The sequence below is a fragment of the Eurosta solidaginis genome, chromosome 5, assembly GCF_040869045.1.
Source record: "Eurosta solidaginis isolate ZX-2024a chromosome 5, ASM4086904v1, whole genome shotgun sequence".
Classification (NCBI taxonomy): domain Eukaryota; kingdom Metazoa; phylum Arthropoda; class Insecta; order Diptera; family Tephritidae; genus Eurosta; species Eurosta solidaginis.
The window spans coordinates 184,180,814-185,334,246 of NC_090323.1; the positions used below are offsets into that span (position 1 = coordinate 184,180,814).

Genomic DNA, 1,153,433 nt, shown 5'->3' on the forward strand with positions numbered 1-1,153,433 from the left:
TGCAATATGAACGCAACAGGCACCGTCACAGCAATTCGATGAGATCGCCAAACTACGAAAAAAAAAACACCGCTTACAAAAAGCGGTTCGATGCGGGTTTCTGCTTTCGTACTCGTACACTCGGTTAGCTCGTACTATAAGCACTTACAACTAAATAATTTAGGCATAGTACACGTAGTACAAGTACAAACATACTTATATTTAAATATGTATATGATTAGGTATAGAAATATATCTACATGCGAGTATATATGAAATCTACCTATGAGGAATTTGTGCGATCATCATATGCATTAAGTTTGCTAATATTTTTCAATATGTATGTATGTACATATTTATGGTTACAAACATATCTACATATTATTTACACCTTTTGCTGTATATTTGATACTCTTTTTGTGCTTTATAATTTTAGCCTCTGCTTCTTTGAATCTTTGTATGTTGGATGTGTGTATATGTTTCGTAAAAGTGGTTTTACAAGTGTGTTGGTATTTTCATTTTTGTATGAAGTTTTGCCTATTACGTTTTGATCTTGTTTTTGTTATTATTATTATTATTATTTTACCTTTTGTATATTTTTCACTTTATCACACTAAGCTTGCTTACACGCTTACTTACATACATACAAACATATTCAAAACACGCTTTAAAACAAGCTTTAAGCTACGCTTGTATTAGTGCAATGGAAAAAATTAACACACTGCGAATCCCGAAAAGAAAATAAATAGAATGAAAAAATAAAAATAAATGCGAATTGAAAAAAAAATTCATTTTAAATCTGGTAGAAAAATCTCAAAGCCAACGCTTACCGAACTTCAGACTTCGAGTGGCTGTCGATCTGTTAAGACCTACCTTTGGCTCAAATCGTATTTAAGCTTTTGAACAAAATAAATTTCTTCTGCAACTATAATTTCTTATTTCAAATTGTACTTGTTTTTATTTTTTTTGCGTGGAAAAGTGAAAAGTAAAAAGACTCCTTTTGTGTGAAAAGGCTGCGAAAACGTTTGTACGACGAAAAAATATAGCTGTAAGTGTATTTGAAAAACTCTTAAGCGAGTTTTATTTCAGAAAATTAAAAGAAAAAACAAGAATAATGAAAATAAAATGTTTGAGTATCATTTTGAAAATATTTTTAAAGGATAAAAGGAAGTATTCGTAAAAAAAAAAATATAATTAAGCTCCGAAATACAGTACATATTATTTGAGATTTGAATAAGTGTGAGCGAAACGGTGAAAAGTGAAACCAAACTATTTGTTAAATTGATTGCTGATAAAATATATTGGAAAATTTTGCAAACAATACTAAATTGAGGCAGTGCTTTTCTTTTAAAGCCAACAAAAGCAATTGAAATTTGAATTGAAAAATTGCAAAGCAAAATTATAAATTTTAATATTAGATTTTAATTAAAATTCTAATATTAAATAAAAAAAATTTAGGCTGAAAAAAGTGATAAATATTTAAAATCTATATACTATATGTACATATAAGGATTTCCAAGAAAATTTCAGTAAAACGAACAGAAAGTAGTTTACAAAAAAAAAACTAAGCAAATTAAAAGTAAAAAATTTATTTAAAGGTTATTGAGCGATATATTAAACAAAATGTATACAATTTAAGAGCTTTTTCTTTCACGAAAAGAATGCTTTTGCTAATTATTCTAAGAAAAAAATTTATTTTTTTAAAGTTAAACAGTATTTAAAATTAATTGAGCGAAAAAAATAAAAAAGGACAGTAAAAACCAAAAAATTATTATAAAATGCAAAAATGAAAAAAAATAATAAAATATAACAAAAAAATAAATATTAACAATAAAGGAACAAAATATCAAAACCAAAAAAATTTTAAAATTATAAAAAAAAAAAAAAATTAACAAAAAATATTAAAACCATATAATTATTGATATAACATAAAAAATGAAATAAATGTGAAAAAAAATATATATGTACTAATAAATAAATAATAAAGAGAAAGAGTTTATAAAACAAACAAAACAAAAATGTCAAAAAAATATTAAATGCAAAAAATTAAAACAATGCCATCAACATATAAAAAATATTTGTTATAACTAGGAAAAAAATATTAGATAAATAAAAAACCAACAGAAGAGAAATAAAAAAATTAATAGAAACAAACAACCACAAACAAAATAATAAAAATAGTAAACTAAAAATAATAAACATAAAAAAATATCAAAACTAAACAAAAATATATTAAATGCATAAAAACAAAACAAAGCAAAGAAAATAAAATAAAAAGAGGTTTATTATAACTTGTAAGAGATTAAGAAAAAAAGCTCCATAGATCGGAAATAAAAAACAAAAAGTTTGTTTAATGTATGTGTTATAATTGAAAGCAAAATAAAACCAAACATTAAAATATTAAAAATAAAAAAAATAAAAAATTTATTGCTATAAAGTGAAAAACGCAAATAAACACAAAACAGATATACCAACAAACAAGAATTAAAAAATTAAAATATTAAAGGGAAACTAAATCAGAAAACAATAATAAAAATGAAAAATCAAATTTATAAGGAATAAAATAAAAAAACAAGACAAGAAAATCAAAAAGTAAGTAAAAAAGAAATAAGCTAATACACAATAAAACGATAAATAACTCGGAATTAACTGATTGAAACAAATAAATAAAATTTTGAAAATAAAAATTATTTTTGCAACATAAGTTAATGGAAAAAACGACAATAACAACAGAAGATAAAACAAAAATTAAATAAATTAAAAATTAAAAAAATTATAAACTCAAATCCAATAAAATAAAACTGAAATTAAAAAATACAATAAATAGACAAAATAAAAAATAAAATAAAATGAAATAAAATAGTTTCTTGTAGGGATAAAATATTTTTTATTTCCTAAGCCGGTCAACAAAACTTTGCTCAAAAATTTGCTTTTTCCTAAAAATAAACTAAAAAAAAATACAAATAAAAAACGAAACAACTGAATAGGTCAGGCTTGGTTGCACCGGCTCGATTTACTAGAAAAAGTTTTTTCGACAACCTCGTTCTCTTTGATCATAGTGATCATTGATATGTATATCTTATCTTCCTTTGCTTCTCAATATATGAGGCACTCTTCTCTACGACGCCCAGTCAAGGTTTGGGTCAACGTCAGATGCCTAAGCACATCTATCCCAAAACGTGATGAACGAAACGTTATCTGTGTATGCCGTTAAAATGGTCGGCATCTATAGGAGATTCGATAGTACACCTTTTTTGGGGTGCCCCTGTTCACTGATTTCGTTGTATAATACAGCACACATTTCGATGGAATCTTCCTGTTCCGTTTGCAAATCACCAGTGATCAATACTAATAGAAACACTACAGTGTTGATTTGGATACAACGGTACATATTAAAATACCGTTAAGTCAGCCTTACCGGAAGTTTTTCTCTCCTTTTTATTGCTCGAGCTTCCTCTCTCTTCCATTTTAGTTCTCCCCCTCCGTCCTTAGATTCTCACCTCCTCAACTCACCCTTTCTATATCCTCTCTTCTTTTCTGTTATTCAGTTGTGTCCTTCCCAAATCTAGATTTCGTACCATCTCAACTGGTGATGCTTTGAATTTACATTTGGTTTTTGTGTTATGCTCTTTGCATTATTGATCAATGTTCGAAAAGAGTCCGAGATAGTTTGTACTTCCAGTGTAGAGAGACCCTTCGAAATGGTAACAGTGACTGCCTTGGATATAAGATATTATATCAGCAGCACTTATACGCGGCTCCCAATAAGAATCTGGTGCCAGGAAAGCGGTTGCCGACATGCCAAATAAGTTGTAGTTGTGGGTACCTGATATATCCATGTGCGGTCGTAGCTTAGATTTTTATATCAGTTATATGGATATCAAAAAGTTGTATGCAAGAATCCAGGTGTCTTCAAAGTATTCGAGTTTCTTTGGCATTTAACCACCTATGGGAATTAGGCCGTTGTGTAAAAGTCACGCACGTTATTCTTATTTCGCGAGATAAGGTCATATTTCGCGAGATACCTCTCCCTTTTCCGTTGCTTCCAAATACTGGTTTCGAAAGAAATACATTCCAAGTTGGAGCCTCTTCGTCTATTCGCACAACAGACATAGACAGCATAGCCCTCGAGCTTTTATTCGTTGTGCTATGTTCATATCGGCGTAAACGTTACACAGCTCATTGTTAAACCTCCTTCAATTCAGACTTTTGGCACCCAGAGGACTTTCCTCCCGAATACTCCGAATCACGGTCTTTAGATTTTGGGCATCTATAGAGAACTTAACTTTTTATTTGCCTTCTCAGTTCAAATTAGAAAATGCCGGTAATTGTGTTTTTCATCTTATTTCTTGGCTGAGATTATTTTCGCTGTTAATGCTGGTGCCCAGGAAGTCCTGATCTGTTTCAAAGTACTTTTTCTTGGCCTGGTTTAAAACACTACGACTTATTCAGTCTTTGTGAGGTCCTCACAGGTCGGCCAATACAACCTGCTCTCGCTCACCGCAAGACCCACTGTTTTAGCCTCTTTATGCAAATAGAGAAGGCGGAGGTTGCGGTGCTTCTGTTAAGGTCAATGATATCAATATCATCATTATACGCCAACAATTGTACGCTGTTATAATAGATTTCAATGTCGCTGTTTAGATCTGCTACTAGAATTTTTCTCAATTCTTTTGGAGTTAATAATGTTGCAGCTCGGCGGTTAATCCAACCTTTCTTTTCGTTTTGATATGTTCAGATATTGCCAGATATTGCATTTCCACATCGTCACAATCGGGTTGGGCGAAGTGCTACCTCCACAACTTAAGTGCACTCTGTACATCGGTTGTCTGGTTGGCATTCCTGCAGTAATATGACCGGTTTTGAAACCTTCTAACATCCGCCGGATTTGATGGTGTTATTTTCTTGTTTCTAAGTAGGCATATTCTAAAGAAGCAAATGAGATCGGTTTTGTATTAAGGCCGGGATTTCTTCTTAGCAAGAATCCAAGCAAGCTCAAATCTCTCATTAAAATTCATTTGTAAGTTTATAGGTCAAAAAAACTTCTTGAGTTTTATTTATAAGATCATTAAGACTATCTAGTGGTTTCTAGGAGCGAATACTCTGACTGCAGAACAGCAAAATAGCAGTAGCACTTTTTTTTATCAAATTTCGCCAATTAAATTTTCTTCTTCTTTCGCAATACTCTTTCTTCTATGAATCTTTCAATTGAAACTTTGCAAACCAATCTCAAAAACACATTCGAAAGAAATTCGAGATATTTTTACAAAAATTTGGAACAGAAAAATAGACGTGAAAATTTTTATCAAATTTCGTCAAATAAAATTCCTTCTCCTCCCGCAATACCCTTTTTTCTATGAATCTTTCAATTGAAACTTTGCAAACCAATCTCAAAAACACATTCGAAAAAAATTCGAAAATTCTAGAAAATTTTACGAAAATTTGGAACCAAAAAATAGACGTTGAAATTTTTATCAAATTTCGTCTTCCTTTTTTATTTTCAAAATTTAAAAAAAAAATTGCTCTCAATTTTGTAACTGGAACTATGCAAGTTAACCTAAAAACGGCTTTGGAAAAAATTCCGAAAAAACTTTACAATAATTTCGAACTTTTAATATGAGGTTCTCTGAATTTTGTTGAGTATTTTGTCTTATAGCCCAATACATTTTAGTCTAACAAAATACAATTTATAGGTTTCCCAAAATTCGCGTTGGCTTTTAAAATTTTTTACATTTCTTATACAATAAAAAAATTTATTTCATACTTTAATAATAAAAAATACGGCCATAGTAGTATAGCGTCATCAATTACAGGATGAACAGACTACCTGATTCCCTATCTGTGCTTCGAAGGAGATCTTAAGGTCACAAAATAGGTGGATGGTCGGCGCAAGGGTGCTCAAATGACGGACGAGGCGATACATGTGTACACAGATGGTACCAAAGTAGTGGAAGGAGTAGAGTGTGCGGTATGCTGTGCTGATCCGGAAATAAACACATCCTATAAGCTCCAAGACTATTGTAGCGTTTTCCAAGCGGAAATATTAGCCGTAACCAAAGCAGTAGAAACACTAGAAGAGAATAGCTTAAACTGCAACCGTGTTAAATTTTATATTGCCAGTCAAGTAGCAATTAAGGCAATAATCTCGCATAGCACAGCATCTAACTACGTGTTAGAGTGTAAACAGTCTGTGGAAAGAAGCATACATCTATATTGGCTTCCAGGGAATATGGGAATAGATGGGAATGAAAAAGCTGATAACTAGCTAAAAAGGGCGCATCCCTGAAGTTTGCTCCGTAGACGTCCCAATTAGATTCGGCGAGATTAAGAGAAGGCGAGAGGTGCACATGATTGACCAAGCGGGAAAGGCGTGGGTTCAAGCGCGCGGCTGTAAAGTGTGGAAGATTATGTGTAGGTCTTACAACTTTAGACCAACAAAGTTGCCTCCATCATTAAAAAAAAGAGGACTGTGCACTCATGACGGATATTCTGACTGGACACTGTCTTCTGGCGCCACATGCCTTTAAATTAGGCTTGGTCAGTGATAGCAGATCTATGAAGTGCGGTTTGGAGGTGGAAACGATCGAGCACGTTTTCTGCTCGTGCCCTGCGCTTGCCAGGCTAAGACTCCAGCTATTAGGAGTGATACAGCTGTCATATCTAGAAGCAGCAAGTGGCTTAAGTCCTAGAAAACTTCTAGTATTTGCCAAGATGACGGAGTTATTGTATAACATAGGTCCTGGTTTTTGATAGGGTATTTCAACTTGGTCGTTAAAATAAACTTCAGGTAACACTACGGACTCATTCAGTCTATGTGAGGTCCTCATGGAGCGGACAGTTCAACCTAACCTAACCTCACCGCTATTTACTTGTTGAAAGTCTACATTCAATCGTGCTATGGAATCATGTCCTTACAAATGTATTATACTTTTAAATAGAACTAAATAATTTTTATATTTTTCTTTACCTTTAGGCAATTGGCACATTGTATTTGAAAGCAGCGTAGATGACTGGCAAAGATACAGACTCAATGGCGACTGTACAAATAAAGCCCGACTATGCGGCTAGCGAAGTGTACAGCACAGCAAGCGAAGCGCCACCGGTGAGTCAAAAGTTGTATTTACACGTACTTACTTCAGTTTATGAAATGATATTTAAAACAAAACATATGCACCCAACATTATTTCCAAAAACAAAAAACACAAAAAAAAACAACTCTTTGTTTCACGAAATTCACGCTCACTTTTCTTCGAAGCCCATACTTACAACACTAACACTTTTTACCACTTTCTGCGCCACTCATTCAATCAAACGCATACACACAAAAATGCCGTTCCACCTGTTCGCAGTGTAATCTTTTTTTTTTTACATATTTACTAATAGAAAAAATAACAACTCGGCCAACTCGTTTATTTTAATTGTTTAGCAAGCTTGGCTTAAGCGTCTACTTACATTTTGTTAATAATAAAAAAACATATTTTGCAATCAACATAGCGTACATTTGTAGTTTGTTCGAGACAAAATGAGCATTTGTCCTCAACATAATTTTTATAATTTTTGCTGCTATAAAATCTCGAACTCATAAGCGTTGCTTTGTTGTTTGTCTTAAGTCAATTTATTGTTTTACTTAATGTTTGATTAATTAAATTTTAAAAGGTCGCCCCACTCACCTATGGACTTGTGTATTAGAGGTTTACGCCGGTCACTTAACCGGCGGCGACGTGTCCGGCGCGCCAACAAAATGATCGGCGTAAACCTCTGAATTGAATGGCTGGATTTAAGATTATCATATTGTCCACAACTAATGAATATGGAAACATACTGCTTACGTCAATGGTATTTTTGACGACCTGGAGCAATATCATTAACTTGCGAATGAGTATCTGGGAGTCTTGTAAAGCGAAAATTAAAAAAAAAATAATATTTAGAAAGGTTTTGTTTATATGTATTTAAGGAAGTCGACGTTTCGGCCATTTCGAAAAGATCCACGGGTTTTGCCTCAAAATCTCGTGGATCGTTCAACAAATTTCGGGAGTAGCTCCTTGCTGAGAGAGGGAGAACTACTTAAAATGGTCACACTTTTGTAACGTAGTTTCACCGAAGGAGATGTTCTGGGCTAACTCTAATACCCGACGTTGCCACGATTTCTTTAAATCATTCATGGCTACATGCTGGTCACGTACAATGGCGACTTACGATTGCTATCAGTTATCTACTAATAGTCATGACCCTCGTGGCACAGTTTTAACGATTAGCATTAATGCTGGTTTATTGTTGATCGTGCCAAAGGGCGCCTTCAGTTTTTTCGGCTTTTTTTTTATAGCTACAATTCCCGACGTGCGAACAGTAGCAATCCCGCCCACCAGTCGCTACCACGCATCCTGACCCTTATACCACATGCCAGCACAGAAGCCATAGGACTGCGACTTCAAACTCATACCTTCGTCGAAGTCACTTTCCTAGAATCTCTAAGTGTAACTTCGAAGACATTCTGGCGGATGTTTTTGTCGCGCTATGCTTCCGAGTTACAGAAAAAAAAACATCTTGAAACGTTAGGGAGTAACTATTCGGTCAAAGATGCCGCCCTCGAAATCATAAGCAGTCTAAGTGGATATCATTACGTAACTCATGGGTGAAAATCGTATAATCCTTGGCGCATCTATACAATTTAAACTTTACAAGGACCGTGGATAAAAGTTTAGAAATGTAGACTAAAAGTTGCAGACGTTTGGGTTCGATACATTGACCTCAATAGTCTTCGTTTCCGGCCTTATGATATAAGAGCTCATTATGGATGGCCGCCTTCAGTTTTCAGACAAGTTCGACTATCCCCTACGTTAGGGTTGTAGAACACCCTGTAATTTCGTCCACTGTCTTGAGAAAGCTTTTGCTTTACCACTTTGAGTGTTCTTGCGAAGGACAAAGCCTAACCTGGTTAAAAAATGTGCCGCGTATTCACATTTGTAACTGGAGCCGTCACGTCTAGGTCGTATTTAAACATGTTTGATAGGCTATATCCAATGTGATTCACTCCAAGGGACACGTTTTGGATAGGGCCGCCAACTTTAGGAAATGTCAAACCGGGATACTTGGGTGTTGAATGATGAAGTGTAAAAATTAAGATTTCAGACGGTATTTTATAGTTAAGCAAATAAAGTGATTTTTCAAACCATTCTCATACTTACATATATCTTCAACTTAAGTATGAGCTGAGAATCATTTCAAAGGGGAATTTAAACCACTGGAGCCTACTAAAGGATTTTGCATCACTGATTTCGCTTATTCTTTCAGCCATGAGGGATATAAAATTCGGCACCTTTTTCGCGTAACTTGCTTTTTTAACAACTTGAGGACAATTTGAAAATATGTTCGACTTGACATTTTATTTAAATTCATTGTACTTTATTAATTTTTTGAAAAAATTATGCGAAGTGAGCGTTTAAATTTATTATATAACTTGTCTTTAAGTGTTTTGTTTTAATAACTTGGTGAATTCGGTGATACGAAATCCGTGTTATGCTGGCATTGAAATCGCCTGTTTTCTAACTCACTAACTAAGTTTTGAACGGTTAGAAAGTGTTAAATTTCGCAATTGGATTTTTATAACTGGCAGTGATGCGCATCCCTTGATACCCCTTTCGACCATATCGGACCAATTTTCGAGATGAACAATAAATAACCTAGACAGTCTTAAAAGAGTAGAAAATATAGTAACGCCCGAACGCCCGAACGCCGCCGCCGCCGAATGCTAAAAATATGCGAAATGTGCGAAAAACGTCTCAAATCGGCGGCGGCGACGGCGTTTATCGGCGGCGTATATCTCTATTGTGTATGTATGGAAGTATGTACCGACTGTCGTCACAAAGTGTTGTCTAATTTTAAAACCGCGATCTGTTAGTAGCTGCGGTTATATGTACATATGTATACAGCTGCGAACAGAAAAATAGCAGTGGACATTGTTATTCAAATTTAATCAAGATATAAATTCGACACTGTTAAGAACTTTTTCTATTTGGAGACCAGCATGAGCAGCGGAAACAACGTCAGTGCAGAAATTAAAGGTGGAGTCACACCTACGAACTAGTGCCACTTTGGACTGAGAAACATTTGAATAGTAAAATCCTCTCCCATAAGTGCTCCATGCATCTCTTATCGTGCCTTTCCTGATGTATGGTTTGAAATCATGGATGTGTGAAGAGAAGATGAGATAACCCTTGGCGGTTCGAGGGAAACGTACTCCGAAAGATTTATGGTCCTATCCAAGATGCCTACGGTGTGTATCGAATGAGGTTAAATGATGAGCTGTATGAGACTTACGTACACTATAGCATTTTCAATGAATAAAAGCCCAAAGGGTTGACGCTAAACGGTTACGAATCGGCTCTGAAAATATTCCTATCGGCCCCCGTATATTAAAGTATATGAAATGGGAGACCGCAACTGAGTTGGGAGAGATACGTGAACTCTCATGGTAATCCAGCAATAAGCAGATATCAATTTCCTCCTCTCTAAGGTTGCCCGGGGCAATTTTTGCATGCCCTAAATTAATCTACGCCACCTTGATCATAATCAGACCAGCAATGTACTTACAGCTGAAGTCGACCATACCCGGCGTCCGAAGCCGATTGGGCCCTTAATTAATAGCACTGTAGCAACGCGAAAACGTATTTGTGTGCTGTAGCCGCCCCTGAAAATAGTTCGAAATAGACAGAATCAACCTTCCACTATCGCTTCCTAAATTCGACCTGGAAAACCAGGATGTTGTGGTTGTTTTAGCGTAAACGCAAGGGCAAGCTGTATATCACATCACCACGCTTCATGCTTCCCTGGATCTCTTTTGGCATTTTGGCGCTTTTCTGTAAAACATATTGTGCCTGCTGGGACCTTGTTTTAGCCGGGTATTCGAAGGCTTCCGGGATTTTTTGATGGCTACTCAATATTGTCTTCTGATTACGAAATAGTTAAAATAATCCCGAATTAATGTTAAAATGACCCGGAAATGGTTTCGAGAAGATCCTGAACTTATGCTGAAATGATCTTATCCTGAAATAGTACCGAATCGGTCCCTATACAGTACCCATATTGTCACCCAACGATCTAAAATCTGTCTCGAAAGCATTTGAAAATCATTCCAGAATGCTCCGAAAATAGTCCAAAAATGATCAAGAATCGGTCTTAAAGCGATTCAATGGGTTGATAAGCGCAATACAAAGCTTTATAGCTTCAAAGCTTCAGCAACCCAATTGTCAACCTCACCTACGTGAAGGGAATGCTGTTACAAATATGAATTTACCATACACATGTTTAGCAGGCGATGGTCTGGCGACCCCAAGTCCCTCATGGCACTAGCGCGTGGGGCGTGGGATGGCCTAGAAGGTTTAGTATGGTCATATCAATCGTTCCCGAGATGATCGGGCTAGTAGCTTTATGGTGCTTTGTTACCGGAATGTATCGGATCTGTATCCGTCAAAGGACCATCAAAATCGATGGTACTCCTCAAAACCATCGGAGAGTGTCTTTATCGTTAACAACAACAACAAACGGTCCTTAAATTATGCAAAAGCAATCCCCAATTGTTTTAAGCTTATGAAAGATGAAATGATTTTGAAACTTAACCGAAACGATCGTGACAACAACTCCCAAATTATCCTTAAACGATCCCGAAATTATTGCAAGCTGATTCTGAAAAATTTCAAAAATTATACCGAAAACAATTCTGAAATAGTTCCAAAACTATCCCGAACACAATACTGATTTTAAACTAACCCAAGTTAGTCCCGCAAGTGTCGAAAAGATCCTGAAAGCTTTTCAAAATCATCAAAGATTGCCCGAAACTATTTCGAAATGATCTGGATATGTTCGATATTATATCTCTCAGCAGCAAAAGTACTGAAATGGGCCTTAAATAATCCCAAAATAGTTCCGAAATAATCCTTAAATCATCCCGACATAGCTCTGAAGTGAGAGTAGGATGACTCACTTTTGCAGAGCTCCTTAGATCTCGATCCCGTACTCTTAATATCCTTAGAATTATAACGAGTACAAAAAATTTAAAGTAACTGTGGTGCACCTGCATCAGCTCGTAGATCTATCAAGGATATTTCGAATCTGTGTGCCGAATTTCTGGGCGACTAGGGTTTTGAGATCAAAACGATCTAGGGTGTGTTTATACAATATGAAAATCAAATTAAAGCCTGAGATGATGACTTTAATTCATAGTAATCTTGATTGCAATAATTGAATCCGTTTTCGCGCTATAGACGCAAGTATGGACCCGGGGTACCGCTGGCTAAGTTTTTGTGATATTGCTATCAAATTAAATGATTTTACAGGGGTATTTGAATAGAAGAGCTTTCGTTTTAAAATATATATTTCTTATGGATATACTGACCTAAATGTGGACCAGTGGTAGCTCTCCATTGCGTTTTTAAAATATGGGCATCTAGTGATAGATTTTTACCTATATTCGGTAGGCCTGTGACCAGGTAGTTAAATATATTTCATATTACTTAATGTTTTAGGGTCTGGGGATATAGACCAAAATGTGGTCCCAAGTAACTCTAGGGTGGGTGTGCTTATGCAATATGGGTATCAAATGAAAGCTGTTGATGAGGTAACTACAGAGTAATTTTTTTACGATGTGGACATCAAACGAAAGGTATTGATTGAGCATAACATCGGAGAGGTTTTTTTTCGCCTAGCACAATACGCCGAGCCCTAATGCTCATACAACGCTACAGCTTCGCAATAAATGTTTATACAACAAAAATTTTAAGTTTAACTAAATATGAAAAAACCCACTTTAGCATAAAAACTTCATATAAGAATTTAATCTGTACGAATTGGATGCTTGGCTAATGCTATTGCAGCTTCATTTGTTGGCTTCGTGTTTCATGCAATTACAGAAATCTATATATAAGTATATATGTATACTCATTTTATACATATGTATGTACATGTATAAATGTATAGAAGTATATAATAAACCTTTTTGCAATTAAATTTTTTTTTACATTGCCTTTTCTTAACATTTTCCATTGTTTTCGTAATGCGCTTGGCAAAGTTCCTCCGTACTACGCTTAGCTAAAGCTTAAAGCCGCTATTTCTTTTGTTGGGTTGCGCCGGCGCAGTTAAAAACAACTGTGACTTCAGCACATAAATCTGGGTTACTGTGCTTCTTGGCAACTTTTTGGCTGCACGCCTCACATAAATTAAAAAATAAATAAAATAAAAGAAACGCACACATGCATATATATACAAAAAAAAACAACATAAGAAGCTTAAACGAGTTAAAACTAAATGTATGTACAAGTCTTAAGTAAAGGCCGACAAATTGTTGCTTTAGCCCAATAATTGTTGATGCCGTTGGCAATTGCTGTTCGCTGTTTGTTACTTCTACTCAGCCACTGTATTGCTCATTGAAGGTCTTTTTTTCAGCAATCAGTCTTCGTACTGCATTAAGAATACTTAACAAGCTGTTTGCGTTTGGCAGTCGACTGAGAAAAATTTCAAATACTCTTTGCTTAGTGAATTTGTAAAGTTCGTGGTAGAAGAAGAAGAATAACAAGATGCATACTAAGTAAATTTGATTGTAGTTATGTATTCAGTTTTATGTATTAGTGTAAATATTTATTTATACTTATGTGGATTTATATTTGCATATACTTACAGCAGCGAACATAAAAATAGCACCGGCAGTTTTTATCAACAGCAGTTTTTGGCAACTAAATAATTTTTTTGGTATTTTCGATATTTTCACAAAAAATTTCCATGAATTCCGTTGCTGAAACAATGCCAATCAATATCAAAAATATTTTTGAAAAAAATGGAAAATTAGAAAAAATTATTCGAAATTTCGCACTTTTTGCGTAAATTTATTTGATCATGCAGTTTTAAAGCCCAATCCATTTAAGTCCAACAAAGTAAAAGTTATAGACCTCTGAAAATTTGCATTAATTTTTGATAATTTTTATCCGCATGATGTTTTAGATTTTCCTCCATACAAATTGTGAAAATTTTTTTCCAGATACATTCCAAAATCTACAGCACCCTACGGACAAAAAAAAAGTCGTCAAAATTCAATAGGAATTTTATGAGACCTATAACTTATATTTTTTTTGACTAAAATTGACTGCATACTCAAAGAAATTCAGAGAACTCCAAATATAAAATTCAAAATGTTTGCAAAATTTTTTAAAATTTTCGCATTTTTTGGAAAATGTTTCAGAGACTGGTTTGCATAGGCTAGTTTGAACTGGCCGGTCCATAAGGACCTCACAAAGACTGAATGAGTCCGTAGTGTTACCAGAAGTTTATTTTAACGACCAAACTGTAAGACCCTATCAAAAATCAGGACCTATGTTATAAAATAACTCCGTTCTCTTGGCAAATACTAGAAGCTTTCTAGTACTCAAGCCACTTGCTGCTTCTAGATCTGACAGCTGTATCACTCCTAATAGTTGGAGTCTTGGCCTGGTAAGCGCAGGGCACGACCACACAACGAACTCGATCGTTTTCTCCTCCAACCCGCACTTTCTACATCTGCTATCACTGACGCCTAATTTAAAGGAATATAACGCCAGAAGGCAGTGCCAGTCAGCATACCCGTCATGAGTTTACAGCCATCTCTTTTTAATGATAGAAGCAACTTTGCTGGTCTAAGGTTGTAAGACCTACACATAATCTTCGACACTTTACAGTCCCATGCTTCAACCCACGCATTTCCCGCTTGGTCGATCATCTGCACCTCTCACCTTCTCTTAATCTCGCCCAATCTAATTTGGACGTCTACGGAGCAATCTTCGAGGGATGCGCCATTTTTAGCTAGTTTATCCGCTTTTTCATTCCCATCTATTCCCATATGCCCTGGGACCCAATATAAATGTATGCTTCTCCCTGTCTCGATTCTTTCCAAGTTTTCTGGTTTGCATAGCTACATTAACAAAAATGCATAGAAATTTTTCCCTAAAATATCAAAAAAAAAGTAAGAAAAATTTTACTGAAATAATTTGATAAAAAAAAATTACTACTGCTATTTTTCTATACGCTGCTGTACATAAGTACACAATTCTTGCAAATTGAAGTATATTTATACATATGTGCAGTAATTAATGGCTTCTTGGCATTCTTATTTGAGTTTGTATGAACATAAATAAATTTTCTTCAACAATTTCAAAGTTTATTTCGAAAATGCCATGGCCAGGTCATTTTTTTACTTATCTCATATACCTACATGTGTGGCTACTATGTTTATTGCAACAGCATCGGAAATGTGTGAGATGTGCTGCAATCTTTTGTTATGCTCTATAGTTCAACTAAGTAGTACACTCACACAAAAAACTATCCGAAAATTGTATTTTTACAACTTGTTTTCGTTTCTTTTTTAGTAATTGAGTTACTTAGCTTTACCTCTGTAAATTCAGCTTCAAGTTATGCAATTATACAAATATATAATAGAGGCCAGATGGCAACCTCTCATACCTCTCTGATATCCATATTGCAATATTTCATTTAATTTAAGAAAATGTATTCAAATAGGTGGCAGCCTTGTAAAGTCTTCCTCGGTGACACAACCTTATTATGGGGACTTAAAATGTACTATTTCCCCTATATACAGATAGTAGCGGATATACAAAGTAATATATATAATTTCAGGCGGCAACCCGGCATTAATATATTTGGATCAAATGCAGCATAAAATACTTTCCACTTAATATCCATATGCATACTTCTTAAAAACCTAGGTCAAGCTTAGCTAAAAAGCCTTAGAATGTAATACATGACCTAGTTACCAAATTTTTCCAAAATCGTTTGAGCCCTTTCCGAGATAGTTTGGTTAGATGAGGTTGTGTGTGGCATCACCTATCTAGCAGTCTTAAAATGTAATATATCACCTCTTCACCAAATTTCTTGTAAATCTGTTGAGCATTTTCCGAGACACTTTGGTTAGATGAGGTAGATTGCTCGCTGCTGTTTACGGTTCATTGCGATGGAGATAAGCTACAGAAAATTTCAGCTTTGAAAGTTAGTGGTTTGCTTCAATTGTTTGATGTTGGATTTCATAAATGTTTCCTTAAATATCCTAATCCCATTAATTTGTTTTCCTAAGTTTAATATAGACAATCTTAACAGCAGTATCTAGGTTCCAAAAAATTTTTCTGAATTATTCTAGATATGAATCTTTCGTCGAAATTTCGGTCTTTGCAATACATATGGGGAGCTCTAGCAAACTAGACAAAAGCGTGAATAGATCCAGAAACTCATATCGATCACCTGATATCATCTGCCGTTTCAAAAACGCCCTATATCTGCAAACTTTTATAGAACACTTTATATCAAAATTTTATTAGATGAAAGCCCTTCCTACGTTTTGTTCTTTTTATCTTATGTTTTATGTAATCCTAGTCCTATTTGCATGTGGTGGGCACTTTCAGATAGAGTACGCGATTCAATAGACCCACTTCGGCATACTCGTATTAGCATTTCAGTTTGTTAGACCTCAAGCGGGCGTCTATCTTTCTCTATGTTAGTGGGCAAATATCTTTCCAATCTCGTGGCCTGAGGTCTCCCCTGGTTTTTGTACTCGTCAGGTCAGAACCATCTTCAACAGAAACCTGAAGCGAAAATCATAGATTGATCACCCTATTTTGACTCGGCCTTTTAGTGAATAAGGACTGCTGTTAGATGTCCCTAAAAATTACACATTTACGATGACACTAAAATTATGAATCATGGGCAAATATCTACCAGCTGCAGTCTGTAAAAAGTTAGTCATCTGAAGTAAAAGATTCCAGAATTAAAATTGAAGATCAAATCGATTCTGAGATTATATTGAATAAAACCTGAAAACAATCCTAAAATTATTCCGAAATAGCTCCGAAATGATACCAGAAGCAGTATCGAAATCGTCTGGAGTTTTAAAATAATCCCTAAATTATACAAAAATAGTCCTGAGTTAATACCGAAAACGATAGGGAATCTATACGGAGATAGCCCCGGCAACAGTCAAAAAATGATCATAAAAGATTCTAAAATCAAGTCAAATATCATTTATGATTTACAGCCTCATAAGGCCTCAGACTTACAGCAATTTATAAACACAATTGTAGGGGAAGGGAAAGGAGGGCTTCGAGGGAAGAGTGCTCGCTTTTTAAAATTTGAACACAATCGTCTAAAAAGCTAATCATTCTAAGCACTTTGCAGTAAGTGTCATATAATTGCAAGGAAATTTTGCAGGTATTACTTTTCTTTAATGCAAAATTTACATTAAAATATGTTGAATTCACTTGAAGATTGGAAAAAAACATTGGTTTTTGCATTTGCTCAAATGTTAATTGTACGTTGTTTTTTTTTTCAGTCCCTCATGGAGGCGATCTGTCGTCTAGGTTAGACGTCCCGTAGTTTGGCGGAGCAGTTTTACATAACTTATATGCATAATTTACATTAAGATATGTGAAATTCACTTGAAGATAATGCAAGAATATTTTAGATGTAAATTCCACACGTAAAGTACTTTTGATTTTAAATGAACAAAAATAACGTAAGGTTTTACATAAGCTGTCGTCTTGGCGATTTTGGGAGTCTCGTAAGCCTAAAAGATTAAGCTTTTCTTCACTTGCATCTCCAACTCAATGGCGGTCTCTCTCATCCTCTACTGCTGATTTCGCAGTACTTTTTTTTTAAATTATGAAAAGGCCTCTACATAATTCGTTTATACGTCAAATATCCGTTCGCCAGTTGCGAAAACTGTTTAATTATATGGAGTATTTGTTAATCGTATAGTTTTGCTTGTAGTTAATTAATTTAACACAAAATGGTTTTGCCTCAATTATGGTCGTATTAAAACGGCGGTCAAATACGTCTTTCCAAAACTTAATTTCCCACAAAGTTGATGCTAATTACTCTTTAATTACTTCATAACTTTATGGGCTACTTATAACTAAGCAGTTTCGAAGTTATTAACCTCAAAGTTGGTTCAAATTTCACAAAATTTCGAAAGTCATCGAAATTAACTAAGCCCACAAGGCCAATTCTTAGCCTTCAAAAGAAGCGCGTTAGCCATTCCAATACTTATTTATGAACACAAGATTTTATATGCTTAATAGAGTAAGCGCCTTAAAAGGTTAATTACCATTTAATGCAACTTCTAGATAAAATTTGAAAGTAAATATTGAAGAGAAATTGATAAAGATAAATTATTGAAAATGCAATGAAACATCTATTTACAAATTTTTCCGGTTTTTTTTTTTCTAACTTTTAGGTCCGAATTCCCCTACATTCAACATCGATATTACGACACCCCCTTATAATCTCGTATTTCTTAATAATCTCGCTTTAGCCTTGAACTTGAATTTTATGAAGCTTTGTCAAAAAGGTCAATCATTGTGAAATTCCATCCATATTAAGATCTTGATTACTCTAAAATCCTGTGAAGGATATTTCGGAGCAATGCCTATCACATAGAACACATACTTATCGATGAGATGCTATTCAAGTGCAACGCCTAAGATAGTAATAAGGCAATACCGAAGTATATTCATTTAGTTCTACCGGACAAAACTGCCAAGCATAAAGGAACTCAGTTATTCCATTTCAGGATTCCCCATACAACTGTAGCTTTAAGAATTTTCCATTATATTCGTTCGAACCAAATGGACAGTGATCCATCAGAACAAGAATCATCACGGATAAAATAATGATTGTGGTGCATTGCCTGTAATCCACTACCAATCAGCAGGATCTTGCTATCCAGCAAAAGGGAGTGCCTTTTTGTCGTTTACTTATCGGCATAAGGTGCACCTAGGGGCGGTTAACGTAGCTCCAAATTCTCTGCAGCCCCCAAGTGATCTTTATGACATGGGATATTGCGCAACTAGTATATACTTATCCTAAAATATTTCCAGGCAATCGAAAGCGAGGTTACGCACTCACACTGGTGCATTGCCTGTAATCCACTACCAATCAGCAGGATCTCGCTATCCAAAAAAAGGGAGTGCCTTTTTGTCGTTTACTTAGCTGCATAAGGTGCACCTAGGGGCGGTTAACGTAGCTCCAAATTCTCTGCAGCCCCCAAGTGATCTTTATGACATGGGATATTGCGCTGCTAGTTTATACTTATCCTAAAATATTTCCAGGCAATCGAAAGCGAGGTTACGCACTCACAGTTGAGCCATAGTTTCCGCTTCGCTGTCCAAGTAGTTAAATTCCCTTACCACCGCATCCTTAAATACTGCAACCTTCACTTTGGAGACGGTACAGTCATTGGGGAGCTTCAAATTGCGATTTGGTCAAGCTACTCATAGAAATTCTCCCCCTTCCTTACAACCTTCCTGTCAAACTGTAACCCACGCGTGAACCACCTCATTTAAATCTCTAATACCGGTTTGTAATATTTCATGAATAAAGTCTATGTTAGTAATTATGCTCACAGACCGGTCAGTTCAAATCAACCTAACCTCTCTGAATATATTCAACTAGAGCCACTGAACTAATAAGCCCACTGTGTCTCTTTCTATAGCACCAGGCAGGATTTTGTTACAGGCCCATTAGATATCGAGAAAAAGCGTCAAGAGCAAATTCGTTGTGCTCTAGGTGACTTTCTATTTGCTTTTTAATGGAATGGAGACATGTTTCTGTCGACATCAATAGGCATCCTGCTATACCGATGTACAGATCAATCAACTGCTCTTAGCTTTGAAAATGAAGCTACGGGGCGTATATGTCAGGATTTCTTAGGAGGTGGGAGATTTTTGGCGCCTTTGAAATGAATGTCACTTTGGACGTATTTAATGACTTTGGCATTTAGGCTATAAGATGGATGAGGACTTTAAATAATTAATAAACCAGAAAAGATGTGCTAATATTATCGCTCACGATAATGGGCAATGTAAGTGTGCTTTTAGAAACTATTTAGCATATGGAAATACAGAATGTGAGCGTAGTGTGTAGTTTGGGCGTATTGTGCAGTGTAGGTGTAGTGTATAATGTATATTCCCAATGAGTTATAGGTTTCTTTTAGTTGTTATCGACGAGGAAAAGACGAGTGATCGATTTGTTATAAATTTGCTGTCGATAACAAAATTTATCAATTAGTTACTGATTTTTTATCCCCGGCTATCGATTGATTATTGAAAAGCTATTGATTATTAACTGTAAAAATATCGATTTCTTATCGAAAAGCTATAGATTTACTATCGAAAAGGAATCATTGTATATCGAAAAGTTATCGATTAGATAAAATAAAAATATAATTTTATAATTTAATAAAAATATAATTTTGTCATCGGCCAGTTATCGACTATTCATCGGTTTGTTAGCAAACAGATGCCCATAAAGTTTTACTATAAAAGCAAGTACACAAGCCGATAAGAAACTAATAAGAAACCGATGACTCGGTGATAGAAAGCCGATAACAAACCGACAACTCGACGAAAATATTAATTCCTTGCCAACAATAACACAATAACTTATTGGTATTAATTGCTACAGATAAGAAGCAGACGAAGCTCTGCTTAAAAAACATATTGGTGCGAGCTCTACTGAACTTAGAACCATGAGTTTTCTAGATGAACACCTGCAAATTTACACATGGATTTTCACGAGTACTTAGTACTCACACCTCTATATTTTGTATACTTAAAACTTCTTGAAATGTTAAAATATTGTTGAGAAACTAACTGCCCCATGGTTCTCACGGACCGGCCAGTTACACCTAAGGGGCTAATTATGAATAAGGCAGCACGACGCAACGATCACTTTTTATCATGTGAAAAAAAATTCGAATCTTATTAGATCAATCACTCACTTCACAGAGTGAGAGTAAACCTTTGTAATTATTTGATATTATTTAGTTATGAATGTAATTGTGAGTAACTGCAAAGAAAAGTGGCACGGCATCTTGCAAAAACTTAACAAAGTTTTATACAAACATATTGACTTTCCACCTTTTGCTCTCGAGCTGCAATAATTACTGACTTCTCTGTTGCATTGCAATGCGGTTAAAAACTCAAAAATTATTTTAAAATATTTCAACACCACAGTGATCACAAATTTAGTAAACGATAAACCGTAAGCTGCCATTTAGGCCATCGTTTTATGAATGCAAAATGCCATTCAAATCCATTTATGATTTTTTTTATTTTTAAACTTTTTTATTTTTAAAATTAAAGTGCATTAAAACTATTTGCTTAGTGGTATTTGCAATGCAATTGCCAATTTTCTGAAAAAGTGTACATTATGCACAGGCATTGCATATAAAATTAAATTAAATTAAAATTCATAGATTGTTGTAATTGCAATAAGATATTGGCTATTAGAGTGAATGGTTAACAGACATTTTTTTTGTTTTTTTTTTTTTTATGGAACGTGCAATGCAATCGCAATTGTTTAGATGATGTTTCAAAAAGTTGTTGTTGTTGTTGCTTGCTAATTCTACGCATAAGCACGTCAAAGTGCGTCATCAAAAGCGGATACGCCTTCCTAACGAGTCACTGAGCTAAATGTAAAATGCAGAATATAAAATTAAGATATACAATTCATCGACCAATTAATCAATCAGTTGCGTATTTGTTTTAAAAATAAATTCTTGCTATTTAAAGGTCCGTCACATAAGCAGTTTTTCATATAGATGCGTTTATCACAATCATATGCATTATGAGTAGATTGCACGTATTTCTCTGGAGAACGGCAGATCAACCCACTAGAAAAAGTAGTCATCTTCCAACTTTTGTTGCAAGCAAAGCATGAGAAGAAGAATTTAACATTTGCTGTGGCTAAGGGTGATTTCACACTTTGAAAGTGACATTATTTTTCCCACTCGTTGGTACTTTTCTAAAATTTTTCACAGTTAAAAACTGCAATTTAACAAATGAATAGGACACAAAATAGCTTAGCAAGTATATTTCTTGTATAGTGAGAATGCTTATAACAGTGATTTGCAAAATTTTGTGCGTGAAAGGGCAAGGCGAAATAAATTTCAATTGCCAAGTCTGAAGTTGTTTCATATTTACAAACGTAACATCTTCCGTGATTGTGGTGATGTTATTGACATGCATAAGATTGTGTTGAACGCATGTACATATATGAACAACCGCATTGTGTCATGGCCATTAGTTATATGCATAAATATTTATTTAAATTGTAAATATAATTACGTTAAGTTTGTAGGTCCGCAAGTAATTTATTTTTAAATGGAAAACAGCTGCGTGAATGGAATACATTGCAATTCATTGGAAATCATGCCTATTTTGCTGAAAGCACAGGTGTTTTCGATCTTAGAATGGTTTTCATTGCATTGCAATTAATCAGCTCTCAATTGTGACAGCACGTATATTTAAACCAATCACAATCATTATCAATACATGAAACGGCTTGAATTTGAACTCAAGGAAAATCTAAAGGTTTTTTGGAATGCGGGTCTTCTTATATTACAGTCTGCATTAATTTTAATGGTACGCGCTTAGAGGATCTAAATGGCACAGTTAAACTTTACGCTGATTTTTTCAAATCTAAGTATGAAGTTGCCTCTCCAGCCCCGCATTCGCAACCGTGTGTGCACGAAGGAATATACTTTGGATCCCTCACAATTCCCAAGCTTGACTTTAGTAATGGTATGTTCACACTAAAGCCTTCATTTAAGTGTAACAGTGATGGGCTATGGGCTTTACGCTTTTGTTGTAAAGCATTGTAGTTTATCTTTATGTGCCTCTCTATGTCTTTAATTTATCTCTGTTTTCGGAAATTTTTATTAATAAATAAAAGTCAGCTTCAATTACTCCGATTTTCAAATCCGATAACAAAAATGATGTCGCTAACCACAGGTCTATTGCTAAACTTACAGTTTGCTCGAAGCTTTTCGAGAAAATCATAAAAGAAAAATTGTCGTTTGTGATAAAGAGCCTTGTTGAGCACCACCAACGCGGCTTTATTGCTGGACGTTCAACCGTAACTAATCTGGCCTTATTCTCTGATTTCTATATCTCGGCCTTCAAGTATGGATACCATATACAGCGATTTTTCAAAGGCGTTCGATCAAGGCTCTCGTCAGGCCTTAATACATAAACTTGAGTTTATTGGTTTCCACTTTGTGTTCTTATTTTGGTTAAAATCTTATTTGACCAAGAGACTCCTGTGTGTTGAAATCGAAAACTGTTAATGTCGCACGTTTGTCGCCACATCAAATGTTAAAAAATGTTTCTGTATGACATTCTGTAAGGTTGCTAGCTTTCATTCGTCTCAGTTAATTTAGGGGTTGTTTATGACATCAACTTCTCTTTTACTTAAGGATCCTTATACCAGAAAATTTCTATATATTTATTTCTCTAAATTAGAGTACGCTCTCACTCAGCCAGAATAGAAAGGGTTCAAAGAAAGTTTGTCCGTTTTGGTATAAGCTCTCTCAATTTTTTTGATCCTGGAAATAAGGAGGGTTGGCCAGTCGCTCATGTTTGTTCATGACCTCATTGCTTGCTCTCTTGACTGTCCTGAAAAGAATGAAAGCAGATGCCTTCGCTCCTTTTTACCTTTTTATTTGCGTGCTTATTAACAATTTAATCCTAGATGAATCCTAGATGATTCATGTTTCTTTTCCCGGAACTCTAACCCAGAACGCTATCTCCACACCACCGCGGCTACTATCTATATCTAGAGCTGGTAAATCGCCCTTTTTCAGGTCGAGCGTAGTTGTTAAGTCCAGCATATTTTAACCCTGTGTAATACCTGCAAAACGAATAGGGAATTTGATTATTGGGAGCCAATTTTGTATAAAGCCATGAGGCTGATTGCAGGACAGTCAATGGAACCAACGGGAAAGGTTCGTAGTCAAAATCGGAGCAGCAACTGAAACTGAACCAAGGCGACGTGTTATCAGTTGTTATCGAAGTGTTAAAGGTTTGCTATCGGTGAGTTATCTAAGTGGTAATGGACGTATTATCCACTTCTTATCGACGAGTTATCAGTGCGCTTTCGACGAGGTATAAACGTATCATGGATTTGTTATCGAGATGTCAGAAACTTGCTTTCAGTAACAAATTATCGAAAAGTTATAGATTTTTTTTTTCGAAAAGTTGTCGATTATTTACATATATAAGGTATAACTCTCAATAGGTACGCAAAAAGATATCTGTTATCGCAGTGTGTTATCGATTTGTCTTCGAAAATTTTTCGATTTAATATCGAACTATTATCAGTGTGTTATAAAGAATCTATCGATATATTATCAAAAAGTTCTTGATGATTTGTTATCCAAAAAATTATGTTTTATCAAAAAGTTATCGATTTTGTATCAAAGAGATATCGCTTTGGTATTGAAAAGTTATCAATTTGTTGTCGATGACTCGTAGGTTTGTTATGAACTAGAAACTGATGATTTGGCAATAAAAACCTGCCCTGTTCTACGTAAATCATACCAATTCTAGCTTTAAATGTAAAAGTGGCGCTGGAAAGTAGAAATAAAATTGGAAATAATTTCTAAATTAGAAAGCGTCAAATATAAATGCGAAAGCGTGATATGAAAATGAGAATAGCCAACTGTAAATGTGAAAGATGTGCCATTTTATATGAGATAGCTTCGAATAAGGACGCGAAAACGTAATTTGCAATTGAAACAAGTAAGGACGGGACTGTCTTCGGCTATGCCGAAGACTTCATACCTTTCATGAATGGGGCTGAACAATAATCGTATCCCGTTCGTAATCTCCAAATAATAGGATGTATAAGATAGGAACTATATATATATATATGTATATATATAGTAAACGATTTTTAAGATAAATATAAAATAAAAATGGCAAAAACTCCCTTATCTGAACGATCGGTTGTATGGGATATATATTATATATAGCTCCGATCCAAGTGATTTTTTCAGGAAATGTTCTATCATATATTAAAATATATATCACCAAGTTTAACGGTTTTATATTGGAAATTAAGGGAGAAATGGATAAAAATCTATCTGAACGATCGATTGTATGGGCTATATATTATATATAGCTCCGATCGAAATGATTTTTTCATGAAATCGTCTATGATATATTAGAATAAATATCACCAAGTTTAACATTTTTATATTGGAAATTAAGGGAGAAATTGCCAAAAATCTTTCTATCTGAACGATCGGTTGTATGGGATATATACTATATATAGCTCCTATCAAAGTGATTTTTTCAGGATATTTTCTATGATATATTAGAATATATATCACCAAGTTTCACGTTTACACTTTCTAAATTGCGGCAGAAATGACCAAAATCGTCTTATCTGAACGATCGGTTGTATGGGAGATATATTTTATAGTGGTCCGATCCTACCGGATCCGACAAATGTCTAATATAATACAAAAATGCATCCTTGTGCCAAATTTCATTGAGATATCTCAAAATTTGAGGGACTAGTTTGCGTTCAAACAGACAGACGGGCGGACAGACGGACATGGCTATATCAACTGAGTTCGTCACCCTGATCAATTCGGTATACTTAATGGTGAGTCTATCTTCTATATTTCTCAACGTTACAAACATCGGACCAAAGTTAATATACCATTTCATGTTCATGAAAGGTATTAAAAGACAGTTGGAAGAAAGGTCAGGCGAAAGCGTCATTTGAAATGGTTAGTTGGTAATAAGAAAATATTCTCATATCGTTGTGACGCTTTTGTATTTACAATTGAGTGTTCTTGATTCCAAGTGACGCTTTCCCATTTTCAACTGACTATTCTCATTTATAATTGACTATTCTTAATTGCAAATGACGCTTTCGAATTTTCATTTGACGCTTGCTCATTTACAAATAATGTTTTCATATCGATGTGACGCTTTCGAATTTTCAATTAGCTGTTCTCAATTACAACTGACGTTTTCCCATTTTCGACTGACTATTCTCATTCTCAACTGCAATTGACGCTTTCGAATTTCCATTTGATGCTTTCTCATTTATAACCGAAAATAGTGTAGATCTAAAAATGTTAACCAATTTAAAAAAAAATCAAAAATCTCAATAACACTTACCAGGTAAACCAATGAGTATGTTATGTTAAGTTTTAGCCGAACATGGATTTCTTATATTTATTTCTTAAATTTCAACACTTAACTCATTTGATATTTTGCCGTGTAGTCATAAATATAAACAAATTTCATAAATGAATATTAAATAATGAATGAACAATAAATGCATCTCGTCTTCAATTTGCGCCTCAAATACATATACCGAGTACATATCAGATAATGCAAATACCTCTTGCTTATATACTATATACACAATTACACACATATATGTATTTGTTGTATGTATAGCCATTAATAGTACACAATAAATGTCATAACGTAATTTGCATAATTTATGCTCATTTACGTTCGTTTGCTGATAGTCATTCCGTCTACATTTGGGCGTTGGATGATTTGCAAAGTAGGCAGCTACTTGTGGCGGCGGCACTTGTGAAACTTTGCTTTAATCTGTGGAATAATACAATATTTGCGAAAACGAATATAAACAAAACACTTTTGCTTACAAGAGTTCTTTCTACATACAATACGTACATGGAAGGTAGTATGTATGAGTATCTAACAAATATGTCCGTATGGATGCGCAAATATGATAAACGTTTCACAGATCAGACGTGTGTATGTATATATCGGAGCTGCCGAATAACTCTCACTCAATTGAAAACCTCAAACGTTAATTGTTATTTAAGGGGGAATGAATTTCGGCCAGTAAATAACTTTTTACTACAAGATTGTTGTTGTTGTTGTTGTTGTAGCGTTAAGGTTGCTCCCCGAAGGCTTTGGGAAGTGTTATCGATGTGATGGTCCTTTGCCTGATACAGATCCGGTACGCTCCGGTAACACAGCACCATCCCGACCATCTCGGGAACGATTTATATGGCCACATTAAGCTTTCAGGCCATCCCTCCCTCCCCACCCCCAAGTTCCATGAGGAGCTTGGGGTCGCCAGAGCCTCGTCTGTTAGTGAAACAAGATTAGCTGCGGATAGGTGAGGTTGACAATTGGGTTTGGAGAAGCTACATATTGCGCTGGCAAGCTGAAGGATTGTGCTACACGGCCCCTTGAATCGGGTATTTAAGTCGCCTCTTACGACAGGCATACCTACCGCGGGTATATTTGGCCCCCTAACCCGCTGGGGGACAAGTTTGTTGTCTTCCGCTTGAGTGAGACAGTTTTATCTTGTACAGGCACAGAGATAGACAATGGTGTGGAAGGATATACAGACTATATTTTTTCAAGGGATGGATGGATTCCTACGCCCTTAAGAAACAGTAACTTTTTAATTATTTTTATCGCTATGGAAAAAGTTTTCTCTCCTCTCTGGAACAATGTTTTTAGGTGGTACCAACTTCCACACACTCATTCTTTTACTGTTTGTACAAACCGTCACAATCCAACGCTAATTTCAAAAGGGGGACAGTGGCGCGCTACCACTCTTCGCCGTCCCAGCCCTATGGGACATTTTCTAGATTTCTTGGACTGTTTTGGCTCCGTTTCGGGATCGTTTAAGCGAAATTTTTTAGCTAATTCAACAGATTTTCGACTATTTCGGGACTTTTTGGAATTTTGACCCCGATCTTCTCGGGCCGTCTCGGGGCCATTTCGTAAATATTTCTGGATTTTCTGCAAATAGTTTCGGGATAATTTCAGGACTATTTCGTACCGTTTCCGAATGTTTCCAGAGCCATTTCGAACTTATTCCAGAGTCGTATCTGAATAACTACTATGGATTTTTTTTCACCTATCGCCGGATCATTTCGATACTGTTTTCGGAACTATTTCAAGACCATTTGTGGATCACTTCTTAAAAAAGTATTTCAGGGGAATATTTGGCTCTACCGTTTTAAAAAATTCAATTTCTCTTTCCTTCTATGGATCATTGCGGGTATGTCTCTGTTGTAGCATTTCGCGATTGTGTGCGCTCTAAATTTCGGAACATTTTTGGGATTATTTCAATATTATTTGCTGGCCTGTGTCGGAACTGTTTTCAGGATCGTATCGGAGTATATCGCAATAATTTTATGTTTTATTTTCTTCGTGCGAACTGAGCCACACGTAAAGGCGAGTAATAAATAAGTTCGAAACCTTTATTGGAAATACATTTTTGTCTCAGAAAGAAATCAAATTTGAATTTTGCAGTAAGACTTATTTTAGCGCCGTGATATTATACAAAAATGGGACTATGTACCTTTTGTACATTGCTTAGAATTATTTGATAAATTTTTTGGTACTTTTTATACCTTTCATGAAAATGAAATGGTATATTAATTTCGTTACGAAACCCAAAATTGTAAGTGCTTAAAGGAAAATAGATAGACCCACCATTAAGTATACCGAAATAATCAGGATGAAGAGCTGAGTTGATTTAGCCATGTCCGTCTGTCCGTCTGTCTGTTTGTATGCAAACTAGTCCCTCAATTTTTGAGATATCTTGATAAAATTTGGTGAGCGTGTGTACTTGGGTGTCCGATTAGACATTTGTCGGAACCGGCCGGATCGGACCACTATAGCATATATCCTCCATACAACCGATTTTTCAGAAAAAGAGGATTTTTGTCATATCTTCCTCAATTTAACAGATCGAAACTTCAGACTTCACCATATGCTTTCGTATATTGCACATATTGTTGCCTGAAAAATTTGATGAGATCGGTAGTATATATAGTATATATCCCCCACAACCGATTGTTCAGATAAGAAACTTTTCGTAATTACTGCCCTATTTTAAGAGCTAGAGGCTTCAAATTTCAACAAATGCTTACGTATATAGCATATATTGTTGTCTGAAAAAATCATAGAGATCGGTGGTATATATATTATATACCCCATATAGACTATAATTTTTGCCCCTTTTTTACGGCTAGAAGCTTCAAAATTCATCAAATTTCATCAAATAGTCACGTTTACGTCATATATTTTTGAAATAAGTGATTCGTAGTCATAGCTTTTACACGCAGACCACAAAAAACCTGAAACTTTGCATCCTCACACAAAGTACCTACCTATTTTTTATTTTATATTTATCTTAAAAATCGTTTAGGTATGTACATCTGTTCACTATATATTTCTTATCTTATACATCCGATTATTTGGAGATTACGAACGGGATAAGTTTATTGTTCAGCACCATTCATGAAAGGTATGAAGTCTTCGGCACAGCCGATGACAGTCCCGTCCTTACTTGTTTTTAATTTGCCTTTAAAAAAATGTACATCAATTTGCATGTCATGTCAGTCAAAAAAAATTGCGCTGAGTGACAGGTTTGCCTGTTTATCTATTAAATTGAATCAACTGACTGATTGAGCGGCTACCAATCCAGTGTTTTGTGCGCTGTTGTTTTAATAAGCAAATCACGCGCGCTTCAACAGCTGCGGAAAAAAACTTTTGAATCTTTGTTTCGGTTTTAGCGATATTTAAGTATTATAATTTTTTTTTTGTAATTTTTGTTTTGGTTAAAACATTGTAGACAAAAATAAATCACCATTAGTCGCACTGCTGTATGGCTAATGCGATTTTTTCCGGCTTCGAATATTAAATACTTACTGTTAGCAGACACTAAAGATACAATCTTCAAAATACTTAAGTTCAAGCTTAAGTGGAACGTAATTTTTCAAATTTCCAGCAAGTCGTGAATTTTTAATTTGATTAAAAATAAATTTAACAAAACAAACTGAGAAAGGCAGAAGGCTATCATCATAAAAAAACAATTGAGGTATTCATGCCAGCCTTTAGTGGAATTCAATAGCTTTTAACTTTGCAGTATATCGATATTTTAGCAAACGATTCTTTCCTCGCGGTACGAACTGCACTATTCACTAACTCCGATCTTAAATGCGAGTTTAATATTTTGTTGTAATATCAAATATTAAATCATCAATTCCCGGCTACTATTTCAAACACGCTCTATCATAGAAAACTTTTAAAAATCGCCTATTTTCGAACTGGTTTGAAGAGCGCTCTTTCCGAATTTTATTCAAAAACGCCCTATCTGGGCATAAATTCAATACATCTTGACGTGAGATAGGACGTTTTTTTCGTAATTCTGAGATAGGGCGTTCTTCGACCGAGCTGTGAGTTAGCCCGTTTTTAAAACAAATCGTGAGAAAAATATTTGAAAAATAAACTATGAACTACCAGTTAAGATAGGCTGATATTCCACTCGGTAGGCGATGGTTAGGTACAATGTCTATGTTCGTTAATGAACCCTTGCCCGAGATTCTGTAAGAGGGATTTTTGAAATGTTCTCTTCTTTTCGACTAAAAAAATATATTTACTAGCGGACCCGGCAGACGTTGTTTCTCCTAATCCTTTTATTCACTCCTCCCTCCGTCTTTTTCGCTTCATCTATCTCCATCTTCGTCTCTTTCTATCTCTTTCTCAGTCTCCTCCTTCTCTCTTTTCTCTTCCCTCATGTTCTTCCCATTCTTCTTCATCCCTTATTGCCTGTCCCAGAGGGTGGTATGTTTTTTGTTCTAGTCCCAGTCCCACTCCGAGTCTCAGTCCCAGTCCGTTTCCGGTCTACTTCCCGGAAAAAAGGGTCGTAAGTACTAATATACGCAAATTTATATACCAAAATTCAGGCAAATCGCATAGGGTGTATGTAAGTAGGTATGTGGGTATTATTAATTCATGTCCTTATTTTGGATTCGTATGCATATTTATCAGTTTTGGCAGGTTTATGCGACTAAATCGAATATCACAATAAAAATTACTTTAGAGCTCTCAGCAACGGCTTTCATTTGATATCCATATTACCCACACATTCTAGGGGTACCCGAGTCCATTTTTTGGCCTATATCTCTAGACCGTGTACGTCGATCGCAACCAAAGCTATGTAATAACCACCGCGTGAGGTATACGCAACTTGTGTGAAAGCTTGAACAAAATCGACCGACGCATCTCTTCAAGCACCGGCGACCAACTAACACAAATTTTAGCCTTTCTTTATATATATATAGATTTTTATTTTTCACACTTCACTATAATATTAAAACGAAATGCAGATATTAGTTGCTTTTGAAATTCGGCTTAAAAATTGCACATGAAACAACTAAAGACTCTCCTGAATTAAAAAAAAATGTTTTAGAACCTTTAAGCCGCGGGCCCCTCATAAACCCCGGGCCCGGAGGTAAACCACATTCCCTCCCCCCGCACGTTGTTTAATTAAACACCAACCAATTACACGGAAGTACCACCTGAAAATATGAGTGCCGGTGCGTATACGTAACATTTTATTAATACATATAAACATTTAAAAAAAATTGCAATAAAATAATATTGCGATTATAAACTGAGATATAACCTATCCTATATTTCAAGTTAGATCAAACTACATGCGGGTGCGAAACAAAATCGGTTCAGTAGTTTAGGAGTCCATCGCGGACAAACATAGTGATACGTGATTTTTATATATAAAGATATAAAAATCAATTATTGGTCGTTAGTCTCGCTGTAACTCTAAAACGGCTGGACCGATTTGGCTAATTACGGTTTTGAATTATTAGCGTAAGCGCACTGGGACAACATAAAAGTCCGTTGTGAAAGCCGCTTGGGACAAGTGACTATTTTTTTATTATTATTTTCCTCTTATCACAAAAACTCTGCCACACTTTTAACTGATCTCGTAAATTGCCAGGTGAGATACTCTAGAATTACCTCCTACTATGGAAACATTTGATTAGTTCTTATTTCCTGATGAAGTTGTTCTGATGTACTAAACTATTTGATAGGATTTGTTTTCTTTGATCAACAAAACATTAGAGAGCCCCACGTTTGGCGCCATTTCTATAGCGTATTTAAACTTTTAAAAGGTAAGAAAAGTTTGGTGTTGCGATAAAATATGGATGAAAGAGGAATAGGCTGAATATTTTGTAGAAAGGATTTTTGTATTTTCAAAATTCACCTTATCGCACATTTAACTTGTCTAGTAAATTACCAGGTAAATTACCCTGATCATACCCTTCCTCCTATTTGAAACATTTGGTAAGTTTTGTTGTTTTTCTACAAAGATATTTTTATGTGTATGCTATAATATTGGTTAAGATTTAAGTTTTGTGTTCAAATAGATATTAGACAGCCCCATGTTGGGCGCCGTTGTTATCTAGTATTTAAATTTTGATAGCGTATAGCAAATAGCAATACATATTTTATATCTGCTATCGATTTACTACGAAAAGTATATCGAAAACTTTAATATTCTTTTATCTCCGCTCTAAAACACGACGTAGCTCCTAGCAGAGACTGAGAAATGCTAACACTCTCTCTCTAACATACTCTGCTCATTACTCTGTTCGTCTTCCGAGCCGGAGCATATTTTCGTTGCTAGTGCTGCTCTTGAGTAGAAAAATACTGACTTAGGCATATCGTACGAAATTATCACCGCACACAATACATCACCTTGTTTATTTTGTTATAAAAAGCACCTACGTGTCAAGTTTATTAGTTATGCTAATTATTTAATTAGTGGTTCAACATTTTCCAACGGAAAAACGTGCTGATTGATAGATCTTTTCGTTTGGCTGGTAGACATTACAAAAAACCTATTTAATTAGGTAAAATCGATCATTTAATAAACGATATACCTAATTAAAAGATATTTAAAAAAATTCCATTTCAGTGTACTTGGTTAGACCTGGCGGAGTTTGTACCATGAAGGGCAATTCAAGGTTTGAATGAAACACAAAAAACTTTTCTTTGTCTGTACAATACATAAACATATTTCAGTTTTCTATTAGCAACAATCAGTTAATTTTAATTAACTTAGTTATTAACAGTTTTTGTTCATTCATTGTAATGTCAATATTTAAATCACGCCGTTTGCATTGCTATCGTCGATAATATGTCGGTACTATTTAAATATGCAGCACACGTTTGCTCTAATTTTATGTGGCATAACTTAATTTTTTTTACCTTCGTGCTGCGGTAAAAAGCTTCTTCCGTGTTTAATTTTTCACGTTTGTTTGCATTACGAAAAAAGAAGAAGAAAAAATGTAATCAGTGCACCATTGTGGAATTGTTGTTTTTTTTGTCTGCTCTACCTAATTCCGCATCTAATTGCAATTTACACTCTATAAAAAAAGTAAATATGTATGTGCGAGTTCGATGTTTGCCATCATGTTCCAACATGCGAACATGATTTTTTAGTTAAATACTAATATTTTGTTGTTGTATTTTTGTTCCGCATAAGTTATTTGTTACAGCATTTTCAACACTCCAATTTTACCGTCACCATTCGTGGTAGCTGAAATCACAAAACCGTTCCAAAACGCAAAACACACAAAGTTTACTGGTTCCATTGTTAAGCAAAGCATAACAACTAAAGATACACCTGCTATAAAAAAATTCAGCAAATTTCATTTGTAAATTTTATCACATATGGGTTTGCTTTGTTTTTTGTTGAATTTTAACAAAAACAAATAATGAATGGTATAAAAAACTTTGAAAATGAATTTGAAAAACGTTTTCAAAAAAATTTGAAAATTCGAAAACACTTCCGATAAAATTCGAAAATTTTAAAACTTTTTCGAAATAAATTTTAATTATTTGTACAATGAAAATTAAATAAATCAATTTAGAAAACATTTTTGAAAAGAAATATCTTAAAATCAAGAAGCTTTTATAATTCCATATGAAAGCTTCAAGGTTTTTATTTAAAATTTGAGAAAACTAAAAAACTAGAAATTTTTAGAAGTTCATAAAAGTCGTCATGAAAATGTAAATTCAAAACTTCAAGAAATATTTTTGGTATTCAGTTTTATAGTCTTATTCATATTAGTTTAACGATGTAAATGTTTGTAGCAACTTCAAGTCAGCAATGGCTTTGTCCAAAGTGCATGTTTAAAAAGTTAACAACAAATTTTGAAAATTTTACAAGATTTTAAATCTTTTTAAATTTTCGAATTTCTGAAATTTTAATAACAGTTCTTGAAACTTCTTAATATTAAAAAAAAAAGTTTGGAAATTTTCATGAATATTTTCGAAATTTACCAAAATTTTGAATTTTCATGAAAGTTTTTAAAAAATTTCAAGTTTTGGAATTCTTCAGTTTGTAAGGTGGGTTTCGTCGAAGGCTGGGGTAGCACTCAGCCAATCCAGAGTCGAAAAAGGACACCTATTTCCTTTTGAAATGAACACACACACCGTTGCAGAGAGGTAGACCTAGCCGAGGAATGGAAGGTGGACTGTAACCGGGGGTTGGTGAGTCGGTGGATCGATTTCCGGGGGTCGATGGACACGGCAGGTGGATCGTTGGATCGATTTCCAAGCAACCGAAGGTTGGTGAAACCGATACAAGTCCCTGGTTGGCAAGTTGGTGGATTACGGCGGGTCGGTGAATACGGCTGGTGGTTTCCGGTGAGTCGGTGGACACGGCAGGTGGATCGTTGGATCGATTTCCAAGCACCTGGAGGTTGGTGAAACCGATACAAGTCCCTGATTGACAAGTTGGTGGGTTACGGCGGATCGATGAATACGGCTGGTGTATTCCGGTGAGTCGGTGGACACGGCAGGTGGATCGTTGGATCGATTTCCAAGCAACAAACAGTTTGCTAATTTTCATTACTTAAAACTTTTTAAAATTTTCAACATAAAACTTATCTGAATTATGAATTTTTCAGTGTCCCCTAAATATATGAATACAATTTTGAGATTTTTGCGAAGATTTTTAAAATTAAATCTCAAACCATTGAACTCTATGTACATAAGAGTTTTAAGAAACTTTCCAGAAGATTTTTGAAAACATCTCATATTTTCGGATTTTTCAATTTCCAAATTTGGAAAAAAAAAAAATGGAAATTTTAGGAAAATTTTTTAAAAAGCTCGAATATTTGAATTTTTAACTGTTTCTTAAAAATCTAAAGAAAACTTTCGAAATTTTCGTGAAGATTTCAAAAGCTTCGTTTTCAATTTTTCAAAGTTTTAACTGCGTTCCTGAACTTCTAACTAAAAAAAACTTAAAAACAGTTTTTGAATTTTTCTCAATTTTCAAAAATGTTAACCAAATATTAAGAACTTTTCATGACGATTTTCAAAAACTTTTAGAATTTTCTAAGCTTTAAGTTTTTCAGAGATTCTTAAAAATATATGTAAATAAAATTTTCGATTTTTTAATAAAAAAATTGGAAATTTTAATAAAAAAGTTTAAAAACGTCTCGTATTCTCCATCTATTTACGGGGTATTCAAAGTCTAAAAGCGCTTTTGGAACTTTGTGGAGATTTTTAAAAGCTTCACAAATTAAAAAATTTCGAATTTTAAATTTTTAAAATTTTCTTAAAATTTTTAAAACTTTCTCAATAAAAGGTTTAGAAATTTTCACTTAAACTTTTAAAATTTTCAAAGTTTTTACAGTTTATTCAATTTCAAACATAAATTGTTTAAAAACTTCTCGCGTTTTAAAATCCTACTCCGTGTTTATAATTCTAACTTAATATTTAGAAGTTCCCATTAAGAGTTTTAAAAGCTTCTCAAATTTTCGACTGTTTTCGAAAGCATTTTTGAATTTGGTTTATATAGTTTTCGCTATACAATTTATTAAGATTTTCAAAAACTTGTAGAATTTTCTAGGCATGAAGTTTGTCAGAGCTTCTTAAAAATATATGTAAATAAAAGTTCCGAAATTTTTATAAAAAAAGTTTAAAAACTTCTCGTTGTTGTTGTTTTTGTTGTTGTTGTAGCGATAAGATTGCTCCCCGAAGGCTTTGGGGAGTGTTATCGATGTGATGGTCCTTTGCTGGATACAGATCCGGTGCGCCCCGGTACCACCGCACCATTGAGGTGCTAGCCCGATCATCTCGTGAACGATTTATGTGGCCACATTAAACCTTCAGGCCATTCCCTGCCTCCTTACCCCCAAGTTCCATGAGGAGCTTTGGCTCACCAGAGCCTCGTCTGTTAGTGAAACAGGATTCGCCACGGATAAGTGAGGTTGACAATTGGGTTTGTAGAAGCTATATATTGCGCTGGCAACCTGAACAGTTGCGCTACACTGCCCCTTAATCTGGTATTTTAGTCGTCTCTTACGATAGGCATACCTACCGCGGGTATATTCTGACCCCCTAACCCGCTGGGGCAAAAACTTCTCGTATTCTCTAACTATTTACTGGGTATTCAAAGTCTAAAAACACCTTTGGAATTTTTGTGAAACTTTTTAAAAGCTTCCCAAATTAAAAACCGAAGTTTCAATTTTTAAAATTTTCTTAAAATTAGAAAATTTTCTTAAGAAAATGTTTAGAAATTTTCACTTAAACACAGTTTTAACATTTTCTTCAATTTTGAACTTAAATTGTTTAAAAACTTCGCAAGTTTTAAAATTCCACTCCGTGTTTATAATTCTAACTTAATATTGAGAAGTTTTCATGCAGAGTTTTAAAGGCTTCTCGAATTTTCAAATGTTTTCGAATGCATTTTTGAAATTGATTTATATATGTAGCTTTCGCTATACAATTCATCAGAGCTTTCTTTAAATTAACGAAAAAATAGAAAGTTCCTGATAAAATTTGCAAATTTTTAAACTTTTCGAATTTTCATAGTTTTCTAAAGTTTCTAACAAAATTTTTTTATTAAAATTCGCTATACAATTCAACATTTTTTTTAGTAACCAAAACAAAAAAAAAAAAAAACGCTAAATTTTGCAAATTTTTAAAAACTTTACGAACTTTCGAAATTTACTTATATAGTTTTAGATATACAATTTATTCAAACCTTTCTTAAGGCTGCAGAAAATAAAAAAATTGCGCACTTTACGTGCAATTAATTTTTGCTGCTACTTTTTTGCTTACAGCTGTAGTTACATACCAAAAATTTAGGTATTTTTTCCATTTCTATGTAATATTGCAGTGAATGTGAACGATTTGGAGTTGGCGCTGTTTTTATTTCTGCTAAATGTGAATGCATTCACTTAACAAAGGCAAAGCAGTCACACGATTTTTACACAAACTTTTGTATATCTGTACTGTTATTCGTGCACCACAAGTATTGCATTCACTTGTTGATTTAAATTATGTTTGTAGTACTTCAAATTTTTTTTTTACATTTTTGTTACACACTAATAAGGTGCAGAAATATGTTTGTGTGTATGTACATATGTGGTTAGTATATATGTATATACATGCATACAAATTTAATTTAGATCGTAAAAACAAATAAAAAAAGTTATATGTATGTAAAAATGTTTGTAGTCTTCCATTTTGCATTTTGTGAGAAAATTATTTATTCATTAGTTATTATTTTAGACGGAAGTTATAAACACTTTTTATATCAGTTTGCAATGAAATCATCGTTTCAAATTTATTGCTCCCATGCAAGGGTGTTTCCATAGTTTATGCATTTACAGTGGTGTGTAGCAAAAAATATTGCATTCGAATTTATTTGAAAAAAAAAAATGAAATAATACCAAGGTCATGAGAGATTTAAACAAGATATGTGATCCGGTCTATGAAAATGTGGCTTATGACTAAAAAAAAACTACTACTACTAAGAAACTGAAGAAATGCATTCTTTATCTTTAACACCTGTTTCTCGCAATCTCTTTTTTGAGTCATAAGCCACCTTTTCATAGACCGGGTCACATATATCTAATACATATTTTTCGCGCAAAGATTATAAATATATGGAGTACACAAAATACACTAAAGAGAAATAATGATTTATCAGATAACTTGAGAGCCTAGTTGACGTGAAGGTTATATTGTTATTTTAAACAGAATTCTGAAAATGTTAAATTCGTATAACTATATCGATGGGTGAGCGCACAATTGTGCTAAGTGCCTATTTGACCAAAACTAAGTTAACGGCACTTTCTGAAACTTCAGCAGCATGCCTACCTAGTGTGCATTTTTTGTAAGCGAGTTATCAATAATGACGGCTCAGAAGCCAGTGGAAATATCTGTTAAGTGCGTAAAATTTTAAACTCAGTGCGACAAATGTGTTAAGTGATCTAACAAGTTTATATTTCACATTGAAAATAAATTTAATATGCGGATCTGGCAATGCGATACATGCCTTCGCATATATTTTCCCAATATCTCGATCCTAGTAACACCAAGAGTGAAATTTGGTTTGATATTTTTATTTTATTTATTTATACATGAATATGATCGGTTCCTAACAACGAGTTTTTCCAATATCTTGACCGCTGCGCTGCCAAAGCAATGTTGTTTTTTTATTTGCGCTGTAGTGTCTACTGGTTCCGTATTATACACCAAGTTCTACGTCTCTAGCTCAACGGAAACATAGTTAAAAAATTTTAAAGTTCCTGACGAACCAAAAAGCAATTTATTAACATGAGTGTAGTAATACCCTAGCGAAATCCATCAATATTTTTTAGCATATTTAGATTCAGAATGAATCAATTCATCATTGCGAATCATAATATCCCACAAAAAAATTTACGTTTACAGGCAATCGCCTGCTCTCCTGAAAACCTTGAAATTTGTCACTTATCACAAGTGTGCGCTCACCCATTGATATATTTCTATAACAACCAGGAGAATATCGAATCCTTTCCCATTCGCCCAACTTTTGCCTCTTCCCCGAGTTAATGCAAAGAATAAGATAAGTGATGCCCAACATTGGGCTCTCTTATTTTGATTTGTTCACTGAGATATGGCCTGAGTAATTCAGCTGCTAAGTCATCCGTAAAATTGAATGTGCCAGCATTTGCAGGTGAGATCACTCATTTTTTTTGCGTCGATTTCTTGTGGCGAATGTTTTTCCTGACTAGAAAGAAAGTTCTCAGCAGTATCTTTGGTAGATACGTCTTAAAACTTCTGGTCTGGTGGGCACTAAAGGGAATACCCACCTTTTCCGCATGCATGCCCAGAGGCCAATGACCAGTGCAGACCGCTATAAGTTGATTGGTTTCGGCCCTAGATCTACTCATGACATAACATGGCGCGTGATACGGGTACCAGCATCAACACTAGCAACAACATCAGCACTGAAATCCAGCGAAGAATCAATCTTGCCAATAAATGCTACTTTGGACTAAGTAGGCAATTGAAAAGTAAAATCGTCTCTCGGCGAACGAAAATCATACTCTACAGGTCACTTATCGTACCCGTTCTGCTATATGGGGCAGAAACATGGACCATGACAACAGCAGATGAAGCGACTTTGGTAGTGTTCGAGAGAAAAGTTCTTCGAACGATTTATGGACCTCTACGCGTTGGCTATGGCGAGTACCGAAGAAGATTTAATGATGAGCTGTACGAGCTATACGCAGACATCAACATAGTGCAGCGAATTAAAACGCAGCGGCTGCGCTGGCTACGCCATGTTATGCGAATGAAAGATGATGCTCCGGCCAAGAAAGTATTTCTATCGGAACCCGCCTATGGAAGCGGAGGTAGAGGGCGGCCCCTCCCCCGTTGGAAGCACCAGGTGGAAAACGATTTAAACTCCCTTGGTGTGACCAATTGGCGCCGGTTGGCGGAGCGAAGGAGCGACTGGCGTGCTTTGTTGGACGGCCATAGCCGTTTATACGGTTAAGCGCCAATTAAGTAAGTAAGTGATACGCCTTGCAGTATATCTACGTGCCAGTTCATCAGCCTCCTCAAAGCCTTCGATTTCGTTTTGATAAGGAATCCAGATAATTGACATTTTCAGAGTATCGGCCAACTCAGCCAAATGTTACTTGCATGCCCCTTCTAGCTTTGAGTTAGTGTATGGGGAATTACTTAGAAATCTCTAACGAATGCGAATATATTCCCCACATCTAAGTTTATCTTGAAGCTGTCGGTGTAGATTTTTATACTGTTATAAACTGCAACCTACTTAGACGGATAGAGCCAACGCTACACGCACGCTTCCCGCCGGATTTAAATAAAGGAATAAAGGATACTAATATGTCCTTTCTGAGTATCTTTTCAGCCCCCCCCCCCCCCCCCAGATTCGCTGAGTCTCACCCTGAGATCCCATTTCTTTCCATCGACTTACAGGAGTGGAAAGAGATACCCGCTATTCGATGTACGCTTTCTATCTGAGTTTATAATCAATTATTAATCCCAGCTACTCGGAATCATTTTAAAGGTTGGTGGTTTGTCTACATCTACATACGTGCGTTCCTAACTCTTACATGCAATTGCTTATAAGCAAGCTAAAAATTAAGTATAATAAAGTTAATATTAAGTATTTTCGACTATGATTCAACTAATTAATCAATTATTTGAAATTTTCATAATCATACACAACTCATCTACATACCTAAGCATAAAAACATAATTCACCTTCAGGCAAACTTTTACCATTTACCAAATACTTTCTTTACTACAATACTACAAAATCCATTACGCTAATGTTTTCACCTAACGCATACATACAAATATTTAAACATAGATTTTTTCCATAAAAAATACTTAACACCCCAACTCCATTAACTGCTTTATAATTGCCATACGAATTTCTTTAAAAAAATTAATTAATTTTTATTTTCCCATACAAAAAATGTATACACATTTTTTAATGCATTTTTATTTTATTTTTTCCCCCTCCCGTGTGTGTCTTAATGTGATATTTGTGCATAAATTTGTTGATGCATCCATACCAAAACCACTACCACCAATAACACCCATCAAAAATTACCATTAAAACCAACTTCCGAACGCCAACGCTAATCGTCATAAAACAACAATAATTAACATATCAATTTTAAATAAAAATCTGTTATTGTAAAAATATATTTTGTGTAAAAAAATATTATTACGGCGCTGTCTACATACATCTGATAATCGAAAAAAAAACTTCAAAACTTACCAATTGCAACATGGAAAATAACGAATTTAAATTTAAAATTAAATATTGTAAATAATTGCGTTGTGTGTTGGATCCATTTGAATTTGTGATGGCCATTCCACAGCTCGGATTGTTTAGTTTTAATCCACAGGTTTGTTTCTTAAGTCTTTCGTCCGCATTTACGTTTCTCGCACCAACGCACTTACCGCACCTTAAATGAAAACATCACATACGTGTAACACTTACATAAATGCTTGTCAGCTACCAAACTATTCACGCTGTCTCACTCTGACTCACTCTGCCTCATCTTTTTGTTATTGCTTTCGCAAATCTCTATAGAGTAACTAAATAATTATTTGCACTTCTGTATTTTTTTTTAACAACACCAAGCATAAGTTTAAAATGCTTCAAAAATGCTTTGTATCTTTGTATGTATGTTTGTGTATCTATGTGTTTATTTGCGTACTAAGCCGTGCTGGGTACGTGTAATTTCTTTTCACTGTCACATTTCGCTGCACTTTTTTTCTTCTTTAAAGCACTCATATAAATCTATGTTGATATTTTCTCTGAAAGTTTTATAGGTGCAGCTCGCTGGTGTTAAGTTTGTCTTTTGTATTATTTTTATCTTTTAGCTCAGCATTCACTATGAAACTACACATTTCAACACTTTTGTCTTAATTTTCTTCTTTTTTTTTTGTGTGCTCAATATTCAAGATTTTTCGCACATTCATTACTTTAACGAAAGGTTAAACGAGAAATGCTTTCAAAGATAAGAGTTGAGTGAAAATGGCACTTGGATAGTCTTGCGCCACTCCCGTTACCAGTAACACATTTTTTATTTGTAATGTTTTCTTTCAATTGAATGCTAAGAGATTTCGTGATGAAGAAATATTAAAAAAGCTTAAACTGTATTCATACTTGCTGGGTCCCTTTTCAAACATGAAATTATATATGTACATACATTTTTGAAATTTCAAGATGTAAGTATTTTTTGAGATAACGTAGAGTACAGTGTCCCGTATAGTACCCAGTGAGAGTTTGTAGGTCCTATCTGCTTAGATTAATGGGTTTGGCTAATACACTTGTTGTTGTTGTAGCAGTGTTGGCTAATAAACTTGTTGCTGGGAGTATAAACAATTTGGCTTGTCTGAACTGCCTTTTGAGATAACGTAGACTACAGTGTCCCGTATAGTACCCAGTAAGAGTTTGTAGTTCCTCTCTGTCAAGATTGATGGGTTACAATCGTTGCTGGGAGTATAAACAACTTCTATGTTTCCCAGTTACTTATGGTTTCCCTAGTGTGTGCATTTGTTTCATTCATAACTTCAAAGTATTCATCCAGTAGCTTAGAATTAGTTGTAGTAGTTGTATAAGACCGCAAGGCATGTAAGGCTGCCTAGCTGTCTGGCATAATGAGGATACTATTCGAGTATAATTAGCCTCTTCGAAGACATCATCTACCGCAAACTTCAATTGCATGAATGCCAGCCTGAAAAATAGTATTGGGTGGAACTTCATTGGTATCGACTTCTTAAAGTTCGGCTCATAGCTGCAAGCTCAAATTTTCTGTCATGAAATTTTGGTACATCCGTGAACCAGACCTCTCTCAGTCAGGGTCAGCATATGGATTTCCTAGAATGTGTACACAATGGACACCTAGAACTTCCGTGAGATTCTGAGCTTAGGGGCCATTGCATTACGTAGTATCAATACGGGATTTCATATGAAACGTTATCTGCAAGGCGAATGAGTTTTCCCTGAGAGCTTTTCATGGCAGAAATACGTTTGGAGTGCTTGCCAAACACTGCCGAGGGGCGAACCCGCTTAGGATCTTCGGTGTGGTAGGCGGAGCATGCTACAATCACACTTCGGCGGTTCGCTCTTTAGCTCAGAGATATTTTGAAGTCTTAGTGTAGCAAGTATTACCTCTTTCTCTATTCGAATATGGAAGGGCGGTATTTCCACTAAGGTACTAACTGCATTAACAGGGCACGCTATCATCGTACCCGTTATGCCAGTACAAAATAGTCGTTGCAGTTTGCTTTATTTTGTTACAACTATTCTTTGCGTAGTCTTCGGTCACCAAACTAAGGAAGCGTCATTTATTGGCTTCACAAAAGTGTTAAATGTCCAGCATATAATTTTAAGAAAAAGCCCTCATATTTTGCCATAGAGTCGAGTGCAGGCGAGGAAAACTCTTTTTTAAGACTTGATATGAAGAATTTGGTGCTATATGCGTTTTTTAAATAAGGCGTTCGAAATTTTCTCGGATTTTTTCGGAAACGCTTTTGAGATTGGTTTGCATAGTTTCAGTTACAAAATGCATGTAGGTTAGGTTAAGTTAGGTGGTAGCTGCCCAATAAGGGTAGCTCACTTGGACAACATGAAGATCCTTTGTGAAACCACAGGCACTAAAATAACGGTGACGTAGATATAACTACTTAGAGAATCGTTGGGTAGCAATGATAAAGCACAGAATGATACCGATCTCAACTTTGGATAAATCTCCGGGAGATCCAAGTGAGTCGCGACCGAAGTATTTTCGCCTAGTTCTAGCAAAATCTGGGCAATCAAGCATAAAGTGATTTAGTGATTCCACCTCATCATTCTCCATACAGCTGCAGCAGGATGGAGTTTCCAGTATATTGAGACGTACCGCATGGATAGCCCTGTCAAAAACCCAATGATCATTGATAGGTGAGCCTTAGTGAACCAAATTATTTCAGCAGACCTCCTGCCATCCACTTTCGGCCAGAAATATCTTGCTACCCTGCAAGACGTGGTGTCCGCCCAACGTTTGCTGAGCTGACTCGAGGCCCAGTTATGGAGGAGCAATCCACAGGTGGCCAGCGGAATCCCGAAATCCCTACAGCCATCTTCACCGGTTCCATTGTACCGATGCGGGCTAAGAGATCCGCTTGACAGTTACCCGAGATACCACTATACCCCGGAACCAGATAATCTTTATTGTAAAATAATTCAAGCGAGGTCAGGCACTCCCAGACCACCTTTGATTGCACTGTAGTTGAGCTCAAGGCTATCAGAGTAGATGTTAAATTCCCTAACCGTAGTAGCACTGAATAGCATTTCATCCACCGCATCCTTAATCGCAGCAACTTCCGCTTCGAATATACTGCAGTGATCAGCCAACTTAAACTTGCGACTTATATTTAGCTCTTCACAAAAGACCCCACCACCAACCTTTCCTTCCAACGTCGACCCATCCGTGCACAAGTTAACCGGGCCCATGCCCCAGATAATTCCTCTTCCCCACTCCTCTCTTGGTGGAATGACTGGTGTGAAGGTTGTACAGGGAGCAGTTATCGGCATACGACAGTCCGTCCTGTCCGGGATAAAGTCGAAACTGGTAAGAAGGCTAGAGTGTCCGAAGTCACAAAGCTCATAGCCCATATCACGAAGCCTAACTAACGAACGGCCGCGTGTTCAGTGCCAAGGTAATGCATGTAACTTTTTTCTTAAATTATCGAAAATTAAAAAAGATTTTAGTTGGCGAAATTTGATAATAATTTCCACTGCTATTTTTCTATTCGCTGCTGTATATCTGCAAAAGCTGATACCTTACACACCCGTAGCAAGCGGCAATAGATGATTTGTATTTTCAAACGCCATTCTAAGCCATGCAATATGCTATGATAATTTATGTCACATTAAGCTCGCGAAGTGGGGGGTGCCTTCTGTGAGAACATAAGTTTGTATGTGGCAATCTTAAATGGAATCTTGTTGATCGTTGACAGCAGCGCCATAGCACGGAGATGTCAGAGACATCAAAATGTGAGAGGATGCGCATGCGCGTAGGCATACAAAAAAAAGTCAAACGCTGACAACAGCTGCATGCCATTCACATTACGTAAGCTATAAAATTATTATTTGTAGACAACACTGCGCCTTCAACGAGGATATAAAAAATGTGTTGCGTAACAACATACATAACAATACATTTGCTTGTATGTGCATCTTACAATGAAACGCTCGTACTTAATAGACAAATAAATATAAAGACGCCGGGTTGACTCTTATGGCATAGCACAACCAAAACAAAAACTACATATTAAATAAGCATGCCAAAACCGCAGCAAAGGGGTGCCAAAAAAGGGTTTACAACCATAATGCGGTTGTTATGCATAAGTACAGATTTGTAATAACATACGGACTGGCTTGTAGATACATATAAGCTTTTTTGCTTTAAGCTTAAATAGTTATGCAAACATTCATATATTGGCGCTACCCAGAAGAAGTTATGAAATACGTAATCATTAGCTGATTATCGACGACTATAAATACATTTGAGCGGGTGCGGAATATAATTACGCAGCACACTGCCGAATTTAATTGTAGGTCTGATTGTGTTAAAGTGTTAATGTGTTTATGGTTTGCACAAGTGCGCAAAAAATATTTTTGAGTGCGAATTTGAGGATCATGATTTTTCACATAAAATAAAATGATTACACAACTATTGGGCAGAAGCACGTTCAAAATTGGTTTTAAAAATAGCAGTGGAAATTACTTTCAAATTTCTTCATTCAAATACCTTTTTTATTTTCGATATTTTAAGAAAAAAATAGAGTCTATGAATTTTGTTACTGAAACTACGCAAACCAATCACAAAAATGTTTTCAGAAAAATTCGAGAACTTTATTCTTTTTTTTTTTTTTGGAGTTTCCTAAATATTTTAGCCCAATCAACTTTAGTCTAGCAAAGTACAAGTACAGAGCTGCTCAACGCCTATACACTTTTGTTTTAGTTTTGCCCTGAAGAATAGGCACAGATACAAATTCACAATTTGAATATAAAAAAAATTGCATAGCACCCTTTTATGCCCTCACATATAAATTGGATTCATAATGAAAGTGCCTGAATTTCATACGAAAATGCAAGGAAAAAGCACTTCCATTTGAAGCCGAGGCACTTCGGTTTGATATTCAAATTTACACTAACAAATTGACAATAAACATTTACCTTTACATTTATTTATTGACAAGATATTAGTACAATAAAATCTAAGATCTTTTATAGTACAACCAAAATGAATAAACAATTTTTAAAAAATATTGTAGCACTGAGAAAAGTTTAATTCAAAATTTATTTTTAATAATTTTATTTTATTTTTTTTTTTCAATTTAAAACAGTTTTAGTGTACATATAATTCTGTATATGTATTGTGATTTGCACTTCAGTACACTTTTTGAACAGCTCTGTATATATGTAGGACTCTCGGAGTTTGCATTGATTTTAATTATTTTTTCTGAAGAATCTCAGATATTCTTTTATATTTAAAAAAAAGTGTTTCACACTGGGTCCCTTCAGATATTTTCCTTAAAATAAAACTGTCCCCATTCATCAAGAACCTTTCTTGTGACTTTTGCTTTTTACTATATCCCACTTTATATGGTTCGCCTAGTGGGTTGCCCGGTACTTGATTTTGAAAAAGTACCCGGTTCTAAAAAGACTTGGATCCGAAAAAGTTCGCGATTTTTAAAACTTACCCCGTACTAAAAAGTACCCGTACCCGGTTTTAAAAAGTACTCGATTCAAAAGGTACCCAGTTCCAAAAATGTACCTGGCTTTAAAAAGTAACGTGTTCAAAAAAGTACACGGTTAAACAAAGCATCCGGCTAAAGAAAAAAACTTGTTCCGAAAAAGTTCGCGATTTTTAAAAACTACCCGGTTCTAAAAAAATGCCCGTACCCGGTTTTAAAAAGTACCAAATTCAAAAAGTACCCAGTTCTAAGAAAAGTGCCAGCTCAAAAAAAACCTAGTTCAAAAAAGTGCCCGGTTTTACAAAGCCGCCGGTTCAAAGAACCACGTTCCGTAAAAGTTCACGGTTTCTAAAAGTATCCGAATTCGAAAATGTACCCAGTTCTAAAAAAAAGTACCCTCAAACCAAAACTAACGCTAGATACCTTAACCCAAATTGAACACAATTTTTTTATTTTTTTGAAATTTTCGAAGTCAGCTTACAACAGCCAAGTTGCCAACTGAACAGAAAAGAGAAATTATGTTTGGCAACTCGTATGACCTTTCGTTTCTTCACGAAACAACAACACATAAAGTTATGTGTATTAAAATTAATAGACAACAAAGTTAACATAAAATCAATATTGTTATTGATGACACTGTCCGTGGATAAGTTGCCAAGTATCTCTTCTATCCTCCTTCACTGTTCGGCGAAGTGCTCGCATTGTAAGGGTGTGTTTTCCACAGTACAGGCATTTCGGGGTTTCAACTTTTACCATTCTGTGCAGATATTTGCGGAAGTAGAAATGGTTAGGTTAGAAATTGAATAGTAAAAGATAGTAACAGTCGATCTCTCGGTGTGGTCGCCTCAACCATGGGTTCAGTTCAGGTATCAGTTTCCTGGTCCACTTACCTACGATGTCGTTGCTCCACTGTTCTTGCCAGCGTCGAATTGGTTCGGAGGTAAGCAAGATTTGGTTCGGTATTTCATTACGTCAGTCCAGATTTCTGCACAGTATAAGAGTGCATTATCTGAGGCTGATGCAAGCAGCTTCGTTCGGCATGACGTTCGACCACCTGTGTTTGCCATCAGTCTGTTCAAATTTGCTATTGTGTGTGCAGGCTTCTCGTATATTTCGCAGGCTCCTCGTATGTCCTCCAGAAGGTGAGCTTGCTGTCTAGCTTCACCACCCTATATTAAGCATACTTAAATACTTTCTAATAACTTTGAAAATATTGCAGGAATTGATAAATGATGCTACCAACCAAAATATTTTATTTGGAAAACAATTAACCTTATAACCCAGTACAGCACACAAATAAAACATAAAAAATAATTCGCATTCACTTTTACACCACACAAACCTACTAATGTTAATTATTATTAATTATTTCATGGCACAGCACAAATACAATAAACACCTCTTCAACTTCAATGACGCTCAATAAACAAAAAAAATTTAAAACGAAAGAAATGCGAAATAAGCTTTCTAAAAATTTCACTTTTGATCTTGAAACCTAAAACATAAAGCACCCATAGCACTGGGCATGCAAAGCATTCATTTTTTCTGTTGAATTATGTGGTTTATTTTATTTTTATTTTTTTGTTGTTTTTCGTTTTGTTTGCTTACTATGATAATTACTTTTATTTGTGTTTACATATTTCTTTTTTTTTTTTGTTATTTAATGCTTGTCAACTTTTTTGTCACGGTTTCGCTTACAATTTTATTTTGTATATAAATATTTTATTATTTTTACAATTTTTGTTATTGTTGGTAAATGTTTCAAGTTGCACTTAGCGCCGGCATGTCGTGTAGTATTTATTTTGTTATTATAGTTGAAGCAGAGAAAATGTAAAAAATTAAAAAAAAAAGTTGATCTTGAAAAGCATACATGAGTTGCCTTATTGAAAAAGGTCACAAGATATTAAATTTATTAAATAAAATTTTATCTTTGCATTGTTTTCTTAAAAAGCACATACTATTTTTGAAATATTTCTTAGATACATACTTCAAGTTTAAGTTTGAGCGCCAATTTTGCAGCTTTTAAATACTTAGTTTCTTCTGCTAAACTCATGATAAAAAATATAAAAAGGTAGTTGCACTTCTGCTTACTGCACACCATTGTGCGCATTTGACATAAGCTGTGTTTTGACATTTGCTTTTGGAACAGCACTATCATATCCCTCAAAAAATAAACGTCCCAAAACTACAGGTGTTGATTGTGTGAACCCTAAGAAAAGTTATTACGTTACACTTAGGGTCTCTTAAAAAAGCTGATTTTTTATCTATTTTTAACAAGCTGTACCAGGCAGCACCGAATACAATGGATCAAGGTACACCTTTTCCGGTGGATGCAGTAAGTGTATGCACTTGGAGCGGTCACCGGAGGAGGTGTACCTTGATCCATTGTATTCAGCTCAACATAAGACCTGCTTCGAACATGTCGCCACCGGAAACATATATCATAGTTTTATTTTCACTTTTTTTATAACACTGCTAGGGCAGGCGCTGGACACTTGTGTGAGGACTTAGCAGTGTTGCCAAGGAATGCAATCCATGCGTTAACACTTTCCGATTGCAGCTTTTATTCCTTTTTTTTGGGAATATTGATAAATATATAATAAATTTTATTCCTCTTATGGAATAATAAAATTTAAAAGCATTCCTCTTATGGAATAACAAAAAAAGCACTCCGCAAGTGAATAATAATATTGAAAAGCAAAAGGAATGCAAAAGATTGCCCAATCCATTCCTCCGAGTACTGCAGTCCAATGAATGCAATCCATAGAATAAAAAAGGAATAATTACTCCGGAATGCAAAAAGGAATAGTGACTACATTTTTTCATAATTATTTCGAACTGACAAAAGAGTATGGCAATCCTCTGGAAGGAATTTCTTAACCACTGTGGGGCTTAGCCGAACTACACAGCGTCCTACTACGTAGCTGAGCGGCTTGAACGCGTGCATTGTGCGATATTTGAACATAGCCTTCCCCTCACTGGGCTACTGTGCGAAGTAAAGGCGGTGACACAATGACATTTTTCATATAGATGCGTTTAACACAAGCTTATGCATTCCAATAACATCGCCACAATCAAACAAGATGTTGCGTTTGTAAATATGAAGGAACTTCAGACTTGGCAATTGAAGTTTATTACGCCTTGCCCATTCACATACAAAATTTCGCGTAGCACTGTTGTAAACATTCTCCCTATACAACAAAAATACTTGCTGACATATTTTGTGTCATATTCGATTGTTATATTGCAGTTTTTAATTGTGAAAAATTTTAGAAAATTTACCAACCAGTGGGAAAAATTATTTCACTTGCAAAGTGTGCCAACACCCTTAGCCAAAGCAAATGTCAAATTCTTCTTCTTATGATTTGCTTGGAACAAAATTGGGCAGTTGGCTACTTTTCAATATCAGATGGCGCTAGTGTCGCTCATTCTACCATTCTCCATAAAAATACATGCAGTCTACTCATAATGCATAAGCATGTGTTAAACTCATCTATATGAAAAACTGGTTATGTGTCGGAGCTGTTACGGTGAGCTTACTGCAGCAAAGAGCGCTGCTGCCACGAAGTGATTGATAAGCGAAAGGTAGATGGCAAAGAGACTTCGATGAACTCATATATTCTAAAAGAAAAAAGCGCTCCGACTCCAGTTGTTATAAAGAAAATGAACGGACCAACCAAGCAGTTCCTCTGTTCTTTACTGTGCCGCTCATCGGTAGCAGCCATTTCTGTGGGTATATATCTTCAGAAGGAGTTAAGTTGGTAGAGCTGAAATAAAAAAGGGTAGTTTTTCCAAACTCCCAAAGGCATGGACTGAATATCAGGTGTGGTGAAGTCGTAGGATCCGCCCAACCTGTTGCAGCATCAAAAAAGTGGTATACTGACACGGGATTTTAATGTGCTTCGCATACAATGGCCTAAAAATAAACAAGGAGGTGGGGTATATGTTGTACACAGAGCACAAAAAAAAGACGCAATCACCGTGATCTAAAGTTTGGCGGGGCAAACAAATCAATGTTACAGCGAGTCTTGCCGACCAACCTCCAACAAAGTAAAATGCCGTCGAGCGAACTCCACTCTACTACTGAGAAGGGTTTGACTCGGTTCTAATAAACTAGCTATGCCTCTGATCTAAAGGAAAGGTGTTTCGAACATTTTTAAAATGTATTGGTAGAGTTACTCAAACAAAAATTATCGACTCTATTTGTATTTTTAGATAAACTTTATAGCAGTGGATTTCAGGGTGATTTCACAAATAAAGTAGTCAGAATTTCAGAAGCACTAATCTTCAAGAAGGACGATAAAGATTTTGCTCTACTTTTTTCATGCCGTAGCTGAGGTAATTTCTTAATCAATTGGCACTTATAGCCAGCTCTGTAAATATTTGTTCTTCTTATATTGATAGTTGAATAAAAATACCCCCAAAAAATACAAAACATAATTTTATTGAGGTGGCAATGCTTTTTCAGCATTTTACAAATGGTAGGTCTAACAGCTAAAAAATAAAATGCAAAATCAAAGTGCAACTACCCTGTTTTATCATGCCTACACTTCTAAAATTTTTACTTCTTCTCTTTTTTATCTTCCTCGTCTTCTTTAGCAAACTTTAAATCCACGTAATTTACTTTATCATGCAATTGACATTTTTTTCATAGCTCACTAATTCTATGTAGTTTCAAAATCTACCGTTCTTTCATAATTCACCATAACCTATAATACTTCGTTTTTTATGTATTATTTATTCATAATTACTATTTTCTTTCATTACAGGCTTACAAACGTCAATCGAACTCAGTGAAAATTGCTAAAATCACTGCATTCACAATTATTGCTTCGTCATTCATTTTGGGCGCATTTATTTTAGCTTCGTCGTATTTGCAAGCCAAGGCTTCGTGCGATCAAGTGCAGGCTCTCGATTCAGTGTTGGAAAAGGAGTTGATGTTGGAAACACTGCAACAGGTGAACAAAGTGAGTATATATTAAGTTATTGCTCGCATTTAGTAAACACACGTCAGCTGAGAAGTTGACATTTTTCATTTTGTGAACGGTGTGTGAAGCCGACTGTCAAGCGGAGTAATTGTTCCTTAATTTTAAATCCAAAGTTTTTCTAATTATTTATCACAGCTATGTAAGTGAAAGTAATATATGAAAAAATTTGATAAGTAATTTAACTTAAAATTTAAAGTGTTGAATGGTTCAGAAATACTCAAAGATGCTTTTAGAAAATGATCTCTAAACAGTTGATCAACAGTTGCTTGATCTGAATACGCCAATTTCTGTCTTGCATTAAAAATGTATTAATTTTATTAATATTAAATGCACAATAGATCTGCACAAAGGTCGCAGTGCTTCCAGGCCTAATTGATTGAGAAATTTATTACAGTTTTACTCTAATAAATAGAAAAGTGAATGAAAGTTTTATAGGATTTCGCCAAGTCGATTTCAGTACTAGGTAATGACATCCCATCAACTAGTTTCTTATTCCTGCGATTTTCCTTGGAGAATCTGCAAGTTTAGCATGTAAACAAAACCAAATAAGCTTTAATTTGATTTGACATTCTGCTGTACGATGAATGAGTCAGAATTCGTTTTGGTATCGCCAACTCGAGTTCAGTAAAAAGTGGCGTACAGCGGAATGTCAATAAAACGAGATCGACGCAAATTTGCAAAACACAGTTCTTTTGTACGGCGAATCAGGTTGAATCCGCCGTAGAAGGGTGAATGTCCAGACAAAGAAGAATCTTCAATTTCTCGAAGTCATACAGAAAACTAAGGTGAAATATAAAGATGACGGCAGATACGAAGATGGCGGGCAAAGCACATAGATATACGAAAAGCGATATGAAAACGTAGATAAAATAAAGATAACAATGAAAGAAGAAGACAAATATAAAAATGATGAAGGCTAAAAGAAAGACGAAGATATACATTAAGATGAAGGCAAAGAAATAGGAACCAAAATATTAATATAAGACGATTGAAGAAAGAATGTCAAAAGAAATACGAAAACCAATATGAAGATAATGAGGAACCCAAAGGTCTAGAGAAATACGAAAACAAATACAAAGGTGGCGACAAAGATGAAAGCAAAACTAAAGGAACGATAAAAATTGACTCTAAGATAAAAATGAAGACAAAGAGAAGGACGAAGGCAAAGGCATACAAAAAAGGCAAAGCAAATACGAAAAGGAATGAAAGCCGAAGCGAGGACCAAGGCAAAGACAAACAAAACAAAGCGAGACATAAGTACGTATATAAAGAGGAAAACTATGAAGGCGAAAAGAGAGCAGAGAAAGACAAATACTAAAAGTAAAAAAAACATATGAAGATGAAGTCAAAGATTATGACGAATGCAAAGATGAAAGTAAAGACTTTCTCCGCATAAATCGCCAGCGCAAAGGTTTTCCTACACAGAGTGTCCACTACAAAGCAAGAAGAGAAAACCCTCTATGGAAATACGAATACTTTTTGAAACACCACGAAGACATGAAACACCAACCTGGTATCTAGAAAGAGATCTATCTGCTAGGCTAGATAACTTTAGGCGGCTAAAGATGGGGAGAAGCGAACAAGCAATTTCGGAGAATATGCTACATTCAACGATATAGAGGAATCGTTCTATACTTTTCACTTCCACTGTGGTCACGCGGGATACATCAAATTAACAAGGCTATTCGTATATTATCTCGAGTATTCGTATGACGGAAACGCAGATAAGCTACAGCACGCTAGCATACCCAATGTTTCTAAGGGTAAGGAGGACTGTGGTGCTCAGAGCAGAGGAAATCGTATGATAGTGTCAGACCGGTCGTTCGCTTTAAATCTACTAAAGGCGCAGAAGTCTGCTGGAAAGCAAAGAAGCATTCGAGATAATTTGGGCTTCCAGTCATAACGATAGAAAAGGTAATGGAAAGGTCAATAATCATGCGCCACGCGATTAGAGCGAAATATAACGACGGCAGGAATTGCATATGTTAAATCAAATAAGACAGCTAGGGACCAAGTGCGAGGCTCCAAATTTTCAGGCACATGCCCAAGTCTTATATTACACTGAGGCTCATAATGGGCTTACTTTCTGGGCACTGCTTTTTAAAAAAACATGCTTATAAATTAAAAGTTCCCAGTGCCATAAGAAGTAGGAAGAAGGAAATGGTAAAGTACAATCTGTGTTTGTGGCATGATATAACCTAAAGTGAGAAATTTAAATTATGCAAACTTACACTTCAATATAAATTCAAGTTTCTCACTTAACATGAGTGAAAATCAAAATGACCTCATACTTCGCATAGCGCCGCCTTTTATAGAACTGTGCTGCGACATATTCTACACATTGTTCTCTCTGTAGATTGTTCGTTATCACACTCTCGTGTCTTCGGTAGTCTAGTTATATCACATTACTCGCTATATTATATTTGTTCTGTCGCACACTGGTCGGTCTTGTATGGAGTTGGTGGCCAAAAATACTTGCAGTAGAGATATCAACGTGAAACTTTGGCCACGGCTTTAAAAATATGTGAGAATTATTTTTTTCATAAAATTAGTGCGGGTGATACCTTCATACCGACCCACAACCACCCACTTTCACCGCATGCATACAAAAAATAAGTAGATGTGGGGGGAAAGTGGTAAGATGTGTCTATCGCAAATACAATGTTTAATAGGATTAATTAAAGAAATTAAAGTTATTAAAAGATACTGCATACATAACAATAACAAAACAACAAACATACACAAAAGTTTACATTTGCATATCGTCGACTGGATAAAATAATGTCATATGTTACATGTGAGCACATATAACATACGACAATAATTTTTCAAGGTGAGGCTATCAGAAAACTGTCGCAAAACATAGTTAGTGGCAGAAAGTGGCAGCTGATATTAACACTTTAGTGAGGAACCCAACTTTAACTTTAGCTGAAATTGAAATATTTGTGCAAATAAACACTAGTAAAGGCACTGGTGAAATTTTAAATAACAAAAAAAAAAACAACAAGCTAAAAACACTAAAATTACTTCAAAATGAAGTAAATACCTTTGACTTCAATATTCATTTCCAGTTATTTCAATACAATAATATTTTATGTATTTTTAAAAAACTTAAATTTGCTCTTTATTATACTCAGCTGAGCAGAGCTCACATAGTATATTAACTTTCGCATAACGGTACCCCGTAATGGCATAAACTAATCGAGATAGATATATACTTTTATATATATATATGATCTGGGCGAAAAAAGAAATTCATTTAGCGATGTCCGTCCGGCCTCCCGTCTGCCCGTAAGCACGATAACTTGAGTAAATTTTGATGTATCTTGATGCAAATTGGTATGTAGGTTCCTGGGCACTCATCTCAGATCGCTATTTAAAATGAACGAAATCGGACTATAACCACGCCCACTTTTTCAATATCGAAAATTTCGAAAAACCGAAAAAGTGCGATAATTCATTACCAAAGACGGATAAAGCGATGAAACTTGGTAGGTGGGTTGACGTTAGGACGCAGAAGAGATAATTAGTAAAATATTGGACAATGAGGGTGGCACCGCCCACTTTTAAAAGAAGGTAATTTAAAAATTTTGCGAGCTGTAATTTGGCAGTCGTTGAATATATCATACTGAAATTTGGCAGGAACGTTACTCCTATTACTGTATTTGTGCTAAATAAAATTTAGCAAAATCGGATTACGAACACGCCCACTTTTTAAAAAAAAATTTTAAAGTCAAATTTTAACAAAAAATTGTATATCTTTACGGTATATAAGTAAATTATGTCAACATTCAACTCCAGTAATGACATGGTGCAACAAAATACAAAAAAGGAAAATTTCAAAATGGGCGTGGTTCCGTCCTTTTTCATTTAATTTGTCTAAAATTCTTTTAGTCCCATAGGTCGAACAAAAATTTACCAATCCTTTTGAAATTAGCTAGTGGCATAGATTCTATGAAGGTAACTGTTTTCTGTGAAAATAGGCGAAATCGGTTGAAGGCACGCCAAGTTTTTATACACAGTCGACCGTCTGTCCTTCCGCTCGCCCGTTAACACGATAACTTGACCAAAAATCGATATATCTTTACTAAACTTAGTTCACGTACTTATTTGAACTCACTTTATCTTGGTATAAAAAATTGTCGAAATCCGACTATGACCACGTCCACTTTTTCGATATCGAAAATTAAAAATGCCATAATTCTGTACCATATATGAAAAAAGGGATGAAACATGATCATTGGATTGTTTTATTGACGCAAAATATAACTTTAGAAAAAACTTTGTAAAATGGGTGTGACACCTACCATATTAAGTAGAAGAAAATAAAAAAGTTCTGCAGGGCGAAATCAAAAGACCTTGGATTCTTGGCAGGAATACTGTTCGTTGTATGACATATATAAATAAATTAGCGGTACCCGACAGATGATGTTCTGGGTGACCGTGGTCCACATTTTGGTCGATATCTCGAAAACGCCTTCACATATACAACTAAGTGCCACTCCCTTTTAAAACCCTCATTAATACCTTTAATACCCATATCGTACAAACACTGGTCCACCTTTATGGCGATATCCCGAAATGGCGTCCACCTATAGAACTATGGCCCACTCCCTTTTAAAATACTCTTTAATACCTTCCATTTGATACCCATGTCATACAAACACATTCCAAGGTTACCCTAGGTTCATTTCCCTACATGGTGATTTTCCCTTATTTTGTCTCCAAAGCTCTCAGCTGAGTATGTAATGTTCGGTTACGCCCGAACTTAGCCTTACTTACTTATTTTTAACTTGCTCACACTGCAAAAACCAACTAATACCATACCCTCACTTTTGAAGCTATTCTTAAAGAGTACAGTTCGAATACAACAAAAGCAAATATACCTATTAAAAGGCTGTTCTAATAAGAGATACTAACGATACATTTGGTGACAAACTTTACAATTTGACTTTTTTATTCTTGGCCTATGGAACCGATCACTGTGTGTCGCCTTCGCTAGTAGTGAATCATGGCGCAACGATACAAGGTGGCAGCATGGAACAGCTAATTATAAACTTTTTTTAATTGATTTGATACATTAACCTCCGGTGCCGTACGATTTTGACATTTGTCCATCGAATTTACAAAAACAAAATACATGGAATTTTTATTTATGTTTGTAGGTATGTCACCATGCTGCCACCTTGTATTATTCCGGTAGGTAGTGAATTTAGAGGTTTCGTTATTAAAAATTTTGAAACGCAGTAGTTTTTTTTTTTTTTTTTGAAAAAATTGTTTATCGAAATTTATTAAATTTCCCATTTTTTTCTTCAATAACGTATTTTTGTTAATTAAACCCAGAGTGTGCTATTTTAAGCGGTTAATTTACATAGAAATTAAAAATTTTCAATTGCATCAAACAAATATCTAACAAAATCATAAAATTAAAGCATACAATTTTCACAAGTTTGTAATTTCTCACACCAAATCCAACTGCGCAATAACACAAAATTAAAATAAATGCACAAATTCATCACACGCTAAAAAATAAAAAAATTAAATAAATTACTAGTACAAACCAACTGATGAAACCAGAAAATGGTAATTCACAATTCAATCGTAATAAGCAAATGCGGTTTTAAGAGGAAAATTGAAAAAAATAATATAAAAGATGGAAACGAAAGCGAAATAAATTGCAAACAGTAGTCAAATTCCCATAATTTTGTTTAAATAATTGTGAGAGTGTAGTTGCATGCGTGTGTGTATATGTATGCATTGCGAATAAATGCAACCGGCACCAGGTACCACCAGCACCAAGGAGGTGATTACGCGAAAGTCAGCTACACACAATTAAGTGGTTTGTTTGGGGTTATGGCAATGGTGAGCAAAGCAATTCAGATATGACGGTCCATTACGGTTAATGATAATAACGATAATGATAATAGTGATTGGTATGATGGTTATAATAATAATGAAGCTTATAACAACTAGTGTGATGTTGGCTATAATAAAGAGAATCCCATTGAATCATATAATGGACATGATAATGATGTGGCTGATTAAGAGTTACTGCGATGTTAGCAAATCACAATGCAGTAGTCTGCTACAAATATTTCAAATTTTTAACGCACAAACATACATATATTCACTTTCAACTTAAATTTATGTAGGTACTGTCGCTAAAAATTGTGGCATGTTAAAGTGAAAGCAATTTGAAGTGAAATGTTGCAATAATATAAACTCGACCAAAAATCGCATACAACTACCGACGGAATCACAACAACGGCAGCAACAAAATTTCGACACATATTCGTGGACAAAGGGGCGGCATTTATATATAAATGTTGCTATGAATGTATCTGCACTAACCCGCAGACTAAATGGTACATCTACATATCATATTGTAACGAATTTAGGGAAATCCCGCTTATTCCAAACCTTTTGCTAACGTTCGAATCGCTAAACTGTTGAAAAAATAACTCCAATATTCAATAATGCAAAATGGTCTTTATTAGACTACTTTGGGACTACTAAACACTTAACTTCACAATCAATAGCGTACTTCAATCAAAACTGATTAGTCACGCCTCAGCTGGCGATGCTTTTATACTCTCGGTCTCCTCGTTCACCCATTTCTCCTAAGGTCTAGTAATTTCGTAAACTTCATTCTTGGTTACCAGCCATATATGTACATGTATATTTGTAGTATGTAGCCATATGCGTGTGTATATGTGAGTACTACTTCGGCAGATGGTGAGTATCTCTCTGTTGCTTTGTATGTACATGTGTAAATGATGATTGATTTGTTAACGTGCATACGAGTGGCTGCTTAGTATCGGCTTAGCGATGGTAGTATCACTTATAAAAAAAAAAAAAAAAAAATAACAATGTTATTGTTATGTTAAATAGCGAGGTAGAAGGAAAGAAGACGCTGAGGGTGATGGCGGAGGGAGTGAGAATGAGTGAAGAAGAAACAGACCTAGGGAGATTAATGATTAATTCTGTGACAGCGAAACCCTGCTGCGAAACCCCGAATGCCCTCCATCTTTTCGAACTCTCGGTATTCTCAGCTGCAAGTCGAATCCATACCAGGTGGTGGCAAAGCGAATTCAACCAATTCGCCGTGCAGAAGAATGTCAAGTCAAAAGAAAATTTTACTTGATTTCGATTAACTGACATATTAAAGTACAAGGCGCTGTATGGAAAATAATCAAGAAGAAGCAATCAGCTGTTGGGATAACAACACCTGGTACTTAATTCGTCATGCTCAGCTGCCTTCACGCACAATTCTGTTTTGAACCTATTTTTTTACAGTTTTACCAATTTTATTTTTTTTTTGTTATATTCCTTGAAAACTTGCCTCTCAGTTTTTTGAAAATTCAGTATAATATCACAAACCCTTACCTTTTTACATTGAACAGCGTACACGTAGCAGTCTACTCTCTGACTATGCGTAGCGAAGTTAGCTGTGAAAGTACCTCAATCACAACCGTTGGCTCCCGTAAACCAAAAACATGCCAGCTGTGGTAATGAGTGCTAGCTTCACCATCGACATTGCTTTTTTTGATACACAGGCCACAGCCTCGTGCACCAGCTGAGGCTTCACTATCATGGTGCACGTCCATCTCTATGTCTCTATCTAGAAGTTATGATGTCCACATTTTCTCTTCATATTATTTGAATTCGAAAATGGCTCGAAATTACTTTACTTCTTTTGCAGTATCCACCATAACTCCAACGTTCTTCTTTCTACCAATAGAAGTGATGACAGACTTGTGTTACATATTGCAATTATGACGATGTCATTCGCATAACGCTATCAGTTGATTCCAACGTCCGATAGTGGTTTCAAAAAAATCATCCATTTCGGGGCTTTATAAAAGCGTAAATATAAATTTCTTAATGATAACACTACTCGTTTCGTAGCTCCCAACTGCACCTTTCCATCTTCTACTTTGGCTTCAGCAAATACTTCATTTTAGAAGAGCTCTGTTCATTTGTATTATTGAAAACCCCTTCTATGTTGCCAGATGTTGAATAATAACCCCTGTCTCAGAGAAGAGGTTATACTTCAGTTCGGAATGTCGTTGTGGTGAGACATTCGGCAAATTAGTTGCTAGAAAGGCACTCACTTCTTCCTCAGCGCGTTTATACACCATTCGGAAATATTAATAGTTAGTTTTATTTTCCTCCTGGTATAAGATCTCAAATCGGGCTGGGCCCAAGCTAGGAGGGGTGACCCTAGAGGAGAAACCTTATACAAAATATCTAGGTATCATTCTAGACAGTAAGTTGTTGTGGAAGATCAACGTAGAGAGTGAAGAAAGTCTCGACAGTACTTATGCATATAGAAGAATTCTTGGGTGTACGTGGAGTCTATCGGCTTCTCTCTTATTGGGTATATATTAACTTGGGTCGATTTGTATGGACGAAAGTTAACCGATATCGCGCCATCGATTTTTCGATAGGATTTGGGCTCAGGAAAAAAGGTTCCACTACGCATACCCAAAAAAAAGAATTTTCGAGCCTGCGAAAAAAATGGCGAAAGGGTCCATTTTTCAACCAAAACACTCCCCAAAACCCAAAAAATATTTTTTTTTTTCAAAAAACTGTTATCGCCAACGTTTTTACAGCAGTTTTTTGAAAACAAAAATATTTTTTGGGTTTTGGACAGTGTTTTTGGTCGAAAAATTTACCCTTTCGCCTTTTTTTCGCAGGCTCGAAAATTATTTTTTTGGGTATGCGTAGTGGAACTTTTTCCTGAGCCCAAATCCTATCGAAAAATCGATGGCGCGATATCGGTTAATAAATCGACCCAGTCTAGTATATACAGCAATTTGGATTACAGCGATCAAAGCAGCTTTAGCGTACACAGTAGGTCCATGGTAGTATAGCGTCATCAATTATAGGACGAACAGACTAGATAATTCTGTGCATGCGCTTCTATGGGGCTTTTGGAGCCGTAATAGAGGTTGGAGGTTGGAGATACAGTGGTACTCACCCTGATGGTTCCAAGGTAATTGAAGGAATTGGGTTTGTGTTCTGAATCGGAATTAGCATATCGTACAAGCTGCCGGAAATAGTAGCCGTGGCCGAAGCCGTAGAAATACTACTTGACAGACAAGGAGCAATTAAGGCAATAAACTTGCGTAGCACAACATATAAAAGTGTGTTAGAGTGTAAGAATCCTCTGGAAAGAATCAAGATGGGGGGAAGTGGACATCTATATTGGGTTCCTGAAAAATATGGATATGAAAAAGCTAGCTGATCTTTTCTCTGGGTTAAGCTTTATGAAGTCTTGCTGCTGCCAGAGTAGACATTAACTATTGTGTGCTGTGGCAGAATTATCTTGCTATATACCGAGTAACTTTACAACAAACTGTTTGAATTGCTTATGGAAGTATAACTACTGAACGCTGTGCTCCATAAAATAGTAGTGCACCTTATCACACAAAAATAATACTTCATAGCTCAAAAATACTTGACTGTACAATATACAGTGCACACAAATAGTCCCTGTCACCACTGCTCTACAGCTACAACTATATACAACTTATAAGTAAAATAATATGACAGCGACTGTTATGCGTCTCAATAATGTGGTTAAACAACGAATTTGGTAAATGCAAGTCAAATCGTACAAAACCATTTTTGCTTTATATATGTACATACTTACAACCATTTACGTATATGAACATATAATATAAACATATTGCATACTTAGTTAAATATGAAATGTGTTACCACAACAGCTGTTTTTGCTTGTTTATATATGATACGAGTTGCTCGCTTAAGTCTTTTGTTTGTATGTTTTCGTTTGTCAAGTTATAACTGGCAGCACAAGCATGGCGAAATATGCACTCGCTACTATTTTTTCGATTTAGTTATATAAATAAGTTTATACACACGTTAATGATTATATGTATATATGTATAAAGATTATGTATATGTATGTATATAAGCGTTAGCAAATACGTTTTTTTTTCTTTTCTTGTCTTTTTTTTTGCTGCGCACTGATTATGTAAGATTTTTTCAGTTGCTTTAAATAAATATATAAAATATTAAAGCTTTAGCTTATAAAACTAGCAACCCATATGTAGCAATATGTTATCATCAAATGTATAGTTGGATGTGGTATGTATGTACATATGTATGTTTTAGTGTATTTTTATACTCAGCGTGCTTTGCACACAGAGTATATTAACTTCGATTGGACAGGTATAAAGGAGCCATGAGCCATGTCCGTCCATCTGTCCGTTAACACGATAACTTGAGTAAATATTGAGACATCTTCACCAAATTTGGTACACGAGCTTATCTGGGCCCAGAATAGATTGGTATTGAAAATTAGCGAAACCGGATGATAACCACGCCCACTTTTTATATATATATACAATTTTGGAAAACATAAAAAACCTAATAAATTAGTAAATAATGCACCTAGAATGATGAAATTTGACGAGTGGACTGATATTGAGACTCTTGATAAAAATTTGGAAAAAACTTTTAAAATGGGTGTGGCACCGCCCACTTGTGATAGACTCAATTAACAAATATTATTAATCATAAATCAAAAATCGTTAAACTTATCGTGACAAAATTCGGCAGAGAGGTTGCCTTTACTATACGGAATGCTTCGAAGAAATATTATCGAAATCGGTTAAGGACCACGCCCACTTTTATATAAAAGATTTTTTAAAGGGTCGTGGACGAATAAAATAACATATATCTTTGCAAAAAAAGAGCTTTATATCAATGGTATTTCCTTTCCCAAGTGGATTTATAACAATAAATGGGAAAAACTTCAAATTTAAAAAAATGGGAGTGGCACCACCCCTTTTATGACTAAGCCTGTTTCGGGAGCCATAACTCGCAGAAAAATTAACGGATCGTAATAAAATTGGATACAAACATTTTCCCTATAATAGAAAATATTTCTAGTAAAAATGGACGGGATCGGTTAAAGACCACGGCAAGTTAGATATAAAACAAGTTTAAAAGTGTCGTAGACTAGAATCATAAGCTATAACTTGGCAAAAAATAGTTTTGAAACAACGATATTTCACTTATCAAGATTTATTGTAAGATTAAATGGGGAGACATTTTTTTTAAACGGGCGGTGCCACGTGTTATGTAGAAAAGTAATTTGTTTGAAATGAAATGTGTAATTGAAGCTCACGCTGAGTATATAATGTTCGGTTAGACCCGAACTTAGACACCTTTACTTGTTTTATATTGTATAGATTTTCAAAGAAGCTAGAATCCACATATTGTATAACAAGACATTCAAGGTTGTGGGAGGTTTTGCTACGGCGATAAATCTACTGCTTAGATGAAGATGAAGATACAAATCACACTAAGAGGAAGCCTATATTTTTAGTTGGACTTCTAGCAATACACTGGTGAAGTAGTTTTTGAATGGTGCAGGTACAAACACACATACAAACAAACACACGCAAGAACGCCCCATCTTTCCAGCAAACATTCGAAGTCAAAAAAAGAGTCACAAAGGAGTTCTAATTCGGATCGCTTACGCTCATTATGAGCTCGTTTATGAGTCCAGAATGAATGTATTTCCCTTCCTGCGATGGTCGATCGATATAAGTTTTGTTTCATACATTGTATGAGCCTAAATAAGAGTCTGATATGACTCCTAATAATCTTTTAAAAAGCTCATACATTGTTTCTTATGTGACATTTGTGCCGAGTCATTTACAAGCTTGATATAAGGGATTAGATTGGCTTGATCACGGCCGATTTTGGACCCATGGCATTAAAAATTGGGACTCATATCCTCAATATTGGATGGGAAACAGGAATTTCGGAGGAAACCCATAAATTTAGAGCATACCGACGTGAGCGGTAATTAAAAAAAAACTGGCTCAGCAGAGCAACCCGGGCATACCACGAAGGAAGTTTTGCTCAAATACTTACATTGTTAAAATGCGGATCATTGCGGAGATGATTAGATAGGAGCGTCCATGCTAATTTAAAATGGAAACAGCAAGCAAGACACATTATAAAGAAAATATTTCTAAATAAAATATGAATATTTGTACCAAAGTGTTTTTTTTTTTGCTGAACACTCTTGGCATATAGCTCATAATTTTCATCATATCGGAGTCACAAAAGACTTCTATATGATCATATTTTTCACATATTTTGGTCACATATCGGTTTCCCAAGTTATGAGCGCTCTCAGAGAATGTTTGAGGGTAAGAACAAGTTTCAATTCTGGTCTATTCCAGAATTGGTTTCAATGCAGGTTTATCATGATTCAATAGCAGGAGGTCTCGGATGTAGCTTTTATTTTAAATTTGACTCGGAACTCGTGGTTGTTTTTTAAAAGGACAGGCGAAACGAGAAGAACTGTTCAAAAAATTACTAAAATTCGGAAGAAGTATATGCATGGTAGTGAGTAATATAATATTTAAATAATAAATTAAATTTAAGTTTAAAACTGTCTTGGAGAGTATATCGCCTAGATATTCCTTCATTAAACACTAGCCAAGGAACAAAGAAAGAGAAAAAAATAACAAGAATAATGCCAAGAACATTGTCTGAACATGAGGGTGCTCGAGATGTCACTATAAGGCCCATAATTTTTTTTAGTGTAAATACTTTTATTTAAGTGCTATTCAGTATAAACTACTTGAGAAGTTTACGCTTTCACTCACAGACCATTGGTTCGCGAATAAAATATTGTGGCGAATATTAGCATCACTATGCTATGTACTATGTTAGTAAATAATCACAACAACAAAAACATTAAAGCAAGCCACTCTTGTGTACATAAACACATCAATCATCATTCACACACATGTATAGAAGGCAACGAAGAGATCTCGCACACAGAGATGTAGTCATCAGCCGGATTAGTTACTCACACATACACACGCCTATGGCTATAAGAAAAGCATAAACTACAAATATGCATGTATATAGCTGGTAACCAAGCATGAGATATAACTGTTCTCGAACAGATTTTTGCGAAATTACTACACCTTAGGAGAAATGGGTGTTCTCGTTCATCCACGAGAGTAAAAAAGCAGCGCAAGCTGAGAAATCAGTAATCAGTTTGATTTAAACACGCTTTTGTAAAGTACGTGCTATTTAAGTATAATTGTACTACTCCCAAAGGAGACTAATTTAAGACCATATTGCAATACTGAATATTGGAGTCATTTTTTCGACAGTACAGCGATATGAACGTTAGTAGAAGGTGCAAAATATCAGAAATTCTCAGAATTTGTTACAATATACTCAAATATTTATTTGCATTGTGTCTGCTTCTTTTATTCTCCTGTTGTTCACTTTTACAGTGAGGCGTATGAAGTTGTTACCAAAGGTGCCACTATTTGTGATGCTATTGAAGCAGTCTAGAGACTATAACGGTGTACTTATAATGACACTGAAAGAGGCTTCTTAAACAAATCTTTAATATAGTGTCCTTAAGCAAATTCTGTGTTATGGCATTTCGGTAGAATTAGCCGACGATATGTAAACATATTCTAATTTACAGCAGTTCAATGTGTTTAAATGCTGTTCTGTGCCATGGAATTCGGGACTTCCAAGAACTGATCAGCAAGACTTCTAAAAGAAATGTAAACCTGGTTCGGGTTAGGAAACGAAAACGAGTTTTATATAACGTATTCAATGTGAGCGAGAATCTAATCCAAAACAACCAAAAACTGGTCTAGAGAATCGAAGCTCTATTCACAAAGAAAAGGGCCTTCTTAGCTTTAGCATAGAGAAGCTATCAACAAAAAAAACAAAAAAAACATTCTACACGTTTAAGTACATTTTATATCTTCATCTGGGATATCTGGCAATTATTAAGCACTTACAAATAACAACTGCAGATCAATCGACGTTGTTCGTAATTGTTTGCTCTTTTTATAAGTAAATGACAACTATCCTTGAGGAAGATATAATAATACCGAAACGCGTAGAAAGATAATGTAAAACATTGCTTTACGCTTGAACTCCAATTAACAAAAAAGCTGTAAAACAAAACACAAAAATAATGACAATATTGGCATATTAAAAAGTATCAAACTTGCTAATTCTATGCACTGTTCTTGAATATTTAATCATATCTAATTGTATTCATTTAAGTTTGATTGTGATTTGATTTTAAATGCAGTATTTAGTGTGAATGTTTTTGGTTATATGGTTATACCCAATAATTACGAGTTTATTTCTAAAAGCAGTTATAGATAAATGTCGTGCGAAATGTCGTAATTTGTGTGGTGCATACCAGTTTCGGTGACTACATACGTATGTATGTATATAAAACCGAAGCAATCGGCGCTTTCAGTGAACACTACTTTTGTTGATACGTTGCAAACATGTTTCCGTCCGTTGAGTGATAGAAAATTTGTTCGCTGGACGGCGAGTTGCCAAATGAAACATTTATCCTTAAATTTTAAGGGAAAATACTTCTTAAATTATTTTTCACACTCCAGAATATAATTAAGAGGGATTCATGGTTCAGATATATGATTGGCTCATCTGTACAACAACAAAATATGTTAGTTCATATTGTCAAATTCTGCGTGTTGGTGTTATGCGAATGGAATGGAATGAAAACATAAAACTTAGCAGCTTTTGTGTGTAGTAAGAAAATGTTGTCAATGTGTTGGTTTCATTTTCAGTTTGCCATCTCCTTTTGACAATCCCATCGACCATGCAATAAAAAAAATAAAAATGATGAAATGAGCCAACCATATAATTGAGCCATGGAGGGATTCATAAGCAAAACTTTAAAATGTCAAAGAACTGTCAAACGAAAAAACACGTTGAGCGAATGTAGCGAAACAAAACTTATTCTCAGTAATTTTACGTAAAATTCCAAGCATTGAGTGAATCAAAAATACTTAATACTCATTGGTGCGTTCAGAAAATGGGCACTGATCAACACTTGTGTTCGCTGAAAGCGCCCAATGTGGTGTGAAATCCTGCTCTAATCTTAAAATCAAATTCTGTGTGTGCGTGTGTTCCTTATGAAAACTGATGGCTATAGGTTCCTTCGATCAAGAGGAAGGTTTTTCATATTTCAGAACTAAGAATTTTAAATAAAAATTTTTTTGTTCTTTCAATTTTACGTGCGCCACTGGGTGGTGCGCAAATTTTGTATGTCAGCAAAAGTTACTCATATGCCATGTACGTACTCAAGTGCAGAACTTTTGTTTGTCCATAGCATTAAATTCACAAAAAGTTAAAGCGAAGAATGATAAATTAGATAAATGAGGGATCTAAGAAAGAAGAAGGTAGAGGGTGTAAAAAAGAAGAGGGAGAGATAAGGATATTATAAAGGGTAAGAATGAGAAAAATTGGGAGATACATTTTGAAGAAGACCAATAAAGTCTTATATACTGATTGCTTGAATTTGAGTAACGGGAAGGAATGCGTTAAAATAGCCCTTCTTATTTACATTAGTATCTGCCCAACCCGAGCAACGCCGGGTACGCTGCTAGTAAATTATAAATACATGTGAGGAGCTGGGTGCAAATACCAATATACATGCGTACAACTGTCAGCAAAACTTTAATCAACTTTATTTAATGATTTGGGAAAAATTTAAACAACGTGACATCAGGATGGACAAGGCGACAGCTGTTTCGATTATACCTTGTAAATCTCTTCAAAACCTTTTCTCCTGGGAGTGGGATTTGAACCCGCACTCCTACGATGGTTGAAGTATTACAAATGCATTCAGCCACGTCAAGCTTTAGTTGTTATAAACCTTATCCCAATTGCCTTCTTTGCATATTTTTCTTTATTCACAATGCATACTTCGTATGTCATCATGTGTTAAAGTTATGCGTTGGTAAGACGGTTTCAAAGAAACTAGGTGTTGTTGCTTTTTGTTCTATTTATAGAACTACAACGAATTAACCAATGTTGTCTATTTGTATGAGTTTTAAGCGGGGATTACCCTTATTGCTTTAAATGTTTTCATACATACTGTTCTGGAGACCGAATGTGGAAGATGGGGCCAGGAAAGCCGCTGTTGTCTTGTACTGCTGCAGGGCGGTTATCACTAAAAGATGGGAATTCTCGCCAAAATTAGTACACTGGCTTTATGTGATGGTTATCAAGCTGATTCTGTTCTATGTGGTTCCGGTTTGATTAAATGCATTGAACACGGCGACCACCACCAAAATATTAGTGTCAGTACAACGAGCGGCGCTGATTGGTATCAGCGGCGCTCTTAGAACAACACCTAACTTGGCATTGAATGTCATACTGAACATACATACATCCAGTAGATATTGCGGGAAAGGCGGTCGCGGCCCGGTCGTTGGTCGGGCTTCATGCTATGGGTTATGGACATTTCTAATTTCGGGCACTCTGGCGTTCTTACCAGGACCGACTTGTGCCGATAACTGCTCCATGGCTCCATGTGCAACCCTCACCCCAGTCATTCCCCCGAGAGAGGCATGTGAAGGGGGCTCATCTGTGGAAGAGGACCAGTCGACTTGTTCACGGATGGATCGAAGCTGAACGGAAAGGTTGGTGGGTGGGTCTTATGTCAAGAGCTAAATGTAAACCACAATTTTAAGTTGGCTGATCACTGCAGTGTCTTTAAAGCGGGAGTTGCTGCGATTAAGGATACGCTGAATGAAATTGTACACAGTGCTACTACGGTTAGGGAATTTAACATCTACTCTGATAGTCAAGCGGCTATCAAGGCAAGAAGCTCATCCATAGTGTGATCGAGGCTGATCTGGGAGTGGCTGATCTCGCTTGCGTTTGCATCGAACTATTTTATGTTGAAGATTATATGGGTCTCGGGCCACAGTGATATCCCGGGAAACTGTCAAGCTGATCTCTTAGGCAGCATCGGTACAATTGAACAAAATGAAGATGGTGGTAGGGATTTCGAAATTCCGCTGGCCACCTGCGGTCTGCTCCTGCATAAATGGGCCTCGAGTCAGTTCAGCAAGCGTTAGGCGGACAACATCTCTTAAAGGGTAGCAAGATCCTTCTGGTAGGTGGTCTGCCGAAATGATTGTGTTCACTAAAGCTCATCTATCAATGCCCATCGGTATTTCTAAAACTAGTTGGGTTGCCTTGTTGTACTTCACACACTATTAAAAGCTCGTTTGTGACATTTTAGTAAAGTCAAGCAAGCGCAACTGCATTTGGTTAAGACCGCGCCGTAATTTCCCCTATCGGATGCCATCCATTTGTTATATTTTAATATTTTGCTTAGTGATTTAACAGGAAGAGATGAGTTGGTGAGTGCGAAGATAATGGAAATAAATTGTACTTTTACTATGTAAGAATAGAATATCGCAGTATCGTACAAACAGTGTGAGTAAATTGTTCAGCTAATACCACCTAAGTATGTTGTTACGGCGGCAAGACCACAGATAGGGCGCGCTCGTAATAATGGTGGGGAGAGAAGAAAAGAAAATACACAAACGAATTCGTTATAAAAAAGTGAACAATAATATTTATTAAAATAAATGGAAATGCAAATTCAACGTTAGTCCACTTAATCACAATAAATGAAATTGGTTAGAAAAAGATACACAGCAATGTTTATTGAAATAAAATTAAATGCAAATGCAAAGTTAATCTACTCAATCACAATAAGTGAAATTGGTTAGACAATAAAATTAAAGTAAAGGCAACTGCAAGATAATCCACTTACTCACATTCAATATTTCCGATGACGGAAGTGTAAAAATGAATTTTAGAATTTTAAATAGAATTGAAGGGCTTACCTTTGGTGGCTTGGCTGCTGGCGGTTTCTTAGACGTTCGCAAAGAAGTGAAAGAGGTAAAAAACCTTTTGTTCGCGGTCACCGCCGAATCCTAGGCTTAACTATTATCCGGCGGGGTAAACGGTTATCGGTATAAACCGATATGTATAAATGAAAGATGTGAGGTAAAAGGACAACGAAAAGAAAAAGTTAAGTAATACGAGGGTGCACCGCCATATTTAGGCTTGTGGCCTAAACATATGTATTTAGAATTTTTTCTTATGTGTTAACAAAAATTTTTACTTTCTGGCACAGACATAGTTTTCGTATTGAAGGTCTTAAAATCCACAGAACACGTACACAAAAACAATGACGCAGCCACATACATTAACAAATGTGTGCTAATTTATCAGACAGTAAAAACTAACTCATCTGTTTGTAAACGTTTCAGAATGCAAATTTTAAAACTCCCCAAAAATCATATTGACACAGAGATATGTAAATAAACCAGAGTATATGAATTATGCAAACAAGTCAACTCGAAAATTTAAGAGTACTCATAAATTTAGAATTTCAGATGAAATTTATTGAGTGCCATAACTAGTTTCGTTCAAGATATATTTTTTTTATACAGGTACATACGTAAGTATGTATGTACGTAAATTTGGCAACATTTTTCGCTGGTTAAACTTTTGTATTCTTGGAAATTATAAAATTAATCAGAGGGTTCAAAAAAATACTTCAATTTCAAATGCAAATATATGTATAATGCTTTGCGGATAAAATGTGTATTGAAAAAGCGCACAAGTATGTAAATAGTAAACAAAGGAAATTTTTTGGAACAAACGAGTCTTTTGTTGGCTTAAGCAGTGAGTAAGAAAGCTTTTAGTTTGATTATAGCTAAACCAAGTTTTTGTTTTTTAAACCACATCCGCCATTCACTCATAAACACAACTACATACATTAGCGAATTGAAAAATAGCAGTGGCGATTTTAATCAAATTTCGTTAATTATGTTCTTTTTTATTTTTTTTTCTCAAAATTGTTTTCGAAAAAATTCGAGAAATTTTTATGACAATTTATAACTTTTATTCGAAGTTCTATGCATTTTTCTTTTGGAAAGAAATTGTCCATAATCAATCAAAAATTAGTGGGACGAAAAAACTGCATATTCGAAAAATTTTAGAGACCTCCAAATAAAAGTTCGAAATTTTCGCCATATTTTCAGGAATTTTCAATTTTTTTCGAAAACGTTTTAGAGATTGGGTTGCATAGCTTTAGTCACAAAATATATGGATTTTTTTTAATTAAAACGTAAAAAAAAGGGTTTTGTTAACTAAATTTGGTGAAAATTGCCACTGCTGCTTTTCTGTTCGCAGCTGTATATACTTAACCATTTAGGGGCCCATATTCGATAAAAATAACTACACATATTGGACCAAGCTGGTGAAAATAAACTTTTTAATTTACTTGAACGATCAGTTAACAGTACACAAACAACAATTTAAAACTAAAACTAGAGACATTTTTCGTAGGGCCACCTGTTGAAACAAGATTATAAATTATAGTCCGCCGCCCTCTGTGATATTTTAATGCTGGCAGCTTTATGTACCTTCTCGGACGCCATTTATTTGAATAGTAATATGCGTTTAGGCCACTTGTAGTTGACATCTATTTGAAGTCGATGCCTCTACCAGCATCCCTGCAGACTACCTCGTTAGCCTATTCAATACCCCGGATTCATAACTGACCTCGAACCAATATAATTTCCTAACTTCATTTAAAGTATTGAGTACGCTTAGTTCGGACAACATTTTTAAGACTAACTTTCTACCGCTGTCAGCCCGCAGTACTGTCCATTCGATGTCTCTTGCGTTAAAGTCGCCCGCAACCATCAGATTACCAGTTAGATCCCTTAAATCATCTTCTATGAGTTATGTTTCGTTGTTGTTGTTGTTGTTATAGCAGTGAAATGGGGTTACACTGAAGTGAAAGCCCTTGGTCGGGAAAAATCCCTAGTTGCTCCGGTACATAACATAACATAACATTTTTTATTCATTTTCTTTCAAAACAGCATATATGTTACAATAGCGACTTAAATTAAATTAACCAAAATTACAGAAAGAAAAGTAAGGCATTCTGTAAAAATATTTGTATTTTAGTATCGAATGCCATCTGCGAATAAAATTGAATTTAAAGACATGTAAAATAGTGCGTGGGGTGAAGTTTGATTAAAAATAATAAGCAATAAATTATATTAATCCAGTATGTCATATATTTTTTTAAATGCTAGGGTTCAGCAAAATTTTGATGTCTTCGTGTGATTTCTCTAGTAGAAAAGATTTAACCTTTCCCAAAAACTCATTCAGATTTCTAGTGACACGTATACATGCAGGCGATCGTAAAGAAGTTTTTGAAGTTGGTTGTTCGAGAGGTCGGGACATACATAAGTCCATATGAGTTTTGCCTCAAGTTATAACTATCCGAGACCAGGCTATGTAAATACCCACAGCGAATGAAAAATATCTTTAACGTTTTATAGTAGTACATATGCTTAACAGGAAGAACTTTCAGATCCCTAAATAACTCCATAGAGTGGTGAAAACCATCAGCATTACATATTTTTCTTATGACCCATTTTTGAATAGTTAGAAGCTGCTGGATTTTATTACCTGAAGCGCCACCCCAACAGGTTATACCATATTGGAGCTTGGAGTGGACTAAAGCGTAGTAAATAGGTTTAAGTGTTTCGTTTGAACAAACTTTTCTTAAATTGTAAAAATAACGAGCGGAAATCGCAAGTAGGACTTCAAACGAAAAATATGCGTAGACCAACTCAAGTTTTGGTCAACAATAACACCAAGATATTGGAAGTCGCTTACTTTTTCAATAGTGAAGCATTTATCGCAACAGTTTAATTCAGCTTTAAACGATGCACAGAACAGAAAATTATTTAGTACAAAACGTTTGCAGTCAATAGCATGGAATACAATGGCTATATCAGATGAGGATTTTGGATGCAAATTGAAATACATCAACTTCGTTTTCTTGCTGACAGAGAGCTTATGTACTGCAAACCACACTCTTAGCAAATGCACATCGTTATTGATTCCTGCTACCAAATCCAGATAGTTCGATGAACCATAGGCGATAGCAAGGTCGTCAGCAAAGGCTGTTACTTTTCCATACAAGGGCAGCGAGAATATTGAATTTAGGTAAATCAAAAATAGAATAGGACCTAAGACAGATCCTTGAGGTACACCTAAGCTAATTGTAACTGGGTTACTTATACTACTTCCAAGTTTTACTTTTTGAATTCTTCCTGACAAATAAGATTTAAACCAATTATATATAAACCCACGGAAACCGGCACAATACAATTTGTCTAATAAAATTTGGTGATCAACCATGTCAAATGCTTTAGTGATATCAACAAACAGTCCAGCACGGTTCTTTTTATTGTCTAGTTCCCTATATATGTAAGAACAAAAGTCCAGCAAGGCATCTTCTGTTGACCGCCCACATCGGAACCCGAATTGCATTGAGCTGAAATAGTTATTATTGTCAAGAAATGATATGATTCGACCATTAACCAGTTTTCCAAAAAATTTTGAAATTGAAGACAGTAATGAAATAGGCCTGTATTTATTTATATCCGTTTTGTCACCCATTTTAAATAAAGGAATGACAACAGCGCATTTTAAAACTGAAGGAAATGATCCATCTAAAATACTCATATTAAACAAATGCGTTAGGATATCAACTAAATTTAGTGCCACATATTTAAGAGTCTGAATCGAAATTCCATCACATCCACATGATCTAGAGTTATTCAGAGAATTAATTGTTTTTAAAACTTCAATGCCAGTAAATGGCTCGAAAAAAACTATTTCCCCAATTCGAGAACTCAGGTACCAGAGCGGAGGATTCGAAAACAGCAGATTGCCCTATTGATAGAAAGTGATCATTGAAAAGGTTTGCCACTGCTGGAGCATCAGAAAAGCTCACGCTACCATCACATAAAACAATTGATGTGTTATTAGCTTTACAACTGCGATTCAGAAGACCGTTAATGATATTCCATTCCTTCTTTGGATTGCCATGGGAGGACCTAAACTCATTTCGATAGATATTATTATGCTCCAAGTGTACTTCTTTTTTCAGTTCTCTACATAATTTCATATACCTGCCTCGAAGGTTTGCGTTTGATGGGTGGTTTTTGCACTTTTTTCCAAGCCATAGAACCGGCTGCGTTGGGAAGCATAGTTATTTTTCGTCTCTAAGGTTTTAAATGGGATCATTCTGGTATAAGTAGAAGCTGTCTATCAGCGCCGCAGTTATACTGGCGTAGCCTTGTCCAGCTACACGATTCACGGTAATGCCGTTAGCGTCCGCGATCCTGATCGTGGCAGTGCCGGTATTGCCCATATGCCAATTACTTCAATACCTTATTTTGTATATGTACAGCAGCGAACAGAAAAATAGCAGTCGTAATTTTCTTTTTTCAAATTGTATCAATTAAGTTCTTCTTTTTTATTCGTTATTTTAAGAAAAGGCTTCTATGAATTTTGAAACTTTGCAACCCAATCTCACAAACGTGTTCTAAAAAAATTCGAAAAAACGTGAAAATTTCGAACTTTTTATCTGGAGTTCACTTAATCTTTGAGTATGCAGTTTTGTAACCCAATAATTTAATCTAAAAAAGTACTAGTTAGGGTCTCACAAAGTTCGCATTGATTTTTGGCAATTTTTTCGAAGAGTGTTTCAGATTTTTTTTTTTTTCATATAAAAAATTGTTTCACACTTTGTATAAAGGAAAATGCGAATTTCGAAAGACCTATAACTTGTACTTTGTTAGACTAAAATTATTTGGGCTACAAAACTTCATACTCAAAAAAATTCAGAGAATTATAATTTTTTCGAAAATGTTTTTGAGATTGGTTTGCATAGATCAGATACAAATTTCATAAAAGTTTTTTCTTAGAATAACGAGGATAAAAGAAAAACGAAATTAATTGGCTAAATTTGATGAAAATTGCCAGTGCTATTTTTATTACTCGCTGCTGTGCGTATATATTGAAGTTTTTCAATGAATTTGTAAAGATCTTGAACTTTTATAACAAGCAGGTCAGCGGGCATCTTCATTAAAGTAGAAACTACAATCGCACTGTGTTTACTCAAGCCATAAATTACTTCTTACATAGTTAAGTACATAATTACATAAATACATGCATACATGCATACATACGTACATAAATATATATATAACGAGTAATCTTCCTGCTAATCACAATGCTAGATAGCTTAGCAGAAAAAGTTGGTATCTTAATTGCAATCTTCTAACCGATTTTATTGCTTGGCTGACATTGGTAATTTCCATAAAATTTGTATTAAAAACAATCGCAGGTAATGAACCAATGAACCAATGATTAACTCAAATACCAGTGGCAAAAAAATTTAATTGCACATTGGCAAAACAATATTTTTTTACCAAAATTGTCACTTACGTTTAAAGCAATTATAATTTTTTTTCTAAAACATTTATTTTGCGACTTAGCAAAAACTCTATAAAAATACGCCGCCAATTTTTATGTGTGTGTGTGTGTTAGTGTTCGCATGTAGTTCCTTGCATGTAGCTTTTATCGTAATTGTCTGGCTTCTTTTAATAGTAAATTTATAGCGAATAGTAATTTTTGTAATTAGGAATAATTGTGGTCTTTAAAAACGTAAGCGCATACACATTAATATGTACATACATTTTTTGACAGGTGAGTACAAATTGTATCGTTCAACGTTCAAACAGCCTACAAACCAAAGCACTGTATATTAGTATAGCACAGTTCCGTACTAGCGCAGTACTATCTAATTATGAGACGGTACTAGTTCTAATTCGGCCGCGCCACAGTGCTTTTAACTACACTTTTAACATTGTGATTGCCTACGAAATGGCCATTGTCACCCTTTGCAAACCTTTTGGACGCGTTCTTAACTGGTTCGGTTGTAGGTAGTTCTGAAATAGTCACTGCCCTTAGTAATTAATTTAAATTTCTCATGCCTCAGGCTGTAATGGGAAATAGGCGCTTCACATGTCTGTCTCCTATATTCGCTGCAGGGAGCTTTAGGGATAATTTGGATGCAATTTTTTTTCGGACGTTGTCGACCGTTTTCTACTTCAGTTTAGTTACGGTTTTCGCAATCACTTGGGCACAATATTCGAATAACTGCGGGACCTTTTCGGGGTCATTTTGGAAACCTTTCGGAATTGCTATCGGGATTCGTTTAAAAAAAACTTTACCGTATCAGTTCGTGATCTAATCCAAAACACTTAGAGATGATTTCTGAACCAAAACAATACCATGTTACATTTTGTGGTTAGTTTCAAAATCGTCACCAGTGACAATAAGACAAAAGTCACAAATACGTTTCGGAAAAAACCGTCTGAGGAAGTAACTAGTTTCAAAAAAGTCGCTGGCTCGTAATAAGTCAATAGTGATAAATGTGCCATAAGTGACAAATACGACAAAACAAGTCACTAGTGACGAAAAAGTCACTTGTTCAACTTTCCGATTCAAACAAAAATTAATTGGTTAATGAATCACAAAAATGGACTTTAACATTTTTCGGAATGGTCCCGAACTAGTTTCAAAAAATTTACAGCGTAGTAATAAGCCATCAGTGATAAATGAGTCATACGTGACAAATAAGACAAAAACAAGTCACTAGTGACGAAAAAGTCACTTGTCCACGAAACTTTCCGGTTCAAACAAAAATTAATTTTTAATGAACCACAAAAACAGATTTTAACTTTTTTCGGAATGGTTTTGAAGTTATCCGGAAATGGACTCGAAAAGGTCAACAACTGGACCTGGGAATAGTAATAGGAATATGAATGTGAATAGGAATAAGAGTAGGAATAAGAATAGAAATTTGAATAGTAATTTTAAATAGAAATAGGAAAAGAAGTAGGAAAAAGAACCGGAATAATAATCTTATTGGAATAGAAATAGGAATGGCAACAGGAACAGCAAAAGCAATCGGAATTTATTCCTTTTCCAATAAGAACAGAGGAAGGAACAGGAATAGGAATAATAACAGGAATAAGAATCAAAATAGGCATATTAATAAGAATAGAACTGAAAATAGGAACAGGAAATAAATAGGAATCGGAATGGAATAGAAATAGGACTAGGAACAGAAAGTGGAAGACACATAGGCAGGTGGAGAGGAATGTGAATAGAAATAAGAAAAATAAGAGGAAAGAGATAACTTAGATGTAGAGATAATAATAGAGAGAGGTTGGGAAAGAGTGGAAAAAAACAGAAGAATAAGGTGAAAGAGAAGAAGAAGAGACAGAGTATTAGGAAGAGAAGAGGAATGGGTGACAGAGATGTAACGAAAGTGAGGCTATCGGAATAATAATCCGAACTTATGAATTCGCTTTAACGAAATCGGAACCGAAACCGAACTCTGTAATAGAAGCAGGGTGCAATTTACACAAATATAGTCAAAATTAAATAGTAAACATAAAATAATATTAAGATGTCTCATTTTGTTTTGTTAATTTTCCGGCAGCGTGGATAATTGGTTGGAACGATTTTCCGTTCTCGAAGAGCGAAAAATTACACTGAAGATAGCAACACACCGAAACCGGTTTGTATTCAAATCAAATTTTACCTCGGAATGACGAAAACTCGTTCCTATATAAATCTATTATAGATCTCTTTAGTCGGTGCTTAAAGCTGATATTATTATTTTGTTTTGAAACTTTCTACTGATCGACTTTCGTTATACATTCGATTGAAAACAGACGAAACCGAAAATGTTATTCAAACGAAGGTTCCGACATATCGGAATCGGAATCGAAGTTCTGTTATATCACTTCTCGGTGGGAAAAAATGAGGAAGCAAGCGTGAGATGAAGCGGCAGAGTAAGAAAGAAGGACAGATTCTATGATAAGGAAGCATCGCCTTAAAGCTACACACCCTGATGAACTACTTGATAATTTTTAACAAACTTCAAAAACAAAGTACCCAACCTAGAAAATAATAATCTTCAGCATTCTATAACAGTCAATAGGCCGCCAGTTAAATTTAAGCCGAGCACCGGTATTACTTTGCTTTTTTGTTTTCAACTTCTACAACAATTAGCTTGTTCATTAGCGTACTTAATTTCCTTTTTGTAATCATTACTCGCAATCAAGTTAATTCATTTATTTACGTTTTTTTTTGCTTTGTAAAAATTATTAGTTATGTGGGTTAGGGTTAATCTGTAAGCTGGTTTATTGGTAGTTGAACTTAGTTTAAACTTGCATAAATTCATGTATATATATGTGTGTGTATACACATACATGTTGTAGATATTTTAATTCAAGCAATTTCCTTTGAAATTTTTTGCATTTGTTTTTATTTAAAAATGTATAAATATCTTTCTTTTTTTCCATTTAAAATATGTTTTTTTTCACTTTTTCTTATTTTGACACTAATTGAGCTTTAGATATTTGCACTACATATTTTCATTAAACCTTAAAGTTCTGCCGAGTTCGTTTCTTAAGTCTTATGTTTTGTTGAGTTCAGTTGCTACCGAATTACAATCACGTCATAAGTAACACTGGTTTACAGCCAAAATGCACCAGAGACGCCATTATGAAATTCCTATGTAAAACCACCCCCTGATTTCGAAAATCAAGGTTATTTTCTATGGTAACGTTTTTGAGATATTTACGAATAACGGTTTTTTCCAAAAAAAAAATTGGGTCCACTTAATCATACATATCGCAAGAACGAATTGAGCAATTCCAAAACGGTTTGAAGCTTTTAAAAGGTTACAATTTTCTACATTTTTTGCTAGGCCCTGCAGATTCAAAGATAACGAACAATCATTATGGATTTCTTCCATTTTTTTGTGAAATTTTAAAAAAAATTTGTATTTTGCGAGGAAGGATCTCGAAAACTTTTTATTTTTTTGCAGATTTGTTTTTTTCCCTCTAAGCTCTGTTTTATTAAAAAAATAAGCTTTCACTCAACAAAATCGATGGACTAATACAAAAGTTATAAGCATTCATGTAAATATTCCCATTTAATACTTAAGTACCCTACTGGTACATATGTGTGAGTATTCGTATATCAGTAAGTTAGTTTTTGCAGATTTTTTTTGTTTTCTCTCTAAGCTCTGTTTTATTACAAAAAAAATAAGCTTTCATTCAACAAAATCGATGGACTAATATAAAAGTTATAAGCATTCAAGTCAATATATCCATTTAATACTTAAGTACCCTACTGGTACATATGTGTTAGTATGCGTATATCAGTTATTTAGCGAATATTAACACATATGTACCAGTAGGGTACTTAAGTATTAAATGGATATATTTACTAGAATGCTTATGACTTTTGTATAAGTCCATCGATTTTGTTGAATGAAAGCTTGTTTTTTTTGTAATAAAACAGAGCTTAGAGAGAAAAAAACAAATCTGCAAAAAAATAAAAAGTTTTTGAGATTCTTCCTCGCAAAATACACCTTTTTTTATATTTTCACAAAAAAAATGGAAGAAATCCGTAATGATTGTTCGTTATCTTTGAATCTGCAGGGCCTAGTAAAAAGTGTTCTTTGCACAGTTTATAGCAAATTTTATTGCCTTTTAAAAACTTTAAACCGTTTTGGAATTGCTCAATTCGTTCTTGAGATATATATGATAAAGTGGACCCAATTTTTTTTCTTTTTTTTTTTTTTTTTTTGAAAAAACCGTTTTTTACAAATATCTCAAAAACGTTACAATAGAATTAAAAATAACCTTGATTTTCGAAATCAGGGGGTGATTGTACATAGGAATTTCATAATGTCGTCTCTGGTGCAGAAAAAAAATTGGAATTTGTGATCCAGTGTAATTATTTACATAACTATATATACACGTATAGTGTGTGACCGTAGGTATATGTGTATGTTTTTATTTATTCTATGTAACATTACTTCCGTCTTAATCGATGGTGGTACGTTGCTATTAAGTTCAACTAGTTTAGCCACAAAGCATACTGGTAGACTATTTATGAGCAAGGAAATGGTGTAGAATAACTTTTCCGTCATGCAATTACTGACAGCTTTCCTTTTGTTAATACGGTTATCAAGCAGTTTTAATGAAAATATCGAAAAATTTATATAGTCTCGGAAATATGCAGTTAATTTTGCACAACTAGTCAGCTCCGTAAATCGATAACTCTTCGATAATTTTTTGTTAAAAATTCCGAATTTTCGACACCAAGTAGATATTTTTCGATAAGAAATCGATAAATTCTTGATAGCAAATCGATAACAATGCACCAATTATAACAATGCAAAGAAAAAATTGTAACACCTTGGTAACATTTTTAATATTTCGTACATTTTTTGAACTGATTTTTATACTCAGCGGGTACTTGTACACAACGGTATTATAACTTTGATTGGATAACGGTAGTACGTAATGGCTTAAAAGAATTGAGATAGATATAAAAATTGAGATAGATTATCAGCATCGAACAAATTTTGACTAGGCCACGTCCATCCGCTTGCAGGACAACTTAAGTAAAAATTGAAATTTCTTTACGAAATTTAGTATGCTGTCTTATCTGGACGCAAAAAAACTGCGATTATTCTTTACCAAAGACGGGTAAAGTAACAAAACTTAATATGTGAGTTAGTTTTGTGATGAAAAACAAAAGTTTGGTAAATGGGCGTGGCACTGCCCATTAAAAAAATTAAAATTTGAACGTTTCTCCGTTTTTCAAGACGAAAATCAAAAAGCCGTTGATGATACCATATTGAAATTTGACGCGGTTGACTTGCGATTATATATACAACTTGTGAAAATTATTGAAAAATCGGTATAGAAATTTCGAAAAATGTAAAAAATTAATCCGTTACTAGACGCCGGTTAAGTGATGAAACTGCTGAGTGGAATATCACCATATCTTGGATGCAGTTTCGAAAACACCATATCTCAGAAAACGATTGAATAACACCCTATTTCGAACTAGTTTCAAAAACGCAGAAGAAAGTTTTACTGTTTACAGAACTCAAAATATACATATTTTAATTGAGAATGGTCGAAATCAAGTAATAACCACACCCACTTTTTCTATATCGAAAATAAAAAAAAATGGTACAATGCATTAACAAAAACAAGCAAAATAATAGAACTTGGCGAGTGGATTAACTTTATAACGCAATATAAAAAAGTAAGCAAAATTTTGGAAAATGGGTGTGGCACCGTCCAAATTTAGAGGAAAAAAACTTAAAAATTTCGCTAAAAAAGTTTCTTAAAGTTTTAAAAATAAATACTTGGCGCGATTAACCTCTGAGGAGATTTAGGCCAAACTTTTCGTCTAATTTGCGCCGTGCACCTTTTTAATTTTACCAACAAATTGGGGATATGCGACCTACATGTTTAATGCCGAATCCGGACAGCAGCTGCAAGGGAGATGAGCAGATTTTCATGGCAGAAATACACCTGGAGTGTTGGCCAAATCACTGCCGAGCGGCGACTCCGCTAAGAAAAACTTTTTCTCAATTTCCCGATGTTGGTTTGCATAGGATCTTCGGTATGGTAAGCGGAGCACGCTACCTCCACAATACGGCGGCTACGTTTTTAAATGAGTATTTTTAGTTAAAGAACGTTAAACAATTATTTCATTGTTTTTTCCGATTTTGTTTTAATGATAACTTTTTATTTTGAGAATTTTTTTGCAAAAATATAATAATAATTTTTTGTAAATTATATATACATTTTTATTCCAAAAAGTTCCACAATTTAAAAAACTTTTTTTTATGTTTGAATTACTTGGAAAACCGTATGGAAATGTCATTTTAAAAGACCTTATAAATCTTTTGTCTATTTGATGAATAAGGGGATGATACGAGTTTCACACAGAGGCTTAATGAAGGCACAATTTTTTTAATGGAATAATAGCCGTGTTTTTTTATACACGCGTATACGTTTAAGTTTGCGCGTAAAAAAAACGCTTATCCTCGCTTAGATAATGCTTAGGAGACCCATCTAGCGGCAGTGGTTAAACAACTAGGTACAGCACAGGGTGTACCGAAAAGCGGAGACACAAACCTCTGTTGTATGTCTGTGTATAACATATAGCTGAATCAGTTGCGATGAATTGTGGACACACACCATTTTAAGAGGTGATACATAGAATTAGTGTAGAGGTGAAACATAGACCCATATTTCAGTTACATCTGAGTATAATGTGTATTGAAATTTAGTAGTACTAACTTTATGCGCAGCAATTTCAGAGGTGTATTTAAAGTTAGACGCTTAGCAGTCCATATAAAGTTTAAGCGTCAACGTCTATAGATGTAAAAAAAACACAGCTAATGATTTTTCACTTTTCACACAGGACCACTTGCTTCATTAACTAACTTAAATGAAATAAAATTACCGAACATCCGTCAGCAGCCCCAAAAAATATACGCTTTAATGTAGACAACTTGGCTAATTAATGCATTAACTCGCTGTGTGAAATTGGTATAAATGTAATTTTATTTATTATTTTTGTGAAAGCTTTGATTAGGTTTTTAACTTTTGTTTAGCTATTTAAATTATGATATATTTAAGTATTATGAAATATTTGCCAAAAAGGAAAGCAGTGATTAATTAAACATTTCAGGGCCCATTAAATGAATACAAAAATAATTTTTAACTATAACTTAACTGTGTATATAGCTACATATATACCATAAAAAGCGCAATAACCTGTGTATGCATGGTTACAAAACAAGAAAAATTTGTATTAAATGAACGTAAGATTGCATAATATCTGGTACCAAAAATTAAAAAAACAAAACTCCATAAATAGGGAAGAGTCTCGCATCAAAGCGCTGCAACTCGAATTAGTCGGCATTAAACAAACGAAGCAAATTTTGTAGTTAGTTGGTAGCTTTTTTTTTTTGTACATATGCACATACGTAAGTGTTGCATTTTACGGTAGTATATAGGGATGGCAGCAATCAGCCAAAACCATATGGCTTAAAACAAAAATGGTTAAATAGCCAGGCAGTTGAACATTCAAAATGAGAAGTCAATAAACTTTTTGCTTTCCTCGTTGGCACAATGCAAGGCGGAAGAATGCATAAATACAAATAAAGAAAACACGATAAAAAACAAGGCATGACTAAAATATCATGTTGAAATTTAGTGAAGCGATAAAAAATGTTGTTAAATAACAAGCGGCAGGGCCGCATTAGCCCTCAATGTGGCCCTTTTTTTCACGTCCGTTCCCTTCTTTTATCGATTAAAAAGTACAAACTTATATCTTTCATAAAAAATTTATTGTCACAATGTAATTATGTCAATAAAATTACTATCTACATTTTAAACATGTCGTTTTCTACATTTGTTTTCGGCAAATTCATCAATTATATCATCAATATCGATTTTGTTCAATAAATCTGACTCAATGCAAAGTATACCTCACATCTCGAGTCGGTCTTGTCGCGTTGTAGCTCTTTCAGCAGCTTTGATTCCTTTTTATTACGAGAATGATCGTTCGGCAGAATAATTTGTGATCATTAATGTTAAAAAAATCCGAAGAGCTATTTTTGTGCTAGGAAATACATTGGCTAATTGATCTTCCATTAGAATCTTATACAAATGACTATGAGTTTTTTGTGCATCAGTGTATCTGGAGTTCACGTAACTTTGGAATTGTTTCATTTCAATGAAAAATTCTTTCAAGTCTCTAGAATAAAAAATAACTAAGTTATTTATAGCTTCGTGGAGGTCTCCATCACTTAGAGAAAAGTTGGTGAGAAATGTAAATCTCTCTGAAACTTCCATATACACTTTCGCACGTCGTTTGATTTCACTGTGAAGATTGTCGATGATTTCGAGGAAACCTTTTGTCCTAAAATTATCGCGAGGCGAAAAATCTACTTCAGGCGCATTTCCGTCAATAGGTTGTTTTTTTCTACGACGAGTACGTTTTACGATTTCTGTATAACCTACACCAGGTAATAATTGCTTTGTTTTTTCCTCGAAATCAACGTGAACTTTTCACGGATTGAAACTAAACTCTCTTCCATCGATCCATACAAAAAAGCACACGTTTTCAAATCTGCTTTTTCACTTTGCAATGACTTACTCACTGAACGCATAGCATATAAAATTTTTCAAATGAGTCGGAAATGTCCTTTTTAGGAACCTTGTCTAGTTCGTCGGTCGTCGTCTTTTGAATTCGGTCAATTGAGTTTTATTTAATGGAGTAACAATTATTTTCAGTTCTGATTATATTTTTCTTTCACTCTCTACAATTTAATGTTTGTAAGAAAATTTTAAAAGTCTTTTTAATTTTTCGGGGGCCCCAGGCAACTACCTATTCTGCCTACTTGTTAATTCGGCCCTGACAAGCAGTAGAGCATATTGCATTTGTATTAACCCTACGATGGATGTGCATATGTTGTGATAACATCATATATTGTTTGACCGAATTGCATTGGTTGTATGTACAGTAAAACCTTCCTTGGGCGGACACTCAGCGTCAGCCGACAAGAAAGGTGTCCGCTCAACGAAGTGGGTAGCTATTTAAAATTTTTTTCCGATTAATTCTTAGATTTAGTATTCACAACCTTCTATTTTAAAGACAAATTTTTTATTTTATTTTTTTCTAAAAATTACGTAAGCCATGCATCGATTGAGATTGATGGGGCAAGGATGCCGAAATATCGAATGATATGATGCAAGATACGAAAATAGAACCAAACTAATGGAACAAGACCCTACAAACTATCAGAGATACTTGAAAAAACTGCGTAAACTGCAGTCGCGTAAACTTGTGTATTAGCAACTAGGCGGTCATTGGGTCGATAATCTCGCAAACCACAACAACTAGAAATGTGTTAGGGTGCAAACAAGAAATTGTAAGAATTCGAACAGGGACTTAAACTCATTACACGGTCTCTTGATTTTTCACAAAGGACAACATTTCGACAAAACCTTCTCGAACTGCCCAGTTTCATGGGCTTTAAGCAAGGGTACAATACCAGAGCTATTACCGTTATATTTTGTGATGTTATGTTATGCTCAGTTTTGTGTTACCATTGGTCAGCTAAAACACGACTTCGATATTTTGGGTACCCGATATTGTCAGAGTAATTCTTAGGAATAAATCGATACACAATCGATACAAAAATATTAATCTATTAAATTGTAACGTGAAACCTACGCCTCTACGACCAATCTGCCTATGGTCCGCCCTTGTTGAAACTGCCAGTTTCCTTGGACTCCCGTTAGAAGTCTTTGATGACAATTTCTGAGTGGTCGTGTCCATTGAATGGAGCGAAGCACTGTTATAACAAAAACAACATCACGAGATTTTCCCAAACTTCGTCTGGATATGAGAAATACATACATACGAACCGGACCCGTGCGCATCTTTCGCAAGCAATATAAAAGTCTCTTATCAAATATCAACAGAAATCAGCGGTTCTATCAATCAATTAAAACTTACAACTTGCGCTGCCATCTGGCGTATGGTAGCAACTGCAGGTAATGCAGTGCAAGTATTCAGTGCCATAGTACAAATAGATTTCCTTGTGTGCTCACAATTGTTTATTTTTAACAAATTATTTTAATAAAATATAGCTTAACAAAAGCACAACGACCAAAATTGCCCAAAGCTCGCTAACAGCTCCAATCTCCATCTTTACAACCAAAACTCTATTTATAGATTTGGATTCCAAATAAGAGCGAAAAGGGACCCGTACATAAAAATAGCAATTAGAAATAATATATATGGCATGCTTTATCTTCTCAACTAAAAAAAATGTAAGGCGCGATAACATGCGAAGAGCTTTTAGGCCGAGCTTCTCTTCAAATTTGCGTCGTGCTCCTTTTAACAAATTGGCGGGGCGGGACCTACTTGTTTAATGCCGCCTCGGGACGGCATCTGCAAGGCAATCGGAGTGCTTGCCAAACACTGCTGAGGGGCGACCCCGCATAGAAAACTCTTCTTCTATTTCAAAAAGCTTGTTTCTAAAATTTTGCTGTTGCTTTGTCTGAGGCCTGAAACCAGGATTTTCGGCGTGGTAGGCGGACACGCTACCATCACACCACGGCGGCCACTACTCTACCAAAAATCACCTTTGGGTACAAAACGCACGAACATTGTTTATCTGAAACCTTAGCTATAAGAAATTAATGTTTATATAATTATTGCTTAATTTAATTAGAATTTATTAAATTCGCTTAAAAGTCTAGAAAACTAAATTCCATTATTTTTCTATTTTCAGGAACTTCCACGTGCCGAAGCACTTTTGGGCAAGGAAACTAGCGATGAAGCTGACCTACAGAACCTGGATAAAGATGTAACTGTGAAAAAGGTTGAAATCAAGAAAAAGCAAGCTGCACCCACGCAAGCCAGCGCCACCGTTGACAGTGACTCCAGTGATAGTGACAATTCGTACTCGGACATTGATGATGCTGAGGAAGTCAAATTCCCAGGCAAAGTACCACTTGAATTGGACTTGAGCGATTTGGCTGCTGCTTTATTGCAAAATAACAAAAAGTGAGTATCCATGTGAGCTCACTTTCACCTCAAAGTATTAGAACTCTATTACATTCTTTCTTCTCTCTTCCTCAAATCATTCTAGATCACGTATGAACTGTGTTGTTGAGCGCAAACATGCCGAAGAAATAGTGGACTCACCTTCCAAGACTGTCGCCTTACCATTCGGCGTCAATTTAACCACTGATCCCAAGAAAGCACGCATCACCGGTGAACGTATATCAATCTATTGTGAGGGTGGCAATGAAAACAAAGAACAAGAAAAACAATCAGCGCGTAACAACAATCGCGAAGAAGATGATGACAATGATGAGGAGATCGAATCAAATCGTCCTATGTTCATACCATACCAACGTATTCCCATACCATTCGGACAAATCCCACAACGTTTCCCGCTCACACATATGCCACAACGCATGATGCCACCTATGTCACCAATGCCCGCCATGTCTGCTATGTCCGCCATGCCACAAGAATCTCACCAAGGACCACAGCCTCAACAACCTTTTATACGTCAAATGCCACCACCATTCCAACATTTGCCCATGCGTCCGCCAATGCCACCACAAGTCATGCAAGCGCCACGTCCGGATGCCGAACAACGTGCGCCTCAACATCAAAATATGTTCGTGCCACAAACTGTACGTATACATGTACAGCAAATACCGATTCGTGAAATTCATATGGCCGAAGATGTACCAGTACAAATACCATCACAACGTCAAGAGTTGCCACAATTCCAAATCCAGCGTTTGCCTTTGGGTGTCGCTCTGCAACGTGCCGGTATAACAGCTGATGATTTGCGTAATATACAACGTATGGCTGAAGATCGTATCACAGATGAGTTGCGTCGTTTGGCTGCCGAAGAAGCTGCCGAATCAGCAGAAAATAATAGCAACAATAGCCGTGATAGCGAAGAGGCCGATGATAATTCGGCTGATGTGCAAATGTCCAGTGAGCAGGAGCAGGCAGCGCGTCGTCAACAGCAACAACAACAACAAGAACAACAGCAACAACGCCCACAACAACTTCCTCAATTAGCGCAACCACAACAACCCGCAATTGCTCCTGAGGAAGCTATGCGTATGGAGCATGCGCCACCACAACGTTTAATTCTGCAACCATTGCCAGAGCAACCACGTGACACCATGACACCACCATTGCCAAATCATTCACCATTGATGGAATTTGGACGTGGCAATTTTGGACGTAGTCTAGCACAGCCCGTACGCATTCCAGTCCCAATTTTGCAGACACATAATGAGGGCAATGAGATGGGCGCTTCCCCCGAGTCGGAGAGACCGCATTGTAAGTTATTGACGTTATCATAACACGCTGCATCACACGGTTGGATATTGGACCAAACCAATTCCTTAGAGGGTTAATCCACAAGCTGAATAGAAATATCCACGTTTTTCGAAGTTAGCTACCCCAAGCCATAGACCTTGGCTTTCGATGTTCGAAATTTGACCCCTTTTAATATATTTTATTTATTTATTGTATTAAAGTAAATAAGAATGGTCTGCATTTTTTATTTATTCGAATGATATACAATTATTTCTTTTCAAGCTTTAAAACGCATATCTTCGAAACAATTTTAAGCTATATACAGCAGCGAACAGAAAAATAGCAGTTGTAATTTTTATAAAATTTCTTGAATTAAATTCTTTTTTATTTTTTGATATTTTAAGGTAAAACTTCTGTGAACTTTGTAAATGACACTATGCAAGCCAATCACGAATACGTGTTGGAAAAATTTGAAAATTCGAGAAAATTTCGAATTTTGTATTTGAAGCTCCGTGAATTTGTTTAAATATGCATATTTGTAGCCCAATCACTTTTAGTATAACAAAGATCAAGTTATGGTTATCTCGAAATTCGCAGTGAATTCCGAATTTTTTTTTCCGAATTCGGTCTAAGATTTTCCTCCAAAGCGATATATTTTTTTTAAGCAAATCTGAAAAAAATTGATTGGGCGGCAAAACTGCATATTAAAAAAAATTTAGAGAATTTCAAATAAAATGATCGGAGTTTTCGAAAAGCTTTCGAGTTTTTTCGAAAATATTTTATTGGTTTGCATAGTTTCCTATACAAAATTCATATGAGTTTTTTCTCCTTCGAAAAAATTAAAAGCGATTACATAGCTACTCAAACAAGTGCTGTCGGATCTGGGGATGCAATCTGAATAACCTATCAGAATTGGCCTAGTTGGTCCCACTATGGTTTGAGCTGAAACACGACTGTGAGTCCGATTCTGCTGACAGTTTCGGGCTCAGCATATCAAAATACGTATGCGTACATATGTAGCATTATAAAATCTGTCAGAATCTGCCTAACTGGCTCTGGTACGACCCTAACATCATTAAACGATTTGAGTGATTCAGCGTTTTTTTTTTTAGGTTAGAGTCGAAATGGGATGCTTTTAGGCCGATTCTGTTAGATTAAGATTAAGTGCTTCAAAATGCCTGGAATTTTTGTGTCACACTACCAGATTCGCCAACTTTTATTTTGTGTAGTCGTGTTTTTTTTTTATCGCTTTTAATATTTTCGAAGATCTGCCTCTTGAGCATTATATACATATATAAGCTTGAAAAAAAAATAATTTATATTTGTTATTCAAATAAGAAAAGTAGGCAGACCACGTCGATATATTAACTTTTTAAATTTTTTAAAAACAATAAATAAATAAAATTTGTTACGAAGGGTCCAATTTCGAATTTCGAAAGTCATTATGTACTTATCCATACTTTATTACTTATCTATATGTTCGAAAAACATAGAAATGTCTTATTTATTCATGGGTAAATCTCTAAAAAAAATTGATTGGTCCAATACCCAGAATATTACTTTTTTCTGGTGTAATAGCTTAAACTTTATTTTAATAACTTTACATTATCTTCTCTCTCTCCCCGCTTGCAGTTGTACAGCCACGTTCCGTTTAAATAGAGAGCCTGTGATTGCTGCTGCTTTCGGTGTGGATGATATTTGAGTGTTAAATAATAGAAGTGCCAATCCCACACACTTCCTTTGAAGTCTGCGCGTATCCGTCAATTTGTTAGTTCGCTTGTGCGTTCGAAAGCAGCTGCTAACGCTAAAAATATGTTATGCATTTTTCCTTTTTTTCCGCATAGTGAAAAACAAGTACATAATTTTTTTTAATATTTTACGACGATCAGTTTGGATCCAACTTAACACATTTTCCGACAAAAGTAAGAAAGAAATATGAAAACTTAGCGAGTCTGGTTTTATATTTTCCGATGCTATATCTTTTAACATATACATACGTATACAGATATGTATATTGGATCTGAATTTATGTTTGTAATTTGATGCGTACTAAGTATTCCATCATCTGCATGTACTACAAGTAAATATATACTACTTATGTACTATCTATATGTATTGTATCGTATTGTTTGTGTTTACAAAAAAAATTTTAATTGAAGCCGTACTTGGGCTCCTTCCAATCTGTAATCTGTAAATTGTCAGCGGCTTTTTATTATTATTTTGTTATTTTAATTATTATAAAATTAGATATTTGATAAACATTTTAAGAAATCAAATTCGAAAATTTGTAAATAAATTAACTATTTTTAATATAGTTGCGTTTTATTTATATATTTTATTTGGGCGTTATAAATTTGAGCTTACGTGAGGTTGATTTCAGGTGACATTGAGGTTATGTGAGGTTAGGTTTAGGTGGCATTGACACTGATACGTGTAAACCAGTGTCTGGCCGTCCATTGATAATCAGAGGAGATAATTTTTTGTTGGTTGTTTGCAAGAATTGTACCGGAAACCTTAATGCTTTTAAACAATTTCCTTTTTCGAAACAAAACACTTTAATTTTCAAACCCATAACTATCAAATAAGTAATCTAAATAAAGGTTCCAGTACATTGAGGTCTGATAACACTGTGCTACACTGATTTTGCACTTTAATAGCGACCTAGTGTCCGTTGTAGGTCTTGATGAGTAGATCAAGATGCCGTGTTTAACCCGACATTTTCAAGTTATTGTTAAAAAACTGTTTTTCTTGTACCTCGCGCATTCAAAAATTCGTTACTCCGTCATTATTCAATCAATTTTTGATTGCTTAACATTTTTGGAATTCTGAAAGATAGGGCTTCAAAAATATATATATTTGTCTATACTTTTAATAGCAAATTTTTGAGATTTTTTAAAAGTTATCTAAAATTTTCTCGTTTTTTTTTAATTTTTCAAAGTTTGACGGCTTTTTAATGTATCATTTCTTTAATGAAAAATTTTTTTCTTAAAGAGATTGAGAGAATATTCTATCTCGAGTAAAAAAAAAGTGCTGGTTGATCAAATTCGGTTGAGAATTCTTTAAATAACAAGACTTTTTGTGAACAAGAAAATTCTGCTCTCATTGTACAATCGATACCGCGTCGGGTCAGGATTAATTCTATGATTTCGGTATATCGCTACCAACGTATTGAGCATTCTTATCGTTTCTTTTATTCCACCAATTATTTTTTGTTATAACATAATTCCAATTCTTGACTTTAATTATTTAAACAATTTCGATATTTTTTATTCATCTATATCATCTCTCGAGTAATTTTATTTCGCTCCTACGTTGGAGAGAAAAAATAAAGAAATAAATAGTTGCAAATATATTTACATAAAATTTTGTTTTATTTTATGTACTTAATACAAAAAAAACTTCGTATTTCGATAGCTGTTAAAAATGTTTGCTAGATCTTCTACGTTTATAAGCCACATCGTCAGTATCGCGTTTTAGAGACCAGCAATAATTTGCCAGCATTCTGATCTGACTTTTTCCGACAAAGCGTTTTTCGATCTCTAATAGTTCCTGATGGAACCGTTCTACCTGTTCGTCACTGAATTGTCCAAGATTTTCAGGGAAGAAATCTAAATGTGAATGCATAAAATGGACCTTGATTGACATTCTGCACCCCATCTGCCCATAAGCCTGTAGAAACTCATTCACTATTTCTGCGTAGTTGGCGCTTCTGTTATTCCCCAAAAAATTGTTGCATAGAGAAATAAAACTCGCCCATGCTCTTTGCTCTACGTTATTCAATTTTTTGAAAAAATTCCGTATCAGAAAAAATTTTTCGTATTTGTGGCCCAACAAAAATACCTGTAAAGTTGACAATAATGAGAAAGTGAATGTCATGAAAATATTTTTTTTCGTGTGTATATATTTTCCATTTTTTGAGTGCGCCGGAGCACTTCACACAAGCATACTCTGGTTCATACCAAACATTTCACTATACACGCGATTAAAGAAAGATGTGAAAGCTTCTGTGAGAGCTGCATTGGTTTTTAATTGTACACGATGTTGCGTATCAACGAATAACCCGCAGACGTAACCAAACTTATTACGCTTATCACACATTGTTAAAAAGGTACCTTGTAGAAACACGTACAACCACTGACTTATTTGATTCTACCAAAATGACAGTATCCTAAGTTTCGTCTTGTCATTTATCTTACAGAGGCAAAGAGGCAAATGTCTCGGAGAGCAATTAAAGCACTGTGTATCTCATTTCCACAAACAAGAAAAACAGTTGTCAAAACCGTGGTCATATCAATTTTTCCTAACACATGATTTGATGATAAAAGTAAATAATTTTTTTCGTATTTATCCGATCAGTTAATTTATCTAATTTTATAAATAATAAGCTGGTCTGATCTATTTATCTTTGTTTCATAATTAAATCATACAAAAAAGGTTAAACGAGGCATAGAGAATGCTCAAAACAACGGCGACGATAAACTGAAATCATACATTCAATCCTGACATGGCGCGATATCGATTCTACGATGAGAGCAGAATTTTCTTGTTCACAAAAAGTGCAGTCATTTCAACAATTCTCATCCAAATTTGATCAACCAGTACTTTTTTACTCGAGATAGAACATTCTCTCAATCTCTTTAAGAAAAAAAATAATTCATTAAAGAAATGATACATTAAAAAGCCGTCAAACTTTAAAAAATTAAAAACAGCGAGAAAATTTTAGATAACTTTTAAAAAATCTCAAAAATTTGCTATAAAAAGTGTAGACAAATATATATATGAAGCCCTATCTTTCAGCTTTTCAAAACTATTAAGCAATCAAAAATCGATGGAAAAATGACGGAGTAACGAACTTTTGAATGCGCGAGGTACAAAAAAACAGCTTTTCAACAATATCTTGAAGATTTCGGGGTGTTGGAAAATGTTTAAACACGGTATCTTGATCTACTCATCGAGAACTACGACGAACACTAGGTCGCTACAAAAGTGCTTGAGATATTTTTTTTTGTAGCACTGTGTAATAATAATCAAATAAGTAAAATTTTTCAAACCGAACCCTTGATCTTTCAAAAGAGTTTCATTTTTCATAGCCGTTCATCACTGTTCCCGTTTGCAAAACAGAAATTCTTACCAGAAACGTAACCACTTCGTCGTTTAATTTTCCAATATCATAATATTTGAAATTGTTTAATTTTAAAAACCGAAACCGCCCGTTTAAAATCATTTTATTTTCAATCCTTGCAGTTGTGATCGTTGAAAATCCTTTAAATTTTTCAAAAACATAATTTATGCCGTGACAGTTTTAGAACCGAAACCACAACAGTAGCTGTAAACGTGTAATGCCGCTTTAATTTACAAATTTGGAATCGAAAATGTGACCTTAACCTTGAAAACGTTACCGTTTCAAATCCTTTTATTCTTCTAAAATAATCGAACTGTAACCGTTTGAAACGGTATCTTTTATCAAAACCCAAATTATAGCCATTCGAAAGCACTTCAAATATCTAGCTCAGGTACATTAAAATAATCCCAAAATACAGAATTACATGCAAGTTTCTACACTATCTTTATCCGATAGAGATTCCCAATTTCGTAGGGTTTTTTTAAAAGATTGTGTTACTTGCGCCATCTAGCGTACTTTTTTTCTTATATTGCATTGCCGCCGGGTTTCGAATTGTGAGTTAGATTTGAACTTTGTAGCTCACTTCGAAGTAACGAAAAAATCACCCGCACGATGCATCCCCGCCCAAAGTAGCCCTTGCTGCCAAGAGTAATTATCCGTTTAATTTCATTTTCTCTTTTAATACTGGTTAACAATGCCTTCGTCATATATGTAACACTCCTATATTACTACAAAAGGCTAGGTACATTCCCAAACATCAGAGTGACGATATATTGCTGTTTAAACGCTTTTGTTTTTCTATTCAATAATCGAATGTACCTAAATTTAAATTTTTTCTTGTCACACTTATGCTGCTACAATCACAAAAAATGTATAGGCTATCTTGTTTTGATTTCGAATTCAAACCACATTGCGAGCATTTTCTATTAGCAATATAGGAGTACGAGCCTGACCCGTACGCATCTTGCGCAACCAATATAAAAGTCTCTTATCAAATATCAACAGAAGTCAGCTGTTCTATTAACTTAACTCAATTAACAGCTTACGCTGCCATCTAGCGTACAATAGCAACTGCCGGTAATACAGTGCAAATATTCACAATAGTGCCATAGTACAAATAGATTTCTTTGTGTGCTCACAATCGTTTATTTTTAGCAAATTATTTTAATAAAATATAGCTTAACAAAAGCACTACGACCAAAATTGCCCAAATCTCGCTAATAGGCCGAATCTCCATCTTTACAAACAAAACTCTATTCATGGATTTGGATTCCAAATAAGAGCGAAAAAGGGACCCGTACATAAAAACAGCAATTAGAAATAATATATATGATTACATTTATAGTCTTCTTCATGGCCCCCTTCACTGCAATATCCGATTCTTCAATCCTAAGAATGTAGATCTTACGGTGATTTTATTAGGACGTGTAGATTCTCCCATCGTGAAGCTAATTCCAGGATTAGACAGACCTTTGCCGAAATTAGATCCGTAGGTTACGGAATGTAGCGCAAACAATTTACCTGCCCGTCTATCTCGGGAACTATTTGATATGACCATCACGAATTTTCTAGGTCATTTGCATCATTTGTATTTGCCTCGCATAAGTGAGTTTGATAACTATTTTGGCTAAGCTGAGTAGCTTTAAAACTATATATTATGCTCAAGCAAACCCTTGAATCTCAGGCGGGCAGCATACCGGCAATTCCAGCTACGACATTAAAACGTTCGCCGTGGCCATCATCAGAAAAGAGGGACTTTGTGAGAGGTTTGATATCTAGTGTTTATGCCCCTATTACGGTTTACAACTCAACTCGTTTCAGTTGAAATTTTGCAACTCAACAACTCAACCTGTCGAACAACTTTTTGTGGCATTGCCGTTTACGTCAAAATCTGACAACTGACTACTAGCAATAATATCAAAGGTGGTATCCATTTTTACAATCCGAAAGAGAAAATTAAAAATTAAATTTCTGTCAGGATTCGAAATGTAGTGCATAATTTTAAATAGGGGTACAACCGTCCCTCGAACGTGTTTGCGGAAATGGTCCTTCAATTTGTTGAGTAAGGAGCAAAATGCTTAATAACCGAAAATAACTTACAAATCTGCAAAATAACTCCATTATAGGCACATCATTTGTCGCGTTTTCTTACCTGGTATTTGGTAGTTCCAAGGTATTTGAGTGATCACTCGAATTTTTTCCGTATTCATGACATAGCAAGTTTGTCACCAACATTTTCGTCGCTATAAAAGTGTAGATCTAAGCTAATACCCATTTTGACATTAATAAAAAAATCACTTTTGAAAATGCTAAAATTTCCACCACAAATTGTTCATGCCTTTTAAGGTTGGCAACATCAATTCAACTTCACCTGATATAAGTTGTAATTCGTAATACCAAACAGAAGTTGATTTGTTTTAATTACAATCCAACTATGTTGAGTTGTAAACCGTAATAAGTCGACAGATAATGATATGTGTCACGATACTAGATTTGCTAGGTCTTAAGCCGCACTGATAATGACAATATCCAATTCCGCTTTCTATCACCAGAACGTCATCCAAGAGTAATATCGATTATATATATGTACATATAAAAAGTATTTATTATTATTTATAAATACAAAAATATGTAGATAATACATTCACTTAACGTCTTTTAGTTTTACAAAAACATTTTACCCCACTTACTGTCTAAAATTTGTTTAAAATCATGTTACAATACACCATTAATATTTATAAATGTATATAACTAGGCACCACGTAACGCACATTTGGGTGCTATAAAAATGGGATTAGGGAAAAAACTTGAAATTACAATACGCAGTTAACGGATAAAAGTTTTTAACTGCTGCTATCACGTGCTTGTCTCTCCTGTAAACGACGACGCTTACGTGCGATATAAACTACCCATATAAAGGATACAATACTCATGGTGATTGTGCGCAGCTAAATTATAAAAAGAAATTGTTTTTTTTTTTTTTGGTTTTTTGTGTAAATCTAGCAAATGTAAATTGTGTAAAAAATATTTACCATTGGAGGAACGTAGGACATATTAAGTAAAACTGGAATTGATAGGTACTGCCAATTGGCTTTTAGTAGCGGCCAGTAAAGTTTTTGTAAATTAGCAACAGCCACTTCATGTGAATTCATCTATAAAAAAAAATTTAGTATAACGCAATTATTGCAGAACTTATTTTTAAAGCATTTTACAAAAGTTACCTCGAATATAGAAAGAAAATATAATGAAAGTAGTTGGTAGAATGGAGCGAAGATTAGGCGTTCAGTTAAGAATTGGAAAAAGCGACGGAATTTCATATCACGCTTAAATAGACGTTCTACAGTTTGATAGAAGTAATGTGGTACACTACCGCCAAAAATGAAACTGGAAAGAGCAAATAATATTTTTTATTTAGAACTATTTAGCTATATCAGTAGAAGTGTATATTCGATATACACATAATCAGACAAATAAATAAAGGTGTGGGTCGCATAAAATTTCTATTGATAGTCAACCGCTCATATCTTTACAAACCAAATTTTCATATATGTATAAGTAAGAGCAACTTAACCTTAATCAGGTTATGCTACGCCTCACATTTTAAGAAATTTCACGCTCCCAACGCTTTTATTTATATGTCTGATCACCGCCCTAAATTAATGAGGAGTGTAATGAGTAGTACCTAGGACCTGCCTAATTATTTTCTAGCTTTTAGTATTATTATTACTTAATTTACGTGGTGCGATGGTAGCGTGTTCCGCCTACCACCCCGAATGCCCTGGGTTTACAGCCCGGGCAAAGCAACATCAAAATTTTAGAAATAAAGTTTTTCAATTAGAAGAAAATTTTTCTAAGCGGGGTCGCCCCTCGGCAGTGTTTGGCAAGCACCCCGAGTGTATTACTGCCATGAAAAGCTGTCAGTGAAAACTCATCTGCCTCACAGATGCCGTTCTGAGTCGGCATAAAAATAAGTAGGTCCTGTCCCGCCAATTTGTAGGAAAAGTTAAAAAGGAGCACGACGCAAATTAGAAGAGAAGCTCGGCCTTAGATCTCTTCGGAGGTTATCGCGCCTTACATTTATTTTTTTTTTAAGTATTATTTTCATTAAAACCGTTTAACTTAAACATTTTTTTTATTTTATTTTCAAGCTTTTAGTTTTTATTTGATTGCCTATTATTTCTCATTTTATTTAGTTCATTTAGTGCCTCATTATTGCAAAGAGTCGTTTTGACAATTTTTTACAATCTTAGTCCTCAATACATAATCCTTCCAAAGACTTTACTCGACTCTGCGCCACGTATGCTTGTCCCTCCTCGAATTTCAAAGTATTAAATAACAATAATATTTTTTCCAAATATGAGCCAAATCTGACCACAAATACGAATTTTTTAATATCTCGATCCTTGCGGCACCTAGCGGGAATTTCTTTTCGTAAAGCGATTTTTATTTCTGTATGTAATATGTGTTCCAAATATGAGCCAAATTAAATTGGACCAAACATTCTATTTTTGGAAATATATCGATCCATGCGCCACCTAGCGGAGTTTTTTCTGCTTTTTTTTCCATTGTCATCGGGTTCTAAACTATATTCCAAGTTTCATGCTTGTATCTTATCGGGAAATTACTTAGATTTCAATTACAAAATTCGTAAACAATGCTCGCTACACAGAGTCAAGCTAAATAAAACCGTTTAATATAGTCTTTATTATTATATTCTACGAGAGGATTTTTTTGAAATCTCGAAGAACAGTACGTTCTGGTAACAAGCATCATTAAGGTACCAGCCCGACCATCTTGTGAACATTTAATATAACAACATTAAACCTTCTAGGCCATCACACTTGAATTGCCCTTATAAACCCCTTAAATCCCACGCAGTTCACATTACGCAGAAAGTACTAACCTGTCAAAACACCAATATCACCACTGCCCTAAGATTACTTCTCTTGACACCCCATCAACATTTTAATAACGTGGCTCAGAAGCTCGGAATTAACGAAGCCAATAATAAGGCGCCGTGGTGTTGTGGTAGCGTGCTCCGCCTATGTTGTTGTTGTTGTGTTAACAGTGAAACTGGCTGTTTCAACAGTGGCGGATCATAGGATTGGTGTTAGAGGCGTAAGTTCCACATTACAATTGAAAAGATGGTTGGTGTCATGTGGGGACACATCGCATGCAGGACATACAGTATGTCGGGGATGATTCTAGACAAGTAAGAGTTTAACCTGTTACAGTATCCAGAACCAAGTTGGGCCAGGGTGACTCATGTCTCCCTTGGTAGTTTGCTCTCTTCTTCTGCAAGGGTAGGATATTGCATATTAATAACAGGGTTCACTGGGCGCATCCTTGCAAAAGCGTTTACTGATTCTGTGTGGATTTGGTTTAGGGCCTGCTTACTAGATCAAACCGCTGTGTTGGCAGGTGCCGGATCTCGTCATAGTGCTTATGGAGATGTTCCCTTAACTCCCGTTGGCGGGGTGCTAGAATAAGCAGTTGTTTGCTAGGATGTCCTGGTTTATGACAATTTAGCAAAAACTTTCTGTTCTGCATTTGTTGTGCTCTTTAATGTTGAGCTCTTCGGCCACACTATGTAGGTGGTGTTCGGGGGTCATAAGGAGAGACATCCGGTGGCAGTTATGGTTGCAGCATTTTGATAGCCTGTAGCCTTTTCCAGTGTGTATTTTTGAAACCATGCGACCAAACAAGTGACGCGTAGCTCATGAGCGGCCGGCAAATTGCTTTGTACGTGGTTTGCAACGTTTCTTTATCTTTTCCCCAGGTGCTGCCGGCAAGCGACTTGAGGCTTTGTACTTTAGATACAATTTCGGTGGCATACGCCTTGAAAGTACGGTCCAAACGTGAAACTTCACAGATAGGTTAAGACACCGGGGCAAAGGAAAAAAATTCCGTTAGTTAGGGAACACTTGAAACCGGCTTTTAAGTAACTTCTCGATGAGCTAGAAACTTGAAATTTCAAACTTAATTCAGAGGCCGATGACAGTATAAAACGCATTACAAAAAGTTTCGCTTAGGGGTGCACGGATTGTGATATTTGGAAAAATCTCAGGGAATCTCGCGGTTAATTTTTAAGAGATTTCCCATTGAGGTACAAATCTTCATACGTAATTGAGAAGTCGGTGATAATACATAAAAGGGGAGACAAACTCCGATAGGTGGTGCACGGATCGAGATATTTAGAAATCTCGTCCGAAAATGGAAAATTTTGAAAAATTAGAGCCCAATGAAGATGCAATACTTAGCATTTAAAATTCGACTTAATGTGCCAGGTATAGAAATACTGAGAGATATTTATAAAATACACATAGAAAAGGGGAAAACTTTCAATCGATTTTAAAATGAATATTAGTTTGTGCTAGACTAGGAATTATGGAACTAAACAAATTAAAAAAAAAATTTTATCACTTTTATATTTTTATCTCTCATAAATATTTTTTACAATTTCTATGTCAAAATTTTAAAATCAAAGTTCATCAAGAATATGTCTTTGTATAAGGACACATTTTTCGCTGAATTTTGTCCCATTTATATAAAGGAAGTGCTAAAAATTTTTTTATTTTCTTTTTATTTGGTTACTATATTATTTCGTTAGGACTACGAACTTAAATCTGCACCCGGACAGTACAGATCTTATGACACTATAGCAATATCCATTAAGGTCGATACAACCCCCCTCCCCCCCCCCCCCCCCCAGAGGGTTAGGGGGTCAGAATATACCCGCGGCAGGTATGCCTGTCGTAAGAGGCGACTAAAATACCTGATTCAAGGGGCTGTGTAGCGCAACCCTTTCAGGTCGCCAGCGCAAAATATAGCTTCTCGTTACCCAATTGTCAACCTCACCTATGCGCGGCGAATCCGGTTTCACTAACAGACGAGGCTCTGGCGACCCCAGCTCCTCATGGAACTTGGGGGTGGGGAGGGAGATATGGCCTGAAAGTTTAATGTGGCCATATAAATCGTTCCCGAGATGTACGGGATGACACCTTAATGGTGCTGTGTTACCGGATCTGTATCCGGCAAAGGATCATCACATCGATAACACTCCCCAAAGTCTTGGGGGAGTAACCTTATCGCTACAACAACAACAACAAGGTGGATACCGCAATTTAGTTTATCAAAAATGAAAAATGCCAATTTAAAACGTTTTATATAGCTTTTCTTATTGCTATGAATTTGGTAGTAAAGTGTTATAAATAAAGTGTACAAATAGAGAAAAACAATTTTTTTCAATTAAAAGGGTTTCATTGGAAATAAATTCTGCTAATAAACGTGTCGATTCGGCTGTTTGACAATTTACTGATATTGTTGTTTATGACTAAACTGTTTGTCCCTTTCAAGAGGTTTTAAAAATAATTTAGCAAGTATTCTATCTACAATTAAAAACAAGTAAAGACCTGTCTTCGGCTATACCTTTTATGAATGGGGTTGAACAATAACCTTATCCCATTCGTAATATCCAAATAATCGGATGTATAAGATATCAAATATATTGTGGCGAATGTTGGCATCACAATGCTGTTAGTAAATAATCACAACTAAAATAGCAAGCAACCACAATTATGTACAAAGCAACGAAGAATATTCCGCACACATAACCAGCAGCTCGAAGTGTAGAGATGTCTCACATACACACATGTACTCATCAGCTAAGAGCAGAAGTTGTTACTCACAGATACATGCGCATATAGCTAAATAACCAAGTATGCGATACAACTGTTCCATGTTCATGAAAAGTCTAGACCTTAGGATAAATATGCGAACAAGGCAATAGAGAGTATAAAAGCAGCGCAAGCTGAGGAATAACTAATCAGTTTGATTTAAACATTGTATTAGTTGTGAAGTGAAATATAATTGTGAAGTGCTACTCCCAAATTGTATAAATAAAGACCATTTTGCAATACTGAACATTGAAGTTATTTATTCGACAGTTCAGCGATTCGAACGTTAGCAGAAAGTGTATAATTATCAGGAATTGCCCAGAATTCGTAGCAATACAGTGAACAGATGTAGACACCTAAGCTATTTAACTTCCTTTATATTAGGTCGGTTGAATGTTTGTCCGCTTTTCATACAAATCTTGCAACCGATTTTTAAATAACTTCTCATTGAGCTACAAACGTGAAAGTTACACATAGGTTAGCACACCGTGGCAATGCAACATAAAATTAAAGAAAAAAAAACTTTTTTAAAAATAAGCTTTTATTATTTTGGTTAATAAAATTAACTAAAAAGTCAACAATAAATTAACTCTAAAGAAATATAACACTTTATAAGTTCATTGTAAGCTTAAACGATAATTAGGCTTTTTCGTCTGCGACAAAAAAATTCTATATTGTACATAATTATATATTTTTAACATTAAAACTTTACACCTAAATTATTAAATCTTACAGTTTATATCACAGTCCTAATTGTTCTAATAAAAAACGTGTTAAATTTTGATGGTATAATTAAGAACATTTAGGATCTCCTTTTCTTGCTATCGCAATGTAACACGCTTTTATTAGAACAATTAGGACTGTGATATAAACTGTAAGATTTAATAATTTAGGTGTAAAGTTTTAATGTTAAAAATATATAATTATGTACAATATAGAATTTTTTTTGTCGTAGACGAAAAAGCCTAATTATCGTTTAAGCTTACAATGAACTTATAAAGTGTTATATTTCTTTAGAGTCAATTTATTGTTGACTTTTTAGTTAATTTTATTAACCAAAATAATAAAAGCTTATTTTTAAAAAAGTTTTTTTTTCTTTAATTTTATTTTTTACTTTTTAGTTCGTTTTATTAACAAGTAATAGAAGCTTGTTCTTATAAAAGCTTTAAATATAAGTATAGGGGGTGAAACAAAAACACATATATCAGTTACATCTGCGTATAATGCGTATTGGAATTTATTAGTACACATTTTATGCGCAGCAACTTCAGAGGTGTATTTAAAGTATAAAGCATTGTAAATATAAGTATTGCAGTCATGAGCCTGGGCATTCGCGCAATTTTAGTGATGTAAATTGCATGGCGCCAGCGCCAATGCGGTGCCAGCTCAATGGTAGCTCATTGACGAAATTACTCCAAGCGAATTTTTGACGCTTCTTCGTAGTGAGTGCGTAGTACATTTTACTTGCGCTATTGAGTGAAACGACTTTTGTGTGTCAGGCACGAGTTTGGTGTTATTGGCGCTACTGGCAGTGATGACACTGAGCTGTTGACGGTAGCGCTGGTAGTTCAGATTTTGAATCAGAGAAAGAATTGATGACCCGTGTGAATTATTATGGCTTTGGCCGTGTAAATTATTATGGTGTATTTGTATATTTTAGATTTAATGCACAATTAATATTTGTGTGTTTGAGCGGCCAAATAATAACAGTAGTATTGCTAAAGTGCTGCTTAGTTGATGGAATGGCGCTAATTTCTTAGCGATGATCAGCAGATTGTCAATATTTCGTTCAACGGACGCGCGAAATTGCCACATCTGCTCAAATTTTCCAAAGATTTTCCATTCTTGATTTAACTTAAGCTGTTATGCCAATATTTTTCAGCCAGCTTTTTTCAAATAGGTAATTTTTCCAAAAGCAAAATAAATTACAGAAAAGATTACAGGGTTAAACAGCCTTAAAAATTCAGCTATGTTGGTTATACACAGAAATACAACAGAGGGTTGTGTCTCCGCTTTTCGCAAGCGATGAGATTCACCACGCGTGACACGTGATTCACCACGTCCAAATATCACAATCCACGGATAGGTACCGGCGTGTTTGTATGGGACTTAGGCTGTTATGCCAAAGTAAATACAAATCTTTACCGATAACTGTGTTATCGATTAATTTATCGAATTATAACAAAGTAATATTGCATTGTCATCGGAGTTATACATGTGTGCAAAATTTCAGCTCAATCGGACACCGGGAAGTGTATCAAATTTAACTTGCAAGATTCCATTACAGACAACAAAAGTGAAAGTAAATAAAAGCTTATATAATTATAAAAAGGGGAAAAATCCGTTAGGTGGCGCATGGATCGAAATAATTAGGTAAGAATTTGAAAATTTTCAAACCAATTTTTAAGTAACTTCTCGATGAGCTAGGGACTTGAAATTTCAAACTTAATTCAGAGGTCGACGACAACCGATTACACAATACAAAAGAAGGGGGCACACGGGATGAGATATTTAGAAAAATCGTACGAAACGGAAGGAATATTGGGATTGATTTTTATGAAAGTTCTCATTGAGCTACAACTGTAAAACTTCCGAGATAGGATAAGACGCCGAGAAAATTTAAGAAAAGGCGAACAAAATTCCGTTAGGTGGCGCACGGATGGATCGAAATATATAGATAAGAATTTGGAAATTTGGTGTTTTGGGATCGATTTTGAAGTAACTTCTCATTGAGCTGCAAACATGAAACCTCAGAGACAGGTTAAAACACCGTGACAAAGGAGAAAAAAATTCCGTTAGGTGGCGCACGGATCGAAAAAATTAGATAACATTTTGGAAATTTGAAACCGGGTCTTAAGTAACTTCTCGATGAGCTAGAGGCTAAAAATTTAGAGCTTAAATGAGAGGTCGATGATAGCCGATGACACAATAAAAAAAAGTTTCGCTAGGGGGACTGAGATATTTACAAAAATCAAACGGAACGGAGGGAATTTTGGGATTGATTTTTATGTAAGTTCTCATTGAACTACAAGCGTAACACTTTACAGATAGGTTAAGACACCGAGAAAATGTAAGAAAATGAGAAAATAAAAATAAAATAAAAAATTTTAAGCACTTCCTTTATATAAATGGACAAAAATCAGCGAAAAATGTCTCCTTATATAAAGACATATTCTTGCTAAACTTTGATTTTTAAATTTTGACATAGAAATTGCAAAAATATTTATGAGAAGTATAAAAAAGGAGATATTTTTCGCTGAATTTTGTCCATTCATATAAAGGAGGTGCTTAAAATTTTTTTAACAATTTTTTTTGTTATATCGGCCTACTTATTTGTAATTTTTTTAAGATAAATAAAAAATAGGTAGGTACTTTGTTAGTTCACTTTTTTGTGGTCTGCATGAAAAGCTATGACCATGAATCACTTATCTCACAATATATGACGTAAACGTAAGTATATGATGATATTTGAAGCTTCTAGCCTTTAAAAAGAGGGCAGAAATGACAGTTTATATGGGGTATATAATATATGTATATACCACCGATTTATACAATTTTTTCAGACAACAATGAATGCTCTATACGTAAGCGTTCGGTGAAATTTGAAGCCTCTAGCTGTTGTTATTATTGTTGTTGTAGCAGTGCTTCTAGCCGTTAAAATGGGGCAGTAATTACGAAAAGCTTCTTATCTGAACAATCGGTTGTGGGGGATATATGCTAAATATACGACCGATTTCATCCATTTTTTCAGACAACAATACGTGCAATATACGAAAGCATATAGTGAAGTTTGTAACTTCAATATGATAAATTGAGGAATATATCACAAAATTCCTCTTTTCTGAAATATCGGTTGAATTGGGGATATATGCAATAGTGGTCCGATCCCGCCGGTTCCGACAAATATCTAATGGGACACCTAAATATACACGCTCACTATATTTTATCAAGATATCTCAAAAATTGAGGAAGTAGTTTGCATACAAACAGGCAGACGGACAGGCGGATATGGCTAAATCAAATTAGTTCTTCATCCTGATCATTTCGGTATACTTATTGGTGGGTCTATCTATTTTCCTTTAAGGACTTACAATTTTGAGATTCATGACGAAGTTAATATAATGGAAGGTGTAAATATTCATTCAAATGACAGGTATGCCTGTCGTAAACGGCGACTAAATTACCAAATTGGTTCAAGCGGTTGTGTAGCGCAACCCTTTCAAGGGGTTGCCAGCGCCATTTATAGCTTCTCACCTACCTGTACCGAATCCTGTTTCTTTAGCAGCCGGGGCTCTGACGAGCCCAAATAGATATAAATTTTGAAAAGTGAACAGTTGCATCCCCTCACCCCATAAAACCGTTTTCCTAGGTTGTCATGACTGTGTTTGCTCATCCAGACATCCAACATCCTTCGCATTTATAATGCATATATGCATGTTTCATGGTTTATATAGATGTTAGTCTAAGAGATTGTGTGTAATTTCGGCATCATTCCGGCGCCATTTCCGAAATTATATCAACACTGTAAGGGATATTGTTCAGGAAAAAATCGGCACTCTTTGCCTAGTTTTACGAATATCTTAAATATGAACAGACGTTTCAATCCATCACAAATTAACGTCTTATTAACAATTAGCGCGGCCGCCGTGGTGTGATGGTAGCGTGCTCCGCCTACCACACCGAAGACCCTGGGTTGACTCCCCGGGCAAAGCAACATCAAAATTTTAGAAACAAGTTTTTTCAATTAGAAGAAAATTTTTCTAAGCGGGGTCGCCCCTCGGTAGTGTTTGGCAAGCACTCCGAGTGTATTTCTGCTATGAAAAGCTCTCAGTGAAAACTCATCTGCCTTGCAGATGACATTCGGAGTCGGCATAAAACAAGTAGGTCCCGTCCCGCCAATATGTAGGAAAAATTTAAAGGAGCACGACGCGAATTGGAAGAGAAGCTCGGCCTTAAATCTCTTCGGAGGTTATCGCGCCTTTCATTTATTTATTTATTTATTTTTAACACTTCACACAAGATTTCGATTATGTCAGCCCACTTAAGTTCGAGCAGTGTTCTGGCTCTGAATTTAGTGCACTGCTCCCAACCATTGTTCTGTGACAGTATACAATAGAAGCTATTAGCAGTTTGAAAACAAATAAAAACCAACTAAGTCTACACATATAAAATTAATAACACTAACAATTACAAGGAAATTATCTTTTGAAAAAGTTAAACAAAATGTTTTTTCAAAGCCGTGTGTATTTCATTTCGCTAGAATATGCATAAATACCTAGAATTTGTTATGTTAATAGATCAAATCTGTTTGTTTAACTAATTAAAAATGAGACTCAATTGGGTATAAATATGGCCCACAATCTTGGTGTACTTTATACTTAAAAAGTGGTGCAAAAGGTCTTAAACTAAAATGAATTCTCGCATTCATTACGCGACACTGTTGTTCGTGCTTAGCTTTCATTTGAGCTATACGAATGCGCAATTTCGCCTTCGAAATGGCGTAAATATAGGAATAGAGGAGAGACCACATTCGGTATCAATATTTTTTAATATGGAGTATATTTGCGTTGGTTCCTTAGTCAACATGAAATTGGTAGTTACAGCTGCGCATTGCGTAGTAGGGCGAGAAGAAAGCCTCGTCCTTCTAGCTGGTGTAGCCGATATACGTGAAATAAACAGGAGAAGAGGGCAAAAAAGTACGGTGGAACATATATATTATGATCGTAATTGGGATGGTAATAGAGCATTTATGGATATAGCCGTGGTTAAAGTGAAGAAACCCTTTAGACGGGGTACTGCCGTGCAACCAATACGCCTTTGCGGTGCTACATTATCACCGGGCACAATGATGCAAATTAGTGGATGGGGTTCAGCAACTGTACTTGGTAACGTTCCTAGTTTTCTTCTCCAAACTATTGAATTGCCTATAGTGGAAAGAGAACATTGCAGACGCCTTTATGCTAATAAACCGGTACCCGAAGATTTATCAGAAACAGTCGTTTGTGCTGGATGTAGTGAAAGAGATGTGTGTAAGGGAGATTCTGGAGCAGCGGCCCTTGTGAATGGACAACTTTGTGCGGTGGTACAAGGTGGTTGTGAGCATACCGATATTCCGAGTTTATTAACAGATGTAACAAATGAAAGAGTTCAAAACGTTATAATATACGCGATGAGTTGTAACTGAAGGGTGTTGTTATAAATTGACTGTTGAGTTGCCCTAAAGGGCCCACTACTGACACTTAGCGTAGACTTGACTTGACTTGGCGTAAACTTGGCAACTTAGTACTAAAATTGAGTAATAAAATTAATTTACGAGTGTAAAAATTGTTTAAAACAATCAGTAAATGTCAATTTGTATGGCAAAATGTCAAAATGAAATGGAATCAAACAAATGACATCTCAAAATGTAAAAACTTCACTTAAAACTTACATAGAAAATTTAATTCAAAAGACTTCTAAGTTGTTGTTGTTGTTGTAGCAGTGCTTCGACCCACCTAATAGGTGCGACCGATCACACATTGTCATCAATATCCTCTAACGGGAGTCTAAGGAAACTTACTGTTTCAACAAGGGTGGACCATAATGAAAGGGGTGTTAAGAGGCGTTGGTTCCACATTACAATTGAAGAGATGGTTGGTGTCATGTGGGGACACATTGCAAGCGGGGCATACATTTTCTATGTCGGGGTTGATTCTGGATAGGTAAGAGTTTAGCCTGTTACAGTATCCAGAACGAAGTTGAGCTAGAGTGACTCGCGTTTCCCTGAGCAGTATGAGTTTCTCTTCCGCAAGTTTTGGGTACTGTTCTTTGAGTACTGGAGTCACCGAGCAATTCCTGGCATAGAGGTCCGACGCCTGTTTCACTGAGGACCTGCTTGTGGCAGCAGCGGGTACTTATTGTGGCTTGCTGAGCAGCGGGGCTGCTGGAAGGTAGTGGGGGCGCTAAGGCGTAGACTACGGGACGCCCTAGGGCATGAACAGCAAGGAACCACAAAAGATTTATAGAAGTTACGTGGACGTCTGGTTTTGGGATCTAGCCCAGAACAACCTGTCCGAAGCAACCATCCCTTACACGAGACACACTGACAAGAGTATGACCGTCCTAAAAAGATTCTTTTCCGGCAGATGCAGCAAAACCATTTCTCAGGACCAGGGTCAGGAGACGGACCCGGATTGGGCTCGATACCTTCCCGGAGCAAGAGAATATGGAGCAGTCCCGCTGCAAGGAGCTGCTGGGAGGATGACAATTTGTGGGAGGGACGCAACAAATTAAATGGGGTTACACTGAAATGACAGTCCTTGGTCGGGAAAAATCCCGAGTCACTCCGGTACATAGAAACGACTGCCTTGGGAAGCTCAGACTTCTAAGTCAAGTTAAGTGTTGCTAAGTTTTGAGTAATCAGTAACATGCAATGTTCATTTAACATAACTGTAAGTGACAGTTCTCAAGTCAAGTCAAGTCTATGCTAAGTATTAGTAATGGGCCCTTAACTCTTCTAAACGCCGAATTTCGAAACTATTTGAGATAGGCCGTTTTCGAAACAGCAGTGGAGATATGATGATATTCCACTCAGCAGTTGGACTGGCTATTGTTTTTTTTTTTTTTGTATCATGTGCAAATAAATTGTTATGAATGAGAGTAAATAAATATTTTTGATTATATGCAATGAAAGTGTGACGCATGTAAATGTCTTAAGCTGTGAGACCAAAGTTTGATCACGACTATAAAGTTCCCTCGTGTATGAATAGATCGTGAGATAAAAAGCGAAATTCGGAATAACTACTTTGAGGTCCTGGCAAACTCCGTGTAAAATAGCTGATCCAATCAACCTTATGGAAATTAATGTTATTGGTTATTGAGACCATAGAATAACGCTTTAAAGGACAATTCATGGCGACTTATCTATAATCAGATAAAACAGCTGATCGAACCAACCTTATCTTCAAGAAAATAAAATAAAAAATGTATAATTTTTAATTTATATCGCTTTATTAATGGTACCAACCCCTTGTTTATTTCTGCATGTATACTTTTCTGGGGGGTAAAGCACACTTTTGTGGGGGGTCTAAGGTGCTACTAGCACTTCACTTCACACACCGTCACATAAAGAAAAATGCACCTTTTAAATATAAAATGTTTAATATATTTTTAATATATATTTTATTTAAACTATTTAATAACTCTAGTTAAACTTTCTTAGCGGCACTCAAATAACTCTTTTACTCGAGAACAATAATGAACGTTAGCGGGCGATAGTTACAGACGAACTGATTTGGCAAATTTCCTAAGTCTCCTGCGCAGCAGGAAAACGGTAAGTATATATGTATGTATGTATGTATGTTAATATGAAAATGTACAAAGAGTATAAAAAATGCAGAAAACAGTAAGTAAATTCTTATTTTTCAGGGTGCTTGAAAAAGGTGAGTTAAGTAAGTTAATTTAAGTAAATCTAGGTATTTTAACAAAGGGTATGTATCTTAGCACAGGTAAGTATTTTAGAAAAATGATTTAAGTAGATTTAAAGAAGTTAAGGTAAGTACATATGTGGTTTTAAGAAGTGAATGTTTTAGTTAAATTTTACAAGGTAAGTTATTCTAAGGTAAGGGTATACATATATAAGTGTAAATTCATTGTAAATTCGTTTTTTTCATATTAAATTCATTATTATATTATAATTGAATAATTAGGGAAAATTTTTAAAATTCAATCAAATTGGAGTTCATGTCTCCAACATGGCGGCCGGCCTGCTCCGATGAAGGAAGCAGCAACTCCTGCATCTCTGCCAAGGTGGATACTGCTGTGGAGAACAGGGTTTTCAACCGCCGCTGAGTGTCCTTGCGTCCTTCCCTCTTCTTTTTGGCTTTGCAATGACCACTCGTCTAGTAGTGGGTTTCTCCTTCGGTTTCGGTACATTGCGTCGGTTCTTCTGCTTCTTGGGAGGTTTATCTTGCTGCCGATGTAGCAGCGTGTGGTGTGCAAGGCCGCATTTGCGGCAACGGTCCAGGGAGTCGCATGCGCCCGTAACATGGGATGTTGCCAAACAATTTATACAATATTTATGAGCCCGCACCGACTCATAGCGTTCTGCAGGGGTCATAGCCATGAAGGCGTTGCAATAGCGCAAAGAGTGCTTTTGGCAACAGAGCCGACAAGTGCTGTAACTCTCGTAGCGTCTGTAATAAGAATAAAAAGAGAGAGAAATGTTTTGTGAGGTGAGTAGGGGGGCTAACGATAGGGTTTTATGGATATCCTAGAGTTTATATGCTACGGTGAGATCGCTAGAGTGAGGGTAGAGATATTATTCTGCTGGGGGAAGTGCGCAAAGTTTTGCAATGGGTCGTGTATATATTCCGCTTTGAGTGCGGACATCTACAACTCGAACATTTTCGTCCGATCCGGGATGAAGACGAATGACAAGTCCGAGTCGCCACTCATTCGGGGGGAAAATGTCATCTTTCACGACGACTAGATCACCTTCTTTGATGTTTGTCTGCTGAGTTTTCCATTTAGTACGCTTATGAAGTTCTTTGAGATATTCATTTTTCCAGCGAGTACTAAATTGATGGTGTAGAACTTGTAGTTTTGGCCATTTGTTGATGAGCGAGAGGTTCTCGGAGTTGCGTTCGGGTAACGCGAGTAGTGGAGCACCACGGAGGAAATGTACGGGAGTTACAGCGAGTATCGGAGCTAGCGGTCTAGAGTTGAGAACCGCTTCGATTCGAGTGAGTAGGGTAGTAAATTCTTCAAATGTGAATTTTTGACTGCCTGCAACTTTAAGGAAATGGGCTTTAAAGCTTTTAACTGCCGCTTCCCATAATCCGCCCATGTGAGGAGCATATCGTGGGATGAATTGCCAGGACAGTCCATGAGTAGCATATTTTTGAGCTATGTCAGTTGCGGCTTCCTTGAGAAAAGAAGAAAACTCTTTTTGAATGGCACGACTTGCTCCAATAAAGGTTTTGCCATTGTCTGACATTATTTTGTGTGGGAGTCCACGACGACTAACAAAACGAGCAAATGCTGCTTTAAAGGCAGCGGTCGTCAGATCTGAGCAGACTTTAAGATGGACTGCTTTTGTTGAGAAACATACGAATACACAAACGTATGCCTTTGAGTAAGAGGCTTTCCGTAAGATTGATGTTTTAACGAGAAAAGGTCCAGCAAAGTCGATACCGGTCGTGTGAAATGGGATAGGGTATGTGGACCTTTCCGGAGGGAGTGCGGCCATTATTTGGGATTTAGCCTGTTGTTTGTAGATCGTGCATATCTTACATTGGAATATGCACTTCTTCACCTTTTGTTTGAGTCGAGGGATGTAGTATTCCTGTTGTATCATGCGGATCATCAGTTGTTTTTCGGTATGCAACAAGGTAGAGTGAATAAATTCTAAGAGTAAATAGCAAAACCGAGAGTTATCGGGAATTATAATAGGATAACGCTCGTTGTAACTAAGATTGGCTTTTGCGAGCCGACCGTTCACTCGCATTATGCCTGATTCGTCGAGTATAGGGTTTAGAGTTAACAATGAACTCTTTTTGTGGAGTGGTTTGTTGGACTGTAGATCTGCAATTTCGGCAGAGAAGTATTTATGTTGCGTCAACAGGATCAAACGAAATTTTGCCTGATGAACTTCCTCTTGGGTTAGCGTGATCGTTTTCAAAGTATCAAGGCCTTGTGCTCTGTGTATAAATCGGTACATATAAGCAACGACTCGTAGAGCTCTTGAGTAGGAAGAAAAGCGTTCGAGTAGATCAGGCACATCTACAGCATGAAATGCTTGGGTGCGCTTTTGTTCCGGTGGAGTAGGGGTTTGTGTCACTGGTTTCGGCCAGGACGTTGGGGATTTGGCCAACCACTCTGGGCCCTTCCACCAAATGGAGCATTCGGCTAGATCCTTGGGTGTACATCCACGGGTACCAAGATCTGCTGGATTGTCTCCACTGGGTACGTGTTTCCAAGGGGCGTTACTCACGTTTTCCAGAATTTGTGAGGTTCTATTTGCCACGTAGGTCTTCCAGGTGTGTGGGGGGGGTTTTTCCAGCCATGCTAGTACGACAGCGGAGTCCGACCAGAGAAACAGGTCATGTGGAGTCAGAGTTAGGTGTGAGCGAATTTGTTGTATTAATTTTGTGAGTAGTACTGCTCCACAGAGTTCTAGACGAGGGAGGCTCACGGTTTTCACGGGAGCCACTTTGCTCTTCGCCACGAGTAGGTGAGTAGAAAACGTGTACTTGCTATTCTGCACTCGCAGGTACACACAAGCGCAGAATGCTTTTTTAGAAGCATCTGAGAATCCATGGATCTGAAAGGGTTTATTGGGTGAAAATTGAGCCCATCGAGGTATTTTAATTTCATTTATCGCGGAGAGATTTTCGCGAAATATGTTCCATTTGTGGAAAGCGCTGGGTTTGACTTGTTCATCCCAGTCAGTTCCTTCTAACCAGAGTTGCTGGAGGAGAGTCTTGGCTAGTATCATTATTGGCGATAGCCATCCTGCCGGGTCAAACAATTTTGCAACCGCCGATAAAATTTGCCTCTTTGTGTTCGAGTTTTCTGCGGGTATAGGGTCGTAAGAGTATGAGAAAGAGTCGTTTATAGCATTCCATTTTTATGCTGAGGGTCTTTGTTGAGCTGGCATCGTGAAATTTGAGGAAATCTGCATCTACGAGATCAGATTCTGGGATGGATTCCAATAATTTTGGCTGATTTGCCGTTATTTTCTTGAGTGGAAAACCGGCTGATTTCAACGCTTCGATAACCTGGTGTAGAGAGTCGTGAGCGGACTGTATACTGTGTTCGCCCGAAAGTATATCGTCTACGTAGGTTTCGTGTAGCAATATATCAAAGGCGAGTGGGTGGGTGGGTTTTGTGTCTTCTGAGAGTTGGTGCAGAGTCCGTATCGCGAGATATGGGGCACAGTTGACGCCAAACGTCACTGTCTTTAATTTGAAGTCCTCCATCGGTAGCTGTGGAGATCTTCGGAAGAGAATTCTTTGAAAATCCTGATCTTCTTTATGAACGAGTATTTGGCGGTACATCTTTTCGATGTCGCCGTTAAATACATACTTAAAAAATCTCCATTTGAGTAGGACGAGCATTAAGTCGTTTTGGAGTATGGGGCCTGTGTGCAACACATCGTTTAACGAGTTGCCAGAGTGGGTAGTTCTAGACGCGTTGAAAACAAAGCCTCCATGTGGCTCATGGTGAGGTATTCCTCCAAAACTTCTGAGTATTTTTCTCTTAATTCTGGTCTTTTCTCCAAGGATCGCTCGACGCTGATGCATTGCTGCTGTGCTCGGTGGAGTTTCTCGCAAAATTGGTCTTCTTCCGAAAGGGCTTGGGTGTCAGGTATTTCTTCCTGTTGCCAGAACTTCTGCAATAATGTGCTAAGGGTGTCGTCTGGGTTTTCAATAACTTGGGTGGAGAATGCGTTCACTTGTTCTTTAATAGGCCCGCTGAGTATCCACCCAAATAATGTATTTTGTGCTAACAAGGAACCACTTACGTTGGCTTGTAGCCCCTGGAGTATTATTTGGGGTGTGAGATCGCTACCTATAACCATGTCGATTCTCGAAGGGGTAAAACAGTTAGAGTCCGCGAGTGGCCATGTGCCAATCACAAATCTTGCAAATCTATTTTTGACACTTTAATGCTGGGTAAGAAATGGGTCAGTTTAGGCAATAATATCGCTTGGGTGTTTATTTTTGTTTTGAGATCCGATGAGCAGAATGTTATCTCGCAGATCTGGTTGGAGTTTCGAACTACCGATCCGCCCATTCCCGAGATCTTATAATGGCTTTTCTTGGTTGGTAGTTTCAAGAGCTTCTGGATTCGAGGCGCTACAAATGTCTTTTCCGAACCCTGATCTATTAGTGCACGGATCTTGTGGTGTTCGCCATTTGATTTCACCGTGACTAAAGCTGTGGGTAAAAGAGTAGTTTCGCTACTACTCGCGAAGTGAGTTGAGGTTGAGCTTTTCTTAAAAGGGTTTTGAGTGGCTTGGGTTTGGCTGGCCTCCTTTGAGGTTGACGCCCTGTTCGGGTCTTCAGCTGGAGGTGGCAGACCTTGAGGGGTTGTGTGTATCCTGTTCCTCTGCTGCCTGGGTCTGCTGTCTGGCTGGGATTTTCCTTGGAAGTGGAGTAGCGAGTGATGTCGTTTTTGGCAATACACGCATGTGAAATTGCTACCACAATCTCTTTCCAAGTGAGAGCAAGCTAAACAATTTGTGCAATAATTGTTTTCTTTTACGAATTTGCTTCGCTCTTGGGTTGAGAGATCTCTGAATTTTATACAGCTCATTAATGAGTGATTCAGATTGCAGAGTTTGCATGAGGGTTGCCTCTTTGAGTCCACATGGAATGTTTGGGTCTTATTCCTGAAATTCGACTGGTTTTGAGGCGTCGAAGATCTGTGGTTGAAACTAGAGTTAGAGTTTCGGGGTTTATTGGGTCTATATGTGCCGGGTCGTTCTACCACTTCGTACCTAATCGTGAGAAATTTGTCCATCTCCGACCAAAGTGGTAGCTCCTTTCTAGAGTCGAGTGATTGCTCCCAAAGTGCTAAGGTTTCATCAGGTAGTTTTGATGAGCATAAGAATACGAGGATGGGGTCCCAGTTATCAGTTGAGACATCGCTCGCATTTAGGGTCGAGATACAGTTATTTATGGTGGTTTGAATTTCTTGAATTCTTTCACCATTTTCAGAATAAACTGTGGGCATATTAAATAGGGTCTTTAATTGGTTATCCACGAGAATTCTCCGATTCTCGTATCGGGATTTGAGTGCTCCCCAGGCCAGCTCGAAGTTTTGATCATTTAGCTGATATTTTTTAATAATCAGAGCTGCTTTGCCTCGTGTTTTTGCTCTCAGGTGATAGAGTTTTTGGGCCTGAGATAATTTTGGGTGATTTATGTAGACCGCAGTGAACATGTCCCGGAATGACGGCCAGTCTTCATAACCGATATGGAAGGCCTCCGTGTCGCATGCGGGGACTTTGAGATAGGGTTCGTGTTGAGAGGGGGTATGGTTTACCTGTATGGGCATGTTGCTCGGTTGACTAGTCTGCAGGGTGCTAATCAGCTCGCTGATCCTGAGTTTTGTGCTCATCGCTGTGTCGAGAGATGTGTTGTATGCATCCTCGCATGTCGCCCTGAATTTTTCCTCCGTTCTGCCTAGCTGTGCTGCTTCGTATGCAGGTTCCACTACGTCTACTCGCTTGTTGAGTTCCTCCAAGTACAGCTTGAGACTGGTCTCAGAGTGGTCCGTTTCCGCTAAGTTCCACCATTTTTCACAGAATTTTTCTAATTTGTTTATTTCGAAGAAAAATTTCTTGTCCAAAACTCCGTATTCATCTTCCGACTGGGATTTAGATCGGGTAACAGGTCCTGACTGTGGCTTTAGGGTTTTGGGTTGCTCCTTTTTCTCGTCCGCCATATTACAATTTAAAACTTGAGTCTAAAATTCACTGAGAATTTGCGTGTTTCTTACCACTGTAATTTTACTCAGTTTTTGAGATGCCTAGTCCCACTGTGCAATTACGAGTAGCGGAATTTGCACAAACAAGTGGATATGAGCGGCTTTTGTGTTAAGGGTGGAAAATTACTTGTCTTAGCGCCTCTAAGTACAAGTATGTGGTTATGTATTTAAATATGTATGTATATATGGCGTGGAGAAATAAAAAGGAGAGTGGGTGGAGCTATAATTGCTTTGAGTTGCACTTATTTTACTAAGTTGAGTTCTAAGTTGCGTATTGAGTGAAGTCTTAGTTTAAAAGAAGTGCGTATTAGGGTGTTTAACTTTTTAGTTTTCTTTGGTCCAATAAAATCAATTTTATTATATAGGGGTGGGGGTTTTTTGTTGGAGTAATGGGCTGAGTTTATTTATGCAAATGGGTTAAGTGCAAAATTTAGTTTTTTGGAGATTTTTTTATGTTGCAAAAAATGTATGCAACGGGTTATTTATATTTGGGTAACAACTAATTTTGGGTGAGAGGATGCTAATGATGAGAACCAATTATATGTATACAAGAGTGTATGAGTACAGTATTTATATATGAGGGTGTTGAGTACGTATATATATATATATATATTTATATGTATATATGAGGGGAGAAGCTCGGCCTTAGATCTCTTCGGAGGTTATCGCGCCTTACATTTATTTATTTATTTTTATGAGGGGACAAGTACAGCTTTTTTCCAAAGATAAGTGCCGCTATGAGATGAGAAAATTGTGCTTCGATTGCAATTTATATTATGTACATATGTACGAACTATTGGGATAAGGTTCGACTGTACCTTTTATGGGTTTTATTTAACCAGAGTATGCGGTGTTGTTGGGTAAATGAACGGTTCAAACTACCGGTCGAAGGGTGGATAAATTTGCTGTACTTGTGAATGTGTATAATTTTGTATTGGGTGTACTTACTTTGGCATTCTTCTTTATTTATCACCTGTTTTGACCTGTTGGTTGGATGTATGCTTATTTGCTGTGATTGCTTGCTTTTGGTGTTGTTGGGGTCGTTTTATTGTTGCTGTTTGGTGGGGTACCACTTGTGCAGGTCTACTGCTCGTGGTACAGTAAAAAATAGCAAATATTGCTACAAAATTAGAACCGCTGTCACACAAAAAATTTTTTTGGATGGGTCTAATGAGTGCCTTTTTTTATTATTGTATGTGTACCGTTTGTTTTCACCGGCTCACTTCGCACTTTTGGCAAACTTTAAAATATTAATCTACCCGTGTGTATGTACACTAGACTAGTTCAATTTTTTTTGTTTTTTACAATTTATGAAAATAGTTTTTTTTTTCTTTGTTATAATTTATTACTTTCACTTTCTTGCCAGTATTTGATGTAAACCACTTTATTTTTGTATTTTAGTTAGTTTATAATTTTTTTGTTTGTTTTTAGCACTTTTTTGCGCGGCGCGTACCCGGTATAAGTTTTTTATTTAATTTTTTGCTTGAAAATTTATAAAATTCACTTTTTTCACAGGTAAGTATGAGTAAAATTGTATATTTTTTGTGTAATTTTCTTTAAATAATTTTTTCTTTAAATAATTTTTTCTTTTTATAATTTCTAGGTCGCTGAGCTCACTATGGCCGCAAAGGACCATGTATACTTTTCTGGGAGTAAAGCACACTTTTGTGGGGGGTCTAAGGTGCTACTAGCACTTCACTTCACACACCGTCACATAAAGAAAGATGCACCTTTTAAATATAAAATGTTTAATATATTTTTAATATATATTTTATTTAAACTATTTAATAACTCTAGTTAAAATTTCTTAGCGGCACTCAAATAACTCTTTTATTCGAGAACAATAATGAACGTTAGTGGGCGATAGTTACAGACGAACTGATTTGGCAAATTTCCTAAGTCTCCTGCGCAGCAGGAAAACGGTAAGTATGTATGTATGTTAATATGAAAATGTACAAAGAGTATAAAAAATGCAGAAAACAGTAAGTAAATTCTTATTTTTCAGGGTGCTTGAAAAAGGTGAGTTAAGTAAGTTAATTTAAGTAAATCTAGGTATTTTAACAAAGGGTATGTATCTTAGCACAGGTAAGTATTTTAGAAAAATGATTTAAGTAGATTTAAGGAATTTAAGGTAAGTACATATGTGGTTTTAAGAAGTGAATGTTTTAGTTAAATTTTACAAGGTAAGTTATTCTAAGGTAAGGATATATATAAGTGTAAATTCATTGTAAATTCGTTTTTTTTCATATTAAATTCATTATTATATTATAATTGAATAATTAGGGAAAATTTTTAAAATTCAATCAAATTGGAGTTCATGTCTCCAACACTGCATAATCAGCAGATGTTGGCTTTGGTGGTGTCACTGTTGGAAACACCGTCACTGGCTAATCTCCATGTCTAAACTCACACTTGGTCTTTCCAACCACACAACAAATTAATCAGGCAACGCTGTATGTATGAACGCAATTAGGTAACCTTTTTTAAATTGCTTAGTCGTTCTACTTCCTTTTCGTACATTCTTTGATCTCTTTGGTTACGGCGTGAAAACGTGCAGTTGGGAAAACCAAATGTGAGTATACTAATACAAAATATTAACTTGTTTAATTAATTCTAATTGTAATATCTTTCTGAAATAAAGTTTTTAAAGTCGTTTACGAACTCATAAATTGGTTGAACCAACAATTCTTTAAAAAATTTGCTGCACTATCTGCCATTACAACATTGAGGTTAGAAAATCTGTTTGCCGAAAAATTATTTAATATGAGACGAACAATAACGGAGACAAGTGCGCCAGTTAAATGTGCCGTATGTCATGAGCCGGAGAATGAAGAAATGGTGCAGTGCGATGTATGCGACGAGTGGACGCATTATATCTGCGCAGGAGTCTCGCACGATATTGCTGACAAAGAATGGAGCTGCAAAAAGTGTGCAACGTTACCAAAGGCAAATACATCAAAGCCATGTACAACAACCGAACATGTAGAAAAACAAACGGAAAAGGTGGGTGAAAAGGGTAACAGGGCAAACAAGCAGGGCTCCGTGAAATCGAAGCGCAATATGGAAATAGAATGGGCTCGTTTAGAAGAGAGAAAAAGGGCAGAACTGTCATATTTAGAGCAAAAATACGAAATTATGCGGAGATATGAAAATTCCGAGGAATCGGATGATGACAGCAGTCTGGATGCGCTGAAGGTGCATAGAACAACTCAATGGGCAAATGGCAAGGGTCAGGGTGATATATGTAGTAATAGAGAAAGGCAGCTTGGAACAGGTGCTGGGCACGATGGGGTAGTAATAGGCAGGGGGCATAACGAGGCTCACATGCATGCACGCAATACGTCGGAAGCAAATGCTGTAAGCTTGAATGCACAGCGAATTAGTTCGCGACACGTTGTGCACAAGGATCTACCAGTGTTCAGTGGTAAGGCTGAGTAGTGGCCTCTGTTCGTCAGCAGCTTTCAGAACTCCACGCGCCTGTGTGGATTTAGCCACGATGAAAACTCGCTTCGATTGCAACGTGCCTTGAAGGGTAAGGCACTTGAGTATGTCAGTAGCAAACTAATAATTCCGGCTCTTGTACCCGAAATAATGTCCACGCTACGGATGGTTTTTGGCAAGCCAGAAGAAATATTGAATAGTCTCTTGGGAAAGCTACGTTCGTCACCGCCTGTCAATGTTAACAAGCTTGACACTCTCATAACTTTCGCACTTGAAGTAAGAAATTTAGCCGCCACTTTGGAGGCGTCAGGGCTACAATCGCATATGACGAATTCTTTATTGATGCAAGAACTAGTTGAAAAGTTGCCAGCTCAAATACGTTTACAATGGGCAATGTTTTCTAGACCATCTTCAGACGCTACTCTGAAGGTGTTTAGCGATTGGCTTTTCGATTTGGCGGACGCAGCCAGCAACGTAACACCGGTAATTTCTGCCGGCAATACAGAGTCGGAGAAGCGCAAAGTTCAGCGCGTGAGTCTCCATGTTGAGGGAAAGGATACGGGAAAAGAATCTGTAGAGCGGGTTAAACCAAAACTAGCGTGCTATTTGTGCAACGAAGCGCATGTAATATTGAGAAGCGACAACTTTAAAAATTTACCATACGACGAAAAATGGAATGCAGTGCACAGGTTGCAGCTTTGTAGGGTATGTCTAAGAAAGCATGATTCTAGAAGCTGCCGTGAGAGAAAGGCGTGCGGCGTGAACGGTTGCACATACAAGCACTCTCCGGTTCTACACAAACCCGTCGATGTTTCACCCGCAGTTGTGGCTCATCATGAGGAGGTATCCAACACACTTTATCGTGTTGTGTCGATAACGATTTACGGCAAAGGCACTTCGTGCGACATTTATGCCCTTTTGGACGATGGATCCGGTCCAACTTTAATTGAGAAAGATATGTTGCAACGATTGCAACTACAAGGGGGTAAAGCAGATCTATGCCTAAAGTGGACAGACGGAACTGTACGTGTACAGCGTGACTCTGATAGGATTGATTTAGGTATTTCGCCTCGTGGGAAAAATAAAAGACTCACGCTATATAACGTACGCTCTGTGGACACCCTTGATCTCCCAATCCAGACAATGAATATAACGGAGCTCGCCAAAATGCATAAGCATCTGAGAGGAATTCCAGTAGACTCATACCGCAATATAGTGCCACAAGTGATAATTGGATTAAACAATAAAAATGTGATGATGCCACTTAAGTTTCGAGAAGGCAATGCACATGAACCAGCTGCAACCAAAACTCGTCTTGGGTGGACCGTTTATGGTGTCATTAATAACGGAGAGAAAAATAAAATTGATAACATGTAAATGCACATTTGCGATTGCGATGACGATGCAACCTTGCAAAATCTGGTCACAGAATACATGTCCCTGGAAAATTATGGGGAGGACAGCAAAAACAAACAGTTTCACGGAACATATCTAAAGGATATGCAGGACAAAGTGGTACGTAAGGGTGATCATTTCGTAACAAAATTGCTATGGAAAACGGAGAGCATTGGTATGCCAGACAACTATCCGATGGCCTTGCGCAGGCTGAAATGCTTCGAAAGAAAGCTGGCGTCATATCCCGACCTTAGGTCGCTTATAAACAATCACATTCGTTCAATGGAGGAAAAAGGGTACATTCGCAAATTATGCACTAGTGAGATTTCCGCCTATCATCCTCGAAAGTGGTATTTGCCGATATTTGCGGTACAAAACCCAAATAAACCACAGAAGGTCAGGGTAGTATGGGATGCAGCTGCAGAATATAAAGGCCTCTCTTTGAATTCCTGCTTGGACAAGGGTCCAGATCTACTGACTTCTCTTTTTGACGTTTTATTGAACTTCCGGAAAGGAAAAATAGGGTTGTCTGGGGATATCAGGGAAATGTTTCACAGAATATATGTGGATTGCGAAGATCAGTAATCCCAGCGTTTTCTGTGGAGAAACTGCGAGGAAGCCCGCTCACCAGATGTCTATATGTTATTAGTAATGAGCTTCGGCGCAAGCTGTTCGCCATCCTTAGCTCAAATTGTAAAAAATCGCAACGCTATCGAGTTCGCCGAAACGCATCCACGAGCAACTAAAAGTATCTTGGAACGGTATTACGTCGATGATATGCTTGATAGCGTGGACACAATTCAAGAAGCGATTCAATTGGCGAAGAATGTTCGCTCCATACATAAACAAGCGAATTTCCATATTCGTGGATGGCTATCCAACTCTAAAGAGGTTGTTGAAGCCTTAGGAGAAGCAGGAGAAACAGGCGAATTCTGTAGTGCTGCTAAACGAGTGGATCAAGTGTGTGAAACTAGTAAGGTGTTAGGTATGTGGTGGCAGACGTCCGATGACACACTAACATATAATTTAAAGTTCACTAAAGCAAACGAGGAGATCCTCCAGGGAGCTAAGCTACCAACAAAAAGAGAACTGCTACGACTGCTAATGTCTATATTCGACCCATTGGGACTATTAAGGTTTTTCTTAATCGACGCAAAGATCCTGCTACAGAAAGTATGGCGAAGTGGTATTGGATGGGACGACACCATTCCAGAGCAGTTGTCAGGGGATTGGATGAGATGGCTATCCTACCTCCCACAAGTCCAGAGTATGAAGGTGCCCAGGTGCTATTTCAGTAGAGTAAGAAGTCAGGTGGACAATATTGAACTACATGTATTCGTAGATGCAGGTGAAAACGCTTACGCCGCGGTAGCATACCTAAGGATAGAGACAGGTGATTACATCGAAGTATCGTTGGTGTGCTCCAAATCTAAGGTTGCACCGCTACGCTCTGTATCTATCCCTCAAATGGAGCTGCTCGCTGAGGTGATGGGAGCGAGACTTGGTAACACGGTGATGAAAGCCCTTGACTGCAAAGTCGATGGAGTACACTATTGGACAGATTCAAAAACTGTTCTTTCCTGGTTACGGTCCGATCCTAGGGGATACAAGCAGTTCGTTATGTTCCGTGTTGTAGAAGTGCAGGAGACTACCGATATCTCACAATGGGGCTATGTGCCATCGAAATTAAACGTCGCATACCTAGGAACAAAGCAGACTTCCGTACCAGATTTTTCAAGGGGTGGTCAATGGATCTCCGGACCTAATTTCTTGCGTCAGCCGGCTGAGAACTGGACAAACGTCGATCTCAAGCAAGAAGATGTCATTCCGCAGGAGCATGAGGAACTACGTTCACAACTAGTTGCCGTCAATATAGTAGAAGACTTACCCCTGATAGATTTTAGCCGTTTTTCAAAATGGGAACGGTTACTCCGAAGTACGGCATATGTCAAACGATTTGTAGATAAGTTCTCCTACAGTCTAAGTCTCCCCAGTGAAGGTGGCCTTAGTACCGACGAGCTGGTCTGGAGCGAAACCTATTTATATCGCCTTGCCCAAGCCCAAGCCTTTCACAAAGAAATAAAAATGTTGCATCAGAATCCAAGATGCTCCCTGCCAAAAACAAGCCCTATTCGTAAGCTATCGCCGTTTCTAGACCAGCAAATGATAGTTAGAATGCGTAGCCGGTTAGAAAGAGCCGAATTTATAAATAATGATACAAAAAACCCAATTTTACTACCAAAAGAACATGCTGTTACAAGATTAATAGTAGATTGGTACCACAGAAAATGGAAGCATTGGAACCATGAGACAGCATTCAATGAGTTATTCCAGAAGTTCTACATACCAGGATTAAGGACTTTATTACGGTCCGTGCGAAAGTGTTGTCAATTCTGCAAGATAAACGCCGCTCGTCCGCACGCACCTGAGATGGCCGACCTACCTGAAGCGCGGTTATCGCCCTATACACGACCATTTACTTATGTGGGTTTGGACTTTTTCGGACCATTCCTGACTACCATCGGAAGACGTACTGAAAAGCGATATGGAGTGGTGTTCACATGTATGACGTGCCGTGCGGTGCACATCGAAATGGCATACAGTCTGACTACTAGCTCATGCTGCATTGTTCTGCGTAATTTCATCACCCGTAGAGGAAATCCAAGGCAATTCTTTAGCGACAACGGAACGAATTTGAAAGCGACAGAAAAAGAGCTGCGTGAATCATTATCGCAAGTTGACTTTGGGGGCCTAGAAGTCGAGTTTACCAGCTCTTACACCAAATGGACATTCATTCCACCCGCATCGCCCCATATGGGAGGGGCATGGGAACGCATGGTGCGCTCAATAAAGACAGTTATGTACCAAATTGTTACGCCGACCACAAGATTAAATGACGAAAAGCTGTGCAACTTGTTCGTCGAAGTGGAGCATATAGTAAACAGTCGACCTCTAACGTATTTGCCCCTCGAAAATTCCGACCAAGAGGCGCTAACACCCAATCATTTTCTGCTGGGCTCGTCGTCAGGACTCAAACCAATAGGCGACTTCAAAAATGCAGATCAATTTGCTCATGCCTCTTGGCGGCACTCTCAATACCTTGCTGAAATGTTCTAGAAGAGATGGGTGGCGGAAGTTTTACCTATGCTCACACGGAGGACTAATTGGTTTGACAAAGCCAAGCCGATTGAAGTCGGAGACATGGTCGTCATTGTCGACCCAAACTCACCACGTTATTCCTGGCCGAAGGGTATCATCATATCCACAATACCAGGAAGAGACGGCCAGGTCAGAAGTGCGATTGTTCGAACTACGCAAGGACAGTATCATCGCCCAGCGACGAAGTTAGCCGTATTGGAGGTATCCCGAGCCAGTGTTTAATTTGCCAGGGTATTCCCCCATGAGGGAAATACCGGGGGGGAGAATGTTGGAAACACCGTCACTGGCTAATCTCCATGTCTAAACTCACACTTGGTCTTTCCAACCACACAACAAATTTATCAGGCAACGCTGTATGTATGAACGCAATTAGGTAACCCTTTTTTAAATTGCTTAGTCGTTCTACTTCCTTGTCGTACGTGCCGGAAGTTTTACCTATGCTCACACGGAGGACTAATTGGTTTGACAAAGCCAAGCCGATTGAAGTCAGAGACATGGTCGTCATTGTCGACCCAAACTCACCACGTTATTCCTGGCCGAAGGGTATCATCATATCCACAATACCAGGAAGAGACGGCCAGGTCAGAAGTGCGATTGTTCGAACTACGCAAGGACAGTATCATCGCCCAGCGACGAAGTTAGCCGTATTGGAGGTATCCCGAGCCAGTGTTTAATTTGCCAGGGTATTCCCTCATGAGGGAAATACCGGGGGGGGAGAATGTTGGAAACACCACCACTGGCTAATCTCCATGTCTAAACTCACACTTGGTCTTTCCAACCACACAACAAATTTATCAGGCAACGCTGTATGTATGAACGCAATTAGGTAACCCTTTTTTAAATTGCTTAGTCGTTCTACTTCCTTGTCGTACATTCTTTGATCTCTTTGGTTACGGCGTGAAAACGTGCAGTTGGGAAAACCAAATGTGAGTATACTAATACAAAATATTAACTTGTTTAATTAATTCTAATTGTAATATCTTTCTGAAATAAAGTTTTTAAAGTCGTTTACGAACTCATAAATTGGTTGAACCAACAGTCAGCTTGGAGAAAATTTTTATTTTCAACTTCACCTCAACTCTTTATGCAATGTGAGATATCAACTGAAAATAATGCGATGGATATAAATATGAGAATTATACATTTCTCAAAATTTCTCTAATGTTGAAGAATAGGGCTGTTAGCAGTACTTGGGGAAAAGATAAAGAAGCGCTCATTACCACTTACAAAGCAATTGCACAGCCGATTGCATGGTATGGGTCCCCGATATGGTCGCCAAGCCTAAAGACTTCTCACTGGAAGAAGCTACAGACCGGCCAAAATACTGCCCTCAGAACCGCCACGGGTTGTCTTTATATGTCCCCAGAACACCATCTACATAATGAGGCGAGAATACTCCTCATTAGGGAGAGAAATGAAATGCTAACCAAACAGTTACTGTTGAATACCAAGAAACCGGGGCATCCCAACAGACATCTGATTGATGAACCAACACCGCTCAGGGGCTTAAGGAGTCATCTCCGTAAAGCATTATGAGGAAATACGGCACTTGAGAACACAGCCGTATGAAGCCAAAAAACACAAGCAGGTCCTCAGTGAACTCCACAAACAGGCGTCGGACCTCTATGCCAGGAATTGCCCGGTGAATCCTGTACTCAAAAAACAGTACCCAAAACTTGCGGAAGAGGAACGCATACTCCCCAGGGAAACGCGAGTCACTCTGGCTCAACTTCGTTCTGGATACTGTAACAGGTTAAACTCTTACAAATCCAGAATCAACCCCGACATACAAAATGTATGCCCCGCTTGCAATGTGTCCCCACGTGACACCAACCATCTCTTTAATTTTAATGTGGAACCAACGCCTCTAACCCCCTTTCATTATGGTCCACCCCTGTTGAAACAGCAGTTTTCCTTGGACTCCCGTTAGAGGATATTGATGACAATTTTTAATCGGTCGCAACTATTGCCCGTAGTCATAGTCGAAATAAAATACAGTTTTATTGATTTAAATATGATTCTAAATTAAATATCATTTCAAGTCTGTTATAGTCCACTTAAACACTATTTTATCTCTAAAAAAGTATTTTAAATTTAAAAAAATATGAGCGCGATTTTAATTTTTTAAAATAGGTTTTAAGTTGGCGGTCTGCTGTAAAAAGCTGCGAGAAATTAAACAATTTGCTATTTAAACGCGATGAACGTAAATGGAAGTGAAAAAAGGTTTCCCCGACAAGCAAATATACGTCAGGAACTAATTTATTATACCTAGAATGTGCATTAATATGTTTGTGACAAAAATTACACAATTTTAAAACGTACGATGGATACTTGGCTCCACATATGCGAAATCCTTAATTAAGACTATTCCGGATTCGTAGATATTTTTGAGTTTTGATATTTTAGTATCTTTGGAGGAAAAAGTAGCATCCTATACTGATGTTGGCATTAAATTTAGAAATAAATATTCAATTGAAGGAATTATTTACCACAGGCGTCGATTTTTAATACATGTCAAAAAATTTCGGGAGAGGTGCAAATGACGCGTTTTAATTTCGGAAGCAACAATCCGAAGGCGGCAAAGTAATACTTTTAGTCTGTCAAGATATTTTTGCAAAAAAAAGTTTAAGACTTTCATGTGGTTGATGTAATTTTGGTGATATTGTTGTACACAGAAGAGAATTAACTAAAAAGGCGTTTTGCGCTGATACAATTTTCACCTGTTTCACAACCATTTGGGGGTAATTATTCAGTTTTTTGTGAATATCTCTTAACAAAGGAAGAATTTCTTATTTCCGAATTCTAATTATTGAATTACATTACATAATTCTTGAATTCAATTCTGCTGGCATTTCCTTTAGTGCCTTCTATTCCCCTTCACATTCGTCAATTCTTCTTAAAAGAAAGCTTGAAATGGAACACGGAATACAACAAGAATTAGCACCAAAAATTTTAAGAATTGCTTGGTACGACACAGGCGCTGTTGTACTACTTCCCTCTATCACCCTCTTAGTCTATGTCATGATCGACTTGAGTTCAATGATTTTCTAATGTAAAAGGGACTTACACTTGGCAGGTCCATGTACAATGGCTCAACATTCTAGGTCACTTCTTTCCTATAGAAAGCTATACTAAACTCCCTTTAGTTATGCTGACTTTGCGAAGACAAACATAAATTTGATTTAACCTGATTATCATTGAATGTCCTGCATACTTATTAGTATCGAGGTTAGACATATCCCTATTCGGTTTCGTGTCCATTAAATTAAACGGCTTTTACGGTTAGGGCCACCTAACATTTAAGGTTTGCATTATTTTGGCCGTCACATCTGTCTTATTGCAAACCTCTTTTCTTTACAACATTCTTAAAAACTATATAAACTATTCAACATGAATACAAGTGTATGAGTGAATCATCTTGTTGCTTTCTATGCTTTAAGAAACCCAAATCCGCGTTAACTACCTATTCGTTTATGTTGCGAGATTTAAATAATTTTTTTAAGAACGAAATTAAGTAAATTTTATTAAATAAGTATGTTCAGGTTTAATTAATAGATCGTGCAATCAATATTAAATTGACGGCTGATAAAAAACAGCGAATTTTTACAAAATGTTTGCTAATAACTTTTAAATAGAATTGAATGATAATTATCCGCCACCGGATTATGATCAAAACGCGTTTTCAGGTACTCCTTTGACAACTTTTGTAGTATTGCTTGTGTAAAAAAAATCCATTTTTTATACGTGGAGTCAAGTAACCACGGTTGTAAGGAACAGGGTGTACTTTTAAAACTTCTAAAAAATTTATTCATAGCGCCAATCAATGCCTTTTTTTATGCGGATACTCGGTCCATGCTTATTTTACCTGAAAACTCTGTTTAATATGTCTATGACAGATCAAAATTTTAAATCCCATTTTTAATTTAGGCAAGATTTTAACTAAAGAGTATTTTAGTCAGCGACTATGATTACGGGCCTATTTTGCAAGAGACTGGGATTCGGACTAACACCGTTATGAATTCAATGTTCTCACAGATGTCCCCTTGTGAATTACTCGGAACCTAAAGGTTATTCTGTTCCGCTTTCGGATTATTGTTCTCGAGATAAATACGCGTCTTTTGACACCTCTCTCGATATTTTTGGACGCGTATTAGCAGTGTCACGTTGTCGTAAAGAATTACCGGAATTTGTTTTGTATTTTGAAGCTCCAATAAAGTTTCGTCACTATTTCTAGCTTGACAAAATAACATGTGTCATATAAATATTATGTTGTTGTTGTTGTAGCAGTGCTTCGCCCCACCTAACAGCCGCGACCGATCACAAATTGTCATCAGTATCCTCTAACGGGAATCCAAGGAAACTTGCTGTTTCAACAGGGGTGGACCATAATGAAAGGGGTGTTAGAGGCGTTGGTTCCACATTACAATTAAAGAGATGGTTGGTGTCATGTGGGGACACATTGCAAGCGGGGCATACATTTTGTATGTCGGGGTTGATTCTGGATAGGTAAGAGTTCAACCTGTTACAGTATCCAGAACGAAGTTGAGTAAGAGTGACACGCGCTTCCCTGGGGAGTATGCGTTCCTCTTCCACAAGTTTTGAGTACTTTTCCTTGAGTACTGGATTCACCGGGCAATTCCCGACATAAAGGTCCGACGCCTGTTTGTGGAGTTCACCCAGGACCGGCTTGTGTTTTTTTGCTTCAAGCGGCTGGGTTCTCAGGTGCCGTATTTCCTCAAAATGCTTACGGAGATGACTCCTTAAGCCCCTAGGCGGTGTTGGCGCATCAATCAGATGTCTTTTTGGATGCCCAGTTTTTTGGGTATTCAACAGGAACTGTTTGATTAGCATCTAATTTCTCTCCCTGATGGGGAGTATTCTCGCCTCATTATGTAGATGGTGTTCTGGGAACATAAGAAGGCAGCCCGTGGCGATTCTGAGAGCAGTATTTTGGCAGGCCTGTAGCTTCTTCCAGTGGGTAGTCTTTAGGCTTGGCGTAGCACGTAAACGGCTGGCCAATTGCTTTGTATGTAGTAATGAGCGTTTCTTTATCTTTTGCTCAGGTACTGCCAGCAAGGAATTTGAGGATTTTATTACAGCTCTGGATTTTCGGAACAATTGCGGCTGCGTGCTCACAAAAATTTAGATCCTGATCAAACGTCACACCCAAGATTTTGGGGTGTAGGACAGTCGGTAGCGTAGTGCCATCGACGTGGATGTTCAAAATGGTCGACATTTGGGACGTCCATGTTGTAAATAAGGTCGCGGAAGATTTAGTCGGTGACAATGCCAGGTTTCGCGAGGGAAAAAACTGGAGAGATCAGGGAGATAGCCGTTTATTCTGTTGCAGAGCTCATCGATCTGTGGACCTGGGCCTGTGGCCATTAGTGTGCAGTCATCGGCGTATGAAACGATAGTGACTCCTTCTGGTGGTGAAGGTAGCTTAGGTATGTAGAAATTAAACAAAAATGGGGATAGGACACCACCTTGTGGCACCCCTTGTTTAATTCTTCTTGGTTTTGATGTTTCGTCTCTAAATTGCTCCGATGCCTGCCGACCACCCAGATAATTTGCGGTCCACCTTTTAAGATATGGGGGAAGGGTAGACCCTTCCAGGTCTTGCAGTAACGTTCCATGGTTGACCGTATCAAAAGCTTTTGATAGGTCTAGCGCTACGAGTATTGTTCTATGGTGGGGGTTTTGATTTAAGCCGCAATTTATCTGAGTGCTGATGGCATTTAGCGCGGTGGTGGTGCTATGGAGTTTTCTGAAGCCATGCTGATGAGAGGCTAGCTGCAAATTTGCTTGGAAGTAGGGGAGCAAAATGGCTTCAAGCGTCTTTGCTACTGGCGATAGCAGAGATATCGGACGATACGACTCTCCTATGTTAGCTGGTTTCCCAGGCTTTAGTAGCGGGACCACCTTGGCCATTTTCCATTTTTCGGGTATGACAAAGGTGGAAAGAGACAGGTTGAAGACATGTGCTAAGTATTTGAAACCCTCTTTCCCTAGGCTTCTAAGCATCGGCATGGCTATGCCGTCTGGTCCCACTGCTTTGAATGGTTTAGCGTGACCAATGGCATCTTCAAACTCTCTGGCGGTGATGGTAATTGGTGACGCGCTAAATTTATGTTTATGTGCGTGTCTGTTGGCCCTCCGTCTATCTTTGTCGACCGTAGAATGCATTACATATTGACGGCAGAAAGCGCTCGCGCATTTTTTCGAATCCGACAGCACTTTATCGCCGAAGGCGATGGAAGCTTTGTCATTGTGCTTAGACGGATTCGTTACGGACTTTACGGTGGACCAAAGTTTACCCACACCGGCAGAGAGGTTACAACCTCTTAGATGCTCCTCCCATTCCGCCCGCTTGTGTTCGTCCACAAGCAATCTGATGCGTTGGTTTATGTCCCTTATTTGAGGGTCACCTGGCTCGAGCTGTCTTATAAGGTCTCGTTCTCTCGCTAAATTTGCGGCCTCCGCTGGGAAGTGGGCCGAATTTCGGGAATTCTCCCGGCGGGAATGAAACGTGCCGAGGCGGATTCAATGACCTTGCGGAAAGCACGCTCCCCTTGGCGGGCATCAGTCGGGATAGGGAGGGCAGCAAAGAGGTTGTCTGTAAAAGATTTGTATTCCTCCCACTTTCCTTTTTTAAAGTTTATGAAAGTACGTTTTTCTGTAATGATGAAGTCGGCGGTACGCTCGAACGAAATAAGTATAGGCAGGTGGTCGGATTCCAATGTTACCATCGGCTGCCAGTTGACGCAGTTTACGAGTTCTGCGCTCACGATTGAGATATCCGGCGAACTGTGGCAGCTTCCTACAATACGTGTGCGGGCGTCTCCGTTTATTGTGCAGAACGTCGTTTCTTCTATTTGATCCGCCAACATCTCACCCCTACTGTCCGCCCGCAAGTTTGAATGCCATAGATCGTGATGGGCATTAAAGTCGCCTAAGATAATGCGATTGTTGCCAGTGAGTAAGGCGCTAATATTAGGGCGGTATCCACTGGGGCAACAGGTGGCAGGAGGGATGTAGATGTAGATGATTTCTAGGTTTGCATCGCCTGACTGGACAGATAGGCCTTGACGTTCTAAGACATTGTCCCTGCGGTCGATGCCAGGATCAAATATATGATATTGCACAGAGTGGTGTATGATAAAGACGAGGACGCCTCCATTTCCGCTCATGCGATCTTTTCTGTGGACATTATACCCAGAACAGGTTTGCAGTGCAGATCTTGCTGTGAGTTTAGTCTCTTGAATCGCAGCAATGCGGATGTTGTGCCGCTTCATGAAATCGACTATCTCCGTGATCTTCCCAGTTAATCCATTACAGTTTAACTGCAGAATTCTGAAGTGCATAGGGGGAGACGTCGCCACTGTGGGAGTAAGTGACGGGTGACTACGCCTGGGTTGAGGAAGGCCAGGACGCAACTGCTGTTGTGGCCCTGGGACTGGGCGTCCTTGGACAAGCATTGGGGTACCCGGTAGATTGGTGTTTGCGACCTGGCAACATGGCGCAATGAAACCCGTAGGGGGTTGCCGTCGCGGAGACCAGAACATTTATGAAAGTGGCACCGCCCAAGGCAGGAGCTGCATTGGGCGGATATCGCAAACATATATGTATATTCTGTGCTGGCAAACGGTGCAAACGGGGTTAGGGACTAAGAGTCTGTTTCCCTGACCTACACGATTGCTGCCGGAAAAGGGGGGGGGGGGGGGGGGGAGGAGAAGATGGGGGCAGGGGCTGATGCTCAGCATTGCTACCGACTCTACTACGAAGATAGTAGTTATGAGCGGTAGTGGTATAAATATTATCATTACGATAGTATATAAAAATGCATATGTATATCATCAATTTTTAAATTTTATTACAAATTTTTCCCGCATACCCCAGTGTTATGTTCTAGACAAATTTGGCTTTTCCGAATACACCCTAAAATTTGACATTTACCACTTTCGCAGGCGAATTTCGAAAACTGAACTTCCGCTTTTTTGACAACCACGTACCATTTTCCTTTCCATTCCTTTTTTTCATAGAAATGCCACCCAAAAAGCCAGCCGAGAAATCCGGTAAGGAATTTATTGCAAATTAAGCCAATAAACATAATAAAATGCTGCTCAAAATGTGTCTCAAAGCAATAAGAATTGAATACAAACCAATTTTTGGTACAAATGTGTAAAACAAGAAGGCAGTGAATGTGTGTTGGCCACGCGGTCTGTGCTGCAAAGACATTACTGAAAGTGCAGTGACATGTAATAAAAATAGCTGCTGGATACTATAGCCAATAGCTGAGCTTTTAAAACATACATTTTTGTAAATCTTGAAAAAAAAAATACCATAACGCATGAAAATCAAAGTTGTTTACCAATCATCTTTGCTAGCGAGACATAACCTCATTCTTTTGTATGATAGAACTTTTTTTATTTGCCATCACCCACTAATTATTGCTATTAATATGTTTACAGCCAAATCGGGCGACAAGAAGCCAGAAAAGAAACCATCGGACACTTCAACGAGCGCTGCTGCTTCGGTTAAACCTGCTGCTGCAGCTAAAAAACCAGCTCCAGCCAAGAAACCTGCTGCTGCTGCTGCGCCAGCTGGTGGTGTTAAGAAGCCTTTCGCAAAGAAGTCACACTTCGATCACGGAGCGGGTAGTGCCGGGCTTGGTGACCGATAACAAGATCGAATGGGCAGTGAAGACGTTTTCTAAGTTTAAATCGCCTGGCCCATATGGTATATTCCCGGCCATACTACAAGTTTCAAGTAAGGCGGTAGTGGAATGCTTTAAAATAATATTCGATGGGTACCTAAGACTGAATCATGTACCGCACTCTTGGAGAACTGCTCGTGTAGCTTTCCTGCCAAAGGTGGGGAAGATCGGTCACGTGTATCCCAAAGATTATAGACCCATTAGCTTAACATCATTTCTGCTCAAAGCCTGGGAGAGGCTGATAGATGTGTACATAAAGTCCAACGTGGATGAAAAGCTGCTCTCCACAACACAACAAGCGTACACTAAAGGCAAGTCGGTAGACACCGCATTGAATAGGGTGGTGATAAGCATAGAGAGAGCCCTGGAATATAAGGAATATGATCTAGGAGTCTTCTTAGACATTGCCGGGGCTTTCAATAATGTTTCTAAATAGGCGATTATGGATGGTCTTAATTACATTTAAGTACATCCAGCCTTAACGAGATGGATCGGCTGCATGTTAAATTGTAGGAAGATTACATCACAATGGGGATTGTACGAGGCCACGAAATCAGTGGACAGGGGAACGCAGCAGGGAGGGGTGCTATCACCTCTGCTGTGGACGCTGGTCATCAATCAACTGCTCAGGCGATTTGATGAGGGACCCGTAAAACTTACGGCATACGCGGATGACGTTGCAATTGATATAAGTGGAAAGTGCCTTCCAACGATTAGCTCTTTGATGGATCGGGCGCTTCGGGATATTCATACCTGGGCATCAAATGTCGGGTTGAAAGTCAACGCGGATAAGACGGATATGGTCTTGTTTACAAAGAGGTACAAGGTCCTAAATTGGATCAGGCCTAAGTTAGGAGGGGTGACCCTACAGGAGAAACCTTGCACAAGTATCTAGGAATCATCCTAGATATTAAGCTGTCATGGAAGCTCAACGTGGAGGAGAGGGTGAAGAAGTCTTCAACGGCACTTCATCCATGTGAAAGAATGCTGGGGTGTACGTGGGGCTTATCGCCCTCTCTTTCTCATTGGGTTTTTACAGCGATTGTAAGCCCTATCCTATACTATGGAGTTCTTGTTTGGTGGAAAACCACACAAAAAGCAACCTACCTCAAAAAATTAGAGGGGGTATACAGACTATCAATGTTTAGCGTTACGGGAGCACTGAAAACAACCCCGACGACTGCACTGTATACCATTCTGCACATTCCACCTGTAGACCTGGTAGCAAAAACATAGTGTTAACAACTGCAACCAGGCTCGGTGTCTCGGGGCAGCTTGAGCGCCGACCATACGGCCATAGTAGTATAACGTCAACAATCACAAGACGAACAGAGTACCTGATTCCCTATCTGCGCTTCGAGGGCGATCTTAAGGCCACAATAGAGGTGGACGGTTGGCGCAAGGGTGCTCAAAGGGCGGATGAGGTGATACATGTGTACACAGATGGTTCCAAAGTAGTGGAAGGAGTAGGGTCTGCGTTATACTGTGCTGATCCGGAAATAAACAGATCCTACAGGCTGCCGGATTACTGTAGCGTTTTCCAAGCGGAAATAGTAGCAGTAACCAAAGCATTAGAAACCCTGGAATAGAATAGCATAATCTGCAACCGTCTAAACTTTTATATTGACAGTCAAGCAGCAATTAAGGCAATAATCTCGCATATCACAGCATCTAAATGCATGTTAGAGTGTAAGCAGTCCCTGGAAAGAATCGGAACAGGGAGAAGCACACATCTATATTGGGTCTCAGGGCATATGGGAATAAATGGGAATGAAAAAGCAGATGAACTAGCTTAAAAAGACGCATACCTTGGAGCTTGCTCCGTAGATGTCCCAATTAGATGGGGCGAGATTAAGCGAAGGCGAGAGGTGCATATGATCGGCCAAGCAGGAAAGGCGTGGGTTCAAGCGCGGGACTGTAAAGTGTCGAAAATTATGTGCAGGTCTTACAACCTTAGACTAACAAGGTTGCTTCTATCATTAAAAAGAGAAGACTGTAGACTCATGACAGGTATTCTGACTGGACGCTGCCTTCTGGCATCACATGCCTTTAAATTAGGCTTGGTCAGTGGTAGCAGATGCGAGAAGTGCGGGCTGGAGGAAGAAACGATCGAGCACGTTCTGTGCTCTTGCCAGGCTAAGACTCCAGCTATTAGGAGTGATACAGCTGTGAGAACTAGAAGCATCAAGTGGCTTAAATCCTAGGAAGCTTCTAGTATTTGCCAAGAGGACGGAGTTATTTTATAACATAGGTCCTGGTTTTTGATAGGGTTTTTCATTTTGGTCATTAAAACAAACTTCTGGTAATACTACGGACTTATTCAGTCTATGTGAGGTCCTAATGGGCCGGACAGTTCAACCTAACCTAACACTTTGAACAAGATCTTGATTATGTTATACCGCTTAAATTCGAGCAGTGTTGTTACTCAAAATTTACTGCACTGCTCCGAACTTTGGTCATGTGACAGTACAATATTAGCAGTTTGGAAACAAATGAAACTAATTAAAGGTACGGTTTCTTGTTTTCATAAAACTATAAAACTAATACAATAAGAAATTTCTACAGAAATCTCATTTTAAAAAGCTGTGTAAATATTTTGTAGTTTTCATCATTAAGGGAATTGAAATTTTAGTTAGGCATTTCAGGCCAAAAATTTACTCTTTGAGTGAAAAATAAAATAAACAAGTAAGGACGGTACTGTCTTCGCCTGTGCCGAAGACTTCATACCTTTCATGAATGGGGTTGAACAATAATCTTATCCTGTTCGTAATCTCCAAATAATCGGATGTATAAGATAGGAAATATATGGTGAACAGTTGTACATACCTAAACGATTTTTAAGATAAATATAAAATAAAAAATGGCTAAAACCCCCTTATCTGAACGATCGGTTGTATGGGATATATATATGATATACAATAGCTCCGATCGAAATGATTTTTACAGGAAATCTTCTATGATATATTAGAATAAATATCACCAAGTTTAATGTTTTTATATTGGAAATTAAGGGAGAAATTGCCAAAAATCTTTCTATCTGAACGATCGGTTGTATGGGATATATACTATATATAGCTCCGATCAAAGTGATTTTTTCAGGATATCTTCTATGATATATTAGAATAGATATTGCCGAGTTTCACGATTATACTTTCTAAATTGCGGCAGGAATGACCAAAATCGTCTTATCTAAACGATCGGTTGTATGGGAGATATATGTTATAGTGGTCCGATCCTACCGGATCCGACAAATAACTAATATAATACAAAAATACATCCTTGTGCCAAATTTCATTGATATATCTCAAAATTTGAGGGAATAGTTTGCGTTCAAACAGACAGACGGACGGACAGACGGACATGGCTATATCAACTCAGTTCGTCGCCCTGATCAATTCGGTATTCTTAATGGTGAGTCTATCTTCTTATATCTTTTAGTGTTATGCGGCAGTTACTCACGAACGTACGTACCAAAAACGTGTCAGCTGACACGACCTATCTTATGAGTGTGCAATGTAAACGAAAACTCACCGACGTGCAACGCCCGTACGTACGTAGCCCGGAACGTAGAAATCGAAACAATTTTGATTTTTTCCGTAAGAACGTGTCAGCTGATCGCTCTCTCACTAGACAGAGTTGCCTAGTAAACTTTTGTGCGCTAATTTTTGACCGTTTGCAGTTTTATGCAAAAACACCTAATTAAAGTTTGAAAAATTGTGAAAATAATTCGAAATAATTATGTAAGGGTGCAGATTTTAAATATGTAATCTATTTATATTTATTTAATATTAATTCCAGCCTTTTACAACATCAAAAATTAAATTGGAAAAAGTTGATGTTTCCATAAGCATTCATGCAAAATGGGCAATGGTAACAGTGCTTCTCTGTAAACAATACACATACAAATATGTTATGTACACGTACACAAACGCACACATTGATTCGTACGGGCTTGAGGGTTCGGTTAAACGTGTTTCGTACGACAAACGTCCGTACGTACGGCAACGTCGGTGGGTAATTGCCGCTTTAGTGAATTGTAGTAGAGTGTGTAAAAAATGTATTAAAGGGGTCACAACGGGTCACTATCCCCTTTACCCAACTTCTGCATACTAATTGTTATAAAATCTCAGTTTAGTCGATTAAACAATGAAAAGGCAACAAATACAATACAAAGCTTAATGTATTTAATATTTAAACATGGGCTGCAGCCATACAAAGTTCATTATTTACATAAATAGTTAAAAAACAAGGCGAAGAATTCATATTTTTGAAATGAAAAAAAATCAAATATACATGTATAAAAATATACTTATACATACATCCCAACAAGCATTTCCATAAACGTTTTTACAAATAATTTAAAGTGAATTAGCTTGAACAAACGATATATAAACGTTTTCAAAATTTTACTTATTTTGTGTTTTTTAATGAAGTACATTTTTGATAAAGAAACCAAATATGAGTACTGGGCTGGCTGCTATTGGTGTTGAAATAACATCAATTTTTTTTTTAATTTTTTTCTAACATACTCTTCCGTCCGTGCTTTTTTTCGTTTCAAAAAACAAACGAATATCCAAATAAAAACTTATTACTTCCTTTCCCAGCTGTGTCCGGTGATTATTAAAGATGTCATTGCTAAATAAATGTACAATACTGATAGAAACATGACGGCTTGTTGAAATATACATATATTTATGCCCCTTTTTTACAAAAATTTAACGACAGCCTTGAGGTTTTGTCTCCTTCTCTCGTTGTATATCTGTACTGTAATGTTTGACAGACTGCACAGTTCAGTAGTAGTGATGTAGAAGTATTACATATATGGCTATAGCGAGACAAAAAAATCGTTGTGTTTGTAAAGTGAACGTAGAGCATTTGTATTTGCACTAAAGAGATACATGTTATCACAGCCAAAAAGGGTGCGTCATTTTTTGCTTTGATAGTTTTTTGCGTCAAACACTGAAATTCAAACAGTCAATAAACACGCTCGTTCTGTCTCTTCCTCCCTTTACCCTTTTTCAATTCTGATATTTATTAGCGAAGTCAGATGCTTTTTGGAACAAAGGGGTGAGTTGAACAAGTGTATTTGCACTAAGCTGCGTACTTTTTTGCTACACAACGAGCTGATGTACAAAAATCAAATCAATTTTCATTGGCCGCATGAGTCAAATTTGCATTTGTTGTAAGGCTAGGAAGTGGCTAAATGAAACACCAGGTATGTGCTGTAGTAAGGGTAATGTCAAATTAAGTGATATCGGTGAGCCTCCGCCAGCAATCAAAGCGCTGCTTTATTTGCAGAGAAGGTAATTTCATGCCAACTTTCAAAATACATGGACAAGTGTACCATCTTATTGGAAGTTTATTACCACCGCCGAACGTAGTTCCAAAATTTTTACAAATACATATATTTTTCTTCCCAAAAGGAGCAGATTTTGTTGCGCCAAAATGCTGCACCAACTCTTTAAAGAGATATTTTGAAATTAACTCAAGAAATTCTACTTTAAAATAATGTGTATGTTCGAAGTTTTATGACTTCTATGGAGTGTATGACATCTAATTCGAATAACTATAGGGTTGTAATCCATGCCAACAAACGCCCTATAAATGAACACCGTGGTCGCTATAATTCCCCGACTACAGGCGTGGTCGCAGTATTGATAGTTAACGAAAATGCTGGTCCCCGCTATATTGTCCTACAGTCCCGCGATAACACTCTCCATCGTGTGTCAGAAATTCATCGTTTATATGACCCTTACAATACCCTATCATATTTTTAAATGGTGAGGACGGTTACAGCATAAATATACCCCAAACTTCTCCAAACAGTGGGGCACCTAACCACCAAGAAATACAATTTCATGTATGCAATTTTATGCATATCTTATCTTATATCTTATAACTTTAAATGAGCAATTCTTGTATATTTGTATAGCCGAAAGATCTCGGGAACGGCTCAACCGATTTAAATGAAATTTGGCATGGAGATAACGTATTATCTTCTAAGACGTTCTACCTAGGCGTTGCCACTCAGAATATTTCACAAGGTTGCCACCTATTCGAAATTTAAAAAAAATTGCATGAGATATGCCGATATGGGTAACAAACGAAAGGTATTTCACTCCGTATTACCATAGGGACATTCTTGAATAGGTTTGCCATTTAGAGTTGCCACCTATTCGACATTAAAAAAATTGCATGAGATATGCCGATATGGGTATCAAACGAAATGTATTTCACTCCGCATTACAATAGGGACATTTTTAAGTAGGGTTACCATTTAGGGTTGGGGTAGTTAGACGAAATAGTACTCTACTTACTCATAATCTATTAAAGCTTTAAAGGAGAACATTAGAGTTAAAAATCTTCGTAAAAAAATCTTACACATGATTCGACTTAATTTTCTAAATTTCATACACGCTAATAAAATTGAAATGCAATATCAAGGCACCGTGGCAAATTCTAGCAAAATATATTTAAATGCATATTTTTGGCAAATATGAAATGAATAATTGCAATTTCTCACAGATTAATATTAGAAATATTTCTCACCGTAGCAAAAAGATATCTCACCAAGGTAATTTTATACCGTTGAACACTAGAGGCATATGTTCAATTTGAAAATGACATCTAACCATTTAACTACTTACCAACAGATGGCGCTTAGGGAAGTGAGTTGACATTTAATTAAACTAACTGATAGCTGTGATAACTGATAGTTGTCATTCGTGAAATTTACAAGTTTTTATACTCAGTTGAGCAGAGCTCACAGAGTATATTAAGTTTGATTGGATAACGGTTGGTTGTACATATATAAAGGAATCGAGATAGATATAGACTTCCATATATCAAAATAATCAGGATCGAAAAAAAATTTGATTGAGCCATGTCCGTCCGTCCGTCCGTCCGTCCGTCCGTTAAAACGATAACTTGAGTAAATTTTGAGGTATCTTGATGAAATTTGGTACGTAGGTTCCTGAGCACTCATCTCAGATCGCTATTTAAAATGAACGATATCGGACTATAACCACGCCCACTTTTTCGATATCGAAAATTTCGAAAAACCGAAAAAGTGTGATAATTCATTACAAAAGACAGCTAAAGCGACGAAACTTGGTAGGTGAGTTGAACTTATGACGCAGAATAGAAAATTAGTAAAATTTTGGACAATGGGCGTGGCACCGCCTACTTTTAAAAGAAGGTAATTTAAAACTTTTGCAAGCTGTAATTTGGCAATCGTTGAAGATATCATGATGAAATTTGGCAGAAACGTTACTCCTATTACTATATATACGCTTAATAAAAATTAGCAAAATCGGGGAAGGACCACGCCCACTTTAAAAAAAATTTTTTTTTTAAAGTAAAATTTTAACAAAAAATTGAATATCTTTACAGTATGTAAGTAAATTATGTCAACATTCAACTCCAGTAATGATATGGTGCAACAAAATACAAAAATTTCAAAATGGGCGTGGCTCCGCCCTTTTTCATTTAATTTGTCTAGGATACTTTTAACGCCATAAGTCGAACAAAAATTAACCAATCCTTTTGAAATTTGGTAGGGGCATAGATTTTATGACGCTAACTGTTTTCTGTGAAAATGGGCGAAATCGGATAATACCACGCCCAGTTTTTATACACAGTCGTCCGTCTGTCCTTCCGCATGGCCTTTAACACGATAACTTGAGCAAAAATCGACATATTTTTACTGAACTTAGTTCACGTGCTTACTTGAACTCACTTTATCTTGGTATGAAAAATGAACGAAATCCGACTATGACCACGCCCACTTTTTCGATATCGAAAATTACGAAAAATGAAAAAATGCCATAATTCTATACCAAATACGAAAAAAAGGATGAAACATGGTAAGGTAATTGGATTGTTTTATTGACGCGAAATATAACTTTAGAAAAAACTTATTAAAATGGTTGTGACACCTACCATATTAAGTAGAAGAAAATGAAAAAGTTCTGCAGGCCAAATAAAAAACCCTTAAAATCTTGGCAGGTATTACATATATAAATAAAGTAGCGGTATCCAACAGATGATGTTCTGGGTCACCCTGGCCCACATTTTGGTCGATATCTGGAAAACGCCTTCACACCACTCCCTTTTAAAACTCTCATTAATACCTTTAATTTGATACCCATATCGTACAAACACATTCTAGAGTCACCCCTGGTCCACCTTTATTGCGATACCTCGAAAAGGCGTTCACCTATAGAACTAAGGCCCCCTCCCCTTTAAAATACTCATTAACACCTTTCTTTTGATACCCATATTGCACAAACGAATTGTAGAGTCACCCCTGGTCCACCTTTATGGCGGTATCTCGAAACGGCGCCCACCTATGGAACTAAGGATTACTCCCTTTTAAAATACTCATTAACACGTTTCTTTTGATACCCATATTGTACAAACAAATTCTAGGGTCACCCCTGGTCCACCTTTATGGCGATATCTCGAAAATGCGACCACCTATAAAACAACCACCACTCCCTTTTAAAACCCTAATTAATACCTTTAATTTGATACCCATATCATACAAACACATTCTAGAGCCACCCCTGGTCCACCTTTATGGCGATATTTCGAAACGGCGTTCACCTATAGAAGTAAGGCCCACTCACTTTTAAAATACTCATTAACACCTTTGGTTTGATGCCCATATTGTACAAACAAATTCTAGGGTCACCCTTGGTCCACCTTTATGGCGATATCTCGAAACGGCGTCCACCTATGGAACTAAGGATTACTCCCTTTTAAAATACTCATTAACACCTTTCTTTTGATACCCATATCGTACAAACACATTCTAGAGTCAACCCTGTTCCACCTTTATGGCGATATTTCGAAACGGCATCCACCTATAGAACTAAGGCTCACTCCCTTTTAAAATACTCATTAACACCATTCGTTTGATGCCCATATTGCAAAGCAAATTCTAGAGTCACCCCTGGTCCACCTTTGTGGCGATATATCGAAACGGCGTCCACCTATGGAACTAAGGATTACTCCCTTTTAAAATACTCATTAACACCTTTCTTTTGATACCCATATTGTACAAACAAATTCTAGGGTCACCCCTGGTCCACCTTTATGGCGATATCTCGAAACGGCGTCCACCTATGGAACTAAGAATTACTCCCTTTTAAAATACTCATTAACACCTTTCATTTGATACTCATATCGTACAAACGCATTCTAGAGTCACCCGTGGTCCACCTTTATGGCGATATCTCAAAAAGGCGACCACCTATACAACTACCACAACTCCCTTTTAAAACCCTCATTAACACCTTTCATTTTTTCATTTGATACCCATATCGTACAAACGCATTCTAGAGTCAACCCTGATCCACCTTTATGGCTATATCCCTAAATGGCGTCCACCTATAGAACTATGACCCACTCCCTCATAAAATACTCTTTAATGCCTTTCATTTGATACACATGTCATACAAACACATTCCAGGGTTTCCCTCGGTTCATTTTCCCACATGGTTATTTTCCCGTATGTTGTCACCATAGCTCTCAACTGAGTATGTAATGTTCGGTTACACCCGAACTTAACCTTCCTTACTTGTTTGTAATAAAATTGTGAGACTTTCATAATTTATAACTAAAAAATGTTTGAAATTAATAATTGGGCGCATGAAGATACGCGACCTAAATAATTTAGTTATCGATTTCACTGTCATAACAATTCCTTATACTATAGGCTGGAATTACCCATTTCAAATTTTTCATTCCAGTTCATTTTGCGGTTAGTGTTTGATATGTTTTTGAAATATATTTTTAAGGAAATCAAATATTGATAAGTAAAAATATATAATATATGTGCAAATAATAAAAGTAGAGTTTAATTAATGATGACATGTAGAACAAAGTAAGTTATGCGGCATCATGATGAAATGAATATTCAGGTGTTCTCATCCCGTTGACGTTTTCCCCTATTCTGACAAGTCGGCATGCATAATTTAGAGGGTTGTCTATCATACAGAACTGCCTTTGAGTTCTACTACGATCGTAGTAGATTTTACTATACGTTTAGAAATATTATAACTATACTAGCAGACCCGGCATACGTTGTTCTGCCCTAAATTTGGCCTATCTGCATACATTTTAATAAGCTTTTTCCGTCTAGCTCTGCCCTACCCCTCTAAACTTTTTCCTAATCTCTTATTCCTCCTTTCGCTTCATCTCCATCTTCGTCTCATTCTATCTCTTTCTCAGTCTCCTTCTCTCTTTTCTCTTCTCTCAAGTTTTTCTCCTTCTTCTTCATCTCTTATTGCCAGTCCCAGAGGGTGGTATATATTTTGTTCCAGTCCCATTCCGAGCTCAGTCCCAGTCCCACGATTTTCAGTCTCAGTCCCAGTCCTAGTCTTAATCCCAGTCCGTCTCTATTACACTTCCCGGAAAAAAGCATTGTAAATACTAATATAGGCAAATTTATATACGAAATTTCAGGCAAATCGAATAGGACGTATGTAAATAAATATGTGGGTATTATTAATTCTTGTCTTTATTTCGGCTTCGCATGCATATTTATCAGTTTTTCCAGGTTGATGCGACTAAATCGAATATCACAATGAACTTCAGAGCTCTCAGCAACAGCTTTAATTTGATATCCATAATACACACACATTCGGGTCCATGTTTTGGCCTATTGTAACAGCAGCCTTATGATTTCATCCTGTTTCCCACTTGGTGCAACCCTGTTGTCTATTGTGAATGGACAACAGGTGTTGAAACAAGTTGGAAACGGGGAGGTCGGCAAAAAAAAGAAGAAAAGGCGGCCATCATTTTTGAGGATACACATTTTTGGGACTTGGCGAACACGGTTGGAGAAAAAATTAAATTGAAATAAGTGATTGCATTTAAAGATTAAAAAAAACCAAACTATTGTGGAAATTGTATTCCTATATACTTTTTATAAAACCGCAACATAAATAAATAAGAAGAACGATATTAAACCGAAATAAAATCTGTGGTTGCAAATAATGAGAGTGCCTGTGCGTGGTGGCGTGCGTGCACGCAAGGAGAACGATTTTTCTGGAGGTTCAACAGGAGTTCACATGGCAACCGTGACCAAGGTAGGTGGTGGTGTGGGAACATTTTTTCTGAGAGATATGTAAAGTGGCAGTGTGTGAAAAGGAAGAATTCTAACAAAATTAAACAAAAAAAATGTAATTATAGCAGAGATAATACGATAATCGCTTAAATAATAGAAATATCTAAAAACTACAACTAAATATATCGGAAATAACCCTAACCTAAATACTTGGAGAAAAGAAAATTGTTTAATAAAAGAAACTAACACTAAGACTAAACTAAACAGAGATACTGCAACAATAATATTTTAAATAATAAAGGTATACTAAAAACTACAAAATAAATACTACAGAAATAACCAAAATTTTACAAAACTATGATACAACGTCTAATTATAGCAGAAATAAAAGTACCAGCTAATAAATCTATAATATACAACACCTAAATACTACAGAAATAATCAAAAGTTTTACAAAACTATAATACAACAACTAATAAAAGCAGAAACAAATGCACCAGCTAACAATTATAACCGAAATTTTAATGGCAACAGATATAAAGAAAAAATATATAAATTTTAATTAAAAATTTTGGACGAAACCAGCGGGCCTGTACATAGAGGCATTTAAATAACGGCACTCACACCACGCCACGCATAACGGGATGCCGAACCCAAGCCACGCCATTTACATCGTCCGCTTAACCGTTTACCACCACCGCCAACGAACGCGATCATTAGCAGCAGAAGTAACACCAGCAGCGACAAAAGGTAGCAGCGCCAAAACCAGCAGCGACGCAGGTAGCAGATGAAGCGGCAAAAACACATAAGTATATATTTATAAATAAACACATAAGTATTTATGTATATGTACACTTAAAAAAATTTTTTTTTTCTTTTTTGATTAAACGCGGTGCGTCCGCAAAACTTTAAACATTATATAAACTTGAATTTGAATCTAACTTTGAATTTTTTTTTGCGTCAAACAACTAATAATAAAATTTACAAACAAAAAAAGAATTTTTTTGACACAAAATTGAAATTGGCGATACACAAGTAATAATCTATATTTGGTAGAAATATTTATAAGGTGTGTAGGTATCTGCATATAAATCGCGGCGAAAAGAGAATATACGTAGTGCATTTCAAAACGACGTATGCATATACATTGACACGCTTTGTGAAAATTTAATTACTTTCCAACACATTCAATACTTTTAAAACACATTAAAAATGTACTACATTAAAAATCTATTAAATTCGTAATATATCCTATACTTTGAAAAAAAAAAAACAGAAAAAAAAAGATAAAAACAAATAACATTTAATACAAAATTTTTTTTAATACAACAAAAAGAAACATTTTGCTGTGAAACGGTGCGGCCGACACTTTAAATAATGAAAATGCAATACATTTTTTCATTTAGTGAACATTTTGTTGTGAAACGGTGCGGCCGACACTTTAAATAATGAAAATGCAATACATTTTTTCATTTACTGAACATTTTGCTGTGAAACGGCACGTCTGTGACACGGTCACGTTAAACAATGAATATATTTTTTATGAAAACGGTTCGTCCGTAAAAATTCTAAAATAATTAATGCTTTTTAGTGCAACGGTGCGGCCGTCAGGTAAAATTTAATGATTTTTTTTGTGCAACGGTGCGGCCGTCACGTTAAACAATATTGTAATAGATACTAAATTGCAATAAACATATCACGTCTAAAATTAATACTGTCTTGGAAAATTTGAAAAATAGATCAGGATTCTCTCTTATATACCGTATATGGTAGCACACCCGGTATAAACAAAAAAAATTTTTTTAATTCATTGTTCACAGGGAATACAACCCAGCTGTCTCTCAAGTGACTCCAACTTCAAATAAATAACAAATTTATTCAATTCATTAATTTTACTTCAACATTCAATACAAAATTCAAATTAGATTATAAAATCATTTTAAATTTCTTTTCAATTAAAATTGACATTCATAACACAAACTTGCCACTTTTATTAATTCAACTTAGGTGATAAAACCATTTCATATTCCCTTTCAATTCAAATTTGTTCACATTCATGTCTCAAATCTGCAGCAACAATTTAATTTAGGTTAATACAATATAGGTTATAAAACCATTTGAAATCTCTCCTCCATTCAAATTTGTTCTTATTCACAACTCAAACAATTTAAAATTGTAAAACTATTCCAAATTTCTTTTTCATTCAAATTCGTTCATATTCATACCTCAAACTTGCAACTTTTTCACATCTCGATTTAGACTATAAAATCATTTCATCGTTCTTTTTCATTAAAATTTCTTAATATCCAAGCATACAAAGCTGCAAGTGTAAGAGTCTTCCTTCTGCTAATGTCAAATTTCGAAACAAAATTCAAAGAATTGAGAGAAAATTTCTTTAAAATTAAAAAAAGCGTTTTACATACAGGTCGTTCTTTACCGACAAGGCAAGAGAAGTTAGATGAATATAAAGATTCTTTAATTGAGGCATATAATAACATTTTAGTAGAGGTAAATGGCCATTTTGAAAACCGACCTAGACCAATTGCTGTGAATAAAAGTTTATCACGTTGTAGGGAAGAATTAATTAAATGTTTTACAAAACTTAACTGCACAGTTAAAGTACCAACCAACTACATCGACTTAGTCCAAGATAACACTTTTATATAAGATACTGATCGGGAAGAAAAAGAATCCTTCGACGCATACAAAATCGAATCTGAGGAAGAAGAAGAATTATCTGACCCATCAAAGCCGGAAACACTCGATAGTCGTATCGGTGAACAAAGTTGTTCTTTACCTCATACTGAAAATATTTCGTTACAAGAAAACTTCTGTGGTTTCGATAACCCAGTCGTTACATCAAACAATCCTTTAAGGCTTTTAACAACTTTCTCAAATTCCAACCAATCTCGTACTAATTTTCTAGAACCAACAATAATGGCTACACCAGAGCAAAAGAGACAGTTTATTGGGTCGTGGGCGCCCTTATTCAGGGAAAACTATAACGGTGACCCCTTAGCGCTAGACTCCTTCATAGATAAAATTGCACTAGTAGAAGGATGTATAGATCCAGATCTTGTGCCAACTTTCATTTTATTGGTTAAATCGAAGCTCGAAGGGAAAGCAAGAGAAGCAATTCCGACAAATATAACATCTATCCAAGAAATTAAAGATGCGCTAGACAATTCAAAAGTCGTTGCAGGGAAAATAGCTTCACTAAAGGTTACGAACAGAGTTTGCTAAACGAGTAGAGGAATTATCTGATGCTTTAGAGAGGTCTCTAATTATCGAGGGAATATCAAAAGACAAAGCGCACGAGATGGCAGTCGAACAGTCAGTAAACGTTTGTAGGCTAAATACGCGCTCAGACTTAGTCAAATCAATTCTCGCATCAACCTCCTTTAGTGACGCAAAAGACGTCGTAGCAAAAATGATAGTCGAACAAAACAATCAGGCTACAGAAAGACAGGTATTAGCTTTTCGATCAAGGTTTAACAATCAAACCAACTTTCGCAATAACAATAGAGGCAATAACTACTACAACAATAATAGATACAACAACAATAGTAATTTCAACAGGTTCAATAACAATAATAATTTCAATAGGTACAACAACAATAATAATGGTAGATACAATAATAACAATCAAAATAGGCAAAACAACAACTATAGGCAAAACAACGACAATCGAAACAATAGTAACTCGCGTAACACTAGCAACAGTCAAAATAGGCTAGAAAACAGAACCAATACTAACGCCGGAAGTTCAAATACGCGAAATAATGCAAACGTTCGATCTTTAAACTTGGACGCCCCTCAGCAGCGAACACTGAGGGACGAGGAGATAAACGAATAAATATTAAAAATATTTTTTGTCTAAACCTAAATTACTCAGATTTTATCGAAACTCATATAACCGGATCTAACAAATTATGTACATTTTTACTAGACACACAAGCTGACATTTCGCTGATTAAAATTTCAAGCTTAAATAAGCACATTCCCATTAACTATGACGATATATGTAGTTAATATCACAGGCGTTACATCAAATTCTGTTCCTACCATAGGTAAAATAAACATAGACCTAAATTTTTCTAAAAATCTAGTCGAACATAGCTTACACGTGGTAAACGATGACTTCAATATCCCATCAGATGGTATACTGGGTAAAGACGTTCCTCATCATAACAAATGTGTAATAAATTATTCAAATAGTAGTATCTCATTCTGGGCAAATAAAGAAAAAGTCATTATGCCAATCCTACACGGAACAGAAAGAGATATGTGTATTATACCACCAAGATGCGAAGTTTTTCGAATTTTCGACTTAGGTCACTCAACAACTCCACTTTTCGTTGAATCTCAAGAAATACAAAAAGGCGTATTTACCGCAAGATGTATTATAAATTCCAATAATCCAATCATAAAATTAATCAATACCACAAATGAGGTACAATACGTACACAAAAATTCTATTAAAGCAGAAAACTTATCTAATTATCACGTCTACGTAATCGACAAAACTAAGTCAGATGTGAAGCGAATTAACAAAATAACTTCGATTTTAAAAGATCAAATTCCAAAAGATGCACCATCTGAACTTTTAGATCTATGCATACAATATGCTGACATATTCGCGCTTGACAACGATAAAATGACGTTAAATAATTTTTATGAGCAGAAATTGCGGTTAACCGACAACGAACCAGTGTATATAAAGAACTATCGTCTACCCTATTCGCAGCGGGAAGAAATTAACAGACAAGTTACAAAATTATTAGAAAATGACTTAATAGAAGAAAGCTATTCTAACCACAACAGTCCTCTTATCTTAGTTCCTAAAAAGAAAATAAATGGCAAAAAAGCATACCGAATGTGTGCTGACTTTCGCGCAGTTAACAAGAAGCTAATAGCAGACAAATTTCCATTAGCACGAATTGATGATATTTTAGACAATCTTGGCAGAGCCAAATTTTTCTCAACCTTAGATCTTTTTTCTGGATTTCACCAAATATCATTACACGTAGATTCACGCGATATAACCTCATTTTCTACTGATCGCGGAGCGTATCGATGGAAGGTATTGCCATTTGGTTTGAACATTGCACCAAATTCGTTTTCTAGGATGATGACCATCGCATTTTCAGGAATACCCCCTAATGTAGCTTTTCTTTATGTAGATGACATTATAGTCATCAGCTGTAGCGAATCCCATCACATTAAAAATTTGTCTAAAGTATTCAATACTTGTAGATCATTCAACCTTAAACTCAATCCAAATAAATGTAATTTTCTAAGACCAGAAGTAACATTCCTAGGACACAAATGCTCAGCTGAAGGTCTGTCACCAGACGAATCTAAAATAGACGCAATTCGTAACTATACTAAGCCAACAGACAAGGACGCTGTAAGAAGGTTTGTAGCTTTTGCCAACTACTACAGACGCTTTATTCCAAACTTTGCATCTCTGGGAGCACCTCTGAATAGACTGAATAGAAAAAGAGTAGAATTTAAGTGGGACGAGGCATGCGATAAAGCTTTTGATGCACTAAGAGCATCCCTAATGTCACCAACGATATTACAATACCCAGATTTTTCCAAACAGTTTACCATTACAGTAGACGCTTCTAAGACGTAATGTGGAGCAATACTCAGCCAAGAACATCAAGGCAGCGATTTACCTATATGTTATGCGTCAAAATCTTTTAATGAGGCAGAGCAAAAGAAAGCCATCATTGAGTTAGAACTATTAGCCATTTATTTTGCCATTAAACGATTCAGACCCTACGTTTATGGAAATCACTTTATTGTAAAATCAGATCACAGGCCTTTGGTATATTTATTCACTATGAAAGACCCATCTTCAAAACTTTCTAGAATTAGACTTGAGTTGGCAGAATACAATTTCACAATAGAGTACATAAAAGGAAAATCAAATGTAGGAGCTGATACACTTTCTCGTATAACCATTGGCGAAATAAAAGAATCAACCAAAAATATATTTGCAGTTCAGACTAGGGCTATGAGTAAGAAAAAGGATAAATGTAGTTCTACCGGAAATATAGACTTATGTGAAAATATACAAACATTAAACGTGTATGATAAATTCACTCGTAACTTTTCAAAAAAAAATCTTCGTATTAGATCAGAAATATTTCATGATAAAAACAATAAACAATTTTTAAGAATATGCGCGCATATAAAGCATAAAAGAACAATTTTACTTGATTTTGAATTTTCTAACGAAATAAAGAATTTCGATACTTTACTTTCGAGGCTAGAAAAAGAAGCCGGAAAACTTAATATTAAGGAAATAGAATGGCCAAAAAACGATTTATTTTTCAAATACATTACAATTACAAATTTTAAAGAAAGAGGAAATAAGCTTTTACAATTTTTAAAAATTATTTTAATGGATCCAATTGAAACAATCATTGATCAGGAACAAAAATCAAAATTATTAGCAATTTATCACAATGATCCCATCACTGGAGGTCACTGTGGAACGAAAAAATTATACGCCAAATTACGAAACAAATTTTACTGGAAAAACATGACAAAAGACATAGCTAGTTATGTTAGGAAATGCGAAAAATGTCTTCTGAATAAAGTCAAAATAGGAAATAAAGAAGAACTCGTTCTAACTCCTACTCCTAATAAACCTTTTGACATTGTCGTAATTGATACCATAGGCCCATTGCCAGAATCGAGATATGGTAATAAGTTCGCGCTTACCATAATCTGCGATCTGACAAAATACTTAGTTACAATATCAATACCTGATAAAAGTGCAAAAACCATCGCGTCAGCACTATTCGAAGGCTTTATTTTAATAAACGGGGCTATGAAATTGATTAAATCAGACTTAGGCACTGAATTCAAAAATGAAATTTTTGCAAATTTAACCAGTTTATTAAATATTGATCCCAACTTTTCTACACCATATCACCACGAAACCTTAGGAACTGTCGAAAGAAACCATAGAGTTTTTAACGAGTACCTATGTGCGTACTTAGATGATTCCTTTGATGATTGGGATACATATTTGAGATATTTTACGTTTTGGCATAACACAACGCCAAATACGGTATTCGATAATAAACTTACTCCTTTTGAACTAATTTTTGGTAAAAAGGCCATTGAGCCATCTGAACTGAATAACGAAAGAATTGAACCAATTTATAATATCGAAAATTATTCAAAAGAAGTAAAATACCGAATGCAAAAGTGCCACGCCTTGGCTAAAGAGTTAGTAGAAAAACACAAAATAAGGAATAAAGATGCATATGACAAAAATGCACAACCAATAGTAGTAAACATAAACGATATGGTTTTAGTTCAAAAGGAACCACGGGAAAAACATAAAAACATATATCAGGGTCCATACCTAGTAACAAATATAGACGGTGTAAATGTAACCATTTTGGATAATGAAAACAAAAAATACAAAACGGTACATAAAAACCGCATAAGAGGAGTACCTAGATAAATATAATCGGATGTACCCAATTTCATTTTGAGATAGTCAAAATTTTTTTTTTACTATTTCATTCGGATAATAAAGCAAATTTAAACCAAAATGTATCATACTTTAAAACCATACTTAATTAAAGTAAATGCAAATTTAAATAAAAATATGTCAAACGATGAAAACAATACATAACGTAAGTAAAATAAACAAATAGAAAATGTATGTATAAGTTACTATAAAAAACCGATATAAATGAAATTTTGAATTACAAAGAAAACAAACAAAAAGGTATAAAAACTATTAATATTCATATATGTAAATATGTATGTAGTCTTAAAGAACAGATCAATGTAATTAATTAAATTAACTAAGCTAACTTACAGAAAAAGGAGAGTAATAAATAAACTATTATTATTCATATATGTAAATATGTAGGCTAACAATAAATGAAAAACTAAGCATAACACATATAAGTACAAATAAATGTAATTAATTAAATTAACTAGATTACCTAGCTATATCTGCCGCAAAGGTTCTAATTCTAAATGTAATTAGTTATATTAAATAAGTTGACTTAACTATATCTGCCACAAAAGTCCAATTTTTTTTCTCAAATTGTTCAATTTGCTATTCGGAAGGTATTTAAACCCATACCACCAAAAAAGGTTGAAGCCGAAAAACCTGATCAACTTGTCGACTTCAAACTTTTTTTTTCGAAAAGGGGGATGGTGTAACAGCAGCCTTATGATTTCACCCTGTTTCCCACTTGGTGCAACCCTGTTGTCTATTGTGAATGGACAACAGGTGTTGAAACAAGTTGGAAACGGGGAGTTCGGCAAAAAAAAGAAGAAAATCATTTTTGAGGATACACATTTTTGGAACTTGGCGAACACGGTTGGAGAAAAAATTAAATTGAAATAAGTGATTGCATTTAAAGATTAAAAAAAAACCAAACTATTGCGGAAATTGTATTCCTATATACTTTTTATAAAACCGCAACATAAATAAATAAGAAGAACGATATTAAACCGAAATACAATCTGGGGTTGCAAATAATGGGAGTGCCTGTGCGTGATGGCGTGCGTGCACGCAAGGAGAACGATTTTTCTGGAGGTTCAACAGGAGTTCAGAGCTCTCAGCAACAGCTTTCATTTGATATCCATAATACACACACATTCGGGTCCATGTTTTGGCCTATATATCGAGACCCTAGTCACTCAGCGGTGTAAAACTGACTCTATTATAGCACACATCAACAGCATCAATTTGATACCCATAATATAAAAACACATTCTAGGTGTATCCGGGTCCATGTTTTGGCCTATATCTTGAGATCGTAGTCACCCAGCGGTGTAAAACTTACTCTGTTCGAAAGCATACATCAACAGCTTCAATTTGATACCCATAATGTAAAAACACGTTCTAGGTGTATCGGGGTCCACATTTTGAGCTATATCCCGAGACTCAATCCTCCCAGTTGTATGAAAATTATCTAGTACTATAGCACTCATCAGCAGTTATTATTTGATATCCATATTGTACAAACACCCGGGCCTACGTTTTGCGCTATATCTTAAGACCCTAGCCTCCCAGTTGTATGAAAATTATCCTCTACTATAGCACTCATCAACAGCTTTCATTTGATATCCATATTGCATAAACACATTCCAGGGGTACCCGGGTCCACGTTTTTGGCTATATCTCGAGACCCTAGCCTCCCAGTTGTATGAAAATTATCCTGTACTATAGCACTCATCAACAGCTTTCATTTGATATCCATATTGAATAAACACATTCTAGGGGTACCCGGGTCCACGTTTTGGGCTATATCTCGAGACACTAGCCTCCCAGTTGTATGAAAATTATCCTGTACTATAGCACTCATCAACAGTTATTATTTGATATCCATATTGTATAAACACATTCTAGGGGTACCCGGGTCTACGTTTTGCGCTATATCTTCAGACCCTAGCCTCCCAGTTGTATGAAAATTATCCTGTACTATAGCACTCATCAACAGCTTTCATTTGATATCCATATTGCATAAACACATTCCAGGGGTACCCGGGTCCACGTTTTTGGCTATATCTCGAGACCCTAGCCTCCCAGTTGTATGGAAATTATCCTGTACTATAGCACTCATCAACAGCGTTCATTTGATATCCATGTTGTATAAACACATTCTAGGGGTACCCGGGTCCACGTTTTGATCTCAAGACCCTAGACACGTAGCGAAAAAAAAAGTAGACTTTGGCCGATTCTCAGACCTACCCAATATGCTCACAAAATTTCATGAGAATCGGTTAAGCCGTTTCGGAGGAGTTCAGCCTCTAAAACTGTGACAGAAGAATTTTATATATTAGACTAGCAGACCCGGCAGACGTTGTTCTGCCCTAAATTTGGCCTATCTGCATACATTTTAATAAGCTTTTTGCGTCTAAATCTGCCCTACCCCTCTACACTTTTTCCTAATCTTTTTATTCACTCCTCCCTCCGTCTTTTTCGCTTCATCTCCATCTTCGTCTTATTTTATCTCTTTCTCAGTCTCCTTCTCTCTTTTCTCTTCTCTCAAGTTTTTCTCCTTCTTCTTCATCTCTTATTGCCAGTCCCAGAGGGTGGTATGTATTTCGTTTCAGTCCCATTCCGAGTCTCACTCCCGGTCCCACTCCGAGTCTCAGCCCCAATCCGTCTCTGATATACTTCCCGGAAAAAAGCATCGTAAATACTAATATAGGCAAATTTATATACGAAATTTCAGGCAAATCGAATAGGACGTATGTAAATGGGTATGTGGGTATTATTAATTCTTCTCCTTATTTCGGCTTCGCATGCATATTTATCAGTTTTGCCAGGTTGGTGCGACTAAATCGAATATCACAATGAACTTTAGAGCTCTCAGCAACAGCTTTCATTTGATATACATAATACACACACATTCTAGGGGTATCCGGGTCCATGTTTTGTCCTATATCTCGAGACCCTAGTCACTCAGCGGTGTAAAATTTACTCTGTATTATAGCACACATCAACAGGTTAAATTTGATACCCATAATGTAAAAACACATTCTAGGTGCATCCGGGTCCGCGTTTTCGGCTATGTCTCGAGACCCTAGCCTCCCAGATGTATGAAAATTATCCTGTACTATAGCACTCATCAACAGCTTTCATCTGATATCCATATTGTATAAACACATTCTAGGGGTACCCGGGTCCACGTTTTGGGTTATATCTCGAGACCCTAGCCTCCCAGTTGTATGAAAACTATCCTGTACTACAGCACTCATCAACAGTTTTCATTTGATATCCGTATTGTATAAACACATTCTAGGGGTACCCGGGTCCACGTTTTGGGATATATCTCGAGACCCTAGCCTCCCAGTTGTATGAAAATTATCCTGTACTATAGCACTCATCAACAGCTTTCATTTGATATCCATATTGTATAAACACATTCTAGGGGTACCCGGGTCCACGTTTTGGGCATATATCTCGAGACCCTAGTCACCCAGGGGTATGAAAATTATCCTGTACTATAGCACTCATCAACAGCTTTTTTTTGATATCCATACTGTTTAAACACATTCTAGGGGTACTCGGGTCCACGTTTTGATCTCAAGACCCTAGACACGTAGCGAAAAAAAGGTAGACGTTGGCCGATTCTCAGACCTACCCAATATGCTCACAAAATTTCATGAGAATCGGTTCAGCCGTTTCGGAGGAGTTCAGCCTCTAAAACCGTGACAGAAGAATTTTATTTATTAGAAGATAAGCCGTTACTAGAATTGTTTAGCCAAAAATATTAACGTAACTTTGAATTCCCTAACAGAATATAGACAAAATTTTGCAGAAAACTAATTTATTTCAAGAATTTTTACGAAAAATTAAACAATCCAAATTTATTTCAAGAATTTTTACGAAAAATTAAACAATCCAAATTTATTACTTTTGAAATACACGTAAATACTGGCATTTAGAGCTGCCGAAAAAGTGAGGTTATGTTGTTGACATCACCTTTATTATCACATCATGATGCGGCATACTCGAAGATTGCCGAGCAAAGCTCGGTCGCCCAGGTACTAAAGTTTAAGCGTATATGTATATAGATCTAAAAAAACAGCTAATATCAACGTGAGGACTCGAAACCAGTTAAATATTTAGGGAATGTTGTTGGGTATTAACTTGAGCTTTAAATATGTATTTCTCGAAGGCTGGAGAGAAATTTTTTCGATGTTTGTTTGAATGAAGTCTTGAGGCTTCGCTTTACACACTGTGCAAAACTTATGCACTGAGAGCAAAAGACTGCATATATAAACTCATCTAACATTGGCTTGTTAGTTGCTTTGCTGCCCGGCTAGAGATATCCGCCTCCAGTAGGTCACAAGGCGCCATTTGGTTGCACTTTCTCCAGCAACTAATACTTTATTGATAATGTATATCCTGCACGTTTATTACGCAAACTATATGGAAAGGTCGAAAAACCTACCGATGGTCTTTATGAATCATTTTGAAAGAGCTCCTAGTCTGTACAGCATACCTAGGGCATCCCAACAGGCATTTAATTGAACAGGCCCCGCCCCCCAGGAACTTAAGAAGTCATTCCCGCAAGCATTATGATTAAATATGGCACCTCAGAACTCAGCCGTATGATGAAGGGGAGCACAAGAAGGTCCACAGAGAAATCCAACAAAAAGCAAAGAACCTCTTTGCCAGGACTTGCCCAACGAACCCCCTTCTTTAGTCCAATACCCTAAACTCGCATTGAAGGGAAAGCAACTTCCCCATGGAGACGCGCGTCTCTAGCTGTACTTGTTGTTGTTGTTGTTGTAGCAATGCTCGCCCCACCTAATAGCCGCGGCCGATCACAAATTGTCATCAATATCCTCTAACGGGAGTCCAAGGAAACTTGCCGTTTCAACAGGGGTGGACCATAAGGAAAGGGGTGTTAGAGGCGTTGGTTCCACATTACAATTAAAGAGATGGTTGGTGTCATGTGGGGACACATTGCAAGCGGGGCATACATTTTGTATGTCGGACCTGCTTGTGTTTTTTCGCTTCATACGGCTGGGTTCTCAGGTGCCGTATTTCCTCAGAATGCTTACGGAGATGACTCCTTAAGCCCCTAGGCGGTGCTGGTTCATCAATCAGATGTCTGTTGGGATGCCCAGGTTTCTGGGTATTCAACAGGAACTGTTTGGTCAGCATCTCATTTCTCTCCCTGATGGGGAGTATTCTCGCCTCATTATGTAGATGGTGTTCTGGGGACATAAGAAGGCAGCCCGTGGCGATTCTGAGAGCAGTATTTTGGCAGGCCTGTAGTTTCTTCCAGTGGGTAATTTTTAGGCTTGGCGACCATATGGGTGACGCGTAGCACGTAATCGGCTGGCTAATTGCTTTGTATGTAGTCATGAGCGTTTCTTTATCTTTTCCCCAGGTACTTCCAGCGAGGGTTTTGAGGATTTTGTTACGGCTCTGAATTTTCGGAACGATTGCGGCTGCGTACTCACCAAAATGTAGATCCTGATCAAACGTCACACCCAAGATTTTGGGGTGTAGGACAGTCGGTAGCGTAGTGCCATCGACGTGGATGTTCAAAATGGTCGACATTTGGGACGTCCATGTTGTAAATAAGGTCGCGGAAGATTTAGTCGGTTATAATGCCAGGTTTCGCGAGGCGAAAAAACTGGAGAGATCAGGGAGGTAGTCGTTTATTTTATTGCATAGCGCATCGATCTTTGGGCCTGGGCCTGTGGCCATTATTGTGCAGTCATCGGCGTAGGAAACGATTGTGACTCCTTCCGGTGGTGAAGGTAGCTTAGATATGTAGAAATTAAACAAAAGTGGGGATAGGACACCACCCTGTGGCACCCCTTGTTTAATTCTCCTTGGTTTTGATGTTTCGTTTCTGAATTGCACCGATGCCTGCCGACCACCCAGATAATTTGCGGTCCACCTTTTAAGACATGGGGGAAGGGTAGACCCTTCCAGGTCTTGCAGTAATGAGCCATGGTTGACCGTATCAAAGGCTTATGATAGGTCTAGCGCTACGAGTACTGTTCTATGGTGGGGGTATTGATTCAAACCGCAATTTATCTGGGTGCTAATGACATTTAGCGCGGAGGTAGTGCTATAGAGTTTTCTGAAGCCATGCTGATGAGGGGCTAGCTGCAAATGTGCTTGGAAATAAGGGAGCAAAATGGCTTCAAGCGTCTTTGCCACTGGCGATAGGAGAGATATCGGACGATATGACTCACCTACGTTAGCTGGTTTCCCAGGCTTTAGTAGCGGGACCACCTTGGCCATTTTCCATTTCTCGGGTATGGCAAAGGTGGAGAGAGACAGGTTGAATACATGCGCTAAATATTTGAAACCCTCTTTCCCTAGGTTTTTAAGCATCGGCATGGCTATGCCGTCTGGGCCCACTGCTTTGGATGGTTTAGCGCGACCAATGGCGTCCTCAACCTCTCTAGCGGTGATGGTGATTGGTGACGCGCTGAATTTGTGTTTATGTGCGTGTCTATTGGCTCTCCGTCTATCTTTGTCGACCGTAGGATGCGCTCGCGCATTTTTCCGCATCCGACAGCACCTTATCGCCAAAGGCGATGGAAACTTTGTCTTTGTGCTTAGTCGGATTCGATAGGGACTTTACGGTGGACCAAAGTTTACCTACACCGGTAGAGAGGTTACAACCTCTTAGGTGCTCTTCCCATTTCGCCCGCTTGTGTTCGTCCACAAGCAATCTGATGCGTTGGTTTATATCCCTTATTTGGGGGTCGCCTGGATCAAGCTGTCTTATAAGGTCGCGTTCCCTCGCTAAGCTCGCGGGAAGTGGGGCCGGATTTCAGGAATGCTCCCGGCGGGAATGAAATGTGCCGAGGCGGATTCAATGACCTTACGGAAGGCACGCTCCCCTTGGCGGGCATCAGTCGGGATAGGGAGGGCAGCAAAGCTGCTGTCTGTTGCAGATTTATATTCTTCCCACTTTCCTTTTTTGAAGTTGATGAAAATTCGTTTTTCGGTGACGATGAAGTCGGCGGTACGCTCGAACGAAATAAGTATGGGCAGGTGGTCGGATGCCAATGTTACCATCGGCTGCCAGTTGACGCAGTTTAAGAGTTCTGCGCTCACGATTGAGATATCTGGCGAGCTATGACAGTGGGGGCGTCTCCGTTTATTGTGCAGAACGTCATTTCTTCTATTTGATCCGCCAACATCTCACCCCTACTGTCCGCCCGCAAGTTTGAATGCCATAGGTCGTGATGGGCATTGAAATCGCCTAAGATAATGCGATTGTTGCCAGTGAGTAAGGCCTCGATTTTAGGGCGGTATCCACTGGGGCAACAGGTGACAGGAGGGATGTAGATGTTGATGATTTCTAGATTTGCATCGCCTGACCGGACAGATAGGCCTTCTAAGACATTGTCCCTGCGGTCGATGCCAGGATCAAATATATGTATTGCACAGAGTGGTGTATAATAAACGCAAGGCCGCCTCCATTTCCGCTCTCGCGGTCCTTCCTGTGGACATTATACCCAGAGCAGGTCTGCAATGCAGATCTTGCTGTGAGTTTAGTCTCTTGAATCGCAGCAATGCGGATGTTGTGCCGCTTCATGAAATCGACTATCTCCGTAATCTTCCCAGTTAGTCCATTACAGTTTAACTGCAGAATTCTGAAGTGCATGAGGGGTGACGCCGCCACTCTAGGGGTAAGTGACGAGTGACTACGCCTAGGTTGTGGAAGGCCAGGACGCAATTGCTGTTGTGGCCTTGGGACTGGGCGCCCTTGGGCAAGCATTGGGGTACCCGGATGATTTGGGTTTGCGACCTGGCAACATGGCGCGATGAAACCCGTCGAGGGGTTGCCCTCGCGGAGACCAGAACATCTAGGAAAGTGGCACCACCCAAGGCAGGAGCTGCATTGAGCGGATGTCGCAAACCTATATATTCTGTGCTGGCAGACGGTGCAAACGGAGGTAGGGACTAAGAGTCTGTTTCCCTGACCTGCACGATTGCTGCCAGAAAAGAGTGGGGAGAAGAAGACGGGGGCAGGGGCTGATGCTCAGCATTGCTACCAACTCTACTACGAAGGTAGTAGTTATGAGTGGTATCAGCTGTTTGAGTTATTGGCGCCGTGGGGCGCGAGCAACAGCGGGTACTTGTTGTGGCTTGCTGAGCAGCGGGGCTGCTGGAAGGTAGTGGGGGAGCTGTACTTCGATCTGGATAGTGTAAAAATCAACTTCGACATACCCAATGTATGTCCCGCTCGTAACGTGTCCCACATGACGCGAACCATCTTTTCAATTGCAATCTGGAGCCAGCGCCTCTAACACTCTTTATCACTCTGCTCCAACACTGTTGAAACTGCACGTTTTCTCGGACTCCCGTTAGCGGATATTGATGACAATTTGTAAAGCCCCCATTACTGATACTTAGCATAGACTTGACTTGACTTGGCGTAAACTTGGCAACTTAGCCACGATTATACTCCACTTGGCGCATACAATCTGGCATCATAATCAGCGTTGAAATTTATCTAATCTAATCTAATATCTAATCTAATATCTAATCTAATCTAATCTAATATATATTATAAATGGGAAAGTTTGGATGTTAAGATGTTTGGATGTTTGGATGTTTGGATGTTTAGATGTTTGGATGTTTGGATGTTTGGATGTTTGGATGTTTGGATGTTTGTCCAGACGTTTGTCTTTGTGACTCAATAACGCAAGAACGGCTGGACCGATTTGGATGAAATTTTGAACACATATAGCCAATAGTCTAGAAGGATCTACTAGCTATATATTTTTCAAAAGGGGCATGGTCCCCGCCCCCTAGGAACAGTTATAATTTAATTATTATATTTTTTCGTCTTTGCGTCTGAATCACGCCAGAATGGCTACACGGATTTTGATGAAATTTGGGACACAGACAGTAGTCTACTAGCGAAATTTTTTTCGAACATGGAATGAGGGGTGGGGGTCCCACGACACTTCGAGAAATTATTTTTCATAATTTTTACACATTATAACTTTACGTATACTGGCCTTCACCAATATCAGAGACTCAAGGGGTCAAATAAGTCGAGGGCTTACAAAGTAAGCAGTGACACCCTCCGCCCGCCCCCCTTTTTTTCCCCCTCTGGTGTAAAGCCATAAATTGTTATAACTCAATCTAAATTTTCTCCTAAATCAATAGTTTTTGGTATCTGGTACATACAGAACGAGATCTAGACAATTTTGGAGGAACGATCAGTGGTCCTCTCCTCTACTCCCGCCATCCGCCCTACATCAATTGTTTTTATTAGCACGCTTTTATTAGCTTTACCTGTATGTTTCTATCTAACTTTTTATTCGCTCCAATGCGCCTGCTGCCTTATTAACATGGTTTTATAATTAGCTTCACCTTATTTGTAATCCCGTAAGGGTCATATCGAGACCCTTCCGGGATCATTTCTGGATGGTTTTCGGGATCGGTCCGGGATTACGCCGGGGTAATTTCGGGACTTTTTCGGGACCATTTCGGGATAATTTTGGGACCCTTCCGGGATCATTTCTGTATAGTTTACGGGATCCGTCCGGGATCCCGTCGGGGTTATTTTGGAACATTTTCGGGACTATTCCGGAATCATTTCGGGACTATTTCGCGATCATTTGGGGACCCTTCCGGCATCATTTCTGGATGGTTTTCGGGATCCGTGCGGGATCTCGTCGGGGTCATATGGGGACTTTTTTGGGATCATTTGAGGGCTCTTCCGGCATCATTTCTGGATGGTTTTCGGGATCCGTCCGGGATATCGTCGGGGTCATTTGGGGACTTTTTCGGGATCATTTGGGGGCTCTTCCGACATCATTTCTGGATGGTTTTCGGGATCCGTCCGGGATCTCGTCGGGGTCATTTGGGGACTTTTTCGGGATCATTTTGGGGCTCATCCGGCATCATTTCTGGATGGTTTTCGGGATCCGTCCGGGATCCCGTCGGGGTCATTTCAGGACTTTTTCGCGACTAATACGGGATCATTTGGGAACCCTTTCGGCATCATTTCTGGATGGTTTTCGGGATCCGTCCGGGATCCCGTCGGGGTCATTTCGGGACTTTTTCGCGACTAATACGGGATCATTTGGGAACCCTTTCGGCATCATTTCTGGATGGTTTTCGGGATCCGTCCGGGATCCCATTAGGGTAATTTCGGGACTATTAGGGGATCATTTGGGAACCTTTCCGGCATCATTTCTGGATAATTTTCGGGATCCGTCCGTGATGCTGACGAGGTCATTTCGGGACTATTTCGGGATCATTTGGGATACCTACCGGCATCATTTCTGGATGGTTTTTGGGATTCGTCCGGGATCCCGTCGTGGTCCTTTCGGGACTTTTTTTCGACTAATACGGGATCATTTGCGGACCCTTTCGGCATCATTTCTGGATAGTTGTCGGGATCCCGTCACGGTCATTTCGGGACTATTAGGGGATCATTTGAGGACCTTTCCGGCATCATTTCTGTATTGTTTTCGGAATCCTTTCGGGATCCCGTCAGGGTCATTTTGGGACTTTTTTGGGGCTAATACGGGATCATTTGGGGATCCTCTAGGGGTCGTTTCGTGACTTTTTCTGTTTTATTTCGGGATCATTTAGGGACCCTTCCGGCATAATTTCTTGATGGTTTGCCGGATCCATCAGGGTCATTTCGGGACCATTTTGGGATCATTTGGAGACCCTTCCGAGATCATTTCTGGATCCGTCCGGGATGCCGTAGGAGCCATTTCGGGATTTTTTGTTACTTTTCCGGGATAGTTTTTGGACCCTTCCGGGTTCATTTCTGGATCTGTGCGGGATCCCATCTGGGTAATTTCCGGACTATTTCGGGATCATTTTGGGATCCTTCCGGAATCATTTCTGTATGGTTTTCGCGATCCGTCGTTGATTCCCTCAGAGCCATTTCGGAACCTTTTCTGGAGTATGTCGGGGACCTTTTCGGGATCATTTGGGGCTCTTCCGGCATCATTTCTGGATGGTTTTCGGGATCCGTGCGGGATCTCGTCGGGGTCATTTGGGGACTTTTTCGGGATCATTTGGGGGCTCTTCCGGCATCATTTCTGGATGGTTTTCGGGATCCGTCCGGGATATCGTCGGGGTCATTTGGGGACTTTTTCGGGATCATTTGGGGGCTCTTCCGGCATCATTTCTGGATGGTTTTTGGAATCCTTTCGGGATCCCGTCAGGGTCATTTCGGGGCTTTTTCGGAATCATTTCAGGATTCGTCCGGGAACCCGTCAGGGTAATTTCTGGACTTTTCCGAGACTATTTCGGGATCATTTTGGGACCTTCCCAAGATCATTTCTGGATGGATTTCGGGATTTGTCCGGGATGCCTTCAGGGTCATTTTGGGACTATTAGGTGAGCATTTGAGGACCGTTCCGGCATCACTTCTGGATGGTTTTCGGTATCCGTTCAGATTCCCGTCGGAATAATTGCGGGACTTTTTCGGGATCATTGGGGTCCCTTCCAAAATCATTTCTGGATGGTTTTTGGGATTCGTCCGGCATCCCGTCGGGGTCATTTCGGGACTTTTTCTCAACTAATACGGGATCATTTGCGGGCCCTTTCGGTATCATTTCTGGATAGTTGTCGGGATTCGTTCGGGATCCCGTCAGGGTCTTTTCGGAACTATTGGGAGATCATTTGAGGACCTTTCCGGCATCATTTCTGGTTAGTTTTCGGGATCCTTTCCGGGTCCCATCAGGGTCATTTCGGTACTTTTTCGGCATCATTTAAGATTGGTTTTCAGGATTCGTCCGGTATCAGTCAGGGTAATTTCTGGACTTTTCCCAGACTATTTCGGGATAATTTTGGGACCCTCCCAAGATCATTTCTGGATGGATTTCGGGATCTGTCCGGAATGCCGTCAGGGTCATTTTGGGACTATTAGGTGATCATTTGAGGACCTTTTCGGCATCACTTCTGGATGGTTTTCGGTATCCGCTCAGGATCCCGTCGGAATTATTGCGGGACTTTTTCGGGATCATTTGGTGTCCCTTCCGGCATCATTTCTGGCTGGTTTTTGGGATTCGTCCGGCATCCCGTCGGGTTCATTTCGGGACTTTTTCTCGACTAATACGGAATCATTTGCGGGCCCTTTCGGCATCATTTCTAGATAGTTGTCGGGATCCGTTCGGGATCCCGTCAGGGTCTTTTCGGAACTATTAGGTGATCATTTGAGGACATTTCCGGTATCATTTCTGGATAGTTTTCGGGATCCTTTCGGGGTCCAGTCAGGGTCATTTCGGGACTTTTTCGGGATCATTTAGAGATGGCTTTCAGGATTCGTCCGGGAACCCGTCAGGGTAATTTCTGAACTTTTCCGAGACTATTTCGGGATAATTTTGGGACCTTCCCAAGATCATTTCTGGATGGATTCTGGGATCAGTCCGGGATGCCGTCAGGGTCATTTTGGTATTAGGTGATCATTTGAGGGCCTTTCCGGCATCACTTCTGGATGGTTATCGGTATCCGATCAGGATTCCCTCGGAATCATTGCGGGACTTTTTCGGGATCATTTGTGGTCCCTCCTAAGATCATTTCTGGATGGATTTCGGGATCTGTCCGAGATCCCGTCAGGGTCATTTAGGGGTGCGTTCGAGATCCCGTCAGGGTCATTTCGGGACTTCTTCGGGAATATATCGGGATCATTTCTGGATGGTTTATGGGATCCGTCCATGACCCCTTAAGGGTCATTTCGGGACTATTAGGTGATCATTTGAGGACCTTTCCGGCGTCACTTCTGGATGATTTTCGGTATCCGTTCGGGATCCCGTCGGAATCAATGCGGGACTTTTACGGAATCATTTGGGATTCCTTCCGGCATCATTTCTGGATGGTTTTCGGGATTTGTCCGGGATCCCGTCGGGGTTATTTCGGGACCTTTTCGGGGCTAATACGGGATCATTTGGGGATCCTCTAGGGGTCGTTTCGTGACTTTTTCTGTATTATTTCGGGATCATTTTGGGACCCTTTCGGCATAATTTCTTGATGGTTTGCCGGATCCATCAGGGTCATTTCGGGACCATTTTGGGATCATTTGGGGACCCTTCCGAGATCATTTCTGGATCCGTCCGGGATGCCGTAGGAGCCATTTCGGGATTTTTTGTTACTTTTCCGGGATCATTTCTGGATCTGTGCGGGATCCCATCTGGGTCAATTCCGGACTATTTCGGGATCATTTTGGAATCCTTCCGGAATCATTTCTGTATGGTTTTCGCGATCCATCGTGGATCCCCTCGGAGCCATTTCGGAACTTTTTCTGGAGTTAGTCGGGATAATTTAGGGACCCTTCCTGGATATTTTCTGGATGGTTTCTGAGATCCGTCCGGGAGCCCGTCAGGGTAATTTCGGAACTTTTTCGGGACTATTTCGGGATCAATTTGGTACCCTTCAGGCATCATTTCTGTGTGGTTATCTGGATAAGTCTAGAATCGTATCGTTGTCATTTCGGGTTTTTTTGGGACTACTTCGGGAACTTTTGGAAACACTTCCGGGGCATTTCTGGATGGTTTTCGGGATCCGTCCGCGATAGCGTCGGGGTCATTTCGTGGCTTTTTCTGGATAATTTCGTTATCATTTTGGGATCCTATCAGGTTATCAGCTCATAAAGTTCTTTTTTTTACTCAATTACAAAAATAAAATGCATTAGACAGAAAAAAAATTTTAAACAGATAACTTTATAAGCAGGCTAACGTGAATAGCCCACATATTTCATTTTCTCCTTGCGGACGGGGCCGCGGGTAAAGGCTAGTATATATTATAAATGGCAAAGTTTGGATGTGAAGATGTTTGGATGTTTGGATGTTTGGATGTTTGGATGTTTGTCCAGACGTTTGTCTTTGTGACTCAATCACGCAAGAACGGCTGGACCGATTTGGATGAAATTTTGCACACATATAGCCAATAGTCTAGAAGGATCTACTAACTATATATTTTTGAAAAGGGGCGTGGTCCCCGCCCCCTAGGAACAGTTATAATTTAATTATTATATTTTTTCGTCTTTGCGACTGAATCACGCCAGAATGGCTACACGGATTTTGATGAAATTTGGGACACAGACAGTAGTCTACTAGCGAAATTTTTTTCGTACATGGAAAGAGGGGTGGGGGTCCCACGACCCCTTCGAGAAATTATTTTTCAATAATTTTTACACATTATAACTTTACGTATACTGACCTTAACCAATATCACAGACTCAAGGGGTCAAATAAGTCGAGGGCTTACAAAGTAAGCAGTGACACCCTCCGCCCGCCCACCCCCCTTTATCTTCCCCTCTGGTGTAAAATCTATAAATTGTTATAACTCAATATAAATTTTCTCCTAAATCAATAGTTTTTGGTATCTGGTACATACAGAACGAGATCTAGACAATTTTGGAGGAACGATCAGTGGTCCTCTCCTCTACTCCCGCCATCCGCCCTCCACCAATTGTTTTTATTAGCACGCTTTTATTAGCTTTACCTGTATGTTTCTATGTAACTTTTTATTCGCTCCAATGCGCCTGCTGCCTTATTAACATGGTTTTATAATTAGCTTCACCTTATTTGTAATCCCGTAAGGGTCATATCGAGACCCTCCGGGATCATTTCTGGATGGTTTTCGGGATCGGTCCGGGATTACGCCGGTGTAATTTCGGGACTTTTTCGGGATCATTTTGGGACCCTTCCGGGATCATTTCTGTATAGTTTTCGGGATCCGTCCGGGATCCCGTCGGGGTTATTTTGGGACATTTTCGGGACTATTCCGGAATCATTTCGGGACTATTTCGCGATCATTTGGGGACCCTTCCGGCATCATTTCTGGATGGTTTTCGGGATCCCGTCGGGGTACTTTCGGGATCATTTGCGTACCTTCGAGAGATAAATTCTTGATGGTTTCCGGGATCATTACGGGACTTTTTCGGGGTCAGTTTGGGTCCTTTCCGTAATCATTCCTGGATGGTTTTAGGGATCCGTCCGGGATCCCGTCGCGCCATTTTGGGACTTTTGCGGGATCATTTGGGGTCTCTTCCTGCATCATTTCTGGATGGTTTACGGGATCTGTCCGGGATCCCGTCGGCGTCATTTTGGGACTTTTGCGGGATCATTTGGGGTCTCTTCCGGCATCATTTCTGGATGGTTTACGGATCCGTCCGGGATCCTGTCGGCGTCATTTTGGGACTTTTGCGGGATCATTTGGGGTCTCTTCCGGCATCATTTCTGGATGGTTTACGGGATCCGTCCGGGATCCTGTCGGGGTCATTTTGGGACTTTTGCGGGATCATTTGGGGTCTCTTCCGGCATCATTTCTGGATGGTTTACGGGATCCGTCCGGGATCCCGTCGGCGTCATTTTGGGACTTTTGCGGGATCATTTGGGGTCTCTTCCGGCATCATTTCTGGATGGTTTACGGGATCCGTCCGGGATCCTGTCGGGGTCATTTTGGGACTTTTGCGGGATCATTTGGGGTCTCTTCCGGCATCATTTCTGGATGGTTTACGGGATCCGTCCGGGACCCTGTCGGGGTCATTTTGGGACTTTAGCGGGATCATTTGGGGTCTCCTCCGGCATCATTTCTGGATGGTTTACGGGATCCGTCCGGGATCCTGTCGGGGTAATTTTGGGACTTTTGCGAGATCATTTGGGGTTCTTCCAGCATCATTTCTGGATGGTTTTCGGGATCCGTCCGGGATCCTGTCGGGGTAATTTTGAGACTTTTGCGGGATCATTTGGGGTCTCCTCCGGCATCATTTCTGGATGGTTTACGGGATCCGTCCGGGATCCTGTCGGGGTCATTTTGGGACTTTTGCGGGATCATTTGGGGTCTCTTCCGTCATCATTTCTGGATGGTTTACGGGATCCGTCCGGGATCCTGTCGCGGTCATTTTGGGACTTTTGCGGGATCATTTGGGGTCTCTTCCGGCATCATTTCTGGATGGTTTACGGGATCCGTCCGGGATCCTGTCGGGGTCATTTTGGGACTTTTGCGGGATCATTTGGGGTCTCTTCCGGCATCATTTCTGGATGGTTTACGGGATCTGTCCGGGACCCTGTCGGGGTCATTTTGGGACTTTAGCGGGATCATTTGGGGTCTCCTCCGGCATCATTTCTGGATGGTTTACGGGATCCGTCCGGGATCCTGTCGGGGTCATTTTGGGACTTTTGCGGGATCATTTGGGGTCTGTTCCGGCATCATTTCTGGATGCTTTACGGGATCCGTCCGGGATCCTGTCGGGGTCATTTTCGGACTTTTGCGGTATCATTTGGGGTCTCTCCCGGCATCATTTCTGGATGGTTTTCGGGATCCGTCCGGGATCCTGTCGGGGTCATTTTGGGACTTTTGCGGGATCATTTGGGGTCTCTTCCGACATCATTACTGGATGGTTTACGGGATCCGTCCGGGATCCTGTCGGGGTCATTTTGGGACTTTTGCGGGATCATTTGGGGTCTCTTCCGGCATCATTTCTGGATGGTTTACGGGATCCGTCCGGGACCCTGTCGGGGTCATTTTGGGTCTTTAGCGGGATCATTTGGGGTCTCCTCCGACATCATTTCTGGATGGTTTTCGGGATCCGTCCGGGATCCTGTCGGGGTCATTTTGGGACTTTTGCGGGATCATTTGGGGTCTCTTCCGACATCATTTCTGGATGGTTTACGGGATCCGTCCGGGACCCTGTCGGGGTCACTTTGGGTCTTTAGCGGGATCATTTGGGGTCTCCTCCGACATCATTTCTGGATGGTTTTCGGGATCCGTCCGGGATCCCGTCGGAGTCATTTCGGAATTTTTTCTCGACTAATACAGGATCATTTGGGGACCTTATCGGCATTATTTCTGGATGGTTTTCGGAATCCGTCCGCGATCCCGTCAGGGTCATTTCGGGACTATTTCGGGATAATTTGGGGTACCTGCCGGTATCATTTCTGGATGGTTTTCGGTATCCGTCCGGGATCCCGTCGGTGTCATTTCGGGACCATTTGGGGTCCATTCCGGCATCATCTCTGGATGGTTTTCGGGATCCGTCCGGGATCCTGTCGGGGTCATTTTGGGACTTTTACGGGATCATTTGGGGTCTCTTCCGGCATCATTTCTGGATGGTTTTCGGGATCCGTCCGGGATCCTGTCGGGGTCATTTTGGGACTTTTGCGGGATCATTTGGGGTCTCTTCCGGCATCATTTCTGGATGGTTTACAGGATCCGTCCGGGATCCTGTCGGGGTAATTTTGAGACTTTTGCGGGATCATTTGGGGTCTCTTCCGGCATCATTTCTGTATGGTTTTCGGGATCCGTCCGGGATCCTGTCGGGGTCATTTTGGGACTTTTGCGGGATCATTTGGGGTCTCTTCCGGCATCATTTCTGGATGGTTTACGGGATCCGTCCGGGATCCTGTCGGGGTCATTTTGGGCCTTTTGCGGGATCATTTGGGTTCTCTTCCGGCATCATTTCTGGATGGTTTACGGGATCCGTCCGGGATCCCGTCGGGGTCATTTTGGGTCTTTTGCTGGATCATTTGGGGTCTCTCCCGGCATCATTTCTGGATGGTTTTCGGGATCCGTCCGGGATCCTGTCGGGGTCATTTTGGGACTTTTGCGGGATCATTTGGGGTATCTTCCGGCATCATTTCTGAATGGTTTACGAGATCCGTCCGGGATCCTGTCGGGTCATTTTGGGACTTTTGCGAGATCATTTGGGGTCTCTTCCGGCATCATTTCTGGATGGTTTACGGGATCCGTCCGGGACCCTGTCGGGGTCATTTTGGGACTTTAGCGGGATCATTTGGGGTCTCCTCCGGCATCATTTCTGGATGGTTTTCGGGATCCGTCCGGGATCCTGTAGGGGTCATTTTGGGACCTTTGCGGGATCATTTGGGGTCTCTTCCGGCATCATTTCTAGATGGTTTTCGGGATCCATCCGAGATCCCGTCGGAGTCATTTCGGAACTTTTTCTCGACTAATACAGGATCATTTGGGGACCCTTTCCGCATCATTTCTGGATAGTTTTAGGGATCCGTTCGGGATCCCGACGGGTTCATATCGGGACCATTTGGGGTACCTACCGGCATCATTTCTGGATGGTTTACGGGATCCGTCCGGGACCCTGTCGGGGTCATTTTGGGACTTTAGCGGGATCATTTGGGGTCTCCTCCGGCATCATTTCTGGATGGTTTCCGGATCCGTCCGGGATTCCGTCGGCGTAATTTCGGGACTATTAGGGGGTTATTTGGGGACCTTTCCGGCATCATTTCTAGATAGTTTTAGGGATCCGTGCGGGATCCCGACGGGGTCATATCGGGACCATTTGGGGTACCTACCGGCATCATTTCTGGTTGGTTTTCGGGATCCGTCCGGGATCCCGTCGGGATCATTTCGGGACTATTTCGGGATCATTTGGGTACCTACCTTCATCATTTCTGGATGATTTTCGGGATTCGTACGGGATCCCGTCGGGGTCATTTCAGGACTTTTTCGGGATCCGCCCGTGATCCCGGCGGGGTCATTTCGGGACTATTTCGGGATCATTTGGGGTACCTAGATGGATAGTTTTCGGGATTCGTCCGGGATCCCGTCTGGATCATTTCAGGACTTTTTCGGGATCATTTGGGGTATCTTCCGGCCACTTTTCTAGATGGTTTTCGGTATCCGTCCGGGATACCGTCAGGGTAATTTCGGGACTATTTGGGGATAACTTGGGAACCTTTCCGGCATCATTTCTGGATAGTTTCCGGGATCCTTCGGGGATCCCGTCAGGGTCATTTCGGAACCCGCGACTAATGCGGGATCATTTGGGGACCCTTTCGCCATCATTTCCGGATGGTTTTCGTGCTCCGTCCGGGATACCGTCAGGGTAATTTCGGGACTATTTGGGGATAACTTGGGAACCTTTCCGGCATCATTTCTGGATCGTTTCCGGGATCCGTCGGGAATCCCGTCAGGGTCATTTCGGAACTATAAGGGGATCATTTCATTTTTCATCTTTCTTTAAGGGGATCATTTCACCTTCCAGCATCATTTCTGTATACTTTTGGGGATCCGTCCGGGATCCCGTCAGGGTCATTTCGGGACTTTTCGTGACTACTTCGGGATTATTTTGGGACCCTTCCGGCATCATTTCTGGATAGTTTTCGAGATTTGTCCAGGATCCCGTCGGCATCATTTCGTGACTATTTGGTGTCATTTAGGGACACTTCCGGGATCATTTTAGGTCTCTTCGAAACCGGTAATTCAGCACACATGGCCGTGGATTTACGGCAAATTATTCGTAATTAAAATTCGGTATGTTTTATCTTTAATATATCACAGCAAAAAGCTGTTCTATTTTTAAATGAATCCTGTAACGAACTATTACAACTATAATTAAAATTTTTGTAATATTTTAACCAACTAAATACCCGAAAAAGCAACACTGCTTTCATTTAAAAACTTCTTTTTGGTTTTAGCTAATTGTAGTTTCACTCATTTGTTCTATGAGTAGTAATTCTTTCACCCCTGTCATATCAATTAATTTAACTTAGAAACAAAATGTATTTTTTTTTATTCGAAAAAAGTGTATTGTACTATTCATGTAAGCGTGCCCATCAGCTCAGTTAGTTCTTTTTTTTTACTGTATTAAAAAATAAAATACATTGACAGAAAAAATTTTTAAACAGACAACTTGATAAGCAGGCTAACGTGAATAGCACATATATTTTATTTTCTCCTTGCGGACGGGGCCGCGGGTAAAGGCTAGTATATATTATAAATGGGAAAGTTTGGATGTTAAGATGTTTGGATGTTTGGATGTTTGGATGTTTGGATGTTTGGATGTTTGGATGTTTGTCCAGACGTTTGTCTTTGTGACTCAATAACGCAAGAACGGCTGGACCGATTTGTATGAAATTTTGCACACATATAGCCAATAGTCTAGAAGGATCTACTAGCTATATATTTTTCAAAAGGGGCGTGGTCCCCGCCCCCTAGGAACAGTTATAATTTAATAATTATATTTTTTCGTCTTTGCGACTGAATCACGCCAGAATGGCTACACGGATTTTGATGAAATTTGGGACACAGACAGTAGTCTACTAGCGAAATTTTTTTCGAACATGGAAAGAGGGGTGGGGGTCCCACGACCCCTTCGAGAAATTATTTTTCATAATTTTTACACATTATAACTTTACGTATACTGGCCTTCACCAATATCACAGACTCAAGGGGTCAAATAAGTCGAGGGCTTACAAAGTAAGCAGTGACACCCTCCGCCCGCCCCTTTATCTCCCCCTCTGGTGTAAAATCCATAAATTGTTATAACTCAATCTAAATTTTCTCCTAAATCAATAGTTTTTGGTATCTGGTACATACAGAACGAGATCTAGACAATTTTGGAGGAACGATCAGTGGCCCTCTCCTCTACTCCCGCCATCCGCCCTCCATCTATTGTTTTTATTAGCACGCTTTTATTAGCTTTACCTGTATGTTTCTATCTAACTTTTTATTCGCTCCAATGCGCCTGCTGCCTTATTAACATGGTTTTATAATTAGCTTCACCTTATTTGTAATCCCGTAAGGGTCATATCGAGACCTTCCGGGATCATTTCTGGATGGTTTTCGGGATCGGTCCGGGATTACGCCGGGGTAATTTCGGGACTTTTTCGGGACTATTTCGGGATCATTTTGGGACCCTTCCGGGATCATTTCTGTATAGTTTACGGGATCCGTCCGGGATCCCGTCGGGGTTATTTTGGAACATTTTCGGGACTATTTCGCGATCATTTGGTGACCCTTCCGGCATCATTTCTGGATGGTTTTCGGGATCCGTGCGGGATCTCGTCGGGGTCATATGGGGACTTTTTCGGGATCATTTGGGGGCTCTTCCGGCATCATTTCTGGATGATTTTCGGGATCCGTAGGGGATATCGTCGGGGTCATTTGGGGACTTCTTCGGGATCATTTGGGGGCTCTTCCGGCATCATTTCTGGATGGTTTTCGGGATCCGTCCGGGATCTCGTCGGGGTCATTTGGGGACTTTTTCGGAATCATTTTGGGGCTCATCCGGCATCATTTCTGGATGGTTTTCGGGATCCGTCCGGGATCCCGTCGGGGTCATTTCGGGACTTTTTCGCGACTAATACGGGATCATTTGGGAACCCTTTCGGCATCATTTCTGGATGGTTTTCGGGATCCGTCCGGGATCCCGTCGGGGTCATTTCGGGACTTTTTCGCGACTAATACGGGATCATTTGGGAACCCTTTCGGCATCATTTCTGGATGGTTTTCGGGATCCGTCCGGGATCCCATTAGGGTAATTTCGGGACTATTAGGGGATCATTTGGGAACCTTTCCGGCATCATTTCTGGATAATTTTCGGGATCCGTCCGGGATGCCGACGAGGTCATTTCGGGACTATTTCGGGATCATTTGGGAACACCTTCAGGGATCATTTCTGTGTGGTTCTCTACATACGTCTAGAATCGTGTCGCTCTCATTTCGGGTTTTTTTGGGACTATTCGGGGAACTTTTGGAGACCCTTTCGGGGCATTTCTGGATGGTTTTCGGGATCCGTCCGCGATAGCGTTGGGGTCATTTCGTAGCTTTTTCTGGATAATTTCGGGATCATTTGGGATCCTATCAGGTTATCAGCTCATTTAGTTCTTTTTTTTTTACTCAATTACAAAAATAAAATGCATTAGACAGAAAACAAAATTGTAAACAGATAATAAGCAGGCTAACGCGAATAGCCCATATATTTAAAATTTTCCTTGCGGACGGGCCGCGGGTAAAGGCTAGTATATATTATAAATGGGAAAGTTTGGATGTTAAGATGTTTGGATGTTTGGATGTTTGGATGTTTGGATGTTTGTCCAGACGTTTGTCTTTGTGACTCAATAACGCAAGAACGGCTGGACCGATTTGTATGAAATTTTGCACACATATAGCCAATAGTCTAGAAGGATCTACTAGCTATATATTTTTCAAAAGGGGCGTGGTCCCCGCCCCCTAGGAACAGTTATAATTTAATAATTATATTTTTTCGTCTTTGCGACTGAATCACGCCAGAATGGCTACACGGATTTTGATGAAATTTGGGACACAGACAGTAGTCTACTAGCGAAATTTTTTTCGAACATGGAAAGAGGGGTGGGGGTCCCACGACCCCTTCGAGAAATTATTTTTCATAATTTTTACACATTATAACTTTACGTATACTGGCCTTCACCAATATCACAGACTCAAGGGGTCAAATAAGTCGAGGGCTTACAAAGTAAGCAGTGACACCCTCCGCCCGCCCCTTTATCTCCCCCTCTGGTGTAAAATCCATAAATTGTTATAACTCAATCTAAATTTTCTCCTAAATCAATAGTTTTTGGTATCTGGTACATACAGAACGAGATCTAGACAATTTTGGAGGAACGATCAGTGGTCCTCTCCTCTACTCCCGCCATCCGCCCTCCATCTATTGTTTTTATTAGCACGCTTTTATTAGCTTTACCTGTATGTTTCTATCTAACTTTTTATTCGCTCCAATGCGCCTGCTGCCTTATTAACATGGTTTTATAATTAGCTTCACCTTATTTGTAATCCCGTAAGGGTCATATCGAGACCTTCCGGGATCATTTCTGGATGGTTTTCGGGATCGGTCCGGGATTACGCCGGGGTAATTTCGGGACTTTTTCGGGACTATTTCGGGATCATTTTGGGACCCTTCCGGGATCATTTCTGTATAGTTTACGGGATCCGTCCGGGATCCCGTCGGGGTTATTTTGGAACATTTTCGGGACTATTTCGCGATCATTTGGTGACCCTTCCGGCATCATTTCTGGATGGTTTTCGGGATCCGTGCGGGATCTCGTCGGGGTCATATGGGGACTTTTTCGGGATCATTTTGGGGCTCTTCCGGGATCATTTCTGGATGATTTTCGGGATCCGTCCGGGATATCGTCGGGGTCATTTGGGGACTTCTTCGGGATCATTTATGGGCTCTTCCGGCATCATTTCTGGATGGTTTTCGGGATCCGTCCGGGATCTCGTCGGGGTCATTTGGGGACTTTTTCGGAATCATTTTGGGGCTCATCCGGCATCATTTCTGGATGGTTTTCGGGATCCGTCCGGGATCCCGTCGGGGTCATTTCGGGACTTTTTCGCGACTAATACGGGATCATTTGGGAACCCTTTCGGCATCATTTCTGGATGGTTTTCGGGATCCGTCCGGGATCCCGTCGGGGTCATTTCGGGCCTTTTTCGCGACTAATACGGGATCATTTGGGAACCCTTTCGGCATCATTTCTGGATGGTTTTCGGGATCCGTCCGGGATCCCATTAGGGTAATTTCGGGACTATTAGGGGATCATTTGGGAACCTTTCCGGCATCATTTCTGGATAATTTTCGGGATCCGTCCGGGATGCCGACGAGGTCATTTCGGGACTATTTCGGGATCATTTGGGAACACCTTCAGGGATCATTTCTGTGTGGTTCTCTACATACGTCTAGAATCGTGTCGCTCTCATTTCGGGTTTTTTTGGGACTATTCGGGGAACTTTTGGAGACCCTTTCGGGGCATTTCTGGATGGTTTTCGGGATCCGTCCGCGATAGCGTTGGGGTCATTTCGTAGCTTTTTCTGGATAATTTCGGGATCATTTGGGATCCTATCAGGTTATCAGCTCATTTAGTTCTTTTTTTTTACTCAATTACAAAAATAAAATGCATTAGACAGAAAACAAAATTGTAAACAGATAATAAGCAGGCTAACGCGAATAGCCCATATATTTAAAATTTTCCTTGCGGACGGGGCCGCGGGTAAAGGCTAGTATCTAATATATATCTAATTATCTAATCTAATCTAATATATATTATAAATGGGAAAGTTTGGATGTTAAGATGTTTGGATGTTTGGATGTTTAGATGTTTGGATGTTTGGATGTTTGGATGTTTGTCCAGACGTTTGTCTTTGTGACTCAATAACGCAAGAACGGCTGGACCGATTTGGATGAAATTTTGCACACATATAGCCAATACTCTAGAAGGATCTACTAGCTATATATTTTTCAAAAGGGGCGTGGTCCCCGCCCCCTAGGAACAGTTATAATTTAATTATTATATTTTTTCGTGTTTGCGACTGAATCACGCCAGAATGGCTACACGGATTTTGATGAAATTTGGGACACAGACAGTAGTCTACTAGCGAAATTTTTTTCGAACATGGAAAGAGGGGTGGGGGTCCCACGACCCTTCGAGAAATTATTTTTCATAATTTTTACACATTATAACTTTACGTATACTGGCCTTCACCAATATCACAGACTCAAGAGGTCAAATAAGTCGAGGGCTTACAAAGTAAGCAGTGACACCCTCCGCCCGCCCACCCCCCCTTTATCTCCTCCTCTGGTGTAAAATCTATAAATTGTTATAACTCAATATAAATTTTCTCCTAAATCAATAGTTTTTGGTATCTGGTACATACAGAACGAGATCTAGACAATTTTGGAGGAACGATCAGTGGTCCTCTCCTCTACACCCGCCATCCGCCCTCCATCAATTGTTTGTATTAGCACGCTTTTATTAGCTTTACCTGTATGTTTCTATGTAACGTTTTATTCGCTCCAATGCGCCTGCTGCCTTATTAACATGGTTTTATAATTAGCTTCACCTTATTTGTAATCCCGTAAGGGTCATATCGAGACCCTCCGGGATCATTTCTGGATGGTTTTCGGGATCGGTCCGGGATTACGCCGGGGTAATTTCGGGACTTTTTCGGGACTATTTCGGGATCATTTTGGGACCCTTCCGGGATCATTTCTGTATAGTTTTCGGGATCCGTCCGGGATCCCGTCGGGGTTATTTTGGGACATTTTCGGGACTATTCCGGAATCATTTCGGGACTATTTCGCGATCATTTGGGGACCCTTCCGGCATCATTTCTGGATGGTTTTCGGGATCCGTCCGGGATCCCGTCGGGGTACTTTCGGGATCATTTGCGTACCTTCGAGATATAAATTCTTGATGGTTTCCGGGATCATTACGGGACTTTTTCGGGGTCAGTTTGGGTCCTTTCCGTAATCATTCCTGGATGGTTTTAGGGATCCGTCCGGGATCCCGTCGGCGTCATTTTGGGACTTTTGCGGGATCATTTGGGGTCTCTTCCGGCATTATTTCTGGATGGTTTACGGAATCCGTCCGGGATCCCGTCGGCGTCATTTTGGGACTTTTGCGGGATCATTTGGGGTCTCTTCCGGCATCATTTCTGGATGGTTTACGGGATCCGTCCGGGATCCTGTCGGGGTCATTTTGGGACTTTTGCGGGATCATTTGGGGTCTCTTCCGGCATCATTTCTGGATGGTTTACGGGATCCGTCCGGGATCCTGTCGGGGTCATTTTGGGACTTTTGCGGGATCATTTGGGGTCTCTTCCGGCATCATTTCTGGATGGTTTACGGGATCCGTCCGGGATCCTGTCGGGGTCATTTTGGGACTTTTGCGGGATCATTTGGGGTCTCTTCCGGCATCATTTCTGGATGGTTTACGGGCTCCGTCCGGGACCCTGTCGGGGTCATTTTGGGACTTTAGCGGGATCATTTGGGGTCTCCTCCGGCATCATTTCTGGATGGTTTACGGGATCCGTCCGGGATCCTGTCGGGGTCATTTTGGGACTTTTGCGGGATCATTTGGGGTCTCTTCCAGCATCATTTCTGGATGGTTTTCGGGATCCGTCCGGGATCCTGTCGGGGTCATTTTGAGACTTTTGCGGGATCATTTGAGGTCTCCTCCGGCATCATTTCTGGATGGTTTACGGGATCCGTCCGGGATCCTGTCGGGGTCATTTTGGGACTTTTGCGGGATCATTTGGGGTCTCTTCCGGCATCATTTCTGGATGGTTTACGGGATCCGTCCGGGATCCTGTCGCGGTCATTTTGGGACTTTTGCGGGATCATTTGGGGTCTCTTCCGGCATCATTTCTGGATGGTTTACGGGATCCGTCCGGGATCCTGTCGGGGTCATTTTGGGACTTTTGCGGGATCATTTGGGGTCTCTTCTGGCATCATTTCTGGATGGTTTACGGGATCCGTCCGGGACCCTGTCGGGGTCATTTTGGGACTTTAGCGGGATCATTTGGGGTGTCCTCCGGCATCATTTCTGGATGGTTTACGGGATCCGTCCGGGATCCTGTCGGGGTCATTTTGGGACTTTTGCGGGATCATTTGGGGTCTCTTCCGGCATCATTTCTGGATGCTTTACGGGATCAGTCCGGGATCCTGTCGCGGTCATTTTGGGACTTTTGCGGGATCATTTGGGGTCTCTTCCGGCATCATTTCTGGATGGTTTACGGGATCCGTCCGGGATCCTGTCGGGGTCATTTTGGGACTTTTGCGGGATCATTTGGGGTCTCTTCCAGCATCATTTCTGGATGGTTTTCGGGATCCGTCCGGGATCCTGTCGGGGTCATTTTGAGACTTTTGCGGGATCATTTGGGGTCTCCTCCGGCATCATTTCTGGATGGTTTACGGGATCCCGTCGGCGTCATTTTGGGACTTTTGCGGAATCATTTGGGGTCTCTTCCGGCATCATTTCTGGATGGTTTACGGGATCCGTCCGGGATCCTGTCGGGGTAATTTTGGGGCTTTTGCGGGATCATTTGGGGTCTCTTCGGGCATCATTTCTGGATGGTTTACGGGATCCGTCCGGGACCCTGTCGGGGTCATTTTGGGACTTTAGCGGGATCATTTGAGGTCTCCTCCGGCATCATTTCTGGATGGTTTACGGGATCCGTCCGGGATCCTGTCGGGGTCATTTTGGGACTTTTGCGGGATCATTTGGGGTCTCTCCAGGCATCATTTCTGGATGGTTTTCGGGATCCGTCCGGGATCCTGTCGGGGTCATTGTGGGACTTTTGCGGGATCATTTGGGGTCTCTTCCGACATCATTTCTGGATGGTTTACGGGATCCGTCCGGGATCCTGTCGGGGTCATTTTGGGACTTTTGCGGGATCATTTGGGGTCTCTTCCGGCATCATTTCTGGATGGTTTACGGGATCCGTCCGGGATCCCGTCGGCGTCATTTTGGGACTTTTGTGGGATCATTTGGGGTCTCTTCCTGCATCATTTCTGGATGGTTTACGGGATCCGTCCGGGATCCTGTCGGGGTCATTTTGGGACTTTTGCGGGATCATTTGGGGTCTCTTCCGGCATCATTTCTGGATGGTTTACGGGCTCCGTCCGGGACCCTGTCGGGGTCATTTTGGGACTTTAGCGGGATCATTTGGGGTCTCCTCCGGCATCATTTCTGGATGGTTTACGGGATCCGTCCGGGATCCTGTCGGGTCATTTTGGGACTTTTTCACGACTATTTCGGGGTCAGTTGCCCTTAAAGATCATTTCTGGGTGGTTTTCGGGATCCATCCGGGATCCCGTCAGGGTTATTTTTTTACTTTTTCGGGAAAATGTCAGGGAGTTTCGAGACTGTTCTTGGATCATTTGGGGATCCTTCAGGGATAATTTCTGGATGGTTTTCGGGATCCCGTCGGGGTAATTTCGGGACTTTTTCACGACTATTTCGGGGTCAGTTGCCCTTAAAGATCATTTCTGGGTGGTTTCCGGGATCCGTCCGGGATTCCGTCTTGGTCATTTCGGGACTTTTTCTCGACTTATACGGGATCATTTGTGGACCCTTTCGGCATCATATCTGGATGCTTTTCGGGATCCGTCCGGGAACCCGTCGGGGTCATTTCGGGAATTTTTCTCGACTAATACGGGATCATTTGGGGACGCTTTCGGCATCATTTCTGGATGGTTTTCGGGATCCGTCCGGTATCCCGTCGAGGTCATTTCGGGACTATTTCGGGATCATTTGGGGTACCTTCCGGCATCATTTCTAGATGGTTTTCGGGATCCGTCCGGGATCCCGTCGGGGTCATTTCGGTCCTGTTTCAGGATCTTTTGAGGTACCTTCCGGCACCATTTCTAGATGGTTTTAAGGATCCGTCCGGGATCCCGTCAGGGTCATTTCGGGACTATTTCGGGATACTTTCCGGCATCATTTCTGGATGGTTTTCGGGATCCATCTGGGATCCCAACGGGGTCAATTCAGGACTTTATCTCGACTAATACGGGATGATTTGGGGACCCTTTCGGCATTATTTCTGGATGCTTTTCGGGATCCGTCAGGAATTCCGTCGGGGTCATTTCAGGACTTTTTCGGGACTAATACGGGATAATTAGGGGAGCCTTTCGGCATCATTTCTGGATGGTTTTCGGGATCCGTACGGGATCCTGCCAGGGTCATTTCGGGACTATTTCGGGATCATTTGGGGTATCTTCCGGCATCATTTCTATATGATTTTGAGGATCCGTCCGGGATCCCGTCGGGGTTATTTCGGGACTTTTTATCGACTGGTATCGGATCATTTTGGGGTACCAACCCGCATCATTTCTGGATGATCCGGGATCCCATCGGGGGAATTTCGGGAATTTTTCGGGATCATTTGGGGTCCCTTGCGGCATCATTTCTGGATCGTTTTCGGGATCCGTCCGAGATCCCGTCGGGTTTATTTTTTTACTTTTTCGGGAAAATGTCAGGGAATTTCGAGACTGTTCTTGGATCATTTGGGGATCCTTCAGGGATAATTTCTGGATGGTTTTCGGGATCCCTTGGGGGTAATTTCGGGACTTTTTCACGACTATTTCGGGGTCAGTTGCCCTTAAAGATCATTTCTGGGTGGTTTTCGGGATCCGTCCGGGATCCCGTCAGGGTTATTTCGCGCCTTTTCGGGACTATTTCGGGATCATTTTGGGACCCTTCCGGGATAATTTCTCTATGATTTTCGGGATCTGTTCGGGATCCCTTCGTAGTTTTTTGGCGACTTTATCTGGAATAAATTGCGGACCCTTTAGAGATCAATTCTGGATGGTTTTCGGTATCGGTCTGGGATCCCCTCAAGGTCATTTCGGGACTTTTTCGGGACTATTTCGGAATCATTTTGGGACCCCTCCGGCATAATTTCTGGATGATTTTCGGGATCTGTCCGGGATCCCGACGGAGTCTTTTCGGGACTTTTTCCGGACTATTTCTGGATTATTTGCGGACGTTTCAGAGCTCAGTTCTGGATGATTTTCGGGATCTGTCCGGGATCCCGTCGGAGTTATTTCGGGGTGATTTTGGGACCCTTCCAGGATAATTTCTTCATGATTTTCGGGATGGGTCTGAGTTTTTCGTGACTTTCGGGACTATTTCGGGATCATTTGCGGAACCTTCAGAGATCAATTCTGGATGGTTTTTGGACTTTTCCGGGATCATTTGGGGATCCCTCCAGAGTCATTTCTGGATGGTTTTCGGGATCCCGTCAGGGTCATTTCGGGCCTTTTTCGTGACTACTATTTCGGAATCATTTTGGGACTCCTCCGGGATAATTTCTGGGCGATTTTCGGGATTTGTCCGGGATCCCGTCAGAGTTTTTTCGGGACTTTTTCGGACTATATCGGGATCATTTGCGGACCGTTCAGGAATCAAATCTGGTTGGTTTTCGGGATCCGTCCGGGATCCCGTCAGGGTCATTTCGGGACTTTTCGTGACTACTTCGGGATTATTTTGGGACCCTTCCGGCATCATTTCTGGATAGTTTTCGAGATTTGTCCAGGATCCCGTCGGCATCATTTCGTGACTATTTGGTGTCATTTAGGGACACTTCCGGGATCATTTTTGGTCTCTTCGAAACCGGTAATTCAGCACACATGGCCGTGGATTTACGGCAAATTATTCGTAATTAAAATTCGGTATGTTTTATCTTTAATATATCACAGCTTTTTCGTTCTATTTTTAAATGAATCCTGTAACGAACTATTACAACTATAATTAAAATTTTTGTAATATTTTAACCAACTAAATACCCGAAAAAGCAACACTGCTTTCATTTAAAAACTTCTTTTTGGTTTTAGCTAATTGTAGTTTCACTCCTTTGTTCTATGAGTAGTAATTCTTTCACCCCTGTCATATCAATTAATTTAACTTAGAAACAAAATGTATTTTTTTTTAATTCGAAAAAAGTGTATTGTACTATTCATGTAAGCGTGCCCATCAGCTCAGTTAGTTCTTTTTTTTTACTGTATTAAAAAATAAAATACATTGACAGAAAAATTTTTAAACAGACAACTTGATAAGCAGGCTAACGTGAATAGCACATATATTTTATTTTCTCCTTGCGGACGGGGCCGCGGGTAAAGGCTAGTATATATTATAAATGGGAAAGTTTGGATGTTTAGATGTTTGGATGTTTGGATGTTTGGATGTTTGGATGTTTGGATGTTTGTCCAGACGTTTGTCTTTGTGACTCAATCACGCAAGAACGGCTGGACCGATTTGGATGAAATTTTGCACACGTATAGCCAATAGTCTAGAAGGATCTACTAGCTATATATTTTTGAAAAGGGGCGTGGTCCCCGCCCCCTAGGAACAGTTATAATTTAATTATTATATTTTTTCGTCTTTGCGACTGAATAACGCCAGAATGGCTACACGGATTTTGATGAAATTTGGGACACAGACAGTAGTCTACTAGCGAAATTTTTTTCGAACATGGAAAGAGGGGTGGGGGTCCCACGATCCCTTCGAGCAATTACTTTTTAATTATTTTTACACATTATAACTTTACGTATACGGGCCTTCAGCAATATTACAGACTCAATGGGTCAAATAAATCGAGGGCTTACAAAATGAGCAGTGACACCCTCCGCCCCCTCTCCCCCTTCTCTCCTCCTCTGGTGTAAAATCTATAAATTGTTATAACTCAATATACATTTTCTCCTAAATCAATAGTTTTTGGTATCTGGTACATACAGATCGAGAGCTAAACAATTTTGGAAAAACCATCAGTGGTCCTCTCCTTCTCCCGCCATCCGATCTCCTTCAATTGTTTTTATTAGCACGCTTTTATTGGCTTTACCTGTATGTTTCTATGTAACTTTTCATTCGCTCCAATGCGCCTGCTGCCTTATTAACATGGTTTTATAATTAGCTTCACCTTATTTGTAATCCCGTAAGGGTCATATGGAGACCCTTCGGGATCATTTCTGGATGGTTTTCGGGATCGGTCCGGGATCCCGCCGGGGTAATTTCGGGACTTTTTCGGGACTATTTCGGGATCATTTTGGGACCCTTCCGGGATCTTTTCTGTATAGTTTTCGGGATCTGTCCGAGATCCCGTTGGGGTTATTTTGGGACATTTTCGGGACTATTCCGGAATCATTTCTGGATTATTTCGCGATCATTTGGGGACCCTTCCGGCATCATTTCTGGATGGTTTTCGGGATCCGTCCGGGATCCCGTCGGGGTACTTTCGGGATCATTTGCGTACCTTCGAGAGATAAATTCTTGATTGTTGCCGCGATCATTACTGGACTTTTTCGGGATTATTTTGGGTCCCTTTAGGCATCATTTCTGGATGGTCTTCGGTATTCGTCCGGCATCCCGTCGGGGTCATTTCGGGACTTTTTCGCGACTAATACGGGATCATTTGGGGACCCTTTCGGCATCATTACTGGATGGTTTTCGGGATCCGTCCGGGATATCGTCGGGCTAATTTGGGGACTTTTTCGGGATCATTTGGGGGCTCCTCCGGCATTATTTTTGGATGGTTTTCGGGATCCGTCCGGGATCTCGTCGGGGTCATTTGGGGACTTTTTCGGGATCATTTGGGGGCTCTTCCGGCATCATTTCTGGATGGTTTTCGGGATCCGTCCGGGATCCCTTCGGGGTCATTTCGGGACTTTTTCGCGACTAATACAGGATCATTTGGGAACCCTTTCGGCAACATTTCCGGATGGTTTTCGGGATCCGTCCCGGATATCGTCGGGGTCATTTGGGTACTTTTTCGGGATAATTTGGGGGCTCTTCCGGCATCATTTCCGGATGGTTTTCGGGATCCGTCCGGGATCTCGTCGGGGTCATTTGGGGACTTTTTCGGGATCATTTGGGGGTTCTTCCGGAATCATTTCTGGATGGTTTTCGGGATCCGTCCGGGATCTCGTCGGGGTCATTTGGGGACTTTTTTGGGATCATTTGGGGGCTCTTCCGGCATCATTTCTGGATGGTTTTCGGGATCCGTCCGGGATCCCGTCGGGGTCATTTCGGACTTTTCGCGACTAATACGGGATCATTTGGGAACCCTTTCGGAAACATTTCCGGATGGTTTTCGTGATCCGTCCCGGATTTCGTCGGGGTCATTTGGGGACTTTTTCGGGATCAGTTGGGGGCTCTTCCGGCATCATTTCCGGATGGTTTTCGGGATCCGTCCGGGATCTCGTCGGGGTCATTTCGGGACTTTTTCGCGACAAATACGGGATCATTTGGGGACCCTTTCGGCATCATTTCTGGATGGTTTTCGGGATCCGTCCGGGATCCCGTCGTGGTCATTTCGGGACTTTTTCGCGACTAATATGGGATCATTTGGGAACCCTTTCGGCATCATTTATGGATGGTTTTCGGGATCCGTCCGGGATGCCGACGAGGTCATTTCGGGACTATTTCGGGATCATTTGGGATACCTACCGGCATCATCTCTGGATGGTTTTTGGGATTCGTCCGGGATCCCGTCGAGGTCATTTCGGAACTTTTTCTCGACTAATACGGGATCATTTGCGGACCCTTTCGGCATCATTTCTGGATAGTTGTCGGGATCCGTTCGGGATCCCGTCACGGTCATTTCGGGACTATTAGGGGATCATTTGAGGACCTTTCCGGCATCATTTCTGGATAGTTTTCGGAATCCTTTCGGGATCCCGTCAGGGTCATTTCGGGACTTTTTCGGGATCATTTAAGGATGGCTTTCAGGATTCGTCCGGGAACCCGTCAGGGTAATTTCTGGACCCTTCCGAGACTATTTCGGGATAATTTTGGGACCTTCCCAAGATCATTTCTGGATGGATTTCGGAATCTGTGCTGGATGCCGTCAGGGTCATTTTGGGACTATTAGGTGATCATTTGAGGACCTTTCTGGTATCACTTCTGGATGGATTTCGGGATCTGTCCGGGATGCCATCAGGGTAATTTCGGGACTATTAGGGGATCATTTGGGGACCTTTCCGGCATCATTTCTGGATAATTTCCGGGATCCGTCCGGGATGCCGACGAGGTCATTTCGGGACTATTTCGGGATCATTTGGGATACCTACCGGCATCATTTCTGGATGGTTTTTGGGATTCGTCCGGGATCCCGTCGAGGTCATTTCGGAACTTTTTCTCGACTAATACGGGATCATTTGCGGACCCTTTCGGCATCATTTCTGGATAGTTGTCGGGATCCATTCGGGATCCCGTCACGGTCATTTCGGGACTATTAGGGGATCATTTGAGGACCTTTCCGGCATCATTTCTGGATAGTTTTCGGAATCCTTTCGGGATCCCGTCAGGGTCATTTCGGGACTTTTTCGGGATCATTTAAGGATGGCTTTCAGGATTCGTCCGGGAACCCGTCAGGGTAATTTCTGGACCCTTCCGAGACTATTTCGGGATCATTTTGGGACCTTCCCAAGATCATTTCTGGATGGATTTCGGAATCTGTGCTGGATGCCGTCAGGGTCATTTTGGGACTATTAGGTGATCATTTGAGGACCTTTCTGGTATCACTTCTGGATGGTTTTCGGTATCCGCTCAGGATCCCGTCCGAATAATTGCGGGACTTTTTCGGGATCATTTGGGGTCCCTTCCGGCATCATTTCTGGATGGTTTTTGGGATTCGTCCGGCATCCCGTCGGGGTCATTACGGGACTTTTTCTCGACTAATACGGGATAATTTGCGGGCGCTTTCGGTATCATTTCTGGATAGTTGTCGGGATCCGTTCGGGATCACGTCAGGGTTTTTTCGGAACTATTAGGAGATCATTTGAGGACCTTTCCGGCATCATTTCTGGATAGTTTTCGGGATCCTTTCGGGGTCCCATCAGGGTCATTTTGGGACTATTAGGTGATCATTTGAGGACCTTTCCGGCATCACTTCTGCATGGTTTTCGGTATCCGTTCAAGATCCCGTCGGAATAATTGCGGGACTATTTCGGGATTATTTGGGATACCTACCGGCATCATTTCTGGATGGTTTTTGGGATTCGTCCGGCATCCCATCAGGGTAATTTCTGGACTTTTCCGAGACTATTTCGGGATCATTTTGGGACCTTCCAAAGATCATTTCTAGATGGATTTCCGGATCAGTCCAGAATGCCGTCAGGGTCATTTTGGGACTATTAAGTGATCATTTGAGGACCTTGCCGGCATCACTTCTGGATGATTTTCGTTATCCGTTCAAAATCCCGTCGGAATCATTGCGGGACTTTTTCGGGATCATTTGGGGCCCTCCCAAGATCATTTCTGGATGGATTTCGGGATCTGTCCGGGATCCCGTCATGGTCATTTAGGGATGAGTTCGAGATCCCGTCAGGGTCATTTCGGGACTTCTTCGGGACTATATCGGGATCATTTCTGGATGGTTTACGGGATCCGTCCAGGATCTTTTAAGGGTAATTTCGGGACTATTAGGTGATCATTTGAGGACCTTTCCGGCATCACTCCTGGATGATTTTCGGTATCCGTTCGGGATCCCGTCGGAATCATTGCCGGACTTTTTCGGAATCATTTGGGATCCCTTCCGACATCATTTCTGGTTGGTTTTCGGGATTTGTCCGGGAACCCGTCGGGGTTATTTCGGGACCTTTTGGGGGCTACTAAGGGATCATTTGGGGATCCTCTAGGGGTCGTTTCGTGACTTTTTCTGTTTTATATCGGGATCATTTGGGGACCCTTCCGGCATAAATTCTTGATGGTTTGCCGGATCCATCAGGGTCATTTCGGGACCATTTTGGGATCATTTGGGGACCCTTCCGAGATCATTTCTGGATCCGTTCGGGATACCGTAGGAGCTATTTCGGGATTTTTTGTTACTTTTCCGGGATAGTTTTTGGACCATTTCGGGATCTGTGCGGGATCCCATCTGGGTCATTTCCGGAATATTTCGGGATGATTTTTGGACCCTTCCGGAAACATTGCTGTATGGTTTTCGCGATCCGTCGTGGATCCCCTCGGAGCCATTTCGGAACTTTTTCTGGAGTATGTCGGGATAATTTAGGGACCCTTCCTGGATATTTTCTGGATGGTTTTTGAGATCCGCCCGGGAGCCCGTTAGGGTCATTTCGGAACCTTTTCGGGATCATTTTGGAACACCTTCAGGGATCATTTCTGGATCTGTGCAGGATCCCATCTGGGTCATTTCCGGAATATTTCGGGATGATTTTTGGACCCTTCCGGAAACATTGCTGTATGGTTTTCGCGATCCGTTGTGGATCCCCTCGGAGCCATTTCGGAACTTTTTCTGGAGTATGTCGGGATAATTTAGGGACCCTTCCTGGATATTTTCTGGATGGTTTTTGAGATCCGCCCGGGAGCCCGTCAGGGTCATTTCGGAACCTTTTCGGGATCATTTTGGAACACCTTCAGGGATCATTTCTGTGTGGTTCTCTGGATACGTCTAGAATCGTGTCGTTGGGTTTTTTTGGGATTCCGGGAACTTTTGGAGACCCTTTCGGGGCATTGCTGGATGGTTTTCGGGATCCGTCCGCGATAGCGTGGGGGTAATTTCGTAGCTTTTTCTGGATAATTTCGGGATCATTTGGGATCCTATCAGTTTATCAGATCATTTAGTTCTTTTTTTACTCAATTACAAAAATAAAATGCATTAGACAGAAAAGAAAATTTTAAACAGATAACTTGATAAGCAGGCTTACGCGAATAGCCCATATATTTAAATTTCTCCTTGCGGACGGGGCCGCGGGTAAAGGCTAGTATATTATAAATGGCAAAGTTTGGATGTGAAGATGTTTGGATGTTTGGATGTTTGGATGTTTGGATGTTTGTCCAGACGTTTGTCTTTGTGACTCAATAACGCAAGAACGGCTGGACCGATTTGGATGAAATTTTGCACACATATAGCCAATAGTCTAGAAGGATCTACTAGCTATATATTTTTCAAAAGGGGCATGGTCTCCGCCCCCTAGGAACAGTTATAATTTAATTATTATATTTTTTCGTCTTTGCGACTGAATCACGCCAGAATGGCTACACGGATTTAGATGAAATTTGGGACACAGACAGTAGTCTACTAGCGAAATTTTTTTCGAACATGGAAAGAGGGGTGGGGGTCCCATGACCCCTTCGAGAAATTATTTTTCATAATTTTTACACATTATAACTTTACGTATACTGGCCTTCACCAATATCACAGACTCAAGGGGTCAAATAAGGGGCTTACAAAGTAAGCAGTGACACCCTCCGCCCGCCCCCCTTTATCACCCCCCCCCCCCCTCTGGTGTAAAATCCATAAATTGTTATAACTCAATCTAAATTTTCTCCTAAATCAATAGTTTTTGGTATCTGGTACATACAGAACGAGATCTAGAAAATTTTGGAGGAACGATCAGTGGTCCTCTCCTCTACTCCCGCCATCCGCCCTCCATCAATTGTTTTTATTAGCACGCTTTTATTAGCTTTACCTGTATGTTTCTATCTAACTTTTTATTCGCTCCAATGCGCCTGCTGCCTTATTAACATGGTTTTATAATTAGCTTCACCTTATTTGCAATCCCGTAAGGGTCATATCGAGACCCTTCCGGGTTCATTTCTGGATGGTTTTCGGGATCGGTCCGGGATTACGCCGGGGTAATTTCGGGACTTTTTCGGGACTATTTCGGGATCATTTTGGGACCCTTCCGGGATCATTTCTGTATAGTTTACGGGATCCGTCCGGGATCCCGTCGGGGTTATTTTGGAACATTTTCGGGACTACTCCGGAATCATTTCGGGACTATATCGCGATCATTTGGGGACCCTTCCGGCATCATTTCTGGATGGTTTTCGGGATCCGTGCGGGATCTCGTCGGGGTCATATGGGGACTTTTTCGGGATCATTTGGGGGCTCTTCCGGCATCATTTCTTGATGGTTTTCGGGATCCGTCCGGGATATCGTCGGGGTCATTTGGGGACTTTTTCGGGATCATTTGGGGGCTCTTCCGGCATCATTTCTGGATGGTTTTCGGGATCCGTCCGGGATCTCGTCGGGGCCATTTGGGGACTTTTTCGGGATCATTTTGGGGCTCATCCGGCATCATTTCTGGATGGTTTTCGGGATCCGTCCGGGATCCCGTCTTGGTAATTTCGCGACTTTTTCTCGACTTATACGGGATCATTTGGGGACCCTTTCGGCATCATATCTGGATGCTTTTCGGGATCCGTCCGGGAACCCGTCGGGGTCATTTCGGGACTTTTTCTCGACTAATACGGGATCATTTGGGGACGCTTTCGGCATCATTTCTGGATGGTTTTCGGAATCCGTCCGGGATCCCGTCTTGGTCATTTCGGGACTTTTTCTCGACTTATACGGGATCATTTGGGGACGCTTCCGGCATCATTTCTGGATGGTTTTCGGGATCCGTCCGGGATCCCGTCGGGGTCATTTCGGGACTTTTTCTCGACTAATACGGGATCATTTGGGGACGCTTTCGGCATCATTTCTGGATGGTTTTCGGGATCCGTCCGGGATCCCGTCGGGGTCATTTCGGGAATATTTCGGGATCATTTGGGGTACCTTCCGGCATCATTTCTAGATGGTTTTCGGGATCCGTCCGGGATCCTGTCATGGTCATTTCGGTACTATTTCGGGATCATTTGAGATACCTTCCGGCACCATTTCTAGATGGTTTATGGGATCCGTTCGGGATCCCGTCAATTTCATTACGGAACTATTTCGGGATCCTTTGGGGTACCTTCCGGCATCATTTCTATATGGTTTTGAGGATCTGTCCGGGATCCCGTCGGGGTCATTTCGGGAATTTTTCTCGACTAATACGGGATCATTTGGGGACGCTTTCGGCATCATTTCTGGATGGTTTTCGGGATCCGTTCGGTATCCCGTCGAGGTCATTTCGGGACTATTTCGGGATCATTTGGGGTACCTTCAGGCATCATTTCTAGATGGTTTTCGGGATCCGTCCGGGATCCCGTCGGGGTCATTTCGGTACTGTTTCAGGATCATTTGAGGTACCTTCCGGCACCATTTCTAGATGGTTTTAGGGATCCGTCCGGGATCCCGTCAGGGTCATTTCGGGACTATTTCGGGATACCTTCCGGCATCATTTCTGGATAGTTTTCGGGATCCATCCGGGATCCCAACGGGGTCAATTCAAGACTTTTTCTCGACTAATACGGGATGATTTGGGGACCCTTTCGGCATTATTTCTGGATGCTTTTCGGGATCCGTCAGGAATTCCGTCGGGGTCATTTCAGAACTTTTTCGGGACTAATACGGGATAATTAGGGGAGCCTTTCGGCATCATTTCTGGATGGTTTTCGGGATCCGTACGGGATCCTGCCAGGGTCATTTCGGGACTATTTCGGGATCATTTGGGGTACCTTCCGGCATCATTTCTATATGATTTTGAGGATCCGTCCGGGATCCCGTCGGGGTTATTTCGGGACTTTTTATCGACTGGTATCGGATCATTTGGGGACCCTTTCGGCATAATTTCTGGATGGTTTTCGGGATCCGTCCGGGATCCCTTCCGGGTCATTTCGGAACTTTTTCGGGACTATTTCGGGATCATTTGGGGTATTTTCCGGCATCATTTCTGTATGGTATTCGGGATCATTTGGGGTCCCTTCCGGTATAATTTCTGGATGGTTTTCGGTCATTTCGGGATCATTTCTGGATAGTTTTTGGGATCCGTGCGGGATCCCGTCGGGGTAATTTCTGGACTTTTCAGAGATTGTTTCGGGATTATTTTGGGCCCTTCCAAGATCATTTCTGGATGGATTTCGAGATCTGTCCGGGATCCCGTCAGGGTCATTTAGGAGTCCGTTCGAGATCCCGTCAGGGTCATTTCGGGACTATTAGGGGATCATTTGAGGATCTTTCCGGCATCATTTCTGGATAGTTTTCGGAATCCGTCTGGGATCCCGTCGGGGTCATTTCAGGACTTTTTCGGGACTAATACGGGATCATTTTGGGACCCTTCCGGAATAATTTCTGTATGGTTTTCGCGATACGTCGTGGATCCCCTAAGGACCCTTCCTGGATATTTTCTGGATGGTTTTTGAGAACCGTCCGGGAGCCCGTCAGGGTCATTTCGGAACTTTTTCGGGACTATTTCGGGATCATTTTGGTACCCTTCAGGCATCATTTCTTTGTGGTTCTCTGGATAAGTTTAGAATCGTGTCGTTGTCATTTCGGGGTTTTTGGGAATATTCCGGGAACTTTTGGAGACCCTTCCGTGGCCCTAGATGGTTTTCGGGATCTGTCCGCGATAGCGTCGGGGTCATTTCGTGGATTTTTCTGGATAATTTCGGGATCATTTGGGGATCCTATCAGGTTATCAGCTCATTTAGTTCTTTTTTTACTCAATTACAAAAATAAAATGTATTAGACAGAAAGATCTTTTTAAACAGATAACTTGATAAGCAGGCTAACGTGAATATCCCATATATTTAATTTTCTCCTTGCGGACGGGGCCGCGGGTAAAGGCTAGTATATATTATAAATGGGAAAGTTTGGATGTGAAGATGTTTGGATGTTTGGATGTTTGTCCAGATGTTTGTCTTTGTGACTCAATAACGCAAGAACGGCTGGACCGATTTGGATGAAATTTTGCACACATATAGCCAATAGTCTAGAAGGATCTACTAGCTATATATTTTTCAAAAGGGGCGTGGTCCCCGCCCCCTAGGAACAGTTATAATTTAATTATTATATTTTTTCGTCTTTTCGGGTGAATCACGCCAGAATGGCTACACGGATTTTGATGAAATTTGGGACACAGACAGTAGTATACTAGCGAAATTTTTTTCGAACATGGAAAGAGGGGTGGGGGTCCCACGACCCTTTCGAGCAATTACTTTTTAATAATTTTTACACATTATAACTTTACGTATACTGTCCTTCACCAATATCACAGACTCAAGGGGTCAAATAAGTCGAGGGCTTACAAAGTAAGCAGTGAAACACTCCGCCGCCCCCTCCCCCCTTTATCACTCCTCTGGTGTAAAATCTATAAATTGTTATAACTCAATATAAATTTTCTCCTACTTCAATAGTTTTTGGTATCTGGCACATACAGATCGAGATCTAGACAATTTTGGAGGAACGATCAGTAGTCCTATCCTTCTACACCCGCCATCCGCCCTCCTTCAATTGTTTTTATTAGCACGCTTTTATTAGCTTTACCTGTATGTTTCTATGTAACTTTTCATTCGCTCCAATGCGCCTGCTGCCTTATTAACATGGTTTTATAATTAGCTTCACCTTATTTGTAATCCCGTAAGGGTCATATCGAGGCCCTACCGGGATCATTTCTGGATGGTTTTCGGGATCGGTCCGGGATCCCGCCGGGGTAATTCCGGGACTTTTTCGGGATCATTTTGGGACCCTTCCGGGATCATTTCTGTATAGTTTTCGGGATCCGTCCGGGATCCCGTCGGGGTTATTTTGAGACATTTTCGGGACTATTCCGGAATCATTTCGGGACTATTTCGCGATCATTTGGGGACCCTTCCGGCATCATTTCTGGATGGTTTTCGGGATCCGTCCGGGATCCCGTCGGGGTACTTTCGGGATTATTTGCGTACCTTCGAGAGATAAATTCTTGATTGTTTCCGGGATCATTACGGGACTTTTTCGGGGTTATTTGGAGTCCCTTTAGGCATCATTTCTGGATGGTCTTCGGGATTCGTCCGGCATCCCGTCGGGGTCATTTCGGGACTTTTTCGCGACTAATACGGGATCATTTGGGGACCCTTTCGGCATCATTTCTGGATGGTTTTCGGGATCCGTCCGGGATCTCGTCAGGGTAATTTGGGGACTTTTTCGGGATCATTTGGGGGTTCTTCCGGCATCATTTCTGGATGGTTTTCGGGATCCGTCCGGGATCCCTTCGGGGTCATTTGGAGACTTTTTCGGGATCATTTGGGGGCTCTTCCGGCATCATTTCTGGATGGTTTTCGGGATCCGTCCGGGATCCCGTCGGGGTCATTTCGGGACTTTTTCGCGACTAATACGGGATCATTTGGGAACCCTTTCGGCATCAATTCTCGATGGTTTTCGGGATTGGTCCGGGATCTCGTCGGGGTCATTTTGGGACTTTTTCGGGATAATTTGGGGGCTCTTCCGGCATCATTTCTGGATGGTTTTCGGGATCCGTCCCGGATCTCGTCGGGGTCATTTCGGGACTTTTTCGCGACTAATACGGGATCATTTGGGAACCCTTTCGGCATAATTTCTGGCTGGTTTTCGGAATCCGTCCGGGATCCCGTCGGGGTCATTTGGGACTTTTTCGGGATCATTTGGGGTCTCTTCCGGCATCATTTATGGATGGTTTTCGGGATCCGTCCGGGATCCCGTCGGGGTCATTTCGGGACTTTTTCGCACCTAATACGGGATCATTTGGGGACCCTTTCGCCATCATTTCTGGATGGTTTTCGGGATCGGTCCGGGATCCCGTCATGGTCATTTCGGCACTATTTGGGGATCATTTGGGAACCTTTCCGGCATCATTTCTGGATAGTTTCCGGGATCCGTAGGGGATCCCTTCAGGGTCATTTCGGGACTATTAAGGGATCATTTGAGGACCTTTCCGGCATCATTTCTGGATTTTTTTCGGTATACGTTCGGGATCCCGTCGGGGTCATTTCAGGACTCTTTCGGGATCATTTGGGTCCCTTCCGGCATCATTTCTGCATGGTTTTCGGGATCCGTAAGGGATCCCGTCGGGATCATTTCGGGATCATTTGGTGTACCTTTCGGCATCATTTCTGGATGGTTTTCGGGATCCGTCCGGGATCCCGTCGGGGTCATTTAGGGACTTTTTCGGGGACAATACGCGATCATTTTTGGACCCTTCCGGCATCACTTCTGGATGGATTTCGTGATCTGTACGGGAACCCATCAGGGTAATTTCGGGACTTTTTCGGGACTATTTCGGGATCATTTGGGGACCACTTAGGGGTCATTCCATGAGTTTATCTGTATTATTTCGTGATCATTTGAAGACCCTTCCGGCATCAATTCTTGATCGTTTGACGGATCCATCAGGGTCATTTCGGGACCATGTTGGGATCATTTCTGGATTCGTCCAGGATGCCGTAAGATTCATTTTGAGATTTTTTTTGTTACTTTTTGGAATAGTTTTGAAACCCTTCCGGGATCCCATTTGGATCCGTGCGGGATTCCATCGGGGTCATTTTCGGCCTATTTCGGAATCATTTTGGGACCCTTTCGGAATCATTTCTTTATGGTTTTCGCTATCCGTTGTGGATCCCTCGGGGTCATTTCGGAACTTTTTCGGAGCTTTTTCTGGACTATGTCGGGATAATTTAGGAACCCTTCCTGGATGGTTTTTGAGATCCGTCCGGGAGCCCGTCAGGATAATTTCGGAACTTTTTCGGGACTATTTCGGGATCAATTTGGTACCCTTCAGGCATCATTTCTGTGTGGTTCTCTGGATAAGTCTAGAATCGTGTCGTTGTCATTTCGGGTTTTTTTGGGACTACTTCGGGAACTTTTGGAAACATTTCCGGGGCGTTTCTGGATGGTTTTCGGGATCCGTCCGCGATAGCGTCGGGGTCATTTCGTGGCTTTTTCTGGATAATTTCGTTATCATTTTGGGATCCTATCAGGTTATCAGCTCATAAAGTTCTTTTTGTTACACAATTACAAAAATAAAATGCATTAGGCAGAAAAAAAATTTTAAACAGATAACTTTATAAGCAGGCTAACGTGAATAGCCCACATATTTCATTTTCTCCTTGCGGACGGGGCCGCGGGTAAAGGCTAGTTTTTAAATAAATGTCAATTTGTATGACAAAATGTCAAAATGAAATGGAAACAAACAAATGGCATCTCAAAATGTAAACGTCACTTAGAACTTACATAGAAAATCAAAATTCAACAGACTTCTAAAGGCTCCATTACTGATACTTAGCATAGACTTGACTTGGCTTGCGAACTGTCACTTACAGTTCTGTTAAATGAACATTGCATGTTACTGATTACTCAAAACTTAACTTGACTTAGAAGTCTGTTGAATTTTGATTTTCTATGTAAGTTCTAAGTGACGTTTACATTTTGAGATGCCATTTGTTTGTTTCCATTTCATTTTGACATTTTGTCATACGAATTGACATTTATTTAAAAATAAATTTCAACGCTGATTATGATGCCAGATTTTATGCGCCAAGTGGAGTATAATCGTGGCTAAGTTGCCAAGTTTACGCCAAGTCAAGTCAAGTCTATGCTAAGTATCAGTAATGGGGGCTTAAGTCAAGTTAAGTGTTGCCAAGTTTTGAGTAATCAGTAACATGCAATGTTCATTTAACAGAACTGTAAGTGACAGTTTTCAAGTCAAGTCAAGTCTATGCTAAGTATCAGTAATGGAACCTTAAGTGGTCGAATCTAAAGAATAGGGCAGAGCACTGCTACAACAGCAACATTTACAAAAAACAAATAGTTAAAATGAATAACAGGCGTTTCTGCTTAAACTGTCAAGATAATCAGAATAGATGTCGCGCCTGATAAAATACATATGTGCCAAGGCGAATTCAGTACAGATTCGGTTTTGTATTTGTATTTGTATTTTATTAAATTTTTTCCTAACACAACAATTTGACAAAATTATTTTATAGTGCTAGTCAGAACAGTGACAGAACAAAGGCGAAAATTCAAAAAATGTTTCAATAACTTAGATAAACAATAGATAATTTGTAAAATAAGACTTAATGGTTACAATAAATTTTAAAGAGCTTAGCCTAGGGACACAGAACAGAAATAAGAATAAAGGGGACATTGCAAGGGTAGGTAGTACAGTAATAATATTAGGTTCTATCCTTTGAGAAAATAGCAGGTGGCAAGAAAAACGGATAGAAGATCAGTAAAGAGAGTCAGTTGAAGAAGGAGAGGTGAGTCAATTAAAGAACAAGATTAATTCTTTTTTGAAATGCAGTGCATTACTTATTTGTCTTATTCTGGCTGGAAGGGAGTTCCAAAGACGGATCGAAGTAACGAAGAATTGGCGTTCAGAAACTAGCATACGGTGTTTAACATGTGCAAGAACCATTGTCCTCGTAGAATGAAGAAATTGAAGCCTTCGATATAGGTGATAAGGCTCCTTCGTGTAGATTATCTTATGCAAGGTAATAAGTGTTCTAAACTTTAAAAGATTGTCAAAAGAAATGTCTAGCAACTTTGCAGAATAACAGGAAACGTGATCAAGTCTATTCAGCCCGTAAACGTATCTAGCAATGTTATTGTAGGCAACATTAAGCTTCTTTTTACTCACAGCGTCACAGTTAGAAAAAATCTCACAGCCGTAGAGGAGCGTAGGCATTAAGTACGCTTTGGATAAAAGTAGTCGAATATGTAGCGGAGTGAAATACTGTGTCAATCACAGTGTACGGAGCATACCATACACTTTTCCTACGGTTCTAAAGATATGGTCTCTCCAGGACAATGTTTTGTTGAAAACTATGCCAAGATTTCTTGCCGTGTCAACATATTCTATAACAGAATTTTCAAACATAATATTGTTTAAACCATTTGTAGCTAGCGGCTTTCTACGGATAACAATGCACTTCGACTTTCTAGGATTTAGACATAAACCATTCATGGAAGCCCATACACCTATTGGACTAAGGTCTTGATTCAAGTTACTTATACATAAACTCATACAATCGACAGGACAGCACGTATACAATTTAACATCGTCAGCATAGATGTGGACGTCACAATACTTAAGAACACGAGGCAGGTCGTTAATGTACAATACAAACAAGAAAGGACCAAGGATTGACCCTTGGGGTGCACCACGCGAAACGTCTAACAAGTTTGACTTTCTATTATCTACACATACTGCCTGCGTTCTGCCGTCTAGATAAGATCTGATTAGGTTGGTTGCATGACTGGAAAAATTAAACATGTTTACCAGCTTTTTACATAGTAGGGTATGGTCAACAGAGTCAAAGGCTTTAGAGTGGTCAAGAAGGGTTAGGAAAGCCGTAAAGTTATCATCTATGCGCTCCCGTATATCTTCAACCAAAGAAATAAGTGCCGTAGTACAGCTCCTTTTTTGTCTGAAACCGGACTGATGGTCCGTTAAAAGTTTATTTGCATGCACATATGTGGCGATCTGCCCATGTAGGATGCGCTCAACGACCTTCGAAAGAAAAGGCAGTATGGCTATCGGCCTGTACTCTTTGCTTTGTTTGGGAATGGGGATAACTTTAACAGCTTTCCAACATTTTGGAAAGACCGAGGTGGTTAGGATAGAGTTTATTAAATAGGTTATATGGGGCAGGATTACGGGTAGAATAATTTTTACAAATTTTGCACATATTCCGTCTAAGCCTATAGCGGTGGACTTCACAGAAAGTATGGCTTTCACAACATCACAGTCATCGACACGAACAAACTCGAGGGGACTAGCATCAACATTTACACGATAACCGTAGTTGTCAATACATACATTAGCAGCCGAGGGAGGTAACTTTAAAACACTATCATTGATATCGATAACATCTACATCAGGGGGGACAGAGAGATCGGCCTTGGATTTGCCAATTCCAATTTTCTTGATCTTATTCCAAGTTTCTTTTGAATTTAAAGCGGTGCTGAACTTATTTTCGTAGAAATGTACTTTAGCCGATCTTATGGCTTTATTGGCAGTGACTCGTGCAGCTTTGAAGCGCATGTGCATTTCCACAGTTCTGTATCTTTTCCACCGGGAATAAGCTAGATTACGCAAGCGAATTAGAAGCATAATACTGGCGTCAAACCATGGATTGATATTGTGTTTCGTCACCTTAAGTTTCGTAGGAACGTGGTCGTCGAAGAGCTTATTTATACTGTCTTGAAGGAATTTAGTTTGCCCATCCACCGATGCCATCGTTCGAATCAATCTCCAGTCGACAGACTCCACTGCTTCAGCAAGTGCACTATAATTTATACTTTAAAAGTCACGATATGTAAACGAGCTCGGTGTAAACAACGTTTGAAAGTTGTAAGTAATGAATAGGAGGTCGTGTTTAGAAAAATTGGGAGCAGACAGCTGATCGTAAAGAAGTACTTTCTCTGAGTCGTTTACAAAGAAGAGGTCTAGCAGCGAGGAACTAGTGTTGGTAAAATGTGATGGTATGGTAATGTTAGCCGAGAAGAGTCCCAGAGATTCCATACTTGGCTTAAGACTTGAATCTGTGAGCAGGTTGCTATTGAAGTCACCAGCTAGAACTATATTTTCGAAACTTAAGAGTAGAGGTTGCAGAAAATCAGTAAAGTCAGCAAAATTTACTTGGTGATTAGGTCTGTATGCACAGCCGACAAGGAGCTTATCACCCTTTGATGAAAAAACATCAACGAACACAAATTCTACGGAATCACCGGTACAAGAACTACAACGTAATTTACAGGACAAACTACTTTTAACATATATAGCGACACCACCACCGTGACCACTTCTGTCAGCTCTGAAAAGTCGATAGCCATTTAGTTTCACCATCTCATCGTTATGGCGTGAAGAAAACCAGGTCTCGGAGATGCAGATAATATCTATATCGGAGGCCTCGCAAAGATATCTTAACTCATCAAGTTTTCTATGACCACTTCTGTCAGCTCTGAAAAGTCGATAGCCATTTAGTTTCACCATCTCATCGTTATGGCGTGAAGAAAACCAGGTCTCGGAGATGCAGATAATATCTATATCGGAGGCCTCGCAAAGATATCTTAACTCATCAAGTTTTCTATAGAGGCTTTGCACGTTGATGTGTATGATATTTATACCTTTGGCACGCCTGATAAGTATGCGCAACAACGTTCGAGAGCAGTCTTTGAAACTTGGGGACTTATAATAATTTAGCACCAGAGATATAAAAAGGTTTGGCAATAAGCTTTGCACTGCTTTTGGTTAAATGCAATTTGCTATGGCATATGAAGGTGAAAGAGGAAAAGAGACAGAAAGGAAAGAAATTACTTATACGTAATATACTTATTACACTAAATACGTGGAAGCCCGTTCTGTGCATTAGTAGATCGATTAATGGATTCGTCTCGAAAGGAGCTACCATCATCTGGGCTTGAATTCTCAAGGTCCTTGAGTGACTCCAAGCTAGGGATTTTTTCGGGGTTATCGTTGGCTTTACGCTTTATGTGAACTATGCCTCTGATTGTGAAGGCGGCTGCTACTTTTTTCCTTCTTTTAAGGCGGATCGCTGCCTTGAATATTTCATAATTCCGTTTCGTCAGCGATGCATTTACGTAAAACGGAGCTTCGGAGTTTATACCCACATCTACTAGACGGAGCCCTCATTTACTTTTATTTTCAGGGTCCGGACGCCTGAAGCTCGAAATTGTTTTTAGGAGGGTATTTCTATCGGATGGAGACTTGAACCTTATGACGATGGTTGGATCAGTGACACTGTCGCGTAATTTCCGAGACCGAAATATGCTGTTTATGGGGTGGCTGCAAGTTCAATGTGAAAGACAAATGGTGGAAAATGCTTTGGAGATTTTCCCCTTCCTCAGCTGGGATACCATGAACCCGGACGTCGCAAGCAGCTACTTGGTTTTCTCTTTCGCTCTCTTGTGTGATCAGCTTTACCTTTAGGGCGGATATTTCATCCTCCAGATGCCCAATGCGCACGAGTGCTGTCTGATATGTGCCTTTTTTAAAGCCACGTTATCTTTTGCCGGAAATGTTTTTGCGTTCTCTAATTATTTAAAATAATTTATTTTTAAATGAACGGTGGTTCCGATCACCGAGAAAAACTTAGTTTTTAACTCCATTGGTTATTCAAAAAAGCAATAATGAAGTAATTAAGAATTTCTATTTTGTATAGAATATTGAGCTCAATAAGGGCTTTAATGTACAAAACTAGACTATAAAAAATAAATGCAAGGCGCGTAGAGATGTTAGGCCGAGCTTCTCTTTTAATTTGCGTTGTGTTCCTTTTAATTTTTCCTGCATATTGGCGGACGGGACCTACACCATTTACACCGACCCCAAACGGCATCTGCAAGGCAGATAAGCTTTCGCTGATAAGCTTTTCATGGCAAAAATACAGTCGGAGTGCTTGCCAAATCACTGCCGAAGGGCGACCCCGCTTCGAACAACTTTTTTTCTAATTGAAAAAACTGGTTTCTAAATTTTTGATTCTGTTTTGGCCGGGGCGTAAACCCAGGATCTTCGATATGGCTGGCGAAGCACGCTAACACTACACCACAAAAACTTGACTAATTATTTTATAAACCCTCTCAAAAATTGTCATCAAAGTCCTCTAATGGGAGTCCAAGGAAACGGGCAGTTTCGACGGGGGCGGACCATAGGACGATCGGTGTTAGAGGCGTAGGTTCCACATTACAATTGAAAAGATGGTTAGTGTCATGTGGGGACACATCGCATGCGAGACATACATTACGTATGTAGAGGTTCATTCTGGACAAGTAAGAGTTTAACCTATTACAGTATCCAGAATGAAGTTGGGCCAGGGTGACTGGTGTTGTTGTTGTAGAGATAACCACACTCCCGAAGCCTTGACTCGTGTCTACATTGGTAGTGTTCAGGCTTCTTCTGTAAGAGTAGGATATTGTATATTCACCGGGCGCGTCATGGCAAAGGCGTTTACCCATTCTGTGTGGATTTTCCTTAGGGCCTCCTTATGCTTGTCTGGATCAAACGTTTGTGTTTACAGGTGCCGGTCATCTGCTGCTTGCGTATAATTATTTTATTGACATATAAGTAACTGTATCTGTATGTATTTGCATATACAAATATGTACTTAATATATAATATATACACACTTATCTTTGTCAAGCAGCTTGCAAAGATAAGATTTTGTAATGAAATATGTATGGACTTATTTGTTGTTGTTGTAGCGTTAAGGCTGCTCCGCGAAGGCTTTGGGGAGTGTTATCGATGTGATGATACCTCCGGTAACACAGCACCATTAAGGTGCTAGCCCGGCCATCTCGGGAACGGATGGTATTATGCATTAGCTTTAAATAATTAACTCTTACACTGATTTTTGTGAAAGTTATACTAAGGGCAAAGTATTCTTACCCAAATAGAGCATATGCGATGACACTTTCCTGATTGATCTTCTTATAGCCAGCAATGCGCTGAGATGTGTAATTAGCCGATGCTGCTAAAACAGAACTGAACATACATACATATGAATGTACAAATAAATATAGAATAGATAAATAAAAATGCTCGCATATTCCACCACCAACTTACCTCGTTATAGATTTTGTGCGCACCGGATGATTAAAAAGTTGCTCCAAGTAAACTCCGAGTAATGAATAGATCGGCTTAGATAGCGACATTTTGTATTCGTACGCTTGGGAGTCGTTTCAGGAACTCAACAAATTAAAAATTCAATTTTTTTCCAGTGCAAACTCAAGGAATATTTAGTTATGCACAAATTGATACAAAAAATATCACAAAAATATTTTGAACTTGTTCAAAGAGCAAAGGCCACATTCACAAATTTCGTTTTTCTTTGCTTCCCTTCATAGATTTTTGCAATTTGATCTATGCCTCATCTTTTATACCACTTTTCTTTTAACTTTACTAAATATTACTGTGCTCGGAACTTAATTGTGCATACAAAATTTTATTAATTTAATAGCAACCAAAAGATTTTGTAGTTTATTATTTTAGTCTTATCAGAAAGTGAATTGATGTCATATTAGAGTGGGTCGGTTCATACTTTTAATCGGAAAAGTTCGGAATTGTATTACTACCACGGTTTCCATTCCACATTTTTGTTCGAATATCAGGAGCGCATTCCGCAGGGGCATGACCAAGCAGCGACATCTATTTTTCAAAAAGTCTGTTTATTAATAATAGCGCGTCTAAACTGAAGACAATGGCGCATAGTCATAGTCAAAATAAAATAGATTTTAAATTTAGTTGCAGCTTTTTGACATAATTTTCAATGAGCTATGTGTCAAAAAAGCTGCAACTAAATTTAAAACCTATTTTATTTTGACTATGACTATGCGCTAATGAACTCAAATACTATCCTGATCTATTTGACTCGAATTGTTGTTGTTGCATTGACGTGCAAAACTGTTTATCTGGCTGCAGGTAATCACGACCCTTGACTCTTTGACAGCTCCATACACGACCAATTAAAAGGCCAATTAATGGTGACTTATATAACCATAAAACCAAAACCAGATAAAACAGCTGATCGAACCTACCTTATGGAAATCAATGTAATCGATTAATGGTGCCACACCATAACGCTAACGCCATAACCATACCATAGCCAGCCAATTGGTTTTTGGTTTCTCGCCATATCCATAACCTACAATAGTTGGTGAATTTTATAACTTTTTGTAGATTTTATATATTTTTTTGGATATGCTATCACTAATATACTTATTTTTTGTGGAATATGTTCGTAATTTTTTGCGTTTTCTTCATTTTTATAAAATTTTCACGATTTTTAGGTTAAGGCACCATTAATCGATCACATTGGAGATAGTTAGGTTAAGGAAGTTTAATTAGCCCTTTAGTCATAACGCCATAGTCGTAACCATACCCATATCCATAACCATCTCCAATGTGATCGGTTACTGGTGCCTTAAAGTAAAAATCGTGAGAATTTAAAAAAAAATTAAGAAAACGCAAAAAATTACAAACATATTCCACAACAAGTAAGGAAGGCTAAGTTCGGGTGTAACCGAGCATTACATACTCAGCTAAGAGCTTTGGAGACAAAATAAGGGAAAATCACCACGTAGGAAAATGAACCTAAGGTAATCCTGGAATGAGTTTGTATGACATGGGTATCAAATGGAAGGTATTAAAGAGTATTTTAAAAGGGAGTCGGCCATAGTTCTAAAGGTGGACCAGGAGTGACTCTAGAATGTGTTTGTACGATATGGGTATGAAATGAATGGTGTTAATGAGTATTTTAAAAGGGAGTGGGCCTTAGTTCTATATGTGGACGCTTTTTCCAGATATCGCCATATAGGTGGACGAGGGGTGACTCTATACTGTGTTTGTATGATATGGGTATCAAATTAAAGGTATTAATGAGGGTTTTAAAAGGAAGTGGCCCTTAGTTGTATGTGTGAAGGCGTTTTCGAGATATTGACCAAATGTGGACCAGAGTGACCCAGAACATCATCTGTCGGGTACCGCTAATTTATTTATATATGTAATACCACGAATAGTATTCCTGCCAAGATTCCAAGGGCTTTTGATTGCGCCCTGCCGAACTTTTTCATTTTTTTCTACTTAATATTGTAGGTGTCACATCCATTTTACAAAGTTTTTTCTAAAGTTATTTTTTGCGTCAATAAACCAATCAAATTACCATGTTTCATCCCTTCTTTCATATTTGGTATAGATTTATGGCATTTTTTTCATTTTTCGTAATTTTCGATTTCGAAAAAGTGGGCGCGGTTATAGTCGGATTTCGGCCATTTTTTGTACCAAAATAAAGTGAGTTCAGATAAGTACGCGAACTGATTTTAGTAAAGATATATCGGTTTTTCCTCAAGTTATCGTTTTAACGGCCGAGCGGAAGGACAGACGGTCGACTGTGTATAAAAACTGGGAGTGGCTTCAACCGATTTCGCCCATTTTCACAGAAAACAGTTACCGTCATAGAGTCTATGCCTCTACCAAATTTCAGAAGGATTGTTAAATTTTTGTTCTACTTATGACATTAAAAGTATTGTAGACAAACTAAATGAAAAAGGGCGGAACCACGCCCATTTGAAATTTTCTTTTATTTTTGTATTTTGTTGCATATTATTACTGGAGTTGAATGTTGACATAATTTACTTATATACAGTAAAGATATTCAAGTTTTTGTTAAAATTTGACCTTAAAAAATTTTTTTTTAAAGTGGGCGTGTTCTTGATCCAATTTTTCTAATTTTTATTTAGCACATATATAGTAACAGTAGTAACTTTCTTGCCAAATTTCATCATGATATCCTCAATGACTGCCAAATTACAGCTTGCAAAACTTTTAAATTACCTTCTTTTAAAAGTGGGCAGTGCCACGCCCATTGTCCAAAATTTTACAAATTTTCTATTCTGCGTCATAAGGTCAACCCACCTACCAAATTTCATCGCTTTATACGTCTTTGGCAATGAATTATCGCATTTTTCGGTTTTTCGAAATTTTCGATATCGAAAAAGTGGGCGTGATTATTGTCCGATATCGTTCATTTTAAATAGCGATCTGAGATGAGTGCCCAGAAACCTACATACCAAATTTCATCAAGATACCTCGAAATTTACTCAAGTTATCGTGTTAACGGACAGACGGACGGACGGACGGACATGGCTCAATGACATTTTTTTTCGATACTGATGATTTTGATATATGGAAGTCTATATCTATCTCGATTCCTTTATACCTGTACAACCAACCGTTATCCAATCAAAGTTAATATACTCTGTGAGCTCTGCTCAACTGAGTATAAAAAATATGTCTCTTTGTCATAACGTATTCAAAACAATGAATAAAAATTGCAAAAAGTTATTAAATTCAGCAACTCAAATATTTTTAAGTTATGGATATGGCGAGAAACAAAAACCAATTGGTTGGCTATGGTATGGTGATGGCGTTATGGTATTGCACCATTAATCGCTTATATTGATGTCCATAAGGTAGATTCGATCAGCTGTTTTATTTGGTTATGGTTTTAATGGTTATGACACCATTAATTGGCCCTAAATCTCTTTGGGCAGAAATCAAGTGTTATGATATATGTTACCAACTAATTGGGATCCATGGCGGGACGATACAAGGTGGCAGAATGGTGACATACCTACAAACATAAATAAAAATTCCATGTATTTTGTTTTTGTAAATTCAATGGACAAATGTCAAAATGTACTGCGCCGGAAGTTGTTGTATCAAATGAAATAAAAATAGTTTATAATAATAGTTTATGTACCATGCATGGTTCAACTATATACAGGTTGGCTCATCTCTAAAGCAACAAAATATGTCTGTTCAAATTGTCAAAATCTGTGTATTGCTGTTGGTGCGAATGGTATGGAATAGAAACATAAAACTTAGCAGTTTTTGTATGTGTAAGTAAAATGTTGCCAATGTGTTGGTACCATGGTACCATGGTTCAATTATGTACAGGTTGGCTCATCTCATCAGCTGATTTCATTTATGTCATTGCATGGTCGAAGGGATTGTCAAAAGGAGATGGCAAACTCAAAATGAAACCAACACATTGGCCACATTTTACTTACCCATACAAAAACTGCTAAGTTTTATGTTTCTATTCCATACCATTCGCACCAACAGCAATACACAGATTTTGACAATTTGAACAGACATATTTTGTTGCTTTACAGATGAGCCAACCTGTATATAGTTGAACCATGTTTATGTACCATGCTCACCTTGTATCGTTTCGCCATGTTTGGATCAGTTGCCGAACAGACCTATATTGCCTTTTGTTTTTTTTTTTCTTATAAAAATATCCACTGGCAAAATCAAGTGATTAACGCGAATAAGATGTAATAAAATATATATCCAAAATATAGAAGCGAAAAACATCACATTATTATTAAGCAAGAACGCAGTCGAACGACAGTATATTGATTAGCACAAAATACCAAGATCTGAAAAAATTATGTTGTGTTTGCTGTTGCGAGGCGTAGGCCAAAACCTCTTATCCCCAATTTAATGATCAAATTCAGTGTACGTAGAATAAGAAAATTACTTTGCCAAAGCCAAAACAAAAACATAAAAGCGATTGTTGCATTGCACGGAAAACCAATCTGCCAGTTAAATTTTTGAAGGAGCCAAGGGAAGCGCATTGGTGAGTAATGCAGCAGCTGTCACCGACGAATAGTAGATGTTCTTAGTTAATTAAATGCACACATTCATCTCTACAGTTTTTTTTTTTTTATTCCACAGACGTAGATTACCCCATTCCCGTTGTTATTAGCCAATTTAAACACGCTATGTATTGCTTACAATGTCTGCTGCCAGTATTGCTTATACCAAAACCAACAAATCCGGCGCTAATGGAAACACATGTCATGTTTATTGTACTATATTTAATTGGTTTCTTTCTCGAACGCAAACCATGTACAATATGTAGCTTAATATTTTTAACTGCTGTATTTCTTATCTGCTATAGCGGTGTGGGAAATTGCATTTTCTGGGGCAATTGTGAAGGGCATCAATGCGAGAATGGTTAAGAAAATGGTAGCAAAAAGGGCGCTGTCCACTGTTGGCTGGGCGTTATTTTGGTAACAAATATGCGTTTTTGATAAGTCAACGTTTTCAACTTGATGTGTACATACATGTGTGTTTGTTCAACTGCATCATTTAAGTATCCTAATAATTAACAAAAAATACTTCATATTAAATTATTTGCTCTGTTTTATATTTTAATTAATATTGTGTTTTCTTTTCTTTCTTGGAAATAAAGGGTTTGATTTAGGTTTTGTGGAGTATTACTCGCTATTATACTTCATAACAAACGGGCTGACTGATGTTTATGTTTGTTATTTGAAAAGGCAGCAAATTGAAGTACACACAACAAAATCGTATGCATCAACTTATTGAAATCGTCGTATCTGAAATTTTTTCTTTTAAATAGCCATATCCCAACAAATTTTGAAAACGCCTTTTCGACAGCTTTTGAAGAATAAATGGCTACCTCCCTGATATCTCCATTTTTTTCGCCTCGTGAAACCTGGCATTATCACCGACTAAATCCTCCGCGACCTTATTTACACCATGGACGTCCCAAATGTCGACCATTTTGAACATCCACGTCGATGGCACTACGCTACCGACTGTCCTACACCCCAAAATCTTGGGTGTAACGTTTGATCAGGATCTACATTTTGGTGAGCATGCAGCCGCAATTGTACCGAAAATCCAGAGCCGTAATAAAATCCTAAAATCTCTTGCTGGAAGTACTTGGGGAAAAGACAAAGAAACGCTCATTACCACATACAAAGCAATTGGCCAGCCGATTGCATGCTACGCGTCCCCGATATGGTCGCCAAGCCTAAAAACTACTCACTGGAAGATGCAGGCCTGCCAAAATACTGCTCCCAGAACCGCCACGGGCTGTCTTCTTATGTCCCCAGAACACCATCTACATAATGAGGCGCGAATACTTCCCATTAAGGAGAGAAATGAGATGCTAACCACACAGTTCCTGTTGAATATAATATAAAATATGATTAAATTATAGAAATTCAGTAAATTAGGCGCCAAATCCAATGCTCTTTTCTATGAAATTTCACACAGTTATGTACGTAGTTGTTCTTGCTTTGACAGCTGTCACAAACAGAGCTGGTATTGCCAGATTTAAAATGCTGACGAATTTTTAAGCTGCCATACTAGTTGTAAAATATTTTTTGTAGATTGAGAGTAGTCGTTTTTGGTAATTGTGCAGTTTCGGGGCCCCACCCTAAAATTGGCCCTTTTTTTTTGAGTGAGGTATCAAAATACGGGTATTCACGTATTGATCAAGAATCCGAAAGCGGAAGTTAACAGTTCCTGTTGAATACCCAGAAACCTGGGCATCCCAACAGACATCTGATTGATGAGCCAACACCGCCCAGGGGCTTAAGAAGTCTTATCCGTAAGCATTATGAGGAAATACGGCACCTGAGAACTCAGACGTATGAAGCCAAAAAACACAAGCAGGTCCTCAGCGAGCTCCACAAACAAGCGTCGGACCTTTATGCTAGGAATTGCCCTGTAAATCCAGTACTCAAAGAACAATACCACAAACTTACAGAGGAGGAACGCACTCCCTAGGGAAAGGCGAGGTTTCTATGTCACTACCATATACTCTTTACCATAATTTGATCCTTCAAGCACTTTTGCATTAAAATAAAACCAAATCGTCAAAATTAAAAATTTTCGAGTGAAAATTTTTTCTAAGCAAACAGCATAGTGTACGATACTTATCCACATGGTTAGAAGCTATAGAAAAAAAAGCCAGGGGTAGTTGGACTCATGGCGGAACGATCGTGTATGTGTATGACATGGTATTTCGTATGTTTTAAAATATTGGTAGTAATTTCATTTAATACAAAATATTTTTGTTTTCTGCCAACGCACATATATAAATAAATTGATATTCGTATACATCCGCACGTAAAATAATAGCAATTAAAATGAAGTCGTAGTAAGCTAATTTCTCGAAATCTATAAAATTCTGTAAGTTTTATGAAAATTTCTAAATTCTTTGTCGAAGAAAATATAAAACAACCTCAGGGTTCAAACTTGTGCTTTGTGAGAATAAAAAATTGCTCTACAAAGATGTATATATATATAATATATAAAGCTTCCTAAAACTCAAAATAAAAATTCTTAAATTTTCGAAAACGTTTTTGAAATTTTTTAACATAGCTTTTGGTTGACACTTCATTAGCTTTTTAAAATAAAGAAAAAAAAAAATTGATAAAAGTACTTAAAAGTGGACAGGAATGTTCGTTGTATTGAAAACCTATTAACAAGCGCATATAATTAGGCAAATCACAAGAATGTCGTATTCATTTAAAGTCTCTTCACTATATTTATTAAAAAATAAAAAAAAGTTGTATAAAAATTTTATGATTATAAATTTGTATGAAAATGTAACTTCTTTGTTTCTTTGGCTTCCAATATAAAATTGTATTAAATCATAGTTCATACGACGAATAGGAGACCTTGTGAATTGCCTAAATATATTTACGTAAATTGATATAATGTATGTATGTATTTATTTGAAAATTTGTTCCTAGCACAACAATTTTGACAAATTATTTAACAGTGCTAGTCATGAATAGCATGAGCTATAAAAATTGAACATTTATAATAATAAATTAGATTAATCAAATTAAATTAAATATAACGACAATAGTGAAATATTTATGTATGTAAATGTAAATCTTAAAACTAAAGAAAAGTAGTTAATAAATATTAAAAGACAGCAGTAGTGATGATAACCTTTGGCTGGTTATAGATTGAATAGTATTTAACAAATAAAGAAAGAAGACACAGAGAAAGGAAAAGGACTTAGAAATGAACATTTTAAAAACAATTTGAGAACCAGTTTAATAGTCGTTAAAAAATGATGTTAGCTCTTTGGCTGGTTATAGATTGAATAGTATTTAACAAATAAAGAAAGAAGACACAGAGAAAGGAAAAGGACTTAGAAATGAACATTTTAACAACAATTTGAGAACCAGTTGAATGGTCGTTAAAAAATGATGTTAGCTCTTTTCTGAAGTGCAGAGCATTACTTAAGAGTCGAAGACTTGTAGGTAGCGAGTTCCAAAGACTATTGCAGTAACAAAGAATTGGCGCTCAGAGGTTAGCGAGCGGTATCTGATGTGCTTAAGAAGAAGCACCGATCTTGATGATTGCAGAAAAATAAGCTTACGATATAGTCAGGTTCCTTCGTGTGTATCAATTTATGGAGGAAGGACAGTGTTTTGACTTTTAAAAGATTTTCGAAAGAAATGTTCAGCAACCTTTCAGCATGTTGAGATACGTGGTCAAATCTTTTCAACCCATAAACATATCTAGCAATGTTGTTGTAAACAACATTTAGTTTGTTCTTGCACAGATAGTCACAGTTCGAGTAAATCACACAACCATGGAGTAGCGTAGGTATTAAGTACGCTATAATAAAAGCAAAACATTTATGTACATGAATTCAGTATGTAATGTATGTATATTTAATTTATAATCGAATAAAGTTTAAAATAATTATATAGATATGTGCGTATGCATATGCTGTAGTTTACCTAAAATTTCTCTGGTTACATATGACTCATTCCGTGGGTACGAAAATACCATATTGATTTAATTTCCTTGTTACTCAAACTTTTTAGTGGCCAATATTTGCCAGAGCTTCAAGTAACATATGTGATGAGAATGCATATAATTTAGGAAATGGCTTAAAAACTAATTTAAATTTCCCAAGGATTTATTTTACACAATCTGATCGAAAAAAAAAAACATTTTTCTGAAACGTCCTAATGTTTCGTTCATAGCGCATATTATGCATTATCCGCACATTAGTACAAAGGCATATGAGTATATATTAAGATTTAATTAGCATTTAGCATGGGTAAATCGTTAAATATATCAAACTTTGGCATTTCAGCCGAGCATGATGAAAAGTCATCATTGTTATAATCCTCCAAATACAGATGGCGACTTATAGATTTCGATACCAAATTATCCAAATATTCATCTTCGGATTTGTAGTGCTCCTCCTCGTCCACCTCATTTGCTACCTGATGATTATTCACTCCCTTTTCATCATCATCTTCAATCAGACGGCTGCCATTCCTTATTTTCATCATTGCCTTCATTAAGGCAATATCATCAAGTTGATTAGATTCAGCCCATATTTCCTCAACGCTTTTGGTGCATGCACTTGTGCAACACACTTTGGGAAAGTCAAATAAATCGAATAATTCTATTGGATCGATTGTAGAAGTGGCTGACTTGTTATTATGATCGGCTTCCATTGGTTTGCATGATTTCTGATTTGATGCCGGACATCCTCTATCATTATATTTCTTTATACCTCTATTGGCGAAAGCCCCACCTTTAAGAGGTGTAACACCAATTTGATTGTGCATTACATTTTTGAGTTCACCAAAAACTTGCTTCTTCTTGACAGAGTGTACTCTTGGATGCGTTTGTTGTAATTTGGTTGATAAAAATTTATTTTCATCAACGTAGGTTCGTTTATCGTGCAATAAATTTGCCATTTTATTTGAAGAATTTCTAGTTCTTTAAAATATGATTAAATTATAGAAATTCAGTAAATTAGGCGCCAAATCCAATGCTCTTTTCTATAAAATTCCACACAGTTATGTACGTAGTTGTTCTTGCTTTGACAGCTGTCACAAACAGAGCTGGTATTGCCAGATTTAAAATGCTGACAAATTCTTAAGCTGCCATACTACCCTACAAGAATACTGACTATCATATGACTATCATCTGATTGTCAGCAATGTCAACCTAACGATCAGCGCCTCATACAAACTTTCTATCACGAACTTAAGGGAACTTGCGCAAATGTGATGTAAACAACTGTGTACGTGTGAGTTTTTGTCTCCTTCTTATACACCAACATGGCCTACTGATTAAGTATATAGCCGTACTGCTCACCCTCATTCCTTTTCCTGGATCAGTGCTGACACTCTAACTATCAAAAAGTGTCATAAATGATAGTTTACTGTAGATATCAGGTTTGACTGTTATACTATCATAACTGACCATTGTTATATTCCGCCAAAAATGAAACAATGCTTTTTGCTTTTTATTTACTTTATTTCATTACGTTTTTAATTTTGTACGTGATAAAAGCATACGTGTTTTTTATTTGTTGAAAATAAATAGTTTTATAAGAATTCGAGTTCAGAATGTTCAATTTAAATTCAGAAATTCATGCGGAAACACATTTAAAAATGAATCACCACTAACCACTATTATTTTTCGGGTATCAAATTTTTCAGTGCGCCCCATACATTCCGACAGCTTTTGGTGTTTTTTAATATTATTTTCGATTTTTTTCTTTTAGCATGGAGCTTTGAAATGCTCTCTTTTTCATTTTTTAAACTTATTTTTTATATGGTTTTCGTCGGTTGAAAATGGCAGAATTTAAAAAATAACAAAACAACCGTGATAATCATTTGATTGTCATATGACTGTCAGTAGTGACAACATGATTAAATCGGATAAACTGTTCTCGCATACATAAAATTCCGTTGAGAATTATGTATCTGTCTCACATGCATAATGGTATCTGCTGTATGTTCTTTTGTTCTGTACCAGGTGTTCGAAGCTTTCCCAGTTTGAGTCCTTTTTCATGATTATAGGCTGTCGCTGGGTACATGCGGACATGCGTGTGCGAACAAAGGAACATACGAAAATTTGAGTATCAATGTTTACGTCATCGCAGGATCAGCATTGTCAATTACAAGTGTGAGTGTATTAGTAAAACTATCAGCGTTTCTTGTAGGGTATTTTTTGTAGATTGAGAGTAGCCGTTTTTGGTAATTGTGCAGTTTCGGGGTCCAACCCTAAAATTGGCCCTTTTTTGAGTGAGGTATCAAAAGACGGGTATTCACGTATTGATCAAGAATCCGAAAGCGGAAGTTAACTTTTTTTACCCGTTCAAAAGATATTAACGAAAAACCGAAAAAAGACCCGCGGGTACTTCCCAAACCGGAGGTGGGATCAATAGTATTTTTGCGCAAAACACCTTTCTGCGTTGGCGGCCTTCGGCGGCGCTTATAAAAAATAACCCTGGGCTACGCCATGCCAAGTCCGGGTGTGTGGTATAACCGTGGCTACTGCTCTCCTAAATGGAGGCAGCAATTCACCGCGCAGAGATGAAGAACCCGATCCCGCAATCGATGATGATGGAATATATGTCCCCCCGCCCGATTATGACGAAGTTAGAATAGCAATAACCAGATTGAAAAACAACAAGGCCGTGGGCGCTGATGGATTGCCTGCGGAGCTATTCAAGTTCGGCGGCGAGGAGTTGGTAAGGCGCATGCAGCAGCTTCTTAGCAAAATATGGGCGGACGAAAGCATGCTCGATGGTTGGAATCTAAGTGTTCTTTGCCCAGTCCACAAGAAGGGGGATACTGCAAAATGCACCAACTATCGTGGAATCAGCCTTCTTAATATCGCATATAAGGTCCTTTCAAGTGTATTGTGCGAAAGATTGAAGCCCACCGTGATCCGGCTGATTGGACCTTATCAGTGCGGCTTCAGACCTGGTAAATCTACCATCGACCAGATTTTCACAATGCGCCAAATCTTGGAAAAAACCCGTGAAAAGAGAATCGACACACATCACCTCTTCGTCGACTTTAAAGCCGCCTTCGACAGCACGAAAAGGAGCTGCCTATATGCCGCTATGTCTGAATTTGGTTTCCCCGCAAAACTTATACGGCTGTGCAAAATGACGTTGAGCAACACCATCAGCTCAGTCAGAATTGGGAAGGACCTCTCCGAGCCGTTCGAAACTAAACGAGGTTTCAGACAGGGTGACCCCCTATCGTGCGATTTCTTTAATTTGATGCTGGAGAAAATTATACTAGCTGCAGAACTTAACCGCACTGGAACAATATACTATAAAAGCGTGCAATTACTGGCATATGCTGATGACATTGATATCATCGGCCTAAACACCCGCGCTGTTAGTTCTGCTTACTCCAAGCTGGAAAAAGAAGCGGTAAAGATGGGTTTGATGGTGAATGAGGACAAAACGAAGTACCTGCTGTCATCGAGCAAAGAGTCAGCGCATATGCGCCTTGGCAACCACGCTACTGTTGGCAGCCATAATTTCGAAATAGTAAAAGACTTCGTTTATTTGGGAACCAGCATCAACATTAGCAACAACATCAGCACTGAAATCCAGCGAAGAATCAATCTTGCCAATAAATGCTACTTTGGACTAGGTAGGCAATTGAAAAGTAAAGTCCTCTCTCGGCGAACGAAAATCATACTCTACAAGTCACTTATCGTACCCGTCCTGCTATATGGGGCAGAAGCATGGACCATGACAACAGCAGATGAAGCGGCTTTGGGAGTGTTCGAGAGAAAAGTTCTTCGAAAGATTTATGGACCTCTACGCGTTGGCGATGGCGAGTACCGAAGAAGATTTAATGATGAGCTGTACGAGCTATACGCAGACATCAACATAGTCCAGCGAATTAAAACGCAGCGGCTGCGCTGGCTAGGCCATGTTATGCGAATGAAAGATGATGCTCCGGCCAAGAAAGTGTTTCTATCGGAACCCGCCTATGGAAGCAGAGGTAGAGGGCGGCCCCCACTCCGTTGGAAGGACCAGGTGGAAAACGATTTAAACTCCCTTGGTGTGACCAATTGGCGCCGGTTGGCGGAGCGAAGGAGCGACTGGCGCGCCTTGTTGGACGGCCATAACCGTTTAGACGGTTAAGCGCCAATTAAGTAAGTAAGTAAGTAATGCGCAAACGGAAGGACGGTTGCGAGCTGTAGTAATGGTAAGGAAACAGCTGCATTTATATATGCTGCCTAATTACACTACTGAGGACCTCTTTGAGCAAAGAAATAAGCAGGCATTTGTCCTGGCATCCTGCTGCATGGCCCATGCTGCGGAGGTTCCGCCGACGGAGTGCAAGAGGCTAGTACAGGACGAAGGGCGCAAAGGGCGGTTGGTCATAGACGCGGATGCAAATGCGCACCACAATGCGTGGGGAGGAGCAGATACGAACGAGAGAGGCGAATCTCTATTTTGTTACATCCTGCAAACCAATTTGCAGATAGCCAACAGGGGAAATGTCCCTACATACATTGGTCCAACATCCAGCAATGTTTTGGATATTACACTGAGCTCCGAAGTGATATATCAAGGTATGATTGGATGGTTCTTGATAGACCATCCTTCTCCGACCATGCGAATATCAGCTCCAGCATCCCCCTAAAGAGGGTAGAGAAGGGAGGAACCTTTAGAAACCCTAGGGCAACAAACTGGACTAAATTGCAGAAACAGGTAGAAACGAAACTGGGACAACCCAAAGAGGTTGCCAATGTGGAAGAACTGGAGAAGTCTAATGAATTCCTAACAAGGACGCTTATGACTGCGTATAAAAAAGCTTGCCATCTAAGAAGATTCAGAGGAACAGCAAAGCCGCCATGGTGGAGAAATGAGCTGAGTCTTCTAAGAAGACAGGTAAAATAAATGTTTAAGCTAGCAAAGACCGCGGAAAGCGAAGCGTGTCGGGACGAGTACAGGGATCTACCGAGGATCTACAAGCGTGAAATTTCCAGGGCGAAGAAAATCTGATGGAAAAGTTTCTCGATACACATTTCCCATCGGGTGATGGTTTAGAAGAGCGGGTAGTGCCGAGCTTGGTGACCGATATCAAGATCGAATGGGCAGTGAAGACGTTTTCTAAGTACAAATCGCCGGGCCCAGATGGTATATTCCCGGCCATGCTACAAGTTTCAAGTAGGGCGGTCGTGGAATGGCTTAAAATAATATTCGATGGGCGCAAAAGACTGAATCATGTACCGCACTCTTGGAGAACTGCTCGTGTAGCTTTCCTACCAAAGGCGGGGAAGATCGGTCACGTGTATCCCAAATACTATAGACCCATTAGCTTAACATCATTTCTGCTCAAAACCTTTGAGAGGCTGAAAGATGTGTACATAAAGTCCAACGTGGATGAAAAGCTGCTCTCCACAACACAACATGCTTACACCAAAGGCAAGGCGGTAGACACCGCATTGCATAGGGTGGCAATAAGCATAGAGAAAGCCCTGGAATATAAGGAATATGCTCTAGGAGTCTTCTTAGACATTGCCGGGGCTTTCAATAATGTTTCTAAATGGGCGATTATGGATGGTCTTAATTACATTAAAGTACATCTAGCCTTAACGAGATGGATCGGCTGCATGTTAAATTGCAGGAATGGATATTGTACGAGGCCACGAAATCAGTGGACAGGGGAACGCCGTAGGGAGGGGTGCTTTCACCTCTGCTGTGGACGCTGGTCATCAACCGACTGCTCAGGCGATTCGATGTGGGACCCGTAATACTTACGGCTTACGCAGATGACGTTGCAGTTGTCATAAGTGGAAAGTGCCTTCCAACGATTAGCTCTTTGATGGATCGGGCGGGTTGAAAGTCAACGCGGTTAAGACGGATATGGTCTTGTTTACAAAGAGGTACTAGGTCCCAAATTGGATCAGGCCTAAGTTAGGAGAGGTGACCTTACAGGAGAAACCTTGCACAAAATATCCAGGAATCATCCTAGACAGTAAGCTGTTATGGAAGCTCAACGTGGAGGAGAGGGTGAAGAAGGCTTCAACGGCACTTTATGAATTTAAAAGAATGCTGGGGTGTACGTGGAGCTTATCGCCCTCTTTCTCATTGGGTTTTTTTTTATTTCCAAGGGGAAATAGTAGCCGTAACGAAAGCAGTAGAAACCCTGGAAGAAATAGCCCAAGCTGCAATCGTGCTAATTTTTATATTGACAGTCAAGCAGCAATTAAGGCAATAATCTCGTATAGCACAGTATTTAAATGCGTGTTAGAATGTAAGCAGTCCCTGGAGAGAATCGGGACAGGGAGAAACATACATCTATATTGGGTCCCAGGGCATATGGGAATGAAAAAGCGGATGAACTAGCTAAAAAGGGCGCATTCCTTGAAGCTTGCTCCGCAGACGTCCCAATTAGACTGGGCGAAATTAAGCGAAGGCGAGAGATGCACATGATCGACCAGGCAGGAAAGGCGTGGGTTCAAGCGTGGGGCTGTAAAGTGTCGAAGATTATGTGTAGGTCTTACAACCTTAGACTAACAAAATTGCTTCTATCATTAAAAAGAGAGGACTGTAGACTCATGACGGGTATTCTAACTGGACACTGCCTTCTGGCGTCACATGCCTTTAAATTAGGCTTGGTCAGTGATAGCAGATGTAGGAAGTGCGGCCTGGAGGAGGAAACGATCGACCACGTTCTGTGCTCGTGCCCTGCGCTTGCCAGACTACGACGCCAGCTATTAGGAGTGATACAGCTGTCAGATCTAGAAGCAGCAAGTGGCTTAAGTCCTAGGAAGTTTCTAGTATTTGCCAAGAGGACGGAGCTATTTTATAACATACGTCCTGGTTTTTGATAGGGTTTTTTACTTTGGTCGTTAAAACAAACTTCTGGTAACACTACGGACTTATTCAGTCTATGTGTGGTCTTCATGGACCCTCCAGTTCAACCTTACCTAACCTAACCTCACAGTTTACATCGAGTAAATGCCCAAAAAATAACAAGTGACGGCTCTTATAATATCTATCCTCTTTGATAATGCGTATTGAAATTTAGTAGTACTAATTTTATGCGCAGCAATTTCAAAGGTGTATTTAAAGTTTGACGCTTAGCAGTCCATATAAAGTTTAAGCGTAAACGTCTATGGATGTAAAAACAACACAGTTAATGATTCATTAAGCTGGTTGAATAAAAATTGAAAATAATATTTCTTGAATAGTTGGTTGAGATTACTAAAGTTGCGTGAGGTAAAATCCCCATTGAGTACCATACTAATACACAATGTAAAATCCCAACCATTGAGAGAATCCAAACTATTCAACACTGCGTCAACTCGCAGAAATTTATTTGAAAATCAATCAATTTAAAGGGCTTTTAATATACGATTAAATGCCAATTGGATTGCGGAATCTGTGAATTGTGCTTATTAACGCCTTCAATCCCACTGTTAACACATCAACAGGGTCACTTATTGCGAGTTCATAGAGAGAAAACCTTGAAGGCCGGGGTTTTCAGTGCGATTTTAAACTCAAGTTAAAGTTGACCAGAGTTTAACCCTGCCCCTTCGGCCACTTAAGCTGATATGAGCAGCAAAATTTTATGTTATCGAACAAAGTGGGAAGGTTAAACTCTAGACAACTTTAACCAGAGTTTAAACTCACACTGAAAAACCAGGCATAAGAAAATGTAGAAGCAGCAAGCCTTTAGTGTGGAGATTTCAAGGTCACAGTTAGGAAACAGTTAGGTTTTAGTTCCGGTTCGAATTTTTTTATGAACGAAAATGACAATCGGATACCTGATGTACTGAAAGTACATAACGATTGTGGAGAAAGTACTTCTCTGCCCTTTTAAATAAAAACAGCAATCATGCTTCCAAGGAAGGTGGTGACAGCACCCAAAAACTCATTCCTTTCGTTTAGGGGAGTATAACTATGGGATGTTCTTTCCAGATACAATTTTTGTACGTTCAGGCCGTAGACCTTATTTATTTAGCGATTGGAGTTAAGCCTAGTGGATTTTGTATTTCCACGTGTGCCTTACAAGATGAGTGAAGGTCTCCCACTTGCTCTGCTACCAAACACTGGGATCGATAGGAATACTTTATGCGCTGTAGCATAGTCCATACGCATGGTACGATCAAAGCAGCGAAGCCTGTGTGCTTTAATTGTTTTAGAAAACTCCAATCATCATCACACCCTCTAGCACCTTCCATGATTTAGAACCGAACAACAACGGGTATGAGATGGGGCTATTTTCAATTGCATACTTAGTTCAAAGCAGCACTTACTGGAAATACTGATTCCCAGGCTGACTCTGTTCTGGATGTTAGTGCTGGTTCCCAGATAATCCTAGTTATGAATTCATATCTATCACAGTCAGGTAACCAAGTCCCGATTTTTCTGTCAGCAAGTAATTAGTTCTATTCTCGTTCAACGCAAGACCCACTTTTTACTTCTTCATCCAGTCCATCGAAAGCAGAACTTAAGGCACGTTTGTTAAGGCCCATGATGTCAATATCATCAGCATACGCCAACAATTGTATGCCCCTATATTAAATAGTACCATTGCGGTTTGGATCTTCTATTGAAATTATCTACTTCAGCAGCGTGCGAGTCTATGGTGACCCCAAGTGCCTCACTAGAGGAGGGGGTTGTATGACCTAAATGGGTCAACGCGGTCATATAAAATCGTTTCCGAGATGGGTCGGGCTAAAACCTTAATGGTATCATTTTCCGAAACGTTCTGGAAACCTCCGATAAGTCTCCCGGAGGAGTCACATCCCCGCCACATATTTAGGTATCTCATCATAACTTAAACACGATCTGTACGTCAGTTATCTCATCGCTATTATATTTCCTGAAGGAACTTGCCTGTATCTTAAAAGTCTTCCGCCATCCGCAAAATTTTCTGGTGGCATTTTCGGTCATAATCCCTATCATCCAGCATTTGACGCTTCTCGCCATACCGGCGCAATATTTTTAATTCTACATGGGTGGCCTCTTCCCTTTTCTGATCACGATGATGCTTTTATACAACGCGAGTTGCAGCACAAGCATCTGTGTAGCCCTGTAAGCAGCGTTCTTCTTTTCCGAGGGGGCGCAACGATTCTCGTGCCTACTGCTGTTCTGCGCTCGTCGGAATCCCATGATTTCTGCAAAGGCAGTAATGAGTGCGACATGTGCTCCCATTTCGTGACTATGTCGCCAGGTCCAAGATTAGTCTCAGTGAGCGGGTGTGAGAAGCGAGTGGAGTAATCACCAGTTGCCTGTTTCGATTCACAGAGGCGTGTCAGTATTTTAGCTGCCAAAAGCTAGCGCTCTGTGTCGATATTTGAACCCCGTAGAGTGTGCACATATCGAACATTGGTGCTATGCTTACCGTTGACAATGGGGTGAGGAATTTAATTTGTATTCTCTCAACATAAGTGATCGGGGGCTGAGTCGTAACATACGATCACGGATCGAATACGATACGAAAGAAATTTACGTGATACGTCAGTCGTATAAGTTGAATGGGAAACAAATCTCAATTAATTTTGAATGGATTGCTTTTTAAGACTAAAAGCACGCTTTTAAAATCATTATAGATATGAAAATGTTGAATTTGTTGTAAAAAATACCAATTAATAACACTATGCGACAAAATCAACTTTTTTTGAGGAGATTGAGGCTTAAGTATAAAAAGTACTATTTCCGTTTTTGAAGTTAGCCTCCAAAAAATAGATATCGGCTTTCGAAGTTCGAAATTCTACATTTCGAAATTTAATTTTTTTTGGTTAACGCGTTCAGCAAATTAAAAAAGTAAAAATGTGGTCGTGGTCTACTCTTTTCCCTTATTTAAATGGTTGAATTCTTTTTTGAGAAATTTAGTATAACAGCTGTTACACGAAGTGAAAAGTCAGATAGTCCTATGATAGTGGCTACTACTTTCACGTCTGCACATACTCTGCACTGGAATTGCTGTAATTTTTCAAAAAAAGAATTCAGCAATTCAAATAAAAGAAAAAGGCGGTCTACGACAACATTTTTGCTTTTTTAATTTTCTGAACGCGTTAACAAAAAAAAAAAAATAATAAAATTTCGAAATGTGGAATTTCGAACTTCGAAAGCCGATACCTATTTTTTGGAGGCTAATACTATGTACAAACACACACCAGATTGGCAATTTATACCATTTGGACAATTTATCACGCAATTTATCATATAATAATTTGCCAATCTAAACAAAATTGCGTAATAAATTGTTTCAAACTGCAAATGTAACCTTGTAAAGTGTGTTTATGGAGTAGATTTAAACGTCAATTACGCATGGCTCAACTATATGGTTGGTTCATCTTCTCAGCTGATTTTATTTTTTTCATTTCATTGGAGTAGGGATTGTCAAAAGAAGATGGCAAACTCAAAATGAAACCAAAACATTGAACACATTTTCTTACAACACGCAAAAATTTCAAAGGTTTATGTTTTCATGACATTCCATTCGCCTAATACCAACACGCACATTTTGACACTCTGAAAAAGGTATGGTTTTGCTGTAGAGATGAGCCAACCAGCAATTAAATTACTATTGAGTTGTATGAACACCACTCAATTTAAATCGAAATTGCCTCAATTTATTTTTCTGTTTGAACATAGTATAACTTCGAAAAACGGAGATAGTACTTTGTCTACATAAGCCTCAATCTCTACAAAAACGTGGGTTTGGTCCAATAACTAGCCGGCTGTTGCAAAGTGTAATCAATTCAGCGAACATCAGCTACTCGTTCAAAAATATTATCATGCCGAATACGAATCAAGTAGTACCACCACGTATTTTATAATACGAAAACCATGTTCTTGCGTGACCAGTCATACAATGTTACAATTTGGCCCCAGGTTAGGTTAGGTTCGATTCCCAACAGGCGCAGCTCCGTGACATCAATAATCTGCCGGAAGCATTGTCTTAAAGAGGAAGCAGTGATTTTCGAATATATTGTGACGAATATTAGCATCACTAAGCTGATACTAAATAATCACGCAACAATAAAAAACATGAAGCAGCCACTCGTATATACATGAATACATCAATCAACATTTACACACATATGTATATAAAAGGCAACGAAGAGATATTTCACGCACACGCACACGGAGTAGTTGCTCACGCATAAACACGCATATGACTATGAGAAACGCATAAACTACAAATATACATGTATATCTCTGGTAACCAAGCGGGAGATTAGAGAAGGTGAAACGTCTAGACCTTTGGAGAAATATGCTGACGAGGCAACAGAGAGTATAAAAGCAGCGCAAGCTGAGGAATGAGGAATCAGTTTGATTTAAACACGCTATTAGTTGCGAAGTGAAGTATAATTGTACTACCCCCAAATTAGTCTAATAAAGATCATTTTGCAATACAGAATATTGGGGTGATTTATTCAACAGTTTAGCGATTCGAACGTTAGCAGAAGGTTTCAAATAAGAGGAATTTCCCGAAATTCGTTACAATATTACCATTATATGTGTGTATACATTTTTATTATTACCAGACAGATAGTTTTTCTCATATTATTTACAATTTTCCTAAACTTATTGCTTAACTTAAATTTTTTTTAACTGAATTAAGTATATGAGTATATTGTATAACACTACATATGTATATATGTAACTATCTAAATTATGGAATTTTAAAATTTTAATATTATAAACATGAGTATTGCAAATACTTATTACATTCAAACAAAATCATTTATTTATTACATTTTCTAAAATGACAAAGCTTTTCATTTAAAAATAATACTTGACTAGAATAATATTTTGTTTCTGGTATTTTTAGATGTGTTGCATGATCCAATTACTAGAGGTTTGTTCCCCAATGATGACAAATCTTTGACACTCCCAAATTGAAAACTCTGGACGGGTTGCCCTTCAGTGAAAATTGTAGTAGAAAAGTATCTTTGGTAGTATATTAATAGCGATAATAAATTTGTAAATGCGAAAAGTTTTTGGGGAAATAATTCATTTTCTCCTAAATATTTCATGAATAGATAAAGTTATGTTGGTTTGGTCATTCTTTCAGAAATTGTTTGAAGAATGCCGTACATTAGAATTTTATTCAAAAATGCACTATTTCAAAAACTCCCTATATGAGCATAAGTTCAATGCATTTTGTCATAAGAGGGAGTTAATGAAAAGCATTCTGAGATGAAGCGTTCTTCAATCTAACTCTAATATAGGGCGGTTTTGTGACAAATCCTGAGTTGGGAAATTTTTGAAAAATATTTTGAGATAGCACGATTTTGAACAGGCAGCCGACATGGGGTAATACGCTACTCAGCAGCCACAATGAACTGAAAAAAAAAATAAATAAATGTAAGGCGCGATAACCTCCGAAGAGATCTAAGGCCGAGCTTCTCTTCCAATTTGCGTCGTGCTCCTCTTGATTTTCCCTACATATTGGCCGGACGGGACCTACATGTTTTATGCCGACTCCGAACGGCATCTGCAAGGCAGATGAGTTTTCACTGAGAGCTTTTCATGGCAGAAATTCACCCGGAGCGCTTGCCAAACACTGCCGAGGGGCGACCCCGCTTAGACAAATTTTCTTCTAATTGAAAAACTTTATTTCTAAAATTTTGATGTTGCTTTGCCCGGGAGTTGAACCCAGGGCATACGGTGTGATAGGCGGAGCACGATACCATCACACCACGGTGGCCGCCGCCACAATGAACTGACAAAAACAAAAATAAAAGAAAATGGTTTATTGTCTTAGAACTTTATATTGCTACCTTGACTTTGACAGAAGAGTTGAGCTTTTGTGCGGTCCTGCTACACAGGGAGTATTAACCTTTTTATTCTGAAATTTCGGAAAGGTCTTTTCCGTTTAAATATTCATGGAATCGTTCCGGATAAACCGTTAATTTAGAATATTCGGAATAGGTTCATTTCATACTACCTCACGAGATCCGAATATATCAAATAAGTATACACAAAATATTCCAAATATAAACCGATTTCCCAAATTCTTAAATGGAGACGAATGTTCCGAACATACGGAATTAATAGAACAGAAGGTCGACTTTTAATACGCACCCAAAAATATCAAGAGAAGTGTCAAAAAACGCGTATTTACCTCGATAACAATAATTCGAAGGCGGAAATAAAAAGTTTAGCTCGTTCAAAAGATATTGACGTAAAACCGAAAAATGGCCTCGGGTTGAGTTGGCGGCCTTCAGCGGAGCTTATAAAAAATAAGTCTGGCCGGCCCACCAATGAAAAAATCACATTACAAAAATTGACAGCTTCAACTGCAAATATCTCCGGACAGAGATACAATTTTTCTTTTCCCCCTTCGGATTATTGTTGTCGAGGTCACCTCTCTCGATATTTTTGGACGCGTATTAGCAGTAGACTCCTGTTCTAGACTTTTACCTGAATAAGTTAACATGCCCAATGAGTACTTTTCTTTATGACATCTCCATTATTTACTAATGACATTTTTAAGTGAATCGATTTAGTAGTCAAGGCTTTGAAGTTGAACGCTGAATTTTGAATTGGTTTAGGATTCATATATTCATAGGTTTAATTAAGTGCACGATTTCTTGGTGTCCTCACTTTTCATAAAATTACCTATGTTCAATGTTCAGCCATACTAATGCATCGAGACATAGTTAAAAAATTCACTATAAAATTAAAGAAAATGTTCTAAGGAATTATGCAGTTCAGTACTTATCCGGTATTTGTAAACTGATTGCTTCCTATTTCTACTACTAATATTTTTCGAAAATTCGCAAAGAAACAACACAGTTAACGGATGTCAATTCGATTTGGGAGCAAAATGGCTGCAATTGTCAAAAAATGTGTCTGTCGAGCAAACCTCTTGTGAATTGAATCATGGACGTGTTGTACATATATTGTATGTATGTGTGTTACATAGTATACATATATAAGCGCGAATAAGCTAAACATCACAAACAGGACTAGAGAATGACTGTATATGACTAGATATGATAGATATAATATATTAATACTTCGGCATGAAGCTTGCACTTTTTTGATGAATCTTCTAATCTTATACGATTTTGCAAAGAATTCCACAGAACAATGGACTTGCTTTTGCATTTTTGCTGCATTTTTTATTTATGTTATATTTTGTAAAACTTTAAAAAGTTTTTTCTTTAAACCTCAAAATGCCATCGATGGACTACGACTACAGCGCATTGGAGAACGTGAAAGCGAACGTGGAGAACTGCCACCACTACGAAAACAACTAGAACAATAGCTTGAAGCATCCGATGGTGTTTTACGATGATACGGTATTGGGCGTTTGCGTGCACTAATTAAGAGAGAATTCAAATAAAATTTAGAAAAGTTTTGATTAGTTCGAAAACACTTGCGGTCGTATAATTTATGTAAGTGAATTCAAATAAAAACAAAATTAAATGTTTATAATAAAAATTTCAAAATTAAACTTACCAAAATTAGGCATAAGAAATAGAGGTATACACAATTACAAATCATTCAATCATCTAAAGGAAATAATGATATAAAAAATGAAGGAAAAAAAATGTGATGTGAAATAAATATTTAATAATGTTACCAAAATTATACATACACATGCGAGTAAAAAAATAGCGGCAAAGTGATTTGCAATTTTTATCAGCGACTTTTAAATTTTATTTATATTCGTGGGCTATATGCTTTCTGACTTCGGACATTCTAGCCTTCTTACCAGTTTCGACTTTATCCCGGACGGAACGGACTATTCTATGCCGATAACTGCTCCCTATACAACCTTCATCCCAGTAATTCCACCGAGAGAGGAGTGGGGAAGAAGAATTATCTGGGGTATGTGACCGGTTAACTTGTTCACGGAAAGGATGGTGGGGGGGGGGGGGGGGGGGGGAGGGGGGTCTTTGTCAAGAGCTAATGTAAGCCGCAAGTTTAAGTTGGCTGGTCACTGCAGTGTATTCCAAGCGGAAGTTGCTACGATTAAGGCTGCGATGAATGAAATGGTATACAGTGCTACTAAATTTAACATCTTCTCTGATAGCCAAGCGGCTATCAAGGCCTTGAGCTCAACTACAGTGCTATCGAGGATGGTCTGAGAGTGCCTGACCTCGCTTGCGATTGCATCGAATTATTTTACAATTAAGATCATCTGGGTCACGGGCCATAGAGATATCCCGGGTAACTGTCAAGCGGACCTCTTAGCCTGCATCGGTGCAACTGAACCGGATGAAGATGGCTGTAGGGATTTCGGGATCCCGCTGGCCACCTGTGGATTACTCCTCCATATCTGGGCCTCGAGTCAGCTCAGCAAACGTTGGGCGGACACCACGTCTTGCAGGGTAGCAAGATCTTTCTGGCCGAAAGTGGATGGCAGGAGGGGTCTGCTGGAATAATTGGGTTCCCTAAGGCTCACCTATCAATGATCATTGGGGTTTTTACAGGGCACTGTACCATGGGTATCCATGCGGTTCGTCTCAATATACTGGAAACTCCATCCTGCTGCAGCTGTATGGAGGATGATGAGGTGGAATCCACACCAAATCACTTTATGCTTGATTGCCCAGCTTTTGCCAGAACTAGGCGAAAGTACTTCTGTCGCGACTCACTTGGATCTCACGAGGATTTATCCAAAGTTGAGATCGGTATCATTCGAAGCTTTATCGTTGCTACCCACCGATTCTCTAAGTAGCTAGATCTAAGTCACCGTTATTTTTGGTGTATGTGGTACCACAACGGACCTTCGTGTTGTCCAAATGAGCTTTCATTATCAGGGCAGCTACCACCTAACCTAACCTAGTCAAAAAAAAGTTTACGATTTTGATAACGCAAACAATGTTAACGAACTTGGAAACAAGGTGCGAGATGTTTTTAAATATCTTCATGAAAATTTCGAAATTTGTTTTTAGAATTTTAGATAACAATTTAGTTTGACAAATTATAAGTTTGAAGTTTCTCAAAATCCGCATTGATTCTTGATAACTTTTTAGATTTTTTAGAAGCGTGAAAATTGTATTTTGCCTATAGAAAATGAATAGATATACAAAACTGCATCAAAGTGAAATTCAAAATAAAAAGTTCGATATTTTTTTTATAGGAATTTCGAATTGTTTCAATTTTTTAAAAAAACGTTTTCAAAGTGTATCCAGTTTTCCTTGCACAACTCATCAATTGTTTTCTTAAACGAACGAAAAATAAGAAACAAATAACTGATAAAGTTTGGAAATTATTTTTGCAGCAATTTTTTTTCTCACAAGTATATGAACTTACCACCAAACGCTAAGAGTTTTGCTTAAATTCTAAAAAACCATTTTTCCAAGGAATGAAACCGACAACATAACAACAAAAGTTTGAAGCCGCAGTGCTCAGAGTAAGTTGATATTGAAAAAATCGCTAAAATTTTGTTTCGTTTAAGCCCTGCTTTGAGTTTAAGACATGCTACAACTAGGAAATGGTTGCGGCCAGCAACTGGGAGGTGGCACACCCCGCCAGCAGCTTCTTCAGACCCAATTTTCAACCTCACCTGCTGTTTTTACAAGGGAGGCTCTGGCGACGACAATTTTCTCGTGGAACTAGATGGGGAGAGGGCGATTTGGCCTAGAAGGTTCAATGTGGTCATATTAAATCGTTCCCGTGATGGTCGGGCATGTACCTTACTCACGCTTGTTACCGGAGGGTAACTGTTTTATATCCGGCAATTTACCATGAACTTCGTTAACACTACCTAAACAAAACCTTCGAGGAGTGTCTTTATCGCTACAAAAACATAAACGCGCCTACACTTTCAATAACGAAACTTTTTGGTTAATTTTTCAAATAGACGCGTCACCGCCAATTTTTATACCCAGCTGTACTTGTACACAGGGTATTATAACTTTGATTGGATAACGGTTGATTGTCCAGGTATAAAGGAATCGAGATATAGACTTCCATATATCAAAATCATAAGTATCGAAAAAAAATTTGATTGAGCCATGACCGTCCGTCCGTCTGTCCGTTAACACGATAACTTGAGTAAATATTGAGATATCTTCACCAAATTTGGTACATGAGCTTATCTAGACCCAGAATAGATTGGTATTGAAAATGAGCGAAATCGGATGATAACCACGCCCACTTTTTATATATATAACATTTTGGAAACACAAAAAAACCTGATTATTTAGTAAATAATACACCTAGAATGTTGAAATTTGACATGTGGACTGATATTGAGACTTCATAAAAATTTGAAAAATTTGTTTAAAAGGGGCGTGGCACCGCCTACTTGGATAAAATTAATTTACGAATATTATTAATCATAAATCAAAAATCGTTACAACGTATCGTAACAAAATTCCGCAGAGGTTGCTTTTACTATAAGGAATGCTTTGAAGAAAATATAACGAAATCGGTTAAGGAACACGCCCACTTTTATATAAAAGATTTTTAAAAGGGTAGTGGACCAATAAAATAAGCTATATCTTTGTAAAAAAGAGCTTTATATAAATGGGATTTCATTTCCCAAGTGGATTTATAACAATAAATAGGAAAAACTTCAAATTTTAAAAAATGGGTGTGGCATCGCCCCTTTTATAACTAAGCAATTTTCTATGTTTCGGGAGACATAAAAAATTTGTTCGGGATAGAACCATATTTATATGTATTATTGCGCAGCCTTGTAACACTATTAAGCACACAAAACAAACAACAGCATTTCAAGTGTACAGCTGGGTATGTAATGTTCGGTTTTACCCGAACTTGGACTTCCTTATTTGTTTTTGTTTTTTTTTTTTGGATTTTTAACTTTGACTGGTAAAAACTGGTCGTGCAATAATTGCATTTACCATAGGCACTCAAATTTTACATCAAATAAATTGTTTTGTAAACATGCTGGGCTTTTAAAAAGTGACATTTCATTATTTAAACAAAATTTCAATAAATCGATCGATCAATTTATGGAAATCAATTTTTCTCATGCCCCTGTAATTGATTACAAATTTGATCAATGCTGAACATCTCATTAGTAAAAGCTTCAGTGCTGAAAATTTAAATATTTATTTCTAAAATATCTCTGTTTTTCTTTCTATCCAGTCTTTTACGTTTTGTTCAGATATTGAGAAAATTAATATTTCTATATTCTATTTTTATCTGTTTATAATAAAGCTTGCCACTGAATTCAGTTGTTGTCGAAATTGAATTTGGAACCAAGGAATATTTCGGAATTGTTTTCGTAATAACATCGGGACGATCTGTTCTTTATCGTCCAGATCATTTTGGGGTTGTTTCGGGACTTCTTCTGTATAATTTTGGAATTGTTTTCGTGGTAATCTCCGGACTATTTCGATATGATTTTTGGGCAATTTGGGGACTATTGCGTGATTGTATTCCAAGTCATTTCGAAATATTTGGAAACGTTTCGGGTTTATTTCGGAATTATTTCAAATCTAGTTTCGGAACTAATCCAAAAAGATAAATGTTATACACTGAAATTTTTAAATATTTCTATAGAGGTTAGTTTTCGCGAATTTATTAAAAGTTACCTTTTTTTTCTTATATTATATCCCTATCCAGATCCGGTTTCATTTCTTGTTTTCTGTCTTTCGGTTACAACATAAAGCAGTTTAAAATATAATATGAACTACAAATCTTTATTTTTTATGTGTATCATAAATTCAAATCAAAAATTAAAAAAAAGTCTAAATTGTATTTAAGTAGAATAAGATTATTGTAGTTTAGATATATGGGTCATTCCATGACGCTTTAAAGATGCAAAGTGGAGCACTAAAGTTGACAATAAGACAATTTTTTCCCCCAAATGTGTAAACTTTCACGAAAAATATTAAACCAAGGAAAAAAGTCTATTCAAAAGTAAGTCTTATATTATTTTTTCTTGAAGTAAGATTTAAATATGTAGGTATATTAAAAAACAGAACTTTTGAGATACTTGGATAGCTTTTATTTAGTTTCTATTTTTTCTTGTTTGTAAAATGTTCTTTGATTTCAGAAAAAATGTAGTTTTCCTAGAGCAGGTCCATTTATATTAGGGATGACGATTCCAGAACCCCAGGATTATTATATAGACTATAATCCCGGAATGGTTGAAAATACCATTTTAATTTACATTTAAATAATTTAAAACTCGTTCCACCTTTTCAAAGCAAAACAAACATTTCACGGGGGGAAGGTGGTGGTAAGATTTTTGTTATTGGTTTCTATGAATTTTTATTGCACAGAACCTTAATCTAAAGTCCGATTTTCCAAATTGCTTTAGGCTTTCGAGATATTGGTGTATAAAACTGCGACAAACTCCCTTTTCTGCTATAGCACAGGCCGACAAAAATTCAAATTAATTTTTTAATCAGAAACAGGAATATATTTGCTCGAAGGTTTCGACATGGTTAACCTGAATCCGAGTCAAAGCCGTCCTGGCACTTCAAGTTTTTGAGATATTCGAACATAAAAGTGCAAAAAAGAACACCTTTTAGTTAGATACTTTGGGGATTATGCCACTTCTAGAGTTTTCCTATAAGAACATTATTTACCCAGAAAGTACCACTCCTACTTCAAAATCGTGCGTTTAGAAAACTTTTTTTTTTGCTTCAGAGATTGAATTTACTGAGTTTGGCAAATTTGTGGATAAGTTGAAATAACCATAAAGAATGTTTGAGTTTTCAGGTCCCGAAAATATATTTCAGACAAGAACGTTGAAACTGAATTTTTAGTTAAAAAAAAACGACATAAGTAGCTGCGTTCTCTGAGTTTTGTATATTTGATATTTGTTCTAGACTGAGATAATTGCCCAACTGATTTTTGACAACAATTTTTTTCGTCTTCACAGTTGCATGGGCTTTTTTTTCAATTTTAAAAATATATTTTCAAACCCTGCATAAAATTAGTTTTTTATCAAAGGTAGAAACTTCCGTTCATATATTTTTCAAAAAATTACATACATAAATATAGTTCTTCATAAGTATCTCAAAAAATTGTTTTTATGGTTAGGAGCATGATTCAATCACAAGAGGTTTGCTCAGTAGGCAAAATTTTTGACAATCGCGGCCATCTTGCTCCCAAATCGAATTGCCATAAGCTGTGTGGTTTCTTTGCATATTTATGAAAAATAGTAGTAGAAGTAGAAGCTAAAAATTTAAATTGCCTGCTAAGTACTAAACTGCATAATTCCGTGGTGTTATTTTGCTTATCTTATGGTAAGTCTATAATATACACCAGGATCTACTAGTGCTGCTGCACAAAGGGAAATTTTATGAAGACGACATTTCATGAGTACGTAGAACAGCTACATTAGGGCGAGTCAAATTGTATGGGGAAAAAGGGGGAAAAAACTTCAGGTGCACATCCAGTTTCTGAATCTATGGGTCATACTGAGTAATATTGTCCATGGGATCATAGGTCTGAAATAAATTTCCAGCCTCCCTAATTTTGTTAGAAAATTTTATATCAATCCGAATCCGAATTTTACATTTATTTTCATGTATTTTATTTGTGAGAGTCGCTATTCGGATTGCGATATAAAATTTTCTAACACAATTAGCGGGGCTCGAAATTCATTTCAGACCTATGGTCCTATGGACAATATTACTCAGTGTGACCCATAGGTTCAGAAACTGGATGTGCCTTTTCAACAATAAATTTGACCCACCCTAAGCTACATTCTTTTAACGTCATAAAGGTTTCCGGAAACCCGCGAAACCCGTAAAGCACCCTCCGATTTACCTTTACAAAAAAAATCTTATGAATACGACCACAAACAGTTGAGGGCATGCGACTTTGCCGCTTAAGGCATCTTTTAGTAGATTTTTTAATAAGGTAATGAATGCCAAAAACTCGATCAGAAAACCGACTTATATAAAAGACCATGGGTAAATACTTACTCGAGATGTCAAAACAAAATTTTACACTAGTTTAGCGTTTCACCTTTTTCATTCTGTATGTTCGGAACATTCTTTTCCATGTAGGTATTTGTGGGTTCTATGTATAATTATGGAATATTCGGGTGTTTTAATAGCGCACCTTGAACTCTTCTGCCAAACTCATTTTCTGAACTTAAAAAAATGAAGTATTTCCAAAAAACCTACTGGCATTTACATAATTACTATCACTACAATATACTACTGAAAATACTTTTCTTCTACAATTCGATATGAAATCGATTTTTATTCCCCTTTTTCCTTGCTTCGTAAAAGCAACCCGTCCTGAGTGTCAAAGCTTTGCCCTCATAAGAGAACAAACCCCTAGTAATTGAATCTTGGGTTAGGAGTATCCTACCACAGAGTCCTTTTTAAATATTAAGAGTTTAAATTTAGCGCATTACCAAATTATAACTGTGAGCACCCTTATATACCCTGTTCAACTCACTCAGTTTGGCAAAGTTTCGAATATTTGTGCAATTTCGTTTAATTTCCATATGTTGTTTTTTTTTTTTACAAAATTTTAAATTCAAATCAATTTAAACCTACGCTTCAAACAAAATTCGAATTGCTTTCCAAAATACGGCTATAAACGTGGTTTTGAAATGGATTGCTTTTCACTTCTTAAGGGCAAATTAAACTTCCTTAACCCTAACTTCATAGTCGTAACCATACCCATATCCGTAACCATCTCCAATGTGATCAATTAATGGTGCCTTAACCTAAAAAATGTTGAAAATTTCATAAAAATGAAGAAAACGCAAAAAATTACAAACATATTCCACAAAAAATAAGTCTCTTAGTCAAAGCGTATCCAAAACAATGAATAAAATCTACAAAAAGTTATTAAATTCACCAACTCAAATATTTTTACGTTATGGATATGGCGAGAAACCAAAAACCAATTGGTTGGCTATGGTATGGTTATGGCGTTAGCGTTATGGTATGGCACAATTAATCGATTACATTGATTTCCATAAGGTTGGTTCGATCAGCTGGTTTATCTGGTTATGGTTTTATGGTTATAAGTCACCAGTAATTGGCCCTTTACCTAGCGTTTTTGCTCATTTTTGAAATGTATATAATAGCACTATAAGTTTGCTATTTGCGTTTATAATTTTGCAAAACACTTCAGAAAATTTTACTGAAGTAGAAAAGGTTTCGAAAAACTTTGTTTCCAAATTTGAATAAAAAAAGCCAAAAGCATAGCTTGGTAGACCATTAAATACTAGTCTAACAAAGTGAAGCTTTCACGTTTGGTAGACCGTTAAATTCTAGTCCAAAAAAGTGAAATTTTCATGTGGTTTAAGCATTTTCCTAAATGTTTAGAATTTTTTTCTTTGCCTTTGAACCCTGTAACGTACGAATACTTCATTTGATATGGAAGAAAATGGAATATGCCCTGAAAAATAAAGAAAAAAATAGACTTCTATCATTGTAAAGGTCTACAAGTAGGATATGTAGCAGCACGCACATACACAGCCACGCTCACCTGATAAAATGCTTGTTCTTGTTCGTTTTTTTTTTTGTGGATGCTATTATCACTGTTGTACTTCTTAGGTCCAAGAAAAGTGTAGTAGCTGCTAACGAAAACTGCGTAAAATTTTTATCGTAAAATTACAAAGAAATATCCTTATTTACTTTCAAACGAGCACTTAATTACATCTCTCTTTAAAATTTATATATTTTTGACAATTTTAATTAACAAATTGTGATAATTTGTTACCGGGGACGATTGCTAAAACACGACCAAAACCGTCGGGAGAAGTATTAATAGACACGTTTTTGCTTCGCTTCCAATAATTCGAATACTTTTTCGCCTTTGGACTATTGATAACAGGACAAAACGCGTCTTTTCACTTCTCTTTCCACATTTTTGGACGGGTTATTGCAGTCGATCTCGGTTTCAAACTGTTTTTCGCGGAGAACTTTTGAACGGGTAGAAAAACTTAGCACCCGTGTTTGTATTCTTAATGCTGGCATAACTACGCGTCCTCAGATACCCCAATCGAAGACTTTGTATAATTTTCTGTAGGACCCATATAGGCGCACTACATTTTCATACTAAATTTGTTCAAAAAAATTTACCATCACAGCAACCCATATCTGATATTCCGCCCCTTTTTTTGTTGCCCTGCGTCGCTTTCCACGACAGCAACCCCGTAATTTTGACACTTCGATCAGTGTCTAACGCATGTTCCACTGAGTTCCACAATAGCTTGACACTGACCGAAGTGTCCTTCTCATACATATCATACTTGTAAGCCTGTACTATGACCGCTATTTTCATGCGATCTAATACCTACATTTCAAGTGACTAAATTCAATCGGCTACAAATTCTAATACTTAATTTTTTTAACCGTAATATTTTACGCGAAATTCCATCAAATTGACATGGAATGACCCATTTACATATGTAGCTTGCTATGATAGATACAAAATTCTGGTAAATTATAAGTAATAGAAAATGCATAGCTTAGTAATAAATAATATACAATTATATGTATATAAGTAATAAATCAGCAGTGGAATAACTTAAACGGTGTGGGAATAGCCAATTAAAGGAATTTAATTTGTTCGCTTTCATAATACAAGCCAAATATTACACTTTTTACCGGCTGCGCGTGCACAAATTAACATCATATACTTGGGGGAGAAAATGAAAAACTTGAAAATCAATTTAAACTGAGCTAGATAAGAAAAATGAGAATAATGTTGTGAAAAAACGCAATTCCAATGATTTTATATTATATATAATATATGTATATATATTTATATATATATTAATTAAGAGTATGCAGCCAAGCCTAGCGCCTGCGAGTTGGTTCGGATCCTCTGCTACAAATGAAAATAAAAAACCATATATAAAAAATATTCAACAAAATAAAAAATAAAAAAAATTTAAATATTTGTAATAAATAATGTGCAATTTTGTATAAAAGATTATATAATAACAAACAAAAATTAAATGTCCAAAATATATATAACAATTTATATATAAATTTACCTTGTTATACGACGTCGATCTAGAAAGCTGGGTGAACCACGTCTACGCGGAATTGATGGCGAACGTGAACCAGTACGTGAGGAACCAGAACTACTGGAGCTGCAGAAATAATTTATTTAAATTTATTATTAATTTAGTGGAAACAACTTGCGACAGTGAGAAACACATTTGGAGGAATCACAGTTTGTGGGATCGTTTCACAAATATACAAATCTTGTAACACAAATTAATTATTCGAAGAAATCAACTTGTACTTATTACAAGACTTGTGTGGCCTTTGGGTCGCAAAGTTAGAATCTAGCATCTTGGCAATTCCAAATTACATCTATTTCTTATTTGTTGTTGTTGTTGTAGCGATAAGGACCATCCCCGAAGGCCTTGGGAAGTGTTATCGATGTTGAAGGTCCTTTGCCGCATGCAGATCCGGTACGTTCCGGTACCAAGCCCGACCAGCTCTGGAACGATTTGTTATGACCACATTCTAGGCCATCCTGCCCTCCCACACTCTAGAATCATGAGGAGCTCGGGGTCGCCAGAAACAGGATTCGCCACGGATAGGTGAGGTTGACAATTGGGTTGGAGAAGCTACATATTGCGCTGGCAACACCTCGAATCTATTTGGTATTTTAGTCGCCTCTTACGACAACATCCCCAGGGAGACGTGCGTCTTTCTAGCTCAACTTCGATTTGGATACTGTAAAAGGTTAAACTCTTACTTATTCAGAATCAACCCCGACATACCCAGTGTATGTCCGCTTTTAACGTATCCCCACATGACACCAACCAATTCAATTGCAATGTGGAACCAACGCCTCTAACACCCGTATCTCTTTGGAACTGAAAGTTTAAAGTTTCCTCGAACACGCGTTGGAGGATATTTATGAAAATTTGTCAGTGATCGCACCTATTTGATGGTACCAAGCGCTGCATCAACAAGAATATCAACATCACCCTGATGGGGATTCAAGGGGTTGATAAGCTCAATACAAAGCTTTATAGCTTTAGAGCTTCCGCAACTCAATTGACAACCTCACCTGAGCGAGGGGAATCCCATTAAAAATATGAATATATCCTGTACATATTTAGCTGGCGAGGCTATGGCAACCCCAAGTTCCTCATGGAACCAGGGGTGCGGGCAGGATGGCCTAGAAGGTTTAATGTGGTCATATTAATCGTTGCCGATATGGTCGGGCTGGTACCTAAATGGTGCTTTTTACCGGATCTATATCCGGCAAACGACCATCAACATCAATAATACTCCCCAAAACCTTCTGGGAGTGTCTTTATCGTTAATACAACAACAACAATAACATGTAAAAGTTAATAGACGGTAAAGTTAACACCCTAGATAACACAAAACTGTTATTACCCCAATTGTTCAAGCAATGGTTAAAAATATTTTCGCAATATGCTTTCTTCAATGTTATTAGTACATACCTTGAAGAGCTCCGTGAACTACTTCGCGTCGAACAGCTCGAGTGTGAAGAATGTGAATGTGAACGCGAACGTGAACTACGGTGACTATGGCTACGCGAACGACTGCGGCTGCGGCTAGTCGACGACGAATGGCTGTAAAAAGGAAGACACAAAAAATGATTTTTTTTTAATATATTATGCAAGTATTTTAATATTATTGTGGCGAATATTAGCATCACTATGCTGTTAGTACATAATCACAAGGACAATTCATTCAAGCAGCCACTCTTATGTACATGTACACATACAAGGCGACGAAGAATATCTCACATACACATATGTCGTCATCAGCTAAGTGCAGAAGTTGTCACTCACACATACACACGCATATTGCTTAATTACCAAGCAGGAGATACAACAGTTCTATAAGGTGCAACGTCTAGACCTTAGGAGAAATATGCGCACGAGGCAATAGAGAGTATAAAAGCAGCGCAAGCTGAGGAATGACTAATCAGTTTGATTTAAACACGCTTTTGTGAAGTACGTGATATTGAAGTATAATTGTACTACTCCCAAAGTAGTCTAAATAAAGGCCATTTTGCAATACTGAATATTGGAGTTATTTATTCGACAGTTCAGCGATTCGAACGTTAGAAGAAGCTGCATAGCTATCAGAAATCCCCAGAATTCGTAATATTATTAAAAAGGACATATGTATTTCTGACAAAATGCGCTTCTGAAACACATTTAAGTTTTTCTGAAATAAAACTGTTCATTTCTGAACATACATAACTATCCTAAAAAATTGTGTTTTCAGCAAAAACTTTATCTAAAATTCATTTCGCCTTTTCCAGTAGTCACTATATTACTCCTTTGCCTTCCTATCCTCCCTTTCCTCTTTCCTTGATCTCTAACTCTCCTTTCATATATGACATTATTGCCAACTTTAAAACTTAGCCCAAATAGTATTAACTCACATTTTGAAAATTTCTAAATCGGCAAAAATTTTTATTTCAAGTGCAAAATCCTATATCGGCATACATTTTCATACCCAGCTATACTTCAGTATAGAAAGTTAAAGCTTTAATCGCATAACTTTGTGGTGCAATGCTGTAATAAGGTGGAGAGAAACATAAACTACCGTATATCAATGTCATCAGTGTCGAAACCGCCCAGCGGGATAGGGGGCTTACGATATACCCGCGGCAGGTATGCCTGCCGCAAGAGCCGACTAAAACACCCAAATGATTCAAAGGACAGTTTATTGCTCTTCAACCCAATTGTCAACCTCACCTACTAGTGGCGAATCCTGTTTCTTTAGCAGCCAAGACTCTAACGAACCCAAGTTGCTCATGAAAGTAGGGGCAGGATGGATATTAGATCGTACCCGAGATAGTTGGGCTTGTACCGTAATGGTGCTTGTTACAAGCATGTACCGGATCTATATCAAGCAAAGGACCATCAACATCAATAACACTCCCCAAAACCTTCGGTAGTGTTTTTATCGGTACAACAGCAACATCGGCGTCCAAAAATATTTTGATTGCGAAAGGGCCTGTCTAGCGTCCGTCCGCAGTTAACGTTTCTGATAATACCTACCTTGAGAACCAACGTCATCGCCTTCGATATGGAACTGTTGTTGTTGTTGTAGCGATAAGGACACTTGTTGTTGTTGTTGTAGCGATCAGGTTACTCCCCGAAGGCTTTGGGGAGTGTTATCGATGTGATGGTCCTTTGCCGGATACAGATCCGGTACGCTCCGGGAACACAGCTCAATTAAGGTGCTAGACCGACCATCTCGGGAACGATTTATAAGGCCACATTAAACCTTCAGGCCATTTCTCCCTTGTTATGACCTCCATCCCGACTTGTTATGACCACATGCGACCTTCTAGGCCATACCGCCCTCCCACCCCCTAGATCCATGAGGAGTTCGGGGTCGCCAGAGCCTCGGCTGTTAATGAAACAGGATTAGCCACGGAAAGGTGAGGTTGACAATTGGGTTGGAGAAGCTACATATTGCGCTGGCAACACCTCGAATCTATTTGGTATTTTAGTCGCCTCTTACGACAGGCATATCTACCGCGGATATATTCTAACCCCCCAACCCGCTGGAAACTCTAACACTTTACCCCCTATTACAAGGGTTTTTGCTCTTCTGAAAAACATTTTTTTTTTTGCTGATAAGACGGTATTAAACATAAGCCGACGATATTTTATATATATTTTTTTCATATAAATCTACCAAAATAATGTACAAATTCACAAGCTTTGTTTTTGTTAACACTTTCCTCTGGCTCTATATTTCAATCAAATCAGCTGATTTCGAAACCAAAGTTCCAAAATGTCTCTTCATATATGTACATGAATAATTGTTTGAAACATGCCAATTTTGAGTGTGTTCTATGTATGAGGGTTGCTATTTATATCTTGAGCCTTGGCAACACTAATTGTTTGCTGGCGCCGTCTGACGTTTTCAATTGAAAGTTTGACGTTTTTAAGCATAACCTTCTACAGAAAATTTTGACATTTGAGCACAACTTGTGTTGTTTACAGTAACTTAAAAGTTATATCTCAGCGAAAAAATGGAATTAACTCGTGAAAATTTTCGTGCGATGATTTTTTACGACCTTCGACGTGGATTATCAAGACAGGAGTGCTTTGAACAACTTACTTCCACTTTTGGTGATGAACCCCTATCCTTTGCCACTCTGAAACGCTGGTATAACGAATTTCATCGTGGCCGCCGTTCGCTCAGGGACGAAAGTCGTGAAGGTCGTCCAAAATCAGTTGTTGTGCAACAAAACATTGACGCTGTGCGTAAACTTATATTGCAAGATCGTCATACGACTTATCGTGAGAATGAGGTATCCCTGGGCATTAGCATGAAGAGCATCAATAAGATATTGCATGAACATTTAGCTGTAAAAAAAATTTGTTCGCGTTGGATCCCGCATTATTTGACAAAAGCTGAAAAAGATGCTCGTGTCAATTGTTGCAAAGAAATGCTCAAGAATACAATCGCGGTGCACCAAAAGCTGTATATAACATCTACACAGGTGACGAATCTTGGATCTATGAGTATGAGCCCGAACAAAACAGCAATCCACTGTGTGGGTCTTCCAAGATGAGCCAAATCGACCGATGATCGCCTGTTTCTTCGGAATAACTGGACATGTGGCTACCGTGACATTAGAGCAACGAAAAACGGTGAATTCCGAATGGTACACAACCGTTTGTTTGCCAGTAGTGCTTGGTGAAATACGGAAGAAGAAGCGGCAAGGAAGGATCATTCTTCATCCTGACAATGATGACACCTCACATATCGGCTGAAATAACTATCTATTTGACTGGCCAAAACATCGAATTAATGAGTCACCCCCCGTACAGCCCTGATTTGACGTCAAATGACTTGTTTTTATTTCCGCAAATCAAGAATAAATTGCGTGGCCAACGTTTTTCGGCGCCTGAAGAAGCCGTTGATGCATTCAAAACCCATGTTTTGGAGATAACTCAATCGGAGTGGAAAAAGTGCTACGAAAATTGGTTTGAACGCTTGCAAAAGTGTATTGATTTCATGGATAATACTTCGAAAAACAATAAAGCCATTTTCGATAATAAATTACTGTCTTTTCATTATTAGGCTCAAAATATAAATAGCAACCCTCGTATATGTATGTATATGAGTACTCTCTTTTAGGGATATAAATAACATTAATTCTTATATATATTATACTTACGATGAGCGTGAGCGATGTTTAGAATGCCGACGTTTTGTTCCTCCTCCACCATTGCCGCTGCCACCACCATCGCGTCGTGTACGACTGCGGCTACGACTGCGACTACGACTACGCCGTGTCCGACTACCACTACGTCGTGCTGCACTCTCCGCTGCTGCTACTGTAGCTGTTGATACCTTGGAGACAATTGTATCGACGAGTGTACTATCAGCTAATGCCGATACCAGAGGCTGTGAATCATTAAGTTTAAATGGTTTTATTATAATTTTCTGTTTATTTGAATGTTGATGATGGTGATGGTGGTGATGATAACTTAAACTAGAAGAAGAAGCAGTGGCTGTTGCTGTTATATTATAGCCATGCTGATGATGGTGATGATGATGATGAGACGCACTCAAAACACCCAGTCCATGATGATGACTCCGTGCCTGATGACTGCCAACACCAACACCGCTACCAACACCACCAAAAGAGGCAGCCACCAATAGCTGATCAGATATTATAGTAACAGCATTTTTAGAATTATGCTGATGTTGAGGCTTATGTAAATGATGTAAAGCATTAACACCATGATGGCTACTATTATTATGATTAGGTGTTAGTAATAAGCTATTATTAGGAAAATTAGTTGAAGTTAGTTGAGCATTTAAATTCATCGCACAACGATGATGATGTTCGCGACGACTAATTAACAATGTATTATTATTAACTAAACTTGGTATACCACCGCTATTAAAATGTTTACTCATTAACGGATTAAACGCGGCATGTGGCGGCGCATGCGCTATTAATGGTGGATTATTATGACGATGTGGATGATGATTAATACGATTGGCGGTCGTTTGACGCCCACCAAATGTTGGACCACCACCACCACCCGTAGCAATACCGGAATTAATTGCACCACCACCATAATGAGTGGTGAGTGGAGGATGATTAATGAGCGCAACACCACCACTTGGCGTATTAATTTTTACTCTATGATGCGATTTGCGCGTATGTAGTATGAGTGGTAAGGTTGGTTGTGGTGGAGAACGGTGTCCACCAACACCTGCACCACCACCACGGCGTAACGATATTTGTTGACGTATGCTGTTTATATTCGAATTTTTCGTATATGTATTATTCGTGATTATGTCACGATTAGGTAATAATGGACTTTTTACTGCTGTTCCAATACCACCATTTTCGGCATCTGTTGTCTTGCCAACGCTCTCTGGCGGTGCATTATCTTTGTTCTGTTGTTCTTGTTGTTTTGCTTTTGATATATCATTTTCGCTTTCTTTTTCTTTATCTATTTCTTTTTTATCTTCCGCTTTCGTGTTTTTAGATGTGTCAGATTTTTTTACAGCATCATTTGCAATTTGCACTTCCAACGGTTGCGGATAAATTGCGGCCATTGGTGGTGTTGTATCTCCACCTCTACTCTCCTGCTTATCCCTCACTTTTGTTATTGAGTTGTTTTTGTTGTTAGTACTATTACTACAATTTTTACTATCATTAATATTACTGTTATTATTTCGATTAGTAGTAGACGAAGCCACTGCAACTACTGCGGCAGCCACATTGTTGGCCGCAAGAAATTCATTTAAGGAATTCCTCATACCACAACGGCTGTAGCGTTGTTGTTCATTATTATTATTTTCACTTACTTCATTGCTAATAATTCGCCCAACTGTGGCCATTTTTAATTTCTCCTTTGCTTTAGCAGCCAAATCCGATTTTAATTGTTCCAACATTTCCAAGTCTTTCAATCCTCGTCCGCGTTTTGTTTCTTGGAATTCATCGAGTGAAGAATTTACCTTTCCGATGCGCTCATCCCCTTCATTTTCATCTTCACTTTGACCTTGTAAACGCACAATTGGGCCTAATATGGGTTTAGACCGTTTGCCGCTAGAGGCATCTCGTGTGTCGCGTATATCGCGCTCACGCTTATGCTCTTTCGTACGCTTTTCTTTGCTATGTGGTCGATTATGGCGGCCGACGCGACGTTGAGTATTGCGTTCACGCGCTTGTTCAACAATCTTATTATGATCTTCATCACGTATCTTATCACGAGCTTGATTCCGAACTTCTTCACGAAGCTTATTTTCATCCTGAACCGTATCACGGTGACGGTCCTGATTTTGTTCACGAGCCTCGTCACGATCACGATCCCGATGTTGTTCAAGAACTGCATCACGATGACGGACCTGAAGTTCACGAACCTCATCACGATCACGAACCCGAAGTTGTTCAAGATCCTCATTATGATCACGGTCTCGATGTTCATCATCAATCTCATCACGATTATGCTTCCGATGTTGATCATGAATCTCACCACGATCACGATCCCGATGTTGATCATCAATCTCATCACGATTATGCTCCCGATGTTGGTCATGAATCTCACCATGATCACGATCCCGATGTTGTTCGCGAAGGTTATCACTATCACGCTTTCGATGTTCATCGCGATCACGCTCCTGAACTTCATCACGTGCCTCGTCACGATCAACGGCCACATCTTCATCAAGATCATGATCTTGTCCACTTGCTCTTTCAACATTTCTATTACGTTCTTTAGCTCGTGAACGATTACTCTCGTTTATTGCATGCTTCTTAATACATTCATTACGATCTTCGTGATCGCTGGCTACTGACTCTTCCCGCGGTTTGCGCATTTTACGTGCGTCATTAGAAGATGATTGCTTAATAGTATTTCGTGGATTAGTTTCGCGCTCTGATTTTTCTCTTTTCTTTTCTTTCACCGCTTTTTCGAGAATATCTTTATAACGTTCTGGATTACGACGTGCCGGCGAGTAGCTAAGTTCAGAAGAGTTGCGTGATGGCGATCTAGCACATATTGCTTCCCTTTCTTTCACCCGTTCTTCAGGTGGTAAAGAATCTGATCTTCGCGAAAGTTTTTCTTTTGGTGAACGTGCTCGCATGCCCGCTGGAGAAGTAGATCTCTTAAATTTTTTTTCAGACGCTCGTGAGATAGAACGACGATGTCGGGGCGTTGGTCGCTTTTCAGATGGAGTTTGTGAACGTCGTGCGGCGCTGCTTTCTCGCTCAACAGATCTTTTCTGTTCAATGTATTTATCGCATGATCTATGACGTTGACGTGAACGCTGCTCCTTTTTCTTTTTCAAGCGATTAGTAGGTTGATCGGGGGATCGTGAGTAAGACGATCTTTGAAATTCTGAAGATATAGGCTCACGAGACCTGCGACGTTCATGCGAACACTGATCTGTTACTTTTTTCACGCGATCAGAACGTTGCTCTGGAGATCGTAAGTTAGACGATCTACGTAAATCTGAAGATCGTGGTTCGCGAGACCTTCGACGTTCATGCGAGTGGTCCACCTTCTCTTTTTTGATGCGTTCAGAAGGCAACACAGCAAATGGTCGAACAGACGATCTACATACCTTTGAGGACTGTTGAGATGGTGATCTACGACGATCACGCGAACCCTTTCGTCTTTTTTTGTTATCATATTCAAAACGAGATGTGGATCTAGATTTTTCACGCGTATTCGAACGTTCACTTTGTTTGGGTTTTTGCTGAATATACGACTGTGAACGAGGACGACTATGCGACCTTCTATGCTCTCGTGAACGTTCTCTTTCCTTTTTAATTATGCGCTCGTCGCGTGAAATTGAGCGTCGCCTTACTGGCGAATGTTTCAGTTCACGCGAAATATCCCTTTTGAATGGATTTTCTTTTTTCATAACCCCAAAATTCCTGCTCGAATGAGTAGACCCAACAGAGGTTGATCGCTCTCTCCTATTGTCTTTTTTGATTACTCGTACGTCCCTGATAGAATGAGAAGATCGTACTGAGGTTGAACGCTCCTTGGCTGGTGATCGGCCACGACTTATTATTCGAGCTATTTCCTTCTTTGAATGTGATCTCCTATCGCCGGATCGACAGGGGTCGTTACATCCTACCGAGGGTGATCGCGTACGATTCGTTAATTTTCCCAAAAGTCTAGAAGGTTCCCCTGCAATTTTGAATGGATTAACACCAGGCCTATTTTCACCAACACCACTGCAAGAAGCGGCTAGTGCAGGTACATCAACTTTAAAGGGATTGAATGGATTTTTCCTAGCGCCAGAAGTATCAGAACGTACTGGTGATACTGATGCAGCAGCCATTTTTAGTGGTGGTACCGCTGTTGATTTATTTGTACGTTTCCGATTTTTTTTAACAAAAGAAGAAGAACGCGATCGTCGTCTATTGTTTTGTCCCAAAGATCGTGATCTCGAACGCGAGTGTGTGTGTGGAACATTCATACGACGCGAGTTTGAAATTTCATCACGTCTGCCACGTGATTTAGATCGTGAGCGTCGCCGTTTCTCATCTTTGACAAGACGTTCTACAGATTTCTCCCTACTACTTTGGCGAGCTTTAAAATCTCGATTTAGTCGGCTGAGATATTCAGCGTTGTCCCGCTGTCGCGCTCTACCTTGATCTCTACCACGACTTTCCGTGGATGAGTTACGTTGGCGTAAGGTAGGCGAATCTTGAGGCGGACCTGGTACATTACGCCCACGTGAGCGACTGCGGAACGGATTTCTTGTGGCGGATTTGGTATTAGTTGTATACCGCGGTGAGCGACGGTCATGATCCCGGTCACGTTCGTCTCTCCTTGAAGTTGTTCCATCGTAAGTTTTTTGGTCATGCTCTTTAATGTGGCGTTCACGAGATCTGAAATGAGGAATTATATTCTTAGTTTTACTGCTTATCGACGGCTCAGTGGAAGATCATCCTATCGCGGCTGCCCTATCACAATTTTTTTTTTTACGAAAGTGTCACCTCTCAGCTAAAAATATTTCGAACAGAAAGTTTATGAAGCCAATTAAGAGCTGGGTGTTCATAAAACAAATTCTAAGATAAGACGTTTTTAAATAGTTTGCCGAGATAGGACAGGACCGGAAACCAAGATAGTCCTACCGATACCGGGCTCCGAGCTCCATAGAAAAATTACAAGAAAATATATTAATTCATCGCAGTTTATTAATTATTAGTATATATTTGCTAAACGGAGTCCTCGTAGGTAACCGAGGTAACTCATTTATTTATAACAAATATTTTTATGAAACAGGCTAATAATTAATACGTTTACTGTGTTTAATGCGAATTCAATATTCTATGAATTCATTTTACTAACGTTATTTTAAAACACAACACCCCCATGCGAAATGAATATTTAGGTGTGTGAAATGTCAAACATTGACAATATTCAGAACCACAGTAGGTATGAATTTCTCTTCTTTACAGAGTTGCAAGCAATGTGCTAATGACCTGAATACAATCCAAGCCGTAAAGATGGCCATGTTTTGTAGCAGATTATAATTTATTAATTTTGATATTGTGAAAATTCCGGGACATAACCGGCGGGATACTTTAAAATTTGTGAAAAATACGGGATGTCCCGGCAAATACGGGACATTTGGCAACGCTAATATGTACATATGTAGGTGAAACATCTGAGTAGCACGACTACGCAGCTTTTCGAATTCAACATAGTCGCCGCCATCCCTTGGCAAAATCTTGAGCCAGATAAATAATTTTGCATGTAAATGCAACAACAACGATTTGAGCCAGATAAATCCAGATAGAAGTCTGGTTCAATTTGTGAGCCAGATAATTTGTTAATTACTTCTTTTTAGGTTGGCAACGCGGCCTGTAATAAACCTACTTTTTCAAAAATAGATGTCGCTGCTTAGCCTTTCGCCGTATGAGTTAAATGAAAAACAGCGGCGACATCTGCCTATCACATTTCACATGTGCGAAAATTTCACGACATCTGCTCTTCAAATCTCTCAATGATCCAGAGCATTCCCGTGAGAAGTGAGCGTGAGCCGGAGCTGTAAAACTCACTGGAAGACGGCAAATATGTAGGTTTGTGTCTTAGAGCACTCACATAATTGGTCCTACAGATGGGGCACTTTTGGGCACGAACTCGACTCATATAACTTTTATATGGTTTTACGTATGTATAGATAAAAACTTATTGTTTATCTATCGAAAGCCAAAATGTTCTATGAAATTTTTTTTCAAACTTTTTGACAAAAATTAAGTAACTCCTTATTTGCTTTTTTTCGAACTTTGGAAAATCTTCGTTTTAGATGCGGTCTCGGTGGGAATTGTTGCAAGTTCGGTTCGATTCGGCCTTGTTCGTTATTCTGTCGTCCACTAGAACAATTTACTTTTGTACGTCGATATACTTAAATTAATTCTTACCTTGAACGTGACTTCACAGAATTGCTACGATCCCTCTTCTTCTTCTTATCGCGCTTTTTCTACATTAATTTAAATGAAAAAATGAAAATTGTTTGTATTAAAGTTTTTAACTAACAATATTAGTTTAGGATCAATTAGTTTAAAGCTTCAAAATAGTTTATAAGTTCTTAAAATATAAACAAGTTTTATGAAACATTGTGAAATGCCATTTCTATATTACGAATTAGGTCGGGTAAATTTTTTTAACATTAGGTATATCGACGTGAATGTGGTTTAATAATTAATTTTTATTTAAAAATATTTTTTTCTGAATGCACAGAGATAGATTAAAGGAAAATCTAAGCTCATTCTGAAACTGTAAATTCCATAGAAGGAAATGTGTTGCATAATTAAGTAATTTCTTCTATTAGATTCGCGTAGAGCGTATCACGTAAAAAGTGGGGAATGTACGCTTCGTCTTCGAATACTTACCTTGTTCAGGGCTAGAATAATGTTTTCCGTGATCGAATCGGCAATCGTGAGGGAAAAGTTTACGGTATGGAATGTATGAAGCAATATTGGTATTGCGAAACACGGTCACTATCGCATCGTAATTTTGGCCAAGATTATAATAGACTCGTTGAGTTTATATTTGAACAAGTAAAGGTGTCTAAGTTCGGGTGTACCCGAACATTATATACTCAGCGTGAGCGTCAATTGTATATTTCATTTCAGATAAATTACTTTTCTATAACACGTGGCACCGCCCGTTTAAAAAAAAATTTCTCCCCATTTCCTCTTACAATAAAACTTGATAAGTGAAATATCATTGATTCAAAACTATTTTTTGCTAAGTTATAGCTTATTATTCTAGTCTACGACCCTTTTAAACTTGTTTTATATCTAAATTGCCGTGGTCTCTAACCCATCCCGTCCATTTTTACTAGAAATATTTTCTGCTATAAGGAAAATATGTGTACACAATTTCGTTACGATATGTTGATTTTTCTTCCAGTTATGGTTCCCGAAACATAGAAAATTACTTACTTAATTGGCGCTTAACCGTCTAAACGGTTATGGCCGTCCAACAAGGCGCGCCAGTCGCTCCTTCGCTCCGCCAACCGGCGCCAATTGGTCACACCAAGGGAGTTTAAATCGTTTTCTACCTGGTCCATCCAACGGAGTGGTGGCCGCCCCCTACCTCTGCTTCCATAGGCGGGTTCCGATAGAAACACTTTCTTGGCCGGAGCATCATCTTTCATTCGCATAACATGGCTTAGCCAGCGCAGCCGCTGCGTTTTAATTCGCTGGACTATGTTGATGTCTGCGTATAGCTCGTACAGCTCATCATTAAATCTTCTTCGGTACTCGCCAACGCGTAGAGGTCCATAAATCTTTCGAAGAACTTTTCTCTCGAACACTCCCAAAGCCGCTTCATCTGCTGTTGTCATGGTCCATGCTTCTGCCCCATATAGCAGGACGGGTACGATAAGTGACTTGTAGAGTATGATTTTCGTTCGTCGAGAGAGGACTTTACTTTTCAATTGCCTACCTACTCCAAAGTAGCATTTATTGGCAAGATTGATTCTTCGCTGGATTTTAGTGCTGTTGTTGTTGTTAGTGTTGATGCTGGTTCCCAAATAAACGAAGTATTTTACTATTTCGAAATTATGGCTGCCAACTGTAGCGTGGTTGCCAATGCGCGTATGCGCTGACTCTTCGCTCGATGACAGCAGGTACTTCGTTTTGTCTTCATTCACCATCAAACCCATCTTTACCGCTTCTTTTTCCAGTTTGGAGTAAGCAGAACTAACAGCGCGGGTGTTTAGGTCGATGATATGGCATCAGCATATGCCAGTAATTGCACGCTTTTATAGTGTACTGTTCCAGTGCGGTTAAGTTCTGCAGCTAGTATAATTTTCTCCAGCATCAAATTAAAGAAATCGCACGATAGCGGGTCGCCCTGCCTGAAACCTCGTTTAGTTTCGAACGGCTCGGAGAGGTCCTTCCCAATTCTGACTGAGCTGATGGTGTTGCTCAACGTCATTTTGCACAGCCGTATAAGTTTTGCGGGGAAACCAAATTGTGCCACATACATTTTCAAAAATTTTAGTGTTTTCCAATTTAATGTTATAATTCAATTTAGAATGTAAAATTCTATTGATACAAAGTTCTTTTTCGCTAAGATATAGCTTATTATTTTCGTCTACGACCCTTTTAAAAATCTTGTATATAAAAGTGGGCGGGGTCTTTAACCGATCTCGTTCATTTTTCCTAGAAATATTTCCTGGTATAGGGAAAATTTGTGTACCCAATTTTATTGCGATCCATTCATTTTTTTTCGAGTTATGGCTCCCGAAACATACAAAATTGCTTAGTCATAAAAGCGCGGTGCCACGCCCATTCTTTTTAACTTGAAGTTTTTCCTATTTATTGTTATAAATCCACTTGGGAAATGAAATACCATTGATATAAAGCTCTTTTTTGCAAAGATATAGCTTATTTTATTCGTCCACGACCATTTTAAAAATCTTTTATATAAAAGTGGGCGTGGTCCTTAACCGATTTCCTTAATTTTTCTTCGAAGCATTCCTTATAGTAAAGGCAACCTCTCTGCCTAATTTTGTTACGATAGGTTTAACGATTTTTGATTTATGATTAATAATATTTGTAAAATTGATTTTATCACAAATGGGCGGTGCCACGCCCATTTTAAAAAATGTTTCCAAATTTTTATCAAGAGTCCACATGTCAAATTTCAGCATTCTAGATGTATTATTTTTTTATTTTTTTTTTTTTATCGTGCTAACGGACGGACGGACGGACATGGCTCAATAAAATTTTTTTTCGATACTGATGAGTTTGATATATGGAAGTCTATATCTATCTCGATTCCTTTATACCTGTAAAGCCAACCGTTATCCAATCAAAGTTAATATACTCTGTGTGCAAAGCACGCTGAGTATAAAAAAAGCTGACATTTTTTTATTTACAAAAATAAAAAATATTGAAAATGTTTTGTATGTATTTGGATGCATTCAAATGGGAAACTTATGCTGAAGTCATTCGTTGCTCATCCAATGCAGTTCGTTCCATCATTGCTATCGAAAGGGTTGGAATGCGAATGGTCGTCCTATTTAGCAACAAACTTTTGGCCGGTGGGATTATCACAGGAGAGGGAAGGTCCAGTGGCCCAGAAAAGGGGTACGCTGCAGTTAATTGTTCTGTCTCTCCTCCTCAGGGTTGTGCCAATGAAAGAATTTCTCAAAGACCACGAATTTGGAGGCTGTGAAGTAGTGGCCTATGCTGATGAACTAGCAATCCTTTCCCGCATATCTTGCGGCACTTTTTACAGGTATACCTGGATACGTTGGCTGTCAGCCTTTTTAGTACGTTTACTGAACTCGCAATACCAAATTACGATACCAGTCATATGTTCACGCATAACACGGTAGCAAATAAGCAATATTACGAGACGGGTATCTCGAACACGCAAAACACGATTCGAGCCCAGATTTTAAAAACAATAAAAAGATTTATGTATATTCAAAACCTTCTTAAAGTAAAATAGAGAAATCAAATTTAGCAATTTTTTCCTACATAACATTTTTTTCCTACATATTGATACGCCCTAGTGCACTGCTATTGTATTTTTTGGGATTTCTGCCCTCAATTCTCATTTTTTGTGCAGGAGATATCTAATTCTACTTTTTAAGACAATTGCTTTAAATAAAAAATACTTACAAACTATAAGAGTGCCTTGCGAAAGCTATCCTATTTAATGAAGCGCCAGGGGGTTTCAATAAATAAAATGGTAAGTTTCTTTTTTTTAATGACAAAATATGTATGTTGGTGTGAAGAAATTAAAGATTAAAATTTTTTATTTACATAACAAAAGTTCAAAGTAAAAAATTTTAAATACAAAAAATTGTAATACTAGGAAATTTTCTTACATGAAATAAAAAAATTTACAAAATGTCTTTAACATGGCATAATAATTACGCTGACTATTGTTAAAATCGTAGTGCGCCGGAAGTTGATGTGTCAAATCAAATAAAAAAAGTACAAATCAGCTATCCCGTGCTGCCAACTTGTATAGTTCCGCCATGGTACAGTGTAATGCAATTTCAATAATTTGGTCTCAATAGGTCTGTATGTTGAAAATCGCATATGAATTTTTTTGCTGCTTTTCGGGCGATTTCAAGAAACTGTGTTAATCAATATTTAAAACATAGTAACATCCTCGATAACTGACGTCTTTTCTTGTCACATCTTCATTCATTTGCAGCAACATTGAATGAACAACATTGATTTCTAAATCATCTATAATTCAGACTTGTGTTGTGTTTCCCCACAAGGAAAGATTGGAAAGATGGGGGGATCACTCAGAGATTCGACATCTCGGTTTTCACGGACGGATCTAAAATGGCTTACGGAGTGGGAGCGGGAGTATTTGCGACTGTCCCGCCCACGTCCTTATGTATGCGGCTTTCCGACTCGGCAAGCGTGTTTCATGTTGAGATTTTCGCTGTTTAAGAGGCGTGTAAAGCGTTAATGGATATCAATGGTAACGGTAACAGGGTAGCCATTTTCCCCGATAGCCAGACGGCTCTTGGGGCCCTCGGGTCAGAGACGATATCATCAAACCTGGTTGGGCAGTGTAGGGAGAGCGCCATGATTCTGGCGAGCGGGCAGATCGTTACCCTGATATGGGTGCCGGGGCATCGAAGCATACAGGGTAACGAGATTGCGGATGAGCTGGCACGGCGTGGAGCGGCTCTTGATGTCTCAGGAGCGAAGGAGGTCCTTGCACCCCTGGGACTCATCAAGGGTCGCATCTCCCAGAACTGGTTGAGTGGGGCCAACAATAGGTGGAATCGGCTGCGGACCTGGAGAGTTTCCAAGAGCATGTGGCCATTATATAACGAAAATCGATCTGTAGCTGTCCTTAAGATGAACAGAAGGGATATATCCAGAGTAGTTGCGGTGCTCACGGAGCATTGGACAATTGGGGTACATGCGGCACGGATGGGACTGGAACACAATACCTCCAGTGGCAGCTGCAAGCGTCCGGAGGCGGAGGAAACGGTTGAGCATCTGTTGTGCGAATGCCCAGCACACTGTCGAAGCAGAATAAAGTTTCTTGGAAAGCCCTTTTTCGAAAGCCTCCCAGAACTCAAGGATGTTAGGCCGGGAGAGCTTCTCAAATTTATAAACTCCACGGGATGGATATAGGGGGACGGGTTTTCCCTGAGGCTCGTGAAAATGTTTTTTAGTCTTCTTACAACACCCTTTCATTGGTTAACTCACGAGTGTGTGGTATCAAAACGGCACATGAGAGCTAATTGGAGTCAATTGGAACTCGCCACTCCAACCAACCAACCAACCAACCGACATCATCCATAAAGAAAGAGGGCTTTAACTCCTGATATCACAGCCTTTGAGTCACACGACTACTCAGAGCCGGATATCGAGCGAAGTCTAAAGACATTTATTACAAACTATCTGAATCATAGACAGTTTTCAAGAAAATGAACTTAACCCAAAAGAGATTAAACAAGAAGTGACACAGGGTGGTGTTACATTCCCACTATAGCATTATTTCGCATCTACTCTTTTCAAAAATTCGCATCTACTCTTTTCAAAAATTTTTACTTGGTATCACATACAGACACATGCATTAGGGTGTCTGATATTTATCAACTTTTTTTCACTCGACACTTCATAAATTTTTACATTTTAAACTACGCGAGCAAAACGACACATTTTCCATTTAAATAACTACAACAAAATATGAAAAATACAAGAACCATAACAAAATATGCATTTAATTTTTGCACATACATAGCTCCTGACAGAAGTACAATTTTTAATGTCAGCCTTCGGAAGATGGTTATTAGGTTCAAGACGCGTCCCCTGACAGTTCTTCCGAATTTTTTGGACGTGTCTTAACTCCCGCCCTCGGTTGCTTTATATGGAAAATCTATTGCATTTGTGGCATGGTTTGAAGAACTAATAATACTAGTTATTATTTTGATAATTTGGTATGAATTTTCAACTGAAATTTTAGGCGGCCATTCGGGACAAAAAGTTTGGGAATAGCAGGCAGCCTGTTATGAATACACATGAGTTGAGTGCTGCTAACTCTCATATGACTGATCCGGATAGTTCCAGTGAGATTTGATCAAGATCGACAGCTGAAAAGCTAATTGGAACGCCTTATATTTTATAACACAGCGGCACAATGAGCGACATCTGTTAACTGATAGATTCAGTAATCGGAAGGTACTCCATAATCACAAATCACACACAGAAGATTGTGCATTCACGAGTTCAAAATTGCTTCGTTCTGCGCATCTACGTCACACTTGACTGCTTCAGCGAATGAAAGAGAGAAAAAAACAAGAGCTGAAGGAAAATGACGTAAAAGTTGCCCATAAAAAACATCTGAACTAATGTTTACATGCGCAATGCGCCATCTTCTATAACCCTGCAAAAATTGTTGGATTACGTGTTCCATTTTCTTCATGTTGGAGTATTCTAACAATACTCCTTTGCAATGCGTTTACGGACCACCATCAGCCGATCATTGCTCGTTTTTTAGCGACAGTGATCACGACACGATGACGATCGAACAGAGTTGCCAAAAGTAAAATATTGAATGCAAATAACTAATAATAAAATTTTACTTTGGCAACTCTGATAAAATGCAACAGCGCACTGGTTGGTGGGGCCGTGTGTAGAAGTCCACGAAAGCGGGGAAAGCTTCTGACCGCCATTCACCTGGGAATTGCCAGAGCGATTCTTTTGCATGCGGTTCAAGCAGCTCACTACTGCCGGTCGCCTGCGGCCAAGTATCCTCTGGGTAGCCGCTAAACATACCGGCGGCCACGAAAAAATAACTGGTACGATGAAGAATGCCGCGTTGCAACCGAAAGAAAAGACGTTGCCTACAGGGCTACGTTAAAAGCGAGCGCGACAAGAGGAGTGTGTGAACGCTATCGTGAGTTGAAAGGGGAAGCGAGACGCCTTTTCAGGAAGAAAAAAGCAGAAGCAGAAAGGCGTGAGTGCGAGGAGCTTGAGCTGCTAGCCACCAGGAATAACGCCCGAAAATTCTACCAAAAAATACGGCGACAGACGGAAGGTTTTAAGACCGGGGCAAACTCCTCTAGGAATGAAAACGGCGACCTTGTAACTGATGTCCAGAGAGTGCTTAGATTATAGAGGGAATACTTCTCTGCTCTCCTAAATGGAGGCAGCAATTCACCGAGCAGAGATGAAGAACCCGATCCCGCAATCGATGATGATGGAATATATGTCCCCCCGCCCGATTATGACGAAGTTAGAATAGCAATAACCAGATTGAAAAACAACAAGGCCGTGGGCGCTGATGGATTGCCTGCGGAGCTATTCAAGTTCGGCGGCGAGGAGTTGGTAAGACGCATGCAGCAGCTTCTTAGCAAAATATGGGCGGACGAAAGCATGCCCGACGGTTGGAATCTAAGTGTTCTTTGCCCAGTCCACAAGAAGGGGGATACTGCAAAATGCACCAACTATCGTGGAATCAGCCTTCAGGCGACAACCTGGCTAGGCCACTCTGACATAATCGGTTTAAGGGCTAGCCGGGGGAGATCTCATCGGCAGCGTCTGTACACCTCTAGGTGCGGCTGCAAGCGGGCGTCTGTCTTGGAGCAAGCGGCTCGCTATATAAACGTGCCAAGTAATATTTTCACCCCCGCTGAGCGGGTTGTGCGCTGGGCTTGGGACCCGCCACGTAAAACCATACTCCAATGAAATATAACAACAAGCCTCGGATAAATACACTCTCTATTGATGACGACCATGGCAAACGTTTGAAGGACAATGAATTGAGGGCATGCACCTGGAACGTCCGCTCCCTGAATGGGATTGGTGCAGATGCCCGGCTGGTTGATGTCCTCGTCAAAGCAAAATCTGACATCACCGCCATCCAAGAAATGCGTTGGACGAAGCAAGGAAGAAAGAAGATCAAAAATTGTGACATATATTGGAGTGGCCATACGAATAAGCGCAGTTTCGGCGTCGATTCGTGGTGGGAGAGAGACTTTGTCGCCAAGTGCTGGCGTTCACGCCTGTGGACGAGCGTCTCGCCGCTATCCGAATAAAAGCAAACATTTTTAATATATCATTCATCTGCGCCCATGCGCCGACTGAGGAGAAAGACGATGAGGTGAAAGACACTTTTTATGAACAATTAGAACGCACATACGAGCGCTGCCCCCGTCATGATATAAAAGTCGTGCTTGGCGACTTTAACGCCAGGGTGGGCAAAGAAGGTGTTTTTGGCCCTACAGTCGGAAAGTTCAGCCTACACAATGAAACTTCTCCTAACGGACTGAGGCTGATTGACTTTGCCGGTGCTCGAAACATGGTCATATCCAGCACGAGGTTCTTGCATAAAAAGATACATCAAGCTACATGGCTGTCTCCTGATCGAAATACTCGCAATCAGATCGATCACATTGTGATAGACGGACGGCATGCCTCCAGTGTTTTAGATGTGCGCACGATCCGAGGACCTAACATCGACTCGGACCATTATCTCGTTGCAGCCAATATACGCACCCGCCTCAACGCGGCAAAAACCAAGGAACAAAAAACACAAGGAAAGCTAGACGTCGAAAAGCTTCAATCACAACAGACTGCCAATGATTTCGCAACTCGACTCTCACACCTGCTCTCTGAGAGCACAACTCATCCTGAAGGAATACAGGAGCAGTGGGAGCATATCTCCAAAGCACTTCGTACTGCCGCCGAGGAAAAAATTGGTTACCGGCGGCCACGAAAAAATAACTGGTACGATGAAGAATGCCGCGTTGCAACCGAAAGAAAAGACGTTGCCTACAGGGCTACGTTAAAAGCGAGCGCGACAAGAGGAGTGTGTGAACGCTATCGTGAGTTGAAAGGGGAAGCGAGACGCCTTTTCAGGAAGAAAAAAGCAGAAGCAGAAAGGCGTGAGTGCGAGGAGCTTGAGCTGCTAGCCACCAGGAATAACGCCCGAAAATTCTACCAAAAAATACGGCGACAGACGGAAGGTTTTAAGACCGGGGCAAACTCCTGTAGGAATGAAAACGGCGACCTTGTAACTGATGTCCAGAGAGTGCTTAGATTATAGAGGGAATACTTCTCTGCTCTCCTAAATGGAGGCAGCAATTCACCGAGCAGAGGTGAAGAACCCGATCCCGCAATCGATGATGATGGAATATATGTCCCCCCGCCCGATTATGACGAAGTTAGAATAGCAATAACCAGATTGAAAAACAACAAGGCCGTGGGCGCTGATGGATTGCCTGCGGAGCTATTCAAGTTCGGCGGCGAGGAGTTGGTAAGACGCATGCAGCAGCTTCTTAGCAAAATATGGGCGGACGAAAGCATGCCCGACGGTTGGAATCTAAGTGTTCTTTGCCCAGTCCACAAGAAGGGGGATACTGCAAAATGCACCAACTATCGTGGAATCAGCCTTCTTAATATCGCATATAAGGTCCTTTCAAGTGTATTGTGCGAAAGATTGAAGCCCACCGTGAACCGGCTGATTGGACCTTATCAGTGCGGCTTCAGACCTGGTAAATCTACCATCGACCAGATTTTCACAATGCGCCAAATCTTGGATAAAACCCGTGAAAAGAGAATCGACACACATCACCTCTTCGTCGACTTTAAAGCCGCCTTCGACAGCACGAAAAGGAGCTGCCTATATGCCGCTATGTCTGAATTTGGTTTCCCCGCAAAACTTATACGGCTGTGCAAAATGACGTTGAGCAACACCATCAGCTCAGTCAGAATTGGGAAGGACCTCTCCGAGCCGTTCGAAACTAAACGAGGTTTCAGACAGGGTGACCCCCTATCGTGCGATTTCTTTAATTTGATGCTGGAGAAAATTATACTAGCTGCAGAACTTAACCGCACTGGAACAATATACTATAAAAGCGTGCAATTACTGGCATATGCTGATGACATTGATATCATCGGCCTAAACACCCGCGCTGTTAGTTCTGCTTACTCCAAACTGGAAAAAGAAGCGGTAAAGATGGGTTTGATGGTGAATGAGGACAAAACGAAGTACCTGCTGTCATCGAGCAAAGAGTCAGCGCATATGCGCCTTGGCAACCACGCTACTGATGGCAGCCATAATTTCGAAATAGTAAAAGACTTCGTTTATTTGGGAACCAGCATCAACACTAGCAACAACTTCAGCACTGAAATCCAGCGAAGAATCAATCTTGCCAATAAATGCTACTTTGGACTAGGTAGGCAATTGAAAAGTAAAGTCCTCTCTCGGCGAACGAAAATCATACTCTACAAGTCACTTATCGTACCCGTCCTGCTATATGGGGCAGAAGCATGGACCATGACAACAGCAGATGAAGCGGCTTTGGGAGTGTTCGAGAGAAAAGTTCTTCGAAAGATTTATGGACCTCTACGCGTTGGCGATGGCGAGTACCGAAGATTTAATGGTGAGCTGTACGAGCTATACGCAGACATCAACATAGTCCAGCGAATTAAAACGCAGCGGCTGCGCTGGCTAGGCCATGTTATGCATGTGAATGAAAGATGATGCTCCGGCCAAGAAAGTGTTTCTATCGGAACCCGCCTATGGAAGCAGAGGTAGAGGGCGGTGGAAGGACCAGGTGCAAAACGATTTAAACTCCCTTGGTGTGACCAATTGGCGCCGGTTGGCGGAGCGAAGGAGCGACTGGCGCGCCTTGTTGGACGGCCATAACCGTTTACGACGGTTAAGCGCCAATTAAGTAAGTAAGTAAGCACTGGTTTTATGTATACATATTATATTAGTTTCTTTATTCACGCAAATGCTAAATAACATAAGAATATTCGTAGTATAAAATATAAGTTGTATTGCCCCTCTTCATTTACTTTCATTTTAAATTAAATTCACTTCGATAATTCTTTCCGACACAATTCCTCTTTAGTACTTTGGCATATGATCCTCTGTGGGTGCTCCATGGAGTACTACAGTGAAAGTACCTTGGAAAGTACTCTCACGTATGTACTCTATGGAATACTCACAAAAAAAGCGAGAGTGGGATCACCTACTCCTCTCCTAGGACATCGCAATGTTAATTGGAGCACATTTTTTGTATGAATACAGATTACATTTGGAGCAGTCCTATACTCCCAAAGGAGTATTCCTTACATTATTTATAGAGTACTCGCGTTTTTTGAAGAGAATTCCATTGTGCTCCATAATAGGTATAGATAAAAGAAAATCGATTTATCTGATTAAAAAGCTGAAGTTACGGCATTGCCACTATCATCTTTTACTAAACATCTATTTATTACTTTCACTCAATGGCAACCATTGTTTACTTATAGCATTGTGAATACATACAAGTGAAGAATCTTTCCATTCTTCCATTGCCATACCTACCTGTCAAATAATAGCTGACAGAGAGAACGGCTGTCGCGAATGGCCAGAAAATGGAAGAAAGGTTTGTTTTTTGCTCGCGGTTGTTAAATTGAAGTGCCTTGAATTGCTCATTTGTGTTTCAAATCAGCTTTTCTTTTAAATGTGTATACAGAAAATCAGACTACATATCAATATTTATTTCTAAAATTTAGTTTATAGATAAATGTGAGCAGCCAGTTAAGCAAACATGTTAAAATATGTAAATAATGCAATATATCAGTTGTCTCCAAAATGTTTGAGAAACACTATTGAGCAAATGATTTAAGTAATCGCACAGCGATTTAACAGGTGATCGAGGCTGTTTACTATTGTGAACGTTTTTGCCAAACATTCGCCACTTGTATGAATTCACAATGCTATATAGTTTGGCAGCTTAAATTGAGGTTATGTTGCGAATAGAGTGGAAGGCACTCGAATTCTGTGAAAGAGTATAAGCAAACATTTTCTTTCAATTACTGCAATTAAGGTGTCCTAGATGCTATATATTCCAAAATTATTACATTTTATGTCTGTTTAAAAATTTAACTTGAATTTCCCTAAAGATTTCCGTAATATGTCCATTATTGATGTTTGTGTGTGTGCTAATGTTGAGCGATTTTCAACCTAGTAATGAGACGGCTTAAGTTTGTAATAAGAAAACGTAACGTAAAATACGCAAAACTACCCTGTAGAAAAAGAACTAACTACGAGTTAACTATATGGCTTGGTATAAGCTGACTGGTTACCCCTCATGACGTGACATCGAAAAAGCAGTGAGCAGTTGTGAAAATTAGTTATTTTCAATATTCCCCTAAAATAGTCAACGAAGAGGTAACTTGTTTTTAGCAATTGTCAGTTTTTTCTTGTAGGGTAGTATAAGGAGAATAAGTCAAGTTTTGGGAAAACATAACCCAATAAGGAGAAAGGGAAAATTTATATCGAGAGTACTTAAGCTGCATAATAATGAATGACATTGTTTCTTTCAACATCTAAACACTTAAGCTTTTTCATTATTGGGTGGAAACGATATATATTTGTTAACGTATCTTTGATTTCCTCAAATAAATATAATTTTATTAAATAAAAAATAAATTAACACAAGATCACATCAAGTAAAATATAATTGGATATGAAGCAATGATAGATTTTTTTACCTTTTTTGTTTCGCAAGTTTTTTTTTTGTTTGGTTTTTGGATATTTATTATATGGGAAAATGTTTAGATTAGAATATGTTCTATTAATTTTCGTTATTCACTTTGAATGTTATGTATATGTATATTAGTATGTAAATATTATAGGAAAAAATAAGCAAGAGAAAAATTTCGTATGTAATTTTTAATTGTTTTTCAGTTTTATAAGATTATAATTTAAGAAAGGTTAAGTCAATTAGAATTAATATACATACATGTAGGTGCATGCGTTTTACAAATTTATACCTATAAAGATTTTGCATCTACATAGAAAATAATTTTATGTTTATTAGGATTTATAAGAATTTACTGTTTTAATTCGGTATTTACGTACATATAAAAAATTTTTAAGAACCGACACTATTATTTTTTTAAAACTAATTTTAGTGAGAGTTACGCAATTACAATAATCATACATCACTGTTCCGGTTTTCTATTTCGAAATAATTTTTCGCGTTTGAGTTAAACAAAAAAAATTTGTCAGAGGCTCTTTCAATAAGCTTTAAGTTTAAACGAGCCGAACCCGTACGCATCTTGCGCAACCAATATAAAAGTCTCTTATCAAATATCAACAGAAATCAGCTGTTCTATCAATCAATTAAAACTTACAGCTTGCGCTGCCATCTGGCTTATGGTAGCAACTGCCGGTAATGCAGTGAAAACATTCACAATAGTGCCATAGTACAAATAGATTTCTTTGTGTGCTCACAATCGATTATTTTTAACAAATTATTTTAATAAAATATAGCTAAACAAAAGCACTACGACTAATAATGCCCAAAGTTCGCTAATCGAATCACGAATCCCCATCTTTACACCAAAACTTTATTTATAGATTTGGATTCCAAATAAGAGCGCAAAAAGGACCCGTACATAAAAACAGCAATTAGAAATAATATATATGATTCTTTTTCCAGTCTAGTGAGCCCAGTCGTTATTGGATTTGAATTTTCTCTTTAAATATTTTCCAATTTAAGCTACAAATTTGGCTTGTTTTTGGAGCAATTAGGCCGATTCTTACAGTAAAAAAAAAAAATGCCTTCATCAGGAATTACAGCAGCGAACAGAAAAATAGCAGTGATCAGTTTTAGCAAATTTCGTCATTTAAATTATTTTTTGTTTTTTTTTTTTGTTAGATTTGGAGCTTTTCAGCGGTTAAGTACAAGACAAAAATATTAGATTTTTCCTCTATACTCCTATGGGGTGATCTGTTATTTAGTTACAACAATATTAAATCAATAACAAAAACAACATTTGCACAATAATTTTCACTTAAACTTACATTCAAAGAGAAAATGCAATTAATTTAATATTAATCATAATGTATCACACATTTTTTGGTGGTAAATTGCAAAAAAAAAAAAATATATACATCACTAAAGTCTTGCTTCTTCTTCTTTTTTGATTTTTTTAAGTTTTCGATATTTTTAGAAAAACACATCCGATGAATTATGAAGCTTAAATCAATCTCAAAAATGTTTTCAAACAAATTTTACGAAACTTTCGAACTTTTTATTTGGAGTGTTCTGCATTTTTCTGAGTATGCAGTTTTGTAGCCCACTCAATTTACAAAATTTTTCCTCCATACAAAGTGTGAACATGTTTTTCTATATAGACCAAAAGGAAGGTTCCATGAGAAAGTGAACATGGGTGCGTGACTGATTTTTCTTATAAAACTGGAGATAGTGTGGATACAAATGTTGTAAAAACTTTCAATCAACCTTAAAATATTGACTTAATCTTAAAGCTAATTTCCTTTACCTTTTTTGTACTCTTAAAGTGAAGTGCTGACGTAACAATTGTTGAAATGGCCTGTTTTGAGAAAGCTGTCAAAAAATTTGTGATTTACCACTCGAGTGATTTATGACAAAAATAACTTACGCAATTCATCTCTATTTAATGAAGCTGATTTAAATATCAATTTATAATAGCCCTATTTTCTCGTTATTAGATCTCTCGAACAGTATTAGCTGTGTCCACCAAAGTCGAAAGTTGTTATCCTAAATTTTGCAAGTCGTTCTTTTATCTCATATTTGGTTTAATATGTTTAAAACTCGTTTTAAATATATCCAACAACTCAGTTTTGATTTCGTTGAAGTTGTTTAGGAATTATTAAACAATAGCTGTGTTTTTTAAACGGTTTTATTGTTTTATTTAGTTAGACTCTGTGTAGCGAACAGAATATTGTAATTGAAATTTAAGTAACTTCCAGATAAGCTACAAGCTTGAAACTTGGAATATAGTTCAGAACCCGATGACAATTCAATAATAAGAAAAAAAAAAACTCCGATAGGTGGCGAATGAATCGAAACATTTCAAAAAATCGTATTTGCGGTCCGATTAGGCTCATATTTGGAACACATATTGCATACATGAATAAAAAGCGACATATGAAAAAATCGCCGCCAGGTGTCGCAAGGATCGAGATAGTCAAAATACCGTATTTGGGGCCCGATTTGGCTCATATTTGGAACATATTATATTCATGAATAGAAAGGACATAAAATATCGCCGCCAGGTGGCGTAATGATCGTAATATTCAAAAATATCATCTTTGTGGTCCGATTTGGCAGCATACTCAAAAAATTCAGAGAACTCCAACAAAGAGTGCGAAATGTTTGTAAATATTTCTCGAGTTTTCGAATTTTTCCCGAAATGTTTTTAAAACTGATTTGCATAGTTTTAGTTACAAGTTTTATAGAAGGTTTTCCTTAGAATATCGAAAACAAAAAAGAGAAGATTGAAATTAACAAAATTTGTTAAAAATTGCCACTGCTATTTTTCTATACGCTACTATACATATGATATAACTATCAAGTTTCACAATTTTATCGAAATTTTTCGACATCGAAAAAGTGATTTCGTACATTTTCAATGTCACTATTATTCATCGTCCAAAAAAATTTGTAAGTCAAAATTCATCAACATATCTAAATTTTTACTCAAGTTATCGTCTTAACGGATGGTCTAAGAATCTTATTTATAAAAACCGAAACAGGACTCACAGCTATGAAGAGATCTACTTTTTATGAAAATTTACGTTTGGCCTTACCTTTTCCTTTTTGTTGCGTTTGCGTTGTTTTTTAGATTCAAATTCCGAATCATGGCTGTATCTTTCATCATCAGAATTATGATCGGATTCAGCACTATCGGATTCGGTTGCTTTGCGCTTCCTCGATTTCCTTTTCTTTGACTTACTGTAAGAAGAATTGAAAGAATGGTTTAAAATACAACATGAAGATATTGCATATTTTGATAAGTTATAAACAGTTATAATTGTAGCAAATTCTGCTCTATTGGTTTTTATTGGTAAATGTTAAATATTTTTGTTTTCAGAGATACATATACATAATTCATCGAGAAAAAAAACATGATATTCAAGCGCCTACGTTTTTTTTATGCATAAAGTATATTTGACTGACAAATGTTGTACAATTTTTTTCTGAAAAATATGCGAGTATGCGAATAAGTGTAAAATAGTGTAGTTTTCTTAAACAGTTTGAAAAAATTAAAAATGGGATTGTTTTCATGATGGAACGTTGACCTTGTTAGAAGCGGAAAGTTTCTTGTTTACTATGGGTTAAAACCATAAATTAAAAAAAAAAAAATTAATTAACCTACAGCAGCGAACAGAAAAATAGCAGTGGCAATTTTTATTCAATTTCGTCAATTAAATTCTTAATTAACTTTTTGATAGCAGATCAAATGAAAGAAATTACTAAGCCTGGGTTTTGACCAATGGGTTGCTTTAGTGCAAGAGAATTTCCACTATTATGCCCCAACGACGCTTCGCTAAGCTCTTTAGTTTCATTAAGACTGCATGCACTAAAGTAGCTTATTGGTTAGGTTGAACTGGCCGGTCCATGAGGACTTCACATAGACAATAAGTCCGTTGTGTTACCAGAAGTTTGTTTTAACGACCAAACTGAAAAACCCTATAAAAAACCAGTACTTATGTTATAAGATAACTCCGTCCTCTTGGCAAATACTAGAAGCTTCCTAGGACTTAAGCCACTTGCTGCTTCTAGATCTGACAGCTGTGTTACTCCTAATAGCTGGAGTCTTAGCCTGGCAAGCGCAGGGCACGAGCACAGAACGTCCTCGATCGTTTCCTCCTCCAGCCCGCACTTCCTACATCTGCTATCACTGACCAAGCCTAATTTAAAGGCATGTACGCCAGAAGGCAGTGTCCAGTCAGAATACCCGTCATGAGTATACAGTCCTCTCTTTTTAATGATAGAAGCAACTTTGTTAGTCTAAGGTTGACCTACACATAATCTTCGACAATTTGCAGCCCCGCGTTTGAACCTACGCCTTTCCTGCTTGGTCGATCATGTGCAGCTCTCGCCCACTCTAATTGGGACGTCTACGGAGTAAGCTTCAATGGATGCGTCCTTGTTAGCTAGTCCATCCGCTTTTTCATTCCCATCTATTCCCATATGCCCTGGGACCCAATATAGTTCTATGCTTCTCCCTGTCCCGATTCTCTCCACGCAGAATGGCATACAGTGCAGCTGTCGGGGTTGTTTTCAGGGCTCCCGGAATGCTAAGCATTGATAGTCTGCATATCCCCTCTAATTTTCGGAGGTAAGTTGTTTTTTGTGTGGCTTTCCACCATGCAAGAACTCAATAGTATAGCATAGGGCTTACAATCGCTGTAAAAATCCAATGAGAAAGAGAATGCAATAAGCCCCACGTACACCCCAGCATTCTTTTACATGCATAAAGTGCCGTTGAAGCCTTGTTGTTGTTGTTGTTGTAGCAGTGCTTCGCCCCACCTAACAGACGCGACCGATCACAAACTGTCATCAATATCCTCTAACGGGAGTCCAAGGAAACTTGCTGTTTCAACAGGGGTGGACCATAGGGAAAGGGGTGTTAGAGGCGTTGGTTCCACATTACAATTAAAGAGATGGTTGGTGTCATGTGGGGACACATTGCAAGCGGGGCATACATTTTGTATGTCGGGGTTGATTCTGGATAGGTAAGAGTTTAACCTGTTACAGTATCCAGAACGAAGTTGAGCCAGAGTGACACGCGTTTCCCTGGGGAGTATGCGTTCCTCTTCCGCAAGTTTTGGATACTTTACTTTGAGTACTGGGTTCACCGGGCAATTCCCGGCATAAAGGTCCGACGCCTGTTTGTGGAGTTCACCAAGGACCTGCTTGTGTTTTTTCGCTTCATACGGCTGTGTTCTCAGATGCCGTATTTCCTCAAAATGCTTACGGAGATGACTCCTTAAGCCCCTAGGCGGTGCTGGCTCGTCAATCAGATGTCTGTTGGGATGCCCAGGTTTCTGGGTATTCAACAGGAACTGTTTGGTCAGCATCTCGTTTCTTTCCCTGATGGGGAGTATTCTCGCCTCATTATGTAGATGGTGTTCTGGGGACATAAGAAGACAGCCCGTGGCAATTCTGAGAGCAGTATTTTGGCAGGCCTGTAGCTTCTTCCAGTGGGTAATTTTTAGGCTTGGCGACCATATGGGTGACGCGTAGCACGTAATCGGCTGGCTAATTGCTTTGTATGTAGTCATGAGCGTTTCTTTATCTTTTCCCCAGGTACTGCCAGCAAGGGATTTGAGGATTTTGTTACGGCTCTGAATTCTCGGAACAATTGCGGCTGCGTGCTCACCAAAATGTAGATCCTGATCAAACGTCACACCCAAGATTTTGGGGTGTAGGACAGTCGGTAGCGTAGAGCCATCGACGTGGATGTTCAAAATGGTCGACATTTGGGACGTCCATGTTGTAAATAAGGTCGCGGAAGATTTAGTCGGTGATAATGCCAGGTTTCGCGAGGCGAAAAAACTGGAGAGATCAGGGAGGTAGCCGTTTATTTTATTGCATAGCTCATCGATCTGTGGGCCTGGGCCTGTGGCCATTACTGTGCAGTCATCGGCGTAGGAAACGATTGTGACTCCTTCCGGTGGTGAAGGTAGTTTAGATATGTAGAAATTAAACAAAAGTGGGGATAGGACACCACCCTGTGGCACCCCTTGTTTAATTCTCCTTGGCTTTGATGTTTCGTTTCTAAATAGCACCGATGCCTGCCGACCACCCAGATAATTTGCGGTCCACCTTTTAAGACATGGGGGAAGGGTAGACCCTTCCAGGTCTTGCAGTAACGAGCCGTGGTTGACCGTATCAAAAGCTTTTGATAGGTCTAGCGCTACGAGTACTGTTCTATGGTGGGGGTTTTGATTTAAACCGCAATTTATCTGGGTACTAATGGCATTTAGCGCGGAGGTAGTGCTATGGAGTTTTCTGAAGCCATGCTGATGGGAGGCTAGTTGCAAATTTGCTTGGAAATAAGGGAGCAAAATGGCTTCGAGCGTCTTTGCTACTGGCGATAGGAGAGATATCGGACGATACGACTCTCCTATGTTAGCTGGTTTACCAGGCTTTAGTAGCGGGACCATTTCTCGGGTATGACAAAGGTGGAAAGAGACAGGTTGAAGACCTGCGCTAAATATTTGAAACCCTCTTTCCCTAGGCTTTTAAGCATCGGCATGGCTATGCCGTCTGGGCCCACTGCTTTGGATGGTTTAGCGCGACCAATGGCGTCCTCAACCTCTTTAGCGGTGATGGTGATTGGTGACGCGCTGAATTTGTGTTTATGTGCGTGTCTGTTGGCCCTCCGTCTAACTTTGTCGACCGTAGAATGCATTATATATTGTCGGCAGAAAAAGCTCGCGCATTTTTTCGCATCCGACAGCACTTTGTCGCCAAAGGCGATGGAAACTTTGTCTTTGTGCTTAGTCGGATTCGATAGGGACTTTACGGTGGACCAAAGTTTACCCACACCGGTAGAGAGGTTACAACCTCTTAGGTGCTCCTCCCATTTCGCCCGCTTGTGTTCATCCACAAGCAATCTGATGCGTTGGTTTATATCCCTTATTTGGGGGTCGCCGTTTACGAGTTCTGCGCTCACGATTGAGATATCTGGCGAACTGTGACAGCTTCCTACCATACGTGTGGGGGCGTCTCCGTTTATTGTGCAGAACGTCGTTTCTTCTATTTGATCCGCCAACATCTCGCCCCTACTGTCCGCCCGCAAATTTGAATGCCATAGATCATGATGGGCATTGAAGTCGCCTAAAATAATGCGATTGTTTCCAGTGAGTAAGGCTCTAATATTAGGGTGGTATCCACCGGGGCAACAGGTGGCAGGGGGGATGTAGATGTTGATGATTTCTAGGTTTGCATCGCCTGACCGGACAGATAGGCCTTGACGTTCTAAGACGTTGTCCCTGCGGTCGATGCCAGGATCAAATATGTGATATTGCACAGAGTGGTGTATTATAAACGCGAGGCCGCCTCCATTTCCGCTCTCGCGATCTTTCCTGTGGACATTATACCCAGAGCAGGACTGCAATGCAGATCGTGCTGTGAGTTTAGTCTCTTGAATTGCAGCAATGCGGATGTTGTGCCGCTTCATGAAATTGACTATCTCCGTAATCTTCCCAGTTAGTCCATTACAGTTTAACTGCAGAATTCTGAAGTGCATGAGGAGACGTCGCCACTCTGGGGGTAAGTGACGGGTGACTACGCCTGGGTTCAGGAAGGCCAGGACGCAATTGCTGTTGTGGCCCTGGGACTGGGCGTCCTTGGGCAAGCATTGGGGTACCCGGATGATTTGGGTTTGCGACCTGGCAACATGGCGCGATGAAACCCGCCGAGGGGTAGCCGTCGCGGAGGCCAGAACATCTAGGAAAGTGGCACCACCCGAGGAAGGAGCTGCATTGGGCGGATGTCGCAAACATATATATTCTGTGCTGGCAAACGGTGCAAACGGAGGTAGGGACTAAGAGTCTGTTTCCCTGACCTACACGATTGCTGCCGGAAAAGAGGGGGGGAGAAGACGGGGGCAGGGGCTGTTGCTCAGCATTGCTTCCGACTCTACTACGAAGATTGTAGTTATGAGTGGTAGCAGCTGTTTGAGTTGTTGGCGCCGTAAGGCGCGAGCAGCAGCGGGTACTTGTTGTGGCTTGCTGAGCAGCGGGGCTGCTGGAAGGTAATGGGGGGGCGCTTAGACGTAGACTACGGGACGCCCTTGGGCGTGAACAGCAAGGAGCCACAAAAGATTTATAAAAGTTACGTGGACGTCGGGTTTTGGGATCAAGCCCAGAACAACCTGTCCGATGCAACCATCCCTTACACGAGACACACTGAACAGAGTATGACCGTCCTAAAAAGATTCTTTTCCGGCAGATGCAGCAAAACCATTTCTCAGGACCGAGGTCAGGAGACGGACCCGGATTGGATTCGATACCTTCCCGGAGCAAGAGAATATGGAGCAGTCCTGCTGCAAGGAGCTGCTGGGAGGATGACAATTTGTGGGAGGGACGAAACAAATTAAATGGGGTTACACTGAAATGACAGTCCTTGGTCAGGAAAAATCCCGAGTCGCTCCGGTACATAGAACCGACTGCCTTGGGAAGCCTTGAAGCCTTCTTCACCCTCTCCTCCACGATGAGCTTCCATGACAGTTTACTGTCTAGGATGATTCCTAGATATTTTGTGCAAGGCTTCTCCTGTAGGATCACCCCTCCTAACTTAGGCCTCATCCAATTAGGGACCTTGTACCTCTTTGTAAACAAGACCATATCCGTCTTATCCGCGTTGACTTTCAACCAGACATTTGATGCCCAGGTATGAATATCCCGAAGCGCCCGATCCATCAAAGAGCTAATAGTTGGAAGGCACTTTCCTGCGTAAGTCGTAAGTTTTACGAGTCGCTCATCGAATCGCCTGAGCAGTTGGTTGATGACCAACGTCCACAGCAGAGGTTATAGCACCCCTCTTTGCGGCATTCCCCTGTCCACTGAATTCGTGGCCTCGTACAATCCCCATTGTGATGTAATCTTCCTGCAATTTAACATGCAGCGGATCCATCTCGTTAAGGCTGGATGTACTTCAATGTAATTAAGACCATTCATAATCGCCCATTTAGAAACATATTGAAAGCTTATTGGTTAACAACTAGTCTAATTTCAACTAAATTCCTTTTTTTCATATGTTAAGGTGAAGCTTCTATAACTTTTAGTCTAACAAAGTACAAGTTATAGGTCTCTCAAAATTCGCACTGGTTTTTAACAGTTTTTTTTCCAAAGGGTGTTTCAGATTTTATTTATTTATGTACAAATATAAAATAAGAAAATTTTCACACACAGCTATTTTTCTGTTCGCTGCGCCGTATAATAGTTTTTTTTTTTTGATATTTATTCTCAAATTAAATCTTTATATTGTAAATTTTCTTTCATTTTTTTCATTTTTTTATCAGGTTATTATCCTTTTGTTGAACTGTTTTCGATCATAACACAAACAAACACACATTTAAAAATAATATTCGCCCATATATCACTAGCACCACTGATGTTCCCATATATTGGATGCTAGTGCCAAATATTAAATATGTGAGCAAAACATCCTGAGAGGGTGTGGTACCGCCCACTTCTAAAAAGTTTTATATAACACATATACATATATTTAATCTAATTACAATCTGAACCATGTATAATGAGAATAGCAATATCCCTGTAAATTATGTCGAAACGCACCGTCAATGAGTTGATTAAGACATTTGATACTTTGGCTAACCTTTCGATCGATTTAAAAATAATTTTCGATAACCGCCGTGGTGTGATGCTAGCGTGCCTACCACACCGAAGATCCGTGATTCACTACCCGGGCAAGGCAAGCACTCCGAGTGTATTTCTGTCATGAAAAGCTCTCAGTGAAAACTCATCTCCCTCATCGGATGCAGTTCGGGTCGACATAAAACAAGTAGGTCCCGTCCCGGGAATTTGTAAAATTTCTTCGTAGGTTATCGCGCTTTACTTTGATTTTATTTTTTATCCATAAGAAATATTCGTAAGAAATAGCTTTACTGTCGATAAAATATTAATTTGCAAAAAATGTGAAACAACGTGATTCAAGACGGACAAGGCGACAGATGTTTCAATTATACCTTGTAAATCTCTTCAAAGCCTTTTCTCACGCGAGTGGGATTCGAGCCCGCACTCCTGCGATGATTAAACTGTTAACAACTATTAACTTCACTTGTATGTATGCTTGGTTGCAACTTTCTAGGCTAGGCGCGCAAAGGAGAGTTAGACCCATCTAGCGGCAATTATTGAAGACTAGCGGCAGTGGTTAAATAACTTTCTACAAAACAAGTGGTGCTTAATAGCGGAGACAGGAACATCTGTGCTACGGTGCTATCAACATCAAATATCTAAGTGGATTGTAGATACTAAAACGGCACCATATTTGCGTGTATTCCCAAAACATATTCAAATTTGTTGGCGCGATTTACCTCCGATGAGATTTAGGCCAAGCTTTTCTCCAATTTGCGTCGTTCCCGTTCAAATTGACATGTTTCATGCCTACATTAGTGACCCGTATTAGAAAACATGTTTCTAATTAAAATTTGTTTCTAAATTTTTGACGTTGCTTCGCCGGTGAATTTAACCTACCAATTCGGTTCTCCTAGAGAGAAACAATAACACGACACATCAAACTATCGAACAAGGTATTATTGGCAAGAATATAAGTCCAATGATCATTCGATGGGTGATATACATTCTAAAGAGAAGAAAAATTAGTCTTGATCTGGGAGGGACAACTGTGTCACTCTTTCCTCTCTTGTGGACCCTAGGCACATATGATCCCTTCAGTTACTGAAATCCAAAGGATTTGACTCGCAAGGGTATGCAGATGACTTAGTAATATGCCTCACAGGGATGGACGAGTAAACTATATCCAATCACATGCAACAATCCCAGCGTGCCATAGAATGGTGCTGTGATATCAAAGGACTATCAATCCTAACAAAACTGCCCTGGTGCCTTTTATCCGGAGAAGAAAACTATCCATGTCAGAAATGTTTATACTCCCAGCGAAGAGAGTATCAGCCAAACTCATTAATCTAAGCAGATAGAACGTACGACTTCTCACTATACGTGACACTGTAGTTTACGATATCGCCTTAATAAGTTAAATCTATTGGATACACAAAACTGTGACTTTTGTGAGCTGGTGATGAAACGCCGGTTCACATTCTTTGCGAATGCGTCGCTCTGGCAAGGCAGAGATCCTCCCATCTAGGTGGCGTGACACACAGGCCTGAGTAGGTACTTAAATACTGTGACCAATATTAGCATCACTAAGCTGCTACTAAATAAATGCACAACAACAATAAATCAGCCACTCTTATGTAGTAGACGACGAAGAGATATCTCACACACACAAATATGTAGTCATCAGCCGAAGTAGTTACTCACACATAACACGCATATGGGGATTCAAGGGGTTGTGTAGCGCAATATATAGCTTCTCCAACCCAATTGTCAACCTCACCGTCGAGCGGCGAATCCCGTTTCACTAACAGACGAGGCTCTGGCGACCCCAAGCTCCTCATGGAACTTGGGGGTGGGGAGGGGGAGGATGGCCTGAAGGTGTAATGTGGTCATATAAATCGTTCCCGAGATGGTCGGGCCAGCACCTAACAACAACGCATATGGCTATGTGAGAGGTGTGGTTTACAGATATACATGTATATAGCTGGTAACTAACCACGCATGAGCTACAACTGTTCGCGAAATTACTAGACCTTAGGAGAAATGGATGAACGAGGAAACGATAGTATAAAAGCAGCGCAAGCTGAGTAATAACGAATCGTTCCCACTCAGCATTTAGATGATTAAATTTTCAATTTCCCTACATATAAATACAATTTGATTACTCTTTCTGACTAAATAATGAGTTAACATACAATTGAACAAAAGAAATAATCAAATATGAATACTTTTGATGATTAAGAACGAAAAGCACTTTTCGATAACTTTTTGGAATCATTTTTGAAGTCATTTGATGATTAAATTTTAATATTTCATAAAAACCAACAAAAAAATAATCAAATATGCTTACTTTAGATGATCAAAAACTGAATATAGTTTTTAAATCACATTTTGGAATCATATTTGAATCAAATTTGTTTACTTTAGGTGATCAAAAATTTATAATAATTTTTAATTCAGTTTAGGGTATTACAATGGGCCCATTGGTGGCCTAAGTAGTGAGCTGTAACGATAGAGTCCAGCTCAGCCCTTGCAACCTAACCTAACCGAACCTAATTCAGTTTCTCAATCTTTTCTGACTATATTTGTTAACTGAATAATGGGTTTTATACTTGTTAAAATTTTACTTTTCATTGAAAATCTTACTTTTTTACATACACACATTTTTTCAATCATGAAGTTCAGAAAAAATATGTATGTATAAAAAATTGGTATTATTAAGACATTCTTCAAGACAATGTAATGAATGCAAATGCTGCTCGTGCCCGAAGATTTCCCCAACCATTTCTCCACCTTCGGCTTTGCAGAAAATACATAATAGTTGGACAATACAAAAGTGGTGAGCTATTTGAACCCCAGGTAAGTGAAACTACCTTGACATACCTGGATACGGCTTCAACATCCCATACCGTATCGTATTTTAAGATATTGACGATCATAGCTGATGTTGGATGTTGTAGTCGCAGGTGTATATCAGTCAAGTTTGTTTGCGAGTTAGTGGTTCCTATAGCTCACTTCCGCATGCTTTCTTCCCCTGATGAAATAAGATTATTATGTAGTATCTTATTTTGAATGAGATATGAAGAATAAATGCATCATAATCGCATTTAAAAATGATTCAAAAATCTCAAGCAAATCGATTGAAATATGTTCGCGAATATGATCAGAAAATGACTGTGAAAAGTAGTCAAAATTACTCTAAAACAATTAAAGCTCAATTTTACAATGATATGAAATATGAATAAAAAGCGTTTCGAAATATGAATCATAAATGATTATTTAAGAACAATCACATTTATGGTACATTTTTCTCCCGACCATAGTTATTTTCGAACAGAAAATGCTTTTAAATTTGAACGTTTTTAATCATCTTGGGGTATGATATTTAAATATTTTTTTATCAAAATTTTCAAAAAATGCTGGCTGGGAATTTGACTTAAACACGCTATTGGTTGCGAAGTATAATTGTGAAGTATTACTCACAAAGTAATTTAAATAAAGACCAGTTTGCAATACTAAATATTGGAGTGATTCGAACGTTAGCAGAAGGTGCAGAAATAACCAGAACTTCCCCTAAATTCGTTACAATCCATTAAAAGCCTCGCCTCGTCGTAGTGCATCGAGGCGTAATAATAATAATAAGTATTTGCATGTTTTAACTCATTAATTAAAATTTAAATTTATACATTGCACTAAACCACCCATCATAAATCTTATTCCAACAGTAAATTATTTACTATTTATGTATGTACAAATTGATTAAGAATTTATTTGGTCATTAGAATGTTCTCTTGAGTGATCTCGAAAATGGTTTACCTTATAGCAAAATCTTCATAATTGGTACGTCTTAAGGAAAGAAAAATGAGAAAATAAATTCTTTTAATTCTTGCGAAATTTGTCTGATATGCTTAAAGCAAAAAATAAAAAAAAAACATATTGAAATTTCAATGTTGACAAATTCTTAATATATATTTTTTATATTTGCTTTTCTTTTAGGAATTTACTTTTACTTGATTGTCTAATTTATCATTCCATTTTGTTATTTTCTGTGTGTAAATTTGTATTTGTTATATTGCAAATGCTACCATGAACTACGTTGTGTGTCTGTATGTATGTTGATATGATGTTAATGATTTTAATAAGTGGAACACTCCATCTCAAATCGACCAACGCACGGTGGGGTATTTGATCAATCTAGCTGGCCAAAACTAAAACAGCAGTTATTTCTGTTAAAAACGTAGTGGTCTACCATCGCGGAAACTGATGCAAATTTGGTACATCGATATAGTATTACATTTTAAGACTTTTCACCTAGGTGTTGCCACTGAGGATGTTTTCACAAGGATACCACATTTTGCCAATAGGGGTATCAGTCTCTTACAAAATTGATCACCACTTAAAAAATCGCGGGTATGCGCAGCCGTTTTTGTTATTAAACTTTGAAACAAACAGAAGCTTGTGTACATTGTGGATAAAACAAGTGTGATAACATCTGCATAGACGTAAAAATTACAAATAGAATGGATCACCTGAGTTTTATTTGACTATCCCTTTCTTATTCTGTATCTCTTTTTATCAACCGCTGAAGATAGCTGGCACTATGCGCCGCCATATTGAACACCCTGTCAAAACGCTGCCAAAATGCGAAAAAGTAGCCATATTGAACATCCTGTCAGCCAGTTGACGGATAAGATATCACACTTGTTTCATCCACAATGCTTATGTATTGCCAAAAAATTACTGATATGATATGACATGAAAAAAATATATATCTTTTTGTTTGAAAGGCTTTTAAAAAATTTAACATTGAAAAGTAGTAGTATTACAAGTAGAAAAAATATGAATAAAAAACACATTTGCCTGTCCTAAAAGAAAATGTAACTAGATTTGATTAAGGCTAAACAAGTGAACAAGTATTTAGGTTAGAGGGTATATTGCTTTCTAATCCAAAAATACATCGAACCGCATACAATTTGTATACAAGTTTAGATATGCGCGGTTAGCTCCGTTGACGTTGCAGATGGGTTTTGGGGTATGTATGTTAGCACGACGCACGCCAAATAGTAAAGCAAGAAGACACTTGTTGCACAAGCTGGTAAACAAAATTCCATAACGAAACATAACACCAAGAAAATTACTAAGAATGCAACAAGCGGTGGGAAATGCATCGTCAACAATTTCAACCAAGTCATAACATCACGAAAATAAGTAGGAATGCAGCAAGCGGTGGGAAGCGCATCGTCAGCGAATTCACAAAGCGGCAGCAGCAGCGCAGTCGGTAGAGCGGCGACAAAATAAGTTAGTTGTAAGAAAATAATATTTGTAAAAGTTGGTTCTAATTCTGACATTGAATAATAAAGGAGCCATAGCTCCCAATAAAAACATTTTTTTTCAACTAAATAACTTTTAGTAATTTAACTGGCGCCCGAGCACGCACCAGCGCGAGTGTCGGAAAGTAGTAGTGCCTGAAAATCAAAAAGTAAGGCCACGCGAGTGACGTATATAAAAAAAAAAAACGTCAAAAGTGCCTGAAAAATAACAAGTAAGGCCACGCGTCTACAGCGGCACCGGGAAGTGGAATAAGCAGTACGACCGAGGTACCCAAGTACCAGGAGGGAAAAGGACGAACACCGAAGCGGCGAAAACCCCACATCCAGCGTTGGACATGATACTAGCGTAAGATTAAATAGTAATAAGTAAATAATTGAAAACAAAAATAATAATAACAATTGAAAAAAAGAGAAAAAGAAATTATTATGAAAAGTATATCTAATTGCGCTTTGTGAAAAAAAAGAAAAATTAAAAGAGAAATTAGCATACAAATCCATAAAATCAAAGATAAAAATTTACACAGAAATCATTGCGAGAAAGTAAATTGAGTTGCGCTTGTGAAACAAAAAAGAAAAGGAAATTATTGTGAAAAGTAAATTTAATTGCTTTTTGTGAAAGAAAGATTAACTAGAAATTAGGAAACAAATCCATAAAGTCTAAAGAAAATATTATACAGAAATCATTGTGAAAAGTAGACAGAGTCGTGCCTTGTGAAATAAAAGAAGAACTAAAAGAAATTAGCAATCAAATATAAAAAAAAAAATCTTTAGGAAAATGCCAGGATCCGCGGAGGAACTCGTTGATCAATTGAACCAACTTAGGTTGGAATACGGAAATACCCGGCAGGGAAATCCTCCCGTCGCTAATACGACGGCAGTAGAATCAGCAGCTATAGAAGCGTTAGATAGAATGAATAGGATTTCCCTTAATGATTTGCCACCAGACCATAGTGTTACATTAAATGCGCAAAATATAAACGATCTAGATAGGGTAACAGATATGGTAAAATGCCTTAGAGAATTCTCAGGACGACCAGGGGAATTTAGCTTTTGGAGAAAAAGTGTCGACAGAATACTAAAAGCATATGAATCTTTGAAAGACACACCTAAATATTTCGCCATACTACATACAATCAGACACAAAATTGTCGGCGATGCCGACACGGCTCTCGAATCCTATAGTACTCCACTAGATTGGACGCATATTAGAAAGTGCCTTATGATGCACTATTCCGACAAGAGAGATATTGGTACTTTAGAATACCAAATGACCACGCTGGCCCAGCGCCACGATGATATTTCTACCTTTTATCAGAAGGTCCATCAACATCTTTCACTAATCCTTGACAAAATTTCCTGTCTCGACTTGGGCGAAGAGTCCATCAGAGCCATGACAAACTCCTACAGAGAGAAAGCTCTGGATACGTTTATTCGCGGGCTTAATGGAGACCTACCCCGTCTCCTCAGTATCCGTGAACCAACCACCCTGCCACAGGCATTGCACCTGTGTCAAAAACTTGATAATATGTCCTTCCGAAGGAACCACGCGAACACTGTGAATAGATCAATTATCAACGGACCGCCACGACTACCACGAAATACCTCAAATTATAACATTAACAGACCCTTCTATCCCGAGCTGACTTATTCCTTAGCACCAAAACCTAGTTTTGCACCGAGGTTGCAACAGTTTAATCGACAACCAAATAGGTACCCAAATAATCCATTCATTCCACAGACAAATCGTACTGGCAACTACAATTACCCCGGATATGACCAAGGATTCCGCACGGGATACTACGGCCAAACCAATCATCCCCAGTATAACCCAAATTTCCGTTCGAACCCAACAGGATACAACAATCAAAATAATTACTCCAATAATAACAGAAATAATATACCACCAAAACCACCAGTACCAATGGATGTAGACCAGTCCATACATTCCAGGCAGGTCAACTATCAAAACCGGCCGCAGAATAACCAAAACAACTTCGCGCAGAAGCGTCCCCTTTCTACCCAACATCCTCACGCACCAAATAAAATGCAAAGAACTTTTTACGCCAATACGGACTACACTAAACCGGATGAATACTACGATCAGGTAGATCCTCACCAAATCTACGAGGATAATCCCGTCCTAACTAATTATGGAAATGAAAATCAACCAGACCACATACCAAAAAGTAACCTTAATTTAATCACAAACAACAATCCGGCCCTGAACGGGCAGGATTGCACCGAACTAGATACTATTCATTTTTTAGACTAACTCCATCTTCCCTCCCCTATTACGAGTTCGTTGCTAGGAGCGGAGATGGACTAGACTTTCTAATAGATACCGGTTCGAATAAAAATTACATACAATCCTCGAGGATAAGAAATCCAAATCCTAATGAGCATACTTTTAAAGTAAACTCTGTCGCAGGAGACATAGAGATCACTCACCACACGTACGTGGATATTTTCGGACACGGCGTAGGCAAAATTAAATTTTTCATTTTACCAACATTAAACTCCTTTCACGGAATAATAGGTAACGACACGCTCAAACAACTGCAAGCAACAATCCACACTGATAAAAATATGATGACAATTTTCGAAAATATAGTTATCCCTCTAAAACAAAGGGTGTCACAAGAAGTGAATAATGTAGGAATAAAAATACCACATCTTTCTGCCGAAATTCAATCAAAAATTAATGGCATAATTGGGAAATGTCCCAATCTGTTCTCGGATCCCGACGAAAAACAACATATACTACTTTAGTGAAGGGCGAAATCCGCACTACCAGCGACACACCCGTATATTCCAAGCCTTATCCTTATCCAATGGCGCTTAAAGAGGAAATAGAAAGGCAAATAGAGGAACTCCTAGATAACGGGATAATTAGGAGATCAAACTCCCCCTATAACTCACCAGTCTGGATAGTCGACAAAAAGTTGGACGCCTCTGGTAAAAAGAAATACCGGATGGTGATCGACTATCAAAAGCTAAATTCAGTTACAATCCCCGATAAGTACCCTATACCAGAAATAAATGAGGTTCTTGCAAACCTCGGAAATAATTCACTATTTACCGTTGTTGATCTTAAAAGCGGATTTCATCAGATTCCACTTCGTGAGTCCGATATTGAGAAAACGGCATTTTCCGTAAACAACGGAAAGTACGAATTTCTCCGATTGCCATTTGGGCTTAAGAATGCCCCTTCCACATTTCAACGGGCACTGGATGATATCCTCCGGCAACATATCGGTGTAAGATGTTACGTCTACATCGATGATGTAATAATATTTGGGAAAAACGAAGAGGAACACTTAAAAAATATTGAATTAGTGTTCAGAACCCTAGAGAGAGCAAACATGAAAATACAGCTAGACAAGTGCGAGTTTGCCAAACAGGAAGTAGAATTCCTGGGGTACGTTGTTACCCCGGAAGGAATAAAAACAAACCCAAAAAAGGTAGAAGCCATAGTTAATATGCCTCCTCCTAAAAATCTTAAGGAACTTCGTTCGTTCCTTGGCATGGCAGGTTATTATAGAAGATTTATTCAGGACTTTGCCAAGATCGCCAAGCCACTTACGGCCATTTTGCGAGGCGAATTTGGAAATATTTCCAAAAACGCATCAAGGAAGCAATTCATTACCCTAGATCAGGAAGCATTAAATGCATTCGACAAAATAAAAAACACCCTTACTTCACCGGACATCGTTCTGTCCCATCCGAATTTTGAAAAGGACTTCGAACTGACCACGGACGCATCCGACTTCGCAATAGGCGCCGTACTATCACAAAATAAAAAACCCGTAACATACATATCCAGAACCCTCAACAAAACCGAAGAATCTTATGCAACCAATGAGAAGGAGATGCTGGCCATTATATGGTCCTTAAGCTCCTTAAGGAACTACTTGTACGGGTCAAGAAAAGTAAATATATTTACCGACCACCAACCGCTTACATACGCTTTAAGTACAAGGAATACGAATAGCAAAATGAAACGATGGAAAGCAATCCTGGAGGAATATAATTACGAACTGAAGTATAAACCAGGGTACTCCAACGTGGTCGCAGACGCCTTATCAAGGATACCTCCTCAAATAAATTCCCTCACTCCCACAATCCACAGTGACGAGAGCTCAAGCCATAACCTCATACCATGTACAGAGGCCCCAATAAACGTTTTTAAAAATCAAATATTTTTCAAGCAAGACGAAACATCTTCATATCAATTTAAAATAATATTTCCAACAATCCATCGTCACATAATTACAGAACCCTAATATGACGATCAAATTCTCGCTACGCACCTAAAACGATACCTTAACCCCTCCGTCATCAACGGAATCAACACAGATGAAAGGATAATGGGCATGATCCAAAACATCTATCCACTACATTTTAGTAACTATAAAATACGCTATACCCAAAAATTAGTTGACGACATCACCAACGAACAGGACCAGGAAAACACCATTTTAGACATCCATAAACGCGCACACAGAAATGCAGTTGAAAACAAAGTACAGATTCTGGAAAAAAGCTATTTCCCAGGAATGCTCAGCAAAATAAAAAGAATTGTAACTAATTGCACAACTTGCAAAGAAAACAAATACGAACGCCATCCCAACCCAAAATTGGCGAGACGCCATACATATCCCGGACACACGGTCCACATAGACATTTTTTTAACAGAAGGTAAAGTAATTATTACTGCCCTGGACAAATTTACGAAATACGCACAAACAAGGAAACTTTCAAGCAGGGCAATAGTAGACGTTAGAGGTCCTTTAAAAGACTTGATTTTCTATTTCGGAGTGCAAAACTGATTGTAATCGACAACGAACCTTCATTGAATTCTAGTTCAATTAAATTTATGATGACGGACGAGTTGGGAATAGAAGTTTTTACAACACCACCATACAAAATCCAGGCAAACGGGCAAGTAGAAAGGTTCCATTCTACTCTGGTGGAAATAATGCGTTGCCTCAAAGAGAATGGAGGACACAGGAACTTTGACGAGCTCCTAGAAAGAGCTGTGTCGGAATACAATCATACTATCCATTCTGTGACTAAAAAGAGGCCAGCAGATTTATATTTCGGTAGAAACGTTACGTTTACTCCAGAAGATATAGAAAGAAGTAGGCAAAGTAACTTAGAGAAACTCTGGCACTTAAACAGAGAAAGGACATAGAATACCACAACAGAAAGAAACAACGTAAAATCATATTTACCAGGTCAAATCATATACGTCAAGAAAAACAGGAGGTTAGGGACTAAATTAAGTAAGCCATATACTAAGGAAATAGTTAAGGAGGATCGAAATAGTACAGTAATTACCGAAAAAAGACAAATAGTACACAAAAGTAGGATACGCAACTAATTAAACGATGTGTAAAACTTCTTCTTTGCAGATTTTTCATACCGCTCTGCCTAGCAGAGGTATAAATACTCGACTACTCTAACTCCCAACTTGTAACAATAGAAAAAGGAACGGCCAACTACAGACCGGAACATTTAGAATAATACACGAGATCGACATTGACAAATACAACGAAATCCTGGAGCATATAGAACTGAAAACACAAGCAGAAGAACTCTATAAAAATCCCAATTATCCCTTCTTACCCCTTCTCATATCACAAATTAAGGCTCATCTAAATAATCTAAAAATAGAAGGAAGATCGAAAAGATCACTAAATTTCATAGGTAGTGCGTGGAAATGGATCGCAGGAAATCCAGACCACGAGGATCATGAAATAGTTTTGAATAAATTAAATAACGTCCTTGAAAATAATAACAATCAGGTTATTATTAACAAACTAACAATAAAAAAGATAAATGAAATTACAAATATTGCAAACAATATTACCAAGGAATTGCAGAATGACAAAAGCAGGGAAATAGAAGCATTTTTGAAATTGAAATACAAATTAGAAATTTTAAAGGAAGAAATCATAAATATAGCATATGCAATTCATTGGGCTAAAGCCAATATAGTAAACTCATATATTATGTCAAGTGAAGAAGTAGACATTGCCAAACAGATTTTCGAAAAAGATAATATTCCGTTTATAAATTTGGACGAAGCTTTAGAATTTTCACAAATTAAAATAGCAACAAATGGCAAAATTATCATTTATATCATAAGTCTACCCACGGTAGAAGAACAAACTTGTAAAACAATAGACATTAGAGCAATAAAGAAAAACAATAAGATTAATAAAATAAATTTCGAATCAATACTTACCTGTGAAAGAAACCTTTATGGTATACAAAAAGAATGTAAACAATACAACTCAATTCAAATATGTTCAAAAAATAATTTGTTAGATTTAAGTAGGGACTATTGTATAAGTAATCTCCTAAACAGCCGCATGCCGAACTGCACAGTGACCAACAGTCAAGACATACCGGAAGTTGAAGCACTCTCACCAGACATCCTATTTTTGAACGACTTTAAAGGAGAAATCGTAATAAACGAAGAAAGTACATCCCTTAACGGCACATTTATAATACACTACAACAACGCTATAATTATAATCAACGGGAAAAAATGTTCCAATACAGAAAAGCGCACAAGTAAGCCCCTACCCGCTATACTCCAGCCATTTTCAGAATCAAATACAACCGAAGAAATATTGTCCCTACAAATGCTAAAGCAGATAAACATAAATAACACGAAACTAATAGAATACACAAAATCTGCAAATCATTTCAACTATGCTACTAATATCAGTATCGCACTGATAGCTATAATCATTATTATATCCATTACAAGGTCAAGATTACCCCTCAAAAAGGCCAACCAACAGCAGCCCATCGAACTGGCAGAGGCTGCAATAGAGGGGCTAAATCAAATATTTCAAAAACCCAGCACCTCAAACGCGGGGGGAGCTGTTAGCACGACGCATGCCAAATAGTAAAGCAAGAAGACACTTGTTGCACAAGCTGGTAAACAAAATTCCATAACGAAACATAACACCAAGAAAATAACTAAGAATGCAGCAAGCGGTGGGAAATGCATCGTCAACAATTTCAACCAAGTCATAACATCACGAAAATAAGTAGGAATGCAGCAAGCGGTGGGAAGCGCATCGTCAGTGAATTCACAAAGCGGCAACAGCAGCGCAGTCGGTAGAGCGGCGACAAAATAAGTTAGTTGTAAGAAAATAATATTTGTAAAAGTTGGTTCTAATTCTGACATTGAATAATAAAGGAGCCATAGCTCCCAATAAAAACATTTTTTTCAACTAAATAACTTTTAGTAATTTAACTTGTATACTATTCAGTGGACATCTAGGAACGCCAGGCAGTATATTTAAACAAAAAAATTGGAATATTTTAAAAAATCGACTTTTGGCCAGCTAGATTGATGAAATACCCCACCGTGCAACAGTAGGAATGCGTTAAAGTAATTAAACAAAGTTTCTTCGTTATTGGATTAGAAAACGTGTCAAGTATACAAAGTACGGGACGGTGAATTCATGAAACGGCCACTTTTAAATAAAAGTGGACTTGGGAATGTTAGTATTTCATGAAATTGAAGTAATACAGAACAGATCTGCGCAAAAACGAACTACAGTCAAACGAGCTACGTAGCTCTTTTCATACCGAATCTTATCTATAGTTTTGTGCAGCGTGTGTGTGGCACACATATTCACGAAATTAATTGCTACATGTGTAAAATGCCGACCACTATTTTAAAAAGTAAAGAAGAGACAGAGACGGACATAGCAAGTGAAGAGATGAGGAGAGAGCAAGAACGAAAAATACAGAGAAAGATAGTGAGAGAGCAAGAGCGAGAGGGAGAGTTTGGAAGAGTCAGGAATAAAAGCAGCAGAAGGAAATAGAGATAGAAGGAAAGTGAGAGAAGATAAGAATAGACTCATAGAGAGAGAGAGAGGCATAGTAAAAAGCGAGAGAGAGAGACATAGAAAGAAATGGAAAAGATATAAAGGATCGGAAAAGACATAGACAGAGGTAAAAAGAGTCAGATTGGTTCACTTTGAATAAAAAGTAAGTATTAAAGCTCATTTTATATGGAACAAGCGATAGAAAGCAAGGAGGATAGGATGGGAAAAGAAAGGAGGGAGAGGAAAAGTGAGAAAACAAAGAGAGGAAATACTGAGAAATCCACAGAAAGAGAAGGGGAGACTGAGAGGTAGGGAGCAAAACGGAGATAAATGAAAAGGGATAGTTTTTGTAAAAGTTAAATCATTTCTGGTGGTAGAGTGTTCGCCTACCTAGGTCCTGGGCTCAAATCCCAGAGAAAGCGTCATCAAAAATTTAGAAAAAAATGTTCAATGGGAAAACAATATTTCTAGGCGGAGTAGCCAATCGGCAGTGTTTTGGCAAACACTCCGAGGATATTTTTGCTATGAAAAGCTTTTCCGGCTTAAAACATGTCAGTACCGTACCGCTAATTCGCAAGAAAAATTAATAAGGACGAAACCATTTGTATGAGTAGCTCCATTTATTGTTGTTGTTTTTATTTTCGACCTTTCAAAAGTTATATAAAAAGAATTTTCGAGCTCTATTATTATTTTTTTCATTTCACTGGAGTAGGGGTTGTCAAAAGAAGATGGCAAACTTAAAATGAAACCAAAACATTGAACATGTTTTCTTACAACACACAAAAATTTCAAAGTTTTATGTTTTCATTCCATTCCATTCGCTAATACCAACACGCACATTTTGACTCTCTGCACAAAGGTATGTTGTTGCTGTAGAGATGAGCCAACCAGCTATCAAATTACTATTGTGTAAGCTGAATTGAGTTGTATGCACACCACTAAATTTAAATCGAAATGCTTCAATTTATTCTTAGTATAAATTTAGAAAATTTGGGAAAATATACAAATATTTTTATTCGTCCAAAAAAGGACAAATCGGAATATTCAAATTTCCGGATGAACAACGATAGCCAAACAAATTCACGCAAATTTTAGGTCGATTTGAGACTGAATGATCCAAGTACTATTGATCTCTAAGTTTGTTTTTGTTGGAGAATAAAATTAAAAAATATTGATTTTTAAGAAAATTAAATAATTTTGTTAGTATGCCTATAATGCAAATATGTACATAGTATGTAATGTTGTTGTTGTTGTTGTATCGATTAGTTACTCCCCGAAGGCTTTGGGGAGTGTTATCGATGTGATGGTCCTTTGTCGGATACAGATCCGATACGCTCCGGTAACACAGCACCATTAAGGTGCTGGCCCGACCATCTCGGGAACGATTTATATGGCCATATTAAACTTTCAGGCCATCCCTCCCTCCCCACCCCCAAGTTCCATGAGGAGCTTGGGGTCGCCAGAGCCTCGTCTGTTAGTGAAACGGGATTCGCCGCTCGAAGGTGAGGTTGACAATTGGGTTGGAGAAGCTATATATTGCGCTACACAACCCCTTGAATCTCCATAGTATGTAATAATATGTATGATTTATCAAAATTTATGTATATGAACATCTAAAACTATTTTAAGTAAAAAAAGATATAAAAATGAAATAACAAACAACTTAATTTACTTACCAAAGATTATTTTGTGCCGTGATGTTTTTGATAATTAATTAATTATGTTAATTATGAACAAAATTTACAACTTTGTTCATGTAGTAGAATTATAAGAAAATGTTGTAAACAAAGAAATGCTTACATTTTACAAAAGTATTATTATTATTATAGATTTTTCGTTTATTCAAATTCATATTTTTCGGTTCAACATGGTTCGGCAAAACACGAACACGAATGCATAATGAAAATGTAATACACACAAAATTTATGTTTATGAGTATGTGGATGCATGAGTAAGCAATTATATTCTCAAAATTTTTTTTTTATATTTAGCGTTTGTTAAAATGATATGAATTGATGATGTTTGCTTGATAATTTATCTGTTTATCGATAATGAGCAATGTGTTTAAGTGTGTTGTTCTGCTTGCTTAATAAGTTAATTAAATTTGCAAAAAAAAATATTTTTTAAGGATTTCAAATGTATTTATGCAGCTACATATGTATATTTAGGTACAAACAGACAAAACTTGTATATATGTATTTGTGTTTAAGAGACAAACAAAATTTGTGTTAAACACGGTTATTTAAAAATCTATGCTATACTATTTAAGAAATTTTATTTTATGTTTTGTATAAAATTGTTATGTTTGTTATTTTTTTTTGTGTTTGTTTTTATAACTGTACACACACATACATCGATAATTGTTTGTTTTTACATTAGTGTGTTTGCAATTGTTTTGTGTCTTTGTCTTTTATTTTCTTTTTTCTTTCTTTTTTATTATAATTCCTGCAGAATTGTGAATTGTTACCATTAGAAAATTTTATATATTTCATTTTAAAAATGCATAAAGAAAGGAGAGATAAAAAATGGTGAGCAATTGAGAGGAAGAAGAAGAATTTGTTTAACATTTTTGTTGTCAAAGAAAAATAAGATAATTATAAGACAAATTATTTCGATAAGCAATCTATCAACAATTGCACAAAAACTTAATATTGTTGGAATTCAAATTAAATACACAAAATAAAAAGTAAACTACTCGGTAACTAGCTAAAAATAAAAAGGTTGAAATTAAATTTAAAAAAATTGTTGAAAATAAAATGCTGAGTGCAATCACATATACATACAGTAGATATATATTTGGTAGTGACACTCAGCGTATCACAAAAGTAATACATATACATTTTTATATATGGTATTGGCAAGGTGTCGCAAGCAATCTCACCTTTCTTTCTTATGTTTTTTGGATTTTTTCTTTTTATCCTTTTTGCGTTCAGGACTGCCAGAGCTGAAAGAGAAATTAAACTTTTATTTAGAGATTTATACAGAAAATATAAAGAACAAATAAATACAATCAAACATTTTAAATTGTATAAGTACTGAAAAACTGGACCCGTAACGTGTTTTATACTCAGAGTGCTTTGCACTCAGAGTATATTAACTTTGATTGGATAACGGTTGGTTGTATAGGTATAAAGGAATCGAGAACGATTTAGACTTCCATATATCAAAATCATCAGTATCGAAAAAAAATTTGACTGAGCCATGTCCGTCCGTCCGTCTGCCCGTTAACACGATAACTTGAGTAAATATTGAGATATCTTCACCAAATTAGGTACATGAGCTTATCTGGACCCAGAATAGATTGGCATTGAAAGTGAGCGAAATCGGATGATAACCACGCCCACTTTTTATATATAAAACATTTTGGAAAACACAAAAAACCTTATTATTTAGTAAATAATACACCTAGAATATTGAAATTTGATGTGTGGACTGATATTGAGACTCTTGATAAAATTTGAAAAAAAAAACTTTTTTTTAAATGGGCGTGGCACTGCCCACTTGTGATAAAATCAATTTTACTAATATTATTAATCATAAATCAAAAATCGTTAAACCTATCGTAAAAAAATTTGGCAGAGAGGTTGCCTTTACTATAAGGAATGCTTTGAAGAAAAATTAACGAAATCGGTTAAGGGCCATGCCCACTTTTATATAAAAGATTTTTAAAAGGGTCGTGGACGAATAAAATAAGCTATATCTTTGCAAAAAAGAGTTTTATATCAATGGTATTTCATTTCCCAAGTGGATTTATAACAATAAATAGGAAAAACTTCAAATTAAAAAAAATGGGCGTGGCACCGCTCCTTTTATGACTAAGAAGAAAAATTAACGGATCGTAATAAAATTGGGTGCACAAATTTTCCCTATAGCAGAAAACATTTCTAGTAAAATTGGACGGGATCGGTTAAAGACCACGGCAACTTAGATATAAAACAAGTTTAAAAGGGTCGTAGACAAGAATAATAAGCTATAACTTAGCAAAAAATAGTTTTCAATCAATGATATTTTACTTATCAAGTTTTATTGTAAGAGGAAATGGGGAGACATTTTTTTTAAATGGACGGTGCCATGTGTTATGTAGAAAAGTAATTTATCTATGAAATGTACACGCTGAGTATATAATGTTCGGTTACACCCGAACTTAGACACCTTTACTTGTTAAATCTAAATAGCTCTTAAATGGTTTATCGGATTAGTGACATATTTGAATATCATTTTAATAAATAATTTGACAATTCCGTATTTACCGTCTCAGCGAAAACGGGTTTCTATACTTAATCGTATAACACGATACGGGCCCTGTTCGACCTGCTTGGGTGACAATAGCACAACAAAGGACTGTTATTGTTGTATAAGTCGATTTGGCTATTAAAACCAAGCATATTTAATACTTATTGTACACTTCATCAAAACCAGTTAAAAAACAAAACTTACTTGTCACGCGTGCGCTTCTTCTTTTTCTTCTTCTCCGATTTGGAAACATGTTCATGTTCTCCATTATCGTTATCACCTTTGCTATCACCACCACTATCAGCAATTTCTTTTTCACGCGAAGGCGTACGCACTAAAGCATACCGCTGTCTATCATCGCGCTCTTTCTCCTTATCTTTGGCACTTTCGCGTTGTGCATCTAATTCCTTTTGAAGTGCCAGACTTTTAGTTATATCTTCTTTTGCCTTGCGATCTGAATCAAAACTGGAACCTTCCACAAAGTATTCAGAAATATTAAAGGCTTCACGTAGTTTAGCGTTTTTCTCCTGTTGCGCTTCAGCAATTTGATGCGTCTCGCGGACACTGTAAATAAATTAAAGAAATTGAAAATAATTATATTTATGAATAGAAAGTAAAAAGAAGGGAGAAAAGTTACATATAACAACAAAATTACTTATACTTTAGGCACTTTGGTTTAGAGCATTTCACTTGAGTTCGAAGAGGTCAATGCCTCGGATTGGAAGCATGAACAGTTCCATTGAACGCCCTCTTAACCTAGTCGAACCTAACTTCTTTTAAAAACCCTTTTAGGGAACCATTCCTTTAAAAAAACATTTCGGGATTATTTGGGTTTGTTTTCGGTATGATTTTTATACTCAGCGTGCTTTGCACACAGAGTATATTCACTTTGATTGGATAACGGTTGGTTGTACAGGTATAAAGGAAGCCATAGACTTCCATATATCAAAATCATCAGCATCGAAAAAAAAATTTGATTGAGCCATGTCCGTCTGCCCGTTAACACGATCAGACCAATTCTAAATATTCTCGGGCAATTTTGTTCTCGCGGATTTTTTTATTCCCGCGGAAAAATTGCTCCAATTCTTTTTTCCTAGGGAGAAGAATAATTGGGTAATAGGAATTTCGAATTTTCGAAGTCAGCTGTTTTGTCAATTGAAATTTCGTTGCGCATTTCTTATTTTGTTTAAAAAATTGAAAAGTTTAATCATTGTTGCCAATTGGTTTGAAATTAAGAAATAAGGTATAAACAATGCACATTATTGCATTTTATGTGGTATTCACTGAAATGAGTAATGAATTAGTGCCACAGCAACATCAACAGAGGAGTATAGGAAGAAGACCGGCGGGATAACACAAATCCGCCGGAGTTGCCTGCATTCATTCTGCAAAGCAATTTTCTGGCGGCCAAGTCGAGTTAAGTTCGCCTTTCGTCATATGCCAAAATCTATTTAAGCTTCCTTAAAAAATCCTTGCGCAATTTCTGTATGGCTGCATCAAATATGCGAAGAGCTCTTCCGTTGCTTATGATATACTTTTCGACTTAAAATAAAGAATATTGTGGTTGTTGTTGTTGGTGTATTAACAGTGAGAATATTGTGGTAGAATGTAAATACATATTTTATCACAAATTTGTACAAATAAGTGTTCTTTCTTAAAATAACCAATTTCCTTTAACTATTTTGATGCATTCCCTTTAATTTAACTAGTGAAAAAACTCCTATGAAATGGCAGAGAAATCTCCCTCTCCCTCACATTCATAATACCTACTTTTCTCCCATTACCGGTTTCCGCTTTTTTGAACATTGTTCAGAATAGGAGGCAAGGGAGAAGTGAAAAAACTTACAAGGAATTTTTATTAAGAATACGAGGAATGGGAGAAGGGAAAAAACTCGCACGGAATTTTCGTTTAGAATTGGTCTGAATAACTTTAGTAAATATTGAGATATCTTGGTACAAGAGCTTATCTAGCCCCAGAATAGATTGGTATTGAAAATGAGCGAAATCGGATGATAACCACGCCCACTTTTTATATATATAACATTTTGGAAAACACAAAAAACCTGATTATTTAGTAAATAATACACCTAGAATGTTGAAATTTGACGTGTGGACTGATATTGAGACTTTTGATAAAAATTTGACAAAATCTTTTAAAATGGGCGTGGCAACGCCCACTTGTGATAAAATCAATTTTACAAATATTATTAATCATAAATCAGAAATCGTTAACCTATCGTAACAAAATTCGGCAGAGAGGTTGCCCTTACTATAGGGAATGCTTTGAAGAAAAATTAACGAAATCAGTTAAGGACCACACCCACTTTTATATAAAAGATTTTTAAAAGGGTCGTGGACGAATAAATACGCTATATCTTTCCAAAAGATATTTATATCAATGGTATTTCATTTCCCAAGTGGATTTATAACAATAAATAGGAAAAACTTCAAATTTAAAATATGTGCGTGGCATCGCCCCTTTTATGACTAAGCAATTTTCTATGTTTCGGGAGCCATTACGCGAAGAAAAATTAACGGATCGTAATAAAATTCCTATAGTAGAAAATATTTCTGGTAAAAATGGACGGGATCGGTTAAAGACCACGGCAACTTAGATACATATAAAACAATTTTAAAAGGGTGTTATACTAGAATAATAAGCTTTAACTTAGCAAAAAATAGTTTTGAATAAATGATATTTCAATTATCATGTTTTATTGTAAGAGGAAGTGGGGATACATTTTTCTTCAAACGGGCGGTGCCACGTGTTATGTAGAAAAGTAATTTATCTGAAATGAAATGTGCAATTGAAGCTCACGCTGGGTATATTATGTTCGGTTACACCCGAACTTAGGCACCTTTACTTGTTTATTTTCGGGGTATTTTAGAATTATCTGCAAGATTATTTGCTTGATCATTTCGGATGGGATCTTTTAAGGACTATTTTGTGACGGTTTCGTTATGGCTTAGAAAATGATTCGAGAAAACCACCGTCTTCGTTTTCAGACTATTAGGATTATTTCGGGGTCATTCTCCAACCCCATTACTACTCTGTTTCCAAGTCATTTCAGAACCATCTCAAGAGCATTTCGGGTCTTTCAAGGTTTATTTGGGATTATCTTCGGATTGCTTCTTCGTTGTTTGAGATTTCACTTCGCGACAATTTCCTTCGGTTTCGGTACTGTCATATTGGTACTCTTTTAGAATCATTCCACTTCTCTCTTCGGCCCGAAAACTATTTTTTTTAGTCGTTACTGCTCTGAACGTATGCGACCCAGAATAATAATCACCCCTATTCTGCATTTCGATTACGTTCCCGTTCTACGCTCCGCTTTAATCGAAGTTGGGTATTCTGCATTACGACGGAATCGTAACGAGAAGAGGAAGGGCAAATGATTTTTCGAAATCAGCTGTTTGTACGGAATGTGTGAATATTGGAACAAAATAAATTAAAGACAATTTGTAAAAAACACTGAAAAACGTTTATATTTTATTATCCACGTCATTTTGTACAAAAAAAGGAATTTAATATATTGCCGCAGCGTTATATTTTTTTTGAGTGAAGTGCTTTCATAATTGTAAGTGTGTTTTTGTCGTTCTTTTCGTCAATTCCCTGCCGTGGCCACCAAGTTTTGTTAAAACGGATTCCTGCACGAATATAGTTGACATTTTCTGAATTTTATGGATGCTAATTTCATTGCACTGGCCTAAAATACTTTATAAAGGTTTGTTTATTCTTTCCGCAAAAATTGTTTACGTTTTCGCTTCACCTTCCTCTACTCCGGCAGCTTGCTTTGGCATATAATTGGACCCAACGAACAGACACAAATTATAGCTGTCAATTATAATGGAAGCAATAGCCGCGGCATTGTTTGTGGAGTTGGAAAGCAACGCATACGAAAATGGCCAGGCGAGAATGGAAAGGCAAATATTGCGAGATTTGTGTAATCCATTTGAGATGAGTGACGAATTGTAAGAAATTGAACTTAAAGGTGGTAAAGTTTAATGACTTATTTTCTTATTTAGGTTCAAAAAAACTTTCGACTTAACAAGGATGCTTTTAAGTATGTGTTGGATACTTTTGCGGGGCAAATACGTCCAAGGACTTCGACATCGACATGTTGTTTTTGACCAGGAAACATATAAAAAGCAATCATCATCAAGCTTTCTACGTTTCTTAACAAGTTTTACTTACATTTTTGTTAAAATTCTGTTATAAATTAATAGAAAAAAAAAAGAAAATATTTTTCAGCCAACTAATTTGCAACTTAGAAAAACGGAACTACGATCGAAATGCAGAATACACAAAATCGAACGATTCGAAGTTGGATCGAAAGAGATTGGAACACAGAATACCAAAATTTCCAAATCGAAAAAATTCCAATCCAAGTCGAAATGCAGAATAGGGCTGAATATTCGGTAAGTCAGATCAAGGTTGCCAATAAAAAATAATAAAAATAATGTAAGGCGCGATAACCTCCGAAGAGATCTAAGGCCGAGCTTCTCTTCCAATTTGCGGTGTAATCCTCTTGATTTTTCCCTACAAAAGTGGCCGGACGGGACCTACATGAGTTTTGACTGAGAGCTTTTCATGCCAGAAATACACCCAAAGTGCTTGCCAAACACTGCCAGGGGCAACCCCGCTTAGACAAATTTTCTTCTAATTGAAAACCTTATTTCTAAAATTTTGATGTTGCTTTGCCCGGGGTGTGAACCCAGGGCATACGGTGTAGTAGCCGGAGCACGCTACCATCACACCACGGTGGCTGCCAAGGTTGCCAATAACCTAAATATAATTAAGTTGCGATATTGATATATACCTAACGACATGCCTTAGTTGCTGTTGACGCAGGCTTGTCGTCTGCTGAAATTGACCGCCTATTAGCGAGTCTAACAGTGATAAGCGCGGCACAACAGAGCTTAGAGAAGAAGTGCCCAAATGTTGTTGCAGTGAATTCAACATTTGTGGTAGCGCTGAGGTGGCAATAGAATTATTGCGCTGATTATGTTTCACATCAAGTAATTTCTCCAATAACTCTTCAACAAGCAAAGCTGATTCAACTGACATGGAATGTTGGTTTTGTTTTTGTTTAAATTGATGAATTAAATTTCTTTTCTTATACAAATTTTTACTCGCGCAATAATTATTTCTTTGACATTTATGATTTGCATGAATTGCTGCGGCGGCGGCGGTGACGTTATTGGTAGCGCATGCGCAATTGCAATGAGTCTGTATTGAAGTATTGTTGCTGTTAGCTGAAGATATTGAAGAAGATGTGGAACAACATTGATGTGGAGCGTATTTTTTTATATATTTAGAGAGAATTTTCGGTTTATACCATTGTTTTGCACCGATTTTATTTTGCTTTAGCAATTTGTTATTTTTAGCTGATTTATGTGGTGTTGTTGTTAGTGGTTTGAACTTTTTTGCTACAGCAGCATAATTGAGTTCACTCTCTGTTATCATTGTTGTTGTTTTATTAACAATTTCACGTGTATCATGTTGAAAGTAACGGCGTTCATTGGTACTGGTGGTGGGAGCGCGCCGTTGTGTCGTCGTTTTTGTGCAGGTGCTTGCGTTACTGGAGGATGTGGCTATGGAGAGTACCCTACTCTCGTTTGGCGTCGCGGTGCAGGAGTTTGTGGAAAGCGGTGGGTGTGTAATGCGTTTACGGCGCTTTCGTCGCTTTTTAAGTTTTGGCGTTTGGAAAAGATTATTGGACGTGTCTTTCGCACCGGTGGCGGGTGTTGCATATATGGTTGATGAGAGCATTATAAGTTTATAATTCTTAATTTAATTCGTTTTAAATTGGGTTCTTTTCACTGTAGTATTTTTGTTTTCCTAATTTTTTATTATTTTAATTTTTGTTTTTCAAAATAATTTTTGTTTAAGTAACTTTTTGAATTGTTTGTCTTTATTTATCGTCGGATAATGTTCCGTTGATATTCGAAATGGATTTTCAATTTTATTTTCTTATAATTTTTATTTTATATTATTATTTTTTTGTGCAATAAATTGTGAAAATTTTTTTGTCTTTGTTTTTTGTATTTTATTTTTATTTATTTAATTTTTATATATTTTTAAAATTTAATTTTTTATAAAAAATTCGTTTATTTTATTTCATCAATTTATTCATTTCTTATTTTTCTTTTCATTTTAATACAATCTTAAATACGTTTTTTACAAGCTTTTCTATTCCTGAATTCCAATTACATGCATAAATAAATTCTGTTTACTTTGTTTTTTTTTTTTTAATTCGTTCATTTCTTTACCTTGTGTAATATTTTACTTGATATATTAAATGTATTCTTTTGCTTTTAACTTTTGGAGTTTCTCAGTTTGATTTTGTATTTGTTTTTACTAAGATTGATTTAAAATTATTTTATTTTTTATTTCATTATCTTCTTTTAACTCAGTTGTTTCTTTTAATTTCTTGGTGCTAGGTAGTACATACTACAATTTCTGGAGTTTTCTTATCTTTTTCCAAAAATAAAACTAAAAAAAATTTTTTTTATTTACCTTATAACTTTTTGTTGACTTTTAAGTTTACTATTACTTTGGTTTTTTTTTTTGTTATAGTTTTTTTAATTAGATTTTTTTAAGCTTATCACTTTTACAATTTTTTAAATTCATGTTATATTTAGTTTATTAAAATTTTTATTTTTACTTTGCTTTGTTATTACCTTTTTTAATTTTTTATTTATATTTATTATATCCTGTTTATCTTATATATTTTTTTCTTGTTTTTGAATGCCTTTTATATGTATTAACCGTCTTTTTATATTAAGATAACATTTCATAATTAAAAATAATATTGCGTTTAAATTTCTATGCTTATTTTTTCCTTTTTATTTTTCTTCAAATTTTTTTTTATTTAAAAATAAAATTAATCTTTTTTATTCAACTTAATTTTGGTTTTTATGTTATTTTTGGTTTTCTTTTCTAATTAAATAATTTTAATTCTTAAAATTTTTTAATGTTCAATTATGTTCCTTTTTTCATTTGTTTTTTTTTTTTTTGTAGGTTTTTTATTTTAACATTTCCATTTAAAATCAATTATATATGATCGAATTATATTTTTTTGTAGAATGTTTTTATTATTTTTTTGTTTGTTCATTTTCCTTATTCTTCGTTCTTATACCTAACCTACTATATAATTTTTTTTATATTACTTACATTAAAAATGTGTATAGCTTTTTTTCATTTTATTAGCTAAGTATTATTTAAGTTATAATTTATGAGGAAGACATTGGATTTTTGATTCTTAAAATTTATTTTTCTTTATATATATGGAAGACAAGTTTTTAACATATTTTTTATTACAATTATATTTTTATGTTGGTTTAAACATACTTTATTAAACTTTTTTTGTTTATACAAATATTTTTTTATTTTTCAATAAAAAATAATAATTTTTTTACTTTGTTCGTACAAATTTTTTATTCTGTTTCAAATGTTTTGCAACTCTGCTAAGTCATTCACTTTTTTAGATTTTTGGTAAATAATGATGTTAAGAATATTGCTTACTCTTGTTTATTTTCTAAATATGCAAGTCATTGGATAACTGTTACTTTTTTTTGCTTTATATGGTAGACATTGGATTATAAATTTTAATTTTTTTCTAATCGCTAGCAGTTGTTTCGAACTTATTTTGATATAGAAAAAAGAATTAAATTACGTTGACATTGTTGCATAGTCTGTATTCTGAAAACATTTTTTTTTTTTAATTTTACATTTTTTTTAAACTATGGAAGACATTATTATTATTTTATATATTTTTTAAACGCTGCATATTATGCGTTGCCACTATAACTTTTTAATATAATTAGTACTGTCGTTTTAATTAGAAAAACCATTGCTTTAAAAAATATGTTTTTTTTTTTTTTAGTTTTTAGAAGACTTTGGATGATAATCTTTGTTATTTAATGTTATTATACACTTTTTAATACATATATTGCCTGATAGTTGTGACACATTTGTAGATTTCAGACATGCCTCACATGTTTTTGGTTTTTTGTTAAATACATTTTTTTAATATAGAACTTTTTATGTATCCAAAACTAGTTTTTATAAATTTTTAACTTCTTTTTCTTTCGCTTATTTAAAACTTTTTTATATAAATTACATATACTTTCAGTTAATCTTATCACTATGGAAGACTTTTTTTAAATATATTCATGCAATAAATTTACATCACAAATCAAACTGTTTCAGCGAATTTAATATATTTTTTTCTCTCCTGCATAACATTCGTCATCACCAATAGCTTCACTATAACTAATTAACTTAAATTCTAAATATATATATGTAAATGGAAGACTCTTGACTGAGTGATTTGTTGCTACAATATTGAAATTGAGCGTTTTAAGTTACATTGTTTTTTGCTAAGTTTTTGTTTGTTTTGCTTTTCATTAAGACGGCTTTCTTTATATAAGTTTCATGCTCGTTTGCCTTTTTTTACTTTCCACCACTAACTTCCACTTCTTCTGCCTCCTCTTTTCAACTCATGCTAATCCTCTAATCCATTTAGTTAACACAAAACCGCATCTATTTTCCACTTCAAAGCACCTGCACATACTTCAGCATGAAGTAGCACCTTTATTGTTGTTGTTGACACTAACATTATAAGCCTCGACCCGGCTCAGTAGATGCACGCATAAGTACATACACAAAAGATTTTTTCATTGGGTGCGGATGTGACTGCCACCAACGACTTTGCTCAGATTTTTCACGTTTCGCATTTTATTTATTTTGTATTAAATTTATTTCTTATTAAATAATTTTTTAATTTCGTCACCGCCGCCAGATAAAAAATTTAGTTTAACGAATATCCAAAAACTTGCTCTCTGCAATAAATGCAACTTCATCTCAATACCGCTGATTATTGATTTTTCTCAAGATGTGAACAAATTTATTTCACATAGTTTCAGTAGCATTTACAATAAAATTCGCTTTATTTCCTTTGCCGATTGCTCAGTACTATAATTTTTCTTTTAGTTTTAAATATTGTTTTTTATTTTCTTCTTCTTTTTGGTTAATTTTAAGTTGAAGTACTTATTAATTTCAAAGCATCGTTTTATTCGGGTTGTTCCACCCATGGAAGACTTGATTTGACTGAATTTTTTCGGTGCAATCTGTGCACACAAACAACAAATGATGTACACTGAGAAGTTACAGAGACAAAAATGGGTGGTGGGTGGTTAGTAAATAGGGAAATGAATATGCTATAATTATTATGTGTTCATCTGTTGTTACGAAATTGCCAACAACAAACCAGCATGTTTAGGGGTTGTAAATTCCCTGCCATATACATTTTGTAAACATTGAATATGTATGTACATACGTGTCTGGATGTAATAATTATGTAAACAACATTTACAGTCCTGAAAATGGTATTTTTTTCCTTATTTGGCATTAGGGCGGAATGCTGTCATTTCACTTTTCCGGTAGGTTGTCCTTATTTTTCAAAAAAACTTTACTCGATTTATTTCTTATTTAATTTTTTTATTTAGTGATTTTTATTTTTGATTTTGTTTTCTTTTTACATACATACCTTTTTCTATTTTGACGTAATTGGTTGTTTGAAAAGATTTAGCTTTTTTTATAAAATTTGTTTTTCTTGGATTTTACCCTGTGATCATCTTTTACATTCGTAAAATTAAATAAGTAAAGACGCTGTCGCCCAAAAAAAAGTTTCTTCATCGAATTGTTGTAGTTTTTATTATGATAGATGAAAGTGAAAAGAATTAAACATAAAAAAAATTATATACTTGGCACTATTTATCCCCGAGGAAATTTAGGCCAAGATTCTTTTCAAATTTGCGTCCGCTTTTCATGGCAGAAATACACTCGGAATGTTTGCCAAACCACTGACTCCGCTTGGAAAAACTTTTTCAAAATATCTGAAAAGATGTTGGGCAAGATCGAAATAATTACAATATTAGCCACTATGTTTAATTATTTTCAGGTTTTTTATTTTTATCCTTCATTATTTTTACAATTAAATTTTAATTTTTAAATTTGTTTTAGATACCTCTTTAAGTATTTTTAAAAATAAATTTTTTGGTGACATTTGACATTTCTTTTTTTTTAATTTAACATTTCATTTTTAACATTTTTTCAATATTTACAAAAACTGGCTTGTTTATTTTTTAATAATAATAACTTAAATTAAACTTTTTTATATTTTCAAAAACTTTCTTTTTACACTTTTTTTAATTTCATTGACATTATTAACTTAACCTCCTCGAGGTATATTTTTAAAAATTTAAATTTTTATTTCAGTTATATACCCTCTGCATTTTTATACAAACTTGTAGTTCACATTTTGTATACGTTTTCCTTTATTTTATTTTTTCATATTTCTTCTTATGAATTTTTTTTTCGTTTGTATTTTATAATTTTTTAGCGGTGTTTAATTTAAGTTAGTTTTTAATTTTCTTTTATAAATTTTGTGTTAAATTTTTGAATGCTTAGTTTTCAATTTTTTTCTTTTATGGTTTTTTAATTTAATAAATATTTATTTTATTTATTTATTTATTATTAAGGCTTTTTAGGCCTAAACTTTAACTACCAAATATAATTCAATATTACAATTAAATGCTTAATTTTATTTAATATGCTATCGGAATGCCAGTTTATTCCAATCAGCATATTGACCAGTATAACAAACGGACGAGTCTGGGAGCTACTCTTCTAAGGAGGTTGGAAAAGACGCGTCTCCATTGCTCCCAGCTTAAGATAACAAAATTTTTAACATATATTTTTTAATAATACTGGTATTTAATGCTGCCATAATGTATGAGTATCCGATCAACACAGCTCAACATATAATTGGATTTTGTTCATTTTAACAAGGAAGGCTAAGTACGGGTGTAACCGAACATTACATACTCAGCTGCCAAATTACAGCTTGCAAAACTTTTAAATTACCTTCTTTTAAAAGTGGGCGGTGCCACACCTATTGTCCGAAATTTTACCAATTTTCTATTCTGCGTCACAAGGTCAACCCACCTACCAAGTTTCATCGCTTTATTCGTCTTTGGTAATGAATTATCGCACTTTTTCGGTTTCTCGGAATTTTCGATATCGAAAAAGTGGGCGTGGTTATAGTCCGATTTCGTTCATTTTAAATTGCGATCTGAGATGAGTGCCCAGGAACTTACATACCAAATTTCATTAATATACCTCAAAACTTACTTAAGTTATCGTGTTTAAGAACAGACAGACGGACGGACATGGCTAAATGATTTTTTTTTTTTTTCGCCCAGATCATTTTGATATATAGAAGTCTATATCTATCTCGATAAGTTTATACCGTTAGGGGGTACCGTTATGAGAACAAAATTAATATACTCTGTGAGCTCTGCTCAGCTGAGTATAAAAAGGGTTATGGGATTGATAAGCGCAGTTCACAGCGTCCGCAATCCAATTTTCGGGCTCACCTACACGAGGCGAATCTTATTACAAGTATTAATGTACAAAATCATACACATATTTAGAAGGCGAGGCTCATAGAACTAGGGGTGGGCGGCGGTATGGCCTAAAAGGTTAAATGTGGTCATAATAATTCGTTCCCGATATTGTCGTGCTAGTACCTTAATTACGATTGTTACCGGAACGTGCCGTCGTCGTCATGCAGGTATTAGTCGTCACGCAGAACGTTGTGCATTTCATACCTTCTCAGAGATTACTATTCCTAAAAATTACGAGTTAATATATGTATAACTAAACTTACGCTATTCTTCCAAATTCGTCCTTGGGTAAATCACTCTTTCCTAATCCCATCAATTTTTGACGATATGAATCGACTTTTATTTTTATTTCCTCTGGTGTGCGCCTGAAAAAGAATTTCAAAATAAGTAAATACATAAATAAAATGCAAGCTCAGTAAATTTAGAAAAACATACTATACACCAAGTGCATATACTTATACATCTGTACCTATTAAATGTAAGTTTGGAATTTGTGTGAAAGATCGATAAAAGTAAAGTCGACTATTTGCACAATTGCTGCTCCCTTTCAGAACTATTTAAAATCGAAAATTGTTGCACAATTGTTGTTATTGTTAATTTAAATGCATATCCTTACTTGTGAAGTTCAAATAAATAACTTGTTTTTTTTTTTTTAACTTTATAATTTTTTGTTTTGTTGGGCTTTCTTAAGCATTTCTTCTCTTGATGATATCACACAAAATTGTTGTTTTTCACCTAGTACGCTCGACATGCATAACAACTATTAGGATAGGTAAGTAGCAGTAGTGTGTTTTCCACCCCCAATTCAGTCTGAAACTATGTAAATATGTTTGTATGTCACAGGGTAAAGTATGAAAGTTAAACATAGTGTAAACACAGCTGCTAGGCTGACAGAGAGCATGTCAAGGAAACAGTACAACTAGTAGGATATTTTTGGGTGGACAAAATTTACTTTTTTAATTTTGAAATAAGAAATTTTAAGAAAATTCATTAAAGATAGAGTGCGTAAAAGAAATGCGTTTTGGAACTCCGGGTAATAAAAATTAATTACATTTTTTAATCTATCAGCCACAATTTCAAACATGTCCCCCTGGAATGAGAATCAATTTCCAGCCGTAAGGCTTTTTTTTCGGAATATACGGACACTCAACCCCTTAAGTCAAATGAAATTCTGAGCTTCCCGAAAAGTTGGTCTGGACGTGTTGTTTTGAATTATATGATGGTCCAATAATCGATATTCTCAATGCAATTATTATCACTTATCTTTCTAACAGGCTTAACTGCAAGGATTATTTCAATATCAGAAACCATGTTCGGAAATCAAATTTAGTTATTATAAATTTTGTGACTTACTAAACATAGTGCGATGACTAAATTAACACTATTATTGATTGATAAGTATTTGTTTCTTACCCTATAAATGTTATTGAGATTGTACTACTAGAATAAACAAAGACTTTGTAAAGATAACAAAGAAATACAGCATTTATGTATTGTGCATTTCAGTTTTTTTGACTAATGGCAAACTTTAAAACATTACTATAATTAACCAAACATGTCTTTGAAAAAAAGAAAGAAATGCAATCACAAACTTACCCTTGTTTCTCCAAAATCTCCTCAAATTCAATACATTTCACTTCAATTTTACGTTTGCGATCATGATCTAATATTTCTTTATTTGGTGGACGATTTAAAGTAGCATCTAATTTTTTGATATCCTCTTCCGAACGATAATTGGTATTGTCTTTTTTGCCGGGTCTTACGAAAGCCCAATTCCGTTGAACGTGCCCATTGGTACCAGAGCCGCGTGGCGTAGTTAAGCCAATGCCGTTGTACATTGTGATCGTCGACGTGCACTCCTGTTCTAGGTTAGATTTATGTGCCCCTTACCTTTTAAATCAAGTTGCTCCACGATTAATCTCCTAAATTTAACCTGCACCGTCCTATGTTGTACATACAAATACGAGTATATGTATGCAATTATGATGGACGGGCGGTGGTACTAGACGCTGTAACAAATCGATGAAATTCACAAATCATTGCATCACAAAATCTCCCACAATTTCTTATTATGCAACACAATGATGTACTTAAGTACTTGGAAATTATTTATTTCACCTTGTAAAATGTAAAATGCACTATTTAAAGTTGTAATTTAAGCAGAAAAACGATTTTGCAAATTTGGCAATTGCGTTCAATAGTTTTTCGTTTTGACAGCTGTGTAATGTACATCGGCGCCATGACAAGAGTATAGTGCTGCCAAGTTGTATAGAAATACTTGGAATGTTAGCTTCAAAGCGTATAATCGCCCGAGGTCACCCAAATTATTGTTTCAGCTCGAAGAAGTAGCACATACCCGAAAGTGTTGGGTGGTATTGCGTAGGATTTGAAATGAGGTTCCAAAGGTATGTTTCTAGGGCTTGGTTTCAAAGGTCCTATGAATTACAGTGAAATCTTGAAAAAACACCCACGTGGAAATATGCGAGTTGTTTTGCACGTATCTCTTAAGAGAAGTTTTGGTAATAGTCTAGATGAGGGGTCGACTGCTAATACGCATCAAAAGATATCGAGAGAGGTGTCAAAAGACGCGTATTAGTCTCGAGAACAATAATCCGAAAGCGGAAAAGAAAAACCGAAAAAAGACCCGCGGGTACCTCCGAAACCGGGAGTGGGATCCATAGTATTTTTGCGCAGAACACCTTTCTGCGTTGGCGGCCTTCGGCCGCGCTTATACAAAAGGTAATAGTGCAGTTTACGGTACCCACCGAAATTTGGGCCAAAATTTTCGAGTGAGGTATCAAAAGACGCGTATTCACGCCTAGATCAAGAATCCGAAAGCGGAAGTTAACTTTTTTTATCCGTTCAAAATATATTAACGAAAAACCGAAAAAAGACCCGCGGGTACCTCCGAAACCGGGGGTGGGATCCATAGTATTTTTGCGCAGAACACCTTTCTGCGTTGGGGGCCTTCGGCCGCGCTTATAAAAAAAGGTAATAGTGCAGTTTACGGTACCCACCGAAATTTGGGCCAACATTTTCGAGTGAGGTATCAAAAGACGCGTATTCACGTCTAGATCAAGAATCCGGAAGCGGAAGTTAACTTTTTTATCCGTTCAAAATATATTAACGAAAAACCGAAAACCGCGAGGCCCCCGAAACCGGGGGTGGCATCCATAGTATTTTTGCGCAGAACACCTTTCTGCGTTGGCCTTCGGCCGCGCTTATAAAAAATAACCCTGGGCTACGCCATGCCAAGTCCGGGTGTGTGGTATAACCGTGGCTACTGCCACGGTGATGCACAATTTTTTTGTGGGTACAAACACAACAACAACCACATGAAAATCGCCAATTTCAACAGCAAATATCTCCCGACAGAGATAACATTTTTCTTTTCCGCCTTCGGATTATTGTTCCCGAGATTAATACGCGTCTTTTGATACTTCACTCGAAAATCTTGGCCCAACTTTAGGGTGGGTGCCGTAAACTGCACTACTACCATAAAAAATAACCCTAGGCTACGCCATGCCAAGTCCGGGTGTGTGGTATAACCGTGGCTACCGCCACGGTGATGCACAATTTTTTTTGGGGGTACAACACAACAAGAACCACATGAAAATCGCTTACTTCAACTGCAAATATCTCCGGACAGAGATAAAATTTTTCTTTTCCGCCTTCGGATTATTGTCCTCGAGATTAATACGCGTCTTTTGACACGTCTCTCGATATTTTTTGACGCGTATTAGCAGTCGACCCCTCAACTAAACTATTACCGAAGTTTTGAATTGGTAATTCTTTACTTTAGCTCAAAACTGCTAAAACTCGTCCAAAAATATCGGGAGAGGTGTCAAAAGACGCGCTTCGGACCCAGGATCACGGAAATTGGAAATTTTATTTCTTTGCGAAGATATTTTTCATGTGGTTGTTGTAATTTTGATGATTTTGTGGTACCCACAAGAAAAACTGTGTTGCGCGGATATAGTTTTGGTTTCCAAACAGGTGTTTGACCAACCCAGGGTAATTTTTTATAAGCGCAGCCGAAGGCCGCCAATGTAGAAAGGTGTTCTGCGCAAAAATACTATGGATCCCACCCCGGGAAAATATCTTTTCACAGAAATAAAATTTTTAATTTCCGCTTTCAGATTCGTGGTCCTGGGATCAAAACGCGTCTTTTGACACATCTCCCGATATTTTTGGACGAGTTTTAGCAGTTGTGAGCTAAAGTAAAGAATTACCGAATTACCGCCTTTATAAATATCTCTTGACATCTTTTTGTAGCGATAAAGATAATAACCGAAGGTTATTCCGGCATGTTCCGGAACATAGTACTTTAAAGGTTCTTTGAAAACTATTTGATATGACGTAGAATCGTCCGTGAATAACTTGGAATAGCTAGAGCCTTGCCTTCTAAATGTATATGATAAACTCATATTTGAGGCAGAAATCGACATGTGTAGGTGAGGTTGACATTAACGTATAGACTCATCAGTGAATTCAGTTATTGGACTTAACATCGATCCTGGCTCCAAAAGCAGCAATTGTTTTTATTTAAGTATTTTCCTAAGTTTGGAGTCCCATTTTTTAAGTCCAATACTTCGCGATATGAAATAGGTGTTACGGAACTGTCATTTTCATGGCGGACCTAATGAACTCCTACTGCAATTCAAAGAGAGAATGTGTACGAGCCGCTTAATAATAGCAGTATTGTTTATATTGAAGCTGATAATGTGCTAAAATAGCGGCGTGAATCTTTTTTTAATTCAGCGAACACTCTACGTGTCCACCGCTGCTGAAACTTTGAAGAAGTAACACGTTCCAGCAACTTACGCTCTCTAAAATCAAAACGATTTCCTAAATTGTTTTGCTTTCAAAGCAGTGGGACACATACACTTACGCGAAGTTACCAATATGACCTATTAACACAGACACAAGCACGTCCTCAGTGAACTGCACAATCGGACCTCTATGCCGGGAATTGCCCGGTGAATCCAGAACAATAGCCAAAACTTGCGGAGGTCACTCTAGCTGAACTTCGATCTGGACACTGTAACAGGTTAAACTCTTACCTATCCAGAATCAACCCCGATATACAAAATGTATGCACTGCTTGCAATGTATCCCCACATGACACCAACCATCTCTTTAATTGTAATGTGGAACCAACGCCTCTAACACCCCTCTTATTATGGTCCGCCACTGTTGAAACAGCAAGTTTCCTTGAACTCCCGTTAGAGCATATTGATGACAGTTTGAAGCACTGCTACAACAACAACCTATTAATTCCGGAATGGCGAGAATTCGGAGAAATTCAAGATATTTCCCAAACGGTCTTAAAAATTGCTTAGCTTGCCAATTATTTTAGTCTTCGTTAAAGAGAATACGAATCCGTCTTATAAGACAAACTTAATAAAGAAATAAATATCGAGTTACAGTATAATCTTTAGTTTTAATTCTTTCTTTAATTGGTAAAAACGTACAACCATGAAAATGTAACCCATTCCGAAATTATAAGGATCATCGAAAAGTTTACCCATTAGTTCAAATATCAATATAGGTATTCACCTGGGTCGATTTGTATGGACGAAAGTTAACCGATATCGCCCCATCGATTTTTCGATAGGATTTGGGCTCAAGAAAAAAGTTCCACTACACATACCCAAAATAATTTTCAAGCCTGTGAAAAAAAAAAAATGGAGAAAGGGTCAATTTTTCGACCAAACACCCCAAAACCCAAAAAAAAATTTTTTTTCAAAAAACTGTTGTAAAAACGTTGGCGATGTTTTTTGACAAAAAAAAAAAAAATAAATATACATATTTTTTGGGTTTTGGGGAGTGTTTTGGTCGAAAAATTGACCCTTTCGCCATTTTTTTTCACAGGCTCGAAAATTTTTTTTTGGGTATACGCAGTGGAACTTTTTTTCCTGAGCCCAAATCCTATGGAAAAATCGATGGCGCGATATCGGTTAATAAACCGACCCAGTCTATAAACTAGAAAGTATAAAAAAATTCATAAAAAAACAAGAATTTGTTTATGAATAATGATCCTTATAATTATGGAATGTATTACATTGATTAAATAACTTGCATTTATTCCAAAGTGCTGACCATGTTTACCATGTTTAGTACTTTAGTTTCCGATTTATGACTATAAAGACACGACTGAAGGTCTTTGCAGTGAAATATCTTCGATATACGGCGCTTAAGCTAGTGCTGATATGTAAGGGCTGCTTTTGATAATTTATGTTCTCAGAAAGTCGGTTTAGGCTTCGAAGATAAGTCCATTTGTACACACCTGAAAATATAAGAGACAAACCGTTATTAAAAAATCTGTAAACTATGGGCAAACTTGTGGTGTTTTTTATAATCAGCAACGTACTAAAAGTTGTTTTCAATATAACGCAAAAACATTATTCAATGAGATTCCCACTCAAAAATCATCATAATGGAAAATTGTAAAACCATTTTTGAATTTTTAACTCACCTAAAAAAAATTTAGGATATCCATAGATTTAGGCACCAAATGCTGAAATAAGAAACAAAAAAATTATGCAGAATTAAAAATAAAATGAATTATAGTGATAAGATTTAAAATTTTCGTAACACTGTACAACAAAAACTTTTATTGGAATTTAATTTTTCATAAAATAGCATAAGATGGTAGATATAAGTTGTACGCTCTTAAGGCCCGGTTTTCAGTACAAGTTCAACTCAGTTTGTCAGTTAAACTACGCTTAAACTTATTCTGCAGTTTTTCAGTCTACTTTAACTGAAGTTTAAGCTAAGCTTAAGCGGCCGATCTGCCGGGGATAAACTCTAGTTAACGTATCAGTTATTTGCGTTCGTACAAAATGGCGTCGAATATACCCAAAAAGCATTTGGGATTGAGTACCATTAGAGCTCATGTTGATAACTAGGCATACTTCTAAAATCTCAAGAGTTGTTTCGAAACAGTGGCTAAACTCGAGAATCATAGCGTACTCAGCAAACGAGGGAATTTTTTATAAAGCAAAATATGCTATTACTTAAGTTGAAAAAATTTAATTAACAACTTGTGGTTCTCTAACTGGACTCAAATGTAAGATTGCATGGTGTTGGATGTTGGAGGTTCGGTGCCGTAGGCGGAGCTCGCTACCATCACACCACGGCGGCCGCTTATATAACTTATTCTTGATTAATTACACTTCATTACTGCTATCAATCGGGTGTTTATTTCTCACAACAAACAGCTGTTGGTTTTGGTGGTTTTGGAGTGTTTTTTCAACTCCACCTCAACTCGATATATAATGTAAGATATCAACTGGAGAAATGGGTTGAATATTCATTTGAGAACTGTACATTTCTCAAAATCTCTCGAAATTAGGATAATAGCTGTGTTTTTTCACATCTATATACGTTTACGCTTAAACTTTATATGGACTGCTAAGCGACAAACTTTAAATACACTTCTGAAATTGCTACGCATAAAATTAGTACTACTAAACTTCAATACGCATTATACTCAGATGTAACTGAAATATGTGTCTAAGTTTCACCCTCTGTACTAATTCTATGTATTCTATGCGCGTCCACTATTTATCACAACTGATTCAGCTATATGTTATGCACAGAAACACAACAGAGGGTTGTGTCTCCGCTTTTCGGTACACCCTGTGCTGTGGCTAGTTGTTTAACCACTGCCGCTAGATGGGTCTCCTAAGCATTATCTAAGCGAGGATAGGCGTTTTTTTCACGCGCAAATGAAACGTATACGCGTGTAAAAAAAAAAAACACGGCTAATAATTGGAAAATATTAATGAAGTTGGATATCAACTTGAGAACTATCTGGTTTAAGAATAATTAAATAATGATGTAGGATATCACTTCCGGAACTAGATATATACTTCGCCGGAGAATTTTTTTCCATGTTTGTTGGGTAAACAAAATCCAGCTGTTGCCGTATCTACAAATTATCTAGATAATAAAAAAAAAAAACAATGTTGCAGCACAAAACAGCATACCCCAAAGGCGGCCTTAAACTGTGACTGAAAAACTGCTCAGTAGTTTAATTGGAGTTTAAATTTGACTAGAGTTTAAGCAAACTTACTTTAAGCTTAGCTTAACCAACTACTGATACACCGGGACTGAGTACTCACTAGATATTTGTAATGTGAAATTAATGTTTACCCATTTTAGTTTATACGGATTGCTACACAATTTTAAGTGTTTCTCTATAGCATTCTAATTTATACTTTATTGTAATACCTATACACTATATTTTTGTATTTGTATTTATTAGGCAATTCATCCCAGCATAACAATTTGGCAAAAATTATTTTATAGTGCTAGTCGGTAAAAGGCATAAAATAGGAACAATTTAAACTTGAAACTTAAAGCTAATGACTATGGCTAAGAAAAGGTTACAATAAATAATATATTTAATAAATAGTAAATAAATAAATAAAAGAATGATAGAGTACATTTGCTTAGAAGAAATCAGTATTTTAATTGTCTAGGTTATTATAGAAACTTGTTAATTCTTTATTGACGAGCAGAGCATTGGTTATAAGCCTAAGTCTAGAAGGGAGCGAGTTCCAAAGACGTATGGAAGTAATGAAGAACTGGCGATCAGATATTAGCATACCATGTCTGAAGTGGGTAAGGAGAACATATCTAGACGACTGGAGAAAATTTAGCCTCCGATACAGTCAGGTTCCTTCATATAAATTAATTTATGTAGCGTAGTGAGCGTTTTAAGTTTAATAAGGTTATCGAAAGAAATGTTTAGCAACCTGTAAGCATGATGAGAGACGTGGTCAAGTCTTTTCAACCCAAGGTTTTGTTAAAAACTACACCTAGATTTTTTGCCGTGTCAACGTATTCTATAATAGTGTTGTTTAAAATTAAATTTTCCATTCCACTTTTATCTAGTGACCTTCTATGAATGACTATACATTTCGACTTCTTAGCGTTAAGACATTAGCCGTTCATAGAAGCCCACGTACCAATTTGACACAAATCGTAATTTAAGTTATTAATACGTGAACTGGTACGATCACTAGGACAGCACATATACAATTGTACGTCGTCAGCATAAATGTGAATATTACAATACTTGAGAACACCATGCAAATCGTTTATATACAAAACAAATAACAGGGGACCAAGGATTGAGCCTTGTGGGACTCCTCTTAAAACACTGACGAAGTCAGAATTTCTGCTCCCAACACTTACTGCCTGAGTTCGGTCGGCCAAATACGATCTGATTAGGGCTGTTGCACAGTTGGAGAAATTAAATAGGTTGTCCAGCTTCTTGCAGAGAACGGTGTGGTCGACCGAGTCAAACGCTTTTGAATGGTCGAGAAGAGTCAGGAAAGCAGTAAAATTTTTATCAACTTGTTCTCGAATATCCTCTATCACCGATGGGAGCGCCGTTTTACAGCTACGATTTGACCTGAATCCAGGCTGGGAATCTGTGAGAAGGTTATTATCCTGCACATAAGTATTTATGTGGCAGTGTCACGATGTTTGGCGCCAATGGACTCCTAAACTACTGAACCGATTTTGAATTTGTTTTGCACCCCGTGTATAGTTTGATCTAACTTGAAATATAGGATAGGTTATATCTCAGTTTATAGTCGCAATATTATTTTATTGGACATTTTTTTATTTGTTTATACGTAATAATAAAATGTTACGTATACGTACCGGCACTCAAATTTTCAGGGGTGCGGATATACTTCCGTGTAATTGGTTGGTGTTTAATTAAACAACGTGCTTATCAATAAAAAATATTATAGCGAATGATATCAAGTATAGCACACCACCAGGCGAATGATATCAAGTATAGCACACCACCAGGCCCGCCGAGAGGGTGGGGGGGAGGATTTAAGGGGTTGTGTAGCGCAATATATAGCTTCTCCAACCCAATTGGCAACCTCACCTTCGAGCGGCGAATCCAGTTTCACTAACAGACGAGGAGGGAGGGATGGCCTGAAGGTTTAATGTGGCCATATAAATCGTTCCCGAGATGGTCGGGCCAGCACCTTAATGGTGCTGTGTTACCGGAGCGTATCGGATCTGTATCCGACAAAGGACCATCACATCGATAACACTCCCCAAAGCCTTCGGGGAGTAACTAATCGCTACAACAACAACAAAAACAACAACAACACCAACAACAACAACAACAACAACAACAACAACAACAACAACAACAACAACAACAACATAGGGTGGGGGGAGGTGGGGTTTCTGAGGGGGGCCGCGATTTAGAGGTACTATGACATTTTTTTTTAATTCAGGAGTCTTTAGTTGTTCCATGTGCAATTTTTAAGCCGATTTTCAAAAGCAACCAAAATCAGCATTTCGTTTTAATATTATAGTGAAGTGTGAAAAATAAAAATATATATATATAAAAAGAAAGGCTAAACGTGTGTTAGTTGGTCGCCGGTGTTTGAAGAGATGCGTTGTTGTTGTTGTTGTTGTAGCGATAAGGTTGCTTCCCGAAGGTTTTGGGGAGTGTTATCGATGTGATGGTCCTTTGCCGGATACAGATCCGGTAAGACAGCACGATTAAGGTGCTAGCCCGACCATTTCGGGAACGATTTATTTGGCGACATTAAACCTTCAGGCCATCCCTCCCTCCCCACCCCCCAAGTGCCATGAGGAGCTTGGGGTCGCCAGAGCCTCGTCTGTTAGTAAAACGGGATTCGCCGCGGGACTCGATGCGTCGGTCGATTTTGTTCAAACTTTAGTTGCGATCGACGTACAGGGTCTCGACATATAGGCCGAAACGTGGACCCGAGTACCCCTAGAATGTGTTTATAGAAAATGGATAACAAAGAAAGTTGTTGATGAGTGCTTTAGTAGAGGGTAATTTTCATACCCCTGGGTGACTAGGGTCTCGATATAGGCCAAAACGTGGGCCAGTGAATGCGTAGACAGTGTTTATACAATATGGATATCAAATGAAAGCTGTTGATGAGTGCTTTAGTACAAAGTAATATATTATCCAGAGGCGGACTGGGACTGAGACTCGGAGTGGGACTGGAATAAAATACATACCACTCTCTGGGACAGGCAATAAGATATGCAGAAGAATGAGAAGAAATTGAGAAAAGAGAGGACATTGAGAAAGAGATAGAATGAGACGAAGATGGAGATAGATGAAGCGAAAGTAGAGGGTAATTTTCATACCCCTGGGTGACTAGGGTCTGGATATAGGCCAAAACGTGGGCCAGTGAATGCCTATACAGTGTTTATACAATATGGATATCAAAAGGAAGCTGTTTATGAGGAAGCTGGTTATGAGTGTAATATATTATCCAGAGACGGACTGGGACTGGGACTGAGACTCGGAGTGGGACTTGGACTGGAATAAAATACATACCACCCTCTGGGACAGGCAGTAAGGGATGCAGAAGAATGAGAAGAAATTGTGAAAAGAGAGGACATTGTGAAAGAGATAGAATGAGACGAAGATGGAGATAGATGAAACGAAAAAGACGGAGAGGGGAGTGAATAAAAGTAATAGGAAAAAGTGAATGGGAGGGGGGCGAGGGGGGGGGCAGAGTCAGACGGAAAAAGCTCATTAAAATGTATGCAGATAGGCGAAATTTAGGGCAGAACAACGTCTGCCGGGTATTCTAGTATACTATATAATAAACTTAAGTATGCTTGTATGGTACAATAAAAGACCAAGTCTTAAGGCGCTAATATATCTAAATAATTATTAAATTGAAATTGAAGTGAATGGTTATTCTATTTAGTGATTTCGTTTTAACATAAAAAGGTGCCCTTGCACAAGGTTACTTTCTTACTCTATTGCACACAACTCCGTATGCATCGTATGTACTTTTTTCCATGAAACGAACACAAAATAATTACCTTCTTTCATTTGCCATATTCTGGTCTGTAGAAAAAATAAATGAATTTTTCCAAAGCAATTTGTCAAATAAATTGGCATCAAATTATTTGCAGAGCAACATCCACTCTAGCAAATCTTAACCGCGCAGGAAAATGTGCCTCTTTTGCACTTTTGAAATGTATCTTCTTATGCGAGGGTCACAAATTTAGTTTGCAATAAATATGTATTTAATTTTGTTGAAGGAAATCACTTAAATTGAGAAGCTTAGACCCTTGATAGGTACATACGTGATACGGCTTGAGAAAGTAGGTCGAGATAGCGCTTGTTTGAACCGCCAATCGAAGTACGGTGTTTCAGCGCCTAGATATGAACAAATACAATTTGGAATACTTATTAAAATAATACAATAGGTATATGCCAATGAAGGTGTTGTACAGTGCTCAGTAAATACATTTTTTTCATAATGACGCATAATGTAATTCAATGAGATTCCCAAGTATCATCATTCATATACATATATATCATACACCCTGATCTAAACTGCGGGCAACTCAAAAAGTGGCTTAAGAAAATAAGAAAGTCTAACCCTCATATAAGCTTAGTGAATAAATATTTTCTACCATATCGGTGATATTATGGAATAGCTACAGATCAGTTGATATTTAAATCAAAATTCGAGATTTTAAAATTAATCCCCTTTAGATCAAAGTATGCGACAGTAGCATAAAACATTCTTATAAATTATTATTATACTCACCATTTAATTAAAAGTCAATTCATTTGACTGGATGGCAGTTCTCGAATATCTGAAAATAATTAGAAAATCCTAGTTAGTCGAGTTTATTGAAGAATATAATATCACAATTATGTACAAAATCACATTAGTACTTAGAAAATTATTTCATAATATCATATAAGATATTAATTGAGATTCCCACTAATATATATATCATCACTATTAATAATAAATTAATAAAAAGAAAACAAATGCTTACATTTAAAATGAAAGCTCATTTGATAGTCCTTAGTTCCTCATTCCGACTGGCAGGTGTAGCTGAAATAAAAGCTGAAAATAAACAAGAATCTCTGCTACCACTAACAATAAAGTGTCTCCTGCAGATACACTGTGAAAACATACGACAAGTTTTTTCTTTCCAGATAAAATTTTCTTTTATCCACTTTTTTAATGTTTTGTTTTTTAACTGAATCTATCTTTATATATATAAAAGTAACGTATATAACGCACAGCATTTATATGATACCAATCTTGTTTGCAATATCTAATGCATCATAATCGCGCGCCAAGCGTACGTAAGCCTTCTTCTGACCATCCGGCCGTACCAAGATATTAACCTTAGCCACTTTAATGTCATATAGCTTACGCACCGCCGCGCGTACATGATTTTTGTTTGCACGCAAATGTGTCAAGAACACCAAAGTATTATTATCCTCAATTTTCTTCATGGCTGCTTCAGTAGTCAAGGGATATTTGATGATATTGTAAGCGTCCATACTAGATAGATAAAAAACAAATTATATCAAATCGTACACATATTGCATGCAACAAACCGATTTCTGGTAGGCACTGATTTCCTAGGGTATTTAGGACGACGTGGTAGAACTAATGTCTTGGGACGACGGAAGTGTACGTTGGTACGTATCTTGCGCGTACGTGTACCAAAAGCGCCTTTGACAATCTAAAAAATTTTTTAATAAAAAAAACGTATTAATCCTTACTAAAGAACGTTTCATGAAATTTTTTACCTTAGTTTGCACTTTCTTTGCCTTTAACAAAGCTACAGCCTTCGCTTTAGCTGTACCTTTTTGCACTTTGACACCTGGTTTGGTTGCAGCTGGTTTTTTACCTTTAGCGGCAGCACGAGCTTTCGCTGACAATTTAGATAACAAAGATTGTGGTTTCTTGCCGGCAGCAGCAGCCTTCTTCTTGGCGGCGGCATCCTTAGCTTTTGGCTTCGCTTTGGTTGCAGGTTTTTTGGCCGGTGCTGGTTTCTTTGCGACAGGCTTCTTAACACCACCAGCTGGCGCAGCAGCAGCAGCAGGTTTCTTGGCTGGAGCTGGTTTTTTAGCTGCAGCAGCAGGTTTAGCCGAAGCAGCAGCGCTTGTTGAAGTTGCCGATGGTTTCTTCTCCGGCTTCTTATCGCCCGATTTGGCTGTAAACATATTAATAACAATAATTTGTGGCTGATGGTAAATAAAAAAAAGTTCTATCATACAAAAGAATGAGGTTATGTCTCACTAGCAAAGATGATTGATAAACAATTTTCATTTTCATGCGTTATAGTATTTTTTTTCAAGATTTACAAAAATTATGTTTTAACCCACAAACTCAGCTATTGGCTATAGTATCCAGCAGCTATTTTTGTAACTACGTCACTGCAACAAATGCACTTTCAGTAGACGTCTTTGCAGCACAGACCGCGTGGCCAACACACATTCACTGCCTTCTTGTTTTACACATTTGTACCAAAAATTGGTTTGTATTCAATTCTTATTGCTTTGAGACACATTTTGAGCAGCATTTTATTATGTTAACTGGCTTAATTTGCAATAAATTCCTTACCGGATTTCTCGGCTGGCTTTTTGGGTGGCATTTCTATGAAAAAAAGGAATGGAAAGGAAAATGGTACGTGGTTGTCAAAAAAGCGGAAGTTCAGTTTTCGAAATTCGTCTTCGAAAGTGGCAAATGTCAAATTTTAGGAAGTATTCGGAAAAACCAAATTTTTTTAAGAACAAAACACTGGGGTATGTGGGAAAAATTTGTAATAAAATTTAAAAATTGATGATATATGCATTTTTAAATATTATCGTAATGATAATACTTATATGACACTACGTTATTTTGTCAAGCTAGAAATAGTTACGAAAATTTATTGGATCTTCAAAATACAAAACAAATTCCGGTATTTCTTTACGACAGCATGACACTGCTAATACGCGTCCAATAATATCGAGATAGGTATCAAACGACGCGTCTTGACATCAGTATTAATAATCCGAAGGCGGAAAAAAAATTCTTACTCGTTCAACATATATTGACGAAAAAAGACATGTGGGTACCTCCAAAACCGGGGGTGGTATGCATAGTATTTTTGCGCAGAACACCTTTCTGCGTTGGTGGCCTTCGGCCACGCTTATAAAAAATTACCCTGGGTGGGTCCAACACCGGTTTGGAGACGAAAACTATATCCGCACAAAACACTTATGTTCACAATTTTTTTGTGAGTACGACAACAACCATATAAAAATCGCCAACTTCAACTGCAAATATCTCCGGACAGAGATAAAATTTTTCTTTTTCGCCTTCAGATTATTGTTCTCGAGATTAATACGCATCTTTTGACACGTCTCTCGATATTTTTAACGCATATTAGCAGTGTCTAAAAATAAATTATTCCTTTTAATTTGATTTTTCATCGCTTCTTTCATAATAAAAAAACAATGCAATAACACCAATAAATGATTTCTTATTTTCTATTTGTGCACAATATTTAATTTTTTTCAGAAAAAATAAAGTAAAACCCGCCAAATGTCAAAAAAACTTAATGTAATACAAATTGGCTTGTTTGTTTTTAATGAGCTACGTTGTATGTTTCTTAAATTTCGTAAATTTTTTGGAATACAGTATACACACTTGCACCAGTACTGAAACCGTATTAGGAGGGAAGGCAACAAAAAATTGAAGAAAAAATACAAAATAGTAAAGTAAGCGCTTATGTAAAGTCAACCTTTAGTTTCCGAGTAATTCACAAGGGGACATCTGTGAGAACTTTGAATTCATACGGGGTTAGTCCGAACCCCAGTCTCTTGCAAAATAAGCCCCTTAATCATAGTCGCTGACTAAAATACTCTTTACTTAAAATCTTGCCTAAATTAAAAATGGGATTTAAAAATTTGATCTGTCATAGACATATTAAACACAGTTTTCAGCTAAAATAAGCATGGACCGGGTATCCACATGAAAAAAGGCATTGATTGGCGCTATGAAGAAATTTTTTAGAAGTTTTAAAAGTTCACCCTGTTCCTTACAACCGTGGTTACTTGACTCCACCTATAAAAAATGGTATTTTTTTACTTGGCAAAAACTGTTCAAATACCACAAAAGTTGTCAAAGGAGTACCTGAAAACGCGTGTTGATTGTAATCCCGTGGGGTATAATTATCATTCAATTCTATTTAAAAGTTATTAGCAAACATTTTGTAAAAAAAAAAATGTGTTTTATCAACCGTCAATTTAAAATTGAGTGCACAATCTATTAATTGAATATGTACATACTTATTTAAAGAAAATTTACTTAATTCCATTCTTAAAAAATTATTTAAATCTCGCAACATAAAAAAATAGGTAGTTAACGCGGATTTAGGCTTCTTAAAGCAAAGGAAGCAACAAGGTGATTCACTCACACACTCGTATTCATGTTGAATAGTTTATATAGTTTGTAAAAATGTTGTAAAGATAAGTTGTTTGCATTAAGACAAATGTGACAGCCAAAATAATGCAAACCTTAAATGTTAGGTGGCCCTAACAGTAAAAACCGTTTAATTTAATAGATACGAAACCGAATAGGGATATGTCTAACCTCGATACTAATAAGTATGCAGGACATTCAATGATAATCAGGTTAAATCAAATTTAGGTTTGTCTTCGCAAAGTTAGCATAAATAAAGGGAGTTTAGTATAGCTTTCTATAGGAAAGAAGTGACCTAGAATGTTGAGCCATTATACATGGACCTGCCAAGTGTAAGTCCCTTTTACATTAGAAAATCATTGAACTCAAGTCGATCATGACATAGACTAAGAGGGTGATAGAGGAAAGTAGTACAACAGCGCCCGTTCCGTACCAAGCAATTCTTAAAATTTTTGTTGCTAATTCTAAAGGAAATGCCAGCAGAATTGAATTCAAGAATTATGTAATGTAATTCAATGATTAGAATTCGGAAATAAGAAATTGTTCCTTTATTAAGAGATATTCACAAAAAACTGAATAATTACCCCCAAATGGTTGTGAAACAGGTGAAAATTGTATCAGCGCAAAACGCCTTTTTAGTTAATTCTCTTCTGTGTACAACAATATCACCAAAATTACATCAACCACATGAAAGTCTCAATTTTTTTTGCAAAAATATCTTGACAGACTAAAAGTATTACTTTGCCCCCTTCGGATTGTTGCTTCCGAAATTAAAACGCGTTATTTGACACCTCTCCCGAAATTTTTTGTCATGTATTAAAAATCGACGCCTGTGGTAAATAATTCCTTCCATTGAATATTTATTTCTAAATTTAATGCCAACATCAGTATAGGATGCTACTTTTTCCTCCAAAGATACTAAAATATCAAAACTCTCAAATATCTACGAATGCGGAATAGTCTTAATTAAGGATTTCGCATATGTGGAGCCAAGTATCCATCATACATTTTAAAATTGTGTATTTTTTGTCACAAACATATTAATGCACATTCTAGGTATAATAAATTAGTTCCTGACGTATATTTGCTTGTCGGGGAAACCTCTTTTCACTTCCATTTACGTTCATCGCGTTTAAATAGCAAATTGTTTAATTGCTCGCAACTTTTTACAGCAGACCACCAACTTAAAACCTATTTTAAAAAATTAAAATCGCGCTCATGTTTTTTTAAATTTAAAATACTTTTTTAGAGATAAAATAGTGTTTAAGTGGACTATAACAGACTTGAAATGATATTTAATTTAGAATCATATTTAAACCAATAAAACTCTATTTCATTTCGACTATGACTACGGGCAATAGCTGCGACCGATCACAAATTGTCATCAATATCCTCTAACGGGAGTCCAACGAAACTTGCTGTTTCAACAGGGGTGGACCATAATGAAAGGGGGGTTAGAGGCGTTGGTTCCACATTACAATTATAGAGATGGTTGGTGTCACGTGGGGACACATTGCAATCGGGGCATACATTTTGTATGTCGGGGTTGATTCTGGATAGGTAAGAGTTTAACATGTTACAGTATCCAGAACGAAGTTGAGCAAGAGTGACACGCGTTTCCCTGGGGAGTATGCGTTCCTCTTCCGCAAGTTTTGGGTACTGTTTTTTGAGTACAGGATTCACCGGGCAATTCCTGGCATAGAGGTCCGACGCCTGTTTGTGGAGTTCACTGAGGATCTGCTGGTGTTTTTTGGCTTTATACGGCTGTGTTCTCAGGTGCCGTATTTCCTCATAATGCTTACGGAGATGACTCCTTAAGCCCCTGGGCGGTGTTGGCTCATCAATCAGATGTGTGTTGGGATGCCCAGGTTTCTGGGTATTCAACAGGAACTGTTTGGTTAGCATTTCATTTCTCTCCCTAATGGGAAGTATTCTCGCCTCATTATGTAGATGATGTTCTGGGGACATAAGAAGATGACCCGTGGCGGTACTGAGGGCAGTATTTTGGCAGGCCTGTAGCTTCTTCCAGTGAGTAGTCTTTAGGCTTGGCGACCATATCGGGGACGCGTAGCATGCAATCGGCTGGCTAATTGCTTTGTAGGTGGTAATGAGCGTTTCTTTATCTTTTCCCCAAGTACTGCCAGCAAGAGATTTGAGCATTTTATTACGGTTCTGGATTTTCGGTACAATTTCCGCTGCATGCTCACCGAAGTGTGGATCCTGATTAAACGTCACACCCAAGATTTTGGGGTGTAAGACAGCCGGTAGCGTAGTGCCATTGACGTGGATGTTCAAAATGGTCAACTTGGGGGAAGGGCAGACCCTTCCAGGTCTTGCAGTAACATGCCATGGTTGACCGTATCAAAAGCTTTTGATAGGTCTAGCCCTACGAGTACTGCTCTATGGTGGGGGTTTTGATTTAAACCGCAATTTATCTGGGTGCTGATGGCATTTAATGCGGTGGTGGTGCTATGGAGTTTTCTGAAGCCATGCTGATGGCAGGCTAGCTGCAAATTTGCTTTGAAGTAGGGGAGAAAAATGGCTTCAAGCGTCTTGGCTACTGGCGATAGGAGAGATATCGGGCGATATGGCTCTCCTATGTTAGCTGGTTTCGCAGGCTTTAGTAGCGGGACCACCTTGGTCATTTTCCATTTTTCGGGTATGACAAAGGTGGAAAGAGACAGGTTGAAGACATGTGCTAAATATTTGAAACCCTCTTTCCCTCGGCTTTTAAACATCGGCATGGCTATGCCGTCTAGGCCCACTGCTTTAGATGGTTTAGCATGACCGATGGCATCCTCAACCTCTTTGGCGGTGATGGTAATTGGTTACGCGCTGAATTTATGTTTACGTGCGTGTCTGTTGGCCCTCCGTCTATCTTTGTCGACCGTAGAATGCATTATATATTGTCGAAATAAAGCGCTCGCGCATTTTTTCGCATCCGACAGCACTTTATCGCCAAAGGCGATGGAAACTTTGCCATTGTGCCTAGACGGATTCGATAGGAACTTTACGGTGGACCAAAGTTTACCTACACCGGCAGAGAGGTTACAACCACTTAGGTGCTCCTCCCATTTCGCCCGATTGTGTTCATCCACAAGCAATCTGATGCGTTGGTTTACATCCCTTATTTGGGGGTCGCCGGGATCGAGCAGTCTTATAAGATCACGTTCTCTCGCTAAACTTGTGGCCTCCGCCGGGAAGTGGGGCCGAATTTCGGGAATTCTACCGGCGGGAATGAAACGAGCCGAGGCGGATTCAATGACCTTGCGGAAAGCACGCTCCCCTTGCCGGGCATCAGTTGGGATAGGGAGGGCAGCAAAGCGGTTGTCTGTAAAGGATTTTTATTCGTCCCACTTTCCTTTTTTAAAGTTAATGAAAGTGCGTTTTTCTGCGACGATGAAGTCGGCGGAACGCTCGAGCGAAATAAGTATAGGCAGGTGGTCGGATGCCAATGTTACCATCGGCTGCCAGTTGACGCAGTTTACGAGTTCTGCGCTCACGATTGAAATATCCGGCGAACTGTGACAGCTTCCTACCATACGTGTGGGGGCGTTTCCGTTTATTGTGCAGAACGTCGTTTCTTCTATTTGATCCGCCAACATCTCACCCCTACTGTCCACCCGCAAGTTTGAATGTCATAGATCGTGATGGGCATTTAAATCGCCTAAGATAATGCGATTGTTCCCAGTGAGTAGGGCGCTGATATTAGGGCGGTATCCACTGGGGCAACAGGTGGCAGGAGGTATGTAGATGTTGATAATTTCTAGGTTTGCATCGCCCGATCAGATCAAGGATGACGTTCTAAGACACTGTCTCTGCGGTCGATGTCGGGATCAAATATATGATATTGCACAGAGTGGTGTATGATAAACGCGAGGCCGCCTCCATTTCCGCTCTCGCGATCTTTTCTGTGGACATTATACCCAGAACAGATCTGCAATGCAGATCTTGCTGTGAGTTTAGTCTCTTGAATCGCAGCAATGTGGATGTTGTGCCGCTTCATGAAATCGACTATCTCCGTGATCTTCCCAGCTAATCCATTACAGTTCAACTGCAGAATTCTGAAGTGCATAGGGGGAGACGTCGTCACTCTGGGAGTAAGTGACGGGTCACTACGCCTGGGTTGTGGAAGGCCAGGACGCGACTGCTGTTGTGGCCCTGGGACTGGATGTCCTTGGGTAAGCATTGGGGTACCGGTGTATTTGAGTATGCGGCCTGGCAACATGGCGCAATGAAACCCCTCGGGGGGTTGCCGTCGCGGAGACCAGAATGGCAGGAGCTGCATTGGGCGGATGTCGCAAACGTATATATTCTGTGCTGGCAAACGGTGCAAAGGGAGGTAGCGACTAAGAGTCTGTTTCCCTGACCTACACAATTGCTGCCGGAAAAGAGGAGGGGGGAGAAGACGGGGGTAGGGGCTGATGCGCGGCATTGCTCCCGAATATACTACGGAGATTGTAGGTATGAGTGGGAGCAGCCGTGTGAGTCGGTGGCGCCGTGGGGCGCGAGCAACAGCGGCTACTTGTTGTGGCTTGCTGAGCAGCGGGGCTGCTGGAAGGTAGCGGGGGGCACTAAGATTTATAGAAGTTACGTGGACGTCTGGTTTTGGGATCTAGCCCAGAAAAACCTGTCCGATGCAACCATCCCTTACACGAGACACATTGACCAGAGTATGACCGTCCTAAAAAGATTCTTTTCCGGCAGATGCAGCAAAACCATTTCTCAAGGCCGGGGTCAGGAGATGGACCCGGATTGGGTTCGATACCTTCCCGGAGCAAGAGAATATGGAGCAATCCCGCTGCAAGGAACTGCTGGGAAGATGACAATTTGTGGGAGGGACACAACAAATTAAATGGGGTTACACTGAAATGGCAGTCCTTGGTCGGGAAAAATCCCGAGTCGCTCCGGTGCATAGAACCGACGGCCTTGGGAAGCGCTTATATGCATCTCCTAACCGCTGATGTATCTACTTATGTCCTACGGAAGAGACGTGAGAAACGTTATACAGGATAATTGATTCGACACCGGGTTGCTTTGAACTTACTATTCGATTTCCGTAATTTCCCCGAAGCTTCAACCTTAAAGAGACCTCTGCTAGTGTTGTTGACTTCTGATATCAACCGCTTTTCGAGGCAAAATATTGTAAAATGCGAAAAATGGCGCGTATATTTATACCTTCGGGTAAAAGTAAATTTTCTCTTTTCTCTTCCCCGCCACGGAAGTTCACGAAGCCATTCAAAAGACGAACTCATGACAACTCTCCTCCCACAATTATTTCGAAAACCTCAATTTGGCCAATTATAATTTGTATTGTAACGCACTAAATGTCATAAGAACTAATATAAACGACGGAGTCAATAATATGCCACACCAACAGACAATGAAGCTGGCCCTATCGAACCCCTCTGACACGGTCAACCATGGAGCCCTAGACACAGTGGCGTAACTATACCATCTGGGGCCCGTGGCAATTTTTTTGATGGGACCCTATCAATAAAAATCGTCATGTTTAAATTTTAATAAACCTCGAGATTTTCAGCGTACTCAATTCCACGTTGTATATGTCCCACTAAGGGCTATAGGCCTGAACTCTTAGGCAAGAAAGAATGGTCTGAAGTCAATGCTAGCCCAATCCGGAAACCTGAATGCATTTACAATGAAATAAAAATAACAATGTAACTCCAATAAGATATTTATTAAGAAAAATATTTTTTCGAGATTTCTGTTCCGCACAAATGTCTATAATATCACTAAAGATCGGGCCATAGAAAGTCATGTCTCATAGAGTTTCTTAAATAGGTTTTTATCAGTTTTAGTTTTGAAAATGATCGTTCCGCACCAGTGGTAGTCACAGGAATTGTAAGAAGTAACAGAAATGCAGTGCATACTTCAGGAAATCTGCAAGACATAAAATGATTTTTTCTTATTAATAAATAGAGACCTTCTCTAATACTCGACGAATTTTCTATTTCGTCTATGAAAGTGTACTGAAAACTAAGAATTCCTCTAGCAAATGATTCAGATACATCTTTTTTTTATATATAACAAGCAATCCAAGAGCTTTTTTTTAATAGATCAGTGTCATTTAGAACTTTTAAAGTGGAAGGCTGCAAAACTCTGAAATTTGAAACAATTTCTTTCATTCATTGGAATGAAACGCGATTTCAGTCTGTTTATTCGATAAAATATATTCACTTTGAACACACTTTCCAGATCTTGGGGACGCTTATATTCGCAAAGCTCATCAAAATTGCGTTTTACCATCCTCTGACGAGTTTTAGAAAATTCAAGGGTGATGGACCACTTTTCTACTACACTATTTGCTTCCATTTTTAAATTTTCAAACTTATGTCGATACCTTTCCAATTCTTCTAGACAAATTTTCAAAAGTTTTAAGGCATTTGATTAACGTGAAATTGTATCATGGTCACTAGTTGTGTCACTTTGGACTTTAATCAGAACTTAAGAAAATATATTTTTCAAATAAAATAACGCACTCAAATACAATCCAAAAAATATTAATAAGCTAGCGGCCTTTTGGCCCGGGGCCCTCTTGGGTAGGAGGCCCGTGGAATTTTGCCAGCCCTGTCACCCTATTGCTACGCCACTGCCTACACAGATCTTATCTCAATGGCAGAGAGTTAAGTGTTCTCTGGCCATAGCTTCTCAAGCAGACGACTGCACAATAATGCTGTTATTCAAATTAAACAGATATCTCCCTTATTGCTCCAGTTGTTTCATCCCGCGCGTTGACACTTTGGCAGCGCCATAAGCTAATAATAGTGGTTTTTTTTACATCATGGCCATACGAATGCATTCGCTTAAGTTCAAATGCATTGCAAATTAAATTCTTAAATATATGTACATACATATTTCTAGAATTCTGTTAAATTCCTCTGCCAAACACAATCTGTTATTCCTCTGGAAAATTGCAAATCTGTTAAATTCCTCTGCCACGCACCAGAATTCTGTTAAATTCCTCTGCCATGCACCAGAATTCTGTTAAATTCCTCTGCCAAACACATGAATTCTGTTATTCCTCTGGAAAATTTCAAATCTGTTAAATTCCTCTGCCACGCACCAGAATTCTGTTAAATTCCTCTGCCATGCACCAGAATTCTGTTAAATTCCTCTGCCAAACACAAGAATTCTGTTATTCCTCTGGAAAATTGCAAATCTGTTAAATTCCTCTGCCACGCACCAGAATTCTGTTAAATTCCTCTGCCATGCACCAGAATTCTGTTAAATTCTTCTGCCACGCACCAGAATTCTGTTAAATTCCTCTGCCAAACACAAGAATTCTGTTATTCCTCTGGAAAATTGCAAAACTGTTAAATTCCTCTGCCACGCACCAGAATTCTGTTAAATTCCTCTGCCAAGCATCGGCAAGCGCCTAAATTTAGTCTTCAAAAAATCGTGCATTCCGCTTGCGTCCCATATTGCAAATTTTGAAATGGCATGGGGTGACTGACATATCTGTGAAATAGTTAGATAAAAGTTAATTAGAATAACCATTTCTTTGATCTTTACTTTTAATTAAAATTATCACAAAATACCATGCAATTGCAAATCTTACACGGTTTATTTACTGCATAATGTGGAAAACGCAAATATGGAAATAACGATGATGATAATGCCAATCGGAGTAATAAACAAATATAGCAATCACGCAGCAGTGACGAGAAAAAATTTCGTAATGGAATACATATTAGTTAATAGTTTCATTATGAAATGAGTTTGGAAAGAAAATCATGGCCCATTCTAACTCAGCTCAGAAACTAGTAAAAAAATATTTCCACAATAATTCAGTAATAAAACGTAAAAAAATCCCGAATTTGAAGCAGTATCAAATTTATGCACCAATTAATCTAGAAACGGACCCAAAGTTGTTCCCATATTAGTCTCTTAATGATTCTGAAACAGTACCGAATTTAACCCAAAACTGGCCAGGAACTAGCTATCATCAAATATTTCCGCAATGATCTCGAAACAGTCTCCAAGTAATCACAATATAACCACGAAAACTATCCCGGCATAGTCTCGAAATGATCCCAAAGTAGTAAGGAAGTTGACCCGAAATGGTGCCGAAAGTATTCCCTTCTCTTTAAATGATTCCGAAAACAATCCCTAATGACAAACAATTCCGAAATGATAGTGAAATTATCTCGTAAAGCCTCTTTAGAAAATTCGGAAAAGGCTTCCCAGTCAATTCGAATCAGTCCTGAAATCATCTCGAAATAGTCACAAAATGTTTATAAAAACAATCCAGTTTTTCTAATTGAGGCCGAAAAGTTTCTAAAATCATCCGAATTTTCCCGATTTAGTCCCAAAGCAATTATAAGGAGATGGCTCCGAAAAGATACTGAGATCAATTCGGGGAATTCCGAATCATTCGCGAAATGTTCCCGATATAGTCCCGAAAACGATTTCAACATGTTCCCGCTTGGGTATGAACCCTATTATATTTTACCTTTAATTGATACTCATTTAGGCCCACGGCAAGTTATCTTTTAACTCAGGATTAACCTGACATGAGGCGTTATTCTTATATTTTTGACAAACTTTTAAATTAACTCTGAGCAAAAAAAAACTTGGCGTTCTGCAAGTGGGCCTTAGGCATGTATATTTAAATTTTTTTGGAAAGCGAATAGGTGGCAACCTTGCGTAAGTATTCTTGGTGAAAGCAGCTAGGTAAAAAAGCTGTATTCAAGCGAAATTGTGTAAATTCTTTCTGGTAAAGTAGCGGATGTCAAAGAAATTGTTATTCTCAGCTTTTGCTGATTTGGTTTATGTCAACTTTCTATGTCTTTGTAATGGTATCTACACGCGCTCATATCTAACTATGCCTAACTTAACTTTCCTTTTCCTTCATTTTTATTTCCTTTGTTTTGTTTTCCTTTCTATTCCTTACCGTAACTGTGACATAAGCCATAGCTGTTGCCTGTTGCCTTATATATTTATATCATTATTATCATTATAATTATCCATCTACTTCTTACGCCTCTTCTTGTCATTCATTTTTTAGACATTTACTTCCCTTCTTTTATATAAAGTCGCCTTATTCTTAGATTTTTTCCTTCTGCTTTCATTCATTTCCATTCACTGATTTAGTTTCTGATTGCCACCAATTTGTAGGAAAAATGAAAAAGAGTACGACGCAATTGGACGAGAAGCTTGGCCTTAAGGACCAATTAAACTTCCCTAACCCTACGCCATAGTCGTAACCACACCCATATCCATAACCATCTCCAATGTGATCGATTAATGGTGCCTTAACCTAAAAATCGTGAAAATTTCATAAAAATAAAGAAAACGCAAAAAATTACAAACATATTCCACAAAAAATAAGTCTCTTAGTCATAACGTATCCAAAATAATGAATAAAATCTACAAAAAGTTATTAAATTCACCAACTCAAATATTTTTCGGTTATGGATATGGCGAGAATCCAAAAACCAACTGGTTGCTATGGTATGGTTATGGCTTTAGCGTTATTTTATGGCACCATTAATTGATTACATTGATTTCCATAAGGTTGGTTCGATCAGCTGTTTTATCTGGTTATGGATAAGTCACCATTAATTGGCCCTTTAATCTGCCAAGTATTTATTTATTTATTTTTTAAACTCCATAATAGTGCTGTCACGGAAATTTGTACATTTACGAATACGATTACAGTGCGTACGGGTATTTCAAGTGCTATTTCGGTACGGCACCAATAGGATTATGGTTACGGAACGGGTTCGCTAACTGGTAACATAGTTATATTATGACCTGTTACATTTATGGATATATTCAACGCTTATCCTCGCTTAGATAATGCTTAGGATACCCATCTAGCGGCAGTGGTTAAATAACTAGCTACAGAACTGGGTGTACCTAAAATCGGAGACACAAACCTCTGGTGACCATAATGTATAACATATAGATGAATTGGCGGCCACCGTGGTGTGATGGTAGCGTGCTCCACCTACCACACCGTATGCCCTGGGTTCGCACCCCGGGCAAAGCAACATCAAAATTTTAGAAATAAGGTTTTTAAAAGAGAAGAAAATTTTTCTAAGCGGGGTCGCCGCTCGGCAGTGTTTGGCAAACACTCCGGGTGTATTTCTGCCATGAAAATCTCTCAGTGAAAACTCATCTGCCTTGCAGATGCCGTGCGGAGTCGATATAAAACATGTAGGTCCCATCCGGCCAATTTGTAGGGAAAATCAAGAGGAGCACGACGCAAATTGGAAGAGAAGCTCGGCCTTAGATCTCTTCGTTGGTTATCGCGCCTTACATTTTTTTTTTTATAGCTGAATCGGTTGCGATGAATAGTGGATACACACCATTTTTAGAGGTAAAACATAGACACATATTTCAGTTACATCTGAGTATAATGAGTATTAGTAGGACAAATTTTATGCACGACAATTTCAGAGGTGTATTTAAAGTTTGACACTTAGCAATCCATATAAAGTTTAAGCGTAAATATCTATAGATGTAAAAAAAAACACAGCTAATGCCCAACTTTCCATTCCACACATTTGTGCATATGTGCGGCTATATATTGATCTAATCAGTCCGGCGAAGCGACAGAAGCAACTTTAAATGTAAATGCGCCTCAACAATTCGAAGTTCTATGAATGCAACACTGGTAGGTAGCGGCATTTATACGCCGGAAGTGAATTTTTCGAACAAAGCATAATATAAATTTTCTTGAAAGTGGTAAATCAGTTATTATTCTACCAAAAAATATACAACGTTAGCTTGTTTTATAAATAACAATTTATTAAATAAATTAAATTAAATTCGAAAATCATGAACAGGTACAAAAATTTCTTTTCTTACTTGCAGATCCTTTGGCGCTCAAATAGTTTTTGCGAAAATCTGAAATAGATTGATATTCATTTTATTGTATATACATATATAATACAACGAGGAAACTATTAGCTCAATTTTAAATAACTTTCACGTGGAGATTCTCTCCGTTCTTACATAAAATAGGAAAGAACTATTTAGAATTGTGCTGTATATTTTATGTAACTAACCACATTGTTTTGACCTTCGTTGTAATCGCACTGCATGGGATTTTTCCAGAAAATGACGTTCTATAATTACATCTTTACAGGCGGTCTCAAAGGATAGTGCGGCTACACGTTGAAAGAAATCGATTACTTTGTAACCCGTTCGTGCTGAAATCGACCAATATTCAGCTTTAATGCCCTCAGCAACTTCCGCTGCCAAACGTTCGACACGCACAAACTCTTCCTTGCTCTTTAGAATAGAGGTAAAATATATTTTAAGTAAATTTGTTGACCTTTTAAAAAGAAAAGAAATTGCTTAATGAGCTTTTATTACTACGTTGGGGGTTATGCAGCCATGGGAACACGGACAGAGTTGAAATTATAAAAGGAGTATTTACTTTTATCCTTTATATACATAACTAGAGATGGGAAAGGGGTAAATACCCAAATGGTAAATTGGTTATATGTGTATTATGGCGGGTCGATTTAAAAATCGCTCATTGCTCTGTGAAAATCGTATTCTAGGGATCAAAATAAGAAACTTTGCCGAAGGAACCATACCTCTAAAACGAATTCTGATTTCTTTTCTATTACTAAGGTAAATTCATTTTTTCATTTACATATGATCTGACTAAATAAATTTCTAAAGAGAAAAATAAACTCCAAAAAGAAAAAACATAGGCATTTCAAAGTGGGATTTTTCAAAATTTACCCCTACGTCCCAAAGGGGGGGGGGGACATCATAATTCGTTTTAGAGGTATGGTTCCTTCGGCAAAGTTTCTTATTTTGATCCCTAGAATATGATTTTAACAGAGTGATTTTTTTGCCTCCCCACAAATCGACCCGGCCTAATGTGTATGGTAAAAATGGGTAAATACCCAAATATTTACCGAAAAGAAGGGTAAAAATAACCTTTTGGAAAATATGGGAAACAGACACACAAATTCAATCCAAAATGTACCCAATTTGCCCTATATTGGTGGGTAGTTATCCATTACGCTATCGGTTGAATTAGTTTAATGTGTAATCCAGCGTTTTTCAAAAATGCAAAAATTTAAGTTTACCTAGTAAACATTTTAAGTCAAAAAAGAGTCGGAAAAATATCTAAATTGGAGCGTTTACAGTCGGTATGTCGGGAGGTCGAAACCAATGTATTTTCTTCTTGCAATGGTCGTCCTATATGAGCCTATTAACGTGTATCATTTGAACCTAAATAAGAGTCCGACATAAGTCTTAAAAGGCGTTTAAACAGCTCATATTATATTCTACTGGAACTCTCCGGTGTCATTTTTAAATCAAATAAACTCTGATTATCTGACACACCTATATGGCCTATTTATTAGACATCGTCAGCGCTTATTGGGGTCATATATAGTTCGACACACCTGAACAGAGCGTGGCACCTTAGCGGTCACATTAAAAATGTCGAGAAGCGTCCATGAGCGGAAAAATGTCGATGCTGATACAAAAAAAGAATAGAAAGTGTAACAAAAATGTACAATGTAATTCATTTGGTATTAAAATGAAAAATTGTCGTAACAAAGTTTTAAAATTTGTTCCAAACTCGTTGTGATCAACATATATAGTTGGTAAACGATAATTTTTACATGCTAGGTTAGGAGCTTTTAGGCCGTTAAAAGGCAAAAATTAAATTTTCTTTTACCCTCTTACACGTTTCGACGCTTTTCTGATTCCTACATTGCCCACTTATTTTGAATTCGTTTCGGATTCTTAAATTATGAGCGCCGTGAGCATGTATGAGGGGTAGCTTTGTTTGCTAATTCAACTAATACTTATTTCATTTCTATCTTATCTTCATGGGAGTTTTATCACAACAATTTTCTCCCCTATGTTTTCCGCTCGGATATATGTCAAAAACTCTTCCTAAAAGCCTTGAAGTAGTGTCATTAAAATACTCAAAATTAGAAGTATATGACGCCGATAAGGCTCATATATGATATCGGAAGGAGGCCTGTATAAGACTTATGTTAGAGGCAAAATATGAGCATATAGCATTCGCTTTAGGCTCCTAAATGAGTTCATAACGATTGCAAACGATCCAAAGTTTGGACTCCTTTCAGACTAATTGTTGACTCCGAGTGTTTGCTGGGTTGTTTGTTTAAAATCAAAACGAAATTTTTTTTATTTCAAATGACGTATAAATTTAAATGTTGAATTGTAATTGCAAGCAGCCTCGATTCAAATGATTTTTAAATACCCAAAAAAAAGATACAAAAAAGGAATATTCCGAGTATTTTCCTGGTATTTAGCCATGAAAATGGTAAATACCCGGTAGAATCCCAACTCTATACATAACTTAATTTATTTACTGCTTTTGTTAGCGATTTCATTCAATCCTACTTTATGCCAAAATATTCAGCTAAGAAAGGTAATTAGAGTCTCCTTTGGAGAAGCATGTGGATCTGACAGCAAAATTGTTATTTACTCATTCAGGATTTTCCTTTTTTCGACAGCCATGTTTAATTAAATTATTCCGAACCCATTTAAGTAATGCTGACGTTAAAAATAAAGGTACTTTTCCTAGTAAATATCGTTTACAAACGTTTACACAATGGGCGCTTTCAGCGAACACAATTGTTGATCAATCGTTGCCAGAGTTGGGGGTAGTGCATTAACCCTTTCGCGGACAAAACGGCAAATGCCATCAAATTTGGTTAAAAATACAGGGGCATGGCAGGGTTTGCCGTTATGAACTATTTTAGGATGTGGGGCAAACCTGTAGGTCGCGCAGTCAATTCGATGTTAATTTACAGATTCGCAAAATAAGTGTGTCATATATAGGGTATAACCAGGCCCGACGAGAGGGGAGGGGGAATGGGGGTATTCCCCCCGGGCCCGGTGTTTCTGAGGGGGCCCGCGATTTAGATGTACTAAGATTTTTTTTTTAATTCAGGAGAGTTTTTAGTAGTTCCTTGTGCAATTTTTAAGCCGAATTTCAAAAGCAACGAATATCTGCATTTCGTCGTAATTTCACTCGAAAACTAAAGGTAATTTTTCAAGCGAAATAAGAAAACTCGAAAACAATTGTTATTTTCTGAGCGGAAAATAAAAATTACCGTTATTTGTAATTAATGGATTAAAGTAAATTAAAGTGACTGTGTAAATGCACACTATTCTGATATCACGCACAATTGTGTTCACCATTCAGGTTCCACATCCGATTCGACTATTGATAATAATTTTTTGCCTGGACCTTCGAACAGTGAGGAGATAATGAAAACATCAAACAAAAATGTATGTTTACATGAATCCGAAATCATAAAGATCGTGGTGACACTGATGAAGGTTCATCTTCAAAAATTCTTCCAACAATACCACCAACGCTGTATCAAAGTCCAGATTATTCAAACGACTTCGACATCGGTGAATGATGATTTTTTGCGATACGAAGAAGTCAACGAAATAATTCGTCGAGGTCATCAAAAGTGTCCTGTTATTTTTCGACGTGCTCGTCATGACGAGGCATTTCCTACCTGGTTGTTAAACAGAATCTTGCCAAATGGGGAGAAAGTGGAGCGTGAATGGTTGGTGTGGAGTGCCAGTAGCAATGCTTTTTATTGCCTACCATGTCGTCTGTTAAGCACCAATACTTTAAATCGACCTAAAATTTGTTGTCCTGGCCGATATTCGAAATTCCAGGTATGGAAGAAGCTATACGATAATTTTCCATCACACGAAAATACTCAAGATCACATTAAATGTTACATTCAATGGCGATATTTACAAAATCAAATTCAAAAGGAGGCTACAATTGATACACTTATCAATGACCAGCTAATCACTGAAACTCAAAAGTGGAAAGAAATTTTATATAGAATTTTGGACAGTATTTTATTTTTGGGTGAAAGAGGCCTAGTTTTCAAAGGCGAAAGTATATATCTCGGTGAACGAAACGATGGACATTTTTTAGGTATCTAAGATCTCATAAGCCATTAAGATCCGATACTTAGAGATCATTTGGAGAAAGTTAGGTTTTCACAACAGCAGCACAAACGTTTACAACTTCACTATCTCCGCAGACATTCAGAACGAGTTTATAGAAAAGTGTGCAAAGCACCTGAGGGAAACTATCTTAGATCAAGGCAAGAAAGGCAAGTATTTTGCTATTATCGTTGATACTACGCCTGATGGTAGTCACGTTGACTACGTTCAGTTTGCGCTACCTCCATTTCAATTCGAAAGCAACAAATTTTACAATTCAAGAACGGTTTTTGGCTTTCGTGGATTGTAACCAAAAAACTGGTCAGGAAATCGCTGATTTAATGTGCCATACTCTAGGTAAACATGAAATCCCATTAAAAGATTGTCGTGCACAAGGGTACGATAACGGCGCCAATATGAAAGGAGCTTACAACGGAGCATCACGTCACATTCTCGACAAAAACTCGAATGCTGATTACTAGCCTTATGCAACCCACAGTCTCAATTTATGTGGTGTTGATGCTGCAGAATGTTGTACGGCTGCAATTACTTTCTTCAGAGTTGTACAAAAATGTTTTACTATTTTCAGGCGCCGTCCACAGCGATGGGACATCCTCAGACGGGCGGGAAGGCGTAGAAGGTCGCATGTGGTCATAACAAATCATTCCCGAGATGATCGGACTTGGTACCGGAATGTAGCGGATCTGCATCCGGCAAAGGACCATCTACTTGATAACACTCTCCAAGGCCTTCGGGGAGTGTCCTTATCGCTACAACAACAACAACACGGGTATCCTAAAAAAATGTACCGAACTCTCTTCACAGTCTTTCAGACACTAGGTGGTCGGCTAGAATTGAGGTAATCATGACCATACGCAAACGATGTTCTAAAATTAACACAAGCACTAAACGCATTAATTAAACTAAATTTGACTGCACAAGCATACGGAAATATTACATCAACAAGTTCGAATGTATCTTGCTCTCCTCAATTTGGTCCAAAGTACTGACTACCATTAATGAAAAAAACGTGGTCCTCCAAGCTAAAGACGTCACCATAGCTGTTGAGCTGATTTGAAGTTGATCAGGAACCAATGGGAAACAATTTTGAACGAATGCAAACCAATTGCTATTCAATTGAACATTTCGCCAATTTTTCCGGACATTCGAAAGAGAAACCCCAAAAGACGTTTTGAAGATAATGGAAATGAGATTATTACGGATGATCCATAGTCTGATTTTAAAAACGATACATTCTTGGTGATCGTTGATTCGGTAATAACTGGCATTACTGAGCGATTTGCAGCTATGAGAAATTTGAACGAGACGTTTTCCTTTTTGTGGCAATTTGAAGACATGTATGAAATTACGGTTCGGGCGAGCGGTGCAAAATTTGTCGAAAAATACAATTCGGACGTTTCTCAAAGTTTAGAATGCGAAATAATTCATTCGAATTGCTAAATGCCATCTATGTTCAAAATCTGTATACAATTTTCCCCAACATTGGTGTTGCTTTACGTATCTTTTGCTCTATACCTGTCACTGTAGCTAGTGCAGAACGTTCTTTCAGCGTCCTTGCAAGAATCAAAAGCTTTCATAAATCGTGTTCATCTCAAGAGCGTGTTTCAGGACTTACCACGCTCCATTTTGGCAAGACAGTTAAATTTTGATATTATTATAACCTTCTATATTGAATAATTAAAATTTATAATCATCATTAAATTTATCAGAAATGTTCTAAAATGTTACCAAATATTTAACTAGAAAAGATTATTTAAAGCAATACGTGGCTGTTAAAAGAGAATTTTATTTCTACGTTACAATAGAACAGTATAAATAGTAAATATTTTGTGTTAATTTTATTTTCAGCTCTTAGTCCAAAAATCATTTAGCTGATGTTGGAAAAATGTTTTTTGATGTAATTGATGGATGATTCATGACTGAGACGTCATTAATTCAAATTAATCAAATGTTTTAGTGGATTTTTATAGGGGGCCCGTAAATTGTTTAGTCCCGGGCCCGGATTTTCTCTCTACGGCCCTGGGTATAACAATGTGCGTATAAGAATGTAACGAAATGCAACCTTTTAAGAATAGAAGTCAAGATGTAATTAGTAATAAGAATATTGTATGAAAAGAATGAATAAATGATCAGTCACTATCTAGAAAGCAAAGCCATGAGTTGGTTAAATTAAAGTGTCCCTATAAATTCTATTCATTTGAAATCTATGTTAAACAGAATCGAAGTAAAAGTTTCCTTATGCAAACTAGAACTTGCTCTTTTTATAGAATCAATGCGGCATATCACATAAGTTTTTCATGCATTCAGTGAGTTGCGTCTTACCAGAACAGTTTAGTTCTTCGGTGGGAAAGAGAAAATTTGTAACGTAAGTAAAGTGAAAATTATATGAAGAAGTGTGAATATCTACAAATAAAAATAAAATTATAACCAACTAGTTGAGTTATAAAATAAGTCTGAGAATTATGCGTTCTGTTTTAATAGAAAATAAAATAATTAAATAAATGTTTAAGTTAAACGGTTTTATTGAAAACAATACTGACATGAAGTAATAATAATAATAAAAGCTAGAAAATAATTAGGTAGGTCCTAGGTACTAGTCTTCAAACTCCTCATCAATCTAGGTTGATCAGACAATTGAATAAAAGCGTTGGGCATGTGAAATTTGCAAAAATGTGAGGCGTAGCCCAACCTTATTGAGGTTCAGTTGGTCCTACTTATGACTATCAATAGAAATTTGACGCGTCCAACGCTATTATTTAATTGTCTGATCAACGCCCTAGATTGATGAGGAGTGTGATGACTAGTACCTAGAAGCTACCTAATTATTTCTAGCTTTTAGTATTATTATTACTTAATGTAAGTATTTTTTTAATAAAACCGTTTAGCTTAAACATTTTTTTTAACTATTTTATTTTCAAGTTTTTAGTCTTTATTTAATTGCCTATTATTTCTCATTCTATTTAGTTCATTTAGTGACTCATTATTACAAGGACTCTTTCCTGACAATTTGTTACAATCTAAGTCCTCAATACATAATCCTTCCCAAGACTTTACTCGACTCGGCGCCACGTACGCATGTCTCTCCTCGAACTCCAAAATATTTTGATGTCACTTCTACCGGACTGTATGTAAGTAATATTTGTTCCAAATATGAGCCAAATCGGACATCATAGGTCGATTTCTATTCATGTATGTATTATTGTATTATATATAATGTGTTCCAAAAATGGACCAAAGCTGACCACAAATACGATTATTGGAATATCCCCATTCTTGCGGCACCTAGCAGCGATTTTTTTCATAGGTCGCTTTCTATTCTTGTATGTATTATGTGATCCAAATATGAGCCAAATCGGACCACAAATACGTTTTTTTGAATATCTCGATCCTTGCGCCACCCAGCGGCGATTTTTTCCCTAGGTCGCTCTCTATTCATGTATGTATTATGTGTTCCAAATTTTTTTGAAATATTTCGATCCATGCGCCACCTATGGGATTTTTTCCCTCTTATTATTGCATTATCATCGGGTTCTGAATTATATTCAAAGTTTCAAGCTTGTAGCTTATCGGGAAGTTTCTTAAATTTCAATTACAAAATTCGTGCCGGCCAGCCAGCCAGCCTGTCAAGTCAAGCTAAATAAAATCGTTTAAATATGAATGGATACAACAAACAACGATATCGAATTCTTAAGACTTTTGAAGGACTCGATTCTGATGCTGAATTTGAAGTCAGTCCCCTCAGCGAAGACGGAGACTACGGCTACGACCCAGACTATGGGCCAAATAAGGAACACGAAAGATATCGAGGTTCAGATAACGAGTCCGATGAGGAAAATGGACCACAATGTAACACACCGAGAGTTGCAAGTACTGAAAATTGTGAAAATGAAATTGGGCAGAACGATCTTGATTTGTTTGTCCTCGATGACGCAGATGTAAATTCTGATGAGAGTTCATATGATACCTCAGAAGAGGAACCGAATCTTTGTGAGGCAGAGCCTAGCGCAGAGTAAACCGTGAAGGCGGAATTTACAGGTTTGCCCTTTGTTATAAAGTTTGTTCTATAAATAGGACATGACGGAAATATCCGCAAAATTTAAATATATTTTTTATCAAAGAATTTCAACCGTTTAGTGATTTAAAATATATTACTGAAATCCCGAAGCGTTTATCTCTATTGTGACCCACGGAAACGTCCGCGAAAGGGTTAATGCGCCAGCCTTCACTCACATTTGATTGGTTATGCAAAAAATACCAGCCTCACTCAGCTATTGTGGTAGTGAAGCTGAAAAATGTTTCACTAAATTTAAAAGCTGGGCCCGTAACGTGTGTTACGATCGAAAACTATGTTTGAAATCACAATGGCTCTAGATGGTGTAACGGAGTAATAACATAAGTGAGATGGGGACAACTCGTACTCATAACATCCATAATTGATTGTTGTTGTAAAAAACCTTGACCGTTTCATTTCTATCGCTTGAGTTAAAATGGTTTAAGATCCGTGATCGTAAAACACGATACGGGCCCTCGTAGTGAACATTTTTTCAGCTTCAGCTTAGTGGACAAAATTTCTTTTTCACTCATTTAAGTGACGCATAGAAAATTTCCAATAATGACATTTTTTGTCTTTCACTCAGCTGAGTGGGAGTGAAAAAAATGTAGGTATGTCACCTTGCTGTCACCTTGTATGGCTCCGCCATGTGCTAATGAAAGAGTAGTGCAATCAGAATTCAGTTCACTACCCCCAACTATGATCGTTGAGTGAACGCACCGTTGAATATTTTTGATCCACTAAACGGTTGGGATTTTACGTTAAATTAATGATATAAATATATTGCGCTACATTCGCTCAACGTGTTTATTCGGCTATCTGACGGTTCTTTGATATTTCAAAGTGTTGGTTATGAATACAACTTTTATGACAGTGAAGTATGAAAAATAATTTAAGAAATCCTCAGAGAACAAGTTTCCGTACGTTCAAGAAGCTTTAAATTTTTATATGAAGTATCCTGCAAGAGATAAGAGAAGACAATTCGTTAGAGTGAAATCACCCTCTCTAAAATGGAAGATGTCGAATATGACGGTTTCGAAAAAATCGTCGTTAAGCTTCGAACATATAAAAATTAATGATATTGTTAAAAAACGATATTTGTTTGGAAGGACATTTACAAATTGTTTTCCACATACCCTTTCCTGCTTTCGATAGTATACATATGTAAATATGTATTAGTGTTATTCCCTCTGTGTAGAATCCATAGCAAATGAGAAAATATTCCACTTTACTGTCAAACATTTTCTTTATGCAACAGAAAATTTAAAAATGTGTGAAACTGAGTTTTTAGTTGAAAAAAAAAAAAAAACTACAAAACTCTGCGCAGCATTTCTTAACCTTTTTAATGCATAAAATGCACATTTTGTATTTAGCTTTTGGCGCTAAATGCAGGTTCAGATCGAAAAAATATTAATTGCGTAAGTGGCGCGTTCCCGGAGTGTTGTACATTTGGTTTAGAAAACGTGAAATATTTTCTACGTTTACTTAGGGATGAGATATATACGCTATTGTTTAAGAATAAATATTAGGCGGGGTCGATTTGTGGGGAGGCAAAAAAATCGCCCATTGCTCTGTGAAAATCATATTCTAGGGATCAAAATAAGAAACTTTGTCGAAGGGACCATACCTCTAAAACGAATTCTGATGTCCCCCCCTTTGGGTCGTAGGGGCAAATTTTGAAAAATCCCACTTTGAAATGCCTATGTTTTTTCTTTTTGGAGTTTATTTTTCTCTTTAGAAATTTGTTTAGTCAGAACATATGTAAATGAAAAAAGAATTTAACTTAGTAATAGAAAAGAAATTAAAAAAAACTATTAGCGTTTTTACAACCCCCTTTTAAAACCAAGGCATCACTGTGATGCATTTGCATGACGTAAACATAGTTGTGTGGGTTTTTTATTCAACCGTTTTAAAAAGTGAAGGTATCACTGTGACACAATTGCAGATCGTAAAATTGCTTGTGTTGTTTTTTTAAGTCACCACAAGACGCAGCAGGTAGAATTGAAATTGCCCCTACCCGAAAGTTCGACCCAAAGGGGGGACATCGGAATTCGTTTTAGAGGTATGGTTCCTTCGGCAAAGTTTCTTATTTTGATCCCTAGAATACGATTTTCACAGAGCAATGAGCGATTTTTAAATCAACCCGCCCTAATAAATATGGTTTTTTATAGGCGTCTATATTAGTGTGAGTTTAATGAGATCTTAAGTTTGTAATTGATGGAACTTTTTATATGCTTGTTTTTAATACCGTTTGTTTTTTTAAGATTTTAGAAGAATATGAATCAACGATCCACATGAAAAAATGAAAGCAGCATTCTCCCTATGACGGAATGTTATTGTATTTTAACAAAACCATGATGAAATGTTTCTGATTTACCTTTGGCTTCAAAGGTGATGTAATAGCTCTAACATAACGCCGTTTATATTCCTAATGAACAAACAGCAGTCAGTATCCTGGAATAAATTTCGTTGGTGCGCTTTGCAAAATTCAGAAGTGGGATAATTTTACATGCATATGGAAGAAAGTAATTAAATTTTTCGAAAAAAATACTAATTACGTTGTCTGTCAAATCCTGATAGAAAGTAAACGCTAAATATGCTAAAAATTTTAAATCCACATCTAACCTAACTCCCAAATTTAACCAAGATAGATAGATAGATAGATAGATAGAAAATTAGACCAAGATAGCAACTTCATTAAAACAAGTAAGGAAGGCTAAGTTCGGGTGTAACCGAACTTTACATACTCAGCTGAGAGCTTTGGACACAAAATAAGGGAAAATCACCATGTAGGAAAATGAGCCTAGGGTAACCCTGGAATGTGTTAGTATGACATGAGTATCCAATGGAAAGTATTAAAAAGTATTTTAAAATGGAGTGGGCCATAGTTCTATAGGCGGACGCCATTTCGGGATATCGCCATAAAGGTGGACCAGGGGTGAATCTAGAATGTGTTTGTACGATATGGGTATGAAATGAATGGTGTTAATGAGTATTTTAAAACGGAGTGATCCTGAAAGAGATAGTTTCATAATACCAACTGTGCGTTTGAGCTTACCAGTAAATCTGACTTGGTGCCAACTAAAAAAGTTAAAGGCATTTGTATTGTGTTCACAGTTAATGCACTTTTGAGCCATTTTGTTGCTGAAATTAAGGTTTTCGGTTTGGACATGTCGAAAACGACTATTATAACTGCGAATAATATATTTAATTAAATAACTATTTGCGCATATTTTGATGAACAAACAAACCATTTGCATTTCGATAATAAGCTTGTGCAATGCATTTGAAGCGTTCTTGGCCGGCTGTGTCCCACCTTAAAAAAATTAGTAAATGAACGATTAGTTAGATACAATTTTTTTGTCGAGTTAAATTTACTACTCACATTTCAAGTGTGAAATTTTGTCCCAATATATTAAAGTTTTCTATTTCAAAATCAACGCCAACAGTAGCTTTATATTTTTCGGCAAATTTATCGAAGCAGAATCTATTAATCAATAAAATAGAAAAGTCTGAATATTAGTATTCAGTAAGTATTTAGTCTCTAACCGCTTATAACTACTTTTCGTGGCTGACTAAGTTCATTTCATATTTGTGCGTGCCACGAAAATTTCTCTATTGAAATAAAAATAAACTAAAACAAGTAAGAAAGGCTAAGTTCGGGTGCAACCGAACATTACATACTCAGTTGAGACCTATGGAGACAAAATAAGGGGAAATCACCATGTAGGAAAATGAACCTAGGGTAACCCTGGAATGTGTTTGTATGGCATGTGTATCAAATGGAAGGTATTAAAGAGTATTTTAAGAGCGCCATAGTTCTATAGATGGACGTCTTTTAGGGATATCGCCATAAAGGTGGACCAGGGCTGACTCTAGAATTTGCTTGTACGATATGGGTATCAAATGAAAGGTTTTAATGAGTATTTTAAAAGGGAGTGGGCCTTAGTTCTATAGGTGGACGCCTTTTGGAGATATCGCCATAAATGTGGACCAGGGGTGACTCTAGAATGCGTTTGTACAATATGGGTATCAAACGAAAGGTGATATGAGTATTTTAAAAGGGAGTGGGCCTTAGTTTTATAGGTGGACGCCTTTTCGAGATATCGCCATAAATGTGGACCAGGGGTGACTTTAGAATGCGTTTGTACAATATGGGTATCAAACGAAAGGTGTTAATGAGTATTTTAAAAGGGATTGGGCCTTAGTTCTATAGGTGGACGCCTTTTCGAGATATCGTCATAAAGATGGACCAGGAGTGACTCTAGAATTTGTTTGTACGATATGGGTATCATATTAAAAGGGAGTCGGCCTTAGTTCTATAGGTGGACGCCTTTTCGGGATATCGTTATAAAGGTGGACCAGGGTTGACTTTAGAATGCGTTTGTACAATATGGGTATCAAACGAAAGGTGATAATGAGTATTTTAAAAGGGAGTGGGCCATAGTTTTATAGGTGGACGCCTTTTCGAGATATCGCTATAAAGGTGGACCAGGGGTGACTCTATAATGTGTTTGTACGATATGGGTATCAAATTAAAGGTATTAATGAGGGTTTTAAAAGGAAGTGGTGGTAGTGTATATGTGAAGGCGTTTTCGAGATATCGACCAAAATGTGGACCAGGGTGACCCAGACCATCATCTGTCGGGTAGCGCTAATTTATTTATATATGTAATACCACGAACAGTATTCCTGCCAAGATTACAAGGGCTTTTGATTTCGCCCTGCAGAACCTTTTCATTTTCTCCTACTTAATATGGAAGGTGTCACACCCATTTTACAAAGTTTTTTTCTAAAGTTATGTTTTGCGTCAATAAACCAATCCAATTACCATATTTCATCCCTTTTTTCATATCGAAAAAGTGGGCGTGGTCATAGTCGGATTTCGGCCACCGTGGTGTGATGGTAGCGTGCTCCGCCTATCACACCGTATGCACTGGGTTCAACTCTCGGGCTAAGCAACATCAAAATTTTAGAAATAAGGTTTTTCAATTAGAAGAAAATTTTTCTAAGCGGGGTCGCCTCTCGGCAGTGACTGGCAAACGCTCCGAGTGTATTTCTGCCATGAAAAGCTCTCAGTGAAAACTCATCTGCCTTGCAGATGCCGTTCGGAGTCGGCATAAAACATGTAGGTCCCGTCCGGCCAATTTGTAGGGAAAATCAAGAGGAGCACGACGCAAATTGGAAGAGAAGCTCGGCCTTAGATCTCTTCGGAGGTTATCGCGCCTTAATTAGATTAGATTAGATAAAGTGAGTTAAGATAAGTCCGTGAACTGAGTTTAGTGAAGATATATCGATTTTTGATCAAGTTATCGTGGTAACGGCCGAGCGGAAGGACAGACGGTCAACTGTGTGTAAAAACTGGGCGTGGCTTCAACCGATTTCGCCCTTTTTCACAGAAAACAGTTATCGTCCGAGAAAATAAGCCCCTACCAAATTTCACAAGGAATGGTAAATTTTTGTTCGACTTATGGCATTAAAAGTATCCTAGACAAATTAAATGAAAAAGGGCGGAGCTACGGCCATTTCGAAAACTTCTTTTATTTTTGTATTTTGTTGCATCATATCATTAGTGGAGTTGAATGCTGACATAATTTACTTATATACTAAAGATATTAACTTTTTTTAATTTGACTTAAAAAAAAATTTTTTTTAAAAGTGGGCGTGGTCGTTCTCCGATTTTGTTAATTTTTATTGAGCATACATATAGTAATAGGAGTAACGTTCCTGCCAAATTTCGTCATGATATCTTCAACGACTGCCAAATTACAGCTTGCAAAACTTGTAAATTACCTTCTTTTAAAAGTGGGCGGTGCCGCGCCCATTGTCCAAAATTTTACTAATTTTCTATTCTGCGTCATAAGTTCAACTCACCTACCAAGTTTCATCGCTATATCCATCTTTGTTAAAGAATCTTCGCCCTTTTTCGTTTTTTCGAAATTTTCGATATCGCAAAAGTGGGCGTGGTTATAGTCCGATATGGTTCATTTTAAATAGCGATCTGAGATGAGCGCCCAGGAAACCACATACCAAATTTCATCAAGATACTTCAGAATTTACTCAAGTTATCGTGTTAACGGACGGACGGTCGGACATGGCTCAATCAAATTTTTTTCGATACTGATGATTTTGATATATATAAGTCTATATCTATCTCGATTCCTTTATACCTGTACAACCAACCGTTATCCAATCAAAGTTAATATACTCTGTGAGCTCTGCTCAACTGAGTATAACAATTTTAAGCACTTCCTTTATATAAATGGACAAAAATCAGCGAAAAATGCTTCCTTATATAAAGACATATTCTTGCTAAACTTTTATTTTTAAACGGTTTTATTTAGCTTGACTTGACAGGCCTGGCCGCATGCACGGCCGTTGGGAACGAATTTTGTAGTACAAATTTAAGTAACTTCCCGATAAGCTAAAATCTTGAAACTTGGAATAAAGTTCAGAACCCGATGACAGTGTAAAAATAAGAAAAATATCGCCGCTAGGTGGCGCAAGGATCGAGATATTCACAAAAACCGTATTTGTGGTCCGATTTTGCTAATATTTGGAACACATAATACATACAAGAATAGAAAGCGACATGTGAAAAAAATCGCCGCTAGGTGGCGCAAGGATCGAGATATTCACAAAAACCGTATTTGTAGTCCGATTTGGCTCATATTTGGAACGACCTATGAAAAAAATTGCCGCTAGGTGGCGCAAGGATCGAGATATTCACAAAAATCGTATTTGTTGTTTGATTTGGCTCATATTTGGAACACATAATACATAGATGAATAGAAAGCGACCTATGATGTCCGATTTGGCACATATTTGGAACAAATATTACATACAGTCGGCGGTCGGTGGCGGCTACCGTGGTGTGATGGTAGCGTGCTCCGCCTAACACACACGAACCCAGGGCTCACACCCCGGGTAAAGCAACATCAAAATTTTAGAAATGAGGTTTTTCAATTAGAAGAAAATTTTTCTAAGCGGAGTTGGCCCTCGGCAGTGTTTGGCAAGCGCTCCGAGTGTATTTCTGCCATGAAGAGCTCTCAGTGAAAACACATCTGCCTTGCAGATGCCGTTCGGAGTCGGCATAAAACATGTAGGTCCCGTCCGGCCAATTTGTAGGGAAAATCAAGAGGAGCACGACGCAAATTGGAAGAGAAGTTCGGCCTAAAATCTCTTCGGAGGTTATCGCGGCCCACATTACATATAGCCCGGTAGAAGTGACATCAAAATATTTTGGAGTTGAAGGAGGGACAAACATACGTGGCGCAGAGTTGAGTAGTCTTTGGAAGGATTATGTATTGAGGACTTAGATCGTAACAAATGGTCAGGAAAGAGTTCTTGTAATAATGAGTCACTAAATGAACTAAATAGAATGAGAAATAATAGGCAATTAAATAAAGACTAAAAACTTGAAAATAAAATAATTAAAAAAAATCTTTTAAGTTAAACAGTTTTATTGTAAACAATACTTACATGAAGTAATAATAATACTAAAAGCTAGAAAATAATTAGGTAGGTCCTAGGTACTAGTCATCACACTCCTCATCACTCTAGGGCGTTGATCAGACAATTAAATAAAAGCGTTGGACGTGTCATATTTCTATTGATAGTCATAAGAAAGACTGAACCTTAATCAGATTATGCTACGTCTCACACTTTTAGAAATTTCACGCGCCCAATGCTTTTATTTAATTGTCTGATCAACGCCCTAGATTGATGAGAGTGTGATTACTAGTACCTATCATCTACCTCATTATTTTCTAGCTTTTAGTATTATTATTACTTCATGTAAGTATTGTTTTCAATAAAACCGTTTAACTTAAAATTTTTTTAAAAATTATTTTATTAAATTTTGACATAGAAATTGCAAAAATATTTACGAGAAGTAAAAATATAAAGGTGGAGCGCAATTGATTGACTAATAATAGCCGTGTTTTTTAACACGCGTATATCCGTTTACGCTTAAACTTTATATTGACTGCTAAGAGACAAACTATAAATACACCTCTGAAATTGCTGCGCATAAATTTTGTCCTACTAAATTTCAATACGCATTATACTCAGATGTAACTGAAATATGTGTCTTTGTTTCACCCTGTACACTAATTCTATGTATTATATGTGTGTCCACAATTCATCGCAACTGATTCAGCTATATGTTATACCCTATGGCCATCAGAGCGTTGCGTCTCCGCTTTTCGGTACACCCTGTTGCTGTAGCTAGTTGTTTTACCACAGCCGCTAGATGGGTCTCCTAAGCATTATCTAAGCGAAGATAGGCGTTTTTTAACACGCGCAAACGAAACGTATACGCGCGTGTTAAAAAACACGGCTAATATCTCCTTTCCTACCAACTTTCCAATCCAAGTAATATGTGCTCCACTTTTATATTTTTACTTCTCATAAATATTTTTTCAATTTCTATGTCAAAATTTAAAAATAAAAGTTTAGCAAGAATATGTCATTATATAAGGAGGCATTTTTCGGCGCTTTTCGTTCATTTATATAAAGGAAGTGCTTAAAATTTTTTATACTCAGAGTGCTTTGCACACAGAGTATACTAACTTTGATTGGGTAAAGGTTGGTTGTACACGTATAAAGGAATCGAGATAGATATAGACTTCAATATATCAAAATCATCAGTATCGAAAAAATTTGATTGAGCCATTTCCGTCCGTCCGTCCGTCTGTCCGTTAACACGATAACTTAAGTAAATGTTGAAATATCTTCACCAAATTTGATACACGAGCTTACCTGAACCCAGAATAGATTGGTATTGAAAACCTGATTATTTAGTAAATAATATGTAGAGTTATCTACTTATAACAAATATACTTGTTATATTTTAAATTTATTCTTATTATATTAATTATTTTTTATTATCAAAAAATTAAAATATTTCAGTCATCAAATATATCTTTTAAAGTAAATAAAGTTTAAATAAATTATTAAAAGTTATATAGAAAATTATTATTTTCTATATCTGGCGATCCTACCAACGATCCTTCTGACCTTCTGACCTATTCTCGATTTACGCGATAACAAAATTACGAAAATCCCGGATGAAATTTCGATGTTAAATAATCTAATAAAACTTGATTTTACAAATAATTCAATAACTAATCTACCATTGTCATAAACCTCCTTGGCATATTTAGTTAACTTACAAATGGACGGCAATCCGATTAAATCCATACTACGCGTATTCAATGAACATTACGTGAACGTGCATGTGCCTCTATCGAAAAACAACAACATCTTTATCAAAGTGATACAAATTCTCTTTAATCGACATCATCGGCAATTTCATTTATACCAAATAGTTCATATAACATGATGGCAGATAGTTTGAATAGCCCACGTCGTCCAACTGACGACTGTAATGAGAATGCAATATTTCCCGATAAATACAAAATGAGAAATACACAAACACTTAATGTGACAATGCAATATCTTTCACCAATGCTTTATGAAGTATTCCAAACGGCATCAGAGGAGCATATTAGCTTCATACGTTAATTCATCTAAAAATCTTCTCGAAACATTGCCTGAATCGCCTCATTTTTTCAAAAGCTATACTAAACTTGATATGCTGAATATATAAATATATATATATATATATACATATATATGTTTAACATTATGAATTTTGGTCTACGACCACATTTATTTTTTAATTGACACTAATAATCTACTTAACAAGTCATATAACGTATAATTTATTTTTGAAAATTATACTTTTTTTAAAATTTAAAAATATCAAAATAAATGTAACACATAAATTAGTAGTACCAGTATAATGATATTACCATTTAGTGAGCTGTATTGTTCAAAATTTTTGCATTTTTCGACAACTAATACTCATATTTTATTTAAAAAAGTTTGTTTCTTCAATCTTTTGTTACATTATGAAATGTAAATTTAATCTAAACAAAATAATTCTATTTAGAATACTAATGTTACATTGCTTAAAAATTTATATTAATTGATTTAAAACAATAGTCAATTTATTATTTATATTAATTATACGCACTTCTTCTCCAGTTTATATTCAAGAATATTTATCATCTACACATATACAATATTTTACAACAACAGACATACAAACTCCGCAATGCAAATTAATTCATATTCAATTCGAAAATAACACAATACACTACAAAAAAAAAAAAAAAAAATAGCTTTGATTTTTAAAAATCAAACAAATTTCTACAATTTTAAAAAATCTCTTAAAGATTTTTTAAAATAAATATTAACGAAATACATACAATACATTGAAATGTAAATCATATTAAAAACTCAATTTATACTCATTAACATAACATGAATCAATGACAATTTAACCCTCAAACAATTAAAGGAACCAACTTTTCATTCCTTATCAACAACTTGGACATACATTATGCAGAGTACAATTATATATTGAACATATATTCTGCATAATACAAGTTGTAATTTTTGAGTAATGGTGCACACAAAGTTGCCATCTACTATAATTCAACCTGATTCTAGGTTCTTCAAAAACATAATTATAATTGACATTATTTAACAAATAGCTATTAAGTGATTTTTAACCTCAACAACATAACAATAACACAACCAAATATTAATATACATAAAATATTAATGCAATAAGTAAACATAACAACAACTTAAAATAAGCTATTAAGTATATCGAATCATCAAAAGATTGAGTACTTACATCAATACCAACATAAACTTTTCACACAATTAACACAAAATTCAAATGTATGTTTTTCAAACTACAACACAAAATTCTTACAGTAATCAATATACACTATAAATTAACATTTAAAAAATAAATTTTTCGTTTCACTGGAGGGGGAGTATATGTAGAGTTATCTACTTATAACAAATATACTTGTTATATTTTAAATTTATTCTTATTATATTAATTATTTTTTATTATCAAAAAATGAAAATATTTCAGTCATCAAATATATCTTTTAAAGTAAATAAAGTTTAAATAAATTATTAAAAGTTATATAGAAAATTATTATTTTCTATAAATACATCTAGAATGTTGAAATTTTACGTGTGGACTAATATTGAGACTCTTGATAAACAATTCTTAAAATGGGCGTGGCACCGCCCACTTGTGATAAAATCAATTTTACAAATATTATTAATCATAAATCAAAAATTGTTTAACCTATCGAAACAAAATTCGGCAGAGAGCTTGCCTTTATTATAAGTAATGCTTTGAAGAAAAAATAACGAAATCGGTTAAGGATCACGCCCACTTTTATATAAAAGATTTTTAAAATGGTCGTAGACGAAAATAATAAGCTATATCTTAGCGAAAAAAAGCTTTGTATCAATAGAATTTTACTTTCTAAATTGAATTGTAACATTAAATTGGAAAATACTAAAATTTTTGAAAATGGGCGTGGCACCGCCCCTGTTATCACTAAGCAATTTTCTATGTTTCGGGAGCACAACTCGAAGAAAAATTAACGGATCGTAATAAAATTTGGTACACAAATTTTAACTATAGCAGGAAATATTTCTAGAAAAAATGGACGAGATCGGTTTAAGGTCACGCCCACTTTTATATAAAAGATTTTTAAAAGGGTAGTAGACGAAAATAATAAGCTATAACTTAGCAAAAAATAGTTTTCAATCAATGATATTTCACTTATCAAGTTTTATTGTAAGAAGAAATGGGGAGACATTTTTTTTAAACGGGCGGTGCCACGTGTTTTGTAGAAAAGTAATTTATCTTAAATGAAATGTACAATTGAAGCTCACGCTGAGTATATAATGTTCGGTTACACCCGAACTTAGACACCTTTACTTGTTTATTTTATTTTTCTTTTCTCTTAGATAAACTTTTTGTATCGTGTCATTGGCTGTCATCGACCTCTGAATTAAGTTTGAAATTTCAAGTCTTCAGCTCTTCGATAAGTTACTTAAAACCCGGTTTCCAATTTCCAAATTATTATCTAAGTTTTTCGATCCATGCGCCACCTAACGGAATTTTTTTCTCCTTTTGTTTCTTTGTCGCGGTGTCTTAACCTGTCTCTGAGGTTTCATGTTTGTAGCTCAATGATAAGTAACTTTAAAATCGATCTCAAAACACCAAATTTCCAAATTCTTATTTAAATATTTCGATCCGTGCGCCACCTAACGGATTTTTTTCTCCTTTTCTTAAATTTTCTCGGCGTTTTATCCTATCTGTCAAGTTTTACAGTTGTAGCTCAATGAGAACTTACATAAAAATCAATCCCAAAATTCCCTCCGTTTAGTACGATTTTGCTAACTATCTCATCACGTGCGCCCCTAGCGAATCTTTTTGTATCGTGTCATCGGCTGTCACTGACCTCTGAATTAAGTTTGAAATTTCAAGTCTCTAGCTCATCGAGAAGTCACTTAAAAGCTGGTTTTAAAATTTTCAAATTCTTATATAATTATTTCGATCCCTGCGCCACCTAACCGATTTTTATTCCTTTTGTTGCATTGTCACGGTGTTCTAACCTATGTGTAAAGTTTCACGGTTGTAGCTCAATGAGAAGTTACCCAAAAATCTATTGCAAGATTTGTATGAAAAGCGGGCAAACAAATTATTTCGATCAGTGCGCCACCTAACGGATTTTTTTCCTTTTGTTGTATTGTCGCGGTGTTCTAACCTATGTGTAAAGTTTCACATTTGTAGCACAATGAGAAGTTCCTTAAAAATCGATTGCAAGATTTGTATGAAAAGCGGACAAACATTCAACCGACCTAATATAAAGGAAGTAAAATAGAGATAAACCAGATTCACTGTGAATATCAGTAGCAATCTTAGCACTCGTAGCTCAACTCACCTATTCACCATTGTTGTCTTTCCTACTGCCACATCGCCAATTAATATGACCTTACGTGGGCGTAACTTTAGTTTTGGTTGCCATTGTGACTCAAAACGCACTGCTTTGGAAAAATCCTTCATGTCGGCATACGGTGAAATGGCCTCGTTATAGGGCGCTGGAAAAGTGCGTACCAATTGCCTCTCTGGCATTAATAACGGCAATACAGAATGAGTTTCCGTCATTTCGTTCGTATTTAATCTAATGTTCAATTACAACTGTGCTTTATTTATTATTTAAGATAAATCGATTGACATGAAATTTGTTTATTTTTGAGAGCCACATAACTGTAACATTGCTTGTTGGTACTCATAAACCACAAAAACGGAAATTTTTTTTGAACTTGAACGATACGCACTTCGGAAACCGCAAAAAAAAAAAATAACCAATTGCAAAAGTGAGATGATTTTATTGCATATATTTACATGGGAGGTATATGTTATGCTTTAATCCGAGAATTTGCTATACTTTTGATATGAGCTTGTGCGCAGGTGATTTAGTAATGCAAACGATTTTGTGATTGAGTTGGAAGTCGGGTAAACGAGTTAAAGTCGGACTTCAAAAACACCATTTAGTTAAACAAGGTTTTGGGGGAGGTGTTCATATTTGGGTATTTTGGGGCTGATAAAAACTGGTTAATTGATAAAAAAAAATGCTACATTCCTACATACATACATAAACACAATGCGTAAAGTAATTTACAAGTTTTTACTTGGCTAGCAAAAAGGTCGCAGTGAACTTGTGTTTTGTGAAAAAAAAATGCTTAAACTTATCACTAAAAAAATTTGGACGTAAACCGTTACTAGCAATGAAAAATGTACTTGCGATAAAGTGTGCAAAATAATGTGTACAACAACTTATTATAATATTTCCGTAACACCTTGACAGGAAAGAGACCGCAACGTGAAACCATTCCTCAAACAAAAGCTTAAAACAGTTGTGTATAGCATGAAACCTACAAACAAGAATCTTGCACACCCAAGCAAGATGAAATGATGGAGTCTTGCAAATTAACGCCTCACGGCAACATAAAGGGGGAACTTTCTCGCCGGCAGTATGCTTTCCGGAGAGAGCAATCCACAATAAATATCATAGCAGAAGTTATAGACGCTGTATAGAAGACTTCTAACTCAACCAGTCGCCCCCCGTGGGTTAAGGGTTAGAATATACCCGCGGTAGGTATGCCTGTCGTAAGAGGCGACTAAAATACCGCATAGATTCAAGGGGTTGTATAGGGCAACCCTTTCAGTTTGTCAGCGGAATATATAACTTCTCCAAACCCAATTGTCAACCTCACCTAGCCGTGGCGAATCCTGCTGCATTAACAACCGAGGCTCTAGAGACCCCTAAACTCCTCATAGATCTAGGGCGTGGGGGGCGGTATGGCCTAGAAAGTTGCATGTGGTCATAAAAAATCGTTCCCGAGATGGTCGGCCTTGGTATCGTAACGTATCGGATCTGCATCCAGAAAAGGACCGCCAACATCGATAACTCTCTCCCCAAGGCATTCGGGGAGTGTCCTTAGGGGAGGAGGGGACGATTAGGGTTGATTGCTATGCCATTAGTTAGGATGCTCTTAAGGATGCGGTATATGTAGGTTTTCCGCCGCTGAAACGGTTAGGGAATTGAAAATTTACTCACATAGTCAGGCGGATATAAAAGCGCCAAGCTATGCCACTGCGAGGTCAGGGCTGTGAGGAATTACTGCACTGCGGCGGCATCTAACTACTTTGTGATGGAATTATTTGAGTGCCAGAGCATAACGATACACCCCAGGCAACTAACAGACTGATCTCTTGCCTCGGGCTGATAGGGACGAATTTAATGTGTATATCAGTAGAACATTTGGGACCCCGATCCTCGAGTCAGCTTGGCAAACGCTGGGCAAATACACGTTTTTCAGTGTGTCGTGGTCTTTCTGGAGCTCTGCGGAGCTATACGAGTTTACAAAAGCTCATATATCATCCATGGTTATTGGAATGTCAAAAGGGCGCTGCCCAATGGAAATCCATGCGTGTTAGCTAAGGACGAAGTGGTGGTATCATCCAGTCTCTTTATGCTCAGCCGTTGATAGCCCCAGCTCTGTTAGCTGAACGGAGGACGACGAGGTGGCATCATCTTGTTACTTTATTTCCAAGATAGGTGTGTGCCTTATTCGTAGTATAATCGTTGCCTCGCAGCGATTCGCTGAATAACTTCAAGCCAGTTTTACTGTTAAAGTATGTGGTAGCACAACGGACCAACATATGAATGTTTAAGTTCGCTGTTTCTTAAAAGGACAGCTACCAGTCAACATAACCTTACCTGACACGGTCAAAAGTAATGTGAAATAACAAATGGATTACGCCAGGGTTTTGTACCACGCCTAGATATCGACAATGTTACTCATGGCAATCTTTCTTGGTTGGACTTGCCATCTTGTCGCTTTCGCACACAACGTGATTGCTGTCACTGCAGCACGAAACTGTTAGCTGTTATGGCTTAAATTTAACGAGGCAGGCAGCGTAAGAAATGTGGGCTGATCCCGGCCTTCAGCGTTTTGCTTTTGTTTCCTCAGTCGGCTACACTAAAAACGGCGGTTGCTATCCTCCTAAAGAGACGAGTCGCCACTATCATTTGTATGATGGCGCAACGAAATATTTAGGGATAAGGCCAGACAGCAAGCTCATTTTCTCGGAGTACATTAGGAGCCTGCAAAAGGGGTACACGATCTATAGTGAATATGAGTGGACAATGGCAGAGATGGTCGGTCAAAGCCTTGTATAAGGCATCAGCTCGCCTCAACAGTGGAACGTAGAAGCGAGCTGCGAATTGCACCAGATAAAAGTACGGTTGCCGCAGGTTTTCTGGTCATTACGGAGAGTGTCGTCTTGCTGATGAGAAAAGGGAATAAGCGAGATGAGAAGCTGTTGGTATAATAGCAAGAGATCTGACGATGGCTATAGCAGAAGCACAGCAGGAAAGTAGACTAGGAAAGCAGTTCTCAGACTGAACCCATGATTAAAACGACCAATTAGAGAGGCCGACTTCAACCTGACCCAGTTTTCAAAGGTTGCATACGCGAACTGCCTTTTATGAGCGAATATAGACGACGTACGCCATATCTTCGTTCGGTTAGGTTAGGTTAGATGGTAGCTACCCTGATAAGGAAAGCTCACTTGGACAACACGAAGGTCCGTTGTGGTACCACATACAACAAAAATAACGGTGACGAAGATCTAGCTCCTTAGAGAATCGTGTTAGCAACGATAAAGTTCCGAATGATACCGATCTTAACCTTGGATAAATCCATGGGAGATGCAAGTGAGTCGCGACCGAAATACTTTCGCTTAGTTCTGGCAAAAGCTGGACAATCAAGCATAAAGTGATTTGGCGATTTCACCTCATCATCCTCCATAAAGCTACAGCAGGAAGGAGTTTACAAGTATATTGAGACGTACCGCATTGATACTCATGGGACAGTTCCCTGGCAAAACCCCAATGACCACTGATAAGTGAGCCTTAGTGAACCCAATTATTTCGGCAGACCTCCCGCCATTCACTTTCGGCCAGAAAAATTTTGCTACACTGCAAGAGGTCGTGTCCGCCCAACGTTTGCTGAGCTGATTGGGGGCCAGCTATGGAGAGGCAAACCACAGGTGGCCAGAGGAATCCCGAAATCCCTACAGCCATCTTCATCCGGTTCAGTTGTACCGTTGCGGGCTAAGAGATCCGCTTGACAGTTACCCGGGATATCAATATGGCCCGGGACACAGATAATCTTAATTATAAAATAGCTCGATGCAATCGCACGCGAGGTCAGGCACTCCCAGACCATCCTCGATCGCACTGTAGTTGAACTCAAGGTCTGGCTAGCCGCTGGGCTATCAGAGTAGATGTTAAATTTACTAACCGTAGTAGCACTGGATAGCATTTCATCCACCGCATCTTTAATCGCAGCAACTTCCGTTTGGAATACATTGTAGTGATCAGCCAACTTAAACTTGCTGCTTACATTTAGCTACGAGATTTCACACTCTCGTTGTACAAAATATTAATCATATTCACCACTTGCCAAAACAAGAATCGCCCTACACCTTTGCTATAATATGGCTTCTGTGCTGAAATGATGATCTTTTTCGAATAATATTTATGTATATACATATTTTTGTTATATTATTTAGAATTCGCTTTCGCCTTTTTAGCCGTTTTATCACGTTTTTTGGGCTTATACCGTACTTGCTCCGAATAACCAAAGAAACCTAGACTTTTGACCTTATCTAACATTGCTTTATCGCTTGCTAATAAAGTAAAAATGGTTTTCTCCAATTGATCGTATTGGTAGTGTGCAGGAAATGGCATATCCTCAAAGGCAAGCATCAAGACATTTCCAATGTCGTTGCCAACGGCTAATGAGCGACCACAAAGTGATAATCTGAAAGCATTAAGATGAGGGCAGGCGCATGTAAAGTGTGTTACCATAACAACTCACCTGCAACACGTATAATATTCACCATTTATGCTTGTGGATGACTTTGGCCTCAGTGTACTCCTTTTAATATCCCAAACGTCAATCGAGTTCCTACACAACGAAACGATAATTGTGGAATGCGTAAGACTCCAATAGGCGCAATGGATGGGTTGTAGATGATGCTTCAGGGTGATTATCGGCTGGAAAATACCCTCAAGCCAAATGTTAATAGACCTAAAATATAAACATTTGAACATTTAAAAAGCTGCGGTTGAGCTGGATGGACTATCAACGTTGTGACATCCTAAAGAGTTTCAACCCTTTTCTTTTTGAACTCATTTTGAGTTAAACCCGTCTCCGAAAAGTTTATTCAGTTTAAAGAATTAATAGAATCTCAACCACGTGTGTCAAAGTTCATAAGACTTATCTCGACCTGGCACGTATCCAAAGGAGATCCAAGTTAGCCGAGATCGATATATTTGCGGGAGTATCAATAGTGCTGTCCGACAGGGCGAAGTAACTTGGGTTCATTCTTTAAAGCAGGTTCCTGGCTCCAATTGCCTGGTAGAAAAAAACCAAAACCTTCATATTGGGACGAATATTAGCATCACTAAGCTGATACTAAGTAAATAAAAGCACAAAAACAATAAAGCAAGCTGCCACTCTTGTGTACAAAATCAATCATCAGTTACACACATACATACAATGCAACGAAGATATAAGTCACACACAGTTGTAGTCATCAGCCGCAGTGTTACTCACACATACACACGCACATATGTAGCTCAATTACGAAGCAGGAGATGCAGCAGTTCTAGAAGGCGAAACGTCTAGACTTTAGTAGAAATATGCGAATGAAGCAACGTAGAGTATAAAAGCAGCGCTAGCTGAGTAATCAGTAATCAGTTTGATTTAAACACGCTATTAGTTGCGAATGAAAGTATAATTGTGAAGCATAATTGTACTACTCCCAAAGTAGACTAATAAAGAACATTTGCAATACAGAAAATTGGAGTTATTTATTCAACAGTTCGATCGAACGTTAGAAGAAGGTTTCAAATAAGCGGAATTTCCCTAAACTAGTTACCATATGTTATCTAAACTAACCCTAAACGCAATGTTGAATTTGTTCCTGTCAAATAGGTTACATCGATAAAACTTGGCGAAGCGGAAAATTAGCTTGTGAATCATGTACATACAAGCATTATCATCGTCACCGACTTCATCCCTAGCCGCGGACCATTGTGATGATTCTGCACTTGTTGCTGTTTCCTCAAGGGACAAATAGGTGTACAATTAATATTGGATGGAGTCTGCACAGCTTGCTCAAGGATTTATCCAAGCTCGGCGGGATGGTTGGCGGTGATGAAATATTCCATCAGATGATCGGTGTCAGCCAGAAGTTTAGAATGCCTGAGCAGTACAGCGTATTCCAGGTAGCAATTATTAAGAATCTGGAGAATGGGATGCTATCAACTGACTTAAATCTTGGGAAACTTGGTATTTTCTCAGATAGTTAAGCGGCCATCAAAGCACTAAGGTCTGCAGGTCGGGGATGGTGTGGATTACTTCACCGCGTTCCTAGGGGCCCGCAACTCTGGTTGTCAGGGCATGATGATGTCCACCCAATTCCTACACTCATCTTTTAGCCCAAATGGGCTCCTACGAACTGAAAAAGGCTGTCAGTATAAACTTTCGGATCGCAGTGAGCATTTACACTCTTTTTTTTGGAGGAGTGACCAATGGGTCAGGGAGCGAGTTTTGGAGTGACGGCATCTCTTTCCGCCTGTCGAGGTCCTTCAGGCAGGCTTACTTTAAACGCTTGGCGCATCTGTTACGACTTAGTAAACTTCATCTATTAATTGCAATTAGCGTGTAAAAGGCAATGGACTTACGGGAGTTCATGCTCAGCAGTTTAACAATTGCAAGAACTAGGCGCAAATATCTCGGCATATATCAGCCTCTTCGGAGCAAATATCGGACAGCTTAGAATAAAAGAACAGAACTTAAGTTGGGCTGTATTCGAAGCATCATCGATTTCCCGACTCTGGCAGTATCTTCCAGTCGGGGAAGAGAATGCATATGATGATAAGATGGTCAGAAAAGGTTCCAATATGGATATAACCGAGGCGGTATGCTACGTATGACCATGACTGGGTTATCTCAACGGGAAAAAACAAGAAATACACTATGAGGGCTACGAATTTTCTGTGGACCTAACGAGTTGATTGTGAGGTCTCAAGCTACCTTCTCAAACTAAACACATCTGCAGTGGGAGTTTTAACCGGGCATTATCATGGGACACTGTGCCATTGCGACGATGGCGTATATAAACAAGCTCGCTCTGCATAAGCTGCCAGCTTGATAACTTTTCCTCTGCCGATTCAACACTTTTTCTGCTGATCCCAAGAAACTGAAAAATAAACGAGGAGGGTTTTTCGACAGTCTGGCGGAGGTAGGGAAGCGATTCGCCAAAGAATTAGTTTTACCCTTAAATGTGGTAACACAACAGGTCGTTAAAATATCGAACTGAGATCTCGCTTAACTGAGCAACAGTCGCCCAACCTAACCAAGCATTGGACATTTTGTTTTTAAAGAGTCTATTAGACTGGACGGAGCTGATTACGATGCATGGGATTTTAAAAAGATTCCTTACTCTTGTCTACTCACCAATCATTACCGCATGTTAAATAGAGCTTCGGTGACCATGGAGAATAATCCATTACATTAGCGCCAGCTTCGTGCACTTGGAGCACCGACAAATGCTGTTGCGGATAATGTGTCGAACATTTGTGCCGGCAACCCTCGTCCGTGAGAACATAATATAAATCAGGTTGTGTAGGATGCAAACAAAGATTCAAAACCTGCGGATGACGATTAGATTGTTTCAACTCATAACCCTCTTCTAGCTGCAAACCCTCAGGTTGAGCTTCTAGGCGATCCAATAAAACCAACTGGCTAGCCAACAGATGTGGACTATTAATTAAGCTATATTTCGTTACGGATCCATTGCGTGACAGAGCCAAAAATGGTTTAATATTACGGTGATCATTAAAAGTTTCGCTTTGTGTAATCCATTTTATGGCGGCAATTGGTTCACAGTTTTGTAAGTTTCTCCTATCAGTCTTTGCAATTGCTGGCTTCTCCTGCTCAGTTATATTCAACACTTCAATTGTACCATTAGACAAACCCACAGCCAGCAACTCAGGATTGTAAGGTGAAAATTCAACGACCATAACCGGCAACTCATATGTGTAGTACCGTTCTGGATTAACGGGATTTTTTATAGTCCAAATACACACGCAACCATCAGCTTGCATATTATCATCCCTAAATGTATAGACCCCATATGCGACAGCGAGTATATCACCATTTGTGGGACACCAACTGAGATCAGCGACAGCTTTTACACATTTATCGCCCGCTAGTGCTTGTGGTAGTTGAAAACGCCAAAGCAACTCTGTGCGATAACGGTAATGCACTTGTGCTGCCAACGGATCGGGCATTTGCATATTACGAAAACGTCGTTGTTGTTTTTCGAACACGTTTCCCGCTAATGCGCGCATTGTAATCATGAGAGCCAAACGAAAATTGGGTTGTTGATTAACTTCAATGAAAGTGTCTTTACCTTTCACTTTATAAGTGGTGATCTTCATTTGTTTGTTCTGATTAAGTGCGACGCTCTTTGTGGTGCTTTGCAAATCTTTATAGGTGTCGAACATTTCGAAATTCGAAACGTATGATGCCACATTATCCGACCGTATGCGTTCGGTGTTTATCTCGCGACTTTTATGGAGCAAGGCTGGAGTTTGTGCTTCAGCTTCGATGGTGGGACGTCGTCGTCCCTGCGCTGAAATTAAATATTCATAACGTTCATTATCTTCAGCGACTGCTTGTCCCTCGTCAGTGTTTACCATGGCGGTTAGGCTGCGTTGTTCGTATAAAAGGATTTCGCTAGTTTTACGAAGTGTCACTTTAATGTGTTTAGGTTGATGTTTGGCCAAGTCGAAAGTGGAACGTCCACATGGTAATGATGTTGTAAAAGCTTTAAGCTCTTCAGCCTGCTTACTTAATGTAATCTAAAAAGAGAGATCGGAAGCGTTGAAGAGAAGAATGATTTCCAATAAAATGAAATGTAATTTCGGTTGGCTCCATGATATAAAGAATGTAACCCAATCATTCTCAACACTCAGATCTAAAATAGCGTGCTAGCCTGAGAAACTGATCAGAGTTGGACTCTTTCTAAGGGGGCTTCCTTGTTTAGAGCCAGGATGTCGGGTAAAGGAACTGTCTCTTCCCCGCTCTACTGGTACCGCCTCTATGCTTTCAGTATTGAAGTTAGATATCATACACGATTATAGGAGTTTTCTTACCATGCACTAACGCCTCATTCGCGTAAAATACGCTGAGTTCGCGCGCGCTAATCGCAGAGGCTTTGCCTTTAGATGAGCGCTCATGTATCAGTGCCACATTGCTCGTAACTTCCCAAGAGTAAAGGAGAATTCACTCAACTCCACTTTACTGTGTTGGAAAATTATCTGTAAGACTCGTATTACTATTAAGCTGTTTGTATGCTCCAACATCGTTCTTTACGGTACAATATATCCTCGGGTTCCTTGTTTATATTGTCACGGATATTAGCATCACTAAGCTATACCATCACTAAGGCGATGCTAAGGCCATGCCAAGCATGGCGTTAACTGTTTTCTGTGAAAATGGGCGAAATCGGTTGATGCCACACCCAGTTTTTATACACAGTCGTCCGTCTGTCCTTCCGCATGGCCGTTAACACGATAACTTGAGCAAAAATCGATATATCTTTACTAAACTCAGTTCACGTACTTATCTAACTCACTTTATCTTGGTATGAAAAATGAACGAAATCCGACTATGACCACGCCCACTTTTTCCATATCGAAAATTACGAAAAATGAAAAAAAATGCCATAATTCTATACCAAATACGAAAAAAGGGATGAAATATGGTGAGGTAATTGGATTGTTTTATTGACGAGAAATATAACTTTAGAAAAAACTTTATAAAATGGTTGTGACACCTACCATATTAAGTAGAAGAAAATGAAAAAGTTCTGCAGGGCGAAATAAAAAACCCTTAAAATCTTGGCAGGTATTACATATATAAATAAATTAGCGGTATCCAACAGATGATGTTCTGGGTCACCCTGGTCCACATTTTGGTCGATATCTGGAAAACGCCTTCACATATACAACTACCACCACTCCCTTTTAAAACTCTCATTAATACCTTTCATTTGATACCCATATCATACAAACAAATTCTAAAGTCACCCCTGGTCCACCTTTATGGCGATATCTCGAAAAGGCCAACACCTATAAAACGAAGGCCCACTCCCTTTTAAAAATACTCATTAACACCTTTCATTTGATACCCATATCGTACAAACAAAGTCTAGAGTCACCCCTGGTCCACCTTTATTGCGATACCTCGAAAATGCGTCCACCTATAGAACTAAGGCCCACTCCCTCTTAAAATACTCATTAACTCCTTTCGTTTGATACCCATATTGCACAAACGAATTCTAGAGTCACCTCTGTCCCACCTTTATGGCGATATCTCGAAACGGCGTCCACCTATAGAACTAAGGCCCACTCCCTTTTAAAATAATCATTAACACCTTTCGTTTGATGCCCATATTGTGCAAACAAATTCTAGGGTCACCCCTGGTCCACCTTTATGGCGATATTTCGAAACGGCGTCCACCTATGGAACTAAGGACTACTCCCTTTTAAAATGCTCATTAACACCTTTCATTTGATACCCATATCGTACAAACGCATTCTAGAGTCACCCCTGGTCCATCTTTACGGCGATATCTCGAAAAGGCGTCCATCTATAGTACTTATGTCCACGCCCTTTTAAAATGCTCATTAACACCTTTCATTTGATACCCATATCGTACAAACGCATTCTAGAGTCAACCCTGATCCACCTTTATGGCTATATCCCTAAATGGCGTCCACCTATAGAACTATGGCCCACTCCCTCATAAAATACTCTTTAATGCCTTTCATTTGATACACATGTCATACAAACACATTCCAGGGTTTCCCTCGGTTCATTTTCCTACATGGTTATTTTCCCTTATGTTGTCACCATAGCTCTCAACTGAGTATGTAATGTTCGGTTACACCCGAACTTAACCTTCCTTACTTGTTTATTTTATATTTATCTTAAAAATCGTTTAGGTATGTACATCTGTTCACTATATATTTCTTATCTTATACATCCGCTTATTTGGAGATTACGAACGGGATAGGATTATTGTTCAGCCCCATTTATGAAAGGTGTGAAGTCTTCGGTAAAGCCGAAGACAGTCCCGTCCTTACTTGTTTCAGTTTAACCTCGTTCTACAGAAAAGTGATCAAACGTAATTACAATTTTATGCAATTTACCTTTCGGTTACAATATTACCGGTAACAGGTGGAAGAAGGGTATATGTACATACAACTTACAGCTCTCTGAATATCCGCAAGCGTTACACGCATGGGATCCATCTTTATTTTTGTTGAATTAGCCATTTTGTTTTTATAAAAAAAGCACAAGTTTTAAAGTAATTTTGTCAACAGATTAACTGATGGATAAAGTCAACGAATTCTGCCAACCATTAACACTTCTTGTATAAACAAGTTGTTAAGGCGACACCAAATCGCGGTTGCTTGGAGATGGAAAGCCGTAACTAAGTAGAGAAGAGCTCTACAGCAAGGTCTGGTTAGTGTTGGTAAAAAAACAATACGGGTATAAATATTCTAACGAATTTAGGGAAATTCCGCTTATTCCAAATCTTCTGCTAACGTTCGAATCGCTAAACTGTTGAATAAATAACTCCAATATTCAATAATGGAAAATGGTCCTTATTAGGCTACTTTGAAATTACTTCACAATAACACTAATACTTCACAACCAATAGCGTGCTTAAATCAAAACTGATCAGTCATGCCTCAGCTGGCGTTTCTTTTATACTCTCTGCTTTCGCGTTCATCAATTTCTGTTATTGTCTAGTCATTTCGCGAAACTGTATTCCAGAACAATTGTATCTCTTGCTTGGTTATTAGCTGTATACATGTGTATTTGTAGTTTATGTATATCTTATAGCTATATGCGGGTGTATGTGTGAGTACTACTTCGGCTGATAACCACATCTGTGCGTGAGTTATCTCTTCGTTGCCTTGTATGTACGTAGGTAAATGATGATTATTGTGTTTATGTAGCTTACTTTAATGTTTTGTTGTTGTAAATTTATTTAGTGATGTGAAAATTCGCCACAATATTATAAAGTTAAATTAAATAAAGCATCGAAAATTTATCGATTTGTTATAGAAGTGTTACAAATTCGTTGAAGGGCGTGCCATCAAAAAGCTATAAACTTCTTATCGTAAAGTTTTCGATTTTTTCAAAACTTATTAATTTGTTATCGGAAAGTTATCGATTTACTATCGGCGTTTTATTAACGACTTGTCGGTTTGTTAAGATACAGATACCGATAACAATTTTTTCTACTATCATACCATCAGACGGTGAGTACCTAGGTTAAAGAAATCACATATAAATATTGGTTCTGTTTCGAAACCACTAAGGCGTTTTTTTATAGAAATACAAGCGCAGATTACCCTATGGATATTCAATATATTAAAATCTGAGCTTTAACAAATGTGCGACAACCCTTAACCGCATGTAGGTATTACCGTCCGAAGGAATGAGACTGGAACAAATCGTTCACTTATTTGATGTTTAATGAACACCCTAATATTTGAACATCGAACTTCATGAGTAATTGGTTAGGTTAGGTTGAACTGGCCGCTAAAAACAGACCTCACATAGACTAAATGTGTCTATAGTGTTACCAGAATTTGTTTGACTATCAAACGGAAAAACCCCACCAGAACTTATGTTATAAAATCACTTCGCCGCCTTGGCAAATACTAGAAGTTTTGTAAGACCAGCTTGATTTCTGCCTCGAGGTCTGGTAACTCTGTCACCCCTAGAAGCTAGAGCCTTAACTTAGCGAGCGCAAGACACGAACACAAAACGTGGTCGACCATTTATTCCTGCAGCCCGCAATTTCTACATCTGCTGTTACTAACGACCCCTTACTTATAAGCATGTGACGCCAGAACGCGGTGCCCAGTTAGTATGCTTATCATGAGCTTTAAATCTTGTCTCTTTACAGATATTAGCAACTTTAGTCTAAAAGCGTATAACTCACACATGATATTAGAAATTTCACAGCCCCGTGCTTCAAAGCCTTTCCTGCTTGATATATCATATGCAACCCCTATCTTGATTTCCCCCAAACGGATTAGGACATCTTTTACATCGATCCATTCAGATATAAAAAGGGACTCTATATGAAATTCAGTTTGAAAAAAAAAAAAAAAAAATTGGCTTACTGTAATCTGAAGAGTTAACTTCTCCGCTTTGATCAAAAAACATTTCTTTTAAGTAGCGCACGCGATTTATTTTAATTTTAATTCTGATTTTAATTTATGCCATTATTAGGCAAGCATATTTCACCTGTGGCTTGTACCTATGCAAGTAGGAGGGTTTGTACCGACATATGTATATATGAATGTATTTATGTATACACATTTATGTAAATAGGTATTAACAAAGTTTGGCTTCATAATTATCAAATGGGAACACATGTATGTATGTATCTATGTGTGTGTATATACATATATCAGTATTTGTATTAGGAAGCTTTACGCTTCGTTAAATTGCAAGTTTCGTTTATGCAACTCATTACATTGCAGGTACATTCATACATACATACACGCATATGTAAGAATATTAGAGTGTCTGTTATTACCCAATATTGATTCATTATTCTAAAAAAAGTGTTCGATAAAAAAACTAATCATCGTGCTTTTTATACGAATCGAACTGCCTGAAAACAGAGTTGAGTACAAAACTTAGCGTTACTTTTTCAGTCAGTAGTGACATTTCAGACCCCAAAATACCCTGATCCCGTCACTCCTTCACCCCTGCTTGTCGCTGGGGTGAGTGCTTATCCGCGAGGGAACCGTGAGGTCAGAGAGCTCCGTTAGGAAGCAGTCAACAAGCACGCATATACAAAAAAATCGATTTGAGAAGGGAACCAGGTCGAAGGCAGTTTATTGACAAGAGCTTCTCTGCGAGGAAACCTCAATTTTTAACCGGATTGAGGGAGAAGAAGCGCAAGTCGACAAGTGACAGCTGAAACGACAAACCTAAGAGGCGGAAGGGATGGGGTAGCGACTCAGTCCCACGACGTTGAGGCAAGCTTGCCTTTTCCTGATTCTATAGGCCTTATACATAAAGAAGCAAAAAAAGTGGAACTTGCGGTAAATGAGGACAAGACGTAGATTTTGCAGTCATCTAAGGAAGAATAGGCGCATCAACGCCTTGGCAGCTATGCCACTGTTGAAGGATATAATTTCTAGACTGTGAAGGAACCAGCAACAAAAGCAAAAACAATGTCAGCTTAGAAATAAAACGGAGAATAACTCCTGCTAACATGTGCTGCTTAGAACTGAGTAAGCAGTTGAAAAGGAAAGCCCTCTCTCCATGAATAAAAAACACGCTCTACAAGACGCTCGCATTTGGAATCATGGACGGTGTCGAGAGAAGATGAGATGGCTCTTGGAGTGTACGAGAGAAAAGTTCTACGGAAGATTTATGGTCCTGTCCGTGATGCCGACGGCAAGTATGGAATGATGTATAATGATGAATTGTATGAATTTTACGCAGATATGACGATAGTGCAGCGAATCAAAATCTAAGGGCTTCGCTGGCTAGGTCATATTATGCGAATAGACGAAGACGCTCCGTGCCAATGAAGTATTCCTGTCGACATCGCAACTTGGAAAGGAGAGGAAGGGGGAGACCTCCACTGAGTTGGGAGAGACATGTGTAGGAACACCTGACATCAATCGGTGCTCCCAAATAGCGTTAGTTATCGCTAAACAGGGATAGCTATCGTGACTTGTTATGAAACAGCGAAAATCGATTGGGCCGTTGGGCCGGAAAATGACCATAAATCCAAAACCTTCGGAGAGTCACTTTATCGACGCAATAAAAATAAGGGCAAGGCCAGTCGATTTTCCACCTAGACCCCACTGGTTTTATTCTTCCACTGCTTCTATAAGACGGGTTTTTTAAGCATTCTCTCAGGGCCGGAGCACCTTCTTTCATTTACATAACATAGCCGCTATGATTGTGGTAGAGAATGAAACCATGTGGAGAAATACACACAAGTGCAGAAAGCTTCTGATCGACCAGGGAATGACGAGGGTGATTCTTTTGCGTGCGGTTCAAGTAGCTCACTACTTCCAAATGTTTAGTAGTGGGTTAATGCGAAAAAGTGACAACCTGACAAGACCACTCTGTCATAGTTGGCTCAAGAACTAGCTGGGGGATGGGAATCGTGTGATGATCACGAGGTGCAGATGTAAGCGGACGTCTATCTTGGATAAATCGGCTTGTAAGGGATATGTTAAATCTTGTAAAAGACAAATATAGAGCCCTTTTGAGGATAAAAAAAGGGCAATTGGCAGAGCAAAGAGATTCTCAGGGAAGAATTTCTATGCAGATATCGAAACCTTTGGAAAAAGAGACAGACAGGATGGATGATGGAGCAAGAACGTGTGGTAGTGAGAATTCCCTTAAGACAGTTATGACGCACATTTTCCAGTAGGATAAGATGGGACGAATTGTCGAATTCTTATCGCCGAGTTATGGAGATGTTTTCCATTTATTTTTGACAAGCTATCGGGTTTTATCCATTTATTATCGGTGTGTTATTGTTGAAGCATAGACGAGTTATCGATTTGTTATCGAAGTGTTATAAATTTGTAATCAATAGCAAACGTTATCGCTTTCTATTGATACACTACCGAACAAAGCGATTTGTTATCGAAAAGCTATCGGTATATTATCGAAAATAAAAAAAAATGATTGGTAAACGAAAAATTACAGATTCGTTATAGGAGTGTTATCGACGTGCTATCGGTGGGTTGACGATTCTTTATCAAGAGATATTTGTTTGTTATCGACAGCTCACAGGCTTGTAATGAAAGATCTCTTACTTATCTTTTAAGGGACAAGACAATATTCTGAATTTAATTCAAAGCTTCTCCAACCCAATTGTTATCCTCATCTTCCGGAGACGAAAACTGTTTCGTTGGCAGCACTCTAGCGACCCCATGTTCTTCACGGAAATAGGGGTTCGGGGGGGGGGGGGAGGGGAGGGGGTGACCTAGTTAGAAGGTTCAATGTAGTCATAGTATACCGTTTCCGTTGATCGTGATTGTACGATAATGATGATTGTCACCGGAACGTACCGGATCTATATCAGGCAAAGTACCATAAAAATCGATAGCACTCCCCAAAACCTGAAAACTTTATTTCGAAGGTGATTTCAATTTAATTTTGTAATTTTATTAGAATTCTAGCAGCGTTCCCTATTCGAGGGAAGAAAAATTGCCTCTCGGACCAGTGCATGGAGCAGTAGAAAAAAAATCGGAAAAAGGGACCCTCTAATGGACCTAATGTATTAGATAGCCACTATTGCAATCGGTCTGACAGGGGAACACCGAGTATCAAGAAAAGCTTTAAATATTAAAGAGTATTATGAAAATGCTTTTACATAGTCACAGAGCACGCAATTTGTTCTTTATATAATATTTTGAATTTAAAATGTTCGTCCCCTCTCACTGGCTTAAAGTGTGAGCTATGAAGTTTTTTTTTTTTTTTTCAAGTACGCCAATATTATCTATTCACCTATTCTATGCAGCAAAGTTTGTAATTATTTGTAAGTTTGTATGAATATTTGTCTCTATGTATTTGAACTTTCTTTGTTGTCAGTGAAGCGTGGACAGCTCATAAAGTACACTCGCTTGTACATACAGATGCACGTACCATATCACACCGAGCAGGCGTGTTGATGAATTGCAGGCAGGAAACGAGTTGAAGAAGAATTGCGTTCAGGTTCAGATAACACAACGGCACAACGGTACACCACCGCCGCAGCGAATTTTTGCTGATCATGCAGGTTGGTTGTTGGCTCTTGGTGGGTCGCTGCTGTTGGCTTTAGGCTCTTTGCTCTTTTGACGGTGGGCAATGTTTCATGGTGGTGCTTTATTCGCGGCAGCTAGAACTTGGTCGTCACTCTCATTAGCTATTTGATATAAATGCGACATGCTACAACAACCTACATACATATGTACATAATAAGAAGAAGTGGTGGTGGTTATTTAGTTAAAAATTGTTTCAACTTGTACGATTAGCTAAGAAAAATATTAAAGTGCGCAATCGTTCATTTGTCTGCTGTTCAACTTAGCATGTCGTCTTCTACTTTAATGACAAAAAGGGGTTTTCAGTTTGGTTGGCTCCCGTGATATTGAAATCCAGAGACGAATGCCGTAGAAAAATGGGTGGAGTGCTTTACTCAATTCTTGAGATCGAGTTTTACATCGCCTAAGTCGGCTTGATTCTGGATTAGTAAGAGCTTTACCTATTACAGTATCCAGATCGACGTTGCGCCAGAGTGACTCGTAGCTGACTGGGAAGTCTGCTTTCTGGACTGTTAAAACGGGTTTCGCCGAGTATTTATCAGAATAAGATTTGTCCAACTCTCTGTGGGTGTGGCTGGAGCTAGTTTAAATGGCTGGATTTCAGTGTTTCAGGTATCTTCGTAGTGGTTGCGGGCATGTTCTCTTATATCCCTGGGAGGTGGGGATAGGTTTCTGAATATATAATTGTAACTATTTGTTAGCACTTCTTCGTCTCTCTCCTCTATGGAGAGTATCCTCATCAATGTGTAAATGATGTTCTGGCCTCATAAGAAGACATCCCATGGCACTACTGAGCACGGTGTTTTGACAGGCTTGCAGCTTCCTCCAATGTGTTTTAAGCTCGGCGACCATATCGCAGACGCCTAGCCCACAAGCAGCCAATCGCTTTATAAGTAGCTATGATAATTTCTTTGTCTTTCAAGTGCTGGCAGCAAGGGATTTGGGGATTTTTTTTACAGCTCTGAACTTAAGGTGCAATAGCGGTTATGCTCGCCGTTGCAATGAGTAAATAAATGCCTTTGACGTGGATGTCCAATATTACCGATATTTGTAACATCCACTTCGTAACCAAACCCACCGACGACTTGGTTGGTGATAGTAATAAGTTAAGCGATGCAAAAAAACTGGAAAGACTAGAGGAAGGACAGTTTCCACGCAGGCGATTCTATATACCGGAGCGACTGTGGATTTTTCCCGACCAAGGGCTGTAATTTCAATGTATCCCCATTTAGTTTGTCCTTTTGTAAAATAGAAGAAGCTTTCCAGGAACTACGCTTCTAACTGCTTCTAGATCTGATAGCCGCGTTACTCCTAAGAACAGAGGTATTAATTTGATAACCAAGACACGAACACAGAACCCGCCCTTCCTTCATATGCGATAACTGATGGGGCCATATTTAGAACCATGCTGCGCCAGTAGGCATTGTCTGATTAACGAACACGAGTCTACAGCTATCTCTTTTTAGTGGTAAGTGAAATAATCTAATATTATAAGCCCTGCATATCATCCTCGTAAGTAAGTAAGTATCAAGAGAGCAAGGCTACTCTAAAGCCCTTAAAGGCTATCAAATAGCAGCACTGCCATCTTAGCTAAGGTTTTCCAGGGCTGAGAATACCCACAGTCGTTTGAAGGGGTGTATCTCAAGCCAAGATTATTTCCTGTGGACTGCAGTGATGATAATGGTCCGATTTGGGAATTAATTTAAATATTTTTCCCTAGGAGTGCTGACTGGGTATCCGAATTTGTTTTCTGTTGTTTGTAATGAAATCTTAGTATGAGGGATTTAAGCTGAACATCCCGAATGAAAAGTGGATAACGTTCAGGTAAATTAATGGTCCAGTCACATAACGGTTAAGTCACGGATTAAAACGGCCCCAGGCATAGGGGAGACGGTTGCAGAAGCTAGAGCGGTAGGAGCGTAGAAAGTAAAGAAGTTCACAAATGCACCTGGTGCATCAAAATTCCAGATCGAATTCAAACCGAGCATGTTACAGGAAACGTACCAGCTGTGATCTCAACACTCCTCTGCTGGAAGTGCATTAATGCGGGTTATGTGGGCCTGGAAAACAATTGTTAGGATTATGTGAGGTAGTTTGGGTAAACGGGCCGATGGAACACCAAACATCATTTGTCCACGCAAGATAAAAGAGATACGTAGGTAGACTCAGAATGTTCAACGGCGGACTACTTTCTGGGGTCGCACCGAAAGTTGCGCCCGATCGCTCTTATTTAAACCCCCTTTATTAGTAAGTACTATAATTTGGTGTCGTTGCTATCGTGCATTAAAAGCTATTGTAGCATTAGATAAATTTGTTCATCGTCATACCCTCTTGTACGACTTAATGAGTACATAGAGCACCATGTACTCGTCTTATGTATCATTACCAAGAATATTTACTCAAATGTGAAATTACTCATGTACTCGCAAGTACTTTAGTTACTGCAATAAACAATTATTTGATATTATAGTTGGTAATTTTAAAAATGCTAAATATTTAGCATTCTTAGTTAGTCTCTATCTGTATATGTAGGCTCATTAAAAGAGTTACATGCTATTTATAAACAAATTACGTAAAATGCGTAAAAAAAAGATGGACTCCATATTATTGCGCTTTCGAGAAATAATATTAAGGCCTCCTCTATTCAGACGCTCTCAGTATGAAGAGAAAGCAAAAATCAGGGAAATCATCCCGCCTGTGAGCCTGGCGTCCATTAGCGAGTAAAAATATCTCGTTGCTTTGCAGGAAGTAGTACCTTCTCAACGTTCAGTCAGCTGATTTGCGTCCATCTACTTCAAGGCAGACCATAGGCAACTACCAGAACTCCGAAGCCCCAGCGGGTTAGGGGGCTTAGAATTTACCCGCGGTAGGTATGCCTGTCGTAAGAGGCGACTAAAATAGCGAATTGATTCAAAGGGTTGAGCAGCGCAGCCCTCTCAAGGGGTTACCAGAACAATATATAGCTTCACCAACCAAATTGTCAACCTCACCTACCCGTGGCGAACCCTGTTTCATTAACAGCCGAGGCACTGGCGACCCCGAACTCGTGATGGATCTAGGGGGGGGGGGGGGGGAGGGGAGGGTGGTATGACCTAAAAGATTGCATGCGGTCATACCAAATCGTTCCCAAGATGGTCGGGCTAGTACTTTTATGGTGCTTGTTACCGGAACGTACCGGATCTGCATCCAGCAAAGGACCATCAAAATCGATAGCACTGCCCAATGCCTTCGGTGAGTGTCTTTATCGCTACATCAACAACAACAACAGAACTCCGAATGCTTTACAGTACACAACAGCCATGTAATCGTTCGTTAGTGCCTCGCGAAGTTTACTGTGTCACATGCTATCTATCTCAAATCAGTTCGAAAAGATTTCGGGCAAAGTCAGCCATTAGCAGACCAACCTCTGCCGCACCAATGTTGAGCTCAGCACCATAATTGCAGTGAAGTCTATAACCGACCAGAAGGATCTCGTTACCGCGCAAGATTGTCTGCTCGGCGTTTGTTCATCTAAGGTCAATCTGCTTAAATAAAGATTAAGTTCGCGGGTACGAGTTGCAATACCCCATATAACATCTATCCCAGAATAGCTCGAAGGAGTCGCGAGTAAGGTCAGTCATGCCACGATAACCCTCCATCACACCACTGTTGGGCTGAAATCTTTCATTAAAAACTCTTTACAGTGAGAGCACTGGATAGCTACCATCAACGGTATCTTTAATAGAGGGGTCAGTTGAACACTCGGCATGGTTATAAAAAGATGTGGCGGAAAGCAATCGCCTTAAGGTACATGTTTGTCATGCCATGTAATGTAAGGAGCGGCCTGCTTTAGATCGTACTTCACTGTGAACATGATCAAACTATTTACCAAGCAACCATCATCCAAGAGTAGGAAACCTTAGTTAGAAGGAGTTAAAGCTCCCAAGAAAGCGTACATCTAGGAACGACCGTATGTTAACCACTCTTGCAAATAAAATGAACACTTTTTCTACCAACATGGATTGAGTAAATGGTTGACTCGTGTGGAGACTCGACATTTCGGTTTACATTGACTGATCACTATTCGTTCGTGGAGCTCACATCCAGACAGCTACTCTATTCAGCGAGTTTATCTCATCGTGAAGGGTGGCATATAAGACATAAATAACTAAGGCTAGTCTCACTTCTTTCTTCCTCTGCTTCCAAGGGATTCGCAGTTCCGACCCTATAACATACATCGTTTGGTAAGGATTGTGGAGAGTACATTAAGAGGTACCGTACTACGAGATACCTCCACGTGAACATTGTTTTGATAAGCAATAGCGGATGAATTTTTGCACCCTATAAACTAGCTAAGGGTCTTAACTAACTCTAAACGTCTCTAGATATATGTGGCCGTTATGTAACGGAATACGACATTCCTAACGTTAACAGAATGGAACTGAATGAATCGGATACCAATGAGATTGGAATAAAATATCTCATATAGCAGCTGAAATTTTGTAATGGCGGAAAAGTGGTGACGCACCTGCTGTGCAATCTCAAACATTTGTACTTCACGTGGCGAATATTGTGGGACAATGTTGGAGTTGGAGATATTTATAAAATGTGAACGTGGGTGGGCCCAATATAATTTCAAACAATATGATTATCTAACGGTCTACACTAAAAAATTGCTTACATTTTGATTTCTTAACCAGTGCCTAAGAACGGTAGAGCAGAACAAGAATTTAGTTAGGTAAATATTGCTATTAGAGGTCTTTCCATTATTAGATCAACTCCGAATTCCCAATAAAATTGGAGTTGAAAAATAGGTTTCTCTGCTGGTTAGAAAATCTGCAAGCACGCCAAGTGCAGCAGAAGATGTGCATTGTGTCTGCCCAGCACACCCTTTGCCTGCCCAATATCATGAGAGTCGTCTTCAATCTGTTATTAAAATCGGGTGTCGGTAGGAACTCCATTTTGCTGGGAGGAGCCTTCATTCGGCGTAGAATTATTTTACAGTTTAAGAGACTTATTGAGTGGATGGGCTATTATAGAATAAACCTGTAAAAAAAAATTGAACTTATATGCGAACTTGTACATTGTGCTATCGCCGGAGCGACTTAAGATGATGTATTCTAGGGTCGCGTACCCAAAGAAGCAAAAATCAATGTAAAGAAAAAAAAAAAAAACAAGTAAGGAAGGCTAAGTTCGGGTGTAACCGAACATTACATACTCAGTTGAGAGCTATGGAGACAAAATAAGGGAAATCACCATGTAGGAAAATGGACCTAGGGTAACCCTGGAATGTGGTTGTATGACATGTGTATCAAATGGAAGGTATTAAAGTGTATTTTAAGAGAGAGTAGGTCATAGTTCTATTGATGGACGCCATTTAGGGATATCGCCATAAAGGTGGACCAGGGCTGACTCTAGAATTTGTTTGTACGATATGGGTATCAAATGAAAGGTGTTACTGAGCATTTTAAGAGGGAGTGGGCCTTAGGTCTATCGGTGGACGCCTTTTCGAGATATCGCCATTAAGGTGGACTAGGGGTGACTCTAGAATGTGTTTGTACGATATGGGTATCGAATGAAAGCTGTTAATGAGTATTTTGAAAAGGAGTGATCCTTAGTTCCATAGGTCGACGCCGTTTCGAGATATCGCAATAAAGGTGGACCAGGGGTGTCTCTAGAATGTGTTTGTACGATATGGGAGTCAAATGAAAGGTGTTACTGAACATTTTAAGAGGGAGTGGGCATTAGGTCTATAGGTGGACGCCTTTTCGAGATATCGCCATTAGGGTGGGCCAGGGGTGACTCTAGAATGTTTGTACGATATGGGTATCAAACGAAAAGTGTTACTGAGCATTTTAAGAGGGAGTGGGCATTAGGTCTATAGGTGGACTCCTTTTCGAAATGTCGCCATTAGGGTGGGCCAGGGGTGACTCTAGAATGTTTGTACGATATGGGTATCAAACGAAAGGTGTTACTGAGCATTTTAAGAGGGAGTGGGCATTAGGTCTATAGGTGGACGCCTTTTCGAGATATCGCCATTAGGGTGAGCCAGAGGTGACTCTAGAATGTGTTTGTACGATATGGGTATCAAATGAAAGGTGGTAATGAGTATTTTAAAAGGGAATGGGCTTTAGTTCTATAGGTGAACGCCTTTTCGAGAAATCGCCATAAAGGTGGACCAGGGGTGACTCTAGAATATGTTTGTACGATATGGGTATCGAATGAAAGCTGTTAATGAGTATTTTGAAAAGGAGTGATCCTTAGTTCCATAGGTCGACGCCGTTTCGAGATATCGCAATAAAGGTGGACCAGGGGTGTCTCTAGAATGTGTTTGTACGATATGGGAGTCAAATGAAAGGTGTTACTGAACATTTTAAGAGGGAGTGGGCATTAGGTCTATAGGTGGACGCCTTTTCGAGATATCGCCATTAGGGTGGGCCAGGGGTGACTCTAGAATGTTTGTACGATATGGGTATCAAACGAAAAGTGTTACTGAGCATTTTAAGAGGGAGTGGGCATTAGGTCTATAGGTGGACTCCTTTTCGAAATGTCGCCATTAGGGTGGGCCAGGGGTGACTCTAGAATGTGTTTGTATGATATGGGTATCAAATGAAAGATGGTAATGAGTATTTTAAAAGGGAGTAATCCTTAGTTCTATAGGTGGACGCCTTTTCGAGATATCGCCATAAAGGTGGACCAAGGGTGACTCTAGAATGTGTGTACGATATGGGTATCAAACGAAAGGTGTTACTGAGCATTTTAAGAGGGAGTGGGCATGAGGTCTATAGGTGGACGCCTTTTCGAGATATCGTCATTAGGGTGGGCAGGGGTGACTCTAGAATGTGTTTGTACGATATGGGTATCAAACGAAAGGTGTTACTGAGCATTTTAAGAGGGAGTGGGCATTAGGTCTATAGGTGGACGCCTTTTCGAGAAATCGCCATTAGGGTGGGCCAGGGGTGACTCTAGAATGTTTGTACGATATGGGTATCAAACGAAAGGTGTTACTGAGCATTTTAAGAGGGAGTGGGCATTAGGTCTATAGGTGGACGCCTTTTCGAGATATCGCCATTAGGGTGGGCCAGAGGTGACTCTAGAATGTGTTTGTACGATATGGGTATCAAATGAAAGGTGGTAATGAGTATTTTAAAAGGGAGTAATCCTTAGTTCAATAGGTGGACGCCTTTTCGAGATATCGCCATAAAGGTGGACCAAGGGTGACTCTAGAATGTTTGTACGATATGGGTATCAAACGAAAGGTGTTACTGAGCATTTCAAGAGAGAGTGGGCATTAGGTCTATAGGTGGACGCCTTTTCGAGATATCGCCATTAGGGTGGGCCAGGGGTGACTCTAGAATGTTTGTACGATATGGGTATGAAACGAAAGGTGTTACTGAGCATTTTAAGAGGGAGTGGACATTAGGTCTATAGGTGGACGCCTTTTCGAGATATCGCCATTAGGGTGGGCCAGGGGTGACTCTAGAATGTTTGTACGATATGGGTATCAAACGAAAGGTGTTACTGAGCATTTTAAGAGGGAGTGGACATTAGGTCTATAGGTGGACGCCTTTTCGAGATACCGCCATTAGGGTGGGCCAGGGGTGACTCTAGAATGTTTGTACGATATGGGTATCAAACGAAAGGTGTTACTGAGCATTTTAATAGAGAGTGGGCATTAGGTCTATAGGTGGACGCCTTTTCGAGATATCGCTATTAGGGTGGGCCAGGGGTGACTCTAGAATGTTTGTACGATATGGGTATCAAACGAAAGGTGTTACTGAGCATTTTAATAGGGAGTGGGCATTAGGTCTATAGGTGGACGCCTTTTCGAGATATCGCCATTAGGGTGGGCCAGGGGTGACTCTAGAATGTGTTTGTACGATATGGATATCAAATTAAAGGTATTAATGAGGGTTTTAAAAGCGAGTGGCCCTTAGATGTATATGTGAAGGCGTTCTCGGGATATCGACCAAAATGTGGACCAGGTGATCCAGAAAATCATCTGTCGGGTACTGCTAATTTATTTATATATGGAATACCACTAACAGTATTCCTGCCAAGATTCCAAGAGCTGTTGATTTCGCCTTGTAGAACTTTTTCATTTTCTTCTACTTAATATGGTAGGTGTCATACCCATTTTACAAAGTTTTTTCCAAAGTTATATTTTGCGTCAATAAACCAATCCAGTTACAATGTTTCGTCCCTTTTTTCGTATTTGGTATAGAATTATGGCATTTTTTTATTTTTCGTAATTTTCGATATCGATAAAGTGGGCGTGGTTATGGTCGGATTGCGGCCATTTTTTATATCGAGATAAAGTGAGTTCAGATAAGTACGTGTGCTAAGTTTAGTAAAGATATATCGATTTTTGCTCAAGTTATTGTGTTAACGGCCGAGCGGAAGGACAGACGGTGGACTGTGTATAAAAACTGGGCGTGGCTTCAACCGATTTCGCCCTTTTTCACAGAAAACAGTTATCGTCCTAGGAGCCAAGCCTCTACCAAATTTCAAAAGGATTGGTTAATTTTTGTTCGACTTATGGAATTAAAAGCATCCTAGACAAATTAAATGAAAAAGGGCGGAGCCACGCCCATTTTGAAATTTACTTTTATTTTTGTAATTTGTTGCAGCACATCATTACTGGAGTTGAATGTTGGCATAATTTACTTATATGCTGTAAAGATATTAACTCGTCTTTTAAAATTTGAATTAAAAAAAAAATTTTTTTTAAAAGTGGGCGTGGTCGTTCTCCGATTTTGCAAATTTTTATTAAGCACACATAAAGTAATAAGGGTAATGTTCCTGCCAAATTTCATCATGATATCTTTAACGACTGCCAAATTACAGCTTGCAAAACTTCTAAATTACCTTCATTTAAAAGTGGGCGGTGCCACGCCCAATGGCCAAAATTTTACTAGTTTTCTATTCTGCGTCATAAGCTCAACTCACCCAGCAAGTTTCATCGCTTAATGCGTATTTGGTAATGAATTATCGCACTTTTTTGATTTTTCGAAATTTTCGATATCGAAAAATTGGGCGTGGTTATTGTCCGATATCGTTCATTTTAAATAGCGATCTGAGATGAGTGCCCAGGAACATATATACCAAATTTCATGAAGATACCTCAAAATTTACTCAAGTTATCGTGTTAACGGACAGACGGACGGACGGACGGACGACTGTGTATAAAAACTGGGCGTGGCATCAACCGATTTCGCCCATTTTCACAGAAAACAGTTAACGTCGTAAAATCTACTCCCCTACCAAATTTCAAAAGGATTGGTTAATATTTGTTCGACTTATGGCGTTAAAAGTATCCTAGACAAATTAAATGAAAAAGGGCGGAGCCACGCCCATTTTGAAATTTTCTTTTATTTTTGTATTTTGTTGCACCATATCATTACTGGAGTTGAATGTTGACATAATTTACTTATATACTGTAAAGATATTAAATTTTTTGTAAAAATTTTACTTAAAAAAAAATTTTTTTTTAAAAGTGGGCGTGATCCTTCCCCGATTTTGCTAATTTTTATTAAGCATACATATAGTAATAGTAGTAATGTTCGTGACAAATTTCATCATGATATCTTCAACGACTGCCAAATTACATCTTGCAAAAGTTTTAAATTACCTTCTTTTAAAAGTGGGCGGTGCCACGCCCATTGTCCAAAATTTTACTAATTTTCTATTCTGCGTCATAAGTTCAACTCATCTACCAAGTTTCGTCGCTTTATCGGTCTTTTGTAATGAATTATCGCACTTTTTCGGTTTTTCGAAATTTTCGATATCGAAAAAGTGGGCGTGGTTATAGTCCGATATCGTTCATTTTAAATAGCGATCTGAGATAAGTGCTCAGGAACCTACATACCAAATTTCATCAAGATACCTCAAAATTTACTCAAGTTATCGTGTTAACGGACGGACGGACGGACGGACGGACGGACGGACGGACGGACATGGCTCAATCAAATTTTTTTTCGATCCTGATTATTTTGATATATGGAAGTCTATATCTATCTCGATTCCTTTATATATGTACAACCAACCGTTATCCAATCAAACTTAATATACTCTGTGAGCTCTGCTCAACTGAGTATAAAAAACTGGGAGACGTCGCAGTTGTAGCTATCTCTGATTGGTTGACTATCTAAAAACTGATTATGAACGTATAGTAATAGTATAGAGCCTACGTTAGGATTAGTACTTAATGTACTCAATGGGCATTATACTAAATGATTTCAAGTTGACCTCGCTAGTCGAAGACGTAAAAACTCCATGATTTTATTAGACATGATTAAAAAAGCCAAAATTTCTAATAGCTGATGAACAGACAGTTCTGTTATCCGTTTTCAAACAGTCAGTACCGACATCGGAAGTATAATATAACAAATTGATTCAAGGGGTTGTCAGAGCAATTTATAGCTTCTCCAACCAAATTGTTAGCCTCATCCACCGGTGGCGAATCCTCTGTCGTTAACAGCCGAGGCTCTGGCGATCACAATTTCCTCATGGATCTAGGGGGTGGGAGAGCGGAAAGGCCTAGAAGGTTTCATGTGGTCATACTAAATCGTTTCCGAGATGATCGGGCTAGTAACCTAATGGTGCTTGTTACCGGAACGCACCCGAAATGCATCTGGCAAAAGACCATAAACATCGATAACACTCCCCAAAATCTTCGGGGAGTGTCGTTATTGCTACAACAACAACAAAAAATCGGATGAGTAATTCAGTTGGAAATTTCGACGTATCAGAATCAAATCTCTGTTATATTTTTATTTAGACTTTTGAAAGGAACAATTTAGTCTGAAGATATATTTAGCATTGTAAATCAATGCTTGTCAAATCAAATCAGGATCATCTTCTGATAACTATCTTTTAAACCCTACCATACGTAGACTTTTAAAATATTTTTGGCCTAGAAGGTGTAATGTGGTCATATTAATCGTTCCTGAGATGGTCGGGCAAGTACCTTAATAGTGCTTGTTACCGCAATGTATTGGATCTATATCAGGCAAAAGACCATCAACATCAATAACACTCCCCAAAACCTTCGGGGATTGTTTTTATCGTTAATACAACAACAACAACAACAACAACAGAGGACACCAGTAATGGTCGCTTCCCAAGGCAGTCGGTTCTATGTACCGGAGCGACGCGAAATTTTTCCCGACCAAGGACTGTCATTTCAGTGTGACCCCATCTAATTTGTTTCGTCCCTCCCACAAATTGTCATCCTCCCAGCAGCTCCTTGCAGCAGGACTGCTCCATATTCTCTTACTCCGGGAAGGCATCGAATCCAATCCGGGTCCGTCTCCTGACCCCGGTCCTGAGAAATGGTTTTGCTGCATCTGCCGGAAAAGAATCTTTTTAGGACGGTCATACTCTGTTCAGTGTGTCTCGTGCAAGGGATGGTTGCATCGGACAGGTTGTTCTGGGCTTGATCCCAAAACCCGACGTCTACGTAACTTTTATAAATCTTTTGTGGCTCCTTGCTGTTCACGCCCAAGGGCGTCCCATAGGCTGAGCAGCAGCCCCTGCCCCCGTCTTCTCCCCCCTCTTTTCCGGCAGCAATCGTGTAGGTCAGGGAAACAGACTCTTAGTCCCTACCTCCGTTTGCACCGTTTGCCAGCACAGAATATATATGTTTGCGACATCCGCCCAATGCAGCTCCTGCCTTGGGTGGTGCCACTTCCCTAGATGTTCTGGTCTCCGCGACGGCAACCCCCCGACGGGTTTCATCGCGCCATGTTGCCAGGCCGCAAACCCAAATCATCCGGGTACCCCAATGCTTGCCCAAGGACGCCAGTCCTAGGGCCACAACAGCAATTGCGTCCTGGCCTTCCCCAACCCAGGCGTAGTCACCCGTCACTTACCCCCAGAGTGGCGACGTCTCCCCTTATGCACTTCAGAATTCTGCAGTTAAACTGTAATGGACTAACAGGGAAGATTACGGAGATAGTCGATTTCATGAAGCGGCACAACATCCGCATTGCTGCGATTCAAGAGACTAAACTCACAGCAAGATCTGCATTGCAGACCTGCTCTGGGTATAACGTCGACAGGAAAGACCGCGAGAGCGGAAATGGAGGCGGTCTCGCGTTTATCATACACAACTCTGTGCAATATTGTATATTTGATCCTGGCATCGCCCGCAGGGACAATGTCTTAGAACGTCAAGGCCTTTCTGTCCGGTCAGGCGATGCAAACCTAGAAATCATCAACATCTACATCCCTCCTGCCACCTGTTGCCCCAGTGGATACCGCCCTATAATCAGGGTGTTACTCACTGGCAACAATCGCATTATCTTAGGCGATTTCAATGCCCATCATGATCTATGGCATTCAAACTTGCGGGCGGACAGTAGGGGTGAGATGTTGGCGGATCAAATAGAAGAAGCGACGTTCTGCACAATAAACGGAAACGCCCCCACACGTATGGTAGGAAGCTGTCACAGCTCGCCAGATATCTCAATCGTGAGCGCAGAACTCGTAAACTGCGTCAACTGGCAGCCGATGGTAACATTGGCATCCGACCACCTGCCCATACTTATTTCGCTTGAGCGTAACGCCGACTTCATCGTCACTGAAAAACGCACTTTCATAAACTTCAAAAAAGGAAAGTGGGAAGAATATAAATCCTTTACAGACAGCCGCCTAGCTGCCCTCCCTATCCCGACTGATGCCCGCCAAGGGGAGCGTGCCTTCCGTAAGGTCATTAAATCCGCCTCGGCACATTTCATTCCCGCCAGGAGAATTCCCGAAATCCGGCCCGCTTCCCGGCGGAGGCCGCAAACTTAGCGAGAGAACGTGACCTTATAAGACAGCTTGACCCAGGCGACCCCCAAATAAGGGATATAAACCAACGCATCAGATTGCTTGTAGATGAACACAAGCGGGCGAAATGGGAGGAGCACCTAAGAGGTTGTAACCTCTCTACCGGTGTGGGTAAACTTTGGTCCACCGTAAAGTCCCTATCGAATCCGACTAAGCACAAAGACAAAGTTTCCATCGCCTTTGACGACAAAATGCTGTCGGACGCGAAAAAATGCGCGAGCGCTTTCTGCCGACAATATATAATGCATCCTACGGTCGACAAAGATAGACGGAGAGCCAATAGACGCGCACATAAACACAAATTCAGCGCGTCACCAATCACCATCACCGCTAAAGAGGTTGAGGACGCCATTGGTCGTGCTAAACCATCCAAAGCAGTGGGCCCAGACGGCATAGCCATGCCGATGCTTAAAAACCTAGGGAAAGAGGGGTTCAAATATTTAGCACATGTCTTCAATCTGTCTCTTTCCACCTTTGTCATACCTGAGAAATGGAAAATGGCCAAGGTGGTCCCGCTACTAAAGCCTGGGAAACCAGCTAACATAGGTGAGTCGTATCGTCCGATATCTTCCCTATCGCCAGTGGCAAAGACGCTTAAAGCCATTCTGCTCCCTTATTTCCAAGCAAATTTGCAGCTAGCCCCTCATCAGCATGGCTTCAGAAAACTCCATAGTACTACCACCGCGCTTAATGCCATTAGCACCCAGATAAATTGCGGTTTAAATCAATACCCCCACCATAGAACAGTACTCGTAGCGCTAGAACTATCAAAAGCTTTTGATACGGTCAACCATGGCTCGTTACTGCAGGACCTGGAAGGGTCTACCCTTCCCCCATGTCTTAAAAGGTGGACCGCAAATTATCTGGGTGGTCGGCAGGCATCGGTGCAATTTAGAAACGAAACATCAAAACCAAGGAGAATTAAATAGGGGTGCCACAGGGTGGTGTCCTATCCCCACTTTTGTTTAATTTCTACATATCTAAGCTACCTTCACCACCGGAAGGAGTCACAATCGTGTCCTACGCCGATGACTGTACAATAATGACCACAGGCCCAGGCCCAAAGATCGATGCGCTATGCAATAAAATAAACGGCTACCTCCCTGATCTCTCCAGTTTTTTCGCCTCGCGAAACCTGGCATTATCACCGACTAAATTTTCCGCGACCTTATTTACAACATGGACGCCCCAAATGTCGACCATTTTGAACATCCACGTCGATGGCACTACGCTATCGACTGTCCGACACCCCATGGATGTGACGTTTGATCAGGATCTACATTTTGGTGAGCACGCAGCCGCAATTGTTCCGAGAATTCAGAGCCGTAACAAAATCCTCAAATCCCTCGCTGGCAGTACTTGGGGAAAAGATAAAGAAATGCTCATGACTCCATACAAAGCAATTAGCCAGCCGATTACGTGCTACGCGTCACCCATATGGTCGCCAAGCCTAAAAATCACCCACTGGAAGAAACTACAGGCCTGCCAAAATACTGCTCTCAGAATCGCCACGGGCTGTCTTCTTATGTCCCCAGAACACCATCTGCATAAATACTCCCCATCAGGGAGAGAAATGAGATGCTGACCAAACAGTTCCTGTTGAACACCTAGAAACCTGGGCATCCCAACAGAAATCTGATTGATGAACCAGCACCGCCTAGGGGCTTAAGGAGTCATCTCCGTAAGCATTTTGAGGAAATACGGCACCTGAGAACCCAGCTGTATGAAGTGAAAAAACACAAGCAGGTCCTTGGTGAACTCCATAAACAGGCGTCGGGCCTTTATGCCGGGAATTGCCCGGTGAATCCAGTACTTAACGAAAATTATCCAAAACTTGCGGAAGAGGAACGCATACTCCCCAGGGAAACGCGTGTCACTCTTGCTCAACTTCGTTCTGGATACTGTAACAGGTTAAACTCTTACCTATCCAGAATCAACCCCGACATACAAAATGTATGACCCGCTTGCAATATGTCCCCACATGACACCAACCATCTCCTCAATTGTAATGTGGAACCAACGCCTCTAACACCCCTTTCCTTATGGTACCCCCTGTGAAACGGCAAGTTTCCTTGGACTCCCGTTAGAGGATATTGATGACAATTTGTGATCGGTCGCGGCTATTAGGTGGGGCGAGCATTGCTACAACAACAACAACAACAACAACACCAGTAATGGTCGTCCTGCTGACTTAAACCTTCATTTGTGTTTCTTAAGATGGTAATGCTCGCAGTGTGTTCTTGAAAACTAGAGATCACGATTTCATTCCGAAAGCAAGCGAGAATTGAGATGCCAGAAATCAAAAACTTGCCTTCTCGTCAGATTATTGAATCTCGACATTTAATTTAGTCGTACTACATCTATGCTTTGCCACCAGTAAGGGAGTCCTGAGTGACGACTAGCAGCAACATTGCCATTATATTGAAGAAGAATTGAGTAAAGGGAAAAATAATAAAACGTCGAAATCACTGAAGCGTTTTCCCTGAACATAAACCATACATGAATATACACAGACATATGTATAGGTTTGTCATAACTTTATTTATGTATTAGTATTTTCATACTTTTAAATTTATGCATGCATGTAAATATGTTTATACAGTTACTCAAAGACGAATGGGATTTTTTTGGGATTTCCTAAATGTCTTTCTTCAAGTTATTTCTAAAACTTTTATCTCGAATATAACTGAAAACAAGTAAGGAAGGCTAAGTTCGGGTGTAACCGAACATTACATACTTAGCTGAGAGCTTTGGAGACAAAATAAGGGAAAATAACCATGTCGGAAAATGAACCTAGAGCAACCCTGGAATATGTTTGTATGATATGGGTATCAAATGGAATGTGGTAATGAGTATTTTAACCGTCCTGTTCATGAATAATTTTTCTTCTTAGTTTACATGGCTGTGTACATGGGTACAACAAGGCAGTTCATACGTGAGAACTATGAGTGGTACCTGTGTACCCCAGCATTGAGAACTAGTAATAAAAAACTAATTTATTGAAAAAATCATCTTTATGAAATTATATTTGAAAAAATTGTCTCTCCTTTTTGTAAAAAACTTATTCCCATACGATGCCACAAAATTTTAACTCGTTTCTAGTTTTAGATTATTTAAAAATGGCTTTTGAATATGCAAAAGGTACCCGGGTACCGTTAAAAGGGAGTAATCCTTAGTTCGATAGGTGGACGCCTTTTATGAGATATCGCCATAAATGTGGACCAGGGGTGACTCGGAATGTCTTTGTACGATATGAGTATCAAAGGAAAGGTATTAATGAGGGTTTTAAAAGGGAGTGGCCCTTAGTTGTTTATGTGAAAGCGTTTTCGAGATATCGACCAAAATGTGGACCAGGGTGACCCAGAACATTATCTGTCGGGTATTCCTGCCATGATTCCAAGGGCTTTTGATTTCGCCCTGCAGAACTTTTTCATTTTCTTCTACTTAATATTGTAGGTGTCACACCCATTTTACAAGGGTTTTTCTAAAGTTATGTTTTGCGTCAATAAACCAATCCAATTACCATGTTTCATTACTTTTTGCATATTTGGTATAGAATTATGGCATTTTTTCATTTTTCGTAATTTTCGATATCGAAAAAGTGGGCGTGCTCATAGTCAGATTTCGGCCGTTTTTTATACAAAGATATAGTGAGTTCAGATAAGTACGTGAAGTAAGTTTAGTAAAGATATATCGATTTTTGCTGAAGTTATCGTATTAACGGCCGAACTGGGCGTGGCTTCAACCGATTTCGCCCATTTTCACACAAAACAGTTATTGTCATAGGATCTATGCCCCTACCAAATTTCACAAGGATTGATAAATGTTTGTTCGACTTATGGCATTAAAAGTATTCTAGGCAAATTAAATGAAAAAGTGCGCAGCCGCGCCCGTTTTGAAAATTTCTTTTATTTTTATATTTTGTTGCACCATAGCATTACTGGAGTTGAATGTTGACATAATTTACTCATATACTGTTAAGATATTCAATTTTTTGTTAAAATTTGACTTAAAAAAATTTTTTTTTTAAAGTGGGCGTGTTCGTCATCCCATTTTGCTAATTTTTATTTAAAACATATATAGGAATAGGTGTAATGTTCTTGCCAAATAATATCATGATATCTTTAACGACTGCCAAATTACAGCTTGCAAAACTTTTAAATTACCTTCTTTTAAAAGTGGGCGGTCCCACGCCCGTTGTCCAAAATTGTACTAATTTACTATTCTGCGTCATAAGGTCAACCCACCTACCAAGTTTCATCGCTTTATCCAGCTTTGGTAATGAATTATCGCACTTTTTCGGTTTTTCTAAATTTTCGATATAGAAAAAGTGGGCGTGGTTATAGTCCGATTTCTTTCATTTTAAATAGCGATTTCAGATGAGTGCCCAGGAATCTGCATACAAAATTTCATCAAGACACCTCAAAATTTACTCAAGTTATCGTGTTTACGGACGGACGAATAGACGGACGTACATGGTTAAATAAATTTCTTTTTTCGCCCAGATCATTATGATATATAGAAGTCTATATCTATTTCGATTAGTTTATGCGGCTACGGATTACCGTTGTGCGAACAAAGTTAATATACTCTGTGAGCTCAAGTGAGCTGAGTATAATTATATAATAGGTAGTAATTAGGTTAGTTTTTGGAGCAGAGTTACGACGTTGTTCAACTTTTGCGAATCTCGTGGGCATATTTTGTATAACGCAACGAGTCATATTTTCTCGTGTGGACCGAACTCGTATGATATAAGAGCATTCATTCACTTCAGTGAAAGTTAACCTGAGTGCCTTTATGAAATTTTTGGTAATATATAGTGGTGAATGCGAATTGCAAAGTGTCACCGCTTCATACATAATCTGGCCCTTAAGTTTTGAACAAATGGTAATAGTCGAATAGTCAGTTCAAAATTGAAAGGCCAATTTTCTGAGATTAGTCACATTTTTTAACTATCGAAACCAGGCTTAAAGTCAAATCTCTCAATACCGGAGCAACTAGCTCTAAGACGACGGCGAAGTTGCAAAGTTGATGGCAAAATAAAACTGTTTCAGAAGAGCTGGGCATTGGTACAACCCCAGAACAATATTTTCATGGTCAAGCTGCTGAGTAACGAGAATTTCGTGGTCGCATTTCTTTATAGGCTCAGACGCCGCTCTCAAAATGTGAAAAACTTTGTCTAAAAGAATTGTCTTTCAGGTGGGACTACATTACATTAACAGATAGTATTTTTAGGCTCTCTTGGCTCCGCTATAGATCGAATTGGGGTGATAGCGAAGTTTGCATATTTAGCGATTTCATGAAATTTATTTTCTAAAAGATGAACATTAGCACAAGCTGAGCAAATATAAACCTAAATCAAAATTCCAGTGTCAGACTGTGGAGTAGGGAAAGAGTCGTGTTCAGCACCCTTTTTGCATTTCAAGAGTTGGCATACAAATTGCGAAATGTTTTCTAAAAGGCCTTTCTTCTACACGGTACCACGAGAGCTTAAGGCAAGCTTTTTTGTGCTGCACCAAAAACCTAACGAGCTTGCCTACGATCAGTCATAATTTCACCCTATATGCATGATTGACACCAACTTTGAGCTCCTTGTGCGCAGTATCCCGAATTGTATAACTGTATATTGGTACATCATGACTCAAGACGATGTCTTTTAGGGTAGCGTGCCCAAAGAAGCAAAAATCATTTGTAGCTATCTCTGATTGGTTGACTATCTAAAAAAGGATTATTAACGTATACTAATGGTATAGATACTACGTTAGGACTAGTACTTAAGGGATTCAATGGGCATTATACTAAATGATTTGACCCACATCAGCGATGTAAACGATCATTGGCTAGTGTTCTGAAGTTTGCTTTCCTCTTGAGAGCCGTAACTTCTTTACATTTTTTTCTTTATCCTATCAATATGTCTGCTATGGAGTCATCCTTGCGAACAGCGGCTTGCTGATAGTTTAAGTCATTCAAAATTTTAATTCGAATGGTGGATAAAAAGGACACATAGTGAGTGATATGGATTTTCCTCTAATACAGTTTTTCTGCACCCAGATCATAAACTCTTAGACTAGTGCTCAAAATAGAAAATACTCAACGATGATTTTTTGCTGTGGCGAGCACGTTTTGAATTAGTTAACGAAAAAATATAGTAAAATTTAAATCAGAGTCTTATCCTGCCGTAACTACCATATCAAGCTTAAATATTCGAGAAGAAACTCAGGTTTAATATAATTTAGTTTTAAGAGGCTCTACTACAGGAGTGTGCTAGGCAATCACACAGGAGTTGACCGACCATGTCATAGGAATGAGCTATTAGCCCATCGATGTAACATGCTAAGTACTCACCTGATCTGAATATATGCCTTCTATTCATCTTATTAAAAATTATTAAGGATAATACCTCATTAGCCTTTAGCTACAGACTCATAGAAGCTTTGCAGCACTGTAATCGCTTGCATATATTGTTGGTATCGTCAAACCATGCACCTCCATTTATCCTGCGACTTGTGGTTAAGTGATAGGGTTGCATCACCCTCGGCAGTGGCCTAGCTCTTGTCGATGATCTCTCACAGCACTAAATGGTAACCGAGATCTTCCTAGTATCATCCTCTACACTGAGTTTCTACGAGAGATTCTTTCAGATATTTAACCCTGCAGAAGGTACCACAGAGGATCTTATATCTTCCCTTATAAAGGAATAGTTCCGCTTTACTAGGGCTTAAAGCCAATCCATATGACTCATCTAACTTGGGCAACGTACACAGCTAGGCCTGCAAAAAATAACCCAGCGGGTTATGGGGCTTAGAATATACACGCGCCAGGTCTGCCTGTCGTAAGATTGATTCAAGGGGTTGTGTGGCGCAATGCTTTCAAGAGGTTGCCAGTGCAATTTATAGCTTCCTCAACCTAACTGGCAGCCTCACCTACCCGTGGCGAGTCCCGTTTCTTAAGCAGCCGAGGCTCTGTCGACCCCAATTTCCTTATGGATCTAAGGGGTGGAAGTACGTAATGGCCTAGAAGGTTTCACGTGGTCATACTAAATCGTTCCCGAGATGGTCGGAAACGTACCGGATCTGCATCCGGCAAAGGACCATCAGCATCGGTAACATTTCCCAACACATTCGGTGAGTGTCCTTATCGCTACAACAACAACAATAACAACCCTGCAAAATATCGAGAATACTGCTTAGAAATATACCTATGCTCATGATTGCCAGGTGATCTGAGTATGCTTCCAGTCATTAGTCTTGATGTGTACCAGAAGCTTATTTATTAGCACCTGGACCTTGAATAGAACACCTCCTTGTGGGGTATCTCCGCTGCAACAGTTCTGTTGCATAAGAGTTTGTTAATGAATTTAAAATATGCTCCTCATTTCGTAAAAAACAAACCCGCGATCCTTCAATAGCTCCAGATATTGTTAAAGGCCCTTCGATGATAGCTCCCGAGATACTCCGTGGGACAGTGCGTTTCCTCGTATGATAAAGTTATGGCATTAGCCAGGATAATAATGCTTTACGTTTTTGTTGTTGACCCTAGAATTGGTTTTTTTGTGGCTGACCCTACAATGAAACTTTCGCATACAGTCCGATCAGCCGTTTAACAATCAGATAACAAGACTTTACTACTACTATTTGCTATTGCTCTATGAATACAGAAATGCTTTGCATGCCTCCTTAATAGCGGAGATATGGAATTTGAAGGTCGCTTGGCGTGTCTGTGAAGCGCATCGATATGGGAGTGGCCGAATGTGTTGCGAAGTTCCCTCCAATACTCCGCAGGCAAGTTGCCACCTAACCATAAATTGCCTTAAGAAGGTAGTAGCGTGGGCGCGATTCAGCCCCACAGTGACTAAGTTTTCGATGCTTCGCCCCCGTAAATTCTTCCCAAACCAAATAAACCAATTTAGTAAATTTTCCACTTTCTGCAGAATCATTGAAAAATAACTACTTTAAACAGATTGTTCCATTTCCGTTCTTGTATTTTCATCTGAGTGGTCGTGCAGTGTCATCCTCGGATCAACTATAATTTTTTCGGGCTTTTTTGGTTGAGCTGAAAATTATTATAGGCCTCTGTTACTTCTGTGGCCTAGGTTGGCTTCTGTGCTCACTTCTGGCGTTTTGGCGGAGTTACGAGATGCAATGCTTCCCTGACCCTGGAGTTAGGGCGATTTCTTGCACTCCTAACAGGAATCAGTGAAATTTAAAAACTGGCGTGGTGCCATATAAAAGCCAAACTCGTTTTGTAACGCGAACTAAACAAATTAATACCTGGTGTGGTGCCATTTAAAAACCAAGGAGCTATTGTGAATACGGTAGGAACATAGTTTATAAAAAAACAAGTAAAGGTGTCTAAGTTCGAGTGTAACCGAACCTTATATACTCAACGAGGGCTTCAATTGCACATTTCATTTCAGATAAATTACTTTTCTACATAACACGTGGCACCGCCTGTTTAAAAAAATTGCTTCCCCATTTCCTCTTACAATAAAACTTGATAAGTAAATATCATTGATTCAAAACTATTTTTGGCTAAGTTATAGCTTATTATTCTAGTCTACGACCCTTTTAAACCTTTTAAACTTGTTTTATATCTAAGTTGCCGTGGTCTTTAACCGATCCCAACCATTTTTACTAGAAATATTTTCTGCTTTAAGGAAAATATGTGTAACCAATTTTGTTACGATATGTAAATTTTTCTTCGAGTTATGGCTCCCGAAACATAGAAAATTGCTTAGTCATAAAAGGGGCGATTCCACGCCCATTTTTTAAATTTTAAGTTTTTCCCATTTATTGTTATAAATCCACTTGGTAAATGAAATGCCATTGATATAAACCCTTTTGCAAAGATATAGCTTATTTCATTCGTCCACGACTCTTTTAAAAATCTTTTATATAAAAGTGGGCGTGGTCCTTGAGCAATTTTGTTAATTTTTCTTCAAAGCATTCCTTATAGTAAAGGCAATCTCTCTGCCGAATTTTGTTATGATAGCTTGAACGTGTTTTGATTTAGGATTAATAATATTTGTAAAATTGATTTTATCACAAGTGGGCGGTGCCACGTCCATTTAGAATTTTTTTTTCAAATTTTTATCAAGAGTCTCAATATCAGCTCACACGTCAAATTTCAATTTTCTAGGTGTATTATTTACTAAATAATTAGGTTTTTGTGTTTTCCAAAATGTTATATATATAAAAAATGGGCGTGGTTATCATCAGATTTCGCTAATTTTCAATGCCAATCTATTATGGGTCCAGATAAGCTCGTGTACCAAATTTGGTGAAGATATCTCAATATTTACTCAAGTTATCGTGTTTACGGGCAGACGGACGGACATGGCTCAATCCAATTTTTTTTCGACACTGATGTTTTTGATATATGGAAGTCTATATCTATCTCGATTCCTTTATACCTGTACAACCAACCGTTATCCAATCACTCTGTGTGCAAAGCACGCTGAGTATAAAAACAAAAAACATTACTGATATTGTGCCTGGCGTGGTGCCATTTAAAAACCAATTCCTACGTCAAATATAGTTGACATATAAATGAAAAAAACTTATGGACTTGTGCCCAAAGGTTCGGAACATATAACGGTTCCCAACACTAATAACGGGATAAAATTTACCCCTATGTCTGTCTCTACGCCAGTCAAGCCGCTGTGTCAGCATTTGAAGTAGATGACAGATGCACACATATCAATAAACTAGACAATTCGCGTTTTAAAGCTCTTTAAACTAGCCATATAGAATTCAAACTACAAAAAAAAAAAAAACTAGTAAAACGGGACTGTCTTCGGCTGTGCCGAAGAGTTCATACCTTTCATGAATAAGGCTGAACAATAATCTTATCCCATTCGTAATCTCAAAATAATGCGCTGTATAAGATAAGAAATATATAGTGAACAGATGTATATACCTAAACGATTTTAAGATAAATATAAAACAAGTAAGGAAGGTTAAGTTCGGGTGTAACAGAACATTACATACTCAGTTGAGAGCTATGGTGGCAACATAAGGGAAAATAACCATGTAGGAAAATGAACCGAGGGTAATCCTGGAATGTGTTTTTATGACATATGTATCAAATGAAAGGTATTAAAGAGTATTTTAAGAGGGAGTGGGCCATAGTTCTATAGGTGGACGCCATTTATGGATATCGCCATAAAGGTGGATCAGGGTTGACTATAGAATTTGTTTGTACGATATGGGTATCAAATGAAAGGTGTTAATGAGTATTTTAAAAGGGCGTGGGGCTTAGTTCTATAGGTGGACGCCTTTTCGAGATTTCGCCATAAAGGTGGACCAGGGGTGACTCTAGAATGTGTTTGTACGATATGGGTATCAAATTAAAGGTATTAATGAGGGTTTTAAAAGGGAGTGGTGGTAGTTGTATAGGTGGTCGCCTTTTCGAGATATCGGCATAAAGGTGGACCAGGGGTGACTCTAGAATGCGTTTGTACAATATGGGTATCAAACGAAAGGTATTAATGAGTATTTCAAAAGGGCGTGGGGTTTAGTTCTACAGGTGGACGCCTTTTCGAGATAGCGCCATAAAGGTGGACCAGGGGTGACTCTAGAATGTGTTTGTACGATATGGGTATCAAACGAAAGGTGTTAATGAGTATTTTAAAAGGGCGGTAGTTGTATATGTGAAGGCGTTTTCCAGATGTCGACCAAAGGTGGACCAGGGTGACCCAGAACATCATCTGTTGGATAAAAAAAAAATAATTTATTTATATATATAATACCACGAACAGTATTCCTGCCAAGATTTCAAGGGTTTTTTATTTCGCCCTGCTGGACTTTTTCATTCCATTCTACTTAATATGGTAGGTGTCATACCCATTTTACAAATTTTTTTTCTAAAGTTATATTTTGTGTCAATAAACTAATCCAAATACCATGTTTCATCCCTTTTTTCGTATTTGGTATAGAATTATGGCATTTTTTCGTTTTTCGTAATTTTCGATATCGAAAAAGTCGGCGTGGTCATAGTCCGATTTCGGCCATTTTTTATACCAAGATAAAGTGCGTTCAGATAAGTACGTGAACTAAGTTCAGTAAAGATATACCGATTTTTGCTCAAGTTATCGTGTTAACGGCCATGCGGAAGGACAGACGGAAGACTGTGTATAAAAACTGGGCGTGGCTTCAACCGATTTCGCCCATTTTCACAGGAAACAGTTAGCATCATAAAATCTATGCCCCTACCAAATTTCACAAGGATTGGTAAATTATTGTTCGACTTATGGCATTAAAAGTATCCTATACAAATTAAATGAAAAAGGGCGGAGCCACGCCCATTTTGAAATTTTCTTTTATTTTTGTCTTTTGTTGCACCATATCATTACTGGAGTTGAATGTTGACATAATTTACTTATATACTGTAAAGATATTAACTTTTCTTTTAAAATTTGAATTAAAAAAAAAATTTTTTTTAAAAAGTGGGCGTGGTCGTTCTCCGATTTTGCTAATTTTTATTAAACAGGCATATAGTAATAGGTGTAACGTTCCTGCCAAATTCCATCATGATATCTTCAACGACTGCCAAATTACAGCTTGCAAAACTTCTAAATTACCTTCTTTTAAAAGTAGGCGGTGCCACGCCCATTGTCCAAAATTTTACTAGTTTTCTATTCTGCGTCATAAGTTCAACTCACCTACCAAGTTTCATCGCTTTATTCGTCTTCGGTAATGAATTATCGTACTTTTTCGGTTTTTCGAAATTTTCGATATCGAAAAAGTGGGCGTGGTTATAGTCCGATATTGTTCATTTTAGATAGCGATCTGAGATGAGTGCTCAGGAATCTACATACACAATTTCATCAATATACCTCAAAATTTACTCAAGTTATCGTGTTAACGGACAGACGGACGGACGGACGGACATGGCTCAATCAATTTTTTTTTCGATCCTGATGATTTTGATATATGGAAGTCTATGTCTATCTCGATTCCTTTATACCTGTACAACCAACCGTTATCCAATCAAAGTTAATATACTCTGTGAGCTCTGCTCAACTGAGTATATAAATGGCAAAAAACCCCCTTATCTGAACGATCGGTTGTATTGGATATATATTATATATAGCTCCGATCGGAATGATTTTTACAGGAAATCTTTTATGATATATTAGAATATAAATCGCCAAGTTTCATATTTTTATATTGGAAACGGAGGGAGAAATGGCCAAAAATCTTTCTATCTGAACGATCGGTGGTATGGGATAGGTATATACTATATACATATAGCTCCGATCATAGTGATTTTTCAGGAAATCTTCTATGATATATTAGAATAAATATCACCAAGTTTAACGTTTTTATATTGGAAATTAAGGGAGAAATTGCCAAAAATCTTTCTCTCTGAACGATCGGTTGTATGGGATATAACTATATATAGCTCCGATCAAAGTGATTTTCTCAGAGTATCTTCTATGATATATTAGAATATATATCACCGAGTTTCATGTTTATACTTTCGAAATTGCGGCAGGAATGACCAAAATCGTCTTATCTGAACGATCGGTTGTATGGGAGATATATGTTATAGTGGTCCGATCCTACCGGATCCGTCAAATAACTAATATAATACAAAAATACATCCTTGTACTAAATTTCATTGATATATCTCAAAATTTGAGGGACTAGTTTGCGTTCAAACAGACAGACGGGCGGACAGACGGACGAACAGACGGACTTGGCTATATCAACTCAGTTCGTCGCCCTGATCAATTCGGTATACTTAATGGCGAGTCTATCTACTATATTTCTCAACGTTACAAACATCGGACCAAAGTTAATAGACCATTTCATGTTCATGAAAGATATAAAAAACAAGATTGTTCCATTTGACGTCTGTATCACTGTAGGTATATATATTTGTATGTCTTTATGTACTTTTTAGCCCAGTTACTTGCACATTATCCACTAACAAACACATTCTGTTCCATTGTCTGCGTACTTACATACATATGAACATTTCGATATCGTTGGGGGCATTTGCTGGTATTTACTTTTTATTCCTTAATTACTCGTGGTGTGGTTCAGAAGCAAAGTAAAGTTCCAACGGTTTTTTTGTTTTTGTAAAAAAGATTTTCACCTGCAGTTCAAGTAATGAAATTATAAAACTAAGAAATAAAAAAATTACGCTTTTAGTAGAAATTGAATTGAAAGTGAAAAATATGGAAAGTTAAGAAAAAAAAAAAAACACTAAAATGTTTAATAAAAATTTATTATTAAAAATAATTATGAAACAAAGCAGGTAAAGGTATTGACGTAAAGCAGGCTTCAGCACATAAGTTCACTAGGCTAAAAAGCGGTGATAGCTAATAAACAATTAAGAAGGTGTCAATGTCGACAATTTCGCTTGGTTTCGCCAGCTTTACGACTCAACTTTCTTAAACATAAAACTTGTGTTAATGTGTTTGATTTCTATTTACTTGATACGTAATGTATGTAAGGCTCTAAAGCTGCCCATCAGCTGTTTTCATTGCGCTTCCATCACAACCACCAACTTTACCACTTCGTCCACTACTTTTGCCGCCACTACAGTTGTAGTATACGTGCAGCACGTGCCACAGCTAAGTGAATGCTTCATATTCATGTCATTCAATTTTGGACAAGTGTCGACTAAATAAAGCAAAAAAGTGCGTCTGCGCATGCGCACGCTTCCATAAAACAAGCGACTAATTGTTTCACAGTGTCGGTTTTGACCAACTAACATCGATTTAATTTGACTTTTCAGTTGTATTGTTGTTGCTCGCTTTATTGACAAAACCTAAAAAACGCTGTTGTTTGTGTTGTTATCGTTGATTTCGCCTTGTTTTCTTTTGTTTAAGCGGAAGCGCATGCTGCACTAAATTAAAAAAAAAAAAACGCTGCAAAAATCTCATGGTGTAATTAAAATTTATGATTAAAAAGTTATGATGCATTTCACCTGCATACCCACATATACAAATGCAATTAGGAAGTGACCGAAGCGTGGATTGTGTGTTATATTTTTATATGCGAACATATTTTGAGTTAGGTACCTATTATGTGGATGGCTTATGAAAATTGAAAAGTGTGAAAAGTTTTTTCTATCGTGATATGACGCAAAAGTTTCTTCCTGGTTAACAAACGAAAAAAGTGCATAGCACTCAAACATGGCTTTGTTGAATAAATTTGCATATTACTTTGTGACATGTTCGAAATTTTTAAAATGGATGAAACATATACAGAAGTGGAGCTAAAAACCCCATATTAGACAATGGCTGTCCAAATCCCTACTAAAAAAAATTAGTTTCAAGTGATTTCCTTCTAAATTAAGTACTGTCAAATTAACCCGCAAAAATGCTGCTTTTCAAAAAATTATGTCGCATTAATTCTACTAGCAATAACGGTAAGTGCCAACTTTATTGTAAACAGAATTAATTGAAAAAAAAAAAATTTAACGAAGTAGATTGAAACGATGTTTATATCTAAATCTTCTCATTATTATCGGTTTGTTATCGCCACCTAATCGGCTTTTTATTGTTTTCTTATCGGCTTGTTATCAACGAGTGACAGTTGTATCATTGACTTTACATTGAGATTTCATCGGTATCTGTTTCATAACATACCAATGTGTCGTTAATAACAAATTTATAATATGCCGATAGCTGACTGATAGTACTAGGATAAAAAATCGATAACTTTTTGATAAAAAATCCATAAATTTTCGACAACACGTCCACAATAGGTCGATAGGTTTTTGACAAGACGAAGGATTTCCGACAACATATCGCTTGGTTTTCGATAAAAAACGATAACGAATCGATAACAACTCGATAACAAATTATTATTGCTCCGATTAAAAATTGATGCATTTTCCATAACAAATCAATAACAAGCCGATAAAAAATTATCACAACTTCTATAAAAAATCTATAACTTTTCTATAACATATCCATAAAATTTTTATACCATATTGATAACTTTTCGGTAAATACACGATATTTTTTCTATAACTCGTCGATAAAAAACATTAACTCATTGATAACCTTTGTTATCGATAATACATTTATAACACTTCGATAACTCGTCTATACTTTTCGATTACAGAGAGCTATAACAAAGCAATAACTTGTCAATAACAAACGTATAATAAATACTCCCATAACCCGTCAATAACAAACCGTTAACATTTCGATAAGCTGGAGGCCAGTTAAAACACTGCAATCAGAACTGCCGCGAAATGCCTTCTTATGGCGCCAGAACATCATCTCCATAGTGAGGCGTGAATACTCCCGATCAAGGAGAGAAAAGAAATGCTAAACACACAGTTTATGTTGGATAACCAGAAACCTAAATCTCCTAGAACACATTGAACTGATCCCAGGGAGATAAGAAGTCATCTCCGTAATCACAATTAAGAAATTGGAACTTGCAGAACTCTACCATTTGAGAATAATCAGACCCTCAGTGTAGGTCACGAAGAGTCGACAAAGTCTTATGCCCATAATTTCTCGGCGAATCTTATTTTCAGAGTACGAGACGCGAAACTCGCAATTAATAAGTAGACTTTCCAGGGTGACTCGCGCTACTCTGGTACAACATCGAACGGGGTAGAGTAATAAGTTACTCTTCCTTATCCACAATCAACCCCGATACACGCAATGTATGCAATGTGTCTCCAAAACATATTTTCAATTAAAATGAAGAACCAACGTCTCTATCACCCAAATCCCTCTGGTCCAACCTATTAAAACTGCAAGTTTTTTGGACTTCCGTTAGAGGATATTGATAACAATTAGTTAGTGGGCGCATCTATTGTATTGGGCGCAGTACTCCTGCAAGAATGAAAAGCACACTTAGATAAGAAATTTACAAAACGCCGTCCGGCTACGTTTTCCCCACATCAATAATTATTGGTAAATATGTGGGTACAAAACTCAGAAACGATTGAAATGAAATTCGAAAAGTTAAGCTAAAATTTAGTATTAGAGAATGCGTTGAGTTTACTAAAATATGATCCTAACAAATACATTCCAATGATCTTGAAAAAAAAAATACGAAAGCAATCACTCAGCAGTATTTCAATGCTCTTGGAGTAATTTTGAAAACATTTCCGAAATCGTGCCGAAGTGACCCCGAAATTGTACCGAAAATAACTCCCAAATAATTGCGGAATAGGACCAAGTTGATCCCAAAAAAGTTTTTAGATTATCCAAAAGAAGATCCCTCAATGATCCAGGAATAGTTCGCAATTGATCTTGAAATCATCCCAGTAAGATCCGGAAACAATCCAGTAACTATATGCGTATATTTTTATATGGAGCTGAAAATAGTACCGAAATAATTCATAGGATTTCTAAAATATTCACAAAACAGTCTTGAAATTGTCTAAAAAAGCTCTTGAGATCATCCCGAACTCATCTTTAAGCGATTGGTACTAGCTTCGAACTAGAGCGGCACTATCACACTAAGAGACTAGCACATTCAACTGGCACATATACACAATAGTGCGATCCCTTACCAAATGGCATTTGCCCACTTTGCTGACATTTTTAACGCATTCTTGCAACCCAAGCATAATATTGGTTCCCGGCCACTGTGACATCTCAGGAAACTGGGCCGCGGATGAGCTAGCTAGGGAAGGCACCAACCTGCAAACAATAACCTCCGCTGGTTGGGCCAGCTCTCCTCTAAACACTTGCAACCACTGCCTACGATCTCTTTTCACAGATCAAGCAAACGCCAGATGGGCCATGGAACCTACATATAGTATATTCAAGCAAATCTGGCTTATGATGGCCATGGCTGGATGAAAAGAGGTCGCAATCGGTGATATTGTTAAACCGTATCTCTATAAGCCCCCTAGTGGGCCTTCTCACAGGTCTCATGGGCACTCACGGTGCCTATATAGGCCTACAGACATATGACTTCTGCCGTAGCTGTAGGGACTAGGAGAGATAGAAAGCGTAGAGCACTATCTGTGCCACTGTCCCGCACTGTCAAAAACTAGGTACCAATTCCTCCACAGACACTCCTTTGGATGCCTTGCGGAGCTTGAATCTACAAACACAAACGACATCTTGCGTTTCATCAGGCAAACGCGTTGGTTTAGCCTCACTGGGGTCTAAACTTTCTTCTTCTTCGAAAGTAGGGTTACAGGAAATAGGGCCCCCGCCTGACATACAACGGGCCACAACGGCCTAAGTGAGTCTCCGCTCGGACAGCGGAGGCAGCCACTTTAACCTAACCTAACCTAACGCGTTCTTAGATTTGAGATCGTCGTTGGCATACAGCTCAGCCTGCGAACTGTCCCGTCCTGCATCCGATTACCACTAGTTGGGAGCTAGACTTTAATACTATAGTGTGAAATTGTCACTTTGCTTGAATGCCTCCCATTTTTTCTTTAGTGCAATTACAGGAAGCAAATTTTCTTCTCAGTGAAAAAAGTCTTGTTCAAAGGATGAACGAAAATAAACTTATGGGCTGCAGTTAAAATCAAGGAGAAGTTTAACACTCTTTAATTTAATATGAAAATTCCTTGACTGCAGTCAGAATATCTTTTATACTCGTTTGCCTTTTTCTGCTTCTTCCTCTGGTTTCATTTTATGTTATATTTTATTGCTCGTAATCGGCTTAGATTTTGTTGTAGAGTTTTTATGTACTTAAAAACTTTACCACTTTTTATTAATTGTTGTTTATTTAAATTCTTTTGGTAATTTTTTGTGACTTTTATCGTAAATATTTATCATCCATACTGGTATAATGGCTCAAAATTAGTTCTGCTCTATTAAATGTCTAATATCTAACATTTTGATTTGAATTATGATAAAAGCAAGTGAAAGTGAACTAAAACTCGAGTCAAAGTCCACTCGAAGTCGGGCCGAAATCGAGTCAAAGTCAATTCAAAGTCGAAGTCAAGTCAAAGTCAAGCCTATGTCAAGTCAAAGACCAAACAAAATCACGTCCTGATGTCACGTTGTTTAAATTTTTCCCAAATTATTAAAATAAATTATAAAATTAAAAATTGCTTCAAATAAATGTTTCCATACATTTAAAAAACCAATATGGGCAGTTTCCGATTATTAAAATCAAGTTTGCTTTGCTATTATGTGTGATTCGACGATTATAAATGGCTTGATTTGCAGAATTGAAAGCCGGGTCAAAGTTAATTAAAAGTTGAGCCAAAGTTGAGTCAAAGTCGAGTCAAAGAGAAATCAAAACAAGTAAGGAAGGTTAAGTTCGGATGTAACCGAACATTACATACTCAGTTGAGAGCTATGGTGACAACATAAGGGAAAATAACCATGTAGGAAAATGAACCGAGGGTAATCCTGGAATGTGTTTGTATGACATGTGTATCAAATGAAAGGTATTAAAGAGTATTTTATGAGGGAGTGGGCCATAGTTCTATAGGTGGACACCTTTTCGAGATATCGCCATGAAGGTGGACCAGGGGTGACTCTAGAATGTGTTTGTACGATATGAGTATCAAATTAAAGGTATTAATGAGGGTTTTAAAAGGGAGTGGTGGTAGTTATATAGGTGGTCGCCTTTTCGAGATACCGGCATAAAGGTGGACCAGGGGTGACTCTAGAATGCGTTTGTACAATATGAGTATCAAACGAAACGTGGTAATGAGTATTTTAAAAGGGAGTGATCCTTAGTTCCATAGGTGGACGCCGTTTCGAGATATCGCCATAGGGGTGGACCAGGGGTGACCCAAGAATTTGTTTGTACGATATGGGTATCAAATGAAAGGGGTTAATGAACATTTTAAAAGGGAGTGGGCCTTAGTTCTATAGGTGGACGCCCTTTCGAGATATCGCCATAAAGGTAGACCAGGGGTGACTGTAGAATGCGTTTATACAATATGGGTATCAAACGAAAGGTGTTAATGAGTATTTCAGAAGGGCGTGGGGCTTAGTTCTATAGGTGGACGCCTTTTCGAGATATCGCCATAAAGGTGGACCAGGGGTGACTCTAGAATGTGTTTGTACGACATGGGTATCAAATTAAAGGTATTAATGAGGATTTTAAAAGGGAGTGGTGGTAGTTGTATATGTGAAGGCGTTTTCCAGATATCGACTAAAATGTGGACCAGGGTGACCCAGAACATCATCTGTCGGATACCGCTAATTTATTTATATATATAATACCACGAACAGTATTCCTGCAAAGATTTCAAGGGTTTTTTATTTCGCCCTGCAGAACTTTTTTATTTCATTCTACTTAATATGGTAGGTGTCACACCCATTTTACAAAGTTTTTTTCTAAAGTTATATTTTGCGTCAATAAACCAATCCAAATACATGTTTCATCCCTTTTTTCGTATTTGGTATAGAATTATGGCATTTTTTTCGTTTTTGGTAATTTTCGATATCCAAAAAGTGGGCGTGGTCATAGTCGGATTTCGGCCATTTTTTATACCAATACAAAGTGAGTTCAGATAAGTACGTGAACTGAGTTTAGTAAAGATATATCGATTTTTGCTCAAGTTATCGTGTTAAAGGCCGAGCGGAAGGACAGACGGTCGACTGTGTATAAAAACTGGGCGTGGCTTCAACCGATTTCGCCCTTTTTCACAGAAATAAGTTATTGTCCCAGAATCTAAGCCCCTACCAAATTTCATTAGGATTGGTAAATTTTTGTTCGACTTATAGCATTAAGAGTATCCTAGACAAATTAAATGAAAAAGGGCGGAGCCACGCCCATTTTGAAATTTTCTTTTATTTTTGCATTTTGTTGCAACATATCATTACTGGAGTTGCATGTTGACATAATTTACCTATATACTGTAAAGATATTAAATTTTTTGTTAAAATTTGACTTTAAAAAAATTTTTTTTTAAAAGTGGCCGTGGTCGTTCTCCGATTTTGCTAATTTTTATTAAGCATACATATAGTAATAGGAGTAACGTTCCTGCCAAATTTCATCATGATATCTTCAACGACTGCCAAATTACAGCTTGTGAAACTTTTAAATTACCTTCTTTTAAAAGTGGGCGGTGCCACGCCCGTTGTCCAAAATTTTACTAATTTTCTATTTTGCGTCATCAGTTCAACTCACCTACCAAGTTTCATCGCTTTATCCGTCTTTGGTAATGAATTATCGCACTTTTTCGGTTTTTCGAAATTTTCGATATCGAAAAAGTGGGCGTGGTTATAGTCCGATATTGTTCATTTTAGATATCGATCTGAGATGAGTGCTCAGGAACCTACATACCAAATTTCAGACGGACGAACGGACGGACGGACGGACAGGGCTCAATCAAATTTTTTTTCGATCCTGATGATTTTGATATATGGAAGTCTAATCCTATCTCGATTCCTTTATACCTGTATAACCAACCGTTATCCAATCAAAGTTAATATACTCTGTGAGCTCTGCTCAACTGAGTATAATCAAGTAAAAGTAACGTCAAGTCACGTCAAGGAAAAGTCAAGTCAAAATCGAGTCAAAGTCAAGTCAAAATCAAGTCAAAGTGAAGTCAAAACCTAGTCAAAGTCAATTTAAAGTCGAGACAAATATAAACAAAGTTAAGTTGAAGTCAAGCCAATGTAAAGTCAAAGTTAAAACAGAGTCAAGTTTACCTTTCTCTTGTGTGATTTAAAGATTATTAACAGGGACAGGGAGACAGGGAAGAAAAGGAAAAAAGGAACCAGAGAGGGAACGAATAGGGGCTTGGGAGAAGGAGAGGAGGAAGAGAAAAGTAGAGCGGAGGAAAATATTGATTTGAGTGGGAGATGTCGCGCGGTAAATTTTAAAGGGTATTCAAATAAAGTGTTATTCTTGTAATCACTGCGCGTATGTAGTGGGATTGCCTTCCAAACTGAAAGCTCAAGTGACGATTCGAAGTACAAATAAAAGGGGTGCCAGAAAAGTAGACGGCATACTCTCGGGGTGCATTTGCAAATATAAATCTGTCTTCGCAGAAGATGTAATACCTGAAATACATAAACGGTTTTGTCGCTTTATTCATTTTAACTCAACAGTAGCACACTTAAAAAGAAGTTCGATCTAATATTATCCGGAGCTATAGTCTTTCTCTGGTCTAAAAACATTTAGCTCTATAAGTATGTGATAATGCCTGAAGTGTGGCTCTAAATAACGAAGGACGTGAAGGTATTCCTATCGACACCTTGAACTACCAAATTATAAATTAATGTGCCAGAAAGTTTTTCAAGGCTTGTGCTAGTTTCTTAGATTACTTTTCAAACAATAGATGATACTGAGTTGGTTTAACGAATATGCGAGATAGAGGAAGATAGTAAAATAGAGGCTGACTTAGAGGTATAGTAAGTTATATGGATAAAACGAGTAGGAACATGTGATGGAGAGAGCACTAGGAGAGGTAGAAGGAGAGGGAAAAAGAAGAGAACAGAGTAAGAGAGTAGAAGACGGGAAAGGCGGTGTGGCAGGAAATAGGACACCGTCCGGTTTTATTTCGGGTGTATATACAAAGTTTTAAAATCTTGCAGACACTATTTCCAGATTTGGTCACGACCATATCCGTAATAGATTCGGCACTTTTTCTGGATCATTGGGTAACATCGGGATTAATTTCAGATTTATATAATAATAATAGTTTTCCTATAATTTTTTCATCATATCAAGGCTATTCCGGAACTATCTCTGAATCATTTCAAGCTAACTTCGGGATTATCTTTCGGAATCAAGTTCCAACAATTTCGGGACAATTTTCGGGACCTTCCGGCTATCTCCATATATTTTTGGTACTGTTTTCGGAACCATTTTCGGACTATCTGTGCATATTTTCAGGATTGTTCTCTGAATTATTTCAGGATGATTTCCAGATTATTGGCTGGTGAGTTTTGGATTTATTTTATTCATAACGCGACTATTTTTCCGTTGTTTTCGGGATAGTTTTGGATTATGTTGGAGATGATTTCAGTAATATCTGTGGAATTTGGGAATGTTTTCGAGATCATTTCGGTACAACTAAGTTTCTCATCGTAAGTAACTGTTCCGAGCGGGCGAGCGACTTATTTTCTGGGTCGGTTCCGGATTGCTTTAGGCATAATTATGGATATTTGGGGATAAAATTTCAAACTAAGACCACCACTAGTCTAGCTAACCAATGTCTCCCGGCTCAAATGACGGGACAGCTTGAGACAAAAAGCTTTAGACTATTTTTCTAAAATGGGGCTGTCCTTTTTGAGTGCTGTATTGACTAATGTAATCAAGTGCTCTGCAATAATATTGGAAGGAATACAAGATTTCATCAACCCAAACGCAGTTTTTTTTTAATTTTCTGTAATAGCTGAAATATACTTGAAGTATAAAAAAGCCCACTGTGCACTAAAAACAATTCAAAAACATCTTCAACAGTCACTTTGCATAAACAGAGGCGCACAAACAAACAAACATACATACATACATGGGAATTAAAGTTGCCTTGTTTAGGCATCACACCGAGTAGCATTATTTAAATGTTCTTTGTTACTGTTGTTGTAGCCTTTGCTGCAACACAACTTCTTAAGCTGTCCTATTATTGCTGGCCCATATTAATCGTAAAACATTGAACATAGGTTCTGTCACATTTTTACAGCATATTTATGGGATTTTAAAAATTGATTCTGATTTTTATTGGACATTATGACCAAACATAAACGAGTATTGTTTTGATACAGAAAACAGGTAGGTCTGACCATTTTAAGGTTGTTATTGGCTAGACAATCATATTTGTTGTAGTAGCATGCTTGGTGACTTGGCTAATAGCCCTCTGCTGGATGCATAGCCATACAAAAACAAAGTTATGCTGTGTGCTATGTTTGCTTCGACATTTTAGTGATGCTATTTGTTTTATGGTGATTTCGGGATTTTTGAAATTTTTTTTTTGGGATTTGGGGTTGAGAGTTTGATTATTGCTTGATTAGTTTTACTATTACTAGACATCCATGCAATGTGATCTTTACTTGGTTCTATTGTGGTTGACTTTTCAGCCTATTACTGTTTCTAATTGACTCTAAGGCTCTAAGGAACGCCACTTAGATGGAAGAGTTTCTGCCTTGCCACATATTTGTGTTCGGATAAATTTAACTTACTTAGATAATATCTTAGTGTCCCGTATAGTACCCATTGAGAGTTCGTTGGTCCTCTCTACTTAGATTATTGAGTTTGGGTGATACTTATGTTGCTGGGGTACAAACAATTTGCTCTGCCATCGTCTTGGGTAGTCAGTTAAGTATTGTCTGAACTGCTTAGGCTCCCTGTTACTTAGGGTTTTCCTAGTGTGCGCCTTTGTGAGTCCGCAGAAGGGCTGTCGATCACAAAATGTTGCTATAGCACCCTGTTTGCCTAGGTAGTCTGTCTGTTTATTACCTTCATGTTCACGATGCCGGGGAACCTATCCTAACAAAGCCCTGTTTTGGCTGCCAGATAATTTAGGGCTCCAATGCAATCATCCACTATCTTAGAAGTAGTTATCTACGACTGCAAAACTGCAAGGTATGCAAGGCTTATCTTATGCCTGAAATATAGTTTGTTTGCATACCGTTGGTATCGACTTCTTGAAGTTCGGTTCATATATACAAACTCCTGTTTTTCCGACATCGAATTTCGATTCATTCGTAAACTAGACCTTTGAATCTGGGTGGGTGTATGGGTTCCCTGTTTCCCAGTGAGTTCTGTTCACAAGGAACACCTCAAAGTTCCGCAAGATTCCGAGCGTATAGGAAATTCCTCGAATTTCCTTACTACCCTCATATGCCCTGTCACGTTTCCGATCTTTAACTCAGAAATCTTTTGAAGTGCTAGTGTAGCAAGTCTTACTATTTCTCTGCAAAAATAAGGAAGGGAGCTATTCCCACTAAGCCACTAAATGCATCTGAAGGGAACGTTTTCAGCGCATCCGTTATGCGTGGTCTTTATCACATAGTATTAAATGAAAGTTCTAACATTTTGAGGGGTAGCTCCCATGTTTTGACATATTGTCGAATGTTGGCGAAGAAAGCTCTTACAGCTCCATGGAAAATCGCACTTTAGTGCCACCGACGGATGGTTCTAGTGTAGATAGTTTACTAATCTAGGTAAAAGGTACTGGGTTATCCCAGGCAGACAGTCCTTGGTATCACTAAACCTGTTTCTGATGCGGCATGTTACATGAGACTGGATATTGTTGCCTCGCGCATACCTGTGATGCAGATTACTTAGTCACCTGCGTACCCTTTTGTGTCAAATCCATTGTTTTTCAGTAACTGAAGAGGTTAATCTTTGACTAGGACCCACAAGAGAGGACAAAGTATATCTCCGGGGGCACAATTGACTCAGTTGTCCTTAACTTGTCCTAAGCTTGTTTGATAGCTTGATATGTCGTGTCATCGAAAGCCCCCAAAACGTCAACAGGAGCACAGAATTTTATATTCATAATTTCCAAAATCTTTTAAATATTTTTCATGAAGCTATTAATATCCGTGGATTTTCATGATAGATACGCAAATTGAGTTTAGGTTGAACTTCCTAATATGCTGTTACAAAATTTCCTCCATACCTTTTAAGAAAACCCGACTGAGGTTTATTGATCGATACGACGAGGGCAGTTTCTGGAGCTTCTTTGGAATGAATACTGCCTTAACCTCAGCACGCCTGTTTGGATAAGGCTGGGGATTTTTGGTTTATTCCCCGCTGTAACAGACAAGGATAGGCCCCACCCGCCCATGGTAACTTGAATGGGCTGAAAGTGGACAGTCGCAGTGCACTCGATTGACAGTGTTAAGCAGGGATGCACCTTAACGTTAAGCTAATCGTTTATCAAAAAATTTCCACCGTTTCCGTTGAAACACTTCGAAATATTATCGATAAAGAAATTATCAAGATAAATTGTATCTCGTTTTTAACCGAAACGAAAAGCTTTCGTTAACGTTAGAAACGTTAACAAAAACGTGATACTTTATGTTTGAATTGTGCTGGCAATGCTATAGCCATGGTGAAGCCGTAAGGTGGTAACAACGAGCGCACATACACACACAAACTCCATATAATTTGTTTGTGTAATTCGTTGGTGGTAATGTCAAAAACACTCTGAGAAATGTACGTACTGTCAAAATTCATGAGAAAAGTTGCAATCAGCTTGGCTATTGCTTTCACCTTTAATGACTCCGCCATCAATCAGCTTTGCCAGCATAGTTTGAAATTAATAATGAACATAAACGATTTGATTCCGTTTTGATATGGCAGAAAACGAAACGAAATCATTTCGTTAATTTGACGTTTTTAACGTTAATAAACGAAACGAAATGACTTTGTTTCGTTTATTAACGTTAATTATCGTAACGAAATGATATCGGTTCGTTGGTTAAGCATGCCTGGTGTTAAGCTTTGAGCTTTGTATTCCATTAAATTCATTCAATGAACTATTTTTATATAAATCCTTCGTAGTACAGGATTGTCATCTCTAGAACTCATATATACAAATATTTGCATGCGCTTACATTATATATTTTGTTTGTGCACATTGTCGGACATCTGAGCGCTTGCGAGGTGTCATATTAAATTATCACTTTAGTAGACTTTGCAGATATTAATTTGCTGATTTTATTTGCATTTTCATTACGTTAAATACCACTTTGAGCAAATTCTATTTAGTATAAAGGGGTTTGTTGTCATTTTAATAGAAAAGTGTCACAACTTTCACGAAAATGCGTACATCTGTATGTATTTATGTAAATAGCGGATAACTATAGAATGGGTTTTCATATTGAAATCTATTTCATATCACAGCTAAGTAGTTTTTGAATTAGTATCCACATTGTGTTTGAATCTTCAGTTACTGGATTTATTAATGGCTCGAAAGCTGTCAATAATATGATGCATTTGTAATTTTATCTAATTTTAAATTTAAAATTCATTCGTAGATGCATAAAGGTTTATATATAAATTTATAAACATGCGCTTGTGTTGATTGCGTGTGGGTTTAGAAATTTAACTTGTGTTTAACTAAAGACTTAAGGCACGAACCTGCATGCACTCGATTGCTATTCTGTGTGTTTGCATTAAATTTCGATGCATTTCTCTCTCACTCGCTCTAACAGCTTAGGAGTATTGATAGAATTATATGAGTAGCGAGTGAGTAGTATCGATACTTTTCCAAAAATACTTGAGTATTTTGTGCTCAATGCATTTTACCAAGTACTGAGTAAAGTATCGATACTTTACCTTGATACTTTTCCCCGATACTTTACCATATCGATGGTCTAAAGGTTGAAGTTCAACAAATTACAGCTCATTAACACGATAACTTGGAAAAAATTGAACTCAAAATGCAGACAAGACAAAGCTGCTAATCCACCTTTCACTCAAAACGACTTTTTGAAAAGTATGTGTTTATTGTACAGAATCACTAAAAAATTTTAAAAAGAAAACCTGCTGGGTTCAACTTACCCAGTTGTAAATGAAGGCATGGAACATCGATATTTGAGGCATGAATTGGAGCTAAGTATACATGCCAGTATAAAGGCACTCTTATTTCTTTTTGACACGTGTAGCTTCTCAGGGAGTATACGTACCCTATTACCCCCTTTGTACTACTTCTATATGCATATGGTTGTATTATTGCCGAATGCATACAAAAGCACTATAAAAACATGTATACTATCCATACGTTTGTTTCATAAGAACGAAAGCAATATCCCTGCATTGATTAATAGGAATACATTCTATCATCCTGAAAATCGTCTTCACGACAGATCATTGACGGTTAAGCATCCTGGGTTAAAAGGTCGGTGGTCATCATTAAACCTCCATATATACCAAAATTGCTAAATGCTGCTCATATGCTGGAGGCCTTTCGATAAAAAAAAATTGTTTCATGTACATACATTTCGTGAATACCCAGTCGTTGCATGCCAGTATAAAGGCATTCTTATTTCTTTTTAACACGTGTAGTTTCTCAGCAAACATGCCTACTCTATTACTCACTTTGTACTATTTCTGTATGCATATGGTGGTATTATTGCCGAATGCATACAAAAGAACTAGAGAAACATATATGTTTCATACGTACGAAAGCGCTATACCTGCATTGATCAATAGGAATTTATTTGACATATGTAATTACAATAACAATAACATTGATGTGATGAGAGATGGAGCTACTTGCAGCCATCAGCTTGAATTATATGGATACAAGCGCAACTCTTAATGGTTTGGTCGAAACCCACCAACCTGAAAAATGTCTTCACCACGGTTCAATGACGACAAAGAATTCTTAGCCAAAAGGTCGGTGGTCGTCATTAACCCTCCAAGCTGCCCAATCTCCCAACAGTTATTCATATCCTGGAGTTATTTCCGAAAAAAAGGATTCTCTCAAGTACAACATTTCATAAATACTGTGGCGAATATTAGGAGATTTATACATCACTATGCTGCTACTAAATAAGTGCACAACAACAATAAAGGAAGCAGATACACTTATGTACGAGTACATATTAAAGCAAGCAGTGACACTTCAGTACATGAACACATCAAATCAAGCAGCCACACATACACATAACCAGCAGCTTGAAGCAAAGAGATTATTTCACATTCACATCACGTAATCATCAGCTAAGAGCAGAAGTAGGTTCTCACACATACACACGCATATAGCTAAATAACCAAGTATGAGATACAACTGTTCCAGAAGGCATGTTCGTGAAAAGTCTAGACCTTAGGCGAAGCAGGTGAACGAGGCTAACTGAGAGTATAAAAGCAGCGCGGTACAAGCGATAATCAATCAGTTTGATTTAAACACGCTTTTGTGAAGTACGTGATAATTGTGATTGTAAGTAGAGTTTTAAATAAAGACCATTTTGCCATACTGAATATTGAAGTGATTTATTCGACAGTTCAGCGGTTCGAACGTTTACAGAAGGTGCATAGTAATCAGAAATTCCCAACATTCCTTACAATACATATAAATTTTCCAAGAAAATAAAGAAAAACAAGTAAGGAAGGCTAAGTTCGGGTGTAACCATACATTGCATACTCAGCTGAGGGCTTTGGAGACAAAATAAAGGAAAATCACCATGTAGGAAAATGAAGCTAGGGTAACCCTAGAATGTGTTTGTATAGTTCTATAGGTGGACGCTATTTCGAGATATCGCCATAAAAGTGACCAGGAGTGACTCTAGAATGTGTTTGTACGATATGGGTATCAAATTAAAGGTATTAATGAGGGTTTTAAAAGGGAGTGGCCCTTAGTTTTATATGTGAAGGCGTTTTCGAGATATCGACCAAAATGTGGACCAGGGTGACCCAGAACATCATCTGTCGGGTACCGCTAATTTATTTATATATGTAATACAACGAACAGTATTCCTGCCAAGATTCCAAGGGCTTTTGATTTCGGCCTGCAAAACTTTTCATTTTATTCTACTTAATATGGAAGGTGTCACACCCATTTTACAACGTTTTTTCTAAATTTATGTTTAGCGTCAATAAACCGGTCCAATTATTTATTCAGCACACATATAGGAATAGGAGTAACGCTCTTGCCAAATTTCATCATGATATATTCAACGACTGCCAAATTACGGCTTGCAAAACTTTCAAATTACCTTCTTTCAAAAGTGGGTGTTGCCACGCCCATTGTCCAAAATTTTACTAATTTTATATTCTTCTACGTCACAAGGTCAACCCACCTACCAAGTTTCTTCGCTTTATCCGTCTTTGGTAATGAATTATCGCACTTTTTGGGTGTTTCGAAATTTTCGATATCGAAAAAGTTGGCGTGGTTATAGTTCGATTTCGTTCATTTTAAATATCGATCTGAGATGAGTACCCAGGAACCTACATACCAAACTTCATCAAGATGCCTCAAAATTTACTCAAGTTATCGTGTTTACGGACGGACGGACAGGCGGACATGGCTAAATAAATTTCTTTTTTCGCCCAGATCATTTTGATATATAGAAGTCTATATCTATCTCGATTAGTTTATGCTGTTACGGATTAGCGTTATGCGAACAAAGTTAATATACTCTGTGAGCTCTGCTCAGCTGAGTATAATTAAAGAATCGTATTTTATATAAGGCAAAAGAAAAGTGTATTTTTACAAACATGCGACCATTAATACAACATGCAAATTTCATGCAAAAAAATTTTACAGTCGGGTACCAATGAATTGTTCATACTTTTTCATTAATACAGCATGAACCCCACCATCCTGAATGAATAAATATGTTTTAACTTAAAAAAAAAATGAATCTTACATACTTTTTCATGCATTCCGTTCATATTTCGGTCACATCTTTTGCACCCTGACAACCGTTTATACTAAGTATGATGGATTTTAGAGATATTAAGTTTTTCGAGTAGTAATACTTCACGTGAAAAGCCACATATCTGAGGGCACACAGCTAGGTATATAATGTTTGATTTCGCCCTAACTTAAGATGTCTTACTTGTTTTCTGCTCAATTTCTTCGCTTTTGGTAATAAATCCGAAGTAATCCCTTGGATCAAGTATACTCCATACCTTTTACTGAGTATGTGTACTAGCATCGATACTTTGATCCGAGTATTTTAAATGAGTACCGGTATCGATACTTTTTTTTTAAATTTCTCTCACTACTTAGGAGTACTGGCAGGCATTTGAAAATACGACATGAAGAGCATTTGAACTAAGCTTAGGTCAGTAAAGAAATAATAATTCATCTTTGGTATTATTTTATTTATTTAGTTGATAATGGCGGAAAGACGCAAGGTCTATGAATGAAGGTCAAGCTGCAGTAAATATTATTTATGTATAAGCGAAATGTTTATTGTTGAGTATGGTTGTTGGGGTAGACGTTATTCCGAGCAGCACGCAATATTCGATCACACCTCAGTGATGAATAGGCAGCAGAAGTTCACTGAGAAATTATTTTAAAATTTGCTGTGTTTGGTGTTATTTATGATGCTGTGAGAGTGAACGCGATTCAGAGTATAATAATGCATCAATAAAACAGTAATTAGAGCTGTAATAATGGAGGGTTGGAAAGAACGTGTTTTCAAGCCAACTTCCTGAATTATTGTTTAAGAGAAGCGAGTCAGAGGTATCAAAATTACTATAATGGTTATTGAAATCCTGACACAGACAACAAAAAGGTTGATGCAGCTCAAAATTAGGGCTGCAAGTAGTTAACGAAAGTAGTTGAAAATGTTACAACCGTTTGAAGGGACGTTGAATATAATCTCACTAAGCATCTTTTTATAAATTTTACCATAAATAAGATACATAACATCTCTCTACGACTCTATAATGGGAACAACTAAATAAGTTATTGACGGCTGCAGTAGGGAGGAAGATTTTGTTTTTTGAAACCAAAATTGTTTAAGTACAGACTCTTATTTATCGCGTGGGTTCCGTACTACTAAACATTGGTCCAACCAACGAGGTAAAGATATTTTTGGTAATGTACGGGTCATTGAATGTTTAAGACCAACAGCTTAGGATCCATTATAACGTTTAAGTCGATGAAGTTTGTTGTCTGCTCGATATCGTAGTCCGATATGATGTGCCTGTGAACTAGCACTGGCTTCCTAGTAAAACTTATGGGTTGCATCTTTGTAGGTTTAAGCTTCATGCTGTTGGGATCACACTAGCTAACTAAGTTATTTAAATCTCATTCAAGACACAATTTATCCTCTGCAGTTAATATAGGCATAAAGAAGTTGACGTTAAGCAAATGAGTAAAACCAGCACTAGAAGAATTCAATTGCTCCTCCCGTATCAACCGGCTCTCGCTGAAAAGTGTGGCTGGGACTTGTACAGCAGGAATGACAGGAGCCGACGCGGATTCAATGACCATGCGAAAAGCATGCTCCCTTCACGGGCATCAGTTAGGATTGGGAGGGCAGCAAAACGATTGTCAGTATATTTTTTATAGTCTCCCCATTTTCCTTTTTTTAAGTTTATGAAAGTGCATTTTTCGGTGGTAGTGAATTCGGATGTTCGCTCGCGCGAAAGGAGTATGTGCAATTTGTCGGATGCCAATGTTACTATCGGCTGCCAGTTGACGCAGTTTACGAGTCCGGCGCTCACAATGGAGATGTCTGACGAACTATTACAACTTCCTATAATAAGCGTGAGAGCGTCGACGTTTATGGTGCAGAACGGCATTTCTTCTATTTGGTTGTATTAAAGCTGCCAAGCATGGTTTTGGTGTCATGGCGGGACAGCCAGCCATTCGATACCTTTTGCTATTCTGAATGAAAGACTCAGCGTTTGCCGTCACAAGATGATTGATATATCTTGGCGTGCGTACCATCGCTACCTCGCTTTTGAATAGTTCGCACTATCCAGGTACATGCCTAGACCATCCGTTTTTGATCTGAATATATTTTACGATTCTCCGAGAAGAAGCTTTGAATCGAGTTCGTTCTGGGAGCAGCCACAGCAAGGGCACTCATTTTAATTCCCAACAAATATAAAAAGTAGGAGGGTGATTCCCGTACACCAATAATTTCTAATTAAGTTTCCACGTGTTCATACCTATGCAAACTTATGTACATACATTGGGAAAAAACGCAAGTTTTGGTTAGATAAAAAATTCTTGCAATAACTCTGTAGCGCAAAAATCTCACCGAATAGACGCAAATACCAATTTCGGCGAGAGCAATAACAACAACAGCAACATTAATAATAATTTCGTTTATTTATGAGTTTACAGATCGACAAATTGTTCAATAATCCTCGCAAAGAACCACGTAAAAGCTACATAGCAACACAAAAATATGCAAAATTTCATACATACAAACATACTTACTTAGTAAGGTAGAGAATAAAGTAGGCTGTAAGGGCATAGTCAATACTATAAATTTGAACAACACCAATAAAACCAAATAGATTCGAATATCTGCAACTAACACACGCTATTGTTTTTATTAGTGGGGGGTAATGCTGTGAATTTTCGGGCGTTAGCATCATAAAATACGAATTTGGTTGGTTACTGTGCTGCCCGAAAACTAAAGACCAAGTAGCATATGTGGCTACATTTTGATGCACTACCTCCAGTAATCAAATGTTGTTGATTAATGTAGGTCTAATCGATACATCGTTTAAGCCATATGGTTCGGTCAATGAACCTGATGATATCATTCATGGACCATTTTGTCTTAGAGCAGGGCATTCGCCCAGGTGGTGCGTAATTGACTCTTTTCAGTCCTCCTGGCCTCAAATGCTGTTAACACGTATCCCTATTCTTTTAGAGTGCAAGTCCAGCGGCTAATGTCCCGTGATTGTTGATATAATTCTAAAGATTTTGAGTTGATGACGACCTTAGACATTGTGAAGAGGGAATAGAGCGTGATGAGCATTGATTGAATATCTGAGAAAAGGCATACTTCGCGCTCTTTCACCGAGTCCTTTGATATAAGTGTACAGGCCCTCTGCATACCCAAAACTTTCGCTTGTAAGAGACTAGCTCAATCAGGAAGAGGGACAGATGGCGAGAAGACACCAGCTCCCACGCCACATTTCATATTGAACCGATCGATGAAAAGGGAACCTGCGTTCTTCCTTCCATTTCCTTCTTGAGGGGTAAAACACTTTGTGACTCCTGTCAAAACGAAGCGATGTCCTGCGATAGTCTTATGACGAGCCTTGCCGGGAAGCCTTCTGAGTATACTACCGTGCCCGTACTTCCCCGAGTTCCAGTAAGTAAGACTGGCGTTTAGTTCGTCCCTGGTGCTGCTGTAACCCTTCCGAATGCTGCTCGCTGTAATCACACTTGCCCTTTTAATATCTGCACTGTTTGCGTAGGCCTTTTCAACCCTACGTTCGATATTAGTTTTCCAGCTAAGCTCACAGCCCCTTGGCGCTTGTATACTTAACTCTCATGCAAAGGGTGACCAATACTATTTAGAGAGGACAGTCGAAACTATGGTATTTTTTTCTTGTTAGTAAACATCATCGGGAATGTTTGGCGAGCACACCGAGTGTATTTCTGCCCTGAAAAGCTCTCAGTGAAAACTCATTTGCCTTACAGATCGGAGCCAGTGCCGTCCCGCCAATATGTAAGAAATATTAAAAGGAGTACGACGCAAATTAGGAGAGAAGCTCTGCCTAAAATTTCTTCGGAGGTTATCGCGCTCTACATTTGCTTAATTTATAAACATCATCAGATCCATCCTACTTCAGTTTACATTGAGGTCGTTTTTATCTGTTAGACGTGAAGCCTCCCAACTGTCTCCTCTAGTCTTTCACATAATAACGAAGGAAATGGACTTGATACAGCGATTTTGATGACATCTGCGTATGTGACTATCTTCGCCCCATTTTTGTTGAGCTTGCGTAAAATCTCGTTTAAGATGATGTTTCAGCTGATTTCGTCCTCTCACGAAGTGCTCGCTGTGATGTTCTTTGGACAGAATCTTGCTCAATCTCGAAGACTGCTATTTCGCTGGTGTTGCCGCAATGATCTTGTTTTTGCAAATATTTTCGACCTTACGCTATTTAAATAAGCTTACACTGATAATTTGCGGACCATGCCCAAGTGGGCAACAGGGTGCCAATTTAAAGCACTAATCCCGGGAACCACTTGCAATATATACTGAAGTCTTTGGTGTAGCGGAATTAAATTATTGACTTCAATGCATCTACGGGTTGCGAATAGCTGCATCAGCATCAGTGACGTCACACTCGTTATTAACGCTATGAAGCAACGCCGCACTGCTTTACAAAGCACACTGATATGTGTAAACTTTGTAAAGTATTCACTCCTTTGCCAAACCAATCATCATTCCTTACGTACCAAACAAATAAAAAAGGCGGGAGGCAATCGAACCCATTCGAGCCGTCAATCGATGATAAAAATTGGTTATTATATAAATGCGGCGAGTTAAAAATTGTTGGTCCGGCAATTGTTATGCCGAGAAAATACGAGCTGTTTACATATGTATATGTATGTATGTACCTACTAGCCATATAATATGTATGTGTTGGTGATGCCGTTGATGTTGTTGATGATGATTATGGTGATGGTGATGTTGATGGTCAAGGATGGTTTATTTAACGTCCAGATAAACGTGACCCACACGGCAGTTTTTCAGATAATAATTCAACTTTTGGTGATTTTGTTGAAGACAACGGCTATGGGATGATAACAAGACGGTTGTGAGGATATACATATATGTGTGGGGCAATGAGTGCTTAAAATATGTTTATTGTTGCGTAAAGTCAACTTAGTAAGTGAAATATGCAAGCTCAGAGCTATGCGCATGCATAGAATTTGAGTGCAAAGGCAAAATATTTTACATTCCAAGACAATTGGCAAGTGGCAGCTCAGCAAGCTTGTTATGACTAAATAACTTCATAGTATAACAGCGTGTGGTTGCATTGCTGTGTCAGGAGCCGCTGTTGAAGATAAATATACGGGCACAGCTAGCGGTAAAGGTAAAGAGTTCCACGAATTACGGAGCAAGAGGTGGTGTATGAAGAGCAGCTGATAATAAATCCCCAGGTTCCTATGGATTACCAAATATGGCGACTAAAGCAGTGATAAGAGCTAGTAGATCAGTATTAAAAGATCTCTTGAACGCCTTATCGCGCATAGAAGCGCCCTTTTGCTGAAACCTGGTATGATTCGCAGATCAGCCATCCTCGTACAGGACCCTTTGTATGTTGGATTTGCTAGGAAAGATACTCAAGCGCATTATTAGTGAGCTCTTACAGCAGACATTGAAAAGCACTGGTGGCTTGTCAAATAATCAGTTGGGGATTTCGCAGATAATGATAGCGCTATGGAACATTGCCACAGCTGCTTGTTATGGATGAAGTACAAGAAAGCACAATACAACCGAAGGTATCCCTAAGGGATTTGTCCTACAGCAAATGATATGGAATGCGCTATATGATGTGCTAAATATCAATATTCCCGGAAGCAAACAAATGATAGGCTATGCAGATGATATTGTGGTTGTGGAAGTGGACAATAAATGTTATCTGATCCAAGCAGTAAGCAATAAGGCTGCAGGAAGAAAAAACAATGACTGGCGAATATGGGGCTATAGATGTCTAGCAACAGGCATTATTTGAAATATATAGGGGTAAGCATTGTCTCAAAACTGACTTTAAGGAGCACAAAGTTTCAAAACTTAGTGGAGTCCTTATGCGAATATAGCTTAACATTGGAGGCACAGGCGAAACTGCCCGCCAGCTATTGTTAGCCGTAACCAGCTCTTTGATATTATACACAGTACCAGTTTGACAATTATCAGCTTTCCAACTTAGTGCTATACGATTAGCAATTGTTTATCGGAGGGTGTCCGACGAGGCGGAGCTTGCTTTATGTCGGGTTATCCCATTAGATCTGTCAATTGAAATGGCCATTCTGTACGACATTGGAATCGGGCGAACATGTGAAGACGTCAAGAAAAGCTGTTAGGCAAGGGAGGAGGAATGGCGCGTGATCTTTCCGTTTGTTTGGAATATTTCGGAATGGTATGAGTGGATGCACGGCCAAAAAAACTCACACATCACGCAAATGTTGACTGCACACGCGGTTTCAAGGAGTATTTACAAGATTGTACTGTTGTACAGAGAGCTTTTGGGGAGAAGCCCCTCCCACGAGAAATTAAGTTTTACTAATGTATAGTCACATAGATTGTTGAACTGTTCTGAGCAAACTGGCGTCTATAGTTATGACGTGGTTGATGCATGCTGAAAGGGAGCGCAGTGAACGTGAATGCGAAGCAGTGGCGATTAAATCACCTTTCCCTCCGTGACATTATACCTAACAGCGGTTCCACGGTATGGACGTGGTTTAATTGGGCCGCAGTAGAAGTAGACAGTAGAGTTAGAGGTCGAGATATAGGTAGATGTAGACGTGGACCCATTAAAGGTAGAGGTAGATGATAGATAATTTATTGAAGATTACATTGCGACTATTGGTCTTTTGTGTACCTGGTACCTAGGTAGAGGTATGTAGATAACGATAAACAAATTGGTAAGATAAAGATAAAAATTAAAATTAAGAAAAACTATAGGTGAAGATGCAGATAAATATAAAAATAACAAGTAAGAACGGGACTGTCTTCGGCTGTGCCGAAGACTTCATACCTTTCATGAATGGGGCTGAACAATAATCTTATCCCGTTCGTAATCTCCGAATAATCGGATGTATAAGATAAGAAATATATAGTGAACAGATCTACATACCTTAACGATTTTTAAGATAAATATAAAATAAAAAACAGGTAGGTACTTCGTGTGAGGATGCAAAGTTTCAGGTTTTTTGTGGTCTGCGTGTAAAAACTATGACTACGAATCACGTATTTCAAAAATATATGACGAAAACGTAACTACTTGATGAAATTTGATGAATTTTGAAGATTCTAGCCGTAAAAAAGGGGTCAAAATGACAGTTTATATGAAGTATATAATATATATACGACCGATCTCTATGATTTTTTCAGACAACAATATAAGCATTTTGTGAAATTTGAAGCTTCTAACTGTTAAAACGGGGCAGAAATTGCGCAAAGTTTCTTATCTGAACAATCGGTTGTATGAGATATATACTATGTGTACCACCGATCTCAATGATTTTTTTCAGACATCAATATATGCTATACACGTAAGCAGTTGGTGAAATTTGAAGCTTCTAGCTGTTAAAATGGGGTAGAAATTGCGAAAAGTTTCTTATCTGAACAATCGGTTGTATGAGATATATACTATATATACAACCGATCTCTATGATTGTTTCAGACAACAATATATGCTATATAAGTAAATATTCGGTGAAATTTGAAGCTTCTAGCTGTTAAAATGGGGCTAAAATTTGCGAAAATATATATATATATATATACTATATATACCACCATATATATACTATATATACCACCGATCTTTATGATTTTTTCAGACAACAATATATGCTATATACGTAAGCATTCGCTGAAATTTGAAGCCTCTAGCTCTTAAAATAGGGCAGTAATTACGAAAAGTTCCTTATCTGAACAATCGGTTGTGGGGGATATATACTATATATACGACCGATCTCATAAATTTTTTCAGGCAACAATATGTGCAATATACGAAAGTATATGGTGAAGTTTGAAGCTTCAATCTGTTAAATTGGGTAAGATATTACAAAAATCCTCTTTTTCTGAAAAATCGGTTGTATGGAGGATATATGCTATAGTGGTCCGATCCTCGGTTCCGACTAATCGGACACCCAAATACACCTGCTCACCAAATTTTATCAAGATATCTCAAAAATTGAGGGACTAGTTTGCATACAAACAGACAGACGGACAGACGGACATGGCTAAATCAACTCAGCTCTTCAACCTGATTATTTCGGTATACTTAATGGTGGGTCTATCTATTTTCCTTTAAGGACTTACAATTTTCGGTTTCGTGACGAAATTAATATACCATTTCATTTTCATGAAAGGTATAAATATAAAGATATAGATAGAGGTGAAGATAAAGATAAAAGTAAAGATAAAGACAAAGATGAAGGTAAAGTTGATGAAGATAAAGAAAAGGATGAAAATGAAGATAAATTTAAGTATAACAAGTAAGGAAGGTTAAGTTCGGGTGTAACGGAACATTACATACTCAGCTGAGAGCTATGGTGACAACATAACGGAAAATAACCATGTAGGAAAATGAACCGAGGGTAACCCTGGAATGTGTTTGTATGACATGTGTATCAAATGAAAGGTATTAAAGAGTATTTTACGAGGGAGTGGGCCATAGTTCTGTAGGTGGACGCCATTTCGAGATATCGCCACAAGGTGGACCAGGGGTGACTCTAGAATGTGCTTGTACGATATGGGTATCAAATTAAAGGTATTAATGAGGGTTTTAAAAGGAAGTGGTGGTAGTTGTATATGTGAAGGCGTTTTCGAGATATCGACCAAAATGTGGACCAGGGTGACCCACAACATCATCTGTTGGATGCCGCTAATTTATTTATATATGTAATACCACGAACAGTATTCCTGCCAAGATTTCAAGGTTTTTTTTATTTCGCCCTGCAGAACTTTTTCATTTTCGTCTACTTAATAAGGTAGGTGTCACACCCATTTTACAAAGTTTTTTTCTAAAGTTATGTTTTAATAAACCAATCCAATTACCGTGTTTCATCCCTTTTTTCATATTTGATATAGAATTATGGCATTTTTTTCATTTTTAGTAATTTTCGATATCGAAAAAGTGGGCGTGGTCATATTCGGATTTCGGCCATTTTTTACACCAATATAAAGTGAGTTCAGATAAGTACGTGAACTTAGTTTAGTAAAGATATATCGATTTTTGCTCAAGTTATCGTGTTAACGGCCGAGCGGAAGGACAGACGGACGACTGTGTATAAAAACTGGGCGTGGCTTCAACCGATTTTGCTCTTTTTCACAGAAATAAGTTATCGTCCTAGAATCTAAGGCCCTACCAAATTTCACAAGTATTTGTAAATTTTTGTTCGACTTATGGCATTAAAAGTATCCTAGGTAAATTAAATGAAAAAGGGCGGAGCCACGCCCATTTTGCAATTTTCTTTTGTTTTTCTATTTTGTTGCACCATATCATTACTGGAGTTGAATGTTGACATAATTTACTTATATACTGTAAAGATATTAAATTTTTTGTTAAAATTTGACTTTAAAAAAAAATTTTTTTTTAAAGTGGGCGTGGTCGTTCTCCGATTTTGCTAATTTTTATTAAGCATACATATAGTAATATGAGTAACGTTTCTGCCAAATTTCATCATGATATCTTAAACGACTGCCAAATTACAGCTTGCAAAATTTTTAAATTACCTTTTCTTAAAAGTGGGCGGTGCCACGCCCATTGTCCAAAATCTTACTAATTTTCTATTCTGCGTCATAAGTTCAACTTCATTTTAAACAGCGATCTGAGATGAGTGCTCAGGAACCTACATACCAAATTTCATCAAGATACCTCAAAATTTACTCAAGTTATCGTGTTAACGGACGGACGGACGGACGGACATGGCTCAATCAAATTTTTTTTCGATACTGATGATTTTGATATATATAAGTCTATATCTATCTCGATTCCTTTATACCTGTACAACCAACCGTTATCCAATCAAAGTTAATATACTCTGTGAGCTCTGCTCAACTGAGTATAATAAAGATAAAGTTGAGGATTAATATATGCAATAAATATGCGAGGTAGACTGGAGCCATTGGAATTCCCTCACTCATCTCATCACTGATCCGCCAAAAGCTTCTTTTGTATCAGTTACGTTGGGAAGTTCGATACAAATTTTTTAACGCGGTTATTTGAATAGCTAAAAGTTTAATTTACGTAAACACAAAAAACTAAACAAATAAGCTTTTTATTTCCTTCACTTCGCTTGCGAAAGTAAATCCCTTCCCTCCACCAATATCTGTCAGCACCCACAGCTGTGGTATCACCTAAATTGGTACAGTTTTACACGGGTCAAATGTAGCCGCCACAACAATCACAACAAATCATATAGAGTACAGCAAACAAATTTCTCTTCCTCCTTTCATCATTGTTTTGATTTCGCATGCCGCATTTCAACTGCCCTCTTAAATATTTCGACATGCTCGCCTTTGATGAAGATTAAGTATGGAATAATTATAGTGTTGGGTTGAATTGGAATTATCTGCTTTACCACAGCAATTACTGTAATTGACTTTTAATATTATCATTGAGTGTATATCGACATTTACAATGACGTGCCGCATTATACTTTACAATAAATAAAAATGAGTGGGATTATGTTGTTATGACAGGTCATACAAATGGACCAGAGAAGTTGGGCGCGATGATCGATGATTGAGCAGTGCAGTTGAGTGAGTGCAGTGGAGTGATCAAATTGGTACACAGTGACGTGATATAAAGGTGAACAAAAAAGTGGATTTCTCTTGAATTGCACAATTGGCTACACTGATTTTAAAATTGGCAGAAAATATATTCCAGAAAAAAGGATTATACATTGAAGATACAACATATAACCATCCGTGGCTTACCTCAAAAGGTAAAAAAAATCCCCTATGCCTCGCTGTCAATTTTCCTATGTCTGCAATGTACGTGACGTAATGTATCTGTTGAGCTCATAATGCCTCTTTTTCCCTCTTAAGAACATTAGTCACATTTTACCTACATACATTGTTGCACTATCAAACAATTTTACTATATTATCAATATAAGCACGTCATTTTTTGACTTACTAGTTCCAAAAACAAAAAAAAAAAAACTTATCATCGGGTTAAACTGAACGTTATATACTCAACTGTGACGTGCCACCATTATCATTAAACGGCATAGGAAATTCAGAGAAACAGGAGAGTTAAAGTCGTACTCCACCTGCCCTCCAACATCAGAAGAGGTTTCCTCCTTCTGTTCCGATACTAAAATTGTTTAACCCGGAACGTCTAGTAATGTGGCCGAGCTAGCGATGCCCTTAGGCGTTTCTTAATTATATTTTGCCCACTGGCTGCGTGGAGCTCATACAGCTTTTCATGAGCTACGTATTCATCATCATTCAGGAATGTTCTAACTCCGAGCTATAGATAAGGAAATGTGTGATGATAGACTTAAAGACAAGATCATTCTCTGTAAGAAGCTGGACTGACATTGTTTTCCCTGTTAATGCTGAGAGCCAGCATGAATGGGTGAATGCTATGGAAATAATATCTGTGTTGTGGTTTTCGATGAGCGAATGCTCTGATTCTTTCTATGATGCTAGCAAGAACTTTTAAGGTTTGTACAAAGCTACAGGAGGTCCAACAAACTCTCACTGAATAAAACAATTATTTATGACCTAAAATTGAACACAAACATTTTCATTTCATTGCTAAGAGGAAGAGGAGCGAGCGAGCGAGTTGAACTGGCTGAACAGTTGAGAGTAGGCGAAGTGAGGGATCACCTCCTTGATGGAATGTTAGTTGAGAATCAATCGCTGCGTAGGAGTGACTGAAAGACTGAGGATGCCAAGGGTAGTTGTAAGTAGAGAGAAATGTAGACACAAAAACAGTTGCGAACCAGCTGAGCAGCGGTTGGTCACCGGACGACCAAGGGTTGGGATAGGAATGGGACGACAACAGCTAAGCGGTCGGCCAATGGGCATATCAGTCGCGAGGAGTATCGGGAAGGCAACAGCTGGCGGCCGTATGATGGCGGTAGGCCAATGTTCGTAGCAGCAGCTAGAAATTTTCTGATGACAACAGCGGGGTGACGGTAGGATTGATGATATGGCACTAGTTGAGTATCGACCAACAGTATTACTAGGGCTACGTAGCGCGAACCAGGAGCCTCAAAGATGGTAGTGTCAGTGATGATGAATAGGCTACGGACGTTAATGCAAAACCTTGTGGCATTGGCTAACCCTCAAGAACATTGTACAGTAAGTGCTCTTGTGACGAGCTCATTATCTACAACGAAATCTGTAAGGGCTGTGCTGAACAGTTCGCCGTTATATTTGCACGCTGTACGGGATATATTCATATTATTTATACCTGCTGAAGAAAGGCCTCACTGTTACACCGGCTTTGGTCGTGGACCGATACGAGACTACCAGAGATTCCGATCGGAATATGGAGTTCCTGTTGTTAAAGCCCCGCCTTCCATTGGCACGTTGTACCTAATCAATACAGTTATCTCGAAAATTTCTTAAACTAAGGACGTTGGTGCTAGGTCTGCTGGCTATCACGACGTTATCAATTTTGAAGTTTTTAATCATCTGGAAGCATTGGCCTGCTACTTTTTGGAAAGTTTATATACGTAGGATGCATTTTCCGACGGAAAGTCGTCAACTAAGGTGTTATTAGTATTGCGTAGGCAGCTTAGTCTAAGCTGTCCTAGAAGAACTCACTATTCACCACGTCTTTCTTCTCTTCCGATGCGGATCGTGGTAGCAGCGTTCTTTCTTTCTCACATTATCACTGTAGTAGACTTTTCAAAGCTTGATTTCCAAGCTGAACAGAGTTACCCAATATTCCAGGGACATTACTTCAATCATACATCGTGGTAGGTTTGCGGTGTTCGTCTTCAAATACGAGTGATACTATCTGAGCCGTTTTGAACTTTTCAAGTTTGTGAACTTATTTTGTGAAATAGAACTACCTGGTGGCTGTCTCTTTATTTCTTCTAAACTTTGCCCTTCGTCCGAGAGAACGAAGTTGTCACATAGGTGTAGCTAAATTTAAGTTTACTTATCTTTGAAAATTCTGAATCCGAGTTCGAGGTTATGCATACTGCCGCATTCCCTAATTCAATGTCTACACATCTGTATACTATATTAAATATTAGTTCCACTACTCACCCAGAGAAAGTTAGCAGATATTTTTGCTTTTCCTCACCATTATGATTTTTTGTGTTGATTGTTGTTTTGATTTAGATGTGCGATATATGCAACTCCATCGAAACCTCTGACATCTCCGAATCGAAGCAAGGTCGTGTAATCTTCTACAAAAGTAGCAGCTGAGTGTAAAACCAACCAACAACAAAAGCTTCCCCGAAACATCAATTCACAACAATTGTTATGCGCTCAATTTGTGGGTCAATTGAGAGCCGCAAAAATTTCACCCATAACGCACATAAATAAATTAATCTTTTCGCTTATAGCCAGCAATCCTGCTAAATGTGCGGAGGAGAAGTATAAAACGCATAAAAATTGCAGTAAAACAAAAAAAAAAAAAACTAAAAAAAAACAAGTAAGGAAGGCTAAGTTCGGGTGTAACCGAACATAACATACTCAGTTGAGAGCTATGGAGACAAAATAAGGAAAATCAATCTGGGGTAACCCTGGAATGTGGTTGTATAACATGTGTATCAAATGAAAGGTATTAAAGAGTATTTTAAGAGAGAGTAGGCCATAGTTCTATGGATGAACGCCATTTAGGGATATCGCCATAAAGGTAGACCAGGGCTGACTCTAAAATTTGTTTGTACGATATGGGTATCAAATGAAAGGTGTTACTGAGCATTTTAAGAGGGAGTGGGCCTTAGGCTATCGGTGGACGCCTTTTCGAGATGTCCCCATTAAGGTGGACCAGGGGTGATTCTATAATGTGTTTGTACGATATGGGTATCAAATGAAAGCTGTTAATGAGTATTTTGAAAAGGAGTGATCCTTAGTTCCATAGGTGGACGCCGTTTCGAGATATCGCCATAAAGGTGGACCAGGGGTGTCTCTAGAATGGGTTTGTACGATATGGGAATCAAATGAAAGGTGTTACTGAGCATTTTAAGAGGGAGTGGGCATTAGGTCTATAGGTGGACGCCTTTTCGAGATATCGCCATTAGGGTGGGCCAGGGGTGACTCTAGAATGTTTGTACGGTATGGGTATCAAACGAAAGGTGTTACTGAGCATTTTAAGAGGGAGTGGGCATTAGGTCTATAGGTGGGCGCCTTTTCGAGATATCGCCATTAGGGTGGGACAGGGGTGACTCTAGAATGTTTGTACGATATGGGTATCAAACGAAAGGTGTTACTGAGCATTTTAAGAGGGAGTGGACATTAGGTCTATAGGTGGACGCCTTTTCGAGATATCGCCATTAGGGTGGGCCAGGGGTGACTCCAGAATGTTTGTACGATATGGGTATCAAACGAAAGGTGTTACTGAGCATTTTAAGAGGGAGTGGGCATTAGGTCTATAGGTGGACGCCTTTTCGAGATATCGCCATTAGGGTGGGCCAGGTGTGACTCTAGAATGTTTGTACGATATGGGTATCAAACGAAAGCTGTTACTGAGCATTTTAAGAGGGAGTGGGGATTAGGTCTATAGGTGGACGCCTTTTCGAGATATCGCAATTAGGGTGGGCCAGGGGTGACTCTAGAATGTTTGTACGATATGGGTATCAAACGAAAGGTGTTACTGAGCATTTTAAGAGGGAGTGGACACTAGGTCTATAGGTGGACGCCTTTTCGAGATATCGCCATTAGGGTGGGCCAGGGGTGACTCTAGAATGTTTGTACGATATGGGTATCAAACGAAAGGTGTTACTGAGCATTTTAAGAGGGAGGGGGCATTAGGTCTATAAGTGGACGCCTTTTCGAGATATCGCCATTAGGGTGGGACAGGGGTGACTCTGGTATGTTTTTGTACGATATGGATATCAAATTAAAGGTATTAATGAGGGTTTTAAAAGCGAGTGACCCTTAGATGTATATGTGAAGGCGTTCTCGCGATATCGACCAAAATGTGGACCAGGTGATCCAGAGAATCATCTGTCGGGTACTGCTAATTTATTTATATATGCAATACCACTAACAGTATTCCTGCCAAGATTCCAAGGGCTGTTGATTTCGCCTTGTAGAACTTTTTCATTTTCTTCTACTTAATATGGTAGGTGTCACACCCATTTTACAAAGTTTTTTCCAAAGTTATATTTTGCGTCAATAAACCAATCCAGTTACCATGTTTCATCCCTTTTTTCGTATTTGGTATAGAATTATGGCATTTTTTTCATTTTTCGTAATTTTCGATATCGATAAAATGGGCGTGGTTATGGTCAGATTTCGCCCATTTTTTATACCAAGAAAAAGTGAGCTCAGGTAAGTACGTGGGCTAAGTGTAGTAAAGATATATCGGATTTTGCTCAAGTTATTGTGTTAATGGCCGAGCGGAAGGACAGACGGTGGACTCTGTAAAAAACTGGGCGTGGCTTCCACCGATTTCGCCCATTTTTACAGAGAACAGTTACCGTCATAGAATCTATGCTCATACCAAATTTGAGAAGGATTGGTAAATTTTTGTTCGACTTATGGCAATAAAAGTATTCTAGACAAACTAAATGAAAATGGGCGGAACCACGCCCATTTTGAAATTTTCTATTATTTTTGTATTTTGTTGCATCATATCATTACTGGAGTTGAATTTTGACTTAATTTACTTATATACAGTAAAGATATAAAATTTTTTGTTAAAATTTGAATTAAAAAATTTTTTTTTTTAAAAAGTGGGCGTGTTCTTCATCCAATTTTGCTAATTTTTATTTAGCACATATAGAGTAATAGTAGTAACGTTCCTGCCAAATTTCATCATGATATCTTCAACGACTGCCAAATTACAGCTTGCAAAACTTTTAAATTACCTTCTTGTAAAAGTGGGCGGTGACACGCCCATTGTCCAAAATCTTACTAGTTTTCTATTCTGCGTCATAACGTCAACCCATCTACCAAGTTTCGTCGCTTTATCTGTCTTTTGTAATGAGTTATCGCACTTTTTCGGTTTTTCGAAATTTTCGATATCGAAAAAGTGGGCGTGGTTATAGTCCGATATCGTTCATTTTAAATAGCGATCTGAGATGAGTGCTCAGGAACCTACATACCAAATTTCATCAAGATACCTCAAAATTTACTCAAGTTATCGTGTTAACGGACGGACGGACGGACGGACGGACGGACATGGCTCAATCAAATTTTTTTTCGATCCTGATTATTTTGATATATGGAAGTCTATATCTATCTCGATTCCTTTATATATGTACAACCAACCGTTATCCAATCAAACTTAATATACTCTGTGAGCTCTGCTCAACTGAGTATAAAAACAAAGGACAATATAAATTGGTCATAAATTTTAGTGCAATTTGCTTGTTTCCAAAAAATAATTTATGTAGCCAAAAATCATTTGAGACTTTGACGTTTATTGGTGTTGGTTTTTAAAGTTTTTACTGCACATTATTCCCCTCGCTTCCCATACCTTTTACACATATTTTTAAGCGCCATAATTTGACTTTGACTGCATTCAACCAACAATCATCATTTGTGACGTTCATTGCCGCGTCATTTATTTAGCCGTCGTCCTCTTAGCAAAAATGTTGACGTTTAAATTTGGTGCAATTCAAATGATTGTGGGTTAAGCGATTCATACTTCAAAAAGGGCGAAAAATTTAGAAACAAAGTATACGTAAGTATTTATTAATTTCCACATGAGAAACGAATTGATTTTTTTTCGGGATTAACATTCTACTTGTTAAAGAAAAACCTTTTAGAAATTACTTCTTTACAGAGTTCAAACAATTTCAAACAAAGTTTAATGCAACCCAAGACTTCTTGAGTGTTAAATCAAAGATTCTTCAAGAATAGTGACTGGAAAAATGCTGTGTATTTAGAGGGATTGTGATGTGGTCTATTTCTGTGGTATGAATATAAGCCCTTACTCCTTTGCCATTAGTCATTTGGGGTATGAGAAAGAAATAAGTTTATCCGACACAATTTTAAGCACATAGATGCCTGAGCCTCGAAATGATTTAACTTTGCACAAAAAGCCTTTACGAAAATTTATACAAATATATTATTATGCTTAGGTGGTAGCCCTACTCAAAAGTGTTTTTAATTGAAAAAACTATTTAAAACACCTTTCCTTTGATACCCATATAGGTACATTTAATAAACTTATTTTTGAAGTTTCAAACAGGTGGCAACATTGAAAATAAATCATAGTTATCAATACCCAAGTAAGGAACCTAATAATGTAGCTTTTATCAAAATACAAAATTGTATTCAAAAGCTGAAGCTGTCAAATATAATACGATTAAGTGGTAACCCTAGGTAGGAACCCTGCTTTGAATGGTATTTCTATAGAAATTCAACGTAAAATACATTTCGTTTGAAACTTATTTTTGTATTTTTTTCTCTTTTTCAATTATAAATAGGTGGCAATCTTGTAAAAACATCCCAAAGAGCAACATCCAAGTAGCAATATAAAAAATGTAATCCAAAATAGAAAGGATAAGCAAAGGAATATATACAAGGTGGGCAACCCTAGATGGCAACCTGTTTGATGCCCGAATAGGCATGCCTCACTTTTTTTTAGTTGCAAATAGGTGGCAATATTTGCGAAACATTCCCAGTAAAAACAATTCTTAGGATATCCTAGAATATAACGCATTACGAGTGGGATCGATTTCATACAAATATGTCAATCCATTTTCGAGACAGCAGCGGCTATATGCTGATAACATATAATATGATGAGGAGACAACTCTACATGGCAATTGCGGTCCCAAATGTCTTAGTTGAAAAACGATCCGAAATACCTTTTACTTGATACCCATATAGGCATATCTCGTTTAAATAAAAAAAAAAAAAAAATATGGTTATGTGGCAGCCTTACAAACTATGTAGCAAAATTTTAGTATAGAGCGAAAGTTCTTCCCATGTGGAAATAGTTGTTGTCGAGATAGTAGCGGATGTCTAAAAACATGAATATTAACTGATTAGGTGGCAACCCTAAGTGGCAAACCTACTAAAAACTATTTTTGTTGAAATTAGAGCTTGCGATTTCTCGAACACGTTCGAGAAGAAATTTCTCAAGAGTCTCGCCTTTTCGCGAGATTCTCGAATTACTCGTAGGGCGCGCGAGCTTCTCGACATTCAACTTAACCGATTCATTGCTGTTTTACATAGAGTTTATGATTGCTTCTGGAGCACAAGCCAAAATGTCCGCAAAACCACATATAAAAAACGCCGAAATGTATAGAATATTGACATTGCAGCGACTGAATTGGAAGTCGAGAAGATGGCGAGTATTACGAGTAATTCGAGATTCGAGAATCTCGCGAGAAGCCGTGTTCTTGATGTCTCGTTGAAAAATAAAATATTGCGAACAAAATTATATGTATAATAAATATGTTTTTAGATAAATGTCATTCAAGCAATATAATCAACAAAAAAGTCATAAGTAAAAAAACCCAAGTGTATAAATACTGTCCATATAGCGAGAAGTCGAGTTCTCGATTTCTAGGGTCTCGAAAATCTCGCTAGTGTTCGAGAAGAAATCGTAAGCTCTAGTTGAAATACAACGCAAAATATGTTTCATTTGATAGCAATATTGGCATATCTTATTTAATTTTTCGAAAATTTTGAAATACGTGTCAACGTTGTAAATACGATAAATAGCACCCACTAGGCTAAACGTCTTATTCTTTTACAGTTATAGGCACCTTCTTCTGCTTATACCACCACACTGAGAGAGGGAGAGGCAACAACGATGACCTCTTCTGAGAGCGCATAGATATTAAGTGCCGCTGACGGAAAATGTATTTCTTATTTTAGAAGTACTTCGTAGTAATTTCACTCATTCTCACAACAATGGTCACTCCATATAAACTTCGAAATATCTATGCGGTTTCCAGAGCGTGCAATCAGATGAATGTTGGTGTTCGTTGAATTGATTTAATAGTGTATAGAGAGGATATTTTATTATGTGGGGCCGTTCGCCATGTAGGGAATTTCTTTTCTACGACATGAGCTTGCAAACAAATTAAAAGGTACCTTGTGAATGTTGTTGCTTGTTGATACATTAGCCAGGTTATTTGTTAGCGAGATATTATCGGCTGGCTAATGGAGGAGCCTGGGAGAGCACAACTAAGCTTTGAACTTTGTCTTGCTTATATTTCTTCCGTAGCTGGCCAGTGTAGTTGATGCCGAAAGATCCTAATGTTTTCAACCTTGTTTACGGTATTTGCTTTGAAACACGAAGACAAAATTTCCCGTTTCTGAAATCCCAGGTCCATGCTTTTGCATCACAATCTTTTAAACATCTGTCAAAGTTGTGACCAGAGAAGACAGTTCTTATCCAGGGTCTTAAACCTTTAGCTTTCGCTGCAAGTGTATTTTTAACATGGCGCGTCCTTAACTCAGCCCATTTAGGTATGTACAACAACTCCATGGATCCCATATTAGTTTGCCACTTTTCGCCCTTTACTACATACCAACATACAAAGGTCCAACATACTTCAATCCTCACTTTCTCACTTCGCTTTGATTCCCCTTTTGATCCTGCACATTACCAGTATGGTATGTAAAACAAGTAAGGAAGGCTAAGTTCGGGTGTAACCGAACATTAAATACTCAGCTGAGAGCTTTGGAGAGAAAATAAGGGAAAATCACCATTTAGGAAAATGAACCTAGGGTAACCCTGGAATGTGTTTTTATGACATGTGTATCAAATGGAAGGTATTAAAGAGTATTTTAAAAGGGAGTGGGTAATAGTTCTATAGGTGAACACCATTTAGGGATATCGCCATAAAGGTGGGCCAGGGCTGACCCTAGAATTTGTTTGTACGATATGGGTATCAAATGAAATGTTTTAATGAGTATTTTAAAAGGGAGTGGGCCATAGTTCTATAGGTGGGCGCCATTTCGGGATATCGCCATAAAAGTGGACCAGGGGTGACTCTAGAATGTGTTTGTACGATATGGTTATCAAATGAAAGGTGGTAATGAGTATTTAAAACGCAGTGGGCCTTAGTTCTATAGGTGGACGCCTTTTCGAGATATCGCCATAAAAGTGAACCAGGGGTGACTCTAGAATCTCTTTGTACGATATTGGTATCAAATGAAAGGTGTTAATGATTATTTAAAACGCAGTGGGCCTTAGTTCTGTAGGTGGACGCCTTTTCGAGATATCGCCATAAAAGTGAACCAGGGGTGACTCTAGAATCTCTTTGTACGATATTGGTATCAAATGAAAGGTGTTATTGATTATTTAAAACGAAGTGGGCCTTAGTTCTATAGGTGGACGCCTTTTCGAGATATCGCCATAAAAGTGAACCAGGGGTGACTCTAGAATCTCTTTGTACGATATTGGTATCAAATGAAAGGTGTTAATGATTATTTAAAACGCAGTGGGCCTTAGTTCTATAGGTGGACGCCTTTTCGAGATATCGCCATAAAAGTGAACCAGGGGTGACTCTAGAATCTCTTTGTACGATATTGGTAGCAAATGAAAGGTGTTAATGATTATTTAAAACGCAGTGGGCCTTAATTCTATAGGTGGACGCCTTTTCGAGATATCGCCATAAAAGTGAACCAGGGGTGACTCTAGAATGTGTTTGTACGATATGGGTATCAAATGAAAGGTGTTAATGATTATTTAAAACGCAGTGGGCCTTAGTTCTATAGGTGGACGCCTTTTCGAGATATCGCCATAAAGGTGGACCAGGGGTGACTCTAGAATCTCTTTGTACGATATTGGTATCAAATGAAAGGTGTTAATGATTATTTAAAACGCAGTGGGCCTTAATTCTATAGGTGGACGCCTTTTCGAGATATCGCCATAAAAGTGAAGCAGGGGTGACTCTAGAATGTGTTTGTACGATATGGGTATCAAATGAAAGGTTTTAATGAGTATTTTAAAAGGGAGTGGGCCATAGTTCTATAGGTGGGCGCCATTTCGGGATATCGCCACAAAAGTGGACCAGGGGTGACTCTAGAATGTGTTTGTACGATATGGTTATCAAATGAAAGGTGGTAATGAGTATTTTAAAAGGGAGTGGGTCTTAGTTCTATAGGTGGACGCCTTTTCGAGATATCGCCATAAAGGTGGACCAGGGTGACTCTAGAATCTCTTTGTACGATATTGGTATCAAATGAAAGGTGTTAATGATTATTTAGAACGCAGTGGGCCTTAGTTCTATAGGTGGACGCCTTTTCGAGATATCGCCATAAAAGTGAACCAGGGGTGACTCTAGAATCTCTTTGTACGATATTGGTAGCAAATGAAAGGTGTTAATGATTATTTAAAACGCAGTGGGCCTTAGTTCTATAGGTGGACGCCTTTTCGAGATATCGCCATAAAAGTGAACCAGGGGTGACTCTAGAATGTGTTTGTACGATATTGGTATCAAATGAAAGGTGTTAATGATTATTTAAAGCGCAGTGGGCCTTAGTTCTATAGGTGGACGCCTTTTCGAGATATCGCCATAAAAGTGAACCAGGGGTGACTCTAGAATGTGTTTGTACGATATGGGTACCAAATGAAAGGTGTTAATGATTATTTAAAACGCAGTGGGCCTTAGTTCTATAGGTGGACGCCTTTTCGAGATATCGCCATAAAAGTGAACCAGGGGTGACTCTAGAATCTCTTTGTACGATATTGGTAGCAAATGAAAGGTGTTAATGATTATTTAAAACGCAGTGGGCCTTAGTTCTATAGGTGGACGCCTTTTCGAGATATCGCCATAAAAGTGAACCAGGGGTGACTCTAGAATGTGTTTGTACGATATTGGTATCAAATGAAAGGTGTTAATGATTATTTAAAATGCAGTGGGCCTTAGTTCTATAGGTGGACGCCTTTTCGAGATACCGCCATAAAAGTGAAACAGGGGTGACTCTAGAATGTGTTTGTACGATATTGGTATCAAATGAAAGGTGTTAATGATTATTTAAAACGCAGTGGGCCTTAGTTCTATAGGTGGACGCCTTTTCGAGATACCGCCATAAAAGTGAACCAGGGGTGACTCTAGAATGTGTTTGTACGATATGGGTACCAAATGAAAGGTGTTAATGATTATTTAAAACGCAGTGGGCCTTAGTTCTATAGGTGGACGCCTTTTCGAGATATCGCCATAAAAGTGAACCAGGGGTGACTCTAGAATCTCTTTGTACGATATTGGTATCAAATGAAAGGTGTTAATGATTATTTAAAACGCAGTGGGCCTTAGTTCTATAGGTGGACGCCTTTTCGAGATACCGCCATACAAGTGAAACAGGGGTGACTCTAGAATGTGTTTGTACGATATGGGTATCAAATGAAAGGTGGTAATGAGTATTTTAAAAGGGAGTGGGCCTTAGTTCTATAGGTGGACGCCTTTTCGAGATATCGCCATAAAGGTGGACCAGGGGTGACTCTAGAATCTCTTTGTACGATATTGGTATCAAATGAAAGGTTTTAATGAGTATTTTAAAAGGGAGTGGGCCATAGTTCTATAGGTGGGCGCCATTTCGGGATATCGCCATAAAAGTGGACCAGAGGTGACTCTAGAATGTGTTTGTACGATATGGTTATCAAATGAAAGGTGGTAATGAGTATTTTAAAAGGGAGTGGGTCTTAGTTCTATAGGTGGACGCCTTTTCGGGATATCGCCATAAAGGTGGGCCAAGGGTGACTCTAGAATGAGTTTGTACGATATGGGTATCAAATGAATGGTGTTAATGAGTATTTTAAAAGGGAGTGGGCCATAGTTCTATAGGTGGACGCCATTACGGGATATCGCCATAAAAGTGGACCAGGGGTGACTCTAGAATGTGTTTGTACGATATGGGTATCAAATGAAAGGTGATAATGAGTATTTTAAAAGGGAGTGGGCCATAGTTCTATAGGTGGACGCCATTTCGGGATATCGCCATAAAGGTGGTCCAGGGGTGACTCTAGAATGTGTTTGTACGATATGGGTATCAAATGAAAGGTGTTAATGAGTATTTTAAACGGGAGTGGGCCTTAGTTCTATAGGTGGACGCCTTTTCGAGATATCGCTATAGAGGTGGACCAGGGGTGACTCTAGAATCTCTTTGCACGATATTGGTATCAAATGAAAAGTGTTGAGTATTTTAAAAGGGAGTGGGCCTTAGTTCTATAGGTGGATGCCTTTTCGAGATATCGCTATAAAGGTGGACCGGGGGTGACTATAATGCGTTTGTACGAAACGGGTATCAAATGAAAGGTGTTAATGATTATTTAAAACGTAGTGGGTCTTAGTTCTGTAGTGGACGCCTTTTCGGGATATCGCCATAAAGGTGGGCCAAGGGTGACTCTAGAATGAGTTTGTACGATATGGGTATCAAACGAAAGGTGTTAATGAGTATTTTAAAAGGGAGTGGGCCTTAGTTCTATAGGTGGATGCCTTTTCGAGATATCGCTATAAAGGTGGACCAGGGGTGACTAGAATGCGTTTGTACGAAACGGGTATCAAATGAAAGGTGTTAATGATTATTTAAAACGTAGTGGGTCTTAGTTCTGTAGTGGACGCCTTTTCGGGATATCGCCATAAAGGTGGGCCAAGGGTGACTCTAGAATGAGTTTGTACGATATGGGTATCAAATGAAAGGTATTAATGAGTATTTTAAAAGGGAGTGGGCCATAGTTCTATAGGTGGACGCCATTACGGGATATCGCCATAAAAGTGGACCAGGGGTGACTCTAGAATGTGTTTGTACGATATGGGTATCAAATGAAAGGTGATAATGAGTATTTTAAAAGGGAGTGGGCCATAGTTCTATAGGTGGACGCCATTTCGGGATATCGCCATAAAGGTGGTCCAGGGGTGACTCTAGAATGTGTTTGTACGATATGGGTATCAAATGAAAGGTGTTAATGAGTATTTTAAACGGGAGTGGGCCTTAGTTCTATAGGTGGACGCCTTTTCGGGATATCGCCATAAAGGTGGGCCAAGGGTGACTCTAGAATGAGTTTGTACGATATGGGTATCAAATGAATGGTGTTAATGAGTATTTTAAAAGGGAGTGGGCCATAGTTCTATAGGTGGACGCCATTACGGGATATCGCCATAAAAGTGGACCAGGGGTGACTCTAGAATGTGTTTGTACGATATGGGTATCAAATGAAAGGTGATAATGAGTATTTTAAAAGGGAGTGGGCCATAGTTCTATAGGTGGACGCCATTTCGGGATATCGCCATAAAGGTGGTCCAGGGGTGACTCTAGAATGTGTTTGTACGATATGGGTATCAAATGAAAGGTGTTAATGAGTATTTTAAACGGGAGTGGGCCTTAGTTCTATAGGTGGACGCCTTTTCGAGATATCGCTATAGAGGTGGACCAGGGGTGACTCTAGAATCTCTTTGCACGATATTGGTATCAAATGAAAAGTGTTGAGTATTTTAAAAGGGAGTGGGCCTTAGTTCTATAGGTGGATGCCTTTTCGAGATATCGCTATAAAGGTGGACCGGGGGTGACTATAATGCGTTTGTACGAAACGGGTATCAAATGAAAGGTGTTAATGATTATTTAAAACGTAGTGGGTCTTAGTTCTGTAGTGGACGCCTTTTCGGGATATCGCCATAAAGGTGGGCCAAGGGTGACTCTAGAATGAGTTTGTACGATATGGGTATCAAATGAAAGGTGTTAATGATTATTTAAAACGTAGTGGGTCTTAGTTCTATAGTGGACGCCTTTTCGGGATATCGCCATAAAGGTGGCCCAAGGGTGACTCTAGAATGAGTTTGTACGATATGGGTATCAAATGAAAGGTATTAATGAGTATTTTAAAAGGGAGTGGGCCATAGTTCTATAGGTGGACGCCATTTCGGGATATCGCCATAAAAGTGGACCAGGGATGACTCTAGGATGTGTTTGTACGATATGGGTATCAAATGAAAGGTGTTAATGGGTATTTTAAAAGGGAGTGGGCCATAATTCTATAGGTGCACGCCATTTCGGGATATCGCCATAAAGGTGGTCCAGGGGTGACTCTAGAATGTGTTTGTACGATATGGGTATCAAATGAAAGGTGTTAATGAGTATTTTAAACGGGAGTGGGCCTTAGTTCTATAGGTGGACGCCTTTTCGAGATATCGCTATAAAGGTGGACCAGGGGTGACTCTAGAATCTCTTTGCACGATATTGGTATCAAATGAAAGGTGTTGAGTATTTCAAAAGGGAGTGGGCCTTAGTTCTATAGGTGGACGCCTTTTCGAGATATCGCTATAAAGGCGGACCAGGGGTGACTAGAATGCGTTTGTACGAAACGGGTATCAAATGAAGGGTGTTAATGATTATTTAAAACGTAGTGGGTCTTAGTCCTATAGGTGGACGCCTTTTCGGGATATCGCCATAAAAGTGGACCAGGGGTGACTCTAGAATGAGTTTGTACGATATGGGTATCAAATGAAAGGTGTTAATGAGTATTTTAAACGGGAGTGGGCCCTAGTTCTATTGGTGGACGCCTTTTCGAGATATCGCTATAAAGGTGGACCAGGGGTGACTCTAGAATCTCTTTGCACGATATTGGTATCAAATGAAAGGTGTTGAGTATTTTAAAAGGGAGTGGGCCTTAGTTCTATAGGTGGACGCCTTTTCGAGATATCGCTATAAAGGCGGACCAGGGGTGACTAGAATGCGTTTGTACGAAACGGGTATCAAATGAAAGGTGTTAATGATTATTTAAAACGTAGTGGGTCTTAGTTCTATAGGTGGACACCTTTTCGGGATATCGCCGTAAAAGTGGACCAAGGGTGACTCTAGAATGAGTTTGTACGATATGGGTATCAAATGAAAGGTGTTAATGAGTATTTTAAACGGGAGTGGGCCTTAGTTCTATAGGTGGACGCCTTTTCGAGATATCGCTATAAAGGTGGACCAGGGGTGACTCTAAAATCTCTTTGCACGATATTGGTATCAAATGAAAGGTGTTGAGTATTTTAAAACGTAGTTGGTCTTAGTTCTATAGGTGGACGCCTTTTCGGGATATCGCCATAAAGGTGGGCCAAGGGTGACTCTAGAATGAGTTTGTACGATATGGGTATCAAATGAAAGGTGTTAATGAGTATTTTAAAAGGGAGTGGGCCATAGTTCTATAGGTGGACGCCATTTCGGGATATCGCCATAAGAGTGGACCAGGGGTGACTCTAGAATGTGTTTGTACGATATGGGTATCGAATGAAAGGTGGTAATGAGTATTTTAAAAGGGAGTGGGTCTTAGTTCTATAGGTGGACGCCTTTTCGAGATATCGCCATAAAGGTGGACCAGAGGTGACTCTAGAATCTCTTTGTACGATATTGGTATCAAACGAAAGATGTTAATGAGTATTTTAAAAGGGAGTGGGCCTTAGTTCTATAGGTGGACGCCTTTTCGAGATATCGCCATATAGGTGGACCAGGGGTGACTAGAACGCGTTTGTACGAAACGGGTATCAAATGAAAGGTGTTAATGATTATTTAAAACATAGTGGGTCTCAGTTCTATAGGTGGACGCCTTTTCGGGATATCGCCATAAAGGTGGGCCAAGGGTGACTCTAGAATGTGTTTGTACGATATGGGTATCTAATGAAAGGTGGTAATGAGTATTTTAAAAGGGAGTGGGTCTTAGTTCTATAGGTGGACGCCTTTTCGAGATATCGCCATAAAGGTGGACCAGAGGTGACTCTAGAATCTCTTTGTACGATATTGGTATCAAATGAAAGGTGTTAATGAGTATTTTAAAAGGGAGTGGACCATAGTTCTATAAGTGGACGCCATTTCGGGATATCGCCATAAAAGTGGACCAGGGGTGACTCTAGAATCTCTTTGTACGATATTGGTATCAAATGAAAGGTGTTAATGATTATTTAAAACGTAGTGGGCCTTAGTTCTATAGGTGGACGCCTTTTCGAGATATCGCTATAAAGGTGGACCAGGGGTGCCTCTGATATGATTGTACGTTGTGGGTATCAAATTAAAGGTGTTAATGAGTAGTTTAAAAAGGAGTGGCCCTTAGTTTTATATGTGAAGGCGTTTTCGAGATATCGATCAAAATCTGGACCAGGGTGACCCAGAACTTAATCTGTTGGGTACCGCTAATTTATTTATATATGTAATACCACGAACAGTATTCCTGCCAAGATTCTAAGGGCTTTTGATTTCGTCCTGCATAACTTTTTCATTTTCTTCTACTTAATATGGTAGGTGTCACACCCATTTTACAAAGTTTTTTCTAAAGTTATATTTTGCGTCAATCAACCAATCCAATTACCGTGTTTCATCCCTTTTTTCGTATTTGGTATATAATTATGGCATTTTTTCATTTTTCGTAATTTTCGATATCGAAAAAGTGGGCGTGGTCATAGTCGGATTTCGGCCATTTTTTACACCAATATAAAGTGAGTTAAGATAAGTCCGTGAACTGAGGTTAGTAAAGATATATCGATTTTTGCTCAAGTTATCTTGTTAACGGCCGAGCGGAAGGACAGACGGACGACTGTGTATAAAAACTGGGCGTGGCTTCAACCGATTTCGCCCATTTTCACAGAAAACGGTTATAGTCATAGAATCTATGTCCCTACCAAATTTCACAAGGATTGGTAAGTTGTTGTTCGATTTATGGCATTAAAAGTATTCTAGACGAATTAAATGAAAAAGGGCGGAGCCACGCCCGTTTTGAAAATTTCTTTTATCTTTGTATTTTGTTGCACCATATAATTACTGGAGTTGAATGTTGGCATAATTTACTTATTACTGTAAAAATATCAAATTTTTTGTTAAAATTTTACTTAAAAAAATTTTTTTCTAAAAGTGGGCATGTTCTTTATCCGATTTTGCATTATTTTTATTTAACACACAAATAGTAATAGGAGTAGGAGCTTCTGCCAAATTTCATCATGATATCTTCAACGACTGCCAAATTACAGCTTGAAAAACTTTTAAATTACCTTATTTTAAAAGTGGGTGGTGCCACACCCATTGTCCAGAATTTGACTAATTTTCTATTCTGCTTCATAAGATCAACCCACCTACCAAGTTTCATCGCTTTATTCGTCTTTGGTAATGAATTATCGCGTTTTTTTTGTTTTTCAAACCCACATACCAAATTGCATCAAGATATCTCAAAATTTACTCAAGTTATCGTGTTTACGGACGGACGGACGGACGGACATGGCTAAATGAATTTATTTTTTCACCCAGATCATTTTGATATATAGAAGTCTATATCTATCTCGATTATTTTATGCCGTTACGGATTGCCGTTGTGCGAACAAAGTAAATATACTCTGTGAGCTCTGCTCAGCTGAGTATAATAAAGAGTTAAAATACCAAAAGCGCCCAGGTCTTAACTTAACTGAGCTCGGCTTGGTTTAGTGGATTTGACATGCCCGCATATTTGCACGCCAACCGATAATTATCGCTCGCGTCGTAAATGCGGTCAGAGGTTGCGCGCGAACTTAGTCAAGGAAACTTTAAATAAAAACACAAAAAGAAACAAATTCAGTATTATAAACAAAAAATAAATAAAAAAAAAGAATATGAAAGCAGTGCAAAAAATCTTTTTTATTTTTTGCATACCCTTTTTTATACTCAGCTGAGCAGAGCTCACAGAGTATATTTACTTTATTCGCATAACGGTAATCCGTAACGGCGTAAACTAATCGAGATAGATATATACTTATACATATCAAAATGATCTGGGTGAAAAAAGAAATTCATTTAGCCATATCCGTCCGTCCGTCTGTCCGTCCGCCTGTAAACACGATAACTTGAGTAAATTTTGAGGTATCTTGATGCAATTTGGTATGTGAGTTCCTGGGCGCTCATCTCAGATCACTATTTAAAATGAACAAAATCGGACTACAACCACGCCCACTTTTTCGATATCGAAAATTTCGAAAAACCGAAAAAGTGCGATAATTCATTACCAAAGACGAATAAAGCGATGAAGCTTGGTAGGTACGTTGACCTTATGACGCAAAATAGAAAATTAGAAAAATTTTGGACAATGGGCGTGGCACCGCCCACTTTCAAAAGAAGGTAATTTAAAAGTTTTGCAAGCTGTTATTTGGCGGTTGTTGAAGATATCATGATGAAATTTGGTAGGCACGTTACTCCTATTACTATATGTGTGCTAAATAAAAATTAGCGAAATCGGATCACGAACACGCCCATTTTAAAAAAATTTTTTTTAAGTAAAATTTTAACAAAAAATTTAAAATTTTTACAGTATAAAAGTAAATTGTGTCAACATTCGAATCCAGTAGTGATATGGTGCAACAAAATACAAAGATAAAAGAAAATTTCAAAATAGGCTTAAATCTACCCTTTTTCATTTAATTCGTCTAGAATACTTTTAATGCCATAAGTAGAACAAAAATTTACCAATCCTTGTGAAATTTGGTAGGGACATAGACTCTATGACGATAACTGTTTTCTGTGAAAATGGGCGAAATCGGTTGAAGCCACGCCCAGTTTTTACACACAGTCGGTCGTCTGTCCTTCCGCTCGGCTGTTAACACGATAACTTGCGCAAAAGACGATATATCTTAACTAAACTTAGTTCACGTACTTACCTGAACTCACTTTACCTTGGTATAAAATAAGGCCGAAATCCGAAACCACGCCCACTTTTCCGATATCGAAAATTACGAAAAATGAAAAAAATTCCATAATTCTATATCAAATATGAAAAAAGGGATGAAACACGGTAATTGGATTGGTTTATTGATTAAGATATAACTTAAAAAAAAACTTTGTAAAATGGGTGTGACACCTACCATATTAAGTAGAAGAAAATGAAAAAGTTCTGCAGGGCGAAATCAAAAGCCCTTGGAATCTTGGCAGGAATACTGTTCGTGGTATGACATATATAAATAAATTAGCGGTACCCGACAGAAGATGTTCTGGGTCACCCTGGTCCACATTTTGGTCGATATCTCGAAAACGCCTTCACATATACAACTAAGGGCTACTGCCTTTTAAAACCCTCATTAATACTTTTAATTTGATACCCATATCGTACAAACACATTCTAGTGTCACCCCCGGTCCACCCTTATTGCGATATCTCGAAAAGGCGTCCACATATAGAACTAAGGCCCACTACGTTTTAAATAATCATTAACACCTTTCATTTGATACACATGTCATACAAACACATTCCAGGGTTACCCTAGGTTCATTTTGCTAAATTGTGATTTTCCCTTATTTTGTCTCCAAAGCTCTCAGCTGAGTATGTAATGTTCGTTTACACCCGAACTTAGCCTTCCTTACTTGTTAGTTTATGATTTTATTTACGCATTCTATGCCACGATGTGTTGTTGTTGCTCTTTCAGTTAAAGTTATTTCGTTGATTTTTCATGGAGTTAAGTAGAGTTTCTTTTTTTCCTCTTTTTTTGTTGTTTGTGAGTAGTTGGGGATCTGTAGTTAATTTGGCGTAACCACCTTGTTTTTGCGCCAGTAACAACTTACCTACATACCTACAATTCCGGTGCACGTACATGTATGTGTATGTACGCGTGTCCATGCTTAAAACGCCTTGTATATCCCATATGGAATCCCTTTCTGTTCCCTTTTTGCAAGTTACTTTTGATTTTGTAGTATTTCGTTTGCCGCTTTATGCGTCTGTAACTGATACCATAAAAAAGGGAAGTATGTATTTCCAGGCGCTGCTGGCGGGCAGTACACGGCTGCATAAATGAAACACCTGATAGCGAGCAGGTGGACTTTTTTGGCATTACGAATGCGTTTACTGCGTTGAAATAAAGTTAGCCAGAATATAAATACACTACGATTTACGATGGTTAAAGATTGAAAAATAAAGCAAGCAGTTGGAAAAAGCAATGAATTTATGAACTTTGTTTGTTATTGTTTTTTTTACACATAGTTATTCAGAAATATTATATATTTAGGTTAAGTGGCAGCCCTACTGTAAATATTTTTTATTGAAAAACTATGCGAAATACCTACCCTTTGATCCCCAAGAAGAAAGTATATATGTATTTCATTTAATTTCTTTTTTCAGCTGAAATTAGCGGTAACATTATGGAAAAATGTTAAGTTATTTAATTGCCACATTCTTTAAACATTAAATAAGTGGCAGCTTTATAAATATATTTAGTTTTATTTTATTTTATTTTGCTTTATTTTATTTTATTTTGATACCCTACTTGCACATTTCCTTTAAAATTTTTAGATTTCAAATAAGTGGCAACCTTTCAAAAGTATCGTAAGTAGTATAGTGGCAAAGCCAATTCCAAAATATTTTATTACAAAATTATATGAAACACCAAACGTTTGATTCCCATTTTCGTATATTTGCTATAATTTTTTTTTAAATCTCCAACAAGTGGCAACCTTGTAAAAATGTAGAACGGTGGCAAGCCAATATTTAATTATGTGAGATAAGCGATTCGTTTGCATGCGGTTCAAGCAGCTCACTACTGCCGGTCGCTTGCGACCAAATATCCTCTGAGTAGCCGCTAAACGTCCGTTTAGCGGTGAGCTAATGTGAGAAGGCGACAACCTGTCTAGGCCACTCTGACATAATCGGTTTAAGGGCTAGCCGGGGAGATCTCATAGGCAGCGTCTGTACACCTCTAGGTGCGGCTGCAAGCGGACGTCCGCCTTGGAGCAAGCGGCTCGCTATATAAACGTGAACCCCCACTGAGCGGGTTGTGCGCTGGGTTTGGGACCTGCCACATAAAACCATACTCCAATAAAATATACCAACAAGCCTCGTATAAATACACTTTCTCTGTTGGAAGGACCATGCGGAAAACGATTTAAACTCCCTTGGTGTGACCAATTGGCGCCGGTTGGCGGAGCGAAGGAGCGACTGGTGCGCTTTGTTGGACGGCCATAACCGTTTAGACGGTTAAGCGCCAATTAAGTAAGTAAGTAAGAGATAACTTATCCTTTGACGTCCATAACGTATATTTCAATAAATCTCCTATTAAATATCAAATAAGTGGCAAGTATCTCAAGTAGCAAGGTGGCAAAGCCAATTCAAAAATGTTTTATTACATAATTATATGAAATACCAAACGCTTGATTCCCATATTCGTATATTTGCTATAATTTTTTTTAAATCTCCACCAAGTGGCAATCTTGTAAAAATATCCTAAGTAGAACGGTGGCAAGCCAATTCAAGAATATTTTTTACTAACAAACTATGTGAGATCACATATCCTTTGATACTCATACGCATGTTTCTTAAATTTTTTTGAATCTCAAATAAGTGGCAACCTTTTAAAAATATCTCAAGTAGCAAGTTGGCAAAGCCAATTCCAAAATATTTTATAACAAAATTATATGAAATACCAAACGTTTGATTCCCATATTCGTATATTTGCTATAATTTTTTTTAAATCTCCAACAAGTGGCAACCTTGTAAAAATATCCTAAGTAGAACGGTGGCAAGCGAATTCAAAAATATTTTTAATAAGAAACTATGTGAAATCACATATCCTTTGATACTCATATGCATACTTCATTAAATATTTTTTAAAATCACAAATAACTAACAACCTTGTATAAATATCTCAAGTAACAAATTGACAAAGCCAGTTCAAAAACTTGTTTAATAAGAAACGTGTAAGATCACATATTCTTTGATACTCATAAGAATTATTCTTCATTTTTATAAATCTCAAATAAGTGGCAACCTTGTAAAAATATCGCAAGTAGCAGGGTGGCAAAACCGCTGAATTATATTAAACACCTCTAGTTTTATCCCATATTCGCATATTTTCTTTATATTTTTAAATCTCAAATTAGTGGCAGTTTTGTAAAAATGTCTATAGTAGGAACAGCACAGTAGCGGAGTTTAGCGCACTACCTTTGCTGATTTTGAAATAGTAGCGGATATATACAGAAATAAATATAATGAGCCGGACCCGTGCGCATCCTGCGCAACCAATATAAAAGTCTCTTATCAAATATCAACAGAAGTCAGCTGTTCTATCAATCAATTAAAATTTACAGCTGGCGCTGCCATCTGGCGTATGGCAGCAACTGCCGGTAATGCAGTGCAAATATTCACAATAGTGCCATAGTACAAATAGATTTCTTTGTGTGCTCACAATCGTTTATTTTTAACAAATTATTTTAATAAAATATAGCTAAACAAAACACTACCACCAAAATGGCCCAAAGCTCGCTAATAGCCCGAATCTCCATCTCTACAACCAAAACTTTATTTATAGATTTGGATTCCAAATAAGAGCGAAAAAGGAACCCGTACATAAAAACAGCAATTAGGAATAATATATATGATAAAATCAGGTGTCAAGCCTAGGTGGCAACCTCACTTATGAACATTCTATAGAAATACGACATGACATACCTTTTGATTAATAACTATTTTGTATATTTCGCATGATTTGTTTTCAAATAGGTGGTAACCTTGTTAAATTATGCCATATATATGTATATGTATGTATCGATTGTATTGCATCTATGGGAACTTCGTCGAATGGGTGGCAATAACTAGGTGGCAACCTTTTATTCGATGTTTCCGGGATAGTAGTGGATAAAAAAAGGAATATTTTTAATAAGGTTAAGTGGCAACTCCGTGTGGTAAAAATTTGTAGGAATTTACTTTATAAATTTTTAAAGTTTTTAATAATATTAATTTGTTGCTTTTCGATCGATCAGGCACAGCCAAGAGTTCCTGAGGATAATCTCAGATTGAGGTCGAAATATCGATCAATCATTAAACAAATATATTTGTTGAAACATATAAAATATTTGGGTTTTTATTTATGCGTGGGCTTGAGCTCGAAAAATGAATAGTTTTTAATAATATTTATCGTAATTTACTATAAAAGCTTACTTGTGACAAGAACGATCTCGTTCAGTACCAACTACGTTTTTGTATTCTTGAGCTCATTTAATAACTATAGACGCATCATTAGCTAACTCGATAATATACATATTGTGACGAATATTAGTGACACTAAGTGATACTCCCATCACTAATCTGATACTAAGTAAATAAAGCAACAACGAATAAATCATTATGTCTACACATATGTCGTACACGCAGAAGAGAAGAGATGCACAAACACATGCAGATATCTTATATGAGATGCTCCCAAAAGTATGCAATTGTTATTGTGGAAGTGTCGCTCACAAACACACGCATATGAGAAGCTATATACGTGCATCTGTAGTTATAATTATATGGCGGTAACTAAGTAAATTCCGGAAGCGACTAGAAGATGCCACGAGGAAATCGCAGAGTAAAAAGCACCAGCGGTAGAGGCGCTAGAAGCAGTTTGAGTTAACCACGCTATCTGTCGGGCAATAAATCAGTTTCATTTAAGCTATCAGCCAGTTTGGTTATTAAGCAAGCTAGTTTCAAAGTATAAGTGTTATTGTGAAGTACTTTAATAAAGGCCATTTTTCCATTATTCAATATTGGAGTTATTTATTCAACAGTTTAGTGATTCGAACTTAACAAAAGGGCAAATAAGAGGATTTACAGTAAATTCGTTACAATATGTAATTGCGGTTTCTCGCTTGGTTCTGAAGCAGATTCGATTCTGGTTTAGATTTTGGTTCGGTGTCTTCACTTCCGGTTTTGGTTCCCTTTTTTCGATACCGGTTTTGTTTCTTTTTGGGCTCCGATGTGTGGTGGTTCAGTTTCGGTTTTTGGCTTCGGTTTTGGTTTACTTTTCACACTTGGTTTTGGTACGGTTTCGCATTGGGTTACGGCTTCTGATCTGACTACGAGTCTAGATTTTGTTCGTTTTTGGCTACAATTCTGGTTTCCATTTCGGTCAATGTTTTGTTCCCGTTTCAGCTCGGTTTTCGGCTTCTGGTTTGGGGCTTTTTTTACTACGATTTTGGTTTATTCAGATCCGTATTTAGGTTTGGTGTCGGTCCCGGTTTTGGTAATATTTCAGTTTCGGCTCCGGCTTCTGATTTTCTCTTCGGTTTTGGTTTTGACTCAAGTCCTGTTTTCGGTTAAGTTTGGGTTTTAGTCTCAGTTTCGCTTTCCGTTCTTTCTACTTCTTCGTTTACATTGACTGTTCCTTTTGGTTCGCTTTTTCCTTTTCTCTTTTAATTGTAATTATTCATCATTTCCTGCCTCTTTAATTGCCCGATTTTGTTAACTTTCATTATCTGATTCACAATGTTCACAAACTTCTCAATTACAATTAACTATTTGCTTTGTGTGCAAAGCTCATTGTTTTATAAAATTTTTATTGTTATGGATATTAGAGTAAAATTAAAAAATTTAACAATTTCGGCCCACAAATTCGAAGTTAATTCCTGTCTAAATGAATGCAGATTAGTCAACTAATTCAAAGGATGTTTACTGCAGATGGAAAATAACTGTAAATTTCCAAAAATTATTGCAAAAATTTCCAAAAATTATTGAAATAAAATTTCGAACGTTGATTGCTCGGCCAAAAGAACATGTAGAATTTTTTTGAGTACGCAGTCTTGTAGCCCCTTTAATTTTAGTGTAATAAAGTGCTAAGCTTAAGTTCGTAGGAAGTCTCGCTGATTTTTGGCAATTTTTTTTCTGGATTCAAGCGCACTTAGACCCTTTTGGCTCCAAAAATTGTTGCAATAAAATTTCGAACGTTGATTGCTCGGCCAAAATAACAAATTTTCGCGAATTTGGCATACATTAGTCATAGTGACATTATATTAAGTATTTACAGAAAATATACAACATAAAATACAACATACATGTAAGCCTGCTTTTACATTAGTCAAGTATTGAACCCAAGTCTGCGGCACAGACGAGAGAGGCTTCTTCACTTCTTGCAATTCAGCGAGACTTCCTACGAACTTAAGTTTAGCTTTTTATTATACTAAAACTAAACGGGCTACAAAACTGCATACTTGAAAAAATTCTGCATGTTCTTTTGGCCGAGCAATTAAATTTTATTGCTTGGAGGAGCGCACTTAGATCCTTTTAACTCTAATCATTAATGCAATAAAATTTAGTACGTTTTTGGCCTGGCAAATATATGGGCACTAAAATGTCCAAAATGCCTTGGATCGCATTGTCAAAAAATAGACACTATACTAAATATACAAATATGGGTATATTAAAAAAAATTTCACTTAGATCCTTTTGGTTCTGATTCCTTCAAATATAATGGAAAATTTTTTTTTGTTGTATCTTGGTTATGTGGCATATGAGTTTGATATGGATGTGTCATTACTTTTGGCTTAAGATGCTATTTTCCATATCTGAGAACGAAAAATGACACTGATGATGGCGCAACGGTCAAACTGTTTTCTCTCCAATCCAAATTTAACGAGGGATGAGGAAAAATCATTCCAATATACATCAATTAACTACCCTATCGGAAAATCAACAAAACAAAACAAGTCTCTATAGTTATCCCAGCGGGTTAGGGGGCTTAGAATATACCCGGGCAGGTATACTTGTCGTAAGAGGCGACTAAAATACCAAATTGATTCAAAGAGTTGTGTAGCGCAACCCTTTCAAGGGGTTTTAAGCGCAATATATAGCTTCCCCAACCCAATTGTTACGCTCACCTTGCCTAGCTGTTTTTTAACAGCCGATGCTCTGGCGACCACAAGTTTCTTACGGATCTAGGGGTGGGAGGGCGGTATGGTCTAGAAGGTTTCATGTGGTCAATACCAAATTTTTCACGAGATGGTCAGGCTAGTACCTTAATGGTGCTTGTTATCGGAACGTACCGGATCTGCATCCGGCAAAGGACCACCAGCATCGATAACACTCCGCATGGCCTTCGGGGAGTGCCTTTATCGCTACAGCAACAGTCTCTATAGTTTTTTTTTAATGACCTTTAGAGCTTTGTAGTTGTTTTAACATACTCATTTTTTACAAAATTTGGTGAAAAGAAAATAATACATTTAGTGCCTGCAAGTGATTTAGATTTAACTATAAGAATCTGACTTCAGAGCTCAAAGAACATTAAAAGGAATTAGAGACAAAAATTATGCCATCAAATTTCAAACAACCAAATTATACAAAAAAATTTTAACAAATTTTCCGCGATAGTGCGAGTGCATTCAAGCTTCAACTTTAGGGGCAGATTTTTGTAACTTTTTTTCGACCCCTTCTAATGTACTCGATGCATTATGCAAACAAACATAGACATGCACTTACCCCTAGAAATCCATAGCAATAGCATTGGTATTGCAAAATCAATATTTAAGATTGCCTCTTCAAAAACTCTTCACATTTCCAATGTATCGCCTTTCAATTAAAAGAATCATGCCTGTAAAGTCCTTTAAATGAACTTGAGACAAGAAACGAAGTAACTTTGGCACGCGCAACCCGTTCCTAAAGAAATGTAGTCAACCCCTATATTTATTATATGTATGCGTGTACAAAGCTAAGGTCTCACATACCTATCTATATTAATGTTCAAAACATTTAAGTTCGTATTAAAGCTGGCTAAAAAGTTGTCATACAAGCGGTTGTAGTTCATGTTGTTGTTGTTCTACCGTATTGTCTGTTGTTAATGCAATTAATTCTTGTAATATAATCTGACATCAGTGTCAAATAGAATGTTGGTGCTGTTGGTACACGATTTATGTTACTAAGTAGTAGACATGAAAGTATGTATGTAGATTTTAAGGATATAAAAGATGTAAGTCAGCTTTGTAAGTGTTGAGTGTTATATTTAATGCTCCTACAAGAATATTGCTTGTTTTTACTTCGAAGCAGGTGCATTTAAGTACTGCTTATATTAAATGTTTTCTCTATACTTATTTGAAAGAGGTAATGGTTATAAATATATAGCTACAGAAATGTCTAGGTCAGTAAGGAGTCAGAGATCAGCACACGCATTACGCATAGGACAAACCCTAAGCAATACTCAAAAAAAGTTTTAATTCCCTCTTATGAAGCACATTTACGTTACAAAGCTTTCAAGAAGTGAAGACTAATACCACCAAGAGCGGGGCGTTTGAAGAGGAGACCTATACAGCAGATCTAGTCCTTGCAGCTTCTACAACATAAATCTTCAAGATAGCACCACTTTATGCAATGTTTCATATCCTACTCAAAGATTCAGTGTCCAAGAATATAGTATTAACGAATGCAACAAGACTCAATGCCACGGCAGAGCAGGCTGTAGAGCCATACTACACCATTTCCAGTTTAAGTTCTGAAATTTACTCAAGTTCAAAAACTTGCAATTCAGGTTCAGAAAATTACATTTCAAGTTCGGAACTTCCAATTCAAGTTCAGAAAATTCTAATTCAAGTTCAGAAATTCCAATTTGAATTCAGAAAATTACTATTCAAATTCCGAATTTTATAAGTAGGGTGTTATTTTTCAATAGTTATTCCAATTCCTACTACTACGTAATGTAATACTTACATATATGTTATTTGCGGGAGTGCTGATGCTTCGTTGACAATGGTGGCTTGGATGGATATCCTGTACCCAAAGCTGTCACCAAGGCGTGTACATCCCGAGCTTAGAAGTACAACGGAGGACAACTATTTGCATGCGGGTGATCTGGCCATGAAAGTAATTCAGTGGACACCACAGTTTAGTCGCAGTTGAAGGGGAGAACTCCCCAGAGTTGCGAGAGGCAGGTGGAGGAAGACTTTATCTGTGCACACAGTACTTACATGTTTTTTGCGGGATTGTGGACGCTCCTTTAACTGTGGAAGTGGTCATATCTTCGTCATCACTGCTGTCATACTCAATGCTTGTAAAACTAAGAATACAGCTAGATGTCCTTGTAACTGACCTCTTAAGAGAGGAGGCGAGAGAAGAGAGGAAGGGTTTTTTCTTCTCTATCTCCTTCATGTTAGCAAAATTGTTTTAAGTGAGTTAAGAAGTCCAATGATTTCCTTACAGATAGCAGGCCTTCATATCCATGTATCAAATTATTAGCGCTAACATTTACCATCTTACATACTTTTAGTTCCATTGCATGGAAGAAACAATTCCTGGCAACCTTTCTGAACTTTAATTGTAATTTTCCGAACTTGAATTGTAATCTTATGAACTTGAATTATAATTTTCGGAACTTAAATTGGAATTTCGGAACTTGGATTATAACTTTCTGAATATGAATTGTAAGTTTCTGAATTTAAGTTGTAAATTTCTGAACTCGAATTGTAAATTTCTGAATTTCAATTGGAAATTCTGAACTTGAATTGTAATTTTCTGAACTTGAATTATAATTTTTTGAACTTAAACTGGAAAAAGGTGTAGTATAGCGTCATCGTGTCTGCGCTTCAATGAGCACCTTAGAGCCACTCTTACGTTAATGGGCTAAGCAAACAGTTCCCATTTGGTGAGACTCCCTAAATATCTGCTGACCGGAGTCCCACATGTAACTTTTGCAGGTTATGTCATTGATGACACTGTTGAGCGAAGTATTCGCATTCGAAGCAGGTGTTGCGTACGTCGTTTATATTTCCGTAAAAAGAGCCGTTCGCCATTTCTACCTTTGCCATTCTGTAGAGTTTTTTACGGAAGTATTCGAGCACGGTAAGAAACTGGGCTAGGTATAAGTTGACCTCTTAATGTAGTCTCTTCAACAATGGGGTCAGTTTGGGAGTTAATTTCCCTTTCGATATGGCATCAATTGCTTTCGTGCCTGTATGGCAGCAACGTTTCTTCTTGCTTCTTAACCTTTGACTTCCGAACAGGGAATAAACGGTTATGCTGAAATAAGGCGTTAAGCTAAGAATATAGAATGCGAAGCTGATGCATTGCAACTTTCTGTACACATGGCTTTGTATCGCCTATCCATTTTCATCAAGTAGTATACGCAGCTCTTTCGTAATCTCTTTAAAATTACTCCGTTAAGGTTGTACTGCTCTCTAGCCTAACCTCTTAATATTCCGTTAAACTGCGTGTATCATATTGCTTGTTCCCAACGGCCATAATATTGACAGTTGGAATTTGATCAAAACCCGCGGTTTTCTCATTCTTTATCATAATTTCTGCCGCCCCACGATATTGCTGTTCCACAAAAATACTAACGTGATAGAGCATAATTTCCTCAGTAGCGCTGACAGTACTTTCCCTCTTTAATTTCCTTAGCGATGTGGAAGACACGAACTTGGTATGCGTTTCAATAAGGCATGCCAGTAAGGCTTAATAAGACCTCAGCAACTACAGGGCTTAGCAGAAATATTTCTGACACTAGGGTTTTATTGAGAATCGAGTATTCAAATTGATATGTTGGGGCTGTGTTAAGGTTGAACACGATCCAACCGTGCTTGGATGTAATATCTATATGTTACTTTTCCCAGCTACTTTTTTTCTTGTTGCGATAAAGACACTCCCGAAACAAGTATCATTAGCTTAGCTGGATCAATCGGGTACAGCAATCATCTGACCATTTTCATATTATCTCTAGTGTGGCATTCCGTTTGACAACATTGACCTTAGCGTCTGTCATCTTAGTGCCTCTCTTATCTTTATGCCAATCACTTCTGGATCTCTATGGTCAAGGAACAATTGATGTCGTACCACACACCTGGTTGGCTTGAAGTAGAACAAAACCGGCATGTCACATTGACCTTTGCAGCCGTGAGCGCAGCTTAGAAAATGCTCCATGCTCGAGAATATAGTCGAGTCTTGTGAATTGAATTGGAAAAATGTTGAGCTTTTTGTGCAGGTTGAGGCGTTTGTTTGGTTTCCCCTCACGGGCGCCACTTTTGGTAGAATCCTTGCAGTTCGGCGTCCTTAGTCCGAGCACCAAAACAGCGTTGCACTCTCGCTTTCAAAAACCGGAAACTAAAGCTGCGATTCAAGATGAAGTAAATTATTCCTAGCCAACACCTTTCTAAGACTGATCTAAGACTTTTAAATTTTTTTCGTCAGCCACGTCTAACATCAAACAATTAATTTCAATTTGTTGTAACATAAAAATGAAAGTTTCCGCTTGTAGCGAAGTTTTAAAATCATCTACACCTCTCAAAATAGTGTAACGTTGTATCCTGCAAAAAAGTACTTTAAAAATACACAACAACAACAAAAATGGAAAACATTTTTAATTAACGAATGTAAAACTTTTGGAAAGTCTAATTGAGTTGAGCTGAGTTGAGATGCGGTGATGAAACGCGGTTAAACTGACAAAAAAAAAAAAATGGAGATGAAGAGTAAAATGCGTGGATGGCTGTCGAAATGCAATGCATGGATGGTCATTGTTTGTCTTTTGCAAATGTCTTATTTTGGTAGTTTGCGCTGTTCAGTTCGGATAGGGATTTTACCAAAGGGTGCGCTTTCATAAACACGACTTCAAGTGTGGCTGCCTGAAGACATTTTTCATCTAAGTCTTAAGATCTCGTCGAAAGCTCATCAGTTCAACAAATGAGCAGTTGCCCTAGTATTTCGTGGCAAGCGAACCGTTTGCCTTCTGGTATACCGTCCCTAGCCCTCCTACTAGGTATTTTTTACTGCCTCGCTTAATGGCTTCCGATTACCGGACACTAAATTTCTTGATATATACTTCCTTTCTTTAAGATAATCTGCTGGTAACACTACGGACTCATTCAGTCTATGTGAGGTCCTCATGGACCAGCCAGTTCAACCTAACCTATCTTTCTTTTCTGGCAATGCTTTTGCAAATCCGTTCCAATTCTTCACAAGCTTACGGTTTTAAAAATTTGGCAGCATACATCGATATCGAAGATATAAGCAATTTTTTTTATGTGAGATACCAGGCCGGTTGGGCTAAGAGCTCCAGCTGTCATGGAACATTCATTCAAATGTGCACATACAGTCCCTCTTGGTCCTTAAAACCCATACTCATCTTGAATTGCATTGCCTTTCAGCTGTGTTTTTAAGTATTTTGTTTACATTTTTTTCATTTCATCTTTTAATTTCACTCTTTCTGTTTCTTGTATGTAGCAAATACCATAACCATGTTATTTCACAAGCCATGCCACGCCCCCTACTACTGTCGAGAAGTTCTCATGCGTCTGGGAAATTTAAAACCACAAAAAATAAATTGAAGACTTTGCAGATAAAGAGTTTGCGGTAAACCACAGGAAACAAGTGCATTGCGAGAATGCTTTGTGTTCTCAAACGAAAAAAAAAACGCTTGTCCGCCCATACCTATGATTTTAAAACGATGTGAGCGGAGTTGCGCGTATGTAATCTGTCTGTAAATTTAAACAATTACCCAGCAGACAACGTAGAGCATAGAGCTCATCTCACCTCTCGACGGAATACTTGACCGGGGAATGGTACTTAGATGGTAGGAGGTCTAGAGTAGTCAAAGTCCCACACTGACTTTGAGGCCTTCTATACTTCTTCCTCGCTATATTAAGAATTCGGTAACGAAGATTGAGTAAATTTTAGTTAAATCTTTATGTAGCGTTCCTAGGCCCTATCACTTACAACACAAAGGAGTTAATTTGTTAGATGATAAAATCGTGCCATCTTGCGCTTGCACCGCAATCTTAAAGAAATTCTTTCGTAGTCTTAAAAAATGTTATCTTTATATATAAAAATCACGTGTCACATTGTTTGTCCGCGATGGACTCCTAAACTACTGAACCGATTTTGAATTTGTTTTACACCCCGTGTGTAGTTTGATCTAACTTGAAATATAAGATACGCTATATCTCAGTTTATAGTCGCAATATTATTTTATTGCAATTTTTTTTATATGTTTATACGTAATAATAAAATGTTACGTATACGCACCGGGATTCATATTTTCAGGTGGGATATACTTCCGTGTAATTGGTTGGTGTTTAATTAAACAAGGTGCTTATCACTAAAAAATATTATAGCGAATGATATCCAGTATAGCACATCACCCGGGCCGACGAGAGGGGGGGGGGGGGAGATGGGGGGATTACCCCCGGGCCCGTGCTTTCTGAGGGGCCCTGGATTTCTAGGTACTAAGACATTTTTTTAAATTCAGGAGAGTCTTTAGTTGTTCCATGTGCAATTTTTAAGCCGAATTTGAAAAGCAACGAATATCTGCATTTCGTTTTAATATTATAGTGAAGTGTGGAAAATAAAAATCTATATATATAAAAAGAAAGGCTAAAATGTGTTAGTTGGTCGCCGGTGTTTGAAGAAATGCGTTGTTGTTGTTGTTGTAGCGATAAGGTTGCTCCCCGAAGGCTTTGGGGAGTGTTATCGATGTGATGGTCCTTTGCCGGATACAGATCCGGTACGCTGCGGTAACACAGCACCATTAAGGTGCTAGCCCGACCATCTCGGGAACGATTTATGTGGCCACATTAAACCTTCAGGCCATTCCCTCCCTTCCCAACCCCAAGTTCCATGAGGAGCTTGGGGTCGCCAGAGCCTCGTCTGTTAGTGAAACAGGATTCGCCGCGGATAGGTGAGGTTGACAATTGGGTTTGGAGAAGCTATATATTGCGCTGGCAACCTGAAGGATTGCGGTACATAGTCCCTTGAATCTGGTATTTTAGTCGCCTCTTACGACAGGCATACCTACCGCGAGTATATTCTGATCGCCTGACCCGCTGGGATTGAAGTAATGCGTTGATCGATTTTGTTCAAACTTTCACACAAGTTGCGTATACCTCACGCGGTGGTTATTACTATTATATTATTGCGGTCGACGTACAGGTTCTCGAGATATAGGCCGAAACGTGGACCCGGCTACTACCCCTAGAATGTGTTTATAGAATATGGATAACAAATGAAAGCTGTTGCTGAGAGCTCTAAAGTAATTTTCATTGTGATATTCGATTTAGTCGCATCAACCTGTAAAACTGATAAATATGCATTCGAAGCAGAAATAAAGACATGAATTAATAATACCCACAATTGGTATATAAATTTACCTATATTAGTATTTACGATCCTTTTTTCCGGGAAGTAGACCAGGGACGGACTGGGACTGAGATTAGGACTAGGACTGGTACTGAGACTCGGAGTGGGACTGGGACTGGAACAAAATATATACCGCCTTCTGGGACAGGGATGAAGAAGAATGAGAAGAACTTGTGAGAAGAGAAAAGAGAGAAAGAGTAGAAGACTGAGAAAGTGGTAGAATGAGACGAAGATGGAGATAGATGAAGCGAAAAAGACTGAGGGTGGAGTGAATGAAAGGATTAGGAAAAAGTGAAGAGCGGAGAGGGCAGATTTAGATGGAAAAAGCTTATTAAAATGTATGCAGAGAGGGAAAATTTAGGACAGAACAACGTGTGCCGGGTCTGCTAGTATTATATAAGTCTTTATACCATGCAAAAAAAGGAAAGCTTAAGCTTCAGGATAGATTTGTGCCGGTAGATACTTACAGTCTAAGTGGGTTTAACGCAAAACCCTGTAGTATTGGTCCCCTTTACTATATTTTTTTTTTATGAGCAAGGAAGGGGCCATTGTCCACTGAAGCTTAGAGAGCTCTTAATCGCTACTTTTAACAAAATAGTTAAAGTAAAGTACTCTATACTCAAAAACCTTTTCAGAAGGAAGGGCAACAGCACATATGATACGAGATGACTCTTAGAGAATTAAGGGAACAATTTTTCTCTTGCCCAAAAAATATAAACAACGGCCTATGCCACATGAATGAAGAGGCATCCACACACACACAAGTGAAACAAGATTTGATATCTCTTTGGTGTTCTTAACTGACGTCTTTGCTTTGAACGTCGGAAGTCCAAGGAAAGCTAAAGTTCCAAAAGGATTGAACCAAGGAGTCAAGGAGTTGAAGACGTTGGTAGTATATTGCTGTTTGAAAGTTGGTTAGTGTCATGAGAGAAACGCATTACAACCAGGACATATATTGCGTTCGCCGTGGTTGTTACTGGATAAGCAAGAGTTCAACTTATTACTGTGTCTAGCTCGAAGTTGTGCCAGCGTGACACGCATCTCCCTGCGAAGTCTGATTTTCTCAACTGCGAGTTTCAGGTATAGGACATTGAGAACTTATGTCGACTTTGTCGACTCTTTGTGGTTGATCCTTTAGTTCAAAACGTCGGGGTTCTTACCACTTTGAGCTAAGGTAAAATTGCGGCTGCATGCTCGCCAAAAAGCAGGTCTCAATCAGTATTTTTGGGTGTTGGGCAGTCGTTAACGTACTGCTTTCCTATTTTTTCGGGATGAAAAAAGTAGATAGAGATATGTAGGTTGAAGACGAGCGCTAGGTGACTAAACTCTTTCCTGGCATTTTTTAACATCGCCATCTAGCTGTTATCTTTATGACTTGGAGTACTCAGTAAGCAGCGCGAAGTCGGAAAGATTGCTCGATCCATTTATAAATCGTTTGTGTTAATTGTAATGTTTACACCACTGTCTAAGCCCATTTTCCATTTTTGAACCGTTACTGAACTGTAATGTCCCAACCACTTTCTATGTCCTGCTGCCATTCCTCCTTGGATAGGTAACTCACTTTCAGTTGCTCGAAGCCAACAACTGCCACACTGTAGTCCGTGTCATATGTTAAGAAAATTTTCCACACGTTGGAAGAAGGTATTCACCATAACCCTATTCTCCTATCGTATTATGGAATTGCCTCACAGTTTTGATTGGCTGGTACTGCTCGCTAGAAGTCGCTTCACGAAGTCCACGAGTAATGATTGTCATTTGATTTGATGAAGGGACAAGCGAAAAACAACTGGCTAGTGTCGTTTATTTGCCCATATTCCAACAGGGTAGATAGTTGATGTATATTTAAACGACTTTGTTTGTTTGTTGATTCGCCATCTTAAGGGTAATGTTTCGTTTTTGATAAACACGTAAGGTCACACAGTGCCATAATCGGTTTGTTCTCAAATAAAATTTGACAAAAAATTTCCGAAAAATGTTCCAATATACATCAGCTATGTACTCTGAGTCACCTTGGGTATCCATCAATACTGAAAACTGAGTCTGAAGATGGTGCAACACCGAAATCAGTTTGTCCTCAAATGAACTTCGACAAGAGAAATAAAAAAGGTTCCAAACGGCGTAGGACAAAGTCTTTAAAAGCAAACCCCTTTTGTTACGTTTAAATTGCAAGCATTTAGGCTAGTCATAGACCATTTCCTCTTGAACCAGTTTGTTATTTAATTACTGGATGCTCACATACATATTTCGCTGTTTCAATAATACCAACTTTTGACTGTTGCTGCTTGTTTCGATCGCATTCGTTCCCACACAAAGCGATTTGATGTTTGAAGATGAAAAACAAAAAATAAATAAAAAATTCATCCAACAGAAAAAACGTTACACCGCCTTTAAAAAATATCCACCTTACCGCCAACATCTGTACGAATAACAGCAATAGAGCTCTGCGAATCTCCGCCGTTACGACTTTTGCTGCCGCAGTTGGCAAACATTTAATTTTCGAAAATGTAAATCGCATCATCGAAAGAACTGCAATATTTGTTTATGCATTGGATTCGGCTTATAAAGCGCACTCTCAGCCCGCCTCTATCCTCAATACCCCGCATCGTCCATTCGGTTTGAATTCTTTGCATCAACAACACATCAATGAGCTTTAAAATCATGACAGAGTGCGGCAGCGAGTCACGCATCTCACGATCGAACTATTATTTTAGCCATTGAACTATGTTACCAAAGATATTCCCACCTCAACTTTTACCAGATACTAGCTTGAATATAACATACATATGTATATTTGTTGTTATTGTTGTTGTTTTTTTTGCTGCAAATGTGTATGGAATTCAGTGAATGTTGCTGCGATGACGAGTAATTGCGCTTAATATTCGCACTCGCGCTCATTTGGCTTATTGATAAGCTGAAAAAAATTAGACAAAAAAAGTGTAAAAACTGTTACTTTTTATACTCAGTGTGCTTTCCACACAGAGTATACTAACTTTGGTAACATAACGGCTGATCTTAATGGCATAAACGATGAGAAAAATATAGACTTCCATAAATCAAAGTGCTCAGAATGAAAATGGTATTGATTTAGCCATGTCCGTTCGTCCGTACGTCTGTCTGTGCACACGATAACTTGAGTGAATATTGAGATATCTTATTGAAATTGGTATATGGGATCCATGGCAGTCATATCTCATTGCTATTTAAAATGAGCGAAATCGGATGAAAACCACTCCTACTTTTTACATATTTAACATTTTGGAAACGAAAAAAAACCTGAATAATTAGTAAATAATACATCAGGAATGTTGAAATTTGATGTTTTGACTGATATTGAGGCTCCAGATGAAATTTTGAAAACATTTTTGAAAATGGGCGTGACCCACTTGTGGTAAAATGAATTTTACAAATATTATTAATCATATATCAAAACAAGTTGAATCTATCATAACAAAATTCGACAGAAAAGTTGCCTTCACTATAAAGAATAAATAAAAAATAAATGTAAGGCGCGATAACCTCCGAAGAGATTTTAGGCCGAGCTTCTCTTCCAATTTACGTCGTGCTCCTTTTTTTTTAACTTTTCCTACAAATTGGCGGGAAGGGACCTACTTGTTTTATGCCGACTCCGAACGGCATCTGCGAGGCAGATGAGTTTCCACTGAGAGTTTTTCATGGCATAAATACACTCGGAGTGCTTGCCAACCACTGCCGAGGGGCGACCCCGCTTAGAAAAATTTTCTTCTAATTGAAAAATCTTATTTCTAAAATTTTGATGTTGCTTCGCCCGGGGTGTGAACCCCGGGCATTCGGTGTGGTATGCGGAGCACGCTACCATCACATCACGGTGGCCGCCAAAGAATGCTTCGAAGAAAAATTGGTTAAGGGCCACGCCCACTTTTTATAAAAAACGAATTTTTAAGGGATTGTGGATGTATAAAATAAGTTATATCTTTGCGAAAAAGAGCTTATTGTAAAGTATGTTTTACTTTCTACATGGAAATATAGCAAACAGTTAGATAATATTAAAATTTTTGAAAATGGGCGTGGCACTGCCCCTTTTTTAAAAGCAATTTTCTATGTTTCGGGATCCATAACTCGAAGAAAAATTAACATATCGTAATAAAATTGGGAATTCATACTTTCCTTATAGCAGGATATATTTTTAATAAAAATGGACGGGCTTGCTTAAAGACCACACCCACTTGTATATAAAAGATATTTTAAAGGGTCGTAGACTAGAATAATAAGCTATATCTTAGCGAAAAAAATTTTTGTATCATGAATACTTCACTTATTAAGTTTTGTTGTGAGAGGAAATTAGGAGAAATTTTTTTTGTATAATGACAGTGCCACGCCCCTATTCCGATCAAGCATTACACAACATTTTTAAAGCCTCAGAAAAAATAAATCCTTCATAGCAAAAAAGTCGAAAAAGTAATTTATCTGAAATTAACTGTACAAGTGAAACTCACGTTGAGTATATAATATTCGGTTACACCCGAACTTAGACACCCTTACTTGTTATGTTTATCTTTTAGTCTAAACATCTGCTTAGTGAAGTAATGAAGAGCAGCTCTGTTACTGCTACAGCGAACTACTAATGTATCATCTTCCTGCTTTTCTGGAATATTCAGTTGGAATTGAGGACTTTCGTAGAATGTTGTACACTGGCTTTTTTTGATGGTAGTCAAGCCCATTATCATCTATGGGGAGCTGGTCTATGGGAACGCACTGGACACGGCAGCGATTATCAAAATTTTAGTATCAGTATAACTGTCAAGGCTAGTTGATATCTGCAATGCCATAAGAACAACACCTACCTCGATATTGAATGACATGCTGGGCAAACATGCGTTTGACATTGCTGTCAAGGCTTTTTCCACCGGTAAATCCAGCCTTTTTACCAGCTTCGACTTTACCCCAGACATGCTGACAACTACCCACGGCGCAAGGTGGAACTTGAAAGCAGCTCATCCAAAATAGAGGACTGATGAAATGGCTCACGAATGGGTCGAAAGCACCCACTAGTAAGGGTGCGGCGGATAGGATGCTATGCAGCCAACAACGGTTGGAGAAATTAAAATCTACTTTAACTAAGCGGCTATTAAAGCCCTAATTTTAACTGTGTGGCGATCGGGGGTGATCTGGGAGCGCTTGGCTGCGCCTGCGATTGCGTCGAACTTCTTTTGGATTAAGATCATCTGAGATCCAGATCATAGCAGTATTATGAGCAACTTCTAAGCGGATCATTTGACACGCACGAGTAAAACTTAACCGGATGTAGATGGATGTGGCCTGCGCTTGTACAGATGGGCCTCAAAGCAGCTTAGCAAATCAGTGACGGCTTGAGGAATAACTTTGTTTGTAATTGGCGGCCACCGTGGTGTGATGGTAGCGTGCTCCGCCTATCACACCGTATGCCCTGGGTTCAACTCCCGGGCAAAGCAACATCAAAATTTTAGAAATAAGATTTTTCAATTAGAAGAAAATTTTTCTAAGCGGGGTCGCCCCTCGGCAGTGTTTGGCAAGCACTCCGGGTGTATTTCTGCCATGAAAAGCTCTCAGTGAAAACTCATCTGCTTTGCAGATGCCGTTCGGAGTCGGCATAAAACATGTAGGTCCCGTCCAGCCAATTTGTAGGGAAAAATCAAGAGGAGGACAACGCAAATTGGAAGAGAAGCTCGGCCTTAGATCTCTTCGGAGGTTATCGCGCCTTACATTTATTTGAGGAATAACTTTGTACTAGTATCGCCCGTGGTCGAAAGTCGACCAACTTGTATTTTTTTCAACTCACTCTATGCATCCAGTGTTGGGGTAATGCAATAATGCCTTAATAGTTGAGCAGTGAGTGGAAATATAGCAAACTGATCTATCTTACTTAAAGTTCTCATTAAAATTTTGAATTTGACCTAAGACGTTATAATCTTTGATTGTATTTTCTTAAATTTTCTACAAACTTTTCAAATGTAATTATAAGTTTTGGTATGGAGCTCCTTAAAAAAATATAACAAATATGTAAAATCAAATGAAATTTACATAGAATTGTGGTGAAATTACTTGAAATTGAATTGAAAATTTGCTTTTTCCACACCACCCGGGAGATACGCCGTTGGCGCGCTATCGAAGTTAGTTTTTGGTGCTCGGTTCCCCAGTAGGCCTATATCACCAATATAAACTACATATACATATATCGCCCATTTACTTCAATAGCGTCATAATTCAAAAAACACGAATTTTTAGTTAAGAACGAAGAAATGTGCTAAAGGAATTTAACCTATTTCACACCAACGGTTAGGTATTCAATTGGCGCTTTACTATTACATATGTATTTATAATTAATTAAATTAAATTATAATTAATTAAATTAATTATTAATACATATGTAATACGTAAACGAAAACGAAAATTTCGAATAGAATAGAAGATACCTTCATAAAAAATAAAATAAAATAAAAATATAAAAATAAATTAGCATAAAAGACAATATACAAATTTTAATGTAATATCTTTGTAGCAAATTTATTTATTTTTTGTTCACTATAAGACGTGCTATATCTAAAATCTGGAAATGCAAAAAACATTTGGGTCAAATTTGCAATTAATTGTTATAAATAAATTAATTTAGTGAGTTTGAACAAAAGTTGACTCATTATTTCTGATTTCATTTTTTTAAAGCACCTACAATGAAAAACAAAGAATCTGTTAAATAAAGACCTATGCTTTTACGTGTAAATAAAATTTGTCCAAAAAAATAGGCCGGTTAAGTTATTACTTCTCTTTAAAGTTTTTTTGTGCACTAACAATTATTTTAGAACAATTTTTTAAGGATTTTGGTACAGACCAATATAGGTAATTGGTAACAATGGGAAACAATATTTTATTTCAACAGAAAATGAGCGAAGCAGTAGTTCTCTCACCGTTTGGCGTGTACAAATATATACATATGTAGAGATGAAACATTTGAGCAGCACGACAATTGAGCATTTGGAGCAAGGCGAATTCATTACAGGTGATGTTATCCCATCAGCTGATTGCTTCTTCTTGATAATTTTCCATACAAAGCCTTGTACAACAAATTGTCAGTTAATCAAAATCTATGAAAATTTCTTTTGACTTGACATTCTTCTGCACGGCGAATGGGTTGAATTCGCTTTGCCACCACCTTGTATGGATTCGCCTTGATTTGGAGCTATGTACTCAGGGGGTTTGTGAACATAATGCGTCCTACAGATGGCAATTTCGATAGTTGCACAGATTTTCGAATTTACAAAAAACTTTTTCTATTAACTATAAACAAATAGAGTAATATTTGTTAACTAAAATAGGCCTTTGCACTGCGGCTGATCAATACGAATCGATTCATATAACTTTTATATGATATTACTCTCTCTGATTTTACGGTACTCTCTTGAGTATATGCTCTACATTTTTATTATTTCCTAACTGGTTTTCATTAAGGTGCTGCACGGCTTCCAATGTTCAATCTTTCGAGTCCACATTATTGAACTTGTTAATTGGCGCCTGAGTGAAGATGCACAAGAATAAGGAAAAAGTTAAAAATTGATCTACTTAAATTTAAGGCTCTTTAAAACTGATTTGTTAAAAGGATAACAAACGCTTTTAAGTAGTGCACACTATCCCGTTATGTTGAAACTCCGGTTCGGCACTTTCTGCGAACTTTCAACTATTGGAAAGTATTTTAAGGACTGCACAGACAATAGCAATCATTTCTAAAGCCGCAATTCATCGATTTCGTGCTGAAAATCCGGTCATTAGCAATAGCTTAACTCTGCGATCCCATCAAAATCCTGCAGGATATACCATTTTTTCTCCTTTTCTGGGCTCTAGCTTGTTGGGCTCTTTAGCTGGCCCCCGAGCATGGATGCACAGGAGTTTACAGGAAAGGAAAACCCCCCTTTGTAAAGGAGATAATCCCTTAAATTGATTTGCTTTATACTCGCATTATATTTTCGAGTTTATATAAAAAGCAAAACCTCAATCAAAACAAATTTAATTTGGGAAATGTCGTCCAACCACGAACCTAATTGGCGTCCGAGCAAGAAAATGAAGGTGTATGAAACAATTTGTAAACGGACTTATCTAAGTGTGAGTTTCCTTAGAGGCCGCTGCCAAATTTAGAAAATACTTTTTTTCAAGTAAATAGAAACATAATTTTCTAGACGGGGTCCGCGCTCGGCATTAGTTTGGCAAACACTCCGAGTGTATTTCTGCTATGAAAAGCTTATCAGTGAAAAATTAACTGCCTTGCCATAAAGCATGTAGGTCTGGTGCGGCCAATTTTTAGGAAAAATTAAAAAGGAGCACTAGGAAAATGGAAAGAGAAGCTTGGCCTAGATCTCCTCGGAGGTAAATCGCGCCAAGTAGTTTTTTAAAGTGAATTGTAAAAGTTCTGACGAGGAGTGATAAGGGTGTATTTTCCTCCAGAAGAAAAGACATTTTTGTGCTTCGTAGCTTAGCATTATCTTATTTAAAAATGGTAAAATAAAAATGTGAAAAGTTTATACAGAACACTAACTAAACTAAGTAACTAATATAAAATTGTTAAATAATTTTTGCGAATGCATTCATTGAAGTGGCGGGTCATGCCACTCGAAAGCCACATGACATACATACAAATATATCGACGTAATTACAACATTGCCAATCATTATAGGAAACCCGACAATGAAGAAACGTTTAAATGTAAAAGCATAACCATGCTGCTCTGCCACACCAGCTGTCACCACATTCGCTGAAGCGCCTATCAGAGTGCCATTACCACCAAAGCAGGCGCCCAACGCCAAAGCCCACACCATCGGATGCAGCGGCAAGTGAAGTTCCTTATTCTGCGATAAAGAAATTACAATCCGTATCATCATTGTCGTGACAGGGATGTTATCCAAAAACGCCGAAGCCAAAGCCGAAACGAAAAGTAAAAGTTCCAAAGCGACAAATAAACGTAGCTCCTGACTTACCGAATGCACAATACCACGCACCATATTACCCAGCACAGCAATCACACCAATCTCAGTAAGAGCTTCCATTAGCACAAATAGAGAGCCAAAGAAGATGAGCGTAGACCATTCAACGCGTCCCAAAACTGCTTCCATATCACGTACATCGGCTATGATAAGCAGCAGCACAGCACCGGTGAGCGCTGCTTCACCCAATGACAGCTGATGTAGACCGTGAATAGAGTGCAGAAAAAATAGCGACATCACCAAAGCAAATGCAATTGCTGATTTGATGAGTAAAGTTTTATTGCGTATGCCGTAATTGGAACGTAGTTCGGCTAGGGTCTCTTCATAATTGGCTGTAGGTGGACGACGTGCACCAATCTTACTTATGTGTTTACGCACACGTTCAGCCTTCTGCAGCAGCACTTTACGTAGCTCAGTTGTATCTTTGGACAAAGGTTGTATGCCCGCAGCAGCGCGATCCCATGCATGCACGCCCTGACGTAACTCACTTTGCGTATCCGGCTTATAGGGCACACGCACTAGCTTGCGAAATGTCAAACGTATTTGTATGTATGTCTGCAGCAGCACCAAAAGCACGCAAGGCAGCGTATGCAGCATGAAACTGCCAAAATGCACATCGTGTTTTGATATGAAACTATTTGTTGTTATAATAATATTGGGCGGATCACCCACCGGTGTAGAAGCGGCACCGACATTTGCATATATTACAAGAAACATTAGCACCAAAACCGGATCTGCCTGCATCACTTCACACAAACGCACCACAATGGGTGTTATGAGCAGCATCATGGTGACGCTATCTACAAATGCGGACACAGTAGCTGTAAAGAAGCACAACGTATTCACCATAGGCCAAATATGACCTTTCGACATTTTATAAGCGTAAACAGCAAAATAATCGAAAATACCCGATTCGGCGAGTATTCCCACGAGTATCATCATGCCGAAAAGTAGCAGTAACGTTTCGGTATCCATCCATCGCACGATCTTAGTTAATTCAGGCCATGAACGCATAAAACCCAATACCGCAATTGCGAGCGTAGCAGCGATCATTGATACGAAAGTGCGATTGACTAACTCCCAAACTATCGCTATGTAGAGAAACAAGAGTACGCACCCGCCGAGCGCCAGCCCGTAAATACGATCTAGCGAGCGTTCAAAATAATATTTGATTGTTACTTCACTCTTCACATTTGTGTGCATGTGCAGTCGCAACTGTACTTCGGCGCTAATATCTGATTTGCTGAAATTTTGTAATTGAAAATGTCCAAGATTTTGGACAGCTGGCGCATGATCTAAATTATCTTCATTGGAGAGTCGGAAAAATTGCTTATTGGAAACAATGTCGCCCTTTTCTTCAGCCGCTTTGGTATGCACCTTAACCAAATATGCAGCCAAGTGTCGATTTTCTCCAGGTGCAGTAGAAGCTGCTTGCGCGCCACTCACAAGCAGTGGTCCATATACCCGAAATCCCAGGGCATCCCATTTAACTAAATCGGCTTTGATTGTAATCATTCTTGTTTTGTCAGGGAAAATTGTTGTTAGCCGCCCATTGGCTTTTTCGATTGGCATCAGTGCTAACCAAAACACCGTTATAAACCATATAACGCATAAAAATCCGATTTTTGCATAATGTCCTATTTGATGCCATTTACTTGCGATCTCGGGCTCTGCTGGTTCTTCTGGTACTTTTTCAGGTAAATTTAGTCGCAAAGTTCTTTCTTTCTTTTTATCTTTGACTGGAACTTCATCTTCTGCATCAGCATCAGCATCATCCAAATTCATGTCATCCATATCGACCTTATCATCATCGTCAGCTTTATCAGCCATACCACCATGCAGACGGCTGCGACTGTGAACTCTGCGTTGCGCTTCATTTTTATTTGCTGCATCTGGTTTAAAAATTATATCGGAAATTGCTGTACTCTGAGACATTTTCTCGTTTATAGTTAAATAAAAAATAAAAAATTGAAAATTGTGGTTGACACAATTTTTGTTGATTTTGGAGATTTTTGGAAGTGTTTTCAGCAGGAAAAATTTAAAAAATTTGTTATGTACAACTAAGGCGTTATGTACACGAAACAAGCCGTCTTAGATGCGTACGACATATGTTAGGTAGCGACGATTTCTGTACGCTTCAAGATCTGAACACGGAGCGTCTTCCAAGTCTTCCTAATAAAAATACGGCATACGTTAAAGCCTGAAAAAGCTGTGCAGACGTTCTGCATGCAGTGGTGATAGTTTTTCTGTTACTTTTTTGTTTTGGAGACATATGTGCCGTTATATCAATCTGGCAGCACTATACAGTTATTTATAAACAATTTTATATGATACTTTTCAAGATCATGGCATGCAGTGCCACATGTATTTTGCGTTGCGCATTTACAATCTCTCTGCGCAGAGCTTCTGCACATCTATTTCAGGCATAACCTTGGAATACTTCTGGAGAGCTCTTCAATAAAAAGGCGCAGCGTATCCTCCAGCTTCATTATGCATGGTACATACTTTGACTTTTGTCATCGTGGCGATCTGCGCTCTATCCATAACCTTAATCCACGTGCCCGTGCGGTTTATACCTACTTCCTATAGCAACCTCAAGCTCGCGATATTGTCGCTAACTATTATCTTTACATAATTGTACTACCCCGCTGAATCAAAGGTTTGTAGCGGCTTACTTGATTCAATCTGCATCATATTGAATATTAAGCATATAAGCTCCCTTTCTATACATCTCCACCTTTCAGTAGATATTTGTCCGAAAGGATTGCAACGATTGCTCCACACTTAATGACTGATTCGCCACATCACTCATTCTAGCGAAAACAGCCAGAGTCTTAGTGTCGGATTTTTAGGCTTAGCTCTCTTTCACTTATCACCCACCTTCTTTTCCACGTCCGTTGTTGGCCTTTCGCCGATTTCGCTTTTGGGGTCCATATGTCTTACAAATTTAGACAGACTTACCTTGCTTATGCGGGTGGCCTACATCGCGCGATAGGAACTGTGTGCTTCTTGATGCAGGTTTTTCTTCTACAGCCGAACATTGCAGCTTCATATTGCCACCCGAAGTACCGAGGGTTCTCGCAGCAAAACTCTTGAACTGCCTTCGACTTACTTCTACAGCAATGGTCGGCAAACAATGATACAATTATACCCACTCAATTCACGCCGACCATTGAACACAAATGATTTTCGTTTGTTGCTTGCTAATGAGCGAATGAACAACACGAAACGATTCATCAAGTAATTTTCGGGACCATTGCACTCTCTCTAACAAAGCTGCTTTTTCATTTTGCCGACATCTGTTCTACAGCCTTACGGGCCCATTCCAAGCGCTCACTCTCTGGATATGTTGGGTCGACTATTGCTCCCAAGCGTTGGACAAATCTTACTAGCCAACCCAATTTAAACTGCGCAAGTCATTTTCTGTCAAAAATGTCTCATGCACATGCAACTTGTATGAGAGCAACCGAAATTGAATTTGCTGCGTGAAAACCTAACGCGATTTCAAATTTTCGTTCTGCGTGACATTTAGATTTGACGTTTGCATATGTGTTTTACATTATCGCAACGCATACTTATTTCGGTTAGGGCAAAAAAACGCCGGTTGTTTGCGTACGCTAAAAAAACGCAGTGCGGTTTTATTAGGTTGGCATGTTAGTGCTGCGCTGTACTGTGAGAGAGCTCTCTGCTCCCTACTTTTCTCAACTCCATTTCTTCGTTTTTATTCACCTTCCGTTCCATCACGTAGTTCGTTTACTTTTATCTACGCATCGCAAAAATGTTAAGATTCTCTGTGAGAAATATAGCGATGGGGAAACGCAACTTGGATGCTCATGCTCTCGCTCTCACTAATACACTTATATTTGAATTTTTGGCGATCACTGCTATACAAGCTTTTACTACATAGATAGCCTTGTTTGAAGCAAATTCCTCAAATTGTAAGTCTTAAAGGAGAATAGATAGACCCACCAATAAGTATACTGAAATGATCAGGATGATAAGCTGAGTTCATTTAGTCGTATCCGTCTGTCTAGTTGAACGCAAACTAGTCCCTCATTTTTGAGATATCTTGATAAAATTTGACGAGTGGGTATGTTTAAGTGTCCGATTAGACATTGTTGAAATTGTAGCAATCTATGTAATTCAAGTTTATGAAGAAAAAAATATTTTTTCAGTCGAAGATTTTTCTTACCATAATTTAAACTGTTTTCTGTATCGCTTAATATAATTTCAAATAAATTATTATTATAAAACCGTGAGATTATAATAGGTTATGGGCGAACTAAAAGATCACGGGATACTTCAGTTTAATGGTACTGGTTTCGACGACTGGCGAAACCGCGTCGAAATGCATTTTGATGCTCTTGGTTTGGGCGAAGTCTTAACGGGCTCTCCTCCAAATGAAAAAGCGGCGAATGCAGAATTTTTAAAGAAGGACAAGAAGGCCAAAGACTTGTGAGTTGGATTTATTCATAACAATTGTTTGGGCTATGTTCGCGAAAAGACAACGACTAAAGAAATGTGGGATAATCTCCAAATTAGTTTTGCACGAAAATCAATTGTGAGCCAGCTGTTGGTGCGGAAGCAGCTAGCAACGCTCCGCATGAGGGAAGACGATTCTGTGATCAGTCATTTGAATATTTTTGAAAATTTGGTAAGACAGCTGAAGATGGCGGGTACTACAATCAATGAAGAAGATCTGTTGGCGCAGATATTTTTAACGTTACCGGAAAAATCCGTTGTAACTGCTTTGCATAACTTATGTGATACTAAGTTGACGGTTAGTGTTGTAAAAGAAAGATTGTTGGCAGAAGAGATCAAGTTATCTGATCGCCATCAAAAGGATTATTCTGAGAAGACAGCATTCAGTAGTAAGAAATACGTGAAAAAGATTGTTGGCAAGTAGAAGCTGGAAGTGTAGTAAATAATAAAAAAGCGAATAGTATTTGTTTTGTTGCTGGTCGTGGAAACGATTCGAAGAAAGCATATGGTTCAAACCTTAAATTTAAACTTGACTCTGGAGCGAGTGACGATATGGCTAATGAGAAATGGTATTATAAAAATCTAATTAAATTGGATAACCATGTTCTCATTGATGTACATAGCTAAGGATAATCAGCCTCTAATTGCTAGATATTCAAGGCAAATCAGTCGGTTGAGTAATAAAGGAGTAGAGTTTATTATGCAGATGTCCAATTTGTTGTCAGTTCGAAAACTTACAAACGCCGTTGTTGATGTGGTATTTTGCAAAAGCAAAGCAAATATTATAAAGAATGGACAACTCTTAGCAACTGCACATTTACGGAATGGGTTGTATGAAATTGAAACAGAAGTTGAGCCGTCTTCTACTTCTTGTGACGATGAACGGTCGACAACATTAATGTTTAATCAGGATAAGGATAAACTTTGGCATAAGCGATTTGGTCACATTGGCCAACAAGCATTTGATGATTTAATTACCAAGCAAATGGTAAACGGGTTAGAAGTAAATAGAGAAAAATTAAATTTTTGCGATGTTTGTGTTGAAGCTAAACATTCTCGATAATCTTTCAATAGACATCGTGTTCGAGCTAAACGGCCACTTGAAAGGATCCACTCTGACGTATGTGGACCATTTGATCCTGTTGCATGGGATGGATCAAAGTACTATGTTTCGTTTATAGACGATTATACGCATTTTGCATTCGTCTATAATATTAAAGAGAAGTCCGATGTTTTTGAAATGTTGAAGCAATATGAAGCTGTGGTAACTGCTAAATTTGGAACTTCTATATCGAAATTAATTTTTGATCAAGGTAGGGAATACTTTTCCAATGAGCGACAAGGTTGGTACAAAAAGAAGGGGATTCAAATGGAATCAATGGTTGCCTATTCACCTCAGCTAAATGGAGTTGCCGAGCGATTTAATAGGACTTTGTTGGAAAAAGTTAGATCAATTTTGATTGAATCTAACGTGCCAAAGCGAATGTGGTGTGAAGCGGTATATACAGGTGTATATATCATAAATCGTAGTCCAACATCGTCATTGGATGGTTTCATTACACCAGCTGAGATGTGGTATGGTGTAAAGCCAGATGTAAGTAAATTGCGTATGTTTCGTTGTAAGGCATTCCCATGGATACCCAATCAGAAGAGGAAGAAGTTAGATTCGAAGAGCTGTAAGATCTTAATGATTGGTTATGTTGCTAATGGGTATAAACTGTGGGACATACAAAGTCAGAAGATATTAATTGCACGAGATGTCGTATTCGATGAATAAGTTTTCCTGTTTAAAGAGGAAGTATTTAACAAAGCTGGTAATAAAGAAGTACGTATTAAACGCTACCACGAGCAAGAAGGGGAAAAAGATGATGAGGTTCTCGTGGCAGATGGTGTTTCTGATTGTGTTCCACTACGCAGAGAATTTTCCAGAGAAGAGATGATACAGCAACAACAACAACAACGAAAGCCACAGCGGCAAGAACTAGAGCAGGAAAATGAAACAAATACATTTAATGACGTTGTAAATGAGAATGATGATGAAGAAATTCCTTAAGAGAATAACGATGTTCCAAATGAGCATACTATTAGGCATAGTGAACGAGAGCGCCGAACTTCACGAAAGCTGTTTGATTATTTTATTGGGTATAGAGCTACTTCGGCTGCCTATACTCCTACAGATTATCCTGAAACATATAGAGAAATTGAAAGTAGAAGTGATGTGAGTTGTTGGATGAAAGCTATTGATGAGGAATTGGAATCTATGTACAAAAATAATGTCTGGGACATAGTATCTCTTTCGAAGGATGTTAAGCCGCTTAAAAGTAAATGGATTTTCAGAGTAAAAGAAGATGGGAATGGCAATCCAACTCGTTATAAGGCTCGTCTCGTAGCGAAAGGTTTCTTGCAAAAGGAAGGAATTGATTACAATGAAACATATGCTCCAGTAGCCAAACTTACAACAATTAGAGTTGTGCTAGCAGTTGGTGTACATGAACATTTGTTGTTTCACCAACTAGATGTAAAACAAGTAAGGAAGGTTAAGTTCGGGTGTAACCGAACATTACATACTCAGTTGAGAGCTATGGTGACAACATAAGGGAAAATAACCATGTAGGAAAATGAACAGAGGGAAACCCTGGAATGTGTTTGTATGACATGTCTATCAAATGAAAGTCATTAAAGAGTATTTTGTGAGGGAGTGGACCATAGTTCTATAGGTGGGCGCCATTTTGGGATATAGCCATAAAGGTGGATCAGGGTTGACTCTAGAATGCCTTTGTACGATATGGGTATCAAATGAAAGGTGTTAATGAGTATTTTAAAAGGGAGTAATCCTTAGTTCCATAGGTGGACGCCGTTTCGAGATATCGCCATAAAGGTGGACCAGGGGTGACCCTAGAATTTGTTTGTACAATATGGGTATCAAAAGAAAGGTGTTAATGAGTATTTTAAAAGGGAGTAATCCTTAGTTCCATAGGTGGACGCCGTTTCGAGATATCGCCATAAAGGTGGACCAGGGGTGACCCTAGAATTTGTCTGTACAATATGGGCATCAAACGAATGGTGTTAATGAGTATTTTGAAATGGAGTGGGCCTTAGTTCTATAGGTGGACGCCGTTTCGAAATATCGCCATAAAGGTGGACCAGGGGTGACTCTTGAATGTGTTTGTATGATATGGGTATCAAATTAAAGGTATTAATTAGGGTTTTAAAAGGGAGTGGTGGTTGTTGTATAGGTGGTCGCATTTTCGAGATATCGGCATAAAGGTGGACCAGGGGTGACCCTAGAATTTGTTTGTACAATATGGGTATCAAAAGAAAGGTGTTAATGAGTATTTTAAAAGGGAGTAATCCTTAGTTCCATAGGTGGACGCCGTTTCGAGATACCGCCATAAAGGTGGACCAGGGGTGACTCTATAATTCGTTTGTGCAAGATCGGTATCAAACGAAAGGTGTTAATGAGTATTTTAAAAGGGAGGGGCCTTAGTTCTATAGGTGGACGCCTTTTCGAGGTATCGCAATAAAGGTGGACCAGGGGTGACTCTAGACTTTGTTTGTACGATATGGGTATCAAATGAAAGGTGTTAATGAGTATTTTTAAAAGGGAGTGGGCCTTCGTTCTATAGGTGTTCGCCTTTTCGAGATATCGCCATAAAGGTGAACCAGGGGTGACTTTAGAATATGTTTGTACGATATGGGTATCAAATGAAAGGTGTTAATGATTATTTTAAAAGCGAGTAATCCTTAGTTCCATAGGTGGACACCGTTTTGAGATATCGGCATAAAGGTGGACCAGGGGTGACCCTAGAATTTGTTTGTACAATATGGGTATCAAAAGAAAGGTGTTAATGAGTATTTTAAAAGGGAGTAATCCTTAGTTCCATAGGTGGACGCCGTTTCGAGACATCGCCATAAAGGTGGACCAGGGGTGACCCTAGAATTTGTTTCTACAATATGGGCATCAAACGAAAGGTGTTAATGAGTATTTTAAAAGGGAGTGGGCCTTAGTTCTATAGGTGGACGCCGTTTCGAAATATCGCCATAAAGGTGGACCAGGGGTGACTCTAGAATGTGTTTGTATGGTATGGGTATCAAATTAAAGGTATTAATTAGGGTTTTAAAAGGGAGTGGTGGTTGTTGTATAGGTGGTCGCATTTTCGAGATATCGCCATAAAGGTGGACCAGGGGTGACCCTAGAATTTGTTTATGCAATATGTGTATCAAAAGAAAGGTGTTAATGAGTATTTTAAAAGGGAGTAATCCTTAGTTCCATAGGTGGACACCGTTTCGAGATATCGGCATAAAGGTGGACCAGGGGTGACCCTAGAATTTGTTTGTACAATATGGGTATCAAAAGAAAGGTGTTAATGAGTATTTTAAAAGGGAGTAATCCTTAGTTCCATAGGTGGACGCCGTTTCGAGACATCGCCATAAAGGTGGACCAGGGGTGACCCTAGAATTTGTTTCTACAATATGGGCATCAAACGAAAGGTGTTAATGAGTATTTTAAAAGGGAGGGGGCCTTAGTTCTATAGGTGGACGCCTTTTCGAGGTATCGCAATAAAGGTGGACCAGGGGTGACTCTAGACTTTGTTTGTACGATATGGGTATCAAATGAAAGGTGTTAATGAGTATTTTTAAAAGGGAGTGGGCCTTCGTTCTATAGGTGTTCGCCTTTTCGAGATATCGCCATAAAGGTGGACCAGGGGTGACTTTAGAATATGTTTGTACGATATGGGTATCAAATGAAAGGTGTTAATGAGTACTTTAAAAGGGCATGGGGCTTAGTTCTATACGTGGTGACTCTAGAATGTGTTTGTACGATATGGGTATCAAATTAAAGGTATTAATGAGAGTTTTAAAAGGGAGTGGTGGTAGTTGTATATGTGAAGGCGTTTTCCAGATATCGACCAAAATGTGGACCAGGGTGACCCAGAACATCATCTGTTGGATACCGCTAATTTATTTATATATGTAATACCTGTCAAGATTTTAAGGGTTTTTTATTTCGCCCTGCAGAACTTTTTCATTTTCTTCTACTTAATATGGTAGGTGTCGCAACCATTTTATAAAGTTTTTTCTAAAGTTATATTTCGCGTCAATAAACCAATCCAATTACCTCACCATGTTTCATCCCTTTTTTCGTATTTGGTATAGAATTATGGCATTTTTTCATTTTTCGTAATTTTCGATATCGAAAAAGTGGGCGTGGTCATTTTCGGATTTCGTTCATTTTTCATACTAAGATAAAGTGAGTTCAATCAAGTACGTGAACTAAGTTCATTAAAGATATGTCGATTTTTGCTCAAGTTATCGTGTTAACGGCCATGCGGAAGGACAGACGAACGACTGTGTATATAAACTAGGCGTGGCATAAACCGATTTCGCCCGTTTTCACAGAAAATAGTTAACATCATAAAATCTATGCCCCTACCAAATTTCAAAAAGATTGGTTCATTTTTGTTCGAATTATGGCGTTAAAAGTATCCTAGACAAATTAAATGAAAAAGGGCGGAACCACGCCCATTTTGAAATTTTCTTTTATTTTTGTATTTTGTTGCATCATATCATTACTGGAGTTGAGTGTTGACATAATTTACTTATATACTGTAAAGATATTAAATTTTTTGTTAAAATTTTTCTTTAAAAAATTTTTTTTTAAAAAGTGGGCGTGGTCTTTCTCCGATTTTGCTAATTTTTATTAAGCGTACATATAGTAATAGGAGTAACGTTCCTGCCAAATTTCATCATGATATCTTCAACGACTGCCAAATTACAGCTTGCAAAACTTTTAAATTACCTTCTTTTAAAAGTGGGCGGTGCCACGCCCTTTGTCCAAAATTTTACTAATGTTCTATTCTGCGTCATAAATTAAACTCATTTGCCAAGTTTCGTCACTCTATCTGTATTTGGTAATGAATTATCGCACTTTTTCGGTTTTTCGAAATTTTCGATATCGAAAAAGTGGGCGTGGTTATAGTCCGATATCGTTCATTTTAAATAGCGATCTGAGATGAGTGCTCAGGAACCCACATACCAAATTTCATCAAGATACCTCAAAATTTACTCAAGTTATCGTGTTAACGGACGGACGGACGGACGGACGGACGGACATGTCTCAATCAAATTTTTTTTTGATCCTGATTATTTTGATATATGGAAGTCTATATCTATCTCGATTCCTTTATATATGTACAACCAACCGTTATCCAATCAAACTTAATATACTCTGTGAGCTCTGCTCAACTGAGTATAAAAAGCATTTTTACATGGTGAATTGCAAGAAGATATTTATATGACTATTCTAGAAGGCATTAAAGCAGAACCAGACAAAGTGTGCAAACTACTTAAATCTTTGTATGGATTAAAACAAGCAGCACGATGCTGGAACCAAAAATTCAATAAACATTTGTTAAGTATAGGATTCAAAAGATCAAATCATGATTATTGTTTATACACTAAATATTCTAATGGGGATTTCTTAATTGTAACAATGTATGTCGATGACCTTATTGCTGGTAAGCCGATTGCTTCTATTAACTGGTTGAAAAAGGCTTTGAATGAAAAATTTGAAATTTCAGATTGTGGTGAATTGAAATATTTTCTGGGAATTAAAATTGAGAATTTTGGTGATCATATTACTTTATTACAAGAAGCTAGTATTGATAAAGTATTGAGAAAATTTGGAATGGAAGACTGTAATAATGTGCGAAGTCCTATGGAAAAAGGATTACAACTATTGCAAAGTAAAGAAAAATCCAGTTGTGACAAGGCATATAGAGAATTGCTAGGGAGCCTAATGTACATTTTGCTTTGCGTAACACCTGATATTTGGTTTTCAATTCGCTACATGATGAGATATCAGCAGAATGCAAGTGAAGAGCATTGGCAATTCCTAAAGAGAGTTTTGAGGTATCTCAAAGGCACCAAAGGAAAGAAGTTGATATTCAAGGAAACTCTTAACAAGCCTCTTATTGGCTTCGCTGATGCAGATTGGGGAAGTGATGTAACTGATCGGAAATCAGTGAGCGGTTTCGTATTTCAAGTATATGGACGTACGGGTTCTTGGTCAAGTAAGAAACAACCGACCGTTGCGCTTTCTTCTAGCGAATCAGAATACATAGCATTGAGTGCGGCAGTAACTGAAGCAGTATGGTTACATGGTTTATTGATTGACCTAAAACAAATCACAGATCAAGCAATAGAAATATTTGAAGATAATAGTGGATGCATTGGAATGGCAAACACTTTTGAAATTAAACGCACAAAACATATTGACATAAAACATCATTTTCTACGAGACATGATTGCAAACGGTATGATAAAACTGACTGCAATCAATACCGAAGACCAGTTAGCAGATTTATTTACAAAAGCTTTAAATACAAGTAGATTTAATAATATATGTTGTAGGCTAGGATTACATGATTGAGAAGGAGTGCTGAAATTGTAGCAATCTATTTAATTCAAGTTTATGAAGAAAAAAATGTTTTGTCATATTTTTTCAGTCGAAGATTTTTCTTACCATAATTTAAACTGTTTTCTGTATCGCTTAATATAATTTCAAATAAATTATTATTATAAAACCGTGAGATTATAATAGACATATAACCAGTTTTTCAGAAAGAAAGGATTTTTGTCATATCTTCCTCAATTTATCAGATTTAAGCTTCAAATTTTACCATATGCTTTCGTATATAGCACAGCCGAAAACAGTCCCGTGCTTACTTGTTTAGGTTTTGTTTTAACGCAAAGCATAGTGCTTCTCTTAAACTTTCCGTTTCAAGATATACCATCCCACCTTGAGTTTGACAGAGCTAGCTGGATAACTTTCTATTATGTTTGGGTGGGGCTTATTTAGTTGCGAAATATTTTATCGAGTTTGTATTGCAGTTTTATCGGCAAAGGTTCAATAAAAAATCTATAGCATGCAGATAACAAAAAGGTAACGATAAGAAATTGATAAATTTTCGATATCAGATTGATAAGTTTTTAGTTATAAAGCGATAACTCTTCAATAAATGAAAAATGAATAACTTGATGATAACAATGGATACCATTTCGATAAATAGTTGATATATTATGTAATAAAAATCGATTTATGTTTGTTATCATATCGGTAATTTTTGATAAGAAATCGATAAAAAATTGAAGTTTTTCGATTACAAATCGAAAGCTTTTCATAACTTTTTAATAAAAAAAAAAAAAAAAAATAAATCCCTTGTAATCGGTAGCAATAACAATCGTAGTCTATGCATTGCGATAACACACTTATAGCAAACCTATAACTTGTCGATAAGAAATGTATAACACGCCCATAATTCGTCGATTACAAACTGATAACTCGTCTATAATAAACCTTTAATACTTCGATAGTAAATTGATAGCACGTCTTGTCTTGCCTTACTTTGCTGCCTGATTTCGCTCATATCAGTTCTATCACGTACATAGTCATACCAATTTCGTAGACTACGCCAACACTTACACTTACATTCTGCATTCCCCCTTACCATGAGCACATCCGTTCAAAGAGCAGGTACAAAAAATTTTATTTATTCAAATGTTATAAAATTTTATTTTATTTTATTTAATTTTTTTTTATATTTTATTTAATTTTATATTATTTAATTTAATTTATTCTTGTTATTCTGTTTTATTTATATTTTACAACCAACAAAACCCTAAAAAGAAACAAATTTCTACTTAAACCTAATTACCTAGCCAAGTGCTTTGTTTTTGTAAACACTTTGGGTATGAGTAACAAAAATCATGCATTTGCTCATGTTTGCTCTGGCTTTTTATTTCCAACAAAAGAGCAGTGTAAACAACTCTTGCACGTGCATGCTCAATTGTGTATATGCTCAGAGACTGAAATATACATACGTATATGTAGCTGACGTGTTTGCCTTGAGTTGCTGTGTGATTATTGGTACTATTATGTAGTCGCACCTCACGGCACCTTTAGTCCCGGTTTGCAAGAATAAAGTACAAAAGTGAAAATCATTGCGAGTGAAAGTGAAATATGGAAATATATTAGTTTATAAGAAAAAAAAAAAAGAAATGATTAAAAAAGGAAGTGATTCAAAAAAGAAAACAAAAACAAAAATAAAGAAAAGAAAAGGAAGGTGGACATGTATATTGTGGTTTTTACAAGTGTGTTAGAACAAATGCTCCTGTTTTCTTCCAAAAAAGAAAAAACACTAACAAAAAGAAAGAAACAAACGAAGAAAAGAAAATAGTTCAGGGAGAAAGTGGACGGTACACAAAAAAATAATTATTGTCCGAATAAAATTACATTATATATGTATATGAACTTGAGATAAAAATGGCGGGAGTGGGAATGAATATTGTGTAACGATTATTGAGTAAGTGAAAATTATTAAAAAAAATATATTGTAACGAATTTAGGGAAATCCCGCTTATTCCAAATCTTCTGCTAACGTTCGGACCACTAAACTGTTGAATAAATAACTCCAATATTGAATAATGCAAAAATGGTCTTTATTAGACTACTTGAAAGTACTTCACAATAACACTTATACTTCGCAACTGGTTGCTTGCTTAAATCAAACTGATTGGTCGTGGCTCAGCTGGTGCTGCTTTTATACTCCCGGTTTGTTCGCTGGCATATTTCTAGGCGTTTCAATTTCTAGAATTTACTACTTGTTTACCAGCTATAAACTCACCAGCTATAAACTACAGATACATGTTTATAGCTTCTCATATGCGCGTGTATATGTGACTGATACTTGCACAAATGATTACTTACTTTTGTGAGCATCGCACATATATGCATGTGTATGTGTGAGAAATACTTTGTTGATGATTGCATACTTTTGTGAGCATCTCTCCGCTGCTGGCATGTACATATGTGTAGACATAATGATTGATTTGTTTATATACAAACAAGTCACTGCTTAGTATCGGCTTAGAGATGATAGTATCCCTTAGTGTTGCTAATATTCGTCACAATATATTAAAAAAGGTGCGAGTACCAAGTACCCGTGAAGTTCGGTGCGTAAACATGCATGTGTGAAGCTATTTTTTTAAGTCAAATAAAATTCGCCCAGGAGTTGAAGTTAAACAACAACAGGTAAATTTTACGGAAACAAATAATTTCGGTCTTTTTGATAAGAGCTTCGTCGGCTTATCGGGAACAAACTATATGGCCAAGATTCGAGATTTCGATTTGTTATCAGCTTGTTATTTTATGTTGGTTATATTGGTTTTTTAACGGCTTGCTAGCGAAAGGTTATATGTGTGTGAAGGTATGTGCTTTATAACAAACCGATGAGTAGACATTAAGAAATCGATAACATGCCATAACAAATTGATAACACTCCGATAAGAAACCGATAATTTTTCGATAAGATATATTTTAATAATACTTTGGTAACAAATCTATAAGTTGCTGAAAACATGTTGATATCCTTTCGATTACAAACGGTAAGCTCGTCGATTAAAAATCGATTTTATAAAATTGTATTTAATTTAATTTAGTTTATTAAAATTTTATATAATTTTTTCATTTCCTTTCATTTTATTTGGCTTGATTTTGTCTTATTTGATTTTATTTATTTTTTGGTTTTGTTTTATTCTATTTTTGATATATTTTGTTTTATGTTATTGTACTTTATTAAGTTTATTTTAATTTAATTTTATTTAATTTAATTTTATCTTATTTTATTTTATTTAATTTTATTTTATTTTATTTTATTTTATTTTATTTCGTTTTATTTTATTTTATGTTCTTAAAATTAAAATAAAAGAAAAAAATCCAATAAAAAAAATAAAAAATAAAAATAAATAAAAGAACATAAAATAAAATAAAACCAAAAACAAATCTGATAAAAAAGAAGGACATGAATTAAATTACATTATATTATGTTTATTTTATGTTGTTTAATTTAATTAAATTTTTTTCTTTTAATTTAATTATATTATTATTTTCTCTCTTTCCTTGTGTAATTATTATTTCACATAAATCCAATCAAAAAGTGGACACATTTCAACTTAAACCCAATTACCTAACCACGTGCTTGTTTTTGTAAATACTCTGGGTGTGAGTAATAAAAATCACGCATTTTCTCGTATTTGCTCTGGTTCTACTTTTCCATCAAAACAGCAGTCCATAAATTTCTTGCACGTGCATGCTCAGAGACTTTAAAATATATGTAAATGACGTGTTTGCCAGAGCAAAAGTGTTTACATATTAAAAAGTCCCAGGCTTTTGTATCAGCCACAACCTCTTAATTACATAAAACGGATTGCATGGGCTGCGACGTTGTATGTTGAAAATATTTTAAAGAAAAAAAATGTCCACAGTTTTGAAAGCCTCTATTTTAATATTTATTTTCCAACATACACATGAATTACTCATATATATGTACATAAATATATACACTCATGGACAAAATAATAGGTGTACATAGCTTTGGTTCTCTATCATTACAATATTTTGCAAATGAAAACAAATTTTGTGTGGTAATATTATTAACTTTAGTAACTTATACTAAATATATGAAAATGATTACAATTCATCCATTTACAAGGAAACTGTATATTAATCAAAAATTTTGTTGGTCAAAATAATAGGTGTATGAAACTTTTCTTAGAAATCAAAGAACACCATTGAATTATAATTCTTTACTCCACTGCTTTCTTAATCATCGGTATCTCCTCCACGTTTAGTATAACTTTGCCTATTCTATTGGGCATCGCTTAAAATAATTTTTTGCATGTTTCCAATGGAGTGCTATCCTATTACAATCCTTCGTTTTCTGCCAAAATAACTCGCTTGTTGTAAATGAAAAGGACGCCAATCTTCTCCTAAAGTCACTTTACAAGTTCTCAATCGGGTTGAGGTCAGGGTATTGACCTGGCCATTTCATACATGTGACGATTCCATTCCTGAACCACTCAGATACCAACCGAAAATAATGTTTGGTATCGTTATCTTAGTGATAACTCAATGTGAGTGGGGTGTTTTCATCCGCATATGGCAGCTTAACATTGTAATGATAGAGAACCAAAGCTATGTACACCTATTATTTTGTCCATGAGTGTACATACTAATCTTATTTGGCCAAGAGTGTGTAAAGAAACAAAATAAAATATTTCTTTGCATGTAAGGTAAGTATAAGAAGAATTCCAAATTGCTGCCAAAACCATTTCCATTCATTTACTAATCCGAAAGTATTCTGAAGATATTCATGGGAAACCAAAACGAACAAGTATAATTCCGAAAAGGTACCGAACGGGTGCCGAACAAGTCTGAAAGTGGCTACGTCTTCAGAATAAGCCTGAATATTCAAAAACAAGATGGTTGGACTAGTTTATGTTTATTTAGTTAGTGTAAGCAGATGTAGGAAGTGCGGTTTGCAGGAGGGAACAATCGACCACGTACTGTGCTCGCCAGGCTAAGACTTCAGCTTTAGAGGAAACAAGTAGCATAGCATCTAGAAAGATTTTAGTCTTTGCCGAAAGTTTTTTCATAACATCGGTTTTGGTTTTGGATAGAGTTTCTCAGTTTGGCCGTTGAGCGAACTTTTAGTAATACTATGGACTGCTGTTGTTGTTGTTGTAGCAGTGAACACTATGGACTCGTTCAGGACAGTTCAACCTAACCTAGTTAGAGCGTGCGTTTTACTGTGTGTTGGGACCTTTGTACTGCTTCTGTTTTTGTGCGCTCTTATTTTGGCACAAGTAATTTGTTTGCCCATGTGCGAAAATAAATTTGTAATAAATTTGCGTTAAACGCAGTTTTATAGCCTCACCTTTAAATGAGGCAAAAGAAGACCATTTTGCATTACAAATGAAAACTCAAGCATAAGCACTTTTTAGAAATACATATATACACATATTACGGCTGCTTTAGCAAAACCTCTTACCAACAAATTGCAAAAGCACCTAACTGACGGCATCGACATTTTACAGAAGGGTGGCAAACTTTTTTTAGGACAAATTTTCTTTAAAGTTTTTGCATTGAATAAGTGTATTCATATTTATTTTTGAAATATAAAATCCTCGATTTCCGTTATTTAAGTTTTAATATTACATATTTATGTTACGGAATGACATTAGAATTTTTTTTTAACAAATACTCCTAAATAAAGTATTAAATTTGTTTCTTTTTTATAAATGTAAGGGTATAAGTTAAGACAACGAAGTAAAAATAGTTGATGTGTTTTAGAACGATTTTTCGTCATCCTTTGTAAAATTTGGTTTCGAGACAAACCGGTTTCGGCGTTGTGCCATCCTCAGTGTCAATTTTCGTTCTGTTCGTAGGTACATGATCAGTTATTGTCATAATGGATGTTTGTGTATGTGTATGTGCTGTGTGTTTATTCAGAACGGAGGGTGGTTTTTACTGATCGATTTGTGCGGCTGACTGAGGCAGGTAGAAATTAGTGATCCTACATCTTTTTCAGTATAAGTTCAGAATATTACAACTCAAGTTCAGAATTTCCAATATAAATTCAGAAATTTACAATTGCAGTGCAGCAATTTACAATTAAAGTTCAGAGTTTTCAATTAAAGTTCAGAAAATTACAATTCAAGTTCAGAAATTCCAATTTAAATTCAGAAATTTACAATTCAAATTCAGAAATTTTATTTAAATTCAGAAATTTACAATTCAAGTTAAGCAAACTACATTTCATGTTCAGAAAATTGCAATTCATGTTCAGAAAATTACAATTTAAGTTGAGAAAGTTTGTCAGGAATTGTTTCTTTCATGCAATGGAAATAAAAGTATGTAAAATTGTAAATGTTAGCGCTTATAATTTGATACAAGGATATGCAGGCCTACTACCTGTAAAGAAAGCATTGGACTTCTTAACTCAGTTAAATCAATTGATGAAGGAGATAGCGAAGAAAAAACCCTTTCTTCTCTTCTCTCTCCTCCTCTCATAAAACGTCAGTCACAAGCTTTGATCTGCATTGAGTATGACAGCAGTGATGACGAAGCCAACAGAGCGTCCACAATCCCGCAAGTAACGTATAAGTACTGTCTGCACAGATCAAGTCTTCCTCCAAATACATCTCTCAACTCTGTGGAGGTCCCCCCTTCCACTGCTTCCAATCTGCGGTGTCGACTGAAGTACTTTCATGGCCGGAGCCCCTCTTGCACGTATTGCAAAGAGTTATCCTCCGTTTGATTTCTTAGCTCGGGATGTACACGCCTTGGAGGAAATTTGGGGTGCAGTGTATCTAAGAACCATTTTCAACTAAGCATCAACACTTCCGCAAATAACATATAAGTATTACATTGTGTAGTATGAATGGAAATAACTTTTGAAAAATAAGACCCTACTTAAAATTTTCTGAATTTGAATTGTAATTTTCTTAACTTGAAATTCAATTTTCTGAACTTGAATTGTAATTTTCTGAACTCGAACTGCAGTTTTTTGAACTTGAGTTTAATTTCTAAACCTAAACTCGAAAAGGTGTAGTCGCTTAACTTTCTTTGCGTGTTTGTTGCTTTGGTGCGTTTATTGTTTTGTGCGTTTGTCTGTTGTACCGGTGTAATTAATTTGTTTTTTGCAAACAAGTTTTAAATGTTCAAATATTTTGCCAGAATATGTGTTTGTCTATTCGTTTATTATTCTACCATCAAATATTTTCTGTTTGTAGATTTCCATGTTTTGGAGTACGTTCAGTCGTCGGCCTTTTGCTTGTATGTGAAGAACTTTGGCTGTTTTTTTTTGTATGTTTGCAGGGGAACATTCATTTTCCACCATGTGATTCGCGAAGTTGGACTCTGGTATGATGTTCGGATTCCGTATTTTTATTGAAACATTCAGTATATGTGATGTCTTTATTGACCGCCCGGTGTAATCTATAGTTTTCTCAGAACCTTGTTCTTATTTGCCGTCCTGTTTATATAAATACAAGACAAACGACAACACAAAATCAGAACGAAACAAGGGCTGATGAAAAATCGTACCAATATACATCAATTATCCACCCTTACGGAAAATTAACAATACAAAAAGACGTAAAGATACGCTACGGTTGATCTCCGGATTTTGCTTTGCATCTTGCGGGGAGTGAATTGGGGATGGGTTGATTGAAAACGTAACCGACTCAAAAAGGAACTGGTTTCGAAAATTTGTCTGCGTTTTGAAACAATCTATTGGTCCTAAAAGTAACCATATCCTAAAGGTAAAAGTAATTCATATGTGAACCGAGCCAGCGTTATATATATTTACGTACACGCAAATAGCCAAGTAACCGCAATAAGGTGAGCAGCATAACATTAAGGCTATGTTGAAAACGAAAATTTATTAGCTATAATTGCCTCACGCATAAATTGGCAATGAATTGCCAAGAGCAAAATATACTACAAAATCATGCAAGACATTGTTAGCGAAGTTTATTAGGGCCTCATGGGATGTAGAGCTACTACATTATACTGATGTTAATGATTTCCTTCAACTACGTAAGAAGAATAGAAGCAAAAACGAATTGAAATGCTTTTATTGAGAGCATGGTTTCATGTTTTTTAAATATTTTTTTCACTATTACCACATACGTACGTACACATGTACATACATATCTACATACTTAAATACTTTCACAAACTTTAATTTTTCTAAAAAAATCGGTATGCCTTGAAATATCTCCCTGAATGTGCGCACAAGCATGCAAAATATGTACATATTTTGCATGTAACACTTGAATTCCCCTATGCACAAAATCATGTGTATTTAAATATAGAGGGCATGCCAGGAATACAAAAATATAAATACTCGGATATATCTTCTATATATCTGTAATATAGTGTAATACTTATACGTATGAGATGCGTGGCGAGCGCCCGTGGCGTATACGTAATATTAAGTTTAACATAGCAAAACAAAATTCGCCGCAGCCTCGGCATGCGCGCATCTAGTCAATTTAAATTACATATATAAATACCGTTATGGGTAACACATATCTATATATATGTAGGTTAATAAGGCGCACATTTGTATGCAATAACAAGTAAAGGTGTCTAAGTTCGGGTGTAACTTACTTTTCTATATAACACGTGGCACCTCCCGTTTAAAAGAAAAATGTCTCCCCATTTCCTCTTACAATTAAACTTGATAAGTGAAATATCATTGATTCAAAACTATTTTTTGCTAATTTATAGCTTATTATTCTAGTCTACGACCCTTTTAAACATGTTTTATATCTAAGTTGCCGTGGTCTTTAACCGATCCCGCCCATTTTTCCTACAAATATTTCCTGCTATACGGAAAATTTGTGTACCCAATTTTGTTAAGATATGTAAATTTTTCTACGAGTTATAACTTCCGAAACATAGAACATTTCTTAGTCAAAAACGGGGCGGTCCACGCCCATTTTTTTAAATTTGAAGTTTTTCCTATTTATTGTTATAAGTTCACTTGGCAAATGAAATACCATTGATATAAAGCTCTTTTTTGCAAAGATATAGCTTATTTTATTCGTCCACGACCCTTTTAAAAATCTTTTATATAAAAGTGGGCGTGGTGCTTAACCGATTTCGTTAATTTCTCTTCAAAGCATTCCTTATAGTAAAGGCAACCTCTCTGCCTAATTTTGTTACGATAGGTTTAACGATTTTTGATTTATGATTAACAATATTTCTAAAGTTGATATTATTACAAGTGGGCGGTACCACGCCCATTTTAAAATTTTATTTTTCAAATTTTTATCAAGAGTCTCAATATCAGTCCACACGTCAAATTTTAACATTCTAGGTGAATTATTTACTAAATAATCAGGTTTTTTGTGTTTTCCAAAATGTTATATATATACAAAGTGGGCGTGGTTATCATCCGATTTCGCTCATTTTCAATACCAATCTGTTCTGGGTCCAGATAAGCTCGTGTACCAAATTTGGCGAAGATATCTATCTTTACTCATGTTATCGTATTAACGGACGGACGGACATGGCTCAATCAAATTTTTTTTTTCGATACTGATGATTTTGATATATGGAAGCCTATATCTATATCGATTCGTTTATACCTGTACAACCCACCGTTATCCACTCAAAGTTAATATACTCTCTGTGCAAAGCACGCTGAATATAAAAATCATAAAATTGCTTCAACGTATTTAATTTGCAATCCCATTAAAAAAGTAGTACGTTACACTTATGCAGTATTAGATACAACATTTCTCTACTTTTAATCGTTCGTGTTATACTAGAAAATAGGGAACCATATTTACGTATATACAATATCGCTCATTTGCTGCAACGTCGTCATAACTCAAAAAACACAATTTTCCAGGAGAGCCATTCAAAGAGTTTAACTGCCATATGTTGCGCATATAAAGAAAACCTTAAAAATCAAAGTCGAAAAAAAGTTAAAAAAATTAAATTCCGCAGACTCGAAAATTATTTGTTTGGGTATGCGTAGTGGAACTTTTTTTCCTGAGCCCAAATCCTATCGAAAAATCGATGGCGCTATATCGGTTAATAAATCGACCCATTCTAATGAACATACATATATTTATGTATACTATGATGGCCCTAAACAAACATTAAATTAACTACTTTCAAAAATTGAACATATACATTTTGGCCTCGATTGGGTGATTGACAATACTATAATCAAGGGATCAAGTTCAAATTTTGGTTCCGATTGTATTCGGTTAAAGCGTGCCTTCATATGCTAGTCTGAATTTTGATCGCTATGCTACACACCTTAACCGCCTCTAATCGAGAACAAAAGGTATAAATTCTCTTCTCTTTAACCGTAGTGTTACATTGAAAAAAGTTATTAATTTTCTTTTAAGGACCACGGCAATGTATACTACGGGGGCTCTTATTTTGTATAGTTTGATATTTTTCTTTGTGCCAAGTGCTAATTGAGTTCGGTCATGTGAATGTTTGTTCTAAATGGGTTATAGTAAAAAGTAAACACAAGTCAATAATTTAGCAAATTTGACTGGTTTACAGAAAAAAGTTGTGTAAAGGTGTGTTAAAGTAATATGGAAGTGCCATTATATTATAATGAACTTGACTGTCAGTCAACAAATTATTGTAATTTTGTAAATAAACTTGTACATACAATTTTTAATTTAAACTTTTATATAAAAAGACAGAAATGGTTAGGCATGTAGTCAGGATGTGTTCCTCTTCAAATTCTTCACAAATTTAGTATAACCTTAAGACTTCTTCCTTGTCGTCCATCCCATGACTCAATCAAAGGTGCTAAGCACATGACAATCACACTTTAATAGTACCAATCGTTCTTCATGTTTCAACACACTAAGATCACGTTTACACATGCCTTAATCTACAATAAATCTTCAATAGATAATCTACCCTTTCCATATGTTCCATCCCTGGGAACTAGATTATTTTCTGTTAAATTTTTACGTTTCTCTTTTACTCTATGCTTCCAATTAGAGATTACACTCTAGAGGTGAAACTTTCTCTATGAAAAAAAAAAAAAATTCGATAATCTCGTTATATGTAAACTAGGTCTAAGATAACAATCCTTACTTCTATTGCATCTCTTATGATTTCGAATTTAAATATAAATACGAATATATAAAAATGTTTTTGAATTTAGAGGTGTTTTGGAAATATAGTTCTTCTTTCAGTAAAATTCAAGTTCTAATTCCCAAACTCGAGAGTCAACCTATTGCATGAAAAAATACATACTTTTAATGTTGATATATGTGAATATTATCCTTTTGGCTGTGAGTATTATTGGAGAGAAATCCTCTTTTTATCGTTTCAGAAATCACGAATATCTGTGCTAATATCAGTGAATGTAAGGCCGGTTGAATTTTTTGTATCCTTTTTATACATACAAGTTCATTAACGGTAGTGATTTTCACTTATTCATTCATTCATTAAACTGTAAATTTTATCTTTAATAATAATATGAATACAAATATATTAAATTCCAGTATGAGTGGAGCTGACTCGAGCCACTGCTTTTGAGTTTTTTTTTAAAAAGTTTAATTAAATTCAATCAGACAAATTAAAATACATTTACTGCAACGCAATTAAATTATGCGTTTAAAGCATCTACTATGAATTATGTATGTATGTATGTATGTTAAGTTTAAATGTAACTTTCAGTTTGCAACAATTTTCATTTAATTATGTTGATTGCCAACAAGGGTATAAGCACATATGTACACCAACGAGCAAAAAATAGTAGCGGAAATGATTTGCGATTTTTTCATCAATTATATTCACCTTAATTTGATTTTCTTTAATTTAGGGACAAAATTGCAATGAATTGCATACATGATATAAAATAAAAAAAATAAAAGTTTAACAAAACAAGTGAAATAAAATAAAATAAAGTAAAAAAAGTAACCAAAATAAAGCAAAGTAAAACAAAAAAAAAAAATTGATTAAATGAAACGAAATTAAATTAAACAAAATTAAGTTAAACTAAATTAAATAAAATTAATTTAAATTAGTTTAATTAATTAAATTAAATTAATGAAATTGAATAAAGTAAAATCAAATTAAATTGAACGAATTGTATTGAAATGAATTGATTTGAATTGAATTGATTCAAATATTTGTTATCGGGGTGTTACCAACTTGTTATCAGAATATGTTATATCTCTTAACGTCGAATCACCGGTTTGTTATGAAACACATACATTCAAAACTTCAATATAGAATCGATGATACACATCACCATTCGATAGCAAGCCGTTAAGAAAACAATAAGATGACAATGACAAGCCTATAACAAAGCCACATTTCGAGTCTTGTCGGTCTGTCCGTCTGTCAGTTTGTATGGAAACAAGTCCCTCAATTTTTGAGATTTCTCGATAAAATTTGTTGAGCGGGTGTATTTAGGTGTCCGATTAGACATTTGTCGAAACAGGCCGGATCGGATCACTATAGCATATCTCCTCCATACAACCGATTTTTCAGAAAAAGAGGATTTTTGTTCCTCAGTTTATCAGATTGAAGCTTCAAAATTCACCATAAGCTTTCATATATTGTACACATTGTTGTCTGAAAAAATGGATGATATCGGTCACGTATATAGCATATATCCCCCACAACCGCTTGTACAGCTAAGAAAGAAAGCTAGAACCTTCAAATTTCACCAAATGCTTACGTATATGGCATATATTGTTGTCTGAAAAAATTATAGAGATCGGTGGTATATAAATATACCCATATAAGCTGTCATTTCTGCCCCCTTTTTTATGGCTAGAAGCTTCAAATTTCATCAAATACTTACGCTTACGTCATATATTGTTGAAATAAGTGGTTCGTGGTCATAGTTCTTACATGCAGACCACAGAAAACGTAAAACTCTGCATCCCCACGCAAAGTACCTACCTATTTTTATACTCAGCCGATCAGAGGTCACAGAGTATATTAATTTTGTTCGCATAACAGTACCATGTAACGACATAAATTAATCGAGATAGATATAGACATCTATATATTAAAATGATCTGGGCGAACAAAGAAAATAATTTAGCCATGTCCGTCAGTAAACACGATAACTTGAGTAAATTTTGAGGTATCTTAAGTATGTAAGTTCCTGGCCACTTATCTCAGATCGCTATTTAAAATGAACGATATCGGACGATAACTCCACCCACTTTTTCGATATCGAAAATTTCGAAAAAACGAAATGTCGAAAGACTGGCCCATCTAGCGAATGCGGACGCACCCGTGGAATACACTGAAAGGATAAAGATTCAGAGCTTTATAAATGGCATACGGGACGCCGAAAGAAAGCGAGCTACATACGCAAACCCAAAGCCAACATTCGCAGAAACGGTATCACATGCTCTGATTCAGGAAACAGCGTCGCTTTTGTGTTAGCCAGTTTTCAAAGTACGCCGTGTGGAAGTAGAAAGGACAGAGTGGGTAGACGCAATTTTAGAAGCTTAAAAAGGAACGCAGCAGCAGAATAATGGTGCAATCAAATGTTTCAAGTGCGGTAACCCAGGTCACATTGCTCGTCATTGCAGCACCGGTCATGGTAGTTCCAACTTGGCTGGTCGTAAACGCAAAGCTGGAGGAGATAAGAAAGAGCGAGTCAAATGTAAAGATCGAGAACTTGCCCCAGCTATTGAATGTCGTGTGATACCTATCTCGCAAACTGGAAGGAAATCGAGCAGTCTTACCGTCAAAGGAAATGCGGATGGCAAGGAGCGTGTTCTGTAGATACGGGCGCGTATCATTCCTTAATTCGATCTGACTTGGTCAACAAGAGAGTAAAACCATTACCTTGAGCAAGGTTGCGTACGGTTACTAGCGAGTATAACCAAGTCCAAGGAGAAGAGGTATGTGAAGTCTTAATTTGAAAGGTCAGAGTTCGACACAAATTCGTTGTGGCGGAGATCGTTGATGAGGTCATATTTGGAGTGGACTTCTTGGTTGACCATGACATCATGCGTTATGAGAACCAGGATGTGCCACTTAACTTCAGTTTGGAAAAAGGGCTCAGCAGTAATCGAGTACTGGAGAAGGGTCGACAAAGACCACGAAAGTCAAAGGTAAAGATTGATGGAACGAATGGGCCAAACAAAGCAAAATCGAAGGTACTTGCGAGAAAAACACTGGCATTGACAAACCCTAATCGACGCACTAAAGAATTTTCCAGAAAGAATGCAAGGGTGGTTTCAAGCCAGCGCGCACTACTGTTGTGAAACGTCAAGACGATACTGATAATACAAAGTCAATTAGTCAAGATCAAGCTCTGCGAAGTAGTTCTTCATTGGCCAAAGAACAGAGTGTGAGGGAACGGCCCAGGGTAATGAGTAGTAAGATAAAACACTGGCACGACAAGAACTTTAATTCGGAAGGTATTTTGGAGGGAGATTTGGTACTGCTATACAACCCTCACCGGCGGAAAGGTGTTCCATCCAAATATCGGTGCAGTTGGGAAGGCCCGTACAGAGTTGTGAAGAGGATCAGTGATGTCATCTACCGCATACAAATAATTGGGAAACCACGGAATAGAAGGGTGGTTCATTTGGAGAGGCTAGCAGCAGTTAGATCGAGAGATTTGTCTGAGCGGGACGATCAGACTTAGGTGGAGGGCAGTGTGACGAATATTAGTGACACTAAGTGATACTCCCATCCTAATCTGATACTAAGTAAATAAAGCCATAACACAGTAAAGGAAGCTGCTACACTTGTATGTACGTAAACAAATTAATCATTATGTCTGCACACCAGGGATGGGCGTTATCAACAAATTTGAATAACCATTGACGAAAAAATAAAAAATAAATTTTTATTCATTATTCAAGAAAACTTGAGTGATGAATAACATGGTATTTTTTATTCAAGCATTTCTTGAATAATGAATAACATTTTCTCGTTATTCAAAATATTCTAATTGATGATAAACGCCCATTCTTATTTTTGCAAATTTTGAATAAAGAGTTGAGTTATTATTCATTATTTACAAATTTGGAATAACAATAAAATTTTAGTTTTTATTCAGGTATTCAAAAATAAAAAAATAAACCATCGAGATGCCCTGAAAATATACCAATATGCGTAACCAGTTCGCGTGTAGTTCTGAAGCTTCTTAGGGTAATATTGAGATGATTTTGGGGAGTATTCGAGGGGTTTTTTGGGGGCCGTTTGGGGGTAATTTCTGGGACACTTGGTATGGTTTAGGGGAGTACCTCGGGGTCCTCCCGGGGTCATTCCGTGACCTTTTTGGGACTCCCTCGGTGTCATTTGGGCGTCATTCCGGGATCTTTTTGCGGACTCCCTCGGGGTCATTTGGGGGTCATTTCGGGAAGGTTTTGGGGACTCCCTCGGGGTCATTTGGGGTCATTCCGGGATATTTTTGGGGACTCCCACGGGGTCATTTGGGGGTCATTCCGGGATCTTTTTGGGGACTCCATCGGGGTCATTTGGGGGTCATTCATGGGTCATTCCGGGATCTCTTTGGGGACTCTATAGGGGTCATTTCGGGATGGTTTTGGGGACTCCCTCGGGGTCATTTCGGGGTCATTAGGGGGTCATTTCGGGATGATTTTGGGAACTGCCTCGGGGTCATTTGGGGTCATTCCGGGATCTTTTTGGGGACTCCCTCGGGGTCATTTGGGGGTCATTCATGGGTCATTCCGGGATCTCTTTGGGGACTCTCTCGGGGTCATTTCGGGATGGTTTTGGGGAATCCCTCGGGGTCATTTGGGAGTCATTTTGGGATGGTTTTGGGGAATCCCTCGGGGTTATTTGAGGGTCATTTCGGGATGGTTTTGGGGACTCCCTCGGGGTCCTCCCGGGGTCGTTTGGGGGTCATTCCGGGATCTTTTTGGGGACTATCACGGGGTCATTTCGGGATGGTTTTGGGGAATCCCTCGGGGTCATTTGGAGGTCATTTCGGGATGATTTTGGGGACTCCCTCGGGGTCATTTGGGGTCATTCCGGGATCTTTTTGGGGACTCCCTCGGGTCATTTGGGGGTCATTCGTGCGTCATTCCGGGATGGTTTTGGGGAGTCCCTCGGGGTCATTTCGGGGTCATTTGGGGGTAATTTTGGAATGGTTTTGGGGATTCCTTGGGGTCCTTTGGGGACTCTCTCGGGGTCATTCCGGGATCTTTTTGGGGACTCCCTCGGGGTCATTTGGGGGTCATTCGTGGGTCATTCCGGGATCTTTTTGCGGACTCTCTCGGGGTAATTTCAGGACAAATAGACTCGATCACCTGATTTTAAAGGTACTATAACGGTCTCATCCTGCGTCTCTATCACCCGCTGAAGATAGCCGTATGATACGACCTACATAACATTAAAAAAGTCTCAAGTGACATAACTTGGATATCTGCGTAATAAGAAAAAAATTTGTTTTAATTTGCATGTTTTCTTCTAGAGAGTGCACGCAGAAGCTTATGAAAATCAATATAAGCCATATGTGCAGAAAAACCGGGAAAAGCTGGTGAACAGTACATCAGGTGCTAGAAAAAAATTTAACCGTTCGATCCGTCAGAAAAAATATGAAGACAACGTTGTTACCTATGTGCTCGAAAGTATGAGTCCCCTATCCACAGTTGAAATGCCGTCATTCAGAAAATTAATAGAAGGTGAATAACTTTAATTGGAAGCGTGTCATTATTCTGTATTACAACATTCTGGGTGACAAAATTCTGTAAATTGCAAAAAAATTCTGCTTGAACAAAATTCTGCTTTTTTAAAATTCTGCTTTCAAAATTCTGTATTACAAAATTCTGTATTGCAAAATTCTGTATTAAAATATAATATTAACAATGTTAAAGAGGTCATGCATTCATAATTCCGGAAGTCGAAACACCGGAAATCAATATTATGGGAGTCAATATTCTGGAAAAGGCCGATCCACAACGACTGCGCCATGCTCAGTAATTTTGCGTAGAACACCTTTCTGCATAGGCGGCCTTCGGCTGTGTGGTATAACCGTGGCTACCGCCACGGTGATGTCCTTCTGCGTAGTACACCCTTCTGCATATGACGAAAATCACAAAACTTGAATAAAGCAGAATTTTTCGCATTAGACATGCAGAATTTTGAAAAAGCAGAATTTTAGAAAGCAGAATTTTAGAAAGGAGAATTTTAAAAAGCAGAATTTTAAAAAAGCAGAATTTTGTTCAAGCAGAATTTTTTTGCAATTTACAGAATTTTGTCACCCAGAATTTTGTAATACAGAATAATGACACGCCCCCAATTAAAGTTATTCACCATCTATTAATTTTCTGAATAACAGCATTTCATCTGTGGAAAGGGGACTCATACTTTCGAGCACATAGTAGGTAACAACATTGTCGTATCATACGGCTATCTTCAGCGGGTGATAGAGACGCAGGATGAGACCGTTATAGTACCATAAAAATCAGGTGATCGAGTATATTTGTCCTGAAATGACCCCGAGTGAGTCCCCAAAAAGATCCCGGAATGACCCACGAATGACCCCCAAATGACCCCGAGGGAGTCCCCAAAAAGATCCCGGAATGACGCACGAATGACCCCCAAATGACCCGAGGGAGTCCTCGAAACCATTCCGAAATGACCCCCAAAAAACCCCGAAATGTCCCCGAGGGAGTCCCCAAAACCATCCCGAAATGACCCCCAAATTACCCCGAGGGAGTCCCCAAAAAGATCTCGGAATGACCCACGAATGACCCCGAAATGACCCCGAGAGAGTCCCCAAAAAGGTCACGGAATGACCCCGGGAGGACCCCGAGGTACTCCCCTAAACCATGCCAAAGTGTCCCAGAAATTACCCCCAAACGGCCCCCAAAAAACCCCGCGAATACTCCCCACAATCATCTCAATATTACCCTAAGAAGCTTCAGAACTACACGCGAACTGGTTACGCATATGAGTATATTTTCAGGGCATCTCGATGGTTTATTTTTTTATTTTTGAATACCTGAATAAAAACTAAAATTTTATTGTTATTCCAAATTTTGTAAATAATGAATAATAACTCAACTCTTTATTCAAAATTTGCAAAAATAAGAATGGGCGTTTATCATCAATTAGAATATTTTGAATAACGAGAAAACGTTATTCATTTTCAAGAAATGCTTGAATAAAAAATAACTTTTTATTCATCAATCAAAAAATTTAAAATGATGAATAATTTTTTATTTTTTATTTTGATTTGTTTCATTTCAAAATGACTCAACCCTGCTGCACACATACGTGCGGGGCAACAAAGAGAGATACTCACAAACGCATGTCATCATCAGCCGCTCACATATACACACGTATATGGATACAAATTGAAAATATACGTGTATATAGCGGGTAAACAAGCATCAGGTTCACGAAATTACTAGACCTTAGGAGAAATGGGTGAACGAGGAAACCGAAGAGTATAAAAGCGACACAGGCTGAGGCATCACAAATCAGTTTCATTTAAGCAAGCTATTGGTTATGAAGTATCAGTGTTATTGTGAAGTACTTTAATAAAGGCCATTTTGCATTATTAAATACTTGAGTTATTTATTCAACCGTTTAGTGATACGAACGTTAGCAGAAGATTGCAAATAAAAGGGAATTGCAGTAAATTTGTTACAATATGATATTAGCAGAAGTGGTTCTATAAAAGTATTTTCAAAGGAAGACATACATACCTTTATTTATAAGCTAAAAAATCTATAGAAATAACAATTGAAGTAAAATAGAACGCATGCTGCACAATTACATCACAATCCAAAAAATAAATATTTAATGGTTGGAAAGCAACAAGACTTCAGCTTACTTTGTTGGTAAATGCAGCCAGCCCTTAAGAGCTGAGAGATGAATCAAAAGATATACATATGTACCAACAAAATTGTTCCTAAGTACTCTGTTAAATAAAGTAACCTGTAAGAAAAAAAGGAGTTTGTAACTTAACTAACTTTGAACTAAAATTAAACTTTAAAAGTACACCTATAACTGCTGTACAGAATATCACCTTATCTCAGCTGCCGTTTCGAAAACGCCCTACCTTAGTAAACTTTTGAAAAATACCCCCTATATTAGAATGTGTTTGAATACATAATACCCTATTTCAGAATTCGATTGAAGAATGCCCTATATCAGAATTCGTTTCATAGACGCGATATATCAGCATAAATTGAATACATTTTGGGGTGAGATATGAGTAAAATTCGTATAAAGAGTTCAATTATGATTTAGAGCAAACACATTCTGAGATAGTACACTTTGAACTGACACTCTTGATACAGTGATATATATTTCAGGGGTTCAAATAGTATAGTTATCCTTTGTTAGTATTGTGGCGAATGTTGACATCACTAGGCTGTTAGTAAATAATCACGCAACAACAAAAATATGAAGCAGCCACTCTTAAATACATATCCACATTTAAGCTAGCAACACTTATGTAGAAGGCGATGAAGAGATACATATCCCACACACACGCACATGTAGTCATCAGCCGAAGTAGTTACTCATACATACACACTAACCAGGGTCGATTTGTATGGACGAAAGTTAACCGATATCGCACCACCGATTTTTTGACAGGATTTGGGCTCAGGAAAAAGTTCCACTACGCATACCCAAAAAAATAATTTTCGAGCCTGCGAAAAAAAAATTACGAAAGGGTAAATTTTTCGACCAAAATACTTCCCAAAACCCAAAAAATATTTTTTTTTAAAAACTGTTGTAACTGTTGTGGATTTTGGTCGAAAAATTGACCCTTTCGCCATTTTTTTTCGCAGGCTGGAAAATTATTTTTTTTGGGTATGCGTAGTGGAATTTTTTTCCTGCGCCCAAATCCTATCGAAAAATCGATGGCGCGATATCGGTTAATAAATCGACCCAGTCTAATACACGCATATGGCTATAAACTACAAATATACACGTATATAGCTGGTAACCAAGCATGAGCTGCAAGAGTTCTAGAAGGTGAAGCGTCTAAACCTTTGGAGAAATATGCGGATGAGGTAACAGAGAGTACAAAATCAGCGCAAGCTGAGATATAACGAATCAGTTTGCATTTAAGCACGCTATTGTTTGTGAAGTTTAATTGTGAATTACTACCCCCAAAGTAAAGACCAGTTTGCAATACTAAATATTGGAGTGATTTATTCAACAATTTAGCGATTCGAACGTTAGCAGAAGTTTTAAATACGCGGAATTTCCCAAAATTCGTTACATTATTATTTGATTCTGATTTCGTTATCAAATATTTTTCGATTTACATTTCGGTTACGCTTCCGGTTTCAGTTTGAGTTCGTGTCCGTTTTTGAATTCTGGTTTGAGTTCTGGATTTGGTTTGCTTACGGTAAGATTTTATTTTGGTCATCCGGTTCGATATGCTTTTGCGCAATTCTAGATAAGATTTAGAGTTTCGTTACTCTTTTCGACGCTTTGGCTTCATTCTGAAGACCGGTTGCAATTTGCTCTTAATAACTGTTACTGTTTATGTTCAAACTTGTTCGCGTCACAGATTTTCGTACTGGTTTTGTTTCTGATATTGGGTAAATTTGGAGTTCAGCTTCCGGTGCTGGCAAAATTTCTTTGTTCAGTTCTGGTTTCGGTAGTCTCTTTGATAATTTCATTTGATATTGAATACCAGATTATATTTGATTTGAATTTGGTTCATTATACTATTTGATCTCTATTCTAGTACCTTTAAATTTGTTGTTTGGTAACTGGAGGGGTGACATAAGATCAATGGCCTTAAGGTCATTTGACCTTAGGCACACTTAATTTTTAATGAAACAAGTAAGGAAGGTTAAGTTCGGGTGCAACCGAACATTACATACTCAGATGAGAGCTATGTTGACAACATAAGGGAAAATAACCATGTAGGAAAATGAACCGAAGGAAACCGTGGAATGTGTATCAAATGAAAGGCATTAAAAAAGTATTTTATGAGGGAGTGGGCCATAGTTCTATAGGTGGACGCCATTTAGGGATATAGCCATAAAGGTGGATCAGGGTTGACTCTAGAATGCGTTTGTACGATATGGGTATCAAATGAAAGGTGTTAATGAGTATTTTAAAAGGGAGTAATCCTTAGTTCCATAGGTGGACGCCGTTTCGAGATATCTCCATAAAGGTGGACCAGGGGTGACTCTAGAATGCGTTTGTACGATATGGGTATCAAATGAAAGGTGTTAATGAGTATTTTAAAAGGGAGTAATCCTTAGTTCCATATGTGGACGCCGTTTCGAGATGTCGCCATAAAGGTGGACCAGGGGTGACCCTAGAATTTGTTTGTACAATATGGGTATCAAAAGAAAGGTGTTAATGAGTATTTTAAAAGGGAGTAATCCTTAGTTCCATAGGTGGTCGCCGTTTCGAGATAACGCCATAAAGGTGGACCAGGGGTGACCCTAGAATTTGTTTGTACAATATGGGCATCAAACGAAAGGTGCTATTGAGCATTTTAAAAGGGAGTGGGCCTTAGTTCTATAGGTGGAGGCCGTTTCGAAATATCGCCATAAAGGTGGACCAGGGGTGACTCTAGAATGCGTTTGTACGATATGGGTATCAAATGAAAGGTGTTAATGAGTATTTTAAAAGGGAGTAATCCTTAGTTCCATAGGTGGACGCCGTTTCGAGATATGGCCATAAAGGTGGAGCAGGGGTGACCCTAGAATTTCTTTGTACAATATGGGTATCAAAAGAAAGGTGTTAATGAGAATTTTAAAAGGGAGTAATCCTTAGTTCAATAGGTGGACGCCATTTCGAGATATCGCCATAAAGGTGGAGCAGGGGTGCCCTAGAATTTGTTTGTACAATATGGGTATCAAAAGAAAGGTGTTAATGAGTATTTTAAAAGGTCGTGGGGCTTGTTCTATAGGTGGACGCCTTTTCGAGATATCGCCATAAAGGTGGACCAGGGGTGACTCTAGAATGGGTTTGTACGATATGGGTATCAAATTACAGGTATTAATGAGAGTTTTAAAAGGGAGTGGTGTGAAGGTGTTTTCCAGATATCGACCAAAATGTGGACCAGGGTGACCCAGAACATCAGCTGTTGGATACCGCTAATTTATTTATATATGTAATACCTGCCAAGATTTTAAGGGTTTTTTATTTCGCCCTGCAGAACTTTTTCATTTTCTTCTACTTAATATGGTAGGTGTTGCACCCATTTTACAAAGTTTTTTCTAAAGTTATATTTTGCGTCAATAAAACAATCCAATTACCTTACCATGTTTCATCCCTTTTTTCGTATTTGGTATAGAATTATGGCATTTTTTCATTTTTCATAATTTTCGATATCGGATTTCGTTCATTTTTCATACCAAGATAAAGTGAGTTCAAGTAAGCACGTGAACTAAGTTCATTAAAGATATGTCGATTTTTGCTCAAGTTATCGTGTTAACGGCCATGCGGAAGGACAGACGGACGACTGTCGCCCATTTTCACAGAAAACAGTTAACGTCATAAAATCTATGCCCCTACCAAATTTCAAAAGGATTGGTTAATTTTTGTTCGACTTATGGCGTTAAAAGTATCCTAGACAAATTAAATGAAAAGGGCGGAGCCACGCCCATTTTGAAATTTTCTTTTATTTTTGTATTTTGTTGCACCATATCATTACTGGAGTTGAATGTTGATATAATTTACTAATATACTGTAAAAATATTAAATTTTTTGTTAAAATTTTACTTTAAAAAAATTTTTTTTTAAAAGTGGGCGTGGTCCTTCTCCGATTTTGCTAATTTTTATTAAACGTACATATAGTAATAGGAGTAACGTTCTTGCCAAATTTCATCATGATATCTTCAACGACTGCCAAATTATAGCTTGCAAAATTGTTAAATTACCTTCTTTTAAAAGTGGGCGTTGCCACGCCCATTGTCCAAAATTTTACTAATTTTCTATTCTGCGTTATAAGCTCAACTCATCTACCAAGTTTCGTCGCTTTAGCTGTCTTTTGTAATGAATTATCGCACTTTTTCGGTTTTTCGAAATTTTCGATATCGAAAAAGTGGGCGTGGTTATAGTCCGATATCGTTCATTTTAAATAGCGATCTGAGATGAGTACTCAGGAATCTACATACCAAATTTCATCAAGATACCTCAAAATTTACTCAAGTTATCGTGTTAACGGACGGACGGACATGGCTCAATCAAATTTTTTTTCGATGCTGATTATTTTGATATATGGAAGTATATATCTATATCGATTCCTTTATATATGTACAACCAACCGTTATCCAATCAAACTTAATATACTCTGTGAGCTCTGATCAACTGAGTATAAAAAATTTTCCATAAAAATTTTAATGTGTGGAGTTGCGCAACATATTAATTGATCTTATGGCCACTCAACATGAGGGGGTTTTATGACAATTTCAGAAAGGCAGAATGCTCATAATGTCAATTCGTTAAAATCGTAATGCTTTAAGATTTAACTAAACCACTATTAATAAGGTCATACCTTGAATTAACCTTCTGGCTATTTGAAGTAGTAATAAGGTCAGTTGATGATATGACCGTTGACTTTATGTCATCCCTAGTAATAACTCTATCCACTTCTTTTTTTATTTAAAATTTTATACGTTCTATTGTAGCAATTTTACTCCACTTTTCTTTAAAATACGTTAATTTATATACTTCAGCTTTCAATAAATCCTTTTGTTGACGACAAAGAAATTTCTGGCCAGCCTTTACTCAACAATTGACATAATAATCACTGGCCAAATAGAAAAATCGTATTTCCAACTTTATATTCATGTATTTGCTATGAGTACGAAAAAAATGCATCTACATTAGGCCAGGTCGATTCGTGGGGAGGCAAAAAAATCGCCCATTGCTCTGTGAAAATCATATTCTAGGGATCAAAACAAGAAACTTTGCCGAAGGAACCATACCTCTAAAACGAATTCTGATGTCCCCCCCCTTTGGGTCGTAGGGGCAAATTTTGAAAAATCCCACTTTGAAATGCCTATGTTTTTTCTTTTTGGAGTTTATTTTTCTCTTTAGACATTTATTTAGTCAGAACATATGTAAATGAAAAAATGAATTTAACTTAGTAATAGAAAAGAAATTAAAAAAAATTATTAGAAATTAGCGTTTTTACAACCCCCTTTTAAAACCAAGGCATCACTGTGATGCATTTGCATATCGTAAACATAGTTGTGTGGGTTTTTTATTCAACCGTTTTAAAAAATGAAGGTATCACTGTGACACAATTGCAGATCGTAAAATTGCTTGTGTTGTTTTTTTAAGCCACCACAAGACACAGCAGGTAGATTTGAAATTGCCCCTACCCAAAAGTTCGACCCAAAGGGGGGGGGACATCAGAATTCGTTTTATAGGTATGGTTCCTTCGGCAAAGTTTCTTATTTTGATCCCTAGAATACGATTTCCACAGAGCAATGAGCGATTTTTAAATCGATCCGCCCTAATCTACATTCATGCATACATTGACTATTAAACCACCCAACAACGCCCACCACCTCAAATTCATCTTCCCTTGCTATTGCCACTTGTAGCCGTTCCCATTGCTTCAGTTTTTTATTTGAGTACCACTCAGTTTGCATTCGATGCGTTATTTACATTGACGCTGTTGCGAATCTTTATTTCCTACATTTTATTTTCATCTCCGTTTTATATATCCCCCGAAAATAAGATAAAAAGTCTTTAGCCGACTCTTCCTGCTCCATATTTTGTATGTATAGACTTTTGCGGAAGTTTTAATTTTCCCGCGCAATTTCTTTTTTTTTTTTTGGCGGTTTTTATAGTTAAAATCATGCTTAATGTGTGAGGTAAGTAAGTTGGATATTGTGGTTCGAAAAAAAAAAAAAAACAAAAAAAGATGGCTCGAATGAGGCTTGTATGGTTAGTGTTGTATGCAACGATTTTTTTACGCATGCGTACTTATGAATGTTGAGCAACATGTTTAGGAACATAATCAAAGAGAGGCTTGTTTGTCTGTTCACAGTGGTTGTGTTGAGGTCAATTCTGGATATGTAGAATTAACTAGTAACGAAGTCTAACTTCGGGTTAAACCGAACATTATATACCCAGCTGTACACCTGAAATGCTGTTGTTTTTTGTTTTGTGTGCTTAATAGTGTTACACGGCTGCCCAATAATACATATAAATATGGTTCTATTCTGAACTAATTTGTTTCCAGTTATGGCTCCCGAAAAATTGAAATTGCTTAGTCATAAAAGGGGTGCCACGCCCATTTTTTTTAATTTGAAGTGTTTCCTATTTATTGTTATAAATCAACTTGGGAAATTAAATAGCATTGATATAAAGCTCTTTTTGGCAAAGATATAATTTATTTTATTCGTCCATGACCCTTTTAAAAATCTTTTATATAAAAGTGGGCGTGGTCCTTAACCGATTTCGTTAGTTTTTCTTCAAATCATTCCTTACAGTAAACGCAACCTCTTTGCCGAATTTTGTTACGATGTTTTTAACGATTTTTGATTTATGATTAATAATATTTGTAAAATTGATTTTATCACAAGTGGGCGGTGCCAAGCCCATTTTAAAAATTGTTTTCAAATTTTTATCAAGAGTCTCAATATCAGCCCACATGTCAAATTTCAACATTCTAGGTGTATTATTTACTAAATAATCACGTTTTTTGTGTTTTCCAAAATGTTATATATATAAGAAGTGGGCGTGGTTATCATCAGATTTCGCTCATTTTCAATACAAATCTATTTTGGGTCCATATAAGCTCGTGTACCAAATTTTGTGAAGATATGTCAATATGTACTCAAGTTATCGTGTTAACGGACAGACGGACGGACGGACATGGCTCAATCAAATTTTTTTCGATACCGGTCCCATTTTTACTAGAAATATTTCCTGCTATAGGAAAAATATGTGTATCTAATCTTATTACAAAAAGGTAATTTATCTTCGAGTTATGGCTCCCGTAACATAGAAAACTACTTAGTCAAAAAAAGGCAGTGCCACGCCCATTATCAAAAATTTTAATATTTTCTAACTTTTTATTAAAATTCCATTTAGAAAGTAAAATGCCATTGCCTATAAAAGTATTTTAGATAAATTTGGGCGTGGTCCTTAACCGATGTCGTAATTTTTTCTAGAAATATTTCCTGCTATAAGAAAAATATGTGTACCCAATCTTATTATGATCCGTTAATTTTTCTTCGATTTCGTTAACTTTTCTTCGAAGTAGAAAAGCCAACTTCTCTTTTTTTTTTTTGTTGATAAGTTTAACGGGTTTTGATTTATGATTAATAATGTAGCGAATTTTGGGAAATTCTGATATTTTGCACCTTTTTCTATCGTTCGAATCGCTGAGCTCTCGCATAAATAACTCAAATACTCATTATAGCAATATCTCCTTCATTAACAACTTTACTGTAGTAGTACTTCACAATTACAATACTCGAGTAATTCACTAATAGCGTCTTAATATCAAACTGATTCCTTATTCCTCAGCGTGCGCTGCTTTTATACTCTCGGGTACCTCGTTCACCCATTTATCCTAAGGTCTAGACTTTTCGCGAACAGCTGCTTATTTATGTTTCCTTTATATATCTGATATTTACGTTTCTCTTTTAGTTATATGCATGTGTATGTGTGAGTAAGAACTTCTGCTCTTAGCTGCCGACTACATATATGTATATGAAATGTTATGTTTGCTGTTATCTTAGCGGTTTACATGCATGTGTGGCAGCTTACTTTGCTGTTGTTGTGCATTTATTTACTAGCAGAATAGTGACGCATTGAAATTGCAAACATTCGCCACAATAATTTTATCAAGAGTCTCAATATCAGTCCACGCATCGAATTTCGACATTCTAGGTGTAATATTTACTAAAAAAATTAGGTCTTTTTCGTTTTCAAAATATCATATGTATAAAAATGGGCGTGGTTATCATCCCATTTCGTTATTTTAAATAGAGATGGGAGATGATGAACAGACGGAAGGACTATGCTAAATCACCCTGGTCATTTTGATTTATGGACGTCTATATTTATCTCGATTCGTTTATGCCCTTACGATCAACCGTTATGTTAATATACTCTGTGTGCAAAAATGTTAAAAATAACTAAAATAGTAAAACTAACAATGATATTTTTAACCGGATTAAAACCAACAACATCATTACAACAACAAAAGGAAAACAACCACAAGGTAATTGAATGTTATCGTAATTGCATTAAAAATAAACAAACTCATGAAAAATTCAAAAATTAATTGGAATAAAAGGGACGTTAATCAAAAGCAATAAAGCTATTTTCCCACATAGATCATTGTCATCGGCATACGTCACTAAAAACTTCACACATCTCATACATACCACAACATATGTCATAATTAATTTTTGTTGCTCCAACATGTTGCATGATTTCATAATTGTTTCATTTGAAACTTTACCGTATCATGACCTACGACTGCTACACTGCAACATCAAAACCTGCACCCAGCATCCGACGATCCGGCTGCTCGGCTGTCAGCTGCAATAGCATTTGTTGGCAACAAATGTTGCTAACGCAAAATACGCTCGCTCAAAGACAAATCTCTTTTCACTACTCTCACGTCTATAAACAAATGGCATTGACCATACTTGGTTAGAAGGCAGCAGCATTTGTTGCTTGTGTGTGTGATTATGTATGTAGAAATGTAGAATGTTGTATGTGGCACGTACGGTATGTTGCAGCATAGCTTGGTAAGGGATTCAAACGCAAAACGTTTTGTTATTCCTTGATTTGGTTGTAAGCAATCAGCGATGCTCACAACCAAGTTGGCCACCCATTCCAACCGCCCCAGTCTTCCTGCCTTTAAGCAATGTGGACTTTGCAACATAAAAATCTACGACACTCTACTCTACGCTACAACAACAACAACAAATTTAAGCCGGCTTTGGCTGCTGGATGCTTTTGTATGGTTTGATATTGTCTTTGTTGTACTAGCTGCGTTTTTTTTCTGTTTTATTTCTTATCGCTTTTGTTTTCATTTCATATTCTCTATGTGAAATTTTCAATGTTTACGCTAAAGCATTTGCTAAACTTGCATTCAGTCTTCGTTTGCTGAGTGTTGCGGGTGGTTCGGTTTGGCAGCGCATCAAGCGAAATGAACTTTTTTCACTTCAATGAAGTTGAAAATTTTTACCGTTGAAGTTTTTTTAGGGATTAAAGTGTCATTTGCGAATTTTTCGTATTTTTTCTTCAGACCGTAGTTTACGATGCGCCATTGCATAAGTGAAATTTAAACTCATACATATACAATAATATAAGTTCACGTGCAAGTTTGTGCGAATGTATTTGTGAAGCGCCACTATACGCTCAAGTGTTTATCTCACACAGTGTGTTTGGGTTGGTGTACAAGTACAAATAGTAGATCTAGCGGAAATGAAAATTGTTGCAATTTCTTACCCAAAATTGTTTAATTGTATGCACACATACATACAACCGTAACGCTGTGTAGGTGTTGGCGATAATGTATGAAGGCCTTCCTTGAGCGGAAGGAAAGTGATAATTATAATTATTATATCGTTAATGTAACTAGCGTAATATTTGCACATGTATTTTTGAAGTGAGTTATGTGCGGTTAATGAAGTGAACTGAATAAAAAAAAAAATGTGAAGTAGCTGAGTTTAAAAATTTAACAATTGTGTCATTGGCGTCGGAGATACATTTTCGCAACATTTGCAAAAATTTGTTCGATTTCGTAAATTTGAAGATTAGCTAAGGTAATTTTTTAGAAATAAAAGAAAAATTTATTGTTAATATTACATATTTTTTATATGTGTACATATGTATAGATACTTCTTCGGTTCATGTGTGAGTGACTGTACGCCTTCTAAACGACTGGACAGCGTATTTGATGACAGTGTGTGTGTGTGTGTTCGAAAGAATTCGAGGACGCTTTAGATTCAAAATTTATTTTTCCGGGAAGTGAAACAGAGGCCGACCTATTCTAAAAAAACAAAATAATTTAAGGTGCGGTTTCCTTGGTACAGGGGTATCTCCTTGACTAGCTTATTATTTGAGAAACTTTTCTCTCCCGGAAGTGGAACAGGGACGGAAAATCTAATTTATGATCCGCTTTCCTTGAAATTTGGTACAGGGGTATCCAACAAAATCTCATTTAAGGTACTATTTTTTAGAGATTTAGTACAAGGTTGCCCCTTTATAAAGCTTAAAATTTGAAAGACTTCTTTCAATGAATGGAAGCTGTGGCCGACCTATTCGAGAAATTGAAATTTAGTAAAAGCGTTCGTTTTGACAGGGTTAATGTTTGGGATCCTTTTTTCCGGAAAGTGGACCAGGATGGTACGATTTCTTCGAAACCAATTATTAGGGCGATCTGTTGTAGCTTTATAACTTAAGATCGAATGAGCTGATTTTAAAAATCGCAGCTACCTTAATTTTGTAAAATGGGTTTTAGTTCCGTATGAAGACCCATTTCTGAGACATAGGCAAAATGTGGTCGTAAAATTTGCTGTCACAATATGTGTATCAAATAAGATGTGTTGATGAGGGCTTTAACAAGAGGTGATGGTTAATATGAAGAGCGAGAGGGAAAAAGCGATGGTCTGAAAAAGAGAAAAAGGAAAACAAGAGATAGGAGTGGGAATCGAAGGCGCGGAGATCGAAAGGATGAAAGAAAGAAAAGTGGGAGAGGGTGCGGAAGAGGAAAGAAAGGGAGGTAGGAAATGGAGATAAAATTGGCGGCCTTCGTCTCAATTATCTATTTATATCTTATATATAAAAATGAATGCGTTTTTAAAAATTATAACTGCGTCAGTTTCTTATATTTCGAACAAAAAAATATTGAAATCGGCCGGTCAAATGCAGCAGCTATTATATATTTGGTATAGAGGATAATCGGGTTGGTGAAGAAGGGGTCGACCGAGTGATGGAGAGTACTAGCTCTATCCTTTGTTGTTGATATTTCCGGCAAGGCAAGACGTAGAATTATATTAAACGATTTACCGTCATCCCTTATCAATTTTGGTTTGAAGACAAACCGGCCTCGGCTGTATGCCATCTGCAGTCTTGAATTTTGTTCAGTTTATCTTCAAGTTAAAATTGCTAAGTGATGATGGAAAATCGGTCCAATATATTTCTAGTACAAGCTATGTATATGAAGTGGTTACGCTTATAATTGAGGCCTTTGGGCACCCAAATTTCAACTCCTCCGGCGCGAGGCGCATTCTATTACAAATTTGAATTTCTGCCGACATTTATTTAGCAAACGAAGCCCTGGTGATCACAAGCTCCTTACATAAAGAAGGGGTGGTGAACCGAGAAGGTGCGACGTAGTCATATCAAATGGATGTACATAGGTGGTTATAATTCGCAGGAGAAAGTTAGATATAGATGTTGTTGTTGTCGGGAACAATTTGTTATGACCACATGCGACCTTCTTGGCCATCCCGCCCTCCTACCCCCTAGATCTATGAGGAGTTCGAGGACACCAGACCCTCGGCTGTTAATGAAACAGGATTCGACACGGATAGGTGACGTTGACTATTGGGTTTGGAGAAGCTATATATTGCGCTGGCAACCTAAAAGGGTTGCGCTACACAATCCCTTGAATCTTGTACTTTAATCGCCTCTTACAACAGGTATACCTACCGCGGGTATATTCTGACCCCCTAACCCGCTGGGGGACTTAGATATTGATCGCTACAGATTGTGAGAGAAGCTCGGCCTAAATCTTCCGGAAGAAGTGAATCGCAACAAGTGGTTTTAGTTACTACTAATAATGCAAACACGTATTGCTTCCTCATACGAATTCAAACTATTCCGTCTTCTAATAATGGATCTGAAGATACGGTCCAGTGTTATAGCTAGGAGGCTATTTTTTTATGTATAAAAATCAATCCGCATGCACACCCACTACTTCAAATTACTTTCATTCATTTGATTTCACTTTAATCGAATTCTGTGCAATTTCATCTTCTAAAGGAGTATTTACATATATCTGAATATATAGATGTACACATCCATCCGTATTCTAATACTGATTTAAATAGGTAAATATCCTCCGTTACCGCCGTCGTCCTGCTCATGAAGTAGGCGCAAAATCTCTTTTTATTCCTCATTACATCAAGCATCATTGACTTTGCCAAATTGCCCACTACATCAAAATTTATTATACATTTGAGTACTTTTTTGTTGTGTTTGTAATGAGTTCGTTTTATTTCTTTTTATTAACGATTCTTTTATGTTCAAAATGCCAACATCTATTGTAACGAGCGCCAATTTGGTATCATTAGAAGTTGTTAAGGGTGCAAAAAAATTATTTTTGTCATTTTACGCTGATTGTTGTTGGTAATGTGCGTTTGTATATGTGAATTTAATTGATTGGTCAAGTTGTTGAGTGAGATACTTAATGAATGCTGCAGCTGTTTTTTTCAAATGAAAGTTGATATTTGTTCGGAAGTTTTTTTCAAGAAATATGGGCCAGATTATGTATGACGCCGCGACACTTTGCGTCGCCTGGCATTCGCATTCACCATACAACTTATTTCAGAAAGGCAATCAGGTTTACTCTCACTCACTGTGGTGAATGAATGCTTTAATATCATACGAATTCTGGTTCACACAAGAAAATACGACTCGTGGCGTTATATATAATATGGCCCTAAGTAAATCGGTGCTTAAACTTTCTGAGGGTGTGCTTTAAAAGTGGAACGATTTTCGCGACCTGGTAATCAAAGGTCAGAGTGTGTTTAAATTACTTACTTTCTACGGGAATGACGAAGTTGATGTCCCAATCCCTTGTCTGCTATTAAAAATTCTGCCACTCGAAAATGAAACAGAAAAGAAGTGTCGTTAGAGAACATGCATCAACTTTTATACAAGATAGTTATGGTCGGATGTGAAACGCTTCTCGGCATACATTTGTCATGAAAAGAGCCAACAGGCTGCATTTCGATCACGTAACGGCTAGTACCGGGCTTGAAGTCTAATGACAGTATCGAATCGGCGTTGAAGGCTTTCTGCAAGTTTAAATCAGCAGGCCCAGATGGTATAGTTCCAGCTATATACAAATGTTTAGAAGAGCGATCGTGTAATGACTTAGAATAATATTGGACTGTTGCATAAGACTGAATCATGTATCCAACTATTGGAGAACTGCTCGTGTCGATTTTCTACCTATGGCGGGGAAGATCAGTCATATGTATCCCAATGACCACAGACCCGTTACCTTAACATCATATGACCTCAACACCTTTAAGAAGCTAATAGATGTGTATGTAAAGTAAAACATGCATGAAGAACTTTCTCCAAAATACAACATGCGTACACCAAAGGTAAGTCGTAGCGAAAGCCTTGGAACATAAAAAGTACGTCTTGGGAGTTGTATGGACATTGACGGGGTATTTAGTAGAGTCTCTAAGACGGGAGATCATGGATGGTCCTAGTTACATTGAGTTCATCCATCCTTAATTAGATAGCTGCATGGCTGTATGCTAAATTGCAGGACGACTACTTCGCAATGAGGGCTGTATGAAGCCACGAAATCAGTGGAAAGGGGCACATGGCTTGTCATATGTAGGTCCTGGTTTTTGAGAGAGATTTTTTAGTTTGATCAATCAGCCATTTAGCCAGTTCAACCTAATTTAACCTAAGCTAACCTGTCAAGGTAGGGACTTGATAGATAGGCTTGACAAGACTTAAACGTATTTCAAAGGCCGAACACATTTTACAATATACACAAACAAGAAGAAATTGTAAGCTTTACATAATACTGCCAATTCAGCGCTTAGATTAAATGTCGGGAAGCTAGCGAGCCTTACGAGTGTTTCGAGACACTTGAACCTTGCGAGAAGCTGATAATCGATCAAATGTGCGAAAACGAAAGCTCTGCGCTATGGAGACCCTGCGGATCTAAGGTGTATCCTTGTACCTGTTGTAAAAAAAAAAACAGGTACAAGGTGGTTACTCTACGACCGCACAGAAACGGTTAACTCGTTATGGCGTGTTTGAGTAACAAATGTTCAAACACAAGCACATATACATACATATCTGTGGTCATAAGTCTAGAAAGGCTCCGGCGTAGCAGGAAACATTAAAGAGTCCAGTTTTGCAAGTGGAGCACAAACTGTAAAGGTGGAGGGGATTGACCTGAGCATGTATTGGTTACCAGTCCTCCGTATAATTAGCGGTGTCAGAATGATAAAAATAGGAAAGAGTTGGAATATAGGAGAGATAGGAAAGATAACAGCGAACCAGTTTGTAAACGGCCACAGGTGAAGGTATAAAGGGCGGATTACAGACAAGGCCTCTCCAACCGTAGGATCAGAAGCAGTTTAGATACACTCTTGAAATAAAAGAAAAAACCGTAACAGCAAACCTACGGATTGGAGAAAAGGACTCTCCAACCGTAGAAATGACGACGTTGGGGTGTAGACGCTGTGTCTCCACAGACGTAGAGCTTAGTGCTCTACCTCCCGACGGAATACCTGACGGTAGTACCGGGAATTAAATGGTACTCAAACGGTAGAAGATTAGTGTGGTTAAACTCCCACATTGACTTTGAGGCCCTCGAGCAAAATGAAACACCCTATCAAAAACCAAGACCTATGTTATAAAATACCTCCGTCCCCTTGGCAAATACTAGAAGCTTTCTAGGACTTATGCCACTTCCTGCTTCTATATCTGACAGCTGTATCACTCCTAATAATTGGAGTCTAAGCCTGGCAAGCGCAGCGCACGAGCACAATATGTGCTCGATCGTTTCTTCCTCCAACCCGCACTTCCTACATCTGCTATCACTGACCATGCCTAATTTAAAGGCATATGACGCCAGAAGGCAGTGTCCAGTCAGAATACCCGCCATGAGTCTACAGTCCTCTCTTTTCAATGATAGAAGCAACTTTTTTAGTCTAAAGTTGTAAGACTTACACATAATATTCGACACTTTACAGCCCCGCGGTTGAGCCCACGCCTTGAGACCTCTACGGAGCAAGCTTCAAGGGATGCGCTCTTTTTAGCTGGTTCATCCGCTTTTTCATTCCCATCTGTTCCCATATGCCCTGGGCCCAATATAGATGTATTCTTCTCCCTGTCCCGATTCTTATCAGAGACTGCTTACACTCTAACGATGCTGTGCTATGCGAGATTATTGCTTTAATTGCTGCTTGGCTGTCAATATAAAAGTTAAACCGGCTGCAGTTTCTCTTCCAGTGTTTCTACTGCTTTGGTTATGTCTAATACATCCGTTTTTAAAACGCTACTACGCAGCTTGTAGTATCTGTTTATTTCCGGATCAGCACAGTATACCGCAGACCCTACTCCTTCCACTACTTTGGAACCATCCGTGTACACATGTATCGCCTCGTCCGCCCTTTGAGCACCCTTGCGCCAACCGTCCACTTCTGTTGTGGCTTTAAGATCTCCCTCGAAACGCAGATAGGGAACTATTATAACTACGTACTCACATATAACTAGAAATATTTAAAACACTTATATAACATTTAAAGTCATATTAAAGTTAAAATTTATTTCATCTCTAAAAACTTAGTCCTGCAGTCATTTAAATCCTTTCTCCCTCCCACTCACTCTGCAATTTAGCGATGTAAAATATTTACTTTTCGTCTTTGTTGTTTTCTGCATCGCTGCCAGTGCTGCGGGCTCCCTGAGCGTAAAGAAAATAATACATTTTTAATTTTTGTTTAATTGAAAATAAAAAAACTTCAAATGAAAACAAAATACAATTGAAATGAAAATAAGAAAACGGGTAACGACAAACAATCGAAGCAGTAGCGCGTGGCCAGTAGAGCGTGAAGTAGTCGTCGGGGAGGGATGGTGAACAATGCATACAAGCAAGATAAAATAAGCAAAATGAGAAAATTCAGATGAAGGATGGTTGGTGGTTAGTGGTTTTGTAGAGATGTAATAGTAACCTGCAAATGGAAATTGATAGAGAGTGGGTCGGTCGAGCAGGTGTTGTTGGTCACGTGCCATCTCTATCCACATTAAAATAATATTTGATTTGGGTAGACCAAATAAAGGTTTTAAAATATTAATTTATTATTCAAGGTTCGATTCGAGCTCAAGGCCGGAACAATAATTACTATTCCAAAAACAAAATACAATTTTTCAAATTTAGAAAAATTAAAAAATAACAATAATTATCATTAGAAAAAAATTATTGTTCTGGCCTTGAGCTCGAATCGAACCTTGAATAATTTATCAATAGGCCGATAAAAACAAAAACAATATTAATTTATTTCAAAAAGGAAACTTGTCCGTAACCATGAATGACTCAATTCGTAACTAAGCAATATTGAAGGCCCATTTCGTATGCGAAGGGTCAACCAAAGTTGGGTAAAAAGTAATCAGTATTCACTTGGACGATTAGTAAACTTTGAACTAAAGTTGGACGGATTAAACTTGTGGGCTTAAAGAGTGTTATGTAACTGATTTTATAGACGTTAGCTGATTCGATCGATTGAAAGAGATGCAATAGGCTGTGGATGCAAATTGTATAGTCAAACCAAAAATCCACGGCTAATCTATTACCGACGTGGAAGGAACAGATGACGCAATTATTGGACGTTCACGTCGATGGTGGTATGCTACCGACTTTTAGTCACCCAAACATCTTGGGGGCAACATTCGATACTCCTTTAAAACGCATGCCATTGAAATTGAATCTTAAAGTACAAAGCCGCAACAAAATCCTCAAGTCGTTTACCGGCAGCACCTGGGGAAAAGCTAAAGGAACGTTGCCCACAACGTACAAATGACTTGACCGGCCGCTCGTCACCAGTTTGGTCGCATGGTCTTAAAAATATATACTGGAAAAGGCTGCAGTCCTGTCAAAATACTGCACTCAGAACTGCCACGGGGTGTCTCTTTATGACCGAACACCAATTACATAAAGAGCCCAACATTAAAGAGCACAACGAAATGCTGAACAGGCAGTTTTTGCTAAACTGTCACAAACCATGACATCCTAGCAAACATCTACTTGATCTAGCCCCATCTTCAAGAGGGTTAAGGGAACATCTCCATAAGTGACGAGATCCGGCCACTGCGAACACAGCCGTTTGATCCAGACAAGCATAAGCAGGACCTAAGCCAAATCCACACAGAATCGGTAAACGTTTTTGCCACGATGCCCCGGTGAACCGTATTATTAATATACAATATCCTACCCTTGCAGAAGAAGAAAGCACATTTACAAGAGAGACACGAGTCACCCTAGCCCAACTTCGTTTTGGATACTGTAATAGGTTAAACTCTTACTTGTCCGGAATCAACCTCCACAAATGTTGTGTATGTCCTGCATGCGTGGTGTCCCCACATGGCACCAACAATTTTTTCAATGGTAATGTGGAGCCTACGCCTCTAAAACCAATCTCCCTATGGTCCGACCCTATTGAAGCTGCCGGTTTCCTTGGACTCCCATTTAAGGACTTTGATGACAATTTGTGAGTGGTCATGCCCATTGAAACACTTTTAACACAACGCAACAACAAAAATATCGGAATACCTCAATGATCCTGAAAACAGTCTCGAAATAATTCGGACATACTCCGCAGTTATACGACGACCGCCGTGGTGTGATAGTAGCTTGCTCCGCCTACCACACCGAACATCCTGGGTTCACGCCCCGGGCAAAGCAACATAAAAATTTTAGAAATAAGGTTTTCAATTAGAAGAAAATTTTTTTAAGCGGGGTCTCCCCTCGGCAGTGTTTGCCAAGCACTCCGAGTGTATTTTTGCCATGAAAAGCTATCAGTGAAAACTCATGTGCCTTGCAGATACCGTTCGGAGTCGGCATAAAGGGAGTAGGTGCAGTCCAGCCAATTTTTAGGAAAAATTAAAAAGGAGCACGACAAAAATTGGAGAGAAGCTTGGCCTAAAATCTCTCCGGAGGTTATCGTGCCTTACATGTTTTTTACCCAGAAAAGGATTACCGAAATTAACCTGAGACTGTTCGAAAAAAAATGCCGAAATGATTACACATAATCCCAAAATGGTACCGAAACAGTTTCGATATGATCCCGAAATCCCGAATTAGTCCTAAAACTGTTCCGAAAATAATATCGAAATGAGTTCGATCAATGCGACTTCTATGCCAAATATAATTTGTCTAGGTACTGTGGTTCTGTTCAGGTTAATCAAACAAAAAAAAATATCATTGGTCCACGTCAAATAGACTTAGAGCTGTGCCGATTTAAAAAACTGTTCCCTGTGTGATGTCAAAAGGAGCAGGAGGCGGTGTGACACTGACAACTTTTACAACGATGTTAGACCTTGATGTATAAGGGCCGTAGTAATATCCTTTATTTAAGTAGATCCCAAAAGAACGTTAGCTATTTATGTGCCAAATTTCATTCAAGTCTGTTTAGCTGTTCCGATGTGGTTGGGTCACAAAAGCAAAAACCCAATTTTAGGCCGAATTTCTCTTCCAATTTATGTCGTGCTCCTTTTAAAATTTTCCGACAACTTGGCAGGACTGGACCTACATGTTTAATGCCGACTCCGAACGGCATCTGCAAGACAGATGAGTTTTCACTGAGAAGCTTTTCATGGTAGAAATACACTCGGAATGTTTGCCAAATCACTGCCGATGGGCGACCCCGCTTAGAAAAACTGTCTTCTAATTGAAAAAAACTAGTTTCTAAACTTTTGATGTTGCTTTGCCCGGGCCGTGAACCCAGAATATTCGGTGTGGTACGCGGAGAACGCTACCACCACACCACAACGGCCGCCGTACTCTCAGGCTTTTGCTGTACCTGCCCTACTCTTGGAAAAAGCGTGAAAAATATACCAATAGAATTTTTCGCTGAGTATAAGATTGAAAAATCACTTATCTAAGGTTTTGACGAAAAGTCATGCTCGTTAGGGATCGGTAATGGCTGCTATCTTGTACATACTCTCTATGCCCTGGGTATAAATAATCCTACTGTAAACCGCGTACAGTCAGCTCTGCGTTTAGAATAATAATATTGGAATTAAAAAATGATACAACACCATCGTCAAGTGGAGCACCATCGGGCATTGTCTTGTCACTATTGCGTAGGCTTTGAGTGTCAGACACCAACTCAACAAAAATGGGGTTAAATTAGTGGGCTACGCGGATGACACAGCTATATATAGTGGTATTTGGCCTCCCCAGCGGGATAGGGGCTTAGAATATGCCTGCGGTAGGTATGCCTGTCGTAAGAGGCGACTAAAATACCAAATTGATTCAAGAGGTTGTGTAGCGCAACCCTCTCAAGGGGTTGCCAGCGCGACATATAGCTTTTCCAACCCAATTGTCAACCTCACCTACCCGTGGCGAATCATGTTTCATTAACAGCCGAGGCTCTGGCGACCCCAACTTCCTTTTAGAACTAGGGGTGGGGAGGGCGGTATGTCCTAGAAGGTTTAATGTGGTCATACAAATCGTTCCCGAGATGGTCGGGCTAGTACCTTAATGATGCTGTGTTCCCGGAACGTACCAGATCTATATCCGGCAAACGATCATCAACCACGATAACACTCCCCAAAGCCTTCGGCTTTGAATCTAGACTCTGCTTGTCTCTTTTTTCCCGAAAAGCAATGCTAGAAAACATATGGGGTGAGATCAGAACTGACGGCATGAATGTACGAAAGGGTTATTGTACTGATCCTTATATTTAGAATACTTTGTAATTAGTAGCACTCCATTTCAATGTGACTGTTTAAACATTGAAACAAGTACAGTCTATCGCATCCTCCCCATGAACTCAGTTTGGAAATGAAGCGTAGAAAAGCAACTTAAGGGACCCTATAGCACTACATACCCATACTCAAAACCTTTTTTTTTAACACAGAACTATTTCGCCCCTTGATAGCACTTTCCTTAATGTTGCTTTTTCGATAGAGCACTCGATGTCCGAAAAAAAATTTTTCCCATGAGGGTCTCTTTGCTTTCCATTTGTAAACTCTCAATGGATCTGTATATTTGCCTTAACTTTTCTCGTCGTCCACGGTTTTTCAATAAATAAATACTTCGCACGATTTACCTCCGAGGAGATTTAGGCCGAGCGGCGTGGTCCTCTCTGTTTTTGTCCTACAAATCAGAAGTACGGGACCTACATATTTTATGCCGTTTGGATGCTGCTGCATGTCAGATGAGTTTTTACTGATAAACTTTTAATTGTAGGAATACACAACCTTGCAGAGAGGCGACCGCGCTTAGAGAACTATATTTAATTGAAAAACCTTGTTTTCATCCAGTACTCTCTGTGTGGCAGGCGGAGCATGCTACCGCTATACCACGGCAGCCGTCCACGGTTTCGTTCCTGCAGTTATCAGTCCCTCTGTTGAAACCTTTCGTCATCCGCAGGACTTTTTGGTAAGATTTTCGGACATTATACCTATCAGCCACTTAGTAACTGCAACAAGGCTTAAGGCCTCGGGACAGCTTGATTGCAGGCAGGCCTTGTGGCCACAGCAGCATAGCGCCATCTAATATCGGGAAAACGGAATATATTATCCCGTGCCTGAGCTTCGAAGAGCCGGAGGGTTGGTGCCGGGGTGGCAGAAATGGCAGGGTATACTATACCCGTGAATACGGATGTTTCCAAATTAGTGGAATGGGTTCGGTCTTCTTTTTACTGTGTTGACCCAGATATAAATATATCCTACAAGCTGCCAGATTACAGCAGCAATTTTCAGGCGGAAATTATAGCAGTGAAGAAAGCAGCAGAAATTCTAGAGGAAACGTGTTAAAGCTGCAGTCGCGTTAATATATATATTGACAGTCAGGCTGCGATTAAGGCAATAATCTCACACAGTACTTCATCAAGAAGTGTTCAGGAATGCAAAGAAGCATTGGAAAAACTTCGCTCAACCCGGACCATATATTTTTACTGGGTTCCCGGTCATACTGACCGGACACTGCCTTCTAGCGTCACATGCTTATAAGCAAGTGTAGGAAGTGTGAGTTGCAGGAAGAAACGGTTGAGCACGTTCTGTGTTAATGCCCTGCGCTCACCATGTCAAGACTCCAGCTATTAGGGGCACCAGAATTGCCAGATTTTAAGGCAGCAATTAAGCTGGGTCCTACAAAACTGCTAGTATTTGCTAAGAGGACGGAGTTATTCTATAACAAATGTCGTGGCAACTTATTGGGGTTCTTCCGTTTGGTCACCAAACAAATTCTGGTAAAACTATGTACACATTCGGTCCATGTGAGGTTTTTATTGACCGGCCAGTTCAACCTAACATAACCTATCAGCCAGCATATGAAGCTTCTCGGAGTCACGCCGTTTTGCCTGCCGGATGTTTCTTCTAAATATGCATCTCTCTTCATTCTTCGGCCTATCACCCAGCTCAGCTTTTTAGCCAAGTTACCTAGCTCAAACGCCTTTAGCAGCCATAAGTGAATTATTTGGAAGTATTGCATTGAACTATTTGCTAACTTGTGTGACTGGCGCTACTGGCGCCCCTGTACTACAAAATGCATCAGCGCTACTGGTGCAGTACAAAAATGCATTCCTGTCATTGAAAGCATACCATCATTTGGAGTCGGCTTTAAGCTGAATGTTTCTTACTTTTGTATAAACAAATAGCAGATGGAATGCCCTAAAATCGTCTGATTGGAATTCTTTGAAAATTTATTACAACTATGGTATTATGTGAAAAAAAAACTGTCTTAAACTTGTCTCATAAGCTTTGGTATAATACCTTAGGTTATTACTTCTAACTGAGTCCACGCTTTGACCAATAAAAGTTAATCAGATTATTCTCGGCGTAATAAAACAAATTCTAACCGAATCTAATTTGATTGGCTAAGATCAAAACAACCGCTTAATCCTGTAATAAAATTCATCTTTTTCTTTATTTTGAACCGCAATTACATAGCCGCATATTCGTTGCAATCTCATCATCATCCTACAAAATCAACGAATTTATTTACCAACCTCAAATTTATGTTGAATATTAAATGCGAACAAATTTCTCTAACGACATGTTCGAATCTAACTGAACAAATATGAGCAGCATAAAACCAATTCATTCAAACGTCATTAAATTCGCCAGCAAATAGCCACATTTTATGTTCTTGTTTTAGTTTGCGCAGGTGTGCATTTTATATGGCATTTTTCTGTTACCCAAATAAGCCCAACACTTTATCGCACCTTTTACAGGTATTTTACCGCCTACAGCCAACTGGTAATGTTGAGCTCAGCACAGAGCTCAGGAAATAAATATCCAATTCATTCATTGGACTGTGAGGCAAATGCAATGTTGCGTTGAATGGAATTGAATTGAGCAGCACAAACGGCCTATCACACATGCAGATGTACATAAGACATGTCTTAAAAAAATAAAATAAAATAATCGACAGTGTGGTTTGAAGTGTCGAACGAAGACGTCGGTAAAGAGGATTAGAATATACCATTGGGAGGTATGCCTGTCGTAAATGTTGACTAGATCCAAATCTCGTTTCTAGATTGTGCTCCAGTCTTGTGATCTGCAACGTAAAATTCCAATGAAACATAAAAATGACCGTCACTGGATTTTTATCCACTTTTTGTCTGATAACGATCATGTTAAACGTTTAACGGACTGTGATTTTAAAGACTATGGTTTAGTGGCATATACCTGGATCATCCGAATTTTTTTGGGAGAAGGTTCCGATGCCGGGGTGTTTCGGTTGGTTGATGTCCTCGTAAAGACAAAGGCCTACGATATCGCCATACCGGAAATACTATAGATGGTTCGAGGTATAAATATCGAAATGAAAATGGCAATTCTTCTGCGCAGGGTAACTTAGTTCAAAATTAGAATTTAAGAGCACAACATTAGGGAAAACGCCATAAGAGAGCCTAGATATTAATACATCTGGCCTTAAAAGGCGGGTATTGATGTAAAGGAGGACAAGTTGAAGTACATGTACACGTCACTTTTGACGGATATGAGCTCGGGACTGGGAAGCTGTGTTAACTCAAAAGTCAAACGGAGCAGTGATTCTTAGGACTGGCTAGGCAACTGAACATGATGGCAGATGTAGGAAGTGGGGGTTGGGGGAGGAAATAATCGGGCACATTTTATGCTCGTGCACTGCGCTTGCCTGGCTAAGAATCCAGGTTTTAGGAATATACAGCTATGAGATCTAGAATCAGCATATGGCATAGGTCCGAAAGGGCTCTATTAGTTGCAAAGAGGGCGAAGTTGCTTTAGAGCATAGGTCCTCGAGGACCGGCCAGATCAACCTAACCCAACCTAGACTTTCATCACACCTATCCTGATATATGACTCGAAATAATGGACGGTGTTGAAAGTAGATAAGGTGCTCCTCTCTGTTCTGCTTGTGTATTTAAGGACGTTTAAAGATGAGCTGTATCAGCTTTACGCAAACGTGAGCAAAGTGCATGGCGTAATAACCCAAAATATTTATCAAAGGGGGTCATGTTAAGCAACGGACAATATCGCTGAGTTCCATTTAATTGCTTTGCCATGGCGCATACTTATAGCAAACGGTACAAAATTCGGTCGAAATTCATTCACTAATGGTTAGCCAATCGAGTATATCAAAATATGAGCTCTTAAGATTTACAATTACTTATCACGGTATATTTTAAAAATGTACTGAGAGTCTATGTACGTAAACTTTTTCTGCACCAAATTTTCAGAATATGGCTTTTTCGTTTTTTTCTGATGTGTCTAATACATAACTACCTAGAGAGCAATTCATTCACGCATACTTTGCGTAGTGAAGTTGGTGTTAATAATTGCTACAAACATTTGTATAAACTGTTGATACATACAAATGTATATTTACACCTATAAAAAACAATTCTTTTGTATATATGTGCTATATGTGTTTCAAATTGTGCATATGTATGCATGTGGGTGCATATTGGCACTTAGGCGCCATATTGCTGTCATACGTTTGCACATAAAATGTGTCATCCGTATCACATACCTGGTGCATCTCCTGTATAAACAACAACAACCTCACCAGAATCAAATGCAACATTTTATATATGTATGGGTGTGTGTGTGAGTGATTGCATGCAAATGCGGTAGTAATAATAAAAGTGACTATATACGGTGTGAAGTAAATATTACGATGAAATAAAAATACACCGACAGAAATGCTCACCAAAATAGTAGCAATTACATGAAATCGCGAATGCACGGGGACGTATCTTCTTGGATTTATATATCTAAGGCCCGGTTTTTCAGTAGAAGTTCAACTCAGTTTGTCAGTTAAACTACGCTTAAACTTATTCTGCTGTTTTTCAGTCTACTTTAACCGAAGTTTAAGCTGAGCTTAAGTGGCCGATCTGGCAGGGTTGAACTCTAGTTAACCTATCGGTGCTTTGCGTTCGTTCGAAATGGCATCGAATATACCCAACAAGCATTTGGGCTTGAGTACCATTAGAGCCCATGTTGATAAATAGACATACTTCTAAAATTTCAAGAGTTGCTTCAAAACAATGGCTCAACTCGAGAATCATAGCGTACTCAGCAAAAGAGGAAATTTTTTATAAAATAAAAAATGCCATTACTTAAGTTGAAAAAATGATAGTTCCAAACTTGTGGTTCTTTGACTGAACTCAAGGGTAAGATTCCAGTACTACAGTATTTTCACGAAAACAAAATCGCGATGTATATAATTTCTTAAAAATGAGAAATCTTTGCTTTTTGCATAAGCTATTCTATTCCCAAAATCCTCCTTACTTATTTAAAAACCTAAATTTGTGTCAGTCTACTCAAACTATGAATCTTTTGGTTCCGCACTTTAGGTACTCATCATCATCCAGAATGTTCTTTGTCAGTTCAATCCGTCTATGGAACTCACCTCCATCTAAGACAAAAACTATACGAAAAGCAGGATGTTTCAAACAAGCAGTAATAATTTTCCTCAGCTCTTAACTTAATTTAAACGATAGTTCGATCTTTGATTCTTAATCTGTGTACCGAAAATATTTCTATGTTTAAATGTATAATGCTATTTTTAAGATATTAATGTTATTAGTATTATTATGATTTTTTTTTTATTATTTCTTGGGAATTATATTTCTATGTGTCATATTTCCTTTGTAATCTTCAAGACTGATTGACGTACTACCTAAAAGACTTTAGTCTTACTTGTACAAATTGTTTATACAAATAAATAAATAAATAAATAAAACAAAATATATATAATTATTTATATATTACTTATTTCCACAATAAACAGCTGTTGGTTTTGGTGGCACCACCGTGGAGATTATTTACAACTCCACTTCAACTCGATATGCAATGTGGGATATCAACTGAAGAAATGTGTTGAATATTCATTTGAGAAATGTACATTTCTCAAAATCTGTCGAAATTGGGAAAATAATTAGAAAATATTAATGATGTTGGAGATCAACTCCAAAACTTTTAGTATTACTAAATTTCTCAAAGGTTGGATAGTGATTGGAGAATGAAGTTGGATATCAAGTCGAGAACTATCTGGTTTAAGAATAATTAAATAATGATGTTGGATATTGCTTCCGGAACTATATATATATTTGGCTGGAGAATTTTTTTCCGTGTTTGTTGGGTAAACAAAATCCAGCTGTTGTCGTATCTACAAATTATCTAGATAATAAAAAAACAAATGTTGCCGCACTAGAAAGCATACCGAAAAGGCGGCCTTTTCTGACTGAAAAAGTGCTCAGTAGTTTAACTGGAGTTAAAATTTTACTAGATTTTCATCAAACTTAGTTTAAGCGTAGCTTAACCAACTACTGAAAAACCGGGCCTAAGTGTAGTAAAGGTAGCAAAAGCAAAAAGTGGTAGAAAACGTCAGAAAAATCATGTAGTGGGAGCATAAAATTGTAATAATAAATGAAATGGATCATATGAATCATGAAAAGCAAAATTAGCAAAGCTCCAATTAACAAGTAAGAAAGTTTAAGTTCGGGTGAAACCGAACATTACATACCCAGCTGTGCGCTTGAAACGCTTAAGTAGAAGTGGCTTTCAGGCGATATCGCTCATTTTCAGAGCAAACAGTTGTCTCAAGCTTTGAAAAAATTTGTATGCCAAATTTGGTTTGGATTGGGAGATTTTTGTTCTAACCATACAGTTATTGCAAACTTTGTTAAGGCTAGACCTTTAGGAAAAGTGGGCGTTGTCTTTAACTGATTTTGATTATATTCACTCAGTATATATAATTTGGCAAAGATAGTGTCTCTGCCAAATTTCAATGTAATATCTTTAAGGGCTTGTTATACTTCCAAATTTTCTTCTCCTAAATGTGGGTGATGCCACGCCCATATACCAAATTTCAGTAGCTTAGCGGTATTCTTTTTTGAATGATCTGGTTTTTTCCATTTTTCTAAATTGTCGATATCGAAAAGGTGGGCGTGTTTATCGTCCGATTTCACTCATTTTGAATAACAATCTTTTCTGGATTCAGATTAGCCCGTATACCGAATTTGGTGAAGACATCTCAATATTTGCTCAAGTTATCGTGTTAACGGACGGACATACGGACGGGCGGACGGACGAACATGGCTTAATCAAATTTTTTTTCGATACTAATGATTTTGATATATGGAACCGTTATCCAATCACAGTTATAATACCCTATGTGCAAGTACAGCTGGGTATGAAAACACTGCAAAAGTTCTATTCAACCAATGCCGGAGTTCACTGCTGTCGGCCAAGCACAAGCAGTTCTAACCAGACGTGGCATCAATGGGTAACAGAACTCGTTGCACTTTATGAATGATGCATAATTGCTATGCCACTAAGCTGAATGCTACTATTATTCTCTAATTTTACACTCATCTCTATTAGTGGGTTTTACTATTGAATTTTCAGTTATACGACTGTATGCTAAATTAGCGTTTGAATTGCAATAAAAAAAGAAAATTAGTAAAAGTTAGTACAAACAACCATATTTTAGTTTATACATATGAATAATAGGGTGCGTCATTTTATATGAGACTTTGATTTCTTATTTTGAGATGAGGGATTCTCATTTCAAGGTGAATGTTGACCTCGACGAATGTAATCCGCTCGGGAAAATTTCGAGAGTACTTGAAGATCAATTTCGGAACTTATAGGAAAGATAAGAAACTAAAACCGAAACCGGAACTGAAACTGAAACTGGATGGCATGTTGTTGATTTGTTATCGAAGTATTTATAGTTTTTTTTACCGATAATAACCTTTATTCGTAAGTTACTGAAAATATTGAAAATTTGTTACCGAAAATTTATAAATTGGTTATCGAAAAGTCATCGATTTGTTCGGACAGTTACAAATTTGTTATCGAACAGTTTTCGACTTGAATCGACGTGAAGAAGAATTATCAATTTCTTATAAATGTTACGACTTTGTATTTGTTGGTTTTGAACGATTTATCGAGTTGTTATTAGTTTTATCAATTTGTCTTCGACGAGTCATTATTTTGCAATCGACGTGTTATCGGTTTGTTTTGGACGACTTCCCAACAAACATTTAGGTTAGGAAACGATTGGAAGGCGAATCGAATTCTAATGTATTTCTCAAAGGTAGAAGGTTAGAGGACGATTTGGGAAACTGTCGTGAATTATTGCATTCTTGACAAAAAGGGGACTTCGTTCTCGATATTGAGAAAGGATTTAGAATTCTAATCGAATTCTAACGTCAATTTCTAATGAGTTTCTAATGAGAATTTTGAAGTGATGCGCAATTAAGTTCAATTATTTAAAATAAGCGGAATTTTCATTGTTTCATTATATCAAATACTTTCACTTGGTTATAAGCTTATGTATTAAGAATGAACATATTTCAAAAACTTTTTCTATTATACTAAATTAAAACCGTACTTAAATATTGAACTTTGAGGTACGGATGAGGATAATCAATAATCTGCTCGCTTTCCTTTTTTAACTTTTTTTGATTGATTTTCACTTACTAGTATATATTATTATAAATAAGAAAACTTATTTCGCAACTTATAATATTTCCACAGAACTTTTCACTAATTTTATTTTGTTTGTATAACACTAAGGATGAGTCGTGCAAATAATCGATAACTGTGACAATGATCATAATATCGCATTTCTAGTGTTATTCGAATCGTTTCACAGTCGAATTCTATCCTAGTTCTCTAACCTAGTTTTCGAATCGAAATGCATTAGAGAACTACATTAGAATTCTAATGTAAAATTAGAATATTTCTCTAACGTTAGAAACTGTGTTTGCTGGGTTAAGGCTTTGCTAAGGACAGTAACGTTATCGACAACGCATGGGTTCTATCAAGCAGATACCGAAAGCATTTTAATTTAAAATCGAACGCCTGCTGATAACAAGCCGATAACAAACCGAAAGTTAGAAGATAATTTCGCTATCGATAATAAGCCGATAACAAGACAGACACGCGTCGATATTAAATGACTGGGCAAGGGGACAACTATACGGCAGCATAACTGAAGTTAAGTCCGATAACGACTATGTCATGATATTGTTGACTTTCAGGTGCAAAACAAAAGGAGGTAAGATTGACTGGGTGGCCAAGATAGTGGTAGGGACATTTAAATTGACACAGACGGCTCGAAAATAGAAAAGGGATATGGAGCTGATTGTATTCAAAGCACCTGCACGCGACTTCCTTACGCATGCAATATCTTTCAGACGGAGGTCTATGCCATAGAGAATGCGGCCAGACTGTTTCAGAACAGCAGAATTTCAGACATCAAGACAGCCAGGCCACCATATAGGCATTAGAAACCAACTTGATGAAACAGATATCGATAGAGAATTTAACTTTTATGTAGATATCTAAGCAGCAGCCCAGTTTCCGAGCTCTACTTTCGTGCGATCGAGGGTGCTTTAGAGGTGCCTGAACTCTTGAAAGTGAGTCGTTCGAATTCATGATCTTAAATGCATTGCCATTTCTGAATGAATGCACATATTGATGGTTCTACCAATTTGAAAAAATAATAAGTATTGTATCTTTTGGCTATTGGACTCTAACAAACAGAAGGCGAGACACAACAAATTACCACTGAAATGAAATGTATTAGCATAAGTTTTTAATGTCAGTTGATATACATCTAAAAGACTTTACGTTCTTAGTTGTACAAGTTTATTAAAGAAATGAAATGAAATGAAATGAAATGAAACGACATAAAATGACTAAGAACAATTTTATAATTACGGGCACATACATATACGTATTGTTATAAGCCATTGATCCGGTAATTATTGCACTCAATCTGGGTAAGCAAATATTTTACGTTTTTATTTTTAGTCTAATGTCACATTCCACCATACATCATAGACACCTTCAGCGTGCCACTCGCTGTTAGGAAATTGAAAAGTTTTTTATATGCAACGATATCCATCAACGAAATTGGTCACGTCCTGTCATTTGCTATTAAAATCAAATCAGCAAAGTTCAAAAGTACGATATCTACACTAAAAGTAAGGGAAATCGGCGCTACAGATGATGGTGAATAAAAACATAAAAATATTAGTAGACGAATGTCAAAATATTAGGGATGTAGCGAATACTTGGGCTGACACAGTTAACCGCGTACGATACCACATCACACCAAAAACAATTCCTGCCATTCGTTTGCATTTCATAACTGATATGTGATGAATGCTATCATGGGTGGGAAAAAACTGAACTATGTGTACTTGTATGTGTACTCTTTCGACTGGAACTTTACTATATAGGACGAATATACATATGGAAGTGGAACTGTCAAAAAAATAACTCTTGCTTGTTTTTTTGTTTTGTCATGTGGCTCACGTCAACAAGTCTGTCTTTGCTTCAGATGCTACTCAAGTGTATAGAAGTGCTTGAACTAAGACTATAGAAAAACGAATACAAATTTACAAATAACAAACAAAAAAAAAATGTTTGCTCAAGTGTGATACTGGCGGTTCATGGTATGCACCACTTTTTTTGTGTTTCATGCTGTCATTTAAAAATTCTTACTTTCGTAGTTGCCTATTTGCACTACTCCATTTCGTTAACCTCACACTTCCACTTCCGTTTCCGCTTCCTTTGCTGTCATGTTTGTTACTGTCTATTAGTTGAAAACAGTTAGCAGCAAATTTTTTCCACCATCGTGCTCTCAACTGAAATATTAACAGTTTCACTTGCTCAGCCTCCCTCCTTTTTGCTAGTACAAAACCCATTTTGGCGTTCCCTTTAGTTTAAGTGTTTGCTTCCTGGTGTATCCCTCTTTTTACAGATTTTTTGTTTTGTTTTAATTGCGCTTTCGTTTATTCTAATTTTTCTGAGTCTTTTCTGTGTGCAGTTTTGCTGCTGTTTTACTTAACTTTTGTTTTAATTTTTTTATTTTTATTTTTTTTTGTATCTTTATCGCATATTTCCCTATTTATCTCACTAACAGAGCTATTGAGAAAAGAATTCACATGAATGATTTAGAAGCAAACACTATTAACAACACCCACATGACTAGCGTTAAGCTCGAGGGCTACACAAAAAATTCATAGATACTTACAAATATACACAGTTGCTTATGTGTGTGTAAAGTGAGTAAAACTTTTTTTATCTACAAGCTATTCATGTACATATTTTTTATATGCTTCTTCGTATCCGTGTTTGTTCACCTGGGTTTGTCTATCAGATTGAATCCTGAATCCTTTTCATGTCACAAACACGCACATTCATCATATGATATGAAACTTGCATTAGCTACAGGCGATTGTGCATTCATTGAATGATATTCACTTACTTTCACATCTACCTTAGTTATTTACGAGGGCGGTTTGAGAAGTAAAAACATTTTTATATGAAACATAAAACGATTTTAGATCAGTGATTAAGCAACCAACGATGTAATTCTCCATGTAGAGTTGTCGTTGGAGCCTCAATGTATGGATGGTCGATACACCTGTGCGTCAAAATATATTGTATATATTATCGCTGTATTTCACATCGTTTCCAAAATCCCTTATACTGTTTTCACACAGACGGCTTATTGAATAATAAAGGCAGTTTTCTACATTAAGACGTTTATTGTGATCAATCTTCCCTACAAAATTTGAATCTATAATTATTTCATTAGTAGCTAATCGAATGCCTAATGAAGTCAAAAGCACAATGCAACTCTGTTGGGAGCGTTCAGTTCCTTAGTTTTTGGTGTGTTCAGTGCTTAAAAATGTCATTGTCTGTCATATAGCATTGTCATTTTATTCGCTTGACATTTCATCCTTCATACTAATCGAGCAGTTACTTCTGTGTGAAAGCAAAAAATTTACGATTTCATTAGAAGGTGAAATGAGATCATTAAGTTTCTGTGTGAAAACAGTATTACATCACATGAAATGATATCATGTCCAAAGAGCATTGATATCAAACACTCGCTACAAAAGATTGGGGTTACTGACAGTTGCTTTCCACTTTTCATTTTAATTTTCGTCGCATGTTAAAACTCTAGAGCAGTGTTGCCAGAACTTTTTTGCTATATGGACAATAATTAAAGGCTAAAAGAAGCGAAATAAAATTTTTCAAATCTAAGAATAAATATAAATAAATGTAAGGCGCGATAACCTCCGAAGAGATTTTAGGCCGAGCTTCTCTTCCAATTTGCGTCGTGCTCCTTTTTAATTTTTCCGGGACTGGACCTACTTGTTTTATGCCAACTCCGAACGGCATCTGCAAGGCAGATGAGTTTTCACTGGGACCTTTTTATGGCAGAAATACACTCGGAGTGCTTACCAAACACTGCCGAGGGGAGACCCCGCTTAAAAAAAGTTTCTTCTAATTGAAAAACCTTATTTCTAAAATTTTTATGTTGCTTTGTCCGGGGCGTGAACCCAGGATCTTCGGTGGGATAGGCGGAGCATGCTACCATCACACCACGGTGGCCGCCACTAAGAATAAAAGCTAAAAGTTAAAGGCCACTTGCCCATATACATAAATAAGACCCAAAATATTTCAATATCACAGTGCTATTCATCATCTGATGTATGAGAATTAATGAGATAATTTCTCATAACAAAGTCGTGGCAGCATAAAAATTGTGGCAAAACAAAATCGTGGCAATATTTCTTACAGAATAAGAAAAGGGGTACAAACTCAGCCATTTTGCAGAGTGACAGGTTACCTAGTTCAAGTCGATTCGCTTGAATGCACTAAATGTAAAATTTTGTTTTCAATTAATTTTTTCGCTGGCCATCTTATTGGCTCCATCAATGGCAATCTTTATAAAATTACCAAGAGGCACACGTGATTTTGAAATAAATTTTTAGTTTAATCGATCGAAATATCTAACCACCAAAACAAGACCTCTCGTTCTGACAAGTCCGTTGTTTCATCAACTATCTACAAAATTTGTTTTTTGTAAAATCCGACATTACTCCTTTATGTGCCGGAATTGCCTTTGTTCTGCTACAATTAAATGATTGAACGATTTTTGAATATGTGCAGTTGTGAAAAAGACAAAAATATCAAAATCGTAGCTACTTACTTAAAAAGCACCAAAATTGACAAAAAGGTACCAACGCACCAAACATAGTCCGAAGTGGCAACCGTGGTTTTCGCCTTAAATGAAATGTCAGTAACCACAATCTAAATCTGCGAGTAGTATGGGTTCGCAGCAAACATGTTAAGTGATGTCTCTTGTTGATTTATGCTCTTTGCACCAAATGCAATAAAAAGTCTTACACACATCACCACGTCAAATCACACATCATAAAATTCAATACATCGCATCATATTTTTCATATAATACACATAATGATGTACCAAATGAAAACACAAATAACAATTGTGGTGATGCCCAGATCAGAGCAGAGAGCCTTTATGACTCAATCACACCAGAACGGCTGAACGGATTTGGATGCAATTTGATTCACTGGTAGCCAATAACCTGCAAAGATCTAACGTCCATGTTTTTGATTGTTTTGGACGCGTTTCAGGATCAGTTGTCTATTTTTTCAAGGCAATTTCTGATAATTTTGGGATAAATAATTTCGAAGTTATTGCTTTAAATTAAGCCATTATTTCTTCGAAGAAATCGGGATAGTTTTGAACCATTTGGGGGCCAGCTCTTAATTAGAATCAATTCTGGAACATGTCAAAACGTTTTCAGTATTGTTTTTGGGATCATCTTGGACTATTTGATGACAATTGGATACATTTTGGATAAATTGAGGACCATTTCGGGATATATTTAGGAATTAATTTTCTTTAAATGTCAGGATAAAAAGTGGTAAAAGTGGAGAAACTTTTATGAAAGTGTCGACATGGTACCTCTGTCTGACTTTTCGTCCGCATCGCTTAATATGAGCATACCAATTTTACTAGAGAAATTGATTCAAAAAGAGTTTGCAAACTATGCGGATAGTTCTTTTCAGTCGTCACATGATCTTTACTCCGACTTGCTCCCTATGTACTCTACCTATTTTAACGATGAGTATTCTGCGTACGCCATAAGTCTGATATTCCGAGCAAGGGGTGGCTTGCTAAATCTAAATGTTCGATGTTTTAAAAATGTTTTTTCCAAAAACTTTTCTATGTGCAATTTATGTGTAGCTGAAGACACCAATCACTTCATTGGGATATGTCCTATATATAAAGACTAGCCTTTACCCGCGGCCCCGTCCGCAAGGAAAATTTTAAATATATGGGCTATTCGCGTTAGCCTGCTTATTATCTGTTTAAAATTTTGTTTTCTGTCTAATGCATTTTATTTTTGTAATTGAGTAAAAAAAAGAACTAAATGAGCTGATAACCTGATAGGATCCAAAATGATCCCGAAATTATCCAGAAAAAGCTACGAAATGACCCCAACGCTATCGCGGACGGATACCGAAAACCATCCAGAAATGCCCCGAAAGGGTCTCCAAAAGTTCCCCGAATAGTCCCAAAAAAACCCGAAATGAGAGCGACACGATTCTAGACGTATCCAGAGAACCACACAGAAATGATCCCTGAAGGTGTTCCAAAATGATCCCGAAAAGGTTCCGAAATGACCCTGATGGGCTCCCGGGGGATCTCAAAAACCATCCAGAAAATATCCAGGAAGGGTCCCTAAATTATCCCGACTAACTCCAGAAAAAGTTCCGAAATGGCTCCGAGGGGATCCACGATGGATCGCGAAAATCATACAGAAATGATTCCGGAAGGATTCCAAAATGATCCCGAAATAGTCCGGAATTGACCCAGATGGGATCCCGCACAGATCCAGAAATGATCCCGGAAGGGTGCAAAAACTATCCCGGAAAAGTAACAAAAAATCCCGAAATGGCTCCTACGGCATCCCGGACGGATCCAGAAATGATCTCGGAAGGGTCCCCAAATGATCCCAAAATGGTCCCGAAATGACCCTGATGGATCCGGCAAACCATCAAGAAATTATGCCGAAAGGGTCCCAAAATGATCCCGAAATAATACAGAAAAAGTCACGAAACGACCCCTAGAGGATCCCCAAATGATCCCGTATTAGCCCCGAAAAGGTCCCGAAATAACCCCGACGGGATCCGGGACAAATCCCGAAAACCATCCAGAAATGATGCCGGAAGGAATCCCAAATGATTCCGTAAAAGTCCCGCATTGATTCATCCGGAAGTGATGCCGGAAAGGTCCTCAAATGATCACCTAATAGTCCCGAAATGACCCTTAAGGGGTCATGGACGGATCCGATAAACCATCCAGAAATGATCCCAATATAGTCCCGAAGAAGTCCCGAAATGACCCTGACGGGATCTCAAACGCACCCCTAAATGACCCTGACGGGATCCCGGACAGATCCCGAAATCCATCCAGAAATGATCTTGGGAGGGACCCCAAATGATCCCGAAAAAGTCCCGTAATGATTCCGAGGGGATCCTGATCGGATACCGAAAACCATCCAGAAGTGATGCCAGAAAGGTCCTCAAATGATCACCTAATACCAAAATGACCCTGACGGCATCCCGGACTGATCCCAAAATCCATCCAGAAATGATCTTGGGAAGGTCCCAAAATTATCCCGAAATAGTCTCGGAAAAGTTCAGAAATTACCCTGACGGGTTCCCGGACGAATCCTGAAAGCCATCTCTAAATGATCCCGAAAAAGTCCCGAAATGACCCTGACTGGACCTCGAAAGGATCACGAAAACTATCCAGAAATGATGCCGAAAATGTCCTCAAATGATCACCTAATAGTTCCGAAAAGACCCTGACGGGATCCCGAACGGATCCTGACAACTATCTAGAAATGATGCCGAAAGGGCCCGCAAATGATCCCGTATTAGTCGAGAAAAAGTCCCGAAATGAACCCGACGGGATGCCGGACGAATCCCAAAAACCATCCAGAAATGATGTCGGAAGGGACCCCAATGATCCCGAAAAAGTCCCGCAATAATTCCGACGGGATCCTGAGCGGATACCGAAAACCATCCAGAAGTGATGCCGAAAAGGTCCTCAAATGATCACCTAATAGTCCCAAAATGACCCTGACGGCATCCCGGACAGATCCCGAAATCTATCCAGAAATGATCTTGGGAGGGTCCCAAAATTATCCCGAAATAGTCTGGGAAAAGTCCAGAAATTACCCTGACGGATCCCGGACGAATCCTGAAAACCAATCTTAAATGATGCCGAAAAAGTCCCGAAATGACCCTGATGGGACCCGGAAAGGATCCCGAAAACTAACCAGAAATGATGCCGGAAAGGTCCTCAAATGATCTCCCAATAGTTCCGAAAAGCCCTGACGGGATCCCGAACGGATCCCGACAACTATCCAGAAATGATACCGAAAGGGCCCGCAAATGATCCCGTATTAGTCGAGAAAAAGTCCCGAAATGACCCCGACGGGATGCCGGACGAATCCCAAAAACCATCCAGAAATGATGTCGGAAGGGACCCCAATGATCCCGAAAAAGTCCCGCAATTATTCCGACGGAAATCTGAACGGATACCGAAAACCATCCAGAAGTGATGCCGGAACGGTCCTCAAATGCTCACCTAATAGTCTCAAAATGACCATGAGGGCATCCCGGACAAATCCCGAAATCCATCCAGAAATGATCTTGGGAAGGTCCCGAAATGATCCCGAAATAGTCTCGGAAAAGTCCAGAAATTACCCTGACGGGTTCGCGGACGAATCCTGAAAGCCATCCTTAAATGATCCCGAAAAAGCCCGGAAATGACCCTGACGGGATCCCGAAAGGATTCCAAAAACTATCCAGAAATGATGCCGGAAAGGTCCTCAAATAATCCCCTAATAGTTCCGAAATGACCGTGACGGGATCCCGAACGGATCCCGACAACTATCCAGAAATTATGCCGAAAGGGTCCGCAAATGATCCCGTATTAGTCGAGAAAAAGTCCCGAAATGACCCCGACGGGATCCCGGACGAATCCCAAAAACCATCCAGAAATGATGTCGGTAGGTATCCCAACTGATCCCGAAATAATCCCGAAACGACCTCGTCGGCATCCCGGACGGATACCGAAAATTATCCAGAAATGATGCCGGAAAGGTCCACAAATGATCCCCTAATAGTCCCGAAATTACCCTGATGGGATCCCGGACGGATCCCGAAAACCATCCAGAAATGATGCCGGAAGAGCCCCCAAATGATCCCGAAAAAGTCCCCAAATGACCCCGACGATATCCCGGACGGATCCCGAAAACCATCCAGAAATGATGCCGGAAGAGCCCCCAAATGATCCCGAAAAAGTCCCCAAATGACCCCGACGAGATCCCGCACGGATCCCGAAAACCATCCAGAAATGATGCCGGAAGAGCCCCAAATGATCCCGAAAAAGTCCCCAAATGACCCCGACATACTCCAGAAAAGGTTCCGAAATTGCTCCGAGGGAATCAACGACGGATCGCGAAAACCATACAGAAATGATTCCGGAAGAATCCCAAAATGATCCCGAAATAGTCCGGAAATGACCCAGATGGGATCCCGCACAGATCCAGAAATGATCCCGGAAGGGTCCAAAAACTATCCCGGAAAAGTAACAAAAAATCCCGAAATGGCTCCTACGGCATCCCGGACGGATCCAGAAATGATCTCGGAAGGGTCCCCAAATGATCCCAAAATGGTCCCGAAATGACCCTGATGGATCCGGCAAACAATCAAGAAATTATGCCGGAAGGGTCCCCAAATGATCCCTAAATAAAACAGAAAAAGTCACGAAACGACCCCTAGAGGATCCCGAAATGATCCCGTATTAGCCCCGAAAAAGTCCCAAAATGACCCTGACGGGATCCCGAAAGGATTCCGAAAACAATACAGAAATGATGCCGGAAAGGTCCTCAAATGATCCCCTAATAGTCCCGAAATGACCGTGACGGGATCCCGACAACTATCCAGAAATGATGCCGAAAGGGTCCGCAAATGATCCCGTATTAGTCGAAAAAAAGTCCCGAAAGGACCACGACGGGATCCCGGACGAATCCCAAAAACCATCCAGAAATGATGCCGGTAGGTATCCCAAATGATCCCGAAATAGTCCCGAAATGACCTCGTCGGCATCCCGGACGGATCCCGAAAATTATCCAGAAATGATGCCGGAAAGGTTCCCAAATGATCCCCTAATAGTCCCGAAATTACCTTAATGAGTCGAAAAAGTCCCGAAATGACCCCGACGGGATCCCGGACGGATCCCGAAAACCGTCCAGAAATGATGCCGGATGAGCCCCAAAATGATCCCGAAAAAGTCCCCAAATTACCCCGACGAGATCCCGGACGGATCCCGAAAACCATCCAGAAATGATGCCGGAAGAGCCCCCAAATGATCCCGAAAAAGTCCCCAAATGACCCCGACGATATCCCGGACGGATCCCGAAAATCATCCAGAAATGAAGCCGGAAGAGCCCCCAAATGATCCCGAAAAAGTCCCCATATGACCCCGACGAGATCCCGCACGGATCCCGAAAACCATCCAGAAATGACGCCGGAAGGGTCCCCAAATGATAGCGAAATAGTCCCGAAATGATTCCGGAATAGTCCCGAAAATGTTCCAAAATAACCCCGACGGGATCCCGGACGGATCCCGTAAACTATACAGAAATGATCCCGGAAGGGTCCCAAAATGATCCCGAAATAGTCCCGAAATTACCCCGGCGTAATCCCGGACCGATCCCGAAAACCATCCAGAAATGATCCCGGAAGGGTCTCGATATGACCCTTACGGGATTACAAATAAGGTGAAGCTAATTATAAAACCATGTTAATAAGGCAGCAGGCGCATTGGAGCGAATAAAAAGTTAGATAGAAACATACAGGTAAAGCTAATAAAAGCGTGCTAATAAAAACAATTGATGGAGGGCGGATGGCGGGAGTAGAGGAGAGGACCACTGATCGTTCCTCCAAAATTGTCTAGATCTCGTTCTGTATGTGCCAGATACCAAAAACTATTGATTTAGGAGAAAATTTAGATTGAGTTATAACAATTTATGGATTTTACACCAGAGGGGGAGATAAGGGGGCGGGCGGAGGGTGGCACTGCTTACTTTGTAAGCCCTCGACTTATTTGACCCCTTGAGTCTGTGATATTGGTGAAGGCCAGTATACGTAAAGTTATAATGTGTAAAAATTATGAAAAATAATTTCTCGAAGGGGTCGTGGGACCCCCACCCCTCTTTCCATGTTCGAAAAAAATTTCGCTAGTAGACTACTGTCTGTGTCCCAAATTTCATCAAAATCCGTGTAGCCATTCTGGCGTGATTCAGTCGCAAAGACGAAAAAATATAATAATTAAATTATAACTGTTCCTAGGGGGCGGGGACCACGCCCCTTTTGAAAAATATATAGCTAGTAGATCCTTCTAGACTATTGGCTATATGTGTGCAAAATTTCATCCAAATCGGTCCAGCCGTTCTTGCGTTATTGAGTCACAAAGACAAACGTCTGGACAAACATCCAAACATCCAAACATCCAAACATCCAAACATCCAAACATCTAAACATCCAAACATCCAAACATCTAAACATCCAAACATCCAAACATCTTAACATCCAAACTTTCCCATTTATAATATATATTAGATATACGGTTTAACTATTTTGGTGAGAAAGTTTTAGATCTGCAGAAGGTGGTAAATATCCTTAAGGGTTATAACTATAATTCAGTCTCTGTTTATATAAGAAATTGCCTTAAGTATAGAGAACTTATTGTCAACGAATTTTCCCAAATAAGTTGTTTAGGTATAAGTGATACTAAGACACACAACATTTATTGTTATTGTCTGGAATCTTTATTTATTTATATTTTTGTAGTTTAATTCATTTTGCTTTACTTTTGTAATTACTAGTTGAAAGAAAATAAATAAATCACTACTACTACTACTACTACTACTACTACTACTACTACTACTACTACTACTACTACTACTACTACTACTACTACTACTAAATGTCAGGATATATCAGGCACTGTTTCCTGGAAAATTTTTGGGACTGTTTTCACAATTTAAGGCTATTTCAAGACAATTTGTGATAATTTTGGGACGAATTGGGGACCATTGCGAGATCAAATCCGGACTATCTCAGGTCATTTTGTGGTCACGTCGAAACTCTCGCAGGGTAAATTGGGCATCTTTTTTGCGAAAAATTTGGTATAGTTTCGGTGTAATTTGGAGGTCAACTCGTAATTGTTTATGGAATCAATTTGCGAATATTTCAAACCTTTTCTGAATTTTTTTCGAGATCATTTCAAATTCGCTACCAATTTGGAAAAATTTCGGGATCAGTTTGTTTTCGGGATCAATTTGCAACTATTTTAAGAAAATTTAGGATAATTTTGATATAAATTAGGGACCATTACGGAATCAATTCCGGACTATCGACATATCTTTTCGTGGTTATTTCGGAACTAAGAAAAAAACAAAAAGCTATCGCAGGACAGTTTTGACATTGATTCTGAGAAAAATTCAAGATTGCTTCGAAACCATATTTTGGAGTTATTTCAGGCGAAATCTGGGATCAATTTGAGATAAATATGGATAAATTTCGGGAAAAATTAGGGACAATTTCCGAATTATTTCCAGATTGTTGCGCTTTCATTTTGAAATTTTTGTGGGATTATTTTGAGATTATTTTCGGAACCATCCAAGCAGTAGCTGAAAGAATGCCGACCTATTAGGGTGGAAAGTTCAGCCCACATTCTCTGAGTAAATTAATGTGAGTCGTTCAGGACATCATTATTTTTATACTTCATATTTTGCTTAAAATATTTAGAACGCAAATTCTCTTTTCTTCAAATTAAGTAATTTATGTCTATCAACGAAAATGCTAGAAATAATAAGCAGTCTCTACAAAAATAACGTTGCAAGGATGTGGGATGGTGGCACTGCCTCAGAATGGTTTCCAACAGGAACGGGTGTTAAACAAGGCTGCCTACTTAGCCCATTACTGTTTGCTCTTTTCCTGGATGATTTGGTGAATCACTTGCCAAAGGGAATTACGTTTGGGGGCATCCATATAAAGATACTTATGTATGCCGATGACGTAGTTATCTTAGCAGAAACCCCAAAGGAATTACAGAAAATGATCAACAAACTAGAGGTGTACTGTAGTGACTGGGGGCTTACAATAAATACGAATAAGACAAAAGTACTTATATTCAGGGGCTCAGAAGGTAGATACTGTAGAGATGAAAATCGGCATTTGTGTGGACAAGATTTGGAGAAGGTTAAGGAATACAAGTATCTAGGAGTAGTTATAACGTACAATGCATCGTACCATAAACATTTGTCAAGTAAGCTTAAATCAGCCAATTACGCTATAAATAGCACCTGGAGATATTTTTTGTCCAAAAAAATGCATTCCTCATAGTCATAAGTACAAACTATTTGAAGCACCTGTACGAACAGTATTAGGCTATGCATCAGAAGTGTGGGGAATTGAATATTACGAAGAAGTAGAAGGTACTTTATTAAAAGGCTGTTCAGATTACCGCGTAATACCCCGAATTATATCATTCATTTCGAAACCGGACTTCCAGAATTGTATATTGACTTCTTGAAAACACATTTCAATTATATTTGCAGGGTTATGGAAATGGGTAATAACCGACTTCCAAACCTAATCGCAATGCACTTGCTAGAAACTAGGTCTCAATGTATCCATAAGTGAGATGCGCTTGCCAATGAGTACGGTGAACCCATTCTAATAAATGATAACACTTTGTGGAGACATTGGCACCGCAATATATTAGCTAAAATAGATGCAGTGAAAGGGAACATTTTCTGTGAAAAGCTCAAGCTAGCGAAGTGAGACGAACTTACCACGTCCTCGAACATAATCTTTGTGAGCTTAATTATTTTAGAGATGAATTTAGCATATATGCGATCAGCAATTTGTTTCGCGTAAGAGGAGAACTATTGAAACTAAATTATGAGCCTCATTTTGAGCATCCAGATAATCGCTGTCCAATTTGCAACACAGGAAACGAAGAAAACGTTTTACACTTTCTGGGTAGTTGTCCCGTACTTATGGAATATAGAATATTATTTTTTTAAAAAAGTGTATTAACACACCAAGAGATTAATGAATACCTAAATGGTAAAAACTGGATCACATTGAATCAGTATGTTAAATCAGACGTTAAAATATAGGAAGCAAATTTTAGAAGAGGAATTCTGAAATTTTTTTATTTAAGAAATATTTTATTATATAATGTATAGAAAAACTTACTACAAGCACTTATAAACTGACGGCACTACGCCAAAGTTTAGTTATAAAAAAAATTTTATATTGTAATCAACTTTGTAAAAAAAGATTCTGTTTAATAAAACAAATTACTACTACTACTAGATAAAACGCAGCTGTCAACGACGGCATGCGAATAATTTAGTTCAAGCATTTCAGTGAAAATAAAAATTTGGATACTCACCGCATAAGCCACCCAAAATCCGCAAAAAAGTGTCAAACTAATGTTAAGTGCCATTCATTTTTTTATAACCATAAAGCTTCATGAAGTTTACAAAGTACATACTTGTATGCATGAAAAAATCCTTTACTACAATTTAGTTCGGTTTCTGTTTTATTTGTATTTATTTACATATGTGGTATCTTAAGGCAACTAAGAAGTCACAGGGATTGCGTGTATATTGACCATCCTTTTATTTTCAAGTATTTTGTGAACCACATTTTGTGTAAAGTGGTCAGTAAAACACCTGCTAACAAGAGTGCCATTGTTAGTGCGTCTGCAGGTTGTGTTGTGTGACCGACCAGCTGCCATTGGTGCATGTTGCACATGCATTATGCCACCAAAAAAAGGCCAGAATAACATTCAACAATAACAACACTGACTGAACACTTGTGATTCTTATCATCACTGCTTTCTAAAGTATTTATTATGCTTATACTCAAATGTATGTATGTATGTATGTTTGAAGAGATATACTTTGGATTGCTGCTAATATTTTTTTGTTTCACAAAAAATAAAAATAAAGAAAGCAAACACAACTTTTAAGTTCTACTGCACAACTCATTCGCCGCTTAGTCTGCCGATTCTTGGTTTCTTGTCCTTGGGCTATGTGCAGAATATACCCATATCCATCTCTTTTGCCATTATATCAGCATTTTACAGCTGCCCACAGATGTTGCCAGCTTGTATAAGTGTGATTTAGCTTTTGTACACTGGTGATCGTAAAAATAGCATAATAAATAGTTTTATATATAAGTAGGAGAATTTATAAATATTTTGGAATTGATTTTTTAGTAGTCGTGGAATAATCCCGAAAATAGTGCCAAAATGATCAAGAGGTAGTGCTGCAATGATCCAAAATTGCAAGCAAAGTATGGTAGATCCCGAAAGCAATCCTGAAATAACATCAACCACAAAAAGTACTGATCATGGAAACAATTCGAAAAAATCCCGAAATGAATGATCCCGAACCGAGAACGATGTATTCCTGAAAACTAGCCCCGACAGCGTCTCCAAATTAAATTAAAAAACCCCGAGATTATCTCGAAGCTGAATCGATGTGACTCTGAACACAATCCGATTCCGATCCCGAAATTGTCCTGAAAAATCGGTTTATTAGTCTGAAAATACTGCCAAAATAATCTGAAGGTAGTCCCGAAATAAACGCAAAGCGTCGGGATAAACTCCATAAACAATCTTGAAATAACCACATAAATGTACCGAATTCATTCTGAAAACAGCCCCAAAATTGTCCAAAATTATATTAAATTGGTCCTGAAAGCAATTCCAAAATAGTTCCAAAATTATCCATCCGATAACGATAGAAAAAATCCTCAGATTATTCCCAAGCCGTCCAAAAAAAATAATTCCGAACGCAATCCGAAATCACTCCGAAATTATTTCGAAATAGTTCCGAATTAGTCCCGAAAACTATTTCCATATGATCCAAAATTAGTACCGAAATCCCTTGAGATAGTACTGAACTGACACTGAAAATCTCTCCGAATAAGTTCCCAAATCATACCGAAAATACTGAAACGATTCGAAAATATTCACGAGGTTATCCCGCAGAAAATCATGAACTAGTCTCAAAATTATACCAAAACTCTTTCAAAAAATCACCCAAGTGATCCCGCAAATGATAAAAAGAACGAAACAAAAATGAAACAGTTCCGCAGTTATTCCGAAAACACTCCGGAAATTATTATTAAAAGAATTCCGAAACGGCTCCAAAGTGGTCCTGCACGCGAACACAATCTTGAACAGCTACCAAGATAGTTCCGAAATAATCATGAAAACAATCACGAATTAGTTCGGAAACTATAACAAAAACAATTCCGAATTGATTCTGAAATTATTTTCGAAATACTCCCGCAACGATTCCGAAACAGCCCACTTTTCAAACCTGGATTAGATATCCATATGTATGAACCATATGCTTGGTTTAGGTCAAAAAACCGCACAGTTGTAATAATTTATCAAAAACGTTTGAGGAGGGTTAAGGGGAAGGGACGAATTTCTCTGAAGAGCTTCTCTTTAACAAAAAATGTGATGAGCCCGGGATGAGTTACAAAGAACGTGCGACTACATTCCGTTTTGATATCTATCTAGATCACAAGAAAAGATCAAGACATTTTTTTTAATTTTCCTCTTGTAAGCCAAACTTGGAAGTTTTTATTTGAAAATATGTATTTTCCTTTTTTCTAATTCATTTTCTTTATAAAATTGCTTTTGTTATGATTGCTGCAACCATAAATTTAAGACTGGAAGTATTTCTTGAGCATTTCTTGGACGCTTGAAGAAAGGCTCAAGAAATGCCCAAGAAATGCTTGTACGTTTCAATTGATGAATCCAGACTACATCTTGCACAAAATTTTGAATTGATTTTGAAGAATCTAAATATTAATAAGGTATAATACATATTTACAAATAAAAAAATTTCAAGCTTGGCTTGCAATGGGAAAATAAAAAAAAAGATTCTTGAACGTTATCTTACGACGTGTATACCGCGCTTTATGCTGTAATGTGTACTGTCGCATTATTTGCCTTTATACCCCTGCGGGTACTGTCGAACATGCCCTCTTCAAAGACTTTTTTGCACCCCTTTTGTTTGGGCTTACTCCTTTTGTTTGGGCATACTCTATTAAGATAATAATTGTACCCTTTTATGCCTGAACAGGTATTGTCAGACAAATGATAATACAGATCTTATTTTTTTGCATACGGGTACCGTCAAGCAGGTCATCTTTCTGCCCTTATGGGAATACTTAATTATATTCAAGATGGAGTAATGACAACTTAACCCAAAAGGTACAAGTAGGGTCTAGTTGCACGATTATATGCAGGTTAGATTGAAAATATGTACATAATTGATTTAATGACAAAAGGCGGCCGACGTGGTGTGATGGTAGCACTCTCCGCCTACCACACCGAAAATTCCGGGTTCACGCCCCGGGTAAAGCAACATCAAAATCTTAGAAACAAGTATTTTCAATTAGAAGAAAATTTGTCTAAGCGGGATCACCCCTCGGCGGTGTTTGGCAAGCACTCCGATTGTATTTCTGGCATGAAAAGCTCTCAGTAAAAACTCATCTGCCTTGCAGATGTAAAACAATTAGGTCCCGTCCCGCCAGTTTGTAGGAAAAATAAAAAGGATCACGACGCAAATTGGAAGAGAAGCTAAGCCTAAAAGCTCTTCGGAGGTTATCGCGCCTTAAATTTATTTATTTATTCAAGATAAAAACTATCAATGCTGCTCTCCTTACTAGCGCTACAGTAGCTTACCTAAACGTAGCATTAGTGCTGCGCTAACTCGCCTGCTTGATTGCGGGCGCGTTCTCGTCTGTTTGTCTGGCAAGGCAAATGCTTAGCGAAGTTTTTTTTTGCTGTACCCTTTTTGTGGTGTTGCCTGAAATTTAGGGCTTCTTGACACCCTTTTAAGCGTTTTAAGTATTTTCGAATTTCCTTAAAGCCGTTCGTTCATATGTTGGCGTTTTTTATTGCGCAGTTTTAAACATTTTTTGTTCGCTTACCGTCGTTATAGGGAAACTGTCGGACGGGTTTACGTGGGTGCATTGCATTTGTTTTGTGTCAAGAACTTTTTGTTGTACGAAATTTCGGTGTTGTTGCTGTAATCTTTTGTGCATGAAATAAAGCAATCTAATACAAAAAACCTATGATTTCAAGAAGAAAAGATCTTAGTTTGTATAAGAAAAATTAAAAAAAGCAAATAAACGAAAAAACATAGAAAGCAATGAATAAAGTTATAACTAAGCTAAAATAAAAGAAATTAAAAAAACCCTAAAATCTTTCGCAAAACAAAAGGCTTATCAGCGTAGTTCTTGCAATATTGCTGTTGCACGTTTCGTTTGTGGTGTTGCATCTCCATCTACCGTGACTTCAGTCAATTGTGATTTGGAGTAAATGACGTTGTGGCACGAAAGCCAACATAAAACAAAATAAGCTGCTGTAAGTTACATTACTGCCGCTTTGCCTCACTGTCTGATTCACTAACTGACTGTCTAACTGTATAGTCGAGCAATTTTCCACTTTGTCAGGCTTATCAAATCAGTTGGAAAATACAAAGCAAAGATTGTTGGAAGTCTCGAAGATTGGATTTACTGTACATTTTAGTTGGCAGCTAACAACATTTGCTACGTTTCGTTTCGTACTCGATTTCTAAAGAAATTGTATTGTTCATAAAGGGCTTTGCAATTGGGACGACTCGACATTAGGTGACAGTGGTGGGCAGACGCTTCCGCTGACAAATTTGTAACCTCTTGATGTGTGTTGGCGCAGAATATTTATGTGAAAAATGCAGAGATTGCATTTAACGCTTAACTAAAAAAGCCAATTCGTTTTATCACGGATTACGACCGATATCCAAGAACAAAAAATTGAGATTTTTGATTTTTTTTTTTCGGGTCTTTCACATGATAAGTTTTTGTTTTAAAATATTTCTCGCTCTCATTGAGATCGTTTAGAGCGATTTATTTATCAAGGTTTTCGGAAAACTCTTATTTTGCGTCCGAAATATGGGTTATAGGAATGGTGAATGTAATTCAAACTTACCATAATGTTCGTATTAAGGTCCACAAATAATTTTTATTCCGCAAAATTCAAAACAGAAAAATCATCCTACGTCCCGAATTTTCTTTTTAGTGCCATGCAACGACTATATCCAGGACGTTTTAAAATCATTGCGACAACTTTCATAGACTAGACTTTTTTAAGTAATGTAGTAATTTCGGGACTATTTCGGATTTTCCAGGATTGCTTTAAGTACATAGGTACTATTTCGAGATCATTTTAGGAAGGGGTTTGGGTACATATCGGGACCATTTGAATGAACATTCCTGCATAATTTCGGGATTATATTATCTTGAGATAGTTTTGGCCACATCTTGGGATCATTCTGGAGCCGTTTGGTGATATTGTCGGTATTATGTTAGCGACTACTTCGACATCATTTCGGAGTCATTAACGAAAACGAAAAGTCATCGGGCTGTCATGATTATCGGATTGCTATCGGCATGTTATTGGTTTGTTTTCCACGTGTTATCGTCTTGTAATCGATAACAATAGTTATCGTCTTCTAATAAATAATAATATTTATCATCTTGTAATAGATAACAATAGTTATGGAAGAGTTGTCGTGAGTTAGCGAGAGGTGTTGTCGGTTAATTATCGAGAAGGTATCGCTTTTTGCAGAAAAAGTCGATTTGCCATCTAAAAAATATTGATGTATTTTCGATTTTGTTATCAAAAAAATATCGATATTTTAACTGGCGGGACATGCTCAAATTGCTTTATACAATTCTTTTTGGTATTGACATTAGAAAAAAATTACAAAGTTTACAAACGGCGATGGTTACTAGGACATATTTCCGAATTTCACTTCTTCATCAGCTAGCTTCTCGGGAGCTGAGTATTGAACTCGAAATCTCCAACATTCATACTTTAAACTTTGCTTTTACACTAGAGAAGTTAGGTGATGAAGAAGTGAAATTCAGAAATATGTCCCATTAACAATCGCCTTTTGTAATCTTTGTAATTTTTCTCTAATATCAATAATGAAAAAATTTCGATTTTTTATAAAAATAACCTCGATTAGATATCAAAAAATTATCGAAAAAAAAAAATTGAAAATACTTTCCGCTAATACATTGTCGACATGTTCGAATCGTTTTAGTTTACATCTATGATGTTTCAGGTTTTCTTGCATATACATTAGGGTAGGTAGATTTGTATGGACGAAAGTTTACCGATATCGCGCTATCGATTTTTCGATAGGATTAGGGCTCAGGATAAAAAAGTTCCACTACGCATACCCAAAAATAATAATTTTCTAGCCTGCGAAATTTAATTTTTTTAACTTTTTTTTCGACTTTGATTTTTAAGGTTATTCATGACCTAATAAAAAAATTTTCATTTGATTGTAAAATTTTCATGTACACCTTGTCCGACCCAAAAATGTCCGCCAAAAACGTTGTTGATAACAGTTTTTAGAAGACAAAAAAAAAAACATTTCACCAACGTTTTTAGCGGACATTTTATATTTTTTCGAAAATAGTTTTAAGATTGGTTTGCATAGTTTCAGTTACAAAATTTATAGGAGTTTTTCTTTAAAAATATGGAGAAAAATGAAAATTTTATTTGGCGAAATTTGATAAAACTCGACACTGCTATTTTTATACTCAGCTGAGCAGAGCTCACAGAGTATATTAACTTTGTTCGCATAACGGTAATCCGTAATGGCATAAACTAATCGAGATAGATAAAGACTTCTATATATCAAAATGATCTGGGTGAAAAAAGAAATTCATTTAGCCATGTCCGTCCGTCTGTAAACACGATAACTTGAGTAAATTTTTAGGTATCTTGATGAAATTTGGTATGTAGGTTTCTGGGCGCTCATCTCAGATCGCTGTTTAAAATGAACGAAATCGGACTATCGAAAATTTCGAAAAACCGAAAAAGTGCGATAATTCATTGCCAAAGACGGATAAAGCGATGAAACTTGGTAGGTGCGTTGAACTTATGATGCAAAATAGAAAATTATAAAAATTTTGGACAATGGGCGTGGCACCGCTCGCTTTTAAAAGAAGGTAATTTAAAAGCTTTGCAAGCTGTAATTTGGCAGTCGTTGAAGATATCATGATGAAATTTGGTAGGCACGTTACTCCTATTACTATATGTGTGCTAAATAAAAATTAGCGAAATCGGATGACGAACACGCCCACTTTTAAAAAAAAAAATTTTTTAAGTCAAATTTTAACAAAAAATTTAATATCTTTACAGTATAAAAGTAAGTTATGTCGACATTCGACTCCAGTATTGATATGGTGCAACAAAATACAAAAATAAAAGAAAATTTCAAAACAGGCGCCCTTTTTTATTTAATTTGTCTAGGATTCTTTTAATGCCATAAGTCGAACAAAAATTTACCAATCCTTTTGTAGGGGCATAGATTTTATGACGATAACTGTTTTCTGTGAAAATGGGCGAAATCGGTTGAAGCCACGCCCAGTTTTTATACACAGTCGACCGTCTGTCCTTCCGCTCGGCCGTTAACACGATAACTTGCGCAAAAACGATATATCTTAACTAAGCTTAGTTCACGTACTTATCTGAAGTCCCTTTATCTTGGTATAAAATATGGCCGAAATCCGACTATGACCACGCCTACTTTTCCGATATCGAAAATTACAAAAAATGAAAAAAATGCCTTAATTATGTACCAAATATGAAAAAAGAGATAAAACATGGTAATTGGAATGGGTTTATTGACGCAAAATATAACTTTAGAAAAAACTTTGTAAAATGGGTGTGATACCTACCATATTAAGTCGAAGAAAATGAAAAAGTTCTGCAGGGCCAAATCAAAAGCCCTTTGAAATCTTGGCAGGAATACTGTTCGTGGTATGACATATATAAATAAATTAGCGGTACCCGACAGAAGATGTTCTGGGTCAACTTGGTCCACATTTTGGTCGATATCTCGAAAACGCCTTCACATATAAAACTTAGGGCCACTCCCTTTTAAAACCCTCATTAATACCTTTAATTTGATACCCAAATCATACAAACACATTCTAGAGTCACCCCTGGTCCACCTTTATGGCGATATCTCGAAAATGCGTCCACCTATAGAACTAAGGCCCAGTACGTTTTAAATAATCATTAACACCTTTCATTTTATACATATGTCATACAAACACATTCCAGGGTTACCCTAGGTTCATTTTGCTAAATGGTGATTTTCCCTTATTTGGCTCCAAAGCTCTCAGCTGAGTATGTAATGTTCGGTTACACCCGAACTTAGCCTTCCTTACTTGTTCTGTTTGCTGCTGTACATACACAAGTAATGAAGTTCGATTTTCTTAAGCCTCATTTGCTTGGTATGAATGCGAAAGGCAGTAAACTGTGTTCCATAACACAGAAGAAAGTCACATCGTCTAACTCATTTTGTTAACCCCTTTATTTGCCTTGTATTTGAAATTTAATAATGTTCTTATACCACATTTGTTTTTTGTAAGCCATTCTCTTATTTGCCCCCACATAAGCCAACTAACAACACATGCGACCGTTCATCAACGCATAACTTTCGTAATATCATGTTGAACCAAATTTGTTTTTCTTCTTTCTTAGCCGTTCAGTTAATAGAATTTACTGCACTCGAACCATATATTTAATGAGTTTTCTTTGCATTTTTTTGTATTCCTTGGGTGTATTGGTAAATGTCAATGACTCCTGGGGATAATCAGAATTTGGTTTCCTTTCCTTTCTTTTCAGTTTGCATATAAATGTCGGATTAAATTTAAATATATTTAAGGGCGGTTAGTGTAAATGGAAATGCTTAATCTTCTCCAGGTATTAATATGGTGCTGCTGCTCTGGGGAAAAGTCTTTAATTTGACCTCAATGATGCCGTACCTCAACGTATTTTCTTTTTGCTCGAGTACTCCAGAAAGGACTCACTACAAATAGGTATGGTTTTTCGGTTTCGTTGTTAGGCCTCCATATTGTGCATACTCAGGTAATGAATGACGTTCGATTCATAATAACTTTGCACTTGAAAGCGGGCTCTAGGTGTGCCTGAATCGGTATTGGAAGGACTTTCTTCAGCTTGAGTCTGACCTTTTTGACATTGAGTACATTCGCTTCTTGCGACCGATACCGCATTTTCTACAGCTATCGTTTTGGTTGCTATTCCTTCTGCTATCCTGGCTGTGTTACGGGCCCATCCGCAAGGGCAGTATTTTCATCACCATTCGCATCATATTCTAACCTCTGCATATCGGGCTTGGAACATAACACACTTCTGATAACTAATTGACGATTTTTCAGGGTTGTATTAAGCGTCCAGGTACCTAGCTTTCAGCAGGGTTTCTGGCAAATTTTTAGATTTTTGGAGAATTACTTGGTGTGATGCGCTTTCCTCAGTTTTGGATGACGAATTGTTTGGAAGGAATGGGGTACTATGGCTACTAAACATGCCATAATTGACACTCTCATGCCTGATTTTCAGGAGATCGTCCCTCGAATCTTTCCTTCTGATTGTGTTTGTTGTTGATACTTTGTTCCTTTATTTTATTCCGTAGCACTCATCGGAGTTAACTGGAACGGATTTGCAGAGCCAGCATACCGCAGTAAGGCACATATTACAACCGACCTCGTCTCAGGCGTCCGAAGGGCCTGCTCATGATAAGCTATTCAATTATTGGAGTTAACTGGAAGGCGTTGAGAGAGATAGATAATGATTATCATCCGCCGACTTTCAGGAGGGTTCTAGGATGGTGATGTCCAATTGTTTTTTTTTATCTGAAAAACTCTAAAAGTCCCTCCAATATCCGCGTGGGCTCTGCAACCGTTTTCTCGTGGTCGAATGTTTTTCATATTTTTGTGTAAATGTGGTACATATTTGACCCGACTCTTTAAATAGCAGAAATTAACGTATACACAGATATAAATTACCAACACTTAGGAACTTGGGGGAAATATAGAGCAGAAAATACAATATTCCCCCATTTAATATGAAATTGAGGAACTTTCATGTCCATTCTTATTTGTATGCTTTCTCTTCATTGACAAAATGGATTGATTCTATATTTGACAAAAGCTTTCCTCATGTTTTGGTTTCCGATGTTTACTTATGTAGTTTCTTATGTACGTATGGAATGCATAAGATGACCATACAAAAAATCGTTCAAAAAATACCGAAAAAGAGTGGTCCGAGATTGATCCGTTTTGTCTAGAATGAGGTAGCAAGAGGACTTGTCCGACCGTAGCTGTTTGCGAAAAAGAATACCTCCTCGTTAGTAGCCGTAAGGGTACAAAAGCGACGAGAAAGAGTATATGTTCGACAGCAACTGTCCAGGCACAAACCGGTACAAATAGTTATTCTATAGTACATTTTAAAACAAAATGGATAATTTCAACCCATATAAATAGATCAAAACTGGCTATGGTCACATGCTACCATGCGACTCAACTCCGATTCATCCTAAATTAAACGCATTTTCTGCATTGATGTTTACTCTCTGTCTCGCTTGTACATTACCGGTAATTTGTTCGATATTATGGCATAGACACACGACAACTTTTTGAAAATTACACGAAAAGTTACATATGGGCCAATCCAGCAAAAAAGACAACTCGGGTAAAGCGTTGGATTTAAATGACTTTCATTTAATTCGTGAAAAATAACACAGACATACTTAATCTCTGGGAATCCATATGTACCAGGTTTTTGTTTTATAAAATGAATAAATGCAAGGCGCGATAGACTCCGAAGAGATTTCTGGCTGAGATTTTCTTAAAGTTTACGTCGTGCTTTTTTAAATTTTTTTTTACAAATTGGCGGAACGGGGCCTACATGGTTTAAGCTGACTCCGACCGGCATCTGCAGGGCAGATGAGTTTTTACTAAGAAGCGTTTCATGGCATAAATACGCTCGGGCGTGTACCCAGGATCCTCGGTGTGGTAGAGATATGTTATGTGCTTCCGAACTGACTTGTCCCTTGTCCCACCTGTCACAAGCTAATATGGCTTAATATTTTTTCTTTGTAAATTGTACAAATTCGATCAAAGTAGAAATTGGATCTTAGTTTATCGTAAATTGTACAGCGATTCTGTAATAGATTTTTACAGTTTGTTTGGAATTGTGAAGTGAAGTCATCCACTTACAAAGCCACGTGATTTTGTAGCTCTACCCTGCACTCTTAGAAAATTAAAATTGTTTGTGTAAATTTTAGATCTAAATTTAACATTTCATTTGTTTTGTACTAAACAATAATTGCTCCTTATGCAATACAATTTCAAAAGTGCTTAAATCACTATTTAAACAGAAGTTTTTTTTTAAGTTTGAGTCAAAGTCGAGTCAAAATGTCCCGTCCGTGGAATTTCCCATATAAAAGTGTTTTTCATAAACATAGCATTACAGAATTTATTCTTGACTTAAGAGTCGATTTGAAGGGAGCTCGTTATTGCAAAAATTTCGAACGGCTTACTATCCCCTCGTTCTGTTATGTTCGAACATGAATTGAATTAAAGACAGATGAAATATTGCAGTGTGTCCAGACCTTTACAATTTTCATTTTGATGTGAGAGTTTGCTTCGTATTATAGTGTTAGTAAACAATTTGGTACGCTAGGCGTTTAATGAATATATGATTAGTTATGTGTTTAGGTGGGGCCACAATTGAGCGGGAGGGTTGGCCCCAGGCTGCAAAAATGGCATAACATACTATACATGTGTATACCGATGGTTGGAAATTAACGGAAAGGGTCGGGTCTGCTGTTTACTGTGTCGCTCCAGAAATAAGTAGATCGTACAGGCTTTCAGACTACTGCAACATTTTTCAGGCGGAAATTATAGCTGTGTAGCAGAAATTCGGTAGGAAGCGTGCTTAAGCTGCATTCGTGTCAATATATATGTATACATAGATATATTGATAGTCAGGCGGCATTCTGGCAATAATCTCACACAGTACTTCATCAAGAAGTGTTGTGGATTGGAAAAATCTGGACCACTCATCTTTATTTAGTTCCCGGTCATAAAGGGATAGAAGAAAACGAAAAAGCCGAATAGTTGGCAATGGAGGGTGCAGTACTCGTTGAATCGCCGGTAGCCGTCGTAATCCGTTTGGAAGAAATCAAGAGCAGGCAGGAGTTGCATATAATCCATGAAGCAAGAAGGGCGTGGACAGAAGAGCTTGACTACGAAATTTCTAAGATCATGTGCAAAGCCTACGATTTTAGACTCACAAAGTGGCTCATATCTCTAAGGAGAGAATACTTAAGGCTCACGATGGACATATTAAGTTAGGTGTCGTCAGCAACAGCAGGTGTAGGAAGTACGAGCTGCAGTAAGAAACAATTGAGCACGTTCTGTGTTCGCGTCCTGCGCTCACCAGGTCAAGGCTTCACCTACTACGGGCGGTAGCAGCAATTAAGCTGGGTCCTAGAAAACTTCTAGTATTTACTAAGAGGACGGTGTTATTCGATAACATATGTCCTGACACCTGATTGAGGTTCTTCCGTATGGTCGTCAAACAAATTCTGTTAACACTATGGGCACGTTCAGTATATGTGAGGTTTTTATTGACCGGCCACTTTAACCTAACCTACATATGTGTTTAGGTGTTGTTCTTGCATTGAGCAGCATTTAAATGCTAAAGTATTCGAACCTCAAGCATCACTTAAAACTTCTAAAAGTAACAAATCTTGATTAGATTTAACCTTTTCGTGCTCGTTTGCATATACATATGAGTAAGTAACTAGCCTTTACCCCCATCCTCGTCCGCACAAAGAAAATATAACACATTTTTATTTTGTTATAGCCCCAATATGATCTTGGACAAAGGCGTGAGACATTTCAGACAATAATCTTGAAAAAGACTAAAACGGATCCTCAAATCATAACGCAAGCAAACGTCAGAAAAAAAGTCCGAAATAATACACTAGATTTGCGAAAAAGGTGGGGATTCATCCGAATGGCTCCGAAAACATTCCCGTACGTTCCAAAATAGTCTCGAAATAAACTCAAAAACAGTCTCAAAACTATGAGGAGATAATCGCGGATTAGTCACGAAATGGTCTTGGAGATATTAGTGCGAAAATATCCAAGAACTGTCCCGAGAAGGTCTCGATCTCTGTACGATCCTGAAATAATCCTAAAAATTCTCCAGGTAGCCGCGAGAAGGTCCCTAAAACAACCCCGTCTCTCAGTAATCTAGAAACAGTTCGGAAACTATTCCTAACACAAAACTTAAACGGGAAATTAATTTGAACACAGTTCCGAACTGGCCTAAATAGTCCCGAAAATTATTCCGAAATTTTTCGAAAACAGAAAAACTGTTAAATAATCAGAAGATAGCCTCACAATAATATAAAAATGGTGACGGAATCGATTCGATATTATCTCTTAACTATCCCGACAACTTACTACTTTTCCAAACTTATTTAGATCAACATCTATTTGAACCATAAACCATATCACTTGTTAAATTGATGTTTCTATATCGGGATGACCAGATGCTGCCTTTGTGAATAAATCACACCAAAACAATTCACTAATTTAGATAAAATTTGGCTCACAGATAGCACATACTCACGAAGGATCTACTTGGCAAATTTTTTAAAGGCGGGAGTGTTCTGAAATTTTCCTGAAAACAATCCAGAAGTATATGACTTTCATAGTTGCATAGGAGGCACATCCCATTTGCACCATTAAATATTACACACGCAATACCTTATGTCAGAGTTCAAAATCATATTTGTCTGTTCCGCTCAAATTTATGGGCAGAGTACATTTAATATGAAACAAATCACCTGAAGCGGAAGTTCATGTATGTAAGTAATATTAATTGCCGTTAAATGTTTGTGCGATGACCTCAACTTGTTGCGATAAAATTGAGCCATCCATACATGATATGAAATTACATTAGTAATATTTAAAGGCATACTTCGTAATGATAGCTGGCAATTTATGAATGACCGTAAATACCTCAAAGCACTCACAGAAATAGTGAGCAATGCGATAAGTTTGCGAAGGCAAATCATTTTTTGGAGCCTTCAGTGGTCTGTTATTGACCTTGGAAAATGTATTTAGTAAAGTTCTAAATGCATTTTCGTAGAACATGATTCAGTGGCATAGAGATTTCGATTTGGAAATTCATCGAATGCGATTTCAAATAATCGATATATTTTGAAAATGCAGCAACAATGTCTGTCTGAGTAAGTGCATGCCGCGCTTCCTTCTCCTGGGTCTCCGACAAGATGTTACAGGTTCTTTTGTCTAGTACACCTAGCCAAGTAGTTATAGTTGGGTTCTGCCAGCCTGTTCACGAAGTTTGTCTGAGAAAAATCTAGATACAGCGCCATAGTCCATTTTGAATTCGTTGTCCTGCTGGCACAACATGTCTCTCGCCTCGCTCCTTCTTACTCTTAAGGTTCTTGTAAAAAAAGGAGGCACTGTGGTAATCTGAACCCCAGCAGCCAGTTTCACATATGTAAGGGTCTTTGATTAAGTACTACCTTTACTGTTTAGTAGAACGCAAACTTAATAATTCTGTTATCTGTTATTTAGGTTCTAGAAAGTATTTAATGTATCTAGTACATCACTCAAGTTGGAATAGACTTTATGTGGAAACATGTCGGGATTTAAAACACCAGCAAGAATCTAAGCGTTTTCCAGGACTTATATTATTCCGACGATAGCCATGGCTGTCGCAACAGACGAATTATGTTCACAAATGCCATATCTGTAACACTTTGCTTGAGAGTGATTTGATTTTTGGTCAGAGTCCTGCTGAATCTTACATATGTACATCTATTAGCTATTAAGTCGGAAAAAACTATATTTTTAAATTTTCATCTTCTCGTCCTCATATCATTAATCTGTCCATCATCCACATTCTCCTATCCTCTCCCTTTCCCCTACCATCTCGCTCTTACTCTCATTCCCACTCTCAACCCCCTTCCCTTTTCCTCTAACATAAACTCAATTCCTGTTCTTCACCCCCCACCCTGTCCCTTATCCTTTCCAGCTCCCTCTGCCTTTACTCTTGCTCGCCCCTCTGCCTCTAACTCTCTCTTGAGGCGTGGCATGGCCAATTTTCCCAAAGCTATATAAACGCCTAGTGACTACCTGCACTCACCCTGTAGGTAGTTGAAGACAACATATGTTTTATTTATAAGGAAAATCGATAACTTTATTTTTATCGATGACAAATATTTTGCACATTACTACTAAACTTTCCTTTTTCTTGACGGCTGTGTACTAAAAGTATAAAAAGGAAGTTACCTTTAGGCAAATCGTGTAGTTGTGCATTTTAAATCGAAATGGTAAGTAAGACATTGAGAGTAAAACATATTTTTTTATTTATAAGTACTTTTTCAATATCATTCTAGTCCTGCAGAGCTGTATTTTATCTCACTATAGTTGTTATAGCTACCTTTGTCGCCAAAAGTTACGAACGTGCTTTGGTTGGAGATGAAGATACGACTTTGCTAACAGAGAATGAGATACGTTCTCCAGTTACTGAGAGGGTAAATGATTCAGCAACAAGTCTAATGGATGGAGAAGCGGAAATTACTAACGAAAATGAAGAGTTCAGTAACTCAAGCGCAACTCAGCGGATGCATATAAGCAGTGAAAAAGAGAACTTTGAAAGTGTGACGGAAAATCAGTTAACAGATCAAAGTGGTGTGAAGGGAATAGAAGACATCATTGCAACGAATAGTGGAGAAGTAAACACCCAAGAAATAGAGATAGTTAGTAGAGATTCCCGCGAAAATGCAAAAATGTCTAAGGACATCCCAAAAAATCCATCAAATATATCTGAATATGGTGTGAACAATATAGTAGAACTCAAGACCGACAATCGTAATACACACGAAGAAAGCCAAACTCACGTTGACGAAAGTCTAACAAAGGAATCTAGTACGAAAAAATCAGCACGTGTTGGCATAGAAGAAGTGGCCGAAGTTAACACAATTCAGTTTCCTGTAGATAAAGCTAGTCAAGAAGATCTTGAAATTCAGCCCAGAATTTCAGGAACTACGGAAACTCCTTACATGCAAAAGAAGTATGTTGAAGAAAAAGAGTTTTCCAGTCTACCTACCAAATCAAACACTTTCACGAAAGAAGACATTGAAGTAGAAAATTTTAAGAAAGTTGCAGAGCTCTCAAATTCAATAAAATACTCTGAAACAGTGGGTTTGACAGTTGAACGAAAGAGCTTTGAAATGGGCGACCCTGAAGCACCTGTAACAATAGACCTACCAACATACAATAAAGGAACAGATGAAGAACTCAATGTGAGAGTTCCAGCTGAGAGCCCCAGTTTGATAAACAATTACGAACCCAAAGCTCATCGCAAAGATTTGTTGAGTTTAGAAGGAGAAAACGCGTTAGAGAATGCAACAAATTTGAGTGTATTACAAGAAACAGAAGAAGATAAAAATGAGGAGCTCAGAAAGGAAACAGCCGACATTTCAATAACACCGAAGGCAGAGAACGGCATAAACTATAAACAAAATACACTACCAGCACAAAAGTTTGAGAAAGACCCCAGCAGACCAACTATTCTATCAACTACTACTAAATCAAACCAACCAACACAGCAACCAATTACTCAAGTAAAGCAGGAGCAGGCTCCCGGTGCTTGGTATTCAAATATAGTCGCTCTCTTTCCCACATACGTACTAAATCCATTGAATTATTTCGGAAATACACCAACTCCTTGGAACTACACCAATCTGCTCAATTATTCAAGCTTAAATTTCGGGAATCTTTTACGTTCCCAATCACCCATTAATAGCACGCATACACCAACAACACCCCCAAATACTAATCGAAACACTGCACCAAATACGACACAACTTCATCTCATACCATATTTCAAAATTTTCAAGGTCGTACCGTATAATGCCAGCGCACTCATAGCAGCACCTCTTAACAGTCCGAATACAATAAACGCAACTTTGCAGCAGCAAGCAACGAATTTGAATGGAGATCAGGAAACTGTGTCGATACGTTTAAAAACACAAAATGTACAACAAATCTGGCCATATTATCGTTATCAAGGAAATCAGATGCATACCCCTGCTGTGACGTACACTGAAGTGCAGCCTACGCAAACTTACAATTATCCAAGTTACAGCACCCAATCATCCAATGAGCAGCAAGCTCCCACAAATTTTGTAGTACAGCAAGTTCCGACTTTCGGTCAGGGTGCTTTATCACATGGGAATCCCTTCATAAAAATTGAAGAGCTGCAATCTCTGAAAAACTCAAATAAAACGACTATCTCAGTTGGTAATACACCAAAGAAGACATCCTCGTCGTCTTTAATGGTGGAAATGGTGCTGCCAAGTCCTATTTTAAAATTCATGAAAAATATTTACAATTTATTTGCAACTTCTACTAATTAAGTGTTTGCTCAATAAATAATGCATTTTGTACTATTTTGAATTAATGCTTTTTAATTACTTTAATAACACTGGATCACAAATTCCAACTTTTTTCTGCACCAGAGACGCCATTACGAAATTCCTATGTAAAATCACTCCCTGATTCTGAAAATCAAGGTTATTTTTAATTCTATAGTAACGTTTTTGAGATATTTACGAATTACCGTTATTTAAACAAAAAAAATTGGGTCCACCTAATCATATATATCTCAAGAACGAATTGAGCAATTTCAAAACGGTTTCAAGTTTTTAAAAGGTAATGAAATTTCCTATAAACTGTACATACAACTTTTTGCGGGGTCTTGCAGATTCAAAGATAACGAGTGTATTTAAGTATTAAACGGGAATATTTACTTGAATGCTTATAACTTTTGTATTAGTCAATCGATTTTGTTAAATGAAAGCTTGTTTTTATTGTAATAAAACAAAGCTTAGAGAGAAAACAAAAAATCTACTAAAAAATAAAAAGTTTCGAGATCCTTCCTCGCAAAGTACACATTTTTTTATATTTTTACAAAAAAAATTTAAAAAATGCGTAATGATTGTTCGTTATCTTTGAGTCTGCAGGGCCTAACAAAAAGTGTTGTATGCACAGTTTATAGAAATTTTATTGCCTTTCAAAATCTTCAAACCGTTTTGGAATTGCTCAATTCGTTCTTGAGATAGATATGATTAAGTGGACCCAATTTTTTATTTTTTTGAAATAACGGTAATTCGTAAATATCTCAAAAACGTTACCATAGAATTAAAAATAACCTTGATTTTCAGAATCAGGGAGTGATTTTGCATGGGAATTTCGTAATGGCGTCTCTGTGCATTTTGGCTGTAAACCAGTGTAACAGGATAACAAACATAATTGATAATGAGCTGAGCACTCTTTTCCAGTACACTCAAAGAAAGCCCAAAGTGATTTCTTTTTTTATATAAAAGTGCCTGAAATGCTACTCCTGTTTAGCGATAACTGACGCCAACTGGAAGTAACACAAAGGAGGTCAAGGTTTCATCATCTTTTATGGAAATCTTACCTTCTTCTTTTTCTAAATTCGGATGTCTATAGAAACACTTTCTGCGTAAGATTGTCTTTTTAAACGGTTTTATTTATCTTGACTTGACAGGCAGGCCGCACGGCCGCATGCACGGCCGTTGTGAACGAATTTTTTAATTGAAATTTAAGTAACTTCCCGATAAGCTACAAGCTTTGAACTTGGAATATAGTTCAGAACCCGATGATAATAGGAAAAAAATCTCCGCTAGGTGGCGCAAGGATCGAGATATTCTCAAAAATCGTATTTGTTGTCCGATTTGGCTCATATTTGGAACACATAATACATACAAGAATAAAAAGCGACCTATGAAAAAATCGCCGCTAGGTGGCGCAAGCATCGAGATATGCACAAAAATCCTATTTGGTCCGATTTGGCTCATATTTAGAACACATAATAGATACAAGAATAGAAAGCGAGCTATGAAAAAAAATCGCCGCTAGCTGGCGCAAGGATCGAGATACTCTCAAAAATCGTATTTGTCGTCCGATTTGGCTCATATTTGGAACACATAATACATGCAAGAATAAAATGCGACCTATGAAAAAATCGCCGCTAGGTGGCGCAAGCATCGAGATATGCACAAAAATCCTATTTGTTGTCCGATTTGGCTCATATTTGGAACACATAATACATACAAGAATAGAAAGCGACCTATGAAAAAAATCGCCGCTAGGTGGCACAAAGATCAAGATATTCAAAAAAATCGTATTTGTGGTCCGATTTGGCCCATATTTGGAACACATAATACATACATGAATAGAAAGCGACCTATGAAAAAAATCGCCGCTAGGTGGCGCAAGAATCGAGATATGCACAAAAGTCATATTTTTGGTCCGATCTGGCTCATATTTGGAACACATAATACATACAAGAATAGACGCGTCAAATTTCTATTGATAGTCATATATAAGACCAACTGAACCGTAATCAGCTTATGCTACGCCTTAAATTTTTAGAAATTTCACGCGCCCAGCACTTTTATTTAATTGTCTGATTAACGCCCTAGATTGATGAGGAGTGTGATGACTAGTACCTAGGACCTACCTAATTATTTTCTAGCTTTTAGTATTATTATTATTTCATGTAAGTATTGTTTTCAATAAAACCGTTTAACTTAAAAATTTTTTTTAAATTATTTTATTTATATTGCAGTAGCACCATGTTCCGTGAAGCCACCCAGCGGCTAAGGGGGCTTAGAATATACCCCCGGCAGGTATGCCTGTCATAAGAGGCGACTAAAATAACATTTTTAATTCAATGGCTTGTGTAGCGCTACCCTTTGAAGGGGTTGCCAGCGCAATATATAGCTTCTCCAATTGGGTTGGTTGGTTAGCCTCACCTATCCGTGGGGAACCTTGTTTCTCAGGTATGTGGGGGATGGCTTTGAAGGTTTCATGTGGTCATACAAAATCGTTCCCGAGATGGTCGGGCTGGTGCCTTAGGTGCTTGGTACCGGAACGCACCGGATCTGAGTGTCCTTATCGCTACAATAACAACAAGCTCACACAGCTCATCATTAAACATACCCCGATACAACTCGTTGGCATCTCCGAAAGGGTCATATGGCTTCCAAAGAACTGCCTCTCTAATATCTCTACCACCAATCCATTCTCTATAAAATCCCTCACTGAATTCAAGTCATACATCAGGGCAGCTTTGTTGAGAGATTTATGGATCATGAGCTTCATTCGTCGAGAGAGGTCTTCACCACACAATTGCCTACTCAGAAAAAAGTACACTTGATTGATAAGGATTTATTGAGAATGATTCTTCGTTTGAAGTTAAAATTTTGTCTGGCTCCCAAATATATAAAGTTTTGCCAGTTTCGAATATCTATCAGTAACAAAGCTGCCAAGGTGTGAGTCCAACGATGTTTTCAATGATGATAGCAAGGTTTTTGTCCAACCTTCGTTCACTGAAATACCTATATTTTGCGCCTTTTTATCCACGATGCGTTTGTTAAGGCCATCATATCAAGGAATATCATCCTCATACGCCAGCAATTTTATGTTCCTTAATTGCACCAACGCGGTTCAGATTTGCTGCTGTAATCCAACTTCTCCAGGATCAGAGTTAAGAAAGCGAATATTCGGAAGACACTAGATACATGCTTGATTTGGTTTTCAATAGCTTGACTTCTCCTTTCGCAGCTGATGATGTTGCCAAATTATAAGGTCTGATCAGTTCGTTGACTTCGCGCTTCGGCCTTTGGCACAATACCCTGGATCATGGGCCTCCAAAAGTTTAAAGTGATTCTTTTTTCGCATAGCAATTGTGTTTTGGAAGGCGGACCCCTGCTCTAGATTGAACCTGATACGATATACTAAACATACTGAATTCGCGATAATTTCCTCCTATTTTAAGAATAGGCAGGGCAAATATAAAAGCCAATCTGGAAGCATACACTAAATCAATCGACCATGTGTGCACGGGAGATCTTGCAGGCACTTTACCAAGTCTTCAACTCCGAAGTTTAAAATTTCGGCGGGTAGACCAGCACTTTGTTATTCTTAAGTGGACATATTGCCATTGTTGTTGTTGTTGTTGCTGTTGTAGCGATAAGGTCACTCCCCGAAGGCTTTGGGGAGTGTTATTGACGTGATGGTCATTTGCCCGATACAGACCCGGTACGCTCCGGTAACACAGCACCATTAAGGTGCTAGCCCGACCATCTCGAAACGATTTATATGGCCACATTAAACCTTCAGGCCATTCCTCCCTCCACAGCTTAAGTAGGCTCGGTACATAGGTTAGCAGTTCGTTATTATAATTTCTTCAAGAATATGAATGTGAAGCTTATCGCACTACCGCCTTCCGGTTTCATATTTCTCTCTTTTAAGTAGGCATCACTCTTCCTTCCTCAAACTCACTGGAAACCAAGGCATCCGCTGCTGTGATACGCAGGGAGAGAGAGTAATGCTTGTATACATCGTCAGACCGAAGACTGCTCTCAGTTTAGCATGCATTCGAGTCGAGTAGAGTAGGATCAGTTGCCTGTTTCATGAACAGCTTTCCGACGGCAAAGTTTTCTTGAGTACCTCCGTGCACTTTCTATGTTCTACATAGGTCTGTGTGCATCCTCGCTGCCACATGTTAGTGGTCTGAGTGAATATTTGTATCTAGTAGTGTGCACATCCCTGACTTTGGTGCTACGTCTGTCGTCAATAACTCGATTTAGTTTAGTATTATTCGATCAGGAGACAGCTAATTAAATTGGCGTATTTTTTTATGTTACAACGCTGTGCTGCAGATGACAATATTTCGAGCCGCAATGAAGTCAATGAACTTCACACGCTGGGAGACGTTCTGCGGTTAGGGCTGATTCTCCCAATGGTAGGATCAGAGACCCTATATTCGTTCACCCTGGATGTTATGTCGCCAAACATGATTTTGATAATGTGGGGTCCTTACCCACGTCAGCGGTAATATCTATTGGTTCGTAGACCTGAAGAACCTCGCTTAGCGGATCGCAGCGAGACGCTCATTTTTAGCCAACAACGTCAGTAACAAAAACGTTTCAAAAGCTTTTCCAACCCCATTGCCACTTCGTCTAACGCAGGGCCCTATTGTGGTTTTGTCTTACCCCGTTCACTCTGCTTTATGATTATACGTGATGATAGCGTCTCCCCTTAATACCCCATTACCCAGCCGGGCATCAGTAATATACCTTGCAAAGCCATTCCAAAAATAAAAAAATTGCTCCTATAAGTGGCAAGCGGAAGAAGGAAAGGCAGAAGATAGGAAGAAGAGTGAAGCTCGATCAAAGCCGGATAACCTACTATGGTAAAAATATAAAAGCTGACTCCGAATAATAGTTGCTTAGGCTGTTCAATTAGCGCTGAGTAGCTTTTCCTGATATAAAACACAAGTACGTGAACTGACTTGCTTTGGATGGAAAATGGACTTTGGAAAAGGGAAGCTTGCTACACAAAGTATTATGATTTCAGAATATAAACTGATTATCAAATTTATTTGAAAAAAAAAAAATGCAGTACGAATTGTACTTGAAATAACTTATCTTTGTTTCATAGCTTAGGTTTTTTTGTATTGGACGTTGGGGTAGCGCACTACCCTCAAATGGCTCTATGAAACCAGGCTAATCATGTTCATGTGCCCACATCCCGTGGGACCGCCGTTAGGCATAACGTCACGGGGGGAAAAGACGATTTAGTCGCCACTACATCGCATGAGCATTTCTCTGCACTCCCTTTCAGCTTGCACCAATTGCGTCATAACTACAAAGGACATCTTGCAACATCTATTGTCCGCGCATTCGGCAAACTAAATTCCTAATGGAAGGCTCCTCTCCAAAATTTCTGTGTACAGAGAGTTTTTTCCCTTGAAAACGGAGGGACAGTGTGGACAGAAAGGATCCTACTTTATCCCACGCTTACGTAGATATTCCTTTAAGCCGCTGTGTCCGCTCAATATCTGCGTGAGGTGGTAATTTAGTTCGCCATGTCTTCGCTCGTACCATTCCGCTATTTTCCAAACTAGCATATAGGTCCAGCGCCCTTTTCTCGACTCCTCCCACTGTTCTTGCCACCTAACTATTCTTCGTGACCTTGCGCTTTTCTTAGCATCTTCAGATGGTCGGCTGATTTCAATGCCATACAGATCGGTCAGTTAACCTGAGAGTGGATCTACTGGGATTTTCCTGAACAAAATATGGATCGCGTCGTCGGACACCGTCCTATGAGCACATGCTATTTGTATAGCAGTAATACGGTAGACTGCTATTATATCTTTTTGGTGGACCATTTTAGATCCGTGCCATACTGGTGTTGCATATAATATTTTCGAGCTGGTTACGTGGGATAATAGCTGACGGGTAGCATTATTCACGTTAGGGCTCCTCAAACTCTAGAAACTTTCGCTCCCACGGCCCTGAACTGCTCCTTAAAAGTTAGTTTTGAGTCAATGTTTACTCCAAGATTTTTCAAGAAAGGCTTTGAAGTTATTTGATAATTTCCTATGGTTAGACTAACTCATCCACAGTCCGCTTTGAGCCCACCAGAACCTGTCTTATTGCTAGCCATCTACAGCCCCATATTCGTCAGTCATTCCTTTATTCTTCCCACGGCGTCATTACATAATGCTTGGAGCAGATCAAGTTTCTTGGTCGCTGCTACTCGACAATGTCATCTGCATAGTAAACAATTTCCGTGCCTCCGGGAAGGTCGATTTGTAGCATTCCATAGCGTTGGACCTAGAACAGATCCCTGAGGGACACCGCCCGTGATGTTGTGCTTTCTTGGTCTCTCATCCGTATCAAAAAGGAGTACTGAGTCGCTTAAATAGCTACCAAATATTCTTAGCAGGTAAGCAGGTGTGCCAAAGTTTCGTAGCGCTGTCATTATCTGCATCCAGTTCGCGGTGTTAAAAGCATTTCTAATATCCAAAGTTATCAGTGCACAGTGGCTGAGGCATCGGGCATTGATGGACCCAACATAATTTCTTTCAGTGTATCACTTTTTCTAAATGCCGACATCAGTAGAGTTTATTTTGTATTATCTTGTATACCAGCTGCTGACTTTTCGAGTTTTTACTACTTAGTCTTCTAACTTGTGTATATTTGTCTTTTGATGTCTTTTTAAATATTTTAGATACGTTTTTGGCACGCTAGAGTTTGCTGCGCCTTAGTGGAACCCAAATAAATTTCTCATGAAATCTAAAACTTAACACCACCTTACAAAAAAAGAAAATAAGTTAGAACGAGCAAACAACCAACTTGAGGGGGCGGAATCATCTCACAGCCGTTTTGTGCTGCTTTGAAGGATAAAGCTTCGGCGGCCAAATCTTACCTTCAGAGTCATCACCCTTTCAATTTAAAGCCTTAGCAAGGATTATACTACTATGCTGAACTAAACTTGCATAAAATATTGAACCAAAACTTTTCTCGCTACTTTAATATAGAATTTCTTCTGTGATATTTCTTTACATGGCCCTCCCAGCATTTACGACACGAACCTACTTATTGAGTACGTTGTTGAGCTACTTGGTTTGTTCCTTGGACGGAAGTTTACACAACCATTTTGTTGGCTTGTGACTTCCCACATAACTTAGCCCACATATGCCAACACATGTGCACACATGCATGAGGGAATAAACGTAAATATACATGATGCAATTTATTAATGCGTAGCAGGAATCAGACTACCCAGTTTGCCATTTGAGTTCAAATTAAAGTCGGTCGTGTTAGTTCTGGTGCAGGCATGAACATATGGAAAACATAGACCATAGAGGAAAGAACTTTAAAAGATCTAGATACAGTTTTCTTCCAGCTGTCTCTCACAACTCAGTGGAAATAACGTTCTCAACTACGCTTCCAAATACGAGAGCCGATAGGAACTTTTTCTTAGAAAGGTGTTCTTCGTAAACTTGTGTAACATGTCCTATGTCCATCGAAACTTGTGTGCATTTATTCGCTACACTATGCTCATGTCTGCGTAAACTTTATTCTAGCTTATTATCTAATTAGGTCTTGGCATCACGACAGGAATCATAAATCTTCCGGAGAACTTTTCAGTAGAAAACTCCAAGGGTTATCCCATCTCTCACGACACAATCCGCTATTCCCAACCATATATCAGAATAGGCATGATGACAGACCAATGTATAGAGCGTGCCATTCGTTCTTAGAGAGCGGGCTTTACTTCTCAATTATCGCATGACGGCTGTTGTTGTTGTCGTTGGTTTCAAAATATACGAAGTGTTTCCTGCTGAGCCTATAATCTGGAGGCTGAACCTATAATCTGGAGGCAAGCGGTCGACCAACCACATTTTGCATTTGTTTTTGAACAGCTGTAGGATAGCTGGTGGATAGTCCGTCGGTTTCTTATAATTGCCATTCTCACTTCGTCATATCGAGTGACGGCGTATACAAATCCGTTGTCATGGTTTGTGTTTTGGGGTTTGTCGTCTCCTTCGCTATCTATAAATAAGGAGAAGTGTGCTCTATCCACCCTGTGTACACTCTTAACATCAGTTACCAGATCGTCATTATCTTTGCTACAAGAATCTGTCTCAATCTGGATTCCTTTCGTCATCCGACGGATTTTAAGAACGAATTGTTTGGCATTATTTCTAACATCGAACATCTGGGATCCTTATTCTTTTTATTATTCATGAAGCGGTTTGTTATATACGTCACCTTGAATCCCACAAGCTAATATGGTGCTCCCCGAACTTCCCATTTGAACTCACGTTACCTTCTGCTTTGACTTGACAACAATACTCCTATACACTACGTGTTGCTGCGCCTGCCCCAATAACAACATCCCTGTATTTATCACAGCTCTTATAGCTCAGAAGTGCTTCCGTACCGTAGCTGCCACAAGATAATGGACCATGTATGATCATATTTACAGCCGCGGAACAGTCAATCAGTCCATTTGGAGATATTATATCGCGTAGACTATGGGATTAAAACGACTTCCTTGACTAACCTGGCGCAAGAGTCGTCAAACATGATTTCGGTGTCAGGTCAGAGGCACTCATAGCATACCATATGTAGTTTCTAATAGAATAAGTCTTTGTCCACGACGGGCCGCAAATTCTATTGGCGTATGGACATAAGTAAATATTATAAATGAACACTATAGCAGCCGTCGCAAAATTAATTTTTCTGCCTGCCTTGTCTCTTCCTTCACGAGGCTATCAACTAGCAGAGTGCCGGTACAATCCTTCGAAAAGGACTTGGCAGCGGCTATTGCGACATAGGAGGGAGAAGCCGCAACCAACTTGTTACAGACAAGAGAAGGTCTCGTTTTAGGCCTATCGCATCAAAACATTCGTAGCGTTACCTCTTCGGAAGAATTTTACCTTTCCGAGTTATGCCAGCGCCTTCCAGGCTGAACAAGGAGCCGCAAAGCAGTTCAATAGTTTGAATATACTATATAAAAGTTCTTCATCCACCTTAATGCACTCCGACAATCGAGCAGAGATCAAGATACTTTAGGGTAAAAATACTTAATAGAAGATAGCAATATAATGCCAAATGTCGACAATTGAACTGGTCCCGATGTGCTATACAGCAATGATGTTGGTAGCTGGTAAGAACCTTACACTTGGGAACTGTGCTGCTGATGGCCTTGAGAAAAAAATCACCGCTTGTAAGCAGCAAGTCATGCCTTTCGTAATAGACGACTCACGGTAGTCGGGCTAATGCCGAAGCGTACCGGATTCATATGCGGCAAAGAACTGCTCAAGTCTACAATAATCTCCTACTGCTTCTTAGCGTTAAACATTCGAATGGGTGGGTTACGATATCTTACCTTTTAATGCTTTCTTCTTTCACTTCGTTTCATGGGACTAATTTTTTTTATTTTCCAGGTACTCTTTTAAATATATCCACATATGAGCCCGATTCGAGCTCATCTTCGTAAGGAAACTTTGTTGCCAGATCTTTACATTTTGTAACTTCCTTTTTTGAAGTTTATTAGCTAAGAAATTTTCATTGCCCTTTTAAGACAGTTTGTTATAGGTAAGCAATTGCATTAAAACCGATGTCCATTTAATATTAAACTTGGTCACTTTGTTCAACAAGATTATTCGTCTCTTTCCGCCCAGGTCACCTCACATTTTCTCGTTGTAAAATTAATAGCAATCGAATTAATGTGCCGCTGCTAAAGGAATACAAAATGCAAAAGCAAAGCCCAAAGAGAAGAAAAACTAAAAACATTGCAAAGTTTAAGGCATCTTTTTAATGCCTAACACCGAAGGACAAACCTCTCACACGCCGTCAATCCTTTCGTTAAATATTTTTTATTGCCTTTTACTTTGCTATAATTTGTTATCCTTCCATATCCTAACAAAGTGCAGCCACAACACGGACGTAAATCTGCAAATTGCCAGCTAGTCTGCTAGCTCGTGTTAAGATATTTTATTGAGCCACTTCATGTGGGACGTGCAAAATCTATTTTCAGTTTTTCGTAAAATTTATTTGCAGCTTAGCTTGGGGATATCCCATAAATGGGTTGTGAGTATGTAGTAAATCTTCATTAGTTCTTTAATTCAATCATCCTCTTTAAATATCCTTCTCAATGGCTATGACGTAGGCGTATTGGCTTGCAAAAGAAAAGGTTAGACCTAGAATGCATTGGATGCCTTTGGTGTTTTAATTGGTGTCAAATTGACACCGTCAATTAATGGTATAAGAAAGCGCAAGTCTATAAGCGCCAGGTCAAGAAGAAACATTTAACCAACGAGGTATACCGAACCAAATTTATACAAAATGACGCCACTCAAAATAACTTAGTTTTACGAAATTGCAAAAACTTAGGTACATAGGACACACCTAACTTTACATTCTAGGTCTGACCTTTTCAACACATACTATCCGCTCAGTCCTTCACCTGAAACGTGCTTATTTATCAGCAATATAATATCATAGTAGTAGATATTATATGATCGTGTAAGCTGCAAAATCACTTCCCTTAAGGGAGTCTTGTTAACAAATGTATCCCTTTTTAAAATTAAAACACTAGAATCCCTGAAGAAGACCTAAAAGTATCGAAACGCGTATCGAGGTAAATATTGTCTTCCCACTTATTAGCCGTAAGGCTCGAACACGGTACCAAAGATTGTTTGCCCAAAGTGAATTCATTGCTGTCCAAAATTATGGGAGTGTACTACCGGGCCAACAGTCCTTCGTGTTATGGCTTTACAAGGCTATGCCTATGCTAACTGTAGGAGCATTTATATACTCTAAACCTTTATAAGATATCTGGAGATTTGTTTTGGGCCATAATCACACCTCTAAGAATATCGCAACGGTAGCGTCCAAAAAAGTCAGTCGTGTTGATAGGCCACTCAGAACTCAGCAGACCGCACACATTTTTGTTGAGAGCTTTTTCCCATACATGGAAAATTTACAACATCGTCCTTTGCTCTGTCCATATCTGGTGGTTCTACCAAACAAGGCGGCCTGGTAGACGGTTTTAAAATTACACTTTCGCCAATGGTAAATACCTTGTCGTTCGTGATTCGACTATTTGACTGAACGGCCTACAAGCTTGTTTTTACGCTATTTCGCCACATAAAAAGACGTCGTGATGTCGGTGTCAAGTTTGCGAAATCATTAATCCGAGCAATGCCTACTCCATAATTTGCAGCCAGTTGGCATATTCGGCTGTAACTAAAGATAGCCTTTCCAATCTGTAATAGTGGAACGCTGAGCACGCCTTAATGGGAAGGTCTTCGGAGGACCAAAATGGTGAATATAGAAGTATTTAGCGATCAAAAACAAGGCGAATGAGGGGAAGAAGAGCCGCAAGCCAGGGAAGATGATATCGCTTCAAGTGATGTGTGGAAGTGGAAAGCGAAGATTGCGGAAAATCAAAGAGCTTCATGAGGGAGCGCCAAGCTAGCTCGAACAAAGAAAGGTGGAAAAGGGTACGAGGCAAAGAGAATAAAATGTTCTCTACCGCGCAGCATTAAGAATAGTTCAGCGCTTGGAAGCAGCGATTTACCCAATCGAACTGGAGAGCGAGCGCTTTTCATAGGCCCGCGCGGCGGTTGATGTCATTTTTATGGTGAAAAGTTTGCCGCTACTGCAACTGGGATGAGAAGGTGAAAGCTCCGGGCAGAATAAAGTAGCAGCAATTGACAGAAAGTGGTTACACTGATTCTAAGAGGGTGAAAGTATCCCTTGTCGGTGCTCTAAAATAGATTTGCGACAACAAGAAAGTATGTAAGTACTAAGCTGAAAGACAAAGGGACTCAATTGAGAGCAGGCAGCAACTTGGATAGATGCAAGTCTCATAAAGGGGGAAACAGTGATAATATGCCAAAACTTTAGACGGCGGATGAGTGGGTGATAAACTAAAGAGAGGTACATTCAAGACTTCGACTTTTTCGGCGAGCCCAAAGGGTGATCACTTTAAATTCGGTTAGTAGTAGTAGATAAACCTTTATCACAGTAAAATACCGGCTGCCATGGTGTGGAGATAACGCGCTTGTCCACCAAAAGGAAGGCGGTTGTTACGAGAAAAGCAACAAAAATTCTTTAGAAACATATTTTCTACGCTGGGTTGACCTTGGCGGTGATTTGAAAAATACTCCGGGTCCATTTATGCTATGAAAAGCTTCTCAATTAAACTCATCTGCCTTGCAGATGCCGTACGATGTTGGTATAAAACACCGTCGACCCGCCAATTTTTAGGAAAAATTAGAAAGTTATACGACGGAAATTAGAAGATAAACTCGGTCTAAATTTCCTAGGAGGAATATGTCGACAAGTTATTTTTTTTTATTCATAACTCTTCCCGACCCTTGAGCGGGGTTCTTTCGATGCGCTTGATCCAAAAGCCATTTCTCTAATTCGTAGAAAGGCGCATGGGCTCAGCGAGCCGCATTTATTTCTCTGCAATGTAAGGCAGGTTAAGAGATGCCGTCAAGATAAAGACATCTACATGATATTCATTTTGGTGAAAGATAAAGTTGCATCAAAAGCTTGGAATAATGCCATAGTGCGTGGACAGTATTTATCAGTGTCCCGGGAGTGGAAAACCTAAGGAGACCACATATACCAAGCAAGAATCAGTGATTTGGAAGAGGTAGGGTGGCCTTCATAGCCTAAAACTAGCTCAGTAACATAGTGAATACTTTGTAGAGATGAACGAGCTTAAAGATGCTATAAGACTTTAGGATAAAGTCGCAATACAGTTAAGTGACGTCAATGAAACTCCTTCTCACTCTTGGAGAGGGTTTCTTTTACTCGATTTGGCGCCGATATTATGCCAAAAGTTATTTTCAAGGTAAAATACTCATATTTTCGGTCATGCCATCTAATTTCTATACTGAATGCCTAGCAGAAGAGCCGTGAAGCAGGAAAAAGAGCATGCCCTAATTTTGGAATCCTGTTATAAGGCTAACAGCGATGGAAGTTCCACTAGATGTGCCATGGATTTATAGTAACAAAGATATTCCCAGCTCTAAAGATAGCATTCTAGAGGCTCATGTTAGGTGTACTATCTTCCGGAACGACATGCTTATTAATTAAGTCTCTTTGGTGACAGAAGATGTAGAAAATGTAGGTGTAGAGGTTAAGGCTGTAACAATTGGGACGGTCATATCACTACGCAATAATAATGATGGGTCCTAGAACGGAGTTATTTGATAACACGAACCCTGGCAGTTAAGTGGGCTTTTCTGTTTGTGAGGTTTTTATTGAGCAATCAGTTTAACGTAATATACATGCATCTCCCTTCTTGAGTGAGTAAAAACACATTTATCACAGAATGTTTTCTTGAAAAGCTCATATTTTCAGCTTAGAAGATCTTAAGAAGACCGGTTCGTTCAACTTAACCTAACCTAACCTTTTTTTATACTCAGTTGAGCAGAGCTCACAGAGTATATTAAGTTTGATTGGATAACGGTTGGTTGTACATATATAAAGGAATCGAGATAGATATAGACTTCCATATATCAAAATAATCAGGATCGAAAAAAAATTTGATTGAGCCATGTCCGTCCGTCCGTCCGTCCGTTAACACGATAACTTGAGTAAATTTTAAGGTATCTTGATGAAATTTGGTATGTAGGTTCCTGAGCACTCATCTCAGATCGCTATTTAAAATGAACGATATCGGAATATAACCACGCCCACTTTTTCGATATCGAAAATTTCGAAAAACCGAAAAAGTGCGATAATTCATTACAAAAGACCGATAAAGCGACGAAACTTGGTAGATGAGTTGAACTTATGACGCAAAATAGAAAATTAGTAAAATTTTGGACAATGGGCGTGGCACCGCCCACTTTTAAAAGAAGGTAATTTAAAATTTTGCAAGCTGTAATTTGGCAGTCGTTGAAGATATCATGATGAAATTTGGCAGGAACGTTACTCTTATTACTATATGTACGCTTAATAAAAATTAGCAAAATCGGAGAAGGACCACGCCCACTTTTAAAAAAAATTTTTTTTAAAAGTAAAATTTTAACAAAAAATTTAATATCTTTACAGTATATAAGTAAATTATGTCAAGATTCAACTCCAGTAATGATATGGTGCAACAAAATACAAAAATAAAAGAAAATTTAAAAATGGGCGTGGCTCCGCCCTTTTTCATTTAATTTGTCTAGGATACTTTTAACGCCATAAGTCGAACAAACATTAACCAATCCTTTTGAAATTTGGTAGGGGCATAGATTTTATGCCGTTAACTGTTTTCTGTGAAAATGGGCGAAATCGGTTGATGCCACGCCCAGTTTTTATACACAGTCGTCCGTCTGTCCTTCCGCATGGCCATTAACACGATAACGTGAGCAAAAATCGATATATCTTTACTAAAGTCAGTTCACGTACTTATCTGAACTCACTTTATCTTGGTATGAAAAATGAACGAAATCCGACTATGACCACGCCCACTTTTTCCATATCGAAAATTACGAAAAATGAAAAAAATGCCATAATTCTATACCAAATACGAAAAAAGGGATTAAATATGGTAAGGTAATTGAATTGTTTTATTGACGCGAAATATAACTTTAGAAAAAACTTTATAAAATGGTTGTGACACCTACCATATTAAGTAGAAGAAAATGAAAAAGTTCTGCAGGGCGAAATAAAAAACCCTTAAAATCTTGGCAGGTATTACATATATAAATAAATTAGCGGTATCCAACAGATGATGTTCTGGGTCACCCTGGTCCACATTTTGGTCGATATCTGGAAAACGCCTTCACATATACAACTACCACCACTCCCTTTTAAAACTCTCATTAATACCTTTAATTTGATACCCATATCGTACAAATTCATTCTAGAGTCACCCCTGGTCCACCTTTATGGCGATATTTCGAAAAGGCGAACACCTATAGAACGAAGGCCCACTCCCTTTTAAAAATACTCATTAACACCTTTCATTTGATACCCATATCGTACAAACAAAGTCTAGAGTCACCCCTGATCCAGAAAGGCCCACTCCCTCTTAAAATACTCATTAACTCCTTTCGTTTGATACCCATATTGCACAAACGAATTCTAGGGTCACCCCTGGTCCACCTTTATGGCGATATCTCGAAACGGCGTCCACCTATGGAACTAAGGATTACTCCCTTTTAAAATACTCATTAACACCTTTCATTTGATACCCATATCGTACAAACGCATTCTAGAGTCACACCTGGTCCATCTTTATGGCGATATCTCGAAATGGCGTCCACCTATAGAACTAAGGCTCACTCCCTCTTAAAATACTCATTAACTCCTTTCGTTTGATGCCCATATTGCACAAACGAATTCTAGAGTCACCCCTGGTCCACCTTTATGGCGATATCTCGAAAAGGGGTCCACCTATAGAACTAGGCCCCACGCCCTTTTAAAATAATCATTAACACCTTTCATTTGATACCCATATCATACAAACAAATTCTAAAGTCACCCCTGGTCCACCTTTATGGCGATATGTCGAAAAGGCGAAGCCTATAAAACGAAGGCCCACTCCCTTTTAAAAATACTCATTAACACCTTTCATTTGATACCCATATCGTACAAACAAAGTCTAGAGTCACCCCTGGTCCACCTTTATTGCGATACCTTGAAAATGCGTTCACCTATAGAACTAAGGCCCACTCCCTCTTAAAATACTCATTAACTCTTTTCGTTTGATACCCATATTGCACAAACGAATTCTAGAGTCACCCCTGGCCCACCTTTATGGCGATATCTCGAAACGGCGTCCACCTATAGAACTAAGGCCCACTCCCTTTTAAAATACTCATTAACACCTTTCGTTTGATGCCCATATTGTGCAAACAAATTCTAGGGTCACCCCTTGTCCACCTTTATGGCGATATCTCGAAAATACGACCACCTATACAACAACCACCACTCCCTTTTAAAACTCTCATTAACACCTTTCGTTTGATGCCCATATTGTACAAACAAATTCTAGGGTCACCCCTGGCCCACCTTTATGGCGATATCTCGAAACGGCGTCCACCTATGGAACTAAGGATTACTGCCTTTTAAAATACTCATTAACACCTTTCATGTGATACCCATATCGTACAAACGCATTCTAGAGTCACCCCTGGTCCATCTTTACGGCGATATCTCGAAAAGGCGTCCATCTATAGTACTTAGGTCCACGCCCTTTTAAAATACTCATTAATACCTTTCATTTGATACCCATATCGTACAAACGCATTCTAGAGTCAACCCTGATCCACCTTTATGGCTATATCCCTAAATGGCGTCCACCTATAGAACTATGGCCCACTCCCTCATAAAATACTCTTTAATGCCTTTCATTTGATACACATGTCATACAAACACATTCCAGGGTTTCCCTCGGTTCATTTTTCTACATGGTTATTTTCCCTTATGTTGTCACCATAGCTCTCAACTGAGTATGTAATGTTCGGTTACACCCGAACTTAACCTTCCTTACTTGTTCAAATCTAATATATCTAATATCTAATCTAATCTAATATATATTATAAATGGCAAAGTTTGGATGTGAAGATGTTTGGATGTTTGGATGTTTGGATGTTTGGATGTTTGTCCAGACGTTTGTCTTTGTGACTCAATAACGCAAGAACGGCTGGACCGATTTGGATGAAATTTTGCACACATATAGCCAATATTCTAGAAGGATCTACTAGCTATATATTTTTCAAAAGGGGCATGGTCTCCGCCCCCTAGGAACAGTTATAATTTAATTATTATATTTTTTCGTCTTTGCGACTGAATCACGCCAGAATGGCTACACGGATTTTGATGAAATTTGGGACACAGACAGTGGTCTACTAGCGAAATTTTTTACGAACATGGAAAGAGGGCTGGGGGTCCCACGACCCCTTCGAGAAATAGTTTTTCAATAATTTTTACACATTATAACTTTACGTATACTGGCCTTCACCAATATCACAGACTCAAGGGGTCAAATAAGTCGAGGGCTTACAAAGTAAACAGTGACACCCTCCGCCCGCCCCCCCTTTATCACCCCCTCTGGTGTAAAATCTATAAATTGTTATAACTCAAAATAAATTTTCTCCTAAATCAATAGTTTTTGGTATCTGGTACATACAGAACGAGATCTAGACAATTTTGGAGGAACGATCAGTGGTCCTCTCCTCTACTCCCGCCATCCGCCCTCCATCAATTGTTTTTATTAGCACGCTTTTATTAGCTTTACCTGTATGTTTCTATGTAACTTTTTATTCGCTCCAATGCGCCTGCTGCCTTATTAACATGGTTTTATAATTAGCTTCACCTTATTTGTAATCCCGTAAGGGTCATATCGAGACCCTCCGGGATCATTTCTGGATGGTTTTCGGGATCGGTCCGGGATTACGCCGGGGTAATTTCGGGACTTTTTCGGGACTATTTCGGGATCATTTTGGGACCCTTCCGGGATCATTTCTGTATAGTTTTCGGGATCCGTCCGGGATCCCGTCGGGGTTATTTTGGGACATTTTCGGGACTATTCCGGAATCATTTGGGGACTATTTCGCGATCATTTGGGGACCCTTCCGGCATCATTTCTGGATGGTTTTCGGGATCCGTCCGGGATCCCGTCGGGGTACTTTCGGGATCATTTGCGTACCTTCGAGAGATAAATTCTTGATGGTTTCCGGGATCATTACGGGACTTTTTCGGGGTCAGTTTGGGTCCTTTCCGTAATCATTCCTGGATAGTTTTAGGGATCCGTCCGGGATCCCGTCGGCGTCATTTTGGGACTTTTGCGGGATCATTTGGGGTCTCTTCCGGCATCATTTCTGGATGGTTTACGGGATCCGTCCGGGATCCTGTCGGTGTCATTTTGGGACTTTTTCGGGATCATTTGGGGTCTCTTCCAGCATCATTTCTGGATGGTTTTCGGGATCCGTCCGGGATCCTGTCGGGGTCATTTTGAGACTTTTGCGGGATCATTTGGGGTCTCCTCCGGCATCATTTCTGGATGGTTTACGGGATCCGTCCGGGATCCTGTCGGTGTCATTTTGGGACTTTTTCGGGATCATTTGGGGTCTCTTCCAGCATCATTTCTGGATGGTTTTCGGGATCCGTCCGGGATCCTGTCGGGGTCATTTTGAGACTTTTGCGGGATCATTTGGGGTCTCCTCCGGCATCATTTCTGGATGGTTTACGGGATCCGTCCGGGATCCTGTCGCGGTCATTTTGGGACTTTTGCGGGATCATTTGGGGTTTCTTCCGGCATCATTTCCGGATGGTTTACGGGATCCGTCCGGGATCCTGTCGGGGTCATTTTGGGACTTTTGCGGGATCATTTGGGGTCTCTTCCGGCATCATTTCTGGATGGTTTACGGGATCCGTCCGGGATCCTGTCGCGGTCATTTTGGGACTTTTGCGGGATCATTTGGGGTCTCTTCCGGCATCATTTCTGGATGGTTTACGGGATCCGTCCGGGATCCTGTCGCGGTCATTTTGGGACTTTTGCGGGATCATTTGGGGTTTCTTCCGGCATCATTTCCGGATGGTTTACGGGATCCGTCCGGGATCCTGTCGGGGTCATTTTGGGACTTTTGCGGGATCATTTGGGGTCTCCTCCGGCATCATTTCTGGATGGTTTACGGGATCCGTCCGGGATCCTGTCGCGGTCATTTTGGGACTTTTGCGGGATCATTTGGGGTCTCTTCCGGCATCATTTCTGGATGGTTTACGGGATCCGTCCGGGATCCTGTCGCGGTCATTTTGGGACTTTTGCGGGATCATTTGGGGTTTCTTCCGGCATCATTTCCGGATGGTTTACGGGATCCGTCCGGGATCCTGTCGGGGTCATTTTGAGACTTTTGCGGGATCATTTGGGGTCTCCTCCGGCATCATTTCTGGATGGTTTACGGGATCCGTCCGGGATCCTGTCGCGGTCATTTTGGGACTTTTGCGGGATCATTTGGGGTCTCTTCCGGCATCATTTCTGGATGGTTTACGGGATCCGTCCGGGATCCTGTCGCGGTCATTTTGGGACTTTTGCGGGATCATTTGGGGTTTCTTCCGGCATCATTTCCGGATGGTTTACGGGATCCGTCCGGGATCCTGTCGGGGTCATTTTGGGACTTTTGCGGGATCATTTGGGGTCTCTTCCGGCATCATTTCTGGATGGTTTACGGGATCCGTCCGGGACCCTGTCGGGGTCATTTTGGGACTTTAGCGGGATCATTTGGGGTCTCCTCCGGCATCATTTCTGGATGGTTTACGGGATCCGTCCGGGATCCTGTCGGGGTCATTTTGGGACTTTTGCGGGATCATTTGGGGTCTCTTCCGGCATCATTTCTGGATGCTTTACGGGATCCGTCCGGGATCCTGTCGCGGTCATTTTGGGACTTTTTCGGGATCATTTGGGGTCTCTTCCGGCATCATTTCTGGATGGTTTACGGGATCCGTCCGGGATCCTGTCGGGGTCATTTTGGGACTTTTGCGGGATCATTTGGGGTCTCTTCCAGCATCATTTCTGGATGGTTTTCGGGATCCGTCTGAGATCCTGTCGGGGTCATTTTGAGACTTTTGCGGGATCATTTGGGGTCTCCTCCGGCATCATTTCTGGATGGTTTACGGGATCCGTCCGGGATCCCGTCGGCGTCATTTTGGGACTTTTGCAGGATCATTTGGGGTCTCTTCCGGCATCATTTCTGGATGGTTTACGGGATCCTGTCGGGGTCATTTTGGGACTTTTGCGGGATCATTTGGGGTCTCTTCCAGCATCATTTCTGGATGGTTTTCGGGATCCGTCCGGGATCCTGTCGGGGTCATTTTGAGACTTTTGCGGGATCATTTGGGGTCTCCTCCGGCATCATTTCTGGATGGTTTACGGGATCCGTCCGGGATCCTGTCGGGGTCATTTTGGGACTTTTGCGGGATCATTTGGGGTCTCTTCCGGCATCATTTCTGGATGGTTTACGGGATCCGTCCGGGATCCTGTCGCGGTCATTTTGGGACTTTTGCGGGATCATTTGGGGTCTCCTCCGGCATCATTTCTGGATGGTTTACGGGATCCGTCCGGGATCCTGTCGGGGTCATTTTGGGACTTTTGGGGATCATTTGGGGTCTCTTCCGGCATCATTTCTGGATGGTTTACGGGATCCTGTCGGGGTCATTTTGGGACTTTTGCGGGATCATTTGGGATCTCTTCCGGCATCATTTCTGGATGGTTTACGGGATCCGTCCGGGACCCTGTCGGGGTCATTTTGGGACTTTAGCGGGATCATTTTGGGACTTTTGCGGGATCATTTGGGGTTTCTTCCGGCATCATTTCTGGATGGTTTACGGGATCCGTCCGGGATCCTGTCGGGGTCATTTTGGGCCTTTTGCGGGATCATTTGGGTTCTCTTCCGGCATCATTTCTGGATGGTTTACGGGATCCGTCCGGGATCCTGTCGGGGTCATTTTGGGACTTTTGCGGGATCATTTGGGGTCTCTCCCGGCATCATTTCTGGATGGTTTTCGGGATCCGTCCGGGATCCTGTCGGGGTCATTTTGGGACTTTTGCGGGATCATTTGGGGTCTCTTCCGGCATCATTTCTGGATGGCTTACGAGATCCGTCCGAGATCCTGTCGTGGTCATTTTGGGACTTTTGCGAGATCATTTGGGGTCTCTTCCGGCATCATTTCTGGATGGTTTACGGGATCCGTCCGGGACCCTGTCGGGGTCATTTTGGGACTTTAGCGGGAGCATTTGGGGTCTCCTCCGGCATCATTTCTGGATGGTCTCCGGATCCATCCGGGATTCCGCCGGCGTAATTTCGGGACTATTAGGGGGTTATTTGGGGACCTTTCCGGCATCATTTCTGGATAGTTTTAGGGATCCGTGCGGGATCCCGACGGGGTCATATCGGGACCATTTGGGGTACCTACCGGCATAATTTCTGGTTGGTTTTCGGGATCCGTCCGGGATCCCGTCGGGATCATTTCGGGACTATTTCGGGATCATTGGGGTACCTACGTTCATCATTTCTGGATGATTTTCGGGATCCGTACGGGATCCCGTCGGGGTCATTTCAGGACTTTTTCGGGATCCGCCCGTGTTCCCGGCGGGATCATTTCGGGACTATTTCGGGATCATTTGGGGTACCTAGATGGATAGTTTTCGGGATTCGTCCGGGATCCCGTCTGGATAATTTCAGGACTTTTTCGGGATCATTTGGGGTATCTTCCGGCCACTTTTCTAGATGGTTTTCGGTATCCGTCCGGGATACCGTCAGGGTAATTTCGGGACTATTTGGGGATAACTTGGGAACCTTTCCGGCATCATTTCTGGATAGTTTCCGGGATCCTTCGGGGATCCCGTCAGGGTCACTTCGGAACCCGCGACTAATGCGGGATCATTTGGGGACCCTGTCGCCATCATTTCCGGATGGTTTTCGTGATCCGTCCGGGATACCGTCAGGGTAATTTCGGGACTATTTGGGGATAACTTGGGAACCTTTCCGGCATCATTTCTGGATAGTTTCCGGGATCCGTCGGGAATCCCGTCAGGATCATTTCGGAACTATAAGGGGATCATTTCATTTTTCATCTTTCTTTAAGGGGATCATTTCACCTTCCAGCATCATTTCTGTATACTTTTGGGGATCCCGACGGGGTCATTTCTGGCCTATTTGGGGATCATTTTGGGGTACCAACCGGCATCATTTCTGGATTGTCCGGGATCCGTCCGGGATCCCATCGGGGGAATATCGGGAATTTTTCGGGATCATTTGTGGTCCCTTCCGGCATCATTCCTGGATCGTTTTCGGGATCCGTCCGAGATCCCGTCGGGTTTATTTTTTTACTTTTTCGGGAAAATGTCAGGGAGTTTCGAGACTGTTCTTGGATCATTTGGGGATCCTTCAGGGATAATTTCTGGATGGTTTTCGGGATCCCGTCGGGGTAATTTCGGGACTTTTTCACGACTATTTCGGGGTCAGTTGCCCTTAAAGATCATTTCTGGGTGGTTTTCGGGATCCATCCGGGATCCCGTCAGGGTTATTTCGCGCCTTTTCGGGACTATTTCGGGATCATTTTGGTACCCTTCCGGGATAATTTCTCTATGATTTTCGGGATCTGTTCGGGATCCCTTCGTAGTTTTTTCGCGACTTTATCTGGGATAAATTGCGGACCCTTTAGAGATCAATTCTGGATGGTTTTCGGTATCGGTCTGGGATCCCCTCAAAGTCATTTCGGGACTTTTTCGGGACTATTTCGGAATCATTTTGGGACCCCTCCGGCATAATTTCTGGGTGATTTCCGGGATCTGTCCGGGATACCGACGGAGTTTTTTCGGGACTTTTTCCGGACTATTTCTGGATTATTTGAGGACGTTTCAGAGCTCAGTTCTGGATGATTTTCGGGATCTGTCCGGGATCCCGTCAGAGTTATTTCGGGGTAATTTTGGGACCCTTCCAGGATAATTTCTTCATGATTTTCGGGATGGGTCTGAGTTTTTCGTGACTTTCGGGACTATTTCGGGATCATTTGCGGAACCTTAGAGATCAATTCTGGATGGTTTGTGGACTTTTCCGGGATCATTTGGGGATCCCTCCAGAGTCATTTCTGGATGGTTTTCGGGATCCCGTCAGGGTCATTTCGGGCCTTTTTCGTGACTACTATTTCGGAATCATTTTGGGACTCCTCCGGGATAATTTCTGGGCGATTTTCGGGATTTGTCCGGGATCCCGTCAGAGTTTTTTCGGGACTTTTTTGGACTATATCGGGATCATTTGCGGACCGTTCAGGAATCAAATCTGGATGGTTTTCGGGATCCGTCCGGGATCCCGTCAGGGTCATTTCGGGACTTTTCGTGACTACTTCGGGATTATTTTGGGACCCTTCCGGCATCATTTCTGGATAGTTTTCGAGATTTGTCCAGGATCCCGTCGGCATCATTTCGTGACTATTTGGTGTCATTTAGGGACACTTCCGGGATCATTTTAGGTCTCTTAGAAACCGGTAATTCAGCACACATGGCCGTGGATTTACGGCAAATTATTCGTAATTAAAATTCGGTATGTTTTATCTTTAATATATCACAGCTTTTTCGTTCTATTTTTAAATGAATCCTGTAACGAACTATTACAACTATAATTAAAATTTTTATAATATTTTAACCAACTAAATACCCGAAAAAGCAACACTGCTTTCATTTAAAAACTTCTTTTTGGTTTTAGCTAATTTTAGTTTCACTCCTTTGTTCTATGAGTAGTAATTCTTTCACCCCTGTCATATCAATTAATTTAATTTGGAAACAAAATGTATTTTTTTTAATTCGAAAAAAGTGTATTGTACTATTCATGTAAGCGTGCCCATCAGCTCAGTTAGTTCTTTTTTTTTTTACTGTATTAAAAAATAAAATACATTGACAGAAAAAATTTTTAAACAGACAACTTGATAAGCAGGCTAACGTGAATAGCACATATATTTTATTTTCTCCTTGCGGACGGGGCCGCGGGTAAAGGCTAGTATATATTATAAATGGGAAAGTTTGGATGTTAAGATGTTTGGATGTTTGGATGTTTGGATGTTTGGATGTTTGTCCAGACGTTTGTCTTTGTGACTCAATAACGCAAGAACGGCTGGACCGATTTGGATGAAATTTTGCACACATATAGCCAATAGTCTAGAAGGATCTACTAGCTATATATTTTTCAAAAGGGGCGTGGTCCCCGCCCCCTAGGAACAGTTATAATTTAATTATTATATTTTTTCGTCTTTGCGACTGAATCACGCCAGAATGGCTACACGGATTTTGATGAAATTTGGGACACAGACAGTAGTCTACTAGCGAAATTTTTTTCGAACATGGAAAGAGGGGTGGGGGTCCCATGACCCCTTCGAGAAATTATTTTTCATAATTTTTACACATTATAACTTTACGTATACTGGCCTTCACCAATATCACAGACTCAAGGGGTCAAATAAGTCGAGGGCTTACAAAGTAAGCAGTGACACCCTCCGCCCGCCCCCCTTTATCACCCCCCCTCTGGTGTAAAATCCATAAATTGTTATAACTCAATCTAAATTTTCTCCTAAATCAATAGTTTTTGGTATCTGGTACATACAGAACGAGATCTAGAAAATTTTGGAGGAACGATCAGTGGTCCTCTCCTCTACTCCCGCCATCCGCCCTCCATCAATTGTTTTTATTAGCACGCTTTTATTAGCTTTACCTGTATGTTTCTATCTAACTTTTTATTCGCTCCAATGCGCCTGCTGCCTTATTAACATGGTTTTATAATTAGCTTCACCTTATTTGCAATCCCGTAAGGGTCATATCGAGACCCTTCCGGGTTCATTTCTGTATGGTTTTCAGGATCGGTCCGGGATTACGCCGGGGTAATTTCGGGACTTTTTCGGGACTATTTCGGGATCATTTTGGGACCCTTCCGGGATCATTTCTGTATAGTTTACGGGATCCGTCCGGGATCCCGTCGGGGTTATTTTGGAACATTTTCGGGACTACTCCGGAATCATTTCGGGACTATTTCGCAATCATTTGGGGACCCTTCCGGCATCATTTCTGGATGGTTTTCGGGATCCGTGCGGGATCTCGTCGGGGTCATATGGGGACTTTTTCGGGATCATTTGGGGGCTCTTCCGGCATCATTTCTGGATGGTTTTCGGGATCCGTCCGGGATCTCGTCGGGGTCATTTGGGGACTTTTTCGGGATCATTTTGGGGCTCATCCGGCATCATTTCTGGATGGTTTTCGGGATCCGTCCGGGATCCCGTCGGGGTCATTTCGGGACATTTTCGCGACTAATACGGGATCATTTGGGAACCCTTTCGGCATCATTTCTGGATGGTTTTCGGGATCCGTCCGGGATCCCATTAGGGTAATTTCGGGACTATTAGGGGATCATTTGGGAACCTTTCCGGCATCATTTCTGGATAATTTTCGGGATCCGTCCGGGATGCCGACGAGGTCATTTCGGGACTATTTCGGGATCATTTGGGATACCTACCGGCATCATTTCTGGATGGTTTATGGGATTCGTCCGGGATCCCGTCGTGGTCCTTTCGGGACTTTTTTTCGACTAATACGGGATCATTTGCGGACCCTTTCATTTCTGGATAGTTGTCGGGATGCCGTCACAGTCATTTCGGGACTATTAGGGGATCATTTGAGGACCTTTCCGGCATCATTTCTGTATTGTTTTCGGAATCCTTTAGGGATCCCGTCAGGGTCATTTTGGGACTTTCGGGGCTAATACGGGATCATTTGGGGATCCTCTACGGGTCGTTTCGTGACTTTTTCTGTTTTATTTCGGGATCATTTGGGGACCCTTCCGGCATAATTTCTTGATGGTTTGCCGGATCCATCAGGGTCATTTCGGGACCATTTTGGGATCATTTGGGGACCCTTCCGAGATCATTTCTGGATCCGTCCGGGATGCCGTAGGAGCCATTTCTGGATTTTTTGTTACTTTTCCGGGATAGTTTTTGGACCCTTCCGGGATCATTTCTGGATCTGTGCGGGATCCCATCTGGGTCATTTCCGGACTATTTCGGGATCATTTTGGGATCCTTCCGGAATCATTTCTGTATGGTTTTCGCGATCCGTCGTTGATTCCCTCGGAGCCATTTCGGAACCTTTTCTGGAGTATATCGGGGTCATTTGGGGACTTTTTCGGGATCATTTGGGGCTCTTCCGGTATCATTTCTGGATGGTTTTCGGGATCCGTGTGGGATCTCGTCGGGGTCATTTGGGGACTTTTTCGGGATCATTTGGGGGCTCTTCCGGCATCATTTCTGGATGGTTTTCGGGATCCGTCCGGCATCCCATCAGGGTAATTTCGGGACTATTAGGGGATCATTTGAGGACCTTTCCGGCATCATTTCTGGCTGGTTTTTGGGATTCGTCCGGCATCCCGCCGGGTTCATTTCGGGACTTTTTCTCGACTAATACGGGATCATTTGCGGGCCCTTTCGGCATCATTTCTAGATAGTTGTCGGGATCCGTTCGGGATCCTGTCAGGGTCTTTTCGGAACTATTAGGTGATCATTTGAGGACATTTCCGGCATCATTTCTGGATAGTTTTCGGGATCCTTTCGGGGTCCAGTCAGGGTCATTTCGGGACTTTTTCGGGATCATTTAGAGATGGCTTTCAGGATTCGTCCGGGAACCCGTCAGGGTAATTCTGAACTTTTCCGAGACTATTTCGGGATAATTTTGGGACCTTCCCAAGATCATTTCTGGATGGATTTTGGGATCAGTCCGGGATGCCGTCAGGGTCATTTTGGTATTAGGTGATCATTTGAGGACCTTTCCGGCATCACTTCTGGATGGTTATCGGTATCCGATCAGGATCCCCTCGGAATCATTGCGGGACTTTTTCGGGATCATTTGGGGTCCCTCCCAAGATCATTTCTGGATGGATTTCGGGATCTGTCCGGGATCCCGTCAGGGTCATTTAGGGGTGCGTTCGAGATCCCGTCAGGGTCATTTCGGGACTTTTTTGGGAATATATCGGGATCATTTCTGGATGGTTTATGGGATCCGTCCATGACCCCTTAAGGGTCATTTCGGGACTATTAGGTGATCATTTGAGGACCTTTCCGGCGTCACTTCTGGATGATTTTCGGTATCCGTTCGGGATCCCGTCGGAATCAATGCGGGACTTTTACGGAATCATTTGGGATTCCTTCCGGCATCATTTCTGGATGGTTTTCGGGATCGGTCCGGGATTACGCCGGGGTAATTTCGGGACTTTTTCGGGACTATTTCGGGATCATTTTGGGACCCTTCCGGGATCATTTCTGTATAGTTTACGGGATCCGTCCGGGATCCCGTCGGGGTTATTTTGGAACATTTTCGGGACTATTCCGGAATCATTTCGGGACTATTTCGCGATCATTTGGGAACCCTTTCGGCACCATTTCTGGATGGTTTTCGGGATCCGTCCGGGATCCCATTAGGGTAATTTCGGGACTATTAGGGGATCATTTGGGAACCTTTCCGGCATCATTTCTGGATAATTTTCGGGATCCGTCCGGGATGCCGACGAGGTCATTTCGGGACTATTTCGGGATCATTTGGGATACCTACCGGCATCATTTCTGGATGGTTTTTGGGATTCGTCCGGGATCCCGTCGTGGTCCTTTCGGGACTTTTTTTCGACTAATACGGGATCATTTGCGGACCCTTTCGGCATCATTTCTGGATAGTTGTCGGGATCCCGTCACGATCATTTCGGGACTATTAGGGGATCATTTTAGGACCTTTCCGGCATCATTTCTGTATTGTTTTCGGAATCCTTTCGGGATCCCGTCAGGGTCATTTTGGGACTTTTTTGGGGCTAATACGGGATCATTTGGGGATCCTCTAGGGGTCGTTTCGTGACTTTTTCTGTTTTATTTCGGGATCATTTGGGGACCCTTCCGGCATAATTTCTTGATGGTTTGCCGGATCCATCAGGGTCATTTCGGGACCATTTTGGGATCATTTGGGGACCCTTCCGAGATCATTTCTGGATCCGTCCGGGATGCCGTAGGAGCCATTTCGGGATTTTTTGTTACTTTTCCGGGATAGTTTTTGGACCCTTCCGGGATCATTTCTGGAACTGTGCGGGATCCCATCTGGGTCATTTCCGGACTATTTCGGGATCATTTTGGGATCCTTCCGGAATCATTTCTGTATGGTTTTCGCGATCCGTCGTTGATTCCCTCGGAGCCATTTCGGAACCTTTTCTGGAGTATGTCGGGGTCATTTGGGGACTTTTTCGGGATCATTTGGGGCTCTTCCGGCATCATTTCTGGATGGTTTTCGGGATCCGTGCGGGATCTCGTCGGGGTCATTTGGGGACTTTTTCGGGATCATTTGGGGGCTCTTCCGGCATCATTTCTGGATGGTTTTCGGGATCCGTCCGGCATCCCATCAGGGTAATTTCGGGACTATTAGGGGATCATTTGAGAACCTTTCCGGCATCATTTCTGGATAGTTTTTGGAATCCTTTCGGGATCCCGTCAGGGTCATTTCGGGGCTTTTTAGGGATCATTTAAGGATGGCTTTCAGGATTCGTCCGGGAACCCGTCAGTGTAATTTCTGGACTTTTCCGAGACTATTTCGGGATCATTTTGGGACCTTCCCAAGATCATTTCTGGATGGATTTCGGGATTTGTCCGGGATGCCCTCAGGGTCATTTTGGTATTAGGTGATCATTTGAGGACCTTTCCGGCATCACTTCTGGATGGTTATCGGTATCCGATCAGGAACCCTCGGAATCATTGCGGGACTTTTTCGGGATCATTTGGGGTCCCTCCCAAGATCATTTCTGGATGGATTTCGGGATCTGTCCGGGATCCCGTCAGGGTCATTTAGGGGTGCGTTCGAGATCCCGTCAGGGTCATTTCGGGACTTCTTTGGGAATATATCGGGATCATTTCTGGATGGTTTATGGGATCCGTCCGTGACCCCTTAAGGGTCATTTCGGGACTATTAGGTGATCATTTGAGGACCTTTCCGGCGTCACTTCTGGATGATTTTCGGTATCCGTTCGGGATCCCGTCGGAATCAATGCGGGACTTTTACGGAATCATTTGGGATTCCTTCCGGCATCATTTCTGGATGGTTTTCGGGATTTGTCCGGGATCCCGTCGGGGTTATTTCGGGACCTTTTCGGGGCTAATACGGGATCATTTGGGGATCCTCTAGGGTCGTTTCGTGACTTTTTCTGTATTATTTCGGGATCATTTTGGGACCCTTTCGGCATAATTTCTTGATGGTTTGCCGGATCCATCAGGGTCATTTCGGGACCATTTTGGGATCATTTGGGGACCCTTCCGAGATCATTTCTGGATCCGTCCGGGATGCCGTAGGAGCCATTTCGGGATTTTTTGTTACTTTTCCGGGATAGTTTTTGCACCCTTCCGGGATCATTTCTGGATCTGTGCGGGATCCCATCTGGGTCAATTCCGGACTATTTCGGGATCATTTTGGAATCCTTCCGGAATCATTTCTGTATGGTTTTCGCGATCCATCGTGGATCCCTCGGAGCCATTTCGGAACTTTTTCTGGAGTTAGTCGGGATAATTTAGGGACCCTTCCTGGATATTTTCTGGATGGTTTCTGAGATCCGTCCGGGAGCCCGTCAGGGTAATTTCGGAACTTTTTCGGGACTATTTCGGGATCAATTTGGTACCCTTCAGGCATCATTTCTGTGTGGTTATCTGGATAAGTCTAGAATCGTGTCGTTGTCATTTCGGGTTTTTTTGGGACTACTTCGGGAACTTTTGGAAACACTTCCGGGGCGTTTCTGGATGGTTTTCGGGATCCGTCCGCGATAGCGTCGGGGTCATTTCGTGGCTTTTTCTGGATAATTTCGTTATCATTTTGGGATCCTATCAGGTTATCAGCTCATAAAGTTCTTTTTTTTACTCAATTACAAAAATAAAATGCATTAGACAGAAAAAAAATTTTAAACAGATAACTTTATAAGCAGGCTAACGTGAATAGCCCACATATTTAATTTTCTCCTTGCGGACGGGGCCGCGGGTAAAGGCTAGTATATTATAAATGGCAAAGTTTGGATGTGAAGATGTTTGGATGTTTGGATGTTTGGATGTTTGGATGTCTGGATGTTTGTCTAGACGTTTGTCTTTGTGACTCAATAACGCAAGAACGGCTGGATCGATTTGGACGAAATTTTGCACACATATAGCCAATAGTCTAGAAGGATCTACTAGCTATATATTTTTCAAAAGGGGTCCCCGCCCCCTAGGAACAGTTATAATTTAATTATTATATTTTTTCGTCTTTGCGACTGAATCACGCCAGAATGGCTACACGGATTTTGATGAAATTTGGGACACAGACAGTAGTCTACTAGCGAAATTTTTTTCGAACATGGAAAGAGGGGTGGGGGTCCCACGACCCCTTCGAGAAATTATTTTTCTATAATTTTTACACATTATAACTTTACGTATACTGGCCTTCACCAATATCACAGACTCAAGGGGTCAAATAAGTCGAGGGCTTACAAAGTAAGCAGTGACACCCTCCGCCCGCCCCCCTTTATCTCCCCCTCTGGTGTAAAATCCATAAATTGTTATAACTCAATCTAAATTTTCTCCTAAATCAATAGTTTTTGGTATCTGGTACATACAGAACGTGATCTAGACAATTTTGGAGGAACGATCAGTGGTCCTCTCCTCTACTCCCGCCATCCGCCCTCCATCAATTGTTTTTATTAGCACGCTTTTATTAGCTTTACCTGTATGTTTCTATGTAACTTTTTATTCGCTCCAATGCGCCTGCTGCCTTATTAACATGGTTTTATAATTAGCTTCACCTTATTTGTAATCCCGTAAGGGTCATATCGAGACCCTTCCGGGATCATTTCTGGATGGTTTTCGGGATCGGTCCGGGATTACGCAGGGGTAATTTCGGGACTTTTTCGGGACTATTTCGAGATCATTTTGGGACCCTTCCGGGATCATTTCTGTATTGTTTACGGGATCCGTCCGGGATCCCGTCGGGGTTATTTTGGAACATTTTCGGGACTATTCCGGAATCATTTCGGGATTATTTCGCGATCATTTGCGGACCCTTCCGGCAACATTTCCGGATGGTTTTCGGGATCCGTGCGGGATCTCGTCGGGGTCATATGGGGACTTTTTCGGGATCATTTGAGGGCTCTTCCGGCATCATTTCTGGATGGTTTTCGGGATCCGTCCGGGATCCCGTCGGGGTCATTTCGGGACTTCTTCGTGACTAATACGGGATCATTTGGGAACCCTTTCGGCATCATTTCTGGATGGTTTTCGGGATCCGTCTGGGATCCCGTCGGGGTCATTTCGGGACTTTTGCGCGACTAATACGGGATCATTTGGGAACCCTTTCGGCATCATTTCTGGATAGTTGTCGGGATCCCGTCACGGTCATTTCGGGACTATTAGGGGATCATTTGAGGACCTTTCCGGCATCATTTCTGTATTGTTTTCGCAATCCTTTCGGGATCCCGTCAGGGTCATTTTGGGACTTTTTTGGGGCTAATACGGGATCATTTGACGATCCTCTAGGGGTCGTTTCGTGACTTTTTCTGTTTTATTTCGGGATCATTTGGGGACCCTTCCGGCATAATTTCTTGATGGTTTGCCGGATCCATCAGGGTCATTTCGGGACCATTTTGGGATCATTTGGGGACCCTTCCGAGATCATTTCTGGATCCGTCCGGGATGCCGTAGGAGCCATTTCGGGATTTTTTGTTACTTTTCCGGGATAGTTTTTGGACCCTTCCGGGATCATTTCTGGATCTGTGCGGGATCCCATCTGGGTCATTTCCGGACTATTTCGGGATCATTTTGGGATCCTTCCGGAATCATTTCGGGATTATTTCGCGATCATTTGGGGACCCTTCCGGCAACATTTCTGGATGGTTTTTGGGATTCGTCCGGGATCCCGTCGTGGTCCTTTCGGGACTTTTTTTCGACTAATACGGGATCATTTGCGGACCCTTTCGGCATCATTTCTGGATAGTTGTCGGGATCCCGTCACGGTCATTTCGGGACTATTAGGGGATCATTTGGGAACCTTTCCGGCATCATTTCTGGATAATTTTCGGGATCCGTCCGGGATGCCGACGAGGTCATTTCGGGACTATTTCGGGATCATTTGGGATACCTACCGGCATCATTTCTGGATGGCTTTTGGGATTCGTCCGGGATCCCGTCGTGGTCCTTTCGGGACTTTTTTTCGACTAATACGGGATCATTTGCGGACCCTTTCGGCATCATTTCTGGATAGTTGTCGGGATCCCGTCACGGTCATTTCGGGACTATTAGGGGATCATTTGAGGACCTTTCCGGCATCATTTCTGTATTGTTTTCGGAATCCTTTCGGGATCCCGTCAGGGTCATTTTGGGACTTTTTTGGGGCTAATACGGGATCATTTGGGGATCCTCTAGGGGTCGTTTCGTGACTTTTTCTGTTTTATTTCGGGATCATTTGGGGACCCTTCCGGCATAATTTCTTGATGGTTTGCCGGATCCATCAGGGTCATTTCGGGACCATTTTGGGATCATTTGGGGACCCTTCCGAGATTATTTCTGGATCCGTCCGGGATGCCGTAGGAGCCATTTCGGGATTTTTTGTTACTTTTCCGGGATAGTTTTTGGACCCTTCCGGGATCATTTCTGGATCTGTGCGGGATCCCATCTGGGTCATTTCCGGACTATTTCGGGATCATTTTGGGATCCTTCCGGAATCATTTCTGTATGGTTTTCGCGATCCGTCGTTGATTCCCTCGGAGCCATTTCGGAACCTTTTCTGGAGAATGTCGGGGTCATTTGGGGACTTTTTCGGGATCATTTGGGGCTCTTCCGGCATCATTTCTGGATGGTTTTCGGGATCCGTGCGGGATCTCGTCGGGGTCATTTGGGGACTTTTTCGGGATCATTTGGGGGCTCTTCCGGCATCATTTCTGGATGGTTTTCGGGATCCGTCCAGGATATCGTCGGGGTCATTTGGGGACTTTTTAGGGATCATTTGGGGGCTCTTCCGGCATCATTTCTGGATGGTTTTCGGGATCCGTCCGGGATCCCATCAGGGTAATTTCGGGACTATTAGGGGATCATTTGTGGACCTTTCCGGCATCATTTCTGGATAATTTTCGGTATCCGTCCGGGATGCCGACGAGGTCATTTCGGGATTATTTCGGGATCATTTGGGATACCTACCGGCATCATTTCTGGATGGTTTTTGGGATTCGTCCGGGATCCCGTCGGGGTCATTTCGGGACTTTTTCTCGACTAATACGGGATCATTTGCGGACCCTTTCGGCATAATTTCTGGATAGTTGTCGGGATCCGTTCGGGATCCCGTCACGGTCATTTCGGAACTATTAGGGGATCATTTGAGGACCTTTCCGGCATCATTTCTGGATAGTTATTGGAATCCTTTCGGGATCCCGTCAGGGTCATTTCGGGGCTTTTTCGGGATCATTTAAGGATGGCTTTCAGGATTCGTCCGGGAACCCGTCAGGGTAATTTCTGAACTTTTGCGAGACTATTTCGGGATCATTTTGGGACCTTCCCAAGATCATTTCTGGATGGATTTCGGGATTTGTTCGGGATGCCCTCAGGGTCATTTTGGGACTATTAGGTGAGCATTTGAGGACCGTTCCGGCATCACTTCTGGATGGTTTTCGGTATCCGTTCAGATTCCCGTCGGAATAATTGCGGGACTTTTTCGGGATCATTGGGGTCCCTTCCAAAATCATTTCTGGATGGTTTTTGGGATTCGTCCGGCATCCCGTGGGGGTCATTTCGGGACTTTTTCTCGACTAATACGGGATCATTTGCGGGCCCTTTCGGTATCATTTCTGGATAGATGGTCTTTTCGGAACTATTGGGAGATCATTTGAGGACCTTTCCGGCATCATTTCTGGTTAGTTTTCGGGATCCTTTCCGGGTCCCATCAGGGTTATTTCGGGACTTTTTCGGCATCATTTAAGATTGGTTTTCAGGATTCGTCCGGTATCCGTCAGGGTAATTTCTGGCCTTTTCCCAGACTATTTCGGGATAATTTTGGGACCCTCCCAAGATCATTTCTGGATGGATTTCGGGATCTGTCCGGGATGCCGTCAGGGTCATTTTTGGACTATTAGGTGATCATTCGAATACCTTCCCGGCATCACTTCTGGATGGTTTTCGGTATCCGCTCAGGATCCCGTCGGAATTATTGCGGGACTTTTTCGGGATCATTTGGTGTCCCTTCCGGCATCATTTCTGGCTGGTTTTTGGGATTCGTCCGGCATCCCGTCGGGTTCATTTCGGGACTTTTTCTCGACTAATACGGGATCATTTGCGGGCCCTTTCGGCATCATTTCTAGATAGTTGTCGGGATCCGTTCGGGATCCCGTCAGGGTCTTTTCGGAACTATTAGGTGATCATTTGAGGACATTTCCGGCATCATTTCTGGATAGTTTTCGGGATCCTTTCGGGGTCCAGTCAGGGTCATTTCGGGGCTTTTTCGGGATCATTTAGAGATGGCTTTCAGGATTCGTCCGGGAACCCGTCAGGGTAATTTCTGAACTTTTCCGAGACTATTTCGGGATAATTTTGGGACCTTCCCAAGATCATTTCTGGATGGATTTTGGGATCAGTCCGGGATGCCGTCAGGGTCATTTTGGTATTAGGTGATCATTTGAGGACCTTTCCGGCATCACTTCTGGATGGTTATCGGTATCCGATCAGGATCCCCTCGGAATCATTGCGGGACTTTTTCGGGATCATTTGGGGTCCCTCCCAAGATCATTTCTGGATGGATTTCGGGATCTGTCCGGGATCCCGTCAGGGTCATTTAGGGGTGCGTTCGAGATCCCGTCAGGGTCATTTCAGGACTTCTTCGGGAATATATCGGGATCATTTCTGGATGGTTTATGGGATTCGTCCATGACCCCTTAAGGGTCATTTCGGGACTATTAGGTGATCATTTGAGGACCTTTCCGGCGTCACTTCTGGATGATTTTCGGTATCCGTTCGGGATCCCGTCGGAATCAATGCGGGACTTTTACGGAATCATTTGGGATTCCTTCCGGCATCATTTCTGGATGGTTTACGGGATCCGTCCGGGATCCTGTCGGGGTCATTTTGGGACTTTTGCGGGATCATTTGGGGTCTCTTCCGGCATCATTTCTGGATGGTTTACGGGATCCGTCTGGGATCCTGTCGCGGTCATTTTGAGACTTTTGCGGGATCATTTGGGGTCTCCTCCGGCATCATTTCTGGATGGTTTACGGGATCCGTCCGGGATCCTGTCGGGGTCATTTTGGGACTTTTGCGGGATCATTTGGGGTCTCTTCCGGCATCATTTCTGGATGGTTTACGGGATCCGTCCGGGAAACTGTCGCGGTCATTTTGGGACTTTTGCGGGATCATTTGGGGTCTCTTCCGGCATCATTTCTGGATGGTTTACGGGATCCGTCCGGGATCCTGTCGGGGTCATTTTGGGACTTTTGCGGGATCATTTGGGGTCTCTTCCGGCATCATTTCTGGATGGTTTACGGGATCCGTCCGGGACCCTGTCGGGGTAATTTTGGGACTTTAGCGGGATCATTTGGGGTCTCCTCCGGCATCATTTCTGGATGGTTTACGGGATCCGTCCGAGATCCTGTCGGGGTCATTTTGGGACTTTTGCGGGATCATTTGGGGTCTCTTCCGGCATCATTTCTGGATGCTTTACGGGATCCGTCCGGGATCCTGTCGCGGTCATTTTGGGACTTTTGCGGGATCATTTGGGGTCTCTTCCGGCATCATTTCTGGATGGTTTACGGGATCCGTCCGAGATCCTGTCGGTGTCATTTTGGGACTTTTGCGGGATCATTTGGGGTCTCTTCCAGCATCATTTCTGGATGGTTTTCGGGATCCGTCCGGGATCCTGTCGGGGTCATTTTGAGACTGTTGCGGGATCATTTGGGGTCTCCTCCGGCATAATTTCTGGATGGTTTACGGGATCCGTCCGGGATCCCGTCGGCGTCATTTTGGGACTTTTGCGGGATCATTTGGGGTCTCTTCCGGCATCATTTCTGGATGGTTTACGGGATCCGTCCGGGACCCTGTCGGGGTCATTTTGGGACTTTAGCGGGATCATTTGGGGTCTCCTCCGGCATCATTTCTGGATGGTTTACGGGATCCGTCCGGGATCCTGTCGGGGTCATTTTGGGACTTTTGCGGGATCATTTGGGGTCTCTTCCAGCATCATTTCTGGATGGTTTTCGGGATCCGTCCGGGATCCTGTCGGGGTCATTTTGAGACTTTTGCGGGATCATTTGGGGTCTCCTCCGGCATCATTTCTGGATGGTTTGCGGGATCCGTCCGGGATCCCGTCGGCGTCATTTTGGGACTTTTGCGGGATCATTTGGGGTCTCTTCCGGCATCATTTCTGGATGGTTTACGGGATCCGTCCGGGATCCTGTCGGGGTCATTTTGGGACTTTTGCGGGATCATTTGGGGTCTCTTCCAGCATCATTTCTGGATGGTTTTCGGGATCCGTCCGGGATCCTGTCGGGGTCATTTTGAGACTTTTGCGGGATCATTTGGGGTCTCCTCCGGCATCATTTCTGGATGGTTTACGGGATCCGTCCAGGATCCTGTCGGGGTCATTTTGGGACTTTTGCGGGATCATTTGGGGTCTCTTCCGGCATCATTTCTGGATGGTTTACGGGATCCGTCCGGGATCCTGTCGCGGTCATTTTGGGACTTTTGCGGGATCATTTGGGGTCTCCTCCGGCATCATTTCTGGATGGTTTACGGGATCCGTCCGGGATCCTGTCGGGGTCATTTTGGGACTTTTGCGGGATCATTTGGGGTCTCTTCCGGCATCATTTCTGGATGGTTTACGGGATCCGTCCGGGATCCAGTCGGGGTCATTTTGGGACTTTTGCGGGATCATTTGGGGTCTCTTCCGGCATCATTTCTGGATGGTTCACGGGATCCGTCCGGGACCCTGTCGGGGTAATTTTGGGACTTTAGCGGGATCATTTGGGGTCTCCTCCGGCATCATTTCTGGATGGTTTACGGGATCCGTCCGGGATCCTGTCGGGGTCATTTTGGGACTTTTGCGGGATCATTTGGGGTCTCTTCCGGCATCATTTCTGGATGGTTTACGGGATCCGTCCGGGATCCTGTCGGGGTCATTTTGGGCCTTTTGCGGGATCATTTGGGTTCTCTTCCGGCATCATTTCTGGATGGTTTACGGGATCCGTCCGGGATCCTGTCGGGGTCATTTTGGGACTTTTGCGGGATCATTTGGGGTCTCTCCCGGCATCATTTCTGAATGGTTTTCGGGGTCCGTCCGGGATCCTGTCGGGGTCATTTTGGGACTTTTGCGGGATCATTTGGGGTCTCTTCCGGCATCATTTCTGGATGGTTTACGAGATCCGTCCGGGATCCTGTCGGGGTCATTTTGGGACTTTTGCGAGATCATTTGGGGTCTCTTCCGGCATCATTTCTGGACGGTTTACGGGATCCGTCCGGGACCCTGTCGGGGTCATTTTGGGACTTTAGCGGGATCATTTGGGGTCTCCTCCGGCATCATTTCTGGATGGTTTTCGGGATCCTGTCGGGGTCATTTTGGGACCTTTGTGGGATCATTTGGGGTCTCTTCCGGCATCATTTCTAGATGGTTTTCGGGATCCATCCGGGATCCCGTCGGAGTCATTTCGGAACTTTTTCTCGACTAATGCAGGATCATTTGGGGACCCTTTCGGCATCATTTCTGGATAGTTTTAGGGACCCGTTCGGGATCCCGACGGGGTCATATCGGGACCATTTGGGGTACCTACCGGCATCATTTCTGGATGGTTTACGGGATCCGTCCGGGACCCTGTCGGGGTCATTTTGGGACTTTAGCGGGATCATTTGGGGTCTCCTCCGGCATCATTTCTGGATGGTTTCCGGATCCGTCCGGGATGCCGTCGGCGTAATTTCGGGACTATTACGGGGTTATTTGGGGACCTTTCCGGCATCATTTCTGGATAGTTTTAGGGATCCCTGCGGGATCCCGACGGGGTCATATCGGGAACATTTGGGGTACCTACCGGCATCATTTCTGGTTGGTTTTCGGGATCCGTCCGGGATCCCGTCGGGATCATTTCGGGACTATTTCGGGATCATTTGGGTACCTACCTTCATCATTTCTGGTTGATTTTCGGGATCCGTACGGGATCCCGTCGGGGTCATTTCAGGACTTTTTCGGGATCCGCCCGTGATCCCGGCGGGGTCATTTCGGGACTATTTCGGGATCATTTGGGGTACCTAGATGGATAGTTTTCGTGATTCGTCCGGGATCCCGTCCGGATCATTTCAGGACTTTTTCGGGATCATTTGGGGTATCTTCCGGCCACTTTTCTAGATGGTTTTCGGTATCCGTCCGGGATACCGTCAGGGTAATTTCGGGACTATTTGGGGATAACTTGGGAACCTTTCCGGCATCATTTCTGGATAGTTTCCGGGATCCTTCGGGGATCCCGTCAGGGTCATTTCGGAATCCGCGACTAATGCGGGATCATTTGGGGACCCTTTCGCCATCATTTCCGGATGGTTTTCGTGATCCGTCCGGGATACCGTCAGGGTAATTTCGGGACTATTTGGGGATAACTTGGGAACCTTTCCGGCATCATTTCTGGATAGTTTCCGGGATCCGTCGGGAATCCCGTCAGGATCATTTCGGAACTATAAGGGGATCATTTCATTTTTCATCTTTCTTTAAGGGGATCATTTCACCTTCCAGCATCATTTCTGTATACTTTTGGGGATCCGTCCGGGATCCCGACGGGGTCATTTCTGGCCTATTTCGGGACCATTTTGGGGTACCAACCGGCATCATTTCTGGATAGTTTCCGGGATCCGTCGGGAATCCCGTCAGGATCATTTCGGAACTATAAGGGGATCATTTCATTTTTCATCTTTCTTTAAGGGGATCATTTCACCTTCCAGCATCATTTCTGTATACTTTTGGGGATCCGTCCGGGATCCCGACGGGGTCATTTCTGGCCTATTTCGGGATCATTTGGGGTCCCTTCCGGCATCATTTCTGGATCGTTTTCGGGATCCGTCCGAGATCCCGTCGGGTTTATTTTTTTACTTTTTCGGGAAAATGTCAGGGAGTTTCGAGACTGTTCTTGGATCATTTGGGGATCCTTCAGGGATAAATTCTGGATGGTTTTCGGGATCCCGTCGGGGTAATTTCGGGACTTTTTCACGACTATTTCGGGGTCAGTTGCCCTTAAAGATCATTTCTGGGTGGTTTTCGGGATCCGTCCGGGATCCCGTCAGGGTTATTTCGCGCCTTTTCGGGACTATTTCGGGATCATTTTGGGACCCTTCCGGGATAATTTCTCTATGATTTTCGGGATCTGTTCGGGATCCCTTCGTAGTTTTTTCGCGACTTTATCTGGGATAAATTGCGGACCCTTTAGAGATCAATTCTGGATGGTTTTCGGTATCGGTCTGGGATCCCCTCAAGGTCATTTCGGGACTTTTTCGGGACTATTTCGGAATTATTTTGGGACCCCTCCGGCATAATTTCTGGGTGATTTTCGGGATCTGTCCGGGATTCCGACGGAGTTTTTTCGGGACTTTTTCCGGACTATTTCTGGATTATTTGGGGACGTTTCAGAGCTCAGTTCTGGATAATTTTCGGGATCTGTCCGGGATCCCGTCAGAGTTATTTCGGGGTAATTTTGGGACCCTTCCAGGATAATTTCTTCATGATTTTCGGGATGGGTCTGAGTTTTTCGTGACTTTCGGGACTATTTCGGGATCATTTACGGAACCTTAGAGATCAATTCTGGATGGTTTGTGGACTTTTCCGGGATCATTTGGGGATCCCTCCAGAGTCATTTCTGGATGGTTTTCGGGATCCCGTCAGGGTCATTTCGGGCCTTTTTCGTGACTACTATTTCGGAATCATTTTGGGACTCCTCCGGGATAATTTCTGGGCGATTTTCGGGATTTGTCCGGGATCCCGTGAGAGTTTTTTCGGGACTTTTTCGGACTATATCGGCATCATTTGCGGACCGTTCAGGAATCAAATCTGGATGGTTTTCGGGATCCGTCCGGGATCCCCTCAGGGTAATTTCGGGACTTTTCGTGACTACTCCGGGATTATTTTGGAACCCTTTCGGCATCATTTCTGGATAGTTTTCGAGATTTGTCCAGGATCCCGTCGGCATCATTTCGTGACTGTTTGGTGTCATTTAGGGACACTTCCGGGATCATTTTAGGTCTCTTCGAAACCGGTAATTCAGCACACATGGCCGTGGATTTACGGCAAATTATTCGTAATTAAAATTCGGTATGTTTTATCTTTAATATATCACAGCTTTTTCGTTCTATTTTTAAATGAATCCTGTAACGAACTATTACAACTATAATTAAAATTTCTGTAATATTTTAACCAACTAAATACCCGAAAAAGCAACACTGCTTTCATTTAAAAACTTCTGTTTGGTTTTATCTAATTGTAGTTTCACTCCTTTGTTCTATGAGTAGTAATTCTTTCACCCCTGTCATATCAATTAATTTAACTTAGAAACAAAATGTATTTTTTTTAATTCGAAAAAAGTGTATTGTGCTATTCATGTAAGCGTGCCCATCAGCTCAGTTAGTTCTTTTTTTTTTACTGTATTAAAAAATAAAATACATTGACAGAAAAAATTTTTAAACAGACAACTTGATAAGCAGGCTAACGTGAATAGCACATATATTTTATTTTCTCCTTGCGGACGGGGCCGCGGGTAAAGGCTAGTGGTAAATATTTGTGCTGTTCCTAAATCCTCCTCATTCCTAAATCCTCCTCATTCTTATAAGCGCCCAAATAAGTACGTATAAATACTTTCGTTAGCTTTAAGCACACACTTGGCTAAACAATTCGGGAAAAATCATAATCACAAAGCTTTCCTTTACTGTGAAAGAATTTAACGAGCACCTAGTATTTACGTGCTCTTTACTACTTGCGCACATACACCCCCTCTCGACCTTCTTGTGCGGGCGTGCTACATTACTACATGGCAACTTATATAGTTGCCAAAACTCCAATGCCTACAATCATGAGCAGCAAGCAGCCCACTTTCACTGCTCAAATAATTCAATTGCGCACAAAAAATACACGCGGAAGAAATACGTAAAGAGTTCATAGAAAATAATCCCTTGCAAGGAGTTGTGAAAGAAAGAAAGGAATGTGTGAGTGAGTACTCGTTGCGTCTTATTGAAATATCTAAGCATTTCGAGTATCTGCAATATGCTGCTATGAGCAGCGTTAGTGATATTGCAACATGGACAAATGCCAAGTGAAGTTGGAAACAACTACAACAATAATAATAGCAATAATAAAATATAAATAAAACATAACGATAGGTCAAAATGATCCACAATGGGCTCTGTCGATGAATTTTATAGTAATTTCAATTTTTTTTATTTGATTGGAATATTTCTTAAAAGTTAAAAGAAAATTTCCTTACACCCATATTCCTCGCCATCTCAGTATCATTATCTCTCCTCTCCCCTTTCTTCTCCTCGCACCCTATTTCGTTGCCTTTTCCTCTCCCACATAATTTCTTCCTCATATAGATTATCACTATATCAAACACTGCATATCCTTGCTTCCATCCTCTGAAGGTGCCACTATTTCACTCCCTCCTCTCTAAATTTCTCTCAGCCATTCCATCCCCTGATAGATTTTCTTTATGTGGCAGTGGTTGGCAAAAATTAAAATGTATGTGTATTAGTGAGATCGAGTTATATACTTTTTTTTTGAAAATTAAACATTCTGAATTCGTTTATTCATCGAGTTGTACTCGCTTCGAAGGATAAACGAAAATTTTACACATAAATACACTGAAAAACGCTATCTCCAAAACTAAAACAGGTGCCGCAATCAGAGCAGTAAAAATGTTTAAAAAATATGTGGCTGACTTAAAAAAAACTTAAGAATATATTCAGATAAATTTTTTGAATATTTCACTAAGGTACTTTAATCATTTATAGTAACTTTTTACAGAGCCGAAGTTAAACTTTTTTGATCTTTTATAGCTCTAATATAAAGCAAGTCCAAAATGGAATTACTACAACTCACATTGATTTGTAAGGTTATACCTACAAACATATCCAAGATGCGTAAAACCGAAACATGTTTAGACGATGAGTTAGTTATGAGGCCGTCGTTGCGTTTCCCTATCATAATATTTCTCATAGGGAATCTTAACATTTGTGCGACAACCGTGCGCAGTGTTTATGCGTTGCTGTCTCGCCAACGACTGAACGATGCGAATTAGTGATGGAACGATATTTCGCTATTGGTGATTGCATCGCCGCTATTGACAAATCGCTAATAGCTATAGCTATTGCAATCCAAATATATCAGTGATTGGCGATTTTCCTTCATTCGATTCTTTTGAATGTCAATCACCTCTGGCAGAATATCGCCAATAGCGATTGGCGATTTTCCTTCAGCATGAAATTCTAATACTAATAGTGATAACGGGGATGCAATCATCGATAGTGAAATATCGTTCATCACTACTCATCTGTGTGCTTTACTTTCCGACTGATGAAAAAAGTTTTTTGGATACAAAAAGGAATAATTTTCTCGAAAATTGGAAAAAATATACTGTAACGAATTTACATGCAACTCCTCTTATTTGCAATCTTCTGCCAAGTTCGAATCACTAAACTGTTGAATAAACTCCAATCTTGAATAATGGAAAAATGACCTTTATTAAAGTACTTCACTAACACTTATACTTTGCAACTAGCTTGCTTAACAACCAAACTGATTGATAGTTCAAATGAAACTCTACTATTGCCCACCAGATTGCGTGCTTAATCAATAACTGCTTCATAGCTCAACTCAAACTGAATTCCAGCGCCTCTACATTTGCTGCCTTTTATACTCTCTGATTTCAACGGTCGCATCTTCTAGGCGCTTCCATTTCCAGAATCTACTATTTGCCATTAGCTCTCAAACTTCTCAGCTGTAACTACAATTGCACAATTTTATAGCTTCTCTCATTGCATACTTTCAGGAGTATCTCAGATATATGCATGTGTTTGTGCATTGATTCTCCGCTGCTCGTATACGTACATGGTACATATGTGTAGACGCAATTATTGTTTCGTTTATGTAGATACATAATGATTGAATTATTGATGTGAATTCACGTCACTGCTTAGCATCGGCTTAGAGATAGCAGCACCCCTTAGTTTTGCTAATATTCGTAACAATACTTTTACAAAAGCCAGCTATTATCGAAAAATGGGGATAGTTTTCTTAAAAACTGCACAACGAAAAAAATTTCTCGTCAACAGGTAGTGGTAAATAAGGGCGAAAGAGGTGTGCTTTTTGTGCAGAGAAATTGTGGAAACGGCGATCGGAACAAAGCAAACTTGTGCAACAACAATTTCGACGACGAAGTGATATGCAATAATTGCAAAAAATGGTTTTGCAATGGGCGTGGAAGCACATCTGGATCCCCAATTTTTAATCTTTCGGTGAGGGCTAAACATAGGGAATTGGGATCAAGAACAATGGAAGCCACTTATAACTGATCGTTCTTTTTTACCGTGGTTGGTTAAGGTGCCTACCGAGCAAGAGCAGTGGCGTGCACGACAAATATCAGCAGCACAAATAAACAAATTAGAGGAATTATGCAAGGAAAATATTGATGCAACATTTCCGTATTTAGAGAAGCCAGGTATAGATACTGAACCATCACAAGTGCTATTGCGTTATGAAGATGGTTATCAATACGAGAAAGTGTTTGGTCCACTTGTGCGCCTAGAAACAGAATACGATAAAAATTTAAAAGAATCGCAAACACAGGAGGGTATAGAAATAAGATGGGACGTTGGCATAAACAAAAAAACAATGGCATATTTTACGCTTGCTAAAACTGATTCGGACATGAAACTAATGCATGTGTTATTCATAAGTTAATACTTCTAGGCTGTAGCCGTTAATAGTTTTATAAAATTTGTGTTTTTGATGGAAAAATAAAATAATTATAGAAACATATATCACTCGTCTTATTGTAACCAGATTAACTCAAAATTTAAGTTTTTTGGGAGAATGCAATTCAAGCTTTGGCATATGCTTTGTATATGGTTGAATTCTCCGACTAATTTCTAGGGCACTGAAGTGGGTGGCTAATTTTCTGCTAAGGAATATTTTTATAATAGTTTGAAAAATTTGCTATATTTTTCCTCTGTATTTTTCATTTAAAATTGATTCACTTTACTATACAAATATTATGCAGCCAAATACAACTTTCAGAATAAATTCATACGGAGTATTTCTGCATACATCGGTGTAGTATAATATAGTAAGTGTATAGTAGTATAGTAAGTATAGTGTTGCATATACAGATTTATATCGGGTTGGCATAGACATCTATTTCAGCTACTTTCATCTCAATGAGTGTAATACGAGACTGAACATATTATCGTAAGCCAGTTAATAATATATATCATAACATCTCAGAACATTAGAATTTCACATTACATCAGTTTACAATAAAATGTACATATTTTTGTCTTTTTATTCCAATTTTGGTTCATATATTCTGTATACTAAATTAAATTAATGTATAACATTCAATCTACTCCGGTATATAAACTTAAACATTCATTTCTTATATCCAAGTATACAAATAATTGCAGATTCGCGTATTAAAGATAAATGAAAGCGATCGCCATAGCTGTAAAAAATAGCCATATCTATTTTCACTGATAGCTCAAAATAGCCATATCGTCCATCACTAATGCGAATAAGAATATGTGTGAAGCAAGTCTGGCTCAATTGAGCTATGGCGCACCGACCACTGTTATATAGAAAAAAGCTGGACCAAATATCTGCTTCAAACATATCAGGAGGTATTTATAGGGCCTGGGATCTTAAATATTTTACAGTTTCAATAGAGTCCATGTTTATTACAGTGAGAATTACGTTTTACAATTTTTTAAACTACGCACGGCGTTGCTATCAATGAATGCAAATTCAGTGCTGTAGCGAAAAGGCGCGTAATGGTGTGAGTGGTAAATCAGCTGCTCTTTGTGCTTGGGCTTGTCGCGTGTGTTGTTAGCGCTCAAATTAATTCCACCGTACATTTAGCACATTTCACCTACCTATGCAAGGTGGTATGAGCTATATTAAAAAAAAACTAGCGGGTCATCTTTTTAGTTGAAATTTAAAACATTTCAGAATCAAAGTATATTTTCTCAACCCAATTATATCTATCTACCGTCTCAATATGTCTGTCTCCGTATATTTTTATTTTATTTCTTATTAATTTTCGATGAAAATATCTGTCTATCGCCAACTTTTGTTGACAAATCCAGCGATCGGTGACTGAGTATTCTTAATTGCAGACATTGTATATGTATATGATAGAATTATTCTTTCTAATATTATCTCAGTCACAGACAAAGCTCCTCGTAGTAGAGCACTTAGATGCGAGCCAGTGAAGCCTTGAACTATGCTGCTATATTCTGTTAGATGGTGCAGACAACTCCTACAGAAGCGAAAATTCAGATGCACCAGCTCTCAGCTTACTTCGCTATCTTGCAGCCAGTGATGGCTAGAAAAGCAAAAAAAAAGCACATTTATTAGCAAGAAAAACTGGCTAAAATCGGTCAAACAAAAGTTTCAGTGTTGTTTTTAAATTTCCAAATTTTTTGCTCCAGCACTATCGGCCAAAGTATGGACCACAAAAGATTTTATTTTTTTCGTATCAGACGGTGGGTATTCAACTAGGCTTTGATAAAGGTTCATGATCTTCGCGCTACGTCAGCAGGTTCAGGAGCGGTCGGTATAAATTTCGACCAACAAATATTTTATTTTGGTATAATATTGATACGGGCAAGATTCTATGTCCGAGGCTTTGATAAAAAACCGGGATAAATACAGAATATTTAAATACCGAGCCGCTCGGTCTGAGATGCTGATGGTTATTTGCTGGATATAGATCCGGTAGGTTCCTGTAGTAAAGCACCATGAAGTTACTAACCCGACCATCTCAGGAACTTTATTCAAATCAAGTTAAACTTTTTTCGAGTCAAATGAAACTTTTTTCATATCAAATAAAACTTTTTTTAAGTCAAATAAACTCTAATCAAAAAGCTTTTGAGTTTTACTGCGACGTGCAATAATGTCAATGGATTTTATGTCAATTGATCATATTTCTCTTTTCGAAGCAATTTAAACTCAGTAACATTAATTGTCAACCCGAGAAATCTAATTCATCTCAGTTTCGAAATTTGTGCTTATACTGCCGTCCACTGTTTTCATTTTACTGCTCTAACTCCAAAAATTCCCGAGATATTTGATTTTGAGTCAAGCTGCAATAAAAACGCCCCACAATGTGCAACACAAACTTCAGGAAAGCGAACAGTCAAAACGAAAGGCACGCGCGTATATCAGCAAACGAAATGTACCGCAGCCTACTGATTAAACTCCCTCCCTTCTCTCTTCGCCTTTAACGCCCATAACCCCACCAATCGTGGCTGTGAGCTATGAGCAGCGCATCAAAGTCATTCAGCTGAAAATCGCATAACAACTCAGCGATTTTGAAGAGGTATCTAAACATGAATGCAACATAACTGCATTGGTAAAGGCAGCGACATGCAGTAAATACACGCGCGCACCGCTCACGCTCGCTATAGCTCAACAGCCGTGGCACCTCGCAACACCGTCAAATAGATATTCATGTAAAAGCGAAGGGAATGTAGTTGTTGGCAGCGTAAATATTTAAGCTTTCATATAACGTTGCCTCAAGTTTACTAGGTAGGCAGCACACACACAGAGACTCATCTTTGTGGGCTATTATAACCATCCACATTGCGCTCGTCCCTATGCGTCGTGGTTATTGCCTAGCGTTGGGGCCATATTATTATTAACTCAATGAAGTGTGTACGCGCGCGATTTCAATGCATTGAGGAATTGCTGTTGTTAATTTAACTGATTGAGAAGAAGCGTGCGTGTTTGTTGCACCAAAGCAATTTTACTTCAATTGGTTTTTGTGCATCAAATGTATTACACCGTCGCCAGCGGGCTCAGCAAAATGCCAAACGTCTCTCTCTCTCTCTCTGCCAGGGTAATACACTTGTAAGAATGTTCGCTTACCCGGTGGGTAGAGGTAGGTAATCATTTTTATATACCCAGTATGAAAAAAGAAGAAACAAGTAAGGAAGGCTAAGTTCGGGTGTAACCGAACATTAGGTACATACTCAGCTGCCAAATTACAGCTTGCAAAACTTTTAAATTAACTTCTTTTAAAAGTGGGCGGTGCCACTCCAATTGTCCAAAATTTTAACAATTTTTTATTCTGCGTCATAAGGTCAACCCACCTACCAAGTTTCATAGCTTTATCAGTCTTTGGTAATGAATTATCGCACCTTTTCCGTTTTTCGAAATTTTCGATATCGAAAAAGTGAGCGTGGTTATAGCCGATTTCTCTCATTTTAAACAGCGATCTGAGATAAGTGCCCAGGAATTTACATACCAAATTTCATTAAGACACCTCAAAATTGACTCACGTTATCATTTTTACGGACAGACGGACGGACGGACATGGTTAAATAAATTTCTTTTTTCGCCCAGATCATTTTGATCCCAGATAATTTTAATATATAGAAGTCTATATCTATCTCGATTAGTTTATGCCGTTACGGGGTACCGTTATGCGAACAAAATTAATATAATCTGTGAGCTCTGCTCATCTGAGTATAATTATAGCTGCGTTGGTTTCGTAGATGGTTTATAACTGGTTTTTAATTCCATATAATATACGTTTGGGAAATATCGGCCAAATTGTAGACCAAGGGTGACGTTTTTTGGAACGATTGTCCTTCATCCTTTGTCAAATAAGGGAAAATCACCATGTAGGAAAATGAACCTAGCGTAACGCTGGAATGTGTTTGTATGACATGGGTATCAAATTAAAGGCATTAATGAGGGTCTTAAAAGGGAGTGGCCCTTAGTTGTATATGTGAACGCGTTTTCGAGATATCCACCAAAATGTAGACCAGGGTGACCCATAACATCATCTGTCGGGTACCGCTAATTTGTTTATATATCTCATACCACGAACAGTATTCCTGCCATGATTCCAAGGGCTTTTGATTTCGCTATGCAGAACTTTTTCATTTTCTTCTACTTAATATGGCAGGTGTCACACCCATTTTACAAAGCTTTTTCTAAAGTTATATTTTGCGTCAAAAAACCAATCCCATCACCATGTGTCATCCCTTTATAAACGGGCTTATTTAGGTTGACTTGACAGGCTGCACGGCTGGACCGCCGTTGTGAACGAATTTTGTAGTTGATATACTATATAAGATGAACTGAAGTTTAATCAGGTTATGCTACGCGTCACATTTTTAGAAATTTCACGCGCCCAACGCTTTTATTTAATTGTCTGATCAACGCCCTAGATTGATGAGGAGTGGCTAGTACCTAGGACCTACCTAATTATTTTCTAGCTTTTAGTGTTATTATTATTTCATGTAAGAATTGTTTTCAATAAAACCGTTTAACTTAAAATTTAAAAAAAAATTTTTTTTCCATATTTGGTATAGAATTATGGCATTTTTTTCATTTTTCGAAATTTTGGATTTCGAAAAAGTGGGCGTCGTCATAGTCGGATTTCGCCCATTTTTAATACCAAGATAAGGTGAGTTCAGATAAGCACGCGAACTAAGTTTAGTAAAGATATATCGATTTTTGCTCAAGTTATCGTGTTAACGGCCGAGCGGAAGGACAGGCGGTCGACTGTGTATAAAAACTGGGCGTGGCTTCAACCGATTTCGCCCATTTCCACAGAAAACAGTTATCATTATAGAAGCTATGCCCTTACCGAATTTCCCAAGCATTGGTAAATTTTTGTTCCACTTATGGCGGTGCCACGCCCATTGTACAAAATTTTACTAATTTTCTATTCTGCGTCATAAGGTCAACCCACCTACCAACCTTCATCGCTTCAGCTGTCTTTGGTAATGAACTATCGTATCGGCCTTTTCACTAATACATATATGAAATCCTACTAAAGTTTTTTTTTGTGTGAGTTTCATGGAAGGAAGAAATGCTTATGCACTGATTGGGATATGTCTCACTGTGAGACTCTCCGACGCTAGGACTCCATTTTTACTTTAAGGGCTACCCACTAAAATCTCACCTCCCACGGCCGTGCAAATCTCGTACCTAGGACAGCATTAAGCATTAAGCAGGCAACCATGCTCTCATTTTGTGAGCAGTATATGCCTCACATATGAGCTGACGGTATCCAGTCTTTCGCCTTGGCAGGTCATATATTGCTGACACCGCCCGGTGATTGGTCACCAATAACATCTTTTACCCTCTTTTGCTGTTCAGTGAAGTGCTCGTATTTGAAAGTAGGTGTGGCATATATTGTCTTATTTTCAGCAGTACTGGCGTTCAGGCTATAAACTCTACATATTCTTTGTTTTATTTACTGAAGTAACCGCGTTTGGCTAGAAATTGGGTCAAGTAAGAGTCGACCTATCCGTGTGGCCGCTTTAACCATATGCTCAGTTCAGTAATTGGTTATTTGGTCCATTTTCAGGCGGTGCTGCTGCTCCACTGACTCGCCTTCGATCTGCTTCGTAGATTAGTTTTCTGTATGGCTACCGCAACGACTAGGGCAGCTTCTGCGTGCGGGGAGCCGAATTAGCGCCCTTGCGCCGGAAAGGAGGCAATTCGGAGAATTTGGCGTTCCATTTCGTGCGCTCTGATTTCTGCGCGGTATAACACTATAGTAAAAGCTGATGCAAGCAGATTCCTTTTAAATGGCTCCAGGCCGCCTTTAATTGCCATCAATCTATTCAGATGGACTACTTTTGTAAGCGCAGTTTTTCGCATGATTCACGAACGAGCTTACTGTTTATCTTCACCCCAGATATTTTGTTGAAGTGCGTTGTCTTATTTTCCGGTCCCCAAACATCATGCTAATAGTAGTGGGGATCCGTCTCTTCGTAATCGTGACTATGTTGTTGTTGTTGTTGTTGTAGCAATGTTTCGCCCCACCTAATAGCTGCGACCGATCACAAATTGTCATCAATATCTTCTAACGGGAGTCCAAGGAAACTTGCTGTTTCGACAGGGGTGGACCATAATGAAAGGGGTGTTAGAGGCGTTGGTTCCACATTACAATTAAAGAGATGGTTGGTGTCATGTGGGGACACATTGCAAGCGGGGCATACATTTTGTATGTCGGGTTTGATTCTGGATATGTACGGCACCTGAGAACTCAGCCGTATGAAGCAAAAAAACACAAGCATGTCCTTGGTGAACTCCAAAAACAGGCGTCGGACCTTTATGCCGGGAATTGCCCGGTGAATCCAGTACTCGGGGAACAGTACCCAAAACTTGCGGAAGAAGAACGCATACTCCCCAGGGAAACGCGAGTCACTCTGGCTCAACTTCGTTCTGGATACTCTAACAGGTTAAACTCTTACATATCCAGAATCAACCCCGACATACAAATAATGGTGACTATCTACGGTTTTTCTGTTGTCAACCGAAGACCTTGATCAGTCATCCCTACATTTGCACTGCGCATGCCCAGGTTTAGTTTAAGCTGTGCCAGCTTGCAGTTTCACTGTGACGCTGTCACGTCATTTGAAAATGCTTTATAGTACCTAAAGCCTGTCGTCCCATCTTTCTGAGTTAAAATTGTTCTTGACGTCTAACGTGACCAATAAGACTACCGGTCTTGCTCAGGAGGGGCGCTGTCTCGGATTTCTTTACCGCGTTTTTTACTTCTGCAATTGAGTTTGTTATAGACCTTTCCGGAAGATATTCTGTTCTTTTAAGGCGCTGCTTCAGGATGCCCTCCTTCAGCTTTCCTGAACAGCATCCATTGTGGTCTGAAAGATGATAAAGAGTTTGGGTCTCGGAACAGAACTAGCCGTGATGTCTTCCAACTGGTGAAGTGATTTCTTGAACGGCTTAGGACTAAACTGAGTTGCGTCGAGCTCGTTTTCATTAGAAAAATTAGTTATCAAAAACTCGTTCGTTATCCAATAAAAAGGAAGCAAACAAACATCGCTACGAATTTTTCCACCTGCAAGACTTTGATGGGTCGATGTAGCAACATTTTGGCTGGCGGAGAGAAGAACAGGGGGTGGAGCATATGCTTTCTTAGGTTAGTTGGAGTGACTGCGGACTGTAAAGAGGGAAGCTTACTTGGATACCATATATTTACCTTGAGATAACTAAGCGTAGAAACAGCATTATTTAGCTCCGGATGAGAATGAAAATAACTTGGACAAGTCCTCCGGTGCTTTAATTTTAAATTTAGAGGAAACCCGACGTCAGCGTTGTGATATCTTCCGTCATATTCTTTATTCTGGTTTGTGTAAACCGCTTGCCTACTACTCATTACAGGCACAGGTATTGTTAAAATACTTCTGGAGATTTCTTTTTTTCAAGTAGAAAGCATTGAAAGCCCTAAAGGGAGTAATTACAAACTAGACCTCTTACTGTTCTAGGTACTTTCAATCGGCTTTGCACGAATTGAGTCTATGTACATTGAAACTGTTGTCAATCCGCGAATTCATTTCTTTATAGTGCTTCTTTAATCTTTCATATGATTGACTGCCTAAAAGCCTAGAAATCCATCATATGTAGCAGACGGGGCTCTGGCGACCACAAGTTCCTCATATCATTGAATTAGACCAGTAATCACTTTAAAATCCCGCGGTTTAAGAGGCTGACAATATATCCACAGTAGGTATGTCTGTCGTAACAGGCGACTAATATGCACAGGGCCGAAGGTTCGAGCTGTCACAAAAAATCGTTTCCGGGTCGAGCGGACGGTGTTAGTACCTGAGCGTCATCGAAAGTTTTAATTCCCTGTGTACCTCCAGCGGGTTAGGGAGCTTAGAATATACTCGCGGCAGGTATACCTGTCGTAAGAGGCGACTAAGATACCAAATTGATTCAAGGGCTTGTGTGGCGCAACCCTTTCAAGAGGTAGCTAGCGAAATTTATATCTTTTCCAACCCTTTCGTAGAAGGTTTCATGTGGTCATACCAAATCGTTCCCCAGATGGTCGGGTTAGTACCTTAATGGTGTTTTTTACCAGAACGTACCGGATCTGTATCCGGCAAGGGACCATCAACATCGATAACCCAAGGCTTTCGGGGAGGGGGCCTTAGCGCTACAACAGCAACAACAACAACATACCCTGTGTACAAGTACAGCTGGTTATACTAAAATTCGTTGTTGTGTGGTCTCCCTGTAACCTAAACTCCTTTACATCCCTAGTATGTTTAATGATTTAGATATTGTTCATGGAATTACTTCACTCGCCTCGCCTCTAACCATGTTTTGTCGTTGTTGTTTATTGCCTTTTTGTTCTTGCTTATTATTGCAGATTATTTTTTGCTTGAGCATGTGGTCGCTTTCAAATTGGAATTATGATGTAACTATTGCATTGGCTTCGAAGCTTAATCAAAAGATTAACTTTATTTCTAGATCTAAAAAAAGAAGAAAAAAAGTCGAACTCATTTCATTGTAATTGCCTTTGTATAGACCAGCGCGGTAGATGGCGAGGGGTGAGATACACTTAAGTGATGGAATGTTGGTACTCGCACTGCAGTTACATAAAACGAGTTAACCAACCAACCGACCATTCTAACCGTCGACACAATAATTTTCTACAGAAAATTCAATTTGCTTTACTTTGTTAAGCTTGCGGAAGAGAAAAATAAATATTTTTACTTTAGAATTGTAGATCAATGAAAAAATCTGTTTGAAATGTTAATTGTGCTAATCCTGCTGTGAATATTGAATGTGATCTTTTGTAAACGAGGTACAAAAAAACACATAGAAGACGTCACCTTCCCGTTCAAAGTGTGATGGTTGTATGTATGTACATATGTATGCGATTGTGCTCTATTGGAAAATAAGAGTGAATTTTGTTATAAACAGCTTTATTTTGCAACACGATTACAAAAGATAAGTTCCTTTAAATTTTCTGTTTTTCAGAATAATAAAGTTTGTTTAAAAAAATCTCTCAATGATGAGATTACTCCAATTATTTTTCATATATACTGTAAAGAGGGCAATGTAGGCAACCAAATACCAAATTTATTCAAGGGGTTGTGTAGCGTAACCCTTTGAAGGGGTTGCCAGCGCAATATATAGCTTCTCCAATCCAAATTGTCAACCTCACCTAGCCGTGGCGGGTCGCGTTTCTTTAACAGCCGAGCCGACCCCAAGTTCCTCATGGATTTAGGGGGTAGGAGCGCGGTATGACCCAGAAGGTTTCATGTGGTCATACCAAGTCGTTCCCGAGATGGTCCGGCTAGTACCTTAATGATGCTTGTTACTGGAACGTACCGGATATGCATTCGGCAAAGAACCATCAAGATCAATAACACTCCCAAAGGCCATCGGTGAGTATCCTTATTGCTACAACAACAACAACAGGGCAATGTGAAATTACCGTATTAATTATTACTGTTACTTATAGAAGTCAATTACGTGTATTCAAAACATTTATAAAATCAATAAAAGTTAAGATTATAAATTATTATTAACAAAATAAACTTTTATACTCTCTTTCCAGGTAAGATTTCCAACGATAACAATAAAAATTACAGCCTATTGGTTAAAGAAGTGAGTTCGAAATCCTCATTGAAACAAATTAAAACTTGATTAAAACTCGCCCAAGGGTTGAAGTTAAACCACAGCAGAGGTAACTTTACCAGAATTAAATAGCTTTTATGGGTAACACCCCATACCGGAAAGTTGTTGATTTATTAAAAGCTAATCATCGTTAGCGAATAACTATAGTTATCGATTTGTTATCCTCGCATTGGTTTCTTATTAGTTTTTTATTAACGGGTTGCAGATGTATCGGTTTCCTAAGAAACCAATGAGCAGTCGATAACCAAAGTGCTATCCTTAATAACACTGCGATACCAAATCGATAACTTTTTGATAACAAATCGATAAATTTATGATAAATAGTCGTTAACTTATTGATAACATATAGATAATGGCGGATCCACGGGTGAGGTACTGGGAGAGAGTCCCGTGGACATCAACCAACCGGTCATATCCACCAATTTCATTTAGGGAACGGACGTTCCAGGTGCATGCCCTCAAATCATTGTCCTTGAAACGTTTCCCATGGTCGTAATCAATTAGTGATTATCTTGTCTCATTCTTCAAAGTTGGAAATTATAAATTCACGAACCGGCACATTCATTTTTTATGATTCAGAGTTTTAATAAAGATATATCATAACGGCGTCAGGGCATGACAGTGCTCTTGGCACATTTTAATGTCATTTTATATTATTTTCAACATATGTAATTGAACTAACGATGTTTATATGTAAATGCATATTAACATAGTTGTAATATAGAACTTTTAAGCAAATAAAGGAATTGTGAGCTTAGACCTTTGCGAGGAACAATGCCATCTTATTCGATTTATGTATACAGGCATGTAATTGTGCATTTAAATTTTTGTGATTTTTTTGTTTCATGGAGCATTCCACGATAATTCGTATTAGTGATGGATTTTCCAACTCCGAAATTTCCACTTCTTCTTCTTATTTGCAGCCACGTGACTGTTAACGGATATAAATTCGAGATTGTGAAGTATTTTGTTTATTTGGGAGCCAGCATTTATAGCAAAAACAGTGTCAGCTTAAAAATCAAACGGAAAATAACTCTTGGCAATGACTGCTACTTTGGACTGAGTAAACAATTGTTTGAAAAGTAATTCCTTTCTCGACAAACAAAAATCACGCTCTGCAAGTCGCTCATCATACTTGTAGAGAGAAGATGAGATGGCTTTTGGAGTGTTCGACAGAAAAGTTCTCCGGAAGATTTATAGTCCTATCCGTGATGCCTACAGCGAGTATCAAAGGAGGTGTAATGATGAACTGTATGAGCTTTACGCAGATATAATGGTAGTGCAGCCAACAAAAACCCAAAGGGAATAGACCAAGACGTTCCGACCAAGAAAGTATTTCAGTCGACACAGTAGTTTGGAAGCAGAGGAAGTTGAGGCATCCGCTGAGTTGAGAGAGACAGATGGAAGAAGAATTGACCTTTTTGGTACTCCCAATTGGCGTCAAATATCGCAAAACAGGGATACCGGGCGTGACTTGTTACAAAACGCACTTTGCTTAGGTGGTTAAGCGCCAACCCATGATGATGATGTCGAAAAATGTTTTTAACAGAGCTGCTCAACCTCTATACACTTATAGCACTTTTGTTTTTGTTTCGCCCTGAAGAATAGGCACAGATACAAATTCACACTTTGAATATAAAAATAAAATATGCATAACACTCCCATATTGCCCCCACAAATTTGAATTATCGAATTTAGTGAAACTCCGCTTATTTGCAACCTTCTGTTTACGTTCGTACCGCTAAACTGTTGAACAAAACACTCCGATATTCTGTATTACAAAATGGTCCTTATTAGACTACTTTGAAATTACTTCGCAATTAAACTTCACTTCGCAACTGATAGCGCGCTTAAATCAAACTGATTACGGACTACTCAGCTTCTGCTGCTTTTATACTCTCTGCCCAAATGTCTAGACGTTTCTTATTCTAGAATCCTCTACCTGGTCACCTGCCATACGCGCGTGTATTTGTAGTGATGGTATCACAGATCCTCTTAACAACTTTGTACGGGCCTTCACAACTGCACCAAAATTTGGATGAAACACTTTTCCGCCGGTAAGGTTGTATAACAGTACCAAATCTCCCTCCACGAACCCTTCCGAATTGTTCTTCTTGTCGTACCTGTGGTTCATCTTAACGCTATCCTAGTTCTTTGCCTCACACTCTGTTGTTTGACCACCGGACTACTTCACAGAGCCTGATCTTGACGGATTGACTTTGCATCATCAGTATTATCTTAATTGTTCACAACAGTAGTGCGGCCTGGCTTGAAACTATCCTTGCGTTCTTTCTGGGAATTCTTTCCTTCGTTTAAGTGCGTCCATTTGGTTTTGTCGATGCCAGTGTTTCTCTCGCAGGCATCTTTGATTTTGCTTTGTTTGGCCCATTCGTTCCATCAAACTTTGCCCGATCTACTGCCTTTGACTTTGGTGGTATTTGTCGAGTCGCCTCTACCAGCACTCGCTTACTGCTGAACCCTTTCTCCAAACTGAAGTTGAGTGGTACATCCTGATTCTTATAGCGCATAATCCTTCTCTGCATATCGATCCTGATATCATGGTCAACTAAGAAGTCCACTCCCATTTTGACTTCAGCAACAATCTCTGCCACAACGAATTTATGTAGAATCGTGACCTTTCCAATTAAGACCTCACATATCACTTCTCCTTAGACTTGGTTATACTCGCCAGTGACCGTACGTAATCTTGCTCCAGGTAACGGTTTTACTCTCCTGTTAACCAAGTCAGATCGGATTAAGGAATGAGATGCGCCCGTATCTACAGTCAATAACGTTTTTTGCCATCCACATTCCCTCTGACGGTAAGACTGTTTGATTTCCTTCCAATTTGCGGCACAGATATCACAGGACATTCAATAGCTGGAGCTAGCTCTAGATCTCTAAATCTGACTCGCTCTTGCTCATCCCCTCCAGCTTTGTTATTAGGACCACCCATGCTGTTGAAACCACTAGGATCAAGATCGCAGTGACGTGCATTTGAAGCATTTGATAACTCTTTCACTCCGCTTTTGCGATCCTTTCAGCGCCTCCAATATTATGTTCACCCAGTCTGGCATTTCTACCTCCACACGGCGTGATTTGAAAGCTGGCTTTCACAAAAGCGATACTGTTTCCTGAATAAGAGCATGTGATACCGTTTCTGTGAATGTAGGTTTTGGTTTTGCGTATGTCGCTCGCTTCGTTTCGATATCCCGTATTCCATTAATAAAGATATGAATTTTTACCATTTCGGTATATTCCAGGGGTGCGTCCGCATTCGCTCAATGTGCCAGCCTTTCAATATCCGACGCAAACTCTTGCAATGTTTCACCAGGCCTCTGAAAGCAGTTCAGTAACTCCATTTGGTATATCTGTTTCCTGTGCTCGATTCCGTATCCTCGTTCTACAGCAGCCATCAACGCTTAATAACTGTTACGTTCGTACTCTGAGATGGTCTGTAATATTTCAACTGCAGGCCCTTTCAATGCCACGAACAGTGCAGCATGTTGTTGTTGTTGTCGTTGTAGCGATAAGGTTGCTCCCCGAAGGCTTTGGGGAGTGTTATCGATGTGATGGTCCTTTGCCGGATAAAGATCCGGTACGCTCCGGTAACACAGCACCATTCAGGTGCTAGCCCGACCATCTCGGGAACGATTTATGTGGCCACATTAAACCTTCAGGCCATTCCCCCCTCCCCACCCCCAAGTTCCATGAGGAGCTTGTGGTCGCCAGAGCCTCGTCTGTTAGTGAAACAGGATTCGCCGCGGATAGGTGAGGTTGACAATCGGGTTTGGAGAAGCTATATATTGCGCTGGCAACCTGAAGGGTTGCGTTACACAACCCCTTGAATCTGGTATTGTAGTCGCCTCTTACGACAGGCATACCTACCGCGGGTATATTCTGATCCCCTAACCCGCTGGGGCAACAGTGCAGCATCTTTATCTTCCGCATTCCAGTTGTCCACAGCTGCGGTCTTCTCAAACTGTAGCTTAAAGACTTGGACAGGAACAGAGTCGAAAGATGGAGTTTTTACCTTCGTATTGTTTGCTGAAACAACTGGGCGATTTAGTTGCAGCTCCTGTATACGACCTTTAAAACATCCACCTCAGCCTCGATTTTGTTCTCAAACTGCATTATTTTTGTCCATACGGGCTTCCAGCTGTGCAGAGATCTGCGATGATACCTGTACCCAAATTTGTCAGGACATTTCGGATATACGTGCCTCCTGTGCTTCAATCCTGGATGCTATTTGTGACGACAGGATCTGCGATGATATCTGTACCGAAATTTGTCCGGACATTTCGGAAATACGTGCCTCCTGTGCTTCAATCCTGGATGCTATTTGTGACGACATTTCGGATATACGTGCCTCCTGTGTTTCAATCCTGAATGTTATTTGTAACGACATTTCGGATATACGTGTCTCCTGTGATTCCATCTTGGATGTTAAACGTGTCTCTTGCGGTTTCAGTTGCGTTTCCATCTTGGATGTAGTCTGTGTCGACATTTCTGAAATGCGTGCCTCCTGTGCTTCCATCTTGGATGTTATACTTTCTGTTATACGTGATTCCTCGGTTTCCATTTTTGTCGATATCTGTGATAACAAAGCCAATATCGCATTATTCTCGCCGCTTGCGACTGCACTCGGTCTTACGTTCTTCTCTTCCAATTTTTTTTAATGTCTCGTCCCCACCAGGATGAAAGACATACTCGTCCATATCAATTCCTTGCGACTCCGTTACCTCCCGGAGCCGTGCTTTATGTTCGATCTTATTGCTGGTTGTATTCAATCCACGGTTCTCTAACTCCTTTTTAAGTTGCTGGATCCTTAATTGACTTAACTTTGTCATGTCCAAGTTGTATTCGAAATCTTCAGAATTTGTTCAACAATTCCTCTTTTGACACCAATTGTAACGAATTTAGGGAAACTTCGCTTATTTGCAACCTTCTGTTTACGTTCGTACCACTAAATTGTTGAATAAAACACTCCAATATTCTGAATTACAAAATGGTCTTTATGAGACTACTGTGAAAGAACTTCGCAATTAAACTTCACTTCGCAACTGATAGCGCGCTTAAATCAAATTGATAACGGACTACTCAGCTTCTGCTGCTTTTATACTCTCTGCCCAAATGTCTGGCCGTTTCTTCTTCTAGAATCCTCTACCTGGTCACCAGCCATACGCGCGTGTATTTGTAGTGTGTAGCCATATGCGTGTGTATATGTGAGCGAGGTAGTGGCTGATAATGACATGCGTTTGTGAGTATCTCTCTGCTGCTTTTATGTATGTGTGTACACGATGATTAATGTATTTATGTAGCTTGCTTAATGTTTCTGTTATGCTTTTATTTAATAACCTTAGAGATGGTAATATGAATGAGTCTGTATTCACAGTGCAAAAGAAAAACACTTCCATATGAAACCAAGGCACTTCGGTATGATATTCAAATTTACACTAACAAATTGACAACAAACATTTTTTTCAAAAATAATGTAGCACTGAGAAAAATTTGTATTCTAAATTTATTATTAAGGTGACTATCAAAGTTCTTTGAACATTTAAAATAATTGAACAGCCCTGGTTTCTAGAATTTTCTAAAAACTTGTCTTTCGGGCAATCGGAAGATATGACATTGTTTTATAGTTTTTGCTTAAGTAATCGTTCAGCCTTCTCATAGGTAGCAATATTCGGTGATATTGAAAGAAGTACCTGTCTCTTCTGTTAATATTTTTTTTATATTTGAGCACCTTTTATTAAAATCCAAAATTATGTTATTATTTTTTGAATATTGAAGTGGATCTTCTCGATTTATACAACCAAAATATCTATCACATGATATGTAATTACGACCTCTATCTGGAAGGTACTCTTTTATAGCTGCGGTATACACAACACATAACCGAATAACGGAAGAAATCACCGTCATATACTATCTTTGTATGTCCCACATGGTGAGTAACTTAGCGGCGAACTGATAGTATCAGTTCAGACCCCCTGCAAAAATTGTTGGATTACGTGTTCCATTTTCTTCATGTTGGAGTACTCTAACAATACTCCTTTGTAATGCGTTTGCGGATCACCATCAGCCGATCATTGCTCGTTTTTTAACGACCGTGATCACGACACGATGACGATCGAACAGAGTTGCGAAAAGTAAAATATTGCATACAAATAACTGATAATAAAATTTTACTATGGCAACTCTGATAAAATGCAACCGCGCACTAGTTTTATGTACACATACTATAGTATAGAGAAATATTAGTTTCTTTATTCACGCAAATGCTAAATAACATAAGAATATTCGTAGTATAAAATATAAAAGTTGTATTGCCCCTCTTCATTTACTTTCGTTTTCAATTCACTCCGATAATTCTTTCCGACACAATTCCTCTTTAGTACTTTGGCATATGATCCTCTGTGGGTGTTCCATGGAGTACTACAGTGAAAGTACTTTGGAAAGTACTCTCACGTATGTACTCTATGGAATACTCACAAACAAAGCGAGAGTGGGATCACCTACTCCTATCCTAGGACATCGCAATGTTAATTGGAGCACATTTTTTGTATGAATACAGATTAGTTTTGGAACACTTCTATACTCCTAAAGGAGTATTCCTTACACTATTTATGGAGTACTCGCGTTTTTTGAAGGGCCAGCGTTGACAGATTGACGACGCCGTTGTCATTTTGACGATTTTCGACTAGAATGACGCTTGGACGATTTTGTAATGAAAAATTACGATCTTAGCCTTCTTTCTATGTTATCGCCAACGTTTTTAGAATAGTTTTTTGAAGAAAAAAAAATTATTTTCTTGGGTTTTGGGGAGTGTTTTGGTCGAAAAATTTACCCTTTCCTCATTTTTTTTGCAGGCTCGAAATTTTATTTTTTTGGGTATGCGTAGTGGAACTTTTTTTTCCTGAGCCCAAATCCTATCGAAAAATCGATGGCGCGATATCGGTTAACTTTCGTCTATACAAATCGACCCAGGTCAATACAAGCCGCGCAAGAAGAATTTGAGTGCGAAAGTGAAAGTGAAAGAATTAAAACAAAATGGAGAAATTTGTGAAATTGCACTATTGGAATTGCAGCCGTGAAAGATGCTACATCCATGTCAAACTCGCTGGCTATCTTTAGAGGCAGTAGTATACTGAGTATTAGAACTGTATGCGCAATTAAAAATGTTTTTTAACTTCGCTGTTAATGTTGACAAAATAGACATTGCAAAAACCATTCTTGATAACTTGGATGATATTAATGAAATTTATCTCTCCTTCCTGAAGTATATCCTTCTAAATATTAATAAAATTTTCCAAAGTGAGGGTCCCCAAGTACATAATATGTATTCAGAAATAAAAAGACTTTATTTAATGAGGTACATTGTATAATTTTGTAAAGTCGGAATGTATTACATTAGACACTATAGAAATTATAGATTATAACAACATTTCAAATATATTGAAAAAAGATCAGATTTATATAGGAGTTTAAGCGATGGATAAGCTTAGCAAGAAAAAGTCAAATTTAAACAAAATTATATTATTTTTTATATTGAACTGTATGATTAAAGTAAAAAGCGTTTTAATTTTAACAATGTTGTTCTACAAAATTTAAGTTTCATTGATCCCAAAGAAGTTGCTGGAAAAAAATTGATTCTTTGCATATAGTCTTGCAACATTTTTCGAACACAATCTATCAGAAAATGGTGCAGGATATAGATAGCGAGTATAGGGAATTAAAGTTTTTAGAATTTAAGACATATTTTGAAGACATTTCTAAGGTTCCTCCAGAAGTTTTTTGGAAAACTATTTCTACTATCAAAAGAGCTGACTCAACATATGCTTCTTCTAATGTATATATGTGCATTCATTGCCGATCTAATGTGCTTGCCACACCTATCAGCGAATGTAGAACGATTTTTTTCTAAAATAAATTCAAACAAAACAAAAATCAGACGCCGTCTGGAAAGTAATACATTATAAGGAATATTGCTAGCTCAAGATTATTTAAAATTGCATAACTTTTCCTATCATAATATTGAACCGCAAATAAATATGCACAAAAAAATGACCGCAAATGTTTCTCGATCGGCTAGAAGAAAGGACATAAATAAAATCTGAAGTCGGTACAAAAAGGCGTCCAAATTCGAGCAAAATTAGTGATGCGAAATGCATCGATGTGATGAATTGACATAGAATGCCTTATATACATTTACTTATTTTTATTTTTTCAAATTGTAATTGATTATAATGTACCACGACATAATGTCATTTTGAACAAGATAAAATGCATTAAAGGCAGAGCGAGGACAAACCTAACCACGAATACAATAAGCCTGCGTACATACAGGGTGCATAACTAATTTAATGTTACAGTATTTTGCAAAAAGTTGGCATGGTCGTCAATCGATCCTTTTCAGATTTTCAATCTAATTTTATCGAAGATCGATTATTTACCCTTCAGACAAAATTGTTTTTCAATACTTAGATGCCTTTTGATTTGTGGCTGCAGTGGTGTGGGGGAAGTATGCTCAGTCGCGGGAAAGCAAAATTAAAATACATTGGAAAAGGTTTTTCCAAGCGGGGTCCCCTCGGCAGCGAGTTGACAAACACTCCGAGTGTGTTCTGCCATGAAAAGCTTATCAGCGTAAATTAACCTGCTCGCAGATGCCTTTCGGAGTCGGCATAAAATGTATGTGCTTTCGGCTTAAATCCCTTCGGAGGTATATCGCGCCATGTGTTTTTTTTTAAGATTTTGTGGTATCTTGAAAGAGTTTTTTGGCGCGGTGAGTTGAAAGCATTTTTGACGTCCAGCACGACGCATAAAATTCTTGGCCTTGTTGATGGCATGTCTCCTCAGCTTTTCTTGCAATATATTGTGACGAATATTAGCATCACCAAGCTGCTACTAAATAAATGCACAACAACAATAAAGCAGTCACTCACACAAATATGTCGTCATCAGCCGAAGTAGTAACTCACACATACACGCGCGTATGGGGGAGAGGCGTGGACTACAGATATACACGTATATATCTGGTAACTAACCAACCATGAGATACAACTGTTCGCGAAATTACTAGACCTTAGGAGAAATGGGTGAACGAGGAAACCGAGAGTATAAAACAGCGCAAGCTGTGTAATAACTAATCAGTTTTGATTTAAGCACGCTATTGGTTGTGAAGTATAATATAATAGCTACTCGAACGTTAGCAGAAGAATTCAAATAAGCGTAATTCCCCAAAATTCGTTACAATATCTTATCACGGCCATGCCATCTATTCTGAAGTACTCTCTACAAAAGCTCCCTGCACCCTGTGCATCATAAAATGGGCAAGTATGACATTCATTGATAGCTCGTGGCATCAACAGGTGGTCAAAAGTGATATACTCATACTAGTAAGTTCCGAGCCCATTTCATTTCTAAGTAATAGCTATTGCTGTTGTTGTTGTTGCCTTATTGCGCATAATTCATAATTGAGGTGCATGCTAAAGTGTTGCAATATAAAAACATACAATGTAGTCTGCTTTAATACTAATTTTAAGCAACGAGTGTGTGCCAAGTGAAAGCATTTGCCTATCTTAAAAGGCGTCACAGCACTCTAAGTTTATTATTGTAAATGACAATAAAGAATTGATCAGCTTGGCCTAGTCATTTTCATTCACAAACATAAATATTCGCACACACACACGCACAAACTAACATTATAGCCCCATATATGCAAATTGTAGCTGCAAATATGAACGTTTTTCATTTTTTTCATTCGTTATGCCGCGAACAATTATCCTCGGTGATTATTCATATCAATCTGACTGCTCAGTAGGTCCATTCGAAGTCGAACAGGTATAGGTAGATATGTATGTGCATTAAGCTGGGTCGATTTAGTAACCTATATCGCTCCATCGATTTTTCGATAGGTTTTGGGCTCAGGAAAAAAAGTTCCACTAAGCATACCCAAAAAAATGATTTTCGAGCCTGCAAAATTTGATTTTTTTGACTTTTTTTCTTTGATTTTTAAGGTTTTTTTCATTACCTACTTAAAAAAATTTCATTTGATTTTAAAATTTTCATGTGTACCCTGTCCGACGCAAAATTGTCCGCTAAAAACTTTGGCGATAACAGTTTTTTGAAAAAAAAAAAAATATTTTTTGTGTTTTGAGGAGTGTTTTGGTGAAAAAATTTATTTTTTCGCCATTTTTTTAAGGGTTTCAGAAACGTGCAAAATGTTGCCGATGAAAACGAATTTGTCTCATAGTTCCTATCCTACTTAAAATTATGCGATAAAAACGTTGGCATTAACAGTTTTTAAAAAAAAAATTCTTTTTTTGGTGTTTGGGACTTGTTTTGGTCGAAATCGATTTTTTCTTTTCATTTTCAAGGCTCCAAATCATTTTTTATGTATATGTTTCCGTTAGACCCACCAATAAGTATACCAAAATTATCAGGGGACGAACTGAGTTGATTTAGCCATGTCCGTCTGTCCGTCCGTCCGTCCGTCTGTCCGTTTGTTTGAACGCAAACTAGTCCCTCAATTTTTGAGATATCTTCATGAAATTTGGTAAGCAGGCATATTTTGATGGGGGATTTGACATTTGTCGGAATCGTCCGGTTCGGACCACTATAGCATATACCTCCCATATAACCGATTGTTCTATAAGAGGGTTTTCGCCATTTCTGCCTCATTTTAACAGCTAGCAACATCAAATTTTACCACAAGCTTACTTACGAGACGTATAACTCAGCTCGTCCCCTGATCATTTTGGTATACTCAATGGTGGGTCTAACGGAAACATATACATAAAAAATGATTTGGAGCCTTGAAAATGAAAAACTAAACTGTTAATGCTATAATAATGTCGCATAATTTTAAGTGGTATAGGAACTATGAGACAAATTCGTTTTCATCGGCAACACTTTTGCACGTTTCTGAAGAAACCCTAAAAAGAAATAAATTTTTTCACCAAAACACTCCTCAAAACCCAAGAAATATATATTTTTTCAAAAAACTGTTATCGCCAAAGTTTTTAGCGGAAAATTTTAAGTCGGACAGGGTAAACATGAAAATTTTAAAATGAAATGAAAATTTTTAAGTAGGTCATGAAAAAACCTTAAAAATCAAAGAAAAAAAGTCAAAAGACTCAAATTTTGCAGGCTCGAAAATTATTTTTTTGGGTATGCTTAATGGAACTTTTTTTCCTGAGCCCAAATCCTATACAAAAATCATCTCAATTATTATTGGTTCCTTAGGAGGATTAAATCAAACGATGGCGCGATATGGATTAACTTTCTTCCATGCAAATCAACCCAGCTTAATGTGCATAGAGGCGAAAGACGCGTGGCATCTAGCAATTTGTTTACCTAACTTAGCTTTAACTTCTTGGCGGCGTCAAGTTAAATGTTTTATGGCAAGCAAAAAGGACTGTAACGAATTGAGTGATACAAACTTTGTTGTTAATCTTTTGGGTGCTACCTACTTTTGTGTTACAAAAGCGCAAGCGTATTATGCCTTGAATGGTTTGATTGCTCATGATTTATGCTGGTCATACATATATAAGTACATATTTGTTATGGAAGGTGTATCATAGAGGGCCATTGAGAAAATAAAACAAAAAAATGTTAAGCACTTCCTTTATATAAATGGACAAAAATCAGCGATAAATGTATCCTTCTATAATGACATATTCTTTCTAAATTTGATTTTTAAATTTTTACATAGAAATTGCAAAAATATTTATGAGAAATGAAAATGTAAAAGTGGAGCGCACATTACTTGGATTGGAAATTTGGCAGGAAAGGGGATATTATTAGTCAATCAAGTGCGCTCCACCTTTATATTTTTACTTCTCATAAATATTTTTGCAATTTCTATGTCAAAATTTAAAAATCAAAGTTTAGCAAGAATATGTCTTTATATAAGGAGACATTTTTTGCTGATTTTTGTCCATTTATATAAAGCAAGTGCTTAAAATTTTTTTATTTAATTTTTATTTTCTCCTTTTCTTAAATTTTCTCGGTGTCTTAACCTATCTGTTAAATCTTACGCTTGTAGCGCATTGCGAACTTACATACAAATCAATCCCAAATTCCTTCCGTTTCGTACGATTTTTTTAAATATCTCATCCCGGGGGCGGCTAGCGAATCCTTTTGTATCATGTAATCGGCTGTCATCGACGTCTGAATTAAGTTTGAAATTTCAAGTCTCTAGCTCATCGAGAAGTTACTTAAAACCCGGTTTCAAATTTCCAAAAATTATTAACTAGTTTTTTCGATCCGTGCGGCACTTAACGGATTTTTTTCCTTTTATTGCATTGCAACGGTGTTCTAACCTATGTGTACAGTTTCACGTTTGTTAGCTCAATGAGAAGTTACTTAAAAATGTATTGCAAGATTTGTATGAAAAGCGGACAAACATTCAACCGACCTAATATAAAGGAAGTAAAAAAGGCGTGAGTTACAAATACATTTAAAGTGTAAATTTACAGATGTACAAACATCTGGACAACTAATGTTTGTTAGTTAACTAGAGCTCACCAAGGAGTTAAATATACATGCAATTATAAGAACTAAAAAATAATTACAAATTTAAAAGGGCCCAGTGAATCGCTACTACTCCCTACCTGTATGACAAATATGATCTATATCCTTCCCATCTTTCTGAGTTAGACGCATATATTTTCTGGTACTTTCGGCTGTCGACCACAGTTATCATATAATTTCATATTCGTGAAAGGTATACACTCGCGTCGTATTAAAACATGGTAATTAATCATCTTCTGCTCACGTTCGTATCGCTGAACTGTCGAATAAATAACTCCAATATTTATTATTGCAAAATTTGTCTTTATTGCACTACTTTGGGAATAGCACTTCACAACTACACTTTACTTCACAACTTATAGCGTGTCTAAATAAAACTGATTACTGATTCCTCAGCTTACGCTGCTTTTATACTCTCTTCTTTATCGTTCACCCATTTCTTCTAAGGTCTAGTAATTTCGCGAAAATGTATTTGAGAACAGTTGTATCTCATGCTTGCACCACCTATATACATATATATTTGTAGTTTGTGCTTTTCTACTAGTCATATGCGTGTGTATGTGTGAGTAACTACGTCTTCTCATAACTGATGACTACATATGTGTATGTGAGATATTCTTCGTCGCATTCTGTGTACGTACTTGTTGCTTGCCTTAATGTGTACATCACATAAGAGTGCTGCTTGCTGTTTGTGTTGTTTTGATTATTTACTAACAGCATAGTGATGCTAATATTCGCCACAATATTTATTTTCTTACCTTAAGTGTAGCATAAATTCTCGAATTAATCGAATGTTATTATTTTTAAATTATGTCCACTACCGGTAATGACTGATTCGGAACTTCTCTTATTTGTGGCTTATGAAAAAAGGCTACCTACATATATCTCAGGCAAATCGAGCAGTGAATATAATTTGATCAAAAATATCGGTCCCTGGTCCACTTCCCGGAAAGAAACTTCATAGGTACACTCCCGGGTTATTTTGTTTATGTCAAAGAGGTACCCTGTACCGAATTTCAAGCGAAACGCACAATAAATACCAATATTTGGAATAGTTCGGTCGTGGTCCACTTCGCGAACAAAGTTGTGAATCTCAAACATTATAAAACATTCTTGAACGCACAAGAACATTTTTATCATTTTCACTCTCATCAATTTTTCATAATGCGCCTAAAGATGTATAACTTCATAAACTATTTCAATTTCAATTATGTAGCTGATTGATCATAAAATTTATCGTGCAACATGCAACATGCCGTTATAAGTTAATATACTTTTTCACACCGCATAATATATGAGGATTGTGGTAAAAATGTGATAACTTAATTAATGAAGTTTTCGAATGATATCCTCAGTTCGAAGAAATCCGAAACTCAAAGGGGTGAAAATCAACTTGTCTCCTCAAATCACAATTATTTATGTTTTAAATTGAATAAATAAAGTCTTAATTTTATATATTATAATCTTACGAAAACACTTATTAAATCAATACGCCAAAAGAAATGAAAAGTTGTAAGGGCCAAAGGCATTTAATTCAAAAGTTTTTTAATCAGCTATAAAGTTAGTCTTGAAAAAATATTAACTACATATTGCGTTATGTTGTGATAGAAACGAAAAGTATTTTGTGGCTAATGAGTCCTTCGTTTTTGGTAACATGTGGATGGCGTGCCTGAAATTGGGGAGCATAGGCATGTGTGAAAAAGAAATCATTAAAAGAACCAATGAACGATGAAGAGATGGTGTGGTAATATCTGTTTATGCAGATAGCAATTAGGGTGATCAATTATTGTAATTTTGAATTAGATCGTGTATTTGTTTTTGTAAAAAAGTTCACCTGAAAACAATTTCTGGGGCCGCCGTGGTTTGGTGGTAGCGTGGTCCACCTACCACACCAAAGGTCCTGGGTTTAAGTTGCGGCCGAAGCAATTTTTTTTTTTTTGTTTTTTCAATCTTGGCAGTGAAAAAGCTTCTCAGTGAAAATTCAGCTGCCTTGTAGCTGCCGTTCGGAGTCGCCATAAAACATCCAGGTCACGTCCCGCCGATTAGCAAGAAAAACAAGTGACGAAGGCTAAGTTCGAGTGTAAACGAACATTACATACTCAGCTACAAAATTACAGCTTGTAAAACTTTTAATTTACCTTCTTTTAAAAGGGGGCGGTGTCACGGTCATTGTCCAAAATTTGACTAATTTTCTATTCTGCGTCATAAGGTCAACCCACCTACCAAAGTTTCATCGCTTTATCCATCTTTGGTAATGAATTATCGCACTTTTTCGGTTTTTCGAAATTTTCGATATCGAAAAAGTGGGCGTTGTTATAGTCCGATTTCGTTCATCTGAAATAGCGATCTGAAATGGGTACCCAGGAACTTACATACTAAATTTCATTAAGATACCTCAAAATTTACACAAGTTATCGTGTTTACGGGTAGACGGACGGACGGACATGGTTAAATGAATATCCTTTTGCCCAGATATATCTATATCGATTAGTTTATGCCGTTACGGGGTACCCTTATGCGAACAAAATTAATATACTCTGTGAGCTTGCTCAGCTGAGTATAATTAAAAAGGAGCACGACGCAAATTGTTTCACTGACTTGCCTTTAGTGTATGCGTGTTATATTTGGGAGAATAGTTTTCTATCCACAATTTTTTGTAAACAAAAATAAAATTTTTGTGGGCTACCGCAGCATATTCATTAATTACGTAAATAGTCCTGTGTGAAAAGAAAAATTTATTGTGTCGTTAAAAAAATTGTGATTCCTTTTAACTCCTGTATGAAATTGGTATTACGTATTTGCGGACCAAGTCTGATAGTACTCACCACTGAGATACCTTGTAGTCTCACTCGGAAAACAAAAACGTGATCAGCACAGCTTGCTTATTGGCGAGAAGGCAGAGACTGGACTGATAGGCTCTTAGGGGAGGATGGTCAGACTGGAAAACGAATTCTGAAGACTTGAACCAAGCTCCTCGTCTAATAACTGTCATTCGGGGGCTCATAAGAGGCCTAAGAGCAGTGCAGGCGTGTTCAAGCCGACTAACCAGATTGGTTACGCGAGGCAATGGGTACTTCTGAAGGTAAACGACGGTTGCCTCCGTCTAGGTAAACTTTTGTCTAATTACTGAATGGCTATAATTATTCTTTAGCGTTATGATGGTCGCAATATCACTCAGGTCTGTGAAAGGATCTGGGGCGTTCTTGGTAATGTTGATGGCGAGTCTGTGCCCACTGAAGGTGGACTGTCTTATAAACAGATAGAAGAACTGTCTTTTTTATGTGCTTATCTAATAAGAGTTTTACTTCGTTTTATACGAACTTTATAGGCACCATCTTTTTCTAACCAGATATCCCAGGTATTGATTCTTCGACCTCCAAGATTGCCGAACAACAGCTTTGATTGAAGTTAATATTAATGTCCTAATTAGGGAGCAATTGGACTATAACGTGAAGTGCAAAATTAGACGTCCGCACACCTAAAATGTCAAGAGATAGAAAATATTGCTATTCTTTTAGTAAAAAATTTCTCTTAATGTGCAGAGGTGTGGGAGGTGCAGATGTGTGGGAGGTGTCACATCTATCGATCAGCCTGTGAGTTGCCGCTGTTGTGGAAAATAATTCTCTGAACCTCCGAATTTACAGGTCGACTTATCTTGTTTATCTCTTTCACATACATATGTGTTTGAATTGAACCGTGTCACTTGGCGTGAGGCAGAGATAAAGATTGATAGCATCACGTCATATCATGTATGTATAAGGTAGTCCTTTGCCTAATACGATCCGGTATGTTCCGGTACCACTTTAGATCTTCCCTTGTTAGCCCAACTGCAGCGGGAAGGATTTTTGGGTCTCTTGTCCCCCCTTATAGCGGGTTTGATTTAAGGCCCTTATTCCGCTGGGCATCGAGTTGCACATCATCACCCTTTGTGGCATCTCTTCGGTCAAGAACTATCAAAATTCATGGCTCATTCAAGTCACCATAGAAAATCTGATTTTGGCAAATATGATCTACCACCCTAGTGACGTATGTACGTTTTTCCTAATACAAATGTTTACGTGGCGCTTAAATATTATAATCATGTATGCTAAAACTTCCTAAATGTCTGCTCATCTGCAGTGCCCGTCCCCAGCCGAAGCACAATTAACAACTTACAACTTAATCATAAAATTTCTCAACAGCGGACGCTGAACTTGAGCTGCAAACGAAACTTTGGCGGAGCAACTTTTAAATATAAAATGCACTAGATATGCAAAATATTTCAATAGTTCAATGTCGGCTAAGCCGGTGAAAGAAACGCGAGTTGTGCTGTGTGGATGTGGATGTGAAACTGCAAATGGCAAGGAAGGTGTAAGCGTTCTACAAAAACAAAATACAATTTTAAAATTTACAAGTTTAATATTCGCGCTACTCCTGCACAGCTACTCCTGTGGTGCAAGTAGTTATATCAGCAACTCAACCGCACTCTACTACGAAACTCCTGGCTGCAAGCAGTCAAATCTATGGCTTTGACGTTTTTCCTTATCCTGCTGCTGTCACTCAGCAACGTGTCTGCACGTCGTGCCCATAAGCGTCTCATCATACATGTACCATTTCGGCTGAAAACTCACCATCACATACATACAGTGTATTCACAAATACGCAGCGGTAGCAGCAGTGCAGGAGGCTCTTCACATAGTAGTCCAGCCAGTGCCGGCGGCGGCGGCGGCAGCAAGGGCGGTACAAAGCAAACGATTTATAAAATAGTTAGCATAGCAATGCAAGGCGATAAAGGATATGCTGGCTATCCCGCCATTATTCCAAACACTGGACATGGCCGCGGCGGTGGACACACTATACACAAGAGTCGGCAAGGCGGCTCACGCGATGGTACTGGTAGTGGTGGTGATGCTATGTATGAGCATGAGCTTACTGCTGTTGGTCTTCGCGGTTCGACCGCACATGAGCATGGTCAAGGCGATATTATGTATGATGATTATCATGATGGTGTTGGTGATGGTCATCATGCGGGTAGATGTGCCGATGAGGGAGGCTCACTTGGTTATAAGGATATGGTGTACAATCATTTTTCGCGTAGCAGCGATGAAAGCCAGGAAAGCGAAGAATATCCGGAAGTGGAGGAGTATGTTGATGAAGATGAGCAAGGCTTTGTGTGGGAATGAATATTTTATATTTATTTTGTGTGCTTTGTTTTATAATTTTTTTTGGCTTTGTAAAAAGTTTGGCCTTTTCCCTAGTTGTGTAGTGCAATAAAATATTTTAACGATGCTTTGGTATTATTATGGGCAAATTTTGTAATTGGTTGGGGGAACATGTATTTGGATGCTTTTTAATTGGGATATCCTTTTTGTGTTTTTGAATCTTTTTGTGAAGTGTGTGGAAGCCTTTAGAGAAACAAACCAAAGCTTACTCTATTTAGTTACGTAGTGAAAAAAATCACATTTAACAAATTATTTTGAAGCCCTGGAATAAGAGTTCTCGAAATCTCAACTTAGGAACAGCAATTTCCATGACGAAACACAGCGAGACGCTACGGATCGTTTCATTTTGCCGTACAGTGCTCACAATAACCGAACATACTGTTGTTGTTGTTGCTGTTGTTGTAACGATTATTCGGGAGACTGAGCGCAGTACCGCACATTTAATAATTTTTACTGGAGGCTGCAATATTGGCTTTCGGGTTTCGATGATGAACTTCGCTATTCCTTTCGAGAGAATGTTTTGATCTTCCAGTCTGAAGTATTTGCAAATATCAAGACCATGAGACGGCTCTCCACTTGAGTCTCCTACGTTTGCCGAAGCCACGATCATAGACTTTGCGAATATTGGACGGCTTGAAAGGCCGTTGTGATACCATATAACGGTGACGTAAGCTATAGCTATTTAGAGAGTCGTTGCCTAGCAATGACATGGTTTTGAATGGGACTACCTTGGATAATCCTCCGAAGATCCAAATATGTCGAGACCAAATTACTTTCGCCTGGTTCTGGCAAAAGCTGGACAATCACGCATAAAGTTAATCGATGATTCCACCTCATCGTCCTCCATACAGCTGCAGCAGCATGGGGGTTCCAGTATATTGACGCGTATCGCATGGATTTCCATTGGACAGTGCCTTGCCAAAAACCCCAACGATCATTGAAATATGTGCCTTGGTGAACCCAATCACATCGGCAGATCTCCTGTTATCCATTTTCGGTCAGAAGGATATTGCTACGCCGCAAGAGGTGGTGTCCGCCCAACGCTTGTTGAGCTGACTCGAGGCACCTGCAGTCCACGGAGTTCCGTAATCCCTACCGACATATTCATCCCGTTTAGTTGTGCCGATGCGTTTTAAGAGATTCGCTTGATAGTTGCACGGGATATCACTATGACCCGGGACCCAAATAACCTTAATCATAAAATAGTTGGATGCAATCTCAAGCGAGGTCGGTTATTCCACATCAGCCTCGATCGAACTATATTTGAACTCAAGGCCTTAATAGACGTTTGGCTATTCAATGATATGTTAAATTTCTCAACCGTAGTAGCACTCAGTCAACTTAAACTTGCGCCTATTGGTCTCCTGTTATCCATTTTCGGTCAGAAGGACATTGCTACGCCGCAATAGGTGGTGTCCGCCCAACGCTTGTTGAGCTGACTCGAGGCACTTGCAGTCCACAGAGTTCCGTAATCCCTACCGACATCTTCATCCCGTTTAGTTGTGCCGATGCGTTTTAAGAGATTCGCTTGATAGTTGCACGGGATATCACTATGACCCGGGACCCAAATAACCTTAATCATAAAATAGTTCGATGCAATCGCAAGCGAGGTCGGTTATTCCACATCAGCCTCGATCGAACTATATTTGAACTCAAGGCCTTAATAGACGTTTGGCTATCCGTTAGATGTTAAATTTCCCAACCGTAGTAGCACTCAGCCAACTTAAACTTGCGCCTATTGGTAGTTATTACGTCTTATCTGATCCGCACTCTTCTTTCTGTTCTTTCTTGCTTCTTTTGTAACGTAACAGGTAAATGATGGTTAGCGCTGCACTGGTAGATTCGGACATCGTCATAACCATTTTTATCCTTGTTGTAACTTTAAAAATAATATCCCAAAATGTATTTGAGTATTACGGATGTTGAAATTTCCTTACCTTTTATGAGTCCGAAACATCGGACCTTCTGCAGTAGCCTACCTGCAGTGGATTCAAGAAGTTGTGTAGCGAAATCCTTTCAAGGGGCTGCCAGCGCAATTTATAGCTTTTCCAACCCAGTGGTCAACCCCACGTACTCGCGGCGAATCATCTGTATCTAGCAGGCGAGGCTCTGGCCATCCCAAGTTGCTCCAGAGGGAGTTTGTGTAATGATCTAGAAAGTTCAACGTGGTTATATCAAATCATTCGTGAGATGCTCGGGCTATTACCTGAATAATGCTATTTTCCAGAACCTACCGAAAAAATATCTGACTGAAGACCATCAACGTCGAAAAAACTCTCTCGAAACCTTCGGGGAATCTCCCTATCGCTACAAGATGTAGAAGAAGGATCTTGATTGTAGAAAGAGGAATATGATTGATCAATCGAACAAGTGGGTTATCTGAAATTGTTTGTCTGTTTTCGAAAAAAAGTTTTGGGTTAGCACTGTTACTTGAAAGGAAGTGACTATGTAGACAAGGATCACTAGCATCAATTATCCACAAAATTGTCGCTGAAGAATGCGAGCGGAGTAAGGAGTTGTCAATGAAACTAAAGCTAGTTATCAATATCTTTGTTTCAGACGAGAGTTAAGTATCTGTCATGGAGGCGATGAATATCCGGATATATAACTGGATTATTCCCTCTGAACATATTCTCACTAACCCCCGGTACTAGTCACACCTTAACCTATCTCTTGTGAACTTTGTGAAAGTTTTTGTCACCCATTCTGTTTTGGTATATGTAACCAATCCTCTTATTTCCCGTCCTGTATTTTGGACTATCAACTTTGTTTCCCAGCTCATCCATTCATCTTCCGATGGCAAATGTGTGTCGAGAAGCACCTTTGGGGATTCATTACTACTATGATCTTAAATCTCTACAGGTTAAACGACCATTTCCGAGCTAGAGCCAATTGGATGCAGAGCGGTACAGTTGGTTGCTACACTGTACCATTAGCGTTTGAGTCTGAGCTCTAAGTGTTTATATTAATTAATCAAAGGCTGCGAATATTTCGAAACCAATTAAGACTTAGCCAGTTTAGAACGCGTTCAAAAAGTCTGTAAAGGAGGCAACTGCTATTTCGTAAATTAGCAAAACACTTCAAATGTTACAAATTGTCAAGCTTCATTAAGATTTGGCTCATTTTAGAAAGGAACTCGTTTTTGCCGGAAAGCTTTTTATAATTTCTTTTTTATTTAGAAAGTGAAAAGTTATCACTGATGTTTGGCTCATATATTTACTACGTTTCTAGGTCTAGCCTTTTTCTAAATCTACTGCTCGGGTCAAATTTGACCCATTGTAAACGAATTTTTATTTTGTTTGTTTTTTTTGGGCAGAAGTCCTTGCACAACAATTTTATTGGCGTATTTTCGCTTTCTTGAATCTCTGTAATAAAAACATTCTGGTTGTTAAGTTATATAGTTGCATACCGGAGTTTACTACCAGGGTCAAATTTGACCCAAATTATTTTAAGGTCGTTTGAAGAACTTTTAAAGGTTAAATCAAGCTGGCACAAAAGGTTTCTAAGTCCCATTCGTAGCTCGTCAAAATTTCGTTAAAATTTGAATTTTATTTTGAAAACCTTTAATTTGAGGCTTTAAACCTTTAAGATACAACCAAACATTGTTGTACTACTCATTTACCTACTCACATAAATATCTTTAGAATATTGACATCCTGCAATATTTTATTCTCTCACGACAGAAAAATCAGCGACTGCTTTGATGCGAATAATAATAGTTTCATTTCGTATGCCTCCTCAGGGTGTAAAATATGAACATGTACAGCAGCTAACAGAAAAATAGCAGTGCCAACTTTTATCAAGTCTCATAAATTCAATTCTCAACTTTTTTGTTTATGACATTTTAGGAAAAAACACCGATGAACTTCGTAACTGAAACTAAGCAAACCAATCACAGACACGTTTTCGGAAAAACTCGAATATTATGAAAAACTACAGAAAAATTTCGAACTTTTTATTTGGATTTCTCTGAATGTTTTTGAGTATGCAGTTTTCTAGCTCAATCAATTTTAGTCTCATCAAATACAAGTTAAATGATACTCAAAATTACCTTTGATTTTTGACAATTTCTTTCCGAAGCTTGTTTTCGAATTTCCTCCATACAAGGTATGAACTTGTTTTTATGTGGAAGAAAATCTAAACACCCTTCGAAAAAAAATGTCAAAATCAATCTTTTTTGAATATGCAGTTTTGTAGGCCGATCAATTTTAGTCCCACAAAGTACAACTGCCCTGCAGAACTTTTCATTTTCTTCTATTTAATATGGTAGGTGTCACACCCATTTTACAAAGTTTTTTCTAAAGTTATATTTTGCGTCAATAAACCAATCCAATTACCATCATCCCTTTTTTCGTACTTGGTATAGAATTATGGCATTTTTTTTTAATTTTTCGTAATTTTCAATATCGAAAAAGTGGGCGTGGTCATAGTCGGATTTCGGCCATTTTTTATACCAAGTGAGTTCATATAAGTACGCGAACTAAGTTTAGTAAAGATATATCGATTTTTGATCGTGTTAACGGCCAAGAGGAAGAAGAGATGGTAATTTTAACAGAAAACAGTTATCGTCATAGAATCTATGCCCCTACCAAATTTCACAAGGATTGGTAGATTTTTGTTCGACTAATGGCATTAAAACTATTATAGACAAATTAAAAGGGCGGAGTCCCGCCAATTTTGAAATTTTCTTTTATTTTTGTATTTTGTTGCACCATCTCATTACTGGAATTGAATGTGTTGGCATTATTTACTTATATACTGTAAAGATATTAAATTTTTTGTTAAAATTTGAATTACAATTTTTTTTTTAAAGTGGGCGTGTTCTTCATTCGATTTTGCTAATTTTTATTTACCACATATATAGTAATAGTAGTAACGTTCCTGCCGAATTTCATCAGGATATCTGCAACGACTGCCAAATTACAGCTTGGAAAACTTTTATTACCTTCCTTTAAAAGTGGTCCACGCCCATTGTCGAAAATTTTACTAATTTTCTATTCTGCGTCATAAGGTCAACCCACCTACCAAGTTTCAACGCTTTGTTCGTCTTTGGTAATAAATTATCGCATTTTTTCGGTTTTTCGAAATTTTCGATATCAAAAAAGTGGGCGTGGTTAAAGTCCGATATCGTTCATTTTAAATAGCGATCTGAGATGAGTGACCAGGAATCTATATACCAAAAATTATCAAGATACCTCAAAATTTACTCAAGTTATCGTGTTAACGGACAGACGGATGGACGGACGGACATGGCTCAATCAAATTTTTTTCGATACTGATGATTTTGATATATGGAAGTCTATATCTATCTCGATTCCTTTATACCTGTACAACCAAGCGTTAACCATAACCAAAGTTAATATGCTCTGTGTGCAAAGCACACTAAGTACCGAAATATTAGGGAGCTAAATGGGAATGTTCGAAATTTTCATAAAATTTTTTCGATTCTTTTCGTAAACGCTTTTGAGATTGGTTTCATAGTTTTAGTGACAAGCTTATTTAAAGTTTTTTCTTAAGTATCGAAATCTGTTACAAATTGTCACTGCTGTTTTTCTGTTCGCTGCTGTAGATAGCATACATTGTAGCAATCAAAATATGCAGCAACGCCAGATATTTATGTACGAATTGGTACGCGAACGCGATATGCACTCGAGTGTATTAGAACTTTACTGTTTGTGGTTGAACAATTTGCTATGAATATTAAAATAACAGCAAATTTCACGACTGAGAGTAAGCTGCGTTGCAATGATGGGTGGCTGGGACGCCGGGAAGGTGTCTGGCTGGTATGCTGGGTGGCGGGGTGATTTGGCGGATGGATGGATAAAATCTATGAATATTTATTTTACTTACTATGTGGGAAGAAATGCGTACAAATATATGACTATGTAAATACGAGGCAACATAGATTGAAACGGGTTGACGGAATGCCGTTAAATTAAATTTAAACTTTTTAGTAAATTTTTCGACAAATTTTTCTAAATTTATACTTTAGTAATGTATGTATACGGATGATTCCAAATTAATGGTAGGGTTGGGTCTGCTGTTTACTGTGTCGACCCAGTAATAAGTAGATCCTACAGGTTGACAGATTAGTGCAACGTAATTCAGGCGGAAATCCATGAAGAAAGTAGCAGAAATTCTGGAGAAAGCTTGCTTAAGTTGCAGTCGCGATATTTTATATATTGATAGGCTGCGATTAAGGCAATAATCTCACACAGTACTTCTGGAGTGCAAAGAAGCATTGGAAAAACTTCGCTTAGGGCGGGCCATACATCCTTGCTGAGTTCCCGGTTATAAATGGATAGAAGGCAACGAAAAGGCCGATGGAGGGTGCAATAATCCCTGAGTCGACGATAGACGTCCCAATCCGTTTGGGAGAAATCAAAAGGAGACAGAAGGTGTATATGATCCATCAAGCAGGAAAGGCGTCAACAAAAGCGCGAGGCTGCAAAATTTCTAAAATCGTGCAAAACCTACGATATTAGACTGACGGGTGGCAAAGAGAGAAGACTTAAGGCTCACAATGGGCGTACTGAGTGTACACTTCCCTCTGGCGTCACACCCTTATAAGTTAGGTCTCGTCAGAAACAGCAAGTGTAGGAAGTGTGAGCTGCAGGAAGAAACGGTTGCGCACGTTCTGTGTTCATGTCCTGCGCTCGCCAGGTCAAGATCTCGAGGCAGCAATTAAGCTGGGTCCTAGAAAACTTCTAGTACTTGTCAAGAGGACGGAGTAATTCTATAACATATATCCTGGATCCTGATTGGGGTTCTGCCGTTTGTTCGCCAAACAAATTCTGGTAACGCTATGAACACATTTAGTCTATGTGAGGTCTTTATTGACCGGCCAGTCAACATAACCTATACGTTAGTAATATCCATTATTCATTATTGCGGAAAAATCTGTTTTTAATATGTTATCAAAGTCGGTTGAACTTTGACCTCACTCCAAGCTTACCTCAAACCAAATGTAATTAGTAACTCTTTGCCTAACTTTTACTGTATATTTAATATTTTCACCTGATCTTACAATGTTATTACTTGCTGTCATTAAATACAACTTTTCTAACAAACAAACATAACAACAAAAATGCCATAAAGTTACGGCAACTTTTAATGTTTCGCTTAAATTGTGTCAAAACTATATAATGAAATGATAACCGAAAAAGTTCGAAAACGTGTAATAAAATAAAATGAGAATAGTTGTTGTTAACAAGTTTTAGCTGTTATGAGAGCTAAAAACACAGTTAGTTGGACACAAAAATTGGTAAATTATTGGTATATTCAGTGTTTGGTTTTCTTATATTCCCTGTAAGAGAAAGGTCTTGTCAAGGGGAATTAGGAACCATCTCCGCAAGCACTACGATGAGATACGGCACTTCCAACTCATCCGGTTGATCCAGATTAACATAAGGAGGTACTAATTCTAGTCCACACTAATTGGGGAAATAGCATCGCGAGGTCGCGCCCGGAGAACGCTGTTATAAATAACTATTGCTTCAACTAAGTAGTATGCCATCTGGTATAATTCTGGCGAGGAGCTGACAAGTGCATTCATTGGTATGACCCTGATGCATATACTGACTAGAATGCCATCGATTCTCGTGCATGCAATGACTAGTTTTTGAACAGGTATGATGCTGATGCAGATACTGGCAATTGATATTTCGTAGGACATCGCCGTGTTAAAAATATCAGTTGCTAATATGGAAAAACCACAGAACTCTAACTAGTTGCGATTTTTGGCAAACTAGTATTCTTCTAGTATACAACTAGTTGGTTTGGCTGCAGGGATGGATACGGCAAATGTCGACCAAATTGGACATCCACGTCGATGGCATTACGCTACCGACTGTCTTACACCACAAAAAAACATTGGGTGTGACGTTCGGTTAGGATCTACGAGCATGCAACAATTGTAACTAAAATTCAGAGCCGTAATAAAATCCGCAAATCTCTTGCCGGCATCACTTGGTGTAAAGACAAAGAAACGCTCATCACTAACACGCGAGGCTCTGGCGACCCCAAGCTCCTCATAGAACTTGGGGATGGGGAGGGAGGGATGGCCTGAAGGTTTAATGTGGACACATAAATCGTTCCCGAGATGGTCGGGCTAGCACCTTAATGCTGCTGTGTTACCGGGGCATACCGGATGTGTATCCGGTTGTTTTATTAACGATAAAAGTACTCCCCCAAAGGCTTTGTGGAGTATTATCGATGTTGATGGTCGTTTGCCGGATATAGATCCGGTACGTTCCGTTAACAAAGCACCATTAAGGTACCAGCCCGACTAGCTCAACTTCGATCTGAGTACTGTTACAGGTTAAACTCTTATCCAGAATTAACACCGGCAAACATAATGTATGTCCTGCTTGCAATATGTCCCTACATGACAATAACCATCTCTTCAAATGCAATGTGTAACCAATGCCTCTAACACTCCTCTCACTATGGTGCAACCCTGTTGAAAGTGCATGTTTTCTTGCACCGACGTCGCGCCTATTGTATGGGCCAAAGCACTGCTACAACAACAATAACAACATCGGGTTCCCGATTATATCGAAATAAAAAATTGAATGGGTTGCCGGGCATCAGGGATGTGAAAGTAATGTACAGGCAGACTACCTAGCCAAGCAGGGTGTTATGGCCTAGATCCCTTCTATTGGAAGCACCATTAAGGTACGAGCCCGACAAACTCGGGAACGATTTGGTATGACCACATGGAAGCTTCTAGGACATCCCGACCTCCTACCCCCTAGATGCATTAGGAACTTGGGGTCGCCAGAGCCACGGATGCAAAATAAACAGGATAGAGGTTGACAGGTAGGTGATATTGACAATTGGGTTGGAGAATCTATATATTGTGCTGGCAACCCATTGAATATGTAATCGACTTGGAAGCATAATGATTGAGTTTTTCGAAGAGCATCAGCTTATTATGAATCAAGGGAAAGGTTATATGAGTATTTCCATTTAAAAAGTATTGAGACCAATACCTCTTACCCTTCCAGTTAAAAATTAAACAAGCAACTTTTTCAAACCCCAATAATTTTATATTCAGACTGGTGTGCTCGGAATTTGAAACGCTTGAGTGAGAGGGACTCTTAATATACTTTTGATTTGTTTTGATTTTCTAACATTTTTTTTTTCGTGCTAATTTTTTTTACATATACCGCTTCACTTCGCTTTGGTGTTTTGCCTCTTGTCCAGATTTTGATTTGTTTTTTTTTTTTTTTGTTGTCCGAATTTTGTAAAACGTTTTACGGTTTGTATGCATGAAAATGTTAAACCCGCCACATCAAAATCACGGATTGCGATTTGCGCACTGGAATTTATGATTTGTCGACATTCCAGCTGAATGCCACACACATACAAAGCATGTACATAGAGTACAAAAATTAAAAGAATGTGTTTCTAAGCAAGGAATGAAACCGAAATTGTAACTGTAACCATTTGTTTGATTTTGAAAAATAGGAAACTGAATTCGTTCCAGCTTAACACCGGCTTATAATAATTGAATTTAAATTATTATGTTTTCTAAGAGAAACTGAAAAGAAAGAAACATTTACTGGCATATTGCGATGGAACCATTTCGAAAACCGCCAACGTAATCATCATCAGGAAATTTTGTAATGTTATCAAAGGTGTCACCGGTATTCTAACCGTTTCAGTTTATCTTAGAAAACATAATAATTGAAATTCAATTATTATAAGCCGGTGTTAAGCTCATGAATTCTTAAATATAAGTATAAATTGAACACACCATTAAACTAAAATACATAAATCGTTCCAAATAACAATCCAACCGGCTTTGAGAAAACTAGTGCCGGTATGTATCAGAAACCTCTGACCAACAGCGCAACCGTAACAGAACTATCTTCCTCCTTTAGTTTTTAGTTCCCCTTTAGTTTTTCGAACTCCCCCAACGATGTTAATTAAATGGTAAAGGTTTTGGAATAAAAGTTCAATGCCGCTAGGACTGCAGCCACTGCAGTTAATTTAGACATTTACTCCAAGCATTCCGTTTTTTCGTAGCACCCGCAAAGTATGTTACGTTACAACATAACAATACCCCATAAAAGAGTCTTCGTTTAATACCCATTTTTTAACTTCGGCCATTGTACCTCCCGAAATTGTGAGAAAGCAACGATGCTTTCTTAGCTTTGTTATCTACTTAAGTTTGTCTCCTATCTGAAACTATCCCCAGATACACAGCCACGAACTCAAGAGTCTCTATGAATTGCAGAATCGACTAACAAATGGAGGAAGGGACGAAACAAACTTTGGGAGTGAAATAAAAAAAACCAAAGCTGGACACATTTTAAGCCCGTAACCGGAATGAAATCGAAGTCGGAGACAAACTGAAAAAGGAACCGGAACAAAGAGTAAAGAGCCCAAACGAAAATGCTTTTAAAATCTTAGACCGGATGAAACAGAGACCAGAACGAACCTGAAACCGAGTCCGGATACAAAATGAAGCCGAAGCAGGTATCAAAACAACTGAAACTTATCGAAATCGAAAGGAGACTAAAGCCGGAACCTCAAACCGCCCCTAATAAAAAGCGGAGACCGAAAATAATTTGAAATTGGAACGAAGTCCAAGCCTTAGCTGGAACCAGAACGAAATAATAAAACGAAAACGAGATACCATGAAAATCAGAAACTGGAATAAAATCGAAATGGAACCGGAATGGATTCAAAGCCGAAGCCTTAACCAGAATCAAAACTAAGCCGAAGCCATACAAATTTGAAATCAGAACGAGTCTCAGCGCCAAACCAAAACCAAATCGAAATTATTTTGGGGAGGAAAATGAAGACGGCTCGATACCAAAATCATAATCATACCGAAAGGCATCTGCAATGTCGATGCGTTTTCACTCAGTAGCTTTTAATGTTGTTTCTAAAGTTTTTGATGTTGCTTTTTCAGGGGCATGAACCCAGGATCTTCGGTGTGGTAGGCGGAGCATGCTACCATCACACCACGGCGGCCGTCCAACCAAATGAGGAGCTCAAATAATGCATAGTTCCAATACGGAACGAAATAAAAACCAAAACAAAAAAAAAAAAGATGTGAGGCGCGGTAACCTCCGAAGGGATTTCAGGCCGAATTTTTCTACCAATTTGCATCGTTCGCGCTTGTTTAAATTTATCCTTGCAATCGGCGGAATCAATTCGGTACGAAGAAAAATTTATAACCAGCAAGAATCCAAAAGAGAACGAAATAAAAGCGAAACCGAAACTGTTTTCAAGAACGAAGTTCAAAAGTCGCAATACTTTGAAACACCAAAATCGACATGAATTCGAAGCCGGAAAGAAACCTAAGCCAGAATGAAACCGAAACCAGAACCTAAATACTTCGTAAAGCCAAAACTAAAGCAAACCCGGAACCAAAACCAGAATGAACCAGAAATCTACAATAATTTTGAAAACCGAACGAAAACCAGAACATCGAATCATTGTCACCTCTTGCCTCCAAGTTTTGTTCAATGTGTGTACATCAGACGCGGGCGTTTACAGATTGTCTACTTTTGTAGCGGAAAAGAAGTAGGTAGGAATGTGTTTGTGAATGTTTGCGGCTGCCTGCCCATGGCCTATGGCTTTGATATTGATGTTGACGCTCGTGTTGGCATGACTGTGAAGTGTAACAAACGACCAGATGAGCACAACAACAACAAAAAATCGCAACCGGTGGTAACTAACCGTTTGTTCGATGTAGTAAACACCATCATTACCGCCCCCATAGGCCACCCAAGCAGGAAGCGTTTTCTACAATAAATGCTATTGAGGCGTGGTATGATAGTGATTTTCCACACAGCTACCGATGCTCAGATTCGCCAAAACATATTGAGAGCAGCGGCAGTCATACTTAGAAGAAGAAGCAGAATCATAAGCCGCTGCTTAAGCTTTGCTAGTTGTAAGAAAAGTCTTGTTGTTTTTTGGTTGCCTCATAGCTGTTTTACATACAAACATACATACATACTTAATAAAAGTTTATGAAGCAATAAGTACAATACTGAAGTGTTATTGGGCGCTGAGAAGACATACAACAACAACAACAGCGCCACATGCCAAGTTGAAGAAAGTCAAGGCCTAAATATATACTTATGAAATGGTGGATATGCTCAACTCAAGTCAATAGAGTTTGTTGCTTCTACTGTTACACAAATGGTTCACCAGCTTGTTTGTTGTTGTTCTTTATGTTATAGTCTTACCGTTAGTTGGATACGAATTTCACTTAGATTTTCATGGTTATTACAATGAGATGTAACAATGTGGCAATTATGCAATTGAAATTTATTATTGAGATAAATATTTTACGTTTATCCACATTAGGGTGTACTTTAGGTGTGTGCATTAGGGTGTATCCCCCAGCGGGTTAGGGGGCTTAGAATATACCTGCATACCTACCGCAGTCGTAAGAGGCGACTAAAATACCAAATTGAATCAAGGCCTAGAAGGTTTAATGTGGTCATATAAACCGTTCCCGAGATGGTAGGGCTAGTACCTTAATAGTGCTTTGTTACGGGAACGTGCCGGATCTATATCCGGCAAAGGACCATCAACGTCGATAACATTCCCCAAAGCCGTCGGGGAGTGTCTTTATCGTTAATACAACAACAACAACAACAACAACAGGGTGTACCTTCTTTGTATGAAAGCACATAGGACAACTAAAAGTCAAAGCTGAGGCATACGTAAAAGAGAAAAGATTGTTGAAATGTGTTATTATAGACAGCAGAAAATTAAAATGAGTAAACCTTCGAGAAGATTTCAACAGAGATCCAACCGTAGGTGTCCAGCGCGAAGTGAGCACCTTCCCAAACCTTCGTGGCTCTATATTTTAGGTGATCATCTCGACCAAAGACATACATTACATACTACTACTGTAGAAACAACTGCTGCAAAATGTAGGGCTTAAACTCCATCATCATCATCCGTACTCCTATCCCTCCGGCTCCACCGCTGGTATTATCTCAATTGCCATCCCAGACCTTAGTAGCGCACTAGCTCACCGTCGCTCAGCTGGTGCTAAACTTTTGTTGATCCGATATTTCTTGCTGCTTACTTGACCGCCAATCCCGCGAGCGTAGGGGTAATCCTACTAACACCGCAAGGCGAATATGTGTGTGTATTCGATTAGAGCGTCGCCTTTATTCAGCTACTACAGGCTGCATTACTCCTCGTGGAGCACTGGTCCAGTGAAATAGTCACCAGGTGTTTCAAAATACCATATTTCAAGCCATTGAAAGGTGAGGCTAAAATTCCCAGCGCAGGTTAAGTACCTCGGCTATGTTTGCGGCAGTGAGCTTGACTAAACAGATTGGTAAAATTTGTACTTGTTGTACAGCGCGTTCGTAAGACCAATCTTATTGTGCCATTTTTGGCTACGATGGGCATAGGATTCTAATATTATTGCGACAGGAGGGGGATATCATGTAGTATCTGCTGTGCTATTGTTCGCCACTAAGGAGAAGTTGGTTGTTGTTGTTAAAGGCTTTGGGCAGTGTTATCGATGACCACATGCCACCTTCTATGCCATCCCGCTCTCCCAACCCCTAGATCCATGAGGATCGCTAGAGCCTCGGCTGTTGATGAAACTACCGCGGGTATATTCCCTTACCTACTGGGGGAGAAATGAGTAAAGAATCGAGAAGTTGCTTGGCTTTTTTCGGTCAACCAATTTGACCCACAGTAACTAGTTCACTAAGGAAGAGGTTCAGGCGTTGGAAGGAGCGCATTGATGCCTTGTCATTTCAAGCTAATTTAAGCTTCAAAACGAGGAATAACTTTCTACGATTATGCTGCCATATTTTCCTTAAGGGCAGCATGCTCCGCGGCCAAACCAAATAGTTACTAGATGAACTTAATCTTAAATCCACTACACAAAGTAAATTCTTCTTCCAAGGAAGTTCTACAGATAAACCATTTGAACGAGTCTATGCCAATCAGTTTGCAGTGCAGTATTAGATGGCTTTCTTCAATGGCTATATATTCAGTAGCTTCTGTGATACAGTCAAAGCCGAACGTAAGTTTTCCAGCTGCCTTGAACACAATTTTAGATATATTCCTGTCAATAGCGCTCAGCAGTTCTCAAACTCACGAAAGTTTACAGCATAACCTCCCCATCAAATATTATCCAAATATACTCGGTCCGATTTAGAAGTTTCTAACATCTAACAGATACCACTTAAGATTGTCAGTGCTTCATCGTTCATTCAAACGAAGGATAACAAAAGAGCACGTAACCAACAAATCATGAGATGAACGACGTGGCTCTGCAGCTATTACCAATGTCATCTCAGCCATGTTGTTGATGATAGCAAAGAGATAGAAGATACGCGATAACGCAGTGCAGCGTTTGACTCATCGAATACTCGTATTCTTGACATTCATGACGTGGAAAAGAGCTAAAACCTAAGAAACAAAAAAATTTTGTGAATTTAATAAATAAAAGTAAATGTTTTGCGTGCCCGTGTCTGCGATATATTTTGCACAACCTTTGCATTGCTTTCGCTTCCTTAGGAAGGCTACAGGACACTTGGTATACAAAATATATTATGCGATATGTGTTTCATATACATACATCAATACGTATGCATTAGAGTGCGTCTTATTTAGTACCTTCCTACTCCGAAGCAGGAATACCCCATTAAATGCGCGCCAGGTCATAAAAAATTGCCTGCGAAGTTTCTTAAATCGGCATAAGAGTAGACGTGCCTCAAAAGCTCCAGTAATCAAAAAAAAAAAAAAAAATGGAAATGTTCATCACTTTCTATATCCTTCTCATCTCTACAAAAGAGTGTCTTGTTAATGTCTCTATCAATGGACCATGGGCTTCCGCCGGTGTGTGATGGTAGCGTGTTCCGCCTACTACACCGAAGATCACGGGGTCAAGCCCCGGGCAAAGCAAAGTGAAGCGATATGTGTGAAAAAATTAGCACGAAAAAAAATGTTAGGAAATCAAAATTAAATTAAAAGTCCTCTCTCCATCAAGCGTTTTAAATCCCGAGCACACCAATCGGTATATTAAATGATTGCGGTTTGAAAAGGTTGCTTGTTTAATTTTTAATTGGAAAGGTAAGAGGTATGGGCCGCCGTGGTGTGATGTTAGCGTGCTCCACCTACCACACCGAAGACCCTGGGTTCACGCCCCGGGAAAAGCAACATCAAAATTTTAGAAACAAGTTTATTCAATTAGGAGAACATTTTTCTAAGCGGGGTCGCCCCTCGGCTGTGTTTGGCAAGCACTCCGAGTGTATTTCTGCAATGAAAAGCTCTCCGTGAAAACTCATCCGACTCGCAGATGCCGTTCGGACTCGGCATAAAACAAGTAGGTCCCGTCCCGCCAATTTGTGAAAAAAATTAAAAAAGAAGCACCACGCAATTTGGAAGAGACGTTCGGCCTAAAATCTCTTCGGAGGTTATCGCACCTTATATTTATTTATTTAATGGACCTAAGAAGAGACGGTTGAAAATAATAAGCAACCTACTGCCGTTCCCATTAATGCTGAGCCAGATTTGTCGAGATAGGTTCGAGGAGGGTTCCAATGGGTAGTGAGATGACCCTTAACAGAATAACCTCGGTATATACAATGGAAATAACACATAATTAAAAATAAGTTCAGTATCAAACGCACCACGAAGCAAGCAGAATGGTTGTTTATTTCTGCGTTTTTTATACTCAGCGTGCTTTGCACACAGAGTATATTAACTTTGATTGGATAACGGTTGGTATAAATGAATCGAGATAGATATAGACTTCCATATATCAAAATCATCAGTATCGAAAAAAAATTTGATTGAGCCATGTTCGTCCGTCCGTCCGTTAGCACGATAACTTGGTAAATTGAGATATCTTCACCAAATTTGGTACACTAGCTTATCTGGACCCAGAATAGATTGGTATTGAAAATGAGCGAAATCGGATGATAACCACGCCCACTTTTTATATATATAACATTTTAGAAAACATAAAAAACCTGATTATTTAGCAAATAATATACCTAGAATGTTGAAATTTGTCATGTGGACTGATATTGAGAGTCTTGATAAAAATATGGACACATTTTTTTAAAATGGGCGTGGCACCACTTGTGATAAAATCAATTTTACAAATATTATTAATCATAAACCAACAATTTTTTAACCTATCGTAACAAAATTCGGCAGAGAAGTTGCCTTTACTATAAAGAATGCTTTGAAGAAAAATTAACGAAATCGGTTAAGGACCACGCCCAATTTTACATACAAATTTTTAAAAGGGTCGTGGACGAATAAAATAAGCTATATCTTTGCAAAAAAAGAGCTTTATATCAATGGTATTTCATTTCCCAAGTGGATTTATAGCAATAAATAGGAAAAACTGCAAATTTAAAAAAATGGGCGTGGCACCGCCCCTGTTATGAATAATCAATTTTTTATGTTTCGGGAGCCATAACTCGAAGAAAAATTAACGGATCGTAATAAAATTGGGTACACAAATTTTCCCTATAGCAGAAAATATTTCTAGGAAAAATGGACGGGATCGGTTAAAGACCACGCCTACTTTTACATAAAAGATTTTTAAAAGAGTCGTAGACGAAAATAATAAGCTATATCTTAGCGAAAAAGAGCTTTGTGTCAATAGAATTTTACTTTCTAAATTGAATTATAACATTGAATTGGAAAACACTAAAATTTTTGAAAATGGGTGTGGCACCGCCCCTTTTATGACTAAGCAATTTTCTATGTTTCGGGAAAAATTAACATATCGTAATGAAATTGTGTACACATATTTTCTTTATAGCAGAAAATATTTCTAGTAAAAATGGACGGGATGGGTTAAAGACCACGGCAACTTAGATATAAAAGAAGTTTAAAAGGGTCGTAGACTAGAATAATAAGCAATAACTTAGGCAAAAAATAGTTTTGAATCAATGATATTTCACTTATCAAGTTTTGTTGTAAGAGGAAATGGGGAGACATTTTTTTTAAACGGGCGGTGCCACGTGTTATGTAGAAAAGTAATTTATCTGAAATGAAATGTACAATTGAAGCTCACGCTGAGTATATAATGTTCGGTTACACCCGAACTTAGACACCTTTATTTGTTTTTATTATTGCCGGATCTCTTGGCGTGCTTGGTTGAATTTAATGCTGTCTGGGTTATAAAAGACCGGCGCCTTGGCTACACAAGTCCGCCATTTTAAGGCACTTGAACGATTTGGTGGTGCCTGCTGTTAGGTTAGTCGACATTAATTTGAAACACTTCGGTCGATGAACAATAGAATTGTGTAAATTGCTTAAGCTCAGACAGTATATTATTGTTAGAAACCTAACATGTGATGTTGTTCAGCACTACGTCCGTGGGTCGTCCATTACTATTTTTTGCAGTCCTCCTCGCTTCAACTCCGGCATATGTTCTTGAATGGGATCTCAAATTTCTCGGTTTGCAGGACCAGAGGCCAATGTCCTCAATGTTTTGTAGGCCCTCTGTTCTCAGCACAACTTAAGTCGGGCAATTTTTATTTTGGTAAGACAGCCAGGCTCCCGATGAATACTAGTTACATACCGCAATCTCTTGGAATCAGTTGTGTTTTTTAATTTGATTGATGTTAGTGGGTGATACATCTTTACCGTATGAGACCGCTTGATCATGTCACGAAATGCCCGTGTCTTTGCAAGTTTATATGCATTGTCTTTGTCCTCAGTGCAGTAGCACAAAGGCAGGCAAGATATCTTCACCTCAGTCCACCTGTGTCCCATCCAGTCCATTCTTCAGGGAAACCTCACAAAATGCCTCCTGCCATTCTTCATTCATAGCGAGTGGAATCTAATGTCGGAGCCACGCGGGAGGAGTGCTGAGAAGACCACTGTGAGGGTACTGGCTCGAGTACCGACTTTGTTGATGAGAGCCGTATAGAGCGGCATGTCGATTTTGGGTTTTAGGCTCAGGCTTCTACCAACGTTGGATGTTAATTTTCGGGATAAGCTTACCGTTATTCCGAATTCCGGATACTTAACTCTTGAGGAGAGTTCCCTTCAAAAAACGCGAGTACTCTATAAATAATGTAAGGAATACTCCTTTGGGAGTATAGGACTGCTCCAAATCTAATCTGAATTCATACAAAAAATGTGCTCCAATTAACATTGCGATGTCCTAGGAGAAGAGTAGGTCATCCCCCTCTCGCTTTGTTTGTGAGTATTCCATAGAGTACATACGTGAGAGTACTTTCCAAAGTACTTTCACTGTAGTACTCCATGGAGCACCCACAGAGGATCATATGCCAAAGTACTAAAGAGGAATTGTGTCGGAAAGAATTATCGGAGTGAATTTAATTGAAAACGAAAGTAAATGAAGAGGGGCAATACAACTTTTATATTTTATACTACGAATATTCTTATGTTATTTAGCATTTGCGTGAATAAAGAAACTAATATTTCTCTATACTATAGTATGTGTACATAAAACTAGTGCGCGGTTGCATTTTATCAGAGTTGCCAAAGTAAAATTTTATTATTAGTTATTTGCATGCAATATTTTACTTTTGGCAACTCTGTTCGATCGTCATCGTGTCGTGATCACTGTCGTTTAAAAACGAGCAATGATTGGCTGATGGTGGTCCGCAAACGCATTGCAAAGGAGTATTGTTAGAGTACTCCAACATGAAGAAAATGGAACACGTAATCCAACAATTTTTGCAGGGTTTCCACTTAGACATTTGGATAGTCTAGACTGTAGTGAGTGTTCCACCTAAGGTTATGATCTGCCTGTATGGCGAGTTGTTGTTAACAAACGATGTTGATGATCCTTTTCCAGATATATATTTGGAACGTTCATTGCAGCTGCCGTTCTGAATCGGCATAAAACATGTAGGTTCCGTCCTATTAATTTGTAGGAAAAATTTAAAAAGAGCACAAAGGGTTCAGAAAGTGATGAAAACAAGCTAAGTCCTCAGTGGGCTGTAATTGTCAAGCATAAGATGACGCCGATCTTGGCTAATGGTCACTTATTGCTTTTATAATTTAAAATAAGGATTCCCTAAAAATTCATTTTCGTCAACGCTTTATGGCGTTTTTGATCTTTCTTCCCGTTATATACCTAACAAATGGTTGACCCCGCCCACAATATGTGGCCCATAAAAAATTTGTGCAGGGAATCTTGCTTTGTAGCTAAACAAACAATTTTAAACAAAAATTTTATTTCTACCCAAATATAACGCACCCTAACGTACTCGCGTACATTTTCATTCGAATCCAGGCGATTCACGTATTCACTTTGAAGTGCTTTCTTTTATTTAATTTTTATATGCCATTTGCATGCTAAATATTTATATAAAACCACGTTAATGCAGGTAGAAGTACAATTACATATAGGAAGAGCAAAGCAGAAGCTTTGTTTTTTAAACGGTTTTATTTAGCTTGAGTTGACAGGCAGACCGCATGCACGGCCGCATGGCCGTTGTGAACGAATCTTGTAATTGAAATTTAAGTAACTTCCCGATAAGCTACAAGCTTGAAACTTGGAATATAGTTCAGAACCCGATGACAATGCAATAATAAGAAAAAAACCGCCGCTAGGTGGCGCAAGGATCGAGATATTCGCAAAATTCGCATTTGTAGTCCGATTTGGCTCATATTTGGAACACATAATACATGCAAGAATAGAAATCGACCTGTGAAAAAAAATCGCCGCTAGGTGGGCATGGATCGAGATATTCGCAAAATTCTTTGTAAGGAATATGTATTGAGTCCTTGTAATAATGAGTCACTAAATGAACTAAATAGAATGAGAAATGATAGGCAATTAAATAAAAAACAAAATCTTGAAAATTAAATAATTTAAACAAAATTTTTAAGTTAAACGGTTTTATTGAAAACAATACTTACATGAATTATTAATAATAATAAAAGCTAAAAATAATTAGGTAGTTCCTAGGTACTAGTCTTCACACTCCTCATCAATCTAGGGCGTTGATCAGACAATTAAATAAAAGCATTGGAAGTGTCAAATTTCTATTGATAGTCATATATAAGACCAACTGAACCTTAATCAGGTTATGCTAGGCCTCAGATTTTTTGAAATTTCACGAGAAGTGAAATATGCATTTAAGAAGATACCAAATGTAATATAAGGAGTAGTAAGAGCTTTTGTTCGAGCATTTTCATCCCTTATTTTATTCATGCACGGTTCCAGGGGGGGGGGGGGGGGGGGGGGGGGGACTTTTTTTGTATTGACTGTAATGAAGTATATAATACTAATAATATACATAGTAATTTCTTATCACACAACGGATTTTTACTATTTTTTAATTTTTCTTGCTTTTTTACGTTATTGTTACATATATTTTAAAAAGAGTCCTCCCCCCCCCCCCCCCCCCCCCCCCCTAGAACGTAAAAAAGCAAGAACAATTTAAAATTAGTAAAAAACCGTTTTGTGATAAGAAATTACTATGTAGATTAGTAGATTAGTAGTATATACTTCATTACAGTCAATACAAAAAAAGTTCCCCCCGCCCTGGAACCGCGCATGAATAAAATAAGGGATGAAAATGCTCGAACAAAAGCTCTTACTACTCCTTATATTACATTTTGTATCTTCTTAAATGCATATTTCACTTCTCTTAGCTTCACTTGCAAACTAAGTTCGAAGAAGCTGGAGGAAAAAGGCACAATTTTCTTAATCTAAACATCAAATCAAAAACTTAAGCTCCCGAGAAATCTTTGCTCACAGTGTGGAGGAATCCAGAATGTCATTGTAAGTATGGGTCACTGTAGGGTTATTTATACTTTATAATATTCTGAAATTTCATTACCGTATTATGTTGTTCATTGTTAATTTTCAAAGAAACTTCATTAGTCAGGAGGAACAATGTACGTCATAGAGTTGATTTGAGCTAAATCAGACAGCAATTCATTTGATGGTAATTAATGATATCAAAGAAACAAATTGATGATAGGTTAGGTTACGTTAAAAGGACTGGAGCGAGAACTTGCCCTTAATGCACCGGCTACAGCGGATCAACCACTTTGTAGGGTCAATAAATTTAATTATCGCCCTAATTTTGAGCGTAGAAATATCCGCGAGATCATTTAAAAACGGTTAACCGAGAGCCTCCAACCTCCTTCTACGTAGTGCCGAACAGTGGAACAGAAAATACTGCACGCTTTTCTCCTTCGCAATACATCTGCAGCTGCATCATAATAGTCGATGGCTGTACCAGATGCATGAGTACCTGTCCAAAAGTGACCATTAAGAATCCTTATCAAAGACGAAAGCCTTGACTTCTTCAGGTTCAAAAGAGTTTTAGTTTATCATTTACCAAAGGAAATCTAAACCAACCTTGAAGGCACGAAGTTTTCGTGCTTTCTCGGAACTTAAAAGAGGTCATAGGTTTACGTACCGAATCAATTATGGGAAGAATGTGGCCAGCTAGTCAGCTTTCCTTCAATATCACTGTATACAAGTGGTCATAGAAGGCTAAGGCTGAAGTACTGGTCCAGCTCGTTCAGAGATCTGCGGCCTTCAATGATCGACTTTGCTTTGTCGAAACATTAGTCAAAGGCCTTTAGCGCGGTCTAGCTTATTTTCATCTTCTGCAAGGTTTGTATAGTGTATATTGATAACGGGTTCACCGGGCGCGGTGCCTAGTAAACCTGTATGAAACGGCTGCTAAGGCAGGTGCCAGATCCCATCATAGTGCTCAGGCAAATATTTTCCTATCCCTATTGAAGGAAGGACCACATCAAGCAATTGTTTGCAAAGGTGTCCCGGTTTGTTACAATTTGGCGAAAACTATCTGTTCAGCATTTTTTATGCTCTTTAATATCTAGCTCCTTTGCCTCACTATGTAGATGATGTTCAGAGATTATAATACCCCGTGGCAGCTCTTAGTTGAGCATTTCGTGGGACCTTTTCCAGTTTGTGTTTTTTATATCAGGCGATCAGACTGGTCACGCTTAGCACATGAGCGTCCGGCTAATTGCTTTGAGAGTGGTAAGCAGCGTTTCTGTATATTTCTTCAAGTGCTGCCGGCAAGTGACTTGGGGATTTAGTTGCGGCTTTGTAATTTGGACATAAAGGCATGCCAAAGGCACAAAGGCATGCGCCTCGAAGGTGGGAGAGTTATCGGATATTACTCCTAAGATCTTTTGGTGACTGACAGTCGGAAACGTAACACTATCAACGAGAGCATCCAATATTTCCGTCATATGTTCCTTACTGAGTGGGGGCTAAGATACTTGGCTTGGATATCATAAGTGGTTTCAGGCTCTGGATCAGGGACTGATATCAGTCTTAGACCGGCCATAGTGACGAATGTCACGCGTGATTAGTTATCACGTCCTGCACGAGGTGCCCCTGCTTCTACTGATAATGGCGGATCTAGAGAGGACAACTCGATAAAACCCGCACCCCTTGAGTCATTGTGCCGAGCTCAGGGGAGGGAGAGTCAAGATCGGTACACAACGGTGACGAACTGGACTGTTTAAGGACTTTGATTTCACTTTACATTTTGACTTGATGACATTGGGCTGGTAGGTGCGGTATTCTGCCACTTTAGTAGGTCGGGGTGAAACCCTACCAAAATGGCTGGTAGGCTAATGCTGCACTTGCCCACGTCCCGTTAAAACCGTGGCGGGCCTCAAGGTACGTTCCGGCTCCGTCGCCGTTAAGTTGGTGGTGTAGGTGCGGTTGAAGATTTTCCCGCTTCGCGTCCGGTCTGGCTCTGAACGCATTACTCATAAGGTAATGCGTCAACCCTCGCGTGGCCTCCCTGCGTAGCATAGATAACCACGAGATCGTTAAAGGGCGACTACACAATCGGCTCCGGATAGCGGCCTTGAGGGGGGACTTTTTTAGAATGGACAATACTAATACGAATCCGCCAAGGATGGGGTGCGGAAGAAGAGCGCTTTTGATGGAAATCCGTCAAATCAATCTTCAGCACTCTAAGGCGGCCACCGCAAATTTGTTGCTCTGCCTTGAAAAAGGCGGAGTGGATATAGTCCTTGTCCAGGAGCCGTGGCTGAGTAGTAACGGCAGTAAGATTTCTGGATTAAGGACTGGAAAATTCAACACCTTGGTGCATGCGGAGGCAAGTAGGCCTAGATCCTGTGTGCTTGTTAAAAAAGAGATTAAAGCTTTTATTCTCTCTAATTTCAGCAATGCTGACGTAACCACGGTCTGCCTCGAGCGAGGAAGTAATGAAATGTGGGTGGTCTCAGCGTACATGCCCCACGGGGACGTAGTGGGACCACCACCTGCGATACTGGGTGAAATCACCGCTGAAGCAAGGCGGAGAGGTGTTGGCGTGATCATCGGTGCCGATGCAAATGCCCATCATAGCATTTGGGGAAGCTCGGATACCAACACTAGAGGTGAGTCTTTATTTACTTTTATTGTAGATGAGGGACTTTGTATATGTAATAGGGGGAATGACCCGACTTTTATTACTGCGTTAAGGGAGGAGGTCCTGGACCTCACCCTGGTTAGTAGAGAACTGGAAGGTCGGATATCTGGATGGAGGGTTCTCAACGAGCACTCCTTCTCTGATCACCGATATATTCAGTTCTCAGTGAACGAAGAACGTCCCGGTAAAATATCTTTTAGGAACCCTAAAAGTACTAACTGGGACTTGTATTGTAGGAAGCTGGGAGAGCTACTGCCTGCGGTGCCTATCATTAGTTCGGGCCTGTCCGAATCTGAGATAGACGTTCTGGTGGAAAACTTCACCTCGGCAAGCAATAGCGCCTTTCAGCTGTCCTGCCCATTGAAAACTTACAGGGGGAAGGGCAAGCCGCCCTGGTGGTCGGATTCTCTTGACGACCTAAGAGCGTCCAGTCGGCGGCTCTTCAACAGAGCCAGGAGGAGTAAATTACCCTCGGACTGGGAGCTCTATAAGGTGAGTCTGGGGATTTATAAATATGAAATAAGGATAGCCAAGCGAGATGCATGGCGAAGCTTCTGCGAAAACGTAGAAGGCTGCAATGAATCCGCGAGATTTAGAAAAATACTCTCTAGGAACCCCGCTCCTCTGGGGTATCTGAGAGATGATGGTGGGGACTGGTCGATGAGTAGCGAGGAGTCCCTAAGGCTTTTACTGGACAATCATTTTCCCGATGTCCCAGTTGCGCAGGGATCTTCGCCTGCATGGTCGGCGGTCGTTGGCCATGCAGAAGTGCCTGCCATTCCAATACGGGAAAGTCAGATAACCTGGGCTATAGGGTCGTTCAAGCCCTATAAGTCTCCGGGCCCGGATGGAATCATTCCTGCGCAGCTTCAAAGGTCTTTGGGGATTTCCTGCCGCTGGTTGGCCATCATATATACTAACTGCCTCAGGCTTAACTATATCCCGAAGTCTTGGCACACGGTTAGGGTTATTTTCATTCCGAAGGCCGGCAGAAGCTCTCATGTATCACCTAAGGATTTCAGGCCAATCAGTCTCTCGTCGTTTCTTCTTAAGACGTTTGAGCGGTTGATTGACCTGTACCTACGGGAAAGGATACCTCGGGGGTTACTGTCGGCTTCACAACATGCGTACTGCAAGGGCAGATCGACGGAAACGGCTCTCCATTCGATTGTAAAGCAAATAGAGGGGTCCCTAGAACACAAAGAGTATGCTCTGGGTGCCTTTCTAGACATCGAGGGAGCTTTTAACAATGTCTTACCGGGGTCAATCGAAAAAGCTCTGGTGGCTTTAGGAGTCGAGGCGGCTCTGGTTGAATTTATTAGCAAACTTCTATGCGGCAGAATTGTCGCAGCGGAGTGGGGAGGGGCCATAATTAAGAGGAAGGTGTGCAGGGGCACGCCACAGGGGGGTGTCCTATCTCCTCTCCTCTGGGTTGTGGTAGTCAACGAGCTTCTTGTGGAGCTGGAAGCCAATGGTTGTCGGGTGGTTGCCTATGCAGATGACCTCGCTATCCTAGTCAGAGGCAAATTTCTGGGCGCCCTGCGCGATGTTCTTCAGGGCTACCTGGATACTGTGGCTAGGTGGGCTGAATCATGTGGATTGGCGGTCAACCCGGGAAAAACGGAATTGGTCCTTTTCACAAGAAGATATAAGGTGCCCGATTTCAGAACTCCCTCGATTGCAGGGGTACCGTTGGTACTTTCTGATAGGGTTAAATATTTGGGGATTGTTTTGGACAAGAAACTGTCCTGGAGACCCAATGCGGAAGATCGGGCCAGGAAGGCCGCCATTGCCTTGTACTGCTGCAGAGGAGCTATCGGAAAGAGATGGGGACTCTCGCCAAGAATAGTACACTGGCTTTATGAGATGGTGGTCAAACCGATTCTGCTTTATGGGGTGCTGGTCTGGTGGAAAGCACTGGACACGGCGAGCACCTCCAAAATGTTAGTGTCAGTGCAACGGACGGCGCTGATCGGTATCAGTGGCGCTCTCAGAACAACGCCTACCTTGGCACTGAACGTCATGCTGAACATATACCCAGTAGATATTGCGGGAAAGGCGGCCGCGGCAAGGTCGTTGGTCAGGCTTCGTGATATGGGATATAGACTTTCTGACCGCGGACACTCTAGCCTTCTTACCAGTTTCGGCTTCATCCCGGACAGAACGGACTACTGTATGCCGATAACAGCTCCCTATACAACCTTCACCCCAGTTATTCCAGAGAGAGAGGATTGGGGAAGAGGAATTATCTGGGGCATGGGACCGGTTAACTTGTTCACGGATGGGTCAAAGCTGGATGGAAAGGTTGGTGGGGGGGTCTTTTGTCAAGAGCTAAATTTAAGCCGCAAGTTTAAGTTGGCTGATCACTGCAGTGTATTCCAAGCGGAAATTGCTGCGATTAAGGATGCGGTGGATGGACTGCTATCCAGTGCTACCACGGTTAGGGAATTTAACATCTACTCTGATAGCCAATCGGCTATCAAGGCCTTGAGCTCAACTACAGTGCGATCGAGGGTGGTCTGGGAGTGCCTGACCTCGCTTGCGATTGCATCGAATTATTTTACAATTAAGATTATCTGGGTCCCGGGCCATAGTGATATCCCGGGTAACTGTCAAGCGGATCTCTTAGCCCGCATCGGTACAACTGAACCGGATGAAGATGGCTGTAGGGACTTCGGGATCCCGCTGGCCACCTGTGGATTGCTCCTCCATAGCTGGGCCTCGAATCAGCTCAGCAAACGTTGGGCGGATACCACGTCTTGCAGGGTAGCAAGATCTTTCTGGCCGAAAGTGGATGGCAGGAGGTCTGCTGAAATAATTGGGTTCACTAAGGCTCACCTATCAATGGTCATTGGGGTTTTGACAGGGCACTGTCCCATGGGTATCCATGCGGTACGTCTCAATATACTGGAAACTCCATCCTGCTGCAGCTGTATGGAGGATGATGAGGTGGAATCACCAAATCACTTTATGCTTGATTGTCCAGCTTTTGCCAGAATTAGGCGAAAGTACTTCGGTCGCGACTCACTTGGATCTCCCGAGGATATATCCAAAGTTGAGATCGGTATCATTCGGAGCTTTATCGTTGCTACCCAACGATTCTCTAAGTAGCTGGATCTAGGTCACCGTTATTTTTGGTGTATGTGGTATCACAACGGACCTTCGTGTTGTCCAAGTGAGCTATCCTTATCAGGGCAGCTACCACCTAACCTATCCTATCCTATCCTTACTGAGTGGCTGTGGATTTGATCGGTAATAGTACCAGGTCGCCCAAGGTATTGAAACTGGGGCTTAGGTGCTTAGTATGACAACCACTTCCTCTATTTTTCCAGCTGTCAGTTTAATTCGCAAGGCCGCGATTGCGGCTATTTCCTTTTTGATGTTGCCAATCCCGAGACTTGAACGCAGGTCTGTCAGTGTGGTAGGTGGATTACATTACGGTGGCCGATAACAAGTCGATTATAAAACAAGAATTTGCCGGTAGCGGTCAAAGATACCGTACTTATTTGTTTCTGGTAATGTTACCTCTGTTGTGGTTTAAGTTTTGGTCGATCTTCACGAGTACTTTTTACTCACGGATTTTTTTCCATGAAAAGTTTGCTCTGAATCTTTAAAACCAAGTTTCCTTTGCAGGAGTGTAAGGAATATCTGCTTGAATTATTCTTGTCTTTCCAAAAGGTGAGCATCGATTAACTACTAATCTTTCATTAAGTCCAATAACTACTACAATTGCTGAAATTTAAGGGTTTGCACAATTTTCCAATACTCATTTAAAACCGTGCAGTGTTCTAACAGTTTCGCATTATATCCTTCTTATATGCAGTATATAATATCCGTTTTGGTATTTTCCCTCAAACCTAAAATATTAATTAACTTCACTTGTTTGATTTGCTTCTTGGAATTTACAAAGAATTTCAAAGTCAAATAGAAATTTTCCTTTGAACTTTCCGAAGTTTACTTCATTCTCAGGCTGCTTAAGGAAATGTCTAAGCATACAGTCATTGGCCGCGTTGTGTTTAGCTATTTAGAAAAGAGCATACTTACAAAAATTTACATACTTATTTACATACACTAAATACATATATAACATATGTACGTATATACTTATTCAGCAATTTACATACTTCCATTTATATATGTGTACATATGTATATTTATGTAGTTAGATGACTTCAAAGTATTTCATAGTCAAATTCTACCAGACTTTTCTAAGTACAACCATTAATAGACACATATCCAGATAAGTATAAAATAAGTACGTACATATGTGTGTGTGTGCAACTTCCGAACTTGTGTGTGGTCATTGGCAGTAATTCCTTTGTAAACTTGGTAATTTTTTCTTTTAGTTTTTTTTCTATCTAAGCAGGAAGAAGGCGGAGCAAAGAGGCATATTTAATTTTAGGAAAATAAAAACAATACAATTTTTTTGAAACAGCTCATGCAATATTTCTTATATGCACTTAAATGTTATGACACTCGCAGCTTTTTTGGAACGAGTGCGCAAAAATTTTTGAAGTTTCAGCTTTGAATTCCAAAGAGATGTGACTCATTCCGTTGTGCTTGTGCGATAATCCGGAATTAATCTATAAATTACCCAAAAATATATAGTTCAGAATCACCAAAAAAAAAAATCTTAAAACAAACCCGAATTGATAAAAAACAAGTAAAGGTGTATAACTTCGGGTGTAACCAAACATTATGTAATCAGCGTGAGCTTCAATTGCACATTTCATTTCAGATAAATTACTTTTCTGCATAACACGTGGCACCGCCCGTTTGAAAAAAAAAATGTCTCCCCACTTCCTCTTACAATAAAACTTGATAAGTGAATATCATTGATTCAAAACTATTTTTTGCTAAGTTATAGCTTATTATTCTAGTCTACGACCCTTTTAAATTTGTTTTATATCTCAGTCGCCGTGGTCTTTAACAGATGCCGTCCATTTTTACCAGAAATATTTTCTACTATGGGGAAAATTTGTGTACCCAATTTTATTACGATCCCTTAATTTTACTTCGAGTTATGGCTCCCGAAACATAGAAAATTGCTTAGCCATAAAAGGGGCGGTGCCACGCCCATTTTTTTAAATTTGAAGTTTTTCCTATTTATTGTTATAAATCCACTTGGGAAATGAAATACCATTGATATAAAGCTCTTTTTTGCAAACATATAGCTTATTTTATTCGTCCAAGACCCTTTGAAAAATCTTTTATATAAAAGTGGGTGTGTTCCTTAACCGATTTCGTTAATTTTTCTTCAAATCATTCCTTGCAGTAAAGGCAACCTCTCTGTCGAATTTTGTTACGATAAGTTTAACGATTTTTGATTTATGATTAAAAATATTTGTAAAATTGATTTTATCGCAAGTGGGCAGTGCCACGCCCATTTATAATTTTTTTTCAAATTTTTATCAAAAGTCTCAATTTCAGTCCACGCGTCAAATTTCAACATTCTAGGTGTAATAATTACTAAATTATGAGGTTTTTGTGATTTCCAAAATGTTATATATATATAAAAAGTGGGAGTGGCTATCATCCAATCTCGCTAATTTTCAATACCAATATATTATTGGTCCAGATAAGCTAGTGTACCAAATTTGGTAAAGATATCTCAATATTTACTCAAGTTATCGTGTTAACGGGCGGACATGGCTCAATCAATTTTTTTTCGACGCTGATGATTTTGATATATAGAAGTCTACATCTATCTCGATTCCTTTATACCTGTACAACCAACCGTTATCCAATCAAAGTTAATATGCCCTGTGTGCAAAGCACGCTGAGTATAATAAAACAATTCCGAAATAATATCTACCAAAAGAGTTCCAAAATATTTTTGAATATATCATGTAAACTATCCAGAAAGGGCGCTGACATGATCTTCAACGAGACATAAAAACCGATATGATCCCGCAATGAGCTGAAAAGTTATAGCAAAATGATCCCTAAAAGGTCCCCAAAATATATCGTGCGATACATTGTTACGGTCTGCTGCTGCGGTCTACGGCCATGATCCCCTTGGGAGCGCGTTCACGCGAACACACCTAGCGATGTGGTGAAAGGGGCGATAGAAAGAAAAATATCGAAAAGAAGGGAACAGACAGCGCGGCCATGACGAGAAAAAAGGAAAAAAAGAAAAGAAACCAGCACGTTTTTGTGAGTTGCGGAAAGAAAGAAAAGAAGCCAGCACGTTTTTATCTGTGGCGGAAAAAAGGAAAATTTGGTTGGAAGATCCAACCTTATTTTTGTGAAGTTGGAAAAATTTTGGTTGCCACTAGCGTTGGGATCGGTTGTGGGCAGGCGGCTATAACTGGTGAGATTAGCTTGCACAACCAAGGTAATACAAGCGAATGAGCAACGTGGAAATAACTATGGGCGTAGATGTTTGCATCGAGGTTGAAAAACAAAACCATATCTAAACGTGAAACTGCCATCAGCTCAACGCACCTAAATTCCTTACGCCAAAAGTGCTAATAGTTTCGTCGAAATATGAATTTAAATGCACTAAGGCTGGAGAGCAGCAACCAAAACAGGAAATTTTAAATACTGTACATGCGCTCAATTTGAGAATATTAAACAACGTGAATTTGGGTGGTGTAAGAAAATTTGCGAAAGTCGAGAGGCAACAACAACAATAGAAAGAAAAAAAAGGGGTTTTCCACCACACTTAAAAGCCGGGAACCTCAAGCGCCACCAACAGCACCACTACCGCGCGCTAAGGCCGCATGCTACCACAAAGCACCAACAACTGCCTCCCAAGCACTGGCGCGCTACCACCACAAGCGCAAAATTCACGCTCTATCACCGCAAAAGGGCGCTACCCCCTTCGACCGCGCCAACCACGCGCGCAACTACCACGGGACTCCGCCAAACACACGCGCAACCACCACCAGACTTACAGACACCACCAGTTACAACAACAACAGCAGGGCCGCAATTACAGTGCCGCAACAATAGCGCCGACAACTACCAGATTCGACAAAAACTACAGCCCTGCAGCAACAACGGCGCAAACACCTCACCAGCAACAACAAGAACAACGACATCATCAGGAAGCACGCCGGCAGAAGCCCACACTACAGCCTCTTACCGGCTAACTAAGTACCAGCATACCGGGTGAGTCGCTGCCAACGTAGTTAGAAACTAGTTATTAAGTTATGTAACCAAATTACAAATTAAGCATTAATCGCATATAATGACGCATATACATGAGTCGACATAAAGAGCGCCAAAGCGGCAATATTTGTATAAACAAAAAAAAAAAGAAAACGCATAAACGAAACATAGCAAAAAGTTTTTCAGATAACGAATCGAACAATGTTTTAGTATGCGCCTATGTACATATGGGTATATATTTTATGAAGTATTGATACTCAGCTAAAACAAGCACTATTACAAAGAATCATACATACAAATATGTACCTGTAAGGGACTTTTACAGGATTTATAAAACCAACAAAGGAGAACATAACTACCAATTACATAATGATGAAATTAATTGATGTACGTTGCATGTACTCAAAAAAAAAAACATATGCACACACATACATACTTGTACATAAATGTTGCATTGATATGTAAGAATGTTCATGCAAATTAAAACAAGAGAAGACATTAAATAACGCCTACAAATAACAGAATGTTGGCCCAATTATTGTCATTTTTTGTATATACATATTAAATATAGATTCATTTAACTTGCTGTTGCATTCCTAGCACTATACACGATTAAAAAGAAACGCAACAGAAGCCAAAATAAAGCTACCTGTATTTGAGTATAGATAGCTGAAAAAGGTGCATACAAAGTATGCAGTTTCAACCAGGAAACTCCAAATTTTATCAGCAACAACATTTTCTCTTTTAAATAATCAAAGACATAGCTAATGAACGGTGAAGTGTATGACCCACAAAACCAAATCAATAAAAAAAAAAAGGGGTCATAAGCATTAGTTTAAATTAGTTATGTGCTTGGTTGTTCATATCTAGGTATGCATACAAATGTACTATGTACCTATGTCTGAATTTCTTTTTATATACCATACCTTATATCTCACCAAGATAATTGACCGACATTTGAGCGTTCGCATTGTTTTTTTTTTGGAGCGGAATTTAATTAGGGATTGCGATAAACTTGAATGTGAGTAGGCCTGCTGCACAAATTTCATTTTTACATCCGAACCCCCTCCACGTATTTATATTTTTTTTTCTTTTCCAAGTTACGTATGTACGTATAGTATATGAAGAGGAATTCATAGTACAACTAAGCCTTGTTGCATCCTAATGCCACAGTTATTATAAGCCTGAAATTTGAATAAACAATACTGCTAAGAAACATTTAATAGTACGTACAACCAAATAAGAATTTGGAAATTTTTCCTTGTTAATTTAATTATCCATGATTATATATATATACAATTTTCATTTTGCCTAATTCCACCCGTACTATATACTATTTTTTTGGTGTTGTTAATGTAGTTAATAGCGAAACACAAAAAAAAGATGAATTGTAAATAAATTAATATTTAAAATGGGAATGCTGGCGTCGCCATTTATTTAGAAGGCACTAGGTGGGCGAACAGGTAAGGGGCCACCGAAATTTTAGGTGCGTCGGTGGTCATGGTTATTTGAGGGTGGGATAAAAGCACCGGGCGTCGCAACACCACCCGCGGCGCCCCCTATATATATTCGGCCCTTTTATTTGTATTTTTATTTTTCAGCCGTTTTTTTTTAGTTTGATTTTCAACGTTGGTAACCGGCCATGTCCGGTTCGGTAATTTTTTTTTTGCGCCAGTTTTTTTTGAATTTTAGATTTTTGAATTTTTTTGAATGTTAACGGTCTGTCCGTGACATCCGGTTCAGCCGGATGTTGTTTTAGTTTGAATTATAAGCGTTTTGAGTCGGTCTCTGCGCTTCTGTCAGTTTTTTTTGAATTTGACAGCTGCTCGTTTTGATAGGCATGATAGGAACTTTTTTCTGTTTATGGCGCAGGAACAGTAAGGTTGGCAAGGACCCGCCCCAGCCGACAATGACTAGCCACTGTGCACCACTACATCATGCCGACCGCCTTCCTTACTGCTTCCATCGTAAATGCGTAACCATAACAGATGGCGCCCAACGTGGCGCCTGAAGCGCTGACCGCGGGGGTCAGTCGGGTCAACCTGTGAGGTTGACCATCCCACCAGTCCGAGTGAGCAGCCACATAGCTGCCACCTACGTTGCGGTGGGATGGTTAGACGGATCAGGTTGTCCGGGCTGGTCATCGGGGGCAGTAGCGGAGGGAGCCACGGACTTTACGTCAAGTCTCCGGATTTTTTTTGTATTTCACCCAGTGAGGTAGTGCTACACGCACTTTATTTTTTTTGTAGTTGGGGTTTTTATTTTCCCGGAATGTTGTCCGTTAGTCGGCTATGGAATAATTTTGTGCGCTAATTAGGTTTAAATTTTTTTTAAAGTACTTTTTTTCTAGGTTCCTTTAGCCGAATTTGTGTTGTCCAGGGTGAATGTGTGTGTGCGTGTAGTGAGGACCCCAGCTCATCCCACGTCCCAGGTGGTAGTTTGGAATACCACCTGGAGGGTGATGGGTTGAGCTGGGATTCCGAGTGGCACTCCTTCCTGTCCCCACCAGACTGGGGAGCGGTTTCGAAACCGCTCCAGCCATTGCGGCGGAGGCAGGAGGGGTGTCCAGGGAGAATGGACGGGAGGCCTCAACACCCCCAACCAGTCCCAGGGGCAAGCCCCTGGAGACTGCCCCTGCGTTGCGGCTGGGCGTGTTGAGACCAACCCGTGGGTGCCTGGAACGGACCCTAGTGGGCCCAACCTATCTCGGAGGGGGCCTTAAGACCCCCCCTCGATTGCGGTTGGGAGCACTAGGGCCAAGTATGAATGTGTTTGTATCAAATTTTTTTTTGCCTAGCCTACTGCCTTCTAATGATGGGATGTCAGCGTTCCCATCACCACCTACATTGTTCACATAAAATTTGTATATAACTAACCGTTTTCTTTTCAGCTTTTGAAATTTTTTTCTATTTTGGTGCGATTATTGATAAATGATTGCATTAATTCTCGCACAATTTTTTTATATAGATATATAAATTTTTTTTTTTTCCCCCTTTCAACAAACCATCTTCTGGGAACAGAAGTTTTCTTCGAATACTAGGATTTGACAAAGTAATTTTTTTTCTAACGGATTATGTCGCGTGACCAGTCCTACGGGCAAACGGGCCGGAACACTCCGTTCGAGAGTGCGGGCAGTTTACGAAGGAACCAGCACCGGGGCGGTGCTAATAGGGGGGCTTTTTCGAAAGCTAGGCGTCCTTTGGTGGTGCATACCCCAGTAGGGGGGTCCTACGGAAATCCCGCGGGGACTCATATAGGCTCAAACCGGAACGACGACCGCGACAAATTGGACATACCTGTAAGCACCAGCAATTTGAATGCATCGCTGCTAAACACACACAACATCTCGGGGATAATGACCAATGTGTCGAACTATGCACCAGATGGAGCTGGTGCCTTACCACCAAATCAAGAGGTTGGAAATTTTGGGGACGCTACCAGTGATCAGGCGAACACCCTAGGAATGCAGGACGAAGCCACTCGTGGAGGCTCGTGGGTGGACGTGCTACACCAACTGTTCCAGGCTTCGCAGGAGGAAATGCGGAGAGAGATGGGCTCAATTAGAGCCAACATGGCCCGGCTCAACGCCGCTCTCGAATCCACGCAGCAAGCACACCAGCAACACAGGAACGCAAGCAGGATGGACCGTAACCCATTGCCATCGGTAGTACCGCCAATGTACCCGACTCCAAGCAGCATAGCAGTAAAACCGCAGGAGTGGAAAATCGCATTCGACGGCACTGGGAGTGTAGCCGATTTCCTCTTCAAATTAAACACCTTGTGTGAGCGCACACAATGCCCTGACGAACAAATAATGGCCAGTTTCCACTTATTCCTTTCGGGACGAGCCGAAGAATGGTACTGGCTGTTCACAAAACAAAACCCAAATGCGACATATGCCTTTTTGTGCTACTCCTTAAAAAGAGAGTTTGGCACCTTGAAAACGGACCACGAGATCATGATGGAGATCTCCATGCGCAAGCAAAAGGCCAGTGAGTATTATGACGTGTTTCACGCGGACATAATCTCCTTGAACGCGCGCTTAAGGGAGCCGATGTCAGAGCTTCTACTGATTGACATAATAAAAAGGAACGTCAACAGTAGCCTTAAGCTAATGCTTTTTAATGCGGACGTAAGGAACCTCCATGATCTGCGCGATGTAGCACGCCGAGGTGAACAAGTGCTGAAAGAGAGCAAGCTGCTGGGAGCCATTTACCCAGGACGGCATGTAAGCGAAGCACGCGTGACAACCTCGGACGCGAAGATGGACGGCGAGGACGGCGAGATAGATCCCCAGATAGAGGCGCTGGAATATAGACGCAGCAGAAGACCGGACTACTCGGGAATCCAGTGTTGGAATTGCCAGGGAATGGGGCACTCCTATATATATTGCGAGGAACCCATAAAAAGTCCTTTTTGTTTTAAATGTGGGTATAAGGGTGTATTCACTCCTAAATGCCCTAGGGACCATCGCAGGCAGGGAAACCAGTACCCGAGCGAGAAGGCGGGGGAACCTCGTTCGGCTTCATAGCTCCCACATCAGCCAGTGCTCGAGGCGTCGTCCCGTGCGCTGAACCAGAGGGCGAATCTCTGCATGGAGGTGGTGAGCTTCCGAGGTGCAGTAGTACCCTGGCAGAAGAACCCTCGACTGTAATAATAACCTTCCCCGATAGTACTGACGATTCGAATAGTTCTGAATCCGAGAGTCGAACGTCCTCTTTCACGATGGGCGAGCAAATCAAAATTCTGCGACGCCAGCATAGGGATGTCGCGTGCCAAACGCAACTTTCCCCAACCCTAGAAGAAAGGGAGGATAGGTATGAACAAATAAGACATACCATTTTTGACCAATATCCGGTATCGGACAATATTTTGAAGTGTAGGAAGAGATACCACCGGAGAGTACAGGAGCGTAGACTGCTGCAAGCCACCACGCTAACGCTTACAGAGGACGAAAGGCCTCTAGTAAAGGCTAAAATTAAAAATAGTTTTCTTGTAGGGTTGTTGGACTCGGGAGCCAACGTCTCCATCTTAGGGAAAAATGGATTAGAATTCCTAAAGGATAACAGCTTCGAATATCAGCCCTTACATGCGTTCGTATATACCGCAGGCGGCAACAAGCAAAAAATTTTAGGCTCAGTATCTCTACCGGTCACTTTTAAAAATATCACAAAGATTATTCGTTTTTACCTTGTTCCCTCATTGCTCCAAGAAGCATACTTCGGGGTAGATTTTTGGAGAGCATTTGCGTTAGCTCCCGAAATATTCCCGAGCGTAGAGTGTTTAGAGACTAGGCTTGAAAAGGAAGAGGAACTTAACCTCCATGAATTGTCACCAAACCAGAAATCAGAATTGCGAAAAGTCATCGAGACGTTTCCTTCGTACGAGAAGTTAGGCCTAGGGCAAACTAAATTAGTGGAGCATCACATCGACACCGGTGATGCTGTACCTATAAAAAGCAAGCATTTCCCCCTTTCGCCGCCGAGGCAAGCCGAAGCTTTTAGAGAACTAGACAGGTTACTACAGTTAGGAGTTATAGAAGAATCCAACTCCCCGTGGTGTAGTCCTGTAGTACTGGTCCGGAAACCAGGCAAAGTCAGGCTGTGCATAGATTCGAGAAAGGTCAACGCGGTGACTAAGAAGGATTCGTACCCCCTGCCTCATATCAACGGCTTATTGAGCAGACTCAAGGACACGCATTTTATTAATGGCATTGATCTGAAAGACGCGTTCTTCCAGATCAAATTGACAGAGTCCTCTAAGGAAAAAACAGCATTCGCAGTTCCGGGGAGGCCTCTGTACCACTTCAAGGTGATGCCATTTGGTCTGTGCAATGGACCGCAGACTATGAGTAGGCTGATGGACAAGGCGATCCCTTCGCGTCTGCGAGAGAACGTCTTTGTCTACCTGGACGATCTGATGGTATGTAGCACTAATTTTGAGGATCATCTAAAATTGCTAGCGGAAGTGGCGGACTGTTTGAAAGATGCAGGTCTGACAATAAATGTGGAAAAAAGTAAATTTTGTCAGAAGGAAATACGCTACTTAGGGTACTTGATAGGCAGCGGGTGTCTGAAAGTGGATCCGGGAAAAGTAGAAGCAATACAAAACTTCCCGATCCCTAAATCCCCTCGGCAAGTGCGTAGGTTTGTGGGCATGGCGAATTGGTACCGAGCATTTATTACCAATTTTGCTGACTTGGCAGGTCCCTTGACCGACTGTCTCCGCAAGTCAGCAGGCCCGTTTAAACTCACTCCTGAAGCTATAGAGGCGTTCGAAAAACTAAAAGTAGCCTTGAGTTCGGCGCCTGTCTTGGCCCAACCAGACTTTTCCAAAGAATTCGTAATACAATGCGACGCTTCCAAAATAGGTGTTGGCGGAGTGTTGTTCCAGGTCGATGATGACGGCGCTGAGCATCCAATCGCATTCGTGTCGAAAAAGCTGAATAATGCTCAACGCAATTATACAGTAACCGAGCTGGAATGCCTTGCAGCCATAATTAGCGTGAAGCGTTTCCGACCCTATGTCGAAGGATTACCTTTTCGGATTGTTACGGACCACTCCAGTCTCAAGTGGTTGATGACACAAAAAGACTTGAGCGGGAGGTTGGCGAGATGGTCACTCTTACTGCAAAGATACGATTTTAGAATGGAACATCGTAAGGGCACCCTGAATGTAGTACCAGACGCGCTGTCGCGTTTTGATGTTGACGAGTTAACTTCCACTACCACGCCCGGAGAAATAGATTTAGTCTCTCCCGAATTTTGCAGCAACGAATATTTAGACTTAATTCGGACCGTCACCGAAAACGAGGAATCACTTCCGGATTTACGAGTGGTGGACGGTGTAATTTTCAAAAGAGTTAAGTTTCGTAAGGGGATGGAAGGGGAAGAAGACTCGCTGTGGCGTTTATGGTTGCCAAAAGGGTTGACTGAGGAAGCAGTGAGATTAGCACATGACGCTAACCGGAGTTACCATGGCGGATGGCAGAAAACCTTAGAACGTGTTAGGCAGAAGTACTTCTGGCCGCAGCAGGCTAAGGACGTCAGGGACTACGTCCAGCGTTGTGACACCTGCAAAACGGTAAAACCCACCAATCAGCAGTCGAGACCCCCTATAGGGAGTACCTTTGAATCCGAAAGGCCATTTCAGCGGTTGTATTGCGACTTTCTAGGGCCGTATCCGAGATCTAAGCGGCGAAATCAATTTCTTTTCATAGTACTAGACCATTTTTCAAAATACGTTTGGCTAAAGCCCATGCAGAGAGCTACCTCTGTTAACGTTATAAATTACTTCGCGTCAGAAATTTTTCCGGCTGTAGGGGTCCCTGAGTTTATTCACAGTGACAATGGTAAACAGTTTGCCTCGAAGGAAATGAACCAATTTTTAGTAAATTACGGGGTGACGCACGTGAGGACGGGGTTATATTCTCCCCAAGCGAACGCATCCGAACGCGTCAACAGAGAAATTGTTTCTAAGATTAGGATTTTCCTGAAAGATAAACCTGACCATACCGATTGGGATAAGCATATACCCGAGATTTTATCAGTTTTGAGAAGTGATTTTCATACGGCGATTCAGTGTTCTCCATACTTTGCATTATATGGCCAAAACATGGTCCAGCATGCCTCAACGTACAACATTTTAGGGAAACTCGGCAGCCTTCGAGAAGACCAGGTTACGGTAGTAAGCCGAGCTGACAAGTTGACTAATATTCGTGAGCAGATCCGTAGAAATTTAGATCATGCCAAGGATAGGGGAGTAACCACCTATAACAAGCGCTCTAGACAAGTCAACTATAAGGAAGGTCAGGAAGTTTTTAGGAGAAACTTTGCCTTAAGCAACTTCAAACAGGGCATTAACGCCAAATTCCTACCCAAATACCTGAAATGTCGCATGCTTCGAAAGATAGGCAATGCATTGTATGATCTCGAGGACCTAAACGGGAAGTTGATAGGTCGCTTCCATGCCTCGGATATTCGTCCACAATGAACCAACAAGGGCGTTTCTGTTGCCAATTTACAATTTGATTTTTTTTATATATCCACCTATTGGACTTTTTTTTTGTCTGGGCGTTTTGGCGGTCGGGGACATCTCGCCCAGTATTCTCCCCGAGCACTGACCTCATAGGATGTTCACGCGCGTACTCACCGAGGACCGTGAACACCCTGGCAGTCCACGCTTAGGTCGGACTAGCCTTTCGGAGTTTGGACGAGTTCTCCAGATCAAAATGTCTACACATTTTTTTTGCTTTGCATTCCGGTGGGAGCTATAACCTCTAGGAATCATTTTTCGGAGTTTTGACGAGTTCTCCATAACAAATGTCTAATTGCCGCAAAGCCCGTATAACCAGGAAACAGAAATTATTCCCAACTTGACTTAAAATTTTTTTTTGATAGACCTATGTTGCCCGGCTAGCTTCGTAGTAGGACTTTGAGACTCTTATCTCAGGGGTGAGTCGTGCCCCACGTTGATTGGCATTGGAGGCCCCTGGCAGTGTCTTCCCACAGCGGATCCGGTTTCCTGTTCGCTCCATCGTCGGGCCTTCTAAGCGAAGCAGGTTTGTTACGGTCTGCTGCTGCGGTCTACGGCCATGATCCCCTTGGGAGCGCGTTCACGCGAACACACCTAGCGATGTGGTGAAAGGGGCGATAGAAAGAAAAATATCGAAAAGAAGGGAACAGACAGCGCGGCCATGACGAGAGAAAAGGAAAAAAAAGAAAAGAAACCAGCACGTTTTTGTGAGTTGCGGAAAGAAAGAAAAGAAGCCAGCACGTTTTTATCTGTGGCGGAAAAAAGGAAAATTTGGTTGGAAGATCCTAACCTTATTTTTGTGAAGTTGGAAAAATTTTGGTTGCCACTAGCGTTGGGATCGGTTGTGGGCAGGCGGCTATAACTGGTGAGATTAGCTTGCACAACCAAGGTAATACAAGCGAATGAGCAACGTGGAAATAACTATGGGCGTAGATGTTTGCATCGAGGTTGAAAAACAGAACCATATCTAAACGTGAAACTGCCATCAGCTCAACGCACCTAAATTCCTTACGCCAAAAGTGCTAATAGTTTCGTCGAAATATGAATTTAAATGCACTAAGGCTGGAGAGCAGCAACCAAAACAGGAAATTTTAAATACCGGACATGCGCTCAATTTGAGAATATTAAACAACGTGAATTTGGGTGGTGTAAGAAAATTTGCGAAAGTCGAGAGGCAACAACAACAATAGAAAGAAAAAAAAAGGGGTTTTCCACCACACTTAAAAGCCGGGAACCTCAAGCGCCACCAACAGCACCACTACCGCGCGCTAAGGCCGCATGCTACCACAAAGCACCAACAACTGCCACCCAAGCACTGGCGCGCTACCACCACAAGCGCAAAATTCACGCTCTATCACCGCAAAAGGGCGCTACCCCCTTCGACCGCGCCAACCACGCGCGCAACTACCACGGGACTCCGCCAAACACACGCGCAACCACCACCAGACTTACAGACACCACCAGTTACAACAACAACAGCAGGGCCGCAATTACAGTGCCGCAACAATAGCGCCGACAACTACCAGATTCGACAAAAACTACAGCCCTGCAGCAACAACGGCGCAAACACCTCACCAGCAACAACAAGAACAACGACATCATCAGGAAGCACGCCGGCAGAAGCCCACACTACAGCCTCTTACCGGCTAACTAAGTACCAGCATACCGGGTGAGTCGCTGCCAACGTAGTTAGAAACTAGTTATTAAGTTATGTAACCAAATTACAAATTAAGCATTAATCGCATATAATGACGCATATACATGAGTCGACATAAAGAGCGCCAAAGCGGCAATATTTGTATAAACAAAAAAAAAAAGAAAACGCATAAACGAAACATAGCAAAAAGTTTTTCAGATAACGAATCGAACAATGTTTTAGTATGCGCCTATGTACATATGGGTATATATTTTATGAAGTATTGATACTCAGCTAAAACAAGCACTATTACAAAGAATCATACATACAAATATGTACCTGTAAGGGACTTTTACAGGATTTATAAAACCAACAAAGGAGAACATAACTACCAATTACATAATGATGAAATTAATTGATGTACGTTGCATGTACTCAAAAAAAAAAACATATGCACACACATACATACTTGTACATAAATGTTGCATTGATATGTAAGAATGTTCATGCAAATTAAAACAAGAGAAGACATTAAATAACGCCTACAAATAACAGAATGTTGGCCCAATTATTGTCATTTTTTGTATATACATATTAAATATAGATTCATTTAACTTGCTGTTGCATTCCTAGCACTATACACGATTAAAAAGAAACGCAACAGAAGCCAAAATAAAGCTACCTGTATTTGAGTATAGATAGCTGAAAAAGGTGCATACAAAGTATGCAGTTTCAACCAGGAAACTCCAAATTTTATCAGCAACAACATTTTCTCTTTTAAATAATCAAAGACATAGCTAATGAACGGTGAAGTGTATGACCCACAAAACCAAATCAATAAAAAAAAAAAGGGGTCATAAGCATTAGTTTAAATTAGTTATGTGCTTGGTTGTTCATATCTAGGTATGCATACAAATGTACTATGTACCTATGTCTGAATTTCTTTTTATATACCATACCTTATATCTCACCAAGATAATTGACCGACATTTGAGCGTTCGCATTGTTTTTTTTTTTGGAGCGGAATTTAATTAGGGATTGCGATAAACTTGAATGTGAGTAGGCCTGCTGCACAAATTTCATTTTTACATCCGAACCCCCTCCACGTATTTATATTTTTTTTTCTTTTCCAAGTTACGTATGTACGTATAGTATATGAAGAGGAATTCATAGTACAACTAAGCCTTGTTGCATCCTAATGCCACAGTTATTATAAGCCTGAAATTTGAATAAACAATACTGCTAAGAAACATTTAATAGTACGTACAACCAAATAAGAATTTGGAAATTTTTCCTTGTTAATTTAATTATTCATGATTATATATATATACAATTTTCATTTTGCCTAATTCCACCCGTACTATATACTATTTTTTTGGTGTTGTTAATGTAGTTAATAGCGAAACACAAAAAAAAGATGAATTGTAAATAAATTAATATTTAAAATGGGAATGCTGGCGTCGCCATTTATTTAGAAGGCACTAGGTGGGCGAACAGGTAAGGGGCCACCGAAATTTTAGGTGCGTCGGTGGCCATGGTTATTTGAGGGTGGGATAAAAGCACCGGGCGTCGCAACACCACCCGCGGCGCCCCCTATATATATTCGGCCCTTTTATTTGTATTTTTATTTTTCAGCCGTTTTTTTTTTAGTTTGAATTTCAACGTTGGTAACCGGCCATGTCCGGTTCGGTAATTTTTTTTTTGCGCCAGTTTTTTTTGAATTTTAGATTTTTGAATTTTTTTGAATGTTAACGGTCTGTCCGTGACATCCGGTTCAGCCGGATGTTGTTTTAGTTTGAATTATAAGCGTTTTGAGTCGGTCTCTGCGCTTCTGTCAGTTTTTTTTGAATTTGACAGCTGCTCGTTTTGATAGGCATGATAGGAACTTTTTTCTGTTTATGGCGCAGGAACAGTAAGGTTGGCAAGGACCCGCCCCAGCCGACAATGACTAGCCACTGTGCACCACTACATCATGCCGACCGCCTTCCTTACTGCTTCCATCGTAAATGCGTAACCATAACAACATTATCCCGAAAACATAAAGAAATGTGCCCGGGAACAGTTCCAAAATATTCCAAAATTATCTGCAAAAAACCGAAAATGTAACGAAAAGATTCAGCAAACAATTTCGAAATGGCTTCCATATAATCCTGAACTAATCCAGATCTCCAATCAATTCTAAATGAAACGAAAAATCATCCAAGACATAATTTGGAAAATATTTCGTCAACAATCTCGAAACGGTTCGATGTGATCCCAAAGTAGCACAAAAATGGTCCCATAATATGTCCAAACAAAAAATCCCAAAAAGATTCTGAGCCAGTCAGTTGGATATGATATCAAGGAGGTGAATAAGAAACCATAGCGGTCACGAAAAATATCCAATATGGTCCCGAAGTAGTCTTAAAGCGATCACGAAAACAAATGAAATGATCCCAACATAGCCCCGAAATAACGACAAAATTATTCTGAAATAGTTCCGTATATACTACGTCATTTTCAGCTCATGATCTGGATAAGGTATTTAAATTAATCCCGTAATGGTTCGGCATTGGTCGCGAAAAGATTAGGAAATGGTTTTGAAACGGTCAGGAAATATTCGCAAAATGATCCTGAAATTGTTCTGAATTGATACCGCAAACCATCTTGAAAAAGTTAAAGACTATCTCTAAATGGTCCCAAAAAGGTCTGGAAACGATACTAAAATAGTCGCGAATTAATCTATTGATAGTTTCGTTACGTTTCAAAAAAGAAAAAAAAAGTGCCGAAATTATTACAAAGTAATCTCCGGTGATCGGAAACTAAATCCCAAACGCTCTCGAAAACGATTTTCAAACTTGTTCAAAAAAGTAACCAGTTCTGAAGTAACAAGCAACTGGGTCAAAAAAAAAAAAGGCTGTCCAAATATTTAACCGTTTCACAAAAAATAACTATTTTCAAAAAAGTTATTGTTTCTATAAAAGTAACGAGTAATCTATTCAAAAAACGGACTGCGCTCGAAAAAGGACATCGAATCTAAATAAGAAACCTTTTCTCCCAACAGTAAAACTGTTCTTAGCTGTTCTTAATAAGTTCTTAATAAATAAAAGACAGCGGTTCTGAATAAGGATAATAACCGCCTGGCTGCTTCGCCTGAGCCGCCCATGTTGGGCATCATTCGCGTAAGGGCTCCACTAACTCTGGAAACTTTCTCCCCACCACCCTGAAGTGCTCCGTAAAAGTTAGTTTTGAGTCAATTTTTACTCCTAGATATTTCAAGAAAGGCTTTGCATTTATTTGATAATCTCCTATGGTTAGGACTAATTTACCCACAATCCGCTTTGAGCTCGTTAGTGATTCCTTTATTCTTCCCACGGCATCATTACATAATGCTTGGAGCGGATCAAGTTTCTTGGTCACTACTACTACGACAATATCATCTGCATAGCCGACAATTGCCATGCCTGCGGGAAGGTCGATTTGTAGCCCATCGTCATACATCGCATTCCACAGCGTAGGTACTACAACAGATCCCTGAGGGACACCGCCCGTGATGTTGTGTTTTCTCATCTGGGTTCCTCATCTGTATCAAAAAGGAGTACTCTGTCGCTTAAACAGCTACCAATTATTCTGATCAGGTAAGCAGGTGTGTCAAATTTTCGTAGGGCTGTCATTATCTGCATCCAGTTCTCGGTGTTAAAGGCATTTCTAATATCCAAAGTTATAGCGCGCAGGGCTTCCTTTATTTTGGCCTCCGTTTATGGCTCCGCGGGCTATATTGACAACTGTTTGTATTACATCTATCGTGGATCTCGATTTTCGAAATCCAACCCGACTTTTTGACAAGCCATCTGGGCTTTCCAGGGTCTGCTGCAGACGCTCACTAATAATACGTTCGAGAATCTTTCATATTGAATCCAACATAAAAAGTGGCCTGTATGAAGATGCTGGGCATCTTACCAGGTTTCAGCAAAAGAACCAGTCTTTGACGTTTCCATGAGCGGGGGAAGACGCCTTCTTGGAAACAGGCGTTGAAGGGATCTGTAAATACCGATGTTCTAGACCTTACCACTGATTTAAGGGCTATATTTGGCACTCCATCCGGTCCTGGAGATTTACTATTCCCATCTCTTTGTGTTGCATCCAGTACCTCCTGTTCTGTTATTTCTACGATATCCATAACTTCGAGGTCCTCACTTTGATAGGTCCAGTAATCTTGTGTCGGAAAAAGATTTTCTACGATTCTTCACATTAGTATCAGGCATGTAGGCTGCTCTGATTTTCGCCCTTTAATTTTCGCCATCACCGTTCTGTAAGCCAAACCCAAAGAATCAAGATTTCCATATCAGTCAGTTCCTCGGAGCACGCTCTCTTGCTCTTTTTATAGCATTTTTATGCGCCGTTCTTTGGGCTGTGTAGATATTGTGTAGCTCATCATATCGTGATGTAGTGTCATATAGCTACAAGGAATAACCACCTAAGTGCTATGTAAAAGTATAAGAGTTAGTGTTTGCAGCATGGTGTTTTTAGCGTTTAGCGAAGGTCGGAATATGGGGGCTCGTTGGGTTGGTTACCTGATTTTTCCCACCATAAGTAGGTCCGCATCGTCTAGGCTATTTGAATACCCTTTTGGTAGGCTTTAAATTGTTTTTTAGATTCATCCCTTATATGCTTTGCGTAATTTAAACATTTACAATTTTCGGTATTAAAATTGCAAAATGCCCTCAAATTAATATTTTTTTATTTATTGTGGCTATGTATTGAAGTTGAATGAATGAACTTTTCTTTGTACACGTTGGCATAATAAATGAACATAATTAAAATTTAATTCACATAGCAGCGTGTAACAAAAACAATAATTTATTATTCATACAAAAATTTGAAATCATTTAGTTTCACAGTTTGGGAATAAAATATTCCCGCTTGAATGAAAAATTATTATTTAAAGGAGATGCCCAAAAGGGCTCTTTAGGTAGCGAATGTATGCCGTAATTATACCTTTCACGAAAATGAAATGGTATATTAACTTTGGCACGAATCTCAAAATTGTAAGTCCTTAAAGGAAAATAGATAGATCCATCATTAAGTATACCGAAAAATTCAGGATGAAGAGCTGAGTTGGTTTAGCCATGTCCGTCTGTCCGTCAGTATGTTTGTATGCAAACTAGTCCCTCAATTTTTGAGATATCTTGATAAAATTTGGTGAGCGGCTGTATTTGGGTGTCCGATTAGACATTTGTCGGATTTTTATCATATCTCCCCAATTTATCAGATTGAAGCTTCAAACTTCACCATATACTTTCGTATATTGCATATATTGTGGTCTGAAAAAATTGAAAATGAGATCGGTCGTATATATAGTATATATATATATTTTTTTTTTTGCAATTTCAGCCCCATTTTAACAGCTAGAAACTTCAAATTTCACCAAAGGCTTACGTATACAGCGTAAATTGTTGTCTCAAAAAATTATACATTTAAAAATTTTTTTTCAAATTTTTATCAAAAGTCTCAATTTCAGTCCACGCGTCAAATTTCAACATTCTAGGTGTAATAATTACTAAATTATGAGGTTTTTGTGATTTCCTAAATGTTATATATATATAAAAAGTGGGAGTGGCTATCATCCAATCTCGCTAATTTTCAATACCAATGTATTCTGGGTCCAGATAAGCTAGTGTACCAAATTTGGTAAAGATATCTCAATATTTACTCAAGTTATCGTGTTAACGGGCGGACGGACGGACATGGCTCAATCAATTTTTTTTCGACGCTGATGATTTTGATATATGGAAGTCTACATCTATCTCGATTCCTTTATACCTGTACAACCAACCGTTATCCAATGAAAGTTAATATGCTCTGTGTGCAAAGCACGCTGAGTATAATAAAACAATTCCGAAATAATATCTACCAAAAGAGTTCCAAAATATTTTTGAATATATCACGTAAACTATCCAGAAAGGGCGCTGACATGATCTTCAACGAGACATAAAAACCGATATGATCCCGCAATGAGCTGAAAAGTTATACCAAAATGATCCCTAAAAGGTCCCCAAAATATATCGTGCGATACATTATCCCGAAAACATAAAGAAATGTTCCCGGGAACAATTCCAAAATATTCCAAAAATTATCTGCAAAAAACCGAAAATGTAACGAAAAGATTCAGCAAACAATTTCGAAATGGCTTCCATATAATCACGAACTAATCCAGACACTATCTCGAATCAATTCTAAATGAAACGCAAAATCATCCAAAACTAATAAATCTCCAGTCAAATAATTCCGAAATATCTCGAATTAATTCAGATACGATCTCGTTTCAGTTCCAAATGAAAAGCAAAATTATACCACAATAAAACCGAAATTATCATGAAATTGTTCCCAAAATGTCCCGTCAAACAATTCCGAAACGATTCGATATGGTGCCAAAGCAACCCCAAAATAATCCTGTATAAATTGCGAAAATAATACCGAAATTTTCACTAAATAGTCTGTATAGGATACCAAGAAGGTGAATGCTCTTAATATGGGGTATGGTATGATGCCAAAGTTGTGTCATTTTAATACCGAAAGCAACATCGAAATGAAAACGATGAATATGATACCAAAAAGTTACATAAATGGTTTCTATATTATCCCGAAGTAGTCCCAAAATGATCGCAAACACGCCCGAAATGTGCCCAAAAAATCTGAAATAAACGCAAAGTTATCCGAAATGATCAAGACATAATTTGGAAAATATTTCGTCAAAAATCTCGAAACGGTTCGATGTGATCCCAAAGTAGCACAAAAATGGTCCCATAATATGTCCAAACAAAAAATCCCAAAAAGATTCTGAGCCAGTCAGTTGGATATGATACCAAGGAGGTGAATACGAAACCATAGCGGTCACGAAAAATATCCAATATGGTCCCGAAGTAGTCTTAAAGCGATCACGAAAACAAATGAAATGATCCCAACATAGCCCCGAAATAACGACAAAATTATTCTGAAATAGTTCCGTATATACTACGTCAAATTCAGCTCATGATCTGGAAAAGGTATTTAAATTAATCCCGTAATGGTTCGGCATTGGTCGCGAAAAGATTAGGAAATGGTTTTGAAACGGTCAGGAAATATTCGCAAAATGATCCTGAAATTGTTCTGAATTGATACCGCAAACCATCTTGAAAAAGTTAAAGACAATCTCTAAATGGTCCCAAAAAGGTCTGGAAACGATACTAAAATAGTCGCGAATTAATCTATTGATAGTTTCGTTACGTTTCAAAAAATAAAAAAAAGTGCCGAAATTATTACAAAGTAATCTCCGGTGATCGGAAACTAAATCCCAAACGCTCTCGAAAACGATTTTCAAACTTGTTCAAAAAAGTAACCAGTTCTGAAGTAATAAGCAAGTGGGTCCAAAAAAAAAAAAAATTGGCTGTCCAAATATTTAACCGTTTCACAAAAAATAACTATTTTCAAAAAAGCTATTGTTTCTATAAAAGTAACGAGTAATCTATTCAAAAAACGGACTGCGCTCGAAAAAGGACATCGAATCTAAATAAGAAAACTTTTCTCCCAACAGTAAAACTGTTCTTAGCTGTTCTTAATAAGTTCTTAATAAATAAAAGACAGCGGTTCTGAATAAGGATAATAACCGCCTGGCTGCTTCGCCTGAGCCGCCCATGTTGGGCATCATTCGCGTAAGGGCTCCACTGACTCTGGAAACTTTCTCCCACCACCCTGAAGTGCTCCTTAAAAGTTAGTTTTGAGTCAATTTTTACTCCTAGATATTTCAGGAAAGGCTTTGCATTTATTTGATAATCTCCTATGGTTAGGACTAATTTACCCACAGTCCGCTTTGAGCTCGTTAGCGATTCCTTTATTCTTCCCACGGCATCATTACATAATGCTTGGAGCGGATCAAGTTTCTTGGTAACTACTACTACGACAATATCATCTGCATAGCCGACAATTGCCATGCCTGCGGGAAGGTCGATTTGTAGCCCACCGTCATACATCGCATTCCACAGCGTAGGTACTACAACAGATCCCTGAGGGACACCGCCCGTGATGTTGTGTTTTCTCATCTGGGTTCCTCATCTGTATCAAAAAGGAGTACTCTGTCGCTTAAACAGCTACCAATTATTCTGAGCAGGTAAGCAGGTGTGCCAAATTTTCGTAGGGCTGTCATTATCTGCATCCAGTTCTCGGTGTTAAAGGCATTTCTAATATCCAAAGTTATAGCGCGCAGGGCTTCCTTTATTTTGGCCTCCGTTTATGGCTCCGCGGGCTATATTGACAACTGTTTGTATTACATCTATCGTGGATCTCGATTTTCGAAATCCAACCCGACTTTTTGACAAGCCACCTGGGCTTTCCAGGGTCTGCTGCAGACGCTCACTAATAATACGTTCGAGAATCTTTCATATTGAATCCAACATAAAAAGTGGCCTGTATGAAGATGCTGGGCATCTTACCAGGTTTCAGCAAAAGAACCAGTCTTTGACGTTTCCATGAGCGGGGGAAGACGCCTTCTTGGAAACAGGCGTTGAAGGGATCTGTAAATACCGATGTTCTAGACCTTACCACTGATTTAAGGGCTATATTTGGCACTCCATCCGGTCCTGGAGACTTACTATTCCCATCTCTTTGTGTTGCATCCAGTACCTCTTGCTCTGTTATTTCTACGATATCCATAACTTCGAGGTCCTCACTTTGATAGGTCCAGTAATCTTGTGTCGGAAAAATATTTTCTACGATTCTTCACATTAGTATCGGGCATGTAGGCTGCTCTGATTTTCGCCCTTTAATTTTCGCCATCACAGTTCTGTAAGCCAAACCCAAAGAATCAAGATTTCCATATCAGTCAGTTCCTCGGATCACGCTCTCTTGCTCTTTTTATAGCATTTTTATGCGCCGTTCTTTGGGCTGTGTAGATATTGTGTAGCTCATCATATCGTGATGTAGTGTCATATAGCTACAAGGAATAACCACCTAAGTGCTATGTAAAAGTATAAGAGTTAGCGTTTACAGCATGGTGTTTTATAGCGTTTACCGAAGGTCGGAATATGGGGGCTCGTTGGGTTGGTTACCTGATTTTTCCCGCCATAAGTAGGTCCGCATCGTCTAGGCTATTTGAATACCCTTTTGGTAAGCTTTAGATTGTTTTTTAGAAATGCCCTCAAATTAATATTTTTTTATTTATTGTGGCTATGTATTGAAGTTGAATGAATGAACTTTTCTTTGTACGCGTTGGCATAATAAATGAACATAATTAAAATTTAATTCACATAGCAGCGTGTAACAAAAACAATAAATTATTATTCATACAAAAATTTGAAATCATTTAGTTGCACAGTTTGGGAATAAAATATTCCCGCTTGAATGAAAAATTATTATTTAAAGGAGATGCCCAAAATGACTCTTTAGGTAGCGAATGTATGCCGTAATTATACCTTTCATGAAAATGAAATGGTATATTAACTTTGGCACGAATCTCAAAATTGTAAGTCCTTAAAGGAAAATAGATTCGATCCATCATTAAGTATACCGAAATAATCAGGATGAAGAGCTGAGTTGATTTAGCCATGTCCATCTGTCCGTCAGTATGTTTGTATGCAAACTAGTCCCTCAATTTTTGAGATATCTTGATAAAATTTGGTGAGCGGCTGTATTTGGGTGTCTGATTAGACATTTGTCGGAACCAGCCGGATCGGACCACTATAGCATATATCCTCCATACAACCGAATTTTCAGAAAAAGAGGATTTTTATCATATCTCCCCAATTTATCAGATTGAAGCTTCAAACTTCACCATATACTTTCGTATATTGCACATATTGTTTTCTGAAAAAATTGATGACATCGGTCGTATATATAGTATATATATATTTTTTTTGCAATTTCAGCCCCATTTTAACAGCTAGAAGCTTCAAATTTCACCAAATGCTTACATATATAGCATATATTGTTGTCTGAAAAAATTATAGAGATCGGTGGTATATATATTATATAACCCATATAAAATGTAATTTTTGCCCCTTTTTTGCGGCTAGAAGCTTCAAATTTCATCAAATTTCATCAAATAGTTACGTTTTTGTCATATATTGTTGAAATACGTGATTCATAGTCATAGTTTTTACATGCAGACCACAAAAAACGTGAAGCTTTGCATCCCCACACAAAGTACCTACCTATTTTTTATTTTATATTTATCTTAAACATCGTTTAGGTATGTACATCTGTTCACTATATATTTCTTATCTTATACATCCGATTATTTGGAGATTACGAACGGGATAAGGTTATTGTTCAGCCCCATTCATGAAATCTTCGGCACAGCCGAAGACAGTCCCGTCCTTACTTGTTTTATTTTGTTGTTTGCCCTTATTTATGTTAGTAGTATGTTTTTGCTCTACTCTATGGAGTGAAAATCGTAAGCCCTATAAAATATGAGAAAAAATATGGCATACAAGTTTTAGACCAGAGGAGCGTTGCAGGCTTTTTAATTTAGGTTATCTGCGTGACAACAGCAGGCGATTGCGAAAATATAAATTGTTTAGCGTAAGCAAATTAAAGCTGGCAAAGTAAAATGTTTTTACCGTTGTGTAACATATTTAATTGTTTATGAAAATTTCTTAAAAATAAAATAAATAAAAAGTTTCTTTCCCAACGCTTTTATCTAACGATTAAAACTTGTACGAGTACATACATACATACATAACAAAATATTACGTATACGCCTAGACGGGTGCATTTAAGTTGGGGCGCAATGGATGATAAAAGATCCCGTTGTGTATTCAAACCAGTTTTTTATACATTTTATGAAAATAAAACGGTATATTAACTTCGTCATGAATCTTAAAATTGTAAGCCCTTAAAGGAAAATAGATAGACCATGTATACCGAAATTATCAGGATGAATAGCTGAGTTGATTTAGCCATGTCCGTCTGTATGTTTGTATGCAAACTAGTCCCTCAATTTTTGAGATCTCTTGATACAGTTTGTTGAGCGGGTATATTTAGGTGTCCTATTAGACATTTGTTGGAACCGGCCGGATCGGACCACTATAGCATACAACCGATTTTTCAGAAAATATTATTTTTATCATATCTTCCTCAATTTATCAGGTTGAAGCTTCAAACTTCACCATATACCATATACTATACTAAATGGGCGAGATCGGTCTTATATATAGCATATATTCCCCACAACCGATTTTTCAGATAAGAAGCTTTTCGTAATTACTACCCCATTTTAACAGCTAGAAGCTTCAAATTTCACCGAATGCTTACGTATAAGGCATTCATTGTTGTCTGAAATAATTTTATAGATCGGTGGTATATATAGTATATATCCCATACAATCGATTGTTCAGATAAGAAGCTTTTCGTAATTACTACCCCATTTTAACAGATATAAGCTTCAAATTTCACCGAATGCTTACGTATGTATAGAGCATTCATTTTTGTCTGAAAAAATTTTATAGATCGGTGTTATTCGGTGTTCAGATAATAAACTTTTCGCTCCCGCGATGTTGAGGCTAGTACCTTTATGGTGCTTTGGGGAGTGTCCTTATCGCTACAACAAGAAACAACAACAGCAACATAAGTAACTTTTCGTAATTTATGCCCCATTTTAACAGCTAGAAGCTTCAAATTTCACCAAAGGCTTACGTATATAGCGTAAATTGTTGTGTCACAAAATTATAGAGATCGGATGTATATATATTATACACCCCATATAAACTGTCATTTCTGCCCCTTTTTTACGGCTAGAAGCTTCACATTCCATCAAATTTCATCAAATATTTGAAAAAAAATTTTAAATGGTCGTGGCACCGCCCACTTGTGATAAAATCAATTTTACAAATATTATTAATCATAAATCAAAAATCGATAAACCTAACGTAACAAAATTCTGCAGAGAGGTTTCTTTTACTATGAGGAATGCTTTGAAGAAAAATTAACGAAATCGGTTAAGGACCACACCCACTTTTATATAAACGATTTTTAAATGGGTCGTTGACGAATAAAATATGCTCTATCTTTGCAAAAAAGAGCTTTATATCAATGGTATTTCATTTCCCAAGTGGATTTAAAGCAATAAATAGGAAAAACTTCAGATTTTAAGAAATGGGCGTGGCACCGCCCCTTTTATGACTAAGCGATTTTCTATGTTTCGGGGGCCATAACTCGAAGAAAAATTAACGGATCGTAATAAAATTGGGTACACAAATTTTCCCTATAGCAGGAAATATTTCTATAAAAATGAACGAGATCGGTTAAAGACCACGCCCACTTTTATATAAAAGATTTTTAAAAGGTCGTAGACGAAAATAATAAGCTATATCTTATCGAAAAAGAGCTTTGTATCGATAGAATTTTACTTTCTAAATTGAGTTATAACATTAAATTGGAAAACACTAAAATTTTTGAAAATGGGTGTGGCACCGCCCCTTTTCTGTCTAAGCAATTTTTAATGTTTCGGGAGCCATTACTCGAAGAAAGATTTATATATGGTAACAAAATTGAGTACACATATTTTCCTTACAGCAACAAATATTTCTAATAAAAATGGATAAGAGTGGTTAAGGACCACGCCCATTTTTATATAAATGACTTTAAAAAGGGTGGTAGTCAAAAGTAATAAGTTAAATCTTAGCGAAAAATAGTTTTTTACCAATCGTATTTTGAGCCATTATAACAAGAAATGGGAAAAAATTCAAATCTTGAAAAATGGGCGTGCCACTGCCCCTTTCTTAAAATGCATTTCCCAACGTTTCTGGAGCGATAACCCGACGAAAAATTTGGTGCACATGTATGCCTTTTAACGGGAAATATTTTCAGTAAAAATGGACTAAATCGGTTAAATCGCATTCTTTTATATAAAAGATTTTGTAGAAGTGCATAGATGCAGGTAATAAGCTATTCCTAGTAAAAGTTCGAAAATTTCGCTAATAACCTTGACCTTTTTTTGTAATATCGCTTTTTAGTATAATGGCACTTGTATGTTTATGTTTGTTTAACGCATTGACGCAAATGCGTGTTTCGATATTAATTCATTTATTGAATTCAAACTCTTAAAGCTAACAGTTGGAACTTAAACGCTGATACTTCGCACAGCAAATATGAGGATGTAAAGATAACTAATTCCACAATGGAACGAAAATTTAATGAAAAGAAATTTGAATAGTTAATTTGAAGAATATAATTCAGGACTCAATCCGTCTTGCGACTGCGCAAGGGCTAGGTGGGATTCGAGAACCAATCTCACGCGAGTATGGTGGTGACCGCGCAAGGGTTAGATTGAGTTAGAGGATTGCCGCAAAGCAAGTGCTACCTCGGATGATTGCTATTTACAGATATAACTTACGGTTGTGGGTGAATACTTCCTTTTCTTTTCTCTGGAGTTGGCGTCGGTGATGATGTTCGTACTCGCTCCGTAATTAGTGATCCGATGAATATTTAATGTTGGTTGATGATATCTGCTTAGCGTTCCACGTAAACAAGAGAGCGAGTTAATGCATTGCACTTGTATTTATAGCATGGATTAGTGATGGAAAGCAATTCCAACACTGTTGACTGGAAGCACTGGGTGGCAACTCCAGTCTACGCTACCGCCAGGGTTGTATGAACGCAAGTCATAACTAGTGAAGTGAACGCAAGTCACTTGGAGAAGTGATCGCAAGTCACAGATGGGTGGTTAGGTGAACGCAAGTCACTTAAACAATGTTTATTGTTCTGTTATATATTTATTTTAAGATAAACAGTAGGGAAATCCCCATATCTGAAGGAAAATTGCATTACTACCCGCTCAAGGTCATTGGTGTTAGCCTCTGTATCCTTTTTCCTTCTTTTAAACGAAAATTAGTTCAGAATAGAACCATATGTATATGTATTATTGCGCAGCCTTGTAACACTATAAAGCGCACAAAACTAACAACAACAGCATTTCAAGTGTACAGCTGGGTATGTAATGTTCGGTTTTAGCCAAGCTTAGACTTCCTTTCTTGTTTTATTTTCTTTTTATTATAAACAAGTAAGGAAGGCTAAGTTCGGGTGTAACCGAACATTACATACTCAGTTGAGAGCTGTGGAGACAAAATAAGGGAAAATCACCATGTAGGAAAATGAACCTAGGGTAACCCTGGAATGTGTTTGTATGACATGTGTATCAAATGAAAGGCATTAAAGAGTATTTTATGAGGGAGTGGGCCATAGTTCTATAGATGGACGCCATTTAGGGATATCGCCATAAAGGTGGCCAGGCCTGACTCTAGAATTTGTTTGTACGATATGGGTATCAAATGAAAGGTGTTAATGAGTATTTTAAAAGCTCGTGGGTCTTAGTTCTATAGGTGGACGCCTTTTCGAGATATCGCCATAAAAGTGGACCAGGGGTGACTCTAGAATGCGTTTGTACGATATGGGTATCAAATGAAAGGTACTAATGAGTATTTTAAAAGGGCGTAGGCCTAAGTTCTATAGTTGGACGCCTTTTCGAGATATCGCCATAAAGATGGACCAGGGGTGACTCTAGAATTTGTTTGTACCATATGGGTATCAAATGAAAGGTGTTAATGAGTATTTTAAAAGAGCGTGTGCCTTAGTTCTATAGGTGGACGCCTTTTCGAGATATCGCCATAAAGATGGACCAGGGGTGACTCTAGAATGCGTTTGTACGATATGGGTATCAAATGAAAGGTGTTAATGAGTATTTTAAAAGCTCGTGGGTCTTAGTTCTATAGGTGGACGCCTTTTCGAGATATCGCCATAAAAGTGGACCAGGGGTGACTCTAGAATGCGTTTGTACGATATGGGTATCAAATGAAAGGTGTTAATGGGTATTTTAAAAGGGCGTGTGCCTTAGTACTATAGGTGGACGCCTTTTCGAGATATCGCCATAAAGATGGACCAGGGGTGACTTTAGAATTTGTTTGTACCATATGGGTATCAAATGAAAGGTGTTAATGAGTATTTTAACAGCTCGTGGGTCTTAGTTCTATAGGTGGACGCCTTTTCGAGATATCGCCATAAAAGTGGACCAGGGGTGACTCTAGAATGCGTTTGTACGATATGGGTATCAAATGAAAGGTGTTAATGGGTATTTTAAAAGGGCGTGTGCCTTAGTACTATAGGTGGACGCCTTTTCGAGATATCGCCATAAAGATGGACCAGGGGTGACTTTAGAATTTGTTTGTACCATATGGGTATCAAATAAAAGGTGTTAATGAGTATTTTAAAAGCTCGTGGGTCTTAGTTCTATAGGTGGACGCCTTTTCGAGATATCGCCATAAAAGTGGACCAGGGGTGACTCTAGAATGCGTTTGTACGATATGGGTATCAAATGAAAGGTGTTAATGAGTATTTTAAAAGGGCGTGGGCCTTAGCTCTATAGGTGGACGTCTTTTCGAGATATCGCCATAAAGGTGGACCAGGGGTGACTCTAGAATTTTTTTGTACGATATGGGTATCAAATGAAAGGTGTTAATGAGTATTTTAAAATGGCGTAGGCCTAAGTTCTATAGGTGGACGCCTTTTCGAGATATCGCCATAAAGGTGGACCAGGGGTGACTCTAGAATTTTTTTGTACGATATGGGTATCAAATGAAAGGTGTTAATGAGTATTTTAAAAAGGCGTAGGCCTAAGTTCTATAGGTGGACGCCTTTTCGAGATATCGCCATAAAGGTGGACCAGGGGTGACTCTAGAATGTGTTTGTACGATATGGGTATCAAATTAAAGGTATCAATGAGGGTTTTAAAAGGGAGTGGTGGTAGTTGTATATGTGAAGGCGTTTTCCAGATATCGACCAAAATGTGGACCAGGATTACCCAGAACATCATCTGTCGGGTACCGCTAATTTATTTATATATGTAATACAACGAACAGTATTCCTTCCAAGATTCCAAGGGCTTTTGATCTCGCCCTGCAGAACTTTTTCATTTTATTTTACTTAATATGGAAGGTGCCACACCCATTACCATGTTGCCATTTTTTACACCAATACAAAGTGAGTTCGGATAAGTACGTGAACTGAGTTTAGTAAAGATATATCGATTTTTGCTCAAGTTATCGTGTTAACGGCCGAGCGGAAAGACAGAATGTCGACTGTGTATAAAAACTGGTCGTGGCTTCAACCGATTTCGTCCTTTTTCACAGAAAACAGTTATCGTCCTAGAGTCTAATCCTCTACCAAATTTCACAAGGATTGGTAAATTTTTGTTCGACTTATGGCATTAAAAGTATCCTAAACAAATTAAATGAAAAAGGGCGGAGCCACGCCCATTTTGAAATATTCTTTTATTTTTGTATTTTGTTGCACGATATCATTACTGGAGTTGAATGTTGACATAATTTACTTATATACTGTAAAGATATTAACTTTTCTTTTAAAATTTGACTTTAAAAAAAAATTTTTTTTTTAAAGTGGGCGTGGTCGTTCTCCGATTTTACTAATTTTTATTAAGCATACATATTGTAATAAGAGTAACGTTCCTGCCAAATTTCATCATGATATCTTCAACGGCTGCTAAACTACAGCTTGCAAAACTTCTAAATTACCTTCTTTTAAAAGTGGGCGGTGCCACGCCCATTGTCCAAAATTTTACTAGCTTTCTATTCTGCGTCATAAATTCAACGCACCTATCAAGTTTCATCGCTTAATCCGTATTTGGTAATGAATTATCGCACTTTTTCGATTTTTCGAAATTTTCGATATCGAAAAAGTGGGCGTGGTTATAGTCCGATATCGTTCATTTTAAATAGCGATCTGAGATGAGTGCCCAGGAACCAACATACCAAGATACCTCAAAATTTACTCAAGTTATCGTGTTAACCGACAGACGGACGGACGGAGGGACGGACATGGCTCAATCGAATTTTTTTTCGATACTGATGATTTTGATATATGGAAGTGTATATCTATCTCGATTCCTTTATACCTGTACAACCAACCGTTATCCAATCAAAGTTAATATACTCTGTGAGCTCTGCTCAACTGAGTATAAAAATATTGTTAATGAAGGTTATTGCAGAGCAAAGAAAATATTAGTTTTTTGGATACATATACGAGTAGCGTTTATGTGTATTTTATTAGCGAGACATGCTCATATTGCTTTATACAATTGTTTTTGATTGATATTAGAGAAAAATTACAAAGTTTACAAACGGCGATGGTTACTAGGATATGTTCATGTCGACCCATGTTTTGAGAATGATGACTCGTTATAGTGAGTTACGTACTGGAGTTACATATCGACGGCCACGATGTTGGCTATTAAGGCATGTATTAAACGTTAATCGCGTACGGACGGAGAGGCAGACCCGGCGCAATCAAAATATTCTTCGACACTGAAAATATTGATATAAGGAAATTTATGTCTATCTCGACCCTATTACACCAATGCACCCCAAAATTAAGCGACTTAAGCTACAATTTTCTATGCTTAAGTACAGCTGGGTATAAGATTGAGCTGATAGAAGGTTTTGCCTTGAAAAAGAAATTTGTTTTTATAATTTATTTAATAATTTGGGAAAAATTTAAACAACGTGACATCAGGACGGACAAGGCGACAGCTGTTTCGATTATACCTTGTAAATCTCTTCAAAGCCTTTTCTCCCGGGAGTGGGAGTCGAACTCGCACTCCTACGATAGTTGAAATGGTTATAAACGCATTCAGCTACGTCATGCCTGTTGTGAAGTTTTTCCCAATTGCCTTCTTTTTTGCATATTTTAATCTTTTACACATTGCATACTTCGTATGCAATTATGTGTTAAAGCTATGCTTGGTACGGCGGTTTTCAAAGAAACTTTGGTTTTGTTGCTGTTTTCGTTCTATTTATAGAACTACAACGAATTAACCAATTTTGTCTGTTTGTATGATTTTTAATAATCGGGGATTGCCCATATTGCTTTTTTAAATGTATGAAAACATTTATTTGAAGCAATTTTTTTTAATTTTATAATTTATTTAATAATTTGGGAAAAATTTAAACAACGTGACAATTGTTTGTTTTTGCTGATAGAGAGATTTTCAATATGAGAATCCAGAAGTTACAAAAACAACATTCAACTATAACAACCGAAATTAGAAGCATTCAAACAAAAACCTGTCGGTTAAATTGATGTAGTCTGTGTTACCCTTAGTAGTGAGTCGGTTTTCATCAGTTCAACTTTCCATTTGAGACAATCATCACCACTTATCTGAAGGATTTTTGTAATGATCCGTGGACAATTTTGGGCTTATGCGATTTTCCATGGAGTCCTACACATCGACTGGATCTGTTTTCTATAGACATGCATATACACATCCGTGTATTACCCACAGACTTCAATGCAAATCATAGTTTTTCCATTCAATTTAACCCAAATGATTTATACTTATACATAAGTTTGTGCGCTCAGATATAATAGCACACCATATAATTGAACCTTATATAGGGCCCATTTAGTTTAGCACTAAGTCTTCTGCCTGTAGAAATACAAGCAGCTTTGTTAGTTATATGTCGAAGGATTTGCACATGATTCAGAAATGCAACCTTTCCTGTTTGGGCACGCCTACGGTATGTTAACCGTGCGTTGCAGCCTCTTTTGCCAGCTCATCAAATTTTTTCGTTACCTTCTATTTCTGTATGACTGGCAAGCCAGTATAGAGGTACTGTCCGGCCTGTGCGAATTTATTTTCATACTTGCATGCACTAGATTACTGAGGCGAAAACGCATCTTTTGATACAATTCCCGAAATTTGTGAACTTGTTTCCTGTTAAAAGAACAAAATAGTAATTAAAATACAAAAACTACTAACTTTTACCCGGCTCATTGCTCATCCGCTTACTTTTGTTCTTTTTGTATCTCTAACTTTGTTCTTATACGCCTCGCTTTTCCTCTACCACTCAAATTTCCTCTCTCCCCACGCTTTCTATTTCTCTCCTGCCTCTCCTCTTATTTTTCCTCTAAACTGCCCTTCCCCTATCCCCACATCAAGCAAATATCATCATAAATTGGATTTTTTTTAATAGGTCGGTCGCTGTTCCACTTCTCAAAAATTATCCAAAATATTTACATATTCCAAAGGCTAACTTTGTTTAAAACCACAATATAAGACAAATATATAATAAATAGCATAGGTCCGCGCCCTAGTTCACTTTCCGGAATGAAAAGAATTGTAGGTAAGCTAATTAATATAAATACTAGTTCTATCTGCATAACTTTTAGGAAGTTTTTACCTCCTACCCTCCCTTCTTCTCTCCCCCTTTTCCCTATCTTTTTATTCATTCTTCTTTCTGCCTTTCTCTTTTTCTGCGTCTCTTTCTCCCTCTCCGTCTTTCCCCTCTCTTCTTTTCCGCTCCATCTATCCATATCTCTCTTTGTTCGTCTAAATATATCTTTCTTCCTTCCATCTTTTCTTTTCTCTCTAGTCCTTCTTGTTCTTCTACATCCCTTTTTCCAAGTGTAAGTCCCAGTCCCAGTCCCAGTTCCAGTTCTAGTCCCAATCCCATTCCCAGTCTCAGTGCCAGTCCATGTCCCAGCCCCAGTCGCTGCTATATTTCCCGAAAAAAGTGTCATAAATATTAATCTAGACAAAGGGCGACCTATAAACCAAATTTCAGGCAAATCGAAGCCTGAATAGAAATTGTTCGAATAGATCGATCCTGGTCCACTTAACGGAAATAAACTTAAGAGGAGCGCTATCATATATTTAAAGTTGGATCGAACTGCACACGGTGTTCAAATTTGATTGAAATCGGTTAAGTAGCTTATGAGTCCATCTAGGACAAACAACGTGAAACGAAATTAATATATATTAAGATTAGCCTAGTTCAGGATTTACTCCTGTAATAAATTTTAAGGAAATATCACTAGATACTTTAGTGTAATTTGGCTCCAGGTGTACTCTCGGTAAAGACAAGACGAAGACCATAAATAATATTTTCCTTATTTATGTATATAAGCTATGCTATTGTTCTAAGTTTAGCGTAAGCATTACATATGGAGCTAGGGCTACTGCGACAGCTCCAAAAAAATTGCTTTAAAGTCCATGCTTAACTTGATCGATACAAGGAAAAACTATTGTCTCATCAGTTAACTCTTATCTATCAGCAGATCAAGCACCAATGCCGTCGAATTTATTCTTTTTCGATCACAATCGCTTTCTCAATTTTTTTGTTGGGAAGATAGTTTCCTGTAATGAAGTTTTTGATAAACTTTTATTTGTTAATGCATTTGTTGATTTTACACTGCGCCATTTGCACTAAGTAATTGAAATCAAATGTTTCAAACATATTGTTGCGCAACTGAAAACGTACAAACCAGATTTGAAAGCCATAAATTGCACATCTAATTGGGATAACTATTTAATATAAATTTTTCCATTCATGAACATGGAAAAAGAGAAGGAACAGAATTAAAATAATGAAAATGAAGAGGAAACAACATTGCTGCTTTTAACTGGCATCCATACAAATGTATGTATTTCTACTTAAATAAATAAAACTTAAAAAAAACAACAAATTTTATGTACCAACAACTTACTAAAAGTATGCGAAGGGAATGATGAAAACTTATTTATGAATGAATAAACAGAACATAACATTTTTTTAAATACTTCCTTTATATAAATGGACCAGAGGACACTTAAAATATCTCTTTTTAAACAAAGACATAATTTTGTTGAACTTTGATATTGAAATTTTAACAGAATTACTGTACAAATTTATATAGGAACAAAAATATAAAGGTAGAGCGCACACTATCGAACTTAGGTAATGATTATACAGAAAGTATATTCAAAGTTTCATTCAGAGTTTCAGATCACTGGGTTATCGGGAAGTTCCATGAAACTCGAAAGCAAGATTTCTAAGCTCGGACGATTTTTTTAATTTTCACAATTGCATTTTAATGGGGTTCTGAATTATGTGCATAGTTTCAAGCTCTACGAGAAGTTACTCAAATAGCGGTCGCAAGATTTCACATGTTGCAAGTAGACTTTCTAAATATCTCTAATTATCTTGAACCTGTCCGGTCTAGAAAGCTGTTTTACCCTAAATATTATGCCTAATAAAGCCGAAAGTTCCTTTCAAAGTTTCAGATCTTTGAGTTATCGGGGAGCTCCTTGAAGCTCGAAACAAAATTTCTTGGCCCGGGATATTTTTTGAATTTTCACGATCTGTGGAACACCTAGCGAAAATTTGTTTCCCTGTTACGGGGCTCCACACTATGTTATTAGTTTCATGGATCAAGCTCTACGAAAAGTTACTTAAATAGGGGTCGCGAAATTCCAAATTTTGTAAACAGATTTTCTAAATACATATCCCCAATAAATCAATCCCTGTCCTATCTGGAAAACTCTTATCAAATATAACAACCCAAAAGTTCTCAAATCTTCTTTTAAAATTTCATATCTCTGAGTTTTCTGGCAATTCATTAAAACTCTAAGGCAGCTTTTTCTAATTTTCACGATCCCTGAACACTTTAGCGAAAATATTTTTGTCCGCATATTGCATTGTTATGGAGTTCTGAAGCATGTTCTTAGTTTCAAGAATCTAGCTCTGCAAGAAGTTTCTCAAATAGCGGTCGCAAGATTTCACATGTTGTATATAGATTTTATAAATATCTCTAAATGTCTCAATGCCTGTCCCAAATAGAAAACACATTTTATTTTAAATATATCAACCTTAGAAAGCCCAGTTTCAGATCCCTAAGTTTTCGGGAAGTTTCTTAAAGCTAGAAGGAAAATTTCCAACGATTTTTAGAATTTTCACAATCCCTGAGTACCCAGCAAAGCTGTGTTCCGATTTTCAAGTCTCTAGCTTTCCGGGCAGTTACACAAACATGTATTGCAAGATTCCCCAATTTTGTAGGGATTTAGCAGAAAAACCTCAAACGAAACTAATATAAAGGAAGTAAAAATGCTCATGGGGCAGGTAAAAATGAATCTAAGAGCAACATGTGTAAACTTAATTGGAATGTAGTGAAAAGTTGTGGAAACTTATACCCATATAAATATCATTTGCTCCTTCTCTCCTGCCGCTTAATAATTATTTACAATAAATATGAAACTCTGTTAAGGTAACGCCGCAACGGCAAGGGCCCTGAACAAACATTTTACTGAAACGTAAATATACACGGACGTGCACACATACATGCATATATATGTATAATATACAATTGTAAAAACATTGCCAGGTTTTTCTACGAATCTTTTTTTTTTATACTCAGCTGAAGAGAGCTCACAGAGTATATTAACTTTGTTCGCATAACGGTAATCCGTAACGGCATAAACTAATCGAGATAGATATAGACTTCTATATATCAAAATTATCTGGGTGAAAAAAGAAATTCATTTAGCCATGTCCGTCCGTCGGTCCGTCTAACCGTCCGTCCGTCCGTAAACACGATAACTTGAGTAAATTTTGAGGTATTTTGATAAAATTTGGTATGTAGATTCCTGGGTGCTCATCTCAGATCGCTATTTAAAATGAACGAAATCGGACTATAACCACGCCCACTTTTTCGATATCGAAAATTTCGAAAAACCGAAAAGTGCGATGATTCATTACCTAAAGGCGGATATAGCGATGAAACTTGGTAGGTGGGTTGAACTTATGACGCAGAATAGAAAATTAGCAAAATTGTGGACAATGGGCGTGGCAGCGCCCACTTTTAAAAGAATGTAATTTAACAGTTTTGCAAGCTGTAATTTGGCAGTCGTTGAAGATATCATGATGAAATTCGGCAGAAAAGTTACTCCTATTACTATATGTGTGCTAAATAAAAATTAGTAAAATCAAATTACAAACACGCCCACTTTTAAAAAAAAAACTTTTAAAACTCAAATTTTAACAAAAAATTTAATATCTTTACAATATATTAGTAAATTATGTCAACATTCAACTCCAGTAATGATATGGTGCAACAAAATGCAAAAATAAAAGAAAATTTTAAAATGGGCGTGGCTCCGCCCTTCTTCATTTAATTTGTCTAAGATACTTTTAATGCCATAAGTTGAACAAAAATTTACCAATCCTTGTGAAATTTGGTAGGGGCATAGATTCTATGACGATAACAGTTTTCTGTGAAAATGGGCAAAATCGGTTGAAGCCACGCCCAGTTTTTATACACGGTCGTCTGTCTGTCCTTCCGCTCGGCTGTTAACACGATAACTTGAGCAAAATTCGATATATCTTTACTAAACTCAGTTCACGTACTTATCTGAACTCACTTTGTATTGGTATAAAAAATGGCCGAGATCCGATTATGACCACGCCCACTTTTTCGATATCGAAAATTACGAAAAATGAAAAAATTCCATAATTCTATACCAAATATGAAAAAAGAGATGAAACATGGTAATTGGATTGGTTTATTGACAAAAAATATAACTTTAGAAAAAACTTTGTAAAATGGGTGTGACACCTACCATATTAAGTAGAAGAAAATGAAAAAGTTCTGCAAGGCGAACTCAAAAGCTCTTGGAATTTTGGCAGGAATACTACTCGTGGTATTACATATATAAATAAATTAGCGGTACCCGACAGAAGATGTTCTGGGTCACCCTGGTCCACATTTTGGTCGATATCTCGAAAACGCCTTCACATATACGAGTAGGGGCCACTCCCCTTTAAAACCCTCATTAATACCTTTAATTTGATACCCATATCGTACAAACACATTCTAGAGTCACCCCTGGTCCACCTTTATGGCGATATCTCGAAAAGGCGCCCACCTATAGAACTCAGGCCCACTCCCTTTTAAAATACTCATTAACACCTTTCATTTGATACGCATATCGTACAAACACATTCTAGAGTCACCTCTGGCCCACCTGTATGGCGATATCCCGAAATGGCGTCTACCTATAGAACTATGGCCCACTCCCTTTTAAAATACTCTTTAATACCTTCCATTTGAAACCCATGTCATACAAACACATTCCAGGGTTTGTCTCCAAAGCTCTCAGCTGAGTATGTAATGTTCGGTTACACCCGAACTTAGCCTTCCTTACTTGTTTTTGTTTAGCAAGCTGTACTGTAATATATTGCACGAGTTTGTATGTACTTATGTTTGTGCTAACAGGTAGCTAGCAGTCCACCCAAAAAATCCCTGTGGTCCTTAAGTACCATAAAATTATATGGACTACAACTAACAAGTTCGCAAACGCACAACGAATATGATGGGCACTGTGACTAGTGATACACTAAACCAAATAGCTGGACTCGAAGATTTGGTTTTTCTTTAATGATCCGGAAAAGGAGTAGAAAGAAAATGTAAAGCGGTTTATGAAGTAATGCACACTCGATACCAAAGTAAATCACCGTTTTCAGTTTAAATTCGAAAGTTAGAACTTATTTTTGAAAGCTTATAATTCATGTTCACATTTTCGATGTGGTCAACGGCCAAAAAGTCAATTGACGTTATGAGCACTTCAAATAGAGTTAATAACGAAGTTAGAACATTAAAATAGTCAAAGACTTTATGACCATTTCGTCCGCGTTTGACTTTATGACCATTTCGGGAAAAAGACCATAACCATATACAGAAATTGAAGATAATCACAAAAGCGAAAATCTTTCACAGGCTGGGTTAGACGTTTAGTCTAATATGGTCTTCCTATTTCAAAGTAATCTTATCTTTATATCCGATTTTGAATTGCAATAAAACAAAGATTAGGGGAATTAGCACCGCAGCGAAAATTGACAGTAAAAATCGCGGGAAATTTAAGATTTCACTTACTTTCATTCAATTCATTAAGTTATTCTTCTTTGAAAGAAATCCAAACCTATTGATTTTATGACCACTTGAAAAAAGGGGTTGTCTTTATGACCATTTCTGAAAAGTAAAATGATCATAACGTAAATATCAACATAACTTGAATTGACATTGGGGTCATATGAAGTTGTCATAAAGCCAATTGACGCAGATAGTTGATTACCATATTTAGAAAGTCAAAATCTATTTTCAGATTTTTCAATTCAGTTTTCGAAAATTTAAATTCCAATTCAGAAAATCATAATTCAAATTCTTAATACTACAGCTCATGTTCAGAATTGTCAATTCAAATTCATATTCAGAAACTTAAAATTCATGTTCTAAACTTTCATTTCAAATTTATAAAATTATATTTTAATTTAGAATTTCCAATTTTAACTTATAAAAAATTCAAATTCAGAATATTATACCTCAAGCTGAAACATTTCGGTTCAAGTTCATATTCAGAAACTTGAATTTAATTTTCAGAATTTTCGTTTCCAATTAAAAAAAATTACAATAATTTTTTTTCAGTTTTAAATGACTTATTTTTGGCATAATTCCTTTCTGAAAAATTTAACGAAACTTTTTCTCAAAGTTTTTATGAATACTTTTTGGAAAAATTGTTTGAAATTCTTTTTTAAGTTTTTAATAAATATTTTTTTTGCATTGTTTTTCTGAAAACTTCTTTCCTTTAAATTTTTAATAAGTTGTTTTTCGCACTATTTGTTTTTCAGAAAATTTTGGGTTTATCAGTTTTAAAATGTTTTCTTTGCAAATTTTTAATTTTGTCCTTAAAGTGTTTTAAAGAACTTTCTGAAAATGTTTTCTTAAACATTTAATTATTTTTGGCAAAATTTTTTTCCAAAAGGTTTTCGAAATTGAGTTTTTTTGTCAACATTTTAATGAGTTATTGTTCACATTGTTATTTCTGAAAAATTCTTTTTTTTTTCAAAATTTAATAAAATATTTTTTGCATATTTTTTTTCTGAAAAAGTTGTCGAGCTTATTTCTCAATTTATTTTTGTCATAAAGTTTTCGTAAACTTTTTCTCAAATTTGTAAGGAATAGTTTTTTGCTTAATTTGTTGTTTCTTGAAAAGTTTTTGATATGATTGTTTTTGGCCAAATCGAAATGAACTATTTCTTTGCATTATTATTTCCGAAGTTTTTTTTAGTTTTTGATAAAACTTATAATTTATATAATTTTTTCCCGCAGAAAAATTTTTTTTTCAAAAATTTAATTAATACCTTTTTTATTTTCAAAATTTAATAAAATATTTTTTGCATAATTTTTTTTTCTGAAAAAGTTTTCGAGCCTATTTCTCAATTTGTATTTATTTTTGTCAGAACTTTTTCGTAAACTATTTTTCAAATTTTTAAGGAATAGTTTTTGCTTAATTTGATTTTCTCTGAAAAAGTTTTTGATATGGTTGTTTTTGGTCAAATTTAAATGAATATTTTTTTTATTATTATTTCCGAAGTTTTTTTTAGTTTTTGATAAAATTTATAATTTATATTATAAATTTGAATTATAATTTGTTCCCGAAAAGAGTTTTTTTTTCAAAAATTTAATTAAGACCTTTTTGAATAATTTGTTTCTGAAAAAAATTTCGAAAAAATCTTCTATTTTTCAATAATTTTTATACTCAGTTAAGCAGAGCTCACAGAGTAAATTAAGTTTGATTGGATAACGGTTGGTTGTACATATATAAAGGAATCGAGATAGATATAGACTTCCATATATCAAAATAATCAGGATCGAAAAAAAATTTGATTGAGCCATGTCCGTACGTCCGTCCGTCCGTCTGTCCATTAACACGATAACTTGAGTAAATTTTGAGGTATCTTGATGAAATTTGGTACGTAGATTCCTCGCCACTCATATCAGATCGCTATTTAAAATGAACGATATCCGACTATAACCACTCCCACTAAAGTGCGATAATGCATTACCAAAGACGGATAAAGCGATGAAACTTGGTAGGTGACTTGAACTTATGAGACAGAATAGAAAATTAGTAAAATTTTGGACAATGGGCGTGGCACCGCCCACTTTTAAAAGAAAGTAATTTAGAAGTTTTGCAAGCTGTAATTTGGCAGTCGTTGAAGATATCATGATGAAATTTGGCAGGAACGTTACTCCTATTACTATATATATGCCTAATAAAAATTAGCAAAATCGGAGAACGACCACGCCCACTTAAAAAAAAATTTTTTTTAAGTCAAATTTAAAAAAAAAGTTAATATCTTTACAGTATATATGTAAGCAGACTATGTCAACATTCAACTCCAGTAATTATATGGTGCAACAAAATACAAAAATAAAAGAAAATTTCAAAATGGGGGTGGCTCCGCCCTTTTTCATTTAATTTGTATAGGACACTTTTAATGCCATAAGTCGAACAAAAATTTACCAATCCTTGTGAAATTTGGTAGGGCCTTAGACTCTAGGACGATGACTGTTTTCTGTGAAAAAGGGCGAAATCGGTTGAAGCCACGCCCAGTTTTTATACACAGTCGACCGTCTGTCCTTCCGCTCGTCCGTTAACAGGATAACTTGAGCAAAAATCGATATATCTTTACTAAACTCAGTTCACGTACTTATCTGAACTCACTTTGTATTGGTATAAAAAATGGCCGAAATCCGACTATGACCACGCCCGCTTTTTTCGATATCGAAAACTACGAAAAATGAAAAAATGTCATAATTCTATACCAAATACAAAAAAAGGGATGAAACATGGTAATTGGATTGGTTTATTGACGCAAAATATAACTTTAGAAAAAAACTTTGTAAAATGGGTGTACACCTACCATATTAAGTAGAATGAAATGAAAAATTCTGCAGGGCGAAATTGAAAGCCCTTGGAATCTTGGCAGGAATACTGTTCGTGGTATTACATATATAAATAAATTAGCGGTACCCGACAGATGATTTTCTGGGTCACCCTGATCCTCATTTTGGTCGATATCACGAAAACGCTTTCACATATACAACTACCCCCACTCCCTTTTAAAACCCTCATTAACCTTTAATTTGATACCCATATCGTACAAACACATTATACAGTCATCCCTGGTCCTCCTTTATGGCGATATCTCCAAAAGGCGTCCACCTATAGAACTAAGGCACACTTCCTTTTAAAATACTAATTATCACCTTTCGTTTGATACCCATATCGTACAAACAAATTCTAGAGTCACCCCTGGTCCACCTTTATGGCGATATTTCGAAAAGGCGTTCACCCTTGGAACTAAGGCCCACTCCCTTTTAAAATATTCATTAACACCTTCATTTGATACCCATATCTTACAAACAAATTCTAGAGTCACCCCTGGTCCACCTTTATGGCGATATCTCGAAAAGGCGCCCACCTATAGAACTAAGGCCCACTCACTTTTAAAATACTCATTATCACCTTTCGTTTGATACCCATATTGTACAAACTAATTCTAGAGTCATCCCTGGTCCACTTTTATGGCGATATCCCGAAAAGGCGCCCACCTATAGAACTCAGGCCCACTCCCTTTTAAAATACTCATTAACACCTTTCATTTGATACGCATATCGTACAAACACATTCTAGAGTCACACCTCTGGCCCACCTGTATGGCGATATCCCTAAATGGCGTCCATCCATAGAACTATGGCCTACTCTCTCTTAAAATACTCTTTAATACCTTCCATTTGATACACATGTCATACAACCACATTCCAGGGTTCCCTAGGTTCATTTTCCTACATGGTGATTTTCCTTATTTTGTCTCCATAGCTCTCAACTGAGTATGTAATGTTCGGTTGCACCCGAACTTTTTTTTTTTTTTTTGTTTTGAAAAAGTTTCCCAACCCTTTATTTGTTGTTCCTGAAAATTTTTAATTATTTTTTGTATAATTGTCTGAAAAAGTTTTTTTTTAATTTGTAAATTTTTTTTCTGAAAAAGTGCTCGAAAACTTTTTGAAAATTTGCATGGAATAATTGTTTGCATAATTTCTTTATTGCAAAAATGTTTGAAATGTTTCTTTGGTGAAATTATAATGTATTATTATTTGCAGTTTTCGAGCTTATTTTTCAATTTTTTATTATTTTTGTCACATATCTTTCGAAAACTTTTTCTGAAATATTTAAGGAATAGTTTTTTGCTTAATTTGTTTTTTCTGGAAAAGTGTTTGATATGGTAGTTTTTGGCCAAATTTAAATGAATTATTTTTTTTTGCTTTATTCCCGAATTTTTTGTTTTAATTTTTAAAACATCAAAATTTTAGAAATAAAGTATTTCAATTAGAAGAAAATTTGCTAAGCGGGGTTTCCCCTCGGCAGTGTTTGGCAAGCGCTCCAGGTGTATTTCTGCCATGAAAAGCTCGCAGTGAAAACTTATCTGCCTTGCAGATGCCGTTCGGAGTCGGCATAAAACATGTAGGTCCCGTCCGGCCAATTTGCAGGGAAAATCAAGAGGAGCATGACGCAAATTGGAAGAGAAGCTCGGCCTTAGATCTCTTCGGAGGTTATCGCGCCTTACATTTATTTTATTTTTTAATACAATTTATAATTTATATAATTTTTTCTCGAAAAAAGTTTTTTTCCAAAAATTTAATTAATAACAATTTTTGTTGTTATATCGGCCTACTGATTTGTAAGATGCGGGTTCGAATCGAGCGAGCTCAAGGCCTAACAATAATTTTTTTTAATTAATAACATTTTGAATAATTTGTTACTGAAAAAAAATGTCGAAAGAAATTTTCCATTTTTCAGAATTTTTTTTTTTTTGAAAAAGTTTCCCAAACCTTTATATGTTTTTCCTGAAAATTTTTTATTATTTTTTGTATAATTGTCTGAAAAAGTTTTTTTTTTTAATTTGTAAATGTTTTTTCTCAAAAAGTGCCCGAAAACTTTTTTAAAATTCTCATGGAATAATTTTTTGCATAATTTCTTTACTGAAAAAATGATTGAAATTTTTTTTTTTTTTTTGAGAAATTTTAATTTATTATTGTTTGCATTATTATTTGCGATCCGCTTAGAACTTCCCTCGCCTCAACAGCACATCACTAGGCAGCATTTTAAGTGGCTGTATTTGTGGCATATTTGTTGTGTATGTCTGCATGTGTATACAAAAATTTATTGTACTTATAAAATATTTGAAGCGCATCAAATTAGGCTCGCTATGTACTCGAGTGGAAATGTTCGGCAAGTCCAAGGAAGCGGAAGTGGCAATGACTGTGTTCTGGATATATTCATACATACAATTATACATTTGTATAATTTTTTGTTTTTTCTTGTGCCTTGTTATGTACGTATATGAATTCCACTGTGCTTACTGTCAATTTCGGTACTAGTTAGAGCACTAGTTCTAAATGATTGGTATGTTGCAGGTTGAAAGAAAATGGTTGCAGAAAAAAATTTAAATAATTAAGTAGTTTATATATATCGCTCATTTACTTCAATAGTGTCATAACTCAAAAAACACAATTTTCCAGGAGAGCCATTCAAAGATTTTCATTTTTATAGCAGGTGGTAAATTTTTAACTGATCACAAAGATTTTTTTTACACAAGATAGATTATGATATTGGGTACGTTTCTATGTTATTAAGTCAAAAGTCATGTTTTTTGAGTTATGACACTATTGAAATAAATGAGCGATATGTATTTATACGGATTTGTTACACTTAGATACTTATGATGGGCAACGAACTCAAAAGAGGCTTCAAGCAAAGTGCGTCCCTATCCTGCTTTTCCTTTAATCTGATACTGAAACAGTTACTGAAAGCAGTTTTATTTTCGCGTTTAATGTTTGAGTTTTCGATCTCGTGTCCTACGATGGGCAACGAACTCAAAAGAGGCTTCAAGCAAAGTGCGTCCCTATCCTGCTTTTCCTTTAATCTGATACTGAAACAGTTACTGAAAGCAGTTTTATTTTCGCGTTTAATGTTTGAGTTTTCGATCTCGTGTCCTGCGGCCCCTATTTTGAAAATAAGGAAGTATTCGTTTTTTAGTGTTAGTACGTTTAGTCATAATTTGAGGTGCGAAGCAAGAGTACGTCAAGCCTCAGACTCGTTTCAAGTAAAGTCAAGATCGCTCATTTTCGAAAAATGTCTCGTTTTATCTCTCCTGATCTTCTGAGAAAAGATAAATTTTGCCAAAAATCTTTGTAAATTTTCGTCTTCTCATACTTTCCCTGTAAATTTTATGCAAATATTGCATATTTTCTTGGAGATTTTTATGTTGAACACGAATCTGTCAAAATTTTTTCATGATATTTCCTTTTTGAGAAAACATAGTCGGAAACCCCAAAAGTAGTAAAACTTTAGGAAATACTTTCTGACATTAAAAGCTATTGTAGGATGTGAAAATTAATTTATATAATTTTACAAAAGTTGATGGAAACTTTTATTTCTTATTTTCGGTTATTTTTGAAAAATTATATAAACCAACAAACGTACTCTGCAGACATTGTCCTGCTGCCCTGTATTTGAAAAAAAAAACTTCCCATCCCTCTATCACTCTCTATATCATCTAATAGACTACTTCCTCCATTTCTCCTTCTTATTCCTTTCATTTTCTTATTGCCTTTATCTTCACTCCCTTCTCATTTTAATTCTCCATCTCACTCCCCACTCTCATTCCCACTCCCTCTCTCAGTCCCTTTCCTACTCTTTCTGCCTCTTCCACTCTCTATTTGTCCCATCTAAATTACCTCATATATGGAATCTATATACCACAAAAACCAAACCAAAAAACCAAAGAGGCATTGAGAATACAATTTTTGTTTTATTCACGTCCTCATTCCCGCCCTCACTTCCACGGGCTCTCCCTATTCCATAATCTGCATCCATTTTTATACTCAGTTGAGCAGAGCTCACAGAGTATATTAAGTTTGATTGGATAACGGTTGGTTGTACATATATAAAGGAATCGAGATAGATATAGACTTCCATATATCAAAATAATCAGGATCGAAAAAAAATTTGATTGAGCCATGTCCGTCCGTCCGTCCGTCCGTCCGTCCGTCCGTTAACACGATAACTTGAGTAAATTTTGCGGTATCTTGATGGAATTTGGTATGTAGATTCCTGGGCACTCATCTCAGATCGCTATTTAAAATGAACGATATCGGACTATAACCACGCCCACTTTTTCGATATCGAAAATTTCGAAAAACCGAAAAAAAGCGATAATTCATTGCCAAAGGTGGTTAAAGCGATGAAACTTGGCAGATGGATTAACGCTATGACGCAGAATAGAAAATTAGTAAGATTTTGGACAGTGGGCGTGGCACCGCCCACTTTTACAAGAAGGTAATTTAAAAGTTTTGCAAGCTGTAATTTGGCAGTCGTTGAAGATATCATGATGAAATTTGGCAGGAACGCTACTACTATTACTATATATGTGCTAAATAAAAATTAGCAAAATTGGATGAAGAACACGCCCACTTTTGAAAAAAAAAATTTTTTAAATTCCAATTTTAACAAAAAATTTAATATCTTTACTGTATATAAGTACATTAAGTCAAAATTCAACTACAGTAATGATATGATGCAACAAAATACAAAAATAAAAGACAATTTCAAAATGGGCGTGGCTCCGCCCATTTTCATTTAGTTTGTCTAGAATACTTTTAATGCCATAAGTCGAACAAAAATGTACCAATCGTTCTCAAATTTGGTATGGGCATAGATTCTGTGACGGTAACTGTTCTCTGTGAAAATGGGCGAAATCGGTAGAAGCCACGCCCAGTTTTTATACACAGTCCACCGTCTGTCCTTCCGCTCGGCCGTTAACACAATAACTTGAGCAAAAACCGATATATCTTTACTAAACTTAGCCCACCTACTTATCTGAACTCACTTTATCTTGGTATAAAAAATAGCCGAAATCCGACCATAACCACGCCCACTTTATCGATATCGAAAATTACAAAAAATGAAAAAAATGCCATAATTCTATACCAAATACGAAAAAAGGGATGAAACATGGTAACTGGATTGGTTTATTGACGCAAAATATAACTTTGGAAAAAACTTTGTAAAATGGGTGTGACACCTACCATATTAAGTAGAAGAAAATGAAAAAGTTCTACAAGGCGAAATCAACAGCCCTTGGAATATTGGCAGGAATACTGTTAGTGGTATTGCATATATAAATAAATTAGCAGTACCCGACAGATGATTTTCTGGATCACCTGGTCCACATTTTGGTCGATATCGCCAGAACACCTTCACATATACATCTAAGGGCCACTCTCTTTTAAAACCCTCATTAATACCTTTAATTTGATATCCATATCGTACAAACACATTCTAGAGTCACCCCTGGCCCACCCTAATGGCGATATCTCGAAAAGGCGTCCACCTATAGACCTAATGCCCACTCCCTCTTAAAGTGCTCAGTAACACCTTTCGTTTGATACCCATATCGTACAAACATTCTAGAGTCACCCCTGGCCCACCCTAATGGCGATATCTCGAAAAGGCGTCCACCTATAGACCTAATGCCCACTCCCTCTTAAAATGCTCAGTAACACCTTTCGTTTGATACCCATATCGTACAAACATTCTAGAGTCAAACTTTGTCCACCTTTATGGCGATATCTCGAAAAGGCGTCCACCTATAGAACTAAGGATTACTCCCTTTTAAAATACTCATTACCACCTTTCATTTGATACCCATATCGTACAAACACATTCTAGAGTCACCCTGGCCCACCCTAATGGCGATATCTCGAAAAGGCGTCCACCTATAGACCTAATGCCCACTCCCTCTTAAAATGCTCAGTAACATCTTTAATTTGATATCCATATCGTACAAACACATTCTAGAGTCACCTCTGGCCCACCCTAATGGCGATATCTCGAAAAGGCGTCCACCTATAGACCAAATGTCCACTCCCTCTTAAAATGCTCAGTAACACCTTTCGTTTGATACCCATATCGTACAAACATTCTAGAGTCACCCCTGGCCCACCCTATTGGCGATGTCTCGAAAAGGCCTCCACCTATAGACCTAATGCCCACTCCCTCTTAAAATGCTCAGTAACACATTTCGTTTGATACCCATATCGTACAAACATTCTAGAGTCACCCCTGGCCCACCCTAATGGTTATATCTCGAAAAGGCGTCCACCTATAGACCTAATGCCCACTCCCTCTTAAAATGCTCAGTAACACCTTTCGTTTGATACCCATATCGTACAAACATTCTAGAGTCAAACTTTGTCCACCTTTATGGCGATATCTCGAAAAGGCGTCCACCTATAGAACTAAGGATTACTCCCTTTTAAAATACTCATTACCACCTTTCATTTGATACCCATATCGTACAAACACATTCTAGAGTCACCCTGGCCCACCCTAATGGCGATATCTCGAAAAGGCGTCCACCTATAGACCTAATGCCCACTCCCTCTTAAAATGCTCAGTAACACCTTTCGTTTGATACCCATATCGTACAAATATTCTAGAGTCACCCTTGGTCCACCTTTATGGCAATATCTCGAAAAGGCGTCCACATATAGAACTAAGGATTAATCCCTTTTAAAATACTCATTACCACCTTTCATTTGATACCCATATCGTACAAACACATTCTAGAGTCACCCCTGGCCCACCCTAATGGCGATATCTCGAAAAGGCGTCCACCTATAGACCTAATGCCCACTCCCTCTTAAAATGCTCAGTAACACCTTTCGTTTGATACCCATATCGTACAAACATTATAGAGTCACCCCTGGCCCACACTAATGGCGATATCTCGAAAAGGCGTCCACCTATAGACCTAATGCCCACTCCCTCTTAAAAGACTCATTACCACCTTTCATTTGATACCCATATCGTACAAACACATTCTAGAGTCACCCCGGCCCACCCTAATGGCGATATCTCGAAAAGGCGTCCACTTATAGACCTAATGCCCACTCCCTCTTAAAATGCTCAGTAACACCTTTCGTTTGATACCCATATCGTACAAACATTCTAGAGTCACCCTTGGTCCACCTTTATGGCGATATCGCGAAAAGGCGTCCACATATAGAACTAAGGATTACACCCTTTTAAAATACTCATTACCACCTTTCATTTGATACCCATATCGTACAAACACATTCTAGAGTCACCCCTGGCCCACCCTAATGGCGATATCTCGAAAAGGCGTCCACCTATAGACCTAATGCCCACTCCCTCTTAAAATGTTCAGTAACACCTTTCGTTTGATACCCATATCGTACAAACATTATAGAGTCACCCCTAGTCCACCTTTATGGCGATATCGCGAAAAGGCGTCCACATATAGAACTAAGGATTACACCCTTTTAAAATACTCAGTACCACCTTTCATTTGATACCCATATCGTACAAACACATTCTAGAGTCACCCCTGGCCCACCCTAATGGCGATATCTCGAAAAGGCGTCCACCTATAGACCTAATGCCCACTCCCTCTTAAAATGCTCAGTAACACCTTTCGTTTGATACCCATATCGTACAAAACACATTCTAGAGTCACCCCTGGTCCACCTTTATGGCGATATCTCGAAACGGCGTCCACCTATGGAACTAAGGATCACTCCTTTTCAAAATACTCATTAACAGCTTCCATTTGATACCCATATCGTACAAACATATTCTAGAGTCACCCCTGGTCCACCTTAATGGCGATTTCTCGAAAAGGCGTTCACCTATAGAACTAAAGCCCATTCCCTTTTAAAATACTCATTACCACCTTTCATTTGATACCCATATCGTACAAACACATTCTAGAGTCACCCCTGGTCCACCTTAATGGCGATATCTCGAAAAGGCGTCCACCGATAGACCTAAGGCCCACTCCCTCTTAAAATGCTCAGTAACACCTTTCATTTGATACCCATATCGTACAAACAAATTCTAGAGTCAGCCCTGGTCCACCTTTATGGCGATATCCCTAAATGGCGTCCATCCATAGAACTATGGCCTACTCTCTCTTAAAATAATCTTTAATACCTTCCATTTGATACACATGTCATACAACCACATTCCAGGGTTACCCTAGGTTCATTTTTGGGGTTTCCGACCACCGTTTTCTTAAAAACAAGATATAATGGAAAATTTTTCACCAGAGATACGCCTAAGTAATTGGTTTTAGTTCTGGTCTCGAAAGTTGTTAGTCCTTGAAGGAGAAGAACCTCCAATAAGTATATCATAATGATCAGGATAACAAGCTGAGTTGAATTAGCCAGAGACGTCTGTATGTACAAAGGAGCAAAATAAGCCCGAAATATTTGAGATATATTGATGAAATTTGGTAGACGGTTTTATTTTGATGTTCCATTAGACATTTTTTAGAACCTTACTTACTTACTTAATTGGCGCTTAACCGTTTAAACGGTTATGGTGTCCAACAAGGCGCGCCAGTCGCTTCTTCGCTCTGCCAACTGGCGTCAATTGATCAAACCAAGGGAGTTTAAATCGTTTTCCACTTGGTCCTTCCAGCGGAGTGGGGCCGCCCTCTTCCTCTGCTTCCATAGGCGGGTTCCTATAGAACACTTTCTTAGCCGGAGCGTCGGCTCTCATTCGCATAACATGGCCTACCCAGCGTAGCCGCTGCGCTTTAATTCACTGGGCTATATTGATGTCTGCGTAAAGCTCGCACAACTCATCATTAAAACTTCTTCGGTACTCGCCATCGCCAAAGAGAACTTTTCTCTCGCTATCATGGTCCATGCTTCTGCACCATGTAGCAGGACGGGTACAATAAGTGACTTGTAGAGTATGATTTTCGTTTGCCGAGAGAGGACTTTTCAATTGCCTACCAAGTCCAAAGTAGCATTTATTGGCAAGCGTGATTCTTCTCTAGATTTCAGAGCTGATGTTGTTGTTAGTGTTAATGCTGGCTCCCAAATAACCGAAGTCTTATACTATTGCAAAGTTATGACTGACAAGGCGCATATGCGCTTACTCTTTGCTCGACGACAGCAGGTACTTCCTTTTGTCCTCATTCACCATCAACCCGTTTGTTGGGGACCGCTCGGAGATATACACACTAGGCCGGGTCGATTTGTGGGGGGGCAAAAAAATCGCCAATTGCTTTGTGAAAATCATATTCTAGGGATCAAAAAAAAGAAACTTTTCCGAAAGAACCATACCTCTAAAATGAATTCTGGTGTCCCCCAATCTGGGTCGAACTTTTGGGTGGGGGCAAATTTTGAAAAATCCCACTTTGAAAAGCCTATGTTTTTTCTTTTTGGAGTTTATTTTTCTCTTTAGAAATTTATTTAGTCAGAACATATGTAAATGAAAAAATGAATTTAACTTAGTAATAGAAAAGAAATTAAAAAAACAAATTTTGTTTTTTGGCGACCTTTAAATTTAACAATTATTTCTTCTAACTGGCTCTAGGTCAATAAACTAAACAAGCTGTTGTTGTTTTTGTTCCAATATATTTCGATCTCCAACGGAGATCGTCATCGGGGACTACAATAATAAATAAATAAACACTTTATTTTACACAATTTATCACAGGCAAATGTATATATATGTATGTATAAACATATTAGCATTACTGCAAGCATACATACATGAGTTCAGATGTTAGGTGGGCAGCGTCTGTTCGAAATGCTGTTGTTGAACTGATTTTCGCGAGTCAAGTAAGTGGCGGTAGATGTGTGCACATATTTCAGAGTCTTTCTTGTAGTTCAATCTTTTGTTCTCGTCCGTGTCTATTATGTGGAGCATCTCCAAAGTAAAGCGTTTGTTGTAATGCTGTTCTTGTTGTAGTATGCTCACAGCGTCAAAGTCTGGTTTATGTCCGCTCTCCGCACAGTGGGCCGCAAGTGCTGTTTTATGTGTATTGCTTGATTGTAAACATTTGATGTCAGATCGGTGCCCTGCTATTCTTGTTTTTAACTTTTTTTTCGTTGTGCCAACATATTCTTTCGCACAAATGTTATCTCCGTCTCCTGCACATGGTATCTTGTATACAATATTGTTTTTCTCCATCGTTTCTAATTTACTTTTCATATTCTTGAAAAATATTTGGTTTGTGTACGCCGGTTTGTGTGCAATTCCGATTCTTTCTTTATCATAAATATTTGAACATTGTAATCTTTCGGAAAAGCCAGGTATATATATAATAGATTTATATGTGATCGGTTTTTCACCTTCGATTTTTGATTTGGTACCCTTATGATGCGTGTTTATCAACCTACGTATTACCCCGGACGGGAAATCGTTCATCTTGAGAATGTGCTCGATACGTTTTTTATTCTCAGGGTGAAAAATTTAATCACTAGTATGTGGTATGAATTTAGCAAATCTAAGGTTTCGTCCAGTTTATCGTCCTTTACTAATGCAAACACATCGTCTACGTATTTACTAAGTAGTCTCGTGTTCTTTACTACTTTTCCTAAAATTTCTTCCATTGCAATGTCGGCGACAATCGGTGATGCCGGAGATCCCATTGGAAGACCCTTTAATTGCGTATATATTCGTTCCTCGTACTTAAAATATCTATTTTCACAAATACAAAACGTCACTATTTCCATAAAAAGATTTTTAGGCATATCCGTATATTGTTTAATCTCCTCCCATTTCGCCCGAATCGTCTGTATAGCAAAGTCTGTTGGTATACTTGGAAATAGTGATATAACATCAAACGATACAAAACGCTCATCATCACATATATAGTTGTCATTGACTTTGTCCTTAAATTCTATTGCACTTTTAACATTGAACACCGATCTCATCGTCAAGTTTTTTTAAAATATTAGTCAAGTACTTACATATATTATACTAAGCACACTAATAAAATATAAACATGAGCTTCTAAAGGAAAAGGAAAAACGAATTATTATTACAAAGGAGAAACTAGGCCAATATATGGAAAAGGATGACGTCACAGCCTTATTTGAAAGCGAACAGCGGCTTACACGCAAAAAGCTATAAAATGTAAAAACACACAAAAATTGAAGTTTGAAAAACTGCGAGACGAGAGAAATGCACAAATATTAGGAACCAACAAAAACAAGCATTGGTTGGTAAACAAAACAAATACGGAATTCCCACCTGATGTGGAGGCGCTGCTAGCAAAAGGGCCAAAGTTTGGTTTACCAATAACAAAAGAAGAATTCCCGCTCTTTAAATGCATTGCGGATGGTGAGGAATTGGTACAGAGCGTAGAGAACAAAGAAGAACAGGAATCCGCGAGAACGAAAATATCATTGCTTATAAAAGAGTCGATGACAAAGCGAAGAGGTGAGAAAACAGATATGGCCATCAAAGATACAGTGGAGCGAACGCGAAGATTTCTGAGCAAAAATAAAGAAATTGTAATTTTAAATGCAGACAAGGGAAACGTGACCGTCGCTCTGGAGAAAACAGATTATAGGTTAAGAATGGACAACATATTGAATGATATGTCAGTACATCGAATTTTACGCCAAGATCCGACACTAAGATTACAGACCCAAAACAACCAATTAGCAGAAAAATTACATAAATTAGGTCTTATAACAAAAACAGAAAAATATAAAATGACCACGCACACAGCTATTCCACCCCGAATGTATCGTTTACCAAATGTTCACAAGGAAAATATGCCATTAAGACCCATTTGTTCCATGATAAATGCTCCGTCCTATAATTTATGTAAGTACTTGAATAATATTTTAAAAAACTTGACGATGAAATCGGTGTTCAATGTTAAAAGTGCAATAGAATTTAAGGAAAAAGTCAATGACAACTATATATGTGATGATGAGCGTTTTGTATCTCTTGATGTTATATCACTATTTCCAAGTATACCAACAGACTTTGCTATACAGACGATTCGGGCGAAATGGGAGGAGATTAAACAATATACGGATATGCCTAAAAATCTTTTTATGGAAATAGTGACGTTTTGTATTTGTGAAAATAGATATTTTAAGTACGAGGAACGAATATATACGCAATTAAAGGGTCTTCCAATGGGATCTCCGGCATCACCGATTGTCGCCGACATTGTAATGGAAGAAATTTTAGGAAAAGTAGTAAAGAACACGAGACTACTTAGTAAATACGTAGACGATGTGTTTGCATTAGTAAAGGAGGATAAACTGGACGAAACCTTAGATTTGCTAAATTCATACCACAAAGACATACAATTCAAGATGGAGTTGGAAAAAGATGGCAAATTACCATTTTTGGATTCCTTGGTATGTAAAATAAGCAATAAAATTAAAGTAGATTGGTACCAAAAGCCTACAAGTTCAGGACGTATTATAAATTATTTATCTAAACATCCGAAAAGTATGATTTTTAATACTGCGAAAAATTTTATCCGGCGAGTTTTAGATACTAGTGATTCAATTTTTCACCCTGAGAATAAAAAACGTATCGAGCACATTCTCAAGATGAACGATTTCCCGTCCGGGGTAATACGTAGGTTGATAAACACGCATCATAAGGGTACCAAATCAAAAATCGAAGGTGAAAAACCGATCACATATAAATCTATTATATATATACCTGGCTTTTCCGAAAGATTACAATGTTCAAATATTTATGATAAAGAAAGAATCGGAATTGCACACAAACCGGCGTACACAAACCAATTATTTTTCAAGAATATGAAATGTAAATTAGAAACGATGGAGAAAAACAATATTGTATACAAGATACCATGTGCAGGAGACGGAGATAACATTTGTGCGAAAGAATATGTTGGCACAACGAAAAATAAGTTAAAAACAAGAATAGCAGGGCACCGATCTGACATCAAATGTTTACAATCAAGCAATACACATAAAACAGCACTTGCGGCCCACTGTGCGGAGAGCGGACATAAACCAGACTTTGACGCTGTGAGCATACTACAACAAGAACAGCATTACAACAAACGCTTTACTTTGGAGATGCTCCACATAATAGACACGGACGAGAACAAAAGATTGAACTACAAGACATAGCGGAACGATACAGGTGGCAGCATGGTGACATACCTACAAACATAAATACAAATTCCATGTACTTTGTTTTTGTAAATTCGATGGACAAATGTCAAAATCGTACTGCGCAGGAAGTTGATGTATCACATCAAATAAAAAAGTTTGTAATCAGCTGTTCCATGCTGCCACCTTGTATCGTTGCGCCATGCTACAAGAAAGACTCTGAAATGTGTGCACACATCTACCGCCACTTACTTGACTCGCGAAAATCAGTTCAACAACAGCATCTCGAACAGACGCTGCCCACCTAACATCTGAACTCATGTATGTATGTTTGCAGTAATGCTAATATGTGTACTTGAATAATATTTTAAAAAACTTGACGATGAAATCGGTGTTCAATGTTAAAAGTGCAATAGAATTTAAGGACAAAGTCAATGACAACTATATATGTGATGATGAGCGTTTTGTATCTCTTGATGTTATATCACTATTTCCAAGTATACCAACAGACTTTGCTATACAGACGATTCGGGCGAAATGGGAGGAGATTAAACAATATACGGATATGCCTAAAAATCTTTTTATGGAAATAGTGACGTTTTGTATTTGTGAAAATAGATATTTTAAGTACGAGGAACGAATATATACGCAATTAAAGGGTCTTCCAATGGGATCTCCGGCATCACCGATTGTCGCCGACATTGTAATGGAAGAAATTTTAGGAAAAGTAGTAAAGAACACGAGACTACTTAGTAAATACGTAGACGATGTGTTTGCATTAGTAAAGGAGGATAAAGTGGACGAAACCTTAGATTTGCTAAATTCATACCACAAAGACATACAATTCAAGATGGAGTTGGAAAAAGATGGCAAATTACCATTTTTAGATTCCTTGGTATGTAAAATAAGCAATAAAATTAAAGTAGATTGGTACCAAAAGCCTACAAGTTCAGGACGTATTATAAATTATTTATCTAAACATCCGAAAAGTATGATTTTTAATACTGCGAAAAATTTTATCCGGCGAGTTTTAGATACTAGTGATTCAATTTTTCACCCTGAGAATAAAAAACGTATCGAGCACATTCTCAAGATAAACGATTTTCCGTCCGGGGTAATACGTAGGTTGATAAACACGCATCATAAGGGTACCAAATCAAAAATCGAAGGTGAAAAACCATTCAAATATAAATCTATTATATATATACCTGGCTTTTCCGAAAGATTACAATGTTCAAATATTTATGATAAATAAAGAATCGGAATTGCACACAAACCGGCGTACACAAACCAATTATTTTTCAAGAATATGAAAAGTAAATTAGAAACGATGGAGAAAAACAATATTGTATACAAGATACCATGTGCAGGAGACGGAGATAACATTTGTGCGAAAGAATATGTTGGCACAACGAAAAATAAGTCAAAAACAAGAATAGCAGGGCACCGATCTGACATCAAATGTTTACAATCAAGCAATACACATAAAACAGCACTTGCGGCCCACTGTGCGGAGAGCGGACATAAACCAGACTTTGACGCTGTGAGCATACTACAACAAGAACAGCATTACAACAAACGCTTTACTTTGGAGATGCTCCACATAATAGACACGGACGAGAACAAAAGATTGAACTACAAGACATAGCGGAACGATACAGGTGGCAGCATGGTGACATACCTACAAACATAAATACAAATTCCATGTACTTTGTTTTTGTAAATTCGATGGACAAATGTCAAAATCGTACTGCGCAGGAAGTTGATGTATCACATCAAATAAAAAAGTTTGTAATCAGCTGTTCCATGCTGCCACCTTGTATCGTTGCGCCATGCTACAAGAAAGACTCTGAAATGTGTGCACACATCTACCGCCACTTACTTGACTCGCGAAAATCAGTTCAACAACAGCATCTCGAACAGACGCCATAGTGTACCTATACCAAGTGTGTTCACTAAGCGATAAACGTCAAAACTACAAACAGCCTCGCTCACCTGATGGAAATCTCAGGTCTAGAGTCGCATTTTTGGTCTCAACGACAACATTTTTGTCTACCAATCGTCTCGACTTTTTCAATTTTTCAATCATTCGGAGCATTCGGTAATGGTATCCATTTTGAATTCGCTGTCATTCCGAATCCAGCGAGTGCCTGTCAGAATGCTTGACAGATAAGTCAACACACTTGTACTTGTACACTATGACAGACGCTGCCCACCTAACATCTGAACTCATGTATGTATGTTTGCAGTAATGCTAATATGTTTATACATACATATATATACATTTGCCTGTGATAAATTGTGTAAAATAAAGTGTTTATTTATTTATTATTGTAGTCCCCGATGACGATCTCCGTTGGAGATCGAAATATATTGGAACAAAAACAACAACAACTTTTTTAATTTATTGACCTAGAGCCAGTTAGAAGAAATAATTGTTAAATTAAAAAAATTGTTAGAAATTAGCGTTTTTACAACCCTTTTGAAACCAAGGCATCACTGGGATGCATTTGCATGTCGCAAACATAGTTGTGTGGGTTTTTTATTCAACCGTTTAAAAAAAATGGAGGTATCACTGTGACACAATTGCAGATCGTAAAATTGCTTGTGTTGGTTTTTTTTAAGCCACCACAAGACACAGCAGGTAGAATTGAAATTACCATTTCCCAAATTTCGACCCAAATTGGGGGACACCAGAATTCGTTTTAGAGGTATGGTTCCTTCGGCAAAGTTTCTTATTTTGATCCCTAGAATACGATTTTCACAGAGCAATGAGCGATTTTTAAATCGACCCGCCCTAATACATACATATCTCCCATACAACCGATTTTTCAGAAAAGAGGGTTTTCGTAATTTTTTCCTCATTTTTTTTTTTAGCTAGAAGCTTAAAATTTCACATGTAAAATGCATACATTTTTGTCTGAAAAAATTGTCAAGATTGGTCATCAATATAATATATAGCCGTCACAACCGATTATTTATATAAGAGATTTTTCTCCACTTCTCCCTCATTTTAACAGCTAGAAGCGTGGAATTTCACAGTATGCATGTTCCCTTACTTTGCTTCTAAACAAAACATTTTAAAAATGTAGATATAGTTCCAGTTAATTAAAAACCTCATTTATTGCTCACCACTCCGTTGTACCTTACCCAGTTGGCTTTACTTGCATTCCGATAAGGAAAGCCAGATATCAAATAATAATATCCAGTTATTGTCCAGTTATATTCAAGGAAACACAGCTTTTTGTTTTACACTCTGAAGTTTTTATGTTTTTTAGCTCTGCACACCTTAATAACAAAAAGGTTAGTTTTTTCTAACAAATCCGCGTTAAGGATTTTTTGTTCGTTAATCCATTCAACAAGCTGTTCATAATCAACTTACATGCATATGGGTGATTCTCCGCGAGCTCACAGTTTCTTGTCTTTTCGAAATTTGAAATATCGTTATCTTAATGTGAAAATGTGCTAAGTCACTTTTTTTTGAAAAATTGTTTTTAATGCAGTTTTAAAACTGAATTCACAATACATCGATCACAAAAAAAACTATTAAAATTTTTTATTTTTACGTGCAGTGGGCAATGATGTGTAAATGTGCTAAGTCGTCAGCTGTTAAAAAAAATGTGCTAAGTCAACCTGTCAATAATATCAATCTGAATAACTAGTCATTTCTTTGTGCGCGCATTTTATTTATTTATTTAATTCATTCAGTCTAAAAGTATATGCTTTGTTGTTGTTGTTGTATTAACGGTAAAGACACTCCCCGAAGGCTTTGTGGAGTGTTACTGATGTTGATGGCCCTTTGCCGGATATAGATCCGGTACGTTCCGGTAACAAAGCACTATTAAGGTACTACTAGCTCGACCATCTCGGGAAAGATTTATATGACCACATTAAACCTTCTAGGTCGTCCCCCCTCTCCACTCCCTCGTTCCATGAGGAACTTGGGGTCACCAGAGCCTCGGCTTTCAATGAAACAAGATTCGCCACGGTTAGGTGAGTTGACAATTGGGTTGGAGAAGCTATATATTGTGCTGGCAACCCCTTGAAATTGAATTTTCCCAATTGAGATATGCCTTTGGTGTATGATAAATGCTTTGCGCTTACTATAATCTACTTCAATTCTTACATGTCGATAACTACATGCTTTCTTACAGACTAGTTAAAAAAAATAAAACAATTCAAGCTTAAACTTATATAAGCTGTTATTAAAATTGATAACACTACTGAATCGATTTGCTAGATGTATAGTCCTAGTTATAGGTTCATTCATAGCATAATTCGTTTTATGAGTTATTTCGATAAATAATCTATTATGCCGAAGATCACGCAGTGGAATATATGGAATGAACAAATTAGATAAATCAGAGCAATTCGTGATAAAGTTTATTATATTATAGGCAAGCACGAGTGAGATAAAAGTTCTCCTGTCATGCAAAGCCTGAAGACTAAGCAATATGTGCCTGCTGGTATATGATGGGAGGCCGTCTGGGCAGTGAAGCATACGTAAAACAATTTTGTAAAAATTTTTAGAACTTTCTCAATTTTATAGGAGTTAGATTCATAGAAAGGATTCCATATTATTGAGCAATATTCAATACCACTTCTGACAAAGGATATATAAAGTGCCTTCAATGTCATAGGGTCCTTAAAGTCACTGGTGTTACGTCTACTGAACCCAACCATTGCAACAAATTTTGAAACAACGAAATCAAGGTGACTAGAAAAAGATAGTTTGGAGTCAAAAATTTCAACCAATTCTTTACTCTCTTGACAACGATTAAGATATTTAGCACCTACTTTGTATATAAAGTATGTGGTAGTTGTCTTTATGGAATAGGACACAACACAGCATTTGTTTGAATTTATAAATAAGTTATTGCCTGCGCACGATCCGGTAAAAGAGTCCAGATCAGAACCGCTAGAAATAAAATAAATAAATAAATGTAAGGCGCGATAACCCCCACTGCTTCTCTTCCAATTTACGTCGTGCTCCTTTTTATACTCAGTTGAGCAGAGCTCACAGAGTATATTAACTTTGATTGGATAACGGTTGGTTGTACAGGTATAAAGGAATCGAGATAGATATAGACTTCCATATATCAAAATCATCAGTATCGAAAAAAAATTTGATTGAGCCATGTCCGTACGTCCGTCCGTCCGTCTGTCCGTTAACACGATAACTTGAGTAAATTTTGAGGTATCTTGATGAAATTTGGTACGTAGATTCCTCGCCACTCATATCAGATTGCTATTTAAAATGAACGATATCGGACTATAACCACGCCCATTTTTTCGATATCGAAAATTTCGAAAAACCGAAGAAATGCGATAATTCATTGCCAAAGTAGGATAAAGCGATGAAACTTGGTAGATCGGTTGACGTTATGACGCAGAATAGAAAATTAGTAATATTTTGGACAATGGGCGTGGCACCACCCACTTTTACAAGAAGGTAATTTAAAAGTTTTGCAAGCTGTAATTTGGCATTCGTTGAAGATATCATGATGAAATTTGGCAGGAACGTTACCCTTATTACTATATGTCTGCTTAATAAAAATTAGCAAAATCGGAGAACGACCACGCCCACTTTTTAAAAAAAAATTTTTTTTAATTCAAATTTTAACAAAAAATTTAACATCTTTACTGTATATAAGTAAATTAAGTCAAAATTCAACTCCAGTAATGATATGATGCAACAAAATGCAAAAATAAAAGAAAATTTCAAAATGGGCGTGGCTCCGCCCATTTTCATTTAGTTTGTCTAGAATACTTTTAATGCCATAAGTCGAACAAAAATTTACCAATCCTTCTTAAATTTGGTAGGGGCATAGATTCTATGACGGTAACTGTTTTCTGTGAAAATGGGCGAAATCGGTGGAAGCCACGCCCAGTTTTTATACACAGTCCACCGTCTGGCCTTCCGCTCGGCCGTTAACACAATAACTTGAGCAAAAACCCAGATATCTTTACTAAACTTAGTCCACGTACTTATCTAAACTCACTTTATCTTGGTATAAAAAATGGGCGAAATCCGACCATAACCACGCCCACTTTATCGATATCGAAAATTACGAAAAATGAAAAAAATGCCATAATTCTATAAAAAATACGAAAAAAGGGATGAAACATGGTAATTGGATTGGTTTATTGACGCAAAATATAACTTTGGAAAAAACTTTGTAAAATGGGTGTGACACCTACCATATTAAGTAGAAGAAAATGAAAAAGTTCTACAAGGCGAAATCAACAGCGTTTGGAATCTTGGCAGGAATACTGTTAATGGTATTGTATATATAAATAAATTAGCGGTACCCGACAGATGATTTTCTGGATCACCTGGTCCACATTTTGGCCGATATCGCGAAAACGCCTTCACATATACATCTAAGAGCCACTCGCTTTAAAAACCCTCATTAATACCTTTAATTTGATATCCATATCGTACAAACACATTCTAGAGTCACCCCTGGCCCACCCTAATGGCGATATCTCGAAAAGGCGTCCACCTATAGACCTAATGCCCACTCCCTCTTAAAATGCTCAGTAACACCTTTCGTTATTTACCCATATCGTACAAACATTCTAGAGTCACCCCTGACCCACCCTAATGGCGCTATCTCAAAAAGGCGTAAACCAATAGACCTAATGCCCACTCCCTCTTAAAATGCTCAGTAACACCTTTCGTTTGATACCCATATCGTACAAACATTCTAGAGTCACCCCTGGCCCACCCTAATGGCGATATCTCGAAAAGGCGTCCACCTATAGACCTAATGCGCACTCCCTCCTAAAATGCTCTGTAACACCTTTCGTTTGATACCCATATCGTACAAACATTCTAGAGTCACCCCTGGCCCACCCTAATGGCGATATCTGGAAAAGGTGTCCACCTATAGACCTAATGCCCACTCCCTCTTAAAATGCTCAGTAACACCTTTCGTTTGATACCCATATCGTACAAACATTCTAGAGTCACCCTTGGTCCACCTTTATGGCGATATCTCGAAAAGGCGTCCACCTATAGAACTAAGGATTACTCCCTCTTAAAATACTCATTACTACCTTTCATTTGATACCCATATCGTACAAACACATTCTAGAGTCACCCTGGCCCACCCTAATGGCGATATCTCGAAAAGGCGTCCACCTATAGACCTAATGCCCACTCCCTCTTAAAATGCTCAGTAACACCTTTCGTTATCTACCCATATCGTACAAACATTCTAGAGTCCCTTTGGTCCAGTTTTATGGCGATATCTCGAAAAGGCGTCCACCTATAGAAGTGAGGATTACTCCCTTTTAAAATACTCATTACCACCTTTCATTTGATACCCATATCGTACAAACACATTCTAGAGTCACCCCTGCCCACCGTATTGGCGATATCTCGAAAAGGCGTCCACCTATAGACCTAATACCACTCCCTCTTAAAATGCTCAGTAACACCTTTCGTTTGATACCCATATCGTACAAACATTCTAGAGTCACCCCTGGCCCACCCTAATGGCGATATCTCGAAAAGGCGTCCACCTATAGACCTAATGCCCACTCCCTCTTAAAATGCTCAGTAACACCTTTCGTTTGATACCCATATCGTACAAACATTCTAGAGTCACCCGTGGTCCACCTTTATCGCGATATCTCGAAAAGGCTTCCACCTATAGAACTAAGGATTACTCCCTTTTAAAATATTCATTACCACCTTTCATTTGATACCCATACCGTACAAACACATTCTAGAGTCACCCCTGGCCCACCCTAATGGCGATATTTCGAAAAGGCGTCCACCTATAGACCTAATGCCCACTCCCTTTTAAAATGCTCAGTAACACCTTTTGTTTGATACCCATATCGTACAAACATTCTAGAGTCACCCCTGGCCCACCCTAATGGCGACATCTCGAAAAGGCGTCCACCTATAGACCTAATGCCCACTCCTTCTTAAAATGCTCAGTAACACCTTTCATTTGATTCCCATATCGTACAAACACATTCTAGAGTCACCCCTGGTCCACCTTTATGGGGATATCCCGAAACGGCGTCCACCTATCGAACTAAGGATCACTCCCTTTGAAAATACTCATTAACACCTTTCATTTGATACCCATATCGTACAAACATATTCTAGAGTCACCCCTGGTCCACCTTTATGGCGATTTCTCGAAAAGGCGTTCACCTATAGAACTAAAGCCCATTCCCTTTTAAAATACTCATTACCACCTTCCATTTGATACACATGTCATACAACCACATTCCAGGGTTACCCTAGGTTCATTTTCCTACTTGGTGATTTTCCTTATTTTGTCTCCATAGCTCTCAACTGAGTATGTAATGTTCGGTTACACCCGAACTTAGCCTTCCTTACTTGTTTTTTTAATTTTTCCTACAAATTGGCTGGACGGGACCTACTTGTTTTATGCCGACTCGGAACGGCATCTGAGAGCTTTTCATGGCAGAAATACACTCGGAGTGCTTGCCAAACACTGCCGAGGGGCGACCCCGCTTAGAAAAATTTTCTTCTAATTGAAAAACTTTATTACTAAAATTTTGATGTTGCTTTGCCTGGGGTGTGAACCCAGGGCATTCGGTGTGGTAGGCGGAGCACGCTACCATCACACCACGGTGGTCGCCAATATTTAGAAATAGTTTGACAAATAAATAGTATTTTTTGTAAAATATATAGTTTTAGTGTTACATTTCAATCATTAAAGGGGAGGAGTGATGGGGAAACATATTGAGTAGAAAGTGCTAAGGCAGGAGAAAAAATTTGTTTTGAGTGAGGAAATTGTGCTAAGTCATAAAATAGCTGCTGGGTTAGCATACATGATTTTTATTTATCTTTTTCAAAGCTTCTACACTCAAAAGTATTGCAACTAAGGTATCCTCATTCACAGGTTTGAAAAAAAGGTTATTTCAAAAATTATTCAGTTTTTTTCGTCTCCTGTCGTAAAAAGTGACTTAGCACATTTTCACATTAAGCTAACGATATATTAAAGCATTTTCTATGAATTAAATTATGTAATTGAGTTAAAATTATGTTTATTTTATAGTTTTGTTGAATTTTTTTGACTGATCATCAGCTTTATGAAGTTATTGTTCATAATACCCCACAAATGTCACAACCGTGGCATATCCACAACCACATTTTTCAAAACATTTTAGGTGGTAACATTTTTAATCTATAATTACACGAGTAATAAACTGTCGTTATATTAAATACTTGACTTAATCTGTATTATTAAATGTCGTTTTAATGATAATATTTCTGTTTTCGCTTTGTAATTTGATTTTGAAAATTGTCCATGAGTTTTTGAGTAAAAAATGTTATTCAAATCGTTAGGTTGGTACTGCTTTATTGCACACTGGCTTGTGACATGTGAGTGCGGGGATTCAAGGGGTTGTGTAGCGCAACATATAGCTTCTCCAACCCAATTGTCAACCTCACCTTCGAGCGGCGAATCCCGTTTCACTAACAGACGAGGCTCTGGCGACCCCAAGCTCCTCATGGAACTTGGGGGTGGGGAGGGAGGGATGGCCTGAAGGTTCAATGTGGCCATATAAATCGTTCCCGAGATGGTCGGGTCAGCACCTTAATGGTGCTGTGTTACCGGAGCGTATCGGATCTGTATCCGACAAAGGACCATCACATCGATAACACTCTCCAAAGCCTTCGGGGAGTAACCTAATCGCTACAACAACAACAACAACAACAACAACATGTGAGTGCGAATTTTGATCAGCAAGTGTCCCCGCATATTTCCATGTTAATGTTTGCTGTCTTAAAATAACTAATATCCATTTTAAACACTGAAGAACTGGAAAAACGGTACGTATCAAAAAATCGTGTCACAACCGTGGCACTTGTATTTTTGTAGTTTTAAGTTAAGTACCGTCTATTGTACCATTCTTCTTTAAAGTTTGCTGACATAACCTTAAAATTTTACGGAAAATCTTGCGAGTCATGCTAGCTTTTTTAATGAGCAATTTATTGTCAAAATGTCACAACCGCAGGTTTCAGTATCAAGAACGGAAATTAAAAGCTGTAGCTCGTCCACTTTGCGAATGTTTTTTAGCTATAAAAACTCATAGAAAAATGATTGAAAATATTTGAAAATCGTTTTTTTTTTCTCAAAAATTTTGGGTTAGTAAAACTGAGAGCTCGCGGAGAATCGCCCATATGTATGTTTGAGTATAAACAAAAACTTTAGCAAAAAAAGCACTCAACTGGTACCAAAAACCTTTCTCCTACTGCCATAAACTTTTGTAAAGCGTTTCACGCATCATTGATTAAAGCCAATAAATTTAATTTTAATGTAGGGTGCATGAGCGAGAGAAGAGTATAAATAAACATTTCAAAACACTATTAAGAAAATGGGCTGAATAAAGAGCCATCTCGACGAATTAAATGAACAACTAATCAAGCAAATATTTGGAAAAGCAAAAAAGTCCTGAAATAAATTTAATCATAAAATTTTGTTTACATTTAAGCTTTTAACTAAATTGAAAGTTAAATTTGATTTTGCAGTTCACACTTTAAATCTTAATATAGGGTATACGCACTAATAACCGGACTCTTAACGCCTTCCTTAACTTTGGGATCACCTAATTTTCTTCCTATAAGTGCTGCTGCGAATAGTAAAATTGATTGCAATGGAAATAAATTAGAAATAAAACTCTTAAATTAAAAACAAAAATTACAAAGCAGGTCAATTTTAATTGGTATCCGAACAGTAAAAATTAGCTTCCGGACGTTTTTTGTATACGGACGCAAATTTTCGGTAGGATGCTTTCATGGTTTTCCTCTTTAATGAATATATATTATAGGTTTTATAAAATATTTATTATAAATTTTATTTTACTCTATTTTTCATAAAGGCTCAAGACACCTGGTCCGCGCAGGACACGATTTTTGATTTTGATGAAATTTTAGTATGTTGTTCTTTGGTAAAAATAATGAAACACGTGTTTTTTTTTTCCTCTTAAACATTTTTTTTTCGGATTTATCGGCAATTGAATTCCACAAAATGCATCTATTTTTTCAACTGTCAATAATATTTAAATTTATAAACAATAGCATATAGTTTAAAAAAACAAATTTTTTTAGAATTTAGTGAAAATGTATGACATGAATTAATATTTCAAAAAAAGTTTATTTTTTTATGCCTAACCTTTTTCTATACTGAGTAAACAGCATATATTTCAACTTGGCTAAATGCCCATTGGCCAAAATTCGTTGTTTCTTAAATATGATTTTTTGAATGTTAAACTTTTTTTTTGCCATATATTGATGCAATACAACGAGATCAATGCCAAATGCTTAAAATTAATAAAAATATCACATTTATTATTGAAAACATTCATTTGTTGTTATTTTTCAGAATTACAGTGATTTTGTAGTAAATCGGTCGCATATTTGCAGATCACTTGCCTCTGTTTTAAAATAAGAGCTTATTGAAATAGATTATGCGATTGGGGCTATTAAATTTAATTCAGAGATAAGACTATTGGGAGTTTTGAGAACCAAATATGAGATAGGAAATTTGATATGCTTCTGCGTTCATGCTATTCCCCTTCTTTCATAAGGGAGAAAAGATATTGGTATGGTGACGACCATGACAACCAGGACAGCTTTTGCGGAAACCTTGTGGTATGCGGACTAGCCCGACAATTAGATATGACCTCATCAAATTTTCACAGCATCACGCCGACCCTCCTCCCGTTAGGAACTTAAGGCCGCAATTTTTTTAATAAGACTTATCCTGCATAAGTGAGATTAAAGATTGCGGAAGCTATAAATTTCGCTGCATACCCTAAACTTACTATATCGTATAAGAGCTTTCTTCTGCATGGCTTTAGAAACCCTATTTTTGCCATTAATCCTCTCAATTTCACTTACATATGTTTTCCAGCCCCGGCTGTTCGTATGTGATCCGATAAGGGGAGCTTGTTGTCTTTTTTCGTTTAGCAGCATTTTTATGTTTGTTGATCCCCAATCGTGAGGACAGCTATCCTCGTTTCTGATGTTGCCAGCTAAATACCGCAACTAACTATCTCCGTCATCTTATGCTGCTGCAGCTCTGGTTTAAACTAAAATGTGTCAGCTAGCAGTTTCGGATCGAAGTAACCACATTGTCTACGAAAGCGAGGAGAAAAAGGCTTTCTGGTATGTATGAACGAAGAAGACGTTTTTATTTACCCTTCCTTGATACCGATCTCGCAGGTAGTTCCTTTAAAATATGCCTATACTCTGAAAGGTGTTTCTAGTGGCTGAAGCATTTCATTTCAAAAATAAAAAATCGCGTTCCTTCAAGCTGTACAAGAAGACGGGTTCACACTCTGACTACTTGAAGTACTCTATATTGCGTCAAAAATATTTTGAATTAAACGATGAATAAAGAAAAAACTTGCAACCTGAAAGCTTTCTATGATTTCGTAAACTCTAAACGTAGAGTTAAAGGGTTTCCTTCTGGTATGAAATACCGTGATGATTTCTCTAGCGACGATCAAGATATTGCCAACTTCTTTGCACAATCTTTCAATTCCAACTATTCCGCTGCATTAATTTCTTTGTCTAATGAATAACCGTATCAACTTAAATCACTTAACGCAATTAGTATTCCAGCAATATATCCTTAGGAGGTTTTTTTTCACATTTAACGTCTTTGAAGGAATCTTACAAATACGGTCCTGATCTTATTCTCACATATTTTCTTAAAACATTCGCTGAACATATTTATCAGCCCCTAACTGAATTATTCAATATGTTCCTAAAAAATGGTGTTTTTCCTGCTGCTTGTAAGGAACTTTTCTTATACCCCTTCATAAAAACGGCAGTAGGTCATGTGTAGAAAATTATCGAGGAATTGCAATTGTCTGCCATCCCAAAGGTATTTGAAGCCCTTTTTACTAATCAGCTAACATTTTCCATTTCTGCGTTGATTACATATTCACAGCACGGGTTCTGTAAAGGCAAATCCACCATTACCAACCCACTTGAATTCACAATTCATGTTTCTAATGGATTTAGAGAAAGTCTTCACACCGATGTTATATACACCGATTTCAATAAAGCATTTGATAAAGTTTCACACTCCTTGCTAATCCACAAGCTTGATTAACTTGGCTTCCAACCTGGTCTCACCCAGTGGATCTCTTCGTATCTCTTCGGTAGAACGCAAAAAGTAATTCTTAAAAATACTCTTTAAGTGTTATTAATGTTCCCTCTGGCGTCCCACAGGGCAGTCATCTCGGTCCAATTCTGGTCTTGCTATTTATTAATGATATCTGTACCACAATAAAATATTCCAAAACTTTAATGTATGCTGATGATGTAAAACTTTTTAGGTCCTATGCGTCTATTGATGAACGTCCCTTGCTTCAAGCGGATTTAAACTGTTTAGTTGTTTGGCGCAATGCAAACTCAATGCCGCTGAACCTCAATAAATGTAAATTCATGTACCTCTCTCGAAGATCTTTGCCAGCAGCCTCTTACATATTTAATAATTTTTGTCTTGCTCAGTAAATTATTTTGTTGACTTGGGAGTTACGATGGATGCTAAACGTAGTTTCAACCTTCATATTATGGCTACTGTCAATAAGGCTAGAGGTGTTCTATCATTCGTGAAACGATGATCTAAAAAATTTAGTGACCCTTTTCACCACATTAGTTAGACCGATACTAGAATATGGGTCAATAGTCTGGAAGCCGAGATATCAAGTTCATGCAGATAGACTAGAGTCAATACAGAAGCAATTTTTACTTTTTCTTTAAAGAATTTTCATTGGGACTCTGGGTATAATCTTCCATCTTATATTAGTCGGTTAAAGCTTATCAATCTTCCAACTCTCGCAAGTCGTAGAGAAATTCTAGGCGTATTATTCATGGCTAAACTACTGAATGGACTGATTTCTAGCCCCTTTCTTTTGAACGAAGTAAGCTTTCATGTCCCGTCACGAGCGCCAAGACATTACAACCCTCTTCTTTTGAGGCAGTGTAGAATGAATTTCGAATTAAATGAACCTTTTCGGTGTTTGTGTCATGATTTTAACTCTCATTCGAACTCATTTCATATAACAGATTCACTTTTTACTATCTTAACTCGTAACAAAAAAAAAATCTTTATATAAAATGTTCACTTATTTAACAATATATATGTATTATTTCCAACTGTTATGTATAATACTCAGCTGATGATATTTATTTTGTAACTGAGCAGTTTTAGATCTCAACGCTTAACAAACCTCCGTCTATCAACAACTCGGTAAAAACAAAATCCGTGCGTCATGCGGATGCGCTCCTCGTGTCGGTTGGGCGGGCTTTGGAGGGTATTTATCCGTTGGGTTTATTATTATTCCACATGGCTGATTTAAAGGATTTTTAATGTCCAGTGTGGCCAGTAAAACCGTCGCACAGTGTTTCGTGTAGAACAAGCTAGCTGGACAAAATTATTTTATGAAATTTTCCGTTTCATATGCTGTCATTTATTACAACTACGTCATTTTTTTCAGCTATATGTTCTTTTTATACTCAGTTGAGCAGAGCTCACAGAGTATATTAAGTTTGATTGGATAACGGTTGGTTGTACATATATAAAGGAATCGAGATAGATATAGACTTCCATATGAAATATCAAAATAATCAGGATCGAAAAAAAATTTGATTGAGCCATGTCCGTCCGTCCGTCCGTCCGTTAACACGATAACTTGAGTAAATTTTGAGGTATCTTGATGAAATTTGGTACGTAGATTCCTGGGCACTCATCTCAGATCGCTATTTAAAATGAATGATATCGGACTATAACCACACCCACTTTTTCGATATCGAAAATTTCGAAAAATTGAAAAAATGCAATAATTCATTGCCAAAGGCGGTTAAAGCGATGAAACTTGGTAGGTGGGTTGACGATATGACGCAGAATAGCAAATTAGTAAGATTTTGGACAATGGGCGTGGCACCACCCACTTTTACAAGAAGGTAATTTAAAAGTTTTGCAAGCTGTAATTTGGCATTCGTTGAAGATATTATGATAAAATTTGGCAGGAACGTTACTACTATTACTATATATGTGCTAAATAAAAATTATCAAAATTGGATGAAGAACACGCCCACTTTTTAAAAAAAATTTTTTTTAAATTCAAATTTTAACAAAAAATTTAATATCTTTACTGTATATAAGTAAATTAAGTCAAAATTCAACTCCAGTAATGATATGATGCAACAAAATACAAAAATAAAAGAAATTTTCAAAATGGGCGTGGCTCCGCCCATTTTCATTTAGTTTGTCTAGAATACTTTTAATGCCATAAGTCGAACAAAAATTTACCAATCCTTCTCAAATTTGGCAGGGGCATAGATTCTATGACGGTAACTGTTCTCTGTAAAAATGGGCGAAATCGGTTGAAGCCACGCCCAGTTTTTATACACAGTCCACTGTCTGTCCTTCCGCTCGGCCGTTAACACAATAACTTGAGCAAAAACCGATATATCTTTACTAAACTTAGCCCACGTACTTATCTGAACTCACTTTATCTTGGTATAAAAAATGGCCGAAATCCGACCATAACCACGCCCACTTTATCGATATCGAAAATTACGAAAAATGAAAAAAATGCCATAATTCTATACCAAATACGAAAAAAGGGATGAAACATGGTAACTGGATTAGTTTATTGACGCAAAATATAACTTTGGAAAAAACTTTGTAAAATGGGTGTGACACCTACCATATTAAGTAAAAGAAAATGAAAAAGGTTTACAAGGCGAAATCAACAGCCCTTGGAATCTTGGCAGGAATACTGTTAGTGGTATTGCATATACAAATAAATTAGCAGTACCCGACAGATGATTTTCTGGATCACCTGGTCCACATTTTGGTCGATATCGCGAGAACGCCTTCACATATACATCTAAGGGCCACTCGCTTTTAAAGCCCTCATTAATACCTTTAATTTGATATCCATATCGTACAAACACATTCTAGAGTCACCCCTGGCCCACCCTAATGGCGATATCTCGAAAAGGCGTCCACCTATAGACCTAATGTCTACTCCCTCTTAAAGTGCTCAGTAACACCTTTCTTTTGATACCCATATCGTACAAACATTCTAGAGTCACCCCTGGCCCACCCTAATGGCGATATCTCGAAAAGGCGTCCACCTGTAGACCTAATGTCCACTCCCTCTTAAAATGCTCAGTAACACCTTTCGTTTGATACGCATATCGTACAAACATTCTAGAGTCACCCCTGGCCCACCCTAATGGCGATATCTCGAAAATGCGTCCACCTATAGACCTAACGCCCACTCCCTCTGAAAATGCTCAGTAACACCTTTCGTTTGATACCCATATCGTACAAACATTCTAGAGTCACCCCTGGCCCACCCTAATGGCGATATCTCGAAAAAGCGTCCACCTATAGACCTAATGCCCACTCCCTCTTAAAATGCTCAGTAACACCTTTCGTTTGATACCCATATCGTACAAACATTCTAGAGTCACCCTTGGTCCACCTTTATGGCGATAACTCGAAAAGGCGTCCACCTATAGAAGAACTAAGGATTACTCCCTTTTAAAATACTCATTACCACCTTTCATTTGATACCCATATCGTACAAACACATTCTAGAGTCACCCTGGCCCACCCTAATGGCGATATCTCGAAAAGGCGTACACCTATAGACCTAATGCCCACTCCCTCTTAAAATGCTCAGTAACACCTTTCGTTTGATACTCATATCGTACAAACATTCTAGAGTCACCCTTGGTCCACCTTTATGGCGATATCTCGAAAAGGCATCCACCTATAGAACTAAATATTACTCCCTTTTAAAATACTCATTACCACCTTTCATTTGATACCCATATCGTACAAACACATTCTAGAGTCACCCTGGCCCACCCTAATGGCGATATCTCGAAAAGGCGTCCACCTATAAACCTAATGCCCACTCCCTCTTAAAATGCTCAGTAACACCTTTCGTTTGATACCCATATCGTACAAACATTCTAGAGTCACCCCTGGCCCACCCTAATGGCCATATCTCGAAAAGGCGTCCACCTATAGACCTAATGCCCACTCCCTCTTAAAATGCTCAGTAACACCTTTCGTTTGATTCCCATATCGTACAAACACATTCTAGAGTCACCCCTGGCCCACCCTAATGACGATTTCTCGAAAAGACGTATAGACCTCATGCCCACTCCCTCTTAAAATGTTCAGTAACACCTTTCGTTTGATACCCATATCGTACAAACATTCTAGAGTCACCCTTGGTCCACCTTTATGGCGATATCTCGAAAAGGCGTCCACCTATAGAACTAAGGATTACTCCCTTTTAAAATACTCATTACCATCTTTCATTTGATACCCATATCATACAAACACATTCTAGAGTCACCCCTGGCCCACCCTAATGGCGACTTTTCGAAAAGGCGTCCACCTAAAGACCTAATGCCCGCTCCCTCTTAAAATGCTCAGTAACACTTTTCGTTTGATACCCATATCGTACAAACATTCTAGAGTCACCCCTGGCCCACCCTAATGGCGATATCTCGAAAAGGCGTCCACCTATAGACCCAATGCCCACTCCCTCTTAAAATGCTCAGTAACACCTTTCATTTGATTCCCATATCGTACAGACACATTCTAGAGACACCCCTGGTCCACCTTTATGGCGATATCTCGAAACGGCGTCCACCTATGGAACTAAGGATCACTCCTTTTCAAAATACTCATTAACAGCTTTCATTTGATACCCATATCGTACAAACATATTCTAGAGTCACCCCTGGTCCACCTTTATGGCGATTTCTCGAAAAGGCGTTCACCTATAGAACTAAAGCCCATTCCCTTTTAAAATACTCATTACCACCTTTCATTTGATACCCGTATCGTACAAACACATTCTAGAGTCACCCCTGGTCCACCTTAATGGCGATATCTCGAAAAGGCGTCCACCGATAGACCTAAGGCCCGCTCCCTCTTAAAATGCTCAGTAACACCTTTCATTTCATACCCATATCGTACAAACAAATTCTAGAGTCAGCCCTGGTCCACCTTTATGGTGATATACCTAAATGGCGTCCATCCATAGAACTATGGCCTACTCTCTCTTAAAATACTCTTTAATACCTTCCATTTGATACACATGTCATACAACCACATTCCAGGGTTACCCTAGGTTCATTTTCATACATGGTGATTTTCCTTATTTTGTCTCCATAGCTCTCAACTGAGTATGTAATGTTCGGTTACACCCGAACTTAGCCTTCCTTACTTGTTTATACTCAGTTGAGCAGAGCTCACAGAGTATATTAAGTTTGATTGGATAACGGTTGGTTGTACATATCTAAAGGAATCGAGATAGATATAGACTTCCATATATCAAAATAATCAGGATCGAAAAAAAATTTGATTGAGCCATGTCCGTCCGTCCGTCCGTCCGTCCGTTAACACGATAACTTGAGTAAATTTTGAGGTATCTTGATGAAATTTGGTATGTAGGTTCCTGAGCACTCATCTCAGATCGCTATTTAAAATGAACGATATCGGACTATAACCACGCCCACTTTTTCGATATCGAAAATTTCGAAAAATCGAAAAAGTGCTATAATTCACTACAAAAGACAGATAAAGCGAAGAAACTTGGTAGATGAGTTGAACTTATGACGCAGAATAGAAAATAAGTAAAATTTTGGACAATGGGCGTGGCACCGCCCACTTTTAAAAGGAGGTAATTTAAAAATTTTGCAAGCTGTAATTTGGCAGTCGTTGAAGATATCATGATGCAATTTGGCAGGAACGTTACTCCTATTGCTATATGTACGCTTAATAAAAATTAGCAAAATCGGAGAAGGAACACGCCCACTTTTAAAAAAAAAATTTTTAAAGTAAAATTTTAACAAAAAATTTAATATCTTTACAGTATATAAGAAAATTATGTCAACATTCAACTCCAGTAATGATATGGTGCAACAAAATACAAAAATAAAAGAAAATTTCAAAATGGGTGTGGCTCCGCCCTTTTTCATTCAATTTGTCTAGGGTACTTTTAATGCCATAAGTCGAACAAAAATTAACCAATACTTTTGAAATTTGGTAGGGGCATAGATTTTATGACGTTAACTGTTTTGTGTGAAAATGGGCGAAATCGGTTAATGCCACGCCCAGTTTTTATACACAGTCGTCCGTCTGTCCTTCCGCATGGCCGTTAACACGATAACTTGAGCATAAATCGACATTTCTTTAATGAACTTAGTTCACGTGCTTACTTGAACTCACTTTATCTTGGTATGAAAAATGAACGAAATCCGACTATGACCACGCCCACTTTTTCGATATCGATAATTACGAAAAATGAAAAAATGCAATAATTCTATATCAAATACGAAAAAAGGGATGAAACATGGTAAAGTAATTGGATTGTTTTATTGACGCGAAATATAACTTTAGAAAAAACTTTATAAAACGGTTGTGACACCTACCATATTAAGTAGAAGAAAATGAAAAAGTTCTGCAGGGCGAAATAAAAAACCCTTAAAATCTTGGCAGGTATTACATATATAAATAAATTAGCGGTATCCAACTGATGATGTTCTGGGTCACCCTGGTCCACATTTTGGTCGATATCTGGAAAACGCCTTCACATATACAACTACCACCACTCCCTTTTAAAACTCTCATTAATACCTTTAATTTGATACCCATATCGTACAAACTCATTCTAGAATCACCCCTGGTCCACCTTTATGGCGATATCTCGAAAAGGTGTCCGCCTATAGTACTAAGCCCCACGCCCTTTTAAAATACTCATTAACACCTTTCATTTGATACCCATATCGTACAAACATATTCTAAAGTCACCCCTGGTCCACCTTTATGGCGATATCTCGAAAAGGCGAACACCTATAGAACGAGGGCCCACTCCCTTTTAAAAATACTCATTAACACCTTTCATTTGATACCCATATCGTACAAACAAAGTCTTGAGTCACCCCTGGTCCACCTTTATTGCGATACCTCGAAAAGGCGCCCACTTATAGAACTAAGGCCCACTCCCTTTTAAAATACTCATTAACTCCTTTCGTTTGATACCCATATTGCACAAACGAATTCTAGAGTCACCCCTGGCCCACCTTTATGGCGATATCTCGAAACGGCGTCCACCTATGGAACTAAGGATTACTCCCTTTTAAAATACTCATTAACACCTTTCTTTTGATACCCATATTGTACAAACAAATTCTAGGGTCACCCCTGCTCCACCTTTATGGCGATATCTCGAAACGGAGTCCACCTATGGAACTAAGGATTACTCCCTTTTAAAATACTAATTAACACCTTTCTTGTGATACCCATATTGTACAAACAAATTCTAGGGTCACCCCTGGTCCACCTTTATGGCGATATCTCGAAAATGCGACCACCTATTCAACAACCACCACTTCCTTTTAAAACCCTCATTAATACCTTTAATTTGATACCCATATCGTACAAACACATTCTAGAGTCACCCCTGGTCCACCTTTATGGCCATATTTCGAAACGGGGTCCACCTATAGAACTAAGGCCCACTCCCTTTTAAAATACTCATTAACGCCTTTCGTTTGATGCCCATATTGTACAAACAAATTCTAGGGTCACCCCTGGTCCACCTATGTGGCGATATCTCGAAATGGCGTCCACCTATGGAACTAAGGATTACTCCCTTTTAAAATACTCATTAACACCTTTCTTTTGAACCCATATTGTACAAACAAATTCTAGGGTCACCCCCGGTCCACCTTTATGGCGATATCTCGAAACGGCGTCCACCTATGGAACTAAGTATTACTCCCTTTTAAAATACTCATTAACACCTTTCATTTGATACTCATATCGTACAAACGCATTCTAGAGTCACCCCTGGTCCACCTTTATGGCGATATCTCGAAAAGGCGACCACCTATACAACAACCACCACTCCCTTTTAAAACCCTCCTTAATACTTTTAATTTGATACCCATATCGTACAAACACATTCTAGAGTCACCCCTGGTCCACCTTTATGGCTATATCCCTAAATGGCGTCCACCTATAGAACTATGGCCCACTCCCTCATAAAATACTCTTTAATGCCTTTCATTTGATACAAATGTCATACAAACACATTCCAGGGTTTCCCTCGGTTCATTTTCCTACATGGTTATTTTCCCTTATGTTGTACCCATAGCTCTCAACTGAGTATGTAATGTTCGGTTATACCCGAACTTAACCTTCCTTACTTGTTTTTATTTTTTTTTCCAAAATTTTACTTCATATGCATACATTTGCTTATTTCATATACAGTAACTCATGTGAATGACATAGATCCAAAAAAATTTAAAGGACTTAAGAATATTACTTTATTGTACTTAAATTGAATGGAAAGGGGTGTCTACTTATTTATGTGAGTATTTATCCTGGAACTACAATTTTTACAGAATTATTTTATAGTACCAGTCAGGAATGTAAAAGTGAATTACAATAATAATAATAACAATGTAAATAATTAAATTAATTATGTCAAAATTACTTATTACAAAAACTTAAAAGTAAAGTATCATACAAAGTAGAAAAGACAATAGATTTAAATTGAATAAAACCTGATCCAACAAAAAGTTATAGGGTAGGTTATCTTTTATAATTATGTTATTATTCGCTATCATCACTTTCATTGGATGAGTCACTTGTGGAATAGTCATGAACATCAGCAACACTACTGTGAAAGCTTGAAACAACTGGGGTGTTTATTGACTCCTCAACATTATCGGGGACAGTAAATTTAAGACTTCTGAAGTCAGACTTTTAAATTTTTTCTTGGGTATCTCCCTAAAACTGTTAACTAACGGATCCGATGTTATAAGCAACATATTCATAAGATCTCTATTCGTGGCTTCACGCGTCTGCTTTTGTGTGTTATAATCCCTGAATCGTCTCAAATCTTTGTTACGGGCTTCCTGTGCTTCCTCGGAAAGTTGACCAATAGGTAAAATTGCTGATTTTATAATTTCAGTACTATGCACTAAGAATTTATGAACTGTAACAGGCATATTAAACCATGGATAGAGATCTATGTATAGTTTTTTAGTCTCGACAGCAAATTTTACAAATCTTTGGATATTTATATTGTACCCAGATGCTAATGCGCAAAGGATAGTGTCGAATCTTTTGATGAGCGTTACATCCAATCCCGTAATCTCAGCACTAGCCTCAGAATTTTCGAAAAACCTACGAGCAGTGTTGCCGTCATTGGTATTGCCGAAACCTGGTTTTGGTTTACCTTCATCAATCCATTGTATGTACCTGTTTTTATGCCTTGGTGACTGGTGCGGTAGGTTGTGGCAGGTTGAAGTCAATGATCTTCGCCTTTTTGCTTTTGGTGTGCTCTTGTTGACCTTGCGCGTTTATTTTTGTATGTTTTATGGCTACGTGTTTGTTCCCTGTACCAGGGAATTGGTTTGCCGTTTGTAGATCAGCTTTAAAGGTTCAAATATCTCGTCGGAGCTGGTACGTACATACATCCTATTTGATATGTAGAGATAACTAAACCTACAAAAAAAAAAAAAAATTTTAAATAGATGTGCAAAGAATTCGCAATGGTTTTTTCTTTCGACTATTAGAGAATACTTGCGACTATAACATATGTAAAATTAAGCCCGGATGTCTGCGGATGTATGTAACTTTTTTGTCCCTAAAGTTAAAAATATAGGGAAAAAATACCTTTTCTTCTTAATAACGGAATGTTAAATATATTGAAAATAATCTAATTATGAAAGAATCACTATTAAAAAATTTTACTTACCTTCGAGCTTAGAATCCATCAAAAAAATTATGTAAAAGTGTTCACTTAAAAGAAATATGAATCTTAATATTCAACAAGAATTTTGCAAATTAATCAATGCATTTTACGGCCACTCCTGCCTTCTTAATTCAATTACTCAATATATATGAGCAAAAATCTCAAAAAAAAGCAAAAATCCCGTTATTTTGTTTGTTTTCTTTCATTTCTCATTACACTTTTCTTGGAATAAGAACTTTGTTTTTGTCCAGCTAGCTTGTTCTACACGAAACACTGTGCGTCGGTCCGCTGTCTAGGCTTATTTACGGTGTTCATTACTTCTGCCATCGTATCCATTGTGGAGTTACCTCTCCGGAAACTATGCTGTTTGTGAAACAGTTCTCCCCGTCTTCTATGCTCTCTAGAAGGATCTTGTGTTTAGTAAGGTTTTACTGATAAATTCAAAATTTTCTCAAATCCATATAAACAATTCGCTTAAGTATACCGATGATCAAGGATACCAGGAAAGTGAGAACTATGAGGAAGCAGCCACCGATCAATCATTCAAAAAAATATACCATGCAAACCTGTCCTTAGTCCACTAAGCAAGCGTCTATATATCCATTTCTTGAAACTAATAACAAACGAGCACATAAATTCGGATAAAAACCACAAATCTATATATATAAAAAGAAGTGTACATTTTGATTGTCACTCCATAACTCGATAACGGATAGAAAGATTGCTATGAAATTTTTAGGAAAGATACAGGAAGGAGATATGATGGTTAGTTGATTTTGAAATCCCAAATCGGTTTAGCCATTCTTGAGTTATGATTTTTTAAAAAAAAATTCAAATATGTATATAAAAGAAAGTGGTGTTAGTTACACTACGCATAACTCAAGAACGGATGAACCGATTTGGCTTAAAATTGGTGGAGAGGTAGCTCAGAACCAGGGAACGGACATGGGATACTTTTTATCTCGTTCTGGCTAGGGTCTTGAGATCAAAACGTGGACCTGGGTAATTCTGGGATATGTTTGTAGAGTATGGGTGTCAAATGGAAGGTGTTTATAAGTACTTTGATACTGGGTATTTTTCGTACCCCTGGGTGACTAGGGTATCGAGATATAGCCCAAAACGTGGACCGGGCACCCCTAGAATGTGTTTATACAATATGGATATCAAATGAAATCTGTTGATGAGTGCTTTAGTACAGGGTAGTTTTCATACCTATTGGTGGCTAGGGTATCGAGATATAGGCAGAAACGTGGATAAGGGTAACACTAGGATGTGTTTTTAAATTATGGATATCAAATTGAAGCTGTTGTTGTGTGCTTTAGTACAGAGTAAGTTTTATGCCGCTAGGTGACTAGGGTCTCGAGATATAGGCCAAAACGTGGACCCGGATACACCTAGAATGTGTTTTTATATTATGGGTATCAAATTGAAGCTGTTGGTGTGTGCTTTAGTACAGAATAAGTTTTACACCGCTGAGTGACTAGGGTCTCGAGATATAGGCCAAAACATGGACCCGGATACCCCTAGAATGTGTGTGTTATGGATATCAAATGAAAGCTGTTGCTGAGAGCTTTAAAGAAATTTTCATTGTGATATTCGATTTAGTCGCATCAACCTGGCAAAACTGATAAATATGCATGCGAAGCCGAAATAAATACATGAATTAATAATACCCACATACCTATTTACATACGTCCTATTCAATTTACCTATATTAGTATTTACGGTGCTTTTTTCCGGGAAGTAGACCTAAGACGGACTGGGACTGTGATTAGGACTAGGACTGGGACTGAGGCTGACACTGAGACTCGGAGTGGGACTGGGACTGAGACTCGGAATGGGACTGGAACAAAATACATACCACCAAGAATGAGAAAAACTTGGGAGAAGAGGAAAGAAAGAAGGAAAAGACTGAGAAAGAAATAGAATGAGACGAAGATGGTGATAGATGACGCGAAAAATACGGAGGGAGAAGTGAATACTAAGATTAGGAAAAAGTGTAGAGGGGCGAGGGCAGAGTTAGACGGAAAAAGCTTATTAAAATGTATGCAGATAGACAAAAAATTTAGGGCAGAACAACGTATGCTGGCTCTGCTAGTTTTATACAAAAGAGGGGGGACACTAACACTGCCCGGATACTAGTGCGTTTACCCTATTCATAACATATGTATATATAAATTTAGGTATGGTTGACAATAAAATATAATAATTTATATGTATTGATAAAAGCGCCGTCAATGACTATGCTTTAGAAGGCAAACCGAAAGTGGTTAAGTTTAAATGAATGGCCATTGTATGGAAACTTGAATTGTCCACGTTAATGTCATTTTGCATATTTTATAACCACATATATTTACTTATATACACACTTATGTATAAATTATATTTGTATTTATGGATACTTGTAAGTGATAAACAGTCTACAATGCAACCGCAATAGCAATGTGGTATATTCATTCATACTGTGTATTTAAAAAAAAAAATTGCTATTTACAGTTTATGTTTGAAAGAGCCGAGCTTGTCTTAAACTGCTGATGTCCCTAGAACATCATTTACACAGTGAAGCGAAATGAAAATGAAATGAAATGCTAAACAAACAGTTTCTGCTGAATACCCTTTGAGGAGGCTCCGCTTTCCAGGGACTTAAGAAGTCATCTCCGCAAGCATTATGAGAAAATACGGCACTTGTCGTATGAAGAAAAAGACCACAGAACTTGCCCGCGAGCCCCGTTCTTAAAGACAAATACCCTAAACTCGCAGTAGAGAAAAGCATCCTCCCCAGAGAGGCGCGCGTCACTCTAGCTCAACTTCAATCTGGATACTGTAACAGTTTGGACTCTTACCTATCCAGCATCTACCCCGACACACATAATGTATGTTCTGCTCGCAACCTGTCCCCACATTACACCAACTATCTTTTCAATTGCAATGTGAAACCAATGCCTCTAACGCCCCTTTCTTTCTGGTCCACCCTCTTTGAAGCTGCAGGTTTCCTTGAACTCCTGTTTGAGGATGTTGGTGCAATTTGTGAATAGTCGCATCTTTGGATGTGGCAAATCACACTTACAACAACAACAATACCAACTATTACAATTACTATCACTACCACTATCATTATCACTACCACTACCACCATAACTATCAGTACTATAACACTATCCACTGCTATTTCCGGCCCCACAATTATTACAGCTACCATTATCACTACAATCGTTTCCGAGATAGTTGGGCCAGTACCTTAATGGTGCTTGTTATCGGAACGGAATCGCAAGATTCCCCCCCGGTTTTAAAGGATTTGCAGTTATCTTGACTAGCGCGTCACCTAGCGGAACTTCGTTTTCTATAAGTTGTATTCTCACCAGGCCGCTAACTAAGTGCCAAATTTCAAGTCTCTAGGTAACCGGGAAGTTAGTTAAAAATGGATTGAAGGATTCCCAAATCAAATTGATTCTCTTAATATCTCAATCCATGGGCCACCTTGCGAAATTTTTTTGTTCAAATATTGTATTGTCACCGGGTTCTGACTCACCGCCCAAGTTTCAGGTCTCTAGCTCACCAGGAAGTTACTTAAAAATCGATCGCAAGATTCCCACCGTTTTTAAAGCATTTGCAGTTAATTTGACTAGCGCGTTACCTAGCGGAACTTTGTTGTCTATGAGTTGTGTTGTCAGCAGGCCTCTAACTAAGTGCCAAGTTTCAAGTCTCTAGGTAACCTGGAAGTTATTTAATATGGATTAAAAGATTCCCAAATTAAAATTTGTTTCTTACCATCTCGATCCGCGTGCGCCACCCAGCGGTTTTTTTTTTTTTATAAAATGTTGCATTGTCACCGGGTTCTGACTCACGGCCCAAGTTTCTGATCTCTAGCTCACCGGGAAGTTACTTAAAAATCGATCGCAAGATTCCCTGCGTTTTTTCAGGGATTTGCAGGGATTTTCGTTTATCTCGATTCGTCTGCCACCTGGCGGCATTTTGTTTTCCACGAATTATAGTACCATCGGCTCGCAAACTATGTGCTAAGTTACAAGTTTCTAGGTAACCGGGAAGTTAGTTAAAACTGGATTGGAAGATTACCAAATTAAAAATAATTTTCTTAATATCTCGATCCATGCGCCCCCTAGCTAAATTTTTTCGATAAAATATTGCATTGTCACCGGGTTCTGATTCACGGCTCAAGTTTCATATCTCCAGCTCACCGGAAAGTTACTAAAAAATCGATTGCAAGATTCCCCTCATTTTTCAAGGATTTGTAGTTATCTCACTTAGCGCGCCACCTAGCGGAATTTTGTTTTCTGTAAATTGTATTGTCACCAACCCTCGAACTGTGTGCCAAATTTCAAGTCTCTAGGTCACCAGGAAGTTAATTAAAAATGGATTGAAAGATTCCCAAATCAAAATTAATTTTCTTAATATCTCGATCCATGCCCCACCTAGCGAAATTTTTTTGATCAAATATTGCATTGTCACCGGGTTCTGACTCACGGTCAATTGAAAGACAATTTCATGGGGCGATCACGCCAATTCTAATTTATAATATTTCCCGCTGAGGTTTTCTTCATCTCCATACATTTTTATATGAGAATGAGGAAAATCTCTCCAGGAAAAATTGTTTAAATAATTGTGACTGACTTAGGAACACTGTGCGCTGTAATTATAGACAACCTCTTTTAAAGACGAATTTAAAGAAATCGAAGTTGTTTAACAAAACTTTACGGTGACTCATACTAACCTATATTGGTTTAAATAAACAGCTGTAATATTAACATATAATATCCTATAAAAATATTTACGTGTCAGATGACAATCTTAATGCTAGCCATTAAAATTCGCATACATTTTTATACTCAGTTGAGCAGAGCTCACAGAGTATATTAACTTTGATTGTATAACGGTTGGTTGTACAGGTATAAAGGAATCGAGATAGGTATAGGCTTCCATATATCAAAATCATCTGTATCAAAAAAAATTGGATTGAGCCATGTCCGTCCGTCCGTTCGTCCGTTAACACGATAACTTGAGTAAATTTTGAGGTATCTTGATGAAATTTGGTCCGTAGGTTCCTGGGCACTCATCTCAGATCGCTATTTATTTATTTATTTATCGGACTATAACCACGCCTACTTTTTCGATATCGAAAATTTCGAAAAATTGCGATAATTCATTACCAAATACGGATTAAGCGATGAAACTTGGTAGGTGAGTTGAACTTATGACGCAGAATAGAAAACTAGTAAAAGTTTGGACAATGGGCGTGGCACCGCCCACTTTTAAAAGAAGGTAATTTAGAAGTTTTGCAAGCTGTAATTTGGCAGTCGTTGAAGATATCATGATGAAATTTGGCAGGAACGTTTCTCATATTACTATATATATGCCTAATAACAATTAGCAAAATCGGAGAACGACCACGCCCACCTTTTAAAACAAATTTTTTTAAGTCAAATTTTAAAAGAAAAGATAATATCTTTACAGTATATAAGTAAATTATGTCGACATTCAACTCCAGTAATGATATGGTGCAACAAAATACAAAAAAAAAATAAATTTTCAAAATGGGGGTGGCTCCACCCTTTTTCATTTAATTTGTCTAGGGTACTTTTAATGCCATATGTCGAACAAAACATTACCAATCCTTGTGAAATTTGGTAGAGGCTTAGATTCTAGGACGATAACTGTTTTCTGTGAAAAGGGGCGAAATAGGTTGAAGCCACGACCAGTTTTTATACACAGTCGACCGTCTGTCCTTCCGCTAGGCCGTTAACACGATAACTTGAGCAAAAGTCGATATATCTTTACTAAACTCAGTTCGTACTTATCTGAAATCACTCTATATTGGTTTAAAAAATGACCGAAATCCGACTATGACCATGCCCACTTTTACGATATCGAAAATTACGAAAAATGAAAAAAATGCCATAATAATATACCAAATACGAAAAAAGGAATGAAACATGGTAATTGGATTGGTCTATTGACGCAAAATATAACTTTAGAAAAAAACTTTGTAAAATTGGTGTGACACCTACCATATTAAGTAGAAAAGAATGAAAAAGTTCTGCAGGGCGAAATCAAAAGCCTTTGGAATCTTGGAAGGATAAACTTTCGTGGTATTACATATTTAATAAATTAGCGGTACCCGACAGATGATGTTCTGGGTCACCCTGGTCCACATTTTGGTCGATATCTCGAAAACGCCTTCACATATACAACTACCACCACTCCCTTTTAAAACCCTCATTAATACCTTTCATTTGATACCCATATCGTACAAAAAATTCTAGAGTCACCCCGGATCCACCTTTATGGCGATATCTCGAAAAGGCGTACACCTATAGAACTAAGGCCCGCTCCATTTTAAAATTCGCATTAACACCTTTCATTTGATATCCATAGTGTACAAACGCATTCTAGAGTCACCCCTGTTCCACGTTTATGTTGATATCCCGAAAAGGCGTCCACCCATAGAACTAAGGCCCATTCCCTTTTAAAATACTTATTAACACCTTTCGTTTGATACCCATATTGTACAAAAGAATTCTAAAGTCAACCCTGGTCTACCTTTATAACGATATTCCGAAAAGGCGTCCACCTATAGAACTAAGGCCCACTCCCTTTTAAAATACTCATTAACACTTTTCAGTTGATACCCATATCATACAAACAAATTCTAGAGTCACCCCTGGTCCACCTTTATGGCGATATCTCGAAAAGGCATCCACCTATAGAACTAAGGCCCACGCCGTTTTGAAATACTCATTAACACCTTTCATTTGATACCCATATCGTACAAACAAATTCTAGAGTCACCCCTGGTCCACCTTTATGGCGATATCTCGAAAAGGCGTCCACCCATAGAACTAAGGCCCAATCCCTTTTAAAATACTCATTAACACCTTTCGTTTGATACCCATATTGTACAAACGCATTCTAGAGTCACCCCTGGTCCACGTTTATGTTGATATCTCGAAAAGGCGTCCACACATAGAACTAAGGCCCATTCCCTTTTAAAATACTTATTAACACCTTTCGTTTGATACCCATATTGTACAAAAGCATTCTAGAGTCACCCCTGGTCCACCTTTATGGCAATATCTCGAAAAGGCGTCCACCCATAGAACTAAGGCCCAATCCCTTTTAAAATACTCATTAACACCTTTCGTTTGATACCCATATTGTACAAACGCATTCTAGAGTCACCCCTGGTCCACGTTTATGTTGATATCTGGAAAAGGAGTCCACCCATAGAACTAAGGCCCATTCCCTTTTAAAATACTTATTAACACCTTTCGTTTGATACCCATATTGTACAAAAGCATTCTAGAGTCACCCCTGGTCCACCTTTATGGCAATATCTCGAAAAGGCGTCCACCCATAGAACTAAGGCCCAATCCCTTTTAAAATACTCATTAACACCTTTCGTTTGATACCCATATTGTACAAACGCATTCTAGAGTCACCCCTGGTCCACCTTTATGGCGATATCCCGAAAAGGCGTCCACCCATAGAACTAAGGCCCATTCCCTTTTAAAATACTTATTAACACCTTTCGTTTGATACCCATATTGTACAAAAGCATTCTAGAGTCAACCCTGGTCTACCTTTATAACGATATTCCGAAAAGGCGTCCACCTATAGAACTAAGGCCCACTCCCTTTTAAAATACTTATTAACACCTTTCGTTTGATACCCATATTGTACAAACGCATTCTAGAGTCACCCCTGGTTCACGTTTATGGCGATATCTCGAAAAGGCGTCAACTTATAGATTTAAGGCCCACTCCCTTTTAAAATACTCATTAACACCTTTCGTTTGATACCCATATTGTACAAGCGCATTCTAGAGTCACCCCTGGTCCACCTTTATGGCGATATCCCGAAAAGGCGTCCACCCATAGAACTAAGGCCCATTCCCTTTTAAAATACTTATTAACACCTTTCGTTTGATACCCATATTGTACAAAAGCATTCTAGAGTCAACCCTGGTCTACCTTTATAACGATATTCCGAAAAGGCGTCCACCTATAGAACTAAGGCCCACTCCCTTTTAAAATACTCATTAACACTTTTCAGTTGATACCCATATCGTACGAACAAATTCTAGAGTCACCCCTGGTCCACCTTTATGGCAATATCTCGAAAAGGCATCCACCTATAGAACTAAGGCCCACGGCCTTTTAAAATACTCATTAACACTTTTCAGTTGATACCCATATCGTACAAACAAATTCTAGAGTCACCTCTGGTCCACCTTTATGGCGATATCTCGAAAAGGCGTCCACCCATAGAACTAAGGCCCACTCCCTTTTAAAATACTAATTAGCACCTTTCGTTTGATACCCATATTGTACAAACGTATTCACGAGTCACCCCTGGTCCACGTTTATGTTGGTATCCCGAAAAGGCGTCCACCCATAGAACTAAGGCCCATTCCCTTTTAAAATACTTATTAACACCTTTCGTTTGATACCCATATTGTACAAAATCATTCTAGAGTCAACCCTGGTCCACCTTTATAACGATATTCCGAAAAGGCGTCCACCTATAGAACTAAGGCCCACTCCCTTTTAAAATACTCATTAGCACTTTTCATTTGTTACCCATATCGTACAAACAAATTCTAGAGTCACCCCTGGTCCACCTTTATGGCGATATCTCGAAAAGGCATCCACCTATAGAACTAAGGCCCACGCCCTTTTAAAATACTCATTAACACTTTTCAGTTGATACCCATATCGTACAAACAAATTCTAGAGTCACCCCTGGTCCACCTTTATGGCGATATCTCGAAAAGGCGTCCACCTATAGAACTAAGGCCCACGCCCTTTTAAAATACTCATTAACACCTTTCATTTGATACCCATATTGTACAAAATCATTCTAGAGTCAACCCTGGTCCACCTTTATAACGATATTCCGAAAAGGCGTCCACCTATAGAACTAAGGCCCACTCCCTTTTAAAATACTCATTAGCACTTTTCATTTGATACCCATATCGTACAAACAAATTCTAGCGTCACCCCTGGTCCACCTTTATTCTGATATCTCGAAAAGGCGTCCACCCATAGAACTAAGGCCCACTCCCTTTTAAAATACTCATTAACACCTTTCATTTGATACCCATATCGTACAAACAAATTCTAGAGTCACCCCGGGTCCACCTTTATGGCGATATCTCGAAAAGGCGTCCACCTATAGAACTTAGGCCCACTCCCTTTTAAAATACTCATTAACACCTTTCATTTGATACCCATATCGTACAAACAAATTCTAGAGTCAGCCCTGGTCCACCGTTATGGCGATATCCCTAAATGGCGTCCATCTATAGAACTATGGCCCACTCCCTCTTAAAATACTCTTTAATACCTTCCATTTGATACACATGTCATACAAACACATTCAAGGTTTACCCTAGTTTCATTTTACTACCAGGTGATTTTCCCTTATTTTGTCTCCATAGCTCTCAACTGAGTATGTAATGTTCGGTTACACCCGAACTTAGCTTTCCTTACTTGTTTCTTTTCTTTTCGCATGCCAACGCACAAAAAGCGAAACTTTAATTTGCCATAAAGTTCGTACTTAAGTAGTAAGTAAAAGAAGCAATTTATATGATCCTATCCCAACAGCTCTCACATTAATTTCAGCATTCATGTGTGCTCGACTAAGTATCACCCATACAGACACAAAATGGCAATTTTTAGTTAAGCAAAAGTTCTGTGCAAAGCTCGCTAAACATAAATGTGTCCGAAAAAGCTAACGCAATATACCCATGTGCAACGTTTGGGGGACAAGATCTGTGTTCAAGTGTACGTAATAATTTTACGTATAAATTTTCACATTTAATTGTTATTTGCTGGTGCTTTACTAAGCTCCTACTGTCCCTATGACTACCTACATACTTACAAACCTAGGGTGATAAACGACATTTGAGAGATTAAGCGAAGTTGTAATTTTAGTGGTTGTCATATCTGCTAAATGCCAAACGCTATAGCGCCGTTAACGCCTCCACATGTACTAATGAAGCGCAAACTGTTGGCAGGTTAATCAGATATACGCAAACTATATGGGTTGGTAGCCATAAGGTCTGGACCAAGCAATGCATTTACAGTGATACAATATTCCTTTGCAAACTTCAATTGCACACGAATGAAAGGTCATCATCGCCATCCTAGCAAGTCGCACCTATCATCGCAGCTTTGCTATAACTGACGCGAATGGGAGTAGTCAAGACAGTTCAAGTCATACACCACCTGTATCTCCCAACTCAATATGAATAGGAACACTTTCTGGGTTGGAGAATCTTCGTCTATTCGCATACCATTGCCCTAGCCAGCGAAGCCATTGGGCTGTTATGCGATCCACTATCTGCAAGTCTACGTAAATCTCATACAGCTCACCCCTCGGCATCACAAACAAGGCCATAAATATTCCAGAGAGCTTTTCTATCCAGCTTTCGAAGAGCCATGTCATTTTTTCTCGATACCGTGCATGATTCCGAGCTATACATCAGTACAGGTATGATGATCGCCTTATAGAGCGTGATTTTCGAACTTAACTTTTCAATTGCCCACTTAGTGAAAAGTAGCCCTTCTTGGCAAGATTTATTTCCTGTTTGATTTCTAAGCTTACACCGCCTTTGTTAAAGATAAAAGATATTTAATGCGATTTACCTCGAAGGAGATTTGGGTCGAGCTTCTCTTTCAATTTGTGTCGTACTCCTTTTTAATTTTTCTAACAAATTAGTGGGATGGGACCTAAATATTTTATTTTGATGTTATTGTATTATCGACAAAGACATCCTCCGAAAGTTTTGGGGAGTGGTATCGATGTTGATGCGCCATTAAGGTACTAGTCTGACCATCTCGGGAACGATTTATATGACCACATTAAACCTACTAGGCCATACCATTTTCCCAGCATCAGATTAATGATTATAGGGAGTCGCCCTTCTGAAGCCATGCTTGGTTTTGAATTTTTCTGGGAGATCCCTACGGAGTTGTGGTATAGCTCAATGTCATTTGACCAAGTCTTATAAGCTTAACTTGCTGATGATCTGGCCGATATACGATTTACCAGGCCTGAAGTCGCACTGATAAAGTCCATTCAATCTATCCACTTTAGGTTTCAGTCTTTTGCACAATACGCTGGATAGACATTTATATTAAGCATGCTGATTTCGCGGTAATAAGCGAGGTTTGCAGAATCGCCATACTTGTAAATTGGGGAGAACAAACTTTAATTTCAATCTAAAAGCATGCGCTTGTCCGAACATATTTTGCATAAGTGTCTTTAGCAGCTTTTCACCAACGTGTTTGAGCAGCTCGGCTGGTAGGCCGTCGTTAACCAGCATCTTGTCTTTCTTGTGGGGTGGTAGGAAACGTATTCCATCGAAAGGGTATAGGGTTCGCCATGCACTCTCTACACGAAGGAGCAAATAGTGTTTTCCGGATCTTTACCTTGGTTACAAGGTCACGATTATCATACGCGACTCTAAAACATTTCTTCACACGTCTTACCTTCTCTGTTTGCTCGTCGCGTTACGATAACGCTCCCATACCCAGGCGTTCTTGAGGCGGCGCGACATTCTTCATCTTCCCAATTGTTTTCGCAGCTATTGCAGTATCGATACGCATTGAGTGAAAAATGTTCACCCACAACTTGGTTACATCGCTTTAGAAAGGTTGGTCTAAAAGAGCAGGTGTGAGAGCCGAGTGTTGTAATCATGTGTGAATTGATCATCAGCCGTCTGTTTTTTGAAGAGCTTCTCTATGCAAAACTTTTCTTGCACTCTTCGCTGCCCATAAACATGTATGTATGCATGTATCTTTTCAGGCAACGGTTCCACCATGAACGGTCCGTGAGCATCCTGGATGGCAGTTCTTTGCCTGCAGGCAATTACGATATGTTCAATTCGCTTTCTTGTTCTTTGATCAAAAGTCAGCCAAGTATATTGATGTATCACCTTAAATTGAGTCCTAGTCTCACATATTGCAATAGCCGGAGTGAAATCGTTGGTCAGTCATACTGATCAAAAAGTCAGCGGAGAATTATAACGATTTTTTTTTAGAGCTCGGGATTCCGCTGGCCACCTGTAGTTTGCTCCTCCATAGCTGGGCCTCGAGTTAGCTCAGCAAACGTTGGGCGGAAACCACCTCTTGCAGGGTAGCAAGATCTTTCTGGCCGAAAGTGGATGAGGTCTGTCGATATAATTGCGTTCACTAAGGCTCACCTATCAGGGTTTGACAGGGCACCGTCCTAAGGGTGTCCATGCGCTACGTCTCAATATACTGGAACTCCATCCTGCAGCAGCTGTATGGAGGATGTTGAGGTGGAATCATCAAATCACTTTACGCTTGATTGTCCAGCTTTTGCCAGAACGCGTTTCGCGACTCACTTGGACCTCCCGTGGATTTATCCAAGGTTGAAATCGGTATCATTCGGAACTTTATCGTTGCTACCCAACGATTCTCTAAGAACCTATATCTACGTCACAGTTATTTTACTGTATGTGATATAACAACGGACCTCAGGATCAGGGCAGCTACCACCTAACCTAACCCAACCTAGAGCTGCGAGACTTGTTCGAATACAACACTTGGCTGATTCTCTTTCCTTAAATTTATAAATCCATATCATTACTCTAGTTCCTTTCTAATCTCAATCTAGTCACTGTCATATCTTATATTTTGATCAAACCTATGTTTTAAGTAAAAATCTGGTATCCTTAGGACGATGTACCGTATAAGCTAAGGGCCTTATGCTAAAAGAGAGCCAATTCGAATATTTAAGAAAGAACACATTTTAAATTTACTTTCGTTAACACCCTAAGCTATTTACATAATTTCCGTGCCCATATGACTGTCAAATTAGAAGTATATAATCGCACAAGCAAACAAATTGGAGTCCTCCTATCTTTAGTGGTCATATCATTACAAATGCTTGTCATTAAATGTGTGTGTTTTGTGTGGTTTGTGGTTTTTCTTATTTTACGACCACAACTCGAATATGTTTCCAAGTTTTGTTTCTTTACTGATGTTTAGTTTACTTTAATTGCTGATGACTTTTCGTATTCATCCAGTTTGAGTTTATTACATATGTATGTATGTAGTTAAGTTATGGCAAAAGTGGCAATGGCAAATTCGCAATGTGCAGAGTGAAGATATTTAAAAAGCGAAGAGAGGATGGCACATGGTTGCACATTTGAGAGTGGGTTTTGTTAATAAAATTAACTCATTTTTGATTAGTGCCTTAAGAGTGGATTGTGTAAAAGCTATTTTACACCACTTAGCACACCATTAGATTTACTTTCATCTATGTAAATAATTGTGATATGCAATGAGACCGAGTATAAGACGGGTTAAGTTGAGAAGATGTTAATATCCATTGTGTATGTTGCCATATATTGTATATTATTTTTTTTTTTCGCAGTCGAAAAAGTCCTGGTCAAAAAGTTGTCCTAGGTAAAAATATTTGAGTTCCGAGGTATTCCTATAGCAATATCATGTAGAATCACGCATCCTTTTTATTTTTCGAACTTTTTCCATAAAAGTCTACATATAAAAGTAAAATCTGTATTTTTATTTCTTGAGTCCGATAGAACTAGTTAAACTCGGACTTTTAAAAATAAAAGTCCGGAAATAAAAGTCAAATCCGGACTTTTATTTTTTAAGGCCAAAATAAAAGTCCGACTTGAAAACAAAGAAACGGCTTATCCGAAATAAAAAATAAAAATTTGGATAAGCCGTTTCTTTGGTATCAATCCGGACTTTTATTTTGGCCCCAAAAAATAAAAGCCCGGATTTAACTTTTATTTCCGTACATTTATTTTTAAAAGTCCGAGTTTAACTAGTTCCATCGGATTCACGTAATAAAAATCCGAAAATAATTTTTATCTTGATCCAAATATATTAAAAGTCCAAAATTAATATTTTTCCAATGGATTATATTATAAAAGGAATAACAGTTTCCGCCCCTGGCCAAAATTTTCAGTAGAGCAATCGTTATCTAATATGGTGTAGTATTTTCAATGACTCGACTCCATCTGCGATTGAGCTATTTTGAGTTTTTTTTTATCAGAAGCATTATCGCCGTCTTTCCTGGCTGGAAGAGGATATAACAGTGAGATTACCTCATTTGAAGCAGTAACAGGTAAACGGCTATAGTTCAACAGTAGGAAATATCCTACCTACCCTCTATAGCAATGGTTCCCAACCGGTGGTCCGCGGACCACCGGTGGTCCGCGGAAGCCAAAATATGGTCCGCGAATGATTTGAAATTTAACGGTTGGTAAACAAAAACTATCCACATATGGCATGGCAAAATAACGGTTGCTCCACATATATATATTTATTTTCCATGTATTTTGTTTCTGTAATTTGAGCCTAATGCCAAATCGTATTACCAAAAAAGTTATTATGCCAAATTTCGCTGCTGTAGGACCCCCCTCCATAAAATAAGAATACATAAGTGAAATCGGAATAGCGATTGTGATTTTCTTAAAAAGTAACAGCTATTGAAGGTAGCAGTCACTCTCTTCACTGATACTGAAAAAACAGTGCGTCGCTCATAACTAACCCAGTCATTTGTTATATTTCAGTTTCTGTAATAGCATTTCGTATTACTTTACTGTGTGAGGAAGGGAATTGATCATTACTGATCGTTGTTCTTAACTTTATTTTTTGAATTTGTCCGTTAATGGTACAGGTAAGTAGACATTTTAATTAAATTGTTTTCGTTGGTCTAAAAAACTTCGATTTCTGGAATACCATGTACATTTTAAAAGCGTATATTTCTGTTTAAGTGAGCTCACGATTATGTGTAAATGGTGTTGAATCAGTGCATATCAAATTGCTGTTGTGATATCGTAATTTTAATGAAACATCAATATAGGTATATGCATATGCACATGTGAAGTAACATGGTTCAATTACAAGGTTACCTATTCCATGCAAGGAAGAACAGCTGATGTTCCTTGTAAGAACACTATCGGTTAGATAACTAGAGGTCACGACTTTAAATGTTTATGAACTTCTAAAAGTCGAATTGATAATTCTAGTGCAAAGATTTGTTATTCGTGGGTTCGTAGTACATTTTTTTTTGTTTTTGTGTTATATAAAAAATAAGTACCTCCCGTGACAAAACCAAAACAAGTATCGATTAGTTTTCCACCTGCTTACTTGGTTATGCATTTGTCACGAGAGAGCTACTTACTTGGATTTGTTGTGTCACGGGAGAAGCTAACTTAGGCTACGCGCACACTGCAACCGATTTTTGTAGTCCGGCACGGCCGGCAAATTCGAGCGCGTTCTATTTGCACGGACGAGCAAAAGTTTGTTTACATTCGGGTGAAATCGAATGAAACTTGCGAGCACATTTAAAACACATGTGTGCGGATGTGTGTTTGCTGATGGACGACAAAAGTCCGTTGCAGTGTGATCGTAGTGTAACACCAAGATAAATATTTTTTATAATGTCTGAACTTACGGTTTTTTTCCTAGTTTTTATTTAGCTCTATTTTTTTTTTAATTTTATTTTAAGGACATGGCGCCCAAGAGAAAATACGACAGTAACTACATAAAGTTTGGATTTACCTCGATAGAAAATAAGGGAGAAATAAAACCACAGTGTGTTATATGCTCAACTGTCCTCGCAAATGAAGCTTTAAAACCGGCGAAGTTAAAACGCCACTTAGACACGGTACATCCGAATTTGTCTGACCGTCCAGTAGAATTCTTTGAAGGAAAATTAGAAAACCTAAAAAAAATGAAACTCGGACCTAGTGGTACGAGATTTTCAGCATCACAAAAATCATTAGTAGCTTCGTTTGAGATTTCTAAATTGATAGCACAATCTAAAAAACCTCATACAATCGGGGAAACGCTTGTGAAACCCTGTATGATCAAAGCCGTCGAAGAAGTACTGGGATTAGAGGCCAAGAAAAAAATTTAGGATATACCTCTGTCCAATAACACCGTCAAAGCCCGAATTGAGCTAATGTTAAATGATATAGAGGAGCAACTTTTTTCAAAAATCCAAAAATCTCCATTTTTCGCTTTGCAGTGTGATGAATCGACCGATATTTCAAATTGTTGTCAACTACTGGTATTTGTTCGCTTTTTAGATGAAAACGTAATTAAAGAAGAATTATTGATTTCACGGGAGCTGGAAACAACATCGAAAGGTATGGACGTCATGAATTCAATAGCGGAATATTTTGGTAAGCATAATCTGATGTGGGATCACCTCGTTTCTCTCTGCACTGATGGTGCTCCAGCAATGTTAGGTTCACGTTCTGGTTTGTCGACTTTAGTTAAACAGAAAAATCCCAATGTAATAACGTCACATTGCTTAATTCATCGCCAGGCATTAGCTTCTAAGACTTTACCCGTATGCCTTAATGATACGTTGCAAATGGCCATAAAAGTTGTGAATGTAATTAAAAGCAGCGCATTAAATACACGCCTTTTCAAAAAGCTGTGCACTGATATGGAGTCTAACCATGAAGCACTTCTTTTTCACACAGAAGTTCGATGGCTTTCGAAAGGTAATATGTTGGCAAGATTGTACGAATTAAGGGCAGAGGTTGAGATATTTCTGGTTGATAAAAAAATGAATGATATTTCAAAACAGTTTACTATTCCGACGTGTCAGCTAAATTTGGCTTATCTTGTGGACATTTTCGAACATTTGAATAAACTGAATATGCAACTGCAAGGTTCCGGAAATAAACAATTACAAAACGTCGGAAATATATTCATTTTTGAAGACAAACTTCGAGCTTTTATTTGCAAACTTCAGTTGGGGATAAGTAAACTTGAAGAAAAAAATTATTCTGCGTTTGCGACATTTAAAACTCTTGTGGAAGACAAAAAGTATGGCTCGAGTGTAGCAAATATCCAAAAAAACATTAAAACTCATTTACAAATGTTGATTGATGAATTCAATCGTTACTTCCCAGAATATGCCGAAGAAGCTATAGTTGATCAAAAACTGATTCGTAGCCCTTTTACCATGAACGTAAGTGAAGTTGCTGAAGGAATCCAGGAAGAACTGATAGAACTCCAAAATGACAGAAACTGCAAGGATGCTTTTGAATCGAATTCAATAGAGTCGTTTTGGTGTAAAAAAGCTATTTTTTATAACAAACTTCGAGAAATTGCCTTGCGTTATTTGATATGTTTTTCAACGACTTATTTATGTGAGCAGGGATTTTCTGCTTTGTTGGTAATTAAAAACAAGGCAAGGAATCGTTTGGAAGTAAGTGATGATCTGCGTGTAGCTTTAAGCAACAGCATTAGTCCGAGGATCCACGAGCTCGTACAGAATATACAAGCTCAAAAATCACATTGATACCAAATTACCGAACATTTTTTAAATTTATTTTTGTGTACATAAATACCCATTGAGGTTTTAAATAAAGTTCGATTTGATTTTTAAATTTTTTTATTATACCTACTTAACTAGTGGTCCCTGGCACCAACAGAAAGGTAAAAGTGGTCCCTGGCCTAGAAAAGGTTGGGAACCACTGCTCTATAGGAAGTAATCTTCCTGCCCTCAGCAGAATGAGTCGAAACGGACTTCATTAGGAACCGAAATGAGACTTTTGGTCTGCAGTGTAGCCGATCATTTTAAGCGATTCTACTACGCCTGGGCTATTAACCTTTAGATTAACTCTATTACCTCAGGCCTAACTGTGCTTCCAGCTCTGAGAAAGATGAGATCAAGGTTAATCTGCGCGCCTTCGACAGAATCAGATATGAGATTTTGGGACACCTAGGCTGACTGGAAGACGAAGAATTAAGCGCAAACATAAAACAGTTATATGAAACACAAAACCCATGCTCTGGAAAGGTTGAGACGGCGGCACAATTTCTAAGTCTGAACGCACTTATTTAGGAACCGAAATGAGACGTTTGGTCTGTAGTGTAGGCGATGATTTTCAGCGAGTCTACCGCGCCTGTGCTATCACACTTTGGGTCAACACTATTACTTCAGGTCTTACTTCCTTTCCTGCGTTTTTTCTTGTAGTTTCTTCAATGAAGCGACAGAACCTACAATGCGAACTACTCCCAGAAGCTGAGATAGCTTCCTGAAAAATGTCAAGAAATTTGACAAATTCCTTTCAAAAACAGGCTCCCAGTGTAGTAAAACTCATCAACTAAGTCTACAAAGTCATTTAATCGATACTCACAGTTAGCTAATAGGTAGCGAGTGCCTGAAAATTCGAATACCGACGAATCAAGCTATCTGAGTGTCACACACGCCACAGCTTACCTAGCGCAAAAGAATCTTTAGTCATTATCTGGGATATTTTATGTACTTCTGAGGTACTGCGCTTAAAAGACAGAGATCTCAAAAGAGTAAAACTTTCCTGAAGTATCCACCACCATTTGTAAGCTTTCCGAAGAAGAGGTTTCGGCTTTTGGCCATCCTCAGTGTTATTTTCGTTCGATTATGTGTTCGTTTGTAACAGCACGAGCCTATGCTCCAAAACCACAAACGATCTCAAATGAGTGAAACCTCACTGAGGGATTTACCATCATTTGGAGGCTTCAAAAAGCAGAAGTTTAAGGCATAGCGCCATCTTCAGTGTTATTTTCGTTCGTTGAGATGTTCAATAATAACAGCAAGAGTAACAGCTTCCAGAAACAGAAGTTTCAGCGTTGTGAAATGAGACGGACAGCAACTCCTTTTGAAGAAAAGCAACATATATCAAAAGTTTACATTACATCTTTTTTAAGTTCCTCTTTTTTTTGGACGGAATGTCTACTTAAAAAATAATTCAATAAACTCGTGGTTAATAAAAAACCAAACATCCCATAAATGAAAAAAAAACGTGACGAAAACTCATTTTATACCTATTAAGAAAAGCTAAAGCCACTTACGTCGATACTAAATGCTGCATGAAAGCATAGATTTAAGTGGACAAAAGTCAGTCAGAGCTGGATGCAGAGTCAGGAGTTTACACAAAAATGCTATTATTTTTATAACAACAACAACAAACAACAGCAAGTAGTACAACATTAAGGCATGGTGTGCCAATTGACAATAATTTGTGAAAAATAGGCGGATTTGCAACAATGTTGCGATCCAAACAAACTTCAAAAGTTGAAACATTTGTATGTTGGTATGAGAGTAAATGTTGGTGGCAACATGACTTTTCTCTGCTTCTGCTGCCTACTACTATGAATACTTTGAGCAATTGAAGTTGACTTGCTGAGAATATTCATAAAATTGAAATCAAAATTTCACTGTGCTTTAGCTGAATCGATGAACGAAGGTGGGCTGAAATGTAATTTGAATTTGAGTAAGATCGGACAAGTAGCTCAAAAATAATTCGCGAACTCTTAAAAGCAGAAATTGCATTTAGAGGTTAACCAGAAGAGGCAATTCCGTTTATCAAGGATAGTAAACGATATCCAAAGACAAAAAATTGCTTTTTCAGTGAGATATATTTATTTTAGAGTTTTCTCGGTCCTTAACAGTGAATAATTTTTATTTTCAAATGTTTTCACACTATCATTGCGATCATTTAGTGTGATTTATTGCCTTGGTTTTTGTTTTTTTTTTTGTTTTGAGACTGTTATTTTGCAACCCAAATCGGTTTTAGGAATGGTACACTTCTCGTCTGCTCTGTTAGAATTAACATAATGTAAGATTAAATAAATAAATGCAAGGCGCGATTCACCTTCAAAAAGAACTTAGACCGTGCCAATTTGTCGTCATGCTCCATTTAATTTTTTTCAACAATTTGGCGGAACGGGACCTACATGTTTTACGAACAGCATCTGCAAGTCAGATGAGTTTTCACTGAGAAGCTTTTTATGGAAGAAATACACTCGGTGGTTGCCAAATAACTACTGAGGGGCGACCTCGCGTTTTGATGGTTTTTGCCCGGGACTTGAACCCAGGATCTTCAGTAAATAAGCGGAGCACGCTACCACCATACCACCGCAGCGACCGTGTTATATTACGTTATTATTAGAGTCTGCAAATTATTGTTATTCCCCTTAATTTAAACCAGAGAAATCATACTGTGTATTTTTGAGGTTATGCAGGGACTATTTCAAGAACCATATTGAAATTATTTATTGGACGTTTTGGGGATAGCTTTTTGGTCATTCTGAGACACTCTTGCAGTAATTTTACTATTATTCCGGGACTATTTTGTGATCATTTCAGGGTTATTTTGGTTATTTTGTTATTGTTTTGGGTTATATTTTGAAATAATTTTGGGAAGGTGCTAGCGAACATTTCGAGATTATTTAGAATTATGTCGGGAATATCTTGAACTCGTTAGGGGATCATTCCTGAGCCAAGTTGAGAAAATTTCGTGATTATATTTTTATTATCATTCGGAACTACTACTACTAAGCAGGGTCCGTAAAAACTCATTTACAAAAGCGACAAGTTATCGGGCTGTTATTATTTTTAATGAATTGTGATAGGAATGTTATTGCTTTGTATTCGAAGAGCTAACGGTATTTGATTGGTGAATTGCCAACGTGTTATCAGCTTACTACTTTTATTTCTTGTTTAACTTTATCGATCTGTTATCGAAAATAATGGATATGCTAACCGAAAAATATCGATTTCTTATTCAAAAGTTATAGATTTGCTAACGGCAAAATATCGATTTGGTGTCGAAAACATATCGATTTGTTATCTATTTCTTATAGCAAAGTTATCGAAAAAATATCGGTAATGTTCCATAACGGACAAAGTTTTATCGATAACAATAACAAGTTATATTTTTCTATAAAAAATTTATATCTTTTCCATACTTCTCGATAACAACCCAACTACTCGTCGATAACGTTCGCTATCGACAACAAATTTATAGCCCCTTGATAACAAATAGTTATCACGTCTATTCATACAACGTCCAATAATATACCGATAATGGTTGTTATCGTTGCCTTTCCTTATTTTCCTTTCCTTAGCTGTGCTTCGCTTTCTTGTTTTCCTTTCCTCTCCTTTCTGTTCCCTTCCTTTGCTTTCCTTTTCTTTCCCTTTTCCTTTCGTTACGTTTTCTTTAACTTCATTGAAAGATATCAGGAGCCGACGAAATAAAGCAAACGAAAAGCAGGGTCATTGTGATAATTTAAAAAATCGATGACGTCATCATCGATTATTTAAGAGCATACCCTCGTAAGATTTTTATATTATGCTCTAGGCATCTATATGATGACAGCTAATAGAGCAGTGTTGTGGTAGAGTCAATCATAAGAGAAATACCGGAGTTGTTATTTCCACGGCAATTGTTGTTGTAGTTGTATGTAGTTGTAATTTTACCTAAATTCGCATATATCATGTCAAAATTTAACAACTTTACATGATCAACACCAAAATCCAGTTGTATGACGGCGTGTAATACTTGGTGAGCAAGCAATATTAGGTCCAAGTAGGCAATTGTTAGGGTTGTGCAGTTTGATTCTTGCGAAAGGTGAGTGTCTGTAGGGTATATGATAACGGCGCTGCTGGTCAGCTGTAATGTATTAGATCCATACAAAATTTGCAATTCATAATTGTTTCATCGTAACTCATGGCTCCAACACAACATGCCGAAGTTGCCTAGGACTGCACAGTGGGCTATACATGAAATAATGAGAAATCATAAATTTCACAGATAAATACCTCTTGATATAGCACAAGTTATGCCTACGCTAATTATAACCTAATTTCCTTCTGCTAATCTCCTACGTACTAGCTCTCAACACTCCTCACTTTTAGCTGACAGAACACATTATCTATATCTTTAATTCACTCAACCTATTTTGACCAAAACGCAGCAAGTCACATCAGTCTTCTCTGTTTCGTGATAACTGACTCCAATTGGGAGCAACAAGAAAAAAAACTGTAAGGTGTGATAACCTCCGAAGAGACTTTAGGCCGAGCTTCTCTTCCAATTTTCGTCGTGTTTCTTTTAATTTTTCCTACAAATTGGCGGGACGAGACCTACTTGTTTTATGCCGACTCCGAAAGGCATCTGCAAGGCAGATGAGTTTTTACTTAGAGCCATTCATAGCAGAAATACACTCGAAGTGCTTGCCAAACACTGCCGAGGGGCGAACCCGCTTAGAAAAATTGTCTTCTAATTGAAAAGCCTTGTTTCTAAAACCTTGATGTTGCTTTGCCCAGGGCGAGAACCCAGGACCTTCAGTGTGGTAGGTGGAGCACGCTACCATCACACCACGGTGGCCGCCAGGTAGCAACAAGAAGATTAATATTTCTCCTCCACTTATCTTTGCCAACTATGTGGAGGTATCCCCCTTCTTGAGCTGTCTAATCATCCATTCCAATAACATGACCTGGCCAAGGAAGCGTTTGGGCTTTGATTCATTCACTAGGCTCTGCATATAACTCAAACAGCTCATGAATATACCTCCTTCCAGAGAATATTTCTCCCAAACACTCATTCCGAGCCATAAGTCAGGACAGGTATGACGAGTGACTTGTACAGCATGATTTTTGTTCGCCAAAAGAGGTAGCACTTTACAATTGCCTAGTCAATCCAAAGTAGCACTTGTTGGCAGAAGTTATTCTCCGTGTGATTTCTAAGTTGACATTGTTTTCGCTGCTAACGCTGGCTCTCAGATAGAGGAAGTCCTTCACAGTCTCCAACTTATATCCATCAACAAAGACATGTTGCGCAGGGGGCGAATGTGCCGATTCTTTCTTGGATGACAGTAAGTACTTCGTCTGGTCCCTAAAACGCATGCAGTTTATCTCTTAACCTCTTACAATACACACCTGTGTCAGTTCGAAGCAGCTCATAAACCTCTTAAAGATCCTGGAGGATTCTCCTCTCCAATACTTTATGAGCCATTTTACCTTTCCTCGACAACGTCCATGCCTTACACCTATACTTAAGACATATATTTTTACATGATGCGATGCGTAAAGCTCAAGTGCGCCAAGGAGAACAATGTGCAGCGGTGCAGCGAAGATTGTCTTCTAATGCCATGGAGTCAAAAGTTAGCACCGATCGCATTACTATATCGTGCATACATAGAGCAATGCTTGACTAAAACTACAAAATATCGATTTGAAAGAAAAAACCCATGAAAGACTTTCTTTGATACATAGCTCCTAGTCATGCAGTCGATTGATTAGGTTGTTTGCTCATTGTCTATTCCTTGCAATCTGAAGGTAATTGGTTCGCACTCACATTACTGGACGGACGTCGGAAATGTCGAGCAAAAACAAACAAATGATCATAGCTACCATAAAGGCAATTGGCCAGCCACTTGTTTGCGTCTCCGATATGGTCGCCGAGCTTAAAAGTGGCATACTGGAAGAAACTGTAGGTATGTCTAAACACCACGCTTAGGACGGTCACAAGATAGATTGTTATGATGTCACCAAAGCACTGTTTAAACGGTGTCTGTTAAATCCTGGGCATCCCAATAGACTTCTGACTGAAGAAGTTCCGCCTCCCAGGGACATAAGTAGTCATCTCCGCAAGTACTACGAAGAAATCCGGCACAATGACAATAAATCAGCCATTGAACGAAAAACGCGTGAAGAGGCCCGCAGAGACAAACTTTTGTGGCAATAAACGCCAAACTCGCAATTGAGAATGCGCGTCAATCCAGTAGAACTTCGAAGTGGATACTGTAATAGGTTCAACTCCCACTTGTTCAGAATCAACCCAGACACATCGCACTAACCATCTTTTCAATTACAATGTGGGACCAACTACTCCAACACCCATGTCTCTTTGGACCAACTCTATTGAAACGGCAAGTTTCCACATAAAGAAGTAATATTTGAAAAAAAAAAAAATTTTTTTAATTAAACTTAAAACGAAAATCTCAAAACTTAAAATTAAGAAAGCAAACTTTTACAAAAACAAAATTATGTGGTACGAGCCGGACCCGTGCGCATCTTGCGCAACCAATATAAAAGTCTCTAATCAAATATCAACAGAAATCAGCTGTTCTATCAATCAATTAAAACTTACCTTACAGCTTGCGCTGCCATCTGGCGTATGGTAGCAACTAACGGTAGTACAGTGCAAATATTCACAATAGTGCCATAGTACAAAATAGATTCCTTTGTGTGCTCACAATCGTTTATTTTTAACAAATTATTTTAATAAAATATAGCTAAACAAAAGCACTATGATCAAAATTTCCCAAAGCTCGGTAATAGCCCGAATCTCCATCTTTACAACCAAAACTTTATTTATAGATTTGGATTCCAAATAAGAGCGAAAAAGGCACCCGTACATAAAAGCAGCAATTAGAAATAATATATACGAGCCGGACCCGTGCGCATCTTGCGCAACCAATATCAAAGTCTCTTATCAAATATCAAGAGAAATCAGCTTTTCTATCAATCAATTGCGCTGCCATCTTGCAAATGTTAGCAACTGCGGGTAATGCAGTGTTAGTTCTAATCAAATATTCGCAATAGTGCCACAAATTATTTTAAAAAAATGTAGCTAAACAAAATCACTACGACCAAAATTGCCCAAAGCTGGCTAATAGTCCGAATGTCCGTCTTTATAACCAAAACATTATTTAAGGATTTGGATTCCAAATAAGAGCGAAAAGGGGACCTGTACATAAAAACAGCAATTAGAAATAATATATATGTGACCCGGCCTATGAAAAGGTGGCTTATTAACTCAAAAAAAAAAAAAGACAAGAAAACTACTAAGAAACTGAAGAAATGCATTGTTTATTTTTAACAGCTGTTTCTCGCAATTTCTTTTTTTGAGTCATGAGCCATCTTTTCATAGGGCGGGTCACATCAGAGATCTGCTTTGAGTACTAATAAAATTAGTGCACTTAGTCATGAGCCAAAAAATTGTGTCTAAATGTGTACTTAGTCATGTGCTGAAAAATACTTAGAGTAACATAAAATAGAAAATACATACGAGTGCCCCGCAACACATATGTCCCATACATATGTATATGACATTTTTGAGTATAAACTGAAATCATAGTCGCTTTAACTCAGTAGCATGTAGGTTTCGTGTGTAATACACTGTATACTTCGTTTAATATCGGTTTTCTTTAGTATTCATTTTAGTTTCGTGTACATCGTTGTGTTGCTAGCGTCAGAAGACTGATATGACTATATTCATTTTATTGCACTATTAGTCTTACTGATTCCAATTAGAGTTTTCGTATAACACAGTTGACTTTCTTGTTCAAGAAGACAATTGAGTACTGAACTGCTTCGTCGCTTATGAGCGGTTATTCATTTTACGAAGCATGACTATGTAAATGTGTTTTAGTGGATATAAGTGCTTGATATTCTTTGTTTGTGTACGCACTAATACTCATTTTTTGGTTAGTCCACTAATAACCTTAAAAGATGAATAATTGCAGCTCTCTGGGTCACATATGATGATTGGCTACACTGTCGCACTCTTGCTTAGTTTTTGTTGCAAAGCGTTAACGCTGATCGGGCATGAATCGCGTTAATGCCATTGATATTGACCTTATCACTGTTGTTTTTATTACTTATGCTCACTGTGGTTTTGCTGTGGTTGTCCCATTCATAACACAAGGGTGCTAGGAATATAACAAAAATTTTGAATTCAATTGAGCATCCGCATTCGCGAGCGCAACCTTGAAAGCGAAAGCGGAGCGATTTAATCGAAATCGAATTAGTTACTCGAATAAATAAATTATTTGATCCTTGTGCGTCACATACTAATTTCCTCCAATCTTTAGCAAAACAATTGATCATCTGATTTTATTGGAGCACCCTAATGAACATATGTGAGCGGCTGTGACTTGGAATTTTGTTGCTGTTTTATTGCACGTTGTTTTCTTAGCTTGTTTTCATTTTTGATTTGGCGGGTAATGAAAGTGTGCCCTTGAGGGCGTGTCAACAGTCGTGCAAAGCTATTGACGATGGCCGCAACAACAACAACAGTATCAAAACACAGAAAACTTGCACGTTTGCCAATCATGATAAGTAGGCACGGTCTTAGTTGTTGTTGTTGTTGCATCATGTAGTAAGTTTGGGCGGGCATGCGTCTCACATTAGTGCGATTGGAATGCAACAACAAAAAAAAACATATGGTTTTAAGTGCATAGGCATTGATTTTGTTGTAAGAAAATCGTTATTTTGTTTTAGACATATTCTTTTGCTCACGACTTGCAAAACACCCATTAATAGGATGTCCTAAGAGGACAACACAAACTTGAAAATATCATCAAAACCCGTATTTAATACTGGTGTGAAAAAAACCTGGTGTCTCGGGAACTACTGGTGAAGATCGAAGTTTCAAAATTCAATATGGTTACATTAAATAGTTCCCGAGATGATCGGGTTTATACCTTAATTGTGAATGTTGCCGGAACGTACCGTATTTATATCCGGCAAAGGACCATCAACATCGATAACACTCCCTAAAACCTTCGGGGAGTGTCTTTATCGCAATAACAACATCCAGCTAGTACCAGAAGGTGCTTCTATTGTAGAGTATTGGATTCATGTCTGTAAAATTAGTGCCCACATCCGAAACGCACCCAAAGCCTTCGGAGAGTATTTTGGCCCTTTTCCATACTTCAGGAATCAGAATAGCTTTCAAAATGAATTTGAGCTCCAGTTTGAGCTAAATGAGCTCATATATCCATGTTCAATATGTCATATTCAGCAAAGTTATATTTTTTACTTTTCTTCTGTTTTTTGGTTTTGAATAAAATTTTTGAAGTTTCAATCTCTTCTATAATGTCTTCTTCACGCGATGATCTCCTGTATTGTTTTGGTATATTCAGTTGACCTTACGGAGCTTTCATTTCAATTACCTAAACGCGCCGTTAGTTCTGCTTATTCCAAACTGGAAAAAGAAGCGGTAAAGATGGATTTGATGGTGAATGAGGACAAAATGAAGTACCTGCTGTAATCGAGCAAAGAGTCAGCGCATATGCGCCTTAGGAACCACGCTACTTTTGGCAGCCGTAATTTCGAAATAGTAACAGACTTCGTTTATTTGGGAACCAGCGTCAGCACTAGCAACAACATCAGCTCTGAAATCCAGCGAAGAATCACTTTTAACAATAAATGCTACTTTGGACTAGGTAGGCAATTCAAAAGTAATGCCCTCTCTCGGCAAAGCAAAATCATACTCTACAAGTAACTTATCAATCCCGTCCTGCTATATGGTGCAGAAGCATGGACCATGACAACATCAAATGAAACGGCTCTGGGAGTGTTAGAGAGAAAAGTTCTTCGAAAGATTTATGGACCTCTACGTGTTGGTGATGGCGAGTACCGAAGAAGATTTAACGATGAGCTCTACGAGCTATACGCAACCATCGACATAGTGCAGCGAATTAAAACGCAGCGGTTGCGCTCGCTAGGCCATGTTATGCGAATGAAAGACGACGCTCTGGTCAGGAAAGTGTCTATCGAAACCCCCCTATGGACGCAGAGGTAGAGGACGTCCCCAACTCCGCTGGAAGGACCAGGTGGAAAACGATTTAAACTCCCTGAGTGTGACCAATTAGCGCCTGTGGGCAGAGAGAAAAAGCGACTGGTGCGCCTTATTGGACGGCCATAACCGTTTAAACGGTTAAGCCCCAATTAAGTAAGTAAAGGCATTCCCCTAAAGTTTTGGGGAGTGTAATTGATGTTGACGGTCCTTTGCCGGATATACATATATATGTTGCATTCCGGTAACAAGCTCCATTGAAGTACAACGCACTACAAGGTGTGGCAGTCGCTTCTTTGTTAGGTTAACTGGCGCGAATTGGTCACACCTATGGAACTTAAATTGTTTACACCGGGTCCTTGCAACGGGAGCGGGTTTCGATAAGAATACATATTTGGTCGGAGCATTATTATTCACTCGCATAACATGGCCTAGCCAGCGTAGCCGCTGTGTTTTACTTCGTTGACTATGTGTTAATCTGCGTAAAGCTCGTACAGCTCATTAAATCTTCTTCGGTACTGTTGTTGTTGTTGTAGCAGTGTTTCGTCCCATCCAATCCCCCATCAATCTTCTTCGGTACTCGCCATCGCCAACGTGCAAAGGTCCGTAAATCTTTCGAAGAACCTTTTTCTCGAACACTCCCAGAACCGTTTCATCTGATGTTGTCATGGTCCATTCTTCTGCAGGACGGATACGATATGTGATTTTTACAGCATTATTTTCGTTTTCCGAGAGCAGACTTTATTGGCAAGTGCGATTCTTAGCTGGATTTCAAAGGTGATGTTGTTGCGTGCGTTAATGCTTCTTCTGAAATAAAAGTAGTCTTTTACTATTTCGAAATTATGGGGGCCGATAGTGGGGTGGTTAACAAAGAGCAAATGTACTTCGTGTTTTCCTCATTCATTTGGAGTAAGCAGAACTAACGGCGCAGATTTTCAGGCCGATGAGCACCCGGCCTGATCTGATGAAGTTACAGGAAGAAAAACTCAATGAATTCTTTTACCGATGACTACAGTATAAACTGGGCGTGGCCGCCCTTCAACTGTGGACCCAGACTATACCAATCTGCGTTCTTTGGCAACGCGGTTACAAAAAGCTACGCACCTTATTATTTTCAGTTTATATTTTTTCGTCGATAGAGTCATTGTCAATTGCCAATGCATTGCGATCAAAACGACATACATAGGGTATTCCTTTCTTTTTGTTGGTCTTACAATATTTGCTGTTGTTTCTGTTTGTGCTATTGTCAGCGCAGCAGCGACTATTAATGGTAATCATGATGATTCGTTCTGCCCCACCAAGAAGTTAAATGGACTTTACGTGATTTTGATGATGCCTTACGATGGGCTGTCGCGAAACTAGCATACCTATGGACCGCAAGCAGCAACAGCAACAACAACAAAATCTCGCTTCCAACAATAATATTACTAAATTTCTCCCTCAACTTCATTGTTGAGTATGTAATTTTGTTTTTGTTTTTGAACCAACAAAAATATCAGTTCAACTAGTGAAAATACCCTCCGTCTCCAATGCTTTAGTTTTTGGTTTTTATGATTTCGTTTATGCTTTATTGCTAAAAATGAAAGTGTTTCGCTGTTGCATGTAACCTAATTAAGATTTGCACATTTACTAATTTGAATGCATACATATATATGTACATATGCAAATTCATATAAACATATGTATGGGCTTTCATATTAAATACTGGCTTCATAATCTCTGTACCTAACCCAGCAGCCACTACACGTTTATTGTTTCAAATCTCTAACGCTGTGGTAACACGACATTTAGGGGAACGCCGAAAAGTTTTCTGAAGCTCTACGAAGCTCTCGAATGCACCACAACTGCGATAACTTTTATCTAGTGATGTGCAGAACCTCGAAATCGAGTATTTGAAAACCTGACGACTCCGACCATAAGAAAACAAGTACAACGAGTTTAACGAATTCCTCATATGAAATTTCGCAAGATTCCAAAAAAGGTTTCAAACATTTCAAAAACGGTTTAAGAAAACTCAACAAAAGAAAGGTCAAATGGAAAAATCAAGTTAAATGCTTCTTCTTTCTCAACCCCTCAGCTTCTGCAAAGGGAGCTTATTGGAGACGGCGAGTACCGAAGAAGATTTAATAATGAACTGTGTAGTGTATGCAGACATCAACATAGTCCAATGAATTAAAACACAGTGGTTTCGCTGGCTATGCCATGTTACACGAATGAACAGATGATGCTAAAAAAATATCTGTATCGTAACCCGCCTTTGGAAGCAGAGGGAGAGGGCGGTTCCTACTCCGCTGAAAGGACCCTGTGGAAAACCATTTAAATTCCGTTGGTATGATCAATTGGTGCCGGTTAACTCAGCGAAAAAGTTGAAGAATATTAAACAAAGATTTAATGATGAGCTGCACGAGGTTTATGCACAGCGATTACGCCGGCTAGGTCATGTTATACGCATGGAAGATGATTAAGTAAAATATAAATAGTATCTTTGGTGTAGTAGATAAAGCATGCTACTACGACACGAAGATGGCTGCCAAATTTTAAAATAAGGAGGTAAAATCGACTCAACACAACCGGTTCTATGAATACGCTAAGCAGCGCATCACTACTACCCACTTATGTATATGCATTTAACCAGTGGTGCACAACGCTGGCGGAGGTTCGAATACAAACGCAAAATTTTTGCGTAGTAGTGTTTAAATGGAAAACTAGCCAGGAGGCACAGTGTTGAATCAAAGAGGATAAATATAATAAGAGACGTCACTCGTTACTTTGCGTAATGTTATTCGTTAGGGTACTGTGCATAAATGTCTATATACCTTTTCGTGGGGTATTTGTGTTTATTTTTCCGACTGTATTTAATTAACTAATTAATTATCTTTCCAAAAATCACGTTTCCATAAGGTGCCTACGCCACATGGATATATGCGAGACGATTGAAAATGTCCCTCATGGAAAACATTAGGCATACATTTTTTTAATTTCCAGTGAGTTACTCGCCACTCGTAGCAGACTGGTGGCTCTTATTATATTTATCCTCTTTGGTTGAATTACCTATAAACATTTTGCCGCTCGAAGCCAGACATTCTGTTCAAAATTTAATGTTTATCTTCGACATTATCGCTGCCTCTTCTTGGATAAATTTGTTTCAATGGAACCCTCCGTTCTTATAACATATTTTACATTGAAGTTAGGAGATCTAATTATCTTAATTTTGCACCTCTCGTTAGAGGACTTTAAGAGTTTAATCGGATCTCTAGAAGTCTGGATCTTGACTTTATGATCTCAAGACCTTTGTTTAAGTTACTGATTGAGTCTTACTGCCGAGCAAATACAACTGTTCCTTGAACTCATTGTTAATTGGTTTTAAGTTAGTATATAATAACATTGTAAATCTAGTCAGTAAGATCTTTTGCCATTGACTTAATAAAGATATGAACATGAATATGAATAAACAGCAACATCTTTATGGACCAACGCAATAAAACCGAAGAAATTGCTCGATCGCAAGTGTTGGTCAACTCCTTTTATAACTCAAAGGTACAACTGTTTTGTATTTAAACACAAGAATTGAATTTATTTATTTATATTAAGTGTACAGTAAAGAGCACCCAACAGACTGCACTGGTAGTGATAATCTCATGTCTCCATAGAACTTACAGGTTTATGCCAATGACGTATATAGCACGGTTTGTTTGGCTTCTTCAAAGGTATATTTTACGGAAACGATAAAATAAACCAAAAAGTTCATAATAATCGGCTAAAGTGTTGCATAAATAGCCGAGTTGGTCGGTGTAGCAACTAAGCCCTCTGCGTATAGGCACCTAGATTCAACAATCAGGATTCTTCACAGAATTTGTTCAATAACTGATTTGATTTTCTGTGCTTGGACAATATATTTTCATTGTCCACCGCCGAAGCTTAGTATTGTGCTGCTTCATCTCAACGTCCCACATCTATTAAATACTATATACACTCTTCTGCATCCACTGGGCGTTATTTCAACTAGCGTCTATACATGCGCAAAGCATTGTACAAATTTCAAATAATAAATACGAGGCGTTTTGTCCATAAATACAATTTGGCAACTTCGGTCTCTTCTTCGTAGGGCACATCTTCATTCGGAATCGATATCCTCAGGGGCCAATGTACATGAGCGTCATTTTATAATTTTCGCTTTAATTTCAAACGTTAAGATCTTTTATTAACGAATTCATGCAAGTAATCGTGTTATTGACGGGGACGCAAAATTTAGATTTGCAAAAAAAATCTAATGTTAATACATAAAACAAAAATATAAACAAATTTTGACAATGCAAGAAAAAGATTTTATTTTTTAACGGATGAGAACAAAATAAATTATCCAAAGTATATAAGTGTACCCAACTTATACGTTTTTCCTAAAAGTAAAACTTTAAATACGTTTTTAAAATTTTTGTTCGATATTCTGAAAGGAGTTTAAAAAGAAGTAACAGTTTTTAGGAGCAATGCGGGAGTTTGGAAGGTGAAAAGTACAGGGTGACATTGTGTTACATGGGTAACCTTGTGTAATTAAACCATGATGCCCATGATGAAATTAATATTCAGGTGTTCTCATTCCGTTGACACTTTCCCTTATTCTGACAAGTTCGGCATGCATAATTTAGAGGGTTGTCTATCATACATAACAGCCTTTGAATTCTGCTACGATCGGAGTAGATTTCACCATACGTTTAGAAATATAATACATATGTATGCCGCTACCAGAATTGTTTACACATAAACATAAACATAACTTTGTATTCCCCAAAAGACCATAGACAAAATTTTGCGGAAAACTTAATTTTTTGAGGAAATTTGTAGGAAAAATTTAGCAATAAAAATTTAGTACTTTTCTAGTGCAAGTAAATACTGGCAAATAGAGCTGCCGAAAAAGTGAGGTAATGTTGTTGAAATCACATTTATTATTTCATCATGGCTTATGCCTATATAATACTTGCTTTTTTTAAAAATATTCATAAAAAACTGATGAAAATAACGCGGGAAAATATTTGCGAGTAGATGACTACTACATTTCTTTCATAAAAAAATTTGTTTCTTGTTTGAATTTGTGCACAAATTTTTCAAAATAAAAACCGAATTCTCAACAAAAAAAATTGTTAGAAAAAACAAAAGAAAAATTTAGTGCCATGTGGGTGTTATTAAATACAAGGAACCTACACCTACAAATTCAAATTTTTTATAAAATCTTATTAATTCAATTGGTGGCTGAAATAAAGTCCATCCGATACAATGCTATTTTATTAATATTTGATTGGAAATGCTTGCAATTTTGAATCCATTACGCTTGGCGGTTTTTATGTCGTTCATTATAGAGAACGACCTTTCAGCGGCTGCACTACTGTGAGGTAATATTGCTAAAGAGCACATTTATTCACTCAAATTTTCTTCTAGAAGACCCTTCAGTTCCCAATTTTATCCATTCTTTAAGAGTATCATCGGAAAATATCTTTCCTATTTTTTCCTTATCATATAATATTAATGATCGCCGTTCGTTGTTAAGAATTTCCATGAAAGTCTTGTGAAATGGAAAAGCTTTAAGTAAGGGAACAATCGTTGTCATTCGACTAGATTGAATATTTTTTGCATCAAAATATTCCAAAAGGTGTAATTTTTCGTCTTCGAAATTGAATCGTTTCTTAATTTCCTTACAAAGGCAAATGTTGGTAGATATTTGGGCTTTGGTCGTAGAAGTGGCAAAAAGTGAAAATGGGCTAAAGAGTTGGTAGATCTACCAACAAATAAGGTGGTAAAGTCCGCGCACTGATTAAGGTACAAGCTGAAACTGATTGACTGGCTTGCTTTACAGAATCTCCATCGCTGCGCTCGCACGACATTTAGGTAAACGCCGAATAGTTTTCCGAAGCGTTACGAAGCTCTCGTGTCCACCACTGATTTATCTCACTTAAAACTTGCACGAACACTGGCAAAAAACGTCGCAAATAAAGACATGAACAGCTGACAATAAACAAGGGTAAAGGGCTCCGGTGATTAACAACGAGATTGACTGAATTTTTGTATGTGTGCGTGTCGGGTATTTGACGCTTGCCCCGCGACTATCAAATAAAAAGCCTTCAATCAACATTTGCATTGAGACACCGTAGCGTTCGAAAGTGAATATGACGTCATCGGATTATGATTTTTCTCACTTGCAACTACAGCAGTTTTATTAAATAAAAAGAAAAGGAAAAAGAGTGATAAAAAGAAATTACGGATGAAAAGCTTGTACGCAAAACGTAATACATCGATGATTTTCAATAAATTTTAATATGAATTGCTGTTCTTCGGCGCATTTGTTCATTTTGAATGTCAACACAAACTAAATACAACACTGCTGTTTTGTCAATACCACCTCGCGACTATCAAAAAAGCAAGCGTCAAATGAAAAATCAAAAAATTTTTTATTTTCATCAACGTGTAGCCGACAACAAATACGTGCGACACGAAGCCACCCGACTGCACTAACACACTCAAAATTCAGTAAATTTCGTTGTTAATCGCCGGAGCCCTTAACATAATCGGCAGATACAAAAGCAGAGCAGCAACACCAACAATAACAAAAATTAGTAGCATGTTTTACCTTTTTGTAGTATTCATTAATGACAAATTTACATTATGATTTTTAGCGACCAGACAAGCAATTAGGAATTTTATGATTAATGCTGATTGGCATCACAATTTTACTGTGCACTGATAACAGTTTTGATAGGTGTGAAAATTAATTCCTGGTTTTTGATGTTGTTGTTCCTCTTGTAGCGATAAGGAGACTCCCCGGGGTGTTTTATCGATATTGATGGTCCTTTGCCAGATATTTATCCTGACGTTAAAAGAAATCTACAGCCTCCCCATCTGAGAAAAGTTTTGATATAACCACATTGAACCAAGTCATCCAACCAGAAGTTGATGAAAGGGCCGATGGGTTGGCAAAAGGAAGCAATATTCGATTCATATTCGGTAGACGACCCAATAAAATTGAAGCACGGGGTTTACTAAATCTCTAAGATCATGTATAAGACTTACAACATAAGACCTCAAAGAGTGGTTCATATCCCTAAAGAAAGAAGACTTGAAACTAAAGCTGGGCATACATGTTTATTAGACCTCATCAGTGAAAGTAGTTATAAGGAGGAACAGTTGAACAAGTTTTATGTTAGTATCCTACATTGGCGGCAGAGATATCAAATCACGCGACAACAATTAAGCTCAATCTAAGAAAATGTCTAGTATATGCGGAGAGAACGAAGTTAGTTGGTTACATAAAATCACATTCTTAGTTGGGTTTTTATTGATCCGAAAAAACTCGTTCAGCCACTAAGGCACAACAACAGATCTAGGGAAGATTGCTCTTATATTCCCGGTACTTTATGGGTTCAGTAATATCTTCCACACCTTCGGCAAGCAAAAAACTTCGAAATGAAACGCTCAGAAAGTAGAAGAAGCAGGAATATGAAGGCATCTCCGGTCCTAAATACTCCACAGGAAATTAAGTTTTCATCTAGCTTATGGTTATTTTATTCTTGCTTACTCACACAAGCCCATATAGCTAGACGTATTAGAATGCGAGGGCTTTGGAGTTTCCTTTTTCGCAATTGAAACGTGTTTAAATTAATTTAAGTGCGAATTTGCACAAATCTAAATGATTAAGAGCTATTAACGAGGAACACAAATATAGCACAATTAAAAAGATGTCTACTATTTCCAAGCCATCAAATGAACCTGAAGTTTCGTATTTGAAGCCATGAAATTTAGTACATACCGCTCATTTACTTCAATAGTGTCATAACTCAAAACACACGACTTTTGAGTTAATAACATATAAACGTACCCAATATCATGATCTATGTATGTTATATAAAAAAAATCTTTGTGATTAGTTAAAAACTTACCACGTGCTATAAAATTTTAGAATGGCTCTCCTGGAAAATTGTGTTTTTTGAGTTATGACACTATTGAAGTAAATGAGCGATATATAATCAAGAACATACAAGGTGTGCGCAGTAATTTAAATGTTGATGGTCCTTTGTCGGATATAGATCCGCTACGGTACGGTATCAATCCCCATAAAGGTAATGGATCGCCCTTAACGGGAACGATTTAATATGACCATGTTGAAACTTCTAGATCATGCCCTCCCCCATACCCTAGTTCCATAAGGAACTCGGGGTTGTTAGGACCTCGCCTGCTAAATAATTGTATGATACACTCATATTTGTAACAAGATTTGCCTTGGGTACGTGTGATTGGCAATCAGGTTGAGAAAGCTATAAAGCTGTGTATTGCGCTTAGCAATCCCTTGAATCCCATTTCCAAAGCCCCATACTCGATACTTGTAAATCTGGTTGGAAAAGCTAAAGATACAAAAGAAAGGTTTGGTTTATTGCCAGTATGTTTAGCATTGACCGGACCGAGCCGTCAGCTTTGGAGCCAACAATAAAAGTAAAGGGATCTGCAAAACCTTTGCAGAGTATGTTTATCGTGGAACAATAACAACAAATTCCCTTATTTTTTATGTACCGATTTCCAAGATTTTGTTAATTAACAGTATTCAAATTAGAGACGAAAGGATTTCTTGATGAATGCCCCTGTTATTAATGCAGCCTCTGTCATCACAAAGACAGTCGTACATCAGTCGCCTCCGTCTTGTTTATTTAACAGCAATGCACCATTCCTTTTTGTCATCGGCCAACCGGTTGCTCATCCACCGTTTATTAAACATTTACCTACCTTTCACCAATCCTCCGGTCGTCTAACATCGGTGCACCGTTCGCCGATTCACCGACCCAATCTGACATCGACAACCGTCCACTATTTCAATTGGGCCCGTGGTCTACCAGTCGCCTGTGGGCACAAGAAAACTAAAAACAGTAGCAGAATAAGTCATAATTTTATTTTGCCTCAATCCGCCTTTCTTTTTGGACATCGATACTTCTATTACCGATCAAACGCCTATTCAGCATCCTCTCGCTTTTCACCAATTTTCCAGATATCTGACTTCGGCACACCATTTGTCGATTTACCAGTTCATAGATTGTGTATGGCGTCCTATGTCCGCAATATTTTATGCATCCTGTATGTGCCAACATATACCCGAAGGGCTGGAGCACACAAAAAAATCTTTTAATCCACCGCAGCATATTTTTAGTACCAAAGGGTTAGCTCTTGCAGTTATTAAAATATTTCGCTGCACTAATTTGCGTATTTGCACACAAAGCACACCAATCCTCTTATATTCTATTACGAGTACATATAAGCCCATCCACTTGGCTATGTCGCTTTGCAACCCTAAATAAAATATTTGCAATTATTTCTCTTTTTTAATCTATTGGCACTCGATTTCATTGTTGTTTTTTGCCCTTTTTTCTTATTTTATTTGCAGAACGCCAAGGGCTACAACATAGATGGAACGACGGACATACTCGCAGTCAAAGACGAAGTCAACAGGAAAACGAAGGGCAAGGACAACAGCGACGTAACCAACGTGGCCCGTTGTCAACATCAACTTTAGCCCCATCATCCCCATCAGCGTCCATCTCCACCAGCACAAGTGACATTGTTACGCTTCGAGTGGTACATCCATTAGATAACTCAACGACGCGCCAACAACAACGACAACGTGCTGACGAAGAAGAAGACATAAACGAACAAATTCATTTCGCAAATCGAGTGCTTTATCGCCGAACACCACCACCTGTCTACGATTCTTTGCCAGCTACACCGCCACCCTCTTACACACCGCCCCGACGTAGTGATGTAATTGTGGGTGTTGCTGGTGATGGTGGTGGTCGTGGTCGTGTACTTTTAAATGCTATTGCCGATGGCCTCAGTCCGGAAGTCTGGCAGTCATGTACAACAAATTCAAAGCTATGTCAATCTTACAGAGAAGCTCAAAGGGATTGTAATGCTACTGCGGATCACGTGGAGGTTGTGCTGCCAGCAAATGGTACTGGATATCAACAGCAGCAACAGCAGAGGCAGCAATTAGTGCAGCAAATTAACGAGAATGTGGCGTCAAGAGTTGGTGAGCAAGAGCAGCGCCAGCAACAACTTCAAGAGCAACAACAACAAGTGTGTTTATTTCAAGTACAATCGGCAAATAGAGAGCAACAGTTGCGCCAACAGCAGCAGCAGCAGCTACAACAACAGTTGCGTCGACGCAGGCACTTACACTTATTACAACAACAACGTTTATCGAATATTAACGCCGCCAGCACAGACAGCACCAGCAGCAGCAATTGTTGCTTTGGTAATAATAACAACAACTATAATTTTACTAACAACAATAACTACAACAATCAGCTTTGTGGTAGCAGCAGCGATAGCGAGGCATATGCTCGTCTGCCGATTGGTAGCGAAAGCGGACGTCAACGTCGTCAACAGCGCATTGGTCGCGGCCTAAGGGGTATGTACACTGTCATATTTAAATTTTTGTGTTAAGGCCCCAGAAAAGCAACATATAAATTTTTATAAAAAGTCGTTTCAATAAGAAATAAACTATATAGGCGGGGTCGCCCCTCGTCTGTGGTTTGGCAAACACTGCGAGTGTATTTCTGCCATGAAAACCTTCACATCGGAAATTCATCTGCTTGCCAATGCCTTTCGCAATCGGCATTAACCATGTAGATCCCGTCCCGTCCTTTAAAATTAGGAAAGAATTAAAAAGTAGCAGGACGCAAATAGGAAGGAGAGTTCGGTTTAAATCTCCTCTGATGAATATCGCCCTTGTATTTCTTTATCTTATTTCGTGTAGGGCTTCCTCCCCTCCTTTCTTTTTAGAAAGCAACGCTATGCCGCCATTAATGTTCCTATTCCCTTTGATATTTAAAGCAGGCAGGCTTTCTTGGAGAGAGTTAAATGGCCTGGAACTTCCGAAACTGTCTATCCATTGGGTAGACTAAAGGAGATTGATTCTGCCTCCATCTGCCGCTCACAACATAGTCGAGGTCGGGTGCCGATAGGAATACTTTTTCAGCCGCAGCGTCTCATTCAGCGAAGCCTTTTGGCTGTTATATGTTGCACTATGCTTATGTCTGCGCAAAAAGCAATACACACCTTTAGGTTAAAACTTCAGCCGGAAAACTTTTCTCTCGAATACTCCGTTTTATAGTTTGTCCCATACAATGGATGAGTGCATGAAACGCGGTGTTCTTAACTGGCAAGGGAACTTCCCCCACCTTTCAGAGAGATGCTACCTGCCCATACTCTCCTCATTAGAATGATCTGCCGAATTCATTACTTTGGGACGCCGCATATTCATTAATTCTTTTACTCTGACTAATACCTGGAAAGGGAAACATTGGTTTCGCAGAGTCATCGATTCCTCATCGGCTCGCTTTGTTCCAGGTGGTAGAATTCCGGAATCCCGGACATATTGTCGAGCAGTAGCTGCACTTCGAGCGCGAGAACCTGACCTTGTGAAACAACAAGACCCATAATACGACTAAATCAGGGACCGCAATATGGACATTTGACGGCTTGTAGATGAACACATGCAGAAAAAATGGGTTGCGATCAAACTTTAGGTCCGGTTCGGTATTACTTGTGAAATATGCTTACACTTCTATGTTATAGCGTGGAATTGAAGATTTCCCTTCAGAAGCAGGAGATATTCCGTGTGAAAATTAGGACCTCGTATGAATGCATACATCAGTACACTGCTATGCCCAAGTAAATTAGGCTAGGTTGAACTGACCCAAGTACATATAATGGAGACAAAAAACCCCTATTACGTGTCAGGACTTATTATAACATCGGCCGGCCACTTGATTCGTTTCTGGCATACTATTATCACTATTCTCCGTCTTTTGTTTTTTTTTTCTTAATGAGTCGTCCCTCGGTCTGGGTTCTACCTTTAGAGGCACACAATTTGTTGTTGCGGCTAGCTTGCCTCGCAGTCCTGTAATTGAGACATTTCCTGTTCTCTTTCTGCAAAATAGAGGATTTTCCACAACAAAGTTATTATCAGTGAACTCCCTTCGACCTACTTCCACTACAGTCGCGCCCTTGCTATGTTATGGCCGTATTTACTTCCCTATGCGGTCCGGTATTGGTAGGACTGTCTGTAGAATAGCCTGGATGTGGGAGTCTGGATTTTTTTGTCACCGACATCCCGGTGCCCTCATTTGAAGTGCAAGGATGCAGACTTCTTGGCCGCTGAGTCACATAGTAGGGTGCTATGGAGTTCTGCTAAACCCTTAAAGGTGCTAACCTTGGGTAGAATCTGAAAATAAATTCAAGAACTTCACCATTCTTATTAACTCCGACTTCTCTTGGGCACATACGGTTACCAGGAAAAAGTAATAGTTCTTATAAACCTCCGAGATAGTTAATTTATATATGGGATTGATAAAAAAAGATGTGCCATAGCCTAACAGGAACTCGAAATCAAGCATGAGTCTAGGTCTTCTCTTCCAAAAGTGGACGGTATGTTGTATAGTGCAGTCACCGCCAGGGAGTTCAACATCTTAACTTCTTATGCTTATTTGTCATTTTAGTCAGGGCATTGCCCTATACGACTCCATGCAGAAGTCATCAATCAATTCTGTATTAGCCGTATGAAGGTTTACTAGCCAGAATCCATTCGTTAGTTTATCAAGCTCTGCACTTTGGCTATGGAATAACAAGGTCAAACCCCGCTGGAGCTATAGTGTTGAATACCATTACCTTCTCCTGTGTCCAAGGGCGCCCTCATACTGGAACCTTGATGCCGGCTATGAATGGAGCATAGACAATTCTAAAGGGCAAACTCTTCAACTTGCTCGCAGCTTGACTAACTTTTTACTCAGCATTTATGGTAGCATCGAACCTTCAACATAAACCGACCCTAAATTAGCTTCCCATCCCTGAGATAGATGATGCTATTAGCACGTGCGCACCCAAATCGACTATCTACTGCAAATTTGTTTGTCTATAGCTAAGCTCCATCTTTTATCTCTTTCAGATGCTTACTGTCCCGACTTACTAAACGCTTGCTCCCTCATTTTACACCAACAACAACAGCCACACGAACAAATCGCCGAGCCACAAGATAGCAGCGACAGCTCTGTAAGCAATTTTACAGCAACACCACCAACGCACACACGAAGTCATTCCAATACAAATTATGTGGAAATAGCAGAAATCCGTCCTGTGATACGGGATCGTGAAGTTGAACGTTTTAGAAATCTTCAACCTTGCAGTTGGCAAGTGCAGGCGGGGCGTTCATTAAGCACGCCAGAACTGCGTCCACGCATCTATAACAATATTGCTGTTGGTGCGCAATTGAACGAAGAGTGCCGAGGCACACAAGACGACTACCAAAGATCAACGCAAAACTTAACGCAGCAGCAGGACATGGGTCAGAATTTGAGTTTACGCCGACCGCGTATCTCATTGACTTGGGTATTAAGAGAACAACAACAGCAGGAGAAACAAGAGCAACAACAAACAAACGAAGTACAAACAAATGGTGATGAAGAGACAGATAGAGCAATCACAACAAGATCCACAAAGCTAGGCAACCGCACCGCAGAAACAACCAATAATAATAACGGTTGCGTGAATGGTTCGGTCGTCGGCGAAACCCTAAAACAGCGCGCCACCGACATGGTGCCAACACAATTAACCACCACATCCACAACAAATACAACTACTACCACAACAACAACAACAACGAAACGATATCGCCTCAAGCAGCTACCAGGCAGCACAGATCCGCCCAATGGTTATGCGACCACACCCACCGCTCATATGCCAGCTACAGCTTTGGCGCCGCAAAAATTCTTTAGTAATCAAAATTTGTTGGAATTTCGTGACAAGTCACGGGCGCCCTCACGCGAGCTGCTCTTCGTTTGTACACCACAGAAGCTGCCGAAGAGTTATACAGACACAAGCGAAGCGCTTTCATTGGCCAAAAAACGTAATGAGATACGAAAGAGGCTTGCTGCCAAAACGGCAGTGTTGCAGCCAAGCGGAAGACACAATGCGGATGGCGCAGAGGCTAGTCAACCGATTAAAAATGGCTGCCCATCGGTAGCATCTACCACTGTAGTACTGGAAAAGGATGAACTCAAATCATTAAAAGGCACTTACTCTGAGCCGAGTTTAATTGCAGCGTCGGAGGGCCACCATCGTCGACACCGTCATCGCAAACGACGCGAACGTAATCGTGTGCCAAAATTCGGCTATGAAATTGGCAATGTAGATGAATTCCTATCCAAATGCTCGCTTGCGGCACCTGGTAACATACCCGTCGTACTATCCACAGCTACCACACTCTATCAGACGCGTCCAGGACAGAAACAGATTGAGATTCCCTTACCGCTTGGTATGGTGGTTAATGCAGTATTTAAAAATCAAAATTGGTTATATGTACAAACACCGCATGCGGAGGAGGGATATGTGAGTTATGCGTGCTGTCTACCGTTGGGTATATTACCAACGAGTGTGCGCGGCGTCTACAACAACAGCAAACCTTCGCCCTGCTGGGAATCAAATGGTGATATATTTCCACGTCCTGGCGGCAATATGACCGATTCAGAAAAAGAGATACGCTTGCGCGGTGGTACGCGCTCAGATGGTGCGCGAACACCACGCGGCAAACGCGGCGATGCAGTCGGTACCGATGTAGATGCGACAAATGGCAATGCATCTGTGATTTCGGCAGGTGCGTCTACTTGTGGTGAACATCAGGTGGATCGTTTGTATTTACGCGCGGCATCACAACCGCGTCTAGTCGAGAAAGCATACGCGCAACTCAAATCGACCAAGCAAGCGTCTATGGCGCTACGCAATGGCAGCAGTAACGATGAGTATGTCACACTGCAACAGCAAGAACACAAATCCAAACTGCATCTTCAAAAACATATGCAACAACAACAACAGCTGCAACAGCAGCTACATCATACACCGCTCATCAATGGAACGTACATAACAAACGGTCACAATGGGCAACATCTACATCCAAAGAATGCGAATATTTGCGCGTCCGCGTCGGTTTCGGTGGTTAGCAATTCAACAGCGGCCGCAGACAGTGCTTCACAAAACGTGTGTTTACCGTCCAAAGAGCTTGTGAATGGAAGCGCGCAAAATGCCAACCAACAACACGGAAACGTGCTGCATGTGGTTAATCGCAAGCAGCATGGTTTGCGCCAGACATTGGTCGCTATCAACTGCGATTACACCACCGATAGCATTATACTGCATAAAGGTGAAATTGTGACGCTATGCGAGTGTCGCGAATCCAAAGATCATCGTCAATGGTTCTATGTGCGTACGCGCGATGGACGTGAGGGTTACATACCCGCTGAGGTCGCGGGCCATGGTTACTTGTAGACGTGCGCGCTCACTGTTTGCATACTAATCATTAAAGAAAATAAGAAAAATATTTTGTAGTTGTAAGTTGCACTCATTCCAGTCGCTTATTTCGTAGAAGCTAAATAAAAGTAATTTCATTTAAATTTAAATAACAAAAGAATAATTATAGTATGTAATAACTATTAGAGACAAACAGAGAGATAGGCGTAGTATTTGTGAAACAAATTTAAATAACCTTAAAACCAAGTGTTATGTGTACTGTAAGTATAAAACACTGTTGTTTGTATGTTTGTGTATGAACTTAATGATATTTGTAATTACCAATTGTTTATATAAAAAAAGGAAATTAATTATCGCTCTGGCACTATCATTAAAAAATCTGAAATAAACTTTATTTTCTTATTTCTTGGTAGGGAAAATATGGTAAGCTATTCAAGGCTAAGACGATACGTAGCTTAATCTGTTTATCGATAACTACAGTCAATCTGTGTATATCTCTTGAAGCAAGCCAACAGACAAAGCTTTTGTTTTTGCAACACATACGTGCCCACTTATAGATTTATCCACAATTTGATTTAATGCCGCAATATTAACCCTACCAGGCAAAAGTAGAAATTTATCGGTACACAAATTACCCAGCATTTAATTTACCTATATCCCTTGAACCAAGCGAGAATTTCTGAACTCTTGTTTTGAATATATAACCACCTACTTGTAGATTAATCCACTATTTGACTCAAGGTTCTATCATTAACGGTTCAATATCAACGTCAGATTTATCGGTTGATCGATCAGTGCTCACAGTCACAAGTCACTTATCGTACCCGTCCTGCTATATGGGGCAGAAGCATGGACCATGACGACAGCAGATGAAGCGGCTTTGGGAGTGTTCGAGAGAACAGTTCCTCGAAAGATTTATTGATTTCTACGCGTTGGCGAGGGCGAGTACCGAAGAAGATTTCATGATGAGCTGTACGAGCTATACGCAGACATCAACATAGTCCAGCGAATTAAAACGCAGCGGCTGCGCTGGCTAGACCACGTTATGCGAATGAAAGATGATGCTCCGGCCAAGAAAGTGTTTCTATCGGAACCCGCCTATGGAAGCAGAGGTAGAGAGCGGCCCCCACTACGTTGGAAGGACCAGGTGGAAGGTGATTTAAACTCCCTTGGTGTGACCAATTGGCGCCGGTTGGCGCAGCGAAGGAGCGACTGGCGCGCCTTGTTGGACGGCCATAACCGTTTAGACGGTTAAGCGCCAATTAAGTAAGTAAGTAAGATCAGTGCTCACTACCAACGGTTTTTTTAGTATATCTCTTGCACAAACCAATATATAAAAGTTTTTTTTACATTCATATAGCTGCCCCCCATTTAGATTATTTCACAATATTTTTAAGGATCTATCATTAACGGTTAAGGCGCTACGTGGGTTAATCGGTTTTTCTATAGTTATTATCGTTTTATGTATGTATATCTCTTGAACCGAAGCAAATGGTAACGTGTTTGTGTCTGTAATATATAGATATATCGTTGTAAACTAATCCACAATTTGACATAAACTTCTATAATTAACCCTTCAGCGCAAAATGGGAATTAATCGGTACACAAATGACCCTACTTTAATTGTCCTATATCTCTTGAACCAAGCAAGATGTTTAGAACTTTTCTTGTATTATACAGCTTCTTACTATTAGAATACTCCCCTATGTGACATAAAGTTGCATCATTAACCCTTCGAGGCAAAAATGGGAATTATCGGCACAGAAATGACCCAGCACTTAAATTGGCCTATGTCTCTTGAACCAAGCAAGATTTTCTAAATTCTTATTTTGCGTTATATAGCCACCTGTTTTAAGTTTAATTCACAATTTAATCCAATGTAAGATATCGGTTTAGCAACAATTGCTGACGACTAAACCGATTATTGTGGATATCTCTCGAACCAAGCAAAATATCGAAATTTCTTTTGTTGCATGATGTAGCTACCTATTTGTAGATTTAGACACGGTTACGGTTAAAGCGCCAAGGGGGTTTAGCGGTTTTTCGATAAATACTGTTCCTTTGTGTATATCTCTTAAACCAAGCCAAATTGAAGCCTGAGCCAGATTGTGTCTTAATCTACAAATAAGTACCTATACAATGGGAAATTGGGGTGGGTATCTATATATTGCAAACAAAAAAACTTTACCATTTGCTTTGGTTAAAGAGAGGGACAGTATTTATCGAAAACCCGATTAATGCACTAAGAGCCCTTAACGTTAGAACCTTGAATGAAGTTATGTCTCAATCTATAAATAGGTAGCTACATCATGCAACAAAAAAAATTCCAAATTTTGCTTGGTTCGGGAGATATTCTCAATAATCGGTATAGTCGTCAGCAATTGTTGCTAAAGCGATATCTTACATAGCACTTCTACGGTTAATGATAGAACCTTGCATTAAATTGTGAATTAAACTTAAAATAGGTGGCTATATAATGAAAAATAAGGGTTTACAAAATCTTGCTTGGTTCAAGAGATATATGCCAATTAAGTGCTGGGCCATTTCTGTGCCGATAATTCCCATTTTTGCCTCGAAGGGTTAATGATGCAACTCTGTGTCACATAGGAGACTATTTTAATAGTAGGTAGCTATACAATACAAAAAAAAATCGTTTTAAAAATCTTGCTTGGTTCAAGAGATAATGCACAATTTAAGTGCTTGGTCATTTCTTGCCGACATTACGTCACATAGAGGACTATTCTAATTGTAGGTAGCTATATAATACAAAAAAAAGCGTTTTTAAAAATATTGCTTGGTTTAAGAGATATAGGGCAATTTAAGTTTTGGGTCATTTGTGTACCGATAAACTCCCATTTTGCCTTGAAGGGTTAAAGATAGAAGTTTATCAGGGCTGTCATGGAATCCAATTGTTGTCGGAATCGGATTTAAAAACGACAAAATAATTACTTTGGTGTCAAGAAATCCAATGTTATCGGTTTAATGTTCGAATTGGAATTAGTGTCGGTTTTAGGTGTCACAGAATTCGATAATATCGTTTTTGCTATCGGAAACAATCTAATCAGTTAAATGCTGTTGGATTTAATTTTTTCATAGTTGTATTTCTTTTGAAGTTGAGTATTTTCAAAAAATGTAATTAAATAAAAGTTTATTTTATAAAAATAAATGTAAATTTACATATATTTTCATTCTGAATAGGGGAAAACATAAAAATTCAATGCAAAACAGTATTTTGACGGAATTTATGGAGAAACATCCAGATATTGCGAAGGGCTTCACGAAGCACATCATCTAAAATCGTTCACACCGTGCTTCTACCCACACTCATGCTTGAATCCTTGCTAACTGATCTTTGATAGGGTCCTTCAGCTAAAAATCGTAACGTAGCTGCTAGTTGCAGCACTGGCAGAACTTTCGAGCGCATTAAGCGTCCTTCAGTGTGTTATGGAATCGCATCGTCGGTGGAAGCAATAAGGAAGGCGGTCGGCATGATGTGGTGGTGCACAGTGGCTAGTCATTGTCGGCTGGGGCGGGTCCGTGCCAACCTTACTGTTCCTGCGCCATAAACAGAAAAAAATTCCTATCATGCCTATCAAACTAACAGCTGTCAAATTCAAAAAAAACCGACAGAAGCGCAGAGACCGACTCAAAACGCTTATAAATTCAAACTAAAACAACATCCGGCCGAACCGGATGTCGCGGACAGACCGTTAAACATTCAAAATTTAAATTCAAAAAAATAACCGCAAAAAAAAATTACCGAACCGGACACGGCCGGTTACTAACGCTGAAAATCAAACTCAAAAAAAAAAAAAACGGCTGAAAAATAAAAATACAAATAAAAGGGCCGAATATATAGAGGGGCGCCGCGGGTGGTGATATCGTAGTTGGTGTTGATGTAAATGACACCGCTCAGCCAACACCACTATTGCTACCGATCATTAGATGAACACTTTTTGTTGATGATTATACTTATGATGTAGTAATTGGTGCTGCTGTTGTGTTACTGAAACGCTACTCACAGTTGAGGAATCATGTATATTGCGTGGCAGTCGTTGGGAATATTCCAACATTCCCGTGCTCCTCGCATACGCGGAGGAGGCAACGCCGATGTCTTTCAATTACTATTTATTAATATTAGTATTCACGATGTTTGGAAATTTAGCACGTCCTGAGAGTAAGTTAAAACAATTTCAATGTTGCCACCGGTTAGTTTAATTCGTTTTTAATTGAATTCATTCATTTCGGAGACAATTTTCGGGTTAAAATGTTGAAATGTAAACTTCACGTCTTTCAAAATTTGGCCATGTATAGAAGCACGGCTTCGAGTAATTCAGAACGATGAAAATATGTAGAAGAGTGTTTTATGATTGCTATAAACCGCCCGATATTTGATGGTGAACTATCTGTATTTGATGGCGGTGCTCGTCAGTTCCACCAACTATATGTAGATACACTTATGTGCATTGTCTGCCGAATGGAAAAAAAATTTTCGTGCACACTTTTACCGGTAATCCTTAATTGGATAAAATATTTATTAACAATTTAACACAATATAACAGTCTTGATTATATTGGTTAATATTTGGTGACTGAGCAGTACCTTTGTAATTGTGCTGCAATTTTCACTTCGACCACTTTTATTTCACGAGGGTTATCTTCTCTACAGCTTCAGACCGGAAAAAACAATTTTTTTATCTCCGGAAACTCGTGGTGGTTTTTTTTTTTTCTTTCTTTGTTCGCTAGTGATTGCCGGTCTTTTCTTTCTTATTTCGATACTTTTGCATCGCACTTTTTGGTCCCATCACTAGTCACTAGGTGTGTTCGCACGAAAACGCTCCCAAGTAGACCGTAACCGTAGACCATAACAGCAGACCGTAACAAACCTGCTTCGCTTTGAAGACCTGGCGATGAAGCGAACAGGAAACCGGATCATCTGTGGGAAGCCACTGCTAGGGACCTCCGACGACAAGCAACGTGGGGCACGACTCACCCCTGAGATAAGAGTCTCAAAGTCCTACTACGGAGCTAGCCGGGCAACATAGATCCATCAAAAAGAGTTTATTCAAATCGGGAATTAATTCTGTTTCCTAGTTTAAGGCTTTGCGGCAAGTAAACATTTGTTACGGAGAACTCGTCAAAACTCCGAAAGATGATTTCTAGTGGTTATCGCCCCCACAGAAGGCCAAAAAAAAATATATGGGTAGACATTTTGATAAAGGAGAACTCGTCCAAACTCCGAAGGGCTAGTCCGACCTAAGCGTGGACTGCCAGGGTGTTCACGGTCATCGGTGAGTACGCGTGTGAACCCCCTATGGTGTCATTGCTCGGGGAGAATACTGGGCGAGATGTCCGCGACCGCCAAAACGCCCAGACAAAAAAAAGTCCGATTGGTAGGTAAAAAAAGAAAAATCATTTGGTAATTTGGCAAAAAAAATGTTCTTATTTGTTCATTGTGGACGAATATCCGAAGCATGGAAGCGCCCTATCAATTTCCCGTTTATGTCCTCGAGATCATACAGTGCATTGCCTATTTTTCGGAGCACGCGACACTTCAAGTATTTTGGCAGGAATTTGGCGTTAATGCCCTGTTGGAAGTTACTTAAGGCAATGTTTTTCCTGAAAACTTCTTGGCCTTCCTTGTAGTTGACTTGCCTAGAGCGCTTGTTATAGGTGTTTATCCCCCTATCCTTGGCCTGATCTAAATTTCTTCGGATCTGCTCGCGAATATTAGTCAACTTGTCCGTTCTGCTCACTATCGTAACCTGGTCTTCCCGAAGGCTGCCGAGTTTCTCTAATATACTGTATGCTGAGGCATGTTGGACCATATTTTGGCCGAATAATGCAAAGTATGGAGAGCACTGAATCGCCGTATGAAAATCACTTCTCAAAACAGATAAAATCTCGGGTATATGCTTATCCCAATCGGTATGGTCAGGTTTATCTTTCAGGAAAATCCTAATCTTCGAAACAATTTCTCTATTAACGCGCTCGGATGCGTTTGCTTGGGGAGAATATAACCCCGTCCTCACGTGCGTCACCCCGTAATTTACTAAAAATTGGTTCATTTCCTTCGAGATAAACTGCTTGCCATTGTCACTATGAATAAATTCAGGGACCCCTACAGCTGGAAAAATTTCTGAAGCGAAGTAATTTATAACGTTAACAGTGGTGGCTCTCTGCATGGGCTTTAGCCAAACGTATTTTGAAAGATGGTCTAGTACTATAAAAAGAAATTGATTTCGCTGCTTAGATCTCGGATACGGTCCTAGGAAATCGCAATATAATCGCTGAAATGGCCTCTCGGATTCGAAGGTACTCCCTATAGGTGGCCTCGACTGTTGGTTAGTAGGTTTTACCGATTTGCAGGTATCACAACGCTGGACGTAGTCCCTGACGTCCTTAGCCTGCTGCGGCCAGAAGTACTTCTGCCTAACACGTTGAAAGGTTTCCTGCCACCCGCCATGGTAACTCCGGTTAGCGTCATGTGCTAGTCTCACTGCTTCCTCAGTCAACCCTTTCGGAAACCATAATCGCCACAGCGAGTCTTCTTCCCCTTCCACTCCCTTACGAAATTTAACTCGTTTGAAAATTACCCCGTCCACCACTCGTAAATCCGGAAGCGATTCCTCGTTTTCGGTGACGGTCCAAATCAAGTCTAAATATTCGTTGCTGCTAAATTCGGGAGAGACTAAATCTATTTCCCCGGGTGTGGTAGTGAAAGTCTACTCATCGGCATCAACCCGCGACAACGTATGTGGTACTACATTCAGGGTGCCCTTACGATGCTCCATTTTAAAGTCGTATCTTTGTAGTAAGAGCGACCACCTCGCCAACCTCCCGCTCAAGTCCTTTTGTATCATTAACCACTTGAGACTGGAGTGGTACGTGATGATACGAAACGGTAATCCCTCAACATAGGGTCGGAAACGCTTCACGCTGATTATGGCGGCGAGACATTCCAGCTCGGTTACCGTGTAATTGCGTTGAGCATTATTCAGCTTTTTCGACGCAAACGCGATTGGATGCTCAGCGCCCTCGTCATCGACCTGGAACAACACTCCGCCAACACCTATTTTAGACGCGTCACATTGGATTACGAATTCTCTGGAAAAATCAGGTTGGGCCAAGACAGGAGCGGAACTCAAAGCTACTTTTAGTTTTTCGAAGGCCTCTATAGCTTCAGAGGTAAGCTTGAACGGGCCTGATGACTTACGGAGACAGTCGGTCAAGGGACCTGCCAAGTCAGCAAAATTGGTAATAAACGCCCTATACCAATTCGCCATGCCCACAAACCTACGCACTTGCCGAGGGGATTTAGTGATCGGGAAGTTTTGCATTGCTTCTATTTTTCCCGGATCCACTTTCAAACACCCGCTGCCTATCAAGTACCCTAAGTAGCGTATTTCCTTCTGACAAAATTTTCTTTTTTTCACGTTTATTGTCAGTCCTGCGTCTCTCAAACATTGGGCCACTTCCGCTAGCAATTTCAGGTGGTCTTCAAAATTAGTGCTGCATACCATTAGGTCGTCCAGGTAGACAAAGACGTTCTCTCGCAGACGCGAAGGGATTGCCTTGTCCATCAGCCTACTCATAGTCTGCGGTCCATTGCACAGACCAAACGGCATTGCTTTGAAGTGGTACAGAGGCCTCCCAGGAACTGCGAATGCTGTTTTTTCCTTGGAGGACTGTGTCAATTTGATCTGGAAGAACGCGTCCTTCAGATCAATGCCACTAATAAAATGCGTATCTTTCAGTCTGCTCAATAACCCGTTGATATGAGGCAGGGGTATGAGTCCTTCTTAGTCACCGCGTTGACCTTCCTGGAATCTATGCCCAGCCTAACTTTACCTGGTTTCCGGACCAGGACTACACCACGGGAAGTTTGATTCTTCTATAACTCCTAATTCGAGTAACCTGTCTAGTTCGCTAAAAGCTTCGGCTTGCCTCGGTGGCGAAAGAGGGAAATGTTTGCTTTTTATGGGAACTGCATCACCGGTGCAAATGTGATGCTCCACTAATTTAGTTTGCCCTAGGCCTAACTTCTCGTACGAAGGAAACGTCTCGATGACCTTTTGTAATTCTAATTTCCGGTCTGGTGACAATTCATGGCGGTTAAGTTCCTCTTCCTTTTCAAGTCTAGCCTCTATGCACTCTACGCTTGGGAATATTTCGGGAGCTAACGCAAATGCTCTCCAAAAATCTACCCCGAAGTAGGCTTCTTGGAGAAGTGATGGGACCAAAAAGTGCGATGCAAAAGTATCGAAATAAGAAAGAAAAGACCGGCAATCACTAGCGAACAAAGAAAGAAAAAAAAAACCACCACGAGTTTCCGGAGATAAAAAAATTCTTTTTTCCGGTCTGAAGCTGTAGAGAAGATAACCCTCGTGAAATAAAAGTGGTCGAAGTGAAAATTGCAGCACAATTACAAAGGTACTGCTCAGTCACCAAATATTAACCAATATAATCAAGACTGTTATATTGTGTTAAATTGTTAATAAATATTTTATCCAATTAAGGATTACCGGTAAAAGTGTGCACGAAAATTTTTTTTCCATTCGGCAGACAATGCACATAAGTGTATCTACATATAGTTGGTGGAACTGACGAGCACCGCCCTCAAATACAGATAGTTCACCATCAAATATCGGGCGGTTTATAGCAATCATAAAACACTCTTCTACATATTTTCATCGTTCTGAATTACTCGAAGCCGTGCTTATATACATGACCAAATTTTGAAAGGCGTGAAGTTTACATTTCAACATTTTAACCCGAAAATTGTCTCCGAAATGAATGAATTCAATTAAAAACGAATTAAACTAACCGGTGCCAACATTGAAATTGTTTTAACTTACTCTCAGGACGTGCTAAATTTCCAAACATCGTGAATACTAATATTAATAAATAGTAATTGAAAGACATCGGCGTTGCCTCCTCCGCGTATGCGAGGAGCACGGGAATGTTGGAATATTCCCAACGACTGCCACGCAATATACATGATTCCTCAACTGTGAGTAGCGTTTCAGTAACACAACAGCAGCACCAATTACTACATCATAAGTATAATCATCAACAAAAAGTGTTCATCTAATAATCGGTAGCAATAGTGGTGTTGGCTTAGCGGTGTCATTTACATCAACACCAACTACCACCCTCAACCATATCCAGTAACCCCATCGTCATATGCCAAGATGCCAGACGCATCACTCCTGGAGTGACATATTAAAATTAACAGCGTGTGCAATCTTTCGAACAGCAACATCAACAATTGATTGCACCTCAATATCCACATTCCTCACATCTGGACGTTAGCGGAGCCAACAGCATCGTCAGGCCTAAGGGCTGCCACCATTATTGCGTGCAACACCGCGCGCTACCAAATCGATGCGCCAACAACGAGCGCAACCACCACTGACAGTGCCAATCAGACGCGCAACAACTACCCGGATACAACAACAACCGCAGGGCCGGCTGACATAGGCCTGCGGCAAAAACCTGACTTCCACAACTAAAACCCTTCCAGACTTACAACACCACCTACAATAATACCAAGGTTGAGCCAATGGGAGAGTTCGTTCCGTAATACGGACCAGTATAAATTACTAAAATGAGAGATTCCAAATTTGAGCGTAGGAGAGTTTAGAATCCAAATGAAATTTAATTTTTAAGATTATAGAACTAGTATACTAATCAGATAAACACACACACACATTTACATTTGCATAGGCTCATAAGCATAAATATTTAAAACTCATTAGATTCATTTCGGTAGCATTATGAATGCGCTGCTTTAGACAAGCGCCTTGAGAATGCCCTACGCCCATTGATTTATGTATTGCTTAATTGAACGATATGAATACATAGTATAGAATGCTAAGATCGCGGGTTCGAATCGAGCTCAAGGCCTAACAATAATTTTTTATCATTATTATTGTTATGATAAATTTTTTCTTAATTGAAAAAATTTTTAAATTAGAATAGAAGAAAGAAAAAATTTTAGACAACTGCCAAAGCCCGTTGTATAGATCCATTTCGGGAACTGCTAAATTCCTTCATCGGCAACGTTTAGGCGCCGCTGCTATAACCATTCAGCCACCACAGCGGTTTTTTGTTTGTCTTCATTAACAATTAAATTGTTAATAGAATGCTAAGTTTATAAATGATTTGACATAGATTTACCTTATTTTGACTATTCTATTACGGTGATTCAAATGTGACTCAGGAACGTAGCAGAACCCATCTTGTGTACCACGTTCAATTAGTCCCAGGTGAACATATAAGACTATAAACAAATAATTTAAGTTGATCCATAAATGCCAAAAGCATGTATAAGTACGCTCCCTTGTTTAATTGGAATTAGAAGTATAACCAAGGAATTGAAGAAAATGAGAAAAAAGGAGGAAAATTTTTTCGAAAATTTCTTTCACTTCCTAAAGTCCGGTTCTTTTGGATACACGCTCCCTTAGAACTCACAAATATATATAACGACACGCTCGTACCCAGACAGCGTCATTAAAGTTGTATAAAGAAATGAGTCACATGTGATAGATAGAGAGAGATAATTTTAGTTCTGCATTTCATCAAAAAGAACCTACTGTAGTGAACGTGGAAGTACCAGCAAAAATTGTTAACAAATTTTAAAAGTTATTTAATTTCTTCACATAAGGAAAGCTATGTAAAAGAAAATGTCCACAACGATTTCGAAAAAAAATTGAAAACTTGAGAACTGCTTTAGAACCTTGAACATTTTGGAATTTTCAAAAGATTTCTGTCTATACCGTTTTACACGGATAAATAAAGCCCAATAACGTTACGGAGAATTAGAAGCAAAATTTTGGAATTTCTTTCGAGAACATTTTTTTTAAATTATTTTTAAAAGCTTTCAGTATACCGTTAATTAAACTAGTTATTAAAATTAGCGAAATAAGAAAAAAAAAGGAAAAGTTCGTTGGTCTTAACCTCAGAGGTTTATCTCGTATGTATTAAATATAAATATAGTCTAAGTTTCACAGGAATGAATTGTCAATAAAATTGTAATTAGAATGGGAATGCTGGCGTCCACATTTATTTAGAAGGCACTAGGTAGGGTTACCAGGTAAGAGGCCACCGAAATTTAGGTGCGTCGGTGGTCAGGGTTTTTGAGGGTAGGATAATGCACCGGGCGTCGCAACAACACCCACGGCGCCCCTCTATATATTCGGCCCTTTTATTTGTATTTTTATTTTTCAGCCGTTTTTTTTTTTAGTTTGATTTTCAATGTTAGTAACCGGCCGTGTCCGGTTCGGTAATTTTTTTTTGCGGTTATTTTTTTTGAATTTAAATTTTGAATGTTTAACGGTCTGTCCGTGACATCCGGTTCGGCCGGATGTTGTTTTAGTTTGAATTTATAAGCGTTTTGAGTCGGTCTCTGCGCTTCTGTTGGTTTTTTTGAATTTGACAGCTGCTAGTTTGATAGGCATGATAGGAATTTTTTTCTGTTTATGGTGCAGGAACAGTAAGGTTGGCAAGGACCCGCCCCAGCCGACAATGACTAGCCACTGTGCACCACCACATCATGCCGACCGCCTTCCTTACTGCTTCCATCGTAAATACGTATCCATAACAAGTGATATCCAATACCATTCGGAAAGCCTCTTTGCTTATGTGATAGTATGCAATGTAACTGCAAATACACTATACATATCTAGAAACCCACATTAAGAAATAGTTTTAATTACGCTGTCTCTGAAAACTCAAACGGATTGCTGCGATCTCTCCAAAATTTTCCTTTTTGACCTCCTAGCAACTTTCTTCTTCCAATAATATAAATGCTACAACTGCTGATGCCATTTTGATGTCAATAAATTTGTTTATTTCTGTTTAAATGCACAAAACAACTATTTTATAAAATTTTGCCAAAAAATTAGCATCAAAATTGCCGGTGCACCGCAAAACAGCTGATTCGAACATCGGTTTTATTTACAATCGAAAAGAGCAAAACCAATACGGGGTTTTGACACCAATTTAAATCAATATTGGTTTGTAATTCCGCAAAACGCAAAACCGACTTGGATTCCATGACAGCCCTGTATGTCGAATCGTGGATTAATCTAAAATTGGCTACCTATATATTGCAAACACAAAAACTTTACCATTTGCTTTGGTTAAAGAGAGGGACCGTAGTTATCGAAAACCCGATTAATGCACTTACAGCCTTAACCGTTAACGGTAGAACCTTGAATGAAGTTATGTCTCAATCTACAAATAGGTAGCTACGTCGAGCATTAAATTGTGAATTAAACTTAAAATAGGTGGCTATATAACGTAAAATAAGAGTTTACAAAATCTTGCTTGGTTCAAGAGATATAGGCCAATTTTAGTGCTGGGTCATTCCTGTGCCGATAATTCCCATTTTTGCTTCGAAGGGTTAATGATGCAACTTTATATCAAATTGTGGATGAATCCATAAGTAGTAGATAGCTGAATACTAAAAAAAGTTTTTAAAATCTTGCTTGGTTCAAGAGATATAGGCCAATTTAAGTGCTGGGTCATTTGTGTACCGATAAATTCCTATTTTGCCCTGACAACCAACCTTAGGGTCGATGGAGTAGCTTGTATATTATCTTAATTGCAAATTAGGTTAACACCAGCTTTCATCACACAATGCGTTAAGGGCAGCTCTACTTACAGCTCCTTGGGCCTTTTTTGCTCATTTCGCAGTTCCCATATTTGCGCACCCATCATGAAGCATTTCATTATTCTTGCTGCAATTTTGTACTTTACTTAAGTAAAACATATTTCAGCTCTTTGTTCAAAAATACACATTTATTGAATTGCCAGTTAGGTATTATGTATGTATTCCTATTTATATTAAAGAACATTTTCTGCATATTTTTTGCTTATCGCAATATTGTAAATTTGTATATGATTTTACTTATGTGAGTATCTTGAAAATGTTGCTTCTGTACTTTTAACTCTTACATTTTGAAAATTAACTGCACATATGATTTTCGTTTTTGATTTCCTTTTCCTTAAGAAATGCTATTCCACTTTTTATGCTATGCATTATTTTATATATAAAAATAATTATTTACTTTAATTACAATAAATATATTCATATAAACTTATAAAGGTCTCGTAAAGATTATAAACCATAGTTTTCATTTAAAAATTGCATTTTTATGAGGTTCATACAGTCATGAGGCGTTTATATGTTTATTCGAATATACTCAATTTATGTCTTATCTATTTACTAATACAAATCTTCATTCTTTTTTAAACACGCTGGTATAGTTTAAAAACGCTAAATATGATTATACAACTTTTATAACATTTATTTTAAAATTTGGCGATTTTTTAATTGTAAATATCAAGTTTTCTTTTTTAATTCAACAATGAATGACGATGTTGGTCCAAAATTTAATTTACCTCTTTGAAAAATGAAAATAAAAAATTTGATGCAATGTAGAATTATTATTTTTTAGAATTATATTTAAATTTTTATTACACTATATATTAATTTTTTTCAAATTTTTTGTTTTTCGCGAAACAAAATAAAATTTTTTGAGTCAAATATTTTATTTCATTATTATGTATTACTATTATTATTATTTTTTTTTTCAAAATCATACATACACTGTTTTAAATGTTGTGAATTTTATTTATACTTATTAATCGTTATTTAAATATTTAAATTATTGCTTTTTTCTCACTCACTAATTTTATTGTTGTATGTATGTATGTATGTATGTATGTATATATTTTTAAATATTTTTATATGACATATTTACGTAAAATTGTTATATAATGTCTATACCTTTTTAAATAAATACATTTTTTTAATAACTATTGTGCTTAATGTAAACATTTACGCTAAATAATTGCTTATTAATTGATTATATAACGGGAAGAGGTACCTGTTTTTCTTTTACTAACACGACATTTATATACATAGGTATTTCATAAATAAACTCTGTACGTATGTATATCAGTTCACAATCAAAATGAAACAGTTATTTTTTTTTATTTTAAGTGTAATTTGCCTGCTTTGAATATTTTTATAAAAAAAAAATTTTGTCAAATTTTACAGTTTATAACATTCTTAAAAAATTACAATACTTTTTATAAAATTTTTGGTTACGTAGTTATTACTAAATAAAGCTGTATTTAAAAATATATATCTACAAATTTTTTTTTCAGTTAAATTTATTTTTAAATTTATTAAATTTTTTAAAATTTATTAATATTTCAAATAAACTTTTCTAATAAGGCATACAATATTTCTAAAATGTGTGAAATGTTTTCTCAGCTTGTATTTTGAAAATTTTTCAAATTAGAAAAAAAAGAAAATGAATTAAAACGGCAACTTTTTTAAAACTTTTGGTTCCGCAGTTGAGGAGCTCATCAATAAATTAAGATTTATTAAAAAAAAAAAAAAACAATATGTAGTCAGTGACAATATTTTTTTTTTATTGTTTTTTTAATATTTTAAAAATATATATCAAACCTTGCATTTAACTTCTTCGCAGTTTCAAAGCCCTTCATTGACAAAATGCTTCCCAAGGCAGCAGATTATATTTACCGAAGCGATCCGGGATTTATCCAGACCAAGGGCTGTCATTTCAGTGTAACCCCATTTAATTTGTTGGGTCCCTCCTACCCCACAAAATTTAATAGCTTTTAGCCTATTAAATTATTATTTAATTTACAATTTTGAAATTGTCTATTTAAATTATATTGTTTAATTTTGCAAATTTTCCTAACATTAAATTTACGAGAACGTGATTTGTACCCTAATATAAAAGCAAGCTTAGTTTTTAATAATTTATAATGTTTAAAACAATTTAAATTAAAAAAAAAAATACAAAAATCTAACCAATTCACGAAAGCCCTAAAATATTTTACAAATTGAAAAACTTTTTAAAAACTTTAAAATTATTCTAATATTTAAGTGTCAAAAAAATTGCATCAGACTATCAGAAAAATTTATTTTGAGTTTAAAAAAAGTTAGAAAAATCTAAAAAAAATTTACGCAAATTTTAAAAATTTAACTATTTGAGCACAAGCGCTTTCGAAAGTTCAATATTTCATTAAAGTTTAGAGCTAGTTTATGTTGTGAAAAAACGCAATATTTTATAATTTCAAAAGTTTTATAATATTTTGTAAAGTTTAATAAAAAAGTGTTATTGAAAAATTTTACTAAAATACCAAAAAAAAATTATTAAGAACCGTTTTCTCATGTGAACTATTTCTTTATCTGACCTTGAAACACAAATTTTGTTCACAAAAATTGTTTTATCGGAAAAATAAATCTTAGAGCTCGCTTGAGAAAACAGCTCTAAGATATCAAAACAAAGGTAGGGTGGGCTTCTTGCGAGGGGTGTGCACGGATGTATGATGATGATTGTGACATCCGCCCCGCATCAAGGTGGACAAGGGTTAAGGGCCCCGACCTCTCGCCCTGAGCTAACTGGGGGACATTCTATTTTGATTGCGCGAAGGGACGGATTCACCTCTAACAGGTGTACGTGACAATTATTATTAATATTTAAATAAATTGAAAAAAAAGCAAATTATAAATATTTTGAAAAATATCACCTAATTCAGTAATTTATTTAATAATTTGGGAAAAATTTAAACAACGTGACATCAGGACGGACAAGGCGACAGCTGTTTCGATTATGCCATGTAAATCTCTTCAAAGCATTTTTCTTCCGGGAGTGGGAGTCGAACCCGGACTCCTACGATAGTTGAAAAATGGTTATAAACGCATTCAGCTACGTCATGCCTTAGTTGTTGTAAAGTTTTTTCCAATTGCCTTCTTTTTCGCATATATTATCTTCCACACATCACATAATTCGTATGTAGTTATGTGTTGAAGTTATGCCTGTTTGTAAGGCGGTTTTTCAGAGAAACTTGGTATTTGTTGTTGTTTTTGTTCTATTTATATAACTACAACGAATTAACCAAATGTTGTCTACTTATATGAGTTAACCGAGGATTGCCCGTATCGCTTTAAATGTACGAAAACATTTATTTCAAGCAATTTTTAATTTTATAATTTATTTAATAATTTGGGAAAAATTTAAACAACGTGACATCAGGACGGACAAGGCGACAGCTGTTTCGATTATACCTTGTAAATCTTTTCAAAGCCTTTTTCTCCTGGGAATGGGGGTCGCTGAACCCGCACTCCTACGATAGTTGAAAAATGGTTATAAACGCATTCAGCTACGTCATGCCTTAGTTGTTGTAAAGTTTTTCCCAATTGCCTTCTTTTTCGCATATATTATCTTCCACACATCACATAATTCGTATGTAGTTATGTGTTGAAGTTATGCCTGTTTGTAAGGCGGTTTTTCAGAGAAACTTGGTATTTGTTGTTGTTTTTGTTCTATTTATAGAACTACAACGAATTAACCAAATGTTGTCTACTTATATGAGTTAACCGGGGATTGCCCGTATCGCTTTAAATGTATGAAAACATTTATTTCAAGCAATTTCAAGGGTTTCAAGGGTTCGACTCCCACCCCCGCAGAAAAAGGCTTTGAAGAGATTTAAAAGGTATAATCGAAACAGCTGTCGCCTTGTCCGTCCTGATGTCACGTTGTTTAAATTTTTCCCAAATTATTAAATAAATTATAAAATTAAAAATTGCTTGAAATAAATGTTTTCATACACTTAAAGCGATACGGGCAATCCCCGGTTAACTCGCCTAATTCAAATTTAACTTTTTAAAAAATTTTGAGCGCGCTGTTAGAATTATTATTACAATTTTTTTTTTTTATATTTAAAACCAACAAAATGTCAACAAAATATCAAATCGTAAGGAAGACGTTTTTAGAATGACATATTTTAAAGCTACAGACAAAAGATTTTAACGAGAAAACAGTTTTGAAATTAAACAAATAAATTAAAATTTAAAAAATCTTTAAACAAGTTTCCAAAAATTTCTAAAATTAAAACAGGTTGAGAACGGTTAAATCATTCTTGAACGCACAGTTTTTTTAATTTATGTATTGAAGTTGTTGCGATTTTTATATGGTAAAACATCAAAAATATTAAGAAATGTATAACTTTTCAAAACAATCTTTAGATTTAATCTTTTTAATCTTTTAAATACATACAAAGCTTGTTCTTGAATCAGGCTTTGTACAAAAAGATAAATTTCAAGAACATTTTTTATGATTTTAAGCAGTTTTCTATAAAATTATAAATTCTGTTTTGCAATAACAAACCAAAATTTTTATTTTTATTTTTTTATTATCATTCTTTACTTTTTATTGCTTATTATTATTATTATTTACTTTTTTTTTTATTATTACTTTTATTTTTTTTATTCAAAAATAAAATGAAAATTAGCTGTTCCATTTTGACTTTGAATAACTATAATAAATGTGGGGTTTCGTGGCAGAAAATTGAGCAGATTTGACTAAAATTATTATGAGCAAAATCTTGTGTTATTTTTATTTACAAATGCTTAAACAGACAGTGTAAAGCTAAAAATTGCATGACAAAAAAAATATAAATTACGATTAAAATATATGTTCTGTTTAAAAGTTAGTATAAATCTATTAGTAATCTAAAAAGTGAGTGACGTACTTCTTTTTTTAATATTGAAATTTCGACTTCGAAAAAACGACTTTAAACATTATTCGTCCATTCTCAGATATCAAGCAAATATTGACGGCTGCCTATCTGAGAAATTATTTCAAAAGTATCCTGTTTCAGAATATGTTTCAAAAAGGCGCTGCCTCAGAAATTCGTTGAAGAACACCCTATCCCAGATAATATAAACGCCCCAGCTAATGTCAAAATACATTGAATTCAAGTTCAGATTGGGCGATTTTGAAACAAATCATGAGATAAGCGTTGTTCAAACGTTCTCTGACATAGGGCGTTCCATTCAGCAATCGGTATGTACTTATATAATTTTTAATACACACAAATGAATAAAATTAAAAAAAAAAATGAATATCACTAATTACAAAAATATCAATTACAAATGTCGAACGACATATTTATCAAGCTATAATCGTGCAACACACTTACAGAAAAGTTCTAGAAATGCATAAGCAGCTATTATATTTAATAATTTTATTAAATTACATATACAAAATAAAACAAATGTACATACATACAAATATTATTCGAACATATAAATGTACACATATGTATGTGTATAGCTTGACTTAATATATTACTATTTATATGCAGTTCCAAATACAAATATAAAATATACAATAGTTAAGAATAAATATTAAACAAATTTAAAAATATATATATATACGAAATATGTATGTATTTAGGCGCACAATCCTCGAGGTTCATTGAATACACTATATAACGCAATCACATCGTTTCTGGGCATTGGATCAAACCTACTTTTTTGTAGATTGAACCATAAGCAAATAAGTTATTTCCCTGCTTCCGAAGTTCGAAATCCAATATAATTTATGTTTAAAAAATTGGAAAAGAAGTGTCTTCTTTTATTGTTTGAACTGTATATATATATATATATATATATTATTTTTTCAAACTTATATAACACTTATTATAAGGGATCAACAGTCACATCTTCGAAAAATTTGTAAGCGATATGTTACACAGCTACTCAATAAACGCTGGCGAATGTGGTACAGCGACAAATCCCCATGTACTTTGATGCTCTGAATTCAAATCCACTACCAGCCTCGGCCTAGTGGGTCTCGGTTCTGTCCAAGCCTCAAAAAATGCCCAGTCGCTTTTCCAAAAGGTGACATATCTGGTAATACGGCAAATGAATTTCCATGCATACTGGTGCGTTGAATCCGAATCCACACTGGAATCGACCTAAAGGGTTGTGGTTCGAATTTAACCACAAAAAAAAAAGAAAACAAAAAAATAGCTGGTTAGGCGTTTTTTGAGGTTAGGGCAGAACCAAGACCCGGTAGGCTAATTCTTAGAGGGAATTCGGTTTAAGCGCATCAAAATTACTATGAACTCATGTAACGCAATGCGATATTGGTTCACTTTTTTCTGAAGCTGTGCAATTTATCATTTTTAATATTTCGGAGATCTGCTTTTTGACCACTTTTAAGCCAATATTGACGCTTGGAGGCTAACTTCGAAAAACGGGAAGGTTACTTTTTTGCCCAGCCGACAGTTGTACAGTGTTAAGCCTCAGTCTAATTCAACTCAACTATTGATTTCATCAATATTTGAGTTTGCAAAGGTGTATGTGTGTATATATGAGGTTGTGGTTAAATACAATACTAGCAGTTTTCAAATGTATTGTAAATGCAGGGCGAGCACTACAAATGCCGCTAATTTCACTGCAGCCGGATTCCAGTATTCGCTATCGTTAAAACTTCATATCTAAGATCTAGAGTTTCAGTGCGTCTTTTGACTACATATTACTAAGTTTATCGTTACCGCTTTAGCTTCTTCTATATTTATAACAAAATTCCACTCCTGTTAGGGGGTAAATAATATAAGCATGTACAAGGAATAATTTTGTGGAACATTTTAAAGGCTTTTAGGCTGGCATTTTAGGGGTAGCTAAAGGGTTAATATGTTCTCGTTAATTGATTGCCGAAAAAATTTTACTAAGGTCCTCTCATTTTTAAATATTTTTACAATAAATGCGAAAAACTACAGAAAATTAAAAAAGACGTTGGAGTATGCAACAATTTTTAATGCTTTACTTAATTCGATTTTTTTGTGCAAATTAATAGACTGATATTTTGTAATACATCAAAAGGTTAATACGATGATGATAAAAAATATGTTTCATATTTCAAGGCGCAAGTTTTCTATTCACGTTGCTTATACACTGATTACGCTCGAGAGTAACCACAATTGGGATACACGCGTTTGTTTAACGCAATACAAAGCTTTTTAGCTTCACAGCTACCTACATAAGTGTCAACCTCACATACTCGAGGCGAATCCTTTTCCTTAAAGGTTCTTACTATAGGAACGTAACGTAACAAGAACAACAACAGCAACCTTAGTTAAATTTTCCAGCGCTTACTTTTGTTGAAAATTGTACCCCTTTAGTGACCCCCAAAACATCATTTTATTCACAACTCTTCATAAAGTCGCGAAAAAGCACCTATCATGATTGAGCTAGACTTTTCATGTATATAAAAAATAATAATTAAGCCAACTCACTCAAACTTCTTTGATGAGCTGCCCAATAGTTTTAATTTATACAAAACTAAATAATTTCAAATATGTTTTAAATATATTCTTGGGTCGATATATGTAATACTTATACATATATTGCTACTAAGGCTGGGTACACTCCCAAACATCAGAGATCCGATAATAGCTGCATAAATGTTTTTGTTTTTGTATTCAGTAATCTCTCAAACACTCCTAGCCATCAGAGTGCCGATATATAGCTGTATAAATGTTTTTGGTTTTGTATTCAGTAATTGAATGTACTTAACTTTAAAGTTTTTTTTGTCAAAATTATGCTGGTCCAATCACAAAAACTTTGTAGGCTGATTTTTTTTTTTTTTGAATTCAAAACTCATTGTGAGCTTATTGGACTAGCAATACAGGAGTATTACATATATGCTTGAGTCAAACGAAACAGACTCACGTTAGCTGTATTTTAAACTCTCACTGAAAATTGTACATAAGTTGAACTGGTCAGTCAGTCAACAAAGACCTCACATAAACTGAATATGTCAGTAATGTTACGACATTACAACAGACCAACAAATACACTAAATGCGCCTAAAAGTATGCAACTTTTGGTAGCAAGTATTTCACAGACATTTTTTCTATTGCAAATAAAAGCCAAAAACTGAGTCTTAGCCCCCATACACAATTCAAGCTTTTATGATGCAATTTGGCGCTTATTCTGCACTAGCAAAATGAACGAGTTCATTTAAAACAACTGCCATTTCGGAGTTGAATTTTAAATTAAAATATCGATTACTGCTGCTGTTTCATTCCTTTGCAAATAATGGAATGACAATTCGAGGTAAGGGGTAGATGACTACACCAAATCAATTAGTTGAAGCTTGAAAAAACGAATTACACGAATTCGAGGAAATATGAGTAGCAACTAATGGATATATGTATGCTTTTCGTTTCCCCTAGATAATTAATCGAGGATCGTACTGCGACCATTGGTCTATTGTGCCCCTAGCATTTTAATATATTACACTTTAAATCGCACTTGCCTTTAACAAAAATATTACCATTACTATGCATACTTTTAGGAGCACTGGAGAAACTTTATATTCTTTGTGATAGTATTCTATCGTTAGCGAAAACTGTACTACCGCCTGCAGATTTGCAGCAAACGACTATCCAAAATCACTATACAAAGCTCACATTTCAAAAAACTCCTTCTAGCAAATATATCATAACTCAATTACACATATTTCATTTTCTTTTTTCTTCTCTTCATTGCAAACCTATTTATATATTATGACTTGGACTGGAGCTAGGCGATGCCGTAGATGCATTATCACATATACTATCGCTTGTTGTATCCTCAGTCGCATTATTGGCTAGACATTGCTTTGCAAGTGCTGTCATTGATGTTGATGCTGTTTCAGTTTCGTCAGCGGCTGCCACATTCTCCTCAGACAACGCCGCTGTTGTCGCGTTGCCATTTGCAATTGGTGGTTTGTCCAAAATATCGCTCATTGATTTTAAATTGCTGGGCTTTTCTTCATCATGATTTATATTAAGCAGTGTATCGTTCATACGATGATAGTGCGGCTTTTGGGATGTGCTTGGGCGTGAGTAGTCCAAGTGATCGTATTCGTCTGTGAAAAATTTAATTAAAAAGAGCGAATTAGTTTTGGCAACAAGCGAAGTGGTGTTTAACAAGAACAAACAAATAACAATAAAATTTGGAATAATCAAATACAAGTGAAACAGTGCGCTTAGTATTGACAACGTACTAAATTCTAAATTAGCTAAGCAACTAAAGTGTGGTAAAATGTATTTGCACAATCGTTGATTTGTGGACAAAAGAATGTATTTAAGTTCGCAAAATTTGCTATTATATTGCTCGTTTATGGACGGAATGTTTAAAATTAATCAATTTCTGGCAAAGAGGGTTGCGCTGATCAATGGACAGTCGTCGACAGCCGATGTGGTTGCGTTTTAAAACGGACGATTTTTTTCTAGTTTAGTTTACAAATCTTTATGCTTGTTATACAGAAATCATCACGAATGATGATGATATTCGCTTGCAATTCACACCTCAACATAATCATTTCCATATGCAGCAAAAGCCAGTCTGTCCAATGACTCGAGCTTTTAAGTTCAAAAGATTATTATAGAAGTTAAGCAGAGTTCCAAATTGTGTACATTGCACTACGTTCTATTCACAAGTACACTAACGATCCAAGTTATAGTTGTAACGAATATTGATATTACCTAGGACATCTTTTACAGCACTTTCGTACAGTTCATACCGCGTGGCTATCCGGGTAAATGTTGACTCACTGAACCGAAACAGCACTGGATATCATCACATGGTCAATCACGACGACCTAAGCTTGAAAGGCACTAAGCGATCGGCATCTTGAATTCGCGACTTCGAACTTTTAATAAAAAATAGATAAATGTAGGGCGCGATAACGTCCGAAAAGATTTTAGGCCGAGCTTCTCCTCCAAATTATGTCGTGCTCCTTTTAAATTTGTTCTACAAGTTGGAGGGACTGGACCTATGTACATGTTTTATGCCGACTCCGTACGGCATCTGCAAGGCATATGAGCTTTCACTGAGAAGCCTTTCATGTCAGAAATACACTCGGAGTGCTTGCCAAATCACTGGGGAGGGGTGACCACGCTTAGAAAAGCTTTCTTCTAATTTTAATAAGCCCCATCCTTTTCTTATGCAGCTTTGGTACTTTCGCGAAAAGTTCAAGAATCATCTCGCCAATGGGGTTAGTCTTCCTCTCTTGGGGATATGAAGGCGGTGAAGGTATACCATCTCTGAATCGTAGTAATTTAATTTGCTTGCGAGAATGCTAGACCGTTTGTAGTGCACAAGGTTATAGCTCATAACACGAAGCTTAATTAAAACTATTTTTGTGTCCGCTTGTCCTACAGTTTCGATGCCTATAGCTATGCTGGGGTTCCAATCAGAGCTGTACGTTCTATATTTTTTGACCTTTCCGTGATCAGCGCGCTCCCCCAAACCAATGCTTCTAAGAAAAGCATAAGCTTGGCTCCCATCTTTTTTTGCAAGTTTACATCCCTTGGCGAGAGGGTTTAGTTGCTGCCTATGGTTCTTCTGCAGCAGTATAAGGCGAACAAGGCTATCTGCACATTAAGTTTCTAGGTAAGCCGAGGGGTTCAAAGATACTATCTTATCCTATATACCATGGCTATTACGAGGAACGAAAGTTTGCAACAACATTTTGAACAAAGGTGTAGTATCTTTAACATAAATATGTATAGCAATTATTACTTTCAAGTGTAAACAATATATTTAAAGACTCATTCCACGGTGACCGGCAGGAAATTGCAGCTACAGTAAAAAATTCTATAAGAATTTTTATCAAATTTAAGCAGTATGGTTGAAAATCTATATAAAAGGTACTTATGAGGAATATTTCCGAAACGATCGAAAATGCATTGTACCAGTATCCGTGACAATAACTGTACCCACAACTGTGCCGATGTCGTAAATGCGGCATTAACCGTAACCATAAGCATAACAATACTCGCAACCGTAACAGTAACCATAATCATAACTGAAACCGTTTTCAAAACCATAATCGTAACTGATCACATAACCATAACACTCAGCGAAACTGTCACCCTAACCATAATCCCCAACAGTGACCGTAACAATAAACCTCACAATTACGTAGGCTGAGCCTTCATCGTGTACACCTTAACCGTAGTAACAGTAGCCGTAACTGTAACCTTAGCCTTAAACGCAAGCGTAAGCTTAAACGGTTTTCACCGCAGATTCAACTGTAACCGTGGGTTTGACCACGATCGTTAGACTAAACCAGAACCGATACTACAACATATTAACAGCAACAATAAACAACATTAAACGTAGGCTTAACCGTAGCTTTAAATATAGCCCCAAGCTTATCCCGTAGAAACACCAGCTGTAAATATAAACGTAGCCTTCATCACAGCCCTAACTGTAACCGTAGCTTTAACCGCAACTTTAAGACTACGCAGTAATAATCCCAGCCGTAACTATGGCCGTATCGATACCTTTAACTATAGCTGTTAAAGTCCGTCACATAAGAACTTTTTATATAGATGCGTTTAACGCAATCTTATGCATGATGAGTAGATTGCATGTATTTTTATGGAGAGCGACAGATCGAGCGACACTGACGCCATCTGACATTAAACGGTAGTCAACTTCCAACTCTTGTTGAAAGCAAAGCATAAGAAAAAGAATTCGACATTATTTTTCCCAATCTTGGCACTTTTTAACATGTTTCACAATTAAAAAACTGCATTTTAACAAAGGAATAGGAGACAAAATACGTAAGCAAGAATTTTTGTTGTGTAGTGAAAATGTATGTAACAGTACTATACAGTATAAGCCGAAATAAGTTTCAACTGCTAAGCTTGAAGTTCTTTTATATTTACAAACGCAATATCTTGTAAGATTGTAAGAATCTTATTGTCGTGCATACGATTGCGTTGAAAGCATATGCAATGAAAAACTTAATTGTGGCTCGGCCATTACTGTAACTTTAACTTTCCTCTGTTCTCCTGTTTTCGAGATAAGCTGTCAAACAAAACAAAGGGGCCTTTGAAGTTAGAAATATGCCATTTCTAATATATTTTAACCTCCTTAGGTTAGGTTGGGTTGAAATGGCCGGTCCATGAGGACCTCACATATATATGTAGTGTTACCAGAATTTTGTTTAACGACCAAACTGAAAAACCTTATCAAGAAACAGAACCTATCCCAGCAAACACAGTTTCTAACGTTAGAGAAATATTGTAGCTTTACATTAGAATTCTAATGTAGTTCTCTAATGCATTTCGAATTGAAAAATAGGTTAGAGAACTAGGTTAGAATTTGACTGTGAAACGATTCCAATAACACTAGATATGCGATGTTATGATTATTGTCACAGTTTCGATTATTTGCACGACATGATCAGTCATCCTTGTTGTGTGGAAGTTGTGTGGAAATATTATAAGCTGCGAAAGAAGTTTATTTTATTTATAATAATAAATACTAGTAAGTGAAAATGGATCAAAAAAAGTTAAAAAGGGAAAGCGGGCATATTATTGAAGTGCTGTTTAAATGGCATGAAGAAAACGCTTCCTCACCCGTACCTCAAACCAATGGCGAGCTCAATCCTGGGGAAATAAGTGGAAGCAAAAATTTTAACACAATAACTAGTACTGAAAACTGTGAAACACGATAGGATTTTGAATTATTTTTATTTTATTATAATTTATAAGCTTATAACCAAATAAAAGTATTTGATGTAATGAAACAATGAAAATTTCGCTGATCTTAAATAACTGAACTTAATTGCGCATTAATTCAAAATTCTCATTAGAAACCCATTAGCAATTGACGTTAGCATTCGATTAGAATTCTAACCATTTTCTCGATATCGAGAACGAAGTCCCCTTTTTGTCGAGAATGCTATAATTTGCGACAGTTTCGCAAATCGTCCTCTAACCTTTTACCTTAGAGAAATACATTAGAATTCTATTCGCTTTCTAATCGTTTTCTAACCTAAATGTTTGTTGGGATGCTATAAAATAACTCCGTTCTCTTGCCACATACAAGAAGCGTTTTGGAATCTATGCCACTTGCGACTTCTAGATCTGACAGCTGTATTACTCCTAATAGCCGGAAGTCTTAGCCTGGAAGGCGCATGGCACGAACCCAAAACGTACACGATCCTCAAACCCGCACTTTCTACATCTGCTATCACTGACCAAGCCTAACTTCAAGGCATGTGACACCAAAAGGTAATGCCCAGTCAAAATACCCGTCATGAGTCTACAGTCCTCCCTTTTTAATGAATATACAGCCCGCGCTTGGGTACACGCCTTTCCAGCTTGGCCGGTCAAGTACACCTCTGGTCTTCTCTTAATCTCGCCCAATCTAATTGGGACGTTTACGGAGCAAACTATTTTTAGCTTTTTCATCCCATCTATTCCCATATGCCTTGGGGCCCAAGAAGATGTGTGCTTCTCCCTGTCCGGATTCCACCAAGGGAGTGCTTACACTCTCACACACTTAAGATTAAGTGCTATTCGAGATTATAGCCTTAATTGCTGCTTCGCTGTAAATATAAAAGTTGCCGCGGCTACAGTTAATGCTATTTTCTTCCAGTGTTTCTACTGCTTTGGTTACGGCTACTAGCTTCTAGGATCATTTTATTTTGGCATCAGCACAGTATACACCGAGCCTGGTTGCAGTATTTAACGCTATGTTCTTTGCCAATGTGCAGATGACATACAGTGCAGCCGTAGGGGTTGTTTTCAGGTCTTTTAACCCCCTTATTCATAAATAGGTTTATAAAGTTCTTATAATTCGTAAATTGTATGAAAATGTCATTTTAGGTCGAGCTTCTAAACTAATTTGCGTCGTGCTTATTTTAGTTTTTCTTACAAATTGGAAGAACGGGACCTACATACATTTTTTATGCCGACTATGAACGGCACCTGCAAGGCAGATGAATTTTCCTTGATAAGCTTTTCGTGGCAAAGGTACACTTGGTGTGTTTTCCAAACCACTGTCGAGGAGTGACCCCGCTTAGAAAAACCTCTGCCTAATTGAAAAAACTTTTTTCTAAATATATGATGATGTTTTTGCCCGGGACTTGAACCCAGTACCTTCGGCGGCGCCATATTTAAAAAATTAAACAAGTAAAAATGTAGGCGTGGTTTGAATTATTCTTTTATGTAAAAGGCTTATATAAGAGGCACTGTAATCGACCAAATGGTAGATCTCGAAAAAGTTAAAAGCGTTAAATCTATTACAAAGCTACAACAAATCAATTTAGCGGATCTGGTATTGCAACACATGTACTTCCAAGCATTTCGATGCTGCGAATCCGAATCTGCTGTTAGTATTAGCCTAGTGGGTTCCGATTCAACCCTAAGAAGAAAAAACGGAGAAAATCACTGGCGATTGAGCATTTTTTGAGGTTAGGGTTGAACCGAGACCCACTAGGCCAATACTAACGCCCAATCGACAATGATTTTCGCTTTTTGTGTTGAAGTCAGGGTCGAACCAATCCCCAGCGGGTTAAATGGCATAGAATATACCCGCGGCAGGTATGCCTGAGGTAAATGGGGAATTAAATACCCAACTGATTCGACAACAACAACAGGGTCGAAACACGACCCTTGGGCCGAGGCTAATAGGAGATTCGAATTCTGTGCATCAAGATGCATGGGAGTAAATGTGTCGCATTACCAGATCAGTAAAATTTTTTTACCCGGCATTGTAATTTATGGTTTTTAATTTTTTCGAAGATTGGCCTATTGATTCCGTATAATACCTGTATGCAGTTAAAATAAAAAAGAAGAAATAATTTCTAAAAACACAATAAATAAATAATATATTTTGCGTTCGATCTAGCTTTGAAAGCATGTACGTATCTCTGTGTAGGTGGCTAACTTCGAAGAAGAAAAATTTACTTGTTTGCATATAAATCTTCATTGTTACCACCAGCTAGAGATAAACGCCGCCGCCGCCGCCGATTTGGGTCGTTTTTCGATATTTTTGACATTCGGCGGCGGCGGCGGCGGCGTCCGGCGCGTTACTATATTTTCTACTCGTTTAAGACTGTTTAGGCCATTTATTGTTCATGTCGAAAATTTGTCGGATATGGTCGAAAATGGTATCAAGGGATGCGCATTACTGCCAGTTATAAGAAACTAGTTGCGAAATTTAACTCTTTCTAACTGCTCAAAAGTTATTTAAAAAAACAGGCGCTTTCGATGTCAGCTTAACGCAGCCTTTGCATCACCCAATTCACCAAGTTATTAAAACAAAACACAAAAAGAAAAGTTATATAATAAATTTATATGCTCAGTTTGAAAATTTTTTCTTTTTTTTTTCAAAAAATTAATAATGAATAATGAATTGAAATAAAATGACGTAAGACGAACATGTGTTCAAATTGTTCTCAGGTTGTTAAAAAAAATCAAATTACCCAAAAAAGGTGCCGATTTTTTAAAGAATTTTATATTGCGATTGGCTGAAAGAATAATCTAAATCAGTGAGGCAAAATCCCTATCTGAAACTAGTCCCTTGGAGTGAATCACATTGATTATGTCCTATCAACCAAGCTTAAATATGACCTACACGTTACGGCTCCTTTCACAAATGTGAATACGTAGGCACATACATATATTTACCAGGTGAGGCTTTGTTCTTCGCAAGAACACTCAAAGGGGTGAAACAAAATATTTCCCAAGACAGTCTAACTAATGATCGTGTGTGCTACTACTCTAACGTAGTGGACAGTCGAACTAGTTATCCATAATGGGCTTTTATATCATAAGCCCGGAAAACAGCAGTTAACATCTATCAACTTAAAATCGGTCGACTTTCATTCTTAAATATCGTTTTGATTTAACTAAGACTATCGAAATTAATGTTGTGAACACAAACGTCTGCAAACTTTGGTCTACATTTTAGAAATTTTATCCAGGGTCCTTGTAAAATTTTAATTATATAGATGCGCCGAGGATTATACGATTTTCACCCATGAGTAAGACAATGACATCCACTTAGACTGCTTATGATTTCGAGGGCGGCATCCATGGCCGAATAGTCACTCCCTAACGTTTCAAGGTGTTTCTCTGTTGTAGCTAGGCAGCATAGCGGGACAAAAACATCCGTTATAGTCTTCGGAGCTACATCTAGAGCTTCTAGGAAAGTGACGTCGACGAAGATATGAGTTCGAAGTCACAGTCCTATAGCTTCTGTGCTGGCATATGGTGTGAGAGCAGGAGGCGTGGTAGCAACTGGTGGTCGCGATTGCTACTGTTCGCACATCGGGAATTGTAGCTCCTAAACCCAGCCGGAAAAACTGGAGGCGCCATGTGCCACGAGAGTCCGGAGTATTAGACCATTAATAGCAACCGTAAGTCGCCTTTGTGTGTGACCGCCAAGGAGCCACAAATGATTTGAAGAAATTGTGTTTGCGACGATTATTAGGAGTTAACCCCAAAGCTACGCTTTGCACCAGATATACAGACAAAAGTGTGGTCATTATATGTATCTCCATTTCTCTTCAGCAGACGCAGCAGTACCAATTCCAAAGACCGGGGTTAGGTTCGAAGCCTCTCTGGAGTAAGTGAACGAGGGACAATCCCTCCCCAAAGAGCTACTCCTGAAAATTTTTGAACGATCTGTGAGATTTTGGGGCAAAAACCTAGGATCTTTCCGAAATGGCCAAAACGTTAATTTCCTTAAATACATACAAACAAAACCTTTTCTAAGTATTTTAAGAACACCGGCGTACGTCGGCGCGCCGCTCACGCCGCCGCCGCCGGTATATAATAGAGCATACGCCGCCGCCGCCGATAAAGTGATCGGCGTAAACCTCTACCTCCAGCACCAATACCATCATCAACATTATTGTAATCCTCATAACTTCCCTTCCTTTTTATTTCCTTCATATTGTAACGGATTTTGGGAAATTCCGCTTATTTGAACCCTTCTGCTAACGTTTGAATCGCTAAACTGTTGAATAAATCACTCCAATATTCTGTATTGCAAAATGGTCTTCAAATGGTTTCTCCAAAGGTCTAGACGTTTCACCTTCTAGAATCTCCCCCTTGGTTACCGCGATATACATGTATACTTGTAGTTTATGCGTTTCTCATAGTCATATACGAGTGTATGTGTGAGTAACTTCTTCGGCTGATAGCTACATATTTGTGTACATAAGTGTTGCTAGCTTTAATATGTACAGCTTTAATCGTACGAAACCGAGAGAATGTTGCGGTCGATTTTTAAGTAACTTCTCATTGAGCTACAAACGTGAAACTTCACAGGTAGGTTAAGACACCTTGAAAAAATTCCGCTAGGTGGCACACGGGTTGAAATATTTAGAAATTTGAAACCGGCTTTTTAGTAACTTTTCGATGAGCTATAGACTTGAAACTTCAAACTGAATTCAGAGGCCGATGACAGTATAAAATGTAATACAATAAGAAAAATCGTATGAAACCGGTGGAATCTCGCGATTAACTTTTAAGAGACTTCCAATTGAGCTACAATCTTCATACGTAGTGGAGAGGTCGGTGACAATACATTAAAGGGGAGAAAAACTCCGATAGGTGGTGCACGGATAGAGATATTTAGAAATCCCTTCCGAATTTGGAAAATTTTTTGCGGTTGAGTTTCAAATAGCTGCCATATGAGCTAGAGACCTGAAACTTTGAACAAAGCTTAGAGCCCAAAGAAGATTCAATACTTAGCATTTAACTTACTTAATGTGCCAGGGATAGAGATACTTAGAGATATTTAGAAAATACATACAGAACAGGAGAAAACTTCCAATCGATTTTTAAATGAATTCTACACCTTTTCCAGATTAGGTTCAGAAATTTACAATTCAAGTTCAGAAAACTGCAATTCAAGTTCAAAAAATTACAATTCAAGTTCAGAATTTCCAATTTAAATTCAGAAATTTACAATTCAAGTTCAGAAAATTACAATTCAAGTTCAGAATTTTCATTTCAAGTTCAGATAATTTAAATTCAAGTTCAGAAAATTACAATTCAAGTTCAGAAAATTACATTTCAAGTTCAGAAAATTACAGTACAGGGGTTTAATTTTCAAAAGTTTTATTAATTAATTAATTTTATACTTATATGTTACTTGCGGAAGTGTTGATGCTTCGTTGACAATGTTGCCAAAATGGTGGCTTGGTATAATGTACCCCAAGTTTTCTTTAAGGTGTGTACATCACGAACCTTGAAATCAAATGAAGGATAATTCTTTCCAACAAGTGCATGATGACGCTACGGCCAAGAAAGTACTTCAGTCGAAACAGCAGTTTGGAAGCAGTGGGAGTTGCGAAGGTGAGGAAGACTTGAACTCTCATGGTGCTCCCAATCGCCGTCAGTAACCACGAAACAGGGAAAACTTGCATGATTTGTTACGAAACAGCCAAAATCGCGATTATGTGCCAATTCATGATGAATGATGATGATGGCGGATAAGTTGAGATATTTTGACATATGGCTCCAAGATCTATGCAGACAGTACCTATACGTTACTTTCGGGAGTTTGGACGCTCCGTTGACTGTTTAAGTGGTCATATCTTCGTCATCAGTGCTGTCATACTCAGCGCAGATCAATGGTTGTGAATATAACTGGATGGCATTGTAATTGCTTATGAGCGAGAGTTTTTTTCTTCGCTATCTCGCAAAATTGATTTAAACGAGTTAAGATGTCCAATGCTTCCTTAACACATAGATACCATCTTAAATACATTTATTTCCATTGGATGAAAAAAAATACTCGACAAATTTTCTGAACTTGAATTGAAAATTCTGAACATGAATTGTAATTTTCTGAACTTGAATTGCAATTTTCTGAATTTAAATTGAAATTTTCTGAACTTGAATTGGACATTTCTGAACTTGAATTGGAAATTTCTGAATTCAAATTGGAATTTCTGAACTTGAATTGTAATTTTCTGAATTTGAATTGTAAATTTCTGAATTAAAATTGGAAATTCTTAACTTGAATTGTAATTTTCTGAACTTGAATTGGAAATTCTGAACTTGAATTGTAAATTTCTGAACTTAAATTGTAAATTTCTGAATTTAAATTGGAAATTCTGAACTTGAATTGTAATTTTCTGAACTTAAACTGGAAAAGGTGTAGTTTGTCCTAGACTAGGAATTATGGAAATTAACTAATTTTCGATTCGTTGCGCTATGACTGAGGTATCTGCATTATTTTAATTGATGGTCTACTTTGCATTAATTATGCATTTTATTAAGGCAGCGTAACTCTGCGCAGTGTTGAGTTATTGAGTTGATTCCGAGCCGACATCTGTAATTCGGTAATCGAAAGTTCTCCCAGTCAACACTTGTACTCAATTCATAACAAGTATTGTATGCATTCAGCAATTAACAAAAGTGAGTTTTTCACCTTGTAATAAATAACGCACTACTATTTTCCACATAGAACTAAAAAGTAGAAAGTAAAAAAAATTTAAGCACTTCCTTTATATAAATGGACAAAAATCAGCGAAAAATGTATCCTTTATATTTTTATCTCTCGTAAATATGTTTACAATTTCTCTTCTTAATTTCTTCAATTTCCCTTTTCTATTCCATCATTTACCTTTCCCACTCACTATCCACTCATCTCTTGGTATTCTCCTATCAACTCAGCCATATATTTATTCGTAACTAGCTGGAATCCCTCATACCGTGAGTTATATCAATTTTCAGTGACTGGGCCTGATATGCGACAAATTACTGTGGAATGAGTCATATCTTTTCATGCTACAAAAGTGTGGGCTAGTAGAAGTGTTAATACAACTTTTTTGGGATACAAATAAACTCAAATTCAAAAACTGCAAAACAAAAAGGATATTGTTAATAGTTATACGCACACCACACAACATATTCTTGTTGACTTGAATTTGATTTCTTACCCTCGGGAAATAGTTTCTTGCAATACACTTTGGCTACGCATTGTTTTTGACATTTTGCGAATTTGCATGTTAAAATTGATGATAATGCATTTTGTAGTAAAAAACCACCGAAGAGCTTGTGGGGCAAAAGCATACTTACCAAGATTATTATAATTCTCTTTTTGTTTAATTTCATCATAGACATGCTCCTCTTTCAAAGGATCCTCATATGGATTGTAAACATTGGGATTTGTGAGATCAGCATTTAAATTTTTGGCAAGCATATCGTTAAAATTGACAGAATATGAAGCAGCTGGAGAGCAGGAACAACAAGAAAAATTATTAGTTTTATAAATTGGTTCAAGAGTGCATTTAACTTACAACCAGTACTCGCATTTGAGTTGTCTGAATACATCAAACCACGATCACAATTATTGATTTTTGGGCGCATATTATTGAGTAAACGTTGTTGTTGCGTTTCTTGAAGGCCATAAACGGGGTTATCGAAATTATGACGATCTGGCCAATTTTGACTTGGATCGCTTATATATTGAACATGTTGTATTTCGGTTTTTAAATTCGAAACACGTCGACGATAATGAAAAACGACCGCAATAATTACACCACAGAGTATAATAAATATGAATAAGCCCCAAACAATAGCTGAACGACTGGCTGTAGGGGAGAGAATTGAAAGAGTAGTATTAAATATTTTGTATGCGAAAAATGATAAATAAAAGCTAAAATTCGTACATCCAACTTGTGCCTCTTGTATGCGCTCTTCAGCCGCAAGTACATCACAATTTTCACCGGTATATCCTTTACGGCAAACACAACCGACTGCTACATGACAAACGAAGTTTTGCGAAGGACATTCACATTGGGTAATGCAGTGCTTGCCATAGAAGCCTTCAGGACAAACTGTGAAGTAGAGAAATAATATTTAATGAATAATTTGAAATATAATGTGAAAAGTGATTAAAATCAAAATAAAAATAATTTTGAATGAATAAAGCTTACAGCAGTTTAAAATTGAGTTGTTGTAACCGTAACCATAAGCGTTACCGCAAACGCACCGCTAACTGCTACCCTAAGCTTGACAGAAACAGCACGACAACCGATTTTTCAGCTTTACAATAACAGTAACCGTATCCGCGAAGTCAACAGTAACTGCAAACATAACTGTGGTCGGCACTGTTGCCAAAACTGTTACCGTAACCCTACGCGTAATTGTAAACATAGCCCCAACCACAGCCAAAATCGTAACTGGAAACAGACATAATCATAGTCATGCAAATAAATGTAACTGTAAACATGACCATCACTGTAACCATACCGCCACCGCAGCGGTTCCGGACTCGTAACCATAACATTTATAGTTGGAGTACAGTAATAGTATATAACCCAATCGCAACAGTAACCTTAGCCATTGCTTTTACTGCAGCAGAAAACTAATCCACCGTAACCGCAACCGTAGTCCTTAACTTTAGAATCCGTATTCTTGTTTATTTGTCACTTCATCTTTGCTATCAATAACCATCATCATTACCACTAAAACTGCCTCCCTCATCCCTCTCATTACTATTTTCTTTGTGCTTCTATTTTTCCAAGTTTGTTCTGAAATGGTCTATGTTCACTCTCGTGAGTTTTTAGGTCATAACCTGTGACAGACCAACTACCCACTTCACTAAAGCAGCCGTCATATGAATTATAAATTCAGTGCAATTTCTTGTTGGGATTTTGTCCGAGAGCTGGTTGCGGTATAACTCATTTGTTGTGAGCTTTCTCCTGATCCGCTGATGCCTAGTGCTAAACAGCAATGCTTATACTTTAACTCGAACAAGCCTCTACTCTTACATAGTTCAGCTCAACACCAGACTTAGGTTAGAGGTGTGCAAGAGCAGTGTGTACGACAATTACACTACCCATCTTAGGCTATTGACGCAGAGCCGGAGTAGTGCTATATACTCTGTGAAACCTAAGGGAGTTATAAATGCTCGAGATAGTCATAAAATGAGCGGAAGAGCTTCCAAATTATCTCAAAATATTTCAGACATGATCCCTATTACAATTCTCAATCAAATTTCAAAACATTTGTGAATCGTACCATAGTAGTCCCTTTATTGTCCTTAAAACAAAACTTTAAATAGTTCCTCCATTGTTCCTACAGCCTGTCCGAAATTAGCCTGAAATAGTCAGGAAATGATCTGTATGAAAATATCTCGCGTCGTTTCAAAACTCTCCCTAGAACCATATTGAAACTATTCCCAAATATTCCAAAATTAGTTTGAAATACTTTCGAAACAGTCTTAAAACCATCCGATTTAATCCTTAAGCAGTTTCAAAATGGTCCTGAAGTAGTTGCGAAATATTTTCCGAAAACAATCCTGATCCGAATTAGTTCCAAAAAATGCCGAAACGGTACCGAAATTATCAAAAAAAAAAAATATCAAAAATCTTCTCAAAATAATCCCGAAAACAATTGTGAATGATCCGACCAACTCCCAAACATCCCGGTTATTGCAATAGTTTCGAAAAGATCTGAAGATAGTCCCGAAATTGTCCAGCAATGCCACGAAATTTACGGTAATATCGCCGATATGACTCCGAAAAGTTCCCAGAATTTTCTAGAGATAGCCCCGTAATGATCCCGCAGACTTCTGAAACAATGCCCAATCGGGACTTAATAACATTTTCAAAACAAAATGAAGTGGCTATTCGTCCGAAAAAAAGAAATCACCAAAAACACAAAAAAATTATCGGAATCTTTTGTACTGTATTTGACGGACGGGTAGGGACAGCTAACAGAATACAGTTACAATCGATCCGTTCATAAGTTCAGCTGTTTTGGCCGAACGGAGTAACAAAAAAAACGATTGTGACATCTAAACTTTCTCGTTTATAATAATAATAAGATAAGATAAAATACTAATCACCTTCTTCACAACGCGTTCCCATCCAGCCAGCTGGACAAACACAAAAACCATCATTCTTACGGCAAGTACCACCATTCTGACAACGACAATGCTGAGCACAATTTGGACCATAAAATTCATCTGGACAAGAGGTATTACAATTGGCGCCAGTCCAACCAGGCAAACACAAGCATTGACCAGAAACATGATTACATTCGCCACCATGCTCACAATGGCATTTATTCTTGCAACCGGGACCAAAGTAACCGTTAGGGCATGGATGTTTACAAGTCAAACCAATATAGCCAGCACGACAAACCATTTCGCCAGTAATATGATCGCAGCTTGTATTGTCTGGGAAGAGAAAAAAAGATTCATTATATATAAATATAAATTTTCGAAATTAAAATCTTACTTTGCGACGAATCGGGGCAACGTTCTCTACAGCCAACGCCAAAGAAACCATGCGGACACGGCTCTGAGCAGTCCGCACCAGTCCAGCCAGCAGAACAAATACAACGTCCAGTATCCGGATCACATGAGGAATTGTTGAGGCATCTGCAAACTTGATCACAATTTTCACCATAATAACCAGTTGGACAATTTGTTTCGCAATGTACACCTTTTTTTGCGAATTTTCAAAGTTTTTTCGCAAGGTGTTTTTTTTTTTTTAAATTAATCATTTAAACAAGGCAACGCAATGCAAACAAACCAACAATAAATACAGCAACATATTTAAGGAATTCAGATTTGGGTGAAAAAGAAACAAAAACAAATTAATTAACTAACAACAATAAACACAGTAGGTATATATATTTTTGTGTAATTAAGAAATGTGAGTGAAGGTGAAGAGTGTTTCAGTGAAATGTTGGGGAAAATTATTACTTTTAAAAATTACATAACGCACAATTGAAAATAATAAGGAATTCTAAAAACGAAACCTATGTTAATGAAATTCGGAAACCTTTTCGAAAAAATGGAAATATTTAAGTTTTTTTAAAAATTCACATTAAAATTTCCAAATTGGAAACTTGAAAGAAAACTGAGGAATTTCATAATGCAAACGTACTAAACTAACTTTAAAAACGTGTTCAAAAAAATCGAGATTTTATAAGTTCATGTCAAAATTTTCGCATGAATTTTAAAAATTTTTAGTTAACATTTGTGTATGCACTTTTGTAAAACAAAACTTGAATGATTTCTATAACGAAAACAGTGTAATTCAAATTTGAAAACATATTCAAAAAAATTGGAAAACTCGAGAAGTTTAAAAACAAAAATTTATTAAATTTTTCTGTTATTGTACGTTGAATTTTTGGAGTCTTTTGAGCATGGAGGATATGTAAACCAATTTCAAATTTTTTCGGAACAAATTTTAAAACTCTACTTTAGTGTATGCATCAACCTAACCTAAAGTAATTAAATACGAAAGCGTTTTCGAAAAAAATAAAACTCTTCAAGTAATTCCAAAATTTATAATTAGAATTTAAGAAAAAATTTTTATATGTAGTTTTATAAAAAAAAAACATTAAATAAACTTTAAAACGAAATCAATTTAAACCAAAAAAAAATTCTAAAAAACTGGAAATTTGAATTTTTTTTAAATCAACATGCAAATTTTCCACATTTTTATTGAGAATTTTTAGAAACTATATTTTATCAAAAATTGACTTTAAAAAAACTTAAATAGTTATATATATAAACGAACTTCGAAAACGATTATTAAAAATTGCAATGTAAAAATTTCAAAAGTGAAAAATGCGAGAAAGTTTTTAAAGATCTACCTACATGCGAATTTCTATATTAATTTTTAGATTTTTGTGAATCGAAAACGTTTGCCAAAAAACTCGAAAATCAGGGAGTTTGTAAAATAAATTTTTTTTTTATATTTTTAATTAGAATTTTAGAAAACTTATTTCTTAATAACTTTTCCCAAACGGTTTTTTAGATTTTCTTTAGTATAAATTTTAAGATCCATTATACAATGAGATAAAGCTTTAAATATTTCAGTTTTGAATGGAAGAGAATAAAAAAAATGTCCAAATTCAATGCGAATTTCGAGACTCTTCTAGCACTTTGGAAGGCTAAAAATAAATCGACTTAAAAACTGCCTACTGAAAAAAGTTTTCGAAAATCAAAATCAAAGTTTCTGAAATTTTCGAGTTTTCTCGAAAGCGTTTTCGAAATTAATTTTTTAAATTTAAACAAACTGTTTTTTAAATTCAAATTTTAGCTACATTTCTATAGGTTTTTGTTTCTGATTCGATGCGCTTGAAGTAGTATGAAGGAGTGTGGGGTGAATGTGAGGTCAATGAATTAAGTATGAGTGAATGAATGTTAAAAAACTAACAGTAGACGTAGCGTTCACTCGCCACACAACAACCTACCTCCCCAACTCTGCTTGCAAACACATCGTCCCGATGATGGATCACAAGCAATCGTATTATTCGCATCACATTCGCATTGTAGCTCACAACCGAGTCCAAAAGTGAATGCCTCACATTTCTGATCACATTTCTCACCAGTCCAACCGGGTGCACATGTGCAAGTGCCATTTTGTGGACTACAACCAGCATTATTATAACATTCACATTTATTTTTACAATTTTCGCCATAATAATTCAAATCGCATGGACGATCACATTTGATATTACGCCAACCGGGCGTACAGCTACATTGTCCAGTTTCAGGTGAGCAAGCGGCACCATTTCGACATTCACATTTCTGTGCACAATCCTGTCCATAGCGTCCTTCCGGACAACGCTCCTGACAACGTTCACCCTGAAAACCTGCCGCGCATATACATGTACCATTAATGGGTGAACAGCGCGCAAAATTAGCACAATCACAACTCAATTCACAATTTGGTCCATATTTAAGGAAGGGGCATGGTCGATTACATTGCGCACCACTCCAACCATTTTCACAAAAACATTTACCCGTATCCGGATGGCACAAATGTGTATTAAGCGCATCACAATCGCACGTCTTATTACAATCATCACCATATTTATCGAAGGCGCAAATACGTTCACTACAATCATCACCCTGCCATCCTGGTGCACATTGGCATGCGCCTGTCGCTTTGTCGCAAATTGCATCATTCTTACATTTACATTTTTCGGTACAATTTAAACCATACGTATTAAAGGGGCATTCCTCGTAGCACAGCTCACCCAAATATCCAGGTGGACATTCACATTTGCCTGTGATATGATGACAGGGTCCACCTTTAAAGCATTCACATACCTCTTTGCAGTGTTCGCCAAAGAAGCCGAGCGGGCATTTATTGGCACAAACATCACCCGTCCAGCCGGCTGGGCACAAGCAGGCGCCACTTTTCGGATCACATTTACCACCATTTTGACAGCGACAATCTTGTTTACATTGCACACCATGCTTGCCATCGGGACACAAATCTTCACATCTGGTTTTTCAATTGGTTTTTATGATGCGTCGCAGGTTAAGAAGTAAGAAAAACGAAACATAAAAATTTGTTTAAAAAATCTTGAAATTGTGGGAGGTTCTCGCATGCGAGTAACCACGAGTTGTTATAAGACCGCATGGATAACAAAAATATATACAGTGCTGTGCAACATAGCAGCTAAGACCAGCTGAGCTTCAGTAACAAATTGACCATATAAAGCTACAAATGGTCGATTTGACTTTAAAAAAGCCTTTCTATGGCTGGAGTTGCAGCATTTAGATAGGAATACAATTCATGAATTTTTTCGAGTTTTACAAAATGTTTGGATGCCTGGCCGTTTTTTTTTTATTTGTTTTTTTTTTTTTTTTGGTCATTATTATTAAAAACTCCTAGTATTACTTTACTTAAAATCATATACATAGTAAATGAAAGTTACAACTATCGAATCGAAGCCAAATTTATTTAAATTCGAAAGACGTTGTTAGATCGCATATGGAAGTACTGCACAACACTGTAGTTAGTGTGTCTGTTAGTAAACCTGCACCGTTCGAAATTCATATACTAATACAACTTACAATGGCCCTGTAAAACCAGGCGAACAACTGCATTCGCCTGATATATGATGGCAGCTACCACCATTCTCACAGCGACACTCCTCCATACACTTGGCACCATAATGATCTGGTGGGCATGTATCACCACATTTTTCACCTATATATCCTTTGGCACATTCGCATGCACCCGACGCTGGATCGCATGTAGCATTATTTAAACAATCGCATTCTTTGTTGCAATCACGTCCCCAATAGCCAGCTGGACAATCTGTATTGGAATTAATTATAGTTTATATTTTTTGCTTGTTTTTCCACTTCACATCTATTTATTAGTTTCAACGTGAGTTAATAGCGTTGCAAGTTGCTTTCGTTTTTGCTCTTATAAATATTTGCTTAGATAAGCGACGAGTTGTTGGTGCAATTAAACAATTAGCGAGGGAGAGGCGGACAAGTTAGCACAGCATAACGTAGATTCGCTTACACTTAGTGACAACTTCACTGGGTAGTAAGGAATTAGGTGTGAATGATATAAATTGACAGGATTCGTAGTATTTGTTTAAGTGAAATGTGTTAAGCGAGTGTAATGTGTGCATAGATTATGGTAGAATTTGTACTAAAAGAACTCACAATTCAATATAAAAATAATAAATTAACCATAAATTGTATCTACAAGATAATTGCATAATAATACAGAGATGAAATAAAAGTGTTTCAGGGATGCAGTGCTCAATATTCCAAAAAGAAAGGCATAGTAAACCAAAACGACAAAAGCAAATAAAGCAACAACAAACATATTTAAAAAAATATATACATATATCATTGGGCGATATGGATTACGATTGTCTTAAAGCATAATAGGTATGGGCTTTCTAAGTTTATTTTGTTTTATCTTATTTAAAGTTTATTCCTTAATTGGTTTTTTTTTTTTTGTTTTAGTTTTTTTATATATTTTTTTTTTTTTAGTTCACTTTATGGGCTTTCGAAGTTTAGAACTGAAACTTTTGTAATTTTTTTTTTTGTACTTTGTTATATTTTTTATACTATATATTTTATATTATTAGTTTATTTTAATTTGTTTCCTTAACTTTATTTTATTTTTTTTCACATTATGTTATTTTGTTTTATTTTAGTTTATTTCAGTTTAATTTGTTTAATTAAATAAAAGACATAAAAAAATTAACAGTTAATTAAATAAAGTTGAAATAATTTTAGTTTAGTTTAGTTCAGTTTAGTTTAGTTCTCTTCTGTTTAGTTTAGCTAAGTTTATTTTATTTCATTTCATATTATTTTATTTTGTTTTTTATTATTTTTTAAATATCTAATTTTTCTTCTTTTATATAATTTTATTTTGTTTTATTTTTTTTTATATGATTTTATTTTTTTTTTTATTTTTTTTTTGTTTTATTTTTATTTTTTTATTCTAGTTCACTTTATGGGCTTTCGAAGTTTAGAACTGAAAATTTTGTAATTATTTTTTTGTACTTTATTATGTTTTTTATACTATATTTTTTATTTTATTTTAGTTTATTTTATTCTCTCTTATTTTAGTTTTTTTCCTTAATTTTAATTTGTTTTATTTTAGTTTATTTCAGTTGACTTTGATTACTTAAATAAAGTTAAAATAATTTTAGTTTAGTTAAGTTTACTTTAGTGTAGTTTAGTTCACTTTTGTTTAGTTTAGTTTGGCTAAGTTTATTTTATTTTTTATTATTTTATAAAGATCTTGGATTTGATCTTTATTTTATAATAGATTTTTTGCTTATAAACTTATAAACCAGGCCTTATGCGATTTTGAAGTTAGATCTTGAAATAGCTTTGAATTATACACTACTGAATTTTTGTCTGCACATTTCTTATAAACTTGAATTAAAATATCGAACTTCGAAAGCTCTAAGGCTAATTTCGAAAAAGAAACCGCTATTACAATTACAGCAATGTAATGTAAGGAAATCTTAATTACAGTAGCCCTAAACATAACTTTAATTTATATATAATCCTTATCGCCCAACTTTGAATACTACATATATAGTTATATAACAAGAAAAATGTAACGAACTTAGATCGCACGTCTCGCCACCCCAGCCTTGTTCGCATTTACATTTTTCCGGTGCAATACATTTGCCATGTTCGCATTTTTTCGTGCATTCGGGAATGCAACCATCACCATGAGGATTTTCTACATAGCCATCTGAAAAAATAGAAAACATTTAACAAGAACTCTTAACTTTTTTTTTTAATAAATGTTTGTTGATAGGGAAAAAATTGTTCATAAAAAATTGCCAGCCATCGTCTACCTGCCACTGCAATCATTGTCTCTCTCTCTTTATAACTCTGCATTCGACCATCTCAGTATCGCTTCCCAAGGCAGTCGGTTCTATGTACCGGAGCGACTCGGGATTTTTCCCGACCAAGGACTGTCATTTCAGTGTAACCCCATTTAATTTGTTTCGTCCCTCCCACAAATTGTCATCCTCCCAGCAGCTCCTTGCAGCAGGACTGCTCCATATTCTCTTGCTCCGGGAAGGTATCGAATCCAATCCGGGTCCGTCTCCTGACCTCGGTCCTGAGAAATGGTTTTGCTGCATCTGCCGGAAAAGAATCTTTTTAGGACGGTCATACTCTGTTCAGTGTGTCTCGTGTAAGGGATGGTTGCATCGGACAGGTTGTTCTGGGCTTGATCCCAAAACCCGACGTCCACGTAACTTTTATAAATCTTTTGTGGCTCCTTGCTGTTCACGCCCAAGGGCGTCCCGTAGTCTACGTCTAAGCGCCCCCCCATTACCTTCCAGCAGCCCCGCTGCTCAGCAAGCCACAACAAGTACCCGCTGCTGCTCGCGCCTTACGGCGCCAACAACTCAAACAGCTGCTACCACTCATAACTACAATCTTCGTAGTAGAGTCGGAAGCAATGCTGAGCAACAGCCCCTGCCCCCGTCTTCTCCCCCCCTCTTTTCCGGCAGCAATCGTGTAGGTCAGGGAAACAGACTCTTAGTCCCTACCTCCGTTTGCACCGTGTGCCAGCACAGAATATATATGTTTGCGACATCCGCCCAATGCAGCTCCTGCCTCGGGTGGTGCCACTTTCCTAGATGTTCTGGTCTCCGCGACGGTAACCCCTCGACGGGTTTCATCGCGCCATGTTGCCAGGTCGCAAACCCAAATCATCCGGGTACCCCAATGCTTGCCCAAGGACGCCCAGTCCCAGGGCCACAACAGCAATTGCGTCCTGGCCTTCCTCAACCCAGGCGTAGTCACCCGTCACTTACCCCCAGAGTGGCGACGTCTCCCCTCATGCACTTCAAAATTCTGCAGTTAAACTGTAATGGACTAACTGGGAAGATTACGGAGATAGTCAATTTCATGAAGCGGCACAACATCCGCATTGCTGCGATTCAAGAGACTAAACTCACAGCACGATCTGCATTGCAGACCTGCTCTGGGTATAATGTCCACAGAAAAGATCGCGAGAGCGGAAATGGAGGCGGCCTCGCGTTTATAATACACCACTCTGTGCAATATCACATATTTGATCCTGGCATCGACCGCAGGGACAATGTCTTAGAACGTCAAGGCCTATCTGTCCGGTCAGGCGATGCAAACCTAGAAATCATCAACATCTACATCCCCCCTGCCACCTGTTGCCCCGGTGGATACCACCCTAATATTAGAGCCTTACTCACTGGAAACAATCGCATTATTTTAGGCGACTTCAATGCCCATCATGATCTATGGCATTCAAATTTGCGGGCGGACAGTAGGGGCGAGATGTTGGCGGATCAAATAGAAGAAACGACGTTCTGCACAATAAACGGAGACGCCCCCACACGTATGGTGGGAAGCTGTCACAGTTCGCCAGATATCTCAATCGTGAGCGCAGAACTCGTAAACTGCGTCAACTGGCAGCCGATGGTATCATTGGCATCCGACCACCTGCCTATACTTGTTTCGCTCGAGCGTACCGCCGACTTCATCGTCACCGAAAAACGCACTTTCATAAACTTTAAAAAAGGAAAGTGGGGAGAATATAAATCCTTTACCCAACCTCTTTGCTGCCCTCCCTATCCCGACTGATGCCCGCCAAGGGGAGCGTGCCTTCCGCAAGGTCATTGAATCCGCCTCGGCACGTTTCATTCCCGCCGGGAGAATTCCCGAAATCCGGCCCCACTTCCCGGCGGAGGCCGCAAACTTAGCGAGAGAACGTGACCTTATAAGGCAGCTTGATCCAGGCGACCCCCAAATAAGGGATATAAACCAACGCATCAGATTGCTTGTGGATGAACACAAGCGGGCGAAATGGGAGGAGCACCTAAGAGGTTGTAACCTCTCTACCGGTGTGGGTAAACTTTGGTCCACCGTAAAGTCCCTATCGAATCCGACTAAGCACAAAGACAAAGTTTCCATCGCCTTTGGCGACAAAGTGCTGTCGGATGCGAAAAAATGCGCGAGCGCTTTCTGCCGACAATATATAATGCATTCTACGGTCGACAAAGTTGGACGGAGGGCCAACAGACACGCACATAAACACAAATTCAGCGCGTCACCAATCACCATCACCGCTAAAGAGGTTGAGGACGCCATTGGTCGCGCTAAACCATCCAAAGCAGTGGGCCCAGACGGCATAGCCATGCCGATGCTTAAAAGCCTAGGGAAAGAGGGTTTCAAATATTTAGCGCAGGTCTTCAACCTGTCTCTTTCCACCTTTGTCATACCCGAGAAATGGAGAATGGCCAAGGTGGTCCCGCTACTAAAGCCTGGTAAACCAGCTAACATAGGAGAGTCGTATCGTCCGATATCTCTCCTATCGCCAGTAGCAAAGACGCTCGAAGCCATTTTGCTCCCTTATTTCCAAGCAAATTTGCAACTAGCCTCCCATCAGCATGGCTTCAGAAAACTCCATAGCACTACCTCCGCGCTAAATGCCATTGGCACCCAGATAAATTGCGGTTTAAATCAAAACCCCCACCATAGAACAGTACTCGTAGCGCTAGACCTATCAAAAGCTTTTGACACGGTCAACCACGGCTCGTTACTGCAAGACCTGGAAGGGTCTACCCTTCCCCCATGTCTTAAAAGGTGGACCGCAAATTATCTGGGTGGTCGGCAGGCATCTGTGCTATTTAGAAACGAAACATCAAAGCCAAGGAGAATTAAACAAGGGGTGCCACAGGGTGGTGTCCTATCCCCACTTTTGTTTAATTTCTACATATCTAAACTACCTTCACCACCGGAAGGAGTCACAATCGTTTCCTACGCCGATGACTGCACAGTAATGGCCACAGGCCCAGGCCCACAGATCGATGAGCTATGCAATAAAATAAACGGCTACCTCCCTGATCTCTCCAGTTTTTTCGCCTCGCGAAACCTGGCATTATCACCGACTAAATCTTCCGCGACCTTATTTACAACATGGACGTCCCAAATGTCGACCATTTTGAACATCCACGTCGATGGCTCTACGCTACCGACTGTCCTACACCCCAAAATCTTAGGTGTGACGTTTGATCAGGATCTACATTTTGGTGAGCACGCAGCCGCAATTGTTCCGAGAATTCAGAGCCGTAACAAAATACTCAAATCCCTTGCTGGCAGTACCTGGGGAAAAGATAAAGAAACGCTCATGACTACATACAAAGCAATTAGCCAGCCGATTACGTGCTACGCGTCACCCATATGGTCGCCAAGCCTAAAAATTACCCACTGGAAGAAGCTACAGGCCTGCCAAAATACTGCTCTCAGAATTGCCACGGGCTGTCTTCTTATGTCCCCAGAACACCATCTACATAATGAGGCGAGAATACTCCCCATCAGGGAAAGAAACGAGATGCTGACCAAACAGTTCCTGTTGAATACCCAGAAACCTGGGCATCCCAACAGACATCTGATTGACGAGCCAGCACCGCCTAGGGGCTTAAGGAGTCATCTCCGTAAGCATTTTGAGGAAATACGGCATCTGAGAACACAGCCGTATGAAGCGAAAAAACACAAGCAGGTCCTTGGTGAACTCCACAAACAGGCGTCGGACCTTTATGCCGGGAATTGCCCGGTGAACCCAGTACTCAAAGTAAAGTATCCAAAACTTGCGGAAGAGGAACGCATACTCCCCAGGGAAACGCGTGTCACTCTGGCTCAACTTCGTTCTGGATACTGTAACAGGTTAAACTCTTACCTATCCAGAATAAACCCCGACATACAAAATGTATGCCCCGCTTGCAATGTGTCCCCACATGACACCAACCATCTCTTTAATTGTAATGTGGAACCAACGCCTCTAACACCCCTTTCCCTATGGTCCACCCCTGTTGAAACAGCAAGTTTCCTTGGACTCCCGTTAGAGGATATTGATGACAGTTTGTGATCGGTCGCGTCTGTTAGGTGGGGCGAAGCACTGCTACAACAACAACAACAACAACCATCTCAGTATACCAGGCATGCTTAACGAACGAAACGATATCATTTCGTTACGATAATCAACGTTAATAAACGAAACGAAGTCATTTCGTTTCGTTTATTAACGTTAAGAACGCCAAATTAACGTTAATTTGACGATCTTAACGTTAATAAACGAAACGAAGTGACTTCGTTTCGTTTATTAACGTTGATTATCGTAACGAAATGATATCGTTTCGTTCGTTAAGCATGCCTGCAGTATACATATCTTCAGATCTACAGATAGGTACTTGTCAACTGAGGAGTAACAGTGGCTGGCTCGTTATATTACTTCAACTTGAAAAGGTCTCAGCTCGACTCTACATGGATCCAGGAACGTGGAACGTTTCTTTAAAGGCTCTGGCGAACCCATATTCATCATAGAACTAGGGTGAAGGGCGGGTTGGCCTAGAAGGTTCAATGCGATCATATTAAATCATTCCCGAGATGGTCGGGCTTATACCTAAATAGTGCTTATTACCGGAACATACGGGATCTATATACGACAAAGGACCCTCAGCATCGATAACACTCCCCAAAGCCTTCGGGAGGTGTCGTTATCGCTACAACGACAACCACAACAAAGCACAGCAATGTCATTACCCAAGATGTTGAGCACGAAGTGAGGCTATCGGAAACGGTTCAGATCTTCAGCATAGTACGCTTGTTAAGGAGATAGTAAGCTGGTTTCTCAGGCGAACACCATAAGAAATGTGAGCCGATAAATAGCAAAAATGGGAGAGCCAAGGCTTATATGTTGCAAAATCTTGCAGGATGCCATATCATTCCAGAAGTACGAAGCAACTTTCACCACGGCCCAAAGGTCAGAGAAGCTATGAAACGCCTGATTTTACCGCATTATTTCCGCAAACACCTTTCTGGTCGTTGCCTCGATTATAATGGTACACCTTCTTCCTGAGGAATGGAAAGCGCACAGAGTTAGGTGAAGATGAGTGAGTGAAGTGAATGATCGCACCTAATGGATAGGGCGAAGCGCTGCGTGTCCATATAACACTCCCCAAACCTTCATGTAGTAGTTTTGCCTTTAAAAAATACTAAAAGGCGAGATCGACTTCTACCTGACCCAATTCCCAACTGAACACGGCTACTTCTTTGAATATCTCTACATAAGGAGCAAGTTGGAAAATTCTACGTTAGTAACCAAAAAGATCTTCCCCGCTTGAAGTAGTACACTCAAAACAAGTAAGGAAGTCTAAGTTCGGACGAAACCGAACATTACATACCCAGCTGTACACTTGAAATGCTGTTGTTGTTCATTTTGTGTGCTTAATAGTGTTACAAGGCTGCGAAATAATACACATACATATGGTTCTATTCTGAACTAATTTTCTTCGAGTAATGGATCCCGAAACATAGAAAATTGCTTAGTCATAAAAGGGGCAGTGCCACGCCAATTTTTTTTTAATTTGAAGTTTTTCCTATTTATTGTTATAAATCCACTTGGGAAATCAAATACTATTGATATAAAGCTCTTTTTTGCAAAGATATATCTTATTTTATTCGTCCACGACCCTTTTAAAAATGTTTTATATAAAAGTGGGCGTGTCCTTAACCGATTTCTTTGATTTTTCTTCAAAGCATTCCTTATAGTAAAGGCGACCCCTCTGCCGTATTTTGTTACGATAGGTGTAACGATTTTTGATGTACGATTAATAACATTTGTAAAATTGATTTTATCACAAGTGGGCGGTACTGCGACCATTTTAAATTTTTTTTCAAATTTTTATCAAGAGTCTCAATATCAGTCCACACCTAAAATTTCAACATCCTAGGTGTATTGTTTACTAAATAATCAGGTTTTTTGTGTTTTCCAAAATGTTATAAATACAAAGTGGGCGTGGTTATCATTCGATTTCGCTTATTTTCAATACCAATCTGCGTCCAGGTGTACCAAATTTGGACGGACGGACAGGGCTCAACCAAATTTTTTTTTCGATACTGATGATTTTGATATATGGAAATCTATATCTATCTCGATTCCTTTATACCTGTACAACGAACCGTTATCCAATCAAAGTTATAATACCCTGGGTACAAATACAGCTGGGTATAATAATAAAAGGAGTAGGAAGGCCAGCCCATTCTTGAGCAGGACAACGTCTTTGGGGCCTGCTAGTCCCATATATTATGATAAACATTTGACCTACTTAAATAATTTTTTTTTTACCCACCACAACAAGCGCGTACAATACGTGTTTTCATAAGCGTACGCGTCCGATTAACTACACGATTCTTAATTTGATATGTCGAACAACGTGGTGGCACATTGACACACCAAACAGTTTGGCGTTCCTGGTACGATTGTAATTCGGTGGTGGTAACTTCAACAGGATAACTGTAAAGGAAAATATGTAAATGTTAACTAAATCTTATGAGACATCAATCTAAATGCATCTGGCACTTACTTTTCTCGTTTCTTACAAACATTTGGTCCTTCCAATACATCAGACAGATTGACTAGTAAATCTTCAGAATAAACAGCTATTATACCACCAAATAAAATAACAAATAATAATAATAATTTGCAACAAGTTGGTGCTATTGATGGCATTTTGCCTTAAGCTTAGCGGATATACGCAGTTCAAAATTTGATGGGAAAAATGTGTTATGTAGTGTAGGGCACACTACAGTCTCTATGTTGGTATACAAATAATATATAGATATTTAAATTCTGACTTAGTATATAGTGATAAAAGAATACACAATGAACGCAATTGTTGTTGATGATTAAATTATTCCATGCATAGTTCCAGCATGCAACATTTATCCGGCTTCAGAAAAGTGCTGATGATGATTCAATGCAAACAAAGGCACCATAAACTGCTGTTGTAGAATTAAACATATCATTTAACTGCAAAAAAAACAAGAGAGAAAAATAATACAGTATGATTTAAATTTGTTTATATGTAACATATATATAGTATAATATTTAGGGTAAATGGACGATATTGAAGTTGTATATATAAAAGTAAATGTGATAAGCCATCATCAATGTGACAAGATGATTAGCTAGAAATTTAAATGCGGATGTTCGTAATTAGAGGTCGATTAATCAAGTATTCGCTTAGTCAATGAAATTATTAATCAGAACTTAAAACATATTAAACTGTAATTAACTCAAACTCTACTATCGTTTTCGTAACTAGCTCAACTATTAAGAATCCGAAGTTAACACAAAAGAAAATGTATGATTATTCAATTAATCGGGTCAACGAACTCATTGATTAGTTGTAAGTTTGAATGCGGATTGAAATGATGAATTAGAACAGAAAAACTTAGTTTATTATTGACAACTAACTCGATTAATCAGCACCTGCATTTAATATTTCATAACATTAATGATTAATCAATTATGCGTGCATCTAGTTTATTGAATAAATGACAGTTAAAATCCATAAAGCTGTGATTAATCCTGAATTGTACTTAATCCAAAAAACTATTATATTTTTCGTAATACTAGTGAATATTAATACTAAAGAAATTTAATGATTAATCAATTAATGGGGCAAAAGAATGCATTGATTAATTACAAACTTGAATGCGGATTGATTTGATCAATCAGACCATTAAAACTTATTTTATTTTAGCCAACTTAATCTGCACCTGAAGTTGAAACTTCATAAAATTAATGATTAATCAAGTTATTCGAGCATCTAATTTATTGATTAAAGAAAACTTAAAGTCCATAAAGCTGTGATTCATCCAACCACTTAATTTAAATTTCAATTAAACAGGACTACGTTTAAGTAGCCAATTACTTCTAAAATAAAATATTTACAAAAAGCTCAGTTAAGCCAGTCGAGCAAGACAATCAATTAACTAACTGATCACACTTTTAAATAAATGTTTGCTTAAGAACAAAATTTGCTTTATTTAAACAAATTATGAAATTCATTCACATTCCAAATACTTCTTGTTAATAAGTTGTGAAAATAATTGTAAAATGATATAGTTGAATCCACTATTGAGTCGACTAATTAATTCGTTTGTTAGTCGCCTAACTAACAACAAGTGCTACTTTGAACGGTGTCGAGAGAACCTGAGATTGCTCTTGGAATGTTCGAGAGGAAGGTTCTCCGGAAGATTTGTGCTCCTGTCCGTGGTGAGTATCGAAAAAAGGTATAATAATGAGCTGTAAGAGCTTTACGCAGATATAAAGATATTGCAGCGAAAAAAATGCAAAGGCTTCGCTTCCAATTGGCGTCAGTTATAGCGAAACAGGGATAACTGGCGTGAATTGTTACGAAACGACCAAAATCGCTCAGGCGGTTAAGCGTCAATTAATGATGATGATGATCTGTTAATAAGGAATTGCAAAGGTTTAACCCCATATTCATAAAATATAAAAAAAGGTTTACAAAGCTCTTATAACTAATTGGAAATTTGTATAGAAATTCTTTTGTATTTTTTATTAAGTTAATCATTTCTATAAGAAATTCAATTAGTCAGTAAGCATTTCTCTGCAACACTTATTAAGAAACGATAACGATGAATGACTGGTTGCACAAATTGGCTCAGGCAAAAGCTTTTCTACATAAGTATATATATAGAACAGGATTCAGTTTTTGAACGCGGGCTGGGACGCCGTAGCTCTAAGACGACACTATTATTATTATTAGGCCTCGACGGACTGCGACCCTTATTTAGATTTATTGTGTTTGACCTTTCACTGAAGATGAAGGTTTTAAATGTATTGAAGTAAAGGATTTTCCAGATCGACGCATTTGCAGAGGATGTGAACCAGCGTTTAATCCTCCACCTCACAAAAGCGGCAGGATCCGATAGGTTTCACTTACTTGGGTGATATCGTAGACTACAGTGTCCCATATAGTACACAGTGAGAGCTCGTTCGGGCTTTGCACCAAAGAAAACTGCTATACCACCCTGTTTGGATGGGTGGTGTGCCTCTTCATCACCTTCATGTCGGTGATGTACGGTAACGCATCCCAACAAACTTTGTGTTTGGCTCCCAAGGCATTCATAATTCCAATCCATTCATGCACTAGCTTAGAAGTAATTGTGTAGGATTGCAAGGCACGGAAGGCTGCCTGGTTGTCCGACATAATAAGGATACTATCGAGGATAAGCCTCTTCATAGACATTATCTACCGTAACCTTCGATTGTTCGGATTTCTGCCTGAAAAATGGGTGGGGTGGCGTCGCTTTCTTGAAGTTTCAGCATTCGAGTGGAGTGCCTATAATATATAAGCATCCAACGTGAGCGTTTTGGCTAGTGTAACCACTAAGTATTGTGCTTCCATTGATAATCGGATTTTGGTACCACCAGGTATGGTGCTAACATGGAAAGTCTCCTTTTCCGGGTAAATGTGCACTAGGATAGTTTTGCTACGATTGATAGATAATCCTTTGGTATCACGCCACCTTTCTATGATGCTCAGAGCTTATTGCATGCGATTGGATATTGTTTTTTCTTGCATCCCTGTAATGCAGATACCTAAGGGGTATCAAATCCATTAGATAACAGTAACTGAAAGAGGTGAAGAGAGGAGAGAGTACACCCCCTTCGGGAATCCCCTAGTGGCCACAATTGACTCGGTTGTCCCTCCAAGCTCCATACTGATTTTGCTTCTCTTTACCATGCATAACAACCACTGAATAATCATTGAGCTTATGTCTCGGCAATCATAGCTTTTTCGATAGCTTGATGTGTCGTCTTATGGAAAGCCCTGAAATGTCAAGGGCTATATAAGTGCAGAATGGAATGGAGCAAGGTTTTGAGCATAGAAACGGGCCCTCTGATCATTAATTACCAGCGCCTGCTTAAAAGAGGCAAAGCGACTTAATTTGAGAACAGTTATTTGAGAACTACAAATTTCTCAAAGGTTAGAGAATTCTTGGAGAATGATGTAGGATCCCAACCTGAGAATTATAAATTTCGCAAGGGCTGGAGAATGAAAACTATGTATAAATTTTTGAATGGTTAGAAAATAATTTGATTTGATGTTGGATATCAATTTGAGAACTGTAAACATTTCAAAGGTTGAAGAGTAGTTGGAGAACGATGTCGGATATCAACCTGAGAGCTATTAATTTCTGAAAGGTTGAACAATATGAGAATGTTGTGTAAAAACTTGAGAACTACAAATTTTTTAAGGGTTAAAGAATACTAATAGAATGGAATTGGATATCAATATGTGAACTATACATCTCTTAAATTTTTGAAAATAATTGGAGAATGATATTGGATATCAACTTAAGAGCTACAAATTTCTCAAAGGTTAGAGAATAATTGAAGAATCATATTAGATGTCAACTTGAAAGCCATAATTTACTCAGAAGTTTTAGAATTGTATTTCAATACCCAAACTTCGTTTAAAAAATTATTTGGAACATCCGAACCACCCCTCGCGTATGCATCATATCATCGTAACATAGCAACTGCAAGCTAATGTAAAACGGAAATACTCGCTCTAAAAATCATACGAAAATAACAGCACAAAAGTCCAAATTAAATTAAATAAATGTATTTATTGTTGTACTAAATTATAATACATACACAAAAAAATATAAATCTTATTTTGTTTTAATATATTGCGCTTTAAAAAAATTACAAACTGAAATTTGGCATAGAATGTACCTAATTATTTGTACCTTTTTAAATAAAGAAAGTGGCAAGTTACCTAAATATCTAAAAAAATTCAAATCACACGAAATCGTCGTAAGAGACTTGAATTACTCAAATAATCTCGTGCAGCGCTATAAATTGATAGAAACAGTCCCACAAAAGCAACAATAAAAAGTAACGGTATACCTAGCAATATCATCATAAATAATTTCGCATCACCACATTTCGCCAATGTCATCCACCAAAGTAAACGTCGAGCTGAATTTCTTAACCAATTACAACAACGCCAATAACCAAAACTACCATTGGTGATTCTTAATAGGCAAAGCAAAGCGATCCGCAATAACCATAGCAACCAAACCGCAGCTCTACAAAACAATTCGCTTATGCGTTTATAATGCGTCCTTTTGTAGAGACGGTTTGTAAATGCGGTGACTTGTTTGCGACGCTTTGGCGCTATAACACGATCACAATAATGCAATAGTAAGCGTGCTAATTGACTCTTCCACGTGTTGTATGTGGCGATACTGCGTTGTTGTGGTTGATATGTTTGCAATTCACGTTTATACTCGGTATCAGAATCGGTTTCGACAAGTTCCAGGCGTCGTAGTGGGGATGGATTTTTGTATGGTTGACTGCTACCAAACATGCTGAGATCACCCTCATAGTTGCCATTGTAGCAGATGATGCTGCCTCTACGTGATGATAGAGGTGTTGAAGAGCTAAAAAAGATGCGAGAGATTTGCGGGAGTGTTACGGAATTTTGGTCACGTAAATTAAACCAAATTGGTTTGGACTTTACCGACTCAAGCAGACTCCATTGCCATGGGCCAAGTTCCTGCTGCGTTGTGCTGCTAAAAGTGGTACATAATTTAAACCATCCTTATAAGTGTTCATTACGTTTATTTGTTGTAATTTTTGCTGATATATATATATTTTGAATATCTACTAAAAATCAGCTTTATGTTTAGAATTAAGAAGTTTTTTTTTACTTATTTTATTTACAAATTTCCAAATGATTTTTGTTTTGAAATATATTTTTTTTTTTGTTAATTGTTATCTCAAAGCCTTGCTGAATTTCAAAGTAAAATTATCGATAATACAGAGTTACCAAGTCAAGATATTCAGCAATTTATTTTGCTAAATATTTCAAGTTCTACAAGTTTCCAGATTCACATGGCAGACCTCTGTGCAACTTGAAAGTTTTATGAGGAATTTTTGCAAGATATCTCGGATATCTCATAAGCGATTCATGTCAATCAATTTTTCGTCGTTTCTTCGTCGATACAAGACTCCTCGTTAGTTATTATCGGCATCACCTGCAAAGCCAACGGAAAAGGTTCCATTCGATTAAAGGCTGCTTATTGCTATTTATGCTACCACGAAGAAGCCAGCGCTGTGACCGTTTTCAACGCAGTGTTGGCGCAGTTGCGCCCAGCGCTGCTTAATAGGTCGCGGTAAATTTGAGTCACAGATATGAGTTATTAAGTGTATGTCAATTGCTGTTTTGTAAAACAATACAACAGGAAATCGGATAATCCAGCTTTACAACCAGATAAATTTATTTTCTTGTTTATTCAGTTGTTACGCAGTGCATATCGATAACCGAATCTATGCGCTAACAGGTCTCGCTCACTTCACTTGCCCCTGAAGTCGTAAGCAAAGTGTTTGCAGAATTTTTGTTTTGTAAAAGAAGAGTTTATACTAGTCTAGTGTGCTTGGCGGCATTGCGTCACGGTATTGCGAAAGAGAGCTTAACATAGAGTAGATCCACCCGGCCATTATAAAACAAATAGAGGACTTCATAGAGCAAACAAAATTTTGTCTTGGTGCATTTTTAGACATCGAAGAGGCGTTTAACAATATCCTGCGAGGAAATACCAAATGAAGCCAGTAGTGGGATTCCGTAACTTTTTGAAAACATATTTCATGTCTCTAGCAGACCAAATTGACAATTTTTAGGTTAGAAATTGTGGTTACAAAGTTGGGTTGAAGCGCGTCGAGTTGATTTTCTTAACAAACTTCTGTGCAACAGAACTTTCACATCCTAGCGTGATGAGACCAAACTGCACAGAAGAGTGCAAAGGTACGCCCATAGAGCGGGTTTTGTCCCCTCTGCGTTCGATTGCGGTTGTAAACAAGCTTTTTGCCAGTGGTCGCCTACCTGGCAATTTCGGTCAGACGTGATGTTTTGTAGAGTTATCTCAACACAGTGGGCAGGGTCTTGTGAATTGGCCGTCAACTGAAGAACAACGGAATTTTTCTTGTTCGAGAAAATATTAGATCCCTGTTTGCAGGCCGTTGTGGGAGTTACTTCTGGTACCATCTGATAACTTTAAATATTTCGGCTATTTGTTGGACCGGAAGTTGTTTATGAAACTTAAAGTATAGGGTGGGACTAGAAGAGCCTCGGCCTTTTTGTACTGATGCAGGCGCGACAATAGCCAGGAGCTTTGGCTCGATACTGGATTTATGAGATGGTAGTTAAGCCGATAATCTTATATGTAGGGCTTGTCTAAGTCAAAGGACTGGACAAGACAAGCACTGCAAAAAAGCCACTATCTGTATGGGTTGCTAACTCTTATTGTAATTTTCTCAACTTGAGTTGCATTTTCTGAATTTAAAAAAATTTATTTTCAGAATTTTAATTGTAACTTCTTGAATTTGAATTAATATTTTGTGAACTTATATTCTAATTTTCTGAATTTGAAAAACTCTGATCTTGAATTTCTGAATATGGTTGGAAAGTTTGAACTTGAGGTGCAATTTCCTGAATTTCAATTATAATTTTCTTAACATGAATTGTAAGTCTCTGAATTGGAATTATAACTTTCTGAATTTGAATTGCAATATTCTAAACTTAAATTTAATTTTTCTAAATTTGAAATGTAATTGTAACTTTCTGAACTTAAATCGTAATTTTTTGTACTTTTCAAAATTTTATCTTTCTGAATTTGAATTGTAACTGAATTTGAGTAGAAATTTTTTCCGATTTTCAACCTTACCCATTCTATGGAGATATTCGCGGAAATAATCGTGACCGGTAAGGAATAAAGTCATGTTAAAGTCGACCTCGCTGCGTGGTCGCTTCAACCATGGGTTCAGTTCTGGAATTAGTTCCCTGGTTCACTTTTCTGCGGTGCTGCTGCTACACTGTTGTTGCCAGCGTTAGATCGATTATTCTCTTGCTTGTATGACAACAGCATCTCTACTCACCTCCGATCTGATGTCGTATATTACTTTTCTCTTCTCAGCTAGTCATACGGTTACTCACAAAAATAAGTACACACTTGGTTTATGCTGAAAAAACTCAAATGCAGTGGCTCACAGCTTAATTGATAATTTTCATCTAAAATATCGCTAATTCCTAACAGAAACCACATTTAAAAAAATGTCAAAGGTTATTCAAAGGTAAGGAGAGGAGAATTAATCAATATTTCAAAATCTACCATCAAAATTTTCAAATTTTGTTTCAGAATTTCTAGAAAATTTTTGAGTATGCAGTTTTGAAGCCCAATAAATTTTAGTATAATAATGTGCAAGTTAGTCGAAATAGCTCAAAATGTTTCCTGAATTTTCAGAATTTTTTTCGGCGAGGGTATTGAGCAATTTCTCGCATACAAAATGCATTTTTGTTCATGCGATGGATAAACTCTGTTGGTCATAGTGTATAACCTATAGCGGAATCGGTTGGGATTGAGCACACACACTTCTCGGTCATGGAAGTGGAGAATAGTGTAGACATAAAATGGAGAGACACATTTCAGTTGCAACTGAGTAAAATGCAAACTGAAAACAAGTAAGGAAGGCTAAGTTCGGGTGTAACCGAACATTACATACACAGCTGAGAGCTTTGGAAACAAAATAAGGGAAACTCACTATGTCGGAAAATGAACCTAGGGTAGCCCTGGAATGTGTTTGTATGACATGGATATCAAATGGAAGGTATTAAAGAGTACTTTAAAAGGGAGTGAGCCTTAGTTGTATAGGTGGACGCCTTTTCGAGATAGCGCCATAAAGGTGGACCAGGAGTGACTCTAGAATGTGTTTGTACGATATGGGTATAAAATAAGTATTTTAAAAGGGAGTGGGCCTTAGTTCTATAGGTGACTCTACAATGCGCGTGTATGATATGGGTATCAAATGAAAGGTGCTAATGATTATTTAAAACGTAGTGGGCCTTAGTTCTATAGGTGGATGCTGTAGTTATTGAAACTACGTTTTTATTTTATAGTAAAAATTTAAATTATATTTTTTAAACAGCCTAAAAGTATACGTAAATATTTTTTTTATTTTTTACAACAACGAAAATTTTTGAAAATTGGAAATCAATATTGAAACTTAAAATATTGATAATACATTTAAAAATTAAAAAGTTCAAAGTAACTAAAATACAAAGTTGAATAAAGATTATAAGAACCCTACATTACTCCCCTTCAAGAAAATTTATCATTAAACAAATTGAATGTAACTCTCTTTTTATGTAAATTCTTGGTGTTGTTTGTGTCTGTTGTCTCAATTATTGCAGGTTTTAATCTATCAATAGGAACAGTTTTAATATTATTATCTATTTCAAGTTTAAAACATTTTTGGTCTTTTTCCACAATTTTGTAAGGTCCTTCATATGGTTGTTGTAATGAATGTTTATTAATGACTCGAACGAATGCAAATTTACAAGTTTGAAGATCTTTTGGAACATAAATTCCAGTATCAGCATCTTTATGATGACTTAAATTTGATCTAACATTTCGAAAATGTTCACGTAAATTACTTAAAACTTCAGTTGATGAGAAATTTTTAGCTGATGGCACAACAAGTTCCCCTGGCAAACGTAAATTCTGACCGAAAACCATTTCCGCTGGTGTAGCCGAAATATCTTCTTTGTAAATAGATCGCAAACCAAGTAATATGACAGGTAACTCGTCATACCAATTATTTGTGTCCTCTCTAGCTATTATAGTAGTCTTTAATTGTCTATGAAACCTTTCAACCATACCATTTCCTTGAGGGTGATATGCGGATGTTGTAATTTGGTGACTACCAAGTAATTTAGTTAGCTCTGAAAACAATTTCGATGTAAATTGGCTACCTTGATCAGTTGTTATCTTTAACGGAACTCCAAACCAAGAAATATATTCTCTAAAAAACTTATTTGCAATTGTAATTGCTGAAATATCTTTTAATGCATATGCCTCAGGCCAACGGGTAAATCTTTCAATAATCGTTAAAATATATCGATGTCCTTTTGAAATAGGTAATGCTCCAACTATATCTAAATGGATGTGTTCAAATCTATTCTTGGGAATTTGAATTTTGACAACAGGGGAATTTGTATGACGATAAACTTTAGACTTTTGACAATTAAGACACTCTTTTGACCAAATATTAATATCCTTATTCATATTGGGCCAATAATATTTTTTAACTATGAGCCGTCGTGTAGCTCTTGTACCCGGATGTGCTATTCCATGTAAAATATCAAATACTGTCTTTCGCAAATTACTCGGTACAAATGGCCTAGGAGTTTCTCCTGAAATTTCACACCAAATATTAAAATTTAAAATGGGAATACTAATTAGTTTTAAATTTAGATATTGAGAATCAGATACAAGTTGATTTAAGTCATCATCTTTTTGTTGTTCAGTTTGTAAAATTTTAAAATTCAGTTCTGTATTATATATTGCATTAACCTCAAAAGCTCTAGATAGCGTATCTGCTACAACATTGGATTCTCCTTTAATGTATTGTATGTCATCAGTAAATTGTGCTATAAATTCCAAGTGTCTCGTTTGTCTAGGACTTCGTTCTGTTTTTGAATTTAAAGCAGTAGTCAAAGGTTTATGGTCCGTATAAACTGTAAATTGTCTTCCTTCCAAAAGATATCTAAAATGTTTTATATTTAAATAAATCGCCAATAATTCCCTATCAAAAGCACTATACTTAATTTCAGTTGGAGAAAGTTTTTTAGAAAAGAATGCAATGGGCTCAATTTTATTATTGTAATTTTGTTGTATAACGCCCCAAATCGCTGTGTTAGATGCATCTACTGTTAAAGATAATTTAGCATCTTTGTTAAAATGATTTAACAATATCGTAGATGCAAATTTATCTTTAATGCATTCAAAAGCTTCATTCGAATTCTCGTCCCATACCAAAGTTTTGTCACGTTTCTTATTTACTTTGTTAATGAGATCATAAATTTTGTTTGTAAATTCTGCTAGTTTTGGAATGTATCTATGATAATAATTTACCATACCAATAAATTTCTGTGCCTGCTTAACTGATTTTGGACGTTCGAAATTGCGAATAGCTGATACCTTTTCATCGGAAGGTCGAATACCTGTTCCAGAAATATTATGTCCTAAAAAATCTATATTTGTTACACCAAAAGAACATTTACTTGGTTTAATGTTTAAAACGTACTCTGTAAGGCGTTGAAAAAGGATACGTAAATCTTTTAAATGTTTTTCTTCGTCTTTACTTGCAATAAGTAAGTCGTCGATGTAAGCATATACAAAATCTAAGTCACCTACTACCTCGTTTATGAATCTTTGAAAGGTTTGTGCAGAATTTCTAAGCCCGAAAGGCATTCTCATGAATTCAAACATACCGAAAGGAGTTGTAATAGCAGTTTTGTAAATATCTTCTTCAGCCATAGGAATTTGGTGATATGCCCTAACTAAATCTAATTTTGAAAATATATTTTTATTATGAAGGTTCATATTAAAATCTTGAATGTGAGGTAAGGGATAACGATCAGGAACAGTTACAATATTCAATCTTCTAAAATCACCACATGGACGCCAATCATTCAACTCTTTTTTAGGTACAAGGTGAAGTGGTGATGCTACTGAAGAATTTGAAGGCCTACAAATGCCTGTTTTAACTAAGAAATCAAACTCCGTTTTCGCGACTTTGTATTTTACCGGATCTAAGCGCCTGGGCTTAGAAAATGGAAGACTACCTTCTGTTACAAGTCGATGTACTGTTGTATGTTTAACAGGTTTAGTATAATCTGGCTCTGAAATAAGTGACGGAAACTCTCTTAATAATTTTGTAAATTTATTGTCAACCACAAATAATTTAGGTAATGGAATATAACAAAAGTAGGATACTGCATTAACTGAGAGATTGGTTAATGGATCTACTAAACGTTTATGTTTAATGTCAATAAGAAGACCATATTTACAAAGAAAATCAGTGCCAATTATTGGCTTGGCTATATCCGCAATCAAAAATGTAAAGGGAAATTCACGTCTTAAGCCTAAATTTACGTTTAAAAGCCTTTTCCCGTAAGTGGCAATTGTTGAGCCATTAGCTGCAGTGAGAATTATGTCTGAACGTTTCGTATGAGGAAATTTAGACGCGGGTAATACCGAAATTTCTGCTCCACTATCAATTAAAAAATTTTGTTTGTTTTCTCTATCAAAAATAAATAAGCGAAGCGTCGAAAATTCTAAATTTCCGTTGTTCGTCGCTGCAACAACGGAAGAATTTAGTTTTGTTGAATCTTTGTTTTTGTTATAAGAACAAGGTTGTTCACAACTTCTGGCATTATTTCCAAATTTGTAGTGAAATCTACACAACCAATTTGGATTATTACGCGAGTTAGAACGATGCCTAAAAGAATTTCTAAAATTATTCCTAGAATTAGAACGCGACCTAGATTTTTTTTTATACACTTCTGTTTTAATTTCTGCTAACTCCAAAGAAAGTTTGTGAAAACTTTCACACATTAAAGAAGTGGTTTTAACTAGATTTTCAATAACTGAATTTTGAGCTTTTGTATCTGATATTGTATTTACTGAGAAAACTTCTTTTTTATTCATAACTTCAAAAATGTTATCCGCTAATTTTACTAATTCATTAATATTATTAGAACTTGAACTAGCTAAAATCATACTCAAATTTTTAGGAAGTTTACGCATCCAAATTTTCTTTAAAATATTTTCACTAAAATTTGATCCGGTAATATAATTAATGAACGATAAAATTCTGATGGTTTACGATCATCCATCTCAGAATCATTTAAAATTTTATCAAGTTTAGAATTTTCGCTAAGTGAGTGTCTTTCTATCAACACTTGTTTAAGTTCAGTAAATTTGTTATTAATGGGGGGATTTTGGATAAAATCCAAAATAGTTATTATCACTTCCTGCGGAAGTGCTTTAATGATGTGTTCGTATTTAGCGTTTTCTTGTGTAATGTTTTTAGTACTAAATTGTGTTTCGGCATGAATAAACCATGCTTCCGGACAATTAGTCCAAAATTGTGGTAGTTTTACTGAAACTGCCAAAATTTCATCTTGAGTAACATTTGTATATGGATTTGTAATTTGTTGTTGAGAATTATCATTTGATAAATCTATCAAAGAGTCATTTAAATTATTAGTAAGTGTAAATGTTTGTGTATTATGTTGTGGTGAACGAAACATTTTGAATTAAATAAAAAAAGAGTTCACTAACAAAACAGTAAAATAAAATAGTAATTCTATAAAAAAGGAGTTTACAATAATAATAATAATATTTATATTTTAATATACATACATAAAAAAATATTATTATTCAAATACTTGCGAATATTTATTTATTTATGCAATGGCTTTTGATGATGTCTTCAAATTAATGGCTTTATAACATTTGCAATGGCTTTGTAAGAGTTTTCGCTCAGTTGTTGCATAATCCACTTTTTAACTGTTGCAGACGTAGAATGTTTAGTACATGTGGGAAAGGGCAAAGTAATTTCGATCACAGTGAACGTGTTCGTATAAGCAAAAAGAAAAAAAAAAATTTGCCTTGATATTTGAACGTTGGCCCAATTAGAAATTGGCTAACGTAGCGCTTATTGATTTGAGTTGTCTTGCAATCCTGGGACCAGGAAAAAATATGTTTCAGCAGTATTTGACCAAAGCGAAAAACATGTCAGCAAGATGATTTTTAAGATAATACGTCGATACACAAAAGTTGGTTATAGTTATTGCAATCACTGTAACAGGAATCAGTTGATGCAAATCAGCATTATACTTCGGCTAAAATACAAATTTCACACTAATGCTGCATATGTTGTCGATTTATTCACAAATTCTTTTTCCTCATTCATCACTGATGTTTTTGGAACTATGTTTCTTAGGCAATGTTCAAATGTTGTGGGCCACACTGAATCGAAGCAATTATTAATAAATTGCTGCTTGTGTTGTTGGTAATATTGTGTTGGCGCTTGCGGGCTGTTTGTAACTCATTAACAGTTTTATCAATTCGGTATATAGATTTAAGGCAGAATCGCCAATTGTAGTTATTGAAACTACGTTTTTATTTTATAGTAAAAATTTAAATTATATTTTTTAAACAGCCTAAAAGTATACGTCAATATTTTTTTTATTTTTTACAACAACGAAAATTTTTGAAAATTGGAAATCAATATTGAAACTTAAAATATTGATAATACATTTAAAAATTAAAAAGTTCAAAGTAACTAAAATACAAAGTTGAATAAAGATTATAAGAACCCTACAGATGCCTTTTCGAGATGCCGCAATAAGGGTGGACCAGGGGTGACTATAGAATGTGTTTTTACGATGTGGGTATCAAATTAAAGGTATTAATGAGGGTTTTAAAAGGGATTGGCCCTTAGTTGTATATGTGAAGGCGTTTTAGAGATATTGACCAAAATGTGGACCAGACTGACCCAGAACATCATCTGTCGGGTACCGCTAATTTATTTATATATGTCATACCACGAGCAGTATTCCTGCCAAGATTCCAAGGGCTTTTGATTTCGACCTACAGAACTTTTTCATTTTCTTCTACTTAATATGGTAGGTGTCACACCCATTTTACAAAGTTGTTTCTAAAGTTATATTTTGCGTCAATAAAGCAATCCAATTACCATGTTTCATCTCTTTTTTCATATTTTGTACAGAATTATGGCATTTTTCATTTTTCGTAATTTTCGATATCGAAAAGTGGGCGTGGTCATTGTCGGATTTCGGCCATTTTTTATACCAAGATAAAGTGAGTTCTTATCTGAACTCACTATGCTTAAACTAAGTTTAGTAAAGATATATCGATTTTTGCTCAAGTTATCGTGTTAACGACCAGCGGAAGGACAGACAGTCGACTATGTATAAAAACTGGGCGTGGCTTCAACCAATTTTGCCCATTTTCACAGAAAACAGTTATCGTCCTATAATCTAAGCCCCTACCAAAGTTCACAAGGATTGGTCAATTTTTGTTCGACTTATGGCATTAAAAGTATCATAGACAAATTAAATGAAAAAGGGCGGAGCCACGCCCATTTTGAAATTTTCCTTTATATTTGTATTTTGTTGCACCATATAATTATAAATACTAATGTTGACATAATTTACTTATATACTGTAAAGATATTAAATTTTTTGTTAAAATTTGACTTAAAAAAAAATGTTTTTTAAAGCGTGTTCGTCACCCGATTTTGCTAATTTTTATTTAGATATAGTAATAGGAGGAACGTGCCTGCCAAATTTCATCATGATATCTTCAACGACTGCGAAATTGCAGCTTGCAAAACTTTTAAATTACCTTCTCTTAAAAGTGGGCGGTGCCACGCCCATTGTCCAAAATTTTACTCAATTTCTATTTTTCGTCATAAGGCCAACGCACCTACCAAGTTTCATCGCCATATCCGTTTTCGGTAATGAATTTTTGCACTTTTTCGGTTTTTCGAAATTTTGTTGGTTGTAGTCCGATTTCGTTCATTTTAAATTGCGATCTGAGACGAGCGCCCAGGAACCTACATACCAAATTCCATCAATATACCTCAAAATTTACTCAAGTTATCGTGTCTACGGACGAACGGATGGACGGACGGACATGGCTAAATGAATTTCTTTTTTCGCCCAGATCATTTTGATATATAGAAGTCTATATCTATCTCGATTAGTTTATGCCGTTACGGCTTACCGTTATGCGAACAAAGTTAATATACTCTGTGAGCTCTGCTCAGCTGAGTATAATTAGCAGTACCAATTTATGCGCAACAACTTGATAAGTGTAGATAAAGTTATGCACTTAGCAATCCATATAATGTTTAAGTGCATATGTTTATACATGTAAAAAAACGCAGCTTTTTAAAATGACATTTCCATACAAATTTCTAAGAGCTTCTTAAATCTATTAAATTTTTTATGAATAAGGGGGTAAGAACTTAACAAATTCAAACTTTATAACCCATTGGACTCGAATGATAAGAGCTATTTACTTAGCTAAAATTGTATGGCTTATTGACGTTCGAAACTGAAACCAATGGGTCTCTCGCACGAACGGATAAGCGCTTATCAATGGTGCCAAATAAATAAAAGAATAAATATTTCAAGCAAAATATAGAATAAGGAAATATTTACAACAAGCAAACAGAAAAAAGAGATTGCTAAACAGAACGGCTGAAGTTTTTGCGACCAAATGGCATTGAAATGAAAGACCGAAAAATATTTTGAAATCAAAAACTGCGTTTCGCATTACCGATAAATAACCAAAAGTACATATTGTCGCAGGTTTACGTTCTAAGCGAGACAGCATATATTTTTAAATATATACACATTAGGGTGTTCCCTATTATTCAAATATATGATTTTTTTCTCCAGTCTCACTCCCTCATATGGTAATACCATGGTTAAAAATATCATATACAAATTTTGGTCCCGATTGTAGGGGGTAAAGGATGTCAAATAGGGCTCAAAGTTAAGATTTCTCTACGGGGCCATAAAAAAATGTAACTTTAATTTAAAAGTTTCATTTTCTATACGCAAAATCGGTATTATAATAGACATGATCTCATATAAAGAGCAATCTTAACTTTGAACCCTGTGCGACACCTCTGCATGGTCTGACATCAGGACTAAAATTTAGGTGTGATATTTTTGGTATAACCGTTTGAAGGAGTGTGCCTCATAAACGAATGAGCCAAAATCTGGCATTCCGGAATTGTTGTATTTGTAATCGAATTTGAAAAAAAAGTTTGATGACGTAGCGCTTTTGAAGTTTTTCGATTTATTACATTTCCCTCATATTTCGCTACCAGTGTTCGGAGTATTTAAAACTATTACCTGAGTAAACGACTACGCTGGAGTAAAAATTAAATTTTCGAAGTATATTTTTCCTCCATTTTGAAAGCGGGCGAACAACTTATATCAAATTGATTTGGTGGCTTGGCAATCCCTTCGATTGTGTTTTTGCCAAGAAATGTTTCTCAGCACTAAAGTTATCTGCCTTATCAGATGCACATGGAGTCGGCCTAAAACGTGTAGGATGACTAATTAATGCTCCCATAAGTACACCACATTCTGGAAGAAAAGTGGGCTCTATCTGCCCGTTATTTATTACGAAAAAATATTATTATTATTATTTTCGGTTTACTATACATATTTCATGCTCTTTTAATGACACAAGATTTCAAGACCGGGCAGATTCCTGTAGGAACGATAGTGCGACCTGGTAACCAACGTACGGAGTGTGGGGGAAGACGATACCCAGATTGCCGAAGATGAAAAACACGCTCCGACATCCAACTATGGGGAAGTGAGAATGGCAATATCACGGCTAAAAAATCGCAAGGTGCCAAGTAATGACGGGATACCCGCCGGGCTGTTCAAACAAGGAGGCGAAGAGTTGGTATAAGATAAAGAAGCAAAAAAAGTGGGCCTTGCAGTAAATGTGGACAAGACGAAGTACTTGCTGTCATCGTGGCCATTGTGTAGCCACGTCACTGTTGACGGATATAAATTCGAGACTGTGAAGGATTTCGTTTTCTTGGGAAGCAGCATTAAAAGCAAAAACAATGTCGGCCTAGAAATCAAACGGAGAATAACTCTTGCCAACAAGTGCTTCTTTAAGCAATTGAAGAGTAAAGTTCTCTCTCGGCGACCAAAATTCTCGCTCTACAAGTCACTCATCATACCTGTCCTGATATATGGCTCGGAATCATGGAAGGTATCGAGAGAAGATGAGATGGCTCTTGGTGTATTCGAGAGAAAGGTTCTCCGCAAGATTTATAGTCCTATCCGTGATGTCGAGGCGAGTATCGAAGGAGGTAAATTGATGAGCTATATGAGCTTCTCGCAGATATGACGACAGAAAGCTTCGCTAGCTAGGTCATGTTATGCGGATGAACGAATACGCTCCGGCAGTTTTTAAACAGTGGAAAGAGAAGACCTTCACTGAGTTGGGAGAGACAGTTGGAGGAAGCTTTGACCTCACTTGGTGCTCCCAATTGGCGACTGTTATCGCGAAACAGGGTTAGCTGAACTCGCTGACTTAACGTACTTAATTTCTATATAAAATTTCAAGAAGTTCTGTATGTTGAATTTTGGCAGGATTTACAGATCGCGTCCGGACACATTTTTTGCTTACATTTTACTCCTTCTATTCTCATTCCGTACGAAAAAAGTGCAAAAACTGTGAGTAAAATGTGAATAAACATGTCTTAAGATACGAACAATGATTTCACATCAGCTTTTCATACGTATGCAAAGACAACCAAAGATATTAGGTAGAAATACTATTTAGTTTTCAATTCCACCCAAATAAACCTTTGAGATAAAAAATGTTGTAGGAGGTAAAAACGGAGCAAAATACTCCGATTGAAATAAAGTATGAACACTGCGTCAGCAATGAAACATGCTGTCGAGAAAATTTATTTCCCAGCCGACTATGATTTCTTTGCCCTCTCATTTTTTAATGCGGGATCTGTTTATTGGTTCATGGATGTGACTGATAAAACCGGCAGTTTGATTTATATGGACCACCATAATAAACATATGTATATCCAAAGTCCAAAAATGTATGTATACAGTATAATTACGTAGTATATCCGTATAAATTTAGATATCAGTAACAGTCATAAATGGAACACCGGTTGCTAAAGCAAATGTGCTTAGAATTTATCTGTTCATTTGATGCGATGACACTGTATTGCATAATATTTTTAACCACTTAAAAATTTATGAATTGTCATTGAGAACCTATTGCGATTTCACCCTTATCGAAGCGCAGTCGAATTCAAATTCAATGAAGGAAGCATAGAAAGTATTGCAACAGTATTGATATGATGATACACCTTCAACAACATATGAGCTATTCGATTTCTTACTTGGGACAACCGGAACTATTCGAAACTGTAAGAGCAAAGAAGAACGCTAACTATTTGAATGAGCGTGAGTAGATATACTCAGAAAGACAGGGATTTTTAAACTTCTAATCTAAAACTTGGCTTACTGTGCACTAAACTGGGTCATAAAAAAGGGTCTATGTGCAGCTTTCTGCTATTTTGATTTTTGTTGTCTTTATTTTCGAAACAATAACGGAGTGAATCGAGATACATATAGGCTTCCATGTATCAAAGTTATCACATTCAGCCATATTCGCCAATACAATCATTACATCATACAATCAATTTGGGTTATGTTCACGTTTTCAATATCGAAAATTTCGAAAAGTAAAACAAGTTTTTTTAGTTAGAAAAAAGTTTTTCTAATCGGGGTTTATGTCTCCGCACAGAAAGCTCTGATTTGAAACCGAGTTTTGCATTTTAAAGCATAGCTATATATGTGAGATGGTTAATTTCGATATAATGCGAAGGAATCCATAATAGGGGCATGGTAAATTTCTAAAATGCGGTAAAAACTCATAAAATTTTCGTTCAGTTAGCTATATATCAACAAAGAATCTTACTGTACTTCCTTAATTTGCGCTTAATCGTTTAAACGGTGATGGCAGTCCAACAAGACACGAGAGTCGATTCTTCGCTATACTAACTGGTGCCAATTGATAACACCAAGGAAATTCAAATATGTAGTTTTCCACCTGATTACAGCTGGATTCGATTAGATTTTTTTCGATTCAATTCTCAAAAAAAATCGATTAAATAGGTTAAATCCAGTCAAAAAAATTGATTGATGCTTAATTTTTTAAACGATTTTGACTGTTTAAAACAGCTCGCAGGTTTCTTCCTCGTATCGTTAACTGGCGCAAATTTGCAAATCAACCACATGTCTCTTCACTTGATCCTCCCATCTGAGTGGGATTATGAGTGTATTCGATACTGACCTATTATAATTTTTTGGTTATTGCAAATTTATTTATAGCAGTAGTAAAGAAACCGACCTCGGGTACCAAGGAGCATAAACAATTTTTGTTAAAGATATTCCAATTTCGTGCAAAGTTAGTTTAGAAATCAAACAGGGAGTAACTCTTGTCAATAACGCTCTTCAAATATCTGATCATAATTGTTCTGGTGTATGGGTCGAAATCATGGACCGTGTCGAGATAAAGGAATTTTCCAATGTACGAGAGAAAAGATAGTATTCTTATCGGCATCCGTATTTGGAAGCAGCCGAAGGAGGAAGTCTCACTAAAAGGACTAGATCTCCCTTGGTGTCAATTATGTTGAAACATTGATAGCTGGCGTGATTTTATATGCCACTGCCACAACAAAATCTCCTAGGCAGTTAATCGCCATTCGATGATTATGATAATTACTTCTTAATCTTTACCCCTTCATCACAATGGCTATGTTTTAAATTTAATTTTTTTTTTTTATTTTTTAATTTTGTTATTTATTAACAATAACAGTAAGTTACTTTTTAACAAAATTTTTTTACGAACATTTTTTTTTTGCTTTCTTAATCTTATATTTTAGTTGTTTACTTAATTTTTTTAATTTTACTTAACTTTTTTTATAAGTTATTGTTGTACTTTTTTTGCTTTTTTACAATTTATTTTTTATTTTTTTTAAGTTAAGTTTTTTTCTTCATAATTTATTTTTACTTAATTTTCTTACATAATTAAATTTTTTTTAGTTTCTATTCCTTTTTTGCAATTTTGTTTTTTTTTTCTTTATTTGTTTACCCTATTATTTTTCGTTTTTGTTCTTTTCTTAAATTTTTGTTACCTAATCCTACATCAGTTTTAATATATACGCTGAGCTAGATTTTCTACATAACAACTCCTCTTTTATGTTCCTAAGCACACATTATTATTATAATTTTTTTTACTAAAAAACATTAACGGTCACTCTTCCTACAATATTTTAAATAAAAAAGACGTTGAATTTTAGATGGTTAAATTCACAGAACTCCTGTTGTTGACAGAAAGGGCATGTCATTGGCATTTTTTGTTATCTTTTTTTTTTGTTTAAGCATAGACATTACGCCACTATTGCTCCTTTCACGGTAGAAGTATGTGCAGTAACCCCATATACTTTTCGAATGTATTATGTTTGTGTCTAACTTGAAACAACAGACGAGCTAAAGGATAATGTAGTGACTACTTGAGTATAACTATTTGCCCATTATTGTTCTTTGTTGTAGTAATTACTGCTGCTGTTGTCACATTTTTTTATTTTATTTTATTTTTTTTTTTTGTTTTCGAAACAGAAATGCTCATATTTTCATAACAATAGAAAGTTATTGCGAACTAAAAGCGCATTAAGCGTACTTGAATCAGCAACTTCTCATGAACTTGCTTATTTGTTCATTCACTGCATAAACTGTGTGCTGTTCACATGCGTATACATACTTATATTAATTTAAATAAATAATTATTTATGTTTTTTTAATGAATGATATACAGTTACAAGAATGCAAATGACAAACAATCACAGAGCTTCCATTACTAAATCCGACACCGAGGCCTCTTCGTAGTGACTTTGTCTTAGCTATCTGTTTATCCTACGGACGTACAGTAACTACATAGCTGAGACAGCGAAACGAATATGTTAATAATATAAAGACACACAGAGCTGGAAAATGAGTGTATGACTATTAACTTCTTATCAGACATTAATGGTGGTAATCCGATTCATACTTAGTTTACTACTATAATTGACTTAGTGCTGGGGAAATTTAGATATTCTGATGACAATTTATTGTGTTTACAAGAATTGATGGACTTTTATGCTATACACGAAGCACAGTGTTTTAGAGTTAAAAAAAATCTTGTATAGTCTTGAAAGAAAGGAGTGTAGACAAGGTTATAAAAAGGGTGCGTGTACGCATGTGCACGTGTGAGAAGTTATACTTCTTTGGCATAAAAAAGTGTTTAATTGGATGCAAATAATTAATAATAATAAAATAATAAAAGGACTGGAAAAAGAAAGTCAACAAAGTCAATAAAGTTTGCTTTAAAGAATTAAATAAATAAATATTTATTTTCTTACATACATTAAGTGTAGCATAAATTCGTAAATTAATCGAATGTTATTAATATACTCAGCTGAGCAGAGCTCAAAGAATATATTAATTTTGTTCGCATAACGGTACCCCGTAACAGTATAAACTAGTCAAGATAGATAGATATAGACTCAAAATGATCTGGGCGAAAAAAGAAATTCATTTAGCCATGTCCATCCGTCCGTGTGTCCGTAAACACGATAGCTTGAGTAAATTTTGAGGTATCTTAATGAAATTTGGTATGTAGGTTCCTGGGTACTCATCTCAAAACGCGATTTAAAATGAACGAAATCGGACTATTACCGAAAAAGTGCGATAATCCATTACCAAAGACGGATAAAGCGATGAAACTTGGTAAGTGGGTTGACCTTGTGACGCAGAATAGAAAACTAGTAAAATTTTGGACAATGGGCTAAAAAGGGCGCATCCTTTGAAGCTTGCTCCGTAGACGTCCCAATTAGACTGGGCGAGATTAAGCGAAGGCGAGAGGTGCGCATGATCGACCAAGCGGGAAAGGCGTGGGTTCAAGCGCGGGGCTGTAAAGTGTCGAAGATTATGTGTAGGTCTTACAACCTTAGACTAACAAAGTTGCTTCTATCATTAAAAAGAGAGGACTGTAGACTCATGACGGGTATTCTGACTGGACACTGCCTTCTGGCGTCACATGTCTTTAAATTAGGCTTGGTCAGTGATAGCAGATGTAGGAAGTGCGGGTTGGAGGAGGAAACGATCGAGCACGTTCTGTGCTCGTGCCCTGCGCTTACCAGGCTAAGACTCCAGCTATTAGGAGTGCTACAGCTGCCAGATCCAGAAGCAGCAAGTGGCTTAAGCCCTAGAAAGCTTCTAGTATTTGCCAAGAGGACGGAGTTATTTTAAAACATAGGACCTGGTTCTTGATAGGGTTTTCAGTTTGGTTGTTAGAACAAACATCTGGGAACACTACGGACTCATTCAGTCTATGTGAGGTCCAAATGGACCGGCCAGTTCAACCTAACATAATTTATATGAAGTTTCTAACAAATTCGCACTATAAACTGTTTTATGTAGAATAAGTCGGCCCGTGGCCCACTTCGCGGAATGAAAAGTTTATCAAATATTATCTTTGTCAAATAGGTAACCATGTACCGAATTTCAAGCAAATCGCACCATATAAACGAGTTTTTGGAATAGATCGGCCTTGACCCACTTCTTAAAATTTTGCAATGGATTGATGTAAAAATTTTCAAAATGGTTTCTCTTGTTGTATAAGACCTTGATCCTATTTCAAGAAATTTTCTATTCTGTTCTGATCTGCCTTGAACACATCGCCGGCTAAGTGAAATATCACCCTATATCGGCTGCCAGTTCAAAAGCAACCTATTTTAAATATTTTTCGAAACCGGTCGAAGAAGGACCCTTTTAATCATTTTTTTTAAACGCCCTATATAATCTCAAAACGTATTGAATTTATGCTCAGAAAGGGCGATTTTCAGAAACTTCGATATCTCAAACATTTTTGAAGATATTGATCAAAAGGGGACCGTGATGAGGCCAAAATCTGTTGGTACAATGTGTTTATTCAACGAAACATGTAAGTGAGTTTCATTTGGATATATTAACTGGCTTCGCATATATCGCTTCAAATATGGACCCAGAAAGGTTCCTAATTTTGTTATATGGTTTGGGAATGAAAGGTGCTAAAAAAGGCAGCAATATTGGAAAGTTTTTATTGCAATACATCGTACATAGTTGGGGAATGTCGAGCCCAATATCTGTGCTAAACATTATAAGTACAGAAAATTTCAGGTTTCAAGAAAATGGAATAGAGTGTGCACCACTATAGAAACATATCCTGTTACAAATGCAATATAAAAAACTTACTTAGGTTGTCCCTAAATATGTCACAATAATATAGGTGTTGAACTGAGGCGCTTTCAATTGTTGCCACTCTACAACATTTACAATTTACCATAAGAAATAATATTTATTCCACTATATTTATATTATTGCAAGGCAAATTGCTTTTACTCCGTCGTCAGCCTAATATTTCATTCTTTGTCAATCGAGGTAGCTATTGTCAACGCCATTATTCGGTTTTTTAACTAAATATTTATTCAATAGTAATAAAATCAAGTTAAAGTCTTCTTTGAAAGTTACTTACGACATCCATGACATTCGCTTTAACAGGGAACTAGAGCACACATTACACAGTAGATTGCTTTTAAACTGATCCTGAAATACTGTATTTGAGATGGGATTAAATGAGGCCGGGAATTCCTCTTGGATTCCGCGGTAACCGAAGGGCCGAATTCGAATACCGAATTCGGAAGTCCTTAGGGGGTTAAACAAATCGCGTGGAGAAAGTTTATCAAGCTTATGCACAACTTGGAATATTTATAGTTAGCGTTGAAACTAACGAGTGTATATGCTTAAGTAAATTGACTTTGTTATAAAATAGATAACTATATATATATTGTGGCGAATTTTAGCATCGCTAAGCTGTTAGTAAATAAAGGCACAACAACAAAAACATCAAAGCAAGCTACACTTGTGTCCATGAACACACCAATCATCATTTATAAACATACATAGAATGCGACGAAGAGATCACTCACTCTCACACATGTAGTCATCAGCCGAAGTTGTTACTCACACATACACACGCATACCTATAGCTCAATTACCAAGCAGGAGATACAACAGTTCTAGAAGGTGAAACGTCTAGGCCTTAGTAGAAATATACTAACGGGGTTCGATTTTATGATACATGTGCACATTAGATAATATTAAAAATATAAGTTCGTCATGCACATCGATATAATGAATGCTAAAAGAAAATGGTTTTTTCTTCCTGTAGGCCAAGGTGTCGCTAAATAAATTTGTATACCTTCAGGAATAAACCAATATTGTTGGCGTGTACGCCTTAGTAATCCCGAGGATTATTACTTTTTACTTCCTTTATATTAGGTCGGATGAATGTTTGTCTCCTTTTCATACAAGTCATGCAATAGATTTTTAAGTAACTTCTTATTGAGCTACAAACGTTAAACTTTACACATAGCTTAAAACAGGGTGACAATGTAACAATAGGGAAAAAACCATTCGGTGGCGCACGGATCGAAAAAATTAGATAATAATTCGGAAATTTGAAACCGTGTTTTAAGCAACTTCTCGATGAGCTAGGGGCTAAAAATTTAGAGCTTAATTCAGAAGTCGATGACAGCCGATGAAACAATACAAAAAGTTTCGCTAGGGGGCGCATGGACTGAGATATTTAGAAAAATCAAACGGAACGGAGGGAATTTCGGGATTGATTTTTATTTAAGTTCTCATTGAGCTACAAGCGTAAAACTTAACAGATAGCTTAAGACACCGAGAAAATGTAAGAAAAGGAGAAAATAAAAATAAAATAAAAAATGTTAAGCACTTCCTTTATATAAATGGACAAAAATCAGCGAAAAATGTGTCCTTATATAAAGACATATTCTTGCTAAACTTTGATTTTTAAATTTTGACATAGAAATTGCAAAAATATTTATGAGAAGTAAAAATATAAAGGTGGAGCGCAATTGATTGACTAATAATATCCCCTTTCCTACCAACTTTCCAATCCAAGTAATGTGCGCTCCACTTTTATATTTTTACCTCTAATAAATATTTTTGTAATTTCTATGTCAAAATTTAAAAATTAAAGTTCAGCAAGAATATGTATGTCTTTATCTTTAGTTATAACGGATGGTGTAGAATTCATATTACACTATCGTTAGAGGTCGGCATTCATTGCTCTGAGACATTGCTTTGTTTACAGTTATCTCATTTTGTTATAAAAAGCTACGACTTGGAATTGACAACATAAACTACTTACTCCTTTGAAATATTTCATAAACAAATAGCGAATTGAGGAGGCATGAATGATGATTGAAATTAACGAAAGAAAAATATGCATAGCTTGCACAGCTTAAATGGTTAATAAAGATACAAATATAAAAAGAGAGGATCCAGATGCGATAAACTTTTTTTGTTCTTCGTAAAAGTAAAATTTATGTTTGGGTGCGTTTATGGAGTTTTTTTGATACGCTCTAATGTAAACGTAGGCGCGCATAAGAATTTTGGTCGATTAAACGCACACTCAGCTGAACAATTATAGTACGTGCTGTTATTTATAATTATTTCATATGATTATATGTACGGTGGGCGCCGTGGTGTGGTGGTAGCGTGCTCCGCCTATCACACTGAAGGTTCTGAGTTCAATCCCCGGGCTAAGAAACATCATAAATTTAGAATCAATGTTTTTCAATTAGGAAGAATTGTTTCTAAGCGGGTTCGCCTCTCGTCAGTAATTTGGCAAACACTCCAAGTGAATTTCTGCCATGAAAAGCCTTGCAGAAGCCGTTCGGAGTCGGCCTCAATATTTTTTCAGCTATGAAAATCTTTAAATTTGTATCTTCAGGCGTTTTATTCCTGCAACGAATATAGAAGAAATGCACGCCAAGCGACAGTTTCGTACTACAGGTTAAATGACTGTTCTGGTTTTATTCGGATGCATAGCGGGACAGTTCGTAGCCATATTTGTACAAGCCCCACTGAAGTCTGAAATAAATATATTTAAACAATGTTGTCTATTTGTATGAGTTTAGCGGGGATTTCCCTCATTGCTTTAAATGTATGAAAACATTTATTTACAAGGTATAATCGAAACAGCTGTCGCCTTGTCCGTCCTGATGTCACGTTGTTTAAATTTTTCCCAAACTATTAAATAAATATATTTCAATTAATTAATCATAAGCTATTAAATAAATATATTTCAATTAATTAATCATAAGCTAGCACCTACGACAGAACCAGTTAAGCACGCAATCGAGGCAGTTGCCATTTCGTGTGCCAGCTGAAAGCACTGCGAGGGAACAAAATTAGAACTATGTAGTAGTTACTTTCCTTTAATGCGATAGTTATGCTCTAGTTCGGAACTAATGCGATTCGCTGCAGGAATCTTACAGCTTTAAGAACGCATTGTATATCTGTCGACATCTAATTGAAAAATAAATAATTTGATTCATCGCGTCGCATAACAATTTTCAGCGCATATTGGAACGATTTTCCGTCATTCCTTATCAAATTAGAATGGAGGCGTTCGACGTTTAGTGTATAACTTATTTTGTGTGTTCGTTGGTTTTGTTGGTTAATTTTTATGCGTTTGTTTGTCACTTCGTATTTGTTTGTTGTGCCTGCGTGTTTGTTTTGGTCTTTCCAAACCACACAAAACAGAATTTGGAAGATTTTGTCAGTGGCAGCGTTTGTTTGTTCGTTTATTATTTTAACGTTGAATTTTGTTTGTTTGTACATTTACATGTTTTCAAGCGCTTGACTGTTTTATTGATGTCTTCCGTGGAAAGGTAGTCTTTGGTACGATGGTGGAAGTACTTCTCTTTTTTTTTTGTAGTCTCTTTAAGTATTTTTGGAACCTCGTTCTAACTTGTTCTTCTGTTTGTCCTATATAACTGTTTCACAATCGCTGGTAACCTTGTAGACTACGTAGCTCCTAAGCTGATCCCTTGAATCAGTTTTGGTTCTTTGTTTTTGCCTCTTTGTTGGATGGTTTTAATATTGTTTTATTGATGTAATTAAAAAAAAATTAATGTTGAATTTCCCATTGCATGTCATGGTGGTCGAAACTTATATCACCCTTTCACGGCAGCCAGTTCGAAAGCATTCTATCTCAGATTTTTTTTTAAGAAACTCCTGCCTCAGATTTTTTTCATAAACGCCTTAAAATGTATTTGTCGGGGAACGCTCACCACTCACATTGTAATTTTCTTTATTAATAGAATTTCCTCACACGACATTTTTTAAATTTAAATAAAATTATTTCACAATTGTTGATATACGCAGTGAATTCCTGAACGCTCTGTTTGACTTCAGGTTATTTCAAGTAATGAAAATTTTATAATTTTCTCAATCATTATCTCAAGGACTACTAGATTGTTTCATATCATTTTGTTTCTTACACTTGAGTGAAAACTCTATTCAGCCATATCAAAGCGTTCAGGACCACACTCGGTAGAGCCCTTTAGCTCTTACCTCGCTCACAGCAGTAAATATTGTACAGTGAAAAGTAGGTACATCAAGAGTAATGAAATACTCTCTCTCATAGTACAATTGGAACAATGAAGCAGAAACTTCAATCAAAGACGTTATTACATTAAAGCAAAAACTACTACGATCATAGTTACATGCAAGCTTTATCGAATGGACAAAGTAGTTTTAGCAAAGTAGAAGTGAACATGCAGTATGTTCTACATATTATGAACTAAATCAGATACTGCACCGACATATTTAAATTCTGATGAAATTTTTTTGAAGCAAATTCTCATTAATGACGAACTTAATTACTGAGAAATGAAGTTTTTAAAGAAATTCTAATAGTTACAGTAGCAAATTCAATGCGCTATCAATATTATACTTAAAAGGTTTTCAATTGCAAATTTTTTAAGTCATAAATTAGAGTAAAGGCAGTCTTAAGTGTATGGGGCCCCTAATTGGTCGACATGCCTGAGCCAAAGCTCGGTTGGTCTTATGGTAAATCCGGTTCTGAATACACAAGAATATCTATGCATGTACGAATGAATGTATACAGAAACACATGTGTTCATATAAATAAAAATAAATGAAATTGTTTTTGCGAATAAAAATGAGTGCAAATATTAGTATGTTGTTGAATGACTAATGTGATTAAACAAAAAAAGTAATACGTAATGAAGAAAAATTTAAGGAATCTTACAGGTCTAGGTTTTTCTCGCAAAGTAACAGCACATATTAATGCATTCATGTATTTGGTTTTGAATAAGAATAAGAAGCTAACATTAATGTGGGTCGATATGATCAGATCTAGAAAAATACCGATGTGACATACGAAAACAAGCACCGGCCTTTTTGTGTCTGGCAAAAACTTGTTTTTCAAAAGATAATCTTAAACCCTTCCCAAAAAAATAATGAAGATTTTTAAAACTTCCAGTATATCTCATTCTTTCGAAAACGTTTTCCAAATTGATTTACATAGTATTCGATTTAATTCGTAAAAATATAAAAACAAAATAACTGCTACAATTTTAAAATCATTTTGGTTGCTTTTATTTTAGTCGCATGTGTAAGAATAAATTTATGACAAAGATTTATGAAAGCATCGAGAAAATTATCACAGCACGAAAAAGAGCTTTGATGCTAAAATCTGTTGAAGCGCCTCAACAAACAAAAAAGTTAATGCAATAAATAAATAAATGTAAGGCGCGATAACCTCCGAAGAGATCTAAGGCCAGGCTTCTCTTCCAATTTGCGTCGTGCTCCTCTTGATTTTCCCTACAAATTGGCCGGACGGGACCTACATGTTTTAAGCCGACTCCGAACGGCAATTGCAAGGCAGATGGGTTTTCACTGAGAGCTTTTCATGGCAGAAATACACCCGGAGTGCTTGCCAAACACTGCCGAGGGGCGACCCCGCTTACAAAAGGTTTCTTCTAATTTCAAAACCTTATTTCTAAAATTTTGATGTTGCTTTGCCCGGGGTGCGAACCCAGGGCATACGCTGTGATAGGCGGAGCACGCTACCATCACACCACGGTGGCCGCAATAGTGCGGATTCAAATACCACTCCAGGAGAAAATCTTACTATCACTCATTACTCATTTTGGAATTTGCCCCAGTAAAATTGCTTGGTCTATAAATTTCCATGTTATTATTGTATGCATTTACATTCAGAGGCCTTTTTAAATTGATTATTAAATTGCTTTGCAAATAATTGCTTTTGGTACCTTGCTGTGTAGCGCAAAAACGTTATAGGAAATGTAATTCATCTACATACTACATATTTGTTTTATATATCATATTTTCTTCTCCAATTATCTTGTGATTGAATCAATGAATAACAACAATCACTTCAAGGCGCCAACTTTTATGGTTTGTCCAGTGACTAATTGAATACAATCTGTGCCTTTAGTAAAATGAGAATACTTTCATTAATTGCAGTCCACTTGATGGTCATTAGGTTTGACGAAAATTCAATAATCTATAAATTGAAAAGTTCTACGTATGTTTGTTTAATGGTGTGTTCAGTTTATACTTATATTTAAGAATTCATGAGCTTAACACCGGCTTATAATAATTGAATTTCAATTATTATGTTTTTCTAAGAGAAACTGAAAAGAAAGAAACATTTACTGGCATATTGCGATGGACCCATTTCGAAAACCGCCAATGTAATCACCATCAGGCAATTTTGTAATGTTATCAAAGGTTTCACCGGGATTCGAACCGTGAATCACATGGTGAAACTACAATAGCCTTTAACCACTAGGCCATACTGCTGGTATTTGTTTTCATGCTTAATTCAGTTTTTCTCTTTTCTACACTAAGAACACAATTGAGACATTTTGTCTCTATATTAATTTGTGTGCCATGTAGATTTCTTTTTGTAAAGTTCTTCTTCGTTGCGAATGAGAAGCTTTGTAAACTCGGGCTCAGTTGTACATATTTATGTATGTTTGTTTAATGGTGTGTTCAGTTTATACTTATATTTAAGAATTCATGAGCTTATAATAATTGAATTCCAATTATTATGTTTTTCTAAGAGAAACTGAAAAGAAACAAACATTTACTTGTCATACTTGAGTATGACTATGATACCCATTGCAAGTGGTACCAAAAATTTTTAGAGTTAAGAAAAAATATCATACTTCGCCCCTGAAGAAGCTAGGACGGCTGGCGAAACGTAGGGCCGCAACAGTGGAATAATAACCATCTTTTTATTTCCTACTGGAACCCATAATAGGTCAAATAGCCTAAAAACAAAATATTAAAATTTATTAAAATTTACCGGAATAACCCGAAAACTATTTAAACCAATCTCAAAAATCTTTATGAAAATTTGTCAATGCAAATTTCTAAAGACCTCAAGTTTACAGACTTAAATAGATTATTCTACAAAACTGCAACAATTAAACATTTTTTGAAAGTTCTAATTGAAAATTTCGGAATTTTTGTTAAAGTTTTTAAACATCTGTCGAATTTCATTTTCAAAATTGTTTTTTGCTAAAAAATTTATTACAGCTATTTCTAAAATTCCATCCCATTTCGACCAAAAGTTATGAATTTTTAAAAAAACACCATTTTTGTTTTCAAAATGCTATAACTTTTTCAAAAATTTACCGTTTGGGATCTTTTTTTTTAAAGTTGTTTTTAAATGTACTATTCGGAAAAAAAACAAACAAATTTTTAAAGTTTTTTTTTTGTAATTTTTCAGTTTTTTTTTTTTCTCATAAAAAACTGCAATCAATTCTGCAATCAGCCCCACTAATCCCGGAGTGGGCCGATATTTTTTTTTTTTATTTAATTGAAAAAAAAAACTTTAAAATTTTTTTTGTATTTTTTCCGAAAAGTACATTTAAAAACAAATTTTTAAAAAACAAAAGATCCCAAACGGTCAATTTTTGAAAGTTATTGGTATTGGGATGGAATACCCCATATATATATATATATATGAGTTATAGGTTTCTTAATCAAAATTTATCGATATGTTATCGAAAAAATATTGATTAGTTATCGAAAAGTTATCGATTATTATTGCAGCGCTAACGATTTGATAAAAGACGGAAAATCGACAAGTATGCGCTTTGTTATTGGTGTGTTAACGACAAATTATCAGTTATAACAAGTTATCGACGGCTCATCGGTTTGTAATCCAGGAGATACCGATTACACTACAAAAAATATTCCCTCCTGATCGCTTAAGGATCCAGAAAACATTCTGAATTTATTCTTATTCGTATCCCGATATGCGAGAGGTGCACATGATCGACCAAGCGGGAAAGGCGTGGGTTCAAGCGCGGCGCTGTAAAGTGTCGAAGATTATGTGCAGGTCTTACAACCTTAGACTAACAAAGTTGCTTCTATCAGTAAAAAGAGAGGACTGTAGATTCATGACGGGTATTCTGACTGGACACTGCCTTCTGTGCTCGTGCCTTGCGCTTGCCAGGCTAAGCAGCTATTAGGAGTGATACAGCTGTCAGATCTAGATGTAGTAAGTGGCTTAAGTCCTAGGAAGCTTCTAGTATTTGCCAAGAGGGCGGATTTATTTTATAACATAGGTCCTGGTTTTTGATAGGGTTTTTCAGTTTGGTCGTTAAAACAAACTGGTAACACTACGGACCTCATGGACCGGCCAGGTCAACCTAACCTAACCTATCCCAATTATAAATAAGTAAGGCATTTAACGTCGTGCTTCTGCAGCAATATTTTTACGTAGGATTGTCGCTTAGAGTTGCCACCTCATGATATTTATTTCTTGGTATATTCACTGCTATCTCGAAAATGTCGATATGAATTTGCATAAAATGCGGTACCTACAGATTGTATTTAATCCTTAGATTTTTTACCTAGGTGTTGCCACTAGCGATGTCTTTACAAGGTTGCCACCTGTTTGAATGTCTTTTTTTAGTTAAGTGGCAAATGCTAATATGGCTACATAACGAAATATATTTTACGTCGTTTTTTGATAGAAATATTTCTATGAAGGGCTGTCAAATAGGGTTGTCATCTAACCTTATTTTATTTGTTTTTGCATAGGGTTGCCAACTATCCTTAATTATATATTTGTTTAATTGTATATCACTGAGTTCTTGAATTACTGAGGCAAAGTAACTTTTGTTTATTAATACGGACATTCTTTTTGTAAACAAATTTCGAATTTTTATTTCTTTTATTTATACACCCTGACATAATACACAATACTTACCGCTATAGTTGGTCAAGCATCAATTTTTTTCTTTTTTTTTATATCTGTAATTGATTATAAGTTTGATGTTTAAAAGAAAATATTTTTTACATATAGGAAGCATTTATATTCATAGCAACCGTATGTATGTATGTATGTGCTAAAAACGTCTAGAGTGACTAATCATAATAGGCATCAGATATGCCTAGGCTTATTTATAAGTAAAAAATGTTTATTTAAACATGCATATTTTAATAATAATAATCACAACTTGTAGTAAATTATTGGCGATAATTAAGTTGTAAAGAAGATTCCAATTGATCATCAGAAATACATAATTCATTCATAAAAGCACATAAATAATAAATTTTGTGTTCTAAATGAAATTGTATTTTGCATTTAAACTTCTCTGGTAGTTAATCATATCTTTTGATATGTATGTATATTAGGGTGTCCCTTATTTATTTTAGAAATATTGGAATAGCCTAAAACCTGTATGTGCAATATTTTAAACGAATCAAAAAAGATTTATAGTTTGCGCAAGAAGCTTGTAATCGAAAAAAAGGTTGAATTTTTACATTTTCTTGGCCTTCTCCCTATAAATTTATAGTGGACGGAATCGCTTTGTTATCAATAATCTCTAAAGATTTCCCTTTCAAAAACAAGTTTTATAACAAAAATTTATCAAATAATAATAGTTATAAATAGATGAGTGATAAAATGCGGTATCAGGATTTTAAACATGAACATATCGGCCAAACCGCCAAAAAAGATACAACCGCCAAAAAACCGAAATTAATGAGTATCTCTAGGAATCTTTTGTTTGGTTTACCACAGATAAAATAAATATTTTCAGCGAAGCAGTCAGTTGAAATTTATTCACACATTATGTGTTTCCAATGTAACTTGTGCCATCCGTCACAAGCTAAAATGAGCTTCTATTTTTTCATTATTACATATGCAGTCTATGTTAAGATACGAATTAAATATTAGGGTTTATCATAAAACACAAATGGCATAACCTGACATTGGAAAGTGAAATCATTCACTTCCAGAACGGAGTGATTTCGTAATCCTATCCCTAGAAAATGTGAATTTTTGGTGTAAACTACCCAGCTAGGAAAACAAAAACAAATTTAGCGAGTTACGAAAAACGCCAAAAGAATTTTTTTTCAGCGAGCAGAAATAATTTTGAAGCTTTAGAAAAAAAATCTATGTATTGAAAAGCTAAGGGAATATGAATATTTAAAATGGTTAGAATTCGTATTTTTTCAGGATTTCAAGCTCCTTCTTCAGCGCAACCTCTTAAATCTTTTTTTATAGGCATAATACTTTGTATATATTCGTTTTGCGGCTATTTGCATATTTCTAGAGGTGATGTTGAGGATTCAAACACTTTTTTCTCCATACAACTAGAAATCACTCTAATGTTCATATATACAACTAGGTACATAAGTAATTATAATCAATACCAATTGAAGCATGCAGCAATAAAATAACAAATTGCTTGCATTGAGTTTATTTAGCGTAGTCATCAAAATGATAAGCAAATCCCAGTTGGCCTATGGTTACACTTCAAAATAGTAATTTGCTTACTATAAACCATCGATGATAACTGTGGAGCAATCCATACCAATTTGCAATGTTAAAATAAATAAATGTAAGGTGCGACAACCTCCAAAGAGATTTGAGGCCGAGCTTCTCTTTCAATTTGCGTCGTACACCTATTAATTTTTCCTACGAATTGTCGACTCCGAACGGCATCTGCAAGGCAGATGAGTTTTCACTAAGATGCTTTTCATTGCAGAAATACACTCGGAGTGTTTGCCAAATCACTGCCGAGGTGCGACTCCGCTTGTTTCTAATTGAAAAACTTTTTTCTAAATTTTCGATGTTGCTTTGTTCGGGGCGTGAACATAGGTTCGGCGGTGTCATAGGCGTAGCACGCTACCACCACACCCCGGCGGCCGCAAGGTTACTAGGGTTTATTTTTTCTTAAGCTATTTGCGATTTTTAGTGCTTCTTCTTTTATTAAAGCAAATAAATTGACTAGGAAGTTGTCCTCGCTTGTGGAGCAGCGAGTTTATTAAACTTGCACTGAAGAAAAAAATTAAAAAGGCCTTGATGTATATTGGAACGATTTTCCGTCATCCCTTGTCAAATTTGCTTTCACGACAAACCGGTGTGCCCTAATCAGTATCTATTTTCGTCCTCTTTTTGAAACTTTTAAGTTTTTACTGGTGGTGGACCTTTTAAAACAAACAAAAAAATGTAAGGCGCGATAACCTCCGAAGAGATTTCAGGCCGAGCTTCTCGTTCAATTTGCGTGTGCTTCTTTTAATTTTTCCTACAAATTGGTGGGAGGGGACCTACTTCTTTTATGCTGACTCCGAACGGCAACTGCAAGGCATGTGAGTTTTTACTGAGAGCTTTTTATGGCAGAAATACACTCGAAGTGCTTGCCAAACACTGCCGAGGGGCGACCCCGCTTTTAGACAAATTTTCTTCTCATTGAAAAAGTTGTTTCTAAAATTTTGATGTTGTTTTGCCCAGGGCGTGTGCCCAGGATATTCGGTGTGGTAGGAGGAGCAAACTACCATTACACCACGGCAGTCGCTTTTTCTGGACTAGCCCATATTTATTCATGTCCATTAATGATACCCTAAAAATATCTACTCTACTTTGTAATAATATTCTAACCGACCTTGACATTGAAGCTTTTAGTGACGCTAGAATAAGTCCATATTCATTGTATATTATTATTACGCTTATATACTATAAATTGTAAATCATACAACAGCGAGCAGAACATAAGCAGTGGTAATTTTTATAACATTTTTTTCCTAGGAGTGTTTAAGATTTTCATCCATACAAAGTGTGAAAAATTTTATTTTAAGTATAGAAGAAAATCTGAAAAACGTTTTGGGAAAAAATGTATCAAAAATCAATGCGAGCTATATATAACTTGTACTTTGTTAGACTAAAATTGATTTGGTCACAAACCTGCATACTCAAAAATATTCAGAGAACTCCAAATAAAAATTTCGAAATTTTTGCTACAATTTTCTTGAATTTTAGTACTTTTTTTGATTTTCCGACGCCGAAAGCGATTTGTCTCGAAACTAAATTTTAGAAGGGGGACGGAAAATCATTCCAGTATACATCAATTTTTGAGATTGGTTTGTATAGTTTCAGTTAGAAAATCCATAGATTTTTTTCTTGAAATATAAAAAATAAAAAATTAAATAATTTAATGAACGAAATTTGAAAAAAAACAACACTGCTATTTTCTGTTCGCTGCTGTTAATATGTTTGTATATACAAATGAATGTTTATATGCGAAAGTACAAAATTCTTTCTCTTGTTTACCGGTAATTGTTATGGGTCAACCAATGTTAACGCTAATGACAGGTTACCTACATTTGCTTATTGTGAAAATTATTGTTACAAGTTTTTTAAATAAATTTTAGGGCATCCGTGCAGTTAATTAGTTTTTATAGCGCACATTTTTGTTTCAGGCACAGTTATTATACATACATATGTACATAAAGTACATACAGACATAAGCATGTACGTTAGACTGGGTCGATTTATTAACCGATATCGCGCCATCGATTTTTCGATAGGATTTGGGCTCAGGAGAAAAAACGCATACCCAAAAAAATAATTTTCGAGCCTGCGAAATTTAATTTATTTTTTTTTTTACTTTTTTCGACTTTGATTTTTAAGGTTTTTTTCATGACGTACTAAAAACATTTTCATTTGATTGTAAAATTTTCATGTATACCCTGTCCGACCCAAAAATGTTCGCTAAAAACGTTGTCGATAACAGTTTTTTGAAAAAAAAATATCTATTATAAAAATAGGGTATACATATGAAAATTTTTTTAGTAAGTCATGAAAAAAACCTTAAAAATCAAAGTCGAAAAAAGTCAAAAAAATTAAATTTCGCAGGCTCGAAAATTATTTTTTTTTAGGTATGCGTAGTGGAACTTTTTTTCCTGAGCCCCAAATCCTATCGAAAAATCGATGGCGCGATATCGGTTAACTTTCGTCCATACAAATCGACCCAGCCCAATATACGTGTAGTAAAATATAAAACAATTAGATATGTGCTAACGAATAAACAGTATTTTTTTGTTAGAACATTTTTGTATTACTTTAGCAAAGATTATTAATAAAGCAGTAGAAGATATAGATATGTTAATACAAACGTACACCTATTGTGGAAGGTGTTGAAAGTAAATTTTCACTAGATAACCTTCGCCTGGAGTAGGCTGTCAACATAGATGTATCCTAAGCCGGTATTTTCACTGCCGAAATAAATATAGAATCAACCATTTTCGAGAAAGACAGACATGGTAAACCAATTGCGCTGTCTTAAGGCCGAAAATCTTAGAAGCAAGATGAATCGAGAAGAAAAAGAAAGTAGTGAAAATGCACTTAGAGAAGCTGTTCTCGAGCGGTCATACCATAATGATCCTTTTGGTAATTTTGTTTTTTTATGCAATGAACCAAATTGCAATGCATTGTCATTTTGTTCGCTGAGGAATAGCGAGGAACAGATTATGGACGCATCACAAGTGCCTCGGTGTAAGAAATGGTTTTAGCGCTTACGAAGACACAGCTTTTTTGCTTTACACCTGGCCTATTCGCTTTTCATGAATGAAGGCAGGTTGCACTCTCAGTGGAACGCAGATGTCCATTTTTAAACGGTTTTATGTAGCTTGACTTGACAGGCAGGCCTCACGGCCGCAAGCACGGCCGTTGTGAACAAATTTTGTAATTGAAATTTAAGTAACTTCCCGATAAGCTACAAACTTGAAACTTGGAATATATTTCAGAACCCGATGACAATACAATAATAGGAAAAAAATCGCCGCTAGGTGGCGCAAAGATCGAGATATTTGGGTCCGATTTGGCTCATATTTGGAACACATAATAGATGCAAGAATAGAAAGCGACCTATGAAAAAAATCTCCGCTAGGTGGCGCAAGGATCGAGATATTCAGAAAAATCTTATTTGTGGTCCGATTTGGCTCATATTTGGAACACATAATAGATACAAGAATAAAAGGCGACATATGAAAAAAAATCGCCGCTAGGTGGCGCAAGCATCGAGATATGCACAAAAATCCTATTTGTGGTCCGATTTGGCCCATATTTGGGACACATATTACATACACGAATAGAAAGCGACCTATGATGTCCGATTTGGCTCATATTTTGAACAAATATTACATACAGTCCGGTAGAAGTTACATCAAAATATTTTGGAGTTGGAGGGGGACAAGCATACGTGGCGCAGAGTCGAGTAAAGTCTTTGGAAGGATTATGCATTGAGGACTTAGATTGTAACAAATTGTCAGGAAAGAGTCCTTGTTATAATGAGTCACTAAATGAACTAAATAGAATAAGAAATAATAGGCAATTAAATAAAGACTAAAAACTTGAAAATAAAATAATGTAAAAAAAATTTTCAAGTTAAACGGTTTTATTGAAAACAATACTTACATGAAATAATAATAATACTAAAAGCTAGAAAATAATTAGGTAGGTCCTAGGTACTAGTCATGACACTCCTCATCAATCTAGGGCGTTGATCAGACAATTAAATAAAAGTGTTGGACGCGTCAAATTTCTATTGATAGTCATATATAAGACCAACTGAACCGTAATCACGTTATGCTACGCCTTATATTTTTTGAAATTTCACGCGCCCAACGCTTTTATTTAATTGTCTGATCAACGTCCTAGATTGATGAGGAGTGTGTTGAGTAGTACCTAGGACCTACCTAATTATTTTCTAGCTTTTAATATTATTATTATTTCATGTAAGTATTGTTTTCAATAAAACCGTTCAACTTAAATTTTTTTTTAAATTATTTTATTTTGATTGAAAACTGTTCTGTGAGGCCTTAAATGTTAGACAACTTTTCTTGTTCAGCATCCAGGCAAATATTGTTGAACCAATTCGGTTGATAATTGAAATTGTATAACCTATAGCAAGAGAAATATATGTGACCTGGAATCATGAAATGACCCTATTGTGCGAAAATACCGTTCTTCACTTTTTGAGTGATTCTGAAAGGAAATTTAACGCTCTTCCCAATGGAATAACCCGCAGTTTTCTAACTTTCTTAGTTTTTTCGCAAATCCCATTTAAAGCCAAATCGGACCACAAATACGATTTTTTGAAATATTTCGATCCATGCGCCATCTATCGGAGCTTTTTTCTTATTATTGCATTGTCATCGAGTTCTGAACTACATTCCAAGTTTCAAGCTTGTAGCTTAATCTGGTCCTATTAAGGTGACACACTATAGCAAACAACAATATCATATATTAAATAATTTATACCTCATTTATTGGCAATTTAATACCGCAAAAAAAAATTTAAATCTGCGTCCGGTTCCGAGAAACGGGAGTGTCTGCTAGCTTAAGACTCAAGCCAGCAGACACTTCGTGAAAACACGACCTACGACTTCCGAACGACTTGGATAATTGATATTACATTTATTGGCAATTTAGTACCGCAAAAAAAAATTTAAAGCTGCGTCCGGTTCCGAGAAACGGGAGTGTCTGCTAGCTTAAGACTCAAGCCAGCAGACACTTCGTGAAAACACGACCTACGACTTCCGAACGACTTGGAGAATTGATATTACATTTGTTGGCAATTTAGTACCGCAAAAAAAAATTTAAAGCTGCGTCCGGTTCCGAGAAACGGGAGTGTCTGCTAGCTTAAAACTCAAGCCAGCAGACACTTCGTGAAAACACGACCTACACGACTTCCGAACGACTTGGATAATTGATATTACATTTATTGGCAATTTAATACCGCAAAAAAAATTTAAAGCTGCGTCCGGTTCCGAGAAACGGGAGTGTCTGCTAGCTTAAGACTCAAGCCAGCAGACACTTCGTGAAAACACGACCTACGACTTCCGAACGACTTGGATAATTGATATTAGATTTATTGGCAATTTAGTACCGCAAAAAAAAATTTAAAGCTGCGTCCGGTTCCGAGAAACGGGAGTGTCTGCTAGCTTAAGACTCAAGCCAGCAGACACTTCGTGAAAACACGACCTATGACTTCCGAACGACTTGGATAATTGATATTACATTTATTGGCAATTTGATACCGCAAAAAAAAATTTAAAGCTGCGTCCGGTTCCGAGAAACGGGAGTGTCTGCTAGCTTAAGACTCAAGCCAGCAGACACTTCGTGAAAACACGACCTACGACTTCCGAACGACTTGGATAATTGATATTACATTTATTGGCAATTTAGTACCGCAAAAAAAAATTTAAAGCTGCGTCCGGTTCCGAGAAACGGGAGTGTCTGCTAGCTTGAGACTCAAGCCAGCAGACACTTCGTGAAAACACGACCTACGACTTCCGCACGACTTGGATAATTGATATTACATTTATTGGCAATTTAATACCGCAAAAAAAAATTTTAAGCTGCGTCCGGTTCCGAGAAACGGGAGTGTCTGCTAGCTTAAGACTCAAGCCAGCAGACACTTCGTGAAAACACGACCTACGACTTCCGAACGACTTGGATAATTGATATTACATTTATTGGCAATTTAGTACCGCAAAAAAAAATTTAAAGCTGCGCCCGGTTCCGAGAAACGGGAGTGTCTGCTAGCTTAAGACTCAAGCCAGCAGACACTTCGTGAAAACACGACCTACGACTTCCGAACGACTTGGATAATTGATATTACATTTATTGGCAATTTAGTACCGCAAAAAAAAATTTAAAGCTGCGTCCGGTTCCGAGAAACGGGAGTGTCTGCTAGCTTAAGACTCAAGCCAGCAGACACTTCGTGAAAACACGACCTACGACTTCCGAACGACTTGGATAATTGATATTACATTTATTGGCAATTTAATACTGCAAAAAAAAATTTAAAGCTGCGTCCGGTTCCGAGAAACGGGAGTGTCTGCTAGCTTAAGACTCAAGCCAGCAGACACTTCGTGAAAACACGACCTACGACTTCCGAACGACTTGGATAATTGATATTACATTTATTGGCAATTTAATACCGCAAAAAAAATTTAAAGCTGCGTCCGGTTCCGAGAAACGAGAGTGTCTGCTAGCTTAAGACTCAAGCCAGCAGACACTTCGTGAAAACACGACCTACGACTTCCGAACGACTTGGATAATTGATATTACATTTATTGGCAATTTAATACCGCAAAAAAAATTTAAAGCTGCGTCCGGTTCCGAGAAACGGGAGTGTCTGCTAGCTTAAGACTCAAGCCAGCAGACACTTCGTGAAAACACGACCTACGACTTCCGAACGACTTGGATAATTGATATTACATTTATTGGCAATTTAGTACCGCAAAAAAAATTTAAAGCTGCGTCCGGTTCCGAGAAACGGGAGTGTCTGCTAGCTTAAGACTCAAGCCAGCATACACTTCGTGAAAACACGACCTACGACTTCCGAACGACTTGGATAATTGATATTACATTTATTGGCAATTTAATACCGCAAAAAAAATTTAAAGCTGCGTCCGGTTCCGAGAAACGGGAGTGTCTGCTAGCTTAAGACTCAAGCCAGCAGACACTTCGTGAAAACACGACCTACGACTTCCGAACGACTTGGATAATTGATATTACATTTATTGGCAATTTAGTACCGCAAAAAAAATTTAAAGCTGCGTCCGGTTCCGAGAAACGGGAGTGTCTGCTAGCTTAAGACTCAAGCCAGCAGACACTTCGTGAAAACACGACCTACGACTTCCGAACGACTTGGATAATTGATATTACATTTATTGGCAATTTAGTACCGCAAAAAAAATTTAAAGCTGCGTCCGGTTCCGAGAAACGGGAGTGTCTGCTAGCTTAAGACTCAAGCCAGCAGACACTTCTTGACAACACGACGTACAGCTCCCTAACGACTACAATAATGTATACCTTATTGATTGCCTAAATGTTTCGTTGTCCTGAAAAATATTTTCACTATACCAAAAGGAGAAATTAAATTTTATATTTTGCCGACCCTAATAAATATAAATTATAACTTTCGAAAATCAGTGAGTTGCATGTTACTGATTACTCAAAACTTAGCAACACTTAACTTGACTTAGAAGTCTGTTGAATTTTGATTTTCTATGTAAGTTCTAAGTGACGTTTACATTTTGAGATGCCATTTATTTGTTTCCATTTCATTTTGACATACAGATTGACACTTATTGATTATGATGCCAGAGTGTATGCGCTAAGTGGAGTATAATCGGTGCTAAATTGCCAAGTTTACGCCAAGTCAAGTCAAGTCTATGCTAAGTATCAGTAATGGGCCCTTAAGTCTGAAGCCAGCAGACGCTTCGCGAAAACACGTATGAACATACATGCATACATACATATGTACACATGTACAATGTACATGTTACCGCGCATACAATGATTTAAGTAATGCGTAAATTGAGTTTCATCAATATGTTGATTGTTTTTGTGTTGATGATGTTCGCCACTATAACGGTTTATGAAAAACATGTCGGTCTTATTTCTTTCGAAAATCAGAGAAAAGTTTGTGCATATTTCGTATTTGTATTTTCCCGCTTGCGCGCAGGATTTCTGATAACGGGTACATATGTATGTACATATGTGCTTTAGCGTGTGCCGAGAAAAACAACTTTTCAATTTCCATCCTCTCAAATGTTTCTATTTTATTAAAAACAAAAAACCCTCACCAAAGATGGGTGCTATAACTCCAATCTACAGGGTACGATATTTTTATTTTATTTTCCCATTTCGTTAACATGGGAACAACTATTTTTTGTCCAAACTTGAATTTACTCAACTTTTTACGAAAATCTTTTATGTGCCGTTTTGCCTAGTTTTGAGGTCTTGTACAGGTTACAAAAAGTTTTTATGATTTTTTTCTAATCATATCATTTGAAAACACTCTTAATGTATTGCGACCTTAATTACGAATTTATGTTATTATTATATTGTTTTAGTTATGGCTATGTGAATTTATGCTTTATCATTTCAATACACTTTTTAAGTGTGAAATAACTGTTTACACAATTTCGTCAAAGAACACAACTTCAAATGGCCACGACTTTTGGACAAAAATCGTAATTAAGATCTCAATATATTAAAGAGTGTTTATAAATGATATGATTAGAGAAAAAAATCATACAAATTGTTTGAAGCCTGTACAAGACCTTAAAACCCGGCGGGAAATCCGTTTTTCGGGTACCACTTAGGGTGGAGTAATGGACCAAACTTTGGTGAGGGTTTTATTTTTACATCTAATTGAAACATTTCAGAGGATAGAATTTGGACAAAATTTTTTTTCGAACCACCCTAATATGAACTTTTTCATATGTACCCATTAGCGCAGAAATCCTGCGCGCATGCCATTTGAAACATATCGAAATACAAACTTTTCTCTGATTTTCGAAAAATAGTAGAGCGAGATGTATTTTAGAAACCGTTATAGTAGCAAACATATCAGTTTGTGCTAACACATACACAATCAACATATTCATGCAACTAAATTTACTCATTACTCAAATCATTTGTAGTAAGTATGCTCGCTACCTTGAATGTATGTTCCAGCGTTGCCACTCGCGCAATTTTTTTGTTCCTAAAGTGTATCATTCCTGAAAAAATGTATCAATTCGTTTTAATAGATTGATACATAGTTTTTGAGTTATTTCGTCTGAATTTTATATAATGTGTGAAACAAAGTTCTGAAATTAATAATATTTAAAACAAAACATCACCGCACTATTTTGGCTAAACGGATCACACAACTGAATTTTATAAAATTTTACCAACGCTCAGTTTTAAATAAATGTCGCTGTTATAAAGGTTTTTCTATTTAACATATCGAAACGCGTTTATTTAAACGGAATTATTGTTTATACGTTTTTTAACAAACACTACTTATTTTAAACAAATCTAATACCAACAAAATGATTATGTAGAAGAAATAGGTTTATATATATATATAATATAGATATAAAGGAAAAAATAAATATCAGTCTAAAATTTGATTTACTATAAAACTGAATATTCAAACATTTTTTAGAAATCGCGGGTTCGAATCGAGCTCAAGGCCTTAATTTACGATTCGAACCCGCGATCTTAAAATCAGTAGGCCGATATAACAACAAAAATTGTTATTTTTTAGAAATCTTAATGAAAATTTGTAGTTCCCATGACAGGGGCAGAGTTTCAATCTTCCAAAATAAAATGTATACATTTTAGATTTTTTGTATATTTGTATCCACTCATTAAAAATGTATTCAAATGTATACAATTGTATCCAAATGCACCCTGGCATGCACATTGTACATATCTGTTTTCATATGTACGCACTAGGGTAGATCACCTGCGATCTCATGCTATTAGAAAATATTGTTTAGGACAACGAAAAATTTAGCCTGTTAAAATTGCATGGGGAAACTAGGTTATTTTATATTATTGCCACTTACCTAATTCATGGCCAAGCATACCGAGAGATATTGAGAGTTTGTAAAGGACAACGTGCCAAACAAAAGTAACACCTTAAAAATTTTTGACAAAAAAATTCTATGCAAAAATTTTGAAAGCAATAGTTCTTGTTTGGAACATCGATATTTAAATATTTCTAACCCAGCTCAATGTTCAAATATACAACCATACCAAAAGTCACCATATGAAGTCACAGAAGAACATAAAATAGTTGGCGCACACCTCATGTACTGAATTCGATTGAGAAAAAATATTCTAAAATATACTGATGCCCAGACCAAAAGTACTGATATCACCACCTGAAAATCCGGCAGCCCTAATTGCCGATAAAAGTAATACAGATCAAAACGCTATTTACCATTTATCGTTCCTTCGACAGCGTTCTCGGACAAATAGTAATTCTTAAAAAGTATGGGGCATTTGTAGCGGCTTTCCTCCCAAACTTTTTCGGTAATTACGTGTTGCCATGCTCCTTGCTTAAACTTCGTCCACGTTCGTGTATAAACATTTTTTGCACAAGCTCGCTTGTTCTTTTTTTTACGGTAGTCGAAATTTGCTTGAAAATTTCCCTTTCTAAAATTATTTCAAAAGTTATCGTGTCTGTTTCTTCATCCATATCTTCCTCTGAATCGTCATTAATCGTAGTATTCCGAGATGTTATAAAACTTAGCTCCTCGATACCACGTAACTTGTCCAATACTTTAAAAGCATTCACACATACTTTGGTATAAAGTGTAGTTGGTTTTTTCAGGACAACGAAACATTTAGGCAATCAATAAGGTATAAATTATTGTAGTCGTTAGGGAGCTGTACGTCGTGTTGTCAAGAAGTGTCTGCTGGCTTGAGTCTTAAGCTAGCAGACACTCCCGTTTCTCGGAACCGGGCGCAGCTTTAAATTTTTTTTTGCTGTATTAAATTGCCAATAAATGTAATATCAATTATCCAAGTCGTTCGGAAGTCGTAGGTCGTGTTTTCACGAAGTGTCTGCTGGCTTGAGTCTTAAGCTAGCAGACACTCCCGTTTCTCGGAACCGGACGCAGCTTTAAATTTTTTTTTGCAGTACTAAATTGCCAATAAATGTAATATCAATTATCCAAGTTGTTCGGAAGTCGTAGGTCGTGTTTTCACGAAGTGTCTGCTGGCTTGAGTCTTAAGCTAGCAGACACTCCCGTTTCTCGGAACCGGACGCAGCTTTAAATTTTTTTTTGCGGTATTAAATTGCCAATAAATGAGGTATAAATTATTTAATATATAATATTGTTGTTTGCTATAGTGTGTCTGCCACCTTAATAGGACCGCTTAATCTTTAATTACAAAATTCGTTCACAATGGCCAGCGGCTGCACAGAGTCAAGCTAAACAAAATGTTAAACGCGTGTTTTCTCGAAAACTTGTTTTCGCACAATAGGGTCGTTTCATGATTCCAGGTCACATATGTTTGACTATGTGGCGCTGAGGTCGCCCTTTTTACAAAGGCTGCATTTGGGGCCGTTTTCACCATCTCCATGTAAGTCTGCGTTGGCATCTTTGTCTTTTTCTTATTCGTCCTTCTCTTTCGCTTAATGTTCACCTTCGTATTTGCACTTCTTCTTTGTTCTTCACTCTGTATTCCATTTTCTTTTTGTATTGATTTTCGTATTTCTAGGGGTGTTTCCTTACTATTTTTTTTATATTTGAATTCATAGTCATTGGCGCAAGGTCATTGTCAAAATAAAATAGGTTTTAAATTAAGTTGCAGCTTTTTTACTTAATTTTCTATGAGCTAACTGCCAACGAAGCTGCAACCCAATTTAAAACCTACTTTACTGTATTATCTTAAGCTTTCGTTTAAATTTCTTATTTGTTTTCATATTTTTTTCATAGGCTCCACCGCTGTCTTCTTCTTTGCTATTGTGTTCGTATTTGTGTTTGTTTTCAGCTGTCTTTCTCAGTCTTTATCTTCACTTCTTGTCGTCATAGTTTTTCCCTGTCGTCGTTTTTCATTTCATTTCATCTCCGTATTTGTTTCTTTTTTTGTTTTTGCTTCGTTTTTTCTTTTTATGTAACTAAGTCTGAATATTTTTTTTCTTTCTTTGGCTTTGTCTACATCTTCATCCTAATCTTACCTACTATGTAGGTATTCGTAAATGAATAAAAGCTGAAAAGGTATTTTAGCATTTTTGGTTTAATACTGAAATAAGAACATAGACTACGAACTAGAAACCCAAAATAAGACCTTGATAATCACTTATTTTACCCACTACCCTAGCAGAGAGTGATTAGAACTAAACTTTTCTCAAAACGGGGTCGCCCCTAGGAAATGGTCGCCGAGCCCTCTGAATGTATTCTGCCGTGCAAAGCTTTCCAGCTAAATCGTCTGAATTAGAAAATGCTTTTAGAGGAGAAGATCGGCCAACAACTGAGGCGAAGTACCTTTAAAAATGCATTTCACAGTATTGGATATATGTATGAACACAACGATATCAGAAATCCTAAAAATATTGAGTCGCCAGGTGGACCTAGAGCAAAATTTTGAGAACTGAAAAAAAGTCCAGGCAAATTTCAAGTTTATTTGAATTAACGTCTCGATTCGCTTAGGAGAAATCCAAGAAGGCAGGAGTTGCATCTGATACATCAAGCAGGATGGTCGTGGTAAGATGCGAGGAAATGCAAAATGTCTAAGAACAAGTGCAAATCCTACGATATTAGATTCACAAAGTTGCTTATATCTCTAAAGAGAGAAGACTTAAGATAATTGATGGGCATACTTACGACTTCTGGCGTCACATGCCTATAAGTTAGGGTGCGTCAGTAACAGCAAATGTAGATGGTGCGGGCTGCAGGAAGAAAGGGTTGAGGAAGTATTGTTTTCGTGTCCTGCGCTCGCTAGGCAAATTCTCCATTTGCAATTATGACGTAGTTGTTTTATTATATAAGTCCTGGTACCTAATTGCCGGTTTTCCGTTTGGTCTGGTCACAGTATGGACACATTTAGTCTCAGTCTTTATTGACCGGTCAGTTCAACTAAACCTAAAATAGTTTAATTAAACTTGTATGTCTTTTATCACTTTGTTAATTTGGATAATGTATGCGACCGCTTTCATAACAAGAAGATAGTTACAAAAACCATTCAAACGTAAAAATCGTTCGTTTCTTGAGTTTAAGCGCTCTACTTTATTATTATTGAACATAACAACCATTTGCAATAAACTAATGTTAATGTAATGATAACTTCGAAACTTCTGTGAATACTAAAATTTAAACTCCATGAAGGTTTTTACGGTTCATTTGTCATGCATGAATAGTACAATACTTATTTTTTGATAATTAAAATTAGTTACTTAAATATTATTTCTTGTGCTAATTTCAAAACAGATGTTGCATTTCCCTGACGTGCGTAATTACTTAAATACAAATTGTTTATACATTCATGTATTGTCTTATCGTTTATTTGTACAATCCCCGGAAAATGATTCATTTTTAATTAAATAGAAAGTTTTTATGAACGGTACAGTATACATACATAAATTAACTGATCTTTCAGGGAATGTTTTTCAAGCTCTTGTTTACATACTTTTTGTGTCAAATAAGCACTGAGTTTTTGTGTGAAATAATCCAAAGTCGGTAGCAGGTAAAAACAATTCTCGGAAATATGACGCGTTAAAGAAGTAGAATCTAAAATAAGTCATCGAGAATATTGGCGGTGTCTGAACGTAGTTTAAATGAACGTTACTGTCACTGTAATCATATTCTTTGAATCTGGGCAATTTTCAAAAGATATTCCAAACAAATTTTTAATTTTTTATTTTTTGGAAAAAATCGGTTAATATTTGTGTTATACATTAAGACATTTTAACTCGACTACGACTCATACTTTAAGCAAATCCTCTTTAACTAAAAATTATAGAAGTTTTAAAATTTTAAAAGCGCATACTCATTTGATGCCAAGCTAATGATATATTAAACTTAGATATGTGATTTTCACGTAAAATTTCAATTTTCTAAGGGTGACGGGTGGGACTACCAAATAACCCCGCTTATGGAAATGTATGACTTAACTTTCAAATTCAAAACTATTAACATATTGTGACGAATATTAGCAACGCTAAGGGATACTATCATCTCTAAGCTAATACTAAGCAGTGGCTTGTATGCACATAACCAAATTAATCATTATGTCTAAACATATGTCCATACAAGCAGCGGAGAGCAACGCACAAACAACTGCATATATCTGAGATACTCCCAAAAGTAGGCAATTATTTGTGCAAGTACTCACACTCACATATACACCCGCATATGAGAAGCTATACACGTGCATCTGTAGTTATAATTTAATAGCTGATAACCAAGTAAATTCTGGAAACGCCTAGAAGTGTGGAACGAGGAAAACGAAGGGTGTAAAAGAGGGCAATCTGAGCAATCATAAAATTCAGTTCGATTTAAGCTATCTGTCGAGAAGTAGTAGTGTTATTGTGAAGTACTTGAATAAAGGCCATTTTGCATTATTGAATAGTGGAGTTATTTATTCAACATTTTGGTGATTCGAACGTTAGCAGAAGATTTGGAATAAGCGGAATTTCACTAAATTCGTTACAATTGGTGTCAGAAGAGGAATTGTTGAATAAAATCTGGAGATTTCGAATACAACAAGGACATGGCAAAGCAGAGTGAACTGAAGATCCAGCAACTGAAGAAGGAGTTGGAGAGCCGTGGGTTGAATACAACCGGTAATAAACTCGAACTTCAGGTACGACTCCGAGAGGCAATGGAATTGGAAGGAATTAATGTGGACGAGTATGTCTTTTATCCTGATGTGGAAGAATCAACAGCAAAAATTGAAGAGAAAAACGAAACACCGCAGACAGTTACCAGCACAGACTTGAACATGATATTGGCTGCAATAACTGCTCAAACATCGACAGTGGCATCTCAGCTGGAATCGCAGGAGACATGTTTAACATCCAATATGGAAGCACAGACGGCACGCATTTCAGAAATATCCAAAAATATGTCATCACAACTGGAAGAGCAAAAGACATATATGGCATCCCAACTGGAATCACAGGAGACACGTATCTCAGAAATGTCGTCAGAAATAACATCTAAAATTGAAGCACAAGAGGCACGTATATCACAAATGTCGGCACAAATTTCAGCACAGGTATCATAGCAGATCTCTGCACAACTGGAAGCGCGTATGGAAGAGAAACTAACGGAGTTTCAGGAAGGGTTCAGTGGTCGACAAGATAAAATGGAGGCCGAGATAGATGCTTTAAAAGATCGTATTCAGGAGTTACAATTGAACCGTCCAATAACTTCAACTTCTATTCTGAAGGTAAAATCCCGAGCGTTTGATGGTTCTGTTCCTTTCCAGGTCTTTAAGCTACAATTTGTGAAGACGTCAGCAGTGAACAACTGGAATGCGGATGATAAAGTAGCTGCACTGTTCATGGCATTGAAAGGGCCTGCAGCTGAGATCTTACAAACCATTCCAGAGGGCGAACGTAACTGTTATGAAGCATTGATCGGCGCTCTATAGAGACGATACGGAACCGAGCATAGGAGACAGATATACCAAATGGAGTTACTGAACCGCTTCCAGAGACCTGGTGAAACATTGCAAGAGTTTGCGTCGGATGTTGAAAGGCTGGCACATTTAGCGAATGCGGACGCACCCGTGGAATACACCGAAAGGGTAAAAATCCAGAGCTTTATAAATGGCATACGGGACGTGGAAACGAGGCGAGCGCTATACGCAAACCCAAAACCTACATTCACAGAAACGGTATCACATGCTCTGATTCAGGAAACAGCATCGCTTCTGTGTAGCCAGCGTTCAAAGCACGCCGTGTGGAGGTAGAAAGGCCAGACTGGGTGAACAAAATATTGGAGGCGCTGAAAGGATCGCAAAAGCGGAGTGAAAGAGTTATGAAATGCGGGAAGCCCGCCCGGTCACATTGCACGTCATTGCGATCTTGATCCTAGTGGTTTCAACAGCTTGGGTGGCCTTAATAACAAAGCTGGAGGGGATGAGCAAGAGCGAGTAAAATGTAGAGATCGATAGCTAGCTCCAGCTATTGAATGTCCTGTGATATCTGTGTCGCAAATTGGAAGGAAATCAAGCAGTCTTACCGTCAAAGGGAATGTGGATGGCAAAGAACGTGTACTGACTGTAGATACGGGCGCATCTCATTCCTTGATTCGATCTGATTTGGTTAACATGAGAGTAAAGCCATTACCTGGAGCAAGGTGGCGTACGGTCACTGGCGAGTATAACCAAGTCCGGGGAGAAGTGATCTGTGAAGTCTTAATTGGAAAGGTCATGGTTCTACACAAACTCATTGTGGCGGAGATTGTTGATGAAGTCATATTGGGCGTGGACTTCTTAGTTGACCATGACATCAGGATCGACATGCAAAGAAGGAATATGCGCTAAAAGAACCAGGATATACCACTTAACTTTAGTTTGGAGAAAGGCTTCAGCAGTAATCGAGTACTGATGGAGAAGACTCGACAAAGACCACGAAAGTCAAAGGTAAAGGTTGATGGATCGAATGGGCCAAATAAAGCGAAATCAAAAGTACCTGCGAGAGAAACACTGGCATTGACAAAACCAAATGGACGCACAAAAACGAAGGAACGAATTTCCCAGAAAGAATGTGAGGATAGTTTCAAGCCAGGACGCACTACTGTTGTGAAACGTGGGAACGATACTGATTATGCGAAGCCAATCCATCAAGCCCAAGCTCTACAAAATAGTTCATTGGCCAAACAACAGAGTGCGAGGGAACGATCCAGGATAATGAGTAGTAAGATGAAACGCAGGTACGATGAGAACAATAATTCGGAAGGTTTCTTGGAGGGAGATTTGGTACTGCTATACAACCCTCAGCGGCGGAAAGGTGTTCCATCCAAATTTTGGTGCAGTTGGGAAGGCCCATGCAGAGTTGTGAAGAGGATCAGTGATGTCATCTACCGCATACAATTGGGAAACCACGAAATAGAAGGGTGGTTCATTTGGAGAGGCTAGCAGCGGGTAGATCGAGAGATTTGTCTGATCAAGACGATCAGACTTAGGTGGAGGGCCGTGTGACGAATATTAGCAACGCTATGGGATACTATCATCTCTAAGCCAATACTAAGCAGTGACTTGTATGCACATAGCTAAATTAATCATTATGTCTACACATATGTCCATACAAGCAGCGAAGAGCAACGCACAAACACATGCATATATCTGAGATACTCCCAAAAGTAGGCAATTATTTGTGGAAGTATCACTCACATATACACGCGCATATGAGAAGCTATACACGTGCATCTGTAGTTATAATTTTATAGCTGATAACCAACTAAATTCTAGAATTATGGAAAGAGGAAATCGAAGAGTATAAAAGAGCGCAATCTGAGCAATCATAAAATTCAGTTTGATTTAAGCATGCTACCTGTCGAGAAGTAGTAGTGTTATTGTGAAGTACTTGAATAAAGGCCATTTTGCATTATTGAATAGTGGAGTTATTTATTCAACAGTTTAGTGATTCGAACGTTAGCAGAAGATTTGCAATAAGCGGAATTTCTGTCAATTCGTTACAATATTTTCAAAACTGGCTGTACCATCATATGTGACCCGGCCTATGAAAAGGTGGCTTATGACTCAAAAAATAAATTCCGAGAAACAGCTGTTAAAGATAAACAATGTATTTCTTCAGTTTCTTAGTAGTTTTCTTTTTTTTCGTTAGTCATAAGCCACCTTTTCCTAGGCCGGGTCACATATATATTATTTCTAATTGCTGTTTTTATGTACGGATCCCTTTTTCGCTCTTATTTGGAATCCAAATCTATAAATAAAGTTTTGGTTATAAAGATGGAGATTCGGGCTATTAGAGAGCTTAGGAGCTTTTGTATTATGGCACTATTGTGAATATTTGTACTGCATTACAGACAGTTGCTATTGTACGCTAGATGGCAGCGCAAGCTCTAAGTTAGTAGAACAGCTCATTTCTGTTGATATTTGATAATGCACTTTTATATTGGTTACGAAAGATACACACGGGTCAGGCTCGTATGTGTTAATGGGAAGCTAAGATATTGTTACGAATATTAGCAAAACTAAGGAGTGCTGCCGTCTCTAAACCGATGCTAAGCAGTGACGTGAATGCACATCAATAATTCAATCATTATGTATCTACGTAAACGAAACAATAAATACGTCTACATATATGTACCATGTACGTATACGAGCAGCGGAGAGTCAATGCACTAACACATGCATATATCTGAGATACTCCTATAAGTATGCAATGAGAAAAACTATAAAATTGTGCAATTGTAGTTACAGCTGAGAAGTTTGAGAGCTACTGGACTAGTAGATTCTGGAAGCGTCTAGAAGATGCGAACGAGGAAACCAAAGAGTATAAAATGCGACAGATGTAGAGGCGCTGTAATTCAGTTTGATTTGAGCTGTCAAGCAGTTACGACTAAGACGATATCTAGCGAGCAATAGCAGTATTATTTTGAAAGTCAGTTTGGTTATTAAGCTATTCGTTGCACAGTTTGAGTGTTATTGTGAAGTATTTCAATAAAGGCCATTTTTCTATTATTCCATATTGGAGTTATTTATTCAACAGTTTAGCGATACGAACCTAGCAAAAGGGCAAATAAGAGGATTTGCAGCAAATTCGTTACAATATTATTTGTATCTTAAAGCAACTTTTATATATTTAACAATGGAAAAAAGAAGCTCATTTTAGCTCAGTGAACACCAAAATTTAAGCTGTAACTGTGTTTGTAAGAGTATTACCATCGTAGGACTGTTAGTTAAGTCTTTGATTAACGATCAATGTATCAAGACATATACGCGCATATTTATTAACACTCAACAAAAAAAAAAACTTTCTCTAATGCTGCTACTATGCTCGCTCAGCGACACTTAAAGAAAGCGAATAATAATGTGTTTGAAATGAGCGCAAACAATCATTTCACTAGTTTACCTCTGTTTTAGCTTGTGACGATTGGCACTAGTTGCATTTGGAGCACAGAACGTGTGAATAAGTTTCAACTGTGTGCTTAATACTAATTTTATCTTAATAAAATAGACGGTTCAATATATCTGCCTGGGTGGAGGCCATACGATTAGCGGTCAAAAGGACCATTGACGTTATGACCACTTTAAATGGAGATAAGATCAATCGGCCTTATAACAATTTCAAATAGTAATTAGGTTAGGTTAGGTCATTAGATCAATCGCATGGTTTTTTATTCCAAATTGTCCCATAACTTTTAATTGAAGTAGTTCTTCTCGTCTAAGGTTTTTTCGCAGAAATGGGACCAAAATATAGAAAATATAGTGCCGCATTCGAAAATTTTAAATAAAAAAAAATTGTTCTTTATTAGATATAGCGGAAACATTAAAAAGTAACTGTAGTTCAACAGTTGTAAGCATTTTAATAATTGACCTTATGGACACTTGGGAAAAAGGCGTTGACTTTATGACAATTTTAGAAAGACAGGATGGTCGTAATATTAATATAGGTGAAATTGTAACCATTTGAAATTTGTCGTTACGCCCATTTGATATTGTCATAACTTCAGTAGTCACTTGAAATGGTCACAAGGTCAATTGAACTTATGGCCGTTGACCTTATGTCGCCTCTCCATCTGCTTCACGTTTTTCATGCAATCATTTAATCTCAGTTTTTTATCTGCGGTGTCTTTTTTGGCGGAAATATGTCGCTTCTATTATATGCAGTAGCGAACAGAAAAATAGCAATAGCATTTTTTTTTAATTTCGTCAACTAAATTCTCATTTTTATTCTTATGAATTTTGCATGCAGTTTTGTAGGCCATTAAATTTTAGTCCGACAAGGTACAAATTATAGGTCTCTCAAAATTCGCATTAATGTTTGACATTTTTTTTTTGCCGAAGGAGTAAATCTAAAATACTCTACGGAAAAAACATGTTAAAATTAATTGGGCCACAAAGCTGCATACCCAAAAGAGCTCGCATAGTTACAGTTACAAAATTTGAAGAAGTTTTTTCTTAAAATAACGAAAATAATAGAAGAATTTAATTAACCGAATTTGATAAAAATTGTTACTGCAGCTTTTCTTTTCGCTGCTGTATATGTATAGCCGTATTTGTTTTTCAAATGTTCTATGATATATTAAAAAATCGCCATATTTCGGAACAAGTTAAAGGGCTGGCCCACAAACCTGAAAAAAAATCTGGCAACCCTAATACTGATAGACAAAAAATAAAAAAATATTATCTTAGAGTCGACTTCATTTTCATTATTTCATTTCACCTAATGCTTTTTATAAATTTTGATGCCAAAAATATAAATCTCTGCGAGTCCAACTTATTGACTTAAGAAACATTTCTTCAAAAGTTAAATTCAAAGATGAAACAGATTTTTATACTCAGTTGAGCAGAGCTCACAGAGTATATTAACTTTGATTGGATAACGGTTGGTTGTACAGGTATAAAGGAATCGAGATAGATATAGACTTCCATATATCAAAATCATCAATATCGAAAAAAAATTTGATTGAGCCATGTCCGTCCGTCCGTTAACACGATAACTTGAGTAAATTTTGAGGTATCTTGATGAAATTTGGTATGTAGATTCTTGGGCACTCTTCTCAGATCGCTATTTAAAATGAACGATATCCGACTTTAACCACTCCCACTAAAGTGCGATAATGCATTACCAAAGACGGATAAAGCGATGAAACTTGGTAGGTGAGTTGAACTTATGAGACAGAATAGAAAATTAGTAAAATTTTGGACAATGGGCGTGGCACCGCCCACTTTTAAAAGAAAGTAATTTAGAAGTTTTGCAAGCTGTAATTTGGCAGTCGTTGAATATATCATGATGAAATTTGGCAGGAACGTTACTCCTATTACTATATATATGCCTAATAAAAATTAGCAAAATCGGAGAACGACCACGCCCACTTAAAAAAAATTTTTTTAAGTCAAATTTTAAAAAAAAAGTTAATATCTTTACAGTATATAAGTAGATTATGTCAACATCCAACTCCAGTAATTATATGGTGCAACAAAATACAAAAATAAAAGAAAATTTCAAAATGGGGGTGGCTCCGCCCTTTTTCATTTAATTTGACTAGGATACTTTTAATGCCATAAGTCGAACAAAAATTTACCAATCCTTGTGAAATTTGGTAGGGGCTTAGACTCTAGGACGATGCCTGTTTTCTGTGAAAAAGGGCGAAATCGGTTGAAGCCACGCCCAGTTTTTATACACAGTCGACCGTCTGTCCTTCCGCTCGTCCGTTAACAGGATAACTTGAGCAAAAATCGATATATCTTTACTAAACTTAGTTCACGTACTTATCTGAACTCACTTTGTATTGGTATAAAAAATGGCCGAAATCCGACTATGACCACGCCCGCTTTTTTCGATATCGAAAACTACGAAAAATGAAAAAATGCCATAATTCTATACCAAATACGAAAAAAGGGATGAAACATGGCAATTGGATTGGTTTATTGACGCAAAATATAACTTAAGAAAAAAACTTTGTAAAATGGGTGTGGCACCTACCATATTAAGTAGAATGAAATGAAAAAGTTCTGCAGGGCGAAATTGAAAGCCCTTGGAATCTTGGCAGGAATACTGTTCGTGGTATTACATATATAAATAAATTAGCGGTACCCGACAGATGATTTTCTGGGTCACCCTGATCCTCATTTTGGTCGATATCACGAAAACGCTTTCACATATACAACTACCCCCACTCCCTTTTAAGACCCTCATTAACCTTTAATTTGATACCCATATCGTACATACAAACACATTATACAGTCACCCCTGGTCCACCTTTATGGCGATATCTCCAAAAGGCGTCCACCTATAGAACTAAGGCCCACTTCCTTTTAAAATACTCATTATCACCTTTCGTTTGATACCCATATCGTACAAACAAATTCTAGAGTCACCCCTGGTCCACCTTTATGGCGATATTTCGAAAAGGCTTCCACCTTTAGAACTAAGGCCCACTCCCTTTTAAAATACACATTAACACCTTTCATTTGATACCCATATCTTACAAACAAATTCTAGAGTCACCCCTGGCCCACCTTTATGGCGGTATTTCGAAAAGGCGTCCACCTATAGAACTAAGGCCCACTCACTTTTAAAATACTCATTATCACCTTTCGTTTGATACCCATATTGTACAAACAAATTCTAGAGTCACCCCTGGTCCACCTTTATAACGATATCCCGAAAAGGCGTCCACCTATAGAACTGAGGCCCACTCCCTTTTAAAATACTCATTATCACCTTTCGTTTGATACCCATATTGTACAAACAAATTCTAGAGTCACCCCTGGTCCACCTTTATAACGATATCCCGAAAAGGCGTCCACCTATAGAACTGAGGCCCACTCCCTTTTAAAATACTCATTAACACCTTTCATTTGATACAAATATCGTACAAACAAATTCTAGAGTCACCCCTGGTCCACCTTTATGGCGATATTTCGAAAAGGCGTCCACCTATAGAACTAAGGTCCACTCCCTTTTAAAATACTCATTATCACCTTTCGTTTGATACCCATATTGTACAAACAAATTCTAGAGTCACCCCTGGTCCACCTTTATAACGATATCCCGAAAAGGCGTCCACCTATAGAACTGAGGCCCACTCCCTTTTAAAATACTTATTATCACCTTTCGTTTGATACCCATATTGTACAAACAAATTCTAGAGTCACCCCTGGTCCACCTTTATAACGATATCCCGAAAAGGCGTCCACCTATAGAACTGAGGCCCACTCCCTTTTAAAATACTTATTATCACCTTTCGTTTGATACCCATAATGTACAAACAAATTCTAGAGTCACCCCTGGTCCACCTTTATAACGATATCCCGAAAAGGCGTCCACCTATAGAACTGAGGCCCACTCCCTTTTAAAATACTCATTATCACCTTTCGTTTGATACCCATATTGTACAAACAAATTCTAGAGTCACCCCTGGTCCACCTTTATAACGATATCCCGAAAAGGCGTCCACCTATAGAACTGAGGCCCACTCCCTTTTAAAATACTCATTATCACCTTTCGTTTGATACCCATATTGTACAAACAAATTCTAGAGTCACCCCTGGTCCACCTTTATAACGATATCCCGAAAAGGCGTCCACCTATAGAACTGAGGCCCACTCCCTTTTAAAATACTCATTAACACCTTTCATTTGATACAAATATCGTACAAACAAATTCTAGAGTCACCCCTGGTCCACCTTTATGGCGATATTTCGAAAAGGCGTCCACCTATAGAACTAAGGTCCACTCCCTTTTAAAATACTCATTATCACCTTTCGTTTGATACCCATATTGTACAAACAAATTCTAGAGTCACCCCTGGTCCACCTTTATAACGATATCCCGAAAAGGCGTCCACCTATAGAACTGAGGCCCACTCCCTTTTAAAATACTCATTATCACCTTTCGTTTGATACCCATATCGTACAAACAAATTCTAGTGTCAGCCCTGGTCCACCTTTATGGCGATATTCCTAAATGATGTCCACCTATAGAACTATAGCCCACTCCCTCTTAAAATACTCTTTAATACCTTCCATTTGATACACATGTCATACAAACACGTTCCAGGGTTACCCTAGGTTCATTTTCCTTCATGGTGATTTCCCCTTATTTTGTCTCCATAGCTCTCAGCTGAGTATGTAATGTTCGGTTACACCCGAACTTAGCCTTCCTTACTTGTTTAATTTGCAGTTTACTTGACAAATCTTAAATTTCCCAAACAAAAAATTCTATTTTCTCTGATTTAATTTGTTACACTTTACTGCCTTTTTCCTATATATATGTATGACGACATAAACGCAGATAAAAATTCGTTATAATAATAAAAATAACATATGGATATATGTATTATATTTCATTGCTATTGAAATAACAACAATTTCATTAGAATTGCAACGCAATCCATTATTTGTATAACATTTAGCTGTAAATATTATTGTAAAAAGAAACCATAAGCAAGGCGCTAAACTATTATTCTAATCAAGAGCGCGAAGAAAATGTGAAAAAAGTAATCGTTTTTATATACATAGTTACATATGTTGTGTATCTTAAAGAGTGTCAATAGCATTTCTTGTTATATGCTTACAAAATTAAAATTTTGTTTTTTACTTTAAGCGCTCTTTTAAATAGCACTTTGCGATATATTTTTAATTTCAGTGTCAGCATTCTCAAAAGCTTGCTTTTGCCGAAGAATAAAAATATGTAAGATATGCCTATTTATATGCAGCTATGCACATTAGGGTGTACCTTATGACGAGTCATAGAACATATGTATGTATGTACATAAAAAGATTTTTGTAAAGGCAGAAAAGAGAAAATCTTAAATGACGAATCCTTTTCCTATAGAAAATTTCATGCGTTCAAGGATTGAATAAAAATTTATAACTATTTCTGGAAGCTTAGAAATTTATTTCTAAAAGTTTTCGGATCACCCTTTATAAGTAAATATATATATATATAAATTTTGCATCGTCAGTAGCGTTTTTGTCATTTAACCATCATGTATTTAAAAAGTGTAGGAGCGAAGGTATGAAGATGGCAGTTCAGCCAAGTTAGGGCATATGAAATCTAAGCACAATGCACTTTGAAAACAGAAGCACATGTTCTGAGCGTGTGAATGTCAGTATTGAGTAAACATGAATGTGACATGACTTGGTTGCATTTTTTTTATGCCAAGCTCAGTATGGATAAAACATAGGTAAGTATAAAAGATTGTGACGAAAACGTGATAGATGTTTACCGTAAAGTATAATAATAATGGTGTGGCTGTTGACTCATAGCGTGTTGCCTACAAATATTCACGTTTCGGTATATCGACTGCTGAGTGATATATCACCCTATGTCGGATGCCACTTCGAAAAGGCCTTATTAAAAGATTTTCCAAAACCACGCCATCTAAGCAAATTGTATTAGAAAAGGGATCTATTTCACGTTAAAATGTATTCAACCTCTGCTCAGATCTGTTGAACGTCACATTGTATTGAACTTATGCCCAGATAGAAGTTTTTGAAACAAATTCGGAGATGGGACGTTTTTGAAAGGGCAGCCAGTATAGGTTGCTATTCTACTCAGCAGCCGATATATGTATGTATTATATTCTTACAGGAAGTTTGTATGGATTGTGTCTTATTGAAATTACATGTTGTTTAGGATTTGGTTTTGTTGTGATTTTTAAAAAGTCCGGTGAACATAAAACTTGCTGGCTCAGAGGTAGGGCGGTGGAAGAGGTATCATATTCTGAAAAACTACGATACTGAACAATTGAGTTGCTTTACATTGAGATGTCGTGCATAAGAACTTCCCACACTTATACTGGGTGACCATATCGTTCTGTTAATGCCCTTGGTGACTGCCGGATTGTGCGACATTCGTTCAATCGCATACTTCCTAAATAGTCTCCCGTTAACCACTTGATTTCCCATACAAAACTAATGGTCTGTCTTTACTTACCTAATTGGCGCTTAACCGTTTAAACGGTTATGGCCGTCCAACAAAGCGCGCCAGTCGCTCCTTCTCTCTGCCAACCGGCGACAATTGGTTTTCCACCTGGTCCATCCAGCGGAGTGGGGGCCGCCCTCTACCTCATTTACCTAGGAATGGCCAGAGCGATTCTTTTGCATGCGGTTCAAGGGCTTCCAAGTATCCTCTGGGTTACCAATAAACATCCGTTTAGTGGTGAGCTAATGTGAGAAGGCGACAAGGCCATTCTGACATAATCGGTTTAAGGGGTAGGCGGGGGATCTTTCATCAGCAGCGTCTGTCCACCACGAGGTGAAGCTGCAAGCGGGCGTCTATCTTGGGTCAAGCGGATCGCTATATAAACATGCAAGTAATGGTCGGTCAGACTAACAAAAAGAACGTGTGTAATGGTGCGATAGTTCAGTGACCTGTGATTAGGTCCGCAAGCACTGTTAATGCGGATTTGTTGCTTAGTTTAAGAATGGAACTCGCTTTCGGTTGGTCCACAGTAAGTTCTGTGTTCTAAGAGTGTATTCCTCGATTTCCCTCAGGATATAACCCAATAATGGTCGCAACACGTTTATATAAGTTTTGGAAAATTTTCCTGTCAATCTCATTATTCATTCCCTTCGAAATTCCTGTTCGGGATCCCAACAAATGCAGACATGAGATGTCCTTTGTATTAAATTGCATTCGGATATCTTTCAGACAGCCTGGCTATCAACGAGGAATGTAACATTGATCTCGCAGATGCTGCTTCAAGTTAAGTCGTAGGTGTTGAACATAATGACCGTACACTCTAAGTTGAGAATTCATCCCTCGAAGATTGTTTTATGTATGTATAGTCCGAGTCAGCCGTTAGGTCTCTTTTTTTAATGTTTAATCCTGTCCTTTGCAAGAACAAAGAGCGGTTTAATGAGCTTGGTAACTGTAGGAACAAGTCGTCAGCGTATGCGGTTACTCTCATAAATTTTGCTTTGAAGATTTCAGTGATTTTTCAAACTACCAGTATTCATAGAAGAAGCGACGGCACGCCTGAAGTTGCGTTGACGACCCTACTTCTGAGCTATAGAGCCTTGTATTCCTTGTCGTACAAGTCTCCTTCTAATGGTCTCCATTTCGACGTTATAGACAGCACGCTTAATGTCGAAGAAGTCTCATGGCGAGTACTTTTTGCTGTTCAGAGCTTTCTTGCTGAGGCTAACCACCTCGCGATGAACGCTGGCTTTTCGCTATGCTCTATTCGTCAAACTGATTCCAGCTTGGGACGGAGTTTTCAGTCTTTCTGTGGTCCGACGGATAGCCTTTTTTCGGCCTACAATTGAGCTGTACTTTTAATCTACACATAAGATTGCGCTACCATGAAATTTGTGGAGTTGAGAATCTCTAGACGACTGGATTTCCGCTTGAATCATTTTTGGGAAATGTTTCACGAAAACACTTCTCTAAGCTAAAATTATGATAAATTCAAGTGCTTCTACTTCATTGCTTTCCACTCATGTTTTAATTTCAATAACTACCAGAGTACATAGAATTAATGCAAGGAAGTAAGTCGGTGCATACTGGTACATAGCTGGTTGCATACTCTACTGCAGTGATTGTTGAATGCACAAAACTTCTGTGAAGTCAGAGTTAACGTGATAGCAGACGAGATGCCGACAATGGCATTGCTGGCTCTTAAATGATAAACTAGTATTTCCAGTTTCAGTAAATTATTTTCATTTTCAATGAATAATATGCGATATGTACATACATACATACATATATGTAATATACACTACACTCCCTTCACAACCCCACTACTACCCAACGACTAGTTAATGGAAATGTGCATTAAACAAAGAATATGCGGGCAGATAGCCGATTGAAGCGAGCCGAATGTAGAATGGGTGGTTGGAGGGGTGAGAATTGATTTGTTTAAATGCTAGAATGCATCTACTATGTACTACATATGCATGTATCTACATTAGGGTAACAAATAAAAATATTTTTGACTTTGTAGGCTGCATCCTTCTTTTCCAATATTGCTCATCTCACCATTTGTTTTCCGGATGTAATAATATGGAGGCATATAGGATAGTGAACGCGTAGTGTGTGGCATAGGTATGCGATATGAGGGAATACAGAATATAAGAGTAAGTGTAGTCAGTGTATTGTAGCATAAAGTGGGATCGAGACAGCAAAGCAGGGCAAGGTAATTCAAGCCAAGGCAAGGAATTGAAAGGAGAAGAAAGAAAAAGAGAGGCAAGGAATTGAAAGGAAAGGTAATAAATGGAAAGGAAGGGGAAGGAAAGGAAAGCTGTTTTATCGAAGATGTACATATAGACGTGTTATTTATTTTTCTGTCGATAAGAAAGAATATTGACCTTTTATCGAGGAGGTTTTGTTATCGAAAAGTTGTTGCTTTTAGGAACTTAGGGCCTCATTCTCTATTACGAAACGAGAGTTCGCTTCGCCACAGAGACGAATAGATAGTGTATTTGCACTTCGTTATACGATGGCAAGATATCATTTGACAATTGCTTCCGCCTTCCTGTTTGACATAGAGCACGAAACGTAATGGCCGAACGAAAATGATAGAGAATGCCATTAATAGACGAAATCGTTTGAAGGCGATTGGTTCATCTGAGCTATCGTTCGCAATACAGAATGAAGCCCTTGTATACTTCAGTATTATCGAAAAGTTATCGATTTTCTATCTAAAACTTATCGATTTACGGCATGTTATCGATATGTTATCGAAAAATTCTAGATTTGTTTTAAAAAGACCGATTTATTATCGAAAAGTTAGTGATTTTGTTACAAATTTGTTATCGGGGTGTTTCCGATTGATTATCGAAAATTTGAAGATTTTTTAAATATTTATCAATTTACTATCGATAAAATATTAATTTCTCATCGAAAAGTTATCAATTTACGGGCGGATCTGTAGGATATCCAACCAATTAGAAATTGTTATTACGATACTATTTTATAACAAAGGCGATTCTTAATTTATTTTGTTTTGTTTCTTAAAAGTTTATACTTTTGGAGTTAAGTTTTATCGAAGAGTTATCAATTTTATATCTAAAATTTATCGACTTACTATCGAAAACTAATTGATTTACTATCGTAATGTTACCAATTTGTTATCGGCATGTTGTAGATATGTTATAGAAAAATGTTTGAATTCTTTTTTAAAGTTATCGACTTTTTATCGAAAAGTTATTGATTTTGTTGCAAATTTGTTACCCACGTGTTGTCGAGTTGTTGTCGAAAACGACGAGATATCGATTTTTTATCAAAAATTAATCGATAACTTATCGAAAAGTTGTCCATTTGTTTTTAAATAGTTATAAATTTCCTATCAATTTCTAATCGAAAAGTTATCGATTTGCAGATGCGGATCTATAGGATATACATACCCCGAATTAAAAATTGTTATTTTGATTTCTTACTGTAACAAAGGCGATTCATGATGCATTTTGTTTTGCTTCTAAAAAATTTATATTTTTGGAATTCCCTAATGTACAGTAGACTGGGTCGAAAAAAAGTTGCCAATGCCCGCCCCTAAATTTGAAGATTATGTTGAGATGGTTTCGGAAAATTTTTTTTTTTAATTTTTTTTTATCCTTCGAAATACAGCCGAAAATGTTTTTTCGTTATTACTTGGTTATTTGTCGTCCGATTTTTAAAATTGATATGTCATTATTTTGGCCTTGAGAAGATTCACATTTCCGTTTAATGTCCTTTTAATCTATGAAGTTCTTTTCACGTGATTAGGTCAGCTAACAAAATTTTACCTCCCCCGCCCCCTAATGTATGTTTTTTTCCTTACCAAACGAAAGTACTTAAAAATTCAAGAAAATGTTGCTTTGAAACCATATTACTGAAATAATAAACAAAGAAGTTATAGCACTTTCAATATTTATTGCAACTGTTATTTTACCTGATTCTTATTATACTTAGACCTGAAACTCATATTTTTGGAGGAAAAATTGCAGGGTTTGCATTGAAAATTTACCAAAGATATGCCAAATATCATGAATAGGGGAAGTAAATAAGTGAGTCAAACCTGTTGTTTCGTATTTTTAATAATAACGATATGCGACAAAATCAACTGTTTTTCTGGGTATTGAACAAAACCCACTCTTTTGTAGAGATTGAGGCTTAAGTAAACAAATTACTATCTCCGGTTTTCGAACTTAGCCTCCAAAAAATAGATATCGGCTTACGAAGTTCGAAATTCTACATTTCGAAATTTTATTTTTTGGTTAACGCGTTCAGCAAATTGAAAACGTAAAGGTGAAAATTCAGAAGTCAGAGTCTGACTTTTCACCTCGTATAACAGCTGCTATACTAAATTTCTCAAAAAACGAATTCAGCCCTCAAATAAGGGAAAAGAGCGAACCACGCCCACATGTTTACTCTTTCAATTTGCTGAACGCGTTAACAAAAAAATAAAATTTCGAAATGTAGAATTTCGAACTTTGAACTTCGTAAGCCGATATCTATTTTTTGGAGGCTAAGTTCGAAAAACGGAGATAGTACTTTGTTTACTTGAGCCACAATCTCTACAAAAAAGTGGGTTTTTCCAATACCCAGAAAAAAAGTTGATTTTGTCGCATAGCGTTATTATTATAAATACGAAACAACAGGTTTGACTCACTTATTTACTTTGACTTCCCCTATTCATGATATTTGGCATATCTTTATTAACTTTTCAATGCAAACCCTGCAATTTTTCCTCCAAAAATATCATGAGTTTCAGGTCTAAGTATAATAAGAATCAGGTAAAATAACAGTTGCAATAAATATTGAAAGTGCTATAACTTCTTTGTTTATTATTTCAGTAATATGGTTTCAAAGCAACATTTTCATGAATTTTTAAGTACTTTCGTTTGGTAAGGAAAAACCCCTACATTAGAGGGGGTTAAATTTTGTTAGCTGGCCTAATCATGTGAAAACGACTTCATAGCTTAAAAGGAAATTAAACGGAAATTTGAAGCTTCTCAAGGCCAAAATAATGACCTATCAGTTTTAAAAATCGGATGTCAAATAACCAAGTTACAACGAAAAAACGGTTTCGGCTGTATTTCGAAGGATCAAAAAAAAAATAAAAAAAAAATTTTTCGAAACCCTCTCAACATAATCTTCAAATTTAGGGGCGGACATTGGCAACTTTTTTTTTGTATGGGGACCAACCCAGTCTAATGTACAGTATATGATATCCGTGCTGTATATTTAAAGGTGTATTTGTGTACATTTATGTACGTACCAACTAGTACTGCTCACAGAATCTTTTCTTCTCAAGTCGTAATGATTCAAGCAATTTGATGCAAAACAAACGGAAAATACATATAAAACATTTCAGATTTATGAATATTAATCCAAATAATTAAAAGGACTATTGCTCAAAAATCTATGGTATTTTTTGGGTATTCAAATTTTTGATTTTTGGACGCTGAATTTCGTTTGTTTATGATAAGCATGGCTGATGATATCGGCATGATATATTAACCAGTTAAATGAGTGAAATATTTTATCTTCTTGAATGCATTTGAAAGGTTAAAACGAGGTACTACTTATCTCAAAGTTTATCGTTTGTATCTCTTTTTCGTATCTCTTTCACACGCCATTTGGCCACAAGATTTTTTTTTTGTCTGAATAGCGTATTTTACATGTACTAAATACTTATTACTATTATTTACTATTCTAACAACAAAAGATGAACTTAGTAATTATTTTTGTCTCGCCCATATATGTAATACTTCTATATCACTACTACTGAACTGTGCAGCCTGTCAAACATTACAGTACAGATATACAACGAGAAAAGGAGACAAAATCTCAAGGCTGTCGTTAAATTTTTGTAAAAAAGGGGCTTAAATTCATTTCATTCAATTTCAACAAGCCGCCTTGCTTCTATCAATATTAATGTACAATATTTCGTTATCCAAATGAAAAAGTAAGCTTTTGTTTTCCATTAGTATTATAAAATTTTTATTGTTTTAAGAACTCCGCAGAATATCATTACCGATTTGTGCTGATTGCACAGATATACGTATGTAAATGAGCCCTTAGTGACCAAAAAGCGACAAAAAAGCAAATAATTCCAACTGTCAACTACGAATGTATGTATAAGTATATTTTTATACATGTATATTTGAATTTTTTTCATTTCAAAAATATGAATTCTTCGCCTTGTTTTTTTTTTTACTATTTATGTAAATAATGTACTTTAATGGCTGCAGCCCATATTTAAATAATAAATATATTAAGCCTTGTATTGTATTTGTTGGTCTTTTCATTGTTTAACCGACTAAATTGAGATTTTATAACAATTAGTATGCAGAAGTTGGGTAAAGGGGATAGTGACCCGTTTACCCCTTTAATACTTTTTTTACATACGCTACTACAATTCACTAACACTAACGAAGCCCGCGTATGCGCAGAACATACATTTGCACAGTTTCAGCAAATAATGATTGACAGAAAATTTGCACATTTGGAAGATAGGAAGGTATTGATATAGAAGTATTATATCCCAGCAAACACAGTTTCTAACGTTAGAGAAATATTGTAATTTTACATTAGAATTCTAATTAAGTTCTCTAATGCATTTCGAATCGAAAACTAGGTTAGAATTCGACTGTAAAACGATTCGAATAACACTAGAAATGCTGAGCTCAATATTTAAGTACGGTTTTAATTTATTATAATAGAAAAAGCCTTTGAAAAATTTTCCTTCTTAATACATAAGTTTATAACCAAATAAAAGTATTTGATATAATGAAACAATGAAAATTTCGCTGATTTTAAATAATTGACTTAATTGCGCATCACTTCAAAATTCTCATTAGAAACCCATTAGAAATTGACGTTAGAATTCGATTAGAATTCTAACCATTTCCTCGATATCGATAACGAAGTCCCCTTTTTGTCGAGAATGCTATAATTCGCGACAGTTTCGCAAATCGTCCTCTAACCTTCTACCTTAGAGAAATACATTAGAATTCGATTCGTCTTCTAATCGTTTTCTAACCTAAATGTTTGTTGGGATATATGGTCTCGCCGCATGTGTTTTCATCATTAAGATAAAACTCCACGACAGCTAGACGATTTCCACATTCAAAAATATTTATTTAATATAATATCTTTTGGTGCATCAACAATAACATTAGTATTTCAGAATTTTACTATCATTGTTACGCTCGAAAAATGCCGATAAGATAAGGAATATGCATATATGCCTTAAACATACATGGGCAAGTGCTTAAATATTTACCTAATACAAAATAAACGCAAAAAGATAAGTAGCATGTAGATTTCAAAATTGAAGTTATCGAATGTAATTTTTTGAACACGTGTCTACGACGAAACAAGCACAAGAAAATCTATTTCCGCGAAAGCAATTTTTAATTTCCTTATTCTACCTCTTTTTGTGTTCTTTTTCTTAAAAAAAAAAAAACAAACTTAGTTGTAATATCCAATGAAACTATGAAAACTAATTACAAACAAATTTTCGAAAAATTTCGAACATTCGAGAAACTTTCAAAAATCTTCCATTTTCGCAGAATTTTTCATTATCTAATGAAAACAAAGTAAATTGATTTCAGGAACTCTTTCGAAAAATTTCGAACATTTGAAAAGTTTTCGAATATTTTAATATGTACACTCAAATTTTTCAGCTGACTTTGATCATACAGTTTCTAGAGTCTTTTGCAATTCACGTTGACCTTAGAAGTATCGAAGGTTCTTTTAGATTTTCTTCTACATATCGACTGCTGAGTAGAATATCACCCTATCTCGGCTGCCGTTTCAAAAAGCGTTTGAATGACGACCTTTTTCAGAATTTGTTTCAAAAACGCCATATCTCATAACACGGTTGAAGAGAATCTTATCCCAGAGTTTGTTTCAAAAACGCCTTATCTGAGGTAAAATTCAATAAATTTTTGACATTGGCTGGGTGTTTATGAACAAAATAGAGCGTTCTTCAACCAAATTCTGAAATACGGCGCTTTTGAAACAAATTCTGAAAAAGTGCGCTATTCAAGCGTTTTCTCAGTTAGAGCGTTTTTGAATCGGCAGCCGAGATATGATGATATTCTACTCAGCAGTCGATATGTAAACATTTCTTGGAACTCATTAGTTGGTTTAGAGTTAGGCATACATTACGATGGACCAATATATATATACATATATATTTTTTAAGGGGGTATGGTGACGCTCATGAACTTAAACATTTTTAATAATAATACATATCAGCGAACACAAGAAATCAATATCTCAGTCGATGGCACTACACTACCGACTGTCCTACACCCCAAAATCTTGGGTGTGACGTTTGATCAGGATCTACATTTTGGTGCGCACGCAACCGCAATTGTTCCAAGAATTCAGAGCCGTAATAAAATCCTAAAATCCCTTGCTGGCAGTACCTGGGGAAAAGATAAAGAAACGCTCTTGACCACATACAAAGCAATTAGCCAGCCGATTACGTGCTACGCGTCACCCATATGGTCGCCAAGCCTAAAAACCACCCACTGGAAGAAACTACAGGCCTGCCAAAATACTGCTCTCAGAATCGCCACGGGCTGTCTTCTTATGTCCCCAGAACACCATCTGCATAATGAGGCGAGAATACTCCCCATCAGGGAGAGAAATGAGATGCTGACCAAACAGTTTCTGTTGAATACCCAGAAACCTGGGCATCCCAACAGACATCTGATTGACGAACCAGCACCGCCTAGGGGCCTAAGGAGTCATCTCCGTAAGCATTTTGAGGAAATACGGCACCTGAGAACCCAGCCGTATGAAGCGGAAAAACACAAGCAGGTCCTTGGTGAACTCCATAGACAGGCGTCGGACCTTTATGTCGGGAATTGCCCGGTGAATCCAGTACTTGAAGAAAAATATCCAGAACTCGCAGAAGAGGAACGCATACTCCCCAGGGAAACGCGTGTCACTCTTGCTCAACTTCGTTCTGGATACTGTAACAGGTTAAACTCTTACCTATCCAGAATCAACCCCGACATACAAAATGTATGCCCTGCTTGCAATGTGTCCCCACATGACACCAACCATCTCTTTAATTGTAATGTGGAACCAACGCCTCTAACACCCCTTTCCTTATGGTCCACCCCTGTTGAAACGGCAAGTTTCCTTGGACTCCCGTTAGAGGATATTGATGACAATTTGTGATCGGTCGCGGCTATTAGGTGGGGCGAGCATTGCTACAACAACAACAACAATATCTCAGTCTAAGTATATGTATGTATTTGCATCTAAAGGAAACCGCGCCCTCGCTATCAATTTGCGTTCTCCCCATAACATCTCTATAATCATAAATGCTCTATAATAAGGTCATTATTATGAGGTCTATCCAAAATTTGCGAGTACAACAACGCATTTCTAAATACGTACGAGTTTCAATGTCTCTATATGCAAGTTCTTATTCTCATTTTTCGACCGATCATTCCTACAGCCACCGAACCATACAAACGTGTATGCAACCAACCACTTGTATCTGATAAATACAGAGATTTAAAACATATAAAGAAAAAAATAATTGGCTGAAGAAATCAAAACAGAATAAGAAGGAATAAGAAAAAAATGCTGAAAATGGTTGTCAAATGGAAAAAATTGAATGGAATGGCGAAAGCGCTGTGTTAATTGAATGGCACAGCGATTAAATACATTCTTAGTACATAAAAACATACGAGGGCTGCCTTATAGTTTAAGAAAAAGGTAAATATAAGTAAAAATTTCAATAGATAGTTCTTTTACCGTATAAAGTTTCAGAGGAATAATTGTTTTTTTTTTTTTTTTTTGAGGTTTTCCTGAATATGAGTTTCAAAGTTATTTGTTTTCTCCGTTTCCTTTGTTTTCATTAGGGTTTTAATTCATTTTAAGTTACACGTAACTATTAGCAATTTAATTTTTTTAAATTTATCATTTGAGTCTGGAGGCGAATTGCAAGGCATTGGGTTTTGACTTAAAAGTGATGTTAACTCTAGATGTGACTTCTATATTCTGTAAATTTTGCCCACCGTAAGTCAGAACTCAACAGCGGAAATAGCTCAATAGAACATATTTGGCGTAATGCATACATATTGCGAATCAATCTTCTTCTTGCTTGCTAAAAAAACAAAAAAATGCAGTCTCAACAGTAGCACCAAGAAGAAGAAATTATGGCATTCCCTGTTGTTGTTGTTGTTGTAGCGATATGGAATTCCCTCAAATTGCACAATGCAGAAATTCAAATGCAGTCTGAGCTTTTTTGAACTACGTGTTCTGGCAATTCAAACCCATTGCCAAAATTCCATAAGTTTTCCATTGAATCTTAAAACAAAAAGAGAAATAATAAGTCCCCAAAAAAAAAGGTACTAAATGTTGGCACAGTGAAAAAGTTACGTTTGTCATTAAAAATAAGTAAATAATTTTAAGACGCGATATACCTGCGAAAAGGACGTGATATACCTGCGAAAAGGACGCGATATACCTGCGCTGAGCTTCTCTTCCAATTTGCGTTTTTTTTACTTTTTAATTTTTTTGTTTACAAATTGGCGGGACCGGATCTACGAATCTAGTTCCGACTCTGAACAGTATTTGCAGGCAGATGCTTTTCCCTGAGAAGATTTCGATGGCAGAAATACACTCGGAGTGTTTGCAAAACCACTGCTTAGGTGCGACCCCGCCAATAAAAATATGTTTTTAATTGAAAAAACTGTTTTCAAAAGATTGTGACGTTGCTTTTATCGGGTTTTGAACCAGACCACGGCAGCCACCGTGTCAATAAGAATCCCAATAAACTCAATCTTACAGTCTTAAAGTCAAAATTTACAATTCGAGAAAAATTTCATAAGTAGGTATACCGGGACCACGTGCCAGAATCCATATATTCTCTATTCGGCTTCTTTGCGACCATATAAATGAGAAATTTTTAAATCGATTTCTTTTTCTTTGTTTCTTTGCAAAATAACTTTAATGATATTTCGAGTAACTGCTTAGGCGACTTGCAGAACGGAAAGTTATCTTTCTATGAGTCCCACGTATTAAAAGTATATTCTGAGGGTACTCCCTGCTACCCACTTCATACACGAAATCTTACAATCAACTTAATTGTTTCGAGTTGACGAACTCGGTAAATAGAAAATGTATACATAAATAAGAAAGTGACAACGTATTGCAAAATTTTGCAAGATCTCTAAAAAGCACAAAATGTATGTGCTACAAAAACCACACACTACAAAAATAAGTAAGTAATTTTACAAAAATAAAACAGCCGCACTCACCGTTAAGTTTCATAGACATGTATGGACCTGTGGCTGTACGATGCTTGTTGTATATTAGCGTTTTATAAGTTTATATTAATTAATTAGCATATTGTTCATTCAAATTCGATGACTTTCTTTAGCAAATGATATTCGTTTTGGCAATTCTTTACTTAAAATTTTTTTGGTAACGTTTTATTGTTTTATAGGAAACGTCGACTTTTTTCGATTCTTTCACTTTTTTACTTTCATATTTTTTTAATCAAATTTCGCATAATTTATATTACAGCATCTACGATTCCTCGATTAAGAAAACAAAATTTTAAGCAAATTCAGTTTCGATTTTATTCGCACTTATTTTTCACTTCCACATTGCATTTTTAATTTTTTGCCACAAATGTTAATTATGCACAATTAACCCATTAATCACTAGTCACTACGCAATTAAACTGTACAAAAATTCCAATTTCCACATCCTCTATTTTTTATCGGAACTTTTTCACTATTGTAGTACAAAGCTTTCCCAAAAGCAAAAAATCGAATTACTGTTGCTTTGCATTATGCTCACTAGTTGATATTAAATTAAATTTTTCTATCAAATTCTTGAGCAATGAAGCGCAGAGACCATTGAATAACATTTATTCAATCAACGAAAAAATAAAACTGAAAAAAAAATCAATTTTCCTCAATTCTGTTTTGTCCAATTTGTCAACGCTGTCATTGGACTGTCAAGTGATTGATTTTTGACATTTCTTTTTCGACAGGTGCTGCCATATTTCATTGGTTGCAATATCGAAAATTATGAGGGGTATTCAATGAGTTTATAAAAAAATAAAAACTTGAATCTGAGTTTTGAAATGTACATTTTTCTTTCATACAAATTATATGAAGAAAAAGTGTACATTTTAAAACTCACAGTTACTGAATAGGGCCCCAGATATACTATAGCCGTGTTTTTTTTTACACGCGTATACGTTTACGCTCAAACTTTAATGGACTGCTAATCGTCAAACTTTAAATACACCTCTGAAATTGCTGCGCATAAAATAGTACTGCTAATTTTTACTACGCATTATTCTCAGATGTAACTGAAATATGTGTCTATGTTTCACCTCAGCACTAATTCTATGTTTCACCCCTAAAAATGGTGTGTATCCACAATTCATCGCAACTGATTCAGTTATATGTTATACACAGACGTACAACAGAGTGTTGGGTCTCGGCTTTTCGGTACACCCTGTAATGTAGCTAGTTGTTTAACCACTGCCGCTAGATGGGTCACCTAAGCATTATCTAAGCGAGGATAAGCGTTTTTTACGCGCAAACGTAAACGTATACGCGTGTAAAAAAACACGGCTTATATATATCTATACATATACTATATATTGCGACCGCCGCGGTGTGGTGGTAGTGTGCTCCGCCTACCACACTGAAGATGCTGGGTTCACGCCCCAAGCAAAGTAGCATCAAAAATTTAAGACCAGTTTACACATGACCTAATCTACAGAAAAATCATAAAACCGAATTCCCACCTTCAAGGCCTATGCCTCCGAATTTAATCAAAAGTACAAAGCCGCAACAAAATCATCAAGTGCCTTGACGACATCAGCTACGGAAAGTTTAGAGGAACGCAAAAGAGACAACATAACACATACATATATCACCAGTCTTCTTTTCAATTGTAATGTGGAATCTACCCTCTGACAGCAGCATCCCTGTGCACCAACACTGTTGGGACTACCAGTTTCCTTGGATTCCCGTTAGAGGACTTTAACGACAGGTTGTGAATCGTCGCAGCTATTGAATGGGGCAGAACACAAAACAATATCCGATAAAGCATAAAAGTCTAGAACAGGGGTCAACTGCTAACTTCCAAAAATGTCGAAAGAGGTGTCAAAAGATGCATATTGATCTCGACAACAATAATCCGAAGGCAGAAAAGAATAATTGCAACTCCCTGACAGGAGTTATGGTGGTATTCTTGCATTCCTAACAGGAATCAAAAATTCGTTGAAGGAACATGGCGTCTAGCCACATATGGAAAACAATATACAGTTATACAAAGAAAATTCTCGAAATAAAACAAATTGGGATAGTGAAAAAACATGTCGTCTAGCCACATTTATACATAAAATGTATTTAAGCCGAATAAATGAAAATTTAAAGTCTGGCGTGGTGCCATTAAAAATACCATACGTTACATACAAAATGCGAAATGGGATGAAAGAAAATTCTCGAAACTATCAAACAACCCTACAAGAAACGCTGATAGTTTTACTAATACACTCACACTTGTAATTGACAATGCTGAACCTGCAATGACGTAATCATTGATACTCAAATTTATGTATGTTCCTTTGCTAGCTCACGCCTGTCCGCATGTTCCCAACGACATCCTATAATCATGGAAAAGGACTCAAACTGGGAAAGCTTCGGACACCTGGTACAGAACAAAAGAACATACAGCAGATACCATTATGCATGTGAGACAGATACATAATTCTCAACGGAATTTTATGTATGCGAGAACAGTTTATCCGATTTAATCATGTTGTCACTACTGACTGTCATATGACAATCAAATGATTATCACGGTTGCTTTGTTATTTTTTAAATTCCGCAATTTTCAACCGACGAAAACCATATAAAAAATAAGTTTAAACAAGTAAGGAAGGTAAGTTCGGGTGTAACCGAACATTACATACTCAGTTGAGAGCTATGGTGACAACATAAGGGAAAATAACCATGTAGGAAAATGAACCGAGGGAAACCCTGGAATGTGTTTGTATGACATGTGTATCAAATGAAAGGCATTAAAGAGTATTTTATGAGGGAGTGGGCCATATTTCTATAGGTGGACGCCATTTAGGGATATAGCCATAAAGGTGGATCAGGGTTGACTCTAGAATGCGTTTGTACGATATGGGTATCAAATGAAAGGTGTTAATGAGTATTTTAAAAGGGAGTAATCCCTAGTTCCATAGGTGGAGGCCGTTTCGAGATATTGCCATAAAGGTGGACCAGGGGTGACCCTAGAATTTGTTTGTACAATATGGGCATCAAACGAAAGGTGTTAATGAGTATTCTAAAAGGGAGTGGGCCTTCGTTCTATAGGTGTACGTCTTTTCGAGATATCGCCATAAAGGGGGACCAGGGGTGACTTTAGAATATGTTTGTACGATATGGGTATCAAATGAAAGGTGTTAATAAGTATTTTAAAAGGGAGTGGGCCTTAGTTCTATAGGTGGACGCCGTTTCGAAATATCGCCATAAAGGTGGACCAGGGGTGACTCTAGAATGTGTTTGTACGATATGGGTATCAAATTAAAGGTGTTAATGAGTATTTTAAAAGGGAGTGGTGGTTGTTGTATAGGTGGTCGCATTTTCGAGATAACGCCATAAAGGTGGACCAGAGGTGACCCTAGAATTTGTTTGTGCAATATGGGTATCAAAAGAAAGGTGTTAATGAGCATTTTAAAAGGGATTAATCCTTAGTTCCATAGGTGGACGCCGTTTCGAGATATCGCCATAAAGGCGGGCCAGGGGTGACTCTAGAATTCTTTTGTGAATTATGGGTATCAAACGAAAGGAGTTAATGAGTATTTTAAAAGGGAGTGGGCCTTAGTTCTATAGGTGGACCCCTTTTCGCAATAAAGGTGGACCAGGGGTGACTCTAGACTTTGTTTGTACGATATGGGTATCAAATGAAAGGTGTTAATGAGTATTTTTAAAAGGGAGTGGGCCTTCGTTCTACAGGTGTTCGTCTTTTCGAGATATCGCCATAAAGGGGGACCAGGGGTGACTTAAGAATATGTTTGTACGATATGGGTATCAAATGAAAGGTGTTAATGAGTATTTTAAAAGGGCGTGGGGCTAAGTTCTATGGGTGGACGCCTTTTCGAGATATCGCCATAAAGGTGGACCAGGGGTGACTCTAGAATGAGTTTGTACGATATGGGTATCAAATTAAAGGTATTAATGAGAGTTTTAAAAGGGAGTGGTGGTAGTTGTATATGTGAAGGCGTTTTCCAGATATCGACCAAAATGTGGACCAGGGTGACCCAGAACATTATCTGTTGGATACCGCTAATTGATTTATATATGTAGTACCTACCAAGATTTTAAGGGTTTTTTATTTCGCCCTGCAGAACTTTTTCATTTTCTTCTACTTAATATGGTAGGTGTCACAACCATTTTATAAAGTTTTTTCTAAAGTTATATTTCGCGTCAATAAAACAATCCAATTACCTTACCATGTTTCATCCCTTTTTCGTATTTGGTATAGAATTATGGCATTTTTTTAATTTTTCGTAATTTTCGATATCGAAAAAGTGGGCGTGGTCATAGTCGGATTTCGTTCATTTTTCATACCAAGATAAAGTGAGTTCAAGTAAGCACGTGAACTAAGTTCATTAAAGATATGTCGATTTTTGCTCAAGTTATCGTGTTAACGGTCATGCGGAAGGACAGAAGGATGACTGTCTATAAAAACTGGGCGTGCCATCAACCAATTTCGCCCATTTTCACAGAAAACAGTTAACATCATAAAATCTATGCCCCTACCAAATTTCAAAAGGATTGGTTAATTTATGTTCGACTTATGGCGTTAAAAGTATCCTAGACAAATTAAATGAAAAAGGGCGGAGCCACGCCCATTTTGAAATTTTCTTTTATTTTTGTATTTTGTTGCACCATATCATTACTGGAGTTGAATGTTGACATAATTTACTTATATACTATAAAGATATTGAATTTTTTGCTAAAATTTTACTTTAAAAAACATTTTTTTTTAAAGTGGGCGTGGTCCTTCTCCGATTTTGCTAATTTTTACTAAGCGTACATATAGTAATAGCAGTAACGCTCCTGCCAAATTTCATCATGATATCTTCAACGACTGCCAAATTACAGCTTGCAAAATTTTAAATTACCTTCTTTTAAAAGTGGGCGGTGCCACGCCCATTGTCCAAAATTTTACTAATTTTCTATTCTGCGTCATAAGTTCAACTCATCTACCAAGTTTCGTCGCTTTATCTGCCTTTTGTAATGAATTATCGCACTTTTTCGGTTTTTCGAAATTTTCGATATCGAAAAAGTGGGCGTGGTTATAGTCCGATATCGTTCATTTTAAATAGCGATCTGAGATGAGTGCTCAGGAACCTACATACCAAATTTCATTAAGATACATCAAAACTTACTCAAGTTATCGTGTTAACGGACGGACGGACGGACGGACATGGCTCAATCAAATTTTTTTTCGATCCTGATAATTTTGATATATGGAAGTCTATATCTATCTCGATTCCTTCATATATGTACAACCAACCGTTATCCAATCAAACTTAATATACTCTGTGAGCTCTGCTCAACTGAGTATAAAAATGAAAAAGAGAGCATTTCAAAGCTCCATGCTAAAAGACAAAAACTCGAAAATAATATTAAAAAATACCAAAAGCTGTCGGAATGTATGGGGCGCACTCAAAAAATTGATACGCGAAAAATAATAGTGGTTAGTGGTGATTCATTTTTAAATGTGTTTCCGCATGAGGAAAGCGCTCTTCTGTTGTTTTGATATTTTCTGAATTTAAATTGAAGATTCTAAACTCGAATTCTTATAAAACTATTTATTTTAAACAAATAAGAAACACGTATGCTTTTATCACGTACAAAATTAAAAACGTAATGAAATAAAGTAAATAAAAAGCAAAAAGCATTGTTTAATTTTTGGCGGAATATAACAATGGTCATTTATGATAGTATAAGAGTCAAACCTGATATCTACAGTAAACTATCATTTATGACACTTTTTGATAGTAAGAGTGTCAGCACTGATCCAGGAAAAGGAATGAGAGTGAGCAGTACGGCTATATACTTAATCAGTAGGCCATGTTGTTGTATAAGAAGGAGACAAAAACTCACACGTATACAGTTGTTTACATCACATTTGCGCAAGTCCCCTTTAGTTTGTGATAGAAAGTTTGTATGAGGCGCTGATCGTTAGGTTCACATTCCCTACAAGAATACTGATTATCATATGACTATCATCTGATTATCAGCAATGTCAACCTAACGATCAGCGCCTCATACAAACTTTCTATCACAAACTTAAGGGGACTTGCGCAAATGTGATGTAAACAACTGTGTACGTGTGAGTTTTTGTCTCCTTCTTATACACCAACATGGCCTACTGATTAAGTATATAGCCGTACTGCTCACTCTCATTCCTTTTCCTGGATCAGTGCTGACACTCTTACTATCAAAAAGTGTCATAAATGATAGTTTACTGTAGATATCAGGTTTGACTGTTATACTATCATAAATGACCATTGTTAAATTCCGCCAAAAATGAAACAATGCTTTTTGCTTTTTATTTACTTTATTTCATTACGTTTTTAATTTTGTACGTGATAAAAGCATACGTGTTTGTTATTTGTTTAAAATAAATAGTTTTATAAGAATTCGAGATCAGAATGTTTAAATTCAGAAAATAACAAAACAACAGAAGAGCGCTTTCCTCATGCGGAAACACATTTAAAAATGAATCACCACTAACCACTATTATTTTTCGCGTATCAATTTTTTGAGTGCGCCCCATACATTCCGACAGCTTTTGGTATTTTTTAATATTATTTTTGATTTTTTTTCTTTTAGCATGGAGCTTTTAAATGCTCTCTTTTTCATTTTTTAAACTTATTTTTTATATGGTTTTCGTCGGTTGAAAATGGCGGAATTTAAAAAATAACAAAACAACCGTGATAATCATTTGATTGTCATATGAAAGTCAGTAGTGACAACATGATTAAATCGGATAAACTGTTCTCGCATACATAAAATTCCGTTGAGAATTATGTATCTGTCTCACATGCATAATGGTATCTGCTGTATGTTCTTTTGTTCTGTACCAGGTGTCCGAAGTTTGAGTCCTTTTTCATGATTATAGCCTTTCGTCGGGAACATGCGGACATGCGTGAGCGAACAAAGGAACATACATAAATTTGAGTATCAATGTTTACGTCATCGCAGGATCAGCATTGTCAATTACAAGTGTGAGTGAATTAGTAAAACTGTAAGCGTTTCTTGTAGGGTTGCTGACAATCAGATGATAGTCATATGATAGTCAGTATTCTTGTAGGGAAATGAATAAATGGCGTGGTGCCACTTAAAATACCAAGAATGCATTTTGAACATATCTTAAGTGAAATTAATGATGATATGGAAAATAACGGAATTAAATGCAAATGAATAACGGAATTGAATAAGTAATTTTAGACAACCTGGCAGTATAAGGGCTTTTTAAACACCTTGCCATACGACACTTGCGAATGCAGTGTCATTTATATCAAAAAAAAAAGAGCCATCAACATCGATAACACTACCAAAAATATTCCGGGAGTGTTTTTGTGATCGTGGGTCCAAAGTGCGTCGTTTGGCACCTCGCTTGATATTTTTTGGAGAAGTTCTAGCAGTTGTGAGCTTAAGTAAACAACTCCCCCGATTTTCAAGTCACATTCAACTTCGTTCGTTGCACACTAATATGAACAGCCCATTAATTCGCAATAGAATATAAAGTTCGAATTTCGAATAAATATAGAATGCAAATGTGGCGTTTGGAAGAAATAAACAAAAATTATAGATAACACAGGTTCGTTAGACACTTTTTAGACTTTTGTAAGTTGAAGGGAAAAAAATGTATATGTAGTTTTAAATTGGTAAATATGATTTGAGTATCGCACAAAAAGCAAATACTAACGCAGCACACCGAAATAATACAAAGGCGTCAACCGAAATGAGCACCAAGTCCGCCACAGATGCTGAAAACCCAACGGAACTACGTATACTTTGCTTCGATCTCACCTACTATAATCGAACAACACAATTTCTGCTCAGTTGCGCTGGTGTGTTCGTACTTTACTTAATCTATGGATATCTACAGGAACTCATCTTCACTGTTGAAGGCTTTAAACCTTATGGATGGTTTCTGACGTTAATACAATTTGGTTATTATATACTTTTTGGTGTGGTAGAACGTGATTTGGAAGCTAGACGGGTTGCTAGGCAGTTGCTGCCTGGTGGCAGTACTGCTGTAACGCGCCAGCGTTGCATACCAATGCGTACTTATTTCTTACTCGCTGTCTTAACTCTGGGCACTATGGGTTTGTCCAATTCTAGCCTGGGTTATCTTAACTATCCGACACAAGTTATATTTAAATGCTGCAAATTGATCCCGGTCCTTGTGGGTAGTATTTTGATACAAGGCAAACGTTATGGACCACTCGATTTTGCCGCAGCTACTGCAATGTGTATTGGTTTAGCTTGGTTTACGCTGGCTGATTCGCAGATATCACCGAATTTCGATTTGACTGGCGTGGCAATGATATCGACAGCTTTGTTATGTGATGCTGCAATTGGAAATGTGCAAGAAAAGGCAATGCGAGAGCATCGTGCCCCAAGTAGTGAAATTGTTCTCTACTCCTATGGCTTGGGCTTTATTTATTTGTTGATAATTTTGATGATCACTGGTAACTTCTTTAGCGGATTCGCGTTTTGTTTGCAGGTAGGTAAATATAAACTAGTTTGAGATTTACATATCATAACATTTGTTTACTTTTTATATATTTCAGAATTATTTGGAAACATTTGGTTATGGCTTTTTATTTAGCTTATCTGGTTATTTGGGCATTCAATTTGTATTGGCTTTAGTACGCAGCAGTGGCGCCCCCGTCGCTGCAACCGTAACTACAGCGCGCAAAGCAGTTACAATCGCTTTGTCATTTCTTTTCTTTAGCAAACCCTTCACTTGGCAGTAAGTAAACTAACCCAAAAAAAGATCAACTTTTAAAATCTAACTTAATCTTCGTCCGTTTTTAGATATCTTTGGTCTGGCTCAGTTGTTGTATTGGGCATTTATTTGAATGTTTATAGCAAACAATATAAGCAGCTTACTATGAAAGACTTGCAATATAAGTTCAAGCATTTGTTGAATGTTTTTCGCATTTGGGAAAGATCAACAAGTCGGAAATTTTTGGTTGAAGTTTAAAATGTATAAAATATAGATTTATATACTTTAGGTATTGTGTTGTGACTCATGAAACCAAATGTAGCATATTGATAATATTAAGTAAATTTTTAGCCATAGTTGATGTTAGTACATTTTAACACCTCGAGTATTTACTTAATGCTAGTCTTAAGTAAACCAGTTCTTGCACTCTTGTAAATGGGGTCAAGTTGTAAAATTTATTAGGCAGTATATTATATATAATAAGATAGAATATCTGTGTATTAATTTGCCAATATACATTGATTGTATGACAAAATTTAAACAAAATAATGGCTTGTTAGCACATTTTAAGAAGCACTTTATTATTGACATTATTTTTGTACTTTTAAGTAGTTGTATTTTTTTAAGCTCAATTAGCAATATTTTATGGCGTTAGAAGTTGTAACATCCCAGTCGGGAATGTTGTACATATTTAAACAACATTTAGCTGTCATTGACTGATTGGTGTCGACTGTTACCAACTCTTAAGACATGTGTAGTTATTGAAACTACGTTTTTATTTTATAACAAAACTTTTTTTTTTAATACGCCTAAATGTATGCGTCAATATTTTTTTATTTTTCACCATAAAGAAAATTTTTGAAAATTGAAAATCAATATTGAAACTTAAAATATTGATAATACATTTAAAAATTACAAGGTTCAAAGTAACTAAAATACAAAGTTAAATAAAAATAATAAGAACCCTACATTACTCCCCCTTCAAGAAAATTTATCATTAAACAAATTGAATGTAACTCTCTTTTTATGTAAATTCTTCGTGTTGTTTGTGTCCGTTGTTTCAATTATTGCAGGTTTTAATCTATCAATAGGAATAGTTTTAATATTATTATCTATTTCAAGTTTAAAACATTTTTGGTCTTTTTCCACAATTTTGTAAGGTCCTTCATATGGTTGTTGTAATGAATGTTTATTAATGACTCGAACAAATGCAAATTTACAAGTTTGAAGATCTTTTGGAACATAAATTCCAGTATCAGCATCTTTATGATGACTTAAATTTGATCTAACATTTCGAAAATCTTCACGTAAATTACTTAAAATTTCAGTTGATGAGGAATTTTTAGCTGATGGCACAACAAGTTCCCCTGGCAAACGTAAATTCTGACCGAAAACCATTTCTGCTGGTGTAGCCGAAATATCTTCTTTGTAAATAGATCGCAAACCAAGTAATATGACAGGTAACTCGTCATACCAATTATTTGTGTCCTCTCTAGCTATTATAGTAGTCTTTAATTGTCTATGAAACCTTTCAACCATACCATTTCCTTGAGGGTGATATGCGGATGTTGTAATTTGGTGACTACCAAGTAATTTAGTTAACTCTGAAAACAATTTCGATGTAAATTGGCTACCTTGATCAGTTGTTATCTTTAACGGAACTCCAAACCGAGAAATATATTCTCTAAAAAACTTATTTGCAATTGTAGATGCTGAAATATCTTTTAAGCATATGCCTCAGGCCAACGGGTAAATCTTTCAATAATCGTTAAAATATAGCGACGTCCTTTTGAAATAGGTAATGGTCCAACTATATCTAAATGAATGTGTTCAAATCTATTCTTGGGAATTTGAATTTTGACAATAGGGGATTTTTTATGACGATAAACTTTAGACTTTTGACAATTTAGACACTCTTTTGACCAAATATTAATATCCTTATTCATATTAGGCCAATAATATTTTTTAATTATGAGCCGTCGTGTAGCTCTTGTACCCGGATGTGCTATTCCATGTAAAATATCAAATACTGTCTTTCGCAAATTACTCGGTACAAATGGCCTAAGAGTTTCTCCTGAAATTTCACACCAAATATTAAAATTTAAAAAGGGAATATTAATTAACTTTAAATTTAGATATTGAGAATCAGATACAAGTTGATTTAAGTCATCATCTTTTTGTTGTTCAGTTTGTAAAATTTTAAAATTCAGTTCTGTATTATATATTGCATTAACCTCAAAACCTCTAGATAGCGTATCTGCTACAACATTGGATTCTCCTTTAATGTATTGTATGTCATCAGTAAATTGTGCTATAAATTCCAAGTGTCTCGTTTGTCTAGGACTTCGTTCTGTTTTTGAATTTAAAGCAGTAGTCAAAGGTTTATGGTCCGTATAAACTGTAAATTGTCGTCCTTCCAAAAGATATCTAAAATGTTTTATATTTAAATAAATCGCCAATAATTCCCTATCAAAAGCACTATACTTAATTTCAGTTGGAGAAAGTTTTTAGAAAAGAATGCAATGGGCTCAATTTTATTATTGTAATTTTGTTGTATAACGCCCCCAATCGCTGTGTTAGATGCATCTACTGTTAAAGATAATTTAGCATCTTTGTTAAAATGATTTAACAATATCGTAGATGCAAATTTATCTTTAATGCATTCAAAAGCTTCATTCGAATTCTCATCCCATACCAAAGTTTTGTCACGTTTCTTATTTACTTTGTTAATTAGATCATAAATTTTGTTTGTAAATTCTGCTAGTTTTGGAATGTATCTATGATAATAATTTACCATACCAATAAATTTCTGTGCCTGCTTAATTGATTTTGGACGTTCGAAATTGCGAATAGCTGATACCTTTTCATCGGAAGGTCGAATACCTCTTCCAGAAATGTTATGTCCTAAAAAATCGATACTAGGTACACCAAAAGTACATTTACTTGGTTTAATGTTTAAACGGTACTCTGTAAGGCGTTGAAAAAGGATACGTAAATCTTTTAAATGTTGTTCTTCGTCTGTACTTGCAATAAGTAAGTCGTCGATGTAAGCATATACAAAATCTAAGTCACCTACTACCTCATTTATGAACCGTTGAAAGGTTTGTGCAGAATTTCTAAGTCCGAAAGGCATTCTCATGAATTCAAACATACCGAAAGGAGTTGTAATAGCAGTTTTGTAAATATCTTCTTCAGCCATTGGAATTTGGTGATATGCCCTAACTAAATCTAATTTTGAAAATATATTTTTATTATGAAGGTTCATATTAAAATCTTGAATGTGAGGTAAGGGATAACGATCGGGAACAGTTACAATATTCAATCTTCTAAAATCACCACATGGACGCCAATCATTCAACTCTTTTTTAGGTACAAGGTGAAGTGGTGATGCTACTGAAGAATTTGAAGGCCGACAAATGCCTGTTTTAACTAAGAAATCAAACTCCGTTTTCGCGACTTTGTATTTTACCGGATTTAAGCGCCTGGGCTCAGAAAATGGAAGACTACCTTCTGTTACAAGTCGATCTACTGTTGTATGTTTAACAGGTTTAGTATAATCTGGCTCTGAAATAAGTGACGGAAACTCTTTTAATAATTTTGTAAATTTATTTTCAATCACAAATAATTTGGGTAATGGAATATCACAAAAGTAAGATACTGTATTAACTGAGAGATTGGTTAATGGATCTACTAAACGTTTATGTTTAATGTCTATAAGACCATATTTACAAAGAAAATCAGCGCCAATTATTGGCTTGGCTATATCCGCAATCAAAAATGTAAGGGGAAATTCACGTCTTAAACCCAAATTTACGTTTAAAAGCCTTTTCCCGTAAGTGGCAATTGTTGATCCATTAGCTGCAGTGAGAATTATGTCTGAACGTTTCGTATGAGGAAATTTAGACGCGGGTAATACCGAAATTTCTGCTCCACTATCAATTAAAAAATTTTGTTTGTTTTCTCTGTCAAAAATTAATAAGCGACGCGTCGAAAATTCTAAATTTCCATTGTTCGTCGCTGCAACATCGGAAGAATTTTGTTTGCTGAATCTTTGTTTTTTGTTATAAGAACAAGGTTGTTCACAACTTCTAGCATAATTTCCAAATTTGTAGTGAAATCTACACGACCAATTTGGATTATTACGCGAGCTAGAACGACGCCTAAAAGAATTTCTAAAATAGTTCCTAGAATTGGAACGCGACCTAGATTGATTCCGATACATTTCTGTTTTAATTTCAGCTAACTCCAGAGAAAGTTTCTGAAAATTTTCACACATTAAAGAAGTGGTTTTAACCAAGTTTTCAACAACAGAATTTTGTGCTTTTGTATCCGAAAAATTATTAACCGAAAATACTTCATTTTTGTATATCACTTCCCAAATATTATCTGCTAATTTTGTTAATTCGGTAATATTATTAGAACTCGAACTAGCCAAGATCATACTCAAATTTTTAGGAAGTTTACGCATCCAAATTTTCTTTAAAATATTTTCACAAAAATTTGATCCGGCTAATATAATTAATGAACGATAAAATTCTGATGGCTTACGATCACCCATCTCAGAATCGTTTAAAATTTTATCAAGTTTCGAATTTTCGCTGAGTGTCTTTCTATCAACACTTTTTTAAGTTCAGTAAATTTGTTATTAATGGGGGGATTTTGAATAAAATCCAAAATAGTTATTACCACTTCCTGCGGAAGTGCTGTAATGATGTGTTCGTATTTAGTGTTTTCTTGTGTAATTTTTTTAGTACTAAATTGTGTTTCTGCATGAATAAACCATGCTTCCGGGCAATTAGTCCAAAATTGTGGAAGTTTTACGGAAACTGACAAGATTTCATTTTGAGTAATATTTGCAGACGGATTTTTAATTTGTTGTGGGGAAGTGTCATTTGATAAATCTATCAAAGTCATTTAAATTATTAGTAAGTGTAGATGTTTGTGTATTATGTTGTGCTGAACGAAACATTTTGAATTAAATAAAAAGAGAGTTCACTAACTAAAGAGTAAAATAAATTAGTAATTCTATAAAAAAGGAGTTTACAATAATAATAAGAATAATATTTTTATATTTTAATATGCATACATAAAAGATGATATTATTGTTCAAATACTTGCGAATATTTATTTATTTATGCAATGGCTTTTGATGATGTTGAGTTTGTAGTTGATACTGTTGCTGCTGCTTCCAGCTCTTTTTGGTTGATATTTGTTTAATGATTGCTCTTTTTATTGCAGTTTTTGTATACGCTCTGATAAGTGTTTTTGTTTATTTGTTCCAATTTCCTCACACTGCGTTTCTACCGCTAAGAGACTTCAGAATAATACGTCGTAGAGTTGCATCACAAATAGCACCGATAATAGACAGCGTTGGGTAGCACACCTCGTATTTGATTTGATGTTTGATTGTCTATTTTGTAACCAACTTTTGTTGCGAATTTTTGAACTTTTTTTTTTAAATTTGCACACAACACAATTTTTAAAATAGGCAGAGATCGCCAATGTAGTTATTGAAACTACGTTTTTATTTTATAACAAAACTTTTTTTTAATACGCCTAAATGTATGCGTCAATATTTTTTTATTTTTCACCATAAAGAAAATTTTTGAAATTGAAAATCAATATTGAAACTTAAAATATTGATAATACATTTAAAAATTACAAGGTTGAAAGTAACTAAAATACAAAGTTAAATAAAAATAATAAGAACCCTACAACATGTATGCCGGGAATTGCCCGGTGAATCCAGTACTTAACGAAAATTATCCAAAACTTGCGGAAGAGGAACGCATACTTCCCAGGGAAACGCGTGTCACTCTTGCTCAACTTCGTTCTGGATACTGTAACAGGTTAAACTCTTACCTATCCAGAATCAACCCCGACATACAAAATGTATGCCCCGCTTGCAATGTGTCCCCACATGACACCAACCATCTCTTCAATTGTAATGTGGAACCAACGCCTCTAACACCCCTTTCCTTATGGCCCACCCCTGTTGAAACGGCAAGTTTCCTTGGACTCTCATTAGAGGATATTGATGACAATTTGTGATCGGTCGCGGCTATTAGGTGGGGCGAGCATTGCTTGGAGCTTGCTTGTTGAAATGGTTGGGTGCCATCATTATTCAGTCATCTCCCAGAGTCAGAATTTGGTAAGTACTGACCCTGCAAGGGGTTAGTTGCTTCCCAGCAGAAAATCCTACTAGGCCGGGATTCGTTTGAAATGTGTGATCTTCTCGAAATGTGGTGTGTGCTCGCTGTTACTATGACAGTGCATTCCTGCTCTGGTGCCATTTATGAAATATTAGGTAAACCCCTTTGCCGACTTTATATAAAACGCTAATTTTATCAATCTTAATAGAAATTTTAATGTATATTTTTCGACATATTGACCTACTGCTCTAAATCAAATTCCATAACACGCTTAATGAAGTCATTACGCTCCTTCGCCGATACGATTTGTCCCACCATTTCATTCAAAAATTTCTGCTGATGATTTATAATGAATTTATTACATTGTATTATTGTAGCACCAGTGTAAAGCGTATGAAATTTGGCACGGACATCGCCGATCTTAATAGCGGAATATAAATATAAAGAAAATTTAGATTCGCCTAATCTGGTCACCTAACTTGTTGAATTCATCAAACTTACCATTGTAATTAACGGCAGTGTTGCAGTCAGAGTGCGATGTGATCTATGCAAGCATCTTATTATCGCCACTTTCGTCCTTTCATTGCAGTATTTCACCCGAAAGCCATGTTCCACTATACCCAATCCATAGTCACCAAAGTATTTCTTCACATTACGCAGCACACATTTTGCCAAAACGCCATCATGGAAATTTAATATTTTTGCATCTGCTTGCGGAACTATCCGAACAACAATATATCTGTAATAGTGATTGCTTTCATAATTGTTCATAAAATAACTATTTTATTTACCTATTTTTGATGCGCACCATACTTTTGTGTAAAAAAATGCATGATTGGTTTTTGTTGATTTTCGATCATAAAAATATACACAAAAGTCATCTGTTGGTGTAGGGGGCTGCCAGACATAAAGTGTATGACTGTTGTTACTAGGGTAGGAAGCGAAATTGTGAGCTCAATTTCATATCGGTTTCTTGCTAACTATTTTCAACTTTTCAATAAGAAGAAAATTGACAATATTCGGCTTTTGATTTCTTTGAATTCTCATCTTCCTCTCGCGACTGCATCCATCAGGATGTGTTCTACAGTCTCATCTTCGCGATCGTAGAATCGATAGAGGCTACTAAAAGATATACATATATACCGAGTTTATCCATGTGGCTCTTTAGCCTGCAGCCTGCAGTGACCTGTGAATATGCCTGTTAAAATCCTACGGCTGCTTTTTGGGAGGTTTATCATGGCTCCGCGTGCTCCGCCTACCACACCGTATGCCCTGGGTTCACACTCCGGGCAAAGCAACATCAAAATTTTAGAAAAAGGTTTTTCAATTAGAAGAACATTTTTCTAAGCGGGGTCGCCCCTCGGCAGTGTTTGGCAAGCGCTCCGGGTGTATTTCTGCCATGAAAAGCTCTCAGTAAAAACTCATCTGCCTTGCAGATGCCGTTCGGAGTCGGCATAAAACATGTAGGTCCCGTCCGGCCAATTTGAAAGAGAAGCTCGGCCTTAGATCTCTTCGGAGGTTATCGCGCCTTACATTTATTTTTTAAATTTTATTTTATCATGGCTTTATATCGCTTTGAGCTGTATCCTTCTGTGCGTCAGCGTTGTTTTCCGAGCCACGCTTCTTTTTGCCTGAACTCTTCCCTTATTGTGTGTGACACTATCGGAATGATCCCCTGTGTCCAGGTACCCAGGCTATCGTCATCGATTACTGGGCGCGTCACGATACTTTTTCTGGAACTTTCGCGCTTGTAGAGACTTGCCTTTTTTCATAGAAATTAACACAATTAACTTTGTAACGCTTTGCTTAATAAATCACATTAATTAAAGTATCAGAATACTATTTTCCCGAAAGTGGCGACCCTGACTTGGAAACTGGAGAATATATTGTCGGGTGACTGAATTCATCAAACTATTTGGCAGGAATTTATGCACACATCGAAATATAACTTACACAATTTATCAAGGAGGAAATTAGTTTTCGAAGAACCTGTAGACGCAGCTATGGCGCGGGATCTAAGTGAGCAGGAGAGTGAGCTACAATCCCAATTGGAAGCACTACGTATGGGAGCAACGGCATCGTCGAATACTTCTCGGCTTGCTACACAACGCATAGCAATCCACTTACGAAAATTTACTCGGGCAAATCCCCACTTATGGTTTGTACAAGTTGAGCGTTCTTTCCGTTTACATGGCATTAACGAAGATGTAGACAAATTTGAATTAGAAGAGGAAGTTGTTTTAGCTATTGAAGAACTGGTGGCTCGGCCACCGGCTTCTGAAAAATACGAGCTTCTCAAAAAGCGTTTGCTGGAAAGGTTCGCAGAGTATCTAGAGTCTAAACATCGTAGGTTGTTGCAGGGCGGGGGCACACAAGGCCTAAATCCATCCGAAATATTGTCGCATATGCGTCGCTTGCCCCTGACCCAGTCAAAGAAAGTATCATTCTCACCCTTTTTCTGTCCGAAATGCCACAGTCGATAAGACCACTTCTTACGGTATGGGAAGAGACCGATTTGGACAAACTAGCTAAATTAGTAGATAAGATGCAGAGAGCAATGTAAGTGCAGTAACAGCTACCGGGGTGTCAAAAGACGTGGGTGATTCAGTTCGCATTCTCACTCAGAAAATAGACAGCTTGCAAGACGAAGTCAATCGTTTGCAATCCGCTAGTCGTAGCCGATCACGCAGTCGTGGTAAAAACCAACGCTCTTCAAATTTGGAACAGTCGGCTCAACAAGCTACTAATTTACGTCACGGGTTTTGTTATTATCATTAAGAATTTGGTGATGAGGCCAGAAAGTGCCGTCCAAACTACTCTCGCTCATCGTTAAACTAACACAACTGTCGTCAGAAGCTCTGGCGGGCGACAGTGACACTTCTTCCAGCGAAACTCAGTTGAAGAATATCTGGGAAAGCAGATTACACATATTTGACAGTACATCGCATATACGTTTCCTCATCGATTCGGGATCAGTGGTCTCGGTAATTCCGCGTACGCTGGCCAAACAAAACTCTAAACAAGGAAATCTACTTTTATATGCAGCGAAACAAACAACAATACACACGTACGGTACCATTTTAATCGATCTTGATCTGGGCCTTCGTCGTAGATTTAAGTGACCGTTCATAGTCGCAGATGTTCAGGCCGCCATAATCGGGGCTGATTTTTTAACGCAGTTTCAATTATTTGTGGATCTCAAGAATCGGCAATTAATCGACGAAATTACAGAGTTGAAAACACCAGCATGTCTCTCAAAGACAGAACAAAATTCTGTTTCAACGCTACAAAGCACAAATAAACTCCCTGACCTTTTCCGGGTATTTATAGACGTAACAAAACCGGTCATTAAATCTACTCAGCCCAAACATCAGGTCCAGCAGAGCATCGAGACTCAAGGTATGCCGGTTGCTGAGCGGCCCAGGCGTTTGGCAGGCGAAAAATTAGCGACTGCCAAATCCGAAATAAACTTTTTAATTGAACAACGCATATGTCGGCCTTCGAAGGGTGCGTGGGCAAGTCCACTACATATGGTGGCGAAGAAAGACGGTGGTTGGCGCGCGTGTGGTAACTACCGTAAACTAAATGCTATCACCGTACCCGATCGATATCCAATTGCGCACCTATACGATTTTACTGAAAAATTACACGGTATGAAAGTTTTCTCTGCGCTTGATCTAGTTAAAGCGTACTATCAGATTCCCATGGCGGAAAACGATATTCAAAAGACAGCGGTCTGCACTCCATTTGGCCTGGTAGAATTTTTGTTTATGCCTTTCGGACTTAAAAATGCCACACAGACATTTTAAAGGTTCATGGACGACATATTTCGCGGCGTTGATTTTGTATACTGCTATATAGAAGATATACCTGTAATGTCAAAAACGATGGTCGAGCATGAGCAACATCTACGAACAGTCTTACAAATTCTTCAAAAACATGGATTGTGTATCAACATTAGTAAGTGTCAAATTGCACACACAGAAGTACGTTTTCTCAGCTATATTTTCAATGAGGATGGAACTAAGCCCCCATCGGATCGAATTACATCAATTGCAAACTATGAACGTCCGAGAACGATCAACAAGTTAGGACGTTTTCTAGGCGTTGTAAACTACTACCACAGGTGTTTACCTCGTTCCTACCATGTCCAAGCACCACTCACTGAATTGCTGGAGGATGTTAAAAAGAATGATAAACGCGAGGTGAGGTGGACACCGGAACTCGACCGGGCGTTCGACGATTGCAAGCAGAGTGTGGTCAAGGCTACACAACTAACATACCCGGTATCGGGAGCTAAATTGGCGCTTGTATGTGATGCGTCGGACGTGGCCATTGGGGCAGTCCTTGAACAGAATGTAAACGAGGTGTGGCGACCGCTGGGGTTTTCTCAAAGAAGTTGAGCACGTCGGAGAAGAACTACAGTACGTATTATCGAGAACTGCTAGCAATTTACGAGGCTATTAGATATTTCAAGAACCTGATTGAAGCACTTATTTTCGTCATAAAAACCGACCACAATCCTTTGGTCTACGCTTTCAAGCAACGGCTGGAGAAAACATCGCTTCGCCAACAGCGACATTTAAGCTACATATCACAATTTTCAACAGTAATCGTGCATGTCAAAGGGACAGACAATGTAGTCGCGGACGCATTGTCAAGATTATGTGCTATCACCTGCCTACAGCTATGAATTTAACACATATCGCCGACGCTCAAGCTAACGACCCCGAACTACCTCAGTTACTAAGTGGATCTACTTCCCTGAAACTCAAGTCAATAAGGTATGATGACAACGTCGATAATTCGACGGGATACGTTCGGCCATACATTCCTGAGAGTCTACCTTATCAAATTTTCGCATCTGTCCACGGTCTTGCACATCCTAGTGGCAGAGCAACGTTACCCCAATTGAAGCAAGCATACATCTGGCCTTCGATGAACAAAGATGTCATTTGTTGGTGTAGAAATTGCTACCATGTCAACGTGCAAAAATCAGCAGGCACAATCATCTCACGCCAGAGAAGATCTTAGTGTCAGACTCCAGGTTCGACCATGTTCATTTGGACATCGTGGTTATGCCACTACAACGAAATTTTCGATATTGCATCACTATGATAGTTCGGTTCTCTCGTTGGTCTGAAGTCGCACCTTTAACTAATATCACTGCAGAGAAGATGGCATACGCATTTTGGTCACATTGGGTGGATCGCTTCGGAACCCCGAAAACCATTACCACCGATCAGGGTACTCAGTTCGAGTCATTGGTGTTCAAGGAGTTAGCCAAGCTAATGGGATGTAAACATATCCAAACTACGGCATATCACCCACAGTCTAATAGAATGGTCGAGCGGTGGCACAGAACATTCAAAGCAGCCCTAATATGCAATGAGAAATTACCTTGGCCTGACCTCCTACCAACAGCATTTCTTGGGTTACGGACATGTTATATGGAGTCGTTGAAAGCATTAACCGCCGAGATGTTATATGGAGCTCCACTAAGAGTTCCTAACGAGCGCTAAGTGAAGGTTTCGTTGCATAAGACCAAAAACTTAAAAAAAACCTCCGATGCAACTTGGGTGTAACCACCTAAAAGGTCATATCACATCTATCGGTCCCGAGATGGTCGCCAAAAAAAACACCAACATCAATTACAACCCCGGTAAAACTTTCCGGGAGTCTCTTTATCACCACAAGCAAAAGATCACCATTGGCGGCCACCGTGGTGTGATGGTAGCGTACTCCGCCTACCATAACGTATGCCCTGGGTTCACACCCCGGGCAAAGCAACATCAAAATTTTAGAAATAAGGTTTTTCAATTAGAAGAAAATTTTTCTAAGCGGGGTCGCCCCTCGGCAGTGTTTGGCAAGCCCTCCGGGTGTATTTCTGCCATGAAAAGCTCTCAGTGAAAACTCATCTGCCTTGCAGATGCCGTTCGGAGTCGGCATAAAACATGTAGGTCCCGTCCGGCCAATTTGTAGGGAAAAGCAAGAGGAGCACGACGCAAATTGGAAGAGAAGCTCGGCCTTAGATCTCTTCGGAGGTTATCGCGCCTTACATTTATTTTTATTTTTTTAAAAGATCACCACTATCTATGAGGTATGATGGACGATACCAGTGTCGGATTCATGGTGTTAGATAGGCTTCATCACCAATTATAGTAGTTCGCGAATATGACGGATGTCTCGCAAAAAAGCAAAATTCTTTAATATATCATTCATCTGTGATAACGCACTGAAGGAGAAGAAGAACTTATTGAAACGCCAATAAGAGCTGTTACCTAGCCATAATATAAAAGTCGTGCTTGGCGACTTGACCGCCAGAGTGGGCAAAGTAAGTGTATTTTGGCAGAAAATGGTAAAGTTCACCCTTCGAGATGAAGCATAATTTTTGGATTACAGCAGGTTCAAAAATTAGAAAATCCATCAAGGCACATGGTAATCAATTTCCAGAGAGTGCTTCTCTGGGAACACTGGCCCCCTTAAATGGGGCAACATTTTAAGTTTGACACCCGGTTCTTGGTCCTTAACTGGGCCGCTTCACGACAACGCCTACTTACTTCGTATTATATAAAATATTCAAAAGGATAAAGATTTCTCTTAGAGAGTAAGTGCAACTCTTGCGTCAGTACTGTGCGCTCTTTACAGTTGTACTATTCAGTGATCTTGTTTAGTGCAACGAAGTTATTATGACGTCTAAAAACTATATATGAAAATTGTTAAAAAGTACAATGAAATACTAAGAAGGCAATTAATTTTAATTAACTCAACCACTGTATTCGTGTCAATTTAGCATGACTTTCGTGTTAAAGTAACAAGAATTCATGTAAGTTCAACGCGATTTGATCATGTTATTTTCACACTATTCCTTCATGTTGATTTAACATGTGGAAACAGTGAAAAATTTGATTCATGTTAAAATAACATGAGTGATCGTGTTGAAAAAATTTAACCTGAAAAAGTGTTAACTTAAGATGAAAATTTCTCTGGTTGTAGATCCGAGAGCACCTATTCCAGCCATTTCATCCTGAATTAAACGAGCGACTCCTCATGCTCATCCATACAGATTCGCTAAGCTCTTTTGTTAACTCTTTCCCGGAGGATGCCCGTCACACAGCAAAAGGTTCCCTTATACCGGCGCAAGTACGCAGGGTACCTGGATTACGGTAAACCTCGTTAAACTTTTCTGAGCACTTTAGCTAGTTAAATTCAAAACTCTTCGGACTAGGCTGGGACAAATCAATCTCCTAACAGCAACCTTTCAATGGCTTTACCCTGCTAAACCTATTAATCTTTTGGGGCTTCTGTTAAAGGATTTGGTTAAAAATTGTCCTTGTTGACGAGTTTCGGTAACAGCCGCGATTTTTGTATGGAAATGATTCAGAATCCTCAAAGCTCAAATGAAGTAGCAAAATAACACAACTTTAGGACGTCTACTGGATTGTACGCTCATACAACAACGGAATGCATTGACCAACCCTCGTATCTATGTATGGATGAGTGTTTGGTTCTCCAGGCGTTATTATTTGCACAAAGTGAGCTCAAAGCCATGGCGGAACGATACAAGGTGGCAGCATGGAACAGCTGATTATAAACTTTTTTATTTGATTTGATACATCAACTTCCGGCGCAGTACGATTTTGACATTTTTTCATCGAATTTACAAAAACAAAGTACATGGGATTTTTATTTATGTTTGTAGGTATGTCACCATGCTGCCACCTTGTATCGTTCCGCTATGCTCAAAGCTGAGACATTTTCTCGCACTCTTAAGCGCCAAATACACGACACGAACATTTCCGCGAACATTCCGCAATCTTGTTCTCTTTGAGACAGCGATGAATACGGACAACAATTGTGCTGCAGCAATATTGCTTGCTGTGGCAATTAAGCGTAAAAAAAATTTATACATTTCAATAAATTCACTCAGAAATTTTTTATTGTCCATTTTACTTTTCCGCGCACGTCTGTTCCGTTCAGAAATTACTACGATTATTACGATTATATGGCGAAATAGCGCCATACACGCACGAACAGTTCGCGCAAATGTTCGCCAAAAATTAAATTATTTTGACTTTTGACGAACATTTGCGCGAACTGGCAAACACCACCATACACGACAGAAAAGGTCGCAGAAACATGACATAACGGGAATGATCGCGGAAATGTTCGTGTCGTGTATTTGGCGCTTTATTTGCATTCTAGTCATAACCGTCGGCTGAAGCTCTTTTACATGCTACTTTTACGAAGATCAGTGCCAGTTGTGAGCTGAGCCGGTTTATGCTCACACTTCATTGCTATGCGAGTGAACTTCTATCCACTTCTGCGTTTTTTACTCAAGAAAATATGGTGTATGATTACAAAAAAAGAAGTTCTAAGCTCAGTGCTCATCATACCTACCAATGATGACTTACCAACTAAAAGATCGTAATACAAAAGCTTGTCTGTATGCATGATCTTTCTTATCAATGCCTATTAAAATCTAAAATTATTTACCAATTTCACACTGATAACATAAATAAAAGTAACTAATAATCAGCAATAAATGCATTAGCGTCAGTCAATTGTATGCAGGAAGCTTTTAGTCTTTTCAGAACGCGCTCACCAGCAGCCGTATTTGAGATCCACGCGTCGCATTTTTGCACACCGTGACACTTATTTACATACAACGAGTTCATAAATCTTCATATAAAAGTTATTAATAAAATTTTTTGTGAAGTTTGCATCTCAGCGGTGTTTATTGGAAGTTTTCCGCTAGAAGTGTGAAGCCTAATTAGCTATGACCAATTCATATTTTGTTGGTGTCGATGTTGGAACTGGTAGTGTGCGAGCGGCGCTTGTCGACCGGAAAGGCAAAGTGCTCAGGCAATGTGTGAAGTCAATACAAACTTGGAATCCTGAAAACGATTACTACGAGCAGTCATCCCAGGATATTTGGAGTTCGGTGTGTCACTGTGTTAAGGTGAGTCGAACAAAAATTACATAATTTTTGTCTGATAAGAGCCAGATAAACAAGATAATGATATAAATAACAAAGTAACCTTTACTTATAACCTTTTGAGATTAAACTTTTATACGGACTATAGCAGACTTATTATACCCAGCTGTACTTGTACACAAGGTATTATAACTTTGATTGGATAACGGTTGGTTGTACAGGTATAAAGGAATCGAGATAGATATAGACTTGCATATATCAAAATCATCAGTATCGAAAAAAAATTTGATTGAGCCGTGTCCGTCCGTCCGTCTGTCCGTCTGTCCGTTAACAAGATAACTTGAGTAAATATTGAGATATCTTCACCAAATTTGCTACACGAGCTTATCTGGACCCAGAATAGATTGGTATTGAAAATGAGCGAAATCGGATGATATTTGCTATGGCAGTGTGTTGGCCTAGCTAACCAAAGGTTCCCGACTTACGTGCCGAGACAACTAACATCAACTCTCGAAAAAATTTTATAAAACATTATAATTGGAGATTCACAGAGGAACTTGTTACAGACTTCTTTGCAAACATTGACGGCCAGAGGTCATACACCAATCATTAAAGGGGTTTTTCATTCTTTCCGCATGTACTGCAAATATGGCTATGATTCTAAATATTTCTTCAATATTGAGGCATGCATTCGTCCGACCATATTTCGCTTACGAGTTGATACATGCTTTTTACCAACTCTTTACCTCAGTGTTTGAACAGCTCGGCGGGTTGTCCGTCTATTCCCCGGCACTTGCTATTCTTTAGCCATATTACTGCCATTCTTCCTTCGGTATAGTCGGCTGCTGGAACGTTTTTTCGGGTATCGGGTTCGTATTCTTCTTCGCTATCAAATAATAAGGAGAAGTGCTGCCTCCACAACTTAACATTCTGTACGTCAATTACCAGATCGACGTTATCAGTCCTGCAGGAATCTCAATCTCTTGAAACCTTCGGTCAATCGCATGATTTTTTAGTAGAGTTTTCGGGTGTTATTCCTATCAGCCAGTATCTGAAGCTCCTCGAAAACATGCGGTCCTGCGTACACGTTTTTTACTTTTAAGCATACGTCCTTCTTCCCTCTCACGATAACGCTCCAAAACATCAACAATGCACGTCCGTGCGCACCGTAAGCTCAACGGTAGCATCCTTTTTTCCGAGGCACCTCGTCATTCCTCATCGTATAAGTAGTATTTTCGGCCTAGCTGGAGGCCATGGTATATGCATCGGCAGTATGCAGCTATCTTGTTGACGAACAGCTTCTGGATGGCAAAATTTTCTTTAAGAATCACTGCTTGGACTTTTTCCCTACGCGAAAAAGTGTACGTATCTTGGCTGCCAAAAGCATATGGTCGTAGTTCATATTAATATTTGGTCCTCGTAGTGTAGGAGGCAGCCAAGTAAGCTTCGTATATCTTTTTATGCTGACGAAGTCAATGAACCTCAGCCCGGTGAAAAATGTTAAATCGTGGAGGTTGAATTAAATGACTGTAAGAAGAAAGATCTCCTCCTTGCCTACCCCCGCTACCATCCAAGGCCGCATTATCTATTAGTGTGTAGGCGAAAATAAATGTTATGCCAAAACCATGTCCTAATGCGTATTACGATGAGACGCTCATTAACAACCGTGAACAACAGGTGAAGTACCTTTCCCACAACGAAGCCAACATTAAAAGTGATATCATGTATTTGCCTTCATGGGGAGATCAACCAGCCGGGCATCAGGTTTCGGATATTGCAGGTGCATGTAATCGCGTCGTAGTCCTTAAAACGTTTATCGTGGTCGTCATCAGAATAAGTATAGTTTAAAAAACTAAAAAACACGCAAATATGGTGCCGTTTTAGTATCTACAGTCCACTTAGATATTTGATGTTGATAGCACCGTAGTACAGAGGTTCGTGTCTCCGCTATTAAGCACAACTCGTTTTGTAGCGAGTTACTTAACCACTGCCGCGAGTATTCAAAATTGCCGCTAGATGGGTCTAACTCTTCTGTGAGCGCCTATCCTAGAGAGTTACAAACAAGAATACATGCAAGTGAAGCTAATATAAGGGTGTTAAAAAGGACATCCCGTCCGAAGCTTTTTGCATAATTTTTCAAGTCCAGCGCGCCACCCGGGAGCGGGGTTTGGATTTAAGTTTCCTCTTACGACAGGAATATCCCTAGGCTGTACTATGAGTCGCGTTTGTGATGTAGCTGCCACTGTTTCAGGCATCGGGTTTACTCGACAGTTCATGTATGTTAAATTTTTGTTGTTGTTGTTGCTGTAGCAGTGCTTCGCCCCATCCAATAGGTTCGACCGATCACAAATTATCATCAATATCCTCTAACGGGAGTCCAAGGAAACTTAACTTGTTGTTTCAACAGGGGTGGACCATAATGAGAGGGGTGTTAGAGGCGTTGGTTCCATGTGGGGTGTCATGTGGGGACACATTGCAAGCGGGGCATTACATTTTCTATGTCGGGGTTGATTCTGGATAGGTAAGAGTTTAACCTGTTACAGTATCCAGATCGAAGTTGAGTTAGAGTGACTCGCGTTTCCCTGGGGAGTGTGCGTTCCTCTTCCGCTAGTTTTAGGTACTGTTCTTTGAGTACTGGATTCACCGGGCAATTCCTGGTCCGACGCCTGTTTGTGGAGTTCGCTGAGGACCTGCTTGTATTTTTTGGCTTTATACGGCTGAGTTCTCAGGTTCCGTATTTCCTCATAATGCTTACGGAGATGACTCCTTAAGCCCCTGGACTGTGTTGGCTCATTAATCAGATGTCTGTTGGGATGCCCAGGTTTCTGGGTATTCAACAGGAACTGTTTGGTTAGCATCTCATTTCTCTCCCTGATGGGGAGTATTCTTGCCTCATTATGTGGATGGTGTTCTGGGGGCATAAGAAGACAACCCGTGGCGGTTCCTAGGGCAGTATTTTGGCAGGTCTGTAGCTTCTTCCAGTGAGTGGTCTTTTTTTTTTATTTTATTATTACGGCTCTCGATTTTCGGTTGCATGCGAGGCGAAAAAACTGGAGCGATCAGGGTGGTAGCCGTTCATTCTATTGCAAAGCTCATCGATCTGTGGGCCGGGATTGTGGCCATTATTGTGCAGTCATCGGCGTAGGAAACGATAGTAACTCCTTCTGGTGGCGAAGGTAATTTTGATATGTAGAAGTTAAACAAAAGTGGGGATAGGACACCACCCTGTGGCACCCCTTGCTTAATTCTTCTTGGTTTTCATGTTTCGTTTATAAATTGCACCGATGCCTGCCGACCACCCAGATAATTTGCGGTACCCCTTTTAAGACATGTGGGAAGGGTAGACCCTTCCAGGTCTTGCAGTAACGTGCCATGGTTGACCGTATCAAAAGCTTTTGATAGGTCTAGCGCAACGAGTACTGTTCTATGGGGGGGTTTAATTTAAACCGCAATTTATCTGGATGCTAATGGCATTTAGCGCGGTGGTGGTGCTATGAAGTTTTCTAAAGCCATGCTGATGACAGGCTAGCTGCAAATTTGCTTTGAAGTAGGGGAGCAAAATGGCTTCAAGCGTCTTGGCTACTGGCGATAGGAGAGATAACGGGCGATATGACTCTCCTATGTTAGCTGGTTGCCCAGGCTTTAGTAGCGGGATTACCTTGGCCATTTTCCGTTTTTCGGGAATGACAAAGGTGGAAAGAGACAGGTTGAAGACATGTGCTAAATATTTGACACCCTCTTTCCCTAGGCGTTTACCATGACCGATGGCATCCTCAACCTCTTTGGCGGTGAGGGTAATTGGAGATGCGCTGAATTTATGTTTATGTGAGTGTCTGTTGGCCCTCCGTCTAACTTTATCGACCGTAGAATGCATTATATACTGCCGGCAGAAGGCGCTCGCGCATTTTTTCGCATCCGACAGCACTTTATCGTCAAAGGCGATGGAAAATTTGTCATTGTGCTTAGACAGATTCGATAGGGACTTTACGGTGCACCAAATTTTACCTACACCGGCAGAGAGGTTACAACCGCTTAGGTGCTCCTCCCATTTCGCCCGCTTGTGTTCATCCACAAGCAATCTGATGCGTTGGTTTATATCCCTTTTTGGGGGTCGCCGGGATTGAGCTGTCTTATAAGGCCACGTTCTCTCGCTAAATTTGCGGCCTCCGCCAGAAAGTGAGGCCGAATTTCGGGAATTCTACCGACGGGAATGAAGCGAGCCGAGGCGGATTCAAAGACCTTGCGGAAAGCACGCTCCCATTGGCAAGCAACAGTTGGGATAGGGGGGGGCAGCAAAACGATTGTCTGTAAAGGATTTGTATTCGTCCCACTTTCCTTTTTTAAAGTTTATGAAAGTGCGTTTTTCTGTGACGATGAAGTCGGCGGTACGCTCGAGCGAAATAAGTATAGGCAGGTGGTCGGATGCCAATGTTACCATCGGTTGCCAGTTGACGCAGTGTACGAGACCTGTGCTCACGATTGATATATCCGGCGAACTGCGACAGCTTCCTACCATACGTGTGGGGGCGTCTCCCTTTATTGTGCAGAACGTTGTTTCTTCTATTTGATCCGCCAAAATCTCATTCCACTGTCTGCCTGCAAGTTTGAATGCCATAGATCGTGATGGCATTGAAATCACCTAAAATAATGCGATTATTTCCAGTGAGTAAGGCGCTAATGTTATGGCGGTATACACTGGGGCAACAGGTGACAGGAGGGATGTAAATGTTGATGATTTCTAGGTTTGCATCGCCTGACCGGACAGATATGCCTTGACGCTCTAAGGCACTGTTCCTGCGGCCGATGTCGGGGTCAAATATATGATATTGCACTGAGTGGTGTATGATAAACGAGAGGCCGTCCCCATTTCCGCTCTCGCGATCTTTTCTGTGGACATTATACCCAGAACAGGTTTGCAGAGCAGATCTTGCTGTGAGTTTAGTCTCTTGAATCGCAGCAATGTGGATGTTGTGCCGCTTCATGAAATCGACTATCTCCTTGATCTTCCCAGTTAGTCCATTACAGTTTAGCTGCAGAATTCTGAAGTGCATAGGGGGAGACGTCGCCACTCTGGGAGTAAGTGACGGGTGACTACGCCTGGGTTGAGGAAGGCCAGGTCGTAACTGCTGTTGTGGCCCTGAGACTGGGCGTCCTTGGGCAAGCATTGGGGTACCCGGTAGATTGGGGTTTGCGACCTGGCAACATGGCGCTATGAAACCCGTCGGGGGGTTGCCGTCGCGGAGACCAGAACATCTAGGAAAGTGGCACCGCCCAAGGCAGGAGCTGCATTGGGCAGATGTCGCAAACATATATATTCTGTGCTGGCAAACGGTTCAAACGGGGTTAGGGACTAAGAGTCTGTTTCCCTGACCTACACCATTGCTGCCGGAAAAGAGGGGGAAGAAGATGGGGGCAGGGGCTGATGCTCAGCATTGCTACCGACTCTACTACGGAGATAGTAGTTATGAGTGGGAGCGGCCGTATGAGTTGGTGGCGCCTTGAGTCGCGAGCAGCAGCGGGTACCGACTGCCTTGGGAAGTTAAATTTTTCCCCACAGCTTGTGATAGGATTACCTATTTATTGAATGGGAATTGTACTCGAGAAGAGTTTGAATAGGCTTTGTGTTTCAAGTTTTTTTTTTAATAAAAAGGTGTCTCATAGCGGTAATAGTCCAACAGTGTATCCCTCGACTATGTCTAAAAAAATTTAATCTTTTAAAGCAAGCCAGGTCAAAGTTTAATTCACTATTTCTTTTAAACATTTCAGGACGTCATCAAAGATACTAAAAAGGAAAATATCAAAGCAATCGCATACGATGCCACTTGTTCTTTGGTAATATTTGGCAGAAATGGTGAGCCCCTTACAGTGAGCAAGACTACGAAAAATGAACAAAACATCATTCTTTGGATGGATCATCGCGCACATGCCGAGGCAGCACGCATCAATGAGACCAAACACGAACTACTCAAGTATGTGGGTGGGCAAGTTTCGCTCGAAATGGAAATGCCAAAACTATTGTGGCTAAAGAACAATCTAGGAAATACGTGGAAGCAAATTTGGCGCGCTTTTGACTTAACCGATTTTCTGACATGGCGTAGCACTGGCACCGATACACGCTCACTCTGCTCGACAGTTTGTAAATGGAACTATGATGCTTCGAAAATGCACTGGAGCGCAGAATACCTGACACAAATCGGTTTGGCAGATTTGTGTCATAATAATTTTGAAATAATTGGACAGCGCGTTTGCGAGCCGGGTTCGGCGGTAGGAGACGGTATGTTAAATAACACTGGTTTACAGCCAAAATGCACCAGAGACGCCATTATGAAATTCCTATGTTAAATCACCCCCTGATTCCAAAATCAAGGTTATTTTTAATTATATGGTAACTATTTACGAATAACGGTTTTTTCAAAAAAAAAAAAAAAATTGGGTCCACTTAATCGTATATATCTCAAGAACAAATTGAGCAATTCCAAAACTGTTTGAAGCTTTTAAAAGGTAATAGAATTTGCTATAAACTGTGTATACAACACTTTTGCTAGGCCCTGCAGATTCAAAGATAACGAACAATCATTACGGATTTTTTCAATTGTAACAATATAAAAAAAATGTGTACTTTGCGAAGCAGGATCTCGAAACCTTTTTATTTTTTTGCAGATTTTTTTTTTCGCTCTAAGCTCTTTTTTATTACAAAAAAAAAGCTTTCATTCAACAAAATTGATGGACTAATACAAAAGTTATAAGCATTAAAGTAAATATATCTATTTAATACTAAGTACCCTACTGGTACATGTGTTAGTATTCGTTAGTATATTATGCTACGCCTCACATTTTTAGAAATTTCACGCGCCCAACGCTTTTATTTAATTGTCTGATCAATGGCCTATATTGATGAGGAGTGTGATGACTAGTACCTAGGACCTACCTAATTATTTTCTAGCTTTTAGTATTATTATTACTTCATGTAAGTTTTGTCTCCAATAAAAATGGTTAACTTAAAATTTTTTTTAAATTATTTTATTTTCAAGTTTTTAGTCTTTGTTTAATTGCCTATTATTTCTTATTCTATTTAGTTCATTTAGTGACTCATTATTACAAGGACTCTTTCCTGACAATTTGTTACAATATAAGTCCTCAATACATAATCCTTCCAAAGTCTTTACTCGACTCTGCGCCACGTATGTTTGTCCCTCCTCCAACTCCAAAATATTTTGATGTCACTTCTACCGGACTGTATGTAATATTTGTTCCAAATATGAGCCAAATCGGACATCATAGGTCGCTTTCTATTCATGTATGTATTATGTGTTCCACATATGGAGCAAATCGGACCACAAATACGATTTTTTTGAATATCTCGATATTTGCGCCACCTAGCGGCGATGTTTTCATAGGTTGCTTTCTATTCTTGTATGTATTATGTGTTCCAAATATGAGCCAGATCGGATCACAAATACGATTTTTGTGAATATCTCGATTTTTGCGCCACCTAGCGGCGATTTTTTTCATAGGTCGCTTTCTATTCTTGTATGTATTATGTGTTCCAAATATGGGCCAAATCGGACCACAAATACAATCTTTGTGAATATCTCGATCCTTGCGAAACCTAGCGGCGATTTTTTTCCATAGGTCGCTTTCTAATCTTGTATGTATTATGTGTTTCAAATATGAGCCAGATCGGACCACAAATACGATTTTTGTGAATATATCGATTTTTGCGCCACCTAGCGGCGATTTTTTTCATAGGTCGCTTTCTATTCTTGTATGTATTATGTGTTCCAAATATGAGCCAAATCGGACCACAAATACAATTTTTGTGAACATCTCGATCCTTGGCGATTTTTTTCCATAGGTCGCTTTCTAATCTTGTATGTATTATGTGTTCCAAATATGAGCCAAATCGGACCACAAATACGATTTTTGTGAATATCTCGATTCTTGCGCCACCTAGCGGCGATTTTTTTCATAGGTCGCTTTCTATTATTGTATGTATTATGTGTTCCAAATATTAGCCAGATCGGATCACAAATACGATTTTTGTGAATATCTCGATCCTTGCGACACCTAGCGGCGATTTTTTTCATAGGTCGCTTGCTATTCTTGTATGTATTATGTGTTCCAAATATGAACCAAATCGGATCACAAATACGATTTTTGTGAATATATCGATTTTTGCGCCACCTAGCGGCGATTTTTTTCTTATTATAGCATTGTCATCAGGTTCTGAACTATATTCCAAGTTTCAACCTTGTAGCTTATCGGGAAGTTACTTAAATTTCAATTACAAAATTCGTGGCAGCCATCCAACCAGCCATCCAACCAACCAGCCTGTCAAGTCAAGCTAAATAAATCCGTTTAAAAACTGTTAGTGCCGTTTTCTCAAACCCAGGTACATTTCAAGCAAGAGGATATTTTTAAGGCAGGTAGTGTTTTCTTTGTAGAACTAGGGAACCTTTTTGTCTAGGAAGGTTTGCATTTTTCCTTGATCTAAGTATAAATAATAGTACATTTATTTAATTTAATTTATTTATTATTACGGCTGTTTAGGCCTAAAACTTAAACTACTAAGTACAATTCATTATTATATCACTTATTTCTATTGAATATGCTGTTGGAATGCCATGTGATTCCGATCAGCATATTTACTACAAACGGACGAGTCTGGGAGCCAGTTATTTAAGGAAGATTGGAAAGGACGCGTTTCCAATCCTCCAGTGCTCCCAGCTTAAGGCAACAAAATTTGGAACTTATATTTTTCAATTATATTTGTATTTTAAGCTGTCGGAATGTATTGGTCTCCAATCAACACAGCTAAACATGTCTTTGGATGTTGGGAATTGAAAATAAAGTGTACCCAATCACCCCTCAACTTTGTTTAGTAAAGACGCTGTCGGAATGCATGAAGATTCCGATCAGCACAGCTCAAAGTATAATGGGAGGTTGAAAAGGACGTGTTTCCAATCCCCCTGCTCCAACTTTTGTTTGACCTTATTTTGGTTACACATCATATAATTTTAGTGTTATATTAATGCTGTCGGAATGCGAGTGATTCCGATCAGCAACAGTAAATATAGGCTGAAAATACCGAATTCCAGCGAAATTAGTTGTTGGAACTGTCTGGAGTTACAGGTGGCGACTGATTTTCTTTTCCTTAGGGCCGGGTGCATTGTATTTTGCTGCTACCAATATTACCATTCCCTTTTCGCGCTCCAGTGTCGGTATATCATGTAAAAAAAAATAAAAGAAAAAAAACTTTATCTTATTGGAAGGGTTTTACAATGCTCCAATAAACTTTTTTTTAAAGTATTGAAGTTATTACTACTTTTTATGTGATTAGGAAGTTCATTGAAATATTTCAGGCCCTTATAAAATATATTTTGCTTGTCCACTTCTGTTTTGAAAAGAGGTAATCTAAAATTATTTTTTTCTCTGATTACGTATGAATGTGCATCATTTACATATATAAGCTTTTCGCTGAGGTATGTTGGTAATTTACCGTGCTTAATATTAAATACAAGTTTCATACTGTGGTAGAATATGAGCTGTTTTATACTCAACCAGTTTGGTGCTTTTATCATGTTATTAATGGGAGTATCATACATCATGTTTAATATAAATCTCATAGCTTTATTTTGCATAACTTGTAGCTTATCTGCCTGAGTTACATTGGCCATAAAGAATATTGTGGGGCAATATATGAAATGCGGCTCTATGATGGATTTATACACTTTCAGTTTGTATTTTCTACTGATAAATTTACATGACCTCTTCCAAAAACCAATTTTCTTGCCTATTTTGGCAACTATATAATCAATATGATCATTAAATTTTAATTTATTATCAATCTGAACCCCTAAGTACTTGGAAGTTTTAACTTCGTTAATGTTTGAGTTCATTATTTTTAGCTCGATATTACAAGATTCCTTATTCATCGCTCTAGATATGACCATCATTAAGTTTAAGCTTATTGTTACAAAGCCACCTGTATAGGGTGTTGAAGTCTTCCTGCATTTTGCTCCTAGCTAACATGATATCAATTTCACTTACTTCGAGCAATGTGTCATCCGCAAACAGCCTTAGTTTACTATGTTTTAGCGCCGAAGATATATCATTTATATATATGTTAAATAGGACCGGTGCCAAAACCGATCCTTGTGGCAATCCAATTCCTGTCAATACCTCATCCGAGACAACCGACTCAATGGCTGTTTTTTGTCTTCGGTTACCTAAAAAGCTCTGAAACCACTGCAGCTCGTTGCCCCTAATTCCAATTTTTTCTAGTTTTTTAATCATTATATTTCTGTCTATAGTTTCAAATGCTCTCTTTAAGTCGATACCGCAAGTATACTTTTCTTTTGATTTAGTTCTTCTTTCCAACTCGATATTACATAATTTAAAGCCGTTTCACAAGAGTGGCCTTCTCTGAAACCGGATTGTTCTTTAATTAGTATTTTATTTATTTCCAAGTAACCTATGAGCTGATTTTTTACTACTGTTTCTAGAATTTTTTCGATATTCGGCAACGTGTTGATCGGTCTCAGATCTTCTGGCTTTATTGAATTTTTTACCTTCTTTATCGGCACTATTGTTGATATTTTCCATGCGTCGGGCACTATTCCCTCTACTAATGATTTATTTATGATATCCGCATAGAAATGTCCCATGTATGACACCGAATCCTTAATTACCCCTTCTGATAGTAAATTTGTTCCTCCGATTTTATTTTTTAACCTTTTAGCTACCAATATGACATCATCAACCGTAACTGCTTGGAATTTCAGACATGTGCTAACCGTGTATTGCACACTGTCGCCACTATCAAAAGTTTCGATTTCTCGATTTATGTCACCAATACTATTAACAAAGAAACAATTCAATGCATGAGCTATATCTTCGGGTGTTTCATATCTTATACCATTTACAATCACTGTCAGGATATTGTCACGCACCTCAGTTAAGTTTACTGCTTGCTTCAGGTGTTTCCACATTAATTTCCTATCAGAAGAATTTAAGGCGATATTTTTATCCATATACTTAATCTCTTTAATTTTGATTAGTTTCTTATAATAATTCGCAACTGTATTATATTCCGAAAACTCACCAGATCTTCTGGCTTGTGAGTGCAATTGGATTTTTAATTTGTTAATTTCGGTCAGTTCATGATCGTACCACTTATTTCTCAACCTCACTATCCTGTCTTGTTCTGATGTTAATAAACCCATGCTGTGTGATAAGCAGGTATTTATATATTCAACCGAGTCACTGAGATGCATATTTTTTAATACGCTGAAATCATAGTTTCTTAATAAGTAAATGAGGTTATCAGCAGAATAATTCTTCCAACACATTGTGGGTATCATTCTCCGCAGAGGATTTGAATTACACACTTTGAAAGCAAATGAAATGGTTTCGTGATCAGAAATTCTGTGATTTTCAAGATTAGTACAGGACAGTACATCAGCATTTGCATATAATAGATCTATTCTCGTTTGGGACCTCTCAGCAATCCTTGTATTGAAATTCACCATTTGCCTCATCGCGCTACATGCGCCTTGTTCCTTCATAATATCTGCAAGGCTCGCAGGATACTGTTCAGTTTATAATTGCAGTTTATAACCCGTCATTTACTTAAAAATATAATATGAATAATAGGGCGCAGAGAGTTTGAGTGTACAAATGATCCAGATATGTTCTGTTTCATCTGCGGTCAATTTATCGTTAAAAGGATGCGACGTGTGTTTTGAAATCTTTTGAAACTTACATACTATAAGTATTTTGGAATTGAGCCTAAAAACAATGAAAAACCATGGACACCGAATACTGTGTGCACTACATGTCGAGTCGAATTGATTATTTCGGAAACCGGAACAAAAAGGTGCGTGGTAAAAATTAGGAATTTGCTCCCTTTTTATGCATAGCTGACTAACTTCTGAAACTATCTATTTAGGCGACATACGAAATTTATTACACCAATGAAGTGGAGGGAACCAACTTGCCTTTCAACGGACTGCTATATTTGAACTACAAAAGAACTTGGGGTTGGAAAGTTAAGAAAAGTAACTTATGCGAGCGTATCTACAGTGTCATTACCAGAACTAAATTCAACGGAAGCTACATTGCCATAATCAAATTTAACTTTAGTTCCGGCTCCAGTTTCATTGTCAACAGCAGTATCTGATTACGCGGCATCATGTTGTACTGGATTTCAAATGGAAAACGAAAGAAACTCTTTGTCACAAGCACAACTCAATGATTGGATAAGGGATTTGGAATTGTCAAAGGAAAAGGCCGAACTACACGCCTCTCGTGTGCAACAATTTAAATTGGTTTCATCCGATGCTAAAGCAACATATTGTAGAACTCGTCACGAACAATTTTCCAAGTACTTTCGAAGGAGGACAGTTTTTGTTACTGCAAAGACATTGCTGGTCTATTCAAACAGTTTGATGAACCATATGATTCAAAAGATTGGCGATTGTTCGTAGACGCCAATAAATTAAGTTTAGAGACCGAATTTTTGTATATTGGCAACCAAAAGCCATCTATCCCGATAGCGCATGCAGTAAATACGTAGGAAACGTATGAGATAATGCAAAAATTGCTCAAATTAATCAAGTACGAAGAACATGATTGGAAAATATGTGCCGATCTTAAAGTCGTTGGAATGCTATGTGGTCTACAAAGTGGATACACAAAATACTGTTGCTTTCTATGCAAATGGGATAGCCGAGCTCGTCAAGACCACTACATCATAAAGGATTGGCCAGAACGAATCGAGTTTCAAGTTGGGGTGGATAACATAAAATACTCCCCACTTATAAAGTAGGAAAAAATAATTCTACCTCCGCTCCACATCAAGCTCGGCCTTATCAAAAACTTTGGACAAAGAAGGCGAAGCTTTCCATCATTTGAAGACAATCTTTCCAGAGATTTCAGAAGCAAAAATAAAGGAAGAGATTTTTGTGGGACCGCAAATAAGGAAAATGATGACCAATAACCATTTCAAGGAGGAGTGGAGGTAGCAGCATGGGATTCTCTTGAAAAGTTCTTCACTTCTTTTTTAGGCAAACACAAAAGTCATAACTACGAGATGATAGTGAACGACTTAATCAAAAACTATTCGGAAATGGGTAAATGAAAAAACCTATTTAAGACCGTTTTCTCAGTTAACTTTAAAACCTATCTGCCCGATAAACAAAAAACCTGTATGAAAATTTTTAAATTTACATGAGAATATATAGCCCTAAATTTGAAACCATCGTCCAGTTCCGAACAAACAAGAACGAGAAAAATGTTAACAAAAAATTTGTTCTGAATTGAAAGATAAATCCAGCCTATGAAAATTATATACTAATGTGTCACTTATGTATTTATCTAATATGTAACGTACACCTTGAAAGTGCAACCGCCCCTTTGCGCGATCAATGTGGATTAGCCCTCAGATAGCTCAGTTTAAAGACGGGATCCTCAACCCTTTTGCCACATTGATGCGAGGCGGATGTTACAATCATCATCCTCATACGCCTCCATACATCCCACCCTACCTCGGACCGCTCGTTTATTTCGGAGTTCAGCAGGTCCCCTTTACCTTTGCTCCTCGCGACTCCACACTACCTACCCTTTTGCCATCATCCCCATCCCCAACCGATTAAATCAGCAAACCATATTCCAATTTCTTTTCATGCTTTAAACAGGTATTTTAATACAACAAGAAACATGCTTAACAGATTTATCTTTTTACAATTATAAATTAAACAGACATTTATATTTAATCTCGAATGCCTACGCATAACACATATGTATAAGTGGATTTGACAATCCTACAGCATATATATATTATTTTAAAATTTCTTCAACGGATTCTCTTTAAGTGATTTATTCATCATGTGTTCAGTCAAAGCAACAAAAAATTACACCATACAAAAAAAATAGTATATAAAATATCTTAATTTTCTCTTTTCTTCTGTGTCAGCACAAAAAAAACCAAACCCTTCGCCTGGCTCAAGATGAGCATTACTTTTAATGAAACAACCAAGTGCTACAGCCTACCTAAAAGAGCTATCTTCGGTGGAAACGGATATTTCGGGCAGCTGGATATTTCAGCAATCAGGAAATTATTGTGGTCTTGGCACCCTGGTTTGGTGATTTCGTGTACTCGACTATCACCAATTTGACATCAAATACCAAAAATTACAAAATCAGTTGATACAATACGTATACATATGTATATATATATAATTTTTTTTTTTATCTTAAAAGAAACTGCTTTCATTTGCTTGTTGGGTTACATTAACCAAAAGCTTTTTACAAGAATTTTGCTGTCTTCACCTCACGTGGTTTTAGGGGCACTGTTGTACGCCTGTATGCTGGTGAAAAGTGATTGTGGTAGATTTCCGAAAAAATTTCCCTGGCGCCGACCAAAAGCTTTTGTTTATTGACCGGGTGTTCAACAAGGTTTAACTGCTGTTCCTGCGTACAACTGCTATTCCATATCCATCATGCGCATTAGCCAAAAACTATGTAGTTTTCGTGCCGCCTGGAGTGCTCGGCCTTTGGCCTTGAACATTGCTTTTTTCCGGACGAACGCGGGTTTCTTTATGGGCGTTTTGCCCCGCCGCACATAATTTTTGAACACCAAAAAAAAAACTGTACGATTTTGTCCTTACTGGACCTCGCGCCAGGGATATATGTATATATATATAAGTTAATACAAACGTTTACGCGATCCTGCGCACCGTCGACATACTCCACTTTAATGACACAGCTATTCTAACCCCTTTATATAGGCAATAGCTAAACAGCAACACCCCATCCTTTTCCTAAGCCCTAGCCCACCGTACCTACATTTCGTCATATGGCAACCTTCTGACATAGAACTTTTAACTTACCTGTGGTGAGAAAGTTGTTGCTGTCATTTGTTTTGACATTTCACGGCGCAGACCGGCATTAAAAGAAAACAAACCCCACATAAAATATATAAGATAATAATGCACAATGCGACCATTAATGCTGCATGGTCATGAGCGTTCCATAACTCAAATCAAACCCAATCGTGATGGCGATCTACCATTTTCATGCTCAAACGATCAAAAGCCAGATGTTTGGCACTTGCCAAATGAACGTCTTGGTGCTTACGATGGGCATCAGGGAGCGGCATGGTGCCCAGATGTTGATTGGACTACGACGAAACCTATATCGGGCGCAGGCGATATGACAACAAAACACGGGATGCAGAACATGGCGTTGCAATTGCACCCATACCTACAAAGTCGTCGGCGCGAACATGCAGCTTCAGCCACTCTGGCAAACAAGCGGCCCACTCCACGGATAAAGATATGGGACAAAATTCAGAACGGTTCGCGATTGATGCACGCACAGCAGATGAAAGCACTGCCGAGCAAAGCCCATTGCTACGTATACCAATGCTGGCATCTAAAATCACATCTATGCTGTGGGGACCCTTGGATGAAACAATAATCATAGAGCACGAAAATGGCCAAATTTCTGTTTGTGATATACGGGAGGGTAGTCGTGAGATTAATTCAGTAAATGATCATACGGCTGTTTATGCAGATAAATAAAGATGGTACTCTGTTTGTTACTGCATCCAAAGATGCAGCAGCGAAGCTATTTGACTTGGAATCACTGATGTGTCTGAAGACCTATAAAACAGAATGGCCTGTAAACTCGGCTGCAATCAGCTCAATTATGGACCATGTTGTCTTGGATGGTGGACAAGACGCCACGGAGGTGACAACAACATCAACCTGGTGTTTTTCCATGACGGCCACCCCACCCAATGCATCACGAGCGGTCCAAGGTAGCGTATATCTTGCAGACGCCCAAACGTGGGGAACACCCACCCTGACAAATATACTTTTTTATTTTCTTTCAGGAGTAAATATGTCTTTAAAAATTCATTTCCTACACTCCCATTTACATTTTTTCCGCAAAATCTTTGCGACGAAAGGGACGAGCATGGCGAAAGGTTTCACCAGCAAATGAAAATGATTGAAAGTCGGTATCGAGGATTCTGGGACGTCGCAATGATGGGTGAATACTGTTGGTTTCTCATAAGAGAAACCGATCCTAATCTAAATAAGCGTCAAAACAAGACACATAACTTTTCCAATTATAAAATAAGATCATAGAGATAAGACAGAATCATATGAACATATGCTATTATTTGTATGGTACTTAAGTTTTACTATATGGATATATTTATTTGAATGCTTATAACTTTAGTATTAGTTCATCGATTTTGTTGAATGAAAGCTTATTTTTTTGTAATAAAACAGAGCTTAGAGGGGAAAAAATCTGCAAAAAATAAAAATTTTTCCCCGATCCTTCCTCGTAAATTACAAATTTTTTTATATTTTTACAAAAAAAAAAAATGAAAAAATCCGTAATGATTGTTCGTTATCTTTGAATCTGCAGGGCCTAGCAAAAAGTGTTGTTTTGGAATTGCTCAATTCGTTCTTGAGATATATATGACTAAGTGGACCCATTTTTTTTTTTGGAAAAAACCGTTATTCGTAAATATCTCAAAAACGTTATCATAGAATTAAAAATAACTTTGATTTTCAGAATCAGGGGGTGATTTTATATAGGAATTTCATAATGGCGTCTCTGGTGCATAAAAAAATTGGAATTTGTGATCCAGTGTAATTATATTAAATGCAACTAACGTTTATTTTTTCTCCAATGTGTTACGACGCATTTTTGCATCCCCCCAGGGGGGGAACGATGTTTCTTATTCCCATGTCAATTTTGGTTTGGAGACAAACCGGTTTCGGCTTTGTACCATCTTCAGCGCTCAATTTTTTGTACGTACATATTTAATAATAAGATGCAAAAACGCGAAACATGAAAGAGAAAAAAATTAATTTGTTTTCTAATCGAAATTCGTTTTTAAATAGGTTTAAGTGAACACGCCGCCAAGGAGTTGTCCCTACTGCCTGGTACAATTGTTGGCACGTCGTTGATTGATGCACATGCTGGCGCTTTGGGTATGTTCGGTTGCCGTGCTCGGCTCGATGCGGACGACAAGAAACTGGAGTCCTCTCTCGATAATCTTGAAGGGAAAATGGCTCTAATTTGCGGCACTTCAACGTGTCACATGAGTTTGACTCACGAACCCTGCATGGCTCATGGTGTTTGGGGTCCATATTTTGGTGCTATTCTACCAGGCTACTTTCTCAATGAAGGTGGTCAAAGTGCTGCTGGTATATTATTGGATTTTATTGTCAAATCGCATCCACAATATACCAATATAAAAACCAAGTTGTTTAAAGATGAGTTAGTAAGAATTATATGAAGGAATATTGTAGTTGCGTTGAACTTAGCGAGTTTTCTTTTTTCTGTCGGTTTTAGGCACATTTATACATATTTAAACAATCTGCTAGAGAAGATGGCTTCAGAGCGTAGTTTTGACGACATATGCTATTTGACGAAAGATCTACATGTTTGGCCTGATTTTCATGGCAACCGGTCTCCAGTTGCCGATCCGAACTTGCGAGGAATGGTAAGATGAATACATCAACCTCTGAGTGGGACATTACTCCGGGTTGTTGTTGTCGTGATAACAGTGAAAAATATTTCCCGAAGAAACAGGCTTTTGTCAGATATGAAAACGCCACGATAGGGTTTAGGGGATTGGTTTGATTTCAACCGTCGAACCTGCTGGGACTATCTTATTATTATTGGTGTAAAAGTACTCCATACTGCACAGTAATCATATACAGTCATATAAGCGCAACGTTGATTTCCTTCAGTTTAGAGTCGTGACTATTGGGTCAGAGCCACACAAAACCAAAGAAAAACGAAGTCAGAAAGAGTTGGCTCGATGTTACTTTACTTTAGCCGTGTAATAAAACGCTTATCCTCGCTTGGATAATCTAGCGGCAACTAGCTACAGAACATGTTGTACCGAAAAGCGCAGACAAATCTCTGGTGGCCATAGTGTTTAACATATAGCTGAATCGGTTGCGATGAATAGTGACACATGGAATTAGTGTAAAGGTGAAACATAGACACATATTTCAGTTGCATCAAAGTATAATGCGTATTGAAATTTAGGAGTACTAATTTTATGCGCAGCAATTTCAGAAGAGTAGATAAAGTTTAGCGCTTAGCAGTCCATACAAAGTTTAAGTGTAAACGTCTATAGATGTAAAGTACCTGGGCGACCGAGCTTTGCTCGGCAATCTTCGAGTATGCCGCATAACATTCTTTGTTCTACATGTCATCATTAATCAAACTCTACTTTTTTATATGTACATATATTATATATTTTTACTTACCAATATTTATTTATTTATTTATTACGACTCGAAGAGCCTAGCTTATACAATTGAAAAAAATTATTGCATTAATAATAGGTACAGTAGTTTAACAATATGTACATCAGTTTAAATAGATATATGTATATATATATATATAAACGAAGAAATTTATAATTTTAGAATTAGATATATAAATTAGGAACACGTATCACAAACCAGCTCAGATCTTAGTATTTATTTTATCCTCATAGATTTGACGTAAGTGTATAACCTTTTTTTAAACAAGTTATTATCACTATTTTTTATGTATTCAGGTAGTTCATTGAAGCATTTTAACCCTTTGTAAAAAATACTATTTTGTTCAGATTCTGTTTTATAATTAGGTAATTTGAAATCATTTCTTTGTCTTGTATTTCTTCCATGGACATCATAATTAACTCTAATATTTGTTCTTAAGTACCTATTCAGGTAAATTTCCGGTTTTTATATTGCATACAAACTTCATCGTAAAGAAAAATATGTGTTGCATATCCCCTTGGGGGGCTAAGATACTTGGCTTGGATATCATAAGTGGTTTCAGGCTCTGGATCAGGGACTGATATCAGTCTTAGACCGGCCATAGTGACGAATGTCACGCGTGATTAGTTATCACGTCCTGCACGAGGTGCCCCTGCTTCTACTGATAATGGCGGATCTAGAGAGGACAACTCGATAAAACCCGCACCCCTTGAGTCACTGTGCCGAGCTCAGGGGAGGGAGAGTCAAGATCGGTACACAACGGTGACGAACTGGACTGTTTTAGGACTTTGATTTCACATTACATTTTGACTTGATGACATTGGGCTGGTAGGTGCGGTATTCTGCCACTTTAGTAGGTCGGGGTGAAACCCTACCAAAATGGCTGGTAGGCTAATGCTGCACCTGCCCACGTCCCGTTAAAACCGTGGCGGGCCTCAAGGTACGTTCCGGCTCCGTCGCCGTTAAGTTGGTGGTGTAGGTGCGGTTGAAGATTTTCCCGCTTCGCGTCCGGTCTGGCTCTGAACGCATTACTCATAAGGTAATGCGTCAACCCTCGCGTGGCCTCCCTGCGTAGCATAGATAACCACGAGATCGTTAAAGGGCGACTACACAATCGGCTCCGGATAGCGGCCTTGAGGGGGGACTTTTTTAGAATGGACAATACTAATACGAATCCGCCAAGGATGGGGTGCGGAAGAAGAGCGCTTTTGATGGAAATCCGTCAAATCAATCTTCAGCACTCTAAGGCGGCTTCCGCAAATTTGTTGCTCTGCCTTGAAAAAGGCGGAGTGGATATAGTCCTTGTCCAGGAGCCGTGGCTGAGTAGTAACGGCAGTAAGATTTCTGGATTAAGGACTGGAAAATTCAACACCTTGGTGCATGGGGAGGCAAGTAGGCCTAGATCCTGTGTGCTTGTTAAAAAAGAGATTAAAGCTTTTATTCTCTCTAATTTCAGCAATGCTGACGTAACCACGGTCTGCCTCGAGCGAGGAAGTAATGAAATGTGGGTGGTCTCAGCGTACATGCCCCATGGGGACGTAGTGGGACCACCACCTGCGATACTGGGTGAAATCATCGCTGAAGCAAGGCGGAGAGGTGTTGGCGTGATCATCGGTGCCGATGCAAATGCCCATCATAGCATTTGGGGAAGCTCGGATACCAACACTAGAGGTGAGTCTTTATTTACTTTTATTGTAGATGAGGGACTTTGTATATGTAATAGGGGGAATGACCCGACTTTTATTACTGCGTTAAGGGAGGAGGTCCTGGACCTCACCCTGGTTAGTAGAGAACTGGAAGGTCGGATATCTGGATGGAGGGTTCTCAACGAGCACTCCTTCTCTGATCACCGATATATTCAGTTCTCAGTGAACGAAGAACGTCCCGGTAAAATATCTTTTAGGAACCCTAAAAGTACTAACTGGGACTTGTATTGTAGGAAGCTGGGAGAGCTACTGCCTGCGGTGCCTATCATTAGTTCGGGCCTGTCCGAATCTGAGATAGACGTTCTGGTGGAAAACTTCACCTCGGCAAGCAATAGCGCCTTTCAGCTGTCCTGCCCATTGAAAACTTACAGGGGGAAGGGCAAGCCGCCCTGGTGGTCGGATTCTCTTGACGACCTAAGAGCGTCCAGTCGGCGGCTCTTCAACAGAGCCAGGAGGAGTAAATTACCCTCGGACTGGGAGCTCTATAAGGTGAGTCTGGGGATTTATAAATATGAAATAAGGATAGCCAAGCGAGATGCATGGCGAAGCTTCTGCGAAAACGTAGAAGGCTGCAATGAATCCGCGAGATTTAGAAAAATACTCTCTAGGAACCCCGCTCCTCTGGGGTATCTGAGAGATGATGGTGGGGACTGGTCGATGAGTAGCGAGGAGTCCCTAAGGCTTTTACTGGACAATCATTTTCCCGATGTCCCAGTTGCGCAGGGATCTTCGCCTGCATGGTCGGCGGTCGTTGGCCATGCAGAAGTGCCTACCATTCCAATACGGGAAAGTCAGATAACCTGGGCTATAGGGTCGTTCAAGTATAAGTCTCCGGGCCCGGATGGAATCATTCCTGCGCAGCTTCAAAGGTCTTTGGGGATTTCCTGCCGCTGGTTGGCCATCATATATACTAACTGCCTCAGGCTTAACTATATCCCGAAGTCTTGGCACACGGTTAGGGTTATTTTCATTCCGAAGGCCGGCAGAAGCTCTCATGTATCACCTAAGGATTTCAGGCCAATCAGTCTCTCGTCTTTTCTTCTTAACCTGTACCTACGGGAAAGGATACCTCGGGGGTTACTGTCGGCTTCACAACATGCGTACTGCAAGGGCAGATCGACGGAAACGGCTCTCCATTCGATTGTAAAGCAAATAGAGGGGTCCCTAGAACACAAAGAGTATGCTCTGGGTGCCTTTCTAGACATCGAGGGAGCTTTTAACAATGTCTTACCGGGGTCAATCGAAAGAGCTCTGGTGGGTTTAGGAGTCGAGGCGGCTCTGGTTGAATTTATTAGCAAACTTCTATGCGGCAGAATTGTCGCAGCGGAGTGGGGAGGGGCCATAATTAAGAGGAAGGTGTGCAGGGGCACGCCACAGGGGGGTGTCCTATCTCCTCTCCTCTGGGTTGTGGTAGTCAACGAGCTTCTTGTGGAGCTGGAAGCCAATGGTTGTCGGGTGGTTGCCTATGCAGATGACCTCGCTATCCTAGTCAGAGGCAAATTTCTGGGCGCCCTGCGCGATGTTCTTCAGGGCTACATGGATACTGTGGCTAGGTGGGCTGAATCATGTGGATTGGCGGTCAACCCGGGAAAAACGGAATTGGTCCTTTTCACAAGAAGATATAAGGTGCCCGATTTCAGAACTCCCGCGATTGGAGGGGTACCGTTGGTACTTTCTGATAGGGTTAAATATTTGGGGATTGTTTTGGACAAGAAACTGTCCTGGAGACCCAATGTGGAAGATCGGGCCAGGAAGGCCGCCATTGCCTTGTACTGCTGCAGAGGAGCTATCGGAAAGAGATGGGGACTCTCGCCAAGAATAGTACACTGGCTTTATGAGATGGTGGTCAAACCGATTCTGCTATATGGGGTGCTGGTCTGGTGGAAAGCACTGGACACGGCGAGCACCTCCAAAATGTTAGTGTCAGTGCAACGGACGGCGCTGATCGGTATCAGTGGCGCTCTCAGAACAACGTCTACCTTGGCACTGAACGTCATGCTGAACATATACCCAGTAGATATTGCGGGAAAGGCGGCCGCGGCAAGGTCGTTGGTCAGGCTTCGTGATATGGGATATAGACTTTCTGACCGCGGACACTAGCCTTCTTACCAGTTTCGACTTCATCCCGGACAGAACGGACTACTGTATGCCGATAACAGCTCCCTATACAACCTTCACCCCAGTTATTCCAGAGAGAGAGGATTGGGGAAGAGGAATTATCTGGGGCATGGGACCGGTTAACTTGTTCACGGATGGGTCAAAGCTGGATGGAAAGGTTGGTGGGGGGGTCTTTTGTCAAGAGCTAAATTTAAGCCGCAAGTTTAAGTTGGCTGATCACTGCAGTGTATTCCAAGCGGAAATTGCTGCGATTAAGGATGCGGTGGATGGAATGCTATCCAGTGCTACCACGGTTAGGGAATTTAACATCTACTCTGATAGCCAATCGGCTATCAAGGCCTTGAGCTCAACTACAGTGCGATCGAGGGTGGTCTGGGAGTGCCTGACCTCGCTTGCGATTGCATCGAATTATTTTACAATTAAGATTATCTGGGTCCCGGGCCATAGTGATATCCCGGGTAACTGTCAAGCGGATCTCTTAGCCCGCATCGGTACAACTGAACCGGATGAAGATGGCTGTAGGGACTTCGGGATCCCGCTGGCCACCTGTGGATTGCTCCTCCATAGCTGGGCCTCGAATCAGCTCAGCAAACGTTGGGCGGATACCACGTCTTGCAGGGTAGCAATATCTTTCTGGCCGAAAGTGGATGGCAGGAGGTCTGCTGAAATAATTGGGTTCACTAAGGCTCACCTATCAATGGTCATTGGGGTTTTGACAGGGCACTGTCCCATGGGTATCCATGCGGTACGTCTCAATATACTGGAAACTCCATCCTGCTGCAGCTGTATCGAGGATGATGAGGTGGAATCACCAAATCACTTTATGCTTGATTGTCCAGCTTTTGCCAGAATTAGGCGAAAGTACTTCGGTCGCGACTCACTTGGATCTCCCGAGGATATATCCAAAGTTGAGATCGGTATCATTCGGAGCTTTATCGTTGCTACCCAACGATTCTCTAAGTAGCTGGATCTAGGTCACCGTTATTTTTGGTGTATGTGGTATCACAACGGACCTTCGTGTTGTCCAAGTGAGCTATCCTTATCAGGGCAGCTACCACCTAACCTATCCTATCCTATATCTTTTACTGGGGTATCATAACGTTTGTTTAAGATGAATCGCATAGCTTTATTCTGAATTTTTTGCAATTTATCGATTTGCGAATCTTTCATAACAAATAAAATTGTAGAGCAATATAAAAAGTAAGGTTCAACAATAGATCGATATACTTTAGTTTTATAGTAATTACTTAGGTTTTTGCAGGTTCTCTGCATAAACCATATTTTAGTTACTATTTTATTTGTTATATAAGCGACATGGGCATTGAATTTTAATTTACAATCTATTACGATACCAAGGTAGTTAATAGTATCTACGTTTTCAATTTCTGAATTGTTTATTTTGAGAGTACCAACATCGGAAACATTCTTTCTAGTTATTAACATGTATTTAGTTTTTTCGATATTTAGTTTAAGTTTGTTAGCACACAACCAAATATAAAGGGCACTTAAGTCACTTTGTAATTTATTTCTTAAATCATTTTCGTTTCTACCGCTTATGGAAATTAGTGAAGCGTCAGCAAACAATTTTATTGAACTATATTTCAAAATTGAATTAATATCATTAATGTAAATGTTGAACAAAATTGGAGCGAGGACAGAGCCTTGTGGGAGCCCAACCTTAACATCCACTTCATCTGACAACGATGAGCCAATGATTGTTGTTTTCTAACGGTTGCTTAAAAAACTTTTAAACCAGTCTAGTTCTAAACATTGAATGCCTATGTCTGATAATTTTTCCACTAGTATTTTATATCTATTATCTCTATGGTTTCAACAGCTCTTTTAAGATCAACAAAAACTGCTAAAATCGTCATTTTATTACTAAGATCATCTTTCCATTCAGCTAAAACCATATTTAAGGCTGTTTCACAGGAATGATTTTTTCTAAAGTCTGATTGTTGAGGTATAAGTATCTTATTTTTTTCTGTACCAATTGGTTCTTTACCACAAGTTGTAAAATTTTTTCATCGCTGGGTAATGAATTTATGGGCGGTAACTCATCTGCTTTAATAGTATTTTTAACTTTCTCTATAGGAACAATTGTTGAAGTTTTCCACATACTAGGCACTATGCCACTACTTAAACTTTCATTTACTATTTGAGAATAGAAGAAGCCTAAATAGGGGGTTGCATCTTTCACCACACCATCTGACAATAATTTTTTTCCACCTCTCACACCTTACTGACAAGTTCAGCGATGTTATCTGATCTAACTTTGACTAATTTAAAAACACAGTTTCTTTGATTAGTTATATATACTTCTCTATCAAACACCTCTATATTATTACAAATATTAGTAATACTATCAACAAAATATTTATTTAAGTTGACAGCAATTTCCGATTCGCCATTGTATATTCGACCGTTTATTACAATCTTCTTTATTGATGTATCTTCTTTTCCCATACTTATGGCCTGTTTTAGATATTTCCACATCATTTTGCTATCATGACTATTTTTATACTCAGTTGAGCAGAGCTCACAGAGTATATTAAGTTTGATTGGATAACGGTTGGTTGTACATATATAAAGGAATCGAGATAGGTATAGACTTCCATATATCAAAATAATCAGGATCGAAAAAAAATTTGATTGAGCCATGTCCGTCCGTCCGTCCGTCCGTCCGTCCGTTAACACGATAACTTGAGTAAATTTTGAGGTATCTCGATGAAATTTGGCATGTAGGTTCCTGAGAACTCATCTCAGATCGCTATTTAAAATGAACGATATCGGACTATAACCACGCCCACTTTTTCGATATCGAAAATTTCGAAAAACGGAAAAATTGCGATAATTCATTAAAAAAGACAGATAAAGCGACGAAACTTGGTAGATGGGTTGAACTTATGACGAAGAATAGAAAATTAGTAAAATTTTGGACAATGGGCGTGGCACCGCCCACTTTTAAAAGAAGGTATTTTAGAAGTTTTGCAAGCTGTAATTTACCAGTCGTTGAAGATATCATGATGAAATTTGGCAGGAACGTTACTTCTATTACTATATGTATGCTTAATAAAAATTAGCAAAATCGGAGAAGGACCACGCCCACTTTTAAAAAAAAATTTTTTTTAAAGTAAAATTTTAACAAAAAATTTAATATCTTTACAGTATATAAGCAAATTATGTCAACATTCAACTCCAGTAATGATATAGTGCAACAAAATACAAAAATAAAAGAAAATTTCAAAATGGGCGTGGCTCCGCCCTTTTTCATTTAATTTGTCTAGGATACTTTTAACGCCATAAGTCGAACAAAAATTAACCAATCCTTTTGAAATTTGGTAGGGACATAGATTTTATGACGTTAACTTTTCTGGGAAAATGGGCGAAATCGGTTGATGCCACGCCCAGTTTTTATACACAGTCGTCCGTCTGTCTTTCCGCATGGCCGTTAACACGATAACTTGAGCAAAAATCGACATATCTTTAATGAACTTAGTTCACGTGCTTACTTGAACTCACTTTATCTTGGTATGAAAAATGAACGAAATCCGATTATGACCACGCCCACTTTTTCGATATCGAAAATTACGAAAAATGAAAAAAATGCCATAATTCTATACCAAATACGAAAAAAGGGTGAAACATGGTAAGGCAATTGGATTGTTTTATTGAAGCGAATTATAACTTTAGAAAAAACTTTATAAAATGATTGTGACACCTACCATATTAAGTAGAAGAAAATGAAAAAGTTCTGCAGGGCGAAATAAAAAACCCTTAAAATCTTGGCAGGTATTATATATCTAATTAATTAGCGGTATCCAACAGATGATGTTCTGGGTCACCCTGGTCCACATTTTGGTCGATATCTGGAAAACGCCTTCACATATACAACTACTACCACTCCCTTTTGAAACTCTCATTAATACCTTCAATTTGATACCCATATCGTACAAACTCATTCTAGAGTCACCCCTGGTCCACCTTTATGTCGATATCTCGAAAAGGCGTCCACCTATAGAACTGAGGCCCACTCCCTTTTAAAATACTCATTAACTCCTTTCCTTTGATACCCATATTGCACAAACGAATTCTAGAGTCACCCCTGGCCAACCTTTATGGCGATATCTCGAAACGGCGTCCACCTATGGAACTAAGGATTCTCCCTTTTAAAATACTCATTAACACCTTTCTTTTGATACCTATATTGTACAAACAAATTCTAGAGTCACACCTGGTCCACCTTTATGGCGATATTTCGAAAATGCGACCACCTATACAACAACCACCGCTCCCTTTTAAAACCCTCATTAATACCTTTAATTTGATACCCATATCGTACAAACACATTCTAGAGTCACCCCTGGTCCACCTTTATGGCGATATTTCGAAACGGCGTCCACCTATAGAACTAAGGCCCACTCCCTTTTAAAATACTCATTAGCACCTTTCGTTTGATGCCCATATTGTACAAACAAATTCTAGGGTCACCCCTGGTCCACCTTTATGGCGATTTCTCGAAACGGCGTCCACCTATGGAACTAAGGATTACTCCCTTTTAAAATACTCATTAACACCTTTAATTTGATACCCATATCGTACAAACGCATTCTAGAGTCAACCCTGATCCACCTTTATGGCTATATCCCTAAACGGCGTCCACCTATAAAACTATGACCCACTCCCTCATAAAATACTCTTTAATGCCTTTCATTTGATACTCCCTTTTAAAATACTTATTAACACCTTTCTTTTGAAACCCATATTGAACAAACAAATTCTAGGGTCACCCCTGGTCCACCTTTATGGCGATATCTCGAAACGGCGTCCACCTATGGAACTAAGGATTACTCCCTTTTAAAATACTCATTAGCACCTTTCATTTGATACCCATATCGTACAAACGCATTCTAGAGTCACCCCTGGTCCACCTTTATGGCGATATCTCGAAAAGGCGACCACCTATACAACAACCACCACTCCCTTTTAAAACCCTCATTAATACCTTTAATTTGATACCCATATCGTACAAACACATTCTAGAGTCAACCCTGGTCCACCTTTATGGCGATATTTCGAAACGGCATCCACCTATAGAACTAAGGCCCACTCCCTTTTAAAATACTCATTAACACCATTCGTTTGATGCCCATATTGTACAAACAAATTCTAGGGTCACCCCTGTTCCACCTTTGTGACGATATCTCGAAACGGCGTCCACCTATGGAACTAAGGATTACTCCCTTTTAAAATACTCATTAACACCTTTAATTTGATACCCATATCGTACAAACGCATTCTAGAGTCAACCCTGATCCACCTTTATGGCTATATCCCTAAATGGCGTCCACCTATAAAACTATGGTCCACTCCCTCATAAAATACTCTTTAATGCCTTTCATTTGATACTCCCTTTTAAAATACTTATTAACACCTTTCTTTTGATACCCATATTGAACAAACAAATTCTAGGGTCACCCCTGGTCCACCTTTATGGCGATATCTCGAAACGGCGTCCACCTATGGAACTAAGGATTACTCCCTTTTAAAATACTCATTAACACCTTTCATTTGATACCCATATCGTACAAACGCATTCTAGAGTCACCCCTGGTCCACCTTTATGACGATATCTCGAAAAGGCGACCACCTATACAACAACCACCACTCCCTTTTAAAACCCTCATTAATACCTTTAATTTGATACCCATATCGTACAAACACATTCTAGAGTCAACCCTGGTCCACCTTTATGGCGATATTTCGAAACGGCATCCACCTATAGAACTAAGGCCCACTCCCTTTTAAAATACTCATTAACACCATTCGTTTGATGCCCATATTGTACAAACAAATTCTAGGGTCACCCCTGTTCCACCTTTGTGACGATTTCTCGAAACGGCGTCCACCTATGGAACTAAGGATTACTCCCTTTTAAAATACTCATTAACACCTTTAATTTGATACCCATATCGTACAAACGCATTCTAGAGTCAACCCTGATCCACCTTTATGGCTATATCCCTAAATGGCGTCCACCTATAAAACTATGGCCCACTCCCTCATAAAATACTCTTTAATGCCTTTCATTTGATACACATGTCATACAAACACATTCCAGGGTTTCCCTCGGTTCATTTTCCTACATGGTTATTTTCCCTTATGTTGTCACCATAGCTCTCAACTGAGTATTTAATGTTCGGTTACATCCGAACTTAACCTTCCTTACTTGTTATTTATATTATATTCCATATACTTAACTTTTTTTTAATTATACTCAGTTGAGCAGAGCCCACAGAGTATATTAACTTTGATTGGATAACGGTTGGTTGTACAGGTATAAAGGAATCGAGATAGATATAGACTTCCATATATCAAAATCATCAGTATCGAAAAAAAATTTGATTGAGCCATGTCCGTCCGTCCGTCCGTCCGTCCGTCTGTCCGTTAACACGATAACTTGAGTAAATTTCGAGGTATCTTGATAAAATTTGGTATGTAGATTCCTGGGCACTCATCTCAGATCGCTATTTAAAATGAACGATATCGGACTATAACCACGCCCACTTTTTCGATATCGAAAATTTCGAAAAACCGAAAAAATGCGATAATTCATTGCCAAAGGCGGTTAAAGCGATGAAACTTGGTAGATGGGTTGACGTTATGACGCAGAATAGAAAATTAGTAAGATTTTGGACAATGGGCGTGGCACCGCCCACTTTTACAAGAAGGTAATTTAAAAGTTTTGCAAGCTGTAATTTGGCAGTCGTTGAAGATATCATGATGAAATTTGGCAGGAACGTTACTACTATTACTATATATGTGCTAAATAAAAATTAGCAAAATTGGGTGAAGAACACGCCCACTTTTAAAAAAAATTTTTTTTAAATTCAAATTTTAACAAAAAATTTAATATCTTTACTGTATATAAGTAAATTAAGTCAAAATTCAACTCCAGTAATAATATGATGCAACAAAATACAAAAATAAAAGAAAATTTCAAAATGGGCGTGGCTCCGCCCATTTTCATTTAGTTTGTCTAGAATACTTTTAATGCCATAAGTCGAACAAAAATTTACCAATCCTTCTCAAATTTGGTAAGGGCATAGATTCTATGACGGTAACTGTTCTCTGTGAAAATGGGCGAAATCGGTGGAAGCCACGCCCAGTTTTTATACACAGTCCACCGTCTGTCCTTCCGCTCGGCCGTTAACACAATAACTTGAGCAAAAACCGATATATCTTTACTAAACTTAGCCCACGTACTTACCTGAACTCACTTTATCTTGGTATAAAAAATGGCCGAAATCCGACCATAACCACGCCCACTTTATCGATATCGAAAATTACGAAAAATGAAAAAAATTCCATGATTCTATACCAAATAGGAAAAAAGGGATGAAACATTGTAACTGGATTGGTTTATTGACGCACAATATAACTTTGGAAAAAACTTTGTAAAATGGGTGTGACACCTACCATATTAAGTAGAAGAAAATGAAAAAGTTCTACAAGGCGAAATACTGTTAGTGGTATTGCATATATAAATAAATTAGCAGTACCCGGCAGATGATTTTCTGGATCACCTGGTCCACATTTTGGTCGATATCGCGAGAACGCCTTCACATATACATCTAAGGGCCACTCGCTTTTAAAACCCTCATTAATACCTTTAATTTGATACCCATATCGTACAAACACATTCTAGAGTCACCCCTGGCCCACCCTAATGGCGACATTTCGAAAAGGCGTCCACCTATAGACTTAATGCCCACTCCCTCTTAAAATGCTCAGTAACACTTTTCGTTTGATACCCATATTGTACAAGCATTCTAGAGTCACCCCTGGCCCACCCTAATGGCGATATCTCGAAAAGGCGTCCACCTATAGACCTAATGCCCACTCCCTCCTAAAATGCTCAGTAACACCTTTCGTTTGATACCCATATCGTACAAACACAGTCTAGAGTCACCCCTGGCCCACCCTAAAGACGATATCTCGAAAAGGCGTCAATCTATAGACCTCATGCCCACTCCCTCTTAAAATGCTCAGTAACACCTTTCGTTTGATACCCATATCGTACAAACATTCTAGAGTCACCCTTGGTCCACCTTTATGGCGATATCTCGAAAAGGCGTCCACCTATAGAACTAAGGATTACTCCCTTTTAAAATACTCATTACCATCTTTCATTTGATACCCATATCATACAAACACATTCTAGAGTCACCCCTGGCCCACCCTAATGGCGACATTTCGAAAAGGCGTCCACCTATAGACTTAATGCCCACTCCCTCTTAAAATGCTCAGTAACACTTTTCGTTTGATACCCATATTGTACAAACATTCTAGAGTCACCCCTGGCCCACCCTAATGGCGATATCTCGAAAAGGCGTCCACCTATAGACCTAATGCCCACTCCCTCCTAAAATGCTCAGTAACACCTTTCGTTTGATACCCATATCGTACAAACATTCTAGAGTCACCCTTGGTCCACCTTTATGGCGATATCTCGAAAAGGCGTCCACCTATAGAACTAAGGATTACTCCCTTTTAAAATACTCATTAGCACCTTTCATTTGATACCCATATCGTACAAACACATTCTAGAGTCACCCTGGCCCACCCTAATGGCGATATCTCGAAAAGGCGTACACCTATAGACCTAATGCCCACTCCCTCTTAAAATGCTCAGTAACACCTTTCGTTTGATACCCATATCGTACAAACATTCTAGAGTCACCCCTGGCCCACCCTAATGGCGATATCTCGAAAAGGCGTCCACCTATAGACCTAATGCCCACTCCCTCTTAAAATGCTCAGTAACACCTTTCATTTGATTCCCATATCGTACAAACACATTCTAGAGACACCCCTGGTCCACCTTTATGGCGATATCTCGAAACGGCGTCCACCTATGGAACTAAGGATCACTCCTTTTCAAAATACTCATTAACAGCTTTCATTTGATACCCATATCGTACAAACATATTCTAGAGTCACCCTGGTCCACCTTTATGGCGATTTCTCGAAAAGGCGTTCACCTATACAACTAAAGCCCATTCCCTTTTAAAATACTCATTACCACCTTTCATTTGATACCCATATCGTACAAACACATTCTAGAGTCACCCCTGGTCCACCTTAATGGCGATGTCCCTAAATGGCGTCCATCCATAGAACTATGGCCTACTCTCTCTTAAAATACTCTTTAATACCTTCCATTTGATACACATGTCATACAACCACATTCCAGGGTTACCCTAGGTTCATTTTCCTACATGGCGATTTTCCTTATTTTGTCTCCATAGCTCTCAACTGAGTATGTAATGTTCGGTTACACCCGAACTTAGCCTTCCTTACTTGTTTTTACCAACTATTTGTATTTATTTTTTATATACCGGTATTCGTCCCAGTTTCCTGAGATTTGAGCCAGTTTAAAAAGTTCAAATTTGAATTTGTTCATATTGGCTAGCTCGTTGTCATACCATTTATTATGTATTTTTAAATGCACTACTTTTTCTCTGGTAAGATTTTGCATGATATTTAAAATGCTATTATTAATCAACAAAACCTTTCTAAATCAATATGATCAAAATTACTGAAATCACACAGACGCAGTTGGTTAAGAAGTGATTCATTATTAGAATACTCCCATGAGGTTATTTTTCTAATACTTCTCATTTTTAATTGTGGACTACTTTTAATTTTAAATTGGATTGTTCCATGATCGGTTATTTGATGTTCATCTAACCTTTCGCAAACAATATCATTATTATCCGAAAATAGTAAATCAATTTTTGTTCTAGATATATCCGTTATACGAGTATCGAAATCAACTTTTTGATGCATAGAGTATGACTTAAACAGATCAATTAGTTGTGTACTATATGTTGATGTATTATTTAAATTAATATTAAAATCTACAAAAATATTCTTTCCAGAATTTTCACAAGTAATACCTAAGACATTACGTAAATAGTTTATAAAATATGAATCGCTTGTGCTAGGAGAGTGATAAACCACACCGCCTATTTGCACTAGTTTTACCATGCATTCTTTGCATTCAGACGGCGGCATTTTGCCTAATCCGCCACCACTTTTCATAAAAATTTGTTGACAAAGTCACTGTCTTCACAAATTCCAATTTGGAATTTATATTTTTTGCTCATCAACGAGTTTATTTAACAATTCAGATTAAAAATTAAAAGCCCAGTTGCGCATGAAAATAAAAACTGACACGGATCAAATAAAAACACGTCCGTCTTCCTTCACTTCTTCTTTCTTTGATTATTTGTTTTTATTGATTTCCTTAAAAATAGCTTTCAAAAACATATCAAACACTAACCGCAAAATGAACTACACTATGAAAGTCTCACAATTTTATTACATTCCAAAAACTTGTAAATTTAACGAATGACAACTATGAGTTAGTTTAATTAAATGTCAACTTACTTCTAAGCGCCATCTGTTGGTAAGTAGTTAAATGGTTAGATGTCGTTTTCAAATTAAACATATGCCTCTAGTGTTCAACGGTAGCAAATTACCATGGTGAGATATCTTTTTGCTATGGTGAGAGATCTTTGTAATAGTAATCTGTGAGAAATTGCAATTATTCATTTCATATTTGCCAAAAATAAGCATTTAAATATATGTTGCTAGAATTTGCCACGTTACCTTGATATTAGCGTGTGTGAAATGAAGAAAATTAAGTCGATTCATGTGTACGATTTTTTTACGAAGATTTTTAACTTTAATGTTCTCTTTTAAAGCTTTAATAGAATATGAGTAAGTCGAGTACTATTTCGTCTAACTACCCCAACCCTAAACGACAAACCTACTCAAAAATGTCCCTATTGTAATGCGGAGTGAAATACCTTTCGTTTGAGCAACATACACAGATACGGATATGCTATCAAATGGTATCGTGTTAGCTGGTCGGGACATTTACAGTTCTTTTGTCTGAACCTTTGCAGTTACAAACCATGTAGTTTGCGATACTCCCAGCCGAAGAGTGGCTTGTTGAGTATCTCAACTTTCGCCTTGGTTAGTGTTACTTAGACTCGATTCAACCTGTCGTCTTGTGTTTGGTGCTGTTATGTTGATTATCAGCTCTTTCCGATCAATAGTAAAGTAGGACTTTAAAGCATCGATACCGTGTCCCTTTGCGGGGAAAGAAATCATATCGCGAATCTCCAGCGTGGCTTTCGGCTTCAAGTCAGATACAACAACGAATTTATCTAATTTGGTCTTGAGCGCTTCACAAAAGTCAGGCTTTATAGGCTCTTCCTCTACTATTTCGGTCAGTTTTGCTGTGGTTCTTGTTTCGGTATCGGTTTCTTTTTCCTGATGGGTATATTCACCTTTTTGCATTATCCTCCTCACTCTGTTTTAAAATAGTTTTGTGGGTGCGTCGGTGATTTTTTGAGGAATTTTTTTTTTGTTAGCTACATTCTGTTACCCGTCGTTGATATTGGCGTTTGTGCGGGGTAATGGCTCGGCATTTGGTTCGAGTTCCTGCCGGTGTATTCACTTCTTTAGCTGGTGTTATCGCTGGGCCTCTCACTTCGAGCTTCAACAATAATATACCTAGAGGACTAAAGTCTTAAATATAAATATTTGACGACTATCCGTAAAACTTCCTTTTAAAATGATCAATAAGAATGAGTATAAGAAATTAGGCGAGGAGTGCCCTTGGGTTTCTGATTTCTTGGGGAGACCCATCACAAGTCTCATCGGACTCACAAGTTTCATAGGACAGAAATTTGGTATGATGGGACAAAGAAAATAGAAGTAGAGGCAGAAAGAAGAGAATAAGAAAAGAAAAACTTGAAAAAAAAAATACTGAAAGCAATACGTAAATAACGAGAGTATGAACCAAAAAAAGCGTGAGAGAGAAGCAGATAAAGCAAGAGAGGAAAAAGAGGGTTCCTTCCTTCCTTGAGATATTGGGTAGTGCTGTTAGATTTACAGATATAGAATGGATATAAAACCTTATTTTTCCGGGGCTTAGACCAGTTTGGAAACATCCTGAAACCGACTACCGCCGCCGACTATGCAATTTAATATACTAATCATTTTTGGAATTCTTTCAGATATCAGGCCTCACTATGAACTCGGACGAAGAATCGTTGGCTCTATTATATTTCGCATTTGTACAGGCCCTGGCGGTAAGTATAGACAGTATAGACCTATATTGCTCGTCTACTAGCATGCTTATATCGATCTTTCAACATTCTACGCAGTATGGCACACGTCACATAATCGACAATCTCGTTGAAAAGTACAAACGTGTACCGTATACAAGTATGTTGTTTTGTGGTGGCCTAGCTAAGAACAATATTTATGTGCAAGCTCATGCTGATATTTGCCATTTACCTGCTGTAATACCCGATGAGCAAGAAATGGTATTAGTTGGGGCCGCAATGTTGGGAGCATGTGCTGCTAGGGCATTTGAAAATTTAGAGGTTAGTGATGAGATTTGCATGTCGATTAGAGAAGCAACTTTGTTTTGTGAAAAACAGAGATAGCCAGTCATATTTTGAATTTGTATGTAACCACATATTTTCAATGATATGTTTGTTTTCATAGGCGACATCCAAACATATGGGCGGAACGGGTGTGCTTATAAAATCCAAAACTAGTACTCACGCATATCACAACCGTAAATATCACGTTTTTCTTCAAATGCTTGCGCATCAGAGGGAATATGAAGATATAATGAATGAGAAATAATAAAATTTAGTAATCCAATTGTTTTGTGTTATTTTTATGGTTATGGTATTGCATTTAATGGGATTATACTAAGGATCGTAACAAGTTATAAGTTTCATTAAAATAGTCTGTTTTTCTTAGAACTTTATATTCCTACCTTGACTTTGACCGAAGAGTTAAGCTTTTGTGCGGTCGTGCAACACAGGGAGTATTCACTTTTTTATTCTGAAATTTCGGAAAGCTCTTTTCCGTTAAGTATTCATAGAAGCGTTCCGGATAAACCGTTAATTTAGAATATTCGGAATACGTTCATTTGATACTACCTCACGAGGTCCGAATATGCATAATATTCCAATTATATACCGATTAACCAAATTCTTAAATGGAGACGAATGTTCCGAACATACGGAATTAATAGAACAGAAGGTTGACTTTTAATACGCGCCCACAAATATCGAGAGAAGTGTCAAAAGACGCGTATTAACCTCGATAACAATAACTCGAAGGCGGAAATAAAAATTTTAGCTCGTTCAAAAGATATTGACGAAAAACCGAAAAATGACCCAGGGTTGCGTTGGCGGCCTTCAGCCGAGCTTATAAAAAATTACCCTGGCAGGTCCACCATTGAGGTGGGATCAAAACTAAATGCATGCAAAATCCCTTTGTACACATAATCTTTTTCAGTGAACAAAAAAATTACAACAACCACATGAAAATTGCCAACTTCAACTGCAAAATCTCTGGACAGAGATACAATTTTTCTTTTCCGCCTTAGGATTATTGTTGTTGAGGTCACCTCTCTCGATATTTTTGGACGCGTATTAGCAGTAGACTCCTGTTCTAGACTTTTACCTGAATAAGTTAACATGCCCAATGAGTACATTTCGTTATGGCATCTCCATTATTTACTAATGACATTTTTACGTGAGTCGATTTAATAGTCGAGGTTTTGACCTTGAACGATGAATTTTGAATTGGTTTAGGTTTCCTAGGTTCATAGGTTTACGAAATTGCACGATTCCTTGGTGCCCGTACTTTTCATAAAACCTATGTTCAGCGACACTAATAGATCATGGCATAGTTAATATGTAAATTCATCATAAAATTAAAATAAATGTTCTAAGGAATTATACAGTTAAGTACTTATCGGGTATTTGTAAACTGATTGCTTCCTATTTCTGCTACTAATATATTTCGAAAATTCGCAAAGAAACAACACAGTTAAGGGATGTCAATTCGATTTGGGAGCAAAATGGCTACAATTGTCAAAAAATGTGTATGTCGAGCAAACCTCTTGTAATTGCATCATGGGGCATCTTTATTTGAAAGCTTAAAAATTTTTCCTAACGTTATTATCCGCAAACAGAATACGAAAAGTTGGTTGTAATTTCCCTAACAGATTAGAAATAAAATAAAAATTGTTTGTTAAGTTAAACGGTTTTATTGAAAATAATACTTACATGAAGTAATAATACTAAAAGCTAGAAAATAATTAGGTAGGTCCTAGGTACTAGTCATCACACTTCTCATCAATCTAGGGCGTTGATTAGACAAATAAAACCACTGGGCGCGTGAAATTTCTAAAAATATGAGGCGTATCATAACCTGATTAAGGTTCAGTTGGTCTTACTTATGACTATCAATAGAAATTTTACGCGTCCAACGCTTTTATTTAATTGTCTGACCAACGACCTAGATTGATGAGGAGTGTGATGACTAGTACCTAGGACCTACCTAATTATTTTCTAGCTTTTAGTATTATTACTACTTAATGTAAGTATTGTTTTCAATAAAACCGTTTAACTTAAAATTTTTTTTTAATTATTTTATTTTCAAATTTTTAGTCTTTATTTAATTGCCTATTATATTATCTCATTATATTTAGTTCATTTAGTGACTCATTATTACAAGGACTCTTTCCTGAAAATTTGTTACAATCTAAGTCCTCAATACATAATTCTTCCAAAGGCTTTACTTTACTCTGCGCCACGTATGCTTGTCCCTTCTCGAACTCCATAATATTTTGATGTCACTTCTACCGGACTAATATTTGTTCCAATTACGAGCCAAATCGGACCACAAATAATATTTTTTTGAATTTATCGATCCATGCGCCAAAATCGCCAAATCGGACCACAAATAATATTTTTTTGAATATCTCGATCCTTGCGCCACCTAGCTGCGACTTTTCTTCATAGGTCTCTTTCTATTCTTGTATGTATTAACTGTTCCATATATGAGCCAAATCGGACCACAAATACGATTTTTTTAATATGTCAATCCTTGCGCCACCTAGCGGCGGTTTTTCTTCATAGGTCTCTTTCTAATATTGTATGTATTATGTGTTCCAAATATGAGCCAAATGGGACCACAAATACGATTTTTTTTGAATATATCGATCCGTGCGCCACTAGCGGCTATTTTTCGTCATAGGTCTCTTTCTATTCTTGTATGTATTATGTGTTTCAAATATGAGCCAAATCGGACCACAAATACGATTTTTTTGAATATGTCGATCCTTGCGCCACCTAGCGGTGATTTTTCTTCATAGGTCTCTTTATATTCTTGTATGTATTATGTGTTCCAAATATGAACCAAATCGGATCACAAATACGATTTTTTAAATATTTCGATCCATGCGCCACCTATCGGAGTTTTTTTCTTATTATTGCATTGTCATCGGGTTCTGAACTATATTCAATGTTTCAAGCTTGTAGCTTATCGGGAAGTTACCGTGCGGCCGGCCGGCCTGTCAAGTCAAGCTAAATAAAACCGTTTAAATAGCCTCTTGGACAGCATGTAATAGGAGAACTATAGATGTTTATGGCCCGTGTTTTTACATGCATATATATCTGAGTTTTCGACTTAAAAAATAAATAATAGTTTAAAAAACTAAAAAAAACACGCTTTTATAGCTAACCGAACTAAAAAGTAGAAAATAATTTTCAATTAAAAAGAGTTTATATAACAGTAGTAGAAGGTCAAACAATCATTTATAGTTAATCACCTCAAAATAAAATTATAATAAAATTTAAGTTATTAACTGAATAATTTAATTCACAGTAAAAAGCGTGGGGTGCTTGATATTGAATGTTACAATCATTCTATTGGCAACTATCTGAGAGGAAAGATATGAAATGTAGTCAAATGCACCCCACGCTTTTTACTGTCATTTAAATTATTCTGTTAATAACTTAAGTTTTATTATAATTGTATTTTGAGGTGATTAACTATAAATGATTGTTTGGCCTTCTACTACTGTTATATAAACTCTTTTTAATTGAAAATTATTTTCTATTTTTAGTCCGGTTAGCTATAAAAGCGTATTTTTTAGTTTTTTAAACTATTATTTATTTTTAATTTTTTAGTTCAAGTAATTTTAAAAGTTTTAGTCGAGAGTGATGAAACCTCGAAACGCCAGCGGAATTTGCCAAGGGTCGGCAGATCATTGGCATTATAGACGAGAGCAGCGAAGATGGCAGGATCCCGAAACAACAGTGGAAGTGGATCGAGGCCGCGCTGGCCGTTAAGGTTAAGAAAGACACCCTGGTCCACCGCCATCTTACACCGATGCAGGGTGGTTCGACGGCAATGTCAAGCTAATTGCCTGTGACGACGCCAGGTCGGTAAACCTCTATAGGGCCGCCGTCACGCTGATAGGGGTGGTATATCCGGGCGCGCGCCTCAAGGTAGTGGAGGCGCGTGATATCTCCTCACGACCAAGGGCTAGAGCCTGGGTTCCAGTGACGCCCACGGACCCAGCTGACATCCTGGAGCTGATCCAGGAGTACAACCCGCCACAGGTTTGGAAGTCAACCCGAATTAAATCGAGCTTGTCCTCTACACGAGGAGGTACAAAGTACCAAATCTTACACCGCCAAGAATTGGGGGTACGTTCTTAGCGTTTGGCGATCAAGTCAAGTATTTGGGAGTCATTCTGGATAGGAAGCTATTATGTAGTGACCATATAGTGGAGCGATACAAGAAGGCAGCAGCAGAGCTGTTCACCTGCAAGAGGGCAATTGGCACCTTCTGGGGATTCTTCCCTAAGGTGACCTACTGGATTTATACAGCCATTGTGCGCCCGATTCTTCTTTATGGTGCCTTGGTCTGGTGGCCTGCACTAGCTAAAAGTACCTATCTTAAAATGCTTCAAAAGGTGCAACGGAGTTCGGAGCTCTGCATTACCGGAGCTCTCGGCTCCACTCCAGATTCCGTTACATACATATATGGATACATAGATATATACAGGCCAAGCTAATAAAAGCGTATTAAAAAGGGCGCCATGCATCCACTTCTATCATTAATAAAGGAATGCGTTTTTCGCATTATGTGCAAGGTCGTTTGGGTGGTCATAAGTTCAATTGACCTTATGTCCGTTAACCTTATGTCACCCCACCATCACATTATTGCATTGTCATCGAGCCTTGATACGTGTGCAAAGTTCCAATCAAAGTTATGGCCATTCAAAGTGGTAATAAGGCCAATTGACCTTACGGCCGTTAACCTTATGTCACCACACCATCACATTAATGCATTGTCATCGAGCCTTGATACATGTGCAAAGTTTCAATAAAACTTATGGCCATTCAAAGTGGTAATAAGGCCAATTGACCTTATGGCCGTTGACCTTATATCACCACACCATCACATTAATGCATTGTCATCGGTCCTTGATATGTATGTAAAGTTTCAAATTAATCAGACTTCTAGAAACCGGTGAAAATTAAGCTCAAAGATTCCGTTACATAGATACAGACCAAGCTAATAAAAGCATGCTAAAAAGGGCTCCAGTATGCTCTTTCGTAGATGTGCCATGCATCCACTTCTATCATTAATAAAGGAATGCGTTTTTCGCATTATGTGCAAGGTTTCAAATCTAAGGCCATTTGGGGTGGTCATAAGTTCAATTGACCTTATGTCCGTTAACCTTATGTTACCCCACCATCACATTATTGCATTGTCATCGAGCCTTGATACGTGTGCACAGTTTCAATCAAACTTATGGCCATTCAAAGTGGTAATAAGGCCAATTGACCTTATGGCCGTTGACCTTATGTCACGACACCATCACATTAATGCATTGTCATCGAACCTTGATATGCAAAGTTCCAAATTAATCAGACTTCTAGAAACCGGTGAAAATTCAGCTGAAAGATTCCGTCAAAGATAGTTACAGACCAGAAATAAATAATAAAATAATTATTGTTAAGCCTTCAGCTCGATTCGAACCCGCGATCTTAAAATTCGTTACAATATTGAGGATAGTTGATTAAAGTTTACCCCTGCTACTTCAGCTGCTTAAGCCGAAATGAGCAGCCGAATTTTATGATATCGAACAAAGTAACGAGGTTAAACTCTAGTCAACCTAACTCGCACTGAAAAATCGAGCCTTGCCGTTACCAATAGCTGGATTTTGAGGGTTTGCCCCTAAACTCCAACCTTCGATAACGCTAAAACTCCATCGTCAAAAATCTATAGACGTTTATGCTTAAACTTTAACTGCTAAGCGTCAAACTTTATCTACCCTTCAAAAAACGCGAGTACTCCATAAATAGTGTAAGGAATACTCCTTTAGGAGTATAGGAGTGTTCCAAAACTAATCTGTATTCATACAAAAAATGTGCTCCAATTAACATTGGGATGTCCTAGGAGAGGAGTAGGTGATCCCACTCTCGCTTTGTTTGTGAGTATTCCATAGAGTACATACGTGAGAGTACTTTCCAAAGTACTTTCACTGTAGTACTCCATGGAGCACCCACAGAGGATCATATGCCAAAGTACTAAAGAGGAATTGTTTCGGAAAGAATTATCGGAGTGAATTTAATTTAAAATGAAATTAAATGAAGAGGGGCAATACAACTTTCATATTATATACAACGAATATTCTTATGTTATTTAGCATTTGCTTGAATAAAGAAACTAATATTTCTCTATACTACAGTATGTATACATAAAACCAGTGCGCGGTTGCATTTTATCAGAGTTGCCATAGTAAAATTTTATTAACAGTTATTTGTATGCAATATTTTACTTTTGGCAACTCTGTTCGATCGTCATCGTGTCGTGATCACGGTCGTTAAAAACGAGCAAAGATCGGATGATGGTGGTCCGCAAACGCATTGCAAAGGAGTATAGTTAGAGTACCCAACATGAAGAAAATGGAACACGTAATCCAACAATTCTTGCAGGATACTCTTCTGAAATTGCAGGGCATAAAATTAGTACTAGGTACTAAATTTCAATACGCATTACACTCAGATTCAACTGAAATATGTGTCTATGTTTCACCTCTACAATAAATCTACATATGTATCACCTCTTAAAATGGTGCGTGCTAGTTATTCAACCACTGCCGCTATATTTGTCTCCTTAGCATTATCTAAGCGAGGATTAGCGTTTTTTTTTTACGCGCGAACGTAAACGTATACGCGTGTAAAAAAAAAACACGGCTAATATCAAGTGCGCAGAAAATAATGCAAAATTTTATTACCATGTGATCTTAAGGAATAACCGCCTTAAGGGCGAATTAATGGTGACTTATAATCATAAAGCCATAACCAGATAAAACAGCTGATCGAACCTGCCTTAAGAAAATCAATGTAATCGAGTTAGCGTTATGGTATGGCACCATTAATCGATTACATTGATTTCCATAAGGCAGGTTCGATCAGCTGTTTTATCTGGTTATGGCTTTATGGTTATAAGTCACCATTAATTCGCCCTTTAGTCCTATGTACAAGTAAAGGGTTAATTAAACTTCCTTAACCCTAACGCCATAGTCGTAACCATACCCATATCCATAACCATCTCCAATGTGATCGATTAATGGTGCCTTAACCTAAAAATAGTGAGAACTTCATAAAAATGAAGAAAACGCAAAAAATTACAAACATATTCCACAAAAAATAAGTATCTTAGTCATAACGTATCCAAAACAATGAATAAAATTTACAAAAAGTTATTAAATTCATCAACTCAAATATTTTTAGGTTATTGATATGGCGAGAAACCAAAAACAATTGGTTGGCTATGGTATGGTTATGGCGTTAGCGTTATGGTATGGCACCATTAATCGATTACATTGATTTCCATAAGGTAGGTTCGATCAGCTGTTTTATCTGGTTATGGTTAAATGGTTATAAGTCACCATTAATTAGCCCTTAAAGAAGTTAGGCTGTTCTTCCCTGTGACCATATGGTACTAAATGTTGCATACTTTTTTGCGCACTTAATACTGTTTTAGATATTTTTGGCGATGGAGTTAACGAATGTTGGAATTCGGGGCAGATCTATGTATAATAACAGGGGCCATATTTTTTAAATCTCAACAGCACTGAAATGGTAGTCATTATTGAGGTAATACGTGAAATATATTGTAACGATTTTACTGCAATTCCCCTTATTTGCAATTTTCTGCCAACGTTCGTATCGCTAAACTGTTGAATAAATAACTCCAATATTGAATAATGGAAAAATGGCCTTTATTAAAGTACTTCACAATAACACTTATACTTTGCAACGAATAGCTTGCTTAATAACCAAACTGATTGATAGCTCAAATGAAACTGATTTCCAGCGCCTCTACATTTGCTGCTTTTTAACTCTCTGGTTTCCTCGTTCGCATCTTCTAGGCGCTTCCATTTCCAGAATCTACTAGTTGGCTATCAGCTCTCAAATTTCTCAGCTGTAACTACAATTGCACGATTTTATAGCTTCTCTCATTGCATACTTTCAGGAGTATCTCAGATATGGATAACGGTTGGTTGTACAGGTATAAAGGAATCGAGATAGATATAGACTTCCATATATCAAAATCATCAGTATCGAAAAAAAATTCGATTGAGCCATGTCCGTCCGTCCGTCCGTCTGTCGGTTAACACGATAACTTGAGTAAATTTTGAGGTATCTTGATGAAATTTTGTATGTAGGTTCCTGGGCACTCATCTCAGATCGCTATTTAAAATGAACGATATCGGACAATAACCACGCCCACTTTTTCGATATGGAAAATTTCGAAAAATCGAAAAAGTGTGATAATTCATTACCAAATACGGATTAAGCGATGAAACTTGGTAGGTGAGTTGAACTTATGACGCAGAATAGAAAACTAGTAAAATTTTGGACAATGGGCGTGGCACCGCCCACTTTTAAAAGAAGGTAATTTAGAAGTTTTGCAAGCTGTAATTTGGCAGTCGTTGAAGATATCATGATGAAATTTGGCAGGAACGTTACTCTTATTACTATATGTCTGCTTAATAAAAATTAGCAATATCGGAGAGCGACCACGCCCACTTTTTAAAAATTATCGATATATCTTTACTAAACTCAGTTCACGTACTTATCTGAACTCACTTTGTATTGGTGTAAAAAATGCCCGAAATCCGACTATGACCACGCCCACTTTTTCGATATCGAAAATTACGAAAAATGAAAAAAATGCCATAATTATATACCAAATACGAAAAAAGGGATGAAACATGGTAATTGTATTGGTCTATTGACGCAAAATATAACTTTAGAAAAAAACTTGGTAAAATGGATGTGACGAAAATGAAAAAATTTTGCAGGGCGAAATCAAAAGCCCTTGGAATCTTGGAAGGAATACTGTTCGTGGTATTACATATATAAATAAATTAGCGGTATCCGACAGATGATGTTCTGGATCACCCTGGTCCACATTTTGGTCGATATTTCGAAAACGCCTTCACATATACAACTAAGGGCCACTCCCTTTTAAAACCCTCATTAATACCTTTAATTTGATACCCATATCGTACAAACACATTCTAGAGTCACACCTGGTCCACGTTTATGGCGATATCTCGAAAAGGCGTCCACATATAGAACTAAGGCCCCCTCCTTTTTAAAATACTCATTAACACCTTTCATTTGATACCCATATCGTACAAAAAAATTCTAGAGTCACCCCTGGCCCACCTTTATGGTGATATCTCGAAAAGGCATCCACCTATAGAACTAAGGCCCCCTCCCTTTTAAAGTACTAATTAACACCTTTCATTTGATACCCATATTGTACAAACAAATTCTAGAGTCACCCCTGGTCCACCTTTATGGCGATATCTTGAAAAGGCGTCCACCTTTAGAACTAAGGCCCACGCCCTTTTAAAATACTCATTAACACCTTTAATTTGATACCCATATCGTACAAACAAATTCTAGAGTCACCCCTGGTCCACCTTTATGGCGATATCTCGAAAAGGCGTCCACCTATAGAACTAAGGCCCACGCCCTTTTAAAATACTCATTAACACCTTTCGTTTGATACCCATGTTGTACAAACGCATTCTAGAGTCAACCCTGGTCCACGTTTATGGCGATATCCCGAAAAGGCATCCACCCATAGAACTAAGGCCCACTCCCCTTTAAAATACTCATTAACACCTTTCATTTGATACCCATATAGTACAAACAAATTCTAGAGTCACCCCTGGTCCATATTTATGGCGATATCTCGAAAAGGCGTCCATCTATAGAACTTAGGCCCACGCCCTTTTAAAATACTCATTAATACCTTTCATTTGATACCCATATCGTACAAAATAAATTCTAGAGTCACCCCTGGTCCACCTTTATGGCGATATCTCGAAAAGGCGTCCACCTATAGAACTAAGGCCCACGCCCTTTTAAAACACTTATTAACACCTTTCGTTTGATACCCATGTTGTACAAACGCATTCTAGAGTCAACCCTGGTCCACTTTTATAACGATATTCCGAAAAGGCGTCCACCTATAGAACTAAGGCCCACTCCCCTTTAAAATACTCATTAACACCTTTCATTTGATACCCATATAGTACAAACAAATTCTAGAGTCACCCCTGGCCCATCTTTATGGCGATATCTCGAAAAGGCGTCCATCGATAGAACTTAGGCCCACGCCCTTTTAAAATACTCATTAATACCTTTCATTTGATACCCATATCGTACAAAATAAATTCTAGAGTCACCTCTGGTCCACCTTTATGGCGATATCTCGAAAAGGCGTCCACCTATAGAACTTAGGCCCACTCCCTTTTAAAATTATCATTAACACATTTCATTTGATACCTATATCGTACAAACAAATTTTAGAGTCAGGCCTGGTCCACCTTTATGGCGATATCCCTAAATGGCGTCCATCTATAGAACTATGGCCCACTTCCTCTTAAAATGCTCTTTAATATCTTCCATTTGATACACATGTCATACACACATTCCAGGGTTACCATAGGTTCTTTTTACAACATGGGGATTTTCCCTTACTTTGTCTCCACAGCTCTCAACTGAGTATGTAATGTTCGGTTACACCCGAACATAGCCTTCCTTACTTGTTTCGTTGTAACTTGGTTATTTGACGTCCGATTTTTAAAATTGATTGAAAGCCGATATCTATTTTTTGGAGGCTAACTTCGAAAAACGGAGATAGTACTTTGTTTAATTAAGCTTCAATCTCTACAGAAAGGTGGGTTTTATCCAATACCCAGAAAAAAAGATGATTTTGACGCATCGTGTTATTATCAAAAAATACGAAACAACAGGTTTGACTCACCTATTTACTTTGACTTCCCCTATTTATGATATTTGGCATATCCTTATTAACTTTTCAATGCAAACCCTAATAATAATTTTTCCTCCAAAAAATAACACGAGTTTCAGGTCTAAGTATAATAAGAATCAGGTAAAATAACAGTTGCAATAAATATTGAAAATGCTATAACTTCTTTCTTTATTATTTTAGTAATATGGTTTAAGAGCAACATTTTCTTGAATTTTTGAGTACTTTTGTTTGGTAAGGAAAAAGGCTACTTTTGGGGGTCATGTGAAAACGACTTCATAGCTTAAAGGGATATTAAACGGAAATGTAAAGCTTCTCAAGGCCAAAATAATGGCATATCAATTTTAAAAATCGGACGTCAAATAACCAAGTTACAACGAAAAAACCTTTTCGGCTGTATTTCGAAGGAAAAAAAATAAAAAAAATTTTTCCGCAACCCTCTCAACATAATATTTAAATTTAGGGGCGGACATTAGCAAATTTTTTTTTTTTGTATGGGGACCAACCCAGTCTATAATATTGTTACGAATATTAGCAGAACTAAGGAGTGCTGCCGTCTCTAAGCCGATGCTAAGCAGTGACGTGAATGCACATCAATAATTCAATCATTATGTATCTACATAAACGAAACAATAACTGCGTCTACATATATGTACCATGTAAGTATACGAGCAGCGGAGAGTCAATGCACTAACACATGCATATATCTGAGAGGCTCCTATAAGTATGCAATGAGAAAAACTATAAAATTGTGCAATTGTAGTTACAGCTGAGAAGTTTGAGAGCTACTGGACTAGTTCTGGAAGCGCCTAGAAGATGTATAAAATTGTGCAATTGTAGTTACAGCTGAGAAGTTTGAGAGCTGCTGGACTAGTAGATTCTAGAAGACGCGAAGGTTGAAATCAAAGAGTATAAAAGGCGACAATTGTAGAGGCGCTGGAATTCAGTTTGATTTGAGTTGTCAAGCAGTTACGACTAAGACGATATCTAGCGAGCAATAGCAGTATTATTTTGAAAGTCAGTTTCCTTTAAGCTATCAGTTTGGTTATTAAACTATTCGTTGCACAGTTTGAGTGTTATTGTGAAGTATTTTAATAAAGGCCATTTTTCCATTATTCAATATTGGAGTTATTTATTCAACAGTTTAGCGATACGAACCTAGCAAAAGGGCAAATAAGAGGATTTGCAGGATATTCGTTACAATATATTATCATTTTTATGAAAAGCTTGGTAGATTCATATTTATCATTTGAGTGAAATTGGTTTTTCATCCCTTTTCGTATGACACGATACGGGCCCTGGTAAAGTATCGAAGAATAGTATCGAGGTAAAGTATCGACACTTTTCTCAGTACTTGGTATAAATCATCGATTACAAGATACAAGAGTATTTTTTTTTTTTTTTGAAAATTATCGATTTTACTCGCTCAGTACTCGTATCGTTCTATCACTACAAATAATCTCATTGAGCCGCCATAGAATCTAGGTTCAAGATATGAAATTTTCATCGATCTACTCGTTCCCGAGCTGCCCAAAAACAAAAAGGTTTTCAAAATATATATTTGTATTGATAAATGTAACTTTATGTTATTCATGACTGGCACGGTTTGTGAAACTGTTGTGCAAGTAAAAAATTCAAAAAAATACAAAATAAAAATGCATATATTGACCGCTGTCATAACGTTTCTTTTTTTGTGGGTCCGACAAAATCTTATAGGCCTCATCTACTTCTTTAAATTTCGTTTCTTCTTCTTTGCGCTTTTTCGAGCTGATGTTCATATGTTTATCAGGATGATGTGCTTTTGCTTTTTTATAATAAGCCTGTTTTATTTCCTTAGCAGTAGCATTTCGAGATATATCAAGAACTCTGTAGAAATCCTTACGCTTAGGATTTTCGCTTTTCGGCAAATCGCCATTGGTTCGATCACGATCCTGACTTTTACTCTCATTATTATATTTACTTTCGTTACTATTTTTACTTTCGTAACTACTTTCACTTTCATAGTTCTTTTTACTTTCTTCATTTTTCGGAGTAAACCATATTCGTATCATAAAACCAACTAATATTGCGCAAATTGTGCTCCAGAAAACAATCGTGCCACTAAGTAAAATAAGTGTAGAAACAAGTTACAAGGAAGCAGCGAACCGTAAACTACGAGTATCAAACTTACAGCATAGAAGATTTGACTTCCTTGAATTTATTAATAAGCGTCGTTTTCGTTTTGGTAATCAAAAATGGACCTACATTTGATGGTTGAGGGTTTACATATATTATAGGCCACATCACAATCTAGCACATCAGCGCTTCAGTCGTCGATGATCTCAACACTATTGCGATTATTGCGTAAATCAAATAATCCGAAAGTACGCTTTGAAAAATGATCACTTGAAACCCAAAAATTAATTAAGTTTATTATCTGCGCCTCTAGTAAAAAAAACTTACCACACTTTGACCACTTGCCACACAAGTCACAGAAGGTGTTGTAACGCTGCGCAATGGTTCAACAATTGGTGTTACAGTGCCACTCAACTGCTCATATGGTATTTTGCCATTAATACTTCAGCCAACGAAATGCTTTAGATTTTCATCGATTACTAGTTGTGGTGCAGCCTGAAATGAGATACAGATATAACAGTCGTTTTTGATATGTAAATATCTTTGTTCACGGCATAGGGTATCCAGAATGTAAGCGCAGGCATATTCTTTAGAAGAGGAAATATAGCGCGTAAGCGCAATGTGTAGTGTGCGTGATTGGTATGATGTATGGGGAAAACAGAATGCAAACGGAAGTGTAGACACTGCACTATAGCGCAACGTGGGCACAATGTACAATTGAGTTGATAGGAGCGAAATCAGACAGCAGATCAGTTAATGGAAATAAACGAATACAGAAAATCAAAGCGATAAAATATGTGTAAAGGGGAAAGCTAAAAGGGCAAATTAATGGTGACTTATAACCATAAAGCCATAACCAGATAAAACAGCTGGTCGAACCTACCTTAGGGAAATGAATGTAATCGATTAATGATGCCATACGATAACGCTAACGCCATAACCATACCATAGCCAAACAATTGGTTTTTGGTTTCTCGCCATATCCATAACCTACAAATATTTGAGTTGGTGAATTTAATAACTTTTTGTAGATTTTATTTATTGTTTTGGATACGTTATGACTAAGAGACCTATTTTTTTGTGGAATATGTTTTTAATTTTGTGCGTTTTCGTCATTTTTAAGAAATTTTCACGACTTTTAGGTTAAGGCACCATTAATCGATCACATTGGAGATGGTTATGGATATGGGTATGGTTACGACTATGGCGTTAGAGTTAAGGAAGTTTAATTCACACTAAAGCTTGAAACACAATGCCCTGACGCCGCGAAATAAATGCGACGAACATCGCATTGTCAAAAATAGAATGCCAATAATTACATTAAGGTGAACACAATGAACGCCAAGAGCGAAATTTACGCGACGTCATTTTGCGACGATAGATTTATTTCTATCGTCGCCGCCGGGCGATGACGACAAACATCCCAAGGCTGTTCAATTTTTTAAGTGTTTTTTATACTTTTTTATCCAAAAACAATTTTTTTTCTTTACATATGATTTTAAATTTTTTATTTCATTTCTTAACATTTTTGTTTTGTTTTGTTAATTTCTTAACATTTTGGGCGTGTTTTAGCAGTCAAGTGCTAAAGCAGAGAGTTAAAAAAGTTTTAATTGTTTTCATCTTTATTTCTAAATAATGGCCATTCTGAATAAACAGCGTCAATTTCGCCCGTCATTGTGTTTTAAGTAGACGAAATGTCTGGGCGTAATTTGAAAAATGTCATCGACCGACGCGGCGTATATCGTCGTCGCTCGGCATTGTGTTTCAAGCATAAAGGCGGCGACACAAAGACATTTTTCATATAAGCCGTGTTTTTTAACACGCGCGTATACGTTTCGTTTGCGCCTGTTAAAAAACGCCTATCTTCGCTTAGATAATGCTTAGGAGACCCATCTAGCGGCTGTGGTTAAACAACTAGCTACAGCAACAGGGTGTACCGAAAAGCGGAGACGCAACGCTGTGATGGCCATAGGGTATAACATATAGCTGAATCAGTTGCGATGAATTGTGGACACAGATAGAATACATAGAATTAGGGTACAGGGTGAAACAAAGACACATATTTCAGTTACATCTGAGTATAATGCGTATTGAAATTTAGTAGGACAAAATTTATGCGCAGCAATTTCAGAGGTGTATTTAAAGTTTGTCGATTAGCAGTCCATATCAAGTTTAAGCGTAAACGACTATACGCGTGTTAAAAAACACGGCTATAGATGCGTTTAACACAAGCTTATGCATTCCAATAACATCGCCACAATCAACCAAGATGTTGCGTTTGTAAATATGATGGAACTTCAGACTTGCCAATTATAGTTTATTACGCCTTGCCCATTCACATACAAAATTTCGCGAAGTACTGTTGTAAATATTCTCCCTATACAACAAAAATACTTGCTAACATATTTTGTGTCGTATTCGATTGTTATATTGCAGTTTTCAATTGCGAAAAATGTTAGAAATTTTACCAACCAGTGGCAAAAATAATTTCACTTGGAAAGTGTGCCAACACCCTTAGCCAAAGCAAATGTCAAATTCTTCTTATTATGATTTGCTTGGAACAAAATTGGGTAGTTGGCTACTTTTCAATATCAGATGGCGCCAGTGTCGCTCATTCTACCGTTCTCCATAAAAATACGTGCAATCTACTCATAATGCATAAGCATGTGTTAAACTCATCTATATGAAAAACGGCTTATGTGTCGGACCTATAAACGACAAAGGGAGAGAAGTAAACACGGTTGCCACTTTTGGTCCACTTGAACCAAAAATGGTCCTTTCCAACCCCATTTGGTCCGCTGGTCCCTTTTTTCCAATTTTGGTCCTTTTTAGATTGTAATCAAGATTGTTTGTTTTCACTGAGGCAAAAATGTTCAACACTGCCACAAAATTTTCTACACCTTCATTAATCCTTATATAATTTATAATTTACCTCAATGGATTTCTTACAAAAAAATTGATGTCAACAAAATGTAGCAGAACAATGGCACTTCACCTAGCAGATAGTTCAGAAAAGTTTTGGATCTTGAAGCAAACCAATTTTCGTTAATTGTTGGTGAAACAAGCGGTCAATCAGAAAATCTTGTTATGGTGGCTAGATATTTCGATCGTTTATCAAAAACTTTTCGTGATAGACTTTTGTCACTGTCTGAGCTTAAAAAAAGTTGTTGCAAATGAACGTATGTACATCTCAAAGTAAATTGACGGAGTTGTCCACTGATGAAGACATTCTTGTATTGAAAACTAAATAAATTAATGAGACTAATTTGTTTTATATTGAGTGCACTTACCACTATTTTATGTTCAAGTTATGCGATATGCTTCGATAGGTAATGAGAGTTTTTAAATTTTTCTCACACAACACAAAATAAATTGATGAGTTTTAGGAATTCCATGGCTATTATCTTCTTCACACTGCGATGCGGCTATATTTTCTATTTTTGTGTCTGGAAGTTAATAGCATTTCTGATATACAACCGTCAAATTCAATAACAGTTACAGAATTGAAAGTTTCTATATATTTCCGAACTGCGCTAAAGAGTTCAATCAGAACAAGTAAAGAAGGCTAAGTTCGGGTGTAACCGAACATTACATACTCAGCTGAGAGCTTTAGAGACAAAATAAGGGAAAATCACCATGTAGGAAAATGAACCTAGGGTAACCCTGGAATGTGTTTGTATGACATATGACATGGGTATCAAATGGAAGGTATTAAAGAGTATTTTAAAAGGGAGTGGGCATAGTTCTAAAAGTGGACCAGGGGTGACTCTAGAATGAAATGAATGGTGTTAATGAGTATTTTAAAAAGGAGTGGGCCTTAGTTCTATATGTGGACGCTTTTTCCAGATATCGCCATATAGGTGGCCAGGGGTGACTCTATAATGTGTTTGTACGATATGGGTATCAAATTAAACGTATTAATGAGGGGTTTAAAAGGAAGTGGCCCTTAGTTGTATATGTGAAGGCGTTTTCGAGATATCGACCAAAATGTGGACCAGGGTGACCCAGAACATCATCTGTCGGGTACCGCTAATCTAATCTAATGTAATCTAATATATCTAATATCTAATATATATTATAAATGGCAAAGTTTGGATGTGAAGATGTTTGGATGTTTGGATGTTTAGATGTTTGGATGTTTGGATGTTTGGATGTTTGGATGTTTGTCCAGACGTTTGTCTTTGTGACTCAATCACGCAAGAACGGCTGGACCGATTTGGATGAAATTTTGCACACATATAGCCAATAGTCTAGAAGGATCTACTAGCTATATATTTTTCAAAAGGGGCGTGGTCCCCGCCCCTAGGAACATTTATAATTTAATTATCATATTTTTTCGTCTTTGCGACTGAATCACGCCAGAATGGCTACACGGATTTTGATGAAATTTGGGACACAGACAATAGTCTACCAACGAAATTTTTCCCGAACATGGAAAGAGGGGTGGGGTCCCACGACCCTTTCGAGAAATTATTTTTCATAATTTTTACACATTATAACTTTACGTATACTGGCCTTCACCAATATCACAGACTCAAGGGGTCAAATAAGTCGAGGGCTTACAAAGTAAGCAGTGACACCCTCCGCCCGCCCCCCTTTATCTCCCCCTCTGGTGTAAAATCCATAAATTGTTATAACTCAATATAAATTTTCTCCTAAATCAATAGTTTTTGGTATCTGGCACATACAGATCGAGATCTAGACAATTTTGGAGGAACGAACAGTGGTCCTATCCTTCTACTCCCGCCATCCGCCCTCCTTCAATTGTTTTTATTAGCACGCTTTTATTAGCTTTACCTGTATGTTTCTATGTAACTTTTCATTCGCTCCAATGCGCCTGCTGCCTTATTAACATGGTTTTATAATTAGCTTCACCTTAATTGTAATCCCGTAAGGGTCATATCGAGACCCTTCCGGGATCATTTCTGGATGGTTTTCGGGATCGCTACGGGATCCCGCCGGGGAAGTTTCGGGACTTTTTCGGACTGTTTCGGGATCATTTTGGGATCCTTCCGGGATCATTTCTGTATAGTTTTGGGATCCGTCCGGGATCCCATCGGGGTTATTTTGGGACATTTTCGGGACTATTCCGGAATAATTTCGGGACTATTTCGCCATCATTTGGGGACCCTTCCGGCATCATTTCTGGATGGTTTTCGGGATCCGTCCGGGATCCCGTCGGGGTACTTTCGGAATCATTTGCGTACCTTCGAGAGATAAATTCTTGATGGTTTCCGGGATCATTACGGGACTTTTTCGTGGTTATTTTGGGTCCCTTTAGGCATCATTTCTGGATGGTCTTCGGGATTCGTCCGGCATCCCGTCGGGGTCATTTCGGTACTTTTTCGCGACTAATACGGGATCATTTGTGGATCCTTTCGGCATCATTTCTGCATGGTTTTCGGGATCCGTCCGGGATCTCGTCGGTGTCATTTGGGTACTTTTTCGGGATCATTTGGGGGCTCTTCCGGCATCATTTCTGGATGGTTTTCGGGATCCGTCCGGTATCCCGTCGGGGTCATTTCGGGACTTTTTTGCGACTAATACTTGACCATTTGGGAACCCTTTCGGCATCATTTCTGGATGGGTTTAGGGATCCGTCCGGGATCTCGTCGGGGTCATTTGGGGACTTTTTCGGGATCATTTGGGGGCTCTTCCGGCATCATTTCTGGATGGTTTTCGGGATCCGTCCGGGATCTCGTCGGGGTCATTAGAGAACTTTTTCGGGATCATTTGGGGGCTCTTCCGGCATCATTTCTGGTTGGTTTTCGGGATCCGTCCGGGATCCCGTCGGGGTCATTTCGGGACTTTTTCACTAATACGGGATCATTTGGGAAACCTTTCGGCATCATTTCTGAATGGTTTTCGGGATCCGTCCGGGATCCCATCAGGGTAATTTCGGGACTATTAGGGGATCATTTGGGGACCTTTCCGGCATCATTTCTGGATAATTTTCGGGATCCGTCCGGGATGCCGACGAGGTCATTTCGGGACTATTTCGGTATCATTTGGGATACCTACCGGCATCATCTCTGGATAGTTTTTGGGATTCGTCCGGGATCCCGTCGGGGTCTTTTCGGGACTTTTTCTCGACTAATACGGGATCATTTGCGGACCCTTTCGGCATCATTTCTGGATAGTTGTCGGGATCCCGTCACGGTCATTTCGGGACAATTAGGGGATCATTTGAGGACCTTTTCGGCATCATTTCTGGATAGTTTTCGGAATCTTTTCGGGATCCCGTCAGGGTCATTTCGGGACTTTTTCAGGACCATTTAAGGGTGGCTTTCGGGATTCGTCCGGGAACCCGTCAGGGTAATTTCTGGACTTTTCCGACACTATTTCGGGATCATTTTCGGACCTTCCCAAGATCATTTCTGGATGGATTTCGGGATCAGTCCGGGATGCCGTCAGGGTCATTTTGGGACTATTAGGTGATCATTTGAGGACCTTTCCGGCATCACTTCTGGATGGTTTTCGGTATCCGTTCAGGATCCCGTCGGAATCATTGCGGGACTTTTTCGGGATCATTTGGGGTCCCTCCCAAGATCATTTCTGGATGGATTTCGGGATCTGTCCGGGATCCCGTCAGGGTCATTTAGGGATGCTTTCGAGATCCCGTCAGGGTCATTTCGGGACTTCTTCGGGACTATATCTGCATCATTTCTGGATGGTTTACGGGATCCGTCCAGGATCCTTTAAGGGTCATTTCGGGACTATTAGGTGATCATTTGAGGACCTTTCCGGCATCACTCCTGGATGATTTTCGGTATCCGTTCGGGATCCCGTCGGAATCATTGAGGGACTTTTTCGGAATCATTTGGGATCCCTTCCGGCATCATTTCTGGATGGTTTTCGTGATCCGTCCGGGATCCCGTCGGGGTTATTTCGGGACCTTTTCGGGGCTAAAACTGGATCATTTGGGGATCCTCTAGGGGTCGTTTCGTGACTTTTTCTGTATTATTTCGGGATCATTTGGGGACCCTTCCGGCATAATTTCTTGATGGTTTGCCGGATCCATCAGGGTCATTTCGGAACCATTTTGGGATCATTTGGGGACCCTTCCGAGATCATTTCTGCATCCGTCCGGGATGCCGTAAGAGCCATTTCGGGATTTTTTGTTACTTTTCCGGGATAGTTTTAGGACCCTTCCGGGATTATTTCTAGATCTGTGCTGGATCCCATCTGGGTCATTTCCGGACTATTTCGGTATCTTTTTGGGATCCTTCCGGAATCATTGCTGTATGGTTTTCGCGATCCGTCGTGGATCCCCTCGGAGCAATTTCGGAACTTTCTCCGGAGTATGTCGGGGTCATCTGAGGACTTTTTCGGGATCATTTGGGGGCTCTTACGGCATAATTTCTGGATGGTTTTCGGGATCCGTCCGGGATCCTGTCGCGGTCATTATGGGACTTTTTCTCGACTAATACGGGATCATTTGGGGACCCTTTCGGCATCATTTCTGGATAGTTTTCCGGATCGGGAAGGGGTTATTTCGGGACTATTTCGGAATCATTTGGGGTACCTATCGGCATCATTTCTGGATGGTTTTCGGTATCCGTCCGGGATCTCGTCGGGGTCATTTGGGGATCTTTTCGCCACTAATACGGGATCGTTTGGGGGCCGTTTTGATATCATTTTCGGGATCGGTCCGGGATCCCGTCATGGTCATTTCGGCACTATTTGGGGGTCATTTGGGAATCTTTCCGGCATCATTTCTGAATAGTTTCCGGGATCCGTCGGGGATCCCTTCAGGGTCATTTCGGGACTATTAAGGGATCATTTGAGGACCTTTCCGGCATAATTTCTGGATTGTTTTCGGTATACGTTCGGGATCCCGTCGGGGTCATTTCGGGAGTTTTTCGGGATCATTTGGGTTCCCTTTCGGCATCATTTCTGGATGGTTTTCGAAATTCGTCCGGGATCCCGTCGGGGTCATTTCAGGACTTTTTCGCCACTAATACGGGATCATTTGGGGGCCCTTTCGCCATCATTTCTGGATGGTTTTCGGGATCCGTCCGGGATCTCGTCATGGTCATTTCGGCACTTTTTGGGGATCATTTGAGGAACTTTCCGGCATCATTTCTGGATAGCTTTCGGGATCAGTCCGGGATCACGTCGGGGTCATTCCGGGATTTTTTCTCGACCAATACGGGATCATTTGAGGACCTTTCCGGCTTCATTTCTAGATGGTTTTTGGGATCCGTCCGGGATCCCGTCGGGGTCATTTCGGGACTTTTTCTCGACTAATACGGGATGATTTGGGGACTTTTCGGCATCACTTCTGGATGGTTTTCGGGATCCGTCTGGGATCCCGTCAGAGTAATTTCGGGACTATTAGGTGATCATTTAGGACTTTTGCGGCATCATTTCTGGATGGTTTTCGGTATCCGTTAGGAATCCCGTCGGGGTCATTTCGAGACTTTTTCGGTATCATTTGGGTTCCCTTCCCGCAGCATTTCTGGATGGTTTTCGGGATTCGTCCGGCATCCCGTCGGATTCATTTCAAGACTTTTTCGGGATCATTTGGGTACCTTCCGGCATTATTTCTAGATGGTTTTCTATATCAGTCCGGGATCCCGTCGAGGTTATTTCGAGACTTTTTCGCCACTAATACGGGATCATTTGGGGACCCTTTCGCCTTCATTTCTGGATGGTTTTCGGGATCCGTCCGTGACCCCGTCAGGGTCATTTCGGCACTATTTGGGGATCATTTGGGAACCTTTCCGGCGTCATTTCTGGATAGTTTCCCGGATCCGTCGGGGATCCCTTCAGGGTGATTTCGGGACTATTAAGGGATAATTTGAGGACCTTTCCGGCATCATTTCTGGAAAATTTTTGGGATCAGTCCGGGATCCCGTCGGGGTAATTTCGGGACTATTTCGGGATCATTTGGTGTTCCTTTCGGCATCATTTCTGGGTGGTTTTCGGGATCCGTAAGGGACCCCGTCGGGGTCATTTCGAGACTTTTTCTCGACTACAACGGGATCATTTGAGGACCTCTCCGGCATCAGTTCTGAATAGTTTCCAGGATCGCGACGGGGTCATTTCGGTCAGGGTAATTTGTGGACTTTTCCGAAACTATTTCGGAATCATTTTGGGCCAAAATGATTCCTGGATGGATTTCGGGATCTGTCCGGGATCCCGGCGGGGTCAGTTAGGGGGCCGTTTGAGATCCCGTCAGGGACATTTCGGGACTTCTTCGGGACTATTTCGGGATTATTTCTGGATGGTTTTCGGGATCCATCCGAAATTTCGTCGGGGTCATTTAGGGACTTTTTCGGGGACAATACGGGATCATTTTTGGACCCTTCCGGCATCACTTCTGGATGGATTTCGGGACTATTTCGGGATCATTTGGGGACCACTTAGGGGTCATTCCATGACTTTATCTGTATTATTTCGGCATCAATTCTTGATCGTTTGCCGGATCCATCAGGGTCATTTCGGGACCATGTTGGGATCATTTCTGGATCCGTCCAGGATGCCGTAAGATTCATTTTGAGATTTTTTTGTTACTTTTTCGGGATAGTTTTGAAACCCTTCCGGGATCACATTTGGATCCGTGCGGGATTCCATCGGGGTCATTTTCGGCCTATTTCGGAATTATTTTGGGACCCTTCCGGAAACATTTCTTTATGATTTTCGCTATCCGTTGTGGATCCCTAGGGGTAATTTCCGAACTTTTTCGGAGCTTTTTCTGGACTATGTCGGGATAATTTAGGAACCCTTCCTGGATGGTTTTTGAGATCCGTCCGGGAGCCCGTCAGGGTAATTTCGAAACTTTTTCGGGACTATTTCGGGATCAATTTGGTACCCTTCAGGCATCATTTCTGTGTGGTTCTCTGGATAAGTCTAGAATCGTGTCGTTGTCATTTCGAGTTTTTTCGGGAACTTTTGGAAACACTTCCGGGGCGTTTCTGGATGATTTTCGGGATCCGTCCGCGATAGCGTCGGGGTCATTTCGTGGCTTTTTCTGGATAATTTCGTTATCATTTTGGGATCCTATCAGGTTTTCAGCTCATAAAGTTCTTTTTTTTACTCAATTACAAAAATAAAATGCATTAGACAGAAAAAAAATTTTAAACAGATAACGTTATAAGCAGGCTAACGTGAATAGCCCACATATTTCATTTTCTACTTGCGGACGGGGCCGCGGGTAAAGGCTAGTATATTATAAATGGGAAAGTTTGGATGTTAAGATGTTTGGATGTTTGGATGTTTGGATGTTTGTCCAGACGTTTGTCTTTGTGACTCAATAACGCAAGAACGGCTGGACCGATTTAGATGAAATTTTGCACACATATAGCCAATAGTCTAGAAGGATCTACTAGCTATATATTTTTCAAAAGGGGCGTGGTCCCCGCCCCCTAGGAACAGTTATAATTTAATTATTATATTTTTTCGTCTTTGCGACTGAATCACGCCAGAATGGCTACACGGATTTTGATGAAATTTGGGACACAGACAGTAGTCTACTAGCGAAATTTTTTTCGAACATGGAAAGTGGGGTGGAGGTCCCACGACCCTTCGAGAAATTATTTTTCATAATTTTTACACATTATAACTTTACGTATACTGGCCTTCACCAATATCACAGACTCAAGGGGTCAAATAAGTCGAGGGCTTACAAAGTAAGCAGTGACACCCTCCGCCCGCCCCCCTTTATCTCCCCCTCTGGTGTAAAATCCATAAATTGTTATAACTCAATCTAAATTTTCTCCTAAATCAATAGTTTTTGGTATCTGGTACATACAGAACGAGATCTAGACAATTTTGGAGGAACGATCAGTGGTCCTCTCCTCTACTCCCGCCATCCGCCCTCCATCAATTGTTTTTATTAGCACGCTTTTATTAGGTTTACCTGTATGTTTCTATCTAACTTTTTATTCGCTCCAATGCGCCTGCTGCCTTATTAACATGGTTTTATAATTAGCTTCACCTTATTTGTAATCCCGTAAGGGTCATATCGAGACCCTTCCGGGATCATTTCTGGATGGTTTTCGGGATCGGTCCGGGATTACGCCGGGGTAATTTCGGGACTTTTTCGGGACTATTTCGGGATCATTTTGGGACCCTTCCGGGATCATTTCTGTATAGTTTACGGGATCCGTCCGGGATCCCGTCGGGGTTATTTTGGAACATTTTCGGGACTATTCCGGAATCATTTCGGGACTATTTCGCGATCATTTGGGGACCCTTCCGGCATCATTTCTGGATGGTTTTCGGGATCCGTGCGGGATCTCGTCGGGGTCATATGGGGACTTTTTCGGGATCATTTGAGGGCTCTTCCGGCATCATTTCTGGATGGTTTTCGGGATCCGTCCGGGATATCGTCGGGGTAATTTGCGGACTTTTTCGGGATCATTTGGGGGCTCTTCCGGAATCATTTCTGGATGGTTTTCGGGATCCGTCCGGGATCACGTCGGGGTCATTTGGGGACTTTTTCGGGATCATTTGGGGGCTCTTCCGGCATCATTTCTGGATGGTTTTCGGGATCCGTCCGGGATCCCATCAAGGTAATTTCGGGACTATTAGGGGATCATTTGTGAACCTTTCCGGCATCATTTCTGGATAATTTTCGGTATCCGTCCGGGATGCCGACGAGGTCATTTCGGGATTATTTCGGGATCATTTGGGATACCTACCGGCATCATTTCTGGATGGTTTTTGGGATTCGTCCGGGATCCCGTCGGGGTCATTTCGGGACTTTTTCTCGACTAATACGGGATCATTTGCGGACCCTTTCGGCATAATTTCTGGATAGTTGTCGGGATCCGTTCGGGATCCCGTCACGGTCATTTCGGAACTATTAGGGGATCATTTGAGGACCTTTCCGGCATCATTTCTGGATAGTTTTTGGAATCCTTTCGGGATCCCGTCAGGGTCATTTCGGGGCTTTTTCGGGATCATTTAAGGATGGCTTTCAGGATTCGGCCGGGAACCCGTCAGGGTAATTTCTGGACTTTTCCGAGACTATTTCGGGATCATTTTGGGACCTTCCCAAGATCATTTCTGGATGGATTTCGGGATTTGTCCGGATGCCCTCAGGGTCATTTTGGGACTATTAGGTAGCATTTGAGGACCGTTCCGGCATCACTTCTGGATGGTTTTCGGTACCCGTTCAGATTCCCGTCGGAATAATTGCGGGACTTTTTCGGGATCATTGGGGTCCCTTCCAAATCATTTCTGGATGGTTTTTGGGATTCGTCCGGCATCCCGTCGGGGTCATTTCGGGACTTTTTCTCGACTAATACGGGATCATTTGCGGGCCCTTTCGGTATCATTTCTGGATAGTTGTCGGGATCCGTTCGGGATCCCGTCAGGGTCTTTTCGGAACTATTGGGAGATCATTTGAGGACCTTTCCGGCATCATTTCTGGTTAGTTTTCGGGATCCTTTCCGGGTCCCATCAGGGTCATTTCGGGACTTTTTCGGCATCATTTAAGATTGGTTTTCAGGATTCGTCCGGTATCCGTCAGGGTAATTTCTGGACTTTTCCCAGACTATTTCGGGATAATTTTGGGACCCTCCCAAGATCATTTCTGGATGGATTTCGGGATCTGTCCGGGATGCCGTCAGGGTCATTTTGGGACTATTAGGTGATCATTTGAGGACCGTTTCGGCATCACTTCTGGATGGTTTTCGGTATCCGCTCAGGATCCCGTCGGAATTATTGCGGGACTTTTTCGGGATCATTTGGTGTCCCTTCCGGCATCATTTCTGGCTGGTTTTTGGGATTCGTCCGGCATCCCGTCGGGTTCATTTCGGGACTTGTTCTCGACTAATACGGGATCATTTGCGGGCCCTTTCGGCATCATTTCTAGATAGTTGTCGGGATCCGTTCGGAATCCCGTCAGGGTCTTTTCGGAACTATTAGGTCTTCATTTGAGGACATTTCCGGCATCATTTCTGGATAGTTTTCGGGATCCTTTCGGGGTCCAGTCGGGGTCATTTCGGGACTTTTTCGGGATCATTTAGAGATGGCTTTCAGGATTCGTCCGGGAACCCGTCAGGGTAATTTCTGAACTTTTCCGAGACTATTTCGGGATAATTTTGGGACCTTCCCAAGATCATTTCTGGATGGATGTTGGGATCAGTCCGGGATGCCGTCAGGGTCATTTTGGTATTAGGTGATCATTTGAGGACCTTTCTGGCATCACTTCTGGATGGTTATCGGTATCCGATCAGGATCCCCTCGGAATCATTGCGGGACTTTTTCGGGATCATTTGGGGTCCCTCCCAAGATCATTTCTGGATGGATTTCGGGATCTGTCCGGGATCCCGTCAGGGTCATTTAGGGGTGCGTTCGAGATCCCGTCAGGGTCATTTCGGGACTTCTTCGGGAATATATCGGGATCATTTCTGGATGGTTTATGGGATCCGTCCATGACCCCTTAAGGGCCATTTCGGGACTATTAGGTGATCATTTGAGGACCTTTCCGGCATCACTTCTGGATGATTTTCGGTATCCGTTCGGGATCCCGTCGGAATCAATGCGGGACTTTTACGGAATCATTTGGGATTCCTTCCGGCATCATTTCTGGATGGTTTTCGGGATTTGTCCGGGATCCCGTCGGGGTTATTTCGGGACCTTTTCGGGGCTAATACGGGATCATTTGGGGATCCTCTAGGGGTCGTTTCGTGACCTTTTCTGTTTTATTTCGGGATCATTTGGGGACCCTTCCGGCATAATTTCTTGATGGTTTGCCGGATCCATCAGGGTCATTTCGGGACCATTTTGGGATCATTTGGGGACCCTTCCGAGATCATTTCTGGATCCGTCCGGGATGCCGTAGGAGCCATTTCGGGATTTTTTGTTACTTTTCCGGGATAGTTTTTGGACCCTTCCGGGATCATTTCTGGATCTGTACGGGATCCCATCTGGGTCATTTCCGGACTATTTCGGGATCATTTTGGGATCCTTCCGGAATCATTTCTGTATGGTTTTCGCGATCCGTCGTTGATTCCCTCGGAGCCATTTCGGAACCTTTTCTGGAGTATGTCGGGGTCATTTGGGGACTTCTCCGGGATCATTTGGGGCTCTTCCGGCATCATTTCTGGATGGTTTTCGGGATCCGTGCGGGATCTCGTCGGGGTCATTTGGGGACTTTTTCGGGATCATTTGGGGGCTCTTCCGGCATCATTTCTGGATGGTTTTCGGGATCCGTCCGGGATCGCATCAGGGTAATTTCGGGACTATTAGGGGATCATTTGTGGACCTTTCCGGCATCTTTTCTGGATAATTTTCGGTATCCGTGCGGGATGCCGACGAGGTCATTTCGGGATCATTTTGGGACCTTCCCAAGATCATTTCTGGATGGATTTCGGGATTTGTCCGGGATGCCCTCAGGGTCATTTTGGGACTATTAGGTGAGCATTTGAAGACCGTTCCGGCATCACTTCTGGATGGTTTTCGGTATCCGTTCAGATTCCCGTCGGAATAATTGCGGGACTTTTTCGGGATCATTGGGGTCCCTTCCGACATCATTTCTGGATGGTTTTTGGGATTCGTCCGGCATCCCGTCGGGGTCATTTCGGGACTTTTTCTCGACTAATACGGGATCATTTGCGGGCCCTTTCGGTATCATTTCTGGATAGTTGTCGGGATCCGTTCGGGATCCCGTCAGGGTCTTTTCGGAACTATTGGGAGATCATTTGAGGACCTCTCCGGCATCATTTCTGGTTAGTTTTCGGGATCCTTTCCGGGTCCCATCAGGGTCATTTCGGGACTTTTTCGGCATCATTTAAGATTGGTTTTCAGGATTCGTCCGGGATCCGTCAGGGTAATTTCTGGACTTTTCCCAGACTATTTCGGGATAATTTTGGGACCCTCCCAAGATCATTTCTGGATGGATTTCGGGATCTGTCCGGTATGCCGTCAGGGTCATTTTGGCATTAGGTGATCATTTGAGGACATTTCCGGCATCATTTCTGGATAGTTTTCGGGATCCTTTCGGGGTTCAGTCAAGGTCATTTCGGGACTTTTTCGGGATCAGTTAGAGATGGCTTTCAGGATTCGTCCGGGAACCCGTCAGGGTAATTTCTGAACTTTGCCGAGACTATTTCGGGATTATTTTGGGACCTCCCCAAGATCATTTCTGGATGGATTTTGGGATCAGTCCGGGATGCCGTCAGGGTCATTTTGGCATTAGGTGATCATTTGAGGACCTTTCCGGCATCACTTCTGGATGGTTTTCGGTATCCGATCAGGATCCCCTCGGAATCATTGCGGGACTTTTTCGGGATCATTTGGGGTCCCTCCCAAGATCATTTCTGGATGGTATTCGGGATTTGTCCGGGATCCCGTCGGGGTTATTTCGGGACCTTTTCGGGGCTAATACGGGATCATTTGGGGATCCTCTAGGGGTCGTTTCGTGACTTTTTCTGTATTATTTCGGGATCATTTTGGGACCCTTTCGGCATAATTTCTTGATGGTTTGCCGGATCCATCAGGGTCATTTCGGGACCATTTTGGGATCATTTTGGGACCCTTCCGAGATCATTTCTGGATCCGTCCGGGATGCCGTAGGAGCCATTTCGGGATTTTTTGTTACTTTTCCGGAATAGTTTTTGCACCCTTCCGGGATCATTTCTGGATCTGTGCGGGATCCCATCTGGGTCAATTCCGGACTATTTCGGGATCATTTTGGAATCCTTCCGGAATCATTTCTGTATGGTTTTCGCGATCTATCGTGGATCCCCTCGGAGCCATTTCGGAACTTTTTCTGGAGTTAGTCGGGATAATTTAGGGACCCTTCCTGGATATTTTCTGGGTGGTTTTTGAGATCCGCCCGGGAGCCTGTCAGGGTCATTTCGGAACCTTTTCGGGATCATTTTGGAACACCTTCAGGGATCATTTCTGTGTGGTTCTCTGGATACGTCTAGAATCGTGTCGCTCTCATTTCGGGTTTTTTGGGACTATTCGGGGAACTTTTGGAGACCCTTTCGGGGCATTTCTGGATGGTTTTCGGGAACCGTCCGCGATAGCGTTGGGGTCATTTCGTAGCTTTTTCTGGATACTTTCGGGATCATTTGGGATCCTATCAGGTTATCAGCTCATTTAGTTCTTTTTTTTACTCAATTACAAAAATAAAATGCATTAGACAGAAAACAAAATTTTAAACAGATAATAAGCAGGCTAACGTGAATAGCCCATATATTTAAAATTTTCCTTGCGGACGGGGCCGCGGGTAAAGGCTAGTATATTATAAATGGGAAAGTTTGGATGTTAAGATGTTTGGATGTTTGGATGTTTGTCCAGACGTTTGTCTTTGTGACTCAATAACGCAAGAACGGCTAGACCGATTTGGATGAAATTTTGCACACATATAGCCAATAGTCTAGAAGGATCTACTAGCTATATATTTTTCAAAACGGGCGTGGTCCCCGCCCCCCAGGAACAGTTATAATTTAATTATTATATTTTTTCGTCTTTGCGACTAAATCACGCCAGAATGGCTACACGGATTTTGATGAAATTTGGGACACAGACAATAGTCTACTAGCGAAATTTTTTTCGAACATGGAAAGAGGGGTGGGGGTTCCACGACCCCTTCTAGAAATTATTTTTCATAATTTTTACACATTATAACTTTACGTATACTGGCCTTCACCAATATCACAGACTCAAGGTGTCAAATAAGTCGAGGGCTTACAAAGTAAGCAGTGACACCCTCCGCCCGCCCCCATTTATCTCCCCCTCTGGTGTAAAACCCATAAATTGTTATAAATCAATCTAAATTTTCTCCTAAATCAATAGTTTTTGGTATCTGGTACATACAGAACGAGATCTAGACAATTTTGGAGGAACGATCAGTGGTCCTCTCCTCTAATTCCGCCATCCGCCCTCCATCAATTGTTTTTATTAGCACGCTTTTATTAGCTTTACCTGTAAGTTTCTATCTAACTTTTTATTCGCTCCAATGCGCCTGCTGCCTTATTAACATGGTTTTATAATTAGCTTCACCTTATTTGTAATCCCGTAAGGGTCATATCGAGACCCTTCCGGGATCATTTCTGGATGGTTTTCGGGATCGGTCCGGGATTACGACGGGGTAATTTCGGGACTTTTTCGGGACTATATCCGTCCGGGATCCCGTCGGGGTTATTTTGGAACATTTTCGGGACTATTCCGGAATCAATTCGGGACTATTTCGCGATCATTTGGGGACCCTTCCGGCATCATTTCTGGATGGTTTTCGGGATCCGTGCGGGATCTCGTCGGGGTCATATGGGGACTTTTTCGGGATCATTTGGTGGCTCTTCCGGCATCATTTCTGGATGGTTTTCGGGATCCGTCCGGGATATCGTCGGGGTCATTTGAGGACTTTTTCGGGATCATTTGGGGGCTCTTCCGGCATCATTTCTGGATGGTTTTCGGGATCCGTCCGGGATCTCGTCGGGGTCATTTGGGGACTTTTTCGGGATCATTTTGGGGCTCATCCGGCATCATTTCTGGATAGTTTTCGGGATCCGTCCGGGATCCCGTCGGGGTCATTTCGGGACTTTTTCGCGACTAATACGGGATCATTTGGGAACCCTTTCGGCATCATTTCTGGATGGTTTTCGGGATCCGTCCGGGATCCCGACGAGGTCATTTCGGGACTTTTTCGGGACTATTTCGGGATCATTTTGGGACCCTTCCGGGATCATTTCTGTATAGTTTACGGGATCCGTCCGGGATCCCGTCGGGGTTATTTTGGAACATTTTCGGGACTATTCCGGAATCAATTCGGGACTATTTCGCGATCATTTGGGGACCCTTCCGGCATCATTTCTGGATGGTTTTCGGGATCCGTGCGGGATCTCGTCGGGGTCATATGGGGACTTTTTCGGGATCATTTGGGGGCTCTTCCGGCATCATTTCTGGATGGTTTTCGGGATCCGTCCGGGATATCGTCACGGTCATTTCGGAACTATTAGGTGATCATTTGAGGACCTTTCCGGCATCATTTCTGGATTGTTTTTGGAATCCTTTCGGGATCCCGTCAGGGTCATTTCGGGGCTTTTTCGGTATCATTTAAGGATGGCTTTCAGGATTCGTCCGGGAACCCGTCAGGGTAATTTCTGGACTTTTCCGAGACTATTTCGGGATCATTTTGGGACCTTCCCAAGATCATTTCTGGATGGATTTCAGATTCCCGTCGGAATAATTGCGGGACTTTTTCGGGATCATTGGGGTCCCTTCCGACATCATTTCTGGATGGTTTTTGGGATTCGTCCGGCATCCCTTCGGGGTCATTTCGGGACTTTTTCTCGACTAATACGGGATCATTTGCGGGCCCTTTCGGTATCATTTCTGGATAGTTGTCGGGATCCGTTCGGGATCCCGTCAGGGTCTTTTCGGAACTATTGGGAGATCATTTGAGGACCTTTCCGGCATCATTTCTGGTTAGTTTTCGGGATCCTTTCCGGGTCCCATCAGGGTCATTTCGGGACTTTCGGCATTATTTAAGATTGGTTTTCAGGATTCGTCCGGGATCCGTCAGGGTAATTTCTGGACTTTTCCCAGACTATTTCGGGATAATTTTGGGACCCTCCCAAGATCATTTCTGGATGGATTTCGGGATCTGTCCGGGATGCCGTCAGGGTCATTTTGGGACTATTAGGTGATCATTTGAGGACCTTTTCGGCATCACTTCTGGATGGTTTTCGGTATCCGCCCAGGATCCCGTCGGAATTATTGCGGGACTTTTTCGGGATCATTTGGTGTCCCTTCCGGCATCATTTCTGGATGGTTTTTGGGATTCGTCCGGCATCCCGTCGGGTTCATTTCGGGACTTTTTCTCGACTAATACGGGATCATTTGCGGGCCCTTTCGGCATCATTTCTAGATAGTTGTCGGGATCCGTCCGGGATGCCGTCAGGGTCATTTTGCTATTAGGTGATCATTTGAGGACCTTTCCGGCATCACTTCTGGATGGTTTCCGGTATCCGATCAGGATCCCCTCGGAATCATTGCGGGACTTTTTCGGGATCATTTGGGGTCCCTCCCAAAATCATTTCTGGATGGATTTCGGGATCTGTCCGGGATCCAGTCAGGGTCATTTAGGGGTGCGTTCGAGATCCCGTCAGGGTCATTTCGGGACTATATCGGGATCATTTCTGGATGGTTTATGGGATCCGTCCATGACCCCTTAAGGGTCATTTCGGGACTATTAGGTGATCATTTGAGGACCTTTCCGGCATCACTTCTGGATGATTTTCGGTATCCGTTCGGGATCCCGTCGGAATCAATGCGGGACTTTTACGGAATCATTTGGGATTCCTTCCGGCATCATTTCTGGATGGTTTTCGGGATTTGTCCGGGATCCCGTCGGGGTTATTTCGGGACCTTTTCGGGGCTAATACGGGATCATTTGGGGATCCTCTAGGGGTCGTTTCGTGACTTTTTCTGTATTATTTCGGGATCATTTTGGGACCCTTTTGGCATAATTTCTTGATGGTTTGCCGGATCTATCAGGGTCATTACGGGACCATTTTGGGATCATTTGGGGACCCTTCCGAGATCATTTCTGGATCCGTCCGGGATGCCGTAGGAGCCATTTCGGTATTTTTTGTTACTTTTCCGGGATAGTTTTCGCACCCTTCCGGGATCATTTCTGGATCTGTGCGGGATCCCATCTGGGTCAATTCCGGACTATCTCGGGATCATTTTGGAATCCTTCCGGAATCATTTCTGTATGGTTTTCGCGATCCATCGTGGATCCCCTCGGAGCCATTTCGGAACTTTTTCTGCAGTTAGTCGGGATAATTTAGGGACCCTTCCTGGATATTTTCTGGATGGTTTTTGAGATCCGCCCGGGAGCCCGTCAGGGTCATTTCGGAACCTTTTCGGGATCATTTTGGAACACCTTCAGGGATCATTTCTGTGCGGTTCTCTGGATACGTCTAGAATCGTGTCGCTCTCATTTCGGGTTTTTTTGGGACTATTCGGGGAACTTTTGGAGACCCTTTCGGGGCATTTCTGGATGGTTTTCGGGATCCGTCCGCGATAGCGTTGGCGTCATTTCGTAGCTTTTTCTGGATAATTTCGGGATCATTTGGGATCCTATCAGGTTATCAGCTCATTTAGTTCTTTTTTTACTCAATTACAAAAATAAAATGCATTAGACAGAAAACAAAATTTTAAACAGATAATAAGCAGGCTAACGCGAATAGCCCATATATTTAAAATTTTCCTTGCGGACGGGGCCGCGGGTAAAGGCTAGTATATATTATAAATGGCAAAGTTAGGATGTTTAGATGTTTGGATGTTTGTCCAGACGTTTGTCTTTGTGACTCAATTACGCAAGAACGGCTGAACGGATTTGGATGAAATTTGGCACACATATAGCCAATAGTCTAGAAGGATCTACTAGCTGTATATTTTTCAAAAGGGGGGAGGTCCCCGCCCCCTACGAACAGTTATAATTTAATTATTATATTTTTAGTCTTTGCGACTGAATCACGCCAGAACGGCTACACAGATTTTGATGAAATTTGGGACACAGACAGTGGTCTACTACGAAATTTTTTTCGAATATGGAAAGGGGGGTGTGGGTCCCACGACCCCTTCGAGCAATTACTTTTTAATAATTTTTACACATTATAACTTTACGTATACTGGCCTTCACCAATATCACAGACTCAATGGGTCAAATAAGTTGAGGGCTTACAAAGTGAGCAGTGACACCCTCCGATCCCCCCCCCCCCCCCCCCCCCCCCCCCTTTCTTCCCTCTGGTGTAAAATCTATAAATTGTTATAACTCAATATAAATTTTCTCCTAAATCAATAGTTTTTGGTATCTGGCACATACAGATCGAGATCTAAACAATTTTGGAAAAACGAGCAGCGGTACTTCTCCTCCCGCCATCCGCCCTCGATCAATTGTTTTTATTAACTTTACCTGTATGTTTCTTTGTAACTATTCATTCGCTCCAACGCGCCTGCTGCCTTATTAAAATGGTTCTACAATTAGCTTCGCCTTATTTGTAATCCCGTTGGGGTCATATCGAGACCCTTCCGGGATCATTTTTGGATGGTTTTCGGGATCCGTCCGGGATCCCGCCGGGGTCATTTCGGGACTTTTTCGGTACTATTTCGGGATAATTTTGGGACCCTTCCGGGATCATTTCTGTATAGTTTTCTGGATGTTTTCGGGATCCGTTCGGGATCATTTCGGGAGTATTAGGGGATCATTTGAAGACCTTTCCGGCATCATTTCTGCATAGCTTCCGGGATTCGTCGGGGATCATTTCGGGACTATTAGGAGATCATTTGAAGACCTTTCCGGCATCATTTCTGCACAGTTTCCGGGATCCGTCGGGGATCTCGACGGGGTATTTCGGGATCATTTCTGCATAGTTTCCGGGGTTCGTCCGAGATACCGTCGGGGTCATTTCGGGACTTTTTCTCGACTAATACGGGACCATTTGGGGTCCCTTCCAGCATCATTTCTGGATGGATTTCGGTATCCGTCGGGGATCCCGTCTTGGTCATTTCGGGACTTTTTCTCTCCTAATACGGGATTATTTGGGGACCCTTTCGGCATCGTTACTGGATGGTTTTCGGGATCCGTCCGGGATCCGCGCGGGATCATTTCGGGACTCTTAGGGGATCATTTGAGGATGTCTCCGCCATCATTTCTGCATAGTTTCCTGGATCCGTCGGGGCTCTCGACGGGGTAATTTCGGGACTATTTCCGGATAATTTGGGGTACCTACCGGGATCACATCTGGATGGTTTTTGGTATCAGTCCGGGATCCCGTCGCGATCATTTCGGGACTTTTTCGGGATAATTTGGGGTCCTTTCCGGCATCATTTCTGAATGGTTTTCGGGAACCGTCCGGGATCCCGTCGGGGTCATTTTGGGACTTTTTCGGGATCATTTGGGTTCCCTTCCGGCATCATTTCTGGATGGTTTTCGGGATTCGTCCGGGATCCCGTCGGGGTCATTTTCGGGATCATTTGGGGTCCCTTGCGGCATCATTTCTGGATGGTTTTCGGGATTCGTCCGGGATCCCGTCGCGATCATTTCGGGACTTTTTCGGGATCATTTGGGGTCCTTTCCGGCATCATTTCTGAATGGTTTTCGGGAACCGTTCGGGATCCCGACGGGGTCATTTTGGGACTATTTCGGGATCACTTTGGGGTACTTACCGGCATCATTTCTGAATGGTTTTCGGTATCCGTCCGGGATCCCGTCGGGGTCATTTCGGGACTTTTTCGGGATTTTTTGGGGTTCCTTCCGGCGTCATTTCTGGGTGGTTTTGGGGATACCGTCGGGGTAATTTCGGGACTTTTTCGAGATCATTTGGGGTCCCTTCCGCCATCATTTCTGGATGGTTTTAGGGATCCCTCCGGGATCCCGTTGGGGTAATTTCGGGACTATTTCGGGATCATTTGGTGCACCTTCCGGCATCATTTATAAATGGTTTTCAGGATCCGTCCGTTATTCCGTCGAGGTAATTTCGGGGACTATTTCTCGAATAATACGGGATTATTTAGGAACCATTTCGGCATTATTTCTGGATGATATGCGGAATCCGTCAGGGATCCCGTCAGGGTAATTTCGTGACTATTAGCGGATCATTTGAGGACCTTTTTGCGATTCTATCTGGATGGTTTTCGGTATCCGTCCGGGATCCCGTCGGGGTCATTTCGCGAATTTTTCGGGATCATTTGGGGTCCCTTGCGGCATCATTTCTGGATGGTTTTCGGGATTCGTCCGGGACCCGTCGGGGTCATTTTAGGACTTTTTCCGGATCATTTGGGGTACATTCCGGCATCATTTCTAGATGGTTTTCGGGATCCCGTCGGGGTCATTTCGGGACTTTTTCGGTATCATTTGGGGTATTTTTCGGCATCATTTCTACATGGTTTTCGGGATGCGTCCGGGATCCCGTCAGGGTCATTTCGGGACTTTTTCTCGACTAATTCGGGATCATTTGGAGACCCTTTCGGCATCATTTCTGCAAGGTTTTCGGGATCCGTTCGGGATCCCAGCAGGGTAATTTCGGGACTATTAGGGGATCATTTGGGGACCTTTCCGGCATCATTTCTGGATAGTTTTCGCGATTTGTTCCGGATCCCGTAGGGGTCATTTCGGGACTATTTCGGGATCATTTTGGGGTACCTTCCGGCATCATCTCTAGATAGTTGTCGGCATCCCGTCGGGGTCACTTCGGGACTTTTTCTCTACTGATACGGGCTCAAATGGGGACCCTTTCGGCATCATTTCTGGATAGTCTGCGGGATCCGTCCGGGATCCCGTCAGGGTCATTTCGGGACTATTAGGGGATCATTTGAGGACCTTTCCGGCATCATTTCTGGATAGTTTTCGGGATCCCGTCATTTCGGAACTTTTTCGGGGCTATTTCGGGATCATTTGGGGTATTTTCCGACATCATTTCAGTATGGTTTTCGGGATCCATCCGGGATCCCGTCGGGGCCATTTCGTGACTTTTTCCGGATCATTTGGTGTCCGTTCCGGCATAATTTCTGGATGGTTTTCGGGATCCGTCAGGAATCCCGTCGGGGCCATTCCTGTACTTTTTCGGGACTAATACGGGATGATTTGGGGAGCCTTTCGGTATCATTTCTGGATGGTTTTCGGGATATGTGCGGGAACCCATTAGGGTAATTTCGGGACTTTTTCCGGACTATTTCTGAATCATTTTGGGACCCCTCCTGGTTAATTTCTGGATGATTTTCAGGATCTGTCCTGGAATTTTAGTATCAACTTGGGACCCTTCCGGGATCATTTTAGGTCTCTTCGCAACCGGTAGTTCAGCACACATGCCTTTTTAAATTATGAGCTTTTATGGCCGTGGATTTGCTGCTAATATTCGTAATTAAAATTCGGTATGTTTTATCTTCAATCGAACACAGCTTTTTCGTTCTATAATCGTGTAAGGAACTGTTATAACTATAATTACACTTTTTGTAATATTTTAACCAACTAAATACCCGAAAAAGCATAACTATTTTCATCTAAAAAATTCTCTTTGGTTTTAGCTAATTGTAGTTTCACTCCTTTGTTCTATGAGTAGAAATTCTTTCACCTCTTTCATATCAGTTAATTTAATTTAAAAACAAAATGTATTTTTTTAATTCGAAAAAACTGTATTGTACTATTCATGAAAGCGTGCCTTTCAGCTTATCTTCTCATTTAGTTCTTTTTTTTTTACTAAATTACAAAAATAAAATACATTAGACAAAAATAATTTTTAAACAGATTGTGCCTCAATCACGCAAGAACGGCTGGACGGATTTGGATGAAATTTGGCACACATATAGCCAATAGGCTAGAAGGATCTACCAGCTATACTTTATTGAAAAGGGGGGAGGTCCTCGCCCCCTAGGAACAATTATAATTTAACTATTATTTTTTTCGTCTTTGTGACTGAATCACGCCAGAATGTCTTCACGGATCTTGATGAAATGTGGGACACATATCGACAATAGTCTACTGGTGAAATTTTTTCGAAAATAGAAGGGGTGGGGGTCTCACGACCATTCGAACCATTACTTTTTAATAATTTTTACACATTATAACCTTACGTTTACTGCCTTCACCAATATTACTCAGTAGGTCAAATAAGTCGAGGGTTTACAAAGTAAGCAGTGACACCCTCCGTCTCCTCACCCCCCCCCCCCCCCCCCCCCCCTCCCCCTTCTCCACTCCACCTCTGGTGCAAAATCTATAAATTGTTATAACTCAATATAAATGTTCTCCTAAATCAACAATTTTTGGTAGCTGGCTCATACAGATCGAGATCTAAAGAGTTTTGGAAAAACGATCGGTGGTGCTCTCCGTCTCCTCCCACCCTCCTCCCTCCTTCAATTGTTTTTTTTAGCACGCTTTTATTAGCTTTACCGGTATGTTTGTTTGTAACTCTTCATTATTTTATTATTAATTAGTTTCACCTTATTTGTAATCCCGTCAGGGTCATATCGAGACCCTTCCGGGATCATTTCTGGATGTTTTCGGTATCCGTCCGGTATCCCGTCGAGATTATTTCGGGACTTTTTCGGGAGTATTCCGGGGGCATTTGGGGATCCTTCCGGGATCATTTCTGGATAGTTTTCGGGATCCCGTCAGGGTTATTTCGGGACTATTTCCAGATCATTTTGGGATTCTTCCGGTATAATTTCTGGATGATTTTTGGGATCCGTCCGGGTACCCGTCGTGGTAATTTCGGGACTATTTCGGGATCATTTTGGAACACTTATGGGATAATTTCTGGATAGTTTTCGGGATCCGTCCTCGATCGCGTCGCGGTTTCGGTACTTTTATGGGAGTATTCCGGGGTTATTTGGGGATTCTTCCGGGATCATTTCTGGATGGTTTTCGAGATCCCGTCAGGGTTATTTCGAGACTATTTCGGGATCATTTGCGGATTCTTCCGGTATAATTTTTGGATGATTTTCGGGATCCGTCCAGTTACCCGTCAGGGTCATTTCGGGATCATTTTGGGACCCTTACGTAATCATTTCTGGATAGTTTTCGGGATCCGTCCTGGTCGTTTCGGGACTTTTTCGGGATAATTTGGGGACATTTCAGGGATCCTTTCTGGACGGTTTACGGAATACCGTCGGGGTCATTTCGTGACTTCTTCTGGATTATTTCGGGATGAACTGGAGAGTTTGCCGGCATCAGTTCTGCAAGGCTTTCGGGATCAATCTGTGTTCCCGTCAGGGTAATTTCGGGATCATTTGGGGACTCTTTACGGTTCATATCTGGATGGTCCGGGATTATTTCGGGATAATTTGGGGATCCTTTCGGGATCATTTCTGAATGGTTTTCGGGATCCCGTGGGGGTTATTTCGGGACTATTTCGGGATAAATGGGGAACACTTCCGGTATATTTTCTGGATGATTTTCGGTATGCGTCCGGGTACCCGTCAGGATCATTTCGGGACTATTTCGGGATTATTTTGGGACCATTCCGGCATCATTTCTGTGATCAATCTGTGATCCCGTTAGGGTAATTTCGGGATCATTTGGGGACTCTTTAAGGATCGGATCATATCTGGATGGTTCCTGGGATCCGTCCGGGATTATTTCGGGATAATTTGGGGATCCTTTCGGGATCATTTCTGAATGGTTTTCGGGATCCCGTGGGGGTTATTGCGGGATAATTGGGGGACACTACCGGTATAATTTCTGGATGATTTTCGGTATCCGTCCGGGAACCCGTCAGGGTCATTTCGGGACTTTTTCGGGACTATTGCGGGATTATTTTGGGACCATTCCGGCATCATTTCTGTGATCAATCTGTGATCCCGTCAGGGTAATTTCGGGCTCATTTGTGGACTCTTTAAGGATCATATCTGGATGGTTTCTGGGATCCATCCGGGATTATTTCGGGATAATTTGGAGATCCTTTAGGGATAATTTCTGGATGGTTTTCGGGATCCCGTGAGTGTTATTTCGGGATCATTTGGGACTCTCCTAGTATTTTTATTATTTTATTATTATTATTTTATTTTATTTCGGGATCATTTTGGAACCCTTACGGAATCATTTCTGGATAGTCTTCGGGATCCGTCCGGGATCCCGTCGCTGTTATTTCGGGACTTTTACGGGAGTATTCCGGGGTCATTTGGGGATCCTTCCGGGTTAATTTCTGGATGATTTTCGGGCTCCCGTCAGGGTTATTTCGGGATCATTTGGGGACTCTTCCGGTATAATTTCTGGATGATTCTCGGTATCCGTCCAGGTACCCGTCAGGGTCATTTCGGGACTATTTCGACATCATTTTGGGACCCTTTCGGAATCATTTCTGGATAGTTTTCGGGATCCGTCCGGGTCATTTAGGGACTTTTTCGGGACTATTTCGGGATCATTTAGGGACCCTTCACGGATCCTGTCTGGACGGTTTACGGAATCCCGTCGGGGTCCTTTCGTGACTTTTTCTGGATTATTTCGGGACCATTTGGAGAGTTTGCCGGCACCAGTTCTACAGGGCTTCCGGGATCCATCTGGGATCCCGTAAGGGTCATTTCGGGATCATTTGGGCACTCTTTAAGGATCACATCTGGAATCCGTCCGGGATTATTTCGGGGTAATTTGAAGATCCTTTCCGGATCATTTCTGGATGGTTTTCGGAAACCGTCCGTGATCCCGACGGGGTCATTTCGTGACTTTTTCTGGACTATTTCAAGATCATTTGGGACCCTTCTGAGATCATATCAGGATCCGTCCGGGTTCCCGTACGGGTCATTTCGGAAAATCTTTGGCACTATTTCGGGATCATTTGGGGATCCTGTATTATTTCGGGATGGCTTTCGGGATCCCGTCAGGGTTATTTCGGCAGATATTTCCGGCATAATTCCTGGATGGTGTTCGGGATCCGCCCTGGATTCCGTCAGGCTCATTTCGGGATCATTTGGAGACCCTTCAGGGATCATTTCTGGATGGTTTTCGGGATTTTTCGGGATCATTTCGGGACTATTTTGGTATCATTTTGGGACTCTTCCGGGATCATTTAAGGACTCTTCGAAACCGGTAGTTCAGCACATATGCCTTTTTAATTATGAGCTTTTATGGCCATGGATTCGCTGCAAATTATTCGTAATTAATATTCGGTATGTTTTATCTTTAATATCTAACACAGCTTTTTCGTTCTGTGTATTTTTGATTTTTTTAAAATAATCCTGTAACGAACTGTAATAACTATAATTACACTTTTTGTAATATTTTAACCAACTAAATACCCGAAAAAGCAACATTATTTTCATCTGAAAAATTCTCTTTGGTTTTAGCTAATTGTAGTTTCACTCCTTTGTTTTATGAAGAGTAAGTAATTCCTTCACCCCTGACATATCAATAAATTTAACTTAAAAACAAAACGTATTTTTTTAATTCGAAAAAACTGTATCGTACTATTCACGTCAGCGTGCCTTTCAGGTTATCAGCTCATTTAGTTCTTTTTTTTACTCTATTACAAAAATAAAATACATTGACAAAAATAATTTAAACAGATAAATAGCCCATATATTTTATTATCTCTTGCGGACGGGGCCGCGGGTAAAGGCTAGTTTATTTATATATGTAATACCACGAACATTATTCCTGCCAAGATTCCAAGGGCTTTTGATTGCGCCCTGCAGAACTTTTTCATTTTTTTCTACTTAATATGGTAGGTGTCACACCCATTTTACAAAGTTTTTTCTAAATTTATTTTTTGCGTCAATAAACCAATCAAATTACCATGTTTCATCCCTTTTTTCATATTTGGTATAGAATTATGGCATTTTTTTCATTTTTCGTAATTTTCGATTTCGAAAAAGTGGGCGCGGTTATAGTCGGATTTCGGCCATTTTTTGTACCAAGATAAAGTGAGTTCAGATAAGTACGCGAACTGAGTTTAGTAAAGATATATCGGTTTTTGCTCAAGTTATCGTTTTAACGGCCGAGCGGAAGGTCAGACGGTCGACTGTGTATAAAAACTGGGCGTGGCTTCAACCGATTTCGCCCATTTTCACAGACAGTTACCGTCAAAGAGTCTATGCCTCTACCAAATTTCAGAAGGATTAGTAAATTTTTGTTCGACTTATGGCATTAAAAGTATTCTAGACAAACTAAATGTAAAAGGGCGGAACCACGCCCATTTTGAAATTTTCTTTTATTTTTGTATTTTGTTGCACCATATCATTACTGGAGTTGAATGTTGACATAATTTACTTATATACAGTAAATATATTCAATTCTTTGTTAAAATTTGACTTTTAAAAAAATTGTTTTTTTAAAGTGGGCGTGTTCTTCATCCGATTTTTCTAATTTTTATTTAGCACATATATAGTAATAGTAGTAACGTTTCTGCCAAATTTCATCATCATATCCTCAATGACTGCCAAATTACAGCTTGCAAAACTTTTAAATTACCTTCTTTTAAAAGTGGGCGGTGCCACGCCCATTGTCCAAAATTTTACTAATTTTCTATTCTGCGTCATAAGGTCAACCCACCTACCAAGTTTCATCGCTTTATCCGTCTTTGGCAATGAATTATCGCATTTTTCGGTTTTTCGAAATTTTCGATATCAAAAAAGTGGGCGCGGTTATAGTCCGACATCGTTCATTTTAAAAGCGATCTGAGATGAGTGTCCGGGAACCTACATACCAAATTTCATCAAGATACCTCAAAATTTACTCAAGTTATCGTGTTAACGGACAGACGGACGGATACTGATGATTTTGATATATGGAAGTCTATATCTATCTCGATTCCTTTATACCTTACAACCAACCGTTATCCAATCAAAGTTAATATACTCTGTGAGCTCTGCTCAACTGAGTATAAAAATTTAGTCTGCTGATATTATTCCATCAATATGAGTAATTTTAGGTGCAATGGTTATATCAAAATATTGCATATTTAAAAAATGTCAGTGTACATAATTTTGAATACTAAGTATCTTAACCAAAGGAATATTTTTATTGGAAGTAAGGCAGGAATATTTTTGGAAAGCGATAACTTAACAAATGCTCAACGTAGATCTGATATAAACTAGTCCAGGATTAATCCGGGGTGAGCGTACGCTGAGTTATACAACACATATCAGTACCTAATTTTTAGAAAATTGTTGCAATGGCAATCACTCCGAGTGTATTTCTGCCATGGAAATGTTTTCAGCAGAAATATATCTGTCTTGGAGATGCCGTTCGGCTAGTTCTATACGACCGCATAACTTTCTTAGTACTCGTCCAAAAACATTCGAAGTGGTGTCAAAAGACGCATTTTGGACGCAGGGATGAGAATTCGAAATATAAAAGGAAATGTTTATGTGGTTGTTGTAATTTCGATGACTTTGTTGTACACAGAAATAAAAGTCTATAACACCGGACGACTGCTTATACGAGTTCAAAAATACCGGGAGAGGTGTCGAAAGACGCGTTTTGACGTCAGTTTAAATAAGCAGAAAACTGGAAAAATTTGCCGTCGTCCAAAAGATATTCACGAAAAACCGAAAAATGATGTTGGAACTCTGCGAAACCGGGGTGAGATCCATGGTATTTTTGGGTAGAACACCTTTCGACATTGGTGGCCTTCGGCTGCGCTTAAAAAATTACCCTGACCCCAAATGGGGTGGGACCAACATTTTTTTCCGCCTTCGGATTATTAATACTGAAGTCAAGACGCGTCTTTTCACACACCTCCCGACATTATGTGGACACGTATTAGCAGTGTTGTTGTTGTTTCTGTTGTAAGAACACTTCCCGATGGTGCCAGGTGCAGATCCAGTACGTTCCTGTAACAAGCACCATTAAGGTAATAGCCCGGCCATCTCGGGAACGATTTGGTATGACCACAATAAATCTTTTGGGCCATCCCGCCCTCCCACTCCTGTGGGCACTCGACCTGCCAAAAGCTTTTGACACAGTCATCCACGGCCCCCAGCGGGTTAGGGAACTTAGAATATACCCGCGGTAGGTACGCCTGTCGTAAAAGGCGGCTAAAATACCATTGATCCAAGGGGTTGTGTAGCGTAACCCTCCCAAAGGGGTTGCCAGCGCAATTTATAGCTTCTCCAACCGAATTCTCAACCTCACCTACCCGTGGCGAATCCTGTTTCATTAACAGCCGAGGCTCTGCCGACCCCAAGTTCTTCATGGAACTAGGGGTTGGGGAGGGCGTTATGGCCTAGAAAGTTTAATGTGGTCATATAAATCGTTCCCGAGATGGTCGGGCTAGCACCTTAATGGTGCTTTGTTAGCGGCACGTACCGGATCTATATCCGGCAAAGGACCATCAACATCGATAACACTCCTCAAAGCCTTCGCGGATACCACAGGGTGGTGTCATATCCCCGCTTCTGTTTAATTTCTACATATCAAAGCTCCCTTCCGCACCAGAGGGAATTACTATAATTTACTAAGCCGATGATTGCACGATAATGACAACGGGACCTGACCCTCCAACAGACGAACTAGTTTCTAGAATAGACAGTTATCTCTCCATGTCTTTTTAGTTTCTTCACCTCACACAACCTGGCATTATCACCGACCAAATCCACGGCCACTCTGCTCACGACTTGTAAGATGACCCAATTGTGGGACGTTCACGTCGATAGTGTTAGGCTACCGACTGACAGCCACCCAAAAATCTTAGGAGTAACGTTCGATAATACTTTCACCTTTAGACGCATGCCGCCGAAATCGTATCTACAGAACAAAGTCGCAACAAAATTCTCAAGTCGCTTGCCGGCAGCTTTTCATGGCACTATGGGGTGGGGAGGGAGGGATGGCCTGAAGGTTTAATGTGGTCTTGTAAATCGTTCCAGAGATGGTCGGGCTAGTACCTTAATGGTGCTTTGTTACGGGAGCGTACCGGATCTATATCCGGCAAAGGACTATCAACATTGATAATATTCCCTAGGGCCTTAAGGAAGTGTTGTTTTCGTTGTTGTAGCAATGTTTCGCCCCACCCAATAGCGTCGACCGATCACAAATTGTCATCAATATTCTCTAAATCGAGTCCAAGGAAACTTGCTGTTTCAACAGGGGGGGACCATAATGAAAGGGGTGTTAGAGGCGTTGGTTCCACATTACAATTAAAAATATGGTTGGTGTCATGTGGGGGCACATTGAAAGCGGGGCATACATTTTGTATGTTGGGGTTGATTCTGGATATGTAATAGTTTAACCTGTTACAGTATCCAGAACGAAGTTGAGTCAGAGTGACTCGCGTTTCCTTGGGGAGTATGCGTTCCTCTTCCGCAAGTTTTGGATACTATTCCCCGAGTACTGCTTTCACCGGGAAATTCCCGGCATGAAGGTCCGACGCCTGTTTGTGGAGTTTACCAAGGACCTGCTTGAGTTTTTTTGCTTCATACGGCTGAGTTCTCAGGTGCCGTATTTCCTGAAAATGCTTACGGAGATGACTCCTTAAGTCCCTAGGCAGTTTTGGCTCATCAATCAGATGTCTGTTGGGATGCCCAGGTTTCTGGTTATTCAACAGGAACTGTTTGGTTACCATCTCATTTCTCTCCCAGATGGGGAGTATTCTCGCCTCATTATGTAGATGGTGTTCTGGGGACATAAGAAGGCAGCCCGTGGCGGTTCTGAGCGCAGTATTTTGGCAGGCCTGTAGCTTCTTCCAGTGGGTAGTTTTTATGCTTGGCGACCATATAGGGGACGCGTAGCACGCAAACGGCTGCCCAGTTGCTTTGTATGTGGTAATGAGCGTTTCTTTGTCTTTTCCCCAAGTACTGCCAGCAAGGGATTTGAGGATTTTATTACGGCCATGGATTTTCGGAACAATTGCGGCTGCGTGCTCACCAAAATGTAGATCCTTATCAAACGTCACATCCAAGATTTTGGGGTGTAGTACAGTCCGTAGCGTAGTGCGATCGTCGTGGATGTTCAAAATGGTCGACATTTGGGACGTCCAAGTTGTAAATAGGGTCGCGGATGATTTAGTCGGTGATAATGCTAGGTTTCGTGAGGCGAAAAAACTGGAGAGATCAGGGAGGTAGCCGTTTATTCTGTTGCAAAGCTCATCGATTTTTGGGCCCGGGTCTGTGGTCATTATTGTGCAGTCATCGGCGTAAGAAACGATAGTAACTCCTTCTGGTGGCGAAGGTAGTTTTGATATGTAAAAATTAAACAAAAGTGGGGATAGGACACCACCCTGAGGCACCCCTTGTTTAATTCTTCTTGGCTTTGATATTTCGTTTCTGAATTGCACCGATGCCTGCCGACCACACAGATAATTTGCGGTCCACCTTTTAAGACATGGGGGAAGGGTAGACCCTTCTAAGTCTTGTAGTAACGTGCTATGGTTGACCGTATAAAAAGCTTTTGATGGGTCTAGCGCTACAAGTACTGTTCTATGGTGGGGCTTCTGTACTTGTACTTTAGTACCATTAAGGTGCTAGCGCGACCACCTCGGGAACGATTTATGTGGCCACATTAAACCTTCAGGCCAATCCCTCCCTCCCCACCAACAAGTTCCATGAGGAGCTTGGGTCGCCAGAGCCTCGTCTGTTAGTGAAACAGAATTGGCCGCGGATAGGTGAGGTTGACAATTGGGTTTGGAGAAGCTATATATTGCGCTGGCAACCTGAAGGGTTGCGCTACACAGCCCCTTGAATCTGGCATACCTACCGCGAGTATATTCTGATCCCCTGACCCGCTGGGATTGAAGAAATGCGTTGGCCGATTTTGTTCAAACTTCCACACAAGTTGCGTATACCTCACGCGGTGGTTATTACATAGGTTTTGTTGCGGTCGACGTACAGGGTCTCGAGATATAGGCCGAAACGTGGACCCGGCTACCCCTACAATGTGTTTATAGAATATGGACAACAAATGAAAGCTGTTGATGAGTGCTTTAGTAGAGAGTCATTTTCATACCCCTGGGTGACTAGACTCTCGAGGAAAGCTGTTGATGGGTGCTTTAGTACAGAGTAATATATTTATTTATTTACGAGATATAGGCCAAAACGTGAAAGCTGTTGCTGAGAGCTCTAAATAAATTTTCATTGTGATATTCGATTTAGTCGCACCAACCTGGAAAACTGATAAATATGCATTCGGAGCCGAAATAAAGACATGAATTAATAATACCACCAATTGGTATATAAATTTGCCTATATTAGTATTTACGATCCATTTTCCGGGAAGTAGACCAGGGACGGACTGGGACTGAGATTAGGACTAGGACTGGGACTGAGACTCGGAGTGGGACTAGGACTGGAACAAAATACATACCGCCCTCTGGGACAGGGATGAAGAAGAATGAGAAGAACTTGAGATAAGAGAGAAAGAGAAGGAGACTGAGAAAGTGATAGAATGAGACGAAGATGGTGATAGATGAAGCGAAAAAGACTGAGGGAGGAGTGAATGAAAGGATTAGGCACAGTGAAGAGCGGGGAGGGCAGAGTTAGAAGGAAAAAGCTTATTAAAATGTATGCAGAGAAGTCAAATTTAGGACAGAACAACGTCTGCCGGGTCTGCTAGTATTATATAAGTATTTACACCATGCAAAAAAAGGGAAGCTTAAGCTTCATGATAGATTTGTGCCGGAAGATACTTACAGTCTAAGCGGGTTTAACGGAAAACCCTGTAGTATTGGTCCCCTGTAGTACTTCTTTGTTATGAGCAAGGAAGGGGCCATTGTCCAATGACGCTTAGAGAGCTCTTAATCGCTACTTTTAACTAAATAGTTAAAGTAAAGTACTCTATACTCAAAAGCTTTTCAGAAGGGAAGGGCAACAGCACAGAATTCAAGTGAACAATTTTTCTCTTGCCCAGAAAATATCGACAACGGCCTATGCCACATGAGGAAGGACATCCACACACACACAAGTGAAACAAGATTTATTATCTCTTTGGTGTTTCTAACTGACGTCTTTGCTTTAACCGTCGGAAGTCCAAGGAAAATCAAAGATCCAAAAGGATTGAACAAAGGAGTCCAGGGGTTGAAGGCGTTGGTAGTATATTGCAGTTTGAAAGTTGGTTAGTGTCATGAGAGAAACGCATTACAACCAGAACATACATTGCGTTCGTCTTGGTTGTTCCTGGATAAGCAAAAGTTCAAATTATTACTGTATCTAGCTCGAAGTTGTGCCAGCGTGACACGCGTCTCCCTGCGAATTCTGCTTTTTTCAACTGCGAGTTTCAGGTATAGGACATTGAGAACTGATGCCGACTTTGTGGACTCTTTATGGTTGATCCTTTAGTTCAAAACGGCGGAATTCTTGCGTGGTCTCTTCAATTAGATATATGTTAGGATGCCAAGGTCTCTGAGTATTTAATAGAAAATCTCTGTTCAGAATCTCGTTTCTTTCTTTTATGTGAAGTACTCCCCCCTCACTGTGTAGATGATATTCTGGCGACATAAGAAAACATCCCGTGACAGCCCAGAGCACGGTGTTATTTTGCTCCTAACGTTGCCATCGAGGGACTAGAGGATTTCGTTACGATTATGAGCTAAGATAAAATTGCGGCTGCATGCTCGCAAAAAAGCAGGTCTCAATCAGTATTTTTGGGTGTTGGACAGTCGTTAGCGTAATGCTTTCCTATTTTTCCGGGATGAAAAAAGTAGACACAGATAGGTTGAAGATGAGCGCCAGGTGACTAAACTCTTTCCTGGTATTTTTTAACATCGGCATTTAGCTGTTCTCTTTATGACTTGGAATGCTGAGTAAGCAGCAGGAAGTCGGAAAGATTGATCGAGCCAGTTCCATTTTCTATTTCTGAATCGTCTGTGTGAATTGTAATATTTCTACCAACGTATAAGCCCATCATCCATTTTTGAACCGTTACTGCACTATAATGTCTCAACCACTGTCTATGTCCTGCTGCCATTCCTCCTTGGATAGGTAACTCACTTTCAGTTGCTCGAAGGCAACAACTGCCATACTGTAGTCCGTGTCAACTGTTAAGTCAATTTTCCACACGTTGGATGCTCTCAGCCTAAGGTCCCCTTAAAACATTCAGAGGTATCAAAAGAAGGTATTCACCATAACCCTATTCTCCTATCGTATTATGGAATTGCCTCACAGATTCGATTGGCTGGTACTGCTCGTTAGAAGTCGCTTCACGAAGTCCACGAGTAGTTATTGCCATTGGATTTGCAGAAGGCACTAGCGAAAAACAATTAGGCTAATGTCGTTTATTTGCTTCTATCCAAACAGTGCAGATAGTTGATGTATATTGAACGACTTTGTTTGTTTGTTGATTCGCCATCTTAAGGGTAATGTTTAGTTTTTGATAAACACGTAAGGTCACACAGTGCCAAAATCGGCTTGTTCCCAAATAAAATTTGACAAAAAATTCCGAAAAATGTTCCAATATACATCAACTATGCACTCTGAGTTACCTTGGGTATCCATCAATACTGAAAAATGAGACTGAAGATGGTGCAACACCGAAATCAGTTTGTCCTCAAATCAACCTCGACAAGAGAAATAAAATAGGTTCCAAACGGCGTAGGACAAAGTCTTTAAAAGCAAACCCCTTTTGCTACATTTAAAGTGCAAGCATTTAGGCTAGTCATAGACCACTTCCTCTTGAACCAGTTTGTTATTTAATTACTGGATGCTCACATACATATTTCGCTGTTTCAATAATACCAACTTTTGGCTGTTGCTGCTTGTTTCGATCGCATTCGTTCCCACACAAAGCGATTTGATGTTTGAAGATGAGGACCTATCAAAAGATGAAGATTTCATCAAAATTGTTTCTAATGAAATCTTCAGGGAGTGTCTTTGTCATTAATACAACAACAACAACACTTGGGGAAAAGATAAAGAAACGTTGCTAACCAAGTAGAAAGCAATTGGCCAGTCGCTCATGCGCTACGCGCCATCAGTTTGGTCGCCTGGTCTTAAAAAAAATTCTGGAAAAGGCTACAGGCCTATCAAAATGCTGCACTCAGAACTGCCACGGGGTGTTTCCTTATGACCCCTGAACATATCCTATATTGCGAGACCAAAGAGATCAACATTAAAAAGTACAACGAAATGCTGAAAAGACAGTTTTTGCTAAATTGTCACAAACCAGGACACCCTAGCAAGCAAATGGTTTATGTAGCCCCGCCTCCAAGAGGAATAAAGGAACATCTCAATAAGCACTTTGATGAGGTTCGTCACCTGCCAACACAGCCGTTTGATCCAGACAAGCATGATAAACCCTAGGCCAAATTCATACAGAATCTGTAAACGCTTTTGCTAGGACACGCCCGGTGAGCCCCGTTATCAATATACAATACCCTACTCTTGCAGAAAAAGAAAGCATACTACCAAGAGAGACACGAGTCACCCTGATCCAACTTCGTTCTGGATACTGTAACAGGTTAAACTCTTACTTGTTAAGAATCAACCCCACATACGCAATGTAAGTCCTGCATGCGATGTGTCCCCACATGACACCAACCATCTTTTAAATTAAAATGTGGCCCACACCTGTTGGAGCAGCTAGATCCTTTGGACTCCCGTTAGAGGAATTTGACGACAATTGAATGGTGCGAAGCAGTGTTAACACAACAACACCTGTTCTAGACTTTTAGCAAAATCTCAATTTCCCTTGCAAATATCATCTCCCACATCCTTCCCGATATTTAAAGACGCGTATTAGCAGTCGTTCAAATGGGGTTACACTGAAATGACAGTCCTTGGTCGGGAAAATCCCGAGTCGCTCCGGTACATAGAACCGACTGCCCTGAGGGAGACGTCGTCACTCTAGGATAAGTGACGGGTGACTACGCCTGGGTTGTGAATGGCTAGGACGTAATTGCTGTTGTGGCCCTGGGACAGGACATCATGGACATGGCGCAATAAAGGCATTCGGGGGGATTCGGTCGCGGAGACCAGAACATCCAGGAAGGTGGCACCGTCCAAGGCAGGATCTGCATTGGGCGGATGTCGCAAACATATATATTCTGCGCTGTCAAAAGTTGGTGGGGACTAAGAGTCTGTTTCCCTGACCTACAGCAATCGTTAGGCGATTTCAATTCCCATCACGATCTATGGCATTCAAACTTGCTGGCGGACAGCAGGGGTGAGATGTTGGCGGATCAAATAAAGGAAACGACGTTCTGCACAATAAACGGAGACGCCCCCACTCGTATGGTAGGAAGCTGTCCAGTTCGCCAGATATATCAATCGTGAGCGCAGGACTTGTAAACTGCGTCAACTGGCAGCCGATGGTAACATTGGCATCCGACCCCCTGCCAATACTTATTTCGCTCGAGCGTACCGCCGACTTCATCGTCAACGAAAAACGCTCTTTCATAAACTTTAAAAAAGGAAAGTGGGATGAATACAAGTCCTTTACAGATAGCCGCTTTGCAGCCCTCCCTATCCCGACTGATGCTCACCAAGGGGAGCGTGCTTTCCGCAAGGTCATTGAATCCGCCTCGGCTCGCTTTACTCCTGCCGGAAGAATTCCCGAAATTCGGCATAATTTTCCGGCGGAGGCCACAAATTTAGCGAGAGAACGTGACCTTATAAGACAGCGCGATCCCGGCGACCCCCAAACAAGGGATAAAAAACCAACGCATCAGATTGCTTGTGGATGAACACAAGCGGGCGAAATGGGAGGAGCATCTAAGTAGTTGTAACCTCTCTGCTGGTGTAGGTAAGCTTTGGTCCACCGTAAAGTCCCAATCGAATCCGTCCAAGCACAACGACAAAATTTCCATCGCATTTGGCAATAAAGTGCTGTCGGATGCGAAAAAATGCGCGAGCGCTTTTTGCCGACAATATATAATGCATTCTACGGTTGACAAAGTTAGACGGAGGGCCAACAGATACGCACATAAACATAAATTCAGCGCGTCCCCAATTACCATCACCGCCAAAGAGGTTGAGGGTGCCATCGGTCAAGCTAAACCATCTAAAACAGTGGGTCCAGACGGCATAGCCATGCCGATGTTGAAAAGCCTAGGAAAAGAGGGTTTCAAATATTTAGCACAAGTCTTCAACCTGTCTCTTTCCACCTTTGTCATTCCCAAAAAATGGAAAATGGCGAAGGTGGTCCCGCTAGTAAAGCCTGGGATACCAGCTAACATAGGAGAGTCATATCGCCCGATATCTCTCCTATCGCCAGTAGCCAAGACGCTTGAAGCCATTTTGCTCCCATATTTCAAAGCAAATTTGCAACTAGCCTGTCGTCATCATGACTTTAGATAACTTCAAAACACAATCACCGCGCTAAATGCCATTAGCACCCATATAAATAGCGGTTTAAATCATCACCCCCACCATAGAACAGTACTAGTTGCGCTAGACCTATCAAAAGCTTTTGATACGGTCAACCATGGCAGGTTACTGCAAGACCTGGAAGGGTCTACCATTACCCCAAGTCTAAAAAGGTGGACCGCAAATTATCTGGGTGGCCGGCAGACATCGGTGCAATTTAGAAACGAAACACCAAAACCAAGAAGAACTAAACAATGGGTGCTACAGGGTGGTGTCCTATCCCCACTTTTATTTAACTTCTACATATCAAAGCTACCTTCGCCACCAGGAGTTACTATGTTGTTGTTGTTGTTGTTGTAGCGATAACGTTGCTCCCCGAATGCTTTGGGGAGTGTTATCGATGTTATGGTCCTTTGCCGGATACAGATCCGGCACGCTCCGGTACCGCAGCACTATTAAGGTGCTAGCCCGACCACCTCGGGAACGATTTATGTAGCCACATTAAACCTGCAGGCCCCTCCCTCCCCACCCCAAAGTTCCATGATGAGCTTAGGGTCGCCAGATCCTCGTCTTAGTGAAACAGGATTCGCCGCGGATAGGTGAGGTTGACAATTGGGTTTGGAGAAGCTATATATTGCGCTGGCAACCTGAAGGGTTGCGCTACACAGCCCCTTGAATCTGGTATTTTAGTCGCCTCTTACGACAGGCATACCTACCGTGCTTATATTCTGACCCCCTAACCCGCTGGGGTCAGGAGTTACTATCGTTTCCTACTCCGATGACCGTACAATAATGGCCACAGGCCCAGGCCCACAGATCGATGAGATTTGCAACAAAATAAACGGCCACCTCCCTGATCTCTCCAGTTCCTTCACCTCGCGAAGCCTGACATTATCACCGACTATATCATCAGCGACCTTATTTACAACATGGACGTCCCAAATGTAGACCATTTTGAACATCCATGTCAATGCCACTACGCTACCGACTGTCTTACACCCCAAAATCTTGGGTGTGACGTTCGATGAGGATCTAAATTTTTGTGAGCATGCAGCCGCAATTGTACCGAAAATCCAGAGCCGTAATAAAATCATCAAATCTCTTGCTGCCAGCCGATTGCATGCTACGCGTCCCCAATATGGTCGCCAAGCCTAAAGACTACTCACTGGAAGAAGCTACAGGCCTGCCCTCAGAACCGCCACGGGTTGTCTTCTTATGTCCACAGAACACCGTCTACATAATGAGGCGGGAATACTCCCCCATCAGGGAGAGAAATGAAATGCTAACCAAACAGTTCCTGTTGAATACCCAGAAACCTGGGTATCCCAACAGACATCTGATTGATGAGCCAACACCGCCCAGGGGCTTAAGAAGTCATCTCAGAAAGCATTATCAGGAAATACTGCATGTGAGAACACAGCCGTATGAAGCCAAAAAAACACAAGCAGGTCCTCAGTGAACTCCACAAACAGACCTCTATGTCAGGAATTGCCCGGTGAATCCTGTACTCAAAGAACAATACCCTAAACTTGCAGAAGAGGAACGCACACTCCCCAGCGAAACGCGAGTCACTCTAGCTCAACTTCGATCTGGATACTGTAACAGGTTAAACTCTTACCTATCCAGAATCAACCCCGACATACAAAATATATGCCCTGATTGCAATGTCCCCACATGACACCAACCATCTCTTCAATTGTAATGTGGGGTAATTCTATACGACAGAATGACACTGCTAATACGCGATAGAGGTGTCAAAACACACGTATTAATCTCGACAACAATAATCCGAAACCGGAAAATAAAAATTTTATATCTGTCCGGAGATATTTGCAGTTGAAGTTGGCGCTTTTCATGTGGTTGTTGTAATTGTACCCACAAAAAAAATTGTGAACTCAGGACATCACCGTGGCGGTAGCCACGGTTATACCACACACCCGGACTTGGCATGGCTTAGCCCAGGGTTATTTTTTATGGTAATAGTCTAGTTGAGGGGTCGACTGCTAATACGCTACCAAAAATATCGAGAGAGGTGTCAACCGACGCGTCTTGACATCATTATTAATAATCCGAAGGCGGAAAATAAAAATTTTAACTCGTTCAAAAGATATTAACGAAAAACCGAAAAAAGGCCCGCAGGTACCTCCGAAACCGGGGGTGGGATCCATAGTATTTTTGCGCAGAACACCTTTCTGCGATGGAGGCCTTCGGCCGCGCTTATAAAAAATAACCCTGGGCTACGCCATGCCAATTCCGGGTGTGTGGTATAACCGTGGCTACCGCCACGGTGATGCACATTTTTTTTGGGGGTACATACACAACAACAACCACATGAAAATCGCCAACTTCAACTGCAAATATCTCCGGACAGAGATAAATCTTTTGGCACTTCTCTCGATATTTCTTGACGCGTATTAGCAGTCGACCCCTCAACTACACTTTTACCAAATATATCGAGAGGTATCAAAAGACTTTATCTCAATCACACTGTTGTCGAAACAGAATAGGCGCAAACTAGTCTCCTTTGGAGCTAGTCGCACCATTTATAAGGCAGTTTTGCAGGGTTCGGACCAATTTTAAGAATATTGATTCTACTTACATTGAGGCAATTGATGATTCCTCTGTAACTCAAATAGTTGGTAATAGGGTAATAGTCTAGTTGAGGGGTCTACTGCTAATACGCTACCAAGTATATCGAGAGAGATATTAACGAAAAACCGAAAAAAATACCCGCGGGTACCTCCGAAACCGGGGGTGGGATCCATAGTATTTTTGCGCAGAACACCTTTCTGCGTTGGCGGCCTTCGGCCGCGCTTATAAAAAATAACCCTGGGCTACGCCATGTCAATTCCGGGTGTGTGGTATAACCGTGGCTACCGCCACGGTGATGTACATTTTTTTTGGGGGTACAAACACAACAACAACCACATGAAAATCGCCAACTTCAACTGCAAATATCTCCGGACAGAGATAAAATTTTTTTTTCCGCCTTCGGATTATTGTTCTCGAGATTAATACGCGTCTTTTGACACCTCTCTCGATATTTTTGACGCGTATTAGCAGTCGACCCCTCAACTAGACTATTACCTAGTTTTGTACACACACACCTAAGATTAGAATATCGCCACCAAGTAAAACTGATAAAACAACGTCTGCTATAAAAATCCTGATTTGTAAGGTCTCAAATAATAATTTTCGTTGTTGTATTACATTTTTTTTTTTTTTTTTTTTTGTTGATATGTTTGTATTCATTGAATACAGCTGGTTGGTCAACTTAAAATTTGTTGGTCTACTTAAAATGTACATTTATCTTGTGTATATATTTACATTTGTATGTGTTTTTATTTATTTGGAGAATAAAGAGAAAAAGAAACTTTTATCAAAATATTTACCAAAAGTGGTGAAAACACCTTATAGCTTTTTATCCAGCTGTGCCTCATGAATAAATTGTATGAGTTCTTCATACATATATCTTATTATTTTTAGATTTCAATAATTCAATTAAAGATGTGGAATTCTTAAATATGTTAAAATTGTTTCGCAATGTTTCGAAATTAGTGCATTCAAATATAAGATGGTCTGGCGTTTCAATGGAGTTGCAGAAAGAACATAGATTAGACATATTTCGCCTGAAACTGCATAAATATTGTTTGGAATATGTATGCCCTGTGATCAGCCTATTTATAAGCTTAATGTCATAAGGGGCCATTAAAATTTGTTTATTATTATACCATGGTTTTTGGTGAATGACAGAAACTATTGCTGCGAAATGAGTACCTTTACTATTGCCTATTATTTGAAATTCATTGTTCCATTCATTTGCTATAACATTATTTATTTTTATTAGAGCTTCCTGTGGTGTGAGGGCAGTTTCTATAACTGCTCTTCTTGTAGCAGCTTCCTTGGCAGCAAAATCCGCCTTCTCGTTGAATGGAATTCCTACATGACTTGGTGTCCAAATTATGTAAATTTCATCAAAGCTTGAGTTCTGTAATGTATTGTGAATGCTTGCTAAAATGAAGTTATTTGTATTTTTCTTTTTCAGGGCATTAATAGAGGATAAACTATCTGTGAAAATGGCAATCTTTTTACATTTTTCTCTAGATGCTATTTTTATTGCTTGTTTAATCGCTGTCAGTTCACCAAACATGGACGAGTATTTGTCATTGAGCTTATACATGTAAGATATATTTTTCTGAATGTCATGTATACTGCAACCTGTGCTGCTGTCTGACACAGATGCATCTGTTGCAAGTAGGAAAAACCCTTTTTTGTTTAGGTCACCTATCCTTTCATTATATATAGCTTTTAGTTGTTCCTTAGAGTATTGATTTTTTGACTTTTCGAGGTTGGTACCAAGTAGGTCTACATTTTTATGTCTTAGGAAGGTGATATTCGTATTTATTTTGTCAAAAATCTCTTTGAATTTGTTATATATGAAGCTATAACTGGAGTTTATCTCAGGGGAACTTTGTAGTTGTCGTTTGAGTGAATCATTTATAAACCATTGTTTGGTAAGTTCTTTGGCTGTCAACCATTTAGCCCATACCAACGGGGGTAATTCTCCCGCCAGAGCATATCTTCAATGAATCGGCGTATTGGGAGGTACTCCTAAGCACCTTCTAATGGTTTATTGGCAATTGTTTGTAATTTTGAATTGTAGCCTTTAGGGGCGTTTGCAAATGTAGTGCAGCCATATTCAATCTTCGTTCTTACAAATGCTTTGTAAAATTTTAAACTATGTCTTTGGCTCAGGCCTGCCTTAATGGTGGTTAGCTATGATATTAGATTCGTAGCGTTCTGTACTTCTTTTTTCGTTTTAGCGACATGATCCTTGATCGTGGATCTAAAGTTCGTGATTCTACCCAAAATTTTAATTTCCTCAGCCTTTTCAATCCGGGTATTATTTATACTAAGGTTAAAATGTTGTTTTTCGCCTGATGTCATGTACATGAATTTTTTTTTGAAAAGTTGAAAGATAAGTTTAGAGAGCTGCATACATTTTGAAATTGACTTATTTTGTTTTCCAGTCTGTTAATTGCCCTTTCTTTAACATTGTCATGGCTGATAATAACAAAATCATCTGCATATTGATATAGTTGGGTGCATTCATCATTGATTGAGTGTAAGTGTCTAGTATAGAGATTAAACAAGATTGGCGATAAACAGCTACCTTGAGGTAGTCCGTTGTTAATTTCTACTGATTGTTTACCTAACATGTAGTATCTTCTTGAAAAGAAATTATGAATCCAATTAATTATGATGGGGTTAGTTTGTATTTCTATGAGCATGGTCTTTAGTATTGATAGATCTACACAATTATACGCATTACTCAGATCTAGAACACATATGAAAACATGGTGCTTCTTACTTTTTAGGTCAGCAATGTCATGTATTATTTCATTTAAACACATAACTGATGATCGATTTTTTCTGTAAGCATAACTTTTGGCAGGTATTACCTGATTTGATTCCATATGCTCCACTAGATTTTCTTTCACTAACATGTTCACTGAGTATTTTATCCAATTTTGATTGAGTAAAGTTTATATGGTCGTCGCTGTTTGGTTGTCTGGTCACTGAAATGTTATTTGTCATTTCATTAACCTGTTCTTTTAAACAGTTAAGATATGGAATGTTGTTTTCCTCTGGCCAGTTACAATGTGTAAAACTGGCATTCCCTTTAACATTTCTAACAAATTGCCATGCATTTTTACTGTGGGGATCTTTATGGAGTTCTTCAATTCTGTCCTTGTAATTTTGGCTCTTTGCTTGTTTAACTAATTTTTTCCATTTTATTTTCTCTTCTAGTGCATCATCTATGTCCTCAATTCTACCGGTAAGTCTGGCCTTTTTGGTCTTGGCAATGAGTATTCTATAGTATCTTTCCATTTCATCATTCCACCACGCTTTCGGGGTATGCTTAAAGTTATTCGGATTTATGGTCGCAGTTTTGATCGCATTTTTGATAGATCTCTCTATGTTGCTCAAGTTATTTTCAGCAGATATTTTTGCTAGTTCAGTACATAGTTTATTTTTTGCGATGAAATGGAGCGGCTGTTTATGAATGTCTGCTATGTCTATTACTATGGGGTGATGATGGCTTCCTCCAATGAAGGATTGGCTACAAGACCAAAAAACATTTCGATTGGGATTTGAAAAACTTAAGTCCAAGACGGAGCCCGTGCTTGACGCTGTGTTGTGTGTTATTGTACCATCATTAAGGCATGTAAAATTGTATGTCCTAGCTATGTCTTCTAAAAATCGTCCTTTTGTCGTATTTGTTGCGTCTCCCCATGTTGAACATCTTGCATTAAAATCACCCAGGATTACTACATTATCACACCTGTACAATGAGTCAAAGAGCTTTGTCAATTCTTGCTGAAATGTGTTACTATTAAAATTAGGAAGAAAATATATTGTGCATACTGTTATATTAGTTTGTAGGCTAGTGGTTTTCATCATAAGTATGTCATATGTTGTGGTATATTTGATTTTTTTAAAACGTATATTTTTTCTACAGCCAATTGCCACACCTCCATAGCCATCAGGCCGAGTTTTTTTAATTAGATTAAAATCAATTAATTTGTGATTTTTAGTTTTATTGTCATGTGAAAATATTTCTTGGAGTGCTACTATATCAATACTATATTTTTGGACGAAAAAATCAATGTAGTTTTTGTTAGCTTTCAAGCTTTGGCAGTTATGTTGTAGGATCCGCACCATCAATTATTTCAATATTTTTTGTGCCATATGACGCTAGCCTGTCATTGGCATTTTTCTTATAGAGGTTGTTCAACAATTTAACAATTGGATCTTCTGAGTATATTTGGAATTTTTGACATAAGAGTGTCACTAATTTTTCAATTTCTGATACCTTAAACCATTCATTTGAGGCATATGAAGGAATACTTTTTGGAGTGTCATTTGTCGTTTGTCCTGTGTATTTTCCCCCTGTCCTTTTGTTCCTCTCTGGCATTGCAGCCACCTTGCTATATTTAATAGTGGTGAATTTTCTATTGACCACATTGTCCCTGTTGACAGTTTTGGGTTCTGAGGTCGGAAGAGTTGGAAACAATTCTTCATCAAGCATGTCAAATCTATTGCTGTAGTTGTTAATTTGAGTATAGGTATCATACGCCTCCTTTCTGCACATTTTTGATGGCCATGATCTCTGCAATATTTTTTTCTTGCGTCCACCTTTGGCAATTGTTTTGGTTAAGAGAGACATGCCCATTTTGACCACACAAGATACATTTATTATTTTTTGTTACGCACGCAGATTCGCATCCAGTTTCGTTTCCGCATAGTATACATCTATTCTTTGATTTACAAGTTTTCTTTGTGTGTCCAAGTCTACCGCAGTTGTAACACTGTCTTACCTTAGGTATGAAGTGATGAACTTTCATATCCACAAAGAATATATTTACCGATTCGGGTATGTCTACTCCTGCAAAACCTATTTTAACTGTAAATGTGGGTAAGAGATTTTCCTTGTTGTCTATGTCTCTTCGAAGTAGTCTTGTCACAGAGGTCACTTTTATGTCCGAGATTATATTTTCCATGATCTCTTCATCTGTAAAGTCTTGGGGAACTTGCTTTATAACACCATAAGTCTCTACCATGCTTCTTGGTATAAAGACTCTGATGTTCTTTTCTTTCAGCTGAATATTGTCTACTGTATTGTTTGCCTCTAAATGAGAATTGAAAAATACTTTATATAAAGATCGTCCGATTGCTTTTACTGTTTTGATACCCTTAATATTGAATCTTCTTATTTATCCATTAGGAATAGTCCATTGTTAATGGACGTGTTGTTGAATAGATCACTTTTAGACGTATCAAAGAAAACACAAAACTCACCTCTGTGGGATGTGTCATACTTGAAAACGTTCTGGGAAGCGTCAGATTGGTTATTAATGTTTATGTCACTTTTTTGTGGTGTATTTACTGCTTCCACAGTAGGAACATCTTTCGAGATATTAGTTGTTCCAGATTGTACTGTACACCTGTCTTTGCTAACTTCATTGGAAGCTTGCATTGAAATCATTTGGTCAATATTCTTGTTATAGTCAAGGGACTGCTTCTCTAGCGTTCTGTCAACATCTTGAGCTTCTATTTCATTCTTATTTTTGGTGGATAAGTCAGTAAACTCAATAGCTTCCATTAGTTTTTTGTAAGTTCCTCTCGGCACTAGCATACCCTGCATGGGAATCTTCGGTACGTCCTTTAAAATATTTTCCTTTTTTGATTTCTTCTGGTTTACATTAATTCCTGTATTATCCATATATGGATGTGTTTGACGCGCAGCATTATTGTTTCTTTTGGAATTTTTCTTTGATCCTCCTTGAGCATCAAATTTTTTGCTTTCGGCGTCATACAACGCCGAAGCGTCCCCCATTTTGTCCCCTATTAACTAGAAACTTTCCAATTTTAAGGTTATCAAAGATGTTTAAGGCACAGCTTCTTTTTTTATCTTATTCTTTTCCTCTTTATGTTGCTTCAATTAATTTTTTTGAAACCATAATATCCTCAATGAATAAAGAAATGTTTTAATCAAAAACTTATATAACATACAACATTTTTTATCAATTTTTTTTTCTTTTTTATTTATCCACTCCTTGAATTTACGTCCTTCAGTTTCAGCGGTTGATCACGAAAATGATTACATTTTTCATCTATGACGGTATGGCGGAACTATAAAAGGTGGCAGCGTGGACAGCTGATTATCATGATGAAATAATTACCATTTGCCGTCTTTCAGTGAGTTTTACAGCTCCGGCTCACGCTCAATTCTCACGGGAATTCTCTGGATCATTGAGAGACTTGAGAAGCAGATGTGAAATTTTCGCAAACGTGAAATGTGATAGGCAGATGGATTTATCCATTGTAAATTTTACCAAGTAGCGCAACTAACAGCTGATAGGTGAAAATTCGCACATTCACACGCACAGTTCTCGACTCAGTTTCAAAAAAAAACTTTAGATTATTTAATTCAAATTTTAAAGTGAGATAGACCTTACAAATTTATGTATACAGAATATATATGGCGTTTTTGTTGTTATTAAAACAATAGTTTTATTTATATTAAAGCTTTTATAATTTTTTTTTTTAAATTTGAAAATTCTCCGAACACCATTCCTTCAGTATATGACATTCGACTGCCTAGGCCACTGCCTTCCACTCTATTCGCAACATAACCTCTACTTAAGCTGCCAAACTATATAGTAAACAATGGATTTATCTGGCTCAAATCGTTGTTGTTGCATTTACATGCAAAATTATTTATCTGGCTCAGGATTTTACCACAGGATGATAGTGTGGAGACACACATAGCACACAGCATCTGGCAACACCATTCTATGTGGCAGTTCTTCTTCGTTTTCTGCTTCCTCTTGTCATTCGGTGGCGGTTGCAAGTTCGAATTGCAACCGTAGACAGATCCATTGAATCGCTTTCAACGGAACTAAACTGACGCCTCTACAACATTAATAAGATTTCAATATTTAATAATTTCACTTTGTAACTTAATATACAATTTATCCGCATAATAAATATACGTTCATTTGATACAAAAGTAAATAGGCTAAGTGGTTAACAACCACAATTGGTGACCCCGATATATTTGTACAAGCGGCACTACATCGCAAAAAGGCAAAGCCATGGCAGAAGCAGGAGATTCTGCAACTAACGTCGGTGATAGCACTGAACCGGTGAATGCAAACCAACAAGATGAATTTTTCGAAGCAACGGGTGTTCAAACTTTGCACCAACTGGGTGCACACATCGATAAATACGAACGACTGGAACTTCCACCTTTTTGGAACCAAAAAGTCGAGCTATGGTTTATTACGGTGGAGGCTCACTTCCAGCTGAGGAGGATTACATCTGACGAACGAAGTATTACGCTGTTATCGCCCGTCTCGATCAAGACGCACTTATTGTCATCGAGGGTATTATTACAGACCCTCCAACAACTGATAAGTATTTAACACTCAAAGAAATTCTGATAAGCCATTACGGTATTTCACAGGAACGACGGTTCAAAATGTTATTGTCTGGGTTGGCACTAGGTGATCGACGTCCTTCCGAACTCCTGACCGAAATACATAGATTAGGCGGAAACAAACTCAACTCCATTTTCGTACGCACTATTTGGCTTGAACGACTTCCCACACAAGTACAGCTTGCGCTTGCTGGAATACACGAGACAGACAACGCCAAATTAGCTCAACTAGCAAACCAAATGATGGAAGTACAACGCGACGCTACTAGTCGATGTGTTATGCCTATTTCCCAAGCTGCTGCTTCAAACAATGGCAATTTAACGGAACAAATCGACAAGCTGACGAAGCAAGTTAAAGACCTGACAACAAAGGTTACACAATTAGTACCAGAGGATGGTTTTCGACGTCGGCAAAACCTAAACAATACCACAAGTACATGGCTCAGCTCAGAACCAAACAGGCAACCAGCATTGTGCTTCTATCATCGTAGGTTTGGAGTGCGCGCAAACAGGTGCACGCAACCATGTACATATGAAACGGAACAGGGAAACGCAAGCAGCCACCAGTAGATTCGGCGACGTCTGGTGGTAAAAATCTACCCCGCCGTTTATTTATATACGACCGCAACTCGGGAACGAAGTACCTCGTCGATATTGGCGCAGATATTTCTGTAACTCCACCCACTAACAAAGACAACCTTTCACCAAAAGCACTTCGACTTAAAGCTGCGAACGGCACCCAAATCGAAACGTTTGGCGAAAAACCAATTTTGCTCGACTTTGGCTTTCAACATCCGATCCGGTGAGTATTTTGCATTGCCAATGTCCCATACCCAATCATCGGCGCCGATTTGATCCATGAATATGGGCTAATGGTGGATCTGAAGCGCGCGTGTATTATCGATAAGCTCCGGTTCACGTAGCACAGGATCGTTCGCTACAGCACCTATCACAAACATTACGGCGCTCAGCGGTACAAGCATCCTCAAAAGCTTTCCTGAACTGTAAGGTAACCCGTACAACCTCACGGCAACCAAACATTCAGTCAAACACTACATTACAAGCACCGGCCCTCCATGCGTACAACGCGTACGGCAATTATGCCCTGAAAGACTTAAAGTTGATAAAGACGAATTCCGGTTACTGGTCGAACTCGGTCATACCAGACCGTCTAACAGCCCATGGGCCAGCCCTTTACACATGGCTAGGAAGAAATCAGGGGATTGGAGACCCTGCGGGGACTACCGCAGACTGAATGAGCGAACGGTTCCCGATCGGTATCCGATTTCATTACTTCATGACTACTCATCAATTTTAGCAAAGAAAAATATTTTTTCCACAATCGACCTCAAGCGCGCATTGCACCATATTCCGGTAGCAGAGGAGGATATCCCAATAACAGCCATAATCACCCCGTTTGGACTTTACGAGTTCGTAAGCATGCCGTTCGGACTCCGCAACGCAGCCCAAACATTCCAACGCTTCATTAATGAGGCACTAGCAGGTCTCGACTTCGTATACGCATATATAGACGATCTGCTAGTGGCATCAACAGGAGAGCAGCAACACGAAAGACATCTTCGAGCAGTATTCCACCGGTTGAGCAAATACGGCCTATGTGTTAACGCCGACAAATGCGTATTGGGTGCAGCCACGGTGAATGTTTTGGGGTATCGTTTATCAGCGGCCGGGTCAACACCACTACCGGATAGAGTTAAGGACCTGCTTAATTTCCCGAAGCCAAATACCATTTTGGAGTTACGAAGATTTATTGGAGCTGTGAATTTTTATAGACGCCACATGAAAAATGCCGCCACGGTTCAAGCTCCACTCAACGAATTTTTAAAAGATTCAAAGAAGAACGATCGAAGGCCAGTGCCATGGACAGCAGAAGCAGAGTCTGCTTTCGTTTCCATAAAGAACCATCTCGCGAAGGCCACTTTACTTGTACACCCATGTCCATCAGCCGAAATTCGGATCACATGTGATGCCTCCAGCACAGCGCTCGGAGCAGTACTCTAGCAAAACAGCAACAGAACTTGGCAACCTTTAGGATTCTTTTCAAAGAAACTGTCACCGACACAAAAGAATTACAGTAAGTACGACAGGGAATTGACTGCGGTATACGAGGCAGTAAAGAATTTTCGCCATTGGGTAGAAGGTCGCGAATTTGTTGTCAGGACCGACCACAAGCCCCTTATTTACGCTTTTAAACAAGAATCTGACAAATCATCGCCTCGACAAATCAGGCAGCTCAGTTTTATCAGTCAATTCACCACCAATTTTCAATACATTTCCGGTATTAGCAATAATGTAGCGGATACGTTCTCACGGATTGACACTATGCACCTCCCATTGGCAATTGACCGTGACGAACTGTCTTGAGCCCAAACAACAGATGGGGTAAAGATAAAGAAACGCTCATTACCACTTACAAAGCAATTGGTCGGCCGATTGCATTCTACGCATCCCCGTTATGGTGGCCAAGCCTAAAGGCTACTCACTGGAAGAATTTACAGGCCTGCCAAAATACCGCCCTCAGAACCGCTACGGGCTGTCGTCTTACGTCCCCAGAACACCATCTACATAATGAGGCGAGAATACTCCCCATTAGGGAGAGAAATGAAATGATAACGGAACAGTTTCTGTTGAATACCCAGAAACCTGGACATCCCAACAGACATCTGATTGATGAGGCTACAACGCCCAGGGCTTAAGAGGTCATCTCCGTAAGCATTATGAGGAAATAAGGTACCTGAGGACACAGCCATATAAAGCTAAAAAGCACAAACAGGTCCTCAGTGAAATCCACAAAGAGTCGGACCTCTATGCCAGGAATTGCCCGGTGAATCCAGTACTTAAAGAACAATACCCAAAACTAGCAGAAGAAGAACGACCACTGTTAACACAACAACAGGAAAAACGCACTCTGCCTAGGGAAACGCGCGTCACTCTAGCTCAACTTCGATCTGGATACTGTAACAGGTTAAACTCTAACATATCCAGAATCAACCCCGCTTGCAATGTGTCCCCACATGACACCAACCATCTCTTTAATTGTAATGTGGAACTAACGCCTCTAAAACCCCTTTAATTATGGTCTACCCCTGTCGAAACAGCAAGTTTCCTTGGACTCCCGTTAGGGGATGTTGATGGCGATTTGTGATCGGTCGCAGCTATTAGGTGGGGCGAAACATTACTACAACAACAACAACAACGTTACTGAACCTTTTCCGAAAATGAGGCCCTACACAATTGAATCCCGTACATTGAATGAAACAATGTTATACACATACCTTAATGTTACCATAAGCCGTTCTTCAGGAGGGACACTTTCACGCATATTGGTGTTTTCTTTCTGTATGGAAGCACCAACGAGCATAACCAAATCCTTGAATGTAGCTTTTGACATGCGATAAAATTTCCGGAACTTTGTATCATCCTGAGACAACTCCTTTGCACATACAAACAGTCTACAATTAACATTTTTCTGAATATATGGATGTGCCCAATATTTTCTCTTTGCTTTCTTTTCCTTTCTGCGACGAAGGAAATTTAGCAATACCAATTCTTCGTCGCTGGACATGTTTATGTTGACCGATACAAACAAAAATTGTTATTGAAAACCGTTTGGAATTGAAAATTCTTTTTTTCTCTTATGCGCGGTGGTGAAAACTTTTGTTTTTAATTTTATACAAAATCAACTTTTGTATAATGGCAATTATACAGCATAAATAAATTTTTGTAGCGACGCTTGTAAGTAGCTACGTATGCAGATCTTGAAGTGTAGAGGAATTGTAGCTACATAAAATATCTTGTACGCGTCTATGACGCGTAGCCTCGTGTGCACCTTGCCTAAGTATTTTTGCATAAAAGCTTTATGACCACCACAATACCACAGATTAAGTATAAAATTTCACAAAAATAATAAATTTTGGGGAATATTTTGAATAAGGTGCCACGATTTTCAAACTTTTGTTGATTTGTAGGGGTAGAGGGGGTCCTAAAAATCACAAAATTATCATCCGCAGCTCTAGGAAACTCTTAGTTTATGAAATATAAGCTTTTTAATTTCCAAATTTAGTAAAATTTCAACTTAAGTCCTGCACTTAAAATTCGGGTCGGACATGTCGATAGCAGTATCAAAAGACGCGCATTTGCGTCAAGATTCAGAATCCGAAAGCAGAAACTATATTTTGTATCTCGTTTAAAAGTTATTCGCGGAAAACACGTCGGTACTATTGTCGCTTTTTTCGTTGTTGCAATTAAGCAAACGAAAACAAATGAAGGTGGTGAATAGTGTTGCCAGCTCCGCAACAATATCTTTTTATCTTGGTAGAACATTATAAGGTGGTGGCACGTCGACATAAATGCAAACAAACATATACTATCAATGTATTTTGTTTTGTAATTCTCTGAATAATTTGAAATTAATGTATTTAATTGGAACAAGTGCAGAATACATACATTTTTCAAAAAAAAAAAAAAAAAAAAAAAAAATCGGACTTTATAGAGATTTTTATGCTGATTTCAACGGTAATTCTGCGTAGAACACCTTTCTGCATAGGCGGCCTTCGGCCGCGCTTATAAAAAATAACCCTGGGCTACGCCATGCCAAGTCCGGATGTGTGGTATAACCGTGGCTACCGCCACGGTGTTGTCCTTCTGCGTAGTACACCCTTCTGCGCAGCACCCCAAATAATATTAGACTACAAATTATTAAAAGTATTTTACAAAAACAAAATACATTGATAGTGTATGTTCGTTTGCATTTATGTCGACGTGCCACCACCTTATAATGTTCTACCAAGACAAAAAGATATTGTTGCGGAGCTGGCAACACTATTCACCACCTTCATTTGTTTAATTGAGACAACGAAAAAAGCGACAATAGTACCGACGTATAACTTTTAAACGAGATACAAAATATAGTTTCTGCTTTCGGATTCTAAATCTTGACGCAAATACGCGTCTTTTGATACCGCTATTCACATGTGCGACCCGAATTTTAAGTGCACGACTTAAGTTGAAATTTTACTAAATTTGGAAATTAAAAAGCTTATATTTCATAAACTAAGAGTTTCCTAGAGCTGCGGATGATAATTTTGTGATTTTTTAGGACCCCCTTTACCCCTATAAATCAACAAAAGTTTGAAAATCGTGGCACCTTATATAAAATCCAACCCTGAAATTGTTAAAATAAAGTTCAAAAATAAATGATAAAAACTTTAATATAAATAAAAAGATTCTTTTAATAACAACAAAAACGCCTTATATATTCTTTATATATATCAATTGGTAAGGAATATCTCACTTTAAAATAAAGCTAAATAATCTAAAGTTTTTTTTGAAACTGAGCCGAGAAATGGGCGTGTGAATGTGCGAATTTAACCGATCAGCTGTTAGTTGCGCTACTTGGTAAAATTTACTATGGTTTAAAGCGGGAGTCATTGGTGCCGTATGTCGTATCGCTGTAGTCGTATCCCTAACGTAATCAGCTGTTTATCGTTATGATGGTAAACCAAAAACCAATTGGTTGGCTACGATACGGTTACGACCTTAGTGGCATCAATAATCGATTGCATTGATTCCCATAAGGTTGGTCAAATCAGCTGTTATAAGGTTACCGATACGGTTAACGATAAAGCACCAATGTCTGCAGCTTAATGTATTGCTGTTTGTGTAAAATTTGTTTACAATTACTGTATATTTGTTTGATGTTTACTTTTTCGGTTCAATTGGCTTCTTGTACTTATGTTTAATATTGCTAAATTAGCTGACAAGCTACACCCAGGAGTGTAAGTTTATGAATAAGTTTTTATATGTTTTATGATTTTAATGCTTCAGTTTGTTTTTTTTACAGTCTTGAGAATGACCTCAGATTGAGGTCCAAATATCGACGAAACATAGTTCAATATATATACATATATTTAAAATCTATCCTGGTTTGAATCTGAATGTATATGTATATGGCCTCGAGCTCGTTAAATATTTAAAACTAGTGAAAAAATATATTTCCTATTGACTTACGTGGAATCTTTGTTGTTAATCAAAAGTGTTAACTAAAATTCGCTACGTTTTATTTGATTAGTCAAAAAGACTTGAAACGCCATAAGTCATAGATATGATTATAGCCTTTACCCGCGGCCTCGTCCGCAAAGAGAAAATATATGGGCTATTCAGGTTAGCGTACTTATCAATTTATCTGTTTAAAAATTAATTTTCTAACTTTTATTTTTGTAATAGAGTAAAAAAATAACAAAATAAGCTGATAACCTGAAAGGCACGCTTAAGTGAATAGTCCAATACTGTTGTAGCTACATTTAACGCTCCAAGGAAACTCAACGAATATTTTAACAGTGCATTTATTTCCTGGTCTAAGCGCAAAGTTTTAATATCTAAAATAGTTAGATATTCAATATTAAATGAGTTAATTGTGATCGTTTAATTCCCTCGAAAGTTCCTTTTAAAATGAAGTTTAAAGAAGCGACTTGGATTTGCTAGTAACGCTTCGTTCAACTTCTTGTTTTAACGAATAACATGTGATATTCTTTCAAAGGGATGCCATACTTAAAGTTTCAAACTACATAAAGCTTAAAATCTTTAAATATTATGAAAAACGTTTACAATGTTTTCTAAAAATAAAATTGTAGTTTTTTCAGCGACATCCCGGCCCCCTTGAATCGACAGGATATCTGAAGATTCAGGAACTACGTCCAACACCGCTAACTTAGAAGCAGGTCTCCGCAAATTGCCTGTAGCTGTCTTCACAATTGCAGACCGAACTTGCCTATCTGGCGCTGTGAAAGTTTCGTATAAAGTGCCTCGATTCCATTCACCAGACCTCTCGTTGTCGTCGCAGATAATAACAACATCACCAACCTTCAATGGCTCTATTCGTTGACACCATTTCCTTCGTCGCGTTAACGTAGGAAGGTATTCCAATAACCATCTTTTCGAAAAGGTCTGCTTAATTTGTTGTAGAATTTGCTATTGCTTACGAAAACAACCGTTCTCATTTTCAACCGGCGTTTGCACCTTATTTGCACCACCTAGTATGAAGTGATTGGGTCTCAAAGGTTCAGCATTCCATTCGTCTCTGATTTGATACATCAACTTCCGGCGCAGTACGATTTTGACATTAGTCCATCGATTTACAAAAACAAGGTATATGGAACTTTTATTTATGTTTGTAGGTATGTCATCATGCTGCTACCTTGTATGGTTTTGCCATGAAATATGTGGATCAATTTCGGTTTAATGGATGGCTCTGTTGATTTCGTTTTTTGTGGAAAATTTTTGACAGAATACCCTCTGTACTCGGTAGCAGTAGTAAATTAAAGTTATTTGTCTCAATTTCTTGCTGCTCCTTGTCTTGGATGGTCTGAATAAAGTCCTCTCCGTCTGCTATTAATTTAAAAAGTGGGAACTCTTCGTTTACCATTGGTAAAGAGAACTTGGGACCATGCCTTGGAAATTATATCATCCAAGTGGAATCTGATAGAACCCCATACAACTCTGACCAAAGAACTGTTCCTGGGAGTCGTACGTTTTTTTATTAAAGAAAATAGGTATTTCAAAGTCAATAATAAAAGTATGAGCAGCGTGTAGGAATGCCGAGGGGGTCACCGGCATCGCCGGTCATAGCAGACATAGTGATGGAGGAATTGTTAACAAAATTTGAAGAGGATGCGTCTCAAAAACCGCGTTTGCTAACAAAATACGTTGACGATCTGTTTGCCATTGTGAAAACTAATGCAGTGGAAAACATGATAAATCTATTAAACAGCTACAATAGAACTATCAAGTTTACATTCAAAATTGAAGAAGATGGATTACTACCATATCTAGATACGATGGTAGTAAGAAAGCATAATAAGTTATCCTTTGATTGGTACAAAAAACCCACTGCATCGGGCAGATTGATAAATTTTTATTCAAAGCACGACAAATGAACCATAGTCAATACAGCGAAAAACTTTATCGAGAGAGCTTTATCAATCAGCGATACGATATAACATGGCAAAAATATAGAAATCATTACGAAAATTCTAAAAGATAACGATTTTCCTTTAGCTCTAATAAGAGGCTATATTCACGACCATTTTACAAAAGCTAACACGAATCAAACCTTTAATGATAAAACTAATAAAATATATAAGACATCCACATTTGTTCCGGGGCTAACAAATTGAATGAAATATTCCAAAATGTATGACCGTGAGAGATTTAAAATAGCATTTACTTATAATAATACCGTCCAAAAAATATTCAGTAATACAAAAGACAAAATAAACAAGAAAGGAAGGTTAAGTTCGGGTGTAACCGAACATTACATACTCAGTTGAGAGCTATGGTGACAAAATAAGGGAAAATCACCATGTACGAAAATGAACCTAGGGTAACCCTGGAATGTGTTTGTATGACATGTGTATCAAATGGAAAGTATTAAAGTGTATTTTAAGAGGGAGTAGGCCATAGTTCTATGGGGTGGACGCCATTTAGGGATATCGCCATAAAGGTGGACCAGGGCTGACTCTAGAATTTATTTGTACGATATGGGTATCAAATAAATAATAGTTTAAAAAAAACTAAAAAAACACGCTTTTATAGCAAACCGAACTACAAAATAGAAAATAAATTTCAATTAAAAAGAGTTTTTATAATAGTAGTAGAAGGTTAAACAATCGTTTATAGTTAATCACCTCAAAATAAAATTATAATAAAATTTAAGTTATTAACAGAATAATTTAATTCGCAGTAAAAAGCGTGGGGTGATTGATATTGAATGTTACAATCATTCTATTGGCAATTGCAGCAATGCAGAAGCTTGCGTGCAAAAAATTATCGTTGAATTTCTGGGAGTCTCAATTTCACCAACTGATATTGATCACTGTGTAGTGAAAAGCATAACAAACAAAAATGACTCATCGCGAAATCGTGATATTATATGCGTGCAGTTCTCTTCTAATGAAATCAAGAAAAGAGTAATGGCAGCTAGAAAAACCAAAGCACGTAAGCTGACTTCGGGCCACTTCGACCATTCTACAAACAACAGAATATATATAAATCATGCTCTCACACGTTATACTCGAGCTCTGTTTACTGCTGCGTATAAGATAAAAAAAGAGAAACGCTACAAATTCTTATGGATAGGGAAATCTAGTTTTCTGTTAAAAAAAAAGCTGAAAATGAGAGGGTTTTCAACATCAGAACATTCGATGACTTAAAGTTAGTTGCTGATTAGCTACTTTGTAGCTCTTTTATTTTATTTTTAAATCCTTACTCTTAAGAGTCGTATCTAATGTTCGATGACGTTCTGATAAATGATAACCCAATCATCGCTAATAAAAATATTCAGCATAGCTCGACCTCAGCAGGTAATAACGATTTATTATTTATCCATCAGAATATACGCAGCCTTAGGCAAAACTTTGACGTATTTGTTAGTTATCTAGATGCTTTGAGTGTCCAACCAGATGTAATTTTTCTAAGTGAAATCTGGATTTATTCGTACGGTTTAACATCATATATTAATGAACCAACACGAATAAACTCAGGTACTTGTATTGATCACGTTTTTTGTCGCTTTAAAGCTTCTCAGTGCAGAGACTGTTCTAGTTTTAATATGGACTTACAAGTGACCGATCACACGATGACCGGTTTACAGATAAAAAGAATTGCGTTAAGCAAACCAAATCTTAAGGGTACTCGTAAATCCCTAACTAAAGTTAACTTTACCAAGTTGAACTTAAAGCTACGTTTTGAAAGTTGGGCTACCGTATACGCTGAAAATGATATATCGCTAGCTTATGACATTTTTTTTTTTTTTTTTTTTTTTTTATGAGGTTTTCATAAAAACGTTAAAGGCTCATATTAACAGTTGCACTTATAATTTAAGCCTTTCAAAGAAAAATATTAGACTTAAACCTTGGATCACTCGGGATCTGTTAAATAAAATAAAGCTTAAAAATAAATTAAGGAAACGGTGTGCTAAGCGTCCCGGTAATGCAAGGCTTCGGTGCCGATACAATAAAATTAGTAAACAGACCAACAAGGAAATTAATTCGATACGCGATAACTTCGTAAAAAACTTGAATCAGTACTTGGCAACTCAAGAAAAGAATGAGGAGTGGTCAACACTATTCTAAATAAAAACTGCATTAAGGGTGATGAGCCAGTTGTATTGCGTACTGAAAATCAGCTAATTTCAGACACTGTAGAAGTAGCTGACAAATTTAACCAACACTTTACCACGATTGGTAATCTAAGTTCACGCAGCTGTGATTGTCAGTCTCCTCCCTCGTATAGTTGTGCTCAAAATAGCTTCTTTTTTAAAACCATTTCAAGCTTTGAAATTACTAAAATTATTAGCACACTGCAAAACTCGAGTTCGTGTGGTGAGGATGGTATTTCAAATATACTTCTCAAGAGAATATCTCTTAATATAGTTGATATATTGAAATACTTATTCAATGCCAGTATTACTCAAGGGATTTTTCCTGATATCCTTAAAAGCGCTGTTGTTATTCCGATTTTCAAAAACGGGGACAAGAGGGATGCAAACAACTATAGACCCATATCGCTACTCTCAGCTTTATAGAAAGTATTTGAAAAAGCAGTCAAAAAAAGAATTTTAAACTTTCTAGACAATTCAAACTTTTTCAGTCCTATGCAGTTTGGATTTCGTTTCGGCTTATCAACAGAAGACGCTCTGCTGAGTTTCTGCACAAATATTTACAGAGCTCTAGACGGTAAAAGAAACTGCGCTGGCCTATTTGTTGATGTAAAAAAAGCCTTTGACATGGTCGATAGAGATATTCTCTTGGATAAAATACACCATGCAGGCCTCTTTCTGACAGAATACAAAGAGTAAAAGTAGATAACAGTTACAGTAGCCCACTGTTTGTAAATCTGGGAGTACCCCAAGGTTCTGTTCTTGGTCCAATATTGTTCCTAATATACATCAATTCAATATTTTCCCTGCCATTTAAGGGCAAAACAACTGCGGTTGCAGATGGTCTGGCCATTGCGTACAGTACAACTAGTGAACTTGAATTAATATGTGACATTAACTTTGATTTGCATTTGCTGAGAGCTTGGTTTGCTTCACAGAAACTACTTGTTAGTAATAAAACGAAACTTATGTATTTTAGCCATGTTGCCAAAGAACTACCTAGCTGTGATATTATATTTCATGCCGAAGAATGCCTCCGATTTAACTTACACCATATGGAGTGCACTCAGAATGTTGCGATAAGTTATTTCGATTGCAATATTCAATGCAGCGACAACTGTTTCAGAGTTGATGTTGTTGAGAATTTTAAATATATTGGTATAATAATTGACAATCGTGTGAATTGGTCTGCGCACATCCATACATTGAAACAGTATTTTCTCTATACTACTAGGCAGTTCTATCGTCTCAAAAAGTGTTGCACTGTATCTACTTTAAAAACTGTTTACTACGGCATATTCCAATCTAAACTTCAATATGGTATCAGCTGCTGGGGTGGCGCCTCGGCAAATAAACTGTCACCACTTGTAACGATTCAAAAGGGAATTATTAGACGTATCTGTAGTGCAAAATATAGATCACACTCTATGCTGCTTTTTAGGAGACTGGATATATTACCGTGCCGTCATTTGTATTTATATAAAGTCATGAGTATTTTCTTTATTCGTTCAGGTTACTTGGAAAGCTTTCCCTCAGAAGTCTATAACTTACGTAGGAATATACTTCCAACTGTACAAATTCCGTATTCTAGAACATCACACTTTAGAAGCTTTTATATTTACACGTCGCGCAAGTTCTTCAACTCCCTTCCTAACACTGTACAGGTTATTAGAAATTTTAACTTCTTTCAAAAAACAGTTAAACTGTATCTGCTTGGACATAATCATTATGAACTGGAATCGCTGCTGAGGGCGATTTTATAAAAAATTAAAAATATAAAAATAATTTTACCTGAAGTTCTTTTTTAATAAATTTTTTTAGTATTAGTAAATATTTAATGTACACCCCACACAAAAACAAAAACAGTATATAATTATTGAAAATGGCATTAGTACTATTTTAATTCTTAAAATAATAATTGCCATCTACCTTTCGTAAGCTATGTTATAGTTAATGTGTTGAATACAATATGGAAATTTAAAATATGTACATAGCATTAAGAAAATGATTAATAAATGAAGTGAAGTGAAGTGAACTATCTGAGAGGGAAAATATGAAATGTAGTCAAATGCACCCCACGCTTTTTACTCTGAATTAAATTATTCTGTTAATAACTTAAATTTTATTATAATTTTATTTTGAGGTGATTAACTATAAACGATTGTTTAACCTTCTACTACTGTTATATAAACACTTTTTAATTGAAATTTATCTTCTATTTTTTAGTTCGGTTTGCTATAAAAGCGTGTTTTTTTAGTTTTTTTAAACTATTATTTATTTTTATTTTTTTAGTTCAAATAATTTTAAAAATTTTAGTCGAGAGTGGTGAAACCTCGAAACGCCACGGTCCATGGATGAATCCAACCCCACGGCACCGAAAAGGGCCAAGACGCAGGGAATCTGGACGCGGTCTTTCGCCGAAATTGCCAAGGGTCGGCAAATCAAACCTATAGCCATTCTAAGTGGTAATATGGCCAATTGACCTTATGGCCGTTCACCTTATATCAACACACCATCATATTAATGTATTGTCATCGAGCCTTGATATGTATGCAAAGTTTCAACCAAAGTTATGGCCGTTCAAAGTGGTAATAAGGCCAATTGACCTTATGGCCATTGACCTTATGTCAACACACCATCATATTAATGCATTGTGATCGAGCCTTGATATGTGTGCAAAGTTTCAATCAAACTTATGGCCATTCAAATTGGTAATAAGGCCAATTGACCTTATGGCCGTTGACCTTATGTCAACACACCATCATATTAATGCATTGTCATCGAGCCTTGATATGTGTGCAAAGTTTCAATCAAACTTATGGCCGTTCAAAGTGGTAATAAGGCCAATTGACCTTATGGCCGTTGACCTTATGTCACCACACCATCACAATAATGCATTGTCGTCGGTCCTTGATACGTATGCAAAGTTTCAAATTAATCAGGTTTCTAGAAACCGGTGAAAATTAAGCTCAAAAATTCCGCTACATACAGGCCAAGCTAATAAAAGCGTGTTAAGAAAGGGCTCCAGTATGCTCTTTCGTAGATGTGCCATGCATCCACTTCTATCATTAATAAAGGAATGCGTTTTTCGCATTATGTGGAAGATTTCAAATCTATGGCCATTTGTGGTGGTGATAAGTTCAATTGACCTTATGTCCGTTAAACTTATGTCAACCCACCATCACATTATTGCATTGTCATCGAGCCTTGATACGTGTGCAAAGTTTCAATCAAACTTATGGCCATTCAAAGTGGTAATAAGGCCAATTGACCTTATGGCCGTTGATCTTATGTTACCACACCATCACATTAATGCATTGTCATCGACCCTTGATACGTGTGCAAAGTTTCAATCAAACTTATGGCCATTCAAAGTGGTAATAAGGCCAATTGACTTTATGGCTGTTGACCTTATGTCAACACACCATCATATTAATGCATTGTCATCGAGCCTTGATATGTGTGCAAAGTTTCAATCAAACTTATGGCCATTCAAATTGGTAATAAGGCCAATTGACCTTATGGCTGTTGACCTTATGTCAACACACCATCATATTAATGCATTGTCATCGAGCCTTGATATGTGTGCAAAGTTTCAATCAAACTTATGGCCGTTCAAAGTGGTAATAAGGCCAATTGACCTTATGGCCGTTGACCTTATGTCAACCCACCATCACATTAATGCATTGTCATCGGTCCTTGATACGTATGCAAAGCTTCAAATTAATCAGAATTCTAGAAACCGGTGAAAATTAAGCTCAAAGATTCCGCTACATACAGGCCAAGCTAATAAAAGCGTGTTAATGAAAAGTGTTAATGAGTATTTTAAAAGGAAGTGGGCCTTAGTTCTATAGGTGGACGCCTTTTCGATATATCGCCATTAAGGTGGACCAGGGGTGACTCTAGAATTTGTTTGTACGATATGGGTATCAAATGAAAGGTGTTAATGAGTATTTTAAAAGGGAGTGGGCCTTAGTTCTATAGGTGGACGTCTTTTCGAGATATCGCCATAAAGGTGGACCAGGGGTGACTCTAGAATTTGTTTGTACGAGATGGGTATCAAATGAAAAGTCTTAATGAGTATTTTAAAAGGGAGTGGGCCTTAGTTCTATAGGTGGACGCCTTTTCGAGATATCACCATAAAGGTGGACCAGGGGTGACTCTAGAATTCGTTTGTACAATATGGGTATCAACCGAAAGGTGTTAATGAGTATTTTAAAAGGGAGTGGTGGTAGTTGTATATGTGAAGGCGTTTTCGAGATTTTGACCAAAATGTGGACCAGGGTGACCCAGAACACCATCTGTCGGGTACCGCTAATTTATTTATATATGTAATACCACGAATAGTATTCCTGCCAAGATTCCAAAGGCTTTTGATTTCGCCCTGCAGAACTTTTTCATTTTCTTCTACTTAATATGGTAGGTGTCACACCCATTTTGCAAAGTTTTTTTCTAAAGTTATATTTTGCGTCAATAAACCAATCCAATTACCATGTTTCATCCTTTTTTCGTATTTGGTATAGAATAATGGCATTTTTTTCATTTTTCGTAACTTTCGATATCAAAAAAGTGGGCGTGGTCAAGTCGGATTTCGGCCATTTTTTACACCAATACAAAGTCAGTTCAGTAAAGATATATCGATTTTTGCTCAAGTTATCGTGTTAACGGCCGAGCGGAAGGACAGACGGCCGACTGTGTATAAAACTGGGCGTGGCTTCAACCGATTTCGCCCTTTTTCACAGAAAACAGTTATCCTCCTAGAATCTAAGACCCTACCAAATTTCACAAGGATTGCTAAATTTTTGTTCGACTTATGGCATAAAAAGTATCCTAGAAAAATTAAATGAAAAGGGGCTAAGCCACGCCCATTTTGAAATTTTCTTTTATTTTTGTACTTTATTGCACCATATCATTACTGGAGTCGAATGTTGACATAAGTATATCAGATACTGTAAAGATATTAAATTTTTTGTTAAAATTTGACTTTAAAAAAAAAATTTGACTTTTCTTTAAAGTGGGCGGGGTCGTTCTCCGATTTTGCTAATTTTTATTAAGCATTCATATAGTAATAGGAGTAACGTTCCTGCCAATTTCATTATGATATCTTTAACGACTGCCAAATTACAGCTTGCAAAACTTTTAAATTACCTTCTTTTAAAAGTGGGCGATGCCACGCCCATTGTCAAAAATTTTACCAATTTTCTATTCTCCATCATAAGTTCAACTCACCTACCAAGTTTCATCGCTTTATCCGCTTTATCCGTCTTTTTCGGTTTTTCGAAATTTTCGATAATGAAAAAGTGGGCGTGGTTATAGTCCGATATCGTTCATTTTAAACAGCGATCTGAGACGAGTGCCCAGGAACCTACATACCAAATTTCATCAAGATACCTGAAAATTTACTCAAGTTATCGTGTTAACGGACAGAAGGACGGACGGACGGACAGACGGACATGGCTCAATAAAATTTTTTTTCGATACTGATGATTTTGATATATGGAAGTCTATATCTATCTCGATTCCTTTATACCTGTACAACCAACCGTTATCCAATCAAAGTTAATATACTCTGTGAGCTCTGCTCAACTGAGTATAAAAATATGACAAATCCGACGTTATATACCGGATTCCTTGCAAAAATGAGGGGTCCTATGCCCTAAGGTATACGTTGATATTACTAAGCTCAGACTAAAAACAAGGATTTCCGCGCATAATCAAATTTAAAAAATCGCGACCACCCTAATGAAAACAAAACAGCTTTAAGTCAGCATTCATGGCTCAATTATATGGTTGGCTCATCTCATCATCTGATTTTATTTATTTCATTGCATGGTCGATGGGATTGTCAACTGAGATGGCAAACTCAAAATGAAACCAACACATTGGCAAAGAGGATAAATATAATAAGAGCCGTCACTCGTTATTTTTTAGGCATTTACTCGATGTAAATTGTGAGGTAGTCGCTACTTTTGTTTTATGAGGGACATTTTTGAATTGCCTTCCATTTATCCATGCGGTGTTGTCACTTTATGCAAACGTGTTTTTTGGAAAGAGAATTAAATAATTAATTAAATACAGTCGGGAAAATAAACACAAATACCCTATGAAAATGTATAGAAGACATTTATAAACATCTCGCCCAAAAAAAAGTAGCGACTACCTCACAGTTTACATCGAGTAAATGCCTAAAAAATAACCAGTGACGGCTCTTATTATATTTATCCTCTTTGACATTGGCAACATTTTCTTACACATACAAAAACTGCTAAGTTTTATGTTTCCATTCCATACCATTCGCACAAACACCAATACACAGATTTTGACAGTTTGAACATATTTTGAACATGTTTTGTTATTGTACAGATGAGCCAACCATATATGTAGTTGAACCATGGCCAGCATTGCAGAGAAACCGGGCACACTCCAGATTTTGAGAACGTAGCAATAATGGCGGAACGATACAAGGTGGCAGCATGGGACAGCTGATTATAAACTTTTTTATTTGATTTGATACATACAGCGCAGTACGATTTTGATATTTGTCCATCGAATTTACAAAAACAAAGTACATAGAATTTTTATATATGTTTGTAGGTATGTAACCATGCTGCTACCTTGTATCGTTCCGCCATGGTACCAATAATGCTACAGGAGAAGCATTACAACAAAAGATACTGTTAACAATAACTGATATGGCAACCCTGCTAATATTTGCTTATGTCATATGTATAATAATACTTTACATTCTTTTTATACGCCAATTACACGGCACAAGTATCCTTGTGCCAATTACCAATTTGCACAAGGATTTGCCCGGTGTGTGCAGTGTTTGCGCTATTTGCGCAGAGAACTGCGCTAAAATCAAAACGATTTTGATATTTACGCATGCTGCAAAAATTGCACATGCTTTTTTCTTCGTGTGTGGTGAATGTTATACAGTTTACCTGTGGTTTCTGATAACATAACATCGCTTAAAAATTTTATTATCGAAGGCGTAAAGACCATATCTAGCTTGTACCAGGAATTCAATAAAAGTGAAAAAGCGTAATTATAAATAAAATGGAAAATAAACGCTCCTGGTGCCAGTTTTTTGACTTGTATCGTGAATTACCAGCACTGTGGAAAATAAGGAGTGCTGATTACAGCAATAGAACGCTAAAAAGCTAAAATTCATCTTATTGCCACAATCTTTCGGTTCCATATATTTAGGTAAAATTTTCAGATGTCCTGCAGCATTTGTAGGTGATAATGCGATCTTTTTTCTATTGCAGGTGAAACATTTGCTAGCTACATTTGTGTGCATAACTACACCACCTATTCTGTGGATGGTGTTACTGTTAAAGCCGATTTACAATCTAATACATTAAAACCCTGCGACTAGAGAACACTGTTGGAAAATCAGATATTGTATGGCGCTCGAATCTTGGCAAAAAAGGACGTTTGCAAACGAGTCAATTGCAACGATTGATATGTGCATATCAAGAACACTGAAATAGTTGATTCAATAACAATATTAATTTTACCATTGGTTTTATATTTCAGCCCTTTGAATACAAAGATGTACGCCTCGAAGTTATTGATGCACAAAATATTGTCAAAATAGGTGAAGCTTTTACGTTTGTTTGTCGTTTGTCCAATACTGCAGAACGTCCAATGGATTTAGTCGTCAAATTAGAAACACAACTTGAACTCAATTGTGATTATAGTGGTGCTGCAGAGTTTTCAATTGGTAAATTAGCATCCGGTGAACAACGTGAATTTCCGCTTACGGTGTGTCCAGCGCGTTTGGGACTTATCAAAATTAGTCCGTTGCTACTAACAAATATACTACAAAAGGAACAGTATATTATAGAAAAAGTGGTTGATGTATTTGTTGTAGATACAGATTATCATGAAGATGAAGCATTCCAAGTTAATAAATTTGTACGTTACGATAATGCAAGGCCAAAGCAAATGGAGGAGCATACGCTGCAGCTGCAAGTGGTTTGAGACAAGTTTTAAAGGACATGTACATATAAGCTATTTATAAGGTGTTGATGTATTTGGAGAAACATTTGAAATTGCTGGAAGTATTTCGTATTAGAAATGTGTAAGCATTTAGCAAACATTAGAAAAGCTATTGTTTGTATTTAATAGGTTTAAATAAAAATGTTACACTGTAAATTTAATCATAATTATCATACCGATGGGTTTGTATCACTGCGTTCACTGAACTTTGGACATCTTTCTTTACTTGTTGGAAAGGGTTTCTTAAGTTCATCTAAAATTTTTTCTTCCATTCAATCGGGTGGTATAAATTTGCCCCGTAAACTAGTTTTTGTTGTTGTAGCAATGTTTCGCCCCACCTAATAGCTGCGACCGATCACAAATTGTCATCAATATCCTCTAACGGGAGTCCAAGGAAACTTGCTGTTTCGACAGGGGTGGACCATAGTGAAAGGGGTGTTAGAGGCGTTGGTTCCACATTACAATTAAAGAGATGGTTGGTGTCATGTGGGGACACATTGCAAGCGGGGCATACATTTTGTATGTCGGGGTTGATTCTGGATATGTAAGAGTTTAACCTGTTATAGTATCCAGAACGAAGTTGAGCCAGAGTGACTCGTGTTTCCCTGGGGAGTATGCGTTCCTCTTCCACAAGTTTTGGGTACTGTTCCCTGAGTACTGGATCTAAACTGTTTTCAATTAGAAAAAAAACTCAGATAACTTCGACTGCCTGCGCTAAAGCAATTTTATTTTTCCTTTTTATTTCTGTTACCATTGTGTACGCCCCCCGGCGTACGATGCTATGGTAACTACTTCTGGTAGGGAAGGGAACTTGAGGTACTCATAATTAACCACTGGTTGGTTCATACATTTTTTTATTTTGACTCATAAATACAAATGTTAATACATATTATATTAGTTGCTTATTACTATTGGCATTTTTGTTTACGAGTTTATTATACACTTTATCTTGCCATGGAACCGTGCCAACAGAACTAAAATATATTCTAAATTTGTTTCTCATATGTTTTGCATTTGCGGATGCATTTCTAATTGCTGTGGAACTTAAAGAATCTAAGACATCTCCCTTTTCTTGCGATCCAGGTGTTTCGAAAGCTTCTGTGGTTTCCACATTTGAACAGGGCTCAGCAGTAAAATATGTTTCACATTTTGATTTACGCAAGAAGTTGTGCAAATAACAACACGCCAAAACAAATTTTGTGGATTTATCTGGCGAGAAATTTAAAGTATTCAAAAGGATTCTAAAACGCGAAACCAAGATTCCGAAAACATTTTCGACCAATCCACGTGCGCGCGATAGCCTATAATTAAATATTATATCACTCTTTTCGAGGGAGTTGTGGCTGAAAGGTTTCATTATATTTTCCATTAGTGGAAATGCGTCGTCAGCAACAAACACAAATGGCATTTTTTCATTATATCCTGGAAGCAATTCAGGTTTTGGTAGTCGTAATTTATTTTCTTTACGCTGCTTGAAAAACTTGGTTTGACTAAATAAACCAGCATCTGAAGCTCTTCCATTTGCACCAACATCGACCATCAAAAATTCATAATTTGCGTTTACTACAGCCATCATAATAATAGAGAAATGCTTTTTATAATTAAAGTAAAACGACCCCGACCCAGGTGGTTTTTTTATGTTAACGTGCTTGCCGTCAATCGCACCGATGCAGTGGGGAAAATTCCATCGCTGGTTAAAGGCGTTTGCTTCCATCTTCCACTCGTTTTCATTTGTTGGCAACTGTAAGATGATTGAAATGTACTAATTGTTTAAAATATGTAACAAATACCTTTATGTAGTCTTTTAGCTCTTCTATTATAGCATCACAAGTCTCGCTTACAATCTTGCCGATAGCTTGTGGAGAAATTGCTGTAAGGAATTTTAGGTCCTCAAAACTATTGCCGCTTGCCAAAAAACGCAATGTTAAAGTTAAACGATGACGCGCAGGAATAGCTTTCCTCATCACAGTGTCTCGTTTATTAATTCGATGCGCTACTTTAGACAAAAGTACTTCAAATGTTTCTTTATCCATTCTTACATAATTTTTAAAGTCACGTTGAGACGTAAACTCAAGTTCCCGAAGTAATTTTTTCTGTCCCAATACATTTCGTTTTTTATACCACAATTGTGACCAAATCCGTTTACCCTTTTGCTTTCTTTTCTTTCTTTTTAATGCAATCGAAAGAAGTAAAGCCGCACTTGCCTTCTTTATGCAATTAGAACACATGATTCGTTTGTTGCGCTAGTTTAAAAATGAATATTGCGCAGTGTTTTTGAGCCGTGTATGTCAAAATTCTCCTTTGCACAAATTTCGTCGTTTTATATTTGCGCATGGCTTTTGTGTCGTGTATGGGCCGTATTACTTCCTTTTACTTTGAACTCATCATTAAAGCCACTTGTGAATTTTCATCCGCTCGTTTGATTTGTACAGGTTATGGGCCCAGCCCACGTGCGTGTTCAAAGTACGATAAATGAACTAATACGAAAGCATACGTTGCTATAAGTTTTATTAAATTCTCGAGCTTAAAATAACATTCGTTGTGAAATGGCGGAGCAAACATTACAGGTGGTTGAGAAACTGCGCGGAAGCGAAAATTTTCATAAGTGGCGATTCGCAATTGAAAGCATATTGGAGCTGTGGGACCTCCATGGGTGCATTACCGATCCTGTTACTGAAAAAGATCAAAGAAAACTAAGAAAGGCGAGGGCGAAAATTATATTATCGGTAAACGAATCGATTTATGTACATATACAAAATCAGACAACGGCGTATGATGTTTGGAAAACGCTCCAAAACCTATACGACGATACCGGATTAACACGAAAAATCGGTTTACAACGGAAATTGATCACCACACGTCTAGAAAATTACGAATCTATGACTGTATATGTTAACCAACTCGTAAATACTTCGAATAAATTGTCCGGCATAGGATTCGATATAACCGACGATTGGCTGGATGCTGGCCGGACTTACTGATGACTTTAAGCCATTTATCATGGGAATCGAGAGCAGTGGTATAAAGATTACCAGCGAAAGCATAAAAAACAAGCTTCTTGATGGAGATTACGAAAAGCCATCAAGTGATGGCAAGGCATTGTTAAGTGTCAAGAAAAGGTTTGCAAAAACTAACAAGCGTAACCTCAAATGCTATAATTGCGGTCGAAAAGGCCATATTAGCAAAGAATGCAATCAAAGTACAAAAATTCGACAGCAAGCTAGTAACAAAAGCAAGGTGGCTTTCAGTGCCCATGAGAGTAGGGAGGGTGGTAGCAATCAGCAAGATTGGTGCATCGATAGCGGTACTTCCATTGCACATGACTCCTTGTAGAAGTCTTTTGTACAATTTTAAAGGCACACCTATTAGGGAAATAACAACAGCAAACAATGAAAAAATGGCTGCAAAAGGAATTGGTAGTGTCTCAATTCGTATAGGGTCATTTGAGATTGAAATGAAACGTGTTCTATATGTTCCTCAATTGACATCAAATTTGTTATCGCAACTCACTGAGAGGGGGAACCAAGTCATTTTTAACAAGGGCAATTGTAAGATAATTAGTCATAATAGCGAGTTGATTGCTAACGTTAATGGTTGCTCGGGTGTTTATAGACTTCGTACTCAATCGATTTCTTGTATGCTGGCGAAATCAGATGCAAGTGTAATGACGTGGCATCGCAGCTTGGGGCATTTAAACTATGCAGATTTATGTAAGTTAAAAAATGAGAAAGACTCGAATTTGTACTTCAGTGGCGATTCAAGTCAGTTGGCGAATTGTTCGGCTTGTTACGAGGGAAAGCAATCACGGCTGCTATTTAAACATGGAGGCAGCCGCAGTTCGGGTTTATTAGAGCTTATTCACTCTGACATATGCGGACCGATGGAGACAATGTCGTTTAGTGGTGCGAAATATTTTCTTTCATTCATAGACGACTACTCTCGCAAAGTTTTTGTATATTTCCTTAAAAATAAGTCTGATGTTGATTATTTTAAAGAGTTTAAAACATTAGTAGAGAAGAAATGCGGAAAGAGTATTAAAGCGATACGTATTGATAATGGCACAGAGTATATGGGTGAACAGTTTCAATCCCTCTGCCGCAAATCTGGCATTGTGCACCAGACGTCAGCAGTGTATACACCGGAGCAAAATGGGGTTGTTGAGCGATACAACCGAATGATTGTAGAACGTGCTAAGTGCATGTTGTTTGATGCTGGCCTTAAAAAAATGTATTGGGCAGAAGCTGTGATGGTCCATATACCAAAGCAACGTCGGTGTAAGTGGGATCGAAAATCGAAAAAGATGATTTTCGTAGGTTATAGTAACTTCACAAAAGGGTATCGCTGTATTGATCCTTTGACTTTTGTGGAGAGCGAACCGAGAACTGTTTCGTTTGTACCAATGGCTGAGCAAAATGAACTAATTTCAGTGAGGGCATTGGAAAAGGCTGATAGTGCTGATGCTATTGCGAATGACTCAATTAATAAGGCTGACAGTGCTGATGCCATTGCGAATGACTCAATTAATGAAACGTACAACGATGCTGCTGATGAAACTTATGTTCCTGATGAAAACATATCGTTACCTCAGTCAATACGGAAATCTTCACGAAATGCAGCAAAACGTGAATTTTCAAGTCAAGGGTATGTCAGTTATCTTGCGGCTTTACATAATATCTCAAGCGATCCACAAACAGTAGAAGAAGCTTTGTGTAGTTCAGATTGTGAACGTTGGAAATTAGTCATGCAGTGTGAGATAAAATCGCATGAAGAGAATGTAACGTGGATAATTTGCGAACTCCCTACCGGTCGTAAACCAATAAAATCAAGGTGGGTTTTCCAAACAAAGCGTGATGAAGACAACGCTATAACCCGGTACAAAGCACGTTTAGTGGCTAAAGGTTGTTCACAGCAGTTCGGCATTGATTATCAAGAGACTTATTCACCAGTGATGCGGTATACTTCGATACGGTACTTGATAGCACTAGCCGTGAAATTGGGTCTAAAAATCGACCAGCTAGATGCTGTTACTGCATACCTGCAGAGCGTATTATCAGAGGACGTTTACATGGAGCTCCCTGACGGTTGCGTCGAATACAGTGGACAAATATGCAAACTTCAAAAGGCTGTTTACGGATTAAAACAGAGTGGTACAGAGTGGAATATGTTGCTCGATAAAACTTTACAATCTTTGGGCTTGCAGAAATCCAAAAACGATTCGTGTGTCTACTTTAAACGAGACGTGAAACTGATACTCGCTATATATGTTGACGATATATTGGTGTTTTGGGATGATCCTTCAGTCCGCGACGAATTTGTAAAGGAGCTGACTACTAAATTTAAAATGAAACATTTAGGTGTGGCTAAAAATTGCATTGGTTTTAATATCACATATGATGACAACGGAATTTATTTAGACCAACAAAAATACGCAAAAGAGATTTTAAACAGATTTGGTATGGCGGATTCGAAATCGGTATCAACACCGAGCGATGTTAATCAAAAACTATCGGCCGAGATGGGCATAGAGGAGCTGGTAAACGTGCCTTATCAAGAGGCGGTAGGGTGCTTGTTGTATTTGGCTCAAGGTACTCGACCGGATATCGCGTTCGCAGTCAACGATGTTAGTCGATTCAACACTAAGCATTCAAAGTCATTGGATTGCTGTTAAACGCATTTTCAGGTATATAAGAGGTACTATTAAATACAAATTATCTTTCTGCAGATCCGAAGATCTCGTGGGTTATTCGGATGCTGACTGGGCTTCCGACATCGATAAACGCCGTTCATGCAGTGGATATGTATTTACATTATCTGGTGGGGCTATATCGTGGGGTAGCAAAAGGCAACCCACAGTGACATTATCCACAACTGAGGCAGAATACATGGCTATGTTAGCGACAGTTCAGGAGGCGATATGGCTAAGACAATTCGGAAAAGAATTTGACCAATCCATCGGCCAGAAAGCGTTAAAAGTATTTTGCGACAACCAATCTGCCTTGGCTTTAGCGGAATCGGACTCATATCGGCCAAGATCCAAACACATAGATGTGCGATTCCATTTTATATGCGACCACGTTAAGTCAGGGACAATTGATGTACATTTTATTCTGTCGGAGGAAATGATAGCTGACTAACTAAGGCAGTATCCAACAAGTAAGGAAGGCTAAGTTCGGGTGTAACCGAACATTACATACTCAGTTGAGAGCTATGGAAACAAAATAAGGGAAAATCATCATGTAGGAAAATGAACCTAGGGTAACCCTGGAATGTGTTTGTATGACATGCGTATCAAATGGCAGGTATTAAAGAGTATTTTAAGAGGGAGTGGGCCTTAGTTCTATGGGTGGATGCCTTTTCGAGATATTGCCATTAAGGTGGGCCAGGGGTGACTCTAGAATTAATTTGTACGATATGGGTATCAAATGAAAGGTGTTAATGAGTATTTTAAAAGTGGGTGGGCCTTAGTCCTATGGGTGGACGCCTTTTCGAGATATCGCCATAAAGGTGGACCAGGGATGACTCTAGAATGCGTTTGTACAATATGGGTATCAAACGAAAGGTTTTAATGAGTATTGTAAAAGGGAGTGGGCCTTAGTTCTATGGGTGGACGCCTTTTCGAGATATCGATATAAAGGTGGACCAGGGGTGACTAGAATTTGTTTGTACGATATGGGTATCAAATGAAAGGTGTTAATGATTTTTTTAAAAGGAAGTGGGCCTTAGTTCTATAGGTGGACGCCTTTTCGAGATATCGGCATAAAGGTGGACCAGGGATGACTTTAGAATTTTTTTACGATATGGGTATCAAATGAAGGGTGTTAACGAGTATTTTAAAGGGAGTGGGCCTTAATTCTATAGGTGGACGCCTTTTCGGGATATCGTTATAAAGGTGGACCAGGGTTGACTCTAGAATGCGTTTGTACATTATGGGTATCAAACGAAAGGTGATAATGAGTATTTTAAAAGGGAGTGGGCCTTAGTTCTCTAGGTGGACGCCTTTTCGATATATCGCCATAAAGGTGGACCAGGGGTGACTCTATAGTGTGTTTGTACAATATGGGTGTCAAATTAAATGTATTAATAAGAATTTTAAAAGGAAGTGGTGGTAGTTGTATATGTGAAGGCGTTTTCGAGATATCGACCAAAATGTGGACCAGGGTGACCCAGAACATCATCTGTCGGGTACCGCTAATTTATTTATATATATAATACCACGAACAGTATTCCTGCCATGATTCCAAGGGCTTTTGATTTCGCCCTGCAGAACTTTTTCATTTTCTTCTACTTAATATGGAAGGTGTCACACCTATTTTACAAAGTTTTTTTCTAAAGTTATATTTTGCGTCAATAAACCAATCCAATTACCATGTTCCAACCCTTTTTTCGAATTTGGTATAGAATTATGGCACTTTTTTCATTTTTGGTAATTTTCGATATCGAAAAAGTGGACGTGGTCATAGTCAGATTTCGGCCATTTTTTATACCAATAGAAAGTGAGTTCAGATAATTATGTGAACTGAGTTTAGTAAAGATATATCGATTTTTGCTCAAGTTATCGTGTTAATGGCCGAGCGGAAGGACAGACGGTGGACTGTGTATAAAAACTGGGCGTGGCTTCAACCGATTTCGCCCTTTTTCACAGAAAACAGTTATCGTCCTAGAATCTAAGCCGCTACCAAATTTCACAAGGATTGGTAAATTTTTGTTCGACTTATGGCATTAAATGTATCCTAGACAAATCAAATGAAAAAGGGCGGAGCCACGCCCATTTTGAAATTTTCTTTTATTTTTGTATTTTGTTGCACCATATCATTACTGGAGTTGAATGTTGACATAATTTACTTATATACTGCAAAGATATTAAATTTTTTGTAAAAATTTCACTTTAAAAAAAAATTTTTTTTAAACGCGGGCGTGGTCGTTTTTATTAAGCATACATATAGTAATAGGAGTAACGTTCCTGCCAAATTTCATCATGATATCTTCAACGACTGCCAAATTACAGCTTACAAAACTTCTAAATTACCTTCTTTTAAAATTGGGCGGTGCCACGCTCATTGTCCAAAATTTTACTTATTTTATATTCTGTGTCATAAGTTCAACCCACCTACCAAGTTTCATCGCTTTATCCCTCTTTGGTAATGAATTATCGCAATTTTCGATTTTTCGAAATTTTCGATATCGAAAAAGTGGGCGTGGTTATAGTCCGATATCGTTCATTTTAAATAGCGATCTGAGATGAGCGCCCAGGAACCTACATACCAAATTTCGTCAAGATATCTCAAAATTTACTGAAGTTATCGTGTTAACGGACAGACGGACGGACGGACGGGCGTACATGGCTTAATCAAATTTGTTTTCGATACTGATGATTTTGATATATGGAAGTTTATATCTATCTCGATTCCTTTATACCTGTACAACCAACCGTTATCCAATCAAAGTTAATATAATCTGTGAGCTCTGCTGAAATGAGTATAAAAACAAGTAAGGGAGGTTAAGTTCGGCGTAACCGAACATTACATACTCAGTTGAGAGCTATGGTGACTACATAAGGGAAAATAACCATGTAGGAAAATGAACCGAGGGCAATCCTGGAATGTGTTTGCATGACATGTGTATCAAATGAAAGGTGTTAAAGAGTATTTTATGAGGGAGTGGGCCATAGTTCTATAGGTGGACGCCATTTAGGGATATCGCCATAAAGGTGGATCAGGGTTGACTCTAGAATTTGTTTGTACGATATGGGTATCAAATGAAAGGTATTACTGAGTATTTTAAAAGGGACTGATCCTTAGTTCCATAGGTGGACGCCGTTTCGAGATATCGCCATAAAGGTGGACAAGGGGTGACCCTAGAATTTGTTTGTACTATATGGGTATCAAATGAAAGGGGTTAATGAACATTTTAAAAGGGAGTGGGCCTTAGTTCTATAGGTGGACGCCTTTTCGAGATACCGCCATAGAGGTGGATCAGGGTTGACTCTAGAATTTGTTTGTACGATATGGGTATCAAATGAAAGGTGTTAATGAGTATTTTAAAAGGGACTGATCCTTAGTTCCACAGGTGGACGCCGTTTCGAGATATCGCCATAAAGGTGGACCAGGGGTGACCCTAGAATTTGTTTGTACGATATGGGTATCAAAAGAAAGGCGTTAATGAACATTTTAAAAGAGAGTGGGCCTTAGTTCTATAGGTGGACGCCTTTTCGAGATCCCGCCATAAAGGTGGACCAGGGGTGACTCTAGAATGCGTTTGTACAATATGGGTATCAAACGAAAGGTGTTAATGATTATTTCAAATGGCCGTGGGGTTTAGTTCTATAGGTGGACGCCTTTTCGAGATATCGCCATTATGGTGGACCAGGGGTGACTCTAGAATGTGTTTGTACGATATGGGTATCAAATTAAAGGTATTAATGAGGGTTTTAAAAGCGAGTGGTGGTAGTTGTATAGGTGGTCGCCTTTTCGCGATATCGGCATAAAGGTGGACCAGTAGCGGAATTCACTAACTTATAACGATGCGATTTGTTGAGATTTTAATTAACGATTTTGTCGCTTGCCTTATCGATTGTCTTATTCACTAACTTAGTTTTAACGAATCGAAATAAATTACTTTTAAATTTCGTTTTAATAGTATAAAGGTGGCAGCACAGCTTAACGAAACCTAAAAAATGCGAAAAGCATAAAAGGAGTGCCAAAAATAAATAAATTCCGCATACTAACTACTTTTAAAAGTTTTTACATATTTTAACAAAACGTAAGTAAATTCGGTTTTAATTTTTGTTCTCTGTTGATATCGCAGTTATTCTTGTACCCTTTAATTGACCATAAAGTTGAGAAATAATATCATGAGCCAAGTCTAGGGTTAGTCGGTACAGCTTTAGAAATGCCGTTGCATTCAAGTGGAATGGGTCATCTACTTCTCTATTTACCACTGGCGATGGACTTAGTAATTCTTCATTTTGTGATAAAACGTACGCCAAGTACTCAAATGCCATTTGATTTATAAATAAAGCAGCTTTTCGTGTTTGAAAGTATTTAATTAAAGTTTCAATTTTCTTTTTTAACTAAAATTGTCAGAAATATTAATATCGTGATTTTTAACGCAGCCTATTTACTTGCCGTTTATTTAACGACACAGCTGATCGTCGATAAACGAATATCGATACAAAATAGTTACTGAATAACGAAATTGTTATAGTTATCGATTCGCAAATAGAGCGATGGCAAATGTCGTTAAAAAAGTTAGTGAATTCCACCACAGGGTGACTCTAGAATGCGTTTGTACAATATGGGTATCAAACGAAAGGTGTTAATGAGTATTTTAAAAGAGCGTGGGGCTTAGTTCTATAGGTGGACGCCTTTTCGAGATATCGCCATAAAGGTGGACCAGGGGTGACTCTAGAATGTGTTTGTACGATATGGGTATCAAATTAAAGGTATTAATGGGTTTTAAAAGGGAGTGGTGGTAGTTGTATAGGTGGTCGCCTTTTCGGGATATCGGCATAAAGGTGGACCAGGAGTGACTCTAGAATGCGTTTGTACAATATGGCTATCAAACGAAAGGTGTTAATGAGTATTTTAAAGGGAGTGGGCCTTAGTTCTATAGGTGGACGCCTTTTCGAGATATCGCCATAAAGGTGGACCAGGGGTGACTCTAGAATGTTTTTGTACAATATGGGTATCAAACGAAAGGTGTTAATGAGTATTTTAAAAGGGCGTAGGGTTTAGTTCTATAGGTTAACGCCTTTTCGAGATATCGCCATAAAGGTGGACCAGGGGTGACTCTAGAATGTGTTTGTACGATATGGGTATCAAATTAAAGGTATTAATGAGGGTTTTAAAAGGGAGTGGTGGTAGTTGTATAGGTGGTCGCCTTTTCGAGATATCGGCATAAAGGTGGACCAGGGGTGACTCTAGAATGCGTTTGTACAATATGGGTATCAAACAAAAGGTGTTAATGAGTATTTTAAAAGGCAGAGGGCCTTAGTTCTATAAGTGGACGCCTTTTCGAGATATCGCCATAAAGGTGGACCATGGGTGAATCTAGAATGTGTTTGTACGATATGAGTATAAAATTAAAGGTATTAATGAGGGTTTTAAAAGGGAGTGTTGGTAGTTGTATAGGTGGTCGCTTTTTCGAGATATCGGCATAAAGGTGGACCAGGGGTGACTAGAATTTGCTTGTACGATATGGGTATCAAATAAAAGGTGTTAATGAGTATTTTAAAAGGGAGTGATCCTTAGTTCCATAGGTGGACGCCGTTTCGAGATATCGCCATAAAGGTGGATCAGGGGTGACCCTAGAATGTGTTTGTACGATATGGGTATCAAATTAAAGGTATTAATGAGGGTTTTAAAAGGGAGTGGTGGTAGTTGTATAGGTGGTCGCCTTTTCGGGATATCGGCATAAAGGTGGACCAGGAGTGACTCTAGAATGCGTTTGTACAATATGGATATCAAACGAAAGGTGTTAATGAGTATTTTAAATGGAGTGGGCCTTAGTTCTATAGGTGGACGCCTTTTCGAGATATCGCCATAAAGGTGGACCAGGGGTGACTCTAGAATGTGTTTGTACAATATGGGTATCAAACGAAAGGTGTTAATGAGTATTTTAAAAGGGTGTAGGGCTTAGTTCTATAGGTTAACGCCTTTTCGAGATATCGCCATAAAGGTGGACCAGGGGTGACTCTAGAATGTGTTTGTACAATATGGGTATCAAACGAAAGGTGTTAATGAGTATTTTAAAAGGGCGTAGGGCTTAGTTCTATAGGTTAACGCCTTTTCGAGATATCGCCATAAAGGTGGACCAGGGTTGACTCTAGAATGTGTTTGTACGATATGGGTATCAAATTAAAGGTATTAATGAGGGTTTTAAAAGGGAGTGGTGGTAGTTGTATAGGTGGTCGCCTTTTCGAGATATCGGCATAAAGGTGGACCAGGGGTGACTCTAGAATGTGTTTGTACAATATGGGTATCAAACGAAAGGTGTTAATTAGTATTTTAAAAGGGCGTAGGGCTTAGTTCTATAGGTTAACGCCTTTTCGAGATATCGCCATAAAGGTGGACCAGGGGTGACTCTAGAATGTGTTTGTACGATATGGGTATCAAATTAAAGGTACTAATAAGAATTTTAAAAGGGAGTGGTGGTAGTTGTATATGTGAAGGCGTTTTCGAGATATCAACCAAAATGTGGACCAGGGTGACCCAGAACATCATCTGTCGGGTACCGCTAATTTATTTATATATATAATACCACGAACAGTATTCCTGCCAAGATTTCAAGGGTTTTTTATATCGCCCTGCAGAACTTTTTCATTTTCTTCTACTTAATATGGTAGGTGTCACACCCATTTTACAAAATTTTTTTCTAAAGTTATATTTTGCGTCAATAAACCAATCCAATTACCATGTTTCATCCCTTTTTTCGTATTTGGTATAGAATTATGGCATTTTTTTCATTTTTCGTAATTTTCGATATCGAAAAAGTGGGCGTGGTCATAGTCGGATTTCGGCCATTTTTCATGATTAAGCATACATATAGTAATACGAGTAACGTTCCTACCAAATTTCATCATGATATCTTCAACTACTGCCAAATTACCGCTTGCAGAACTTTTAAATTATCTTCTTTTAAAAGTTGGCGGTGCCACGCCCATTGTCCAAAATTTTACTAACTTTCTATTCTGCGCCATAAGTTCAACTTTTTCGGTCTTCCGAAATTTTCGATATCGAAAAAGTGGGCGTGGTTATAGTCTGATATCGTTCATTTTAAATAGCGATCTGAGATGAGTGCCCAGGAACCTACATACCAAATTTCATCAAGATACCTCAAAATTAACTCAAGTTATCGTGTTAACGGACAGACGGACGGACGGACGGACATGGCTCAATCAAATTTTTTTTCGATCCTGATGATTTTGATATATGAAAGTCTATATCTATCTCGATTCCTTTATACCTGTACAACCAACCGTTATCCAAAGTTAATATACTCTGTGAGCCCTGCTCAACTGAGTATAAAAAATATGAGAAATCCGATGTTATATACCGGATTCCTTGCAAAAATGACGGGTCCTACGTATGCCCTAAGGTATAAGTTGGTACTACTAAGTCCAGACTAAAAACAAGGATTTCCGCGCATAAATCAAATTTAAAAAATCGCGACCACCCTAATGAAAACAAAACAGGTTTAAGCTGGAGTCATTGGTGCCGTATGTCGTATCGCTGTATCCGTATCCCTAACGTAATCAGCTGTTTATCGTTACGACGGAAACCAAAACCCAATTGGCTGGCTACGATACGGTTACGACCTTATACGGCCCATACACGACACAAAAGCCATGCGCAAATATAAAACGACGAAATTTGTGCAAAGGAGAATTTTGACATACACGGCTCAAAAACTCTGCGCAATATTCATTTTTAAACTAGCGCAACAAACGAATCATGTGTTCTAATTGCATAAAGAAGGCAAGTGCGGCTTTACTTCTTTCGATTGCATTAAAAAGAAAGAAAAGAAAGCAAAAGGGTAAACGGATTTGGTCACAATTGTGGTATAAAAAACGAAATGTATTGGGACAGAAAAAATTACTTCGGGAACTTGAGTTTACGTCTCAACGTGACTTTAAAAATTATGTAAGAATGGATAAAGAAACATTTGAAGTACTTTTGTCTAAAGTAGCGCATCGAATTAATAAACGAGACACTGTGATGAGGAAAGCTATTCCTGCGCGTCATCGTTTAACTTTAACATTGCGTTTTTTGGCAAGCGGCAATAGTTTTGAGGACCTAAAATTCCTTACAGCAATTTCTCCACAAGCTATCGGCAAGATTGTAAGCGAGACTTGTGATGCTATAATAGAAGAGCTAAAAGACTACATAAAGGTATTTGTTACATATTTTAAACAATTAGTACATTTCAATCATCTTACAGTTGCCAACAAATGAAAACGAGTGGAAGATGGAAGCAAACGCCTTTAACCAGCGATGGAATTTTCTCCACTGCAGCGGTGCGATTGACGGCAAGCACGTTAACATAAAAAAACCACCTGGGTCGGGGTCGTTTTACTTTAATTATAAAAAGCATTTCTCTATTATTATGATGGCTGTAGTAAACGCAAATTATGAATTTTTGATGGTCGATGTTGGTGCAAATGGAAGAGCTTCAGATGCTGGTTTATTTAGTCAAACCAAGTTTTTCAAGCAGCGTAAAGAAAATAAATTACGACTACCAAAACCTGAATTGCTTCCAGGATATAATGAAAAAATGCCATTTGTGTTTGTTGCTGACGACGCATTTCCACTAATGGAAAATATAATGAAACCTTTCAGCCACAACTCCCTCGAAAAGAGTGATATAATATTTAATTATAGGCTATCGCGCGCACGTGGATTGGTCGAAAAGGTTTTCGGAATCTTGGTTTCGCGTTTTAGAATCCTTTTGAATACTTTAAATTTCTCGCCAGATAAATCCACAAAATTTGTTTTGGCGTGTTGTTATTTGCACAACTTCTTGCGTAAATCAAAATGTGAAACATATTTTACTGCTGAGCCCTGTTCAAATGTGGAAACCACAGAAGCTTTCGAAACACCTGGATCGCAAGAAAAGGGAGATGTCTTAGATTCTTTAAGTTCCACAGCAATTAGAAATACATCCGCAAATGCAAAACATATGAGAAACAAATTTAGAATATATTTTAGTTCTGTTGGCACGGTTCCATGGCAAGATAAAGTGTATAATAAACTCGTAAACAAAAATGCCAATAGTAATAGGCAACTAATATAATATGTATTAACATTTGTATTTATGAGTCAAAATAAAAAAATGTATGAACCAACCAGTGGTTAATTATGGGTACCTCAAGTTCCCTTCCCTACCAGAAGTAGTTACCATAGCATCGTACGCCGGGGGGTGTACACAATGGTAACAGAAATAAAAAGGAAAAATAAAATTGCTTTAGCGCAGGCAGTCGAAGTTATCTGAGTTTTTTTTCTAATTGAAAACAGTTTAGATCCAGTACTCAGGGAACAGTACCCAAAACTTGTGGAAGAGGAACGCATACTCCCCAGGGAAACACGAGTCACTCTGGCTCAACTTCGTTCTGGATACTGTAACAGGTTAAACTCTTACATATCCAGAATCAACCCCGACATACAAAATGTATGCCCCGCTTGCAATGTGTCCACACATGACACCAACCATCTCTTTAATTGTAATGTGGAACCAACGCCTCTAACACCCCTTTCACTATGGTCCACCCCTGTCGAAACAGCAAGTTTCCTTGGACTCCCGTTAGAGGATATTGATGACAATTTGTGATCGGTCGCAGCTATTAGGTGGGGCGAAACATTGCTACAACAACAAAAACTAGTTTACGGGGCAAATTTATACCACCCGATTGAATGGAAGAAAAAATTTTAGATGAACTTAAGAAACCCTTTCCAACAAGTAAAAAAAGATGTCCAAAGTTCAGTGAACGCAGTGATACAAACCCATCGGTATGATAATTATGATTAAATTTACAGTGTAACATTTTTATTTAAACCTATTAAATACAAACAATAGCTTTTCTAATGTTTGCTAAATGCTTACACATTTCTAATACGAAATACTTCCAGCAATTTCAAATGTTTCTCCAAACACATCAACACCTTATAAATAGCTTATATGTACATGTCCTTTAAAACTTGTCTCAAACCACTTGCAGCTGCAGCGTACGCTCCTCCATTTGCTTTGGCCTTGCATTATCGTAACGTACAAATTTATTAACTTGGAATGCTTCATCTTCATGATAATCTGTATCTACAACAAATACATCAACCACTTTTTCTATAATATACTGTTCCTTTTGTAGTATATTTGTTAGTAGCAACGGACTAATTTTGATAAGACCCAAACGCGCTGGACACACCGTAAGCGGAAATTCACGTTGTTCACCTGATGCTAATTTACCAATTGAAAACTCTGCAGCACCACTATAATCACAATTGAGTTCAAGTTGAGTTTCTAATTTGACGACTAAATCCATTGGACGTTCTGCAGTATTGGACAAACGACAAACAAACGTAAAAGCTTCACCTATTTTGACAATATTTTGTGCATCAATAACTTCGAGGCGTACATCTTTGTATTCAAAGGGCTGAAATATAAAACCAATGGTAAAATTAATATTGTTATTGAATCAACTATTTCAGTGTTCTTGATATGCACATACCAATCGTTGCAATTGATTCGTTTGCAAACGTCCTTTTTCGCCAAGATTCGAGCGCCATACAATATCTAATTTTCCAACAGTGTTCTCTAGTCGCAGGGTTTTAATGTATTAGATTGTAAATCGGCTTTAACAGTAACACCATCCACAGAATAGGTGGTTATGCACACAAATGTAGCTAGCAAATGTTTCACCTGCAATAAAAAAAAGATCGCATTATCACCTACAAATGCTGCAGGACATCTGAAAATTTTACCTAAATATATGGAACCGAAAGATTGTGGCAATAAGATGAATTTTAGCTTTTTAGCGTTCTATTGCTGTAATCAGCACTCCTTATTTTCCACAGTGCTGGTAATTCACGACACAAGTCAAAAAACTGGCACCAGAAGCGTTTATTTTCCATTTTATTTATAATTACGCTTTTTCACTTTTATTGAATTCCTGGTACAAGCTAGATATGGTCTTTACGCCTTCGATAATAAAATTTTTAAGCGATGTTATGTTATCAGAAACCACAGGTAAACTGTATAACATTCACCTCACACGAAGAAAAAAGCATGTGCAATTTTTGCAGCATGCGTAAATATCAAAATCGTTTTGATTTTAGCGCAGTTCTCTGCACAAATAGCGCAAACACTGCACACACCGGGCAAATCCTTGTGCAAATTGGTAATTGGCACAAGGATACTTGTGCCGTGTAATTAGCGTATAAAAAGAATGTAAAGTAATATTATACATATGACATAAGCAAATATTAGCAGGGTTGCCATATCAGTTATTGTTAACAGTATCTTTTGTTGTAATGCTTCTCCTGTAGCATTATTGGTACCATGGCGGAACGATACAAGGTAGCAGCATGGTTACATACCTACAAACATATATAAAAATTCTATGTACTTTGTTTTTGTAAATTCGATGGCCAAATATCAAAATCGTACTGCGCTGTATGTATCAAATCAAATAAAAAAGTTTATAATCAGCTATCCCATGCTGCCACCTTGTATCGTTCCGCCATTATTGCTACGTTCTCAAAATCTGGAGTGTGCCCGGTTTCTCTGCAATGCTGACCATGGTTCAACTACATACATATATGGTTGGCTCATCTGTACAATAACAAAATATGTCTGTTCAAACTGTCAAAATCTGTGTATTGGTGTTTGTGCGAATGGTATGGAATGGAAACATAAAACTTAGCAGTTTTTGTATGTGTAAGAAAATGTTGCCAATGTCAAAGAGGATAAATATAATAAGAGCCGTCACTGGTTATTTTTTAGGCATTTACTCGATGTAAACTGTGAGGTAGTCGCTACTTTTTTTTTGGCGAGATGTTTATAAATGTCTTCTATACATTTTCATAGGGTATTTGTGTTGCATAAAGTGACAACACCGCATGGATAAATGGAAGGAAATTCAAAAATGTCCCTCATAAAACAAAAGTAGCGACTACCTCACAGTTTACATCGAGTAAATGCTTAAAAAATAACGAGTGACGGCTCTTATTATATTTATCCTCTTTGCCAATGTGTTGGTTTCATTTTGAGTTTGCCATCTCAGTTGACAATCCCATCGACCATGCAATGAAATAAATAAAATCAGATGATGAGATGAGCCAACCAATAATTGAGCCATGAATGCTGACTTAAAGCTGCTTTGTTTTCATTAGGGTGGTCGCGATTTTTTAAATTTGATTATGCGCGGAAATCCTTGTTTTTAGTCTGAGCTTAGTAATATCAACGTATACCTTAGGGCATAGGACCCCTCATTTTTGCAAGGAATCCGGTATATAACGTCGGATTTGTCATATTTTTATACTCAGTTGAGCAGAGCTCACAGAGTATATTAACTTTGATTGGATAACGGTTGGTTGTACAGGTATAAAGGAATCGAGATAGATATAGACTTCCATATATCAAAATCATCAGTATCGAAAAAAAATTTTATTGAGCCATGTCCGTCTGTCCGTCCGTCCGTCCTTCTGTCCGTTAACACGATAACTTGGGTAAATTTTCAGGTATCTTGATGAAATTTGGTATGTAGGTTCCTGGGCACTCGTCTCTGATCGCTGTTTAAAATGAACGATATCGGACTATAACCACGCCCACTTTTTCATTATCGAAAATTTCGAAAAACCGAAAAAGACGGATAAAGCGGATAAAGCGATGAAACTTGGTAGGTGAGTTGAACTTATGATGGAGAATAGAAAATTGGTAAAATTTTTGACAATGGGCGTGGCATCGCCCACTTTTAAAAGAAGGTAATTTAAAAGTTTTGCAAGCTGTAATTTGGCAGTCGTTAAAGATATCATAATGAAATTTGGCAGGAACGTTACTCCTATTACTATATGAATGCTTAATAAAAATTAGCAAAATCGGAGAACGACCCCGCCCACTTTAAAGAAAAGTCAAATTTTTTTTTTAAAGTCAAATTTTAACAAAAAATTTAATATCTTTACAGTATCTGATATACTTATGTCAACATTCGACTCCAATAATGATATGGTGCAATAAAGTACAAAAATAAAAGAAAATTTCAAAATGGGCGTGGCTTAGCCCCTTTTCATTTAATTTTTCTAGGATACTTTTTATGCCATAAGTCGAACAAAAATTTAGCAATCCTTGTGAAATTTGGTAGGGTCTTAGATTCTAGGAGGATAACTGTTTTCTGTGAAAAAGGGCGAAATCGGTTGAAGCCACGCCCAGTTTTATACACAGCCGGCCGTCTGTCCTCCGCTCGGCCGTTAACACGATAACTTGAGCAAAAATCGATATATCTTTACTGAACTGACTTTGTATTGGTGTAAAAAATGGCCGAAATCCGACTTGACCACGCCCACTTTTTTGATATCGAAAGTTACGAAAAATGAAAAAAATGCCATTATTCTATACCAAATACGAAAAAAGGATGAAACATGGTAATTGGATTGGTTTATTGACGCAAAATATAACTTTAGAAAAAAACTTTGCAAAATGGGTGTGACACCTACCATATTAAGTAGAAGAAAATGAAAAAGTTCTGCAGGGCGAAATCAAAAGCCTTTGGAATCTTGGCAGGAATACTATTCGTGGTATTACATATATAAATAAATTAGCGGTACCCGACAGATGGTGTTCTGGGTCACCCTGGTCCACATTTTGGTCAATATCTCGAAAACGCCTTCACATATACAACTACCACCACTCCCTTTTAAAATACTCATTAACACCTTTCGGTTGATACCCATATTGTACAAACGAATTCTAGAGTCACCCCTGGTCCACCTTTATGGTGATATCTCGAAAAGGCGTCCACCTATAGAACTAAGGCCCACTCCCTTTTAAAATACTCATTAAGACTTTTCATTTGATACCCATATCGTACAAACAAATTCTAGTCACCCCTGGTCCACCTTTATGGCGATATCTCGAAAAGAAGTCCACCTATAGAACTAAGGCCCACTCCCTTTTAAAATACTCATTAACACCTTTCATTTGATACCCATATCGTACAAACAAATTCTAGAGTCACCCCTGGTCCACCTTAATGGCGATATATCGAAAAGGCGTCCAGCTATAGAACTAAGGCCCACTTCCTTTTAAAATACTCATTAACACTTTTCATTAACACGCTTTTATTAGCTTGGCCTGTATGTAGCGGAATCTTAGAGCTTAATTTTCACCGGTTTCTAGAATTCTGATTAATTTGAAACTTTGCATACGTATCAAGGACCGATGACAATGCATTAATGTGATGGTGGGTTGACATAAGGTCAACGGCCATAAGGTCAATTGGCCTTATTACCACTTTGAACGGCCATAAGTTTGATTGAAACTTTGCACACATATCAAGGCTCGATGACAATGCATTAATATGATGGTGTGTTGACATAAGGTCAACGGCCATAAGGTCAATTGGCCTTATTACCAATTTGAATGGCCATAAGTTTGATTGAAACTTTGCACACATATCAAGGCTCGATGACAATGCATTAATATGATGTTGTGTTGACATAAGGTCAACAGCCATAAAGTCAATTGGCCTTATTACCACTTTGAATGGCCATGAGTTTGATTGAAACTTTGCACACGTATCAAGGGTCGATGACAATGCATTAATGTGATGGTGTGGTAACATAAGATCAACGGCCATAAGGTCAATTGGCCTTATTACCACTTTGAATGGCCATAAGTTTGATTGAAACTTTGCACACGTATCAAGGCTCGATGACAATGCAATAATGTGATGGTGGGTTGACATAAGTTTAACGGACATAAGGTCAATTGAACTTATCACCACCACAAATGGCCATAGATTTGAAATCTTCCACATAATGCGAAAAACGCATTCCTTTATTAATGATAGAAGTGGATGCATGGCACATCTACGAAAGAGCATACTGGAGCCCTTTCTTAACACGCTTTTATTAGCTTGGCCTGTATGTAGCGGAATTTTTGAGCTTAATTTTCACCGGTTTCTAGAAGTCTGATTAATTTGAAACTTTGCATACGTATCAAGGACCGACGACAATGCATTAATGTGATGGTGTGGTGACATAAGGTCAACGGCCATAAGGTCAATTGGCCTTATTACCACTTTGAACGGCCATAAGTTTGATTGAAACTTTGCACACATATCAAGGCTCGATGACAATGCATTAATATGATGGTGTGTTGACATAAGGTCAACGGCCATAAGGTCAATTGGCCTTATTACCAATTTGAATGGCCATAAGTTTGATTGAAACTTTGCACACATATCAAGGCTCGATCACAATGCATTAATATGATGGTGTGTTGACATAAGGTCAATGGCCATAAGGTCAATTGGCCTTATTACCACTTTGAACGGCCATAACTTTGATTGAAACTTTGCATACATATCAAGGCTCGATGACAATACATTAATATGATGGTGTGTTGACATAAGGTGAACGGCCACAAGGTCAATTGGCCTTATTACCACTTTGAATGGCTATAGGTTTGATCTGCCGACCCTTGGCAATTTCGGCGAAAGACCGCGTCCAGATTCCCTGCGTCTTGGCCCTTTTCGGTGCCGTGGGGTTGGATTCATCCATGGACCGTGGCGTTTCGAGGTTTCACCACTCTCGACTAAAATTTTTAAAATTATTTGAACTAAAAAAATAAAAATAAATAATAGTTTAAAAAAACTAAAAAAACACGCTTTTATAGCAAACCGAACTAAAAAATAGAAGATAAATTTCAATTAAAAAGTGTTTATATAACAGTAGTAGAAGGTTAAACAATCGTTTATAGTTAATCACCTCAAAATAAAATTATAATAAAATTTAAGTTATTAACAGAATAATTTAATTCAGAGTAAAAAGCGTGGGGTGCATTTGACTACATTTCATATGTTCCCTCTCAGATAGTTCACTTCACTTCACTTCATTTATTAATCATTTTCTTAATGCTATGTACATATTTTAAATTTCCATATTGTATTCAACACATTAACTATAACATAGCTTACGAAAGGTAGATGGCAATTATTATTTTAAGAATTAAAATAGTACTAATGCCATTTTCAATAATTATATACTGTTTTTGTTTTTGTGTGGGGTGTACATTAAATATTTACTAATACTAAAAAATTTTATTAAAAAAGAACTTCAGGTAAAATTATTTTTATATTTTTAATTTTTTATAAAATCGCCCTCAGCAGCGATTCCAGTTCATAATGATTATGTCCAAGCAGATACAGTTTAACTGTTTTTTGAAAGAAGTTAAAATTTCTAATAACCTGTACAGTGTTAGGAAGGGAGTTGAAGAACTTGCGCGACGTGTAAATATAAAAGCTTCTAAAGTGTGATGTTCTAGAATACGGAATTTGTACAGTTGGAAGTATATTCCTACGTAAGTTATAGACTTCTGAGGGAAAGCTTTCCAAGTAACCTGAACGAATAAAGAAAATACTCATGACTTTATATAAATACAAATGACGGCACGGTAGTATATCCAGTCTCCTAAAAAGCGGCATAGAGTGTGATCTATATTTTGCACTACAGATACGTCTAATAATTCCCTTTTGAATCGTTACAAGTGGTGACAGTTTATTTGCCGAGGCGCCACCCCAGCAGCTGATACCATATTGAAGTTTAGATTGGAATATGCTGTAGTAAACAGTTTTTAAAGTAGATACAGTGCAACACTTTTTGAGACGATAGAACTGCCTAGTAGTATAGAGAAAATACTGTTTCAATGTATGGATGTGCGCAGACCAATTCACACGATTGCCAATTATTATACCAAGATATTTAAAATTCTCAACAACATCAACTCTGAAACAGTTGTCGCTGCATTGAATATTGCAATCGAAAGAACTTATCGCAACATTCTGAGTGCACTCCATATGGTGTAAGTTAAATCGGAGGCATTCTTCGGCATGAAATATAATATCACAGCTAGGTAGTTCTTTGGCAACATGGCTAAAATACATAAGTTTCGTTTTATTACTAACAAGTAGTTTCTGTGAAGCAAACCAAGCTCTCAGCAAATGCAAATCAAAGTTAATGTCACATATTAATTCAAGTTCACTAGTTGTACTGTACGCAATGGCCAGATCATCTGCAACCGCAGTTGTTTTGCCCTTAAATGGCAGGGAAAATATTGAATTGATGTATATTAGGAACAATATTGGACCAAGAACAGAACCTTGGGGTACTCCCAGATTTACAAACAGTGGGCTACTGTAACTGCTATCTACTTTTACTCTTTGTATTCTGTTAGAAAGATAGGATTTAAACCAGTTATGAATAAAGCCTCGGAGGCCTGCATGGTGTATTTTATCCAAGAGAATATCTCTATCGACCATGTCAAAGGCTTTTTTACATCAACAAATAGGCCAGCGCAGTCTCTTTTACCGTCCAGAGCTCTGTAAATATTTGTGCAGAAACTCAGCAGAGCGTCTTCTGTTGATAAGCCGGAACGAAATCCAAACTGCATAGGACTGAAAAAGTTTGAATTGTCTAGAAAGTTTAAAATTCTTTTTTTGACTGCTTTTTCAAATACTTTCTATAAAGCTGAGAGTAGCGATATGGGTCTATAGTTGTTTGCATCCCTCTTGTCCCCCTTTTTGAAAATCGGAATAACAACAGCGCTTTTAAGGATATCAGGAAAAATCCCTTGAGTAATACTGGCATTGAATAAGTATTTCAATATATCAACTATATTAAGAGATATTCTCTTGAGAAGTATATTTGAAATACCATCCTCACCACACGAACTCTGATCGAACCTACCTTATGGAAATCAATGTAATCGATTAATGGTGCCATACCATAACGCTAACGCCATAGCCAATCAATTGGTTTTTGGTTTCTCGCCATATCCATAACCTAAAAATATTTGAGTTGGTGAATTTAATAACTTTTTGTAGATTTTCTTCATTGTTTTGAATACGTTATGACTAAGAGACTTATTTTTTGTGGAATATGTCTGTATTTTTTTTCGTTTTCTTAATTTTTATGAATTTTTCACGACTTTTAGGTTAAGGCACCATTAATCGATCACATTGAGATGGTTATGGATATGGGTATGGTTACGACTATGGCGTTAGGGTTAAAGCCGGAGTCATTGGTGCCGTATGTCGTATCGCTGTATCCGTATCCCTAACGTAATCAGCTGTTTATCGTTACGACGGTAAACCAAAACACAGTTGGTTGGCTACGATACGGTTACGACTTAGCGGCACCAATAATCGATTGCATTGATTCTCATAAGGTTGGTCGAATCAGCTGTTAAAAGGTTACCGATACGGTTACCGATAAAGCACCAATGTCTCCAGCTTAAGGAAGTTTAATTTGGCTTTAAGCCAGCATTAATGGCTCAATTATATGGTTGGCTCATCTCATCAGCTGATTTTATTTATTTCATTGCGTGGTCGATGGGATTGTCAAAAGGAGATGGCAAACCCAAAATGAAACCAATACATTGGCAACATTTTTTTACACATACAAAAACTGCTAAGTTTTATGTTTCCATTCCATACCATTCGCACCAACACCAATACACATATTTTGACAATTTGAACAGACATATTTTGTTATTGTACAGATAAGCCAACCATATAGTTGAACCATGGTCAGCATTGCAGAGAAACCGGGCACACTCCAGATTTTGAGAACGTAGCAATCATGGCGGAACGATACAAGGTCGCAGAATGGGACAGCTGATTATAAACTTTTTTTATTTGATTTGATACATCAACGACGCAGTAAGATTCTGCCACCTTGTATCGTTCCGCCATGGTAGCAATACTGCAACAGGAGAAGCTTTACAACAAAAGATACGCACTTGAGATCATTTTAAATTTTAACAAGTAACGCAACTAACAGCTGATCGGTGAAAATTCGCACATTCACACGCACAGTTCTCGACTCAGTTTCAAAAAAAAATTTAGATTATTTAACTCAAATTTTAAAGTGAGATAATCTTTACGAATTTATGTATCTAATCTAATCTAATCTAATATATATTATAAATGGGAAAGTTTGGATGTTAAGATGTTTGGATGTTTAGATGTTTGGATGTTTGGATGTTTGGATGTTTGGATGTTTGTCCAGACGTTTGTCTTTGTGACTCAATAACGCAAGAACGGCTGAACCGATTTGGATGAAATTTTGCACACATATAGCCAATGGTCTAGAAGGATCTACTAGCTATATATTTTTTTCAAAAGGGGCGTGGTCCCCGCCCCCTAGGAACAGTTATAATTTAATTATTATATTTTTTCGTCTTTGCGACTGAATCACGCCAGAATGGCTACACGGATTTTGATGAAATTTGGGACACAGACAGTAGTCTACTAGCGAAATTTTTTTCGAACATGGAAAGAGGGGTGGGGGTCCCACGACCCTTCGAGAAATTATTTTTCATAATTTTTACACATTATAACTTTACGTATACTGGCCTTCACCAATATCACAGACTCAAAGGGGTCAAATAAGTCGAGGGCTTACAAAGTAAGCAGTGACACCCTTCGCCCGCCCCCCTTTATCTCCCCCTCTGGTGTAAAATCCATAAATTGTTATAACTCAATCTAAATTTTCTCCTAAATCAATAGTTTTTGGTATCTGGTACATACAGAACGAGATCTAGACAATTTTCGAGGAACGATCAGTGGTCCTCTCCTCTACTCCCGCCATCCGCCCTCCATCAATTGTTTTTATTAGCACGCTTTTATTAGCTTTACCTGTATGTTTCTATCTAACTTTTTATTCGCTCCAATGCGCCTGCTGCCTTATTAACATGGTTTTATAATTAGCTTCACCTTATTTGTAATCCCGTAAGGGTCATATCGAGACCCTTCCGGGATCATTTCTGGATGGTTTTCGGGATCGGTCCGGGATTACGCCGGGGTAATTTCGGGACTTTTTCGGGACTATTTCGGGATCATTTTGGGACCCTTCCGGGATCATTTCTGTATAGTTTACGGGATCCGTCCGGGATCCCGTCGGGGTTATTTTGGAACATTTTCGGGACTATTCCGGAATCATTTCGGGACTATTTCGCGATCATTTGGGGACCCTTCCGGCATCATTTCTGGATGGTTTTCGGGATCCGTGCGGGATCTCGTCGGGGTCACATGGGGACTTTTTCGGGATCATTTGAGGGCTCTTCCGGCATAATTTCTGGATGGTTTTCGGGATCCGTCCGGGATATCGTCGGGGTCATTTGGGGACTTTTTCGGGATCATTTGGGGGCTCTTCCGGCATCATTTCTGGATAGTTCTCGGGATCCGTCCGGGATCTCGCCGGGGTCATTTGGGGACTTTTTCGGGATCATTTTGGGGCTCATCCGGCATCATTTCTGAATGGTTTTCGGGATCCGTGCGGGATCTCGTCGGGGTCATTTGGGGACTTTTTCGGGATCATTTGGGGGCTCTTCCGGCATCATTTCTGGATGGTTTTCGGGATCCGTCCGGGATATCGTCGGGGTCATTTGGGGACTTTTTCGGGATCATTTGGGGGCTCTTCCGCCATCATTTCTGGATGGTTTTCGGGATCCGTCCGGGATCCCATCAGGGTAATTTCGGGACTATTAGGGGATCATTTGTGGACCTTTCCGGCATCATTTCTGGATAATTTTTGGTATCCGTCCGGGATGCCGACGAGGTCATTTCGGGATTATTTCGGGATCATTTGGGATACCTACCGGCATCATTTCTGGATGGTTTTTGGGATTCGTCCGGGATCCCGTCGGGGTCATTTCGGGACTTTTTCTCGAGTAATACGGGATCATTTGCGGGCCCTTTCGGTATCATTTCTGGATAGTTGTCGGGATCCGTTCGGGATCCCGTCAGGGTCTTTTCGGAACTATTAGGGGATCATTTGAGGACCTTTCCGGCATCATTTCTGGATAGTTTTTGGAATCCTTTCGGGATCCCGTCAGGGTCATTTCGGGGCTTTTTCGGGATCATTTAAGGATGGCTTTCAGGATTCGTCCGGGAACCCGTCAGGGTAATTTCTGGACTTTTCCGAGACTATTTCGGGATCATTTTGGGACCTTCCCAAGATCATTTCTGGATGGATTTCGGGATTTGTCCGCGATGCCCTCAGGGTCATTTTGGGACTATTAGGTGAGCATTTGAGGACCGTTCCGGCATCACTTCTGGATGGTTTTCGGTATCCGTTCAGATTCCTGTCGGAATAATTGCGGGACTTTTTCGGGATCATTGGGGTCCCTTCCGACATCATTTCTGGATGGTTTTTGGGATTCGTCCGGTATACGTCAGGGTAATTTCTGGACTTTTCCCAGACTATTTCGGGATAATTTTGGGACCCTCCCAAGATCATTTCTGGATGGATTTCGGGATCTGTCCGGGATGCCGTCAGGGTCATTTTGGGACTATTAGGTGATCATTTGAGGACCTTTTCGGCATCACTTCTGGATGGTTTTCGGTATCCGCTCAGGATCCCGTCGGAATTATTGCGGGACTTTTGGTGTCCCTTCCGGCATCATTTCTGGCTGGTTTTTGGGATTCGTCCGGCATCCCGTCGGGTTCATTTCGGGACTTTTTCTCGACTAATACGGGATCATTCGCGGGTCCTTTCGGCATCATTTCTGGATAGTTTTCGGGATCCTTTCGGGGTCCAGTCAGGGTCATTTCGGGACTTTTTCGGATTCATTTAAGATTGGTTTTCAGGATTCGTCCGGGATCCGTCATGGTAATTTCTGGACTTTTCTCAGACTATTTCGGGATAATTTTGGGACCCTCCCAAGATCATTTCTGGATGGTTTTTGGGATTCGTCCGGCATCCCGTCGGGTTCTTTTCCGGACTTTTTCTCGACTAATACGGGATCATTCGCGGGTCCTTTCGGCATCATTTATAGATAGTTGTCGGGATCCGTTCGGGATCCCGTCAGGGTCTTTTCGGAACTATTAGGTGATCATTTGAGGACATTTCCGGCATCATTTCTGGATAGTTTTCGGGGTCCAGTCAGGGTCATTTCGGGACTTTTTCGGATTCATTTAGAGATGGCTTTCAGGATTCGTCCGGGAACCCGTCAGGGTAATTTCTGGACTTTTCCGAGACTATTTCGGGATCATTTTGGGACCTTCCCAAGATCATTTCTGGATGGATTTCGGGATTTGTCCGCGATGCCCTCAGGGTCATTTTGGGACTATTAGGTGAGCATTTGAGGACCGTTCCGGCATCACTTTTGGATGGTTTTCGGTATCCGTTCAGATTCCCGTCAGAATAATTGCGGGACTTTTTCGGGATCATTGGGGTCCCTTCCGACATCATTTCTGGATGGTTTTTGGGATTCGTCCGGCATACCGTCGGGGTCATTTCGGGACTTTTTCTCGACTAATACGGGATCATTTGCGGGCCCTTTCGGTATCATTTCTGGATAGTTGTCGGGATCCGTTCGGGATCCCGTCAGGGTCTTTTCGGAACTATTGGGAGATCATTTGAGGACCTTTCCGTCATCATTTCTGGTTAGTTTTCGGGATCCTTTCCGGGTCCCATCAGGGTCATTTCGGGACTTTTTCGGCATCATTTAAGATTGGTTTTCAGGATTCGTCCGGGATCCGTCATGGTAATTTCTGGACTTTTCTCAGACTATTTCGGGATAATTTTGGGACCCTCCCAAGATCATTTCTGGATGGTTTTTGGGATTCGTCCGGCATCCCGTCGGGTTCTTTTCCGGACTTTTTCTCGACTAATACGGGATCATTCGCGGGTCCTTTCGGCATCATTTATAGATAGTTGTCGGGATCCGTTCGGGATCCCGTCAGGGTCTTTTCGGAACTATTAGGTGATCATTTGAGGACATTTCCGGCATCATTTCTGGATAGTTTTCGGGATCCTTTCGGGGTCCAGTCAGGGTCATTTCGGGACTTTTTCGGATTCATTTAGAGATGGCTTTCAGGATTCGTCCGGGAACCCGTCAGGGTAATTTCTGAACTTTTCCGAGACTATTTCGGGATAATTTTGGGACCTTCCCAAGATGATTTCTGGATGGATTTTGGGATCAGTCGGGGATGCCGTCAGGGACATTTTGGTATTAGGTGATCATTTGAGGACCTTTCCGGCATCACTTCTGGATGGTTTTCGGTATCCGATCAGGATCCCCTCGGAATCATTGCGGGACTTTTTCGGGATCATTTGGGGTCCCTCCCAAGATCATTTCTGGATGGATTTCGGGATCTGTCCGGAATCCCGTCAGGGTCATTTACGGGTGCGTTCGAGATCCCGTCAGGGTCATTTCGGGACTTCTTCGGGACTATATCGGGATAATTTCTGGATGGTTTATGGGATCCGTCCATGACCCCTTAAGGGTCATTTCGGGACTATTAGGTGATCATTTGAGGACCTTTCCGGCATCACTTCTGGATGATTTTCGGTATCCGTTCGGGATCCCGTCGGAATCAATGCGGGACTTTTACGGAATCATTTGGGATTCCTTCCGGCATCATTTATGGATGGTTTTCGGGATTTGTCCGGGATCCCGTCGGGGTTATTTCGGGACCTTTTCGGGGCTAATACGGGATCATTTGGGGATCCTCTAGGGGTCGTTTCGTGACTTCTGTATTATTTCGGGATCATTTTGGGACCCTTTCGGCATAATTTCTTGATGGTTTGCCGGGTCCATCAGGGTCATTTCGGGACCATTTTGGGATCATTTGGGGACCCTTCCGAGATTATTTCTGGATCCGTCCGGGATGCCGTAGGAGCCATTTCGGGATTTTTTGTTACTTTTCCGGGATAGTTTTTGCACCCTTCCGGGATCATTTCTGGATCTGTGCGGGATCCCATCTGGGTCAATTCCGGACTATTTCGGGATCATTTTGGAATCCTTCCGGAATCATTTCTGTATGGTTTTCGCGATCCATCGTGGATCCCCTCGGAGCCATTTCGGAACTTTTTCTGGAGTTAGTCGGGATAATTTAGGGACCCTTCCTGGATATTTTCTGGATGGTTTTTGAGATCCGCCCGGGAGCCCGTCAGGGTCATTTCGGAACCTTTTCGGGATCATTTTGGAACACCTTCAGGGATCATTTCTATGTGGTTCTCTGGATACTTCTAGAATCGTGTCGCTCTCATTTCGGGTTTTTTTGGGACTATTCGGGGAACTTTTGGAGACCCTTTCGGGGCATTTCTGGATGGTTTTCGGGATCCGTCCGTGATAGCGTTGGGGTCATTTCGTAGCTTTTTCAGGATAATTTCGGGATCATTTGGGATCCTATCAGGTTATCAGCTCATTTAGTTCTTTTTTTTACTCAATTACAAAAATAAAATGCATTAGACAGAAAACAAAATTCTAAACAGATAATAAGCAGGCTAACGCGAATAGCCCATATATTTAAAATTTTCCTTGCGGACGGGGCCGCGGGTAAAGGCTATATATATTATAAATGGGAAAGTTTGGATGTTTGGATGTTTAGATGTTTGGATGTTTGGATGTTTGTCCAGACGTTTGTCTTTGTGACTAAATCACGCAAGAACGGCTGGACCGATTTGGATGAAATTTTGCACACATATAGCCAATAGTCTAGAAGGATCTACTAGCTATATATTTTTCAAAAGGGGCGTGGTCGCCGCCCCCTAGGAACAGTTATAATTTAATTATTATATTTTTTCGTCTTTGCGACTGAATCACGCCAGAATGGCTACACGGATTTTGATGAAATTTGGGACACAGACAGTAGTCTACTAGCGAAATTTTTTTCGAACATGGAAAGAGGGGTGGGGGTCCCACGAACCCTTCGAGAAATTATTTTTCATAATTTTTACACATTATAACTTTACGTATACTGGCCTTCACCAATATCACAGACTCAAGGGGTCAAATAAGTCGAGGGCTTACAAAGTAAGCAGTGACACCCTCCGCCCGCCCCCCTTTATCAACCCTTCTGGTGTAGAATCCATAAATTGTTATAACTCAATCTAAATTTTCTCCTAAATCAATAGTTTTTGGTATCTGGTACATACAGAACGAGATCTAGACAATTTTGGAGGAACGATCAGTGGTCCTCTCCTCTACTCCCGCCATCCGACCTCCATCAATTGTTTTTATTAGCACGCTTTTATTAGCTTTACCTGTATGTTTCTATCTAACTTTTTATTCGCTCCAATGCGCCTGCTGCCTTATTAACATGGTTTTATAATTAGCTTCACCTTATTTGTAATCCCGTAAGGGTCATATCGAGACCCTTCCGGGATCATTTCTGGATGGTTTTCGGGATCGGTCCGGGATTACGCCGGAGTAATTTCGGGACTTTTTCGGGACTATTTCGGAATCATTTTGGGACCCTTCCGGGATCATTTCTGTATAGTTTACTGGATCCGTCCGGGATCCCGTTGGGGTTATTTTGGAACATTTTCGGGACTATTCCGGAATCATTTCGGGACTATTTCCCGATCATTTGGGGACCCTTCCGGCATCATTTCTGGATGGTTTTCGGGATCCGTGCGGGATGTCGTCGGGGTCATATGGGGACTTTTTCGGGATCACTTGGGGGCTCTTCCGGCATCATTTCTGGATGGTTTTCGGGATCCGTCCAGGATATCGTCGGGGTCATTTGGGGACTTTTTCGCGACTAATACGGGATAATTTGGGAACCCTTTCGGCATCATTTCTGGATAGTTCTCGGGATCCTTTCGGGGTCCCGTCAGGGTCATTTCGGGACTTTTTCGGGATCATTTAAGGATGGCTTTCAGGATTCGTCCGGGAACCCGCCAGGGTAATTTCTGGACTTTTCCGAGACTATTTCGGGATCATTTTGGGACCTTCCCAAAATCATTTCTGGATGGATTTCGGGATCAGTCCGGGATGTCGTCAGGGTCATTTTGGGACCATTAGGTGATCATTTGAGGACCTTTCCGGCATCATTTCTGGATGGTTTTCGGTATCCGTTCCGGATCCCGTCGGATTCATTGCGGGACTTTTTCGGCATCATTTGGGGACCCTCCCAAGATCATTTCTGGATAGATTTCGGGATCTGTCCGGGATCCCGTTAGGGTCATTTAGGGATGCGTTCGAGATCCCGTCAGGGTCCTTTCGGGACTTCTTCGGGACTATATCGGGATCATTTCCGGATGGTTTACGGGATCCGTCCAGGATCCCTTAAGGGTCATTTCGGGACTATTAGGTGATCATTTGAGGACCTTTCCGGCATCACTTCTGGATGATTTTCGGTATCCGTTCGGGATCCCGTCGGAATCACTACGGGACTTTTTCGGGATCATTTGGGGTCCATTCCGGAATCATTTCTGGATGGTATTTGGGATTCGTCCGGGATCACGTCGGGGTTATTTCGGGACCTTTTCGGGGCTAATACGGGATCATTTGGGGATCCTCTATGGGTCGTTTCTTGACTTTTTCTGTTTTATTTCGGGATCATTTGGGAACCCTTCCGGGATAATTTCTTGATGGTTTGCCGGATCCATCAGGGTCATTTCGGGACCATTTTGGGATCATTTGGGGACCCTTCCGAGATCATTTCTGGATGGTATTTGGGATTCGTCCGGCATCCCGTCGGGGTCACTTCGGGACTTTTTCTCGACTAATACGGGATTATTTGCGGGCCCTTTCGGCATCATTTCTGGATAGTTGTCGGGATCCGTTCGGGATCCCATCAGGGTCTTTTCGGAACTATTAGGAGATCATTTGAGGACTTTTCCGGCATCATTTCTGGATAGTTTTCGGGGTCCCATCAGGGCCATTTCGGGACTTTTTCGGCATCATTTACGATTGGTTTTCAGGATTCGTCCGGGATCCCATCAGGGTAATTTCTGGACTTTTCCGAAACTATCTCGGGATCGTTTTGGGACCCTTCCAAGATCAATTCTGGATTCATTTCGGGATCTGCCCGAGATGCCGTCAGGGTCATTTTGGGACTATTAGGTGATCATTTGAGGACCTTTCCGGCATCACTTCTGGATGGTTTTCATTGCGGGACTTTTTCGGGATCATTTGGGGTCCCTCCCAAGATCATTTCTGGATGGATTTCGGGATCTGTCCGGGATCCCGTCAGGGTCATTTAGGGATGCGTTCGAGATCCCGTCAGGGTCATTTCGGGACTTCTTCTGGACTATATCGGGATCGTTTCTGGAAGGTTTACGGGATGCGTCCAGGGCCCCTTAAGGGTAATTTCGGGACTATTAGGTAATCATTTGAGGACCTTTCCGGCATCACTTCTGAATGATTTTCGGTATCCGGTCGGGATACCGTCGGAATCAATGCGGGACTTTGTCGGAATTATTTGGGATCCCTTCCGGCATTATTTCTGGATGGTTTTCGGGATTTGTCCGGGATCCCGTCAGGGTTATTTCGGGACCTTTTCGGGGCTAATACGGGATCATTTGGGGTCGTTTCGTGACTTTTTCTGTATTATTTCGGGACCCTTCCGGCATAATTTCTTGATGGTTTGCCGGATCCATCAGGGTCATTTCGGGATCATTTGGGGACCCTTCCGAGATCATTTATGGATCCGTCCGGGATGCCGTAGGAGCCATTTCGGGATTTTTTGTTACTTTTCCGGGGTAGCTTTTGGACCCTTCCGGGATCATTTCTGGATCTGTGCGGGATCCCATTTGGGTCATTTCCGGACTATTTCGGGATCATTTTGGGACCCTTTCGGGTTCATTTCTGTATGGTTTTCGCGATCCGTCGTGGATCCCTTCGGAGCCATTTCGGAACTTTTTCTGGAGTATGTCGGGATAATTTAGGGACCCTTCCTGGATATTTTCTGGATGGTTTTTTAGATCCGCCCGGGAGCCCGTCATGGTCATTTCGGAACCTTTTTGGGATCAGTTTGGAACACCTTCAGGGATCATTTCTGTGTGGTTCTCTGGATACGTCTAGAATCGTGTCGTTGTCATTTCTGGTTTTTTTGGGACTATTCCGGGAACTTTTGGAGACCCTTTCGGGGCATTTCTGGATGGTTTTCGGGATCCGTCCGCGATAGCGTGGGGGTCATTTCGTAGCTTTTTCTGGATAATTTCGGGATCATTTGGGATCCTATCAGGTTATCAGCTCATTTAGTTCTTTTTTTTTACTCAATTACAAAAATAAAATGCATTAGACAGAAAACAAAATTTTAAACAGATAACTTGATAAGCAGGCTAACGCGAATAGCCCATATATTTAAATTTCTCCTTGCGGACGGGGCCGCGGGTAAAGGCTAGTATAGAATATATAAGGCGTTTTTTTTTTTTTGTTATTAAAACAATAGTTTTATTTATATTAAAGCTTTTATCATTTTTTTTTTTAGCTTTGAAAAAACTCCGAACACCATTCCTTCATTATATGACATTCGGCTGCCTAGACCACTGCCTTCCACTCTATTCGCAGCGTTACCTCTATTTAAGCTGCCAAACTATATAGTAAACAATGGTCGAGATGTTGTTTATCATTAATGAACCACGAAAGAAATGAATGAACTACAAAGCAGATATGGAAAAATGCGCGTCGACATACCGCCAACTGATAAAAAGAACAACAGAGGGGCATTATGAGAGTTTCGCATATTATTTAGTTAGTTTAATGTATTGCTGTTTGTGTAAAATTTGCTTACAATTACTGTATATTTTTTTGATGTTTACTTTTTCGGTTCAACTGCCTTCTTGTACTTGTGTTTAATATTGCTAAATTAGTCGACAAGCTACACCCAAGAGTGTAAGTTTATGAATAGGTTTTTATATGTTTTATGATTTTATTGTTTCATGTTTTTTTAAAGCTTTGAGAATGGCCTCAGATTGAGCTCGAAATATCGACGAAATAAAATTCAATATATATACAAATATATAAAACTTATCCTGGTTTTAATCTGAATATATATGTATATGGCCTCGAGCTTGTTAAATATTTAAAATTAGTGAACAAAATACATTTCCTATTGACTTACGTGGAATCTTTTTTCAGATCTGACGCCATTTAGTGATTTTACGCAGCAAACAATTCTTATTTTTAACTAATTAAACTATTGTTATAAACCCATATGTCAGTGTGTAAACACTTTTTTCTTCATAAACAAAAAAAAAATCATAACAGTAAACAAAATATATTTCCTATTGACTTACGTGAAATATTTGTTGTTATTCAAAATGGTTAATTAAAATTCGCTAAGTTTTATTTGATTAGTCAAAAGCTCTTAATTAGTCAAAATCACTTGAAACGCCATAAGTCATAAATATGATTATAGCCTTTACCTGCGGCCCCGTCCGCAAAGAGAAATAAAATATATGGGCTATTCAGGTTAGTCTGTTTATCAAGTTATCTGTTTAAAAATTATTTTTGTCAATGTATTTTATTTTTGTAATAACGTAAAAAAAAAAAAATAACTAAGTGAGCTGATAACCTGAAAGGCACGCTTACGTGAATAGTACAATACTGTCGTAGCTACATTTAACGCTCCACGGAAACTCAGCGAATATTTTAAACAGTGCATTTATTTTCTGGTCTAAGCGTAAAGTTTTAATATCTAAAATATTTACAAATTCAATATTAAATTAGTTAATTGTGAAATAGGACTAAAACAAAACTCTTACTTGTTCTTTTAATTCCCTCGATAGTTCCTTTTAAAATGAAGTTTAAAGAAGCGACTTGGATTTGCTAGTAACGCTTCGTTCAACTTCTTGTTTTAGTGAATAACATGTGATATTCCTTCAAAGGGATGCCATACTTAAAGTTTCAAACTACATAAAGCTTATATTCTTAAATATTATGAAACGTTTACAATATTTTACAGAAATAAAATTGTAGTTTTATTCAGCGACATCCCGGCCCCAGTGAATCGACAGGACATCTGAAGATTCACGAACTTCGTGCAATACCGCTAACTTAGAAGGAGGTCTCCGAAAATTGCCTGTAGCTGTCTTCACAATTGCAGATCGAACTGGCCCATCTGGCGCTGTAAAAGTTTCGTATACGATGCCTCACTTCCATTCACCACACCTCTCGTTCTCGTCGCAGATAAGAACAACATCACCAACTTTCAATGGCTCTACTCGGTGATACCATTTGCTTCGTCGCGTTAACGTAGGAAGATATTCTAATACCCATCTCTTCTAAAAGATCTGCTTCATTTGTTGTAGAATTTGCCATTGCTTACGCAAACAAGCGTTCTCATTTACAACTGACGTTGGACATCATTTGCACAACCCAGTATGAAGTGGTTGGGTGTCAAAGGTTCAGGATTCTCTTCGTCTAACGATAAATGAGTTAAGGGACGAGAATTAACCAAATTCTCGGCTTCGATGAAAAGGCTTTATAATGTCTCTCATGCACCTCCAGCTGAAGGTTTACCAGGTGAATTAAAAAGCCATTCCACCCCAAGCTTTGCAACTTCATCGACCAACCTTCTCTCTACCAATACCCAATCTTCTTTACTCACTGCCACAAAATTTGTACCTCTGTCACTGCACATTCTCAATGGAACCCCTCTTCGGCTAATGAAGTTTCTTATGCACAGTATTAGTGCATCATCTGACAAGTTATTCGCCAACTCTAAATGAATTGCTCGTACCGTCAAACATGTAAATATGCATCCCCATCTTTTTTTTGTCTGCGACCAAATGCTATTTTAATGGCCCAAAGTAATCTACCCCAGTATAATTGAAAACCCGTGTGTATGGGGTGAGTCGATTTCTTGGAAGTTGTCCCCTAAGTGGTGGTTTTGGCTCCGCGTTTCTGTTCTTACATATCTGACAATCTGTTTTAGCTGAGCGCACCAAACTACGTAGATTAGTTATTCAAAACTTTCTTCTGATAGCGCAGACAATTGCCTCGTGGTTTTGGTGCTTATAATTTTCGTGATAATGTCTTGCAATGATTTTGGATAATGGATGCTTATGCGGTAAAATTATTGGCCTTCTTGTTTCTAAGGGTACACTATCAGCATTATCGATACGTCCTGATAATCTTAAAACTCCGTCGTCGGTGTCAACTTAAACAACGGACGGTTTATCGGAATTGACTCTTTCTTTAATAGAATGTGCATCTCATCTGGATACACGGCCTCCTGAACAGAACGACAAACTATCTTTTCAGCTTGAGCAATATCACTCGTTGTCAGCTGCAAAGCGGATTTTAAGGAGGTTTTCACAATGGACCTAAACTTTGTTATGGGATTTTTTACTCAGCAAACGACTCTCAGCAACTTGTAATATTTTGAAAACTTGCCAAATCTATAAAAGATGAATCAAAACTTAATGCAAGAATATGCTTCGATCGCTTTTCTACAAGGCTTTGCTTTTTAGTAATTCCATCAGATAGATCTGAATAAGCTTCCTCCGGTTCTTTCAAAAAATCCGGACCACATATCCATCGGGAGTGTGGGTCATGACGTGCATTTAGTCGTGTCGCAGGATTCCACTTCCCAAGAACCCACCGACAACAAACAATTCGACAAATCCAAAATTTCTTCAATCCTGTACGCTACGAACTGCTTATAACAACGACTATCTGATCTGATCCAGCTAAGAACCGTCTTCGAGTCAGACCATAATGTTATTAGGCGAGATTTTGTGTCATGTCCATTTAAAATAGCCTCCTTCAGACGAACACCCAATACTGCTGATAATAGCTCCAGTCACAACGCGATTTCCCTGCTACAAATACCACGCTGACTACTCCTTCAAAGGTAATTCGCCAGTAAGCAACTGCCGAATATGCGTACTCACTGGTAGAGCTGCAAAAGTATCGATATTCGGCATACTCGATATTTTCGATATTTAAGAAGGAGGGTATCGATATATCGCGATATATATCGAATTTTTTGTTAGAGTGAAAAGCGCTTACTCAATTTAAAATCAATATCAGGTATATATCCGACATTTATGTAAATATAATATATACATGTGTATATATATTTAATATTGTCTTCATAACTTTGAAACGATCATAAAACACATTCTGCAAAGTCGATGTCATCAGGAAGAATTATCAATTATCACTCCAATCATCCATGGAAGCAGAAAATTAACACAGCAACAAGTCCAATAAGGAAAATACACCTTCTAAGTGACGGCGATTTCATAGAAGAAAGCAAGAAGAAAATAAAAAATATTCTTTTCAAAAATAGCTACCCGAATACACTAATAGAGGAGGATGACACTGGAAAGTCTCCGCATCCAACAACATATGACGAATGTCATGAACATTGTTTACTATATAGTTTGGCAGCTTAAGTAGAGGTTATGTTGCGAATAGAGTGGAAGGCAGTGGACTAGGCAGTCGAATGTCATATAATGAAGGAATGGTTTTCGGAGATTTTTCAAAAAAAAAATAATAAAAGCTTTAATATAAATAAAACTATTGTTTTAATAACAACATAAACGCCATATATATTCTGTATACATAAATTTGTAAGGATTATCTCACTTTAAAATTTTAATTAAATAATCTAAAGTTTTTTTTTGAAACTGAGTCGAGAACTGTGCGTGTGAATGTGCGAATTTTCACCGATCAGCTGTTAGTTAAGCTACTTGGTAAAATTTACAATGGTCATGAATTGCTTATATAGCAATAATAAAAAATGATAAAAACAAAAATAGAAAATAAAAAAAATTAATGTATCGATTGTCCTGAACCTGTGATATTATTGTGTTTGTACAACTAATTAAATTATTGTGAGTTATTGTTTTAATGTTGAATTTGTAATGTTTATTGAAAATAATGATTCGTTTTGTATTTTTCATGTTGTTTGTTTGAATATAAAATATACTTCCTGATGATGACGCGGATGCGTCGAAATGCATAGAAGAGAAAAGTAAAAACTCTTGGTTTTTTCTTTATACATATCGACCAAAACAGCTCCAACCCAGCAAACACATTCTGCAAAGTTGTCCGGTATGGTATGCTTGTACAGCGAAGCGAGGGTTACGACACCCTTTGCATCCACCATGGTATAAATATTACAAGGTAAACCCGGTGAGAGCCGAAATGACGTTTAAAAAAATTTTAAAATTCTCACTGCTCTCACTATTTTATTTTTTTATTTTGGTGTTGTTTTCATAACAAAAATATAACAAACTGTAATATATATATTTGGTAATTCTATACAACAGCATGAGACCCTTAATACACGTCCAAAAATATCAAGAGGGGTATCAAAAGACGCGTTTTGGATCCAGGATCGTGAATCCGAAAGCATAGGTAAAAAAATTCGGGTATGTCAAGAGATATTTGCAAAAGAAATTTTGAAAATTTTCATGTGGTTGTTGTAATTTTGATGATTTTTTGGTGCCCACAAAAAAAAAAAAAGTGTTTTCCGCGGATATAGTTTCGGATTATTGTTGTCGAGGTCAATACGAGTCTTTTGACACCTCTCTCGGTGTTTTTGGACGCGTATTACTGATATCATGCTGTTGTATAGAATTACCATATATTTTTGCGTTCTAACAATTATATTATGATATTTTATCCAAAACCGAATTTTTTATTGGTGGAAATAACCAGAAAATAAGAAATCTCAACGGTCAACCGGATTCCAGAATTTTCAATTCATGAATGGTATTGTGGTTCCCGCAAAAGGAAGAATATGGCCACGATCCTCTTCTGAGGAATTTTCTTCAACAAATTATTTAGAAATGTATCAGCGTCTGAGCGACGAGAAAAAAAACCCGACTTACCGCCAAGGTGTACGGAAGAGATTCACATCTACTAATAATAACAATTTGGTGTATATATCTGAGGATATTAAGGTCTAGCTTTCCATCCAATTCGAAGGCTACTTATCGTGTATTCGTCTTTCTACGAACTGTCTCACCTAAATACATGTTTGGTGCCGACCCAAAAATTTATCTGCTAATTCGGACGAACTTTTGGTGCCAAGGTAATGCCGAGGGACAATCAATACCATTTATACAAATTTACTTAAATATTATTGATAAATAGGGCAACACACTAGCTCTACACCACGACGGAAGTCTTTGACCGTTCAGCCGGTAAATGCAGCCTCCACGAACTATCATACTCCAATTGGACGATGATGTTTAGCTAAGCTGCGAAGGGCTACAGCGTTTTTGCTGACGTTGCCAAGTTATGGGAAGATCTCCACTGGGTTCGGAGAAGGAGGAGGGGGAAGACTTTGATCTCTCTTGGTGCCCCCTATTGGCGTTAGTTATCGCGAAACAGGGTTAGCTGGAGTGACTTGTTACGGGTCGTTGCGTAACAACGCAAGCATCTCCTAAACGGTTAAGCGCCAATTAAAAAAGAATATCTCCAAGATCATTTTTTTCCGCAGTAGCGAGGACACTTGTGAATGGTGATCTCTTATTAAATGAAGTTTCAGCATATTTAAGGGTTAAAGACGTATCAACCAAGTGAAGAAGGATGAATGAAAAATCAATAGGGGTGGTCTCCAACATTAGTTCTTCTTTCCCTTTGCAAAAATAGCACGTGTTGAGGCAGCCATTATATTGGTAACTAATTTTTTTGCCATATACATAAAAACCGATTTCAAAACTTTTCGAAATATTTTTTCACTTAATTCATAAGCATTTTATTTTTTTGGTATTAAAAAAAATGAAAATGTTAAACCAACAATTTTTTTTGTGTTCACTTTGGTTTGGCATTTCCACAAAGTTTAAGAGAGTGATTTTAAAATGTTTTTAAAAATCAAAAAACCATTATGGCTGCCAAGAAGAGTAAATAGTTTTACCTGGTAATATTTATACCATGGTCATCCACTATGGGAAAAGGTCGAACGTCTGCGGTGGCTAAACCCCAGTAGGGTGCTGGCAAAAGCCTTTTACGTGATGATGGATCTTCATATGTTTTTTCATATAAAAATTAATCATATTTGGCGAGCTACATATGTGAATCTAAATTTGCAGTTGTATGCGATCGTTCTAGATGGTGAAACAAATTGGACGTATTACCACTAGTTGTATAACATTTTTTGCAACAGTATTACTGATTTTGTCAAAATGGGTCCAAATGCTTGACTTTGTACTTCGTAGCTTTTTGCCAACACAATTTTCGTCTTCAAACTCAATGATGTCTTCTGTTGCGTGTATATCTACATATACGCGTGTGTATATAATATGAAAAAATAACGTAACTTTCAGATCTTTTGTAAGAATTTTTCAATATTCAGAGCCACCAACTTGTTAGGTATTCATCTAAAATAAACACAAATCTGACATAATGTATGTAATTTTATTTATTCGTGTTTTATTTGTCTTACCAAAGTTTTATACTGTTTTCACACAGAAACTTAATGACCTCATTTCAGCTTCTAATGAAATCGTAAATTTTTTGCTTTCACACAGAAGTCGATTAGTATGAAGGATGAAATGTCAAGCGAATAAAATGACAATGCTATATGACAGACAATCATGGCGGAACGATACAAGGTGGCAGCATGGTGACATACCTGCATACATACATAATAATTCCATGTACTTTGTTTTTGTAAATTCGATGGACAAATGTCAAAATCGTACTGCGCCGGAAGTTGATGTATCAAATCAAATAAAAAAAGGTTATAATCAGCTGTTCGATGCGGCCACCTTGTATCGTTCCGCCATGCAGCAATGACATTTACTTTGAAAATGACATTTACTTTGACAATTACATTTTTAAGCACTGAACACACCAAAAACTAAGAAACTGAACGCTCCCAACAGAGTTGCATTGTGCTTTTGACTTCATTAGGCATTCGATTAGCTACTAATGAAATAATTATAGATTCGAATTTTGTAGGGAAGATTGAGCTCAATAAGCGTCTTAATGTAGAAAACTGCCTTTATTATTCAATAAGCCGTCTGTGTGAAAACAGTATTAGACGCTGGTAATTCTGCCGCTAGAAAAAGGAAAAAGAAATGGGAATAAAGTACTCGATATTTAGAAAAAAACATCGATGTTACCACATATTTTAGTGGTTAAACAATTATCCGGCTACTTTCGTGGCCAGAATACCAAAAGGGTACAAAAGTTACCACATGAAGAAAGTTGCCGTGGTGAAGAAAGTTGTTACCACATTAGAATCAGGCTGTTAATGGTGATATTAGCCAAATACCCGAATGGATCAAATATTGACATAGTGAGGCTTAATACTTTCACTTTCGTTGGTCGCCTTACTCCTGTCAAGACTTTGTTTGGAACTTTTTAATATAAAATTAAACGAATGAACCCTTGGGCACCAAAACATTCCCAGTACCTTTTCTACCAGGGATTCATTAGAACAGAAACTCATTATTTCGTCACACATAGGAAGGAACGGCTTTCCCCCTAGTGCAACACAAATTTCTTCGAGTTTGATTGAAGTCCTCTCAGTTCAAACTCAGCATGACTATGATTTTCTTTTACCGTTGTTGAAACATGTATAGCCTCTTCCACTGTATCGACGCTGTCCACATAGTCATCCACATAGTGGCGATCTATAATAGCACTAGTGGCCCTGGGACTCTGAACTCGAAACTTAATTGCGTTTGTATTCTTCACATATTGTGCAGAGCACAGTGAACAGGCTGATCCAAATATCATTGCCTTCTGTGAAAAATTTCTCGTATGTCGGCACATACACCAACGCGACCCTGTCGAAATTTAAACAACATACTTAATAAAGGCTTTGATTGATAGCTATCTGGACCTTTCATTAGCCTTGAATTAAAAGAAATACCATTTATGGATGCGGTGGAATCAAATATCAAACGCAATTTATTCTCTTTGTTCGGATTACAAACACCAAAGTTGTGTAAGTACCATGTGTGAGGTTTAACTTCCATTTTTCCCCATGATTCCCATGTGCCCTCCACTTGGCCCATTAGGTAATTCATGAAGAGCTTCTGGTAATCGCACTTTTGGGGCAACAATTAATGATTTGGAGCTTTGGCCGTCTTCACTCTCCCATATTCGATAAAAGCAGCCAGCTACCATCCCAAAACTGCTCCCCTGAGGCCAATATGCTTTTGCCAAAGAATTTTCCGATAGCATCCCCTCTTCTGTTGGCCGTTTGTTCATGTGCATGCCCTTCATTAACAAAGCCAAATTAACGTCTTCCTGTTGTGATCTACGCCAATTTGTTGCATTCCACTAATCCGTTGCTTCGATGCTCATTAACCGCACATCAATAACATCTTCTTTAACTTCGGCTCTCGAACAATGTTTAGATTCCAGATTGCATTCGAAGGGACATTGCATCCACATTCCCATGTGAGCTACCCGCACGGTGTTCTATGGAAAAGTCATAAGTTTGTAGCCTCTCAAACCATCTCGCTAATGGTCCCTCGAGGTTTTTGGACTCAAGTAGCCACTTTAATGCTGCTTGATCGGTCTGTACATGGAAACGTTTTCCATAAAGATACTTGTGAAAATATTTAATAGATTCGACTAAAGCAGGTAATTCTCTGCGCGTTACACAGTAATTTCTCTCGGGTTTTCCTCTAGTTCTGCTATAATAAGCAACAACTTTTTCCTGAACCTCGCTCCGGGAATGGGGTATGCCAACATTGGTGCAGTACATAATCGGCAAACCTCCTCAGCCCCTCAAAAATGGCAGGGACATTGCACAAGCCAAAAGGCATAACGGAAAATTGCCACAAACCTTCGTATACACTAAATGATGTCTTTTCCCTATCTGCCTTGTCATCCTCTACTTGCTAATAGCCACTCTTTAAATAGGTAAAACCATTCCGTTCCAGTTACTGAATCCAGTGTATCATCTATTCTCTGCAAAGGGTAACTATCTTTCTTGGTTACATCAACGGTGAAACTGCGCTACAAAAGTGTGACCATTTTAAGTATTTCTCTCTCTCTCTCCGTAAGGAGCTACACCCGACATTTTTTTAACAATCCACGAGATTTTGAGGCAAAAACCCCGGATCTTTCCGAAATGGCCGAAACGTCGATTTCCTTAAATACATATAAACAAAACCTTTTCAAATATTATTCTTTTTATACTCAGTTGAGCAGAGCTCACAGAGTATATTAACTTTGATTGGATAACGGTTGGTTGTACAGGTATAAAGGAATCGAGATAGATATAGACTTCCATATATCAAAATCATCAGGATCGAAAAAAAATTTGATTGAGCCATGTCCGTCCGTCCGTCCGTCCGTTAACACGATAACTTGAGTAAATTTTGAGGTATCTTGATGAAATTTGGTATGTGGTTGCCGAGCACTCATCTCAGATCGCTATTTAAAATGAACAATATCGGACTATAACCACGCCCACTTTTTCGATATCGAAAATTTCGAAAAACCGAAAAAGTGCGATAATTCATTACCGAAGACGGATAAAGCGATGAAACTTGGTAGGTGAGTTGAACTTATGACGCAAAATAGATAATTAGTAAAATTTTGGACAATGGGCGTGGCACCGCCCACTTTTAAAAGAAGGTAATTTAAAATTTTGCAAGCTGTAATTTGGCAGTCGTTGAAGATATCATGATAAAATTTAGCAGAAACGTTACTCCTATTACTACATGTATGCTTAATAAAAATTAAAAAAATCGAAGAACGACCACGCCCACTTTTAAAAAAAAATTTTTTTAAAGTCAAATTTTAACAAAAAATTTAATATCTTAATATAAGTAAATTATGTCAACATTCAACTCCAGTAATGATACGGTGAAACAAAATGCAAAAATAAAATAAAATTTCAAAATTGGCGTGGCTCCCCCCTTTTCATTTAATTTGTCTAGAATACTTTTAATGCCATAAGTCGAACAAACATTTACCAATCCTTGTGAAATTTGGTAGGAGCTTAGATTCTGGGACGATAACTTATTTCTGTGAAAAAGCGCGAAATCGGTTGAAGCCACGCCTAGTTTTTATACACAGTCGACCGTCTGTCCTTCCGCTCGGCCGTTAACACGATAACTTGAGCAAAAATCGATATATATTTACTAAGCTCAGTTCACGTACTTACCTGAACTCACTTTGTATTGGTATACAAAATGGCAGAAATTCGACTATGACCACGCCCACTTTTTCGATATCGAAAATTACGAAAATTACGAAAAATGAAAAAAATGCCATAATTTTATAACAATACGAAAAAAGGGATGAAACATGGTAATTGGATTGGTTTATTGACGCAAAATATAACTTTAGAAAAAACTTTGTAAAATGGGTGTGACACCTACCATATTAAGTAGAATAAAATGAAAAAGTTCTGCAGGGCGAAATAAAAAACCCTTGAAATCTTGGCAGGAACTGTTATTATATTTACAAATAAATTAGCGGTATCCAACAGATGATGGTCTGGTTCATCCTGGTCCACATTTTGGTCGATATCTAGAAAACGCCTTCACATATACAACTACCACCACTCCCTTTTAAAAGCCTCATTAGTACCTTTAATTTGATACCCATATCGTACAAAACACATTCTAGAGTCACCCCTGGTCCACCTTTCTGGCGATATCTCGAAAAGGCGTCCACCTATAGAACTAAGCCCCACGCCCTTTTAAAATACTCATTAACACCTTTCATTTGATGCCCATATCGTACACACATATTCTAGAGTCACCCCTGGTCCACCTTTGTGGTGATATATCGAAAAGGAGTCCACCTATAGAACTAAGGCCCACTCTCTTTCAAAATACTCATTAACACCTTTCGTTTGATACCCATATTGTACAAACGCATTCTAGAGTCACCCTTGGTCCACCTTTATGCCGATATCTCGAAAAGGCGACCACCTATACAATTACCACCACTCCCTTTTAAAACCCTCATTAATACCTTTAATTTGATACAAATATCGTACACACATATTCTAGAGTCACCCCTGGTCCACCTTTGTGGCGATATATCGAAAAGGTGTCCACCTATAGAACTAAGCCCCACGCCCTTTTAAAATACTCATTAACACCTTTCATTTGATGCCCATATCGTACACACATATTCTAGAGTCACCACTGGTCCAACTTTATGGCGATATCTCGAGAAGGCGTCCACCTATAGAACTAAGCCCCACGCATTTTTAAAATATTCATTAATACCTTTCATTTGATACCAATATCGTGCAAACACATTCTAGAGTCACCCCTGGTCCACATTTATGGCGATATCTTGAAAAGGCGTCCACCTATAGAACTAAGCCCCACGCATTTTTAAAATACTCATTAAGTAACACCTTTCATTTGATACCAATATCGTACAAACACATTCTAGAGTCACCCCTGGTCCATCTTTATGGCGATATCTCGAAAAGCCGTCCACCTATAGAACTAAGCCCCACGCCCTTTTCAAATACTCATTAACACCTTTCGTTTGATACCCATATTGTACAAACGCATTCTAGAGTCATCCCTGATCCACCTTTATGGCGATATCCCTAAATGGCGTCCACCTATAGAACTATGGCCCACTCCCTCATAAAATACTCTTTAATACATTTCATTTGATACACATGGCACATTCCAGGGTTACCTTCGGTTCATTTTCCTACATGGTTATTTTCTCTTATGTTGTCACCATAGCTCTCAACTGAGTATGTAATGTTCGGTTACACCCGAACTTAACCTTCCTTACTTATTAAATTTTCGCTTTACGAGCCTCCCAGATCTTCATCCGCAAGTTAATTATATTGTTCCAGATCATCAAACATACCATTGACGTCAGCAGTATGTTTCCATATTCATTAGTTGTAGACAATGTGATACTCTGAAGTCCAGCCATTCAATTCAGAGGTATATGCTGATTACTTTGTCGGCGCGCCGGCCACGCCGCCGACGCCGCCGATTGAGTGACCGGCGTAAACCTCTACCCCGAATTCCATACCTAGAATTTCTCTTCCTTCGAGGTCCAGTTAAATTTTTCCGATGCAACTGTTTCTAGGAATATTGCTTTACCCCGTAGCTCAATGGTCCTAATCGCAAGCAAAGTCGGGCACTCCCAGACTACCTTCGATCGTACTGAAAGCGCGGTCAACGCCCCAACAACTTCCGCTTGTAAGACTCTACAGTGATCGGACGGCTTGTAATTGTGGCTTACACTAAACTCTCAGCAGTAAACTCTGCAGCTCCGCTAAGGTTACAATTTAGAACCACCCATGAACAAGTTAAGCAACCCACTGTTTTCGTTGAGTCCCTTACCACGTTCCTTTCTCGTGGATATGAAGGGAGTCGGCACACAAAATCTGTCCAAGCTGGAATAAAGCTTATAGTCTATATCAGGAAGTTTGATCTAAGCCAATGTCAAATCCGCCTTGTCAGCATCCTCAATAATCTAGGAGTAACGTGTTGATTACCATCTCGTAAAGTCAGAGTACGACATTTAGTGGAAGGCTCCAGAATTTGCAAATGACTCTTCCTACAATAGTGCACGGCAAATAAGGAAGTATCAGCAAGCGCAAAGCCGGATCCAATTTGTCCATCCATATAATCCTGCTCAGACACGATTTGTTAACACTCGAAAGCTGTGCAAAAGTATTCCCCACCCGTAAGGATGTTGGTATTTTTTCTTAGCTTCGTGAAATCAAACAGCTTTTATATTTCGAATCTTCTCTCATATCTGAAGTTCCACTGAGCGAAGCTAACCAACTTGACGATCGCCGGACTGAGGCTCTCGCACATTTTCTTTTTAATTGACAGCAAGAACTCAAAAGTTATCTGTCTTCATGTAAAATATTAATGAAGCATATAATTTGATAAGCGAATGTGCCAAAGCTCATAAAGCGTAAAGGGACACTGGACACACCGATGTATCCCAGGTATTAATATATGAATACCAAGAAAGCACGGCCAGGTAGATTTCTACCTCACACAGTTTCTGAGTGGTTACGGCTGTTTTAAGGAATATCTGCACCGATTCAATCACGAGCCAAACAACATATGCGATTACTGTGGTGGCGATTCAGTAGAAGACGTTTACCGAGTGTCCTAGGTTCTATAGCTCGAGATGCAAACTACGCAGCATTTTTGGAGAGGATTAAACTCCTGAAACAATTGTTGGATGCATGCTACGTAAAATGGTCCGCGGCATGCAATGTAATTGCTTAAATAATGAAGTGTCTATGAAGTCTGGAAATTCTTCGGCGCAGCAGTGAACATTGAACAGTCGAGTTTTGTGGATGGAGAAGGAACTGCAAAGGTGGAGGGAATCGAGCTGAGCACGTATTGGATGCAAGGCCTCCGTACAATTAGCGGCGTCAGAATGATAAAATGGGAAAAGACCGGAATATCTTCAACCATCTTGTTATATGTAAATCCACTTGGAAAATGAAATACCATTGATATAAAGCTCTTTTTGCAAAGATATAGCTTATTTTATTCATCCACGACCCTTTTAAAAATCTTTTATATAAAAGTGGGCGTGGTCCTTAACCGATTTCGTTAATTTTTCTTCAAAGCATTCCTTAGATAAAGGCAACCTCTCTGCCGAATTTTGTTACGATAGGTTTAACGATTTTTGATTTATGATTAATAATATTTGAAAAATTGATTTTATAACAAGTGGGCGGTGCCACGCCCATTTAAAAAAATTTTCAAATTTTTATTAAGTCTACATATCAGTCCACACGTCAAATTTCAACATTCTAGGGCTATTATTTACTAAATAATCGGGTTTTTGTGTTTTCCAAAATTTTATATATAACAAGTGGGCGTGGTTATCATCAGATTTCGCTCATTTTCAATACTAATCTATTCTGGGTCCAGATACGCTCTTGTACCAAATCTGGTGAAGATATCTCAATATTTACTCAAGTTATCGTGTTAACGAACAGAAGGACGGACGGACACGGCTCAATCAAATTTTTTTCGATACTGATGATTTTGGTGTATGGAAATCTATATCGATTCCTTTACAACCAACCGTTATCCAATCAAAGTTATAATACCCTGTGTGCAAGTACAGCTGGGTATAAAAACAACAAACAGTAGAAAACGAGTTATAAATAGAAACTTGCAAAATCCATTGATGGCCTGATACACTAAACGTCAAGCCTTCAATGTGTGGATCGCTGATGATAAACCGTTATAGGTTTTAAAATAGTCTGCTATACGGTCTATGAACTTTGTTTTTTCTGATTTACTTGTTTTCTATGTATAATAATTTAATATAATATAACTTGTAAAATATATACTTTACAAAAATGACAAACTTGGTTTTGAAGACACAACACATACCTGTTTAATAATATTCATACAGAATCTAAAATTGCGTTCCAATATTTCACGCTTTGCGAGAACACAAACAACTACACTATGAATAAGATTCTAAGAATTTCAAAGAACAGGTCAATAATTAACTCCGTTTATTTGATAACAGTTTAGTAATATTTATATATACCTGGTCTAAAAATGCGCTTCAATATTTCACGCTTTGCGGGAACAACAACAACTACACTCTGAATAAGCTTCTAATAATTTCAAATAACACGTCAATAATTAACTCCGTGTATTTCATAAAGTTTAATAATATTTATACAAACCGGATCTAAAATTGCGCTTCAATATTTCAAGCTATGCGAGAACAAAAACAACTACACTATGAATAAGCTTCTAAAAATTTCAAATAACACATCAATAATTAACTCCGTGTATTTCATAACGTTTAATAATATTTATACAAACCGGATCTAAAATTGTACTTCAATATTTTACGCTTTGCGAGAACAAACACAACTACACTATGAATAAGCTTCTAAGAATTTCAAAGAACACGTCAATAATTAACGCCGTTTATTTGATAACTGTTTAATAATATTTATACAGACCTGGTCTAAAATTGCACTTCAATATTTCACGCTTTGCGGGAACAAAAACAACTACACTATGAATAAGCTTCTAAGAATTTCAAATAACACGTCAATAATTAACTCCGTGTATTTCATAAAGTTTAATAATATTTATACAAACCGGATCTAAAATTGCACTTCAATATTTTACGCTTTGCGAGAACAAACACAACTACACTATGAATAAGCTTCTAAGAATTTCAAAGAACACGTCAATAATTAACGCCGTTTATTTGATAACTGTTTAATAATATTTATACAGACCTGGTCTAAAATTGCACTTCAATATTTCACGCTTTGCGGGAACAAAAACAACTACACTATGAATAAGCTTCTAAGAATTTCAAATAACACGTCAATAATTAACTCCGTGTATTTCATAAAGTTTAATAATATTTATACAAACCGGATCTAAAATTGCACTTCAATATTTTACGCTTTGCGAGAACAAAACAACTACACTATGAATAAGCTTCTAAGAATTTCAAATAACACGTCAATAATTAACTCCGTGTATTTCATAACGTTTAATAATATTTATACAAACCGGATCTAAAATTGTACTTCAATATTTTACGCTTTGCGAGAACAAACACAACTACACTATGAATAAGCTTCTAAGAATTTCAAAGAACACGTCAATAATTAACGCCGTTTATTTGATAACTGTTTAATAATATTTATACAGACCTGGTCTAAAATTGCACTTCAATATTTCACGCTTTGCGGGAACAAAAACAACTACACTATGAATAAGCTTCTAAGAATTTCAAATAACACGTCAATAATTAACTCCGTGTATTTCATAACGTTTAATAATATTTATACAAACCGGATCTAAAATTGCACTTCAATATTTTACGCTTTGCGAGAACAAAACAACTACACTATGAATAAGCTTCTAAAAATTTCAAATAACACATGAATAATTAACTCCGTGTATTTCATAACGTTTAATAATATTTATACAAACCACTTCAATATTTTACGCTTTGCGAGAACAAAAACAACTACACTATGAATAAGCTTCTAAGAATTTAAAATAACACGTCAATAATTAACTCCGTGTATTTCATAAAGTTTAATAATATTTATACAAACCGGATCTAAAATTGCGCTTCAATATTTCAAGCTATGCGAGAACAAAAACAACTACACTATGAATAAGCTTCTAAAAATTTCAAATAACACATCAATAATTAACTCCGTGTATTTCATAACGTTTAATAATATTTATACAAACCGGATCTAAAATTGTACTTCAATATTTTACGCTTTGCGAGAACAAACACAACTACACTATGAATAAGCTTCTAAGAATTTCAAAGAACACGTCAATAATTAACGCCGTTTATTTGATAACAGTTTAGTAATATTTATATATACCTGGTCTAAAAATGCGCTTCAATATTTCACGCTTTGCGGGAACAACAACAACTACACTCTGAATAAGCTTCTAATAATTTCAAATAACACGTCAATAATTAACTCCGTGTATTTCATAACGTTTAATAATATTTATACAAACCGGATCTAAAATTGCGCTTCAATATTTCACGCTTTGCGGGAACAACAACAACTACACTATGAATAAGCTTCTAAAAATTTAAAATAACACGTCAATAATTAACTCCGTGTATTTCATAAAGTTTAATAATATTTATACAAACCGGATCTAAAATTGCGCTTCAATATTTCAAGCTATGCGAGAACAAAAACAACTACACTATGAATAAGCTTCTAAAAATTTCAAATAACACATCAATAATTAACTCCGTGTATTTCATAACGTTTAATAATATTTATACAAACCGGATCTAAAATTGTACTTCAATATTTTACGCTTTGCGAGAACAAACACAACTACACTATGAATAAGCTTCTAAGAATTTCAAAGAACACGTCAATAATTAACGCCGTTTATTTGATAACTGTTTAATAATATTTATACAGACCTGGTCTAAAATTGCACTTCAATATTTCACGCTTTGCGGGAACAAAAACAACTACACTATGAATAAGCTTCTAAGAATTTCAAATAACACGTCAATAATTAACTCCGTGTATTTCATAAAGTTTAATAATATTTATACAAACCGGATCTAAAATTGCGCTTCAATATTTCAAGCTTTGCGAGAACAAAAACAACTACACTATGAATAAGCTTCTAAGAATTTCAAATAACACGCCAATAATTAACTCCGCTTATTTGATAACTGTTTAATAATATTTATACAAACCTGGTCTAAAATTGCACTTCAATATTTCACGCTTTGCGAGAACAAAAACAACTACACTATGATAAGCTTCTAAGAATTTCAAAGAACACGTCAATAATTAACTCCGCTTATTTGATAACAGTTTAGTAATATTTATACAGACCTGGTCTTAAATTGCGCTTCAATATTTCACGCTTTGCGGGAACAACTACAAATAAGCTTCTAAGAATTTAAAATAACACGTCAATAATTAACTCCGCTTATTTGATAACTGTTTAATAATATTTATACAAACCTGGTCTAAAATTGCAGTTCAATATTTCACGCTTTGCGGGAACAACAACAACTACACTATGATAAGTTTCTAAGAATTTCAAAGAACACGTCAATAATTAACTCCGCTTATTTGATAACAGTTTAGTAATATTTATACAGACCTGGTCTAAAATTGCACTTCAATATTTCACGCTTTGCGAGAACAAAAAAAACTACACTATGATAAGCTTCTAAGAATTTCAAAGAACACGTCAATAATTAACTCCGCTTATTTGATAACAGTTTAGTAATATTTATACAGACCTGGTCTTAAATTGCGCTTCAATATTTCACGCTTTGCGGGAACAACAACAACTACACTATGAATAAGCTTCTAAGAATTTAAAATAACACGTCAACAATTAACTCCGCTTATTTGATAACTGTTTAATAATATTTATACAAACCTGGTCTAAAATTGCACTTCAATATTTCACGCTTTGCGGGAACAACAACAACTACACTATGATAAGTTTCTAAGAATTTCAAAGAACACGTCAATAATTAACTCCGCTTATTTGATAACAGTTTAGTAATATTTATACAGACCTGGTCTTAAATTGCGCTTCAATATTTCACGCTTTGCGGGAACAACAACAACTACACTATGAATAAGTTTCTAAGAATTTCAAAGAACACGTCAATAATTAACTCCGCTTATTTCATAACAGCTTAGTAATATTTATACAGACCTGGTCTTAAATTGCGCTTCAATATTTCACGCTTTGCGGGAACAACAACAACTACACTATGAATAAGCTTCTAAGAATTTCAAATAACACGTCAATAATTAACTCCGCTTATTTGATAACAGTTTAGTAATATTTATACAGACCTGGTCTTAAATTGCGCTTCAATATTTCACGCTTTGCGGTAACAACAACAACTACACTATGAATAAGCTTCTAAGAATTACAAATAACACGTCAATAATTAACTCCGCTTATTTGATAACTGTTTAATAATATTTATACAAACCTGGTCTAAAACTGCCCTTCAATAATTCACGCTTTGCGGGAACAACAATAACTACACTATGAATTAGTTTCTAAGAATTTCAAAGAACACGTCAATAATTAACTCTACACTATGAATAAGCTTCTAAGAATTACAAATAACACGTCAATAATTAACTCCGCTTATTTGATAACTGTTTAATAATATTTATACAAACCTGGTCTAAAACTGCCCTTCCATATTTCACGCTTTGCGGGAACAACAACAACTACACTATGAATAAGTTTCTAAGAATTTCAAAGAACACGTCAATAATTAACTCCGCTTATTTGATAACAGTTTAGTAATATTTATACAGACCTGGTCTTAAATTGCGCTTCAATATTTCACGCTTTGCGAGAACAACAACAACTACACTATGAATAAGCTTCTAAGAATTTCAAGTAACACGTCAATAATTAACTCCGCTTATTTGATAACAGTTTAGTAATGTTTATACAGACCTGGTCTTAAATTGCGCTTCAATATTTCAGGCTTTGCGAGAACAACAACAACTACACTATGAATAAGTTTCTAAGAATTTCAAATAACACGTCAATAATTAGCTCTGCTTATTTGATAACAGTTTAGTAATATTTATACAGACCTGGCCTTAAATTTCGCTTCAATATTTCACGCTTTACGAGAACAACAACAACTACACTATGAATAAGCTTCTAAGAATTTCAAATAATACGTCAATAATTAACTCCGTGTATTTCATAACTGTTTAATAATACTTATACAAACCTGGTCTAAAATTGCACTTCAATATTTCACGCTTTGCGAGAACAAAAACAACTACACTATGAATAAGCTTCTGAGGATTGCAAGTTTACGGTAATCGACACATAACCTAATTTTTCCATATTTTTTTTTTGCGAGTACTACGGATGAGCACCAAGGACTGACTGACCTTTCAATAACAGCATTCACATTCATATCACTAATTATTTGGTTAACAACTTCACGTTTCGCAGAGGCTGTCGAATGGGTCTTGAGTCACCGGTATCAATCCGATGTTTTACGATATTACTTCTACCTGGATTAGTAGCCTTATCAAATATACCACATTATTTGTGTAAAAGTTGTTTAACTTTACCAACGTCTAATAACTCTAACCCTTCTGTACAATTGCTTATCTCTTTACACACTTACTTTCAGCAACATTTACATTTTCGTGGATTCCATCACAATTGACTATAACCTCGAATTCGTAACATTCCGCCAGCAGAGCTCCTTTCAAATATTTTTAGGTGACTAAAATTCATTAATAACTCTTACCGAAATAAGTCCGTCATTATTTGAATTTACTAAAGTTTTAGCAACCAATACGTTTGGTGTAGAGTTTTGTACCGCTTCAATCATCCATAACTTCTTTCCGCCCAAATACCGATTAATTTTCGCCCAAATAACTGCCTCAGATACGGCTGGAATTTCTTGACTATCCACCGCATGTACTTGCCGAACTCTGTGAGATCTCTCGTAACCGTATCAAAGCTTAACTTCACTATTGTTATACTTCATCATCATACTTTCCAAATCGATCCTGATCCCATGAGCCATCAATAAATCGACATCAATTATAATTTCGTCCGCAATGTCCACCACAATGAAATCATGTAAAGCTCCCATATCCTCAATCGCCACATCAAAAGTAAGTTCACCTATTAAAAATATTTCCTCACAAGATTCAGTATACATCTTTGCTCCAATAAGTGGTTTCACCTTCTTTTTAACTAACCGTGCCTTTATTATGGAATGTGGTGCTCCTCTGTCTAATGTCAGCATACGTTCTTCCCCTCCTATATATCTTCTCACCGTTAAGTTACGGGATTCTCTACCTGTTTGAGAAATTGTGATAATGGGGTACCGAACTGCAGGAACCAGCTTGTTCCCCTCCAACTGGGTCGATTTAGTTTAACGAAATGTCTGCTGTGCTGTCAGTGCTTGCTCTATTTTGCTGAGGATTCGATGGCTGTTCTCCAACAACAAAACAAATTCGAGCCATATTTCATTTCCTGTCACACTTAAAACAATTACCTTCAAATTTCCTCTGAGCCCACGACGTTGGTAGAATAGATTAAAAAGCATTACAAACTGTCTGCAATTCATTTTCCTCAACATCTACACCTCGTCCGCGATACGAAGGTCTGCTCAAAAGTATGGCTGTTTCTTGAATCAATGCATGTGCAACTGTCTCCGCAAACTTTGTCTTCAGCATGGCGTAAGGGAATGAACGCTTGAATTTTAATACGTTCAATAATCTCACTGGAAGCATCCTCATTTGTTAAATGAGTAAACTGTTCAATTTCTGTGGCAAAATCCTGTAACGTCTCCCCTTGCTTCTGCCACCGATTCAACAATTCCATTGGAGAAATCTGTTTCCGGTGTCCACTGCCGAATTCCCTCTCGAATGCATTCATTATGGCCGTAAAACTGCGTTGTTCCCCCGTAGGTACTATGCTTAAAACCTCTGTTGCAGAACCTTTCAACGAAAGGATCAAAGCCGTTGCCTTATCAGTCACACCAGTTATTGCTTGTTGCTGCCGACTCAAACTGCCTCTAAAAAGTCTTATTAGGAATAGTCCTATCATAAGGAGGAACTTTAAATTCCATTCCACCAGAAACCGTTGTTGTCGCTGCCCAAGCATGGTTTTCGAAACACCCAACTCTTTCCTCGATAGATTAAACCTTCTCGACGACTTTTTCCTCAACAGATTTGAGCTGCTCATCAATTGCTGTAACTTTCTCACCCATTTCCGCTGTATATTTGTTGAAAGAAGCTAACATTTCGATAAATTCTCAGATAATCTTTCAGCCAGTCGAGTTTCCAGGCGTTCAACCATTTCTTTAGAGTTTTCAGCCCAGTGGCCTTTAATAGCCATGAGCAAATTGTCGAAGTTTGTACTTACTGAAAGCGACATTCCTTCTACTTTCTCAAGTTTATTGGCAAACCGCGAATTTCTAGTTCTGCTTTAAGCTGTTGAATTCGCAACTCTTCGAATTTTACCATCTTGCAAATCTTATTCGTTCAGCAATCCCACTTCTGACACCAATTGTTACGGGTGTAAAAAAATGCATCCCTAGATTGGCAATCGAATAAATCGTGAATAAAATTTATATAAGAAAAATTGATCCTTTATCCACGAACGAATTCAAGAAAACTCTCCAATTGAAGAATTGTTTTGATGTTTGGCAGGCACTTGAACTCGAGACCTTCGGTGTGGTATGCACATTACGCTCGCACCACCCCACGACGGCCGCTTTTTTATCAATAAGTGGTTTGAGATTTTGTCAGGCACATGGTTAAAAGTTTGAACCTAAATCTAAAACAATGAGGACAAATGACCAAACCAAATTTTGTTTAAAATATATATTATGCCGGTCTTCCTGAAAATGAGTGCGTAGATCTGGGTTTCAATTTGAAACTGGCGATGTCTACACTTAGAAACATAAAAAAAAAAAAAACAAGTAAAGGTGTCTAACTTCGGGTGTAACCGAACATTATATACTCAGCGTGAGCTTCAATTGCACATTTCATTTCAGATAAATTACTTTTCTGCATAACACGTGGCACCGCCCGTTTAAAAAAAAAATTCTCCCCATTTTCTCTTATAATAAAACTGATAAGTGAAATATCATTGATTCAAAACTATTTTTTGCTAAGTTATAGCTTATTATTCTAGTCTAAGACCCTTTTAAACTTGTTTTATATCTAATTTGCCGTGTTCTTTAACCGATCCCGTCCATTTTTACTAGAAATATTTTCTAAATTTTTATAAAAATTTTTTGGAGCCTAGAATGTATATGTAAATTGAAACACCAAAAATGCTTATTTTACATATAAAATTTATATTTGTCAAAATTTATTTTTATCAATTTATTTTTATCGATATTTCGATTTCAAACGGAAATCATCTTCAGGACTGAAAGGCATGTAAAAATAAAAACATATTAACACATAAAACATAACAACATTCCATAATTTTTAACTTACACTCTTGAGTGCACCTGATTGACTAATTTAACAAATCTTAAAATAAACAAGTACAGGGGAAAACGATAAACAAAAAGTAAACATCTAAAGAACCGTAATAATAAACAAATTTTTACATAAACAACAATACGTTAAATAACACTGGACCACGAATTTCAACTTTTTTCTTTACCAGAAACGCCGTTAAGAAATTCGTATGTAAAATCACCCCCTGATTTCGAAAATTGAGTTCATTTTTGATTCTATGGTACCGTTTTTGAGATATTTGCAATTTACCGTTATTCGAAAAAACCAAAAAGATGGCTCCATTTAATTACGTATATCTCACGAACTGGTCAAGCAATTGCAAATAAGTTTACAGAATCGTAAAGACGATAATTTGCTATAAGTGCATCATACATTGCTTTTTGCTCAACCATATAGTTTTCGAGATATTAGCTCATCATTTCAGATTTTTGTTTTTTTTATGAAAAAATATGAAAAAAATTACTTTTTGCGAGGGCAGCATTCCAAAACCACAACTTTTTTTCCAAATATTTTTTATTTACGTAAAGCTCTGTTTAATTAGAAAAAAGATAAGCTATCATCGAAGAAAATCGATGCAAAACTACGTAAGCTATAAGCGATCAAATAAAAATACCCAGGTTGCGCAACTTTAATGTATGTATACATACATATATTAAAGATATAAAGTGCAAATGGGATATTATCCGGATAAACGAATAACATCATAACAATGATAATACTTTTTCTTTAAATAAATCAAATAGTACTTTTAATACTCGAATTGTTTTATAGTAGGTAGAGTGGTTGCATCGAAAGGAAGAGTGGTTGGGTTCGAAAGCTGCTGTAGGCATGTAGTTATAAACATGTATTTCCGTTACTTATGGGTAAGTATGCAGGTAGATTTTCAAAATTATAAGACACAGAAAATTTGTAAAGCCTACATCAAAGCAGGTAGTATTTTCTTTTCCAGGCTTCGTATAAAAAGGAACCTTTCTGTCTAGGTAAGATTTGATTTTTTCAATTTTATTCTTGCTCCGAGTATAAATGTGAGTTAATGCGCCTTGAAACTTCATAACATCTGCAAGGCTCTCCGGAGATAGTTCAGTTCATAAATCAAATTTCAAATCCGTGATTTATTAAAAAAAAAATAAAATGAGTAAAAGGACGCGAGAATTTGAGTGTAATAACGATATGATATGTTCTGTTTTATGCGTGGCCAATATACTATCATAAGGCGACGACGAGTGTTCTCAGATCATATCAAAACTTTATACTCCAAGTATTTTGGCATTGAGCCTAAAAATGCTGAAAAACCATGGACACCGAACACTTTGTGTACATCGTGTCGAGTAGAACTGATTCAGTCGGAATCAGGACAACAAATAAAAAGTGATACACCAATGATATGGAGAGAACCTACTTGCCATTCAATAGAGTGTTATATTTGTCAAACAAAAGTAATTGGCGTTGGAAGATCAAGAAGAGTAACCTATGCCATGATTGGAAAATATGTTCTGATCTCAAAGTCGTTGCAATGCTATGCGGTCTACAAAGTGGCTACACCAAGCACTGCTGCTTCCTCTGCAAGTGGGATAGCCGAGCTCGTAAGGACCACTACGTCAGAAAGGATTGGCCGGAAAGAGTCGAGTTTACCGTTGGTGTGGATAACATCAAATACACCCCTCTTGTCAAGAAAGAGAAAATCATACTTCCACCCTTACACATCAAGCTCGGTCTCATTAAAAATTTTGTTAAGGCTTTGGACAAAGAAGGCGAAGCATTCGACTATTTGAAAACAATTTTTCCAGATATTTCTCAAGCCAAGATAAAGGAAGGTATTTTTGTCGGACCACAAATAAAAAAGTTGATCAACAATAATCAATTCAAAGGACTACTCTCATCAGTTGAGGCAGCAGCGTGGGAATCCTTTGAAAACGTCGTTGCTTCTTTTCTCGGTAGACACAAAAGCCCTAACTACGAGCAGATAGTGAACGACTTAATCAATAATTATGCGAAAATGGGTAAATATTAAAGGCTTATTAAATTAATTTCCCAAAATTCTATAACTTGTTTACCTAACTAATATTTTCTTTCCAGGCGTAAATATGTCGTTAAAAATTCACTTTCTGCACTCACATTTGAGCTTTTTTCCGGCAAATCTTGGCGACGAAAGTGACGAACATAGCGAAAGGTTTCATCAGCAAATGAAATTAATTGAAAATCGATATCAAGGATTCTGGGACGTCGCAATGATGGGTGATTACTGCTGGTTTCTCATAAGAGAAACCGATCCTAAACTGAATAAGCGTCAAAGTCGAACACATAATTATTTCGACTACATAGTAAAATAAAATTAAGATAAAGATTTTTAGAATATAGTACAAACATAAATAAATTTAAAACAAGTAAGGAAGGTTAAGTTCGGGTGTAACCGAACATTACATACTCAGTTGAGAGCTATGGTGACAACATAAGGGAAAATAACCATGTAGGAAAATGAACCGAGGGAAACCCTGGAATGTGTTTGTATGACATGTGTATCAAATGAAAGGCATTAAAGAGTATTTTATGAGGGAGTGGGTCATAGTTCTATAGGTGGACGCCATTTAGGGATATAGCCATAAAGGTGGATCAGGGTTGACTCTAGAATGCGTTTGTACGATATGGGTATCAAATGAAAGGTATTAATGAGTATTTTAAAAGGGCGTGGACCTAAGTACTATAGATGGAAGCCTTTTCGAGATATCGCCGTAAAGATGGACCAGGGGTGACTCTAGAATGCGTTTGTACGATATGGGTATCAAATGAAAGGTGTTAATGAGCATTTTAAAAGGGAGTAATCCTTAGTTCCATAGGTGGACGCCGTTTCGAGATATCGCCATAAAGGTGGACCAGGGGTGACCCTAGAATTTGTTTGCACAATACGGGCATCAAACGAAAGGTGTTAATGAGTATTTTAAAAGGGAGTGGGCCTTAGTTCTATAGGTGGACGCCGTTTCGAGATATCGCCATAAAGGTGGGCTAGGGATGACTCTAGAATTCGTTTGTGCAATATGGGTATCAAACGAAAGGAGTTAATGAGTATTTTAAGAGGGAGTGGGCCTTAGTTCTATAGGTGGACGCATTTTCGAGGTATCGCAATAAAGGTGGACCAGGGGTGTCTCTAGACTTTGTTTGTACGATATGTGTATCAATCGAAAGGTGTTAATGAGTATTTTTAAAAGGGAGTGGGCCTTCGTTTTATAGGTGTTCGCCTTTTCGAGATATCGCCATAAAGGTGGACCAGGGGTGACTTTAGAATTTGTTTGTATGATATGGGTATCAAATGAAAGGTGCTAATGATTATTTAAAAGGGCGTGGGGCTTAGTTCTATAGCTGGACCCCTTTTCGAGATATCGCCATAAAGGTGGACCAGGGGTGACTCTAGAATTCGTTTGTGCAATATGGGTATCAAACGAAAGGAGTTAATGAGTATTTTAAGAGGGAGTGGGCCTTAGTTCTATAGGTGGACGACTTTTCGAGATATCGCCATAAAGATGGACCAGGTGTGACTCTAGAATGCGTTTGTACGATATGGGTATCAAATGAAAGGTGTTAATGAGTATTTTAAAAGGGAGTAATCCTTAGTTCCATAGGTGGACGCCGTTTCGAGATATCGCCATAAAGGTGGACCAGGGGTGACCCTAGAATTCGTTTGTGCAATATGGGTATCAAACGAAAGGAGTTAATGAGTATTTTAAGAGGGAGTGGGCCTTTCTGGACCAGGGGTGACTCTAGACTTTGTTTGTACGATATGAGTATCAAATGAAAGGTGTTAATGAGTATTTTTAAAAGGGAGTGGGCCTTCGTTCTATAGGTGTTCGCCTTTTCGAAATATCGCCATAAAGGTGGACCAGGGGTGACTCTAGAATGAGTTTGTACGATATGGGTATCAAATTAAAGGTATTAATGAGAGTTTTAAAAGGGAGTGGTGGTAGTTGTATATGTGAAGGCGTTTTCCAGATATCGACCAAAATGTGGACCAGGGTGACCCAGAACATCATCTGTTGGATACCGCTAATTTATTTATATATGTAATACCTGCCAAGATTTTAAGGGTTTTTTATTTCGCCCTGCAGAACTTTTTCATTTTCTTCTACTTAATATGGTAGGTGTCAGAATCATTTTATAAAGTTTTTTCTAAAGTTATATTTCGCGTCAATAAAACAATCCAATTACCTCACCATATTTCATCCCTTTTTTCGTATTTGGTATAGAATTATGGCATTTTTTTCATTTTTCGTAATTTTCGATATGGAAAAAGTGGGCGTGGTCATAGTCGGATTTCGTTCATTTTTCATACCAAGATAAAGTGAGTTCAGATAAGTACGTGAACTGAGTTTAGTAAAGATATATCGATTTTTGCTCAAGTTATCGTGTTAACGGCCATGCGGAAGGACAGACGGACGACTGTGTATAAAAACTGGGCGTGGCATCAACCGATTTCGCCCATTTTCACAGAAAACAGTTAACGCCATAAAATCTATGCCCCTACCAAATTTCAAAAGGATTGGTTAATTTTTGTTCGACTTATGGCGTTAAAAGTATCCCAGACAAATTAAATGAAAAAGGGCGGAGCCACACCTATTTTTAAATTTTCTTTTATTTTTGTATTTTGTTGCACCATATCATTACTGGAGTTGAATCTTGACATAATTTACTTATATAATGTAAAGATATTAAATTTTTTGTTAAAATTTTACTTTTAAAAAAAATTTTTTTTAAAAGTGGGCGTGGTCCTTCTCCGATTTTGCTAATTTTTATTAAGCGTACATATAGTAATAAGAGTAACGTTCCTGCCAAATTTCATCATGATATCTTCAACGACTGCCAAATTACAGCTTGCAAAAGTTTTAAATTACCTTCTTTTAAAAGTGTGCGGTGCCACGCCCATTGTCCAAAATTTTACTAATTTTCTATTTTGCGTCATAAGTTCAACTCATCTACCTAGTTTCGTCGCTTTATCGGTCTTTTGTAATGAATTATCGCACTTTTTCGGTTTTTCGAAATTTTCGATATCGAAAAAGTGGGCGTGGTTATAGTCCGATATCGTTCATTTTAAATAGCGATCTGAGATGAGTGCTCAGGAACCTACATACCAAATTTCATCAAGATACCTTAAAATTTACTCAAATTATCGTGTTAACGGACGGGCGGACGGACGGACGGACGGACATGGCTCAATCAAATTTTTTTTCGATCCTGATTATTTTGATATATGGAAGTCTATATCTATCTCGATTCCTTTATATATGTACAACCAACCGTTATCCAATCAAACTTAATATACTCTGTGAGCTCTGCTCAACTGAGTATAAAAAAAAGTTAAAAATATGGGTAATTTCATTCATAAATTGAACTTTTAACTAAATAGAAATAGAGCATAGCTAGATAGTTCACTCTTCTTTATACCATACATACGTTTTGAGGTATACGTTGAAATTGCGCAACCTGGGTATTTTTATTTGATCGCTTATAACTTACGTAGTTTTGCATCGATTTTCTTCGATGATAGCTTATCTTTTTTCTAATTAAACAGAGCTTTACGTAAATAAAAAATATTTGGAAAAAAGTTGTGGTTTTGGAATGCTGCCCTCGCAAAAAGTAATTTTTTTCATATTTTGTTAATGAGTATTTTAAGAGGGAGTGGGCCTTAGTTCTATAGGTGGACGCCTTTTCGAGATATCGCCATAAAGATGGACCAGGTGTGACTCTAGAATGCGTTTGTACGATATGGGTATCAAATGAAAGGTGTTAATGAGTATTTTAAAAGGGAGTAATCCTTAGTTCCATAGGTGGACGCCGTTTCGAGATATCGCCATAAAGGTGGACCAGGGGTGACCCTAGAATTCGTTTGTGCAATATGGGTATCAAACGAAAGGAGTTAATGAGTATTTTAAGAGGGAGTGGGCCTTTCTGGACCAGGGGTGACTCTAGACTTTGTTTGTACGATATGAGTATCAAATGAAAGGTGTTAATGAGTATTTTTAAAAGGGAGTGGGCCTTCTTTCTATAGGTGTTCGCCTTTTCGAAATATCGCCATAAAGGTGGACCAGGGGTGACTCTAGAATGAGTTTGTACGATATGGGTATCAAATTAAAGGTATTAATGAGAGTTTTAAAAGGGAGTGGTGGTAGTTGTATATGTGAAGGCGTTTTCCAGATATCGACCAAAATGTGGACCAGGGTGACCCAGAACATCATCTGTTGGATACCGCTAATTTATTTATATATGTAATACCTGCCAAGATTTTAAGGGTTTTTTATTTCGCCCTGCAGAACTTTTTCATTTTCTTCTACTTAATATGGTAGGTGTCAGAATCATTTTATAAAGTTTTTTCTAAAGTTATATTTCGCGTCAATAAAACAATCCAATTACCTCACCATATTTCATCCCTTTTTTCGTATTTGGTATAGAATTATGGCATTTTTTTCATTTTTCGTAATTTTGGATATGGAAAAAGTGGGCGTGGTCATAGTCGGATTTCGTTCATTTTTCATACCTAGATAAAGTGAGTTCAGATAAGTACGTGAACTGAGTTTAGTAAAGATATATCGATTTTTGCTCAAGTTATCGTGTTAACGGCCATGCGGAAGGACAGACGGACGACTGTGTATAAAAACTGGGCGTGGCATCAACCGATTTCGCCCATTTTCACAGAAAACAGTTAACGCCATAAAATCTATGCCCCTACCAAATTTCAAAAGGATTGGTTAATTTTTGTTCGACTTATGGCGTTAAAAGTATCCCAGACAAATTAAATGAAAAAGGGCGGAGCCACGCCTATTTTTAAATTTTCTTTTATTTTTGTATTTTGTTGCACCATATCATTACTGGAGTTGAATCTTGACATAATTTACTTATATAATGTAAAGATATTACATTTTTTGTTAAAATTTTACTTTTAAAAAAATTTTTTTTTAAAAGTGGGCGTGGTCCTTCTCCGATTTTGCTAATTTTTATTAAGCGTACATATAGTAATAAGAGTAACGTTCCTGCCAAATTTCATCATGATATCTTCAACGACTGCCAAATTACAGCTTGCAAAAGTTTTAAATTACCTTCTTTTAAAAGTGGGCGGTGCCACGCCCATTGACCAAAATTTTACTAATTTTCTATTTTGCGTCATAAGTTCAACTCATCTACCAAGTTTCGTCGCTTTATCGGTCTTTTGTAATGAATTATCGCACTTTTTCGGTTTTTCGAAATTTTCGATATCGAAAAAGTGGGCGTGGTTATAGTCCGATATCGTTTATTTTAAATAGCGATCTGAGATGAGTGCTCAGGAACCTACATACCAAATTTCATCAAGATACCTCAAAACTTACTCAAATTATCGTGTTAACGGACGGGCGGACGGACGGACGGACGGACGGACGGACATGGCTCAATCAAATTTTTTTTCGATCCTGATTATTTTGATATATGGAAGTCTATATCTATCTCGATTCCTTTATATATGTACAACCAACCGTTATCCAATCAAACTTAATATACTCTGTGAGCTCTGCTCAACTGAGTATAAAAAAAAGTTAAAAATATGGGTAATTTCATTCATAAATTGAACTTTTAACTAAATAGAAATAGAGCATAGCTAGATATTTCACTCTTCTTTATACCATACATACGTTTTGAGGTATACGTTGAAATTGCGCAACCTGGGTATTTTTATTTGATCGCTTATAACTTACGTAGTTTTGCATCGATTTTCTTCGATGATAGCTTATCTTTTTTCTAATTAAACAGAGCTTTACGTAAATAAAAAATATTTGGAAAAAAAGTTGTGGTTTTGGAATGCTGCCCTCGCAAAAAGTAATTTTTTTCATATTTTTTCATAAAAAAAAAACCAAAAATCTGAAATGATGAGCTAATATCTCGAAAACTATATGGTTGAGCAAAAAACAATGTATGATGCATTTATAGCAAATTTTATCGTCTTTCCGATTCTGTAAAATTTTTGCAATTGCTTGACCGGTTCGTGAGATATACGTAATTACATGGAGCCATCTTTTTGGTTTTTTCGAATAACGGTAAATTGCAAATATCTCAAAAACGGTACCATAGAATCAAAAATGAACTCGATTTTCGAAATCAGGGGGTGGTTTTACATACGAATTTCATAACGGCATCTCTGGTAAATTTTGGCCGTCGACCAGTGTAATAAGCAGTAAGTGGCGCTCAGCACATTAGCGTTGGGACAACATATTTGGAACGACACTCTTCTCACGAGGAATTGTAGTTGTCGTAATCAATCGACGATAATCTGCCGCGCAGCCTTCTACATCTGCCTTAAAATTTATTCTTTGATCTCTTGGTGTATTGATAATATGAAGCATTTCTAATGTGTATCTTTTGTTGTAATGCCTCTCTTGTTGAATTACTGCTTCGTTGTTTAAATCTGGAGAGTGCACGGTTACTCTGCAATGTTGTGTCAAAGCTGTTTTATTAGCTTAGATAAAAAGCGGCTTTTATAAAAAAATTCTAAATACGTCGACGATCTATTCGCCATCGTAAAAATTGATGCTGTAGAGGATATGCTGACGAACTTAAACAGTTATAATAAATCAATAAAGTTTACCCATGAAATTGAAAAGGATGGCCAGTTACCATTTTTAGACACTTTGGTGATAAGAAAATACAAAAAACTATACTTTGACTGGTATAAAAAGCCTACATCGTCAGGCAGATTGATTAATTTCCACTCGAAACACAGCAAACCAACTATAGTAAACACAGCAAAAAATTTTATTCGAAGAGTGCTGACCATCAGTGATGAAATATACCATAATAAAAATATAGAGATTATTGTAAAAATGCTTAAAAACAACGACTTTCCGATATATCTTATAAAAGGTTATATCCGCGATTATTTTGAAAACTCAAGTACCAATCGAATAAATAATAATAGAAATAAAATATATAAAACATCCGTATATGTCCCTGGACTGTCCAACAGGCTAAAATATTCCAATATGTATGACCACGAAAAATTCCAAATGGCCTTCACTTACAACAATACCGTACAACAAATTTTTAGCAACACAAAGGACAAAATCGAAAAATACGAGAAATCTGACGTAATATACCAAATTTTATGTAACGGCGACGGGTCCCACGTATGCAATAAAGTATATGTCGGGACTACAAAATCAAAATTAAAGACAAGGATTTCCGCGCATAAATCTAATATCAAAAATCGGGACCACGCTAATGATAATAAAACAGCTTTGACACAACATTGCAGAGTAACCGGGCACTCTTCAGATTTAAACAACGTAGCAGTAATTCAACAAGAGAGGCATTACAACAAAAGATACACATTAGAAATGCTTCATATTATCAATACACCAAGAGATCAAAGAATAAATTTTAAGGCAGATGTAGAAGGCTGCGCGGCAGATTATCGTCGATTGATTACGACAACTACAATTCCTCGTGAGAAGAGTGTCGTTCCAAATATGCTGTATCAACACTAATGTGCTGAGCGCCACTTACTGCTTATTATTTAACGTATTGGTGTTTATGTAAAAATTTGTTTATTATTACGGTTCTTTAGATGTTTACTTTTTGTTTATCGTTTTCCCTTGTACTTGGTTATTTTAAGATTTGTTAAATTAGTCGATCAGGTGCACTCAAGAGTGTAAGTTAAAAATTATGGAATGTTGTTATGTTTTATGTGTTAATATGTTTTTATTTTTACATGCCTTTCAGTCCTGAAGATGATTTCAGTTTGAAATCGAAATATCGATAAAAATAAATTGATAAAAATAAATTTTGACAAATATAAAATTTATATGTAAAATAAGCATTTTTGGTGTTTCAATTTATGTACATATACATGGCCTAGAGCTCGAAAAAGTTTTTATAAAAATTTACAAAATAAAGGCCGAAATAGAATAAAAGTAGAAATATTTTCTGCTATAATTTTTCTTCGATTTATGGCTCCCAAAATATTGAAACTTGCTTAGTCATAAAAGCGGCGGTGCCACACCCATTTTCAAAAATTTTAGTGTTTTCCAATTTAATGTTATACTTCAATTTAGAAAGTAAAATTCTATTGATACAAAACTCTTTTTCGCTAAGATATAGCTTATTATTTTCGTGTACGACCCCTTTAAAAATATTTTATATAAAAGTGGGCGTGGTCTTTAACCGAGCTCGTCCATTTTTTCTCAGAATATTTCATGCTATAGGGAAAATCTCTGTACCCAATTTTATTACGATCCGTTAATTTTTCTTTGAGTTATGGCTCCCGAAACATAGAAAATTGCTTAGTCCTAAAAGGAGCGGTGCCACGCCGGTTTGTTAAAATTTGAAGTTTTTCCTATTTATTGTTATAAATCTACTTGGGAAATGAAATACCATTGATATAAAGCTCTTTTTTGCAAAGATATAAAAATCTTTTATATAAAAGTGGGCTTGGTCCTTAACCGATTTCGCTAAATTTTCTTCAAAGCATTCCTTATAGTAAAGGAAACCTCTTTGCCGAATTTTGTTACGATCGGTTTAACGGTTTTTGATTTATGATTAATAATATTTGTAAAATTGATTTTATTACAAGTGGGCGGTGCCATGCTCATTTGAAGTTTTTTTCAAATTTTTATCAAGAGTCTAAATATCAGTCCACACGTGAAATTTCAAAATTCTAGGTGTATTATTTACTAAATAATCAGGTTTTTTGCGTTTTCTGAAATGTTATATATATAAAAAGTGGCGTGGTTATCATCCGATTTCGTTCATTTTCAATGCCGATCTATTCTGGGTCCAGATAAGGTGTACCAAATTTAGTGAAGATATCCCAATATTTACTCAAGTTATCGTGCTAACGGACAGACGAGCGGACGGACGGACATGGCCCAATCAAATTTTTCTTTTGACACTTATGATTTTGATATATCTAATCAAAGTTAATATACTCTGTGTTCAAAGAACGCTGAGTATAAAAAAATGTACTAACTAGTGTTTACAAAATATAAAAGGTTGACTTTCATAATAAGATTTAATAAACATCGCAGAGATAAAATTAGCACGTGTGCTGACTTACATACATAAATCGGACCAAATGTTTTTTTTTGCAGGTCATCTAATATACCAAGGTTAATCATTATATATACACGTGAAATTCGACTGCTTTCCGAAATAAAATATTTATATATATACTTCCGTGTAATTGCTTGGTGTTTAATAAAACAACCTGCTTATCACTAAAAAATATTATAGTGAATGATATCAAGTATAGCACATCTCTAGGCCCGTGGAGAGGGGGGGGGGGGGGGGGGGGGTGGGGGGATTACCACGGACCCGGGATTTCTGAGGGGGCCCGCGATTTAGAAGTACTAAGACATTTTTTTTAATTCAGGAGAGTCATTAGTTGTTCCATGTGCAATTTTTATGCCGAATTTAAAAGCAATGAATATCTGCATTTCGTTTTAATATTATAGAGAAGTGTGAAAAATAAAAATTTATATATACATAAAAGGAAAGGCTAAAATGTGTATTAGTTGGTCCCCGGTGTTTGAAGAGATGCGTCAGTCGATTTTGTTCAAACGTGGACCAGGGTACCCCTAGAATGTGTTTATACAATTTGGATATCAAATGAAAGCTGTTGACGAGTGCTTTAGTACAGAGTAATATATTATACCGCTGGGTGACTAGGGTCTCGAGATATAGGCCAAAACGTGGACCTCGTTACCTTTAGAATGTGTGGGTAATATGGATATCAAATGAAAGCTGTTGCTGAGAGCTCTAAAGTAATTTTCATTGTGATATTCGATTTAGTCGCATCAACCTGGCAAAACTGATAAATATGCATGCGAAGCCGAAATAGAGACATGAATTAATAATACCTACATACCTAGTTACATACGTCCTATTCGATTTCCGTGAAATTTGGTATATCAATTTGCCTATATTAGTGTTTACGATCCTTTTTTCCGACCAGAGATGGACTGGGCCTGGGATTAGGACTAGGACTGGGACTGGAACAAAAGAGATAGACTGAGAGAGAGATAGAAGGAGACGAAGATGAAGATAGATGGGATTCAAGGGGTTGTGTAGCGCAATATATAGCTTCTCCAACCCAATTGTCAACCTCACCTTCGAGCGGCGAATCCCGTTTCACTAACAGACGAGGCTCTGGCGACCCCAAGCTCCTCATGGAACTTGGGGGTGGGGAGGGAGGGATGGCCTGAAGGTTCAATGTGGCCATATAAATCGTTCCCGAGATGGTCGGGCCAGCACCTTAATGGTGTTGTGTTACCGGAGCGTATCGGATCTGTATCCGACAAAGGACCATCACATCGATAATACTCCCCAAAGCCTTCGGGGAGTAACCTAATCGCTACAACAACAACAACATGAAGATAGATGACGGAGGGAGGAGTGAATAAGAGGATTGGGAAAAAGTGAAGAGGGGGAGGAGACGGAAAAATCTTTTTAAAATGTATGCAGGTAGAATTTAGGGCAGAACAACGTCTGCCGGGTCTGCTAGTTGTATAATATAATTTCATTGTTTAATGTCAATAAAATTTTGGATTTTTAAATGAGTATAGTTTTTAACCGACTCATTTCTAACTCTAAATATTCCTTAGTCGGCAATTAAAGGTTTTTTATGAAGCTTTTATCTATATTTTGTCTTTAAATAGCACCCATATCAAATCTGTGAAAAACGCAGTTTCGAAAAATGTGTTGTGAGTTAAGGTGACAATGTGGATATCAATCAAAAGGTATTGAAGAAGGTATTAATATGGGAGGGTTATTATTTAAAAACCCACTTAGGTTTGGGGATATTGGCCTAAATTTTTACCATAGAATGTGTTTATACAATATAGGCGTTTGACACTTATAGTATTGGCGGGGACATAAATATAGGATGCTATTACTTTCAATAAATCATTTTGCTCGAGCAGGGGATTTAGGATGGAACAAATAATTACAAAAAAAGGGCAGGTTTATGAACGAAATTTTCCAACTTTTACTAGAAATAGTTTATTACCTGCATTTACTCACTTTTACAAAATCTTTTATATAAAAGAAGGCGATTTAACCGATGTAATCCATTTTTACTGAAAATATTTCCTGTTAAAGGCATATATGTGCACCAAATTTTTCGTCGAGTTATGGCTCCAGAAACGTTGGGAAATGCATTGTAAAAACGGGGCTGTGCCACGTCCATTTTTCAAGGTTTGAATTTTTTCCCATTTCCTGTTATAATGGCACAAAATACGATTGGTACAAAACTATTTTTCGCTAAGATTTAACTTTTTTTTTTATTTTTGCCTACGACCCTTTTTAAAGTCCTTCCCAATCTCATTCTTTTTTACTATAAATATTTCTTGCTATAAGGAAAATATGTGTACCCAATTTTGTTGCGATATGTAAATTTGCCTTCGAGTTATGACTCCCGAAACATAGAAAATTGCTTATAGCGTTTTCTTTTCTGGCTAAAGTGTTACGCTTTTTGTACGCCGCGCAAGGGTTGCTGTTCTATTCTAAAAAACAGGTAACGCCTTTACGGGGTATTTCGTTCTTTTGTGAGAATTGTTGCCTGCTCGCAACGCAAAAGCGTTACACTTTTACCTTTGTAAAATAGCGGTGTGGCAGTGCAACTCTGTGAAACTCTTAATTCGCTCTTAAGTTCCACATATACTCTGTTAATATGAGTGAACATGGTGAGTTGAAATGTTCTTTGTATGCACTATAAATGTTGAACATTTTCTGGGGTAGGAGTAACTCTATTTACTTAGGCAATAATTTATTTCAGAAAAGAAAACGCCATTAGTCATAAAAGGGGCGGTGCCAAGCCCATTTTATAAAGTTTGAAGTTTTTCCTATTTATTGTTATAAATCCACTTGGGAAATGAAACAACATTGATATAAAGCTCTTTCTTGCAAATTTATAGCTTATTTTATTCGTCCACGACCCTTTTAAAAATCTTTTATATAAAAGTGGACGTAGTCCTTAACCGATTTCGTAAATTTTTCTTGACAGCATTCCTTATAGTTAGTAAAGGCAACCTCTCTACCGAATTTTGTTACGATAGGTTTAACGATTTTTCAATTATGATTAATAATATTTGTAAAATTGATTTTATCATAAGTGGGCGGTGCCACGCCCATTTAAAATTTTTTTTTTTTAATTTTGTCAAGAGTCTTATATTAGTCCACACGTCAGATTTCATCATTCTAGGTGTATTATTTACTAAATAATCAGGTTTTTTGTGTTTTCCAAAATGTTATATATATAAAAAGTGGGCGTGGTTATCATCCGATTTCGCTCATTTTCAATACCAATCTATTCTGGGTCCAGATAAGCTCGTTGTGAATATATCTCAATATTTACTCAAGCTATCGTGTTAACGGACAGGCGACGGATGGGCGGACGGACATGGCTCAATCAAATTTATTTTTCGATACTGATGATTGTGATATATGGAAGTCTGTATCTATCTCGATTCCTTTATACCGGTACAACAACCGTTATCTAATCAAAGTTAATATACTCGGTGTGCAAAGCACGGTGAGTATAAAAATAGTGCGCGGTTCCCTGAAATCCTTTCAGTGAGTAACTTGTGATACACATTTATGTTTCGGAACTAGACCTAAATTGCCAAATAAGTACAAGTTTGATGCTAACAAGATTTTACTTAGTTATAGCTTGGGTCCTTTTTTCATATTTGAGACATATTTTATATACAAATTAACTGCTGCCAGTTATAAGAAACTTCGACTATGAGTATGATTTCATTTCCCAATCTTTCCCTTTGGTTCAGAGCTATCGATAAATACTCTTTTCGATTCGGAACCAACGAAATAGTCACAAGAAAACAACTAAACTGTAATTATACTCAGCTGAGCAGTGCTCACAGAGTATATTAACTTTGTTCGCATAACGGTAATCCGTAACGGCATAAACTAATCGAGATAGATACAGATATATCAAAATGATCTGGGCGAAAAAAGAAATTCATTTAGCCATGTCCGTCCGTCCGTCCGTCCGTAAACACGATAACTTGAGTAAATTTTGAGGTATCTTGATAAAATTTGGTATGTAGGTTCCTGGGCACTCATCTCAGACTCCTATTTAAAATAAACGAAATCGGACCTTAACCACGCCCACTTTTTCGATATCGAAAATTTCGAAAAACCGAAAAAGTGCGATAATTCATTACCAAAGACGGATAAAGCGATGAAACTTGGTAGGTGAGTTGAACTTATGAAGCAAAATAGAAAATTAGTAAAATTTTGGACAATGGGCGTGGCACCGCTCACTTTTAAAAGAAGGTAATTTTACAGTTTTGCAAGCTGTAATTTGGCAGTCGTTGAAGATATCATGATGAAATTTGGCAGACAGGTTACTCCTATTACTATATGTGTGCTAAATAAAAATTAGCAAAATCGGATGACGAACACGCTAACTTTAAAAAAAAATTTTTTTTAAAGTCAAATTTTAACAACAAATTTAATATCGTTACAGTATATAACTAAATTATGTCAACATTCAACTACAATAATGATATGGTGAAACAGAATACAAAAATAAAAGAATATTTCAAAATGGGCGTGGGTCCGCCCTTTTTCATTTAGTTTGTCTAGAATACTTTTAATGCCATAAGTCGAACAAACATTTACTTGTGAAATTTGGTAGGAGCTTAGATTCTGGGACGATAACTTATTTCTGTGAAAAAGAGCGAAATCGGTTGAAGCCACGCCCAGTTTTTATACACAGTCGACCGTCTGTCCTTCCGCTTGGCCGTTAACACGATAACTTGAGCAAAAATCGATATATCTTTACTAAACTCAGTTCACGTACTTACCTGAACTCACTTTGTATTGGTATAAAAAATGGCCGAAATCCGACTATGACCACGCCCACTTTTTCGATATCGAAAATTACCAAAAACCAAAAAAATGCCATAATTCTATACCAAATACGAAAAAAGGGATGAAGCATGGTATTTGGATTGGTTTATTGACGCAAAATATAACTTTAGGAAAATACTTTGTAAAAAGGGTGTGACACCTACCATATTAAGTAGAAGAAAATGAAAAAGTTTTGCAGGGCGAAATCAAAAGCCCTTGGAATCTTGGAAGGATAACCGTTCGTGGTATTACATATATAAATAAATTAGCGGTACCCGACAGATGATGTTCTGGGTCACCCTGGTCCATATTTTGGTCGATATCTCGAAAAAGCCTTCACATATAGAACTAAGGGCCACTCCCTTTTAAAACCCTCATTAATACCTTTAGTTTGATACCCATATCGTACAAACACATTATAGAGTCACCCCTGGTCCACGTTTATGGCGATATCGAAAAGGCGTCCACCTATAGAACTAACGCCCACTGCCTTTTAAAATACCCATTATCACCTTTCGTTTGATACCCATATCGTACAAACAAATTCTAGAGTCACCCTTGGTCCACCTTTATGGCGATATCTCGGAGAGGCTCCCCCTATAGAACTAAGGCCCACTCCCTTTTAAAATACTCATTAACACCTTTCATTTGATACCCATATCGTACAAACAAATTCTAGAGTCACCTCTGGTCCACCTTTATGGCGATATCTCGAAAAGGCGTCCACCTATAGAACTGAGGCCCATTCCCTTTTAAAATACCCATTATCACCTTTCGTTTGATACCCATATCGTACAAACAAATTCTAGAGTCACCCTTGGTCCACCTTTATGGCGATATCTTGAAAAGGCTCCCCCTATAGAACTAAGGCCCACTCCCTTTTAAATACTCATTAACACCTTTCACTTGATACCCATATCGTACAAACACATTTTAGAGTCACCCCTGGTCCAAATTTATGGCGATATCTCGAATAGGCGTCCACCTATAGCATTAAGGCCCACTCCCTTTTAAAATAATCATTAAAACCTGGGTATCAACCATATCGTACAACACACATTCTAGAGTCACCCCTGGTCCATCTTTATGGCGATATCCTGAAATGGCGTCCACCTATAAAATTATGGCCCACACCCTTTTAAAATACTCTTTAATACCTTCCATTTGAAACCCATGTTATACAAACACATTCCAGGTTTACCCTAGGTTAATTTTGCTAAATGGTGATTTTCCCTTATTTTGTCTTCAAAGCTCTCAGCTGAGTATGTAGTGTTCGATTACACCCGAACTTAGCCTTCCTTACTTGTTTTTACACTAGCTTGGAATTACCGAAAAAGTTCCAATAAACCAATTAGTTCTAAAGTGGAAATATGTATCTAGTCCGGAACTATAGAAAAGTTAATGCAACTCGAACCAACTAGGAAATCGTCATGTTAAATTCGTCAATGGGAAGCATGTAAAAGATGTAGATGGTGAACTAGTTAAGGTTCCCAACACCTTATATGTATAACAACATTTTTTTAAACATTTTTTGGACACCGGTGTGGCATATGCGTGAAAGGGTGTAAAATACGGTCATATTGTACACAGCACTTAACCTATCTGAACTTAATACCACAATTCAGCTGCACAAATATAGAAACCAGCAATTAAGTACAATTTAATTTTCCTTAGAAAAAGAATAGAAAAATATTTTAACAAATACGCGCTAATTTCATTTGGCTAGAATAAACATAACAACCTTGCATTTGTAATCTTGGTAGAACAAAAGCTGTTGGTTTAACTGTTTTAGAATTTGCTTTACGCTTGACGCATTAACCATGAAAAACTAAAACGAAAAACAAATTAATTAATGCTGGGTGGGATTTATCTTCGAGAAGATTTAGGCCGAATTTCTCTTCGAATTTGCGTCTTTCTCCCCTTTGTTTTTACCTACAAAATTGGCCGGACGGGACCTACATGATTTATGCCGATTCCAACGGAAGCTTTTGCAAGGAAGATGCATTTTCAATGAAAAGCTTTTCATATTAGAAAACGATTGGGGTGTATGCCAAATCACTGCCGAGGGGCGACTGCGCTTAGATAAACATGCTTCCATTTGAAGAACTTGTTTTAATTTTTTGATGTTGCTTTGGCCGGCACTAGATCTCAAGACCTTCGGTGTGGTATGCGCAGTGCGCTCGCACCACCCCACGGCGGCCGCTTTTTTATCAATAAGTGGTTTGAGATTTTGTCAGGCACACGGTTAAAAGTTTGAGCCTAAATCTGAAACTTTTAAGACAAATGACCAAACCAAATTTTGTTTAAAATATAGATTATACCGGTCTTCCTGAAAATGAGTGCATAGAACTGGGTTTCAATTTGAAACTGGCGATGTCTACACTTAGAAATAAAAAAAATTAGTGGGCGGTTCCCTGAAATCCTTTCAGTGAGTAACTTGTGATACACATTTCTTGTTCGGTACTATACCTAAGTTGCCAAACAATTACAAGTTCGGTGCTGACAAGATTTTACCCAGTTCGACAGCTTGGCTCCTTATTTTTCATATTTTATTTGAGAAATGTGCTATCAACAAAAAAACTGCTACTAGATTTAAGTAACTTCGACTATAAGTGTGATTTCTTTTCGCAAACTTTCCCACTGGCTCGGAGGTGTCGATAAATGCTCTAATATCGTACTAGAAGCAGCATCTAGAATTTCTTTCGGTTCGGAACCAACGAAATAGTCACAAGAAAACATATTAACTCTAATTTTTACACTAGCTTGGAACTACCGAAAAAGTTCCAATAAACCAATTAGTTCTAAAATGGAAATATGTATCTAGTCCGGAACTATAGAAAAGTTAATGCAACTCGAACCAATTAGGAAATGGCCATGTTAAATTCGACAATTGGAAGCATGTAAAAGATATAGAGGGCGAATTAGTAGAGGTTCCTAATGTACCAGAAACGCATCAGTTTTGAAGTAGAGATTTTGCCTACAGCGTTAATCTACCTTCTGTGTAAGAAATCATTTCATAACACCTAATATGTATAACAAAAGTTTTTGAAGTAGCAGCACACTTGCAGCATTTTTTACAAATAAAATTTGTTATTTCTAAATTTTGAGTACCAATTTTAAACCTTTAGCATAAGTTTTAAAACCAGACGCTTTTATTCAAGTTTCTATTTTTAGATTTTTGAAACCTTTTGCTTTCAAACCCAGAAGTGACTAAAAGTTTGTATTTTTGAATTTTTTGAAACTTTTTTGGTTTTGTTCTAAAATAATTTTAATATTTTAAACTTATTGTTTAAACAAGTTTTAAATTGAAATCGAAAAAATTAAAAAATGCTGTAGTAAATTGAGAGGTTTCCAATTTAGTAGCAAAATGTTTAAAAAAGTGTTTAAACCGGTGAATGGTTAAAAATTTGGGCTCAGATTTCTAACCGTGCACTTGTACACGAAAATTTAATCCAGCTTTAAAAAAATGTGCATAAATAGCGCCCACAAAACTTGTTTTGCTGTAGTTACTTTTTACTTCTTGCAAGCAGCTTAAAGTGAGAAAGAAAAATGAACTTACACAGTTATATCGCTATCCTGGCTGTCGTTCTTGGTTGTCTTATAACCAATGTAAATTCGAAATTCCGACTTTATAATGGCGAATCTTCAAGTACTGGCCAAACTTCAAGTACTGACAATCGGCTTTATTTGGTTGCAGTACTTCATAAAGGAGAATTTGTTTGCCCTGGCTCATTAGTCAGTATGGATATAATAATCACAGCTGAGGCATGCGTGGACTTTTTAAATAAAAATTTAAACACCGTTGCTAATTTAGTTGATGTAGCTAATTCAGAAACTACCTGCGGAAAAAGTCGCACAGTGAATGAAATATATTTTCCATGTAAATCAAAAGGCAAATTAAGCAATAAGAGAATCGCTGCAATTGAACTGAAAGAACCCTTTAACGAAAATGATGGAATGAAGCCACTATTACTTTGCAATGAACTTAAGGTGTACACAACTATACAAACTAGTGAATTGAAAATACTAGGCCCACATCGTTTTGAATTCGTAAAAAGAGAAGCAATTACAGTAGCATCAAAGCAATGTAAGGATCCCGCAACCGAAAAGGAAGAAAATATGTGTTGTGTTAATGGTGCCAATGAAATATTACGTAATGGAGCACCGGGCACCGTGGGAAGACAACTTTGTGCGGTGAGATTGAGTAGAGTTAATGGCCCCAAAGGATCACGGCAACTTTATGCAAATCTAGCTGATAAAGAAATTCGGAAGTTCATACAAGGATTAATTAAATAAAATTTGGAAATTATTATATTTAAAATTTTGGTGCGAGAAAATTTATGTTATAAAAATGGGTATAGTATGTATACAAAAAAAAAAAAATATATTTAACCTTTAAACAATTTTCAATTTCTTTTATTATTTTTAAAATAAAGTGCTGATTTAACTTTTTCAATAAGGTTGAAATCGTATGTTCTGTCATACGATTTGTGATTTAATAAGAGAAATGACCAGCTTTACTCATCTGTATTTAATGAAGCTAATTTAAATACACGGTTAAAAGTTTGAGCCTAAATCTTAAACTTTTTTGTACAGCAAAGAAAGTTTGGTTTAAAATTTAGATTGCACACATATTCGTGAAAAAGAATGGAAAAGAGCAGATGCGTTCAAGGCAGTCGTATGCATTCCAGTAACATTGCCACAATCAACCAAGATGTTGCCCCGCCACATAAGCAGATTTTCATATATGTAGATAAGTTTTAGTCAATCTCTTGTTGTTGTGTTAAAAGTGCTTCGCCCCATTCAATGGGCATGACCACTCACAAAGTGACATCAAAGTCATCTAACGGGAGTCCAAGGAAACTGGCAGTTTCAACACTGGCGAACCATAGGGAGATTGGTGTTAGAGGCGTAGATTCCATATTACAATTGAAAAGATGGTTTGTGTCATGTGGGGACATATCGCATGCAGGACATACATTACGTATGTCGGCGTTGATTCTGGACAAGTAAGAATTTAATCTGTTACAGTATCCAGAACGAAGTTGGGCCAGAGTATCTCCCTTGGTAGTGTGCTTTCTTACTCTGCAAGTGTAGGATTTTGTTTATTAATAACAGGGTTCACCGGCGCGTGTTTACCGATCCTGTGTGAATTTGGCTTAGGGTCTGATTATGCTTGTCTAGATCAAACAGCTGTGTTTGCACGTGCCAGATCTCTCTACAATGCTTATGGAGATGTTCCCCTAATCCCCGTGGAGCCTGATCTAGATCAAACAGATGTTTGCTAGGATGTTCTGGTTTGTGACAATTTAGAAAAACTGCCTGTTCAGCCTGTTCGTTGTGCTCCTTATACTATGTTCAAACAGAAAAATAAATTGAGGCAATTTCAATTTAAATTGAGTGGTGTTCATACAACTCAATTTAGCTTACACAATAGTAATTTGATAGCTGGTTGGCTTATCTCTACAGCAACAATATACCTTTCTTCAGATTGTGAAAATGTGCGTGTTGGTATTAGGCGAATGGAATGGAATGAAAACATAAAACTTTGAAATTTTTGTGTGTTGTAAGAAAATGTTTTCAATGGTTTGGTTTCATTTTGAGTTTGCCATCTTCTTTTGGCAATGCCTACTCCAGTGAAATGAAAAAAATAAAATCAGCTGATGAGATGAGCCAACCATATAGTTGAGCCATGCGTAACTGACTAATCAATAAACACACCTTACAGCGTTGCATTTGCAATTTGAAGCAATTTATTACGCAATTTTGTTTAACTCGGTAATTTATTATTACAATTTTTTATGTGACAAATTGCGTAATAAATTGCCCAAATAGTATAAATTACCAACTTGGTGTGTGTTTGTACATAGTATTAATGTTACGCTATTGCGGATTTTGATGAAATTTGGGACACAGACAATAGTCTACTTGCGAATTTTTTTCGAGCATGGAAAAGGGGGGTGGGGATCCCACGATCCCTTCGAACAATTACATTTTAATAATTTTTACACATTATAATTTTACCTTTACTGACCAATATTACAAACTCAATTGGTCAAATAAGTCGAGGGCTTACAAAATGAGCAGTGACACCCTCCGTCCCCCCTCCCCTTTCTCCCCACCATTGGTGTAAAATCTATAAATTGTTATAACTCAATATAAATTTTCTCCAAAATCAATAGTTTTTGGTATCTGGCACATACAGATCGAGATCTAAAAAATTTTCGGCCGTCGGGTTATTTTGGGACTATTCCGGGATAATTACGGGACCAATTGGCGATCGTTTGGGGACGCTTCCGGCATCATTTCTGGATGGGTTTCAGGAGCCGTCCGCCATCCCGTCGGGGTATTTTCGGCATCATTTGCGTACCTTTGAGAGATAAATTCTTGATGGTTTCCGGGATCACTACGGGACCTTTCGAGGTCATTTTGGGTCCCTTCCGTAATCATTTCTGGATGGTTTTCGGGATCCATCCGGGATCCCGTCGGGGTCATTTCGGGACTTTTTTCCAACTAATACGGGATCATTTGGGGACCCTTTCGGCATCATTTCTGGATGGTTTTCGGGGCCCGTCCGGGATCCCGTCAGAGTCATTTCGGGACTATTAGGGGATCATTTGAGGACCTTTCCCGCATCAGTTCTGAATTGTTTTCGGGATCCGTCCGAGATCGCTACGGGGTCATTTCGGGATCATTTGGGGTACCTAGCGGCATCATTTCTGGATGGTTTTCGGTATCCGTCCGGGATCCCGTGGGGGTCATTTCGGGACTTTTTCGGGATCATGTGAGGTCCCTTTTGACATCATTTCTGGATGGTTTTCGGGATCCGTCCGGGATCCCGTCCGGAATCCCGTCGGGATTATTTCTGGACTTTTTGTCGACAAATACGGGATCATTTTAGGACCTTTCGGAATCATTTCTGGATGGTTATCGGTATCCGTTCGGGATCCCGTCGGGGCCATTTCGGGACTTTTTCGGGATCATTTGGGATCCCTTCCGGCATCGTTGATGGCTGGTTTTCGGGATTCGTCCGGGATCCCGTCGGGATCATTTCAGGACTTTTTCGGGATCATTTGGGGAACCTTCCGGCATCATTTCTAGATGGTTTTATCGATACGTCCGGGATCCCGTCGAGGTTATTTCGAGACTTTTTCGCCACTAATACGGGATCTTTTGGGGACCCTTTCGCCATCATTTCTGGATAGTTTCCGGGATCCGTCGGGGATCCCTTCAGGGCCATTTCGGGACTATTAAGGGATCATTTTAGGACCTTTCCGGCATCATTTCTGGATCATTTTCGGGATCATTCCGGGATCCCGTCGGGGTCATTTCGGAACTTTTTCGGGATTATTTGGGGTCCCTTCCGCCATCATTTCTGGATGATTTTCGAGATTCCGTCGGGGTCATTTCGGGACTTTTTCGGGATCCCTTCTGGCATCATTTCTGGATGATTTTCGGATTTTAGGACTCTTTCGGGATTATTTGGGTCCCTTCCGGCACAATTACTAATTAAAAATGTATAGACATAACTTTACGTATACTGGCCTTCACCAATATTACAGTCTCAAAGGGGCAAATAGGTCGAGGGCTTACAAAGTGAGCAGTGACACCCTCCGTCCCCCCTCCCCCGTTCTCACCCCCTCTGGTGTAAAATCTATAAATTGTTATAACTCAATATTAATTTTCTCCTAATCAATAGTTTTTGGTATCTGGCACACACAGATCGAGATCTAAACAATTTTGGAAAAACGATCAGTGGTCCTATGCTTCTCCTCCCGCCATCTGCCCTCCTTCAATTGTTTTTATTAGCACGCTTTTATTAGCTTTACCTGTATGTTTCTATGTAACTCTTCATTCGCTCCAACGCGCCTGCTGCCTTTTTAACATGTTTTTATAATTAAAAAAAAATAAAATAAATAAATGTAAGTAACCTCCGAAGAGATCTAAGGCCGAGCTTCTCTTCCAATTTGTGTCGTGCTTCTCTTGATTTTCCCTACAAATTGGCCGGACGGGACCTACATGTTTTATGCCGACTCCGAACCGCATCTGCGAGGCAGATGAGTTTTCACTGAGAGCTTTTCATGGCAGAAATACACCCGGAGCGCTTTGCCAAACACTGCCGAGGGGCGACCCCGCTTAGACAATTTTTTCTTCTAATGAAAAAACCTTATTTCTAAAATTTTGATGTTGCTTTGCCCGGGTTGGGAACCCAGGGCAAACGGTGTGGTAGGCGGAGCAAGCTACCATCACACCACAATGGCCGCCGTTTTATAATTAGCTTCACCTTAATTGTAGACCCGTTAGGGACATATCGAGACCCTTCGGGCTAATTTCTGGATGGTTTTCGGGATCCGTCCGTGACCCCGTCGAGGTAATTTCGGGACTCTTTCGGGATTAGTTCTGGGTGGTTTTCGGGATTCGTCCGGGATTCTGTACAGGGTGTATAGACCGGAGAATTGTTTTTACCTTGGAGAACTTTAAATGGCCATAAATAATTTTCCATGGCTGGCCAGTTAGTGGAACCCGCTGACAAATTATGACTAATTAGTGACCAATTAGTTGGCATACTTTTCGACTCGAATATCCACCGATGGGGTGCTAACATCCTAGCCGATAGCACTTTCGAAAACAAGAAAACCTTAACAAATTAATTGAAAAGTTTCTATGGCTGACCAATTAACGAAACGTGCTGACCAATTAGTGACCAATTAATTGGCATACTTTTTTTTTTGGAGAATTTATGTATACAGGGTGTCTAACACACCCCAACCCATTCATTCTAGCCCTGTCAGCAAGACCAACTAATTTCATGCGCCTGAAAAGAAAGTCAATCACAGATCTTCAACACTGATGAATTCTTAAAAAAAAATGGTTGCAGTACAAGAGTAATCCATCCATGCCCACCAAGTTTATTAAGTTAATTAATTATGAATTACTTTTAAAAAACTAAAAATTTGTTAGATGTATTTATGTATACAGTTGGCAAAATATATTGGAGTGTTTAGACAGGAAAATTGTTTTTACCCTGGCAAATTTTAAATGGCCACAAATATTTTTTTATGGCTGGTAAATTAGTGGAACCCGCTGACCAATTATGGCCAATTAGTAACCAAACATCTGGCATACTTTCGATGCAAAAATCCACCGATGGGGTGCTAACATTCTAGCCGATATAACTTTCGATAACAAGAAAAACTTAAAAAATGAATTAAAAGGTTCCTATGGCTGAGCAATTATGACCAACAAGCCGTTACCCGCAGCCTCGTCCGCAAAGAGAAAATAAAATATATGGGCTATTAACGTCAGCCTTCTTATCAAGTTATCTGCTTAAAAATTATTTTTGTGTAAATTATTTTATTTTTGTAATAGCGTAAAAAAAAAGAACTAAATGAGATGACAACCTGAAAGGCGCGCTTAGTGAATAGTACAATACAGTTTTTTCGAATTAAAAAAAAACATTTTATTTTTAAGTTAAATTAATTGATATGACAGGGGTGAAGGAATTACCATTCATAGTACAAAGGAGTGAAACTACAATTAGCTAAAACCAAAGAGAATTTTGTAAATGAAAATAGTGTTGCTTTTTCGGGTATTTAGTTGGTTAAAATATTACAAAAAGTTAAAATATTGTTATAACAGTTCGTTACAGCAATTCATTTAAAAAAACTCAAAAATTGAACGAAAAAGCTGTGTCAGATATTATACATAGATAAAACATAAAGCATAATTTCCAGCAAAGCCATGGCCATAAAAGCTCATAATTAAAAAAGGTATGTGTGCTGAACTACCGGTTTCGAAGGGTTTTTAAATGATCCTGGAAGTGTCCCAAAATGATACCAAAATAGCCGCGAAAATGTCCCGAAATGCCGTCTAACGTTTTCTTAACTTTTTTATGTTTTCCAGATAACGAAAAAACTATAGTATTATCCCCACAATCCAAAGGCAACTTATAGTTCAACTCCTAAGAAATATAAGTAATTGGACGGTATTTAACGATTTTACGCAGCAAGCAACTCTTATTTTTAACTAATTAAACTATTGTTATAAAGCGATATGGCAATGTGTAAACACTATCTTCATAAACGAAAAAAAAGCAAACAGTAAACAAAATATATATAGGCGGCGACCGTGGTGTGATGGTAGCGTGCTCCGCCTACCACACCGTATGCCCTGGGTTCGAACCCCGGGCAAAGCAACATCAAAATTTTAGAAATAAGGGTTTTCAATTAAAAGAAAATTTTTCTAAGCGGGGTCGCCCCTCGGCAGTGTTTGACAAGCGCTCCGAGTGTATCTGTGTCATGAAAAGCTCTCAGTGAAAACTCATCTGCCTTGCAGATGCCGTTCGGAGTCGGCATAAAACATGTAGGTCCCGTCCGGCCAATTTGTAGGGAAAATCAAGGGGAGCACGACGCAAATTGGAAGAGAAGCTCGGCCTTAGATCTCTTCGGAGGTTATCGCGCCTTACATTTATTTTATAAACAAAATATATTTCCTATTGACTTACGTGGAATCTTTGTTGTTATTCAAAAGTGTTAATTAAAATTGGCTACTCTTTATTTGATAAGTCAAAAGCCCTTAATTGGTCAAAAACACTTGAAACGCCATAAGTATTAAATATAATCAAACTAGCCTAAACAAGTAAGAACGGGACTGTTTTCGGCACAGCCGAAGACTTCATACCTTTCATGAATGGGCTGAACAATAATTTTATCCCATTCGCAATCTCCAAATAATCGGGTGTATAAGATAAGAAATATATAGCGAACAGATGTACATACTTAAGCGATTTTTAAGATAAATATAAAATAAAAGAAGTAAGGAAGGCTAATTTCGGGTGTAACCGAACATTACCTACTCAGCTGAGAGCTTTGCAGACAAAATAAGGGAAAATCACCATGTAGGAAAATGAACCTAGGGTAACCCTGGAATGTGTTTGTATGACATGGGTATCAAATGAAAGATGTTAATGAGTATTTTAAAAGGGAGTGGGCCTTAGTTCTATAGGCGGACGCCTTTTCGAGATATCGCCATAAAGGTGGACCAGGGGTGACTCTGTAATGTGTTTGTACGATATGGGTATCAAATTAAAGGTATTATTGAGGCTTTTTAAAGGGAGTGGCTCTTAGCTGTATATGTGAAGGCGTTTTCGAGATATCGACCAAAATGTGGAGCAGGTTGACCCAGAACATCATCTGTCGGGTACCGCTAATCTATCTAATATCTAATATATATTATAAATGGGAAAGTTTGGATGTTTAGATGTTTGGATGTTTGGATGTTTGGATGTTTGTCCAGACGTTTGTCTTTGCGACTCAATCACGCAAGAACGGCTGGACCGATTTGGATGAAAATTTGCACACATATAGCCAATAGTCTAGAAGGATCTACTAGCTATATATTTTTGAAAAGGGGCGTGGTCCCCGCCCCCTAGGAACAGTTATAATTTAATTATTATATTTTTTCGTCTTTGCGACTGAATCACGGATTTTGATGAAATATGGGACACAGGCAGTAGTCTACTAGCGAAATTTTTTTCGCACATGGAAAGAGGGGTGGGGGTCCCACGACCTCTTCGAGCAATTACTTTTTAATAATTTTTACACATAATAACTTTACGTATACTGGCCTTCACCAATATCACAGACTCAAGGGGTCAAATAAGTCGAGGGCTTACAAAGTAAGCAGTGACACCCACCGCCCCCTTTTCCCCTTTATCTCCCACTCTGGTGTAAAATCTATAAATTGTTATAACTCAATATAAATTTTCTCCTAAATCAATAGTTTTTGGTATCTGGCACATACAGATCGAGATCTAGACAATTTTGGAGGAACGATCAGTGGTCCTCTCCTTTTACCCCCGCCATCCGCCTTCCTTCAATTGTTTTTATTAGCACGCTTTTATTAACTTTACCTGTACGTTTCTATGTAACTTTTCATTCGCTCCAGCGCCTGCTGCTTTATTAACATGGTTTTATAATTAGCTTCACCTCATATGGAGACCCTTCCGGGATCATTTCTGGATGGTTTTCGGGATCGGTCCGGGATCCCGCCGGGGTAATTTCGGGACTTTTTCGGGACTATTTCGGTATCATTTTGGGACCCTTCCGGGATCATTTCTGTATAGTTTTCGGGATCCGTCCGGGATCCCGTCGGAGTTATTTTGGGACATTTTCGGGACTATTCCGGAATCATTTCGGGATTATTTCGCGATCATTTGGGGACCCTTCCGGCATCATTTCTGGATGGTTTTCGTGATACGTCCGGGATCCCGTCGGTGTAATTTCGGGATCATTTGCGTACCTTCGCGAGATAAATTCTTGATGGTTGCCGGGATCATTACCGGACTTTTTCGGGGTTATTTTGGGTCCCTTTAGGCATCATTTCTGGATGGTCTTCGGGATTCTTCCGGCATCCCGTCGGGGTTATTTCGGGACTATTTGGGGATCATTTGGGAACCTTTAGGGCATAATTACTGGATAGTTTCGGGGATCCCTCGGGGATCCCTTCAGGGTAATTTCGGGACTATTTCGGGATCATTTTGGGGTATCCACCGGCATCATTTCTGGATGGTTTTCGCAATTCGTCTGGGATCCCGTCGGGATCATTTCAGAACTTTTTTGGGATCCGTCCGTGATCCAGACGGGGTCACTTCGGGACTATTTCGGGATCATTTGGGGTACCTACCGGCATCATTTCTGGTTGGTTTTCGGGATCCGTCTGGGACCCCATCGGGGTAATTTCGGGACTTTTTCGGGGTCATTTGGGGTTCCTTCCGGCATCATTTCTGCATGGTTTTCTGAATCGGTCCGAGATCCCGTCTTTGTCATTTCAGGGCTTGTTCGGGATCATTTTGGGTACCTTCCAGCATCATTTCTAGATGGTTTTGGGTATCCGTCCGGGATCCCGTCGGGGTAATTTCGGGAATTTTTCGCGACTAATACGGGATAATTTGGGGACCTTTTCGGCATCATATCTGGATGGTTTTCGGGTTCCTTCCGGGATTCCGTCTGCGTCATTTAGGGACTGTTAGGGGATTATTTGGGGACTTTCTGGCATCATATCTGGATAGTTTTAGGGATCCGTTCGGGATCCCGACGGGGTAATTTTGGGATCATTTGGGGGTGCCTACCGGCATCATTTCTGGTTGGTTTTCAGTGTCCGTCCGGGATCCCGTCGGGGTCATTTCGGGCCTATTTCGGGATCATTTGGGGTAGGTACAGGCATCATATCTGGATGGTTTTCGGGATCCGTACGGAATACCGTCAGGTTCATTTCGGGACTTTTTCGGAATCATTTAAGCATGGTTTTCAGGATCAGTCCGAGATCCCATCAGGGCAATTTCTGGACTTTGCCGAGACTGTTTCAGGATCATTTTGGTACTCTTCCAAGATCATTCCTAGATGGATTTGAGGGATCTGTCCGTGGTCCCGTTAGCGTCATTTCGGGACTTCTTCGGGTCTATTTCGGGATAATTTTTGAATGAGTTTCGGGACCCGTCCGGGATCCCATTGGTTTCATTTCGGTACTTTTTCGGGATCATTTGGGGCCCCTTCCGACATCATTTCTGGAAGGTTTTCGGTATCCGTCCGGGATCTCGTCGGGGTCATTTCAGGAATATTTCGGGATCATTTGGGGTACCTACCGGCATCATTTCTGGTTGGTTTTCGGGATCCGCCCGGGATCCCGTCGGGGTCATTTCAGGACTATTTCGGGATCACTTGGGGGACCTTCCGGCGTCATGTCTAAATGGTTTTGGGTATCCGTCCGGGATCTCGTCGGGGTCATTTTAGGACTATTTCGGGATCATTTGGGTACCTACCGGCATCATTTCTGGTTGGTTTTCGGGATCCGTCCGGGATCCCGTCGGGGTCATTTCGGAACTATTTCGGGATCACTTGGGGGACCTTTCGGCATCATGTCTAAATGGTTTTGGGTATCCGTCCGGAATCCCGTCGGGGTCATTTCTGGACTTTTTTGCGACTAATACGGGATCATTTGGGTACCCTTTCGGCATCATTTCTGGATGGTTTTCGGGATCCGTCCGGGATTCCGTCAGCATCATTTCGGGACTATTAGGGGATTATTTGGGGGCCTTTCTGGCATCATTGCTGGATAGTTTTAGGGATCCGTTCGGGATCCCGACGGGGTCAATTCGGGATCCTTTGTGGTACCTACCGGCATCATTTCTGGGTGGTTTTCGGGATCCGTCCGGGATCCCGTCGGGGTCATTTCGGGACTATTTCGGGATCACTTGGGGGACCTTCCGGCATCATGTCTAAATGGTTTTGGGTATCCGTCCGGGATCCCGTCGGGGTCATTTCAGGACTATTTCGGGATCATTTGGGGTACCTACCGGCATCATTTCTGGATGGTTTTTGGGATCCGTCCGGGATCCCGTAGGGTCATTTCGGGACTATTTCGGGACCATTTGGGTTACCTACCGGCATCATTTCTGGATGGTTTTTCGGGACTTTGTCGGGATCATTGAAGCATGGTTTTCAGGATCCGTCTGAGATCCCATTAGGGTAATTTCTGGAATTTTCCGAGACTATTTCAGGATCATTTTGGGACCCTTCCAAGATCATTCCTGAATGGATTTCGGGATCTGTCCGTGATCCCGTCAGGGTCATTTCGGGACTTCTTCGGGATAATTTTTGGATGGTTTTCGGGATCCGTCCGGGAGCCCGTCTTTGTCATTTCGGAACTTTTTCAGGGTTAATACGGGATCATTTAGGGATTCTTTCGGCATCACTTCTGGATGGATTTCGGGATCTGTACGGGAACCCATCAGGGTAATTTCGGAACTTTTTCGGGAATATTTCGGGATCATTTGGAGACCCTTTAAGGGTCATTTCATAACTTTTTCTGTATTATTTCGGGATCATTTGGGGACCCTTCCGGCATCATTTCTTGATGGTTTGCCGCATCCATCAGGGTAATTTGGGAACCTTTCCGAGGTCATTTCTGGATCCGTCCGGGATGCCATAGGAGTAATTTCGAGATTTTTTTGCTACTTTTTCGGGATAGTTTTGGAACCCTTCCGGGATCATTTCTGGATCCGTGCGGGATCCCATCGGGGTCATTTCCGGACTATTTCGGAATCATTTTGGGACTCTTCCGGAATCATTTCTGTATGGTTTTCGCGATACGTCGTGGATCCCCTCGGGGTCATTTCGGAACTTTTTCTGGAATATGTCGGGATAATTTAGGAAACCTTCCTGGATATTTTCTGGATGGTTTTTGAGATCTGTCGGGGAGCCCGTCAGGGTCATTTCGGAACTTTTTCGGGACTATTACGGGATCATTGTGGTACCCTTCAGGGATCATTTCTGTGTGGTTCTCTGGATAACTCTAAAATCGTGTCCTTGTCATTTCGGGTTTTTGGGTCTATTCCGGGAACTTTTGAAGGCCCTTCGGGGCATTTGTGGATGGTTTTAGGGATCCGTGCGCGATAGCGTCGGGGTCATTTCGTGGGTTTTTATGGATAATTTTATATAAGGTTATCAGCTCATTTGGTTCCTTTTTTACTCAATTACAAATATAAAATGCATTACCCAGAAACAAAATTTTAAACAGGTAACTTTATAAACAGGCTAACGTGAATAGCCAATATATTTCATTTTCTCCTTGCGGACGGGTCCGCGGGCAAAGGCTAGTTTATTTATATATGTAATACCGCGAACAGCATTCCTGGCAAGATTCCAAGGGCTTTTGATTTCGCCCTGCAGAACTTTTTTATTTTCTTCTACTTAATATGGTAGGTGTCACACCCATTTTACAAAGTTTCTTCTAAAGTTATATTTTGCGTCAATAAACCAATCCAATTACCATGTTTCATCCCGTTTTTCATATTTGGTATAGAATTATGGCATTTTTTTTTTCGTAATTTTCTATATCGAAAAAGTGGGGTAGTCGGATTTCGGCTATTTTTTATACCAAGATAAAGTGAGTTCAGATAAGTAGGTGAACTAAGTTTAGTAAAGATATATCGATTTTTGCTCAAGTTATCGTGTTAAGGGACGTATCCAAACTACGTGACCCATTTTCTAAAACTTTTTATCCTCCTCCCCTCCTCGGTGACCACCGGTAGTATATTTCAAGACCCCCGCTCCCCCTTTAGTTTTCACGTAGTAGTTCATAAGTATGACTTTAAATTATTTTTTGTTAACTTAAAAAAAATTTATTTGATTTATATTTGTTTTTTATTAATTCGGCACCCTTCGCGTTACGCGAAGCGTTCGTGCATACATATAATTATAAGTTAATAATATTAAGAAGAAGAAATGTATTTAAAAACATATTCCAACAACAACTTAATTTATAAATTCTTTTTCTTTTTTATTTCTTTCCATCTAATTCAACTTTAACGAATACGCTTACAGCATCAAGCCACTGGGATAAATCGTAGATTATGGGAGCAGTAGCATCAGGAGTTTCATCAGACGTGATTATTTTTCCTCAGCTTCGATGTCTATCCACTCCGCGCATTGCGGATCTCTTTTGGTCTCCTGGAGAGGACCTGCAGAGGTCGCACGCGAGACACCTCGTCCACTGCATTACCGTGTTGACATAATTTACTTGTATATTAAAAAGATTTTAAATTTTTTGTTAAAATTTTGTTTTTCAAAAGTGGGCGTGTTCTTCATTCAATTTTGCTAATTTTCATTTAGCACATATATAGTGATAGGGGTAACGTTCCTGCCAAACTTCATCATGATATCTTCAACGACTGCCAAATTACAGCTTGCAAAACTTTTAAATTACCTTCTTTTAAAGGTGGGCCGTACCACGCCCACCGTCCAAATTTTTACTTATTTTCATTTCTGCGTCGTAAAGTCAAACCACCTACCAATTTTCATCGCTTTATACGTCTCTGGTAATGAATTATCGCACTTTTTCCGTTTTTCGAAATTTTCGATATCGAAGAAGTGGGCGTGGTTATAGTCCGATTTCGTAAATTTTAAATAGTGATCATAGATGAGTACCCAGGAACTTACATACCAAATTTCATTAAGATACCTCAAAATTTACTCAAGTTATCGTGTTTACGGACAGACGGACGGACGGACGGACATTGCTAAATGAATTTCTTATTTCGCCCAGATCATTTTGATATAAGAAGCCTATATCTATCTCGATTAGTTTATGCCCTTACGGATTACCGTTATGCGAACAAAATTAAAATACTCTGTGAGCTCTGCTCAGCTAAGTATAACAAGTAGGGAAGGCTAAGTTCGGGTGCAACCGAACATTACATACTCAGTTGAGAGCTATGGAGACAAAATAAGGAAAATCACCATGTAGGAAAATGAACCTAGGGAACCCTGGAATGTGGTTGTATGACATGTGTATCAAATGGAAGGTATTAAAGAGTATTTTAAGAGAGAGTAGGCCATAGTTCTATGGATGGACGCCATTTAGGGATATCGCCATAAAGGTGGACCAGGGCTGACTCTAGAATTTGTTTGTACGATATGGGTATCAAATGAAAGATGGTAATGAGTATTTTAAAAGGGAGTAATCCTTAGTTCTATAGGTGGACGCCTTTTCGAGATATCGCCATAAAGGTGGACCAAGGGTGACTCTAGAATGTTTGCACGATATGGGTATCAAACGAAAGGTGTTACTGAGCATTTTAAGAGGGAGTGGGCATTAGGTCTATAAGTGGACGCCTTTTCGAGATATCGTCATTAGGGTGGCCAGGGGTGACTCTAGAATGTGTTTGTACGATATGGGTATCAAACGAAAGGTGTTACTGAGCATTTTAAGAGGGAGTGGGCATTAGGTCTATTGGTGGACGTCTTTTCGAGATATCGCCATTAGTGTGGGCCAGGGGTGACTCTATAATGTTTGTACGATATGGGTATCAAACGAAAGTGTTACTGAGCATTTTAAGAGTGAGTGGGCATTAGGTCTATAGGTGGACGCCTTTTCGAGATATCGCCATTAGGGTGGGCCAGGGGTGACTCTAGAATGTTTGTACGATATGGGTATCAAACGAAATGTGTTACTGAGCATTTTAAGAGGGAGTGGGCATTAGGTCTATAGGTGGACGCCTTTTAGAGATATCGCCATTAGGGTGGGCCAGGGTGACTCTAGAATGTGTTGTACTATATGGGTATTAAATGAAAGGTGGTAATGAGTATTTTAAAAGGGAGTAATCCTTAGTTCTATAGGTGGACTCCTTTTCGAGATATCGCCATAAAGGTGGACCAAGGGTGACTCTAGAATGTTTGTACGATATGGGTATCAAACGAAAGGTGTTACTGAGCATTTTAAGAGGGAGTGGGCATTAGGTCTATAGGTGGACGCCTTTTAGAGATATCGCCATTAGGGTGGGCCAGGGTGACTCTAGAATGTGTTTGTACGATATGGGTATTAAATGAAAGGTGGTAATGAGTATTTTAAAAGGGAGTAATCCTTAGTTCTATAGGTGGACGCCTTTTCGAGATATCGCCATAAAGGTGGACCAAGGGTGACTCTAGAATGTTTGAACGATATGGGTATCAAACGAAAGGTGTTACTGAGCATTTTAAGAGGGAGTGGGCATTAGGTCTATAGGTGGACGCCTTTTCGAGATATCGCCATTAGGGTGGGCCAGGGGTGACTCTAGAATGTTTGTACGATATGGGTATCAAACGAAATGTGTTACTGAGCATTTTAAGAGGGAGTGGGCATTAGGTCTATAGGTGGAGTCCTTTTCGAGACATCGCCAATAGGGTGGGCCAGGGGTGACTCTAGAATGTTTGTACGATATGGGTATCAAACGAAAGGTGTTACTGAGCATTTTAAGAGGGAGTGGACATTAGGTCTATAGGTGGACGCCTTTTCGAGATATCGCCATTAGGGTGGGCCAGAGGTGACTCTAGAATGTTTGTACGATATGGGTATCAAACGAAAGGTGTTACTGAGCATTTTAAGAGGGAGTGGGCATTAGGTCTATAGGTGGACGCCTTTTCGAGATATCGCCATTAGGGTGGGCCAGGGGTGACTCTAGAATGTGTTTGTACGATATGGATATCAAATTAAAGGTATTAATGAGGGTTTTAAAAGCGAGTGGCCCTTAGATGTATATGTGAAGGTGTTCTCGCGATATCGACCAAAATGTGGACCAGGTGATCCAGAAAATCATCTGTCGGGTACTGCTAATTTATTTATATATGCAATACCACTAACAGTATTCCTGCCAAGATTCCAAGGGCTGTTGATTTCGCTTTGTAGACCTTTTTCATTTTCTTCTACTTAATATGGTAGGTGTCACACCCATTTTACAAAGTTTTTTCCAAAGTTATATTTTGCGTCAATAAACCAATCCGCTTACCATGTTTCATCCCTTTTTTCGTATTTGGTATAGAATTATGGCATTTTTTTCATTTTTCGTAATTTTCGATATCGATAAAGTGGGCGTGGTTATGGTCGGATTTCGCCCATTTTTTATACCAAGATAAAGTGAGTTCAGATAAGTAGGTGGGCTAAGTTTAGTAAAGATATATCGTTGTTTCCTCAAGTTATTGTGTTAACGGCCGAGCGGAAGGACACGGTGGACTGTGTATAAAAACTGGGCGTGGCTTCCACCGATTTCGCCCATTTTCACAGAGAACAGTTACCGTCATAGAGTCTATGTCCCTACCAAATTTGAGAAGGATTGGTAAATTTTTGTTCGACTTATGGCATTAATAGTATTCTAGACAAACTAAATGAAACTGGGCGGAGCCACGCCCATTTTAAAATTTTCTTTCATTTTTGTATTTTGTTGCATCATATCATTACAGGAGTTGAATTTTGACTTAATTTACTTATATACAGAAAAGATATTAAATTTTTTGTTAAAATTTGAATTAAAAAAAAAATTTTTTTAAAAAGTGGGCGTGTTCTTCATCCAATTTTGCTAATTTTTATTTAGCACATATATAGTAATAGTAGTAGCGTTCCTGCCAAATTTCATCATGATATCTTCAACGACTGCCAAATTACAGCTTGCAAAACTTTTAAATTACCTTCTTGTAAAAGTGGGCGGTGCCACGCCCATTGTCCAAAATCTTACTTATTTTCTATTCTGTGTCATAACGTCAACCCATGTGCCAAGTTTCATCGCTTTAACCGCCTTTGGCAATGAATTATCGCATTTTTTCGGTTTTTCGAAATTTTCGATATCGAAAAAGTGGGCGTGGTTATAGTCCGATATCGTTCGTTTTAAATAGCGATCTGAGATGAGTGCCCAGAAATCTACATACCAAATTTCATCAAGATACCTCAAAATTTACTCAAGTTATCGTGTTAACGGACGGACGGACGGACGGACGGACATGGCTCAATCAAATTTTTTTTCGATCCTGATTATTTTGATATATGGAAGTCTATATCTATCTCGATTCCTTTATATATGTACAACCAACCGTTATCCAATCAAACTTAATATACTCTGTGAGCTCTGCTCAACTGAGTATAAAAATAGGTAGGTAGTTTGTGTGAGAATGCCAAGTTTCACGTTTTTTGTGGTCTGCATGTAAAAAATATGACCACGAATCACTTATATCAACAATATATGACGTAAGCCTAAGTTTTTGATGAAATTTGATGCTTCTAGCCGCAAAAAAGGAGCAAAAATGAAGGTTTATTAGGGGTATATAATATATATAGCACAGATCTCTATAATTTTTTCAGACAACAGTATAGCTATACTAGCGGCCCGGTACGTGCTTCGCTACGTATAAAGTGAAATATTAAATCAAACTCATTTATTCCAAAAAAAAAAAAGATATTTTATTATGTGCTAGCTATTTTAAAACCTAATCCAAAACATTTGGATAAACAAATTTTTTGTTTTTCCATTTTGAGCATGAATAAACAAACGGCTGGGGTACCGACTCTGGAACAGGCAACATAAAGTTGGCCATGTGAAAAACATGATTCCTCCAAATTCACACCACAAACGTTAAGTGTTTGCCCTTGGGCTTTGTTGATGGACATCGCAAATGATAAACGCAAAGAATATTGTAATCGTTTGAATTCAAATGGCATATCAGTTGGAATCATAGGGATACGCGGTATTAAACAGACTTCTCCTTTTGATTTACCAGTTAAGATCGTAGCTTCAATCAAATTTGGCAATAAATTTTTCACTGCCAATCTGGTGCCATTACACAGTTTTGGTAGATTAATATTTCGCAATAATATAATCAAAGAACCCACTTTCAGATTAAAACAATACGGAGGCATAACAGCCGGTTCTAATGAATTTAAAAATTCAATTGGATAATTCTTTGCCTCATCTTGATTCATAGCACTGTCAATTGATTTATATGTCGTGACTACATCTTGGAGTTTTGCTTGAATTTGAAAATTAATGGTATTGATATGAATGTTCTTTGGTGCTAAAATGGCGCGTTCTCTCAACCAATCATGGTTTCTGTAATTCTGAAGAATATTTGGAAAAACACATTCAATCAATTCATATATCGATTTCGTAATTGTACAAAAATTGTTTGGTACAGTGATTAATCCGTTGGTTCTGTCGATTTGTATTTTGCCACCACCAATTTCTAACAATTGTTTTGAAAACTCATGGGCAGCTGGATCATTTTGTAGGTGAATACTCATATTAATGTTCAGTTCCAATTTTTGTACATATCTCCAAAGAACTGATGACTTCAAACAGGCATTTATTTCATCAGCAGGAGTTGATCGAGGAATGACAGGCAATGTTTGTCGAAAATCCCCTGACAGCAATATCAAAGCACCACCAAAAAGCTGTTGATTTCAACGTAAATCTTGCATTGTTCGATTAAATGCTTCTATTTTTATTCGCCATTGTACACTCATCCCATAAAATAATTGACGTTAATCGCAGAACTTTTGCTATAGCAGTATTTTTTGAAATATTGCAAGTTGGAGTTTCAATTCACATTAAATGGCAATTTTAATGCAGAGTGTGCTGTCCGACCACCTTCTAATAAAGTAGCAGCAATTCCCGAAGATACAAGTGCCAATGCAATTTTCTGTTCCGATCGAGTAGTCTCTAAAATCAGCGATATAACGAACGTTTTGCCTGTAACACCAGGTGCATCCAAGAAATATAATCCACCAGCATTATTGGAAATGGCTTGCATGATTGTGTCATATACATGTTTGTGCTGAATATTCATTTTGGTTATACTCGATTGTACAAATAAACGCAAATCATTAGAATTGAATTCCTGCTCACGTTGCAATTCACGATCAAACAGATCATGCATCTCACGATTTGGTGCGATCATACGCAATTGTACGGTGCAGTGAAATAACTCCCAAATGAAATAACTCCCATTAAATAAGTCCCTATAAAAATGATATAACTCCCAACTTTAATAAATGAAATAACTCCCAAAGAAGGAAATGAAATAACTTCCAATATTTGCCAGTTATTTCATAATGAAACCACAAGTCCCAAAAAAATGAAATAACTCCCAAATGAAATAAGTCCCAAAAAAATTAAATAAATTTCAAATCAATATTTGAAATGGTATCTTTGTACTATATAATCAGTTACAATGAGATTTGAAAAATACACCAAACTATTATGTGCATATGTAAGTTACAATTACAAGAAAACTTGAATAGTGTCGGCGACCTTTTCACGGCAAATTGGACATTTAAAGCTTTCTAGTCGTTCGGAAATACTCTTGGCTTGCAGCATTAGAACAAAAGCGTTGCATAGTTTTAAATGTTTACACGGCATCAATAGTACATTGGGCTCAACCTCGAAACAAATTACGCATAAAATTTAAGAGCGCGGTATTTCTGATGGCTTTGATGCGGAATCTTGTTCTTCCTCCTCCTCTTCTTCAAGATACGGTTGATCTCAAAAAATTTCTTCTTGCTCCATTTCACTGACAATTTTATTTTTTGGATACACCATTCGATTAAAAAACGCAGTAGCTGTTATGATTCCAGAACGTAGATTTTCGTTGGCTTTCGCAATCAGTTCAGCTTTTTCAATAAATTTCCGTCCTTTTTTAGTTTTTCCCAAAGCTCCACTACTATTAGCCAGCATTTCGAAATTTCGGACATATTGAACTCCTCTCTTTGCAAAACTTTGATAAATTTATAAAAGTTTCCCTGTTTTGGTATCATTTTTGCCAGCGCTCCATTATATCCCTGGATGGCCGATGTCGTCCGTGTTGTTGTCGCAAAGACTGACATTCCATCTGGTCCAATCTTTATTCGATATAAATAAAAAGCAAAAAACAAAACCAACAACGAACTATACGCAAGACTTGTATGAGATTTCGGTAAAAGTCTAGTTGAGGGGTCGATTGCTAATACGTGTCCAAAAATATCGAAAAATGTGTCAAAAGGCGCGTATTGTCCTCGAAGGCGGAAAATGAAAATTTTATCTGTGTCCGGAGATATTTGCAGTTGAAATTGGCAATTTTTATGTGGTTGTTGTAATGTTGTTGTGCACTGGAAAAAATTTGTACGCAGAAGGACATCACCGTGGCGGTAGCCACGGTTATACCACACACCCGGACTTGGCATGGCGTACCCCAGGTAATTTGTTATAAGCGCGGCCGAAGGCCGCCAACGCAAAAAGGTGTTCTGCGCAAAAATACTATGGATTCCACCCCCGGTTTCGGAGGGACCCGCGGGTAATTTTTCGGTTTTTTTTAATATCTTTTGAACGGTATACAATTTTTCTTTTCCGCTTTCGGATTATTGTTGTCGAGGTCATTACGCGTCTTTTGACACCTCTCTAGATATTTTTGGTAGCGTATTAGCAGTCGACCCTCAACTAGACTTTTACTGAGATTTCTTTAATAGAGCTTACCTCCTTTAGCTATTGTTTCTCGAAATATTCCAAAAAGCTTGCAAAGTGGAAATGACGCTCGAGGTTTCCAATATCGTCCTTAATTTTTAGAAATGTGGCCACTATATGCTCGGCGGGCAACAGAGGAAGTGACAAAAGCTTGTGGTATTCCAATGACGCCTTACTGTTTTGTCGAATCAATTGAGCAAGTTGTTTATGCTTTGTAGTTATTTGGCATCGTACCGCGTGGCAAAACTGGAACCAACAGCCGTACAATTTTGAATCTAAAAATGAGGCTTTAATAGCCTTCCTTAGGCTCGCTTTATAATAGGTGATGAAGGTCGCACCATGTAAGTTCAAAAGATTTGAATTTATGTAGTTGAATAAATGTGTATAGCACTTTATTGACTTTTTATTTGTCAAAATAAAAAATACTGGAAAACCTAGTAAAAGTAACACGAAATTATTTTGGAACCTTATTAAAAAAAAAAATAAATTTAAGGCGCGATAACCTCCGAAGAGATCTAAGGCCGAGCTTCTCTTCCAATTTGCGTCGTGCTCCTCTTGATTTTCCCTACAAATTGGCCGGACGGGACCTACATATTTTATGCCGACTCCGAACGGCATCTGAAGGCAGATGAGTTTTCACTGAGAGCTTTTCATGGCAGAAATACACCCGGAGCGCGTGCCAAACACTGCCGAGGGGCGACCCCGCTTAGAAAAATTTTCTTCTAATTGAAAATCTTATTTCTAAAATTTTGATGTTGCTTTGCCCGTGGTTTGAACCAAGGGCATACGGTGTGGTAGGCGGAGCACGCTACCATCACACCACGGTGGTCGCCAACCTTATTAATTAATATATAAAAAAGGGTGAGAAAGGGGGTGGCCGGCGCGACCGGGCGTAAAGCCGGTCAGTTGGGGTCTTCGGAGATGCTATCAAATATTGGAGATGATTTTATTAAAATCAATATTTTTCGTCGATTCCTGCTGGCTTTATTAACAAGACATTTTTTAGCACCCAATGTGAGTTTACACATGCATGTAACACTATTAACTTACCTCATGCATATTTCTTGAAAATTCTCTCGGATTCCGCTGACAGTACTAGATGCTCCAAAAGTACTTGTGGAATGTAAACATCTATCCTTTATTTCATTAAGGGCTTTGAGTTCTTCATATAGCTCATGTTCATCATTATGGTTATGCTCTATGAAGTTTCGGACCTTTCGACACTGTCCGTTTTCCAAAGATACTCGCGATTTACAATTTGTTTCGTAACACGTATAGAATATTTTACCATTACTTTCAGATTTTTTTAAATTAAATTGTTTTTAATTTTTTATGTATAATAATTTGCTATTACGTCTTTTTCCACTCACTACTTCAAAATCAAGACTTGAAATTTTTTTGCACTCTCACTAAGCACCAGGGCATTTTTTAAGGATTTTTCACTAGGTGGCCAAAAGAAAAATATCTCCTCGACATGACTGACCATACCGGTCAGCTTTTGAATATTGCCATTTTTGGTCAAAAAAAAAAAACATGCTGTGGCAACCGTGGTTGTGACTCACTCATACCATGGCGCAACGATACAAGGTGGCAGCATGGAACAGCTGATTATAAACTTTTTTATTTGATTTGATACGTCAACTTCCGGCGCAGTACGATTTTGACATTTGTCCATCGAATTTACAAAAACAAAGTACATGCAATTTTTATTTATGTTTGTAGGTATGTCACCATGCTGCCACCTTGTATCATTCCGCTATGACTCATACCAAAACATTTGCAATAAAACAAGTAATTCCAGGAATAGTTATTTTTCATATCCAACTTATTACATACTTGGCCAAAATTTTTTTATTATATGCTGACAAAAAACCCTCGAGCACGTGCAGAATTTGTAGAATTTATATGTCACGGAAGTCGTGAGTACCTATGTTCTTTTCCATATAAATCCTCATTGATAGTATATTTGATGAACTATCATTAGAGTTGGGATTCTGCCGGGTATTTACCATTTTTATGGGTAAATACCGGGAAAATACCCGGAATATTCCTTTTTTGTATCTTTTTTTGGGTATTTAAAAATCGTTTGAATCGAGGCTGCTTGGAATTACAATTCAGCAATTAAATTTATACACCATTTGAAATTAAAAAAATTTCGTTTTTATTTTAAACAAACAACCCAGCAAACACTCGGAGTCAACAATTAGTCTGAAAGGAGTCCAAACTTTGGATCGTTTGCACTCGTTATGAACTCATTTAGGAACCTGAAGCGAATGCTATATGCTTATATTTTGCCTCTAACATAAGTCTTATACAGACCTTCTTCCGATATCATATATGAGCCTTATTGGCGTCATATACTGCTAATTTTGAGCCTTTTAATGACACTACTTCAGGGCTTTTAGGAAGAATTTTTGACATTTATCCGAAGCGGAAAACATAGGGGAGAATGTGATAAAACTCACATGAGGATAAGATAGAAATGAAATAAGTATTAGTTGAGTTAATTATTTATTTAGAATAAATTGTCGCAGAAAAATTTCAGAGTTTTTTTCCGGAGCTGCCTAGTTTTCTAATTCTAATATTTTTCGTTTGTTTATAATTTCATCAAATCGGAGTCATAAAAGACTATAAGGTGATAGCATTTTTGAAGCTTTTGAACCATATTAAACTCCAGAACTGTAAGAGAATATTTATAAGGGACACATATTTACCCAAACAAACAGGCTCACGGCGCTCATAATTTAAGAATCCGAAACGAATCCAAAATAAGTGGGCAATATAGGAATCAGAAAAGCGTCGAAACGCGTAGGAGGGTAAAAGAAAATTTAATTTTTGCCTTTTATTTAACGGCCTAAAAGCTCCTAATCTTGCATGCAAAAATTATCATTTATCAACTATTTATGTTCGTCACAGCGAGTTTGGAACAAATTTTGAAACTTTGTTACGATCACTGTTCATTTTAATACAAAATGAATTACATTTGTACATTATTTTTACCCTTCCTATTCTTTTATTGTATAATAGGCCGGGTCGATTTATGGGGAGGCAAAAAAATCGCCCATTGATCTGTGAAAATCATATTCTAGGGATCAAAATAAGAAACTTTTCCGAAGGAACCATACCTCTAAAACGAATTCTGATGTCCCCCCCTTTGGGTCGAACTTGCAAATTTTGAAAAATCCCACTTTGAAATGCCTAGGATTTTTTCTTTTTGGAGTTTATTTTTCTCTTTAGAAATTTATTTAGTCAGAACATATGTAAATGAAAAAATGAATTTAACTTAGTAATAGAAAAGAAATTAAAAAAATTATTAGAAATTAGCGTTTTTACAACCCCCTTTTAAAAGCAAGGCATCACTGTGATGCATTTGCATGTCGTAAACATAGTTGTGTGGGTTTTTTATTCAACCGTTTTAAAAAATGAAGGTATCACTGTGACACAATTGCAGATCGTAAAATTACTTGCGTTGTTTTTTTTAAGCCACCACAAGACACAGCAGGTAGAATTTAAATTGCCCCTACCCAAAAGTTCGACCCAAAGGGGGGGACATCAGAATTCGTTTTAGAGGTATGGTTCCTTCGTCAAAGTTCCTTATTTTGATCCCTAGAATACGATTTTCACAGAGCAATGAGCGATTTTTAAATCGACCCGCCCTATTGTATAAGCATCTTTTTTAGGCTCAAATGATTTACGTTAATAGGCTCATATAGGACGACCATTGCAAGAAGGAAATACATTGGTTTCGGCCTCCCAAATGAGCACATACCGGCTGTAAAGGCTCCAATTTAGATATTTTTTCGAGTCTTTTTCGACTCAAAATGTTTACTGGGTAAACTTAAATATTTGCAACGGCATGCATTATTGTCTAAATATTTTTGAAAAACGCTGGATTACAGATTAAAACTAATTCAACCGATAGCATAATGGATAACTACCCACCAATATAGGACAAATTGGATACATTTTGGAATGAATTTGTGTGTTGGTTTCCCATATTTTCCAAAAGATTATTTTTACCCTTAAAAATAAATAAATAAATGTAAGGCGCGATAACCTCCGAAGAGATCTAAGGCCGAGCTTCTCTTCCAATTTGCGTCGTGCTCCTCTTGATTTTCCCTAAAAATTGGCCGGACGGGACCTACATGATTTTATGCCGACTCCGAAAGGCATCTGCAAGGCAGATGAGTTTTCACTGAGAGCTTTTCATGGCAGAAATACACCCGGAGCGCTTGCCAAACACTGCCGAGGGGCGACCCCGCTTAGAGAAATTTTCTTCTAATTGAAAAACCTTATTTCTAAAATGTTTGATGTTGCTTTGCCCGAGGTTTGAACCCAGGGCATCCGGTGTGGTAGGCGCAGCACGCTACCATCACACCACGGTGGCCGTCGTGGGTATTTATTTTGGGTAAATATTTGGGACTTTACCAATTTTTACCATGTATAACCAATTTACCGTGTATTTACCATTTGGGTATTTACCCCTTTCCCATCTCTAACTATCATTCATTCGTTGATAAATTTCTTCGATTAGCACCAAAAACTTCATTAGAATTAGCAAGTTATATATTTTTTAACATTTTGGGGAAATCATGTATGTTCCGAAAATTTCTGACATTATTTCAGTTAGGTGTTGTTCACGCATTTTCGAAATTTAGTTGTGGCCAGATTATGATTACTACGTGGCCACGGCGGACTACTACGTGGCCATTTGGCCACGTTCGTATTACTTAAAAAATGCCCTGCTAAGCACCGATCTATAATAGTAAAATTCTAACAAGAACTGATGGCGTACAGATTGATAATTGAAAAATAACTCATTGTTTTGATACAGATTTCTTTACACCAGTTATAGAAACTGTTAAAAGAACGTCAAAGTTTGATAAAATTGTATTTTTAAGAAAATGAAATAACTCCTAACAAAAATGAAATAACTTCCAATGCTTGAATTACAAACAATGAAGTAAGTCCCAATAAAAATGAAATAACTCCCATCCTCAAAAAATTATGAAATAACTCCCGAAGAAATTTTATTGGGGATTATTTCATTTGTGAGTTATTTCATTATGAAATAATTACCAGCAAAAATTATGAAATAAGTCCCAATTTGTATGGAAAATATTTGGGAGTTATTTAATTTTTTTGTTGGGAGTTATTGCATTTGAGAATTATTTAACTGCACCAATTGTACTAATGTTTTATTTGCAATCGTTATACACATATCTTCAATTATTATCAAAGCTTCGTTGAACATTCCAAAGTTATCAACAAATCAGGATTTCTTGATTGATGATATTTATATTAATATAATGTTTATATTTGTTCCATAATTCAAGTAGATATGATGGCATACATGTTGATAATATAATGGCAAATAGCATTCGTATTTGTTGAGGATGAGCCGAAATAGATGCATCATGAAGTGTTGAATCCCAATGTGCTTCATCCTCCAACAAATGCAAAAGTTGGTATGCTTCACGGTATGTTTGAAACAAATGACCGTTGACTGTTCTCAATTCTTGAAATGATTTTGGGCCATTCACGTTAACTAATAACAATCTCAAATAAAAAAACCCAACATTGTTTGGATGTACTGTATATATTCTCCCAAGTGCATCTGTTTGGAAAATGCCAGGATGCCCATGAACTGCTGTTCCTTGTTTACGTCTTTGACATTTTTTCGAAGACACATTCCATGTGTAATACTGAGGCACTTCAGAATATAACAAAGTTATCGTAAATGTATCAGTTTCGCATAATTTAAAAAAAGCTGTTAACGTAGTTGCTGGTGGTTGTGCTGCTCCTTCCAATACATTTGCTAAATTAAAATAAACACGTTGGCCATTCTCAAGATGTACAGCCAAGTGAAAAACCGCAGGATGTCTTTCGTGCATTGGAAACGACATAATCCTCCAGACAGCTTCATTGCTACTAATATAGCGCCCCATTTGATACTGAGTAATTTCATCATTTGTATTATCACCAGCAACACCGAAAATTGCCATATCGCTCCCTTTATTTACTTACATACTTGCAAATATATTTAATGGATTTGACAGAATTACAATATTCCACATTTATATGAACATTGAATATTTTCGATAATAATGGACAATACGGAACCACCCAACGATTATCAACTTCAACTTCCTGGTTATGCATTCTAGTGGTTGCCATTTTGCTATTATCATTAGGTTATCTACGTCGATACAACGGATATCCATCATTGCCCGTTATTGTGTCAGAAGTAAATTGCCTTGGGTATCGTTTCGAACACTTTTCATCAATCATACATGGTGAATTCACATTTAGTTCACCGCACGGTCCATGTATCATGTTTTTAACGACCATTTGAAATAACTCAGGATCAGCAGTGTGATCAGGAATTTGAGCTGATATAAGGTCATCGATTTGATCCGGAGTTATTTTATGTACCTTCCAAATTAGTATATGTGCATGCGGCAATCCCATTTTCTGCCATTCGGTGGAGTACATATGGCAACGCACCTCCCCAAATACATATAATTTCACAATGAAATCCATAAGTGCTTTACATTTTTGCCGAAAACACGCGCAGTAATGTCACGACGATCGGTTGTCGACTGTCCTGCAAATAAATTGTTTTTGATGTCATCCCACTGCGGATTACATGTAAATGTAATGAACAGATCCGGTCGACATTATTTTCGTACATAACACATTGCGTCTTATGCATATTTGTTAATATTCCGTGGGCTACCAATATACGAAAATGGCAATATAGTTAAACGTCCGATGTCATTAATATTAGCATCATTCGCTATTGCATCTTGCAAATGAATATATTGTTCAGATCTTAATTTTGCTTGGTTGAAACGAATAAAATTAAGACGTTCTGTTTCTATTTTGGCATACATATCAACGATGTACTGATGATATAGTTTACCACATCTCAAGATATAATTTTGTTCTTGTGGACGAACCATCAATCGGTACGAATAAAAATTCATGGCACTAACTTTTTTATGTACATGTAGACCTGAAAATAAGTGCAAAATGTGACTTAAGAAATTTATACAAATGATGAAATATCAACACACTGAAAATATTATTTACCTGTTCGTGGATCAATCATTGGTATATTGATATGGTAGCCATCGTTACCTTTCCAATGCAATATTGGGTATTGTAATGCGTCGTAACTACGATGAAGTTCCGAAACACGTTGCAATTGCTCATTTCTGCGATGAAGTATAATATCACGGGATTGAAACTGATCACCAAGAATTACAATTGCAACCTCATCAATTGTCGGTGCATTGAGTCGCCTGCTCTCCAAAAGGTGTTCTATCAGCCCTTATTACGATTTTGTGATTATCAGATGGCATACGATCGAGAGCAATTTTGAACAATTGAACTAATGCGTTAGGCTAGTGGAAAAACCTTTGTAGCTCACAAATAATTTCTCGTCTTGTATTCGAAGCAATTGCACAACGTTGATCCAATTCACGATTTTCATCACCAATAAAATAAATTTGCAAAAATTTATAATCAGCGTCGGGGTATGGCAATAACGAACCAGCTTGATGATAAATTTGGCCCTGAATCTGTAACATGTATGCAATTTTAGGTATATGTTGCATAATAATTTTTAAAACTATAGAATACTTTTATGATTCAGATTGATAGGGACAATCCTGTTTAAGTATTTACCTTAAACTTCGGCATAAAATTATCTCTAATAATGTTAGTAGTACCAAAGAAGTCATTTGAAATGCCGAATTGTATTGTTGAATATGACTCAAAAAGTGCTTCGAATTTTCAGAAGTCCCAAAAATTAATTAAGACAACGGTTCGGGTGGAGTTTCTAATGCTGGCAATCTCACTTTGCCATTAGCACAACACATGCCGGGCGTTTCACCTGGACATTTAGCCGCATCACAATGTGGACATATTGCGTCCATTATTCCAATATATCCGTACATACTGTAATCAATCTGACTGTTGTAATTAAAAGCAGCACGCATAATTTCAGGTACAACAGATCTATTTCGTGCATTACTTTCACGCTGCGATGCATTAGCTTGTGCTCGCCTTGTAATTCCGCAGCCTTTGCATGACGTGTTCGGCGACTTATAATTCCTCGTGTGGATCGTGGCGTTTTTCTTTCAATTAAAAAAGAATAAATTAAATTTAAAAAAATGTCTAAATAAATAGTGGTACACCATATGTTTTTTCAAATAAGGAAACACACATGCATTCGTGTAATTAACTTCAACAGTTCAAAACTTACCGTTTTTGCTCGGAAATTCGCTTTGCGCTATATTTCTTCTTTTCACAAATTCACACAAACTTCAATAATTATTAAACAAAAACACTATTTGCATTTTTATGTAATAATTTGCACCGCGGTAATTTCGGACACTACTGCTGCTTCGTTTATTCTGCTAACGAATGGTGTTGAGGACAAAGAAAACGCTCCAGCGATGTTTACACTACAATGCCATTTATTCTCCTAATTTGAATTTTCTTAATGTTAAGAGCCAAAGCTCTATATACCTATCTATACAAAATATTCATATATTTTTCTATGCAAAAAAAAAAACAAGTAAGGAAGGCTAAGTTCGGGTGTAACCGAACACTACATACTCAGTTGAGAGCTGTGGAGACAAAGTAAGGGAAAATCACCATGTTGTAAAAGGAACCTAGGGTAATCCTGGAATGTGTTTGTATGACATGTGTATCAAATGGAAGGTATTAAAGAGTATTTTAAGAGGAAGTGGCCATAGTTCTATAGATGGACGCCATTTAGGGATATCGCCATAAAAGTGGACCAGGCCTGACTCTAGAATTTGTTTGTACGATATGGGTATCAAATGAAATGTGTTAATGATAATTTTAAAAGGGAGTAGGCCTAAGTTTTATAGGTGGACGCCTTTTCGAGATATCGCCATAAAGGTGGACCAGGGGTGACTCTAGAATTTATTTTGTACGATATGGGTATCAAATGAAAGGTTTTAATGAGTATTTTAAAAGGGCGTGGGCCTTAGTTCTATAGGTGAACGCCTTTTCGAGATATCTCCATAAAGGTGGGCCAGGGGTGACTCTAGAAGTTTTTTGTACGATATCGGTATCAAATGAAAGGTGTTAATGAGTATTTTAAAAGGGTGTGGGCCTTAGTTCTATAGGTGGACGCCTTTTCGAGATATCGCCATAAACGTGAACCAGGGGTGACTCTAGAATGTGTTTGTACGATATGGGTATCAAATTAAAGGTATTAATGAGGCTTTTAAAAGGGAGTGGTGGTAGTTGTACATGTGAAGGCGTTTTCCAGATATCGACCAAAATGTGGACCAGGGTAACCCAGAACATCATCTGTTGGATACCGCTAATTTATTTATATATATAATACCACGAACAGTATTCCTTCCAAGATTCCAAGGGCTTTTGATTTCGCCCAGCAAAACTTTTTCATTTTCTTCTACTTAATATGGTAGGTGTCACACCCATTTTACCAAGTTTTTTCTAAAGTTATATTTTGCGTCAATAGACCAATACAATTACCATGTTTTATCCCTTTTTTCGTATTTGGTATATAATTATGGCATTTTTTTCATTTTTCGTAATTTTCGATATCGAAAAAGTGGGCGTGGTCATAGTCGGATTTCGGTCATTTTTTACACCAATACAAAGTGAGTTCAGATAAGTACGTGAACTGAGTTTAGTAAAGATATATCGACTTTTGCTCAAGTTATCGTGTTAACGGCCGAGCGGAAGGACAGACGGTCGACTGTGTATAAAAACTGGGCGTGGCTTCAACCGATTTCGCCCTTTTTCACAGAAAACAGTTATCGTCCTGGAACATAAGCCTCTACCAAATTTCACAAGGATTGGTAAATTTGTGTTCGACTTATGGCATTAAAAGCATCCTAGACAAATTAAATGAAAAAGGGCGGAGCCACGCCCATTTTGAAATTTTCTTTTATTTTTGTATTTTGTTGCACCATATCATTACTGGAGTTGAATGTTGACATAATTTACTTATATACTGTAAAGATATTAAATTTTTTGTTAAAATTTTACTTAAAAAAAAATTTTTTTTAAAGTGGTCGTGGTCCTCCTCCGATTTTGCTAATTTTTATTAAGCATACATACAGTAATAGGAGTAACGTTCCTGCCAAATTTCATCATGATATCTTCAACGACTGCCAAATTACAGCTTGCAAAACTTCTAAATTACCTTCTTTTAAAAGTGGGCGGTGCCACGCCCATTGTCCAAAATTTTACTAGTTTTCTCTTCTGCGTCACAAGTTCAACTCACCTACCAAGTTTCATCGCTTAATCCGTATTTGGTAATGAATTATCGCCCTTTTTCGGTTTTTATGAAATTTTCGATATCGAAAAAGTGGGCGTGGTTATTGTCCGATATCGTTCATTTTAAATACCGATCTGAAATGAGTGCCCAGGAACCTACATACCAAATTTCATCAAGATACCTCAAAATTTACTCAAGTTATCGTGTTAACGGACAGACGGACGGACGGACGGACATGGCTCAATCGAATTTTTTTCGATACTGATGATTTTGATATATGGAAGTCTATATCTATCTCGATTCCTTTATACGTGTACAACCAACCGTTATCCAATCAAAGTTAATATACTCTGTGAGCTCTGCTCAACTGAGTACAAAAATGCACCGTAATATTGTTCGTTGTCTTTTCAAAGCCTACTTTGTTTGTTGATCTGCCTGCTACATACATACATGGTGATATAAATATAATGCAAGTAAGTTTGTAGGTGGGAATATTAAGTAAGCTAGTTAAGACGAAAGTACATAAATTTTGAGAGCGAAAGAGCATAGCTAAGCAGGTAACAAATCGTTTAGTAAATGATTAAACTATTATTGATGTATATATGTTAATATGAAAACGTATAATCCGCTGGCTAAGTGGGATGAATCTGACCAAACAAATGGATTTTTGGTGTGTTTTTCAAAATAACTTCACCATACATTGAGCGCTTTTCAGCGCCTTCAGGTAAAAAGATTATATTGTTATGTGATTTAATATACCATTTTAATGGTATAAATAAGAATGCAATCTCTTAACCTGAAGGCGAGTTCTCAATTGGTCTATATCTCGAGTCCTTAGTTACCCAGCGAAGAGAAAAGCTCTCTTTTCATTAGTATTTATCAACAACTTACAATGGATACTCATGTGGTTCAAACACATCCTAGGGTTATCCGGGTCCACGTTTTGGTCTATATCTCGAGTCCTTAGTTACCCAACGAAAAGAAAAGATCTCTTTTCATTAGCATTTATCAGCAACTTACAATGGATACTCATGTGGTTCAAACACATCCTAGGGTTATCCGGGTCCACGTTTTGGTCTATATCTCGAGACCCTAGTCACGGAGGGGCATGAAAAATAATCTATACTATAGCAATCATCAACAGCTCCCATTTGCTACCCATATTGTACAAACACATCCTAAAGTTATCCGGGTCCACGTTTTGGTCTATATCTCGAGACCCTAGTCACGAACAAAGCCTAAAAATTTTGTTTGGATAGGTGAGCCCGTTCTTGAGTTATAAAATCACAAAGAAAAATGGGATTCATTTTTATATATATAGATATGTAAGCATTTGGTGAAATTTGAAGGTTCTAGCTGTTAAAATGGGGCAGAAATTGCGAAAAGTTTCTTATCTGAACAATCGATTGTATAAATGGCGATCCTGCCTTAATTGGCATCCGACTGCCTAAACTAGTAGCCTACTGCTTCATTATTGGCATCCTGCCTCATTATTGGCATCCTGCCTCATTATTGGCATCCTGCCTCATTATTGCCATTCCGCCTTATTATTGGTATACTGCTTCGTTATTAACATCCTGCCTCATAATTGGCATCCTGCCTTACAGCTGCAAACACGGGGAAGAAAGCATAAAACTAAATACCGGATTAAGCTCTTTGCTGGCGTTATTGGCAGAATTTATTAACAAATTAAACAACACTTGTTCCGGTTACTTGGGTTTATGATCACCAGTTGGTTGATAACCGTTTGCATCTGCTACATATGTCCACGTAATGGGTATACCTTCAGTTGAAGTGTATTGCACTACCGCCACCAAAACAACCACAATCGACGCATAACGAAGTGGAATAAACAAGGGATCCTGCAAACTAGAAAGAAGACAAGATCGTGGAGAACGAGGACCAGCCAACCAGAATTAGTTAAGTTATTTTTTATTTAGGTATTTTTAGAAGTATTTGGCAACCTAACGGCTTTCCACCTAAATTTTTAAATGAACAATATAAGTAGTCAGGAAGAATTTGACGCAGTATTTTTGCGTTGTAGTAGATTAATGGAAGAAGAAGAAACAACAGTGACTTACTTACTTACTTAATTGGCGCTTAATCGTCTATACGGTTATGGCCGTCCAACAAGGCGCGCCAGTCGCTCCTTCGCTCCGCCAACCGGCGCCAATTGGTCACACCAAGGGAGTTTAAATCGTTTTCCACCTGGTCCTTCCAACGGAGTGGGGGCCGCCCTCTACCTCTGCTTCCATAGGCGGGTTCCGATAGAAACACTTTCTTGGCCGGAGCATCATCATTCATTCGCATAACATGGCCTAGCCAGCGCAGCCTCTGCGTTTTAATTCGCTGGACTATGTTGATGTCTGCGTATAGCTCGTACAGCCCATCATTAAATCTTCTTCGGTACTCGCCATCGCCAACGCGTAGAGGTCCATAAATCTTTCGAATAACTTTTCTCTCGAACACTCCCAAAGCCGCCTCATCTGCTGTTGTCATGGTCCATGCTTCTGCCCCATATAGCAGGACGGGTACGATAAGTGACTTGTAGAGTATGATTTTCGTTCGCCGAGAGAGGACTTTACTTTTCAATTGCCTACCTAGTCCAAAGTAGCATTTATTGGCATGATTGATTCTTCGTTGGATTTCAGTGCTGATGTTGTTGTTGTGTTGATGCTGGTTCCCAAATAACAAAAGTTAAGTAACAAAAAAAAAAAAAAATCATTTAAATAAAATTTTGTAAACATTTTTTTAACTAATAGAACTTAGGCAGATCAATGAATATGAAGAAAAAGAGAAAAAAAAAATATGAAGCCCAAAGTGGCATAGAAAATGAAATAAAAATAAAAATAGCAGAGAAATAAATTTGCAAATTCCAGTATTCAGGAAAGTTTGTTAAGTAAGAAAAAATAAATTATGATATTTTGAAAAAGAAAAATTAAATAGAAAAATTTTTTACAAACAAGAAAGTTGGAAAATAAAATTTTACGAACAAAATCAAAAATTTTACTAGGCCTAAATTAGTCCTTTTTACATTATTACCTTACTATTAAAAACCCATTTCCAAACAATAACCCTCAAAATGCTTCAATTAACATAATATTTTCTTGAGACAAGCTTTATCCGCACTGTCTAAGTTCGATAGTAAACCAAAAATTTGAGTAAACTTTTCGGATGTTCATGACATCTTTGCAAAGGTTTTGATGGGCAATCTTTTAAAAATGCATGTACTTAATATTCTTCTAATAACATACCCATTTTAAAAATAACGAATTTGATATTTATATCACAATTAATGCTTCAATGAGAACATAGCTGAATGTCAGTGGAAGCATGCTACACACCAAAAGATACCACAAGAAAAAAAATTTTTTTTTGCACCAGTAATAAGAGTAGAAATGAAGAAAATGTCACAAAAGAGAACCATATATTATATAAAGCGCTTAATAAATTTGCAATTAGACATGTCGCGCTCGTTTTCATCCAAAAGGATAGAAAATTTGAAGCACAATAAACACAAGCAACCAGATTGTTGAGGAAAATATTGACTTAGGACAATACTTGACCAGGCTGAAAAATGCCGGCAATCGAGGACTTGCAAAATAAAAACACAGTTGGCCTTAGGGACAAATTGATTGTTATGAATGGTAATACTCGAGTAGGCAAATTTGAATAATATAAAAAAGGTACCCAAGTTCTCAAAGATCTAATAATTGCATTAACCCCAGAAGTTATGCATGTGACAAATGTCGACAGAAATTAAAGAAATTCTACATACATATCATGACGATCCAATCTGGGAAGGCCACCCAGAAATCGCATGATTACATAAGAACAAATAAAAATATTACTCGAAAATATGAAAAATGGTATAAGAAAAGTTACGAAAAATATTTGCATCCACTGTAACCATTGGTTTAACCACTTATCATTATATAACTACTTATTGGTCTAGCAGCAACTGAATCTACCCAATCTACTGTATATAATACGCTCAGAAATCCCGCTTTTTAAAACAATGTCAATTTTCAGCCAATGATGACTGTAACCATTATCTTATTCTATACGTTTTAATTTTAATAACAATGCAAAAGCAATGCAAAATAGAAATAGTCAAGGTAAGAAAAACTAAATCTCCTATATTTAGTCGATAGGATATATATAGGGTCCTGTGAAGTAGAAAGTAAGGAGAACTAAATCATTAATCTCCATTATTTTTTTTTGTAGAAATATAAATATAAGTTTGACCTGCTTCATCTAGGAAAACCTCGCATTTTAGAGAGGTCATAAGGTAGATAGTAGACATACATATAGGACCCTGCAGAATATAAAATACCGATAGGAAAAATAATTTTAGAATAGAAAAAATAATTTTATTATGACCGGTAGAATAGGAAAAGTATTTTTATTAATGACCTGCGAAATATAATATCAATAGGAAAAATAATTTTACCCTATAAGGTAGAAAAAATCGATAAAAATAATAATTTTACTATAATTCCCTTTAGAGTAGTAAATATCGATAAAAACAATGTAGAAAATAGAAACATAGAAACCATAAATCAAAATAAGAAAAATGAGAAAATTATAATACACAAAAATAGACTTAAACTCATAGAATAAGAGGACTTTAATTTTGTAAAAAAAAAGAAAACTTTTATTATATGCAAAAGAATAATACAATAATAAAACAAGACAAAAGAGAAAAGCAAAAGTAAACTATTCTTTGGAAATCTAGCCAAATGTCATAAAATACTAACACACAAAAAAAAAAAAACAAAAAAAAAAAAAAACCAACAACCAAAGTAAGCACAAACGGATTCAAAAATTAATAGTTTAACTTGAGTAGCCATAGATAATTCGTGCACAAAATTATATATGTCCACTCTTTCAAAGGCGGATGGCGTAGCATTCACTCATTAAGTTATTTATTCATTTGTACAAACATATATTTCGAACCGTTTTGAAATGTCTTAAAATGCATTGACTCTTACATACATATTAATACATTTGTACATACAAATATTTTGGCTCGCTTTGGTACGGCCTGAGATTCATTGACACATTTGTACAAACATATATTTTGTACACGCCACGGTAACTATGCCGTGCACCGTCTGGTAACTTGAACCTTGGTATGTTACTGTTTAAAGCTTGCTGGCCACAACTTTACCTGTATACAAATTATTAACATGATTTACTTATGCTTGCGTTTCAGATTCCACAGCTAATTTTATTTATGCTTAGAATGCAGTTTCCAGGGAACCGAAGGTATATGTGTGTAATACACTTAGTTTGTAAGTATTAGTGTAAATACGTACTTTAGCTTATAGAAATGTTGTATAAAAGAAACAACTTTTTAATAAAGAATTCAATCGGCTGCCGCTTCAATGGCAGTGAATTCCGTTTGGTGCCGCTAAATGGACACTACACCAAATTCAATTATTTCAATTATTACAATATACTATATATACCACCGATCTCTATGATTTTTTCAGACAACAATATACGCTATATACGGACGGACGGACATGGCTAAATGAATTTTTTTTCGCCCTGAACATTTTGATATATAGAAGTCTATACATATCACGATTAGTTTATGCCAGGGATGCACCTTAACGTTAAGCTAATCGTTTATCAAAAAATTTCCACCGTTTCCGTTGAAACACTTCGAAATATTATCGATAAAGAAATTATCAAGATAAATTGTATCTCGTTTTTAACCGAAACGAAAAGCTTTCGTTAACGCTAAAAACGTTAACGAAAACGTGATACTTTATGTTTGAATTGTGCTGGCAACGCTATAGCCATGGTGAAGCCGTAAGGTGGCAACAACGAGCGCACATACACACACAAACTCTATGTAATTTGTTTGTGTAATTCGTTGGTGGTAATGTCAAAAATACTCTGAGAAATGTTCGTACTGTCAAAATTCATGAGAAAAGTTGCAATCAGCTTGGCTAATGCTTTCACCTTTAACGACTCCGCCATCAATCAGCTTTGCCAGCATAGTTTGAAATTAATAATCAACATAAACGATTTGATTTCGTTTTGATATGGCAGAAAACGAAACGAAATCATTTCGTTAATTTGACGATCTTAACGTTAATAAACGAAACCAAATGACTTCGTTTCGTTTATTAACGTTGATTATCGTAACGAAATGATATCGTTTCGTTGGTTAAGCATGCCTGGTTTATGCCCTCGCGGATTACCGTTATTCGAACAAAATTAATATACTCTGTGAGCTCTGCTCAGCTGAGTATAAATATAAGTAGGTAGTTTCTGTGAGGATGCCAATTTTCACGTTTTTTGTGGTCTGTATTTAAGAAATATGATCATGAATCACTTATTTCAATAATATATGACGTAAGCGTAAGTTTTTGATAAAATTTGATGCTTCTAGCCGTAAAAAAGTAGCAAAAATGACAGCTTATGTGGGGTATATAATATATATAGCACCGATCTCTATATCCAGCTAAGAACCGTCTTCGAGTCAGACCATAATGTTATTAGGCGAGGTTTTGCGTCATGACCATTTAAAATAGCCTCCTTCAGACGAACACCCAGCCGAATATGCGTACTCACTGGCATCAACAAAAATGTGTAATTCAATGTTTAAAGCAAGGCTACAAATTTCCGGCATCGTGTAATAGCTAAGACTTCTAGCTTTGTCGAGCTCTATATACCAATCGTACCATTCCCGATAAGCCTCCTCCGGGATTGCACTTATCCAATTTAAATTTAAACGCCATAGCTGTTGCAAAATAATTTTAGATTTAATGGCCAAATACCAAAACGAATCAAATATTGACATAGGGAGGCTTAATATTTTCGCTTTCGTTGGTCGCCTTACTCCTGTCAAGACCTCGTTTGGAACTTTCCCGAATTTTAATATAAAACAAACCGAATCATCTCTTGGTCGCCAAAACATTCCCCGTAACTTCTCTACCATGGATTCATTAGAACAGAAACTCATTATTTCGTCACACATAGGAAGGGCGCTTTTCCCCCTAGTGCAACACAAACCTCTTCGGAGTTTGACTGAAATCCTCTCAGTTCAAAGCTAGCATGACTATGAATTGCTTTTACCGTTGTTGACACATTTATAGCCTCTTCCACTGTATCGAAGCTGTCCACATATTCATCCACATAGTGGCGATCTATAATAGCACTATTAGCCCTGGGACTCTTAACTCGAAACTTAACTGCGTTTGTATTCTTCAGATATTATGCAGAGCACAGTGAACAGGCTGATCCAAATAACATTGCCTTCATAATGTATAAATCTGGTTCCTTCGACGAATCCCCAACTCGCCACAAGAATCGTTGTGCATCCTGAACTTCTTCCCGTATTTGAACTCTGTGATACATTTCTCGTATGTCGACACATACACCAACGAGACCCTGTGAAAATTTAAACAATATACTTAACAAATGCTTTGGTTGATAGCTATCTGGACCTTTCGTTAGCCTTGAATTAAAAGAAATACCATTTGTGGATGCTGTGGCATCAAATACCAAACGCAATTTATTCTCTTTGTTCGGATTACAAACAGCAAAATGGCGTAAGTACCATGTGTGAGGTTTAACTTCCATTTTTTCTGCCAGTGACAATTTCTTAGCATATGATTTGCTTACATACTCATTAATTTTATCTTTATACCAATTACCAAATTTATTGTTTTTGGCAATTTTGGCTTCGATTGTCTCTAGGAGACGTAACGCCATGCTATAGCTGTCACAAAATTCTATCTCATTAGTTCGCCACAATAAACCGGTTTCATAATGGCAAACAATTTGCTTACTTAGTTGTATCTGACAATATTTCTTCAGCTCGTTTGTCCGCTTCAGACATTACCAGCTGTAAAGGCTTCATACCAAAATTATCTTACGTAAAATACTCTTTCATTTGTTGTTGTATATCGTTGATAACATCTTGTTCGTAGTCTATGCGAAACACAACCCCTTCCACGCTATCTTCATTAGATCCGAATAAAATATATCCTAACTGTGACCTGTGAACAGAAAAACATTCATTCAAGTTTACAACTTCAATTTGCCGAACCAAATTTGTATGCAGCATGCCAATCAAAATTTGCGGAATAGCGTTAACATAATCCTCGATTGGCCAGTTTCGTATGTTATCGTACCTCGCATTAAAATAACTAAAATTTAGCATGTGTGCTGGTAGTTCAAGTTTTTATGTTGTGCGTACATTTCTCATTTGAAATGTAGGCGCATTATTATTCACGCCAGAAATTTCGATGTCCAATCGTTGTGATATAATATTGTAACGAATTTACTGCAAATCCTCTTATTTTCAACCTTCTGCTAAGTTCGAATCACTAAAGTGTTGAATAAATAACACCACTATTCAGTAATGCAAAATGGTCTTTAATAAAGTACTTCACCATAAATAACTCTACTATTGCTCGACAGATAGCGTGCTCAATCAAAACTGACTCTCGCGCCTCTACTGTTGGTGCTTTTATACTCTGTGATTTCCTCGTTGCATCTTCTAGGCGCTTCCAGAATTTACTTAGTTACGGCCATATAATTATAACTACAGATGCACGTGTATAGCTTCTCATATGCGCGTATTTGTGAGCGACACTTCCACAACTACAATTGGATACTTTTGGGAGCATTTCAGATATGTTATCTGCATGTGTTTGTGCATCTCCCCTCCACTGCGCGTACGTACATAAGTGTAGACATAATGATTGATTCGTTTATGTAGATACATAATGATTGATTTATGGATGTGCATACAAGTCACTCTCAGCATCGGCTTAGAGATGACAGTACCCCTTAGTGTTGCTAATATTCGTAACACTGCCCTCCACCTAAGTCTGATCGTCCCGATCAGACAAATCTCTCGATCTAAACGCTACCAGCCTTTCCAAATGAATCACTTTCATTTTGGTTCGTGGTTTGCCAATGGTTTGTATGCGGTACACTACATCGCTGATCCGTTTTACACCTTTGTATGGGCCTTCCCAATACTGCAATTTCGGAGACAAACTTTTTTTCATTGTGGGTTGTATAACAGCACCAAATCTCCTTCCTGAAACCCTTCCGAATTAATTGCTTTATCGTACCTCGCTTTCATCTTGTCGCTCATAATCTTTGATCGTTGCCTTACAAGATCGTGTAACTCTCTCAGCTCTTCTTCCAAGACACCAGTGGATTTCTTGACATTTCTCTCTGCATCAGCATCTATCCCAAACTTCAAATCACCTGCCAGTCGAGGGTGATTGCCAAAAATTACCTTTGCGGGAGTTTGTCTCATGCACTGCCGATCGGTAAGCCATCAAGAATAATGGTATGCGGCTATCCCACTCCTTATGGTACTTGTCTACTACTTTCTTTAAATGCTCCTCCAATGTTCTATTGAATCGTTCCACCATACCATCGGACTGAGGATGCAATTCCCAATGATTTACACATTTGCCGGAACACAGCTGATTCGAAATTCCTGCCTTGGTCAGAATGTAACTCCATTGGTACACCATACCTTGCAACCCAATTGTTTATAAACACTTCTGCTACTGTTTCCGCTTCTTGATTTGGGATTGGGTATACCTCTGGCCATTTGCTGAAATAATCCATAAACACCAGTACATTTTTTTCCGCGGTTGCCGGTAGAAAATGGACCTGCGACATCCATAGCGATCCTTTCAAATGGCGCACCTGAGTTATATTGCTTCATCTGGCCATGACTTCGGGTTTTGGGCCCTTTCGCTCTGCTGCAAACCTCGCAGTTCGCAATCCACTCAGTGACCGACTGACGGCAACCAACCCAATATAATCTCTGTTTAATCTTCTAGAGCGTCTTCGTGATTCTAAGATGACCTCCGCTTGGACCATTATGCAGCTCGCTGAGCACGTCAGGAATCCTCTTTCTGGGAAAAACTATCAGCTTCTTCTTGCATTGACCATCCTCACTCTCGCATACTCGATGCAAGCAACCGGATATCAATTCTAAACTGTTCCACTGTGCCCAATATGACTTCGCAATGTGACTCTCTGCTGACATCTCTTCTCTGTTTTGTCTTTCGTTTCGTCCGAGCCCTTGCATAACATGTGACAGATCTGTATCTTCTAGCTGACACTTTCTTAGTTGTTCCTTGTCCCATTCATCCGTACACGTTATAGCTATTAGCCGGACATCTATAATGTCTTCTTTAGCCTCGGCCTTTGAACAGTGCTTGCATTCCAAACTACATGGTCTTCGTGACATTGCAGCGGCATTCCCATGGGTACTACCTTTCCGATGCTCAATGGAGAATTCATAGCTTTGTAGCCGCTCGATCCACCGTGCCAATTGTCCTTCTGGATTACGGAACTGCAGAAGCCATTTGAACGCTGTGTGATCTGTCCTGACGCGGAATCGCTGGCCGTAGAGGTATTTGTGAAAATGTTTAATGCACTCTACCAATACCAACAGCTCTCTCCGTGTAACGCAATAGTTCCTCTCTGGTTTTCCAATCGAGCGGCTGTAGTATGCAACTACCTTCTCTTGTCCATCAACCAGTTGTGATAAAACGCCTCCTATCGCATATCCACTCGCATCTGTATCTAGTAAAGGCTGCTCCTGGAATCTGATATGCCAACATTGGGGCAGTGCACAAACGCTCTTTCAATGTTTGGAAAGCCACTTCTTGCTCCTTCTTCCATCCAAAAGCTTTATTTTTTCTTGTAAGCTTATGGAGGCTATGGGCTACGCTGGAAAAGTTTGGTACAAATCGCCGATAATATGTGCACAGCCCAAGGAAACTTCTTAATTCATGCAAGTTCTGTGGTCTTGGCCAATCCTTTACTGCCTCTATCTTTTCATTCTCTTTACGGATACCTTCTGTCGTTACCTTGTGACCCAAATAATTTACTTCCCTTTTAAACAGCGCACACCTTTTGGGACTTAGCTTCAGACCAGCGCCAGCTATTCTCTGGAAAACTTCGTCCAAGTTTTTAAGATGTTCATCGAAGTTCTTGCCCAATACGATGATGTCGTCCAGGTATACCAAGCATGTTTTCCAGTGCAGGCCTTTCAATACCTGATCCATGGGTCTCTCAAAAGTAGCTGGTGCATTACAAAGTCCAAAAGGCATTACTGTAAATTGCCAAAGACCATCTCCGACGCTAAAGGCTGTTTTTTCTTTGCCTTCCTCCTTCACCTCCACTTGCTAGTAGCCACTTTTCAAGTCCAGTGTGGAAAACCATTTCGTACCAGATTTTTGGCAATTGTTAGCTATCCTTATTCGTGACGTCGTTCAACTTGCGGTAGTCCACGCAAAATCTCATTTTCCCATCCTTCTTCTTCACAAGTACTACAGGTGCGCTCCTGGACTAGCTGATGGTTCGATGACGTCGCTGTCGCTCATGTCTTGTGTGAATTGACTCACAACTTCCCGCTTCGCCAGTAGAACACTACGTGGAGCATGACGGATCGGTCTCGCATCTCCAGTGTCAATTTGATGTTTCACAACATTGGTGCGGCCTGGTTTGGAGCCATCTTAATCAAATATGTTCCCGTACTTTAGGAGCAGTTGCTTTGCCTTACTCTGAAAGTCTTCCTCTAGTCCCTCTGTCCATGCCATGATGTCATCTGCAAGATCAATATTGCTAGTTGAAATCTCTTCCTGGAGCTGTTCACAATTGATTATTACTTCAGCCACTTGGCATCTTCCCAAAATAGCTCCTCTGATCAGTTTGAGTGGTGACTTGAATTCATTGAGTACTCTTACCGGGATATGTCCATCCTGTTTTGTTATAGCCAAGGTTTTTCCTACAAGTATGTTCGGTGTTGTTTGTTTGCTGCCTCGACAACCCACAATTTGTTTGTCCCACAATCTCCATCAACCTTTGCCCAGATGACTGCTTCGGATTTTGGTGGTATTTGCTGACTTTCTTCCACCAGCACTTGCTTACTCTGTAGCCTCTCTCGTAGCCGAAATTAAGTGGCACATCCATGTCCTTATATCGCATCGTCTTGCTTTGCATATCGATCTTGATGCCTTGGTCGATTAAGAAGTCCACTCAAATTATGATTTCGTCAACAATCTCTGCCACTATAAAATTGTGTACTACCGTGACGTTTCCAATTGCGACTTCACATGTTACTTCACCTAGAACCGTGGTGTCTTCTCCAGTGGCTGTACGCAATCTTGCTCCAAGCAATAGTCTTATCTTCTTGTTGACTAAATCCGCTCGAATGATGGAATGAGACGCACTCGTATCTACAGTCAGTAAACGTTCCTTTCCATCCACATGCCCTCCGACAGTAAGATTGCTTGACCTTCTTCCAATTGGTGAGATAGATATTATGGGGCATTCAATTGAGGGAGCCAGCTGTCGCCGCTTGCGGCTGACTCTCTTTAGTTTAACGATTGAGTGTACTTGGAGATTTGCTCATCTCCTTCAGCTCTGCGTTTGCGACCACCCACATTGTTGGAACTGTTAGGGTTGGTGTTGCAATAACACGCAATGTGCCCTGGTATTCCACACTTAGAAAACATTTGACTGCATCATTATTCTTCTGCTGCGTACCCTTCAATGCTTCCAAAATTGTGTCTACCCACTCTGGTCTTTCTACTTCCACACGATGAGCCGTATATGCTGGTTTACTCAATAGGGAGGTAGTTTCCTGAGTCAATGCATGTGATATCGTTTCAGCAAATGCTGGTTTTGGGTTTGCGTATGTGGCTCGCTTCGTTTCGACGTCCCGTATCCCATTTATAAAACTCTGGATTTTTACCATCTCGGTGTATTCCACGGGTGCGTCCTCATTTGCCAAATGAGCCAACCTTTCAAGGTCCGAAGCAAACTCTTGCAAAGTCTCATTAGCTTTTTGGTAACGGTTTTGCAACTCTATTTGGTGTATTTGCTACCTGTGTTCGATTCCGTATCGCCTCTCTAGAGCACTCGTCAATGTTTCGTAGTTGTTCCGCTCCCCCTCGGGAATAGTCTGTAGGATTTCAGCAGCAGATCCTTTCAATGCCACGAATAGTGCAGCAACTTTATCTTCAGCACTCCAGTTGTTCACTGCTGCGGTCTTCTCAAACTGAATCTTAAACACCTGGAAAGGAACAGAGCCATCAAAAGATGTACTTTTTTCCTTCGTATTGCTTGCTGAAACAACTGGGCGATTTAGTTGCAACTCCTGTATATGACCTCGCAATGTTTCAATCTCGGCATCGATTTTGTTCTCAAGTTGCGAAATTTTTGTGTCTTGCGCCTCCATCTTCGAAGAAATACGTCCTTCTTGCTCTTCCAGTTGTGCAGAGATCTGCGCTGATATTTATGCCGACATTTCGGATATTCGTGCCTCTTGTGCTTCAATCTTGGACGTTATGCGGTTCTCCTACGATTCCAATTGGGATGACATTTGTGACGACATTTCTGACATTTGCGACGACATTGATGTTACTGTCGATGTTTGTGCAGATATTGCAGCCAAAATTATGTTCAAGTCTGTGTTCGTAACTGTCTGCGGTGTTTCGTTTTTCTCTTCAATTTTTGTTGTTGTCTCGTCCCCATCTGGATAAAAGACATACTCGTCCACATCAATTCCTTGCGACTCCATTACCTCTCGTAGCCGTGCTTTAAGTTCAATCTTATTGCCGGTTGTATTCCATCCACGGTTCTCCAACTCCATTTTCAGTTGCTGGATCCTCAATTCACTCAACTTTGCCATGTCCAAGTTGAATTCCCAATCTTCGGAATTTATTCAAAAATTCCTCTTCTGACACCAATTGTAACGAATTTACTGCAAATCCTCTTATTAGCAACCTTCTGCTAAGTTCGAATCACTGTTGAATAAATAACACCACTATTCAGTAATGCAAAATGGTCTTTATTAAAGTACTTCACTATAAATAACTCTACTATTGCTCGACAGATAGCGTGCTTAATCAAAACTGGCTCTCGCGCCTATACTGTTGGTGCTTTCATAATCTGTGATTTCCTCGTTGCATCTTTCAGGCGCTTCCAGAATTTACTTAGTTACGGCCATATAATTATAACTACAGATGCGCGTGTATAGCTTCTCATATGCACGCATATTTGTGAGCGACACTTCCACAATTACAATTGCATACTTTTGGGAGCATCTCAGATAAGTTATCTGCATGTGTTTGTGCATCTCTTCTCCGCTGTGTGTACGTACATATGTGTAGACATAATGATTGATTCGTTTATGTAGATACATAATGATTGATTTATGGATGTGCTACAAGTCACTCTTAGCATCAGCTTACCCCTTAGTGTTGCTAATATTCGTAACAATATCAATAATAATTTATCGACTGGCCTATTTACGCCAATACGTTTAGCTACTTGTTCTTCGATTAATGATAATTTAGACCATCATCAATAAGGGCAATCACCTTTTGGTCCACTGATTCGCTATGCCAGCTGTTTGCTCTACAGCACCTGCATTGTTCGAACTCGAAATTGAATTTGCGTTGCCACCACTTGTTTTGTTAATTCTTTCATGAAGTAGGCGGTTATGATATCTACGGCAAAAGTTAAGACCGCATTCACGAGGTGTATTGCAATTGGTAGAGCTGTGGCCAGATCGCAAACAACTAAAACACAACGATTTGATTTTACAAATTCCCATCGTTGGCTACATTCTAGAATTTTAAACTGTTGGCACTGGTTTAAGTTATGATTACCTTTGCAATATGAGCATTTGCTTTTGATTTACTGGCCTTCGAAATCAGCTGTTCATTTGTATTTGAACCTTCCACAGGTACAATATCTGCGGCGATTGCAATATATATAGCGACTTCTTGCAACCAGTTACTAAAACTACGAACACCTGGGAAACACAATTTCATGGAGAATGTATACCTGGCCCATTCTTCGCGTTTATTCATCGGTAGTTTACTTACTAATTCATCTAATAACGTGGGATTCGTTAGATGAGAGACTGCTCCGGCGTTTTCCAGGAAGGCTGTTAAGTTGCTGACCATTGTTCTGAAAGCTACAACTTGGGTCATATTTCCCTCAGTTGTTGCTTGAAATGCTCTCGCTTTAAATATTTGGCTACCTATGAGTAGCTGTGAGCGCCCGAAATGAGACTCCATCGTTGATATGTCCACGTTAACACTAGATGGGTGAATCAAGAGGGATTCTACTTGCTGTCTGGCTGGTCCTCTCAGAGCCTTTTGTAAACGGAATAAGATTTCCAAGTCCGTGTACGTGTACTTTGCGGTAGTTTCCTTAAAATCTGCAAAGAACATTGGTCATTCTTTCGGAAATCCGTTGAATTCCGGTAGGTCTTGCCATTTACGTATATACAGCTGTTGTATAGGAACAAATGGCGGTATGTGGTTTGGCTGAGCTAGGGGAGCTTGTTAAGCGTCTCCTGTATGGTCGCCAAGCCTAAAAACTACACGCCACGGGCTGTCTTCTTATGCCCCCAGAACACCATCTACATAATGAGGCGAGAATACTCCACATCAGGGAGAGAAATGAAATGCTAACCAAACAGTTCCTATTGAATACCCATAAACCTGGTCATCCCAATAGACATCTAATTGAAGAGCCAACACCGCCAGGGGCGTTCGTTCCACATTACAATTAAAGATATGGTTGGTGTCATGTGGGGACACATTGCAAGCAGGGAATACATTTTGTATGTCTGCTTGTGTTGTTTTTACTTCATACGGCTGAGTTCTCAAGTGCCGTATTTCCTCATAATGCTTACGGAGATGACTCCTTACAGGGGCTTAAGGAAATACGGCACTTTAGAACTCAGCCGTATGAAGCAAAAAAAACACAAGCAGACATACAAAATGTATGCCCTGCTTGCAATGTGTCCCCACATGACACCAACCATATCTTTAATTGTAATGTGGAACGAACGCCCCTGACACCCCTCAAATTGGTCCACCCCTGATGAAACAGCAAGTTTTCTTGGACTGCCGTTAGAGGATATTGATGAAAATTTGTTATCGGTCGCACCTATTGGGTGGGGCGAAGCACTACTACAACAACAACAACAACAACAGTGGAGCTTGCCTAATGACGAACGGGGAATAAAGCCCATTGGTATTTGACGAATTAATGGCTGCGTTGGTATAAACGTTCAGACTCGATCGATTTATACAAGGATTTACAGAATGGCTAATTTTAACGTTCATGACGTCGGCGTAGGTGACGTAGGCCGGTTGTGTACTAGAATACGTGGCAGTGGTATATATACTGGGGGAGTTATTACCTTTGGCTAAGGTAATGATAGTATTGGGAAGCACGTTGCAAAGGCTACCATTTAAAACAGAGCGGTCGGCAAAATATACGTTAGCAGTGGCAGCGTCGGCAAAGCTACGGCTGACTGCATTGACGTTAGAAGAGTCTATGTTTGTGGAAGTGATACTGGCGAAAAGGCATTGACAGATTACAGATACATCCGCAGAATTGATGTTGGCAAAAGGGGTGTTGACAAAACCTGTTTCTATATTATTAGCGGTTATTTACCTACTCTACCTTGTGAAGCGATTGTTTCTTTCAAATCTAAGTTTTCTTTTTCTGCTACCGCTAATGAGCGCTGCAATTCTTTAATTTGAGTTTTTAATTCAGAAAGTGACTTATCGGTTAGAGCTTCTTCCTGTTGATCCATTTCACCTTCGCTGGCTGAACCCATAACGTCCTGGCTGCCTGAGAGGACATTAACTTGTTTGGAGTATCCACTACTGATGCTTGATGTTTGTAGTTTCTAAGTTCGTAGCGTGTCATGAATGCTCATGTGATTCCACTAAGTTATGTTGATTTCTGGGTTTTTTGCCAGAACAAATTTTAAAAAATGTTGTAGCTACATTTAACGCTCGAAGGAAACTCAACGAATATTTTAACAGTCCATTTATTTGCTGGTCTAAGCGCAAAGTTTTAATATCTAAAATAGTTAAATATTCAATATTAAATGAGTTAATTGTGAAATAGGACTAAAACATTACACTTACTTGTTCGTTTATTCCCTCGAAAGTTCCTTTTAAAATGAAGTTTAAAGAAGCGACTTGGATTTGCTAGTAACGCTTCATGCAACTTCTTGTTTTAACGAATAACATGTGATATTCCCCCCTATTGATTGCGAGTGTCGATCGGAATAGAATCGACAATTTGTCGATTCCATTTTTTGCTTTTAATATTATTTCTATACAAATTAGTCGCCAAATCTTTGGACCATTATAAACAGTTATTTTATACAAAACAGATATTTCAACTTTTCGATGTATATAACATAATGTGTATACATTATAAAGATAATCGATTATCGCTCAGCGGTCGACTATCTGCTGCAATCGACACTCGCAATCGGTGGGATTCTTTCAAAGGGATGCCATACTTAAAGTTTCAAACTACATAAAGCTTATACTCTTTAAATATTATGAAACGTTTACAATATTTTCTATAAATAAAATTGTAGTTTTATTCAGCGACAAATACAGTTATTGGAATTACCAAAATTCATTCTGTTTTTAAGTTAGATTAATTGATATGACAAGGGTGAAGGAATTACTATCCATAGAACAAAGGAGTTAAACTACAATTAGCTAAAGCCAAAGAGAATTTTTTAGATGACAGTATTGTTGCTTTTTCGGGTATTTAGTTGGTTAAAATATTACAAAAAGAGTAATAAGTAATTACAGTTCGTTACAGGATTCAATAAAAAAAACTCAAAAATAGAACGAAAAGCTGTCTTAGATATTAAAGACAAAACATTCCGAAATTTAATTTCGAATAATTTTCAGCAAATCCATGGCCATAAAAGCTCATAATTTAACGAAAAGCATGTTTGCTGAACTACCGGTTTGGAAGGGTCCTTAAATGATCCCGTAAGGGTTCCAAAATGCTACCAAAATAATCCCGTAAAAGTCCCGAAATAATCCCGATGGGATCTCGGACAAATCTAGAAAACCATACAGAAATTATCCCTAAGGGTTCCTCAAATGATTGCGATATAGTCCCGAAATGACCCTGACGGGATCCCGACAACCATCCAGAAATGATCCCGGAAGCGTCCTCAAATGATCCCGAAATAATGCAGAAAAAGTCACGAAATTACCCCGGCTGATTCCCGGACGGATCCCAATAACCATCCATAAATGATCCCGGAAGGGTCTCCGAATGATTCTCACATAGTCCCGAATGCTATCCAGAAATTATGCCGAAAGCATCCCCAAATGATCCCGAAATAGTCCCAAAAAAGGCCCGAAATGATCCATAAAAATTGTCTATGGCTGACCTATTACTGGGACACGCTGACCAATCATGACCAATTATTTAGCATACCTTTCGATTCGAAAATCCACCGATGGGGTGCTAACATTCCACACCCGACCATGAAAATTTTAAAATTTCAATAAAATTTTTTCTAATGCTGACCAATTACTGAAACGTGCTGACCAATTAGTGATCAATTATTAGGACCGCTTTCAATGCAGCTTAAGCCTCTTGCGATGAGCAGCATTGGGAAGTATACAAAGAACATCTTAGAAATTATAAGTTTGAGCTAAAGAAAGCCAAAAGATCCTCCTGGCGAGATTTCTGTAGCAGCATGGAAACAGTGTCTGAAGGGGGGAGACTCAGGAAAGTACTTTCGGATAATACGGCCCCAGGATGCTTTGCAAAGGCCTGATGGTTCGTGGACCGAAACTGGGGAGGAAACCCTGGATCTACTGCTGAATACACACTTTCCAGGTGCAACTAGGAACGAACCAGGGGATACAAAAAGCTTGACACAAGCAACAGTGCAACCTATACTGCACAACCTAATTACAACAGATAAGATATCTTGGGCCATCCAATCTTTTGAATCATTCAAAACTCCAGGGCCGGACGGAGTTACACCTATACAACTGCAATAATTACTGGAATGCAGCACTCACTGGCTATACGCTATAATAGGAGTCGTTGGGGCACTACACCACGTCCCACGTATATGGAAAATATCTAAAGTGGTTTTTATTCCCAAGGCAGGCAAAGCGTGCCACGCGAAGCCTAAGGACTTCAGACCCATCAGCCTATCTTCGTTTCAACTAAAGATGATGGAGAGGCTGATCAAAACATATATCAGGGAGGCAGTGAATGACCAACTCTCTGAAACACAATACGCCTATATGAAGGTTATATCAACGGAAACGGCATTGCACGAAATTACATCGTGCATAGAGAGATCATTCTCTTTCAAGGAATACTGCCTAGCGGCCTTCCTAGACATAGAAGGAGCGTTCAATAACATCAAACCTGACTCAATCATTAAGGTACTGACTGATCTGGGCATCGAATCTCAGCTGGTGGGTCTTGTGCACCAATTGCTGCTATGCAGGGTAGTACAGGCAGAACTTACAGGGGTATCGGTGAGCAGGTTCGTCAGTAGGGGATTTCCCCAAGGTGGAGTCCTATCCCCTCTGCTGTGGGTCTTGACGGTGAATCAGCTGGTAAGGGACATGGAGGAGGAGAGGGGATGTAAAGTTATAGCATATGCTGATGACCTTGCCTTGGCGATAAGTGGGAAGTTTCCACAAACTCTCTGCGATATGATGCAGGTGAAATTAAGGGTCGAAGCATGGGCCGTTGATAATGGTCTGGGCTTAAACCCTAATAAAACGGAGCTGGTGCTCTTTACTGGGAGGTATAAGATACCACCTCTCTCAACTCCAGTGCTGGCAAACACAGTGCTTAAGTTAAGTGAGTCCGCCAACTATCTAGGGCTCACACTTGATAAGAAATTTAACTGGACACAAAACAACACGGAAGTGTCCGTAAGGCCACGGTTGCCCTCTACACATGTAAAGGGGAAATTGGACGGAAAAGGTGTATGTCCCTATGATAGTACATTGGATATACACGGCCATAGTTAGGCCAATATTGCTATACGGGGTGGCGGTACGGTGTCCCGCCCTGAATAAATTCTCGACGGTTCTTGCTCTTCAAAAGGTGTAAAGAGCTGTACTACTATGCATAAGCGGAGCCATCCGCACAACGCCAACGGAGGCTATGAATGTAATACTGAACCTACTACCCATAGATATAGTAGGCATAAAATATGCAGCATGTGCAGCTATTAGGCTGAGGAAACTAACCACATGGTCTCACTGCAACCATACTGAAATTCTCTACAGATTCTGCATACCAGAATGGACAGATTTCTGCACACCACATACCAACTTTAACAAGGGATACGAGATAATGCCTGAAAGGGAACAGTGGGTGAATGACCCTGATTGGCCCACTAACAGCATTCAGAGCTATACAGATGGATCTAAACTGGATAACAGGGTCGGAGAGGGTGTCTGTTCGGAACGATTGGAGATACAAAGATCGTTTCGCCTTCCGGATCACTGTAGCGTATTTCAGGCCGAGCTTGCGGCCATACAAGACTTATGCCTTAGGCACAAGGCAGTCTCTCAGAAGCACATTTATATTTTCTCAGACAGTCAAGCAGCACTGAAAGCCCTTAACTCTGTCACAACTAATTCTAAAATTGTAGTAGGCTGTCGCAGATCACTTAACGTGATGGCTGAACAGTTTAATCTGCATATGGGCATACCAGGTAATGAGCTTGCAAGAAAGTGTACCTCCCTTCCACTATCGCCATCCCGGAAGAGGTTGGGCATGCCGCTCTCCACCTGCAACCTCAAGATAAAGGAGGCTCTACTGATGGAAGCGGGAGCTAGGTAGAAGCATCATGATAGATGACACACGGAAAAACTTACATGGCTGGAATGGAATGAGAAGAGATCGCGAGAGCTTTTCACCCTCCATGAGAGGAATCTTTCCTTAGCTGCAGGTATTCTCACTGGTCATATTTGTATTGGACCGCATGCGGAATTGAGCATTGTACTTGACAGAAACATCTCATAGATAGGAAAGAGAGTTAGGAAAGCCTCGGTTGTATGTGTTGCGGCCGGATGGGGCTATCTCCAGAGGTAATGCGCTTAATGTGTGATATGGTGGTTAAGCCTAACCACTTGTTTGAGTTTTGGTCTGATGGAAAGCACTAGAGACCCTCTAAGTAAAAAAGTTGGAAACGTTGCACCGAATTTCCTTACTAGGAATCTTTCTAGCCTTTCATACAACACCATTCTACCCAGAACTCTTTCTAGCCGTTCATACAACATTATTATATCAAGAACTCACATCCAGCCAAAAGTTAAGGCTGCCCGACCAAATGTGCTGTGAAGATGTAAAGTTTCTGCCTCCTTAAAGGCTGTCGTAATATGTTATGATTATTTTAGTTGCTCCTAAATTTGTTCATTTATCACAACCCTTCGCAATCTAAAACAAGTAAGAAAGGCTAAGTTCGGGTGTAACCGAACATTACATACTCAGCTGAGAGATTTGGAGACAAAATAAGGGAAAATCACCATGTAGGAAAATGAAGCTAGGGTAACCCTGGAATGTGTTGGTATGACATGGGAACAAATGGAAGGTATTAAAGAGTATTTTAAAAGGGACTGGGCCATAGTTCTATAGGTGGACGCCATTTCGGGATATCGCCATAAAGGTGGACCAGGGGTGACTCTACAATGTGTTTTTACGATATGGGAATCAAATGAAAGGCATTAATGAGTATTTTAGAAGGTAGTGGGCCTTAGTTCTATAGGTCGACGCCTTTTCGAAATATCGCCATAAAGGTGGACCAGGGATGACTCTAGAATGTGTTTTTACGACATGGGAATCATATGAAAGGTGTTAATAAGTATTTTAAAAGGGAGTGGGCCTTAGTTCTATAGGTGGACGCCTTTTCGAGATATCGCCCTAAAGGTGGACCAGGCGTGACTCTAGAATTTGTTTGTACGATATGGGTATCAAATGAAAGGTGTTAATGAGGGTTTTAAAAGGGAGTGGCTCTTAGTTGTATATGCGAAGGCGTTTTCGAGATATCGACCAAAATGTGGACCTGGGTGACCCAAAACATCATCTGTCGGGTACCGCTAATTTATTTATATATGTAATACCACGAACAGTATTCCTGCTAAGATTCCAAGGGCTTTTGATTTCGCCCTGCAGAACTTTTTCATTTTGTTCTACTTAATATGGAAGGTGTCACACCCATTTTTCAAAGTTTTTTCTAAAGTTATATTTTGCGTCAATAGACCAATCCAATTACCATGTTTCATCCCTTTTTCGTATTTGGTATAGAATTTTGACATTTTTTTTTTAATTTTTCGTAATTTTCGATATCAAAAAAGTGGGCGTGGTCATAGTCGGATTTCGGCCATTTTTTATACCAAGATAAAGTGAGTTCAGGTAAGTACGTGAACTAAGTTTAGTAAGGATATATCGATTTTTGCTCAAGTTATCGTGTTAAGGGCCGAGCGGAAGGACAGACGGTCGACTGTGTATAAAAACTGGGCGTGGCTTCGACCGATTTTTACCAAATTTCACAAGGATGGGTAATTTTTGTTCGACTTATGGCATTAAAAGTATTTTAGAAAAAGGGTGGAGCCACGCCCATTTTGAAATTTTCTGTTATTTTTGTATTTCGTTTTACCATATCATTACTGGAGTTGAATGTTGACATAATTTACTTATATACTGTAAAGATATTACATTTTTTGTTATAATTTGACTTAAACATTTCTTTTTTTTTAAGTGGGCGTGTTCGTCATCCGATTTAGCTAATTTTTATTTAGCACACATATAGGAATAGGAGTTACGCTCTTGCCATATTTTATGATGATATCTTCAACGATTGACAAATTACGGCTTGCAAAACTTTCAAATTACCTTCTTTCAAAAGTGGGCGGTGCCATGCCTATTGTCCAAAATTTTACTAATTTATGTTCTACGTCATAGGATCAACCCACCTACCAGGTTTCATCGCTTTATCCGTATTTGGTAATGAATTATCGCACTTTTTGGGTTTTTCGAAATTTTCGATATCGAAAAAGTGGGCGTGGTTATAAGCCGATATCGTTCATTTTAAATAGCGATCTGAGTGAGATAAGTGCCTAGGAACCTACGTACCAAATTTCATCAGGATACTTCAAAATTTACTCAAGTTATCGTGTTTACGGACGGAAGGACGGAGAAATCATTCTGATATATAGAAGTCTATATCTATCTCGATTAATTTATGCCGTTACGGATTACCGTTATGCGAACAAAGTTAATATACTCTGTGAGCTCTGCTCAGCTGAGTATAATGAAAACCAAAACTCATATAAGTGCATATACATATATACGATTTGTTCAAAATGGCTTTGAATTACGTATTCAGTACAAGTCCGAATGATGGCAAATTTACTTTTGATATATGTGCGCAAGCACCCTTCGTCTTCAATTACCCAATGGCGAACAACAAGTCAAACGACAAACGAAATCTTCAACTAAGAGATATACACACACACACGCAAATTTATTAATATTAGGGGTGAGACTATTCGAATAAAAATTATTCGAATAATAATTTGTAATGTGTAATGTAATGTAAATGTACATGTATTTTAATAAAAATAATATGGTAGGGATTTTTGATTCCCATATACATACAGTAAGTACATATGTTGTAAGTAGGTGGGATTTTTATTTCATATCACCCTTTGCGCAGTTTCTTAAATTAACATATCTACCTATGTATATATAGAGATACCCACATGCACTTGTATATGAATCTATTTTCAAAGGAATCTGCAAGAATACAACATGTATATATTGTGACGAATATGAGTGACACTAAGTGATACTCACATCACTAGTCTGATGCTAAGTAAATGAAGTCACAACAACAATAAAGCAGACAGTCACTTGTATCTACATAAACGAATCAATCATTATGTCTACACATATGTACGTACACGCAGCTGGGAAGCAACTCACAACCACATGCATATATCTGAGATACTCCCGAAAGTATGCAATGAGATAAGCTATAAAATCGTGCAATTGTAGTAGATTCTGAAAATGGAAGCGCCTAGAATATGCGAACGAGGAAATCAGAGAGTATAAAAGGCAGCAATAGTCGAGGCGCAATAATTCAGTTCCATTAAGCACGCCATCTGTCGGCCAATAGTAGAGTTATTTATTGTGAAGTACTTTAATAAAGGCCAGCTTGCATTATTAAATATTGGAGTTATTTATTCAACAGTTTAGTGATTCGAACTTAGCAGAAGGTTGCAAATAAGAGGATTTGCAAGTAAATTCGTTACAATTGGTATCAGAAGAGGAATTGTTGAATAAATTCCAGAGGACAACAAGGACATGGCAAAGTTCAGTGAATTGTAGATCCAGCAACTGAAGAAGGAGTTGGAGAGCCGTGGATTGATATACAACCGACATTAAACCCGAAATTTAGGCACGACTACGAGAGGCAATGGAAGCAGAAGGAATTAACGTGGAAGAGTATGTCTTTCATCTTGATGTCGACGAGACAACAACAAAAATTGAAGAGAAAAACGAAACATCGCAGACAGTTATGAGCACAGAATTGAACATGATATTGGTTGCAATAACTACTCAAACATCGACAATGTCAGCTCAACTGGAATCACAGGAGAAACGCATAACATCCAAGATGGAAACTCAACTGGAAGAACAGAAAACGTATATGTCATCACAGATGGAATCACAGGAGACACGTATAGCATCTCAACTGGAATTGCAGGAGAACCATATAACATCAAAGATTGAAGCACAAGAGGCACGAATATCCGAAATGTCGGCACAAATATCAGCGCAGATCTCTGCACAACTGGAAGAGCAAGAAGGAGGTATTTCTTCGAAGATGGAGGCGCAAGACACAAACATTTTGCAACTTGAGAAGAAAATCGATGCCGCGATTGAAACATTGCGAGGTTATATGTATACAGGAGTTGCAACTAAATTGCCCAGTTGTTTCAGCAAGCAATAGGAAGGTAAAAACTTCATCTTTTGATGGCTCTGCTCCTTTCCAGGTGTTTAAGATTCAGTTTGAGAAGACCGCAGCAGTGAACAACTGGAGTGCTGAAGATAAAGTTGCTGCACTATTCGTGGCCTTGAAAAGATCTGCTGCTGAAATCCTACAGACTATTCCCGAGGTGGAGCGGAACAACTACGAAACATTGATGAGTGCTCTAGAGAGGCGATACGGAAGCGAACACAGGAAGCAGATACACCAAATAGAGTTGCAAAACCGTTACCAAAAAGCTAACGAGACTTTGCTTGGGATGTTGAAAGTTTGGCTCATTTGGCAAATGCGGACGCACTCGTGGAATACACCGAGAGGGTCAAACATTTTTGTCAAACATTTTTTATTCATCATTAATTTCATTAAATACATTTGTTGATAGCTTATATTCTATACATGTGTTTCTTAACGTATTAATACTTATCTAAGAGTGCTCATAGCTAAATATAAAGTTTGATAACAACATTGTTTTGAAATATTCTTTGAATATTAATTAAATTTGTATTTATCCAGAAAAAGTTAAAAAACTGGATTTTCATTTTATATTTATTTATATCAATTGTTTTTGTTTTTATCGGCCTATTTATAAATGATTCAAGGTTCGATTCGAGCTCAAGCCCAGAACAATAATTTATTTTTTTAATGATAATTATTGTTATTTTTTAATTTTTCTAAATTTGAAAAATTGTATTTTGTTTTTGGAATAGTAAGTAGAAAATTTTTTCAGACAACCTGCCATAGCTGCGCAGATAGATCCATTTCGAAGGGTGCTAAGCCTTCATCATCAGTACGCTTTAGGCACGCTGCGCTAACCATTTAGCTATACAGCGGTGGTTTGTTTGACTGGCAAATTTGCTACTTCTATTCCTTTTACCAACTATATTTATTCAGTGTTGCGCCATCTGGTGCAAATCACTGATAATGCTGGATTTTTGTTTATTGTCAATTACTTTGTTTGCCATTTCCAAGTGCTCATGGTTTATTAACAATTGTTTTTGTTTTTATCGGCCTATTTATAAATGATTCAAGGTTCGATTCGAGCTCAAGGCCAGTACAATAATTTTTTTTCTAATGATAATTATTGTTATTTTTTAATTTTTATAAATTTCAAAAATTGTATTTTGTTTTTGGAATAGTAAGTAGAAAATTTTTTCAGACAACCTGCCATAGCTGCGCAGATAGATCCATTTCGAAGGGTGCTAAGTCTTCATCATCAGTACGCTTTAGGCACGCTGCGCTAACCATTTAGCTATACAGCGGTGGTTTATTTCACTGGCAAATTTGCTACTCTATTCCTTTTACCAACTATATTTATTCAGTGTTGCGCCATCTTGTGCAAATCACTGATAATGCTGGATTTTTGTTTATTGTCAATTACTTTGTTTGACATTCCCAAGTGCTCATGGTTTATTAACAATTGTTTTTGTTTTTATCGGCTTATTTATAAATGATTCAAGGTTCGATTCGAGGTCAAGGCCAGAACAATAATTTTTTTTCTAATGATAATTATTGTTATTTTTTAATTTTTCTAAATTTGAAAAATTGTATTTTGTTTTTGGTGATGAAGGCTTAGCACCCTTCGAAATGGATCTATCTGCGCAGCTATGGCAGGTTGTCTGAAAAAATTTTCTACTTACTATTCCAAAAATTAAAAAATAACAATAATTAGAAAAAAAATTATTGTTCTGGCCTTGAGCTCGAATCGAACCTTGAATCATTTATTTATATCTTAAAACTAACTTAAAGCTAAGAAGAAAGGATAGAACAGAAATATATTTACAAAAGACTTAGATCTAATGAGGTTATAAACATTTTTTATTTAGGTTGAAAGTCATTTTGATTGATATTATATACAGAGTTTGCGAGGTTCAATGAATTTATTCTTCTGTGATAGAATAGTAATTTCTTATCTCTAAACAGAACATCCTTTTCATATAATATTTTTAAGTGAATTGGTGACATAAATCGTCCCTCAAATGGGAATGGTATGGAGTTTTCTTTCAACAAATATTTATCAATTAATTTATTCTTGCAATTTTTTAACTTATTTACGCACTTTAAAGCATTTTTCACCATAAATTGATCAATTCTTTCCAATTTACATTTTTTATACAGACTTTTATTTGAAATATATCGTCTAAAACCCTGCCTAAATGGCCTACGACTGGTATTAGTACAAACTCTAAGGATTTGTCTTTCAAATTTACGTAACACCTAGAGGGTGAAAATCCAGAGTTTTACATACGCAAACCCAAAGCCAACATTTGCTGAAACGGTATCACATGCATTAACTCAGGAAACTGCCTCCCTATTGAGTAAACCAGAATATAATGCTCATCGTGTGGAAGTAGAAAGGCCAGAGTAGGTAGACGCAATATTGGAGGCGCTGTAAGGATCGCAAAAGCGGAGGGAAAGAGTTATCAAATGCTTCAAATGCGGGAAGCCCGGTCACATTGCACGTCATTGCGATCTGTTCTAATAGTTCCAACAATGTGGGTGGCCGTAAACGCAAAGTTGGAGGAGATGAGCAAGAGCGTGTCAGATGTAAAGAGCGAAAACTTGCCCCAGCTATTGAATGTCCTGTGATATCTGTGTCGCAAATTGGAAGCAAATCGAGCAGTCTTGCCGTCGAAGGAAAGCTGGATGGCAAGGAGCGTGTACTGACTGTAGATACGGGCGCATCTCATTCCTTAATCCGATCTGACTTGGTCAACAGGAGAGTAAAACCGTTAGTTGGAGCAAGGTTGCGTACGGCCATTGGCGAGTATGATTGTTGATGAAGTCATATTGGGAGTGGACTTCTTAGTTGACCATGACATCAGGATCGATATGCGGAGAAAGATTATGCGCTATAAGAACCAGGATATACCACTTAACTTTAGTTTGGAGAAAGGGTTCAGCAGTAATCGGGTACTGGTGGAGAAGATTCGACAGAGACCATGAAAGTCAAGGAAAGTAGATCGAGCAAAGGTTGATGGACCAAATGGGTCAAATAAAGCGAAATCAAAAGTAGCTGTGAGAGAAACACTCGTGATACTCAAATCCCTAGTCTGATGCTAAGTAAATGAAGTCACAACAACAATAAAACAGACGGGCCTTCCCAACTGCACCGAAATTTGGATGGAACACCTTTCTGCCGGTGAGGGTTGTATAACAGTACCAAATCTCCCTCCAAGAAACCTTCCGAATTATTGTTCTCATCGTACCTGCGTTTCATCTTACTACTCATCCTGGATTATTCCCTCGCACTCTGTTGTTTGGCCAATGAAGAACTACTTCGCAGAGCTTGATCTTGACGGATTGACTTTGCATCATCAGTATCGTCTTGATGTTTCCCAACAGTAGTGCGCCCTGGCTTGAAACCACCCTTGCATTCTTTCTGCGAAATTCTTTCTTTCGTTTTAGTGCGTCCATTTGGGTTTGTCAATGCCAGTGTTTCTCTAGCAAGTATCTTTGATTTTGCTTTGTTTGGCCCATTCGTTTCATCAACCTTTACCTTGGACCTTCGTGTTCTTTGTCGACTCTTCTCCACCAGTACTCGATTACTGCTGAACTCTTTTTCCAAACTGAAGTTAAGTGGCACATCCTGGTTCTCATAGCACATAATCTTTCTCCGCATATCGATCCTGATGTCATGGTCAACTAAGAAGTCCACTCCCAATATGACTTCATCAACGATCTCCGCCACAACGAATTTGTGTAGAACTATGACCTACCCAATTAAGACTTCACATATCACTTCTCCCTGGACTTGGTTATACTCGCCAGTGACCGTACGCAACCTTGCTCCAGGTAACGGTTTTACTCTCCTGTTGACCAAGTCAGATCAGATTAAGGAATGAGATGCGCCCGTATATACAGTCAGTACACGTTCTTTGCCATCGACATTCCCTCTGACGGTAAGACTGCTTGATTTCCTTCCAATTTGCGACACAGATATCACAGGACATTCAATAGCTGGGGCAAGTTTTAGACCCCTGCATCTGACTCGCTCTTGCTTATCTCCTCCAGCTTTGCGTTTACGGCCACCCAAGTTGGAACTACCAGGACCGTTGCTGCAATGACAAGCAATGTGATTTGGGTTACCGCACTTGAAACATTTGATTGCACCATTATTCTTCTGTTGCGTTCCTTTTAAAGCTTCTAAAATTGCGTCTACCCGCTCTGGCCTTTCTACCTCTACACGGCGTGCTTTGAAAACTGGCTTACACAGAAGCGACGCTGTTTCCTGAATCAGAGCATGTGATACCGTTTCTGCGAATGGTGGCTTTGGGTTTGCGTATGTAGCTCGCTTTGTTTCGACGTCCCGTATGCCATTTATAAAGCTCTGAATATTTACCCTTTCAGTGTATTCCACGGGTGCGTCCGCATTCGCTAAATGTGCCAGTCTTTCAACATCCGACGCAAACTCTTGCAATGTTTCACCAGGGCTCTGGAAGCGGTTCAGTAACTCCATTTGGTGTATCTGTCTCCTATGTTCAGTTCCGTATCGTCTCTATAGAGCGCCCATCAATGCTTCATAACAGTTCCGTTCGCTCTCTGAAATGGTTTGTAAAATCTCAGCTGCAGGCCCTTTCAACACCATGAACAGTGCAGCAACTTTATCTTCAGCATTCCAGTTGTTCACCGCTGCGGTCTTCTCAAACTGCAGCTTAAAGACCTGGAAAGGAACAGAACCATCAAAAGATGGAGTTTTTATCTTCGGATTGCTTGCTGAAACAGCTGCGCGATTTAGTTGTAACTGCTCCATACGACCTTTTAAATCATCTACTTCTGCCTGAAATTGAACCATTTTTTCATCCTGCGCTTCCAGTTTTGATGATACCTGTTCCAAAATTTCTGCCGACATTTCAGATATAGGTGCCTCTTGCGCTTCCAATTGAGATAACATATACGTCTTTTGGTCTTCAAGTTGAGATAACACTTGCGACGTCATTTGTGAAATATGTGCCTCCTGTGAATACAGTTGGGATGCTATATATGTCTTCTGTTCTTCCAGTTGAGTTTCCATCTTGGATGCCATATATGTCTTCTGTTCTTCCAGTTGAGTTTCCATCT

At 38.3% G+C, this 1,153,433-nt stretch overlaps 19 protein-coding genes, 2 long non-coding RNA genes, 1 other non-coding gene and 1 pseudogene across 61 annotated transcripts; 9 read left to right on the top strand and 14 right to left on the bottom strand.

Annotated features, from left to right (window-relative positions):
- Positions 1-800: 800 nt before the first annotated feature.
- Positions 801-89,028, top strand: Msr-110. Its single transcript, XM_067786572.1, has 6 exons — positions 801-1,027; positions 6,953-7,081; positions 50,969-51,166; positions 85,155-85,429; positions 85,515-86,737; positions 88,349-89,028. Exons 2-6 carry the CDS (start codon positions 6,986-6,988, stop codon positions 88,369-88,371), a joined length of 1,815 nt encoding a protein of 604 aa, XP_067642673.1. The 5' UTR covers positions 801-1,027; positions 6,953-6,985; the 3' UTR covers positions 88,372-89,028.
- Positions 89,029-94,414: 5,386 nt separating this feature from the next.
- On the bottom strand, positions 94,415-199,083 carry LOC137251765 (peroxisomal membrane protein 2). Its single transcript, XM_067786573.1, has 5 exons — positions 198,525-199,083; positions 198,348-198,443; positions 95,060-95,222; positions 94,871-94,990; positions 94,415-94,786 (listed from the first exon to the last, which is right to left on the bottom strand). Exons 1-5 carry the CDS (start codon positions 198,611-198,613, stop codon positions 94,682-94,684), a joined length of 573 nt encoding a protein of 190 aa, XP_067642674.1. The 5' UTR covers positions 198,614-199,083; the 3' UTR covers positions 94,415-94,681.
- Positions 199,084-202,693: 3,610 nt separating this feature from the next.
- Positions 202,694-203,684, top strand: bc10 (BLCAP apoptosis inducing factor bc10). 2 transcript variants are annotated; one of them, XM_067791527.1, is made up of 2 exons: positions 202,694-203,103; positions 203,180-203,684. In XM_067791527.1, the coding sequence occupies exon 2, from the start codon at positions 203,249-203,251 to the stop codon at positions 203,486-203,488; it is 240 nt and encodes a 79-aa protein (XP_067647628.1). In that variant the 5' UTR covers positions 202,694-203,103; positions 203,180-203,248; the 3' UTR covers positions 203,489-203,684. The 2 variants fall into 2 exon arrangements, with proteins under 2 accessions (XP_067647628.1, XP_067647627.1); XM_067791526.1 differs by having other exon boundaries at positions 202,700-203,103; positions 203,202-203,684.
- A 3,258-nt stretch (positions 203,685-206,942) lies between these two features.
- Positions 206,943-208,154, bottom strand: pim (pimples). The gene has a single exon (XM_067791528.1). It carries the CDS (start codon positions 208,025-208,027, stop codon positions 207,356-207,358), a length of 672 nt encoding a protein of 223 aa, XP_067647629.1. The 5' UTR covers positions 208,028-208,154; the 3' UTR covers positions 206,943-207,355.
- A 10,405-nt stretch (positions 208,155-218,559) lies between these two features.
- Positions 218,560-271,833, bottom strand: LOC137254345 (serine/arginine repetitive matrix protein 1-like). The gene is made up of 9 exons (XM_067791996.1): positions 271,769-271,833; positions 268,379-268,408; positions 258,035-258,179; positions 242,371-242,429; positions 237,792-240,831; positions 236,140-236,369; positions 232,421-232,552; positions 230,984-231,082; positions 218,560-221,395 (listed from the first exon to the last, which is right to left on the bottom strand). Exons 1-9 carry the CDS (start codon positions 271,831-271,833, stop codon positions 221,245-221,247), a joined length of 3,951 nt encoding a protein of 1,316 aa, XP_067648097.1. The 3' UTR covers positions 218,560-221,244.
- An 8,792-nt stretch (positions 271,834-280,625) lies between these two features.
- On the bottom strand, positions 280,626-295,692 carry Srrm234 (Serine-arginine repetitive matrix 2/3/4). Of its 2 annotated transcripts, XM_067786582.1 has the most exons (4): positions 295,053-295,692; positions 293,720-293,821; positions 282,186-282,545; positions 280,626-280,692 (listed from the first exon to the last, which is right to left on the bottom strand). In XM_067786582.1, the coding sequence occupies exons 1-4, from the start codon at positions 295,292-295,294 to the stop codon at positions 280,626-280,628; spliced, it is 771 nt and encodes a 256-aa protein (XP_067642683.1). In that variant the 5' UTR covers positions 295,295-295,692. The 2 variants fall into 2 exon arrangements, with proteins under 2 accessions (XP_067642683.1, XP_067642682.1); XM_067786581.1 differs by lacking the exons at positions 293,720-293,821; positions 295,053-295,692 and adding an exon at positions 286,802-289,149.
- A 3,187-nt stretch (positions 295,693-298,879) lies between these two features.
- RpL23A (ribosomal protein L23A) lies at positions 298,880-307,980 on the bottom strand. Of its 2 annotated transcripts, XM_067786584.1 has the most exons (8): positions 307,880-307,980; positions 307,063-307,469; positions 306,868-306,995; positions 306,294-306,811; positions 306,056-306,104; positions 305,319-305,658; positions 299,935-299,976; positions 298,880-299,745 (listed from the first exon to the last, which is right to left on the bottom strand). In XM_067786584.1, exons 1-4 carry the CDS (start codon positions 307,908-307,910, stop codon positions 306,550-306,552), a joined length of 828 nt encoding a protein of 275 aa, XP_067642685.1. In that variant the 5' UTR covers positions 307,911-307,980; the 3' UTR covers positions 298,880-299,745; positions 299,935-299,976; positions 305,319-305,658; positions 306,056-306,104; positions 306,294-306,549. The 2 variants fall into 2 exon arrangements, with proteins under 2 accessions (XP_067642685.1, XP_067642684.1); XM_067786583.1 differs by lacking the exon at positions 305,319-305,658.
- On the bottom strand, positions 299,808-299,905 carry LOC137234104 (small nucleolar RNA Me28S-Am2634). The gene has a single exon (XR_010947695.1). It is a non-coding gene; the product is annotated as a small nucleolar RNA Me28S-Am2634 (small nucleolar RNA).
- Positions 307,981-315,539: 7,559 nt separating the features above from the next.
- Positions 315,540-342,100, bottom strand: RabX5 (RAS oncogene family member RabX5). Of its 3 annotated transcripts, XM_067786681.1 has the most exons (9): positions 342,052-342,099; positions 341,588-341,983; positions 332,137-332,238; positions 332,003-332,067; positions 331,810-331,943; positions 320,761-320,986; positions 320,561-320,599; positions 317,080-317,203; positions 315,540-315,625 (listed from the first exon to the last, which is right to left on the bottom strand). In XM_067786681.1, the coding sequence occupies exons 2-8, from the start codon at positions 341,809-341,811 to the stop codon at positions 317,127-317,129; spliced, it is 867 nt and encodes a 288-aa protein (XP_067642782.1). In that variant the 5' UTR covers positions 341,812-341,983; positions 342,052-342,099; the 3' UTR covers positions 315,540-315,625; positions 317,080-317,126. The 3 variants fall into 3 exon arrangements, with proteins under 3 accessions (XP_067642782.1, XP_067642781.1, XP_067642783.1); XM_067786680.1 differs by having other exon boundaries at positions 341,588-342,100; XM_067786682.1 differs by lacking the exons at positions 315,540-315,625; positions 317,080-317,203 and having other exon boundaries at positions 320,488-320,599; positions 341,588-342,100.
- Positions 342,101-345,781: 3,681 nt separating this feature from the next.
- Positions 345,782-356,004, bottom strand: LOC137254346 (dynein axonemal intermediate chain 4). The gene is made up of 4 exons (XM_067791998.1): positions 355,961-356,004; positions 348,747-350,057; positions 346,098-346,310; positions 345,782-346,040 (listed from the first exon to the last, which is right to left on the bottom strand). Exons 1-4 carry the CDS (start codon positions 356,002-356,004, stop codon positions 345,782-345,784), a joined length of 1,827 nt encoding a protein of 608 aa, XP_067648099.1.
- Positions 356,005-385,076: 29,072 nt separating this feature from the next.
- On the top strand, positions 385,077-760,037 carry LOC137251807 (uncharacterized). 2 transcript variants are annotated; one of them, XM_067786674.1, is made up of 3 exons: positions 385,077-385,366; positions 753,773-754,795; positions 757,334-760,037. In XM_067786674.1, exons 1-3 carry the CDS (start codon positions 385,318-385,320, stop codon positions 759,703-759,705), a joined length of 3,444 nt encoding a protein of 1,147 aa, XP_067642775.1. In that variant the 5' UTR covers positions 385,077-385,317; the 3' UTR covers positions 759,706-760,037. The 2 variants fall into 2 exon arrangements, 1 of the variants encoding a protein (XP_067642775.1); XR_010953344.1 differs by lacking the exons at positions 385,077-385,366; positions 757,334-760,037 and adding an exon at positions 492,761-493,404 and having other exon boundaries at positions 753,773-753,908.
- On the bottom strand, positions 452,437-454,662 carry LOC137252943 (P protein-like). Its single transcript, XM_067789108.1, has one exon. The coding sequence runs from the start codon at positions 454,660-454,662 to the stop codon at positions 452,437-452,439; it is 2,226 nt and encodes a 741-aa protein (XP_067645209.1).
- Positions 731,389-732,728, top strand: LOC137253937 (uncharacterized). The gene is made up of 2 exons (XR_010953931.1): positions 731,389-731,663; positions 732,498-732,728. It is a non-coding gene; the product is annotated as an uncharacterized lncRNA (long non-coding RNA).
- A 12,437-nt stretch (positions 760,038-772,474) lies between the features above and the next one.
- On the bottom strand, positions 772,475-879,028 carry drpr (draper). Of its 6 annotated transcripts, XM_067786647.1 has the most exons (14): positions 878,398-879,028; positions 840,151-840,194; positions 808,008-808,453; positions 807,774-807,937; positions 801,212-801,343; positions 799,177-799,423; positions 797,562-798,601; positions 795,590-795,796; positions 795,196-795,528; positions 793,013-793,180; positions 792,641-792,934; positions 792,420-792,572; positions 792,281-792,313; positions 772,475-781,441 (listed from the first exon to the last, which is right to left on the bottom strand). In XM_067786647.1, exons 3-14 carry the CDS (start codon positions 808,151-808,153, stop codon positions 781,089-781,091), a joined length of 3,270 nt encoding a protein of 1,089 aa, XP_067642748.1. In that variant the 5' UTR covers positions 808,154-808,453; positions 840,151-840,194; positions 878,398-879,028; the 3' UTR covers positions 772,475-781,088. The 6 variants fall into 6 exon arrangements, with proteins under 6 accessions (XP_067642748.1, XP_067642750.1, XP_067642747.1 ...); XM_067786649.1 differs by lacking the exon at positions 840,151-840,194 and having other exon boundaries at positions 795,590-795,739; XM_067786646.1 differs by lacking the exon at positions 840,151-840,194.
- Positions 812,238-813,170, bottom strand: LOC137233918 (uncharacterized). Its single transcript, XM_067757456.1, has 2 exons — positions 812,991-813,170; positions 812,238-812,910 (listed from the first exon to the last, which is right to left on the bottom strand). The coding sequence occupies exons 1-2, from the start codon at positions 813,083-813,085 to the stop codon at positions 812,262-812,264; spliced, it is 744 nt and encodes a 247-aa protein (XP_067613557.1). The 5' UTR covers positions 813,086-813,170; the 3' UTR covers positions 812,238-812,261.
- Positions 879,029-885,696: 6,668 nt separating the features above from the next.
- On the top strand, positions 885,697-892,249 carry Papst2 (PAPS transporter 2). The gene is made up of 3 exons (XM_067786653.1): positions 885,697-886,927; positions 886,995-887,176; positions 887,242-892,249. The coding sequence occupies exons 1-3, from the start codon at positions 886,160-886,162 to the stop codon at positions 887,408-887,410; spliced, it is 1,119 nt and encodes a 372-aa protein (XP_067642754.1). The 5' UTR covers positions 885,697-886,159; the 3' UTR covers positions 887,411-892,249.
- A 1,245-nt stretch (positions 892,250-893,494) lies between these two features.
- On the bottom strand, positions 893,495-894,229 carry Pop5 (POP5 ribonuclease P/MRP subunit). 2 transcript variants are annotated; one of them, XM_067791548.1, is made up of 3 exons: positions 894,096-894,229; positions 893,806-894,043; positions 893,495-893,637 (listed from the first exon to the last, which is right to left on the bottom strand). In XM_067791548.1, the coding sequence occupies exons 1-3, from the start codon at positions 894,113-894,115 to the stop codon at positions 893,545-893,547; spliced, it is 351 nt and encodes a 116-aa protein (XP_067647649.1). In that variant the 5' UTR covers positions 894,116-894,229; the 3' UTR covers positions 893,495-893,544. The 2 variants fall into 2 exon arrangements, with proteins under 2 accessions (XP_067647649.1, XP_067647648.1); XM_067791547.1 differs by having other exon boundaries at positions 893,495-893,724.
- Positions 894,230-901,580: 7,351 nt separating this feature from the next.
- On the top strand, positions 901,581-1,105,997 carry LOC137251808 (FGGY carbohydrate kinase domain-containing protein). 8 transcript variants are annotated; one of them, XR_010953346.1, is made up of 9 exons: positions 901,581-902,266; positions 908,009-908,516; positions 919,165-919,543; positions 919,613-919,769; positions 936,467-936,541; positions 992,242-992,384; positions 992,440-992,574; positions 994,206-994,233; positions 1,050,522-1,051,059. XR_010953346.1 is itself a non-coding variant. In XM_067786676.1 (7 exons), exons 1-7 carry the CDS (start codon positions 902,084-902,086, stop codon positions 937,104-937,106), a joined length of 1,668 nt encoding a protein of 555 aa, XP_067642777.1. In that variant the 5' UTR covers positions 901,581-902,083; the 3' UTR covers positions 937,107-937,121. The 8 variants fall into 8 exon arrangements, 4 of the variants coding, with proteins under 4 accessions (XP_067642777.1, XP_067642778.1, XP_067642780.1 ...); XR_010953348.1 differs by having other exon boundaries at positions 992,242-992,358; XR_010953345.1 differs by having other exon boundaries at positions 992,242-992,574.
- LOC137251810 (eukaryotic translation initiation factor 3 subunit I-like) lies at positions 916,962-917,952 on the top strand (annotated as a pseudogene).
- LOC137251811 (probable trafficking protein particle complex subunit 13 homolog) lies at positions 949,203-1,070,352 on the bottom strand. Of its 21 annotated transcripts, XR_010953354.1 has the most exons (6): positions 1,065,642-1,065,656; positions 1,065,500-1,065,569; positions 1,065,337-1,065,426; positions 950,085-950,252; positions 949,813-950,026; positions 949,203-949,742 (listed from the first exon to the last, which is right to left on the bottom strand). XR_010953354.1 is itself a non-coding variant. In XM_067786686.1 (4 exons), the coding sequence occupies exon 4, from the start codon at positions 1,032,615-1,032,617 to the stop codon at positions 1,032,282-1,032,284; it is 336 nt and encodes a 111-aa protein (XP_067642787.1). In that variant the 5' UTR covers positions 1,032,618-1,032,728; positions 1,032,804-1,032,994; positions 1,065,500-1,065,569; positions 1,066,354-1,066,419; the 3' UTR covers positions 1,032,026-1,032,281. The 21 variants fall into 21 exon arrangements, 5 of the variants coding, with proteins under 5 accessions (XP_067642787.1, XP_067642789.1, XP_067642788.1 ...); XR_010953352.1 differs by lacking the exons at positions 1,065,337-1,065,426; positions 1,065,642-1,065,656 and adding an exon at positions 1,066,354-1,066,407; XR_010953351.1 differs by lacking the exons at positions 1,065,337-1,065,426; positions 1,065,642-1,065,656 and adding an exon at positions 1,066,069-1,066,090.
- Positions 1,015,154-1,016,689, top strand: LOC137253942 (uncharacterized). Its single transcript, XR_010953933.1, has 3 exons — positions 1,015,154-1,015,786; positions 1,015,849-1,016,048; positions 1,016,120-1,016,689. It is a non-coding gene; the product is annotated as an uncharacterized lncRNA (long non-coding RNA).
- On the bottom strand, positions 1,017,396-1,018,922 carry LOC137253943 (putative nuclease HARBI1). Its single transcript, XM_067791549.1, has 2 exons — positions 1,018,375-1,018,922; positions 1,017,396-1,018,325 (listed from the first exon to the last, which is right to left on the bottom strand). The coding sequence occupies exons 1-2, from the start codon at positions 1,018,810-1,018,812 to the stop codon at positions 1,017,474-1,017,476; spliced, it is 1,290 nt and encodes a 429-aa protein (XP_067647650.1). The 5' UTR covers positions 1,018,813-1,018,922; the 3' UTR covers positions 1,017,396-1,017,473.
- Positions 1,030,004-1,031,374, top strand: LOC137252945 (putative nuclease HARBI1). Its single transcript, XM_067789112.1, has 2 exons — positions 1,030,004-1,030,473; positions 1,030,523-1,031,374. Exons 1-2 carry the CDS (start codon positions 1,030,036-1,030,038, stop codon positions 1,031,372-1,031,374), a joined length of 1,290 nt encoding a protein of 429 aa, XP_067645213.1. The 5' UTR covers positions 1,030,004-1,030,035.
- Positions 1,105,998-1,153,433: the final 47,436 nt, after the last annotated feature.

Excerpts from the sequence above, each read along its gene's own strand:
- RpL23A (XM_067786583.1), bottom strand. The coding sequence starts at position 307,910 with ATGCCACCCAAAAAGCCAGCCGAGAAATCCG. Across the intron at positions 307,470-307,879 it reads AAAGCCAGCCGAGAAATCCG|CCAAATCGGGCGATAAGAAG; the intron begins GTAAGGAATTTA and ends ATATGTTTACAG. Across the intron at positions 306,812-306,867 it reads TCAGTGCCTACCAGAAATCG|TATGGACGCTTACAATATCA; the intron begins GTTTGTTGCATG and ends TTATCTATCTAG.
- Papst2 (XM_067786653.1), top strand. The coding sequence starts at position 886,160 with ATGAGCACCAAGTCCGCCACAGATGCTGAAAACCCAACGGAACTACGT. Across the intron at positions 886,928-886,994 it reads GATTCGCGTTTTGTTTGCAG|AATTATTTGGAAACATTTGG; the intron begins GTAGGTAAATAT and ends TATATATTTCAG. Across the intron at positions 887,177-887,241 it reads AGCAAACCCTTCACTTGGCA|ATATCTTTGGTCTGGCTCAG; the intron begins GTAAGTAAACTA and ends GTCCGTTTTTAG.
- LOC137251808 (XM_067786676.1), top strand. The coding sequence starts at position 902,084 with ATGACCAATTCATATTTTGTTGGTGTCGATGTTGGAACTGGTAGTGTG. Across the intron at positions 936,542-936,616 it reads CATTTGTACAGGCCCTGGCG|TATGGCACACGTCACATAAT; the intron begins GTAAGTATAGAC and ends CATTCTACGCAG. Across the intron at positions 936,839-936,962 it reads GGGCATTTGAAAATTTAGAG|GCGACATCCAAACATATGGG; the intron begins GTTAGTGATGAG and ends TTGTTTTCATAG.
- LOC137254345 (XM_067791996.1), bottom strand. The coding sequence starts at position 271,833 with ATGGACTGGTCTACATCCATTGGTACTGGTGGTTTTGGTGGTATATTA. Across the intron at positions 240,832-242,370 it reads TCTGTGAAGTCACGTTCAAG|ATCTCGTGAACGCCACATTA; the intron begins GTAAGAATTAAT and ends TCCTCATTTCAG. Across the intron at positions 221,396-230,983 it reads GATCGACGTCGTATAACAAG|TGCACGCAAACGCCCAATAC; the intron begins GTAAATTTATAT and ends TCTCTTAATTAG.
- RabX5 (XM_067786680.1), bottom strand. The coding sequence starts at position 341,811 with ATGACGGAAACTCATTCTGTATTGCCGTTATTAATGCCAGAGAGGCAA. Across the intron at positions 332,239-341,587 it reads AAGACAACAATGGTGAATAG|ATTCTGCTTCGATAAATTTG; the intron begins GTGAGTTGAGCT and ends ATTGATTAATAG. Across the intron at positions 332,068-332,136 it reads CAAAATTTCACACTTGAAAT|GTGGGACACAGCCGGCCAAG; the intron begins GTGAGTAGTAAA and ends AATTTTTTTAAG.
- Pop5 (XM_067791547.1), bottom strand. The coding sequence starts at position 894,115 with ATGGTGCGCATCAAAAATAG. Across the intron at positions 894,044-894,095 it reads ATGGTGCGCATCAAAAATAG|ATATATTGTTGTTCGGATAG; the intron begins GTAAATAAAATA and ends TCACTATTACAG. Across the intron at positions 893,725-893,805 it reads CACTGCCGTTAATTACAATG|ATCGGCGATGTCCGTGCCAA; the intron begins GTAAGTTTGATG and ends TCCGCTATTAAG.
- LOC137254346 (XM_067791998.1), bottom strand. The coding sequence starts at position 356,004 with ATGTCTCTCCCAACTCAGTGGAGGTCTCCCCCTTCCTCTCCTTT. Across the intron at positions 350,058-355,960 it reads TCTCCCCCTTCCTCTCCTTT|CATTAAAGTGACACTTCGTA; the intron begins CCAAGTTGCGAT and ends TCAACCTAAACA. Across the intron at positions 346,311-348,746 it reads TTAACATGCGGTAATGATTG|GTCTATTAACATTTGGCTTG; the intron begins GTGAGTAGACAA and ends TTTATATTTTAG.
- Msr-110 (XM_067786572.1), top strand. The coding sequence starts at position 6,986 with ATGACTGGCAAAGATACAGACTCAATGGCGACTGTACAAATAAAGCCC. Across the intron at positions 51,167-85,154 it reads CACTGCAACAGGTGAACAAA|GAACTTCCACGTGCCGAAGC; the intron begins GTGAGTATATAT and ends TTCTATTTTCAG. Across the intron at positions 85,430-85,514 it reads TTATTGCAAAATAACAAAAA|ATCACGTATGAACTGTGTTG; the intron begins GTGAGTATCCAT and ends AAATCATTCTAG.
- LOC137233918 (XM_067757456.1), bottom strand. The coding sequence starts at position 813,085 with ATGAACACTTATAAGGATGGTTTAAATTATGTACCACTTTTAGCAGCA. Across the intron at positions 812,911-812,990 it reads AATGGAGTCTGCTTGAGTCG|CTCTTCAACACCTCTATCAT; the intron begins GTAAAGTCCAAA and ends CATCTTTTTTAG.
- pim (XM_067791528.1), bottom strand. The coding sequence starts at position 208,027 with ATGGCAAATTTATTGCACGATAAACGAACCTACGTTGATGAAAATAAA.
- LOC137251811 (XM_067786688.1), bottom strand. The coding sequence starts at position 1,032,617 with ATGGATTTAGTCGTCAAATTAGAAACTCAACTTGAACTCAATTGTGAT.
- drpr (XM_067786646.1), bottom strand. The coding sequence starts at position 808,153 with ATGCCATCAATAGCACCAACTTGTTGCAAATTATTATTATTATTTGTT. Across the intron at positions 798,602-799,176 it reads CCTGGTTTTACAGGGCCATT|ATGTGAAGATTTGTGTCCCG; the intron begins GTAAGTTGTATT and ends TTGAAAAACCAG. Across the intron at positions 781,442-792,280 it reads CAAGAAACTATTTCCCGAGG|ACGAATACGATCACTTGGAC; the intron begins GTAAGAAATCAA and ends AATTTTTCACAG.
- LOC137252945 (XM_067789112.1), top strand. The coding sequence starts at position 1,030,036 with ATGTGTTCTAATTGCATAAAGAAGGCAAGTGCGGCTTTACTTCTTTCG. Across the intron at positions 1,030,474-1,030,522 it reads AGCTAAAAGACTACATAAAG|TTGCCAACAAATGAAAACGA; the intron begins GTATTTGTTACA and ends ATCATCTTACAG.
- LOC137253943 (XM_067791549.1), bottom strand. The coding sequence starts at position 1,018,812 with ATGTGTTCTAATTGCATAAAGAAGGCAAGTGCGGCTTTACTTCTTTCG. Across the intron at positions 1,018,326-1,018,374 it reads AGCTAAAAGACTACATAAAG|TTGCCAACAAATGAAAACGA; the intron begins GTATTTGTTACA and ends ATCATCTTACAG.
- LOC137251807 (XM_067786674.1), top strand. The coding sequence starts at position 385,318 with ATGCTGCTTTTCAAAAAATTATGTCGCATTAATTCTACTAGCAATAAC. Across the intron at positions 385,367-753,772 it reads TAATTCTACTAGCAATAACG|AACGCCAAGGGCTACAACAT; the intron begins GTAAGTGCCAAC and ends TTTTATTTGCAG. Across the intron at positions 754,796-757,333 it reads CATTGGTCGCGGCCTAAGGG|ATGCTTACTGTCCCGACTTA; the intron begins GTATGTACACTG and ends TATCTCTTTCAG.
- Srrm234 (XM_067786581.1), bottom strand. The coding sequence starts at position 287,754 with ATGCTCTCATCAACCATATATGCAACACCCGCCACCGGTGCGAAAGAC. Across the intron at positions 282,546-286,801 it reads CAACTAAGGCATGTCGTTAG|TGTCCGCGAGACGCATCAAA; the intron begins GTATATATCAAT and ends ATTTATTTACAG. Across the intron at positions 280,693-282,185 it reads AAGAAGCGCACGCGTGACAA|CTCTGGCAGTCCTGAACGCA; the intron begins GTAAGTTTTGTT and ends TTTCTCTTTCAG.
- bc10 (XM_067791527.1), top strand. The coding sequence starts at position 203,249 with ATGTATTGCTTACAATGTCTGCTGCCAGTATTGCTTATACCAAAACCA.
- LOC137251765 (XM_067786573.1), bottom strand. The coding sequence starts at position 198,613 with ATGTCGCTATCTAAGCCGATCTATTCATTACTCGGAGTTTACTTGGAG. Across the intron at positions 198,444-198,524 it reads CGCACAAAATCTATAACGAG|TTCTGTTTTAGCAGCATCGG; the intron begins GTAAGTTGGTGG and ends ATGTATGTTCAG. Across the intron at positions 94,991-95,059 it reads ATTTTCTTTCTATATTCGAG|ATGAATTCACATGAAGTGGC; the intron begins GTAACTTTTGTA and ends TTTTTTTTATAG.
- LOC137252943 (XM_067789108.1), bottom strand. The coding sequence starts at position 454,662 with ATGGCTGATAAAGCTGACGATGATGATAAGGTCGATATGGATGACATG.